This window comes from Cygnus atratus, chromosome 1 (assembly GCF_013377495.2).
Source record: "Cygnus atratus isolate AKBS03 ecotype Queensland, Australia chromosome 1, CAtr_DNAZoo_HiC_assembly, whole genome shotgun sequence".
NCBI lineage: Eukaryota > Metazoa > Chordata > Aves > Anseriformes > Anatidae > Cygnus > Cygnus atratus.
The window spans coordinates 86,852,631-88,006,063 of record NC_066362.1 but is presented as its reverse complement, the minus strand read 5'-3'; the positions used below and the strand labels follow the sequence as shown (position 1 = coordinate 88,006,063).

At 37.6% G+C, this 1,153,433-nt stretch overlaps 3 protein-coding genes across 4 annotated transcripts; all 3 read left to right on the top strand.

The window, feature by feature from the left end:
- The first annotated feature begins 405,870 nt into the window (after window positions 1-405,870).
- LOC118245043 (deubiquitinase OTUD6B-like) lies at window positions 405,871-407,022 on the top strand. Its single transcript, XM_035540593.2, is given in 2 exon segments — window positions 405,871-406,268; window positions 406,270-407,022. Coding segments are annotated over 2 exon segments (1,101 nt in total). The 5' UTR covers window positions 405,871-405,920.
- Window positions 407,023-588,766: 181,744 nt separating this feature from the next.
- On the top strand, window positions 588,767-1,118,736 carry EPHA6 (EPH receptor A6). Of its 2 annotated transcripts, XM_035540604.2 has the most exons (19): window positions 588,767-589,001; window positions 623,620-623,684; window positions 720,404-721,067; window positions 858,644-858,799; window positions 866,717-867,052; window positions 955,217-955,341; window positions 978,707-978,754; window positions 979,183-979,345; window positions 990,190-990,298; window positions 993,739-993,809; window positions 997,211-997,336; window positions 1,006,132-1,006,317; window positions 1,035,782-1,035,904; window positions 1,048,380-1,048,441; window positions 1,063,952-1,064,161; window positions 1,101,982-1,102,131; window positions 1,111,444-1,111,637; window positions 1,113,962-1,114,111; window positions 1,116,713-1,118,736. In XM_035540604.2, the coding sequence occupies exons 1-19, from the start codon at window positions 588,899-588,901 to the stop codon at window positions 1,116,825-1,116,827; spliced, it is 3,156 nt and encodes a 1,051-aa protein (XP_035396497.1). In that variant the 5' UTR covers window positions 588,767-588,898; the 3' UTR covers window positions 1,116,828-1,118,736. The 2 variants fall into 2 exon arrangements, with proteins under 2 accessions (XP_035396497.1, XP_035396498.1); XM_035540605.2 differs by lacking the exon at window positions 978,707-978,754 and having other exon boundaries at window positions 1,116,713-1,116,854.
- An 11,016-nt stretch (window positions 1,118,737-1,129,752) lies between these two features.
- ARL6 (ADP ribosylation factor like GTPase 6) lies at window positions 1,129,753-1,149,696 on the top strand. Its single transcript, XM_035540682.2, is given in 10 exon segments — window positions 1,129,753-1,129,837; window positions 1,132,193-1,132,343; window positions 1,134,504-1,134,565; window positions 1,136,277-1,136,329; window positions 1,136,332-1,136,344; window positions 1,139,285-1,139,298; window positions 1,139,301-1,139,378; window positions 1,143,059-1,143,188; window positions 1,144,610-1,144,665; window positions 1,147,832-1,149,696. Coding segments are annotated over 9 exon segments (555 nt in total). The 5' UTR covers window positions 1,129,753-1,129,837; window positions 1,132,193-1,132,220; the 3' UTR covers window positions 1,147,858-1,149,696.
- The last annotated feature ends 3,737 nt before the right edge of the window (window positions 1,149,697-1,153,433 follow it).

Genomic DNA, 1,153,433 nt, shown 5'->3' with positions numbered 1-1,153,433 from the left:
CTGCTTCTTAGGAGGTCATGGGTAGAACATAAGACAAAAAACCTCCTGAGTGAAAATAAGGGCAGACAGATTTTTTACTAATTACTGTGGGCAAAACATACTTGACATGGGGAAGATGAATTTAATTTCTTGCAATTTCATTACGGAATAGAATAGTGAGAAAAAGAACAAAACTAAAACCATCTTCCCTTCACCGTTTTTCTTACAGTGGAGAAAAATGAAACAATCTTGTGTATTGCAAAAGCAAACAAAAAAGTAAATAGAATGAAGCAGGATGAATCAAAAAAATATATATTAATTTTTTTCTTAGTAATCCCTGCTCAACTACTTGCTTTGCTCATGAGATCTGTACCCACATCATGCCTGGGAGCTGCCTGAGCACCAGGCTGCTGAGCAGGGCAGCCTGTGATGGCACCTCCTGCATCTCTTCTGTCAGGACTTGTCCACTCTGCACAGAATACTTACTTATGCACTGGAGCAGAGGCCAAAGCTCATGTGTTTCATTACTAAGAGAAGTGTCCTAAGTGCTAGGTTACAAAACCATTCTCACTTTCAATCTGTGTTGTTTAACAGTACTCTAAAACATTGTGCTCATAATGGAAAAAATGTCAGCTGGAGGAACTCCACGAGATAGGGTGTTTTCCCCAGCAAATGGCAGTCCTAAAATAGTTTAGAAGCTGTGCAGGAAACCAAGTTTGGTTTTCCGTAATCTTACATGAGTACATTTGCCAAAGCTACTGAGTGAGGTAAAAATAGCAGCAGGGTTTTAGAGGTCTAGTCCAATCTCATTTTTTTTTTCTGACCACAATAATTTGGTAGGTTTTTGGCCAATCAGAAAAAAAGCACTGTGCATTTTAGTAAACAATGTATTACACTATTATTTTTACATCATCAGTTTTTGTTCTGGGGCAATATTATAGTACCTTTGTGTAACTAACATGGTGTAAATATTAACCAACTGTTTTTACCACTAATAATATGTTTTTCTAAAAAAATCTGGTAACGATACTTGATCTTGTAAACAATTTTATTCTTATTCTAGGGAAACAATAAAGAAATACTCCTTATCCTGAAGTCTAAATGATACTGCCTTCACAAAGTGGTGTTTGGAAGATGGTGAATTTTTTTTTGCACTGGATCAAACTTTCTCAAAGATATGACCACTTCTGCCATATAATTATATCTGAATTTTAGCCTCAGGATGTAAGAGACAAGACTAAGAACTTAAACCTCAAGATCTTAAAAGATAAGTAAAAAGCCACTCAAAATTATTATTTTTATCTTTTCCCATGTGTCTGACTCATGTTTGCAGATTGGTACTACTGAGAAAACTTGAAGGACAAACGAAGCAAAGATAATGCCTAGTCTAGTTTGTGCAACCAAAAAACTGTACAATTTCACTTAGTAACTCCTGCATTTAATTCCCATTCCAAAAGCCTGAAATTCCTGCCTTCTACATAAAATGAAAAATCCTGCATTTGTTTAGGCGTTTACAAGAAAAAGCAAGCAAAACCCACCCCTCCATGGCAATACAGGAGGGGTGAGGGTAACACAAACTCATCTGCAATAACTGCAACTTGAAATGTAAGTGAATGCAATTAGAAAATGTGTTTTCTCTTTGCACAGTTTTGGACTACTGCGTTCAAATTACAAGTCTGTGATCTTGTTTTGGAATCTTTAATCTGACAGCACAGAGGAAGCTGAATGAGAGGAGCATATTGAAGAGAAGGCTGTTCTGTTAAAGAGAGCTGAATTACACACACCTTCTATGAAACTTATCTGCATGAGTAGGAGGCAGATTTGATTGAGCATAACTGGAAAAAAACAAAAGACCTAAGCTGAACATCAGCATACATGCTAGTGTGGGCTAGCTACAGACAGATATGCATGAAGAGTTCAAATGGGCCTGAAAAAGTACTCATTAGAAACCTTATATGAGAAAAGTCTTATTAAAGATTTTTTGGTTACAGCTCATTGACCCTGAAGTAATTAGCATTAAATATCACTTAGGGAAATTGCTAATCTATGGTATCTGACATGGTAAAAGAATAAAAGAGGAACTCACTCTGACTCACATGGCTTTGAACTTTCCTTTCTAAATACCATTCAGCTTTTCAATCTGACACTAAGTAACCCATGAGGTGAACTCTAGCCTAAGGGATAATAGAGTGAGGGACAGGGCTCCTGCCTTCTTAGCAAACAAGACTACAAAAAAAAAAAAAAAAAAAGTCACTGTGTAATTATTTCTTTCATTCTGGTCTGGTTGAATGGCACTGCTCTCCTACTTGGCTGTACCAGTTTTGGTTGGGCTAGATGTAATTTTCTTTATAGTAGCCTGTATGGTGCTATGTTTTGGATTTCTGACAAAAACAGCATTGATAAACATGCTGATATTATACCTGTTGCTGAACAGTGCTTGCACAGCATCAAGGCTTTCACCATTTCTCACTCTGTCCCTACCACAGTCCAGCAAGTAGCTTGGGGGTGGACAAGGCATTGCAACTAGGACAGCAGACTCATCGTGAGGACTACCTCATAATATCCTTATCAACTTAAGTCATTCCTTCTGACAACTCAAAAGGCCAAGACCTGTGATATACACTAGCAAGTAGAGTAACATAAGAAGCTGAGGAAGCAACCAGAAGAGGCCGACATTGATAAGCATGTGCTATCTCTGTCACTGCATGTATTAAGGGGTTCATACTTCTCACACTAAGTGATTTGTGATTCATTATGTAAGACAGCACAGACCTCTGCATTTCACCTATGAAAGTCCAGTTCTTGGATACGATAAATGGATGTCAAAGAGAATGTTTGCAACTTTGTAACAGCTATATAGCAAAGATATGTATTTTGGTTGTAGAGGAAGAAGGCTGACTTTAAACTAGCTATCAACTGTTCATAGACCGCAGAGTTTAGTACCTGAGCAATTTTTGCCCCATGGGTTTGTTTTGCTTCTTCATAGTATATAAACAAACAAAACAAAACAACCAAAAACCAGCATAGCTCTTCTACTATACCATGTTCATGGATGGCAATTTCCCGGAGATCTAAGCTGCAGTGTATGTTTCTAAGATACTAAAAACTCACTGTTGCTGCTATTTAGGCATGGACATACTTCTGGCTGGTGACACTTTTGTCAATATTGCATAACCTGGGAAATACCATTTTATTCTAGAATCACGGAAGTTAAAAACTACTGGAGTGTCTTTCTTACTTATTATCACAAACAAGCTTCAACAGACTCCTTTAAAGCATGTCTTAGCTTCAACAGGAAACAAAACCAGCTTACTCTGCTTTGGGCCAGAGGGCTTGACAAAAGAAATGCATCTGGTCTACGAAACAGACAGTAACAGGAAAATAGGCAGTTCTTTAGAACACAGAAAAATTGTTTTCTACCAGAAAAGGCTCATGTGATCTACAACTGGCTTGTATGGCTTTATATTCAGAGTACTTTTGGCAGATTTCTTTATTTTTTTATTTTTTTTAGCTTTCTCTTCAACACAATGCTGCATTCCCAGAGTCTTTACAGAGTGGCTCCTACCTAGCTCCTTTAGCTATCCCTGCCAAGTAAAGAAATCTGTATCTATATCTATATCTGTATCTATATCTGTATCTATACAGCCCTACCTCTCCCCATTGTAATCCCCACTTAATGGGAGAAATTTTCCCTGCTTCCTAGCTGGAATCTGTTCCTCAGTCAACGGCATATTTTTTTGAGCTCTATATTCAGATTTTTCTTGTTTAAAAAGTCCAGGAAGAAGAGATTTCTAGTACGCTATGCTCTCTTTTTACAAGGGTTTGTGACTAGGCTTCTAAAAAATATCTATGAACACAACATAGACTTCTTGAAGTCATGAGCTCTTTTTTAACCTTAGCTGTGGTACTTTTTTTTTTTTTTTTTTTCCAAGTTGCTTACCTCATTTCAGTGGTTTCAGTGTAATCCAAGTTAACTCTTCAGAAGTCAAGGGAATCATCAAGCATAAAACCACATACATGAGTGGAATAAACCCCTCTGATTCACTGGTATAATTCTTTAGCTGTTTGACTATACTTCCTTCAACTAACAACAGAGTAATAAAATTGTTCTTTGCTGTGAGATTCAATCTGTTAGAGCTTTTCTTTCTCAAATCCCATATAACATGAATAGATAGCTTTTTACTTCTCTGTGGTGCATTTCATCTCTTGCTCAGTGTGGATTTTTAGATGTTAGATCTTTGCATAGTCTGATGACAGTTTAGACATCGGACAAGTCAAAGCTTTCTGTCCTTTCAGTACAATAGATCTCTGTTGCTGTCATGCTGGGTAGACATTTTCCTGAGATGGCTTTTTGTATGTGATATGCTGATGTGTGTGTCTCTATTTATATGCTACTATTTGTAAGCTGTTCACCTCTCATGTTGACACTAAACAATTTGTCATTATTATCACTTTCTTTTCACACATTGGTTATTTTTTAGAAAATATTTTTTAGACACCTTTCTGTTTTAGGCTACATTCTGCTAAAATGCATCAAAATTGACTGGTAAATATAGTTAGGCCTGACACACTCATGCAATATTTTTCATGGAAGATTGTGGGAAGGAGGTAGGCTGATGGAATTCCTTTTTTGCACCAATGGAAGTCATATTGCTTGCCTACTGTGGTATGTACCACATTGCAAGCTATTTCCCACAGCTATGCTTTCTCTTTTATATCATTTATGCTTGGTTGATATGAATGTATAACATAGAAATGTCATCTTTGCACATTATAGTGATACTGAATCTATAGATGCTTATCCTTAAATGAGGGTTTCTACAGATATTTTGAAGGGGGAAGTCTACTTGGCCCAACTTGGCTCTTTCAAACAAAAGTCAGCTTTTTGAAATACTTCATTGTGGCTTGACAAAGATCTGAAGATTACTCATTCCAGAGAAGAAAAATACACTTTCTAACCAGTTCATTTCTGTTCTGTTCAGTTCAGTTCAGTAAGGTATTCATTTCTCCTTATAATACTTTCTTGCCTTTAAAGCTTTATATGCATTTGTTTCATTTTTTTGTGGCGTTTCCTGTACTGATGAGCTCAGTGTTTTGGGAAGAAGAATTCTGTCTCTCTACCCACACTGTCTATTTGTGACTTAATAAGTTACTGAGTTAAAAAAAAAAAAGGAAAAAAAAAGGAAGTCAAAGTGAACAACTCATTTGGTTAAGACAAACTAGAGATGGACTGCTTTATAAATTCTATAAATACTTCTGTATATAAGAATATTGCAGCTGGGAATATATAAATATATATGTATATAGATATATAGACTCTCTGTGTGGAAAGCATAAATACCTTCGGGTCAAACTGTTATAAGCATCCTTTCCACTTAACTGTGAAATGCAGAGCTATGTCACAGGAGTTGTAATGACTTTCACTACACATAAAATTCTTTATGAACATAAACGTCAGGCCTGATTCTTGGGCTAAAACTGTGTTCTTCTCCTGATATGACTTAAGGGGGATTTATTGATGGAGTTTACAGCAGAATAATGCCTTAAACTTCATTCTCGAGGGAAAAAAAACATGTGACAGGGCCCTCCCCTGCCTTTCTCTTCCCCTGCCTGTCCACATCAGGCTCTGTACCCTGATTACCACAAGAAGCTCTAAAACTTCTTGGTTTGAATCCTGGTTTACCTTTAGACTTGCTCCTCTGGCAGGGTCTAACTCATGTCTTTTTTTTTTTCTACAAGATACCACATTCTCATTACTTAGCCAGGGTGTAGCTTTGCTTTTCAGAAATATATGGCTGAAAATGCACCTGCTAAAGCAATTGATGTAACATCAGACATGGAAGAAGAGTCTCAGTTCCTCTAACAGAGCTGATGCAGATTTGCGGAATAAGGTAAAAACAAACAAACAAACACATAAAAGCACTGTGGCTTTCCAGTGAATCCTTAGCTAAAATTAGTTTCAAATGGCAAGAAAAATAAAAAGAGGCTGCAGCTTCTTGACATTTTATGCCTTTAAAGGTAATGTTTTGATTAACAGCACAGTACAGGAAATCTGATTCATGCATTCAAAAAGATAACCCCAGATGGAAACACATGCTGTACACAAAACAAGAAGATGCATTGGCTCTGGATCTTTTTTTTGCAAGTTACAGTATTACCTCTTCTTATCTGAAACCTCACTGCCTTCAATGCAGATTCACTTCTCACTGATTTGCAAGAACTCACTGTTAACCAACAAACTCTTAAGAAAGTTCCTCCCCATTACAAACTTCTGAAAGACTTAAGGATTTGAATAGCAATTATACTTAAACATGCTATATGAAAAATACTCCTATATTTGAATATACTATATTTGAAACATTTTGTGAACAATCTAAAATACTGAAAGTTCAAATTATGGTTTGGAAAGAGAAATGTTTGGATTTTTTGTAGGTGTTGTATGAATCTCTTTGCAATACAGGTTATACTTTGGTTTTCTCAAGAAAAAAAAAAGGCAAAATTTGCTTCTAGTCTCATTATGAAAGTCAACTGATTTTCTTGTTAGGAATGGCTATAGCCATCACTGTGTAATTTTGTCTTGGTTGGGGAAAACCGAGATCAATCTGATGGGTTTTGCTATTATTTTATTTTATTTTTCTAATGAGACAAATGAAGTAGTGTAGATCTCCTCTGTTCTTGTGAAACTGTAGAAGCTATACTGCACATTTCAAAAAGACTTTCCAGCACTACATTTTTCTGCTCTGAAATTACCTAGTGTTACATTTCTTGCCATTGTCAGGAGAAAAATGTGACCTTTCCATTCCCATTTTTATGCTTATCTTGAGGCTACACAATACTTACTCTTTTTTGGCCAGACATAAAATTTACAGACGGCCTTAATGAGATCTGTTTATATTTAAGAGAATTTGACTTGTTTCAACCATACATCTTAGAGTTCTGCAATTTGTTGACATGTAATTTGTCGTGAGCTTGGGTGATGTCCTGGGAGAAATATGAGGATTGAAATGTATAGGCTGTATCAGAATTTTGCCTCATGCTCTCTTTCCGTGAAAGTGCATTTCAGATGCACAGCACACTTGCTGTTGGCCATACATCCACCCACACACATGCACGAATGGGGGGGAGATGTTCCCTGCCATATCTTTGTGCCACCACAATGATGTGATGGGGAGCTTTTTGCTAATTCTGCACTGCTTGCCATTTAAATTATTGGGGCCCATCCGGTGCTACACAAACATGGGGGTCCTATCATCTAAAGAGATATATCTAATCATTTAATCACTATCACTAAACATTTAATCACTATCCATTATTCTCTTTTATTATCTATTATTGAAACAGCTACTTCATTCTGACAATTGTTGTTGGGCCTTTCTTACTGAAATCTAGAAAGAAACCTGTACCATTCCTCCCTCTCTCTCTCTTTCTCACACCACACCCCTCAGTGCATGACAGAAGCCGAATTCAAGGTGAAGTTTTTGGGAAAATAGCTGGCTTTTTTTTTCTCCCTTCCGCACCCCTCATCAGAGTGAGAAATCTACAGATAGTATTCAAAGTTGCCTGAAGTTAATTTGCCCTGAAAATATTGTTATGCTGAAAGGCTTTATCCTGGACATAGCTGTTCAAAACACTTGCTGATATGCACATGGACAATTATTCTCAATTCCTTCTGTCTTAATCCACTATTTCGAAATTTTCTGTTTTTCACTTCAGCAGTTTCTGTGCAATGTTTTAAAGCTGATTATTTACCAGCTAATCTTCTCTGTTCTGAATAAGAAAGCTTGGATTTTTTGTTGCAAAGAGTTTCATACATAACATAGTATTATGCTAATTAAGTTTTACAGCCTGGCCATCTAATAAACTTGAATTCCATGACACAGTTGTCACCTAAGTGCTTCATTAAAGTCCTCAAAAGGCTTTACAAAAGTTAGGTGAGTGTTAAATGATCTGCTTTCAAAATATTTTTCCAAGTAATTTAGAAACTGATTTACATCACAACTATAGTACTGCATCTGAAGGAATCAACAATTTTGTGACGCCCAAATGATATGATATTCAGGAAGATTTATGACAATGGCATCATTCCAATATGTCTCAATTAGGCAGCTAAAAAACATTGGTCACTTGGAACATTTAAATTTAAGTGATTTCATTAAACCTAGCATAAAAAGAGCTTGCCAAATTAATCTCTTTTTTGATGCCAAAATTGAATGTTTTAGGAATAATATTTTTAAATATAGATGATTATGCTTAAAATCATTAATCTCATGGTTCACTCATTTTAAAGACCATTAAATCATTCCAGTCTTGAATCTAATTTCAAACCTGCAATTATTATTAAATGGACTTGAAGTGTATAATCCAATACATATGGGATGGTAATGTCGCTAACCTCCCCAGGGCTAAACTGAAAACAAATGGGTTTTCGCATTTGCTGCCAGTGAGAACAGTACTTCCTCCTAATAACTAAAAAGCAGAGCAGTTTCAGAAGGCTGTTATAAAAAGCAGAGCAGTTTCAGAAGGCTGTTACTACTTTTGTTAAAGTATTTCTGAAATTCACGATGAGTTTCTACAACAAATCTCTGTTACTCTACTACCATATTTCCCTATCAGTGTTAATTTAAAAAACACCTACTTTCACCCAATGATCTTAAGAACTTTAAAGGAAATGGCATAAGCTATACAACAGGGCACAAACAAACCAGCCTTCAAGAGATTATCTGTGCACATCCATGTTCACAAATCCACCCTATTATTTTTTATTCAGTTTCATCAAAAACTATCTTGCAGCTATATTATCAATCACACATTTTCAGATGAATCACTGTGGTTTATTTTCACTTGTTAAGTGGTCTTTAATTTCTGTAAATGTAAGGGATGAGCATTTGACAACAAGAAGCTCTTCAGCCCTAAAACATTGCTAAGTTTAAGACTGAAGACCACCTCTGCTAAGTTTCCACTCATGTTTCTGTGTTGAGCTTTCTTGTTCAGTGATCATAATGTATGCATTTCACATATGTATGTGTTTCCACCTTCCTGTCACCACTTCAAAGTATCTGTGATCACAGCTGTACGTTAAATAAAAAATAACTATCTTGTACCTACTGGTCTATTGATCAATACTTATAGCTATTTGGCATTATTGATCATCACTGAGGTAGGATCTCCTAGCAGAGATAAGCAAGCTTTTGTCGCGCTGCCACAGGCGCCATCCTTGAATGCCTGCTACAGCCCACACCATGCAATATGCAGGAAGATGCACAGCTGAAGTAGCCCCTGGGGTTGCCCTTTCTTTCATCCTATGCAATAAATTCCTTGAGTATATATTTACTCTTGCCACTGTTATAGATCAGGGCTGCTTGCCAAATTATTCCTTCCTGCAAGCAAGAAAGCAAGGAAAAGAGGCAGGAAAGAGGTTGAACTAAGCAAGAAGAGAACTTAAACTTTTCCTGTTCTCAGTTACAGTAGCCAACCAGGCATATAAACAGGGATGAGGAGAGATAACAGACTGCCTATTTCAAGCACTTTCATTTATCTTCATCCTTCTTTCCAAGAGACCATAGACTGGTGAAGGGAATGGTTCTATGTCAAATTTCAGCTTCTAATCTGCTCTTGCAACTACCTTCATTATTGTAAAGACAGATGATACGTAAACAATGTACCCATATACAATTTCCGTAAGGCAAGAGGTCCCCAGTTCTTCCCATCTTCAAAAGTTCTTTCTGAAAAAGCTCTTAGTTTGTCCCTGCGTTTGAGTGCCACGCCATCCACCAGCTGTGCATCAAAAATGGGTCACTTTGTGCAACCTTCAGATTTCTATCCAGAAAAATTATAAGAAATGCAAAGAACTGAGTTATCAAAAGAGCTTCAGACAAACCTTTTGATCGTATTAGATTCCTCTCTTAATATTTCTCATATGCTTCTGCATAAAATGTTCAGGTTTAATTTTACATTTGAAATAGTGCTGTTTGCTATAATCAAAGTAACAAAATGTGATTTGTTTTTTCCTCCCATCCCCAAATCATTATAACATGCCTGGGATCTGAACATTTTCCTGTAATTACAAAGATCACAGACTACACACCATTGTAAGATAAATTGCTTCTGATCCTGACCTAATATGTAACTTAGACCTGTCTACATTTTTGACATGTTTCACATGGGTGTGAATTACCTCTCACTATATCAGTTACAGCCTTGAATTTAATATAACACTAACACCCAGGAACAATCCCCAGTATTTCGCTTACTGCTGATTGTAGATAATATACTATTTTATTAGAAGGTATGTGTTGTGGTTTAGCCCGGCTGGCAGCCAAACACCACACAGCCGTTCACTCACCCTCACCCTCCCTCTCCGGGATGGGAGAGAGAAACGGGAAAGTGAAGTCTGTGAGTTGAGATAAAGACAGTTTATTAAGACAGGGAAAAGAATAATAATAATAATAATAATAATAGTATTAATAGTAATAATGTGTACGAAATAAGTGATGCACAATGCAATTGCTCACCACCCGTTGACCGATGCCCAGCCTATCCCCGAGCAGCCGGCCCCCCCCTCCACCCCAGCTAGCCACCCCTATATATTGTTCAGCATGACGTCAGATGGTATGGAATACCCCTTTGGCCAGTTTGGGTCAGCTGTCCTGGGTCTGTCCCCTCCCAGCTCCTGCTGCATCCCTAGCCTGCTCGCTAGCAGGACAGAGCGAGAAGCTGAAAAGTCCTTGGCTTGGTGTAAGCACTGCTCTACAACAATTAAAACACCAGCATGTTATCAGTGCTCTTCTCATTCTAATCCAAAACATAGCACCCTGCCAGCTACTAGGAGGAAAATTAACTCTGTCCTACCTGAAACCAGGACAGTATGGTATTTAAATTTTTCCAAAAACCAATTTATTGTTGTCAGAATTTAGATGAAAATAATTTCCTAATCTATTTTGTCTCCAGAAGCATAGCAGAGTTGGCTGATATTTAAAATTTAACTCTTTTTTTTTTTTTCTTTTCTATTTTTACAGCTTTCAAGTGGGATTTGAGCAATGCCAAAGCATCATAAAACTTCTCTAGGAAAGTTATGACTGAAAGAAAGCATTTTGAAACAAACCTAATGGAGTGTGGTTTGCTGTTTAGTTTTGTACTTACTAATGAGAAAAAGAACTCATTTTCTGCTGTAAGCGGATAAGAGACAGCCTCTGCTGCCTCATCGCTTTCAGACAACAAACAGAACCCAGGGGATGCAGAGCTTAAGTAGGAGTCATATTGTAACCGTTCTAAGTGCTTGTGAAACCATTAGTATCAGTGCTTTAGCTGTACTGATTTTTTTGCTTTCACAGTTAAGAAGCCTGTGATGGGTAGAGTTTGAAACTTGCATAGGCTAAGTAGTTTAGTTGGCTATTTTCTGTTTTCCAGCTAAAGTAAACTTGCATCTTTGTTAGCAAACAGAAATGGGCTACTACATGGCTACTATTACAAAATAAATTACCAAAAACATAAGCACTGTTAACTCTATAATTCAGATTTACTTATCACAACTACTGTCCTAACCTAGGAAAACCTGCTCTATCATACTGGGTTCTCTGTTGTTTTCATAATGGTTCTTTGTATGCTCATTCAGAAACACCTGTTCATGACATTATCCAATGAGGCTAGACCATCTTTTTGGTCTGAGCATTTCCAGTTTTCCAAAACTTTTGTTCATTTTACTTTATACATTATAAACTTATTTAATCAGTCTTTCCCTGCTCCATATAATTATACCAGAGCATTCATCTACTTACACATTTCACAAGGTTGCCTTGAAAATATTAACTTCAAGTTTACTTTTAGTGTATAACTATTCCATCTGTTTCTTTTTTCTACAATATATCGTCTATTACTAGAAAGCTGTTACTTACTAATGTGAACTAAAGTTTAACTTTTTACTATTCAGTACTTTAAAACTGTTACATCTTTGTGATAGACTTAGAACAACCAAATTACTCATTCAATTGGTCCAAGTCTTCCAAGACAAGTCATTACTATCAGAAATATACTACAGGTGGATTTCTAACTCGTTATGATAAAGTTATGTCAAAACATTTAATCAAGCTTTGTCTCACAGCATTATAGCTCTCTATTGATGCAGATTTGTTATCTTTGTTAATTCTGTGAATCTGTTGCAATAAACACGTCCTTCTTTGCCTTTTGCACATCTTCAACTCTGCAGAGAAGGAACGTGTCAATAATCAATTTAAAACAGTTCATGGAACGAGAAGTTTTTCCCTACAGAAATGAAGAATTTGTCATTTGGAAAGCTGTATGCTCTTAAGAAAATCCACTCTTGATGAACACTGGTGGAAAAATGGCTTTCTGTAAGTTTGTTGTGATTGAATCACAGCCTCTATAAAGCACACTGGATATGAATTATTAATGCAATAAGCCAGAAGGCTTAAGAATAAAAGCTCACTGCTCCCCCTCTTGAAGAGAAAAGGTAGCGTGGGAAGGCTTCATTTACATACATTATTATTCAGTCCCAAGTGCATTTTTTTCACTCAGCATTTTGTTGTATTAAGAGTCTGTGTTCTGAGACTAGTAATACCATGTGATTCCTATGAACTTGCAGACAGGGGGAAAGGATTGGGGAAGGCATAGCCTAGGGAAAGCACTTGCCCTGAGCAAACTCCTAGGTAGGGAAATCAAAACCAATAAGCAGATCATCCGATGTGCTGTTTGCAGGGGTCCTATTTTGCTCACAGATGCCAAATGTTCCACAAAGAAGGCCTTGCAGGACAAGATTAGTGGTGTCAGCTTTGAGTCTGAACCTGAGCAGGGAGAAAGAGCAAACCCTGTCCTGAGAGGATCTGACATTGACTGTGAATTTGAGAAAGGGGATTTAAGAAGGTGATGGTGAGAATCTCATGAATGAGATGCTATATTTTGGAAAGCCAATCAATTAGTAGTTGGAGCAATACAGTATCAGCCACAACTCTGTCAAATTCTTTGAATTATATATTAATTCAAATGGAAATAAGATGCCCTTCCCCCCTTAACATAGAATTAGTTGCTGCTACCCACTCCCAAGAATTATTGAGAGACTGAAAATGGTGAGGGAGAGGCTTATAAGCACAAGCAAAAGATTCAAAACTTGAATTTCTAAACTCTCAAAATTCAAAATGGAGCTGGAGTTAGATCTTTATCTTATACTATGTCTTTCTAGCTCTGTTTTTCTGTTTTTCAATGTAATCCTGCATACTGCCCTTAGCATCTAGAAAAGGTGCATGTTAACCTGCATTTATTCATGTTTTTATAGACATGCTACAGTTAGAAGACTTTACTATAGCTCATTTTTCCAGTTGTCAGCCAAATATTGGTAGACCTTAATTCGTCTTACTTCTTGCCTACAACATAACTCACAGCTAGCAAATGAGTTCTAGCTTTCAAATAGCAGCCGTGGCTTGTAAAATACTCTAGGCATGAGATAATCTGGACTCTAGTGTTTTCCTTATGGAAAGGAATACAGATTCTGTTTCTTTTCAAGAAGGGCAATTACAGGATGTCACTTGGTGCTGAACATTCACCCTTCCTGACTAGACGCTGCAGCAGCCCTGCTCCCTTTTGCAGCAAATCCTACTGCTATGACTGGCCAGTCAGTGAAGGCAGGTTTTATTTAGATCCCAATCCTGCAGCTACAGTGACTCGAAGTGAAGTTACGTATCCCAGTTTTCACTTATTTTCAGTGTACTAGTTATGGGCGACTTCCGGCTGTCAATTTTTCCTCTTTGCCAAGTCATTCCTGGGTGCTCCCAAAATTGTGCTTTGTTTTGATTGTATATTTTGTTGGACTCAGAAACGACAGACATTCATTCCACGTGTAAATCTCCATTCTTTCCTAATGTTCAAATTCAAGCATGACATTGTCAACTCTTTAACAAAGATTAGTCTACAGTGTTTTTTTCTTTTTAATGACTTTTTCTTTTCTTTTCTTCTTCTTCTTCCTTTTTTTTTTTTAAGCCGACTTTACTGTACATGAAATAGAACAGACGCATTTTAAAATTATCCAATTGTATCCAACAGTTGTTTCTGTTTCCAGTAAGTAAATCTGAGTATTTGCAGAATTCATTATACTTCCCTACAGGTTCTGCAAATGTTAAAGCAGCATTATTTAATTATGTAAAGCAGCAGGAAACCTTTTGTGTCTTGATATTCATAATAGCATAAGTCAATATTCATGCTAATACTAATTGAAAAATTAATACCATTTTATTATTGTTGTCACAAATAATAACTGTAAAACCCTGAGTAAGTGGATAGATACAACCCAGCTTCCCCACTTTGTAAGAATATTTTCAGTATTTTATACTGACACCAGTCATGGGTCAAAATCCACTATGCTAGGCAATCTGCATTTAAATATGAAAAAATGGGCTATAAGCTTACCTTTGGTCTACCATCTCAGGAAGAAAGTACAGTGGGCTCTTCTTCATATGCAGAACTCCACTTGTACTTTAACATACCTCTTCTTCTTTAGAGCTACCCATTTAGCTCTTAGGATACATATCCTAACTGGCATTAAAATCCATAGACTGTATCAAAGATATTTCCTAGAGGCTTAAGGTATTGTCCTTTCTGGTAATCAAGTTTCAAATGCAAACGCTTCTATCATTCAGACTCTTGCCCGATGTGGATTTAGTTAAAGTGAATATAAATACACACATAAATCTGAGAACACCAAAGGAACATTGTGGATAGAATTTAGGCTCTTGAAGTTTCAGTTAACTAAGCTCTAACTCATTAAAATTAGTTTTAGCTATGTAAGTTTAGAGAAGTAGTAAATAATTAATGGACATATCCACAGCCATCCCCATACTGATTTAAACACAAGTGTGTTCTGTTTAATCCTCAAATTATAAAATGTAAGCTAGGGATTGGTTACTCTTCACAAGGGAGCTGAGGGCTTGCCTTCCTATTACCCTGATAGAATTTGACTGACTGGTGTGATGTTCCTGATTTTCATTATTAAAGCAGACTCAAGGTCAACGAATGAGGTTAAAGTTATATCTTGGAAAAGGGTGTCAAATGGTGACATTTTGCTTTTTAATAAAGATTTTAATCTTTATCTTTCCATCTTTTTTTGTAATTCAGTATTACAAAAATTGAGTATTCATAAGGGCTATTAAAAAACATACATGAGAATAGAGCAGGTTTATTTCATATTCCTACAATCTTGTAGTTACAACAAAGGATTATTCAGAACGCAGTTTCTGCAAAAGAAAAATATATGAAACATATCATCATGCATACGCATGCACTTTTTATCTTTCCTTCCTTCAATTTCAGCTGCACATGTATAATGCTAAAATTGTTCAGTATCTCGGTGATTTTGAACTGCAGCATTAAAGATATGCCCTTAACACATGAGAACATAAGAACATATTAACTCTTCTAAGAGCAGCTATATGGCGGGTTATATTCTACGGAAAATGCATTCTGTGACCTGAGGAGGGACGGGGGGGAAATGATAGTATTTTAAAATTACGTGCTAAGCAAAAGAACATAGTAATTGGCCAAGTAACGCCTACTTATTATAGATAATACAGACTAAATTATATAAGGGATGAGTTATTCAGTGGGCATCATGAGATTTGGGACATCTTCCTTCTCTCAAGAGCCAATGGTGAAGATCTGTGTGCATTTGGACAGGTCTTTTCAATAGTAGTCTCTTTGTTTTGTTTCCCACTTCCTATTATCCTTTCTGTATAAAACATATTATCCTGTTGGAATACCCCTTTGCATGTGGTAGAGCACTTAGTCCTAAGGTACTAAGTCTAAGTCTAAGAACTAGAAAGTATCGTTTTGGTAGTATGGTTTTGGGTTGGTCATGTTTTTTCTTCACAGTTATTGCACTGAAAATGAAAAACAAATAAAAAGAAAAATCCTCCAGAACATTAGAAATTAGTGTGGATGATTGCTAGGTGATATCCCTTCCCCATTAAAGGTCACCCATGGTATAAGCAGGATGTTATAGGAAACAGCACAGTTAAGGAAGATGTCTTTCAGAAAAGACTGAAATCCAATGTTCCTAAAGGCATTAAATTTACAGTTACGGTTGGACAAAAGAGGACCAAGCAGAGCCTAAAACTGAGTAATTCCTTCTGTCTGAATCCCTCTGTCTTTGTCATCTGGACAAGCAGGTAACGGTTTCTGCAGTAAATGTGTTACATGGTGTCTTGAGTCATTAATCAGTTTGTGGCTACAGTGGAGCTACCTTTCAGAATTATGTCCTATTTCTAAACTAGGTTTGCAATAACAGTATGCAGGAACAATGCTAAGGAACAAAACTGCAGCACATCCGTTTTGAACCCCAGGCAGACCCCACTGTACACCCAGGCTGGTGTCCAGGCAGCCTATATTTCAGAGCATATCACATGGCTAATGCTTCCAGCAGACACTTCGTGCCCTCCACAGAAGCAGTGCAATTCAGCAGCTGGCAGGCATTCTGCAGAAGTCCTAGGGCCTGGTGGCTTCAAATGCAACCCAGCTAACTTTCTTCCCTTCTGCCTACATAACCTGCCCCTTGCAGGTGTCTGTAAGGAGGACCCTGCCAGAAGAAATCCATGGAATCTCCTGTCTTTTACATAGGACAAAACCACTGAGGAGATGCTTGTCCAAAATTTGCAAGTTTGCAGAGGTCTCTAATAATGGACTTCTATATTACTATGGAGTTCTATGCTAAATAAACTTCACATTATTAAGAACTCAACTTTGGATACACTTGGCTAATTCCAGCTAAGTCCTAACAAATAAAAATTACTTATGTTCTATTAACTGAGATGGAAAACTTACAATACATTTTAGTCCAAGGCAGCCAAGATTTAAATACTTAACTACTGAGGTTGCATGAGCTCCAGGAAGCTGTTATTCATTAGGGTTATAAGGAAACTCACCCTCTGTAATTAACATACTTCAGCGAAGACTGTATTCTTCATCACCATGAATTGTGAGAGAACGTTGCATAAAAGCAAATGTCAGCCTTTTGTGACTCAGGACACATTAATATTTCCCCAGCCTTTTATATATCACCAATTTAAAACAGGAATTTTATCTTTCTTGATGTTACCTTAGATGGAAAATAAACTAAATGAGAAATCTACTTGGCTTTATTTATTGGTCTGTGAAAGTGTTAAATTTTCTTTCACTATATCCTTAGAAGACACAAAATGGCAAGACCTAAATTGGTTTATAATAATTAGAGATTTCACTTTTTATTCACTTCTGTCAATGAAATTAAGAAAAAAAATGTATAATGGAGATTTTCTTAATCTCATTGTATATATTTATTCTTTATGATGACTGAATTGCAATTCTGACACAAATTTCTCCTATAATGTGATTAATCCAACCCAAAATAATATTAATGATTAGAAACTGCATTTGGATCAGACACATGAACTGGACAGGTTCAGTTCAGCCAACTCTTGAGTTTTAATAAAGCTCAGCTCAGCTTCCCTGTGCATCTGCACTACCAAAATCTTAGCTCCTTGGTTCACTGCTGCGCCCTGTCTCCTTGACCTTCCATGATGTATATAGGTTTACTCCTAGCTTCTCTTTTGGTGCTGAGCAAACAGTTCCTTCTAAAATGAAATTTAGATTATTACTTTTTTTTCTGGGAATAGTTAAGAAGCTGTATGAGCAGTGTGGTTTTTAGTGGGAAAGCAAAAGCAAAAAAAAAAAAAAAAAACTAGGCAGAGTTCTAATGCCAGAAACAACCCCACACATGGTCCTATGCCACATCGCTAGGCATGCAATGCCTTTCCCAAACAGGCTATTAAGAAAAAGAATTGCTGTGTAAGACTGTGATACAGCCTTAACATTATTTCAGTCATTTTACATTGAAAAATGACAAAACTAAGTATTTTAGGATGCCAGGGTATTGCAGAGGTCCCAGAAAGTCTTGGTCTGGGCACCCTGCAGGAGGAATGCAGCTGACGTATCGGAAGGGACTAGCTGTGAGCAATGTGAATACAAGCCACTCTGTACTAACTGGCCTGGAGATGGGAGAAGAATGGGTAGGCATCAGGTATAAATGCAGCAACTTACCCATTTGCTCCACTGAGCAACCTTTTGATTGACCACTGAGAAAATTTTGATTGGTAGCTGTTTTTCACATTTCCCAGAATAACAGGATGTTGCTCTGTATTATTCACTTTTAAATCAGGGACAACTTCTCTAAAGTAAGACAATGCACTAAAAGGATCAAAAAAACTAAATAAAGGAAAGTTCCAAAGGGAAGACTAATGCCTCACACACTTTTTTCTTCAAGGGTACAATTAATATATAGTTGAAGCTTACAGGAGAGTTTAATGGACTGTATTTTCCAGAAGGTGTTAATAGAGTGCTACAGAAGCATATTCTGGTATCAAAAAGAGACCTTAACTTCATATGAAAAACAAGGTTGTATGCATTTCAAAAAAGTTTTGAGCTTGTTTGAAAGAAGGCCCACACTGAACTAGGTTTCTGAGCTTCCAGAAGCAGTCAGAAAAAGAAATCAGGTCAAAGGACAGTAAAAGGTGAAAGAACATACCTGTGGTGAGGATTGAGCAGTGAATATAGATAAGCAAGAAATTCGTTCAGGGACCAAAGATGAGGTAACATAAAATATGCTCTTTAAACTGAATTAGAGACCAAAATAGTCTCCCTCTAGACTTTATCGAGAGTCAATCACTTACTACTATGTGAGCCAAACTCCTACCTATCAGCTGTAAATTTGATTAAGTGAGAGTAAGCCTTCTTAACTTTTATGCCAAGGGAATTAAGAAGATCGGAGTAAAGCTAAAGAAGCTCTTGTCAAAGTCTATTACAATATATAAATTAAATAGGTCAAGCCCCACTCTGACCTTTCTTCATTTCTGGCACATCTCGTCCACTAAGTTAATATTTCTTTGCATTAATTTTCTACATAGTATTTGAACATGCCAACCAATGGAACCAGAGAAAATTTGAGAGAGCTTGAGCCTGTGTACATCACATCGCTTCTCACACTGGTCTCCATTTCATAGAGCCTGCAAGGTCACTGCTGAAGCAGATAGGTTGTCTCAGCTGTTGGCAAATTTCGGTTTTAGGGATTCTCCTTGACTCTTGCTTTTTCAACAAGTTAACATGAGATCTAGGAGGAACCTCAGTTAGAAGGGGTTAACTGCAAGAGTAGAAGGAACAAGCAGAGGAAAAAAGAGTTTGAGTTGAACAGGACTGAGGAGAATCAAGACACTTGTGAAAACTGAAGCCTCAGGTAACATAGTGATGGATGCATGATGGGAAAGTTTGGATATTTTTACAGGAGGCAACTACTGGATTAAGGAAAAAGCTGAGCATAGATGTATGATAACTACTACTAGATTCAAAGGAATGAGAAGGATATAGCAATAGTTTATTCATAGGTTTGTTTCCAAGAGTCAGATAGAACCAAACTACACTCATAAGGAAAACAGTATGAGCTACCTGACAGTATGTTATCAGAAACTTTGATAAAATTACCATTTTTTCTATTGTTATCTAATACCAGACCTCCATACCAAGTAGGAACTGACACAGTACAGCCCAGAAGATTAGTGAGACAATGCACAGAAGTGAGGCATAGGGATAATGGTTTTAGATAGCAGAAGTTTAGCTTCAGTTCTCCTCTCTACTGTGCTAGTGCTGTTTCACCTATGTGAAATCCAGCAAGCCTTTCTTCCAGGTTTTGTAAAATAGCATTTCCCAGCTTCTGTGATCCTTTCTGCTGTCAGCTTAAAACATTCAGTACAGTCAAACAGATGATCTGTTGGCTAAACTATCACCATCTTGTTCTGAGAGAATTCAGAATAGGTTTTCCAGCAGCAAATGTAGCTTAAAAACATCATCTGTGTGTGTAACTCAACCTGGAAGCTCAGGCTGCTGGTACTGCTGAGAGAAGGAAGATGTGGAGACTGTTACTGTGAATGGGGATGGATGAGCCTTTTACAGAAAGAACTCCTGCCTTCAACTCCATAGACTAACAAAAAGCAGATTTCAGGTGTTACCACCCTTTCCCAGGTCAATTCCAAGCCCCAGCACAACCTGCTCCTCCTGTTTAGCATACCAGTAGATATACACTAATTTTTGCAGAGAAGGAGTCCTGTCGCCATAGATGGGATATTTGTGTAGGCAGGGATGTCTGCTTTTAGAGTGAACAAGAAGTAAGATCAGCTTATGGGAAGGTTACAGAATCCAGATCCAGGCACCACAGCTAACAAATGGGGACTGTTCTATCAGATGAAACTGGTTTCACCCATTTTCAAGAGGCTTCCAGCCAGTCTAGTTTCTCTGGGTGGCATGGATGAATTGTGAATTATCACCTCATCTTCTGTAATTAACCATAGCAAACTTCTGCACTTTTCAACATTCATCCATTATTGCTTTCACTATGACACCTTGTAATGGACATACTAAATGGCAGGAAGCTGCTTCAGATTTCCCACTTCCACAAAGAGACAAGAAAATTAACAATCGGAAATAAAACGACTTATAATATGTATTTCTCATGAATCACTGACAAAATATCTTATGACCTCCTGTGAGATAAAAGGCAAGACAAAGGGGAAATTAGTAGATTTGTTAAAAAGGAGGACAGTTTTGGCAGAGTATCATTCTTTTCTGTTTCAGAAGTACTTACAGAGAAAAAAAGTTTCCCTAGAAAAGAGATGGTGCAATTCACCGTAGCCTTTTATCCAGTGTAAAATGATTACCATGTTCATTTAAGGGCTCTGAGTACAAATATGGTCTTCAGAATGGTACTTCAGTATCAGATCTGAGAATTCTGTTGCACTAAGATAGATGCTAATTCTGATTTTCTCAAAATTATTTCCTTTTGCTTTTCCTTTGTATTTAGCTTTCCAGAGTAGCATCGTTTCTTTATAGTAACAGCAATGGAATAGAAAACCTAAAGAAGACTGTTGCTGTGTTGGAAACAGAATTTACCAAAGATTGGTCAGGGGATGGGGTGGGATGACCATTAAGTCACAACAGAAGGTATTTTTGTATTTCTTTTGTTAGAAATGAATTCAGCAAAAGCAGGATCTGTTTAGGAATGCCATTGATTATTCTATTATTACAGAATACTGCAACTGAAGACTTTTGTCTCATTTTGATTTCTGAAAATGCAAAGGTTATTAAACAGTAGAATATCTTATTATTCCCTCTGATATATTTTCTTTCTTACCTTTCTTCAGGTAAAGAAGTTCTGCAACTTCAGGTAAGAAAAAGAAACTGTGTGAAATGACATTGACTGTAGACTGATATGGAGAGACAAAGATACTGACTTGAATATGACTGGCTTTTTTTACACGGAAGTGGTGGTGATGATGATGGTGATGATGATGGTATGAAGAAGATTAAAAAATATGAATTTTTAAAACACATTAAAATTCTGGGGAAAAAAAATAAGATGCCCTTTTCAAAAACTGCATTATGAGTAAAAAAACAAACAAAAAACAAACAAACAAACAAAAACAGCTTAAAATCCCTCTTTAATCAATCAACTTCAAATTTAAAAGATGAAAATATTTTTGTTGGCTGCCTTATGTCACTTATACTGAAAAAAGCTGGTTGGAGGTTTCTATTCAGTTGGCTCAAGATTTCTTTCTGCAATGAATCTGTAATGAATTGTTAAAAGCCTTAGGCTTCAGGAAATGAATCCATTTTCGAGGTAGCCAGAAAATACCAATGTGACACCTGCTCTATAACTATACCTTGGACTGACGTATGCAAGTCAAAAGAACCACCAAAGCCAGCCAGTGAACTGACGCAGTATGATAAATACTATTTTATCAATCTGCAAATGGGTAACACAAACACAGGAATGACATTTTGAGAAGCATAAATGATTATTTTGGCAGTAGATAATATGATTTTTTTTCTAATGTTAATTTTTGGTCAGTGTCTATTTAGGAAAGAGTTTTCACTGGAATTAGGAAACACATTACTTCTTTTTTGATCACCTGTTTTTCTCAGCATTGGTAGTGAATGTTTGTGAGTCAATATATGGCCCAGCTCTAAGCAGTCATTTCCACATAAATAGGAATTTGAGTAGGCAAGTTATCTGACAAAGATAAGTAATTTCTTCAACATGTCTGGGCACAAGCAGGTGGTTACCTTCAACTCATACGTACATCAAAGAAAATTATCCCTTAGCATCATGAGAAAACTATTTGAAAAGTGACTGTTTAAGATTAGTGTTTAAAAGCCAGCTAACTTAGGGTTTTTAAAGATAGAGGGTCCTAATATGTGAATGGGCAACAGGCACTTAAGTCTCACAAAACTGAATTTGAATTGAGGATGTGAATGGCAGCAGAACTGAGAACAAAACTAATGTGCATTGTTCACATCAGGAATTTAGCAAAGTTTATTGTGTTATTAGCTTTGAACTGAAGACAGGTAATGGTAAATATGACCGATAAATCATAACACGTTAAAATAACAATTAAAAAACTATCTGCCCAGAAGGGAACTTGTCTAGTCCTTTCTTTACTGCTACTAACAAGGACTGCCATTGTTGCTATTCCACTCTCCAGCTTTTATGGGCAATTAGCTTAGTACAGACTACATCCATGTGGCTAACTTCACTTCTTCCCCAGATGACAGCACTACCTACTGGGAAAATCTTTGTATTAACCTTAGACCTTGTTCTGGGGTTTGTCTTCAGAAATCACAAAATTATGCCAACTAAGGGTCAATAATTAAGCAAAAATGGGCAACCACCATGATATGTCTCTCTTTATTTACTAGTACTGATGTAGTTAACATGCCCAAAGCTGCATCAGGTGTAAGCTCCCAAAATCTTCAAGAACAGGTCCCACATGAAATCCTACAGGTCTTGTAATAATAAGCAAGGTACTATTTGCCTAATATTTGCCTTATCCCCATCTCCCGGAAAAATCTAGCTTCATTAATTTCCAAGTTGTGTTCTGTGTTAACCACGACAATCTTCTGCAAACACAACAGATTCACGTTAATAGCAGAATGTAAGACATGGTATAGTTTGTTCATCTCTTCCTGCATCTTTCTGCTAGTAAATGATCAGCTCTGGTCACATCTGAATGGTCAATAACATCTCTCTGGCTGATGAATAACTTTTCTAAAACAACACCTGTCTTGTGGTAGTTTGATAGAAGAGGTAGATAACAGCCTTTGAAAAGGCAGGAAAGGAGGACTGAAAGAAGGGATGCTTCCTGTGGGGGAAGACTAGAGATAACCAGTTCTCTGAGATGAGAGCATGGTTGGTGGAGGGCTAGGAGAAGCTCCAAGAAGATAACTTGTCATCATCTGTAACAAAATATACAAAATATATTCTGTAATCTGCAAAAATCCACTGAGTTTAATCTTTCACATAGGGAAAGTCTGATGCAGACCTCATAGGTCTCTTCCATACCTTGTTTTCCCACTTCGCTCTTGCACCTGCTATGACATTATCAGAACAGATTTTCATCTATTCTGGTTAGCAACCTTTGCTCAATCCTGTCTTGAGTTGCTCTGTGACAACTCCCTTAAGTAACAGTCACAACACTTAGAGAAACCCAACAGAAACCTTACAGAAAAAAAAGTACTGACACCTGACATGCCACCAATGCCTTTCTAATGCAGCGACATGGCTTCTGCCAGAAGGAATGCCATCTGTGACTCACCCCATCTGCCAGGTTGCAAGTTTCATGGATAGCATTAGCTGTATTCAAGCTAGGGGAATGATAGTGCTTTCCTCATACAGGTTTGGCTCTAGCTGCTTCCTGGCTCCATTCTGGACCATGAATGATGATGCCTCAGGAAGGAAACCCGGGCATGTGGTGCCATGAAAGACGTGGTGATGTGATGCAGTTGGGTTCCTGGTGAGCATCTCAAGGACTGCCATAGTGTTCTCCTGACACTCAGTCAACCAGCTGCTGCAACAAACACACAAATTCAGAGGTGGAATACTAGACCAGCTTGTGAAAACAAACCTCTGCCTGGTTTCTACCTGGCTGTTTCACTGAGGAACTTTTAATGAGGCTGTACACAATCCTAATAATGCATGTTTGTCTCATCTGTACTGAGCTGCACTCTATTGCTAATTAGCTGCTGAGGTGGCCTCTGCCCAAATACTGTTAGAAATGGAGAGTCCCATGATTATCTGTGACTTCATAACTACTAGGGAAGAGAGAGACAAAACAATTGCGCTGCCATTTTTATTGTAGAGAAGGCAGCCTAATGAGACAGAGATGGGCACAAAGAAGTAGGCAAAGAGCTCTGAGTGCTGGTGCATGACTTTCCCTGTCCACCACGACTGAAGAGGATGACCTCAAATGGCTCTCTCTGATGGCAAGAGATCTCTCTCACTTCCACCCCTGATGGCTCCACAGTTGCAAGCAGATCATAAAATCACCTGGAAAGTTGCAGTGATAGCAGTTTCACTCAATTTTGTTATTTTGTTTCCACAATGATGATTATGGTGAGTGCAAAAGGTAATATGGCTCCACAGCTCTTTGACAACAAAACAAGGGAAGAACAAAAACAGAGCAAAACCTGAAAGTCCAGGGATGCAGCAGAAAAAGAGTAATTAGAATATGATTATGCTTTCAAGTGTGATTTTAAGGGTGACACACACTAAGAAACAGCCAACTATGGAAGGCATATAATGAACTCAGACTTGTTTGACTTACCATCCAGGAACAGCAAACTTCCTTTATGCTAGTTTTAAGACTCTTTTCAACCATGTACTTTGTTCCTTCTGTTAAAGAGTACAAAACTTTGGTTTAAGGAGAGGGGCTGCATGTTTGTAATTACAGTGTAATCAGTACCTGAGCTGTCTGTAAGGCTAGCTCAGTTAAATCTGTATAGGCTATATTCAAAGGACAGAACAGACATCCTCCAGGACAAGCGAATCCTTTAAGTGACACCTAAATGAAGTCTGAGATGGAGTAAAGAAAAAGTAAATCATCGCCCATGTAGAGATACTGAGAAAAAAGCAAAAGGTGTAGTCAGCCCTGCAGTTGTGTCAGACACTTTCTGGCAGATGTATACATGAGTAAGACTGTTTACTGAGTGAGTTCTCAGCCTTGCATATATAAATACTGTGGACAAGAGAGTATGAATCTTTTTTCTTTGATATCAGATGAAAGCATTTTCACAGACACATTGGTTTGTCATATTGATATGATGGGACAGCTAGCTTGTGCATGAAGTTTTGTGCATAATGTGACTTAATAAGCTTAAAGAGCTACCCCTGCATTTCACTATTTGACCATATCTGCTGATTTCATTTTCCTGATGGCAGAACGCTATGCATGTTAGAAAGGCAGGAGGCTGGACTATTCCAGCGCTCTGATCTTTTCATCACATCATTACAACAGAATTGTGTGAAACATGGCTCACAGGGGAAAAGTATTGATAAAAAATTCACTCTGTCTGATTTCTTTCTTGCTATATTATTGAGTCATCATCCTTTAAGCTGCTCACTATTTATGATGTGCACAAAATACATAATTAATTGTCCAATTCAACACTACTAGCACTGTGGCCTCTGACAGACTTTCATTTATCTAAATGTGTTTTTCTTTCTTTGGATTTATGATCTTGCTTATGAAAATTAATTTGGCCAAATTCCCCCAGAGGTTCAAGGAGGCAAGCCACTCTTTCTTTTCCACTGAAACTATTGTTATTGGATTTAAAATTGTCTTTTTAACAAAGAATTAATTTACATACATTAGAAGCTAGCCAGTTCTAAAAATCAAGCGGCTGGAAAAATGCTCTGCTAAATGTTCCAATGTATTTGTATGTTTCTCTGCATTTCAAATGAGGTCCAGATACCCATTGCCTAAACTTTGATGTGATTACCCTCCCCTTTCCTGCAGAAGAGGTGTAGAAAAACATAATGATCCAGACAGGGTGGATGCTATTGCTTTACTGGAAGCGGCATCTGCCTGCACAATGGAATGCTGTCTTACACTTTGAAAGAATATTTTATTTTTACACAGAGCACAGCACACACTAGAAGAGGTTTCCCAGAGACAGAAAATATTATAAATGTGCAGAATGTACAGCTAATATATATATATGTTGAAAGTATATCATGTGTGACACTGAGGACATAAATGCTTCTATCAGTTAAGCAAATTGGCTTGAAATGATCTAAAAGACTTGCTATTTGGCTAAAAAAGCCTGCCAACAGAAAGCAGGTTCTCCTAGCTTTAGAGACGAAAATGCAATAACAGAAATTATTGTTTATATTTGCCCGTGGAAGGTGAGGAAAAGGCACATGCAGATGGAACTGTGACGTTGCAAATGGTAAGAAGGTACAGGTTCAGGACTACAACATACAAAAATATAATTTCAGTGCTTTTAGAGACAAGCCAGATACATTTTTGATTTCAGAGAGAACTTCAAAATAACAGCAGACACTGTGGAGAAGAGTATGACACTACAAGTAATAGTAAATGGATATAGACAGATATTAAACACAGCTGCATTAATATCTCAAGTCCTTCTGTGTATCCCCTTTAATTAAATAAATTAATCATTTCAGGTGTTTTCTGACACTTTTATTTACTTCCCTTGAATAATTCAGTGATATGGATGAATAAATGTCAAAATTTAATTTCACAATTTCATACTTCTATTGTTCTCACAAATCCTCTACTGTCTAAAGTATTCAAATGATCATCTGCAAATCCTAGGTACTTAAAAATGTGGAAAAAAATAGAATCCATTTGCTGCAATGACCAAAGAGAAGAGTAAAAGTATCATAACAATTTGTTCTTGATGATTTTCCTGACAAAGAATGAAATGCAGATAGTTCTTAACACATGAAAATCAACAAAAGAATCCAGGTGTGAAGGACCTTTCTCAGTGCAGGAACATAAAAAGTAAAAGAATGGGATGTGTGCATCTAGGTACAGTATTCTGATTAAATCTAGCTGGTGAAAACGGTAGAGAGGTCAAAATTAGTTGCTAGCTAATAAGGCTATTTGGGTGGCAGAGAGATTCTACATCTGTAAAGGATGTGTTTGCTTTTTTTACATCTCTTGTTCTGTACTTGGTTTTCAGAAACTGCATGACTAACTGCAGGTACAGCAGGGAGTGTTTAATAAAAGGCAAGGAACCAATAAAAGAAGAAGTGTGCAGATGATGGAGTATTATGTACTGATATACTCTGCTTGTAAGCTTGCAGCAGGATTACTGCTATCTGCTAAACCTTCATCCTAGTGAAATCCTACAGTCTTGACACAGCCACAGCAAACTGACAATAGTCAAAATTAACCTTACACTAAACAAAGTGAAGTCTTCTCTTGTTACATTTTGGAGCCTGCAGTTAAATAAATAAATAAATAAATAAATTATGCAAGTATCAAAAAGCATTAGTGAAAATAGAGTACTAACAGGTTATTTGAACTTTTACTGGAATAATGACAGACAGAACTGAATTCTGCTCTTGATGAAGTTAATAACAAAATCAAGTGGGGACATGGAATGGGGACATTGGAATGGTTTCCTTAGTTTTCTGAGAGCTACTTATACCATCTGCTTATTAATTCATACCCTCAGGACTTATTGTCAGACTACAGCTTGTGAGCAGCTTTAAAAGAGTGACATTTTACGGCAAAAAGTCAACCTAGTAGAGAATATGATTCTTGTTATTCCCTCCAAAATCTGAGCCCAAGATTCACTTGAACTCATCAGAACAGGTTATGGCCCTTTTCTTTTTAACAGAAAAATATAATACCCTATGTTATATATACCACTTCCCATGCTGTGTGTGATTCTAGCCTCATTCAACTTTGCTTGAAAAGTAGTTCAAGCCTATCTATAAAATGATAGTACCAGTGATGTGTAGTTATAGCAGAGTACCATTCAGATTCAATCGGTCTCATTTTGTATCACGAAAGGGTAGCAGTCAGAAAACAGGTTCCCAAGATGTTTTTCTCTTTGTTTCCAATACACTGGCACTGCCAGTCAAAACACAGTAAAAGGGCACCAACATAGAGGCACAATGTCCTTACAAGGCTTTATTTGCATTCTGACACTATAATAATAATGAATTTAAGGAGGCTACAATCCATTTGTAATAGCCACTGTCAGAGGACTGGAGAAATGAGGTAGGACTCAACCACCGTCCATATAAAACATTAGTCTGAAACATGGGGCACTTTGTTCCCATAATGACAGTGCTTGTCAGATAACGCTGATGAAGCTTTAACATTATTGTGCCCTGAATTACATTTCATCGTAGCTAGGGAGTTTATGATGAACAAAGGTCTCATCTTGTTTTTTAAAGAAACATTCAGAATTGCTTCAAACACCAAACTTTTAGCAAGTGATTACTATACCAAAATCAGACTATGGTGTCCAGTCAGACTAAGTCATTATGAACCTCCTAAAACAGCAGCTCCTGTGCTGGCTCAAGAATATGCTCTTCAGGTTTGGGTAGGTTCATTTGTACCCATTCCCTACCCTTTGCACCAACTGAATTCAGTGGTTAGAAAAAGTAACAGATAAAGCTGCAGATGAGAGCTTCTGTTTTATCTGTTTAGAGCAGAGCCAGTCACATCACTAATGAAACATCAAAACATGGTAAAACATGTGGAAGGAATGATTTAATTGTATACAGTCTCTCCAAGATTTCTGCTGGAGTAGGGTTGTTTCAAATTTTGGGCTTCTCAGCAGTACACTGCTTTAAACTGTTACAACAAATGCTACAACTTACTAGGAAAAATGAAGAGAAAAGTAAATAAATGAACCATTAAAAACTAAACATTTTTATCTTCTGTGTTCTGTAACACATAACATTTTGATGTCAAAGCAGTATATCTTGCCTTGTTTCACCACAACAGCACTGCAGACTATGTCATCAACTATTGAGCTGGACATCACAGACCATAGTTTATTTTTATTCCTGTTCAAGCTAACAGTAATTTGAAGACTGTTAAGTAGATACATAATAAGAAAGCAAGGTCTTGATTTTTGCACAGTGATAAGAATAAAGACCCAAGCAATGGCCACGCAGGTATCCAGAAGGTGTTCTTAAGGGCTACAAAGATGGTGAAGGGCCTAGAGGGGAAGATGTATGAGGAACGGCTGAGGTCACTTGGCCTGTTCAGCCTGGAAAAGAGGAGACTGAGGGGAGACCTCATCACGGTCTACAGCTTCCTCACGAGGGGGAGTGGAGGGGAAGGCGCCAATCTATTCTCCTTAGTCACCAGTGATAGGACCTGCGGGAATGGTGTCAAGCTGTGGCAGGGGAGGTTTAGGCTAGACATCAGGAAGAGGTTCTTCACTGAGAGGGTTGTTGCACACTGGAACAGGCTCCCCAGGGAAGTAGTCACTGCACCAAGCCTGTTGGAGTTTAAGAAGCGTTTGGACTGTGCACTTAGTCACATGGTCTGAATTTTTAGGTAGACCGGTGTGGTGCCAGGAGTTGGACTCGATGATCCTTATGGGTCCCTTCCAACTCGGGATATTCTATGATTCTATGGTTCTTGCAGTCACTAGTCAGAAAGAACTCATAGGAAGTACAGAAAAAGCTTGTCAGTACCAAGAATTTGTGCCATATACTTCAGGGAATTAAGGTGTTCTAACATCTCATAAAGGACCAAATACAAAGCTGATTGACATAAATGAAAAAAAAAAAAAATCCTCCAAAAGACTCAGTATGTTTTGGGTCAGACTCCAAGGAAGAAAAGCTTTCTCTTCTTAGAACTGAGACAGAACATGCCAAACCTGAACTCCTACCATGAGCTGGATCCTAAGGAAGTTTATTTTTTAATCACATCTTCAATACAGAAATAACTGCCTGAGAATAATTACCCATCTGCCTTGCTGGTACAAATGCAAATAATGAGGTCTGACTCTCATGTCCAACTACTATGGAAACTGTAAACTTTTCAGAGTTCTAAGTCTCATTTGCATTATTCAGAAGTTTCTCAATATATTCGTACATCCACATTTGAATGGGCCATAGCTATTTATCGAAATGATCAAATAAATATTTACTTTACAATTCAGTCTTGCACTTGATTTATTGTATTCATTAAATGCTGTCTGCTTTACAGGCACAGCAACAAAATCAACACACATCAGTTTTATTTTTCTTTGTGTGTGTGTGTTGACTCTGACCACTGCGAATTTATCTGAAGGTGAATAAGCTAATTCATACTGATATATGACCTTATTTATGTTTTTGATGTTGTCTACCTGCCTAGATAGAGGTAGATTTTATATTAATTCATTATATTCTGCCTAAAGTATGAAATAAAAGCTCACAAGGCTGCTAAAACAGCTTTACATTAAATAGAAGAGTAAAAATTACTTAGTCTGGCTTAACCTTGACTGAACTGTATCCTACTGACTATACATGCATACTCTAAAATGCACTAAGGCCTCTACCAGGTGTAATTGGTTCTTAAATTAAAAATAAAAATAAAAATAAATTAAAGAAACTTACTGACATATACAGCTTACCTTACCTTTCTACAGCAACTTATACTCACTATTCTCAACCAACGTGTCTGTAAATTATTTTATCTGAGTCTTATGGTTAAAGGAGCATTCATTATATCACAGTAGATTTTGATACTGACAAGAAATCAGAAACTTTCTGTCCTCAAAACAGAAGTTCGAAAATCAAATTTATGGTGAACATTGAGAAACGTGTCTTCATGAGTAACTGAATTCATGCTGGTCTTGCACTGTTTTAAATGAGTGACAGATGACTAATAAAATTAAAATCATAGTAATGAATTGTTTCCCTCATTGATTTCTACTTGCACATCTACACCTGGATATGCCTTTCATTTTCAGAAAACAAACATGCAGGCACAATTCAGGATTCCCTTAGTCTTAGAATATTTCCTTAGTCTAGAATTTTTCATCACTATTTTTAAATGCAAAACTAAACTGCAAAGAAAATACACACCTAGACTGGAATCCTTTTATTTCCCATATGAATGGTTGCTCACCAAAGCTAAGGTACAGACCTCTGCTTTTGGCAGATTTTAGTCCATTCGATGTTCACTAATTAATTCCAGTCTGTATTCCTATTCCTTCAGCTTGCATGACAAATTGACTTTCTTTTTTGCTGAAAGCACCTGTGTTTTACTGTTGATAACATACATGCTGCCTATGTTTTATATGGCTACATGTTCATTAAGACAAGAGGAATTCCAAGGAATGGCTATATTACTTTCTGTGGCAACTGTCCAAATTTCATAAGAAATGAACCTGGAGGAAGTCAGAGCCACAGAACTTAGGAGACCCAACAAGTTGGCTGCCCATATCAGAGTGCTAGGGGTTAGTGATAGCAAAAATGATGAGTAAAGAGCTTTGATACTGACAAGAGTAGGCTTAAAGCTTAGAAATGCTGCACCCAGTCAAGATACAATGCTAGCTAAACTGAATAACTAATGTGCAGAAAAGAAACCTAAATAGTAGGCTGTTATGGAAAAAAAAAAAAATTAAAAAAAATAAAAATGCTCTCAGATTTCTCTTGCACCCTTAAATCAATTCTTGTCTTTACAGGAAAGAAAAATCCTTTAAGTTTAAAATACAAATGCTCTGTGGAGGACTAAGTTTAAATAAGATGCTTAGTCTCTATGCTAATACTCCGCTATCTTTGGTGTTTATTGTATATAGCAGCTATGCTCCTCTGGTTCTAAAGAAATTCAGTTAAAGCTTATTGGCATCTTTAATCATATCAATGCTCATTTCTATCTATTTATATAGTAACTCTAAAAAAGTTTACAGAAAGAAAATGCTCTTTGATAGTGCAATAAAAAACAAATGAGGACACTGGAGATTTCCGAAGGATAAAAGCCTGTCACTAATTGATTGTAAACTGATGACAGAGTGCAAACTAGAAGATTCGTTTGAACCAGCTGTTTGTTGCTGTTCAACCATCAAAAATAAATAAATAAATAAATAAAGCCTCCTGAATATTTACCAAATTGGGATTGATGAAAGAATACTAAAGCTACATTAAATCTTTTACCTCGCTGCTAAATGGGAGTTCCAGAGCTTGCAAAGAGAGCTGCCATTGAACCCATTGAATCAAGATTTGACTGCAGGCATGGATGTACACATTAGGGAAGGGTAGATTATGATCTGCAAAAACCATGCTTGGAAGCTCTTGGGAATTCACAACCTCCATAGGGCAAAGGTTTAGAAAGCAACTAATTTGTAATTCAAATTTTGGAACAAAACCTGTGTATTGGAAACACAATCTAAAGTGATCTTCCAAGGCTCATATTCAGGGAAGCATCAAAATCCTCTGAAGTGTTACAAATGGTATGCTACTTTTAAGTCACTAAAAATGGCCGACAATTGCATAGGGAAAGACTGCATCTCAGTTTCATGCAAGCAAAGGTTTAGAGGGGTGAAATGGGACTGTTATCACTTTCAATTTACGTTTAATGCGGAGAGATTTGGGGAATGTGGAAGACAGTCTCTGAAATAGAAAACAAAAGCAAACTGGGACATCATTTTTAGGAAGTCCCCTGATAGTCTCAATTCAAAAGTCAATTGCAATTAACAGAACATACAGTGTCAAACCTAGAAACAGTCATATGAAACTGAGGTTATAAGTAAACACTGGTAACTAAAGTAAACAAAAAAAAAAAGAAGTCCAAAGTGTATAGTTTTGGAGCCTATACTTTCTTAACTCTCCCTTTTAATGCTGTTATGGGATGCTTTTATGCATAACGTTTCAGTAATAGATATACCAAGGGTAGAAAACTTTCATTTTTAAATCCTTGTTAACCTAATTTACCCTAAATTTATGCTATTGCTCAGAAAAGTAAGGACACATTTCCTTTTTTCTCAGGAAATCTCCCAACAGTAAATATATATATATATATATATAAGTATATATATATATATAATTATGATCCCAATAACTTGATGGGTTGAAATCCATTTGGCAAGACAAGGAGAACCCCATGTGTGCCCATGTGAAGAACTCAGAACCTTGTTCCCTTTCTGCTGTTCTTCTCCGCAGCTCATGTGCTTGCTCTTACACCTTAGTCTTTTCTGATTCATTAAAACCCCAAAAATTTTGAGACCAGATGTTATTCTATATAGGGCCACAAACAATTTCAATAAATGTTTCATGACAGATGCTGTGTCGTATTGGACAGTCTATTTATCTGCTATTTTAATTTTTAATAGCATAAGACAAATTGTCTCTAGGTCCAGTAATAGTTGGTGTTAAGCTTGAGAGAGAAACAAACATTTCTAAGGAGGCCAAAAATCTGAAAGTATTACTGTTTCCAATAAAAATCTGAAAAAAAGCTTCTCTGGTGAAATCTTTTCCTTAAGACTGGCCATGAATGAGTGACTTCTGCAGTTTCTAAACCAAAGCCTATTCCTCCAGCTTCTGGAAAGTCTATATGCCTACTTCCCAGCAATTAAGACCAGGGATGGCCATCAGAGTAACTGCAGTTTTGAGAGAACTGCTGAAGTGCTTTACCTGACATGGATGAAAGGCAGAATCCAGCCACTGCAGCAGACTACAGCCAAATTTCAGGGACGTTAGTCTACTAAGGGCACACAGATGTATGTTACAATTCAGAATTTAGTCAGTATAACCTACATGGATTTCACTTTGAATAGAAATGCATTTTCAAAGGTAATCTTAAAATGTTGTCTTGGGTATAGATTTGAATGTCAAACATAGCCTAAGCACATTATTCATTAGCAATCAGATATTCTATTGCTTCGCTATCTTTTCTTTGTATTTAATTCTTTACCTAGCATAATGCATTACAGCATAAACTTTGAGATTTAACTGTCAATGAGATTCTGCTGTCAGATTTCTATACAAGACTTATTACCAGTTACTATTTATTCACATAGTGGTGTTCAAGGTAATTATACAAAGAAACAACTGTAAGTATGTGACATGTTAGTAAATGCAAGATTATAGAACTGAGTGTTTTAAAGTCGATATATATATTAAGAACATTTGTGATGCCAGACAGTATTTGCATAGTTAGCATGACGAGCTTATTTGCCACAAGGAAGACACACAGGCAGGGTGACATGCCATGCTGCATAGGTCTAGAATTTTTCATTCATTTGTTCAGCAAAGGGCCGTATTCTGCAAGTCCTGCAGCTGCTGAGTGACACATTGTTCTGTACCACTTCCCAGTAAACGGGGCACAGAAGGCACCCCGAGTAGCAGCTGAGTTTCAATTTATAACTTCGAGAGTACTGTTCATGTAGAAATGCAGGGGCTGGCTTGTGAGCAAGAACGTAAAGCTCTCCACTGTTCAGTTCTTCCAGATTTTTATCCTTAGCATTTTTTAACCTACATTTCCATTTTTCCTTATGACAAAATATGTCAAGAGGACCTTTGCAAAGGTTCTCTTCAGGGTGAATAAACAACAGCTCTATAACTAGAAGGTGGTAACTGGCCACCTTGACTCAGTGTCTCACAACACCTGAAAATATAGCTTTCAAATTAACTTGGTTTGTTCTCTATCTGGGATGTGTCCAGCAATCAGCAGGTCACAAATATGTTCTAGATATGTCAATTGCTCAGTCAGGGTAGAGATGTGCTCACAATGACTTTCCATTCTGGGAAGGGAAAATTGCCAAACTTGATCAAAGCCCAAGTCATAGAAGAGCTGTAACTATTCTCTTAGGATGGTTGTAATAATTATGTTAGAACAGCTAGACCTGCAGAAAAGTAAGCGAGTCTTGCTTCGAGGACTCTGCACTGGAGGTAACATGGAAAGTACCTACTGCACATCTTTGGTCAGTGAAAAAAAGGAGACTTGGAGGAATTTAAATACTAGCATTAAGAGAGTAGATGAAACAAATCAGAAACATTAACAATGTCCTAAATGTCTTCTTGTATCATGCTTAAGTATATCCCATTTACATATTTTAATTGGCTGTGTAGTCTTTCTCTTTCTCTTTCTCTCTTTCTTTTTCTTCTTTCTCTTTTTCTCTCTTTTTTTTTTCCCATTAAACAGGATATTTCATTTTGATATTTATACATGGGAGCAGAAAGGATGTGACTAGTGAATCAAGAGAAGGGCAGAATCTTTTTTTGTTTGTTTTAGTGTGTTTTTTTTTTTTTTAATCTTAAATACCCCAAGTCTCATAGTTTACTTGCTGACTCTAAACTGATGTATAAAAAGCAGTATAATTGAAGTTAAGGGTTTGCATAATCCTTTTTCTAAAGATGTAAGATATGAACATGCTGCTTGCTTGTAATACCTGCTGTGATCTGCAGTCTAGCTGTAGCCTGGCCACAGGATGAACACAAGACAGAGTTGTGTATCTATTTGTGCATGACAGCTATGAAAAGAAGATTATGAACCTCTCCTTAGCCACCAGTTTTATGTAGTGGAAGCTTTAAATGATACAGAAAAGATAATACTAAAAAGAGATTTTTGTCACAAAGAAATAGTCCAACATCGTACCTTGTCTAATTTCTCATAAGTATGCATATTACCTTGAAACTTTTCAAAGACTTGACATTTTTATGGTTTCATGTTCATTGACCAGATTAAGCCTAATCTCATTCCACTACATATTTAAAGTGGGATTTGTGGCTTTGGCTGCATGACTCCCATTGAAGTTAATGGGAGTCAGTAAGCCAAATCCTCACATACTATTTTGATAGTTTTCTCCCTGTGTGTTTTAATCTTCTAAATAAATGAATCTCAGACTAATAAATAATAATAAACAAAATCCACTTTGCTATTCGACTAATAAATTATGCTTCCAGTGACACCTGATGAGATTTCTAAAACCTTTGAAACAAGATCAGTAAAAAATAAAAATGCTAATTTTAAGATTGCATTGGCTCTCAAAGATTAATAAAGCAATTGCCCTGACTTAAAAGTTCATTGCAGCTAATTTAAGTATGTGAATGGTAGTGCTGGTCAGGAATCTTTTGCTATTTTTTTTCTTTTTCTAAGAAACAGAAACTTTTTAAAAATTTGTATTTTTCTTTTCTAAGAACATTTTAATTTTGACCAAAAATATCATTAAATATTCAGTATGCGATTTCTAAAGGAATAGGATAAAATTTGGAAACATCTATGCTCTTCACAAAACACAACAGCAGATGGCTTGGTGATTAGGTGATGGACAAAATTTCTGATCTGCTATGTAAAAAATAAGTCGAGCATCCTAATTAAACTAAAATGTCAGGAAAAAAAGACATGGTGATAATGGTGGTCTTTCATAGTTGTTTTGGTTGAGAAACTTCGTAAAATTAAGAATAAACAGATTGTGAGAACAAACTATTGTCACCCCCTTATCCCACTGACAATATTCCAAAGCAAACTAAAGGGTTTAGCAAACACCTCTGAGAGCAACAAAATGCTTCTTATCTTGTGTGTCAACTTGACTTCATCCCTGGCCAAAATTCAGAAATTCTGTCCAGCCTTCTGGATATCATGCCACTGGAAGTTAAGTATTTCTCCTTCCTGACTTCACAAATAAACACTCAATGACTACAGGAGTATGCATCAAGGGGGGAAGGAAGGGAGAGAGGAAAGCACTATGTTATATATCCTAGAAAATCTTCTAATTGTCCAGCAACTCTGTTATCTCCCACTGTGACATGGCATGTAGTACCCTCAACAGAGTAAGGTCTGTGGAAGAAATAGTGAAGAAAAATATTTAGTATTAGAGCTTCTCAAAATCAGACCTTTCAGTGGCACACAACAAATCAAATAGTAGCATCCTTACAAAGGAATGGCAAAAGTCCACTAGGAAATGGGCCGAACGTTATTTGTGAGGTTTACAGTAAAACCTCACAACATCTTTCAAGAAGCCCTAAATGAGTTCACCATGGAAATCAGTACAGTTTAATGAAGATGGCTAAGGGTTGGATTTGCTTATTCTATCATGTCAGTCACTTTGATAACTAGGAACCAGCTGGCATATTCTCCAGATCTAGAGTTGTATATCATCAGAAGTATACACTGAGAGACAATGGTACATACAATGGGCTACCTAAGGCAAATTGCACATGACAACTCTCTAGTGTTCTGGCATTTATTTTGGCATGAGGAGTGAAGGAACAGCTCACTACAGTATGTAAAAATGGCTGTCTTGGTTAATATATTTGATTTTGTCTGCATTATGCTAGTTTATTATAATTTTATGTATGTTACACATTTTCCATTCTTCTCAATACAGTGCCTAGGCCATTATGAATGATTTGTGTTGATTTGGTATTAATGCGTACTGTATGTGATCATTGTGCTGCCTCTGGGATTAAAGGTGTAAAGTGCTGCTTAACATTTTTTCAAACCTTTATCATTGCTGCTTCAGTGTGCATAATCTTTACTGACCCCACACTAATTTCATTTTAGAATCTGCCTGAAGGGAATAGCTAGAGGTGTGAAATAGCTGGAGGAGGATAATACGACACATTATTATGAGGCAGCCATTTGAAACTTGTCAGTTTGGTCCTTGGTTTAAAAAATACAGCATCATGAGATAGCTGTATTTTGAACAGATGGACCTAGTTAGAGTATGAAACTGAGAGGCAACCCCAGACAGATATAATAAATATGACCCCTGTTCAGACCTATGCATATTATTATTGTTTTCATTGCCATTTGTATTATATTACTGTGGTAGATAGCAGTCCCAGACATAAACTAGATCTTCATCACAAGAACAAATCCCAAAGAATTCACAATCTATGAATGAAATGAAAAAAAAAAAATCACACCAGAAGGCTATAGACAGAAGAGTAAAGAGAAGCACGAATACAGTATTGATCACCCTGACCAAACAGTTGGTGGTTGATGTACCCACAGCCTGAGTGTGTACTCAATTCCTTCTGGACAACTAATACACTGATGTTAATCAATTGCTGCACAAAACCACATTAAAGGGCAAATCTCTTTAGTGGCCAAATATTTCTGAATGAATATGTTCAATTTCCACTGTCAATACTTGGAGATCTACAGACCATCTAAATAAAAGAAGTTTGCCATGAACGCTTTGCATAGCCATTTGTCTTTGCCGTGTGAAGAAGATGAATCCCACAAGATGCAGCTGAAATAAAGATCTGCAAAATCCTGTTCAAGACCAGTGACTGTCAGCTCATGTCAGCACCTTGACTGAAAATCACAGTTCCATCTCCTTCCTTCTGTTCTTCCCTCCCTCTCTTCCAAGTTCTTTTCTTCCTTCACTCCCCTCCCTTCCCCTCATTCCCTCTTACATTATTAAAGATTTATCATTTTTATAATTCTTAATAGTAACCCCAAGAAACTACATGAAGGGCAAGACTGGATTAGCAGTAGTCTTGGCCATGAACAGTTATGTCATCACAATTTTTCTATGATGCTTTGTTAACCTGGTAGCCAGAGAGAGGTTTATGGTGTGAGATGGCAATTTATTGGACGATGACAAGCAGCACAAATGGCAGATATTTTGTCTCTTTAGCATTGAAACATTTTTATGCCATTTTCCCACAGTGCACAGAGTCTACAGGGCATATGATCCACTTGAGGATAAAACATAAAAAGTGACTCTTCACCCGGAATGGAACAGTTTACCAGCCTCCAGATTCTCCAATCTTAACACCTAACACTGTTTGAAAGAATTGTAGCACAGTAGCTCAGAAACTTTATTTCTGCCTATTTTACATTAATTTCAACAGTTAAAACAGCAGCAATGAGATGTGCTTTTGGGATGCATCTCTTATGCCCCACTCAAAGCATCATTGTGAGCTATTCTTAACATTGGCTTTGAAAAGTTAAAAGAGAATTGTAACCCTTGTCCTCCAAAGGTGAACCCAACCATCACCCTTTACCCCACTTTTTGGAGCAGGGATGCAATTTGCCAATTACTGTATTCATCACTGTTGCATCCTGGTACAGAAGAGCAATTTGTATTTCTTTTTTCACAGAAATAACATTTGACAAAACCTGAAAGTTAAGGAATAAAATCCTTAACTAGAAAAGATCCCTGAGGTCTTGTAGGAGGAAATAGAAAAACACATAACACAAGCACAAATATGGAACAGTAAAAAGGCAATCCAGAGAGGGACTGGTTTATTTGATTAAGACCTCATGAAAACCAACACAGACAGTGAGCTGAATAATAAAGTATTCAGAAGGAAAGCACTTAAGCAAATTATTTCTATTAATGGCAACAGGGATGTGTTATGAGATACAAAGTCAAGAAAATCCTGGCATAGATAGGATGAAACAATTAGATGGCAAGAGATTTATTCTTGCCATTTAAAACACAATGGATAAGTTACTTCTAAACCCAAGTTATCTGTGCAGCCTCCATTCTTTTCTGAATGATAGATTATATATAAATCATGTTTTACCGTACCCATCACTGCAGCATGTGACTTAAATTGGAAGAAGGATCCCTTAACACTGAGGAAGAAAAAGTAAAGAATCACTGAAAATTAACAAGGCTTCTACAGCTTGGTTGTGCAGCTGGTATAAAATGGATGCCTATTGACTTCACTAGAACTACACCAGGAGATGTGACCCCTTCCTGTCCAGAGCTTCAGAATAAGTTGCTTACAAAGAAATTGCCATTTTGCATGACCTAAGCTTGAGCTAAGCTTCTAAGCTAATTCCCCAAAGGCCTGAACAGTAGAAAAGCATATAGTGTTCCTTCATCTGCCACAGTTTGCACCAACTCTCTTCAGGCATCTCATCAATGCTCTCTGGAAAAACAAACAAACAAAAAAACACAACCAACCAAACCAAACTAAAACAAACAAAAAACAAACAAACAAAAACCTTGCCTATTACCTGAACTATAAAGTATTTCTTTCAAACACTGGGACAAAAGGAATACTTGAAACCAATGATGCACACACTCAACCTGATGAGTGGAAAAGGCCTTTCATACTGAATGTAAAAGACATTTACAGAACTCCAATTGAGCAGAAATGTTATTTTTTCATAAATCGCACTTCTGTTTCATAATTAAATACCCCTTTGTTTGTGTGCAGGAAGTCACCATTCAGATGCGCCAGCCACAGATTCATACAAGTAATTAACCATGATAATAAGGTAATACTGAAGTAGCCACACACTTCTGTTACCTGAAAACCTATGAATGGGAGACTGTCCAGAATTTCACATATTGGATCAACAAAACTAAAACGTGCAAGCAACACTGGTAGTTTCTGATGGCTTGTAACAGTTCCAGTATAAACCTGGCTCATGCTTGCCATCACTCGATATGGAAGGGAAAAAAAATGTCAAACAGATCTTTCCAGAACAAAATCCTACAGCTCTTATAGGGGCACAGGCATGATTTATGCTTGTTACGTGGACTGGAGAGTATGCAGATGCTGCCCAAGAGCCATGTATCTACTACTCCACACTCCTGCATGTCACAGAGGCAAGTCTGAAGAGTCATACTTTCTGACTTCAGCAATAGGACAGCCTCACAAATAAGTTAAAAACTAGTGTTCGGTTCTGTATCTCGCATGAACTTGTGTCAGCATAAGAAAGGGCCTTCTCATTTCCCAGTTTTTGCCTGAGCTGTATGGCACGTAAGCTGCCCCAAACCTTCACCCTCTGCTATGGCTGATGGCTTGACCTCAGACTTGCCTCAGCTGTCACAGGGCATCTCCTGTCAGCAGACCTACTCTGATCTTCTTCTTTACGTCCCATGTAGCCACTGGCATGGTCTGTCTTGTACCCTTGGCTCCTCTTCCTTTGGCTCCTGCCCTTGCTGCTCTGTCATAGCCAGCTCAGTCAAGGACCCTACCCCAGACAGAGACTCTAGGCCCACGGGTGGAAGGTGTGTGTGTGAGGCTGGTCAAGGCAGCCAGTGCTTGTAGGTAGGTGCACTCCGTCCTGATGGTTTTTAACAATGACATTCTATCTGCTCTCTCTCCTGGTTTCTTCCTGTTACTATGCTTCTGCTGTTTTAGTTCCAGAGTAGGGAACACATGTCACTTATTAAGATCTCTAATGAAATCCTATGTGCAAACCATTCTAATAATTTAGTACATCCATCATCTGGCTACTTTTCAGCTCTTTCTTAACTTTACCTTGCAAACCCAAATAAATGCAGTATTCAGAAAGGCGGAGACAAGACTGGAGTTCATGCAAAACAACCTTCTGTGCTGCTTCACATACTGCGAATTCAAAATGTCCTCAACAAGTGAACTCTCCAGAAATATTATTAGTTGAAAATCAAGATTTTTGTTGTTGTTGTTGTTTAAAGCTACATCCCTGTAATTTCTTTTGGTTTGTTTACTTTCAGCCATGCTGGAGAGGAAAGGAGTTTCATCCAGCTGGAGGTCTACGTAAAATACTAAACTACGTACAATAGTAGAGATGTTCTTTTCAAAGCTGATGACTTGACATTAGAAAAATAACTGGTATCAGAGAAAGAATCAAAGTGAACATGATCACAGAAAATCATCATTTATATGTTGCACTATTAGGGAGTTGATTTTTTTTTTTTTAATTTAGCATGGAATGAGGTTCTGCTTAAATTTTGGACTGAAATCACAACCCAAACTTATAACAAACTGATTTTCCTAAATGGGCAAGCACCCTGGAGCAAGACTTTGTTTTTCTGTACTTTCTTCTCATATCCCATCTGAATTTACTTGTGACTGGTTCATACGTACTCCTTCTGACAACATTTTTCTTTCAAATTAAACTGTTATTCTTCCTTCTATTTACTTTACTTGGTGCATCTATAGAGGGAAAGCTTTCCTCCCTTTATTAGGTTATGCTAAACAAGACATTCAGGTATTCTTCTAATGCAGAATTTCCCTTTCCTCAAACCTTGTCTTCCTTCTCTTCACCAGTAACACCTTCTTATATAGTTTGCTGCAATTTATGCAGAGCTGTAGCAAATTCATTAATGCAATTAATAAGCATTAATAAAATTAATTCTGATTTCAGTTTGTCCCCCACCTTATTTCTATTAGTTTCAGTGAACCTTCAGTTAGGCAGAAATCTTCTATGACTTTTTTTTTTTTTTTTAACTGATACTAGTCATCATTTCTTTCCAAAACATTCAAAAATTATTCTGGCACTAACAGAATTTCTTTACTGGGAATACGGAATACTTATGTGACTTGAACTTGGTTATTGTTATATTTTGATAGCTGAAGACAAACAGGGTCTAGCATCTCCAGCTAGGATAGGAAAATGTTGTAGTACCATATATGCTCTTCCAAGACAGCAAATTTAGGGCTACCAATAAATACGTCGTTAATACTTAAGAATGAGGAGGGAAAATTCTTCTCAGTTACAGACACAGATCCTCAGGAATAAACATTCAGATCACAGATTACCACAGAACTCCTATATGTTTCTAAGCACATTGTTCAAATATATATATATATTGTCCTGGTTTCAGTTAGGACAGAGTTAATTTTCCTCCTAGTAGCTGGTAGGGTGCTATGTTTTGGATTAGAATGAGAAGAGTGCTGATAACATGCTGATGTTTTAATTGTTGTAGAGCAGTGCTTACACCAAGCCAAGGACTTTTCAGCTTCTCGCTCTGTCCTGCTAGCAAGCAGGCTAGGGATGCAGCAGGAGCTTGGAGGGGACAGACCCAGGACAGCTGACCCAAACTGGCCAAAGGGGTATTCTGTACCATCTGACATCATGCTAAACAATATATAGGGGTGGCTAGCTGGGGTGGGGGTGCCAGCTGCTCGGGGATAGGCTGGGCATCGGTCAGCGGATGGTGAGCAACTGCGTTGTGCATCATTTTTTTCGTACACATTATTATTAGTATTATTATTAGTATTATTATTGTTATTATTATTTTCCTGTCTTAATACACTGTCTTTATCTCAACTCACAGGCTTCACTTTCCCATTTCTCTTCCCCATCCCAGAGAGGGAGGGGGGGAGTGTGAGCGAACGGCTGTGTGGTGTTTAGCTGCCGGCCGGGTTAAACCACAACATATATTTCACCCCAAATAAAGCTGCTTTTCTGACATCTTGTGCCTTTTTTTTTAATTACAAGTTAAGCCTTTAGAGATACTGATCTTCTTTCAGTAGGTATTATTGTAATAAGTATTAAGGAGCACATAAAAGGACAATAATGCCAAAAGGTCCAGTTGGGCATTTAATTTTGTCAGCAGGGAAAGATTTTGCTAGTTATCATAGCAGCAGACTACAGGTACAAACCCTCTGTGACAATTCTTTTAGTTCTTTTTTATTATTATTATTATTTTAAAGAAAAAATAAACAGATTTATGGTTTTAAAAACTTTAAAAAATGTTTTTACTGATGTAATTGTACTGGTCCAAGATCATACAAAGAGTTATGTAAAGAAAAATGTCCATTGTAGACCGGCTTTTGCAAATTTGAAATCCAGTCATGCAGATGTAGCAGAAAGATGGAAGTAAGGCATTGAAATAATGTCTCTTTCTTTATGCTGTCCCTTTGTAACAGTTATCCTCTTTACTTATTACCTAGATATTTCTAAATCCTGACATTCCACATGCATAGACATTGATTTGCTCTCATGAATCATGAGACAGGTTGCCTTCAAGCAGTTATGTTTCTTCTTTCTCAGACTAGTAATAGAATAGACACTTTTTCAGTTACTGCTACCTTTACCAGCAATCTTGCTAATGATATCCCGAGCATGAAAAATCAATAACATTAAATTATTAGAACTGACACTGTAGTTAAGAATAACAAGGTAGAAAACATCTAACCAGGAAGACTTATCATGAAGGTGATGTGATACTTAGCATAGCCAAGGAAAGAAATATACTTAAAGTCGCGGTGAATTAGAAAGAGAAATATGCCGTGTTGCTTCTATGTATCAAGGTGCAATGTCTTATGATGTACATGCTGCAAATACTTACATCTTCATCTATACATACGAGTGGCTTATTTTGTTGTTGTTGTTTTGTTTTTGTTTTTCCTCAAAGCTTTTAGATTTTTTTACTTCATGTTAAAGAAAAATAAAAGAATGAAGAACGTGATCAAACCTAAGCTTACTGTTTATATTATTTACTCATCAAATTTCATTTTCAGGCATCTTAGGGGCAGGAAAGTTCACTTATCATCCAATTTGATCTTCTGTTTACAAGGAGCATGTGATTAAAGAATAACGTGTGTCTGACAAATGCATTTGCAGGAAAGGCACCCACCCCTGAAGAATCGATTTTCAGTACAAATACATTTACTCCACCCAGAAGACATTTTTACAACTTCTTCCAGTACCATCTTCAACTGACCAACAATCTTTGAAAAATATGTAGAAATTTGATTTGTGCTTCCAAACAGCATTTTGCCATTACTTGGCCTAGGGTTTTGCATGTTGTTACTGGATCCATGTGTCTTTGCAACTGGCCATGGTAAAAGTATTGGACATTTCATACGACTAGAACCATCTTACTGATAAATACAGCTCTGTAAGACTCTGGCCTCATCACTACTAACACTTCATAAATCTCTGCAATGCACAAACTTGATTGATAGGGTTTTTGTATTTACTTTTAGATTGATGTTAGGGTTTAGTAAGTGGTAGGCCAAGTATTTTCTCAAGTAGCATTAGATTTTCCTCTCATTTCAATAAAGCTTCTTCATTGTCAACTACTTTAGGACCAGCCAATTAGCCAGTTCTTTAGTACAAAATTTCATTCCTTATGTCAGATCTAAGTATAGTAACTGTAGGAAGTTATTTTTCTCAGCCAGTTTAATAATCAAATCAACAAATAAAATCCTATTTATTTATCTCTCAAGAATTATTTTCATACCGCCATCCTTATGTCAAAATATGCTAGCAGGGAATATCATCATACACTGGCAATCAAAGGGAGGCTGCAGGTAGAGAAGCACTACAATCTGATCACCCTTACTTTACTGAGCTAATGACAAATTAATGCATGTATCTGGAGGACAGCTAGCCATATAGCAAGAATATTTGCCAACCTATGAGCATGACTGCACAGTTTTAAAGTAAGCTACAGGCCTGGTGTTTTAGAGAAATATGTTGGGAAACCAGGGGAAAGAACTTTGTCAACACATTCAGTAGTGACTATCTATATAAACAAATACACTTTAAAGCAGATCAATGAAAAGGTGACTGCTACTGCATGTAGTATTCAAATCTCAAGTCAGAACATTAATAAACTAAAACTTGAGAGTTAAAAGGGCATAATGGTTGGGCTTAATTAAACAATTAAACTCAGGACTCAACATGCATCTCATGATGTATTAGAAGCTTTGCTGCAGATATTTAAAGACTAGTAATTTGTGTGAGGATTCTCATGGGGATTTTACAGAACAGGTTTTATAGGGTCTTTGACACAATGGTATGGTGAAGTAGACCACACAGTGAATTAGTGAACAAAATCACATTCATTTGAACTAAACCACATCTTCAGTGTAGAGCTGTATATTTCCGTTATTTTTGACAAAGAAGCATATCTATCTGACTATTTCATGATATTAATGATAGCTTTTAAAACAATTTCAAAGAAGATAGACGAGTACTCTGAAAACATATCAATTAAAGATTCTGAAAAAATTAAAACCAAGGACAACTTATTCTCCTCTGAGTCACTGAACTATGCCATTTTCTTCAGCAGAGTTAGACATGAATAAAATCAATGCACTGTAGAGGAAAGTCTGGTGGTGCCTATGTAGTTTGGTGGTGTAAAGCATCACAAACTTTCATGTGTAATCTATAAATTCAACCTGTTAAACTACCACCTGCCACAGCCAATCATAATTTGGTTCTACATTCACATGTTTTCTAGGGTAAATCTTTAAATTTAAACTCCTGTGGATGACCTCACGACTGCTTGAATATTAAATGCAACAAAAATAGACAGGGACAGCAGAGAATAGCAAATCAGTTTTGTTAAGAATCGCATGTATTTAAAATTTAATATCGCTTAGAAAAAGAGTAAACTATGTAAAGTAAACTATGCAAGTTTTGAAAAAAAAAATCTGTCTCTCTCTCCAACCTTTATGGAATATCTTAGAAGGGATGTAGAGGAAGGAGCTGGAAGACACTGGGAAGTTAGAAAGGTAAGAAAGAACAAGCCTGGAAATCTGCACTTCTAAGCAACTCACCAGACACTTCCAAGAAGCCAGGTACGTAAGGTGATTAGAAATCTCAGAAGGCAAAGTCCTCAGCTCCATTTGGACAACATGGTGATTCTCATCAGATTTTACATCATCATATGTAATGTTTGGATTTTAATAGACTGGTAAATTTTAAGCCCCCCCCCCCTTTTTTTTCCTTACATTTATTTATTATTTGGTGGTATCTCTATAAACTGTAACTTAGATGTACTTTTTCAGTGTACTTTTTAAACAACTGGACATCACACTAATCTAAAAGCAAATAAGGTGGTTATGGTTTTGCACGGAGTTTAAGGCATAAAGATCACATAATCAAAAAAATCACAGATCAGCCTTTCAAAGTTAAAATACTGTCTTTTACCATTAACTCCCTTATTAGACATTAAATAAGCAAAGTAAAAAATATGTTTAAAAACTTTTCCTTTTGAAAGATCCATTTGTAATTCGTCTATATTGTAGAATAATTGTTTAAACAACTCTGAAAGCTACTAATGGTTCTCACATCTAGAGGATGACTGTCGCGTTTATTAATACTCTGTCAACTGCTTTTGGCAGTTTGTTATAGCAGTGTTGACTCAGAGAACGTTCTTTAATCACATCATGGACATTGTATTTTTGAGCAACTTTATTTGTTGGTTTCCACTGGATCTTAAATAAAGAACTACCTATATTATACATATATGTAATGAGATAAAAAATGCAGACTGCAGTCATTTGTTGTTAGCATGAATCCAGTTTAAATTCAGTGGCTACACTAACAGTGTTATAATGAAATTGTTCAGAATGGAATTATATCCTAGTGTATTGAAAAAGTGTTTGTCTCTCCCCGTTTCCTTGTGGCTCAAATTCCTGTATCTAAATATTTAATGGGAAAATTTATAGAGGTGGTCTGTAAAATCTAACAACCTTTTAAATCTTTTCAGCACATACAAAGAAAGTTTTGATGCAGATAGAAAATAGCATTCCTTATTAGATGACACTAGTATGGGGTTTAATTTTTGTATTACACAAATATGCATATACAAGGATGTAAAGTTTTAGTACTGATATAGGGTTAATTACAGTGTGGTGTGGGCCCAGCCCAACTCTGTTGAAATGAAGTACAACACTGATTTTTATGATTCTTCTCAGACTAATATAAACAAAGCATGAACTGAGAAAGGACCAGAGAGTGGATTGAGGGAAGGAAGAAAACAGTTTAGCAGATTTTCAGTGTCAGCAACATCTATTCACCTCTAGTTCACCTCTACTTTGCCATGACATATATGTTTTTAACTTTTCTGACATAAAATAATTAATACTACTCATATGGGTATAATATTGCATTAGTCTACTCATATTAGTATTGAATTAACTTTATGAGGCATTACATATCAGATAGAGAGTCTGAATTAAAATTCAGATTCTCCTGCAATAGCAGAAAACAGACTCCTCTAAAAATGGGCAACAATCTGGCTGTCAGTGGAATGCATGTGATAGACTCTCTTACACATGCACACATGTGTGAGGACACTTTTCCACCTATTACCAACAAAGGGAATTTGCACTGCATTGCAAGGACTATTTGATTTTACTTCCATTTGGAATAAATGATGTGGCAACTACAGAAGAATATACTTCTTTTACATGATTATGAGTTATCTATTTCTACAGTATTAAATATATATATATATATGGTGCTACCAATTATACTTAAATTGGAAGAGGAAAGCATGAAGAAACAGGGTGGAAGAAAAATCTCAAGTTGTGAAGGTAGTGGGGTAGAAAGAAAAATGTCTGTGATGTAAAGCAGATATAAACACTACTGCTCCAGGTCAGCATTAGAAATAATCAGAGCATTTTACTACCCTTGTGTCTAAAACAAAGTAAAGGAGAAAGGAGAAAAAAAAGACCATATGTTCATAGATGACGAGAAATGTATAACAACATGTTTTACTTTATGCTTACTGATTGAGGATAAGTTTGAAATTAAAGGACATCAAAACATGAAAACAGACTATACTTACACTGACTGTGAGTAGAAGACCTAATAATTATTGTTCAGTTACTATAAGGAGAAAGTAAGTCATAGGCTTATTATGCCAGAGGGCCAAAAAGCTTCCTGTCTGTCTTAGTGTTCATAGGAAACAATCGGTCTGTTAGCTGCTGTGAAAGGGCAGCAGGAAATAATTACAAGGCTAGGGTTGGATTATAGGGTAGGGTTGCTGCCACCAAAAGAGGGCATCCCCCTCTTCCAGTCCCCTTGCAACCTTCTTCCCTCTACTGCTCCCAGACATGAAGTTCTGCAGCCACTCTCTCCCACTCCCTCCTGGGACACTATCTTCAGGAACATTTGTCTGGGCACAAAGAGACTCTGGAAGCAGGATGTACACAACTTGAAAGCATAAAGCAATGATTTATTTGTAAACCCACAAAAGATAGCTAAGATAATAAACAAACAAAACAAAACAAAAAAACATTAATTATCCTCTCCCCTCGATAAAACAATGGAATGGTGTTTTGTGAGGCAGACATCATTCAAGAGGGGAAAAATGGATGTGTAATGCTCACTGGGAAAAATCTGTAATATTGCTAATTGCTATCTCCCATCATATCCACACTGCCAGCAACACACACTTTTTTTGTTTGTTTGTTTTGTTTTTATTTCCAGTAGGATTTTACACCTCTCTACATTGCTGTTTTTTCTTCCTGAATACCTGAGTTGTTCAACAATCATAACTTTTACAGTTGAAGCCTCAGGGTAGTGAGGAAAGATTACAGAGAAAGTTACAGACTGTAGTCTCTGGTATTTGTTGGACATCTTAGAGGTTTGATTTACCTCACTGATAAGCTAAAAGAGATGCAGGGCTCCTTTCCTTTCCTTTCCTTTCCTTTCCTTTCCTTTCCTTTCCTTTCCTTTCCTTTCCTTTCCTTTCCTTTCCTTTCCTTTCCTTTCCTTTCCTTTCCTTTCCTTTCCTTTCCTTTCCTTTCCTTTCCTTTCCTTTCCTTTCCTTTCCTTTCCTTTCCTTTCCTTTCCTTTCCTTTCCTTTCCTTTCCTTTCCTTTCCTTTCCTTTCCTTTCCTTTCCTTTCCTTTCCTTTCCTTTCCTTTCCTTTTCCTTTCCTTTCCTTTCCTTTCCTTTCCTTTCCTTTCCTTTCCTTTCCTTTCCTTTCCTTTCCTTTCCTTTCCTTTCCTTTCCTTTCCTTTCCTTTCCTTTCCTTTCCTTTCCTTTCCTTTCCTTTCCTTTCCTTTCCTTTCCTTTCCTTTCCTTTCCTTTCCTTTCCTTTCCTTTCCTTTCCTTTCCTTTCCTTTCCTTTCCTTTCCTTTCCTTTCCTTTCCCTTCCCTTCCTTTCCCTTCCCTTCCTTTCCCTTCCCTTCCTTTCCCTTCCCTTCCTTTCCCTTCCCTTCCTTTCCCTTCCCTTCCTTTCCCTTCCCTTTTTTTTTTTTTCCCCTGGATTCGTTTTCTTGTAATATAATGGGTTAAGACAGTTTACAAGATGTCTCAGAAGTGCTGTCAGAAGTGTTTTCCTCGTGCAAGGTTATTGGGGAGAAAGGGGAATAGGCAGTGGGAACTCCTTGTTGTGGTAGCAGTACACCATAAAGTCAGCTCACATGTCACAAAGCCAGATTTGCAATAAAGAATGTTCAAACTGATGGAGTCCTAACTCCCTTTATGCTTAGGGAACTGTGTGAAGGAAATTCAAAGACATTCAATTATCATGATAATCTGTGGGAGATTAGTAAAATTCCCGAAGACCAAAAAAGGCAAAAATACTACCTACTTCTAGGAAAGGGAATAAGGATAAATGGGAATTACAGACCAGTCTGTTTAACTTTAGTTCCTGCAAAAATACTGGGATATATCAGCCAAGTGAATCATAAGAACCTTGAAGAAAACAAGGCTAATAACAGCTAACATGCATTTGTCAAGAATAAACAGTATTAAAACAATTTATTTTCTTTCTTTGAAAGAGTTCATAGAGAACTATTAGGACTTTCATGTATCTTCTGATTAGTAAGGTTTTCCTCACTCAACATTCATACAATCTAAATACAATCCAGACAAAATCTACTGCAAGAGTGAAAACATGATTAGAAATGGCCCTTCAGTGTCCAAATTAAAGAACATTTTATGCAGTTATCTTCGCCCAGTGTTAGTCAGTATTTTTATTAATGGCCCTACTGAGAGTATGTTTATTAAAGGCCTGCATAAACCAGCCAGTAAAAACCACAAATGTGTTAAATTCAGTAAATGAGGGAATGATTTTTAAAAACTGGAAAAATATCCTGCAAAACATTGAAATAAATAAGCATTAGGTTCTACACTTTAGCAGAGAAAATAAGCTGTACAAATTCAAAATGACTAATAACTGGTTAGGTAGCAGTTTTCCAAGAGAGATCTAGAGGTTTTAAAGGATCATAAACTGAACATGTGTCAAGAGTGTTAGCCATTATGAGAAAGTATACCAGGAAGTATAAACACAACCTTCAAAATATGCAGCACAATCCTTTCCTCTCAACCTTGGTAAGACCGCACTGTGTGAAAGATGTGGGCCAACTGGACACCAGAGGAGAGCAATGGAAAGGAGAAAATGTGATTTGGCAGAGATGTTTTGTCTAGTAAAGCGATGACAGTGCTGATACTGAACAGCTTTCAAGTAGTAAAAAGCTGCTGCAAAATTCTCCATGTCCATGGCAATAGGACAAATAGTAATGAGCTTAAGCTGCATTAAAAAAGATTCTGGTGAGACATGATGATAAATTGTCTATCATTGGGACAATGAAGACCACTAGAATAAAATGCCTAGGGAGTCAGTGCAATCTCTAGCATTAGCAATTTTTTAAGAACACATTTAAATAGATAATTATCAGGAATTACACATGTTGGGCAAGGAAAGGCATTAGATGTCCCACCGATGCCCTTTCATCCCTGTCATTTGTGATTCTACTATCAAATTTCAAAGGACCATATTCCAAAGTATGGTTGTAAACATAATATTAGAGTACTGGTTGGTCTTAACTGTTCACTCTAAGACTGTAATGAACTTTGATTTCTGATTAAGTAACCTTGACATTTCTGGGATCTAGTAGGTTGAAGTGGGGATTAACATCTGTGTGTAGTATACTTCATCTGTCAGTCAGTAAAAGGTACCATCAATTACTTCATCATAATGCAAACGAGAATGAAAGCACTGAGATTTTTCTTTAACTAAAAGCTGTTTGTTCAAGACATATCACTGCACCATGAAGACTGTGCCATGTGTTTATTCGGTGGAATGAATGTTCAGAAAAGTGTCAGGAGTAAAGAAAAAGAGAACAACTAGATAATTCATTAAAAGCTCTTTTGCTAAAAGAAATCATTAATGAGATCTGTTAAGTGTTTCATGATTTCAGCCACAAAAGTTACTATTGAAAAAAAAGTATTTCACACTGAGAAATATCCATGTGTCATTGATCAAGAGGTTGATAACTGCAACAAAAGCAGATGTTTCAATTTTTTATTTATTTATTTTTTATTTTTTGCTTTGGGTAGAAGAATTCCTTGAGGCTGAATCTGATGCTGTAAACTGTTATTTGTTAAATTTGGACTAAAGTAGTCATATCAGCTTTACAGTGCATTAAGTCCCTACCTTTCCAGCATAAAAGGGCCACAGCATCTAGGCAGGGTGGCCATTTGCCACCTCCAATGGAAGGAAGAAGTTGGATGGATAGTGAAGTCTGTGAAAAGGCACAGAGTCATAATGAACAGTCAGGCTGTAAATGTTGATGAGGATACATTTAAGACACTGTAAGAGTTTTGTTATGAACTAGCTTTGTGTCCTGGTTTCAGGTAGGACAGAGTTAATTTTCCTCCTAGTAGCTGGCAGGGTGCTATGTTTTGGATTAGAATGAGAAGAGCGCTGATAACATGCTGATGTTTTAATTGTTGTAGAGCAATGCTTACACCAAGCCAAGGACTTTTCAGCTTCTCGCTCTGTCCTGCTAGCAAGCAGGCTAGGGATGCAGCAGGAGCTGGGAGGGGACAGACCCAGGACAGCTGACCCAAACTGGCCAAAGGGGTATTCCATACCATCTGACGTCATGCTGAACAATATATAGGGGTGGCTAGCTGGGGTGGAGGGGGGGGCCGGCTGCTCGGGGATAGGCTGGGCATCGGTCAGCGGGTGGTGAGCAATTGCATTGTGCATCACTTATTTCGTACACATTATTACTATTAATACTATTATTATTATTATTATTATTATTATTGTTATTCTTTTCCCTGTCTTAATAAACTGTCTTTATCTCAACTCACAGACTTCACTTTCCCGTTTCTCTCTCCCATCCCGGAGAGGGAGGGGGGAGGGTGAGCGAACGGCTGTGTGGTGTTTGGCTGCCAGCCGGGCTAAACCACAACACTTTGGTACACTGGGAAAAATATGTATTTATTCACAAATGCTAGGTATATAATATAATCATTTTCCTACTGGGCAACTGGGTATCCAGTTCTCTGAACTTAGCTATACAAATTACAGATTACTTATTATATCCTTTTAAAGCAGCAGACTGGGGGCCAGGCTTCTTGCTTCATTAAGTTTATATTTGGCAAATGAGAAAGGGAGAGGCAGTCAGAGAAAACTGTGAGAGTTTCCTGATCCACTGTCCAAGCCTTTAAACTGGCCCAGGACAAAGAAGGTGCCCTTCAGGTAACCACCCCGCAGCTCAGCACTGCTGGCAGAGTGCCTGCTGCCTGCAGCCTCTCTCGTTGATCCCTTCCATTCTCACAACAGGAGCTCAGGAAAATGGTGTATGATCTAATTGTGCTAGCTAGATCAATGTGGTAGTTAGATCTCCACCTTCTGGGAACTGGTCTATGTCTTCTTCCGACTTGCTATTGTCAGAGAAGAAGAAATTCAGTCTTGAAAACAGATTTCACCAATTGGGTGAAAATGCTAGGAAGAAATCTGATGAAGAATCAAACAAGTGCAGTACCCTGGACAGATCCTGCTTTTCAGACTTTTTTGTCTGAAAGACTCTGGGAGATTCCCACAGTTTTGCAGTGCAAAACGGAACTTATCTTTGTTATTTAAACTCAACAGAGTCTCGTTAACTATATTCTACTTCTACAAATTAATGGTGTTAAAACTGCCTATATACAAAGAAATACATGAGAATACTGCAAGTAGGCACACAAAGAAAATGACTAATTGGCAAAAAAGAAAATGTCACGATTTTTGACACACACTTCCAATTGATATTACCTAAAATGTCCTAAACTCTTATTTTTCTTTCTCTAATTAATCAAAAATTATCTCATTGTCAATAGATATTTCAGATATTAGAACACAGTATTTTAGTGTTTCACCAGTAATCACTGCAGTTTAATTTACCATTTAGCATCATTAGAGAAGGCACAATATCTCCTTGCAAACAAGTGTGCTTCTAAATTTAACCTTTAACTATGCTTTGTGAGATGTTTCACTTTGTGATTGTCTGCAAACTATTTACTGAAGCTGAAAATTTGAAGTTTCATGTTTGACCTATTTGATAAGTCACCTAATCTTTGTTTCTTTTGTGAGTTTCTGTTCTGAAAAGCTTAAATTTTTAGACAGAGGAAGATGAGGGAAAATCACAATGCCTTTGATTTTTCATTAAGAATGTGGTTCAGGGAAGAATTGTTTTGGATGCAGCAGACCTAGGTTTCTTTGTGATATCAGAAACGTCTTCCTGGATTTGGGTACGCATATTGTTCCAAGATATAAAATATTTTGGCTAACAACTGCAAGTATCAGACTGACAATGTGTCACTCTACTATTTTCCTAAAGTACCAAAGCTGCAGTGGAACCTTGAAGTTCAATACAAAATGAGAAAGTGAGATCTTTTCTCCTCTACCTTGCTCAACTACTTGAATTCTAAGGCTTGGGAAATTGCTTCAAAAACATGAGTAAAATAAGCTGTCTTGCATAAAGACACAATGGTTTTGTGCAATCAATTCCTGACTTCTATTCTGGGAGATACCAGTGCATATCCCCTCACCCATAAATACATATAAATGAAGGAGAAGATGATGAAGAAGATGACAATGAAGAAGTAAAAGAAAACAAAGAAGATGATGAAGAAGAAGAAGTAGACAACGAAGAAGATGATGAAGATGAGAAAAAAATAAATGAGAAAAAAAAAAAGAAAGAAAAAAAAAAAAAAAGAACACCAAAGGATTTTTCTGAAATGTCAATGCAGTGTGTAAATAGAGCAGGAGAAATAATACCCATTATTGTTATCATTTGAAATGATAAGGCACTGCAGGTCACGAAGTGCTGAGCAAATAGAGAATACTTTGAAATTGTATGATTAGATCAACATGGCTTTCTACCTTTTAGCCCATTAGATTATCTTTGGAATGAAACTTGCAAAATAAACATTGAACATTCATATTAGAAATAAACACAGACTAGTTTTTACATTCAATTATTCCCTAACATGAGTTCTTCCAATTGACATTTTATGAAGGACAAAATGTGGATTTACATTCTTTCTGCACCAGGGTTTCCAGGGAGAGGCAAAACACTCAGGCTAAAATTATTCAGAAATGATATAGTTGCAGAAAAAGGAAGAATCGGTGATGATTATTACCTTATATTTGCCTTGGTTGTGGAGGTTAACCATGGCCCTCAGAGATTTAAAAAAAATATGTCAATCAAAAAACTTATAGGATAAATTCAGCCTGCAAATGAGGATACATTTTCTGACAGCAACAACAAAGAGTTTCTTGAATAGGGTGTTCAGTTTGAGATTACATGAGAACATAAGAAATATTTTATAGTTCTCTGATGCAATGAAAGAGAAGCTAGATTAACCAAAACTAAAGATCCTTATTACCTCAGTCATACAGTATACGATTGACCTGAATTTATGCTGATCTTGGATATTGTGTTGTGCATACATGTATCTTCCTCGTTCACCACAAAAATAGAAATCCCAGATACTTAGCTTTTGCTCCTAATTGTTTATTGTCTTGTAACAAACACATGCCTCACTGCACTACACACTGTTGAGCAAATGCAAAAGAAAACTCTCTTCAACACAAACAGAAGAAAAATTAATAAGGTTCATAACACTGTAATAAACAGTGAGTTTTGTTGGCATTAAAACGTATCAAATATGATGTCTTTCTGAGAGAGATTCACGATAAAAGATCAAAGACAGGAAGAAGAAATACATATGAAACATAAGAAAATTAAAAGAGTACCACTGATAAAGGAAAAGATAAATTGCTAACATACACAAATACTAAGAAAAAAAAAAGTAAAATATAAGCTATAAACTATTACACTGTTATATATATATTTTTTTTTTTTAGAAAAGAGACCAGAACCGTAGAAATTATATGTGTAAATACATATAGGGACAACGGAGCAACAGAACCCAGCCGACACATCTGTTTCCAAGAAGACGGCCTGCTGGGGGTTTGAGACTTCTTGGCTTATGGCATTGGTCATATGCTTATGGCATAATGCGTATGGCATTGAAACAGAACAGACTGCAGCTCACCCAATGTGTGAGACAATATTAAATGGGATGAATCAATGCTAAATGAGATTTAAAAGCCAAAAGAGACCTGTTGGTAACTGTCAGAAAGAAATGTTTTAAGTACTGTAGGCTTCCAGTCTTTTAATTCCTGTGCTGAAACGTGATGTCTTTGGAACACCCAACTTGTACTACCTAGCATCTGATGCAACCCGAAGATGTACTTCTCTTTCCACCTCTCAAATTTGTTCTTTAATATTTGCTATACTTAGCTGACATGCTAATGACTCAAGTGGCCAAACTGACTTCTCATTAATCATCACATAGTAATATCAGAAGGTGAAACTTTGTTCAGTATAAACACTGCTATTATTGCTAAAGTACAGACAGATTTCAACATAACATAAAAGCATACAACTGTGAAAAGTATTCGGATTGTCTCACTTTAATGCTTCTGTAAACAAGTTATACTGATTCTTAATATGGGGGAAATGCATTGATTTGTGTAATTATGCTAGCATTAGATTAACCGAAAATAGTACCATCAAAAATGAAAAAGCATAGTTATATAACTTTTCCCCTTTCTTTCTTTAGAATAATATACAAATTTCTAGATAAATGTTTTTGAGAAGTAATATTGTCAACTCTAATTTAACCTAAATTTGAAATAATACTTTAAAGCCTACTACAGTAAAGGAATGTCATTAATAAGTAATACCCTTGATGTCAGTTCTTAAAGAAAAAGCTAATGATAAAAATTTGCTCCAGTAAAAACTAGGTTAGAGTTAAGGATCAACCTTCCCTCTCACCAGGAATAAACTGCTCTTGTGACTTAAGGCTCTTAAATTAGAGGATGTAGGAGAGCTGTCATTACTCATAGTTTCTATATTCTGCATGAGGTTTTGCAAATTTAAATTTTTGTCTCAATTTTCTCACTGTTCTATTTTTCCTTTGCATTATGTCATTGTAAAACTATTCCCCTATAACAGTACTTCTACTTGTGTAGCAGGATCTTCCTGCTTTTCTTCTCCTGCAGGCAGATATGCAAAATGCCTAGATGAAATGGACCAAAACTTGCTTAAAGCTAGGAGAGGCTATATATTGTAACAGAAAATTCACCCCTGTATTAGGGAAAAAAAAAAAAAAAAGTTTTATTTGTTAGTTGTTGTTTTGTTTGTTTGTTTTGTAGGCCTGAGAAATTTGAAAATTTGTTTGTTTGCTTGCTTGGGGGGAATACAAAGGTTCCTTCAATTTTTTTCACTGCAAGATAATGGACTCCAAAACAATTTATGAATTCTTTAAACTTGAAGCCATCTCCTGCTGAATTTCAAATCCAGCAAATATGCTTTAATGGGCCAATGAATTCAGTATTCATAAACTAGGAAAACAAACAAACAAACAAAAAATAAAAACAACACCAAAAACAAATCAAGCTAAACCAAACCAAAACCATAATGCCCTGCATATTTTAATACAGTGTAAAAATGCACATCAGAACAACTAACCAAACCTAGTTACACAGTACATTTTCTGTTACCTAGTCTCTACATCAAGATCAGTGTCATTTAAAAACATGAATATGTAGATTTAAATTCAAGCTGTGGTCTTGCAGCACAAATTAATTGAATCAGGTACTTAGTGTAGCTAATGCAGGAAGTCAGACTTAATAATCAGCATGCTCCCGCCTGCCCTTAAAATCTATGAAATGACAAATAAATACTTTAACAAGAGATCTACTACACATGATGTTCCCAGGAGAAAAATCTGGCCTTTGAATTTATGTATCTATCAATACCTTAAAGAGATAAATCTTTAATATATGGTTGTGGTCAAACTAAAGCAAATCTCAGGCGTATAGAATGCAAAGGTCAAATGACACAATAAAAATTCCAACACTGGAAAGTACAAAAATTAAGGTTGCTTTATAACTGGCTTTCTCCTGTCTGAAAGAACAGTTGGATTCTACACACTAAATCTGCGTATTAAATGGCTTTGCCTTAGGAGCTATGACAGACCACAAATTTTCCATTTCACTGGGCTGGACACCCCAGTAAAGTAAACTTGTATGTATGCAATGACAGTGAATTTTATTTCCAACATACTAACTCAACAAAGTTGGCCACAAAATTCAGGAATAAGTTTTTAAGGTCGAGATCAATTAAACATACTGTAGCATTGAATTTAGGAATATGGGATGGTCTTGTCATACCTCTTTAAAGCGTAAAGATACAGGAATAGCATTAACTGCAGATTCTTTGCCTCACAAATAGGTGACCTCCCAAACTAATTTCTCTTGTCAAGACAGCACTCTTTGAATTGTCTTTCTGATGTTAAACCACACAGGACTTCTACACCTTCTATCTCAAGGTAATAGCAGAGTACTGTTTTCATTTATATGTAGAAGGTGAAAATAACCAAGCAAATTTTTTTTTTCTAAGCGTATTTTTAGAAAGAAGGAAGGGAGGCAGTAAGAGGGGCCAAGATCCCAAACACTCACAAATCCATCCACACTTCATTCCTAGTATAAGCCTATTGGTTGAGGATTAATCTAAAGGAAAACTTCCACATCCTTTCATCCCTTCCCTCCACCTTGGGCAGGAAACTCAAAGAAAAAGGGCAAAATATTTTCACTTCCCTCATGGACCAAGCGGGAGACAGATGGAAAGGACTAAAAGACGAAAAGGGCTTAGAAGTTGTTTTTTTGTGCCAATGAGAGGCAAGGCTGTGAAAGTGGGGAGATAAACGCAAAATGAATGAAAGTATGTAGTTGAATTGGTGCACAAAGCCAAGTCAACTAACTATGCCTGAGAAGAGTGGACACTTGAAGCATAAACAGGCAAGATTTCACCATTATAAAGCAAAGGCTACGGCGTGTAGCAAGACATAAAGCTTTGCATGTGCATCTCATGTATGCCAGACAGAATAAGCTGCTTAAGAGTCTCATATCAGCTCATAGACTGTGTCCAGACCTCCATCATAGGCACTCTTCCAAGCGCTGAGATGATGCAGCTGTTGGCAAACCTGAAACCAGAATGGCTAAGGTATAAGGAGCAGCATGATGCAGGGCTAGTGAAAATGGCAAAATGGCAAGTATAGCAAAGGTTGAATAATGGAGAGGACGTCAAAGTTTTATTTTATTTTATTTTTTTTTGGTAGAAAAGTGACTAGTAGAGCAAGGAGACCTGCAAGGTGTGGCCAGAAGAAGTGGAAGCAGGTAATGGTAGCAGTTAGTGAAGAGAGGCTAACGGAAACAAGCCATAGTAACAGATCAGGTCAGTTTAAACTAGACCTTGGTACTCAGCAAGTCTTAAAAATCTCTGAACTGTAAATAAGTTATTGAAGCAATCTGACAAAAAATAGCTGGTCTCACCAAAGGAAAAGCTGTGAAATTGTTTTAATTAATCTTTAGAAATATTAATTGCTACTGCTTAGTTGCCTTGCATGATTTTCTTTCTTTCCTTAATAAAAATTTGGGTTTTAGTCATTTGACTCATGATCCCAAGTGGAGAAAATTAACTCAGTGATAGAAACGTTTAACATAATTTTCCCTGTGGTAATCGGTATTTTGGTTTAATCTTCTTAAACAAGCCCTGGTAGAAAGGTCAGAGCAGTAACAGGTATAAGAGGGAGAAAAGATGCCTGTATGTCATACTCCTTTCTGAATGCAGTAAACCTCTAATGACTAGGCAGGCAGTATGCAGAACCTGCTTACCTGCATACCAGCAATGGGAAAGAAAATGGAGCTTACAGAAATTGGTCACTTTCTTTTCAGTCAACTCATACAAGTTTCAAGACAATCAATATGCAGCATTACAGCATATGCCAAGTGAAGATGTTTATGGAAAAAACCAAACCAAGCTAAACCACAAAACCCACCATAACTCTTTTCCTTACTGAAGTTTGTTTTTTGAATAGCTGGAATAAAGGACCTCTTTTTCATCATGGTAATAGGACCATCTCTCTTTCAGGAAGGTTTCAGAAGAGGGCAATTCACAAACTGCCCATTATATGACAGATTAGAAATTAACTACCCTTCTCATGGCTTTAGCCAATAAAGGAGCAGAAGAAAGTATGTGATAGCTTTTCTGCACTGCCAGCTCATGACAACATGACAAACATGATAACTTCTTGAAAATGCCAGTCCCAGCTTTCTCTCTACCACTGATAACATTAAATGTTGGCTGATGTCACACTTAGTGGACAGCTGCCCGCTTGGAGAATAATAATACCATATAATCTGTGCTGATACACTGCACATACACACACACATCTTGTTAGAAATATAATCATATAGTGTATTTCATGTTTAAAATAGTGTAAAGTAAATGTGATTATTAGAGTATGATTGCAGGTGATAACATTTTCTAAATGTTTTGTTAGACTGTATAGATAGATACATTACTCAAATGTTTCTGGAAAACCTTAAAGAGGAAAAGAGAAGAAAAAAATCATTATTTGAGGACAAATTCAAAGAGGAAAAGAGTGGAGAGAGGAGCCAATTAGAGCTAATGTGGATTTAGAAAACTCATTTTGTGATTAGGAGAATGACCCGTAAGTTAAAAAAAAAAAAACAAACACCTGTAACCATGTGATCAGATGAAAGTTAATGTTTCTGAACTGAATTTTAACAGGAAATTGTATTTACTAAGTGCAAAGAAAAGTCCTTGTTTAAAAAAAATGAACATTTTACAGCTTTCCAGCCCTCTAATGTTGCCCTCATCTTTCCACATTCCCTCATCTTTACTGAAATACGTAAGGTGCCTGCATCTACAGGGTAACCATTAGGAACACACTGACTCTGTGCAGTTAAGACATCCTATTTTATTGTTTGAGTACTTCTAATAAGTTTAGAAAAAAAAAAAAAAAAGAGCTTAATAGATTGAATATACCAAGAGATATTTAATGACTATATAAGCAAAAGGACAGTCAAAACCAGTGACCCACACTTCCTATCATCACTCCTAAAATGGGCAGCAGTTCCTACAGTTTGTCATAATTTATGAAACAGAATGAAGCAGTTTGATTTCATATGTGACCTTAACCATGAAGTGCTGATTGTTGGAGAGGTGTTTTTGACATTAATTTGATATGGAATCAGGGCTGGCAAATAACCAATGAACAGAAAGATGTCATTTTTCAGCATGAGCTGACCAACGTTTTGCATGACTGATCTTCCTTTCATCATATCAAGACTGAATCATGTAAAATGTACCAGTCCCTTCAATGAAAGTAGTAGCATGTTCTCTACCTTAATCTAAGGAGTCTCAAAAAAGAAATGGATTTCATTGTGCTTAGTAGTGTCTTTCAAGCTGGACAAAGGCTAGCAGGCTTAGTTGTGTACATTGTACATATTACCATATGTGTACATATCATTACCAATAATATGCCTGTAGTTCCACAGACTACAGTATTAGGTGCTTGCTCATTATATTAAAAAATACTATAATAAACATAAGGGTATTATTCCCTTTAATTTATTAGAGGAAGGTTTCATTTATTATATAATAACACACTGGCAAGCTTTCATGTAACATTTAATGCCCTGCAAAATATATGTTAAGCTACATATATGAACTGAATAATACTATAACTGCATAACTTCAAATATATTTTATGCCTTGGAAAAGAAGTGGTAAAATATGCACGTTCTTTGATTATTTACAAAGATTGTTTCATGTGCTTTGTGATGGAGTAACAAAGATTTTTTACTCACTTTATATGGCCTTGGTAAACTTAAAAAGTGGTACTTTGAAGAAATGGGAAGAACTACATCTCAATGTCACTACACAGAGGGCTCATAAACAGTGTGGGTGTCACTATAACATCTATAGCTACACTTGCTGCCTGTTTGGTCTATTCAGCCCAGTTCCACACTACAGCTGAGGGATCCCTGAGGAGCATGGAAAGTGTGTTGGGAGATCCTTCTGTGATCTGCTATAGGCAACATATGGCTCTTGGATGCATGAAAAATACTATGTAGCTGGTAAGACCTGGAATATTTTCCTGCCTCACCTTATCAATTATTGGCATTTTAAAGCAAAGCTGCAGTGCTCCAACCTGAAAAGCAAGTATGCAATCAGAAGTAATTAAGACCTCAGGAGGTTGTCTCTTTCCCATAGGAACCCCACTAGCTCCCCCTGATAGGTAGCACGATTAATATAGGCTATACTTAACTGACACAATCAATGGTGAAATCCATTTTCTTCTGCCAGTGTGAAAATAACAAGTTCACAGGGATATACATCTTTCATTGCTTTTGGTGCATAATATGGGGTTAATCGTGGAATTGATTAACTGGGGATGAAATGACAAAAAAGGGTACCATTACAATTTCAAGGCAAGATGTGTATTCTTTCTGATTCTTCCTCAGCCTTCATTTATGAATGACAGTTTAATTCTCAGATTCCATTTAAACTCATTATTAGAATGCAGTTATTTGTACAATGCATGCCATTCAAACTCGGATATATTTTCCCACAAAATACTGCCTGACACAAGACTGACCTGAATCTAGAGATCAAAATAAAAAGGATCATTATTTTTTCTAACATTTTACTGATAAGAATATTCAACCTGATTAAAGAAGTCTTTGAGCAAGCTAGCTAAAATTTCTTCCTCAGATGTTTGAAAAAAATGCAATTTCCTTTTACAGTGGTAATCTATTTAGTCCTCGATTAAACCACCTTCACTGAGATTTTCATTATGGAAAAATCATCATTTCATATTTCTGAATCAGTATATAAAGTGACCGACTTTAGGCATGCAAGCAAGGAGAGCATGATTATTGAGAACTGCTGAGATCAGCAAATTCTGAAAGGGGGCCACCTACTCTCTGCAGCTCTATATGGCTGAATTTGTTTTTGTTAAGGAGCTTAAATATTGACTTAGTTATATAAGCGCCTAAATTGGAAATGGTTGGTATACATAAAAATAAAAAACTTTGAAGTGAAACACCAAGCAATGGCTTAAATGTAAGCGTGTGCATTTTGAGGACAATCTGTTAAGATCCTGAATAAAGAAGAAGAAAACCTTCTTTACATTCATATTTAACTGCTCTAGGAAGCAACTGTTTTTTTCACATCCGTTTTACATGTGTCGAATTCCATTTGCATAGGACGTTATTGTGGCAAAATCCAGAAATCTGGTTAAACTATATAGCCAGCAGTATTTCTAACACATTCATTCTGCAGAGTTCTTAAATATTGCTCACTTTGTAGAGCAGTATTTTACAGAATACATAAATAAATCAGCATACAACCATTTGTTTAATAACTGCTTTAGGATATTACTATAGAGTGCACAAACACTATGGAGCCTTACATTTTATTTCAGTAGTGGCCTAGATACTCGTGATGATAAATTTCTTACTTTTTGTGATGAAATATTCATGTTGCCATATAATTTATAGAAAAAACTTCCCATGGATTCTGTTGACAGCCTTGCAATCTGGCTACATCTGGCATTTCAGAACTGTACAAACACAAAGTCCCACTTCAGGAAGTTAGACAGTGAGAGTAATCAACATGTAAAGGACACACAGGTATATTTTCCTTCTTTCACTTCCAAATGGCTCATTTATGGTTGACATCTCTGGCACTAATCCACGAGTATGTGACCTGGCAGTTTAGGGTATTTAATTCACCCCTTTTCTGTTCTATGTTGATGGATACTGCATCCAGCAATCATCTTATTTAATGTTGGTTGGTATCCTGCTAACACACCAGAGGCTGTGATTTCCACTTTATATTTTGCTTTGCTCAGGTCAGGCAGTGGCTCTACATTTAAATGGAGTTTTTTGATAATCTGAGATACTAGATTTAAAGGGAAATGTGAAGTCTTCTGATGCTACAGGGATAATAGGTGTGATTCTTCATCACTACTGTTAATTATCATAGCCTCTGAAGCACCAGATTTCAAAATGTTTAGAGTGATATCCAGTTTCCCTACGGATTGTCACTGCACAGTGCAGAATTCCTGTGCTGTGCTTCATAACAAAGGACAGAGAGGGTGGCACATACTGTCAAAATACTTTGTAAGTGCTCTGGGCATATGTTATATTTAAAGATGAATATATATATATATTAAATGTCATTCCAAGAACAAAAATGGAGCAAGCGATATCTTATATCAGAACACGACTGCTTCAAGGGAATGACAGCCCGCTCTCTCCCCAACCCCCCCCCCCCCCCCCCCCCCCCCCCCCCCCAGTGTCACTGGGATCTTCTGGGATTTTGCTTGCTGGGATCTTGATCTGGGATCTCTTGATCTGGGATCAAGAGAGTATGTGTTGCCTTGGTTTATGTTGGATCATATTGAGGAAGATGTACAGGTCTTCTGATTTAGTATTATTTTCCCCCATTTTGAGATTCCCACGGGAGTCTACCCCTGCAGGGTGCTCAAGTAGCTCCTGGGCAGTAAATGCAACTGCTGGGACTTTATATGGGATCAACCTCTTGCTAATGGCTGAGCTGTGTGCCACTGAAAGAGAACCTGAATATCACTGGATGCTTCCTTTTGTGCCTACGTACGAGACACAAGAACAGACTGTGCAGTTTTTCTGTGCATTGCACATACAAAATGGTTCAATGACTGATACAATGATACAGTGCAATCCAAAGCATACTGATAATACAGTTGCATTTCCAACAGTTATCCACAGGCCTTGGAGCACCTCTTATAGTGACCTCTTTCAGAAGTCAAGCTCTACTTAATCTTGCATACAACGGTTTTTGTGAAACTAGGGTCTCTTTCTATAAGCTAGGAAAGGAGCAGGCTGGAGAGATCTGCAGACAATGAAAAAAAAGAATGTGGGGAGAAAGCAGTCTAAAGTTCCTTACCAGCTTAAACAGTGAGACTTACTTTGAAAGGCAATTTTCTTCATTGTCTATAGCTTCTGTTGCCCCTTTCCTTATCTGGCTACAGAAGCTGCTCAGGAATGAAGAAACAGAGAGTTGCACAGCAATCTTTCAAACAGTTCTCAAGCAAGACTACATGGAGTCCAGCTTCACAGAGGCATAAGTAGACACTTGGCTGGGGCAGCAGCATAATTCTACACAAACTGAGGGATACTGTAAGATACAGAGGATTCAGGGAGGAATAGAGGGGCAGACACAAGAGCTAGAGAAGTGACTGCATCACATATCTGGCATGAGGTCGGCCATGTCCATGCTAAATTAAAACAAATTAGGAAGCATACTGAAGTCATGCTGAACAATGATCAACAACTGAAAAATTCTTTATGTATAAGAGTGTCCCACTGTATACAACTGCATTCACTCTTGCCAGATATTTTAAAAAACAATTCCCATTGGAAGCGGATGGTAAGAGAAAGATAATTGCATATGGCCTTAATTACATAGCACACATTAAAGATAAATGGCACTCTCATTTTCCAAAGAAAATAATCATAATTACTATACAGATTCAGAATCTTTAATTGCCTTTGAGTAATTATCCATTTCTCTTTCCGCTATGTTCAATTTAGTTTGTACAATAATTAGTAGAAATAAAATGCAAAAGTAAAAATAGTCAGATTTTCTCTTTATTTAAAATTGGGAAGATAAATAATCCTAGATTTTAAAAGCTGTTTTCATCATCCTAGTTATTAATTTCCTGATCTTTATTAGTATTTACTGTCATCAATACAGAATCACCTTGCAAGTTCACATATTAACAAAGATAGCTATAACCATTTTAATGGCTTTATGAATTAGTAAGGTAATAAATATTAAATAAAGGTATTCTGCATCAGTGAGTTCCTCATTCATTTTTCTTCTGCTGACACAAGTTTAGTTTTTAATTATGATACTATGTTGTGACACACTGGTACCATCACTGGAAGAAATAATGAAGTTTTCATAACGGGAGACTTCGCTATGGTGCTGCACTATTGAACAGTCTCCAAGAAGCAAGAAAGAAACTGCCACTTGTGTCTGAGAGTGATGAAGCATATGGTTTAACAAAGTGTAGATTAGCTACAGTTTTGTGTGGATTTTATTTATTTATTTTTTTAATATGGAGCATATTTCACAAAATCAGTTTGAGCTTTGTGTGTCCTTTCCTTTCTCCATAGACTAAACCTATTTCCTTTTGTGGAAAGTAACTTTAATGAACATCGTTTTCTACTGTCTTAAAGAGGAAATTTTATTCAGCAGCAGGGACAGAGCCAATAAAAGTGTATTTTTCTCTATCCTTTTGAGAGCATATTACAAAGACTTTTATATAGAATCAATTTGTTGTTTTCTTTTTTAGTTCTGGGGGTTCAAACAAGATCGAAAATTCTTCTCAGTTACATCCCTTGTTCATTTTGCACATTTTCTCAAGTTATCATTGTCTGTTATCAATATACTTATTATATGCTTAGAGTCAATATGCCTCTATGTAGCAATAGATGCTTTAAAATCAGGCAGCTGCTGGATGTGGATCTGGTGACTCAGGCAACACAGGACTGAGACATTCTTGCTCATTACAGTAGAGCAGAAGGTAGGTGCAAGAGCAAGCTGCTCCCTATCTCCAGGCCCTTCACAGATATCTGTGAGGATAGAAGAGACACTTCTGTATATTTTGACCTTGTTAATGAAGTTTAAAAATTTCCAAAAAGTGAATGTAGTTTAGACACAGCTCTTCCTCAAAGATTAGTTAACCAGAGTTTGTTCAGTGTAGATTCTGTGTACGTGGAAACAGCAAGGATTTCTTTTGTAGGTCTGACATGTTAAGTGGGATGGCCAGCATCAACCTTGCAGTAAGTCTCCACATACCTATAAAGATACAAATATAATCTTTTCTCAAATTCACCTCTTCTAGTAGTTTTGTATATTTGCCGTATACATTTGATGATCCTTTAAGGAGGCAGAATGTTATGATTACCACAAAATTGCTACGCTGAATCTTAAGCTGTGTAAATGATTTGCATTCTGTCAGAATTTGGTGAAACTTTGTGTTAATAAAACCTTTATATAACTTTTCTTCTTACATAGGCTTTGCTTATTTGAACTAATCTGGATTAGGTTTACAATGGCTGAGCAAAACTGTTTATATTCTGAGTACAGATTAACAAGACATAACACAGGTCTACTCTGAAATAACCCAAAAAAACAAAAATGTTAAAAACAACAACAAAACAAAACAAAGAAAAACTAGTTATTTGATCTGAAACTGACAGCAGCCAGTTAGTTTCAGGGCCAAAGAAAGTATTTGCACGTTTTGCACACTTGCAAAACTGTTTGCAAAACAGGTCATGAATAAAACATAGAAATAAGTTATGGAACAATAGGAATGTATATAGTTAAACATAAATACAATACAATTGAGTATCATGCAGTCAGTTCCTCGTCTCAGGAGGCACATCCATACATATTAGCAAAAGCTCAGTTTCAAAGCTGTATATTTCAGAAGTGAAGGTAATTGAATAAAGTCCCTTTACCTCACTATAGAACTAATTTAAATGCCCTAAGTCCGTAATTTCGTTTTGTGAGAGAACTTTATTTATCCTCTAAGGCCTGTTAGTACTGACTTATCAAATTCTGTTGAACAGTCTAAGTATCTGGCAGGAAAATTCATCACAGTGTTTGTTTAGTTTTTTTCATGTTCTGCAAACGCATCCAGTGTTTATAAGATCTACTAGCATTGCTTAGAGTGGTAAATTGCAGAGATCATGAAATATGGAACCAAGACAGGCTTCTTACCCTACTTTTAAGACAGAGTATCTGAAAATATTTCTAGTGCAATTAAAGGGTTTGATTGTACCCCAAGGCACAGCCCCAAGCAAGAGCTAATGTTTAAACCATTCCACCTCTGTCCTTGAGATGTCTGTACACTGAAATTCCTGCCAGAAACCGTTTTTCCCCTCTTGCCACAGATTTGCAGCTGATAGTATATGAGATGGAAGTTAGGGTAAAGTCAGAGAGGAAGTGAAAGCCTGCAGATATTACTAATTACACAATCCTGTTGGACCTTTCTCCCAATTTTCTATGTTTTCCTGATTTTGGATAGATAGAACCATCCTATTATGAACTGAGATTAGCACTCACAGTTTTGTCCCTTGAAAGCCTTTAACATCTGTGCTAAATGTGCAAGATCTGTCATTTGAACTACAAAAAATGTTCATTATCTATTAAAAGGACATTGCCCTATCACACAGTAGAGGAGTTCTGATTTAATTAAACAACCATTTACATTTTACGTTATGTCGAGATAGCACTATGTACATACTAACTGCTAAACTACCACAATAAGGATGGTACAGATGTTTTCCACAAGGAAAGCAGAAATAAACAATTATGTTTGAAAGAAATTCTTCAGTAAACATAGCCAGTGATCAATCTTAAATGCAACCTTATGTAAACTTTGGAATAACAGCATTCAGTAATCTAAACTGCAATCACCTTCAGCAGAATCCCGCTCACGCTGCTGTATTTATCTGGATCTCCTTTAAAAATATTTTACTCAACTAATATTTCTTATAGATCAAAAGACTGAAATAAGAGTGAGCAAAAGAAGCGGTTGTGCTGACAAACCCAGTGTTCTTTGTCTGACTTTAATTCCAGCTAATTTACTGCTCAGATTTTGATTTTATCAAAATAATGTCATTTATCAAACATTTCTTCCTGCATTACACAAAAAGAGAAAGACAAAAAGGTGCCACAGCAGATGGTATTGTAATAGACCATTTACTTGTCTCTGCAAAAAGACAATGGCCACAGAACCAAGTCCTAAGAAGCCATCAAAGATGCTCTTTCCATGGAAGAAATAAATAACCTTTCCTCCCTTATGTGTGAAATTCCTCTTGATACATCACTCAATAAATTCATGAAACATTTCTACGTACTAATGACAACCCCGTGATATGCTAAACTTCTTAATTACTCCAAAGCAAGAGAAATTAAAGAAAGGCTAATGATCCATGTCGTTAAAATGATCTTCTAAGGGAGATCATGCATTGCACTTCTGTTACGTCTCAAAATAAGAAGGACCACTATTGTGACTACTGGAGGGAGAAGCGATGGCTGTTCTGCCCACGACTCCTGGCCAACAGCCTGACATGCTGTGCCATGGTGAGATCCCATCAGGCTTGCTCCTCAGAGAGGGGGAGTCTCTCAGGGAGAAAAGCAAGGCCTGAAAATACTCCATGCTAGACAAACTTCCCAGTAAAGCAGCACAGCTGCCTTGGGAGAAAAGTCATGGTTCAGGGAACCTGTGTTATCTATTACCAGTTCTTGATAAATTCCAGAAGTGTGAAGCCTGGAATTGGAGGAAGAATCTCATTTCCATACGCATGCATTCATTGCCTGCAACACAGTGCTCCAGTGTCTGCTTTCTTTTATGTATTTATGTAATAAAAATAGTATCTGCAAATGCCCATGAATATAGGCATGCTATTTTTTGATGCAAAGCGTTACTTTATCTTTTCAGATGAAAGTTAACAGATCTTAACCAAGTACAGCATATTTTCCTCTGATTTACAAAGTAAGGTAGAAAAATGATTTAGCCCCCCTTGTTTAGTAAAATCACACAGTATAGCTGTAGAATGAATATAGATAGCACAGAGATCAATGAGCAGAAATTGTCAGAGACCTTTTCAGAAAATGGCATGAATAAAAATGAAAGTCAAGGAACTAAATTCTGAATTTTTAGATATCTTATCAAGTAAGAAGTCACAGATGGCCTGTTGAAGAATCAGTTATGGATGTAAGGTCCGTAATCCAAAAGCTTTGTGCCAGTGAGATGAATCTTAAAGGTGTGATAAATGATGATAATATTAGGAAGGAGATATGTAGCCCAGGAGAAAAGATAAAGTGAAAATGGCCTGTAGGATGGAGCCTCACTCATTTGTCACAGCTGCTACAGAAGCCACAGAAATTGTCTGCTTATCCCCCTCCTCACTCTACCTACCTGCCCCAGCTGGATCCAGATACTTCTGTATTCTGGAGCTCTACCTCAAGGGGGTGTAACTTTAATATGTTGTTGGATAACAAACATCATCATTTTTAGTAGCCTGTATTTCACAGGGAAATTTAGTCATGCCCACATGGGGAAGTGAAGAAATGCACTCCAACATATGTGCTCAGTTTTCCTGCATTTTAATATAGCTGAAACTGGAAAAGCTTTATATTCCACATTATTGAACTTGCTTAAAATTCTCTTTTTGAAATGTGTTCTATTTGCCATCTGAGCTTCTGGTTGAGTCACAAAAGGAAAACAAAAGCTCACGCAGACTATATAGAGTATTGAGGGTGAAGATTACGACAGAGTCACCCCCTGCAAAACTCTATCTTCCCGTATTGATGGGACATGAATACATCTAATTTGCATTGTTGATGATAATAGAATAGCATCCATCCTACCAGTAATCTGAGTAACCAAGTGCATGCTGTTGGTACATCTGTGTCCTATCCCTGTCCTGATGATTTCTTTCTGTAAAATTGGTGGGTTCCTGTAACACAGACTATTTGTCAAGCGTTACCAGAGAATGACAGCAACTTAGAAAAGATGCAATTTTCTATTACTGGTAATATATGGAGGGAAACTGGAAGAAATCTGAAAGTGCTAACATTAGGAAAATATCTTTGGAAATAAGCAGAATTGACAGGGAGGAAACATATGAGTCACTTCTCCAAAATGGCAAAAAATTTCTTTTAAGAGGGCTATTCTATTCTTATTCATCCTGCTTCCTTTGTGCATTTGTAAACTTCTACATAAAGATAGGTAATTTAAAAAAAAAAATCAATTTCACCTCTGTTCCTATATAAATCATGTATTTCCATTGACTAAAACAGTTTCAGTTTTGCAAGTTGCACTTTACAAAAAGGTATAGTCCTCATTGCAAATCTTGATTGCAATTTTCTGCAGGTTTGCACTTTTTACTTTTAAATAGTATGACAGATAACAGAGGGTTGACATTTATAACTAGAACGTGGCCAAGAACAGTAACATTACCTTTGACATAAGGGAAAACGCTCGTTTTCTCCTGTTCGTTAACATCAGTTACACACTGACTATTCTTTTCAGTGAAATGTCTTGGGGTCTTCTGGTACAAAACAAAACAAGTAGTGTCAAGTAATCAGGACATATTCCAGAAATAGACAGAAGACTCATTCCAATTCCCCTTCACAAGGCTAGCATGGGGTTACACTGTCTCAGTAAGTACCTACATAGTCTATGCAGTAGGGAAAAGGATCCTTAGGTAAGAATGAGAACAACTCTTAACAGTCCAAATGTGAATGGAGGATAAAAAATGAGAGGCATGAGCAATCCTACACATAGTAGTTCTTGTTTCGTTGATTATAAATTTATATGAACACAAGGTAACATTTCATAAATGTTGGTAATGTACTTAATGAAAGCTTCCAGTTAATTTCAGCATTTGCCATGTTGCTAAAGCATTTTTTCCATTCCTAAAATGCTTCATTTATATTCTACCTGAAACTTGAAACTTCTCAGTAAATTTTGCCTGGACTCATTATCAATTCTGAAATAAGTTTTTCAAGAAATAATTTATTTGCCTGCACAGCACTAGGTATATAGCTTTACTGGTGGTGATAGTCAATGGGGAACGGGGTGGGAATGGACAGAACTGGAAGATAACAGAAAATAGAATATTTTTTTAGGAGACAAACTTCCTTATACAGTGAAACCTGAGTTGTATTTTTTTCTAACAGTATTGTCTAAGCACCGTAATGCTTGTTTTAATCTTCTCTGTCAAAGATAAACATGGTTGTTTACACCTTATGAATATCAACAGACCATCATAAAATATTTCAAAGTCTGTGCAACTAATTTCTTTTCAACTAGAAACCTGATGTACTGTAAAACCTCAACATCTGCTGCCATTCAACATGGGGGCAACTATACATTATTTCTGCTACTGCTCAGTAAGAAGAAAAATATATAATTTCTGCAGTCTTGCAACTGCTATTCCTTTCTGAGTCTTATTTCTTCTACCACAGAAATCCCACCTGTTCTGCAACTGGAAATTCTCAAGTATTAAGAACTGAGAATGTGTGACAGCATGGAAGAGAGACCTTCCGAAAATTACTTCTCTTTCATCTCTACAAGCCAGAAAAACTTTTAGTGAAAAGGTTTCTGAAGCCTCAAGTGAGTGCAACAGACAGTTAGCCCCTGGAGCTTGTAGGAGTCATGAAGGCTGATGGCTGCATTCAGCCACTGGCTCCACCTTCTCTTTTGTGCAAAGATTAACTGAATGACTCAGTTAGATTCAGTAGGAAGACTTACAATTCAGCAGATGCTGAGACAGTTAATAAAAATAGGAATAACAAATAATAGCAGATACGTGGGAAAGCACCGAGAGAGGTTTAGTCTGCCTGCACAACAAACAGCACCTATGTAGAGGGGGTGTAGAAGTCTGAAATCACAGGCTGCAAGGGAGCAGGCAACATATTTTCCATTTAAAATATCTTGTTAACTCACAGTTGCCTTTGAAGAACTGACTCAGAGGACAAAATAAGAACAATTCATTTCAAAATGTATTACAAGTAATATGGAGGTAGGAGTTCTAGGCAGGAGTTCAGGCATAACCTTAAGCACACGTTTTTTCCCCCACAGTTATATTATGAGACAAAATCTCAAAGTCACAGGGCTCTGCTAAGGTATGCATCCTGAATTCAATTTATAGGAACACAGTATGAGGCAAGCCCACAGAATGGACGATGTCAGATGTTAACCTGCTTGTAAATAAAATACAAAGCATCCAAACAGCTTCCCATGTAGGAGTTTAACAATGTGATATAAACAGCTTCACTCCATGAGGATGAATCTTAAAACAAAAATATTCAATTAATACTTCTGCAGGATCTGATAAATTGTAGATGGTGTCTTGCATTGAATAATGCCAGCTGTATTAGAAAAAAAAAATAAAGTTAAAAAACACCTTCAATGCATATTTTTGTTTTGATCTAATTTTAGTTTTGGAAGCTGATTTCATGTTATCTTGTGAAAAATGCTTTTAAAATTACATGTGAGCCAATCTGTTCTTTTAAATCATTTCATTATTGTGTGATTATTTTCAGCTCCCTTAGGGAATGTTTTATTATGAACTTGTGTAAAAGGGGTGTAGAGTTTACCATCTCTGTTCTTACTCTTCTTTACCCCTCCCTTCTGCTCTCACTGAACACTTTCTTGTTCTTCTCAACTTCTAGCACTCATTGTAAAAAAATATACTTTCATTCCTGGAAGTAAGCCCTCAACAGCCTAGAAATCCTCTTGGCTAGCATGGGGGAAAATAGTATTTAACGACTCGTATGCAGAAGGACAAACTACATTGCACAGATTGCAGCCATATGCCAATCGTGCAGCCACCATGATAGGAGATGTGAGAGCTCATCAAGCTCCATTTAGATCAGAGAACTTGTGCTCACACAGTGTAGCACTTCATCCAGGTGTCCTCTTGGCTCTCTATGGTGAACCCCTGTCTCTAGTAATTATGATTTCTTTTCTTGAATTCATAGTAATGTGAGGGCTGTGTTGCTGCTCACTGGAACAGCACTTTTCTTTTCCAACGTGACACCAAGGATATGTGTTACACACCATGAGGAACAAGCGTGGCACAGGAACTTTCTAGAAATAAACAGAACAGGTTTATCTGAGGGTACAAGGCCCCATGGGAGAGTGTTGGAGTGTTGTGCAGGCACAGGCTTCCACCCTGACATTGCCTTCCCACAGGGTCTGTCAGATGCTGTCCCTCATGCTAACCAGCTCCCAAAATTCAGTCTCAGAGGGACAAAAAGTATCAGTCCAAAAGAGATCTCTGAAAGAGAGATATACCTGAAGTATGGACAACCAAGGAACCTGGAGTAAAACAGGGAATTGTTATTTGATAGCATGGATGCATTCTAAACACTCTAAAATGTATTATCTTTTCAAATCTGAGTTATAAAGCATATAGATGTACTCTATAGCCTAGCTTGTTAAGAGAGCTGTGATATTTACTTCCCCCTTGCTGAACATGTTAGAATACTTTGCTTCCTTTCTTGTTCATTTCCAGAAAATCCTGTTAAACACCATTCATTGCTAAATAGTTTCTCTCAGCCCTGCCATTCTTCTCTGAGCTTCGTATGTGCATCTAACTGATGTCTTAGTCAGTGACACTGGCAGAGCTTCAGTATCTAAAAAATAACAGAGCTCAGCATTGGAACAACAGAGTCTCATGGAGCAGACCACTTAACTTCTGTGTACTATCTTGTCCCAGCTGGGGTTCACAAGAACAAAGAAGTGTGCAAAGAAGCTTTATTCACACACTGCCTGTGGCATGCTGTAAAGGTACCATCCTTGTCAGTGGCCACCAAAAAGCCCCAAGAAGCACACTGGCCAGGCTTGGATGACAGGGCCATGCAGCACTCCACATTAGGAGTAGGGCTATTGCCCTTAATGGATTTATGGAACAGGAGTGCAGCTGGGACTTTGTAAAATAGGTTATTGATTTAATTGTACAGTCAGCATTAGTTCCCTCCATATAGTAGAGACAACATATATTTTCTGAGTGGGAAGTTCAGCCTTATAAACTTGCTTGTTTCTTCTATTTTGTATCTGTCATTTGGTCCTTTACATGTAGTAATATTCTCTTTAGATTAATCTCACAGTGTTGTCACCCCTGCTGTGGCCTGATTTATCTTTCCTAGATACTCTAAACATATTACAGTCTTTAATATATAAGTGGAGCTGCATCAATGGCCATAAATCTTGATAAAGAAGGCTTGTTGTATATACTGGAAATTATCATGGTACAGAGCAAATAAGGGACTGGCTACAGGAATGGCTATATGAAATAACTTCATGAGTTATCAAGAAGCTAGGCTGTAATTTTACAGCATGTCAGCTACTCTGCTACAAGCAGTCTCAGTGTGTGTTCTTTCTCTGTTGTGTAGAAGGGCTTCCCTACCCTAATTTCACTGAACTACCTTGAATTTACCATGGGATAAGAGCACCCACAAAAAGTACTGTTGAGCATCTATGTGCTATAAGCTACAGATCAAAATAACTCACAATAATTTGTTCCAGCAGCAATACTCAAAATATTTTGTTTTGTTTCATCTGGGACAATGTGAAGACAATAAAATAAAGTAAAAAGACAATAAAATAAAAAGCTTCTGGAAAGTCAACAGTGCAATACTGCACTTATTTTTAATTTGGGGTCATTTAAAAAAGTTTCACAGGGTAATCCCCCAGTATTGGCAAGCAGTTCTACATTTTTTCCTTCCACACACAAAGAAGCTGTCATCGCTTCTGTTTTACTACTACGTGCAATAGAAAATTAACTTTTTATAGAATGGAAAGTCACAGTAAAATGAATGTTCAAACATTACTCCCCATAACATCAAATACCTCTTGAAGATGAAATCTAGTATATTGCTGCATAGGAACATTTATTTACTATCACCTATTTAAAAATATTAAGTGACAATGATCCTTTTCAATGAAAAAAACATTTCATTCAGTAGGGGAAGAATCTCAAAAGCAATGATGCTGAAGGAGACCGTAGGGCTAGGGAATAGCGTGCAAATAATGAGGCAGAAAACAACAGATGTACTGTTGTGCTGCTTAGATGTCAAGAAGAAAAAATACTCAATTTTCTGCAACTTTAGTATATTAAATATACCTAGTCATGTATACTTCTGGGAAAGAAAAAAGTGACTCCTCAGATACTTCTTGGGTATTTGCCAATTTCAATCAGGTTTTTACTAAGAACAACTTTTTCAGGTACAGATACTATGACTTATGACTTACTGAGTGGGGAAACTTCACAAGGAAAGCTTTCCTAGTGCTGTGTTCCATAATATAAAGAGTAGGCAGGACACTGACTTTGCTCGCTTCTGCAAAAATCTCAGAACAGAAAACTGGGGAGTGAGGTGGGGGGGTGGGGGATGGAGGGGAGGAAATGATCCCTGTCCTACCTGAACTCATGCTAGCATAAAGATATTAAATACCTACAGATTAATGTATAAGTAATTAGAGTATTGCCAAGTACTTGGTATGGTCTTTCAGACAAAACATCACTATAACAACAAAGCTGAGAAGCAGGCAGCTAAATCATGATTTACTTCAGATGGGAGAACACTTACACAGGTTAATTGTATTGGTGATCATGAACCATTTTCAGTAATATTAAACGCAAAGTCTCTCTTTCTTGATAAAACTACATTTTGAAGGACATCATGAATTCAAACATTTAATTAATATTCTTTTTCTTCAGTACTTTTACTGTGTTAGTAAACTTAAAATATTCTTCCATTACATAAGAGAGGTTAAGCCAACAAGCAGCTTCTCTGCCAAGAAACCAACTTTGTTAACTAACTTCTACAGCTTTTCAAAGAAAGTGTCCATGAAGAACACCTAGGGTTTCCATAAGGTACACGATTATTTCATGATTATTTCTACCAAACACCCTGATAAAAACAACTTGCAGCACAGAGTGCAGTATGGAGTGCAGTGCTGAGACCTGTAGTGACTGAAGACTTGCCTGGCAGTACCCAGCATTTGTGTTGATTTGAAGGTAGCACAGCCTGGGCTTGAACTAGGTATTTTAGAGCTAGCCTGTGCAGCTCACCTAGAGGACTGCTACATGATCTACCAGATGCTACAGGTACGACCTACGATTTCTTATGATGTTGGTGAGTGTAGTACACAATCAAAACAGAAATAATTGCCCATTAAGCTGCTTCCAGACAATTCATCAGTTTTAGAACACACTTGTATGGATGCATTTCAAGAGAGATCAGGCCAATGGATGCAACAGTACTGGCTGACTTTTTGTTCCTGAAAGAAAACTGAAGATAGAAATTTTTTCAAGTGCCATTTCAGAGTTGGGAATACAAACATTTTCTATTTTCTCACTGAACACTGCTGGCATAGTATCCTATTAAATATATGTATATTTTATAATAGCATCTGCAGGGTCAACTTTGAGTTACCATGCATCAGACATTACACAAAAGAATAGGCTGCTTGAATATTTTATAGACTACATGAGTAATACAGACAGGAGATGCAACTGTCACACAAAGGAATGGAGTGTCTGGACTATGGCAGGCCTTTAAATAGCAGGGCAGCGTGATCGTTATGTCGTACCCTGGGGGAAGCAGCATTGCCAGATATATTTCAATTAAGATTTAAAATTATTATTATTATTATTATTATTTTTTACACTGTAGAAATGAAGCTTCCAGAATTACCCAAGTGATTTCAGAATTCAGGTCCACTGAAAATCAGTGACATTTGTTTTCCCAAATCAATGAAGACAAGATTTTTAAAGTACGAGTACAATAAAACAAATTCTTCCTATGGAGTCCTAGCATTTTAGACATACCATTTGTCCCTGCTGCAGGACTAAATCCAGAAACCCAGCCAAATCCCCTTCACTAAAACATCATGTTACCATGCCTGCAGGAAACTGAAACAAACTGCATCTCAGCAACAAATACAGCCAGAAATATTCATAAATTGTTTTTAGGTCTCTGATTCCTCACATATCCCATATTGCAGATAACTATGAACAAATAGATTGAATGAAATCCTTTTACTCATTGACAAGTGTCAAGCAACAAGAAAGACTTAGAATGAATTAATAGAAAAAATAAATATTTAGCCATCATGTTGTACTTAGTAGTTATCAGAGCAGTATCACCATCATTAATTACCTAACCTCAACCCACCCTTTTTTCTTTTCTGATAAGAAAACTCAGAAACAGAGAGATTATATGATTTTAGCTAAGCCAGAAAATGATAAACAGTCTCAGGTGCATGGCCAGTACCTATCCACAAGGACAAGCCTCATTGTTCCTTTGTGAGAAGGCTTGAAATCCTGAAGAAAAAGTGTAGTACCTTGCATACCTTTTGTACTACAAACTGCAGAAGACACTGCATAGAAATTACTGTCTTTTCCCCCTTGTACCTAAGCTTTAAATATTATATTATTTATTAAAATGATTTATTAAAATTTACTAAAAACTTCAGAAGTATTTGTACATTCATCTTTTTTCCTAGGAAGATTTTTAACAAAAAATGTTGGCAAGATTGTAAGTACAGATAAAAGTGCATGAGTCATACTCCCATGACAGAAGAAATACTTTAAGTTACTTCTCTCATATCTCCTTCTGAGTTTGCAGCTGTCTCAGAGCAACGAACTAACTAACTTCTCACTAGCTATAGGAGAATCAGGAAACCATTCAAGTCTTCTGTGATGAGTAATGAAGGTTTAAAATAATAAATTAACATATAAAGTACTTAATTGTCTTTTACAAAACACAAAAGCCACAAACGTCCTTCCTTGGAGGAAACAGTAGTGTCCTCCTTCCTCATTAGCCATAGGGCCCAGGGAAAGTGCATAAGCACAAGAACAGAAGTCAGCAGTAGAAGGTCAATCTGAGACCTTCTAGAAAGTGGAGGAGGTTTGGTAAACAGAAAATATATTAAAAACCACACTGCAATCCCCAGCTTCAGTCTTCCCCGTGCTTGAGGCAGTAGGATAAGAACAGAGACTGCTTTAGCACATTCAAACAATGGATGAGTGGTTGAGAGACTACCCATCCCATGTGCAGCCTCTGAAACACCTTCCAAGGGGAAAAAAAAGGCTGTCAGCACAGAGAGAGAAGCCAGCAACTGCATAAGACTGTGAAGCGGGTGTAAAATCAGTGGTTGTATATAGCCACATTTCTGGAATTTGTATTAAATAATTTTATGGTCCAAACCTTGCTTTATTCAAACCTAAGTCAAACGTATTAATAAGGCTAGGATAATGTATATCTCAGGTCAGATTTGAAGTAAGACTTCTCAAAAAAACAATCTTGTGTTCTTTGGATTTTGTGCAGGATGTTAGAAGAAAGAAAATCCAAGACTTGACAAAGACCTTACAAGCATTATTTCACTTTCAGTCCTCATTCATCCACATCATCAGTAAAGGACATACTCACACTGATCTTTTATGTATTTTTAGTATGAAAGGTACACATAAGAGAGAAGCATGCAATTAGCTTCAGACAGCCAGGACCAAAGGCAGTTCCACTGGTTACTTGACTCATTTTGAAAGTGATGTCTGCAAGCAGCCTTTAACAGCTTGGCTTCTATTGCTTCTTCACTTGACTTATATTTCTTTCAGCAACTAAAGAAGATACTCTGGAAAGGGGAAAATTGATTCCACTGATCTGGCAATACAGGGAATCTGGCTTGTGTTTTTTAATTGTTCTGTCTGCTCTCTGACTGCATTTCTTGCTCTGTTTATGCACATTACAGTAGGCAAATGGCTTTATCAACCATTTTATACCACTTTATAGCAAACTTCAATATGGGAATAAAAATAAACAAAATAGTCCAGTCAATCTGGAGAAGCAAATTATGTTATTTAATCTATTTTCAAATGCCTATTTTGGGAACTTCTCTACATTTCTTCTATGTACAGGGAGGTAACAACCTTCCCTAATGTAATATATTTACAATTTTTGATGGAATTATTTGCATAAGATTTGAAAAATGCACAAATACTATTGTCTGCTTAAAGTGGAGAAATGACATTAATCTAAATTTACCAGTGGTGGCCTGAGGTTAAATAATATATTCCAAATCATACGGTAAATTGGTAAAATAGTCACTTTAGCAACAATGATTCACAACACTTTTTTTTTTTCCAATTTTATTTTAATGCAATTGAAAACTTGAAATCAAATGTTTGGTTCACAATGAAAACTTCTTCATGGGGCTTAGGAAGATTATTGGTTTTGAATTTGATAAAAATAATTGGGCAATAATAATTTTGGATTTCCTGTTATGTTATTTAAATTGTTTACATTTCCTATTGATCAAAAAAAGAGTTATTTGCACACTTCTTCTATAAGCCTCTGAACAATTCCAGTTCTGAGAGATAAACTTCTGCTATTCTGGTCTGTTTTGATGACTTTCTGTACTGCCAACCAAACTACCAGAAGGCTTCCGTTTCCACTAGCAGAAATACTGATCTCAAGATAGTTGTTTGAAATAACTTCATACCAAACTTCTCCAGAAGACCTTTTGATCTCTTTAAGATCTTACTTCTAGTTCCTTCACTATATTAAAGAGGGGAGCTGAAGGGTGTTACATATAGACAATATCTGTTGTGTGATTTCTCAGCACCTAGACGTGTCTCACTAGACAGCAGGGATTTGTACACATGTGCTTTCAAAATAACTGTATCAGTCTCAGCGGCACACTGTGTTAAGTTAGCAACTAACTTTTAAATGCAAATACTTTTAAAAGCAAAACTTACAGATTTTTTTAGAGCTTGAAGTAAAGACCCCTGAAGTATATGGAAGAGAGAATTTATTGCAATGAATTTGAAGGAAACTTACAATTCACTAGAATATTTTTCAGAGAATAATCTTTGTTAATTTCTGAATCCTTGTCCTGTCTAAAAATCTGCCTCAACTTAAAAATACCATTAATTTCCTTCCATGATATTAAGACTTCATTGGCAGTTGAACCATGATACTTTTGTATTAGTAAGATCATGTGGTACTCATGGCTGAACTGGGAGTTGAAATTCCTCCAGTCATTCTCTTGCTCAGCCTGTTTCTGAAGTTGCGAAAGTTGTGTACTTGTTTCCCCTCTCTTCTTTACCAGCTGGAAAGCAGCCAAACAATGAGCATTAACTTATTTCTGGCTTCTTAAGAGCAACTGTCCCAGGTACAGCACAAGTCCCAGGGCTGCCCAGGCAGACCTGACCAAGAGGGTAAATGCACCCTTACTGTAAGGCAATAATAGTACTAATAATAATAGAGTTAGGGTTACAGTAAGCCTAGAAATATTACCAGGTTTAATATCAATTTGTTTCAGTAAGCTTGTATATATTTTTCAGCATAGCTTTTTGTGTCACTATTTCCATTTCAAAGCCTACTGCAAGCCATTATTTTTCCCCATTTCAGTAGTCCTGTTTCTGTATTCTGTATACTAATTCAAAGCTTAATTCTTTCTTCTGCTGTTGAGGAAGGTTGTTCTGTGTTAGCCTGGTATTAACATAATAAATTTGAGGAGTCTGGTGTGGCTTTCTTTTCACACTAGCTATTCTACAAAGAAGAACAAGGGACATAAAATATACGTATCAATAATGGACAAGAAATTTAATTATACGTACAGTATCTTTGGAAATCCAAGTTGCTTTTAGGTATTGTTGCATTCCTTTTTTAAGTTATTCTGGAAAAACATCTAAAACAAGATGATGGCTATCTCACACTAGACTTGATCTCCTCTGCTTAAGGAGCTAGTAGTTAAGTTTTTCAGCAACTCTCATATCTGTATTAGGCATTTTGCTCTACCTAGGCTTGTGAATACTAAGACATATATATGTTATCCCTTTTCAAACATGCACAGAATTTACGGGGAAGAGAAGACACTAACAATTTTTAATGGCTGGATATTCTGGATTTCTTTACTAGCTCCTGTATCACTCCAGCATTATAAACAGCAAATTATATGCATTTTATATGTTATAAAAATATATATAAATTACATATTGCAATTTCTATACACTAGATGCATGGAATGAGAGAAAAAGAGTGAGGCTTAAACTTTCAGCTGCACTGATTTGCTTTGAGTTCTATCACTTTTTGTTGGAGTTTAGAGACACACAAAGCTGTTGAACCACTCGTAAGTCCTGTTAACCTGAATAATGGAGTGTTACGAATGCTTAATCCTCAGTAAAAGGAAGGCATTAGAACCTTAACTTTTAGAAGCAACCACTGATATTGAGGTATCTCAGTGCCTCAAAATTAGGCAAGTCTTCAGACTCTCAGTCTTAAGTTTCTTCCTTAATTCTGACCAAAAGCTAACGTAGCTTTGGTTGTCAACTTCTGACTGAAGTAAGCTTGCCTTTATGGTCTGTTCAATTACACACCTTACACCTTACTTATTATTGTGCAATGCTGGCAACAGATGTCCAAAGTGGACCCGCAAAATTTGAGGCACCCAGCATTTTTAGGAATGTGAGCAAAATGATTTCTACAAGGTCACCGGAACACAAACAAACAAAATAAAACAGATCTAAACTCACTATCTAGTTCTGAACAGCTGTGTGTCATACGTGCATTCCCTAGCCACTCCAGATGATGTCTTGGTAGCTCATTCCTAATTATAAGTACATTCCCCAAACTTCAGAGCTCTGAAAAGGGATAGCCTCTAAAAATTATGGAAGTTGAAAGAACAGTGCCTTTGTTTTAAAAATACAGAGCTTTCCTCACAGAGAAAACCATTAGGTTACCTCTCCTGAAGGGAGGTAAATGCCAAATCTATAATATCAGGCAAATCAAAGCAATTAATATTAATTTAAAGTTATTTAATAATGTATTGTTTGGGTCCTTCTCTGGGTTGTCTCTGTGCAATGCATGGGACTTCATGATGGCAGCTATTCAGCAGAGAGGCAGCACGGTTTCCCTGACAACAGAGCTCCAGCTTGATGCATGAGATGTAATTAAAAGGGCCAGAACATCTCCCTTGCAAGCCAGGTCTCTTCTCATTATAATGCTTCACATCATAGATCACATGGGTGACCAGGCACCTGTGCTCTGTTTACTTTTTGCTTTCCCTAGCCGTGCTGAAGAGCAGCAAGTAGAAATTGTGTTCCCCTAATTAGGGAGTTCGCTCACCTTTCAAATAGTAGCCAAGCTGCTGAGGCAGAATCTGTTGTTACAGAACTGCCTCTACACAGGGAAGGGGGAAAAAAACTAAAAGACAGAGAACAAGATGTCATCAGATATTTTCTTAACTGGCCTGGCTTTGTGGAAACGTGGTCTTTGAAATATTTTCCTTGATTTTGGAAGCTGAAAAAATACATGACTTTTTCCATCTGCCTCATCAGCTTCTCTTTGCATGAAAAAGGTTAGGTGGTGTAAGTTCTGCAGAGCTGCAGCTAGTGCAGCTTGATCAGTAACACATCCCTTTCAAAGTCATAGCTAAAGAATTTGTCTGGGTCCTGACACCAAAGTTACTATCCACACAACATCACACCACAAAGATGGCAGAATCCGAGACACTTTTTCTATGCTTCATGGAATATTATACTACTATTTCTTAATTGCATGGACTCTTGTATTCTCTTGCATTTGTTAAAATTACCAGAACATTATCTTGGTCTGTTACCAAAAATGACTTATTATTAAACATAAAGCTCTCACTTCAATTTAACTCTTTTTTTTTTTTTTCCCCCCAAGGGAATTTTCGGACAGAGTCAACTATAGACTATCCAGATGCAAACCCCAGTGTGGGGTGGAAGGTGAATGCTAATATTGCAACCACATGACAAAATCTCTGGGAAGCTTTACCACAAAAGCAACACACTGCAAGAATTAAGATGGGCTTCTCTGTGTACCTTGGGAAATACTGCAAACCATCCCTGCTCATGATATTTGAAGAAAGCAGTACTTAAAACATTATCCCTTTACACTTTATTGGTTGAAGATGCAGTTAAAAGTCTCACCTTGCACTAGAAGTTGAGATTTTTGTTTGGATATTTGATATTTGATATTTTGGCATTATTGGTCATCTGCCACTTTTCATTGCCTTATGCTGTTATTTCCTGTAAAAATTGCATAATTTGTATGCATAAAAATGATATTTGAGTATTTCATATCTGTAATTCACGTTCCAAAAATAGTGGGAAGTCAATTATGTGCATGCATATGAAAGAACATTAAAAGAACAAAAAAGTTCAAAAAATTTAAGGAATTATTTTTAAAATGTACTATTACAACATTTTATTGTATTCTGTGTGCTCTAAACATGCAGCTAAAGCCCTTGAAATCCAAGTCACTTATAAGTTTAAAAATAATGTGGGTATTTCTGACTAAGTTGATGTCCAGAAGAATTTTAAGGAAACTGGAAAGTATTTTTTTATCTCCTTTGTGGAAAAGGTATTTCCTCCTTTTTCCTCCAATTTCTCACAATCTATGAAGACCAACAATTTTCACTGACACTGGATTGCCTTTTGCTGAGTTGTATAATCAAATGAACTCTGAATTTTTCTGTCTGAGTGGCAGTAGTTGAAGTTTTTGAAGTTAGTCTTCCATTACCACTTATAAGTAAAGAAAAACACATCCAAAGTTCATAAAATTCACACAAATATGGTTAGTTTAGACTCCACTCTAAGATTTTTTATCTTTTTTCAAAACTGCAAGCTCTCGGAATCAAGGAACAATTTTGCTGGAATGGTCCCTGTCTTTCATTTACTGGAGTTGGCATTGTAACTCATTTAAACAAAAATAATCTCATGACAATTACTTCCTCAAGATCCTAACAAACTTAAATAATTTTTTAAAATTCCTATAAAAACATTTCATGATCAAATGCAAACATAATTTGGAAAAAGAATGAAAAAAGGGCTTCCATAATGCTAGTGACCCCTAGATTTTCAGAACTGGCCCCCTAGGTTCTAATTATAAATATTTTAAATCCCTGCACATGCTTGAATATTACACACAATTGTTACAATCACTGCTGTTTTTTTTTTTTTTTAATGGCTTTGTTGTGAAAATGCTTGAGGTCTTCTTGATATTGACATTTAACACAGTATTCTACTTTTTAAAATACACATAGGAAAATAAACAAGTTACAACACTGTATGTATACAGTAGCTATACCGTTGATGTGTATATTTGTTTGGGCAGAGTTGTGATCTTCAAATTAGGCTCTAGATTTGCCAAATGCCAGGTCAGTAATCAGTAGCATAACTCCATTAACAAGACGCTATACTGAAAGAAATTATTTTTGTTAAATTAAAAATTGAAAGATACTAGATCTACTAGTGCTACAGGTACTGGACTAATTACTGTGAATGGAAAGCAGGAGAGGGTGGGTGCTTTCTCTGCCTGCTGCCTTCTAACTCTAGCAGAAGCAACAGCCTCTCTGCTGCTTCCCTGAAGATAGGAGAAAACTTGATCTTTCAAAAGTGCCTCCCCAAACAGACTGGATGTCCTCTACCTAATAGCATAAGTATTTTGCAAACGCTGCATGGATTAATATTCTTCAAAGAAAAGGTCACATGAATCCTTTCTAATGGGAAAAGCATTAAGTAACTTAGCTGCCCCAGTTGATAAACACCAACTCCCATAATATTTGTCAGCAGCAGTTTCACCTTAGTTATTAACAGTACTAAAATATTCAGCGGTATTTATACTGTGCTTTGACCTAGTGCTAAGTAGGGATACTATGATTCCTTAACTGGAAGCTGCACACAGACTTTTACCCTTTTTAAGTCATCTTAGGCCTTAGAGGGTGAATGATGTGTACTGGATCCACAAACATCATTTAATATCATGTTTTCAGCTTAGTGGAAAGCTGTCACTTTCAGTTTTTAAATAAGGATTCCTGACGTTTCTACTTTAACACACTGTAGCTCCAAGTTACATTTGTCCTCGTTTCCTATTCATTACAAACTTTTTCCTTTATATTCACTTCCCAAAAATCAAAAGGACGTATTCTGTTCCCGATATATCTCTGTCACTGTTAACACGAAAGCATGTAAGTAACCAAGGACAAAATCTGAGTACGTATGTATGCAGCAAACCTCTTAAGTTACATCTTGGAAAAGCATCATCACAAAAAGTATCTATAGACCAGTCTGATCTATAAGTCTACAGACCGGTGTAAAAAGTCTATAGACTGGTCTCTTCAGTCCTTCTTTCAGTACAGATGATGGCAGAAACTAGAGTGAAGTCTCATTAGTAAGACTTCATTATCTTGACAATAGATTACCAACATTTATTAGTAGAATGAAACATTGTTATAGTTAAAATTATACCTTTCAGGATAAAGAAACACTGTGATGCAGTAACTTTAACTTTTCGTTATGCCTGCTCATTTATTTGCTAATTCACAAAATTCTGTAAACCTCTGTAATTCTCCAAGTGGGTTGTGAGAATTAGTGAGAGTCTAATGTATTGTAGTGATAGCATTGTTCGCTGTGTAATAAAGAATACAGTAATTAAGTAGTACTTAAAATATACGGTCAAGCCCACCTATCAGCTCTCTTAATGAAACAGTCCTTTTAAATGGATAGTGTTTGTTTTTTTTTTTCTATGCACCAAAACATCTTGCATTAGCTCAGTGTAAAAGTGCTCATTTAATATCACTTGTAATAATAGGGTTTCCATTTTTAATGTCAAGAGAAAATCACTAGTTTCTTGCTCCACAGAGAACTTTATGTCCATTATTGCACATGACACAAGCGGATTTGCAAATTTAAACAGACTTTTCAGCAATAGTTATTGACTTCAGTGTAGTTGGACAGTGTGGGTATGGTAAGAATTATTATATAGTTAGTTATATGCATAAAAGGATTTGAAAATCTTTAAGATACCAAAAGTCTTTAAGTTTTTAAGAGATTCTTTTTAGAATAACAGGGTCATACAAAAGTGAAAATTCCCTCTATGTACGGTACTTCAACTGCCATAAATAAGGTTTCTTGATGGTGACTCCTTACCCACAATAACATGTCTATTTCTTCCCTGAGACTACCAAAGAAGGGATAGAGCATCACAGGGTTGATGATAAAACCAGCACAGCCAAAAGCGACTTACATGGATCAAGGAAAAAAGGTTTCCAAGATTTATGATGTCTGTAGGTATACATGTCTCGAAAAACCTCAAGCAGGCAAAGCTATTATCATGCAAACTTAGAAAATGCTTAAAGAAAAGTATGAATAGTAAGTGCTACATCAAGAATGTATATAAGAACAGGCAAAAATACTGTTGACACATACTCTGCTCTTAATCTTATTAAAATACCAAAAAAAAAAAAAAAGTAAAAAAATGGGTTTGAGAACCGAGGAACAGCTGGTAGCCTTACCACAGTATCGCTTTGTACTCTTATTCTATGTAATTCTCAGTACTGGCTTCTCTGGACATTTGTGGTAACTTCTTACACTCAAACAACTTGGTACCCCCACTGTATAGCAGAAACCTGAGTTGCTGAATGTCTGGTAAAAAAACTTTAGGTAGAGCTAGAAGCAATGATGATAAAAAGCTTAGCATGTGAATAATGTCTCACAAAACAAACTGGGCTATTTTATCAGTCCAAGAGTCCACATGAAATTTGCTGGTACTAAATCTCTGATCCAACAGGTACTGTGTAGTACTCTCCAATTGTAGAATAATTTCTGCTTTCTGGTATGGGGGATTGTGTTGTATTCAAATCACTGGAGATGCAATCCATCTGGAGCTGCCCATACCCAAGCCAGCTACCCACGCTGCCTTCACACAGGGACAGAAACAGAAATTTCTGAGGCAGCATTCATCTCGCTCTAAAGCAGACATTGAAAACAGGGTGGATGACTCGCCCCACTGTTTCTTCTTTATGTGTCAGCACTATAAACAACTTAAGTGACCACATATACAAACATGTTACTTTCTCTTCTTGATCTTTCTGAGGGTTATCCTCTGAATGTGTAAAATGTTAATGGAACTACTGTCTCAACTACAGACAAACTTGCCTTCAAGGTTACCCTGAAATTATTTCTGCAGTCTAAAGCCCTCTGTATGCCAGCGACAATCATACCATTTGGGGCATTTTGCCACTTGCATTGTAGTCCATTGCTTTATTCCTTGTGCTCCTTATATTATATATATAGTTCATATAATATATATAGTTCATTATATATATAGTCCATATTATATCTATAGTTCTTTGATTAGTGATGGTCCTTGTGTTGTAACAGATGTAGACCACTGAACACCAAGTTATAGAGGTCAAATCAATGTTATGTAGCATGATGCCCTATTGTGACCATGTAAGGTTCAGCCCCTCACTTATACTTCCATGGTTGTTTATGTTTATGATGCAATCCTCAAATGAACAGGAAATCTATACCTCAAATAATATTACCTCTGGACAATCAAAAGAGAAAGCTACAAACAGATAGAAAGAGTTGCTGGCAATCATGTATGGAGAAACCATAATGGAGCCCTGTGGCTTCATCTCAGTTGGTCATGCTGCATTTCTTTCTGACAATCAAAAACTTTATATTCTCAACACATTGAGAACACCATCCCTACATTATGTTTTTTAGACTTAGAACCTCTTTGTACCATCTAACAAATGTTGGTTTACAGATCTGTTTTTATATAATCCGCCACTGCCAATTTAAGGTTGTGAGCAGTATTTTTCTGTACTCTTCTTGTGGAGTCTGAGTTCCCCAGAACTTTTTGTTTTGTTCTGATTTCTCATTTATTCCTGCACAATAATGGATTTAATTTAAATTTAACATTATTGGGTCAATATTACTTTCCCAGAGAGCTTTCCGCTTGATCTTTACAGCAGTCTTAGCAAAGCTGCATTTCTGCAAACTTCTGATGAAGTTTGGTGTTGTTTTTATAGTGCTATTATGTTCCCTATACATGAAATATTAAGCTTATGAGAGGTTGCCAGTCTGGAGGCAACATGGTTTAAATGCCTCAGGGGTGTCATGCCAATCAATTCCCTTGTCTCTTTTTACCAGCCATAGAAATATGTATCAATGAAGGGTCAATAATTAAAGAGAGAGGAAGAATTATAAGGGACAAGAAAACGTCACAAGAGTGGGAATTCAATAGAAAAGAGTTAAGAGAAATCCAGTCTGCATAATCTAGTTCTCCAAACCACAGTAATTGCAGTGTGCCATTTATAAATTGCCACACATTTTTTCCTCACTTGCCTCATTTTGGAACTTCAAAATATCTAGTTTGATCTGAAGATATCAAAAGCTGATGTGAAGGGCTGCAGAAATGAAAACTATCCCTCCATGCAAGTCCTGTAGTATTCAGGAATTATTTTGATTGCTGTTACTGAAATCACATCAGAGCAGCCCTCCTAGTTCCTTCAGAAACAGACAGGAAAGGAGTAAACGTTCTCCAGCTTCTTAGACTGAAGTTTCTAAAGAACACAAATTTCAGGTATGTCAGAGGAGAGTATCCTCCACCAGTTAAGTTGCTTTAAACATACAGAATTCCTCACATCTCTAAGGAACATTGGAGAGGAAGGAAAAGACAAAGAAATATTGTCAGGCAGTTTTTGCTTTCAGAGAAGACCAACTTCCACCTACTCAGCAGGGTCCCTCTCAACTTGTTTTTTATGTATTTTCAGAACCACGTGGATCTACCTAGAGCATGAACCTGGAAAGGACAATTATCATCTCTCTGACAGTTAGCATCCTCAATCAACCTCAGCTTTATTTGCTATTCCATTTATCTAACCACTTCTTTCATTTGATCTCCTTTCTGTCTTTCCCTTCTTATCCTCTGAATTGCACAGTGAAAGGCAAAACAAATTCTGTAATGAGTTCCCCATATTTATCGCCATGTTCAGGTCAGTATTTCTACCACACTCTCAGGTAATCAGGAAAGCATAACAACCACTTCTCAGAACAGGTACTGGATTTTCTTATCTCATTTTGAACATAGAAACATCTGTGGCAAAGTTCACAGAGGCTCAGCCAGAGCCATTGTAGTGGTCACTTTAACACTACCTTTAAGCACAGCTCTTTCCATACTCACGTATCCATATTCACATTCACATCTATATTCATATTCCAAATTAGATACTCACTTATATGTAGTTGCAAGGTAATGTTTTCTCCAAAAGTACAGCAAGTAAAGAATAAAGTCATGGACAACTCAAAATCATGACAAGGACAGATGACGATCAGATATTAAAAGCAGCTTAATAAGCAAAGTTGAAACAGCTTGCACTCTGAATAAATTCTACATAAGGTTTGTACACAGGTCCTATAGAGTTTTGTCCTAGCAATTGTCAAAAGTTAAGTAAATCCAGATTTGTGTGAAATACTGATTAAAATAATAAATTTGTGTATCCAGTTGACAGCCAGAATTCTTTTTTTTTTTTTTTTTTTTTTACTAGTATGAAAACAAAATCAGCTTGACATTATACATATACCTTAAGAAAAATTACATTTTTCATGTTTTTTTTGGTCACAAAGGTTTATGCTAAGGAGATATCTCCTAAGGTATTGCACTCTGGCACAATGCAAACATAACTTTACTTATTCTTAAAAACAATAACATTTATTTCCAAGCAGTTCCTTAATTTCTGGCCATTTTTATGTCACCTCACTTGCTAAAAGGCTAACAATGTTCTCAAATATTATTGCAAGAGCTCAGCTGCATACAGAAAACTTTAGCTATGTCCAGATGCTCATTTGTATGTCCAGTTTTAAACATCAGTTACTTGCAATAATTTCAGACAATAGATTATTTCATTCATGGCCAGGTAGAAGCCAGTAATCTTCTGTAATGGATATTATTTCACTATAGTCTATTTATAAGCATTTGTTTACAATTATGTAATAGTTAGCACTGAAGTTACAATAACTTCTACAGAATTGAATTTATCAATAACTGAAGTCTTGGAGCACTCAAAGGCAGTCATTTGTGGAGTACAGTGCCATTAAACAATCTCTCTTTTTTTTTGTTGAAATTCAGCTCATATAAAAAATTTAAATATCTAGAAATTAATATTTCAGCAATTTTACTTTGAACCTTAATATATGGAGTATTTTTTTGCTTCAATTTCATCTACATTTGCAGCAGAGGCTCAGTGGCAAGATTTGTTAGATTAGTTAGCCAAACTTTTCATTGCAATCCCAAAAGGATAAGCAGTAGCATTCAAAACCTTGCTTGCCAGCACTCTAACTGCTAGAGAGCAGTTTCCTGAAGATCTGGTAATTTATAAATTGCATTTATAAATTTATAAATTGCATTTAGGTCCCAGATACTTTGTACTCCAAATTAACATACACAAAATATGCTCAAATTCTAAGTTAAAAGAAAAAAAAAAAAAAGATTATGATAGCTACATGTAGATTGACCTCAGTTTGCCCAAAAAGTTTCCTTCCCTTCCTTATCTCTTTCTTGGATGGGTAGTATGTAAAGTATTCAGTGTCATCTGAAGGGGTATCAACAGGCTTTCTAAAAGTGTATCAAACACAGTGAGTATAAATTCATAATAGGTAATGGAGCATAAAGACTAAAATCCCATTACAAGCGCTGTCAGAGATTTTGTAAGCATTTAGAGATTAAACTCAAAATATTATAGACCAGCAGAATTACCATAACCATGGGACTGGACTGTAATCTGATGTAAAGGATCGTTATTTTTCACTTACCAAGCTTCAGAGTACTCTGGAGATATGTGGTCAGAAGTGCTGTCCTGAGCAAACAATGCTTCTGGCTGTATTATCTGAAGACTCTGAATCCTGGTCACCCACACATTCTGATCTTCTTTGGATTTCTGAATTTGAAAAAAACAAAACAAAACAAAACAAAACAAAAACACATTTGTTTATAATTACCTTCAGGTTATCTATTTACTTTTGCCTTCTGAATTTCCTCATATCCCACTGTTCACAAATACCTATATCTATATGGGTCTATCTTTTTAATCTCCCCAGATACAACTTAATACTAAACTGAGAGTTTAGTATTTCATTTTTGAATCGTTCTCTTCATTTTTTCCCCTTATAACTTAGAATATCTGTTAAACTTGTAATTAATTTTAATTAGCTACAAGCTATCAGTGCTAAAGATCTGTAATTTATACCTCTTCTTCATGCCTGTGGAAAAATAACTCTAAAATTGACCTATTTAAAAAAGGTTATAATCAAACTGCTTTGCTTAATAGTGAGCTTGTTCTGAAGGAATACTAAAGCTGAAGCAGAGGGTAAATGTATTTGGAAAGGGTAGTTTTATTCCCTCCACAGGAGAAAAAAAAAAAAAGGAGGACACTGATGTGTTATCAAAGATGATATTCTTACATACTGAAAAATGTCTGAGAGGATAACGGTGTTTAACTGGTTTATGATTTTACTATGGACTCTAAAATACAAAGGAAAAATATAAAACCCTTCCAGTGTAGCATAAAGTTAATCCCTATAAGAAGGTAATGAAGCTGCTAATGTTTGACTAAGTATCATCCTTAGCTAACACACTGCTATGCACACATAGAAGAGCAAATGACTTAGCTCAGTGTCTCACACAAGTGAACATTTATTACAGTAGGGCAGCAAAGGCCAGTAAGAATATCAGTCAGATTACTCTGATGAGGGTTGTCGTTACACAAGACGTAGCACAGCTGAAACCCCAAAAACTGCTTCTAATTATAAGCAGAGGAGACACCTACACTTACAACGAAATCTCTACAACAGGTTTTCTTCCTGCTTGACCTTAACTCCTCTTAGCCACTTAAAGTGATTTTCCTTATTCGCTTGATTATTCATCATCTTATGCCTAGACTTGGCAGTTGAATCAATGTTTCCAATAAGTTGTCATACAAAACAAAACAAAAAAAAAGAAAAACAAGACACAAAAATACATACAGTGATTCTCTTTTGATTGCTATTTACTGCTATTGCACATTTTATAGAGATTACCTTGCATACCTTGCAATATTACGAGACAGCAGGGGGCCACATAATGTAAGACATTGGGAAAATGTCTGAACTCAAAATGGATCATAAAAGGTAGTCAGAAGTACAGAAGACAGCAATAAAATTTTTGAAGGTAAAAATGTGAAAGAATGATAGTGGCAAGGAAGTTAAAATTTTAATATTTACAATAACATAATTTGAAGTGCCTAGAAAAGCAAATATTCTTCAAAACCTTTAAAGTCTGGTAATTCCATAAAATTAAATACTACAGCAAAAGAATCTTAGAAGACACTATTGTGGAATAGCGATTAGATTATTTGTTGCAAGTAAAAGTCTTTTAGACAACCTCCTGCAGTTGTTTATAAGGGAATCTCACCCAACTATTTTTTTGCAAGTTAGATATTTTTTTTTTCCCAAATAAATATTTGTTCATGTCACAAGTTGGTCCAAAATGACCACCACTAATAATGAAGTATCTCCTGAAATATATGAACTCTTAAGTTTGATAGACTGCAATCAATGAACACACTTCTGCAATCACTACCATGAAATCAGTAAATGTAGACACAATTACCATTGTTTTCAAGAGTTTACATGTTAGAACCCCTCACTGAGGAAACCCCACCCTGGAATAATAAAATCTCCTACAAAAAATATGCACCTCTCAAGAGTCATTTGTTAGTAAGTATGAGGACTCTAATGAAAAAATACATCTTCACTTGTTGAATCCTCCAACCTATCTCATAGAATCATAGAATTGTTTAGGTTGGAAAAGACCTATAAAATCATAGTCCATAATCCTAGTCCGATCGTTAAATTAACCTAGCACTGCTAAACCTACCACTAAACCATGTCCCTAAGCACCACATCCACACATCTTTTAAACACCTCTAGGGATGGTCACTCAACTACTTCCGTGGGCAGCCTGTTACACAGCCTCTCAACCCTTTCAGTGAAGACTTTTTTTTTTCTGAATATCCAACCTAAACCTCCCCCGGTGCAACCTGAGGCCATTTCATCTTGTTCTACAGCTTGTTGCTTAGGAGAAGAGACCAACCATCACCTCTCTACAACCTCTTTAACAACAGTTTTTACAAAAATTTCAAGAACTGAACAGAATTAGCATACATTTCTCCATCATACTCAAATCTTACACGAGGTGATGTAAGCTCTACTTGATATTTGCTGTGGGACTGGTAACAGTACAAAGGATTTATCTGCTTTTCAGAATGTGGCTCCAATACAGTGATTTTCTTAGATGAAGTCAACCAAATATACACGTAATATTGGAAATACATTATCTTTTTACTTATTTTAGGGGGAAAAAAAAAAAAAAGTAAGGATATGTTAAAAATTGATGCAACTTAAACACTGGCTACAAATAGAAAAAATCAAACCAAACCACAAAAACTCTATGTCCTTTCTTGGAATCTTGAGAAAATGCTGAATATACCCCCAAAAAATAATAAAAAAATAAAAAAAATCTGAGCTATTACTGTACACTATGGTGGATAAGCCTCATGATAAATTGTCCAGAGTCATGGGGAAAAAATAATTGCTGTATGTTGGAACAACTTAAAAAACATATCATCTAAGAGATATGAGATATTGCAAGTAGTAATGAATAACTTAATGCATTTGAGAAGTGTGATGTATACAGAGATATAAAGGTTATAAAATTTATTGGGTAACAGGTTTCTAAACAAAGAACTGAATAAGTTTTTGAAAAATCAGATATCAAAAGACTTGGAGTCATACAGAATACTACTGTTGGTGTTTTGATATAATCTTCATAAAAATGAAAGTGATTTAATGCTCTACTTGATAAACTTATACTCAAAAAAATAAGATAACAGTGCTAAGTTATTACAAAAGTGAACAGCAATTATTTTCTTTGTTTAGTAACCTGACAGTACATGTGCTATTTCTGCCTGTAACATCTGTAACTGGTGAGCATCTGTATAGTTTATTCTGGAAAGCTGAAGAAAATATGAATCTGGCTATCTACTCCATTCTACTGCAGCTGCAAAATCAACACTTTAGACAATAAAAGAGAAGGTGTTTGATTTAAAAATTTTCTGGATTCCAAATATTTACTTTCTTCATAAGTATCTTAAAAAAAAAAAAAAAGAAAAAGGTGGTCATTTTATTTATTTTCCTCCAGTTGCAAATGTTGGTTACAGGTAACTATGTGCATTTTATAATAATAATTTTATAATAAAATTTAATAATATTTACCTCAAACGTTTTTAAAATATATCTATATGATATATTGACTGTATTTTCACTGGATAAGTATTAAATATACAATATGTTTTCACATGAATATTCAAAATACATGAATTTTAGCAATCAGTTTTCATTACAAATGCTAAATTCTAACACCTCTATCTTTGCTGCTAGAGTTCTAAGTTATTGTTGCTCCTCTCAGAATATACCAGGATAATACTGTTTAATAATAATCCTATATATAGATGGGGGACATCAAAATGGAAACACAAAGAGACGTAAAATGCTCAGCAAGTCAAATTTGCAAATATAAACCAGATCTGAACCCGAGTACCTTCCAAATTTTGAACTTAGACTAGCACTCTAATGAACAAACGATGGAAAATATTTTAAGAGAAAGTTGATCTTATACTTCCATTTGTGGCTGAAAATCAATTCTGTGGTTATACAAAATCAAAAAGCACATGCAAGTTGTTTGATACATAATGTTTTCAACTTCTCAGTTTCAATAAAAAAATGTAACTGAGCTTCAAAATAAAAAAAAAAATAAAGTCTTCATACACTTCAGTAAGAAATACAATGACAGAGTAAGGTGAAACATTTAACACAGAGATGGGAAAATACAGCATTCATAGTAGCAAATAGGGACAGCAGAATATCTTTCCTAGAGATTAACATAACCTTCAGGAGTTAGAAAGCCAAAATATTGTGGAGGAAATGTGGTAGGTTAGTCAAATGTAAAAGAAAAACTAAAAAATCCCTTATAAAATAAAACGAAAGTGTAAAACCACTTTTATTTTAAAAGGACACCTGGCAATCTTTTGATCACTGAAGAGGAACAAATACTATTTTCAATTTCCATTATACTGTATGTTTTCTATATATTTAATCTGGTGAATGAAAGAAAACAGGTGTCAGAGGAATCTGATATGATGGCTTTGCATCTGAGTCTGTAATTACAGATTCATGTCTAATGACTTTCCCTGTTCTCTGATATGGAAGAAAAAAAAAAAAGACTGTTTATTATCATTCCTTGTACGAATCAGTATGACTCGACAATCTCTTGAACTTCTACATACTAGGGAAAGCAAATTCCAAGTGTAAATATTTCACAAATGATCTATTTTTATTGTATGTATCGAGCATTGTGTATACCCCATCAACATTCAAAAAGACTTGATAGCTGTGATTATATTTTCACAGTTGAGAGCACAGTGTTTCAATACCAACAATTCACATCAACACAGAGTGAGTACTCATATTTCCTAACATAGTCAAAGGTCACGTAGTAATTGTGCAAGAGAAAAAGACATAGAACTAGATAGATGGACAAATAAAATTCTCATGCTGCCACAACTACAAAATCAATCAAAACAGGTCAGTTTGAATGATTCAGTGAGGCAGTTGATAAAAGTATTGAGAATTTTTACTCCTTATTAGGTATAAGAAGAATAAAATTAATAAAATAACAAAAAACATGTAAATATTACCTGTGGATAAGAAAATTCCTTGCCAAAAGCCTTCCTTTCAAAAATTTATATAAGAATGATTCAATGTACTGCAATTAGATGAGAAGCACCAGCTAGTCTATATTTTGACACATGAAGTGAAGGCACCTACTGGCTTGTAGAATATTAGAAAGTTCAGCTATTTATCTGTCAAAAGTAGCAATGAGGTCACAGTAGTGTTTTTCTCCCTACTCCCATCTTTGACTTTGAAGTCACTATCACAGTAAAAAATAATGTAGACATCACATTTAACTACCATTTTTTTTCCTTTCCCAAGAAACAGGATAATTTTGTTCGAAATAAACAGACAGGGATTCATTTGACATTCACATTGCAGGACAATGGGCCACACATAGAAGCTCCAACACAGGAAAGTACTATAAGTTATTAGGGAAATAAATCACTGTGAGGGTATTCAAACACTGAAACAGATTGCCCAAAGATGTTATCAAATCTTTATGCATTGTAATATTCAAAACTTGATTAATCAAACAATCTGATTCATCCTCGAGTCTCTGACCCCAGATGACCTTCAGAGGTTTCTTCTAATCTATAGGAAAGAAATGGGCATTGATGGGTTAGGGAAACAATGAAAAAGGTGACAGTGATTCTGTTCCTCTCTTGGAAGAAACTTCCAATTTCCAGGAACAGGTGGCTCAGAAATCTCTACTTCTCTATTAGTTTTCCTCAAGAAGTGGACAACGCCAAGGAACCAAGAGGAGGGGAAGAGACATATTCACACAAAAACAAGTTTTCATATTCTCTTGTATTGTAAACTTTATATGCAAAGCCTGCTTTAGATTAAATGTTACGTGGGGAGCTAGTGAACAGAACAGGGCAGCACCAGGGGCACTACTGTTTTCTTGTCAACTGTGTTTTTAGCATTCATTGTCCAGTAGATGAATTCTCTGAGGAAATGTCCCTTGAGGCAGAAGAGCAAAAAGTCATCACCAGTCTCAAACAGACTAACCAAAGTTATTTAATTTATTGAGTGTACTGGTCCTTCTGTGTCTCCAAGCAGAAAAGTCATGTGCCAGGAGTAAATATTAAAAATCAGAGCCAGATTCCAACACTGTCTTTTCAGTGTCTGAAAACAAAACTTCTTTCTTTAAAAGAACAGGCTCCTAGCACCTTACTAAATACACTTACTTTATCAAGAAACAAAATAGTATCAAGATTGAGTGTATGTAGAGAAATTAAGGAAATGTACAGATTATGGCCACAAATAAGATTATCTCTGAGAAGATACTTATGTATTTAAATAATATTCTGAAACTAGAATTGATTTTAAACCTAAGTATAGCAGGACAAGTCATTTTGTCATGGCCCTTCAGGCTCATATATCTGCATTGTTTCCAAAATTTAGTATTTACCTTGAAGTTCAATGAATACTATCAAAAATTACCTGCCAACATGCTCATAATGAAAAATGACTGACACTGGTGGTTATGATTCTAACTTTTATAACAAATATTTGAAAGTGTGTGCACTCCTGCTAGTATTCACACAACACTTAAAATTCAGTCACCTCTTTGGAAGTTGGCATAAGATACACCCTTTTTAATTACTGAAATTGTTTAAGGCATCTATTCAGGCATCAGAAGCGTCAACATACATATTAGATCTATAAACATACAAGCTGCATCAACAAAGTACATGTAAACTTCTGTCCTGATTTGATTGTCTAAATAATTTTAATCTAAATTATGATATTACATATAGAGTGCAATCTAAGGAAATCACAGAAGTATCTAGGAAGCATTTCTTATTCAAAGGACAGGCTAAATTTACAAGGCTGTTATTTTTTATAAATAGTTCTGCCTTAGTAATTATCTTCATTTGAAGTAATATTTAAGAAAGTGAGATTACTGCTTAGCTAGTTTTAGTCCAGAATCTGAAAATCTGACTTGCTTGTTTGAGAGATAAAACTTTCTGAAATTTTAAAATCTGAAAAACTTCCAGAATTGACAAAGAAAAGAAATCAAGGAGTCTGAGGATAATTGGCAGTTCCTTTCATCTCGTCTCCACTGAGCAAAATCATTTAGGGGCCCTGATGGGAAGCACAGGGTGTTGACTGCCTTTGAAAATCTATGTTTCAGGGCCCCCCCCCCCCCTTATGTAACAACAGTTCTAGTTCAAGATCCTAATCTTCAGGTGTAAAGCATGGTTGACTGACTGACCAGAATGGGGAATATCTATAGAGGCAGCAGGGACAGAGGTGAAAACCAGAGCTTGGAGAGCCTTGTAAGCTCCTGTTTCATTCCCGGAAGGAAGTGACCATAGAATTCTCCTCAATACTGAAGAAGTTACCCAGAATCCTTCCCTTGTTCTCTCAGGCCACAAGTAAACAGGCCACTTCAGACCTTCACCTTAGGCATAATTCAATGGTAAATGCTATTTTCCATCTTATTGCCACTTCTGAAATATGTGTGCAATAGGAATGCTATGACAACACTGACAATTTATTTCAATGTAATGGATGTATGATGTCATTGGTACTTCCTTCTTAATTCCAATTATTGACACTAACACAAGTTTCCACTCCTGTTATGCCACTTTGATAATTATTCTGTCTCGGCATGGCTTATACTCTGCTCATTGCTACAACCTGGCTGCACTGCATTACCTGGCAGGCCATGGCCTTGCCCTCCAAGTTTGGAACAAAGACTGATGTGTTCCAAGGGTCAAGATTTTATTCATTTGTTTTGTGTCTCTAAGGAAATGGATTTATCCACTGAAATGTTGTTTTTGAGTATCAACCTGGGATTGTAGAACCCATCCTTACAGCTGCTTTCCGTTGCAAAATCTGCTTCTTCAATCTTTCATTGGCTAATAAAATTCTAAGGTACAGCAAATAAAAACAAAACAAGTCTGTCAACATGACACTGCATCACATTGTGATTCACATACAATTGCTCTGTCATGAGTTCAAAGGATTTGTTATATCATCTTGTTATCATATCATGTCTTGAGTCTAACTCTCAATAACAGAGTGTGTTTCAGTGCTGTTTCTTTTATATCACAGTGTTATTTAAGGTAAAATAAAGCCTTTATTCTTCCTGGTTCATCTGTTTGTTTTCCTGAATTAGCAATAAAACTACCATGAGTGGTAAATAACTTAGAATGAAATTTAAGGCACATTAATTTTTAATGATTTTCCCACACTTCATTTTACTTTGGCTATATGCATTGTTTGCCTTTTTAATTTTTCTGTTTAGTGAATTTATTCCCATATAAATCTATCATGCTTCTTTTATAGGAAAAAGATACTGAGCAAGTCCTTTCTTGCATAGAAATCATTGATCACTTATTTACAAGTTAAGTAGTAGATAGTGGAAGAAGATTAACACAGAATGCACCCTGTTACATGTAAATACGTGATTATTTTTGTCTTCTACAACCTCTCTTCTTGTTGAAGGTAATTACTTTTGGGTCTACTATATTAACCATAATTATCAACTAATGTGGAGGAACATGCATTTAATTTGTAATTAAGTGGTATTTACTAAGTCAAACCTATCAGTAGCTAGCATTTAAAGGAAAAGGTCTTCTACTAAATCTGTGATTATAAATTTTCAGTTTCATCTAGTATTTCTGGTACAACATTGCACCGGTTTTCCAAACCTTTTCTCATAATAGATTCATGCCAGAGTAAGCAAGTTTACAGTGGCAGAGTGAAAAGTTTTGAGGGAAAAAAAAAAAAGCAAAGCAATAAAGATGAAAATTTCTTAAATGTCCTTTTTCCTGTCTAGTGTAAGATAAAAAAAAATAAAAAATAAAAAAAATCAAGACATCAACAGCGTTTATCTTGTCTATAACTTAAAAGAAAACTTCATTTCAGCCTATTCTTACAAAATTGCACCTGGCCCTCAGCTACAAGAACTCCTATTTTGACATATTGAAAGTATATTGGTAATGTTGGATCAGCTACACACTGAATGATACCTGACCAGTTCCTTTAGAGTTTTTGTTTGTTTGTTTGTTTGTTTTTGGCCAACGTTATTTTTCTTAAGACATAAAAGTTTCATCCCCCAAAACAAAGCCCAGATCATTTATTCTGTTACCTTTTCTGTTCTTCTTCATAAATTATGAAGTGTAACAGACAATGAAAACAGAAATTGTTCAAAATGACAGTTTGAGCTTGTAGCTGATATTTGTCAAGCACTTTGAGGCTCATGTAAGTCTGATTTCCCCTCTCTTATTCACGAGTTTCAGTGAAATAATTTTTTGAAGTGTGGTCTTGACAAAATGTAGTACAAGCTTCCTCTTTTACTTTTCATTATTCGTGCTTTCATAATTTCTTCCTTAGTCTACATACATGACGCATTTCTTAAGACAAATCTTTCTGCACTTTCTGCACTGACAGTACACTACCAGGCAACTTGTCATCTGTTACCTCTGCTTGGAATCAAGTTCCAGGCTTTAAGATTCTTCTTCAAAGATCCTTGTGCTCCTAGTTCAAGTGATTTGAAAAGCTACTTAAAGGTCAAGATTTGATTCAAATTGTCATGCTGGTCTCTGGTGCAAGGGAACTCCTTCAGGATGGCTAAACTCATCTGTGTGATAGTTTAGCTTTTTTTGGACTGGAAGGACAAGCTTCCTTATTTTCTACTTACAACTCAGGATTCTTTTGAATAACCCTGCTTTCTATATCAAATACTTTGAAATAAATTTTAAAAACCAGAGCTATTCCTAAAAGATCAAAAATCTCTTCCTCTGTTGTAGATCTTATAGGACAGGAAAAGAACATAAATCCATCACAGATGTTAAACATGGTCTCCAGAACAATAACTCAAAGCAATATTGAACAGTGATTACTGTGTATGACCTTGTACCAAAGAGAAAATTAAGTATGCTTGATAGGCCACATACCTAGGTAGGTATCCTGTTTTCTGTTGCTGATATTTAACCAAACTTGGATGTTTCCAATGTAATATAACTGGAAAATTACAAAGGTATGTGGGAAATGTAAAAAAGAAAGTCTGCACAATAGAGAACAGTAAAGAGGAGACACTTTTGAGAACTAAGAATAAAACAATTATGTTTCTATTAGGAAAATGCTCAGCTAATTCTAAAATGTTTGTATTTTACTACATATTAACTTGAACTTCACAATAAGATTCTGAACAGATATTTTATTTCTAAGTCTGCTAGAGTGAGAAAATTGCAGTTTCTATACTTTTTGATATTTTTTCCTAAAGGCAGAACATTTGTTAAAGCTGACCTTTTCTTGAGAAAGGTGTTGATTTTGATGAACTAGCTTTTTTTCAAAAGAAAAGTATCTCATCAAAAACAAACAAACAAACAAACAAACAACCTTAACCTGCCCAAAAATATAAGCTATCAAAGCCAGTATCTCTCCTGTATGAATACAGCACAGTTCTGTAACCAGGCAGAGAATGGTAGAACATATTCCTCGCCAGCACTCCTATGTGGAAGTTCAGCACCACTGAACACTTTGGGATTATTTCTAACCTGCAGATTGATTTGTCATGTTCTGCAGCAGCACCTTTGAGCTCAGAAGACTGAAAGGAAGGATAAAACATAATATTCACATAAATCGTGAAGGTTACTACCTTAAAAATTTTCCACTGTGTACTCAAAATTCTCTGAATGAAAACACTGAAGAACATGGCACTGAACTTTAGTGATCCAATCTGCTCTGCATGGATAGTCACACAACATTCATTAAAACAAATTCTTTAAAGTATTCTTCAAGCATGCAATTCCCAGCTTGGTTGTACACCAAAGAATTCAGCTAAGCTTAACTTTGTGATGTTTACCAAACTCAGACTTTAAAACCTTTAAGGACTTTTTATAAACAACTTTAAACCCTAAAAAAACATCCAGCCTAAGTTATTTCCAAAACCAGCTTTACTGTACAGTTTAGCAGAGCCTAAACTTGCCATTCACTTAGTGTCAGTACCACTTATTTCACTATGTCCATTAACAATATTTTTAATCTGTGTTTTAAGCCAACATAAATTAATTGATTTCATGACCACCAAATGACATACAAAAGGTAAGGCCTGACCAAAGTCCTATGCCCCATCTAGAAAAAGAAAGTGATACATGACTGAACCTCTTTAAAAGTCATACTAACCACTGTATGCTTTAGAATTAAGAATAGCTATGTTAGTTAAAATGTAGAGTAGTTTCAGAAAGATCAGAAATCACTGATGCATTTTTGAGTGTCTCTGCACACAAATTGGTATCTTTCACCCACAGCTGCATATGTGTATGCATGTGTGTATAGATGTAATATATATGCATATACACACATGTATCAATGTGTGTGGCACTGTCCTGCAGGATCTAATCAACTTCCCATTACTTCTGTTTTCATCTCCTTGTCCTCCAAGCAACATCACACTACTGTTATTACCACATCACACTGCCTAGTGATTTTATGACTCCCTTAGAGTCCTGAAATTTTCCTAGACAGCATATTTCTATTGCGTTTGTCTCCTCGAAAATGGCATAAGCTACATGATGTAAATAGAGAGCAAAGGTAAAATGCATTACTTCCAGAGCTATCATACTCACAGCAGAAAGCACTCTTGGTATAGAGTGAATGGTTTGGTTATTAATGTCTAAAAATTAGGCTGGGTTATAAAAATATTTTTCATAACACATTTAAAAACCAAATCCGTATTGAATCATATACTGATTGACATAACAATTTATAAATGGCTGCAAAGTAGCTATTATAAAACATTCCATCATTGAGTCACTTATTAATCTCTAAATAGTACAGCACAAAATGTGTTAATGATCTATTAAAGAAAAGTTCGCAACGTAGTTCTACCAACAAACTCATGGAGTATTTAAACAGTTTCATAAGGTAATGGTGTAGGATGACAGCATGTTTAAGTTACTGATGTGTATCAGGAAGGAGCAGAATTATGAGCCCCAGTATGATCTGATGTACTTTAGGAGATTTCAATTATGGATTCAGTCCTGCAGACACTTACAGCTTTGCTTACTGGTGTCTATACTGCTGCTGAAATCAAGAGATCCGAACAAGAGGTAGGCATCTACAGGATCACCATTTGAACCTCAAGCTTTCCAGGACAGGCTAGTATGTAAGTTGTAATTAAGCAGACTCATGAATTTTTCTCCAGCTTGGATGCTTAAATTTGGTTCCTACATCTATACAAATGACCTAATTTTTAACTATGCTGACTGCCTGCAATTCCCAAAAATTTATGCAATCAATCATCATTAAATTGCATGAAAATACTGATGAAACCAAAGCTGCATGCAGGCCTGTATTTCTGCCCATTGTTATTACTAAAGCAATACCATTTACTCTCAGAAATACTCCTGAAAAACTAAGAAACAAAATAGATTTTTAAAATGTTCAAAAGTTGAATACCAATGTTAACTTTGTTTTGGGTGGGAGACAATCCTTATGCTACTTGATTGCAGCGCATCACTGAATAATGAAATTAATCCTATTTTCCAAATTAAAAATGGTGAAAATATACAGGGGCTTTGGAGGATTCTTGAAACAAGGTATTTTTGGTTTGCCCTGCTTGGACTGAGAGAGACATATGTGGAACAACAGGACAGACAGCAGCTCAGGTCTCTTAAAACCTACGATCACCTTCTCTCCCTGGCATCTTAAGAACACTAGATTTCCCTTCTTCAGTCAGCAACAGCAACTAGATAGTAGAAATGTGATCATGGAAATATCCAGGTAGTCAGTTTATGGACTGTTAAGCTTTGATTACAATAGAGGCATACTCTGAAACTTGAAACATTCAAATGAGGTTCTGGCCAGTAAAAACATCCTCTAAAGGGTAAGGAATACAGGTACCTATAAAATAATTTCTATATTAAAGCAAACAGTGTTATTTCTTCATTTTCTATTTCTTCTCTATATATATTTGAAGAAATAGAAAATTAAAAGTGGACTTTTTCAGGTCCCTGGGAGAGCCGTTCTTCAGAACATGGCACGAATACATGCAGTGCACGCAGTTTTTGTGGTAAGACAACATGCATACTCATACTGTACAGGCCCGTTAAGAACCTGTTTCCTTGATAATGTGGGAGGTTGCCGTCACTGAGGTGGCCAGAGCAGTCAAGTGAACTAGGAGGGTTAATCAGTGGTTTGAATGCTCTCTTTTCAGGTGTCTGAATACCAGCACATCTTGGTCCTTGTGGATATATTCTGAATGTAAAAACAAAGTTAATGACATTTATTTACACCTATGCTGACATTTTTCTGTATGCAGAGGAAAATCATCAACATATTTTCTTAAAGGTCAAAAGCCTTTGCATAATATATTTCACTGCATGGAATGGATACCCTCTGATGTAATTCAATTGCTGTGTTTACCACGTCTTACCCCTAAAAAAACAAGTCTTTAACCTTTTTAGTATACTGAAATATTGTTTTCTTTTTTATTTTCCATTTTTTATAGCCAATAGAGGAATCATATTCTTTATTATCTCCACCATGTAGCGTATGTTTACTGCTCAGTTTGAGTGGACTAATTTTAATTTTCATTCCCCTACCCACTTTCTCCATCATAATTCATTCTACTGTGATGAATATTGGAAGTAATGTATATTTGTTTCTCACATGTTTTCAAACACATAAGTATTCTAGATTCTACCTGCAAATTTCCTTATACTTTCATATCCTTAGAAGTTAAAGCCAACACCATTTTTTCCATTCATATGGATGTAGGTAGCATTAAGGATTTTTGTAGTTCAAACAGTGTTTTCTTCAGGGACCTCACTTGTGTGCTTTTGTTTCTGAAAAAGCAGACTGCAGTGAAATATTTGGTAGTAAGAACATTGGGGAAAAGACTTGACTGGGTATGAGTACCAGGCTGGCATTAGATATTTTTATTTTAATCAGTTATACAGTGCAGGATGATATTTCCAAACCTGCTGTGATATCTGTTGTTCAATCAGAAAGTCTATCTTAATCATCTCTTGCATACAAAACAACAAGGACAAGCTTATTCTGGATATCTCAGAAACAGAATTTAACTGAGATCAGAATTCAATGGAGGGAAAAGGAAAAATGTAGTAGAAATTACACCGCGTAAAAAAACAAACAAACAAAAAAAAAAACAACCTGTCACCCTCACCAATTTTACCTTAAATACAAAGGATCAGTGTAACTTTAAACTCCGCATTTACTCTTTTGCATTAGCCTTCATCTTTAACTAGCTTCTTTTTTTAGTTCACTTTTTTTTTATTTTACATTTTTTTTAAAGTGTTTTATAAGATACAGAGATAGAGTATTATTTGATAAGCAGTATATATTAAATCAAGCCCTTCAAAGCCCTTCATCTGAAGTGCACTGAAAAGCTTGTGACATAGACAGCCCTCCTTTCTTAAACATAAGTCTAATCAAGCTACATTTTTGCATTTTTGTGAAAGCAAAACAATGGTTAATTTATTCTGCCAATGACATAATTCTGGAGAGACCATACTCTAATGGAAACAGTAAGCACATCAACTCAGTTGTGACTGAAGGCTTTATTTAGGCCAAAAATGATGTAGAGCTTTCTCAAAACGTATGAGCTAACACCATCCACTTCTTCTATCACCCACTATCTTTTGCTGCAAAGATAATTTCTGTGATTATTTTCAGTGACAAAGTTAAAGGCTTTTGAGGTTAAATAAAGCTTGTTCTTTTCACTAATCCATACTTCTCCTTGCACGTGTGGCAGTTACTGCAGTAATTATTTTGGTATTAAGTAACAGTGACAGCACCTGCATTAAACACGATACTGTTTGTAAGTAAGTGGCTAAGTTTCCTAGGTCCTGATGATGGTTAAGCAAGTGGTGACATTTAGACAACATTTATTGTCTTGAATGAATAAACTTATGCAGTATATTAAGTGACTTCTTGTCGGATTTCTCATCTAACACAGTGTTCCTTGCTAAGGAACCACCTATGACTCACTTCCTTTGCCAGAGGTGGGGAGAAAAAAAAAAAAAAAGATGTAAAGTCATAATAAGGCAGTTTTGCTCTGGGATTGAGTTTACAAACTTTGTATAAACACATACTAATTCCCTTCAAACCTGAATCAGCAGAGAAAGAGCTAAGGATTTGAATTCCTACATGTCAATACAGAATTAATTGTACAGACAGAGTAGCAGAGATAATTTCTTCAGAGAATATGCAACTTTCTCCTCATAGACACTAATTACATAGAGCATGCTTCTGGAACTGAGAGAATATTAAGTTAGGGTTACAGGGAAGCACATGAAAGCACTACTATGTAAGCACACCTTTCCAGGTAGAAATGAAAGGGAATCTTGGCCTGAGCCATTCTTCAGGCTTTTATTTTATTTCTCTCAACAGTGGTTTGGGCCAACTGAGACTTTTAAATATAAAGAAGGATCATAGAGAGGTGTTACAGCCAAAATCTAGCTATGGGCTAAAAGCACACCTTACATATAAAGTCAAGTATTTACCGTTTTTATGCCTGAAATGTTAATAGTTCAATCTGTTAGTATTAATTCACATCCAATTATTACAAAAACAGGGAAAAAAAGAATACTATTACAGAAAAAGTCTTAAGAATAGAGTTAAAATTGTTGTATGCACATGCCTAGTATCTATGACTATTTTCTTCAGACCTTCACTGCCTTCTCTGGATCCTAAAATCAACTGCTTTAACGTGTGGGGTGAGAGGTGTACCGTGACTCCTCAGCATCCTCAGTCCCACTCTCTGGGAGGACTATGATGTCCACAATTTCTTCTTCCTCCCCCCTCTAGAATCTGCTTGGGGCAATTTCTGATTATTTATTTACACATTTTTTTTCCTCCTTCTTCACAGGCCTGCAAGCAGAGATTGCATCCAAATGTTTGATAAGGCATGCTTTACATATGTAGGATGCTGCTCTTTTCTTTTCTGTACTTTCCTAAAACTGTCTGTACTCAGTTCCAGGTCTGTGTATCTTTAACTGACCATTAGTATCTTCAGTGCCAGCCTGTGCACCTTTTTCCTGCCATCTCATGTCTGTACTCCTCTACACTGTATTCTATATCCCCACATTTAAGGACTTGGCTAAATGACCAGGACTGTATTTCTCCACACTACATCATTATGATAAAACCACAAACATTTCAGTCTAGACAGAATAACTACTTCTTGCTACTGCCTGTGTTAAAATCAAGGTTATACCACAAAGCAAAAGAAAATGTGAAGTCCTGCACCTTCGGAAGAAAAACCTCAGGGACCAGTACACGTGGTGGGCTGACCAGCTAGAAAGCAGCTCTGCAGATGAGGACCTGGTGGTGCTGGTGGACACCAAGCTGACCACGAGCCAGCCATACATCCTCGCAGCAAAGGCAGCTGACAGCCTCCTGGGCTGCACCAGGAAGAGCACTGCCAGCACCGAAGGAGGAGGTCATTCCCCTCTGCTCAGCTCTGGTGAGATCGTATCTAGAGTGCTGTGCCAGGTCTAGCGCTCAGTGACCCAGTACAGGCGACACATGGACACACTGGAGTGAGACAAGGCTCATAAAGATGATAAGGAGACTGGAGCATCTGTCATATGAGGAGAAGCTGGGAGAGCTGTGACTGTCCAGCCTAGAGAAGAAAAGCTCAGGGAGAACCTTAACAATGACTATGAATTTCTACTAAGAGGAGTAAATAAGTCAGAGCCAAACTCTTCTCAGAGGTATCCAGTGAATGGACAAGAGAAAGTGGAAAGAAAAACAAAATATAGGAAATTCCATTTAAGCATACAACTTTTTGTTTGTTTGTTTGTTTTCCCCCCAACACTGCCACAGGCTTCCCAGACAGGTTGTGGAGTCTCCATCCTTGGAGATACCCAGAACTTGACTGGACATGATCCTGGCTAACCTACCCTAGCTGACCCTGTTTGAGCAGAGGGTTGGACCATATGATCTCCAGAGCTCCTTCCAACCTCTGTGAGTCTGTAATTCTGTGAAAAGCAAACTAGGCATAGCCAACTGATTTTTAGGAAAATTACTATTAACCTAAGCAAGCTATAACAAAGCTCCAAGGCAATAAAAGACGAATTCAGGCAAAATAAGGTTGACAAACTCCAGTTTGGAGGGCCTGCAAATTCACTACTAAATTCACTACTAAAGCCTAAAGTCCATTATTAGTAAAGGCAATTCTTATTTACTGGCCTACAGAAGTGTTCTTTTCCATTCATAAAAAAAAAAATTAAAAAAAAATGCAGGTGTAATAACTAATATACGAACCCCACCTCACAAATTTAATTTCCTGTATTTATCTTCACTGTACCCATAGGGATGCTATGGAGAATGACCTTTGCTTCTTTTTAATTAATTTTGTTTAGTGGCACATGTTTATGCTATAACTTATCCATTGATCAGGAATTATCTGTCTGCATTGAATAAACCATCCTTGGAACATCAAGAGGAATATAAAAGATTTGTACATTACCATATCGGTATTTCTGTGTTTATAGTTGCTATTTAGTATTCATGCACTCTTCTAGGGCTTTTTACCCCCTTACTCCAAATCAAAAACAAATCCCGTCTTTTAAGAACTGGTGGGCTGACGGTCCTTCTGTGCTCTAGGGCAGCATTTTTACACCTATTTTACAGAAGAAACCTAACACTGAGATATGTTAAAGGTAGAAGAAATACCTGTACTACAACAGAGTTGGAAGCAGAATTTGAACCAGCATTATCTCAGTAATACTGGTGCAAAAACACCCCATTTTTTCCTCTGTTAACTTCTGCATAACTTGTACACTACTACTACAAAGCAGAGAGGCCAATTTATTGAGACAGACATGTATGGAGCAGACACTTGCCTATGATCATAGTAATAATCTTCAGAATGACTTCTGGTCATTCTACATGGACTACATGGTCTACATGGACTACAGGGTTTGGCCAGCTGTAGGGGGCCTCCTTTGTCATTGTTTTTAAGCAAACCTCTTCTTTGCACTGCAGGAGGTCAGAGATCATTTACAGTAACTTAGCCAAAGCAAAGGTTACTAAAAGGCACATGTTAATGCAATCAAAGGAATCATCTGACCACACCATTAGGAAATTCTCCTGTATGGATATCATAATCCTCTGAGTATTACATTTTGATAAAGGTATGCCTGCTGTAAGATATTTTTTTTTTTATACACTGTTTTACAATCAAAATAATGAATTATCTTAAAATCATTTAAAATTAAAGAAAATATTGACCCCATAGCTCTGAGTTTCACAGTCCTCAAGAATTTGAATTTTACTGTGGTTTGCATTTCATTTAATTCTGGAAGGTTAGCATTTCTTCCAGTGAATTTAAGCTCTGTTTCACTAAACGTAAAAGTGTAATCCTACACTGTCTTTTAATGTCTACCATCTAAACTGGAAATGGTCTAATTAATTCTTCACTCCCAAGTACCCCTTAAATAGATTTTTAAAATCTTCATGTATCCCTAAGCAACTTTAAGTAAATAATCCTGAAGTGTGTGGAGCAAGTTAACTACAATTTCTGTCTGTGGTTAGAAGTAAAACAATGAAAAGATGTAATGATATTCACCAATTTGCTTTTTCTTCCCATCATATTGAGGTAACGTGATCTGAACTGGCAGATAATGAAAAGAACACTTGCAATTTATCATTGTTAATGGAACCAACATTCTAAACAGTTATTATTAAAATTTGTTGATCCTGCATCGACCTTAATTTCCCTTATTATTTTTTTCATTTTTCAGTTTAACCTACACATTTCCATTAGCTGTTGCACATACTACCCATCTAAAATTTTTTTCTTTTTTTTTTTTTTTACAGTACTTAGTTTACATATGTGATTTAAAAAAAAAAAAAAGAAGTCTATGAACATGCGCCTGCCAAATCTGTTTGGAAAAAAATGCTTGCAGCTCTCTTATGACAATGAAAAAAAAAATATATATATAGTTTTGGTTGAATACTGTACACATCTTCTAAGGAGTGTATCACAGAAGCTCATGCCTTTTACTAAAACAGTATGACACCATAAGCATAACAGACTTCACAAAGTCTATATTCTTGACTTAAGGGTAGGAGTTGCTGGAGGTCATTTAATATTTTTCTAATGCAAACTTGTATCTTCTACAAGAGAACGTGACATATCTAATATGTGCCCTATCTAAATATTCACAGTCACTTTCTAATTATTTTCAGGATCTTCTCTGGCATGACAGATCATGCTAACAGCTTCATTAACTCTGCTATGCAGTACCACTGTATAGATAATATTCATAGCCTAATATATTCAAGAAAAACTATACAACTTTCCAACTTCCCCAGAATAACTACTTTTCTCTTGCAGTACGTTACTGAGATTGGAAAACAGTTTCAAGCAAAGCTATCAGAACACTAGCATGAGCTGTACTGGTTCTCTGTAGTTTTATTTTTTTTTCTTTTAGAGGTTGTGTTTGTGTACAGTACTGCTGTTTAATTAAAGATGACAGGTAATTATATCCCTGATAGAGTTCCTTCCTTTATAGATTACACAATAATGGAGCTTGGTCTCTGCTGGTAGTCATAAAGACTTCATTCAATTCATTGTGGCTACAAAATATCTGATATTTGAAATAAAATTTTACCTAAATGTTCACTATAACATGTAATAGATGGCACAAAGATAGCATATTGTTTTCTTCCAGGAATTTCTTCAGGAATTTCAAGTAAGTTCATTCGTGTAGTGACAACTTTCTAAAGCTTCCATAGCTATGAACTTCCATAGCTATGGATTATCACACAGGTAACATAACTCAGAAGGAGGCACAGTTAATTCCCAAGTCTAAAAAAAGCCTTATCAAACACTTGTAGAAGGTAATGGAAAGACTCCCTGTGATGAAAAACACTGGGTCTTGGATAACAGCCAAACTGGATTTGGAAAACATGAAAAAGGCTTGCCAGCAGCAAAAGAAAACAGAAATCCTCAACTCCAAATACTTCTTGCACCTTAAAAGTCACAGGGGATTCTTAATTTCCTCCAGACTCTCAGAGAAATTTATACTGCAAATAAATTCTAAGTATCTTCACTGAAATCTTAAAACATGCATTTCCATTTTCACAGTATATATATAAAAATATATATCTAAATTATATCTGGCCTAGAAAAAAAAGGGAAAAAATAACTCAAATCCTGATCAAATTGTAGAGGTGAGCACAAGGGGTTCTCTTTTAAGGACACACAGGTGTCAATAATCACTTCAAATGAAGGTTTGGAACAACACACCTACTACAGCATAGGGTCAGTTCCTTCACTCAGTCTTCCTGAGTCATTAAACCTGCTAGCGATTTTATACTGGACTGAAGATAAATATGTGTTTCAGGACTACTTTCATTTTTATCCATCTTTGAGTATAGGGGAAAAAAACAATGATAATCATGGCACTCTACATCTCACAAAAACAGCTTTGCAAACAAACACTGTGCAAATAATTCAGTTAAAAAAATCATCAATTTATTGGAAAAATTATAAAAATTATAAAATTCTGTGATATTCTTTAATGCTAAACACATAAAATTTGCTTGTTATGTTTATAAACTCAATATTTATCACAGAATAGCATTCCTTACTGAACTACTAGTATATCTTCCTTCTCCCTATCCAGGTTAGATTTGGGAATAAGATTCCAAGTTTGAAGAGTTGTCTTTTTCCCTAATTTGAATGGAGATTGTTGTATCTACATTGGAGCTCCTTACCTGTTTATACAGATGTTCCCTTAGGGAATGGGGTGGGCAAGTTTAGTATATATATAATCTTCCCAGTAGTACTTCTATGTAGGGAGATGGAGGGAGAAAGAAGAGATCTGCATTCAGCGGGTGACAATAACTCCATAAAAGCTTCTTTAACCTTTAAGCTGAACTCAAGAATACACAGAGAGTTCTTCTAATAGAAGTTGTTAAGATTTTTTTCTTTACAGGAGGCCAAAATGAGCATCAGAAGCTTGTATTAATTTGTAACTCCTCAGCTATGATAAACTAAGCGTTGGACCTTCTTATGTATCAACACTGTCTAAGAGTCAATCCTGTGTGGGGTACTGCTGTTCCATGTGGAATGGCCAGAAGTCTAACCCATACTTCTGCTGTTTATAGCTGCAAAACACAGGACACGTAGGCAAGATAGTTGGTCAAAAATTGGAAACATCTTTTACAATAATAGGTTGATAAAACATCAACTTCTCTGAATACATCAGTGCCAGTCAACTTAGCTTGTACAGCAGACTGTCTGTCCTTCCCTCACCTCCACTTTTCCCTTATTACATGACCAAAATTAATTTGCCTGGAATTGTTTTGTTTGTAGAATGATAATAAATGGTGTCCTATTTAAGGGCGGCAATCTATGTTTTGTGTTTTAATATCAGCAGTAGGTGCCCATCAGTATTACAGTATTTTAGCCCAAATGATGAGTTGTTAAACATTCAATAAAGTTAGCAATTTAACAATATTAAAAAAAAAAAAAAAAGTAATGATAAAATACTTATTAATACTATGGAAAAAAGCAACACAAGACAAAGTCACCCTTTCCATGAAAAAACAGACATGACTGACCTAAACTATTTATTTCATTTATTCTGGTTATATACAGACACATTTTAAGAATCCAGTTGATATCTGAGCTGATCTTTGCTCTAAAGAAGATGTTTTTGCCAGCTGCTGGCAAAAAGCTGTGTCAGACTTGCTCATCTAGTAAAGTTTACAAGACCTTGGCTTGACTCAGTTCAATTTCTGTGCAATTTATGTATTCATGCATAGCATAATCAGACTGGCATTGTTGTGGCAACATCAAAGGGGAATCACCTTCTGGCCAAGCCTGTGAGATCTCTCTTCAGTTGTCTCCATCTGAAATCACTGAGCCAAAACCGGTTCTGGGAGAAACAGGCAAAGGTTCACTAAATCAATAAGATAATCAAAGCTTTATAATTAGATCAATGTAAAGAATAGCAGCAAACTCTGGCAAAAATCTGCAATGGACTTGAGCCCAGATATATCCAGAACTTAATTTGTCCTAGGAATTTTTCATACCTCTGAACAGCTGCACTGAACCAGCAATTCAAAGCTTCTATGGATCCTGGTGATCCTAGCCAAAGAGCATCATCAGAGGCTGGAATATATGTAAAGGAACATATTTCAGTGTTTCTTGATACTTCAGCATTCTGTGTCTAATTGGAAGAATCACAACAACCATGCAACCATGGTGGTTTCACTCTGATGGGCAGATAAACTCCACCACAACTTCTTTTTCACTCCCCCTCCTCAAAGGAAGAGGGGAAGAAAATATGATAAAAAGGGCTCAAGGGTTGAGATAAGGACAGGGAGATCACCCACCAATTATCATCACGGGCAAAACAGACTCAGTGTAGGGAGATTAAAATAATTTATTGCCTATCACTAGCAGACTAGAACAGTGAGAAACTGCAAGCAAGCTACAAACACCTCCCCCCCTAAGCATCCTCTTCTATGTTCTCCCCACGAGTAGCACAGGGGAATGGGGGCTGTGGACAGTCCCTGACACTTATCTCCGCTGCTCCTTCACGGTCACTCTCTGCCCCTGCTCCTCGTGGTGTCCCTCCCACAGGATGCCGTCCTTCCCGAACTGAGCCTGCGGGGGCTGCCCACAGGCAGCAGCTCTTCCAGAACTGCTCCAACATAGCTCCGTACCACCACGGGGTCCATCCCCCAGGAGCAAACTGCTCCAGCACGGGTCCCCCACGGGCGGCAGCTCTCCCCAGACCCCCTGCTCCTGTGTGGGCTCCTCTCCACGGGCTGCAGCTCCGGCCTGGGGCCTGCTCCTGCAGGGGCTCTCCATGGGCTGCAGCCTCCTCCAGGCCACATCCACCTGCTCCACCGGGGGCAAATTTTATTTGCAGAGAGGTAGTAATTACTCGAAATTCAGTCTATTGAGACATATACTTAAGACAGCGCCCAATATTTGCAGGTTGGAAAATACTGTATAGCTCAGCCACAGTTTCTGAATTTTAAGTTATTCTACAGAAATTCTGAAACCTTTTAAGAGGATTGTAAGTTGTTTAGATTTCTGTTTCTTTTGAAGACTGGGAAAGGAGAAGAATAGTGACAATATTAAGCATGTTGCTTTGGTTCCAATCTAATTCCACCAGGAAAAAGAGTCTGATTTCAGAGAAGCCTTCATCAGAAAAGGTGGGAAATTGTATACAGAGCTGTATATTCTGCTGTATATTCTGTATATACACTCCTGCTTTCCCTCACTTTCAGGAAAGACTCTTTGATTCTCAAAGGCATCTTCTTCAGAAGCAGAATCCCATCATGCCAGTATTTATGGAAATGTGTACTTTCATTGACAGACAGAAGTGCGTACAAGACAACAAACTTTCAGAATCATGAAACAATCCACTGTCCTGTGCAAAGATCCGTGGCTGTTCCACCTGCTATAACCAAATATAAATTTGATACTGCAAATCTCACCTGTGCCATGGCAGAGTAAGTACAGCCGGGCTAAACCACAACAGCATTGGGAGCCTTGAAGAAGGCATTGCTTTTGAGGAGTCATTGATCTTGAACTGGGCACACCTGCCATACCGTGCCTCTTACTTGGAGTTGAGAAACCAGTATGTTATTACTATAATCTGTAATTTATAATGTATTTGGGAACGGTGAACTCTATGTGTACCACAGAGCATTGATTCTAACTGGGAAAGCACTGCAAGTTAGGGTGTTTGTGCTCCACGATACATTTAATCTGAGTACATGCAGGCCTGTGCTGTACAAATCCCTCGGCAGCAGGATAACCTCAGCCAGCTCCTTGCAACTGAGGAGCCTGCAGGCAGCTCCTGACAAGGCCTTGCCTTTATCAAACAGTGCAGCAAGACGTTCTCATGTGAACATCCTTTAGCAACAGAGTTGGTTTCTTGTAAGAAAATTATTTAATAGCTTGAATGAGAATAAGGGAGGAGCTTCTCTCCATGGATGGGGTTTGCACAGCATGCCCCCTTGGGAGAGATCCAGCCAGGATTCATCCAATGTTGTGCAAATGCAGGGTTTCTGAAATCTGAAGGGAAGTAAGATTGACTCTCTTCTTATTCTGTCTTATTAAGACAGCTATTTTAAAACTATTTTTGTTGTTTTTTTCTTATTGAGATCCAGAAAGAATCCTGCACCATCTCTCTTCTCTTGCCTCCCTCTCAGATGCCCCCCAACACAGAACAGTAAGTTCTTCTCCAATGTATATATACTGCTTAGCTCTCGATATACATATGTATATATTTGAGTTCTAGATATGGCTACATAAAAATACGATATCAAGACAAGTACTTGATTATTTTTTCTAGAATTTGCTTGAAGTATTTAATGAATTATAATGCTCTCTGGCATCTGTATCGGTAGCAAAATGCTGAAAGGGAGACCTTTATCAGAAAACTTCTGCAGGCTCAAAACAACACCCGAATTGATATAATCCAAAATCTCATTGCAAGTAAAACATTTCACTGTATAATATTACTTAGGTTTTATTTCAGCTATCAAGAGAATACTTATTACTAAGGAAACAAACACCAGCAAGTATTATGTTGATCACCTTATCTGACAGTTGTTGTAAGCATGTTGATTATTCAGCTCAAATTTCCTCAAAATAAAGAGTGTTATGTGCTCACTGGATTTTATATGCCCAACCAGTGAAAAGTACTCTATTATTAGAATTAAAAGTACTAAGTCTATTGGGAGTCTTGTTGATAGGAGCTGGAATTCTCAAATCACGTTACATTTTAGTTATTCATACCACAATGTGCCATTGTATCTAAAAGCAAGAGAGAAAGCTGTTTTTCCTGCTTTTCAGGTGTGAAATACCAATGCTTCTAATGTACTTCTACTCTAGTATCAGGAAGAGACAAGACAGAAAATCAGTCACCTTGCGTGCAAACCAGAATAAGCCGAAGGTATATGATTTTGCTGTGGTACAGTAGAATTTGCTGCTTTCAAGGTTTGGCTTAAGAACTGTTGGTTGAAGGAAATTGAGACAAATGGGTTGCTCTGCCAATGCCATTAAGATAAAAGAAGGCTTGTATTAAACAGGAGTGTTCCACTTAAATCAGGCATCCAGCTAAAGTGGGTCATCTTAACCTACCCATCTCGCATAAAGGCCACCCTTATCCTTTCCTTGGAAGCCTGACTGATTTGAGCTGTAGCAATTTCTGTACTACAAATGCTCGGAGTTGATTTGGGCCAGCTGTAATCGAGGCCAAGAGGCATTAACTACTTCACTGCTGCTTCACTGATGTCTTACACTGTGCACAATTTGTCTCAAGTACGCCACCTCTTGTGACAAGATACAGTAGACCTGAAGTGCTACTTTTCCAGTGGAAATTGACATAATTTGCCATTATACAGAAACAACAGTAAAAGCCATCAAAAGTAAGGGCTAATAAGCAGAAGAAAAAAAGCAACTGCATATATTATTTTTCCCCGTTGAACAGAAAGTAGTGTTTGCAGCTGTTTTAAAGTGCTGTGTTACATACTGAGACATATCAAGATAAGCCTTTTAATTTAGGAAACGTAAGTGATACACAGGGTCACAGTGAGCAGCAGCAATTCAGTTCAGTGGGGTTTCTCACATGATTAGGAACTAATCAGCGGGCTCAGCTCTGATCCCTATTTCAAGTTTCAGCCAAAGGAATCAAGAGGTCAGGAGATCCCTTTGTCATGAGATACTTGCATAGCTAGACGCTGCTCAGCATGACAGGTCACCTGCTGCGAGGAATACACGTCCCCAGCGGAGCGGGCAATAGCAATGAGGCACAGAGAGAGAAAAGGAAAAAGCAAGAATGTTTCTTCAGCAAACCTATGAGGGGCAGGATGGGAAACAAGACTGCTCACTTAGCTTGATAATATGTTATTAAAATGACACACAGTTTAAGTTTTTATGAAGGTCTCTACGTGTCCAATCAAAATACATTTTCAATGTGCAGTGTTGGCTCATGCCTTCCCACACCCCAACAAGCCCTATTTCTGCTGCCAACCCTGTGTATAATAATATCCCCAAAACATATCTGGAACATGAAGAAAGAGCCTCACACGTATATGCATCAGAAAACAGAGCATTCAAATATTTTTGCCTTCTGAAAAAAAATCTGTTTTCTTCTAAATTTTATCAGTGGTAAAGGAAACAGGATGCATGAAGACTGCCTGAGGAATTTAAAACTTCTAAGAAAAAGCTGCAAAGATATCAGCCAATGCATTAATCTCACAGAATTTTGTTCTTGTCAGGTATGTGTGTGTTTGCAGTTAGGTATCACAGATTGCCTATTAATAGATGTACAGTAAAGCCAGAGAATACAGTAGAAGATTTTTCAAGATATATGGTTATCATTAACTACATGTCAGAGAGAAAAATCAATTCCCTTTTTGTATTAACCTTCCTTTCCTACATAGTTAAAAAAGACTGAAGGACTAACTGTTTATTTTAGTACCTTCAGTCGTTTTATAATACACATCCAGTTCTTGCTAATAATCCTGTGAAAAAATATCATGATGGACAGAAACAAAAAAATCCATGCTAAAGCATTGCAATTTTCTCTCTTGGAATTAAAACCCACAAGCACATGTGGTCAGTGGTCACTGCAGCTTGAGCAAGCCTGCAGAAATGCCTCTTGGCTGGTGTGAGAAACAAGGGAGGGACATGCAGTAAGTGCCGTATAAATGTGTATACCCACTGCCATTTCGGAGTTGGGATTGTTCTCTGGACTTCAGCTCCCTTTAACACGCTGCAGGTAGTTCTGAGAGCAGTTGTTGAATGCAAGTTTCTGTGCCCTAAACAGACCTTGTCAGACAAAGCAATGTCTGCTGTCTCCCATATACATTGATGTTTGTTACAGAGCATCCACTGAGGTCTTTCAGCAGCATAATTTAACATTTTCAGGTTACTGATAACCTTATTAAGTTTTGCTAGCCAGCAGATTCAAAGCTTAAGCCTTTTCCAACAACTGGCACAAGATATCGGCACATTTATTTAAAAACATATATTGCATGTATTAAAAAGAAAAGTAGAAAAGATAAAAATACTGTCCCTCCTCTAGAGCAGATTGGTTGCAACAAGAATTTAAAATCTTGTTAAGAGGAATTTATGCATGCACAAAATACTCCTGTTATGTGCAGTTTAATTAATCACCTACATAAAACTCAAGGCCATCCGTTCAATACACAGGGAACGAAACAGGATAAGATGAGATAGCAGAGGACTATTACTGCGATAGCACTTAAGCTTAATACTTACTGTGACTGGCCATTGCAACACAAAGACACTGTTCGTACTGCTTGGCAGAACACTGAGGAGAATATCCCCACACCTAACAGGAAGCCTCACAGAGAACATGCACATTTCTAGGGAAGCAAATTCCTAAAGCAATAGTAGGCTCTGATGCAACTATAACCAAACTATAGATCTATTTGACACACTGATAAAACTTTGAGTCCTAAATTTAGCTGTGATGGTGGTCAGCTAGCCACTGAACCCATGAGTGCGTTCTGAGACTGTGTAATGGGTGGGTTCTGCCAGCAACTCTCACTCTAAGCCTTTATTTTCTTCCAGTTTGACAAATTCCTTACAGGCAAGCACAAAAGTGCAAAAATCTGTCATGGTAAATACAAAGTACAAAATGATATGAGGTCATAGTCCTCACTCTCACCTGAAGTAGTAGATTACATGCATTTCATGGAGTGGTAATATTTGGATAATACAGCTGCAACCACTGCTGAATGTTAGTGGTCCCAGCAGCATGCACAGGTTTATTATCTTAGATTTGTTTTTTCTGTTGTTGTTTGGTTGGTTTTTGAGCAACAGAGCTATGCAAAACAGGAAGCAATTGAGAATCCAGGCTTATTTTACCTTCTTCCAAACTAGTTAATTCATACCCTGAATAAAGCTTATCATAATAAATTATTCATCCACCAAGAATACGTTTAGAGACTTCTTACCTAATACACAGTTGCTTAAAAACAGTATTCAACCAAACTGCTATTCTCATTACATAATTCGATATTTCAAAACACATATTATCCTTTTTTTTTTTTTTTTTAATCTTCCACAAAAAAGACTGCTCTAACTGCCTTTGCTGGCAAAATTGTTACTCAGTGTAAATATTAATGTAATTGACATGTTGAATTGATACTTGAAACAGCTCACAGCTGGTAGCTTGCCTAATGATTTTATTATTGTTATCATTTTGCATATCACAAAATGCCTTCTCAGAATTTTTTTCTTTGAATGTACACTTTTGTTGTCAAAAAACTAACTGGAAGGGTTTTTTGTTGTTGTTGTTTGTTTTTTTGTTTGTTTGTTTTTAATTTTTCCATAATAATTAAAAACATCGATTTACACGTCTACAGCAGGTTACACAGACACATGTCAGACTGTAATGCTGCTGAGCGCTTAAAAGCCAGGATTCCCCCATCATTAGTACTGGGTCTGCACACCACAGATACCAGCTGTAAAAAAATTTACCCATCTCAGTCATGGCAAGCAACATGATGGACTTTCTACCAAAATAACCTCTGCACATGATACGTAATCAGCCAACTTACTGCTGGTAGTGGGAAGTCAGATATCACCTGATGCATTTTTAGAAGAACACCAAACTGACAGGGTGCTCAGTGCAGATCAACACTTCTGTGCAGTGTGGGTGCAATATCTGTCACTTGGTATCAGGAGCTAGGCCTAATGCCAAATTCCCTATATCACTGAACCACAGCCTGGCTTCATTTTGACAAAGTGCTCCAACACCAAATATCTCACACCTACTTCAGTTTTGAGTTAATGCCACAACTGCATGGAGTTTACTTTTATTCCTTCCCGTTTTACTGTTTTGTTTGTGCTTGGTTGTTTTTTTTTGTTTGTTTGTTTTTCCAAGTCCTTCCTTATATCTGACCTTTGTTCCTTTCTCTTTTCTAAATAAATGGAACAAACGTGAGACTTACCAAACAAGCTTGCCAGTTTTCTTTTTCCTTATGACATTTCCATCTTGCAGCAAATTCATCCCAGTTTGCAGTAGTCCCAATTCTTTATTCATCTTTATTTTGTAAGATATTAATACCTTTTACCTGAAAACAAAATAGGATGAAAGTATGAAAATGGGGCAGTCATCTTCTATCTCATGTTTTAGAAACAGCAATCAGAACTTGTGGGATTTCTGTTATCCCTTCCCATTTCTTTTTTTTGCCTAAGCAACGGCTCAGGAAGAACAGAATATACTGGGTAAACTAGGTAAATGACCTCTGCAGTCTTACAGTTCTTCCATCAACCTACTTAGCCCAGATGCCTTCTAGGAACACATTTTATAATCTGTACCTTTAACGACATTTTAGATTATTGAAAGTGGGAAAAAAAATAAAAGTTCTAGTACACTTATTGTTCCTTTTCTTTTGGGCAAATAGAACCAAAACTAAGCTACTAATGTTCAATACCTTTCCTACTTTCAGGAAGAAAAGAAAAATATTTGGGTTTCCAATGCTACAGTGAAATTTTATTTTATTTTTTTAAGAAATATATTTTACAATTAAATTTGAAGGAAATCAAACATTCTAAATACTACATTTCAAGCAAGGATTTTTCCAGAAGATATTTGCCATTTCACAAATAAAACAACATCTCTAAAAGCATGCAAACTAAATCTGGTGGGTGAGTCACATAAAGCTTGTAAAAGTGTGTTTTTAGTGGCTTATATTTAGGACCAAATTAAACCTGACAGTTTCTTTTAAATCAAATTACTAAGTTAGAGGTCATAGTATAAGTTGTGCTTCATCAAAAAATAGCCTTCTTTTCCTCTAGAAGTGTTCAAAATTAGGGAAAAAAGATTTTACTCTGCAGCTGAATAAAATAAATCTATCAACATACTTCTTCTACCTCTATCACTCCAATGTCACATGGAGTAGAGCACTTGACTGAGTTTCTGTCTCCCATGCTCATGTCCAAATAACTCTAAATATGTAGTTATTTATTTTATTTTATTTATTTATTTATTTAACTAGAACAGGTAGGAAAGTCCAAGTTGATGCAATGTGAAAATACAGCTACACGTATATTTACGTGCTGCTTTCTAGGAAGTAAAAAGACTTTTCACATGGGGCCAGATACTATGCATTTGTGAGCAAAGCTGTGTTCTACACACTCAGGGCCAGATGAAGTGATCTGAGGGCACAAGGGCAGGTGGTCCAAAGGCAGCCAGATTATCTCTTACTCTGTGGTCAGACACCCCCATGGGATCACGAAAGCCAGCTGAAGCCTTGTTTCTGGTCTGCCAAAATGATTCCTTGGCACATGTTGGTGCTGCAATGAAAGAGCAGCCTTGGGACTGGGCAGGTCATGATCCACTGAACCACAGGGGCATTGCTTCACAGAGAGCCCTCCTGCCTGTTTGACTTTTCCTTGACTTTCCCTCATGCTACACATGCCAGTGCTAAAGCTCTTTCTCATGGTTGTGCTACGTGTCATAATTTATGGTTTTGTTGTTGTTGTGTTGCTTCTTTTTTGGGGGAGGGGGGGGAAGGAAAAAAGGAAGGAAGAAAGACAGGAAAAGGAAAGACAGGAAAGGAAAAAAAGAGGATCAAAAAGTCCTACTAGATCCATACTGCTCTAGAAAGAAGGACAAGAAGCAAGTTATTGACATCATAGCAGGAGGATTTCTCACAGTCTTTTCCTAAGTAAACACCTGCATAAACTCATTGCTTAAAGCAAAATCAATTGAGTTGTGCTTATCTCTCAACACAGTTATCAATTAATGAGTTCTCTGTATTTATAAGCTTCATTATTAGAGTGATATTCTTCATTGTATTAACTTCTTTCCTAATAATTAAATGTTTGCGTGTGTCCCCAAGGCTATTAAAAAGATATCCACAAAAGTAATTATGAGGATATTCACAGTCCTTTTTACCTCAGAAGAGATAAGAGATTTTCAAGGAAGTGTCTTTAAGTTCACAGTTTCATTGCTCATAGTCATTCAATTAAAAAAAAAATTAAAAAAATTACAGTTAAATGGGCATTCCAGTCCTGGAAGTTTCAAGATTTAAAAAAATAAAAAATAAATAAAATGGGAGAGAGCAAGGTTCCTAAAATGTCATGATTACAGAAATACTGAATAAGAGATTTTTTTATTTTTTATTTATTTTTTTAAACTAGGTGCCCTGATGACAGGAAGGCGAAACCAATGGTAAAACGTTGTAACGGGATGGAGAGAAGTTTTTGACCTCAGTGGTGGATCATGAACAAGAGCAGAGTAACTCTTATGGGGAGCTCCTTTAACCATGATCTGTATCAATACCTGATGCAGATGGATAATATTGATATTGTACTAGAAAGTCTGCCTATTAAAATGTCAAGAGGCCTAATTTCAGCTTTGTGATATAAAATGGGATTTGAATTTTTCTGACTTTGGCATAACATTATCCTGAACTTGTTTATTGTCAGTCTGTTAGCAGTCTGTTTCCAAGACATTGCTGGAAGCTGGGACGCAGTAGGGGAGACCACCAACCATCCAGGATTATTGTTATGGTTGGGCTGGGGATTTTGTCTTCCCTCTCTACATGTTTCATACATTACTGACTCCAATAGCTCCAGAAGATATATTAGTTGCCATCAGTCAATATTAGTGTTTCTGTTATAGGCCTGCCCATCAGATCTGCAGAGCCCTGGGGACAAGGTCTCCCCTCCCAGTGCTTGGTCTTACAGGAATCCTGGGGGAGGTCACTTCTCTCACTGACTAGACCTTCTGCTATTTAGTTTCAGTAAAAGCAGTGCAAGTATTTTGGCAGTCCAGTGACAATACAGTAGCTGACAGGCTGAAGATAGCTTTTGGGAATGGGATTTGGACTTGCTCCTCTGTAAGACTGATTAATATGGGAAGTGAAGGAGAAAATGAATCCATTTTCAACAACTTCCATAGTTCTAACTCACCTGTCTGAAACTGGAAACTGCAATGTGTATTTTTGGCACTGGAAATCTCCTTTTGTCATAAATTGAGGGGAAGGTGGACAGCTCTGGAAGTGTGATCAATGACTTAACTAATCTTTGCTGTCCTACAAATCCCAAGGGATGTGTGATATCGGAAACAGATTTTACTGGCTACCTCTAGGAGACAAATCCTATTTAGCTTAGAAAACACCCAGGCAGCACATCGGCCAGAGGAGGGTTCACAAGCTGTAGTGATGAGTGAGTGGTTCCATTCAGTTGTCTCATTACCCTTAACTGGTTCTGATGGTATCTGTGACTTTCCTGTTTCCTTTCCCTGTCATGTCAGTCATTTGGGGGCATATTATCTTCTCAGTCATTTTTAAGAAGCCATAGCTTACCTCCTTGAAATTAGCATTGAAGCCGACCCCCCAAAACGTGTACTGATTTTGAAAATACATCACTCTCAGTTTTGTCCCCCAAATTCTCTTAGCCAACATGTGTTTACACTATATATTCTTACATTCTAGAGTCTTTTCCATAACAACGTGAGTTATTTAGGACTCATAGTACAGTATATATAATGTGCTAAATCAAATATAATTTGAATCAAAATAGGGAAGTAGACACAAACCTTTTATTAACAGTCTAACCATCGGGATTATGATGTTCTCCCTCTCCACATCATCTATACCTGATGGTCAACCTTCCAGTATGGAATGACCTTGTGGGATCTTATTTCACCTTCTTACTTCTTCCTACCAAATATTCTTATCAAAACATTTATCTGATTATTTCTCCTTTCATCTACTTTAAGTATAAATAACACACAAAACTTTTTTTTCCCTCCAAAATTATGAAACAACAGAAGTATGTTATTCCAAAGCAAATATATTCCCTGATTAAAAGCAAAGCAACTCCATCTGCTCCATCTATGTGTAGTTACAGCATTCACACAGAATATATGTAAGAAACCTGTCAACACTCAGAAAGAGTGGGAGGCATATGGTTTTATCACACAATTTCACTAAATTTCAAAACTAACCATACACAACTGAGTCTAATGCTGATAGTAAAGACAACATTATACTTTTATTGGGTATTCTTTTTCAGTATAGAAGCACCCACAACAGGAAGCACAGCTGAACAACAGGAAATAAATTAGGATGAGTAGGCTATAAAGGTGCCATATCTCACTGAAATATCAGATGCCCCACAGGCCAGAATATCAGACCTGATTAAAGCTGTGCACACTTGTCATTAAGCTACTTCTGCAGTCATCACTTTTGAACTACGTAGACCAGAATCTACTCTTCTACTACATCAATTCTATCTTAAAGAATGTGTCCTTATAAACCCAGGAGGGGTCACACAGAACTCCTAAGGCCAACCAATCCAGGAGGACAACAAATACTAGCTGGACAAGGGCAGTGGAAGGTACATCAAGCTGCTAAACACTGGTGATTTGGTAATTAAACAAAAAGGTGAAATTAAGCAGCAGGAATTCCCACACTGAGCTACTCTCTTTCATTAGGACTTGAAATGCCTTTGAAATAAGATTATCAACAGATTACCACAGTCTTTAAATTTCCGTTTCTTCTGAAAGAAAGGCCAAATGAGAATCAAACAGTAGTCTACTTGGTAGCCCTTGAGCCAAGTATGTTTTTATATTTAATGCTGAAAAAAATATGTATTGTTCTATGTACAGTAACACTGTATATCTGTCTGAATGTGAGTGTGAATGAGACAGATGCTAAAACTCCACCTTTTGTCACATGAGAAAAACACAAACAACGAGACATTTGCCTTGCTGTTGTTTGTTTTACACTACACACACAAGATTTCTAATGAAAAAATGTGAGGGAACCAAAGGAGATGATGCAACAGTGACCAGTGCTTGGGTTATTACAGCAGAAATGAGTAATTCTTGAGTATGAAAATTTTCTCCTGTGTTTAGCTGCTGGTTGAATGGCTCCACGAACCCTGGTATTCTCTACATTTTTCTCGTGATTTTTTAGGATGGTGAATGTTTCAATTGATATAAACTTCTTGATCTCAAGTTATCCTTACAAAAATTAGGATTATAGCATCAGGTACTCTGATTTTCAGTAGTTCTCACTGCCTAAATTAGCCCTCTCTTCACTTATTTGTATAAATAGTTACAGATCATTACATTTTCACAGTATTTTCACAGTATAGTTTAATTATGGACATCCTTCATTCTGTAATTCTTGTGATTGGAGGTATCTTAAAATAGACTAACTGACACATTAAACTACACTAACTTCCTTCACAGCAAGAAACTATGTTGTACATCACCAGCCTTCAAGGACAAATCTTCAGGGCTTCTCTCTGTCCTGCTTTGAGCTCTCAACTTATCATTCATAATGAACCTTTTGCCATCAGGCACAACTGTCAACAGGTGACAAATCATTGTATCGAGTGGCAGTTTTTCACTTTTTGTTGCTCCAATTCCCTTTCTGACATCCTCTTATAGGTTATATATTTTCTATAGAAACAAACACATTATGCTTTACCAGCCTTTCATTTCCCAAACTCACTCTCTAAATCACAAAATAAGGAATAGCAAAAATCCAAAGTTTAACTACCTTTTAACCACAGATAAGTAGTGTCTTCCAGATCAGAGAAATATAGTGGGCATATATTGTGCAGGCAGAAAACTAGCTAATTCAAGAGCTCAAAAAAAAAAAAAAAAAAAAAAACACAAAACAGTGCACACATTTTGAAAGGCAAGGGGTTCTTTTCTTCAGGAGAAAGAAACTTCAAGAACTCTGTGAGTTAGGATAGGAGAAGGGGAAATATGGTATTCCTAACAGAAAGGTCACTGAGATTGTCTACCAGAATGATCACAGATGATATCCCAGGAAATAATGCATGCTATTTCCTTAAACTTGTGTTATTTCACTGTTTTTGAAACAATGCTATCAATCTTAGCATGGTTGTTGCATCCCTGGACGAATAAATTTTTTGGATTCTTTTGTAAGCCTTGGGCCTGCTGGTGCAGCTGCAGGAATGAAGTGCACAGGTTGCAGCTGTGAACCACTGATCCTGGGCCTGACTCCACAAAGCCCAAATGTTTTAAAAATGAAGGCTGAGCACAGTTGCTCAAGATCAGTATGTCAACCCCAAAGAATTCAAAAGGTAACTATGTCCAGGCCACATATCCAGCAAGTCCTTAGTACAAAACGACGAGGTGCACATGTGCTTGGCAGTGATACCAGTTGGTTCCTGATGCTTTTGTTGGCTTTATTAGACCATACAAATTATGCAATTGCTTACCTACAACTGGGTCTTCAAACATGGGTAACAAAAGTAGATAGGCTTCTTTTACTACAATTTTTATGCACGTTTCTTGCTTTCCCCCCAGTCCTCTCCTTTGATGCTTCCCAGGACCCCTCCAAGACAGTAGACACAGACACAGACACAGATTTCTAGGTTGGAAGAGACCTCAAGATCATCGAGTCCAACCTCCGACCTAACACTAAGTACTCCACTAAACCATATCACTAAGCTGTACATCTAAACGTCTTTTAAAGACCTCCAGGGATGGCGACTCCACCACCTCCCTGGGCAGCCCGTTCCAATGCTTAATAACCCTTTCGGTAAAGAAGTACTTCCTAACATCCAACCTAAAACTCCCCTGTCGCAACTTGAGCCCATTCCCCCTCGTCCTGTCACCAGGCACGTGGGAGAACAGACCAACCCCCACCTCACTACAGCTTCCTTTAAGGTAACTGTAGAGAGCGATAAGGTCGCCCCTGAGCCTCCTCTTTTCCAGGCTGAACAAGCCCAGCTCCCTCAGCCGCTCCTCCTAAGACTTGTTCTCCAGACCCCTCACCAGCTTGGTCGCCCTTCTCTGGACTCGCTCGAGCACGTCCATGTCCTTCCTGTAGCGAGGGGCCCAAAACTGAACACAGTACTCGAGGTGTGGCCTCACCAGAGCCGAGTACAGGGGGACAATCACCTCCCTAGACCTGCTGGCCACACTGCTTCTTATACAGGCCAGGATGCTGTTGGCCTTCTTGGCCACCTGAGCACACTGCTGGCTCATATTCAGCCGACTATCAACCAATACTCCCAGGTCCTTCTCGGCCAGGCAGCTTTCCAGCCACTCATCTCCCAGCCTGTAGCTCTGCTTGGGGTTGTTGCGCCCCAGGTGCAGGACCCGGCACTTGGCCTTGTTGAACTTCATACAGTTGACCTCAGCCCATCGCTCCAGCCTATCCAGATCCTCCTGCAGAGCCTTCCTGCCCTTGAGCAGATCGACACACGCACTTAGCTTGGTGTCATCTGCAAACTTACTGAGGGTGCACTGGACGCCCTCATCCAGATCATCGATAAAGATATTAAAGAGGACCGGCCCCAGTACCGAGCCCTGGGGGACACCACTTGTGACCAGCCTCCAACCAGATTTGACTCCATTCACCACAACTCTCTGGGCCCGGCTATCCAGCCAGTTTCTAACCCAGCGAAGCGTACGCCAGTCCAAGCCCCGAGCAGCCAGTTTCTTGAGGAGAATGTTGTGGGGAACGGTGTCAAAAGCCTTACTGAGGTCAAGGTAAACCACATCCACAGCCCTTCCCTCATCCACCAAGCGCGTCACTTTGTCATAGAAGGAGATCAGGTTCGTCAAGCAGGACCTGCCTTTCATAAACCCATGCTGACTGGGCCTGATCGCCTGCTCGCCCTGCAAGTGCCGCGTGATGACCCTCAAGATAATCTGCTCCATGAGCTTTCCTGGCACTGAGGTCAAACTGACAGGCCTATAGTTACCCGGGTCTGCCCTCCGGCCCTTCTTATAGATGGGCGTCACATTGGCTAGCCGCCAGTCAACTGGGACCTCCCCCGATAGCCAGGACTGCCGATAAATGATGGAAAGCGGCTCGGCCAGCTCCTCCGCCAGTTCTTTCAGTACCCTCGGGTGCATCCCATCCGGCCCCATCGACTTGCGCACATCCAAGCTCCTTAGCAGGTCGCCAACCATTTCCTCATGAATAGCAAAGGCCACATCCTGCTCCCCATCCCCTTCCGCCAGCTCAGGGCACTGGGTATCCAGAGAACAACCGGTATTGCCGCTAAAGACTGAGGCAAAGGCGGCATTAAGCACCTCAGCCTTTTCTTCATCCTTAGTAACTAGGTTTCCCCTCGCATCCAGTAAAGGATGGAGATTCTCCTTAGTCCTCCGTTTCGCATTGATATATTTGTAAAAGGATTTTTTGTTGTCTTTAACGGCAGTAGCCAGGTTGAGCTCCAGATGAGCTTTGGCCTTTCTAATTTTCTCCCTGCACAGCCTCGCTACATCCTTGTAGTCCTCCTCAGCGGCCCGCCCTTTTTTCCAAAGATTATAAACCCTCTTTTTTCTGCTAAGCACAAGCCGCAACTCTCTGTTGAGCCAGGCCGGTCTTCTTCCACGCCGGCTCGTCTTTGGGCACGTGGGGACAGACCGCTCCTGTGCCGTTAAGATTTCCTTCTTGAGGAGCGCCCAGCCTTCCTGGACTCCTCTGCCCTTCAGAACCGCCTCCCAAGGGACTCGGCCAACCAGCGTCCTGAGCAGCTCAAAGTCAGCCCTCCGGAAGTCCAATACAGCAGTTTTACTGGTCCCCTTCCTGGCCTCGCCAAGAATAGAGAACTTTACCATTTCATGGTCACTCTGTCCAAGACAGTTTCCGACCACCACATCTCCCACCAGTCCTTCTCTGTTTGTGAAGAGAAGGTCTAGCGGGGCACCACCCCTGGTGGGTTCACTGACCAGCTGCGTCAGGAAGCTATCTCCCACGCTCTCCAGAAACCTCCTAGACTGCTTTCTCCGTGCCGTGTTGTGTTTCCAGGATATATCCGGGAAGTTGAAGTCCCCCACGAGGACAAGCGCCGACGATTTTGCAACTTCTGTCAGTTGCCTATAAAACTCCTCATCCGTCTCCTCATCCTGGTTCGGCGGTCTATAACAGACCCCGACCAGGACGCTAGCCTTGCCGGCCTTCCCACGGATCCTAACCCACAGGGATTCAACCTTATCATTCCCAGCCTGGAGTTCCACAACATCAAAAGATTCTCTAATGTAGAGAGCCACGCCACCACCCCCTCTGTGCTGCCTGTCCCTCCTGAAGAGCCGATAGCCAGGCATTGCAGCACTCCAGTCATGGGAGCGGTCCCACCACGTCTCCGTGATGGCAACCAAGTCGTAGCCTTCCTGCTGCACGATGGCTTCCAGCTCCTCCTGTTTGTTACCCATGCTGCGTGCATTAGTGTAGATGCACTTCAGCTGGGCCATCGCCTTCTTCCCCAGCCTAGCCATTGTTTCCCCCGGCACGGCTCCAACAAGCCTTGTTTGAGCCCCGTCCCCCTTCTCGCCTAGTTTAAAGCTCTCTCTATGAGCCCCGCCAGCTCCTGGCCTAGGATCCGTTTTCCTCTTGGAGATAGGGACCCATCTGAGGCCATCAGGCCGGGTGCCGAGTAAAGCTCCCCATGGTGAAAAAACCCAAAATTTCTGTGCCGGCACCAGTCTCTGAGCCACCTATTAACCACGTGAGCTTTCCATGTCCTCTCCGTGCCTCTCCCTCCCCCCGTAGGGATAGACGAAAACACCACCTGCACTCCCGCTCCCTCCACCAATCGTCCCAGCCCCCTATAGTCCTGTTTGATAGCCTTCAGGCTTCTCTTTTCAAGATCATCACTGCCAGCCTGGACTATCAAAAGCGGGTAATAGTCAGAGGGGCGAACCAGGTTTGGAAGCTTCCTGGTAACGTCTCTGACCCTGGCCCCAGGGAGGCAGCAGACTTCCCTATGCGTGGGGTCAGGCCGACAAATAGGGCCCTCCGTTCCCCTGAGTAGGGAGTCGCCCACAACAATCACCCTTCTTTCTTTCTTGGTGGAGGCAGTCCTGAGGCATGGAGTCAACTTCCTCACCTCAGGCATCCTCCTGGGCAGGCTTCCTACCTCGTCCTCACCGGTACTCTCCAGTCACTTTGAATTCTTGTATCCTAGGACCTGATATACTCCCAGTCTTCCCCATATTATACTGGAGAAATTCCCCACAGCACTGAACTGTATTAATACCAACTGGCCTCCACCCAGCCACTAACTACTATGAAATGTCATACCTTCTAACCCTCTACTTTTGTGGAGATAGTAATCTGTCAACAGTTTTAGCCTGTGTTAGAAACATAGGAGTGGCAGACAGATGGACAAAGACAGCACATTCATATACCACTAATCTCCTTAGAAACCAAGCTAAAAATATTTATCTTAAATCTAGAATGAAATTCCTATTTAGGAGCAAATGGAAGTGCTGTAATAATTCTCAATCAATTCCTCCAATCACTTCATCCTACATGCTTTAATTTTCCTTAGTAATTTGTGTGGTTACCTAGTACATGCAGAAAGACTTTCAAATTCTCTTGGTTATTTTATTCTTAGACACCTACTTCACAAACCCGTACAAAAGTTTTTTCTGCTACAGTGACCTGCAGACTGACAACACTTAGAAGGATCATTTAAAGACTACATTTTACCTAACTCCTCCATGTGAATTAGAAAGTTTAGAGGGATAAGCATAACGCAATAGGATGCTCTCCCATTTACCGTGTCATTTCCAACCCTTTAGAAATACAAGGGTAGCTTCAAATGCCTTCCCAGAGAAGTAGAAACAGCATAGCAGTGCCACAAAACCTGAGAGGTGCATGTTTAGCAATTCTATTGACCATTCCTCTTCCCATATCTAGCTGAACTGTGGGAAAACAGGAAGCATATAGCTAAAATGTGCACTTTGTTCCCCAGAAAGGAACAAAGAAAAGCATACAAGGATTGGCTGAGTACATACCCTGTAATACCTTCCCTTTCCATTAAATCCTCATTATCAAAACACAGCAACCTACCTGATCCATCCACTTCCCTCACAATTTCTGCCACTTCCTCTGGTCATACTACCAACACAAGTTAAGGAAGGAAAACTAAAAGGTACCCAACATCATTGTGAGAGAAAGAGGACAAGAAATGCTGTTAGCCTGGCATGTGAATAAAGACCACATCTAGAACTACCTGTATCTACTGATGCAGAACAACCTGTCTGCATGGACAGTTGCAGTTGCACAGGTCTTAGACCACCATGAACAAATAAGTCCTGTGGTGCTACTTCCTTGTGCTTAGTTTTCAGGTACTGATACTTTAAGGAGGACTTTTTGTTGTTGTAAAGATTAATAAATCAATAAATATAGGTAAGCAATACTAAAACATCTTTCAACACGTTGGGCCCTTATGCTTCCTGAAAAGACTAAAAGGCCAAGAGTTTCAGTGGAACGAAATAATGACTTTTCCAAACTAAAAGATTTGCTGCTACTTTGCAATGGAGAGGAGCAAGAGAGGGATGGTGGAGTGAATCAGAAGATAATTCCACATATAATTTGCTAACATATTCACATTCAATTTGCAGCCATTAAGGCAATCCTTCCTCCCCAGGTACTCAAGAGATTACTCTAATGCTTCCACTGGGATTCTCAAGAATGAATCCCTGCAGTTTCACAGGACTGCTATGCTTCGACTGTTTTGTCTGCTCCCTCTTCTGTGCACAAATGTAACACTCATTACAGCTAAAGGGGTCGTGTGGAAGCTGCCCCAGGAGAGAAATATTGCAGAACACCAGTCACATAAAGTTAACTGTTTACTCTATGTTATGCAAAGTTTCATAATTTACAATTACTTTGTTGCTCAGAATTGTGAATTTCGGTAACACCTAAGAAATATCAACTGTGACCACATGAAGCTGATGTGCATATTTGTTACTGAAAAAGGTGAGAAAAATGCAACTGGTTAGCAGGCCCAGCCACTGCTCTTCCAGTGCCACCACTGACACAGGAGCGGAGTCCATGGACTTCCTCAAAGCCAGCTGCAGCCACGAGGGAGGTGGTGACAGAATTGTCACATGCTTTGCGTGACCTCAGTCATTCCTCCACACCCCCAACATCACATCAGCCTTCATCACTGAATGACATGGAACTACCATACAGTTGTTGAGGGAAACATCACAGTGTTTATAATGGTCTTGCTGTTATATTTCTGGATCCAGAGGTTCCTGACACAAAGTTTAATGTTAGGTGAACAGAGGAAATGGCACAATGACTGCCCTGCATAGAGGGGCTGCCTCACACTTTGGTTCTCCAGATTCTCACACACAGACATACCTTATAGTTCAAATAGATAACTACCTGATTATTACAAAAGCAGCGGAAACACTATTATTATTATTATTTTGAAAAAAACGTCCAGATTGATCAAATAAAATAGTAGAAGAAATATGCTTACTCACAAGTATGCTTTTCAAAGACAGGCTGAAGTACAAGCTGAGAGTTAGGGCACATATTCCTCTAGCCAGTGAAAAATGAAATTCGGGACAAATAAAAGAAAAGCAAATTACTCATTTCTCCCAACTCAAACTCAAAGCCTTTATTTTCCAGGAAAGACAAAGAGTGTACATGGTTCACAAATGAGTTAGTTGTATACACAGAAGTCCTTTTTCTTTTTTTGATGGAAAGCACATTATAAAAAAAAAAGATAAGAAAAAACTAGAAGTATAAAGCAGGACTTATTAGTGAGAGATCATCATTGGTCATTGTATGTTGTATTCATTTAGAAACTGCCTTGGGCTTGCTGAATTATATTATAAGGCTAACAAGGGGTGAAAAATGTGAAAAACACAGGTGATTTTTATCCTTAGAAGCTGAATTTATTTTTTTTTTTTCTCCACAGCCCAGAAAACCAAATGTGCCATTAATACGGACTAAGTAGTTACAATGGATGGTAGGCATTACCACCTATAAAAGAGCAGTGTGTACTTTACAAAAAAATGGGTGAATAACAGTTTTCCTCCTCCCTTGGCTTGACAGAATCAGAGCCAGACATCTTTTAGAGTATGTTGTAAAACATTATGAGTCCAGCTTTAGCCCTTTCTCTCTCTCATATACACACACGCACACAGAGGTCAAAAAGTTGAGGTGGCTTGAGTGGCAGTCAGTCAGGAGATATTACCTAGGGACATAACTATCAGTTATGGACACTAATCAAAAACAATTGACAGGCACATAGATTTAAAAAAAAAATGTTTAAAAGTCACAGAATACTCTTTGATAGATCAGTAATACTGATGTAAATAAATTAGAGTAATTACTAATGTAACACTGATGTAAATAATACTTGGGCAGGAATTTTATTTTCTGAGTTCCAGATTGACATTTAGATCATATGGAGAGGTTTTGTTTTTTTTTATTACTGTTCTTCATGTCCCAGGGGGTGATATGAGAAATGCATCTTAGAAGACATGAATTGAATACTTGTGCTTGTTTGGCAGGAGTAGCTGATTACCAGATATTGAGCCTTTCACTTTTTGGTCACTGGCAAAAATTAAGCTCAGTCAAAAGTGAAGCAAGTCCCTGCCACCCATCAGTTTTTCAGTGATCTTTGTGAAGCAAAGTAGTGCCTTCAATTCTGTTTATAATAACCAAACCTCCACGGTTCAAAGGAAAACAAAGAAAAACAAACAAAAAACCCAAAGACGTTATTATTGCCAGTTTTAAGAGAGAGTCTAGAGAAATTCCTGATCCTGCACATCAGAGTTGTGCCGCACTTCGAGAGCTGCCTTTCTATATACTTTCTCAGCTCTATGGATACAGAAACTACACGTGGCTACAGCTTAATCCACATGACAGCCTACAGTTTAAAAGAAAAGAAGAATGTTTCTAAGCTTAAGAGTAATGCACTTCAGTCATTTATCAGTAAAACCTAGCATTGTCAGAAAGTCATCATACCCAGGGAGAGGAGTTGCTGATATTCTGTGTAAAAAAAACGGAGGGGGGGGGGGGGCATGACTTTTAGAAATAAATGCCAAAATAGAATAGAAGTGACAGAACAGAAAGACTTCCCACCAGCAGCGTGCACAAAAAGGACTCCACTCCATCTCTTCAAAGCGTATAAACCCAGACATTGCAGGCGGAGAGTTACGGTGCCGTTGGTAGCACGAGCCCAGGCAGAAAGTGCTCAGCGTTGGCTGCCACAAGGACAGACACAACCCCTTTCCCTGGCGTCCAGCACGAGCAGTGCAACGCTGGGCACCTGGCTGGTTACAAACTGGTAGCACTTATGATCCCCAGCAAAATCAAAAGGAGCTGCTCGGATCAGCAGGAGCTTCTGTAATCAATCAATCAATCTTTTCTTAGTGAATTATGAATTTCACAGATATTGCAAAGCCACTCTGAGTTTGCGTAAGTAGCCCGAGAGTTTCTCCTTTTTTTTGTTTGTTATTGCACCTACTTTTTGAGAGAGTTTAAGTAGTTTATAAGCTCTCTTGAGAGCGACATTGAGAAATCTGCAATGCAATTAAACATTAAATCTCATCCACAACACAAAGCATATGGATTATGCTTTAATTTCAGCAATCTCTAAATAAGACTTTGCTTCTGTGCTCATTTAAACCAAAAAGCAGACCAAATGCACTTCCCCAGCAGCACCCTGCATTGAACAAGAAATCTGCACCATCCGGTTGCTTATGCTGGCACCTGCTACTTATTTAGCTGCCACTACTCAGAAACTCAAGCTCCTGGAAAGTTTGTGCACAAAATGCTTGGCATCGATCATTTTCTCCTCAATTTAGACTTCACCCTTATATCCTCAAGCTGCACCATATAGTGAAGCTCGTACTCCTCCACTTCTAAAATACCTTGACTTCAAATTTTCAACATGGAGGAATTCCCTAAAGGAATAATAAGGAACGATTTTGCAGAAATTCTTTCCCATTTGGGAAAAATGACATACACATTTCTCAAGACACAAAAAGTATTTTTTTACTGTGATCAAATGCATTTCAATTACATTAAAATGTTTTAGCATACTACACTGTTGTATATATATATTCCAAAGTAACTTTATAATATATTATTATGCAAGGAGATTAAATTATTCTGCTGGATGCCTGAAATGTTTTGGAGTAGAATAAATTCCATCACTGCCTCTGCTCACCTTTTTTTTTTTTTTTTCAGCACCTGTCAGACTGCAATTGTTTTGAAGCAGTTGTTTCGGAAAAGTATTTTCCAAAGGTTAGAAGAGATTCAGCTGTGATCCCATTTCATATTAACTGTGGCTGATGTAAGATATTTCTGAAGTTTCACAACATGTGAAGTGCCGCTGCATTTATTTGGGCATGCTAGTAGCAAAAAGTCTTGCACTGGGGAAACAAAATTTGAAGTGATCCTAAACAAATTATTAAACTTGTTCCTGCAGAATGAAAGATAATGTTTATAATTTTAAAAGCCAATCTACTCTACTTTTGAAAAAATACAAGCCTTCATCAATTAAGACAGTTGCACACAGACACATGGAACAAGGATGACAAAATGTTTGGTTAATCAACAATATTTTTAGATTCCGCTGCATTGCTCGCCAAGACCAGGGGAACTGATTATTGAACAAAAATGATTACACTGATACGGACACTTTCATTCCTGTTTTGTTAGTGGCAAACTATTATTATTATTTTATTTTTTTTTTAAATCAACATTTATGCCTTTTTATCAGCACATAGAGTCTAGCCTGGGCTAGTAGGTGCTTTACAGATTGATCTTTTGTACATGTGCAGGAATGCAATTTTGCAGAGGTAGTTTTATTAATTTCTAATATTAGTATTTTTCAGTTTCTGAAGACAGTGTGGAAGGAAAGCTGTAAAAGAGATAAGTTATTAGTGCTCCAGTAGTATAAACATCATTTTAGAGAAAAAATAATAATCAAAAACTCCAAACATTTTGTTGCTGATAGGGGACCAAATTATGTTTCTGGCTACACCACTGTAAACTTCAGAAGAAACTAGATTATATGTATTTTAGACATAGTTTAAGTAGGTGTCTGCCTCCATGAATAAGGCTAAGCATGGCAATACAGAGATTCAAGTAATATTCTTTTATTATTATTTTTCTGATCTTTCATACTGGAAAAATATACTCACAAGATGCAGATCGAAACATTATATATATAGCCACTACTGTGAAAAGTAGTTTTATTTTGATATTAAAAGTTACATTAACATTTTAATTTTCCAGTAAATTCTCTTTTGTGGATAGTAGTGCAATTATCCACGTTACAAAGATGACTTTTATAATTCTCTCTTATTTTTCTAAATGAAAATATGTAATAAATTTTGCATCGTGTGTAAAATAAAGAAATTTTGTCAAAGATTTTCAGCACAAGCAGGCAAATTTAACTTCAATACTAACTTCTGACTTTGGAAAAGGATTTCAACCTCAGCCTTAAGCATGGTTTAGCTTCATATAATATGCTACTTTCTGTTACATAAGATGTCTTTAAAAAGTGAGCCCTTAGTCCTGAACAAAGCATAGGAGTATTTTAAGGATCTGGAGAGCCACAGCTGATCTGTGGGCAAACTGTGAGCAAGAGCTGTGATTCAGCTAAGGATCACAGTTCCTATCTGAAGGACTTCCCGAGGCAGTCAGCCCTGAGGGGGTGAAAAACGGGAGTAAGCTCTTCTGGATGAAGATGCAGAGAAACTAACAGCTCAAGTATGGTCTCAACCTCAGCAAATATCTTTCCTGCCCCTATGGAAGAAAGGAAGAAACTCTCTTAAAGGCAAATGGAAGACAGGAAAAATAATAATAGTGTTCTCACTTCTCACCAGAAAATAAATTCACATTTTTGGTGACTTTTTGGTGATTTCAAGAGGTACTAGAGGGACCTAATTTTAATGGGCATTTCCTTGGTTCTTAAAGGCTCCCGAGGCAGCTTTTGAGAGATCATTTCTTCAATATGAGCAGTCGTGTTAGTCAGGGCAGCATATCCATTTGTCCAAACACATCACTTTAACCAGTCAAAAAAAAGACAGCCAATTAAGTAAGTAAAAGTCTGATCTATTCTGGAGATATTTAAATTTCATTTTACATTCAGAAAATTAACATTTCATCATTGCTCAACTAGAAACCAATCCTTCTCTTCTCTTAGCAAGAGACAGCTGGGACAGGAGGAAGACTGGAGGCCAGGATCCTCCCTCCCCTTTACCTGCCATCTGAGCTCCAGTGAGTCACTTCACACCTCCCAGCTTCACTTTCAAAGACAAAATATTCAACCCACCCAACTCTGACCCTCAGGGTCAAACAGATCAAGGATCTAGCTCACCACACATGGCTGTCCCATCAGGTCTACAGCAATGCTAAGTGAAGAGTAAGGGAAACGCTATCTCACCCACCACGGAAGGCGAAGGCAGTCTCACCACCACCAGGGGACAAGTCTCAAGGTATGTGTAATACAGCTTCTGTGGGCTTAGCTGTAGGGACCAGGACTTGAGGTTAAGCTTCTGGGGGACTCTGTGTACGGACCCCGAGCACATCACCCCCACTGGGGGTTTGGCTGTGGGGGCTGTGTTGGCCCTGTGGCTCCCTGACACGCTTATGTGCTTGCACAAAGTGCAGTTGCAAATGTGGCCAAAACCTGTCATCACTTTCATATTTAAATAACATTTCCACGGGACATTCACATTTGAGGTGACTACAGGGAACTCAGAAAATTCAAAGGATTTTAGGCTCTCTCAACCTAATCAGTGTTCAGCTATTGGTTCACAACATTTTTAAACCATTTATTGCCAGCAGACAATATTACAAAAGACAATGGAATTGATAACTTACTGATTGCATTACTTTACTTCATCTTCACTCACAAATTCCTGTTTATTTTCATCTCATTTTCTCTAAAGCGATCTAAATTCTTTCCTATTCTCTCTGAAAGTAATTTCAATAAAGCACTGGTTCTCCAGTCACTGCTTCTGCACCACCACTTCTCCTTTCTGTAGCTGAATGATCACTGACCTTTTGAATGCAGCCATCAGCTTGTCAACTGAAGCACAGAAACAACACATTTTTTTTCTACCAGAACATGAGTAGTGCATATCATGTAGCTGTGAAGTTTCTTTGTAAATGTCTTTGAGTCTGCTACACACATCTTGTACGCGAATGCCAAGTATCCACAACTGCAATGACATTTTGGATAGAAAACATCCATGTTAGCAGACTCAGCAGGGCTCTGATCTGGATCACTTGTACAGCGTCAACCTACTTGCAGCTATTTTGGCTATGGCCATCTGCTGTCCATAGCATGCAAACACGGGGAATTCTGCCCCTCTGAGGAAATATCTGTCCCAGAAATGAACAGCACACACTGAACCAGCTTGTGAAACTGAAGGAGAAGGCACAGCAGGCACCTGGTCTGCACAGAATACTGTCTCAGCTCTGAGTGCTGATATAAAGACAAGGGGTACAATCAATGCATTTCTTTATTTTTGGTTTTTAAGAATTAGTCCAACTTGCCAAATGCTACTTGGTTGCAAAAATTAGCACACAGTGTGCAGAAGGGTGTCATCAAGCAAATGGTAAGACTCTAAGAATGATTAAAACAAAAGATGTAGATATCTACCAGTTACACCTCATAACAAGAGCTATTTCATACCAATAATCCTCCCAGTTTAAAGATGAGGAAAAGGATGGTGAAAGAAGTTCATATCCAGAAAAATGCATTAATGTGAACACACACTAATAAACAAGCAGAAATAGTAGTGAATTTAAACTAATGAATAAAATTTGGTGGCCTCTAACGTCAAGGCTTACAGATTTGCCCAGGGCAAATCACAATAAGCTTTCACAGTATGACTTCAGAGTGTATCTTAAATTGAACAGTAAAAGAAGACCTTACTTCTTCTGGTAAGGATTCTGGTTGCTAGGATTATGTAGCACTTGTGTAGCCTCTTCCCAGTACTGTACAAAGGAACCAGCTTGGGAGCACAAGCAAGGGAACATATCGCCATTTACCTGTCCAGTATTAAACAACAGGATACTAGTCACAAGACCACATTTGATTTTACTGAGCTGCTCACAATTATAGCACCAAGAAATTTTAGGAATTGTTTAAATCGAGGACAATGAATTGGCTCAGAGAGCATCCATATGGAACTTCCCACCCAGAAGGGCCACACTGAAGAAAGCATGGCATTTATTCTAGTAGAAACCAAGATGAGCAGAATACTAAAGCATATATTCACTAAAGCATGCAGAAACAGGGCAGCAAGGAACCATTCTACTTAGCTGAGCATTACAGGGGAACAGTTTCTTGGAGAAAACAAAGTTGTAATGACAGCACAGTTTGTGCATAAGGAATTCTGTAATCTTTTCAGTGGATGAATAATAGTTGTTTCAACTTACTCAGAACCCAGGGACTGAAACGGACACCAGACTACTGACTGTATTAGATACTAGAAACTTCATTTCTTGCTCTGGATAGTTATTTAGCACTATGACAGAATAAGAAATAGGAAAGAAATGAGAGAGTTTCACTGAAATGGACCAAATTGGAGCACACATCACTAATCCCAAGTAATGAATGATATGGGCTCACTCTGCAAGGCTCCATTTGTTTAAAGAGATTCATCATAACCTGAGTGACTGACAAAGTTCCCTGCAAGCAGAAGAAGGGCATAAATATCTAAGCAGGTCTTAAAAATTCATAAATAAATTCAAGAAAATCAGTGACCTTTCTTCTTCCCACCAAAAACAAACAAAACAACAGTAACAAAAAGACATAAGAAGGAGGCACCAACAATAAGATAAAGGATTAGATAGTCAGAAAATCTTTCCACATTATTTCTGCTCCTTCCCCCACAAAACCTTGACACATCCATCTTTCCTCATCCCTCTCCTTTGGCATAAAAGTTGTGATTGTGATCATCTGCCCACATATTTGGCAGGAGGGTTTGGGGAAAAGAAAGTGAGAAAACCTGACTTTAGCATATGTACAATGCCATAGAGTTGTTTTTAGAAGTAAGGTTCTGCACGTGGAAGGAGGAAGCAGAAGCTTAGCTGAGACACCAAAAGAAACTAAACATTTTGTGGATTTGAATTCAAACCAAAGCAAAAAAAAAAAAAAGCCTCGGAAAGAAGAAAAACTTGCAATGGAATATCAGAGAATCAAAAAATAACGTAAGCACGTAAGCAGATTTAAAGAACATAGCAGCAGAAGACAAAAACAGGTCATCTTCAGAGCCATTTGAGGTCTTACCCAGCATCCTCTGTGCATGCTAGCCCATGGAAACCCACCAGCCTTCCAGATCCCTCAGAGGCAGAGTCTGTCCTTGGTGATCAATGGTAATATCCCCAAGCATCCCAGCCCTCCCCATACACGCACACAGTTGCAATGTAACACCAGCCTCATCTTGCGAAATATCTGTGCTGAAGATGGAAGAGTCTTTTTGCAGGGCAGAGTCATACAGCTGGACTCCAGGGAATGTTCTGAGGACGCTCCATTACATGTGCTGTAATGCTGTACCCATTACTCATTTTCTTCTTCTCATTCCTAAAGAAATAATTAGATGAACTATGAAGAATCACATCTCTGACTAAGTGCATCTAGTACCTCCTCCAGATAAGCTTAAAATAAAATCCAAAGCGCAGTTTGTATAGAGAGAATTCCAGTCCCTTCTGAGGAGGCACTACAGAGACTCAGTTCCCAGGGACTGAGAGGATAAGCCTAGGTCTGCTTATCCAGAAAACAGGCAGGGCTTCCCCTTTCTTAAGACTGCTACTTTCCCAAGCACATCCCTTAGGTGCCTACTCTGCTTTCATGACCACAAAGATCCTGTTTGTCTCAGCCCTGCAAGTAGCTTGGGCAACTCTGTGCTGACAACAGTTGGAGGATCAGTCCCAAAGAGACCTCTTCCTTTGCGCAGATTTCCAAGACTTTCCATACTTCAATGCAGAAACAGGAGCCAGGGAGAATCTTTTTCTCTTCCAATCCTTTGACCTGACACAAATCACCCCTCTAACCTTTGATAAACACGGCAGCAGCAACTTGACTGGCTCTTTTTCAGCCTAGCTGAGAGCTATTAAGGAATCAGCCACTTACTTTGCTTCCTCTGTTGAAGCTATCACATTTTTGCAAAAGAAGGCAAACGTTAACCAGCTTTCCAGTAGAGCAGGAGGTCAACTCTGCAGTTGGTGAATTAGTTTTTGTTTTGTTTTTCTCTCCAAAATGATCAAATAAATTAATGGGTAAGGGATAACTTGCTACTAACACTTATCTTGGAACTATCCCTACCTTAAAGCCAGGTTAAGGTAAAACATCAATGCAGCTATCAGCAACATCCAAAAGAGAGAACTCAAATTACAAGTGTTACGTTATTATTAAATCTGAGACACTCTCTCTCTCTGTATCTGGCTCATTTGCTGATATGAGATATTTTCCTGGCATACACTTCCAGAGGGATTCTGTCTTCCTCTACAGTCTGTGGCTCAGGTTGTATTCACCAGGAGCAGCCCATTGCTGGGAGACATGTTAGCTTTCATAACTAAACTCCTCCTGGGAGTCCTCCAGGTATTGTAGATAGAATTAATCTCCCCTTCCTGCTTTCCCTGCAAGAGTAACTTGCTTCTAATTTGTTAATGAGACATGCCTAGCACAACTCCAACTAAAGGACTGTAGAAATGAAAACATCACTTTGCCAGATAAGATACCATTTTCAATACATAATTTGCTAATTAACAAAGTAAAACTCCTTTGCCACCCATCTTAAGACTCCAGTGGATGAGTACGCAACATGCAGGACAATGAGTTGGAATAGCTAATCCCCATATACTTATTGTTGGTTGGTTGTTTTTCTCCTAGGGATACCATTAAAGCCAACAAAAACAACTTTGGAGCTATCTTGTCAAAAATAAAAGTAAAAAAGGCTCTTCAGAGCCATTCACAGCTGGACAGCTGCCTTAGGGAACATAGTACACAATCTCTGTCCAGCAAGGCATCTGTGATTTTCTTGATATCTAATTCCTTTAAAATAAGAACAGCCATGTAAAGCTTCCTTATAAAATTGGTTAAGCCGGACAGTTCCAAAGACTTTCTGCAAATCTATTTATTTAAGAAAGGGAAAAGGAAAAACCCTATATTAACTCTCCAAACCTACTAAGGAAACAAAGCTAACCTTCTTAAATATTCAATGGCAATGACACTGACTCTCAAAACATATTCAAAGTAGCAGCTTAATTTCCTGAATCTAGCTATTATCATACCACACAAATTTTACTCCAGTTTTAAGAAAATGCATTTTTTTTCCTCTCTTTATTAATATCATTATTATAAATTAAAAACGATGTTGTGGTCAGAGGTTAAAAATATTAGGTACTGATTTTGAAGCGGAAAGCAAGATTATTATTTTCAGCCAACTATAGGCTTTTTATGACTTAGCAAGTTAATTAAAAAGCAAACAATAAGAACCCTTCAGCTTTTTCTTTTCACCCTTTGGTTTATTAATACCTACTAAGCTTTTGAGGCCAGAAAACATATCTTATTAATTCTCCATGGAGAACTTGATATGACAGGCATTCCATCCACTGTGCTGTACACAATACCTCATACTGCTTCAGTAATGACAAATATGGTAGCAATAGGAAAAATAACCTAAAAAGCTGTATGCAGGACAGAACCAGGAAAATTCAGAAAAGTAAATAGGAGGATCATTTAAAAGTACGCCGTTAAGTACATTTATCATTGATACTTATGAAAGTTGCTAATTTTAAATAGAAAAATAAAGAAAATGCGATGATTGATCATTCAGCTACTGTTTGCACCAGATAGCTGCAAACAGCCCTTCTTTGTTAAAGGCATGGAAGAATATCAACCATATGGTTTTGACTTCAGATGCATCGTAGGCAAGGGAGTGGCAAGGGGGTTACAAGGGAGTCTGGTTGACACATCTAGCCAGGACAATTTAACATGCAGAAGCACTGTTCTTGGCTAGAACAAAGTACAGATGGGCCTGGGAGTGGGAGATGTTTACTTGGAAATAGTACGTAAAGGGTATGCAAAATGATGTGGTGTGTCTGTTAGAATAATGAACCGTGACTCTGAAAAGTGTAAGCAGTGCTGGAAGGCATCTACTTACAGATCAGAGCCTGGCACCATAAGACACTGTTTGGCTAAAGAAATAAACTTAATAAAATAAAAGAGCTACACAGAGGGGAAAAAAAAAAAAGTAAAAAAAAAAATGATTTCAGAAGCATAATATTTTCTTTCCTCCATTGTAGCTACATGTAAATGTATCTACAGCCCTCCCGTTTAGGTGGAAGTGTTCCCTTAGTAGTTTTGTCAGCATCAGACTTTTAAATTCTGTTTAAGAATTCCACACTGTTGGGAAGTTAAGCGACTATGAATTGAGAAGCAATGAAAGAACATCTCTCATGCCAAAGACACTAGGTAAATAATATAGATGATATGATCTACTCTATGAAACATTGTGGTAGGAGTGTAATCTTCACGCTCACATGGGATATGGATCAGAAACATAAACCTAAATATTTTCTCATCATGTGCTGTTCAGATCAGCTGCAATACAATTGCAAAGAAAAAATTGAAATGACTGTTGCAAACACTGCTGGAAAAAATTATTTGCAAAGAGGGAATCTCAACTTTAAACTATTCATTGACCATTCAACAGCTAGCATTTCCAAGAAAATCCTATGCACTTCCTAGTTATACCTTCACAGCTGTTGAGTTCAGGCCAAATTAATTTCTTCTGTCTTGTAGAGTCCTCTTTAAAAGAAAAAAAGATACGGTGACATTTTATTGCTAGACTATCTTGAACTTACTACTAATCAGCACTAACAGCTTCACAATAAAAGGAAAAAAACTATTTCCTAGAAGGCTTATAAAAATGCATACATTCACCAGCTGTGCAGTGCTGACATTGAATTACCATCTCTCCACCACTTGTTTTACAGTAAAACAATAGAAGACTCTTCTAAATGTACTTTATCAGATAGTTGAATAGCAAAATTTTGTCTTAAGACAGCAGACAAAGTCTGTATTAACTGGACATGATTGGCGCAGTTCAGATCATTAGAAATTAGATTCTTGGCAGTTTTTCCATCTGTCATGCAGAACACTGAAAAAAAGTAGTATAACCACAGAAGGAGTGGGATTTGGGCCATATAGATAGTTAAAAATAAATAAATAAATAAATAAAATTAAGAAAATAATCAGAAAATCAAAGTATTATTTCTAATAGTGTGCTCAATTTGTTACTCAGAACAGTGTACTCTTGACAAATTTTCATAAAGAAAAATCCTAACCTTCTCTGTAGCCTGCTTACATCCCTTCTTCTCCAGAACAGCGGGCACCACAGAAATGACTCCTGAAGAGGTGTAATTTAAAAAGGCCTGAGAGAAATCACAAAGGAGCCGACTGTTGCTTCTTTTCCACCTGCAGGCACAAGAGAAGCACTCCTGGAAGGGGGCTGAGAGCGTTTCTGTACATTATGGGCTTCTCCTGAGCATAGTTAGCAGTGGAAACTCTTCTCACAGGGTCATTATTCTTCCAGAATTGAAACAAAACATATCTGCTGTTCCCATTGCATCTGGGAGGCAACAACTCTACCTTGCTGTCACTTTCCATTCTTGCTGGGTCCTTCTGTTTAAAAATGGCTTCTCCTCACCCTCTTGACAGACCGGCATAGCTTTGACTCCAACAAATAGCAGAGGAAATTAAATGAGACACTTGTCTAACATGTGCAAGAATTCAGTCATCTTCAGAATGGTAAAAACAGGACAAAGTGGTTTCTCAAAAAAGTGTATTCACCAGAAATACAACAAGGGGTGGGGTAATACACGACCACCACGACAACAAAAAACATAGAAAACAAAACCTACAGGGAATAAATACCTGCCAGATAATTCTGCCTTTCCCAAGCAACCAAATTTCGGTGAGTCAGTATTTGCTTTGACTGTTCCCCCTTTCAGAATCATTATATATCACATTAAATCTACTTATAATTTTAGTCACAAATGTAATAAGGAAAAATAACCTTATCACCTTAATCAACGGCAGGTTATTTCCACAATCTAAAGCTAATCCAAAAGCAGACAGATGGCTCTAAGAAATGTTGCTTTTATCACACAACAGACAGATGTTTCTGAATTGTTTTTTGGTAATTGTCTGATAACCTTGCGTGTCTTGTACACCCGCATGTGAGCTCTCTCCTAGTTTCTAGCTTTAACCGTTGCCATTTAAGCCTTGAAAAAAAATGAAGCTGACAGTGTGAAGATGGCAATGCCTTCGCACCGTGGAAGTTTCACCACAGCAGTGGGAAGGAAAAGCAGCTTCCACAAAAGGACTGTGCAACTGCCTGAAGTCAAGAAGGCTGTGCTGGAGCTTCAGGTAATACAAAGATCAGACATCGTCACAGTTCCCAAGTCTGCAAACACTCACTGGAAATACATCCCTAAAAAAGCTCTGAGCCTTTATTTATTTATATTTTTATTACCGCTGTAGCACTAGTCCCAACTTGAGACTTTAAGTGCAAATAGAAGATTAAAATTACAAAGTTAAAAATGCAGCAGACCCTTAGGAAAACAGACAGACACATATGCGTCTCTTGCAGAAATGTGAAAACTGGTAGTAGAAATACATTCAGATGCTGCAAATCCAGAAGCATAGCAAAAAATTATCCAAGTAGGAAAAAGCATAGTGCTTCAAGGACTGAAATGTAACAATTTACTTCTAAAGATCATGCAGGCTTTGAAGATCATCCTGATGAGATAAATTGGAAAGAAAAAATGATATGACGACTTATTTATAAAAATGCTAGGAGATTCTGTGAACTACTAAATCACAGAAAAGAATACAGACTTCTTCTTTAGATGAAGACTTCATTTAACTCTACAGTTCACTTAACTCTAGTCACATATGAGTTTTGGAAACATTCAGTATGACTATACATTATTTATTATGCATCATAATGTGCTTTTAAGTATTTGCTTAGCACACCTCCCATCATAGTCTTTATTCTCTGTATATATTCAATGTAATATTGTAAAACTATTTAATCTGCTGTACATATATATTTAGCAGTCATTTCTCATAAAGCTGTGAACTTTGAAATTTTGAAATTACAGTTGCTGTTCAAAAGTCGTCGTTTAATAACTGAAGTCTCTCAGATACAAGAATTTTCCTGGTTATTTTACTGCACAGTGAAATCATACTGCCATTACAGTTGTTGGCAAATATTAATATAGATATCTTAGATTGTCCCAGCCAGATACCTTCATGATAAAACTCTGCCTTAAACTGAAATCAGTATATTCTTACAGAAGTATAAAATCAACACTACTTTTCCCGGGTGAGAAAACAGGCAATCTCATGTCTTTTTCAATATTTCAGCCAAGTCTCTGACAATGCAAACTGGCAGATATTCAACCTAGAGCCCTACTCTGAATTATGCCAACTGAGATTCTAGACTGCTGACAACTATCATAGACTTAATTTATAGTGATGCTTTAACTTCTTTTTTTTTTCCTCAAAACAGCTCCAAATTAAAGAGGACTTTCAATCACAATTGGAAAAGAACAGTGTAGCAATATGTTCCTTATTTAAACAGATGAAGTAATAGATGCTTAATGAAAACAGCAAATAGGTTTAAATTAAGATTTGCCTTATCTTGCTAAAGAAAAGTACACATACATATACACATTCATTCTCTCCTCCAAATACATCTTCTCATGATGTTGAATGCTCTAAATCCAACCCAATATAAAAATTATCTCTGAACTCCCAAGCTCTATTTACCTTTGCAATTGTAGCATGCAGTGCGATGAACAAAGACACAGTTTGAAACCCTGGTTTTCCTTTCATTTAGCATCCATTTTAAGCTTTAAATACAGTCAAATGAAAATGGCTGTATCTCTAAAGGATTTTGAGAGCATATATAAAAATTAGTTAGATTTATAATGAAAAGTACTCAACCACCACTGTAATGATTTTGCTCAGGCACACTAACAGCAGAACATGTGAGGGCCCCTGTCAGAGCAGCTGAGCTTTGCAACATCATGTACATGGGAGGATGTACAAAAAACTGTCACAGGGATCCTTCTGTGTCTATTGCTGTTCAATATTCTCAGCAGCAGCCCAGATAATGGAGTAGAAGCCAGGTTTATTAAACTTACAAATTACACCAAGTTGGGAAGGCCAGGATATAGCATTTGCAGGAAAAGACCAGAATTTAAGATGGTTTTGAAGAACTGGAGATTTGTTTGGGGGAGGGGAAGAAGGAACTTCAGCAGCTATGCTACATGCAAGTGGAAAAATACTGAAGTTGAGTAACTGGTCAGATGGCAGTTATATGTTAAAAAGAAAAAAAAGAGAAAACCAAGGAATTGGGGGCTGTAATGAACTGAATGCTTTAATACTACACTAGTTAAAATAAATATAAGTATAGCCTACAGGACACATGAAATAACTTTCTATTCATTATTTGTAAGGCCTCAGCCAAAATAGTCTTGTTCTGACAGCACATCAGGAAAGATATTGGGCAATGGTGAACAGCACAGACAGTGAAACACTCAAGCTGTAAGAGGGATTGATTTGGAGTTGTTTAACCTTAAGAAGAAAATACTGATGAGCAAGAGAATGCCTCTGACTGCACACCATCACCACCACCAAGAAGGAGCCAATTCCATGGTGGATAAGACAAGAATTTCTTGACATTTATTACAGCAATAAAGATTCAAGTTAGATATCAGAAATACTTCCTATGATAGCAAAGCACCAGACTATGTTGCCAGTGGAGAGTCTCAAGGTAAAGTCAGTAAGAAAACAAACTGGTCAAGAACAACATGGGCTTAGGTTATTCTGCCTTATGTCCAGGGAACAAATCAATGTTTCTTGAGATGCCTGTCAGCAATATAATGCCATGATGATGCCTGAGTGCTGGAATACTCCAGTTCAATAACTGCTATATGCTGCTGCTGAACCCACAGCTCCTCAAGAGCAATTGTTGCCGCATGCCATCTCCCAGCAATAAGGTAATAGTAATTTGGGGAGGGAAAAAACACAGCAATTATTTCCTATGAGGAGCAGTTAACTGAATACTGGGGGAGTGCAGTAATTGTAATGAAATCAGGCATTTGAAGATTATACCAAGTAGCAAGAAAAGTTCGTAAAACCCTTCTGTAGAGAGCCCTTTCTAGACCTGCCTACAATAACAAGTCCAAGAGCATTTGCTTTGCTCAGCTACTGTTTCAGGCAGTACATTTCTTTCCATTCTTAAAGAGTCAAAAGTCTCAATCTTCTTTAAGGTAAACAGTGGCAATTAAAATTCTCCATTAGCCATGGCAGCCTTACTCCACCTGCAAATAACCCACTGTTGAGCTGCAGAGCACACTCGGGACCACCAGAGTTCACCATCTTGAGCATGCTGCTCTTTTGCTCCCAGCTGAGGAAAGAGGGATGCTCACAGCAGTTCATAAGCCAGCAGCTACAGCTCTGCCGGGCCAAGCTGGCCCAGCCTACAGCCAGACCAAGCATTTTTGCCCACAAAACCAGGGACACCCCTCTGAGCCAGGCCTCAGCATCCCCAGAGACCTCACAGCCATAATGGCAAGGAGCTGTCACAGCATGGCATGGAAGCACATCCACTGCCAGGGAGCCTCATCTCCATAAATAACCTAATGGAAAGTGGACACCTGTGAAATATGTCCCTTCCATGGACTTATCTCCAAAATATTAATGCTCAATTCACAAGATTTACATGATTAGTACAATTAGGTATTTAATTTCTTTTGACAACCAATGAAAACCAATCCGTTAATTAACTGCTACACATTGGAAATTCCACCTCAGACAATCATATCCTTAGCTGTGCAAACATAAAAGTGTAATGTAGGATGAGGACCTACAATTTCTTGAACAAAATGGTTGTACACGCTACCTCTTTCCTTAATGCAGTCATGTACATTTAAGTTAATTATGTACATTTACGTTAAGACAGTGATACGACAGAATACAGAATAGCATTTTTAATAACTAGACCAGACAAAAGTTCTAAAATCAAGTTTTTTTTTTCTCATAAGAATATTTGTCCTTTATTTTTTCAAAATAATACCAGTCCCTGTATCATTGTCCTTCTTAATCAAATGTAGAAATTAAATCAAATGCACTGATGAGGAAAATATCATCAGAAATACACTTAATATTATTGCATAATACGTTCTGATTAGAGCCCCAGCAACACTTCATAAATTGAGAAACATGATTATATTTTCAATTTGGGATGACTGATTTTTTTTTTTTCATTTCAATAAATTAATTTCCTATCTAAAAATCAGAATGTAAATCAGAGCTGAACCACAGTCCTAGGACTGCAGTTTTATAGAAAGCTATATATGTACAGTGCTAAATCTTCACATTGGTGTGTTTCCTATTCAAAAAATAAGTTGTTTTTTTCTTGAAAAACCTGAGAAGAGTTTGACAATTCATGGATAGAGGAAAAAATGCAGATTATTAAAATAGTGGCAGACCGCTTTTAGGAATAAAGAACATCCTTGAAAATTACAGGATCTGCTGTTTTGCTCCACTCACTACAAAGAAAAATCTAATTTTTAAACACACAAAATAGTACAGTATAGTGCTTTACCTTATTTTGCATTTGATATCCTTCTATAGCTCTATTTGCACCTTATTTTCGAACATCCAAAGAGATTATCTATGAACATTAGAAAAAACAGCTCCTGTATTTGAAATATTTATTTTGACATTTTCCAGAATATGTCAATCATACAACAGTTTTCTTTATGTAAAAACTGTTCTACATTTACAAGGAAAAACAATGGAAATTAGAGATAGCTGTGTGCACTATGTATAGAAATAAATATACTTCCACTGTGAACTATGGCTTATAAATCCATACCATTATGACTTCCTTATTAATCAGTTATTCTAAACACATTCTCCTAAGTGCATCATCATATCATTGTGATGTGATATGGATACAGAAAAAAAATATTAATTTTAATATAAACTATAAAATAATTAACCAGCTCTTAATTTTTATTATGTTTTGCCACAAGATTGACTTCTAGCATTTCATATGTAAGATGTCTTAGAAGAACCTCTACTATACTGTCTTGATCATTTGTCTTACAGTGAAAATGTAAATACTTTAGCCATGATGTAAGTAAAACAACAGTTCTTGAATTGCAGAACACTTGTCTTTTAATGCTGCAGCTGAAAGGACAATACTCTAGGTGAAAATGCTAGACAGAGCAGATCCGCTGCAATGATGCAACCTACATTGATACGGGAAGAAAATATAGCCTGCTGCTTTTATGCTAGAAAAAGAAAACAATTCTAAAGACATTACACAAACTTGCAAAAACACCACCATAATGAATCTCCACTAAAAAGAAGATCATAGGATATACTTGGGGAATGGAAACCTTCACTCTCCTAAACTCCCTCTCAGCACTCAGAGCACTGCATGCCAAGAGCTGGCGCACTAAGCAGACCCTCGTGCCTCCCACGTGCATTGCACAAATTTATCCAGCTCAGCAGGCAGAGGATGCGGAGTTTTGGATTCCAAGTAACAGCCTCCAGGTAATAGCCATTTGTTTGTTATTGCACTTGTCCCTCACTTGTTCCTTTTCTGTTTTTTTTTAATTCCATGCCTTGCCTGGTGAAAACCTTTCTGGCCCTCTCTTCCTCCAAAAGGCTTAGCACCAGACACTGAGAGGGGACCAAGAGGGATGCATGCTGCCTTATGGTGGCCTCATGTTTGGTTCCAGGATGTGGCTCTCAGCTGAATGGCCACACATTAGGCAAACAGTGTGAAAGGAGTACACAAGTGGAAAGTTAAAATACTCTCTTTGCAGGAGGATTACCAGCTAACTCCAGCTACCATTCCAGCCATGTACCCACAGACTGATTTCAGCGCAACACGTTCTTCCCACAACTTTCACACTTCTCCACAACTCACATGCACAGTGCCTTAACTGGCACCTCGTTCTTTGCCCAAGATTTTTCTTTCAAAGCCAAATCAGTGGGTGCTCATGTACTTGACAGCTGGTCCACATGTCTGTTGTCACAGTAAGCCAAAACTGCCTTTTCAACAAATCTTTCCAAGTAAACAAATGACAGCAACAATAAATCCTCTGGCATTGATATCTGTTGGATCCAATTGAATTATGATGAGAAAGACATGTCATCTTTCCCAAACAGGACATTATATTTACCTGTGCATCTCTTACATTCACAGGGTGAAACGCCAAGCACAGTACCAGGATTCCTTTCTTTCTCCCAAGTGAGGATTTCTGTGTACAACACTAAGTATCAAACTTACATAAAACTCATGCTACATAATATATCCCAGCATGGCTGTTTCTCTAACTACTTCAGATACAGCTCCCCTAGACCAAATGATTTTAAATGGCTTCTGCATAAATTCCTAGGTACATCCTCATAAAGAGACAGTAATGGAACTGAAAGAAATTACCTGCAATCAGGCTGTGATGAAATCAGGCCTCAGCTATGACCCTGCAAAGAATGACTCGTGTGTCATTAAACATAATTCCATTCCAGGCTATGGCACCTTTCAAAGACTACAGCACCTTTGCAAGTCAAGGAATTAAAGTGTACAGATAAAAGCAAAAAGGACTTACTTGCTGCCACCTCAGTAACAGTTAAAAAAAAAAAAAGTCAGGTGAAAAATATTGTATGAGGAGGTGAAATTGTCCAATCCATTAAGTAAGAAATTGGGCTTGAAGTGTTTTGAATGGTGAATCACATACTACGTGCAGCTCTGATTGTTACATTCTTTTTCATCAAAGTGGCTGACCTCTGAAGGTAACCCTTAACATGACAAAGAAATCTATCGCTTCCACAGTGAAGGACTACACATGGAGTCAACTGAAGCTGCAAGGTGATCGCTACCCTTTGCAACTCAGCTGCTTAGATAAATGTCTACATGTGGAAACAGAAGCGAAAACCACTTTTTGCACCTACTTTGTAAAAAGAAGAAAAACAGCTTGGCTAGAAGATGAAGCTCCTAAGAAAAAATCTGCCATGAAATTCCCAGGTGTCAGATTTTAAGTGAGAAACGTGTGTCACATGTAGCAATTATGATGGACTGAAACTGTCTGGGGAAGATGGCAAGGAAAGGGAGAAGAACTCATGCACCCACTGCCATGTGTGCCATCAGAGCCACTATCTGACATGCTCTGGGGGTGGCAACACACACCTGGGGGGGGGGGGGGGGGAGGGGAATGTCCTCTCCCTTCTCCCAGTTCTTGCTCTGAAAAGCTGGGATGTGATCCAAGAGAAGGGACACCTTCGAGATACGAGCATAACTAACACTGCCACCTATGATGAACAATTCTATTTATTTTTTTAAATGATTTCTATGCCAGACCATTAAACTCCTCAAACGACATGGTAGAGGGAGTCAGAGCCTGGAGAACAGGAGCAGAACCGGAGCTAGGGGAACCAGAGCTGCACCTAAGCAGAAACAGGCTGCAGGATAAGAGGGGCTCCTGGAGAAGCCAGAAATGCAGCAGTAACTATGTGAACAATATTCTCTGGGCTATGTAAAGCAAGAGTCATGGGATGTTACTGAAATTATTCCTGCTTACCTCTTGGCCTGCAGAAAAGCTGGAAGGAGGTAAGACACGCTTTCAAGGGAGCACACACAGTGTGTGCTAAATGCTCTATCCAGCAGCATATACATGCAATGCTACACGTAGAAGTAGAGGGCACTGTACTCACATACGGCTGGCAGAAACATGTCTTTAGGCATACCTAATGGCAACAATTCCAACCGAGGAAATAACGCAGATAAGGTTCCACGTCTCATTTTCTTGCTGGCTTTTGCTTTTGTAAAATATACTCTTCCCTCTCATTATGCTAGAAATACTACTTTATTTGAGCCATATCGTATATTCTTATCAGCAGATTGCCATAGTTTAGAAGCCTAGCTTACCCCTCTAATACCGTTTGAGTCAGAAACTAAAGTTTTATGAGGCTGTGTCTAAAGAACAGCACTGTAATATTAGTCTGAATAATGAAAGAGTGGATTGCATTCTTTTTGTCCATTGAAGCTGTTATACGCAATACAGATACTGCCAATACAATGTCTAACTGCAATGACTGAAACAGCTAAGGATGTTTTCTGATGCTTGGATAGTATTTATTTTCTTCATAATGCTCCCTGAAAGAAACCTCATAAATGACAGACTCTTCTGATTCCATCAAAGGGGGAAAAATCCCTATATTAGCATAGGTATAATTTGGAAATCATTCTGTGTTTTCCCATGGTTCAGTGATAATACCATTTCATACATCCTGCATTTTAACTCCTTTCCAAATGTCATTACCTATTTACTGCCTAGGGCATCAGAATACATGGTTCAATGAAAACAAACAAAAAAAGGCCAGAGTAATAAGCTTCAAAAAGCAAGTATTTTTAACCTAGTATTACTAGAACAGGATCCAGATTTTCTGATAAAATAAGATATAAAGTTAAAAAAAAAATGAAAACAAACAACCAACCAAAAAAGAGCCTTAACACTTCATATACAAAATATCCCTTGAGTCATGGGAAGACAAGATTTGGATTGTATTTGATTTCATCTAAGTTCTGAAAAAGAAACAACTCACCCCAAAACATTTTTGGCTATAGAACTGATCGATAACATGAAGAGATTATAGGAATATCAGAGCCAAGTTTATGTCCATGCTTGAAAAATGCTGTAAAGAATAGTTTTATAGTAGGTTAGCCATCACTAAGTAGACCAAGATAAAGCTGTGATTCTGTTTTTGATGTTCTGCAATAAAAGATAACGCATAAAAGAAAATAAAGACTACTTTGTGGAGTGCAGCAGGAAGTAAGAGGCTGTAGGATGGCTAGAATATTCTGTCCTGGAGTGACTGAAATAAGAATAAAAGGAGTCCTACCTAATGAAAGAAAAAAAAAAGAAAAAATGGTTTTTCATACTAGAATAAACTGATGACATTAACTGATGCAACCGTGCAAAATCTCACAAAACAAAAGAGGCTTGGAAACAAAACTCAGAAAATCTTTGATTAGCTTCTCCATGTCCTTTCTAAACAGATCTTGAGTTACATCATGACCCATTTAGTCTAAGAAGTTCAATCCAGACCATACTACCATTTTCAATCTGCAATAAAATTTCAGTTTTACAAAAAGCTTTTTTTTTTATTTTTTTTTCCTTCTTTCTCTCTTCCTTGAAGGAGTTTTTTGGTTCCTTTAACCTGTTCAATTCTCATCAGTTTCATCTTCCTCATTTTTAGAATTCAAACAAAAGCAGGATTATCTATGCCTTTGTAAGGAGAAGGGGGAGGCTGACAAAGAGCAACTGCATGATGTAAAACCATGTAGATCTGCAGATTCTGCAAGAAAGAGAAGCGCAGTAAGAGAAGCCATCAGGACGGGGGTGGTCACAAAACCAGAAAAATATAGTATTTTTGGTTCTTTGTTGAAATGTTGATAGCCTTTATCCTAAAAGATCAGTTGAGACTTTTTTTTTTTAATTGAAAACTCCCTTTTCTTCAAAGAAAAAAATTAAGTAATGCGTCAACTACCAGCTAAAGTTAAGACCAACTCTGTGACCTACCCCATCAAATATGCCAGTGGCACACTGATGCTGGCATTTTTTAACTCGATTCTTGATTTAAATGCCCTTTTAACGTGCTCATTAGTGAAATTTTCTAATTGAAAAATGCAACAGCAAAAAAAAAGAAGCCCTCTCCCACACAAGTCACATAGAACCAACCCGAACACCTACACAGTTCATTAGCTGAATTAGCAATTCCAGATCCCAGAGCAGTTCTCTACCACTTCCACTAACTGAATAACTTGTTAACAGAAGTAGGTTACCTTTTTTTTTTTTTTATACAACTGTGACAAAAGGCAGAACATAATTTATTCTATGGAAATAAAGTTTTTGCTACGTAGAAAACCCCAGGAATCCAGCAGTCTAGAATAATTTGGTCATTTTTAAGAACTGTGGAGGAAAGTGTTGTAGCAAGATTACTTGTTTGCCTCTTCCAAACACTTTCTGCCACCTCCAACTTTCACCCTTTAACTTCATTCACTGCCTGCCATGGTCCTCTGGATAGTTAGCATATCACTTGGTTTCATATCCTCTTTTGTCTCACTTTTCTTTTGCCATGCTCTCACCTCTTTTAATTCACCCCTTTTCTTTTCCTTCCCTTTCTGATCAGCAACGTCAGGATCTTTCAGATACCACTCCCATTCCCACATGTAAGTTATTACATGTGATCTGCAAGACTGATCTACTTTTAATCACATCTCCACCACCACCTGATTCACACATTATTTCTACAATATGCCTGGTACTGCTGTGTAGTTTTCCTTTTTGTTGTTAAGTTCGTAGCAGTTTCTAAAGTACGTTCTCATCTTTTTTTTTTTTTTTTTTAAACAATCTAGTCCCCACATGACCTACAATACCTGTAGAACAAACTAGATACTGTTAACAGCGCCTTCTACAGTTCCTTTCCATACACTTCTGCATGTTAGCAGCTCCAGATTTCTTCCCCAGACTTCTTGCAGCTGTAGAGAGATGGGTATCTGATGAATGATCACACACATACCCTGTCATCTACTGCAAAGGTAACCTTAGGCTGCTGCCCATTTCACAAGACTGCCCCACACTGCGAGGCAACATCAAGTCATTCACTCTTTTGTGATAACAGTAATAAAAAAGTTGTAGCAAAGCACAGACAAAAAACACTAAACATTAAAAAAAAAAAAAAAAACATTTTGCATTCACCTCCTACTTGAGCTTGTGCCATGGCATTCGTTCAGCCCTTGTGGTCAGGCATCGACTTTTCCCTCTTAATAGCTTCAGGAAACTAAAGTATTTCTTGCATCTCTCAGTGCCCTCTTCAGGAACAGGTCACATCACATTTAGTGATTTCCTACCAACAGGCTCAGCAATACCTTTAAAGTTCAAGCCACAAATTGCTCTTCATTCAAATATTATAGTACAAAAACCTAAACTGTGAGGTAAGTAATTGTGCTAGGCATTATACATGGTTGCACCTGTGCTTCCTGCCTTGGGTGCTGTGAACATAAAAAGACAACCAAGAGTGCTTTATGAAGATTTTCAAAACAGCAACTACACATCATTTTTTAAAAGGACATCTATTAACTTATTCTAGCTGCTTTCAGTGAGAATTAAAATGTACCTAACTGTACCAGGCTCAGGGGCCCAGGCGGTGGCAGGGGCCTGCAGGGCCTCTATGTGAGGAGAGGCCAGGGCTGCGCCGTGCCAGACACAGCTGTCTCCAGACAGCTCCAGTGGCACCCCACAGGGCTTGGCCAGGCCCCACAGCCACCCTACGGGCAGCTCTGGCAAAGTGTGTTCGGTAAAGGAGACAAAACGTTGGAGCACCGACTGAGGAAAAAAACTGAGAGAAATGCCCCTGTGAACACCACAGTCAGAGAAGGAGGTGCTCTAGGTGCTGGAGCAGAGGTTCCCCTGAAGCCTGTGGAAGAGCCCTGCTGGAGGGACAGGGCTGTCCTGAACTGAGGACAGCAGCCCGTGATGGAGCAGGGCATGAAGGACTTCAGCCTGTGGAGAGGACTCATGCAGTGAGGACTGGAGCAGTGAGCATGAGAAGAAAGAACATCAAAGAAGAACTGCTGTGGACTGACCATAACCCACCCATTTCCCATTCCCCTGCATTGCTTGTGATTTAAAATCCCCCCTTGTGAGTTAAAATTTAAAACATTATCGAGGTATTTCTATTTTACAATAAAGTTTCTTAGCCACTGGAATTAGGAAAAAAACCTCCCCCTGTGCTACAATTGGGTGCTACTTCATCAGTCCCACTGTTTGATCAAGATCTCTTCCTGCAGGCACTGAAACCACATTTCAAAATCGATGTGGACTCCCTGTTCATACCAATATGCATTTGCTGTGTGGCCTAATGACAATATCAACATTTACCACTAATAACTATGGAAGAATCATCATCTTACTCAAGTTGTGTGAGGTACGTGAATGTCAGCTTTTTTTTTCCCTCTGCTAAAAATAAAGCACTTACCAAATGTATAAAAAGGTAAGCTCTCAGAAAGCACTTCAAATGCCTAAGTATCACATTATTTCTGTTCCCATACTTAATGGTGCAGATATAATTTGTCCCAATAAAAAAGTTCCAGCACGTACAAAGCTGGTGCCCTGACATCTAGATTTCAGGTACAGAGCAGCCTAAAGCTCATTAGCAGCAGATATTCTTTATGCAGGATATGAAGGGATTAAGCAATTCAAAAAAGCATCTCTCTCAGACACATAGACGACTATGCAGCTATGAAAAAACTTAGCAAGCACAGGGAAAGTCCTGAAATCCTGCCGCTCTCTACAGCCAAATGTAGAAACAGGGCTTCAGGAAAGAGAGAATTGCCCACTCAGTAGCCAGAGTCGAAATTATGGACGACTTTTTTTTTTTTTCTTTTCTGTAACCTGAAAAAAAGAAATTATTCACTATATAAATAATACCTACCAATAGAAGGCATTTGCCCAAGCACTAGAAGACTGAGACCTAACACCTTTCCCAGCCTTAAGGAGCCTAAGCCAACATTTCTAACTCTCCTGTAAGAACACTGATCATCAGGCAATGCACAAAGTTGAAAGAGCTTCCTACACTTCTCCCAGTGAAGCTATGACACATTGCTGAAAACTACTGAAGATCTGTGAAAAAGAGAAAATTGAGAATCTGGCCCTTGCTCCCAGGACTTTTTCTCTGCTTTGTATTTGAGAGTAAAACACAGCAAACCTCTCCTCTCCTTCTGCAGCTGCAGTTTCATACAAAACAATCACAACTGCACAGTAGTGTCTGTGCACATTCAACTCACTGTGAAGCTATCTTGCCCATTAGGACTTGTCAAGGACCCCTACAGAGGAGCACATAACTTCAGATTTCTGATTGGGCTTAAGTAGGATTTAGGTGCTGAGATGATCAGATGGAAGCAATTACAGCCATAAAAATGTGTAAGTGTAGCCATTTTGAAAACTCTCACATCAAACAGAGCTGCTAATGAACTGAGACTGATTCACAGTTCAGTGACAACTGATAGGAGGCTTTCAGGATGCAAAGATTCAATTAAGAGGTTTCTATTTTGTCAAATTGAACAACTAGATCTTAAGCTAAATCCATGAGTGTGACATGCAAAATCCTAGCTGCAGAGTCACATATTCCCTGATGGCCACATAACTCCTCCAAGTATTAAAAGTTATCAACAATGACAAGAACTTGACTGCCTATGTACACTCACAGCATTTCTACTACTGTTCCTTTTAGTGATTTACGATCAGAAACCTACTGCAGTAATTTCAGTACTCCTTCTGGTCTTTCTGGAGTGAAATATGTATCCTCTGTGACAATGACAGTGTATCCTGTTAGTTTGATGCATTCTGCGTGCTTTCTCCAGAGAATAAAATGACATATTCTAAGCCGGACAACACAACACGGCTTAGATTATAAAATCATAACTCTTCTTTGCATTATCATTAGGCTTAAAAGGTTTATTTCATATGCAATAGGATATTTTTGAAAGTCCATCGGAAAAGGATTTTCTAAGGATTCCAAGTATTTTGATCTTAGTTGCGTTTTGGTCCCATTCTTTTTCCACACTTCAGAAACAAGATGAGTGACCAACAAAATAGAAGGAAGCTAAAATCAGTCATATAGGACTCCCTATCGCTTTACCTCAAATCTATTGAAAATATGTACTTGCGTGCTCATGAGAAACATGACATTATTCTTCGACATGATCAAGATGAACAACTGTCCAACTGTAGAGCTGACTGAACTACCAGCAAGACAGAAAAATATTTTATTCCTATTACTTAACAAAAGTTTTTCTAAGACTAAAATATTATTAAGAAAAATATGTCTACTGTTCTGAAAATAGCCTAGAGGCTTCATAAATTAAGAGGACACTGAGTGTAAAAGTCAGTAAAGGGTTTAAAAACAACCATAGCTTTCACCACAGTCACCACTTAATTTGAACCACCTGGAAAAGAAACTTTGCTTTTAACACATCTTCCTACACTTTGTTCAGCTGTATTCTGAAAATAAATTCTACTCCCTGATGCAAATTTCCCTTGCCCATTCAGCATTTCAAATCTACATAACAATCTATACACTAATGGACTCCTAATTTTCTAGGGTAGTCAACCACACAAAACACTAACGCAGGTCATTAAAAGAAGTGGAAAATCTAAACAAAGACATAACAATTAATTCAATACAAGCAATAGTTTTACCACAAACCTTTGAAAAAATATTTATAGCGCTGTTTTTCCAAGCTGGGTCTAATTTAAATAGCTAATTCTTCCATCAGCTTATTTTATGACTGTCACATCGTTAATGTTTTAAAGAAACAGTATCTAAAAACTGTCTGTCCAGCTTCCAACATTTTTGTTTTCTTTCTCTTAGAATTTAGGCAGATTATTCAATCAGTTGTTTGGCTTTGCTTCATTCCTGGTTAGTGCTTCTGAAATCATTTCCCCATGGTGATTTATTTATCCTCTGAGATTGAATTCATTACAATATTCCACGCTGCTAAGGGGTTGGGATAAAGAGACTTCATCTAAGCACCGCACCAAACTTAACAGGAAAAATGAAACATTACATTATAGCATTTCAGTCCACTCTTTGTTCAAGTTTTTTATTAAATAGCAAATTTAGCAGTGACTTAGTGCTCTCTGTGCCTAGTTTTGCAGTGCAATTTATCTGCTCATCTATGGTATACATTAAAAGATATTTTTAGTGGCAATAGTTATTTGTGGAATCATGCATTCCACAAGTATTTTATTTCATGTTAGACTTTATATTTCAAACATCATAACTTATTCATTCCTGCAGAGAACTAGTTTCACAGTAAAAGGAAATTTATTTAATTATCACTTATTTACCTGCACAGCATCAGAAACTTAGAGGACAGTTGATTGGTTCCTCAACTGCTTATTTATTCAAATTCCATGGGGATACTTCTCTGGTAACCTGGGCACAGGGTGCTTATGTATGCTGATGGAGCAATCAGTGAAGAGACTAGGTGGGTCAAGTGATCTACTGCCATGATCTAAAACCCATTTGTCAAAGAGCTGTGAATGATCTAAGTACTATTTAATGTACTATGGATATTTTTCACCTAAACGATAATGAAAATGCTGCCATATGAGTGACGCTAAGGGAGGCTTCACTGGTGTACACGCTACCACTGTAGCTTGTTTCCTAGAACTACTGCCAGGGTCACATTTGCAACAAACGTGTCTTTAATCTGAGAATTGGCCTCTAAATTTTTTTCATGACTTCTGCAAACTGCTATTATTGGCTTCTATGTTAATTGAAGCTGCACTTTGTCTGGAGCCAATTAGTCCAGGGATAAATGTCTGTCTTTTCTTAGCCACACTAGCACAAAAAATATAGCATAAGAATAGGAGCCTTGTTTATGACATCACCTATATAACACAAAAGGCATCAGTAGGACTATTTCTTTTAACTTTTTATATTGGAGGGCATAAAGGAACACAGTTACAATATTATGTGAATCAGATTGCTGTCATATCTAAGGCTCAGTGGAAAAATCACGGCTTAAAGCTACTACTAAAACTAAGCTACTACTACTAGAGCAACGAATAATCCATAAGGGCAGCAATATGTATAAAATGTAACTTTACTCGGAACAGAAAAAGTGGTTTTGATTAATTTTAAAAATTTAGAATACGGAAAACAAAAGTCAAGAGACTTCCATTTACCAACTAAAATACTGAAAACCTAAAGCATTTCCACTTTTTTATTTTTATTTTTTTAATACAAATGTGTCGATTTATCAATCCTTACTGCTCTATAACATTCACATTGTCCAAAAAATAGCACAGTATCTAGTAATCAAGGTTCTTTGTCTTTGATAAGCAATTCTAGATAACTCATAAAATGGGATCTCTAGCAAAAGAATGAAATGTTTTATTTTTCATTGCATTGCTTTGAGGTGGTCATGGTCTAGAAAACACCATTAAGGCAGACATAAGACTTAGAGTCAAGGAATCTGAATTGCTTTGTTTTCATTCACACTAGCTCAACGTATGTCCTAGATATTTACAGAGCTAGAGATTATTTGTCACCAAACACATCATTGAGTTAATCAATGCAGGACTTCCAATACAAGCAGATTACTCCACTGAATTTTAAATTTATACGATAAGGTATGTTTCCTCAAAAAATTTTCCAGAGTATTTATTTTTTCCTGAGGACACACTTTATTTAATCAAAGCAATATATATATGTGGTACCTTCCAATTACTTTGTACAGCATTCTTATTTATTATGCATGTTTTAACTGATTTTTTTGTTACCGATATCATCAAAAAAATAACAAAAATGGGGACAAAACCCTAAATATAAATATTAGCTTTCTTTAAACAAGACATTTTTTTGGTACAAAATTAATTCTAGTGAAGTTATTGGGAATTAATACCCTTTTGTCCAGTTTGCCCAGATTGTCCAAGAATCTCTTAAAAATACAACAAGTTTCTCCTATGAATACACAGTATACTTTTAATTACTTTGCCTGCTGCAAGAACTAATATATTTGAAATGAATGAACTAGTGAAAATTGTTATTTATAGATGATCCATCTTAGAGAAAACTCTATACACAATAGACTGTAGAAGGGAAATAAGATGTTGATCTTGAAGATATTTGTCTACATGTTGAATTATAAATAATGCACATTTCCAATTATTTCAATATCCAAGGTGAGGAAAACTTACCTTGAATATAAACCATTTTCTGAATTATGCTCCGGATCTTTATACTGAAAAAATAAGTGTTTATATTTAATAACTGTTCTAAACTCACTGGTAAAGTAGTCAGCATACTTTGAAATTTGGCCAAGAAAACAAGAATTAAACTGTGAAAAGTGGTTTCGAGAAAATCATGTTCTGTAAATTTCTGGTAAGACTGTCTACCAATTGCCACTAATTGGCAGCTCTACAAACGGGCAAAAATTTGACTGTTCCCAAGAAATATCCATCTGAGCTTTGATTTAGGAAGCAAGTTTATACAGTTGGTATAACTGAGCTGGATCATGATTACAGAAAAACTGACATTAATGACCCACTGTTGAATCTGACATGGCTCAAACAAGGTTAAAAAAACATGTTCATATTTCCTTCCCTCTGGTTACAAGCCTCACCTGTACATCTTGAGGACAGATCTGAATTGCCTCATTCTTAATGGATACTTGGCTCTGTGTATATCTGTATAGAAAACAGCTTTCTCACCAAATGAAAATCTTTTGGATTTCAAAGGAAGTCAGGCTGACATGTCAAAATATGTCTAAGCCAACAAACCATTTAAAATTCACTGGAATATTTTTTCATTCTTAGCAGACGACATAAAATAAAACAAACAAAAAATTAGCCTATATCAGAGAAAATGAAACAAAGACAATCTAGAATCTTGAAAAAAATACTGTTTTTCATTTAGAAAATGTTGCCACAAAAAAAAAAAAAAATCTGTATGAAGCAATCTGCCAAAAGGCATTACCACAACAAACTTTCTTTTTGTCAGGAAGTGGACTTGCCAGTTTTGTCAATAGAATTCATTTCTATTTTGTATTGTGAGGTCTGTACCTTGGTCAACTAGAAACTGCAAGCAAAAGCTGTTTTTGTTTTGTTTTTTCTTTTTATACTGACTAGTCTGTGGCCCTCATGTGATGAATTTCTAGGTCTCAGCTGAGTTCCCAGTAGGGTGAGAATCAGAAATACCACCACCAGTCAGAATTAGCAGGCAGGCTGGTTGGCATGCTCTTGGGAGAAACACCTGAAAGTGAATGAGCCTTGTAACTAAGCAATGTTTTATTCAGGAAAGATTCTGTTGTTAAATGGGTGTAGTTTGGCAAAGTTACTTTAACAGTAAGGGTGACAGCACTGTTGATTGCCTTTAAATGTGTTTGTGTGATTCAGCAGATACCTCCTGGACTAAGTACAGACATACGTTGCAAAAAAAAAAAAAAAAAATTGAATTTTAAAAGTGTATAATTGAGTTATACAATTACACACTAACACCCAGGCTTTAAATCTATATTAAAAGTCTATTTAAATCAAAGACTTGGTCTTAACATATTATTGCAGGATTTCATCAAAAATATAGTCTCCTAACAGTACTAGGAAAAAGAATGGGCTGAAATGTAAAATACGTATCTCCTCTTCTCTTCAGAGTCCTTTCACTCATCTCCTTTGTTAAAGTTCTCTCAGTGCCTGTTAATTAATTGCTGTGATTGAGGTCAAGTTTGAAGATGTTATGAGGTTAATTTTAGACTCTCTCGAGTGCAGGCTAAGAAACTCATTACTGTTACTGACGCTCAAGTCTCGAGTTAGATAGGCCTATGGTATCTTAGCCTCTCAATGATATTGACCTTTCCATAAGGAAGTACTGCTGTGGCCTGTGTCATAAAGGTCTGTTCTTAGTACCTTTTTAATTTCTTTGGTTCTGCTGCCAGATTATAAATTACAAGTGGGAGCTCAGGGTTTCTAATTAGCCTGATGTTCTCCAAGGAGGGTAATGAATATAACGTAGTAACACATGTAACTTCAACCACCACTGAAAGTGTTTTTCACAGAAAAACAATTAAAAAGAAAATGAAGAAAGAAAAATTGCTCTGTGCTTACTCCTTGCTCACTTCCAACTGGCTCACTAGAAATCACATTACTAGTCTGACTGTTGGCCTTTAAGTATCTTACAGATTATAAGGTAAATTTATACTTGGTAAGTTTATTAAAAGATAAATTTATACTTAAACTCTAATCCATGTTTACATTACAAATATTTCATAACAAGTCTGAAATGATTACACATCTACTACATCTACTGGTTACAAAGTGACAAACAATAAGAACAAGCACTTCTGACTTTTTTTTTTTTTTCATCAGAGTTAGAAAGCAAAGGAAAAATATGCAGGATGGTGGTCAATGATTAAAGGTTTTGGTTCTTTTGGAAATCATAGCCCATTCCTAAGCTATGCTTATTAAAATAAATACTTACCTGTATTTCCTCTAGAAGAATGAGCTGAACTATAGGCATCTCCCACTAGACCAGGTTGCCCAGGGCCTCGTCCAAACTCGTCTTGAACACCTCTAGGGATGGAGCATCCACAGCTTCTCTGGGCAGCCTGTTGCAGTGCCTCACCACCCTCAGAGTAAAAAATTTCTTCCTTACATCTAATCTAAACCTGCCTTCTTTAGGGTTAAAGCCATTACTCCTTGTCCTATCGCTACACTCCCTGACAGTCCCTCTTCAGCTTTCCTGTAGGCCCCCCTTAGGCACAGGAAGGACACTATAAGGTCCAACTCTCTCAGCCTGCCTTCATAGGGGAGGTGCTCCAGCTCTAAAACACTACCAAAAAACAATTCTAAAAGAAAATAAAGTTGCAGCAATGCAAATGGCAGTTTATGCTCTGTTCATGATCGATATTTCCATATAGTGCATTTGTGGGTCAAGTCCTCTGTGGCTTGTATAAAGACAGTGTCTCTATCAATAGGTATTTTCAGTTAGCAATAACTAATGGTCCTTAAAAATGTACGTGACATTCCCTCTTTAACCTGGATTTTGTTTCCCTCTGAGTGTCGGAATTGAAGGTTATAGATGCAGGCCCTCTGTATTTTCCAGTGAAGTCATTTGAAATAGAAGTTTAATCCCATGAAATTCTTGTAGGCAGGCTCAGCAAAATAGCAAAGAGCACGTGCTCAACAAGGAACATACAGTTTTATTCTCACTGAAAAGACTTTGACACAAGCAGCATATCTGAAGATAAGAAAATCCTTGAATACTTTGTTAAATAGGAGTCCATTTTCCTCAATGAATGCAAGCTCCAGCCATAAACAGCACAAGAAAATAATTCAGATTTTCCATTCTGAGATAATGAGATTCTAAAACACAAGGTTATACACAGAGAATGATTTATGATCTGGTCAGAATATAAACATTCAAGAGAAAAACTAAGCCTGATTCCAGAAAGACTGAAGGGCGGATGTGAAATATAAAATATCCCAAGCTCTTCTAGATTTTCTTTGTTTGTTTCAAAATGAACTTAATTCACAAGCTCCTGGTTTCTATAATTTATCTTGAAGCTACTTCGAAAACTAAGTAAATTAATGGTTTTGGCAGTGCTTTTACATTCCCATTTCTTCTTTTCTCCCATATGGTAGTTTGGTCTGACAAGCTTGTCTTAAGGTTGTGAGTGTCAGGACCAGATCTGTCTTTGAGTTTGCTGGCTTTTAAAATTGCTACCTTTTCTGATATGCCAGAACGTTCAGTTAGAAGCCACCATAATGATCATTTTCTTGAGCATTAGTGGTTTGATATCACTAGATGATTAAAAAATAGTGGAATGGTATGAAAAGCTATTCACAGAAATTCTTCTGGAACACTTGACTGAAAGGTGTTTTAAGAAAATAAAAGCTTTCATGCATGTACTGTATACATACAACTACATAACATAACCAACAAAAGCACCAATGAATAAATAAGTTTAGCCCAAGTTTGAATACCTTGTCATTACTAAGCTTATGCTACAACTTCATAGATAGGTTTCTTTTAAATATTCATGTTGGCTACAAACAAGAAATTTAAATGTTTATAAAATATCAAAATAAAACTGAGTGATATTTAAGATCTCAATCACTGTTCACCTTCTTGGTGATCTTGGAGGTCCTTTTCAGGTCTTCACCTGATGATCTTAGAGGTCTTTTTCAACCTAAATGATTCTGTGATTCTATGATACTTAACTTTTGATTTAGAAATGCCACTATGTATTAGAGGATCTCTTAATTTTCCTTTTCAAATACGCACATTTGAAGAGAAAAAGTAAAGAGAAAACTTTTTTAAAAGAAGGAAAGAATGCAGGCCATCCTAAAATGGGACAACTTGCTCCAGCATCACTAAGGTTTTTATTTGCTCTATGAATAAATGGGAACCTGGATGCCGGTGATTGTTCCTGGAGAAAGATTTTTGAAACAGCCTTTCTGCTCCTTACTACTTAGGATTTGTTTCTAAAGGCATGAATTTGTTTGTTGTTGAGAATAAAAGATTTCTTTTTTTTTTAAACGAGGTTGCCTTAAACTGGCTTCAAACATATGTCTTTGTATTTAAATCAATATATTTTTCCTAATATTTATCTGCCTTAATGAGGACTCACATTAGAGGGGATCCAAACTGAACTACCTTAGTGAGAGGGAAATTGACTGGCTTAGCAACATCTACAATACATCAATAGAAAAAAAATTAAAAAAAAAAAAAATCTAATACTATTAATACTAGGGAAAGTGAAAAGAAATTAAACTTGATTCTTTCAAGTCTGCCTTGCATCAGCAAAGCATCCACAGGATAACAAGGCTTTTTTTAATAACTTGTTATTAAGTATTCAGACACAGAGAAATTATTTATAATTAATGTAGTATTGGTAGCCACCCTAATGGAGTTTAATGGAGTTCCATTATCTTCTCATTTGTTTCAGCTGTTGATATAGTAGGTACATATACTTCAGTGAAGACAGCAAGAGGTATTTACCACTAGAAAACCAAAACATGGAAAGATTCAGTATTTACAAACCAAAGTAATTTAAAGTCACTCTGCCCCCAACATAAACTACTTACCTCCCAGCAAGCAGATCTGGAGCAAGCTGTCAATCTGAGATGCAACAAAAGACAAAGATTTTCTCTAACTTGATCTCAGCTGAATTGACAGACGAACACCCACATCAGTGCTCCCTCAGTCCCCAACCTGTCCATTTATTAATGCCATATAGGGAATGGGGCTTTCACTATTGCAGTCAAAACAAGATGCTTAATAGTTTTATTTCTATTGTGTGGCAGGCAGACAATTTTTCTTTCAGAGTTAATCCACCAGGACATTGCTTCCCTACTCCCAGCACTGTTTTTCTTCTCTGCCCACGCAAGCCCTGCTCTGCTGGCTGTATTTACATTTGTAATGCAGTTTGGAGCAGCTGTGTGGTTTTGAAGTCAATTCCTTCATTGTCCTTGCTAACCACATGTTGCTTCAGTTTATCAGGTGGTTTTGGAGTGTAAACTCGTAAACACTGGGTGCACTCTGACTCCAGAGAAACAAACAAAACTTACTCTAATGTGAATTCCCTGAATTGCACGAGACTGAGCACAAACCACTCCAATCTGCTGACCTTCATCTACTGCATTTAATTAATTGTTAACATGGACACAGACGTTACAGCATTGAATTGCTATCAGAAGTCTTTCAAAGGAATCATAACAATTACTTTCTATGTATAATCTCAGCAGAGCTACAGAGATACATCTTATACTATACAGAAAAAGTAAAAGTACCATTTGGTTTTCCTGCCCTGAAACATTAAGGTATATGTGTAGACAAGGTTTTGTTAATGCATGTTCAGGGCCCCATTACAAAACCTTTATTCACAAAAGCAATCCTTATCCCTTCCCTATAAGCATCAGGGAGGTCACATGATTCTTTTTTAAGGAGGATTTCTTATATAAATTAAATGACTTGATCTTACTATAGCTAGCATTTATAAAGCTTACTTTTTTTTTTTTAACTACTTTTAAAAATGTTAATTAGCTTCACTATACGAAGTCACTAGAGAATGAAAAATTCTCATAGAAGCACTTCTACAGTAAGAACAACCAATTTGGATCCCACTGGCTACCATTTCAGAAGTGATTACTCTGCAGCTTTACTGCAAATGGATACTTTGCAACAACAAAGCTAACATTTGCACTTTTTTTTGAAGTGCAATTGTGAAAACAGAACTGAAGAGATATTTTGCATATCTTGCTCGGAGCCTTTTTTTGGTTAAATTTTATTTATTTTTGGTTTACCATTTTGAGAGGCAGGTGGAAGTAAAGGAGACAATGTAACACACTGAAGAATGGGAACGATGGAAGAGGAAGTTCAATTCTGCAGGCCAACATTTGTGAAAGCCCTGGGCTACATGCGTGTCCTTATGGCCGCTATACTGCCCCTGAAGGGTAATGCAGCAACAGCATTTATGCCACTGCCCTGCTGTCTGACTTCATGTCCAGCTAGCGCTGCATAAATAAGCAAATTTCTGTCATCTAGCAAACATACTCCAGCTATCTCAAGGAAGCCTTGGACTGTCTAAATTAACAAATGAGTACTTCTTAGGCTAGTGTTTTAAATGTGCCGTTGCAGGCACATATTGCAGGTACCTCTTAGCTCCAGCCATGCCTCCTGTGCAAACCGGAAAACACTTTACCGACTCTAATGGTGATGGCAACAGCCTCTTCCATATGAACCTGCTTCCCATCTCTAGTAACAAGGTAGAAGAAGGCAGTGTTCATTTATTCCTTATTCTCCTTTCCGACTCCTCCTCTTCCTAAGAAAGTTTTATAAAAAACTCTTCCTAAAAGCAAAATGTTGCCTTCAGCAGCATTTTTGTATGTTAAACACAAACAAAACTGCCTCTTTCAGGATTCACATCCAAAATCCTACCTGTATAAAACCATGGTTTTGCAGAATACAAAGCTAGATCCTACTACCTGAATGATTAACTATTAAGATGGTTTCTAAAAGAAATCATATGTATCCAGGCTGTAATTCTGCAGCTGAGTCACACTACTAGACAGCATCCCTCTGGCTAGAGCATCACCTGCCATCCTGGAAATATTCCCATGCAGAACAAGCAGTAAGATGACAATCCTAAGTATGGCTTTGACGTTTTCTTCATTTTTTACCCTGAATATCATGGTCTCCAATAGTAACACAGGCCACCTTGCTTATGTTTCAGTGGAAGAAGTCAGAAAGCCTACTGTATGATTAATTTTTCTTGTAACATGAGCAGATTCCCCGTCAATGTCTTTACCTGTGATCATTTCCCTCTTGCTGATAGTTGCCAAGATTTAACTGATGCTGCTACCAAAATGTGTCATCAAGCCTTCAACCTGCTCTCTACCATAAGGGTCAATGAAAAAGGTTGCAAACCAGAAAAACTGTCCTGCCATGTATCGCCTAGGATGGGTATCTCTGCTCGAGAGCAACTGCTACACTAAAGAAGTTTGAAAGGTGGAGTTGGAGGATCTGAATCTTACAAGGCTTGAGTAGAAAAGGCTCTTTCGTAATGGAGTTGGAGGATCTGAATCTTACAAGGCTTGAGTAGAAAAGGCTCTTTCGTAACACATTAAAATTACTTGATTAAATTACTTGATTTTTTTTGTGTGAACTATTTTACAAATTGCCTTAAATATGCTCATGATTGGCAATATATCTACGCAAGAATGAATCATTTATTTAGAGGAGACAACATTAAACCAAAAAATACTACAGCTATAAAAAGTCTATATCTCAACTCTGAAAGCCTAAAAATGTATTTTTAAAATATCCATAATTTGGTAGAAACTCCAAAGAATCACACTACATCATCATCAAGGTCTAAACGGGAATGTGAGTCACAGAGAATCGCAGCAAAACCAGCAGAGGTTTCAGAATAAGAATAGCAAGAATATACAGTGTCCCCAGTCCAATCATGCAGAAGCACAGTGTGAGGAGAACCCTGCCCTATGATACTTCCAACAGTCAGCGATCAGGGTCTAAGAAGAATAAACCTGCTTGGAACAGGTTGCCCAGAGGGGTTGTGGAATCTCTGTGCTTTGAGATGCTCAGAAGCCCTCTGGACATGGTCTTAGGAGACCTGCTGGAGTTGGACAAGATGACCTCCAGAGTTCCCTTCCAAACTCAACCATTCTGCGATTCTGTGGAACATGTAGGAGGTGGAGGCCTTAGTTTTAACATTTACACATATGCAGATTACATACTATTATGTTGTGTCAGATTATATCCATTGACTTTTCCAATCTGCTTGATAAACTTCATCTTGTTAGTTTGATGGATTTTTAGAGAAACCCAAGAAAGGAAGAAAAAAAAAAAAGAGATGAAAAATAATTAACCTCAACTATAGCAGAAAACATGGGTAATTCTGAGTGTTATTTTCTAGCACTACAGCAATCTTTCTGATTTCTAGATCCTGCAGTAGATCTAACTGTACCAGTTTCAGAGTGTTGCAGAATGGCTGCCATACTATGTTTTTATACTTAACTATTGATAAAGGTATCCAAAAGGAGAGGACTCAATCAAAACTGTGAGAAAAACGTTTTCCTAAAATTATGGTATTTGGGAAATGTAGAAAATGTGATCATTAATCAGCAAGATGTCTAATGAATGTGTATATTCTTTTGAAAGTTTTATTATAAATTAATTATCCAGAAATATCCTCTTTGAGGTTAGGGTAAATTGGAAGACAAAGATGTTTTTAATTATGCTGTATTAGATGTTATGTTGTACAATGCTTCCTTGGAATCATATTGTTAAGTTTTGGTCACCTTCTCTATTATATTTCTTCTAAGATGCAAAGGGTTCACTGATGGATGACAAAAACGATTAGAGGCATGAGAAAACTTCCCCCATACGAAATTAGCATGTTAAGATTGAGATGTTTATAGATGAGACAAATAAGAGAAGACACAATAGAACTTTACAGAGTAACAAATGTTATAAAAAAAGACAAATGGAGTGGAGATGCTCATATTTGTCACGTTTCATAATAGAGGAAGAATGGTGTTCAAAGGCACCAAATGCAACAAATTGAACAGATGAAGGGTAACTTTTCCCCCACCTTGTACAGCATAGCAGACTAAGGATTAAAAATAAATACAATTTCATTAAGGAGTTTTAAATATAAGATTTAAAGTTGAAGATGAAAAAGATGAACCTTCTGAAACAATAACCAAAAAAATTATTCTTCACATGATTTGAAAATTTGGCTTCCATTTTCATTTAGCAAAACGCAGATTAACTGAACTCATTTCTGAACAAAAAATTAAACATTTCACCTCGAAGGAATTTAAATTTTTCCATGAAAAAAAAAATGTTTGCTCAGATTTATCTCCTAGACAAAATTTAACTTAAAACTGTTACATCATAAAACATATGAAATCTGATGGAACTAAGTAATAGTTAAAAATAGTTCTGTCAACATTTTTTTTTCTAACAAGAAAAAAAAAAACTGTTTCCACTATGCATTACTGTGATCAAAATGAGAAACATAAATAAGAATTAGATATTTTTGTGGTTAGTTCTAAAAACAGTGGCTTTAGGTAACAAAACAACGAGCCTTCTTTAATCTTACTTAGCTTTGTCTAGTAATCAGATTAATTAGAATATGTAACTAATAGTGGTAGCTCTTATTTTAACTTATACACATCTGAATGTTGTGCTATTTTTATTTGTTTTCCAGAGAATTAGAATTTGTTTTGTAGTAAGAAAAAGAACACAGGACAGAGCACAGTGTATTAGCTAGTGAGAAGAAAGGTAAGATGATAAGGGTTGTTAAAATTCAACCTCAGTCACTAACTTGATTTAAGTATGTGAAAGTAGGTTAACTATAAAAATGAGAAAGTAACCTTCAAGAGAGAAAATGCAAAATGAGCTATAGCTTTTTTTTTTTTTAACTTCTTGAGAATCCTCTGTGAAGAATGCAGATTTACAAGAAAAAATCTTTCTTTTCATTAATAGAAAAACTAAACTTACTTAAAATTGACTAAGTGAAATGGCTCATTTTTTCAATATGAACAATTTACCAAGTTCATTAAAGATTATTTTGAAATGGTCAAAACCAACAGAATTGTTTTATTTAGCATAAAAGGGAAAACATTAACTTGGCTAATAAATAATTTTTACCAACTGTTCCAGCTGACAACCAAACACAGAAGCAAGCACTAAGCACCCAAGACTCCAATTTTCTTCCACTACAAATTTCTAATGCTCTCTAGCCCCTTTTTAATGTTGTCATTAACAGCATGTTATGCCTTTAACTGAGTGTGGTTCCACTTTGTTTTGACTATCCTGTCATTATTAATTCATTTGGAATCTGCTGGAGTAATACTGATCATAATGAATTCATTTTATATTAATGTGCATGCCATATTCATTATCATGGGGATTTCCACTATAATTTTGCCTGAATGAAAACAAAACTAATTGCAAAAACAATTTGTTTGGTGTGATAATATATTAGAAGGAAATAACCTGCTTTTTTTTTTTCTTCTTCCCAGCACAAAGTGACATTTAGGCACCATGCTCCTCTGCAGATTCCTTCAAAAACGTTTTTCTTAACCACGTTTGAGCAACCCTAGTACTCTACACGTTAAGGCTTGCTTCATCAGAGAGACCCAGTACAAACATCCAGTCCTTCATGTAGTCCTTTTGACTTCAGTGGGGCAACTCTCATACATAGAATTCCAGTGAAGTTTCTTTCCTTACCTAGTCAATATGGATTTTTTTCTACAGACTGAATAACAGACTTCTGACTATTGCTGGTACATAGACTGTGGTCTTGCCTACTTACCTGCTTTCCCTTGTGCTTCCTCACCTTGCACTAGTGACAAAGAAAGAAGCAAACATTGCTGAAATCATAGCATATATTACGGAGAAGTTAACCTCGCACCTTGCAAGCCCACTGCCACAAGTAAGCGTGGGACACACACTCACCTAATAACTAACATTACTTTCTCTGAATATTGTTCTTTGAACAAAGAACATTTCTTTGCTCCCTCTCCTTCACACAGAAATCCAGAGAACTTTTGGCTGGGTGGGATGCCTGAAGGTCTTTAGTCCAATAACCTGCTCAAAGCAGGGCTACCTTCAAAGACAGGTCACGTTGCTCAGCATCTTGCACTGTTACTTCTGAGTTTCTTCACGTAGGGAGAAATCCATATCCCTGGGCATCCGCTCCAGGGCTTAAACACTTGTGCTCCTCTAGGAAAGAAGCCCTGTTACAAACAGGACAGTCATTAGACTTTCAGCTGCTTTTATTCAATACTAAGGTTCAGCATGAAAATGCAGAAAGGCCCGTCTTGCTTTGTGCCCCAACTGTCCTTTTCAGGTTTTTTTTTTTGTTTGTTTTTTTTTTTTTTTTTTTTTTTTTTTTCCAGAAAGAAACTCAGCAGAAAGTTTCCCTACAGTTTAACCGTCAGGCCACTGCCTATCTCTGCTGGTGTGGAGTTCCACTTCTTCACTAAAAACTTCTTTTAACTAGTAATGAGCAAGCTTGATATTGTCTAGATTTTCCATTCAGATAAAAAGTACTTAAAAGTATGACCTTGTCTGATCTGTGTAGGCGAGCTCAAAAACTTGCAGGAACAGCATTTTGTACACAGCTTTTTGCACAGAGGAAGGATAGATCTCCCACCGATTCTATCTTACAAATATGAAATGGAGAAATGAGAGAAATAAGTGTTCCAAAAATAACATCTCCCTGCCACCCCCAACCCCCCAGTTTATTATGTTAATTTTAAAACTAGTTTGACTTACGGCAAAGCACAAGATGCTCATTGCTCAGCATTCCCCACTTACACTGGATCAAACACCACTACTACACAATTGAAATGCTATTAAATTAAAACTGGTGCAGCACTAGTGCTTACAGAAAACTCAAAAAAACAAAAACCAACCTAAAACTGAACCAAATACCATTTGCTGAACTACTATAAATGATTTATTTCTAAAAGCTAAAATGCATTTCTGCAACTGCTCAATATGTGGATCACAGCACATGGTATGTGCCCTTTTAAGACTGCAAAGATCTCTGCAATCTTCTCTTGTTAGACTTCATTATGCCATTGCTTTCCCACCAGCCCTTTACTTGGATTGACATGAACAGATCTGCTTATGCCTGCCTCTACCATCAATTTACACCTTGCACTGCAGGGCATGAGTGGTATGACACTTCCCCCGGGAAATTTTTGATTTTCATCTCCATCGTATGATTTTCTGTGCACATGACTTGCCTGGTTCCAACTGCTACAGTTTCAGCTGTCAGCATCATGGCCATCATGCGTAACAATCATGTTAAAAAGACTTTTCCCAAAAATGTGGGGTCCTTGAGGATGACAACTCCTTTAGCTACTTACTGTATAGGATTTTTCTGAACTAACCAACCATGTTATGAAAATGCTTAAGGTTCCCATACTTTAACATAATTTGCTTTTTAACTGAAGTAATCCCACTGAGGTCATGGGTGGCTTCACCGAGAAACTCTGCCTGAGTGGAGGCAGCATGAACTCTGCTTGCTAACACAAAGAATTAACATATTTTCCAATGAGAAGTTAACAACTTAAGTATTCAGGAAGACTTTGGATCTTAGGTTCATGAAAATAGGCAATTTTAAATGATGAGGATGAAGTGCTTACACTCGTTAAAAAAAGAGAGATGAAGTACATGTTCCATCTCCACTTGGTCTTTATTTAAAATGACTGGGTTTTAACAACAGCTGTCCTTCATAAATAATTTTAGTGCCAGCTATTTTTGCCATCATTTAAAAAAATGATGTGGATTGCTGCAGTTATTGATCCCCTACAGAGCTACGATTAGGATGTAGCCTCTTTTATATAAAGTTGTTGCAACACGTAAGCACTGGGAGGATGAATTTACAGATAAATAGATACCATTAACATTGAAAAACTTCCTTTGAGACAAAAAGGCTCAGAAGCGGCTATGCAAAATTTAACTATTAACCAGCAGAGAATTAAAGCACATTTCAGAATCAAATCCCTAGCAAAGCTGTAGAAGTTTCCCATCACAAGCAGAATGAAAATGACAGCAGTGGCTGGCTAATGCCTATGAAAAACTAGGTCTTGTTGCCCTGGTTATATATGTATATATAAAACTTTAATATATACTTTTAAATCAGGAGTTTTGAGTATCAGTCAATCTTGATTTACACCATAAACAGATCACTGGGAATTTTGAAGTGAACTTTAACAGAGACCAGACAGATGTATTTATAACAAAAATGTAAAATAAAATAAAATCAAGGGCTTTACAATACAAACCTTAAATCTGTCTTTGCTTTACAGTCTGCCCTTAGTTTAGGTACATTGCTACAAAGTAATTTCACCCAGAATGAAAAATCTCTGCCTCTTACCACAAGTGGATACTTCCATGTAAAGCTAATTCTAATCTAAACTTTGGCAAACAAGCCTATTTACTATTAATGAAACCCCCAAAAGTTAAATGAAGACAATTAAGGAGATGAACACATTGGTATCCACACCTAAAGCCATATCCAACGATGCATTTCACACAGCCTAACATGCCATTGACAAGCTCTCAGCCTCCTCCATTCTACAGCAAAGTCATTCTTAATCCCAACGTAAATCAGCCCATACTGCGTATAAGCAATTACTCAAATTCAAAGGCCCGACCTCTACTGTGTCAGATCATGCATCTTTGAATGCAATTATCTTAACTGGCTTAGAGAAACCTTAGTATTCAGAAAGCATGAACTAGGGTTGTCCGGAGATAGCAGTTTGTTGTTGTTTGATGAGGATAGGTTTAGATTAGATATTAGGAAGAAATTTTTTACTCTGATGGTGGTGAGGCACTGCAACAGGCTGCCCAGAGAAGCTGTGGATGCCCCATCCCTGGAGGTGTTCAAGGCCAAGTCGGATGGGGCTTTGGGCAACCTGGTCTAGTAGGAGGTGTCCCTGACCATGGCAGGAGACTGGAATTAGATGGCCTTCAAGGTCCCTTCCAACCCAAACCATTCTATGACTCTGTGATTTTAATTTAGGAAGTTGGGCCCAAGCTTCTCCCACCCAGCCTCCTTGTTCAGAGCAGGCAGCATTGAAATATACAGCTCAAGAAATGGCCAAAGGTTATAAATATCAAAAACTTCCATTCAGAAAATCCTAACTCTGCTAGAGTACATACTGCAAGAAATTGAAGCCACCCAATAAAGGATTTGGGCTGTTTCTTGATCCCTGGTGTTACTCAAAATCCTTCAGCTGAGACTATTTAAGTTGATCAATTTACCAGTAAAAACAAGCAAACAAAACAAAAAAAAAAAACAACATGAGTACCCCTACAGTGAGTTACAGCAACAAGTCCATTTCTTCAGTTCTCTCCTAAATTAATTTCTCCCTCCCAGCCTTCAGCTGTTGCATAGTTTGGAGATAGCCTATCCACCATCCACATCAGAAAGGGCAGCTCACTCCTGCTCATTGAGTTGGTGTCCTGCAGCCTTGGGCTGTTGGTAGGTTTCAGAAGCAGCCAAGAGTGTGGATAGCATGCAAAACTATAAGCCTAGGCTATGGGTCAGGCATTCCCTCAAATACTTCATATTTCAAGATATTAAGATATAATATTACAAATATTTACTATTCTCAAATAGTGTTTCATTCAATTTCAGAACAAGAATCTGAATACCACAGTAAAAAGATAGCTTTTCAGTTTCAGGTGGCCCACACAGCATGTTCTTCCACAGCTACAGATTCTGCAGTGCTGGGGTTGTTCATTGAGACATCTGCCTTGTATGGCTGAGGAGTTGCAAAGAGGACCAGAGGGACATCTGTCAAGTTTATGACAGGAGTTCATGCTCCTGGTGTGCTTCCTCCAGATCTATCTGTATGCTGGCCAGGTTGCGATAAACCAAAAGCTTTCTGAGAATGACATTCGGAGTATAAGCACATCCAGGTTAAACAACCATCTCTTCATGCTTTTCCTAACAAGTACTTAAGAGAGCACTTGTGCTTTAGATCCAGAAGAGAACTCATAAGGTAGGGCCCTAAAAATGCACAGCTGAAGGCACAATGCTTCATTCAAATCAGGCCTGATCCAAATTCCTAAATAGTAAGCATTGTCATCAGATGAGCTTATCAAAGGAAGTAGTACCTTAATTAGCACCTTACTACTTTTATGTTTTGATATTTTTTTTTCAAAACAATAAATGAATGCATTTTTAAAGGATAAACTGAAGTTTTACTACAGGTAGTTCAGTCCAGTAGAAAGGATGATTGCTCATTTCACGTGGTGAAGTTATATGACTTACATTATGCAGAAGGTCAGACCAAATCTTCAATGAGGTTTCTTTTTCTACAAAAATCAATAATTCTATTGGCCTCTGAGGCAAACAATAAAAGTGCATGGGAAAGGCAAACACCTCTTTAACTTTTGAATAATTTATTTAAAAATTATTCCATCTTCAGGTGAATGCTTTTGTGAAGCTTAAAATGTGCAATTTCTGTAGATGTGTGTTAGAAAGAGGGAGAGAACCAGAATGAATTTAGGGAAAACAGTAATTTTGAGATCTTTAACAAGAAAGTCCCTAAAAAAAAAGCTATGAAAGTGCTTGCATTTTTTTTCAATGAACCAAGAGACTCAGATATTCCCCAAAAAACTGTCAAATTTTTCAAAGACAATAAAAAATAAATGAAAAAAAATCAAAGAATGCTATAATACCAATGAAAAATTTTTTGTCACGTTAATACCTAAAAGCACAGGTCAAGAAAGATATGTTGGATTAATTATCCTAATCAACAGAACATTTCTATTGCACATTTAAAGTATTTTTGTTTACATAAGATACTCAATGCCTTCAATTTTTCTATCAAAGAATTACAGAATTTCCTTGAGTGCTATACAACTTGCAATTCAATTTAGATCTAGCTTGTAAAGAAATTCATAGAGGCATAATTACACTGTACTATTCGCTATTGCTTTGTGTTGTAATTGATGTTTCCTGGATAAATTCATGTCATACAACATGTAGAAAACCCAATTAACATTCAAAAGATATAAAAAGAATGTTTAGTCATCAAACGCATTGAGAAAATAATCCAGTGCACTAGCTGTGTATTTTAATGCTCAAATTCCTTTGTTGCCTTCTCGTGTTCTCCTCTCTTATCACTGCATTTACCAAGCCTATAAGGAAAATGTGGCATAGTCTGATAAATTCTAAAGTGTTAAATATAAAAAATTACTGTTGTCAGCTATGTTATATTTACTAAGTCTTACATGGCAAAGAATGAACACAGCCCCACAGGAATCCTTTCTGGTGACTAAGGCCGCAGAGATGAGCATACAGCATCACGCTTTGTACTCAACCCTTCTTTCAGCAGTTATAAGTGATAGAACTGTGATCTGTGTTTGTGATGTTTTGAAGACAAGGTCCTAAGAGATTTTCATGGATAGAGTTCATGAACTCCAGCTGATCTCAATCTGAATCCCAAGTTGATCTCAGTCTCATCTCACTCTGATATCAAGACCTTAGGGTTTCTCTCAATATACAGATTTCCTTGGAATTGATTTAAAACATTGGAATTTCATTTATTTGTTAATGAGTTCAAGACACATTAAGAATGCCAATTCCAGCTTAGTGAAAGTTCAGTTTTAATTTAGTCAGTAACTTTGTTTTTTGTAAAAACAAACACAAAACATGTTAAATTGAACATTAGTCCTGTCACAGACTTGCATTTTGACTTTTATTTTCAACAGATTCATTTTTCTGTCTGCACGCAGCCTTGCCTTAACACCATGTCTTCCATGGTGATTTATGATGCTTGCTAATGAGATCAAGAAAACAAATGCTGGGGAGCTGGAATCCAGATGGTATCTCAGTTCAACCTCATAATGCTCCGCTGCTGTATTTGGGATACTACTCCAGCATTCTTTAATTTTCGTTGTGACTGTGAGTTCTAATTCAGGCTCCCTGTACTCAGCTGTGCTTTTTCTTTCCTCATATTGACCAAAAAGTGGGGGGGGGGGGGGGGGAGGGGGGGGGGAGAAGCAGAGGGAAAAAACAAAAGAAGTGCTTGACCCCTCTACAAACTGCATTGGTGGACAACTCTGATGAATACATGCAATGTATTCTCCAACACTAGGTTTGTGCTTTTCTGCATTCATCTGTACAAAACTGCAGAAGGGGTTTGGCAGTAGGTGCTGATATCTTCAGGTATTATACACATCAGTTTGTAAAAGCAACTGGAAGCTGATTAATATTTGTGTTGTTGTGCGGCCATTAAAACAAATCTGACTCGCTTCCACAGTTCTGTGTTAGTTTGCTACAGTGACAGTAGTTGCAAGCCTTAGGAACATTACAGACCTAGTCATTACAGTCATAGTCATTACAGACATAGTCAGACATGAACATAGGAGCCACAGTTCTGCACAATTTGGTAACAAGGTATCATTTGTCCGTAATACTCCAATAGACAAGAGTTTCACTAGAAATTCTGTATGCATTTATCTAAAATTGGGAAAAAATAATTCAAAACATCAGTGGTCAGATTATTTGAACATTTAACTGGAATAAAACTTTTACAGATTTGGACCAAACTCAAGACCAATCAATATAATCATTAGCCAATTCATTCAAATGGGCATGCAGAGCCCAGTGTATATATTTCTGCAGATCAAGAATGGGCAAGAATAAAACTAGAAGTAAATATATAATTGGGATAAAAAACAGTTGAAGAGAAACAGAGAGGTGAAGGTAAATGGTGAAGAGTCATGAAGTGGAGATTGTCAAAACAGTCTTGTCTCTGAGGGGATAACTGAAATATTCGATGGTAGAAGTCCTTTTAGCTTGCACAATGAATACTTATGCTTGTCTAAAGGTCTCAGTGGTATGCAACCCACAGCGAACAAGATGGTGATAGTGGAGTCCTCCTTTTTTTGGAAATCAAACAATATGAAGAATTATTGGTCTCCCAGAGTCATATATATATACATATATATACACATACATACATATATATATATATATATATATTTAATCAACATATTGCCAGAGACTCCCTGATTTTGTCCATTTCACATTTTTAAAAGACAACACAAATATTATGCTAATATACATCATGGATATCCATGTAAAAGAAACAGATACTGGATAGCTCAGTTTATGGAGAAGTTGGATTGTACAGACATTCCTGTAAGAGCATTCTAAATCCAGGCTCAACCGTTTATTACATCATATGCATTTTCATGCTTTTTGCAAGGGTGTTGTCAAGATATAGTCATTAACAATTTAAGGTATCAAATGTTATGGTAAAGACAGCTTTAGGAAGCACTAAAAGCAGATGGGAACTTGGGACTTGAAGTCCAAAGATGCTGAGCATGTTCACATCTCTGAAAATAAACAGTGTTTGGAGTGTTCAAAAGCTGGCCAGCAGCTATCTTAAATTACTGATCCAAAAATTGAAATATGCAGAATAAATATGCATTTTAGAAGAAAAGTTCCTGGTCTAAAATGAGCTATGTGAAATCAATCACATTCATCTTTGATGATAACATCTTATGGTTCAAAATTTCAGCCTATGCTTTTAAATTAAAAAAGTTATTAGAGCTGTGGAAAAATTACAACCAAACCATGTGAAATTATATAAGCAACCACAACATGGGGCTGCAGTCAACCTCTGCAGCCAGTTTAAGAAAGCCAAATTAAACCTATTTTATTTCAAACCATTTCTTGTTTGTTGTATATCACAGGCTACACCAAAAGCACAGAACCCTGTCATTTTAACACAGTCTTCTTTTTAGTTAAAGAAACTTGCTCTCTATTTCCCCCCAAATTGCCTTGTGAGTGTGCTACACGGTGAACTACCCATTTCCCAGCATGCTCAAAGATGACAATGTGATGTGTCACTCCAAGTCAAGGGAAGATAATGAGCTTACTCATCCTCCCAAGAACGCAGTATGCCATTCTTGTCTGCTATTTGGGGAAGAACTACTGCTTTTCTACCTTCTGACTATAGTTACCCCTATAACATGATCTAGGTTGACAATATGTAATATCAGTGCGTTGAGGTTTGAATCACAGACAGTCTTGACCTCCCCCTCCAAGACCCAAGTTCGTTGCAGCAGTGAGGCCATGAGGCTTTTTTTTTTTTTGTGTCTTAGACAAATAGCACTAAGGTGAGTGATGTCAGATTGCAACTTCAGGTTTCATTTCTAATGAAGAAAATTGTGACTTTTATTTTCAAGTCTAGGGGAAAAAAAAAAACAACATTTTGATGCACTTGTATGTCTCAGGTCTATGGCCCTAAATGCATGTATACTGAGCCTCCATTTTAATTTAACCCTACGAGTTCATCTGAATCCAACTGCCTCAAAGCTAAGACTCAAGTACTGGGATGAGCTTGTATGGTAGTACAATAGATCTCTGAAAGCATTCAGTAAGTAGTTTCTCCTTTGTCCTGGTTTCAGTTAGGATAGAGTTAATTTTCCTCCTAGTCCTTTTAGGACTTGAAGTTCATAGAGTTTGTCTTCTGGGTGGAATTTGAGTGACAATTGTGTATTTTTCCGTTTCAACCTCTTATTTCCTGTAACAGAAGGTTTGTCCTAAAACTATTTTCCAGTGACTAAGGAACTGAAGTCACATACAAAGTGAAACCTTTTGTAATTTGTTCCCCTGACAAGTAATATATATATATATTTTCTTTTTACTACCTTCCATTTCAGTCCACAAACAAGTGGTTCATCCTTTTACTTTGTACTAGGGTCTGAATTTTGTGGCATAAGAACATACCTAGCAGGAAAGTAAATTGAAAAGGAACATCTTTTAGGCATTGCTGAGGTATTCTAATATGATAATATGATAACCTAATAACCTTCAACCTAATAATATTAGGTTGAAGTGACTGACTAGGTCAAACAGTACAGTTTATTTTCTATTTCTGCCGTAACGATGGAATGGGCTGAGCAAACCATAAAGGGGAAAAACTCACCATGTTAATCACCAAAGCCTTACAGTAATCCCTAGGGCTGATTAGCTTTCAGTCACTTTCCAAATCACTTGACAACCTCTAATAAGATTAAACCAGGCTTCTTTTCTTCTCATCATCATTCAAAAGGTCACATTGACTATTTACCTCTTTAACATTATAATTCACAGTGACTTTAAATGAGTTGTGGAACCAGCTTTAGATAAATCTCACCAACAACATCTGAGCCATGTGTAGTCAGTGAATTATCACAGACTACATGAGTGGTCATATTAGTGCCACTTATTAGGACCTGATTATAATCTCTTACCCACATGAAATCGCTGCTTATCCAGCTCACAGGACTGAACACTTATTACTAACGAGAACTGGGTCCCAAATATTATAAGTATGTGAATGCTAACTATTATTGTTTCTCTTATCAGCATCATAGTAAAAATAGCATTATTTATTTCCAGTATACTCAAATATAACACCTTACATGACAGTGACTAAAACTGAAATAGTTCGCCTTTCTGAAAATCGTACAAGTTCTTTGGATCCTGATCTTTATGACAAAAGAAATTCTGCTGTGCGTAACTTTTCACAACTCAGTGACTGACATTTCTGTAAATGTGCCTCTAACTATTGTCAAAAAAGTCACTTCATTTATTGATGTTCATGACCTTTTGGGTGCAGGACATACCTTTTTTCTTTGCTTAAAGCAGGTATGCATATCAGTGGAAAGCTACTTAAAACATTAAAAACTTTTTTTTTTTATATATATTTCTTAATAACAATAAATAGGCAGATATTACCTAATACTATTCAAGTATGGTCTTGAACAGCAATATATGACTTCCAGTACTAAAACAGTAACTCACTGAATAATGGTTTCCAAATCAGGGTGTATCACATACCAAAATCATTGTAGGATCAAGCCCAGCTCTTCTGTATGTTACCAAACAGGGCTCAAAAAAGCACTTGGAGAAATATTTGAAAGATATAAGAGAGCATCATAAACATCACATTTCAAACCTGTCCCAGCAGCAGTCACTTAAGCCAGAAGTACCCACAACTGCACAAATACTGTAGAGTTGGCCTTAACTAAAAAGCATGCACGACTATATCTAATCGTTATATTGTAATGACGATTGGCATCTTCCATGTTAATTTAAATGCATTTATTTAAATATATATATATATATATATATATATATATATATATATTTTAAATCACAATCAAAACCTTTATCCATCTGTTTGGCTAAAACACCTGATCAGCAAAGCAACATCCTCAGGAAAAAATGTCTCCACAGGGTATCAGACCCATTAATCCTTGAACATAAATAAAGCTTTCAGGGCAGATGATGAACAGTTGTATCAAACAAAGAGTTGGACCCCTGTATATCAGCTAAGAAGAATTTTGTGTCTTCTCTTAATCTTGCCAAGCTATTACTAGATAAGCACAGGGTGTTAGATTCACCTGTTACTATTTCTATAATTCATGATGTTATCAAAATTGTTTTTCTCCTAGGAAAGCACCTGGATGAGACAGCTTTATAACCCATTTCTGCAGGCTTTTTGTTGTTTTATTTGTTTTGTCCTGAACATCTGCTTAGGATATTCATTCACTCTCACAAAATAAGTAACTAACATTGTTTTGAGTTTGAACATCATTCTTAAGAACAGAAGAGGCAATTTATAGTCTCATTATATCTGATATTAATACTCTTACTAGGCATAAAAGAAAAGTGAGCACATTTAGTTTATCACAAATCCATCCTCGAGAAAATAGCTTTGACCTAATGGTGGCTGTTCCCATTTAGTAAACTGAAAAAGGAAAACACTGAATAGATATACATAGGCTTCATTTCTACCACTGTCTGACTGCTTTGTAGTGGTGGGCATCACCTACCACCTATTTTGATGACACCAATGACCAGAAAAAATGTTGTTACAATATGCTGCACACAACACAGAGAAGTTTCATTGTAACGGGATTTTAATGGGTCAGGATATATTAGTTTAATTCCAGGGTTTGTTAGCAGCTGCAGGTGTAACACATATGATGAAGATCAGATGACAGCTGTGCTTACTGCAGAAGTTGATTCATGGTTCATTTTCAGGTTTTTATAACTATCAGCTTTCCCCTGAAAGATACTCCTTGACTGTAAGGAAAGCAATTTTGTCCCATTCATTACAGGACTGTAAAGAAGAGATCAGCAGAGAACTATTAAAAGATTATTTTTGCCCTGGTTTATTACGAATGAAATCAGTGGAGTTAAGACACTGATGGCAATCAGGTCACTTGAGTTAAAACTTCAGTAATAATTTACATTTTTCTGAACTATTATAATAAATACAACTTAATTATAGTTTTCAGCTACGGTCTGTCAGAGAGCATCATTGTCCTGTTGGGTACCAGCACTGTTATTTTTAAAGCATATTAAACTTTTTAAAGGTTTAAATTTGATAGTTATTTTGGTTCCATATTAAGAAGTGTTGTAATTGATAAGCCATTAAAAGATTTAGGAACATTACCAAATGCAAAGCAGTCTCAGCCTACACTTGTTTCTCATTCTTACAACAGGTGATCTAGAGCTGTACACCGTGACTGACAGCACACCATCCACTTGGCAACTTCCTTCATCCCTCAGGCACAGTGCAGAGAACAAGTAGAAACCGCTCAACTTCTTACCCATTCAGGCTGCACGTTCACTCACTCCCAGCGTATGAGCAGCCATACCTGTGTAAGCGTTCAGCCCTGTGTATCCCCCACTGGCAGATCCGAGTAAGCTCGGCCGGCTGCACAGATTTAGGAGGAAATGACCCTACACAGCTGGAAGGACAAGCAGCTGCCAGCTGTGGTGACAACACACAACATGAGCAACTCCATGACACCTCTGTCTGCAAAGGATCATGCCAGTAGTGGACAGAGTAATGTTACACATAGCATGAAAGGGAGCAACTCCTGGGATTTTATTAGAAGAATTATAACAAAGCCGTGGAGACTCTAGCACCCACTGCAGGAAATATATACTTATATACATATAGATATATAAAATTACACCAGATCCCTATGATTATTCTTTGGATGAAAATCTAATCACGTGTTTTCTATTTTAAGCCAGCAGAAAATTTGCAGTCAGTCTGTAGCACCATTCTTTTGCTTCACTTTGCGAGACATAAAAATGGTCTTCCTAATTTCATATTCTAATACTGTTCTGCAGTAGTTGTACTCCCCAACCCAGCAGGTATGTATTCAACATTATACTGTGTACTTGAAAGTGCAAGCATTTGTATGCGTAAGAGTATCACTGCACTATTGCTTTACACAGACATGTAAAAATCTTGAGACTTTTGTTACTCAAAAGCATTTACATTATGCTACCTTTAGAAATATATGGACTAATTTTTCATTGTTCTTTCTTTTCCACTGTTTCTATGAGTGAAATTTCTAGAGTCCAGAAGCTTTATATCCAGTGTGGAAGCTATAGTGTGACAGAGAGCATGGCACACCATCAATTAGTTAAAAATAAGAGTACAAAATTGTATTTAGCAAAAGCACGGCACCCTCTTTCCTTACCAGTGTCCCCTCCTTTCTCTCCCCCCCCTCCTGAGCGGCAATTCAGCTGCTAACCGCTCCCTAATGACCGCAATGGGATGAAGCAAGGAAGAGATTTATGCAGAGCCTTGCAGAAAGATTATGACAGAAATGGTGATTACTCCTACTGATATCAGTGCTGCCCAAGGATCATTTAGCTCTGGGGTCACCACTCCTGATGTGGACACTGTGACTTCAGAGCCAGAAGCTATTGGTAGTTTGGAAAACATTAGTTATGGTGGGGGGACACACAAGGATGTAAATTAATGATTTAATGTTATTACCAGCTGGGGATTATACATAAGTAGAACTCAGCGACTGGAAATGCGGTGCAATTACTGCAGCATTAACTTTCATGGATACTGCACAATATTCTCTGTGCAGAACATAATATGCAACCACAATAAAATGCTACTGCAATGGTAGAGCTTTCCAAATAAGGTCAAACCTTCTACCTGACACATTCATTTTTAATTATTACTCCTTCTCCTGTGTTAAATATTTAAAAAAAAATACAGAGCCTGTGAAAATTATCTTACTGGTCTGTGGGTTTTGTTTGTTTGTTTTTATACCAGAAAGGTAGTACAGCTTTAAAGTAGCAATAAATGCTAACACGTGTAACTGCTTCTGGCAAAATATCATATTTTTGCCTTTGAGACAGTCAAAGGCATTAAGTTTACAAAAGTCTGCTTTTAGCTGCATTTTTTGCTGTTCCTTCTCATTCCAGCAACAGTTTCCCACCTTGAGCACTCAGCAGAGCATTTCCTTGCCCAGGGGAAGACTTGTCACGCAAGGACATAAAAAAGATATGTATTTCTCTTCAGACAACAATACCAAGTCCATTCAGTTGAATTAGGAATGCAAAATAAAGGTGTGATCAGTGCCCTGTCAAATAGCCAAGGATGCATAGAGCTTCATCTCAGGATGTTGTTAGATAAATGGTCATTACCCGTGTCTGATCGAACGCTTTGTGCACAGCACTTCTTCAACACTGGACTCTGCCAAAGGCTCACCACATCTAACTGCAGCTCTCTGGAAAGAAGCACATGCACAGCTCTCCCCTTGGGAACCAAGATGAAAACTAATGATAAAGATGAACTAAGATGAAACAACATATATCACTAGTCAGCTACATCATGAAGCTACATCTCTAGAAGTTTGCCCAATGCCACAAGCAGGGATGAATACAATGATCTCCACGGTATAATGTCCACAGGCCCACACAGCAACAAAGTGAGGAATTTAAAGCCAGAATAGCTTTGTATAATTTTGGGAGGATACCAACTAAAGTCTAACAGTTCAGGAACATAGCCTAAGATGAAAAACTTACCTTCCTCAGCAGGTGTCACACCTAAGGAGCACATTTTAGTACATCTGCATGTCCCAAGACATTGTGGGATCTTTCTATTTATAAAATAGAAATGTTAATAACAACCTACAGTGTTTTGAGTGGTGCAGAGTTAAAGACATTCAAAAAAAAATTTTTTTTCCTCTTTTCTAAGTCTCCTCTGCCTCCAATGTGGACAGAGTGCCTTTTTTCTGCAAGACTGAGAACTGTTCCCAAACAGTGGGAACAGCTGCGCCCTCCTCCCGATCAGTACACACCAAAAATGATGATCACAGCATTGCTCTAAGCATACGCTACATTACTATGGGAACATGAATACCTAAGCATAATTTTAACTTCCAAATGAGAGAATATAAAGTTCTGCAAAAATAATTGGTGACAATAGTGATCATGGAGAAGTCACTATGAAACTTAGTGTTAGACACAAAAACACAGATCTGAAGAATATCAAAGTGGAAACCAATACGATTGTTTTACTACCTTTAGTGGCATTTTATTATGGTAAAGAGAGATCCCAAAGCTGCAGACCTTCTCTATTAAAGGATTTTTAAAACAGTTTTTATCCGTTAAATACAGGAGATAAAACAAATGCCACAGTAAGAGGAAACAGAGAAACAAACATTTGGTTTTTAGCAAGACCCCATTCAAGACAGAACCTTTGTTATGTTAAAAAGCCTTGAGACATTAATTACATTCTGCCAACTTTGATGAAAATCTTGTTTAATCATTTACTTGGGAAAGGAACTGCAATCTTCCAGGCACCACTGTATTCCAGAGTGAAAGCTTGGTACTGTCAGGAAGAAAACAGTTGCTAAAAATCACAACTCCAGACAGAGTTATCACAAAGCTTAAATCTTGTCTGTGGCTAAAGAGACTCTCTAACTACTGTAAAGTAAACAAAGACAACTTTTAAGACATAAAAGTTAACATGGGTATAACAGTTAATATATTTACAAAGGGAGATGCACAGAGAGATATAAAGGAAAATCAAAAAAGTACCTAAAAAATTACACTTCAAATTTTATCCTGATTGCTATCAGTTACAATAAAACTGTTTATTTAAAAACCTAAATACAGCTGTCATTTCAAATTGCCCTGGCAAATTCAGATTACATTCAATAAATTTTTTTCAATGTCTGAATATTTCAGTTTAAGTATGCAGTGACAGTTACAATGGTAGAACAAGCTGCTCTTTGTCTATGCATGGTTTACCTCACTACAGATTTCTGCTATAATGCAGCGTAACACTTTCCCAAATACACTGGTAATACATATTCCAAAAAGGGATGGAATTAATACAGAAAATACTTGGTTTCAGATTGTTAGGAAAAAAAAAGAAAAAGTTGATTTGAAAAAGACATTTATCTAAGCCAGCATGAACAAAAGAATTCAACACAATAAGGCCATTAGAAATTAGAAGAATAAGGTAGAGGATCATTGACACATTTATTTGAAGAGTACCTTTGAAAGAATCCATGTCTGAAAAGCTGGCAAGATACTTTGGTTTAATTACCAGTTTTAATTTTAGATGAGCAGAAAACCATCAGAAACTATTCATTTTGAAAAGGATAAAACACAAGGCATCAATTTTCAAGGAGTTTTGAATTTCAGAACTTAGTTCTTCAGTTGACATGACAATTGGAAGAGAAAAGGATACAGTTTAAGATATGGAAAAATAGCATGAAAGGCAGAGTAGCATGATTTTTTTTTCAAATCATCCAATACCAGAATTATAGAAAAGAGAGCACTTAGGAGGTCTGTGTTTTTTTTTTTTTTTTCTCCTCCTGCTGCACAATTTATCGCTACATTAATGTTAGTTTAAACATAACAAGTAGACATTTCCCAGACAGTTTTTTTTTCTCTTATTTTCCAAGGTAGTTATTTGGTAGACATTTCTAGTACTGTTAAAAAACGCACCTGGAAGAAAGTTTCAGCTGCAGAAATTCCTTAGGCAGCACTGAAACACCAGAGTCTACCAACCATGAACCAGGAAACAGTATGATTTCCCTTACTCCAGTATCTGCAAAAGTAACTCATTTATTACTTCCAATCTTTATATATACATATAGATACTAATAATATTGCCAGCAAGAATTTTAAAAATATTAAATACTTGTCCTCTGAGATTGACATGTTCCTTTCTAAGCAACTGCTAGCCTGGAAGATGCTTATTAAAAATTATATACCATAAGATTCGTCAGATATTTCATCATAAAACAAGTGATTCAGGGTGTAGTTTTGATGGTTTTACTAAGAACAACAGATGAGTTCCAGATTTTTAATATTCTCTATAGAGAAGGCTGAGAAAGTTTTGTTGTTGTTGTTGTTAGTTTTCCTAACAAAGCCATAGAACAGAAACAGACCCAAACTCTGCATTTGTTCATATTAAGTGAGAGTTAAATCATGAGGGACAATAGCAGAAACACATTACTGTCTGTTACACATACTTCTTTCACTAGAGTAGTTGACTTTTCTGGTATTTTGATTAGAAATACAAAAAATTCTCTTAAATCTTCTACCTTCTAGCAAAGAAATTCACGCTATCCTATGAATGTTGGCAGTGACTAAAACCTCCTAGCAGTAAATTGCCTATATGACCTAAATAGCTTAGTTAGTCATTGCTCTAATAATTAAGATTCTAAATCTTCACTTTGCACAGCAATGTTTTACCCATTTTACTGAAGCCTCTGTTCCCAGAGGGCCAGATCCCATGCAGTAAAGGCACTAACTTTGGAGTATAGTCCAAAAGGTTAATTACTTGAGATCTAAAGTTCCTACAAGAATACAGGTGCTTACACCATACTATCTTAATTATTTTCAGATGAAGGACTATCTATGTCTGTCATAGCAAACACTGCGCCAACCTGGGCTGTTCTAGCTGCTCTGATTAAGTAAACTTCAGTGTATATTAATATACATATTTCCAAATTAGCTTCCTACTTACTTTATGGCTTCAGAATTAAAATCACATCCCAGCTGATTGTAAGTGACAGCATCTGCTTTTAACACTTCTTGCTAAATTAGGAGTTATGCAAGTTACTTACCATTCACAGTTCTAGTTGATTTTTTGATTTTAGTCTAGTCTTAACCACACTAATATCTCCTCCAGATTTTAATTGATGGTCCTATTTTCTAATTACCTTACTTTAATAGTGTCTGGTTGGAACCTGTAATATCACTTTAATATTTGCATTTAATTAGGACAATTATTGGCAATTGACCTCCACTTAAGAGCGTTTAGATTTAATATAGTTGTTTCGGTTGTCAGGATTATTAGGCAAGGAGGCAAGCCTCTCGCTGTTTCCCTCTACCCACGCACAGCATTTCCCTCTTCGAGGGGCATTTGATTAATTCTCCCCATGTGGCTGCCACAGTAAGCTCCCCAGGAAAGGACTTGAGCACTTGTTGAGCAGATCCCTTTTCCACCGGAACTATTCCTTGTGGCAAATCAATTTGTCAGAGTAGAGGCCTGTCTTTTGTGAGAGTCCCTCTGAACTGCAGCTAGCAGGGTTAGGCCAGGGGCAGCTGCCTTATAAATCAAAGGCGAAGACAAGTTAAAGCACCATAAAGGAGAAGGATTAGTGGAGACGGCATTATCTGCTGGTTGACATTGAACAAAAATGTGCTTGATACAATCTTCTTCCAGGTTTTTCCATTCATTCCCTCCTCCCCCCAACAGTTAGGTTAATTACAAAACTTAAAATTAAAAAAAAAAATAGAGGGAGAATAAATGGGTTTATAAACCATTTAACTAGAAGGATATAAGACTGACAAGTTAAATTGTGTTGGTCTTCAACAGGCAAAAGCTTAGGAAAGATTAAAAGCTATCAATCTCTGCTGTTAGATATCAATACTGATAGACCTAAAATTGTATTAAGGACAGAAAGACCTGAATTGTACTATTACATGGTTTGAATGCCTCATCTTCAATGAGCCAAATAACCCCCACACCGATGTAAAAGACACAATTTTGGGGATATTAAACTATTTGACAATTGTGAAGCCAAGTCTTACTGTGCTTAATCCCCTTACACTAGACACTTAAAATTTTGACCTTACCCTTATGAAAAACTTGAAAAGATTCAGTGTATTCTTCTATACTGCCAGCACTCTTCTAAGGCAGTTGATAATGTGAACTTATGAATTCAACAGATGTACAGGAAAAAAGCAACGCTTTATTGACTGGCTAGAAGCAAAGTACCACAAATGTAAATTAAGGCTTGACCTAATGCTTGCTCATATTGATAAAGTCATTCTTTTGAATGTGTTGGATTTTGATTACTCACATGAGAGAACAGAAGTCAGAACAGACTACTGTTTTTCTGTAGGTACTTGTCATTGTGCCCTGTTAATATACAGGAACTACACTGGCCCTTGAATTTCTCTCTGGGAGACAAGAAATTGCTCAGGTATTTTCCCCACAACTTCTTCCTTTATAGGAAGTTTTCTACAGCAACGTCAGTCCTGGAGATGTTTGTCCTACTGTATTACTAATATGTCATTCTCACAGCCCCATCACACATCTACGATGAACCTTCCGAGGAACATGCTTTGCCAACCTCAAATTGTACTCTATTACCTAACATAGAAAAAGCTGGCAAAAAATGCCAGCTCTTGTACATCAGAGGAAAGCAAACATCAGGTCAGGGAGAAGCAGCGGAGTCCAAAGAAGCCTCTGGCTGATCATCTCACATGATTTAAACCAGTTGTTCTCTGGATACCCAGTACCCTGAGCTGGTGCAAGGGGATGGGGAGCAGGATGTGGCCCTCACTATCCATGAGGAAATGGTTGGCGACCTGCTACAGCACTTGGATGTACGCAAGTCAGTGGGGCCGGATGGGATCCACCCGAGGATACTGAGAGACCTGGTGGAGGAGCTGGCCAAGCCGCTTTCCATCATTTATTGGCAGTCCTGGCTATCAGGGGAGGTCCCAGTTGACTGGCGGCTAGCAAACGTGTTGCCCGTCTACAAGAAGGGCCGGAGGGTAGACCCGGGGAACTATAGGCCTGTTAGTTTGACCTCAGTGCCGGGAAGCTCACGGAGCAGATTATCTTGAGTGTCATCACGCGGCACTTACAGGGCAACCAGGCAATCAGGCCCAGTCAGCATGGGTTTACGAAAGGCAGGTCCTGCTTGACGAACCTGATCTCCTTCTATGACAAAGTGACGCGCTTAGTAGATGATAGAAAGGCTGTGGATGTGGTCTACCTTGACTTCAGTAAGGCTTTTGACACCGTTTCCCACAACATTCTCCTCAAGAAACTGGCTGCTCATGGCTTGGACTGGCGTATGCTTCGTTGGGTTAAAAACTGGCTGGATAGCCGGGCCCAAAGAGTTGTGGTGAATGGAGTCAAATCCAGTTGGAGGCTGGTCACTAGTGGAGTCCCCCAGGGCTCAGTACTGGGGCCAGTCCTCTTTAATATCTTTATTGATGATCTGGATGAGGGGATCGAGTGCACCCTCAGTAAGTTTGCAGATGACACCAAGTTAGGTGCGTGTGTCAATCTGCTCAAGGGTAGGAAGGCTCTGCAGGAGGATCTGGATAGGCTGGACCGATGGGCTGAGGCCAACTGTATGAAGTTCAACAAGGCCAAGTGCCGGGTCCTGCACCTGGGGTGCAACAACCCCAAGCAGAGCTACAGGCTGGGAGATGAGTGGTTGGAAAGCTGCCTGGCAGAGAAGGACCTGGGAGTATTGGTTAATAGTTGGCTGAATATGAGCCAGCAGTGTGCTGAGGTGGCCAAGAAGGCCAACAGCATCCTGGCCTGTATAAGAAGCAGTGTGGCCAGCAGGTCTAGGGAGGTGATTGTCCCCCTGTACTCGGCTCTGGTGAGGCCGCACCTCGAGTACTGTGTTCAGTTTTGGGCCCCTCGCTAAAAGAAGGACATGGAGGTGCTCGAGAGAGTCCAGAGAAGGGCAACGAAGCTGGTGAGGGGTCTGGAGAACAAGTCTTAGGAGGAACGGCTGAGGGAGCTGGGATTGTTCAGCCTGGAGAAGAGGAGGCTCAGGGGAGACCTTATCGCTCTCTGTAAGTACCTTAAAGGAGGCTGTAGCGAGGTAGGGGTTGGTCTATTCTCCCACGTGCCTGGTGACAGGATGAGGGAGAATGGGCTAAAGTTACATCAGGGGAGGTTTAGGTTGGATATTAGGAAGAACTTCTTTACTGAAAGGGTTGTTAGGCATTGGAATGGGCTGCCCAGGGAAGTGGTTGAGTCACCATCCCTGGAGGTCTTTAAGAGACGTTTACATGTTGAGCTTAGTGATATGATTTAATGGAGGACTTGTTAGTGTTAGGTCAGAGGTTGGACTAGATGATCTTGGAGGTCTCTTCCAACCTAGATTCTGTGATTCGGGAAACCTAACCCAATGGCCTGGAATTAAAATCAGTTAAAAGCAGCACAAGAGGCTACATCTGTGTTGTGAAAAGCAACTTTTCACAATCCATTCAGTGACAGAAAGCAAAGGCAGAAGTAATCAAAGGACAGTGAGGAAAGGGACATCTAACTTCTCAGGCTGTAACATGTCAAATAGCTGAGGCCAAATTACTTTGCCTGTTTATAATGCAGGTATATCAATACACTTCAGGTTCCACTGTGATATAAACTGCAAAGATACAGAAGAAAACTCTCCACGCATATGGAGATTTAATAAAAGACAAAACACATTGGAAATATCCCAGACTGAAACTGCTACTCTATGTATACTATAAGTATACTATATGTACCAATGCACTCAAAAATAAATGCACGCATACTTTTAGCTAGCTACATAAAGTAGACATCCTAATAATTCTAATAGCAAGAAAGTACATATTTGATCAATCCTTATGCTGCTAAACATTTCTGCCCAAATATTACCACTAGTACAAAATATAACCAATGGGTGGCCACTTGTGAAGCTCATCTCCACCATAACATAAAAATGGCTACTTACTACAGGTTTTGTAATGGAAAACTGTTAATTGTAATAGCATGAGATACATGGCACGCAGCTGAGAACTGAAAACACCCACTTTTTGTTTCAATGATGGAAATGTTGGGTAGTAAAGCACACACATGCTTCAGAATGACCATCAGGATTGAGGAATACACCCCCATATATCTTTGTGAAATTAACCAAACACTTTCTGGCACAGCAAACTTGAATATGAAATCTTTCTTCAAGTTCTAAATTCTTGCCTAGCTGGCAACAGTGGGAGATACACAAGCTCGTAAGCCCAGCCAAAATACACAGATTTGTATTACTTCACAAAATAACTATTTTAGAATTACATGACTCCAAATATTTTCTATTTGTACCAGGTGAAACAAAGAAAAAGAAATGCAGAAACTCAGCGTCCCTAGACGCCAGAGCACAATGTACCAAATTTGTTCAAGATCTACTTAGGCTTTTCTAAAGAGGGGCTGGAGACTTTTATAAATTTGATATTCTGAGAATCACTGGTACGGTAACACATCACATACAACCACAACCCCACTTGAATCACTGAAAATTTCTGTGTAAACAGAAGTACCTGGAAGGCCATCACACTCAGTTTCTTAGTGATCAAAGTTAACATTTCAAATGCTGTGCATCCTTCTACAACATGCATTTACAAAGAGAGTTTGCAAGGAGAAAAGTGGTTAAATTCTGTGATTTCATTAGCTACTATCAATTGTACAAGCATTGCTTTGATTATTTAGTTTTTACTTGTGAAGGGCACAGGGGGAGGGAGGTCATCTGGCTCTCAAAATCTTGAGGTCTTTTTGGCCAAGTTTAAATGGCTAATAACTGAAGGGTATCTTTGTAGTTTTTAACCATACTAACATGAAAAGAGCTCATCCTTACTGCTCCTTCATGACTCACAATCAAAAAGATTTTACCAAATGTATCTGCTGAATATGTACTACAAGACATCAACACTATGCAAAAGCATGTAGGTAATGCAGATCATTTTATAGGCAAAATAATACCTTGCAACATATAGAAACATGTCACTTCAAAGAAAAACAAACAGTGAAAGAAACTGCTATTATCCAGAGCTGACTGAAAATGCATAACTAAGATATTTCATCAGTGAACATTTCTGTGTCTGGACATTCTATTTTCACAATGCTTTTTCCTCAAACATAAAAGGAAAAAAACACATATTTGCTCAAAAGCAAAAAGATTGGGGAAAAAATATTCAGAAATCTGAATATTTTCATGTGTGGTGGAGTGGTTGGATTATTTTTTTTTCCCAGTCACTTCTGTAAAGAAAGTTCTTGTTGGTTGTTTTACTTGCTTTATGTACTTAGAAAGGGGGTTCCCAGCCAGGTCCGATACTGACTTATTTCTATAGCATTCTAATTCATGAAGTAGAGGAAATATTGGCCAGTAACTATAAATGACATGGTTTGTTTAAACATAGTAGGACCCAAAGGAAGCAACTAACACACCAGACTACATTTAACAGCTGGTAAATATGAGCTATTACACAACAACATTCTCTTTGGCAAAGTACTAAAAATTCCTATTCAAACAGTATAGTTAATGCATGTACTTACAAGCAAGCATATGAGTAGCTTGTTTCTTTTCAACTAGAACAATTAACTGCTTAAAACCTAGTGCATACAAAATTGGGACACTTACAAGAAGAAAATGTATCCATGATACTTTATTACTTGAGCTGTTCATCTGTAAAACTAAGGGTTTTTACTACAACAGGATTTCTGACCTTACAAAATTGATAACAAGCCCAAACACCAAAGTAAATGTAAAGCACAAATAAAATTGATATCACACATGCATAGAACTAGAATGTCCTGCTGAGATACAGACTTGCCTGTTGTTATAAATGGGAAATGTAAGGAATCCATCTAAAAACATTTCTGGGGTTACACTACAACACATTAGTCAATTCTACAATACCACAACATGAAATCATAGTACTCTTATGACAAAATATATTTTATATGAAATATATTTCATTTTTGTAGCTTCTGGAGGAAAAACAGAGAAGTCCTCTTAAATAACCTCCTCCCTTTTTTTTCCCTGAAAACCAACCAACCAACCTCCCCAAAAACATCACTCATTACCAGGAAGCAAGTTCCTATCCAAATCTCTCTTTAAGAAGATTAAGAAATCTCTTTAAGAAACTTTTGTTCTGATATGTAGTAACCCTTTTACTGAAAAGGATGAGTAATAAAGACAGATTTCAATAATTGGTTACTGGTGGCTGCTCAGCAGATATGACCAATCCTCCCTCCCTTGCCCCAACACATACACTCAATATGACCTATGCAATAGAAGCCAGCATGGACAGTGCATTCACTTTCTTCGACAACATGCTTAGATATTGATGGTAGAGCATGAAACTGATACAAAAAGAAAATTGTTAAGTGTGAAAACCATCAATTCAAAACTTGATTCAAGAACTAACATAAGCACATGCTTAAGACCCGCCAACAAAGGGAATTTCAGAAAGTACTAGGGGCAAGACTGCAGAAGGATGGACCCGGGTTTGTCTCTAAAACACTTACCATTGCATTATGTTGCCCTAGACTATTTTTATTATAACATCTTCAACACTATATCTGTGTCCTTTTCCAGCATATATTAAACAATAATTAAATTTGGCACAAACAGTTTTTTCTCCTCATCTCTGCAATAGGTGGAATTCATCTTTTTAGAGGGATGAATTTAGATCAACCGCAATACAAGAAAAACAAATAATAACTGGGCTCATTCTGAGCATAGTCCTGCAAAATAACGCGAAAAAGTTGTTCAACAATTTAGTTCACTGGCTGTGAACAGGGGAAAAGGCACACAAATAAATGTCAAATTCCTGTTACTTTCAATGGGGGTTTAATGCAGACTTCTATACATGCCTTTGTAAAACTTTTCCTCTAGATAATTTACCAAATGATGCTAGATTAATTTGGAAATTGGAAATTAAATGCCATCCATGATTTCTTTAACATTTAATATATTTGATCAACAATAATACAGCCATCTCTACAGACATCATATAACAGAAGAAAATAGCTCACTCAGCATCATTATATTCAACATATTATAGTCCAACAATATTTGTATTCTTGTTTTTAAAAAGCTTGTTCCTTTCCAATGCACAGTTCAAACAAAATGCCAGGGAAAATTAAAGACCTCATAGAGCTCGTGAACATACGAACAGTTGCACTGCCAGGCATAATTGTTTTCTGGTGCATAGCTGGCTGGCATTTAGCACATGCCCTGGTGGAAAAGGTCACTTAAAAAAATTTCCTCATGTCTTCCATTAAAGCAAGCAGCTTGTATGCTAGTCATTATAACATATTAATATTCTACCATGTTGCTGTGCTATTTTCTGAAGCAAGTTGCCTTCAGTTTCATCACACACAGTTCTTAAAATTTGAAGATTTAATTTACCAGATCATATGTGAAAAGAAAAACAAATACCACAATGAATAGTTGTAAATTATTCCTGACCATTACTCAACCACCTCCTTTCTCTGTTCTACTACTAGCTCACCATGTAAAAACATCAATTTAAAAATCACCATCCCAACATCTAACTTTGTCTCATTTTAAAATACAGAATAGGGAAGAATTTGTTCTATTGGATAACCTTGAAAAGAGGTGATTTTAAACTGAAAGCGATTAAAAAATGCAAAACGTAACAAATTTTACACAAGTTTGGGAACAGTTATAGCTTAATAAAGGAAGAGAAAACAGGCACTCCAAGCCTGTTGTCACTGCAACCATCTTGTCCAAAACTCAGCAATAAGCTATGTACAACTAGTGCTCATATATTCTAGTGCTTGTATCACAAAGGCTTTTCATGTACAGACTGAAATAAAATGTAAGGTTCATAGAAAAAAAGAAATATTCACTGAGGGAAGAAAGGAGAGTTTTCACCTTGTTGAAGCAAAAAGTTATTTTACTAACCAGATAAGTGGAAGATATGACTTCTATTATAATAAATAAACAGTCACACAATCATAGAAGGGAAACAACCTGTACTCTAGGAAAGAGAAATTCACACCATCTTGTTTCTGTGAGGACAGAATTTGATGGACTCTGGGATGAAAAGTCAACCTGAAAAGTATCCAGGTCTGCCTATACTTTGTTTGTATACTATACTAAGTACTTTGTTTCATGTCAGTTGTTCTGGATACTGTTTATTTGAAAAACATGGGATGCTGGAGTTATCATTGGACAGGAGTGTGTATTGTGTCAAAGATGAATCCTTTGCTGTTGCAGTAAAGGACTGCTGGAGCCACATGCACATACCCCTGTCCCAAGACCACTTTCTGAACTTCATGTAGTACTCATGTTGGCACCAAGACTACAGTTTAACAAGATATCTAAACATAAATGCAGAGCTAATAAAATCTTATGTACGTAGAAGTAGGAGGGACAATTTATGACAAAAATTGAAAAAAGGACAACATGACAGGGACTGAAAAGTGATAGGAATTGGAAGAGGGAAACTAGAAGGGAGTGCTGTAGTTGGAAGAAGACAAATTATATGGGCAAAGTGACTTGCACTGAGAACTGACAGGGGAGGGGGAAGGCAGCAGGACGGGTGAAAAGTCACTGCAGGAAGACACCACTGAAACAGTCTTGCCAAAAAGCCTGGGTTAAGAAGCTCGTGTAAGCTGGGAAAGAAGAGTTGGGTATAAGAAGAAAGCATTAACAACTAGAGAAAAAAAAATGAGTATAAGACTTATGGAGAGCTAGGACATGAAGGTAACTAAGCAGACTAGGACTGGAAACTGAATTCTGGACTTTGAGAAGTCTAGTAACCTACTTTGCAATAGCATTTGCCTACCAGAGCATACTCTTCCCTACAACTCAGTTTAGCCCATACGACAGACTTATCACTCCTGTCAACAGATAGCTGATTAATTGACAATGTGTTTTTATGTCTAATATTTCTTAAATAATCCCAAATTCTAGTACAATCTCAAGGTCAAGGGCATATATTTGCTCTCCTGTTAAATACCATATGTAATAAACTTTTGAGACTATTCTAAAAATTCAACATAAGTAATCCACTTACAAAACCTTTCCCAAAAAAGCTTGGAGCTATTTCACTTCCTCTTTTGTTTTTATTCCCCTTCCCTTTATTTTCTGTGACCTTTTCTGAAGTCTTCCGAAATTCATTCTCAATCCACACTTCTGACACCATGTGATGTTCTTCAGTTTCTTTAATGACCAAACAGAGATGAGAAGAATAGCAATGTGCTTAATGTTCAGCAGGAATTTATAACTACACCATCAAGTCAGTCATGACCTTACAAATTTCCATCAGTAGCTCTCTGGGGCTAGTACCAAAGTATAACAGTAAAAGAATTCATATTCAAAGAAATTATCTGTAAAGCCCTCTCCTTCAAACATTATCGCTACACTTGCTATTATATAGGCTATTATAGTTTACTGTTATTTAAATAGTAAGTAAAAGACTATGAAGTTCAATGCTGACTCAAAAAGCAGAAGTTGAAGTAGTAAAATTGCCATAGCATGTGGATACTGTATAGTAATGCCAAAGCCTTCAAATACTACATCACTTTCATTTCAATATGGCATTTCTGTACAACAAACTCTCAATTACTTTATTCAGAGAATCATAGAATTACTTAGCTGAACAGAGGTGAAGAGGATGAACTTTTTTTTTTTACCCTCCTTTAAGTACCAGTAGAAGACCCTGGGATAAAGCAGAGCAGTCCTGGGTCCAGCAGAACCGGTAAACAACCAAAGGACAGCTCATTTCAGCCAGTCACAACACAGTGGTCCTCCTGATCCTTCTTGCCATATCACCCTGACAGATGCTCTAACTCAAGGACTCCAAAGGCAATTTCCAATTCTCTGAGAAAACAACATCAATGCATTCATGGATGCCATCTCCCTTCCCTTTACAAATCCCATGAATAGTCCACTTTAAACATCTGCCACTGTATGTATCATACCTGACAGTTTCATTAGATTTGTGAGTTAAATCCAGTTACAGAAAAGTTCTGATTTATGAATGGATAAATGTATTCTTAAGGGACTATTGCTGAATGAAAATTGAGCAAGTCATTCTGCTAAAACAAACAACAAAAAGGGGGAAGAAAAAAAAGGCAGGTACAGCTACACCAGCTCTCAGTTTAACCTCTTTCTCTCAAATCCCTAACTCACCTCACCTGGCCAAAAACGTAACAGACTCATTAGCAGTCCACCACTGTCACCCTGCCTAATTGGTTTGTTTCCAGCCTCACTCCTCCCAACGAAGATGCCAGCTTAGTTTAACCAGTTTAACTGTCATGCTGTGTGCTGAAGGGACTGAACCCTTTCAGTCCTTTGCCCTGGGTGACCCTGCACCTACAGCTCAGTCTGAAACATTCCTCCTTCTAAAGCTTTCAGGACATATTTCTTCATTCATTAAAACATGTTAGGCTCCAGTCTGCCAGGAGAACAACTGCCTTTCCTTTGCTTCCTCTAACTCACAGTCATCATTAAAAAAAACCTCTGCTTTCTCTGTCAGCAGCTGTGGATTCCTACTCTCTGTGAGAAGCCAGTCAGCTCCTCTCCCTTCCTATGTCGCAGACCAGTCCGGGGGGACACTGGTGCTGTGGAAAGCCACAAGGTGGCCGCCAAGGGACATCACCCAACATCCCAGTGCTATGGGGTGGCAGCATAGGTCTCTGGCATTTCTACCCCAAGCCTTTGTACTTGGATTTTCAAAGTGGTTTACGGTGTCTCTTCCTGAAGAAACCCTGCAGTGAGTGATCTGCAATTAGGCACGGGTAGTTAAACAAAGCTCATTTCATATCAGTGCAACTCCCCTGAGTCTACTCTGTCAGACCAGAGATTATGAAATTAAAGATGCACTCCAACAACTGTAGGCATATAGCCTCATTTAGGGGCCGCGCACGTTATGCGGTCACTGGGATGAAAACATGTCACCGGGGGAACTACAACACTCACTTCGGAAGTACCACTCACCTGCCAGAGGAGCTGTCTGCCTGCAGGTAGCCATGACAGTCTCTGCGGGCCTAGTGTGGCCTTCTCGTGAGAAGTATGTTATTAACAATTTCCCTTTGTCAAGAAGAACAGCATGTGGTTTTGCCAACTGCAACTGTTACAAAACAATAAAACATACTCCTAACACCATCTGGAATAACTCACCAACTAACCCCCTTCCTCTCTCACTGAGTAGGCAGGGCATATCAAATTTGTCTGTTCTCTGCTTTTATGCCACATTTCAGTAGGAAGTGGAGGAAGAAGACTGCTTCTTCCATGGAGGAAGGAGGCAGCAGAGGATACCTGGGGAAGCAAAGCCATCTGATGGCAGGATGTAGTGGGCTGAGGAAGAGAGAACTTACTGCAGTTCAGAAAGGAGCAAACTGTTTTTCACCAAACTGAAAATGAGGAGAGATGCAAGGGTACAGCTGCAAGGATGTTACATGTGGGGCAGGAGTTGTTCCCAGAAGTGTTCTGTTTGAGCTAAAAACTGTTTTCTCTTTCTCCAATAACCCCCACACCCAAAACAACAACAACAAAAAATCAATTATTTTAAATTTAGATTTTTGTATTTAAAAGCTTTCTGATCTTTTGGGGGAGCTCATTATCAAAAGTCTATGTCTTATCTTGAACATCTGTCCAGGTAGGAGTCCTGTTTCTCCTTAGTTTTTGAAGGGGAGAGAACAAGCGAGCTTCCCTTGCTACTATTATTCAAGTAGGTCTTAAAATTGAATTTGTGGTATTTTGCAATAACAATAGGTTCATACACTTCACAGACTCCAGATAGTTTCTATCAGTGTCCCTAAGAATACACATAGGAAAAAGTCAATTCTCTGTTAATAAGTGAAAGGACACCTTTCTCACCTTTCTCCCCCATCTTTGTGATCTTAGAAGTACATTGTCATGACAAGCAGCATATCTAGCCCCGAGTTTTCTTTTTCCCCTCCTGTTCCAAGTCATCCTGACACAATAATATGAAATTTACAAATACCTTCTATCATAATAATCCATGATTGCACATTCATTTTAGTAATATGATGGGAAAAAAACAACCCTTTTTCTTACCAATATGTTTATATTGCAGCATTTTAGACTCTACAAAGTGCAAATTTCAGGAAGAGCTCTCTTTGCTGAGTGGCATTACCCACATTTAGCATCAGGGAATCTGTTCGAGTCATCCCATCAACTTTCTGTCGCTATACCATCAGGCCACAATAACAGAGCACCTTAATTCATATACCTTGGCCTCATAAGAGAATACGCTATAATCTGCATAACGGCCATCTGGCACACACAAAAAAAAAGCATTAATACACATTCCTTACCAAAATAAGACTTTTCTGAACCCTGTCTATAAAAAGACAATTCTAACAAATGTTCTTTTTCATGACAGACATGATTTGGAATTGATATTTCATTGAAGGTCTTGGTCAAACTTAACCGTTGAAGTGTTTTGTTTTTTTTTTTTTTAAATGAAGTATCATTATATGAAAGCATATCGTCAAAGATATGCAGCTACTGAATGTCATCTTTTCCATGTTTTCATCTCGACAGAAAGGTACTTTGATTTTCACTTTTTTTTCCCCCCCCAGGGAAAATTCTTGTGCCCATAATGTCATTGTTGAAGAAAACAAGCAGAAGAACTAATTTCTATATTCCACAGAAAAATAGAGAAACTTTTGAGAGTTAACTTCCTGTTGCTGTTTTAGGTTATTCTCTTGCAGAAGTTGCATTTACCTCTGTGCCAATTTAATTACAGAGTTTGCCATGCACACTGACTGACATCCTTCCACTGAAGATTCACAAGAGAGAGAGGTGATAACAGAACAGGAGTCACACAGTGTCTGGGAGACAGGTAACGGTTTTCTGAACAACAAGGTCGTGCGTGGATGTTTTTCTATACTGTTACAGCTATCAATTTATAACGCAATGCTGAAAAAAAAAAAAGCGTTAATTCAAAAGTTTGCTAGCAATGGATGTGCAGTGCCATTCTGCAGTAGCAGCAGACCAGCATAAGCTGCGTGGTGGTTTACTGAGGTACATGGAGAAGGCTGGAAGGGAAAAGATACAAATGAGATTGACAGCAGGGATTTCCCCCTCTCTCCTTCCCCAAAGTCTTTGCTACTCCTATGGACTACAGCAGCCAACCCCAGTCTACCTAATCCCCAGATCCAGTGCAGCTCTCTATATCCTTCTCATCTTCCAAATTCCCCTTGCCTGGTTTTAGAAAAATATGATAATCCTGACAAAAATTATCATCCGATCAAGTTTCGATATTTTGAATAATTCTTTCTTAATGCTCATCAGAGATGTCCAACTAAATAATTTTAATCAAACATGTTGAGGGGAATACAGTTTCTAGACTTCAGCATCAAATAACTCAGAACAGAGTTTAGTATTTAGCCTAGATCCAAAAATTACAAAGAAGTGTTCGGAACCATAGCTTTAACTTTTTCCACAGTTTTCATTTAAAGTATCACATTTGGCTTATTATTGATATAAGCAACCAGATCTGTATTATGCCATTACTCTCTGCTGGCAGCGTACAAAAGGGGTAATCTCCGATTTCATTTCACCGCAACCAGTTTGCAGAGTCAGTCGTGAAAACATAATTGGAAGGTGGATTAGAAAATCCTACTGGATTTCAGGTCCTGCTGAAACATTGATGAACATTCACTGATTTAGGTTTAGAAAGGCATCTGTTTAAATCACTCAGGACTTCAAACTCTACTCTCCCACCTTATAAACCTAGATTTCTCAGCAGATGTTACTGTATTTTTCATAGTATTCGTGGTTTCCATCAATATCAGCTACCTCTCACAATTTAGTTTGAAGACACATTTAGGGGACTAAGTTTTATTACTTATTATTTATTAGAGCAGAAGAAAAAATTGAAACAAACAAGAAAAGCTGGATATTTCCTCTGCAGTAATTGATTCCTTGTGCTGGGCCAACGAGAATGGCACGTTGACTGTAAAGAGCACAGTTGTATTTGCTCTCTGCTGGCACTGCAGACTTGGCATCATTTTCAAAGAGCACAATACCCACGTTTCCACTCCTGTCATTCTTCTTAAAGTTTTTCTAACTTTTCTAAATCAGATGACAGGGTTGCCTTTAGGCACACAACTCCTTAATGGGAGGGGGGAGCAGAAAGTAGCATACTAATTTTTGCAGTTACTTTAAACAAATTTGAATTTAAGCATGCATGACTGAAGCAGCCATGCACATGTCACACTATCACCTAACTTCTTCCACAATGTCTGTTTTTCCTGTTATATTTCATACTACTGAGCTGCAGTTTTACAGTATACTTGACTTCATGGCATTGCAAACAAATTGAGTTTCAGCACCTTGAAAACGAAGTGGCGTTGATACAATGATGTATTACTCAAGACCTGTAGCCTGCTGAGGGAATCAACAGGGAACCTGTACTTTTTAAATTAGTTTTTTCAGCTTATATAGATTGACAGTAGCAAAGTTCATTGGCCTTATCACTGGTGGTGGGCTCAGTGTACTTTACTAACAAACAATGTTATTTCCAGAATCAGTGCTATGGTGACAGGCTAAGCCCGAGGTATCCAGTCACCTTCTCCTGTGTTCTACATTCATTCCCTCTTTTAATTAGCTACAGATATTTGGTAACACTATAGATTTATTGTTTCTTTTATGCACCTCCATCAATGATATGCATTAATAAAGGGACTCATTAGGAAGTAAACAAATTATAAGCATTACAATAGTCTGAACTCTGAAGCATCCAGACCATTCCACTGACAATAGAATGACAAATATTGAACCTCAAAAATTTTTATCTGTTAGGGTTCAAACACTCCAAACATTTGGATATTGTTTAATTCAAATAAACTGATAACTATTCAATATCAAATCTATGAGAAAGATTTGGAAGTCACTGACTGTGCTCAAGAAATGCACTCAACAAAAGAACGAGTATATGCCCCCAGTATTGGATTAATTTTATGAAATACACTTTAACTAAGATGCTGGAAGAAACACTTGAACTTGTATACAGTGATGGAGAGAAGGGTTGTCTGGGCAGCCACAGAAGTTCATTTTGGCTTTCAAAGCTTATCTATTCTCCCTTGTTCAGACCTATCCCTCTGAGACCACCAGAAGGTTAGGGTTATCTTAATACTCATAAGAAGGTAATTCCTACAGCTGTGTATTACAAGACTATCACTGAAAAAAATTCCTTAAGAGCAGATTCCAGTTACAAAGGTTGAGAATGTACCACAACACACAGAACAAATTCTATTGAATTTGGTTTTAATTCCTCCTCTACCATCTGTGGTAGACCATGGGCTAGAAAGGGTAAGGTGTTACATGAAAAAGTGTTTGGTTTTTTTTTTTGTTTTGTTTTTGACATAATCATTATCTTGCTCTTATTCTCAGGCCAAATGGGCAAACGGGTCATCTGAGACTTTCCAGACCGCAATGGGCATAGGAGGTTTTGTTGTTGTTAGTGTAATGCAAACTTCCTTAAATACCTCTCTTATTCCTTTCCCTGGATGTGATTCAGTTTTGTATAGGCCTCTATTTTAAGACATACCCTAAATGAATACAGTTTATCAGTCATCTGTTTAAAAAGATCAAGATGAATCTTAATTTGAATATAAGCAATAGAAGTACATGTATCACATGCACACCTACATAGTGCAAGAATTAAATCCTATTTGTAAAACCCAAATCCAGGTTGTCAGATAAAGACAGAGCAGCTCCCTCAACCACTCTGTCTCCTAGACAGAATCACGGGGCGACAGGAGGAAATGTTTCTCCCAGTGTGACTACAGAACTAATGAACTATGTTTCAAATCTTTAAGAAGAAAATAAAAAATATTATTTATATTCCGAACACTATAATTGTAAGGATGATTAGAGCACCATCTGCCTGGGCCACAAACAGGCATAAAGGAGACAACCTCCTAATTAAAACCTCGTTTCTTTTAAGCATAGAGTAGAAAACTGCTATTCTTTCTGGACATGCAGACCTCCAGACTCCTCATTAATCTACATCACTCATTAGATATAGATAGCCTGGCCAGAAGTGAAGTTATTTAAGTGCACCACTGAGATAAAATATAATACAGCAGAGCCACAAATGCTCAGTTCTGTATCCTCCACAAAACTGTAGTGGAAATAGAATCTAGTTGGGGCAGAGTGACAGCATTAATCATGAGCTCTGAAGTAAGTCTAATTTTTTACCTTTACAAGACTGTGAATAATACTTGAATTTAAGTTTGGATGCCTACATCTGAGCTAGTCACCACAGGTTCTTCTGTAGTTTGGCAGAGATCTCATCCAAAGAGAGTCAACAGTGTCTCAGGTGCAGTTGGTCAACATTAATGTCTAAAATAGATAAATGAATTGCAGCCTAAATAGGATTACTTTTTTCCAGAGAATACAAAGGCATTTAGATCACTCAGTCCAGAAATAAACATCACACTTTTGAGACCCAAGTTAGAAGCAATGAATTTTACAACCCCTGCTTAAAGTATGCTTTCAAAGGGCTAAGGTTACATGGAATCCATGATTTGTATTGAACTGTGTATATTGAGTAATAATGGATATTATTACTAAAGACCAGTGACTTCGTTTAAATTCAGTTTTCTGTCATAATTACTAACCACATGCCTTCACATTTACGTATTTACTACTCCTTAACTTCATTTTTTGCACTGATCAAATGTTTACAAGTATTTTTGTTTTCTCCTTCCCTTATGCATGCACTGTTTTCCTTTTTATGATGCTCGTGAACAATTACGTAATGAGTGTCATTTAATTCAGTTGGGCCAACTGCCATCATTTAGTCGGACAGTACAACTACTACCTAGTTCTTTTAATTTGCTTTCATAAATCAGTCCCTCCAGGTCTGCTTTCAAAATCCTTTCCAATCTGTCAGTATTCTTACCACCATAGTAGTGAGGAAATGCCTGCTGCATCCAAACTCATTTGCACCAGGTGGTCTTTATAACTCTCACAAGATATCATCTGCTATATACAACTTTTTTGCCTCTATGTGAAATGTGGCTGATGTGTGTAAAACTGATCTGACTATTTGCTGCTTTTGTAATAATGGAGTGTGCCATAGCAATTACAGCTACACTTATGTGCCATCTGGACAAGTGCTGTCAGTGAAAAATAAATTGGCCATTACTTTTAAAATAACTATTTTCAGTTCACATTAAGGGCAAGTGTCTTACTAAACTCCAAAAGCACTCTCAGTCCTGCAGTTTGTTAAATAAACTGATATTTAAGCAAAAAAATACCAGGACTTACATTTGCAGAGCATTATAAAAATTTGCTCATGGTAGAGACATGACTCCAGAATTTGCTCAACCTGGAACTCAGTTGTTTGTTTTCTTTTTTTCCCCTCTCCCTCCTATGTCTAAAAAAATCCTTGGTACGCCAGTATCAGAATATACATTGCAACAGACCCTAAATCACACATGCTCATTACCATCCTCACTTTTGCAGTGCAAACTAATGGCAATTTTGGTCAGTAATTCACACATGAAACACTGAGATTTTCTGTCCAGAAAAGAGATTAATCTGTCATTACCATATTCACGTATTAGTAAAAATGTAAAAAAAAAAACACTACATACATCCATGTAGTAAATGGAAATAGCCTTTAGAGAAAACATGGAACTAATATATTTTCTTATAGGATTCCAAAGCATTTGACAAACACTGATTAAATCCGAGTTCCCTTTGGGTAAGATTTATGTGCAGAATAATTTTCAGACTGATAATCTGAGGCATAAACTACGGCAAAAACAGCACCAAGTCACTCAGTGACAAATGCAGAGAACATAGGAATCCTGGTGCTGAGGCTTAGCTGCTACTGCAAGCCTCCTTCAGCTGTCCACAGGAGAAAGTCTGCTAATTGATAGACTTGTATAATTTAGGTTGGAAAGGACCTCTGCTCAAATCGGTAAACTTGGATCAGGCTGCTCACAGTTCCTTCCAGCAAGTTTTCAATATCATCAAGAACAAACACTCCACAACATCTCTGGTCAACCTGTTCCAGTTCCACATCTGGGTATTCACCTACAGCACAGATACTCTCCTACTCGTTTAAGGAAAGGTTGGACACGATACTTACGGACATGGTTTACTGAGTGGTACTGATGAAAGGGGGATAGTTGAACCAGATGATCTTGGAGGTCTTTTCCAACCTTAACGATTCTATGTACCCAAGACCTTCCCCCTCACTGAGACAGGCGAGAACAACCCCATTCCCTCCACCTTCACCCCAGAGCCCCGTACACACAGCCAATATTGTCAAGGTTTTCCAAGGTAGTATGGCTGTGCTCAGCAGCAAGAGGCAAGAATCTGAGAGCAAGACTATCATGACAGAGATATCCATTAATTGAATGCAATACTTGGCACAAGATCCTGTACTTTTTATGAAGTTCTGCCTCTGCGTACAAGTTTAATTTAAGATTCTGAGTTTTAGCTGTAAGTCTTTCAGCGTCAGAAATGTGTTGTCGATTTGCTGGAAACAACTTGGGCATTAGAATTAAGATGATACTTGGTTTGAGAAATAGCTACCAGAGGTTTCTCACTCTGTCCTGGTCAGGTTGGCTCAAGAATGGCATCAAAGGTTTTACTACTGACTGATGAAAGCACAGACTGCATTATCACTGTACCTTACCCTAGTTATTCTAAGCTATATCCAGTTCATCTTCTTTCTGTCACTGTCCATATCTCATTATTCACCCATACAACCTTTTTTTGACTAATTTACAGAGGATAGAAACATAATATGTCATTGAGTTGAAAACTGAGTATAAGCATTGCTAGATTCATCATTACAAGCACTTTAGACAGTAACATCCTACAGTAATTGCACAGTTGTCAAAAGAATTCAATGGATGTTACCAAATGTTCAGCTACGAGGGACACTTTTCCAAGAATCTATAGATTACTTTTATCTTGAGTTCAAGAGTTATGGAAAAGTTACAAATATTTCCTAAGTCCAAGTATACAGATTCAAATCCTCTGGTTCCTTCAGGGCATTACCAAGTTTCAGGCACCCAAAGTTTGAAGAAGATTCTATATCAAATGTACTAACAAATGTCCTGTGCCTCAATTTTATGAGTCACTGGGAATCAACCATTCCACAAACATCAGCGGAAAGGAGCTGTGAAAAGCATACTTTAAAGTTAAGCACAACTACCTGAGCTGATACAGACTAAAATGAGATGACTTAATTGGTATTAATGTTTTCACCACCTCTTATTCTTCCTACTAGATGTAGTAGCTACTTACTCTTTGCTAGTTTCATTCCAGTAGAGGTCTAGAGGTCCTTACCCATCAAGAGAAATTACATATACTTCTTCCTACAGTGAACCTTATTCTTCTATCAACAGAGGTTATTTTGCTACAATAGAACTGTCTGGCACTGTGCTTTCATTACACACTTTATTGCTGCACGCTCATTAAATACTCATTAAAAGAATTTAAACTATTAATATTTTCTAAGAAAAATACACAATTGACATAATTGCAAATGGTAACAGCTTTTAATGCTGGCACTCTAGGGAATATCTGAAACCATCAGGTTAAATTGCACAACAACATAACATTCATAAAACAGTATCATAAACATAAACACACACACCATGTATTAGGATATGCAGCTCTGGTTAACGTGCATACTGGCACTTAGAAAAAAACAAGGTAATACACAAAGAAGTGGAAACATGAATAGAAAACTAAAATGCCCAATTGGTGGGAAAAGAATGAAATTCTATACTTAAAAAAAAACTGAACACGGTAACTACTCTGATTAAAGAACCATTCTTTGAACTTACAGTAGGACAAAAAAATAAAATGGCTTGAAGTGATTTTTTTTCCCCCCCTCTCTCATGGAAATCAGTGTTTTAGCATTTCCAAAGCCGTAGAACAGAATTGCACACAGTATCACAATGGCTGCTTAGCACATTTTTAACTACTGAAAGAATTGCCCATAGAATTGTGCCTTATTTGAAATAATGATTTTTTTAAAAAAAGAAATCATGACTACAGCAACCAGAAGATTTAGTGCATTAAGTGTCTTCCTGGTAGGGCTTGCAGGGACATTTGGCAGAGATGTATGCTCTAACGTAGACAGAAATCTGTGCCATGATTCAGAATGTTTTATTTAATTGCTGACCTACTGTAAAACCTTAGACATGTCAACTAATACCCATGTCTGTTCTCTTTCCAGCCTCTGCTGGTCAGGACTGCAAAAGAAGAAGTGCTTCCTACAGAAGGACCTAAACCAAGGAGATAGACCTGCTACCTTAACTGAAACCAGTATTCTATTAAAACTAAACCCAGCAATGTACTTATTAATGTTGGATAGTTACTAGAGCTAAATTGGAAAAACTTTGATAGAACTAATCTAAAAGAAAAAAAGTCTATTTTCACCTCTTTGTTTCACAAAATAATTGGAAACTACTCAGTATCAGGCTCCCAAGCTTGACATTTCTGAACGAATACTTTAATTATGAATAATCTTTTTCTTAAAAAGAAAGGGAAATACTGAAAAAATATTCTAATTCATCCTAAAGAAAATGTTGTAGAGTTTTTTTCAGCTTGTAGTTTTCTATCTGAAAGAAGTCAAATTCTCCAAAGTTTCCACCCTCTGTGCATCTCTAGCTACACCACTGACCATTCAGTTCAACACTTTCCATCACAGACTACATCCCTGCATCTGAAAAGCAGTCATTTCTCATTCCACTTTTAAAAAACACTGCAGCATGTTGTAACACAGTAAGAGATCTCTTGGAGCTCAGCGTTGGTCAGATTATATAAACATTCAGTATTATACAGCAATGTTGTGGCAGAGAAAACTGCAGAACTTGCTTTTTTATTTCTATTTGTTTTCTGAGTTCTGTGTCTTGTTGAAGTCCCATCCCCACAGCCCTCAGTCAAAAGCATCTTAATTATATGAAAGCTCAATGGGGTCTCAGCAGCAAATTACAAGTAAAGAGGAGGGAAAAATCACAGAGATGGATGTTAAAGGGCACAGTCACTCAGGGGTCTCACCCTCACCAGAAGCTCAGATTCAAGACTATCAATCAAAGCCCCATTAGAAAACTTGTACATGGCTGACACTTTCCAGGGCTATTGCTACTGGGAGCTGCTGGGGAATCATCCAGACAAAATCCACCTCCCAGAGGCACTGTGCGAGAGCCCAGGCAAAGCAGCAATGCTGTCCATGTCATGGAGGCACAAAGGATTTTCCTTCCTTCTTGAGCATGCATGGCAAAACGTACGAGAAAGCAACTCCTGCAAATCAAGTAATGATAATTTAGGCATCACAGCAACACAGGCAATACAGGAGGGGACCACCTGTTTGGATGCATATATCTATTTATGTGTAGTTTTACACACACATTCTATGTAGGTATAGTCCCACTCTCAAGAAAGGAAGTCAAATATTTTAGCATGTCAATAAGCTACAGTGCAAACTCCATGCTTCAAATCACATTGAACGTATCACTAAGATGAAGAAAATTGACCCTTAACTGAAGTTAAGAATATTCCTATTATGCTTTCTAGATTTTTGGATTAGTCACAAAAAAATAAATAAATAAATAAAAATGTGATCCATAACATATGTTTCTTGTTCACGTAAGACTATTTGTGTTGCACTCTTTTCTCAAAGCTAGGGTATTTAAAATCTTTACTGCTCCTGTCTCTGAATTATCAGGATAATGTGTGCGGACTTTATTTTTAGAAAAGACAGCTTCTTCCAAATGTCACCAGTATATTTATGATTGTTGTATGTTTTATACCATAAAGAAAAAGAGTTTTCCTAAGAAGATCTAGAGGATCCAGGAAAAGGAAAAAAGCAGACAATTTAAATACAGAAAATTTAAATACACAAAACCAATAAACATAATCTGTGTAATTGTAATATAGCAAAGATCTTTTAAATAAAAAAATTACACATTCACTCAACGCTGCACTTACAATCTCTCGTAGAAATAGAAATAAAAATCAAGCTTCATAAATCCTTAACTATTGATTAAGTTGTAGAGTTATAGAATCATTAAGGTTGGAAAAGACATTCAAGATCATCTGGTCCAACCCTCACTCTACTACCAGTATCACCCACTAAACCATGTCCCTAAGCACCATATCCAACCTTTATAAGGCTAAACTCTCTTAAAAAAGGGAAGGGGGGACAACAGAAGAGAGAAAAGGAAAAAAGTTAACTTCTCTGTGACTTATGTGAAGACTTATGAGTACCTAATTTCAGGCTGTTTCTAATACAGTGAAAACATTCTTACTCAAATATCATTTTTTTACATTAATCTGGATGGACTTGGACTTACAATACTTAAACAAATGGAGTATTGTTTAAGTATTTGCTTACCTTTTCAAACCCATCACATTTTCTCACATAGCATAATCAAAGAGCCATATGAAAAAATATATTGCTTATTATTTTGTATTCTACTACATTTGGATTTCTTATTTGTACCATATGAGCTATTAAACCCCAAGTATTTGATATATTTCAATGATTTTGATATTGTTGTGAACATGTTAGCCCCCCATATGAACATGAAGCCCCCCATAGCTGGGGGCTTCAAAGATTAATAAACATCTCTACAGCAATTGGAATTGTTTTATGAAGTACTACTGAAGTCAAATAAAATATTGTCGTATTAACAAACTGTCTCAGTTGGAGATATATGCACCATCTTCTAAAAGAAAGAAAAACAGCAGTCACTATGTAATAATAATTGAGAAGTCAAACTCAAGAAGGTATTTGAAATTTAGACAGCACCAAGCAAATAAAAAAATTTGCTTATTGATGTTTCCATTCTCACTTCCACCTCAAATCTCCTCTCACATGAAAATGGTGCAATATAACATTTAAGATGCCGGTCAGTTTTTCCTCCATCATTCTTAGATTTTAGCAGACAATATTTATTTGCCACAGGAGTAGAGGACAAACCATTCCCCCACTACATCTTTCAAAAAGTAACACTGATTTGACCTACTAGGATGTTCCTCATATGCTAATATGAATTCAGTGCTTTGTGGAAAAGCACCTTTGATACATTTCAGGCAGGACCATCTTCCCATTTCATATACAGATTGCATAGCATCGTGTCATTGTCAGGTTTTTGTCATTGCCAGGTGATTGTCAATCATTGACATGATTGATTGGGTTTATTCTGTCATATGCTGTGAAGTCCCAAGTTTCAACACAGGCATTGCATGAGGTTGCTTCAACACTTTTGTTTTATAAATATCGTTTTCAAACAGAGCATAATGAGTACTGATGATAAAGTAGAAAAGCAGTATGCAAAAAACTTGGTGTGCCATGGTTAACTAAAAATTCTATCGCTCTTTATGAATATAAGCTAGTACTATGTGCAGTATACAGGTGATGTTTTAATTAGTTTACATACAAATCTGAAAACAAAATTTAGAAAACCTATATGCTTCAGGTACTCAAAAAAATAAAAACAAAACAAAACAAAGGGAGAAGGGAAAAATACAGAGCTGAAACAATCCCCCCCTCCCCAACCTGCCTCAAGAAAAGAAATTTGTTCTTCAACTGGTTTAATCAAAATGTCTTATCGTTTCCCTGAAGAGTTCTCTCTTGCTGCTTCAGCAGAATTTCCATTCTCCCTTTGCCCTTCAATATGATGCTGTCTCGCAAGAGACCGTGGCCACTTCTATACTTTATCACTATCAGAATCCTTGGACGGTTTGTTTCTGGGACATTTGAAGGTTTTCTTGTCTGCTAAATTAGAAAATGATTCAGCACTATAATTCTCAAATGTATCATAAACTCATTGAAGGCACAGACCCCACATGAGTATTTTCATTTCCAGAAAGGGTAGCCCTATTGAATTAAATAAAACTTACCAGGTAAGCAAGGATTTGCAAGATTGAGCCCTTAATCTCTTCAAAAAAAAAAATCTTGAATTTTAACATGTAAATAACTACTACACTTAACAAGCATTAAAAACAACGCACTCCATTAAAAAAAAAAAAAAATCCAGCGTAACCATCATGGAAATACTGTCTCAATGTAGAACGGCAGCAAATAGTTTCCAACTGAGTGGAACTACTATAGTAAGGGATAAAATAAAAGAAGTTTACATAAACGGTGAATGGGTGCTCTACAATTTTTATTCAACTTTAATATATATTGATATAATTGGTATTAATTATTGATATATTATATATTGATGAATGAATATCTAACACCAATTTCACAACTGATTTGCACTGTTACCCATGTGAAATCTAGTACAAACTTGCAACACAACCAACTTAACCAACTAAGCAACACCTAGGCAATCCAGATTTAATCTGCGTTTTACAGGGTACATTTTTAAGTTGAAAAAGGACAAAGTCATTTGATATATTATCTCCAAGGAAAAAAAGTTCTACTGGAAGACAGTTTTAAATGTTTGAGGTGCAAAGACGACTGTAGGGATAAGCAAGAGGTTAGCAGCTCTTCAGCTCAACTTGATTGTTAAAAACCCTACCGCAGACAGAAGCGACTGCCCCACCTGGCTGCTTGTCATCTCAGTGACATCTTAGTTATCACACTAAACAAGAAGCTACATGCGCAATTGCCTCTCTCCCCATTCCACTCCCCACCCGAATTAATGCACCTCAGAGGTGCATTAATGCACCTACAGAGCCAGAGTGAAAGGAAAAGACTTTGTCGAGCTCTTCCCAAGCTATTGCTCATGAAGTGCCCTGAGGTACTCCTGCCTGAAAGTAAGTGATCCAGGCAGGTTTCACAGGCCAGTTCAGAGAGTTCTGCTCTGTAAGTGAGCCCTTTCCTTTTTATTTTTCCTTTCCATTTCTCATCTAAGCAAGAACGCTACTAAATCATCATCACTTGTGCACGTCTGAGAACCACAGCATGGATCTGATTTTGATTTCCTTTAGTCAAAAAGTAGACAGTACTCACAGCTGTACTGGAGTTTGGGAAGGGTATTAGAAATGCATGCCAATGCCTGTTTTAATGACTTCCCTCCACAGATTAGTCTTTAATGAACAAAAGAGGCACCATTCACACAGCTTCTTAGACAAAAACACAAATACTTCCTTGGCAGCTTTCCCGTGCTGAAGTTCTGATGGCAGGTTAAAGGCTGACTTCCTTTTTTCATAACGTTCAACCATGCACCCATTTTGAATGCTTTGTATTCTTAGTTATGTCATTCCTGGAGACCATATTTCATGCAATTACCTTAGTTTTAAATTTACAAATCTATTGCAACTGCAGGCAGACTCTGAAAGCAGGAAGCATGAAAATTCAGAAACCCAGAAGGCAAACTAAAGATAACAGGACTTAAAACTAGTTTTCTGGGACTAGTCAGTTTTAGCTGTAGTAAAACGTTTTCAAGGGAATAAGTATCAAAATTTTACTTTGACCTTGCATGTCAACTGCCTACTTCAGAAAAGTATCTCAGCCTTTTCTCTAACTTTTTAAAAATATACGGATAGCTTCATAGCAAGGCCATGAAGTAGGTGAGGCATCACATCCTTCATACTAACTGGGAAGTCAGTTAGTGGTAATATGTGGTAGTCAAGGATGCACTTACAAAGAATACTGATGTCCTCAATGAATCTGTACTCCCAGTAGATTTTTCACAGGCATGAAAGTTTCCACAATCTGCCAGAATTCCAACAAAACTTTTCTGGATGAAAACAGGGTTTCAATTTAAAGAAAATAAAGACTTTTGAAATGATGACAAACTTGAATACATTTCATTGCAAAAATCTGAAGTATCTCAGGAGAAAAACATAGCAAGTTTCAACCGTTTTTTCTTTAATTAAAGACTCAAATCTCATTATCACTGTTGTGTCTGAACTTTTAATTCTTTGTGAACAGCAATAAAGAAAGGGGTTGCATCATTTATGGATCAAAGACTTTTTTTTTTTCCTTCCCACTTCCAAGGTAAAGAAGCACTGGAAAATGCCAAAGCTCATAAAATGAACCACAAGAGTTTACGAGAGAAGGAATGTCTTAAAATTCAGCTGGTTCCTGCAGAACAATATCAAAGACGAGAGCAAACAGAACCAGATTTCTTTAAAGACCAGCAGCCCCACTGGAAAAGTTCAACTTTTTCCCTTGTTCTAAATCTTTTAAATGGATTTTTCCCCACATAAGTCAAACATTTTCCCACTTCAACTCCTTTCATCAATGAATCAAAACCATTGGCTTTTTAAACAAGAAAAATACATGTTTTACAGTGATACAGTTATGGCAGGGAGGAACATTCCAGCAACTACATCTGTTTTATTAGCTACTGTGAGAATACATGCTTTTCATCTTGCTAATGTTCTAAAATACAGTGGGTACTTCAGGCTGCAGATGTTCCTGTCTAACATGCAAGAGGTTCATAAAATCTGTTTATAAATAATGACGGAGACACAGACCATTAAGGAGAACGCAGTAGGAATGCAGCGCTGTGCAGAGCCCCCACTACCCCCATTTTGTGCTGTTCTGAGGCAGCTCCTTCCTCCTCCTCTCATTCCCATTCCCCAGCACTGCCTGGCCCTGCTGCACCATGAGTTAATCTTTGTGCAAGATTACCCCATTCCAACTCATTTTGCCTGTATGAGTTCCTTCAAACAAGAAGTACACTGGCAAAATTTACTCAGCATAATATAGTTTCCTTACAGTATCTGACAAGTCTGCATTAAAATCTAAATGTTGCAATTTCTTTAAGTCTTTGCAGCTATCCAATAAAAAGTAATGGTAGGCATACCAATTGTGTCATTTTTATTGCAGTATTAATATTTACTGCCCTGACTCTAGGATCTTACATTATACTCTTGCATACTGTGCAAGAGTAAAAATAAAAAGAAGTTGTGGCAGGATATTAGACCTGGACATTTATTTATTTATTTTCCCATTTTTTTGTCTTTCGCATGCAGTCTATAAGCTCACTGGGACACTCTACTAGTAAAAGAATGCTTTTTTTTTTTTTTAATCTTCTTTTAAATAACAGATAAATTCAGCAGGATTAATGCTTAATTCGGTATGTACTGGGTATACCTCATTTTGGATTCTTCATAGGAATTATGGATTCAAATACATTACACTTGTTAGAATTTTTACTCCTTATTCTATTTGTTCCTTAGTTCAGGATATGACAACATGCAATAGAATTCTGAATAACAGCATTCTTATATGCCTTCTGTAGCTACCTCAAGATCTAGAAAAGAGAAAAGAAACACACGAGATGACAGTTTAACATAGTAATGTAGACTTTACCACTGAAGATTCCTACATTTTCCAGTGTCCAACTGGAAATTAAACATTCACAGGCCATCAAGTATTGTTAGAAGTTACACACCTGGACAATGTAATCACAAAAACAGAACGGTGGAAACACTCAAAACGCTTATAAATCTTACAAATGTTATATTGTTATATATAAAAAAAAGTTACCTATTATTTAGAAACATTATAAATATTACATATTCTTCAGTCAAAAGTTAAGACATACTGGGACCTGGAATTTGTTTGTACAAAACTACCACAATAAGTAAATGTTATCTACCTTTGTAAAACGAAGCACATTTCTGTTATTTGCAGTGATGCAGTTAAACATTCTCCTGCATATCAAGCTATTTTACTTTGCCTCTGACTACCCAACTTGCCGCAACCTTATCAATCCATATCACATCAAGCCATGTGAGTTCTGCTGCCCACAGAACTTATTTGAGAAACCAAAACTTGTTTTATGCTCACAAGATCAAGCACGCAGATGCTCTTCAGAGCACCAGAGGATGAAGAGACCCTCTCTGTGTTTGCCACAAGGTGAGGGTACCCAGTCTGGCCTCCTGCCCGCGTATGCAGCACCCTGCAGCTGGTTGTGGCACCTACCTGAGAGCTACTCTACCTGTGCAGCTAACCAGTCCTACATATTAGGGCTGGCTAACCCCCTACCAACCTGCTTGCAAATGCAGCTGAAATGCAAAGCTGTAAAGAAAAGTTTTTGGAGGATGTCTTGCCTGTGAAAAAAGACTGTCAACATTATGGTGGCTGCTATCATATCTCAATCCCAGCAGTCCATACATGCAGCAAAAGTAGAAGAAGCATAGTGAGAGAAAGACACGATAGACTACCACCTCTTCACCTTCTTTTTGAATACTTATATCAGAGAAATGGGGAAAAAAAATAATGTCACATACATTAGGATATCAAAAGAATAATTTACTGTACCCCTGAATTGTACACTTAAGATATTTCTACTACAGATAGGCATCATTTTTACTTGCTTCCAAAGTATTATTCTGTAAATGATTCTTTTAAACGTACAGTGCTCTTTCAAGTTGAATGCATTTATTTAAACTTTCTTCAGGTAAAGGAGAAACCTTGAGAACAACAACCTATATGTTTCTAAGGAAAAAACGTCAGAAGACAGCTGTTGATTGGAGGTAAAAAAGGAAATAAGAAATCACATTATATGTTCTAACATTTTGTCCTTTTTTTCCCCTCTTGACTACCATATTTAGTAGTACCTGGAGAAATTTTCATTGTTTAATCAGATAAGACTACTTTGCTAGGAGATGGGACAAGATACCAGAAAGTACAAAAGTACAACAGTTCTCCATTTTCTCTTGACTATCATTCATTTGTAACACAGGAAGCTGTAGGGATGACATTACTTACAAGGAGTACTGCTCCTCTTTCTAAAGAACCTATATTGTTTGCAGCTATAATTGCATTCATTTACTGCTAGTAATAACAATCTGACCACACTCACAAACCTAGTATGAAAATCACATTTATACTTGTAATTAATGGTAGACACCGCAAAGTAGATATAAAGATCTGCAGAAGAAAAGTCACATTCAAATAAGTGGGACCAATTATACATCATCTAAAAGCCATACCCAGGATAGTGCCAGCTTTCTTATTCACGTGGAACGAAGCAAGGACTACCTCTGTTATCCTATCTGCACTTTGATACTTCTCCACCTTAGCTACAATATGCAACTGTTTCTCCCTTCACTCTGCATCTCCAGATTTATTTTCACATGTCCAAAAATGAATTAATACTGCCTTATAAACTAGACTACTTTCTTTGCTGCCACTGCAGCAAATTGTTATTTTTTAGTTTATTTTTTAATATCATTTAGCTTGGTAACAGTTCTGCCACATTTCAGTCTTCCATCTTCTCTATCCTGCTCATCCAGTATTCTCCAAATGTCATGCATAGTTGCAACAGATCCCATCTAGCTTTAAATTAACCAGGTCTGGTAGCTGACCTTCAATATCCTTGATTTCTTCTTTGAAAAAGTAAAAACTCTTATACAGAACTTGCCCTCCTAATATAACTGTTCCACTTGGCTTTCACACCAGGACACTACACATTCAATTTCTCACTGGTCACACAGTATTATGTTTGGAAAGACCCATCTAAGCCAAGTAAAAATGTTATTTCCGGAAAGTTTTTTGTTTGTTTGTTTTTAAAATGTGAATAGGTAGTGAGGGAACTATGTTATTATTGCATTCATCCTTGCCAAAAAGTGAGTAAATGTCACCTAATGCAGATGAAAAGGCATTTGCTTCTGAACTGCTGGGTTACTGTTCACTTCTGGCAGAGTAATTATTGAGTAACCTCACTTCATTATCTACAGCATTAATGACAAAGACCTCACACACTCAACAAACCATGAGCCAATACAGAACTTATTTACCACTTGTTTTATCTTATTAAATATGTTTGTCTTATGTTTGATGTTCCTGGGCTTACTTAAAAACAAGCAAACAACACCACCACAAACAAACAAACAAAAAACCCCTTGTTTTTCAGCAAATGAGACTGTGTACATAAACATGTTTTGCAAGAACTACTAACTGTAATATTCTGTCGTTCCCCCCCCCCCCCCCCTTTTGTCTTATAAATAGCTACAAACAGAGGGAAATAAATTCTCTTTCTTTCTTCTAAGAGCTTTTTTTGCCTGGGTACAACAGATGTTGTTTCCACAAATTAGTTTATAATTTCTTTCATAACTCAGTCAGAACAACCCTTCAATTTATAGTCAGGGAAAAGATTTAGTGCTGCACATAATTCTTGTAATTATGTAACAAAACTGCACTTTGCTAGATGAAAGCCTTGGCTATCAATCACTCAGTTTAGTATATGAGCAACTTAATCTTCTGTTACACCAGCTGTGCACAGATCAGCCATATACACTGAGGATTTGTTAGATTTCCATAGTATGAAGTGTAAATGACTACTGTGATAGGTAACAGATAGGCAGGCAGCAAGCAGGCCAGCTAGAGAGTGTTAAACTGCAACAGCAAAATAATTAGGGATGCCACACACAGCAACTCCTGCCCCCACACCAATTGGCAAGATGACTGGAGAAAACATGTAGATACTGCTCGTCAAAATATTGTCAGCAGCAATAAAGCATATATAGTTCCTCTCCTTAAAATATCCAGAACTTTGCTAGTTTGAAAAACAGAAGATGAAATAATGAAACTGCTTGCACAGCTCAGGTCGGTGACTCGGAGACTGGTGGATCCTGAGCTTTGAAGTTCAGCACGAAAACTGCAAATGTCACACCATAAAATAAAAATTAACAGGTAGTAAGCAAGCAACATGGCTAGTAACGCTACTGAAAATATTGTTCATGTAGTTGTAGCAGCAGGATGTTTTTATTTATATAAGAATATGATTTAGGTAAGTGAAAAATCAATTTTCACTGTTACATAAAGGGGTTACACTGTCAACCACTAAAGCTGAAGTTGCTGACACATGAACAGGTACAGAATACAAAATACACTGAAGTTTCTCCATGAGGTCACTTACATGTGCCTGAAGACAAGTGAAACTCCAGGGGTTACCGCATGTTTTTAAGGAAACTGATTAGTGAGCCCCATAAAATAGGCTTACTGCATGCCTTCAATAATCCATCTGGAATCATTATGCAGTGTCTGGATACACTTAATGCATCTTTCATACTAAAATTCTGCAGGGATAAATGGATTAGAAATTCTGACAGACCAAGTATTTCAGAAGGAGTAGCACAATGAAGTCAGTCACAAGATGGGGAACTCCTTCCCCCACCTCCTTTTTAAAATGGATCTTAGATGGTATTGGGGCACTAAAGTTGTTTGTTCAAATTCTGAAACAGCTGGATTCGCACAAACTTCAGAAATGTTCTTCAGATTTGTAACTTCTCCAATGCTGGATGGCACAAACCCTTTCTACCTCACACAGCCTCTTTTTTTTTGTTGTTGTTGTTGAGGGAGACAGGCTGCCCTCAGAAGTGCCCAGTGAATGAACAGGTAAGAGGCAACAGGCACAAATTAAAAACAACAAATTAAAAAAAAAAAAAAAAAACAGGAAACTCCATCTGAACGAAAGAAATCACATTTTTACTATGAGGGTGGCCAAACACCGAAACAGGTTGTCCAGAGAGGTTGTTGAGTGTCTATACTTGGAGATGGAAAGCAGTCCTGAGCTACCTTCTTGGAGCAGAGGAGTTGGACTCAACTATTCTGTGATTCTCCTTTGACTTAGAAGCAAGAAACACGGGAAGATGGTTTTCCACTCACATGAGTTACAACCTAAATTGCTGACGAATAATTCGAGTCCTTTGGCTCATATCCACTCTCTGAAATAACAGAACTGACTATGTCTCTTCTCTTCAAATTCCCGTTTGATAGACCAGGAGATAAATTCAGGAAAAAGCTATGCAATTTTGATAGCATCAAGCCCCAAGACTAGCTGAATCCTAAACCGCATGTAGGCTATCTGGATAAAACTTCCTCAAAGTTGTGAACTGATGAGTGCTGAAAGTCCCCAGGAAGAATCAAAAGAATTAAATCCAGTTAATAGTTACTAGAGACAAAACCAAAAACCAACAAAAAACCTCACACAAACACGAGTTAAGCTCCATAATTTAAATGATAGAAATCCTAAATGCTGTTGGATATCCTCATATTTTCAGTTTTTCAAGAGACAATCACAGTTAGCCTAGACAGAGACTAAGCTGTAGAAGTAGGTTCTGATCCACATCCTTGACCCTCCTGAAGATAGAAAATTTAAATTTGAATATTGTCAACTCTTACTCAGCACAAAAGACCTTTAACTTTTCTTATATAACCTGTATATTAAAAGCCCATTATTCATTGCTTTCAGCTTTTTTAATATTAGTGAACTACCTTTTCATTTTACAACTCTGTTCATTACACATTAAAAAAAAAGAATCATAATTGCAAAATACATGAAACCTGCACTTCACGTTATTACCCTAAAGTCATAAAGGATGAACTGATAATGACTTTATTAAGACTGCTGTCAGTATCTTGCCTATCACCTGGAAATAATGATTCAATAAATATTATGTTAATATTAAGTTAGAAACACTCCATAAGATTAAAAGGAATAAAGCAACCCTGCGCACTCTCAAACTGCAGCTTTTCCACACATGCAGCAGGTATGAGTCAGTCTTTATATAACAATTTACCTCACTGCAACAAAATTGCTCTCTTTGGTGTGAGGGAAAGGGTACCTCAGTAAAAATTATTTATCACAAATAGAAGACAATTTTCCCCGGCCTTTCAAAAGACAGGAGGAGGAGGAGTATACTTCTAAGGCAGGGAAGCTCACTGAAGAATTCATGTGATGGGTGACTGCTGTACATGGGAAAGGAATAAGAAATACCAAGACATCCTGTGGTCACGACTAGATTCTCATGATGCTGACATGAAAAGTCAAGACTGTCACAAATATCAGGAAGATGGAAGTTGGAAGAAAACACACATCCGAACACACACACACACACACACACACTAAGATAAAGAAAAAAATAATCTCTAGGCTACGTAGAAAAAGTAGAAAGCCTGCTCCTGTGAACATAATTGAAAAAGATGCATAATTTGAATACAGTATGCAGCTTAGCAATACCAGATTCAAATAGCAATCTCAGAAGTAGCAATATAAGCTGTAATTTATCTTTATTCACAAGATAAAGAAGAATCATGGATAAATCAAAGGTGATCACCCATTCTTACAAAGTTTAGCACAGTTGGGAAGATATCAATACTTATAACATAAAAACCCACAAGATTTCAATTTTGGTAGAAAGTCCTACTTATATTTCACTTATAACATGAAAGGAAAACAAGAGCTCACCAGGGAAATTCCATGCTGCTTCTCATGCATTTCTGGAAAATTCACTTCTGAGTTTTTTGACTCCCAAATAGAGCAACGATTGCCCTCACTCTCCTCACGTACTACACTGCTTTTCATTACTCCCTTTATTTTTTAACAGAAGTCAATCACAAGGAGAAAGGTCAGGTATTAAGGAAAAAAGTTGCACATGCCAAAACATACTATGCTGATGCGTGCACTTTGATCATATAGGTTTGACTTGTGTGTACTGAAAGCTGAAGGAACAAGAGGATTTGAATTAAGTCCAGGAGCAAGAGAGGACTTTGCATAGCAAAATGCATTTCAGTCCATTCACTGAATGAGGTGCTAAATGGTAGCCTTTCATATCTTCTCAGTCCTGTGACCTCCATGAGTTACTACTTTGAAAACAAATCCCCTCTGAAAAGTGTTTTACTGAAATCAGCATGACTGTTACTGTGGTTCCATTCAAAATTAATTTTATTCTACTTCTTGCTTCTGCGCAAATGTTTTGTAAACAATTATTTCATAACAGACTATCTTTGGATTTCCAGATGTTTAATTACACACAATAGTTTACAAAAACAACGAAACAACCTTAAGACATAACCTGAAAAATAAATCTTTGTTTTCAAACTAGCTCTCACAGCACCCAAAACATTCAGTATTCAACAGCAGTTAATAAATTTATCTTCTGAATTATCATCGATGTACTAGTAAGCTTTCAAGAACAGGTTTCAAAAAGTAGTACTTCGAACTGATAATTTTATTAACCTTATTCTTAATCCATAACTTATCAAAAGTTAAAAATAAAAAAACATTGTAGGGAATAGCTACAGCTGGAGTGATTACAATCTTATCCAATTAAATTCAACAGAAGTATAAGAGTGGTTGCTATCATGAGCCACTGGGCTCACTGCCCTCAAAAGGTCAAACTCAGATAAAGGAAGAAAAAGTGTTCTATGTGGATTGAGAAATTCAGAACAAAGAGGAAACAATTTAATTAAGACAAAAGAGCATAAGTACTGGGTGGAAAGGGTGTCCCAAAACCACCACTGATAAAATACTGAGAGTATTTTGATATGCAAAGGTCTTATAAAGAAATACAGAAAAGGACTCTCCAAAGAAAAGCACGTCTTAAAGATTAAGAAATGCACAAATAGAGCAAGAAACACATGGAGACTGATTTAGACATTGCAATTAAAAAAGTAAAAAAAGTAAAAAAAATTACAAGATGATGAAATAGCATAAATTAAAGATAATATATCCAAGCTGCACAATAAAATACTCTGCAACATTCAGTACAGCACATCATGTTGAACAGAGGAAGAAATGGAAGGGATAGAGAAAGTATGAATAATTCCAAAACGCATGTGCAATCACAGCTTTAAACACTGTGCACAATACCACATAAAACTGTAGGCCAAACAGTAATTTACAATAAATTTAGTGAAACATGACATCACACTGAAAAAGCACCATTAATGCAGGAAAAGAAGGATGGAGCAGGAAAAGGAGAGATTCAGGCCAGTCTGCTTTCAGTAGCCCAGAATGCTTTAAAAATGAGTACTGAAGAAAAACACAGATTAAATTAAAAAGTGAGAAAGATGAAAGTAAGAATAGAATGATATCTAAACAGTTGGTCTTTTTTGAGAAAAAAAAGTCAGCAGTTCAGACTTTCTTAGAAAATGTTCTCTCAAAAAAAGTTATACTTCATTAATATTCTCTACTTAGAATTAAATGAAACATCACATCTCTAGTGCTATGCAGTAAATCATCAAAACGTAGAGGATAAATATTAGTACAAGCTTCTTAAAGTGAGTTAGTTAAAGGACGAAATTATGACATTCTCCTTTGAAGGTTCATAATGCTGGGAGAAACCACCTCATGAAGTTCCTGAAGTACTGGACGTTATTTAGTATATTCATGAATCAAGGCAAACGGGACAAGAGCTACAAAGAAATTTCTTGGAAAACAAAATTGTGAGGAACAGTTAAAGGACTGGAATTAAATGTGAAAGAGATTAAGATTGGAGTAATAAATTATTATATTTTCAAGTTGTAAATCTAACAGACTACTTGGAGACTAAAAACGTTCATCTCTATTATAAAATCAGAGCTGGAGAAAGGTCTGTGTTTTACTCAAAAGCAGGGTAACTGCATGTCATAAACACACCATGTCTGTGAAAAGGCCAATGGCATCATATGATGCACAATGTAAATAACTTTCAGAAAATAATAATAATACAGTAGGAATCAATTTCCTTATGTATTGATGTGAACAGTCTTCATACAAGCACTCAATTTCAGTCACCTATGCAGAAAGATGATGTATTCCAGTGGGAAGAGATAGATCTGCTAGAACTGCAAGACAACAAGCCTACTTTACAAGACAGCACAAGAATACAACTGGTTTTCAGATACAGGCTGAGATGTTGCATTTAAATATGAACGATAAGTTAATTAAAATGGATACCACAGAGTGGACAGCAAAAGGGATTTCTGGGTAGTGTTGACATGAAAGCAAATAAATATAATTTTACCACTGATGTTTAATCTGGAAATTAGATGACTGTTTCTAATCATTATCTGAATTTCTGAGCAACAAGAAGTGCAAAAAATTAATTTTAAGCTAGAATATGGTAATGATCCTATGATATAATGAAAAGTGTTATAAAACAAAACAGCATGTGAATTTTATGACTCAATAGGCACTTTCACTTCCATTCTTCTAAGCAATAACGGCTATTTCAGATCACTTCCTGAAGTACCTGTTCTGCTCACAGCTCAGTGTCAAACTACTACATTTGAAAAACACAGCAAAGAAAATAGCAGTTTCTAAAAGTCTATATGGGACACACACACACACGCACCACAAACCCAAAACTTTAAGAAAACCTGGCATAGAAAATGGTTTCTAAAAGTAGGGGGAAAAAAAACCAAACACACAGACCGTGACCCAAAACTCTAAGAAAACCTGGAAACAATATCACGGGAAGGGGTGGAAGCTACAAAAACTATGCAATCTGGCATTTAGAGGAAGCACATCCCTATTTCTTAACAGGTAAGTGCATGGGCATCTTGTTCAGAATGCTGTTTCTGGCCATGGTCAGAACCAGATGTGTCTGAAGCAACAAAAAGCATACACGGTCAAGGATAAAAATTTCCAGATGCTTGCCAGTTACACTGGCATGCTTCAAACTAAAAATGTAAGACTTTTTTAATGGAAAAAAGTTTCTTTCCCAATATAAATGTACGTGGTTTAATTACACATAAAAGAATTATCTTTGATTCACACAATGCTTTTAATTTTAGAAGTATTAAGCAACACTAAGCTGATGTGGACACTTGTCAGAATTGGCACTGAGCCGATCTGTATTTAAACAAAATAGTTTCACATTTTTTGTTTTATGAATTCTAGTATGGAATCCAATAAATGCAGCCTAAGCATATAACTTTTATGAAATACACTGAAGGATGTGATCCATTTCTCCCTCCCAGTTTTGTTTTCTCATTTTACACTGCATGTGTTCCAGCTTAACACACATCTCCAGTCTTTTGATTAAAAGTAATGATCCAGGCAATTGTCAAAGTATGTCTTGAACTCAGTGACCCCCAAATATCACAACAGATACAGTATAAAACTGTTCTGATGACGTTTCAGTTGCCTACCTCTGAAGTAAATTCTTTAGGGAAAATCTCTATAAAAACATTACTTCCATTTGTCTCATTAGAATGATTTTTCTGATGAATTTCAATCACGTCTCATCTGAGCCTTAATTTAGTTTTCATACCAGTGCTCTGGAGCAGTAGGATTTGATATCACAACTTCTCACTCAATACAGAAAGCTGATTGAAACTGATGAAAGGTAGTCCCAGCCTCACAGACAGTAGAAACAAAGTCTTTGCCTTTCAGCTTGGTAATCATACCATAGATAACACTAAATTACTGACAAACATACCTAGCTACTCTCTGGTTTTGTTTTTACATTGTATATGGGTCAGACATTAGATTTTAAAAGAGCACGCTAATAAAGAAGCGAGGCAGAGCCTAGTGTGGTGCCCCCACCAGGCACCACAGGATTGTTTTCAGCACTACCCAGTCTTCAGTCAAAGACGATTTGTCTTCTTCAGACTGATGGAAAGGCCCAAGTGCTTTGCGCCATGTGAGAACAGTCAGCTGGCTGAGCACGTGAGGTTGAGCACTCACAAGATCATAAGGTATTTGTGTGCATGAAGTGCAACCGATGAGTAAAAGTAAGCCATAGGACAATATGTAAAGTGCAAACTGCTGTTGTACATATCTGCAGCCAACGGGAGTCCTCAGCACGCTATTAGTCACTAGTACATCACACCAAACTGGGCACTTGACACACTGCATGAAAGTGGCATCTACAACAATATGGTGGGAAGTGCGCCAGTCAGACAGATGAATGGCTTGCTAGAAAAGCAGGTTCTGTGAAATTCCACACAAAAATTAGCCTACGTACAAACATTGCAGTGAAGCAGGGTCTTGTATCAGAAGACAAAGAAACTGGGCAGAGGACCTCATGTGTCCCTTTACTTTCATCCATAGCCACAAAAGCTATAAACAAATACTGCTGAAGTGGCAAAACTTCTTTCTGACAGAAGGGTTTCATGATACTGACACTTATCAGGACAGCTAAAATTATGTAAAACCGTCAACAAATTAAGACTAATAAAAGCAAGCCACATGGAATATTATTTCCTTTTAACAAATCATCTTCATCTCCGCACTAATGGCTCTCTGATACTATTCTGGGGACAGGGCCTCCAAAGCATAACAGATGGAAAGCATAACCATTTATATTAAGAGCAACTTACAAATTATATTCCACAGTTCTGCTGCATCTCCGCTTTGCCCTCTTTAAAATATTCCCCCCAAAATTTTCTTTCTTCCCCACTGGGAAAAAAAGAAAGAAATAGTTCAATTAAAAAAAAAACAACACATTTGATTCTTATTGTAGACCTCACTGAAAGTTTTGATTTTGATTCCTCCTATCAACATTTCCAACTCAACTTTCTTAGTTCATGGGCGAAAGCTATCCTGTTAGATTTGCAATCTGACCAGGTACACTGCTCACATACGTGGAAGGGTAGGGTGAGGGATAGCACAGACAGAGATCGAGTGCATGTACAAATCAGGATACATGCCCGAGGCAGTAGCTACAATTCTCATCGGGCATCAACCTTGTATTTGTGTCTAAATATTTCAATTTTGCAGAAAAAGTCAATTTTTTTTTGTTCCCATGGCAAAACAACAATGAAAAATGCCTTTGTAGGAGACTTTGAAAAACATATTTACAGCAGGGAAGTATTCATTCAGGTTTTATTTATTTATTTTCCACTATAAATGAGTTTCTTGAACAAACATTTTCACTGAAATGTCACCAGTGACACGCAGGTCATTTTCCTGTGTGGCTGAAATCAGCTGAGAACTAGAAACAAGCACAAATACTCATTGTAGTAGCCATTAGAATTGTATTTCAGTATTTTTCATATTCAATTACATTGCCGTTCCTAGAGCTTGTGCACATTTCTTTGTAATTCTAGTTTCTGTGTTCGAACCCCCTACCAAGAACACACCATCTTACTGTTCTTCCTTTTCTCCATGATAATCTTATAATGGAAACATAACATTTATATTTATTTATATACATATATATATACGCATGTATGTACATATATACATACACATGTATATACATATATATGCTGGAAGTTATCAAGAGGGTATCACAACTTTTCCTGCCTTCTGAAGTGTGGAAGTTTAAGGAGACAAGCTGTCTACTGTCTAGGCTAGATGAGCATCTCAGGTTTGACACTGTGAATATCACCTTAGAGATTTAGGTTTTTCAGCACCTGTAAGATCACGGACTCCATGTTCTACCAATAGCCCGGACAGAAAGTCCCGTTCTTCAGCCATTTACAGAAAAAAGTGTGAATTTGACAGCAAGTTTTACTTCATAGTTGACAATCTAGGAAATTATTTTAATTTAGAAAACAATTATGGCAACTTCTGAACTGCTACAAGAAATAGTAAAAACCCACCCCACCCTACAAATAATTTTATTTCAAGCTTTAGTCAACCTGCCACAAATATGAGGTATGTATTTAACTAAGCATTTCACCAAGTCAGACAAAAAGACTTGTCTGAAAAGAGTTAATTTTCCTAAGTAAAAAAAAAAAAAAAAAAAAATTAATAATAATAATAATAATAATTCAAGGTAGCTTTATGAAAATTACAGGAAATTTTACATCCAACCTATTTTTATTTAACACTTTAAAAAACATTAGAAGATTACCACAGAGACAAGGTCTCATCTGCCTGCTCAGATTACACTGTACTTACATTGAACCGTACAGCATACACGATTAGCCCTAAAAGGTCTCTTTGGTGATTTTCACTTTTAATGAACTGGCTCGAATTCATTATACAATAATTGTATGGAGGTTTCACAGATAAGCCTCTGTCTTTAGGGTGCACAGGACAGATAGACTTCAATTTTACTGTAAAGAAAAAAAAAAACACCACACACCATATTTGCTAAATGAACCATAGATATTAATCTGAAATCTTCCAGGAACAATGAAAGAAACAAACAACAGAAAAATTACAGGTCCAATTGGGTAATGGGCTTCATTCAGCTACCAGTTTACACCAGTTTATAGCACAGGTGAAATCACACTGATTTTCACCAAAGGTGGAGAAAAACCAAACAACCAAAAAAAGCAAAACAAAACAAAAAAAAAAACACAAGCCAAGCATTTACATGGTGGATAACAGCTAGTCAGGCTGTCCTACTGCCTGGATGGGTACAAGACTTGACAGTCAGTCAGGTTTGGGACTTTCAGCTTCAATGCAAAGAGTCAAGCTGTCACCAGAAAGAGCAATCGCTAGTTCTTGCCAATGTTGCCTAGTCATGCAGATGTTGTGAAGGCCTCTTAACTGGCTGGTTTGTTAGTAATCCTAGGACAACAGTGTGTCACTGAGTTACTTCATTATTTGGGAATTAAAATCAATATTCCATTTCCCATAGACAGATCTTCCTCTTATATTTTCCAGACTATATACAACTTGCCATTATTGGGGTGAAACCGAAACCCAGAAAAGTGCAACTACCACTATATTAGACCCGTACACAAGAATAAAAGAACAGTTGCACTGAGTCAGAACAAAAATAACCCACCATAATATCCTGTGTCTCCTGGTAGCCAACAGCAAATGTTTAAAATATGTATATATAGATAGTAATATCATTTTATATTTGTCCTGACTGAGTAATCCATACTTTAAGGACTTTGTCAATCAGATGTCATATCTGCACTTGTGTCAACTAACCCTATATGGATTCTTCATCCATGAGTTTGTCTTACCACCTCTCACATTCTACTATATTTAACACATTTAAATCTACCAGAAGAATTGAAACTGACCTATTGGTACGGAAACCTACCAGAGCACTTCTCTTAGAGAAGAGTCAGCTGAAAACCACCAGATAAAGACTCTGGGGCTTTTGCAGTTGCAGATCAGATGCCCTTAGACACTGCAGTTTGGAGAAATCGATCCCTCAAGCTGCCCACTGTTTATCTGGAAATGCTTAAAACCCATTTCTGCTGCAGGGTGGGCCCTCTGCACAAACCAAGTATCCTAGGGACTGCCTGCCTTTGTGTGCAAAGCCAAGCTGCTCCTTTCCAGTAAAAAGGACTACTTTTTGTTAAGAAACGTGAACAGACTGGAAAGGCAATCAAATACCAGGTACTGCAGGTGCTCTAGAACTTCTGATGGCAGCAAGGGAATTGAAGTTCATTATTTCCTTGTGACACCTTTGCTGAAGGATTCAGGATGTACAGGACTATGCTGTACTACATTGCTCCCTCATCATCATCATCACATCAGTAAAATGCTGCTAAATTTAGGAACAGCTAGGCTACCTCCAGGGAATATCACTTAAGGTGGACAACAAAGCACTTCTTGCTACTACTTGAAGGCCCTTCTTTTGTCTCACAGCTTGAGAGTTGGCATCACCTCTGCCCTGTCTCCTGTCACCCTCCACCCACTGGCCACAGGCAGCCTGGTAAGGAGCCAAATCACGGACCTTACAGACCCACAGACTTGGGCCAGACACCATGGACAGGAGCTGTACCTAGACCTCTGAAGTGCAACCATAAGTTGAACATGCAATGACCTGCTAAGAGACTGAGTTAAAAAAGCAAACAAGCAAACAACTACAGCTAAACCGTAGTAAACATACACCGCTCCATCAAGCGGGCACCCAGATTCAACCTTTGTGCCCATGTTTCCAGTCCTATTTCAGGGGCAGCTGCTTTCTCACAGGCAGAAAGCCTGGAGTATGGAAATATGCCAAAGGTGTGATGGAGCTCAACCTGCTCAAAAGAGAGTTTCAGGGCAAGAGCAAACAGCAGGCAAGGGGTTCAACATGGTGGGCCAAGAACTTAGTGAGCCAGGTTCTTACTCCCTTCAGCAGCAAGCCTGTTTCACCAGAGGCACAGCAGACTGTCCCACACTCAGAACCAGCCCTCCTGGTGGGCTGCATAGCAGAGGAAAGCCCACTGCCCCCAAGCTTCCTATCCCTGAACTGAATGCTGGTGGGGGACAGAGTAGCCAAGGACTCCTCTGGTGTGGCATCAGGCCTCCATCTGCTTCCCATTCCTACTTGCCTTTCCTTAGCAATAACAGCATTATGAATCTGGGGAAAACAGCTCCCGGGTACCACGTTACATGCACTCTACTCTGTCGGTTTCTGAGGTAAATACAATTAACAAACCACAAATATATATACACACACACATACCATAAATATACGGATATAAAAAAAGCATCTGGTAGCTTCTAGATGCTATTCATTTTTGCATAAATAAATTAATCTAGTCAAACTCTTCTGGGGAAAAGAAGAATTGATACACTTGATGTGAAAGATACAGCAACCCATTTGACAGATTTCACTCGCAAAATCAGTTTCATTTACTTTTTCCTCACCAACGGTGAAATTTCGCTTACTACTAAAAGTTCTGAAAGAAACCCTTGTAGCTGTTATACTAACTAACAAAAGAACATTTCATCAGATGACATCTGACTAAGGCTTTTTGTTTGTTTGTTGGGGAGGAAAACCCTTCATACTTCTACAGTATTTATCACTGTTCTTGCCTTATTCTTGAAGTAATGCCCATCTGTACTGCCTATTTCTATCCTCATTATTATGCACCTGTACTTTTTGAGCTTTTTATTTAATGTTTGAGTTCTATTGCTTTTATATGGTTTAACTGGTATTTTTCATGTCAAATATAGCATACCAGAAACACTGATTGCAATAACTTGTCCAAAAATAAGGGGGGGGGGGGGGGGGGGGGGGAGGGAAGGTGATGGTGGTGTGTGTGGGGGGGTCATGTTCTATTATTCATACAGAAACATGGAAGAAGAGAGAAGATAAAGGAAGATTTCAATCATCTGCACATAGGCAGGGCAAAAGGCACAATGAAGACTGAAGGAGATCAGGTTGAAACAACATAAACAATTGCTTTTAAAAGCAGTTTTTCAGAGAATTTAGAAGAAAAAAATAAAACGCAACTCTTGATTTAGCCCCAAGTATTGCACAGAAATTATCATAGCCCCTCTGTAAGACTGGCAAAAATAGTCACATTATCTCTGCAGTATGAAACAGGCAGAACAGTACTGCAAATCAGTAGAGTAATACTATATAAAGTTTAGTGTAAAATAAACTATACATATAATCTATATATAATTTGCATATAAAAGACATCGTAAAACTAAACAGATCACCTAAAAGAATAAAATGTAAAACGGACAATCTAAATATACTCTCTATACTCTCTTCAAGGTTTAGGATAAGTAGCACTCAAAAAACACCGAAGGAAAGAGATGGCATAATTAAGCAGCCACATAAAGGAGGCAGTTAATACTTAACACAGCAATCTTTCATGTGAAGAAAGGGGAAAAAAAAAAAAGCCTGGTTAAGTGATACTAAAGTAGATCAGAAAAGCTCTTGAGCTGCAACAATGGCAAGAAGCTATCAGACTCAATTGAGCAAACAGATCACCAAAAAGATGTTGAAATTGTTGCAGAAAGTCTAACAAAATTCTTTGTGTTTATATCTAATACGGAAGGTCCATACTCCAAGCCAAACTTCTGGGAGATAATTTTAAGAAATTTACTCAAAATGAAGTTCAAACAACTGAACTGCAACAGACTTCCTGAAGCAGATGATAATTCAATGAGAAATTAGAACTAAAACATCAAGGTGTTACATTAATAACAGTTGTCTCCTATCACTTGCATCAGGTTCTACAAAAAAAAAAAAAGGAACAACATACCTAATTCAATGCTAATTTTTATAAAGGTTGATACACAAAGTAATTCACAAAACTACACAGAAATCTAGTTTGTTCTGGGAAAACAGAGAACAATTATACTACAAGAATTACCAAATATATCGGGAAACAAACACATGACTTCTGTTTAAAGAAACTACTTCACAAGTCTACTTCAGTTCTTTAAAAAAGAACAGGAGTTTAGATGCACAATAGATCAAATAACAGTGGTTTACTTGCACTTTCAAAAATAAAGCCAAACAACAACAAGAAGCAGAAAAGTCTGTTAGTTGTTACCCAAGCCTGTGTAGGAAGCCTCTGTCCCCCTCTTAGGAGGGCACCAAGTAAGACAAAATGCTGTGCTAAGTCACTGTCAATCTAAAATGGTGTGTGGCTGTCAGTAGGATGCATCAGTATTCTAAAGAAATATCTGTGGCTGGAAAAGGAAGGGATGGTAAGGTATCAATTGCAATATTGTACCAAATACTTCGCAGTAGTCAAATCTACGGCTAACTACAAAGCACAGAAATATCTTAAGCTATGAGTGTCAAATAAAACTCAATAAATGAAAATGAGGAAATATGTACAATGAACAATTTGAAATTGGCTATTAGCATTCAGGAAAGATGTACAGGAGCTACCAAGGGAGAGGGGTTTTGTTAAGAGTGTTTTGTGGTTGTTTATTTTTGAAAACATCAACTTAAAGCCTAGCATGGCAAAGAAAAAGAAAGAAAAAAGCGCATACAGTGTTAGGAGCTACTAGATGCTTTACCTGAAAGCTCGGGTGTTTTTTCCCATTAAAAATGAATTTTCTTTTCCATAAAAATCTACACTTCTGACATCCTTAAACAGGAAAGCAGAAAACAAATAGCAATCCACAGAGCAACTGTATCTCTTACATTTTACTGTACCTTCCTCAAAGAGCAGAATTTCTGAAAAATAAAGAACAGGGTGATTAGAGGCACCTGTATGAGCTGAATTTCTACCTGTGCATTCTGGCAGGCACAAGCCAGGTTCACAACAGAGGACAAATAGATTGCTCTTGCTAGAATACCACACAACACAATCCTAGTGAAGAGAGAGCTTCAAAATTAAAGCTCATTAGCTTTAATTAGAAGTAAGGGCAGAGTAATTTCATCCCTGTTAAGACTTTATACTTCAAAACATGTCAGGATTAGAATTCTTTCATAGTAGATACAATCTAATGCCAGAAAAGCAGGTTAAAATTATTACTTTTACAACACCAGGCTGTATTCCAATTTTCTGTTATATCCCTAAAAAGCCTTCCATTTACTTATTATCCCAAATCTAACTGGATTCTTTCCTCAGAGCAATATGATTGGTTCCAGACTCTTCAGTAACAAATTACACTATTTGATGCAGTTGTGATAGAAAGAGCCATCCATGTATTTGCATGGTTTTGTTTGTTTTTTGTTTGTTTGCTTTTTCTTCCTACTTACTAAGGATATCAGTTGTTTGGTAGGGTTGACTTTGGGGTGGAGAAGGTGGCCTGGAGGTATGAGAAGACTTATTAGAATAGTCATCTATGGTACGGGCTGTGCTTTTCAGAGGACAGAGACTCACCATTAAGAATTTCCAGTTTTAAAATCCTTCCTGAGAATTTCTTTTACAGAACCACAGAAGTAAGCCCCTTTCACCTCTTTCATTACAGATCACAGTTCATTACCCAATTCTTCCCACTTCATCTTGTCCCTCCTTCAGCCTTAGGTTTTATTAAATCAGACTTCTTGGTCAAACGTTTGATATATTCAGGGCTTTTCCATCTGTTATTCCTGCACTTTCATGCTTTCTTTTTTATTGAACACTTGACAGAGATACAACCTATTGATTTTGTGATGTCTGATAAGTTTTTTAAAAAAATCAGTAACATCAAGTTTCCCCAGATTTACACTAAATTGCAAACAAGTCTTTCACTCCCCTTCTTCTTTCTCCCCTCTTCAATTTGATATTTTCTCTGCATGGAATTTTTGAAATTTGTTGCTAAGTCTTCCAAAGGGCTTAAGTTCCTCCTGAGTAAACCTTCCCTTATTGGCTCTGTCTAGTCTGCTTTCATATCTTGGATTTCTGGAGGTCCACAGCTTCAGTTGCATTACTGGAAAGCCAGAAACCATAAACAGCCACTATACTTATATTACCAAATATTCAAGCACCTTTTAGCTAAAGTGGCACAACTACTGCAGGGAGGAAAAGGACTACAGTATATTTCCCAACTTTCCTCATCTGCTTTGGATTTATTTCTTCTTTCTCCTCTAGACATTCATTGAATAGTCTCAAAGTGTTAATTTGGAAGGATATTTATATTTTTTATTTCTATTTTATTTTTTAAATCAAAATACTGCTTTAACTAACGTTTCCAAGAGTACATCAGATCAGAGGAGAATGTCAGCATTACATTTTAGAAACTGGGAAACATTTTGCTTTTTATTGTTTGTAAAACTCAAAATACATACTATTATAAAACTTTGTCCCTGTAACACTAATGTGTGGCTATTATACATGTAGATACAGATGCCAATATAGGTTAATGAAGTTTTTTTTGTTTGTTAGTTTTTTAAATCAGCACCTCAGATTTATTGACAGCTTGTAGCCAAGAATAGACTAAAATCCTTTTACAAATTATATGCATCTGTTCACATTAAACTGACCAAAAAAAAAAAAAGTTTCCAGAATGATCTAGTCTCAATCATTGTAAACTTCAAGTTAAATCTTTTTTATTCTCAAAATGAAATCATCATCTTCTAAGTAAAAGTGACTCTCAGATTTGTGAGTTTGGAGAGAGGTTTTCTTGGCCAGGAGGAAAATACACCAAATCATAAAACCACTGCTAACATGGGTGGTAGCATCAGCCCTGCTCCTGTGAATGCTAGTCTTGGTTCTTTCACTCCTCAAACAACATCACTTGCTAAAATATCCTTGGCATTTCTTCACTATTCCATAGAATAACCCAAAATTTAGATCCTTTGCATTTTAAGTTGCGATAAATTAATGCTACTGTTTTAGGACTGCTGTTTAATTAATCCATTAAGTAAATAAACCACCTCCAGTAGCCCAAATACTCCCCAGAAAAATAAAGCTAGACACAGTCAAACCAGAGAGAAGGACAGTGATAGGAGCTGTGATAAGACATGAACAGAAATTTTCACCACACCATACTTATTAAATATAAGAGATTCAAATATATCCACTCATTGATTCCACATTAGAAACTCTTATGAGGGACTCAACCCTGTTTGCAAGTAAGTTGTAAGTAGAAAAGTTTTCTAAATACTTTTAAGTACCTGAAGATTTGTTTTGTGGAAGTCGAAATCTACACACTATTCTCATAAGTGCAAGGGTAACTGGAGTTCAAGTTAATTTTTAGTCTGAAGATATAACATCTTCATTAAGAAGTTCTAGTAAAAAAAGGTTTATCTGTCTATTAAAAAGGGTCCTCAAAACCCCTGCAGATTCTCCACATGCTAGTAATGTGCAAAAATTTTCACTTGTCACACATCTTTAAAATTTTAATCAAAGCATGTCAATGCTCAGATAATGAGAGATTTTTTTCCCCTGTGGTGAAATTGTCATAATGAAAGTTGCAGGGTACTATATATATTTTCAGATGAACTGAAAACTGCCTCTCTTAGCTGTTGCATATCACAGTGTTTTTTTAACCCTTAAGCCCAGATATTTGACTAACTACTTTCTAAAACATGAATGTCAGTAGTTTTCATCCTCAGTCACTTCCACCGCAGCATACAGCATGTTTATCTATAACTATTATTCTCAATTTCCAATTTCTTTGATCCTAATTCCCATTTTCTTGCAACATGCCCAAGATTCTCTCAGCACCATGAATCTGAGGATTACCAAAAAGTAGCTAATTATGTTAAATATTTATAGAGGTGACATAACCACATGCTTTACCTTTCCAAGTAGTGACCTATTCTGGGAAGGGGAAAAAAAAAAAAACACTTTCCTCCTTACTTTTTGAATTATTCTTTAGAAGCATGACAGGCAATAGAGATTTGGAGAAGGTAACTAAGGCAGGAGAACATGAAAAAGGACAGTGTATTTATCATGAAATGTCTTGTATTGTAAATATCCAGATGGAAAGCAGCATTTACATGATGACCTCCAGATATCTTGGATTAGCCCTATTGACTGATAATCATATAAAGGAATAGTCCCAAAGGAAAAGAAGTCCATCCTTGCTTTGCATAATCATGCAAACTGCCCACTCATTTGAGTTGTACAGTAAAAAATTATGCAAGTACTCCACTGAATAAATCAAGTCAATTTCATCCATTTTGCATTCACTTTTCACTGGACTTTCACCTAAAAACTGCTGCTCAGTAAAAGACAACCTTACAGATGTCTCTTTTCAGTTTATATTCAGAAGTACTTTTAAGACATGCCACATTTATGACTAAAAATTACCCTCAAAGAGTGAGAAAAATCTGCAACTTTCAAACTGAATTTTTCAGAAGTCCCAAACAAATTGCTGAATAACATGGAAAGAAAGAAGACTTCAAACAGATACGTTAAATCAAAACTATCTTCTATTTTCAACTACCCCACTAACAGAAAGAGCAGTTAAACTGATAGCAAGGTATTTGTTTATACTGAAAATACCCTTTTCTGACCTAGCATTTATGTACATGAAAGAACATTTACTTTCTAATCATGAAACCACTATGACTTATATACCAGAACGTGCTACAGGAACAAGAAAGGAAATTACTCTGCAGAGGGAAGCAGAAAGACATGCACCTAACATGTACAACACCACAAGGAAAAAAAAAGTCATTCAAAAAGTTTCTGAGAGGACTAACAAAGGATCACTTACTGCACAATCAAATAACAGTATAATAATTGTGCACCTTGTTCTCCCCTACTAAATACAAAAGAATGTTTCTTTGGATATCTTAAATGAAAAACACAAATGCACTGAGGAGAAATGAAAGCACGGTTAAAAAATTAGCACGCTTCCTGCAGTTGTGACAAACCTATTTAGGAATACTACACCATGCCCTACTTTATCACACTGCTTTTAAGTAATCAGTAAGTTAAAAAAAAAAAAAACAAAAAAAAAACATTTCAGAAAGAAATTGTTTATAGATAAGTGCTTTAGTAAAGCCTTGTTTTATTCTTTGAATCCACTTGAAAGCCACTTAGATGAAATAAATCTGCGTAAAACAAAAGCAAATGACCAATAAAAAGCTTAATTATTCTGCTTTATGTCTGTAATGTGAAAAGGGTGTAGGATAAAAAAAAATCTTATTTCAATGCTTAACTTTATACTAATTGATGAGGGGAGGTTTGGGTTGGAGGACATGATAGCTGGGTCTAAATCCATTTTTTAAATGATATCTCAGGCTTTCTTTCCTTCTATACACTTCACTTTTTAAAAATCAACAAGACCATTGTTTTGAACCAAAATGTGTGTGTGTTTTCATAGATCACGAAACACCCTTGCTGTTGCATAGCTCTAAACTCATCTGTTTCTTTGCAAGGGTGATACTCTGGACCATACCTAAAAATAGTTCTGAATTCAGAACTTGAGAAACAGGCAGAGAAAAGCAGGAAAGTAAACCCAACCCCTACAAACCCACCACCTGCTTTCTGAAGCCTACAAGAAGCTCTCCAATGGCCCACAGGGTTAACATCCGAGAATCACTTCTCATGTCATTCTTGTATTAGGTGTGATAAGTTAGTATCAAAACTGAAAGAGAGGAGTCTGAATCAATCCAATACACACCACAGACCTGGAGACATTTTGTGCAGTTCCAGTAACCTGCCCCAGACTTTCCTGATCACTTCACTAACACACACACTCCCACTGCTTTTGGGTCACTTAATTTCACCCTGGAAGTATGATAAAGGTGTAGCATGAATTTACAGCTTGCCTCTATATTCATTACTCTTCACCTACTGTAAGTACTTTTGTATGAAGTAAGGACATATCTATTACCAAGTCAATTAATGTAATTGGAGAAAAAACATCAACAACAACAGCAAAAAAGTAGGATTCAGGAGCTTTCTAGTTGTGAAACAGAAGCAGTATATTCCAAATGAGAACAGCTGCTGTAAGTTTAATTTGATTAAATTAAACAGTCAAACCATCTGAGAGAAAAAGCAGCTGGTATCATAAAGAGCAGAGCAATACTGATAACAGGGGAAAGGAGATGTGCAGTTTTCTGCATTTTCATTCTAAGGGGAACTTCCTCACTCTAGGCCTAAAAGTTAGTTTTACAGTTTTTACAGTTAGTTTTTACTAAAACATCTGTTTTAGTGTTTGAATCTTCGGCATTGATAATTTTGAAGAATAGTCATGCATACGCAATATACAGTTCTAATACAAGCGTTGATTTTGCCTGTTAAATTATCCAACACTTCATGTTCTATCTGGTGTTGCCTGTATTTTGTGATAAGGCTGCTACAGATAAGGTTCCATCCAATATTTAACACATTTACAAATAAGATTAATAGATTAGCAACCAGACAGCTAAACAAGATTAGCACACATCCCCAAGGACAATAAGGATTTTAGGAGAAGTCTAAATGAATACCTTTGGTCCTGCCTGAATTCCAGGGAGGAGGACATGCTTATGCCATCATCCAAAAAATGATGGATCTAGGCAGTCCATGATACCTGCTGCCCAGGTCTCATGCATTTGTTCTTAAACAAGCCTCCAATTTCATAGACCAGCAGTAACCAAACTTGAACTCTTGAAGCTTAAAAGATTGTACATGCCCTATTAGCTTGGGGAACAATACCCTTGCTGTGCTCCAAAAATATACATATGGGATGAAGTCACGAGTACGCTATAAATTCACACTCCAGGTTTTATTTTACTTTATTTTTTAACTCTTCCATTACTTTGCAAGAATGTTTCTGTATTGATAAAGCTTGACTTCGCAGTAATGCCATTTGGTGTTCACAACACTTAAAAATTAAAATGAATCAACTGCAAAATATTATCAAGTGCTGTAGCTTAAGATATTAAAATAACTAAAGGAGTCTACCAAATAGCGACATTTATAGCCTCTTGCCATTCATGACAAGATTTATAGACAAAAACAAATAAGATACCTCACACCAAAAACAAACAAAACAAACAAAATACTCTACACACACACAAACAGATTTATACCATGGATGGTTCTGTGTTGTTTGTTCCCCCCACCTGTCCCCCAACAATCAAACTCTTTGAATGAGTTTTTCTTTTGACTGCAGTGTACCTGAATTAAATACTAGAAACATCTTATCCTTTTTATGTACCTTCCCATAAACAGAGCTTTGTTATAGCCACTATTAATTGTGTCTGACACATGCTATGCAATTTACTATGTGTATTTGTTACAACGAAACCTCATTATAACAAGCTGAAACTATAAAGTACATCCCCAGAAGTATCCCATACTGAATGCCGCGCAGACCTAGCTCATACCTGACTCTTACTTTTTACTCCCTTTCAGAATAAGCATGAACTATGTGTACAAAATTTCATATTCACAAATACAATTTATGAGAAATGTCATCTGTCAGTTTGCCTTCAGTAGCAACATCTCACATACTCTAAGTTAAATTATGTTCAGTCACGTTAGACAAGGGAACATATCTAACTCAAATACTTACACTTAACGGATAATTGAGAACTGATCCACTAAATGAGCACTTCTTATTACACAGTTGCTAGGTGGGGGAGGGAGTTTCTTATCTCCACATCTCTAATTTCCTGTATGCCACACATTGTCCTTCATGAATTGAACTGATGAATATACATAATTATAAAATTCTTCTTGCAAATTAATATAGTTAGGCCTGAAAATCCAGTAATCAGACCATAATAATATCTGGCAATCTGGCATTATAGGAGCATTTATAGCAGCTAAAAAGAAGTAAAAGATAATGATGCAAGTTTGCAACTGTGCTTTTTGTGGTTTTTTTTCTTTTTTTTTTTTTTTTAATATTTTTAAATGTAATCAGAACTATTCTCCTATTCCAAGGGGTGCAAAATGCCATCTAAAATTTACAAGCATTTGTAATAATAATTACTATTTTTATGTTCTGTTACCCTACTAGACCTGGGGAAAGAAAAAAAAAAAGGAAAAGAAAGAAAGAAAGAAAGAAAGGAAAGAATCAAAGTTAAGCCTTCCCAGATTGTATTTCAGACCAGAGCTGCAACATCCAGAGAGGAGAAGGAAGGTACGCTAGCTATTGCCACGACAGAGAAAAGACAGTACCTTCCAGTCAAGAGTAGCCCAGGCATATGTCTCCATGAAGGCCAACAACCAAGATGGCGGGCATGGCCACCAAGGAACAGCCTCGCTGACAGGGCCAGCCCTCGTGTCCCCAAGCAGGAGGAGGGAGCAGATTCAGCAGTGGCAGTCGGGTCTGGCCAGAAGCCCAGGCATCAACAGGGAGGCCCTTGGTGACAAGGTGGGCCTGAGGCACCCAGCCCTGCCAGCCGCTTGGCCCATGTTTTGGTGAAGCTGGTGAGGCCAGAGGAGGAGATTCCTCACAGAGCAGCGCAAAGGCTTCTCCTCACTTGCTCTCCCACACCTGGATCTGACCTGCAGACCCACACCTGTACTGCATCAGAGCTCTGATATAACCCTGTCTCCGGATATGTTTTAGTGCTAGCAGAAAGGGAATGAGTACAGCTTAGTTTGTTTCTCCATGAGAGCGTGCAAAACTATGAAATGTTAAAATTCAAACACTGAATGTGGCCCATGGAGGTTTTGGTAGAGTACTCCCTAGTTTATTTATACAAGAGAACAAGCAGACATAATGGGGTCTGCCACAGTTTTTACTATTTTTTTTTTCACAAATATATTTCCCCCACTTTTAAAAGACATTAAATTGAAATTGCCCCAAATTCTGCTCTTCACTGAAGAAGGCAAGTCACTGTATCCCCTTTTCTCTAGAGTTATCTGACTTGCAGAATTAATCCTCTTATTTGACCCGTGATCACATTTTGAATCTAAAAACACCTTATCTAGACCACCAAAATATATACATATTTTTTTTTGTATATATTTTTCAGGGGAAGCTGCTTTACTTCATTGAGGTAATGCATTACTGAATTATAAGCTCTATGCAGCTGTCACTCTTTGCCAAACATTCAGAAACACAAATGAACTCTGACAAGTCATTTATCTGGTAATTCAGTGTCAAAGTGTAATAATATCACTGGGCTTTGTGCATTATCAGTGTTAAAGCAGAACTGGAGTTAGAATGCAAATTGAAAGCAGCTTTTGTATATTGGAATAGAAATTCCTACAGTTGGCTCCTACCCTGTTAATCCTTTAGGTTCCCAATTAGGTAAGAATAAAACTGTGTGGATAAAACTGAATGTTACATTCATTAAAATTGGAATTAAATTCTTAGCAAATTCAGTGACACCTATGGTGACTTTACTGGCTTTAGCTCTCTAAAAAGCATTATCTGAAGTTTGACACACTGACTCAAATTCCCAGTAAGCACATATTCACATCAGAAGAGCAGACTGCAACAGAAGAAAGTACAGTATGCAGCAGAATAGAAATCCCAGGCACAATCGTTAAGTTTTCTAATTTTACTAAGTTAAGGCCACCCCATGAGAACTGTCACAATTCCTTCCTCAGTCAGTCCTTTCTCGGACACTTGTTCATGAGACACATTGTCAGTTGTGGGAAAATAATGGTTTCTCTTCTGAACGTTTATTCAAAGAGTTTGCTTTTTAATTTAGATCTTGCTGTTATAACTAAACCTTAGAAGGTGGATTTTTTACTTTTCTGGATTGAAAATGAATGGCAAGGATTTTTCCTTTCCTTCTCTCCCAAATGGGTTATTAATTTGAAGAACATAACCAACTCTTCCTTATTTTCCTCTCCTATCTTGTCTCTTGCTAATTGATCCAGGTCAATTTGATCCAAAAAGACCAAGCAGAAGCTTGCTTTGATCACTGTGGCATAGTTTAATACAATGGGGTAGTACCACTACAATAGGTCATTTAATAACAAATATTTGCAAACAAATGATAGCAAATATTACAAAATATTACTATTAGTCTCTCTCTTTAACAACTTGGCCTCCCAGTTTTACAATACAAGGTCAGGGTTTTCAAAACTGTTTGTTTCCTTATATGTTTAAGTCAGGACAGAGATAAGCATCAATGAAAAAGGCTGGCAATACACCAGAAAAGGGCCGGCACTAAATTTAACTGGGTATAAGCCAGACAGACTAAACCTTAAACAACAGGAAAAAAAAAAAAAAAAAAAAAGAACAGTGATATGATGCATTTTTTTTGCTTTTAGTTTTTCTGTAAGAACCAAGTTGAGTGAGAGGTCATGTAAGAGAGCAACAGTCTTACTCAGGGGAAGCATGAGCTAGAAAGAATTAGAAAAGGAACTATAAACTACCAGATTTATACACTATAGATAAGTCATCTAGTCTGCAGACAGAGTCTCTCCTTGACCTGTCCCAACTGCTGTTATGTATTAGACTTAGATATTAAAATAATCAAGATTTATACTTTTTTTTTTAAACAGAATCCAGCACAGATATTTTGATTTGTAATCATATAAAAAAATTCTGCATGTTAAATCTTGCAATTGCTACTAATGTCAACAGCTGATAGAGTATTATCTTGAGAAGGTAGAGAGAATCTCACAGAAAGAGGGCATGAAAACAAATTAGAATGGTTTATTTTAGAAGTAACCAAACAGGTATCTTATATGAAATGACATGTATAGAGGATGTAAACCAAAGGAGTTCTTTCTCTTATATCTTGACACCAGAAACATCTGCCTCTATCCTGATGACATCTCAAAATTGATACAGCAAGAAGCCCAAGTGAAAAATGAAAGGCAGTACTAAGGAGCAACAAGGACCAGCTGGTCCAGTGATGGTTAGTGGTGTCAGCCATGGCCCTGTGACATGGCAGGTCTGAAGTCCACTGGGGCCTCAGATGAGCAGGGCAGAGTGGAGACCAACGGGGTGCAAGGTCAAGCACAGGCATGGCTGCAAAACAGCTCTGGCAGACTCCAAAAATGAGAGCCCAACCTTGAAATCATCTCATCAGTAAGCTTCAATAGCAATCACTTAAAGCACTTTACCAGCCCCTAGTATTTAATCACATTCTTAAAGTGTCGATGGAAATATTCTTTTTTTTCCCCAACTTCCTAGCAGCTCCACTCTCCCTCCAGTTGAGTTCATCCTTAGATGTAGCCAGAACTGCATGAAGTAGCAAATGAGAATATCCAATGATGCTCATCAGCCTCGCCATGACACCTGCTGTCTTCCCTGCCCAAAAGAAACATGTTCAACACACCCTAGGATTATATCCAGCTTTATCATCACCACATCATATGTAGCAGTTAGACATCAACTAATATTCCCAAGCCTTTTTCTTCTGGTACTTCCAGCTGAGGAATTTCCAGATTATTAATTGCATGACCATTAACAATATACTGTTCAATTACATCTTTTTTTTTTTTTTTACTCTGATCTTACTATCAGTTTCATTCTGTACTTTATTTTGTTCCCTTTCCAGTTTCAAAATGCCTTCTAACTGTATGCCACAGTTTAGAAACTCCCCTGTACCCCGCAGTAAGTCTCATGTGAACCTTGTCATTCTCGAATCTTTAAGTTAGTCAGTTCCTATTGTAGCAAATTCTTTTAAATCACTGCACTAATTCACTAATACTTAAATGCTGATTAAGTGATGTTAAAAATCATACAATCTAATCTTGTTATTTACCATAAGAGTATATAATAAATCCCTAATTACTGTTACATTAAAGTTGTGTAAAATTGATTCCATTTCAGTCACCACACTCTTTTTTTTTTTTGTGTGTGTGTGTGTGCCAAAGTCTTAAATGCAAAAATTAAACAATTTTCATCCAATCCTACTTTTTCATTTTACATAGGGCAGTGATGACATTCCTTTAGCCAGTTCTTTACCATCTCCAATCAATATCAACCACCAATTTCTTCAGAGCTCAGCTAATGACCATCTATGCAGTACGTAGCTCCAGGCAGTCTCAGATCCCTCAGATTTCCCATTATCTCAGAAAGAGTGCTTATCAAAGACAGTTTTCAGGGTCATCTACGGAGATTTATGTTTAATAAACTCAAGCTGCTTTTTATATATTTTTTTCACTCTTTTTTTTTCAGGGGCAGTTCAGGCTGGATATCAGGAAAATTAGATGATTTTTCAAGGTCCCTTCCAATCCCTAATATTCTGTGATTCTGTGTGTGAAAAGTTTCTTTATGGAGAGGGTGGTCTGGCACTGCAACAGGTTCCCTAGGGCAGTGGTCATGGCACCAAGCCTGCTGGAGTTCAAGAAGTGTTTAGACAATGCTCTCAGACACATGATCTGATTTTTTATTTTATTATTTTTTTTTTTGGTCATTTTGTAACCAAGGAGTTGGACTCGATGATCCTTACAGGTCCCTTCCAACTCGGATATTTTATGATTCTATGATGTTATGATTTGCTACAGTTGACTAATGGCTATAACCATCCAAGGCAATTTCCCAGACACATTTAAAACAATAAATAAAAAATTAAATAATTAATTAAATAAATAAAGTTATAGCCTCTACATTTTCTGTTCTTCAGTTTAAAAAAATACTAAAAACAATCAAAAAAAAGTTTAAAATACAATAAATACCCACTTACTTATTTCATGACCCAGAAATGTCCACAACCTAAATAAGAAAACCTATCCTCACACAAGTTTTCTAATACATTTCACCACCGCACCTGCCTTACAGTAAGCTGAGCTTGAGAAGTTGGGTACGTAGGAGACATTAAGGGCTATGTTATATGAAGAGCAATAAGGCTGCTGTTATTGTTTAGCTTAGATCAGAAAGAGAAGTGAGTCATAAGTATGATGAAAGACAATGAAGCAACAACTGGTCCATGTAATCACTTGGAAAGCATCCTTTCCTTGCTGCTTTCTCTTGGTTGCTGCCATCACATCATGGCAAATAAAAATTTCAGCCTCAGAAAATATTAGCAAGAAGTGAAAATAAGCCTCGAATATGTTTTCAGCAAAGACACATACATAGGCTACTATACTGGTTTTGGCTGGGATAGAGCTAGATGTCTTCATAGTAGCCCTTATGATGCTATGTTCTGGATTTGTAACTACAACAGTGTTGATAACACACCGATGTTTCAGTTGTTGCTGAGCAGTGCTTGCACAGCATCAAGACTTTCTCTGTTTCTCACACTGCCCCACCAGCTGGGGATATACAGGAAGATGGGAGGGGCACAGCCAAGACAGCGGACCCCAACTGACCAAAGGGATATCCCATATCATATTTACATTACACTTAGCAATAAAATCTGGGGAAAGGAAGGAGGAGCAGGACATTTGGAGTTATGGCATTTGTCTTCCCAGGTAATTGTTTTAAGCATGATGAAGCCCTGCTTTCCTGAAAATGGCCAAACATATGCCTGCTGATGAAACTGAATGAATTACTTATTTTGCTTTGTTTGCACCTGCAGCTTTTGCCTTTAGCTTTACCTTTTGAACTGTCTTTATTTCAAACCACAACTTTTCTCTCTTTTGCATTTCTGACTGTCTCCCCCATCCCACTGCAGGGAAGTGAGCAAGAGGCTCTGTGGGGCTTGGCTGCCCACCATGGTTTACTCACAACAGCAACTTTTAAAGTAATCTGAAACGGTGAACGGCCATGTAAAATCAGTGTGTGGGGCAGGGGGGGACGACACAGGACTTTCACTCAAAGGCAGTTCCTTCTGGAAATCTTGATCTGGCCTTACTTTAGAGGCCTATTATCTGCCCTTTTAACCACCTGATTGGTATTAGATATTTAGCAAGTGTCTCTATCACAGAGACATTAAAATTATCCACCAGAAATGAAGGGTTGGAAGTAGACGAACCACATAGGGGAAGAAAAAAATAAAAAATAATAAAAACTAAGGAAGAAAAGCAAAGAAGAGATTTTGAGAACAAGAGACTCAGAGAAGCAATTCTGAGGGGAAAAAAGGTAATGTTAACAGGAACACAATCAGGTGCAGACACAGGCTCCAGAAAAGAAGACAGAATAAAAATGCATTTTTTATCTAGAAATCAGAAAGTGGTCTTCAATAATCATATTAGAAAAGATGTATCAGAATTATACACAGAACAAGAAATATGTGTTTCTCTTTCAGAAATTAAGGGATATTAATCATTAAACCACTAAAGAACTGAAGAACTAAAGAACACAATACAGAAGCAAGCTGCCAAGTGAGGTTGTCCATCAACAATAATTAAATTATTTCTGGAATACAGATGGCTAAAACAAGCGCACACACACACACACACACACACACAAAAAGACCACCCTTATATTCAAATAATTCTCTAGCTGTATAATTGAAACACAATACTGAATCACATAAGGAGATTCTGAGAACCTAATCACATGTACTGGTATTTAGGCACTTCTTTGAAGAATATATTAACAGAATCTGCATTTAACTGGTAGTAAAGTGGATATGAAATATACTAAGGAAAGCCAGAATGCCTAGCAGAAAAAATATTTTCTCTCTTTTTAACAACCTCATGTTCATTAGTACGTATTCCTCTTGGAAACATTATATTCTACTAAAACGTGCATATGAATTGACAGATCCAAATTCTTCCTTAAAATATTCATCTTTAATCTCTTTCTCCTCTTCTATTTTCCCCTCACGTCTAGTTGTCATTTTTGTTAGTTACAAATGGACCTTTTTTTACCCAACATAGCAAAGCAAAAATAAAAGTACATCCAAAATTTCTATACATTTATTATCATGAATGAATTCTGCAACACACACACACAAAAAAAAACCAACATCCAGTATGTTTTCTGCCGAAATCATATAAAAAGGTCATATTTCAGACCTTGGAGACATTTTCATTTATACTGATGATATTTTCTCTACTTTTAGATCTTAGTGGTGTGTTTTCAAAGCATAAATTTAGAATATCAATCCCATTCAGTGATTAATATACAGTGGAGGTAAAGATGCTACATAAAGTGCAAGGTGCTAAAGCCCAAAACAATGCACAGAACTACACAGCTGATGTGTAATTAACAGACATTTTTTTCAATAGAATATATATTAACAGTTTGCAGAAAAGAATTGGTAGTCATTAGTCTAAACAATCTAACATGGCGACTTCTTTTGACACAAAAAAGCAGAAAAAAATGCCATAAAATGGAAACATATATGCATTACTTGATGCCAAATAAAACTGTTATATCACTATGCCCCTTAAATGCAACCTTTCTTCAAAGCTTTGACCTCATACCTTTAACTACCTCAAAATGAAACTTCCCGATAACCCTACTGCTAGATTGACTGGGTTTGGGGTTAAAAATAAGAATGTATGTACCTAGAAACAGTTGTTCAGGTTGATACGACTTTTTCAAACACCACATAGAGTTCTTCAAGTGCTTTCTACAACCACACATTTATTCAATTCAGTTTTCCTTTCAAAATTTTTTAATTTTTCTGTATTCAGAGACCACTTTTTCTCCAGTTAAAGTGTTGAAAGATGAGTCAGACTCCTCATTGATAGTTGGAATGTTATGATAACTTCAAATTGTTTACCAACAGATCACCTATACAGGAACCACCTCTTTTCTTGCTGCTTCTTCATACCTGTCCAGTTTCTGTCACTAACCTCAAACCATTATATTCACACACACACACACACACCAAAAGAGAAAGAGAAAGAAAAAAAGAGAAAAAAGAAACAGAAGCAGAAAAAGATTAAAGAGAATTGGATTGCATTTGGAAACTGTTCAAACTAGTACTAATTCCACCACAGGAACTTTTTTTCCTTTATTTGGATTAGCCAGACACATTCCAATGTATCTTTATTGAAAAAATAAATAAACAAAAAAAATCCTTACATACCCAGAAAGCTATGGAACATTTACTACACTATCTTGTGGATGTATTATATGCAGGAAAAAAAAAAAAAGAAAAGACAGTAATGAAGGAACTCTAGTGAAGGGTTGAAGGGTTTGTTTCATGGTTTCATCTTTACAACCTCTGGCACAAGGACCTCACCTAGCAAATTTCACCGGAAGCCACACAGATTCCATTTTCCATTGAAATTTTCACCTGTGTAATGTGGAGCACCACTAGTGCACACAGCAATTCACTGCAACATTTTAATTTACTGTAATAAAATACATCTCTAGACTCACTTACTGTCCCTGTTCTTTCTGTTATTCGCGGGAATGATGTCTGGTTGTACTACCAAAGCTCAAGGGTCCATTATACTAGACATCATACAGATGATACATCATACAGTCTCTGCCCCAAAGAACACAAAAATTGCTCTACAGTTGAAAAGCAGAACCAGTGAGGTAACACCTCTATTAGTATTCATACTTCAGTGTTCAAATCAACATCAAGTCCTGCAATGAGTGTGCTGCACGTGCTGGGAACTGCTCCCAGGATGTATCATAAAATACATATTTGAGACTCTCAGCGCTGAGATTTGTTTATTTCCTGGGCAGCACAAGGCACCAAAAAAACAGCTGAAAAGACAGGTTTTAATTTTCAAACATACTGATTCCTTAAGCAATGAAAGCACAGAGTATGTTATTTAGAGAAAGCATACCTGAAGGGCACACCTTCTTGTTTATGCCATCATTCTACTACCAAGAAAAAGGACTGAAAACCACCCCAATTAAGAAGTTATTGCAGCTTTGTTTCCAGTGGATTAAATAGCACTATGTATTTTGTCCCACTCTAGCATTACCTTCACAGAAATCTTTAGAGTACAGCGTAAAACTGTCCCTTTGGGTTTAAATTAAAACTGATAGTGTAGAAGAAGAAGCTTCTATTGTTCACCTTTTCATAAAATATTTTATGGGGGGAAAGAGCCTGAAGTGTTTTTAATTCAGTGCCTAAATAAAAAATAAATAATAATAATAAAAATCATGCTAAATAAAGACCTAACTTCTCTGGAAACAGAAGGGTCAGTGACCTAGCAACAGGAAATAGCCTAAATTTACAACAGTTAGACTATAAACCTTGTGATCCATAGATTTCCCCAGGTACGGTATTGAATACTTTATTGAAATATTTACACATGAATACTGCTCTTAATAATGTCCCTCACTAACACTAAAAAGAAGCAAAAGTGGTTTTCATTATCTCTCTCTTACAAGGCAGAAAGTGTTAATATAATTCCATAAGCAAAGAACTGATTGAGGACTAGAAGCAATAACTTTGCATTTCCTAAAAATGTTAGTTTTCACTTATCTTTACATCAAAAACAGACATAACATCTCTTACAATGACAGATATTCCTCTTCAGCAACACCACCACAATCCACCAAGCCAAGCGGAAAGAACACAATGGCCATTCCTCCTAGCAGCACCTCACCTGTATAAGAGGTGGGTGGACTATATGTAACTGGTGAGGAAGACTGCAGGGCTCTCCGAAATGGGACATCAAGAGGAAGGTCAGATAATGGATGGATTCCTATGGCACAGCAATGTCTCCTGTGTCTTGGAGTGAGGCTGATGAACAAACCAATGGGCCACGTTAGCTCTGCTTAGTATACAGATGGTTTTAGGCTTAAAGTTGTACCTATATTCTCCCCAAATTCAGGTAATTCAGATATTAACAGAAATGCAAGATGATGTCAAGTCTCCATCTCTTTACCTTTCTGAATCTTCATTGAGTTTTCAGCTTTCTCTCAGAATAAATTGAAATGAATGGAACAGCTTCTCTGATTAAAATTATCCGTTTCTGTCAAAAAAATGGAACCAAAAAATGGTTCCCAAATCAGACAAAATTTCATACACTACACAGACTTTTTTTTTTTTAAGTATGTATTTCATCCCAAGAGGACAGAGATGTGTGGTGTGCTTTTACTAACAGCAACAATATTGTAATATTTCAGGACACACGGCAAAAAGTGTTGATGATCTTTCCACAATAGACAAAAAGCATGGATAAGCTGTGGAAAGTTTCCTGGACACATCAATAGTACAGCTCTGTGTGGCTGGTTGTTTATAACACAGGAGACAAAAAGGAACTTTAAATTATTTCCTCATGGAATTTTGCCTCTAGCTCTAGCCTGTGTGTTTTAAAGGCCCATGCTGACTTCCCGAGATCCTTTTCTCCAGCTCATGTATTCCACAGTAGTATCCTCAAACTGATGATAAATTTGCTCTTGAAATAAATGATTTCAAGTTTCCTGTTAGGGATACTGGCTTTTTTTATTATTTATTACCATCTCAAGAAATTTTATTCCTTCCTCCCAAAAGACAGCATTTTTCTGAACTTTCCTGAAAGGTATTTTCCTCATAGTTTGAAGATACTGCACCCTGGAGGAATAAAAATTATCCTCCAAGCAGTATTTTTTTGTACAGTTTTTCTAAACTTGCCTTTCTGAAGCTCTACACACATCCATCCAGCACTTGAAGCATACACTGGGAGTTCTCAGTCCAAGATGCTAGCTGATACAGGTGACATGCCTGACTGTTGCTTCAGAAACAGAGAGAGTGAAAAATTACAAGCCATATTTATTTTTAACATGATATTTTATAAGAGTTAATACTGCTGAAAAACAATTTTGAATTCTATGCTCATAATCACTCTGGAGACACAATGGAAGATAAAAGGTAGGTAGAGATAAATCTCTATAAATTATCCCAGAAAGTTTTAATTCAATCAGTTTATATAATTAATGCAATTTTAAAATTAGAGAGAGAAGATAACATTCTGACATTCAGATGTGAAGACATGAACTATCTTCAAGTAAATCTCTCTGTTATTCTAAAGGTATGCTTAAATGTTCAATAGATAAACTGGAAAACACTTTAGCCAGCTAACAAGTGTATCCGCAGCCACATAGAAGGCCAAAGAATGAACCTCAGTATGGTCCACAAAGCCCTGATTAAACTATCTGACATAAGCTCCGTGCTGTTTAAGATCCAGTACTGATCTCTGAGGTAGACCGTTCAAAGGAAATATCAAGAAAGCTCATTCTCAACTTATGACTTCAGGTTTGGTTCACAATGAAAACACCTTTCAAAGCTTTAGTTGAAATCCCACAAATTAATTTTGCCATTTTTATTTTATTTCTGATTAAAAGTACACTGCTACAATTAATTGCTGTTTTTAAAACAGCCACTTTTCAAAAGCTGTCAGAAAAGTATGGTGAAAAAGGATTAAGTATCAAGTTTTAATCAAAAAAGCATTTACTGATTTCATTTCTTCAGGGGGTCTAGTATATATACAAATCTTCCCCCTGAATCACACTGGAAGAAGAATTCTTCACTCAGAGGGAGGTGAGGCCCTGGCACAGGCTGCCCAAAGAAGCTGTGGATGCCCCATCCCTGGAGGTGTTCAAGGCCAGGCTGGACAGGGCTTTGGGCGGCCTGGTCTGGTTGGAGGTGTCCCTGCCCATGGCAGGGGGGTCATAGAATGAGGTGGTCTTTAAGGTCCTTTCTAACCTAAACCATTCTGTGATTCTACAATTCTATGATCTGCATCAGCAGATTTATATTTGAATAGATACAGTGAAATACCAAGTTTCCTGATCATGTAAGTGCAATAACCTGCAGTAGAATTTTGTAGGACAGCACAATAAAGGTTCAAATGACTGTATTTTGGAAATGTATTCACACATTTCAGAACAACAACAGCAAAGATTTTTGCTTTAGATATTAACTGTCACTGCAGGGTAATGTATTACCATAATGCAAAACACAGTATTGTAATTAACACGTCTAGACAAATGATTGCAAGAAATGTGGAACAAACTGTAGCTCAAATGAGACGAACCAAATTGAATTTGGATGAAAGATTAGCCTTAAGTTGTGCAGGTAATATTTAGTGACCTAAAAATCTAGCACACTTTGTCTTAAAAAATAAAATAAAAATGCTAATGATTAGCATACTGAAGCGATGCAGGATGTTATGGCTGTGAGAGTGTACTTCCCCCCGTTCAGGTAGACTACACTGGAATTTACATTCTCTATTTCACTTCTGACAACTGTAAAAAAGCCATTAACCTTCTGTTTGAGACCCATCTCCTGAAAGATCAAGCACCCCACCCCCTGCCCTCAGCCCTGACACAAACGACAGGTCCAAACAGAAAGTACAAGCAGAGCACAGCTGGCAAGGAGCTTCACTCAATACGATCTAGTGGAACTGCCTATGTATCTGCATCAAAGGGAGGAAAAGAGATTAAAGGCAAAATACAAGGAGGCAGCCAGAGCAAGCACTGAGAAAAGTCTTTCTACCTTTCTCCCTCCTCCCACGGCTTCCCTGAGGGAGCACTTTGAACAAAAATACTGACAAGAAAAGAGTTTGGAGCTCCTGTTTGATGGTGGTTATGCTCAGGGATACCACATGAATTCTCTGCACATCCACCACTGGTAAGGCTCTGCGCTTCCAAAGGCTTTGAACTTTGTACATTCATTACAGAAAATGCCATGACTGCAACATTAATTTTCTCCCCCAGCTGAAACAGCCTAGTAAACAATTATTTCTGGCTAATACTTCAATCAAAATGCATGCATGTATAATGCTGCAAAAGTTCTTCACCATCGGTCAAAATAGAAAAACCACTTCCATAAAGCAAGGCTTTTAAAAGCTGTGGTCTCCAAAATGGCACGCCAGAGAATATTTTCTTCTTTCAACATATTTAACTCCTATTAATAGTAATAGGAGCTTGAAATGCATCAAAGGATAATATGCCTTCCAGATTTAATATATATTTGCCATTATGGTTAAAGATACCCGTAAGTATTATATGAAATAACTGTCAGTTCCTAGATTTGTTGCAGAGGATAAATCTTTTCTATTAGTATGTATAAGGCATAGCTTAATGTGACTGCTTAAATGGAAAAGAATATGCCTAATCAGAGAAACTATGATGGTTTCTCATAAAATGCAGGGGACATCTTTAGTTTGGATTTTGCTTTCTATCTCAGATTCATGATTTTTCTACAACAGAGAAGATATAGCTTTGTTGTGGAGATCACATGTAATTATTATCTTGGTTTCTTTTCATTGAATTAAATTTAAGTAAAATGCTTTAAAAAAAATCTTCATAGTACTTCTAAAAATAATAAGAGAAGCATACTATTTTATCTCCTAAATATTTTTTGTTAAAGAAATAAGAGTACGAGGGTAGCCTCTTATGCATGAAAAAGGGTTAGGGAATATGAATATATTTACAAAAATATTTTTAAAACATCACAGGAATTCTGAAACCTGTGGAAACTCAACTGTAATATAATTCCCATTATTCTTTCCTTTGGAGAATGATGTCTAGGTATTAGAAAATGAAATGAGGGCAGAGTTTTGCCCCAACAGGTCACAAACAGGTTGCTGTGCCCTCACTATTCCTGTGTTCATCTCTGGGGTCGAATACATCATATGGCTTTTATTGGCTGAGATGCTTTGGGATTTTTTCTCAGTAATTTATGTTACTTGAGAGAAAACATGCCTTTCAAGAGAATTTACAGCATCCCAATCATTTGCAAACCAGGCTGAGGACACAGTGGAGGCAGGAGCTGTCTACCTGACAGTATAGAGAGCTCAGCTTCATCTAACTTTGTCTTAGTTTCACCTTTCAATATGGGCCATTCTATGATAGCCAGGAGAAGGAAAGTTAAGTCTTAGATCTGGGTTACCTCTGCATTAAGTGTAGGCTATGTGGATGTCAGATTCTTCTTTGTGTTTTTCTCAGGATGAAAAGTCACAGATTTTCCTCACAGGGAACCTGTTCTTTACCTCTGATCAGCCTGTTACTTTGTCCACACTCTTTCTAGTTATGCTGTGCTATTTCTGACATGAATTTGTATCTTCATTCCCTAAAAATATTTGTTTCTAATTTTCTTTGGTTTCTGTAACTTCTTCCTCCATCTTATTTATGGCTCTGTGATCCTTCCAGATGTGCTTAGGACACACATCTTTCACTTAATCCCCAGTGCTGAAATCTAAATTTCACATCATTTCTTTTAAAGCAACTTATTGTTTCTTTGCGTATAGTCTCCTCAGTAGAAACTGACTGCTAGATGTAGTTATTTTAATCATCTAAAGACTTGGGTCTCAGTGTTCTTATATTGCACCATGTGAACTGAGGAGATGGGCTTGAAATCTCTGTAATCCATCAACTGGACTTTATTTTGAAGAACATATTCATATCTGGGGAAGGCTTTTGAAAATATCTAAATGTATTATAATGGAGGTATAGAGACTGCAAACAGGGAACCAGTGTATATCATTTTTTCCCAATACAACAGTTAGGAAGCAGAATATGAATATCAAGAAGTTAAAACGGAATTTCACTTCCTCCTTCACTCCAACCTAATGTAAGCAGACAAACCCAACAGCCATTTGATAGTTACATTATAGTTAGCCTATTAGATTACAATTAATCAATTAAAAACTTCCAGTAAAACAGATGCAAAAAAAAAAGACAAATGTTCTTTAAAAAATATATTTAAAAAAAGTTACAAACTTGAGCATATTGACCAAAAATTGTAGCAGCAACAACAACAACAAAAACTTTCAGGAAGTGAAAGTTTAAGTCATTAACACGAGGGCTTTTTACTCAAGTCATGTTATCTCAAGGACTATGTTGGCACTATACTTCAGGCCAACACGACCTGAAACGGCTGTGAAAAATAATTAGACAGTATAATGAAAATGACAATTAATCTTGCTTTTGAACAACTTGGGAATTACATTTTGACAAAGAGTCACATAGTAGATCTTTATCTCTTTTTTACATCAAGGAGACCATGCAATGACTCTTGAAATTTTTGATAACCTGGTCCTGGCTGTTTAGAAGTATCTGTCTACTGCTAAAATCCTACAACTTCAACATGAGAATAAAAGACTAGATCTGGGCACTGAACTCAGCAGATATATCTATATAGCAGGTATTAAATGTTTTAAAGCAGATCAAATATGAAAAAAAATCCAAGCCACACAGATCCATGCTATTTTTGCTAATCTCAGTGATTCACAGAAACCTAAACAAGCACCACCTGTGAAAATTTTCAGCAGACAATGAAAAACACCACACACAGGGTCTGCACTATTATTATTATTGTTATTATTTTGTAGCTCATGGTTAAAGAGTCATTCTGTGAGAGTAGAGCTGTGCCTTAGCATTTAACTGAATGTTCAGAAGAACTCAACCACATTCTGCAAATGGAAGAAAAACACTAATGTGGTGGTTATTTGCAAATTAGTCCATGGATCTTCATACTGAATAAAACAAACAAACAAACAAAAAAAAAACACGAGAATGAAAGAGAGATCAGGTCTTAAAACATTCTCCAAACAAATTAGGTGACAAGAACACAATGACTTTACCAGGTTGGAAGAAACTTTTGACTCTTTTCTATATGGTGAAACTTTACAAACTGGAAATGTTACACAATACAACTATTGTATAACAAATGTTATACAATACAACTTTATAATTAAGTTTTGATTTCATTTCAAACAGAAAAAAATATCTAACATGCATGGCAAGTACCCATTTGGGGGGACAGGACTTACCTGTTAATAATGAGGACAACTAAGCTATGTGAAAGCTGGTATGCCTTATTGTGAAAGCTCTTCCTATTTCAACTACGTTATGAAATTGCCTTATTTTGCTATGCCATGTAACGATGGTAGTAAGAGACAACAAAAATGCACCCAGATCAGAACTGGTTATCGGTACAGAGGCTCAAGCAATGGAAAAGCCAGTGGATGAGGAATATTAGTTATAATTTGAACTTTTGGTCGTAATCTCTGAATCTGTTTACAGAGAGGGACCCATAATGGAGCTTTTATACGTGATGGGAAAGACTGGTGAGACAGCAAGCTGATGACAGGTACCCAAACTACTTTTGGAAGTTTTACATCAACTTTTTATTTCACTGGCATAATACACTGTAGAGAACTTTAAAAGACAGAAACAAGGAGTCTTTTCACTCTCCTGTCCCTCCTCCATCTCACACTATCCACGAAAGAAGTTTGTCTTCCACTTGATCCAAAAAGATCTTGGCCACCTTAAAACATGTACTAACAGTAAACTTCAGAAGAGCCTCCAGTCACTTGCAGGCCAAAAGTTTCCTCTGCAAAACATCAGATTTACCTGGAACACTGTAGCAGAGTTCAATGATCTGAGACTTACAAGGTGCATAGTGTGCCAGCAACCACTGTCAAGAGCTGATGCAGGAGAAAGCTTGTTCCAGAGAACTCCTAAGAGTCTGAAAAGTCAAAGTGCAGCCTAAGGTTATCACAGAGGAACAGTGTGTTGCACAGAGCAGCAGCTATAAATAACACACAAAGAAAACAGTTTTGCATTTGTTTGTGTCTGAGCACATATACCAGAGATGGATTAAAGCTTTTTTTTTTTTTTTTTTTTTTTGGAGCAACACATCAGATTAATTCAGCAACCTCTCCACCACAGAATGCTCTCATGGGACAGCATGTTCCTCTTCTTCCAGGAATCCAATTTTCCTTATTCAAAATAAGACTACCTAACAAATGTCCAACTTCTGAGATCATGGCCTTTTCTTTTGAAAGGACTCTAGCTGCTCCCTCCTGCACTGTTCAGTCTTAAAACCAAGCCAATCCTCTCTTTACTCCCTCTTCCTCCCTATCATGTAGGACTTCACAAACCACCATCTCTGGTGCCCAGCACACGTTCTACTCCTGTCACCCAAAAGCCTTCTCAGTCTCAGCAGCTCACTCCCCGGTGCTGTCCTCCATGAAGACCAGGTAATCCTAATCCACCACTTGAGTTTTAGCTTCACAGCAACCGTCATGAGACACTGAGCATAACAGTCTCTAGAGCAGAAAAAACACAACTCCCACTGCAAAGAGAGCCATTTAAAAGCAGCCCATTGAAAATGCAGCCTTGGCTGGCTGGCAAATAAATGGGGACCAAACCAATACCATTTTTCAGAAGGAAGTGGAAGCAGAAGCCTGCCTACTGACTGTGTTGAACCTGCACCCAGCTACCACTTCTGCTCCTCGCCAGAAACCCATGATGTAGAAGTCCTGTGGATTAATCTCAAGAAAACTCCATCATTACACAAATCACTATGCACTGGTGTCTACTAAAACACTGTCTGAAGTTAGTAATATGAAAATGACGTTCCTAGTCCTTTCACAGCATTAGGAGTTTAACAGTTTAATAGTCTCTGGCCTTTAAAATGAGAAGTTAATTGTATTTCACCGCTTCCTTGGTAAACCAGTACCAAGTTTAAGGTAATGTACCATTGTCAGTACATATCTGGGCTGGTAATAAGAGCAAATCCATAATAAAGCTTCACAGAGCAAAGAAATATGTAAAAGTAAAACCTAATGGTAGGGATGGAGAAGCCTGGCAGCAGAAAGCATGTGTCAGCAATTTCACAAGAAATGGCAACAGCTTTCCATTTTACTTTTCTATCTGATATCTAGGAATCTGAATGATAGAACTGAAGAAAATAGGTTCCCTCCTCACCCCACCCTTTTTTCAAATAATCCAGTATTCATTACCATGAGGCTTTAAACTGGCAGATTGTCTTTGAACCTGAAAGAATTTTTTATCTAAATTACAGATCATTTCCCAGCAACTGTTATTACAATTATTCATTGTATTTTGAAATATCATCAGTGAAATACAATGAATAGGAAAAAATAATGAATTCATGAAGTGCTCTAATCTTGCTTGTCCCACCTGTTCTGAAAGTGAGCCATTTACTCTCTTCAAAGTTATTCAGATGGCATGAAAAGATACAAACCTGGATCTTTAAACTGCTGGGGTAGGATAGACTTTATTATTATCTAAGAATTTAATGACAAAGCTGAATGATAAGATTTTCGTCTTTAAAGAATGTGAAGTCTTCATCCACATGCTATAAGAAACCTCAAGAATTAGAAACATTTTATAAAAGTGGTATTTATCAAAAAACATATCTTTACTGTAACGGAGCAGTAGTGACAAAAGTATTTTACCTACACAGCTGCCAAAAATAATTAAAAAAAACACACACAGAAAAGTTTACTCAAGCGTAACTAAGATGTTTTCCACAGTGCAGCAAATGACAAGTATAATTACTAGGCTATGAAGAAAATTATCACCATGGAATCATCACAAAATTGGATTAAAATTTGGATTACATAAGAATATATACTCTGTAGACTGCTGGACTCAGTAGCCCTATTCAAAATTGCTGTACAAGGCAAATTTTTAGGGCTGTTAGAAAGGCCAAGTTCAAAGCCTTTGTAAAAATACCTAAACTTTGTTCATGCTTTCAGATAGCAGTTATTATATTAGTAAATATTAAACTATAATATGTTCCATCTCACAGACAGCCATATGAGTGTGTCTTTTCATAGAGAGAAAAAAAAAAAAAAAGACATTTCCATACGTATATTTGTTATCTGGACACTAACTTCTTGTTATCCCAGCTGTCGATATAAGGAGTGGGAATCCTGACCAACTCATAACTGGCACGTGTGAATTTTATGCACTTCTGATCAGAAATCTGCTGAGGTGCCAGTGTTCTCAATAGCCAGGGGGCCTGCATGACCTGACCATATGCTCTCTCTTAACACAACAGATTCGTGTCAAAGCAAAGCAGTTCAAATGTTTTCAGTGCTCATTCATCATGGCCTGCAATCTGTAAACAATTTGAAATCACTTTACCTAGCCATACACTAGAAGCACTGATTTCAGCTTGAAACATAACCTTCCCATTTGGACATGGGCTTGAAGTGCCTGTGCAGACCTGACCATCTTCCATGCTTTGAGGAAATGTGGATTGGAATCCAGGTTTCAACTTGTCAGGATTAAGGACATAAACTACCAGTAACATGACTACTTAACAAGAAAACAACTGACAATTAGTTTTTATTGAGGGAAGATACTCAATAAATATTATGCCTAGAATCATGGCAAGAAAGGATTGAACAGATACTGTTCTGAAGACCAAAAAAAAGATACTGGAAACTGGATTTCTTGAAAGCCCAGTATGGCTAGTCCTGACTTCTTGAAAATCCAGCAGTTACTGTAAAGGCCATAATCAAATTCCAGGCACTCTTCAAAATCAAACCCCATTTATGGGTACAAAACACTGCAGTAGAAATGTACACAGGACCCAACTGCAATAAAATAAAAAATCAGTAGTTGCAGAAGGAGATCTCAACAAGAAATACTTCAAACTTAATAACCTGACCCAGCACCTTACTTTTCTTTGTCAGAAAACTACTAAAAGGTTTCTCAGGCAACGGAAGACTTCCTTAACTTAAGCTGTGGTTTCCTTGTAGTTCAGAGGGCTTTATCACAGGTGTCAATACAGGAAACATCTCAGTCTGTGCTTTTCCTTGAACAGACTTCATTTCAAACTTACTAATATTTGCAAAACTAGGATCTTCTAGGAACTAGAAACTCATTCTAAACAGTAGACAGGTAAGTGAAGTCAGTCAGACTGCTTGAAAAATTGGAAAATCCATTTGCCAATAATCACTTCTTTTTTCTTTTTGTCCCTGTGCATAATCTTAGCAAAGAATTACAGAAATGAAAACCTGAAAGAAGATTAGTTTATTGGAGCAATACAAATTTATGAGGACCTTATAAATAGACGAAATCTCCCCAATAAAAAAAACACTGCTTGCAGAAATGAGTGGTGACAAAAATAAAACAGACAACCTAATTAATGTTAGTTATAATGTCTTTAAATGCCCTTACATCCTTATTATTTTGGCCATATTTTGCTCAGCATGGAAACAACCACTGATTTTAATCTCCTTTTACCACGGCTCATCTGGGTTCATGCATATATGAACAGGCACTGTTACAGTTCTACTCCCACCATGAAGCTCAGAAATCCTACTAGGAATAGAAATCCCTCTTGCAGGTAGCTTGGCATTGCTCCCAACTACCAGAAGTATGCTGGCGTGAGACTCAAACATACAGTCTGAACTGAAGAGATATTCAGAAAGGAGATGGTCTTACTCTTCCTTTACCTGCATACAACAATGTATTTCTTTGCTGGAGAAATAATGAAGTGCCTGGAGGAAGACCTCTACAGCAAAAACCATAGCCTCATTAGCAGGAGTTTCTTCGTTTCTTCCCAAGCACTCTAATTATGCCTTGGTCAGTTCTTACTCTGAACAACAAACACAACTCAAAGCACACCACACTTAACAGCTTTCTTTGGGATTTAAAAAAAAAAAAAAAAGGTGTTTCCAACTTGCATTTGAGCTTTTTTCTGCAGTAACATTTTGCTGTAGCTATACTTTGACAATGTCATGTTATGCAATAAAGTTATTTTTCTGCTTAAAATGAAAAAGTCATTATTGATCATTTGGCAAATATTCAGAATTCCTTAGTGCTGTACTATGCCACTTAGTGGCCCACAGCAGATGGCTTCTTCCTTTTAGAAGGCATTTTCTTTTATTGAGGTCAAAGCTAGAAAAATTCTACAGGAGGCAAGAATGTTCTACCCATATCAGAGTGGCCATTTCTATGAACAACACTTACTGAAAGATTCTCTAGAATCTGACTGAGAGAAAGCCAAGATGAAAATTATTTACATTTTAATAGGTTATGGCACAAACAAAATTACTGAAAATTAACAAAGGGTAATAGTTTTATTTGTCTTGCAAAAGCAGTATAGTGTTCTACATTGCAGCACATTTTTCCACAGGTATTCTGGCAACAACACTCAAACTGCAAAAGTGAATGTAACTGATTGCAGAGAGACATGTATGTTGACTTTTACAGGAATTTTCCATACAAATCCTTCTGAAAACTTTTTGCTCCTGGAGAGTTCACATCGTAATTAAGAATCAGCAATTAAATCCAAAACAATATAAAGAATAATAGCAGTAATTAATGTCATTGCTTTCAAGCTGAAAAAAAAAGTAACTTGTTAATGAAAATCACTACTGGATAACTGTAGCTGTTAACAGAAAGAATTGTTATAATAAATCACACTTCATAAATGAATATTTATAGGAGAAGCCCTCCTAATCCACACGTGTCACATTTTATCAGCAAAATGAACACAGTAGTGTAACCAAGATGTCCAATAGTCCAGTCTCTACTATCCACACACAAACAAACCTTTATGTGACATAATCACAAATAATCACAACATACCTGGGAAACATGTGGGTTGGAAATGTTCTGGGACAAAATCCTCTCTGGGAGAGGCCTGCAGTTGCTCTAGGGTTCCCAGCAGTCTGCTGCTGAGAGGAGAGGGCTGGGCACGCTGTCAGGTCTCAGGACAGCTTGGGATCCATTTGTCTTGCAACTGCACATTAGATTATACAGCGTTATCACAGCACCAGGGTAACTGGCATAACAGTCCCATAGAGCAGTTCACGCCTAGCTTCCCAAGAACGGTGCACGGCTCAGACACCACCAACTGCGCAATCCCAAACCAAATCAGTGGCTTAGTCTCTCACACGGAGAGTACTCTTCAGATGTACCCCTTGCCTACTGCTGCACAGCCCAGGCACAAAACTGTGACAGTTGTCATTAAAACTCCGCAGGAGCTGGCACACCGCAGACCTCTGAGAGCAGAAGGAAGGAGCGGTGTGGCTGCTAGAGACACTACAGGCTCCCCTATTTCATGTTGTGGCCCAGGTCCTGAATTCAAAACTTGTACAAAGAAGGTGGGGGGGCTGAAGAAGGGGTAAGATTGACCTTGTGCAGTACAGTTCAGCTGCAAAAGGAACCACAGCAAGAAACTGAAAAAACTACAGAAATGCCTTGTTTGTGGAAACCCAGACCACTCTTGCAAGTGTGCATTGTGGGAAGGTTATTGGCCTGCTAGATTACTGACCTAGCTAATCAAAAGACTATCCTACTGAATGCATCTGGAAAAGCTTTCTTACAAAAGATATTTACCAGCAAGTTACATGAAAAAAGGGGGAGCTCCAGTGCTAACAAATCCTGGGCAGTACTTGCCAAAATTGAAAATACCACCTGAGGGGGAAAAAAAAAAAAAAAAAAAAAAAAGCTGGCAAGAAGAATAAAAAAGTTAAACCACTGCCTTAGTCATTTCAAAGCTGATTGGTAATGTGATAGACAAACTAATACCTTGTTTTCATTGTATACTTTGATTTATATGCTAATTGTATCATTAGTCATGGTGTTTGTGAAGCTTTCCATGGCACCATATTTTATACAACTCCATTCAGAAGCATTTTGAGGTTTCCCCAATGACTCTAGTACAGACCCACAGTACAACCCCATTAGACTAGGAAAAATAGAAAAGGGCAGACAGAAATGACAGACACAACCAATGATACAGGCATGACAAATAATACTGAGTAACATACCAAAACAGAGGTAAAAGATTTTTCAAAAGTATATTCCTTCCTTAGCTCCAAAAAAGTAAGAACCGTTGTTATTTAGATATTAATGGCTAACAATGTAGTCCTTGGCATGGCAAAAAACAATCTACCAAATTTCATGCATTAAGTCTGTGACACACACAAACAAACAAAAAAACAGTCTATTCCTCAGCAACATTGTACAAAGCAGGCAACAGTAACAGGATATAGGGATTTCAAAATCAAAAAAAAGTCAGACTAGTCACTGAATGCGTCAGCATGTAATACATAGTGACTTGTATCGTCTGGACATTAGCTAAGGGTGACATGTTAACTGTCTAATATCCCATACAGCACAAGACATTAACATACAAACAAACAATAAAAGTACAACATATAATGAGGTGCAAGAAAATAAATGCTTCAACTGTATAATTGCATTTAGTGGGCATCTATCTAGCTACATATTGCAAAACCTTCATGAAAAGAAAAGCAATCACAAAGGTGACAAAACCAAAAATCTACCAAACAAACAAACAAACAAAAAAAACATACCTCATTCAGCAGGATAAGATATATCCTTTTTGTAACTAAAAGCCACCTCAAAATCCTTAGGTGCAGCTTCATTTTCTGCTCCGTAGAGGTCTTTTCTTTTCTGCTCTTGGTTTTGGCATGTGTTGAGGTAATGCATGTTCTGTGGAGAGCAAGAGATTTGCAACATACATTGAAGCACAAAATACAGTTTAAAACATGTTCACTTACACAATAAAAATGCACAGATATTCAGACTGTTTCAGCTGCAGAACATTTCTGTAGTTCAGTCTTGATCTTGACCTTTAGATCTTGACCTCAGATCTTGACCACTGCTTTGATTACTTGCATTCACCAATTGTGTATTTATTTTAATTTTAGCACTACCTTTTGTCTTCAATTTGAAAAGCAAAAATACAAGTTTCTAGAGATCTAACTCTTGTTCAGCCAGGTGCTCTTCTGCATACTTACCTTCATGCACTATTATTACATTCAGAGTTTCAGAAGAGGACTGTTCTTCTAGCCCTGTGAGGCTTTACCCAACTACAAATTGAAAATTGCTATGGAGGACTGTCACTGTTTTCATCAGCTATGCATTTCATTCTATATTTTAAAATGAATTCAGTTGTCTTGAATGCTTATCAACTGTTATTCCCTCAAAAACACATGCAACAGATCTCAGAGACAAGATTCGTGATACTGATTAGAGCATATTGTTTACAGTCCATAAACACTTTTTTATGATGGTTTCATCATAAGGTAATTCCATTCTATGAGTGTAATTAACATATTTTCCAGGGCTCATTAATCTTTATTTATTCATTCAATGAACATGAACCGTATCTATTAAAAGAAAAATCAAGACATGAACTTTAATTTAAACCACTATTTTAGTAATTGTGTTTAACTTTAGGAAAACCTAATGCATAATCCTAAAATCAGTTTTCCCTTTCTTTATATTTAATTTACTAAAAAGCCTTTGAATAAAAACCATCCTCTATAAGCCGTAGTCTCCTCCCCTTACCTTGACTGCAGTCAGTACCAGTGAATTTTTCCAAGTCAAAGTAGGCTTTCTTTATGTCCAACAAGTTTGTTTTCTTATGAAACCACTACAGTGAATCAGCTAACAATGTGGTGGGTTTTATTGTTGTCATTTTTTGTTTCATTGTTGAAGCACCCATGACATAAACAGGGCTTCTTTGTATAAGTTTGTTGTACTATTATGGAAAATTTGTAAGATCTTCCAAAACACCAAAGAGATATCAGGCAGTTGCAGATTGATACAAAGAAGCTCCACAAAGTAACACATCGGTAGAGTTCACCAAGACAGCATGAAAATGTCATAACCACTGTCATGTTTTTCAGGCATCAAAAGGAAGGATTCTTAAGAGAAGAGGAAGAGCAAGCATGGGAATAGAGCAACTCGAGAGGTGACCTGAAGCACAGCACCTGAACAGCTCAACAGGCAGACACTGTCTTTGGTTTACAAAGTTGTACATTTTTCATTCTTATCTTTCCTTAAGGCACTAGGATAAATTCATAATAATTTTGAAGTCAGCTGTCCCCAAAACCTAACCAAATGTAATGTCCCCTCTAATTTAAGAGAAAACTTAAGAGTTCAATTGTACTGAATTGCCTGGGGCTCACATAACACCTTCCATGAGCTTTGTCCAACCTTCTGCTATCACAATTTCACTCTAAACTTCTTTTCATACTTGAAGTTGAAATCTTAGCAAGAAAGAATAAAGCAGCAAACAAGAAATACAAGTGGTATGGAACTTGAATGGAGTACTAAAAAAGAAATGGCAAGTATTCAGGGACAGACGTCCAAATGCTTCCAGTATTTCCCAAGGTAGATAAACCATTCCTGTTGAGATCTGCATGAGGAGCACACAGAAATATTGAGACTTCATTTCAGTTGTAAAGCTTTCCTTTCATCCATGGAAGTGGAAGAGATTCTTCAAGGTCTCCCTCAGTTATCCAAATGCCTTAGCAAATTTCTGTCAACCATCCCATTAGTTTCAAATAGCACCAACTTAAAGAACAGTGATGATATTTCAGGTGTCACAAAATGTGTACAAATGAAAGTGTATTAAATGTCTATTCTGAATAGCTGCCTATTTTGATAGTTCAGCAGCATCTCAAACACACCAGTGTTGCATGGGTATGTGAATCATTTATTTTTAAATCAAAAGGAATTATCAATAGCCAGAAATTTGGTATTACAGCTATCAGTTAAGAAGTTGTCTGTGTGAAGTATTTCAACAGCTGCTAATTACTACAAAAACAAAATCCAAACAACAGCAACAACAACAACAACAATGACAACAAAGAAAAGCCACAAACTGCTTGTGGACAGCAAAAAGGAAAGAATAAATTAATTAATTTTTCACACTGTTGTGGTTTAAACCAGCAGGCAGCTCAGCCCCACACAGCCGCTCACGCACTCTCCCCAGCTGGGAGTGGGAGAGAATCGGAGAGTTAAAAGTGCAAGAACTCATGGATTGAGATGAAGACAGTTTACTAGGTCAAGCAAAAGCCATGCACATGAGCAAAGCAAAACCTCACTGAGTACCGAAGTCAAAAAGGACATGGAATTTACAGCTGGGTTTACAGCTGGATGGGAAGGAGGATGAATTAAAAAGGCAGAGTGGTCTACTTCCTTATGCATTCATGTACTTCATTCAATCTTCTGTCTGTGTAAGAAATTAGTTGGAGGAATTCATTTGCTACTTCCCACTAGCAGGCAGGTGCTCAGCCACTCCCAGGACAGCAGGGCTCATCATGCAGAACAGTTTCTTGGGAAGACAAATGCCATCACTCTGCACATCCCCCACTTCCTCCTCCTTTCCCCCAACTTACATTGCTGAGCATAACTCCACATGACATGGGACATCCCTTTGGGCAGCCTGGGCCAGCTGTCCTGGCTGTGTCCCCTCTCAGCTCCTTATATGCCCCCAGCATCCTCGCCAGGACACAGAAGTCCTTGGTTCTGTGTAAGCACTGCCTTGCAACAACTACAGACATCGATGTGCTATCACCATTATTTTCATCAAAAATCCAAAATGCTGCATTGTTTCCTCTATGAAGAAAATTAACTCTGTCCAAGCCAAAATCATGACACACACACACATTTTCAGTGTTTAATCCTCTTGTGCAATTAAGAGGCCAGAACAACATGCAGAATGGGTGAATTCATTCATTCTCTTATAGCCATAGCAAAAAATAACTAGCAAATAATAATAAATCAAATGAGGTATAATAATGGCTTTTCTGCTGACCATTTAAGTGGCAGTATTGTTTTAAATGTTATTTTCACAGAATGTCAGGCTCTGAGATACAATATATCAAGTACAAAGTTAATTGCATGAGCATATAAATTAACAGGCATTTCTGAAAGACAAAAACTAAACACTGCCAAGACAGAAATTAATGAAATACTATCAATAAAATGTCAAAGTTTTTCTTTCACATAAGGGAAAAAAATGTCTTGCAACCACTGTTTTACAAGTTCAGCAGATATTTTATTTAGAGGTAGATCTCTTTCAGACAGTATTTGCAAGTAACAGCTTGCCTATCTATCTGTGGAAATTAAAGAACTAAAGGTGCTAGCTGCCCTCAACTAAAATACATTTCTCCACTCAGAGAAATGAGTTTAAAATGTAAAACTGAATATACTAGACGAGTAAGCCCAAATCTGAAATATGAATCATTCGACACTTCCACTGAAACAGTAATTGGTAATTTCTTTGGGGAAGAGATCATCTCTTTGTTCAATGTTTAAATAACTTTCAACACACTGAACTTTCGATCCCTGGCATTTTAATTTAAACAATAATAATCTGTTTAAAAATGGGGAAAATCTTGTGCTTGGCTCATTTATGATACCAAAAAGAAAAATAAAAATACAGAAAAATGTTCATTTGAAGTTACTCTAAAACACTATTTTGTGATCTTTGGGCTTGACACAAACTGTTCATTTCTGTTCTGTTTGGTTTCAACATCACAAGTCTCCTAAAATAAAAATAAATAAATAAATAAATAAAAGTAATCAAAACCAAAATTGTTTAAGAAATAAATTATATTTTTACAACACAGGTTTACTGAAATCAGACCAAAATTATAAAACACTTGCATTGCCTGCATTTTTGATTTAACAAAGATAATTTTGGCCAAAGATTTTTGCTCCACAAGACTATTGGTCCATTTTCTAGACATCCTGAAAACACTATCAACATGTAGGGGGGGGTTGTTTGTTTGTTTGCTTTCTCTTACATAGTTCTCAAGTTCAGTCAACTTTCATGTGAATAGTATTTTCAGAATAGGAGTTTCATCCTTCCTGCAACACAGGTATCCCCACGACAGATCAAGTACACAAACAGGAATGTATGGTCAGGAGATTATTAGAGCGGTTTTCAAAAATTTGAAATGAGACTCCAAATCAGCAGTTTTCCACACAGCTCCAAAACCAGGAGTTCTGGCTATGAAAGTGGTATGAATCCTTTCACTGCATTCAGCTCCTCATCTCTCCCCAAAGTCAGTGGATACAGGAAATTATTTGCTCTCAAAATAACAACTTGGATAGTGTTATTTTCTTCACTGACTTAACACAGGTGATCTTCCTCAGACAACACTTCTTGATTGTTCTTTTTTAGCACACATTTGTGTGTGACCTAAAGGGTCAAACAGACTTCATCAGGGGAATGAGGGGGATAAGTTGCCAGTTTCTTTCAGTGACAGAGCTTAAAGCCTAAAAAAATTAATGCAAATAGAGAGCACTCGGCACCTCACAGGAGTTATTCAGCAGTACTCTGAATCACACTGTATGAAGAAAAATGATTTTAGGTATCTCGGAAGAACGAAAACCAATCTTTGAAAACACTTCTTTAAAAATGTAAAATAGGTTATCCAGATAGGCAACAAAACAAAAAATATATACAACAAACCTATATATAACAATAAAATATATACAACAAACATATATATATATATAAAATATATACAATATATACAAAAGTGATCGGAATAGTATCTCTGTCCTGTAAACAGTGTACAGAAAGAGACAGAAAAGGGCAGTGCTCTGGTCTTAATGAGCAATGGCATAACAAGGATATAATATTTGAGCACGTTCTGCAACCTATTGCTTAAATTTGGAAAGTTACACATCAGAAGTTTATCTGTTCACAACAGCTGGCTTTTGGAAATATATTTAAGCTGTCAGAGCAGTCTCAGCTGTTACTACTTTACCTAGTGTCTCTTCAGTAACACAAACACACCAGTAAGTGTGAGGTGGAGCGGGAAGAACAAAACTGTGTGGATAATGTATTGGTTATTTACACGCAGTGTCCTTGGAGCATAAAAGCCCAAATTAATACTTAACGCCATGTATTATGAATGTTGCTGAAAAGCTATGCTATAGGAGAGACTGAGAAACAACAGTGTGCAGTGACAAAACCTTGAAGCACTCTTTTCTCTACATATTTATGTACTTCATTTGCTACTGTATTAATCATTATTGCAGCTATTTATTTTCAACTAAAGTCTTCCTTAAATAAGCTGAACCAGTAAGAAACCTTCTACACATCAGGAAGTGCACAAGCACATAAAAAAAAAAAAAAGCACATTTTAAAGAATCTCAGAAAAAAAAGGAAAAAAAAACAACTAAACAAAAAGAATAGTTTGGTATTCTCATGATTCATAGACAATAAGCAATACCATATTATTCCTTTACCAATTCAATTCTTTCCTTTTTTTATTATTATCATTTTTTATTAGTTTACTTTCAGTACTGGTTTTCATTTCTCACTTTTTTTTTTTTTTTGGTCAGTGTTCAGAGACCTACTTTGCGAGTCTTTCCTGTTAAAAAGAGCTAGACATTGATAACTTTACCAGATTTTGCAACAGGTTCTAGCCAAAATCAGCCTGCATTTATGGTGGATATGCTAAAGGTTGAGACTAGTGCTTCTCAAGTCTTTGGCTTCAAGGCAAATGCAGTTCTGACTAGAGCAAACCTTAAAGGGTAGAATGAATCTACCTGAAGGTCAGAAGCTTCTTTTTGTGGCCAGCACTACTGATGACTGTGCCTTCAAAACTTATCCTGTAGGCATATAAAACTGAAAAAGAAGCTAAGATGCATAAAAGAGAGTGGAAAAACTCTAGTGTTCTTTCTTTACTTTGTTTTGATGGTCAAGATGTCACTAGTCCTTGCAGTATAAAATGGTCTTGTTATTTCAAGTACATCTGTAAAACAACCCGTCCAATACACTAAGCAAAACTGTTACTATTTTGGCTATTATTCTTTTGAATTTTGACTTACTCCATTGATTTTTTGATGTTTAAGAAATGAGTTCTCTATCCAAGAAGATAAAAAAACCACCTCCGAAGTTAATTAATCACTAACAAGTTGGTTCAACTGGCCGTGTGTGTGGGAGAGGGTGACAGGGGAGAGAGAGATCAGTTGAAACTTCTGCCTGAAAATTCTGAATTGGAGAGAAAATAAAAGTAAATTAGAAAAAAAATGCACTGGCAAAATCAGAACAATGAAAGACACCATGAAAATAGATACAATTACTTACGAATAAACGAGGCTTACTGTTTCCGATCAAAACTCATCATTCTGAAATCATTTTGTTCCTATTCTGAAAGTACGCAAACAAAACTATTATGATTCCTTTTTACTGCAGGATAAAAAATACAATACCTCTATAATTGCAGCAATTTAATTTTTTTTGTTCTGTTTGAGATTGCATATTGTAAACTAACTTTCCAAGTTAGTGAGAGATTGATGCCACTTGTATTTGAAACTTATTAGGACGCCATTTTAAGAACCAGGAAACTGCAAAAGACTTCTAAAAAGCAGAACCCCTCGTCAGAGTCTCAAGAATCTACTTTGGACATTTTTCAAAAGAAAGCAAGTCCCATCTCAAAACATTTAGGTCAAAAATAACAATATAGAGTCATTGCTTTTATTTTCCTAACCTTCATGTTAGTTACTACTTTAGTGCTGAAAATGAACTGCACATATCTTTCACCACTTTTAAAATAATTTCCTTTGATGCACTTCTCCAACTGTCTTAAACAGTAAAATTCATAGTGTCTTCTCACCTTCCTTAACTTGAAAGTCTCAAACACGATGACACCTTGCAGAAATTACACAATGCAATTACTAACACCTATTTTCGTCTCCCTCCATTTTTAGCCAATTGGTCAAAAATTCATGAGACAAGACAACAGTAGTCCCAAAATGTTTTTTCCCTTATACATTTATTTGGATACACCATCACCCTCCATCCTGGTATGCAATTCCCTTTGCTGTCCACACAGCAATAATACCATTTTCCAAGTATTGTATGATGCATACATCAGCAACAAGAACAAGGCTATTTCACTGGTTCTCTCCTTTTGGAGTAAGATTTCCTGGACTAACTTATTCCTCATATTTGCAGTTTCCTTTTTGTCCATTTTCTCCAGCTTCCAAAAAAGCTCCCAAACTCCTGTTGTGAAAGTTGTGCAGGGCTTGTTCTTATCCTTCAGATGAACATATGCCCTAAACACATTCCTATCTGGGGGTGATCTTCAGGCCTGCTTTTTATGCCAGGCTGGTAGTTTATACCAAATACTCTAGAAATTAAAATAGGTACCATTATTACTTCTACTAAATATAACATGTATTGTGGCACTAAACTACACACATCCTACTGTGTGAACCACGAAAATTAAATATGCTTGCTCAAACATAATTTTCTGAATGACACAACATTAATGTTTCGTATGGACACGAGTACAGCATTTAAAAACAAATAATTCTGTACTAGTAACAAGTGTAGTGTTTAAACTAGGGTGAAAGGAGAAAGACATTGAAGACTTTGGTAAAGGTAACTCGTACTGATCAGGGATCTTGTAAAATTCACATCACTGGTATTTTGATAGACATTTCTGTAGAGCAATTTGACACATTTAAATTAATCCATTTTCAGGCAGAACATTTCATTACTTTCTCTCTGTATCCCATAAGTAGAGCTTTCAAATTTCATCTGCCTTTTCAGTTTATTGATCATACACCACCTCATCCTAATTTAGAAAAGCAAGTAAGTATGAACACAGCCAAAAGTGAGCCAAAAGTATGACATGCTGATGCTTTACTAGACCAAAGTAAACTTAAGTGTGCGTTAAAAGTAAATTTGTGAATCAGAACTCTAAGTGAAAAGCTTATGCAGCTCTTGGTTAATGCTGACATCAACCTGAACACAACCCTTGTGAATTTTAAGGAAATTCGGCAGCTGTCAGTAAAGATTTCCCCTGCTGACTCAGTGCTTTGGCCATTGTTAGACCTTCTTCAAGCGGACTACCTAAAACTAATCACATGCTGTTCAGTCATATACAGCGATCTCCGCTCCACCTCTTTTCTACATCCAGCAAGGTCCCCAGAGAGAAAAAGAGATGACAACAAGACCATACAATAGCTAAAAATCAGTCAAAGGTATTAAGTGGAGAATTTTCTCCAAGTTTATCAGCAAGATACCACACAGACAGACTGGAAAAAAACTGTAAAACAAAATAACGAATTCAAAGAGCACAGAAAGAAAGTCCTCAGAGAAGATGAGATGGCCTAGAGGGAAGTGCCAACCATCTAAAGGTCACTCAGATTCCCCGTGTAGAATAAGGTTGTGGGAAGAAATGTAATGAAAGGGAGGATTTGGGATATGGGATAGTAATGGAGTTGAATTTCTACCCCAAAATAAAAAACAAAAAAAGTCCAAGTTTTTCCATATGTTCGAAACTGTCATGAGAGTTCTGTGGGGCTCTGAACTCTCCCTGATGTCCTGCTGCAGACCAAGGGTCTCCTGGCAAACGGTGGCCACAGGAAGATTTTTCACGCACACTAGGCCTCAGCTACCACCTCCTGCAGTGTCTACACACACTTTTACTGCTCGGGTACCCTACTGCTAGTCACTGACCATGCATTAAATACCTGTCAAGAAGCCCCACACCCTGAAGAATAGAATGGCTCACTGTTTATCAGAACTGCCTTTATGGATAGACAAAACTTCTTAGCAGAAGTGTCCTGGTTTCAGGTAGGACAGAGTTAATTTTCCTCCTAGTAGCTGGCAGGGTGCTATGTTTTGGATTAGGATGAGAAGAGCGCTGATAACATGCTGATGTTTTAATTGTTGTAGAGCAATGCTTACACCAAGCCAAGGACTTTTCAGCTTCTCGCTCTGTCCTGCTAGCGAGCAGGCTGGGGGTGCAGCAGGAGCTGGGAGGGGACAGACCCAGGACAGCTGACCCAAACTGGCCAAAGGGGTATTCCATACCATCTGACGTCATGCTGAACAATATATAGGGGTGGCTAGCCGGGGTGGGGGGGCCGGCTGCTCGGGGATAGGCTGGGCATCGGTCAACGGGTGGTGAGCAATAGCATAGTGCATCACTTTGTACACATTATTACTATTATTATTATTATTATTATTATTATTATTATTATTGTTATTATTTTCCCTGTCTTAATAAACTGTCCTTATCTCAACTCACAGGCTTCACTTTCCCGTTTCTCTCCCCCATCCCGGAGAGGGAGGGGGGAGGGTGAGCGAACGGCTGTGTGGTGTTTGGCTGCCAGCCGGGCTAAACCACAACAGCCAATTTGGCGCCCAACGTGGGGCACGAAGGGTTGAGATATCGACAGATTTGACCCGAGTGTGTTAAACTAAAATTGGTATAAGTATTCGACCTGCTTAATAGTTGCTAGTCACAATGTTGATTGCTTTCATCTCAAGTCTGCTATACCTGTTTCCCAAATTGAGTTTTATAGCAAGTTACTTTCTGTATGTGCTCCCTGTCATGCTGTTTATCCTTTCCGGGCCCTGGTTCAAGATTGTTATGGTACTGTGTGGTGTAACGATGGCTTATGAAATGATGAAATATCTGGTCATGACTCTAACCTGGTATTTGTACTCAGCACTGTCGTCGACTCTATACTTCGGAAACCATATCTCAGAAACTATTAGCAATTACACCTATTGCCTTTTTTCATCAGGGAGTCAATCTCTGGAGGGGACAGGGGAAGATATTTTCTCCTACCTGTTCACTCTCCCTTCCTCCTTCACCACCCTCTTATCCCCCGAGCTAGTTACGGTAGCTCTCCAAGATGTTGAATATCCTTGGGATACTCAGACCAGCATGTTCTTGTTGTTATGTCTCCTGAATGCGCTTCAGGTTTCGTTTAAGGTTAAACATACTACAATTCAACTCATGGGCTATTCTCACCCAGTATTAGGTCCCCTTGAGGTACACACCGAACCTCCCCATTCTTTTGCATTACCCACCAAGTGCATCCAGGTCCCTGGGCAAAAGCAATCCCACGAATGGGCTTGCCTTTTCCTGAGGCAGGAGTAGCCCAGACTGTCTTACCCAGCATGTTTCTTACGTGCACTGCAGGAACTTTATCCCCTTCTACAGTGCGTAACAGGTTTGATTGGGCAGGTCCAGCTCGGTTGGCAGATCCTCTAGTATTGACTAACCAGGTGGCCTTTGCCAAATGTGTTCCCCACAGCGAACGGCTGTGTGGTGTTTGGCTGCCAGCCGGGCTAAACCACAACAAGAAGAATGAGTTTAACCTATGTTTTTAAGCAACAACGGAAGGAAATGATCAAGTGGTTAAAACAGCAAGATGATTTAATAACTTATTTAACCATGAGAATCTATCTTTTTTAAACTATCAACTAAAAATCCTAAATACTTATACTTTTCACATAAATGAAAACTACAGGCCCGGATCATCTGATTTCCTCACACACACACACCTTTACGACTTTTTCAGAGATCTAGTCCTACATCAACCATTAAAATTTCTTTCATCAGAATTCTGACTGCATAGACAAGCATGAGAAGAGAGAATTGATAGAAAACCGTTCTAACGTTTGCATAGGATAAGCTATGATACAAACTTAGGCTATCAAAATTTACCTTAATCCTCACTTCCATTTGTGTACCTGAAAGTTTGTGCACGTACTATTGGTGTGCAAAAGCAAAGCATCCTTCTACAAAAGATCATAAAAATGCTAAAGAAATCACATGCACGCTTATATCATGCATCTGAAATTGCTTGTACACCCAGTGAAATATCTTGCGGATGTGAAGCACAATAACAGGCACTGGTGAAACCCAAAGTGGGGAAAGAGATGGAAGGAGAGAAACTGCAGGAGAGAAACTGCAGCACTGCACAGTACCATGAAGAACAAACGATCCTGTGCATGGGTTGGTGCTGAAGACCTCTTATTTCCCCACATAACACTCAAAGCACAGATTTGTATACAACAGACATTTTTAAATATAAGATGAGCAAACAACTGTTATGACTGACAATCATTTTTCTCTATACAGTTACTTTAGTGGAGCCCATGCCAAACAGAGAAGAATGCAGGAAGGAAAGATGCAAAATAGTCACACCTACTCCTGGAAGTGTCTTTCCATAGCAATTTCTGCAAGAGCAGGAAAGGCTATTTTTATATTTAAGTCATATTTCAATCTCTTGTTTTCTGTTTGCAGTATGATTCCTTGATGTGCTTCCATTTATCATTTAATTTGGCAGGTACTAGCAACAAATGAATTTTCCTACTAATTTGAATAATATTTAGTATATTACTACAGTAGGTAATAGTTTCTCTTGTAATCTGATTTAATTCTTTCCAATTTGCAAATTTAAAAAGAAAAGCAGACAGGGTAGATCATAGTTGGCATGTCACTTCCCAAATATAATTTACATTTTTCTCTTTACATACATCTTTAATAGTCAATTTCCTTTTTCCTATACATATTTTAGTGTGAAAATGTTTGCCATCAATATTAAAGCATGAATTATCTGCATAGTCATGTACACAGCTTACAGAATTACCTCAAATCCCATCCATTACACTCAAATTTAATAACCAATATCCATTTTGCTTCCATATTTTAATATTAAGTTGCTTGCTTAGCTGTGCACAGAAGGAGATCCTTTTCAGTACCTTTTTGTATGTATCCCCCAAAACAGAACTGAAAAAAAAAGTTTTAAATTTTGAGATGTTTAAGTATTTATAAAAACAAATCTTGAAAGCACTATCTACAACACTACAACACAAATGTAATATGTTTTAAATGACTTGTTTTCCAAAGTTAAATATCTTGTAAGATATTTTAGAAATACCCCTTAGCTCTGAATTGTAGTGATCCACACTTTTAGGTGGCACCCAAATACTTTAAACTCACCATATATATATCTGCAACTTCTCATCCTGCGACTGTACCAGAAAATACACAGAAAAGTAGATGTGCTGATCAGAATTGCAGTTATTTATTGTGATTCTATATTCTCATGACTGAAAGTGTGGCCATATATAATGAAGACAGGAGAAAATTCCAAATTTGTACTGTTTGTACAGAGTTTTTCATGGAACATCAGAATCATTACTAAAATTATAATAATGATAATAGTGTGTGATAAAAAAATCAGGTGTCACATCATTTATAGGCTTTTTTTTAGTCTGTATTTGGCAGCTATGCCAATTTAATTGAGTGGTAGGACATGACCTCTCTAATCCTTCTTATAACAAAAAGAGGTCACGTAATCATGGCCTATGTTGTTGTGATAAGCTTAACACAGTAGGCAACACCTTCTACTTCTGTGTTAAATATTGTAGTCCTCAGTAACTGTGTTTTACATCTGTATAGTGCCACAGAGCAGCTGAAGTGAAAAGATAAAAATACAAATCTGTATTTTGTGACTCAAGCTAAGTCACCGGTAAGGAAAAGTCACCAGTGAGGAAACTAAAATCATACTTTTAATAAGGAAGCAAAGAGAGAACAGTCTCTGAGAGTGCAGGATATTATAATGAATGAACCAGCAAGCTAGAAATAGTTTTCAATTTGTTAAAAAAAAAAACCAACATATATATATATATAGAAGTTGATAAAATAATTTTGCCCTCAACAGAGGGTTAAAACTTTTTTAAAGGTCTTACTGCTGCTGGAACAATGGAGTCATATGACTCTACTGCTTGCTATCAATTCACAACAGGAAAACATCATGAAAGTAGCAGTCCTGGTGAAGTTCTGCAATCAGAAAAGTGAAGGCACCAGATGGCAACTTTCTGAAAGCCGTTCCCTTCAGCCTCCCCTGAGCCTCCCACGGGTCCCTGGCTTGTGGCGACCAGCCAAGAGCCAGCAGTAACACAGCAGCATATACCGGTCATGCCGGCCTGCTACGAGCTGGTCCTCCTGAAGCAGCTGTTATGTCAGAACCTCCTCTGAAAGAAAGGGGATGCAACTTCAGGCCACCTCCTTTCACAGACGACAGACTGACCCTGGCCCTTTATCATAGGTAAAACCTCTACCACCTATCCACTGTGTCCACACCAAACCAAGGCAGCTCTTCCCAGTGCTCACGGAGATGTCTTCTCTCTTAACATACGAATAAACAATATACATTCTCCCTTATTATTCTATGACTCTATAGTGTTCTGGTCCTGTAAGTTTGCCTTAAAGTGAAATTATACTGCATTTCACGTGCTACTGACTAATGATACTTCATCTGGGCCTTCTCACATGTGCGGCCCAAGATGAGACATCATCCATGTCCAGGCACATTTCCCTATTTTCCAGACATGCACTAATCCCAACAATGTAGCTGTTCAGGCAGAAACCCAGACCTCAAAAAGAAATACAAAAGAGAGAACACTGTTCTGATGTCTGACTTTTTAAGCAGAAAGCATGCTGTAGGGCCGTGCCTAATTCACAAGAAGAGCTGGACACCTGAAATGGGACTCAAAGGACACTACACTTGCAGACAGTTGCCTGAGCCAACTTGCAGAGAAATATAAAAAAAAAAAAAAAAAAGAAAAAAAAGAAAAAAAAAGGAAAAAAAGAAAAAAAAAGTATGTGTTCAAAATATTACACCTTAAATTACTGAACCTTAAAAAATTCCCTCTACTTGAGATGCACAGGCTGGAACTTGCCCTCAAGACTGATACCTCGTCCTTTCAAAAATAATTCAGTGAAATGATAATGGTGCTGGTTGCCTTTCTGAACACAGCAAGTGATAGTGAGGCTGCTTCTTCTATCCTTTTTTATTCAGCAGCTCAATGGCTAAAGTCAGGAAGTTTTATTCATTTCATAATCAGGTAATGCAAAATGGGGCCACTGATGCAACTACTGTTGCACCTAATCTCAGGTGAAGGTTTCTAAGCTTTCTTTGACCCAGGGTCATGCCCATTCCATCTTCCTGTAGGGCCTGGTGGATTTTGTTTTACATATAATGCCGTCTCCAAGAAGAGGAACAGCAAATACCTCAAAATACAATACAATTTAACTAGTTGTTCTTACAGCAGGTGAGAGATGGATTTGAATTTCTGGCCAGAGGAAGAACATCTGGGCCTTCCTTACCTAGGAAGGAATCCTAACCACCAGACTGCAGAATGAAAATAAACTACCAGTGCTGTTCCTTCGTTCATGCTTTCACAAGACTGAATGTAGTACTTTCACAAGAATGAATGTAGCATGTAGTACTCCAACTACTACACACAAAACCCCAAACATATTACACCCATTGCAGGGGAACAATTATATGTAAGACAGATGCAATGCTGGTCAGCCCTTGTCAATGCATATGTTCTCTGGGCTTACAAAATGCCCCCAATTTCTGTAGTCAAGGACCCTACACATCACCTACGCCTACATATAACTTTGATGCCAACAAGGTTACGAGTATGTTAGGGTTTCACATCACGGCATTCATAACATAATTTTGGGTGACAGATAAGTTCTTTTAATAAAACAGTTCACTCTATCTACTGCACCCGTTTAGTCAGCTGTACGAAAAAAAAAAAAAAAGAAAAAAAAAAAAAGAAAGGCCCAAAAGCAGACTGAAGGATAAGCTGGACACATTGGAAGCAAAGCAGAAGGAAAAGAAAATGGAATGCTCGGAAGAAAAAAAGATGGGATAAGCTTAACAGTGATTTTAGTCTATGTAGCCTTGAAAAATCTGTCCACATTTTCATCTGCTTTGGCATTATTAGAACATGGCAAGATAAGACAGGACAGAGCTGCTTAAGGCCATTGAGTCCAACTGCCACAATCCACAATTACCGGTAACAGATGCCAAGTCCAATAAACTCAGCAGGAATTACCACTGTCATCTGCAAGATGACACTTTTTTCTTATCTCCACAAGGTAAAACATTTTTCAGCCATTTTTTTCAAGAACCTTAACAATGAAAGAAGACCAAAATCCTTGAAAAGCCATGCATAGGAACAAAATATGCTGCTGGGAAAGAGCAGGGTGAAACAAAAATGACAGATTTATTGTGTTAAAGGTGACATAGCAGTGAACCATTTTTACACTACTAATTGATTTCTACTAGTTTTCTAGTTTTATACTTTTGACAAATTTTCACATTTGAATTTTAAGCTGTCTCCAGGTCAGGTGGTTGCTTTAGGCAATTGTAGTTCAACCTTTTACCCACTGCAAGAGACAACAGCCATCTGTTGATAAGCTGTTTTTATGGTTCATCCAATGCATGTTTAGCACATAGCACCATTTCCTCAAGGAAACTAAGGAGGCAGAATCAGGGGATTAGGGAACCAATGCTTATGAATTAAGATTTGAGTAGTTGTGTTATATACAAAAGCAACTGCTAAGCATCAGCCTTAATAAAAATTTTGAAGTGAAAATTCCAAGGCTCCAAAAAGAGCCAGAATCTTAAAAATAAGACTTACAATCCTAACTTTATTGGAATGCTTTTGAAAGGCCTAATCATCCATGAATTAATCTGAATACTGATATATGACTTAAAGACCCAAAATAAGACACTAAAGAAAACACATTAGGACATAAATTAGAAAGTGGCAAGAAGAGACAGAAGAGAAAACATACAAGACCTGCAGCAGAACTGGAGAGACATGGAAGTTAAAAAATAATAATAATAAGATCGGGGAAGATGTATATTCTTTATCCTTCATGCCTTTTCAGTGTTTGTATTTATGACTGGAAATGACTTACTAGGTTGGAAAAGTTCCAACATTGGTGGTGGCTCTCATAACACCACATGGTTTATGGCCCGCTGGGCAAAATGAGGGGCAATGGCCTCCTTGATTTCCCTGTATTCAGAGACTGCTTCCTGGTGATGTGCACGTTCAGTCTTCAAGCAGGAAGAATTCCACATGCTTCATAAATCTTGAATTAGCTGCTGTACTGGAGGGGCTTTTTTATTACTGTTAGAATGCTCTCAACAAAGCTGTCAACAATAGTGCAGGCCACCAAGATATTTCGTGTTATAAAACACGCAGGAGAGATCTAGAGGCACAGCTGTCCAGAAATAATTCTGAGCCTGTGACTGTAAATTGCTCATTTCATTACACAGAGTTGAGAATTGTACTGACTAGATGAGATCTCACAACTCTCCCGTAGAATTTAGAAAAATGGGCCATAGAAGTCTCACTAATAACTATCCAGTTACTTCAAATTGGGGTGCATTTGCATGTGTTTGTAAATGTAAATGTATGAAAACATGTATACGTGTGTATATGTTGTATAATCTTAGATTACTAGGCTTCCACAAGAATCATGTTAATGCACACCTTGCTCTGCTGACAGCATTCAGTTGTCAGACTCATGACTAACAACTTAGCACATATAAATTAATTCAACACAATTCATGCCCTGCCATGTCTTATTTATTATCACAGTACACTAAGTATGCTGAAATACGTGAGAATAGTAATTTACTCTAAGAAATATATGAATGCTCTTTTCATATTGAATTTGCTTGCAAGTATTTTCAACTAACTGTAAAGATATATACACTCATGCACACACAGACCATCTTAATAAACAACTGAGACAACTGACAAACTGAGGGCAAAAGGCTCTGCAGCATTAAACATAGGAAAGAAACCCAGAACCCAAGAAGCAACAGAAAACAAAACACTGAGTCCACAAAGACAGCGACAAAGAAGGAAAGCCAAAGATAATGCTGTGTTTATGCAGAAACAGAAAATCTGATTCAACTGGGAAAAAGTCCAAAACAGACAGCTGACCTTGTGTGATATATTCAAGCAAAACCGCAGAAAATCTGATTCCCTATTGTTTCTGAAAGATGATTTACCAGTAACAGCTTCAAAAGCTCAACACTGTGTTATTAAAGATAAAGGCTTTGTGTTTCATCTGCTTTGTGCAATGGTTCTGCTGTAAAATAGCCTGCTAACCAAAGGTAATGTCACAGGGTGCACAAACAGGAAAGTGAAAAAGAGGCAGTGCTGCATCACCTAGTCTAACTGGTTGTGAACAGGCACTGATGAAGCATGGGGAAACTCTAAGAATCATAACAATGCCAAATTCAGTGGCAAAACAGAGATCGGGATTCAGAGAGTACCTACAAAATTAAGAAACACTAACCCAAAGGAAATTGAACGCAAAAAGTTGCAATGACCAGCAGAAAGCAGGGAATTAACAAGAAATAGCCAGAGTACAGAATAAGGAGTGATGAGAGGTAAGAATACACTGTAAAACTTACAAAAAAAAAAAAAAAAAAAAAAAAAAAAAGAATGAACCTATTAGTTTTATCTGGGAGATACCTGCAATCCTAAAGCAGATATGAAAAGATAAAATGAGCAGACTGAGAAGCAGCTGTACAGCAGAGAAAAAAAAAAAAAAAAAGGAAAAGGAAGAGCAGCAGATTGTGATTTTGAACCTGCAACAAAATGCTGGAGGATGAGGGGCTGCAGAACACCGTATCTCTGTACATTTTTCAAACATTCATGACATGCAAATTTCCAGAAGTTTCCACATAAAACTTATCTTTATAAATCATTTAGAGTAATACATGGACCTAAATAATTTATAAATCTTCAGTCATAAAATGCTAAAAGTAGGCCAATGCAGAAACAAGTTTGCTCTGCTTTGGCAGTCTTTCCCTTGACTTTAATCTTTTTCCAGCAGCACAACTCCTTCACCCACATGAGGTGCAATACCGAGAACCTCCATCCCTCCACTTTCTGCTGAAATTTCCTTTTCCCACATTTTGACTACAGCAAACAGTTAAAACCTGGTAAAAACTAGTTCTTTACCAAAACCACTCTCCATTCTCCCATTTTCAAGAGGCTCTAAAAATGAAGGATTTGCATTCCTATAGCAGCCAGTCACATGGATCAGTGACTGACTCAACCGCACGGCCAGCTGAAGGAGTTCCTGGCCTAAAAGGCTTTCCATCTAGAAGAGCAAGGCAAACTGTGACTTCTGAAAAGGGAGATGTTTTTCGCTTCACAGGTGACTGGCTGAGAGTGAACTATAGCATTTCAGATGAAAAGGGACCACCAGCATTACATGATCCAGTCTGCCGAGTAAGGTGTCATGAAAATCCAGTAAGTTATTCACACACTGTTTTACAAACAACTGTAACTATCGTTAATTAAAAGTAATAAACCTATTGGATTTACTTGGGAGATATTTGCAAATATGGAAGTAGATCTAAGAAGATACACCACAATACATCTAAATGCAGATTGCTCTCAGTCACCTCAATCCTCTGCAACTTGTGTACAGCTAGTCATTAGTAGGAGAGCAGGGGAAGACTTAGATCTACCTGTCCTATACCCATAAAGTAAAATTAGGGTTAACTTGCCCCAAATCACAAAAAGTATCGTGTCCCCCCAGAAAAACTGAAACTCCTTATAGCACTGCAGTGTCTGTCTTTACACACAGGAATTAGGAATGCCGCCAAGATGTCCCCTTCATATGCTCCAAGGTTTCAGTATGGTATGCGGCAGCACAGAAGGCCCACCACGGGCCCTGGCAAGATGTTGAAGGGAGGTTTCCTCGCTAATCTCTAAAATTGGCCTTTCAACCACCGGAAAACAAAGGCTGCTGCAGAGTATCTGGAACTGAACATTATGCAACTTTGCCAAGGTTTTTAAAAAAGGTAGAGAGGTACATTTAACGGAATGATCTACTCATGTAAGAAATTTGGTGCAATACTCTAGTATAGTAGATTTTATACCACGGGCAATGATTTCATGATAACTCCATATATTAACATGGGTAATGCCTTCATGATAACTCCATATATTTGAAAACAGGTCTCAAGATGGCTAGAGTATACATGTTAAAAGAAAAGAATAAAAAAAAAAAAAGGAAAAAAAATAGCTCACATATCTTTATTGTGCTGTCAGAACACAGGTCCTTTAAATCAAGCTCAGCACTCAAATGAGAAACTCAGTATTCCACTATTGTCCACAGCAATGGAAAATAAACACTTGGGACTTACAACAGGCCAACCATCCTTGATCATGCACTGTTCACAGGTAAGCCTGTGCAACCGTCTGCATTCTGTTTCCTGAATTACAGCTAATTCCATGTTTTGTAGTAACATTTCTCATCATGCGAACACAGGCTCCTCATTAACATTTCTGGTGCTACTTATTTATTTATTTTTAATGCCTGGCTATCTTAAAACACCATATATACTTGCACAGTACTAAAGATTAGAATTAAGAAAAATTGTCATTGATTCAGTATGAAGATAGAAGAGGAACTGCAGAAGTGGAATGCTAACACTGGAACATCATGTGCTACCTGTATCATCTTAAATGAACAGTAAAGGCTTCACACAAAAATTTGTGATGCTTATTCCTGTGCTTAACCACAGATATAATTACTAAAGTAGCAAGGTTGTAAAGCTCTAAAGGGAGTCATTTAAGCCACTGTTCTCCAATGTGAGGCAAAGTGGAACCACAAACATGATGAAAAACATGCAAGCAATGTAATTTAATTTATACAGTATCTGGAGACCCAGAATTTTCTTAGAACAAAAAAGAAGGTGCATAGTTACATCATTTTACATGACAAACAATGCTTTTCTTTTTGGGCGGGGAATAACAACACATTTCTATTCTACATACAGCAATTTTGCCAGCCTGAGAAATCAGAAAGCAGGAATTGTTTTTTTATTCTCTCTGTTCCATTGTTCATAAAAAGAACTAAAATAAAAGACCCCTAACAAGTGGAAATTCCTTCCTGTGTAAATCACTACTCCAAACTGAATCATTAAAAAGACTTTAACAGGAACCATTATCAGCCTCACTCTGGCAGAAATGTGCTTACCATTGGTTTTAGTTACGCAGATAAATGAAGGGCGCTGGCTCTGGAATCGAAAAGCTAGTGACAAAATGGCCTTGCTTATAAGAATATAAAAGATGGTTAAGAAATGATTAGAATAACTATTGCTGGATCTAAATAATTTTGATGGATCACTGCATTCATGGTATGGAAAATACGCAAGAATTATATACTGCACAATACAACTAACACATCCTTGTGATCTTTAAGGCACCACAAAACATTTCTAACACATCTGTGACACAGAGGTTCTGTATATACACATTCCATTTTCAGGTACTACAATACTCATACCAAACTTCTTCATCAGACAATGCAGATTAATTCAAATGAAAAGAGTGCATATTTATTTCAGCAATAAATAAATAAATAAATAAATCCTAAATTATTTATATGCATTTACTCAACAAATTGCAACAGATACTGTGTTTAAAACCACTACCAGTAGCTCAAAGGTCAACAGTGTTCTTCTAGCAAAGAAGTGGCAGAAGCCATTTCCTTTAGAGCTATTTGCTCTAAATAAAGCTTGGTAAATGTCATCCCTACCTTATCTCAAGCAAAGAGCATATTCTTCCATTAACACTTGCTTTTCATGGAAAACTACTACTAACTGGTACATACAGAAGATCCTACTGCCTAGGCCTGATGCTTTTGACATCCTTAACTGGAAACACACCATTTCTGCTGCCAGGGAAGCCTCCTCATCTGCCAAGGAGGAATTTGCATAGGGAAATAAATGTTTTCTTTTTATTGAGCTCCTTGTTCTTAGACACATGTATTTAGATTAGGAACAAGTCTCTCCAATGCTAATAATGAGCTGACCCAAGATAAGAAAATACTACACTGAAAAAAAAATAATCTCTTCCTAGAATTTGAGGTTTAAAACTAATATCGCTATTCATCTGTGTGGCGGAGACAGCACCCATCACAGTTTAATCATTACCTCCCAGCCTCCTTATCTTCCATTACAATTACTTATTAACCTCATGTGAAAAGATGGTAGCATAGTTATATTTGAATAGCAGACTTACTAGAAATATTAAGAAATAATGTGTCCTTGCACAATTTTTGCCCATATTCGTTTTCTCATTGTGTCAGAAGTAGCACAGAGTGTTTTTACTTCTCTGTAGACCTCATGGAAAAGCTTGTTTCTGTCTCTGTGAAGACACACTGGCATTTCTTTTAATGTTTTGGTACTCCACTGTAAAATAACAGGGCAGATTTATTCCAGAACTAGTGAATATTTTAGAATTTCCTTTTCTGATCTGACATCAGCCTTCTTCTCCTTTTCCCTCTGTTGAAGAAAACGTGAATGAAAACATAAGACAATTCATCATCTCAATGTGTGCATGTACACACACAGTGTGAATAAAAAGACATCAAATTCCGTGCACATATGCACATTTGTGATCTGGTCTGCTGTTCTCCTGCCATCAAACGTAAGGTAAAAAGCCTTCATGACATCTTGCTGCTCAGATATTGATGATCTGGCAACACATCTATTCCCCCTCCTGGGGTCATAACCAAGCCATAGCCCATACCTCTGATTATACCCATCACCTTCTCCACACTTGACTCCCCCAAAAACAATTTGGAGAAAGGGATGACAGCAAGAAAATTCTGGCTTCAAAACTCAGAATATTTTGTTCTCCAAGAAATTACATATTTTCAATCTGAAAAATATAATAAAGGAAGCTGCAATATCAGTTTCAAAGATCTTTTTAAACGATCTCATAGCAATGTAGCTATTCAGAAAAAATAAAAATAAAAAAAATAGATCAAGCTGTTCTATGCTTAAATACAAATCAAAAGCAAAACCAGTCCATTAATATTTACAGAACATATGCAAAATATTTACCGTATCTCTGTGTTTATGTACAACGTTCCAATGGTTTTAAAAACAATGAAGGAAAAAAAAAAAAAGAGTAACAAAGTTTCCTTTCAAATACACGAACATGTTTGTTTCAGATCTCCTACTTTAAATGAAAATATTCCATCGAAAACTCATCAAAATGGCTTTCATTTTTGTTTGAGCTCCTTCATAGGAATGTCTGCAAGAGGTGCAGGAATATGAGGACTGTAACTAGCTCAGGTAGCCAGCTGCACTTCTCTGCAAGAGTCTATAGACAAAGGGACCACAGCAGAAGGCAAGCAGAGCCTGAGAGGGAGCTTGCACACCAAACCTATAGATGCCTTAGAGATACATGACAGATGTGCATTCCTGTGAAAGCACTGGAGCCTAGCCAGTGCACATGACAGAAATCTAAGCACAGTCTAATACGATCTCCTGCTACCTCTATACCTGTTTGTCCATTCTAAAACATAAACAAAACAAAGAAAAATTTCCCATAAAGCAAAAACAGTGACATACAGAAAAGATATAACTAACAGAAAGTAAGCAAAACTGTAAACGTCCCCCAGTCAAAGCCCTCTGACAAAGTTTCAAATGTAAGTCAAGAGTTTAGAAGTCAATTGCTTGAAAAACCTTAATTATGGTATTTATCACCTTTGAGTTGCAATGAATAAATTCTTCCAGATGATAAAATCAGATTGAGGCACTTCCCCAGTTCAAGATTTCTGCATCTGTAACATTGCATTCTGATTATATCAATGGAGAATCTCAACTGAGATACACAGTGTAGATAAATTTATTAACATACTATTGCCTTCTTACATAGAAAGACTATTGAGAACACAGGTACTTAAATTATTTTATTGTACTTCAAGAACATGAATGCATAAAAAAGTGATTTATTGGAAACTGAACTATGAACTTCATAAAGCAAAAGCAGGCTGTACCACAAGAACTTCATGCTGTTTTGTTCATATTGCACAAATATTTTCAGCAATTTTATATCAACTGTTTTCTATTCTAATGTACACAGAGCAGCACTCTTCTAAAAGTAATGTGCACGTTTTAAATTTAAAGCCACAAGCATTCTTCAAGCACTACAATTGAAATAACATGCCTAACACCTGGAAAGTAATGTTTGCAGAGTGCTAACTTTCACATAGCTGTGTTTAGGTACTAATGCCTCAGCGCTGAATATATTTATCCCTCCAAAGCAGAAATTTGCTTATAAAAATCTAAGGGATGGTCTTAAACTAAGCGGCACAAATGGTCCAACAGCAGTGGAAGAGTATCAGTGCATTCTAGATCTGGGGGGTCATAATATGGTTGTGAAGGGTTATCTTGAACTAGGAGCAGAAAAAGGATAGCTACAAATTCATTTTGCTTTGCAAACATACCAGTTGACTACAATGAGAGAATAGTAAAGCAAATGCTGAATACTTTCAGCAAAAGCCTATCCTTCATGTCCAGCAGATTCTGAAGTGACTATAAGCTGACTGATAAATATAAAACTATAAAAGGTGTAAGGAAATCAAAATTATTTTGAAGACATAAAAGACTTACAAAAAGAATTATTGAAATTAGAAAATAAGCACAACTGTGTAAACCATGTATATACCAGTGCATCTGTGACCAGCTAATAAAAAAGTTAAAGTATTTAATGTAAATTTTTTCCAGAAAATGCTCAAGGTATTAGGTATAGTTCATATATGAAAGGATCTCAGTTAAGACGGTCGCATGCGTAGGATGGGTAGGCCTACAAAGATTCAGAAAGGAAGAACAACTGAGGTATAGAATATGCACACATCAGAGAATCATTAAGGTTGGAAAAGACCTCCAAGATCATCTGGTCCAACCATCACCCTACTGCCAGTGTCACCCACTAAACCGTGTCCCTAAGGACAAGGTCCAAGCTCTCCTTAAACATCCCCAGGGATGGTGATGCCACCACTTCCCTGGGCAACCTGTTCCAATGCCTGACTACTCTTTCTGAGAAGAAATTTCTCCTAATTTCCAACCTAAACCTCCCCTGGTGCGACTTGAGGCCATTACCACTAGTCAGTCTCACCTCAGTGCCATGTAAAACTATGGAGAAAATTATTCTAGGAGTTACTGAAAAACACCTGAAGGACAATGCAGTCATCGGTCATAGACAACACAGGTTCATGAGGGGAAAGTCCTGCTTAACAAATTTCATTTCCTTTTACAACAAGGTTTCCAATCTAGTTAAACTAGGAAAGCCAGCTGATATAGTATTCTCATGTCATGTTCAAGCATGTTCAAGAGCTGCAAGGACTTTCACACAAGCTTAGAGATGCAAGGATGGGGACCTGACAGGGAGCTGTAGATACAAGGTGATACAGCCAGGGCTGGTACCGGGCACCGCTAATTGACTGCAATGTTCAACAGTTTCGACGCAGGAGTTGCAGTTGCCCAAGGACTGATTTCAAGCATGAACCAAGAAGAAATTAGACACCTGGGCTACATCAGAATGACGTGTTTTGTCAGTCCCTGGAATGCATGGTCACAGTTCCTAATTGCATATGGACAAGCTTTGGAAGGCCAAAGCTTGGTGCCTGCTGTCTCTGATACAGACACAAGGGTAGCTGTGGCTGGGTACCATCTGTGCCCAGAGAGAGTGACTGACCCTCACCAGTCCCATCTCACAGCAAGAGCAACAGCAGGTGGCTTCCCTGGCATATCAGCCTCTGGAGGTCACCTGGTGAACCTGCCCTTCGCAAGCAAGGCCACCTACAGCAGGCTGCCCAAGACCATGTCCGGATGGCTTTTGACTGTCTCCATTGTGTGACTCCACAACCTCTCTGAGCATCCTGTGCCAGTGTTTGGTCACCCTCACAGTAATACATGCACATCCTGATGTTGTGAAGACAGAACTGCCTGTGAGAAGAAATGAAAATGGAGATGTGTGTGTTTGGGGGCAGGGAGGGGGAGGAAGAACAAAGCAAACAGAGAAGAAAGAAAGGAAACGAGCAGGTGAGAGGAGAGAGGAGAGGCGAGGTGAGGGGGATTGCTGTGATGCGGCTGTGGTGGAGGGTACAACACAACTAGAGTGTCCAAAGGAGGCCAGCAAAGACTGTGAAGGGTCTAAAGGGGAAAACTTATGAGGAGTAGCAGAGGTAACTTGGGTTGTTCAGCTTAGAGAAGAGAAGGCTGCGGAGTGACCTAGTTGTCGTCTACAGCTGCCTCAAGATGGGAGCGGAAGGAGAGGTGCTGATTTCTTCTCTGGTGACCAGCAGTAGGACCCAAGGGAACAGGATGGAGCTGCGACAGGGGAGGTTCAGGCTGGGTCTTCTCATGTCCAAGAGCTGCAAGGACCTTCCCACAAACTTGCAGGGAGGTGAGGCGAGGGGGATTGCTGTGATGCGGCTGTGGTGCCTGTGACAGCACAAAGGACACGTCACAGCAGGGGAGCTGTCATCAGGGCCAGCAGCAGGCAGCGCCACCACACTGTGGCCTTGGCCGTCGGTGAGTGCGGTTCGCACCTCCTGCAAGCCATGGCTCGCCTGATCTTCCTCGCCCTGGCTGTGCTGGGCATTGCCCAGAAGCCATGGCTGGTGAACGATCATCTGGATGCAGATGGGCGCGAGACAGTGCAGCAGTATGCAGAGCAGCTGACTGAAGGCATGGCTCAGCTGGTGCAAGAGATGGAGGAGAGGAGCCAGGAGCAGAGCGGGGTGGCCCTGGGAGCTCTGCTCTTCACTGCATTGAAGCAGTGGCAGCTCTGGGCCTTGGTTGAGCTCCTTGTCCTGATCTTTGGGCTCTGCCGCTGGCTCAGGAAACGGAGCCGTGAGACAGGCAGCAGCAGCGAACACGGCAGTTCTGCAAGGAAGGAGGAGGACGACGATAACACAGACGAAGACAGTGACTCTGATGACAGCTGGGATCTGGGCAGAGTTTGGGCCGATAGCACCCAGTGGCCAGCGCCCTACATGGCTGACAAGTGCAAGGTGGTGGAGGAGCTGGTGGAGGAACTTCTTGGTGCCTGCCGAGGACTGTCCAGGAACTGTCTCTTCAACCCACGGCTGCAGCCGGCCATCGGCGTGGGCTGCCTCTACGAAGGCTGGAGCGCCCGGGAAGACAACGTCCTCTACCGCCTGCTCGTGCCCCTGAGGCCTCCGCCCGGGCACGCCTTCCACCCGGAGCTGGGCGCCGACGGGGAGACGCCAGCAAGGAAGCCCGGCCTGCGCGTGGAGCTGGAGTGCGCCTGCGCGAGGGAGAGGCTGGTGGGGGACATGCTGTGCTTCCTCCACCACCCCGAGGATGAGCTGCAGAGAAGACAGGAGCCCAGCCTGCTACACACCCTCTGCAGCGGCTCCTACCTGAATGTGGAGAAAACCACCCGCTGGTTCCAGGCCTTGGTGAAAGCAGCCTGGGAGCTTCTGCCGCAGTCGCGCCACTGCCACCTGACGGTGCTGCCCTCCCGCCGCTCCTGCAAGATCAAGCTGGCCAGCGCCTCCGAGAGCACCCTCTCCATCGAGTTCACGTTTGGGGTGCAGATAGATGACTCGGACTCCTTCCTGAGCCTGGAGTAGGCCGTGGAAGGCTTCACCAGCAGCACGGCGCCGCTGCACGACACCAGTTTCTCCGGCAGCGCAACAGAGACACATCTTAGCAGCGGGCAGTGACCACCCAGACCCTTGGAGAGACTCCATTCCATCCTGGAGCTTCAGCCGATGCAGAAGCCAATAAATTGGTCGTGTTAAGGTACACTCTGTCCGCATTTGTCTGTGCAGCACTTTGTGGGGGAATGTGGACATTCCCCCTGCTCAAGCAAGGCCACCTAGAGCAGGCTGCCCAAGACCGTGCTCAAGATGTGGTAATTACATCATAGAATATGCTCACATCCTAGAATCATTAAGGTTGGAAAAGACCTCCAAGATCATCTGGTCCAACCATCACGCTGCCACCAATATCACCCACTAAACCATGTCCCTAAGCACCACGCCCAACCTTTCCTTGAACATCCCCAGGGATGCTGACGCCACCACCTCCCTGGGCAACCTGTTCCAATGCCCAACCACTCTTTCCAAGAATAAATTTCTCCCAATTTTATAGTTTATACACCAGAAGTTTCATGGTGTGTACCACAATGGGGATTTTAAAAGCAACTTAAAAGCATAGAGTAGAAGACCTTTCCCCTACTTTATGGAAACTGAAACACACATCCAGCAACACATCAGAAGAATCTGAAGTCATGCTTGAGACATGGGAAGAACGGGTCATTCTATAAAGCCTGGATATTCTTACTTGTGACAATTTATAACAACCCCAGTTGAAGGTCCGATTTGTGTAACATGTTTAAACAAGTGCCTTTGTTTTTTCTTTTAAACCTGGTGTTTCCCTGAAAAAAGACTTTTCAGTGACTTTCTTAGACATATTAATTGCATACCTGCAACATTCATCATCATTTTAGGCATTTTGCTATATATTGTAAAGAAATGGTGTCATGTGCCCTTTACAGTCTATGTAATGTTAGCAACAGATGCTAAGTGGCACAAAACATGATAAAAAATAAATAAAACAAAACCAGAAAATAATTACAAACATAACCTAAGAAAGTTGGCTTTTTGCTTTTACTGTTTTCAGTGGGACAGTTCATATACCAAAGAGCTCTTTAAGTAGAAAAAATGTATCTTTTTACAGAGACAAATATTTATAAACAACTTGGGTGGGTTCCAGGAAGGAATATTCTATACTAGTCCAAAGAGGTCTCAGTTCTTCAAACTCTTAATCACTGCAGGGTCCCACCCAGCTCTAGCAGGATCTGGTTACCAGCTACTTACATAAGTTTTCATTTTCACAAGGTAATTTCCCTAAATAAACTCTGACTTATGGTTCATAGTGATCAGGCTCATGATGGTAAAGCTCGTTAAGCCTGGCTGCTTGAGGTCATAGCCATAACTCTATACCCAGGCATGAAACTCTGTAAATGTCTTATATATAAAAGCACTTTTTCCAGGTGGAGGAAGACAGTACTGTGCTAGGGCAGCAATATCCACGTAGGTATTCATCTCTTGACTTCTCTTGTGAGGTTTCATTCTACAGTTAAGTGACTGGCCCCTGTTGCCAATCTGTAATTTAACAGTTACAAACACAAGAATATAATTTTACTTTGGGGGAAAGAAACAAAAACAACATTAAAAAAACCAAAACCTGCTACTAGAAAATGGGCAACTGAAACAAGAAAGGTGGCTAAATATTTATGCAGAACAGACCAGAAGAGGTTTTGAGAGAGCAATATTTGTGATGAAATAATAGTAACAACATCAAAACTATTGTTCTGTATTGAATTAAAGGGAAATATGACCACGTAGCAGCCCCAGAAGTGATAATGGGCCACACAGCAAACCCAGGCAGTAAATTAGCTTTCTCAGATTTATGGGTTCCAAAAAGGATCTATTAGGACACATTGGAAGAGGGCAGAAAGTACTGCCTAGTGGTGGCTGGATAAAATTAGCAAGTGCAAATGTTCCTTACTAAGCATTAAATATAAATATATAGAGATTTACATATGCTCATGCAACTAAATGCTTAGATTATTTTAGTTTTAAGAAATATACAGGATTTTTTTTTTTTTTAAATGGAAGAATACAACACAAGGACAACTCTTCTTCATTTCTTGACAATTCTAACAGAAGGTTAGTAGTTACAATGTGTAATTTAGAAGGGAAGAATACAGCAGATTTATAAACCATTCAAGTCTAGTTGCCTGACTGTTCAGACAAACACTGAAGTAAAATTAGTATTTATTAAAACAAATGAACTATAAATTTATTAACAAATGCAAATTTATTAACAAAAAAAGGAGAAATATCTGCAATTAATGGGAAAGAACATAGGGTGTTTACTAATTTACAGCTGGCAAAGATATTTGATAACCATAACATATGGCTGCAATTTCATTAGAACATTTGAACAGCAGCTTTTCTTTGGGACAGAAAGACTCAAGCATTAACGTTTACTTTCTGCACCATTTAGGGGAGTCACCAACATATTTCCACAGCTGAAAAAATTTAGCATGATGAAAGAAATAGGCAGTTAACTCATAAATATTTTGTCAGCTCCATTTTGTCAAGGCAAACTATGGGCTGGAAAATTTTTGTGTGCAGAGGAGTCGCGTGTTTTAAAACAAAACAAAACAAAACAACCTGCTCTGCAAGTATCAAAATCATTAAAAAATGTGGTAATCCTTTAAGGCTGATTTTAATACAAGCTTTTCATTAGATTTTTTTGGCTTAGGTTTGTTTTTTAGAAAAAGAACACAATAGTTCATATAAATAAACCTTGGGGCTTCCTGTCTTTGTCATACATTTACTTACTAAAATTATAAAGTAATATGCCCCCCTTTTCTTAGAGGAAGGTCAGTAAATATCAGACGGATGGTCATTCAAGATGAGCTGGGACACTGCATGCAACCAATTGTCATCTTTCAATCTAGGATTGAATGGTGGAGTTTATCTCATGGTTAGAGGGGCCAGTTTTCCAGAAAGGCCTATCAGTCATGGATCTGCTGCTCTCTGCATCAATACTTTACAATCTCTATGCACTTACTGAAAGCGTTCCTGAAACTGCCAGGCTTACTTGGAAATGCAATTTCTCTATGATAAACAGAGTCACTAGAATCTGTATTTACTATGAGCAGATACATTATTCAGGAGCAAATGGGGAGGGGGAGAAATCTAGGATTTGGGAACTGATACTAATTGCTCACGTATTATTTTGTCTAAGTATTCTTGGTGATCTAACCTTGCTCAAGTGATGCTGCATGGAACAGCACCTTATAATCTAGACAAACTCAATAGGTTTTTTTTGTTGTTGTTTGTTTGTTTGTTTGTTTCTGGATAAGCTCACCAGTGCTGCAAAAGTAGAAATTATTGAAAGCAATCAGACTGATTCCTCTCACACACAAATGCTGCAGCAGCTGTCTTGTTCTTCCATACTCTTCCTCGGTTTGCTCTGAGTCATCGACCACTAGGAACATCAGCCTGCACAGTTTCTGATGAGACTGAAAAACAAGCATCAATGGGGTGGTGCTCCTGAAGCACAATTAGAAAATGACTAGTGTATCATCAGTGAATGCTTTTCATGGGGACAATTTCTTCTGACAATCAGTCCTATCATACCTCAATCATTTGCAGAGCTGTTTTGTCAGGAACAATGTGCAAGGCAGGAACTGTATCATCATGGGATCCAATTACAAAAACAATTCAACTTAACTGATGCAGAATTTAAAACTATGATGTTCTTCTGTTTCTGTAACTACATTGAGTTACTTGTGCATGCTTTTTTTTGCCACAGACAGTAAACATTCAGCTGTGTACAAGAATCCTCTACCCTCAGAGCTGTGCTTCTGAAGAAGCCTTCAGTCAGATCTCAGAATAGATGCAGTATGAATTCACACAAACCAATGTGATGGATTTTAATATACAACTGCAGAACAGACCTACAAATAAAAATTAAAAGGAACTTTGCACTGTGAAATAATGGAAGCTTTCCCACAGCTAATTCTCTAACCAAACTCCACTGCACAGTCTGTATTCATGGCACATAAAAGTGGTTTGTGAAACTTATTTTACATCATACTTAATCAAAATCAGTACATGTTAAGGAAAAAAAATAAAAAAAAGAAAATAAAAAGAAAGACAGACTATTTCCAAAATATCTCAAGGAGGAGGAGTTCCAAAATCCTTCATTTTCAAGTGATTCTAAAATTTCCCTAAGGAATGGTAGCTGACGTACATGTTTGCATGCCTATTTTCATTTTAAGAAAATGAGGCACAAGTAATGGAGCTATTTTCTCCAGGCTTTTAACCTGTTGGTTAAGCAAATCTCAAAGATATTGCAGTTCTACCAATTTAGTGCCAATTGGGTAGAAAAGAGTGAGCCCCAAGAAAGCACCTGTATTAAACACAGGTTAGGTGCCAACACACCAGCTCGTGCTCTGCCTGGCCTGGCAGCCAGCACACGTGCTCACTGGCCGATCTGCTCACCCATCACCTGCCACAGCCCATGGCTGTTGCAATGCACTGACCAACTCCTATCCGGCCAGCAGTTAGGGGATCTGAGAAAGAGGAGGGGAAATAGAAGAGGCAGTAAGAAATTCAGGAGAGCAAGGAATGAGTCAGAGTTACTGCAATGAGGACCAGACAGACCAATTTGTAGAAACTTGGCTTTTGGATTAGGTCAAGGTGCTTGCTGTAAGGGACCATAAAAAGGTTTTACTACTCTTATACAGTATATCCTGTTCCACAGGTGTATACAGTTGCTATACTTCGAAAAAGGGCAATTAAAAATAATAAACTATTTTCCTTCAGGAGCATCTGAAGGCACAAAAAGTATACATCTGGTAGAAAAGAAAAAGATGGCACTGAAATATTTGATAAATGTCTATGTTACAAGGACAGAGTTTTCTTGCTGATCAATTTATCAGTCTTATTTCTAAAGATGTGGCATGGAGGAAAAACTTCATGTAAACACATGACAACATGGTTACTGTGTAAGTAAACATGTAGCTTGTGATGCTCCAGTAATTTCAAAGAAAAACAATTATAAGAAGAAATCTGCACTATGGATTTGTACATTATTATGTTTTATCTATATAGAGCAATTTCAAGTTAGTGATACTCCAAATCCCTGTAACATAAAATGTTAAAACTGAGTTTATATGGATTTTAAATCTGCATCCTTCAAATTTGCTTTAGTATATAGTTTAGTGGCAAAGGCAATACAGAATACAGGTCTTTAAAATTGCATTCAACTTTTTAAAGCCAGAAATCATCTCATTTTCTATTTCAAATCTGCATTTTGACATACTATTCACTATTTGCAAAGTATGAGCAGCAACAGAAATGCTGTAAGCAGTTGCCTTTCTAACACAGAGCTCTGTTCCAGACAGAGAGAAAATTCAGTCTCATTCACAGAGATGAAACATTTTTGCCATGAGGAAATTACAAAATGTTCAACAGATTCCTTCTTGAATTCCTAACCTTACCTTCAAACCTGTAACATTAATAATTTTCCTTTTTATAATGTCCTCTAACATATGCAAAGATGCCTGCACGCAGAGCCACATTTACCCCACCTTCAGCCAATCTGTAGGTTTCAAATATTCAGCTCTGTTATTTCAGCTAATGAAGCAACTGTTATGACACAGCAGTTATTTTCCGGGTCAGTCACTAGGGGAACAATGTGAGCCTTGTCTGAATTATGAATAATGTGAAGGCTCAAGTTTAATTTTCTATTTCTTAGTTAAGTCACACTCTCTCCCATTGTCTTTAATCCACTTGGTCTTCAACCAGCACTTCATCCTCACATAGCTGAGACCTAGCAATTCAGATTGTTCAGACTTCTTATTTGGTCATCACAGCTTAACCTGGCTAAGAACATAGAGATCAACAGATCAACAGTTCAGTAGCACGCACTAGGGTAAAAACCTGTTTTCCATTTACTCCCATTACTCCACAAAGAATAGAACAGGAGGAAAAAATGTCTGATACTATAAGCAATTGAAGACAGAATTATTATAAATTTAAGTCTTAAAACAACCTTAAAGGTATGCATAATAACATGTTTTATTATTCATATACCATATATACCATATATCATACCATATATATCTGAACATACTTTGAAGGTTCAGACCTAAGAGCTCATACGTCCTATAAGGTCTATAAAGCCATCCGATTATTGACAGCAAGAAAGACAAAGTGATAAATTTATAAGTGTGTACTGTAACAAATATAAGGCTACACATGCAGTATTCATTTTATTCCTTCAAGCATGTGTCTTTAATTACATGATTATATACTTTATTCTTAGAGAATGCACTCAGTTTGCTACTCAAATGCTAGGTAGCAGAAAAAATACAGATGATTATCATTTTAAGCATCAGTCTGAGTTATTACATTTTACTTGCTGCAACTAATCCTACAAATCTCCTCCAGACTCCAGAATGAAATTCATTCACTATATGTACTTTGTATAAGAGTTCAAGTATTCTCTCAGTTCTATGGGCACTGTTTTGGACTAACTCCACATCTTTAACACCATGTCTTTTAGTTTTGGAGTAACTCCACATCTTTAACTAATTGGAACCAAAACTAAGGCACCTCCCTAAAAAAAACCTTCAGCTGACTTAATTCACATAACAAAAATACTGCTCTAAAGTCGTTGATGAGAGATCAACTTAGCGAATGGATACATTTGTATAAGAGAAAAGTGCCATCAGATAATGATGGTCTGAATTTTATCTGGGGTCCTGTACAGTGGTGGAAACTATTCACTTCTGGCAACACTTTTGCCCAAATCACAGAGTGGAGTGGAGAAATGACCACGAAGCAGAAGGGTACCAAAGGATGTTTTCTTCTGACCTAACTTTGATGTTCGGTCAATGGTTGCTCTATGTCTGTCTCCAGAGTAAGAAAAAGTAATCTGTAATAACTGCTGCTCCTGAGTTTGTATACCTATGGCATAGCTACCATTTTACTTTCCAGAAAACAATCATGAGTGTAGCCATCGAAACGAGATGAACAGCTTGTGCTCATCTTCTGCAACATACAGGGTTATCACATAGGTGATTAACACATAGATGACTTATTATGACAACAATAACTAATAAAATGTGTTCTGTCCAAACTAAAGTAAGTCAAATTAATACTTCAGTGATAATAATTCACATCAAATTATGATAGGGCAACAACTCTTTAAGTTCAAAACAGTTCATTATATTATTAACATGATAATTTCTTGTGTAGGGATGCAAAAATACATTAGTGTGTTCTGCTGGCCCCTAAACAGCATTTCACAATGAAATTAAGCTATATATTAGCATGGTTTGAAAGATTCATTACTTCCACTGACACCAGCCCTAGAATGCTGACAATCTAGCATATAAGAACACGTTCCACAGTCAGAAAATGTTAATTCATAAAACTTGATTAAACATGCTATGCAAAAAGCAATATTAAGAAAGGCACGTGTGGTTAGCACTTTTACCTCCATAAAATCATGAAAACCACTGGAAAAGTTTTCCTCACTCTAGGCAACAGACAACTCTTCTCTACTTTTCTTTGACCAGTTTATTTCTCAAGTACCAGCCAACTTCCATCTTTTCTCTTGAGACATGGTTCCACGGCACATCCCTGTGAGAGCAGATCCAGTTTTTATTTGCACAGGAGTAAAACCCCTCTGCCAGCTATAAACCAGTGATGAGTCACCCTGAGGGGGAAAGCTTCAAGGGGACAGATCTGACCCGTATCTTTGGGATTAGACTCATGCTAGCAGCACAGTTTGAGGACACTAGCAACAACACAAAGCATCACACTAATTATTGCTGTAATATACAGTGTTATCACAAGGAAGAATGTGCTTATCTTAGGACACCTCTCTTCTGTTCTTTACTAGCATTATAAGTATAATAAAGGGATGTTTATGTGATTACTACAAATTACAGAACCAAAATGAAAAATAAAACAAAACAAGAAAATAAAAAAAAAAACACAAATTCCATACTTCTGCTTTATATTTATTTTCCACAAATAAAGCAGAAACTGCGTACTAACTTTCCCTTTTTAATATACAAATTCCAAACATTCTTTTTTTTTTTAAAAAAAAGGCACAATGACTAAACACACCAAATAACTCAGTTTATGTATATATTGTGTGTACATATATATTTATATTCCAGTAAATGTTACAGAATCACCTTTAATCTTCCTAAACTCTTGGCCTTTGTGATAACTTATTACAATGAATTCCATGGGTTAATTATGTATTGCTTAAAGACATATTTCCAAGTGTCAGATTTACATGTTTTCCTTGAAATTCATGTTAAATTAACACCACAGGCACCTTTCCCTCTACAATTAATGGTAGCAACTTTTATCAGGTATCTGCTTTCTCTTTTGATTTGATTAAAACCTCTGTTTCTTGAGGATTTCTCTATTATTTTCATATTCAGATAGCTTAGGAGCTACCTGCAGAAAATAAATGAGAACTTTTAGGTGTGTTCACCAACTTCTTAATTCAAGAACTGCTTTATGGTTCTTTTAAAAATAAAAAATAAAACTCGATATAGGAAATTAAAAAATAAACATTAAATAGGGGGGAAAATCTGTTCTTTAAAGGAAATTAAACAAGCTGACATCTATAACTATCATCAAATAACGGGAGTAAGAGGATGGAAGTTTTGACTTGTGGCGTTCAAAAATTCTTAGGTACTCCCTGGTGACTGCTAAAAGTACTGAAGAGTCTCTTGAAGATGTATTTCAGAAAACTGCTCTAAATGTAACACTTTTAATTCAAAACACTTCACTGACCAGAAGTTAAAAAGCCTTTCATGTATTCCCATACATACTAAATTATTCTGTGACTGCAGAAGCAAAGCACCCTTCTCTACCAAAGATGGCTAAACAACCAATCTTTCCTCTTTGGACCTCAGCAGGCTGATCTTGCCACTGCTGTGCCACAGGGAGGTGCTGAGCTTGCCGCAGGACTTGGGGCAGGAGGTCAGGCACTCTCCCACTGCACGGCAACAACAGCCCATCTGCATATCAGCTGATATGGGCGGCTGTGTTCTAAAAAAATGAATTCAAATTCGAAGAGCAGCTATCTCTCAGCAGTCAGCCTGCATCCAGGCTGGAAAAGGGGAGCACAAAGGGATGTGGATTACCAGCTCCCAGCTCTCCTCCCACAGGCGATTCAACCATATCCTAACTACAAATACTTCAACACCAAAACACTCATTTGAGGTCAGGATCATTTTTCTTCTTCATGATTAATCCTCTAGAACGACATGATTCAGTGCAACTGTTAGCTGGCCCCACCATGGATGAAATAATTCAGTTGAAATTCTTTTTAAAAATATTGATGTAGTTCACAACAATTTTCAAAGAGCTCTAAAACTACCTAGTCTCTACTACATCCTCAAACTGAAATGGAAAATGATACTCAGTGATATTGTATATATTAATAGTGTTTAAAAGAGGTGTCTTCACTGGTGTATGCTATCGAAGTATCTGACAGAATAGTATATAATATTGATTAAATTCTGTCTTCAGCTATGAAGTGAAAATCAATTGGATATTTGCCTAAGTTAGCACTATTTCAGAATAACAAATAGTTGATGCTATCATTTTCCTGTTCTTCACAGTAACTGTGAAGAAGAAAACTGTGAAGAAAAAATCAGAATATCTCTTTCTTTCTCATGATGACAACTAACAAACCGTACCCTGAACCTTTTAAAAAGTTGGAATCAGAACTTGGTCTTTTACCCCAGGGTCACAGTGAAGCTCTACATACTAAAGAGAAAGCTATTTTGTGAAGACAGATTTTTTTTTTCTTACAGGATAAGCCTTTGACTGTGCAATGGAGCCCAATAAAGATCACTGAAAACATATTTGATAACTTGTTTTCCTTAGCATGACTCACCCCTATATTAGCTCTAAATAAGATACTCAAAGGAAAATCAAGGCACTAAAGAAATGTAGGTAAAATCATACCATCTTTTTTTTTTTTTTTTTTTTTTCCCTGTATGGGCAAAAGAGGGTGAGAGATCCCAAATTCAACCATAATGATTCAAGTCATATCACTCAGTGTATTCTATGAAGGTTATCTGCTACTGGACTACAGCCACATGCCTGACAGAACAACAGCAAGCACATTAGGAAAACATCCCTTCTAGGAGGAAGGTGCCAAAAACAGCTCATTCAACATCAATGGGCACAAGGGAAAGGGCTCACAAGATGCCATTTGACTTCTGAAAAAAAAAATCTCTACTTAGGACCTGTATCTGAGACCCATAAACTTCATTCTGCAGTCATTTAAATTCTAGGAGGTTTTTGCTACAGTTGAGGGGGGAGAAAATGGCAAAGTAAATGAGACTACCAAGTTAGTACATTCTCAAAGAAGAAAATATCAAATTATTTCATTTTGTTTCATACTTAATCTGGTTATTCCTTCACATTTTTTAATGAGGTTATCTGTGGTAACAACATATTTGATAACAGAGTTTGACAGCTACGGAGCACACATAAATACTGGATTTGCATCAAAACCAACTTTGGTCACTTCACCAAGATGAGACTCCAGTATTTGCATTGAAAAGTATTTGATGCTACTCTGGTCTAAGTCAATATCTAGACTGGTATATCCAACTATCTTCATTTTAATTGCTATCAGTCTTTTACTCTGATCACTTATCCCACGCTAATCCAAACCCAAGATTTTTAATTGCATTTTAAATTAAGAGATTCAAATTAATTATTTATTAATTGCAATAAAGTTAGATACACTTAGTCAGTTAAATACTAATTCAAGGCCTTACCTGAAAGCAAGTGTTGCTGATTTGTCTAATGAAAAAGAAAAAAAAAAAAAGTAAAATAGACCGTTTTTTAGTTTGTTTGTTTGTTGTTGTTTTGTTTTTGTTTTTTAACAGCTACTCTGTATATTGCAAGAAAGAGCATTATATATATATATTTTTTTTTTTTTTTTTCTGAGGGAAGATGCATACTCAAAAAGCATGAAGGTTTTAAAATAATGGGTATATTTTAAAATTACAAAGAATACCTTTTAGGTAAGTATCTGCCCTGAAGAACTTTATGGAAATTAAATAGTATATTAAACAGTATATATGCAAGAAGAAAAAAAAATGCAGTAAAGAGCTCCCAATAAACAACTAGATAATATGTAATTTTCTCAATGGAGCCTACATTCTTAATGTTTTAAAACTATTTTCTTAACTGAACAGATGTTCAATACAAGGACTGAGAATGAATCATTTCACTTACCTCTGTTTTCCATTTGTACAAACTTGCTTTCCACTACGGATTTATTCCCAAGATGTACTGGTGTATGAGAAAGTAAAATATGAGTCTGGAGTGTTTATTGATTTAAAAGTGTATCATTATGCCTTTCCTTGAAAATTTGCAATTATTTGTATGGCCATAGAACACCTCAAAATTGAGAGGCATAGATCTGACTTCTAACAGCTATTGCCTTCATTATCACATATTATAGTGTCCTCAGTTTTCTCAGTAGCACTGCAACTGAACAGCATCTTTAAAGTCACAGAAGGAGGAAAAGGGACATGATTGCCACTTAAAATGTCTATCCAAGTGTGCCTCTGACAGCATGTATTTTTTACACCAAACACAAAAAATACACACCAATAGTATATGTTATTCTCTTTGTCTTTATGTGTCAATTCAATAATAAGTCATAAGGAAATAAAAGAATCCTGTTCTTAATAGTACTTCTCTAGAATAGATACCAATACATTTTATGAAAAAGAAAAATAAAATTAAAAATATGGTAGCATCTTCAGAAATGCTAACAAGACAATGAGAAGTGAAACAACTTAAATGTTACTCAAAAGACAAAAGATATGTTCACACAGATCCAATGTATTCTGAGTTAGTCCATCCTATTATTCACTAATTTATTTAATCATATTTGAGTGAAAGGACTGGATTTATTCCCATAGAATCCAGCTCAGAATCCAGCAACATTTTTACACATATAACTTCTATTTCAACAAACTCTTGTTTAAGAGTATTTTTAAATTGATGTTTAAACTCACATTAATAGAATGTATGCCAGCAGAATCTCATCTGATTCAAAATAATAAAGTACACTGCACCTCTGCAGAGTTAATTGACTGTTACATCTGGTATTTCAGATCTAAAATAAAGACAAAAACAATCCCAAGACAAGTGTGCCTAATAACCAGTCTTCCCCTTTCAGCAATCTCTTTTAGTCAGCTTTGATTTCATGCACATTAGTAGAGCAAAGGTTTCCTCCAACAGAAGGCACCTATATTTGCTTTTCAGATTTGTTAAATGCGAAAGCTTTCTTTAAAACTTCTTTCTGACCTGACATAAATACATACACTTTCAACAAGAATAGGGTGCCTGTATACATAAAATGGAGTAAGAATCTGGAAACAAAGGCATCAGCTACTTGCCGGAGGCACCCAGCTACACACCTATTCACACCTGTAATGTGCAGTCATACCAGGTTTTCCAAAATCACGGTTTAATCATCAAATAGAAGTAGCCTATGCTATGCCTAGATCAAGGGCCCCTCAGATATTAAGGCAACACAGAATTTGCCCATGATGAAGAAGAGGACAATCAAGCTTAGTGAAGCAAACAGAGAGTGTTTTGTGAGCAACAGTGCTGGGATGAGTGCTGGGCAATGCTAAATACAAGCCTTGAAAAGAGTCAGAGAAAGCTCCAAGTGTGCTAGGCTATCCAGGAAGATCAAAAGTGCACACTAGTGTGGTAGAGAACTTCATAGGCTGTAGTTTTGTGTTTTGTTGTTGTTGTTGTTGTTTTTGTTTTTTGTTTTTTTATCAAAGATACCCCTACGCCCTTTCCCCAGATTTCTTCTATTACCAGACTAAAATGAAGTTTTAAAGCCTTATTGTATTTATTATTGTATTATGCTCGTAAAAGATGTAGGCAAACAATTTGCATCAAAATATATCATCCGTGTTCTATGGTAAAAATTTTCAAATAATAAAAAATTATTCTGACTTTAAGTAATTTTTTTTCCACATAATTCCAATATCAAATTACTAAAATTGCATAATTATCTAGCATTTCTCCAGCCATAGAATGTCAAAATGCATAACGAAGCAAACAAAATGCAAAATTCTTCACAGCACACTGCTTTCCAAGAAGCAATATTTAAATGTTCTTTTTTTTATATATATATATATATATAATAGTAATGAAAGTGCCTATCATCCTCTTCCCTCCCACAAAGAACTCTGGAAATAACACAAAATAAAGATGTGAAACTGAATACATCTAATTCAAGACAAAACAAAATACACAGTACAAACAAATATTAAAACACTCTTATTGTTATATTCTCAGAATTACAGTGGTTGGGTGTCACCTGGATACATCTCCTGTGCCATTTAAAAATGAGGGCACTTGTTCCAGATCACTACATCCCAGCACACACAAAAAGAGAAGCCCAAGCTGACTGAAAAGCTTCATCAGGAAATCCTGAGTTGAGTTTCTGGTTTTGGTCAGTCCTTGTTCAATCAAGGCTGCTATGGAAAAGTTTGCATCCTTAGGATCTGTTTGTGCTTGGTGGACCAAAAGGCACCTAACTCTACTGAACTCACCAGGACCAAAGGACAGAGGTCAGGAAGAAGAATGCAGCTTTTTTCCAATGTTGTCCCTGCAAGTGGGACTAGGACCTCTAAATGCTGTTAAAAGAAAGTACTTTACTTTCTTTAAATTTCATATTTGTCACCTGTTGAGGGCATTTAATCTCATCTTTAAGTTGCCCTTCCATTTTTTTAAAGGGAAACTGGAGAACAGCACTTGGTATGTTATGTCCAAATGCTTTGTCCTTTGTTCATCAAGCGTGTTTGAGAATTTATGCAAATGTTTGTTTTCAAAATGGCAGCAGGACCAGAACCACATTAGCAGTGTCTTATACACAGTTTAAAGCCATGCCAAGCACTGCCAGCAATGTACAAAAAATCATTAAAAAAAACTCAGTTAATTAAGCATTAGAATAATAAACCTTTTGTGTTCATGTAACTCAATAATATTTTCATTTAAAATATTTATTAAGCATCCTTTGTGTTCATTTGCATTCAGAGATTTCAAAGTAAATGACAATGGTGATGTTTTCTCTAAATTATTCTCTTCTATTATGACTTATTGTAGCCCCTCTTTTAAGCATATGCTTACAACGAGGCCAATTTCTGAGAAGGTAATAAAAGAAACGGTAAGGGACTTACTCTCCCTCTCTTGTGATATTTCTTCTTCCCAGACTATAAGACAAAGAATACAGAAAAATGCAACACACTGCTCATTTTTATGTGGTGACTACTATCACAGTCATTTTAATGCAATCACATTATTTACCATCTGTTCTTTGTTTAGCCAAAATAGATTTTCTACATAGTTCATTTGGACACTTGAGACAAATAAGCTATTTATTCCCGTCAGTTTAATGTTTCAGCTACTAGAATTTTAACAAGAAAATCTTTTCCACATGAAAATGTGCTCTCAGATATTCTCTAATGTAATATATTTCTGAATAATGGTACCTTGTTTTATTGCCACCTTTTAAAAAAGAAATTACTTATATTCTTTGCTCTTTTTCAACATCTTCGATCATAATGCCTTAAAGATGCTTAGTACCGCATTTCAAAATTAATTCTGACAAACAACTTCTCCAAATTGACAAGTATCTTGGATGTGTTTACTTCAGGAGAGCAAGCATCCTTACAGGTAGCTAAGTATCAATCACATTAAATGAAAATCAAGGCCCCAAAAACTCTAACCAAGAAGCCACAACAGAATGTTTTTATGAAACATATTTGAGATGTAGATGAAAAAATAGTAGCAGTATAAGTAAGGGGCATCTAATTTGACATTGGTTTACAAGATTTTTTTTATTATTATTATTTTTTTAAATCAATGATTATGGAATTGGGGCAGCAACGTGCTACACAGGAGCAAATGAAACAGAGGAACTTAGTCTTGACACTTGGTAGGAGTATGGCCAAAAGTGTGTGCAAACAGGACAGACAGCAGCTAGGTATGATTTCTCACCAAAAATTCAGGACAACTTAATTTTAAAGCTGCAGTTGGAAGGGGGACTATACTCTTTCATATAAAAATACAAATGAAAATAACAGAAATAGTAAGAACTGACCACTACTGAAAATAGTTTTGCAGTATTTATCTTAAAGTGTTTATAACTTGATAATTTCTAATGTATGCTAAAAAGGTAATGCTATTTTCCATCACCATTTCATTGTTTAACAAAACCAATACTTACTAAAATGTATGTCATAAAATACCATTTTGCAGCACACAAAGACGCTGATTAACACCATATATGGAATCCAAGTCTTAGACTGAGTGTACAATCATCTTAAAAAAGTATGTTTCTCTTTGCATATTTAAGTTTTATCACATCAAAATAGTTTTGCTACAATTTGAGTACTTTTGGAGCTCAGATTGCTGTGATTTCATCTCATAATATTCAATCACCTCACTCACCAAAATAAGCATACAAACCAATACATAGAGGAAGGTTCGACATCACTCATGTTTACTATTATGTATCAAAATAAGAATTAAAATGCAAGCTATCATCACTTTAAAATCTGCACAATCAAGAAATACTGAGATACAGTGACATTATAACAAGTTTGTTTAGGCAAAATTGAGAGGTGCATAAACAAGAGACCAACAAACAAATCTCTTACCCAGTTATCAGGTGTAGTATCACTCAAGTCTAGATATTCACTTTGCTTCAAAGCTGTTTAATTTTTATTGTTAGAACTACTAAGATGGATATTTAACAATGACAGTATGAAACTCGTTTATACAAGTATAGCTTCACTATAGCACCCAGATGGTGAACAGGAAGACTGAATTCCAGTTTTGAATATACTTTTCTTAGTTAGTTTATCAGGCAAATTCTGCTATATGTTATTTTTTTCTATATAGAGATCTTTCACCAAAATTTAAACTTATATAACTAAGCTGTGGTAAATTCAGGTGTTGAGCTACATGACTGATGTAAAAAGAAAATAATGGCTGTAAGTTTTCCTTAAATCTCTGTCTTCTACACTTGGCTACACATACAAAGTTTACTGTATATTTTGCTACTGAAAAATGTCAACATACCTAATCCCTAAACTAAAGACTTCAGACTTGTGACAACCTACTGAAGCACCCAGGTCTAGAATTCACCACCTGGCTCACTGAGGTCAGCTCCTTGGTATTAAGCACAAAAAAAACACCCAATCACATCTCATATGCACCATAACCCTTAAAATACCTCATAATATGCTTAAAAATTAAGCACAAAGCAAAAAATAAACAAGCAAACAAAAAATGTCACAAACAATTGTGGGAGAGATTAAGGCAAGGCACAGTATTCTTTCCCTTTTTCTACAGAGCAAAAACAGAAATTTCCACAGGAACTTCCCAATCTACATAAAGAAAAAAAAAGAGAAAAAAGAAAAAAGAGAAAAAAGAGAAAAAAGAGAAAAAAGAGAAAAAAGAGAAAAAAGAGAAAAAAGAGAAAAAAGAGAAAAAAGAGAAAAAAAGAGAAAAAAAGAGAAAAAAGAGAAAAAAAGAGAAAAAAAGAGAAAAAAAGAAGAAAAAAGAAAAAAAGAAAAAAGAAAAAAGAAAAAAGAAAAAAGAAAAAAGAAAAAAAAGAAAAAAAGAAAAAAAGAAAAAAGAAAAGGTAGAGTCACAGGCCAATGTGGCAACAGTGCAAAATGCAGCACAGCACTTGGTTTTGCTGGTCATCTAGAGATACAAACTCTCTTCAAAGTCACAAAAGAACTAAAGAAAACACCAAGAAATTAAAATGGTCTTCAAAGGCAAATCTTCTGGTCTTTTCAAGCTGCTAAGAGGAATCTGTAGTGCATGGTTATTCAGTACAGGTTATAATGAAACAAATAGATATAATGGAAAAAAAATGTAAGGAAAACTGAATTAAGATTTGACTTTATAACTGGCACATTCAATTTGCAGTGGCTAAACTGTTTCAAAGCCAAATGGTCTTGAAAGTCAGTTCGTTATGGCAAAAGGCACTGACTTATTACCAGCACTTTGAAGAACTACTTGAACAAAAATTTAAAACATCCATTTACCTTCAATTAAATCAGGTAAGGAGCATCAAGAATCAGTGTTTCTGCAAATCATTTTCCTTGAGCTACAGGTAGAACATTTTTCTTTCAAAGGAAATTTAAAAACTGAAGCTTGCACTAAATTAAACCAAGAACACATCAACATTTTTTATTAACTTGAAATTCAGCTAGCTCATCTCTCACACACACATCTAGACTGAGATCTGGAGTTGAAAGGAGCAAGGAAGACAGGAAGGAACAGGTGCTGTTGCTCTTTCCCCTCCAGTTTTGATGTAAGGAAAAAATCAGCAGGATTATGAGTAAGACCTGGTTTTTGTCAGGTTGCTCTTATTTCACTGCCCCTCATACAAATTGCTGAGCAAGTCCTTATGCTTTTAACCTGAACACAGCAAACAAGATGAGTTAACTAGTTCACACAACATTTTCAGAAGATTCTAACTTATATCCACACTACAAGGACCTGCATTCACTGACCTGTAAAACTTTTAGTATCAGTATGTCAGAAGTACAATTCACCATTCTCTCCATCTCCCTTTCAGAATTAGAAACAAAATTCAAATCAATTTCCCCACCTTTGTCTCCTGCTTAGAAGACAGTGAGAATAGCCAGCTGGTTCTCACAGAGGTCTATAACTTTCCTCTATTACTGTGTTTGTTTTTTTTTTGTTGTTGTTGTTGTTTTTTTTAATTTCACGTGATAAAAGAGAAAGATTCCTTAGATACAAATTTTGCAGTATCCTGCTTTTAATGACTACATTTAGGTTAATGGATTGACAGTAGAAAACCTTGGAACAAAAATATAACACCATGATATTTGAGATTTGAGAACTCCAGGCCTTGAAACACCACAGTCAGTATTATCCATATTACTGTAATTGGGTGCAGCTCCATTATAGCTTGCTGTAGTGACTAAAGGTATCTGACTTCACCAGTCATACAATTATTCTGCAGCACTTCTTTGTAGTGCAGTACACAAGAAGAACAGCAAATAAAACACAGGACTATGCAAACAATGTGTTTGTTTTTTTGTTTGTTTATGTTTTATTTATTTATTTATTTATTGGAACTAATGAACTAGTTCCAAGAACTGCTAAATCACCAGAGCTTATTTGCTAGCAAAATTCTGCTTCAGTATGTCTCCTCTTCCATGCATATACCAGCACAACTTTTCTTTGTCTCATCTTCTCTTCCATGCACGCAACAGCACAACTTTTCATGCCCTTTCTCTCAAAAACACAGCATTACCAAAAGAGAGAGCTGCACATGTAAGGAAAAAACAACAACAACAACAAAAAAACACCTTCTTCAGAAAAGACAAGACTTTAAATAGCTCATTGCTCCCCTAAAAGCACACTGCACTTACTCTAAAAGTAAGAAATGCACCATAGATAATATTTGTCATATGGAAAATATTTCCTGTTATATCACTAAAGTAAGCATCAGAAATTTAAGACTATAAAAATGTACATAGTTTGATTACAACTACAATATTTTTGTTATACATTAAGATTATACAGAGGTTCTATTTTAGACATCTAAGGTATCTGGAAACCCTTTCCTACTTGTCCTCCCATTACTGCACTTCCCAGCTCTTCTTTACCAGAGGCACCTACTTCTTTCTATTAACTACACAAGCAATGGCAGGTCTGACCTTTAGTCCTTTGAATCACAAGTAGTAACAGAAGCTTGAGCTGCTGATGTAGTAAAGGCAAAACATGTATCTCCCTGGCTGAGGAAAAGGGAAAATTATATGTCTAAAGGACTCAAAAGTGGGTAGTTTGAGTACCAGTGCAAGAATTTACATGTGTTTATGCTTATTGGTAACTCCCTACTACTAAAAAAAGTTTAAAATTCAAAGCGCTGATTCCATTTTCATTGTTTAATCATACTTAAAACATGAAAGCACTACACAGATTCAATTCAGGAATTAACACAGATTTGTTTACTTATTTAATTTCAGCTTTTAGACCCCTCCTTTTTTCAGTTCCCCTTTAGCAGTCTTTCCTTACCTCCACATCCTGACTTGTCTTCTTGAAATATAGGAGTTCAGCAATTCTGCTAATCTAAGAGATTGGATATATCCATTACCTATCTTCATATACAGTGCATGTAGACATCTGATTGTAGTTTAAGAAGTAGTTGCCTCAGAATCTGCTTTAAGAATTGCATTTCAAGTAATCAACACTTATAAGTCATGTACTGCAGGGAGAAGCTCTAAGTACTGAACATTAACATAAACTCTGGCCCACAGATAACAGGATGTTTCACTAACCCACTGCAGGACAAGATTAACATGATTCATTACATATCACATCTCTGTCATCTTGCTGCACAGCATCTATTATGTCACTTCATAATTGAATTTATTGAAGTCATAATGTTAATTCCATCATCTACAGACCTAAAAATCACTCTTATAACTATGGCCCTATCAACACATCTCATGTACGCAACTTATATTATAGCAATTGACACTAAGAAGCCTTAAACAGACAGCAGAGTTGGTTGCCTGAACAGAAACTTAATGAATATAAACTTAGGAGGCAATGAATTCATTTTTCTGACTACACTAACCATGAGAGTAGCAGATACTAAAGAAAAAAAAAAAAAGATACAATTTTTATAATCACACATTACAACCTTGAGATGGGGCAAAGTATCTGCTGTTTAAAATGATATAGACTTCTGGTTGGTGCAAAAGACAATAGTCTGAAATCTTTTAAATTAGCAGTAAACATTATATAAGCTATTGCTTGACACATTATTCATTTTTACCAGTTTAATGGGAAAAAATATGAATATGAAAGCTTGGGAAGAAGTGTGATCTGTTAGTACAAAATGTTGCATGTGGAATATCTAAACACACATTTTTGTTGGTATTAACAACAGAATCCCAATTCTGTTCATTCAAAGTTCATTCACTGCGTGCTCATGCAACTGCTCAGGTGTGAAAAAGGAAATGAATGTTTTGAAAAATTACACTGATGTGTAAGGATGTATCTGCATTACCATCCATTTGTGTTGGCATGGAAAATAGAAATAGCTCACTAATTAGTGTCATTAATTCAGTATTATCCCCTTTTCAGGACCAAAAGGTGTATCTATGTATGTATGAGAAAAGAAAAATAATAATAATAAATCAGCTCTCTATGTGGGAAATAGAGTATATTGTAAGATTAGAGATGAGAGAATGCTAAAGAATATGCACAAAGCATGAGATCCCCGATCTGAAAAACCACAGTACTGAATTCTGAAGGAGAAAGATAATACATAATACATTCATACTAAAGCTAGTGAATTGCAGAAGAATCAATCATTTCTCAACATATTTGAAGATTACTGTACTACAGATACTGCAGTTCAGCAATAATGCATACATGGGCAAATGCTACTTTTTGACATATGCATAACTTTTTGAGAAAAAAAAAAAAAAGTGAAAGCTGAGACTGAGTCCTATTTAGAACAGATAGTGAATGATAATTATATCTTCCCAAAGTGGAGTCAACAGCATGCACTGCTGTACAACAAAAATAAAGAAAGAGGCTGGAGGGAGGAAATCATCAAATGAAAGTAATACTCTGTTATTAAAATTGAATTGTAATTAGGTAAATTGCAAGCAGGTAAATATAACTCTTAGTGGTCATTTTTGTGCAAACAAGATATTTTACAATCATCCAAGAAATACCTGCATCTCTTCATGAACCTCTGAATATGTGGAGAAAGAATTGAAAATACTTTTAAGCTACTGACAATGTTAATGTGTAAGTGTGTCTTTTATCCCAATAACCATACCACAACAAAAGTACAAGCTCATTCTCATTCATATGATTTCAAATACTGGATTTAGATACTAGACTCATATGCCTGGAAACTCAAAACACCACCACCAGTGATGAAGCTGACCAAAGGGTGGATTAATAAAACACACTTCATGATAAAATCTTAAGGGGACAATATTAAGCCATTATATCCATTAATTATTTGGTGGCCGAGGAGATTTTAATTGGTCTTTGTTTAATCAACAAAATTATATCCTAAACTGTTGCTCATAAAAAACAGGAACTTTGGGGTAAAATAATAAAAGGGTTGCTGAGGTTCATTGTTTAGTAGCTTGGTAACTTCATGTGATTTAAATTTCCTGTACTTATCCAACACCACAGGTTCAGTAAGACACATATGGAAAAAGTGGCCATTTCAAGATTTAAAACAGGACAAACCTCAAAATGAGGCATCAACTTGGTCAATGATATTTTCTTCTTGTTTGAAAGCAAATCTACTACAGCTTACCTGACTGTTCTTACAAAAGAAATACATCAGTTACTACAAAAAGGAATTAGAATTCACTGGAAAAAAGCAACTTTGTGATAATGAAAAGAAGAAATACAGCATCTTTCAGAGTTCTGCTTGATGACCTTATGACTTCAGCAAACATCACACTCCTGTTCTGTCTGACAAGACTGGCTTAATATCTTACTAATATTTGCCTACAGAAATATTTTTTATAGGTAACATTTTCTCAAATACTGAAAACCTTGACACAGTATTTCAGTCATGATTGTAATAGGATGACAAAGCTGTTGTCCTTTACAGATATAAGTATACATTTACTGTTATTGTTATAATAAGATGAAAAAAGAACTCATAAGCATGCAGAAAGATTTATTTATTTTTTTAAATAAAAGTATTTCCTTTTCAGAGGAACTTTTGATTTCAACCATTTCTGCTTCAAACGTGCAACACAGAGTTAAGGCACAGTAAGAAAATTGCATCTAATCCTTGTACGGCCTACTCAGAAATGCAAATGGACTTAACAGAGGATTTTAGGAAAGCAAGAAGGAATGTGATTAAAATACATTTTCAGAACACGAACAGTTTACAAAACCACATTAAAACTCCAGGCCAAATTGTTTGGAAGTTGAAATGTTGCGCTTCCTTGAAAGTTTTCTTTCATAAGATTTTTTTGCAGTCCCAGTGGTTTATAGTGTGGTAAAATAAAACTAATATTCACATTTTAAAGAAAATGTACAGCATTGAAGAGGCTTTCAGGGTAGGGTGTAGCTGCATTACCTGAGCGTTCCCTAGGCTTCCAACCTTAGATGCTATCACACTGGGGGAACCTGGTGTGCTGGCTCTAAGGAACAGTACAGAGCGTAGAGTGGAGTGGAGACACCACAGCTAGGCTCTGTGACCAGGTGGGGACTCGATTGTTCTTGTGCACACTGAGACTGGTAAGCCACACTTTTTGCTACCCTGAGCCAACGACCTGTCATGTTTTGACACATGCTGTACTCTAGTGTACTTTTACTCATTATAATACCAAAACACACCTCCATCCCAAAAGCTACCTGCCTCCAAGGTGCGACCACCCCTCACTGAGCACGCGTTCTGAATTTCTTGGAGCCTATAACTGTAAACAGAGACGGGAAAAACTTTTCACCAATGATAACTAAGATATGCTTGACTAGAGTCAGTCAAGCTCCACCTAAAAGACAGAAAATAATATAAATTGGCCTAAGAGAGAAGGGATGTCAGGGAAGATACCACCATCAGGGGAGATACCATCCCGAGGGAATACACCATCCTGAGGACCTCCTGACTCCTGGGATCAGTCGACGGGCTCAGCCTCTCTTCCCCCCCACATTGGGACGCCTTTGGGTGAGATTTGAACACTTGGTTATACTGTGTGTCTCCGCAGAAACTTAGAAATCTCTATAGAGTCTTTGTGCCTTTTAACGCGTTAATTTCCAGGCTGCACACCTGTGTATTTCATGCATGCTAGCTTGCTTTTGCAGACAGTAAATTATCGCTGGCAATCCAAAGAACCTGTGTACCTGTTGCTGTAATAAATTGCACTTAACTGCATTGTTCCTAGCCGTGATAATTCTCACTGAACATGACTAGAGTAAGGACGGTTATGTTATTGGTGAATCCGTGACAGTGGTAGTTCAGTGCTCTGAATCTGACCAGACCCATATTGCTTAATGCGTTATTGGTGAATCTGTGATTGTGATAGTTCAGTACCCTGAATCTGACCGGACCCATAACAGTTAATCGGCTACACCCCTTAACGCGACATCTAGGCTGTTCTAAAACTGAAGGAGAACATAAAATATACCATACAGTTGTACCTATCCTACAAATTGTAGGTCATTTGTAGTGAGAAATGCTTCAGTGCTAGGCAATGTATATACACTTAGTACAAGACAGCTTTTATCCTATGGAGCTTACAAGTTTTACGCAAATAAAGAGAAAAGAGGTAAAGTATTTATCTATATATAAGGGCTGTGACATAAAGCTCAAGAGTCTTAGAAAAGGTACCAGAAGAAGTTTTTGTTATTCATCTTGGGAACATATGATTCCTTCCGAGGCCTAGTTTTCTTACTGACAAGGTTGGTTTTGGAATAATGAAAAGTTCTCATTCTTCTCCACCATCAACTTTATTTAACTTCTTGCTTAGATTTGAGGGAAGGCTTCTGTAGTCCTTCTGCTCAGCTACTGCAAAGCCAAATTTGAGCTGGACAGAAAACAAAAGAAAAATGAAAAAAAAATAATTAAAAAAATTAAAATTAAAATTAAATTAATTAAATAAATTAAATTAAAATTAAATTTAAATTAATTAAATAAATAAATAATTAAAATTAAAAATATAATTAAAATTAAAAAAATTAAATGAGCCAAAATTTAAATTAACTTGAGAGAGAATGCACTCTCACAGCAAAAAAGGCCAACAGCATCTGGGCCTCTGCTAGGAAGAGGTTGAGGAAAGTGATCCTTCCCTTCTGCTTTACACTTCTGAGGCCACATCTGGACTACTGAGCCCAAGAAAGGCACTGAATTACTAGAGCAACTCCAGTGCGGGGCCACAATGATGAAGGGTCTGAAGTACCTGTTATAGGAGGATGGAATGAGTTAGGATGGAGAAAAGAAGGGTCAGGGGATCTTATTCCTGAGTATGAACGAGGGGAGTGAATGAAGAGAGAGACAAGACTAGCACCCAGCTCCAGGTCAGGAGGCAACAAGCACACATTCAAATACATGAAATTTTATCTGAACACAAGAAAACACTTCCATTGCGAAGTTAGTTAAAAAATGGAACAGGTTGCCCAGGGAGGTTGTGGAGATATTATCCAGGAGATATTCAGAGTCCCGAGCAACCTGCTCCTGCTTATTCTGCTTTAGCAGGGAGGTTGGACTACATGATCACAAGAGGTCCCTTCCAACCTTAATGCTTCTGTGATACTAGTACATTGTGGTTATCAACTAACTCAGACTCCAGTCCATGTAATTAATTCTTCTCAGATCCATTTTGAATCACAGCAATTAAGTGTGGTTATGCTCATTTTTATACTCTGTTTAAATATTTCTTGCCATCCAAATTATTTTATAGGTAACTATAGTAAATGATCTTCCAAAATATACACTTTGGAATAAAAAACACAGAACAATTATCTTCCATTGATCCATGATACCACTTCTGCTTTCTCACACTTTCACACCTAGATCTCAGTTCCAGTAAACTCTTTCCAGATTTAGATTAACCCAAGACCTAGCAGAATTATTCACTGCTTTTTGTTGTTGTTGTTTTGTTTTGTTTTCTCAGTTTTCTCATACAGTTTGTCTTTGGTTTTTTCCCGCTCTTTCCCAGAAAAAACAAAACAACTAACTTAGTCTCAAGTCTGAGAAAGAGAGATTCTCCTCACAGAAGACATCACTCACAAAACTTTTTTTTTTTTTTTTGACATTTAAAACATACAGAGAGAAATTATGACTTCCCTTCTAAAATCAGCAGAAGGCCTGCTGTCCAGGCCAGAAAACTTAGGTCCTTCCCCTTTAAGTTTTAGGGACATCTCTTTATCTCCAGGAGAGAAGAGGAATGCATGTCTGTACACACAGTCCTCTATAGCCCTACCTCCAGTCACAGGAAGCTGCTCTCTCTTGTCCCTTAATATTTATGTTTTGTTTTATTTTTTTTCCCTTGATTTTCTTTTTCGTTAATCTGTTCAATCGTGTCAGAATTCCTACATGAATTCTCCCATTGCTTCAAAACAACTTCTCAACCCTCTCTTCCAATTTTCTGGAAGAATAAGGAGCTATGGTAGTGATAGGCAAGGATAACCACCTAGTTAGTCATAGATGGGTATATTAGCCACCCCCTTCTTAACTCTTCCTAGACACTTCAGTCATCTGAGACTTGAAGACCCCATATACAGACAGTAAATTCCAAATAAGAGACAGCAAGACTTTTGCCAGAATTGAGCTGAACACAATAATGACCATGTTAAACATCAAAGCGCTGTTTCTGAGCTTCAGAAACTGGCAAAAAAAAAAAAAAAAAGTCAAATGTCTATCTAATTTTTCTGGGGCAAGAAACATAATGGCAATATAAAGAGAACACCAATGCAGTTCAGAAGTAGAGAGCTAGCATTAAAAAGTGCTGTGTTAATGATAGTGTATAGAATAGTGCATAAGAGAAAGAACATGCCAATGTAGTAAAGCCAAACATTCAGCAGTTATGAAACATCAGCATTTACATTGTTTCTGTACGTCTAATTTTGTTCTATGATATACAGGTAACACACAAACATAGATATTATCACACAATATGACTGACTTTTTTTCCCTACAGGCCCTACACAGGATATTCACTGCATAGGATAGACCGTAACAGTGGGTCATCTGGTACCATGCAAATCATAGAGCAAGTTGCTAAATTATTGATCTGTTCCAGAAAATAAAAGATGTTTGTGAATTTGCTCCTGAGCATTTTGAATTTATTTCTACCATTACCATAAAATAATATTAATTAATAATAATAATAATAAAACATGGAATAATGCACTGCCTTCAGCACTTGATTACTCAACATACAGCACAGTCACTTAAACTTCTTGCCAATAAATATGAATTTCACACATGTTATTCAGGAAATGAAAAATGCAGAATGCTCAGGATTTGACTCTAAACCTGTGAATAGGTGGAAGTAAAGCAAAGGCTCTAGCACACACTAACGTGCATTTGATCCTTAGTCCCAGACACCTTCTATGTCAAAGAATATGCTTATCGAGTTGAATAAATCCATCTGTTCTTCCCCTCATTGTCACTGTCAAGAAATACACACATCATCTCTGTCACTGTCAGAAATGACATCTGACTCTGTAGCAACAGATTTAGGTCTCAGAGAATACAACTGAATTGAGATGAAATGCTTCAGCATTCACTGCTGAGAGTGCCTGCTCTTCTACGTGCGTGGTACTGAGACTGGCTTGTACACAAGGAGAAGCGTTATCTCCCCTGATTGTGTGTGCCAAACACATACTACAGTGATGGCTGATTAGGTATCTGACTGTAATTGCAACAAAGCTAGGCTAAAAGCTGTGGTTTTGACATTACAAAAGAGAAGGATGCTCCTTTGTGTTCAGAGTATCTTCTAGGCCTCTAAGATCACCTCAAAAATACACAATGATAACCTTCTAATAACTTACACATTACCATCATGCCTTAGCAAAGGTTAAAAAAATAATAAAATTAAAAAAAAAAAGTTCATCTTCAGATAGAAAGGATGACTGGCTAAATAGAAGGCTGGTAAAGCACAAGGGCAATTTCAAGTCCAAAGGATCTTAAAGAACCTTCATAACAGGTGTTTATATTTTCAACAAAATTTTTAAACGTGTTAAGTAACTCATTTGGAAATCATTTATACATATAGAAAAAGTGTTCTTTTTATACAACAATACAAGTGTATTTCAGTTTGATGCAGAAAACAGTTTATCTGATGACATTAGTACTAGAGGCGTCAGAAAAGAAGCATTAAAAGAACAAAATCTGAACCTAGAAAATCTAAAAATGAGTGGCTTATCACTCTTACCATTCAAAGTAATGTTGCTTATAGTAATTTGAAGAGGCAGGTATCACATACCTCTGGCTCTCTTGCACTAGAGAAGACACAAAATTTATATATATACAGCACTTAAAGTAGAAAGAATATCTTAAAACATAGCTACCAAACATAAATCTCAATTTTAAAAAACTCTCTTGTTCTATGCAATTCAGTATTTAGAATACAATTTTTTAGCAGTATTCAATGAATCTACCACATATTCAGAGCAGATATTACATTATATATACTTAGTGGCTTTTCACACCACACCTACAGTTTTTACATAGCTTTTGTCCCCTGTAAATTGTGGGGGGGCGGGGAATGAAAGGTTATATTTATCTTTTAAAATTAAAGCATACTGTCTCAAGGAACTTTCCCTTTTTTGTGTGCATCTGTTCCAATACAACACCTACATGCATTTATACTGCAACCTTACATACAATTGGTCAAATAGTTCTGGTTTTGGGCTGATCTCTCTTGTCTCTAACTGGTCAGAAGCCCAGAGTTGTCTTTCATTATACCAGATGAGGCAATTGTGCTTCTTTTTAGCTAGGAATTCCATAATAACGCAGTCACGACAACCCTCTTCCAAAGTCTGTTTTGCTTTCAAAACAGGAAGAAGGTGAGAGGAGAATACATACAAAATTAGCACATTCCCAGGGACTGGGAAGAAAAATCGAGGAGATGACAAGCACATCTGCTAAATTGTTCTAAAACTATGGTGGCACAACAGCAATGCTTTAGATAAATGTTTCTCAACCTTTTTACCCAATGCTTCATTTTTGTCACCTCTTCATAATAAGTGTCTGTTGGGGTTCAGACTAATCCTTCACACTTCATTTGCTGTTTACAGAGACTACCATGGTAGCTTTACATTACAGTGAGCTTGTATTTCCATTATATATATATATATATATATATTTTTTTTTTGGTTCATCTAATTGTACAGGGGGAAAATCATTCCAGGCTGAAATAAGAACCATATGCACCTAGTTATTCTTCCTAGTATTTGAAACATTTACAGATGATTAATTTATTTTAAGCAATACTGTTTTTCTGTCACAGACTGTTGTTTGACAACAAATTAAATCCAGTTTTGGAGCTCCAAGGACCGAAAGGCACAAACTATGCATCTGCTGTAAGCTCCGCTGTTCTTTCATACTTGTTCAAAACTATGAATTTGTTTCATACTCGCCAAAAACACCCATGATGTATGGAGGTACTAGCAGCCTTTTAGGCTATTGTCTGTTCTCCCATAGTCAGCCAAAATCTGGCAAAAAAAAAAAAAAAAAAAAAGTAAAACCCCCAAGGGAAGTTTCTATGTAATTTAACAGAAAGGTGATGATGCATGCATGTCTAGGAGGGGTCCAAGCTGTACCACCAGGTGGTAGGGTGATACACAGTGCTAAAGCAGTGATCATGGAACCACAGCCCAGGAGTCACTTTCTCCACGTAACTCATCTATTGTCCCTAAGGAAAATAAATATTTATTTTATTCTCTTATATTTATTCTCTTATATCCAGAATAGAAACTGGGAGAAAGCTAAACATAAAACAAGTAAAATATGACAGTATTGGCTGTAAAATGAAACTGTAGGTGTACAGTGCATTAGACCAAGAGGAACATACAAACAGTTCAGCTTATGTTCTTGGCATTGTTAAGTTTTCCATTCACTAAAGCAAAATGATAAAATAATTGGCATCTATATAATACACAGAAAATGTAAAAACCACTATCCTACAAATGTAGTTCCATGTTATCACAATACAGAAGTGTACCACCACATTTCATGAAATGCTTGAATCCTGGGTGTATTAAGTGGATACTGAGAAAGATATCCTATGTTTGTGCAGATCCAACAATTGTCCTTCACCTACTTCTTGTTTTCTCAGTTTCCTAGCTTTGGTATTTTAGAAATCTCAATATGATGACATTCTTCTGAATACTGAAATAATCATATTTAGATTTTTAAATTGTTCAGTTATTCAAAAGTCCACAGGTGGTCTTATGTTTACACCTGTATGCAATCCATTTTCACTTTATGGGAATACCCATGAGAGAAAAGGAATGTGCGGGAAAATGTATTTTAGCTATGGAATTAAAAGCACACAAGTAGTAAAAAAAACCACCACTGTAATTTTGGAGTTTCAATCTTAAAAATGTATATATGACATAGATCTTCAGATTTCAAACTCATCATATCTTTGGAGGGTCTTGGGATAACCACATTGATTTTTTCCACTAATTGTCTAATACAGCTCCTATTTTACTCTAATAAAAAACAATCAAAGCTATGTCCACACGTATATAAAGAGTAGTGAAAACATGCTTTCTGATCTCCATTTCTTCAAGTAGTTGTCTATAAGAAGAACCAGCCACTCCAACTATCAGCCATTACCTGTGCAAATGCGTAATAATACATAACTGACTCTCAGGAAGTCAAAAACTTCGGGTATCAGTGGGGGGGGGGAGGGGTAATATTTGCCATCTTCTTCAGACCTTAGGGATCACAAATGTAGGTGAACACCATGTGAACAACAGGAATGAGGTTAATCACTCTGAACATGGCAGATTGCAGAAACTGGTTTGAACATGCTGGTAGAGACTGACACCATGTGATGCTGACTTACTTAATGTTGTCTCTTGTTTTCTTTGTGAATATAAGTTTTTTGTCAATATTTTATTTAGTTTTATTGTTTGGTCAAAAAAGGGGACACCTGCTTTATCATGCTGCTTTTGTGACATCCTGTAAACACAAGCAACAGGATTTCCTGTATCTTCTGGAACACAAGCCAGGAAGTGTCTACATACTGAAGAATTTTTCACATAGTGGCAACTGCTCACAGCCACTATTCCAGGAAAAAATCTAATAGAAATATCAAGATTATAAAAAACTGAAAAGAGAGGTATCTTGATTGATTTGTTTTTAGTAAGAAACTCTTCTGAGTTCAGACCACAGAAATGAGAATAAGATATGGTGAAAACTGAAAATAAATTTGCTGTCAGACTGAAAAAGGAAGAGGACAGAGAAGCACAAGATCAAGACTTTGTCTTACTATATATCTGTCCTAGCCAATGCAGCTCAGGTAAAGGAGAAAAAAAAAACAAAAAAAAAAAACACAGGAAAGTACATACATGTAAAATAGTGTGTTAAAGATGCTTTTGTTCATTAAGAAGTGAAATCATACATTAAATATATCCTTTTCTTGTGTTGCTTGAGTCTGGTGATCATTCTATAGTTTGTAAGTAGTCATATATTTAGCCAACCTGAAATCAATATTAACAGATCTTCAAAAATAAGGAGGATCATTGTATTCATAGTAAGAATTACAAACAACAAGCACAAAACTAAAGTAATTGGCCTTTCCCAAAGACTGTCAGAAGTGTAAGAAAGGCATCCTGCAATCTCTGGTCACTAGTTACAGATGAGGTGACCATCTGACACCAGAGTCCCCACTAGTTCTTCAACAGAATCATAGAATTGTTTGGGTTGGAAGGGACTTTAAAGACCATCTAGTTCCAACCCCACTGCTGTGGGTAGGGATGGCACCCACTAGATCAGGTTGCACAGGGCCTCATCCAACTTGGTCTTAAACACCTCCAGGGATGGGGCATTCACAGCTTCTCTGGGCAATCTATTCCAGTGTCTCAATGCCCTCCAAGTAAAGAATTTCTACCTTATAGCTAACCTAAATCTAGTTTAACTATTTTTCTAGTTTAAAACCATTACCACTTGTTCTAGCACCACACACCTTGGTAAAGAGTCTCTTCCCATCTTTCCTGTAAACCCCCTTTATGTACTGGAAGGCTGCTATAAGGTCTCCCTGGAGCCTTCTCCTCTCCAGGCTGAACAACCTGAATGCGCTCAGCCTGTCTTCATAGGAGAGGTGCTCCAGCCCTCTGATCACCTCCATGGCCTTGCTCTGGACCCGCTCTAACAGGTCCACGTTCTTTTTGTGCTGGGGGTCCCAGAGCTGAATGCATCAGAGCAATCATTTGAGTTATTATGGTAATCCTTGTCCGGAACTCATATTTATGAGTTGAACGATGGTCTATAATCTGGCACCTCTTTAAGCTGAAATGATTGTATCAGGTATCAATAAGAGAAGAAAGATTTCATGCATCACCTTCTCAACTTTCTTGGGCACCATGAAACCCATCTACAGCATTTAAAATCATTCTACAGTGCAAAAGCAGTCCTGTGGCTTTGCTATGCTTGTTTCTGCAGTAAAGACCTGGCTCCTGTATGCCTAGGAATGTGTGAAGTCTCTTAAGCAGTTAAGCTGCATATTGAGGACAGATCAACCTGCATACCAGAATACAAGCACTGAATTCCCTAGTTTAGCAATGAAACATTTGCCAGCCATAAATATAAGTCATCTGCAAGAAAAATAATGGGGGCAAGAAAAGAAAAAATGATTAATGAACAGGTAGTGCTGTCAGGCAAAAATTGTGGCATTTGAACTATGAAACTGTGAGGAGGATGTAATTTTATTTAATCAGCAGAGCTCTTTGATGTGACACAGGATAGGGAGTACTTGTACATTGACAGTAATTGTTTTTCCTTCATTTAATGTGAGGGTGGAAAAATGAATTCATGGAGAATCCAGTAGTAGATCAGTTAATTTATAGACTTGATAAGGATATTGACAGCTTCAAGGTTGTTCATATTTGTTGTTGCTACACTTGTTTCTTGTTGCTACACTTGCGTTAACTGGATGTTAAAAAGCTCAATGTACAGAATACACAGTGAAATGCTATGAATATAAGACAAAAGAAGAATTTCTTAAATAATTACTTTATCAAGTGTACTAAAAATACTTCAGAGTTTAAACATTCAAAAAGATCAAAGTACTGGAACAATAGCAATTCAAGTCTGGTGACTTCACAAATAAATAAATAAATAAATAAAATAACCTTTCATTTTTTTTTAGAATCAAATTTAAGTCGAATTAACAGATTTTTAACCCCCTTTCAATCTAACATTCTCATAGCAATCAACCCTTGCATTACCCTGGTCCTGTCAAGTCTGGGACAGGTTCTGAACACTGTCAACTATTTGAAGCCTGGAGGAGTTGAAATTATCTCCGTCTTTGAATCAGGTCCTTATTTTTGTTACATGTGACTAAGCTCCCAAATGAAGGCAAACGTCAATCAGCTCTTCTCATCAAATTTGTCTAGTGATGTTCTGCAGAACAGCAAGTTGGTTTACTTATTGTGTAACTGTTAAAACATCTGTAAATAGGAACAGTAATTGAGGCATCAGTTTAAGTTAAAACACACAGTTGTGCACTCTGCAATGCAGCGTTCCACAGTAGCTTCCCTGCTCCCAGACCTACCTTAGAGAAAAGCAGAATTTATGATTCTTAAAGGTGTGAGGCCATTACACAGGCCGAACCATCCAAGTGGCTTCAGAGGAGCCAATACATCACTTCCCAAACAGAATTAGTTTCACTGCTGAAAAAGAAGCTTTGAAAGCTTTGGAGCTTGCTAACTAACCCACCAAAGAGCTCCTGTATTTGGTATAGATCTCCATCAAATAATGCCTTAAAACATACACTACTTGAAACCCCTCTTTTGTGTTTGTGTATCCTTTCTCCTCCTCCTCTCACACACAAAGGAATACGAGGTATGGGCAGCAGCAGCTCTTCCCCATTTACTCACTGAACTCTGAAAAATCACCTCCTCCTTTTGCAGTGTCTACAAGTATAATCAAGGGTTTCTTAGTGTAGTTCTGTGGAGAACTGTTACAATCTTTTCCTTTATGCCAAACAAAGTCACCCTGGCATAGCCCAGTAACAGTAGAAGATTCTTAAAAGTTTTATTTCCTCTTGTCAAGTAAAACAAAAGAATCACAAATATTACGTAAGCGGAAGGAAAAAAAAAAAAAGAAAAAAAAAGCTACCAACGTTTTAACCTGAAACACATAAAAAGAGAACAAAGCATGTGTGTGCATGTGTGTTAAAAAAAGGATAATGAACTTACACCAGAACCAAGAACCATTCCGTACAATGTACTACCGATATATTTTTAACCTTGACACTTTCATTAGACCGTGACATATATTAACTAACGATGAACAGCAGAACATGACATGATTAAATACTAGCAGTACAGGATTAAACTCATTAGGTTATACTACTGATACCACCCTCTGCAAGAACAAACTTGACTTGAATTTACATATTTTTACACACATCTGAATTTGTCTGAACTGCACCTTAACCCACATCTTTAATATCAAAGGAGAATATCACTTAACATTAGTTAAGTTTATCAATGTAAGGCAATGCATATCTGCATTCTAACATCAAAAAACTATATGGAAATGTTAATTTGAATTTTCTAGTACAACGATAAGACCTTCCTATACTGAAGACATAAGAGGAATACCAATTAATTAAGGAAGGACATGGCAGATGGGCATTACCACCAGGGAACACTACCACCACACACTATGTTCCTAACACATTTCCATACCATGATTCTTCCATTGCTTTCTGTTGCGCTAGGAGACACTAAATTCAGAAAGCCACAAGAAGGTGAAGCTTGACACTGCTATAGCATCAAATCACCTACAAAGCATCTCAGCCTCTCCTTCTCTTACACTGAGCTGAAAGAAAAAGGAGGTATATAGACCAGCAGTCCTTTCCCATTTACTTGTTCAACTCTGAAACAAGCCTTTTTCCTGTGTACACATTTACATGTGTAATCAACAATTTCTTAATTAATTTTATTTTGGAAAAGAATTCTATTGCCTTCTCTTATGTCAAACAATAGAGTAGCCTGGTATCATCTATAATCCAGAGGAGGCTAGAGTACTAAGGACTACAAAATATAATGACTTAAGGATTTAGAAACACCTAGTGTCTCTTTTTTAGTCAACCACTCTTCTACTTCATTTGACCTTTGTGTCTACTGTGGTTCTTCTGGCCCTCATGAAAATATCACCCATAAAATAGCTACTAAGCTACCAATAGCTAACAAGCTTGAAGTTCCAGATTTTCTTTACTTTGCTATTTCAAAAGCACCCCTCTGATGGAATTCTCCAGGGAGAACACACATCCCCTTTATTCTTTAAAATTCACAGCGTTCATGTCACACATTATATCTGCTAATTCATAGTGAAACTTGACATTTGAGATTAGCAAGTGTTACTAGGTGTCTTGGTAACAGTAATAAACAATAAAGTTTGGTTTCTTTTCTGAGGTAGGGTAGAAGGGAAGAAGAGGGAAGAAAGGTTTTGGAGGTTTTTTTGGAATATGTAAGTTTATTTTTTTTTTAATTTAAATTCTTTATATTGAACTATAGAAGACAACAGTTTTACAACAACTTAAATGCTTTTATTCTGACTTAATTATTTCTTCTTCCTGCACTAATGCCTTTCTAAAAGATGGGAGTAAGATTTCATTCATTCTTTACCATAATATGCTTGCTTTGTGTATGCCACCATCCTAATGAGCTGGCACATTAGTCAAATGCAATCAAGGTAATAACCTAATTCAGGTTTAAAATATTATCAAGATGTTTTACAAATTGGCTCAGTATTTAACAATTCAACATGCATTTGTAAAGTACCTTTCATGATGAGAATTGCAAGGCATTGTACAAAGAGAAAAAAATCCAGCAACAGAAGAGGCTTCACGGTTCAGTGAAGCTACCTGAAATGCTTGAGGTATCTGTTGTATACTCATCCAGTTTTTCAACACAGTCACAGAACTGCTGATCTAATACCAATGGGCAGAGAATTTCAAGCCCTAGAGAACAGATGATGAGGGCTCCGGCACCTGACATCTTCAATTTGCATTTGGAGATAATTAATAAATCACTATCTATTAAATACATGGCACAGGATGATGTGTGGAGGAAATGAAAGTTTAGCTTGGCAGGACTAAGGTCATGAGAGATCTTAAAGATTAGAAGCAAAATCTGAAGTGGAAACTCTAGCAGAAGGCAATGTATTTATGGAGTGACAGAAATAAACTCAATTGGGAATTAACTAGGAGCACTAGATGTTTTCAGTCCTTAAACTATTACAAAAGCCACTGACAGCTAAGAGAAATCATTTATCATTATGTATATACTTATTAAATCCCTTTAATCTAGGTAACAACAGTAACATAACTGTCTGTGAAATCAATTGTCATTCCCCATCAGACTCACAGGGGAAAGTGCACAAAGTGCAGAAAAGCTCTACTGCTATGATCATCAGCTGCCACTCTTACTGACTGAAAACGTATGAAGAGAAAGCTCTTCTTTCACCATCAGAGATGGCCCTTCACATTCAGTTTCAGGCACATTCAAAGAACATATTTCAAAATTCGGACTTGAGTCTAGAAAATAACATTTCCTTGAAAAGCCAGGTCATCTATTCAAATCCAGCCACTCTGATTCAACTGACTCTGACAACTCATTAAAAAAATTGCAGTAGGGAGTGAAGATGGAAGTCATATGTATGTGATACTGGATGATGTTGAAAAGCACTGAAGTTTTCACTGTGACATCAGGGATGAAAAAATACTGGTATTAACCTCTGCACCTTTTTCAATAGTATGTTCACTTTATGTCAGAAGTATAAAATTTCTCTTTACTTGTGCTGCAGGAGGTGAATGATACCAGATTGAAAATCTATTACAGTTCTATATTAAGTTACTTCTCATAAAGGGAATGGTGATATTTGGTCAGGATACTAATGGTGTCCTACTTCTTGCTTTAAGCATGGAGACCATAGACATCTAGTTTTGAAATTAGATATTTAAGATAAGCAATTTCAGAATTCCTGAAGATTGGCTTTTCTTCTTGTTAGCTTATTGATCAGACACCAAAATGTTTCAGTAAACCGAGACAAATAATGTACATATATATCCCATAGAGATAAAAGTGAATAATTATCCATTGCAATCATACAAACTCAAATCTCACAAATACATTTTTCCTAGTTTTTTTTTTTGTTTTTTTTTCTGTGAGATTTTTACAGTCTTTAATATAGCTACAGAAGATGGGTTTAACTCATGATACGAAAATACTACTTCTAAATACATTGATTTTCTGGACTTTTTTTTTTTTTTTACTATTTCTTGTTTATATATAAAATTATTTAATCCATTGACTGAATTTCATAAGTAAGATTAACATGCATGTTTTCAGTTTAACATTTCACTGCATACATTTGTAAAGGAGCTGCTGGTTTATGACAACCATATAAGTCATCCAGGGACTGGGTTAATATCCAATGAATGCAATAGAGAGCTGCTAATGATGCTGCCCAGCCTTGGGCCAGACTCTAGCACAGATTTTACAACTTTGAAAATTCCGGACTTCCTATGAATGCTGCTCACACAGTGAATTTAGTATTAACGTTGCCTCTGGGTAAACTGTTCTCTGCAATGCTTTCTGAACTCTGAAGCATTTTGAAGCTTCAATAAAAATTATGGTATTATAACAAAATAATTAGTCACTATAACATGCAGAGTACTGGAAAAACAGGAAGACTAAAGTAAAATTTTAAAGCCTTATCCATAGAACTAAAACCAAAACTGAGCTTAATACAATACCTGGGCAGAGAAAGTAGCTACAGTAGATTCTACAGGACTTCTCATAATAACGCTTTGACTTAATTCCTTTTTTCTTTGTTTTGCTATAATCAAATATTAGACATATGAATAGCCTGCAGCTGTAAGAAAACAACAGCTGAGCAGACATGAGGTGTTGTTCTTAAACCTAGGAACAGTATATTACCTTGTACTTTTCCAGAGACAATAATTAGGGTCATTCAGTCTAAAATTACACTTTAACTTTCTTCCTAAATTAAAAATATTCTTCCCTTTGCAGAAACAAGTGTCACCTGGTTTGAGACATTCCATGATAACTTAATTATACCATATGCAACTAGTATCTTTAGTGTTTTGACACATGCTCAGGTAGTCAAAATGCATAATACATCTGGTTCGTAAAATTAAACAGAATATTGACCTGTTTCATTTCATTTCAGTGCTAATAACATAGTGCTAAAAGGAAAAAGTTAAGCAAAAATAGGTTCCTACTGTTAGAGGACTACGAGTTCTGAAGAATTGTGCCCTTGTTAATTTTCAGGTGTCTGCTATTTGATCTGGTTGCCTTTCCCTGATTTGCTTATTTCATACACAGCTCTATTACAGAGGAAAATAAATCATGCCTGAGACTTGTTTTTTTTTTTTTTTAACATGTAATTAGATTTCACAGCCTATGACTCCTACAGCTGCCTAAATATTAGAAATGAACCTCAGAAACAATAATTTGGAGGAATCCATTCCTTAAAGAAAATCTTGCATTCTTTTAGTCCTCATTTTAATTACATGGTGCAGCTGAATACCATTTGAAGACATTTGCTGATTGTTGCTGAAACCCTCAAATAAAGTTTAAGTGGTGCATGGCCTCTGCACTGACCTTCTGCTTAGTATTTATTGTTATCTGTAACAGCCAGCTATCAGTTTAGGAATCTACTATGAACTACAATATTCCAGTTAAGCATGTGTGTAATTAAGAAAACATTTAATTTTATATCCATATCGATCAAACTGTTTATATAACTAAGAAAGCTCTATAAAAATAACCTGCTTTATATATTTACTTTCCAAGAATATGACCATCATATGACTCTTTAATTTGGATAAGAACTGTGTACCTTTATATGTCCCATAATCATATTGCTTAGCAAAGACATTATAAGTACCAAAGGATGTGATATTTGTTAGGTGTACTGTCAAAACCCTTATTTAGTACATAACAACACTGTGCATAGCAAATAACTATAAAACTAGTCTAAATTATCAGCTTGCAAGTTGCTGTTGTTCTGTTCGCAGTTAATCATATATGTTCTTTTTTCATACCTTGCTCTTGTATGATTAATGCATAACTCAAGCACATAAATTCATGTGGCTGCCTCTTTGTCATTCCAGTATCTGTTCATTTTTTCGAGCAGGTAACTAGCAACATGCAAATAGCAAGCAAGCACTTACATTGGAATTCATAGGGATTCATATTCAGGATGTAGTGCCATATTGTTTTCCATTCATTCTTACTTTTCACTGGCGTTTACCTAACCAATGAAATAATATTTAAGACAGAGCTGTAAAGCATTCTTATTTCCAAACTGTAAAAATACATTTCTACAAACCAAGCTTACTCAAACTGTTTTCCCCTGTATCTTCTGCAATATTTGCTAAAAATAAAAATCCTTTTTTTGTCAGATGACGTCTTCCCCTCCATTTACCTATGTGTCCAAACATAATTACTACTCCATTGACTCTGCCTGCATCAGTTTATTACAGAGCAAAAAACAGACTTTGTCTTATTTTCTAAATGCTAATCTATCTTGAGATCCATCACTAGCCACCCACTTACTCCCTCTCTTCTCAATAGTTATGCTCCCAAAAACTGTCATTGTGGCCAAAGGCTTGCATACAAGGGAGGAGAATTTTTTCTCCATCTTTCCCTTAGATAGAAGGTCCTCTGCTCTTGTGCCAAGAACCTGCATGGGCTCCCACACATGAATCTTTGCTCCCTTCTACTTTTTCAGGTTGTTTCATTTATTAAGTAGCTCATGTCATAACTCAAGCTGTGTAACACCTAAACAGGTTTTTGAGAATTAGCCATCCCTGGCATGGCTAGGCACAAAACTCTAGCTCCCAAGGAGCTGAGCTCTAAAATCCATCATTGTCTAAATGTTTCACTGATACTGCGGTTATGGTACACTATTTTCTGCACACCCAAATGCAGCAGGGCTGAGCCCAAGACAAATGTGTGTCCAACTTTAACTTGCTGACAGAGCAACTTGGGGAAATAGTGTTAGAAAGACTCTGAGATACATGAATTCTGTCAGCCATCACAACCTCAGCCCAGGCAGACATTTTACAAATTCCAGAATTCTTATTTTCATTTGTAAGAAAGTATCTCTTAACAGACCTCCTCCTTTTGCCATCAAATAAAACATCCTCAGCTGAAAGCAATATGGTCAATGCTATGCTATGTGCAGTACACATGCTGAACTTTCTTGGAGGGTGAGCAAGTGAAACCCAACACAGGAAATTTCTTTTAAACCCCCAACTTATTTCTTAAGGCAAACCAGATACTTATATATATATATACATATATATATATATATAATAATAAAATCTATTACTTCCGAGCTCTTTTTAAAAGAGAGAAAAAGAGAAAGAGAGGGAAAGGGGGAAAGAGGGAAAGACTGAGTTTATTTTAGTAAATATTTTCCTGCCTTAATGAATGCCAAAGTGGATTTTGCATGTTTGTGTTTAAATTGCAGTGTTTAAATTGCAGAATACCTTTCCCAAGGTTAATGAAAGTCTGTAAAAATTCAAGTATGTCTAAAATGCAATTTTCAAATAAGTAAAGACAGCACAGACGCTGAGTAAGTTGCATCTGCACATGCTTCCTTTTTACATTGCTGTTGGAAAGGGAGCTGCACAATTAAGTCTAAAGCAATATAAGAAAGACAATAAATTGGAGTGAGTTCAGTGCAGCAGTTGGAGCACTTGACCGAGGATCAGAAGTTAAGGGAACTGGACTTGTTCAGCCTGCAGAAGAGGCAGAAGAGATGCCTTAGGAGGGACCTGATAACAATCTTCCCATACCATGAAAATGGTAAAGCACGCAGAGCAGTTGTGTAGCCTCCATCCTTGGACAGTTTCAAGATGCAGCTGAACCAAGCTGTAAGTAACCTGGTCTGATCACACGGCTCACTCTGGTCTGAGCAGAAGGCTGGTCTAGAAACCTCACAAGGTAACTTACTTCTACCTGAATTATCCTGTGATCTTATGGTTCAAAACGTTCTAGGAAGCTGAAGGACACCTCAATTACTTCCTTATCTTCTCACTTGAGTTTTTTCACAGTTCCATTGTAAGGAATAAAACTTCAAAGCCATGGTTTCTCACAAAACTAAATGCTAAAACCAAAGCATCACACTTAAGAATCAAAAGGAATGAACTTCAATTTCCTTTTTTAGGTACATACTGTAAAGACTAACATCACTTTTAAAAGCTGAAATACATCTTCAAATCCAGCAATAACATGCAGATTCAGTTCCAAATTGCCACAACATCTGAACTCTGGTGAATTTTAAGAAATTTTGCAGTTTCATCATATTATAAGTTGTTCCCTGTGTGGGGAAAAATAAAATAAAACAAAACAAAACAAAACTGAAGGAGTACAAGACTGGGCTGCAATGACAGTTTTATAAACACTTGTCACGAGGCAGACGGCAGACTCGGAGTTAGAATTAATTGCTAAGGCCAAATTTGCTTGCTATAAAGTATTCTTATCTCTCCTTTCTCCTATAAAAATATGACACAGCACTGGCAGCAGGGTGTTGCAAGTAACATTATCTTAGAAAACATTTGTCAAGGGAAAAAAAAAAAAAATGCTGGTATAATACTAGAAAGGGAAGAATGACCGAAACAAACTTGTGGGTTTATAATGAAAGCCTTCATTGATTCCTTTTTGTAGTAGTATTAGTAGGTTAAAAATTCAGTATTATAAAGACTAAGCCACTGTCAGATCTTTTTTAGTTCAAAGGATTTTTTCATTTTAATTTTGTTTTGGCAAAATTCATCAAAAGGAGTTAGAAAACATGCAGCTATTTGATAATGCAAAGAAAATTCAAGAAAGGAGAAAAATATTCTAGGACTCTTGAATTTATTTTTATCTATACAGTACTTTTTGGTACTAAGTAGGAAATTATAATGCACATATGAAAACATATGTTTTTACCTTTCATCAGCAAGTCTTACCAGTTCTTACTCTGCCAAGCTACAGACTTATACTGGGGTAAAAGAGAATCCAAAGTAGACTTGAAGCATCCCCTGCCCTGCTCTCCAGTGCATATCTACAGCCAGCTGTGCTATCATCCAAGTCCCAAGGTACACAACACCAAAGGACACAGGGCATCATTTCTCTATCCCACAGGATTATTAAGAAATATATTTCTTCAAATACTTCAAAGTTTTTGATTTCATAGGTTTCCCCACCCCCAAAGTAAACAGAGTCCTGCTTCAGAAATCACTGTCTCCCTTTGATTCAGTTATTTAAAAATAAGCAAAGTACTCAAAAACCTCCTTTCCACTGAAGAATATTTTGTGTATGTTCACGTTCTGATCAGCCTATTACACACATTTAAAGTATTCTCCTTTTACATAATTCAGTTCCTCCAGAGTTCTCAACAAAACCTCAACTTCCCCAAATGCCATCCATGACCTCCCAGCACCATCACCAGAATCACCTCAACACAATTCTGTCTTTGATGAGCTGCAATAATACATTACAGAGCAACAGCACAGGAGATGAAATGCCATAACCAAAACTGGAGGAATAAAAACACAGTCCACTATCATGAGCTACCCTTTAGCTTGGTGTTTGATTCATATTCAACAAGATACCAAAAACAGTGGTTGTCATGACAACAATAACATATTGTTTAATAAACTTTCAGAATCTCCCCACACCACTCCCTGCCCTTGCTGAACCATAAGTGCATTATATTTACATAATTCTTCCACCTAAAATAATAAATTTCTCTTTTTCTTGAGTTTACTTGGATTCAAAATCCCTACTGATCAAATAGTAACAGAGTCACAAGGTAACCATCCACCCAAATCCACAATTAATGCTCTCTTTTTTAGTGTTTTCATTAGCATTTCATAGAAACTCTCTTTTATCTGCTGTTATATAGCAGCAGTTTGAATCAGCCTCACTTCTTTCTGTATAAAGAAGGAAAATAAGATAAAAGGCAAACAGCAATGCTAATAATCCATTATCTTGCATTTAGATATTAACATAAGAATCTTTGTCCATCAGACAGGTCACCCCACATAAGAGGCAATGCAGTGCCCATGTAATAAGTACTGGTGAGGGCTTAATAAGGTTGCAGTGAATATACAACGCAATCCTTTGCCCAGAAAGGACATTTCAGAATTTTTCTATCATGATGTTTCAAACATATTCACAAAGATGGGAAGAAAAAAAAAAAAAGGTAACATTCAGACTGTGCTATTCAGAGTAGAATGTGTCACTTACTTCTTCAAGTGGAGAAAATAAACAATACCACATGGTTTGTGCCTGCAGTAAGAACGTGTTTCAAATTAAAATACATGAATATTCACAGTTTACAAGACATAGAAACAGAGTTACTAGCCAAAAGTACTGCATTAACATTTTTGCATTTGGCTTGTTGCCAAGTCCAATAAAGATGAAAGAATATTTAGTATTAATTATATTTTGACAATCTCTGTCCATATAGTAGCTATTCTTTTAATCAGTAAATGCATTACTAATTTACATATAAACCATATTAGAAGGTCTCAAACACTATTTTCAACCAGTTAATTTTCTCAGTAATCAGAAACTATCACCTCTTCCTAAGCATTTACTGTTTTTGAGACGTTTATTCATTTTATTGACTTTTTTTATTTTTAAGCAAGAAAAGTCTGTTATTTGCCAGTTTACATTAACGTAACTACCATATTAATGGTGGTAATCCCATTTGCTTCAGGGAAATACGTACAAGCTGCTACGTGTTTGTCATGGAAATACGTAGAGTGCTTTGTTTCAAAATGAAATATCATGTAAATTTGCAAAGTAGAATATAAAACCTGCTGCAAATGGCTCTGATGCTAGTGTAAGAAAAAAATATGCAGTACGTAAATCAAATACTGAGAAAAATAATGTTTTCCTTTGTGTGACTATGGTCCAATCTTTACATCCTTAACAGCACTGTACAGAAATGAATCACAATGTCTTTCTTCCCTTTCCACAGAATTCATTTTGGCTTATAATCAAACCACAGAGAACTAAGAAACAAATTAACATTTGCCTGCCTGACCTTTAAAAGGAGTCTTTCACATGACCTGTAGTGTACAGGAACTCAGTCCAAGTCATTATTGACCAATAGTTGTTAAAATGTGCTAGAAGGTTGGTACCAAAGTAAACTAAATCAGTGGTCACATTTCCTATGTTTTGACGCATGCCACAAAAAAAAATTATCACAACTCTACTTTTGCCTGTAACTCCAATAAGTTTGGAGATAAGACAGCTTCTGCAACAGAGCAAATTCCTCACCCTGGAAGTAGTCAGCATGAATTGGATCACAGCATGCCGCAAAACAGTGCAGGAAAGATTGTAGTGCCCACATAATGTCTGTTCTCTTTCATGAATTGAGATCTAAGGCCGAACCAACTTTCATAAGCCCGAGTCTTAGTAGAAATGTTTAGCTTTGTAATGCAGAATCACTGAAAGCACTAGTGGAATTTGGGAATCCACCCATATGGTGAACTGATATTTTCCCTCAGCCTCCAATCTGCTTCAAAAGGTATGTATTTGATTACTAGCTGGAAGTCAAATGGTGAAGAAAACAATCATGTAGATGTAGATAAGCAAGTCTAGGTATCCTAAATAATGAAGAAAAAAAAAACAATAACAACAACAAAAACACTTGAAAACCCTGACTTTTCACCATTCTTTGTTAAAAAAATCCACTGAGCAATCATTTCCATTATGGTTTTATCATAGCATGAGTCAAGAGTATTATACTCTAAACAACTTCTCCATACTTCTTCTTCACTGCAGACTACAGGTAGGGAGTGACAATTCCACATGATCAATGGTCCTTCCCGAAACATCTGTCAGGAACTGCCTGGGACTTTTTTTTTTTTCAAATGCTAAACAATATCCTTTCCCACAAGCCTGCATTTCTTAGATTTTTGTATTGTCTTCTCTACCAAAAAAAAAATTAAAAAATCCTTCTATCCACATAGTCACACTGGGTAGCTCAATTTTGCTAAATTTAGAGTGATCTCAAAATTGCTTCTCCCACTTCAGACTTGAAAGCTTTCCATGACAATCTTATGCTTTGACTGTGTCATTTGGTCCAATAACATATCTGACTTCCCTAAACAAATCTTGCCTTGTTTTTTTTAAGGCCACCGCAGAAGTGGTTTTGGTTTTTGATTTAGGCCACCGCAGAAGTGCAAAAGTACAACTACCAGAAACAAAGTTTTCAATACAATGAAGTCATTCAAGTGCCACATGAAATCAGAAAACAGCATTTGCAAAAGCTATTACTATGAAGCAGACTAGAAATGTGCATCCTTTTTAGCAGAAAACGCAAACCAATTTGAAAACTGACAGACATTTTGACAGATGTTTAGCTAAACATTAACTTTCTTCTGGGACCCTGTGGAATCTCTTTTGACACATACCTTTCAGATTGCTCCCCATGATAATGGTTCTGCCAGCTAGTCTCAACAGGGCTCTCTTGCACTTCTTTCTTGTGAACTTTAGAAAGGTCTGACAATACCAACAAGACTGCCTCTCTTGCAAATGATGATTATTTGGAACTGGACAAATAGATACAAAAGGTATTCTGGTTGCCCATTTGGACATCTACACCATTCAAAAGTACAGAGGTGACCAATGGAGTGAAAACCAGACAAAACTTTTCCATGATGGTTCCTCCTTTAGCATGACTTCTGTGAATGGTTGATCTAAGTGCCATTTCTTTTTTATTAATTCCTACAACTGAAGGGATAGGACCTGACAGATTTCTTCAACAAAAGTGGCAGCTAGGGGATTGGGAAAGACATATTCACAGCAAAAGTGTAAATAGGTGATCTGAGTTGTCCTGTACAGGAAACTATTTCTGCTCCACTCACTTAAAGTCACCTACAGAGATCAGATTTCTAAACTGGGTGCCAGAAACTGGCTAGCACGACTAACCCCAGATAACCATATGAACAACTCTTTTTGTTCTCAGATATTTAAAGAAATAGTCCCTGCATGTTTGCTTATAGTGAGTGTGTATATATTGTCAAGCTAATCGATATTCAGACATTAATTTGACAAATCTTCAGTAATTTCTGCTTTATTCCAGAACCAAAGTGAAGTATTCTGTTTATACTCTACTCTCTATAAACAGCGGACTCAATATGAGTATATTAATTAAGGATTGTACCTCAACTTTGTTTATTATTTCACAGATGATCAAAGCATAGAGAAAGAGAAAAATAAAAAGAAAAAAAGAAAAAAGAAAGAAAACATTTTATAATTATGATATTTACAATTAATAGAGCACCATTTTGGTTTGGTATCTCCTTACAGAATGAAAGCAGTTTGTTTTTTTCTGAACTGCACTTACGTAAAAAAAAAAATTAATTAAATCAGAAAAAAATGGATTTTTATATCTACTTTCTGAAGTATTAATGTTGCTCAAATTCAAGCATACTTATTCAGTAACAATGCAATGAAACCAGACGATGCCCAAAGTAATTAGAATCATATTTTCAAAACAATTTGTAACAGTTTTTAACCTATTAGCTTGTTTTCTACAGAAACTATTATAACTGCTTGGGTTCTGATCCTTTGTTTCACATATGTGTCTCCCTTTTTTTCCTATAACCTTATCTACTCTCTAATCAAAGGCAGCTTTTTCTTCTCAAACTTGGGAAACTCAATTTAGTAACTTTTAAATAACATCATTCAGGTTCCTAAGGCTTCAGTCTACAACTTATAATTATCTTCCTATTCAGAAAACAGTAACTAACATCACATTCAAAGTCATATGCATCATACCTGATTGTAAATCTATCAGATTACTCCTTTGTATATATAAGCTTAATTTTTGTTGACAGGGCTAAACTGGGATTTAACTTCTAGCAGGAGTACATTTATATGTAAATTTACTTTTTCCAGCAACAGATTTTCAGAACTTAGCATGAGGAAGCTGAATTTAATCAAGGTATTTGTACACACAATTTCCTGTGCAAAACAATCATGCAAGTAATTTAGCAAGCAAGTTATTTCCATTTGGTTGCAAGTGTCTGTGTGCATACACTCTGGACTGGGTAAAGCTTTGTGCATGCACACAATCTGAATAGGCAACCTGTGCATTGAAAACTGACTGAAAGAATTGGTTTAAGGAGCTAACACTGTGTGAAAGGTTAGACTGCTGAAGTAAATAATACCTAAATATCAATGTGCCTCTTAATTACCTCAACACACATTTCTGTGAACTTCTGAATTAAAAGGCAACAGCAACTGAGCAAGGAGAAGTATAAAGAAAGATAACTAGGTTTTTGTTTCTCTTTGTTAAAGATATTGTTATAGTATCGTCAGTGTGGAAACTGATGCTTAAAAAAAAAAAAAAAGATAAGCAGAGAAAGCACAATTTAATCAATCAATCAATCAAGAAGTCTAAGGAGACATTCTCGTTCCACCTGTTCAGTGGGAAATGTCTCACTGATTAAAAGTTAGGAATTTAGGATGTTGGTAAAGATTTAAAAGAGTTCTAAGTTAAATAATTTCTTTGTAAAGTATTTTAGCCGATGATATAAAAAAACTATGAGAATACTTGCTATATGTGTGATATCTAAAATAAAAATAAATAAAAAAAAACCTAATTGCCATAAAAGTATTAATAATGTTTAAAATCAAAAACAATAATCTACCTGTTATTTTAAATTATGGCATCAACATTTTTGATTCCTCAACACAACATTTTTATTTTATTTATAACAAGGTTAGATTTAGTCCAGTGTTAACACTAGTACCAAGAAAATCTGGACAGTGAAACAAAGTGTTATAAATCTTCAGAAAGTGGAATTCAGTCAAACTTATTGGTAGAAGTTAAACAGGTGTATATTTTATTTATTTTTAGTACAAGAAGAAGTACTGTGTTGAAGCACTGTGTTTTTAGTATCCAGGTACTTTTTAATCTTTTATTATTTTGCGTGTGTGTGTATTACTGTCAAGTACTTTTTAATCTTTTATTATTTTGCACGTGTGTGTATTACTGTCAAGGATTCATAGCCTATTCTATAGCCAGGACCATGGCAAACGACATGTCACTTAAGAGCATCTTCCCAGAAACTGGCTCATAGGCCTGAAAAAAAGAAGATGAATGTTGCCAAAGAGCTGCAAAACTGTAATGGATATTCAGATATTTAGTCATCTCAGCTATTTCTCTTGTTATCTCATACGCAGGTGATTATCAACAATGTAATTTCTTTAACAAACCAAGCTCTAATTCAAGACTTACACATTGAAGTCAAAATGAATTGCAATCTAAATCTAGTTTGTTTACTCTCCGTAACAATCTCCTAGATTTAATACTCAAGAAAATGGTCTCTGTGGAACAACTCTGGATGCTGAGTTCTTTATGTCCTTTCTTTGCTTTCATGTCTATATGAAGCATATACAGGAAGACTCCACAGTAAATATTAATATGAGTTGGAAGCCTCAGTAAGACAGCTTTTAAATTAAAATGTGCTTTTAAGAGTGTATTATTTTTACAGTTTTCAAACGTAAAGTACCTGCCATGCACTGTTTCTTTCTTTTGCATCATATTTTAGATAGAAATTAAGATACTAACAGTTCAAATTTCTTCCGCTCAACAAGTCCCAACAACTGCACGTAGTGACCCTATACATTCTTCCTAGCCTTATTTTGTTCAGTAACTCCTTCTTTAATTATATTGTACTGTATCTTTTTACCTTCTCTGATTTGGGTGCTGAATTATGGAAAGCCAACAAGTAAGCATTGTTACTATTTTTTATTTCTTACAGTCATTCCTTAGCTACTTCCACTGAGAGCTTTTCAGTTTTAAAAAATTGTTCTGTCTTTTCCATTTTCTATAGAAAACAATGATGCAATCGATCTTTCTTAAAAAGTGGGCTAATAACATTAGAAACACTGCCAGTTAATTCTGAATTTTTCACGTTACTTTTCCAGCATACTAGGAGCTACTTGCAAAACAAGAAGTCTAGATGCTTCTAGTCTATTGTTTTCTTTCAGCACAGAAAATAACAATCCTTCCATTCATTTTAGCTTAAAAGCATACATGCCTAAAAACTTGAAAGATTTCTCCTATAATGTTTCTGTTACTAGAACTGAGTCACCTCTCTGTCTCAGCACTGCCTTTCCAGCACCCTCTCCACACCTCTGCTAATGCAAGAATGTTTAACCTAAACAGAATGAGTAAGAGTGCAAGAGAAGGAATTTTACGCATTATCTTCCAAAGCAAAGCACATGTAACAGGAATTGAAGACACCCTTTCTTACAAAGGCTATATGTAAAGGAAATTCTTTCCAGCCAGAAACAAGCAAAAGAAAGTTTTCATTACCTATCCAAATAGCCATAAAGTTTAATTTTGGTGGGATGAGTCAAAGCTAAAAAGGGAAACCAAGATAGAAGAGGTTCTTAAGATTCTAAATACTACTGGGAGGCCATTAATGAAAGCAAAGGTAGTGAAAAGCTGACTTAAGTCAATGTAATATACTCCTCTTTGCTGCAAAAAGCTTAAAGTGATTTGATTGCTTGCAAATAATTTTCATACATTTTTTCAAGCAGCATGGCTTAAGTCACAAGTCATTTGGTTCTGAGCATATAGTAGGAACAATAATAATAATAAAATCTTTCTAATTCACCTCCCTGTACAGTATAGTTTGTAATGCTGAGTATAAATACAAATACAAGCACTGAGTGACCGTTGTTTAGCATAAAATATATGTCACTGATGAATCTGGCAGTGCACTGCTTAGAAAGAGTGCCTGGTTCATTCAAATATCCAAAGCAGGACTAATAATGGCTAAGAGAATTCAACAACAATGAGCACATGATATTGAGTCATATGCAACCTTACCAACAGAGTGGCCTGATATGGAACTGGTAGCAAATCATTTTAGAAGGACGAAAGCTATAATAGTGAGTACATGTAGACAAGGAATGTAGATCCCTAATTAAATAACTCATGACAGTGTTTGCATAAACTGTGACAAAGCACATGTGATAACTGTACCTTATTGCACTTCAGTCTCTATTAAAAAGCACGTATGCTTTATTTGAAGCACACAGATGGGGACTGGAAATGACACCTTGGAGGAATATTGTATTTCTGAAAAAATAATATCTATTTAGACAACAGAACACTAAGAACTAAAAAGAAATAATATCCAATCACAGAGCAGGAAATTAATTAGATAGTGATCTCTACGAAGAGTCCCTGAAAACCTGAATGTACAGTAGGGCTCTTCTTTGTCAAACACTTTCCTTTAAAATAATAAAAAGTAATCTATTCATTCCAGGAGAAAGAGGAACAGAGTAAATTAAGCACCTTACAGAAATGCAATATAAAATTATATTTTAACAACAGTATTAGAAATTACACCTCCATGAGATATTACAATTGACTTTCAAATAATTTTCTTCTTTATATTTGCTTTTATTTGACTGCTCATTTCTCCTTAAAACCTTTCTTTCTTTTTTCTTTCTTTTTTTTTTTTTTTTTCAGCCCTTTTTCCATACAGGCTGCTATTATAATTGTCTACTTCAGCATTACATTTGATACATGTAAATGTTTCAAATCGTTATATCTTAGACACAGGCACCGGTTATTCTATTACTCTGAGAAATACCATCACAAATAGGCTGCTCTCTTTTCTAGGCCAGCATTAGCTAAGAGATGACACGCTCTCCACACCAGTGTTTACTTCACAGATCTCTGGTGACAATGCAGGCACAGCAAAACTCAGAAATGCTGGGGTCCAGGCCAAAGCCTAAGTGGAGTAGGAGGCAAATTAGTGGTGGTGCTCTATTAGGCCTATTCACCTCGAGAAAGGCCCTTTAAGTTTTCCCCATTTCCCTTCCCTTCCTTCCCCTTCCCATTAATTGCTCTAGCCTGGAACCAAGTTGCTAGTTTCTGACTCCTGTCCCTTTCCCCCTTTTAGCTTTCCCGATCCTCACTGCCAGGAACTGTTGTCCTCAGCTTTCAGCTTCGCTGGTGCTAGGGGTTATATGAGTAGGCTGTGCCCTTCTGCTTGCTGTCTTCCCACAATTTACATTAAATTTTCTTTCCACTGTCGAAGCCCAGGTTAGGAGAGTAGGCGCCTTCTTTGGGGGATCAGTAGCCCCCTTTACTGACTGCAACAAAGTAGAGATCTGAAAATCAGCAAACAATGAAATCTGCTTCAGCAGATTTCTGATGACAGTTTACCTTCTTAGCCCAAATGTACTGTGAACTTCTGCAACGATGCTCCATCTCTAATCCTTCTCTGATCTTACATTGGTTGTCAGCCCCTTTACATCTTGATCTTTTGGCATTTATCATGCTTTCAGATTAAAATATATTTTCCCTAATTGTATATATCTGAAAGTCTTGTGCAATATGTCCTCAAATGTGCTACGCATACCTTTACTTGATTTTTGTATCTCCTTATCACCTGTTTGTTCTTAAAAGATTTCTTGGTGATGGACAGGTACAAGACAGGTACAATAGTCTGTGCACGTATTTGCCCCAACTAACAGACCTTAAGTAGGACTTGAAAAGTTTTTTGGCTATTATAAGGAAAACAATGATCAATAACACTAATGCGTAACAGTCCCTAGACAATATAATAGCACAATTCTCATCATTATTTTAAAATGCTGCATCCCTTCAGACTAGAACCATTGTTTGGCTAATATATAGGCAACTTGTTAAAGCAGATTAGGTCTTACACAGAGGGCCTTCCAGTACAGCTCTGCTGGTTTATTCCTATTATATTCCTGGAGGAAAAAACAGAGGACGTTGAGAACAGAGATTGTCAGTCCTCATAGGTAATATGCCTTGATGATGAAAAAAAATCATTAAAGAACTTCATTACCAAGCTCTAAGAATAACTACTACTTATACAGCAGATTTGCCCGCTTAGAGCAGGTTTCCATTCAACAGGGAAAAAAATATATATATATTATATACACACACATCCACTCACACACACATGGATAAGGAGGTACATATTTCATTTAGCGCAGCATTCTCTTTCTAAATCCAACAAAGGCAGCAGAAGAGTTCATTGCATTTTTCCTCCCCGAAAGGGCTTTTTTCTTCCTAGCTTTTTTTTTTCCCCTCTCATAAAAACTACCTGAGACTTATTCCCAGCAGGCAAGATTGAAGTGCAAATGGCTAGAGCATGGCAAAAGTTCAAGCAACTGAAAGCAGACTTTTACCATGGTGGGTGCTGAATAGCTTTGGCTACAGTCAATGATAGTAATGCCACCTACAATAGTCATGAAGACATACTAAGTTTTTAGAAACAAATGGATAAATATTTAGGTACACTACTATAAAATAGTAGTGAAAATGATGAGGTATAAGAGCTCTGCTTAAGTAGCAGTAAGCACTTAAGTGACTGAATGGCAAAACATACTATTTGATATTATCACAATCTAAACTTAAAAGTAGATTTAAATAAAATTGTTTGTAATAAAGATCTACGTTATAGAATATTGATTTTATTGCAATGGTTTATTTTTAACATAGTTTAAGATTATGGAGTAAGATGTGTATGTATTAAAAAAGCCTTTTTTTCATCAAATTCTGTAAAAGTATTATTTAATTGCACATCTGGATAGCACAGTGTACTGGAAAAACACATCTTAACATGTTATATACACCAGTTTGTAGTAAACTGACTTGGTAATCAAATCTATATAAAAATAATCAGTTTATTACCAAAATAATAATAATTTAATTTTAAAATTATTTGTTTTATGGATTTTTTTTATTATATTTTTGCTTATCCTGACCAAATCATGGGAATATGTGAAAAACTAAGCTGTACTCTTCACTATACTTCACTTATGTGTAAGGCTTGGTATTATTACATAACCTGTTGTTATATACTTTATTATATATTATGTTATGCTATATTATTATTATATATCCTACACTATATTACTATGTAGTTTACCACTGCAACAAATCATCAATGAAAATTAAAAGGTCCTCTTGGTCTCTTAAGTACTGTGCTTTAACATTTTCAGTCCAGAGGTAATGAATAAGCACTTACTACACTGCTTCCTTTCCTACAGAGCCACGCTACTTCAATTACAATCAAGTTGGTTAAAGCCAATGTAACATCAGTTAGTCATTTCCTATGCCAACAACACTGCTCGGATAGCTTCATGGTTATACAATGGTCACCTATGAAAGACAGTCTAATGCAAAACAGAGAGAACATACCAAAACAGGGAGAACAAATTATGTGATTTATGTTCAAATCAGGAATTTTCAGTAGAGCACAATAAAATGTAATATGAATTATTAGCAGTAGAAGCTGTTTTTAATTCATTCGGTGATGTTCAAGACGTAAAGCTTGCAATCTGTCCAGCCACAGAGAACTGATAAAACATACAGGGCCTGCTTTCCTTCATCAATACATGCGTGTCAAGTAATGGCATTATTTTTCAGTCAATGAATTAGCAACCTGTGTGCAGAAACACTGAAATTCCCCTCACCCCCTTCCTTTTTTGCTGTTGTATTTGTTTGTACAATGCACTGCTAGATAGAGTCCCAAGCAAGCTCTTTCAAAAGTAGTTGCAGCACAGAAACCTCCACAGCTGCATGAGTAGATTCACCACACTAATTAGCCCTGCTGAGAGAGGTTAGCTCTGCCAGGCAAACATAAAATCTCACAACATACTCCGAAGTCTGCAGTTTAGTACTTTCTGGAGAGCAGATGAGTTCAGAGGAAATGCCTTTAATAAAGGAACCAACTGTGATCACTTTTGCTTATCTTAATTAGCATTTACATGCACAGTTCCCGTAAGACTACTTGTGCAGGCACATCCCGATGTTACTAAATGCAGTTTCCAAGGTGATCCTTTCTTAATGTTCTCCTCTTCAAAAAGAGCCTATTTGGTATCCTTAGCATTACAGACACTTTCTTCTATCAAGAAAAGCACCATTAGTCCATACAAAATGATGTATTTTCCTGGTAAGAAATCACAGTCATATCTTTTGATAAAACAATTCTGTGCTGAAGACTATAGCTGAAGAGTTTTGTGCCCCATGCAATAATGTAAAATCTCTAAGTGCTCTATGAAAATCAAGATTTGTTTATTACTGTACTAACCCTTTGTTGGTGTTCATTTTTTCCATCTGAGGCCCCTATACACAAATTGATTTTTTTGACCGTTATTAGATCTTAAAAGGGGCCCGCTTACCAGACAACAGAGGCATAGCTGTTTCTGAAAATAAAACCATTTCAAGACAGCTTATTCTGAGTATGTAGTGAGCCACAAAAAAAATCATCATCCTTTCAGATATATTAGGTGACTTCAAGACTGAATATTACCACAAATTTCTCCAGAGAGAGGCTGCAAATAAAAAAAAAAAAAAAAAAAAAAAAAAGGGGGAGTGGGGTGGGGGATGGGTGGGAACAGGAGGGTATTTTATAACTGAGATGACTGGACAAGTGGAGCAACCTTTTCCTTCAAGTAAAACTGCAGGTCTGTGATGAATTCTTATTTATCTTTCCTATCAAAGGAAAGGAAACTCTTTGTAGGGTAGCGTTTTGGAAACTGGACTTTTATTCCTTCAGGATCCACAGTCAGGTTACTGGCATACAAACCAAACGTACAAGAAACTTATGAGTTTATAAAGATAGCTGACTTTTTTCCTCCACATACAGATCAAATCAATTGTTCAAAAATGAAGGACTGCAGGAAAAAAAAACTCACTCTCTGGTCACTTCTATTCATAGTCCTTAATTAAATTCTTCTACCGGTATAAGAAAGATCAAATGTAGATGAGAAAAGCACTGTAGATGAAAGATGATGAACATACATAAACTCAAATAGTATATTCTGGATCCATTCTCCTTTTTCTCAAAAGTGACTAAACTTCTTGTTCTTTAACTTTTTGTTGTTTGTGTGGCTCTGGAGGATTTATAGAAAAATGATCTCTTAAGGAAATTCCTAAAAGTTTTTCATTATTTGTCTTTTTTTTAAGCTTATATAAATCTTAAACGTAAAATTAGCTAGCAGAAACAGTATAACACGACCAAGAAGACCAATCACACAGGTACAAAAACAGAAAATAGGCTGAAGACAACTATTTATGAAGACGTTTGTACCAAGTGTTTGTCATGCTATTTTGGATACTGAAAAAATACATAAAAAATTAAACTGTAAAAACAGACAATGTACAATCAGGGAGAGAATAAAACATGGTGAATAAATAGCTTACACAGACACGCAGAAACTAAAGGAAATAAAGAAGTCATTCACTCATACAGGGACAATTCAGATCCCAGAGGACAGTAATGATTTTCAAACACTCTCAACTGGAATGATTTGGGCCTTATATTTCAAAGTGAGGAAGCCCTCCACTCTCTTCTCACACAACCGTGATTCTCAAGGAGTATTTAGCTACTCACGAACAAGTAATCATAATCTGCTATAAGGAGACACAGGAAAGCAAAAAGCTGAAATAACTTTCAGTTTCATGATCATGAGAAAGAACAAGACTTGTGTTCAATTCAGGTAGCAGAAACAGCAGCTCTACATCTCTGATGTTCCTTTTCATCGCAGAAACCCCCTTATCCATGCAGCAGAACCTTAGGCGTACTACTGTTCTGCAGAGAGACTGCTTGTAATCATGAAAGATCAAGACATCATAAATATGCTCTGCCTTTCTACACACCTATAGCACCCCATTTATATACCATTCCTCAAGAAACAAGTTGTGGATGGGATGTGTAAGTCAAAGAATCAGGGTGACAGGAACAGAAAGGAAATAGCAATCAACAAAAGAGATCTGAAGTGGAATCTCTTGAAGCATAGGCATGTAAAGCATGAAGTGCTCACAGAACAGGGAAAGCACTCAAGCCTATACTGGGGATCCAGCATGCTTGGATGCCTCTCTGAAACATCTCTACATTAATGCACACAGCGTGGGGAACCAGCAGGAAGAGCTAGAAGTCTGTGTGCCATTACATGGCTATGACCTTGTTGGGATCACAGAGACAAGGGGGGTAGCTCACAGGACTGGACTGCAGAAATGGATAGGTACAGGTTTTCTAGGAATGAAAGGCTGGGAAGATGAGGAAGAGGAAATGTCCTTTAGGTGAGAAAGTAGCTGAAATACACTGAGCTCTGCCTTGGGAGTGGTGAGGTTCCAGTCAAAAGCTTATGGCTCAAGCAAGGCAAACACAGGTGCTAAAGTAAAGGGTATCCAATATAGACCTCCTGATAAGAAAGCAGCAGATGAGGTCTCTTCAAACAGCTGGAAGAAGCCTCACATTCACAGGCTATGGTCCTCATGGGGGACTTTAAGCTCCCTGATATCTGCTTGATGGACAACACAGCTGGGCTCAACCTAAGATACATCTAAAGTGCATTGACAACATCCTGGCACAGGTGACTAAAAAGCCAACATGAAAAAGGGCTCTGTTGGACCTGATACTTACAAACAAGAATGAACTGGTGAGGGACGTGAATATCAGGGGCAGCCTTCATTGCAGTGGCCATGAGATGGTGGAGTTCAGGATCCTAAGGTGACAGAGAAGTACAGAGTTGCTGTCCAATCTTGCAGATAGTTAGGAAAGCCAAGGACAGCCTGTAGTTGAATCTGGCAAGGGATATGTATAGCAACAAGAAAGGTTTCTACAAGTACATTAACAGCAAAAGAAAGACTATGGAAAATGTGGGCCCACTGCTTAATGGAGCAAGGAAAGTGTTGACAAATGACACAAAATAGTCTGAGGTACTCAATGCTTTCTTTGCCTTAATCTTTACCAGTAAAACTGTCCTTGATGAATTCCAGGCACTTTAGAACAGAGGGAAAGTATGGAGCAAGGATGCCTTACTCTTCATGGAAGAGGGAGCATTTACACATACTGGATGTACATAAGGCCATGGGGCCAGAATAGCTGTGAGTGCAGAGGAAGTTAACTGATGTCACTGATGACTCTCAATTATCTTTGAAATGTCATGGTGAATGGGAGATGTTCCTGAAGACTGGAAGAGAGCAAATATCACTTCAAGAAAGGCAAGAAAAAGTAAGATTACGGGAACTACAGACCTGACGACTTCAACTCTATTCCTGGGAAAGAGATGGACAAAATCCTCCCAAAAACCATTTCCAAACACATGTAGGAGAAGGTAGTGATTGAAAAAAGTGAGTGTGGATTTATGACAGGGAAACCATTTCAATAACCTGATAGCCTTCTACAATGACTAGCCTGATGGATGAGGGGAAAGCAGCTGATGCTGTTTACCTTGACTTTATTAAGGCTTTTGACACTGTCTCCCATGACAGTCTCACAGACAAGCTTGACAAAGTAGATGTTGAATATGTGGACAGCGAGGTGGATGGAAAACTGGCTGATGAGCCTGTTACAGAGAGTTGTGATAAGCGGTACAAAGTCCACTTGGAGTCAAGTCAGTAGTGCTGATCTCAACTAGGGGTCAACACCAGGGCCAATGCTGTTCGACATCTTCATTAACAACCTGGATGATGGGACAGAGTGTCCCTTCACTAAGTCTGCAGATGGTATAAAACCATCAAAACCTGGCAGACAAGTCAACTATGAGCCAACAATTTACCCTTGCAGAAAAAAAAAAAAAAGACTAAGAGCATCTGAGCCTCTGTTAGGAAGAGCATTACCAGTGGGTGGACGGAGTTCGTCCTTCCCCTCTCCTCAGCACACCTAGATTACTGAGTCCAGTGCTGAGCTCCCCAGAACAAGAAAGATATGGACTTACTAGAGCAAGCCCAGTGCAGGGCCACAAAGGTTATGGAGGTACTGAAGCATGGAGGAGGAGGGACTGAGAGCTGGAGCTGTTCAGGCTGGAGAGGAGAAGGCTCAGTGTGATCTCATATAAATACCTGTAGGGAGAGAATGAAAAACAGGGAGACAGACTTCTCAGTGGTGCCCAATGACAGGACGAGAAGAAACGGACACAAACTGAAGAAAATGAAATTTCATCTGAACTCAAAAATACACTATTTTTTTTTCTTGGTGAGGCTAACCAAACAATGGAACAGGCTTCCACAGAGGTAGTGGAGTCTCCATGCTTTGAGAGGGTCCTGTGCAGCCTGTTCCAGATGACCATGTCTAAGCGGGGGTGGGTGGACTAGATGATTTTAGGAGGTCCCTTCCAACATCAATGATTCTGTGATTCTATGATCTCTGGTATTCTTATTAATAGAATTATCATACAAAAGAACTGAATTGACTTATGAAATAATGAACTGTCCTCTAATTCTTAGCAGAAAGACAATTGCCCATTTCAAGGGAAAATAACAGGAAACTTTCATTGATATTTTGCAGTCCACACAACTGTAGTGTTAGCTTACAGCACAGGGAGAAAACACATCATGACTTCATTTCTGTTTAGCCTTAATATTTCCAGCATAACTGCAATATAAGTTTCAAACACACTAATTGCAACTGCATTCCAACATGGAAATCATCTATATACTTGTGCCACTCAACTGTTCTTCCTTTCCAGACATAGGCCTCGTTTAACCTGTCAGACACTGTGCCTCACTACTGCAACTAGTAATGCAATCTAGAGTTCCTCAGTCAGTCCATATGCTCTTTTCTGCTGCATCTGTCTCCATCTGAAGAGGGAAAGGGACTTCAAGCACAAAGGATTTAGTAAAACTCACAGGCATCTTAACAAAAAGGATGACACTGTTAGTTTCTTGCAAAAGAAAAGAATGTCTCGACCAAAGCAGAGAAATGAAGTGGTTTTCCATTTGAAATAGATTCTTTTATTACGGTTTTTAGATGCTTTTATTGACAGTGAAAGCACTCATAGCAATACCTCACAAAGAGCTCCACAAAGAATGTAATTTGTACATCGCATGCATGCATGATACCAGCATCTTCATACCAGCCTATCTTCATACCCCTCCACATATACCACATCTCTGGGAGCACATACACATTCTGCTCAACACACATTGGTCTAACTTGATAACATAAGCTAATGCATTCAGAGCTATGTATCATGAACTAGACAGCTTTTTTTGAGTAAAATACCACCTTGCAATATGCTCTTTTATCTTGATGGTGACTTTAATTCTTCATAAGAAATTACTAAGTATTCATCATGATCAAAAACTTACACAAACTAAGACACTACTCACTGGTAAGGATGGTAAGGTAAGGATGTTTAGAGAAATCCTTTTTCTCAGCTTTGTACTAGTCCTGATAAATCTTCAGCCTGATTAATCTATAGGGCAGTAACTCTTGCTTTTATGTAGTAGACTACTACAATCACAAGACATAAAGAAGCAGAAAGAAGCAAATGGATCCCATTGTGAACAGTATTTTATCACTGTTCTGTGTCTGAGATGTCTTATGTCAAAGGCTATGACTAATGACACGTCTCTGGGTTTGACAATATCCTTATAGAGGGAAAACCTAGCAAGTGGGAAATTCTGTGACAGCACTGTATTGCTCTTCATTGTTCCTAAGCAATCGACCTCAATAAAGAGGCACTGTGTATAATCTGCAACAGCAAAACCAAAACAGAAAAAGAAAAAAAAAAAGAATAAACCAGACAAAGCCTGCAAAGATAGATACCATACATTGTCATGGTCTAGACAGTTTTGATCAAGCCAGTGTTTCTGAGTGATAATCCCTGAGAGGCACTTGTTTAATATTCATGACAAATAAGCAGGGTGACTAGAGAAGAAAAAAATGCTTGAAAATTAGAAAGTCTCCTTGGGGACAACTGGCAGATTTCATACATCTCTGAAAGCTCTAAAAGGTAAAGAATGAAAGAAATATTCTCTAAACTTCTCAAATATAGAATGACACCTAAGTTTATATGTTTTTGTCTAATTAAAATATCAATTAGTCTTTGCAGTGTTATCAGCCTTCTGAAACACTTCAATCATAGAACACAGCCTGCTGAGATCCAAATTTTTGTGTTTTATAAGATACATATTCTGCTGTTTTTTTGCCTTTCCAGGACTTTTTTTATATCCTGGCATTAATTCTGCCACACATTAGTTCCCAGTGTACTCTATGCTGAGAAAGAAATGACCTTTGTGTATTGTCAGCAAACTTTCATTCAAAGCCAATCCGTTTGCTCTATCAGTCATGGGACTGTCATCTGGAAACGCAGTGTACTGAAGGTGGCATGGTCATGCCCTGGTCACTATGCTTGTTCGTCAAAGACAAAGACAACTTGATATGCCAGAGGACTGGAGATTGATACGAACAGAAATATCAGATAGTTGGCGATGAAACAAGAAGATAGTTGAGTTTGATATGAGTGGTAGTAAGTTATATTTCAAATTAAGAGGTAGAGCCAGCTATTCCAGGCAGGCTTGATATGCTTTTAATTTGCAATACATGCTTCAGAGAAAAAAAAAAAAAAAAAACAAAAAAAAAAAACTACATTTTCAAAAACCTTAGTAAAGGACTGAGTTAGTAGGAAACACACACTGCCTGTGAGGGAATTCTGATATTTCATCCCCATCTCTGAAAATAATATACACTATTCTATGAATTAATCTTCTATCCTTACTGGGTTTTCTTTGGCCTACTTGCTGTCAGAAAAGCTCTCTGGTAAGAGATACAATGCTAACAGAGTGCAAAGTGTCATGACTGATGAACCACTCACTACAAATATGGATGACCCAGGCTTCAAATATAACAACTTACAGAACACCTTCACAAAATTGTATTAATTGTATTAAAAGTATTCACTGAACAACCTTCCCCTCTCTCTTCTCTTCTCTCTATTGCAGCTAATTTTTTCAACAAGTGGAAATTTTGACCATTATCCAAATTTAATTTGAACATTCTTCAAAGCTCTGTGAAGCTAGTTTATTATGATAAAATATAACATAAACTATTCAAGAGAATATCTGATAAAAGAATGGGCCAAAAGAATACTGAAGATACAGCCCAAGTATCCCATTCTCTGAGAATTCTCAATAAAGAGCACTATTAAACAATGAAGCTGTTCTAGACAACACCTGTGAAAGTGTATTTAGTGGAATTACTCAATATGCTCTCAGGTGTGACAGAGTAGCATGACCACTTTTTTACTGTCCTGAGCCACAGGGAAATAGTAAATGAGTAAACTGAAGAACATGCACTTTTATTCCATCTTGCATATGGCAACACTAGACAGATGCAGTCTGAGGTGAATCTCATGCTCTTCTCATCTCTTTCTAATACTGGCCTTCTCTTCTTTTCTGGGTAGTGAAAGAGCTGGTCTACCATTCTCCCCTCTCGAGCTAAAAGGCCATCTTGGGGAAAGCGGAGTGAAAGGAAAGAAGAACTGTTTAATGCCTGATAAGGAAATTTCCGGAAAGAGAAAGAAAAGACAAATATTGAGGGTTCATGTGGACAAAAGGAAAACAAAATCTGAGAGTCAAAGCTTCTTTGCATCTCTCATCTGTAAATTAGATTTCAGTTCCACTGCTCTCCCTCTTCCCTAGAAAATGCCAGGAATTACTGTGCAGCAACTTACTCAAGCTCTTCTCTCACAGGTTTCCTTTCAGAGCTAGATGCATGACTTGGGGGGGAAAACAAAACAAAACAAAAACAACAAAACACACACACACACACAAAAAAAAAAAAAGAAAAGAAAGAAAAAAAAAAAGGAGCCAGACGGTGTAAAAAAAGGACCTCAGCCTTATTCTGTACACAAACTCATTCTGCTTTTCCTGGGACAGATGGGAAGAAAGAAGAGCAGGGATTTCAAAGAGCTAAAAAAGTCTAATCCCATACAACATTTCACATCTTTCTATTCACAAAACCAATTCAAACTATCAAAAGGGCGACAATAAAAATGGTGAGAAGTAGTTCAAAGACAGCATTTTTGCATGAGGAGAGTGAACACAAGGTACCATAAACGGTGATGTTCTCACTATTTCTTTGCCTGTATATAAGGAAGATTGCTTTGCAGGAAATCCAACCAACAGATTATGAGCCACTTAAAATCTGTGCCAAACAGAACGGGTGATAGAAGCAGGACATAAATCTTCAAGTTATATGCATGAATACACAAACGTTGTGTATATGATTAAATATATCCAGTGCTCAGCACAGCAGGTTAGCCTAGATGAACTCAGAATTAGTCTGGCTATACAGCCTCCTTTTCTACAAGCTAGGTCATTCAGAATTAATTCAGGCTAATTACATGCCTGTAAGATTTTATATTTGAACTCCAAGTTTCAACCCCAGTCTTTATCATAAAAGAATAGTAACCTATCATCCCAAACCCTACACAGCTTAACCGCCCAACTAGGGCTATACACCCAGCAGCAGAACTGTCCTCCCCACCCTTTTTCCCTCACAGATTTCCCTGAAATGAGCCCAGTATCAGAACTTGGGATCAGAAGGTGAAATGTTGAGAATTCCTCATTCTCCTCCTCCTCCTGCTGCTTCTCCTCCTCCCCAGCCTGACACCACAGGCAAGAAAGACAGAGGAGAGAACTCTTTCACCTTTTTTTTCTTCTCAATTTCAAGCACAGCAGAGCCTGGGGGTGGTATTTTGGTGAAGGAACAGAAGAAGATGACAACAGCAGAAGCTTTTAATTCCAATGTTACCACCAGTGAAAATACTTTTTTTTTTTTTTTTAACCACACACTTGAGAATCAGCTGACCTAGCTCAACCCCAGCTAAATACTGAAGATATATTAGGAATCAAATCCATCATTCAAATTGGATACATACACAATGTAAACAACCTCCTCTGTAGCACTGATTTTTACCTGAGAGGCAGAACTACATGAAATATGGGTTTGTACTTCACAAATACTGAAATATCTAAGTGACATTAAATTACTTAGACAGCTCTCACATGAAGCCTGAAATGCTGACTTCAAACAACAACCAGAGGGAGAATAATCCTATCAGAAAAATTGTATGCATGGAAATTTATATGTGATGTTATATCTTTATATTGAAATATATACATATCAGTGAAAACTCTCTATCAAGAGTCCCACTATATTTTCTTCAAATAACTGACAAGGTTTGCTAAATAATATTCCACAAGTTTTTACTACATACTGTGCTATATATTTTCTGCATATTATATGTTTATTCTACTATGACACTAATTGATGTTTTGATTTAAATAAATTCATGGACATCCATTAACACTACCAATTGTCTTATGTGCACAAGCCTCAATGTTTAATCCTACAGTTGAGAAAAAAAAAATCATGATCTTTATCATGAGCTTTAGAAAAAAATCATGAGCTTTAGAAAACAGTAAAAACAGTATGAGGCACTGAGATGAATAACTGACAACTACCAAAAGAAAAATGCTCCTGCTCTCACCCTCCTTTCTGTCATCTCTCTACCACCAACTGCTCTCCACACTTTTACTCCCCACCTTTCCCCCTCCCCCACCGCCCTTCAAAGCATGTGATTATTTCTTGTCCTCTTCTCCTTCTATTCTCCTCTTTAGGCCAGCTCTGGTACTTCTCTGCTTATAAGATAAAGTGATCAAACATGCTAGCTTGGTAGGATAATTTTCTCACAATTTTAGTGAGCTATATCAGCTTACTATGGCAATCAAAGTAGTGTTTGAGATGGCTCCAGTGAAACATAAAACTGTGGGGACCGTGGAAGAGAGTATTCATTTGGTTCAAGTAATCCTACAAAATCATATTTAAAGATTTTTAGCTAAGGTGCAGAAGAATGAGGATCTTGCTTTCTGATTCTTACTTTCCTGTTAAGAATGACCTTTTCCTCTTTATCATCATTTTTTCCCCTCACTGACTGTACCCTATAATATTTGACTCATTTTCAGGGTCATTAATTTATTATTATTATATATATATATATTAAGTGCTTGGAGAAAATGAAGAGGAAAATTCCAGTAGCTTGAGGCTGTTAATTCAAAAAAAAAAAAAAAAAAAAGTAGGAATACTGGTGTTCTGGTGTTCTGATCCATTTTATCAGCTGTTTAATTTTCCACCCTTCCAACACATCACTTTATAGACACTTCAAAGATTATTAACTATATACAGCATTTCACTGCACCTTTTCCCTTTAAAGTTCCTAAAGTCTAGAATGAAAGCCCAACGATTTCTCTTGGAAAAATTTTGAACATGTATGTTCTTACCATGTCAGGTTCCTCTTTCATTTGAGACTTGCGTTTGTTTTTCCTTGCACAGACACCTTAACTGGTACACAAGCTTTGTGCCTGGTCCATGGCATGAGTTCATCCATCTTAACTAAGCTTTTCTTTTCCACTCAAATAATCTTTCATGTGACTTGCATTTTTATTCTTGCAAAAGAAGCTCCTTTTTTTTTTTTTACTGAAAAAGATACAAGCACTGCAGGGACACCAAATAATATTGTGGGCCTTAGCAGTAGCCCAGAGCTTAAAAGATTCTCTCTGCCCCTCTCTGACCTACTTTTCACTCTGTGTCGTTTTCCAAATCAGGAATACTAAAAAGATTATTTGAGTGGAAAAGAAAAGCTTAGTTAAGATGGATGAACTCATGCCATGGACCAGGCACAAAGCTTGTGTACCAGTTAAGGTGTCTGTGCAAGGAAAAACAAACAAACAAACAAACAAAAACACCAATATAATTATTCTCAGAAATTATTATAAATGCTGTCTGTCATGGGCTTACATCTTAGGCTCCACCAACTAATTAATAATTCTGTCCCCAAGTCTTAATAGTTTTATTTATCAAAATTATCAATTATCAAAAATACTAACTTTTTATTTTCTTCATGGTGTTCCAATATGAAATAGTCACATGCAGCAGCAATACCAACTTCTAAAAAGAAATTGGGATAATTCAAACCTAGAAAGTGTGCTGAAATCAATGTGTCACACAGAAGCCTTATTTTTATTCCAGTGACAATAGCACTTTTTTTTAGAATAGGTTTGTAAATAGAAAATAGCTATACAGAAGGATTTTGCACATCAAGAAAGTCTAACTTGGAAAAAAAAAAAGTCATATAACATATGTAGAGTTTGCTTGGACTTTGAAAAAAAGTTATTATAGTGTGAAAAGATACCTTTACACATATGCCACACAAACAGCTGAATTCCCAGCAGCAGTAGGGTTAGAAAATCATTGCCAAAAAGTCTTCTGAGAATCCTTAAAGTTGCACATAACTTTTGATACAAAAATAATTGTAGTGTCATGTTGAATCATGGCTGTGAGTGTTAAGGGTATCTATGTTGTCACCTGAAAAGCTAGGGCGGCAGTAAAGATGCCATAACAATGTTATTAATAATTTTTAAATTTCCAATTGACACTTACAAAAGATACATTGACACTTCATTTAGAAACACTGAGTCTTCAGAGAACCCTTAGCAAGAGAAACACTGACTGACAATAAACAAGAGAAAAGTAGACCCATTAAAATGCTTGGGTTGGCAATGCCACAGAAAAACATGTAAACGATTTGTATGGAGTAAATCTTCAGTGAGCATGAAGTGCCTGATTTTTATTTTTTTGGGGGGGTGGGGGGTGGGGGTGGGGGAATGGCTTTGTTTCTTAGTCTCTTGGATAATGCTTAAAGACCTGCAAGTGCTTCACCTGGTTACTCGCAAACCTATGCAGGAAACTGGTCTAGTAGAGGGAATCACTATTTCTTCAAAACTGCATTCTTCAGGAAGATATACAAGAAAACAGTTCCTCAGAAGAAAAATCTGTATGTCCTAGGAAAAATTCGGTACAAGTTTCCTATTTTTCCCAGAAAATAGTTCTTGCTTTTTCTGCCAAGAAGCTCAAATTAAAGCTCAAACTTGAGTAGAGAGCAGATGATATGGGCTCTCGAATTTATAACCACAATCACAGAAGGAGCAAAGCTAAGGTGGTGCTATGGTGTGGATCATTCTGTGAATACTAAAAATAGCTAGATACCACAGAATTATATTCTGTTGTCACAGAAGCATGTCAGTTCTGACAGTTTTGTTTAATAGTGTTTGCCAACTTAGACTTTCTATTTGTCCAGTCTCAAATTGCATCCTTCAGTGTTAAAAAAAAAAAAAAAAAAAAAAAAAGGGCAAGCATACAGATCACATGATTTGAGCTCTAAGGATGGGAAGGTGCATTTTTACTGAAGAATTTAATAAGCTACATTAAAAGAAAATAGATGATGAGCAATCATATGTCCGCCCCTGCCCAGGGATATACAGAGAAGCAGAATAAAAAGAGGTTAAATGCTACTACAGGCACATAATTTTCTTTGTATGAAGCATAGGTCTAAGAATGTATAAAATAGCATGTTCTACACATCCACATCACCAGCTTCTGGATGCCTTTCCCTCATACAATAGCTCTGCCAACTTCCTGTACCTCCTGTGCTATTCCACTGGTATATATTGCTCAGTACTTAATGCATAACAACAGCTCTTGCAGAAAGAGCCACTTGTTTACTTTTCCGTTCTACACAGTCTGTAAAGCCCCAAGGCATTTTTTAGACACATGGTTGTAGACTCAGGCAGAACATTCAAGAGTAGCACAGATGCTAAATTAATCCCCACTAATGTTCTAATACGTGGTCTAAGCCCTTGTCTAAATACATACTTGTGTCCAAAAATTCAGGACGCTAGGTGAGTTTAGACACAAGTGATGGCTTAGGTCTGTCCTCAAACTACAACAGAAATACAGTGCAGGTATTTCTCTCAGTGCAACTTCCAGAGCATTAGTGCTCACAGAATGTTGAAGGAGAGACACGCAGATTGGAGTGTATCATGAAAGTGAATGCAACCAAAAAGTGGTACAGTAAATGACTACTTTTTACCACCAAATAAATATGGTGCTCCATTGCTCTTCTTAGGGCAACGTTGCACATTTTCCCTCTTCCTGTAAAAGGAAATTGCTGGGACCATAGCTTTGCAATATAGTCCTAGTTTAACTGAACACTTACTACTTTGAAAAAATGCATATTTTCACAATGAGCTAGCACATGAATAACTGAAGAAATTCCAAGGGATGGAAAACAAAACCAGAAAATGTGCACTGACTCAAAAATAGCATTACAATTTATAGGCAGACACAATAAAAACAATTAAAACAATAAATTAAAATTAAAATTAAAATTAAAATTAAATTAAAATTAATTTAATTTAATTAAAAAATAAAATTAAAATTTAATTAATAAAATTAAAAACAATTAAAAACAATACATAACTTCTTCTGATTAAGGAATAAGTTCTCCATGGAGTTGTAATGTATCAATAAAACCTTCTTGTATTCAAATTTATCTTTGCCACCCTCTTCATGTATCTGTTTTGACTAGACACATTCAATGATGAGCAAGACTGGCCATCTTGTTACATCTAATAGGTCTTAACATGACTACTGCTCACAATTTTCTTGCTTATGAAAAGGACTGCAAAGGATAGTTAAAAATCCAAGCCACACATGCAATTACTCAAAAAGAAAACTTAGACACTTGAAGTGAGGCTTGGGTAGCTAAATCCCCCTAAGGTCATAGCTCTGATCTATTCAGCTGTCACATAAACCTCTACGCACTGAAATTCCAACTATGTTCTCTTTCTTGTTTTTTCATGCCCGCTTTCTCAGACATTGGATTTGAACTTTCATTAAATGCTGTTCAGTGCAAATAACGAAAACCATTTTGGGGGCAAACACCTAAATTCAGGTCTGTTTTTTTGTAAATAAGTACAAATATATTCTCATTTTAAGAATCCAGAACAGAACTGTAATGCAGTACTTGTGTAATCAAGACAACATATACTGGACTTACAGAGAGCCATCTTCTATGTAAGGCTATTTCTATACTACAAAATAAAACAGGAAAGTTTCTAACATGCAGAATTGCTAAACTTTTTTTTCTTCTTCTTCTTCAACCCTAAAACCACAACAGCAATGTTCAAACTGTTTACAACAACGGTCCTTGGAATATGTAATCTTTGAAGTCATTCCTGGGGACTGTTTCAAAGAGTATTGGCCTAGGCTATAATGACGGCAAGGATCAAACCAATTAACCAATGTAGACAACTACTTATTTGGAGCCTGCAAGCTGTTTAGTTTCATCTTGAACACTTAGCAACGTTCTAGATTCTACCTAAAAAGATCAAGACACAAAAATTATTTTCAACCAATATATTTGACTTTATTTTTATAAAGAAAACAGAGGAATAATGTCATCTACACTAAAACATTCTTCTATATTTATGTCTATTAATTCAACTTTACTTTTTTATTGTTCCTCTGTATTGTTTCCAACTTTCCTTAATTAACATGTTTGTGGTACTTGCTTCAGAAAGTAGCAGTCACATAACAACTGAAGCACAATTCATGACACTCATTAGACTTGGCAGCCTTCATTATTTAATCGCAACATAGAATAGAATAAAAATGTCCATGTTAAAAAGAAGCATTTCAAAATAAGTAATATAAAATTTCCACCATAGGTAGTAAAAGTAGTAAGTTATTTGAATTGTGTTCTGGGTGCAGTCATTTTTTATGTAATTTAAAGGTATATTTTTCCTAACTTGTTGCATTCCACCGGATGAAAGAAAACTTCCTGTTCTGATTTAAAAAAATGCAATTCAAGTAGAAAGATTACACTAAGAGCAAGGCATCACCTAGGTTTTTATGTGAATTAGATGCTTGGACTCCAGGACTACTGACAAACTATGGCATGGGTGTATTTTTTTATTTAAGTAACTTAATTTCCATTTATTTAAATTCAACAGAACTTGAATCAGGAATTACTGCTCTGAAATTTATCCCTTAAATACTTAGATACAAATATTTTTAGGCTGGGTTTTACAGATAGATAACATAAAAAATGTATACATATATAGAGACATATAAAAAAATAGTTCATTAGATCTTTATTTATCTAATTTAAATAGCTTCCATTAAGCACAATGCACTTCAAAGCTATTTGCTAATCTTGATTGTCTTATTATGAAATAATATGATATGGTCTAGCTATTTGGCAATTAGTTCTCTTACTTTTTAATCACATACCCGAAGTAGACTAAATGAGAACAAGTATGTTCCTTTCTTGTTGTACACTTCAGTTTCCTCTTGTGCCGTAATTGCTACATCCATTTGTTTGTAGTAATAATTAAAAAAAGAAATGCAATTCCAAATACGGATGTATTTGTATATGTGTGTTATATATATATACAGTGTGTGTGTGTGTTTCTTATGAAAGAAAGAAGCACAATTAAGGACTGAACTACCATGTATACTCAGGAAAAACAGGTAGTGTAATTCTTGTACTAATTCTTTCTGTGCTTTGAAATGAAACTGTGGACAAAAATGGACATTGCAGATTTTACCTCCACTTTTACTAGTTGAGTGTTCATATTAATGCAACACATTTATTTCTGATTTTTGTACCTATTGGCCTGCTACACAGGAGCGGAAGACAAGAACCTATGCATCAACTCCTTTGATTGCATCTGTCCTCTTAGCAGTAAGATATCAAGTCAGAGTTCATTGACACATTATTTTCTGCGGACACTGTATTTCATCATGGTTAAGAATTGAATATAAAAGCATACGTGACTCTTCTGAGGATCTGTTTATTAACCAAGGCTTTGGATTTTATTCAGAAAGAAAATGAAATGTTGTTTTATACCTGAAAGTAGAATGAACTTCTGGATTGAAGATTTATCTGCCCCTGTACTGTGAAAGGAAAGGCATGGTAAGGAATGCATGGGTTTGGGCTAAGAAGGTATCAAGCAAAGCCATCAAGTCAAATATAATTGCCATACTGAGCTAGATCAAATGTCCATCTTGCTGAGTATCTACATCAGTGGCAGACCCCAGCGGAAGCAAAGTGATAACTTCTTGAACTGCCTCAGTAAGACTAATCAGCATGCATCACAGTCCATTCACAAACAGAATCACGGAAGGAAAAAAAGCTTTGAGCTCCACACTAGGAAGACACTTAAATATTTATGACCTTTACTAGGCCTGGTCACTTGCTTAACACAACTACATATGCTTTGCTGAAAAGGATGCTTTGCATCGTAATCCAAAGTCCCCTGAAGTTTATGCAAAACCTCACCCTTTAACAGGCTTCAGATCAGATCCTTAAAGCCAGATCCACCAAAGAGCTAACAATGGGAGCTGTAGTTATCAAACACTTTCCAAAATCTAAGATTCCTAGGTGTTTGCATGCATTGTTGTCACCCTGATACAATCAATCTATTGATTGCTCCCACTGGTGAAATTCTTCTAAAATCAGATGAGCTACATAAGCAAGAACCTGACAGATGGCTGGGTAAACGAGATCTTCAGAGCTAGTTCACAGGTCACACAAAATGCTACCAGAGCATTTAGGAAGCTTTTAATTTTGGGGGGTATTCTGAAGCTACATGCAAATCTTTGTCTTTGTCTTCAGAGAGTCTAATTACTCACAGAGAAAATCTCATAAACCTCGAACGAGAAAAAGATTTCCATAAAAAGTTATTCAAGCATTTAGGCATTCAGAAGCATATGTTTTTGTTTACAATTCTATAGGTGGGACTTAAAGTACTTTAAATGATTATCACTCACTACCAAGTTCTAAATGTAATTAAGGAACCTATAGAAGTTTTCTCTAAGTATTTTCATAGATGGTAGAACTACAGCAGTTGCATGATAGATTGGAAATTCTGAATGCATGAGGCACGATAGTGATTTCTTACAAATATAGATTTTTTTATTATTATTATAGCACTGTTTACTTTGTTGTCCTAGGCTCATCTAATTTACTCCTGTCTTTGCTAGTTATTCCATTTACATGGTTTCAACATCATGACAGTAGTTTAGGACTATTTGAATGCAGTAACTTTTCTTTTCTCTGAAAGACAAAAAGGTTAATATACATTTTTATCCCATCAATACCAAGTTGAAATTTACCAGTCCTGTGTTGGTTCAGTGAATTATACACAATTTATATGCTAAGGTCAAATTCAATACAATGACATAGGGGAGAATGGTGACATCTGAAAGTGCTTAGATGAAATTGACAGGTATGGGTAGAAGTGTATTAGAACTCAATTTTCCACAGTGGCTAAAGATCATAACTTACCCGATACAGAACAGGATTGGTTGCTTGCCCTCTAGACCCTCTCCCAGAATCAATATAGATTTTTTTGGGTTTTCACCCACACTAGTGTTCTGAACTGATCTCATGACTCCTTCCTCTGGTAGAACTGATCCCATTACAGATGTTATTAGGGAAAAAAAAATCTCTTAGGAATATTTCTTTAGCATTTGCTAGCTTGTGTCCCTGAGGTTGTATGGCACAACGTTCTCAACATCACATTTAAAATATGGGGTTTGGAGTTACTTTATCCTATGACTAAATTTCTACTATTCACCACATCTCAATTTATCTTTTTGTAACAAAGATCCAGATAATTTGTGTCACTCATTAGCCAGGGTATCCCAACATAACTCCTATTTTAGCAGTTGGTGTGAAGATGAGAACCGTCTTATTCAACTTCTTGCGTGTTTTGTAGTTCTAATGAAGTTATGAACTGTCTTTGGTATAAAATGTGCGGAAAGCATATTAAGAGATTTTGGCAAATGTATTTGCACCAGACAAAAAAAGTCCTGCTGAGTATTTCCCCTTGAACAAGCAAGCAAGCACTTGAATAACTAAGTATCAACAAACACTATAGCTGGCAGTGGGGGACAAAAGTATCTGGATACTCCTACAAATTAAATTGCTGCTGCTGCCAACACATTTTTCATTGTTTTACCTAGAAGAATTTTTTATTTTTTTTTAACGCTCAGACGTGCATGAGCTAGTGAGTACTGTCATACAGGGAGTATGAACTCACTGCTGAAAAATTAATGCAATGAACTGTTAGTTGAAGATTGATTAAAGCATTGCTTCAAGCAAATCATTTCATTTTCAGGAACCAGATTTTAATGACATTAAGGTGGGTGACCACGGGATCACTCTGCATTTTCCACACAATTATGCTACATCTCACAAGCTACATAGAAGTGACATCTTTGATACTCAGGAGAATAATTTTATTCTTTAAGATAGTAAGGTCTGCACTTATGAGAAGGTAAGTGACCCACCTGAGGAGAGGCACAGCTATTATGATAGCATGGCAGCTGCTGAAATATTAGAGCCATTTTCAGATTCAGGAACACTTGCAGTACCACTTCTTCCAGTTCTGCCCCTGAGTGCTACTTAATGGTACATTCACAGAATGATTGAAAGAAGACCATGCACAAAAAATAGAGATTTCACAGAAGCTAAAAATGCATTTTGTTTTCCTCACAGAGATATTTGCATTTACTCCTTTCACTGGAGAGTGTTTGCAATGGTTCATTACCAGGTACTTAATGATAAACTGTGCTGTCACAAACAAATTGCAAACAGTAAAAACATTAACGGCATACCCCATATGTTTTCAACAGCAGCAACACAATCCAGTAACATGCTGTCACTTGAAACATCAGTGGTTAAAGAAGAACCCAACTGAAAGATCTAGTGACATTATTAAAAACAGTCAGCTTTAACCAATTTTGATTTTAGATATTTGTCTAATTAGATATTTGTCTAATCTGGGGATCCAAGGACTCTTTTCCAAGAGTTCCTCCTTTCTGTTTTCAAAGTATCATATAAAAAGCCTATTACTATGCCTGTTAAAACAAAAACAACAACAAAAAAAAGAGCATATTATTTCACCTTGTATATATAACTAGCAAGAAATAATTACCAGTTACAGCATGTATCTGCAAAAGAACAACAAATATCAACTCAAATTTCATGTTCTAACAATTCACTATAAAAGTACAATAGCACAGGAATAATTAGTTTCGGAAACCTAAGTTGCTGTGCAGGTTTGCTAACCTGCAAGTCTATAAACCCTGTAGAGGTAATGCTCATCTCATTTTAACAGATAGTAAAAATTAAGAAAGGTAAGTATTACTGGTCTCTGGTCAAACACTTAATTCTGTAACAGTAATTACTCTCTGCAGTGTCATCTGTAGCCACAAGTTTCAAACCCTTTTGCAGGAGGAAACCTGATATCAGAGATCATGAGGTATACGCCATACTTACACCACGCTTCCAGTGGCTGAATTCTAACAAACTTCATTGACAATGAAAAGGAGCATGAAGGGAAAAATACGTAAGTCTCTATATCAAGGATGTTACAGAAATGTTACTATTTTAAAGGTTTTACCACACTGGTAATAGGGTAAAATAGCAGAGTGAGTTTGCTGGTTTAAAAAACTCTGCCACTATTTCTAATAGATGATAACAATAACAAAAAACAAATATACAAAAAACAGAAAATAGAGATTTATTTTTAACTAAGGAAATCATTAGAATAAAGTGTTAACAACCATATTCAATAACACTAAAATCTTTGTCATATTTAGTGTATGTGCTCTCATTTTTATCTTTTGATGGGCAAATGTACCAGCAATTCTAATTTCAACACTTCAGACTTAACAAAACTGTTGTTCAGCCTGACAAACTCAACCAGCTTAAACTACAAACCAGTTTAAACTCAAAAAAAAAAAAATCAAGATAAAAAGAAAAACTCAAAGACAAACTGAGAACATCAACTGATGAAACAACCAAATTTTACAAGCTGCAGTCAAAGCCCAAGATTTGATTCTTCAAAGAATAATTCATCAGCTAAGGACTTAAAGGAATAACTGAACACCTAGAGTACCCAATGACTTTCAAAGTGAAAACATGTTTATACATAATACAGGCTTCAGGCATTTGTTTTGAAAACTCCAGCCCCATCACTAATATTGGTTTTGTGGAACAACACATTCCAAGGGATCATCTGGGGAGGAATATGTCTACATTTGCATTCACGTATGCTCATAGCCCACAACCAAATACCAGCAAAAGCATCTGCTAATGGTGAAATAATTGAAATACTGTCCTTACTTACGGCCACTGATCTACACACCAAATATTTCCCAGCATATGAATACAGAAATATGAGACAATTATTAGATGTTTCCAAAACAGTTTCATATTTACACATTTAGGTCAAAAACTTATTTAGAACACTGTTCTCCTAGCCCTATCATTTTCTGTACTATTGCATAATGGTCATAGCTACTGTAAACAGGCAGGCATCATCAGGAAGGCTCTGAGAGTGATCAGTTTTAAAGAAGTTATAATTAGCTATGAACATAACATTCTAAGAGGAGAGAACTAAAAACTGACTACTAAGAAACAGCTGAGCTATCTGTCATATATGGTTCAGCAGTAACTTGGTTCTACAGCTTTCCCTACTTGAAGCAGAAAAGATTTGTCCGGAAGAGGCTATTTGTGCAAATAGTTATTGCTTATTAAAAAAAAAGAAAAAGAAAAAAAACTTTTTATGACACATATGCAATGTAATCCCTTACGGAGATGTGAAATATAGTAGAAATATAGAAATATAATAGAAATATTTCACATTCTTCATTTTAGGTTTCCCCAGGTAGCTATCTTGGGTTAACATCCTATGTCCTTGCTATGTCCTTGATACAGTCAGTAGAGAGCAAAACAGAGAGCAGGTAGCAGTTCACAGTATTCAAGCCAGATATCCCATATTCACAGGAGATTAATCAGAGTGACATTTGTGGTGGTCTACTCTTTCTGGAACTAGCAAGGCCATGAATACTGTATCCTGTTCTGAGCACCACACCTCAGGAAGCATGGCACAAGACAGACAGAACAATGGGAAATTTGGGGAACACGGTCAGTAAGAAACAGTAAAACAAACAAACAAACAAAAACAAATGGCCAATTTCTCTCTTTTTCTGCTGGCAGTGTGAAGGAAAAAAAAAAAAAAAGAAAAAAAACCACACACACACACACATACAACCTTGCCATATTCTGGCTCACCCCAGCACATATTTCATAAATGGGGGAAGGATCTCAGTGTACAGATACCTCACACATTGTCATTGGAGAGCTCTGGAGGATATGACATCTCCTTTGTGGGTTTCTGTGAATCCTGATGGATTCATGGCATGTTTACCTGTTATGGCTTAACTAAATTTAGGCTTGTCCCAGACTCAGGTGATAGATGCAATTCAACTAATTTAACTTGCGGTTCATGGCCACTTCAAAGAACGAAAAATACACAGAAAAACACCCATACCTGCCTAATGTCCCATTAGTGGTGCAGGAAAATATACCTTAGGAATGGGAAAGAGACTTCTAAGATGACAGCAGCTGAAATCCAGATCAGACCAGCTCCGAACTTCCTGTGATGCTACACTCATGTCCCACACAAGACTCAGCTGCAGAATATGGACTCTTCTTTAAATAATAAAAGTGAAAATAGCCAAATGACTGTAAGTTTTAGTGCATTAAGGGATTAGCGATTGCACTCAATTTCCAACCAATACTGCAAAGCTATTGTAAGAGCTATATATTACCTTTTATAGTTATAAAACAGATAGTTAACATCATAGCTTATTCTTTCTGGTTTCTTTTCTAGTATTTCTTTACTAATTACTTTCCATATTATGCTGTCTACTAGTTGAAATAAAAAATGTATACTACTATTTCTGCTAGTTGAAATAAAAATGTGTTTTGCAGAAGGATGAATACACAGAATGCAGAAAATCTTAAACGATTCAGGCAAAAGAAATAAATTTATTCTCTACTACCATATTAAGAGTATATGCAGCTCCAGGTCAGCAGGCTCTCAAGTTGCCAGAACATGACCTTATATAACTTTACACCTAATTTACGTAAAGTTCAAAGGTTCCTTTAACTTCTTTTATTATTTTATTTTCTATCTGCAAGTCCTGTTCAACTACAATCTTGACATCTAAGAGTACTACTATTACACAAAACCCTAAATCATACAAAACACATAACATGAAGTATTGTTAGAAAAGATATAGAAATAAATTAGTTTGAAACAAGAATAATAAAAAAAAGTAGCGTTATCAACTGCCATGATTTCCAACTGTTTGGTTATTTGAACCTAACTATATTGGCCAATATTAATTACCGAGCTGCTATGAAAATAAATTCTAAAAACAATAATCCGTGCTGGAAATGAAGCTATAATCATTCCTGTGTATTTGAAAGCACCTTACCCCTGACTTAAAAAAAACGTTCAATGTACATAAAATTCAGCAAGGGCCCAGAAAAAGGGTTTCCTGAATATGGACACTTTACTGATCATGGCTTTTATCTCAAAGACAGACAAATGAAATATAAACACTTCTTGTATTATTGAATGTTCATATAAAATACACACTCAAATATGATTTTTAACTCTACTTATCAGTATTATTACAGCAGTAAAAACTAAAAAAATAAACAATACACCAGGGAGAGATTCTCAGCTAAGATTAAAATAATGACACTACAAAATTTTAGATAAACTAATAATTTGCCATGCTAAATGTGCTTAGAGTTAAGTACTATGATAGATCAAATCAGGCAGTTCTGTTCTTTGTAAGAAATGACTCAATTTCCATTAAAGGAAGTGAATTTTATAGTACTCAGATAAAGAAAGTTTGGTAGGTATTCTTAATCCCTGAAGTGTTTATCTGATAAAGGTTATGCCCTACAAATTAGGAAAAATAGATTTTAAAGAAATTTTATAACATACAAATTTGCTTCAGTCTTGTCACTCCATATGAACTTGAGAGCAATGAGGTAAGGAAAAAAACATAAGTGACTGTTTTCAGGTTCACCGTAATTTCTCAGTTTCAAATCAAGACAAGACAGTACCTTTGTATACATTTACCAATCACTTTCAGAGATCTAACAAGTGTCTTTGAAAGTCTCAATTCCTTTTCTGAGATTGTGTCAGATAACTTACCTTAAATTTGATGCTATTACAGGAAAACTCATAGCCCCCAAGAGAACAAAGATTACAACATTTTTTTACAGGGAGATTATCTGGAGATGGTTCACATAAATTGATGGAAAAGCCATTTAGCCATTGGAGAGGCAGATGCCCTTTGATAGCTTTGACGAGCTGAACACATCATCTCAGAAATACTCTGTAGGCCTGAAAGATGAATCAGGTTTATAAACGCCTTGCTAGATGAAATCATCTTTGTTACCTGCTTGAAACAGACCATTACAGTCTGCAAGGCAATCTTCAGGAAAGAATAAAGTAAATGGTTCTGAGTAAGTTCCTCATACTTCTAAAAACTAAAGTACAGGAATTGGAGAAATGGACTAAAAAAATGTATTTTATGAAACTGAGATTGGTGATAGAACTCCTTGTGTCTCTGAATGGATTACTTTGTAGCCAAAAGTACGACAAAAGTATTAATTGTAACTTGCTGAAAGATGAATCCCAAGAAGTTCACTTAAGTTTTAGCTAGTCTATTTTATATTAAAGTCTTGATCTTTTGAAGAGGTTTTGAACACCACATGGTTACTACTGAAGCCCATTCATGGAACTGGGACTCTGTTTTTAGTTGGTTTTGGGGTTGGGGGTAGCTTTACCTTTTTTTTTTTTTTTTTTAAACACCGAATTCTTCATTTAACATACAAAAACTCTTGAAATCAGCACTCCTTTTAGTTATCGACGAAATGAACTTATAAACAAATTTTAAAATCTAAAGCAAGACCTTGTGGTACACTGGCTAATATGCTGTAACTCTGCACACAAGAATCTTTTTATGTAAGAAAAAATATATAATTCAAAGACATTTTACACAATCCTGGGTTAAACTAGACCTGTTCTTCACTGGTTCAGTTATTTGTACCTAAATTGTTTACAAACTCTCCAGTACTTCTAAGAACACACTGACAGCTTCAGGCCATTGAAGAGGGTGCTTCTGCAAAAGTTGGTGGCTTGTAAAATACAGTTCATTTTTAATACCTGAGGAAATTTTAATGGAAATAGTTCTGGTCTGGTTTGGAGCACTTTAGGCAAAACACGTACACAGGCGTTTCCATATTTCAAATTGCTTGTTTATATACTTGACTAGGTAATATTTTTTCTGGACAACCACATTTTAAACAGTTACCAATTTTACTAGATGCAGCACATTGCAAGAACTTCCATACTGCCAGAATCCCAGTTTGTCACACACTTGACTCAAAGTTAAACCCTGACTTTACATTTGTTCTGTTTAAGAACCCAGTTAATTGTGAAAATCAGATACAAAAATTGCAGTAAAACTTTAAGTCCAATTGCATCCATGCTTCTAACCCTTTGTGAAGAGTTAAAGGCTGAATAATAAGATAAGGGCTGAGTTTCTGTTGCTTGAAAATTAATGCAAAGTGAAGTTAGGGCAAACCCCTGAGATGTGTTTATACATGAAATGCACTATGACACTAAAATTACATGGAAATACCACCATCCACCCCAAGAAGAAGTAACATGTCTGTGAGACAAAGCAGACAACTCAAAGCAACCAAACAGTAAATACTTCAAGTAATGTTCACAGTGACCAATTCACCAACATGCAGTTAATCAAAATAGCTCCTACAGAACATCTGCTAAATGGCAGAAGTGGGTTTTTTTGGTTAGCTAACATATTATACATGCACAACATAAAGCAAAGGCTGTGGAGGAAATAGGACCCAGGATTCAACTAAAGCAACCGTCTCCAAAAGGGTTTATATTCTAAAGTCACAGGCAAGTAATGATCAGATACAGAAAACATGTGCTGTATTTCCTGTTTGTGAAGCTCCTACAAACACATGAAGTTTCAAATCTGTTGCTTTTCTGAACTGTAATGAACTAACACTTTTAGTTTGCAGATCATCTCAGAAAGAAATGGAGAGAGGAGATGACCAGGAAGATGAACAAAAAGGTTAATTTTAACAACAGTTGAAGAGTGCATCCTTACACGACACAGGTATAGGGGAATTAAGTCATGACAGTTTAAACAAATATTTTTTGTGTGTGTGTTGGGGGATGGGTGGGGGGTAAGAGAAAAGGGAACTGATCTAGAAACTCCTGCATATACAGAATTTCTAATGATACTATAATAACGGCCTGACAGTTTGAGTTCAGCCTGAGTAAAAAAGAGTTTACTCTAAAGCTACAAATTAGGTGGTAGAAGAAGAATGCACTGTCCACCATGATATGGAAGATGAGAAGAAAGAGAAAGAGAGCTGTATTTGGCTACACTGAGTCAGGGCCTACAATGTCTGAAAAACAGGGTAAAATATTAGATGCTGGAAAGCTACAAAGTACTGTATCTTCCACCAAGCAGATTACAGTATGAAGAATGACTGTTCCACCACATTGTTGACAACAGCAGTGGCAGGAGAGGTAAAGTCACAGAGTAAGTAAGGCATTCTAGGCAGTGCTAATGGGGAGTATAAAGCCCCATTAGCTTCCCTGGGGTAAATCCCTGCTGTAAATCAAATACATCGTGTGCAGCTATTTTACTGGCTCTAGCATCGAAACAGAAAAGTTCTGTTAACAAAGAAGTGCTTCCCAGGGGGCTTGTTCAAGCAGCAAGCCTTTTATAAAATTCTTCAATCACATTCAACATGTAATTATCGGAACTGGAACCTATGGGTTTGTAGCACTTTGGTCAGCTCTACCCGAGCACTGCCCTGCTCCCTCAACCACAAACAGGTCTACTGCTCAGCACAGGTACCAGTGAACTTCCTCAAAGGCTCTGAAATATCTGAAATGAAGGCAGGTGCTTCCTAATCCACTCAAAACAATATCTATGCAGAAAAGGATCTCTTCTGCTCCATGTCTGCTTTTAACTCTGCAAGTAGGGAAGGTCACAGCTTAGCCTGCTTATGGATAATTACCACCTCTGCTCAAAATGGTGAAACAAAAACAAACAAACAAACAAAAACTAAATTATTTTTCTCCACCATGGTAGTAGCTCATATTATTGTGAGATGCAATGCTAGGGGGAAAAAAAAAAAAAGTAATAAAAAAAAATCTGAAAAATGAAGAGTGGTATAAAACTTACATGAAATATTTTCTCAATTAAGACCTATAGGTCTGAATTGAAATGCTTCTCCCTAACTACTCTCTGATCCTCAATTATTTTTTATTTTTTCGGCCCATGTGTCTGAAATCAGTAGACCTACTCTTTGTATTTCGCTTTGATTTTCATAAAGACAACAAAATTCTGGTCATAATTTAGGTTTTGTTCAGAGCTGACAGCCACAACATAAACAGTATTGTGTAAGATCTTCCTTGCCTTTTTTTTTTTTTCCTGTAGAATATGGTGGTATCAATACCAAACTTTATTTATAACTCATGACCACCAAGGCAGCAAAAGAAAGTATACTATACCACTGCTCTTTCTAAAGAGAACCTATTTATTAAAGACTGGGGATATAGAGAAAATATATTTTTCAATTCTCTAGTGTTAAAATTCTAGTGTCAAAAGCCTTGCCATGAAAATACTTTCACATCTCACCTGAATCAGTTGTTTTCAGGTATTGTTCAGCAAATGGCAAAGATTATTTTTCTATGGGCCCTTGTAACAATTACTTTTTAAATAAAATTCAAAAGTGTTTCTGAAAAGTCATTTTGAATCAGCAAACCATTCTGTATCAAAGCTTTCAAATATTCCTTAGACTTCCTCGAGAAACTGTTTTGCAAAATGCACCTAATACTTGCATTGTTGAAATTTTTAAGAGGGAAATGCTTCAGTCAAAACTTGATTTAAGTTACAGCATCTGAATGTTAATACAAGTCAGGACTACACATTACACCCATGTAAACAGACACTTGGAAAACAAAGAAATCTTTTGGCTTTTATCTAAAACCAGTACCACAGTTCTTTGCATTTCAAGTATAGTTTTAAGGCCACAGAGACTTGAGATGATGATGTACTATCATCAGTAGACTCATCTACCACCATGGGGAAATGGAGAAATATCTTTGTGATAATCCTAAAGTGTAACACAGTGTCATCAAATGGCTGTTATTCTCTGTTTCGGGAGCCATTCTGCTCAAACTCTAATTTATGCATTTTTCCAGTTTTCTTCGGCTTGTATTACTTCACATTTCTATCAGTCAATAAAGGTCATCACACTTCTCCTAGCACTGAAATGTCCATTGATGGACATAGCAGACTCAGTTTGATTAGTAAACTAGATCTGTCAGCCTGAAAGTCTTTTTTGTTGTAAAGATTTTGCTAAGTACACCTCAGGGACATGAGTATCTGGCCAATGGACTGAACTCCCTCACATATCCATCAATGGAAATTCTTCTCCCAGCCTGTGCTCATGTCTGGGATTGTCCCAACCCAGGTGCAGCACCTTGCACTTAGACTTGAACCTCCTTATATTCACATGAGCCCACCTCTCAAGCTTGTCCAGGTCCCATTTAATGGCATCCCTTCCTTCTGTTGTACAGACTGCACCACTGAAACACAATCTGCGTCTCTGAAACAATCCTCCCAAAATTTCTTCTGTGGGCCATGCAACCCTAAACAACCTCTGGACAATGACAGTGACACTGCCCTTGGGCATGGCCACAGCACACTGGTTGCTGAGGGTCCAGATGCAGCTTTCCAGCACCAGTGGGAAGAATGTCATCAAGGTGGCACAACTGGCAATCACAGTGAAAATTAATAAAGAACCAGAAAAGAATTAAAAACAGTTTTCCAGAAGCTACTGGAGCTGAGCTATACAGGGTAAAGTTTATTCTGCTTTACAGTTTTGCCATTTCAAAACTTATTTTCATTCTCATTCAGAAGAAAGAAAAAAAAATCTGAGAAAAGCCTGAATCCCATCTTGTACATAATCTGCTTTAACCTTGAGATGTGAAGGATCTCAAAGGCTATAATATTATGGATCTAGGTAGACAAACCATCAGGAGTGCACACAAGGTTTAAAACCCCATCTGATTTCTGGAAGAACATTTCTATTTTGGCAGACTACAGATACCAGCAAATTTTTAAAATTTTTTTAACCTGATCATTTCACACCTTTTTTTTTTTTTATCCATCCACTCTGTACTGATATACAGAAAACATGCACAAACACTGGTACACCATCATGTGAGCCAGCTGTGTACACAACCCTTGGGGTCATGTGTCTGTTCTTGCAGTGAGCTGGACATTGCTCTGCAAGGGGTTCTGGTAGAACCAACATGGGTATTTATGCTGTAACATCAGTGTGCATAAAGCTGACGCTTGGAGATCTTCTGAAGAAGAAATCTTTTCTGAAGATGTTTCCCTCTCCTTTTCCATTTACTGAAAAACTAATAAATTTCTCTAGAACACAGGTGGGAAAAATCATAAGCCCTCTACTTATGTAAGAAAAGGAGTGCCAAATACACTCTTCAATTCTCAAACAAAACAGGAAAAAAAGTTATTTTGCTTGTTTCATGCCTGGCAGCTTCTGTTTATTATACAGACTGCTCTGAAGAAATGCTACCCAGTGGAAGCAACAATTTTCTTTAGAGGCAAAAGGTATTAAAATTTCTATCATTACAAATTTGTAACTAATTTTGGAATACTGCATAAAGATTCTAGTCACCGTTCTAGTTAAAATTTACTCATGTTTAGTAACATCCTAAAGCTCTAGACAACAATTTTATATGCCAACTCTATCATTTATTACTCTGTACAATTCATACTATATTTTTTCAGTTGAATGGCCTCTTTATTGTTTCCTTGGAAGACACAGTTTGCTGTCAACTGCATCTTTGTCACAATCATTATTTGGTCCAGTGTCTTCCTAGATGAAAATAGAAAAGATTTTTTCCTCCCTGAATAATTTCAGCAAAACAGTTCATTGTTCTTGGGAATGAAAATAAAAGAAGGAGATACTAAGTTTTAATACTAAAATGAACAGATGAATAAACTTTGGTAACTTTCTTTGTGATACTCTAAGAATCCTCATGTTCTGCAGCAAAAATCCATCACCAAAGAATTGCTCACTGTACCACATCTTTCCTTCTCTTGAAGGTCCTCTGACAATCTGCCCATTATCTGCAGAGTTATGAGCATCCCAAATAAATGTGGCTTGCATACGCAAGGTTCAGAAACTTCAGGTTATACTGGTCCTTCATGCACAAGAAAGTGTTCCCTGAAAGCATTAAACCTCATCCAAGACTGAATCCACCACCAAAGAGGAATAAAGGTAAAAAGCAATGCAGTGGGACAGGACTATTACAATGGAGAAAGTCATTAAATAACTTCCTAACAGGTAACAATGAAAAGTCAACAGTATATCAGTTGCCAAAAAAGGGTACATTGACTGCCACATAAGCCTTTTCTAATTATAAAGATACCACTTGAATTCATCAAAGCACATAAAGCATTCTCAATTCTCTCAAGGAAGAGTGTGACTTTTTTCTTACTGTTGGCATACTATCAATTAATACAAATTAAATGTTAAATATTTCACATTTATCAGCGACAGTAAATGGCACATCATGTTTCCATTCTTGTCAAAGCCTAGGGCTGGATCCACAAAGGAACAAATATCTATTCATTAAAGACCAGGTAGTACAATAAAAAGAATTCTTTTGACCTTTTCCTTTATTCAAGAAAAAATAATCCAATGCTGCAATGCTAATTCACTTAGCTGTATGTATCACAAATATTTCAAATATTGTGTTTGTATTTTATGCTAAGAACATAAGGGCAAAGCACTGGCACTGATCACTTGCTGTTCTCAAAACAGTTTTTGTTATATGCAAACAATAAGAATTTCTTGTCTTTTTGTTTGAAATTCTCCAGGTCTACAGAATTTAGCAAACATGCCTAGAGCTGTGAGAACTGTGACCCCTAAATATTATAATTCTTAATATTAATAAACCAAACTAAGTGGAAAAAGTTTAGATTGCTGATGTGTGAAGTAATAAGAAACACTTCTCATTCAAAGAGTCATTTACCTTTGTTAAATATCGTGGCAGTGTCTCAGACTCAAAACCTCAGTTCTATGTTTTGCTAAATCAAAGGCATGATGATTCTGTAAATGTTATTGGTTTTAGCAATAACGTTTTTAACAGCAGAATTAGCCTTTTTTTTCCCCCTTGCAGGCTTTCCTTTACTACAATATTTCCATACTGATTTAGCCCACCTCAAATCTACTTGTTTCATCCCTTCAGTACTCTTTCTGCCAACATAATGAATTGTTACAGCTTTTCATATCAAAAGAATGAGTGAAATGCAAAACAAAACTTGGGACGTTATAATTGTATTTGTGCTCGGCACTGTTTTACATCCTCAGAGCTGAGAGCGTAGAAACTGAAAGTGTTCTCCTTCTTTTTAACGTGAACCCAATGACCCCCAAATTACACAGATAAGAAATCAATCTAATCTCAGAAAAATAAATTATTTCTCTGATTGCAAGTTTCTAAAAAAATGCATAGCACTGTCCAAGGCAGTGCCTACCTAAAACTAAAATAATCTAAGTAATTTTATTCTCGTGTTTCAAACTTCTTTGCAGGGGGTATACTGGGATAGGGAAAAAACATTGGGAAATAGAGAATAAAGACAACCAAACCATTCTTGCTGTGGGATACATAGATTTATAAAATGATTTTCTTAAGCTTTCAGATGAAGTGATTCCCCACATCTGTGAAATAAAAGCAAGATTTTCACCCACGGGGTCATGGCACCATGAAAACAACCATTAAAATCAAGTGATTACTGACTGCAATAACCTTCACAATGTTAACTGCGATTACAAATCAGAATTCAAAAATTCAAAGCCAAAACTGAGTTTCAACTGAGTCAATTGTAGTACTTTTTTAAAAAAACTTCATCATAATCTGACACTAAGAAATACAAATACATACAAATATAAATGAGGACATTTTGTAATTTTGCATGGTACTTGTCAGAATGTAACTGAAATTAAAGGCAATGCTACATCACCATGTTCTGTAAGTTTCATAAAGTTAGTATACTACAAGAGTTGACAAAGACACTAAGGCAGAATGACTGAAAATGTGTTATAGACTTTGACTTCATTTTCCCCTTCTCTCCTTACTTCCATACACTACAATTCATTATTACAATAAAAGAGTGAGAAAAAGTCAATCATATTTTGATCAACTAACACCCATTTGGACATTAGTGTAGATAAGGTACAGGACAGGATTTTCAAATATCAAAAGTTGCTGGAGATGTAAATTTTTTTGTTTTGTTTTGTTTAAAATGAATGCCCTGGCAATAGCTGATGTACCTACTGGCAAATAGCTCTAATGGTCATTATTTCTGCCCTAAAGTTTTTCCAAAACTGAGCAAATTTTGAAAAGAAAGAAAATCACAGAAGGAAAAATGAAGGTAGAAAACAAGAGACTTGTGTGCCTATGTTGTTCAGTTGTCTGCCTTATTTAAACTAGAGAAATTCAAATAGAAAATAGGAAATAGGATAATAAGAATATTCAGTATTATTGCCACTGAGTTTTCAGCTTTAGGAGTGGGCTGGGAGGAAAAAAAAATATTTAATCTGACCACTTTCAATTCAAACAACCAGTAGCGCTATAGATATCTCTCAGAACAGGATTCTTCACATACATTAGAAAAAACCTTATCTAGTAAGAAACATGATCATTGTTCTCTTCTAAGCTTTCTCAAAACTTTGATTTCATTACAAATTCAAAAGCATCCATAGCATACACAGCTTTTCTGGAGTTTATCTTTCCCTTTAGCTCTAGTAAAAGACTCCCTAATTCGTGGAATTGGGGAGGGGTAGGGGGGAGGCGAGGGGGGGAACATGCAGGAGGAGCTCATTTGTTATAAATTTAACATAAAGCCAAATTACTTTCACTAAGGTTTTAATATTAGACTTAAAGGTTCACTTAGAGACAAAAATGAAAGATGAAGTATGTTTTAAAAAAGTCATATACCTTATGAAAGCTGATGAATTCCAGACAATCTGTCTACATCTGCCTTTGCTTCCAAGACCACACACAATCATCTGATTTAAAGTTTTTTGTTTCCTTTTTATCCGTTCACTCATGGTGTCATCTGTCATCCTGCTACCAGTCAACTCCAATTCCCTCACATGTTAATAGACTTATTAATAGATTTTTATTCACTTCTTACCACGTGCTAGCCTATGTTCAAGGACACTTCTGTACGATGACCTATATGGCACACTGAGGCAGGGGAAAAGGAGGAGGTAGAATCAATCTTTACTTCCTCTCTGAAGAAGCTTCTGGAGTACCCTGTGGTACCATCTTGTATCTAAAGCAGTCGACCTACCAAATTGACTAATTATCCAAGGCTGAAGTTGAACCGTCTCTTTGCCCTTGCCCACTTGCTTTTGTTTGATTGCTTTCTTGATAGATTGTTTTGGAGTAAATGTTGTAATATGAAGAATATTACACATTCCCATTCTTTCTCTCCATTACATTGTTATTTCCAATGTTACCTCTTTTTTCACTACCATTTTAAGAGCATTTCTGATTGTTGGGAGTACATTGTAACCAAAGGCGTTAACAATCTCAATACCGTCTTCACTCATCTGTTGATGTTTCATCAGCCACTACTTTGCAGTGCACAACTTGCTCGCTGTGATTCATTCCACAGTCAAACAGAATAAATTTTTCTGCCTCCTGTCTTGTCTTAGGGATATTCCAAAAAGAATGCATGCATCAGCGCCAAGTATTACAATAAAACTTATGAGTTCTCTATGTCAAATAGTTTCAAGCACTGTACATTCTACTTCTGCTTTTCATAATACCTCTTAGCCCAAGAAATAATTATATCATTATGTAAGATTATTACAGAGCTATTTAGTGTGTGTGCATGTATATTTGTTGTTACTGACCAGATAACATTGACCAAGAACTTTAGTGGCACAGGATCACAAATACATAAACTAGAGGTGTTAATAAGTTATCATCTATATGAAAATGTATTTCCCCTTAAATACATTTTATAAAAATAATGCAATTGCCACTAATCTTGATTTTGTATGTGTAAATAAATGGTAGAGAGCTTCATATGAATATGATTTTTGACAACTTTTTCACTACATTATATTGCTTTTACTACATTTCACTACATTACACCACAGTATGGATTTTCTTCTTCATTTTTAAGAGACATTTTGTGTTTATAAAGATTTCTTTAAGGGATTTATCTGTACTCTTAGGAAAGGACACAGACATCTTTGCAGGAGGCTGGAGGTTGAAGCTTCTCTACTCCATGCCAGCCATTCACCCAGCCCCCACTGCCTTCTTTCCTTAGTAACTCAACTGCCCTTTGAATCACAGTGTGTGAAAGGCAGAGCACTGAAAACAAAAAGGCAAGTGGGTAAGTGGCTGGGAAAACTGAAAAGGCCAAGCGCATTGAATAGAGCAGCCGACAACTGAACAGTTTCAGGAAATATTGTGTCAGAAGGGAGAAAGTCCAGTAACCTGTGGAAACAGATGAAAGTCTACACTAAAGCTGTGTGATCAAGTGGGAGACCTACTGAATACCATTTTACATGACGGATTTTGCTTGTTTTACTGATCTTAATTTAAAAACCATGGCTAAACATAGGAAGGCAGAACCAAGACCATTAAATGAGCAGAACATCAACTCCCACAAATTTTAAACTATACTGTGTGCTCTGTATATGCATAAGGAGATTCTTATAAAGCTCTGCAAATGATAAACCTGCTTTCTTCTAGACAATTAACATGGACAATGCAGCTGTATTTTAGACTTTAATGTTCAGGAGATTAATGAACTTAATGTTCAGAATTCTTGGAGGGCAAAAACAAACAAACCAAAACAAAACTAAGAGCAAACTAAACATTAAAACAAAGCAAAAACAACAACGACACCTGCAGAACAGAAACTATTTGAACAACAACAAAAAAAATGTCACTGAACGTTGTTCTGTCCTCAGCAGCTTCTTGCTCTGCTCTCTGACTTAGCTGATCACACTCAATGTTTTGGTTAAGTATGTTCAGCACAGACAGCACCATTCATACACAAACTGGGAGCAAGTCGCCTCTAAGTAAGTAGCTTTGGAGCTTCCATATGATCATTTTATTCTCAGATGTATGCTATGCTTTACTCTGCCTTGACAGGATGTAGAAGCATACTGATGCTTCTTGGTTATGCCAAACACACTTGTAGTTCTTACATGACCCCCAATAATTTTTCTGTTTTACTTACACTGGGGGTGGGAGCTTTCCAGTCAGTGTCAGTATCAATGCAGACAGAACATGAACTACAAATATAAGCAAAGTTGCTTGTGAAGAAGCTAATCTTTATGACTAGTCTTTTATTTTTCTTTCGATTCAACCAGAACTTCTTAACACTCTGATAAAAAGATAGTGAATCTTTTAAAATACATTCATTTCAGGAGACCTAATTATGCTGAGTAAATGACTAAAGTATCAAATCAATTACAGTATTGGATAAATGAATTATATTGAGTAAATAGCTTATAAAGAATAATTTTTAAGTGGATAAATGAATTACAACGAATAACTACAGGGATTGATTAAATTAATTGTTTCCATTTCTACCAGTATGAGTATTTTGCTTTCCATTATGTACTGAACTTGAGGCATGATTTTAAAAAATGATTTATTGTCTTTCACATTTAATTGACATTACCTATTCCATGAATGTAGGTATATGGTCACGTTCTTTCAATCAGTTCTGTCCATCCCCAAGGGAACAGAAAATGGGACTTGGAATAGACACCGGACTCAAAATATTGCAAGATAATATTTTGGAGTAGATCCTCAAATTAAAACACAAATCATTTTCTTAGTTCTATATCACTGTAACTCCAAAGTGCATTCTAAAATTTAACTATGCTTGGATATTTTGAGCTCTCAGATAATATTTTAGCATTTGCCACATTAGTCAGATGCCCCATAGCTAATCATTTAAATTAATTTGCAATATGAAATGTTTGAGTCTCAAATGTTCCCACTTCACCTATCAAATTGAACACTGAATAGCTAGAAAGTAAAATATACCATGACAGACAACCTAAATGCCATATCCATCTGTTTTGATAGCCTGTTATCAAAGATGTCTACAGAAAGCAACTGTCGTTGTGTTAAGCATTTCCAGCATACCATAGCTAATGAAAACATGCATGCATTAAAATTACTTAAGCAGTGTCTGGAAAGGAATTACTTTGCTTTTGCATTTCTGTGTCTTTGTTATAGCATAAGTTACATTTTGAAATGTCTACTAAACATGCATAGGGCAAATTCAAAACAGAGTTTGTAACTTCAAACAAATTCTGCATTAATATAGTTTAAAATATAAATCCCAATCCCACTGAAATACTGACCAGCTTTAACTCCCACTAGACATCATTTTAGTTAAGAAAATGAAATGAATGACTGCAAATCTAATGCTTGATAGGATATTAGCTACTGCAACTCTTAAATTATGGAGCCAAACTAAAAATACATGACAGGAAGAACAAACATGTAACTTACAGTTCCTTACAGACTGTACTTTGTTCCAGCTCCTGTGTTCTTCTAGTCTTTCTAACGAGGCATAAAACACACTGATTCAGATTTCATTTTGTCTGTGTATTATGCAAACTAAGAAATAACTAATACTGAACTCCAAAAGTTTATGAAAGTGAAGGATTGAACTACACAGACATAGGCAGTGGACAGACAAAAAGCACTGACATGACAAAGATTGCCACTTAAATTCAATAGCTATGATGAAAATGTAAGGTGGTAGACAGCATGTCTTCTTCCATATGAATGATGTTTCTAGATCATATTCAGTTTCCAGTTTGGATTAGTGTTATTTTTCAAAGTCATTCTGAAGAGTCTGGTCAAGAAGGTAGTCCATAGGAAAGACATTTTATTTTGGGTTCTACTTCTCTGCATGTCTCGTTTAGGCAGAGTACTTTATCAGACTGGAAAAAATAGTTATTAAAAATTAAATGTCTGTGAATTGTGGTATGAGAGGATACCAAGCTTGCAGGCCTCAAAAACACTTTAGCAAAAGGTGTTTCTAATTCACTAAACTTCTGAAGCTCAGTAATAATTTATCTTGATAAATAAGAATTAAAAACATACACATACTGAAAACTTATAGTGCAAATATGCCCGGTAACAAAGTAGCTAATTTTAAAGACTTTCAGCTACTGCTGCTGTTAGCATTATCTTTTTTTTTTTTTTCCTGGAACCGATAGAGACCTCACTTCAGGGCACTTAGAGGATCCTACCACTCCACCTACCATCCTTCAACTAGTGCTAGAACAACAGAGCTGCTGTATCTCCTCTTAAATAGATACAGTGGAAATAAGGGTGATTCAAAAACAGCCTACAAAAGAATGCTTTAAAGGAATAGCCCAACTTCCCTGTAACAGCAGATTAAAAAAATTAGCTTTATTTACTTTCAAGAAGAGACCCAATACACATCAGCTTAGAAAAAGTATACAAAATACCAAAGTAGCTAACAGAAAACAGGCAATTTACATTCACCCTTTCTTGTAATAAAAGGGCACGAAGATATTCTGTTAAACAAAAATCAAATTCTTAATCATGCGTGCCCATTACTGGCATTTGGATACTATCATATGTGTGTTCATAAATCTTGATCCCAAGGGTAACATACAACAGCCCTGCTAGATTTCAGTTCTTTGGGTTCAATAGTTTACCACTTTGTGCAGACTGGTTTTGATCCCCAGAGTAATTTCTCTCAAGAAGTGAATTAATTGTGTCTCTGTCAGTCTCTCTAAGGCGTGAGTAGTTTCTGGATGAACTTCATTGATCTTTCTAACATCTACACATTTTTACAACCTCCATCAGAAAAGCCCAAGAAGTTGAGGCATTGCACCCCAGTACAGACATAAGAACGTTTATTGTACTAATGAAATAAATCAGAGCAGAGACAGAGCTAGCTGATTACCTAGCACAAACTGACATAATTCTATCAAAACCATAGAACTACAGTACAGCAATTCACAAGGACAAGCATGCTATCTCTATCTGAAGACAGATTACAAAGGATGTACTATGTTCTTCATTCCTTTCTGAACAAATATACTATATATCCATACGTAGATAGTTATTTGAGTATGTACAAAGGTTTCTAGCTTCATGCTAGAAGTTAAGAGATTTTTGATGAATAAGACAGTATATTTAGCCTGAGGGAAATATAACGGAAAAGCAGTAAAAGTGCATAATTTTGTCACAAATTCCAAAGTTTCTGGAAGGAGAACTTGAACATATTTTCAATATTGTGTTTCCAAAAAGCAAAACTGTACAATTAAATGGCTTGAGTAAGGAAAATACCACAATCAATTCCATGCAAAAGAAGCCCTAAAAATCCAATTTCAGTGTAGGGAAAAGCAAAACCAATAACTTCATTGTTATTCTCATACCTGTACTATGTATACTTTCAACCTAAACGCGTGCCATTCAAACCTGAGGTGAAAATTTCCAATGTTACCTGGTACTATATGCATGCCTGAGTTGAGAACCTCACAACTGGAGGCTGATAGAAATGGAATCCTGAATTATCAAAAGTAGCCAGGATCTTCATTTTACATACCTTTCCTGGAGAGACTGTTGCATTAGCCTCACACAAAAGCACTGCCAGAGTAGCGGTCAGTCTGAAGGAAGCTGGGAAGTTTCCAGAGGAAGCTAAGTCTTTTCAAAGTCCCAACACCACTTTTTAGAGCAACCTTGATGTTGAGAATTCATCAAGGTATTATATAACAAGAATAATAGATGAATTACTGCGATGTCCCACTGACAGCAAGAGGGGATTCCCTAAGCAACACTGGCACCCTTACTTTATGAATGGAGTCAAATTCTCCATCTTTTGTGGAGATTAAGTCAGTGACTGCACTTTATGAACTTTCTTGTGCAGTTGAATAAAGTAAATTATCAAAGAAATATAGTTCCTTTCCAAAAAGAGACAACATGAAAGAATTTTCCTCCTCCCTCTTTATAACTATTTCCCCACAAACTTGTATCCCTTCAGGCACTACATACATTAAAACACTGTCTCACATTAAAATCTGTGATCTCCACTTGCAGTTGCTGACATCTACATGGATACTAACACTGAAAACAAAATATAAACTACTTTCCTTTTGGACAATGAGGAGGTATTCATCTACTGCATGCCAATCCTCATTTACAAAGCAGCTGGCAGCACAAAGAATGGCTAAAAGTGATTAATAGCTACCTGTCAGCAATTTGCTCTGCCTACACTGGCTGTAATTCTGAGTTCCTAAATATACCATACAAACCCACATTTGAACCACTTAGCTATTATGCTATCGCTGCATCAACCACACAGATGGCAAAAAAGATTTCTAAGTTGACTGCCAGCAGACTGCTGAAAGTGCACCAACAGTGGTGGAAAAATTCTAATAACTCTACATAGTCTGGCATGAGAAATGCACCAGACTGACAACTTCGCAGACTTAGTCCACAAAACAGCAAGGGCAACAGCTGTGCCATCTCCTCCATACTGTCCCATCACTGTATTTCACAGCTGACCTGGAGAGATCACGACTAGAAGCAAAGAAACATTTCAGTTATTTTGGCATCTCTGATGAGACTGCTAGCAAGGGTGCCAATTAGTGCCAGGTTTCATCATATTTGTAAAGTGGAAATGTGTTTACTCAGAACTGGGCTGAGACTACCAAATTAATTTTACATAGAGCGCTTAGCCACCGGGTGGTAACAACTTGCAGCTACTAATGATTTGGCTGGATTTGAATTCTAGAGGTAAAAAGTGAAAGGCTGTCTGTCCCACCACTGGTCCCTTGACACACTATGACCTCTACTAAAATTTTATAATGAGGAAGGAAAACTGTACAGATTTTAGCCACACCACGACATAAGGAAGATACCTGCTCTTACGTTACTTATCTTTTCAAAGCATCTTAGCACTGCATGCCACACCACATTTAAGAGGATTACTGTAAACATTTTTCCATTTAAGAGCTGAAATAAAATCACTGGTTTGTGTAGTCCACAAAGAGAGTTTTCTGCCAATCACTAACAGTTTTTAATACTGTAAGACACACCATACATAATGCACTTTGCACTGTTTCAGTGTTAGGAAAATCTGCTGCACTAATGTTTCCTACCCAAGGCCATAAGAGCTCCAGTAGGTTTTATTACACAATACAAATATTTCCAAATTTCTCATATCGCAAATGTGCAAATAGCACAGAGGCATATTTAAAAGAGTGTTTATTCATCTTACAGTTGAGAGACAGTCTGTGAAAGAAGGTTGAGTTCCACTTAAATTTTAAGGGGACAGCTACTACTACTACCATTCTTGCTTGTAGTACAGAGAACTATAAATAATTTGTGGATTAAAATCAAACCAAATTACTTGTTAACCACCGCTGTTAAAACAGACTCCTGTTTACTGCAAGAAAACAATCTCACTCCCTTTAAATAACTCCAGCAATGCTGTGTCTTAGAACCCTCTGAAATATCGAGCCACTAGAATATATATTTGGCAACACATAATTGCATGACACTGTATTTTACAGGGCATCCTTTCTGATAGGTTCTTCTTAATGCCATCCCTTTTGTGTGCTGTTGATGTTTTTGTTCTGACAAGGATATTCAAATTGTTTTTAATATGACTGGGAACCAAGGTAAAGTACTCAGGTAAAGTACTTCAGCTCACATTAGAAGGGGGATTAGTACAGCAATTTGTTCAGCCAAAGTGTAATGAACTGCATTTTGGCATCTGAAACTTGGAGACCTATTCTTTCTTAAAAAAAAAAAAAAAAAAAAAAAAAAAAAAGTAAAAACGTATTGTAAAGCTCCACAAGCAGATACCATTCTCCAATTTTCATGAGGTTAAAAAAATGTAATGGGTCAGTGCTTCTTTTCAGGTAACTACCCAAAAATGTTGCAAACATGCTTAAACCTTAGCTCAACCACTTGGGTTACAGCCAGGCCAGCTGAAGAAAGTAGTCCTGTATTTTTTCCTTTGTATAGTGTAGCAAAATACATAATACTTGAAGAATTAACAAAAAAAAAAAAAAAAAAAAGAAAAAAAAAGATATCCACTAAGTCCCAACCTTCTAATATTAACTATAGAATCAGTTTGAGTTTTCAAAAGAAATTCAAGGCTTCTAGTCTTTCTACTCATCCTTCTGTTTTCTGAACAGGTCCTACAGGAGAATTTTCTGCTATCTATTAATGTCCAGACACCAACTGAAACTCTTCTCTGCTGTGTAGTACATTCTTAACAGCTCTAACTTTATGCACATCCTCTGGTGTCACACAAGGCTCAGGCTCAATATGTAACTTTTCTATCAGCTGCCAGTGGTCCTCCATCTGGAGTTAGACGTGAGTCCAACTCTGAGACCTCTACTCCTCTACTGACCTTGGTTGAAGTTGTTTGCATTACCGGGCTGGTGAAGACAGGAGGGAAACAAACATACAGATAGGCGCAATTACCTCAACAACTACCTCAAGAATCAAAGCATTCCCAAAGTGGTTTCCTTTTCTTTTCTTCACTGACTGAACTGTGGTGCTTTTAGCGAAACACAAACCATATACTACACTGAAGGGGAGATGAGTTTATTTGGTCCATTGATGTTGGCTCATTTTGAGTCATTTAGTGCTGTTTTCTTCAGAGCACAAAAACGCTTGTTTTCTTTTTCAATTTCTTTCCTCACCTCCCATCACCCCAAAATGTTTACAGACTTACTTCTTTCAATCACAGAGGAAGCAAGGGAAGAAAAGCAGGACTGATGTGTACTTCTGTGTGCAGGAATGCCTCTCTTTCACTAATTTACTGCCCTCTTATTTCTTGCCACATCTAATAATAGCTTAGGCTAGGGAGAATTATGCCTACAGAGTTATGCTTAATTGTATTTGTTAAACAAGACAATTCACAACACTTATAGATCCTAAAGCTTCTTCTTCTTAAATTGTACAGAGGATAAAATTCTCTCTCCTACCATCATAACCTCTTTTCTTTAATACAGGATCAGGATGCTGACCTTCTCTGTACTGCTATAGCTGTAAGTGCTATAATCCTTTTTACCTTTTATTTTTTTGCAGCACTGTAACTGGATGTGAACATAGTCCTCCAAATGGGCAACGGCTGGCAGAGTGTAATCTCAGCATGACTCCCTTTGATTTGTACTCATCAGCTTCTGCTTGCATTTCACGTCTGGGCATTGTGCTTGCTTTCTATGTATTATATTTGTTTGCTTTGAAAACACTTTTGAAATGTTTGCAACAGTAACTCCACATTCATTTAAAACAAAACTGGAGAGCAGTATTGGAATTATGTTCCTTTACCTTCTTCATTATTAATTTTAAAAAGGAACTCGTTGTTAACTTCCTCACCTGGCTCCCTGGGAGCTGTTGGCAGGCTCTGCCTCATGCCAAAGCACTGTCACTCCCAAATTTCTTCCACAGACCAAAATGCCTAAATGATAACAGTGGTGAATCCAGTGAAGTCAGTAGCTGTTACATGGCCAATTTTCATTCTTCTACGTCTCTACAGAAGCAAAACAGGGTTTTCCAGAGGCAACAGATCTATCCCTAAATCTGCTTTTTTTCTACTTTGTCGGTACCCCCAAGTTTTTCTTTCTAGTTTATCACAGATGATTCTTTTATTCCTTCTGTTCTCAACACTTCTCAGCTCAAACAGTTTACTAAAAAGTAAACTTTTTTCTTACAAGAAAATACATCTTTGACTAATCATTCCTGCTAGAAAGGCCACGTGCCTTTCTTTCAGTTGTTCTGTATGCTCGTGGAAGTTACTGTGCACTGGTGCAAGACAAGAACAGCTCTGTGTATTATTTTTTCTGTTTGCTACTAATCATTCCCAAAACAAGCATTTACAATATGCATTAACATTAGAACACTTTCAGCACTGAATAACCACAGCAAAGTCATTCTCGCCTGTCAAGAAATTACAGACAGTATTACGCCAACAATCTGACTTCACCCCAGATTCCAGTTCTTCAACAGCTGGCATTTCCCCTAAAAAAAACTCATTATGGATACCAAAAAATATAAGACCTACTTCTTATTAAAAACTTATTAATTTATTAGCAAAACAAACTTTCTAACCATACGTCTTTATTACAGTTAAAAAAAAAAAAAAAAAACACATGCTTTTTACTCTTCTTTCAACTTTTTCATATGCTTTACGTTTTACCTACAACCAAGAGAGGAAGGGATTTTTTTCAGATGACAGTAATGACTCTTATACCCTTGAATACAGAAGCTGGAGCCTGATGAAAAACCATATGATGTGATTAAAGCACAAAAAAGCCACAGCACTGTTACTGCAACAATCTGAGCCTGAAAAGCCTGATTTATTCCTAAGAGAAGTCCTCCTCCTCCTATTACTGGAAGTCTGTAACAACAAAAGGCTCCTAAATCAAGCCTAACTAAAGGATCTAAAGATGCACTTAGGCTTCTTTGTTTTTGCCACAGACTGGAACTAATTCTCAGGTAAAATTGTTTGTCTTCCTTAACTCTGACTGACTTTATGTCATTAAAGCCAACACTGTATAGGTTTCATACCAGAACTAACGGGAAGCCAGCCGGAATAAACTTTTCATGCCCTTTTGTTGAGAAGTAGCCAAAGCGTATGGGTTGTGTACTAGGGGGCTGGTGTACTTAAAAGGCACTGGCTTCCTTTCAGATTAAATTTTTGTCTCTCATCTCAAGGCATGAGATAGGTCTACTTGGCCCAGCAAGCATAAAATTTATGTATGGCTTTTCATATTTTTACCTAGAGACAGGAAGTAATAGTCTTCAAACTTCCAGAGGTTTTGATATAAAATATCTAAAGCAATTTTCTCAGCCTCCCAGTGCTTTAGCAGTGTTTCCAACACCCTCTTGTGCCAATAGCCCTCTGTCACTGTCTTTTAAGTCCTTTAAGGCTATGCTGATGTCCAAATATTAACAAGTAAAACTAACATTTAGATCATGTAGACATCTCCTGAATTAGCAGCCTTATAATGAGTTTTGCTGAAGTCCAATGCATGAATGTCATGACCTTGCTGTTACCTTTGCAGCAGTATACCTGTGCAAAATACAGAATAACAGATGTGTTCTAAATAACATTATTTCATAACGACATAATTACCAAGGAATCCTTTCAGTTTTAAGACTAATCCACAATCTAAAGCTTTGCAGAAAGCATCAAGAGTGGTTCCTACAACAACATGGTCCTTCTTAATGCCTTCCAGACATTTAATGTAACTGGAGTTGCCTGATAAAATCTAATCACAGAAATCTAATCTAATCCTCTAAAACAGACTCTCATACATCTCATGGTATGTAGTACATACATCAGTATGCTACTACTTACAACTAACTTCAAGGTACACCATTATTCTAAAATTCTGATGTCTTAATTACTCACAGCCCTTTAAATAAAAGTTTCCATGGAACTCAACTGTTACAAAATAGTATATTTTATCTATTTCAAGAACCTCCTCAATGTTGGGGGTTTTCCTTTCTTTCTGCTTTTTTTTTTCCTTTTTTTTCTTGTTTTTTCTTTTTTTTTTTTTCTCCCAGAAGAATTCCTTCTCATATTTTGTTGGAAGGCATCTGTATTTATTGGATAGGAAATTCCAACCACTTCAATAGCATTTTTCTTTACAAACTGTTCCATTCTTTTCAGTGTCACTGTCAGAACTTACATAAAAAAAATAATAAAATAAAATAAAAAATTACATAATTTCAGCAAGATAGCAATTGTTTGGTGAATTGGACAGAATGTACATTTTTGTCCATCTTGAAAATCAGAAACTGCATCCATATCATTTTGAGCATATGTCACTACTTAAAATGAGTAATGGATTTTCCCTCTGAAGACAGAATAAAATACTGGGCAAGTGAACCAGAGAAGAATGATTTGATATGTGAGTAGTACTGGGGATTAATATATCTTTGGTGTTACAGGGGATGAAGCACACAAGTAACTGAGTACTCTGGGCTGACACTTTAACTCCTGCTTAATCATGAATCTACACCGTATTCTGAAAGAGAATATGCCCTGTGCCCCAGAGCTTCAAAACTTGTGCATACACCCTCCCAGCAGCTCCACAGCAGTAACTCCTACCTTCCTGGAAAAAGAAAGCTAGCTAATATCCACGGATCACCTCCTCCAAGCTCAAGAGCGATGTATCCTAACAAAGAAAAAGCAAAAATGCCACAAAGCCTGCATGGATGAACAAGCAGTTCCTGGACAAAGTCAAACACGGAGAGGAAGGGTCGCCTGGGAGAAATACAGAGAAATTGTCCAAGCAGCCAGGGATCAGGTTAGGAAAGCTAAAGCCATCACAGAATTAAAACTGTGCAGTAATCCCAAAGTCAACAAGAAAGGCTTCTGTAAGTATGTCAGTGATAAAAAGAACACTAGGGAAAAAGTGGGCCCTCTCGAGAAAGAAACGGAAGACCTGGTTTCCTAGGATATGTAGAAGGCTGAGGTACTCAATGGCTTTTTTGCCTCAGCCTTCACAAGTGCTCTAACCACACAGCCCAAGTTGCAGAAGGCAAGGCAGGGACTGGGAGAAAGAAGAACCACCCACTGTAGGAACAGAATAGGTTCGAGACCATCTAAGGAAACTGAAGTGCAGAAGTCTGTAGAACCTGAGACACATCTGAGGGTCCTGAGAACTGGCAGATGAAGTTGCTAAGACTTCTTAAGTAGCTAAGTTGCTATCCATTGTATCTGAGAAGTCACGTCAGTCTTGTGAAGTTCCCACTGACAGAAAAAAGAGGAAACGTAACCCCCATTTTTAAAGAGGAAAAAAGGGAAGACCTGGGGTGCTACAGGCCAGTCAGTCTCAATACTGTGCCCAGCAAGACCATGGAGCAGACCCTCCTGGAAACTATGCTAAGGCACATGGAATAAGGAGGTGATTAGCAACAACCAATATGGCTTCACTAAGGGCAAATTGTACCTGACAAATTTGGTGGCATTCTGCAATGGGGTTACAGTGTTGTAACTGTAGGGGGAAGAGCAACTGGCACCATCTATCCAGATTTGTGCAAAGCATTTGACACTGTCCCACATGACATCCTTGTCTCTAAATCAGAGAGATGTGGATTGAACAGATGAACCACTTGGTGGGTAAAGAAGTGGCTGGATAGTTGCACACAAAGAGTTGCAGTCAATGGCTCGATGTCCAGGTGGAGACCAGAGATAAATGTTATTCCCCAGTGGTCGATATTGCACTGTTTAACATCTTTGTCAGCGACGTGGGCAGCGAGACTGAATGTACCCTCAGCACGTTTGCTGATGACACCAAGCAGAGTGGTGTGGTCAGCATACTAGAGGGAAGGGATGGCATCCAGAGGTACCCGGATAAGCTTGAGAGCAAGTGCAAAGCCTGTGCAAACCTCATGAGGTTCAACAAGGCCAAGTGCAATGTCTTGCACCTTTTCAGGACAATCCCAAGCACACATACAGGCTGTGTAGATAATGGATTGAAAGCAGCCCCAGTACCTAAAGGAGGCCTACAAGAAAGCTGGAGAGGGACTCCTTACAAAGGCATGTTGTAATAGGACAAGGGGTAAAGGCTTTAAACTAAAAGAGGGTAGATTTAGATTAGGTATTAGGGAGAAATTCCTTATTCAGAGGATGGTGAGGCACCAGTAAAGGTTGCTCAGAGAAGCTTCTAAGAGTAAGAAGTAATGATCTTTTCTTGAGGGGAAAAAATGCAGATTATCACAGCATTTGTGAGCCAAACCACATAAAAGTTTTTTATAAAGTTACCTGTAATAACTGTCGTAAAGCAAAATATGTCCAAGCGTATTTCTTTAGAGATTGAAGACTAAGATCCCCAGCAGAATTTGATGAAAAATGAAAATGGAAATGCACCCTACTAAATTGAGTGAGACTCCATATCTCTGTATTTTGTCTTCTCTCCAATGGTTCACAGATATTTTTTTTAAATAAAGAATGAAAAAAAAAAATTTACATAGGATGACCTCTTCCTGAAGAATAATTTTGCCAGCTTCTAAGATTCTTTTTCTGTCTTTCCTGCACATTGACGATGTCTTAAATATGGCCATGGCACCAAGCAAATATTACCCATCATAATTGGAAGCAGCCTAAACACAGAGGTTCATATTTTATGTCCCCTATAATGGGACAGATCTAGAGCCCTTTGTGCATAGTCAAAATGCACATTATCTTCCTACTGCATTGCGTCAGGCCTCTCTATGTGTAAGAAATTTCATGGAAGGTCTTACCCCCACCAAAGCGTGTGTGTTGTTAATAATCATTAACAATTTTTAAGGATTAAGGTAAGTTTTAGAAATCAAAGACAGAAAGGTAGCATCAGATTCCACTCTAACCACCTGTTATCTATTCAGAATGCACTGATTCCAACGCATCTGGCTGATGAAGAACTCAAGTATAACTTATCTGAAGCACGTATTAGTGTTAGCTAAAAACTCTTGCCCAAGTAAAACGCTTTTGGTGTAGTTCTATATTGTTTCCTTCCTGTAGGAGAAATTGCAACAAAACAATAAAGTATGACCTTGGAGCAGGTCTCCACCTGAAATCCTGGACAACCACCACAGAAGCTGAATGCCCTCATTTCCTGTCAAAGATGATAACACAGCAATACTGAAATCATGTACTAGAAGAGAATAGGAAGAGGGGGAAGAAAAAAAAAAACACACACACACACACCCTCATCATTATTAACACTCTTTTATTAGCCATAAAGGCAAAAGAAACTATAACCATTCCAATCCTTGTGTCTATGGAACAGTAGCTTATATATTAATATAGCTATATTAATATAAGATATTAATAGTACTTTTATAGTCTAAATTCTCAGGCCTGTTTCTCTCTTCCATCACAATTTCAAGGTGTTTTCAATTCTTGCAGATTGCTTTTGTTCTGCAAATGGAAAATACTCAGATAACTTTGAAAAGTCAAACCGGAAAATATTTGCTTTTCCATAATTCAGCGTAATTTGGTAGAAATGTAGCATTAATGTGGCTGCTGCACCACATTTGGGGAGGGTAGAGAAAAGGAAAAAGCCTTCATGGCTCCTAACTTACCTATACACATTCAAATAAGGTAGATGACCTTTTGCTGTTTGTACTGCTTGCATTACCTGTCACTGTCTCCTCTTCATGTAGGAGGTTCAATTTGAGGATTAGATATCAATTGTTTATTTTGAAAATGCCTCCCTTCTACTCCACGTACACTGCACAATTTCGTTTGATTTTTATAGCTAAATCCAAAGGCTTTTATAAACATTTTCACCCAGATATATCCAGAGTTCGTAATTTCTTTGCCTTTTTAGTTGTTGCCCCTCTTAAAATGTTGGGGAGTTGCAGAAACAGCAGCTCAAATTCCAATGACTTGTTCAAGCAAGGCAGTGACAGCCTTTGCTAAAATAATTTTTTTTTTTAAAAGAAGAGACATCTCCAAATGCTGGACAAACTTTATACTACATCAATTATTTTTTTCTTTTCTTTTTTTTCAAGATTGTAAATTGCCCGTGGAATGTCAAGGGACGTTTCTCAAGTGCCTCCAATAAAACTGAAGTGATGAGCTAAATTATGAATAGGTTGGTTGCAAATACTTGAACCAAAGCCAAATTCTCTTCCCCAGCTTTTAAAGTCTGTTGAAAAAAAATTCTCATATATTTTGTATTCCCACTTGTTGCTAAGAGGAAGATTTAACTACCAGTAATTATTTAAATTAAATGCCAGACTCCCATTTTCATAGCCCAAAAACCCCAGCATGAAATAACCAACAATTTACATTAGTCATCATTACTACTGAATTAAATGAGAACTAATACTTTCTTCAAAAAAAACAAATTTAACTTATTTTTGTACAAAATAATACTGAAAGTTAAGCGACACCAGAGTCATAGATTCATGAATAATTAGAGGCAAGAGGAACAGCATACACTGTAAGTAAGCAGTAATACTGCACTGAGCACCACTAAGCTCAAGACCTACTTATTGTTTATGGAACAAACCTCCCAGCAGGATACCCCCATAGGCAGCTTAAGGTCAGGACAGAGCTACCCAAAATGTCAGCAGTTGAGGAAGGGTAGAATTAGACCCATTTATTTCTAGAAGATTCACCTGAGGCCCTTTAATGCCCTTCAGCAGACTGACAGATTAGTATCCTACCACAGCAATTCAGCAACAAGTTTCTGGGCCTTTGTGCAGCCACCTACCAAAAAAGCCCATAACGGCTTCAGCCTGTGATGGGAGGCAAGACTGAAGCCTAGGATTCCCCTCATACTTTGTTGTACCCGTAGGACATGCTCCAAAGCACAGACAGCACAACATTGATGCATTTAAAGGCCCAGGAAGAAGTCACCCAATATTTTTCTTTAACAGACAACTGACATACCAAGTAAAAAGGTTTTCTTAGGGGGAGGCAGCTAACAAGTTTTCTGATTGCCAGTTTTCTTCTGTGTGTATTAGGCTATGCTTCCTTTATTGTCACTAATGGTCAACTTCAATTTTTCTTGCTCTAGTTTATAGTTACATTTTACATTCTGTTTGATTGTTACAAAAATGCTTTGTCATACAATACAACTAAAATATCACAGTATAGAGGCAGGGCTTGAGAAAGTATTAATGCTCAACTTCATTCCCTGTTTTTCTAGTACTAAAGTAATACTTAAATGATGCATAAAAGGTGACTTTTTATATAGCTTATGAAAATGCAGTTAAATATTCTCTTTTGTTCATACTGACCAGGAAAGTTATCAGAGGAAGGACAAATGAAAATATGCAGGGAACACAATACTTGAATCCAGAATGTTTTTATCTGTTCTTAATATCACCATAGAGAATTCTTTTGTCTCTAGTGTCTATTTCAAAACATTTTATTGTCCGCTAGTATGGAAAATATCCTATAACAGAAACAACGTATTTAGTAAACTAAAAAAAAAACAACAAACAAAACGCACACACCAACAACCTGCTATCATAAACACGATGCAGTTACTTTTTCACTCTAAGTATGTATATGACTTGCACAGCCCAAATTATTACTGCTTTTCACACTCATTTAGTTTAGATGCAACCACCTGGTGCATTGAATCATCTATCAGCACTTCCAGTACACCAAGGCATCAGGCTGGCCCCTGATACGATTTCATCGTATCATTAATTACTTGTTTTCTAAGATCTAAAATGAAGACATGGCTCCAAGATACTTAATTTAGGAGGACTGGCATTCTGTTAATGAATGTAAAGAAAAGTACAGAGGATTCACTGGATTCAGTGAGGGTTTTATTTGCTTGTTTTTGGGGTTGTGTTTGTTTTGTTTTGCTTTTGTGGAGAGTGTTTTTTTTGTTGTTGTTGGTGGTGGTGGTTTTGTTTTTGTTTTTTTTTGGTAGGCAAACATTATAAAGGAGCTCTAGAGCCACAGAGAAAACTCTCTCCTGGCACAAGAGGCTATCTTTTGGGAGTCTAAGGTGAGATGTGTGAGTTGCTTTGACACATACATTCCCCCTGCCCTGAAATATCCCTAAAAACGTAAAGCAAATCACTTTTGACCAGCACAGGTCTGCATACAACAGGGTCCTAACACAAAGTTATCACATGCTCTGCAGAAAACTCTCGACCTGGTTTTATGCTGAACTGCTGGTGATTTTATTTGCAATGGTTATCTCCTATGAGGGAATTCATCATTTTGAACACAAAAGTAATGAAGCATTTCTGGCAGCATTGATGGGATGACATACTTAAAAAAGGAATAAAACATGCAGCTCTGTTCTCAGCCAGCCAGTTTAACCCCATTTGTCCATTTTGTCTACTTTCACGAGCAGTGGGAGGTAATATTTGCTTGTGAGGAGAGGCAGTAGGAGTGAAAATACTGACTGAAACACCCTTCAGTCTGCAGACACTGTAAGGAACTCAGGATCTGCGCACGTTTTTAGGCTGGTTCTACCCTTCACAGCCCTGATGATGAGGGAAAGGATTAAGAAGAGAGAAGCCACATCCCCTTATCAGAATAAGCTTACCTGAACTTACAAAAAATCTCTGACTTTCCAGTGCCTTCATGAAAAAGGCAACTAAGCTCTTTTTTCTAAGGTACACTAAAGAAACAAGTAGCTCTGAAAGTCAGAATATACATTTTATTAATTGCATTGATATAATGGATCTAGCTTAAATAGAATTAGTTTTTTTCATGGTAGCACGTGTTGTGCTGTGTTTTGCAATTGTGACTAAACTAGTATTAATACCACTCCAGTGTTTTGGCTACTGCTGAGCATTACCTGCACAGCAACAAGTTGTTTTTTTTTTTTTTTTTTCCCCCCACTTTGCACCCCAGAGCAAGTAGGTCAGGGGTGGGCAAGAAGCTGGGGGATGGGACACTACCAGCACAGCTGACCAAGCAGACCAAAGGGATATTCCATGCCACATAACAAAATGTTCAGCAATAAAACTGGAGGGGAAGGGTGTTTTGGGTGAGATAGCCATTTCTCAGAGACTAGCTGGGCATTACTCTAATCTCAGGAGGTGTTGAATGAGTGCCTTTGCATTACTTTGTTTGCTTGTTTTCTCCTCCTTTTTTGTTTGCTTTCTCCTCCTCTTTTGTTTGCTTTCTCCTCCTTTTTCCTTCACTTATTAAACTATATCTCAATGTGCGAGTTTTCTTGATTTTGCCCAGTTCGCTCCCCCATGCTGCTGGGGGGAGTGAGTGAGCGAGCAGGTAGGAGCTTAGCTGATGCCTGGGTCAACCCACCACAAGACTATCAGGGAAAGTACTCTGAAGCAGTACCCAAAGTACTACTCTAGCCGTTTTCTTCCAGTGATCAAGGGAAAGAGAGAAAGAAGAAGGCTAATGTGGTACTGATAGTTCTCAACTGAGTCTGCTTTTAATAAAATGCTTTATTCAAATTAAAGAGGATATCCATTTAAGACAGTCATGTTAATTCAAGAACAGAAATTTAATAGAAGGTGTTAACTGAGCTCTATTTTGAACTTGCGTGAAAAAGAGGAGACATACAAAAAAAGTCAATGGTAAAGTGAGAACAGCATTTTGTTGCAAAGAAATAAGCACTGACCTATTCTGTACAGCTGCAGTAAGAAACCAGAAGCTTTGCACATGCGTAGGCATCACTGAAAGAAATACATATATACATATCCACAACTGTAATGAAGAGGAACAGGCAAGAAAACAGCTTCCTACAAAAGGTCAAGGACCTAACAAGTTTCTGAAAGGGACTGGATGCTTACAGGGATAGCAAAAATAGCAATAGTTACTGTACTTAGTAAATATACATTTTGGGAAGTTACATCTAAAGGTTACAGTAGTTTTAATATGTCAGTGATAGTCATGTAACCACTGCTGTTGCTGAAAACAGTCTAGCAAGGTCAGAGCTAGGTAGGGAAAGTGATTCCTGCTGCACTGATGATACTACTGTTAAAGGCTGAGAGAATCCTCAAAGGATTGAGGCAAAGGCTGCTGGAGGTTTATCTTTTTAACTGTGCGATACATATACACTGCATCAATCTCTATTAGTCAGGTCTTGTATTTACTACCAAGCCTTCGGGTCCCATACGCTTCTAACAAAACCCTGGAAATGAAAGTGGTTACAATTGTCATTGTATTTCACCCAAATCAACAATATGAGGTCAAATGCTCTTAAAGCAAAAAAATCTGTAGCGACTGTCTTTAACTTGTGTGAAAACGAATGACTTCCTTCTCATCAGAAACATTTTCATTCAAATTATTAAGACTACTTTAATAATACGAAAATAAAGAATATAGTGGGGTGCTAGGACAGATTATCCTACAACTATTGATGAGTATAACATCTTCATTGCAAGAAAGTGCATGCACGTTGGACGGGATGGGCAAACAAGGAAATCCCATTGTTTCTTAACATTGATTTTGCTTCCTGTTGTACTCACACAATAAATTGTATATCACACCATTTAGAAAAAAAATCATAGCTGACACTGCAAGGGGAAAGGTCAACTCTTCTGTCTTCCCTCTTGCATCACTGATCCACTCAACAACCCAGCAGGTAGAGCAGTCTTTCTACCTTGCCACAATTTTTATGCAGAAAAGAAGAGATTCTGTTTTTACATCTTTCTTCATATATTTTTAAAGAAACAAAAAACAAACAAACAAAACCCGCACAGTCACTGTGGAGAGAAGCATTGCTTAAAACAGTAATGCAAAGCATGAGGATATGTGGGAAAGACAGCTACTGAATCTTACAAAGAGAAGAGGGTCCAAAAAGCTGATTGGAAAGCCTTCTGTTTCATAAAGAAATTGAGTTAAAAGTTACTGGGTGAAGGGAAAAAAAAAATCACTAGCTCACTGAATGCATTTGGTGGGAGGAATAGATGTCTTGTTAATGAGCAGAATTTCACACCATCTCAGTGAGTTAACATCAATGTAACCACTGAGAAAGCTGCAGACTGAAACATCTCAGGAGGTACACATACCAGCCAAACTTACCACAGAGGAGGAAAGACTACTAAACTCCTCCCATTCATTTCTTTCCTTGTGGTGTACAGAAAGCAGAGGAGAGCAGCACCTTTACAAAGTCTGTCACCAGCAAAATTTAAGCGTAGAATTACTTAGGCTCTTTCAATACTCAGTCATCTCCTATCCCTGTCATTACTCATGTGTAAATGAACAATAATGTGGCTTGAAAGGCACAGAAGAAAAAAGCTTCAATTTTAAGTCCCACATGTGATCTCAAATGCTAACATGTAATAGCAACTGCAAAATGTATACAACCTAAGGAAAGAAACTGAGAAACTCAGTTGTAGTATGGGAAATCACTCTTCCTTTTCCTTCCCTACCCTGTATTCTTCTTTCTGCCAACTGTATCTATTTTTTTAATCAATAACTTAATTAAAACTGCTATAATAATATTACCATATTTGTTGCTAATTGTGCAATGCCACAAGTATATTGAGGGCTGTGTATACAATTGTCATCTCCATTATTTGAGTTTATCCAGCCTATACTATTAATAATGCAGATAAACTTAACCAAGATCCATAATTCCTTCATCCACTGCAATAAAGCAAATGATGCATTTACAGTTTCTCTGTCTGGAGCATTAAGTAATATAGTAAAAACATCAGGAGCACAGTTTTCTTTCAATTAAACACACAGAAGAAAGCCTTCTATTTTTAATTACTCTTTTAAATCTCTGATTGAAAAACAGAGCTGAAAATCAGTTCTGGAAGCACTGTCAGCCTGATGAAAAAAAACACACTTAAACAGCCATTGTCTTCATTCAGTCTCATCATATCCAATTTCAGACTGGACTCTCCACCGTTTTTCACTTTTACTTTGAACAGCAAAATAGACCACTGATGAAAGAGGATTTATCCAATTATTATGAGCTAAGTAGCTTTAACTTCCTTTAGATATCCACTAACAAGATATAAAATGACACTTCCCGGACACATCACCAGCACAATAGGGCCTTTATTGATTTTCATATCATGTTCTTCAGTCTGAGATGACTCTCTTGAGGACTCTGCTTCCCAGCAGGAAAAAAATTGCCTTTTCTATGTTTGAATTCAGATCTATTAATGCATTCCTTGCTGGAGACAGTGTCATTTCAGTTCTTTCCCTCTTTAGTTGATGTGTCTACAGCTTGCTGGCTCAGTGTCCTAATGGATCCCAGGGTTAGAGGTCAAAGTACGAAAACAAAAAATGAAATTGCTCAACTTGGGAATCGACAAGAAAAAGACTTTTAACACTCTGTCTAAGGGTAAAATGTGCAACCAATGAGGTGTGATAACTGTGTTCAACCTCGTGCTAAAGTTATAAATAGAGTATCAAATCCAAAAGACATTACACTTCAAAAATAAAGACAAAAAATAGTTAATATTATCATTCAATTTGCATTACTGCCATCAGGAAATTCACAGCTGAAGGAACAGATATTACTCTTTCCTTTTGCCATTATGAAAGTTTCTGAGGTAAAACACCAACATCATTTCTTCACGATAAAATTTACAGGCTAAAAGATGATCTCAATAGTTAAATTACTGCTGAGAGGTAAGTTTCCCAGAACAGGATAAGTTACCTTTGGCTGTATGCCAGCATTTACTCATAATTACAAATTCAACCTGTGAAAAAAAATACAGTGACGTGGTATTGGCATGTAAGAAGCCAGGTGGAGCCTTACCTGAATTTGGAAAGTGTAGCAGATTAGTTAGGTGCGTGCACTCTTTGCCTTGCAAGAAAGTATAAATTTTAAGAAATATTTAATTTTTGTAATACTGAAAGAGCTATATAAAAATATAAAAAACAATGTATTGTCCAGTTTAGCTTTACTGGATACAAAACTTAATGGCCAAAATTTATGAAGCTTAGATCATTGGAAGATGGCAAATGGAAAGTTAAAAGGCCCCAAATGACTGTATGTCTCAACTTCTACAAGTCTATCTTTGTCACAAACTTCAAATATAATTCCATGACAGGTCTGACAGGAGCCAACTCCAGTTACAAAATGAGAAATTCACTTGACAGATAAAGAAATATATTTAAATAAAAGGCACTATATATACTGAAAACAAAGCTCTCAAAACTGATGCTCACTACATTCACATGTAAATTTGCTCCTCTGTACAAAGGTATGTGAAAGCATCGATAACTGGCTCAAAAGTTTACCTATCCTTAGTTCTCCACAAAGAACAGCTGTCGTGTTTTATAATCATGGTGTGCACAATCTACATTAGACAGTCTTGCTTGATCTCCTTCTTAGATTCTTCTGGCATGTTACACCACTAGGCCACATAAATGTTTCTTCCCCATCAACTGAGAGAAAAAAAAAAAAAAAAAAAAAGATGTGCCGCAGCTTCCATAATTATCTAATATGGCAGGGTATCAGATGCTTCACTTTGTGGGTTAAAAGGAAGATCACATACACACAAACACCCCATGACATTTTACATGCATTCACAGAAATGACTGACAGATCTTTTTCAGCTCTCTCAACGTTTAACATCAGCAAAATTCATGCAGCCAATAGGCAACAGGATGACCTGTTCTCTTCCGCAGTACATTTAAAACAGTATACAACTAAGATGGTGGCAAAAACATATCAGCTCTCAGCTCTCCTTGAGTTGCATCTCTGTCCTGTACTTTCAGGGAGAAGAAGAAGCTAGAAGGAGTCAACTATTCTTAGGATGCAATAAGGAATAGAGTGAGAAGGCTGGACTGGTAATTGGAAGCAACATGGGCATAATTCATCACAAAGCTATAAGAGGGTTTGGCACAGAACCCTGAAAGCCAGTGTGACAAGAACTAGTTAAACACAATCTTTGCATCTCCACTGCTCAGGCGTAATGCCCAAGGCCAAAGTGCTCCTCACCCCAACCTTGGGGTCTTGTCCTCTTGTTCTTGTTCTGTTGTGTTGTCCTCTGTGACCACGAGCAGACAACCTGGTAGACTGAACTACTCAGAACACAGGAATATTTTGCCTCCCTTGCAAGATTAACAAATGAAATAATATACAAACTGCCAGGGGGAAAAAAAAAAATCCTCCTCTCACCTGTCTCTTCTACCTGATATAATCCAGTCACTGAAATCATCATTGCACGGAACCGGCTTGGGGCTTTATCATGAAGACATCTAGTTTGTATCTTGTCTTACATGGACCTGTACATTATTTTCCCCTATATCTACTCAGAAAATAATAATAATAATTATAATTATTATTATTAATAATAATAATAATAAGTGTATCTGGTCATGATCAAGGGGATATATTTTAAACCAAGATAATGTGAAATTAACAGTGCTACTGTCTTTAAATAGATACAAATGTAATACCAGATACAAACATAAAGATAAAAATTTAAATGCCTATTTGCCTCACACAAATGCTATGCCGTACATCCAATCACACTGTAACCCAACACTGACAACCTAGAAGAGTCAATCAAAGTGTTAAAAAATCAAGGGATTTACCACCAAAATTAAGGGAGCTGTCTGTGCTTTCCTCCCATAGTGCTATGAGCTTGAGCATTTTTTTCTATTTATATGGTTAGCTATTCTGTTTCCTCTGAATGTTTCTGTGTGATTTGTTTTGTACTTCCTTGGTGGACCACAGACATCTTGCAGACTTCATTGTGAAACTCCCAGCTTCTTAGAAGATCCTCATCGCTAAACTGTGCTGCCTTCCTTAAAAACGTGGACGTAGGGCACTGGTCTCTACATATAATTCAGAGCCAGTGATTTGTATGAACTTTAGTCTCCTCAACCCTCCAGAAGTCATCAGTAATCCTTCATCACCTGTGTACATTTTCTTCTATAGCATAATAAGTTATGCCAGCAGGAGTTCTCACTCTGGGCCTGGTCTGATTCACCATAAGCCAGGATACACGGGCAATTGTTGTAGCGCAGGCTCTGAATTTAATTTCTAAGTGACTGAATTCCTTGGACCAAAAGAAAGTCTTTGTATGAATTTACATGTTCTCTACAGGGCACAGACATCATACAGACCCCTATCTATGGCCTCAATCAACATATACAGAAGCATACAATCAGCCTTATAAAACCACATTTTTAGTAACTCAGTTCAAGATCTATGCTGTTATCAGCACCAATTTATTAATTAACAGTATCCACACATTATATGTCATTGACATTTACTAGGACATCTACTAGCTTGCTTGGGGGGATATTTGCCATTCAGTTCTGCTGGTAAAATGCCTGCTGAGCAAAGACAATCCCAGTTTTGGCTGGGAGGGCTTCCAGAATGTGCACCCAGCAGGAACTCAGCAGCAATGACTCGGCCAATTGATTAAATCTGAGCACTGACCAGCAGGTGTCTTTTTAGTGTGCTCTGAATGGCTTTTCCATAAAATCCTCCACTTCAGAGTAGCTGGATGCACATCAGTTTGTTCATATGTCAGTATGTCAGGAATTTTTTCTGAAAGATGAAAGCATCACTCATCTGTAGATCTCACAGAAGGAATAGCTTCTCATGTCTCAAATTGCAGGTATTTCCTTGGGAGATCTTTCAAAAATTAACAAGTTATGAAATAGAAGACAACAGGAATTTGCTTGTTCGAGCCCATGTTGAGACATTTGAAACCCAGTTTGATTTGTTTTTTTCTTTCTCTTTTTCCTCCCTTTTCCTTCATGCTTCACAAGTAAAAGACCAAGAGTGCTGGCATATCAACTCTTTGTTGAAAACTGTCACTGGGCTACTGAAAACTGACCATATGTTCCTCTCTTGTACCAACAGTTTTCAGAAAACCAAAACTACTGATCTATACTTCGCTTATGTTTTTCTGACATAGTTTATTAAATTTGCTGAAAAGGTCAAGGCAAAACCTTACTGTGAAGAGGGCCCACCACATTTCAGCACATCCCTGAAGTTTACTGAAGTTTTTCTAGATCCCCATGATATTGAGGTCCTATTTAAGTCACTGAAAGACCTTTCAATGGTATATAATGCAAAAACTTAGAAAACTTAACTTTTCTTCAGTGAAAGTTCAGAAAATTCAACAATCTGGGCATTTGCATCTTTCTATGCAACATGATTTACAAAATATCAGCAATATACCAATATATCTCCCACACAAACTGCAGTTTGGAGTATCTGACTGAAATTACTACGGATAGAGAGGCATTATTTGGGATTGACGTAACAACAACAACAACAAAAAAAGTCCTACTGTAACCTCAGTAGTTTTATAATGACAACACTTCCAACAGAAAGAACCACCGTATTCTTGGTCTCATAGCAATACCAAAATCCCAGAAACTAGTTGAACTCCTAATCTAACTCCAGATTATTTTACTTCCACAATTGTCTATCCACACCTTACTCGGGCAAATGTGAAGAACATTAAAACAGCTGTTTTCTCCATACAAAAAAGAGTTGGCATGAGATATACTGACATTTTATAAATGATGAAAGGAAATGTGCTTTCTCTCAACATGTAGTTTGAACTCCATTACATGAAAACAACTTACCACTATTTAAAAGTGAACAATACACAAATGAAATAATTTTTCCGAGTTAGAGCTGATGCTAAACATACTTTGAGGATGGATCAGTAAAATCCTCCCATATCACATTACAAATCCATGCTTAATTATCAAAGATCTGCTCGAGACAAGACCACAAGGGTAGTTTTGTCTTACATCCTTGTGATATATATTTTTTTAATATTTCTTCATAACTGTAGTACTAGCCACTACCAAGGACAGATCACTGAACTTGCTTTAATTGTAGCCTTGTATGCTAATCATTATGATCTTAAGTTCCTTGCCACACTCAAAGTACTTGCAACATGCAAACCAGATCAGGAAGTAGCTCATATTAAAACTGAAAAAATTGTCCAAGTGATTGGCAGCTCAGTAGCACTGACCACCTTTGGTCAGGAATGTATTTTACCTTTTGATTAAGGCTCAAAATGCTAGAAAACTACCTTCATGAGGGGAACATGGCACTAGGGTAAAATTCAAAAGAAGGTAGCTGCAGTGAGGTTAAAAGTTTTGCTGATCAGATTAAGTTCTCTGAAGTGTTAGAATAAAAATATAATAAGACAAGTACATCAGTATGCTATGAGTAAGGTAGTTTGCACTACTGAAGTTGCAACACTAATAACACTACAGTTTCTCTACCTAAACACAGCTCTCACCTGTGCGTTAAATAAACAAGCCACTACTCTGGATCACCTCTAGGCTTTTCAATCCTGAGGAAACAATGGAGTCTTCCCTACGAGACCATTCTCATGCTTGACAGGAGTAAGATTCGATGTGGCAAGGGCAGCAGAAATGGAAGGAGTCAGAGGGGCTGGCAACATTCACTGACTACTAAGGAAATGAAAGTAGCTGGGGACAGGGTAGAAAAGGTATAGAAAATGAACAAAAAGTAAGGCAAAAGCTGCAAAATACAAGACTGCTGCTGAAGGTATGAAAAAACAAGTGGGAGTAGTGACTGCTGCTCCACACACACAGCTCCCCAGCAGCAGCAGAAGGATTGCAAGCATGACAGATTGGCACTCCGGGCTGCGATGCTGGTAAAGGCAACCTTGACAGGCCAGTACCAGAGGAAGCTACAAGATTTACAGGCAACTCTGACCCTTCTCTCACTCTCTGTCTTTCTAAAACAGTAATGGACAGAGTAGCCACTTCACTCCCCTCTCTTCTCAAAAGGTGGATTATACTCAAGACTGTTTGAGATCCAAATTTCATGCAGTTCTTCAATACTATTGCAGGGGAAAAAAAAAAAAAGTATCAAGCTAAAACCTTCACCTTGACAAGCACACCAAGGGCTTGTAATCTTCCAAGTAATCACTACTGTTTCTCTCTCAGACAGCATGCACAAGCAGCACTGATCCACAAAGTCTGAAATGAACAGGCCTAAGGAAGTCGACCACTTAGACCCACCATTTCCTCATGTAATTGTCAACTTTGTGCCTAGCTCTGTAACTTCAACTTCCAGTGCAGGATGTGGGCAGTCTTGCTGCTCATTCAGAACATGTCTCTGGCTTGACATGGCCTGTCCAAAAACACTGGAAAGTAATACCTGGAATATCATTACAATACAGCCAGTAGTATTTCCACCAATGCCAAAAGCTGAAAGGATCCTTGAGGTTACAGTTTCCGTAACCAACTGAATCACATCAGCAGTCTTATTTATAAGCTGAGAAAGGGTTTAGAAATGCTTGACCTTCAGGAGTCAATGAAAGATGCAATTGTCCTCGTTACCATCTGAAACTTCACTGCCACTTGCTGAGGCAGATTTAATGCATCCTTCCAGCTTATCAGCAGAAATGGTAAATAGTCCACATTAATCAGAACATACCCATCTCATCTCAGTCTTTTGGGGGATGAAGGTCCATTAGGGAATCAAAACCAGATAAAGCAGAACTTCAATTACTTGAAGCTTATTTCTGATTCTGCCTGAAGTATCCTTGTATTCTTCAAACAAAAAGGATGTAGGAAGTGATTTATTTTCTGAGATATATCCATTAGAAAACAAGAGCAGCATAATACATTCCCATTTCTTTATCCACTTTTTAAAGCATATAAGGGCTGGTAGTAGTCCAACTTTTCTCCATTTCTTTCTGAATGAATTTGACATGGATTGTAATTCCCAATTTTCAAAATTTGCTGAAGTTTGGTATGTAAAACAGCCTATATACAGCATGTACACAAGCTATTATCAAAGATACAGCAAGTTCCTAATGCAGCCACTAGTTTCAATCTCAGTGACCTTGCTCTAAAGATCAGGGCAAATGCTTATAATGCACATGCATTAAGGTTCTTTTTTCTGATTATAAGACTTCAGTCATGAGTAAGATTTCCACAGTGAACATTTCCCAAGACACTGTAATTACACTATTTCAGACAACTCAGTGCAGGTATGAAATACTGTTTTAGAAAGCCAGAAAATGGCTGGAAAAATGTGTACTTACATTCCTTGCATCTCATACATTTTCACTTGCAAGACTGCAGTGCAATAAGTACTACAGAACCCTCCTTTTTACATTTAAAAAAAAAAAAAACTTAATAAAAATAATTTAGCTTTTCTCTGTGCACCTGGTAGCATTTTGCAATTCTTACTCATATTCCTACTATCTTATTCATGCAAAAGTCCTGATGAGCTCAGCTGAAATCCTGCAGTCTAAGATACTTGTATAACCCATGATACAGCAGCAAAATCTGGAAGCAAGCACAAAGAAATGACAAGACTAGCTGTGTGTGGTACTGTCTGTAGAATCATACTTTTACTTGAACCACCACACTCTGCTTCCCAGGTAGTAAGCAAACGGCGAAGAGCCAAATTCTAAAGATAACCATACTAAGTGACTCCATTCTGCCACTCAACACTCAAGAGTAGTGACGCAATCATTCCTTAGATGTCATGAGATGCTGTGAATGCTTGCAATTACTATCAGGATTTGCTTTTATTAAATCCAAAATAGTAAAGTTAATTTCCACAGAGACTTGTTACAACTCATATCACAACTGTTGCAACATTTCTTGATGGGAACAAAACAAATATGTGTCACCCCACTACAGTCCAGAAACGAGGAACAACTCCTTAGAAAGATCATGAGGCAAAAACAAAATAATCCTCAAAAAGCCTAATAGCAACTCATATTGCTTACCCTGCAACAGTTCACATACTTTCTCAAAAGCATAACTTCTTCAAAAGGATGAAACTTGCAACTTTCAAAATGCTTTTCAGAAATATCATTCAAAAGAAAGCAAAGAGAACAGAGGCCCACCTCTGAATAAGAAAAAAAAAAAAAAGACAATCAGCAGTTCTTTCAGATTCAATCTAGTTTAAAGAGGCTGACATCATGTAAATCCATCCACAAGGAGACATAATAAAGCCACATCAAGTAACAGCATGATCTTGTGATGTTATACATGAGTATACATATTACAGCTTCAGAAAAAGTCTTTCTTTTCAAATACCATTTTGCTTACAGTACCAAACAATCATGCTTACATCTTCAAGTGTTCTGCTTACCACAGAAAGCATTTATGGAAAAGATAAATGCTCTTATTGCACTGTGAATTCTGCCATTCAAAAATCAGCTATTCCCAAAAAAATAAAAATTAAAAAATGCTATCAATCTCTGGCTTTTAATGTGCAATTTAGATTTCCAGAGCAAGGCTGTTTGTGAAATCTTAAACCTGAAGAAAGACCACACTTGATGAAGGACATGCACTATACCAACAGTTTCACTCTCCCACTGCGGATCCAGGCATTGACAGGAAGAACTCAAGACCATAAGCCTGGGGCACATAGCATTTATGCTGCTGCATGAAAAAGCAGTTTGCATGCTGAAGGACAGCAGTTGGGAGTATGAAAAATTTATCCATTTTCATCCAGAAAATAAATCTGTCATTCTTGGAAGAAAGCTAAGTTGTTTTCAGAGCTTGCTTTGTGTATTTGCAGGGATATTCTTCAGGTTTTGTTTGCTTATAGTTTGATGCTCTTTTTTAGGCTGTGGAAGTTTTACTTAAAAAGGGTTGATCATGTGTTGCCGGCCCACAACAAAACAATTATGGTCACTGTCGCTAGTTATAGATGTTTCTGTTTATCACTTATCTGACCAGGTTGTAATCCTCTGTACTTAACACAGCCACAGCCTCAACATCCAGAAGAGTCTCTGAATAGTGAACTGGACTGGGATGGAGCAATTATAGTTTTCCCTACTTTATTAGAGCAGGGCTGTGTGGCAGAATGTGCCCACAAGACGGAGCAGAAGTTGCACTGTGAGGAATTCTGCCCATCTATGGACACCCTTTGCTGAAAGCTTCCCTGCGTATGGTGCTTTTGTACTCCTTATGTGTCTTTGCTTTAGAGACATCACTGAGTCTCCTAGCGGAAGACTAGAGCCTGGAAAAATTATTTATTGAAAGCAATTTATCTGACAAATATTGACATTTGCTTCAAATTGCTTTCAACGGTTCATTATTTGGCAAACTCCACAGATTGCCCAAATTCAGCAAATAACTTTTTTAACACTCTGTTCACAACTCCTGAACTCCTGTTTAAGAATAATTTGTATTATTTGACAAGCAGGCCTGTCAGGTAAGCATTTTGTCCCCACCTTTGGTGTAGTAGGACAACAAAAGCAGTGCTGGGCTCTTTGGGTTTATGGGTACATCTGTGTTTTACAAGCACCTAGCACAGCAGAATCTCAACACTGATAATACTTTAGTGCAAAAACTACATTTTTTTACCCTCCACTTCACATGGAAAATGATTTTTTTTTTCCTGAAATAGAGGAAATTTCCTTACAGTCACATCAGCACAAGAAAGAAAATGCTGACAGTTGGAAACAACCCCAGCTAAGCACTTCGTTATGCTTTATTAAACAACTTGCTTTCAAAACCCAAATCAGTACCAACAATCCCTCACCACAGGCAGCAACCTAGGCTGCCATACTATGTACCAGACACAGACACAGACACAGATTTCTAGGTTGGAAGAGACCTCAAGATCATCGAGTCCAACCTCCGACCTAACACTAAGTACTCCACTAAACCATATCGCTAAGCTCTACATCTAAACGTCTTTTAAAGACTTCCAGGGATGGCGACTCCACCACCTCCCTGGGCAGCCCGTTCCAATGCTTAATAACCCTTTCGGTAAAGAAGTACTTCCTAACATCCAACCTAAAACTCCCCTGTCGCAACTTTCGCCCATTCCCCCTCGTCCTGTCACCAGGCACGTGGGAGAACAGACCAACCCCCACCTCACTACAGCTTCCTTTAAGGTAACTGTAGAGAGCGATAAGGTCGCCCCTGAGCCTCCTCTTCTCCAGGCTGAACAAGCCCAGCTCCCTCAGCCGCTCCTCGTAAGACTTGTTCTCCAGACCCCTCACCAGCTTGGTCGCCCTTCTCTGGACTCGCTCGAGCACGTCCATGTCCTTCCTGTAGCGAGGGGCCCAAAACTGAACACAGTACTCAAGGTGCGGCCTCACCAGAGCCGAGTACAGGGGGAAAGAGCCGAGTACAGGTTTCCCCTCAGCGCTGAGGCGCCGTGTGCGGGGGGCGGGAGGTGGCACCGGGCGCCCATGGAGGGCTGCGGGGCCGAGGAGGAGGAGGAGGACGGCGGGCCCTTGCAGCGGCTCGTCAAGCGGCAGCGCAAGGAGAAGCGGGAGCTCCAAGCAAAAATTCAAGGCATGAAAAATGCTGTTCCCAAGAATGATAAAAAGAGACGAAAACAGCTGGCTGATGAAGTTGCCAAACTAGAAGCAGAACTTGAACAGAAGCACAAGGAGGAGTTAAAGCAGCTGAAGGAAGCTACACCTGAGCAGAATAAGATAGATTCTGTAACTGATGGAGTTGCAAATGTAGAGCTTGAGCAACTGGAGCAACAGATTCAGCATCCTCGAATATCAAAAGCACAGAAGAGGAGGGAAAAAAAAAGCTGCCTTGGAGAAAGAAAGAGAAGAAAGGATAGCTGAAGCTGAGATCGAGAATTTAACAGGTGCTAGACATGTTGAAAGTCAGAAACTTGCCTCCCTGTTGGCAGCAAGACACTTGGAGATTAAGCAGATTCCTTCCGATGGCCACTGCATGTACAGAGCTATCGAAGATCAGCTCAAGGATCGCCAGAATTCCTGGACTGTTACAACTCTGAGAAACCAAACAGCAAAGTATATGCAAAGTCATTTTGATGACTTCCTGCCATTTCTTACAAACCCCACTACTGGAAACATGTATAGCAGAGAGGAATTTGAAAAATACTGTGATGATATAGCAAATACGGCTGCGTGGGGTGGTCAACTGGAACTAAGGGCTTTGTCGCACATTTTGCAAACACCTATTGAAGTAGTGCAAATGGATTCCCCGTCCATTGTTGTTGGTGAAGAATATTCAGGCAAACCAATAACACTTGTGTATATGAGACATGCCTATGGATTAGGAGAACATTATAATTCTGTAAACTTTTTTTTACCAGCTCCACTCTTGTTCAGGGACAAGCTCCCCGGGCTCCAGAAGGGTCAAGGCCCAGAATACAAGATCAAAGCAAAGTCCTCTGTGCAAAACAGAGCACTACAGAAGCTGGGAAGAGGACACATCACTGCAACTCTGCATGACATCTCCCTTAACTGTGTACTCAGGAAGGGCTATAAACCTTGTAAGGCTGTAAGTAAGCACCGGAAATGCTGATGTAGAAGTGCTCTAGTTAAAATGAAGACCACAGAACAAGCTTGATGTAGGATTCAGTTGCCAAAAACAATCTCTGTCATCACTCACACAGAACGTAAGGGAATACAGCCACTATGCTCCATTCAAAAATGATGGGTTTATGTTGCAAAGCCATGGCCTGCTTCCAGCCTGGAAGTGGACTCCATCCCGCATATCAACCCACAGCACTATTCAGGTTGTACATACCATGTCCTAGGACTTGAAAATAAGAGGAACTCAGTCCTTACCTCTACTGGGAAGCATCTAATGAATCTGATTCCAGAGTCTTACCTCTTGTGCCATCACTTACCATGGTACCAAGCATGAGCAACAGGCAAGTAACAAAATAGGACAACTTTTTATAACAGTGGTCATGTAAGATCAAGCAATCACAAAAGCAGCAGGTGAGGAGAGCATTTGGGGCAGGGAATTCTTCCTGATGCCACAGGCAGATACTATCAGGGTAAAAAAAGATGTAAGAACTCTTTTCATTACAGATATTCAAAGTTATCTTGTACACTTTAGGGAAAAAAAAATAAAAGGTTAAATATAGAAATGAAAAGCAAAGTTACTGTTCTGTATTGTTCTGCTCTTTTGCCACTCCACTGCTACAACTCTAATGCAAAGAATAACTGAAAAGGCAGAGACACATTTTTCTGGGTTGTTACTTCCCCCACCCCTCCGTGTAACAAGTCAGCAGAAACAGACTGGTGTACCAGCATATAAACTAAAGCACTCTTTCCTTGTTCTTTCAAGTTCAACCCTTTTTGCCTCAGGAATTCTCCTGGCTCACGGGTTTGATGTCAGCCCTTGATTGTGTTTTGATGTTTCTGCAGGTCTACAATTGAGTTCAATTCTCAGCAGCCAAAACAGACATTTGTCATCCTGTATGCATCAAATTTCCTGTGGCACACTGCCTACTTAATCATGCAGGCAAGGGGAGCTTTGACAAAGCGAGAGGCTGTCCGCAAGCCACTCTGACCTAGCATGTGTGGAGTCACATGTAATTACCATTACTTATAAGGATCACTCAAGGCTTCCTGGTGTTACTGCACACCAGTTCAACCACACCAGAGTGTCTGAGTAAATATTTGCACGCAACAAGAGCTGTTGAGAGGATTTTGTCTACAGCCACAGCACCCAGTACATGAAATATTCAGCACGTGAAATGTCTCCAGTGATGCAGAGTAGTGGGTTTTCGTTCTGATTTGATTAGCAGTGATGATTCTTTCATGAGGTGTGACTGTCCTTCTAGATTAGTGTCAGCCCAGATTCCATGCAGCAGTCGCGGAAAAGAGATGGCAGAAGAACAGTCTAACATGTTACAAGGGTTACTTTGCAGAATCCCTACCAATCCCAAGATTTCATCAAAAAAATAAAAAAAAATGAAAAAAAAAAAATCCAGAGCCTAAATCTTAATTTAAAAAATCACCCATATGTAAAACTGTAAATTTAAATGTAAATGCCGAACTCACATCTCAACACTAGTATGCCTTAACTAGCAAAAAACAGAGGTTTAACTCAGGGAAATTCTTTATGTGCCACAAAAGAGACATCAATTCTTTACATACACACACACACAAAAGCTAGAAATGTTACACTGGAAGATGTGCTAAAAGGTACTTCCATATTAAGCATACTAATCATCTCCTAATGTAGACCTTAAAACTCTGTATTTATACTGAATCGACAACGATTGTGTGAATTAGGTGTTGTCTTTTCAATACAAGCAATTTAGACTTTTCCACTCTGGTAACATTCCCATATTATTTCTGCACCATAGCAGTGAAGTTCTGAACATGAATATAATGGAAGAAATCAATTCTTTTAGGAAAAAGCAGTTAATTGGACCAAGTGATGTGACTGGAACAGACAAAAAAGGGCTGGTATCCTGAAAGCTATTGTTTTTTTCAATTGCCTACATTTTCCTTCCTCCCTTACAACTTCACACCCCAGCTTATCACCCAAGCAGTTTCTGTCCTTCCTCCTTTTGCCCTGTTTTCCTTTTCTCACACTCACCCTGCACTTTCAGGTCCTAGTGTAATCTCTGGCTGCCTCCCCCAGTCCCTTGCAGAAATAAATAAATAAATAAATAAATAAATAATCAGACACAATAAAGCATGCTAAGCATAATACGTCTCTTCGGAACTATGAGGAGCACAGGCATGTAACACAGAATGCAAGAACAGAGATCCAGAAGAACATAACCACCAAACGAAAATCAGTACAATGAAGTCCAGGCAATGATCCACTAATGTAATTCTCACCCTTTAATTACTTTTCCAGGGAAGATTTTTGTTTATGTTTGTTCAAAACTCTGCAGTTCTCTTAGAACACATGCATCAAAGTATCTTAATGAACATATTTTGGCTACTTTCTGAAAAATATAAAATATTTAAGTAATTCCTTATCAGTTCAAAGAAAAAAACACTCTCCTTTGCAATCAGTGTAAAATAAATCCTTGGTATGTATTGCCATCACTATCTGTAGTGGAGCCAAAGGTAAAATCTCTACACTACTTAACAAAAAGAGAAATTTTGAGGGCTACTGAATACTGAATTCCCCCAGTGGATTAAAAGCAGCTATTTAGCAGGAGAGGTTTCTGTAATCATCACAGAATGGGAAAATCTCAGTATTCAATATGTCTCTGTTCTGTGCTTCCTCTGTGTGGGCTTGTATTAAAAAAAAAAAAAACAAAAAAAAAACAGGAAAGAATATCAGTTTCTGAAGATCAACTGCCTTCCACTTGAAAGGTTTAGAAACTGGATGTGTCGGAATATACTCTAAACCACTAAAAAAAAAAGGGTTTAAAATAAATAAAAGGATGGGTTTGAATTCCACAGGCAAGTTCATCAACATGGTGCTACACAGGCAGCAACCAGGAGAGCAAGGGGTGAGGCAGAGAGTCCCCCTTCGTGCTGCTAAATGGACTTCAGGCTGCATGGCATGCCTTGGACACATTTCCAGTTTCAGCTGCAGCCCTCGTTTGAACCAAGGCAGTGGAGTGCTGGAGGATATGCCAGGGAGAGACACCACGCCTGCCTACTACTCCAGCTAGGAATCTCATTTTCCAAATCAGATCAGCAACAGAAACACAGAAAATGGACCACCACAGGGCTAAAACTGGGAGATCAGTGATGGCAGACATCAGGTGATACGTTTAAAACCAGGTTAAAACAAGATTATTATCACTAGTGCTTGCTGCTGCTTAGTAAACTTTAAGATAAATGTAGTATTTCTTGTACTTTCCTAACTTTCAGTATTACTTATCATACTATCTCATATATACAGTATAACTAAACTACAACATGGGTTTACATTTTATACATTATGAACAGGTTAAGCATTTGGATTACAGAAAGATGACATGCAACAAACCAACAAGTTAATTCTAGCATTTTTTCTCTTTAACATATGCATAGGTACACATGAACTTCAACAGCATTAAAGGCCACAACAGATAAAAAGAGTATTTTCTGGAAAGCAATAATCAGGTTCTAAAGTATAAAATAAAATAATAAAATAAAATAAAATATAAAAATGAAAATAAAACAAAATAAAATAAAACAAGGAAAAGCTGGGAAAGACAGAACGCTGTCCTGATTTTGAATGTTCCTGTAGTTTTCGTCAAATCAAAAATCCAAACCAAAGCATTTTGCCCATGCTTTTGTTTTTGTCAAATGAATAATTCAAGCCAAATCAAACAAATAGGCTTACAATCAAATTAACAGATACACTGAATACTTCCCTTGTCACTGAAATACAAGGCAATCATGACATAATATCCCAGACATAAAGTGCTCTTGAATTTAAAATACATATCACAAGGAAAAAGAAAAAAAAAAAAAAGGCGCAACCTAGATATAAACAACCTTAATGCTCTGATCATTTTGATCTAAGGTTTGAGGCTTGGTCCATTATAAATAGGAGTCACTCAGAAAATATAAATTGGAAAATTTGTTTTGAAGTGCAAAGAGAAGCACATTCATCTCTACTTTCAGCATCCCTGCAAAGTTTAAAAACTGGGTAACATCTTTGCCTCTTTTTTAAGATTTCTAATATAATTTTTAATATATTTTCATTTTTTATGTTGATACCTTGTTAAAAACAGGCTGTTGTCATAAAGAATAAATTTTATAACTTAGTTTTAAAATAATTTAAAATATTTTAAAGTGTCTTCTAAAATAATGTCATTAGATCTGTAATACAAACACATTAACAAGTGTTTCCATTGCCATATGATCAAAAATCTGAGAATGTGATTTTGCTTGTACTCCATTAAAAGTCTTTTTTTTTTCTGTAATGTTGTTGCAAATACTCTGTGTAGTCCCTCTAGTAACAAGCAATGTCATTTGCTCTCAGTCATGGGATTACTCTGCAGATGATGCACACAAAAATAACTTCTAGCATTAACTGTAGGTAGTGCAATAAAACAATTATTAAAAATAAGGAGAAAATACATTTACAGTGACCATATGAGCCTCTGAAAGCTTCCCAAGATTATTTCTGTGTATTGTCCAAGTTGTATCTTAACTTAGGCATGAATGTATAAATTCACTTTTTATCTAGCAAGGCAACTGTTGAGTCAGAAAAAGTGCATAGGCACTTTTGAAAAAGGACAAAGGGTGCACGAAACAACTGCATGTAACAGCATGCAGACTGTCAGTCACTTAATGTGGCCTGTCAGGCTTCAAGATTTAGCCTGATATCCTGAATTAATTTCTTAATGATGCAGATTTTTTGGCAGCGGAGGTGAACCACTTCCTTTTTTATGTTGAAACACCTCAGAAGTTCATCTTTCAAATTCATTCCATTTCAATTAAGATTAAAAAAAAAAAAAGTGAAAACTAAGAAGGTGAGTAGAAAAGCCTCCATGAGGGCTCGATGGCTTGAAAATTTAAAAAATGAAGACCAAAAAACATAGAGGAACAAAGCAATAACAACAACAACAACAACTGTACTATTACCATACAGCAGGAACTTCGCTGTTGGACCAGACTAACTTCTGGGGGCTTCTAATCCTTAACATTAATACATGCTTTATGAGAGCTGATATAATTTTGTTTTATTTTGTATTGAGTCTTCCCTGGGAAACTTTGAAAATGAAAAGCACCTGGATTTAAACAGTGTGCAAAATAAAGGTTGAAAATATAGGTAATTCTTGGAACCTTCTGAACACAGAAAGTTTGATGTTTGCAAGACCAGACACTGCAGGGCTAGCCTGTTTCTCTGGTAATTTACAGCAAGACTAACTTTATCAGCATTCAGGACCACTCTCGTATAGTGGAAAAAACCAGTGCAGTAGAAACATAAGAAGGGGAGATAAAAGGAGAGCAGTGAGGATTAAATGCATATTGTCTTAATTGAACTGAGCGCAAGATAGGGAATGATGATATTGCCTGCAGCTATAGGAAAACATTTCTGACGATCTAGCCTGCATGAGGAGTAAGGATGGAGACTCCTCAGTACATGTCACTTTTTAGAGAGTGACTGAAGAACTCGTGTAGCAGCATGCAAAATACAGCATCTGTTGCATGCTTGTTAAAGTTGAATGAATGATTTGCCATGAATAATATGTTTGACAAACTTAGCCTCTCTCTTTTCATCATTTTCCTAGAACACTCTGAATGGAATTGCATTATTTAAATGTATCCAAATCTCTTCTCAGCATTTTCCAACGTAGGACTCAGCAGCGACTATTCAGACTTCTGCTGAGCTTTGCTCAAAAAAAAAAAAGATGATGTGGTATTTTTCCATTTCCTGACTGGATGAACAAACATAACCTACTTCTGAGAATACACATGCACAGGTATTTAAAAATTGATTTCCACGAGTAACTGGCTTTGTGACATACAAATACATACTCAATGAGGGGAAAAAAAAAAGTATGTGAAAAACAGGGTTGCCTTGCACAGTGATAGTTTACCTGACAAAAATTTTACTACAGAAAATTAACTACACAGAAACCAACACACATTACCACATTCCAAAGGCGGAGCTTTCCAGTAAAATTCCCAATTATCTGATAGTTCATGAAAATCAAAAGTGAATAAAAGTTTAAGCAAGCAAATTTAAAGATCTGAGCAAGCAGTTAAGATTACCTACATTTTACCTGATTTTTTCTTTGTTTGTTTGATATTATTCCAGATCCCACTAGTATTCCTGGTATTAATGAAGTATTAAACTGTATTGTCTTTCTTGCTACAACACTTAGTCATTTATACCTACATACACGCGCGTGCACACACCAAAAAAAAAAAAAGAACATGCTTCCCTCTCACTGTCCCCAGGATCTGTTTCTTGTATAGTACAGGAATCACTGAGAGCATGCAATTATTGAAATGAAGATGTTGGCAGCTATCCAGATGTCAGTAAGCATACAACGGGTTTTACTCACAAGTTTCTAGCGTGCCGTTCTGGGCTGTAATCTGTGAGTTCTAAAAGCAGTGAGCTCCCAGCAGTGCTTGTTCCCTCCTTTTGATGTCAGATTCTTTTGTAAAACACTGTCATCTTAGATTAACAAGAACATTATTTATTTTCTAATTCCCTGGTTGGTATTTGTTTTTCCTAGTCTATAACACGTATCTCGGAGAGAGCTCTCCTACCACAAGAGCCTAGAGTACAGCATAAGCACAAATGACTAACTAGAATCCCTGCCACCCTGAATTTAGCTGAGTGGAAAAAAGGCCAAAAAGCTCATTCATTGGCATTTCTTGACTTGTCTATACCATGACAGCCTTTTAAAACCAAGTCTGAACAAATCCAGAATTTCAGAAAATATTCTTGGCATTAGCAATGTAGAAGTGATTATCTATCACTTCTAATGATAATTTGATTATAGACATCAGTTTCGCGCTTCCGAAGCCAAGAACAGTGAGGCAGAATACAGAGGGGTTTTTTTGAGAAACTGCCAGAGTCAACAGCCAAAGGTAAATCAGTCATAGAAATGAAAATCAAAAAAAGCATTCTGTTTTTATTTTTTATGTGTCTGCTTACAGAAAGGAAACTGAGTTCAGCTCCGGAACACTTGAAAAATACTAAGGCCATTCCTAGCAGAAGCAATTCTATTCCCTTGAAGACTCTCATATATGGACATTACAATTGGACATGCCTGATCACCTACACCCACTCAGACTCCCAAAGTCCATTTCTAAATTGAAGCTTCCAATACAGGAATGACAATAACTGGTCAATAGTGAGAAAATAAATAAATAAATAAATAAACTCATTCAATAAATGCTATGTATCTAAAGAATGTCTATATGAGTATGGGCCTTACTGCTACTACTCTTAGTCACGTGCATTTCTCTTTCCTCACCCTATGATGATAAGAATATGATAAAGTCACATAACCAAATGCAGAATTTATCCGTTTTAATGTGATCTCAGGAAAAGCTGTAATGGCAAATCTAGGCCATTTTTAAAGTCTTGAATGTTCTCTTTCCTAGGGCACTGAATCTGGCTACTATTTGAAATGGCAAATCTGGAAAAGGAGGGTCATATGAGGAACAGTTCTTTCTGCATGGACAGTTTTATCTGCTAGGACTCTCCAAGATCAGACTGGTTTATTAAATTATTGAGTCCACAAGGCTGGCAATACTACAGCTTTGGAGGCTGCAGGAACTCACCTCTCTACTTCAAGTAAAAATATTTTCCATTTATCTGTACAAGACAGACATATGTTCAGAAGCTGACTCTTAGAAAGCTGCATTTTACAATAATATGCTAGATATTTTAAATATCAAATGTTCTACCTTTCCCTTAAATATCTATCAAATACAGTAAGAAAATGATCAAACTGTTTATGTTTGGCAATGGTAAGGAGTGTTTACTGGAAGACAGAAATGTGACACTTGCTTCTGCCATCACATGGTTGAATACCTCAGCTTATAGGCCTTAGTTCAGATGGTCACTTAATAATGCTTGAGACGTGGGCAAAACCCAGCCTTCACCCCCTTGTGCCTTCATCTGGTGCAGGAAGCAATTTCAGTTGCTAACAACTTGTTACATAGCAAGGGTCACTCTGCTGTGACACCAGTGGCTGCTGCCATCTTTGCTTCCCACTTGAACTTATGTAGAATCAAGTCAGAGGCAGCAGATCTATATATATTACTCTTCAACTGTGCGGATGCATGAAATGGAACATGACCACTAAAATTCAGTTCTGAGTTCTGCAGCAGAAACACAGATCAATTCTTAACTTACCAGATGATACGGTGACTTTGAAGGCATCACACGCTGAAGGAAAATTGTTTTTATAATACAACATCTAAAAAACATTGCACTAGATAATACAATTCTTGCAATAGGTCATTTTTCATAAACTATCAGTCAAGCACCTTAAGTTATGGTGTCTCCCGTTCATCTGGTATTTTAAAATTCATTTAGTCTAGATGTTTGCACATTTTCACTAAATGTGTCAGAGATAAATAAAATACAAACAAGGTTTTGCTATGGCTACAAGAGCCTCGCGTTAAAGATGGCTCAATAAGAACTCCAAGAGGTTTGGCAGGATGTGCTCTGTAACTAATGTCACTTCATCTTCTTTAGACTAGAAAAGTATTTCCTCATCCTTCTTAGTTTTGTCAATTACACTTACCAAAGCTGTCCAACCGTTGTTCAGAAAAGGGGAAAAAAATCAGATCAAACACTTGGGCGATGTTTTAGATAACATCTGTTAGTGCCACTTCAGCCTTTCGATCCATGCAAGGGCCTAGCCCACCTCTGCGCTGTGCTCGCTTCTGAGTTAGAAATTAGATCACTGTCCATTAACTTCAACGTGTTAAGTGTAAGCTATCGTCCATTAAAGGAAAATAAATAAATAAATAAATAAATAAAACAGCAAGGTTACAGCTACGCATTGTAAAGCATTAAGGAGAGATCAGAAGATGAGCCCCCACCCTCAGCAGACATGGCCACCCTGGGCCAGGGCCTCACACCAGCCCCCTCCCCCTCCCCCTCCATCTTCCAGAAGCTTCTCTCACACCTGCCCAGCTCACCTCACCCTGCTACCAGCAGTCGGTGCAGCCTTTCCTCTCAGCGTGGAGGCTGCACAAAGGCAGTGGGTGAATAAAGTGGGCACAAAGGCAATGAGTGAATAAAACGGACACTGACTGCTGTAAAAAATTACCGAGCAGCACGTTGGTGGAGACTCAGCCTGCTAGCATGTGTCCCTCGGGGCCATGAGGAGGGACAGGCTGAATGGACCCTTTTCATCCTTATGTTTCTAATTAATCTATAGAAGGATACCAAATTTTACACTCAACTGCTGTAGTATGCAGATTTAAATAGATAAATAAATCTGTTACCATACCCAGAAATTTGGAAAGTCCTTGAGGACTTCAAATCTCTATATTTTCTGACATTTGTATTGTCTTTTAAAGAACATACTGACTCAGTAAACTAGGACTCTTCAAGTATCTAATGGTACCCAGCTCTACAATCTGTTGTCATTATTTTGAAATATGGCAAGAAAAAAGAATTGAATGAAGACTATATCACTTTAGACTGCAAGTTATGACAGCAAGTTCAAAACCCATCAAAAGCACCACCAAGCTTGCTCTTTTTTACCTTTGAATTTATAAAATAAATCAGAAGTAACCCATGGAATATGAACTGTTAAATTGTTTTTCATGTGACAAAATTTCAAGAAAACAAGGTGCTTTTCTACAGAGGAAACTGTAAACCATAGACTCTATTGCAAAATTCAGTGAGAAACCAAAAATGGCTGTGTTTTGATTTAGAAATGCAGCTGCAATGTTTACAGGGAGCAGGGCTTCAGATGACACCAATCCCCATACATGTGCCAGACACTTCCCCAGAGAAAGAAGTGACAGTGAATAGGAGGAAAAGAGCTCCTGGAAAGCTTAGGTTGGAGAAGAACAGAAGTGTCCAAATTACAGCTCTACAGCCTTCCTGAAATGAACATCTTGTGTTAACTTCTGGGTTTTCTGTTTTTCAGAGCAGAATAAGGAAATAAAAGTACTTTTTGTGAAAAATTAGTTTGTCAATAGAATAGAAAAGTTTTCAATCAAAGCAGTTTTGAGTGAAAGAAATTTGGTTAGTGGTACTTCAATATCCTTTTATCCACACATGCCTGAAGTTCTTATTTTCTTTTAGAAGAGAAGATCATAAAGATTTGTTAAACATCGAGTGGAAGATCTGGGCTAAGACTCTCACTATCAAAGATACAAAAGCAGAAGCTTTGACTCCTGAGATCCAAACAAAAACTAATAACTATTCACTGCAAAAAATACTCATTTGAGGTGCTGCATGCCTTGTCATCCCTCAGTCAAGATCAAATTATATTCCATTATCACATACACAATGAACTTGTTGCAGCTGTAAATTGGTGACTGATCACCGGTTGTAACCAAAACTGTCCTTTCTACATTGGAATCGTGAATGAAAACAAAATAACTGTTATCTTCAGCTAAATATCAAGACATTGTAATTGTATAATACACCCTAAATCTGAGAAGGAGGATGGCACTGTAGCAGATAGTTGGAGAACAGAAGCTTGTGCATGAAATTGGGGATAGTTACTACTCATTTATTAGGAGAACTACATCTAGAAGGGATGTGGCTGTTTGTGATCTGCCTTCAACATGCAAACGCCTTCAGCACATGGACTGATCTAGTCATGACCTTTTGGACAACAGTTTTGAATTTTTTATCTAGTAGTCATGGACCTCTGCTCCTCGGTCTTCATTATTCATGCAGATCAATTCCAAGATAACATATTTTTTAGCCCACGTCCCAGTGTTGATAAATGAAACTATTGTCCCCCTTCCTTTTTTTTTTTTCCCCCCTTGGCTTTATCTTATAAGACTTAGTCAATGTTCCTGGCGTTCCAGAGATGCATTTAAATTATGGAATTAAAGTAACATGTAACTAAAAGCCAGATTGTCTTCTAGATATTAGATTAACATGCAAAATAGATTTTGCAAGATGAAGACAGTTTGAAAGTGCATTTTTTCCTTATCAGTTCTATATGGGAAGACTGATCCATTTTTCTGGATTACTTGCTGAGATAGCTTCTTTTTTTTGACCTCAGTAGCCTCCCAAAAGACCAGAACAGAGAAAGACTTTGGCATTCCACAGGAATGTAGATTTAGATATAAGTTTTCTCAAATGGTCAGTTGTCTTTTTGAAGGAGGGAGTGGCAGTGTTACTAAAGATAAGATGTGAGGCAAATGATTAAATTTACAATTCGTTTAGAAGACAATCTTTGGAAGACCAGAAATCATGCTCTACTTGCAAAAAAAAAAAAAACAGTCCAAAGAGCATTTAGTGTAGTCCAGGGACAAATTCAGTATCTTAAACAGTAGCCATAATTTTCACAGGCATTTTTTAGTTTTCCCAGTTCATCCTGGAAGCCATCAATAGGTTTGGAGATCTCAATAGTGTAACACTTGACCAAACCGAAGTCATTTTCCAGGTGCAAAATTTTCAACTTACTTGTATATAGCTCATAAAACTTATGCACCCCTCTGCTACCACTCGATCATTACTTGCTTATTACGGTTTGCTGCCACTGCCAAGTAAAAATTGCTTTTTTTAAATTTTTATTTCACTCAATGGACACTTGAATAGGTTAGCCTCCAAACAGTTTTTGTGACCGTACCTTCTGGCTTAATTGGAAATGCTTCAGTATGAGCAGTATGAGAGATCAAATGCGTGTCTAAATTCAATATCTTGTTAAATCTAGATTAAGAAGGAAATCTAACAATAGAAGTTTGAAGAGTACTGAACAAATAATTTTTCATAAATATAGGGTATAAATTTACATGTATTATGTAACACATGGAATAATCAAAAAATGCATAAAATTATATAATTTTGCTCTTTACATAAAGCCATGAGAGGGAGAGATAATAAATCACTCAAATTTGTATTCTGACAAGATTAGTCTTTTCTGGGAAAACATCTAACTGACTTTGTGCATATGGTCAAAAAGAAGTGTGATAAATTATTAGAAGTTCTATAGGATATTCAGCTTCAGGATCTCCCAATGTTTTGGAAACTTTGATTAATTCTTGCATTACTTCTGCAAGATAGAAGATCAAATATGATCTCCAGATTACTTCCTCATCTGTAATTACAATATGTCCTCCAAGGCTGCATACCAAAACTGTTCCAGAATCAGGAGCTGAATCTGGACTTTCTAACTGAGAGTTCCTACTCTAACAGATGATTTCTCACACCAATAGCAAAATGAAGACAAAAGTTCTGCAGATGTCTAGTTGCACTTTACTGAAAAAGAGCACAGAGTCCACAAAAAGTGGGAGGACATGAATAAACTGCTGTCGACACTACTGGCTTCTGCATTTGTAAATTTTGCTCCAGATTCCCTTTATCTTACATTTTAAAGTGATATAAAACTCTGAACTTCAGTTTTGAATTCCTTTGCATAATACATAAACTTATCTGTTTTGTAAGATGGCGATAAAGAAGATTGCATTGTTTTCATTGTCAGCTACAAAGAACTTTCTTACCTGTGAGATTAGGCTATAAACTTGTAGTTGCTCTATTTTTAAAAAAATGCCATCAGAGCTCAAATAAACAAAACAGAGAGAGAGAGAGAGAGAGAGAGAACAAAACGCTATTAGCGTTACATTTATTGTTTCAGTTTCTTTCACCTATTACTCCCATTCTAATCATCACAGACTCAGGCTTGAGATAGAATTTTTTTTAGATTTATTTTGCTCATTATCATTTTGACATGATATTCATTATATTTGGACACTGAATTCTGACAGTAGGTGTACTTGCTAAAATTATGGGTTTTGTTCTAATGAAGAATTGACTCCAGCTGCAATGTATATGAAATACTCAATTCCTTACTCAGCTAATCATAAGATGCTTTGACAGAGCTGTGTTTCACAGGACTGAGATGTAGTCTTAGTACACCAGGACCTATAAATAAAAAAGAGTCTTGGGGGGGAACTATATTCCATCATACCTGAAGAGTTTTGTCAGTCTTGTGAAGTTCCAACGGACTAGAAAAGGGAAAACATAATCCCCATTTTTAAAGAGGAAAAAAAGGAAGAAGGGGCGAGCTATGGGCCAGTCTGTCTCGCCTCTGTGCCCAGAAAGACCATGGAGCAGATTCTCATGGAAACTATGCTAAGGCACATGCAAAGTAAGGCGGTGATTAGTGACAGCCAACATGACATCACTAAGAGCAAATCAAAGTGAAACTGGCAATTTGACATTTTTAGGAAGTTGTATGATTTCAGGACTTTTTTCTTGCCATTATTTCCCCTAGAGGTTTTGTAAAAAGATCTCATTTTAACCGCTTACTGACACAGTATTTATAACTGTTAAATTGTGCCATAAATACTTCTGAATTTGATCTAGATTTGAAGGCAATTTGCAAGCAGCTTTCTGGGTAAGAACTAACAAAATTTTCTCACGTAAATCCCAGTCAAATTCTGGCCTGTGGTATCACAGAAGTCTCCATCATTTCACATGATGTTTCTTCTTTAAATACGCATGTAGACTACAGATGGAAGACAAGCCTCAATCTGACTGCGTATTGGGCCATGATGAACTAATTTTCTCACCAGAAATTATGAGGTTTTCTTACTTTGTGAGATAGTCACCTCTCCTTCCTCTGCCTTTCAACTGAAGCCATTGTCAGGATCTTTTTCATGAGACAGTATTCTATTCATGTGAGTGCTGAGCAGCATTAAAAACATTTCAAAATGAATACACGAACCTGCTGTTTGCTGCTGTGTGTAGAAATCGTACACTTGTCTGAAACTAGCCCCTCTCCACTCCATTCACTGTAAGTTCATTTTCTAGAGCAACACCTACAAAATATAATCAATTAATAACTATTAAATTCAATTTATTTGGTTTTCACCTTACATAAGTGTAGATGACACCAGAATGAAGAGAAAATAGGCATGATTCTAGTAGAGCAGGAAAAGGCTAGATAGCCTTTCTCTGTAGATTTTGAATGTCTTCCTTATGAGTTAAAATATTTTGTATTGTCTGAAAGAGCATGAAAAAGTGTTTAATTTACTTTTCTATCATTCCCTGCTAGCATACCATAGAGAAGTTGCAGGCCCTTTCGCAGAACTCATAATCTTCATCAAGACTGTCACTCTGTAATTTGTTAAAATTCATACAGTCACTCCTCTATTACCTATTTAAAAGAAAACTCATTGTAAGAGGAGCCACTGCAGCCTACGTGCGAAAATAATAATAACAACAACAACAATAACAGCAGCAGCAACAATTATTATTATTATTTCTCTTTTCTATGCCAGGTAAGAGAACCTGGCAATTCTCCTTATTTCTTGCATATTCCATGTCTACTTTCTCTTCAGGGTGACACTGCTGGCAGAGGTTTGGGAAAGTATTCGGAACATTATTCCCATATTCCCAACTGATATAGATTGCTTATACAAAATACATTAACCAGGGATGTACATTTTTACATATGCTATATGATTGTTGCTTAAACCTCTACCTTAAACCATGAATTCATGCATGAAAGTTATAGTAATCTTCCTGATTCTACCAGATATTATGAAGTACCTGAGACATTGTCTCCCATCTGAGAAGGCAATTCCAACCTCACTATGTCAGTGCATAATTAATTTTTAAATATAATTTGCAGAAGGTTCCCTGCAGTGTCAGAGAGGTTTTCTCATCATAGTAGCATCTGTTGTCTCACATATTTCTACTTGTGTAATCTACGTTGTATTTTCACCCATTTCTTCCCACTAATGTGGTCTTCAGTTATGCTACTTTAGGCAGAACTCTTATAAATGTGGAAAATATGCCAGTGGGTTGGCAGAATCAGCTTTTTGCACAATGTTCTTTTTACATTAATCTGAAGTATGACAAATACTCTATTTATATTCAGTAGTGCCTTTGTGTAATAAAACGTGTCTGTACATATGTGCATATTTTTGGCTAAATGGAGTACAGAATAAAGGAATGATTTCTAAATGGTGCAGGATTTTTTTTTAATGTGATGTGCAACACTGTATAGCTGACAAATATAAACTGTTCCATTGTAATGCATTAACCACATCATAATCTAACAGGTGTGTGCATGTGTATTACATTATATATAAGACCCCTTATCTCTCCTATTTCAAGCTCAAAATAAAAATCAATCTCCAAATTGCTAACATGCAGGCACGCAGCAATTGCTGTACCAAGTCAGAGAGATCAAATGACTTATTCAGCGTAGTGAGTTCAGATGCTAGAGAGGTAGGTATTAAATTTTCATAAAGGACAAATAGTGCGGTAACGTAATGTTGAAGACTGGGGGAGAGCAGACTTTAATCAGTTTGTAGTCCAAAATATCTTTCCTGTAAACTAAATGGCCAAAGTCCTTCTATGCCTGAGATAAGTTTAATTGCTCATCCTTGGACCGATATCATCTTCTTTAAGAAATACAGACAGTTTATTTAAGAAGGAGAAATGAAATGAACTGAAAATTTGTGATGAGGTTACCATTAGCATGATACAACATTCCAGTAGTTTTATCATTACTGAATAATCTCTTTAGTGGTTAATAGGCAGATAAAAATGCCTTAGGATGTTGTTTTTCCAAATGGTTCCCTTGTAATGTGCTAAAAAAGTGTGCTGGGACCAATATTTAAGAACATAGTACCACAATAATTTTCTTCACAACCGGCTTGTAAAATTCCCCCTCTTTTCTTTACTTCTGTTCCCCTCTGCTGTTTTGTGTCATTGAACCTCTCTGTCAAGCTGGAACTATTCATGGGTCCACACTGCAGTCTGAGCCCCTATAAGAATCCAGGTGGTAATGTAAAAATTTTTAAATGCTGTTCAACTTCTTTTTGCTTATCTTTAATCATAATCATTTCTGCAGCCTAGCTCAGCTTGCAGTCCCACAGACTCTTGAATAGGAGAAGCAGGAATGACTGCCTGCAAGCTGTGGGAGAGGGAACAGTACATGGAAGGAATGCAAAGGGAAAATAATTCTTAAAGAAACCGTATATTGTGGCAGTATGCCCTAAAAATCCAGCAAACAAGCTTAATTTCTGATTAAAGTTTTCATAAAATTAAATTATTCATCTGCCTAATCAAGCTGCTCTGATGATGTCAGAACATTTCCTGATTTTTTAATTAACATGAGTTAGAGAAGGAGACACATGACTGAGGATGAGGTGAGGGAGAGAAAGGGAATATGTCTTGAAGGAGACAGGTGTGGCCTGCGTTTCTGCTCTCTGGAAATTCTCAGTTGCCTAAGACTCTTGAGGACAAAATGAGCATACTCAGGGAAATTATGCTTCCTAGTTAATTATCAATTATTTGGTGAATGCTAATAGCTTCTGCTTGTTATTCAAGGCAATATCAGCATAACGACAATAGTTTTTGGATGTTTTTTTCACCTTCATATTCATCTTGAGTAAGGCAATGCTCACCTCTCCATTACTTACTTACAAATTAATAAAAGGGATAAAATGCTTTAGTACACAGGTTTATGAATAATCAGCAAGTGGGAATAATGGCTTGGATTTCACTATCCATCCATACTTAGGCCTATAAAAAAATAAATTTAACTCTCATAAATTAACACATCTTATTGCTGGATATTTCTGGGTAATGAAAAGGGATGGTTTCAGTCTCAATTGATTCCTGCTTAAAAAGTGTGAAAAAATTAAGTGATGCTGACTGAAGCACCCAACAAGAAATCTGAGGAACTAACATACTACAGAGAGCTCAGTGAATGATACTCATCGGCACTGACTTTAAACATACAGAACTTTGCAGGACAAAGAAGAGGGAAAGCAGTGGACAAGGTGGGGGGGCAGGGGAGGGAAGTAAAATACTTATTTGGAAAATCTAGGTAGGCAGTGGGAACTAACTTTCCCTGGGTCAGTGTGAAATGGGTATAATATTAAGTCAGTCTTACCCCCTTTGGGAGTAGCTCAGGAGTTGGTTAGCTGCCACCTTCTTCCAGCAGTTGTCACCTGATTACAACGTGCAGTCCATGATCAGGAAACCCAGATTTTAAGCAGTCCAATTTATCATTTCCAAGGCATGTAGAGTTTATTATCCCTGCTGTACCTGGACCACAGTTCAAATGCCTCCTCAAGGCTCATGCGGTTGGTGTCCTCAGCCTGAAGAGCTTTACCCCAGTCATTTGTCAAATGTTGTTAGCAGTCCCACTTTTCATTGAACCTCCTCTTTCAACAGCTCAGTCAGTATTGTGTATCTGTGGGACAAAGTCAGTGCATTACAGATTTCCTTCACTGAGAACTTTACCCACAGAAGACAAGCTTTTTTCCTCCTCCCTTTTCTCACAAGGCTTATATCATCCATGCCCTCTCACTAGCTGTATTTCTGTGTGCACAATGAAAATAATTCTCTGGCCAATGAATTTTTAAATGTGGAAGCAAGTGTTAAAGGACACCTCAGCTTTAAAAATGTGCTTTTTGCAGTGACTTTTTTTTTGCCTTTTTTTCAACAAAATTCTATGTAATGTTATTGTATAACATACAGGCAATGGACTCTGGGCCTCTTTTGGCTCTTCATACAGGTAATTAGGAGAGGAAAAAAAAAAAGAAAAGATGAAGAGAGGTTTGCGTGAGCAATGAGAAGGAAGTATGTCAACTAAGGGGTTAGGGGTATGGCTGTAAGGTTGTAGCAAAGAGCCAGGTCATTGTCACAGGGGAGAGAAACCCAGTCTGAAAAAATCCGAAGTTCCTTTCTGTAAGAGGGGATACTCATTAATAATAACTGCTACTGTCCAATTTCAGTTCCCAGCTGATTTTTTTTCTTCTCTCTTTGGTAAATACATAAGGAAGTAGAACTTTGCTTACAGTATCCTGAACCAGTCTTGGCTCTGTACAGTCTGTACAGATCTGCCCCTGTTTCTAGTATTACTCTTGTACCTCATAAACTGGCAGTCATGCATCTGGTTCCTTCCAGTTCTGATCCAGAGACAGCAAACTCCTTAAATTAGACTTTCATTTATCTTAGTTATCTTGATTTATGCAGCATTCTCTGGATCATTCATCATACAGCTAATCTTGAATAACCTTCAGTAATATTTTAATCTTGCTGCCCCTAATTTTACCCTTTTTTTTCTCTGCCTTAGGCTTGAAGACTTCTCCTTCTGCCCTTGAAAAAAAAAAAAAAAAAAAAAACATGTAAAAGCTTAGGACACATCTCTTGCTTTCTTCAAAAATTTTTCTTCCAGATTCCTTCTCTTCAGCAGGTCTATTTCCCCAGCACATTTAAAACTGCTGGAAGGTTTGAGGTGTTTAAAGTGGCACCTTGCTGATGTGATATTGTCTGTCTAAAAAATCTTGGGTTAATTTCACAGTACAAAGTGATAAGGTATTGCACTTTGACAGTTATCAATATATGCTTTATTGAATTTGGAGTTACAGTTATTTTTATTGTGTGTTTTATTTTGCTTTTCTAGAAACTTCAAAATATTTAAAACTTTACTAAATTGACAAATACTTCAATACCTCCCAGCCATTCTACTTCAGATTCTTTTCTTCAGGGACTAGGTTATTTATTTAAACTGTTTAACACATTTTAAACCTTAGTCTTTTTCTCTGTTATCATTCGCCCACACTACCACGATCTGTGAGTTTCTGGAGGGCACATCTTCAGCCAGGCATCTTCCTAGCCAGATCCCCTCTAGGCTGCAGTTTTTATACTGTCCTTCCCTTCAGAGCCAAATGTGATAAACTTGGATTTATTCATACCCAGACCCTCTGGCTGTGGCTCTCCAATAATCCCTGGCAGCAAAACTACTAGCCATTTCTCATGATGATGATCTCAAAGTTCTTTTCTGGTCTGGGGCCACATTCGCCTGAAATCAAGCCTGCCTCCCTCAGAAATGGGACACTTTGCTCAATCTTACTGATTTACAGTGATTGACTAGAAGAGTACACTCACATCTACCAATAGTTTTGCACTTCTTCCCATATTTCCTTTCCTTTCACTGTACACGTCCATTTTTATATATAAAAACTGGAACAGTAAAAGGAATCACTCTGCATTTAGTTAGTAACTTTATACAAAATAAGGTTTGAAAAATTCAGTGGCCATACTAAAAATTTATTCTGTAGCTCAACATAACATGTGAGGATCCAAAAGTCTCCAAACAGCAAGTGGTTTCACATACTGTACTCTCTGCACATTGATGCAGAGCGGACAAGAGACCAAATTGCCGCCTAAACAATGAGCTTTGAGTCTTCTGTGTCTAGGTTAGTACTTTAATCTTAAAAATAACAACAGACAGCTAAATTTTGTTCTTACCATCTCGGTGAAGCTATCTGATGAAGATTAGAATAGGACACATTCCCTTCGCTTTCTCTCAAGCCCAAATCTTAGCACTTAATGAACCCAGCTCAAAGAATCCAACTCTAAAGGCGTTACTTTGTTGCCTCCATTTTCATGAGTTCCCTCTCTGGGTTCCTTCTGAAACAAAAGAAGTAGAAAATTTTTATTGCAAGGTTTTGCACAGGAATATTTTACATACGCTGGGATGTTTGCCAGCAGTACAATATACAAACAATACCACTCCTTGGCCTGAATGTATTTCTGATGACTAAATGTTTCTAACATGTAGTGTATGCTCAGGGCTGTATATGTAGCAAAAAGGATGCTTTTGTTCCAGTCATACCGGAATTATATATTTACTTCCCAAGACACCACAACAGCAGCTGGCACATTCCTGGGAAACTAAAGCAAAGAAGAAACATTGCAGTGGTGAACTCGCTAGCTAAGGCACATGTCTTCCTGATAATGAACTATGCTGGTTGAAGTGCACAGAGAAGATTGCCTGGGCAGCACTCTTTTCTGGACTACAATCTGCAGAGATGGAAAACTAATAAGCACTGAATTCACAAAAATGTCTATACAGTATTTCTGAACACTTCAGAAGGTTTCCTACTGAAGAGCAGGAAGCAAAGTTCCTGGAGGTATTCTGGTAACCATGAAAAACACCACTCCCCCAGGGTTTTCTTCTTCTAATGGTAAGTCACTGCACTCGCTTGCCTTCCAACTAACATCTTGGGAATGTAACTGTTCCTGGCTTCTAAATGCAATAGGTAAACTCAGATGCCCATTTTAACTGTAAAATGTAATCAAACTGGAAAAGTAGACTAAGAATTTCCAAGTGTTTGTGGGACAGGACAATACATTTTCAAAAGCTTTAAAAAATGTACTGCAGATCCTTTTCTGTTTGTTTCTTTGACTGTTTGTTCATTCATTTCCTATTAGGAAAGGAAATGAAGAACACACTTATGAAAGACAAAGAAAGAAAAGGTCCAACACAAACACTGCTTGGGTCTGTCCTGGGATAAAGCAAGTAAACAAAAACTGCTTGGACAAAATTTTAGTGTACTTTTATAGAATTTCTATTTGAGAAAGGTTATGTTGTGACAAACAGGAGTGGTTTGACCAACCAAAGCAAAAATGCTTTGACCAACCTTGTTGTGTCATCTTTTTGACAAAGTTCTTTCTTGTATGTTAGGTAGTTCAGAAAGAGTAATAAGCATTAAGAGAACTTAAATACCTGTTTAGCAAACACAAACTTGAGTAGAAAACGTTACCATTATAAATTGGATTAGCTTGAATATTAAACAGTAGATTTATATTCTTTGCAGAAGAGATGAAAGACATTTAAACTGCTGATCAATATTTAATGTAGTGCTGAATATGGCAGTACTTTCCCAACTCCCTGTATAGTAGATAATTGAATAAAGCCACCTTACTTTCCATTGTCCTTTCATCCAACAAGTGTTCTGCTCTTTGTATACAAAAATCAGCAGCCTGACCAGAAAACAAGACTATGCTACAGTCACACAGCTACAATGAATAATTTTATAACTTCTTTATCTCCTGAACGTGCCTTTGGGTTCTTGCTCTTTCCTACTGATTGGAATAGCAGCTAGAAATGAGTAGTACCATGTACATGTACAAATCATATAGGCTATCTAAAATAAAAATCTGCTATATAACTAAGCAAGAAAATTTTGCCACTTTCAGTGATATCTGAATTATTGCTGAGTTATTCAGCTCATTTCACAATGCAAATAGCATGGTGTATTGCTAAAAAGCTGTTGAACCCACATACATGTATATGGGTTCAACTGAGCCTAAGTGACTTTTCAATAAAAAGCGAAATCATACAAGTAAAAATATAAACGCACAATATGAAAAAGATGTAACTTCTATACTCTTATGGGAAATTTTTTATCGAGATACTGAGTGCACACACAGAGGGGTTTGGGGAAATTGAGATTCTCTCATAACAGTTTGCATCAGCTGTTGACAGTGTAATGAAAGGATGTGTTGTATAGGTGTCGTGTGGGAGACTGCAGAACTGAAAATGCTGCTAAGTCAACTCTATTGAGTTTAGCAGGAATCTTCCTGATGCAGAGCTTGATCCTGAAGGATGCTGAACCACTGTCTTATTAGTCCAGGGAACGGGGCCTCAAGAGCTTACCTGGAGACTTTCTTACTGATTTTAAGTCTGCTTGTGGTAACACCTATCACAGTAATATTGCGGGATAAAGCCAGAAGAGCAGCACTCTAGCAGATACGATGGCAATGTGTACATTTAGGGTTGGCCTCATTTGTGGTTGCAGCAGTTGCATGCAATCTGGTCTCCCAGGTTCACAGCCTGGCTGAACACAGGAACGGGGCCAGGGTGCATGTCTCTTCCAAAAGGTCCCCTTTGCTCAGGGACCAGAGAATGAGAGCGTCCAGGTGCACAGAACACACTGCCATGTGCCCGACACTCAATTCTCTATGCACCAGCCATACATAGTCTGGAAAATAATTGAGCATGAAGAGGAGTGAAGATTTCTAACTCCCTTTAAACAGACTATTGCTCTTCTGTGAAGAGACTGAATGAAAAAAGTCTGTATGACTCCAGCATGTTTCCATGAGAAGTAAAGTTTTGTATCTTTATATCATGTTTTATTTCTTTAAGGTAGAATTTTTTAAGGTAGCAAAACCAAAAATTAACCCTTGAACTAATTGCTAAAATTAAAATAACAACTAGGAACTGTTTATGGTTTGGAAAAAAAAACCACAAATAATACATAAAAATAAATGTCTTTATATTTTTATATACTTACACGTATCTATATACACCATGCCCATCTTGTTCATGCCATTTATTTAGCACATGCATGTGTATTTCTGTGTGTATAATCCTACCAGAACACAAGTATTTGCTAAATACAGTCTTACTCTGTTTATGAAGCCAACAGTTAGTTTCTCTCATTTTCGTTCTGTAATTATTAACTATCCCAAGATTTCATTTTGAAATATCAGATTTTTGCGTTCCTGAACACTACTGCAAGTTATCTGCCACACTTACAACGAATCCAATGGATCATATCTGTCTTTGTGGTCATGCATCAGTGCTACTGTAACTCTTTATATTAAAATTGCTTTAGATCTCCAGATGGTTTTTTAATGTTCCATTACTTTGGGACTCTAATGTAGTTTCCTGTAAGCATTCAAAAAAAAAAAAAAAAGAATAAAAGAAGCAGAAGCTAGTCGAAAAATTAATACTATTTCAGTCTCCTCTGTTACTTTAAAGCTTGAATGTGGTAAAAAATTTTGGAAAGTAACCCCACAAGATGGTGGTATTCTGGCATCACCCAGGGCAGAGAGAGATGTAGGATGAGGGAATACTGCATGGGCTGGTGCCCCAGTGTTTCAACACTGACTGACTGGGCAGTGCCGTGCTTACCTTCACCCTGTCAGAGCCCCACATCAGCCGCTCAGACTAAATGGAGAAACCAATCAATTTTTCTCATCTGCATCTGACACACCTGTAGACACAGCTGGGTTAACTGCTGTCAGGGGTGGGGTGGTGGTGGGGGAGGCATGAGATAGCCCCAGCACCATTCTGCAGCCCCTAGCTTTGAGGCTTGAAGTCCTCGTACAGCACAGGAGCTTTAGTCATAGATGACTTCCTCATCTTTCTTAACTGGCAGGTGGAAAGACACCTTACGTGTTCTTGGAGCCATCATCTGCAGAAGATACAGAAAAATAGGGAAAAATATACAAAGGCAAATAGGGAATAATCCCTGATAGTTTGTTGTTTTGGACTGTGGCAAAGTCCAGAGACCAGCTCTGCAAGGTACCTAAGCAGGTGCCTGATTCAAACACAGGTCTTTGCTTGGGGCCATGAATGGTGCTGCACATGCTCTTGGAGCAAAGTGCTTTAACAGAACTCATCAGGAAGAATTCAGTTCCTTGTCTTAATCAAATCCAACAAGTCCCAAACTGCTCATGCTAAAGTCACTTGGATCAGTTATTCCCATACTTCAAAAGAAATAAGAAAAGAAGACCTATTTCAGATGTTACCAAACAGTCAGCCAGTGTCAGATTTGCTATTTTCACATTGCAATTAAGCTTTCTGATGTTATGTATTTCATACATGGATTTTTTTATGTGAAGGTGTACACGTACATATATTTCTCCTTTTTATGCATTTACATAGAGATGTCTTTTTAGCAGCTGTTTCAAAGGAAAAAAAAAAGAAAGAAAGAAAGAAAGAAAGAAAGAAAGAAAGAAAGAAAGAAAGAAAGAAAGGAAAGAAAAAAAGAAGCCCCTGGAGCTGGCATGTTTGTGAAGAGCATTTGTAAAGTAAAGGTATTACTACACTAATGACCTGTGTCCTACAGAGAACACTTGCCTCTATTAGAGGAGTTCTGGATGGAAAGGTAGAAAAAATAAATTATCAAAAATATATATTTTTAAAAGATCTATTTTTTAAATGGATGAGCTGAGCCAAGTTGTTTAGAACAAAATAAAAGAAAGCTGAAAACCAGAGCTTTCAGTCTGAAACTCTTGATCTCTGGAGAAGACCAGTTTGGAATTTAGTCCCCAGATGAAAACTTGGATTTGCATGTTTTGCTTTCAGAGTGGTATTTTTAGCTCAGAGGCAGGCATAAAACAATGAAGTTACTGAAATTTCATAAAATCAATTTCTAAGCCTTCTTTAATCTCAAGTTTAAACAAATTCAATTTGTTAATTAAAATTAAAGCCACAAACCTACAATTTTTGAATTATTTTTGGTGAGGAGGCAGGGAACTGCTTTTATTTGATGAATGCTTTTAATCTATTTGCATTTTCTGATCATCTGGCATTTCTTTGGAACCCTTTCCCTCTCTTCTGGATTATTCAAAAGAAATACAGACTCTGGCCCCACTACTGATGTCCTAAACTGAGCTCATGCTCCTCCTTGCATACATTGACCTGAACTTTTGGGAAGAGGACAAAAAACATCTAATTCTTCATGGAAACATTTAACAGTCTTTAGCCTATCTGTGCTGAAAGCTTCCTTAGCCTCTTGTCTTTGAATTCATTAACCATATGATGACTTGGTAAAATTACACTGTTTCAAATGTTTATTTTTGAAAGGTTATGGCAACGAATCTTCTACAAAACAAGCTGATTTCTTTTGCTAGTAGTCTACTTTAAAAGGGGGAGTTGATACCTGTCTGAGATACTTCATGTAATGTGGCTCCAATCATATTAAAGAGAGACATTTCTATTGGTATCAGAAAATGTGAAATACAAGAAATACACTGATACAGCACCACAAGTGATTTTAACAGAGTTACCCTAGAGTTACTCTGGTTTAGCTTGCAGCTGAAATAAAAATAGAAGTTGACTTACAATTATTATCAAGGAAAATTCATGACAACGACTGAAATATGCAGAAAATCCCAACAAAAGTGTGATGAGACAAAAACCTGACAACTTGTGCTGCATCTAAAAGCATAAACATGTCATGGCAGAGAGACAAAACTACTTTGATTAGTACAGGTCACTGCCTGTTTCTTCCAAATCATTTCATTTTTCAGAACCCTGTTGTGTACATGCAACCCACTTTTGCTACTTCTGATGAAGTCTGGGGGAACACAGACAGATCCTACACCTCTGCAAGAAGTTACTTCTTTTTCAGAACTCCAGGTAAGGATTTGGGGATTTTCAAGTTTGTCAGCATGTTGTTCTGAAAAGGATAAATGACAAAGCAGGCTCTGACTGCCTCTCTGACTGACATGTTTTCAGATTTGATACATTCAGGGAATGAGGGAGTGACCAAATATACTGGAGTGCAGGGAAAAGAGAGGATGTGCTTGCTGAATTGAGGAAAACATTTAATTTTTCAGGCTGTTTTAAGATCTTTGTCATCATTTTGAAAGACCTATTATACACATCAGAGTGGATTTACTGCACAGGTGTGCCCTTCAGTACCTGATGCGCTGCTGGTCATCTGGCTATGTTGCTCTACACACCCCCAAAGTATTAGGCCTATAATGATTTCTGCACAAGTGCTTAGATGGCTTAGAATGCAGAAAATAGGATGTCAATAAGCACCACTGAATATAACTCATAATTTAACCAAAGATTTAAAAAAGGTGAGTGAGAGAGGGAGAAATATCATGGCTCTGGTGTTACAACCTATTTTCATTTTTGTCTGAGATATAGATGTATGCAACTAAACTCTCATTCATTTCTGTCACATATTACAAACGTTATTAGAGACAGCAATGTTCAAGTCCACAAGACATGAATATTTCATTAAGGACTGGTAAAAGCTGAGAAAGCTGTAATCATTGTCTTGAAGAAAAAAGAAAAGAAAAAAAAAAAAGACAGTGATAGAACCTTCTTTTGTCCCAGAAAGAGGTGATTCCAGTTCACTATTTTCTAAACGCTAAAATTCTACTAAAATGCAAACAACCTTCTCTCAAAGTTCACTGCATCCAGGGGAAAGAACCTCTGTTGATTTCAGCAGGCTGTAAGTCAGACACTTCTGTTCTCATATAGGAAGAGAGGTGACCAGGATGAAATCTATACCAAAGTTAGCTATTAAGGACTGAACCTTAGAACAACTTCCCTGAAAATGACAAGGAAGAATTTTCAAAAAATATATTTCTGACTTCACTGAAAATCATACAAATTACAAAAGCATGGAAATGAAATAACATTAGAAGTTGTAGATTACTTTTCCCAAAATTTAATTCATGATATCTTCCTTTTTATAATGAATTTCTTCATAAAAATAAGAGTTATACTTTTATTCCCTTGGGAGTTAAATTATTTTTAAAGGAAGGTTTCTTTCTGTTCCCTCACTGCTGCCAAATAATAAAAAACAAACTGCAACATTTGTAATGAATACTGCAGATTGAAAAAAAATACAATAATAATTAATAACATAATAATTATAATAGACTACGCTAGCTATTTCTGTGAAGTGACACACTATCCACATGGTACTTTATCTCCAGGAGCTGGCTAGCTCTTCTTATGGTTTTAGTCTGTAGGGTGACTTTACAGGTGGTCTTCCTGAACCCTAGGGTAGGCTGAAAGACAGCTCACAAATGCATATTTGTACCCAACTATGAATATGTTTGATATTTGCAATGGTCACTGGCTTCAAAGTAAAGTTTCTCTATTAACACATGAAATTTAAAATAAGCATCCCTTTTGAGCCACAGTAAAGGGCATATTATCATTCCTTTCAGAAATACATGCAGTGGCTGGTTGTACAGTCATTTTCATTAACATAAGACCTTTAATCAGCCTTTCAAAAACAAGGAAACATGCACAACACTTTTAAGGCTTTTCTCTGGGTGTCTAACTTAAACATTTTACCTCCTTTTGTCTCCTGTTTTTCCAGAGGTCTCGGTGGGATTGTGGGAAGAAAGGGCTATGTCTGCTTCAGAACAACATGAAATCTTGACTAGGAACAGCTGCTTTAAGGCAAAGCTCAGCATTGCTGTCTTCTCTCTGAAATGTGTGGCAATTTTAGTTAAAAACTGGGAGGAGATTTCTAACAGTACAGTAAGCAGTAATATTGCCTGGTCACTCGACCTGCACCATTGCACTGGCTTCTACATAAGGATAAGCCCTACCTTATAGGTAACAGAGACCATCACAATGCTAAATATGATTTGTGAATGTGTTTTTCCCTTTTCCTGCCACAGTCTTAGACAGCTTGTTCATGGTTACTAGTTATACAAAATGGTTCCTTTCTGTAAAACAAACTAAGAGAAGGATACCATGTCAATTTTCCTTCCATTTAAAGACAGTAATAAAAACGTTTACTCCAAAACAGTCAAACTCTTCATTTCACAAGCTCTTATGCAAATTAGCCCAGAAGTCTAGATAAACTAACAAACAGCAACCCTGTAATAAAAAGGGGTAACCCACATAACAAGGAGAAAGGGAACAAAAATCATCTGTTTAGTCTAGTTTTGCTCTTTGGAGAACCTGGGCAGAACCTTGTACCCCTCAGACATTTCTGGGCTAAGTTAGCAGAAATCTCATCTTTTAGATTTACCTAAAATCTACCAGCAGTTTCCTTTTTCACTTCAGGAGCAAAACTGCTACTCTCTTACTATTTTCTGGTCACAGATCCTATAACGTGGTGTAACACTGACTTCCGTTACAGCACGCACCGCCTTGAGATAAGGCAAAAACTAGTAAAAGGATGGGAAATACATGACAAAGTAATGTGAAAGTAGGTGAAAAGGAAAAGAGTTTAAGGTAGGCCTATTTCAAATGCAGGATAAATATGATTTACTACCAATAAACCTTAGCTTTAATGAAGATAGTTGTTCTCTGAATCCCAGTTTTTCCAATTCTCGAGGCTCCTAAGAGACACCAACAGCTTACAGAAGATGGAAAGCATAAGTATGTATTACATAAACGTTAATGAGGTCATAACCTCAGTTGGAGGTTACAAGCAACTCCTATGAGTAATATGAATAAATGCACTAGGCAAGTGCATTTTATTATAAGAATCATGATATAGTTGTGTTGTAGACCTCTGAATTAGTGAAACAGAAACAACTTTAAACATTTTCTCCAGAAAGAGATATCTTAACGATTTAAGATGTTCTTTTACTGTCACTAATCCCCAGGATGTTTCTAAAAATTAGAAAATCTACCTGCCTAAAATGCAGAAAATTATCAGTCAAATCCAAACTGAAGCTTGCTGTGTTGGGTAAAATAGAATTACTCACTGAACTAAAAATAATATTTTCCAAAGTTCAATGGTTTAGCAAGGCCAGTTTCTTGAAAATCTTAAAGAATAATGAAGAAACCTGAGAGACGGAAACAAGAAGAGCTATTTTAACAATACGCTATTAAATGCCAGACAGCGCAGCCAGGCAATTATGTGGAGAGTGTCTTCAGTCAGTAAATAAACACAAATATGAAATATGAAACTGCTTACCAACAAAAGAATAAAATTTTGTGCTAGAGTTCACAAACATTTAATGTTACCTTCCCTAACCTTCAATAATCTCCAAAATACATCATCACAGAGACTAACAATACAAACTTCTGTCTGTTATGCTGCATAGAAGTCCCCTGGGGACCAAAACAGTCTGCGGCTACACGTGCTCCCATGCAAAAAGGATCATGAATATTAATATGAGCCCCCTATCACCTTTATGAAACCCCGTGATCTTTCAGTGGATCACAACTCACATCCTGGATAAGTTCAGTCTTAAATACATGACAGAAATGTAACCCTCCCTCAGGTCTTGGCTGAGGATTTGTTCTATTGTGCTGGCCTTTGCCAGCTAATGTCTCATTGGCAGCTCTACCCAGCTTTTTCTCTGCTATTGCTCTGGTCCATTGGGTCATCCCTCCCAATAGTATCTTAGTGCATTAACTCAATTCTCAGGATTTATACAGAGCCAAGCAGGGATTAGTCACAGATGCTCAGTGTCAGGCCTACATAGCAAGTCTTCTCTTCTTTTTCATAATCTGCACTAATATTTCTTCACAGCCATGTTACGAGTTAAAGAATCACTAGCTCTTGACATCCAATGCACTAGATATAACTGAAACTAAACCATCCCTTTTGCAAATTTTAATGAAAATTAAAATAAAATTTAAAAAGCAGCCCATTCCTTCAAGTTTGGAGCATAGCTGTTTTTAACAGGTATTCCATAAGATGTGCCAAGTACACAGATAATTTAACAGATCCCAGCCTGCTCCATGGACTTCTCCATTCATCTCCTTACAAGATTTTAAAACATTCCTATCCATCTTTCTGGTGCTACACAGGGCCAAAGCCTCAGCCAAATAGCTTCCAGACCAAGAAGAAGAACAACAGTAATATTTGTGGCTTACTACTCATTACTAAAAGGAAGGGGAGAAGATGCTTTGGTGGGCTACCACAACTTAAATTCCCATTTGGATGAAAAGTAATCACAGCTAAAACAAGGTGGTTGCAAAACAGGAAACACACTGTGTTTTTAAGATGTCATTAAAGAACACGCAACCTAATTTGTCTACTGGGAAATGCTGAGGGCCTTGAATTGGTCATTCTTGGGTTTAATCATGTAGGCTCTGTTACTAAAGACTTCAGTAAACAGGGATGGATTTAGGCTGTGATTTTCAGTGTCTGTATTCCATGGGGGCTGGGTATTGCAGGTCTCAGAGCAAGTCTATTATCTCCTCAGCCCCAAGATAATTTCTTCATTAGTATTTTTATCAATTTATATCAAATATGTAGTGTGGAGGAAGCTCTATTAATACCCCTGACTCTCAGAAAGCAGGCTATATTGCAATTGAAAGAGAATACTCAGTTTACAGCCTTGTTAACAAGCTAACAATCAAGATTTTACATTCTACAAGCCCCTTATTAAAATGGTAAATTAATTAGCTTGCCCAGACAGTAAAGGTCTGAGACCATCATCTAATATGAACTTAATTCTGCTTGCATTTCAAACACAGCCAGGCACATTCCCATGACAAAGCTTTCAAGGTCAGGTTAACGGGTGCAAGGACTAGGTTTCTGGCTGGCCTATTTTCAGGAAAACAGAATTTGCCTTGCCTCCCTTTGTCTGTCTGCTCAAAAGGAAGAACATTTTCAGAGTTATTGATGAAATATTGGCTATTTCAGCAGTTAACTATTTATGTTACTATTGTTAATATATCATTAACAGTATTTATTCTTATTACATACCCTTTTTGTATGTTTTTTTCAGCCTATGTTTAATACTGTTATTGGCATTGCCAATTCCAGTTGTCATCTACAAACAACCATCACAGCCACAAACCCCAGTCTCCACAGGAATCATTCTTTGCTGCTGTAGAACTAGTTAAACAATAATTTTCTCCTGCAGGAGAGAAGGTTCCTCTAAGTATTTGGCTCTCAGAAGTCAGTGACTTTATTAATCTTTTATCTGTCTCCAGTATTTTTTATGCCATTAAAGGGCAAGTTTGCACACTTGTAATGAGTGAAATATGGGATTGATCCACATATCCTCTTCCTATCTGGAATTTCAAAAGTTTATCCTTACTTCTGTTTTGCCCTTATCTATTGCTACAATTTCTCCTGCTTCCTCTTATGTACAAGATTGTTTGCACCACTGTTCTGGCCTATACCCAACCCATTTCCTCATGAATTTTTATTTGTTTATCGCTGCATTTTTTTTTTCAAAACCTGCTGTTAATAACATAAAATTCAGAGCTCAGCTTTAACCTTGCAGTTGTAAAACAAGTCTGTTCATTAGCTTCATTTTTCATATAAGGGAGGGAAACCAAGCAGCCAAGCATCCCAACTTTGAAATGAGACATGGCTGGATTATTGGCAACTGTCACAGAAGTAAAGGATTAGAAAAATACAATCTATTCTGTGTGAAAGAGAGGCATGGAATATCATAATCTTTCAGCCTTAGCATCTGAAGCATCCATAAAGCTGGGAACCTATTTGAATCCTGTTCATTTAAAATTTAATGGTGTTTTCCTGTACTGAAGATACTGTATAATAAAGATTGGAGTTAAATACATAATGGAATTCTAAACTGTAGACATTAGTGGAAACAGAAACTAAAATCCAGAAGGGGGTATCATTTCCTAAATGAGGATAAGAGCTAATCAATCTGTGTCTTTCTAAAATCTAATTATGAAGTCTAAATGCTTTATGGATAAGAGATTCTGATAATGTCCAAGCTGTTTAACAATTGGAAACATACCTCAGGTGATAGCTTTGCTAATGGGTTTTCAGCTGCACACAGTCCAATTGTGGCTACAGAGTTCCAGAACAACTCAATGGTTGTTTATTCATGGGCAGGAATAATGGAGCAGGGGTTTTGTTGTTGCTGTTGTTTGTTTGTTTGTTTGTTTTCTAGATGTCTTAAGCCATTTGTGGTAACCCATGAGGATTTGTCCCTATGTCTTCAGACATGCAAATAAATTAGAAGACTTTCACACTAATCATATGTTGTTTACCAGTATACTGGAACAGGAAAACATCTACTTCGGGGAAAATCCAGTATTCTAATCAGCTAAATCAAGTTTGGCACAAAAAACTCGTTCAAGCCTTCTCTTACCAAGTCTTTAAAAATTCTGCTGAGCCAGCCCAGGAAATCACGCTCATATTTAAAAGGTGTGATCAAGGGCTTCAAGAGTACCAATGGACCTGCAGCCTCTTCCCTGATCACTGACCTGCAGCTGGTCCAAGTTACTGTCACTCAGCCTGCTCTGCCCTCCCAGTTTGGGTACTCTGGGCCATCATCATCAGCTCCCACTTACCTCTCCCTGGAGAGCAAGCCAGCACTCACTGCTGTCTGACAATGAGATTTGCAAACAATTTTCCTCTAGGGTTTCCTGCATGATAGATTTATGATATCAATGAATTCATAACTTCCCTAAACATTCCTTGAATGATTATTGTAGACAGTTCAGGATTTAGCATTACATATTTCTTCAAACATCTTTGAGTCTAAAGCCTGAAGAAGCTGGACAGCGCAAAACAAAGTAGATCTTTCAAGACTCTGATTCTCATGGGAAGCTACCATGATACCTCAGGAGGCCAGCCACTTCTCTTCAAACATCTGAATGTGGGAAATAATTCTTTTATGGCTGCAGCTTCACCCCAACAGTAAGATATAACGCACAGGTTTGGGGAAAAAAAAAAAAAAGAGAAAAAAATAAAAGAAAAAAAAAGTTGAAAAAATGGATTGCCTCAAACATCTTTGTCAAGATTGCTATTTACATCTTAACAAGTTTCTACCCAGAAGGATCTGAGCCAAGCAGTATCTCTTTCGGTGACATAGAATTGCCACAAATCTCCCACCTGTACCAAGCAGGACAAGAGTCACATAACAGAAACAAAAGTCACAAAAGGCTGAATTTTTAAACTGCTACTAACCTCTTGTTTTTAAATATTTTCCATAAGCTAATTAAATAACCTGAGAGGACATAAGAGTTATCATGAAAACCAACATACAATTAAATATTGATATAACTGCTAAGTTGCATCTCAGTTAGAAAGAGTTTGTGTTGGTTGTTCTGTTTGTCAGACAAGGATCAGAAATTGATTTTCACTGTATTAAAAGGAGAAAGTTGTAGACTGAGTGGGCAATAGGTAGAAGTGCTTGGAGGAGTTTGGCTTATGTAAGGAAATGAATACATTTGAACCTTGAGTAATGAGAGTTAAGGGGGCAAGAGCATGACTGAAACATAGTACTTATTTAACAAATATTATAGATATAGGTTACAAAAGGTTGGGAGCATAGTTGCAACTATAATATCAGAAGAAGATAGGCTTAGGTTTGTAATTATTTCTTCCTTTAATCAAGAGAATAAAAATCCTCCTTTTAAAGGAAGAATTAGTTATGAAACACTGTACAAGAAATGAGAAACAAAGCTTATGATAGATTATTACAAAAAGCACATATTAACAAATAAAGCCCATCTATCTTGCATGTTTTTCAAAACCATCCTTTCTTTCCTTAAACAGAAAATGAAATACTTGTAGTCAGAATTGCAAGAAATAAAACCCAGTTATGTGAACTGAATCTTTCAGCTTTGATGTATTGATCAGGTTCTTTGCTTTCAGTAGAAACTTCGGTTTCTTTATGATGTTTTGCACATATCTTGACACTACTTTGGCAATGTATCTTCTAACATGAAGAAGGCAGTTCCAATTCTGCGTACAGTGTATATTCAACCTGTGCTTTTCATCAGAGCTGGACCTCTATGTTTTATTATAATGAGCACCTGTCCAGCAGAAATTGGTATGGCCACTGGTCTGACATTGTAGGCCACTTAACAGGGAGTGTTCTGGGCAGAAAGGGGAAGAAAACAGTTGTTATCAGAGAAGAATTTATAAGTGATCTAATGTTATCTTTTCTCATTTCTTCTGAGATGCCTCTTTTTAGTACAGGCAGATACATGTGTGTTTGTTTTTTTCTTAAAAGTCTCTGGCTTGTTGAGAATCACAGGTACAATCTAAACTAGACTTTTTCTTTCAAATTTTTCCAGACTCGGGATGTTACAGTGAAAATCTATTGCTGTTGTCGGTGATGGAGCATCCACTTCCCTCAAAGAAGTTTTGGGCCCTGTATCAGCCCTCACCTAGACCACTATGGTACTCACAGAAGTCAGTGAGAACAGATGTCTGGGCAAAAGCTCAGACCTTGGCTCTGGCCTGGGGGAACACTTGCCAAATGTGAGTCATTCCAAATAATGTGTTTTGGCATTGATGAACTGATCATTTTCCATAGACAGATCGGCACTAGAATACTAAATGTGAATAGGGTACAGGTCCCCAAGGAACTGCAAGTACTCCAGAAGACAAGGCTGAGCTCTAAGCCCTGCGTCAATATTGGAAATACAGTCTGAAAAATCATGCCACACTATTCCAGAGGATTAATATATATTCAAGAAGAAATAATAACACAACTGACTAAGCAACATTTCTTTAGAAATGGGTCATGAGCTATACCATAGTAAATAATATGCTGTTGACAAAAGGAAAAAAAGAGCACATACTAGGAAGTATAACTGGGCTAGACAAGACATAGACCAGTCCTCTGTTCTGCTCCACCTTACTGAGACACTTCGGCTAGCATAATTCCTCTGTGTACTTTGGGATACTTCAGAGACATTGACCAATTCAAGTTCAAAGAACAACGAAAAGAATGATCCAAATTCTGGAAAATATTATCTGTGAGGCAAGATCTGTGAGGCAAAGCCGAGACAGACTGTGTTTGCTCAGCCAAAAGAAGGGACAGAAGTGGGCAGAAGCATCTCTTGAAGTGTATAAAAGGCTGCTGCACGGAGGTAGAAATAGTGTGCTTTTCATGAAGATGTATAGATGCATAGTTTCCATTTGAGTGAGACTTGAACTAAGCAGTGAGAAGAGTATGACAGTAACTGCACAGGCTGCAGGAGTTGTTATGGACTTTTCACTAGAGGAGCTATTGGGGAAAAAAAAAAAAGTTAAGCAAAAATCTGTTAACAATGTCGGTGGTAGTACTCTATGCTGAGAGTGATCTAGATGATTTCTGCCATCCTAGTCCCTCACCCCTCCCAACCATCTCTCTGTGTGTGTAAGACAAATTCATCCACGGCTTCTGCAAAAAAACATTCATCTGGCTCTTTCAGTTAAGGGAAAGACTATCAGAGCTGTGAAGACTAGCCAAGAAGAGGCAGACAAGCTCTGAGCAGCCTGGCTGGCTTGGTGACAGGGTGGCAGAGGGTGAGCACCTGATTAAGAGGAGTCTTACCAGTGCCTTCATTTTGTGAAAGAGCTGGGATAGAAGTGTTCTATGACTGCTTAATTTTCTGCTGGAGGAGAGCAAATACCTTGTACTTCAGATATGATGAGTAACTTTTAAATGTGTTATTTCCCTTCCTCTCTTCCCCCTTCCCTCTTTTGACAAGCACTCTAGATATTAGGCTGCTGTGTAGCACTAAGATTTAGATATTTCGGAAAAATATTTTTCCCTTTTATCAGCATCCAGTAAGGCAGGAAGATTTGATGTATTAAGAAAAAGTAATTTATGTTTTATCTAGGAATAATTAACTTTCTCTCATGTTGCTCCTTCCTACATAGAAGCTCAGTTGAAAAAGCTGTTTTACTTTTCAGTTGTGTTTGTTCTGGAAGACCTTTTGCTTGTTAAAGCTGGTGAAAGTATGGAACAGACTCTATGTAGTAGGTCTAATAAAAAAGTCTCTATTAATTATAATCAGAAATAGTGATCAGCTCCTCTACAGGTATAATCTCTTTCTCAAAATAAGGACAATAAAAGACAAGATCAATCATGTAATAAGCTAGTGATTGCAGTATTTTTCTTCCTAGGCACATTCTCTTAACTGGATGTGCTGACTATCACAGAAAAAAAAAATACTTATTTGAGAGGAAAAAATATCTACTTGATGACAATGACTAAAAAAAATAAATCAAAGTTTTGTTTTTCCTCCTTAACTTTTTATCATATTTTTTCCTTATGATAGAGAAGTTACAAGCCCCAAATCTGCTTACTTCCCAACTAAGACATGTTGGGATCTTTGAAAGGTATCCTTTCAAAAATATCAAGATTGTTCAATCTACAAATGTCATGAGGAACATAGATCAAAATCAGGATTTTCTGAAAGTCATCCATCCCTAAAACATAAAACCAAAATCCTGGATTTATACCCACCTGTGTGGGTGTAGCCACATACGTAAACCCGTGGCTAAAAAACAGTCACTTGGTAGAGTCCTCATTAAAAGTATATTTTAAAAGTTTAAATGTATGTTGAGATACTAATCTTACATCCATAATGGGCAATAGTCATACAAAGACACCTGAATTTCTGCCCGATTGGGTATGGAGTCCAGTTTTGTTACCCCCAAGTTCAAGAGAGACATCGGAAAAATTGGAAAGGGTCCAATGGAGGACCATCGAGGCGACCATTGGGTGGAGAAGGGACATATGAAGAGAAGCTGACGTAACTAGGTTTGTTTGTCCTGAATAAGAGAAGGTGTAAGAGATTTAATCACAGACTTCCACTGCCTAAAAGGTATATGTAGAGGATGAAGATGCTTTCTTCACAAGGATGCACAGCAACAGGACAACTGGCAATGGGGCATAAGTGGAAATTCTGCTGGAATATAAGAATTTATTTATTTATTACCATGAAAACAAAAATTAGAAAAAGCTCCCTAGAGAACTGGTAGAAATTCTATCACTGCAAATATCCAGGCATCAGTCTTAATACACTTAAATAACAAGTCACTTTGCACCAAACAGCAGCTTTCCATTTCCATATTTATTTGGAGACATATTGTCTGGTAGGAGTAGAGGAAGATTTAAGAAAGAGTAGTTATCAAATGGAAATAATTAAGCAAAATCAAGAGGGATGTCAAAAGCTACATTTTTCAACCACTCTGCAGAGGTCTCTAATAAGAACAAATTGCGCATCTACTGAAGAAGAGAAAAAAACAGACTCTGGATTGTCTTTCAGCTCTCTGACAATGAAGAAACAGCTATCATTCGTGTTGCCTGATCATGGGAAAATTGGTGTAGCATTATTGAAGGCTTTATTACCAATTTTGACATGAATGGAGCATTCAAAAAGAGAACAGATAATGCCAAATCTCTCTTTATCCTGGAATTCTTCTGGCTGCAGCTCCATTGAAATAAGCAGCATAGACTGGAACTAGCATTCAAATGTGCTATTGTGATTAGTTTGTTTCAAAGGCCCTGACATATCATCAGTATTAAAGCCATTTTTTTTGTTTTGTTTTTCTTTGGGGGGCATGGTAATTAATACTAAGACCTTGTAAAAAGACTGGACATACAGATAAAATACCTTACTGGTTGTATTAATTGCCTGAAAGCCTCAATTAAAATTTTAGAAGTTTGAAAGAATGGTCATGGCTCTAAACTGGAGGGAGAGAAATAAATGTTCTAAGCATTGGTTCACAGTGCTTCATACAGACATGTAGTTAGCTCTATACATGATTTAAACTTTACAATACATTATTTTACAACTAGCACATCATTATCTAAAATTAAGAATAAATACAGCTTTTGGGTTTCAGCACAAACATTTACCAAAAAAAAGAGCTAGCCAGTGACTGCAATTACTTTTGCCAAAATCTTTCTTTAGTTTTGAATTATGTGATTTTTTTTCTCCTCTGTGCAATTTAAGCAAGTTATCATGGAACAAAACAATTGGAACAAAGAACAATTACAAAACAGGTTCCTCATCAAATCTAACCTCACTGTAGAAGATATCTGACAGGATCTGTGAACATTAGAAAGCAAGTCAAGCAAAGGTAGACTTCCAAAAGACATCAGTCCAGCTCTTCTAGGGTTAGTGGCCAATATAGAATCCTCAAGTACTGACTTCACTAATGAAAGAGACAGATATGAAGGAAAAACGTCATTCTCTCAGGAACTGTGATTTTTACATACTACAACCAATAGCCAAAGATGTCAGGTGACATCTTTACACATGGAATTTCTTTCCTGAAGGCCCTACAAATCAAAGAGGCAAAATATATCCTTAACACTGGCTTACACCAAGGAACAAATGTGGAAATAAATTAAAGAATTTGACCAAGATCAATGCATAAGCCTGATTTGAATGTATGTCACAGTTTTCTCCTCTGATGCAACATCCCTCAGATCCAGAAACTCCATGAACTTGATGGCATCCCTGATTTAATACTTATGTACTTTTTAAACTGTCACTTTATCTGTTCATGCAAGCATATCCAACAAACCTGTTCTTACTCCTTACCTAACACTCCCATCCTCTTCTGATGGGGACACATACAGTTGAAATATAAGGGCTATAAAACAAACTCATTAAATTGCATAGAAGAAACAAAATTAGGGAGAAACTTAATATCCTCTTCCAGTGAAAAGCAGACTACCTTTTAGAGTACTTAATGTTGCACGTTAGAAACATAGCACCTCTGACTTCAAAATTCGAATTACCTGTTCATTAGTTACTAGGTGGAGTGAGGCTAAAGTATTCTCTATGAAATTAATAGTACTTATGGCATCACCCATTGTGTTTTGCGCAAAGCACAGCCTACAAATTCCTTAAACTGTAGCCCTATTCCACAATTCATCTTCTGAATGACAAATGCACAGATAACTTTGAGATGTTTCTTCCATTCTGACAGTTTTTGCTGGTGTTCCAGTGGTGCTTGTAAATGTAAGTATAAGGGATCTCTCCCAGATCAATAGAGCTTGTCAAAATAAGGGTAAAAAAAAAAAAATTAATTCACCCATTGTTGCGGATATATAGAAATAGTCCACAGAGCCAATAAGATCATCAGGTCATGAACCTTAAATTGAAACAGCAGAAAAAAAGTCTGTCAATCAAGAGCAAATACATAATACCTTCTTTTTCTCTTATCCCGTACTTAAACCATTCTTAGCTACATCCAGGTTGATTCTCAGTTTGTGAACTCTCACCTGCTGCAGTAAGGCAATAAGCGTATCTCTTCATGAACTGATCCACTAGAATTTACCTAACCTTAAAGATTTGTACTCAACAAAGAAACTAGAATATGTTGTGGTATATGTGTGTTTATAGTTATGCATATTGTATTTTCTAATTGTATTGTATTTAATGTAAATTAAAAATAAAGATGAATATTAGCACCCCAAAGACATTTTGTTTCATGCATAGGTGAATTCTTATAAAGTCTCATTACATCTTTATCCAGACAGAAGCATAATGAATCATTTTTTCATGCTGTTGGGCTTAGACTTCTTAGTCATCCTCTTCTTGCCCCCCAGCCTCCTCTCTCTGTGCTTGACACAGTCACAGACAAGTTTGCAAGGTCAGATACTACAGAAATGTGGTAAATATTAAATATATAACAACTATTAAATATTTATCCAACATCCACCCTCAATGCCAGAAGCAGGTTACTTGTCTGCACAGCCTGTATATGTATTATGCAGTTAAATTGCTCTAAGTTACTGAATATTTCCAAAGCTTTCCAAAATCTTACTCACCAATTATGCAAGCATCTTATCTGAAGGCAAAGGGAGATAGGGTTGTTTAAATATCTCATAGCTGTGTGTTCAAGTTCACCTGCATGGTCTTGCCTTAGGAGCTCTTCCAGTCTATTAACAAGTCTCAGCTGAGACACATGGGGATGAGATGGCAAGTATCCCACAACCCATACCAGGTTATTTACATGTTTATATCATGTCTTAGCAAACAGTTGATGAGGTCTAGAGTATATGTACAGGTTCAGCACGTGCTACCATGTTATCCAGGGACATACAGACTTCAAAGTTGGTTCCAACCCAAACCAATGATCACCCAGATCCTACCCCCTGCCATGGGCAGGGACACCTCCCAGTAGACCAGTTTGCCCAAAGCCCCATCCAGCCTGGCCTTGAACACTTCCACAGCTTCTTTCCACAGCTTCTCTGGGCAACCTGTTCCAGTGCCTCACCATACTCTGAGTAAAGAATTTCTTCATATCTAATCTAAATCTCTCCTCTCTTAGTTAAAACCATTACCTTTTGTCCTATCACTACATGCTCTTGTAAAAAGTCCCTCTATAGCTTTCTTGTAGGCCCCCTTTAGGTACTGAAAGGCCACTACAAGGTCTCCCTGGAGCCTTCTCTTCTCCAAACTGAAGAACCCCAACTCCCTCAGCCTGTTTTCACAGGAGAGGTCCTCGAGCCCTTATGCTGGGAGCCCCAAAGCCCACAGTACTTCACATGGGGTCTCAAGAAAGTGAAGTAGAGGGATAGAATCATCTCCCTCACCCTGCTGGCCACACTTCTTTTGATGCATCCCAGGATACAGCTGTCTTTCTGGGCTGCAAGCACACATTGCCAACTCAAATTGTGCTTTTCATCCGCCAGTACTCCCTCTTCCACCCAGCTTCTCCTTCTCTGTCCACTTATTGTCCAGCCTCTATTCATGTTTGAAATTGCCCCAAACCAGGTGCAGGACCTTGCACTTGGCCTTGTTGAACTGCATGTTGTTCATATGGACCCACCCCTTAAGCCTCTAAAGGTCCCTCTGAAACTCTGGAAGTTTCATAAAAACTCAGAGGAAATTTCAGTGTCTTTAGAAGTTACTGGAAACAGTATTGTTCATGAAGTCTACTTTCCCACTTCTAGATAATAAAAAGGTATTTCATTTGTGGGATAACTCCTCTCTTCAGGTAGTTCAAAGGAACTTTACACTTCACATTGATCCTGTACCTGGATTATCCTTAAGAACTATGAGTATTCTGATATTTAATTTTTCTCACTTCCATGAAACTAGAAGCTGCCTATTTTAGGCATGACCTCAGCCTGATTGCACACAAGCCCCTTGTGTCCAAAGAAAATGAAAAGGAGGGAACATGCCTTAGGAAATTATACTCAGCACAGATCTAGTAGCTCTGCAAAGTTTGAACGCTACTTGCCTCTTTTATTTGCCTTTATAAGTATCCTAATAATGGTCTGGAGGTCCCTACGGGGTTACTCCTAAAATTAAATGTATACCCATCAGGGTATCAGTGATGACTTCATAAATTAAATTAGAATAGTTCGGTTGGAAGGAACCTACAAAAATCCTCAAGTCCAACTGCCTGACCATGTCAGGGCTAACCAAAAGGTAAAGCATATTATTGAGGCTATTATCCAAATGCCTCTTGAACACTGACAGGCACAAGGCATCAACCACCTTTGTAGGAAGCTTGTTCCATTGTTTTCATGACTTTGTGATTTATTCAGAGGTAACTGCAGTAGCTGGACTAAAGGAAACCTAACAGCCCATACATTCAGGAAGTCAGTATTCAAACATAAAACTGTATTGAATATCCAGGCAAACAGGCTTCACGTGCATCATGGAAGGGAGTAGCAATGAAAACATCAGTAAATTGAGTGACAAGTGGATAAGTTAGTTTGTAATGGTTGGAGAGAGTCAGACATCAATATTTTTATATCTTAGTGGCAAATTACTGACTGTCAGCAATTTGTTTTATGATTGTGATATTTCCGTTGCTGTTGACAACTGCTTGTTACTCAAAATTGCATAGAAGTCTTTACATAAAATATGATATTGATTTTTTTCAAAGAATTCCTGCTTTCTCTAGTAATAAATTTATTCAAAGCTATAGAGATCTCTGTATTTTTGTGAACAATATAGGAAGTCCATTCTAGCACTGACCTGTCTTTTAGCTATGTTATTCTCATTTCAGAATAGTCTAAGATTAGTAGAATAATCCCAATACATAATATTAAACTATAAAATATTTCCCTTTTCCTTTCCATCTTTTTTTTCTTTTATATGGAAGCAATATCTTCTGAACAAACTGAATGAATAATTAGATGATAGTATAATGCAACATGGCAACACAATACTTGATCAGCAGGGTCTATTTTTAAATCTACTTTCATCTTTACTCATTTGTCCTATTAGCTGCACAGTGTGGGGTTTGGGGAATCTCCTCCTCTCCCGTTTGACCAGGAGGCAGCAGGTACAGAGCTCACATGCCCTGACAAACAAGAAAATTTGGCAGTAGGAATAACAAGCAGTACCTCAAAATCAAACAGTAGTTATCAAGAAAAACAGGTACTTTTTCCAACAAGTGCTCCACCAGTACTGCTCCTCCACCCTGCTCAAGTCCTGCATTCCCTGCAGTCACTGCAGGGGATCACACTGTGGACTAGCAAACAACGGAGATACTTTTATTATGTCTCAGTATCTATTTGAGATATCTGCTATCACCAGTAAGTTCAATTGCACAAAATTAAAATAAGAATTGAATGGGTTAACCCTCTTACTACATACTGTGGGAACTGGTGTAAATCTGATGTAACGTGTTCATGCCTGTCTCACTCCTAGGTAATTTATAATAGCCTCAAGTTCCAATATAAAAAGCACATAGCTGCAGGGAGACGTTAACTTCCCTTACACGGGTTGTCATTCCCTTGGAAACATAATAATTAAGATATCTGGTGTAACTGCTTCTGCCAAAAATATTTTTAGATTTCAGCCCATTTCAAGAAACTCAGAATTCAATGGGAAAATTATTAAATGCTGCATGACAAACTAAAGAAAGTATCTCTACTCTCAGGATAAGCATGTGAACAGACATTCACACACAGTTCTTCAACAAAAATGGGAAAACTATCTTGTCCAGAAAATAATAAAAAAGATAATAAAAATAATAATAGTAAAGCTCAGGATTAACTTCACAAGGAACAAAGGCAGCTGAAACTGAATTGAAATACTTCTTACCAATAGGAGAGATCCTCACCTACTTAGGTATTTTCACAGGTCTGGAGGTGCTGGCCTACTAGCTGCCTCTTCAACGACATATGTATTGTCAACAACCAAAGCACATTGGTTGCTGGAGCTGCTGAGAGGCACAGGAGCACATGCTCTCACAGAAGACAGAAGAGGAGTCAGAGGCTCTTACCTGTCTGAAAAGTGTCCACAAGACAAAAAACAAATGCAATGAGACAGTTGCACAGTTTTTAGTGTACGGATAGGTTGTGCAAATAGTTAATTTTCATTTAATCAGTGAAATAAGACTCAAATCAGTTGTAGCAAAGATAACAAGTGGCATCGATTTGCCAGTTCAGAATGGAATATTTTTCTGTCCAGTCACAAGCTCACAGCTTGGGTTTCTATCTGTGGAGCCATTCAAAGGGAGACAAGCCTGCTTGTTTTGGGTTCCTAGGCTTCTCTCTGTAAATGTCACCACTGAATGGTTCCTAAATTATAAAGGCATATATCCTAACATGTATTAAAAGCCAGAGAGGAAAGATGACAGCTCAGTATGGAGGAAAGACCCCTTAGGTGCAAGTGCACAAACATAGCCTGTTTATGAAGCTGACTGTGGTGGGAAAGGGAAAAGGACACAGATCCGATGAAGCGTTGAATAAGCACGATAGTGCAAGAATCACAAAATCTTTGAACCAATGAGACTGCATTTTATGAATTGATATAGGCTATTGCTCATGGGGTTTGATAGACAGATAGGCCAGGACCTGGAGTAGTCAAAGTAACAAGTGTGGACAGTATTAAGTTGCAGACTGAAAAAAAAAAAAAACAAAATATTTTAAAATATTTGAGAACAAAAGCTTATAAAAGAATAAAGTAACACTTTGGGTGCACTTTTCTGGAAAGCATTCATACTGAACTCTGAGGCTAAGTATTCAGTGCTAAGTGAAGCAAAAGAATTACTTTGTATGCCTTGTTTAACAGCCCTGTTTATGCACCTCATCACAATGTTTGCCTTTCTTGCAAGAACATGATATATTTAACTCATGTCCGCCTGATAATCATGCCTTTTCCTGCAAAACTAATAACCAATCATTCTCCAGCCTTTATTTTTGCAGGTTATTGTTGCAAAGTTTTCTACTTCACATTGTTTATATTGTACTGTGCACCACTTGATCCATTTCTCTACTTCAGCAAAATCACCCTGTATCTGAATAGTATTCTGCAGTGTTTGAAGGATCCCCAATTATATGCCATCTGCACACTTAGTGAGTACATTCCATATTCTGCTACACAAGTCAATAATAACAATTTTGAGGCACACTGAGATCTGTTTAAACTCACTCCAGGCATGCCTCCGTTTTGACTGCAAACCTCAAAGATTATCTCATTATAGAGTTCCAAATACTTTCACATAGTGCTTACAGTTTTTCCTCTTTGTCTCAGATGATACTTTTAAGGAAAGTAGGGAAATGTAAGTGATGTCAAATACCTTACCAGACTTCTGACATCTATTTCTTCTACCCTTTCCAATGGGTTATTATTCTTAGAAGGAAAAGAAAATAGGATGAAAACAGAATAGGATGCAAGTGATTTTTTTTTTTTTGACAAATTAATACAGGTACTTATCTCCTCCTTTACTTCTGGATGCTAACATATCTTGTGGAACCATGAATTTTCTGATTGACCAGAAGACAGGTTTAGCCTTTATGCCTTAATTCATTCTTTTTCTCACTTACTAAGAATAGCTTCCCCCCCCCCCCCCCCCCCCCCATCTTCCACTTTCCTTAATGGAAGGATTGCATATACAGTCTATTCCTAGGTTTCAAATTATTACATGTTTTAAGTGGTTAACTTAAAGGTTTCAGTACTTTACTTGCATTCTATAGTCATAAGGTTCTTCCTATGAGGAAATACTTATTTTAAATTGAACATTACAGTCATCAATGATGTAAAACTCTAAATTATTTTTCAAAGTCTAGTCTTAAGGGGACTGTTTTTATTTTTGCAAGCATGGTGCCACTGACTTTTAAAACAACATTTTTTTCTTAATAAGTGGTTTGCTGTTAAAAATTCCCCAGAGGTATAACAGGATACAAGTACCAGGTATGCAAATGCTTTATTTCCATTAAGTTTGGTGAAGTGAGCTCATGACCCAACCACAGTTCCTAACTTCAGTATGACCACATCATAACTTCAACAAAACAACTCATGCATGTTACTATTCTCAGAAAGGCCAAGAGATGAATAGACTTAAGATAGCAGTTGTTCACTGTCTAAGAAGATTCTGAGGAAGGCTGGAACAAAACAGGTGAGGATAGATGTTGATACTGTCCATGCCATGCTGCATGTATGAGTGCCTTTCTTGTAAACGTGACCTGTTGGTTTCACAAATACTGAAAATACAGTAAAGAAAAGATCCTGAGCATTGGCTACAGTAATGCTAAAATATAGGACTGTGAGAAGCTCTTAGGAGTTAGTTTTCACTAAAAATAAACAACTATGATGATACACTTAAAGTGATTAGCACCTGTTAGAGGCTAACACAAAGAAATACTCAAGAAAGACAATAAGTCTTGGTAAATTTGTTATTTTCCACTTTCCGCCTGAAAATATTCACCCTAGGACATTTAGAGAACTGACAGAAGCAATTTCAAAACTACTAACAGTAATCATAAATAGCTTCTGTAAAAGTCTTCTGTATCTCAAATATCTATGCCACAAGGATTATACATAGATAATGGAGAAAAGAGATTTTCTGTACAAAAGATTGAAGTATTTCATCCCACCATCAGAAGGAAACCTTGCAGAAGAAGGTACTTTGTATGTTCAGATTAATGAAAAAAAAAAAAGTACTAGGTTTTAAATGGTTGGTCTTGAGGTCTAGGTCAGTTCCCACAGGGTTGTAGAGCCCTACAGAATTACATGTGGACACAAAGACCCCCCCCACATTCTTATCATGAATAACTTGAAATGCTTCTCTTCATGATTAAGGATGACAGACCCTTAGATGAGATGATGATAAAAAACTTTCTCCTACTACCCAGGATTCAAAGACCTATCGGTCTTACAAGACAGAAGGAGAAAGAATTTCATTAAGGAGCCACTAAATCTTATTAGATTAATATAATGCTATATACCTTCTCCAATCATAGATATCCACATAATTAAAACATCCCCTTTGAACAGGCTGATACATTCCATTTATTTTTGCCTTCAATATTTCCATCCTCTGAATGTTTTTTGATTTAACCTTCTCTATTCCCATCTGCCTTTATATGATTATACCAACTGAAAAATTCAATTCTCTGAACTGTCCACAAATAAATATTTTGTTGGCTATCTTGTGCAGCTGCCACAAGCTACTGAGCAACAGAGACTAATCACGTAGCTTTAGTAATTCCATCTTAAACTATCCTGCAATTAATTTGTTCTGTTTTAACTACTGGAGGGAAATCCCCAAACTTTGCAATTTACAACTAGATATTGTCTAAATTATGTTGATCTAAAGTTATATTTTTACCATACATTCTGCCACATTGTTTTCTTACAGCTCTTTAGGGCCCTTATCGGTGATCTGACCTTGCCACTTCAAGTTCATGTCCAAAACTGTAATATTTCCACAGTATCCTCTTCCCCCCTATGAATTCTCCTAGCTACAGAGATTCCCAGTCCTGTGAATAATGAATGAATAATTTAAGATTCAATTTCTTAATCTGTTGCATTCATTCATTTTACAATGACTTTGATGAGAATTGAAGGCAGTAACCATTTTGCAGAAATGAACATCTCAGCTGTAATTTAAGACTGCTTCTCAGAAAAAAATAAATAAATAGAATTCAAAATAATAATTGAAAGTGAAAGCCATGGCATGAAGATATTAATTAAAACTCCTTTCTTCCTAACCCCAGCTGATTAGGCCTGTAATTACTGCTTAACAAAAAAACAAGTGAATTTCATATAGCGATAAACTTCATTTCCACCATCTCAGCAATAAAACAGAAAAGTATACAAGGAAAATTGTATACATGGCAGACATCGTTCCATAATTCCCAAACTTCAAGAAAATGAATATTCTATGAAATATGTTTTAAAAATTTCCTACATATAAATCTTATAATTCTCTAGCTTTATTAAAAAAAATCACCTATACAGTCTTTTCCAATACAGAGCCACTTCTTTGTTCTACTGATTTGATGATTAAGGGCATTTTTAAAGGAAAGTATAAGATTCTTAAATATATCTTTAACAAATGACATTAAAGGATAAATTTTCTCTCAAATTCTTGTTTTATTTCTATTCATTGGGGTTTCACAGAAAATCTAAGAGGCCAATATACAACAATTAACATACCTAAATGCCAAAGGTAAGACCCATTGAAGTCCAAAATTTTTGAGCTCTTGGATTAATACAGTGGATTTACATTAACAACAAATTTATTCTATTTTCTACTCTTGTCTATACAGACCTGGATCTAACCAAGAAAAGACAGAGGTCAGAAGAATTGTGATGAAAGAAAATTTATAAACAAAGTAAATTTGAAATATGAAGGGTTAGAAAGATTCAGTCCCATGGGACACAGAAACAGCAAATTCTTTATATAGGGTTCCTTACAGGCACTGTAAAAAAATTGGTACCTGTAAACTGAAGAAAGTTGAACACTGCTGCTCTAAGATGACCTTCTCCATCAAACAGCAGTTCTTGAAAGAAGAACCAGAGAAAAAGCTCTAAGTTGTTTTCCTGTCACAGTGATTTACCAGAGAGCAAACATTCATCATTGTGTAACCTTCATCTAATTAACATAACATACTTCATTTTCTAAACCAGTTTTCCATAAAATTAAAACCCTTCCAACTCCAGTCTTGGTATTTGCCTAAATAAGATCCGTCCCCCAATGACCTTTCCTTTAAACATAAAAATGGGATTCTTTGTACAACTCCATTGACTTGTTTCCTTTGTGCATGTAAAAAAAAATACTGCTCAGTTAGTATGTTTATCTGTACACCTGATAATCCAGAGTTCTGCATAACTGGTTTGAACACATTAATTTAGGGAAAAAATTATGTCATGAACATGCAATCCCTGTTTACTCATTGGAGGTAACTAGTACCTTTGTCACTACAGTAGTCACACTAATTTTGGATTGGCTATTGTTAAAAATGCCTCAAAATTTCATATAGCATAATTAATGTTTCTTGCTTAGGGAATCATTCACCAGTTTGAGCTCTGCAGCTAGTTTCCAGAACTTTGTGTGCCTTTTTCAGTTTATGTATTTAAAAAAAGTAATTTCTCATCAAGAGAAAAGTTACAATGAATACTCCTGAATTTTGCCCACTCAAAAAAAAAAAAAAAAAAAAAAACAGTAACTGTTCTTGACTGTAAAACTGGCAAACAAAAATATCCTCAACACCCACAATGAGCATGAGTAATAAAGGCTCTGCAAAATTGAAACGAACATGACTTAATTCTTGTCAGTATGTTAAGCATCAAAACCAGATTCAAGTCAGCATAGATGTTTCTTCCAGGTTCTTCATCATAATCTTGAAAACTCCCAGGTCTGTCTTTTCTGTCCTATTTCTACAACTAAAACCCCAAGGAAGATTCTTGACATTCTGACAAACGTAGCCTTTTCCTCTCTAGTATTGTTGCAAATCTGCATTCACACCACCCACCGCACAAAACAATTTTACCTTTAACATTGCCCATAGCCTGAAAAACATCATCTCTCTATCATGCTCTTTTGCCAAATTCTTCAACAAATCTTTCACTAGCTTGTAATATGACATCCTGAGAGAATCTATTTCTGTCTCTCTCTTTTTTAAATGGAGCTAATCTCTGTTATTTTTTTTTTTTTAAGTAGAAAATAACCAATTTTTTAAAAAAAAAGAGATACCTTTTTTTCTTTCCCTCAAAAGCTTAACCAAATTTTGAAATTGTTCAGGAACAAGTTTCTGAAGTATCGTTTATTTCCTTCATCTACTTTTTCCATGTTCTCACTATTAACTACTCTGGCAGTGAAATAAATTAGGCATTTCCAGAAACGGACATGCTGTTATACCCAACAACAGGGATGTGAAATCTGTACTTGTAGCTTATCCTAACATAGGTGGTCAACACATACAAGACTCCAAATTTTGCAGTGACAGCGATACTACTCTACTGATTTTATTGTCTGTTTCTCCTAAACAATTGATAGGTGGCATAGACTTCACACCAAAGAATTGCCTTATATTAATATAGCTTTCCAGAAAAAAAAAATAAAAAATCATGAGAATGTTGAACAGAGATCTTGTCTTGAATGTTTCTTCAAATAAATTTAAAATGATATGATGAAAAAGGAATTTATATAACACTCACAATTTTTATTGACTTCATTTCATATTTTTCAATTGCCAGCATGAAAAAAATAACTGCACTTTCAAAGTTTTAGCAGAAATACTTCACATATAATTGAATGTATTCTATTCATTCCTCCCCACATTCACAAGGATGCATTGTTACAGAAGGCCCACCAGTACTTTGAGTAAGCAAATTCATCCCTCTGAGCACAAGGACCTGTAATGTTAATGCTTGTTCAGTTTAAGATGTCTCAAGTGATAAGACTTTCCATGTTTATCCTTGAGTTTATTTTAACAAGTCTTGCTGTTATACCACCATGCTTTGCAATGAACCTTAACTCTAACTTTCTAAATTATGCAAATTTGTATTTGCTCTGCTAATGCATTGTTACAGAAAGTACCCATACTTATTTGAATTTTATAGCTAATAAAAAAGAAAATAATAATAATAATAATAACAACCATCAAGTTCTGATTTTAATTAATTTACCTTAACGGTAATCCCAAAGGAATTGAGGGGAAACCCTGTTTTGTCCATATTAGATAGATGGATGAATTTGTCACTCACAAGAGAAAATCAGAAGGCACCACTAGAGTGACTATACCATTAAAGACAATAGTACTAAAAGTGAAATAAACTACTGTGAGAAAAGCAGATGCATTATCAATATATCTTCAAAAGCCTTCTTAGAGTTTTTTCCATTGGTGTTTTACACTGTCCTACTTGGATCAATTTCTCACCCGCAGAACTCTCTGATGGATTTCATAACTTAAACTCAACAAAAGCACAACACTTTGTCTATTTTAAGTAGATGGATTTACCAGCAGGTATATTTTCATCGTTACTAAATAGGAACACTGGAAAGACAGGTGCTAGACATGTGTTGTTTTTATATAATGAATTCTTGCTTTATTTTTCTGAATATTTTGGGTAGTTTGGAAAATGAATATAATTATCTCAAGTCCAACAAAAGAGCTGAAATAAACCTACTAACTCAGAACTAATTGGTATTCAAGTTTATAATTACTGGCTTTGTCAAATAGATCTATTCTGATTATTTTACTTTATTAGTACTGTCACTCCTTTTAAATTTTAACACTGTGTTTAAATCAACCTGTCTTTAGTAATTTACATGAGCTACACAATTACACAGGTAGCAATTAAAGTAGCTTGGGCATCAAATGCAATTCTTGATAAAACTGTGGATCTGTACATTCAGTTCATTAGGTGATTATCATTGTTAAATGAATGACAAATGAATATATTTAAAGGTCTTTTTTATATAATATTTGCTACTTTAAGAAGCATATTAAATAAGATCTATGCCCAAATATCATCTTTAATAACAGAAAGACCTGTATAGAAAGAAAAGCTTCATTCAGTTAAGTCACTTTTAAGTCTGTCAAATTTTCTGATCCTCATATGAATTAGTTAAACTAGATATTCAGTTGTGTACATAGCACATATTTTCTTCCATTATATCATTATATGAGACTGTATTTTTCAATGTGAAATCTAGTTAGCCATCTAAAACTATGCACATAAGCAGGGATTTTCAAGTTATTTTCCATTAGTACTTCTGAAATCTCTTACGCAGCATACATTATCTTAGTGACATCAGATGTGTGACCAAGAAAACAAACATTCAGCTTGTTTCAAGGCAGTGGAAGCTGAGAGCTCTCAGCTCTGCCCTCTCCCTCCCACTGCCTCAGTTTCCCCTTAAGCCTGCCTATAACAGTGGACACAATGCCTACAGGTTACTGTTGTGCTTAAAACTTCATACATGGGGCCCACAGTCCATCCTGTCCAGTTGTCAACAAGCTGTGTATATGAGACGGGAACAGCATAACTATCAAAATAAGAAAAAGAAACATACTTAAAAAAAAAAAAAAAAAAGCTGTGAAAAGTTTCCCATATGCATCTGTAGGAGGATTTGTAAAAGCGAATAGGAGTTCACTTTACACAGCATTGCCACAGGTGCCTAAGGTATGGAGGTATGGGAGGTGGGAATGGTATAAACCTATCAGTCTTCACCCCAGAAAGCTTATCTTCCAGGGAGATTTAAGCATTTGCTGCTTTCCCTGGCCTATTTCCCGCTGTACTGTACTCACATATGCAAGGAAGAAGACACCTGCATATCACTGCTTTACTCTTCAGGCTCTCTATAAAGCTACTCTGAAGAAATAAACAAGTCCCTAAACCCTAACACTGTCTGCCTCATATTAAATGCCTTGTAGGAGAATTCATGCTCTTGACACACAGTATAAAATTAATCTCATCCAAGCTTATGTCTGAAAGGTGAATATATTCACGAGTTGGTTACTATAAATTTTATAATTAATATACAGTTTCCTCTAGAGTGACATGCATTCTGTTAGTCTAGATATCAAAGGTGTTTGCTATGTGTTTAAATGAGTCCCACAGGGAGCATTCACAGTAGAACGGGGGCCAATATGCAGGATTCCCAAGGCCAGACGGCTCTGCTTCCTTGGCACTCAACCAAAGATGAAGTACTAAAATGGAAGTGCTGTAAAAAGAAAGGTGCAGGCATCACTGCATTTTATACCCTTAAAGTAGATCAAGGACAAGAAGTGTCTCCCTGATACAGATGAGTAGGGTTTAGATATGAACTAGATGCCAAACTGCTCAGCCTTAAGATAGTTAAAGGGCTTTCATGTAGACCCATGAGATGAAGATCCTTATAGGATTAGACCAGTGACTTTCTCTTTCTGTATCCTGATTTTAGCCAAAATGCAAGCTACTGTAACAAGGGTACATTTTTCACTTAGCAAGTTAAATAAGCAATGGCAGAAGTGTGCTGCAGCAGCACAGATCATGCTAACAGTCAACAACTTGAAATATTTTTCTGTGGTCCATGGGGGGTTTCGCAGCCCCCAGTGAACTTAATTCTCATACCAACCTTGAGCCATCCCCCAGTTACAGTGAGAGCCTGTACAGGCTAGTTCTGACTAGCTTCACCTTTTGGATACAGCCTTCATTCCCTCACATAGGCACATAATCTGGCCCTGCAATTTAACACCTAATTTTACAAGTTATCTACTTGCAAATTACAGGGTGAAAAGAAATTCATATGTTACTGAGTATAGTTCATGCTCTTTCCTGAACCAAACATAAGCAGCCACATTCAGGTATTCTAATTTAAAAGACAGGAATATAAATTAAACCGCAGAATACATGAATACTTGCTTATTTGATTCTCAAGTACCTGTGAGGTTCCCTAGTTGTTTACTTAATTCACTGTATGCAAAGGATTTCTTCTGTTTTAAGCACTTAAAAAGAGCAGAGCTCAGCCTGCCTTGACTGAGGTTGCGATTTGCACTTGGCCAGGGCCCAGGAGAGAAAGAGAGCTGCAAGTTTGGAGTGGTTTTCCTTGTGACTCTGAGACAGAATACAGTTGAACAGCACTTCTTTCCCCTGGAACTGGTAATTCTTGTGAAACTATCTTTCTGAACTTTGAAACCCAAAGTTAAAGTAACACTCATTTGTGCACTTCCAACAAAATCACACATCATACACAAAACCTCACCTCCACCCACAAAAAAAGCCTCTAACCATATGTTTATCCAACCCACGGGCATGAGAAGCCTATCCACATCTTCACAATTTGCACATTTTATGTGGTGTTTTATAACGTTAGCTTGATTTAAAAAAAAAAAAAAAAAAAAGCCTACTCCTATATTAAAAGGTGGCTGGTATTATATAGAAAATCTATACATTTTTCATGTTATTAGACCAAAAATCACTGACTAGAAAGTGGTGTATAAAACACAAAATGATATGACAGATTCATTTGTAGACAAAGCATACTGTTTTGTATTAATAATAAACATTTTCACACTGAGGGTAGTCTTAATGAGAATCTTATTGATTTATTCAAACCTCGTTAGCTTTTACTGTAATCCATATTGAACTGGATTTAAAACTCACTTGCTTATTTATAAATATTTTGCAAAGGAAAAACTGTGTGTTCATCTGTAAAGTGTATGATTATCTGCATAAAATGTTGATTTTCATTCACTTGAGCATAGAATATATGGGTGCACACATCCTTTAAATTGGTATGTTTGAGTGAATGCTTAGTCTTGTAGTCGCTTAATTTTTTTAAGTGCTGTTTTTTTCACAGAGGGTACAGACTCCAAGCTGCCATCAATAATAATGAAACAAACAAACAAGAAAAATCCATCACAAGAAATAAAACCTTGTGTTAAACATCAAACAGAAGCGTGTCTTCAGCTCAGCAATAGGAAAGACTGGGACAGATTCATCACTAGTACCTACCCAGGGGAGCTAGAAAGTCCTGGGGAAACCAATAAAATTAAATAATGCACCATAATCTAACGGTAAGTTGAATAAGGGGGTATCCAGAACAAGTCAACAAAAGGTAAAGTTTTTTGGTTCTTTGTTATGTTTATTTAATTAAAAACATACATCCAGAACACTAGCTCGTGTACTGTGAATTTAATTCACAGGAGGTCATAAAAATCAACATCATGCTTTCTAACATCAAAATGCAACACTTCAAATTTACAAACATATGGAAGAATGTTCTCCTAAAAATGAAACAACTCATTTCACAGAGGAGCTGATGCCAGCATCCAACCCATAGGTTCCGCAGTATCAACCCAATCTGTTTTTCTGGCAGTGTGTAAAAACTGGGCATCAATATGCCTTGCACATGAATCAGTATGTTCCATAAATAGTTAGTAGTTTCAGTTTAAGATTTTCTTCTCCACATCCCCCTCGCCCTCCCAGCCATCATCAATAGAAAGTGCAGTACTATGGGCACAGAGCCACAAAAACATTTCAATTCCACAATTTCCTTGTACAAGTAGAGTACAAAGGTGCAACTGTTTTCATTGAGTCTGTGCTATGCAGTTGGCACTAAATCAGTTTTCAACTACATCCAGTCAAAGTATGCGTACTCATGCACAGGTAAAACTGAGTACTATTTATGATCTGCTCTTTCTGGGATATGTCATTTACTTGTTGTTTACTCGTAAGCACACTTTTTTTTTTTTTTTTTAGTGTTGTTCAGTTTCTAACCACATTCTCTTTTTTGCAGATCATCCCAAACAACATACAGTAAAACACATTGCTGGTGTTTTAAGCACACAAAAGTACTGAAAACAGTATGGATCAGACCTTCACTGCCCTTACCTACAGTCATAACCATAGGGGCCAAAAATTTGCACCAAGCATTGGTACTAATAGCTGCATCGCAACATTCAGGAGAAGCATTTCAAAAGAAATAAAGATAGAGAGTACACACTTCTCTGATTTTCAGACTCTTTAGTTATGTCTAAGTGCCTCCAATAGCAGGTAGTGCAGCACAACAGTAGCTGATCTGTAGAGCCAAGCACTCTGCTTTACAGCGGTGCTGAGGAACTTGCATCCATGCAATGAGCATTTTGAGATTGGGGGCATTACTTTGGACTGGTTGACATTCAGTCCGTGGGTTGCCCAGTAGAGGTAAGCATATGATGCCAAACAAAGTACGTTAGGTGAACTCCAGTTTGTTTTGGTCCAAATAAAACCCAGTTTGTGCACTACATGGTACAAAACAAAGCACAAAGACAACACCTGATCTGAATTAAAATGCTAAACTTTGTTCGTAAATACATACAGATATATCCGAGTAATACTTTAATGAACTAAAAATCTCAACCTGTTATTTTAACGTTTGAGTTCACAGCATCCACTCTATGATACTTCTTGGGACCCAAGCATCTTGAAATCTATTGAACTTTATGTTGGATCTATAAGTCAAAAAGCAGAATCCTCTATGACCTCTTTGGAGAGGAAAGCCAGATTTATTTTTTTTTTATTTTTAAATGAGCAGAAAAAGTCTATTTTTCCTGTTCTGAGACTCACCCAGCAGCTTAAATCCTACAGGGGTAGGATTTACTCTACAGCCAGAGCGCTCCGTACAAGCCAAACAGTTGCTAATGCGATTGGGTTGGCAGTAAGCATGTTGATTCTATACTTTTAGGAGACCAAAAAGATAATACAGAAGTACCTACCTGTATATTGATGTAAATTAGTTACTATCAAAATCCGTGTTCACATAATAAGTACCTGATCAAAATTTCTAGTCAAAAGGAGTCAGGAGAGTAAAGTAGCAAATTTCCTTAGCATCTGTTCTGATGGAGATAGAGCAATGGTTCACAGGCAAGAGCCAGAGTTCTCAATCAGCTTGGTGCAGTTATGGAAATAATCACTGCAGACATGAGTGTTTTAGGGAAAATAAAGTTCTGGACTAACAAATTGTCTGTGAATCATTAAGAGATAGGGCATGAAATGATATTAAGCCATGGCAACAAAGGGCTTCCAATTATTTATGAAAAAAGTCAACCGAGACAAACTGCTGTAGCATTCATTAAACTAATGAGAGGAAACACCTTGAATTGCAGTTTGAGGATAATACCTTGAGGTCAGAATGCAATTTGATACAGCTTTGGTTTGATCTCTCTGCTGAGAGCTATGACACTGCTTAAAAATTAAACTTTATGAAAATCAGAAGTCAAAGATATGACTGCCGTTTCTTCAGAGAACAAAATGAGAAAACACATATAAGAAGTGCCTTAGTTTTATTTAAATGTTACTCTGTGCCTGTAGGTGGTAAGAAAGTTCTAATCTCAAGGACCGCTTTTCTAAAAAGTATAAGCATCAAGTGAAAACATTTGAGTTTCATATTAATCAACATACTTCAGGAAGAGGAGGTAGAAAAAGGATGAAATATGTTAAAATAATAATAATAATAATAATAAAGAAAAGGGATGGTCCACAACCTCCCAGGCAGCAACTGCACAAAAGTATAACTGTCAGCAGCATATTTCTGGGCAGTGTGGTGACAGTCACTCCCAGCCAGAAGACAGAACTATTCAGCCATGTTTGTGTGACACTGGTGGAACTGACCTGGTTCTGCAGCTGTCCCACAGCACAAGCACAGCATCACTGCTGATGCCTTCAGCCTGAAAATAGGCTAGTGCTCTCAAGGACCAGCCTAAATTTCCTTGCCAGTTTGATGTTCCCACCACCTTTGAAGAGCTCAAGACCAGATGCCTTACGTGATCCTGTCTCACTTTAAATTGCAAGGAAAACACCTTCAAGATCTACCCAGAATATAGGTGATGTCCTTTTCAGTATGCAGTTGCTGCTGTATGTTCAGTGTGCTCTGAGACTGGGGATCTTACAGGTTCAGACTCCTGTTCCCAGCCCTTCTCCCTGCACCTGTTCATCACCAGCTGATCTCCATGACACTCCCTCCACCTTGCTTTCAGCTGATGGGGACCAAATTCAGCTTAAACAGATTTGGTGGTAGGGTCTTTGCTAGCCTGACATATTTTGACTGAAACTAATCAAGAACTAACTGGTTAATGGTGGTAGCAAACCCACAGAGGCAAGAACTTGCAGAAAGGGGGCAGAGATGAGCTGTGAGGCAGGCTACAGTTGTCAGTACTACAGAAGAGTTCATCTGCTTATACAACATGAAGCTTTATACAATATCCTGACTGAAATCCAGGCATGGGCAGAAGGGACTTCCTAAGCCGAAACTATAATCATATTCTTCACAAGTCTGTCTTATTGCACGGTTTAAAGAACAAATTATCAAGCCAGAACCATAAAATGTGTTGTGTTTGTATAAGGGAACAGACAAACTGTTACTGGGAATTTTGCACTTGGTTCTGGCATTGACTATTTCTCAGCTGGGGAGGAGGGTCTAAATACCATACACCCTGTATGAGCAATTACAAGCCTATAAGCCCTACCTCACGTGCTCGAATCTATCCAAGGGAATAGTAAGTAGGAAGCTTCCCCACAGCCTGAAACTGTTTACCCAGGAAGAAGTTTTCTAATACCAGAAGCGAGTCATGAGTGATACAACATGATTCAATAACCCGTCAGAGTTTGGTTAGACAAAAATCAGACCAAAAACAAACAAACAAACAAAAAATAAAACTATCAGCAGTTTTACTCACTGCTAAGGCTGTAAGCATTGGGGTGAAAATGCAGGATGGAAACAGGTTTAGAGAAGAGGTGACTTTCCTGTGAATTACTGCCTTCCTGAAAAACAGACAGAAACACACCTGAATAAGATACTCTCAAGTTTCAACCAAAATTATGCTCTTGTTATTGAAATCAGCAGTTTCTATTTTACAGCTAATGCCAAGGAGATAAACCAGACAACCCTAGTAGCCCATTTTGGATTTAAATATCTTTATACCTAAAGAAGAAAATTATCATAACACCTGGGCAACCCTAGAATGCTAGTTTGCTCAAACATCGTGCATGTCAGCTCTAAAATCAACAGGCCTGCTGTCCCACATCAGCTGTAATGCTGGAAGCCTAGAGACGAGGGATTTTCATTCAGACCCATGTCACAATCGCTTCTGATTTTCTAAAAGTAGCACTGTTGTTATTATTTCAGACACGAGAGAAGAGGTGAGATCGTTAATTTTTACAACTGATGCACAAGCAAAAACAAAGCAAAGCAACCCTCCTGGATTCAGCTGAGTGTCTAAAAAAAAAGTTCTTCTAACACCAGACCATTGCGTCTCTCAAAGAGTTGAGACATTTTAGCAGAAGTTTAAAATATATATATGTGCTTTATCTGTGTCCTGGTTTCAGGTAGGACAGAGTTAATTTTCCTCCTAGTAGCTGGCAGGGTGCTATGTTTTGGATTAGGATGAGAAGAGCGCTGATAACCTGCTGATGTTTTAATTGTTGTAGAGCAGTGCTTACACCAAGCCAAGGACTTTTCAGCTTCTCGCTCTGTCCTGCTAGCGAGCAGGCTAGGGATGCAGCAGGAGCTGGGAGGGGACAGACCCAGGACAGCTGACCCAAACTGGCCAAAGGGGTATTCCATACCATCTGACGTCATGCTGAACAATATATAGGGGTGGCTAGCTGGGGTGGAGGGGGGGGGCCGGCTGCTCGGGGATAGGCTGGGCATCGGTCAACGGGTGGTGAGCAATTGCATTGTGCATCACTTATTTCGTACACATTATTACTATTAATACTATTATTATTGTTGTTGTTGTTGTTGCTATTCTTTTCCCTGTCTTAATAAACTGTCTTTATCTCAACTCACAGACTTCACTTTCCCGTTTCTCTCCCCCATCCCGGAGAGGGAGGGGGGAGGGTGAGCGAACGGCTGCGTGGTGTTTGGCTGCCAGCCGGGCTAAACCACAACAGTCCATTTAGTATTAATAGTAATAATGTGTACGAAATAAGTGATGCACAATGCAATTGCTCACCACCCGTTGACCGATGCCCAGCCTATCCCCGAGCAGCCGGCCCCCCACCCCGGCTAGCCACCCCTATATATTGTTCAGCATGACGTCAGATGGTATGGAATACCCCTTTGGCCAGTTTGGGTCAGCTGTCCTGGGTCTGTCCCCTCCCAGCTCCTGCTGCATCCCCAGCCTGCTCGCTAGCAGGACAGAGCGAGAAGCTGAAAAGTCCTTGGCTTGGTGTAAGCACTGCTCTACAACAATTAAAACATCAGCATGTTATCAGCGCTCTTCTCATTCTAATCCAAAACATAGCACCCTGCCAGCTACTAGGAGGAAAATTAACTCTGTCCTACCTGAAACCAGGACAATCTGTTATGTATAACATGCATAATTGAAATGTTTGAAGTTTCTTGTTAAAAAAAAATACACCCACTGCAAATAATATTTATTACATACTCGAGCACTGCGTAAGGAATATTTGTGCAAAGAAAATATCATCACAAATAATTAAAGGCTTCCAAAGTTGTAGGCAACTGCAAATCTATAAATTTCTGGAAATAATAATAAAGCAAAAAGGGGGGAGGTCTCTCCCCCCATCCCCCTTGTTCCATGATGGGTCATACCACTATCAGTCAAGATTGGTGTCCTGTCTATCCTGCATCATATACCTTACAAGAATGAAACCCTTCACTACACCTGCTTTGCTGCAGATTTTTTTTCCCCTTTTTATCTTTGGAAAGGAACATTCCCCTCCAATGGTTAAAATAATAGGCCAACCTTGACAAATGAGATTTGATTACTTCTGCTTCAACCTGAATAACAATAAAACATTATCACAAGATTATCCGCACACACTGCCAATTCATGGATGATATTTGGACAAATTTCACTACTTATGTATGTTTATTATCTCCACATGTTGTGGTAGTATTAGATCAGCACTGAGTTTGTCCCTTAAACCTTTAATTTTCCCCTTCATGAGCTCACAGTAATAATCTGGCCATGCTCTAAATTATTCAGTCATAATCTGCAAATAAGTAGAGTTCTCTATCCACCCACTACTATCAGTGAAAGATTAAAATTAAGTGTACTGTGCTGCAGCTGAAATATGTTTCAGTGTGCTGAGACAGAGTTGCTTGAAAGAACACAAAAATAGTATTAAAAATGAATATAACTGCTAGCTATTGATTGGCAGGATCAGTATTGCAGAAAAAAACATACTAAATTGGATTGTGCTCTAAAAAGAAATGAAGGGAAGAAATCAACATTTTCCAAGCAAGAGGACAAGCCAAGAACAAAAGATGATATGTTCACATTTTCCAGAAAACATGATTTTTACACACACTGAAAAGTAAATCAAAACAAAACCCACAGCAGGCATTATTTGACTGTATCCCTTTAAGTGCTCAAGGTACCGCTACAACTTGGATTATGATCTCAAATATTCCTGCCGGAGCAGCTGTCCTTCACATTCTGTGTTCACAGTCCTCAATCACTTGTTGGAGGAGAGAGCTGCTACAAATGCAAGAGGAGGATTGAAAGTCTGGGAGTTGGGTACATTTTTTTATTTCTTTGCATTTTCAGTAGTCAAAAAAGAAAAACCCCTCATCCATCACTTTGATAGAAGTCCACAGGGCATCCATTTATTCTACTCAGAACAGGATCCGATGAGTTCAGATCCTTATTTATGTTCTTTCAGTGCTCAGACATTACATTTTCTTGGCTGTTATCTGGGCATTACTATTTATTATTAGTCCACAATGGAGATCCCATTGTAATGAACTGTGATACGCTGACATATTTCATGTTTGCTGGTCATATTAAATTTATTGCAATTACTCTTGAAAGGGATAGTGTAATTTACTGAAATCTCGTTGTGGGGAAGGGAACTCCTGCAGGAGGCTCTCACTGAATTTTCTATGAGCCTGTGCTAAGATTTTCTGTTTCAAGAGCTTGAATGATTGCCAGTCAGCCTAAGACTTATGCTTTATGTAATAGAAAATTTTAATTAAAAAAATGAGCAATAAGTTCATGATAGATTTGTTTCATATCAATAGAAAGTGGCGCAGTTCTATTTTATTTTTTGTTTTTTAAAGATAAGCCATGTGTTAAAATGAAATTCTAAGAAAGAAAATGAGGAACAGGCTTTAAAATAAACCCTTCTTATTAAATAAGACTGTCTACCGAGGTGCTTTGTTTCCAAAGAGATACTTTGCTTTGAGAAGTTCAACTAGTTATTGGATATCTCAGTGGGAACTTTTGATGAGCTGAGTTCCTGTTCTGGGTCTGCATCAAGTCTGCTGAGCACATACTAAATTAGTATATTAGGTCTGCTGAGGACAGCAGGGAACCTCTGCCTAAGATCCACTCTGAAAGCTTGAACAAAAGAAATGGAAGGAGTAACGCCAGGAGGTAGAAGAGTTCAATACTTATAGTCAGCTCAATAACTGTGGGTATGTCTGTCCCTGAAGAACTGGTGCGGGCTCGGGCACTGGCTGATGATCCTGTACCTTGTATATTTGTCAGCAAGCTTCCTGCATAGCCCTGGCCCATGCCAGGGACCCTTTCCTTTTCAAATAACTGTTGGAGGTTGCAGTCTGCAAGAGCTACTACAGCTCATGTCCTAGCTTACCTGTGTCTCCCAGTTACTCCAGCCTATCCCAAGGAACCACATGAAGCTCTCCTACCACCAGAGAAGCTCTCCTACCACCAGAGAAGCTCACAGATGGGAACTGCCCAAAGGAACACGACCACAGCTTGCTCTTCAGCCCTTAACAGCACACACCTTCAAAATGGGCTCTGACCATGTCTAGGCACCCAGGCAGCACCTTACTGAGGTCAGCAAGGGTTCCTGCTGATTCTCTACAGACTGTCCCTGTTCTCAGACAAAGCTTTTGGATAAACACTGAGCCTTGTGATGTCATTATAATATGGTGTTTTGTAAATTAAGAAATCCTTTAAGTCAAAGTGATCATACAGACATGTTGCAGTGATCTATGCAATCAGTTTTCCGCAGCAATATTCATCACTGCTATGTTATTGATTTTGGTGATGTTACACCTGTGATGAATTTGGCTGCTGCTTTCTAAAAATGCCATTTGAAGTCTTATTGATAGTAGTCAAGTGAGCATCTGATTATATTATCCCTAGTTTCTTAACAATAGGAGGGAATAACCACCAGGGAAGGTGGAAAAGGCTAATCCATAAATTTCTCATTAGCCGGAAGGGAGAGAAACATTCGCTTGAATAATTGAATATGTTTAGCATCACAGCCTGCAGTTAATCTTGTTTACTTAGCCTTACTTCTCCAGCATCCACAGAATGATACTGCATAGGTTTTAGCACAACATTAACAGTTATCAATGTGCAAACTGACTGTTCAGAAGCACATCTAAAGATGCACATTCTTAAAGCAATGGCAAAATATCTGTCCTAAAAATAAACACAATTAATTTTGCATATAGCACCATTATTCTAATTAATGATCAATAATAAGTAAAATTTTGAAATAAAGCTAAAGCGAATGATTCACAGCAAATAATTTACCCAATTAATTTGTTCTAATTTTCTGCTTGGAAGTTTGTGTTACTTTTTGAACATGCCCAATGGTTTGAAAATTTTTGTTTACACAAACTGTTAGATTTACCAAAATGCAAAAGCTGTCCTTCATTTCTAGCTGTTTTATAAACTATTCAGAATACAAAAGAAAGCCTTTGATGAGAGAGATTCAGCAAATCATTTGTTACATCAGAACAGCTTGAAAACAAATGAGCCAAAAGGTGATTATAGGATCATAAAAATATCAGAGAACTTTTCTTCATATCTCACCTTAATCTCCCTTGCTGCAATTATGAGCATCTGCTTGTTATTTTCACCATGCACAGGGCAAAAAGGTTTGCTCTCTTGTTCTCTATGGAAGAACTTATTTCAAGGCTGTGGTACTTTCTCTTTTCAGTCCTGAAGCTTACTCAAGATTTTCTCACAGCCATGTCTTTCTAGATTTTCTGATCTTCTAAACTTTGTCAGTGCTCTTCTCTTAACTAGCCTACATCTGTCTGTAAATGTATTTCCCAACACTATCAACCATGTTCTATGCTGGGAGGAGCATATATGTATTCACATCTTATTTCACATATCCCACCACAGCATTTGTTTTCCTTGCCACATTAACACAGCACTGATTTCCTTTTTCTTTCCTGATGTACTGTGAAGAATCAGTACAGTCTGTTTCTCAACCTGCACGTGTGTACTAGCATTATCTTGCATTTGTACTTATGAGAAAAAATATATTTTTTTTAATCCCCTATACTTTTTTTTAAATCACCTGAAATACTAATTCTATCTACAGACGTTTACTTTTATTTACTTGGTAGCATAAGCAAGTCTTAGTAACTAAACTTTCATCCAGAATTAACAGAAAATATTGAGTGCTCCTAGATACAGGAGAAAGATGCACCCCGCTGCATTCAGCATATTCTTCCATTTTCACATGTGCATGAATAAGAAGTTACTTGCACACACACACAGAGTGGACTGATATCCCATATAAAGTATCTTTTGCAAGAAAAAGAGCAATGTTAAAATGATGAAAAGGTTCTTGTGAAATTCAGTGATTTTTTTTGTGCTGTTTTCGGTAATTTCCCAGCAGAAAAATAAAAGTGAAATTCAAATTGCTAACATGCACAAATGTGACTTTTGAATATCTGAGTGGCAAATTTTCTTAAGCAGTTTCACTTGGAATCAGCCTTATCTTTCTTTCTAAATACTGTTTTCCATCAGACAAGAGAACCACTTTTCCAGGGTACAACTCACATTGCAAGTGAGATACTTGGGTAAAAATACCCTTATAAGAGGATGAGTGAACCTACTATATCGCAGTCAATGCCATTTAACCCTTGCACCAAAACACCTCACATACCAAGGTAATTCAATTTGTTTTACCCTTTCTTGCAAACACTGTGCACAACTTCACTCAAGTGCTGGTTTTTATCGCTTTAAAAATTCCAACTCCATGCCTAGCAGCAGGAGGACCATAAGTACTACAGATGTACGGATAATGACTATACTTATGCTCTATGCTGCAGACAGGTGTGAGCTTGCTTTGCACAATCTCTAAGCCAAAACACCAAGCACATGCTCCCAACAGCAAAGGATTAGGAGCAAAGCAGTCAGAATAGTGCTGGCAACATGATCCATGTTCCCAGAGTTTAAGCAAGCTAGCTGCCAGCCAAAACCAAGACACAGGATGAAAACACACCCAGCAAGGGTAAATACACCAAGCAGCATATGGTCCTCTGGATCTTTGAAAGGTTTCATGCTCCATCACTTTTATGTGCTAGAAAGGCTATTGCTTAATTCAAATGCAATAAATTGACAATGAGTTAATGGCCGGTGGCCCATATGATACATTAGGTAGTTGTGTTAATGCATTAAAAAGCATTAATAGGTTTGTATCAAAATAGTGGCATTATCATGATTTCAGTAGCTGCTGGTGTTGTATGAAACCTAATGTATTATTCTTTCACGGAAATGTAACACTACAGCATCACAGCTGTTTTGTAAAAATAAAACAAAAAAGCACAAGATATTCAGACTCTTTGCATATTGTGTGAGACATTTTGTGGATCCAGAGCATGGATATTTTCAGTTAGTTTAATGATTTTTTGATACATAACTGTTGAAAACAACATTCATGGCCATGCAGACAACAGTTCTTTCTACCTATGCGTTGAATTCTAATCAGAAATCCTCAGTACACCCATTCTGTGCATTGGAGCTGTGTTTTAGAAGAAAAAAAGATTCTACTGGTATAAGTTAAAACCAAACAAAACCAAGATTGAAGTAACCAGCAAATAATTGTAGTGTGGCCAAGGCTGAACGGAACCATATCGTCTTTAAGATGCTTTGTTTCTTTTTGAGTTTCACTCTAGTTTTTGCTCTGGAAGCAACAAGTATACACCAAATTTCCACTTCTGATACGTATTACTGAAATGGGCTTTTTGCAAGGTAAGCAAAGATACTAGATGCATTTCCTAAAATAAAATAAGTTTAAGGCCCTTTAATATTTTTTTCTTAGATTTAAGGTATTTGCTGAAACCAATCTGTTCACAAGAACAGAGACCTGGAATTTGCTTCTTGCATCAGTCTCCCTGCTCTGCTATTTTAGTGGTTTTACCCTTTATATATAATCCCACTTACCAAGCTATCAAACACTATCTTAAGAAGTGTCAGCTTTCCTACCTCCTCCAATGTCTCTGTATCCACCCAGTTCTATTGGAAAGTTGTAGCAAAGGTTAACCATTCATTCTTGTCAGGACTAAACAAATCAGGCTCTTTATATCTCTGGGCAAGGGAAGCTCACTGCTTCTCTGATCAGCCCACTGTCTCTTCCCTGCATTCAGACCAGTTTGAAAGCTGGTTTCAAAGCAGACCAGAGCAGGACACAACACTCTACAGGACATTTTACCAACATCTTGAAGAACAACAGCAATTCTTCTAGTTCTAACACATCTAACATACTTCATGATTACACTTGCTTCTGTCCTGACCTCCTTAGCTATTCTGAAGGAGAAAACGAAGACTTTTTTTTCCCAGACACTACTTCTACATAGTAAGATGGCCTAGAAAACACTGATATACCCCAAAACCTTGATTTATCCCACTGCATCAGAAAGAACACTATTTTAGCTGGTTACATATGCAGATGAAAACTTTCAGAACAGCTGGGAAATGCATGCACATATGCTGAACATTGGTCTATGCTTTTCCTGTGCAGTAAGTCAGCAGGCACTGTTCACTGGTAAGTGTCACAAATACATGAAGTATTTTTCTCAGGATGTATTTGTCCACCACGCAGAATTGGCTTCATTATAGCTATATTTTGGACTGTTTTTCAAAGCCTGTCTAGGAACACTGGAGACCTAAATAAGTTAGTGGTAGCACCAGTAGATCAACACTTACCTAGTATTACAGAATAATTGTTTTTAGGGCCATCAGTGTTGGGTATTCTACATTTCAGTGATTTTCTAGAATTTCATTGCTTTGAACACTAAAGTTGTTAAAGCTCCATATTCACATAAATACAGAAACAGGTTGTCCTAGAGACTGTAATTTTCTTACAGTCTGGCTTTCCACTGTAGTCTGAGCTACACTGCAATATTCCTGAAAAGAAAGCAAGTCTTTAGAGATCACAAACAACCAATTTCACAGTACAAGCAGTCATAAATAGAGCTAAATTCCCTTTAGTAATAAACTATTCATCTTTGTGTTTCATTGAGTTCAAAGAAAAGCATTTTTCAGAGTTTAAGCAATTAAGTTTACATTTCATTTTCTCCTCTAGAAAGGAACTTATCACAAAAGCATGGGATTAAGAAGCCACTGTGCTATTGGAGGTATTCTCTGCGTATAAAATTTCAATTTAGCAATGCATGTAAAACCCTAAAGGCAGTTAAGACCCAATATGCTAAAACCATTTTGTTTTCACAGTGTATTTATTTTGTATCATCACTGACCCAGTTGATTAGCTGCTGAATTAGAATGGCTGAGCATTAGATTCAGCTAGCAAAGTCTACCCAGCACCTCCTACCAAGCCAAACTGACAATTACCTACACAAATTTGTCGAAGTATTTTTCCAAACAATACATGTTTATAAGCAACATCCCAAAAGTCAGAGAGACCACACTGGCAGAAGCAGCTCGTGCTCCTCACTGCACCTTGCAGCCTTCCTGACCTGCAGACCAAGCTGCCTGTGAGGTCACCCTGATGCAATCCTAGCCAGCAGGCACCAGAGTACTTAAACAGCTCAGAAAGTCTGTTTTTGCTAAACAAGGCTCATATTGATCAAAATCAATTAAGGAGCATTCGCACCATCTGGTCTGAGAGAATTACAGCATCCCGCAGAGAACAAGTAAAGCGGCAGGTAACCCTTGTACAGGTACACCCCATTACTTGCTCAGTGCAGACACAACCCTGCCAGCAAGGCTGGAGCCTCAAGCTCTCCCCCTGCTTCCAGATGAGATCAAGCTATAGTGACATGAGTACAGCTTCACTGGAAAAAGTCTCTCTTTTTTTTTTTTTTTTTTTTTTGGCAGCACAGCTATGGGAGTCGAGATTCATGCTCTGCCTGCACAGTCAGTCTAATTTCTAGGCAGCACCACTACCACTCCCCCTGTGTTGTACGATGGGGACCTAAACACAGGAGACAGATAGGACCCCAGGCAGTGAACGTTCAATTTCTGTTGTTTCAGTGGGGATATAACCTCATCTTTCTGAAAGAGAGATGAACTGCAAACCTAAGATCCCAGGCACTTATGATTACTGCTAAAGATCCCATGGCTGTCTTTGTAAGTGCAAGATAGTTGATATTGGTGTCTTGGCCAGACTACCTCAGGTAACTATAGTTTGTCAGTCTGAACTTCCCATGCAGATCAGACTGGGTTGCTGTGCAGCTAAGCAGTGCCTTTGTTTCACAGCTTTTCAGTAGTGCATGAAATGATTCCTGCACGTGATTTGAATACCTTTAAAGGTTGCCTTCAGTATAAAAGGAACTAGATAGATGCAAAACCATCATTACTGCCATCAAATAGTTTCTTGCTAGCTTCAATAACTTTTCTTTTTCAGTTTCCAGAGTCTTGGAGTTGTACTGATAGTCCATGCCACAGAAGGAAAACATTGAATAACATTTTAAATTTTGCTACTGAACATCCCTTCAGAGATTTTGAATGGTTTAATCATATTTTGCTTCTTTACATTGTAATATAATCAACCTAGCTCAACTAGTTGCTTTGCTTAGACTTATTCACCTAATTTTTGCCCTTTTTTCAGAGATGTGAAACAGTTGTGACAATCATGGTTGTTTATTTGCACATTGCCCTACTAATAAATTGAACTTGTGGATTTGGGCAGATTTCCCTGTTGCAATTGGCTTTCACAACTCAAGCTGTATAGAAGTGTCATCACCTACCAAAACTGGATAAAACACAGCTTATAAGCAGGTGGAACAACTGGAGAAATTACTGGGAGGAGCAAGCAATCTCCTCAGGAAAATGTAAATGAAGACAACATACTGGTATTTTGATACAGATGTAGTCCACTTTAAAAAAATAATAAAAAAATCTTAATTTTAAACAAACCAGAAACAAACCAAAATTTCAGAAACACAGGAATGGAACCGGTAAAGCATCTAGCCTTGGACTTATAAAATCAGTCCAGGGAACCTAGCAGCAACTGAAAGCCAGGTTCTGTTAGTCAGGGAGAGACCTTTGGAGAAGCCAACCTCATAATGAACTTTCTCATGAGGAAGTATCTGAAAACTAAAAACTTTAATGATAGAATCCAGACAGAGAGAACATGTCAGCAGCTGGACTAGATCAAAAATAAAAACTTAAAATGATAGATGTCAGACTTCACGTGGTAAATGACCATGTCCTGGTTTCAGTTAGGACAGAGTTAATTTTCCTCCTAGTAGCTGGCAGGGTGCTATGTTTTGGATTAGGATGAGAAGAGCGCTGATAACATGCTGATGTTTTAATTGTTGTAGAGCAGTGCTTACACCAAGCCAAGGACTTTTCAGCTTCTCGCTCTGTCCTGCTAGCGAGCAGGCTAGGGATGCAGCAGGAGCTGGGAGGGGACAGACCCAGGACAGCTGACCCAAACTGGCCAAAGGGGTATTCCATACCATCTGACGTCATGCTGAACAATATATAGGGGTGGCTAGCCGGGGTGGGGGGCCGGCTGCTCAGGGATAGGCTGGGCATCAGTCAGCGGGTGGTGAGCAACTGCATTGTGCATCACTTGGTTCGTACACATTATCACTAGTAATACTATTATCATTATTATTATTACTGTTATTATTATTTTCCCGTCTTAATACACTGTCTTTATCTCAACTCGCAGGCTTCACTTTCCCGTTTCTCTCCCCCATCCCAGAGGGGGAGGGGGGAGGGTGAGCAAACGGCTGTGTGGTGTTCAGCTGCCGGCCGGGTTAAACCACAACAGATCACGAAGAATGCATTTTCTAAGTAACTTCTGACTCTTCCAAATATGCTATTTTAGGGCTACCTGCACAATTTTAGCTGAAATCACTAACTTGAAGATATTTTAAAATACATATAAATAAAATAGCGTAAATTCCTTTGGGGATATTGTTATAATTCAATACAAGCCTTAAATAAAATAAGCTAAATGTATTAGAAATTGGCTACACAACTAAGAGAGCAAGTTATGGCAGCGCATAGTGCTGCTATCCACATATCTGCGTCTTCACAAAGCAGAGAGGAGTAAGCCTCATCTACTTCACTGTTCACTCAACCAATGAAGTTTATGTAACTGCTGAAAGCTAATTAAAGGAGATCCTCAGTAATCCTTTGAAAATAAAAATTCCTTTGAAACAAAATTGCCCACTGTAGAGGGATATTTTAAAAAAAAAAAAACTAAATACCATGTTTAAGTAGTAAGAGGGAATGCAGTAACAGATCTTTGGTGGATGCTAACATTTGAAATTATCATAGCTTTTTCTGCCTTGTTACATATTAAACCAAATAAATCCGTTATAAGCTTGCATATCTTTTAATTTCATATTTAAATATAGTGCAGATTAAAAAAACACTGGTAAAAAATTGCACTGTTACACATCCTATATTAGATACATACATATCCTCAGATCTTCACAATTAAATCATTTGCTTTCTATTTTAACCAAATTAAAAAAAAAAAAAAAAAGAAACACCTTCAACAAGAAAGTAAGAATCAAGTTGAATCACAGGTTCATTTTACCACAGAACTTTTCAACATATGTATTTATGGATGCATTTAAAAATACACAAACTGTGGCCCATTTCTTGATACTCTGATCCTATATGGTGTTTTTGTAAATCCAAATCAACCCAGTCAATGGACTTGCCCACTGTTCCTTCAAATGACACTGGGGTATTCCGGCTTCTTGCTTTGGCTTGTCTAATAAAATATTAAGTAGTCTATCTCCAAATCAATGTTAGATTTAGTACAGTAGTACTGAAATTCTTGAAAACAGAAAAACAAGTTAGATCAGAAGTATTATCTTTTGATTAAAAATGCAACAAGTAGATACACTTCAGCCTTCTGCTCCACCTCCTCCTTTCTACAAACTATCCCCTTTTCGATTCTAAATACTGTCTGTCCTCAATGTGCAGAAGTCGTTCTATAGTTATGTAAACATTTCCAATACCAAATTACTCATGCAGACCTGTTTTTGCACATAAAGTTCATTCACACAATTTCTGGATTAAAAATAAAAAAAATAAAATAAAATAAAAACAGTGCAGGCAAACATTTGCTGAAAGGGGAACAAAAACTGCTACAAAGATGTCGTTGGCTTTCAATAAATATATGCTTTACTCAAGCCAAGTCAGTTACTCTAGTCTATAAAAGACTGAAGAAGATATACATTGTATATATTGATATACACAGTATTTTTGGAGTCAAAAGCATATAAAGTTTAACATATCAGAGATTTTATGCAAGTACAATATGTATCCTGTAGGATAAAAATACAGACACTACAGTTCAGATGATTTATTGCAGTTAAAGAATACCATATCAGCTGTGAATGTCATTCACAGTATTTCTTTACAATGTGCTGGTACTAAACTGCCCATCTTTTCAGCAATGCTTTACTAAGCAAATCTACGAAACCCACATTAACAAACTAGGAAAAGTCATTGTCCATTTATCCTGAAAGAAGAGGGAGAAATGAAAAAAAGTGAAGCACTACTCTTTTTTTTTTTTTCCATCCCTCACTCTTCAGCACTGCCTCCTACACAGGCGGGACTATGAAGAGGCAATGGCACCAAAACCGCAGCCTTCACAGCATAGTAGGGATCTTTGGTGTCACTAAATCCAAAAGACTCAGTTAAGCCACTGGCACCTATTGCCCTTTTTGTTCTTAGTACCTATGGGAAGAATTTCCCCTATTCCCACATGCAAGCTAGTCACTTTTTCCACAAAGTAGCAATTCCCTAGCACTACCCTAACACCAGTTTCTTGCAGAAAGGATCAGCCTGGTATGCCTTTGATCCACTAAACATTGGAGGCCATCCTGGACAAGCAGCACTCTGCTCTTCACCTGTAGCCAATAGTGAAGACAAAGTGGGCTATGCAGTTCTTTCAACACTGTATTTAGCATCTTCTTTAACTTGAAGCTTCTAATGCTAAAACCTTTTAAAGCAGATCATACATTAGACTACTCAAAAATCAAATCAGAACAGATAGTTGGAAGGAGGCATCGTTACAGAGGGTTAGCACTTATTTTAATATGTGCCGACGTGAGGTCTTACAGACTGTATACAGAAAGGCTGATGCACACATGCATCAAGACTGGTGCATAGACTGCATGAAGCTAATTCAACTCAAGGTCTTTTATCCACCTTAGTTTTTTGCCTTCCATCACATGTTGGTCAGTACTTTGATTTCTAGCATTCTATGCAATATAGATGTTTTAATCTGGTTTTGATTATTAAAAAAAAAAAAAAAAAACTTAAGCAACAATACCTCCTTCAATGCTTTACACAGAAATTATTTGCAAAATTATACCCATTTTAAGCCCAGAAGAAATAAAATTCAGTATTCTTGAGTTGAGTAACAGTATTTTTTCCTCCCCATAAAAGTGGCACAGTTAAGTCTGTTTCTCTTAGCCCAACAAAGCAAATAAACAGAATCCATAAACTACCTGAAGAGGGAAGATGACTGGCCTTCCTGGAAGGCATAATAAACATGTTTCTGCTCCTAGAAACAGCTGAGACACTGTACTTAACCTAAAGCAGTGTCTGATTTTACAAATTACTTCAAATACTTTTTATATGGTGGTCTTATGGCTCAGAAATAAGAATTATATTTAGTTTATTATGGTTCTTCCCATCCAAAGACTTTAAAACATTTTACTTAAACATCACCATTCCCCACACACACAGAGGAAAGTTACAATTGAGAATCAGAGTGGCTTGTCCAGAGACATAGAATAGGTCATCACTGTGACCCAAAGAGTCAGATTTAAGAAAATTGGAATTCACAAGTCTTAAGGGCAGAATGACATAAAAAACATTCTTAGGTGGCTCCAGACTAGAGTTCTTATAATCTTTATCAACATCTCTCCACGTACACTATGGTGTGGCAAGGCAGGAAGACTGAAAGTAGGATTTTTCTTTGTATTAATTAATTTAATTCATTAATTAGTACAATTATGTCAGACATGCCAGTAAAATTTTATACTGTCTTTAAGTCCCACATTATTTTACAGTTAAATTACAGGTCATTATATTGGTACGTGCACACACATGCACACTGAAATCTGAATGTTGCATTCACAAGCACTGAAATCTATGCATGTCCCTGACAGATACATGCTGACTATACCTGAATACATTCACCATATTGATACAGTCTCTTGTGTAGAGGTCAGTGTTTATACAGAGAGAGGTTATCCCTGGAGTGGATATCATTCCCCCACACCTTAGATCAGTATAGTTCTAAAGTAGTTATGCAGCAAGCTTTACTGGATTTTCACTAAGATGAGCCCAAAAGAGACCTGTGACATTGCTTTGTCTCAAAGGGCTGGCATGGGTAATCTTTGGGATCCTGGTCAAACTTAATACAGTTTGGAAGGCGGGGGGGGGGGGGGGAGGGGGGGGCTGGGGAATTGCCAGGGGAAGGGGCAATATGACAACATAAATTTGTAATTATTTCAGTAAGCCATTACCATGAAAATGTTATATTATATAGCATGGTAGACAGCAAAAAGCCTTAGGGCTTTCTGTAGGCTAGAATGACCAAAAGAGACTAGTCTACCAAACCAAACCAAAGTCGTCTTTTTTCCCCTCTCCTCCTGATGCCTAGATTTTGCCTTCAGATAAGCTTCTTCAAATCCTGTGGGGCTTACACATGCATATCTGAGTGTAGTCTTAGTGACAAATGCTTCCCTATTCCAACATATTGTGTTATCCATTATCTGTACCTTCATGTTTCTTTTTCTATCACACCTGAATCTTGGGGGAACACTAAAAAAGAAGCACAGCATGATCTATTTGTTGACAGTTTCATTTGTAAAAGAAGACACAATAATACTGTATCTGTGCTGGTCATCGGCAAGTGTAAATGGGGTCTTGCTGTCAGTTGTATACCACAGCCTTACATCTTTTCTCCTTTTATTTGCCTAAATATAGAAGTTGAAAATGCAGAAAGATAAAAATAAAAGATGGGGAACAGAGCTATCCCTACGAAGGTCATCAGAATAAAGTGAACTACAACTAGAATGCTAAATACAGAAAAGAAGTCCCCAAACTCAGATAATACTCAATAAGACTATCTCCTCTTACACATAGATACAATAAACCCCAGGGCCCAGCTCTCCTCCTCCCACTCCATCTTTCTCCCCTCAAGAGTAACAAAACAAAAACAAAAAAAAATTCCAATTAGTGAGCAGATTTCTCTCCCACCTAGGCACAGCCTAAAAGGCAAAGTATGCCTTAGAGCATTTCCAAGAAAAGAAAAAACTACTCAGGGAGAAACATTAGCAGGTAAATACTAACATAAATTCCCATAGACCATAAAGACATACTGAGATCAGGCAATGCAAATTTACAGCCAAACCTGAAGTTTGGTTGCCCTAAAGCCTATTCAGACAGGAGCTGATATTCTTAAGAAGCTCAAACCACCTAACCAAACACCACTGCATGAAAGAAAATCCCTGTTTAAAGTCAGTAGGAACAATAACAAACAAATAAGAACAGCAGCAGCAAAATGCCATTATTCCCCACAAAGGCACTCTACCTTTAATATTTGCTTCAGATTCAAAGATTTCAACTAATCTAAACTTTAGTCCTCAGTAACCCACTTGCCTACTGAAATCAGAGAACCTAGACATAACTACACTAACAAAGGAACCTGCTTCTGAGAGAGTATTTAACAGTTTCCTTTATCTGAATGCATACTTGTTTTGATGTTTCCCCCTGCTTTCCCACACACACACTTAAAAAAAAAAAAAAGGAAAACAATCCTTTCAGCAAGTTGTTTAACTACAGGAAAGTATCCATGACCTGATTGCAACCACCAACATGGTCTAAACTTTTAATTAAAACAGATTACCACAGGTTTTTTTTTTTTTCCTATATTCTTCTTTCTTGAATCACCTATAAAATCCTCCAAATCCAAGCTTTCTATTTTCAGACTGCTTAAAACCCTTTCAGCTTTGATTCACCATACTGTCATTAGTGGTCTAGCTGTCAATCATATATTGTTGTACTATTTTGTTTGAATGGCATAAGATTCCTAGTTAGCTTTCTGAAAGCGCAGCTTTGTTTGAAATAGATTTCCCCAGAAAATTTTGGTTGTAGTTGTAGTGTTAAAATAAATGGGGAAAAAAAAATGCTGGAAGTAAATTGCTGTAGAAATACTGCCAGCGAGCATGGGCCTTTGAAAAGAATACAAGGAGCCTGGATATAGTAGTTACTGTCAGCAGTATCTTACTATAGAGGAGGGCTTAAAAAGCAGATGCTTACACAGTTCCACCATTTAGTAGAAAAAACCTACTAGCCCATGAAATCGAGAGCTCTAACAAAGGAATGTTTTTTTTATTGTATCAAAAATAGCAGGGAATAGGACCTTGGCTCTTGTAGCTCCCAGAGAGCCTCAAAGCCTTGAAGCATTAAATCATAAATCTGGGAAATAAGCAGGTCTAATTTTACAGTAAGTACAAACAAGAACATAAAACCTCTGAATGCGTCTGTAGCAGTTTGACGATGCAAGATACTGAGAAACCTACACCTATGGTAGCTGCAATCCAGTGCTTTGCTCAGAACAGACCTATACGTGTCTCTATTTTCTTTCCTTGTACTTAGCAGGAAAACTTAAACAGGAAATAAAGGAGAGCCTCTGCAGGTGAGATACATAAAAAAATCCAGTAACAAGCAGCACAAGTTGACTGGACGTTTTCAACATCTACTCTCACTGTAAGAGAACAGAGAAATAAGAGAGAGCCCAGTTTCCTACAGCTTGGTTCTTTCTCCTCCCACCCAGTCCAAACAAAACAAAGACCTGCCACACTTATTTTTAATTATTATTTTAACCAAATGGATAACTGGCAAAACATTGTCAGATGTGAACTTTTGAGATTACAGTTTCAGGCAGAAATCCATAGATCCTGGAATACTCGTGGAAATAATGAGAATCTTCAACATTACACTCAATATACAAAAATTGCTACTACAGAAAAACCTTATGTATTCCTAGTCATTCAAAAGACATAAAAATCTCTACAATCCACAGACTGACTCTCCATAACTGGCCTGAGAGAGCCACACACACTGTTCAAGGTCCCATTACAGCAGCCTATTAAAGGAAAAAATAAACATGTCAGCAGTCCAATACAGGACTGTCCTTAAGGACAATTGTCACAGAGAAACCACTGGCTTGGAAGAAAAAGGCAAAAAGCTGCAATGAGGGGGCAGGTCAGGATGAGTCAAGGTGGAACTTTTCTCTCCTGGGTGTGACCAGTAGCTGCAGAGCACCCAACATGCTTTACTCTCCAGTTCTGGGGGCATGGTGAATCATGACATCTGGTTAAATGGAAACAGCTAGCGGAGATGAAGTATTCTGACTTCAGGAGGGCTTTGCAGGCAAGTGTTTATAAATCACTTCCACAAGTAAGCAGTGCCTTGCTTTAAGAGAGTCACAGGGTTTGGGGGTGGTGAAAGCACCTGAAGAACAGCAAGAGCAGCATGACTAAAGAGTGAGCTACAGAAAGACATGGTGAGAATTACCTTGTAATTAGTTAAGGATAAAGTAATGTTATTTCCTAAGATAGTTAACTGATGCATAGACTGAGGATTTCTCTGCTGTGTAGCATGAGGTAGGAAGCGTGCAGTCTGGATGACAGCTTCCAAAATGCTGCATGACTAAAAGCCTTGTGCTTTACAGGAGTTCAGTATTTAATTCCATGCATTTCAGTTCCTGAAGTGGGAAGAAACAGTTAAGATATTCTAAAGTACTGCCAGTATTTTTCCATAGGCTGTGAAATCACACAACTGCTTATATTTAGATATGGAACAGGAGCCCACCTCAGAACTATTTGCCCAGTTTAAAGGGAGGAAAAAACAGGAAATGTTTAGAAAGCACTGTTTTCAACTTGAACAGCACATGCATCTTGAGTCGCCCCCCCCACACCTCCCTGGAAAATGTATTTAAACTAGACCACTAAAAAAATATAAAGTCTATATTAGAAAGCAACTTCATTGTAGTCATTCTGTGATACAGAATCCAGAACTTGAGTACAAAGACTAATTGATTTTTATGGTATTGTAAGAAAGCCACCAGTCTTTGCAAGTTCTAAATAAAATATAAATTACCTTAAATAAAAAGCTACAGGAAATACTTGTTTCAAATAATCAAGTGACTTCAACAAGAGATTACTCTCTTTCTATTTAAGATCATTTCACCCAAAAAGTGTGAAAAATAGGCATGTCACAACATAGACATGTCATGCACTTGAGAGTTATCTAAGTTTTCATGCACCACATCATAAAGAAACACTTGATGTACCTCCTTCATACAAGTCACACACTGGCAGACATGCTTGCAGGTATTTTAAAGGCTGCTGTAGAAGTGTTAATTGTTCATATTTGTTTTCTGCTTTTATCACCAAATATTTTTAATACAGCATACTTGTCAATAGGTTTAAACAAAACAAAAAAAAAAAAACAAAAAAAAAAGACAGCTATTCTGGATATATTAATTTAGAATTAAAAGGAATACAAAATAAAAGATTTGTTAGCATTAAATACACACATTCTTTTTTAAGTAGTATTAAACATTAAAGGGTAACACAAGGCAGAACAAACATGGTCTATTTCACACCTCTTCTGGCTGTAAATAGCTAATACCTGAGAGGCACAGAATCATACTCTCCATCATGAAAAGCTCACTATTTTCCCAATGCTGCACTGGACTTGTTATGGAGTCCTGAGACCTACTGGAGAGCTATGTGAATAAATCTCAACTCACTTAAATATACTTGCAACTAAGGGAGGACACCCCTTTCTGAGGCTGAGAAAATGTATCAAGTTTTCACAACTGATTAAGACTCAGAAGATTTATTTGTGATGTTTCTGTGATTTTGAATGAGGCTTAGCACAATTTGCAGAAATGATAAATTGATGTATTAAAAGTTTTCTGTAAATCCAAGCTTTTATAAGTAATCATTAATTACACTAAAAACTGTTTTTACAGGTAGTATGATCAAATGCATGTCTACAGACAGAAAAACCTAAGGACCCACCCAGGAAGAATAACTATGAAGAATGTTTTGTAATGTAGATTAACATTGAAATATACATTCATTAACATTCATTGCACAAAGTGAATTATAAAATGTGAAAATGGGCAGAATATTTTATTTGTGCAATGTTATACAGAAATATGCATGGATGAAGTCTGAAACACTGGACATTGGACAGTCTGAAACATTGGACAAGTTCATCCACTTTTGTCCTTATTTCAAATAAAAAGCTATTACACACAGTGTATATTCAAGGTTTCTTGACATATGATGATTTAAAAACTTGTAATTTTTCTTAAGATACCATGTATTGCTTTCATACAAAAGAAGGTACTTATCCACTAGTGAAAAGACTAAACTGGATTGGACCCTTTGTGTTTTCTCTAACCTTCCAAAACTAAGTCTAAATTATTAGTTCTTCCAGCTATGAATTCAGTGAGATTGATAATGTCAACACATACATTTTGAAGAATCCATTTTAGAAAACTACCATCATCAACTTGCCAGGACAGTTTGTATTATCTTAAAACGAAAAGTTGTTAATCAAGGTGGTGTCTATAGCAACATTCAGGTTTCATTTATTTATTCTTTCTTGTGAAGGTCCCTCCTCCAGTCCCCCTGGAGCAACAGCTGTCTTTTAGGTTTGAAGATTTTGATTTACATACAGAAACAGATTTAAATCTGACATTTACACAAGTTACTAAGCACACGCTCCAGTGCATTGAACCCTCTCACCGCAGAGGCTGCCCCCAACAGCAGCTGCTGCTGCAGTAAAGTGAAGCCTCGCTCTTCTGGGTGGATCTCAGGAAAAGAAGAGGGAAAAGCAAAAAAAGAGAGGAATGATTTAACATGCTGCTAACATTTTTAAGTTGCAGATTCCTGCTTATCTGAAGGCAAAATACAAACAAAACCTTTTAAGACAAACTTGGTATTTTTCGGCATATGGCTTTAAGTGCAGAAAACCAAGCCTATTCTGCTGACACTAATGTAATTTAATGAGATGTTAGACGGTTTGTACAGATCTTAATATTCAGCCTAACAGGAAAATAAGTGACACTAAAGAATCAAAAACACTTTATTCCTTCTCAGTTTAACAGGACATTGGCATTTGGATCCCTCAGGCATCTTCAGAAGCCTCAGTCTTAATGTTCATGTCTAGCATGCTTCAGAAATGCATTTCAAACCCTTGAACTTGCTTCGGAATAGGGGTACAATACTAAGTAAGCACAATAATAAAAACCTATTAATGTATTTCTAGGCATCCTATGTAGAACTTATTGAGTCACAGACAGAACAAGAGTCTGAGGAAAACAGATTGGCACAATCTAACCTGAAAGGATTTTACAGCACAGCGGCAGACCAGGAGGATAAGGGGAGATGGTGTGGATATAATTCATCTGGATTTTAACAGGGTCTTTATCACAGTACCACACTGAAATCTAAGACAAACTGCAAAAGAAAAAGCATACTGCAAGAAGAAGGGATAAACGGTGATGGAAAGCAATACCACTTATTACTGAAGGTGTCACAAAGGAAGACAGAAAGACGCATGAAACTGCACGCTGCTTAGGCCAGCAGTGTTCAATATGCACATACAGGGCCTGTGGGAAATTATCATCTCAGTAGCACTTTCAAAGCAGCAGCAGAGATGACTATACTAAAAGTTGCACTTGAATTAATTTCCCAATATTATGTTTTCACTCAGAATTTTATGAAATTTTTGTCTATTCAAGATGGAAAAAAACCTGAAGTAGTGTGTCGGTTCAAAGCAGCGAGAAGCTCTTAAGGATTACAAGTGTACATTACTTTCCTTAACCATATGACAATTAGTAAAATTTCTATATTAAGAGAATACCATCTTTAACTGGCAGCATCTTGCAGTATTGGAGACAATTTTGTTAACTGTTTATGATAAGCAAATGAGATGAATACACAGGATGAATACTAGCCCAGTACAAATATTAGCACAAAAAGCAGCATATTAAATAAACCACCACAGAATAACAACTTCCTGCTGACATATATAGACCACTTCGATTTTGTAGTCATATTAGTTCTGCAGCTAACAGTCTCACCCCCCAAACTGCACTTCAGGAGAACTGTAGGGTGCAGACATGCATACACAGCTAAATTAACTGCATACTTAATATCATCATCCATTGAACTGAAGATAGAAGAAATTGAGGGGCTATATATTGCTAGTAAAACTAAAAAGCCATCTTTAATGTGCAACAAAAAGTAAACCTGTCAAAGCACATGCTACAGCAAAATGGTACATATCAGACAAAATCTGAGTACACATACAGATTCACCATAATAATGGCAATAATCTATGTCTAGTGTGGAAAAAGATACAAAAAAATATTCAGATACTAAATGCTGCCCCCAGAGCAGTAATAAAATTACATTTAGGGGGAAAAAAAAAAAAGAAAAAAAAGGTAATTACATTTACTGTGATCTTCAAACACCACAGGGGTAGAGGTAAGCCAGTAAATACAGTACCCAATAAGTGTCCAAACATAAGGTTGTTAAATGCATGGCTGTTTTAAAAGTACTTCATTTTAAAAACATTTTTCAGTTGAGGAATTGAGGAAAATAAGATTAATTTGGTTGAAGGTATTATGCGAGTTTAAATCGTAAGGAGCCACTCCTCATTAGTTTCCTGTATTCAGTTTTCCGTTCCCCAAAAAGTGTTCCTCATTGCAAATTAACTTCATCTATTTATATTAAGCATAAGTTCACACTACCACCAAAAACTAAATAAATATATAGGATCTTAAGGACAACTCTCTGATCATTTTCTTTGCATATTGTTGGCTCTACCAGTTATTCAAGGGTTTGTGTTTTTTGTTTTTTTCTTTTGGTCACTGTATAATACAGTATTTTAGTAGTACGTATGCATTCTTTCTTTGCTCAACGTGTCATAACAGTACTTCAATAAACATGATGTTAGGAAATGTTATCACCTTATACCTAAAGAAGCACTCTATGATGCCTGCCTACATCGAAGAAAGTTTCATTTTAATGTCTTACTAGTTTAACCTGCTCATAAGCAATAAAACAAAAGCAAAAGTGAGTTAAAGATGGCGACAAACTTATTAAGCTCTGAAAAAACAGTGGAAGAAAACTGGTAAAACTTCACAGCTATTAGGAACATTATTTTGCCAACAGGTTTACAAATTCACAATTCCTGCAAAGTTACAGTCTAGACTTCTCCTAAAGATGGAGACAAAAGAGAGACCAGCAGATAATGAGAAGCATATCAAGCAAATATACCCTTCAAGTAGAGCATTGTATTCATGAGGTCTTCTCTAAGCAGGGCATGAATAGGTTTAAAAATCGGCAAATATTTTCAGAAAGATGTTTAGGGTGGATTACTTCCTCCTTTCTATTTTTTTGTTTGTTTTTTAAATACTACATTGCATATAGCACATTTAAAATACTTGATACAGTTCAGTTGTAAATTTAAATCTCACATTTAGGGGAAGGTGGAGTCTGAACTTCAATTTACGACAGACTTATTGCACAAAAGTAAAGAGCTACTTTATCTTGAAATATAGGACTGATGTCAGCAAGCTGCCTGATATGGCACCAGCCACAAAGAATTTTTTTTTGTGTGTGAAATACCTTAAAGAAAAAAAGTGTTATTAAAAAAAGAAAAAAACAGTGAATCACAATGGACACAATGAAACACAACAAAAAAAGCATTAAAAAATATGAAACTTCAAATGTAAGTTTTTTGGTTGTTATTGTGTTTTGTTTTATTTTTTTTAAACAAAAAAAAAAGATGCCATCTAAATGTAACAAAAATAAATAAATAAATATACTGAATGTTCTGAAAGGGTTTTCTGGCCACAGAGATCCATCTCACAGGTCCACAATTTAACAGTCAAAGAAATGCTATGATCATTTAATCTCATGATCTGATTCCTCCCTGCCCACCCCCCCCCCTCGAATTTAAAACATAAATATTAGATTACATTTATGGATGATTTTTTTGTTGTTATTTTAAACATTCCAGTTGAGATCTTATTCTTATGGCTTTATATAAATGCTCTCAATGGTTAGTTAACCTCAGTTACAGGATATTTCATTTTAATTTCAAGGTTTAATAATGTTAAACTCAAACATTAGCCACTGAACTTTCTTTTAATTCTTTCTGAAATTCCCAGTATATTGACACTCTTTGAACTCTTTTCAGTGCAAGATGTTCTAATGTCAACTGAACAGAACAAGTTTCTAAAAACTCATAATGGAAAGCTCATATTCTAGCTCCTAAAATATTAGATCATTTTAGTGGCTTGCCTTTTTAGAATGTCCAATGTTCCCCTTCCTCCCACCTAAGAACTAGATAGTCTCAACCCAGATTTGTGTCAATAGTACCCATACATCCTCACTTCTTTTTTTTTGGAAGTTCATCAGTGATGACCATTAAATTTTCTCATTCAGCCATCCCGTCTATATAGACCACATTCTATGTCCTTAAATAAGCTTACAGAGGACTGTATTAAAACTAGCTGTGCTGAATTATGGCTGATTAACCTAAGAATTAGATTAGTCCATACTAGTAATTTGTTGAGAATAGCACCATTGACTCAAACTTTTCAGGAGGAGTCTCAAACCTCTGGCTGTTGATTGACACCACTTAATTCAAAGCCATTTTTGACATCTGTCACTGATTCAGCTTTGAAATTACCTTGTCTTCATTTTAAATATTCTACACAAGTCTTTTTAAAACAGAATGCGTTTATAGAAATCCAGTTTTGCTATATCAGCTCTATTATATCAATAGATAATCCTACTAACCACATCTCTCATTTTGGTCAAAACTAGGTGAACGACAGGTCTACATTTCCTGATACAGAACCACTTACTAGTTAACTCTAATTCATCAAACATCCTCCTATGTCACTGATAGGGAATGTTGAGTTCTTACCATCCAGAAGTCAATAAAGTAAATACACAGAAATCTCCCCAAGAGATAGGTCGGTCTGAATTCTCAGTGACAACACCAAGTTTCTCCAGTTCCACAACAACATATTTTCCCTCTCTGTATATTACCATCTCACTACCATTCCATCCTTCAGATTAACAGAGTTTTTTCAGGTTATTGCTTCTTTTAACCACATGCAAAAAGTGAATCATTTTTCGTCTTCACATCACAGAAAGGAAGGTAAAAGACTTAGCCATTCAAGAGTAAGCATAACAGCTTACCAATGTTCTGAACTCTAACTCATTTCTCAATGCATTAACTGTAAATTTTATTATTTACTTTTATTTTTTTTGAACCCCTTACTTCAGTGTAATCTCTGAGAAAAGATCGCTAGTAAGATTTATTTGTAAATACTGACTTGTCCACACTATGGTAGGGAAATATAAAGGCAGTATAAAAAATAATTTAAAAGCAAATAAAAATAAACAATCAATTTAAGGACATCTTTCCTGCCCACCCAGTTGACTTCTTATGGAAAACACATGATTATTTCAGAGAAGTTACACAAGAAATGAATTTCAACACGTCTTCATTCTGCTCTAGGCTAACCCTGTCAAAATTGTAAGCAATTATACAATATACTCAGAACTGAAAGTTCTGCTTTCGGTCTACAAATTAGGCATCTTTTCAGCCCACACAGCAGTTTTCTTTAAGAACCAGGAAGAGTCTTATAACTACTTTTGTGCTCTCCAGAATATGATTAAGGGAATAATGAAATGGGGACATTCAAAGAATATTGGTATATTTATATGAAGTCTTGTTGCTTTTCCCCAAAACGTCTCAGTACATAGCACAAAGAGAGAAGAAAGAAATACCCTTATTTTTTGCTGTAGCTTCAGAAGCTCCTTACCCTGCAGAAATACATTTTCAAAGCTTCAAAGGAAGTATGCACATCTCTCTCTCTCTTTTTAACATGTAATTCCTTGTGCAGTTTTCAAATTTGCCTCCTAATACTGAGGTCATTTGCTTCCTACTAACAGGAACACAGAAAAAGTGGATACGTTAATAGCATTTAGGAGAGACACTGTTGTTAGATTCAACTCCCATAATAAAAGCCTTAGAGAAACCCCAAGAAATAAATATTCAGCACAATTCATCTCCTATTCTGAATTTTTCTTTCTAGACTATCAACCTAAACTGAATAAGATCCAATTTCAGACCTGACTTTTAAAACACTTATGTGAATTTGGGTTTGTTTTTAAATGCATTTTCCTCAAATCCAAGGTATTACAGACAGAATATGTCTCTAACTCTGCATTGTTATTCAGGAAGGCAGACTGCAATTTTATCCAAAGTTAAAGGAATTCTGCAACAGCAAGGAAATATGTACCCAAGTAGTTATGTGGTGCAGGAGTACAACCCATCTGAAAGCTTCTATACATCAGTAAGCAGTAGACATGCATCTCAGTGAAGACACTCGTCTCTCACTAATGGTGACCAGATCACACGTGCCATAAAGAAATCACATAAGATCTTCATTCTACAGATGAGAATGTGGACACGTCAAATTATTTTCCTCTTGTCCAAAACTACCTAACAAATAAGTGACAAATACACAGTCCAGTGCTCCCGTCATCAAGAAATCCATCTTTCATACAGAACATGAGTTCAGTAAGGCTTCAGACCCTTTGTGCTTCTTAGTCCTAGCTACCAAGGTATACAAAGTCTGCAACACATGGCGTAGTAAACTATTTTCTAGACATCTCCTTAATTCTCCTTGGAGGCATTACCGGCAAGAGCCACAAGTCCTCCTGTGGCCCAACAGGGCTTCCCAGCACAAGGCAGTTTAGCAGTATGTATCTCCACAGTCACATCCCACCGCCTCTTCAGACACCACCAAACCACAGCATACAACAAATGTTAACTCTTCTCAGGTTCTTTTTCCTCTCCTCTCAAAACCTCCAGATTATGTGGGGAACTTTCAATGGCCCTGACTATCAAAGAGAGCTCAGGGGGTGAAGACCATTCCAGGAATCATTCTACTGGCATTTTCTTTCATTTTATCCTTACAAAATTTTGCCTTAAGTACCTTCAGTGACCACAATTCAGGCAGTACAGCAAAGTTAAGTTCACTGAGGAACAACTGGAATCAGTCTTTCCTTTGGAAGAAGAAATAAACAGAATGAAAAGCTTATAAAATACATCATACAAGCCAAACAGTTGTTAGATCCTGGACTCCAAGTATACACCGTACCACTTCTTCACTATGATGACTGCCACATCTTGCAACTTCACTGAACATTGTATGTTAACATTCACTATTAAAGCTTCTTCACTGGGAGCCAGGTAATAATAAAACAATACAGCGTCTTCCTTCATGTTTTTCTAGTTTTTTCTTAAAAAAAAAAAAAAAAAAAAAAAAAAAACTTATGGGCTCAAATAGTAAGACAATTACATACAAGAAAATCCATATACACAGTTGTAGGCACAAATTCTGGTTTTTTCAATCTCATGACATTTAAGTTCAGTGTCTAGGACTAGCAGTGCTGGAATAAATGCGAAATAAGTTTGAAATAGATGTGCAAAATGATTCACGCTTGCTTTGGATTGAAATGAAGGGAAGTTATATTCAAACTGAACTGGCAGAAACAGTGTTAAAGCTATGCTCCAAGCAGCCAGATGTTCCTGCAATTTACTAACAAGGATGGGTGGATTACCTGGTAATCCATGTAGCAATGTTAATGAGCTCATTGCTAGCAGATACATGAGTCTAGGGAGGTGCCAGGGACATAAAACTGCAGAGAAGGGAGTGAGCAGTGTACAGGGTCTGCGCGGAAGCAAAGCTGTTTGCATTCTAGAAGTTAGCAATATTTTGCCTGGTATTTAAATTGACTGAAACAAGTCATATTTTAATCGGTATTGATGTGTCTACAGCAAACCTCGCTTTATCTTGAATCGATCCCTGCTCACAGCAGCATTATCATTTACATCAAACTATACACAGATGAAGCCTGTTGATGGACTCAGTTCCACTCACAGGCAACAGAAGGTTTTTTGCACTGTTTCAGTAGTCCATAAAATTCTTATGATTCAAGCTTTGTCTTATATATGCACAGATTTTATTTGTAGATCAAGCCTTTATAAATCAAACGCAGTAAAGAAAGGATGAAATACCTTCAGAAAGTTATGTATACAAAATCTCACCAGCTATTTTCCATTCTTTATCCTTCATACACGCATACCAATGCAAATACATGTTTTCAAAAGAAAACCAAGTTCTTTTCCTCTATTTTCCTATAGAACAGGTAAAGAGTATACTACTACCACCACTTTGATAACATTTTTCATCCAAGCTTCTCAAAGGATTTTATAAAATAGCAGACTACTAGTGATCCTCACAAACTAAGAAATTTAGCTTTCATGGCAATCGGAATAAAGCAGGGAGTGAAAAATGACACCTCAGCCTCCTAAGCACCCTCTTGCTTGTCATAACTGGTCTCCCATTTAAAAAAAAAAATAAAATGTAGTGAAATGGAGAGGCAGCAAACCTTCAGCAAATCAGAATTCAAACTAATAATACGAATTGGAGGGATGGTCAAGGAGGACAGAAGTGCTGTTTACTTATTTGAACTACTAAAATTTGTTACAGATTATTTGGAAATCCTCTTCGAAACTTAACATAAGGTTTGTCATCTTCTGTTTCCTGCCAAACAGTGTTCTGTTAAGGCTTACTAAGCTCTTTGAGAACATTCAGTTTATTCACACTGTGATTTTCAAAAGGTTCAGAGAATAAAATTGACATCTGAGCAGTACCAATATTTGGTACCTGACTCCTATCATCCTTATTACAAGTCAGGCCCTTAAACCAATATTATGGCACTGTGAACAGACATGCAGGCAGAGGGGAAGAAAATGAAAGTCCCCAAAACCACAACATTAGACTGTAACAGCTAAGCCTGAGAAACCACATTGTGCAAACCTTTAGCACACAGTATTTGCTCAGGGTTCCCCTTTCCTCAGGGATTCACTCTGAAGTATTATAGAGGAAAATCCAACTTATACACTTTCACAAGAAACAGATATTAGTCAGATTAATCTCTTACCTGGCATTCATACCTAGATATAGCCAAAATACTTCGAAAGTCTAAATTAATGCCACATCACTACAGCTCTGTTCCAGCTTTACAATTAAGCCATAGGTTGACAGCCTGTTAGAACTTACACAAAGTGTTTGTGGAGAGAGATGCCTACAGCAGTGGCAGCCAAGTCAGAGCCAGTGATGAGCTTAGCCAGAATTTTGAGCATGCCTGTGATGAGTGCCACTGCTATGAAAATGGAACTGCACAGATTTCTCACCTGTTACAGAAAAATGGGATCAAGAGAGGGTGATGGAAGCATCAGCTGTTCAAAGCTGCTGCAGACCAATGAGCTGCTGGTATATCAGTAGTCAAACAGTTCTTTCTTATAAGAGGGAGAAATTTCCCTCCTACCAAGCATCAAGTGTACTTTCCCACTATAAACTGTTACTTGGTTCAGCACACCATACAACTCCTACAACATGAGCATTTTACTAAATTCTCAGAAAGAGCTAATGGAAATAAACTCATCTTTAACACAACTCTTCCAGTTTCAGCTAAATTTTGTAACCTACATGCCACTTCCAGTAAATAATTTCAAAAGAGAAATCTCAGATGGATTAGTGTAAGCTTATTGATTGCCAAGGTAATAATTCTGACACATGGAAACCTGAGACCTCTTGACCAGAATGGGAATAGAAAATACCTCTCACAGAAGCAGGCTTTTATGAGAAGATAATTTAGAGGCTTCAAGGCAATAAAGACAAGTTTGAGAGCAGTTACAATCCATTTTTAGGTTATATTACCTCTAAGTCCTTTTTTCCTTTTTACTGAAATAACCTGCTTCTCCATCTCCCTCTAGTGCAACTTCCCTTCTTCCCTTGTCTTTCTTCATAGAAAGAATAGAATGAGAATTATGAATTATTGATGTGAACAATTCTCACTAGTTGATTTTTTTTTCCCCAGCAAAAGCTCAGGAGAAAGGTTAGACAGGAGCAGAAAGCCTACTCAGCACAAGGAAGCATGTGCATAACCATCTGTAGCAGCTCTGTACTTCCCACTGCCTTTCAGAAATCACTGAGACAACGGCATGAGTAATCTGGAGTAGACAAATCCCACCAGAAACAAGATACTTATACTGACTATTCCTTGTAGGCATTTGGGTGATCTTATACTAACCTAAATCGTTTGGGACCCAGTTATTTTATGAATGAAATCACATATCAGTATGTGACTTGTAAGAGTAGTAAGAATATCTGTGACATTCTTTCTTCAGAGATCTACATTAGCAAAGGAACCTGCTCCTTGTACCCTTAGAAAGGGAAAGGCTTTTTATTCCATTCCCATGTGTCCTCTCTCTCCCCTCCTCCCTCACCTTCAGTGAACCAGCCTGAATCTAAAATCCAGGACTTAAATTCCTCCTCAAGGCACTGCCCATTTGTAAAAGAAATACAATGCTATCTATGAGTTGAGATCATATCTGCATCTAAGAGGACCTATAGGAGGCCAGGATACTCAGGGGCTTATGAGGGCCCACTGTAGATGAGGTGGAAACACATAGCAGATATGTGCCTGCCAAATAACCAGGTGCATTTAGAGATGATTGGTTAGTAATGCGTTAGTAATCTGCACCAGGAGACCCTAAATCCATATTTTTCCTACAAAACTTCTGAACAAGATTTTGTGAAGTCAAGGATGTAGAGATATGCTTACTATTACCTCTGTCCTAGAACTCTGGCACAAGAGGAGTGCAGAAAAGGATATACTTAATATTTGAAGGCATGGAATCAAACTTATTTTCTAAACACTTAGGAATGTATTTACTGTTTTGGATATACACCAGGAAGACTGTATTTCAGAGGTTCATCAGAAGTTCTTTGAACACAAGTGTATTCCTTCAGCTTCTCAGCTTTCTGTTCACTTCACTGAAGGATATCTTATTCTAAGTTAATATTGCCAAACTTTAGCTGTCAAAGCAGGCATCAAGAATCTGAATCTAGCTTCACGTCTGCCTTTAACAGGGAAGACAGAGATACCACTGACACTGAAAAAAGGCAAATGGTATCAAATATGCTGGCCAAATTCCACAGACTTAGTGCTGAAAGTGTTCAAGCTTTAGCTGTTATAATTTCATCGCAATTTATCTTTCCTTCTCTCTATTGCAAGCATGTCAGCCTGCACCCAATGTTTTGGCTTCCATTCTTGAAGATCAGTGAATATGAAGTCTCATTTATTATATTTTTCTCCCTTTCTCCCATATCTTGCATTGACATTTTTATGTCACATTTAGTCTCTTTATCTTCCTGTACAAGTGCTGTTTCATCTTAAAACTCTACTCACATAAATTATGGCTAGAAACCTATATCTGTAATCTGGATTATCTGATAATTATTTCATCTTCATATTCTGCTCTTCATGATTATTATTCCTTCTCCCTAAAAGTTCTCATCTCAAAAATCCTCATATTTCCCCTCCACCCCCTTTCTTTCTTCTTACTGCCTCTTTCTCTTTTGCTGTGTTATTTTCTGTTCTAATACTCTGCCTGTGTTTGGTACTTAAGTTTCAGAGCTGTTTCAGGATAAATCTTACTTTATATTTGTGAAGTGTCATGTAACTTTACAGCCATATCTGTTATTTTTAGTGCTAAAAACAATGATTAGGATGTTCCATTTTACAAGGCTATAAACTGGTTTCCACTTAAAATGGAAATGAGTAAAATTTTCAGCATATATCAATAGAACTTGTTTGTAAAGTTTCATGCTCTAGTAACTTTTGTCTTTATTAAGGCTGAAGAAGTCAGTCCCATGTGTCACATTTAGAGAAACATTGGCAGAAATGGCCCTGAAGACATAATAACCCACTAGCCCAGATAATTCACATTTAAAATGTAAATGCCTATCTTTCAAACTTCTGAAGCTTCATCTCCCAAAGCCACCTGAAGAGATTTATCATCTGTATTCAAACACAGAGATAAATACTGTCCATAACTCCTACTTAAAGTGAGAGGGAGAGAATTATGGGAGAGGAGGTATAGCAAACCTGACAAACTGATTAAACTTCTATGGATAATCTACTGGTAGACTAACTGAACAACTAAAGCAGTTGAATAACTGTTGGTAAGCTCTACAAAAAAGCACATGAAGAGACTGAAGACTGCTGCTTTAGTTTTACCTACATAGCAACTTCTACTAACAAGGTGAATTTCTTATTATAACAGGTCACTTCATACTTTGCAACAAAGTCGTAACAATTGAAGCTCAGGTGAAGATATTTTACTAGATTCTCCATATTCTGTACTTAAGAATATTCTAGTTTAGTGTGAAATTCTACATGTTAGAAATGCAAAATAGCACTGCACGAGCAATTTGAAGAGCCAACAAGAAGAGTAAAGAGATTATTGGGAGATGTATTTAAGCATATTCCAAAAATTGCCATGCTTTGACAAATGTCTTCCAAAAACAAAGTTTAAAGTGCTTTCATAGTTTGCAAACTATGAAAGAACAGTTTTAAATAAACAGATAGAGCTTACTACATAAAAATCAATTTTTTTCTTTGAAGTACAGTACAATGGGTGAAACAGACTGCATAGCTTACAAATGTGGTCTCAGTTAAAAAGTTGACCCCTCCCTCAAATCGAAAGTAGAATTGCATTGATATTTCAAGAAAAGCAAATCAAGAGAAGTGTTGATCTACCACATTTTCATTTCATATTGTCACAAGTGTGATTTAATCATAATTCTCATCAGCTGTTCTGTTAACATTGAAGAAGAAAGCAATTTATTTTTGGATCAAAATCTGCTTTTAAGTAACTGAAGATGTGAAATTGTAATATATTTTGCATAAAGACAAAAAAGTGACCTCACGTAGCTGAAAATCTGACAATTGCTATTGGGATACAAGAAGCAAAACATGTCCTCCTTATGGAAACTGGTTAAAAGTGTAGTCTCCTTCTGGATCAGATGAAGCCTAGAATTGCTTCTCAAACAATTATGTTACTATAGAACAATTTTAAGTCTCTTCAGGGAAGAATCATTTCACCTACATCTACAGTGCAAACATCCAAATTATCCTAGCCTTCATCATGAAGCTGGAATAGTTTGGACTGTTCGAAGACTTCAGTCTTTGAATGAAGGGCATCTAAATTATATTAATATCAAAGTCTACGGGCCTCTAATGGTAATGCAGAGAAACATCTCCCTGTGTAAGTACACCTGCTTCCAACATGAAAAACACAAGTCAAATACTGGGTAATTAAGTTATGAAAGACAGGAAGTCATTGCACTTTTGAATGTTCAAAATTTAGACTGTTTTGACTTTTTCGGTCTGCAATTGCATGAGTTATTTTCTGTGAGACTGCCTGAATTCACAAGCTCCTCCACACTCAGAAGCAGCACTAAGCTAAGTGAAAGCTGATGTCCTCTATCCCACACACTAGGGCCTGCATTCACATAAAAAACAGATCATCATCTAACTATTCTTACCCAGTGCATCTGTCTTCTCACCTGCGTCATCAGTTCACTGTCTTGTGTCCCCTTCATTCAGGGAAGCGGATCAAAATTTTGAAAAACAAATCACATTAGGAGAAGTTGAAAACATGGGCAGGTTGAAGAGCTTGCACAGCTCTGAATACTTTATTAAAAAAAAAAAAAAAAAAGAACAGCTCAAAGGATGGGCAAAAATATATTTTAATATATAAAGATTATATATATAGTTTTTAAATGAAAACTTACATTCTGAAGTTCTCTTACATACCTGTTATTAAGGTTAACAAAAAATTAATGCAACTTTCAATAAAAGATGAACTAGTACAAAGACATTAGGAGTTTGAATTAGAATGTGAAACTTCCTAGTCTCAGCTACACAATTTTCCTACTTAATTTACATAACAAATGAATTCCACTCAGATTAAAAGATTTCAGGCTCTCTGTTCTTACTGTATTTAATCATGAAGAATTACCTAGCATACTGACATTTTGCAGAAAATGAGATTTTGTACTTTTAGTGTGCTATTTCCTTTCATATTATTTAAGAAGAGACAAAAACCAAAGTAACTATATATGCTCGCAATGAATCATGGTATGGAAATCAGGGCCTAAGACACAGGAAAATAAAAAAGAAAGAAAACTAACTGTATACTTCTGTTAGCATGACATCTACAATTACATGTAGCCTAAAAAATATGAAGATTGATGCTATTACCAGAGTTAAAAATCTCAGTACACAAAGTGCACAAATATACCAATATACAAGTATCTCCACTGACGCCTAGAGTACCATCCATCTTTTCCAAATAACGCTCACGTATGGAAAGTAGTCAAATTCAAGGCACTACCCAAATGCAGCTTTAGACCACCCAGACTGCCTTCAGAGACGTTCATTCAGTGAAGCTATACTTGCAAGCAGAATATATCACAAATAAAGGAAACTGTCACCAAAATACCTGTGAGCAAGTTAGAGTAGGACAAAGGAGACAGTTATGCCTTTCTTGCTTGTTTGCAATATTGGGGAAAAGTTCTGTTATGTCTAGTCATTTCACACATTTCACAAAAAAAGCAAGTTTGAGGAAAAAATTATAAAATAGTCACCAAGTTGTCATGCATCTATAAAAATTGATTCATTAGACTCTTTGCCATGTTTTCCATCTTATCCCTTTAATGTGGTATTTAGATTACACAAAAATGGGGGGCGGAGAGGGGTGTTGAAACTCTCACACTAAATTAAAGAAGAAAAAGTGCTATCAAGTGCCAAGTTCTGCATTGCGTAACATAAATAGAAAGATTGTAAGACTAATATTAGCAAGGCAGAGGACAGGCAGCCCTCAGAGAAGAAAAAAGAAGTTGTCCCCAGAATTGCAAAGAAAAAAGGTAAAGATATTGAATCAAGCTACTTCCCCAAACTAAAAAACAGGCTGAAAAAGGTTCTATAAAAGACCAAGTCCTCTCATTCTCCCAGATGCAATTTGGCCAGTCATTTTGTCTTTGAGGATGTGGTTTTGTCCCCATATACAATGGGGATTTTTTTTTTATTTAAAAAAAAAAAAAAAAGTGCCAGAAGAGACCATTTATACCAGACAATCGAATGCAAAACAGTTGAAGCCACAGAGCAATTGAAAGAACAGGCTTCAAAAGGGAAAAAAATAACAAAGGAAACAATGTACCTCAGGCTATGGTGATTTTCTAGTATATAGTAGCAATATGTAAATGAAATAGTAGTTTTCTGAACTTAGAGCAGATATGACAGCAGTGTTTCTAAAGCAAGTAGAACTAATAACCATGGAGCTAGCCTTTGTGCTAAAACTGACAAGAATGTGCTGCTTCAAACACTAGCTTGCAAGACTGGTTTATTCCTATGCTCTACTACAGGTTTGGTCATTTTGCTTGCTTTAATTCTTCCATTGTATTTGCCTGGGATGGAGCTGTCTTGCAAAGATAAACACATAGGTGAATAAAGCAAGCATATTAGAAAACAGATGGAGCGGCATGGCATGGATCTGATAGGTGTTTATTCCATGTTCCAACCGAATAACTCCTTTCTCATAATCAATATTTGGTACCTTCCAGGTATGAACATAATTTCATTGAACAAGGACAGATTGAGAGGTTTTTCTTTTACATACACGCACACTTTAAAATCTCAACTCTTCTGAAGTCACAAAAATGCCACATGGCCTTTTTGGACAGAAAACTAGTTCTGTGGCTTGATTTTGAGCTGGCAACAGCTTTCACAAACACTTGGATTGAGTGAGACTTACCTTCCACCAGACTCAGAACTGCCTCAGGTGACAAACAGCAGGTAGCCACAGATAGGAAAACATGATGCATTAGTGAGAGAAGAACTATTATGTTTGAAAAACTTGAAGTAATACTCAAAGTCACCATAACGCTCTCTTCATATAGCCAGCAAATCCCAGACAATTGTTCAACTAAACCCAAATAAGTATCTGGGAGTAAAGTTCTCAGCAGAGTCTGAAGCCCAATCCCTGATCTAACTGGGTATACATAAGAGGTCATCTTTCTTGAAGGATCAGTCTCAGCAGAGTCCCAAACAAACTTGCAGGTCTCCTCTCTTGGGATTACTTCAAGTTACTCTACAGTTTTAAGAAGTTTAAAACAGAGCAGAGAGACCTGAAGGAGGAGTAGTGTATTTACTGTCAACCATAGCCTGATCATGAGCCTTGAAGAGGTTTCAGGAACCACCTTTAGTTCATCCCAAGTGTAGAGACTGCCTTCCTATCATTGCCTGAAAGTGACAGATGCATTATCCATTGTGCTTGCAGTTTCAACACGACAAAGCCACCATTTTCAGAAACATAATTTATTAAAACACTTCCCCACAGCAGGGAATCAAACAAAAGAAATAAAGAAAGCTCTTAATGAGTTATATTGGGACACACATTTCCATAGACAGAAAAAGAAATAACCTCTAAAGCCTTAAAAATTAAAAAGAATACTGCCAGCATAAAATTCCACAGCAGGAAGACAACAGAATACTTAGGCATAAAAGTAGGAAACTAGTCATTAACTGAAAAATAACTACTTAAAAAGCATTGCCATAAATACACAATAAGAAGTTTATAGCATTTGTTCACATCTCTTTTAAAGACCTTGCTATTACAATGGATACTCTGACTGAATGGGCAAATTTGCAGTGACATCTGTAAATACAGAAGGCTATAATGATAAGCTTATGCTAGCATTTGTAACCAAATGCTCTTCTGAGAAGCAGAACTGGTATTTACAATTCATAGATTTTCATTTGAAAAGGAAGTTCATTTGACATTGCCATACAAACATTGTGAGAAAACCATATGTACTCTCTGCTATATCAAGACCAGTTTTTATGGCCAAATGAAGGCCATAAAAGAGATGAGAAAACCAGGAAGGTGTCTAAGATGACCACCATGGTCTTTCCATTAGGAGGGTCCCATAGAGTCCATGCACTTTCACCTCGCACAGCGTGGCTGGACAACATGGTGTGGGCAGCCTCTCTCCCCTAATTCCCATCGGGCCTCCACCAGCTTCATAACATGAAGTCATGACACAGCAGTACCAAACCAGAGACATTGGCCTTTTGAAACATAGTATATGCTGCAGAGTTGATTAGACCTGAGTAAGGGACTACAAAGAAAATGCTTGTCCAAGATACCCCTCCACCTATCCCAATGAGTATCTGCTGGTCGCACTCTGGCAATACTGAGGGAAAGAGAAAGGACCTGAAGGACAGCCAGAAACCTGCTATTGAGACTATCTGCAAATGCAGACATTTCAATATCATGAAAGTTTATAAAAAAAAAACATTTCCAACTCTATATGCATTACCAGAACCAGATTGAACAGAGCAGCACAGGTCATTTGGACACCTTCAGCCAGTTTCTTTGTACATCATTGTAAGGAAGAAAAAAAGTCAACAGTTGCATTTGGGTGCAAGAAGTTCAGGTGAAGTGCAAATAAGGTTGTGAAGTAGAAAGGTTGCTCTAGGCCACAGTTATGTGATAGAAGACAGGATGTCTGCCGATATTGAGAAAGAGTAAAAGTAAGTTTAAAATTTTTAAAGTTATCCAGAAGCTCACTGCAATGCACAATCCAGGCTTGAGCCAATCTTGTTCTGTCAAAGCCAATTGCGGGAAACAGAAAACAAGAAACAGTTTAAGTAGCTAATCTTTTTCTTTCTCTTTAGATTAACTGTATTGCATTTCTCTGTAAAGATCCAGATTTCATGGTCTGATCCTTCATTTTGTAAGGCAACATCTGACAGTCCTACTGAGATCCCAGGGGCAGGCTGATAACAGAATTATGCACATTGCATTCCTGCTGCAAGGGAGTGGACATAGAGAGTGCTGGCATACATATTTATGGTATTAACAACTGAAAAAGGAGTACCTCAAGTTTAATGCTTTGCACTTCACATTCATGCATCTCCAGTGGAAGACGGTTTGCAAATGTCTACCCAACAGATTTGTTGCAACCCAAAAGTAGAAAAAAAAAAAGATAGAAAAGCCAAACAATAGTGAAATAACCACACACAAAGTGTTATGAAACACATAGAAGTTTATCAAGTCTGTCAGATATCAACCAAATCAGGTCTGCCTGTATCAAGGCTCTTTCTTTTCAATGAAATAATATCTATTATAATAAAGCATACACACTTTAACTAACCAGAACCTCAGAAAAATATAAGCACCCAGTTTCCACTAAATATAAGTAACATCTTAACAGGTTTAGCAAGCAAGTCAGTGCATGCTATTAGTGCACTCCTTTCTGAGACACTGCCTGAATAAAAATAATGTTAAGTTGAATAGCTCAAGCAATTCATAGCTTGTTTTTTTTTTTTTTTTTTTTTTTTTTTTGTCTTTTTTTAAATGTAACTGAACATTTGACAGGATCATATTGTTTCCATCCCTGAAAGGAATTTTTTTGTGCTTTCATTTTTTCAAAAATTAACATAGATTCAAGAATTTTGTTGCTATGCCTATAGAAATATTGCCTCTTTTTGCATTTTTCTTGAATATATTCATCCAATCAAACTTGTCACAAATATTTTCAACAACTTATATTGTTTTGATAAGAAGCCATTAAAAAAAAAAATTGATTTTTTTTTCCCCTCCCACACTCAGTTCAGGAAAACAGTCACCACAGAATCACACATGGTGGCATTCTAGAAGGCACATGCCGACTGATCATACATTTCCACAATTTTGAAGTTTTGTTGCACAGGAATTACATCTGAGAGAAGTGGGAATTATATCATGTAACTACTGAATTTATAATAATTTGTAGCATGAATATACTAGTAAGTGTCTTCCATCAAGTAATTAAGCTGCATTATCTGCTTATAAGTTCAGACTAATGACAGACTAAAATGATGGAAGCCTCTGAAGGCCAACCTGAAATTATCATTAGATTCAGTGCTTCTTCCCACAAGCCATCTCCTTCCATTCAGTGAAACTCTGCTAATTTTAGCTTTTTGCTACATTATTGTACAAGTCATAATGAAGCAGACAAGTGCTTAAGATCATTTTAAAGAAAAAAACTTTAAGCCATAGTCGAAACTTAAAAAAAAAAAAAAAACTTCATCTAACAGAATTCTATGATAAGACTGCTTAGTTTAAGAAGTTTCCACATGTGATTCTCCTAGTTAGTTTTAAGTCAAGAACATGACATTTAAAATAGGAGGTATACTGGTATTCTCTAATTTATGTCAAGTCTTTAATGCGTTTTGCATGAAAATGCTAGTACAAAATTACTTGGCTCAGTGCCCAAGGTAATTACACTCCTTGTACTGCTGTCTTGACTTGCTGCCAAAACTGGCAAAGTAGGCATTTGCCTCATACAACACTGTTAATGAAAACTGTCAAAGTCCTCTCAACACTCCTTATTTTGTTATACTTAAGTTGTCAAGTCATTTGGGTGACTTGCTAGGCTTTTGTTCTCAACAATGTATTTCTTGGCTATACATTCATGCCTTAACAATAAGGCACTGAATTGTGTCTGGTTCCTTGAAAACAGCGGTGTGAATAAAAGATCTCCTTTTGGTTCTGAGGAGAAATAAATAAATAAAACTACCACCAAGACAAATCATGGAAAACAATTCCCAGCGGAGCTTTAACTTCAGCCTTGGAAGCTGAAGATGGATGAACTATTGTGGCATGAACTTTGTTCAGTGGAGGACAGAAGACTCCAGCAAGAGAGTTTCAACAGTACTGCTCTCAGGGCCTGTCTCTAACATGGCATAGCCCATTTTCTGCTACTGGATCTTGTGCTCACTGCAGACTCAAACATCCCTTTTCAACTTCCTTATCAAAAATGGAGAGACACAAATGTCTAGAAAGTCAGCTAGAAAGGAAAAAAAAAAAAAGTAAAAAAGTCAAGCTCATGCCACACACTCACGTACTGCAAAGGTAACCGGCATGCAGGTGTGTATTCCTGTAGTATTGGTATAGAAAGGGAGCACAGTGATGAAGCACCACTCCTTTCTGTGGCCATACAGAATCTCACTGGCCTGAAGGTCTTTTGTTAATCCTGCTTGTCAAACATGGCAGAGAAAGCAGCTCTCCCTTTTCAGAGAACAATTATCAGCACATCCACATAGCCTTAAGAACCACCCCATTTTTTCTCACCAGTGTAAGCTGCAACATGAGGCCTAGCAAGGAATCCAAAGAAACAAGCATACAAGATGATGAGAGGGTCTGCCAAGACAAGGCATGATTCCTCACAAGATTTAAGAGTTTTGCTTGTTTGCCTGTAAATTCTTCAGTTCTGCCTTAAGAGCTTGAGCTCTTCCACTCCTCTGTCATGCTGCACAGCTGTGTGGCTGAAAACACTCCCTCTGGTGGGAGTGTTTCCTGGGAACTGCACCAAGTGAATGCTTTCATTGAATGAAAGCAGCTATCTACAGATTTCTCTATGGCAAGGAAGCATGTGGCCTTAGCCTGATTGGAAACACCTCTGAACTGGCTAAAAGAAATATCAGATAGGATTTGTAGCCTCTACATCCCTGGAGGAATGAGATATGGTACAATGCAGGTGCACTGTGAAGAAGTCATTGCTTCTCCTGACATCTGGATAAAAAGAAGACTGTTTACTAGAGCAACCAAGTACACCATTCACACAAAGAATGTTTGTCAGACTGTCTCAAGGTGAAAAAACTTCGCTGTGCTCATATTCAATCAAACTGGAGGCATGAAAGCCACAGGAGGATGGTGGCTAGGGGCTGAACATCTGTCTTGCACATAATCTCAGTGCCACGAGTACAGAAAAAAAAAGAAGAAAAGCTAAAAAAAAAAGAAAACAACCTACTGACTTGAAAACTATATCAGAAACACAGAGTACTACAATTATTTCCTCCCAATCCAACATGTCACTAGCACACATTATCATTCTCTTTTTCCATGTCTGCACAAAGAATCAAATACAGCGATGTCATACCACTCTGCAGTACCCAAGCTTTCCTACAAGCTCATATCTCCTAATGTACACTAACAAGAAAAGCAAGTAGGAATCTGGGAAATGATAACATACAGGCCTCCCTAGAGTTTGCCAATGTTACTTGTATATTATATGCCAGTCCTCTGGACAGGAGCTCTGCACAAAGTACCAGACATGACAATTATATTGACAAACAGTTGTGTTTTTCTTTGTTTTGTTTTTGTTTGGTTGGTTAGTTTGGTTGGTTGGTTTTTTGGGGGGTGGGGTGTAGGAAATCAAAATGTCAGAGCTACCTACTACACAAGAGAAGTTAGCAATGAGAGTTAAAAAATTGGGTTTTAGAAGAAATAATTTGAAAAGAACAGGAGAATTCCCATGCATCTTCAGATCATTATTTGACTATTGATTTACATTCCTGATTTACATTCCACATAAAACACTGTATGAGTTTATGCTTAGGTCTCTGACACATTAATATAAAAACCAAGCGCACTGATGAATAAACACTCCTTCCTGTGGCCACACAGAATGTCACTGGCATGTGAATAGAAGATAGTTTATGTATTTAACTATAGAAAGAGATAGAGTGAACTGGGATAAGTTAGGAAATGTGCAATTTTAAGGTTAGTATTTTTGTTATTCCACTGAAAAAAAAAGTCAATACAAGTCAGCAATACACAACATTAAAAAGTCTACAAAGCTCTGGAAAGATGCTGTACGCAGAACTAGATCTCATCAAGTTAATTGATACATATACTGTCAAGTGAAATGTAAATTTTCCTCCAGTCCTTGCAGAATTGGAAGGGCTGTGATTCCAGAAGAAAATTAATTCCTATCTCTTATCAAAACAAAATTAACGTTGGAAGATACCTCATTTCTTCACAAGTGCCAAGGAAGAAGGCAAGACCATGTAACCAAGGGAATCATTTGCATGTTACAGTGCTGCAGGTGGTATCACCACCTCAACCTACTCACCACATTTCATCGCCCCACCTCCAGATCCAGGATCTTGAAAGGCAAAAAGAAATAGCGTTCTTATTTCTGATTTTACACTGTGAACAGCTCTCAAAATACGGATCAAGTTCCCATTATCTTTTCTGGGGTGCCTATTTTCACTCAGTGTTCTTGCCTGTTTCTGCGTCAGTCTTCAGATGCACCCCAACAACAATGGGTGCAATTTGCCAGTCTAAAGATTCTATTTGTATAGCCTGATCCTCACAGAAGTCTTAGATCCCATGGACTGGAAAGAAAGTAGAAGCTATCTGTGGAAGTCTTCCCCAGAGCTAGAATAGAGAAAGCATTTCAAAATGAAATATTTACTGCTTCTGTAATCCTTCAAAAGCTGAAAAAAAGTAACAGAAACAGGAGCTGTAATGTCCTCTCTCTTCTTTTCATTCCCTCCTGTATTCATCACCTTCAATTTTAAGGAACATAAAGGTAGAACTGTAATCTAAATAACTAAGCAAACAGAAGCACTCGGATGGTATCTCTGCAAAAAGCATTCAAAGACAGACTTCAACAGATAAATATAATTTCCTCTCCTTCCTTTAAAAATTTTCTGTATGAAGAAAGATATTAGTTCATAAAAGTTAATCCTTGACTGGGTTGAAAAGGTTACTTAAACAACTTGATAGTTTACTGATAGCAACAGTTGCATACTGTTTGCTAGGAATAAGGTAGTGGTACACTGTAAAGATTTTTGAGAAACCTAACCTCAAACACTCAGCTTCAGATGTTTCTCCAAGCATATTAATTAACATGTTAAAAAAACAACAAAACAAAAAACCAAAATCCACACTCCACAATACAGAAACAACAAATATGTTTTGTTCATGTATCTAAGCCTCATAATCAAAGGCTAAAAAAAATAAAAAAATAAATAAAAAAAAAAACTTTCCTTCACCATGTTATACTGGCCATGAATCTGAAAATGAAAACTAAGAGTATACAGCTCTACTCTTGTAGCCAAGCCAGTTATCAGCATTCAGTCCTCACATAGCTGTTATCTTCTATCATCAAACTTATTTGTAGTACATTGCTGTGTACTCTAAGCTTTATCGTGAACTTCAAAAAGTAAGAGGTCATAAGTATCAAGACATCTCTTAGAATTTCTCTCCACCATTGCCACTATTAATCTCAAACACTGCAGTGAAATTTTATCTCCCTTTAGTACTTCTGCTCTAAAGTCCCTATAGAGAATGATACATTCACTCAATTTGCATTTTAAAAATACTAAATTTACAAACTAAACACTGAACTAACTTTTGAGAACACCATTAAAAACATCCCCATAGTTACTGAACACTCACTGAGCCACATAAAAATTGCTTTCAACTCTTCAGTTCTACTCTTGACTTCCTTTTCATGTATAGCTTCTAAAAATGCATCATTTTTAACACTCACACATAGATACCTTCAAAACAAACTTTAAACTTCTTTCTTCAGCTTGCTGGGAGTCAAGCTTTGTTTCATCCCAGAGATCAAGTCTACCTGAGGAGCCAAAAACTTGAGATAGCAGTCACCTGAGGTTGGTTGTTGGCAGCATGATTCAGTGTGTTACCAATCTCAGTTAATTATGTTGTTTGAGCAGTTAACCTTATTACCACATTTCTACTTAAAGCTGAAATAGCTCCAGGGAGAGAGGCTTTGGTTAGAAGTTTGGAGAAATTTCTTCTCAGAAAGAGTAGTCAGGTATTAGAAGGGGATGCCCAGGGAAGCAGTGGAGTCACTGTAGCTAAGTTTCTCTGTCAAGTTATTGCTTCTAATAAGTACTGTTTAGTTGTGTTCTTCTTCTGAAAGGTATTTGAGTACTCTTCTTGTCACATGGTTCATTATCATAATGTTGGGGGTAGGTATGTCATGTAATAAAACATGTGTCTTCTAGTTGAGACCTGTGTTAGTTAGTCCCTCTAGGTATCGTAAGTAAAGCTATATTTCCTAAGAAAATAAAGGTGAAAGCTCACTTCTATAGAATTAATTTATTTATCACTTGGCAAGAGATTATTAGTTGTGAAACTTAAAAGAAGAAAAAAACACTTTATCAGTCTGGGGCTTTATGCCTCAATTCAGTGAGCACCTCTGCGTTTGTTGAACATTATGGTTACTAGTTATTCTATCAATGTATTGGTGTACTTTTTCATAGCAAAGTATATGCAGGAGAAATTCTTGTTGGCTCAGCACTCTGTCATAAATATCAGCAGTTCCTATTTCTATTTTTCTTCAGCTATTAATTACTATTAACCTTTACATGAAATTTCTGGGTTTAAGTCATTTCAAGACTTTGTCATGTACCAAAAGCTCTTATCAAAAAAAGTTATGCAGTGCTATTCCACAGTACATGACTCTGTTAATTTTTCACTTTACATTTAACTAAAAAACTCTTGTCCCTAGCTTGAGATACTGTAAATAACATTTTTAATGGTGTGGAGACAAGTAGCTCTAGACCTATACTTGCCATTTCTCATGTGATGTAATTCTTTCTTCTGGACTGCAAGAACTTATTGCAGCTCTGCATTTAATTCATGAGGAAATCATACAAAATCACATACTTTTGCTTCTTGTATACCTCTCCATACTTTTTTTTTTTTTGAGAGTAGAGAAATAATCTTATAATCCATGCAGAACTTAGGTATTTCAAATAGATCATAGTTTACATGTAACTTTAAATTTAGTATTTAAAAACTGAGGACATGAGAAATTCAGCTTTCTAAGTAACACAGCTCAAAAAAAAAAGTTGTGATTTAGAGTGTTGAACTCATTTTGAAAAAATGAGTTCTGGTTAATGGGATGGGGAAAATCTGTTGTAACGCAATTCCTTAAAAAAATATTATTCTACTTGAATTGCATCCAGAACAGGCATGAGATTTTCTTCTTGTTCTACTTCAGTAGAAGTTAGTTATCAATAACTTAGGAATTTAAGATTGTTTATAAATTTAAGATTAATTGATACTTTTCTTTGGTGTGACATCTCCTTAAAACTTGCATTGTGCCTTGAATTATACAGGTGTTGATTTTTTTTTTTTTGGTCTGTTTTCAGAAAAGAATAGGAGGTATATCTAGTAACGTATAGCAGTTTGAAATGAAAGGAGTAACACTTCAGCTTTCATGTATGTCACTGAAAAAAACTGAAGATTGAACAGTGTATAAAAAGGGGCCACTTAATTACTTTGTATTAGTATCTAGTATCACTGCTGTCTCCTATTTCTTGGTTGTACTCAACATAACCTGTTCTTTATTATATCATAGTTGATGAATACAAGCTTCTTAAATAGTCCGTATTTTGTATTAAAATCTATATTCAAAACTGCTGAGTGTTTAATGAAAAGGAGAAAGGAAAGAGTTTTGGCCTCCACAACCCTTTCCCAACTTATGCTATATGCAAGTTAAATTGATTTCTTAAAGCATCATTAAGTTGGGCTATGGACTTTAGCTGTTTCACAGACGATTGCGTACTCACTCTGTAGTCCGAGCCAGCTGGAAGCTGTGTGGCTTCTGCTAGTTTTGACTGAGGCCAAGTTAATAAACCCTGATCAGCATAGCAGAATATATTAGATAGGTTATGGCACCACGGAAATGAGGCCATATGCTCCCAGGAAGCAAAGGGCAGGGGCAGAGGCAGGCAGTGTCAATTTAGACCATACGTAGCGCAGGCTCTAGTCTGCCCACTAAATATTGTGGTGACATGGAAGCTGAATGTGACCAGCAGAGTTTCTATGAAGCAGAGTGCAGCTCTATCTCTTTATGTCCAGTTGGTCTGGAGGAGGGAGGATGGCAGGAATTCAATCTCATGTCTTATCAGATCACAGTAAATGGTGCCAGACATTCTCTGCTGTGTATCCGTCAATTGGTTAGATCTTGTTTGCCTGATAGTAGTGAATTCATTCCTGCTTATGGAAGCAATTGGGATGGAGTTTTGGTAAAAGAGGTAAACTGGTCTGCATGCTGGAAGCCCAGAATGCTACCTCTATCCTTTCTTCAGCAGTGAAGGGGAACTTACTCTCCTGCACTAGAACGGAGCATCTTTTGTTCATACTCAGTTGTACTCCTGCTAACATGAAATATGCCTGTCATCTTGAATGGATTTATTTATTTTTCCCCACGCCATAACCGGAAGTTATGAGAGAGAGATCCTCAGAAGAGAGTATGTGCATGAGCTCATATGGCGCTGAGCTGCCTGCTGAGCTTAAACCACAACAACAACCAAGGCAAGTGCCTAAGCTATTGCTAGCACAAGTAGTGGAGAAAGGTAGGAGAATAGCCTTGTGTCTGTTAGACTTCTGGAAGTGGGGAAGTGACAGAAGTCTGAATTGGGCAGGCAGTCCAACTGACAAAGCAAAGTAGCTTCCCATCAGCACAGCTGTTCAATCTGGTGACTGTTTCCTAAATATCTCCACTTCAGCATGTCTGTGTCCTGGTGGCTTATAGAAACAAGCTGACAAAGGCTGGTGAGAGGGTGCTAAAGAGATGTGGGGGATTGTCCTGAGCATCAAAAAGTCGTCTTCTTATTTCTAAGGTAATTTAATTAGGCATACTGATACACTGCTCCACCAAAAACTTTTTTTTTGGAAAACACATAGTTGCTAGAACATGTGCATGTATTTCATAGATTTCAGGACAATGTGGAGCTGAATCATTTTGAAATACTAGCACAGCAGTAACTTGTTTTCCAAGCAGCTGAAATAAAATAAAAACAAAATTAAATTTCCCTTTAATTGCTGAAAAACACAAAAGATCAGCGAACTTCTAATGATCTTGTGGTTGGGGGAAAAAAAAAAAAAAAAAACATTCCCAAGGCTCTGTGATATAAGAAACGCATTCAGTTTGGTGTTTGCTGTCTTGGTTTGTTTTCTGTCTAATGTATTACAATGATAAAATAATAAAAAGGATAAAAAATAGGAACTAAGCTGTTTTTCTAAATGTAGGAATATTTAAATTCCAAAACATAGCAATGATTTCAGGATAAAATAAATACTCTATTGAATTCAACCACACCAAGAAAGTTATTTACATTTGAAGGATTTCTCAGTTTTGCATTCCATATAATATTATCCATCGACGTGACAAAGCTAGCTGGTTAAGTTTACCAGCTGCTTATCTTTCATGATCTGATTTCCTATTTCTTTTGTTCTCTAAACTTCTAGAGTTGTAGGGGTGTAAAGCCTGAAGGATTGGTTAGGATTGAGCCCTGAGCTCCATCCACCAAAACTCCTATATTTTTCAGGGATTTTGAGTAATATTGTTTTATATCTTCCTGTGTTATATAACTTGTTGGTTGGAAATAATGCCTCTGAGGAAGTGATGCATCCGTTCCTTAGTTTTTCTGTCCAAGTGGAAATTAGTTAGGGAAGCAGTAACTGTCTTGTATTATGTCTGCATAGTGTATTCTTGGCAGGCAAGAACTTAATCTGCCTCTGATCTATAAACCACAGGTTATATTAGTTCTGGATTGATCCTCTGGATTGGATTAGGTTCCATGAGCAAGGATGTCTATGAAGAAACAAACTTTGCTCCTAAGCAAGTTAAAGGAAAACTGCAGCTCTTATTCTAATGGTGATGGATCTAAACTAGGAAAGTTTAGAGATAGTAGGCACCAGAAGAAATCAGGAGTTAATTTAGGAATATAAAGTCAGATTGAACCTATTTTTGTGGCACAGTGAGTATTCAGTGTTTGGAAAAAAAAAAAAAAATATGTGCTTTTTTTTTTCTTGTTTGTTCTTTATAACACTCTTAAATGCAAATTTGGTGTTTAGCTTGCAGAATTAAAAATAATTGCCTTCTAAATGCAAACCAAGTGAACACAAGGTTCTCTACAGGGAGTTTAGAGCAGAAGAAGGAAAGGAAGATATGACTTGACCTCATTGTTCAAGCTTAACAGCAGCAGTGTCCTTGGCTATCATTGTATAGCAAAGGATACAAATCATACACCTAAATAGTTTCAGCTTGTAATGTTAACTTCACGTTGACTTTGGGAGCAGCTATTCATACTGACTTCGGGAGTAGCTCACTCATCTTATGTATTCTTTAGCATATATCTCTCTGCAAAATGAGTTATGGTATATTCTCCCAGGTAGTACCAATGTCCCATTCTTGCATAGTAAGTTATCAGTCAGCACATATGAATCTGTGTTTTGAGATTCATGTCTTTCAACAGCAGGCTGCAATCTGCATTATTAAGTAATCAAAGCAATAAATTAAAGCATCAAATTGCTGTAGTTCATCTCATTCAGAGGCAATGTATTAAAAGAATGAATCACCAACATTTTAGAATTCCTTTTTGTGATTTCTATTACACTTTTTTCTTAAGTAACTTGATTAAAAACTTATACAAAGTGCAAAGGCCACGAAACTCAACTCCTAGCATAATGTGACAGTTCATAAGGTTCACAGTAAAGGTCTTTCCTTTGCAAATGACATCTTTAGGTTCTAAAAACTCAGCCAAAGGGTACTTAAACACATGTATTTATTTAGGCCTTAGCTGGCTTTAACATATTATTTCTAACAGAAAATACATTGAAAGCATAGCAAAATTAGTAGCCAGGAAACATTCCAGTCTCTCTTGAAGACTAGCTAAATGAGTAATCTCTCCTACTTGATTTATTCACAAGCCCTGAAGTATGCAGAGGCCAAAAATATTAAACACAAACTCCTTCAGATAAAGGAAGTACCAAGAAGCATGTAATGAAAATGAGATAGTATGAGACCTTTCCATTTTCAAATAAGGAACTGTTAGTTTAGGAATGGCAACCAACTGAGTTAGGGGAGGAGTATTGTTGCTTCTGGGTAGACTTCTAAGCTAGAACAATCAAGACTAGAAACTTTATACAAACCATTTATTAGCTATATTCATGTCTCTTCACTATGAAGTTGAAATTGATTGATATATATACCCTAGACATGGAAAGCTCTTAGCCCATTAGAAGTCATCTTGATATTTTAAACTACTCAATGTTGTAGTCATTTAGAGTTCTGATGTGACTAAAAACCTTTAAAAATTGTTTTGGTTATTGAATACTGGAAGATCAGACCAGTGTCAGACTGCTTTCAAACACAAAGAGAAAAAGAAATCCTTGTTACTGCACTTTTTAGAAACCTATTTTTATCCATCTGTATCACTGTCCTTGAAATCAACACAAAAGGTCAACAATCAAATCAGCACATATAAGTTTTAAGGGTATGATATTATATTTGCATAACTAACTACAAGTTTAATTAAACAATAGTTTTGTTATATCCTTGTTTTGTCTATTCAATATATTTTCTTTTTTTAAACTTTTCATAGGAGATTACCTCTTCCTTGCTTTTCTACCAAACAGGTTGAACTGTTTATAAGGAAATACACGAAGTAGAAAAACATAGTATTGCATCTTCTGTAGGTTACAACAAAAGAAATATGATGGCCCACCCATCATATTTACTGTCTAAACTAAAATGCAATTACATAAGATGATACATAGAAGTCACAGCATCATGTCCAAGATTTTGTAGTCCTGACATACAACTTACCCAAAAGCAGAATAGATCCATATTGACTAGAGGAAAACAATACAGGCATGAGTTTTTACATAGCACGTAGAAATTAAATCTACAGAGGCTAAGATTCTGAAGGCTCAGAATTTGAAAGGGAAGTTTATTTGCAAAACAAAACCACTTTTCCTCCTCAACCCCACCACCACCCAAACATCCTAAAGAGTAAGCCCCTGAAACACTCAGACCCAAAATATTTATTCTTTATCAAATAAAGAGACATAAAAATCAAACTTAATTCTCTTCAGGAAAACCTACATACTTCATAAGTGATTTAGGACCTGTTTTCCAGTTAAATTTTCTCCATTATTTTCTGTCTGAATTTGTAGAGAAAATTAAGAAGATTGCAAGTGTTTTCAGTGAGAACAAAAGATGTTTCAGACACTGAGAGTCAACTCTCTGTAACATGTATTCATCTAGGTTTGTCCAAACTTATTTGCTGCAGAAGGCAGAAGCGAGGAATCTGTTTTGACTCGCAGCTACCTAACTGCAAATCTGACTCAAAGTGATGTCTTACATACTGATTTTAAAATGATTGAAAATGCAATTGCATGGCAATTGAAAATATGACAAGTGAAATGAGTCATAAGACACAAGATGACAGATTCTCCTTCCTTATTCACCAATTCACCCAATAATTTTAACAAGGTAAATTCAGACCTCAGCATCTAAAACTTGATCCCGAACAGAAAAAACACTACCAAATGATTAAAGGAAATACAAATAAAAATAATAATTTTAAAAGTCATTCCTTAGCTCTAACAGTATTTTAGTGTTCACGTACTAGATTTATAAGGTCTTTTAACTTGCTGAACTTCAATTTTTTGGAGGTCATATGAAGACTGTGTTTCAATTGCAGAAAGATTTAAGCTGCTCAAAACCAGAGTCAGTGTAATACTGTTTGTAGATTCTTCCTTTTGATTTTTTGTTTATTCCTGGAAGTATATTTTTGCAAAATTTCTCTGTTTTTTAATGAAAAAACTAAGGCTGTTTTTCCAAAATGCAGAAGGTTAGAACAGGATAAGTGTTCAGAAATCAGTAGCTACAGTTAGAGCAATCCTCCTAGGTGAAGGCTATCTGCTGGTGTCCCTTCAGTTGGAAGAATCAAGTGTAAGTGTGAACAAGTATTTCAGAACAGAATTTTATTTTACTTCTCAAATCATGCCTATATGAACTTGAATAAAATAAAATCCACAGCATGTTTAATCTACCACATAAAAGCTGGCAGAAGTTTTCTATAGTATGTTTCTGAGTATAATGATGCACATTAATGGTATGTCTTAGTGCCATGCTGCTCAGATAGAAGCAGCACATGAGATGAGCCTCTGATGCTTATATAATGTTCCATTTGAACTAGTACAGTAAGTGTTCATTCTCACTAGAAAACATTTTGTGCTTTGAGAACTCTGGGCTTGCTTTGGAAGAGTACAAGCCAGATATTCTTTCACATTTGTCTTTCAGGGTATCATCCAAAGAGAAAACTGCTGAATAGATCAAGTATTTGGTACATGATCATCATAAATGTGTGGAAGACAAAAGGAAACAAATCAGGGCTCTCAACCCTGTATCAAATGTTTCTTCAAACATCTTTCAGGACTCGCCAGGACTCTCCAGAATGCCATGAAAACAGAGCAGTGCCATTTGGTACTCCAGAGCACTCTCCTTCTATTTGCAAAGAAATATCACAGGAACAGTCTGTTCTCATAGTAGGATGGAAACTAAATCTCTCCATAACATTTTCAGTGCCAACCAGCCTGTCCCCCATCTGTCTGTCAGCAGGAGAGAGAGAAAACAAATGAAAAATGGAAAGGAGAAGCAACCAGAATTATTTGGGCATAGGAAAGAAACATCTGCTAAGCAGACAAAAAAAGAGGCAAAGAGACTTAGACAAAGACTCATAAAGCAGGTAACAGAACAAAACCATGGCGGAAAAGTTAAATATATATATATATATATAAATAAATGCAATTTCCAGGAAGAAAGGAAGGGGGAGGAAATTGTCTTTAAAATAGTCTTTAAAATAATCAGACATTAAAAATGTAAGGAACTTTTTTATTTTGAGAAAGCTACAATTTGAGCTTCTAAAACAAGGTTTTCACAAGCAGCTCAGTGTTGCAAGTTACAGAAACAAAAATGTGCTATGTTGTCCCTTGCTTAGAGATTCAGATGAAATATAGGGAATAGCTTTACCAGTCATTGCCCTCAACACTCGTGATATTCTCATCTGTCATCAGAAAGACATGGGAACTTTCGTGTATGCTAGGTGTCTGAATATGTAAACCATCACTTAACAGTGAGAAAAATTACCAAAACACATCAGGACACAATTCAAGTGCAAATTCATGTTTGAATTTACTTTCTTCAATGTCACTGACCTGTTTACTGTTCTTCCTCAGTGAAGGTGTATATGCAGTCAACCAACTATGCCATTAGGAAGCAAAGGTTTCTACCTTCAAGTCCTGACACCTTTGCTGGAAGTTAAAGCCTGTCTTTTTTGACTTTCCATCTTTGTTGTACTACAAACAAACAATGATAACATGATAATTCATGGTTACTTCATGTATGCTGTCATAATACTTTGATAGTGCATTGCGAAAGAGAAGCATCATTCAGCTGTTGGAAACTTTCTATTACTGCTGCGGATAAAGAGATGTAACAGGCAACAGTCATGAAATCAGATTACCATGAAGTATAATAATACTTCATATAAGTAATAACTTCATATAAACTTATAAACATATAACTTCATATGAAGTAAAAACTTCATATAAGTAATAATAAACTAATACTCTTTATTCTGGATAGCTAATTGGCTAATTCTGTAGCTCCCATTCCTTTGAAATGTATTTTTAGTTACTAGAGATTTTTTTTTTAATTTATTTATATTGTACCAGTATTCTGAATTCCTAATAACACCATCTAAGATGGAATGAAAATAAACCATTCCAACAGGCACTCTTGTCCTCAGGAATATACTACCTGTACAGATAGACTTTTTTTTTTTTTCCACATAAACACAAAGAAATGAAATAAGACCAAATGCCATATTGTATGGGTGGCAGAGGACTTCTGAATATACCCATGATAATGGCACTTAGAATTACTTTTAGTACTAGAAGTAGAACTTTGTGCCATACTAAAAAGGAATCAAAAATTCTTACATAATACACATCAGATATACATTATAAAACATAGCTTATGTATTTCAATAGCTGCATCACTAATAATCCATTGTTCAGCAGTTATAGTATGTTCTTTGAAGATTTACTGCTAGTTGTAAGCTACCTAAAAAGAAAGCAGTAAGTGCCAAACTAGTATGGCAGTGGAAGAATAATTATGTTAAAATGACTCACTATTCATGAACAAAACACCTTTGCCAATCATACTTCGGTGTAATTTTCCCCTGTCCTTTTTCCCGTTATCTCATATGTATTGTGTTTTCTCTGGCAACAGGGCAGACTAGGCAAACCACAGAGTCTATGAGAACAGTTTTCTAAAGATTTTGTTGCTTATTTCTTTATCTTGTATTCTTAATTCTAGTGGCTCATGCAATTAACAAAGTATTTTTTGCCCTGGTTTTACCAGGGCAGCTCCTAGGACTTCATCACAAGTTATCACAGCTACTCATTTTAATATTAAAACTGCTCCCAAATTGTGGTCGACTTCGTATAAACATAAAAAAGGGAGGGGAAAAATTAGGTACAGATTTCCTTCTGTACCTTGATCTTTTGGATTTCATTGCCTCATATAAATTATTACATCTCTCCTGGTGGTATACCAGAAGAAAGTTATGGAAGAAAATATGCTATCCTCAAAATATAGCAGGAGAAATTTTCAAAAGATTTCCATATATGTACAGCCTTTGATGTTTAATAGTCTTGACACATACTTAGAATTCACATCAAGGTATTGGAAAGCCCTCAAGACAAATACATAATTCATATTGTGTATGTATTATACTTATTCAGATTGTTATTGATTTCTATCCTAGAAACATTTACAAAAATCATAACATTCTCAAGATGATTATGTATGCCATTTTCAAATTCATTAATTTTTTTCAGAACTGACCTCTAAAACAGTCACATTATTGACAATATTTACTCTCCTAAACTTTATGCTGTACTGGTTATTTCACAGATTGGTAGATTATATAATGTTGTGTGACTTTTTGAAACACACATCTGAATGTTTTGTTCAACTTTTTTAAGTGATAGCTTTGTTAACTGACTTCAGGATTTACACAACTAGTAAAGAGAGTTTTCAAGAACAATATCTTAAATATTCATTTATTCCAAATATTGGTTTTGTTTTCCTTTGACACTAGTACACTGCACAGGTTCATGAAGAAAGAACACACCAACTTTTTTTAGCCATGTTTAATTGACTTGAATTTGAAACCAGATTTAATGTTTGCAGAATGCTTTTAGCATTGTTCATTTAGTTCTGCTGAAGTAGCTGTAAGGCTATTATGTACAAGAAAGCATAACAATATTTTAATATGCATTCAACTTCTCTATATATACTGATTTTTTTTTTTTTGAAACCTATCCCACAAACTGGTATAAATCAGACAGAACAGCAAAGAACTACCAATTACTGTTTTATCTTAAGAGTAGGAAACAGAATGAATGGTAAGTGTTCCTGTCCTTCATGCAAAACTTTAGGACATACATCCTGTCCATTGTTACCATTGTGGGAAACTAAATTAAAATTCTCCTTTTTATTGTTTATAATTAGTTTTCCAATTGGATTAGTTCCAACATTAACAATATTCAGTTGAATGCTGTTGGCTGTAGAAAAATGTAAGCATTCAGTATAGTATGAGTACTGTACATTCATGTAAAGCAAACTATGTTTGCGTATTATCATCTTGAAAATGGGTTAAAGCAACGCCTTTAATTCTGCTTTGTACTCCTGACAGAGCCTGCAGTGGTGATCTAACATTATTATGCAAGGGAAGTAATGTTTCTTCAGTTGTGAATCCAATTTATATCAATATCTTAGGGCGTTCCTAGAATCTAGGGTTACTCCAACCTGTCATAAATTCTGGGTCTTCCTATGGTATCACAATACAGATTGACTATTTTGGCAAAGGTTAGTGGGTTCTATAATTACTGTTTAAGATGCTTTTGACAACTAAGAATCCCTTTCATAGGAGAGATGTTCTCTTGTTTAAAGGGCAGAACAGCACCAGATATATATACTAGAGCACTGATTAAGGGAATTTTTATCTAAATCTGACTTTTTAAAAATATTTTTTACTGTGCAAGAGCATAATATATCATTACGGGATGCATATTTGCCATTCAATTCTGTTCTAAGGAAACTGTTTAATGTACAGCCATATGCCTTTAACGGCTTTACTGTATTTTGGTTCTCTTTCATTTACCGCCGTGCTTAATGACTGAAGTTTAGTGTTCTAGAACAACGTAATGAGCTGTTGCCTCTGACAACTGCTATGGAGTACTTATGCTTTGGCACCATGACCTATTAAGCTGCTGGGCATGACATTCAACTATGTATCATATCCATAGTCAGCTAAAGCATATGCAAATACCGAGCATTTTATCAGCTCATGCCTAACTTTACTTTAGGCATGGAAAATGTCAATGAGTTTAATACAGAACGAGAACAATTGGTAGTATGCTAAATAATAACCTAGATTTTCAGCCTCCTTCCCACCCCATACTTTCTCAGACTTTGTTATTCTCCTATTAAATTTTTACTTCTCTCACACATTTTTTACTGTTTGTTTCTAAGTTTTTGCTTTTCATATTTTCAGTATGGGAAGCTTTTGTTACTGCAGATTTGTCAGTGTGTATTGTTCACCTGTCTTCCCTATACAATGTGGCACTTTCCATTAAGATGTTTCTTCAGTTGATGGCAAAAGTGTTTAGCAATAAAGCACTGCCAGCGTGACTGATCAGAAATTCTGAGATCAGCTGTACCTCTAGTAGATTACACTGTAAAAAGACAATGTGATAGAAAAATCAAATTGCAGATGCCTTGAAAGAGAGTTAAAAAGTGGACTATACAGTGAAGTCAAATTTCAGACAATGTTTTGAAAGACCTCTTTGGCAAAACAAAACAAAACTAACTAACAAAGATAAATCTGGGAAGGAGACACAGCTTTCAGCTTTTACTTACAGGACACCAACAAAAGCTATTCTGTGATTCAGAGCCAGCATTACAAAGCCTAGATTAATTGTATAAGATTTACTGAGCTTTGGAGTATACACTACAATAATAAAAAAAAAAGAGTAATTATGGAGTAACCTTTAATTAATCAAAGGAATAAAGAAGTTAATACAAAGATACTGTTTTATGAAAGCTGAGGGAATTAGAACTGGGGTTTCAATCAAACATCTTCCCACTGGTTCATTAAAAATATCTGAGAATCAGTTTTCAGGCAAAATTTGGAACCTTCAATTCTGAAATATATTTATTATATATATACAGGATTGCTGTTTGCGCATCTCACAGCCTTTTTTTGGCATTTGCAATTTGGGCAGAGAAGGATTGGTCCAGAATTTGAACTAACTTTGCCCTTGATTTTTTGAGTATAATAATACTAAGAACTAGAGAAAATTCTGTATCAAAACTGTAGACTGATAAAATAAACTTTTCTTTGAAAAGGAGGAGTGAGAGAACAGTTATGGTGGAGTTCAGTTGCCCAGCAGGGTAAAACTGCCACAACTGCTGACCAGTTTCCTATTGTTTGTTTATAGACCACTAAACAAAGAAAACAAGCCCTAAAGCATAATTATTTCCAATCATAAAAAAAAAAAAAAAAATCAGTATTTTTTCACAGACATTTAGATAGAAATGGAGGAGGAGGGGGAAGGGAGATTATATATTTTTATACAAAAGGAAGATTATAGAATGTGTTTGTCTGTGGTATAACTACATAGACAGAAATATGTCTGTTGGAAACAGGATGTGAACTTAGTTCAATCCTAACTACAGAAGTTCTGAAGAACAAATCAGTAAGATCTCCATAAGATTTCAGCAATCCACATGAGAAAAAAAAAAAAATAATAATTTTTTTTTACTGTTAGTTCTCCAAAATGGTCACTGGAAGATTTCTGTAGACATTTGTGATTCAGTTGCAGTATGACAGAAAAGACAAAGATGTACGAATTCCACTGCGCAACTCTTCAGATCTTTCTGGTAGCTCTATGTCAGTCTCAGCATTTGCCACACATTAAAATAAAATTTAAGTACCTAAGGAAAGAAACCTCTTCTTGTATATTATTGTGTCCTTATAGTTTATCCTTAATGCCATCTTATTTTTTAAAGATCATCACTTTAGAGTAATTGCCAATTTTAGCATTTTGTGTTTAGAGACAGAAAGATGAGGAGAAAGGTGCATTGAAAAATGGTGTGCTGCATTTCAGTTTTCGCTTGCACACAAAAAGTCAAATGGGGATTTCCACAATTTCTTTTGCAAATACTTGCTCTCAGCAAAACAACTTAACTGGACATGTTTTTGTAACTGCTTTTGTCGAAATACAGATGATTGACCATAGTGATTGACAAAACTCACCTTGACTCAAAGAGTGCATCTCTGAGATCTAGTATGTCCAAAGAGAAGGTTTCAGGGGAATGTCCATGCTATGGTGAAGAGAAGTGTCAGTATAAATTTCATGAAGTTATCTCTATGTACAGTGTTTGTTGAAAGGCATTAGTGAGTTCTTTCTAAAATCATCCGTTGATGGTTTACTCATCTTCTGGGTTCAGTTACTAGCAGCTAGCCATTCTCATCAATTTCCATAACAGCATCTCCATTTTTAAAAAAGAATACTTTTAACAGATACGGCTAAAATGGTGGTATCTGTGTTGACAGACATTTACTCTAAAAAGAATGAAAATCATTTCAAATCTTAGCCAGTTTATTCATCACCCTCTAGCTGCCAAGAACTGCTGTGCAAAATCTGTCAGTTTTTAAATGCTAGCTACTGCATATTCAAAGCCTTTTTAAGGAAGATTTCCTTAGGTCCTATCACACACAACCACCCGCCCTTCCCCAAATCCAGCCTATGCATTCAAATAATTTGGGTAGCAGGGTGACAGAGCAACATTAACCTATCACATCTGAAGGGCTACTTATGTGTTTTGTGTTTTTTTGCTTGTTTGTTTTTGTTTTTCATTAAAAAAAAAAAAAAAAAGATAAAATGAGAATCCAAAGCTTGTCTTTTCCAACTTTGGGTTTCCAAACACCTATAGTCTTTCTCAGAGGTTATTTCCACTAATAAAGAGTCCTGTCTGGTAGGGACACTGTAAGTAATGATTCCTGCAGGAAGTATTGTTAATCACAAATTTCACTGAAATAACTTGAAAATCTCACCCACCAAAAGTCCACGTTGTGAACATTCATAAGACATAGTTTCAGCAAGGATCATATTCTGCCACTTCAAATCCACAGAGCAGTACTTGGCTCCAGAAGAGCATCTCTCTTCAATTAAAGATATGGGTGAGGGCACGGAAAGATTATTGACCGAATGAGAATAGCAGAATTCAGCCTGAGATGACAGAACAGTCTTTGCAATGTCAAGCTAACATTATTTTAAAACAGCTGGGAAATGCATATTTCCCGAAACAAAAAGGGATATAAAGAAGGAACAAATGCTGTCTTAATTTAAACAAGGATTCTGTTTTTAATTTATCTAACTGTGTTAAGCTGCTAATAGGCTAATCTGAAGAGCCCAGCACATTCAGGAGACTGATATTTAATTAACAAAATCATGCTTCATACAGTGCCAGACAAGGGGTCAATCCTTGAATGAGTCGCTCCCTAGAGGGGGAAAAGCATGATTAATGCCACAGAAATTTCTCATTCATTCTTCTGCTACTAAATATCATTGATTGGTCAGGATGCTATTGTTCCTTAGTAACTTCTTTTGGCACAGCTTTGCCTCTTTTCCCATGCCAGCTTTTCTGTTTATCTGATCCCTACATTTTCCATCACCTAGATTTTGCCCTGTATCTTGCTTTAGGCATTTGAAATTAGATTTATAAACTCAAATAGGGCTGGACTCTGACAGTGTTATTCATGTAGACTTCTGCCTTGGTGACAGTAGTTTCATTGATGTCAATTTGGCATGCCTGTGGAAGTTCCAACACTATGTCAGGAAAATGGCTGCATCTGGCTTTAAAGGATTTTACATACCACTAATAATGCTGGGCAGACATCAAAGGATTCATATAAGTGCTTGAGAGTTCAGTTACTATCCCAGTCAACCCAAATGTCTTAGCTTTAGGATAAAACCTTGTAAGAGTTGATTACCTCAGTTCAATCTTATTTCAAGGAACTGCACAGAATGAATAAAGGTAGCAGCATCCGGCCCCCACTTGGACAGCATGCACACACAAAGCTTAAGCGGGGAGAAGCTGTGGGGAATATTGATAAACAGCAAGACAAGATTGTTTGAACAAAAGGCATTTTAAAAAGCAAAGAGAGACTACTTGATGAACACATTCAAGAATCCTGGCAGGCATGATTTCATAGGTAGAATTCAGAATAATTTTCAGTCAGGCAAGTTTCTTCCTTGCTCCTTAAATCAGGGCAATTTTAAATACAAGTTTACTGCAGCAACATCCAAAAGAGTATCAATAAATAGCAGGGAGAATCTTTAAAGCCAGCTTTTGTCACTGGCGAGATGCTTTCTCTTCTTCCAACTATAAAAACTACTCCCGGACTGATATTAACCAGAATAGCCTTTAGTCAACAGCCAGACTTCTCAGTTAACATTAAGAGTTGCTTCTAGCTCAACAATTTCCATAGCTGTTACTGTAGTTGTTATCCTCAAGTGTTATAAGATGAATGACCTTCTCTTATTTATCATGTGACAGCTATTTGGTGATGGTAAAGGTCTCAAAGAGTGAGTTTGTTTAAATGTATGTGAATATATATGCATAAACTTTAGGATGAAAATTTGCATGCAGTGACTGCAGTCTTCTCTTTCTGGCAGATCTAGTTCTTACAGATTTCAGTCTATGGACAGTGTTCAAGAATTAAGTATAACAACTTTCTATTTTAGAGAAGATGGCACATTTCCACAAGATATGTGGGTGATTCATCCCTGTGACTCAGTCTGTAGACAATGCTTATTCAAAAGATTAGGCATGTCATTTTTTTATTTTTTTTCTTTGACAGAAAAAAAGAATTGCGAACCAATAATAAAATAGTGGGAGGGTAGTAGTGAATGCATGAGCCCAGTATTTCAGCCTTTGGGAATACTCTAAGAAAAAGGCAAACTGCACTTACATTTTATAAGCAAATTGGCTTACAAAAATATTTATTCTTTAGCCATGACCTAATTCCTTTCAAGGTTAAGTAGTATTTGGCAATAGGTTCTCCTCACTCACCAACCAAAGGATTGTTTTAGTTACTTCACAGATTTGAAAACAATTCCCTTGAAAAATGTCACTTTTTTCTTTTACCCAGTGCATTTGTATGATTCACCATGAGTGCTCAGAAATCTTAGGTATATTTAGAGCTTCATTTGGATCAATGCAATAACAGAATTACAGAATCACAGAATGGTTCAAGTTGGAAGGAACCTTAAACATCATTTAATTCCAAACCCCCTGCCATGGGCAGGGACACCACCTACTAGGAAAAATACATATAGATATGTAGGAAAAGTGGTTTGATGGTATATCCTTGGGGGTGAGGGGAGGTGTGGAAAAAAAATTAAATAACAGTAATATGAACACTCATTTGCCTTGGACACATCTATGATTTAACTGTAGGGACTATGAAAATTCTTCAGCACCATTTGTGAACCAGTAACTATGATAAAATTGATCAGTAGAATCCAGAAGAATTCAAATTCTTTGTTAGGAGAATAATTTCAAGTGGAAATTTCAGTAAATCCCTTCAGAACAATCACATGCTCTCAATATAAATTATTTATAATCCTACACATCTTTAATATATTTAAATAGAAAAAATATCTGAATCAAAGGATAAACTTTTTTCCTAGATGTGAGCAATACCTTAGTAACAAAGATTATTTTAATGGACATTTAATTTTAAAGTAAGCCTTCCACATCTGTTCCACCCTCTAATTGCAAATATAAAAAGAACATGATTCTGAATTACACCTTTAAAATTTAGATTAAGTGATTTAAATGCATGTGTATGAACCTTATTGAGAGCAGAACAGAATTGCAATTTTATTTATAGCTAAAACATAAATTAGGAAATACATTCAGGAAGAAATACAGGAAGAATGTATTTCTTCCTGGATCGTAAGACTCTCCTCCAATTGATAAATAAAAATTCAGCATAATCCAAAGCCTCCCTCTGATTCACTCACATCTACTATGGTAGCACAGCTTTATTACACTTCTCTCACCTGTCACATCACTGTCAGGTGGTATTTCAAACATCAGTCGAAGTAAGCCAACTTTTTACGAAATTAGACTGAAGTGTGCAAGTAGAAACATAATGTTGCAGTAAATTTAACTTACAATGCAGTGCTAGCCACAAGGTGGCTAAGTTCCTCACTGAAATTTTCAAAATGCTACTAAACACCATTAAAAGAAAAAATATTAGAAAAGCAATGGACAACGTTCTGCCTACTGTACAGATAGACAGTACTCAAGGAAGTCTCCATCCTTCTGTACAAAAAAGATTGAAAGGGATTACATAAATGAAGTATGTGTTTGATTGTATGTGTTGTATTATGCACTGGAGGAACACAGTGTTTCAAATCTGGGACTGAAGTTCAAGTTTACAAAATCCTGTTTAAGCTCTTGAATTTAAAGGCTACCATGATTTTTTTTTTTTCTGAGATATTAATCAGTGGGCTCCACATGCATGCCTCCTGTTTAAACTTGTATTAGAGACTTTCTATCATCTATCTTCAGGTAACCATATGCTAAACTACTTGATAGCATTTCCTGCTAGAGGTAGAAAATTGTAGGCACAGAGGTTTAGTTAGCATGTAGTATGAGTATGGGCCTGCAACTCCCAACATTTACGCAGGAGTTTATCAGTGCTCAGCTCCTTCAGAAGCCATAACTCCGTGTTCCTGCAAAAATGCTCTCTGAAGCTTTATAGCCCATAGGTTCCACATGGAAATCTCTTGAACTTTCAAGATCTTTCTTGTGACAATTCCTCTTATCTGTGTACCTCCACATGTGAGTACTTCCTAATAATCCTGAAGTCCTAAATCGGTTGGTGTTTTTCAATTTTTACAGCTAGCTGATAGTCTGTGTTAAAAAAATTCTTCTAAAAATGTCCTTAGAAATTGTGCTTGTGTAACAGCTTCAGGAGTAAGTGAAGCTCGAGATCTCAGAGGAATAGAAAAAAAAAAAAGTTATTTTTATTCATCAGATTTTAACATTTTCATTTAAGATAATACCAACTAAATAAAAAACACAAGTCCAGAACAATTGAAAACTAAGTAACCAAAGAATATGTTCAATATAAACTTCTATCTGCTTCACTTAGAAGCACTTCGGAAGACAGAATAGTTAGAAAAGAGAGAGCACAGGGGCAAACTGAGGATTAGTTATGTATTAGTTACATTAAAAGCCATACAAGATTACATTTCCATGCCTCATAAAACCATTCTGAAGTCAATGATCAGAATAACTACAGAAAACAACCTTTTCACACAGTGTTTCTGAACAAAGCAGAAACAATTTTTATTATTTTTTTTAATTTTGAATGTCTAGGAAATGGACCCTGGTCAAACACAGAGAAAGATTTGCTTATGCTTATCCCTATGAAGAAAAGTTTTTATATTGGGATTTGAGGACATGTTTGAATGGAGGTTAGAGGATTTCTCTCCACTCAGGGCATGTATCAGCCTTTGCTTTGACAATACACAACATACGAGAGCAAGGCTGTACAGCAGAACTCTGACTAGAAAGCTCAAAATAATAGCACTGTCCAAGGGGGATGGGCTGGTTTACATGTGTTAAAATATTTTGATTGGTTTACTTTGTATTGGTAGGCATTTTTAGCTTTTTATGGAATGGATTTATACTGGATTTCCTATAGCTAGCTTACCAGCTTTTTTTTGCAGATCTCCTCTTGGCTCCTTTCCCCTTTCAATGCCATTGTGTCGTCTTGAATGAACCCTCCAGGGCAATTTCTCTGTTTCCTTTTTGTACAGCCACAACCAGTAAGCTTTCCACAATCATCACACTTTATGTAGAGGCTGTACAGACTTGGGGCTGGATATCTTGACCAAAAAGATTCTGACCATTTAACACTTTGAACTTGTTTCAAATACTACAGTAATGAAAACAGAAAAAAGTTCTTATGATGGGACACTGAGTAATCCAGAGCTTTACGATGGATCTGCCTTGTATTTTTTCTAATACTTTGTATCTTGTAAATACTGACAAGCCTTGTAAACTCAAAAGCCAGGTTTTACTAGACTGTAAACTATAGTAGGTGGGTTTTGTTTGTTTGTTTTTAACTGAGAAAACTACAACTATGTCAGAGGGGAAAAATTGAGCTGAAGTTGATAGACAAAATTAAATTTAAGGGGACTAATATGTAGGATACAAAATAGAAACACACAAACTGGTGGATGCATAATGGACTTTTAGGATTACAGGCAGTGGCCTTATGTATTAAAATATTCTTCAGGATGAATTTGTAGTCCTGATGTGTGTGTATTGGCAGGGCACACTATGTATGAACCTATGGACAACAAATTCAGTCCCTTATTTGTAAGCAAGATTTGGCTTGCAGTATCTAGCCAAACCTGTGATACAGACTTCTCCATGAGCCAGTCATTTCAGTTTTATACACAGTGTTATCATTTTCAGAACCTCCAATCTTTTGCTTCTCTTGCTACTGGCACCAATTAAGAGGTCTGAGTTTCACTTAAGTCTCTTTATTAGCTTCCAGAAAAGTGCTTTTTACCTAACAAGCTACCTGATAATCACAGAATCACAGAATCACAGAATCATCTAGGTTGGAAGAGACCTCCAAGATCATCTAGTCCAACCTCTGTCCTAACACTAACAAGACCTCCACTAAACCATATCACTAAGGACTACATCTAACGTCTTTTAAAGACCTCCAGGGATGGTGACTCAACCACTTCCCTGGGCAGCCCATTCCAATGCCTAACAACCCTTTCGGTAAAGAAGTTCTTCCTAATATCCAACCTAAACCTCCCCTGGCGCAACTTTAGCCCATTCCCCCTCGTCCTGTCACCAGGCACATGGGAGAATAGACCAACCCCCACCTCTCTACAGCCTCCTTTAAGGTACCTATAGAGAGCAATGAGGTCTCCCCTGAGCCTCCTCTTCTCCAGGCTAAACAACCCCAGCTCCCTCAGCCGCTCCTCGTAAGACTTGTTCTCCAGACCCCTCACCAGCTTGGTCGCCCTTCTCTGGACTCTCTCGAGCTCCTCCATGTCCTTCTTGTAGCGAGGGGCCCAAAACTGAACACAGTACTCGAGGTGCGGCCTCACCAGAGCCAAGTACAGGGGGACAATCACTTCCCTAGACCTGCTGGCCACACTGCTTCTTATACCAGCCAGGATGCTGTTGGCCTTCTTGGCCACCTGAGCACACTGCTGGCTCATATTCAGCTGCCTATCAACCAGTATTCCCAGGTCCTTCTCTTCCAGGCAGCTTTCCAACCACTCATCTCCCAGCCTGTAGCGCTGCTTGGGGTTGTTGTGCCCCAGGTGCAGGACCCGGCACTCAGCCTTGTTGAACTTCATACAGTTGGCCTCAGCCCATTGGTCCAGCCATAATGAGACAGACAGAGAACTTCCGTCATCCAGGGTCACTGCAGGCAAACTGCATTTATTTTTTCAATTCAGAATCTTAGCTGAGAGGCACATCCTGAGCGTCTTAATGACAGTTTTCATAGTTTCTGCGCTGAAATTATAACACAGCAGCTTCCAATATTTAAAACCTAACAGGTAGCTTACAGAGACCTTACATACTATTTTTCCTTTAGGAAAAAAAAGAAGGACTATTTGGTAAGCACTAAGATTTTTTTTCCATGGCTAAGTCCTACATTATCTTGTGCAGCTATACTGAGAAGGAAAGAGGATGGAGAGAGCCATGGATTTTCTCACCACAAATGGAATAGAAGGTCTGTCTGTATACAGCCTTCAGAGACAACCATTGATGACATGAGGTAGTTTGGCTTGTTCAAAGTCTGCCACAGGCTACTGTGGTAAGTGACCTCAAGTGTATGATTGCTTTTTTACCAAGAACTAAACTGCACCTTCAGTACTTCCTCAGAGCTCCTTCTCATGGAATAATTATTATGAATGGTTGTCACTTTTCATTCAGCATTCCTGGGTTTATCCTTACAAAGTTATTTATAAATAGTGTAAAATAAAAAAGCATTTTTGATCTTACTGTTTTTTCAAAAGCTATTTGCATTATCTTTTCACTGTGAGATACCATTATACTCAGGTACACCCCTTAACACTAGGTGGTTTAGTTACAAAAGCCCAGTGCCAAAATGTTTTAGCCCCTATGCAAATTCTTTGAAAAGTGAATGTGAGTCAGCCACATTGTGGTGATGTGCTGCTAAACATGTTGCGCTGCAGGTACCAGAGCCTGCAGGGCATGGAGAAAAACCCAAGTAGTACAGACTGTAAAATTAACTAGTGACTGCAAATGGTCTTTCCATTAAATAAGCACATATACTTTATTTGTCTGCCAAAAAAATATGGCAGACAAAAAAAAATGTATCAAGTATGTGAAGTTTGATGTCTACATCTTTACAGGTGTGGAGACAAAATGCAAAAGTATTAACCAATACTGATACCAACATAAGATTTCCTGCTGGGGAAAGACTTCGTAGTGCAAAACAGTTTATAGTCTGAGTGATACAGATAAGATACTCATCACAGTCTCTCTCTGTTCCTACTAATAACACTGAGAAGTGTTAGCTTTGTCATCTCCAGGTGGTCAGTGAATAGGTGAGAGATTTGCTCTAAGCATCAAAACATTACAATATGTCTGGCCTCTAGAGAATAATCCAACTGCCTGTTCAAGTAGAAAAGAGATTCTTGCATCATGTTGCATAATAAATGTGTTTTCTTCTTGGGATCATGATCGTATGTGAAATTTATTTACACATTTTGCTGTTTCTTGACATTTTGTTGCAATTCTGTGCAACCCACTGTAAGACATGGCATTTGATGCTGCCTTCTTCAGCAACAGTAAAATGAAAAATAATTTTAAGCTCCTCAATACTTTTGTCACACACAAAAAAAAGTGAGAACAATCATCTTTTCTGTGCAACTTATCAATACAAAGCTGTCACACAGCAAGCAAAGAAGAGGGGAAAAAAAGTTTTGCTGCCACTGCATAAACTAAAAACATAAAAATAAAGGTACCAAAGAAACAACCTCTTAAAAGGTGGTATTTCTCTAGTAACCTACAGCTTTTAGTACATGGAAGATACATTATAAAACTGATAATGAAAACCAAGGAGTAATTAAGAGAACAATGGAGCAACAAGAAAAGATTCCATCACAAAAGGATACATTTAAAATATATATATATACATTTAATATATATATATTAACATTTAAAAAAATATATAATGCAGGTGTTCAATATAGAAGGACTGTACAAAGATTTATACTTCTGTAATTGAGAAAAGAGCCTTTTTTTTCCTTTTTTTTTCTTTTTTTTTTCTTTCCAGTTGCTAAAATGGTATGGGTAAAGAATCCGTCTGAATTGTTTGGCTGAGCACTACAGTCTAATTTTTTTCATTTATGTTACAACTTTTATGCCAAAATGTTGAGCAAGCAACAACCAACAGGAACAGAAAGACAGCTAAAGGCAAAGATAAGTGGTCCAAATACAATAATTAAATCCAGTAAATAAAGAGATGGGAGGGCAAAAACAGATTTAAAACATGATGGAAAGTGAATAATGGCAAAAGGAAGTGGGGAAACTATCTAGAGACCTACTGTTAATGAACAAAAACCTATTTCATGATAAAAGGGATAAGTGGGATATAATGGGTAGATAATGAGAAGTTTCTGCAATATGACTGCAAATGAAAGAAAACAATCCAAATGATGTCTCCTGGGGAAGCATACAACACAAAGCTTAACCCTAGGTTTTAAAAGACCATAGAAATGAGATACATTGCTCATACCAATAACCTGAAACACCTCTTCTTTGCTTCAGAATAATAATACCAATGCTCTCTCAGGATTTCTTACTGTTATTATGCCAGTATACAGGGAGTTTGGAATGGAATTATATTTTTAATCTTTTTACTGTCCTCTATCAAACTTCACAAGTTATGCCGTATTTAGTTCAATTTTAAGTACGTTTAATATCTTCTGTTTTCACTACTTCATGAAAAGCTACTATTAATATCTTTAATTCTTCAAAAACTAACATTTTTGTGTCATAAAAGTATTTTTCCCATAGATAGGAATAGTTAAAACTGATGAAAACACCAATCTCTAAATTCCTTTAACTCCATTTTTCACATACTCATAGAAGGTCTGGTATGCCACTGTTGTGAAGGCTATCAGAAAAGAGAAAAAAAAAAAGTACTGGATATATGTGTGTTTCATAAATCTGTCTTGTATGAAATTTGAGGTTGGAGTAATAAACTTAATTCACCCTGAAATGAATGCATACAGTATCCTTGTGCTACAGTATGTATTAACATCTGTCATCCCAAAGACATAGTTTATTCCAACTCAAATTCTGTGCAACCCACCAAAATTTAAGTTGGTTTCATGGTGCATACCACAGAACTGACTTTTAACACTCAAGTTTTGATATGATTCTTTTTTTTTTCATCTGCTTCACAAATCCAGGGGGACATTAAGGGCCACATTTTTGCTTTTAAATATACATATAATAGATTTCGTTTCCTAAATGTCCAGGTGTACAACATTAAAAACTGTTATTTTACATGGTACTTTAATTCTAATGGATTTCAATTTTTTCTTACCTAGGGTGTTAGAACACCCTACAAAAAAGGGAATAAAGACAAAAACGTATACAGAGAGAGATGTATATATGTGCAAACACACAAGTACACATTTTCATAGACTGTAATTTAACTTAAAAAATGTATTAAGTACTAAGAATTTTAACTGAATCTCAACAAAGAAGTAAACTTCAGATTATTGCAGAATATTAAAATAAAACTTCAGCATACTAAGGCTGTGAACTCTGGGGCTTTTCTTCGCTAATATAAACTCTTAGACATAAACTAAGTGGCCCATGGAAATTTATGCCAACAGACCCATACACTTGTCCATAGTTTCCTCACACTGCTTTCTCTTCCAGTTTCTATTTTTGCTGTCAACTTTTAAATATTCTTATTTACATCACAGCCTGTCAGCATTCTCTCAATATGTTGCATTACTTTCCTAAAGCTTAATAGCTTGACTGTCATTACAAACTCACAGAAAACAACCCAAAACCAAAACAACAAAGAAAAGCCTGGAAGACCCTGAAAGTCCCCTAAATATGATATATCAATCAAACAGAGCTTGTATATTAAAATAAAATCTGGATATTTAACTTATAAAGAACTAATTTCTGGCTTCTATGATATATATGCCACCATTTTGTCTATAAAGATCTTGGACATATTAAAGATTTTAGCTATTTCCTCACAAGGAATAATCTTGTATTATAAACATGCTCTTTATATAAACAGAGGAAAGACGTGTTTTTCTGCTTTGGCAAGGTTTTGGTTCAACAGTTACTTGGAGGTAAAGTAGTATAAAAGTGAAAGCTTGGTTTCTTAGAAAAATGTTTACTTACATGTCCAACTCCAAGCCCTGAACTGCATACTTCTATGATACTTCTATGCCCAAACATATGTGAGTTTTAAATACCATTTTTGATAAATACTTTGAGATTGGACCTGTCATATATGCAGGTTGCTCTAGTGCCTCATTAGAGAAAAAGATGGAATAAAACTACAACATCTATAAACAAGTAATCATGATTCAGTGAAAAAGATTGGATCTGGATGACAGGAGGAAACAAGTAACTAAGAAAGGCGTCAGGTGGGCATAGAAACTTTTATGTTTTGGTATTTATTACAACGAGTATCCATATGAAAATGATTGGAAAACTAATGACTGATGACTGATGAGAGAATATTTGCCTGGCTTCAACAAGCATGATTATTCAAACAAGTCTTTTTCTTTCCCTTCATTTCCTTTTCAAGGAAATCTACCAATGTTCTCATTAGGGCATATTGGACACAAACAATAACAAATTGCTAATTCTAATAAAGTTAGCATATCACACTTATTCACTTCAATGTCTATAGTTCCCCTAGCATTACTAGGAGCAAATCATAACATCTATCAACTTCCCTTTAACAAAGGCCTCAGAATTGATATCCATTACTAGACACTTTGGCTTTAGATATAACATCTTCCAACAGCATCCTTACTGGCACAGCTCAGGCTCGGAACTGCTTGCAGTGTCTTTAGTCTCATTGGTATGGTATTCGACTTTAATGCTACCTTCCATACTCTATTAGAATTATTTCAGATTTTCAATTGGCATCAGTACCAAAGAATTGAGTTTCTTTTAAAAAAGTATTTTAATGACAACATTCTAGAAGGAACAATTTTTTGTGCCCTCATCTGAAAGTAGCAGGCAATTAGTGAGCTCAACACATTAAACATGTTAGGGCCCAGGACCCTAAAGAAGCAGGCAAGAAAATATATCATCTGTCTTTAAAGAAATAAGCAAACATTTTTATGAGGAAAAAAAAAATGTTTCTCAACTTGATGGCCCTCACACTGTAGATGGATGAAGATAAAGTTTGAGAATAAATTTAACAGATGGTAAACTTGGCTGCCTCCTGTTTTGAGATCCAGTCAGCACCATCTCCCAGAACTTTACCTCTTCAAGACATTTGTGAAGAAAGGTTCCCATGACAGGGTGTTTACAGCTATTACAGAAAGGCTTCTGTTTATAGGGACACTCTTTCCTTAGGAGCTAATCCAAGGAATCGTAATTTAGGATATAGGGCTGTCCTGAGCAAAATTGAAGGTATTCCTTAGAAAATTAACTTTGGCAATGTCTAGAATGAGAAAGGGTCACGAAGAAAACCTATAGTTATGTACAAATCTACAGGCAGTGGTTTAATTTTTAAATCCTAACTCTCAAAAATAGTTCCATTTTCCTATTTTAATCCCATAACGATCGATACTTGGTTTAGGATATAGAGTGTTCTAGACAAGATAGACACAACAAGGGAATGGGAATGGAAGGAAGGGATCTCATTTGTAATATTGTGGCCTTTGGAACATATACTTTTCCCCCAAGAAACTGCAACTGTATCCCTCCCCACTCCACCTCCCTCCCCCTGCCGAAGCATTCATAAAAACTTGTTTCCTCTTCTAATCTTGAGTGTTTGGGGACTAGGTAAAGATATTATGCTAAGCAGGATGCAGACCCAGCCTTAAGTTTTATTTCTATATAGGCCACTCAGGACAGTAGTAGCTAAGTAGCTAAGGCTTTTTCCAATAAAAGGAATATGACATCATGTAATCAGGCATGACATTTTCATACAGCTAAAGCAAGAGAAACATAATGCATGGAGGTTGTTAAAAACCTCCATACACCTGTCTCACACTGAGGTCAAGAGGTGAAAGTAGCCTTCTCATATATACATTTTTTTTTCCTGAGAAACACTGAGAACGTGTGGATATGGTGACATGAAAATGTGTATGGGAGATTAATTTATTGCCTTTTCATCTCTTTATTCAAGAGAAAAGGAGATTGACAAAGCTGGCTACAGCCAAGAAGGTCTAGAAACTGGAACCATGTGTTAACAGAGCGCTGGAAAGGAAAGCATTGTGCTTTTTCTTCTCAAGAGCAATCAGCCGTGTGGGTACTCATTTGGGCAGTAGTACTCCAGAAAAAATGAAGTATCACACAGAGAAAATGAAGTGTCATAATGCACCATCTAGCCAGTATAGGTCACCATTTTTTTTTCTCCTTATGGAGAAATTTTTGATTTTGCTGTTTTCTCAAAAAAATATTATTATTATTATTATTATTATTATTATTATTATTGAAAGTTGTTATTCAAGCAACAGAGAGAGAAGTCATTGCTCTTAAATAGCCAACCACATGTCCCTGATTTTGGTCTGTATTTGTTAGAAATTACATCATATCATTTTTCTAGTTCTGGAGGTTATGAAAAGAGATTGGGATTAAGAATTCAGAGCTTTTGCAGATTTTCATGTGAAGTGATTTACTGGGCTGATCTTTTTTGGACACATTCATGAAAGAGAAATGAGACAAATGAATAAAGAAATGTACAAACAGGGGTTTCCACAAGGCTTATGCAATGCTGACATCCTTGAAATGGATCTAGTTACTGTTAACTACCATGCTTTCACTCTGCAAAAGGTGAATTTTACTAACAAAATCATATACAAGCCAAACAAGCAATATACAAAGAAAAACTTAGTAAATATACAAACAGATTTTGGTTTAAAGTTTTCTGTCTCTGATCTGGCCAGTGTTAGTGGGACAATGAACTAGAACTCCATTTTAACATGGAAAACAGCTTCAGCCCATGTTACAGAAATCAAAAACAGAACAACGAAAAAAAAAAAAGAGAGAGAGAGAGAGAAAGACTTTTTCCTCATGATCTGATTTACAAAGTAGGAGTAGCTTGCAAGTCCCACAGTAGGCAGTGGCACTGGGAAAAAGGCCAGCATTATTGCTAGCAGCAACAGCAGTTCTAAGGGGCATGCAGTTTTAGCACTCAGAAGATGACTATCTGTGATTGCTTCTGATCAGTCCTGGAAGACTCACAAGCACAGTGAAAACCTGTCCTTAAGCAATGCTTTACTGTTGTGTTATTTCCTGGGAAGCTCTCCAGAGAAACCCCAAACCACCTCTTCTCTCTCTATAGATTCCTTTCTTGGAATCTTCCCTTACTCAGGGTCTCAGGAAAAAAGATTCTTAATTCCTCCCCAAAGTTTTGTGATTTCTTCTCTTCCATATATTGGAGTGCTTTAGCCCTTCTGCAATTGTCTTTACCTATACTATCACACTTCAGAGATACCAAATATTTCCTCTATCATATCATATTACACTATCTATATATTACACTATCACACAGATATCACATAAAAAGTATACTACTACATCAATGCACACGGTGTACATTGCAGGACCAAAGCCAAAAAGCACAAGCAGCTGTTGTCAATAGAGAGGCATAAACATTTCTCTAAACAATAATTCTATCCTCAAGCCATGTCCCTTCTGTTTTAAAGTAACACATACAGGAGGAGCCAATATTGTACTAAAATCTTTGTGCTTGTTATTGCAGTGGGTTCTTGGAACTGTTATTTGAAAGTCAACTGCTGAAATCTGGTACTGAGAGCTGTCATCTGCTGCCTGCCTACAAGCTGCCAGTAGGTTTTTATTTCCATTGCTATGGAAACACAGGTTGGAGTAATTCAGAGGGAAAAAAAATTGTTTTAAACTGCCAGAGTTTTCAAACTTTGACCCAAGACAGAAGTTGCCTTTATTATCCATAAAGGTCACAATAATAGTGTCAGGCGGGAATTGTGTGTGGCATTCCCTCTTGTTCTGATCCCTCAGCTGTCAAAACCATGAGCATGACTAGATGATATCATGGAGTCTTTCTGACCAATGTACCTGCCTTCCCAAGGACCTCAGGTATGTGACAGATTAGGAACAACTGAGTCTTGCTGCACCTAGAAGCAGGACAGAGATGGACAATGTATCACACATGGGAATCTGGAAACGGATTGGTAATTTCCAGTTTAACTTGCCTAAAGATTCCCATATTGTATCCAGCAAATGTATTGAACTGTACAGGATGCATTTCTCATTTCAAGTACAAAAGTTTTCTAAATAATTGGAAAAAAAATCAACTCTGTCAAAGTCTGTTATACACCTTTGCATAACACTGCCATTACAGTATTTTAACAGAATATTGTAAGAATAAGAGTCAAAATTTACTCATCTTCAAAGCTGGAAAAAAAAAATTGTAGCAGGCTCCTACATCAGTCAGGTACAGCAACATTCACATAGGTGCTTTTATTACTGATATGTAATGCATTACTGACAGGTGCTTTACACTTTTGACAGTGATGGACTAGAAATATAGTTTTTATAAACTTTTGCTAGCTTTCTCCCATCCAGTTTTCCTCTCTGATGTTTTGAAAATTGATTCATCCATTTAACTTCACACATGGCAAGATGTCATTAATTTGTTAAGGTATCCCAACTTTTCTAGTTTTTTTTCCCAGGTAATGTTCATGGTTTTGAGCAATCATTTGGCTTTTAAAATCAGCAGAAGGAAAACTGCAGTTTAATTACTTATTTGAATCTTCTTCTGATGGCAGTGTAGTGAGCTCGTATGTTTTATGTACTCATTATTAATGGAATGTAATGGTGTCTCACTACTGATTACTTGGCCCTTTGCCTATTACAGCTCCATATACAGTTTTTCATAGGCTTAACTGATGCTGATTTCTTCCCTTCCTCCTCCCCCCCCCCCCCATTTCTTTGCCATATCTGAGTTTCTCTTTCCTCCCTGTTACTTGAAGTGTACTTAGAGAGATGTGGTGATGTTTCTCCCTGGTCAGCGAAATGTCCCCTAGCTTCCCTTCCTAGACACACTTTTGTCTGATTACTATTTTAAATGATTCAAGGACTAAAGTCAAAGGTGATATGATTTGACATGGTGTTTTCAGCCAAATACAGTTAGCAAAGCATTACCAAGGATGTATTTCACGTTTTTAATAGTAGCTTTTCATAAAAATAAAAGAGGACCTCTCTTGTCCCTACCATTTTTTATTCAAAACAAAACAAAAAAGAAACAAGTAAACAAAACAAAACAAACAAACAAAAAAAAGTAGTTTATTCTAACCCATGTCACAACTGGAAGAAAAGTCACGGTACTTAAAAAATAAGAGTTTGGTCTTTATTTGATTTATCGTATTAGAAACTTTAGGATTGTTTTTCCATTCTTCTAATCCTATATATGAAGGGTAGAAATGGGTTTCTTGAGCTGGATGACACCACAGGATTACCTAATCATGCCATCACTTGGATGCAGGAAATTAAAAGCAAAACAACAAATAGATGACTCATGGGAAGTGCAAAAGTGGCAGTGTCTCTGACAAAGAAATCCAGTGCCACAAGAAATCTGATGGCCTGCAGATATTTACCCCTTCTTTAGAGATCATTTCAAAGTAAGCCTGAGAAAGGTCCTTGGATGAAACAGCTTTATTTTGCCTTTGCAGTCCCCCTGAGTGCCTCCTATGACCAGGAGGATCTCAAGGAGGCTTCAAGCATTCTGAGAAGAGAAGAAAATGAAGTAAGGGCGGTCAGGAACAAAGAATGTGGAGAGAGCAAAGACAAGGACAGAAGCAACTTTTGGAGAATTTGAAGATGGAAGAAGGTGCTCAGGGTAACTGGAGATGTAGAAAGACGTGGTATTTTTTGTGCAGTGGAAGCAACTGGGTTTCAAAAGATGTCAAGGTGCGACTAAAAAGAGGGAACATGGACACAAAGAGGAATTTTAAAGAAGAGTGGATTCATCAAACTGCCACATAAACATCACTCATAAACTATAAGATGAAATTTAGGCTTTGATCAGCTACTACAGTCATTAAGATACATAACTGCTGGCAGTTGCATTTTTACTGAATTATTTCATTGCAATGTGTTGTCAGGACATCCCAAAACATGCCTGCTTTCCCAAATCTAGCAAGCCTATTAAGGGCTATATGTTTCAAACACTATAATCTCAGACTTCTCTGACATTACTACTGTCACTTAGCCACCTGCAGTTTTCAGTTTCTAAAATTGCTACTTTTTATAGATAAACCATTACAGCAACTCAGAAAGTTTAGGTCTTTTTATTAGACCAGAGAAGGATTTTCTTTCCTAATAATTATTTCATTTTATGGATAGGTCAAGTAGCAAGTCCAGTTTTTATATTTCTTAGCCATATGACAAAAAAAAAACCTTGCTTGTAGTGGAACAGGTTTTGAGGTGGACTGAACAGATCAGCAGAGACATTCCAGTCATCTTTGCCTTATAGACATCTCAAGTGACACCCTATCAGACAAGATGCAAGCAGAGCAGGCGTGGAGTGGAGCATAATTTGGTGTTCCTGATTGACTCAGCTCTCAAGACAAGGGGTTCCAAACTCAGAAACCTACTCAACAATATTATAGGGATATACTGAAGCCTCTACCACACCTACCTAAGAAAGGCAAAACGTCACAATTTTTCTGAGCATTTCTGAAGTTTTTCCTGAGGATCTGGATTCCAGTTCTGGGGAGTTCTGGCTGGACTCAAGAGTCTGTAGTTGAATCACTGTGAAAACAAAACAAAGTGGACCAGTGCAAAGAGAGGGGATTTTTTCTATGCCAGTCTCCAAATACGGTAACTGGTTCACTAAGTTTCTTGCTTTAGTTGTGGGTTTTTTTATTTATTTTATTTTTTCCAGTTGTTTCAAAACATGTCTATTATTTCACAGCTGCTGGGAAACTTTTGGCTTCTAGCTTCCTTTCCCTGAGTGAAGCACTCTAAAATAATGCTTCCTGAATTTTGTCAGTCTCTTTTCCACTAAGTTTCAAGGGCCTGTTATAAGAAGTGCCAATTAGAGACAGGAGCCTTTTTTTGGCAAGGGTTGCTAGAGTCACTTTGGCATGTCGCATACCAGTAGGGATATAGCTCCTGGAGTGGTCCTCCCAGAACTTGACAGCTGTTTATATTCTATGCTTCTGCACAAAACGTTTCTGATTTCATTATTACAGGCACTAGCTATCCCATAGAATTTTATTCCCCAGCAGAACCATATGAAGAAAACTTTGCCTAAAGAAAAATTTGCAAAAACGACTCTTTGGTGCAAATATGGTCATGCCATACTTTGTATTTAGAAGTTGCTGAAGTGTGAATGATTTTTGCTCCTTGGAGAATTCCACACATGGAGTTACCGCTTGACAAAGCCTGATGTAACAACGTCTGTTCTCTAGCGAGCATCTCTTAGAGATCCAATGACAGTTCTCTCATCAGTGATTTGTCTCAAAAGAAACAAGAAACTAAAATCATGACATCTTCTAAGATTTTATGCCAACGTGAAAAGTGGGATAGAATTCTCCATTTATAAGAATATGCATTTATTTGCTTGAGAGGAGTTATTTTGAAAGAGGCTATGTATTGCTATATTAAAAGGCACAAACGGAATGGACTGGAAGAGAGTAGTGACTGTGAAGTCTTAAGGAGCAACAAAGATCCTTCCCTGTTGATGAGGTTTGGAGTAGTGATAATAAAAGTGAAGGACATGTTCATCCAAAGCTTATCATAGAAAGGTGGTGTTGTGGCTTTCCTTTTGCATATTTATTTAGTTGTCATTGGTGATATGCAAAACCACATTAATTCTAGTCCTTCACTTTTTATAAGCCAGACTGCCAATCAAGTTAAAATGCATGGAAAGTTTGTGATGAAGAATTAATATTTTTTAAAGCATTATGTAATCATTTCTACGGAACCTTTATCAGCCAGAAGAGTATTTTATCTACCTGTTAAAGAGTATATAAATCAGTAGTTTCAATATACTGCAGAAATGTGGTAAGAGTATGTAAGATATTTCCATTCTCCAAAATAATCTATTGGCAACCAGGCAAATAAATGTTAGAAAGATAAGTGCTCAAGCACTTAAAGTGTCCAGAACAAGAGAAGGCAAAATCTACGATATTAGACAGAAAATATTATCTTGCCAATGCTTTTACATAGAATTTTAATTGGCTGCAGAGTGAGTGCAAATTACCATTTGTGATTTGTTGCCACTACTACAGTGTTTCATTACAGTAAAGTAGTTTTTGGAAAAATAGGTAACAGATCTGCTTCATTTTCTATATTCTAGTGCAGAAGCTCTCTGACAAATGGTAATTGCTGTATCAGAAAGGTCTAGCTAATTTTCGGTGTTCCACAATCATGCTGCTATGCCACAACAGAGAAATTGATAAGTCAATTGCTTTACAATATTGAACCAAAAATAAACAGACGAAGATATCATTCTGATCTTTCACTGACAGGGGAAGGAGAAGTGAGGTGGAAAGGCTGTTTTAATCTTTTAACACCGGTTGATGGTAGAAGAGACACTTCTCTCCTTTTCTTCTTTAATAATTGGCTTCAGGGGAAAATGTTAGGAAGAACCAGTCCAGAGAAACTGCTGTAAAAATAGATGAAGTATAGACCTCTGTATGTTGAGAGATTGTCTTGACTGTATTTTCCCAGCCTCATGCTGACTGCTCTTTCAATCCAGCCTCCTCCTTTCCTGTTTGTCATTCACAGTGTTTTCACTGTTCACTTGGACCTCCTCTTATCTTTTTCCTTAGTCATGTCACATTCTCCCTTTTCCTCTACAGTGTCTCACTCCACTTTTATAATATCCTCCCCTAACCAGAGCTGGCTGAGGAAAGCATATAAAATATGTTTACTTTGTCTCATGGACAACTGGAAACATCCTGTATTCCAAAACGTTTACCTCTCAAAACTTGCTTAAAACCCCAGGATCAGGATGCTAGGTTCTTCATAACTCTTTAGCAAGTTAACAGTCTGCTCAACACCCTAACTCACACTTTGTATCAGCAGTAGCAGCTTAGCAAGGGATTCAGAACACATCAGCTAGAGACTGCAGTATATAATACACAACTTGTAGCTTCAGACAATTACAAACTTTGCTGCAAAGGGAGCCTAGTATTTCTACACAGATTACATTACCACAAGACACAAACTTGCAACAAATATATCCCAAAATATTGGTTTGCAGGATAAGAGAAAGACTCTTACAGAATGTCTACGTATGTATCTCTACACATGCATGACATCAGTTGTTTTGATATGGTATACCATTGTACTTGTCTAACCTATAGAAAACAGCAATAATAATGTTATGACATTTAAATGTAGAATATTATTATCTCGTAGCATGATCAGATTCTAAATTGAATGGTATCAAAGAAAACAACCAATCCAAAAACAAAACCTCTCTTCTTCTAGCAGATGGGAAAAAAAAAAAAAAAAGTAAAAAAAAAAAAAAGTGCTTGTTTGCTCACTTTGCCAAAAGCATATTAAAACATCTCTATTCACCTCCTTTTTATAGACTTGTCCTGGTTTCAGGTAGGACAGAGTTAATTTTCCTCCTAGTAGCTGGCAGGGTGCTATGTTTTGGATTAGGATGAGAAGAGCGCTGATAACATGCCGATGTTTTAATTGTTGTAGAGCAATGCTTACACCAAGCCAAGGACTTTTCAGCTTCTCGCTCTGTCCTGCTAGCGAGCAGGCTGGGGGTGCAGCAGGAGCTGGGAGGGGACAGACCCAGGACAGCTGACCCAAACTGGCCAAAGGGGTATTCCATACCATCTGACGTCATGCTGGACAATATATAGGGGTGGCTAGCCGGGGTGGGGGGGCCGGCTGCTCGGGGATAGGCTGGGCATCGGTCAACGGGTGGTGAGCAATTGCATTGTGCATCACTTTGTACACATTATTACTATTATTATTATTATTATTATTATTATTATTGTTATTGTTATTATTTTCCCTGTCTTAATAAACTGTCCTTATCTCAACTCACAGGCTTCACTTTCCCGTTTCTCTCCCCCATCCCGGAGAGGGAGGGGGGAGGGTGAGCGAACGGCTGTGTGGTGTTTGGCTGCCAGCCGGGCTAAACCACAACAAGACTCCATTTTCCTGGACCTTGCTATCGCCTCATCTCCCTCTGTTCATCATCAGACATCATTAAGATCTCTTGAACTCTAAAGGTTAATTAGAACATAATTGTTCTTTACAGTGACTGATACAAACACTCTGGAGATTCAGAGGCTTTTTCCAGTAAATATGTATGCTTTTGCTTTTGAAGTTATGAAGTAAGGAACACATGAAATGAAATACACAATATCTTTTTATTCAGCTGGAGAATCAGGGAAGTAGTGGAACCAGCAAAACAAGCAAACAAACCAAAAACCTGATGCATATCATGACTTTAAAAGATTTGCTTACCATGAGGAAATAAAACTTCCCCACGCCACCCCAGACTCATCCATCTCCTTTTCTTCTTTCTCCCCAGTCAAGAAAACAAGAAAGATGTTCCAACATCTCCAAGATCAAAAGTTTTTCCCTTTTAAGTGATTAATAAATAAATAGAACACAACCATTACCATTTAGGATCTGTTCTGAAAGCACTGACTTGGATATTGATAAGCAGTTACTATGGCAGGATTAAATCAAATCTAAGCAGCAACCACATAAATAAAGCAGTGGGTGTCTTGAGAAATGGGTTTAAAAGAATTGATGTGACAGTGATAAAACAACTCTTCTGATTCATATTTTTAATATAATTTGCAAAATACATGCCGACTGTCAGACTACAGTCGGCAGCAGATGAGCAATTTATGAAATTTTTAACTAGGATTAGCTGTGGATTTCAACTTTGTTTCTCACACAGCTATATTCAGTTTTAGTCTTAAAGTGGATTTACCACTCTGCTTATCTGCATATCAGTCAGATACAGAAAAGTTCAGGTAAATCATACCAGAAACAGAAAAACATCCTGTTACACATATGTCCTCAGGATCCCAGACTTTCTGTTTTGTTCTCTGGCTTTAGGTTTACTTTCCTACCACAGCAGGTCATAGTGGATCACGGTAGATGAGCATTACAAATACTTACACAAAAAAAAAAAAAAAAAAAAAAAGATTGTGCTATTGTCAGCATGCATTTTGCACATTTGGAAAATCTGAATTAGCTTAGATTTATGTGTGCCAATTTTGCGGAGTGAGTTTTCCATTAGGGGTTCAAAATCTATGGAAATCTGATTTTAGATAAACAGTATTTCCAAATATTAATGTGCTGAACTACAGATGGTAACACGCATCCAGTTGGACATTAGCCCTAAATACTGTCAATTTAACCAAACATTTTGGAAAAGAACATCTCAAGCTCCAAAAGCCTGTACAATACAAGAGAAAAGATAATCCATAAAAAAATATCTTGAAAACTATTATCCCTGGTGGTCTTTTTCTTTCTAATTAAAAGAAAATTTTGGTTCCCCCAAGCCAGTTTTGTTTTTCTAAATTATTGAAGGGTGTTGCCTGTTTTTGTATTTCTTGAGCTCTATTAGGAGATAAAGTTCAAATAGTCAGGATATGCATACAAGCAGTGAACATTTAAATTCAAGTTTCTAGCAGAAACTAGGTCAATTCCGTGTGCCCACAGTGCTTTCTGAAAGGCGTTCAAATGTCTCACTAATGCAAAAAAAAAGAAAAAGATGTAGAAAAATGTAGATCAAAGCAATGTACTTGAAAGAAAAAAATCACTAAGATACAGGAAAGAAAAAGAAATCAGAAGATATTGTTCTCGTTCCCTTTTGAAGAGCCTTGATCAGTTGTACAATCGTTTTCTCATTCACTTCTCAAATAGGAACACCTTTTGAGCAGCTATTTCATGCCATATATTTAAAAATCTGATGAAAGTAATGTTGCATTTATTGAGAAAGCTTCTCCTAAACTCTAAAGCTGTTTTCAAAATAAGCATAAAGATTGCTTCCACAAAAGTTCGATGCAAGTGTTCCACGTTGCATTGCCAAATCTAGGATATTGTTTGATTAAATCAATAAACAAGTAATCTCGTTGGCATAACACTCTCAAGAATCTTGATAAACACTTCAGTTGGGTATATATTAAAACTTCTGACTGCTTACGATTATTTTCTATTATAGTAACGTGTCAAGCATCAAAAAAATTATTGCTTATTTGTTTCCCACGTCAGCCTGCCTAGACATGCAATTTTCATTTTCTGTTTTCTAATTTTAAACATGAAAAGATAAAGTAAGAGTGGTAGAGAAATTTAACACTAATTGCTAGTGAAAACAGCATCATCATTTAAAATCACACCATGCCATTAGACTTTGTTATGATAAACTACTGGGTTCATTTAGTTTGCATATCACTTAGACCTTTCACATTAGATGAAGAAATGACAAAGGTAGAGTTCATGCAATCAGCTAGTAATACATAGAAAATAACTAGTTACCAGCTACTCTACCATAATTAATAGAAAGGTGGAATACAGATTTCTTCTTGAGCAAAATGAGATTATACTCCTGGGGATATGTTTAATCTCACTAGGACAAGGTGGTGCAATTACAGCAATCAAGAGTAAAATTATTGGAAAACCCAAAAGGTACTTAGAGACAAGTATGGACATACACAATTTAAATAAGACTGAATCCCTTCTATCACCATTAGTATGTTTTATAAGCTATTCTTACATGAATTAAGAAATTCTCAGCTTTCTTATCAGAGCTGAACAGGGACTTCACAAAGAAAAGAAATGAAAGCTAAGTGTGAATCTCTGTTTAGATACTAGCTGTATTCAGACTCCCTTCAAGTCATCACACTTTACCTATAAGAAAGAGCACATGACTGAATTTCTGGAGGCCAGTGACATACTATGCAATAAGAGCTCAGAAAGCAATGAGTTTGGAAAGGTTGTTAAAAATAGGCTTATATAATCACCTGATAAAAGATAGTTATTCCAAATTTACAACTAAATAAAATAATAACTCCTATCAACATTTTGCTTTACCATTTAATTCTGATCAATTGAATAAGTGCAAAAAATATATTATTTGTTACAGTTTGCAATGTTTCATAAAGGTGTCTATGAAAATAATCAGATTTTTCAAAAATGTTAATAAGCATGTAGCTTTCTAATTACAAGAAACTGTTTGCAACATTTTCTTTACTATTACCCTTTCTTTCAAGGCCAGGCTGGATGGGGCTTTGAGCAACCTGGTCTAGTGGGCAGTGTCCCTGCCCGTGGCAGGGGGTTGGAACTGGGTGGTCTTTAAGGTCCCTTCCAACTCAAACTATTCTATGATTCTGTGACAGACAGATGTCCCAGTCACTGCAAGAGGGAATATACACTCTGTCAGTTAAGTCCACCCAAAAGGAAGCTAGCCTAAGAAGATCAGAAGAATAATATTAGCAGCCCACCTATAACTGATATAGAAGACCTCTGAAGGTCCTCTCTGAAGACCCATGGATCAAAATAGAAGGACATTCTGTAGGTGTCAACACAGTGACTTCAGTTAACTATTTTACTGCTTTTAGCATAAGCTTATACAAGTCTACTATAGGATCTCTGAATAGTAACTGCCTATAAAACCTTGATAAAATCCTCAACAGATGCTGAGAACTACTAACAATTTTATAAAAACAAGCTTCCAGTCTTGAAAAAAAAAAAAAAAAGAAAAAAAAAAGGTAGACCATAGAATTTCCATGTTCCAGTGAGAATTAACAACGAAGGTGAACTTCACATGACAATCTTTTGGGTGAAACCAGAGCTCTCTGCCACAAGGGTTGGGGCTTGAGGGCACCAGCTGGCCCTACTGGTACTGCTCAGGCTTCCTCACCAGGCCTGATCCTGACCCAGCCTGGTCTCAAGGGTACCCAATGCCCATGGCTGCCCCTGTCCTGCCCTGCACCCTGGCTACCCAGCCCTGCTCCGCCACCCCAACACTGGGAGGCCCCCACTGCCCCTAGAACCCCTCGCTACACCCCAATACACAGATAATATCAAGCCCTTTTTCTCCTGTCTTCCCCTCTTCTCTTACCCACACGTACAATGAGCATTTGAGATACAGTGCAAGCTTACCCTTGCTTGATTTCTTGTTGCTAAAAGGACGGCTCTTTCAGGTCCTTTAATCAGTATAATCAAGAGTATACTTATTACTTTCTAAGCACGTATTGCAGTTCCAATTGTTAGAATAACAAATGATAAAAGGGAACAGTAAACCCCTCTGCTAGTTGTTTCCAGTATTCATTCATTTCACTGCAGTATTTTTAGCTTGCTGCTTACTATTATTCACTTATTCCAGAGCCAAGACTTGTCAAAGCTTTCAAGAACTGTGGGTGAAAAATTACTTTCAAGACTTTCAGCTGGGAAAAATGACAAGTCTGGCTTTGCCTTTCTTTTGCAAAACACCTCCCAGGACAAGCACAATGCATTTGTAACAATTCAAGTAAAACTGTTCTGCACCATGCAGTAACTTGTTTTATTATTGTATGAAACATCATTGTCTGTAGCCTTCAGAAAGACCTCAAAATGCAGCTCGCTACAATAGTCTTACTCACAATGTATCCATTCTCTTTTTTCATTTACATTTGAAAGTGCAGCTCCTCGGCTTCACTACAGAACACTATTCGTAAGATTAAGTATTTCTGCCCATTGAAAGGATACCTTAGAAAAAGTGAAAACTTTGGTCCTAATTTAAGAGAACTTAATTTCTCCAACATACCCTGTTATCTACCTTTATAAACTCTGTTCCAACAGCACTGATTAGTTAACTTTTTAATCTAGATTTTCTTTACCAAGTTATTATAAAACAAGTCATTCAGTACTAGAGGATACATCACATTGGAAAAAAAAAACATTTAGGTTTTGGAATAAGTCTAGCTGTACAACAACTGGCAAGTTAAAAAGAATGACAAAGCCATTATGTTTAAAGACAAAAGAATGATGTATGGAAGTTGACTAAATCAATAACTAATTGTAAAGTATTCATCCAATCCTAGAGTTAATCCAATAACTGAAATTTGCTGCTGGTCACCTGAGTCCTATTTAGCAGAGTCAGCTCATAATTCAGGTGACTTTTGTACTTCTCTTTGATTCTGGTTAGCAGCAGATTGGGGGTTCAGATAAGATTGTTCATTTTTCAACAATGATTCAGACTCATTGAGCAATTACACTAGATGAAATACTTTTTTATTTAATGTTTAAAAACTTGTGGGAAAAAAAAAGTCTCTTTATAAAAAATCATCATATCCTAATATCAAGTCTCTGTGCAGATAAAAATTGCTAGTTTTATTTTCCTCTTCATGCTCACAAAATTCATTTTAACTGTATTACAGTAGCATCTGTTGATGCATTCCTATTAAAATATGTGCAACTATTTCCATAAAATCCCCATATTTTTCAGGGCATAGCATACTTTTCAGGCCCATGGAAAGCTGGAGAAGAAGGAGATGCAGATAAAAACAGAACAAATCTTTAGAAATTAGAGATGTTTCAGTTACAGAAGAAAAAAAAAATCTTTCTTCTTTCACCATGACAACAATACAATATTCCTGTAAACTAGAGCAGTAAGCTTCTAAGCTTTTCTACATCAGTTATGAATCTTCCAAAGAGACTCCAGTTATAATGATTAAGATGAATGCCAAAAAGCAGTAGGTGTAGTAGAAGTTCTTGATTCTTGATTTATATGACTAATAATATGACTAATATAAACATACTGTTTCAAAAACTCTGAAAGCAGCTCCACAAAACAGAATCATCTTTGTATGCCCATCTGCACCCTAACCTGTATCACCAAGTTTAAACCTATTTTCAGACCTATAGAAGCTTATGACATTGGTATAGTTTTTGCAGGTGAAGGGTAACTAAACAAATGATACAAAAGTTGAAAGGTTCTGATCTAGAAGTAAAAATAAGTCCTCTGTCACCCTGACCAGATGATTAGCAAATTCTGTTTAATCACTTAACTACTTAAATTTTCCCAGGAATTTGTAGCCAGCTTTAAGAGTAGGTAAACTGAGTTACCCATTAAAATAAATAAATAAATAAATAAATAAATCAGATTTTCCATGTATGTTAAAAATATATGAAGGTAAGATGATTGAATCTTGTTTTACAAAACCATTTTCACAAAGTTTTCTTTGAAAATTCAGCAATTATTTTTCAGTGATGTACGGTTGCTTAAATTAAAGTTTGCCAGTCCCAGTTGTCCCATGTAAGTAAAGAACACCTGCATTAAAGTTTTTGTCAATGTTCTTTCATTTCTGGGACAAGAAACAAGGGATGTAAAAGATTGCACATTTATCAGTTTCTCTGTATTATCTGGCAGTATGCTGTAAAATACAGACCATTTATTCACTATCTTCTCTCCCGCTCTCTTTATTTTTTCCTTTTGGCAAGTTTGCTGTCAGCCCTCTCCATCCAAAATATCTTGGACCCTCCTGCCATCTTCTTTTCTAATTCTAACACAGATGAGAGAGGATATTTTCCTTTTTTTTTTTTTAATGGTAGGAATTTATTTAATTTCTGCAGTTAATTGCTGCAGAGGCCTTCCTCTAAGTCCATTTTTTTACCCCAGCTGGCCCATTTTGTGAATGTTCCTGAAACAACAATATCATTTGATGCACTCCAATGATTAGAAATTAACTTACTTATTTGCCTAAGTGGGTCCTCACAGAGAACTCGTCGTAGAGAACTCCAAGAACTCTTGGAGCTCTGTGTTGTCTGAACTAACATCTCTAAAAACAAAGGGAAAATCTATTCCCACTCCTAAAGAAGAGCATCTTCCTACATTAACATAGAAAGCAGATTTTGAAACCTATTCCTATTTCATGACCAGAAGCTGCCGAATGGGGATGGGGAGTGGAGAAGTAGATATTTAATTCTCATGTGAGCAGAACATAAATAGCATTCCTACTTCTGGTGAATATCAGTAAGCAGTTCTAACACAATTTCTATTCACACTGGCTGGGAGGTGCCCTTTGACTCCTGCCTAACACAGAGTATAAGACTTCTACTGGCAAAATTGCACTCTGACAGGTAAATTGCAGAGAACAGTTTGGAATTATGTTGATATAAAAGGAGATACAAACAAAAGATCAGCAAGGCTTACCATATTGCAGGCTTGCTGCCAAACCTCTGAGCTCTGCAAATATGAGGGGTTTGAGGCATTAGTGTAGCAAGTACAAATGTTTCTCACCCTCCAAATAGTTTGCAGAAAGTGTTGCATCTATGAAATCAAAATTTATGTTTAAATATGCCATGTTCTACGAACACAAGATTTTTATTAAATTACATTGTGAGCAAAGGAAACTGAGTTATTACCCTAGAATTGCTTGCTTCAGGACCTTTAGGCCAAATTCTGTCATACTAATGATTGCTAATAGTAAGTGACATTATAGCTATGTCTGTATAAACAACTTTACTTACTCCAAACCCCCAAAAGATGCCTCATAATGGCTTGGGCCCATGACTGAATTCTCTCTCTTAAAACTTAATTCCAGTGCTTAGAAATTAACACCCTCTGGGCTATCCCAGCTTTGAAAATATCCAGGTCTCAAAACCTGAGTTAGGCCATGCTTTTTACATGAAAAATCAATCACATAAGTTATGCACTGACCTTCTGTTTCTTCAAAACAGCTATTTAAAATGCTTGCAGTCATCACCTTCATCAGTCTGTACTTGGGACAAAGTCATGGCACTTTCACAGAGTATCACTGCATCAAGTAAACAGCCGTTTTAAATAGTGCTTCAGAGCAACATTTTTTCCAAAGGAATGTTATTTTTGAGTAAGTTGTACATATGTGGTCTCTTCTACTTTCAAAAACTTTTGAAAAAAAACAGTAAAAGGCTTACAGCAATTTACTCCAGAGACAGAAGAAATATAGGAAGGTGATTTTTAATCTAGAAAATCCCCTGCCATCTGTGCTTGTTTGATGAAACAGAAGATGCAAGGCTTGGATGCAAATCTGTAGAACTCGATTTCATGCTAAGGCAAGTTCTCTAGCTCAGCTGCCTTAAGATTTTTCTGTGCAAGCAGAATGCCATATCTTTAAAATTAATAGGAAACTTTAGCATGAGACACTTTGTAGTTGAGCAAAGGCAGTATAATACAAACTTTTGTTTCAGTATCATGTATTTTAAGAAAACTCATGCAATTGTCCAATTTCTACATGAGCCAAGATTCATTTATTTACTGTCCACACTGACTGAGTAACATTACTAAACAAAACCCCTCCAGCTACATATACCATCTGCACACCTCACAAATATGGCCTAAACTTTATAATGACTTCCAAGATTAGACTTTGGATGCCATTTAATACCATGGTAATGCTTGCCATGTGTTAAAACACTGTACAGGATTTATATGTTTGTTTATTTCAAAGCCAACATTCTTAGTTTAAATATTTTTTAATGGTCAGACCTTCAAGCACAGCCTGCACTCCGATTGTAACTATCTAGGGATTCTTTAGCATGAAATTTTAACCTCGGTGAAATGCATGTGACCTTGTGTTTGAAAATATAGTATAGCAAACATGTATAGTATAGAAAAACAGCTTGCTACATCCATACCATACTCTTAATAGTCACGTATGGAAAACTTTTAAGATGTAGCTTATCTTTTTAAGACAAAAAGATCTTTTTAAGACCTAAAAACAGGCCATGGGAAGAAAAAAAAGAAAAGAGAGGGAGATGTATTTAACGACATATGTTTCCAACCATGAATCTTATATGATCCCTGTGACAAATGAGAAACACTATGCCATCTATATAATTCGTTTTAAAAATACAAGATGTTATTCACGTTATTTTTTGCCACTGTGATTCAGGTTCTTGGAAGTACTACACAGCATTTTGACACTTTTCATTGCAAATCTTTGTCAGAGTCCAATACTCACTGACCGGATTCTTTTAGATACTGGAGGGTGTAATGTTTAATATCAAATTTACTTATTGGAAGATATGTGATGTTGCACAGAATTCTGATTTAGATGAGTGATACAGCAATGTACTGAAATCACTATACAAACACAATATAGCAATTGCAAATACATTTGGATCACTGTACAATCTGCGTGTGCTCATTGTCATGACACTGTGCATCCACAGTCACTGGGGAGGAATACATGGGTTGACGACAGCTCAAGCCCACTGCTCTCTTCAAAATTATTTTGATATTTCTTTAGTTTTTATACTCTGTGTTGGGCTGAGCCATGTATTCCCTTCCCCCAGGGTTGGTCTGGCAAACTCAGGGAGACCTTCATACTCTTTTAATGAACCCAGGGGAAACATTTACACCACCAGCTGATCCACTCAACTGTTGATAGCTGTTTATCTAAAACAAAGCCCACCCACCATTCCCCTTTTTGTAGAGGTAAAGTAGCTTCATTCAGCAGCTATGGTCAGTCATACCCTGCATCGTTCTCTCATTGCCCTTGACCATCTTCACTGAACCTTCTTTCATTGTAGGGGTTTATTCAGTGAGTTATATTCTACCACCAGGCCTTTAGTAGATCACACTTCTAAAGATATTATATGGAAAAATCTCCTTTAATTAATGTTTTCAAGTAATATATCTGCATATAGAGAGTCTCCATTCTGATTTACCTGCAAGTTTGTGTCAGAGCACATAGAATATATCAAATCACAGCTACTGCATTAACTATTTTTTATAGCTCAAAGGAATTACTTTTAAAAATGTAACTTGCAGGCTGCATTCCACTTTCCTTACTATACGGTGTCCATCCAGGCCTTTCTCTTACCTTTCATTTCTAAAAGTAAAAACAAAATCTCAAAACAGAGAATTATATATAACACCCACAAATTTTGAGGAAATGTAGATGGTCAAATAAGGAAAAGTACTGCAATCACTAAGCCTGTGAATCACTGAATATCAAATGACACTAATTCAATGCTTGGACCCATTCTTTTACCAGCCTTTATATATTTTCTTTGCAGTTCTGTTTATGTTGCTAGTGGATTTGGCCAAATGTGTTATATTTCAAAACAAAATGTAAGCTAAACAGTATTGCAGATATAGGCAATTTTCACCACATCTTCTTCATTAGCACAGTGACAGTCTCAGAAATACAGCTTAATCTGAAAGCTCTTCTAAATTTCTTGTGACCTTTGAATCTTCTCCTGCTTTGCAGTCTATTAGCTCAGCATCAATATTGTTCCCATAATACAGATATACTGCTGCCATTGACTATTGAGAAACACTGTTGTTATTGCAGTGAGGAAAATAATAATCAAATATTAAAGGAAAAAAATATATATATATTTTACACAAAAATAAAAGCCATTTGATTCAGGTGCTAGATAGAAGAAAAGATAATGACGTGTTTACATACTGTTGTGTTAATATTCATAGTTAAATGAACATTTTACATACCTTGAGAATTGATGAAATTGAGATAGCATGTGACTAAACTGGGGTTAAATGCTTCATTTAACAGCTTTATTCAACTACTTTGAGACCCATCTAAGAATAAAACAAATTGTAAGCAGTTTATTACAATTAAGTCGGTAAAGGGTTAATACATAGTTCAACTAAAGTCTTTAGACTATTAAAACAGTGCAGCTATGAAGCCTAAAATCAAGATTATGTATAGTCAGATAATCTTGTAGTAGCAATATTCTGATTGGTGAAACAATAAGCAATTATTATAAATACAGCATAACACAGTGTTACTTTGATGGATACCTTATGGTTACAAGAAATAATCAGCTCATCTTTTGAAAAATCACAGTAGAATTTGAAGTAACAACCAGAAGTCATGCTGTCAAGCTAATAGGATGTGTTAGATGTAAATCTGTAACCCTTTTTTAAAGATGGAGCACAAGGCCAAAGATGGTGAAGCTTAGAGTTATTTTTGTACTTTGGCACCTGTGAAGTAGCAGTTTTGAAAAGAATTAAATACATCGTACATCACAGCAAAGTTGTTTCCTTGTTCTAAACAAAATAAATTCCTCTAATTATTTCTCTATGTCAGTGTGTTGTTCATATTGCTGATTCACAGCTTCTTTAATTTCAAATGTTTTCGGCATTTTGCCTTGGATTTGTTTTAGATCTGTATCATTTATCTTTGCAATGTGGTAATCCTTCCCTTGGCAAAAGATGTGACGCTTATTGTGAGATACTAAGTAGCCAAGCAGTTGTTTCCTTAATGACAGTGGGAAAATATGTTTTGAATAAAGAAGCTTTTAAAGAAAATAAAGTGTCAAGGTTTAAGATGTATATTCCAGTTCACAGAAGGGTATTATTGATATTGTACCATTTGCTTTCCAGGAACATGAAGTAGTCCAGAGAAGTTGTTTATTTTATCAGAGTGCAATAATGAATGCTTGTGGGGATTTAATCTAGTAGACAACAGCAAATCCAGTGGCTGACAAGGACACTAAACAAAAAGGATAGGGAGGGAAGAGTCTTGAAATAACATTAAACTTTTAAAATAAAGGTCAGTGGGACAGCTTAACTAGGACCGTCATAGATGATTATCTGTTACTGAGACTCTGAATTCAAGGCTGACTGCAATTTCTGAGAATATTCTGTCCTGAACAAGGATCTTGCTGCATGGAAAACCCATGGGTCTTGTTCCCCATGAACAACTGGGTGAAATTCTACAGCCCTTCAAACCAGGCTTTCATCAAAGAAAAACTGATTGGAATTAGCAACAATATTGCAAGGGAATTTTACGTAGGTGTCGTGAGTCTTTATAGTGATAAATTAACACATTTCTTTGCCCTGAAACACTAGAAATTTGAGGTTGTAATAACTGCAGAATTATTCCATATTTGCTTGGTGCACTTAAGAACTAATATGCTATTTTAAATCCCTCAAAATAACATTTTTGCCCTCATCTATCAGCATGCATTTAAAAAGCAAAGTATTCCATGAATTCTGTTTATGTTGCAGGCATGCATAAACAATGAAACCAACAAACAAAACAATGATTAGGATAGTATTATTAGGGTTAATAACTTCAAATGTAATGTCAGACATATCTCTGCTTGAACTGATTTTATTCTTAGTTAAACACATTTTTGATAGGGTTCTGGCCTAGATCTGTGCATAAGTCAGATGGCTGCTAGCAAATAAATCATAATTGTCAGCACAAGATAAGCGCACATAAGGCTACCACTCCCAGGAGCCACAGAGAAAGGAAGAATAGCAGAGAAATTCCTAGGAGGGGTGAAAGGGGGAAGATGATCTTGAAGTAACATTTTTTGTAGACTTTGTAGACTAAATTCAGCAATTTGCTTTATTATTGAATTTCCCAATGTATAGTGAGGCAGACATAGTCATTCAGAACCCCATTGGGGATAATTAACTTTCTATGGATCCTCTTAAATAAGCCCTTTTTGGGACACTGGTCACATAGATAAAAATTATATTCCTAATGCTTTGCATGAGAATGGGATTTGGAGACAGGAATAAGCATACCAACACAGAAATGTCAGGCTAAATATCAGACTTTGAAAGCTACCGAGCCTGTGTAACTCCAGATGTACCACTGCAAGTAAAAGAGCTGCTGATCAGTCAGTTTAAGAACCAAAGACTGTGTAATGTGTCGTGTGTAGTTAAATAAGGCAGCTGATTTTTAAGACCTACCAAAGGGAGGGTCCTCTGTAACACAGGGAGGAGGACACTTGCTGAAGGAAAGATCTTGAGCGTGTCTGCAGCCTTCGCCTAAGAGCAGTGAGAGAAATAAGGGCCTTCACAGCAATTATGTCTTGAGTATTCATCTATAATTTATAATTATGTGTAATAAAACCAACTGGGAATAGTTTAATGAATAATTTGTAAATTACTATACCATTATTAACAACAAATCACCATTACATAAGTAAATATATTTTTTACGCATCTTCCTCTTACTTGCTCCTTTCCTGTGGTATCCAGGGATACCGCAAGGACATGAACATTGAGGGGCAAGTGGGGTGGGCAGTGAGTGCCTAGGGACAGCCTCCCCCAGAGCTCCTCCTCATCCCATCACCCCAGGACACCATCTCAGCCCCTGAAGCTGTCAGCCCCTACCCAGCAAGGTCGCAGCAGGGATGGGCTCCAGCTCCCACAGCCCTGCCTGCTACAGCCCATATCTGAGATTCAGACTTGGGGCTGCCGCCCCACCCAGCCCTGCCTGGCCAACCCAGGGAGCCCCTGGCAGCTGCTGTCACCCTCATCTTGGCTTGCTAACCGTGCCCTGCCTTGCTGCTGGTGCTGGAGAGAAGACAGCCTCAGGCTGAGGGGACACCAAAGCAGGAGTCCCTCGTCTGTGGGAGTTGCTGCAAATGGTCGCCAGCTCCACAGCCTAGGTGAGCCTGAGACAGAGGCATACAGAGCAGGAGGAGGTCCAAGCTCACTCATGCCCAGATAGTGAAAAAGAGACCATTTAGTCTCTGGGTTTTATTCTAAAATAATTACGCTCCCTTCCCAGTGACTGAAATTTTGGTAAGAATTCAATATTCTGGCTTTACGCTTTGCAGACAAGCTGTGGTGCTGGTCTGCACCTCACACATCCACCTGTCAAGCATTCGAGACCCGAAAACCGGTTTTCTCCTTCCCTCAGAGCAAATGCTTGCCTAAATAGACATTGTGTGTTTATGATTTCAAAATAATTGGTGCATATATTCATTTTAATCACAAGGGGGGCGGTTTACTTCTAAATTAATTTTGTGAGTGGGGCGAGGCTGTGTCAGTGAAGGCCTGTGAGGCGCCTTGCCACTGCTTCTACCCTGGCTCTCACTGTGATGCCCGAGTACAGACACTGAAAGGGCCCCCACGAAACAGAGTGATCCAGCCTTGTATCTAGCTCCAAGATGAAGAAACAGAACTATGATTAGTTCCCAAATTAATTTGCAGTCATAGATTAAGTGTCAGGATTGAAAAATGGCACTTCAAATCACGTCACAGTCGTAGTTTCTTCAGCACTGTTTAGTCACTGTGAGTATATTCAAGCAATTGTGCTTCAGCACAGAGACTAAATGACTTTTTTTCTCATGGGAACCATAAAGCTATGGAACAACTATAAAATATGAGGTAAAGTTCTGAAACACCAGTTGTAGAAAGGTTTTTGACATTTAAGCACCTCCGTGGCTTCTAGATATAATGTTAAACAGAATACACTTTTTCTTGTGAAACAGGTCGGTAAGACAGAAGAATGTTGCACATTGCATAAACAAGGAGGATGAAGTTTTTCATGTTTTATTGTCTTATAATAGTTAAAAGAGGGGAAATGTGGCTGCCCTGTCTCTTGAGGCACAAGCTGGGAGAAGATAGCCAGGCACTTTACCTTTCTTCCATAACAAGTTCATGCCTATTAGTATATGACATCTAACAATTCCAATCTTTTAAAATCATAGAATATGCTCACAAATCCTTTGTTTAAATTAGTTACAGTGGTTATTTTTCTGCACAATCCCTGTTGATGGCATCTGGAACTATGGCAAAATTGGCACTACATAATATTTCCCAGTTTTTCCCTTTCATTTGGTACAGAAAACTCTGCGGTTAGTGAACACTTATAACACTGTCTGGTAAGAATTGCAAGAATTTTGGGGAGCTATATGCTTCCTGTCCAGCACTGTGCTGTTAAGGTATACACTTACTAGGGCATGCAAATTCCTGCTTTGTGTACTGGGAGACATTGCATCCTTTTTCCCTGTCACTAGGGCCTGATCACTGAAGTGAATAATGTTTCAAGGTAGTAAAAGAATACAGTACAACACAAACTTTTATTTTCCCTGTGCTCTTTCATGAGAACAAGTAGTCAATGTAAATAAATTCTCCTTATTGACTTCTCACAACAAGACTGCTCATTTCAATGCTTGGATTCTCCTTTAAAAAACCTCTCCTTTAAAAATTATAGAAAACAGATTCTCCACACAATAGTCCTGAAGAACATGGAAGCAAAGGATAATAGGATAATAAAGACCGTAATTGAGTTAGTAAGGGTAGTGTTACTAAAGAAAAGTACAGAACAAGTTTCACATGTTTCTGGGGCAGTCACACTATTGTTGGAGAGCTATACTAAGATGCCTGATGAAGTCTTTCAAACTTCAGATTAGTGGAAATCTCTACAAACATTTTTCAATGCTTCTTGCTTGTAATCTGGTCATTTAAAACTCATACCTTCATATCATTTAGTTGTAAGCATATACTGAAAACAAATGCATCAATGTCACAGGAAACAAGTTCAATGTATTCAATAGATGTACTTGTTGAGATTAACAGTGTTGAAAACAACATAAGAACTAACAGGAGTGAATAAATAAAGCTTTGTTGTAGTTATTTTCTAATTCTACTTAAACTTTCTCAGCTGTATTTGACAAGAGATATAGTATGTCTTCAGATATGGCAATATCTTAAGGATCAAGAATCTTCTATGGCTCTGTAATCAAGTTCAACATTTCTATTTCTATATTGTTGGCAAATAGTGCATTAAGTCACTGTAGGGTATCTAAAGAAGTTTCTGAAAATGTAAAAATGCTTTCAATAGAGCAACATATACAGGCTGAAAATGATTTAATGCTCAATATTCTGTTTCCAGCAACTTTGAGAAAAAACACATTAACACCTGGACAAATTACAGCCATTATATCTTCCTCTCAATGTTACAGCATCATCCCAATCATAAGATCTGGTTTTGGTTCAATAAAAGAGTAGTTGGAAATCATACTTTTTCTGTTCCCCTCAGAAAAGCATTCATTTCCATTTGTAAAGGAGTCAAAAAACCTATATACTTTAAAAAAAATAGTGCTGTCCTTAAAATGGTAAAAAGCAAACCTACAGTAAAGCTTGGCTGCAGTAAACATGTCAGTGAAGTGTAGGAATCTGGCTTTCTTTGATATTACTGTGATAGCTATAGACATAAAATACGACATATAGAATTAAAATATGACAGTCTGGATTAGCTGACATAAGCTTTACAGAACAAGTTCTCTTCCTGGTGCTTCTTGTACTCTAGATGTCCGTTATTGACATTATGTGCTCCTGTCAGTAGATTTTAAACACATTAAACACACCAGACCTTATCCCAGGCCCTCTGACTATTTCCCTGAAGACCTACAGAGTTTCCAGCCTCACCTCTGAAAATGAGTGCCTTTTTATTTCCTCCACACTCCTTAGTTCCTCAGGATGTGCTCTCCAGATGACTTCTCTTCTGCAGTCCTACTAGACCTTTAACCTTCTGTATCTCAGCAGGCTTAACTTGTTGCCAGTTTACCTCTTGCCTTGCTATAAGGAGCTTTAAATCTAGATATGGGATACTAACATTGTTTGAAAGGATAGACTGTAACTTGACAAATGTTGCCTATCAGTTCTGACAACAGTTAATTGGGGAAAACAAGCCCTTAGTATCAATCCTAATTGTGAATTATTTCAGCATTGCTACCAAAGAAGTTGAGGGGAATCAAAATGATGTGTGAGCTTAATACCTGCAGGCACATGTCAAGCCTTCTTTGGTTTCAGAGCTCTCTGATAGTGTCTCAGTTTGAGAACATTTTACATGACTTGGTGTAGGTAGGTGTTATCAGACATTGCCTTTTCCTTTTTCCTTTTTGCAGTTTCACCAGAATAGGCTATCTTGGCTGTCAAGACAATCTAGAATACTTTGCCTGGCAAAAAATAAACAGGCAGAACCCCATTGAAAAAAAAATAAAAAATGTCAGTTTGTGAAATTAACTAAACAGCAAAAGATTTATCTTCCAACTGCAACTCAATTTAAGCAAAATAATATTTATTTAAATGAAGTTATTGAAAAAGAGTACTGGCATAAACAAATGCTGAAATAAACCAGTTTTGTGACCTCAATAAAAGAAAAAGAAGAAAAAAGAAAAAACTCACACACATACACAAGCTCTCCCGGCTGAAACTCCAGTGAATTATTGGAGGTTAATACATATTCTTGTAAAAACATTAAAATTTATCTTATAGTCATTAACAGTTGATGCTCTAGAAATGATCTGATCTTACTACTGCTATTTTGTGCATAGAAACCTTGCAGAGAGCATCTGATGTTCTTGCAGATTGTCAGGGCTTTGGATTTACTGTTCAGGAAAGCATATGCTCCAAACCTTATGGTAGGCCTAAAAGCTTGGAGTCTTAGATCAGGGGTTAATCTGGAGCTGTTGTGGACTTTGTCAAACCTTCACTTTTTTTTTCTTTTTTTTTTTTTTTTCTTTAGCTTCACCTCTTGAGTCACTAATTTAGGAACATTTTACTGTTCTGTAGTGCAAGATGCAACCATGCTTAATGTTATACCAAAGGGTTTTGCCAAAGCATTTTCAAAAGCATATGTGGTGTCGGTGGTGATGCTCTTCACTCCATTTTGTCTGGGTCCAAATCTGCTCCTGGGGAGATTATGATGTTCTATTTCAGTCCTTCAGAGGCTTTCAGGGAGATCAGTTGTGAGTTTGCTGAGATGCTGACTCAGTTTCCAGTCTGTAGTGCCTGAAGTACTCAAAGCAACTCCAGCAAACAGCTTTCCCGACTTATAAATTTCCACACACTTGACTTCAATTAAACGCTTATGCTTTATGATGGGAAGAAAAGCAAACGTACCAAATCAACTTGAATTCGGCCACATTCAGCAAAATTTCTTTCTTAAAAAAAATAATAAAATAAAATTGGAAGATAGGCTGTGGAACAAAGACATATACATATTAGATGGTTTTTAAATAAAAATAAGTAAATGAAATAAATAAAAAAGGACTACGCAATATCAGTTAAAACTCTCAAATGACTATTTTATCTATTACTTAAATATCTGCTGGATTAAAAAAGAAGTGAGCATTGTTATTATGGTAACCAAAAAGCCCTTGCTCACAGAAGAAAAATGGAGAACAACTTTCATTATGCAATATGTTTTGCATGAAGACAGACCATTTTTAGGGATTTTTTTCTCTCTGCATGCTTTTTGCCAGTAATTGCCCTTCCTATATGGCACAGACGAAAAGTCATAGCTCTTTAGAAGGCATTTTGTGTAATAAATGTTACTTGTTTTGCTTTTCTTTATTCCATTTAATTAATGCTAATTCTGTTTTCCTTCTCTTTTCTGTTGGTCTAATGCCTCTCAATGCCTATCTAAAAATGTTATTTAAACATAAAAGTCAAAACATAAGTTAAGTTCCATGATGCTACATCTACATCTGTAGGAAGCAAACAGAAGGAAGCTCCTTCTTTAAAAGCATTTTGGCAGTGTAAGAGCTGAAACTTCCATCCAAATGAAATTGAGATTCTCTAAAGGTTTTGTGTTTTCAAATAGAATAAAATCTTATGGCTTTTCTAGTCGATCTTTTCAGAGGAATATATTATCCTTTGGAGTGGCATAGCTAGAGTTTTTGAAGAAAAGATAAAGAAGCTCAAATGGTGATAAATATTTTTTAAAGTTCTTCATAAATAAAATGCATTCCATCAATTTGTTGGTATACTTGCAGGCATGTATATATTGCTTCATCTACTCTGAATTAAAACAAAACAATTTTTTAGTCCATATTTCAAAGACTAGACACATTTGTCCTGAAACATTTGTGCAAATGTGTGTCCATCTCCGTCTTACTGAAGTTGAATATTAATTATTCAATGAGGTTCATTTATATTAGGTTTAAGTAAATGAACAAGTCATACATTTGGCTAAAAATAAAACATATTTATTGTAAAGTAAAACAGCTCTATTTCAGGACAAGTGTGTGGCTTGAGCTTGAACCTGTAACGAATTTTGTTGTACCACCCACTAAAATGGAGAGACTTTCTCATTCCTCGACACAGGGGCAGGCAGAGATGTGGTATATTTTGTTCAGGGCATGAGATTTTGTTAAGTCTCTTTTGTAGATATACTTGATTGATATTTATTTTAGAAAAAAAAAAAAAAAAACTTTCTCCTTTTCTTATGGCAGAGGTAGGAAGCACAAGGAACTTGTATTGCAGTACAGGTCTGACATAACCAAGCTACAAGCTCACCTTGAAAGACACACACTATAAAAATAAAACTAAGTGCTTTCTGGGAAATCTTTCCATTCTTTGTTACGGAATTAAAGGTACTGCAAAACTTCACACTCTGTTCTGGTTTTTATCCACTTCTTTGATTTGTTTCCTACATTTGGCTGAAATTTTCCTTGAATTCCAGAAGCTTTATTTCCTGTAACATTTTTGCACTCATTTCTGTCTTTGATTTTATTACCTGAAAGCCTAAAACCTCAATCAGACTGAAAGTGTCAGTGGCCTTGGAACACAGTGTGTATCTTTGTGACCAGGAACATTGTGTCAGTGTTGTAACACAGAAGAAGAAATGAGACACAGTTGGTCCTACAGGCTACAGAGACAGCGTGATTCTCTTACAGCGTCTCTGTAGGCAGGCACTGTGAAGAGGAGCTGATCAAGCAGCAAGTACTAAGCCACTGTCTCGGTGGAAAATTTGTTCACCTAAATTTCATATCCTCCTCTCCTACCCTGAAGGAAAACAGATTTATTAAAGTGAATTTACATGGTTCTGTAGAAACTGAGTATTCTTCTACATTTCAAAGGTCTGCGGATAGGACAGGTGATGTCATTTGTGGACAGCCTAAAGATAATATTAAAACAGAAGGCTGAGGAACTGGCATTAGTTCCTTAAAAACATTGAATATGCTCAGTTGCATAAAGAAACTCAGTAATCAATAACTTTCAGTGCACAATTTATGTCTAACATTAGTGGAGACTGGAGACTGTTGAAAATGTCACCAATTATCTATATAAAGGCTAAATCTTCCAGGGATGAAGTCAGACAACAAGTAAGTTTAGAACAGTGTACAGTGCTTACAAATTCTGGTCATATTTTCCTATAACATCAGTGATGCATGAGTGGATTTCAAAATTATGTAGTTCAAGGAATAAAAACAGAATATGGAAAAATAATTAAAATATATCTCTTCAGCTAAAGTTTATAAGATGGTTAATAGTAAATGTCCAGATAAACCATAAATGCTTATCATGTAACTCGCTAATGTTTTTATTATGTTTGTACTTTCAGTCTGATCTAAAGGATCACGGTATGGGATTGAAATTTTGTGTGTGCATGTGTCATATTCTCAATTTACAAATGAGTTACTCCCTGAACTGTTCTGTATCTCCTGAGTAAGAAATGGGGCAGATGTCAACCTTGAACAAAGCTTAAAATGTGCAGAGCTCATTGTAAAACAGGGTCTCAGTTCTCACAGTTCAAAGATATAAGGAATCGTAATCCATATTTTATACAGAGGGAAAAATATGCCATAGTTGAGAGAATTGTTGAAGGTCATATTAAAAAAATTATAGTGAAATGAGGTGCACAAGTCAAATCTGCTTCCAGCCCAGTTTTTTAGTCATTTACTCTTTCTTGGTTTTAATCTTAAGAACAGCTTGTCTAGCTAACAAGGCTGAAGAAATTGCTTTATACATTTTAATAACATCATTTAGAAAAACGTTGCTTTAATAAAATGCCTTTCTACTAGACCTGCTCTCTGACATGAGAGAAATGTGTAGATCAGGTAACATGAGAAATGTTTTCGACTGCAAGGGGTGGATTCAATGTGGTGTTGTATTTGATAGAATAGCAATCAAATCCAGAGCCTGAGATATTGCAAGAAGTGCATACCTCCTGGCATCTAACACTATACCCTAGACTTAGGCTTAGATGGCATGCTAAAAATAGTCAGTTCTTCCACACTTCAATCATTTTTCCAGAAGGCTTCTTGCTACAGCACGTAACAATTTTATTTATTACAATATGGTCTCGTGTTTGATATATTAAATTATCTGATTTTTTAAAGGCAAGAAAAAAATCAGAGAATCTCTTCCTTCTGGCTTGATATTCCAGTACTGAGATGAAAATTTTGTAAAGCAACCCCAGGGAATAAACAGCATCAGGGCCTGGCCAAAGTGTTTCTCTTTTGCAGTGCAGTTCTTTGTAGTGGGGCAGCAGCTGGTTGTAGGAAGGGGTGAAAACACGGAAGGAGAAATGTGTTGGACAGCACAGGTGCCATTAGCAGCATAAAGATCAAGAAAAACTTTCGACATAGGTGGTGGGAAAGGAGGTGAGAGACAGTATGGGAGAGAAAATAACCAGTACTTGTTTGATAAAGATTGGGAAGTTCAATGGGTCTTGCAATGTGATAGAAGGGACTGTAATTGAGAACCTCTTATCATGGAAAGAGTTCAGGGGACCTCTTTCTCCTGGGAAGTTAAGGTAATGCTACAAAATATATGTGGATATCTACCATAAGATATAGTGTCAACCAATGGTAAGCACATTTCTGTATCTATTTATCTGATACTTTTTTTTTAAGTGGTTTCACTGATACTACATATCTTTCCATAACGCCTTTGAAGACTCCAATGGAGACATTATAAACCCCCAAACTTAATGGGTACTAGGGTTTTGTGCACAACTGGTTGTCTGTTTCTCCAGATCTAAATTATAGCAGAACAAATGGCATATAAATAGCATTATAGGAAGTACTCCAATCTTCCCTGTTAGGTGAAAACTCTTCCCTTGGTGCGTCAGAAAGGGAGTTCTTTTGATTGAATGCTAAAATTAATTCTGGCCTTTTTCACTTAAATAAAAATGTGACACAGCATATACTGCCCATAGAGGAGTTAGCCAGGATAAGTGTATTTTTTACTTTCTTTATCTGGAGATGCTCCAGCCTCTGGAAAATACATCATAGTAGGATGACCCCACTTGCATGCAAATATCTTACTTGGGTAGCTGCGATGCCATTTGCTATGTGCTTTTGTTATTGTTCTCTTCAAGAGTTGATAAAACCTGCTATAGAAGATTGGGAAAGTGGTGTTTCTACAGATTAGTGGCACTTAAAATATTTTCAAAATTTGCTCGTTTCTAGCTCACCAAAATATTTCACTGGATGTCTGTTCATGACGGGGTTATGATCTTAAGCAGGCAAAGTCAAGGTACTGTGGTCTGCAGGAAAATGAATTTAGTGAATGCTAAAAGCTTGAAATTTTTATAGCAGCATGGTGAATGTCGATATGTTGTATGGCATACTGCTCATACAACAGGATGCATGCCTGTGGGTTGAAAAGCAGACCATATACAATTGGTCTCATCATTTTCATTTTCATGGTGTCATCATTTTCTTGTAGATTTTGTGGTTTTCACAAGATGTGCTGGGAGACACCTTATTCATTTCACATCTGTTTTTTTCCTTATTTTCATAGAATGTTTTTACAAAATGATCATTGGATGGATTGTGTTTAATTATGAATATAGTGTACTAAGAATATTTTAATTCCCACAAGGAAATCTTATCTTTCATTTTCTCTCTCTCTTTTTTTTTTTTTTTGTGAGATTAAAATGTTTTTATATATACATGATATAAATACATTCCATCTTTAAAATTTTGTTAAAGGGGAAAGGAAAATTGTCTACTGCAATTATTTTCTCACTGATGTTACAAATTATAATTAGATTTTCTTCCAGTTTTGCTGTGTAATTCAAATCCTGTTTTTGCACATTTTCACTTACATTAGTAGTAAATACAGTCCATCAATTGAAAGCACATATATATCTGGACTAGTGTACAGTGATCAAAAATTACAGAGGAAACTGTGGCACAGATTGTAACACAACTTCTGGAAAGACTGAAAGCTAGTTTTGGTTCTCATCTTTTCACTGGTGGTATTGAATACAGCCATGTACAATGTACAGAAGCCTCCAGAAAGACCTCTTGTGCATTCCTTCTACCTATCACCAAAACTCCCAGATTAAAAATCTATGGCTCATTAAACAGGAAGGGAGGAGTATATTGTCTTAAAAATATTACAGTCTGTCAGGATTGCCTTATCCCAGAGCGGAGACTTATCTGTAAAACCTGCACACAATTACTTTTTAATGATTTTATCCTGGCTCATTAGGAGAGCAGCTACCACTGAAACTTAAGAGTAATCATGTGGCTGTACTGGTGATTCAGCTACAGTGCATCTTGGAGAGGCAATATAGCATTTACTGAACTGGCTTTAAAACCTAAAAATTGTAAAGGAGGTAGAAAAGAGAAGAGATAATATGAAGTTTTCAAAGCATGTCCATGAGACTGTATGTTATAACAGCAACAAGGCTTTCCCTACTTGACTGTGGAATTTCATTGCAATTCTCTTTGTACACAAATTTATGGAATACATTTGTCGGACACTGTTTGGAACTATACGCTTTTTAGATTTTGGATTTGATGTGTATCATAAGCCTGTACTTGCTTTAAAAAGATTATAATGAGTTATACCTTTGCAGAATGTATCCAAGTTTTCTTCTTTTTTTATATTTTATGCCATTTGAAACATATATTTACTTATATTTACACAGTCATTCTTGGGAGTGTGGTTCTGCACAGTCAGCCAGACTAAAGAGCAGACTTGGAATTTCAGGCGAGATGCAGCAATTGCACATGCATGTAACTTTCTGCAGGTGATTTCAATTAATTCACTTTCTGGTGCATAAGGACAGGAAAAAGCGTTTCATTTAACTGCTCTCTAGCTGGCAGGTAGCTTAATCTTGCTTGATCCCTGCAGGGACTTGTAGCACCCCTAATCTTATTCACCATTTGAATAGCTGTTGCATGTTGAGGTACATTGTATCATCTCTAATTGCAATTAAAGAAATGACGTTTAATATTTGTTCTAAGAGAAAGTTAATTCATCCTGTGAACTGTGTTCAACTGTTCACATCAGTATATGCTTATGTACGTACAAGTGCAGAAACACACAAAAACACACATGCACTCACAAAAATCCCAATAGCAATTTCACAAACAGGAAGAAATAGAAAATCAAAGACCAAATCCTTGGAAAGAAATTAAAAGTTCCAGGTGTGGGCTTCTTCTCCATGTTGTTGCATTTTGAGCCTTTAGTTTTCAGATTTTATTTGGCACTGGGAGATGCATGAGCATCTTAAAAAACCTAATAAAGTCTTTTTAGAATAAAAAATAACAACATTAAGTTCTGATAAACACAAGATGAAAAAAGCAAGAATTAGAGTATAAAAATTAGTTTAAACAAGCTATCTTGTTACTTTCTTTTTATTTAAAAAGAGAACACTGTCATAATTTTGTTCTTAAGGGATTCAAACTGTAAATCAAAATGTTATGAGGAAGCCAATGCAATTATACTTGCAACTTTTACTAGACACACAATTAATCTGGTTGTTCATGTAGAATATATTAACTACATACTGAAGGGTGTTGAAGTTTGAGACTGTTTTATACACTAGAGAGTAAAATAATTGTAATGAATATTGTCCTTTACACATTAGTTAGTATACAAAATTATATGCATATTTTTTCCGAAGGTGCTGCAGATTTAGAAGGGCTGATAGCTAAAACATACATTTTTTATGAGCAAAAATGTTAACTGGTTTCTTGCTGTAATGAGATGACTAGACTAATGGATGGAAGAAAAAAAAGGTAGTCTTCCCCATAAACAGTTTGCTTCTTTTACTAATATGGGAAGGAATAGATCTAACGATGCCACGAAAGGAGTTGAGAATAGTAAATAGAATTTCTACTTTAAACAGTCAGAATAGGGCCGTGCAGCTTTTCCCTCCCCCTTTTTTGGCACTGCCTTCTAGCATATTCAGTGATGAATTTCTCATATTCATAGAAAGTTCACATGAAGCATTTAAGTTCTTACTTTCTAAGGATCTTGTATGTGTTTAGTAGTGACTAGGACTTGAGTAACTATAGTGAAAACTTCTCTCTGCATTCATTCATATTCAAATAATTCTACATCCTTTGATACTGTCATGATCATTCTTGAAATATAGGGTGAACTGTTGGTGCAAAGTCAGCAAAGAGCAGCAGCCAAGTGATACTGAATGCTCATCTCCCACTGAGATAATGCTTGTACATTTTTTTTTTAAGCAAAGTAAGTCAGAAGGAGGGTTTTCTGACACAGATAGCTCTCACAGTTCATACCTAGCACTAGTGACTGTTGTTCCTCATTCTGCTAGTTCAAGTCCTTGATTTATTCACTGAGATACATACAACTGTTAATAGCTGAATGGTAATGACTGCTCTGCTCATCAGCACACACAGGGCAGGTGCTGCCACTGTCCTGGGTTTAGCTGAACCCAGTCTCTTACTTGTACTGCAAGGGACCAGTGACTACAATTGCCACAGGGAGCAAGCCTCAGAATTAACATCCAGCACTTAATGTGGTTGTTCTCCATCAATCTCAATATGTAATGCAACACAAGTATTTTGTATGTGTATTAGAAGCATGATCCTTGCTGAAAATCATTTTACAGACAAAGGCAGTTTGTTTTTCCTCTGCAAGTAAAATTTATCAGTAGCAATCTCTTTTCTATGACTTGACAGCTGTGGCTAGCTGTGAGGAAACTTTAAGCTATTCTTAGATTCCCTAAATATGATTTATATTTGAGGAGGTAGCCAGTGGTGAGTAAATGTACGCACCTTTCTTGCTCATCTGTTCGATCAACTAACAAGTAATTTTTATGTTTGTTCAGAGGAATATCTTAAAGACCGTATTATACTATATTGTTTTATATTGGCTGTTACAGAATCCTTCCTCTTTAGGTAGGTATTAGTAATGCATTCAATGGAAATAGCTTACTAGTTCTCCCCCGAGTCTATACACAACTCATAATGTTAGAGTAGAATACAAATTAAGAGAACAACAGGCCTTTTCTGTATTTTTTCCCCACTGTTCCTACTTTTATATATAGCAGTAAGATTTACTCAGCAAGTGTTACATTGTATTTGAAAATCATAATTAAAAACATACTTATTTGAAAATCATGTGTAAAATTTCTCTTCAGTTGGAGAACAACACTTTTGACAGTATCGACTATTTGAAATAGTTGTAGGCAATATATTCTAAACTGATTGGTAGCTGTAAAAGTTATAACCATCTTTTCACTTGCAGTGGTTTTATCACTGGCACCGTACAACTCCAGCAACTTGGCAGGGCTGTGGAGTCAGTGTGTGAAATCAGTCAGAACGTCTGACTGCAGACACATTACTGCACTCATGGCTTGAACACCTCTCCAGGGTGGAGTTTCAGTTGAACAGAAGGGCTTCAGGTCATTCTACTGTATTATCCATTAAAGAAGATATGTCAGGGAAGATTGTATATTAAGATAACAAGATAGTATATGGCAGCTGTATCTGGCACAAGACATCCCGTGGCTTTTGTCTTCCAGTCCTTACCGACACAGCTTTTCCTACAGTGCAACCAATTCTGCTTCTGGACTCTTTCCTACTTAACTTCATGATGTGCTTTTTTTTCATGTATCTGTCTGAGGGATTTTCTTGAGGACCTTATCTAGAAATCCATGGCTTTGAGGAGCGGTGCAAATGAAAATATTTCCTTCAAATAATTCATCCATGCTGACCAGATCGAAGAGTAGGGACCAGATAAAAAGCAGCCCATTCACATCCCAGGATAGGGATTGAGCTGATGCAGTAATGCACAGGAAGGAGCCAGCAGAGCCATGGGACCAAAGTCTGTGAAAGAAATTTACTTGGTACCAGGACCTGTTCTTACAAATGGGTGCACAAACACAGCTTCCACAGGCAAACCATTCCAGAAGATAGCTTATCAACACATGGGTGTTACTAGAAAGAACACAAGTCATCTGTGTTTTGGGAGGGAGTTGAGATGGATGTCAGATGCAAAAGGAACTGATGTTATGAACAACTGCACGTTGGTATCAGAAAAATGTAATTCCTAAAGCTACAGGGATGTGCAGACAACATTCCAAGTCTTTCATACTGAACTGAACTGAATATTCTGTGTTACAAAACTTAGATTTATCCTTGTAAGTTTATCAGCCAAATGCTGTGATCCTTTATTCAGTGTGATTCATAACACAGCCATGAAGATGATTTTTATATGAGAAAATCTAGTGTGCAGACGAAAGAATCTTACTAAAAAACATGAATGCAGTATTTACTTCTCAAAAACACCACTAGAAAAAAAATCCACTAGCAGAAACAACATAGGAAGAGAACTGTATAATATGAAGGACTAAATAGTAAAAACTAACATAAAGAAATAACTGGAGACTCACAATATAGTCAAATAAGCTGGAGCAGCAGGTGATAAAAACTCAAGAGATTTACTCAGTCAACTATGCTTTCAAAGGTAAGCTTATGATAGCAATTGGACCTGATAAAAGATAAATGAGAAAAGAACAATGACAAAAATATGTTCAAAATATGCTATATAGAGAAGACTTCAGAATATGACTGATTACAAAATGTAGTCATTCAGAATTGGGCCTCGTAATATCCAGCCCATCCAGAAGTAACAAAAAGGAAGATTAATTAAAGTCACTGGAGGCTGTAAGTAGAGACAAAATTTTCACCAAAACAGCACAAAAAAAAAAAATAAATAGGATGCGTTAAAAAATAGTGTGGTGAGATTGCTGGTGTAAAAAGTGAGAGGTTATGTATCTGCAGAAGAAGGGGAAATGTGTGCTCCAAAGAAAAATAAAGAGTCAGAAGCAAAAATGGAAAAAAAAAAAAAAAAGACAAGATTAGGTTCTTCCCTTATTAAAAATGACAGCTGACCTTTTTTTGAATAAACATTGCCTTTCAAATTGTGATATGTGAGAGAAGTACTTGACATCTTTATTCCAATTTACTTCGGTGCATTTAACAGTTTTATAAGATAATGAACGTAAAGATGAAGCTTGCACACTTTAAGTAAGTGAGGAATTGAGTTAACATAGGTTGATGTCAAATGGGAGTTTATCTTCTCTCCTGTTTACCATGACCACTTAAGAAATCCTGGTAGCCACAAGAAAAAGTGCATCTTATGCTTTACTTATTCCTTGAATGTTTTTCAATAGTGGTGAAAGAATTCAAGGTTCAGATGTACCTGGTAGAATGGCATGTTCAAGCTCATATATGCTTTATAGGAAACACAAAGCATATGTGTTTGGAGTCAAATGCTTTCTTAAATGGAAAAAGGAACAGAAAAGCCTTGCCCTCTAGTGGCTGGAAAACTAGGAAGCAGGCATAAATCCTATTTTCACTACCCTGTATCCAGTGCAGATCTGCTTGTAGCTTGAATAGATTAGTTAGTTTGAATAACAGAAACTTTCCTTAGTTTCAGATCTGCAAGAAGAAAGACAACCACTAAGTCATTTAATATTTGAATTCATTTTTCATTGGAAGGAAAAAAGTGTTAATAAAGAACTTGAAAGTAAATGGAAATGAGCTTTTAGAACACGCTGAAGCTGGTTGCATTAACAGCCATTTGAATAATAGGAACAGCTATATCTGGATATCTTGAGGTAATGTGCAGCAGTTTTACATTTCAAATTTTTTTGTTCTGGAAAGGCAGAATGCAGACATAATTTCACGGACAGTATAATCCACTTTGCAATTAGTAAAGAAAATCTGACCCTGTCTGATATAAATCTATCATTCATTTAAAACTAAACTACTCGGTAAACAAAATAATACAGCATAAATGGAAAGCCATTTCAAGAATGCTTAGTCCTCCATTTATGGAAATAATTCATCTTCTTTGTATCCAATCTGTATATATCAGGGGAGTAACTGTGAACACTGATGCTTATTTCTGCTCATTACCCTACTGCAATCCATTGACTTTTGAGATGGTTACTCTGCATTGGTCCAGTTTAAAAGGAGAATTAGGGCATATCAAACATATCTCAAACAGAAGAATGAGGTATTGAAATAAACATAAGATTGTGAATAGCATAGCTAATTACATTCTAAAAAGCACAGAATGAATAATCTTGTCTGTAAATTGACTACTTATTCAGATGAATAGCCCATTACTAGACTGACTTCATAGTTGTTAAATTGTGTCTTAAAGTATTTATCTCTTGTCAGAACAACATATTCACTTTTTTCACTATGGAATGAGCTGTTGTGGCAGAGCATTATTATCCCAGACTGCTATTGAACAGTCCATATGGGTCAGCAGGAATCCAAGTTTGTTTTATTGTTTTAACCATTCTGTTGTGGCAGACAGTCTGTTAGTTTATTTTTCCCAAGGCCGTATAGTTGTTTCCTTGGCCAAATCTTATCTTCCTTTTTTTTTTTTTTTTTTGTTCCATTAATGTAATTGGAACTATACTTAACAAACTAATTTCCCTTGTTTAACTGGAAATCACCCTATCTTAATATTTGCCATGGCTTCACAAAGATTGCAAAAGAGAAGAAGGATTACAGTTTTTTTTTTCAACACATCTATGCTACACTTGAAAAAGAAGTCAAACAGTCTCATTTTCAAATATAATTTTTTATTAGCTCATGCAAATCATACACTAATTTTCATAAGAGACCTAACCACTACAGTTTCTCACTGCTTTGTAAATAAACCATTTGATTAAAAGACAATTGTTACAAAGTATAATCAAAATCTCTGACACATAATAGCAAATTAAATGACAAATATGCAAAGTTTCAAAGTCTTGGAATGCCAATGATTTCATTGTCTCAATAAAAAACTTAGGCCTGTTTACTTCCCAACTTTTTGCTTACTCTTTTATTTTCTTTTCTTACCCTAAAATAACTAAGTAAATAAGTTTATTTAGTGTAGTCTACCAGTCACTAGGGATGTTCATGTAACCAATAATATCAGCCCTCAATAAATTGGATTATTTTCACTAGATTGCATAAAATTTGACAGCAAATTGCAATTTACAATTTCATAGTAAATAAATTATTCAAGGCAGAATGTTCAACTCACTTAAATAATTTACAGTCTGAAAATGGTGTAATAGGAAAGCTCAAATGGAAAAAATAAAATATTGCAGTATATCTTGAATTCTTAATCGTGGTGTACTTAAGAAATCAAAGTTTGTTATTGAACTATGCTCATACATGTTTTCCTTTCAGCAACTGTTTTTTGTTTTTTAAAAGACAGTGAAGTCTAATAAATGAAATGACTGCTGTATAACTTGAGAGTACTGTTTTTTAGAAATTTAGGAAGTACATTACCTCTTACAGAATGAAACTGCAACTTTTTAGTTAATTCCTATTTAAGTCATAAAAAGTCTATGTGAGAAATCTAGCAATGATGACTGATATGACAATATTTTCATTACATTTGGGACTATCAGTAATTTCTGTGAAACTCTGAAGATACTATATGAAACAATATAACACTATATAAGATGATGTGTAGGCATAATTGTCCAACAGTAGAATATACACTGTCTACATTGAAAACAAATATGTATTGGAAATCTATTTTTTTTCTTGTATACATGGCAGATGATAGATATTACCAGCAAATGAATTGGATGAAATTTTAAGAAGGAAGAATTTTGCCCAATACCATATACAGCACATTTGTCTGTCGAAAACTACGTTGTATTCCACTGGAAGAAGACAAAATCAAAGTTGTATGTTCTTACTGTAGGATTTAAGCAACCTGTGAGTAAGAAAATGAAACTTACCATGGTCTGTTTTCAGCATACGAAAATGTGGATTTTTTCCCCTAAAGACTCTCTAAAGGCTACTCAGCTACAAGAGGGATTTTAAGGAGTTTCATGTTGCTAATTTTTTTGTAACCTTCAGTTATATATCCTTTTACTATTGCCTCACATGAGATACTGTGGCTTATATTTCCAAACATGAAATTTTAGAAAATGTCAGCATTTGACATAGTTCTTGCAGATGTCATCTGTAGCTGAAAAGTTGTTCTCTAATGTGCTGTGTATGAGCTTCAATAAACACTTATTTTCCTTCTAATTTTGTGTGCAACCTCCAGGACTTCTGGAAGTTTTAAAGGGATAGAACCTACTGTGGATAATGGAAACAGATAAAAGAGGTGGTGAAATATTCTCCCAAATTCCCCAACTCATCTTAGACCCCATCCTTAGGAATCAGTCTGCAACATAAATATCCAGGAACAGAAATTCCCTGATGCTAACATTTAGATCACCTACAGAGATAGCGATCTTCTGTTTACAAATAAATAAATAAATAAAAATTTGTACCTTACTAAAAGTGTGCTCATTACAAAATTAAGAAGCAATATGAATTATTCAAGGGACAAACAACCCTCATTATGGGTGTAGGCTGCAGTTCTCCTATCCGCAATGCAAAAAACAATATGCCCTCCATTCCACCCTGCCCCAAACTTTTGTGGCTTCAAAACTCTTAAACTGTGAGCTGACAAAAATGCATTTTAGAAGTCCAGAGTTTCTGATCATTTCCTATTACTAGTTCAGACATCCCTGCCTCCTGGTGTGTTACTTGCTGTGAATTCCATTCCAGACTCTCATTATTCCCATATGCATTGTGGAAAGCATATGTTTCTAAATCTAGACTAAGAGTAGTACAGGATGCAGTCCCTAAAAGTTTTATGCTGAAATGGCAAACTCACAACTCAGTGCTCAAGCTTCTACATGTATTCATGTTTTGTATTCAGAATAAAAGCTGAGCAGGGGACTTGGTGTTGACAAGAAGTCATCCCTCTGATCTCACAGAATGAAGCAAATGAGGATATGCACAAGAGACTCTCTGGAGGTCAAAGTTGAAACCCGGTTATGCCCAGGAGTTGTGAATTACTGTACGTTTCCTCAAAAAGCAACAGCTTAGCAGTCTGCTAGGCAAGTGGTCCCCTGTGGCTTGTAAAGCAGGGTTTTGTGCTGCTGTGTATCCCGTGGAGGATTAATGATTGTACTGTGTCTCTGTCAGTCTCTGACTTGATGGAGAATGTCTTGATAAGATTTGCTATAGATTCCTCAAGCCAGAGGGCATTGGTGAGTGTGGGCATTTCCAAAGAATAGTGTAAGGGAAGAAGTTTTCTGTCAAAAATTGTGGTACTGAATAATTAGGATACCTTGAGTGCTGTTTTCATTGCTAGGGACCCAAAAATTACATTTGTAAGTCTATGTCTACAAATTTCCCGTTGAATATTAGATTCATACTTGTGACTTGGATCAGAAGATTAGAAGAAACTGGAAAACACTGTACAACACAATACTTCAAAAAGTTCTGGACTCATCTGAAAGCCTTACAAGAAACTGAGGATCATTGCAAACACAATTCCATATAGTCTTCTGATGTTCCTCCTTTTGGTATGCACTCTTCTGGAGAGAGGGAAAGAGAGAGACAGAGAGAAGTCTTTTCAAACAAATATCTCTTTTAGATCTCTTTTAGATTTTGTGTGGGTTTTTTGTTTGTTTGCTTGTTTTTATAAGAAGGATGTATCTCCAAGAATGCTTACAAATATTCATTTTAATTGAAAAAATGATTACCCCCAAAAATTGATTGAATGCTTAATTCCTTTCATACAGTAACAAGACTTCCATGTTAACGAATGAGGGTTGATAAAATCTTCAAAAATCTCAAGCAAAACTAGAGTTAAACAAGAATATGTCAGGAAAGTGAAGAACATTTTTCATGTGAAATATAGGTGAAGTAAATAAAAAGTTTACTGATCATGGAATATCAATCACAAAACAGAATTTTGTTTCTTACATTACATTGTGTACCAGTCACCTTACATTATTAGATCAAGAAATTCTTAGATGTTCCCTACAGGAATCTTCTAACATCACTTTCAGAAGCCTGACCCATCTATACATTGCCTTTGGCAAGATCAGGGGTAAAATCTAAGATAAAATCTTTAGGGAAGCAGTAGTCATTCGCTGTCATTTTTCTCATTTCAGAAGTACCAATAGTAAGGTGCTGAATAACATGAAGAAGACAGTGCAAAACAAATTTATTTGCATAAGACCTGCTACCTTTATCAGAACGTGTGTTTTTGTTTTTGTTTTTGTTTTTGTTTTTCCTTTAAAAGACTGAATGTCTCCTGCTGGAGTACTCAGCTCTTTCTATCCATCCCTTTTGAGCAGAGACAGCTACTGGAATTCCAGTTCCAACAGATTTCTCCATGAAGGGAAAATGAGACAGGGAGAGGGACATGGAAAGAGACAATGTGAGGACATTTAAACTCTAAAGTGGAGGAAATGTCTTAACATGCTCTTTAATTTCCAATATAAAAGATTTTCTGATATTCTGATCTTTTTATAATATTAATGGTTGTAAATATAGTTACTGGTATTACTATATTAATTTCAATATCTAAAAGACATAAGCTAGGTTCAAAGACCAGCTTAGTCATCATTTCTCTTTTGTTTCTGTATGTTGTGATTTGTCTGAATTTGAACCCATAAGAGATTTTAAAAATAATGTGTGGGTGATAAGTTGAACTACTTCTCTCACATTTTCTTGCTTTTCCCACTTCACACTCCTTTAGTAACAATCACTTCTTAGCATCAGGTGATGTCAGAAAATAGCTACCTCATACATACCTTGTAAAAATGAAAATTATATTAATTATAGCTTTCCAACACATAATCTAATTATATACATTCTCTTTTCCCAATTTCAGATATTTATAAAAACATAATTAAGTTTGGATGAATATATATGAAGTAGAAGTTTCTGCAACTCTCTAAAAGCTAATGATGTCCACTACTATCTTTTCTTTTTCCTGGATAGGGTCCAAACTTATTTTGGATGCCCAAAGATCTTTGTCCTTGTTTAGTCCTTCCAGGGATTGTCATGACAACGCAGCTGTACAGAATGGCGGAAGAGTTCTTTATCTCCTTAACTGGTTTGAAAAAGAAGTAGCTGAGGACATCCTGTGTAGCCATATGCTTTTATAGGCTGAATTTTCCATCTATGTTGAATGTGAACAAGGAAAGAGGTGTACGTCATGACATACATTGCAGCAGTTGAGATAGGCTTGGAGAGACTATACAAGTGTTCTCATCAGCAAACAGAAATCTCTGTGCTGGTTGAATAGGCTTTTCCTGTAAGATGAGCATGACTTTTAAATGTATGCTTAAATTGTATGGTGTTACATACTTCTAATGTTTGTAGAACTTGGCAACAAGCTTTCTCAGTACGGATTTTGAATTTACAGTGCACAGGTGCAAATCATTAGGGCCACTCAGCACTATTACAAAATCTGAACAGCTTTTTTTCCCCACACACAGGCAGGACGTGCACAGTGACTTCTCCTATCTGGAGTGCTTAGCTCTGTGAAGAATAGTATTTCCCATATCACATTTCACAAATGTGTCCTTGATGACACAAAATAACCAGATAAACACTTTGGGTATTCTAGGGGATTTTTGGAAAAGATTTGTGCTATAACATAGTTAGGTGACCATTAGGAGGAAGGCATTAGGAACGAGTGTAAGTCGAAGCTTCAAAAGAGACTGCTGTAAGGGATCCAAGAGCATACCCCCGGCAGGGAGGAGGTGTGGGGGAATGCTGAGCTCAGAGCCAGTGCAGCTGGGGGTGCTTCTCACCCTGCTGCTGGCTGTGGGGAGAGGCTCCTCAACAGCACTGCACCGCAGGGAAGCCGCAGTCAGAGCCAACCCCTGCCTGTGGGAGCTGCTTTTGGCTGAGGGTCTCATGCTTGGTCCCTGCCTGAGTTACAGCCCTGTTGCATCGCAGCCCAGCCCTTATAATCTTGAAAAAATAGTCTGGATTTGTCAGTATGCAGACCTGTCACTTAATCCTCTTTTAGTAAATCCAGGTATTAGTTGTTAGAATAAGATAATGCACAGAAAAATACATAACCATAGCTATTACAGGCAGCAAAACTCAACTTATCTTTACAAGCTAAGAGGATGTTACATGCTCAGAAAGCATACGAGGTGTGAAGTAAAGGTGACTGATGACTTTTCAGGGACCAAAGGTTAGAAGAAATCACTTAAGTGCCCACTAGCCAATAAATATATATGCCATTTTATTCATATTAGGGTGCAATCCCATTACATTACATACATTAATACTTTTGTTGTTGCTGTTGTTGTCTTGTGTGCCATAACTGCATTCCTCTGTCCTTTAACCAGTCTTCAAGTAGAGATTCCCGTTTGCAGATACTCAAACAAAATGTTCCTATATTTTATTGGTAAGATAAATTAGACACAGCTCTTTCCCTAAAAGTAACTGCTCTGCTAGCAAAAGGGTAGTAATTTTTACTCCTAATTTTATGTGTCTGTCTCGTTTAAGGTTTGCTTTTATCATCTGTCTGTATTCACATAATCATCCATATACATTACATATCACCTAGTGCAGAGCTTGCGGGAAAACCTTATTTATCCTGATAATTTAATCAAAATGCTCAAGAGTGTTTGACTAGATCTTTGTTGTCAGTGTTTTTCTTTCCATGGAATATGGTAAAGTCTCTAATCTACTTATTCTGATGCTTTACTGTCAAATTTGCAAATTCTCCTTATTAAAATTAGCCAAGAACCACACACCCAAACAACAAATACTGCATCTGTTGTTAGGTACTTCATGAGTAAAAAATAATTTACATGAAACTGTTGTAAAAAGATGAAAGTGAGAGGATTACATAATACCAAACTTCTAATACAACTAGCTTTTTTTTTTTCTAATTTCTTTTGTCCCATTTTAAGAACCATGAGTTAAAGTTTTTTGCATTCTTCTTAAACTAATGTTTTGCAGACCAATTCTAATATTTTCTCTATTGTAATATTTTCCTTTCTCACTAATACCAAAAATTTCTCAAGATTCTACATTTGATTCAGTCTGAAAATAAGAACATGTTCCTTAAGGCATTAGCTAACATACATTTTTTGTGCAATATAACATTACTTTCAAATCTGAGCTGGAAAATTTTAAGATATTTCTTTTTCTGTCAGAAATATTTCCTAGATAGAATAAAAAGCTTGCATCAACTAGAAAGGTTATAGAAAAGATTCAAAACTTTCTGTTTTGAATTAGATGCAGCCATTTCAGTAGCATAAAATTCTCGTTGCCTTAAATACCTCAGCTTATTCTTGTCAAGAATTTTAGAACACTGATTATCAAGTTTTTAAAGTGCACTTTTCTAAGATCTAAAATTATAGTGGAACTTGGATTAGCTATATCCCTTCAATGGCCAAAATAAATGGTCATATGGAATATGTTTCTCATGCCTATAAGTAAATGTTACCCTCTTCATTTTCTATAAACTAATATAAATGTGGGATTTGTCTGGAATAAATATAAAGGCAACTATCAATGCATTTTAACCCCACTTTGAACTTTACAGTAGGCAATTCCACAGACATCTTTTTACGATAGTTTGGTTACTTATATTACTGTCAATTTATTTCTTACCTATAGCAAAACAGAATTTCTCTTCCTGGACTAATGTTGCATATTTTACTACCTGAACCAGATGTGTAGAAAAATTTGAAAGAACAGCAATATCTTTTCTGCTGCAGTTCAAGTGTTCATTTTGTAAACACAGGGCTGAAAATTCCTTATCCCATTTCAGCAGCTTACTTATGTGGCACAGCTAGATCACTTTAAAGACATCTTCTCAAAATTAATTTGAAAATTCTTCAATCCTTTCACCTCATGGAATATTCATCGTCTACATATAAGAGGTTTCTTCGTAAACTATGCATACTGTTTTACATTGCCTTACTTGCACAGAAACAAATGAACTGTTTGAGTTGCACAAATTGAATTTTAATCAAAGGAAATGAGAAAAACTTTAAAGGTACTTAATCCATATTCAGAAGTCAAACCAAAGTCTATTTTTAGCTATGTGATATATATAATATTAAAGGCATGCACTTGATGTTGTATTTTAATATGTCAATATTACAAAAAAAAATAGGATGCTGTCAAGAAAATACAGAGATGGAAAGGCAGAGATCTTTTTAGATGTGGTTTAAAAATATAGATATAAGTACTTCATATTCGTATTTCATTTTTTGTTAATAATTTATCCACAGTTCTTTCTGAAGCTCCTGTAAGTTACTCTTGGCTGTACAAGTCCCTCTAGTGGCATTTTATATGTAGCAGATAACCAAAAAAACTTTCTCATTCTTTTTCCATATACTGTGTAAAATCTGTCAGATGAACAAGTAGAAAAACATTCTGTTTTAAACTCCTTTGATAGTCCCTGTGATAGTTCATTTTGTGTTCATGTTATCTGTACTATGAGTCCTTAGAAAATTAATTTATTTTCCTAAAAAATTGGCATTGTTATAACTAGCCATTCAGACTTAGAAAGCAGTATTTGGAGGAAGCTGCGTTAGATTGATTTTTTGGTTCTGAAGGATTCAGAAGTTAAGGACTCCTTTTTCACTTTTTTCTGGCTTTTGACAGTAAAATAATCTGAGGTATTTTTGTATTCTGCATTTTGAAAGTGCTCTTCCTTTGGAAAGTAGTTAGAAGTGACATAATTTTAAAAGCAGTGACAGTGACACAAATTTACTTCATCTTTCTCATCTCTATGAGAGCATCATTTAGCTTCATACTTCTTAGAACAAAAAGTGTTAATTTCTGCCTACCATTTACTTTCAATACAACATCAAGTAAACATTTCAGAAGTATCAACAATCTACTTTGAAAAGATATTTTGGAGATACAGAATCAGATTAATGAAAGCATCTGTACCAAATATTTCAAATGCTTGCTCGAATAGTTGTGATGGACTATCACATGAACAAGTAGATTTGCTCTCTTCAAAAAACTCGTTTATTAGAAACAGCTCGTTGTATATTTATTTAATTGTCATTTATTGCATTTCCAGTCATTATAACTCTCTTTCAGATTCTCAGATTAAGTAAAGATCACAGATCAAAAAATAATATGATTCATACTGTATAATGCAAAGTAATACTGTAAGATTTAAGCTGCTAATTCAGTGTTGCTAGGTTCCCATACCACCTACCCTTTATTATTGTAGTTTTCCTCTATTACATCAGCAATTGACTTTAACCAATATATTAGTTATGTGTATTTACAGAAATATTTTATACTTTACAAAAATGATGGTGGTATCCAGGGTAACTGTTCTGAAGGTTTTGAGGGCATTATAATTTATGTTCTTTCTTATACTATGTAATAATCATTAATAAAGCTGATAAATATTTAAGCTGATCCAAGTGAATATATTTCAGGAATCAAAGTGGAATGTTTTCTGTTTTATCTGATGTAATTATTTTGTTTAACATAATCTTTTATAGATTAAATGCACAGCCTTACTGAAAAACTGACAGTTTCCACAGATTTCAGTGGTCAGGATGGTCCCAATATAAGTCTCATTATGTGTTGTCGATTGGAGATAATAAGTATAGAATAAAATGTTGACAATACTTGTTCCTCGAAGCCTTTAAAGAAAATTGTTTGTTTACCCTGAGTTCCTCTAAGCCTGCATGGGATCTTTTTACACAGTCAATGCACATAGGTGTTTTTTATATAACTCACAGTAACATAGTAAATTATACTGTGAATTAAACCCTGGTGAATAGAAGCAACCATGCATCTAGAAAGTAGGTGTTAAAATCCTGTTCCACATTATTAGGAAACACTGCATGGATTAAGGAGAGGCGGCCAGCTGAAGGTCTGGCAGCAAAGAATCTTTACTAGTAAAGTCAGCTAGGAGTTCTTAAGAAATAATGAATTGTAGCAAAGAGAAAGCAACATATCTGTGTAGAGACAATCACATCAGCACCAAAGTTTCAAAGTTCAAAATAACCCCTCCCAGGGGTTACTGGCACAAAGTTACTCATCACACACACTTTGAGTTTTCATTTTTTATCATTATTATTATTTGACTTTTTGCTAAAAGAAATTTAAACCCTTTCCCACAAAGATTTTGCAATATATGTATTTTCTTCATTAATTCCTTCTTAGACCTATGACTTTAAAAACAACAAAAAAACTTTAGTAATTTTTCCCCCTCTGTAGTGATATATCGTAGAATAAATCTCACTTCTCTTGTGCAGAAATTAACAGCAGTGTAATAGCTTCCTTTTGTTATTTCTGCTATAGTTTGTCCAAACCTGTCACACCTGCCTAAAGAGATCTAATCAAGAATATATTACAACGGAAGGTGATATCTCATTTTTAACCAAGGTTTAAGCAAACCTCCTGTTTACAAAGGCTCCGTTTTTGACCGTCTTTTTGATATGGTGGAAATTAAAACATGCAAAACTGCAATCTGACACACTATATTGTACCACAGACTAGTTGTTAAGTTTGCATCAAATCAGAAAATGTGCAGATTTTTTTTCTCATTTACCAAAGTTTTAGATAAAATCATAATAGTTTTGCAAAATTTCAGAAGATCTTTTCCTTCTAATTTACCATCAGTAACATTCTCCAGGTTTCCTTAAAATTGTGTATGATCAAGCAACAACGAAATATATTCAAAACCTTTATGCCCATAGGAGAAGAGTGGATTGTAATTAGAAGAGATATTTATAGGGAGACAGATAGGGAGACAGTCATTCGCAATCAGGACAAAGGGATGAGACTATTTTTAAAATTTGGTACCTATCATCACTACCACCTGTTATCTATAACTGAAAACTCCTACCTACACAATCAGTGCAACTACCTGTGATTAACATTGATTTCAGTGGTTTTGATGTCACAGAAAAAGGCTGTAGCAAAGGTCAGGATAGAACTGAGTCTGTCTTCCTGAAGGCTATGTTCTGACTCCTGCAACAAGTGATGTTGTAATACCTGGCTGTTTCACTCAGTTTTAGAGTCCTGAATGCTACTAATCCTGTGCATTGAAGGAAGAGTGATCAGGCATTAAGACATATTTTATACTAACAAAATAAAAAATCTGCAGTAATTTATTCATAAGAAAAAAGTAATGTATCAAAAAGACACCTCAGATCTCAATTTTTAACAATTGGGTCCATGTCTTTTCATTTTTTTTTTTTTAATAGAAATAAAATTTCCTGGGTTTTACAAATAAGGTTTGTTGGCACCTAACAGCTTTCTTTAACCAGTCTCTTAATTGTTTATCATAGCATTCGGATGCTTACCCTGCTACCCTAATTTCTTTACTTAAGAAGTTTAGGTCATTGTATTGTAAGGGAGAAAGACTAGCATAGAAGATAAATTTCATAGGTCTTATAGGGATTTTCAAGATATCATGGCTGTCCACTCAAAGCATTAAGCCTGAGAACTTGCCTTGAAGAGAACAGTCTAGCCCAGTCCCGCTTTCTGTGATTTGTTTCTAGACAGAGAACCTTCAGTCAGACTGAGTTTGAAGGGTAGATGGCTCTGGGAATATAGCTGTTTCTACAGGTGTTGAAAAATGTCTGCTGATCATAATGACACAACCCAGCACCTAATGGTGTAAGTACATAGTTTATAAAAATGATAAGAGTGTAAAAAGTTGGGAATATCAAATATGAAATTTATGAAGGTAGCTAGACTTAGATGATGGCTTCCTATATAATAGTTAATACAAGTCTGCAATTTGTTACCCCTTCTATCATGTCTTTAAAAGCTAAGCAATCATTGAATATTAATTTGCCAAATGTGTAGTTAGGATATATAGACTACCTGATTTCTTCACAAAACAGATAAATTTTTATGATAACTGAAATCAAGAGCAACCATTTGAACTTCAGTGTCTGGTCACATATTTGAAAAACTTAGCAGTTGTGCATACATATTTTTATATCCACACACAGGCATACACATGTATAAATATTTAATGCTAGGTCTGAAGGCATAATCCCATGTCTCATTAGAGTTACATGCAAAATTACCCTGGACATCTAAGTGCATTCTTCAAATATCAAATATATGAGTTGTCATTGCTGATGGCAAGGGACATGGTGTCCAAGCAAAATTGCACTTTTAGGGTTTCTGTCGCTAATAAATGCTAATTGTGTTTGAAGGTGTTAGATGTTTTGTGACTATTTTAAATAAATGAACTCTCTGACACATTGCTGTTTTGTGAAGTTCAATTAGTAGATTATGACTGCATTCCAAGATGTCTTTTTCATGTTTTAAGGTCAAAGTAAAGGTTGCCTGGGAGGTCTGAATTCTCTGAAGCGATTGTGAATGGCTACTTCCTGTATGCCAGTCTGAGTGTGTGCCAAGGACAGATATTTTTGGACTTGGAATAGTATACTTGAGGCTAACCCTTTTTCGAAACTAGTTAAAATATTTCACATGGAGTTTAAGTCTACGTGACAGCACCAGATTAGGTTTATGGTGGTATGAAGGACCATTGCACATAATTGAAACAATCTGACTCATCGTTTTCAGAAGTAGTTAAAGATTGTATCAGCTATGTTGACATAATTGCCACCCATGTCTCACATACAATAAAGTTACTACATCCTACTGCTAGTTTTCCATGGGAACGATTGCTTTCTCTTAGAGGAGATTGGCTCAACTTGGTGTGCAGAAAAGTGTCACATCACACCAGTTGCTGAGATAATGAAGGCATGAATAGGAGTTACTGCTCAAAAAAAACATTAATCTCTGGTAATGATAAACATGTCTGCTCCAGTGCCTGAAGCGATTTCTACATTAAGCTGTAGTTCAGTAAGGGCAAAAATATATGTCTTTATAATAAATCTGGTTGTTTACCTTTACTCTTACTTGTACTGAGCCAACCTCACTGTTTTCTCATTTTCATCTACAAGGCAACGGTACCAAAAAGAGAAAAACAATCAGGAAGTTTCAAATCTTTAAGTTGATACAGTATTAGATCAAGTAAAACAGCATATAGCCACAGGGCTTGATTTCAGAAGTAATATATATTAAAGCATGTGAAATTTTCCATTTTTCTAAGGTATTATAGAACTCAAGTAGAGTATTTAGACACAGGCAGCTCCAATTTGCCCATAGCTAAAAGCATTCAAAAGCAAAACTCTGGTATGACCTCACTTTTGGTTTCACCATTTTCATGACTGTGGCATGAAATTTAAGTTCTTTCTCCTCATAAATGTGGGGGATACAAATTAAAAATTTTCTCTTTCAGAGCCGTAAGTATGCGTTTAGATTTTAGTGGTAATGTTTCAACAACAATTTGAAATTTAGATTCTTAAAACTGGGCATATAATCTGGTACCTGTAACCCAGAATGTTTATAGTATTAACATCATACATTCAGTAACGGTTATATTTACTATTACTTCTAATTGCTAAATAAATATTTCACTACTATCATTAATTGGTTCTAAATATTCTTAGGAAAACAAACAAACAAACAAACAAAAACTAAGAGACTTTATGTGCTGTCAGAGTGCAATGTAAGTCTTCTAACTTCCAGGAGATAAACTGCTCAGACACAGTCTTGAAGTATGCCCTCACTTAATCACTCTTGGTTATGTCAAAGGGACTATTTGGGTAGTGTGAATAGAATCTGATTCACTGTTTAGTAACTACATTTTTTTTTTCCAAAGCATTTTGTTCATGAATAAAACTCTTTTATCATTTTGAGACCCAACTCAGCTTGCAATTAAATCAGCTGGAATTGTTTAATCGACGGAGATGGATAAAGCCCTTATACAAAAGCTTACCTTTCTTGCACTCCCAAGCCCGATTAGTATATAATTCTGCTCTCTCTTGCATTTTAATTTGGATGCTCTACTAAACCAGAGTCATACCTACATCTCTGACATGCCCTTGCCAATACTATGAGGAAAACTTTCGCTCCTCTGTTGTCAGTGAGGCCATGATAGTTACCTTTGTGGTCCAGACCATCAATTCTTCTGCTTAAGGTTCTTTAACTTAATTCGTTTTGCTGCCTTTATCTTGAATTCTGGAATCCCTTTGCCTTGCTGCAGCATGATTCCACTCACTAAATTCAAATATTGAAAATACTCACTGCCAAGCAATTTGTTATTCTTGAAAGAATTCCAGGGCAATTCTATTATTATTAGACTCCTACAAAATATAAACTCCTGAAATTGTATCCTTTGCTTTGCCTATTAATCCGAATACTTAGATTTACTTGTAAAAACTGCAAGTAAAAAAACATGTGAATGAATTGGCCTGGATCACCCCCTTTACAATTTTTATATTTTGTTTATTTTATGAATTAATGTGGAAATGGAAAAGGAAATTCTGGAAATTGAGAAAGACTTGTCCTATATACACAACTTCTGTAACTGTAAGGTATACATTTTGAAAAATATATAACATTTTATGATCTTGTACATCATATAATCCTATAATCCTAATTCAGTAGTTTTAGTGTAAAAATAATTTGAGGCAATTCAAAGCTTGTGCATGTAAAAAGATAGGGATGAAACTACTATACTACATGTTTTGTCAGTAATTTCCCTAAAACATTGTTCAGTATAATTGGTTCATTGTCACTTAATTAAATTGCACCTTCTTACACGGTGCAGAGCATTAGAATTAGTGTGCTCAGAAATAGGTCCATATTATATACAAGTCAACGGAAAAGAAAGAGGTAATGTAATAACGTAACTTACATAATTAACTGGAAAGACTTTGCAAATGACTTCTCTGGATCCTGTGTGTACAGGAAATGTTGCTTGTAACAAACATTCCACAACACAGTATGTTTATGACTAAAGTATTGATGTTACTTCTGTACTTCAAAGAGTATTTTTAATGCCAGAATTCGAATACCTATTTAGCCTAGTTTAGTACAGTTATCTTTCTAACAGATTTCTCTGAATATACAGTTTTCTTTTTTGTTACAATCCCTTTCTCTTTTATTATCTTTTTCTGTATCAGTCATAATGAAGGAAATAATCCTGAAACTTTATGAACCTTCATTTTTTTTCCCTTGGTGTTGGGGAGGGTCACTTTTTGAATATAGAAAAGTGTCATAATCTGCAAATATTTCATGTGAATTGCTGCACATTTGCACATAAGCATAGCTGGGGAATACAGTAGTCAGAAGGAAAAGTATCAGGGCTCTAGTGTCAACCTGTCATTAAACTTACTAGAAAATTAAACATAGTAGTTAACTAAAGGGCCTACTCATTCAAACGAAAATTTTATGGTTCTAATTCTATAGAAACATGAATACCATGTATAACAAAATGGAGTTCACATTCAATTTTATGGGAAGTGTAATTTAGAACCCTGAGTAGGAGTTATGCTACGAAAAGATTCATTTCTGGTTACGATTTTTATTCATTAAAAAAGCTGTTGGCTCAGACTTTAAGGGATCAATATCACATTATATTTTTTTGCAGTTTACATGTTATAGTTTAGGTTAGGAAGTGTGAGTGTTACTCTTCTAAAACATCCGAAGGCAGGTGTTTTGGTCCAGATATTAGGGTAATTTTAAAATCACAGAATCCCATTGACTGCTGCATGGCAAATGCATTTTAAGTTTATTGTAAATCTGTTCTTTGTCAGTGTCTTAATTAAAATGGTTACTTTGATCACACTAAATCACATGCAGTTGTGAATGATGGCTCAAAGGACTAACACACAACACAACGCTCTATATTATGGGGAATTTTAATGAAAAAAGAATAGCTTTGCTTTTTTTCCAGGAAGTCACAATTTGTTTTATTATAATTAACACAACTGTGGTACCTTAGACAAATTATGTATACTTAGCTGCACAAACAAGAAAGGACAGCCAATTACGTGTAATTCTATGTCTATGTTGCACCATTTTTTGTTTTGTTTTGTTTTGGTTTGGTTTGTTTACTTTCAACAGAAATATGATCTCTCTATTTAAGAAAATAGCATTGAAAATAGAATGGGTATTTTTTCCTGTTCCCAGGACATACAAAATTATCTTTTAAGAATGGGAACATATGGATTTTCTTGCTTATAGAAAAGTATACTCTCTAGAAATCTGAGCATGAAGATATTCAAACCGTGGTTCTTTTTCTTTGTTTCAGCTGGTACAGTTATGCACTAGCAATAAATTTATTGTTTTATGGTTTACAATACTAAGTGGCTCTAAATTTCAGGGGGGAAAAAAAAAAGTGTATACAAATAGGACTCTACTTTTTTATATATTTTTTGCTTTCCTCTGATACGTTTAGCATGTTTGCATGTCTGAAAGGTAAAAGCACAACGATTAAGATTTTAATTTGGATATCATGGTAATACGTAGTTATAAAAATTAATTTGTATATAAATGAATGAGAGGTGTTTTTTCAAAGTTGTTCCCCCAGAAATTCTGTAAGCAAGTAAATGTTGGTGAATGGACTCGTCAGAGAAAAAGCTCTCTTTTAGCTGTTTCCTAACTGCTTCCTAACTAGTTGTGAAGTTCAAGGTTATCAGGAGGCTAAACTATGCTTTGCATCTGAGGACACAGAAAGATTTGTCTTTGTCCCTATGACATCTTTGACCGCCTCCTTTCTGTATTCAGATATATTCTGAATTGGCACATAGAAGTGAAAGAAGTGGTAAACCAGACATTCTAAGCTGCTTTAAAAAATCTAATATAACTTCATTAATGGCAAGTAAGGATAGATAACGTATAGTGTGCCCCCATGATGTTTATGCAGATATATATGGTGATGCAGACATGTACTTATGGAGAGTGGAGAGCATATGGAGAGTTCATATACACATATAAACATATATACTTGTGCGTTACTACCATAAAAGAGAAAAAACTCCCATAAAAAGCCCCAACCTGTGTCATATGATAACAGATGTGAGGAAAGGAATTTCAGTTTACTTCTGCTGTGTGAAGTTCACTTTTGCCTTAACACATGACAAGTCTTTTTCAGAGACTGGGGAAAAGCAGTTGTATTGCTTATGCATGAGGACCAAATGACCCATCTTAATTTGGGAGACTTTATATGTGATGTCATGCACTAATTTCTTCTGTCAGTCTGGTTGGAAAGCATCTTACTACTGAACTGAGAATTGGAGCAGATAAAGAATCTAAATTCTCACCCATTACCCCAAAGTGCTAGCCCTGTAATGTCACTGTTACCTGCCTTTTGACCTTGTTATTTCTAAAGTAGAAGACTACTATGTGGACTGTAAAGTCTCATAATGAAATTCAGATGAAATGCTAAAAACTGAACTTTCTCCTTTTACCTCCACCATGAAACTAAGGCAAAATACTAATCACTATTTGGCTATATATAAATATTTCCTTAAGCTTTTCCTGTTAAACTTTCTTTTTGCATAAAATTTTCTTATAGGAGGTTGTTCAGCTAAATGTCAGAAAGACTGCAATATTGTAGGCCAACAGTAATCTGGAAAGATTCACCTCATAAAAATAAAATATATATTTCTGTGTTGGCTTTTTTTATTGAGCAACACCTTTGAAAATAATTGACATAAGAGCTGATGCTTTTTTTTTTTTTGAATAAATTCTTTATTCTTGCATTACAAAGTAATTGTTTCAATATATAGCTTCTCTGAAAGTCTCTTTAGGCACTTCAGCAGGACCTTTGATATCCTCTGGTGTAGTATATTGTAGCTGTGTTACCCGTTGATTTGAATGGGATTGATGGACACTCGTAAGCCTTGGGAATCAGACAGCTTTTGTTCTCCCACATTTGGATTTAGACACCTGATTTTAGGAAGTTGTTTTCAGAAACGTGGATGTGAGTATGGATCTTCTTGTTGCTTTTTTCTTTCTGTCTTTGTACAAATCCAGAAACCGAAATGCTGCATGGATTAAAGAAAACAACCAACCAAAAGAAAAGCAACTAGACCCCCAATGGCCCAGACCCTGGGGTGCGCTGTACGTGCAGCATGTAGAGAACCCATCCCAAGTGTCTGTTCCCTGCTGGGAGTCCTGCACACCGGGCAGCAGGTGAGTAGCAGCAGGCAGCTCTGCTCGGGGCAGATACTCTCACCTAAGCCACCTGGGCCTCCTGTCTGAGTCAGCGTCCCCAGCACTATTATCTGAGTTTGGGGGAAAGAAGAAGAGAGTTAATATTGGGGGTGCAGCTGGGGGTGCCACCACACGGATGTGTGCTCCCTTGGGGCTGCTCCGAGAGGCAGCCTCCAGCCAGCCCGCGGCCGGGGGGTCTCCACTGTCTCCTGGGACCCCTGCACTCTGCAGGCCCCACTCGCAGACCCCCTCGGTGCCGAGGCCGGGCTGGGTTTTGGGTGCTTTTTTTTTTTTTTTTCTTTTTTTTGCCTTGTCGACTAACCCCCTCTAGCGCCGAGCCGGCCGCATGCGACCCGTGGGCTGCCGGCAGCGGCGAGGCGAGGGGGCGCCTCCTCTCCTCTTCTCCCCTCACACACACACACACACGCACAGGGCTCCCGCTCCCCTCAGGAGGGCGGCTGAGGAGGGGCCGCCGCCGCTCCAACGGCTCCCCCCAGCGCCGTTTGGCTGCCGGGGGGCCGCGCTGGCCTCCCGGGGACCCGGCAGCCGCCGGGCCGGGCCGGGCCGGGCCGGGCTGCGCCAGGCTGGGCGCAGCGGGGCCGCCCCGCCATCGCTCGGCGGGTGGCGGGGGAGCAGTGGCGCCCCAAAAACCGCGGCGAAGCGCAGCGGGAGAGAGCGGCGGAGCCGCCCCGCTCTCTGATCGCCCCTCCGCCAACGCAGCCGGAGACGGGGGGAGAGAGGCGCAGAGGGAGCCGGGGCACGGCGGCGGAGCGGCCGGGGATGCCGCCGCGCAACTTGCGCTGATGCCCCGGGGAGCGTGAGGAGGCGGCCGGCCCCTCTGCTCTGCTCTCCTCTCCTCTCCTCTCCCCTCCCCGCCCCCGGCGGCGGGGCAGGACCCTCCGCCATGGCAAACTGAAGCCCCTCGGCGCTGCGTCCGGCCGGGGATGCGGGGCCCCGCGCGGCGGGGACGGCGGAGGGGGCAGCCGAGGACGGAGCCGCCGAGGACGGAGCCGCCGAAGGAGCCTCTGCGGGGCTGAGGGCGCCGGGAGAAGCGGTGCGCGACCCCCGCCGCCGCCGCCTCAAAGTTGCCGGGGCTCGCTCTCTCCCTGCCGCCGGGGCTCTCCCGGTTACCGGAGCTCTCCCGGCGCCGCCGCTCCCCTCGGCAGGGCGGCACGGGGGCTGCCGGCACCGCCGCCCGCCGCCGTGCCCCGGGACCTCGCCGGTGGATGCGCCGGAGCCAGGCGGGGCGGCGGGCGGTCGGCCCCCCCCCCTGGCGTCCCCCGCTGGCCTGAAGGAGGACGGGGAGGGAGCCTCGGCGGGCCGAGGACGAGGGGAGCCCGGCGGGGACCAGCCATGGGGTGTCCTGAGGCGAGGGGGCTGCTCTGGAGACTCGGCCTCTTCCTCCCCCTGCTGACTGCGCGCTCCGCCGACGGCGGCCACGGAGCTGCCAACCAAGGTGAGTGGCGCCGGGGGGCCCGCGGACAACTTCCCGACGGGGGCGGCGGGACGGAGGGGTCTTCCCGGAGGGAAGCGGGGGACTCTGCCACTCCGGGGGGCTCCGCCGGACCCGCGGGGGGCTCCGGCCGAGCGGCTCAGCTTGCCCCGGCCGCGAAGTTTCCTCCCGCTGACAGGGAGCGGTAGCGTTTGTAGACGTGAAATGGGGTTTTTTAGGGTCCGCGCGACTCCTGCCGGGAGCGAAGCGCCCTCCGAGCGGGTTTGGGGGAGCTTAACGCCCGTTAAAGGAGGTTGCGGCTCGTCCACTGCTCAGGGATGCGTGGCTGCCCTCAGCACCTCAGCTCTACGGGCTGCCGTCCGACGGCCCGAAAAAATCCCCTGTAAAGTCTTTGGCACAGGTGCATGCTCCTCAGGTACTCCCGAAGACGGTAGTTTAATTGCCCAGGTTGTCACGTTGCTTGTGTTGAAGGAAAACGCCCGTGGCTTAAAAAATGAATCACCCTACTTAGAGAAGTAAAAATAAGGCTGCATAGCACATTCAGACGGTATCAAATTTTGTTAGATAGAACCAGGAAAAAAAAAAGAACACACAATAACTGATCGTGAAACATCCTGTTATACGTTCTGAACATCTGGATAGAGAGAGCAGAGTGTTTCCTTAACTGCTTATTTAATGCACATCTCTGCTTAGTTGTGGAGAATGTAGGATGCATCTCTTCCTAAATTCAGTCTTTCCTTTTTCTTTTTTTTTTCTTTTTTTTTTTTGTACAGTTTAGCTTTCCTGATATAGGGTTTTAGTCTGATGTGAGTGAAAATACGGGAGCTGAAGGGCAGCTCTAAACGTTGCTTCTGGCAAAAATTATTGTACCTGTTACAGTTGAAAGGAGTGCTGAAAATGACTATTGTGGAAAGTAATGAGAAAACAAATTGGTTTTAGTTGTGAAGCACTACCAAATGTGTAGCTCGTATATTTTCACACTTCTGTTTTACGGTCCATTTTCAGTGTCCATTGTATGTACGTGGGTAACAGAAAAAAGAGAGAATAAAATATCAGGAAAGCAGGAAAATGTGATAGTTCGGCTACAAATACCTTGAATCAGAGTCAGACGTGGCAGGGACATTCCAAGTGATATTATTCCTTTGCCTCTTCTATACTGAATGTGATGTATAATTTCAGCTTGCAGTTGGATAACATATAGCCAGATCAGTGCTGTGTTACAGTTTGCCCTTACTCGTGTCTTAGAAGACATCAGATTTTCACAGCAGCACAACACAGTTTTCCTTTTATGTCCCTCTCATTAATGCGTGCTAATGCCTGCTACGTTACTGCAAGGCCTAACAAGACACATAAATGCTGTCCAAAAAAATCTATTCATGTGTGTTATAGAATAACCATGACACATTCTATGCATCAAAGGTAAAGAATTCGTATTAAGTAGCGCAGGTTAGATTAGGACATTTTAAAGTAAGTTTCTAAACTGGTATCTGATATTCCTGGGATTAAATTAGTGATAAATAATGTTTCAAAAACTAGTTAAAAATGGGGAAAAGTTACCAAAAGAGCTTAGCCCAAAGAAAAGGCTTTCAAGGATAAAGTGTGTTTTTTGTTTTTGTTTTTGATGTTGACATAACTTTTCTCAACATATTTGGGTAATGAGGTATTGGCTGCATATAGTGCTGATGAATTTCTTAACTTCTGAGTTAACTTCTCTTTCTGCACTTCGATACAAAACTCCTAATAAAAGGAGGAACTTCTAATATATTTGGTATTGCCAGTGTACCATGGAAATCAAATGATTAATCTAACTCGTCCAAACACATGTGAAATTAAAATTTACTGAATTAATACAGGTGATTCAGAACACCCACACCACCCGAATAATAAAATGCTAGCCAAAAAAGTCTACTTTTAATGATGATTTTCTCTAAAAACAGGAATTGAATAAAAGAAAATGAGTACAATTAAGCAGTTACATATTGTGTAAACACTTAAATGGATAGGTTTAAAGTACTAGTTACTTATGTTTGGAATCCCAGCTACGTTTTTTTTTTTTTAGATCTCGTGTAGTTAGCTGAAAAAAAAATCTCTTATTTTCGTAAGGTGATATTTCAGAGTATACATCTTGGAAGCATGGTTGCAATACTTGTTGTTTTTTCATTAATTATCATAATAATTATAACTTAGCTTTACTGTCTAAAATATTTGGTCTTCTATTTTGTATTTACAAGCATATCAGCATTAATGCAAACTTGCAAAAGAATGTTTTTATTGGGTTGTTTGATTGGGGAAAAATGTGGAAGGGGAATACGTTTATTAATCCAGCTTGGTCACCAGAGCGCCCTTCCTCATCATCCTTAATGGTGAATTTTCTGTTATTAAAGAGGGATTTTCAGAGAATTAATATACTCCAGTCTTATAAATTACTGTTATTATGTTGGGATTTATCTTTTTGTTTGCTTTCCTCAAGCAGAAGGATATTTTTATATAGTTCCAAGACTCTTAGGCTGTCTTTCTTCACACCGTAAATCAATGCATGGTGCCTTACAGTATCTGTAGCAAGGCAGACAGAAACAATACTATTGACAGAGAAGTGAACTTACTCTTTCAACCTAATGGAGTGGTAAGTTCAAAAACAAGTTATGACCGTGCCAAGATCTAGATTTTACAGCTAAGAAAAACCCTGTAGGTAGGCAAGGCCATGAAGCTGCGTAGGACATGTATCGCTGCGGTCTGAAATTGAATTGCTTGAAATATAAGCCTCAGTTAATAGTGTAGGTTGAGTGCTTGCACATTCATCTAAATTTTAGTTAGTTGACCATGACATCTAGTTACAAATAAGTTGCGTTATTGTACAAGATTTCACCCTGTGTTGTAGGTTTGTTTTCTGGTTGCCAAAACACATTGAATTGAGCAACTACTCTCAATCCTAAAGATACAGATAAGAGCATCTACACCGTGAACATTGTATAAAACATGAGTTTTTGAGATAGAGGTAGCATCAGTTAATGGTTTAACAGTATCCAGCACTAAGCATGCATGTATGTTTCCACGTACACATAAACCAGAAAGGATTTTTATACACTGGCTTCTTGCAAACTGTACCTGCTATTATCTGTCACCAGACCATCAATTTCTGAAGTAAACTGTAAGACTTGCAGAGTTCATCATATTTCATGCCTATCAGTGAACTGTAAAAGGAAGTTGTGTGCTTTCTCAGTTACCAGGTGTCACTATATCTTCCTAGGCTTATGTTAGTTTTTTGTTTGTTTGTTTTTATGCTTCCTTCTGAAAGGCATACATATTTATTTTCTTCATCCTACAAAAAAAAAAAAAAGCTATGAAATGATGTCAAGTGCCATTTTGAAAATTCATATAGCCTCTATTTTCACAATGATTATGCTTGATGTAAATTGGGTAGCTCAAAGTACGTAAATAAAACCTTTTGATTCTCATATTAAATCTGAGACAGATTACTAATGACCTTGAGTTCTTCATCAGTTCAAAGATGTTGTCTTGTATTTATTCAGATATTTATTTTTACATAAGAGCAATCTGTCACAGACCAGTGGTCTTTCTTAATACAGCATTCCGAATTTTCCTGTCATAATAAGGAGACCAGGACTGAGTGTAGAGGCTGAACTTCCCTCTAAAGACACGGAATCATAGAATAGAATCATAAAATGTTTTACTCCTAGAGGATCTCTCTTACATTGAGAAATGTAGGTACTAAGAAGAAGGCTGTGCTGACACTTGTATTGTACTCATCCTGTTGGATTCTGCTATTCAGTTGTCCAGCTGGTATTTGTGAACATTTATATCCTTAGATGAAAATGAGAAAATTAAATAAAACCATTGCAGTAAAAATGTTATTCTCTTTTACATCTGTAGAGAAAGTGATGAGCAGAATCATATTCTTGCCTCAAGCTGTTCAGAATTTTTTTTAAAAATATTTCTACCCATTTATCTTACAACCCTATAGACTTCATTGGTAAGGATGACTTTGGAACCTCTACAGATGTAGAGATGCATGAAACAACTTTTTATCCAAGAGCCTAGATTTGAGTGCCATAAATATCTGAGATGAACAGGTTGGATGTTGATGCTTCATGATATAGTCCTGGTTTTGTATTTGGCAATGCTGAGTGCTGTTTGGATATTTTGTTATTTTGTTTTGGACAAATGAGAGTGATTGGTATGGAAATGTTTAAAAAAAAAAAACACAACGTATAGCTTAACCACCTATAAGTTAAGACCTTATGTTCTTCTGTAGTTCTGTTCTTCTGTGGTTCTCATGCAATTTGGGGTGTGAAAACACCTCAGAGGAACTAAAGTATTTTTAGAAGTATAGAACTTGGCCCTGTTGAGAAAGAAGGCAAGTCAAAAATTAAGCTAAATGGTAGAGGAATTATGGAAGTATAAACTGAAGAGAACAGTTGACAACGAGCAGTGTTTTCTCCATCTCTCATGATTTATTCAGAGAGATCATGTTTTCAGTTTCACCTGGTGTCTTGCTTTTGTTGGGAAACAAGGCTGCACAGTTCCTAGACATCACCCAGACCCAAGCACAGGACTGGTGACTGTCCCGTGTGTCTCCTGTTCTGGGTTGCTTTTCAAAGGCTCTGCTGCTGGCTTTTCTCAAACTGGGCTTCAGAATTGGATTAGATATATCTGGGGTTTGATCCGGAACAACCACTCTTATCCTCCTATGAATTACAGTTAGTGTTTCAACATAAACCATTTTTTTTTTTGGCAAATCAAATAGTTAACAAATGAAAGAAGGAAGGAGTGTGCAAGAAATTCAGTCCTATGGAAACTATGGAAAGCTCCTCTGGGTTTCCAGATACATATTTTAGATCTAAATAATTAGATCTAACTCTGTCTGAGGGCCCATTTGGGTATCTGATGTTAGACTTTTCAACTGTGAATTTTAGAGAAGTCAGTTCAGCAGATGGGTTGTTAGTAAGATGTACAGTAAGTAAATATTCAATTTGTTAGCTAAACTTTGTAAAATTAAAAGCCTAACTTGATTAAAATCTTTAACTAATCAAATACGTTTAGAAACTAGTACACGTGCAATATGAGAAGCATTGTATTGTTCTTGTATGCCAATATGGCATTGCTTTGTTAGGATATTTTCTTATTGCAGCTGGATGTGTAAAATGGAACGTCTCCATTGGGATCACTGGGTTACTCTACCTTGACATTGACATAAAGAAGAGGCCAGTCTTTTGTTGGTCGTGCCCATTAACACACTGAACTTTGGGACACAGAGATAGAACGGTAAACAGTATGGGAGTAAAGGAGTAGGGAAGGAAATTGTTTATCCAAAATCTATCCTGACATCAGGAAACAATGTATCTCGCAGAAGTTGTCAAAGAAAGATATCAGTTGTGAACAATGCATCTTCCTTGAATTTTGAACTTGTAAATGATACACCAATCTTTATGGTCGGGTGTTAGAACTGAGAATTTCTACTGAAAAGAAGATTTCTCTTGCATGATAAAAGTATGAAATTGTTTGCAGGATTTCTTTCTCAGTAATGGTCTATAAAAATTCACTTTTTCATAAAGTTAAATAAGTTATTTCCAAGACTTTTCTTGTAGATTGCTTTTTAATTCTCGAATGCCACTTTCTTATAATTTTTGCTTTAGTGAACTTACATTGTGGCAACTTATGTAAAATTCTGGATTTTTCTAGTAATGTTTGTTTCTATTTTTGTAATAGATTTGTATAAGCTTTTAATAACCTAAAGACCTTTTTCTTTTTTTTTTTAACTTTATTTGTAAATACTTCTTTTCATTTCTATACTTATCCTTCAAAGTAATTGTCAGTCCATCTTCTGTTGTAATGGTTCCAGAATATTTCCAGACCATATAAAAGCCTGTAACCTTTAACGCTGAAATTATCCTTAGCTCATTCATTTCTCTTCAAACCCCTCTAGTTAAAGTCTACCACTTATTCTGCCAACCCTTACACTGGTTTGAAGGTTGCATCTTGTAACACCTTCTTTTTTGTGTGTGCATGCATGTATGTGTAGGTAAACTATTGTACTTTCACGTGTCTTAGAATAAGTCAGTTTAAAAAGTAGGCATTAAAGAAAAGTCTCTTCAATTAATCCAGCGTCCATTTTTAATGCAAGTACTAATTTTACTCTGTGTTAGAGAACACAGCTTGAAGGCCACACTTGGCTTTAAATCAAGTGTGTATTTTACATGGATATCGGATGCTTGCTCATCAGACGTTAAAAAAAAAATCCAAGTCAATATGAAAATTTTACTTAATTGTCTCACCCACAACATAACACGTCTGCATTTCCAGCACTTACTGTCTGAGATCTCTGCATTTGGACTAAATTCTATCCTTCTGTAAGAAAATGTAGAAATACTGAATACCTTGATAATGGCCATGATTTACTCATTAGAGATTTATTATTTTTAATCCATGCAGGTGTTTTTATGATGTTTTAGATACTTATATATATATTCAAAAAAAACCACCCAAGCAATGAATGGGTGTTTTTCCTCCCGGTGATACTGTACAAATAATTTCCTTCTCTTTAAACAATTGTTCTACAGTATTTCATAGTATGCCTCAATGTTTAAACTAGCGGATACCATAACTTTGTTTTATGTGTTTTTTAATCTTCTAAACATGTAAAGCCCTAATAATTGTTATGGCATTTAAAGGAATTATTTATTTATATATATATATTGTCTTTAAAATCAGGCTAATTAAAAAAAAAAAAAGCTATAATATCTTGATGTTTATTTTGGTAGTCTATTAGGGTCAGTTCTGTAAAATATAAAAACAGTTATTTTATGAGGAAATTTTATCTAGATTAAAAATATTTCCTTTCTATAGAATAGTCTTATTTTAAAAGTATTTTGTCTATAGATATTAAAAGGTGAAATTCATATTTAACAATTCTGAAGCCTTGATTCAAAATCATAGTAACATTCAATTTTTACAGAATGATAATGATATAACACAATGTAGAATACATTGAACATATACATTGTGCTTGAACATCAAGCACAGGCTTGAAACACGGTGAATCAAAGCAAAGATGCTTTAGATCTGAATGTTTTTCCTGTTCTGTTAAAATCTGTAAAGAATAGTATGCTACAAAATTTATTTTTAAATGATCCCGAAGTCACAAGTTGACTGTAGTGGGCTCACTAACTGCAGTAGTCAAACAACATGCATTAAGGTTTCTCACTAGAAATTTTATCTAATTTCTTCTGACTGTATTTACCAAATTCCTTAATTCCCTAATTCATTTGGTAATAGCTGAACGTTCAGTATCTGAACAAATTTCAATTCAGTTGGTTACTTTAATATCTCTGATTATAAGCAGACGCTTCGTGAACAACAGATATTTGGCCAAGTTCAATAATGGTTTTTTATTTGTACATTTGACAGTTAAGTATTAAAGTAATATCCGTCGGGTTTCCTTTTCTCATATTTCCCTGCTCCTTCCACTTCATGGATGTACTGAATTAAGAAAAGTAAGAAATGAATTAAGAAAGGAAAAAGATCATTAGTTTCTAGCAGATATTTCTGCTTTTCTTTCAGTCAGAAGACCGGGCTCTATGGTGGTCTGGGAAGGATTCTGCTTAAAGTCAGTAAAGAAACAAGAATTTAAACTTGTAATACTCTTTATTTGAATAACAATTCTTGGTCTGTGTTTAGGTAGATTTATTAGAGGCTGATAGAGTTGGTTTTTTCCCCTTCAGAGAAGTGGTTTTATTAATTCTGAGTTGACTGAATTCCAGACAGTCTTTGAAGGTGTCTACTGTTTGCTGACAGGTTCTCCAAGAAGAGTAATACCAGATTAATGAGGACTAGATACACAGCTGCTCCTCATAGGTCAGTGCAGCTCTCTATTGGATAGCGCAGGTAAAGGTTATGTTAAAAGCACTAACATAAGCAAAGCGATCCAGAGTGAACGTTTTAATATAGAGTTGCATTAACTGCATTTGTGATACAGCATTTCCTCATTCCAGCAGGTTTTTGCAATTGTAGAAGTTTTAGCCTAGCATAAAATCAGTGCTGTGTCACTTCTGTAAGAAAGATGGGCAGCAGGCACCATCTGTAACAAACTACTGTGAAGGTACATACAGAGAATGAGGACATAGTTAAAGGTGTATTTACTGGGAGTTCTACCGTCTCAATCCATTTAATGGCTTCTGCACCTAGGACAAAAGGGGAAAGGTCACATATAGCAAACAGTATCATTGATGCATGTAATGAGTGATTTGTCTTGGCTGGGGACCCTTGGTTAGAGTGCACTTGCTGCTGCGATTTGTATTCTCTGGCTGCTGGTTGCTTTTCAGTTTAAAATAAAGGAATAAAAGAGCAAATTAGAAAGCATTCTGTAAAATAATGCACGAGCATTTTAATCTTGGGGTAAGCGATTATCTTTAAAATTTCCCAGACCAGTTTTCCCAGTGCTGGTTTAAAATCAAATTTTGTAGAAAAGTTTCTGCTAAAATTTCAAATTTTATCATCCAAATTTATTTTAGATACATTAGAGAGAAAAAAAAAAAAGAAAAAAAAGAAAAAAAAAGAGACCTAGACATTCCTTAGTCATGCTTTTTAGGCATTCTTTGTGTAGTGTTTTCATTCTCTGTGGCTAGAAATTGATAGCATGGAAAACATTTGGATGAAGAATTCGTATTTCAGAACATAGTTTGAATTCAGCAGTATCTGCTAAACAAAGTGGGACCTTATAAAATTGTATAGTTCTGTCTGACTGCTGAAGATCCTTGAAGGGGAAAGTAAGGGAAATGTAAAACCTTTGTCTCTGTTAGATTGATTTTGTTTGCATTACTGAAATTGTTAAGTGCTTACATGCTAGAATGATACAGTAGGAACAACCACTCGGAGGATTATGTTAGATTTAATCATTGAGTTTAGTGGACCTTATTTCTTGGAAGAACATTTAATTAGGTAAACGTGAATACTGTTAATATTTTAAAATGAAGAAACATGATGCAAATGACACACATGAGCTTCTCTACCAAACTTGTACTCGGCCTGTTTTCAGATGTGATAGAAACCTAAACCCTGTTGCTGCTGAGACAACATTAAGAATGTTTCCTCTGATTTGGGCATATGAGAAAGGCATCATTAAATTAAATATTTCCAGACCAAGAATTTTAGAAAATAAGTAGCTTTATTCCTTAATTCAAGAAGTATACAGAAAAATCTCATGCTAAGTGTAAGGATTTTCCTTTATAAAATAGTATATATTGGAAGTAGTTATTTTCAAAGGAAGAAGGGTGATTGTATATACTGAACAAAGAAGAGAGAGGTATTGTATAAAGACTGCTTCTGAAGAAATCTAGGATTGCAAAATCAAGGAAGTGAGATGGTATTCCATGCCACGTTAATGGTTCCTCTTGCTGAAGCTGAGTGCAATGATGTTATCGTATACTTCATTTTTCTATAGACTATCTAAAGCTAAAGGGTATCTTGTTTTGTGTAGAAAAATGGCTGGAAGGAGTCAACATTTCTTGTTGCTGTTGTTTAATATGTGGCCCTGTGCAAACATTATGCTGCATGCAGAGCTCTTTTTCTAGTATCGAATCTCTTTAAAACTCATGTGTGTGTGCCCCATATTCCTTTCAGTCACTGAACTAAGGAGAAGAGTTAGAGGCTAAAGCTTTTATCTTAGGTGAGCAGTTTGTGACACCCACTTCACATTCCAAGGAATTAGTTTTATACATGCTCTGAAAAGAGCTACTGTTGACTACTCAGAGAGCTATGTGTTTCTGGAGCTCAGATATATCTTCTGTCAAATTGGGTAAAAGGAAGATGAGACACTTTCACTGATCAGCTCTACACCTTGTGTTCTGTGATATACCCACGATCGGACAGAAAAGTGGTGGCAGAGATAGATATAACACCTTGGTTTTCACTGTACTCTTCAGCTAAATTCATTGTATTTTTCCTTCCTGTACATAACTAAGTTCTTTGCTTGGAAAAATTTGTTCCTATTTTACAAATTTGTTTATCAAAACACAATTTGTCAAAATATTGAATGCAGATGAAGTAAATTTGTATTAGAAATTAAAGATCTGAAACTTTTCTTTCATTTTGTGTACCTGGTCTCTTAACAGCCTTCTTGAAGGTAAGGCCCCAGCCCCACAGCAGAGGCCTCATCCAGCTGGCCCGTTTGACTCCCACAGTCTTAGTAACCAGCTCTCTTTGATGTAGACTGTGAGTCATAGCGACTACTTCAGTTCTGGCTTTTCCTAACTTTAAAGTGTGGAACTTGCTAATCCCATCAGTGTAAAAATGTAGTTAATATGAAATTTCCTTTCTGATTGCAATTTTTACATTTTGAAAAGTTCTTTATTCTTTCGCTCTTCACAGATCATTCATGTAGAATGTTGGTTTATTTAGACTGACAGTGTAATCATCTACTAAATGATCTGAATTACTTAAGGGAAGAGAGATGCCATCTTCCATGGCATAGGCATTAGAGGGTAACGAAGACATGCACCTTGCCAGTAGATGGTGTTAAACAGCAAAGGGATTTTGAAGAAAAATAGGTTCGTTTACAGGTTACACAACAGAGTTGTCTTCATTAGTTTGCCTAAGAGCTCTAATGGTTATTACCTCCCATCCTGTAGCTGTTTGTATCTTCACTTGTTCTTCTCCTTCTCTTTTTACCTTTCTTAACCGTACTCTTCTTCTGGATGGCTTCTATTCATCAGTGCCTGCAGTTTCCTTTTATTTCATTCTTCCATTCCTCGTCTTGTTGCCTTTGACTTGGGATGTTTGTCTCCCATATTCCTCTACTCTCTCTGATGTCTGTCAGGATGAAAGTACAGCTGAAAGCTTTATGTACTTGTTGATGTGGCAACCAGGAGATAAAATGAGAGGACTGTCCTGCACACCCTCTGTATCTTAGGTTGGAATAAGTGTGAAGTAACTAGGTTGGAATAAGCTTCCTTCTTTGCTCTGTGGTTAACAGTATCAGCCCAGTCAAATTGGTATGTGGAGTCTGTTAAGGATGAAATGCACTAATGCGCTATAGGCTTTGGCAGAACCAAAATTTCGACTTACTGTAATGAATGAGTTCAGCTTGGGTAAATGTGAACTTACAGCAAAGGACATCAGTGAATTGCTATCAGGATGCTCCAAATGACAGATATGCTAGTGTTCATTAATTAAAGATTCAAAAAACATTTTCCCTTGTCTTTCTCCTGGAAATGTTTGAGCAGTTTTATTAGAAATGTTTTTGCAGAAGACCATTTCAGACATAGAATTCAACATAAAATATTTCAGAGTGAATATTTTAATTTTCAAAATGTTTAAAAGGAAAACTGTGCTGTAAGATGAGAGACTTAGGTAACCTGAACCGTAGCAATAGTTAGAATGGAGGTCACACTTGTAGCTAATTTCTCATTTTTTCCCCTTCTCGTGGCATACCTGTTTTTGCCACGGTACATCAAAAGTTACAATAATGTTTAGCCTATTCATTTCACTTACGATCATTTTCCTTACTAATTTAGTAACAAGTAGATTTCATTTTAAGTAATGTCCTGAAGCCCTAGCGTTAGCAGGTTTCCATCATATTAGAGAAAATCAGCAAATTATTTTTAATAGCTATAGTCTGATAGAGGTATCTTATACTTGAAAGATGTGCCTTAAGAAATAAAAGCTGATTGAAATGGTGCCACAGATGGATATTTTGAAAACAGAAAAGAAAATCAATAATAGATTAGGCTTGATTAGATGTTGACATTTAGAACTGCACATAGAGAATGTTAAAATTTACTGACAACAGACAGTCTTGTTCCTGATTTGCATTTCTACCTACATTCTTGTTTCAGATGTATCATGATATATACGTTGTAAAGGTTAATGAAGAGATGATGATAAAATTACCATATAGCTCATCTGATTGTTCAGGTTCTAGCCTGGAGGGCTGAATGTTTTCTAATCTAGTTTGTCTTGTGTGAAACCTAATTCTATTTATTTATTTATTGTTATATGAAATTCTGAATTGCTTGAATGTTTAGGTTAGTCTAAAATAATTTATGAAGTGATTTTCCTTTCTACCTTGCTCCATATGCTTGTTTGGAGGAACAAATTTCTTTTGTATCTCTACTTGAAGAGTATTTTGTTTTAAAACCCATTTTTACAGTTTGAGAAGATCACTTCTATGTCAGCAGAGTACGTCCTCAGAAAATCTGCAGATGATGCAAAACTGGGAGGAGAAGCTGTTAGGCCAGGGGGTCATGCTGCTATCCAGAGGGACCTTCACAGGCTGGAGAGATGGACTGCCAGGAACCTCATGAAGTTTAGCAGGGAGAAGTGCAAAGTCCTGCACCTGGGGAATACAGTCCCAGCCACCCAGCTGGAAAGCAGCTCTGCAGAAAAGGAGCTGGAAGTCCTGGTGTACATCACACTGAATACAAGCCAGCAATGTGCCTTTGCCAAAAGCAGCTGACGGTGTCCTGGGCTTCATTAGGCAAAGTACTGCCAGCAGGTGGCAGGAAGTGATGCTTCCCATCTCCTCAGCTCTGGTACGGCCACAACTGGAGCATTGAGTCCACTTTTGGGTCTACCAGAGTAAGGGAAACATGGAGCTACTGGAAGGAGCCCAGCAAAGGGCCACAAAGATGGTGAAGGGACTGGAGCACCTCTCCTATGAGGAGAGGCCAGGAGAGCTGGGACTGCTCAACCGGGAGAAGAGGAGGCTCAGTGGGGGTCTTGTCAATGTGCATAAAAACCTGAAGGGAGGGTGCAAAGAGGACAGAGCCTGGCTCTTTTCAGCGGCGCCCAGTGCATTGGTGAAAATAAAGCTGTGAATAATCAGTCTTCTCCCAGATATTTCTGGACTACAGTACATTTTGTAGGATCAGTTCAGGAGGAGTCAGTTTGGACCTAATTGTGCTAGGCACTATTAAAGCATATAGATTCAAAAGAAGCAAGCTTGTGTGTCAATGAAAGGCACTGTGTATTTCTTAAAGGGAGGTATAGGAAAGGACAGCTGGACCATTTGGGTATCAGAGCAGAAAACCAAGACCAAAACTAGGGAGATGATAATCACATAATGAATTTATGTTCTATATATTCATCTTGTTGCTGTAAGGCAATATCCCCAGAAAAAAAGAGCAAAAGCTTCTAGGTCAACTGTGACTGAAGAAGGTATCAGAAGGCACACAATAAGGAATAGTAATTTTATAATGTCCAGTGTACTGTAATGATTCCAGTTCAAAGTTGGTGACAAAAATTAAATACACGTACAAGTAGACTTTGATAAATTTTAACTTCCAAATATTGTGAGACAAAGGCAGAACTGTAGCCCAAAATAGATTTCTTTTTATATATTTTGTTTTGCAAAATGTGGTAATGTTTTCAGACTTTTCCGTCTAGCTATAGATAAAACAAAGAAACAAGCAAAACAGTTTTCTCAGGTAATAGCCCACTACAGATGCTGGGCTTTGACAAAATCAAAAAGTGTTGACATCCCATGGCTTGGGTTTTGATTGTAGTAATACAGATTCTGGTCCTTTTCTTCGGTTTCTGTCCTTAGCTGTTGGTATTATTTCTGTGTTATTTGGATAAAAGAGGAATGTGTTGTTCTATCTAATTATCTGTTTCATAAACCTTGGGGACTAATAAAAAGTTCTTTTGGGAACCTTGTTGAGATGTGGGGCCCAAACATCTTCTTTACTTTCATGTATAGCTTGGAACAGGAATTGTCAATGTATTGCATGGGCAAACAATTTACATTGATGCATCAGCTTCTGGTGAATTTAATAACCATGTACATCAGTGTTGGTAGGATCAGACTATTTCATTTATGTAAGGGACTCACCCTATGAAGCTCCCATTGGATAACCTGAAATTCCAGAAGTAGGAATGAAAGAAAAAATCCCCAAGAAGCAAAATATTTTGACAGCAGAAAAAAAAAAAAAAAAAAAAAAAAAGAAAAAGAAACAACAAAGCATACTCTGTCCGTTTGCAAATGAAAATGACTGAATGCAGTTCCAGATGACTCACTTCAACCAATGTAAGGGTACACGGTAGTTCAAAGGTGCAATGTTTGGTTTGTGTGAAAGGGGTAAAGGAAAATGGTGGAACTGGATTTGCTGCATCACATAGCTCAGATCTAAGTACCAGACATTTACCAGACAGTGCTGGTGTTATGGGAGGGAATGGTACCAATATCAAAGTGTATCAAAGCAATATCAAAGGCTAGAAATGGAAGAGAAAGATGGAGGAGCAGAATTGTCTGTACTGGGTTATTGCATTTAAGCGGGAGCATGTTAGTTTTTGTTTTTTTTTTTTTCTTCCCCTTTCCATTTTAGGAATTCCATTTTGCCTTTGAAATGTTAAAAATTGGTTGAAATTAATACTGAAGTTGGGTGAAGTGTTCTGATATGTTGTATAATGAAAAACCTCTTTGTGGGTGACAAGTTTGTGTGTCTTGCTCATCTTCTTAGAGTAAGACCAATTGCTACCACCTGAGCAGAAGAGAATTTCCTACCTTTCCAGGTCAGATGAGACTGCCAAAACAGTTTGTAGTCGGAGACTTTTTACTTCACTGTAGCATGTAATATACTTTAAAGGACTTAAAAAAAAAAAAAAAAAAGTCCAGCTATTGGCGGGCTCTTCATAATCACTGTTAGTTAAAGGTCTTTTTAGTTAAGGGATGTAAGATGTATTTTTTTTGATGTATTTCAAAAAGGAAAAAAGTTGGTCAGTTATTATTCAAGCTGTGCAAGGAGAGATTGAAGAACTATTCTTTTTTTTTTTTCTTTCGCTAATGTATTTTAACTTTTATTTGTGATCATGAATACTGGACTCTCTGACCTAAGAGATTACTTCTTTTCTGATATCCAGCGCTCTCATGTCCAAATGAGATGTGATTACACCAAATTCAGTGAATACATTGTCCAAATGACCTGATTCTTTGAGCTGCTAGGTACTAGCCCAGGTTGACCTCACGATTTGCTTTCAATGCTTGGGTTTCAGGGCCAATACCATATGGAACATGTTTAAAGGTTTCTGATCTGGTTAAAACTAAAGGAAAACTCTGGAAAAGGTTTAAGGTACGATCTTGATATGGAATGCTTTATGAATATAGTAAAACTTGTTGATGAGTGTCACGGAGGTAGTGTTCCCTGAGCAGAGGTAAACATATTTATGCAGCTGTAAGGAATATAGGGGTGATTTTCATTGCAGTAAAGTGATATAACATATTACTAAAGCTCCTAAAGTAACAGTGGGCTGTCCTTTTTCAACTAATGAGATGGAAGAGTGCATTTTTGATAAGAGAGAGGAAAAGAAAATAGGAAGGAGGAAGAGATTAAAAATCAATTTTTTCTGATTCTCTCTAACATGAATATTTCAACTTACAAAAATTTGCGTTTAGTTTGGAACAAAAAAAAATCATAACTTTAATAATATGTCATCTGCGGGTGTAAGTATACAGGTTTGTAGAATCAAGCAAGTTCAAGCTCTTTAAAAGTATGTTCTAAGGAGGAGGAAAAAAAAAAAAAAAAAAAGCTTTTATTCCAGTGTAGGGTGGGGAAGAAATGTCATGAACTTGAGTCCATTGATTCCATTTTTATTGCTCAAAACTGCTACAGTTCATAAAATTCAGTTTTACACGCTATTAGTCCATAATGTGGGTTATGTCCTTTGGAGACTTATGTTAAAGATAAATGCAGTAGTTCAGGAAGATCTATATTGTAGTTCTGTGAAGAGGGTTCAAGAATTATTTAAGTGCTTGTTACTGTGTTCCAAAAGGAAATGGGGCGAGAGGGGAGAGGTTGTCATCAGCCTTGAAAGTAGGAAAGGAAATCAGCAATGGAAGAGTCAGTTTATCATTCAGCAACTGGCTTCATTTCCTTGGAGGTGGGGGAAAAAAATTGCTGTAACGTTAGTGGCATTGAAAGTTTATTTTTTTTTAATTGTTCTTGACAGAGAAAATAGTATTTGCATTAGTGATATGTGCTAAGACTGCTTACACTCAGCATGGAGTGGCTCTGTTGACTGTAACTGGAACACAGGGTTGGAAAGGAGGTCTGTTACCACAATCAAATGCCTCATATCATTCTATAGAAAGAATTAATTAGTTTTCATCTTAAATCTAGTTTGTTGATCTTCCCTGATTGCCCCCATTGGAGTGTTGTTCAGTACTTCACTACGGTGATATTGGTGTGTATTTATAAGCCACATTTGCTAGTAGTCAGTGCTTACTCATTTATTCCTGTGCTAGCACTGTTAACAGTTACTGTTGCTTTTGCTTGTTCTTCTTCCTTTTTAAACTCATTCTTTCCTGAACAAAGGTGCCCAGAACTCTGTGTGGCTTTGTGGACATGATTTTACTAGTACTTTGTGCAATAGTAGTATTTCTATACCTGGCACTTTCTGTGATAGAATTTGTCTCCTTTTTTTCTGCATTATTTGATTGGGCCTTGCTTGTCTTGTTGCCAGCTAATATGTTTGCCACCAAGCTCCTGATTCATTAAAAAAAAATTGTAATATTTTTAGCTCACTTTGGATTGTCTTACTATTTGTGTTTAATGTCCTCCCTTTTTTATTATGTCAGATACAAGGAATAATTCCTTCTGTCCCCATAGGTCCCCACATAGTGTTCCAGCCTTCAGCTGCATTGACTCAACTCTCTCTCAACTTTCCCATGAAAAAGTTTCATTAGAACAAACCTACTTTGGCCAAGGACATTACTTAAATGTTAAATAAGATCGGTCTCATGACTAATCTTTGAGGAATTGCACAGTTAAATACTATCTGTCTCAGATCATGCCTTTTATGTACCTCCTCACCTCTTTTGCTCTCTGTTTAAAGCAGCTAAAAACGCTTTTACAGCTTGTTTCGGTTTCCTAACTCAGATTTATTTCTGACATTTATGCAACAAAATGTACATAATAAGCTAGAACATTCACTACTAAAATGGTATTGCCACACAAATAGTAATTTAATAATATCTTAGCTATAAAAACACAAATCATATTTCATAATTTTTGTAGTTTCAAAACACTTTTTGGTTTGCATAATTCTGAAAAAAGCCTGAAAAAATTACTGCATTCTCAAAGTCAAATTGAATGAAATTACACTCAAATTCAGCTGTAATTTTACCTTAATGCATTATAATTCAGATGTCAGCTTTTTCTTCCATAATTTGATTCCTCTTGGCTATTAGGATCGCTCAGTACTTACTCTGTTTTATTGCTCTTAGATGAAATAAATTAAGCTGTATAGCAATATAAAAGATAATATTCATTGTTATAAATTTGGCATTTACATGAACGAAACATCATAAACTCCCCCTTCATCTGTTTTAAATTAAGTATGAGATTTAAATCACTTATTCTGATTGAGAGCAGGCACAGGAAATGAAGGGACTGTAGACAATCAAAAAAGTAAACTGAGATTCTGATCAAGGCATTCATTATTGTTGGTGGGAAACAACGTTAAGCAATAATTGATTGCATTCATGTAGACAGTAGAGAAACCTGCCATGAGATAGTATTATATTTATAGTCTGAGACTGATTTTGAACATGTGGAAAACTGAGAGCAATGAGTACAGTGGTTTTTGAACTTCTCAGATAATGTGGTAGCTAGCTCTTGTAAGAAAAGACCTTAGGTAGGTATGTGTTTATGAAATATATGTAAATCTATATATAGATTTATATAATCTATAATATAAACTATATATAAATCTGCACTCAATTTCAGATATAATATCCCTTTATCTTTTTTTTTAACTTGTGTTCCAAGTATATACCTAATTTTCATCCTAATGTATTTCATTTGAACACTGATTCTCTCCATCTCATTCCTTATTTAATGCTGTTTATAATCTCACCCTTTTTTATAGGTAGAGAAAAAAATACATGTAGGTAAGTAACAAAATATTTTTGGCCTGAAACTGTTCTTAGATTCAACTGCCTTCAATTATCCTGTGTTAACTCTACTGATGATACTATGTTTATTCCAGAATTACTCTATCATTACTGAACGTGAAACCTTGTTTCTTGTAGACAGGCTTTTATCATGCAGTCTGAAATGAAAAGGGAAAGACAGCTTCAGTTGTCTTAGTTTTAATATGTCCTGTGAATTGCCATATTTTGAAAGACCGATTTAAATTTTAGACAAATCCGTTATGGATGATATATTTAGGATTTTAAATACAGTTCTGATGACAAGTTGCCTTAATGAAAGCAAATATGTGCAAAACCTGTTAGCTGCCTCCCCTTTCCAACTTTCACATCACTCCTGATGTGCAAAGAATAATAAATATGTTTCTTTTTAACAGAGCCAATGTTTATTATCTTCCTGCACAGCCCAGCTATCCATTAACACTTTTCAATGCATTGGAGACTGTGTAACACTCTCCAATCCACATTTTCCTACAACCCCAGTTCTGTTGTGTATTATTATTTTGCTATTCAACATAATTCATTTTCATTTTTCCTTCCCATCAAGCCTTCCTATAGAAATGTTTGTCTTTAGGCTAGCCATTTCTCCCTCAGATTCCTGTATATATCTTTGGGCACTCTTAAGTCCATTGTATGTCCTTTTAGCCCCATCAATTCACATTATGCTCCTGCAAAGTTCATTGTCTGACTGCTGTCGTCCACCCACTCAATCCAATCTCATTCTCTGTGGGTGTCATCAGTCTGTTGTTCCTTAACCACCTTCATCAAACTTCTGTTCCCCCAATATTCATCTTTCATGGGGACTTCTCTTAACTGTCAAATCCACTCACTGTGCCTTTGGGTAAAAATGTCTGTCCTTCACAAACTGACCTTCAGTTGTCAGGGTTTGTTGCTCTGGGCGGCCCTTGGCCTTTCCATTAACAACTGATTTTCTGTCTTTCCCTTGTACTTGTTCCTCCTTGCTAGTTTGGTGTTTGTGTCTTTTGCAGATAACACCATACTCCATTTCTCCAGCTTTACTTCCAAACCCATTGTAGTCACAATTAGACTCTGACAGACCGTGCAGGTAGAGATGCTACGCTTTAAAATCAGGGACCTTATGTTGGAAAAGCAGAGCCATTGAATCATCTGCTCTGTAAGACTTCCATGACACCTAAAAAGGTGTGGTAAATCCAGGGGTAGGTGGCAGGGTCACACTAGCTGATTCATTTCCCATCTCTCTCTTCTTTTTTCTTTTTTTTTTTTTTCTTTTTTTTTTTTTTTTGTGACTTTTAAGCAAGCATGTAGCCATGCTGTAGTGTGTTTCTTTTCTAGAAAACTAGAATAGTAATACATGCAGTTTTGGAAGGCTTCATTCATAGTACTTAACATGCTATGTTGATGATCTTCCTTGTAAGTCACTCTGCAGTACAGTTTTCTCCATGCTTTAATTATGTCTGGTAAAATCTTCAGTCAAAGACGAAAACAAAACATTTCTGTGGAACTGCATATGTTAGGACCTTAAACGAGGGGCCAGTGTAAGTTAAAGTGCATTCTTCATATGCCTTTCAAAGTATTTACATACAAAGAACTTTATTGGGAAAAAGTGCAGGGGCAGTAGTAGTTTTTCAGGCTTGGTCTTTGTTATGTTGGTAAAAAGTATATCATGCTAGTTCATAGATAAATATACTGGATTCATAGATATACTGGATGGCCCTCCAAGATAAGGTTGAGGTAATGTAGTCCTCAGTTAGGAGCAAAGAAGAATTTTGAAATTATTCCCTATTTTTCCATTAAGAGTAACACATCTCCACAGTCATGGTGCTGTTTATACCCTTCTCTCATTTTCTGGGCTCAAACATTTCAGACAGAATGGCAAAAGAGAAGAAAAAAAGTTTCCAAGAGAAATGACATAAAGCAGATTTTAATTCAAACATTAAGTTTGTGATAATCATTCAAATATAAGGGTTCCCATATTGTGAAGTTACGGTCTGGATGTAGTATTATGTAGTCTATATTTTGCATTGCCTTCAAAGTCCCTTGGCAGCACTCCAGCAATCTGCAATGACAAGCCTTGGAAGCAGTGCTTTGAACTAAGCCGGTTGAAGAGCACTACCGCATTTCCGGCAGCAGTGATGCAGCGCTGTACCTGCCAAATTGTTGTGCCCCAGATGTGTTCATTTCAGGTCAGTGGAAGTCTCACAAATTCCTTCCATGTTCATGTGTGTTACACATGGCTACCCCTTGGTACAAAACAGACTATTTTCAGTCGTAGCAGAAGTGACTGTTTTTACATTGCACTGTTTTAGCAGTCAGTTTGTTTGCTTTTATTATTTTTATAAAACTATTATACTGTTAGGTTACAACATTTTTTTTCTGATGCTTAATTTTAAAGAGCCACGGACTAGGAAAAGATGTATTGAAAGATGTTCCCTGCATCATATTCAAATCATCTCTTGCACTGTAGAAAATTCAAAGGAATTCCTGAAGTAAGATAGAAAAGCAGAGTCTTTTTACTTTCTATTCTTGATGTGATATCAGAAAAGAGTTTACTTTCTCCAATTTGGTTAACATGTAGTCACAAAAGGAAAAAAAAAAAAAAAAAGAAAAAAAAAGAAAAAGGATTGTAACTATATACTGATGAATATGAGACTACTTATTCAACAGGACAGGCATACCAGCTTACTACATGAACAATGGCATTCTCAGATCTATTTTATGCTCTTCAGTTATCTTTGGAATCTTAATCTGCATGTATGTGCTGTATATCACTCGAAGCTTGAAGTCTGTATGTAGTAGAGATGAGCACTTCCATGCCATCCAATCTTTTAAAGCAATTTGATTTTTGGTTAGATAGTCAAAATTTATTTACTGTCAAGTAAATGACAGGATGCTGTATATTTATTTGTTGATAATGTTGCAAGTATTGCAAACCTGATTATTTTGTAAAAACAATTGAGCCTTCATGCTGATGTTCCACCGTAAGTAAGAGACCAAGAATTTCAAAGCTACCAATTATTAGCATGTACTTTAGTTTGACAGCCTGACCTAGCACCTGGAAAATGTTCATGCTGTGAAAGCTTGGTGCTTGACACCATAAATTATAAATGAAGAGCTGGTAGAAAAAGTGACAGACTGACTCAGAGAAAGAGAGAATTACAAAGCTGAAAAACATTAAACTGACTGGCTGTGCAGATATTTAACCAAAGGAGATAGAAAGCATTTTATCATCATGAATATAAACCTGGGATATCTCTGGGAGTATTTGTCATGAGCGGAACAACTCTTCTTTCTAATAAGTTTTATTTACTTTGGTATATTTTGAAGGTCTGCATTAAAGTAATAATATTTAATAGTCAACTGTTAACCTCATGATTTCCAAGTTGCATTTGAGTTCCTTTCTAGAAATTTTTTTTTTTCACAGTTCTAGACTTCTAGACTCTTTTTCTGTATGTCGTGTACAACCCAGCCTTAAGGCCAACTATAGTAAACCTTTTACTTCCAAAGTGGGTAACTTACTAAGCAAATGAGATGCCACTTCAGAATTTAAAGGAGGCAAATTGATCATTTTACTTGAGAGCACTGACACCTTTGAAAGTCTTGACTGCTTCTGCTCTCATATATGCCCACAGCTTGTGGCTCTACTGATAACTTGCCTTAACCGCTGACAGCTAAAACCATTACTAAACACATCACCTTTAACAAGCTGAAAAAATACAAATGTGGGCTTGATAGCCCTCCCCAATCCTTTGTATTTCTCTCATTTTCTCAGGTCAGTAGGGAGGTCAGGGAGCATGTCCTTGTACTTGAGTATGAATACTAACTTCATCAGGCTTATAGCATTGCCATAGATCTGCAGTGGATTATGTTAACATCCTGTCACTTCTGGAGGCTCATTTATATGATTTGTGAATAAAATCTGGGTGGTAGTTCAAACTGTATCAATGCAACATATGGGGATTAAACTCCATATGGGTGGATATGCTTTTTCACCCTCTGTGCCACTTCATGGAGACATTGTTAGCTTTCAAGTGCAGGCCAGTCAAGTACTGAAACAAATGGCTGGAGACGGATCTGCCATTTACGAGCTGTATGAGCTCTTTGCTTTCTGTATCATAGCTTTTCTGTCTGCAAAATAGGCATGACTCCTATCTCATTCTGTGACATAAAAATACTGACTGAATGTAGGTAAACTCTCATTTAACAGCCTAGACTTAAGAAGTTAAGCTGAACTACAGAAGTAGTAGAAGACAGAGGGTGGTAAAGAGCCTTCAGCTTCAGGGGGCAGGTCTGTGCCACCACTCATCCTCCTGAGGCCAATTCTACATCTTGTGGCCACAGAAATGCCCGCCTGCTTGTCTCACGGCTCTTCTTCCCACATCTGATTTTCATGTAGGTCACAGCTTCAGACTCCTGGTTCCTGGTTTTAGCTGTGTCTGAAGCAGCATGCTCTGCAGCTGCGGCAATATGCACCCTCAAGCACCCTGCCAGAAAGCCTGGAGCGGGCCCTTATCTCAGTTCCTGCATTAGAGATGCTCCCAACAGTTCTTCATGGAGCTGTGCTGCGAGTCAAGCATGAGCTCTCTTGAGTTGCTTCAGCCTTTGTACCTCTCCTAACATCTTCCTGTTTTATTCCTCAGAGGGACCAAACAGCTTATTTTTTATCATGGTTATTAAGTAACTACTTGAGTAAGCAGTGGCCATCTATCTTCCCATTCCCCGTCTGTCACTATGAGCTGTTCTCTTCCAAACTTCTTCCTTTAAAAGGAAAAGGTCTGTACTGGTTTTGGTTCTCACTCCACTTGAAAAGAAACAGGTCAGCTGGTTGAAGGTATCTCTGTGTCAATCCCTCTGGTTTTGCGTGGGACAAAGGGAACAAACCCTTGCTATACAATTTTATGCTTTACTAATAGAGGGGCTAGGTCTTTGGATCAGTGCAGTGGGAGAAAGAACGGGTGAATAATATAATAACAATATCATAATAATTCTAATATTGTTTCTAATAAGGTGGGTTTGATTATCCCCATCAACTCCCATGGGAAGTTTCTGTACCACTTGAACAGAGGAAATCCCAAGAAATGTAGAGTATAAGAACAATAGCTACAGAAGCATTAACTTCATAACTAGTCTGACTGACAGTTCCGTATACATTTTGCTATATTTTTCTGAAACCTTTTGTGTATTCTTTTCACTTATGGATTGTTGTCATGTAGCCTTTTTGTTTGTTTTATCACCACTTGAAAAAAAGTTAGTATAGGAAAAGTCATAAAAGCAAATGCATGGGAGAATGCAGAACAAAAAAGGCTAACAGTAAAGTGGAGAATATTAAATTTAGCATCATGACTCCACAAACCAAGTCACAGTCTAGTAGGATTGGCTTCAACACGCAAGTCATTTGTACTTTACCAGTGCAACGAAAGAGAAATCCATTTGTCTGAATTTCACTTGTTTCTAATTTCCCTAATGAAGATACAGTCACGTTAATAAACATAGCTGACAAAACTGTCAGGTGTTCATGTTCATTTAGGAAAATCTGCCCAGTAATCTACTGTTGACATGAACATGATGGTGAATTGAATATCAATTAGCTTTTTCAAGTCAGAATGAAAATTATTATGTAGGGCAGCTAGGCTCTTATCATAATTTTGTGACTCCTGTTTTTATTAGGGTTAGCTCCTGACTTCTTTGTATCTCACACATGAAATGAAAAGCTTAGGAAAATAATACAGGTGTATGACATAACACCATGTCCGGTGTTATTTTCTGGACCTGTGACCCGCATTAATTTATCTCACATCATTTTGCCGTGAATCCCTCCTAAAAAGAAATGCCTTAGAAATGAAAGCTGAGTCAATGCTTAAGATCACGCTGTTTCCCTGGTATCTGAAAAGTCTTTCTTCCCATCTTACACCTTGTGCAGACTCCAGTAAAGTACAACAGTCTGCTTCTACCAGAAAAGACTTACTCTTCAATTCTGTGTTCGCTGCCTGTCCTGCGGGGCTGACAGTGCAGCACTCAGCCCCTACTGATGCGTTACAAATATAGGAATTAGTCCCTTCTGGCTGGTCTGTGGACTTGAGAACCTCCTCCTGTCTTATTCCCCTGTTCAGCAGTGCAGTGTTCAACTAAATCACTTTGAAATCACTTTGACGCTGTGCTCCTGGGAAAAATCTGTATTATAGGCTAGGAGGGAGAGGATATTACCTATTCTATCTCTATTTCACAGTTACCTGAGGAAAAGTTGGGGGTTCATCTGTTTCTGAAGTAAACTAATTTTTTTCTAAATGTGAATATGCTTTCTCTTTACCTCAGTAATTTTATTTTTTCTTGTGCTTGTGGATAGGACTCATGTCGGAGAAGCAAGAATGTATGTTAGACCTCAAAACAGATGCTTACAGTTGTCTTAGGGCAAAACAGCTTGTGAAGCAGTAAAATAGCGTAGTTAAGATTTAACTGTGTATAATATGGGTTTGTAACTATTATCCCCCAAAAAAATTCAGTGTAGAAATTGTCATGTGTTTGAGTACAATAGCTACATTTTCTATACGCTTTGGTGACACTGAATGTGTCAGGATGATGCCCATGGCTCCAAACTGTGTTCATGAAATGAAATGTGGCACCCATGTTACTGGGGAAGCCTGTATCTTCTACTGAATGATGTTATGTGCCCATGACTGATAAATTGTTTAATTGCTCCTATGTCTTTGATATGTTTGTCTGTATTGTTAACAGGGATTCAAGTTGTGTGATATTGAAAAAGGAAGTCAATGTAGAATATCCATTTAAACACTTCTGTCCCTCATAAGTTGCTTTAGAGGGACTTTCACCATAGGAGCAGTCCTATAAACACATGCAGAAAAACCACTGAAGCATGGACTGTTGCGGCAGTGTGGAGGTGACACAATCTCTAGTTAAGTTCCACAGCAAGGAGCTCCTGCTGTAGGCCATCACGCAGATGGGGCTCTTCTGAGTGCTGCTACAAAACAGGACTAAAGGTCATTTTTCTTGCCTTCATTCTCCTGATTATTCCTTTTTTTTTTTTTTTTTTTTTTTTTTTTAATGCCAGAGAAATAAATCTCACAAGATGCTTTGTATAGGAAACTGCTACAAAGCTTTCATACCTTTCTTTGCCTCAAATAATTTTAAAGGCTAATAGTTGGTCAAGTAGTCTCTATTTTAGCTGTACTGAGACTACTTCAGGTATGAACTCTGCCTGTTATATGATGTCTGAGCAGAAACAACCTTCATTTAAACAAAAATGGTTAGGCATAATTGACTAATATTTAGAATTAATCATTTGTTTCCATTTTTTTTATTATTTTTTTTAATTAAGCATTTGCGCACTATTCTACATGACTTTAATGTTATTAAAAACAGACTACAAAAGTGATGGAAATAAATAACGTAAAAGTTTACCATTATTTGGTTTGGGTGTAAGTATTTTCATATCTTTAAGATAAGCCCATCTATCTTTGTTCTTTATCTTACAATATCTTAAGCACCAACTTTATAAAACTTATTTAAATTTGTCCAGCATTTCGAATATTTACTGATCCCAAAATTTAAAAAAATGTAATTATCAATCATATCTTGTCATACCTCTACTTAAAATGATATAGGTATGTTCAATGGGCCACATACCGGTTATAAATTACAAATGATAATAATTGTTCATCAGAGCATTTTGATAAGCATTTGAAGTACATTGACGAATTGTTTGTTACAATGAAGTGGCATTAGGAAGGAAGTAAAATTCTATTGTTAAAATAAGAAATGTTTGTGTTTGGATATTTTAGACCCTAAATTTAGCTTAAAGTCTGGCATCCTGTAGCCACAGACTTGTTAGTTTTTAAAAATATACTGTCCTGCTTTTAGAAAGGCAGGTGTTAAAATACTAAAAATAAGCCACAGTAAATGTGGCCTATTTTTGTAGACAAATGTAGACAAAAAGCTGACTGTATGTTCTAATTTTTGTCTTTTTATTCAAATAACGTAAGGACTGCTGTCTATTGTTCCCCGAAGATGAAAGCCAAGGGCTTTCTCCAAACAGTAGACTTTTCTGAGTACCCATCAGAATTTACAGTGATAATTTCAACAGTCATTTCTAGATAAAGAAAATATAGATGTGAAGTGGACCTTTGCAGTCTTAGTAGACGCTGGTAAAAGATAAATATGTAAATTCCTTGGTGCTATATAAATAACAAATGAGTTAGGCCTACCTGTAGAATTCTGAGTGTCAAGTCTTGCTGGTTTTAGCTGAGATTTAACTTTACTTCTGAGGTGCTGAAACACATTTATTCAGAATCTGACTATTGTGTCATCCCATTATGGCTGCATACCTTGTTATTTGGAAATATTTGTAAAACTGCATTTTTCTTCATGAAAATATAAGTTGTATGCATGTTCATATAGCTCCCCTTTCCAAAGATATAGTCATATATTATGCTTATGATTTGTTCTTCTGAAGTAATGTCATGATGCAATCGAAGATCAATTACACAGCATGAATAACAAATAGAAAAATCCACATGTTTGTAAAGGAACTGGCTTATTTCTCTGAATGCTAAAAAACATATGGAGTTGAAAAAATAAGTATTTGGCAAATGAGTTGCAAACAGAAAGGAACACATAAGCTTGCAAAAATGATATGCAGTGAGTATAGTAATCAGCTTTGGTCTTAAATATGTTTCATCTACTTAATTGTTCAAATGAAATACTGTGTCATTCCAAGGTTAGTTGCTGCTTCCCTTTCCCTAGCTTCAGGGGGTTGACAGTATATGGAATGATGGTACTGAAGATACAGCGGGAATCAATTGCCTCTGCCTCCATCAGTTCTCTCAGTAGGTACAAGACACTCTCTCATTTTAAAAAATTACATAAATTACATCTCTCAGTGTGGTATCTTACGATTTTAGGTAGCAAGAATGAAGTAAAGATTTTGGTTTATTTATCTTTCTTATTTATATGGCACAGTCATATAAAAATCTGCAATCCATAATCCAAATTCAACACCATTTTCCACAAAAAAAAAAAAAAAAAAAAAAAAAAAAAAAACAGGAAGAGACTGAATACTAAATCAGAGCTTCATCTTGCTTTTTCTATTTAGTACTTAATCCAATGAAGTTATCCTGATGTAACTGAGTGGTCTGCAATGGTTGGCAATGCATACAACAATAATACAACAAATGAAAAAAGGAAGTCAGAATGAAAGAAAGGCAATGTGAGAAAGGATAAAGTAAAAATGAAGCTTTTGGCTTCAAAAAATGTTGGCTTACTTTCTGGTGAGAGGTGGAGCAGCCTTCTAGTCTCAGGAGTATGTGCATGTTTGCACATAAAGGCACGGAGAAGATAATTATTTTGGCTCTGGAGTAGCAGGAGCACTAAGAAAGTGTAGGAAAGCATAAAATGATATAGCAAAGAGAATAAATTTTAATTTCATTAAAAAAATGATCCTGCTGGAAAATAGGTAATAAGGTTCTCTAGGAAAGAAGGTTGAATGAAAAAGGTGGGTAGCAGCATTTTATGCTAAATAAATACTGTTTGTTTTAATCTTGTTAGCACATAGCTACAGGATTTGAAATTACACGTATCCAGGTAATAGTAGGGAACAGTGACATTGAAACAGATAACTGAATCAATTTAGAGAACAGGATAAGTTATTCCTTAAACATCTATATGGAATAAATGGAAAGAAAAACGGTGCTGTGGGGGAATTAGTTTTTGAAGACACTCACTGGAGACCTCATGTAACTAGGAGTAAAACGCCACCGAGTTAAAGAACAGTTGTCTACCCTAAAAAAAATATTGCACCCAGTCTAATAACTTACTAGGTTGGGAAGGTGAGTTTGCCATTAATGAGATGTTGGGTTTTGTTCATGAAAAATTATTCTGACTTGTTTTCATTCATTAGAGTAGAATTCTAATTGTGTATGTGCAAGTATGAAAAGGAAAAAGGTCAAAGTGTGGAAATTACTTTTTAAAATTCTTGACTGCAAAATCATTGATGCATTAAAAGGCCAGTTTTGGATAACAGCTCAGCCTACTTTAGAGGTAACATGAAAGCAGAAATTAGAAATAAAAACACATGTAGTAATTAATAGAAAAAGACTACACACATGGACGTTAATACCCATAGAAAGTATTAAGTGTAGAAAATTGAAAATTAAACTAAATGTGTTAGGTAAAAGCCCATGCCTCAGAATACTCAGGATAAGGGGAATTTCCTTACTGCGTTATGAATAAAGTTATTGTGTAAATAGTATTGAGCTATTTATAGAAAAAGGTGCAGAAAATAAGGTGCTCAGAATTGAGAAATTTGGAAATTATTAATTTATTCACATAACATGAAAAATATGGAGTACTCCCCAGCTGCCATAGAAAGTTCTCTTCCAAGAGTCCTGGAAGAATTGGCTGAGGAGCTCTCTGGGCTACTGTAACTTTAATGAGTTTGGGGACACAGGGAATTTAAGAGTACTGGAAGACCGTAGATGTTAGAGTACTAGTTTGAACAGAAAAGGGAAGCACCATTAACCAGGAAACTAGATTTTTATAAAAATCAGTGCTGGAGAGGATTTGAGAAGTCATTTAGCTCCCTCTGCCCCAAAGCAACGTGAGTTTATGTAGAAACCAGTGTTTAATGTGTGTTAAAAGCCTTCTGTTGTGGAGATTCCCCAACTTCCCAATTAGTCTCAACTATCCCTCTTCTCTACAACTGTAGGGGAAGTAAGGATTTTCCTGCAGTCTAACATAAAACTCTTTTCTTCTGTAATTTAAATCTCTTCTTCCTTATTAACCATTAATAAAGAGAACAGATCATTCTCTTTGGCTTTAAACTGCCTTCGATACACTTTAGGACTGTGACTGGATAGCCTCTCTAATTTAACCTCCAAGGTGCACGACTCCAGAGCAGTCAGGACTTTCCAGAGCACAGCCTTTCTAGAGATCTCGTCATTCATGTTGCTCTCTGGTGCTCTTTTGGCAAGTGATCCTTGTGTTTCTTGAAGGAAGGCACTGAAAACCAGACACAGAACTCCCTTACAAAAGGCTTACAAATGTTGAAGAGAGGGGAAGGATTGCTTTATGTTTTTCACTGGCTCTAATCCTGTTTATTTATCTCAGTCACACAACATTGCTGATACTTTGTTTGCTATGTGATTTGCTATGACTCCCTATACTTTTTCTGCAGAATTGCTATCTAGACGGGCTCCCAGTCCTTTATTACTGCAGCTCGTTAATCTTGCCTAAGCCAGATAGCTGTGGCATGCAAAATAATGGAAATGCTGGAAAAGGACTTAGTTGATATATATAGAATGATGTCAGTTCATTTGTTTTATAGAAAACAGGACTGGTCAAAAACCAAACAATTAAATCATTATTTTTTTCCCAGTTGATTACATGTTAATTTCCAAAGATAACTCGCATATTGCTTATCTCTTCTTTCCTTCTCCCTCAAGCAGACAAACCACAGAGGTAACATGTTTAGATTTTGTAAAGGATGACAAAATACCACAGAGTATTCTGACAGTAGAAAGCTTCTGAAAGTAGAAAGTGGAATTAATAAATGGGGGTCTAAGAAGCCGTGAAGTATTTTTCGATGACTGGTAAATCGCAGAACTGGAGATATTCTTTATGCAGCATTCAAAATTCTGACTGGTCAACATTGTTCATTAGTAACATGGGAATAAAGCCAGCAGCTGACAAAAGAGTAGCAGAGTGGTAAGTAAATAAAGAGGGTGTGCAGACAGAAACCAGACTGTATCACTTAGTAAAGGTCAGCCCTTAAAAGTAAAATGTGTTTTAATATAAAAAAATGGATCAATGTATATTCAAGAAGAAAAATGCAACCTGAATTGACAAATAATGGTGAAAAGGAGCAATTCAGCAAAGGACAGTGATCTTGATAGATTAGTAGCTGCCTATGAGTGCTGTGCTGCCGTAAAAAATGGGCTGATGTGACCTGGGATATATAAACAGGATATGAAAATTGGGAAGGTTCTTTATCTTAATGAGTATTGTTAGAAGGAATGACTTCAGAATACTTTAGGTGATCCTTGTTTCAAAAAAATGAAAGAAAAAAAAGGCCATCAAAATTGAAAAAGAGTGCAGTCACTTCAGAAGAGAGCTGTAACAACTGTCTTGGGGGCTGGAAGTGAGAGACTTGAGAAGCTCAGGGTGTTCATCTTCTAAATGTGAACTGATTACAGTTGATAAGTAAGTTCTCAGAGCAAAAAATATCGTGCCAGTTTTGCCTGTCTCAGGATATCATCAGTCATAACTGCCCTACTGGAAGATAGTGAAACTTTCCATCTGCTACTTGTGCATCTTTTACCCTGCAAAGCAGAGAGATCCTAAATCCATGAGCCTGACATTGGCTTGCTGGCCAACCCAGCCAGCAGACAGCTAGGGCAAGCATGCTGCCAGGCCAACCAGCTTGTTACAACGTGCCTAGACAAAATAATAAAAAAAAAAAGTATGCTATTGTGCCCAGTATAGAGGTAATGGTAAAATATATTAGTCTGCAATGAGTGGGAGGTCAATCTAGGTGATCTGATAGCTTACTCTGATGTCAGACTATGAATCCGTCAAGTAATTTGGCTGAAATCCTTAATGCTTTTAAAACTCTTAGGTCAGACTGTCTGCAGCTGTGTGAAGAAAGGAGAAAAGAAATGGGTGACACGAATGTTCGGTTTTTCCTTTGTTGTACAGACAAGATTGTGGAGTTCATCTCCAGAGCAGTATTTTGGAATCAGAATTAAAATTCCACGCTGCCAGTCCTCAGAGCTCTGATCATCATAATTTTAAATAAAGCAGTTCCCTCAGGACTGGGCAAAACTTCTAAAAAGATTAATTTCAATTGTAAAGTTTAATAATAGCAATGTAAGATATGTCAAAAAAAAAAAAAGAAAGGAAAATGGAGTTCATTACGGCATAATGAGTTATAATGGTGTAATATCTATTAAGGAATATACTGGAAAACAAAGCCGAACACTTTTAACTTCTATGTACAAACTATACAGTTAACTAAAACAATAGGTTTATAGCTGCATGTTTAAGTCAGTACATTATTGTTGCCCACGTGACAACTTTCTTGGCTTAGTTAGTTAAAGAAAGATATGCAAGTGCTAAATCTAAGTTCTTTTTATTGAAAGAGATTTTTTAAAGGTTCATTTTGAATTGGGACATGCATGACTGTAATGGTAGAACTACGTTCTTTCATTCTTGTTCACTCTGAAAGTTCTACAGTCTGCATCACCTCAAAGATCTGGCTCCTACAGATGGAGGTTAGTGTCAGAAGTGTCAATAACATTGCTTAGTTGCAACCAATTTATTTATAGGTTTTTTTTTTCATAAATATTAATTTCAGTAGTTCCAGGCATCCACTTTTCTTATGCTGGCAGCTAATGGCTTGTCCATAATGACCTCTTTGCATGAAGTCTCATTTAAGAGGAATGGGACATTTTAAGGCAGAGAAAGGAGCATAAGCAAGTAGGCATGGGGACAAGGGTGAGTAAATAAAGCCTCCTGGTTCCATTAACTTTTTGGAGAATGTTCTCATTTTAAACATCATGTATGTAGTGTCTACTGTCTCTTTTCAGTCGCTGTGCATGTGTATTTCCAGTTCCTTAGAAACTGCCACCATTCTACAGCCAGCAGAGAAGCGTTCACTCCTGTATGTAATTCACATGTATACATGTGAGCATTCCTCTTAGTGTGGATTTTTTTGGGCAGAGTGAATTTTCTGCCAAGGAGCTGTGAGTTGGAAGCTTCTTGGCAGTGCAAATTTGTCTGCCATCAGGTCTGTGCTGCTGGGGATAGACTGTTTCTTAATTACCTCATTTAAAGCTAGGTCGGGTATCGGTCCCACACTGAAGTCTATTGTGTAGATATTTCCAAATCACTGAAGTGTGTGAGGATTTTATTACTTTATCTGTGTCCTCATTTGTATAGCAGCTCCGTTGATTTCATTGCTTTACAGGGGTTTGTATTTCTTTGTCATAAATTTACTGTTTACTTGATCTGCCATCATTTGCATATTTTTGATTGGTAATTTTTTATGTCTTTTGATAGAAATCCTGTTGCAATGGCAGCCTTAATTTTAATGATCTTCATTTCTGACTTTGAAAGTGCTGCCGTTCTAGTTCTGGTTATTTGCTGTTTGGTTGTTTGAATTCTCCAGTTTGAGGTTCTAGCTGATTTGATGGCTATAGGTGAGCATATGTGACCCTAAAAGATGCTTAGTAGGTAAAACTATATCAAAAATTATATTTAGCAAACTCAGTTATTTGATGGGGATCATTTTGTGAATATATACACGAAATATTAGAACATGGTTCACATACATTTGAATTTAGCATACTTTCAGTGATGAATTCACACCGGTTTTTAAGTTTTTTAATATATAGCTTTGAGCTTTCAGGTAGTACTTGATTAATTCAGGCAAGGAATTAATTAATTCAACTTCCACTGAAGAAATGAATTAGTTTTCCTTCCTGTATTTTGGTTCTTGTTCCTTCGAAGTATTAGTTTTGAATACCTCAATATTTATTAAATCACTGCCCTGCTACCACAAAAATCATGAAAGCAAAACAACATATTATACCCTGACACTGCTTACAAGAGTCAATTTCTGCCTGCAGGTCCATAGGTTTTGCAGTAAGTTCCAGTGCTTTTTATTTATTTAATTATGTATGAAAGAATTAAAATCTCATCATAATATTACTTGATAAATAGCAAGACAGAATCTCAGTTGAGAAGCAAATATATTTATAAATTGCCCATGCTGTCTGGGTTTGATTGAGAGACAGGGAGGAAGACATGGAGAAAAGAAAACAAACTCCTAAGATGAACTGAAATATTCTCAGAAACCAGCTGAGTACTTGGTCTTGTCTATGAAAAGGAAATGTCAAAACCCACTGGCTTAAGTTTTTTGGAGGTGACAGATCCCCAGTACATTGTTGCTTGGAGGGTGATAGAGGAAGCTGATGCTTCACCAGCCAGATGTGAAGAGGCTCTGGAACAAGAGTTTGGTAGCCTGATGTAAACGGCAAATACTACAACAACTGTAAATCACAGCTTTGTAAGTAATCAGCAGGAGCAATGATCTCAGTAGGGACAGGGATTCCATTTTTTGGAAATAAAAGGGCATGTAATATAAAAGGTTGAATTTATCTTTGAGTTATTCACAAAGCTTCATAAGCTGGTGAAGCACTGAAAAAGCTGGAAGTAGAACCCTCCCCTTTGTGGAATATCCTTTTTAAAATGTCATTTATTTCTTCAGATAAATCATTAAAAATTTATTTGGTTAATGTTGAGCTTTTTACCTGACTGTAAATTTGCTGATAAGGCTACTTCAATATGAAGTTAAAAGTCAACATACAGCCAAATATAGAACTCTAACTGCTACTAATACGAGAGACAAAGGAAGGTGTCAGGCCAAGTTTCATCTAAGAAGCTGGCAAGTCCTAACGGTTTGCATGCTGATGTCTCTATTCCATAAGGAAAAAAAAAAAAAAAAAAAAAGCATGACCTGACATCTATTCATAATGATGTAAATGCTTTATAGAAACATTATAGATAGCTGTAGAGTTTATTGTCTAAATAATCAATGTGCAGATCAGAGGTGGAAGACAATGTGCAATGGAATAAAACCCCAAAATGTATGCAAAGTGGTATCATGTTCCAAACTAATAGCTTAATTTTTCTCCATCATTTAGCTATCAGAAGGAGAATGGGTATTTGTGGGCCATAAGGAGGAACTGAGCCTTCAAAACATAGTAACTTGACAATTAAAATCAACTGCACTATACCATACTTAATTTTATGTTAAATCGTAATTTACATTTTTAAAATTAGATTAGAGGGTCAGATTGAACAATTCCATTAGAGGGCAGTAGTACACGTAGGTATGATATCTCATGTACTACGTATTTAGTTTACAGCCAGCTTCTTTATTGCTATGAGCTGTGTTCTATATAATCTTTGCATTGTTGCTGACAGGAAGAGAAAAATGATGATAGTGTAATTTAACACATTAGAATAGTGCAGAAATATTTTGTAATATACAAAGATGCACATTCTGTCATATATTAAAAAAAAAACACAAATATGTCGGAAGATCTGCAAAATAATTGTAACAACTTTCAGCATTGTGATATTCCAGCTAAAATACCCACTCAAAAGTTGTTAGTCTTTCTGTTCTGAATTATAGTTTGTGTATTGTATAACTTGCATTTCCTTCTTGAAAGGTTTTTTTTTTTTTTAAATATCTTTCTTTTGAAGATGTTTTTCCTTATTTTCGTAGCTTTAGTGCTCAAGTCCATGTGCAGACTTCCTAGATTTCCAGGCAAAGGATTGCAAAATCATGCTTGCTTATTCAAGCACCATTTAATGATGAGGCATCAATTATGTGTTGTGATTTGGCAATGGTTTTGGCAAGAGATTTAGTTTTTGCACGAGTGATATTTTCTGAGATACATAATAATAAATGTAAACCTCAAAAGCTTAAATGTTTTTATTGTGTTGGAGTATTCATACTCCAATGTTTTCATTAAAGCTTTAATATTAAAGCTTTAATAGCTTTAAGCAGATGTACCTGGCTGATATGTCTAGTTCAGTTCATATTGGTTTATACTTTGCTGTACTTTATACTTGTATATGTCTAATCAAAAAACACCACAAACATATAATTTCTTTTTCCACTTTCAGTTGTGTTGCTTGATACTACAGCTGCCCTCGGAGAACTAGGATGGAAAACGTTTCCTTTAAATGGGGTAAGTCACTCACTGTTGTGGCTTTATTGTCTTGAATTTGGCATTCCAACAGTACTAAAGTGAATGACTATTATAACTGAGTCAATATTCCTGTAGTGTGGACTCACAGGAAAGATTTTAGTTGTTCTCAGGACCGGAGCAGCCTGTGTTGTAATAACAAGAAGAACAGATGCAAGAATGACATGAGTACACATTACTATGCCCTTCTCTGGCTTTTCTGCTCAGGAATCTATCCCATTTAAAAATCTAATTCTAACTGTTACATATCATAAAGTTACATATTAAAAATTCTTATTTTGGAGGATGCATTTATGAATACATTTTTGTGAATTAAAAGGAAAAACAAGTTTTGATTTTGTAACATGATTGAAGTGAGGATTAATATGGACTTTAGCATCTGGTCAAATGGTATCAGGTTTGCTAAATCAGGAAAACGTTACAAATATGTTAATGCCATTAAGCCAGTAGAAACATGTAGGGAAAATATTTAAATAGTATTTTCTTTTTTTCATCCACTTACCGTTCTAGGCAAAACATCTCTATTCCAGTTTAAGATTTTACACAGTTTCACTGTGCTGCTAGTACAGATTGTCAGGCACTTGACATTGTGTTCAGGGCCTCATAGAGTTGCAGGTACCTGGTATATTTGGAGGTGGTATGGCTAGATGAGGGTGGGGAAGAGGTGCATTTTTGCTTTTTGAAGTACAGCCATCAGTGCTTTGCCAGGGGCTACGCAGAGTCTGTGTCTTCCTTCCTCCCGGTTGGTGCACTTAACAGAACATCAGAGGCATTTGTAGTTTAACTTTTTAATTAAGATACAGTGCACTAAAGCATTTGACACCTGTTCCATCAGCTACTGATGTCACTGTATGTACAGCTCTTGATCGCATGTCATGTGTTTTTATATTAGCTAGCATTATCTCTTAATTCTTGTGTGACATAATTTCTTGATGCTCTGAAATGAGCTCTGAAAGTTCAGTTTTTCTGAGTGAGAAATCTTGTTTCATTTTTAATTATTTTATTTCTTGTGATCCATTCCAGAAGGAAGTAGAAATTGTCTATCCTCAGCACCTTAATAATCCATTTTTATAAAATGCCTTCTGTGTCTTTGCCTTCAGGGATTTCAAGCAATGTTACATTTCTTAATCTCAGCCTATTCTCAACTTTATGGTGTATTTTTTTTCAGGGTTTTTCAGTCCATTGTATTCCTAGACACATTTCTGTCTGTTATAGATACTTCTGTATTTTTCATTTTGTATGAAGTCTCATGCAGCGTACGTTATAATTCTGAAAGTTTTTTCCTTCAGAATTCCTAGACAAGGCAAATATTGTCATATATTAAATTCCTCATGGTATTTTTGCATTATTTGCTCTAGGAAAAAAATAATATTGTCATATAGTATGATGAGAAAATACAGCAAAGAATTTTTGCTCTCGTTTTGTGGTAAGTCCCGCTGGATTGGACAAGGAGGCTGGCATTTGGAAAGTAGACAGGATATAATTTCATTTTTTCTGTAAATTCCTAAAAGCTTCAGTTACTTCAGTGACAATAACCACAATATAGAAGCATAAAAAGGCAATAAAAGTTGATTTAAAACATAACTATTACAAAATATCTCTTTTGGTTGGTCATTCCTATCCTTAACTTTACTTTTGCACCACGTTGAGGTTTTCATGGAAATTGCCTTTGCTGCATGTTAAGAACAGGCAGAACATACTAGAATACAAAGAGCTTACCTTTGAGGCAGTAGTTGGGATTCAATTATTAGATAATTTCCCTATAAGTAAAATTCATTTAAAAAAAAAAAAAGAAAAAAGAAAAAAAAAAGTAGCTAAAGCAAATGTGTGGGAGAACAGCAGTCTGCAGAGTGAGGAAAACATGCAGAGTAAGGCTTACTGGGACATTTAATAGAAAAATCCAGTGAAAATTACCATTTTCAGGTAAGAACTGGATAAATGCAGTATGGAGAGGTAGTAACTGTGAACTTAGAAAAAAAATGTGTCTAAACTGTGCATTAATTAATATAAGCTGTAAATTGGATAAAGGTTCGTGAGCAATTCAGCAAAGAAGCTTTGCAACAGATTTTGGGGAGTTGTACAGATGAGAGGAATACGTTATTTGGGGAAGAAGCATGAGCACTTCAGGAAAGAGACTGTAAGCCATTGGTCACATACAGCAGCAGATGACTAGATATGCTGAAAAATGAGGTTCTCCATTTCTCACAGAGTCATGGAGGAAAATATCTTAGGTCAATGTACTGGTCCTGTAAAGTTTGTTGTGAGCACTTGGAGGTAGTGGCAATGCTGGACCTCTGCAGAAAGAAGGAACAAACAACAAAGCAAAATAGTGAAGACAAATGAATTCTATGAAATGAGACTTTTCTCACTGAGAGTTATGCAGAAGTGCTGATTAAAATCAATGTTTGCTGATTTTTCTGGGTTAGTCTCATTCTGACAAACTTCATTAAAATATAGCAAATGTACTTGTTGTTTTGGGTAGTTGATCATACTGAAGAATTGCATACAACTATTAAAATATGCATCATTGCTTATAAAATATTAAATATACTAAAATTAATTAAAAACTAAAGTGGAATATATTTCTAAACTATTTCTATTTAAATTATTCTGGGATCCTGTACCTTATGTGAAGGTGAGAAGATTATTGAGTTTACAAATGTTCAGGTAATTAACAGAATATGACATTTATATGCTTCTTCATGTCCATTTTTTATGTGGTCTATGAAATAAAAAGCCAATATTTGTGTTACTTGTTACCTGATTCTTTTCAAAACTTAGGGTAAAATTTAAGGTGACAAGGTCACCCAATTGGTGACCAATTGGTGATGAAGGGAAGGCAGTGGACGTAATCTTTCTGGATTTCAGTAAGGCCTTTGATACAGTCCCCCATGGTATCCTTCTGGATAAATTGTCCAGCTGTGAGATAAACAGGTTCACATGACACCAGATGATGACCTGGCAGCCAAGAGGGCAAACTGCATTTTAGGATGCATTGAATACAGCACAGCCAGCTGGTCAAAAAAGGTGATTCACTTGCTATATTTAGCCTTGGTGCAGCCTCACCTTGAACATTGCATGTGGCTCTGGGCCCCATGATATAAAAAGGATGTTGAAGATCCTTCAAGCATCGAGAGGAGCACAATAGAACTGGTAAAAGAACTGGAAGGCATGTCCCATGAGGAAAGGCTGAGGACATCTGGGTTGTCTAATGTGGATAAGAGAACACTCAGAGGCAGCGTCATTGCTCTCTACAACATCCTGAGAAGGAGAAGCATAGAGTGAGGTGCCAGTCTCTGCTCCCTGGTCACTGATAACAGGATGCAAGGGAGTGGCATAAAGCTGTACCAGGAGGGTTCAGAGTAGGCATAAGGAAAAAAAAATCTTTACTGTGAGAGTGGTCAAACACTTGAACAGGCTTCCTAGACAGGTGGTTGATGCCCCATGTCTGTCAGTGTTCAAGAGACATTTGGGTAATGCCCTTAACAATATGCTTTAAATTTGGTTATCCCTGAAGAGGTCAGACAGTTGGACTAGATGAACTTTGAAGGCCCCTTGCAACTGAACTACCCTACCCTACCCTACCCTACCCTACCCTACCCTATCCTGTTTTCCTGAAGAGTGACTGTTTTTCGTTTGCTTGTTCTTTTGATAGAGACTTTTGTTCTGATACTGTGTAAATTGTACATGCTACTTTAATCAACTGTTTTCTCAAAAAGTGAGAGTAAGTGCGGTGTTTATGTGTGCAACAAAAAAGTCCTTGACATGTAGTTACAAAGCTACTCTGACTTTAGAACATTTTCAGTGGTAGAAGAATGGGATGATGCTGTTCTTGAGACTGACATTAACAGAAGTCATTAATTTATGGGCAGACTCAGTCACAAAGAATGTTTCCATTAAATTAAATAGCAACTGAAATATTAATGTTTGGGATTTGTGTAATATTGAGTATGCCTCAGCGATTTTAAACTAACTGGCTAGGGTGAAGTGGAAGAAAAAATTAGAAGTAGGTATTCTTCTGAAATTTGCAGAACCTTCACGTTCACCTCCCAGTTTTTCTATTTATAGTATATTCATAATGCAAAAAAAAAGATTGTAAGCTTTCAGCAGTTTTGGTAACCTCCAGAGGCACCTACCCAAGCAAGCAAAGATACAACACTTTTTTAATGTGGCATTTGTATGCAGTGCCATCATTTAGCTGCAACAATGAGTCATGCTCAACAGTGTTATCCATTCTTTAGTAATACAATATGTGATTTTACTATTTCATTTTCTTCCCAGTTGTTTGTACAACCTTTCTCAAGTTCAAGAATACAGTACTTTCTCTTACAAATATATTTTCTTTGTTTGCTTGTCAGATTTTTTTCCTTGTATTTTGACTGGGTAATAAATTAAGTGCTTAGAGCTACAAAAATGCAGCGTAAAACATTAATATCCTTGAGGTTGATAGAATCAGCTTTTGTTGATTGAGTTCCAATTTAGCTTCTCAGTGATGGGCTGTATAAAAATTCTGCTTTAATAATGAACCATCTGATACTTACTCCGTTCATTGGTCTGTGCTTCAGAATGAAGACAGAACTTTACTCATCTGTTACTCCTTAACCTTGAAAATGCAGTTTTGCCTGGATTTGTACAAAAAATGGGAAGGAACCCCCTCATAGATTTAAAAAGAGGTTTTGAGTGTGAGCAAGTGGACAGGCCAGTTGAGTTCGTATGAACCATTATCCGTGGCTACAGCTAGAGTCAATTCACTGAACGGAATTATATTTGTTAGATTTTTTCACTACTGTCTGTGGTGCTATGATTCTTAGAAGGTCTTTTTTTTTTTTTTTCCCTCCCCCCCCACTTTTTTTTTCCTATGGGATTAAACACTTATTCAGCGATTAATACCATTTTGAAATTTAGGAAGGAAAGGAAAAAACTTGAAAGCCTAACTGAAATGCAGTGATCCTCAACCTTCAGTTATCCATTAGCAGTAATGCTAATAAGATAATGTGCCTTGGACAACCAGGTTTGGTCTGTTTGTTTGTTTTTTTCTTTCTGACTTAAATTTATTTATCTAATTTTAGTTTCCCACTGCATTAAGCAATGTAACAGAATTTTGTGAATAAAATCTGCTTGTGAGCTATGCATTGGAGAGCACTGCCATAAGGGCCTGTCTATTGCTGATAAACTTCTACCATAAATATTTCTACTTAAATCTAAGAACTCCTTATTTTGCATGAGTTAAATCTACTTTGCAAGTGGTAATTTGGAACAAAGTGTTCTTGTTGGAAGAAGAAAATTAATAATGAAGAATTTCTTTGCTTCTAACATCAATCTAACTTCACACTTCCATGTAGACACTTAATAAACTCCAAAAATATTTTAAATTTAGCACAAAAAAAGGGCAAGGTGACTCATAGCACAAGTCTATGAGAAATTATTTACGTGTGGAAGGGGCTTGCAGAAGCTACCTTGACTTATCATTGCAGGAAAAATATATAGCCTCAGCAGTAAAAAGCCTACTAGAAGTTTCCTACATTATTTGACAGCTGTGTAAGTGATGAAACTATTTTAATCCCAGTTCCTGTAGTTATCTGAACAACTTCCTTGTAATTTTTTAAAATTGATTTATCCACGGAAGTAAGTCTATTTTAAATATCTTCTTTCTTTGGGTGATCATTTAAGATTTTGCATAACTGTCACTAATATGCAGTTCTATGTTTTTTTCTGTTCAGAATCTGTTGAGATTGAGCTCATCAAAGTACTGGTGTTTTTTCCCCCCACCAGACTGATTATTTTACCCTCTGTTAAAATAATTGTTTTAATTTATATATATCTGTCTACAATTCACCTTTAGCTCCTTCTTAAGTAATTAGAAGACATTGCTAGGGTTTATGGTGACGTTCTTGAACAGCTTACTAGCATTTGTCATATCACTACTGATTTGCTAATCCTTTCTTTTTTTTTAATTTTGTTTGTAATCAGAGCTGATATAGAAGGTTTCCAGTGCTAACCTTCAAAATACTTCTTTCAGTGTACCTGCATCCACTCTTCTTTATTTTGTAACAGCTAGCTCTTATGGTGATTGGGCCAGTATGTCTACGGAGCATTCTTATGCTTACTCAGGATTTTTAACTATCAATTTTCTTAGGTGGACTAATTATTTTTAGGATATTCTGAATTTCCTTTGAAATCACATAAAAACACTTATAAAGAAAGAGAGAGAAGCTTAGGCTCTTTCCTTTATTAAAATAATAAACAAAGCAACTGGCAGAAAAAGTAACACTCTCCAGTAAGAAGTCTTTGCATGCATATAGAGTAGAAAACTGTGTAGGAAGTCAAGTTAACTTAAAGAAAAGCTAAAAGAAGAAGACTTAAAGAAAAGCTAAAAAAAGGAAAAGACTTTACTGTGGGAAGTGATAATACAAATAACAGGTTCAGCTTGAGGCTCAACAAAATATAGTATAAGGGGATATAACGTGTGAAAATACGAAATGTTGAAGTGCTAAGAAAGTATTAAAAAGTGAAACCCGAGCAAGTATCTGAAATATAAGACTAACCTGTTTATAATGAAATCCTTAACACAAACAGTAAGTGAGGTTAGTGCATTAAACATGCTCAGGCAGCAGTATGGCATCATAAGAAAAAGATAGGGAATGCATTGTAGATATGGTGATACTCACTGCCCATAATTTAGTTCTGCATTTCATGTTATCTTGTTGTCTACAAGCAGAAGAGAACTACATGGTACTACAGCATAACAACAAATAAATGGTACAGATTATAGCACGAAAGAAATGCAAAGTCTCCTAACTGTAGTTGGCGGCTGTTTGGATTTGTCTATGAAATAGAAACCAGATGAGTTATCTGTATTTGTAAACAGATATATTTACATATCCACATGGCCACATCAATATTGATTTTAAGGACAGCTTTGATTTGAAAATTTCATGTAGCAGTGTGAATTATAACATCACCAATACTTTCAGTCTTCACTTTCAATACTGTAACTATTAGAACACAATAGATATTTAAATTCTTTATGATCAGAAAGATCAATTTGTCAGTTCACCCTTATTTATCAGGGGCTGGAAGATTTCAAGCATTGTCATTATGTTAACCCTGTAACAAGAATTTCACAGAAGTAGATATATTTAAAAAAGACGTCAAGAAGCTTTCATTTATTCCATTAATTAATTAGATTTTTTTTTAAAGTTCCTACTGTTTAATTCTTCCTTCTTAGCCTAATATTGTATCTAAGTAGATTAAGTTCTTCATTGCTCCTCCTCCTGTACTCCAAAATTCAAATCGATATGTGACTCTTTTTTTTCAAAAGCACAGACACAAGTATGCAGTATTTTACAGTCAATTTCATTATTTTCTACAGTTACAAATTGTCATGCCACTTTTCTTTATTATTCTCCTGTTTAAACGTCAAAGAGTTCCCACTAGGATTTCTCTCTATAGTAATAATATTAGGAGGTCATGTTCAGTTGATTTTCACCGTGTCTCACAGTTGTCTTCCAGAACTGCTGTTATATAACACATCGTATTCTATTCATTAGGTATAAGTGGTATTCCCGCTCCTAGGTATGTAAATATACATCATCCCTGAATGAGTTTTCCTGACCAAAATATTTATATCAACCAGTATGATTTTGTGTTCTAAATATTTACCCAACAATGTTCCATTGAATAGTCTCATTAGAAAAAAACTGAATAATGTTTCATTATTGATAGCTCCCGTATTATATATACAATGCTAAGTAACTGTATGATATATAGTCATACTTCTTAGCCTTTGTAGTCTGTGCTTGAATAGTGTAAAATACTTTTAATAGTGTATTGTGTGATACTCAATTTAATGGCATTTTTAGGCTGATTTCTGTGGTGAATAAGATAGTCTAGGGCGTTTAGAAGTGTAATTAAGAAATTTGATTCTGTTTATCAGTTCCTAGTCTGACAACAGTGTGTGGCTGGAGACCTGTGACTTAGTGAAGAAGACATCATTGCTTCTTTAATGACATGCTGTGGTGGGTTGACCCCATGGCAGCTGAGTCCTGATGTAGTTACTAGCTCATTCCCAACCAAGGGCAAAAGTGAGAAAAAATCATGGGATGAGATAAAGACAATTAAAAAGTGGGGGGGGGGGGGAGGGGGGGGGGGGAGAGGAAGATGCAAAAGCAATGACTCACCACCTCCTACCAGCAGACTCTGAGACTGCTTTGAAGAAAACTCACCCCCAGCTTTATTGCTGAGCATGACGTTATATGGAATGGGATATCCCTTTGGTCAGCTGGGGACAGCTTCCAACCTCTTGCCCACCCCTAGTCTACTCCTTGAGGGTGCAGAGTAAGCAACAGAGAAGGCATTGATGCTGTGCAAGCACTGTTCAGCAATAATTTAAACACTAGTGTGTTATCAACACTGTTTTGGTCACCAGTCTAAAACACAGCACCATACAGGTGGCTATGAAGAAAATTAACTCCATCCCTGCCAGATCCAGTACACATACTTAATTCTAAAGTTCTGTGAAAGTCAATGGGAAAAAAATGCCAATACCAAGAAAGACTCACATTCTGAAGGTGTTTTATTCCAAGTAAATAGCTTTGAACAGTTCATGGAACAGAGAATTACATCCATGTAGATAGATGTTGCAGCAGTAGCAAGAAGCAGAGCTATAACCAGGAATTGAGGACATTTCTGAGAAGAAACAATGCGTCCAAAAGCGTAAATTTTTCCCTCTCTTAGAGCAGTCCAACTGTAACATGTAGTTATACCTATGAAAGCTCAGCAGCCAGATTTTGGAGGTGTCACCGAGATGGTGGTTTTAACAAGTTTGATAGAAGTTAGGGATTTAGCTGTTAGAACATTTAACAGAGATGAAGGAAAAGAAAGAAGCTATTCAGATTTTCACACAATATGGGGAATTTACAGAGATGACACTAAGAAAAATATTTTAAAGTGCTTAGTTGAGCTGTAATTTGGACATCATCAGACCCATGCTCTACCACACCTTATTTAGAATCCTTTTTGGTGCTTGAGGCATGCTCTATAAGGAAAGAGGTAAGACGAGGGTCATTTTTCTTGAGATTGATATCCATCTGCAGGGATTTAATGATTAGGCACATCCAAGATCTAGTTAACTGTCTAAGAAAGATTTTCTAGAGGACTTACTGTTTCTAATCTGAGGTGATTTGCCTTTGAGAGTCAACTTTCATGTTTCATTTAAGAACACCTCTTAGAACATAAAAGGTTTTCTTGAAGAGTGTATGTCCCTGTGACTACCAATGTCCAAGTAATTTGACGCATGCCTAAGTTTTTTTTTTACCTGTATTTCCTGTTAGAGTGTCAAAAATCTTAATTTGTGTGCATACGTAACCTGAAAACCCTAGCTGTAACTGCTGTGGATTTGAGTACCTATTGAATGGATCCACAGTTACCAGAGCATGTTGCGTCTATAATGGTTAAATTCACAAAATACGCCAGGCACTGTGAAGAAGAGATATTTATCACCCTGTTTTTTTCTTTCTTTTGTTCATGCACTTGGGCAGTATTTTGATTATTTTTCATCTGGTTTTGTGTGAAATATCTAATTACACATTCCACAGAGGATAGCTATTGGCAAAACATAGTCATATTCTTATTTGGATATTGCGAACACATTGGGACCCATTTGTGCTTGCCACTGTGCAGTCACAGATCTAAAGCATTCATAGCCTAAAAGATGCGATATAATTAGCTGTAAATTAAAAACAAAACAAAACAAAACAAAAACAAAAAAAATTGGAAGAAAGCATGTATAATGGAGTATTATAAACAAATTTGAATGGTTCAGTAGCGAACAGTTATATGCTTAAATAGTAATCTGTAAAAGTAAGGTGATAGAAGTAGTCTCTAAACTGCTCAATCAAAATTTATTTTTTTAAAATCTGCTCTATAGTAAGTCTGAACTTTATGATAGTAATTCAGCATATATTTTTTGAATTATTTTTTATTCTTGTTTAACTTAGATGGTATTGTGTACAAATATGTTCTTAGTAAAAGCAAAATTTCCTGTCCATAACTGGAATCGTTTCTATAGGATATCTGCTAAGCAGAAACATTTTTTTTTTTTTACTGGTTTTGTAGCAGGATAACTTCTCACTAGGATGTCAGGCTAGGAGTTTGTCATCTCCATTTCATCTTCTCTGACTATTCTAACATTTAACATAAAAACATACCAAAGGAGTAAAATCAGTGTTGAATCCACATAGCTGAAATTCAAGTCTATCACCTTAATAATGGAGCAGTCTGACATTTAATGAGGCTTTCTTTTCTTGCCCAAGATCAGACTTCCCCCACTGCCTTCATACACCACCTACTCTTCACTTTCTTACTTGTCTGTATGCTTTTATGACCATTAAAGACTTTGTGTTTTGTTAAAAGTCCTTTTTTAGTAGGGCCAGGAATATAATAAAGAAAATGGAAACAAAGCAGGCAGTCTTGTAATCTTTGATGCAGTGAAAGTGCTACTTATAATGCAAACCTTCTTTCCTTAAAAATGCTTGTTTGTACTCTGGTTAGAACTAGTTCATGCTCTCAGTGCCTGGAAACTGCCAAATAGCAAATGTAAAACTGTTCACTTCATTTTCTTAGGACACTGATTTGTAATGTATCTTGTCTAACACAGGTAACTTAATTATAATGTACACTGAAATTTGATTATTTTTCAGTGCATGTTTTATATTATATAGCAAAAGAAGGCACAGAGTGGCAGTAGCAGTATTTATACTTTCTGTTACATTTCCCATTGTAGATATGAGAAGCACTGTAAGTAGTCGAGCACATCTATCTCTTTCTGTTGTGCAACCCCACAAAATATATGCTAAATCTTATATTTTTTTCTCAAAAATACATTGGTTGGAAGTTAAAATTAATAGAAATAGCATACATGGGTTGCACATCTATGTACCCAATGCATGGAAAATAGCTTTTAATACACTGTAGATTTCACCTTCATATCTTGGTTTACCAAAAGGAGCAGTAAGAAATAAAAGAAAGTATAATTTAGCGAAAATTAACATATTCTTGCCTTTTCTATAGGGAAAAATATTTTGAAAAGAAAAACATACTCAACTGGAGAAGCAAGTATGATTGATTTAAAAATAGTATGGGATATATTTTCAGCAGTGTTGAATTACAGAATTTTTACTGTTTCTGCCAGCATCTAGATAGTTTGAAATTCAAAAAAATCACTTATAATTGAAGTGAAAAAATTCATTTAATTCCCAATCAAATATAATATTGTTCTGATATAATTCAGCATTCACTCTGCACAAGCATGTAGCTATAAAGAACATCAAACTGAAAGTTGCTTTTATTACAAAATCATGGAAAAGAAAGGACAAAAAGAAAGTAGAAGAAAAGCAATATTTATGGAAATATGAGGTACATACTGAACATCTCTTCAATAGAACCAGTGTATTTTTGGAGACTAAGAACAGCTATACTGAACTCACGGGAACTACCCCTTGGAATTCCTATGTGCATTGGAAATGCTCTCATAAATGCTTAAGTGGTTGATAAATACCTAGGTATTCTGAAAAGTATTCTCTGTGGATTGTTTAAAAGCCACAAAATTTATTTATTTATTTATTTTTTCCCAGAGAAAAATATAAAAGTGGAAGCACCAAAGATTCTTTACTATCTCAGTTGCTGCTTTTTGCTTGCATGCTGTGTTCAGTAATTGAGGGAAATTCTTGACAGACTGTTGCTGTCTTTTTATCCTTTCAGTGACAGGAATAATTATTTTCTAAAAGTGGATCTTCTATGTGTAATGAAAGTAAAATAATTTATATATTCTTAAGGGTTTTCAGTAGCCTGGCCTTGTATTGGAAGCCCTTACTTAGAATTAAAAGAAAAGGAATTGAAACTAAAAAAAAATGAACTGTGCTTTTGAACATTTTCCTGATATTTTGATGCAGTGACTTACTTCTTGAAGTTACAGAAAAGTGACCAATTTTTCAAGAAATCTGTAAGCTTGAGGCATTTTTCAAGCCTCTTTTAAACACTTAAGTGCACATATAATCCCCTTTGCAAATTGCACTAAATCATTTACATTCCAATATTGCTTTCAATTATAAGACCTTACACGGGTTTTCACAGTTGTAAGGATGGAAGGATTGTATACGAATAGTTTTTCTGCTCTGTAGGATTTCTTGCCAAATGGATCTTGCTAGAGCAATTAGGACCAGTTTGTTTGGGGCACACTTAAATACAGCTCTACTTCCCAGATTTTTTTTCCCTTCTGGTGCTGACACAGACTTTTCCATTTCTTTTTGAGTAAGTGTGGACAAAGAGGGACTCTATCACTACCATTTTGACGCTGTCTGGAAACTCGACGTTAGTTGCAGTTCTCAAGGGCTTAACACATTTGACTTTCTTCCTTGTAGTTAGACAGTTTTCTCCCTGCTTTGCTTTGCTCCATTTCTTTTCATTTGTCTGTATTTTATCTTCTGTCAAAAGGTCCCTGTTTTACCAGCTTCCTCCGTGATGTGCCCTTCCTTGTCCATGAGTTCATGCCAAAAACTCAAGTAAAAATAAAGGCTATGACTATATTGCTAGCTAAAGGAGAGTCAAGAAGCAATAGTATAGTAGTGTTGGATTGTGCACACTCCTTGCCTGTTGGCCTCCTTGCTGCTTTGCAATGATCCCACTTGCTGTTTCTAAGACAAATCTTCTAGACACTCAAGGCTGGGATGAGACCCTGGCCCTCCTATACTTCTCAGTATAAACACCAAAGTGGTAAACCCTAGTCTTAGACTACTGAAAAAATTATTCCGTCTGAACTGAATACCCGATGTTGTAGAAATTCTTCTCAGCTTTGCTCTCTCTGCCAGTAGATGTCTGTTTCTTAACCTCCAGTAGAATGCTTGAGCTTGAAATCTCTTCTCTGAGGAACAGTTAACATTTAAAATGGGCAGCAATTGCTAGTCCAAAATATAAAGAATTGAAAATTCAGATTTAAGAAGAGACACTTTACATAGTAATTTTCACATATGATTTAATGTGCATATCCTGCAACAGGATCCAAGCAAGTATAGAGGCCTTTATAGCAGAATTGGAAACTGTTCACATAATCCTAATAAGCTACTTCACAAAGTGGAAAATAGGCAGTTTTTAGATATGTCTATTGACTGCTAATAAGAAAACTGAATTCTTTTTAAGAATCACAATTCTATGGAGAGGAAAAAAAAAAAAAGAAACCCAGTAGAAAATCCAAGCATTTATGAATAAAAATTATAATTGTATTTCAGATTTAAAAGGATAGTCCTCCTCTATTGTATTTAATCAAAAGAATCCCTTCTGAAGAGTTTAAAACATAATACATGACTTGCAGAAATAAATTGAAAGATCACAAGTGCTGTTGAGATGCAGAACAGCATTTGAAGAATGCAGATATTCTAGCTGACTTTTTGCGTTAAGACAAGCATATAACCTTGAAGTGAACAGAAATAGATGGTCTCACTTGAAAAATGGTACATATTTAATTTTGTATTTCTGGAGGCTTGACTATCCCGTGTATTTTAGAAACAACAAAAATTTTTCCACTGTACACACAGACAAGATGAAGGGGTAGGTGATCTGCCTCTGGTATCATACTGTAGGGTATCGTGCTCTTATCAAACAATCTGCTTAAAAAAACAAATGAGAAAGAACTAAACAAAACTATCAGTAAATGGAACAAATATGCGTGACTTCAACTAGTAACAGTTATTTTAAGAGTTCTATTAATGTTTCTTGGGAATTTAATTAGTAGTATTAAAAAACTGGACACATTGCAGAGTAAGTAGAAAAAAATAAAGTGAATGTTAACAGACACAACAGCTAAATAACGTGATATATTTAATATCACCTTGTTCAAGCAATTCTCATCGTGTCTGTTAGTACTTTTTGTCAGCTTTTAATGTTGTGAAGAATACTCCTTATTTTTTAATTTTAATTAAAGAAGAGCTCACACATTTTCTTTTGCTTCTCAGCTAACTTATGTGTACACATTCTTGTAGTATGCTTACAACTAGTAAATGATAAAGCGGTGAGTATTAGATACATAACTTACACCACAAAATTTGACTATTAATGTCCCACTTACTGTACCAAGGATGTTACTGTGTATTCACATTGGGTCTTGGTATGTCAGAAACATGGTACTAATAATTTTGTATCAAAATAGTTTCAAAGGCTGATAGCGTTCATTTTTAACCCTAGCATAACTAAGGAGATTGCTTGCTTCTCTGTTTCTTGCAGAATTGCTAAGGGGATTGACTTCAGTTCCCTGATTCTTGCTGTGATGATTAAGGGAAATTGTTTAAACACCCCATTTCATGTGGTATAGCTACTATAAAAGGATTAGTTTTGGATTCCACTTTCACGTAGGAAAGCTAAGGGGATTAGCTTTAGCTTTTCATTCCATGACACAGTAACTAAGGGGCAAAAGCTTGCACTGCCCATGCCGTTGCATCAAGATTTTTCTTGCTTCTTTTGCTCTTGTTTCAGTTTCTTTTCCTCTGTTCTTACTCCTCAAAGTTATTTTACTTTGTTCATGCTTTCTGCCCAGCAATCAGAAAGCACATGGCCCATACTGAACCTTTTATCTGTAAAGTGAAGTTAATAAGAAGTAATAAAATGCCATGTATTTTTAATCTCTTCCTCATTAAAATTCAGCACTTACTGTTTCTACAGATAAAACCAAGTGTAGGAATTGCCATAACCGATCACACTGGTGGTCCATCTAATGTATTATCTGATTTCTAACAATGAATATGACCATGAGCTTTAGCAGTAGATGAAGGACTCAGAGGAGTATTAACCCTGCCTGTCAGAGCACAACTGCAGCAGAGATTCTGGAACAAGTCCAATGAAGGTATCACCTGAGCCACAAGCAGGATAGCCAAGCCAGTGTGGCACCAAATCCAAGCCAGCTGGCACTCTGGAAGGCTAGGGTTTGTTAGCTAGGGAGCAAAACTCTAGACTCAAGTGCTCTCGGAAACTCTTGTGTTTCTGCAAAGCATTGCTCTCTGAATATAGCAGCTCCAGTTGAACCAGCTCTGAGACCTTTGTAGCAAATTGCATTATGCAGCTAACACAAATTAGTATTTCCAAACTTAGATGCAAATGAGATGTCTGTGTGTAAATTCAAAATAGGTATTTCATGCACAGCTAAATAATTCATGTCTATGCTATTAAATAAACTAAGATCTCTGCCCTAGCCTTGAAGGCAGAGGTATGGCATGCCACCTGTCTCCATAAAGCCATTTAAAGTGATTGCTTTTACCTGAGTCTCTGTCAAGGGTATGAGCAGTTTTTAGACCATACATCCAGAAACTAATGAACTTCTCCCTTTGACAATGTATTTTATATCTTTTTATTGTTATTTATTTGTGTAGTGGAAGTGCTTCAGAGTTTCGGTTTTTGTTTACCAAATTGCTTTAACATGCCTATTTTTAATGGTATAGGTAGCTCTTTTGAAGTGATGTGCTGTGAAGAGCTGGTCTTATGTTAGAATTATTATGTAAGCCATCAGAAGAAATCAGATGGTGACTTTTAGTTTGATACCCTTTAGCTACAGTCCTCATCCATAGCACTCACTGGAAGCATTGTGTCCTGCCTGTTGTGTCCTATCCAGATCCATCTTGCCCAGGAAAAGTCTGGGGAAGTGCTAGTTGGCAAAGACCAAAGCAACACCAGAAACTCTCCTAACAAATAAACATTATCAATGATAGTGCATCTGCTGGTCCTACTAGTACAGACCTAGCTTTAGGGGCAATATTCTTAAGAGAATACTTGCAGAAGCATATGCCATTTATATAGCTAATTTTGGTCCTCCACAATGGGAAACAGCAGAACTATTTCAGCATCTACCTGCTGCAGTTAGCTGATTGATAGCTCAAAAGCTGATTATTTCTATTACATGTGCAGCCACTTCAGTTTTATGTATACCAATATGATTGTATATGAATGCAAGAGATTTGCAAATAAACATACACTCCTCTAGGATTGCGGTCCACTGAGTTAAACAGTTACTTTAAAAAAAAAAAAAAAAAAAAAGATAGGAGTTTTTCCAAAAACGCTAACCTGACAAATATTGTTCAGCTCCAGCCTTTTATGGAGCAGATAATAGTATATTCAGCCAAACATGCAGCAAACCATCTCAATAAAAAATGGAATTCTCTCTAATGCATTTGAGGCGGCACTGCTATGAAAATTTGGCTTTAACTTAAGCCCAGCTGGTTTACCCACAGCATAGGATCAGAGTCCAATGAAGGTGAAACCAACTTAGATTTTTTTCCCCTTTTTGGGTCAGAGTGGGAAAATTCCTGAAGGAAAATGTTTTGTTCTTCAAAATTATTTTGATTTATATGTTGGAGACTGTTTCTGAGGGTGACAGAACTCCTTCTTTGACTACTACATAATAAGAATAAAATTCAGAAAAATGCAGAATAAAAGAGTAAGAGTTACTGCAGTGGCTTTCATCTGAATATTCCTTCCTCTTGGGAATTATGATGCATCTACTTGCTGTTGCCTGAGCTAGAGATCAGTTATAATCTATGATTATTAAATTTTATATTTGTTGACTCCCTTGGAGTAATGTGATTTCCTTCACGTATTTCAATGTTATGAATATACAATAAAATATGGTATTCCTGATAGCAGATTATTCACAAACAATGGTATCATTTTGTGTAGGAGTAAAGCCTGAATCTATATGGAATCTACACAGAGACGAGTTTTTCAACACTGTCATACTTATGTCTTTTTGTGCAGTACTGTAGTATGTAGTAGAACTTTCGGAAATTTTCATCATGTATGATTTGTGTCCACAGAGGAAGGGTAATCAGAAAAAGGAACTTCAGATGAAAATAAATTTAGATGTAGGAACATTTACTAAGAGTAATGAATTGTATGGCTGTTTTTTGTTGTTTGTTTGTTTGTTTGAATGTCAAAAATAGGATAATAACTGTTACTATAACTCATGGTTGTAGTCAACAGCCCTACATTATATAGAGGAAAGAAGCCCAGATAGCTTTTTTGTCTTTCAGACCCAGAAAAATATTCTTTTAATCTGTTCCACTGAAGACAAGATTTTTCTTTTGATATCCCTCTTTTTTTTCCTCTTTATAAAGCAATCAATTAGATATTTGTGATATGTTGCCAGTATGCAAAAAAAAAAAAAAAAATGTTCCACATCAGAAATTTAAACTGAAATTCATTAGCTTGTGACAGCAGTACAAGATTGATTTAATATTTATAAGAACTGTAGTCCAAAGTTTCCTACCTTTTTAATGTTCTGTGAACAAAATCTTTTAATTGCGTGCAACTTTGACCAACATCCTTCTGATTTACATGTGTGGAGGTGCAAAATACTTAATTGTACACACAGCATAAACATTTTTTTTATTTTACTTCTTTGAGTACTATAAAGAAGGACATTATATAGATTTTTTTTACAAGGGTTGAAAGTCAAGTAGGGGACGCTTTTGGAAAGATTCTAAATTTTAGCTAAAAGAAGTGGCTGCACTTGAAATGACATTTCTAATTCTTTTTTTAGAGTTTTAATATTAAATACATCTATTGCAGGCACTGCCTTTCACCTTGGAAGCAGCAGCAGTTCTTAGGTGTTGTGCAGTTCATGAGGCAGAGGAAAGCCAGCCCTGTAAAGTTCATGGCCGTGTGTGATACAATATGTAATTACTTTCAGTAGCCTTGGGAATATGACATTAGAAGATAAATACTTCTATTCAAATTCTTAGTTTGTCTAAAATAATGCCACAGCTAATGCTGACTGACATGGTATTTGAGACGGCAACTTTCTTAATCCCAGGATTTTTAAAAAATCCCTTTAAATAGTAAAGTACATTTTGAGGCCTTGAATTAAAAGCTAGTGTAAAGTTCTTACCATTCATGGATTTCCTTGCTCTTTTTCACTTACTAAAGAAAACAAGGTACTAAATTCTACCATTTCTGGGTGAATGCAGAAGGAACAGGGGGCTGCCTTGGCCACTGTCAGAAAGGAGAGTAAATTCATGTCTAGACTCTGCCATAGATGAAGCTGGCATCCGGCATGCTTGATGGAACTCCTTGATCTTAAAATGTATGCAATGCAAGTTAATGGCTGTGTCTTCTGTACCTGAAGGAGGTACAGCCATGGATGATATGGAAAGTATAGGACCCCAAAATGTGTGAAACCCTACAGAAACTGCAATAACAATCTTAGAACCGTTCTCCTCCATCCTATAGGGATGAGTTCACTGGGCGTCCTTCTCAAGGTACTGGTAGCAGGGGGCCACAGGACCACTGAGTGAGGCAAGGCCAGTGCTGCCCCATGCCAGACACAGCTGGTTCCAGACAGCTCCAATGGCCCCATGCAGGGCATGGCCAGGCCCCACAGCCACCATGGGGACAGCTCTGGCAAAGCGTGTTCAGTAGAGACAAAATGTTACAGAGAGGAATGAGGGAAAAAAAAAAAAAAAGAGAGAAACGGCCCTGTGAACACCATGAGCATCAGGGGAGGAGGTGTTCCAGGTGCTGGAGCTGATGTCCCCTGCAGCCCATGGAGGACCATGCCTGAGCATGATAGATGTTCCTAGAGTAACTGCCACCCATGGAGAGCCCATTACAGAGCAGAGGAAAAGTATGAGGAGAAAGGAGCAGCAAAAAGAAACTGCTGTGTACTGACATTCACCACCACCACCCACAAACACTTGTTCCTCTCAGGGAGGTGGTAGAGGGCTTGGGAATGAAGGAGTGAAGTTAAGCCTGGGAAAGGGAGAAAGAAAGGTGTTGCTTGCGTAGCTCAGGCTACGACTTGGTTGCCATCACGGAGACGTGGTGGGACTGCTTCCACGAAATGGTAGAGTTCTCTATTCTTGGTGAGGCCAGGAAGGGGACCAGTAAAACCGCTGTATTGGACTTCCGGAGGGCTGACTTTGAGCTGCTCAGGACGCTGGTTGGCCGAGTCCCTTGGGAGGCGGTTCTGAAGGGCAGAGGAGTCCAGGAGGGCTGGGCGCTCCTCAAGAAGGAAATCTTAACGGCACAGGAGCGGTCCGTCCCCACATTCCCAAAGACGAGCCGGCGTGGAAGAAGACCGGCCTGGCTCAACAGAGAGTTGCGGCTTGTGCTTAGCAGAAAAAAGAGGGTTTATAATCTTTGGAAAAAAGGACAGGCCACTGAGGAGAACTACAAGGATGTAGCGAGGCTGTGCAGGGAGAAAATTAGAAAGGCCAAAGCTCATCTGGAGCTCAACCTGGCTACTGCCGTTAAAGACAACAAAAAATCCTTTTACAAATATATCAACGCGAAATGGAGGACTAAGGAGAATCTCCATCCTTTACTGGATGCGAGGGGAAACCTAGTTACTAAGGATGAGGAAAAGGCTGAGGTGCTTAATGCCGCCTTTGCCTCAGTCTTTAGCGGCAATACCGGTTGTTCTCTGGATACCCAGTGCCCTGAGCTGGTGGAAGGGGATGGGGAGCAGGATGTGTCCTTCGCTATTCATGAGGAAATGGTTGGCGACCTGCTACGGAGCTTGGATGTGTGCAAGTCGATGGGGCCGGATGGGATGCACCCGAGGGTACTGAAAGAACTGGCGGAGGAGCTGGCCGAGCCGCTTTCCATCATTTATCGGCAGTCCTGGCTATCGGGGGAGGTCCCAGTTGACTGGCGGCTAGCCAATGTGACGCCCATCTATAAGAAGGGCCGGAGGGCAGACCCGGGGAACTATAGGCCTGTCAGTTTGACCTCAGTGCCAGGAAAGCTCATGGAGCAGATTATCTTGAGGGTCATCATGCGGCACTTGCAGGGCAAGCAGGCGATCAGGCCCAGTCAGCATGGGTTTATGAAAGGCAGGTCCTGCTTGACGAACCTGATCTCCTTCTATGACCAAGTGACGCGCTTGGTGGATGAGGGGAAGGCTGTGGATGTGGTTTACCTTGACCTCAGTAAGGCTTTTGACACCGTTCCCCACAACATTCTCCTCAAGAAACTGGCTGCTCGGGGCTTGGACTGGCGTACGCTTCGCTGGCTTAGAAACTGGCTGGATAGCCGGGCCCAGAGAGTTGTGGTGAATGGAGTCAAATCTGGTTGGACGCTGGTCACTAGTGGTGTCCCCCAGGGCTCGGTACTGGGGCTGGTCCTCTTTAATATCTTTACTGATGATCTGGATGAGGGCGTCCAGTGCACCCTCAGTAAGTTTGCAGATGACACCAAGCTAAGTGCGTGTGTCGATCTGCTCGAGGGCAGGAAGGCTCTGCAGGAGGATCTGGATAGGCTGGACCGGTGGGCTGAGGTCAACTGTATGAAGTTCAACAAGGCCAAGTGCCGGGTCCTGCACCTGGGGCGCAACAACCCCAAGCAGCGCTACAGGCTGGGAGATGAGTGGCTGGAAAGCTGCCTGGCCGAGAAGGACCTGGGAGTATTGGTTGATAGTCGGCTGAATATGAGCCAGCAGTGTGCTCAGGTGGCCAAGAAGGCCAACAGCATCCTGGCCTGTATAAGAAGCAGTGTGGCCAGCAGGTCTAGGGAAGTGATTGTGCCCCTGTACTCGGCTCTGGTGAGGCCGCACCTTGAGTACTGTGTTCAGTTTTGGGCCCCTCGCTACAGGAAGGACATGGACGTGCTCGAGCGAGTCCAGAGAAGGGCGACCAAGCTGGTGAGGGGTCTGGAGAACAAGTCTTACGAGGAGCGGCTGAGGGAGCTGGGCTTGTTCAGCCTGGAGAAGAGGAGGCTCAGGGATGACCTTATCGCTCTCTATAGGTACCTTAAAGGAGGCTGTAGAGAGGTGGGGGTTGGTCTGTTCTCCCATGTGCCTGGTGACAGGACGAGGGGGAATGGGCGAAAGTTGCGACAGGGGAGTTTTAGGTTGGATGTTAGGAAGTACTTCTTTACCGAAAGGGTTATTAAGCATTGGAACGGGCTGCCCAGGGAGGTGGTGGAGTCACCATCCCTGGAGGTCTTTAAAAGACGTTTAGATGTAGAGCTTAGCGATATGGTTTAGTGGAGTACTTAGTGTTAGGTCGGAGGTTGGACTCGATGATCTTGAGGTCTCTTCCAACCTAGAAATCTGTGTCTGTGTCTGTGTCTTTAGCATTTTTTTTTCAGGTAGTTTTTCACTACCTGAATCTATTTTCACTAGTAGTAAATTAATTTTCCCCAAATTGAGTCTGTTTTGTCTGTGAGGGTAATTGGTAGGCAATCTTCCTATCTTTTAGCTTGAGCCAAAAACTGTCTGATTCCTATTCTTCCTAATCTCTTTCCCTTGTCCCACTGAGGGAGGGGAGGGGTGAGTGAGCATCTGGGTAGGAGTTTGGCTGTTGGCCACAGTGACTAACTGGAAAAAAATAAACTCATTCACAAAATATGTCTGGCAATATCTACAGGTAGCGCTGGAAAAGTATTTCTGAAAATGTGCAATTCCGTCATAGAATATATTTGACTTTTTTTTTTTTTTTTAAGACAGCTCAATTATAATTTCTAGATAGGTAAAAAAGATTTTCTAAATCATATCTAGATCTTTATTCCCTTTAAATTACATTGAGTTTGTAAAATACAAAGCATATATTTGAATTTCTCTTCAAAAATTTGACCGAGTGCTTTCCAGAAATACGAATAGTATAGTGAAGACTGCATTTGGTATATAGAAGTAGCATATATATATATGCTATATATATAGAAATGTCTTAGCAAAAATAAACTCATTTACTTAAAATGAGAATCAATGACTATAAGTAAAAACAAAGAAATATTACAGTTAACAGCCACTGCACAAATACTTGAGCCTGTGTTTATGGGCCAAACATATACTCACCTGGGCCACACTGGGCTTTTATTTTAATCTGTAGATTTGCACAACGGACTTACTGAGTTTTCTGTTGGAGATGGAAGCAGGCAAAAGAAGAGATTTTTTTTAGTTACATAAGTGTTACTCAAAGTGCAGTTGAGAGACAGGAATTTTAAGGAAAAAGGAATTGAGGAAAAAGTTGTAGCTGAAAATGGATTCCACTGTCCATTAAAAAATTAATTTAAGTACTAAGGATTTTTTTTTTTCTTCTCAAGTGAATTGATAGATTAACATATCTTCTAAAAAGAGTGCCCAATCTAATTTTAAAGACCCTGTAGACAATTGACATAATTAGACTTTCTTTTCTCAGGATCTGATTCTTAGTTGAGAATTCTGAAGGACATCTTCTTGTCCCCAGGAAAAATATTGTGCATTATTTTCTATCTCAAATGCAAGAGAAATATTTTCAAGCTATGTGACATTGTATTTTGTATACGTACTGTCTTACATTGTTAAAGAGTTGTAACATTTTGACTTCAGCTACTTAAGAGGAAAAAATAATACTACACAAAATTACTAAAGGAATTTTGCTGTATGAATCCTGGAATCAGTCAAGAATAAAGGAACAATCATCACATGCCACATTTTTCCTTTCATTTTCTATATACATAGATAATTAAATACCTTTTTCAGCAGAAAATTCACAATGTTAAGGTAATCCTGACTATTTTCAGTTTTGTAACTTTCAGTTTAAATTAATTAAAATACTGTATTAAGTACAGAGATCATCTAATTAATTAATTACTGACTTGTTAATAGCAGTATTAAGATATACATATCTCTAGATAGTTCCCTACAGTTGTGCATATCTTATGATGTGCTGCATTTTTTAAATTACTAGTATATCCCAATTGTTCTAAGTCTAGCTTTTTTGTACCCTGCTGTTTCACAAGTTTTCTGGCCGCATTAGTCAGTTCATTTGGCTTGCTACTTTCCAATCTGTCAGCAGGCTTGCAACATTTTCATTTCTGCTAGCTACGTCAGTTAGATTCCCCTCAGTGTTCAATCTGTTCTGCATTCTTTTTGCCGTGTTCTGTGCTGAATTTGTAATTGTGTCTAGAAATAGTAACTGACAGTTGGTCAGTTGGAAAATGGGACAACTAAGAAATTATGATGACAGTTTAATGTACTTAAAACAAAAATGACAGATCATATATAGGATAATTTAATAATAAAGTATTCATTTATGACAACAGTGTTATGATTGAATTCTCCAAGTCAAGAGAAATTTTGCCTTGTTAGAAAATATTAATACCTTGTAATTCAAATATGTAGTTTCCATCTTCAACCTATCACCACCACCTGAAAAATATCCCCAACTACATCTAGACTTTGAGATGTCAGGATCCCAGTCCTATATCAAAGCCTGATCCCAGTATCAAACACAGGATTTGCTCCAGTCTCCCATATTCACATCGTCTAAATTAGTTTAATAAGATTTTATTATTATTATTATTGCCCATGTATGTTTATACTGGTATATCAATTGATAATGGTTTGGAACCTGGATGTCAGCTGGGGGTATTCTGTCATCAGTATGTCATCTTAGTGCAGTATTACAGTATCATGCAACTCTGAACATTGGAGTTCTTTTTCTCAATTATATTCACAGTCATAGGCATAACCTCTAAATCTTGAACTTGTAAAATATATCAGTCCACATCTTCAAAGCATTGTACATAATTTAAAAAAGAGAGCAAAAAATAATTATGCTTTCAAAACAATACAAAACTGACCAAATACCTCGAAACACATCCCTTTGACCTTTGTATGTATAAGCACATATCAAAAACAAATACACTGTTTTTCACCTAGCAACCATTTGGAAATGGAGATACTTGTTTGTTTAACACAGTTATACTGTATGTTAGCATCTACTTTTGCATTCATACATGCATCCTTACTACAACTATGCATTTGTGTTAAAGTTATTAAAGCAAATGAATACTGAAATGCTCCCTAGGAAGTTTTTGATTAGAAGATGTGCTCAGATTGTCAGTTAGGAAGTCTTTTTGCATGAAAGCTGTGATGAAAATGTTCATTACACTAAACACTTCAAGAAACAGGAATTGGTAAGAGAGTGCATCCATTTTTAAAGCATGTTAACCAGGTAATAATGCATGTGTTGCATTCAGGAGTAACCCAAAATAACTGGGTTCGGACAGATATTTAAGGATCAATAATAAAGAAATAGAGATGTTGATAACTAGGCTAGCGCTACTCTAGTTTGAATGATGAAATCCACACTGAAAAGAAGAGCCAATATAGGGAGTTCGGAGATGCTACCATTAAAAAAAAAAAAAAAAAGATACCGTAAGTGATTTTTCCCAACAGATGATAACATGCTCATTTCTTAAAGTTTGTGAATGGTTGAGGTCATCTTATGTTGGTTCATATTACTATTACTTTTTGTGGTAAGTACAACTTCATCGCCAAATATAGACATGCAATAAAATTCTGTTTTTTATCTAGTCTAATTTGTAAAATCAGATAAAACACATCATGCCAAATGTTTACCAGATGCCTTAAGTGCTTTAGAACAACTGCATCTATAACATTACTAAATTGCCAGAAAAGCAAGTGAAGATAATCAGTGTAAGTAATCTGAAAGTGCAGGAAAGTGACATAGGACAATTGTTAAAATTGATGCAGTACAGATTAGACGTCAGTTTTATCAGCATTTCAAAATGTCATAGTATATTAGCTTGCAGTGGAGTACATTAGTCTGAAAAGTCTACCGTGATGTTTCAGTACAATATGATTTTCAGTAAAGTTTAGTAGTTCAATATCTTTTCAATATAAATTTGACAGGCCAGTTGCTATTTGGAAGACAATTTGCATCAAAAATTCAGTAAAGAGTGATAGTAAGGTTTAGTGTGGTGTAATTCAGCTAGAATAGGTAATATAATACAGAGTAGAAATACTTCAGATCAGTAAAATAATCATTTGACAGGTAACTCCAATTGATTTTGGCACAAGACATAAAAATTTGGAAGCTTGTTTCATTAATAAATTTAAGACAGTATGAAATTATTAGAGCAAATTTTAGAAATGTAAATTCAGATGTCTGTACTTTCTCCTACCAAGAAAAACTAGTATATATTCCCACGATGACAGATATGGTAAACAATGTCTATTAATTTTGCTAAAGTTAAGCTGGGCAGTGTTGTAATTATTTTGAAGAAATAGTCTTGTAAATTACCTGAGTAAAAAAAAAAAAAAAAAAAAAAGTCACGAATAAATTAGATAAAATGAAAAAATCTTATAAGGAAGTATAATATATATATATATATGTGTTCTTACATATATACATATATATATATGTGTTCTTTGCAATCTAAATTGAACTGTTTTGCCCCAAGAAAGACAACACTGTTCTACTGTTACTCATCTGTTCAGTGTACTGACCAAAGAATTTTCAGCCTATAATTCTATATTACCAACAGGTGATCCAGGAAGTAGGCCCTCCACAATGTTTCTAAAGTAGTAAGAAAACAGTGAACGCAAGTTTAGATTAAAAAGGAAAATACCTCTTGCATATTGGTACTTTCTCCACTACAGTGAGCTGATTAGTCACATCCATGAAGTTTTGAAATATGTTTTAAAATGCAGCTGGAGGCTTGTTTTGTTTACTAGAAGTCCTACAGGTAAATTCAAGTCTTCTTTCTTGACTGAGCTTGCTTTATACCTGTTAGAAGTCAAAGTCCCAGTACCCATACTGTACTTCGATATGATTTTGAAATCTTTTATCTAACTATATAATAGTTAGAAATCTTTCTTAGATTGTTTTTGATACTTGTAGACTGTTTCCCAGTGATCTTCTTGTTCATGTTGCTAATCAGGAAAGCAAAATACAAGGAAAATAAGAGGAAGAGGACTCAGGAACTAAACTCGTTACTTTTTCTTTTGACTAAGACAGGATCAGTGCACTCCAGTAGTTTGAAACTCTTGTACTATACAGTGAACAATGGATGCAGTTAGAGAAGGTTTTGCTTTTCCTCTCTGATGTAACAGTTACTATTCTTTTTATTTTAACTAAAGATTAAACTGAATTAACGCTGTTGCTTTCACCATACTTGTCTGTTAAGAAAAAATCAAATTTGGAATTGGACAAAGTTCAAAAGAAGAAACATTTCCATTTGCATATTCTTTCAAAAATCTATGGAGGCTATAATTTTTTATATAATTGAAGGGGAAAAAATGTATCCTGTAAATACTTCTTACAGTATTTATTTAATCTAAGTAAATGAACTTATTCTCGGCTGCCTTTTACTGTCACACAACATTTCTTTAGGCTCTCAAGACATAAAAAGTTGGAACAATGGATGGAATCAAGAATGACCAGGCTTTACATTTAATCTATTTATTAATAACACAAGAAGGAAGGGAAAGAGAATTATGGTGATTTTTGGAAACAATCTGCATCTGTTAGATAACTATCTTAATACATTTTTAAAATTTCCTGTTTATATGAAGATGTAGATTTATGGTCAAAAATTATGGGAAAAAATCATCTACCTTTATGCAGCAACTAGTATTGTTCAGGAGGATAGTTTATATACACCAAAACAAGTAGTCATTCTGGTGATATAAACCGTGCCTCACTGTTGGCTTTGACAGTGTAGTAGTACTAGGAGAGTCAAACCAATAAATATGATAGCTCTTCAAACTACAGATGTGAAACCTAACCTAGTAGTATGCAGTAAGTCTCCACTGTATATATATTCTCAAAATATAAATATTCTGTTACAGAATTTATATATGTTGCAGAGGGTTCTTTTTTAAGTTGCAATTTCTCTCTGTCCCACAGAAAATAAATTGTTTACATTCAGCCTGCAAATATTTCTGATGCTGTTATGAACAGTCACAAGACAGAAGAGAAATCATATACAATCATTATATGCGTACTCCACTTAATTTAAAAGCTGCTAGAAGTTCCCAGTGTTCACATTAGCTCTGCTTTCACCTTTGACAGAATTTACTCTTGTTGCCTCACCACTGCCTTGTACAATGCCTGCAACAGATGAAATACACCAGAGTTTTAATAAGGTTTTACTGTAAGTGGTTGATGGAGATCAGGAAAAGCTATCATATAATATGATGAGTGGTCACTTACCGTAAGCAAACAAAAACACTACAGTGGTTTTTGATACAACATATGATTATACCATCTCTTTGTTTTTTGTTACAGGAGAACAAGAAGTTTATCTCAGAAAAAGTGTGCCATAACTGATTTAATAAAAGTAAAAGAAAAGTACATTTATAAATAGCTCTTGTAATTAAAGGGAGCTCCAGTGGCCAAAACTAGAAATTTGACATTGGATATTGCCAGAAAGGTCACATTCATGCATGGTCTCTGCTTTTATGACCACAGATCTTTTGGGGAAAGGAAAACTTTGAAGCAGATATTAGTCTCTTAAGTCCCTTATAACTGTAAAAAGTTACAATGTAATGATGGTCGGTCTTTGCGGGAACACTAGAATTTGGTTCAGTTCAATTTTCCCACTTGGTATGAGGTACCTACCATCATAAAGGAAAATTAATTCACTATGCTGAAGAAATGTAAGTGAACAGGAAGCTAAGTTGCAACAAGGTTATATATGGTTTCACAAATGCCAGTTAACCCATTTTTTCCTGTTGTCTCTCTATTATTAGTCACCTTAACTCTTGTAAGCAGAATGGCAAAATTGTCATGAGAAATGGCTCAAAGGACAGAGAGCCTAATAATTTGTTTAGGCACACAACAGTAGACACACTAATAGAGAAGGAGGTGCAGAGTTATTACACGATCTAAAGCTGGAAATTAGATAGCCAGTAAAGGTGTTCAGAGAGGGCTGACATTGTCAGCAACACACAATTAAAAAATGCAATGGCAGTTATGTTTTACGTATACTGAAATGGAAGTAGATGTCAGTCTTCGGGCAACTTAGCTTTGTGACTGACTGTCTTCATTATGAGCATTTTTTGTCTTTATATCAGACCAGGGTTCTCATTACTGCAACATGGTACGGTTGCCTTCTGTGCTTTCACTGCTGACTTCTCTGTGACCAGATGTTAATTAACTGCTGACAGCATAGTAGATGCCTCCTTAGCCTTCTCTTCTCAGGCAGAATACAAGCTTCTCCATGTATCTTATACACTTCAGGCCCTTCACCATCTTATTGAACCTCCACTGGACTCACTGCAGAATGTCAATGTTGTTCTTGTACTGTGAAGTCACATTCAGTTTGTTGTCCACCAAGACTCCCAGTCCTTTTCTGCAAAGTTCTTTTATGGCCAATCTGTTCCCAGCCTGCACAACTACACGGGCTTATCCCATCTTCCATATGCAAGATTTTGCATTTGCCTTTGATGACCTTTTGGGATTTTTATTTGTCTGCTTCTCAAAATCCCTCTGAATGCCAGCCCTGGTCTCCATATCAACCTCTCCCTCTAGATGAGTGTCATCTACAAACTGGCTGTGGATGTATTCAGAGATACTATGGCAGACCATGTCAAAAGCCTTGATAAAGTCAAGGTAAATAGTCATCATAGTCATCACTGCTCTGCCCTTGGCCACACAGCCACTCACATCATCATGGAAATTGATTCAGGGCCTGCCTTAGCCTTTTCCATGTCATTTGTCCTCAAGACTTCTGCCTCACTGAGTAGTAAGCCAACATTTTCCCATGTCTTTCTTTTGTTGGTGTATGTATAGGATCTTCATACCCCACTTCATGTTCAGCTGGACTTTAGATTTCCTAATTCTATTCCTACATATCCAGGGTATGTATTCCTACATACGCCTTCTATATTCCTCTAAAGATGGTTTAACCTTGTTTTCGTTTTCCATACATTTCTTTTGTATGTGTGAGCTCAATCAGGAGCTCCCTAATTCCATGCTGACCTTCTGCCATGCCTGCTTGACTTCTTGTGCATTGTAACAGACCATTTCAGTGCTAGAAGATCAATCAACCAAGTGTTGGAGAGGGGTCTAGAATATCAGGGCAGATTTGAGTCATGTAAAGATTAATGAAAAATATTTTTGCCTAGAGGAGTAAGCTGAGAAAAGTGAAGCATTTTTCCTGTATCTTATCTGCAAACATTTAATGATTTGAACTTTTGTACACGTCAATGGATGGAAAAAAGTTGTAAAAAATTAATCTAACGTATACCAATAACCTGAAAAGACAAGTTTTCATGCTCACTAAATATGACATAGTAAAAGGTAACACAGTATAAAATTAATACATTTTAAATAGTTTTAATAGAATTGCAGCTTCACCAGAAAGGAACACAGAAGTAATTGTTATTAGTCTAATTTCTCACACAAATCACAGAAGTGATCACCGAAGGCAATGCAGTGCATTGTTTTGATGACACAAGAAGCAGATCCCACTTCTTTTCAGCTGTTGCTGAACTTCTGTTTCAGAGGTTGTGAGAGGGAAGTATTTTTAGCTGTTAGAATCTTCCTTATTGCTTGTTCTCAATGCTAAAAACTGAATATATTTTGAAAAAAAGTATTTTTTTTGATTTTAAAATTCTGCGACAGTAAGCACATGTACACATGCATAAATATGTGTAGATATGAAACTTTAAAAAGTCATTGTGATGGAATTATCTATATGAATTTTTATTGTAGGATTTGTAACAACCACTGGAAAATACGTTGAAGTATTCAGTGTTTGTAATTAGCCCTTTCTACTTTCTTTCCTGGGCATTTAAAATATCAAATGTTATCCCTTTGGTCTTTTTTTTTTTTTTTTTAATTTACACTTTAGACAAGTATGAATTCAGAGGGAAGAAGTTAGCAGTATATAAACTCCCTCCAAGTACTCCAATCTTAGAGATTGATGGAATCATGTATTAGAGATAGGACAGCTTGACAGGGAAATGTGACCTTCCTAATATAAACCATTCCTTTCTTTGCTTCAGAGAATTTAATTAGCTAGCTATTCTTTCTGTGATAATACATCAACAGATTTAATAAGGCAAAAACAAGGATCTGCAAGTGTGTTGCAGGTATATCAGGAATGTATGAGCTTCAAATAAGTACTGTTCTGTTTTGGATCGGTAGATACCAAGAGATCAATTTAATTTTATCCTTTTAGGTTTCATTCAATAATGTATATTTTGCTACTGAAAGTACCAAAGTAGAGAGTTTTTCCTTTTTAAAATATTAGCAAGGCAGGAAACAATTGTTTTGGGAGGAAAAGATTCTTAATGTTAGGAAAACTTTAGTTTAGAGCCCCTGCTAGAATGGTGAAACAACTGTTTTGTTTCTAGATCTACTGATGATTTAAATGGAGCTGTATTGCTGAAGTTGTTTATAACTACTGCTGTGCTAACAGGAATGGGTGAAACTGTAGGCACAGAAATTGAGAAACGAGAAAATGTGCCCCAAAATTTCACTCAAGTTAGTGAACAAATGATGCATTTCCTTCATTGTCAAAACCTGTCAAAACCATATTTCCAAATGCTAGCAGGTTTATGAGGTCTTTGAAACAGAGTTTGAACTTAATGTATTTAACAAGTGAAGAATATTGTCAGTGTTATTGTTGTTAGTAATTGTAATATTCAAGCCATTTGGAAATATATTATTTATGAAAAATATATAATATATGGTAATTACTGTAAATACAGATTTTTTTTCCAGAATGGAAGTAAATGTCATCATCGTTATAATAATCCCTAGTTATATATTTACAGTCCAATGCATTTGTAAATGAAAACTCTTTGGAGACATGGCATCTTGCCCTGGATATGACAAAATTTAATTAGATTTTTATATTGGCATTTCATTTTTTGATAGGTTTTATAAGTTTTGATCAGAGTTTTGATGTTTAGATTTTAGCTATGTTTAGTTTATTAATGTGAATTTAGGGCAAAATTATTGAATTTTTATAATTACTGCCAAGTACAAAAAAAGCATTTTACAGGTGTGTTTTTCTTTTTACTCATGATTATGTCACAAGCCAAAAGTTATTGTGACATGCCTTTCATTTCACACATTTCTGTTTCTTATATTTCATGAGAAGTTTACATGTTACCACCTGCACGTGTATTCTGAGATTAAAAGATCAGTACATTTGACATCAGTTAGTAACTGAACTAACTGAAGAAACCAAAGCAAAATTATTATTTTAACCTATAAGACTGTGTTGTGTACTACGACTCAAGTTTACTCATGTGATTTGCTCATAACTACTGCCATTCTCCTAAGACAGTCATTAGAAGTCCTGAAACTGAAATGATAGCAGCATTTATCAAACCAGTCACACTCCATTGGAAGCACCAGCGTGCTTGTAAGGAACATGAGGGTAAGGAAACCTCTTTGGTAATTATTCCATGAAGGACTACAAAAAAGGGAATCAACAAATAAAACAAATACCCCTGACCCCCTCTATAAAAAGGAAAATCATTACCATACACAGCAGAGATTAAGAAAGATGATAGCAAACATAGTAAGATATTCACAGGTCCACTAGAAACATATGGTCTTGAGGAAAAGCAAATTGTTCTTTTTGGATGAATGCTAATTAGCTGATTGATACTTTAGAAAAAGAGTATCTTTTGTTTCATGATTTTATCATCATCCGAAGTAACAATATTTTTATTGTCTTTTGAAAAGAAACGTGACTTCATCAAAGAAGTAACTGTCCATATTAAAAAATATGCTTTCTACCAGGAATCTAAATTTTTACCTCTCTGCTCTGTAACAAAACAAAACAAAAAAGATGACATTAACAATGGCTCATACAGGTAAATATGAACCATTTGAGATTTTATGGCCAAGAAATATAAATTATGTGACTACAGTGATTGTTCTTGAGACCTGGATAATGAAATTTAATTTTACCAAAGATACATGTAATACGTATGCATAGAAGCTCTCTGAGACGCCTGGAGATGCTGTTTTTCTCCAGGAATAACAGTTAGATGTGAAATACAACAAAGTAACATACAAATACAATCTGGGAACTAGAATGTTCATTTTCAGTCAATCGTAAGTTTTTAATGGGTGATGTCCGTAGGTGACAAGTTTCCTATTCTCTCTCCTTCTCTTGAGAATTTCAGTGTCTCCTGTCTAGTGAGACACCAATATATTATTGCTGGCATGTGGATTTCTGAAATAAATGAAAAGATTTAGTCTTTTTAGTTCAGCTAGTAACAGGTACTCTCTCACAGACATAAGCAATTTCACTGTTGAAGATTTAGTCAGATAGAAATAAAGACCTTTTAATTTATTACTGGAGGTATGATCTCAGGCTGTTGTAAAAAAAATGCAGAAGCTCTAGTTTATGTGAACCAAAACTAAAACATGGGTCTTTGTGGTCATTATTTCATTTCTCTTACCTTAAGTATTATTTGTGCTTACTTGGCTGACCAGTTCCCAAATAAAAGTTCATTGAATGATTATGTTAAGTGAAACTGTGTAAGCTTGATATAAAGCTTATGTCCATCATCTTTCTTAAGAAGGAATTTGAGAAATATATGAAGTTTAAGGATTAAGGACAAAAAAATAGCACAAGTTGTCACTAAAGGTTGTTCCTGCAGCTTGACAAAGCCACTGCACTACCTCTGAGAAGTAAAGCCTTAGTGTAAGTTACTATCTTGATCAAACTAAGATGCTTTTGCAATTTTGACTCTAGCAACACAGAAAGAAATTCCTGAGGAGAGCTTATTTTAGTGGCAGTACATTCCTCTCCGTGCCCGCTAACCCCACAAGACTTCTGTATCTTTTTCTTCAACATCATCTCAAGTTTGAGGGTGTGATATTATTTACTGATGTTCTAGTACTATCATTAACTTTGTTATTAACTTAATTAATAAGTTAATTATTAACGTAGAAAGTTTCTCACAGTCAGTGCCCTCCCAGCAGGAACAGGGGGATCCAGGCATACCTCAATCAGCAGGGCTCAGTGTCCCAGGAGTGTCCCAGGAGATGTGATCTCCTCCTGGGTGCTATGAGTTTCCATGCTGTCACTCCACAGGGTTCAGCATACCTAATATTTCTGTAAAGCAAACAGTTTTTAATCTTTTAGTCTCATCGATATAAAGAAAATGCTGATGAAATCAACAATCCCAAGCACAAATACAGGCTGGACTGAGAATGGATTGAGAGCAGCCCTGAGGAGAAGGACCTGGGGGTGTTTGTTAATGAGAAGCTCAACATGAGTTGGCAGTGTGTGCTTGCAGCCCAGAAAGCCAACTGTATCCTGGGCTGCATCAAAAGAAGTGTGGCCAGTAGGGCGAGGGAGGTGATTGTACCCTTCTGCTCTGCTCTTGTGAGACCCCACCTGAAGCCCTGCCTTCGGCTCTGGGGCTTCCAGCATAAATTGGAGCAGGTTCAGAGGAGGGCCACAAGGATGCTTAGAGGGCTGGAACACCTCTCCTGTGAAGACAGGCTGAGTGGGTTGGGGATGTTCAGCCTGGAGAAAAGGCTCTGGGGAGACTTTATAGTGGCATTCCCGTGCCTAAAGTGAGTCTACAAGAAAGCTGGAGAGGGACTTCATATAAAGGCATGTAGTAAATAGGACAAGGGGTAATGGTTTTAAACTAAAAAAGGGCAGATTTATATTAGGTATAAAGAAGAAATTCTTCACTCTGAGGGTGGTGAGGCCTTGGAACAGGCTGTCCAGAGAATCTGTGGATGCCCCATCCCTGGAAATGTTCAAGGCCAGGCTGGATGGGGCTTTGGGCAACCTCATCTGGTGGGAGGTGTTCCTGCCCATGGCAGGGGGTTGGAACTACATAATCTTTAAGGGACCCTTCCAACCCAAACCATTCTGTGATTCTGTGATTTTATGAAATAATGCCACATTATTCCCCTAAAAGGATCAACTCATAGGTAGGAAATGTAGTAAAGAAAGAAGTGCCTTATCCCACTCAAGCTACCTTGGGGTCCGCCAGTAATGGACCCACATTTGTAATTAAGATGCTCTTAAAACTTAAGAAAGCTTTTTTTTTTTTTCCTCTTCTATCCTCACAGCATTATACTCTATATAATGATGTGCCCCTCTATAGTAAATCATTTTTGCAGTTACTAGTAGCATACTCAGGTTTTTAATTTGACATTTTCAAAACAATATTTATTGTAGTGAGAATTTACATGGGGAGCTTCAAAGAACAGCACTAGGTAGTTTTAGGGGAAAACTGTTTTTACTGCAAGTGTTTAGAAAATTTAATCAAAGCACCTGATATATCACAATAGAGCCTTTCTGCAGTATAACAATCCTTTTGATCAATGGCATATGAATAGTTCTCTATTTCAAAGGGTCATAAATGTGATTTTTCCCCCTACTTCAATTGAAACACACTTTCAAGTACAAAGCTTGGCAGCTATCAGCAACTATTTTGTTTCATCGGAGGCTCAACGCTGCCAAGGGAAAGTGAATGAAGATCTGAAAATATGTGCCAAGAGTGACCACTAGCAATTCAGCAAAGGTTGCAAAGTGCACCTCAGTTGTAGCTCAGAACTACAGCATCTGAATGAAGACTTTTAGAAATGTGGTATCAGGATGTCCTGGTTTCAGGTAGGACAGAGTTAATTTTCCTCCTAGTAGCTGGCAGGGTGCTATGTTTTGGATTAGGATGAGAAGAGCGCTGATAACATGCTGATGTTTTAATTGTTGTAGAGCAATGCTTACACCAAGCCAAGGACTTTTCAGCTTCTCGCTCTGTCCTGCTAGCGAGCAGGCTGGGGGTGCAGCAGGAGCTGGGAGGGGACAGACCCAGGACAGCTGACCCAAACTGGCCAAAGGGGTATTCCATACCATCTGACGTCATGCTGAACAATATATAGGGGTGGCTAGCCGGGGTGGGGGGGCCGGCTGCTCGGGGATAGGCTGGGCATCGGTCAACGGGTGGTGAGCAATTGCATTGTGCATCACTTTGTACACATTATTACTATTATTATTATTATTATTATTATTATTGTTATTATTTTCCCTGTCTTAATAAACTGTCCTTATCTCAACTCACAGGCTTCACTTTCCCGTTTCTCTCCCCCATCCCGGAGAGGGAGGGGGGAGGGTGAGCGAACGGCTGTGTGGTGTTTGGCTGCCAGCCGGGCTAAACCACAACACAGGAACAAAAAGTGCATATCGTAAAAGCTTGAAATTACTACGGCTGCTTTCAGATTTTCTATAGCCAAAGTAAACTGCAGTTACATGTATACTGATGAAGAAACAGACATTACCAATGAGAGGGGCTGAATTAACTTGAATTCATGCTGGTAAAGATTGCCCCCTTCATCCAATTTGTGATGTACTTAGAAGTCCACATGTATTCGTGAGAGGAACAGGATCAAAATGCCATTGTTTTCCAGCGGGCCTTTTCAAAAGAAATGTTTCACATAAATATTTCTGCCAGTAAGGAAATGCGAAAGCAATTTGGGCCATATAGAGAATGTAGATTAAAAATTGCTTCCATGAATCCTAATAAAAATATTAAAATTTGTGAGATATGGAGATTCGGCATGGCTAGGTAACACATTTTTAAGTTGATTTATTGGTTTTGGGTGGAATAGATGGATTAGAAATATAATTTGTCTGGTAATATTTTAATCTTTTGGTTTTATTTCCTTTTTTAATTTTATTTTTTATTTCATTTTATTTTATTTCCAGATAGTACAAAAGAATAGGAAATGAGATATACACGTAAATGAAAAAAAAAGGCTTTACTTAATGTTTACTGTTCTACAAAGAGTAGACTGTTAAAACCTTTTTATTTTTATAGGTGTTGGGCCACATCTTCTCAAGTTAGGCTTTCTAGTGAGTTATAGGAAACAAAGGATGGTTAAAGACAAAGCTCTGTAAGAGGCTGACGATTACTAGAGACTATCACAACTTTGAGTGTATACCAGAGTTTCTGTGCAAGATTTGATCTTGCTATTTCATGTCCCATTGAAGTTAGGGATCCCACCGTATTTGTACACTTACAGAATGACTGTTTTCGATAATGAGAAAAACATCAACATTAACACGTAGTAAGAAAGAAGCATGTAAAAATCTGAAAGGCCTATATTCAACTGGACATAAAACAATGAACAATTTTTCATTGTAATTCAATGTATGGTGTTTTTTCTCTGACAGTGTAATTTATTTAGTTGAGCAGTGAAAAAATCTTAAAAATTTGACTCCCGGAGGTATAGTTTGCAGAAATGATAAGATAGTAAGTGAAGCATAAAAAACCACAACCTTCACTGGAAATACAGAGTTCTCCGGAAACGTACCAACTGTAACAGACCAGGCCACAGGACTTCATGTGGCTGTTTCTGCTTTCAGATGTCATCTCTAATTATGGAGTTTTGCTGTCCAATGTTGAGGCTGGGGTATAGAATGGCTATTGTGACAGTGATGTAGGTGAAGCACCTGGTAAGAGAGACCATTCTCTCTCCAAATAAAGTATTGGTAGTAATATTATTAAGGTGATGGTAATCTGTGGGCATAAATTAGAACCAGTTTGTAGCTGGAGGCAATTTCATTCACTAGACTATCTCAGCATGCAATCTTTCATGCACAAAAGCCTTTCTTCTGATCAGCTTTAGACAGAGTAGAAATTTTGACTGTTATTTCCATGGCATCAGTTAGTCTAGTAAGAGCTATAAACTTGAAACCTTTTTTTGTCCATGAAATAAAGATGTAAAGATTTCAACATGTAGAAGTGCAAGCAGTGAAACAATAACATAAGCTCTATGAAAATTTCAAAACTTTAAATTCTCAGAACACAATTGTTGTGAATCTTTAAATTACAAAAGCTACTAAAATATCACTTGTCTAGAGGAATAAGTTAAGCACATGAAAATTAAAAGTAAATTGGGGGTGTTTGTTCCAACAGATTTTTTGTTCAGCATTTAATGGAACTTTCAAATTTGCATACTTTGGTCAGACTAAATAAAAATGCAAATATCAACATGTGCAAATTGAAACAATTTGCATAAAATACACATTTATAATAGAAGTTCAGAACTCTATAGGCACAACTAGAGCTATATTGTGGATAATTAGATTTTCAGCCTACAGTCATTTAAATATATTCAAGATTTGTAACTACACTTAAGTGATTCATGTAAACAAATTTTAGTAAATGTGTAAGCATTTGCAGTATAAAGGCTTAAAAAAAATGTATCAGTTTGTAGAAAAACTGGGTTTGACACAGAAGCAGAGAGACAAACTCACAGGTTGTGGCTGGATGTATAGGCTGTGAGTAATCGCTCATTCATATTAAACAACTCAAGTTACTCCACAGATCTACACCCCTGTGAGACATAACTGGGCATCAGATGCCTGGATTTTGTATAACTTAGGGTGGTGTGAGATCAACAACTCCTTTACATTTCTATTTAGTGCCTTAAATTCATGATGGAATTTGGAGGAGGGTGAGCCTGCATTATGTCACCTTCTGCCCAGACTTTTCTCAGCTCCCAGGCTCAAGGATTGGATTGGCATTGGGAACTTCAACTTCAGCCAAGACCATTTGCTAATGCATGGGTCATCTTGCTAAAGGCCATAACTGTGGCTGTAATATCTGCTTATATATGCACAACCTGGCTGGTGGCAACAAACTGCAGAACTGAAGATGCTTGTTAGTTTTAAACTGACGAAATTAAGTCGTGAATTGGGCCTAGGAGTCCATGTTCTGCCTTTACATGTTTCTTTTGAAGGAAATAAAAGTCGGGCTCCCGAGCATAACGGGGAGTGGTTGTGTGAGTGTGTGTAGACCTCCTAAGTCTAGTTTAGAAATGTCTTTGCATTGACCTGATTAGGCATCACATCTGCTCATACACCCATTTAGGGGCTTAGCATTGAGGTGGACGTGATGGAAAGTACATTGGATGGAAAGCCAACAATCAAGCTCAGATTTTGGTTGCTGAGCATGGAGATATAGATAACAATGATACAGAGAATAGAATTATTGCTATTCAATACCTTATGTCTTGGATGTCAAAGACCGAATAAAAAGATGTGTCTATGTAACCGACTGGTAGAGAAGTTCCCTCTAAGAGCTCTGGTATGTGAGCAGGGTGGCCTACATGTTCACTGCCCCCTGGACACCGTTACAATTTTCTTGTAACTACAGAGCTTTAGTCTCCAAGTTTGCCAAAGCCATAACATCAATGAAAAGTGAAGCCATGAAACGTGCTTTTGTTCTCTGGATACCCAATGCCCTGAGCTGGTGGAAGGGGATGGGGAGCAGGATGTGTCCTTCGCTATTCATGAGGAAATGGTTGGCGACCTGCTACGGAGCTTGGATGTGTGCAAGTCGATGGGGCCGGATGGGATGCACCCGAGGGTACTGAAAGAACTGGCGGAGGAGCTGGCCGAGCCGCTTTCCATCATTTATCGGCAGTCCTGGCTATCGGGGGAGGTCCCAGTTGACTGGCAGCTAGCCAATGTGACGCCCATCTATAAGAAGGGCCGGAGGGCAGACCCGGGGAACTATAGGCCTGTCAGTTTGACCTCAGTGCCAGGAAAGCTCATGGAGCAGATTATCTTGAGGGTCATCATGCGGCACTTGCAGGGCAAGCAGGCGATCAGGCCCAGTCAGCATGGGTTTATGAAAGGCAGGTCCTGCTTGACGAACCTGATCTCCTTCTATGACCAAGTGACGCGCTTGGTGGATGAGGGGAAGGCTGTGGATGTGGTTTACCTTGACCTCAGTAAGGCTTTTGACACCGTTCCCCACAACATTCTCCTCAAGAAACTGGCTGCTCGGGGCTTGGACTGGCGTACGCTTCGCTGGCTTAGAAACTGGCTGGATAGCCGGGCCCAGAGAGTTGTGGTGAATGGAGTCAAATCTGGTTGGACGCTGGTCACTAGTGGTGTCCCCCAGGGCTCGGTACTGGGGCTGGTCCTCTTTAATATCTTTATTGATGATCTGGATGAGGGCATCCAGTGCACCCTCAGTAAGTTTGCAGATGACACCAAGCTAAGTGCGTGTGTCGATCTGCTCGAGGGCAGGAAGGCTCTGCAGGAGGATCTGGATAGGCTGGACCGGTGGGCTGAGGTCAACTGTATGAAGTTCAACAAGGCCAAGTGCCGGGTCCTGCACCTGGGGCGCAACAACCCCAAGCAGCGCTACAGGCTGGGAGATGAGTGGCTGGAAAGCTGCCTGGCCGAGAAGGACCTGGGAGTATTGGTTGATAGTCGGCTGAATATGAGCCAGCAGTGTGCTCAGGTGGCCAAGAAGGCCAACAGCATCCTGGCCTGTATAAGAAGCAGTGTGGCCAGCAGGTCTAGGGAAGTGATTGTGCCCCTGTACTCGGCTCTGGTGAGGCCGCACCTTGAGTACTGTGTTCAGTTTTGGGCCCCTCGCTACAGGAAGGACATGGACGTGCTCGAGCGAGTCCAGAGAAGGGCGACCAAGCTGGTGAGGGGTCTGGAGAACAAGTCTTACGAGGAGCGGCTGAGGGAGCTGGGCTTGTTCAGCCTGGAGAAGAGGAGGCTCAGGGGTGACCTTATCGCTCTCTATAGGTACCTTAAAGGAGGCTGTAGAGAGGTGGGGGTTGGTCTGTTCTCCCATGTGCCTGGTGACAGGACGAGGGGGAATGGGCGAAAGTTGCGACAGGGGAGTTTTAGGTTGGATGTTAGGAAGTACTTCTTTACCGAAAGGGTTATTAAGCATTGGAACGGGCTGCCCAGGGAGGTGGTGGAGTCACCATCCCTGGAGGTCTTTAAAAGACGTTTAGATGTAGAGCTTAGCGATATGGTTTAGTGGAGTACTTAGTGTTAGGTCAGAGGTTGGACTCGATGATCTTGAGGTCTCTTCCAACCTAGAAATCTGTGTCTGTGTCTGTGTCTGTGTCTGTGCTGGTTATAGGAAGACATGAGAACCACGTAAAAGATCAGTTTTGAACAACTATCCTCTTAATTCCCTGTGGTTTAGTGTACAAATGATAACAGTTCAAAAAAATTATTAAGACAGCTTGGAAGAAAATTAAATAACTGGTTGGACGTAATTTAACAGATATGTACATTGACCTGATGAAATTATGTTTGTAATCCCCAGAGGTACCCAGATTAAAATGAATTGAGGAAGGAGCTGGGCAGATTAAAACAGGCTATTTTTGAAAAATGCATGGAACTTTTAATAATGAGCAAAGTTTCATTCAAATTTATATACTTCTTACAGCAATATTTCTGTTATGTTTTAATAACACTGGCTCTATCTCACTACAGGAGATGGGCCTTAGACTTCTCAGTGCTCACAAAGGAATGTTATGTATTTCTGGCATGTAGGTTGAGAACAGTGTTTCAATCTATATAACAAAGTAAAACCACACTATCTTAAAATAATTCTGGAGATTTCTAATACAATAGTGTTATGAAAGTTCAGGAACCTTTGGTATCTCAGTATTACTGTTCCTTTTCTTCTATTTTCTAGATAGTAGTTTAGGATCTGATAACTTATAAATACAGAGTTCTGTAGCTCAGTTTTATAAATGTAAATGCCTCTACCAGTCCTAACAAAGACTGCAACAGTCCAACTATGATTTCTGATGACATTTAGTAGGAAAAGATTAAGAAGAAAATTGCTCTCACTTCCCCAAATTGGTGCTCACTGTGAGTGCTCTATAGAATAACCTCAGTACCCAATTTGGTAGTTATTGTGAAGAAAATCTATGTTCAGAATAGCAAACATGAAAAGATGCACATGCAAAGAATAGAATTAGTGTTTAGTATCTGCATTCCTAAAATTCATGACAATCTATGAAAAAAAAAAACAAAAACTCTGCTATAATATATAGTCAGCTTAGTGCAAAGTACACCTGCCCATCAGTTTGGAAAAATGTTAATCCATATACAGCCACAACATTTCTTCATCAGTTTCTCCCGAAAGGAAAAGTGTAATTCCTGACAGCGTCTTTCTATCTAATACCTAAACCTAGCTCAAGCAGCACACCAGATAAATGCTCTACAATGAAAGCCTGAAGCTGGATTTCAGTCTTCTTGCTGCCAGTACTTCATTTGTGTCTTGGCATATGCTAAATCAGGAGTACATGGCTTTTTAACAATAGTCTTCTCTTCCAAATAAAAAAAAACGTATCTTTCTTCTTTGTCCTTGGAATACTCCGTCACACAAATTACTTAATGTCATTCCAGTTTACTGATAAAATGAGCCTATGTAATCAACTATTTTACTTAGCTGTGATGAAGAATATCTTTTGCCACAAGAGTGTATTGCTAATCTCTCAAATCAATGTTTCCTATGCAGTAAAGCTTTCATCAGATATCTAATCCTGCTCCTATTTAAGTCAGCAAGAAAAATAGAATAGGTCCGAGGCCAGTGTATGCAAAGAATGATGTAAGCTCTGTAAATAACCAGACATTCCACTTGTAGTCAATCACAGGGCAAAGAGCAGCCAATATGAGGAAAAGACAGACAGATAATTTGCCTCTGTTACTGTACATTAAGCCTCTGATTTTACTGACTTAGGACTTGTAGTGCATAATGGTAGATAACACTGAAGTAAATGTTGCAAGGACAAAAAAGTGATTTTCATATGTTGCAATATTGTGTGTCCCATACACCCTGAAGAGTAAAATGCTGTAGGAAAACCTCCTAGAGTTTGTATTTATTCCAAAACCCAGCCAGTAGCTACATAGGCTGTTTATTTCTTTGCATGATAACTTTGGAATATATATTCTATTTTGACTTCTAAAAGGGATTAAATATTTTGAAGATTTTTTTTTCTTGATCACTAGCATAGCAAAATAAATAAATAAAATAAATAAGCAAACAACAACAACAACAACTGAACATAATAGAGAATTCATACTGCTTTGGTTCAAATCCTGTTTTTTTGACTTTGTGATCTTGTCCCAGTAAGTAGAATACCAAGCCTGTTTTTCAAAATGTTAAGGCATTGACGATGGTTAAATAGGTTGATGGAGTATCAACCGATCTATGATTAATGGTATCTTTATTGACACATGTTAGTGTTGTGTGCTATGGAAACATGCCATTACGCATAGAAGATGGACACTTTGTCAGTACAGAGGTATCATGTTTCTAAGACAGGTGACTTGTAACTATTATTGGTATTGTATTTGTTCAGATTGAATAAATGTCACAAGAAATACAAAGCGGTGCTCTTCATCTTTGTCATAAATGGAAATGACAGATTGCGACTCAGAGGTACCACCATCTCCTCAGCTGTTCACAGGAACATAGGGGAGATCGTTGTTCACACAAGTTACTTAATTTTCCTGTTTCATTATTTTGACTATAGAAGGTGATCATTTCCCATCTCAAAAAGACATTGAAGATGAGTACATGGGTGATTGCAAAGCACAAGATGGTGGAAAAATACCTACACGGTATGATCCATCACAGCAGCTCAGTTCTACATACATACTGAGAACACGTTTATGGTGCTAAAACATTTGTAACTCACTTAGAAACTAAAGGCTGGAAAAGAAATGGCAGTTTGCAATGTTAGTAGCCAGTGCCTGTCTGGTACCAAATGGGAGGGTGTAGCTGGAAACATTTGAAACGAGGGTAGTGTTTACAGGTCTGGATACACAGGATATCTCAGATCTTAACTGGCAGAGGGAAGTGTTTCTTCAGAAGAGCTGATGAGTTAGAAACTGGAATGGGATTTTTCTTTTCAATTTTCTGACTTTCCCATCTTAAACATTTATATACATTTTTAATGTTAAATGTGAAAAATAAAGAATGAGGTTCTGTGTTGCTACCCAGGACCTTGACAGCAATCCGCAGTTTCATTATTAACAAGTAAAGCTGGTCCATTTATGAATCTTAAGAAAATTACCTAACAGAGATTATTATTACTTATTTATTTTTTACTGAACGAGATTTCAGAGAAATATTGAAGTATTGATGATGAATATTCATTTATTTCTTAAATGAAGAAAAATGTATTAATTTTGTATACAACAATAAGCTGTTTGACTTTTTTTTCTCTTCAATGCTAAGACTCTGGGTTAAAAGTTTTAGAGGAGCAGTCCTAAGCAAATGCTTGCCAGACTGCACGTACTTTCAAATACAGAAATGTGTAAAAGAGATATGTATATCATGTTTTCCAGCAGATACAAAAAGTGTGTATAGGAAGATACAACTAGCATTTAACAGAATGCTTTGGGTGCCTCTGGAAGTGTCTTCACCTTCTTGAGCTATGGGGTACATTAGTGGACACTTCAAACTTAGATTCTAATATAGGTGGCGTAGTAAATGCAGTCACTCACTCCTAATAGTCTTTTAATGAACCTGATCATCATGAAGGTCTTTTCCAGTCTATATGATTCTATGATTCTATGAAATATATACCAAAAGGAAGACACAAACACAATAATAGAAAAATGGAGGTATCTTCTTTAAATTAAGTTGTTCTATGAGACACATTAACAGCATACTCAGGTTGTCTGTAAATCTGTATCCTAAACCTCCATTTGATCCCACTGCCTATACTACCCCCACAGCAAAGGGAAGAAGCAAGACATGCTTCTGGTTCCTGGCATGCTCTCTGGCCAGCCAGCAGACACAGAAGAGACCAAGCAGAAGAGGCATGTTGTTGAGCTTTCCTCCATTTGGGTCACTATTTCTGTGATCTGATTTTCACAAAATGTTTGGAGTTTGTGTAGCATTGAGATTTTCTGCAAACTAAGCTAAGAGATTTAAAAGATATAAATGGAAGGCATTACGGACAGACAAACAGCAGTCACAGAGACCTCATTTCATTAGCAGCTATCTCCTTTTCTATGTTGGCTTGAAATCTTTTTTCTTCTTACTTTAAAATCTCCAATACTTTTCAGTAAAAGGTGGGTGAGAGATTGCAGTTAAAATACTACTCCACCAGCTGGATTAAAGTCATTTCAGTGCCTGTGAAATGCTAATGTGGGGTGGCAGGACTATCCATAAAGTCAGTAGCACACAGTATAATGGAGCATAGCTACTGAGTCCCACAGAAGTCCTTGGAGAGTAAGGAATAAAAAATGTATGGAAGCACTGGAAAAAAAGGTCCAAGTGACATTGTAACACAAGTGGGATTGGGGGTAGGGGTTGAGTCCTCCAGACATTTGCATGAAATCATGGAATTTATTTTCATACCTTTTCCATCCTTTGTAAAGAGACCGTGAAAGTTAATAAAGTAAAACAGTAAATGCATATTTCAACAATTTCATACATAGTGGGCCTGCATCTCTCTCTTCATAGCTAGATGTTTTGTTTTGTTTTGTTTTTCTCTGCAGTAAGCAATATCCAATCCAGAAAATCTACTGACCCCTCTCAGCAGAATAAGACAATTTAATCTATTGTTTGGTACACTTCTGTATTGATAAGCCTTTGTATCCCAGACAAATTATTTTAGACATTTTGAACATTTAGAACATTTTGAAACAGTTTATTCTGAAACTGTTGTATTTCTTCTGCCAGTACTTTTATAGAATGTAGCAGGTCAGAGAAGTGACTATTAGTTTCTTTTATTGTAGTATTGCCAATAGCTAGCATTTCCATTACCTTCAAAAGACTCCATCTGCTTTCGCATTTAAATAGATTTTTATATTGGCAATTTTTCTTCAAATATATACTTAAAAGAAGGTTAGACAAATGGTAATCGGTTTGCAAATGCTGTAATTAGAAATAGCAATCACAATATCTTTTTTAAACATCAGTTGCTTCAGTAGTTTGCCATATGTAAATTACTCAGAATTTCTTCTTCGATAATTTGGAAGTTCCTTTTTTCTGTAACTTTAACATCTGTGACAAGTCCAATGAAATTCAAAATATAGCTTGATTTAAGAGAATGTTTAAGAGAATGTCTTCACTCTTGCATCTTGCACTCACACAACTCTCTGTGATGCTTCATAGGTGCTTTCATGAGCTACTTGCTGATAAAGAAGTACTAGGAAAAATCAATTTGATCAATTAATTAAACCAAGGAAATGGGTTTGTTTAAAAGTTGTATTTGATGTGTATGAAGATATATTTTCTGTCAAATGAATCTTATGTGCAGTACATCTAGCTTAGCATTACAAAAAAGTTTTTTTTTTGATATTTTATCCTTAAAATAATAAAAAGAAAACCCTCCTACATGGTATTCAGTGTGAGCAGTACACTGTATGACATTCCAAATAAAGCACTGGACTTCCACTAAGCATTAAGACTGATGGTCTACACCAATAAGAATGTATTAAAAATCATTATATTGGAAGGTAATCCAATATATCCTACTGGAAAACTTGAGTGGTGAAGAATTTTTTCAGACATTTTCTCATCTCAGTAAATAAATACTGATATAACAGTGTGTGTGGTTGTAGAAAGTGACGTAGTACGTAATATTAAGTCATTGGTCATTGAGATGGAATTGTATGCATCATACTTCAATAATTACAAAATAGCAGGATTAGCTATTTTAAATTTACACAGTTATATATGCTGTTGTTTTATTTTTTTATTTTTATGGTACTGGCCACATACTATTACCTAACAGAAAGACAAGAGAATTAAACTAGTTGTAGTAAAGAAAATACATTTGGAACTGATGGATCATTTTGCAATAATTCAGTTGTTGCTGTCCAGGTGGGAGCACAGGGGATGCTAGTGCTCCTTCTTCTGCTTCAGCAGCCCCAAAGCAATTAGCAAATAACATCATTCTTCATAGCAAAGGATTGTGCTTTATTTGAATGCCAAGAAAACCTTGAAGACTGTTCCAAAGCTAAAGGTAACCCGATTTGAATTGACTTGCATAAAAAAAAAAAAAAAAAAAAAAAAAAAAGGTAGGGAGAAATGAAAATCTAGACTTTGAAGCAGAGCTTCAGTCTTAATCCCATAGTTTCATTTAGCAGCAAAAGATGTAGAATTTAATAAAACTTCCAAAATCATGTAGAAAGAACTATTTTACTTAATAAGTTGAATTTGACACCAGATATCCTGGTGGTAAATTTTATGTAAAGGTACGTACTTAAAAAACTCAAGATAGATACATGAAAACTGCAAAAGAAAAGTGCCATGCCACTGGTTTAAGTGAATGGTGCAAAGACAGAAACCTGCAGAAATAGAGAATATCTTAGAAACAAGCTTACAAAGAGGACATGAAGTTGAATAGTGTTTACTGGAAAATTGGAGATCAGTACTTAGCAGTTCCTAAGTCCCTTTAAGTTTTGTAAATTTTCCCTCCTTTTCCCTAATTATACAAACAAATACTTTCATAATCTAATATGAAAAGAGAAAACCCAACATTTTTCTAGTCTAAATGAGAGTTTGGGATAATTTTTTCCTAAGAAATTACCAAAAAGATGTACAACATAATAATCCTTGTTTTCTTAAAGCACCTGTGAAATATACCTACTTGGTTGTGGAAATGTTACTATGGGATTTTTTTTTTACATGTTGCAGTCAGAAAGCATGCTCCCAACAGTTTTCTAAACCCATCTAGTCTAGCGATATGAACTGTAGCATATTATCAGCAGTAACAATGAGAGCAGAACAAAACACTAATGCACTTGGTTAGATGTGTTCTTTGAGGGGACAGTGTCAGAAAGGCATTTTGGTTATGATCTGCTGATGCCTCATCATATTTTCTTCTTGTTCTCCCTTTTTTTGTACCAAATTCCTGGGAAGAAATACGTAAGTAGGATAAAAAATACAGAAGGGACTCTGATGTTAGAAAAAGCATTCAGGTACCTCAAATCACACACACAAAAGATTACTCATGCTTTTATGATATTTAACAGTGTAGATATGCCACTAAATTCAAAATTTAACAGGGGGGTACCTAGGATTTTTTTCCTGACGGTGTCTCAATAAAGTTCATACGATTCCAAATGACAGCCAGTTTTAAAACAGAGGAGTTTACAACCGACTCTGGATATACTGCTGTCTTGCAGGGCTGTCTTTGTTATCACAGAGGGGCAGCCCTCCTCCTCCTCACTGCTGCTATACCGGCTCTCAGGTCAACCCCAGGCATTTTCTAGCACCTTGCTGTGTGGATATCAGGTAAGGAATACCTTACTTTTAGACAGTTAGCCACTTACTCACCATTGATTCAAGCTCAGGTTTAGAGAAGATAGCTTGAGAAGTATTTATCTTAATATGTACAAAATATCCAAATGGACAGCACAGTTACAATCTTTATTTATATATGTATATGTATATAAAATGCTCATAAATGAAAAACTAGAAGAATACTTTCTGTATTTTTAAACACTTGCTATATTTACTCTGTATTAAGCCTGAGTAGTGTCTCAGATTAAACACCAAGCTAACTTGCTGTTGACGCTCTCCCAAAATACATCTTTATAGGGATTTTATCTTCCTGCATCAACTGTATTTCCCAAGAAGAGCTCTATTTTAGTGTAATATGCAAGACTTTATTTTCTTTCAGTGTCCTTTAAGAGATGTAATGGGAAGCAGTTCTTCCCCTTGAAATGTATTTAATTTGAATTTATTCAGGAGATAGCACTCACTCTCCAGTCTTAGCACTCCTCTACCTACGTTAAGCACAATTTCATTCTTTTGAAGCTGCAAATGTCTCCTTGTAAAAAATCGGTGGTGCTTGACAGTTTGTCTAGGAGCTCTTCACACAGCAATGGATGATCCTTTCCCTCTTCCTTCCCCACTGTACTCTTCTGTCCTTTATGATGAAGTGCCCTCATCAACTGAGCTTTCTCTTTCATATCAATCCATGTGATAAGAAACATACTTGATGAAGACATCCAACTAGGATAAGTATACGTCTTCTCACTGAGAACAGATATTGGGACAATCAGCCACTCATAGAAACAATGAAGCTGGAGTTACGAATCCCTGAAATTTGCAGAGTTACAATAAAGCAGTTTTTTAAGACTGCTCTTTCAGCTAATTTGTTGCTTTGGAGAAACTCTGTGTTTTGGGTGGCAGAGCTAAACCATTCTTATCCTTTTGTGGTGAATATGGGCAGAGTCCTGGTTACAGAAATTTCAGTGTTTCCTTAGTCAAACAGACACAGTGATAAAATATGTTTCCCACTCCCTAACCTCTGTTTTTATCCTACTGAAGGGATGCAAGACACGGACTCCTGATGGCTCTTGAACAGGAGACATTTATTGCCCTTTTTCACTACTATATATACTTTCACCATAGCCCCATGCACTGTCCACGCGCCCGAATATGTCATACAATTGGTTAGAGAACCTCAGACACGTGCCTTGAGCCAGCCAGCAATTGGCCACTGCCCAAAGCTCATCTTTAACACTGTAGCCAATTTACTTTATCTCGACCTTGCTCAAGTTTTTGGTTCTACCACTGTTTTCCTCATTATCTCTAACTCAGGGATGCGTGAAACAGCACAAAGCTCCCTGTGAATTCCTTTCCCACATCCTACCTACATTAACATGAGGTACCAAGAAAAATAACTGTATTAAAATGTATTACATTGTTGATTATAGTGGCTAGCATTTCTCTTTCTGTAAACCCATACTGTTGGACTAAGCAAAATGGTTTTAGGCTTTTTTTTTTCTTTCCCTAACAAATTCTGTATTCAACAGGGAAGTTACTGTATGCATTTTTAATTCATAAATTGTCTTTCTGAAGTCCTGCCTGTTTTTCTTTTTAATGTTTTTTTTTTTTATTATTTTTCTGATTTTTCTATTGTACAATTTAACATTTGAGTCAAATGGAAACAGTCTACGTAGTCGGTAGTTTCACATGCTTCCAGCCACTCCTTTGCAGCTGATTTTCCTGCTATCTTCATTCACCTCTACTCCCTTTTTCCTATTAGCTAATTCTATTTAAAATTTCTCTTCCAATTTAGTTGCCTGCTGCTTTTAGCCTAAGTAATGTCACACAGGGCATTTTTAAAAAAACTTTTCTACAAATACAATATAAACTGTATACATGGCTATACTTGCATAATAGCTGTATGCAGCCACTGCCTATTTTGATGGTGACCCCTTCAGCAGCAGAGAGTAAAAGTTTTGATCACTATATCTGTCTTCGTGATACAGACTTCAAACTGCGGCTGTCATAGTTTACATATTTTCCAGTTTTGCACACAGAAAATCTAGTTCCTGTTTTTCTTCATATCATCTGTACAAATCTTTCCTTTTGGTTTAGTAGCCAGGCTAAAATGTACAGCATGGCTTACATTTTTATGTTCATTAAATATCTAAAATGTAACTGCTTCAGATAAAAATCATTGTACAATCTTTCCACTTAGATCAGTAGCTTTGCTTCAGTAACCTTGAACTTAGCTTGAGTAGTTATCACTGCCAATGGGCAATGTTGTACTGCCATTAGTAAATGAAAAAGTCATTTATTTCATAGGAAATGGTTTGGCATTAAATACCCAATGGGTTGAGCTCTATAACTCTGCAGTTAAAAGCTATGTTATTGAAAATGTGACTGGCCTCTGAGCACCAAAGTTTTGGTCATCTCTTGCTGCTTCCTGTATTGAGGAATTTTGCCACTTGAGTTTGCTAAACGTTAATGGTAAATATAGATAAATGTACAACCCTGTTTTTTTTTTTGTTGTTGTTGTTGGGATTTTTTTTAGAGCATTCTATAAACAGAATATTTTAATTTTGCATTTCTTGTGCGTAAGATGCTACACTAATTTAATTCCCTGGAACCTTGAGCCACCACAGTTATTAACACCTCAGCTGATGTTTGATTTGGTTAGTGTAGAACTGTGAAATATAGCCTGAGATGCAAATTGTTACAGAGGAGTTAAGGTGGGAACAGTTTATTAAAGAGTCAGAGTAGATTTGCTTCCAGTAAGCATGCTGAACTCAGAAGTGGAAGTTCTCTAGAATCTGCTTTCTGGCATGATATACTACTGTTTTCTAGCAAAGTACAAGACAAATACAAAGCAGCTAACACACAAATCCAGGCCTACATTAACGTTAATGGAATAACAACCTTGTCAGTAGACCCAACTGCAGTAGACTGGCATGGCCAGTTTCATTCACGTTAAGGAGCTATTGGGAATGAGTATGTGGTCAACGAGGAGCTGGCCAGCGCAGAAGCTACCCCTTTGCTGTCTGCCTGGGGAAGTTCTCAGTATGAAAATCTGAGATGCAAATCCAGTTTAATGACTACCTTCATCCGTAATAAAAAATACTGTGTTTAAGTCTGAGTTACCCTGTGCACCTACTATGTGCCTTACCTTTCATGACATTTTCAACCTGGATGACTTAAAGAGTAAAGAATGAGTACAAGTATATGGGTTGCCTAAATTCAGATGTGAGAGCAGCTTGGGCATGTTCACCCAAAAGGAGCTTTTGTCCTGACTGAAGAAACCAGCACTGCCAAATTTGCCATCTGCTACTAATAATGTAGTGTAGGTACTTGGATGTGATAGCCAGAGTTAAACGCTATGCAGAATAAATAGTGTGGGTATGCATATATGTTTACGTGCGTATATACATATATGGATCAAAATTCTTTCTGCACCTCTGAAATTCCCACAGAAAATGGTGAAGCTCAGCGCTGTGGAAAGATATTGCAGTTCCTCCATGCTGCATTGCTCTGGCTCCTCCTTGGATGACCACCTCATGCAGCCACCCCCACACAGCCCTGTTTCCGGGCAGCAGCAGGTAGAAGCAGAGCTTAAGCAACATGCTTCCATTCCGACGGACTTGGAAAGGGACCCGTACAGAGCTGCAGGCAACGGTGTTAGTGTTTCCTACCAGATGCTATGGACTTCATAGAAATAGGAAGCAATTGGAATGGAATATGTGATAGGAGGAGGGGGAATGGGCTAAAGTTGCGCCAGGGGAGGTTTAGGTTGGATATTAGGAAAAACTTCTTTACCGAAAGGGTTGTTAGGCATTGGAATAGGCTGCGCAGGGAAGTGGTTGAATCACCATCCCTGGAGGTATTTAAAAACATTTAGGTGTAGAGCTTAGCGATATGGTTTAGTGGAGGACTTGTTAGTGTTAGGTCAGAGGTTGGACTAGGTGATCTTGGAGGTCTCTTCCAACCTAGATGATTCTGTGATTCTGTGATTGTGTGTGGTGGTTTTACCGTGCTAGGCAGCTGAACACCACAACCGCTCTCTCACTCCCCCTCCTTAGATGCTGAGGGGAAGAAGTAAAGGAAAGAACAACTCACGGATTGAGATAATGATAATTTAATTAAAGGGAAAAAATAATAATTATTAAGGAAATATTAATACTAATTAAACAATTTAACTAAAGGGAAAAAAAGGAAAGGGGAAAAGGGAGGGGGAAAACAAAACAAAACAAAACAAAACAAAACAAGTAAAGGCTGTGTGGAAGTGCAGAGCAAAGAAAATTACTTTCTACTTCCCACAAATGAGCGATGCTTGACCACGGCCTTGAAGCAGGGCCTCAACGCACGTAGCCGGTGTTCAGAAGGACAGATTTTTTCGCAACGAGAGCCCACCCCTCCCCTCTTCTTCCTTTTTCCACCTTTTATTGCTGAGTGTGACAGCATATGGTATGGAATATCCCTTTGGTTGGTTTAGGTCAGCTGCCCTGGTGATGTTCCTTTCGCACTTTTTTGCCCACCCCCTAGGAGGGTTAGAGAGAGTCCTGAAGCTGTGCCAGCACTGCTCAGCAGCAGACACAACACTGGTGTGATACCACTGCTGTTCTAGCTACAAGTGCAGAGCACAGTACTGTATGGGCTGCTGCAGGGAAAGTTAACATCCCAGCCAGACCCAGTACACTGTGATTCTGTAAAATGTGATGTTCCTGTGAAAAGACAGGCCAGAAAAAGACCCCCAAAAAATCAAACCCCCAAACCCATAGAAATGGCTAGATGGAAGGTCCAAGGAAAAACTGTTGCTCTACTAGAAAGATTTGATTTGCTGTCAAACAAACAAACGCAGTAAGTCTGCCTTTCACACTAAGGAGCTATAATTGCTTTTAAATATATTCTTCGTTAATGGTGACTTATTTGACTATGTTTCCCTTATGGAAAGCACATATATGACTAAGAAAAGAAGGAAGTTGATCAGCAAAAAAGCAAAAGTGAAGATAAAGTGGCATAACATAAGTGACAACAATAGTTGTAATCAAGAAAAGGGTACATAGTCTGGCTAGCACCTTTTCTCAAAGCAAACCAGATAATTATTTAAATCCAGCTAAGAACTGTCTAAGCGAACAAATGAGTGTATTAAATGAGTATTTAGGTAAAGATTAGTTCTCTTTTATTGTGCCATTCTAAGCAATCTGACAGCTTGCCCTCAATACCTTGTGTTGCAAATTTTTTCTTGGCTCCTTGGAGAAGAAAGCTCTATCAGTATGATGGATTTTTTAATGCTCTGTGAAGTAGTTTGTTCTTTTTTCTTTCTCTTTGGATTGCCCTTGAATTTAAAGTTGTTAAAATACGTGCCCTTATTTTGCCGAAAGTCTTTGGCTGAATTAGTGGTGAATGTTTTGTCCATCTCAATAAACAAATAACACAGTGGGTTTGTAAAGAACAGGCAAATTGCCAGTGTCTGGAAGTTACTGTTAGCTTGTACGTTTCCCCTCAATTGTCCCCTTTATTATGTTAGACAATTAGGCTCTGTGAAAATTTTCCATAGGTGAAATTACTTATTTGTGAAAATGATGTCAAATGGATTGTTTGGATAGATCCATTAGTGATCTAAAAACAAACTGTTGCCATCAGCATAATCAGTTTGGCATAGAAGGTGCGACAAAGATGTCTCTGGTTCCTCCTCCCGCATTTACCTTGTTTGACTTGCTAATTTAATCACTAGCACTGAAGCTGAGGCTCAAATTATCAGTGGAAGAGGTGAGCAACTCCCAGTGATGTTGGTAGTTGAAATTTCTGTCTGATTTAAATGTAAATTATGAAGAAAAAAGGGATAAAAAAGGTTGGGGACACTTGGTAAAGCCATTTTCCAGTGGGACAGGGAGGTTTCTACCAGGTGTATGAATTTAACAAAGATCTACTGCAGTAAGAACCCCTTAAGCAAAACTCTTTTATTTTCACTGACTGAAAGTTGGGCATTTTTTTTTCACTATTTTGTGCACAGTTTTGTAACATGCACAATTAGCTCTAGTTAAAAACACACATGACAGTTGTATTACTGTGGCATCCTTTGCACTCGGCTTATGGTTGACCATTTTTCATTTGGTTTACGATAAGATAGGTTATTCTTGTATTCCCTACATGTTTACTCTAGGAGAAAAAAACATTTTGAAGAGTGAAAACAAGTCTTTAGATGACTGTAGGCAACAGACACTGTTGAACAGCACTGCCTGAACAGAGCTATCCACATTAAATATTTTCTTATTGTTGCCAATGTGGAGATGAAAAACATATATCAGTTGGCTGAAGTTGTTTGGTAGTAAACATAATAAAGCTGTGAAGTAGTTCTGAATTCATAACATGGACCTGCTTTAATGTTGTTATTCATCAGCGTAGAAAGGAGGATTGAAATCACCAGCATTGCCTATAGATATAAACATGATTTTTGTTAGCAGGCAGAGGTACATGTGGGAAAGTGAATTACTCTCATGCAGAGAAATGATATTTTGCTTTAAAATAAGATAATTTATAATCCCAAATCCTCTTTTACTGTTCAGCAAAGTTTATCGCTGGTCACTAAATGATTATTATATGTTTATAACTTATTTGATTCCAGTATTTTCTCAGGACTCGGATATATCATATATTTAATTTACTGGTCAATATTTCTGATAAAGGTAGATATGCAAAGTATATTCAAGTTCATAAGGAGCTGGTATATAAGAAGCCTGTGAATTTTCAACATTGTTCATTCTGAGTCTTCTCAAAATACTCTTGAGAATCCTCCTGGATTTATTTATTTATTTATTTATTTTCAGAAATGAAATGTGAACATTTGAAAAGTTTGATAGCTCTGTCTAGAGCCTGCACTCTATGCAAGCTCGGTGAACCCCCATGTACTAGTTGAAAATGTAATTTCCTAGTTCTTTTTTTTTTTTTTTTTTTATGTGAGGATTAGTAGGTATGCAATTTAACTTACTAATGTATAATAATGGACCAGTTAGCACACTGTGTATATGAAATGATGAATGGACTTTTCTTATACTGCGAATAATATACCTTTCCCTGGTACTCATGCAGTCCCTCATTCCAAAATGTTAGGAAATGAATCTGGATTGTATGATAACTTCTAAGACAGAAATCACCTTACCAGTATCTTATATTTCGCGTCCCCTCATATCATCCCACTCTAAAAAATTAAAACATCAAGTAACGGCAAATTATATAAGACAATATGGTTTATATAAAAATTTATGTAGTGTTTATATACAACTTGCTAGTTCATTTCTCTGCTTATTTATTCCCTCTATTAAATCTTTTTAGTAAAAATGTAAATAATACATCTTGCTGATCAACTTAGCCGACATGCCTGGCTTTATTGTTTCATAATTGCTCCTACTTGTTTGTCTTTCAAATCATTATCTAAACTATACAACAAGGGTGAACCTTATCTTATGTTAGAAGCTAAATGGTATGATAAAAACATACCATTGATATGATAAAACTGTTAATCAAGCGTCTAATAACCTTAAGGATGCAAAATGTCATAGCTCCTGCAAGCTTTAAAGATAAAAACAGAACCAAATAATGTATGATTTCCAGAGGAAAGATCTCAAAACAGCCACAAAACAATAGGGTCTTCATTTCCCTGCAGCACACATTCACCAATTACATGGTACCATCCAGTCACACCTTAGCTGCCTTGCAAACTAGGTTATCTTTTGAGATTTCACCAGGTCAATATGGTTCAGTTTTCCACACAAATGTGTAACATGTGGCTGTCTGGCTGATTCGTTGTCTGGGTTAGCATGCAGCAATTGGCTTGGTAAAGAAAAGAGAGGAAAGAGCCCTGCACTGCAGATGCCTGGGGAGTGCACAGTCATTTTTGGGAGAGGGGGTCTAAGTGCTTTCATTTCAGACATGATGGCCTTATGGTTCATGGGTGGCCCTGCACACATCCATTCTGGGCATCGTTGCTTTAAAGGCAAATTGCCGCTACAAGCTCTACTAGCAATGCCTTGAGTTGTTAGGCATATTGAGGCCTCCACAATTGTACCTCCACAATTGCTCTTTGTTGCATCAAAAGTTTTGCCTTTCTTATGCCTTAACTAATAAAATGCATGTTTTTGTTCTACTGCTCTCTCCCCTCTCTGCCTGTGTTTATTCTTGCTGTCTTAGGGAGCAGGAGTTGCCTACCAACTTGAAGAACATCCTTCATATGAAGCTTTGTCATGATTGCTTTAAAATGTGCCACAAATTTGGACTGTCTTGCAAAACCTTTTGCATTCTAACCTGAAAATTTAACACAAAATTGGCCAAAGGGACACAAAAAAATAATATCCAAACAAATGAAATTCCATGTAACTGTGATTTATTTTTTTCAGTAACCCAGAATCAGTCTGATTTATTCGTATTATTCCATCCTGACACAGAAATACCATCCACTAAGGCTCCCAGGGCAGAGAAGGAGGAGCAGTCAATGTACACCAACAGTAGAATAAGCTGGTGTGGGATTTGTTTGCAAAACTTGATTTCTTGTTTTCGCATTTACTAGTTTTCTTCACTTTGATTTCGGAAACCTGCTTCATGCAGGAATTTACATTTGTCTCAGACTGGCCAAATATAATCCGGATACTACTGCCAGTGAGCCTTGAAAATTCCTAGTTTTCTTATACAGTGTTGCAGATAGGGTAGTTCTGATTAACTTAACTCTCTAAGCACCTAGACGAGCTTTGCTTTCTATCAAAAGTCAACTGTGCCTTTTTCCTCTCTGACCAACTTAGTCATCTTACACTTGCTCATGTATTTCCAAGCTTCCTTTCTCTCCTTGTTTTCTATGTCTTGTTGTGTGGAGAGCGGCTTGCTAGCACTAGACTTTATTTTGTATTTTCTGACTGCATTTGTTGTAGTGATTTTTAGATGTTGATCATACTTCAGGGGAAGTATTTGCCCACTCTATCTTCTGTAAATGAATTAAAATAACAGCCTATTACAGGTTTACAAAATTGTTCAGTAACGCTTTTATTCCATTCTTACATTGTATTAGCTGGCCAATTCTGCAGCTCATGAGAGACCTATTATGCAGCATGGTCTTGCTACAAATTAGTCTTTAAAGCTTGGTTGATGAAAAAATCGGACTGATTTTGTCAGGCTTTCAACAAACTCATATGTGTCATAATTTGTCATAAACATTGGTGACTGCCTAAGCAGATTCTTGTCATATTTCCCTAAAGGAAAACATTTTACTTATTCCTTTATTTTTGGAGAAAATTGGTGAGACAGATAACTTGAGGCTCTTTCAATGGGAACTTTGTCTTTGTCACCAATTCTGTTGGAAAATGAATCAGAAATGTCATTTATTCCCTCAAGCTGATGGAATTGCAAGAATGGTACTTTCCATTTTTGACTTTCAATATTCATTGCAGACAATATATTTCTAGAAGTACTTACTCATTTCTGCTTTTGCAGAGTGAATCAGATGGTAATGCAAATTATCTTTACTTTTTCTCACCCAAACATTTTAATCTTTTATATTTTCATAGACTGCTGCTTAATATTCTTGTAGTATTTGATGATTTGTTACTCCTGTGGTTGTCAGCACCCTGACCCCTCTTTTGTCTGAGTGCAGGCAGATTCATCTTTCAATGTCTTGGCACATAAAAAAGTGCAGAGCTAATTTTCCCTCTCAAGGAGATAAAAATCTTGAGGAACTGTAATTCCTATACGTCTCCTGAAAACTGAGAGTGGCAGAAGGGAGAGAAGTGCAAGCTATTGGCTACAGGGGTACAGCAGCAGTGCGTCTCGCCATTTAGTAGGGCTAAGTTGCTTACCCAGCTACAGCTGGGGGCTGCCTAAGCAGGAGTAGTGCTTTTAGCTGGCCATGCTGGAAGGACAGAAATCAATGTGAAAATGGGAGTGAACATATGTGGTGAGTTAGCAGAGGAATTTTTTTTGATGCAGTGAGAGAGGTGGATTTAGAGCATAATTTCATTTAAAAAAGTAGGCTGAACTTCTGTTCATGGTGAAGACTTTCTTTAGTCTGGGTAGGTTGAATATGTGTGGGGAAGAGAGAGTTGTCTGTAGTCTTTTCTCTCCCAGTTATGGCTCTGTTGTAGTTTTTTTAAGTAAGTAGTTTCCCCCCAGTTTTGCTTTTCAAGATGCTCGTATGAATTTTAATCTCAATTTAGCTACATAATCCACAATAAGTCACTTGCACGCTTTGTTGTAAAGTCTACCCGAAGGTCAACTTCCCTCAGAATTCATATGCCAACTGTTTTATGTCCTGTGAAGATATATTAGCACCTCTTATAAATCCTTCTTGTTCTGCTGTTGTTTTTATTGAGATTGTAGTGGTGCCAACAAACTGCAGTTCAGTAGGTAACAGAGCCTGGCCCCATTCCAAATGCACACTTAGTCGGGTTCAGTCCTTGCTTCAAAGAGTTCATAGTTGAGTTCTGGCGTAATGTTAGTGTCATGCCTTCACAAAGGAAAAACTTTCGCAAGCACTTAATAACTGCAAGCTAACCTTTTTTGATGTGGAAGGCTGAATTCCCAAAGCAATTGCTTTGGCTCACAGGCTGTGTGAAGTTCAGGTAGGAGCAGTTGATCTGCCTCACACGAGTGCGAGCAGATAACAGTTATGCTTGTGAAGTTCCTGAAATGATGTAAAATCCCTCTTTAATTGGTGTCCTCTGACAGTTTTGCCTGTGTAACTTGCTATTCCTAGCTAGGTACTTTGCCTTCACTATTGTCAAAAGGCTTTTAGCTAGAGTAAAAACTTTGGAAAAATCATTCTCACTCTTTTTGCACCACTTATATTGGCTCTGCTCTCTGTGACAGATACCAATACTTGATTCCTGCATTTGAGTCTACCCTTTTATTTTGTAACTCAAGCAAGCTTTGTTGTTGCTGCTTATGCCACATTGCACTGCTTAGTTCCTTCTGTGTTTTGAAGTATATGGCTGCGGGTTATCACCTCCTCATCTTTCTGCCCTGCAACAGTAGTAGTCTTTTATTTATATTTTATATATAAGTTCTGTGAAAATGCCTACGTACGCATCCCTCACCCCGCAAAAAAAAAAAAAAAAAAAAGTCCCTCCCTCCCTGACTGCCACTTCTGTGTTATGAATGCGTGCATTAAAACAGCTCACTATTGCAGTATCTGTTTTGAAGGGTTTGGTGAGGTAAGGTGTTTGGTTTGCCTCTTTGGAAGGAATGGCCATACTGAATTTGTGAGCCTGGCGACAGAGGCCTGCTGTCAGAGACCTTGCAGGTGCTGGATCCCCGTGAAGGCTCATGGGGAAGCAGGAGAGGCTTATAGTGTTGGGGTCCTTTCTTGAGAAGTTACGCTATGATGTGTAGACAAGAGAGCAACCACAGACTGGTATTTCTGTTAACATGCTGCAGTAACCTTACTGTGGGTTTTCATGGGTGTGTGACTGCATTTTGTTGACACAAAAACACAACAACCTGCAAGTGTTTATTTCTGTGAAGGCGCAGAGAAGATGGAGCCATGCCCTTTTCAGTGGTGCCCAGTGCTAGTACAAGAGACACTGGGTGCAAACTGGAACAGAGAAGGTACCATCTGAACAGCAGGAAGCACTTTACCATGTGGACGACTGAGCACTGGCACGGGTTGCCCAGACAGGCTGTGTCTCCTCCTTGGACACCTTCAAAACCCACCAGGACATAGGCCTGTGCAACATGCTCTGTGTGGCCATCCTTGAGCCAGGGGGTTGGACCAGAAGGCCTCCAGAAGTGCCTTCCAGCCTCAACCATTCTGTGATGCAGTTCCATAAATATATGCCATGGGAAGTGACATGGCCTGGTGCAGAAGGCCAAGCCTCTGCCTTCTCTATTCAAGGCAGTTACTCCAGGGGTCTCACTGTCTCTGTCCTCTCCTCTGGAGCTCGAGGTTGAGGTGCATAGTGATGATAGATGGTGTACTGCAGTCACATACCAGGAGCACTGCCAAGATGAATCTTTTGTATCCAAATGAAAAATAAAATTGCCTATTGTTAATTACTTATTTATGAAACAAAGCATTAATGAGATTGGAATTTTCTGAACTTTAGAATACTTGGACAATTTAGAGACACTAGAAGAGTAAATGTTTTCTAAAATCCCATACTGTTACTTTGAACAGCCTCTCTTCCCTCCGTCCTTAAGCCCACATCAGGAAAATTAGGGAAATCAAGTCCTGCTTTGTGAACGGTTCATTTCAACAAGCTGATTCTTTGTGGAAAAGTGCCAGAAAGTGCCAAACTACCAAAGCAATCCTAACTACTTAGTATCTTTCCATTCTCCAAAGACCTTTGAGATCTACTGATTAAAAGTTCTGACAAAGGTGATGATAAAGTTATTTGTCATGGTGGCAACTGAAAAATAACACATAGGAATTCATGTAGAAATTATTGATGTATTGTTATAACAGTGAGACAGCTCAAGTGAATAAGTAATGTGGGAATAATTGACAGAAAGTGATGCAAGTAATCTAAATCACATTCTAATTTTGAAGTCTGTCAGTAGAGATGTTTTAAGAAATAGAATTTATGGCCTGTGGGAAATCCAAATTGTTAAACTACAAAGCATATTAAAATCCTATGGAGAATAAAAAGGCAAAATGATGAATATTTTCACATAACGAAATGTTTCCAGAAATATGTACCTAAAAATAAAGAAACAAAAACTCTTTGCATGATAAATGTTTTAAATTTTTAAGTGATTCTGCATATTAATGTAATTTTCCACATTGTAAATAACAGCTCTGAATTAAGCAAGAAGTACATAAGAATACTCTTAATTTTCTTAATTTAAATCAATCAATTTAAATAAGTGGTTTCGAATTAAGTTACTTCCTGAAAGGATTATTTATTTTTTGGTTAAGACCTTGTTATTGTTCAGTTTTTATCCTTGTATGAACACATACAGTATCAGTAGTTCCTTCTGATAATTTCATGACCACCATGTGATATGCGTCTATGTAAAACTTGTGAAGGTATTTGTCAGCAAACCAAAACCTCTTCATACAAAACAGCAGAAAAGAAAGATGTCATCAGAGATGTCTTGATTTCCTTGAAGTTTTCTTTGTTACGTCTATGGATGGGTAAAAATATGTGTGTAGCTTATATTTATATATATATATATATATAAATACACACACACCACTATCTAAAATTATATGTGTGTGTGCGTATATAGGCATTGTGCTTTGTCTGTTGCTTGGAGTCTTTTATTCATTTGTTTAGCTCAGGCTTGATTTATGAATTGGTTAGGCTATATTAGGACTACTTCTGTAAGAGGGTGACCCCCCCAAAATGATCCATAGTACTTCTTGTGTCCATGTTCCTACAGTGCATGAAGATGCTAGTTATGGATCAAATCTCAATGTGTCTTGTGTGTTACAAAAACAAGCAAAAATATTAACGTTATCCTAGAGAGTTTACAAATCAAGGAGAAGTCAGAAGAGCACAGAAAATGCTCAAAATTAGAAGTAGATCATCATGATAAGAAGTATTTATAAACAGACAAGAAGTGATATGCATCTGGATGTGAGGATTTAGCAGTTATTGTTAAAACAATATCCAGATTCATATTCCTGAGTGATTTTTAAAGAAAAGAAAAGCTGATGAGGACTGTGAAGAACATCAGAGGTTTGGATTTACTTTAAAATTAGGAGGAGGAAATTTATAGAAGCTGGGAGAAGATACCTGAATCTCAATATGTTTATTCATATGGGTGCTCCTAAGTGATGAGGTTGCTTGTAAACCAGGAGGAAGAAAAGTCTCTCTTGAATGTAATTTTGATTAGTTATGTTCTTAATTTAATCATAAAATACAAATATTCCCACAGCTTTGAGCATTTCATTCATATTCAGAGAGCCTGAAGTGGAATAGAATAGCACTTTAGTTTTAACAATATTAAATTATATACCATGCTAGAAGTATCATATGCTAGTATTTATTTCTTGGTTCATTTTCATTAATCTCTTTTACATTTTCTAGGTCACCAGTTCTGATATTTTTAGATACGCAAGCTATATTTTGATAAAAGGGCCATTCTGCATCCAGTCATATTGAAATATGTTTCAGGTTGTCCATCTCTTATTTCTTTCATAAGAAAGAATGAGATTTAAAAAACAAAGAATACCAAGTTGGGAAATATATTTTTCACCTGAAATGTAATTTTCTACCTTTTGGATGTAGTGCAATATTTATCTCACAAGCTTTTTTTTGAGATCTGTTATATATTTAATTTAAAAACAACAACAAAGTTCTTCTACCATATGTTGGTGGCACTTAGAATTTCAATGAGTTAATACTAGTTAAGTATTGTTTTCAATATCAATATATTTTATTTGAAATATGAGTACACACACAGAACGAAATAGGACAAATGTTATTACGCAAAACAGAATTCAAAATAGTTCATTTTTGTTTGCTCCAACACAAACAGGGATATAGTTTTCTGGTTAAGATCAAATATGGCAAGTGGGATACAGTTTTAAACAGAAGATACCATGAATTGGAACAGTCTCTTTTAAATACAGAAAATGCATCCTAATGCTATAGGGCCTGTTTCTTGTTTAATGCTTTCACTAAACTTGGCCTTAAAGGGAATAACTGAAATTTCAAACTACCTAATTCCAATTCAGCAAGGCTAGTAGCCAGATAAAAGCATGGGATGAAGACTTCATTTTTTGGAAATACAGATAGGCTTTGCTTTGACACCTTCTAAACAGGACCTTTTTTTAAGAATACATAACTTAAAAGAGAACTAGGTTTCAAAAAGTAACAAGTAGTGTGGGCTGTTTTAATTCACCCTTCATTTCAGAGTTAATGGAATATTATTGCATCATCTGCCAAACATTTTTTTCTTGGTAGCTTGCCAGTGAAGAGAAATCTTGTTTTACTTCACATGAGGAAGAAAACTGGTCACTAGACAGAAGACTAACTACTTGGCTCTGGGCTGCATTGCCATAATAATCAGACAAGAGGTTAGTTGGAAAAATAGGCAATAGCTTACGTTCTTGCATAGGTAATTTGTTGAAAAATTCGTTAAATGCCTCCCAGGTTTGGGATTTAATATTCAGTCCACTTTAAGCATGCTTCTATGAACGCTTGAGTCCGATCTGAATAGTGCGCTTCCAGATATTTTCAAAGCTGTTGAAGTTATGAGAAACTTTGCATTTACTTCATTATGACTGGAATGTATTAATTTCATTAAAAATATTAGAGAAATCCTATGAAAACTTGCATTTCAAATAAATATCAACAGATGGATTTAATATCAGGTTAGTAACAAAATAAATCAATTCCTGGGTGCTTGACTGTGCAAATTGGCTCAGCATTCAGTTGGAAAGTGAGTCTTTCCAGTCAGTAGTCTAAATTTTCTTTAGATGACCTTGAGAAGAACATCCAAGTGATACCTTGCTTTTACTCTGGATGCTCATTTTTGCTGCTCCAGTGCAGACAGGTTGCCTGCAATTCAAAGAACCAGACTGTTTTCTTTTTCCAAAAAATGCTGTATAGGATACTTCATACAGTGTTTAGTACTATTTTACTGCAGATCCACACAGATGGTGTTTCCAAGGATTATAACATATTCCATGTTGGACCTACTGTTTGTTAGGCGCTCAGAATATGGAAACTAATTTTGAATTGGATCCCAAAAGGTAATTACTTTTATAATCGGCATGTTGCATTTCTGTGCTTGCATTTGAATGAATTGCAAGAGCTAAATCTCAGTCCAGGAGCTAAATAAAAATGGTGCTCATTTGTCAGCTGCACCAATTCAGTGTGGGATGTGAACATCCCTGAGGCACACTTCTGTAGTCTGTTACTGCTTATTATCTCCTGAATAGCTTCTGCGTTGTCTATATCTGCACTTATATCTGCAAATCCTTACAGGCTACAGTTACCCTGTCTAATTATAAGGATCTCATCCCCTTCATTAGTTAATGGTTGTGATGAGGATTTCTGCTGCAGCTGGTAGGTGCTGGGCACTAAACCTTGTTACATCTCAGTGGGGCTTGTGTGCTTTGGTTTTTGTGGCCTCCCTGGAAGTCCAGCCTCTGGTGCCTCAAATACCAGAGGAGGAGCTGCAGCCAGCACCAGCAGAAGCAGCGGTGGTGCCTGTTGTTCATCACCACTAACTGAGGGGATGGGTTTGGATGAAAGAAGGCATTGTTATTGCACATGCAACACTCTAAGCTGTTACTCAAGTTAGCCTGGTTTGTCAAGCACCAGTTGCATAAGCAGTAATTTTGGTGGTATGGGAGGGAGGGCGAAGGTTTGTACATTGGACTGTAACATCGCTTATTCAGTGCTCTGCTTAGGTCACTCTGTCTAAACAGTGTCCAGGTCTGTGTCCTCTGGCTCCATCTAATTGTCAAAGTAGTAATCTGTGACCAGTTGCATCCTCAATAAGAACTATTATATCCCCCATATTTATCCCATATCTTAGCAATTCTCATTCTGGGAGGACTTTGTTCTCTCTGGAGTTGGTAGCTTCATCCTTGGCTTTGAGAGCTCCCTGACAAAATACCCTTTCTGCCTGGTGGTGCCTGCACTCCCTGTGGCCCTGCCACCCTCTGGTGGGCTAGTAGCAGTGGTTTAAGCTTTAGCTTTGGTTACTACAGTACAGCGTGTTAGACCGTCAATTTTACTAAAGCTTTTTATTGTATTAAAAAATTTAAACATGGAGAACCCGAGCTGCCATTTATGGACGAGCCTTTTAGAGTTTATTGAATTTAAGTAATAAAGGAGTCATAGCTTAATAAATTTCCATTTGCCTTACACTTTATGATATGACATAAAGACAAGCTTGGAAGATGTACTGAACTCCTTTAATCAATGGGGATTAAATGTAACAGAGTGATTCATTGATTCTGAATGTCAGTTTCCTACCACCTGATAAACTTTAATTTGCTTTTCTGTTGTTTTGTGTGCAAATGATCGATATTTAGACCATCATTGTAACTGTGTTGTTTAAAGAATACATATCTTAGTAAGGGATTTAAACATTTTTGTGTAATTTTTGTCATGTTGGTCATAAATATTAATTATTTGATTTAGTGTATCTATTTGGTGGCTGAAGTAAGTGGCTTAACTATGCATAGTGATTTCTAAATGTACCGAAAGAACTGTCCCCTCTGGGACACTGCTGCAGAAAAGAAGAAATAAACAGGGAAGAGGGGCTCAAAAGATCAATACTTTGTTCCCAGCAAGCCAATATCAAAGCATCCTTCATGTTCTGGGGACTCGTAAAATATTGTGCTAGGGTTTGAGAGGCAGTCATAAAGTGTTTGTTTAGACTGACTCATTCTGGGCTTCCCATCCATTACAGTGGTCCTCCACAACTGAAAGCACAAATGTTGGCTTGGATGTCACAGCTGGTCGCTGTTTATTTTGGCAGTGTCTGTACCTTTGGTATACCGCAGAATAGCAACCTTGTACATATAAGGATGACACCAGAGTTTTATTTCAAAGGTTAGCTGCAGTGCTATTCATTGAGGAATCAATAGCTTCTTAAAAGCAAAATGTGAAAATAGAAATGGAGAATAGGTCTCTCTTGCGTTATGAAATGGTTCCTGGAGAGGAAACTGAAGCCAAACACGAGTGTTTGTTCTGTTACCACAAATAGCCATCTTTCTTGTACGAAGTATTTTTCAACTCATTTGTATTTCAATTAAAAGCGGCTGTCTATTTTGTCTGGTTGGATGATATGGCTGTCTACCAATTTCGGTTTTTAAAGACAACTGGAAAGCTGTCTTTCTGGCTTGTCAGGTTTTATCATTTTCATTTTTTTTCAAACAAGCTAGTACATACTTCCATATTTCGTTGCAATTTTTTTTTATTAAAGCAAGGTATTTTAGCAAATACTTAGCACATGTGACATTCTTCAGACACCTTCAGAAGAAGGCTTTTAAAACTGTTTAGTTGGAAAAATCTAGTGGATAGTATTACAAAAGGAGAATGTTAATATGAGAATGAGATTAAAAAGAAAGTTCTCTGAAGTTAAACAGAAATAGCCTTTCTTACATATCTTATTTTATTTAAATTTAATTTATTTAATAGCAATTACGTTTAAAATCAATTACAATGGAAATAGCCAAATAAGACAATGGCTACTGTTGTTTCTAGATGTTTTGATTCTAAATATGTGTCAATAGTAAAATAAAAAAGTATCCTATAGACAGAGTTAGAATTTATTATAAAGAAACAAAACTCTTCATGACCTTGCTGTTTCAGCACTCATTTGTACATTGTTGACACTAAAGCACTAATAGGTACTAGTTTACAGGTTTCAAGAAAATTAAAGTTTTTTTATCAAAAATTGTTAATTTGTTAAAAAGGTTAATATTTAAAGGATAATAACTGTAAAGGAATGAAAAAATCTCGTCTGAAATTTTCAGATTTTCTTCCTCTTAAGTTTGGGGACTGTAAGGAGAGCTCTTCAATTTTAGACACCTTAACATAAGCATTTTAACTGTAGTTGCCTGGGAAAATGATTTTACATATTTAGTGTGTGAAAAAGTAATAGTTCTAAACACACTCTCTATGTGAGTTTATTTTTCTCAAAGAACCTGAAAATTGCTTTATTGGTAATGGAAGTCATAGGTATGTATTAAGAGGCAGAAAAGTGTTATCTAAAAAAATCTCAGTTTTGCTTTTAACTGTACTTAGTTTGTTTCACAGAATTTGCATTTTTATGTTGGCCATGATGAAACTTTGAAATGAGAAGCAAACTTCTGCCATACAGCTTGGGAACAGGATATTTAAATAGTATCTTTAATTGCATTTTACTTGAATGTTTACTATCCAGGCTATACATTTACTGCAGCTCCTAGTATAGTCTTATTTCCCCTCTACAGTTTCCAAAACACTTGGAGAAAGGGAGAATGCAGTAAAAGATAGGACTTTGTTATTACTGTGTGATGTGCTGAGGATCAGCTGTTTCCTGCCTGCAGTGGAAGTACACTTCCCAGTGCAAGGGGAAGGATGGCACAGAGGGATTTGAGCATGATTCTCCACTCTAGTGTAATTTAACTGGAAGAAGATATGAGTTTATGTGATCGTTACACAGTTGATGAGGAAGTGTAGTCTTATTCTTGGTTATCACAAAACATCAGCTACAAGTGCATACTTTTTAATGTTATCCAAAGAAAGATAAGCATCGCCTTTGGTTAAGTCCTCATGATAAAATAATGGAAGCATAAGCGACATCCGTATCAGTAAATTAAACGTGCTTGGGGGGGGGTTATTGGAATAACTTGCAGCTATTTTGGAGTCTGTTAGCCTCCAGAAGGGGGTCACTGTGTGCAAAGTGCCTGTTAAAAATGGCCTGTGGAGGGGTATGCTTCTCAGCCTGGAAATTGTGCCTGGTGGTTCCCCGGGGGTTTGTGGATGTGCCAAAACATCTGAGGGACCGTTACAGCAGTTTCTTAGTACTGCTTGATGGCACAATTTAATACTGTGTAATAGAAACTATTAATAGAAAGTAATAGTTCAGTTGTGTGCCAGTACCTGGCTGTATTCCTGGACACCTTCATTTACCAGTTCAGTAGCTGTCCTGGCCATTGAAATGGTTTGCATTTTAAACTTTCCTAAAGCTGTGTGGGGTTTTGTTTAGTTTTCTTTTTTAGAGAGGTATTGACAAACTGGAAGAGTTCCAGCTGAAAGGCACCAAGGAAAGGGTCTGGAGTGTGTGACATACAAGGAGAAGGAGGTAATGGAGTTTGTTTAGCCTGGGAGAAGAAGGCTCGGGGGGACTCAACTTCAGCCTTCTCCTAGGCATGGGGAGGTTTTAGAGAAGGGAATTGGCAAAGGTCACAACCTGTAACAATGGAAATCCTAACTGGACAATAATTTTTCACTGTCAAACCCTACAACAGGTGCCCAGCAAGGTGGTTGTATCCCCACCTCCAGGGATGAGCTGGATGTGGCCCCAGGCACCCTCATCAGCATGTAGTGCTTCCTCTGCTGGCTGGAAGAGGTGGGACTCAATGACATCCAGGTGTCACTTCCAATTTATTTTTTTCAGTGGTTGTTCAGACCACCGCGGCACAACCTTTTGTGTCATGGTAAACTTTGTAACGACTGGAAACCATTACTTGGCATTGTACTGTTGAGTTGTAAAGAGGGGGATAACTGTTCATATTAAAAAGCATCACTTTGTGCGATACATAACCTGCCTGGAACTCACTGAACTCATGTTTAGTAAAGCCTCTTAAGTAAGCAATGTAGCCATGCAGTTTGAATAATCTGTAAAAGTAGGTAGTGTTATATATACTCTCCACGCTGGACTGAAGACCCATACGTGTGCGCAAAGCTGGATCATAGTCCTTTAAACTGAAATCTTAAGTAAGGAGCAAGCTTGTGCAAGCTTTTAGTTTTGGGTTACTAATTGTAGGTTTTGAGTAACATGATGGTACAACGAGAACCTTAGAATGAGGGAAAGATTGTTTCTATGGTTTGACTACAACGCTTTATCAGCTACTCTTTCTGTTTCTGGCTACTGTGCTTTTAGTGGAAATAAAACATTCATAAGGTAATAGTAATTGCTCCTTTTTTTTCTTCTTAATGAAATACACTTTATAAATTTATGGTACCTTGAATACCTTTTGTAATACTGAAAATTATTAAAGCAAAATTCAGATTTGTGTAAAATCCCATCATATGTAAAGCATACCATGTGTATTGCTTTAGCGGAGTATCTGTAGTCAAGTATTTGCTCATTCAGTTCTTCAGTGTCAAACAAGCACAAGGGGTTGCTTTTTAAAGTTGTTGTGAGCGGGTATGCTTTTAAACCCTGAACTTCAGTGTGTTCTGTTTTATCACAAATATTCTGGCTTTTAAGATTTTACTACCATAAATCATCATTTAGTTCTGAGCAGTAACAGTACTGCATACTGAGAGATGTGCAAGACTCCTTTCCAAAGAACATATGTTCCTAAAAAGCACAAATTTGTGTTGTCCAGATGCATACAGCAGGCATGTAACAGATGCTTTTAATCCAGATATCTTCCATCAGAAGTTCATTCCCATCCCAACTTACTTCCAATACTAAATCCTATTATGGTTTTCATAAAATGCTTTTAATACTAGCAGGATTTTTGCTTGATGTTAGTCTTTCTACATAGATAAATAACTATTGACTTTTCATTATAGTTAAAAGTCTTGAAGTAAGATGTAAATAACTAAGAGGAAATGACTCTAGATTCATTTCCTAAGGGTCCCCTTTGTACTGCGGATTTGCCTATACTGGGAAATAAGAAATGCAAATGATAGAATTCTCTTACCATTTTACAATTTGACTGTCATCACTAAAGACATATTTTGTTTTTCCCTACTCATACAATTTCCATAATCAGAGGAAGTTGTTCCAGAATCAGTAACTTTGTCAGCAGCAGCATCTGAAGATCATCGCTGGGAAGTACAGACATGTGAAATGGTGCAGTGAAATTTAAACAGCCATTAAGGAATCCCAGTTGGTGCTCATCTTGTCTTTTAGATTGTGTTTGGGAACATTTTTTAAATAAAGGAGTGGTACAGACATTTTGTCATTCTCCAGGGCTGTGGCTTATGCTTTGCATTGTAATATAAAACCTACGTTAAATGTACCTTGGAAGTGCTATTTGTGTTTTGCCAGTGGAAAGTTCCATTTGAACGAACTAGAAATAAATACGTAGTTGACATCTTACAGTATATTTCAGTTAAAAATGAACAACGTGTGCTCTGTACTGGAACAAATACACTTATACCTAATATCAGCGGCTATTTTACTTGCAGCAGTGTAATGGGAAGGAAGAGAGGCTCTAATCAACAAAATAAGTCAAAAGTTCATTTTTGAAAAAGCACAGTTTTGAAGTGCAAGGCATGTTTGTGACTTGTATCTTTAGGACATGTGAAAAGTAATATCCCCACCCCTGCCAAAAGAAAAACCCACTTTCTTAAAGGGTCATAACCTTCTTAACGACCATGTCTAAGTACCAAGTCTGGAGATTGGGCACCAGCTGACCACTTTTGTTGTTGTTGTTGTTAAGAGAAAAACAAAAGTAATAGAACAATTTTCTGAGGTTGATTAATTTTTATCTGCAGTCATGATACATGAGCTATGATTGAAGACAGTTGTGGGATGAGTGTCACTTGACAAACAAGAGATAACCCTCGGTCTTAGATAAGCAAAGGTGTTTTTTTGTTTTTGCTTTTCCTCCATTGTAGTGGTAGAAATAGGCCTAGAGATTTTTCTGTTTACTCAACGCATTATGCCATCTCAAAGCTACTTTGAGTAGAGGGTTCCTCTTGCTTTTGATCAAAACAAGACCTGCAGAATACTGAGAAGTAGATTTTTTGTCATGTTATCAAAAAAGTAAGGGTTTATTTTGCAGTGGAACTTGAAACCTCTTCATTTGAGCAAGTTCCTTACAAGTTTAGAGTTGAGCTTCGTGGCCTTTTTGAGAACTTCACTCAGACTTTTCCAGGCACTTTTCTATGACTATGACTATTACATACTACTAGTCTACTCTAATATAATTCACTGATGTTAATGTGCATAAAAAGATGTGCTAAAGCATAAAAATGTGTATTTTAGAAAAATGGTGTGTCTTTAAATCTCCACCTGTACATGGTGGTGCTAGCTGCTGTCACAGCTGTTCCATCGCTGTGCTCTGTCAAGTTTGTTCTCATTTTCCAACAAAATAGCCCCATTTTTTTGTAGGGGCCAGAAATTATTAAACTTCATCTGCATCTCTTGCCCAGTTTATTTAGGCTGTAGGTGTGTAGAATCTCATTATAAAACTGCATTGGACTAAGGACTAGAATATGAGACAAAACTTTGATAATATCAAATTTTAATAATAAAATTAAATTTACAGTATCTCAATATAAATATTTTATCTGTGTCGTTGACTGAAGGTAATTTTTAGTGTCAGGATATGAATACAGATGACATACCCAATTCTGTAAAAACTTTTATTAATCAGTAAGACACATTCCAAATTAATTGAATTGTTAGATCGTGGGATATTAGCCTGCTCTACAAAGCAGACTTATCCTTGCAGATGTGAGAAATGCAGAATATCCTTCACCAAGGATAATAAAATAGGATCAACAGTTTGAATCAGAAATAAGCTAACATAATCTGTTTATTGCTATCTGTAGGACTTCTATTAGTATAAAGCACTATTGAATCATTTCTCTCCTGTTTTTTTTTTAAAGTTGCAGGAATGAAAATTAAACTGAGATGGTGTTGGATTTGGGATTGTAGGGTCTTTGGTTTCCTTGGGGGGGTGCATGCATAGTATAACAGGAAATCTGGGTAGAGAAAAGGCTGAATATCTGTAGGTGTGGAAGCATGTGTATCTATAGTGATTCTCTGAAACGGTTGAAACGGTTGTTGTTTTTGTAATATTTATGTTAAAGAAAAAATTAAACTCTGTTAGATCACAGAATCATAGAATAGCTGGAGGTGGAAGGGACCTGCAAGGATCATCAAGTCTAACTCCTGGAGATATTCAGCAGTCTGTAATTCCTAGATCTTCTAAGATTCATTTGAAAAGCTGCTTAGACTTTTTTTTTTTCCTAGCTTTATTATTACTATTGTATTTGTCATTTTCTAAGTAGATTGCTGACTGGTGACCTGAAGCGTTATTCTGTTGTAAATGGAGAACTAGTGTACAAAGAGGTTAAGTATGTTGCCCTTATCTATGTTGTTCAGAGAAAACTGGCAGCACAAAGTGTTATCCATATACCTTAAATGGTAGTTGAGGCCTTCAATCCCAAATACCACTTCCAGCTTTCAACAGATCACCACATCACCTAAGTGGAGAACAAGGGGATCTAACACCAAATATGTCCTTTAATATGATATTGATGAATTTCTCTTACTTGAAACTCTCATCACTGGTGCTCTCCATCTTTCTCTCCCAGTTTTATGGAACTTGAGCAATTTTTTAAGTATTGAAAAGTTTATGCTATAAGAATGCCATAAGACCTAACATTTGTCTGCCTCTTAGATTTCAAACGCTTTTTGCAAATGCTTATTATGGTCTTTGTATTATATTATGGTGTTGTTAGACTAAGGTGTGAAAATCCAGGTACATTTTTTAGTGCTCAGTAGCCGGGGAAGCTTTCGGTTACATTCGGTTTTGAGTTATTGTCCTCCCTATATTAGGAGAAGCTGCAGGTATGCACTGACACATACATGTGCCTCTTCTCCCCACTCCCCCAAAGCAAATCCTTAACAAATAAAAGTGGAAAATCTCATATCTTAATAATGAGAATTTTCCTCCGTCAGGCTGTTTAACAAATTAGCAAACAACTTTCACAAAATGAAAATATTTTCAACTGAAAAGCATAACTTTTATTACAAAGTATTATTATCATTTTCCAAGTCTTTTCAGACTACTCATGTCTCCATTTACTTCCATTACTTAGAATATCAACTGCAGTTTTCTTACATTGTCAGAATTTAAATTGCCAGAGGCCTTAAAGAACAGTCCTGGCTGGTATGCTTTATTTAGATGGCCTGCTTTAAATTTATTTTTTTATAGGCATGCTTCCATTATAGAGCTGTTCAAGAATGTTGTTTAAATAACGTTAATGTCTAAGAAAAAAAAAGGTGTAATCTTGTAATGAAATCTGTGATTCAGCTTGTGGAGGTAAGGGTTGAATGATATGGAACCACAGGGTCTACAAAACAGTTGCAATCTTATCAGAGCTAACCTTCATCTTAACCTTCACAGATGGAGCTCAGTGAGTTAAAACAACAAAACTTTATTACCCGTGCCCAGTATGGTAAAGGTTGTTTTTCGTCCTCTGCAATACTAATGATTTTCAGCTGACTGCATTTTAATTAAAACCACCAGCTAGGCTCTTAGCTCACCACGCTGGGATACTGGTGTTTGACAGCTGTGGGTGCTGCTACCTGTGCATGCTCAGAGCCAGCAGGGGCAGAGAAGATCATGTCTTTGAGTAAGGAAGCCCTTCGTGCTGTCTGCTTTATTTTGTGTCTGTGCTAATATCGGTAACTTCAGGAAGGCTGTCAACGAGAAAGTACTGAGCTTTTTGGAAAAAGAGGTTAAAAAATGAGCCAGTGTTCTTTGTTTAAACAAGCACAGCGTTAAAATTTGCACAAGTTGAAAATTCTCATTTGAATGTTTATTCATATAAACTGCTTGGGTGCATGTTAATGGATGTTAATTATTTTCAATGTTGTCAGAAGCTGAATGCCACAGCAAAACAAAATACCATAGATCTTTCAGTGCAACTGTTCTCTTGATGTTGTGTGTACATAGAAGATGAAATTTAAAACAGTGCTGTTGACTGAAAACTTTTCTTGAAGAAAAGTTCTCTGCAATTATACAAAACCCTTTACAGAAAGGGAAGGCAAAAGCAACAGTGATACAGGTCTGAAAATATATTAGTTCTGCATCCTTATGCTTCTAAGCCACTTCTACAAAGAAACATTCTCATACATAATATGAATATACAGTATGCAAAAGAACATTGCTCAAAATAATATATATATGATGCAATAGCATTTATTTTGCTCAGAAGAGTAAAGACAGACTAGACCAGACTTTCTCTGTCTCCAGAGCATGCCTGAGAACTGTTTGAATCAGAACATCCATCTGTTTGCATTCACTATTTTATAAAGCTGCTTCAGCTAAAACTATAGCATGTGGATAAACTGTCTGCAATGTGAATTACGTGGAATTTATGGAAAAGAGGTAATTAGCACAGTCCTACAATACCATTATTTCTCTTTGCTTAGAGCAATCGATAAGGGCAAACTCTGAAAATGGTGAGATTCAAATTTGCATCTAACCATTTCTCCCATCCAGCCAAATCGAGGCTCTTGTGTCCTGTCAGCCCTCACTTTTGTTGCTGCTGTTTTAAAGTTTGGGTGGTAATTTTGGTCTGAAAGAGGGCTCTTGGAAACGCCAACTCTCAGTGAGGCTAGGCTGAGAGACGGCTAGTGGCCGGGAGACTGCTCTGGAGCAGGAGCACAGAGCAAACTTAGCAGGGCCCTGTTCCTAAATCTCTGTGCATCCTTTATTTCTTTATTTTATTTATTTTTATTTTATTTATTTTTATTTTATTTATTTTTATTATTCCTGTATTTTATCGCTAGGGGTAGGATGCTGCTGCAGCTAGCTGTTGTGCTCTGAATATAGCCATCCTTGCCTCTCTTTTCTCTCTTACAAGAACAGTTGTTTTACTGGCTTGTACTTAAGCTGCAGTGTTTAAAATTGTGCTGATCAACTTGCTCCCCATACAATACTACTAGCTATATTGGCTGGGAGTTCAGGGAGTGTTTTGAAGATATTTTTTTTCTCCCCCTTCCTTACAAAGCCTTTATAATAGAAATCTTAAGGGTACCAGGCATTTAAAAATAAATAATTAATAATGTTATTGAATACTGGAAACTTTTAGAGTAATTTATCATTTCTTCTCATTAAATTTCTCTGAAGTTGGTAAACAAAATAGTAAAGCACTGAGGGTGAATATTATTCAGAACTTAAATCTCTATCAAAGGCTTCATTTGTATGGGAGCAGAATTTTAACATGATCGTGATTTAAGTCATGTTGCTAAAACTGAGTAATACAGTAATATTTCTGAGACAGACTCAGTACTATGAATGTTACTCTGGCGTATATACAAGGAATGGTAGCGTATACACTTTGTTGCATAATGCAGTATTAAACTTAGTGTTGCTTACTGTATTATTTTTAGATAAATGGATATATAAAAACTAATATTTTCTTCAAAAATAATTTATTTGTGTGGTTTAGATTCTAATGTTGCCCATTATAGTAACAAAACTTAGCTGTAAAAAGTTACTTGATAGAAGTAAAGAAGCCCAAACCCTCAAGCAACCTATTTCAATCTGGTGTGGTGGCCTCAGCCAGCAGCTGAGCACTACCCAGCCACTTGCTCACTCTAACATCACAACAGGACAGGGGAGAGAATGGAAAAAGAAAAACTGAGAAAACTTATGTGCCAAGATAAAGAGTTCAATAAGGGAAGGAAGGAGAGAGGGAGAACACAAACCAAAGGGTGAAAAGGTACTCACCACCTCTCAAAAGTTGACTGATTCACAGCCAGTCACTGAGCAATGGTCTAAAAGCCCCCTCCTTTCAGTTTTTACTGCTGAGTGTGATGTTATGTAAGGAATATCCCTGTGGTCAACTCAGGTCAGCTTTTGCAGCAATGTCCCATCCCAGCTTCTTGCCCACCCTAGCCTAGTCACTTTTGGGGGCAGAGATGGACGCAGAGAAAGCCTCCCTGCTGTGCAAGCACTGCTCAGCAATAGCCAAAATACTTCTGCGTTATCAACACTGTCCTAATCACAAATCCAAAGTGCAGCACCGTATGGGTACTATGAAGAAAATGAACTCCATCCCAACAAAACCCAGTACATAATCCAAAATACAGATCTGCGTCTGTTCCTTCCCACTAAAGGTTCATTAGGAGCATTGGGACTTTTCTGAAGAGTTGTGGCCAGAAATGTTCTTATTTGTAAGCGGCGTTACAGTTTCTCATTGTTGTTTTTATGAGCTCCATCAGCTTCTGCAGTATGGTTGGATTATTCTGCATGTATTCAATTGAGACAGAATTGTACTTTATGCATCTGTTTTTTTTCCCTCTTCCAACGTTAGATCATTATCTTCATTATACATTTACTATTTTAATTTCCCATTACCTATTTTCCATAGATTTTTATGACCCGTATTGGCCTATTTGTGTGCTGTATACTTATGAATGGTGAAAAGGTAGATACAGGTTCAAATATTCTCCTCTTATAAGCCTCAATTTAATCAATGGAAATCCTCAGCAAGAAGACATCTTTGTGTACCATCAGACAACCTAGAGTAAAACTTTCTTTTATTTCTGGGAGTTCAGGTCCATTTTCTCAGAGAATATGGTGTAAGATGAGTCGTGGCTGGGATCGATAAGAAAGTCAGTCCTGTGTCTGTGAAATACTGAGCAACTCTTTTTACTTACCTTTCTCTTGTGCTACTTATCTGGCAGCTAGGAGTTATCATCTTCGTGTCTAAAGGTTTGCTGGGGAAAAAGTGATGTTGAAAATATCATGTACATGAAGTAGCCAACTTTGGCCAGGTTATCTGGAATATTAGGATTCAACAACATGAGTGGATTATGACTCTCATACTGTGTTTGGGAAAGAAACCTGAGACCAAGCAAACAGCCTGTTTCTTCTACCTGGACTTGTACCAAGACTGAATTTGAAGTAGTGTATTGTATCTGGGTGCATTGGTTTATTGAAATATAAAATTTTTGGATTTGTTTTTAAGTTAGTAAAGCAAGCTTGATGAATGAAAGAAATAGACTTATTCTGTCCATGAGAAGTAAGCTACAGGAGAAGAATAGTGGCATCCTAAACTGTAAATCTTATTTAAAAGAAAAAAAAAGCCTATGAAAATTCAAGAAAACGGTTCAAGAATATCTTAGTTTGTGTGGATTTTGATGTTTTTGGCACATGATTATATCCTTCACCACAGCTGTTCTGTGCTACTGAAGAAGTATCAATGAACTGGAAGGCCTGGCAATAAGTAAGCAACTATAATCTCTGTATTGACATTTCTATTAGAATCTACATACATGGCACAGGAACCTTTTATAAGGGTAACTCACCAGGTGATGTGCTTCCTGAAAGTGCCTTTGGAGATCCAGTATTAGAGGCAATGTGGTTGGCTCTCAGCTCTTCAAATGTTCAAGGGCATGTAGGTACAAATCAAGTAGCTCTGGAAAGTGCAGTAGTTACATCAGGACTATGACCAATGATAATATTCAAAACAAGTCCCGCCTAACTTAAAACAAACAAAAAAACAACAAAACATTCAAGACAGTCTGATTTGGTACTATGCAAACTGAAAAATAAATGATTGGAATATAAGTAGTTGCAAAGTATTTGTAAGTAGCTACTGCTGTACAGAAGTCATCTGGCACAATGTCAGTTTCTCTGTTTTCTTAAGAAATGAGTGACATTTTGGGGTGTGTACTTAGAAAATCAGCCCTGCAAATTTTTCAAGCTTTAAATTATATTCTAGCATGCATACAATATTTTGGTTCCTATGCTCACTCATTTTCTCCTTTAAAATGTTTTAATTAACACAGGATGCTTTAATACCTAGAGCAATGTTTCCCAAGCTATTTGTTTGCAATAATTTGTGTACGTGACAGAATTTGTTAAGCTTATGATCTTATCGGTCTATTAAAATACCTCAAACTGAGATTAAAATACAGCTGTATAATATTCTTTATATTTAAAGTAGGGGGAAGAGAAAAACAAACAAACAAACAAAAAAAAAACCACTAAATGCTATGAGCAGATTGATGAAAAGGTTAAAAATGGAGGGTCTGCCTAGAATTGATGTCTTATTCCTCCTGTGATTTCCCTAACAGACTTCGTTTGGGGTGGGGGAGCTAGTTTTTTCTATATTATCAAAGATTACTGGAGCTCTTTGTGTCTTTAAAGCATAATAGCCATTTCAACAATCTAATGTTGAAAGTAAGCAAAAAGTACCTTGAAAAAAATAGAAGAGCAAGCTCATGGGGCTTAGCATATATTAGATATTGCATGCAGTGCTATTGATTCGTGACATTTTATAGCATAATTGTTGGTATTTTTGTAGAGCATTTCGGCAGAACAGCAATTTTGCAGGCCAAATATTCTGTGGGAAAATATAAGTTAAGTTGCTGGGGAAAAAAAGCAAGAACCTGTATAATTTACTCACTGCTGTTTCCAGCAAAACTTTATTTGGCAGCAATATTAAAAACAGCGTAGCTCTAAGTAGCTGCTACATCGTTCAGCTTGAAGTACCTGCTCATTTCTACACAGCAAGGAAGGTCCTGCAAACAGTACAACCCCAAAGGAGAGTTTCTGCACCTAGAGGTTTTAAAATTACTTCTTATGTGGCTGCCAAAGAATAAAAGATATTTTGTGAACTCTGTAGGAGGAAAAAAAGCATGGACAAAATGCATCATTGAAGACAAAACTAAAAACTTAAGTTCTTGATTTCAAAGATGCCAAATGTGTCTTTCCAAAGTAAGCTTTTTTTTTTGCTAATTTTTCTAGCTCTGTATTTAAGCTTCCCAGTAGAGGCTCTGCAGTCAGCTCAGGTGATTAAGAACTGTTGTTTTGCATACAAGAGTTTGTTTTTATTTTACTGTTACGTTCACTACATTGATTCTGATCTTACCCATCATCCTGGCCTTCCCTCACCTGCCAAAATCCCACAAACAGGACAACTGTTTAATTATAAGTGTTCAGTACCAATGTGCAGAGGTAGTAGTGGTTGGAAGAACACCTTTGTGTTGTTCTAAACCTCCTGTTAAGATGGACTACAGGGGACACTAGGCTGGTGAGGGTCAGCATTGTCCCCTCAGATCCTCAAGATGGAGGCTGACCATGGGCAGGAAGCAACTGGGGAGGTGGGAGCTTGTGCCCTGAAGTGCTTGTTAAATTGGATTTCTTCTAGATCTGGACATTGTGCTCAAGGGTCTGCTTACAATGCTGGTGATATTTGCACCTACATGCAGAGGCAGCTTTCATGGAAGACTACCATGGCAGATTTCATGGGAGGCTTTGAGTTGTGCTCAGCAACCTCAACACCAGTGGATGGAGCAAGGGATTTGCTCACAGCAAATTTTGCATTGCCAGGCAAATCGCCTTGTTCCTGGTCCTGCTGTGAATGTTAATGCTATACCCTGTGAAGTTTTTGTGGAAAACTGGTAGGGAGGTAGAGCTGGATTTTCTGGAAGGGGCAGGGAGCTAGGACATTAGGCAGAAAAATTGTAGAGTCTGGCTGTGTGATTTATTAGAAAACTGTCTTTTTGGTTACCTGATCTGTCAATGTTCATAAGGTTGGGGTCTGTATATATAGTTTTACTGTATAATGCTGAAATCATGAAAAATTTGTGAAAAAGAAAGGGGATGGAGCTCTTAGTAGCTGACTGTATAACCTCTTGATACTTTGGCAGCAAAGATTACATGCCAAGAAGCTGCTGCTGCACCAGTACCACACCTTTCTCAGTTGTGCTGTTACAGTTTACTGTAAATCATTGCTGAGATAATTAAAAATAACTTTTTGCCACAGAAGTGCAATTAAAAAAGAGCAGCCGGTATTTCTGAAGTATTTTGGCTTGTGGAGCAGTCCCTGACACAGCCCTTTTTTCAGCCCCAAACAATTGAACTGCTGTGAACTGCAGAACAGTGGCAGGAACAAATGGTGTCACAAGTTAATGGTATGGTAGGGGTAGAAACAGAATTTGAAAGTCTTGGTCACAAGCAATATATCATTGAATAGCAGTCAGAAGATAGTTCCAAGGACGACCTTCAGAGCATAACTTAGAAGAAATGTAAGTAGCAGGAAGTGGAGTTGGTGGACACCCAGAATGAGAGAGAACACTTGGGGAGTATGGAGTAGCTCTGAGCCCTCAGACACTACCAAGTGTTGAAGGGTCAGCATTATTGACATACTATGTACTTACAAGCTCTTGAGTTGACACAAATCTTAACGCTTCCTAGTCCCACTGTGAACTTTCTGTAGAGTAGTGTGGTTTTCTTCTTGCTGGGACAACGTATGGGTAAAAATTAAATTTGGTCTTTATAGTAAATAGCTTATCCTATTGAACAGAAGCTGCTAAAGTGACTTTCACCTGAAATTTTTCGGTGTTTTTTTTTTCATTTCAAAATCCTAAGTCCAAATGCCTCTTTCGCATATACAAAGTTTATGTAAGAATACACATGCAGAGCAAAGAATTAAGAAATCTGCAAAGATATTGGGTACCTGTATCAGATTTTAAAGAAATGTGTTCTATATAAAGTCAGATATAGAAATCCCATTTCATTTTCTTTCTAGAAAGAGAACAAATTAAGCCCTAATCTTGCAGAGTGTAATAAATTTACATGTATTTTTACTAGCTTGAGGCTTTAGTATAGGTGCTTTTTTCTATTTACATACCATAAGTGTCAGGTTTGCATCTAACATTCCAGTTCATTGTCTGTCTTCTGTTCTGATTAATCTACTAGTTTTGTGGCTGCTATGCTAAGATCAAGTTTTCTACAAGTTCAAAACAATAACCTGTACAGCAGCTGAGTACAGAAATACTGACAACTGTGTTGCTCTTTCATCCTGCATCCAATTCACATTGTCCACAAAACTTCAACTGACTGTTCTTACCTGCAACAATTATAAAAGGTGAGCTTTAGAGTACTTAGCTTACCTGAATTGTCTGAATAACCAGATAATTAGTTTCTGAAAACTAGTTTATTTTCAGTAACCAGTATTTAATACTGGAACTGAAATGGAAGTGTAGATTATTGTTGTTATTTATTTTTGAATACATGTTTTGTTTTCCTGTTGTTGCTGGCAAAACTAATGAAACTTTATATAAAGTTGGATGGAAGTATATTAAACTACCCTAGCTTGCTATATATTATGAGCTGTTGCCAGAGCTCATTAGAAAACAGACACACAAATGTACCTAAGTACATTTATTTAACATACCTGCTTCAAAAGATGGCTGAGAAATTGTGAAGGACTTGCAGGTCAATAGTCTACAAAAATCAGCTTACACAGTTTTCCTTTTGACCATCCTCCATCTCAGGTTTGTGCAGAAGAGCAGTATACTGCATCTCATACATACCTACAGTATTAGGTACTACCACGTAGTTTCTAGCTGGGAACTGCCTGGCCAGCACTTCCAGGTTTATCTGAATGTAAACTGAGATAACATAACTTCCCAGTAAAAAGTTTACAAAGGCTAGGGAGAAGTTTTGCTGTGTTTTGGAAGAGGAGGGTGGGGGCGATGACTTGAACTTATAAGCACACCATGCTCTAGGCAAGTACTTACTTTCTCAGAAGGTACTGAGACTATGATTAGCGGATGATATAGTCCAGAATGTTTTGCATACAGAGTTTTGGAACTGCACTATATACACAAGTCTCTTGAATCTGACAAAAAAAAGAGCAGAAATCTTGAGACTGATTCTCATGAGAATGCGTAAGAGTTTTGTATTGAAGATGAGGTACAGAAGAAAAATGCAATTTGTGTGTGTATATATATATAAACCTATGCAGTAAAAATAACGTATCCATTTTTATACATATTTGACAGAAATGTCCTATTTCAATTAATCAGACCCAATTATTGTCTGTCTACTCCTGTCTACATGGTTGTGACTGACAAAGAGAGAAATGTGCTGAGGAATGACAGTGTGATTGCCAGTGTCTGGGTTATACGCTTCTTTTCTACCTCCTGTGGGTTGTCTGCATTCTCAAAGTCTCAGTCCCACGCGCCTTTACATGAGGAGACCTGGAGTTCCCTAGCTGCTTCACTTTTTAAAAGCTTCAATTTTTTCCTCCCCAAATAATCCGGGTTTGTGGGGAGAGGTTGTGTTCCCAGGTCTTGTCCCAAATGCAAAAAGGTCAAAGAGTTGAGGAAGTTTTGAAAGCTGTGAGGTCATACCTGTAAGAAGGGAGAATTGCTGCTTTTGATTTCTTTTTGCATTGTCACTAGTTGCAAATTCAGCCTTCCAGTGTGATCATATGCTAATAAGTCATTTTGTAAGGAAACTGGAAGCCTTATGTAGTCATTATTCTGCAATCATGAAAAGTAGGCAATAATGAATGAACATCAGAGAACTAATAAACAATTATCATAGTCATTTGATGTAATAGTTTATATACTCAACAGTATGATAGATTTTTTTTTTACAGAATGTTAGGGATTGGAAAGGGACCTTGAAAGATCATCTAGTCCATGTTTATTTTAAATATAAATTATGAGGCAGACTAGCATTCTAAAAGTCTCTATTTAGCTCTGCTACTAAGAGCCAGAGTTGTGGACACTTCCTGAAGACCACCTCTTAGACTAAATACTATGCTAGGAGACCAGCTGCATCATATAGCATAGTGGAGATAGTAATTGCTGTGGTCTGTAGGATACTTCTTGGAGTGAGAGTGAAATAGGAAGATACAAACTGAAGTTCTTGTCCTCTCTTTTCCTAGATTTTTGGTTCTTGTGGAACCTCTTAACTTCTACAGCATGGAATTTTTCTGCGGTTCATGACTCCCAGAACTGAGTTGAACTGCTTTCATCCCCTTGCCCCGATGAATGCTCTGACTTTCGTATTCTAGAGAACTGGAAGCTCTGATAAAAGCATAATTAAAGTAACAAAAATGACAATATCTTGTGTTTTTATAGCAAAAATTTAGCTTAGTATATAATATTCTATAAAATTATTTGCTTTTTTGGTTGCCATGTGTTCAATGACCAGATAAGATAGTCATGGAGCATCTTAAATGGTGTGAAGACCTCCACTGATGTAGAAGTTCTAAATAAAACTCTAATCTTCCTAGTGCCCTTCCTTCATAAAAACAAAAACCAACACAAACACATGAAGACCTATGCCAAAAATCTGTTCCTCCTTTTTGCTGCTCAGAAATTGCATGCCTAAATGAGTCTTATTTTTGCATTGAAAGGACATCATGCTGGCAGGCAATGTGTTAAGCAGGTACATTGGGCTAATATCTCAACAATTGTGTTCAACTATAATGTAGTAGAGTTCTCATGTGGGAGAGATGCTTGTGACAACTGAAAGGCAGTTGGGGGGGGGGGGGCATGCTAAGAAGTGTGATCTTTCTTTTGGTGAATGATAAATGAACCTGATATCTAACTTGACCTGCAGTTGATGGTCCCTGAATGCCCACAGCTGTCATGAATTGTCATTAGCTGGTGGATGCTCTGCATGGCTGTAAATCAGCTTATCTACAGTGGGGTCCAAATATGTCTCTAGGTTTCTGTCAGGTGAAATAAGACTTCTTGTACTTGAGGAAGTCAGTTGCTGCTATTGCAATTGCAAAATCTGGAAAATGCAATGATTATTATAGGTCATGACAGTAAGAAGAAATGACATTATGTTAAAAGTTATCAATATACTTTTAAAAATCTCCTGGGGTTAAAAGCAAATGAACATGTCGTGTTTAAATATCTTTGCCGTAAATAGTGTACTTTTAAGATGAAAACTATGTGGCTCAGGCTTGACATCCTTTGTAAAACGTGATGTTCTTGAGCACTCAAATTTTCACAGAACTAAGACTTGTTGTAGTTCATATGTTTCTTGATTATTTTTTCTTTTGAGGGGAAGGAAAGTTTGCATTGCTACATTGTTTTTTTTACTATCTTCTGTCTTTGTCTTGCAGTTTTCAGATTTATAAATTCCTTTGAATGTTGTACTGGATAGACAAGACCTGTGGTACACAGCCTGTGGTCATGAAGACGTCTGGGGAGGGATTGCAGTGTAGTCACATGTTGACTTTTATCAACACTAACTTGCATAGGACAGCGAGGAGGATTTTTTTTTTAATCAAGCCCTACTTTTAGTTTGGTGTGCAACATAACTGCAGAAAATACTTAGCAGTTGAAGATTGTGATAGTTAATGCTGCAGCTAGAAAGGAGGTATTTTTATAGGACTGTAAGTCTGAAGAAGCTTCAAAATCTTTGTCATAAGAGTGCAGTGAAGATGCTTTCATTAGGCATCACATTCAGTGGGAGTAAAGCATTTGATATGGTGGAATACTACTACATCTTATTTTTTACTTCTATGTTCAACCCATCCCTTCAAACAGATAAAAGACAAATGATGATGGAAGCATAAACAATCAGTGACAAATGGTTTCCTTGAAACTGCAGCCGACTTTCTCAGGACATGCTTCTAACACAGAATGCCCTGTGAGTGATGCCTCATCTTACAAACAAGGCCCTTTTGGACAACCAAAGTTTGTTAGTTGTATCTTAAGGTGAATTATTTGTTCTTCTAAGAAAACAGTGCTTACTGAACTAACAATAGAGCAATAGACGATAAATCTCTTCACCTCGCACTGTATATTTTTTTTCCCTTCAGAAGCTGGAACTACAGACTTCTGAGAAAATAATTACTGAACACCTCTGCATATCACAGGGAGTTATTCATTAAATCAGTACCTTCTAGCTGTTCCCTAAACTGGGTGAACCTAAAGAGATTGCAAACCTATGTAAGTCGATAGACTGACCTACTCCATCAAATATACAGATATGAACAAATCAGTACTCAGTACCTACCCATGTGATTCAAAGTTGTGCATACAACAAAGAATAGATGGGATCTATTTCACAGTTTATTCATAAATCTACATGAAATTTTATTCTAAATAAACCAAGATACAGTAAAATGTTTCTCTTTCACTCTTATTAAGTTTGCCACAAATCGATTTACAAAATATCTTTGGTTTTTATCTAATTAAAAACATGGGCAATGAAGATGGGGGAGGCTGAAAAAGCACATGAATTATTCATTATCATAGCTCATATCTCTTATTCAGCCATAGCAGGAGAATGGACCACTGTGTAGAGAAGAGGAAATGGATGAGCAGGTTGCTCTGACACTGGACTCGACTCCAGTGATTTTTTTTCCCTATACTGGTTCATATATACATCATGATAATAAGAGCTTGATGCTTCCTCCTTTTGTTAACTCAGACATGGGATGAGCACCAGGGAAGGGTAGCAGGTTGTTTTCCTACAGTAATTTTAAATGAGTACGGTTGAGCTTAGACTCACACAGGAGACAGTACTATACAAGCTCTCAGTAAATATGCAATTATTTGGGAAGCATGAACAAACTGATTTGCTGGAAGACACTGGTGATTGTTTTATTTTCCTTTCTTTTACCCTTTTGTTTTCTTCTGTTTCTGCTTTGGAATTCCAGACTATATGGATGAGACTGGTATGCTCATCTGAGAATCTGTTACTCATATTGCAGACTTCTGAATTTCATTTCACATATTTGTTTCTAAGCATATTCTGGAGACCAGGTTAAACACATTTCCAACCTCTAATGGAAGTTAGTCTGCAGAATTTCTATGCTCCAGACTGACTTGACTGGGAAAGTATCTGAAGCTGTAATGCATGTATCTAGAATGTGTGAATAAGCTTACGAACTGAAAGCAAATAGACTGTGCTGCTGCTTAGGTTATTCAGCTTACTACCCTTCCAGTAATTAGTTTTCCTGCTCACCTCTCAGATTTTACTTCCAGAACTTCTGGGTTCAGTTAAACAGTAGGATATGATGCCATTCCTTTTGGCATTCACTTGAGTGTATCAACAAGATCCATTGCAAGCCAAGTAATAGCAAGTTAACTATCCCTATAATAATTCCTACGTCTCTAACTGAGGTCATTCCCCTTTTGATACTGATTTTTGCAAATGGATAAGCAGCTTGGAAATAAAATGAAGTAATGAATTATGTTATTGGTACACAGTGGTAACACATTAGCGTGATGATGATCACACAAAGTGATCAATGAAAGATGAACATCTTCAGTTGTTCATCAGCAGTTTGGTAGCAGATGTTTCAGCCTGCCGCATGCCATGGGAGCAGGCTCGGTTTCACATAGCAGCACAATAGTCAGAGAGAAATGATGGGCAGTTCTGAAGGAGCCTGTCAGCAATGTGCTTGAAGGAATATTGTTGTGCCGCAGTGAAGTTTAAGTGCCACTGCTTCAGTTCATGCAGGTGAGCGTGGTGTCAGATAAAAGGCATCCACACCGATACAGCAAGCTCTTCATTACTATAACTTGCAGCGCATGCTGGTAAAAATCAGTGATCTGTCGCTTTACCTTCCTCTAATTATCTTTAGTTTTGCTTCTTTAGTTTTATGTCTTAGTTTGAATTAATGTGTTAGTGTTTGTAAGGTTTTTCATCTTTGGACTGCTTTATATAGCTGCTTTGTGTAATTATTATTCTTAATTGTTTCCGTTTGGTATAGTTTCAATTAAAACCACTAATTGACTAGTACTAATTCAATAAGAAGCAGAAATGGCAGGACTTCAAAATTTTTTTTTAAAGCTCTAGTGACTTCCCTGAAGAATCAGGGAAAGATGGGAAGAAGCAATGGTTAGATACTCTTATGGGTTTTTACTTCATCCGTATTTACCCCATTGATTGCTTGCTAATTGCAGTAACTTAAATGTGCCAGTGCCCATGTAACAATAGACTCTGAGATCCACCAGATTTCGATGGGAAAGCTTAAGTACTGGTGCAGTTTTTATTGTCATTGGAACTAAAATGCTTTCTCTGAGTTATTATTTAGGAAATAAAAATGGTAAACTCTGAGTTATGCTCTGGTTTGTGTGCACATAGCCAGGACCTTTTTGCTGTGATTCTATAGTATTTATTTAAAGCTCTGTTTCTCAAAGAGGTGAAGGCAAAAGAGGATCTTTCCAGTGCTGAAGGAGAATTTCAAATACTAAATTGAAGATTCAAAGCCTGAATAGTAAGTAAAAGGGAAGTAATATTTGAAACCCTGTGCATTTAACTCACCTTTATGATTTGATGAACTAAATTATTTTGTAAGGTGTTGACTGGTAAAAAGCAGTCAGTTATTTAAGTCATAGTACTGCATGCATTAAATCATGAGCAGGCAAGGTCAGCCTCAGACTGAGGACTTGATCTTTTGTACCAACTGTCTCTCCCTGCCCTGATAGTATTCTGGCTTTTCAGGTGGCCAAAACAATGTGAGGGGCTGAGGTCCATGGGAAGTAGGGATATGGCAGGAGAGGAGGCTGCAGACCAGCTCCAGTACAATGAGGCTTGTTGGGTCGAATTCAGTACAGTACAGACATGGCTGCACTGAGCTGGTCATAAATGATGAAGATTAACAGGTGGCTTCTGAATTTGTACAAGTCTCTGAACTAGAGACACTGTAAATGTAGAAATTATTCACGTTTTTTTTTGTAAAGGTCCCTTCCGCTCTGTTATTCTTTCTGTTCTTAGTTAATCCTGCAAGTCTCATTCAGACAAGTGAGGATTGCCAGCTTCTTGTTCTCATTAGCCTGCCAGCATCAGTATTGTTCATTTTGTTTCAGCACAGGACCTCTGTTTTTCCTGGCAGCATCCTTAATAATTGTCTTAAGATCAGTTGAATCTAGCTCTATTCTAGTAGCAGATACCTGTAAAATGTCATTATGTGTACATATTCTTAGCTTCCTGACCTCTGTTTTACAAAAGAAATGGCCCAGGACCCAAAGATGGCGCACAAGCAGATTTTGAAGGGCATGCTGCTGGGCCGAGAGCTAAGATGCACAGTATCTGGAAAAGGAGCTGACTTTCTACTCTCACTTTCCATTCAATTCTGAATACAGTGGGAGTGTTGCATTACATAGGGATTAAGATGCTTCTGGAAAGGTGATCAGCAGTGCTTTTACCGCAGTATTGTGGCATCTCTCACCTTCTGCTGAGGTTTTACTATCATCTTTCATTTAAAAAGAAAATTACACCCTGGCATGCTATCCTTGCAGGTCCTTGATGCAAGTCATTGAGTCTTTACAGTTCATAATGTGTTCAGGAAAACAAAGGTATTGTTCCAGAGTACTGAGGAGAATGGTGTTTTATAAGCTAGTGTTTGGCTTCAATTATGCATTGGTTTGCTATAAATAGTCTGTATGTGTATGTGTACGATTTTGTTTTTTTCATTTTCCTATATAGCCCTTTTCCAATACTGCTTTGCCTTCCTATGGTCTAAAATGGAAGGGAACGTGTATTATTACTTCAGACTTCTGTTTAACACTTTCTCTGTGGTATACAAACAGCAGAAACATCACTCCATGGCTATATTTTTCCTTGATGCATTATGACACTGCTTATATGCTGGTCACATGGATTTACTGCCTCAGTAGTTTGAGCGCCTATCAGATAAGGTACTTTCAAACATAATTATGTTTCTTGGAGTTTGATCTTTTCTAGTATATGTGTAATGGTTCATGTTCAGGATGTGTGACTCCCTTTCCCTTCTCAAAGGCCCACAATGTTTTCTACAAAGCTCAACCAGGGCTGCCCTGTTTTGTCATCTTGTCCCAATGTTCCTACACTGGCTAATCCACGAGTGGCAGGCTGTTGAAGTTTTACGGCTGAAGGTTGTCTCACTTGGATTCCAGGGCTCATCTCCAAAATCTCACCAGATTTCAGTCTCATTTGCCTGAAGAAAACATTTATATGCACTATAGTAACTTCCAGGGTGAAGGAAGGCTGAATCATTTGGAGATGCTCATACTTGCACTTGTTCTAGTACTCAGTGCTTCATGTAAATAACAGGGAGGTGACTTGCATTTGGGGTTTTAAATTAAGTGCATTAACAGCTTTCTGCATTATTCTGGCTACTTCAGCCATAGAACAATTGTTCTGCAGTCCAAGACCTATTAATGCTTATATTTTGAGAACCAAAACAGGCTAAATAATCGGCCACTTTCCATCCTATATTCTCTTGTTTAACTTTCCTAATTATTCTTTTTTTAAATTCAGGTTTTGCTCTTCCCTTCCAATTACATTTACTTCTACAGATTTTGAGAGGTTTGCCACTGACTGTCATAGGCTCCTATATGCTGCTGCCCACATAGAAAACTGTTGTCATCTTTACCCCTAAACCTGGGTCACAATTACAGTTATGGTTCTACAGAGCTAACCTAACGTGTCTGTGTGCATTCCTTAAGTGACTTTAAATTGGCACGGTTTAAATGTAAGACTTGGCTGAGGTGACCGACTTTGGAGGAACGAAGTCCGTGGCCTGCAGGAGTTCCCTACCCTGAGGCTGCCCCAGGGCATGGCCGCCATCACATTACAGTGGGCAGGGCCAGCAGGGGCAGCTGCCCCAGCCGCTGGAGTCACGGTGCGGCAGGTGGCACACAGGGAGGACTGCAGGGAGGTGGGGTTCTGCTGGCTCCACCAGGGAGTGGTGGTGTTGGCCTACCCAGAGGACGTGGCCTCTCCGAGCTCTGCACCCAGCACAACTGAGGCAGCTCCCCAGACAGAGCCCAGGTAGGAAAGTGCTGCTACCCAGGTGTCGGGCTGTGGGGTGTGCTCTACTTTTATGGTGGTACAGGAGCACCTGTGGGAGGTGTGCCTGTGTGGAGGAGCTCCTCCACCTACTGACAGAGCTCCTGTGCCAGGTGAGGGAGCTGGGGTTATTAGCCTAGAGAAAAGGAAGCTCAGGGGAGACCTTATCACCATCAACAACTACCTCAAAGGTAGCTGTGGGATGGGGGTTGGCCTCTCCTTCCAAGCAACAGGTGATGGAACAAGAGAAAATGTCCTCAAGTTGTGCCAGGGAATGTTCAGGTTGGACATTGGGAAAAGTTTCTTCACTGAAATGGTTGTGAAGCATTGGAACAGGCTGCCCAGAGAAGTGGTGGAGTCACCATCCCTGGAGGTATTCAAAAGACATGTAGATGTGGTGCTTAGGGATGTGGTTTAGTTATTGATAGACTTGGCAGTGCTAGGGTAACGGTTGGACTTGATGATCTTTGAGGTCTTTTCCAACCTAAATGATTAAGTAGTTTAATTGCTGTTCTGTTTTGCTAGCTATGCAAACTTGGTGGGAAACGTATGGATAACTGAGATTGTCTGCCTTTTTTTCTTTACAGTAATTTTGTTGGTTTCTGTAACATTCCTTAAACTCGCTGTTTTCATTGTAATGTTTTAGTTGTGAACTATGCTTTAAAATGTTTATTTTCTAAGAACATTAAGAGAATTTTTCTGCAATTCTGTTACCTAGTATAGCTGTTTCTGCTTGAATGTCACTACAGCAGCCAGAAGTTTAAATCTGCATTTGTAGATGGCAGTCAGCAACTTTGCATGCCAAGTGCAGGTCCTCTCTTTTGCTTTCCAACTTAGACCTCTCTGATCCCACTTCTGTGGAGATCATCTCAGTGGAGACAGTGTAAGGGAATTAAAAACAAAAAAAATCTTTTAAAACTCTTTATTTTTATGATTCAATTTGTTTCCATGGAAATAGGATCAACAAGATTGTCAGTAACTAACAGTTGAAAGTGAGAATTCACTTGTAAATTTTTGCAGACTCCCAGACTGCAAATACTGATACCGAAAACAAGTAATAAAATCTTCCATTAAATGACAATAATAGAAGAACCAATTAAAATTTTAGGGAAAAAAAATGCCATTTCCTTTTTCTTCTCCTCTTTGGATATAATTGCTTACTGAACTGTTTTGGGGTACAGAAGTTACCTGTACATGTAATTTTCTTCAGGCTGCTGCTATCCAAAGAAACAGCTTCATATAATGAACATAGTCCATACTTTTTATTATTAGGGATTTGACCTGTTTGAAATGGACATCTGTGATTGAGGGATACATGTCAGAAAACCCCATCACTTTTTTCAGGTTCCCTGAGTTTTCAAATGCCAGCCTCCGTTTTTGTGTAAGAAGTAACTGACAGTTACATTTCTGAATTACCTAGTTCTCTGATACCTTCAGGAGACCTCTTTAGCATGACCCTTATGTATTTTGTTCCTTGATTTAGAAAGGAAAGCTTTCTTCTGTTGCCAGATATGTAATACAATTTATGACCTTTGAGGACTTGCCTTTGTGTGTTTTCCTAGTCAATTACAGAGTGGCTGAAGTCAACAGGTTTTATTCCCTAATCTATTATTGCATGTTGTTTTCAGGGACTGCTTTTTCCTTCAGTTCTCCCCCGAATGCAAAACTAGGATTTATCCATACGTATTTTGCTCAACATCAAAGGATTTGTGTAAAATATTTTACCCAGGGGTCCTGTTGTGTACTTAGTATGTACATATATCTGAATATGCTGCACACCACCACCTTTCCTTGCTAGGGAATGAGCTAAGATACACTGGTTAGTCATTTGTAAGTGCAGAACCCTTGTTTTTTAAGGAATTGTCCTTAGAGTAAAAAGGTTAATGAGAAAGGTGAGGGAACTTTCTAGCCTGGGAAACAAAATGTGCGGAACTCATAAGGTCAGATGGTCTCTTCCATTCCTTACCTTACTGAGTAAGGGCTTGGGCCTGAGTAACTGGTGTCCATGCGTTTTTCTTTGAATTCAGTAAAATGTCAATAAAAAGAATCTTGAGCTGTGCAGGATACTGAAACTGCCATCCTAGATTACATAGGCACTGATCCCAGCAGTAGCTAAATAACTGTTATCTGAGATTAAGAACCCACTATTAATTCATCAGTCTGTGACAACTTGTGGGAGAAGTGTCTTCCAGTACATGTGAAGTTATCTAGATACCAGACCACGTAAAATAGACATCTTCAACTGCTTGATGCAACTATTCCTATTAATTGGAAAAGCTTTTTACTGTGGAGTTTGATATAAAAATAAAACATTGTAGTGTATCTTTCATGTACAAATAGGGCTTCTGCTGCTAAACTGTGAGAATCTGCTTGGCCTTGTTTCCAAATAAATTGCAGAGTGGAGATTGCAAACGTGGGAAGTAACAAGGCTCCAGTGACACAGTAGAGAAAAGCCTATAGTACAGGTCTCCACGTGAAAAAAAGATGCACTCTTATTGGTTCTGGTGCAGTGCCATGAGTTCTCTCTGCTTCCCACGTGCAGTACCTGGAACTGGAAGTCAAAGATGAGCTACAAATTGCTGTAGGAACACACAACCTTCCAGAGCCACCACAGGGTGCTGGGAGACAGCAACAGGGTGGACTAGAATCAGAGTATGTCCTGAATTGGAAGATACCCACGAGGATCATCAAGTTCACTAAGGGGGTGGTCAGGCACTGGAACAGGCACCCCAGGGAAGTGTTCAAGGCACCGAGCCTGCTGGTGTTCAAGAAGCATTTGGACAAACAACACTCTTCAATAACTATGGTTTAGTTTTTAGGTAGGCCTGTGTGGAGCTGGGAGTTGGACTCAGTGATCCTCGTGGGTCTCTTCCAACTTGGGATATTCTGTGATTCTCCTGATTACACATGGGTCCATCCAAAAATCAGACCATGTGCCTGAGAGCATTGTCCAAATGCTTCTTGAACTCTGGCAGGCTTGGTGCCATGACCACTGCCCTGGGGAGCCTGTCCCAGTGCCCGACCACCCGCTGGGTGCAGAACCTTTCCCTAACACCCAGCCTGACCCTCCCCTGTCCCAGCTCCATGCGGTTTCCTCGGGTCCTGTCGCTGTCCCCAGAGAGCAGAGCTCAGCGCCTGCCCCTCTGCTCCCCTCGTGAGGGAGCTGCAGGCCGCCATGAGGCCTCCCCTCAGCCTGCTCTGCTCTGGGCTGAACAAACCAAGGGGCCTCAGCTGCTCCTCAGACATCTTCCCCTATGGACCCTTCATCATCTTTGTTGCACTTCTTTGGATGCTCTCTAATAGTTTTACATCCTTAATGACTAATATCTTCTCAGTCTTTTTTTTTTTCCTGTGTTCCCCACATAAATCTACTTCTCAGTATGGCTAGTACTGGGCAAATCATGCCAGTGTTCAACTGAACATCTCTTAAATAGCACACTCTGACCATGATAATGCCTCACTTAAGAGGCCAGCTGTGGTTTAAAGATAATAGTCAAGATTCAGACGTTGTTGAAATAACCGTCACGTCTTCAGGGAAGTTATGACTACTTCCATCACACTGAAACTGGTCTGCTATGTTTACTTTTCTGTAGAATGCTATCATTAAAACATTTCCTTATGAAAACTAATGTTTAAAACTAACATTCAATATGTGAAACGCAGTCTTTTTTTTGGTAATGTTCATGGTTCATACAGCCTTTAGTATAACCTACTGACTTTTAATAAACACCTCTTGCTGATTTTTAAATCTAAGTATAGTATTTGATTTTTGCAAATCTGTAGTATTTAGCTTAAGAAAAATAACTAAAGGGGGAACACTTTGAAACCAAATGCCAGTATTATAGCTAGAACAAGAATGAAATCAGGTCATTTGCTTTTTATGGCGTTCTCTGTACAGCTGTTAAATATTAGCGATGTTCTGAAAGGAAACAGATTGTAAAGTAGTTTGTAGAGATATGAGAACAATTGAGATTTTCATCTAACTCAAGTCTTAGTGTGGTTTGTAGCCTTATCTCATACCTTGTACTTGAAAAAATGTAAGGATTATTTGTCATATTCTCTCCTGATCTTCAGATTCCATGTTCATCTGTTTCAGTGATATTTACTCCTGCTTTATGCCACAAGTAAAAGTGAAATAGAATCTCTTATCAGTTTCACTGCTGGTTACAATGTTAAAATAGAATTTTGAAATCTTTTTTTCCAAAATGTTTTTTTTCCACTCCTTTATTGCAAGTCCTGGAACTTCATCAGTACAAACTAACTTTATCCTGCTACTGTGTCCATCAGTATTATCAGGTTTGTGTGATTTGAAAGGTGAAAAATGTGCTGAAAAATTTCAGAAGTATGCAGTATGCTAGGATGCCGAGAGACTCAGTTTGAAGGTAGTCTCAGCTGTCATCTTGTCAAAATGCCACAGCTTCTGCCACCTCTCATGCATGTCAAGTTAAGTGTTCTGGGAGGAGCTACAACATTCTAGTGCTGACATTGCCAGTAAGATATTTCTATTTGCGTTTAAGGTCTAAGAGAAGAATAATTTTGCATAACTGAAGGCATAAAATGGTTTGGGTTGGAAGGGTCCCTTAAGGATCATCCAGTTGCAAATCCCCTGCCACAGGCAGGGACACCTCCCACTAGACCAGGTTGCTCCAAGCCCCATCCAACCTGGCCTTGAACACCTCCAGCGATGGGGCATCCACAGCTTCTCTGGGCAGCCTGTGTCTCACCACCCTCTGAGTGAATAATTTCTTCTTAATATGTAAATCTACTGTCTTTTAGTCCCCCGTGTCCAATCACTACACTCCCTGATAAAGTCTCTCCCCATCTTTCCTATAAGATAGCTATAACATGAAATACAAAAGAAAACGAGTGCATATTTAGTAAATTGTTCAGTTTCTTTGTTGCACTGAATTTAACTATTTTTTTAATATTTCTTGGCTGTCGTGGTGGGGGAGGAATGCTTTCTTAAAAATTAAAAGCAGATTGTATTTCACCAAGGAAGAATGTGTCCTTGTCAGAGATTATCATAGATTGAATTCTGTCCGACTTCTGATGTTGACATTTTGGGGTGGTAGAACTTGCCTCATTTGCACTTAATATCTAGGAATAGTAATTAAGATCGTGCACCAACAAGCTCACAGCTGTATTTGTAAGTGTAACGTATGCATTATGTCTCAGTACAGTGGTTAGGTAAAACGTTAGATGTTAAAATTTTTTGAAAATATTTTTTTTGTATGATTAGATTATTGCTCAGTATTTTTGCAAATGCTTCTTTTAAATATTTTTATTGCCTAATGCATCAATTTTCACAAATTGGAAATTGTCAGTAGCACAGCTCAGAGCACAGTGGAAAGGCACAGGCATGGAACATGTAAGATCTGCTTTGAATAAACTGAAGCACTGCCCATGTTTGATGAACCCCTCTTGTTTTAGTCTTTGAAACCTGTTATTGAAATGCTGAAACTTTGCTTTCTTACACAAGTAGTAGATTTATATTATTAACAATATGGCTAGCAGCAAACTTTGGGGCTTTAATTTTTAAGTTCAACTCAAGGTATTGATTCAAAGTGAATATATAAATATTTCTGAAGAGAATTTCATATTAGGGGAGAATATGTTGCGATTTTTTCTGTAATATTCTTAAGAGACAGTAGTATATTGAGGCTTTTTTTGCTTTAATCTAGTTTATTCCAGTTCTGAGGACTGTTCTCCATTTTAAAAACTATGTTGTCATCCTACCTATTATACTTTTATTCTGATTATTAATTTTTTGCTAGAAATCTTTCTGAAGCCTGTTACACATTCTCCTTTTAATGTGGTTTGATATACAAATTCAGAAAACTTCTTACACTTTTCAAAACATCTACATTGTGGTTATATTTGTATAATGCTTAAACTTATGGGATGTGTTTTATCTATGGAGAAAAAGTTGCTATGTCCTTATCTCATTTAACGGATATGGTAGGCATGATAGGGATTGACAAGTGAGAGATTCTTCTATTTCTCTTTTAAAGAACCTCTGCTGGCAAGATTTTAAGGCTTGGAGCTATCTATTTTAATTAAACACTTTTTTCTTTTCTAAATCCTCCATGGCTGTGGAATCTTGAGTTAATTCAAGCTGTGTGCATTCATGCTTGGCAAAAGGGAAGAGACCTGGCCCATCAGAGTGTGGAAGTCCCCTTTTCCTTTCTGAAAGCCAAGATCTACTTGGGATATTATGTACTGCTTGCTGCAGGGTATATTTTAATCATATTTCAAAATCCCAAATTGGGAGCAGTGGTACACACATGAGCACTGTGCTAACTAGTCCTCTGTGACACAACTTTGACCAAATCTAAATTTTTTCTGATGTTGCCATAAATGATGAAGTAGCAGCTTTGTCCTTCCTGAATGTGTGCCAAACTCGGAGGTCAAAAGCCTTTGGCAATGTAAAAATCCCATGAGGTAACAGAAGATTTGCCAACCATTGGTTATTGTCTGGTTATCATATAAAAGTATGTTTTTTTTTTTTTTAAAATAGCCTAGCCTGAAGGTCCTATTACTCTTGCTGCAATTGGGAGATGGAATTCCAAAAGTGTTCGCCAGTAAATACTTTGACTTACCCTATCCTGTCCACCCTACCAGGCTGGATATCACAAAAAGGTTTTTCACCAAGAGGGCGGTCAGGCACTGGGAGAGGCTCTCCAGGGCATTGGTCACAGCACCGAGCCTGCTGGAGTTCAAGCGTTTGAGCAATGCTTTCAGACGTGTTCTGATTTTTTTTATTTTTTTTGGGGGGGGGGGGGGGGGGGGGGGGAGTTTGGTCCTTTGGGAAGCCAGGAGTTGGACTCAATGATCCTTGTGGGTCCCTTCCAATTCAGATGTTCTATGATTCAATTTTTCTGGATAGTTCCTAGGTATGCACTCCAGTGACTAGGAGTCCCACTCCTCTGGTCACTGGCTCTGCCTGGAATTCCTTTTTCCACTTTGAATTTCAGGCTAATGGAGCTACGGGTTTGGGGATTTTTTTCTGCTACTTGCACCACGATGGATCAGTTCACTCTTACAGGAGGTGTACTTCCCTGCTACCCTTTTTTTTCTTTTTACAGAAAGATTGTGTGAAAGGTCTTGGAGATGGGAACAACCTCCCCCAATTCCATATAGAAACCTTATTTGTTTTTGAAACTTAGTTGGCCTCGCTTACTAGTTTTCTACATATTTATATGGGATTTTTCCTGTGTAAATGTTCATGTAGGCCTTGAATCATCTGATGATTGGGATTTTACTGAAAATGAACACTTGACTCTTAAGTAATATCTTCCTCTTTCACAGAAAAAGATGAACAAATAATCGTTCTTTTCACCGTGTTTCTAAATGGTACCCTTTTTTCCTTTACTTTTATTGTTATTTATTACTTTGCTCTAAAAAATATAAACTAAACTCATACTTCCTGTATTTTCTCAATCTAGTAGACCGAGGGCCAACCATTACCTTCTTTGTAATGTTGAACTAGGTAGACACAGAAAATTCTACTGCTTAAGTAGTCGAAATGCATCTTCAGAAATCTAGCTTTAAAGAATAAAATGTAATATGCACAGTATCAATATATATGAGAAGAATTTGTAGGGTGGATGTATTACTGGACTATAGTATTTGAATTCATGTTTGAATGATGATGTGTAAGGTCCTTATCTTGGTATTGTACTCACAATTGCATGTTACGGGTAATTTGAACATGTGCTTTGACATGTTTTGTATGTACACCTCTATATACTTAATATAAAATTTTAAAATGCCATACTGTGATTTAACCAAAGTAACTGCAAAGATGAGAAAGTTGGTCAGCTTTTCAACTCCTAACTGCTTTCTCAATTTTAAGCTCATGTTTCTTTTTAGTAGGCAAGTAATCTTAAATGTGTATTCATAACTGATGTGTTCCAAGTATGCTAAGCCATGAACAAGAATAGCATGTATTTTGATGTTTTATAATATTATCATAGTTTGGCATTTTAAGTGATATTTATCAATAAGCCAAAACCCCATTCATTACATTGGTTCACATCTAGAATGCCATAAGAGAACAGTATGTCCAAAAGGCCACACTAAAACTTCTTGTGGGACAATATTTCTGGACACAGAACTACAACTTTGCTGTCTCTTTATAAGAAGACACTCATGTTTAATGGTATATTGTTGTAGGTGGAAAGCTGACTCAATTTTGTTGAAGATATTTTGGGGTTGTTGGTAATCCTTTATGGTAGCATATTATGTATTGAATTAGGCATTCAGTAATTTTTAATGTGTAGCATGTGAATAGCTTTTCATAGATGTTTTTGATTTCTGAGCTCTTTAGCTACATTGATGAAACTCAAAAACAACAACAACAAAAAAACAAATAAATTCCTACTTTAGCTCCTAACTGTAAGAAAGAAAATTTGTAAGGGTAAAGAGATAACATGATGCCTGTGGCAGATTTATTTTTCTTATAAAAAGAAATGAGTGTAATACAGAGCCTATGGGCCAGAAATGTAACATCTGTGTGTACAATTTGCTGTGTCTACAGTGAGTGTAAGGCAGGACAGTCTGTACATGTACCTTAGACCCACCAAATTGGAGTGGCTGCATCCCAGCTGCTGACCGCTGCAGGCGCTTGGCCTGTGCAGTGCTGCTGAGCAGTGGGAATTGCTTGGAGGACTGCTGGAGAACCAGCCCACAAGCGTGCCAAATGGGACTGTTATAGGAAATTTTTCAGCCTAGGGGATTGAAACAGATGCCCAGGAATATTTTCAGGTGTATTGAATTTACCACTAGAACTGTAGATGGCATGTGTGTCTTATTGCAGAGCTTCTGAAAACTGTCGTACTCTTCCGTGGTTGCTATCAGCTTCTAACTACAGTTTTTCCTCTAATCTTTAAGTAAATAATTATTTTTAACTAAACCATAAATGCAAATACATGTGTGTGTCTAGATTGCCTCTGTATATGCATAATTTTTATCTTCCTTGATTTTTATCACAATCTGATTTATTTTCAGTGGGATGCCATAACTGAAATGGATGAACACAATCGTCCCATTCATACATACCAGGTATGTAATGTGATGGAACCGAACCAAAACAACTGGCTGCGAACAAACTGGATCTCCCGTGATGCTGCACAGAAAATTTATGTGGAAATGAAGTTTACCCTGAGGGACTGCAACAGTATTCCGTGGGTACTGGGAACCTGCAAAGAAACTTTTAATCTCTACTACATGGAATCAGATGAATCTCATGGATTAAAATTCAAGCCAAACCAGTACACTAAAATCGATACTATTGCAGCTGATGAGAGCTTTACCCAGATGGACTTGGGTGACCGCATTCTTAAACTCAACACAGAAGTTCGTGAGGTTGGGCCAATAAACAAGAAAGGATTTTATCTTGCTTTTCAAGACATTGGAGCATGCATTGCTTTGGTCTCAGTCCGTGTTTATTACAAAAAGTGCCCTTTCACGGTCCGTAACTTGGCTGTGTTCCCTGATACTATTCCAAGGGTTGATTCTTCCTCTTTGGTGGAAGTGCGGGGCTCCTGTGTGAAGAGCGCTGAGGAACGTGATACCCCAAAATTGTATTGTGGAGCAGACGGGGATTGGCTTGTGCCTCTTGGACGATGTATCTGCAGTGTAGGATATGAAGAACTCGATGCTTCCTGCCACGGTAAGAAAACAATGTTTGATTAAAAGTAGTCTTATGATATTATATGAACAGTAAATAGCCCATTGTGTCTGGGAAATGTTGCATCACATTCTCAAGGAATGCCTCTTATCCAGAAATAAGCAATATCACTTAAAATCACTATATTGTTGGTTTCAAAGAAAACAGTTACTAAAGATTATTTTAATTTTGTTGAAGATAGATTTTTGTTGAATTGTGTATATTCCTACAGTGTAGATGTTTATAGGCCAGTTGGTCACCGTGATTCCTTTTATAATTAGTGGAGATCAGTGTGTATGTTGGAGCAGATTCTTCTCATCTGTTTTAGATGTATACCTCAGGATGAGATAAGCAGTGATGGAAATGATCTTTTTCCCCCTTTGTTCTCAGAAAGGGAAATTTAGTCACCTAATTCAGACTTAGGTCTTTCCTGTAGGCGCATGAAGATGAAGTGTTCACCTGAAGAGGTGACACTGTCATCCGTGCTTTGGTGGGTTTTAATGCTTCCATGTGTAATGTGTTATAGAAAATCTGTAACTGAGTTCAATTGGAGAAGTTTGAGTCCCTATTCAGAATTAAAGCAAAAAGTTAACAATAGTCAAAATTGTCATTACCTTATGTCATACTACGTATCTAGTACTGGTGTTTCCCAAAGACTAAGGTAAGAATACAGTAAGCCAAACTGCTGATGAAGTGTCAGTACGTCGGAGTTAGTTGTTGAATGTTGTTTGCCACCTTCTTGTATCTTAAGAGCTCTGTCTTAGAAAAACTGTACTTGGTGATCTCCCTTTAAAACTTTCATGGAGACCTCTCTGTGTGCTGACATGTGTAGAACAACATAGCACTGCACCTTGCTGTATGACAGAGAGCTAAGGATATTTCAAATCAAGGCAGCAAATTGAAGATGACTACAAAGGGAAATGTATCTTTCCTTATCAGCCTCTCACATTCGTAGGTAGGACAGAGGACACATGCAGGAGGAAAAAGTATGTCTTCTGCAGAATCCAGGTGCTGTTATGCTTCGTTAACCCCCTTCTCTGCCACTCTTGAGAGACTGGTTGTGTTTGTCAAACTTTGATAATTGGGCTTCATGCGCAAATGGGAAAATTCACGTTATTTCTGTTCATAACATGAATTTCTAAAACTTTTGAGTCCAGTGCTGTGCTTGAATGTACCCCAATCCTGTGACCTTTTGTGGATTCAATTTGAGACTAACATCTATGGAGAATGTGTGTGTTGAGACTTATTTTTTCACCTGTCAGGCCTTCTGAATAGGTGATACTTACTGCTTGGGTAATACTTAATCATAAAAGGCATGCATTTTTTCATACAATGGAGTTTTGTGGTAGTTGGTTGTTTTGTCAGCTTCAGAAACAGTATACTAAAGAACATGTGTACTCTTCAGCATTTTTTCTACCTTTCATAAGTTTCACAGACTTTTTTTTTAAAAAAGATATTCTTACTCTTCACTGTTGTAATGGATTGTAGAGCGAGCCTTAATAGCCATTGAGATACTAATCTGCTTTGGTTTAATTTTGTGTTGTAGCAAAAAGGGAAAAAAAAAGGGGGGGGGGGTCCATGTCTATAAATTATGCAAGTGAGATTTCTGTTGCCTAAATACTGTGCTCAAGAGCTACCCAAGTTTAAGTAAGCTGTGCAGTGACCTTGAGAGAGATAAAATATTAAAAGCATGCTATACGTTGCAATCAGAGAATGAAATCTGCTTACTATTTGTTGTCTAATCCCGCTGCTGTTAATTATCAAAATATACTCATTGCAAAGTTTTGACAGTGCCATTATTGGAAAGAAATATAATTTTCTACAAAAGGTCAAAAGGCTTCTCTCTTAATGGGATAAGGATTTTCTTCAAGACATTAATACTCGATGAATTTCTGTCCATTATGCGAGTCATACTCTAGAACTATACAGGAGCAATAAAACCAGCAACCAAAGCCTACATAAAATGTCAGGAAACCATTCTGCTGTGCATTGACTCCACTCATTTATTCAGTTGACTGTACAATCTGCTACTGAACAGGTACCTATTAAATTTAATGGAATACTTAGATGAGTATTCACATCTTACCTTTTTGCCCCAAGAGCAACAGATAACTATTTTAGATTATCATAATCTAATAGAGCTTCTATATATGTTTTGAAATCATTTCCATAGGTGTCTAATATTTTCCTTTCAGTTATATTCAATGTATTTTAATATTAGTACTACTTTTCCTGACAGTTTCTCAACGTTTGTCTTATTTCTTGGTGAATTTAACTTCACTAATGCCCACTCTCTAGGATTTTGCTTAAGCAGTGACTTAGAGTTTCTGTCAAGATGGCTGTGTTTCCCTTTGTGCCAAAGCTTGTAGCAGAGATGTGTGCTTGGGTGGCTGCGGATGCATTTTTACCATGTGAATTTTTGAGTATCGTGAACTAAGATCACCAGCTAAGCTGACAGCAGGCTTCCAGACAGCCCTAGCATCCTATTTTGAGAGCCTTGCTTCTAGGCTGAGGCAAGGATCGGAAGTTTGGAGTTAAAGATTTGTCACCAATCAATAAATCCTGAACCAACTTGTTCTTACTCATTACATCTTAAAGTACTTGAATGATACTACCTTTCTGTGGAAAGATTGTGAAATTTACACTTGCCTTTTTTCATAGAAACATAAAGGTGAAAAAAAAAACCTCTGCATCTATTGCATCTATTTATTGATACAATATATTTTATACAATCATCATATATTCTTGGTTCCCTTTCTACCCTGCCCGCCCACCAAATCCAAACCTGAACCCTTTTATCCCTTCCATTCCACCATTACAAGTCTGAACATGGGAAGGGAAGTATTGGATGCTGTTCTCCAGGCTTTTCATAGGCATCTCAATACTGGATGTATTGGAGATAGAAGAGAAGGTTACAGATCAGAACTAATCTGAACTGATTGCCGTTATTTTTCTCCTGTATGACAGTAACTTTCAAGATAACAGTATACTATTTTTGGAATGTCTTATGGCAAGTAGTTGGGTGGTGGGCAGCATATAGGCTAACACCTGAATATTTTTCCTACCTCCAAATGGAGTCAAACTTTCAATTATACACTAGTGCATGGTTCAGTAAGGAACAGTAAGTTTTTGATGACGAGTATGGCCTATCTATCACAGATCTTAAAAAGTACATCTCTGTATTCAGGAATTACTAAGTTGCATTACTACTTCAGTTATATAAATGAGTTGGTTTTATATGCATCTCTCTGTCTGTGAAACTATCAGTATTCCTGATCCATTGTGTTTGCTTTGAAAGTGTAGTTTCAGAGTGACAGTGCCTAGAGAAGAACTGACAACTGGATTAAAATATCTGTATTTATTAAATGTCTACCTGAATGCATCTAGAACAGTTCAGAGAGATGTTGATAGAGGTTTTTTTTATTGATTTGGGTACTGTCTTGCTTTAGTGAGGTCAATGGAAAAAGTCTTAATGACTGCAAGATGCTCATGGTTATTCATGTATCATGTACATTTCTTAATAGCATAGCCTGGAGGGATAAAAAGCCATCTTCTCTGAACTGGTTCTTGGTTCATTAAGTGTTAATAAATGTGTAGGAACCAATAATTTGGCATTGCTAATCACAAACGGCTTGAATATGAAGCATTTGCTTTGCTAGATCATTGGTACCAGCCCCAGTAACAAGTAAGTTAGTCATAGCACAAAAGGAAGAGATGCTGCATAGGGTTCTGATAAACGTCAGTTAAAAGTAGCCAGTTCAATGCAGTATCTTCTATGAATTTCAGTTCAAGACAAATGTCATCCTGGACTTAAAAAAAAAAAAAAAAAAAAAAAAAAAGCATAATATATGCAGGCCATATGTTTATAAAAATCACAGAATGGCTTGGGTTGGAAAGGACCTTTAGAGATCATCTATTTTCAAACCCCTGCCATGGGCAGGGATGCCACCTGCTTCTTGCATTTAAAAAGAAAAACAATAAGGAACAAAGGGTTACTTTTAGTATTGTGAACTAAGGAAAAATAGTGTCTTTTGTTGATTGATAAAAGTAGTCAGAGTGGATTTGATGGGCATCTGCAAAGCAAAAAGGATAACTGGATGTTTTGGAAAGCAAGACGAACGTGTGGTTCTTACACTTAAAATAGTTTTAATGAAATATATTTTGTGACACTTCCCAAAATATAAATGAGTGTCTGCAAAGTTTGTTCTGTTATGCCTATTTGAGTTCTGGTTATATTAGTCATAAACTTGACAGTTCAGAGAACTGAACTGTTCTCTTAAGTATGATATATTAATAATTGGCCGATTGTTAACTGAAGTTGGTTTTTTAATTTTTTTAATGATTGACCAAAAAGTATCTGAATTAAGGTTAGCAATTAATTCAACTAGATACAGCAACAGCAAATACTAATTATTATAGCTGCCTTAACTTTTATTTTAGACTCTCAATCAACCAAATAAATGCAATACAGAAGTGTGTTTTAACTTTTTCAAGTAGGTTTTTCTTGAGGAGTATTCTCAGGAGCTGTTGTCCCTTAACTCCCCCCCTTCCCCCCAGTAATGTAGCATTGTTGAGGAAACTTTTAAAATGTATTTAACAGGCATTGACTGGCTTAGTTTACTTAAAACAAATATAATGAGAAATAGAAACGTGATTGAGTTATTTGAACTTTAGTTGCCTGAACAACACTTCCTAGGGATACTAACGCATGAAAATTTAGAGTTTGATTAAATGAACAAATACTTTTGTTATTCATTACTCAAAATTGTGGTAGTGTTTCTGTGTTAGGATTTGTCTTGGCAGCTTGTCTTCAGTTTTTTTGTCTGATTCAATCAAAAAGCACTTTCACTTTGCAAATATAAACTAACCCTTCTCATCATATGTGAGCTGATAGTGTGACTCCCTGGTTAGTACAATACTTGCCAGTAATAAAGATACTTCACAAACCCTAGTGAGCTATGGTATGGAAATGTGGCAACTGCTTTGTGACAGTTTATTAAAACCATGCAAGCTCGTGATATGGTCGTGCTTTAGTTAGCTCTCTGCTGGCATAAGTAAAGCAAAATGCACCTGCAGTGGAATGGCAAGCTTCCTGGTAGTCACAGAGATATAATACTGAATTGGGTTCTTTTGTTTGTTTGCTTTTTTACTCTGGAGTATTTATTTACTTTTGAGATCCATTTTTCTTTGCCAGCCCTTAGGCACTGAATAAAAGCGTGTAAAGGAAAACCACAGAAGATCTTGGACTAGAAAAAAGTCGCTAAATAAGATTAAATCTTAATTTTCTTTTTTAAGAGAAAACCCTTCCACAGTAGTAGTCAGTGTCCTTCCTGCAGCAGAAGTGGGACACTGTTCACTCCAGCACAATAGAATATTTTACAAGAAGGGGTCCAATTAGCTGCAGGCTGTTCAGGATAGCCAAAGGTGGGCATTTGTCTGTGGTGATCTACTGACTATTCTTTATTGTCATGCAATGGGCAGCTGCAGAAGGTCCTGGGACTTCTTGCAGCTAGGTGGCTGCATTAGCTGATATAGCATGTCTCCTAGACTGCCACAGGTGATTCTGTTGCAGATGTAACTTGCTTCAAGTCTTGAGTACCCTTTCCTTTTAAAATACAAGGTAAACAAATATGGATGTTGATAATGCAAGCTTATGAGTTCAACAAAAAAATACATTCTAATTGAAACCTCATTTCCTCCTGAAATTGAAGCCTTGCAAGTGAAATCTCAGAGTAAGCCCGCACCCAAGGTAAAAGATAACCGTCACTGCAGTCTGCAGGTACTGCAGCATGGTGCAGAAAGCCAGTGGCAATTTGTGAAGGAGCAAGAAGAGAGGTGAGTGGGGACGTATGGATGGAGGTTATGGCAGCGGTGATGTGAGAAAGTTCAGAATGAGTGATCAGGTATGGTGATGTGCCCAACAGCATTAACTCCACGGTTATTCATCAGTATCCCTTTGTTTCCGAAGCACAAAGACATGATGTGTTTTGTGTAGCAGATGTCCCCAGTGACATCCCAGAGAGTAGGGGGGATGAGGAGGTTGCCAAATTCGCCAAATTCACCAAATTCTCCCCCATTCTAGAGTGACTGAGAAGGGGGTTGCTTATCACAATCTTTTACATTAATCCTCCAGAAGATACCAATGCAGAACTGTTTTTGTTTTTTTAATAGTCTCTGTGATTTACTGTGCAATTCCAAAACCAAGTAGTTGCATTATTTTTTAAAGCAAACAGCCATATCATTTATTGGAATTTATTAGCAAATTCCTGAATATGCAAGTGCTCTGGAAGAGGTTCACACTTTTTTTCTACACTTAAAAACGATGGGTTACTATACATAATTCATGTGAGTCTGAAAAACTTTAGACTTCACTGTTTCCAATTTCACTGTTATCAATGAAAGTGCCTTTAGACCTTTGATTATTAGCGCAGGGGGGTGAGGAAGAGCATGCTCTCTTGCCCATGTTAGGCTACGCAGTATATGGGAACACTCACTACATATTTTATCCACATTTAAAATTCAAGTGTCATCGCCATTTGAAATTTCAAAATAGTTTTTAGGTTGAATTACTAAAAGTTTTTTTAGTATAATCCTATAGCGTGCCTGAAAAAAATAGGAATTGTGGATAATAGCAACTCTATAGATAAGAGTACAGAAAAGCAGTAATGACTTGTTCAAAGTTTCTGAATATGCTTAACCACAAATAACTGCTAACGTACTAACAAAGATCAGACCTGATTTGAACTCAAGAATTATATACATTAGGAAAATGGCGATATAAAGGTAGTTCAAGCATAAATGGTAGTTTAGTCAGGTGATTATTTGGGGGTGGAAGGGCAGAGTACTGGTAGCACTTCTATGTTCATTGCATAACACTCTTAATTCTTTTGTGTTTTAATTTTAATTTAATTTTGTTGTGTGCTAAGCTGTTTCATGCTGTATCTTTGTGCCCTGTGTAACAGGATAGTTCCTGCAAAGCATTTGAAGATATGCATGTTTATTTAAATTTATTTTAAATTTCTAGTGTTATATATTTTTCACTGTTTTAAAACTAAGGATATTTCTTAACTTTGTTACTAAAATGATTTGATTTTTTTTTATTTTTACCCCAGCAAAATTCTGGGAATTAAGTAAGTACCTAAGGGCAATTGTTTTCCATGACTCCGTGGGTTAGCAGCCAGAAAAATCTCAGTGACACACACGTTCACATTGTAGCTCAGACCCAACCCTTTTTACTTAATCTGTGGCTGTCTGTAGGTTTTTTTCAGTCAGACAAATTGTAATACAACAAATCTGATAAAAAACAATTGAAAAGGGGTGCTGCTTAAGAAGTAAGGATTTTAAAAAATATGTATATATATATATATATTTAATTTTATCAATGAAACTAAGCTGATGCAAATAACATGTTCATTTATTGTGTTCTTCTCTTATCATAGTGACTAACCTTGTGTTAATTCAAGCAAATAAGGAAACTTATAGTAGCCACCACAACCTTGTTTCTAGTATATTTCATTGTAAAAATACAAATGAAAGCCTGCATCTGACTAAAGTGTGCGTATATGATAAACTTATTTGCAAACTGAATTAATCTTAAGAAATTACTATTTTTCACTTTCATTCAGAAATGTGTGTTAAAATACTGTTACGTATGAAACGTGCTTTGATAATAGAAACATGAAGCCAACTTAGGTAAAATAACAAGTTTCAAACAGATGATGTCATTGATGTACATCTGTGCATATAGACTTGAAGTTTTAGGAGCAAAACCATGCTGATGACTCTGTCTTGCCTCTTATTTTTATTAGTATATGTTTTGCTGAGCATTGATCATACCAGCTATCCTCAAAATATACTAGGCAAAAATTCTGAGTAGTGCAGTGATTGATTTCGTTGTTGTTTATGGCTCAGTAATAGAGCTGCATGATTCAATGTTAGCAGCAACCCATAGTATATTGCAATTATTTGTTCTCGCTGTGCTGAAAGTAGTAGCATACAGTGATGGTTGCAAGCAAAACTTAATGCTACAGGAAACAATTTTTCCTTGAGTTTTGTAAAATATATATAAATACACACAAATGTTCATATATTTATTCAACTATGTATAGAACAAACACATTTAAAAGTTGTATGACTTGCTGTTTTTTAAACTTGCTGTGCAGATTTCTCAGCGCTTTGCAGTGTTTTTTCCCTGTTCCTTAGGCTCGCCTGGGGCAGGCCTCCTCACTGCAGTGTAGGAGTGTGGGGCTGTGTCCTGGGGTGGTGACACATGCAGTGATGCTGGTTTAGGTCTCCAGGCTCTCTCTCTGTAAGTGCAAATCAGCCCTCATGCTGGGCAGAGCAAGTGGTTGAAGTGTCAGGGCAGGAAACACGGGCAGGGGCTGTGGATCTACTTCATGAATCTTTTGTAAACCTGTGTGCAGATGGATTTCTCTATATATAGCGAGACTCAATCTTCCAATGGTTACAGTCCAGTCGTAACTGAGTTCTCAGTCAAGCCTTGTATTTGGCTTGCCTGTGCCAGAACAGCCATTTAGTGAAATCTTGTGTTGTTAAACTCCCAAAGGTTTATTTGTCAGAAAAATATGCAAGTTACTTGCATATTGGTAAAATGGGGATAACAGGAAGACAGGCTGGGTGCTGTGGTGTGGAGACAGGTGAAGAAGGCAGGCACTAACCCTAAATTCCTATCTGATTTTCCTCACTATGAAGGAATTTGCCCTTAAAATGTATGTCGTGTACTAAAAAGACCGAAAGAAGCAGTACCTGTCAGTCCTGGGGTAATACAGCTTTTTCTTGCTTGCCACATAAACTTTACTTCTTCTGGGAGTCACTAGCTAAAGCTTGAGCTCAAACATTTGAGATTAATTAGACTTGGAAATTGTCTATTGAACTTCACACATGATCAATCTCAACTGTTTCAACAGTCAGATATATTGCATGTGGGCAGGTTTTGCTTGAGAGAAAACCATGGCCTGCTGTATTTAATGGCTGTAGATGTTCACTGTTGGTTGCAGCTATCATGTCCGAGCTATAGGAAGCTTTCCTCCAGCTAGAGAAACATAATGGGGTTGTCTCATGACTGAGCACATTTTCCTCAACTCAAGGTTTCCTCAACTGCAGTGCTAAACCTTTTCAAGAAGGAAATCTTAATGGCTCAAGAAGGAAATCTAAATGGCTCAGGAGTGGTCTGTTCCCACGTGCCCAAAGACGAGCCGGCGTGGAAGAAGACTGGCCTGGCTGAACAGAGTTGTGGCTCGAGCTTAGGAGAAAAAAGAGGGTTTATAATCTTTGGAAAAGAGGGCGGGCCACTCAAGAGGACTATAAGGATGTTGCGAGGCTGTGCAGGGACAAAATTAGAAAGGCCAAAGCTCATCTGGATCTCAATCTGGCTACTGCCATTACAGATAACAAAAAAAGTTTTTACAAATACATCAACACAAAAAGGAGGACTAAGGAGAATCTCCATCCTTTACTGGATGCGGGGGGAAACTTAATTACAAAAGATGAGGAAAAGGCTGAGGTGCTTAATGCCTTCTTTGCCTCAGTCTTTAGTGGCAAAACCAGTTGTTCTCTGGATACCCAGTACCCTGAGCTGGTGGAAGGCGATGGGGAACAGGATGTGGCCCTCACTATCCACGAGGAAATGGTTGGCGACCTGCTACAGCACTTGGATGTATGCAAGTCGATGGGGCCGGATGGGATCCACCCGAGGGTACTGAGAGAACTGGCGGAGGAGCTGGCCAAGCCGCTTTCCATCATTTATTGGCAGTCCTGGCTATCAGGGGAAGTCCCAGTTGACTGGCGGCTAGCAGATGTGACGCCCATCTGCAAGAAGGGCTGGAGGGTTGACCCGGGGAACTATAGGCCTATTAGTTTGACCTCAGTGCCAGGAAAGCTCATGGAGCAGATTATCTTGAGGGTCATCATGCGGCATTTACAGGGCAACCAGGCGATCAGGCCCAGTCCGCATGGGTTTACGAAAGGCAGGTCCTGCTTGACGAACCTGATCTCCTTCTATGACAAAGTGACGCGCTTAGTAGATGATAGAAAGGCTGTGGATGTGGTCTACCTTGACTTCAGTAAGGCTTTTGACACCGTTTCCCACAACATTCTCCTCAAGAAACTGGCTGCTCATGGCTTGGACTGGCATATGCTTCATTGGGTTAAAAACTGGCTGGATGGCTGGGCCCAAAGAGTTGGGGTGAATGAGTCAAATCCAGTTGGAGGCTGGTCACTAGTGGAGTCCCCCAGGGCTCAGTACTGGGGCCGGTCCTCTTTAATATCTTTATTGATGATCTGGATGAGGGGATTAAGTGCACCCTCAGTAAGTTTGCAGATGACACCAAGTTAGGTGCGTGTGTCGATCTGCTCGAGGGTAGGATGATCTGGATAGGCTGGACCGATGGGCTGGGACCAACTGTATGAAGGTCAACAAGGCCAAGTGCCGGGTCCTGCACCTGGGGCACAACAACCCCAAGCAGAGCTACAGGCTGGGAGATGAGTGGTTAGAAAGCTGCCTGGCAGAGAAGGACCTGGGAGTACTGGTTGATAGTCGGCTGAATATGAGCCAGCAGTGTGCTCAGGTGGCCAAGAAGACCAACAGCATCCTGGCTTGCATAAGAAGCAGTGTGGCCAGCAGGTCTAGGGAAGTGATTGTCCCCCTGTACTCGGCTCTGGTGAGGCTGCACCTTGAGTACTGTGTTCAGTTTTGGGCCCCTCGCTAAAAGAAGGACATGGAGGAGCTCAAGAGAGTCCAGAGAAGGGCGACCAAGCTGGTGAGGGGTCTGGAGAGCAAGTCTTAGGAGGAGCGGCTGAGGGAGCTGGGCTTGTTCAGCCTGGAGAAGAGGAGGCTCAGGGGTGACCTTATCACTCTCTGTAGGTACCTTAAAGGAGGCTGTAGAGAGGTAGGGGTTGGTCTATTCTCCCACGTGCCTGGTGACAGGACGAGGGGGAATGGGCTAAAGTTGTGCGAGGGGAGGTTTAGGTTGGATCTTAGGAAGAACTTCTTTACTGAAAGGGTTGTTAGGCATTGGAATGGGCTGCCCAGGGAAGTGGTTGAGTCACCATCCCTGGAGGTCTTTAAGAGACGTTTAGATGTTGAGCTTAGTGATATGGTTTAGTGGAGGACCTGTTAGTGTTAGGTCAGAGGTTGGACTAGATGATCTTGGAGGTCTCTTCCAACCTAGATGATTCTGTGATTCTGTAAAAACATATCTGAAAAAGTTCTGAAGAGGTCTGCTGTGACAAGCGCACGGAAGAGAAAAAGATCATAATTACTCCCTTATAAACACACAGTAAAAAGTATTTAATACAGAACTGCTTACGTTGCCTTGTGTTAGGCATAGAATTTGGGCATCCACAATGAAAGCTGCAAAATAGAAATACTTCTCAAGGAAGATGTGATTTACAGCCTTGGCCACGAATGAGGCAAATGACCACTTTGTGTGCTGCATCATTGCATAAATAGTGTTCAGGACATACAAAGAAATATGTTGCAGTAAAATAACAGTTCAGACTCAGTAAGGGTTTGTTATATTTGTCTGGTACATTTGTCTTTGGATTATTTGGAAATACAGTTCCTAGAATGTTTATTCACTGTTGACTTGTGATGGAGCCCTCAGTAGGAAAAAATAATGATAAACTGAGGAAAATATTGGAAACTGAGTGCTCAGTGAAAAGTTCCAAGCTTTTACACTACAGTAGGCTATGGATTTTTTTACTAAATGATTAGAAATTTTACTTAAATCTTAAGTTTATGTAGGTTTCTATGTGCAGATGCAATTCTGCCTCAGATTCTCATATTCTGGAAATTAGTTTCTTTTTTTAAATAAGACACTTCTAATGTTGTCGCTGAACACAAGTACTTAAATTTATAGTTTGAGGAAAAAATTAAAACATTTCAGAATATGATTATGATGTAGGTGATGTTCCTGTGAGAAGTCATGGAATTGAGCTAGGAAATCTGAAGATAATCACCTGTACCTCCTCCTGGAGAAGGTAGTTAACGAGCAGCATATTTAGAAATAAACCAAAAAGCATGTTCTGTAATGGAACTGTTCCCTTAGAGATTACCCATCATTTTACTTATTCGATTATTAAAGCATTTATACTGAGAAATGTAATTTCAAAAGCAATCAATAAAGGCTTTCCTCATGTGTGATTTAGCCTGGGAATTGCAAGCAGGAGTAAAGTAACTAACTGCACAAAGAAATTTTTGATGGACAGTTTGTCTTGAATAATAATAAAAAAAAGTATGAATATAAAAACTTGAACTGTATTACTGTAGTTGCTTTTTGTATCTCAGAAAGACATTCAGGTAAGAAGAGATTTGCTTTAGCTGACTAATTTATCCTTTTCTTCCTAAAGCTTAATATTGAAAATAATATCAACAGTTGTTTCATAGAGCAAGGCTGAAGTAGAATGTGAAGTTATTCTATGTCATGGACTAATTTAGATTTCAAAGGTATTTAGTATTTAAAAGATAATTAGAAATCACTCCTCCCCAAAATCTGTCATGTTAGAGGCATCATTTGAGCCAAAGCAGTTAGGAAGCTACCCATGAGCTTAAGCTTTTGCCAAATGGATAATAGATATATTTTTTACTGCTTTATTCCTTTTTTATTTATGATCTACTTTGTAGAATATGCCACTTGTTAGGCATATCACATCTGATATCTGCATACCCTGAACAAGCATGGTCATGCTTCTAACAGTACTTGTGATGTGCTCCACTGCTCTTACTGCGGACCAGCGTGAATCTTGCTGGTATTTATCTAAATATATTTAGGCTTATGTATCTCTAAAATCCTCGTGTCTGTCGCAGCTGTCATCTCACATCATTTAGACATATTGACATATTCAAATCTCACTTATATAGTCAAAACACGCACAAAGCATTTTGTACAGTTCTGTATAATGTCACTTAAAAAAGATGAGGGCAGGGAAGGACTTAGACCTGAAGAGGGAAAAATCCTGTCGGCAGTTTTATTATGATACAGAAAAAGTGAATTATACATAAGCTGATGTGCTAGGAAATGTTTAGAAGGTCCTGGTTTGTTTGTATATTTTACACATCAGCATTTCGTTGTCCTTTTGGGCAAGTCACTGGCAGAAAGTTTTTAGATTTTCAGGAAGTTTTTTTTTGGAAGAAATGCTTCAGAAGATAAATGGAGCAAAATAAACAGTCTGTGTGTTGTCTAAGGTGCTTTCAGGCAAAAAGATTGCATCTGAGTGCATTTCTTCCTTTCCCCTTTTTATGTTTTCCTCTTTCTATGATTGTTACTTTTTCTCCTACTTGTGCCTTACTTTCTATTTGCTTTTATGCAACAATTTTAAATTGTTTTTTAATGTTTTACTCTATTAATAGTGTGCCAAGAACTTTAATTTGTGAATGGGAAATACTTCATTATCTGTTGCCTGAGGAGCATGTGTATTACTTTATCCTCTTAGATATTTTTCTGGAGACTAAAATGTTTTCTAAATTGCTTCACTTCTCACAATGAGAAGGCTGGTCTATGGCTAGGTTTTTTTTTAATATTTTATTATGGTGGATTAAACTATTAATCCACAAGTTCTCGTGTTTTGACATCCATATGGTATGCTCATTTGCTGAATGTTGAATTCCAATTGTGAAGGTAGGTCTGAGAAGTTGTAGGGGAGCTTAGGTGTGTGTTGTGCTTGAAGCAAGGTTTGAAAGAAAACATAGCCTGTAGAAACTAATGTTAATTCTTACTGGTTACCCATTGTTAGCTCTTCCCTACAGGTTTATGCATGTGGTGTCATATGGGTTGTAATCAGTGCTGTTACAGCTGGTGGCTCATGTCAGGTTCTTAACCACGACTCGAGTTAGCATTCCCCAACGCCATTTTGGCGGCAGTGACATGCGGCAGCCATCTTGTGCTCTGAGTGCCCCACAGAGCCAGTCCCGACCACCACAGCCCTTCTTGCTGCTGGTGGCCCCCAGGTCTCCCACCTCCCTGAGCTTCTTTCAGGCCCCAGCTGCTGATCACTGCTCCCTGGGCATCCTCTCCAGCAACTCTTGGAGAGTCAGCCCCAGATCTGGCCTCGTCTCTGGGTTATCAGTTGTCTGAACCTCACCCAACATGCATCTAGTGTGTGCACTTCTCATAATCTTAAGTGGCAATATGTAGGTTTTGGTGGTTGAAGGAGATCTAAAGGGTTAAATTAATAAAGGCCTACTGTCTCACACATCTCAAAACAATGAGCTCTCTAACACAGGCTGGTAGTGTTTTACTTCATGTGCTGGAAATCCTTTTCTTGAAGGTGTGCTTTTTCCTTAATTTTATTTTTGGCAGTCCCATCAAATCACAGGAGATTAAATCTTGCGTAGGCAAGAGGTGGCTGACCTGGTGATGGTGGTCTTTTAAACAGTAATGCCTATAAATAATCTCTGTAGCCCAATAAATAAATATCTCGGCAAAGGAAGGTGATCCTGGGGAGCCAACTCACTGCAGTAAGCTTATGCCCTTCTAGGGCTATGTCTGCTAAAGGTAGAATAAATTATGTAAAATAGGTCTCATACCTACCAGTGAAACATCTAACAGAGTCAAGGACTGCACTTGAAATCTCTCTTTAAAGAAGCGTTGCTTCAAAGGGATAATGATCAAAGCATGTCCCAAAGGACATGGAAACGTATGCATAGAGAGATTATACTCCAAATGCTAACAATGCACGTTTAGTTATTGGTATCTAGTTATTATATAATAATTTATGTATGTGAAATGTCTTAATTTTGCTGTGACAGCTTGACAGTATTCCCAGATGTTAAATATTTCAAAGCTTATCTTACATATATTCATAAACAAGATGAAAGTGTTAATTCTAATTAAAATGATGAACAGTTCAGCAGCAGCCCTAATAAAGTCCCTATGGAACAGTGTGTTTAATAGCAATATTTCTTCTATGCAGAGTCAAAATAGAGATTTGAAGTTCGTGTAAACTGATCGTCATGGAAAAACTGAGTGGTCAAGATTGGATATAATTTTTCACATTTTCCTAGAGTCCTTTGAATATGTAAAGTATTTTGAATACCAGTGTCTATATGTACTGGCAGTTCATGCAAGAAGCTGGAGAGAAAAAAAAAAATCCAAAACTTGATCAGTATTCCATCAGGCTGATGTATTTATTTCACTTGGTGACTATGATCACCATAATATATCATTGTCACACTTCGCAAGTATTTAACAGCAATATTTGAGAAACCACTTTTTAAAATGCAATTTTTCAGGGGCTGTCAGAATTTTAGTCTTGAGTCACTGGGATATCAGAGACTTGAATAATAGTTAAAGGTGTTAAAATATTTTTGTTTTTTTTTTTAACTTGGAAAAGATGTTCTACATGTATGCGGTGTAGAGCACATTCTTTACATCTGGTCCTGTTCGGACTGGCCCAAGGGCTACTGCATGAACTATTTCCTGCTTAATTTGTTCAAAGGCTTGTCGTTGCTCAGGGCCCCATTCAAAAACATTCTTCTTACGAGTTACTTGGTAGAGCGGGTTTACAATCAGACTGTAATTTGGAATATGCATTCTCCAAAACCCCACGACACCTAGGAAAGTTTGTGTTTCCTTTTTGCTAGTTGGTGGAGACATAGCTGTTATTTTGTTGATCACGTCCATTGGGATTTGATGACGTCCATCTTGCCATTTTATTCCTAAAAACTGGATCTCTCGTGCAGGTCCTTTAACTTTATTTTGTTTTATGGCAAAACCGGCCTTCAGAAGGATTTGGACTATTTTCTTCCCTTTCTCGAAAACTTCCTCTGCCGTGTCACCCCACACAATGATGTCATCGATGTACTGCAGGTGTTCAGGAGCCTCCCCCTGCTCCAGCGCAGACTGGATCAGTCCATGGCAAATGGTAGGGCTATGTTTCCACCCCTGGGGCAGCCGATTCCAAGTATATTGGACTCCCCTCCAGGTGAAAGCAAACTGTGGCCTGCACTCTGCTGCTAGAGGGATGGAGAAAAATGCATTAGCAATATCAATTGTGGCATACCACTTGGCTGCCTTTGATTCCAGTTCGTACTGGAGTTCTAGCATGTCCGGCACTGCAGCACTCAGTGGTGGCGTGACTTCGTTCAGGCCACGATAGTCCACTGTTAGTCTCCACTCACCATTAGACTTTCGCACTGGCCATATGGGGCTATTAAAAGGTGAATGGGTCTTGCTGATCACTCCTTGGCTCTCCAGTTGACGAATTAGCTTATGGATGGGAATCAGGGAGTCTCGGTTGGTGCGATATTGCCGCCGGTGCACAGTTGTGGTAGCGATTGGCACTTGCTGTTCTTCAACCCTCAGCAGCCCCACAACAGAAGGGTCCTCTGAGAGACCGGGCAAGGTAGACAACTGTTTAATGTCCTCTGTCTCTAAGGCAGCTATGCCAAAAGCCCAGCGGAACCCTTTTGGGTCCTTGAAATATCCTCTTCTAAGGTAGTCTATGCCAAGGATGCACGGAGCATCCGGGCCAGTCACAATACGGTGCTTTTGCCACTCATTTCCGGTTAGACTCACTTCAGCTTCCAATACAGTTAACTGCTGGGATCCCCCTGTCACGCCATAAATACAGATGGGCTCTGGCCCTTTACAGCTTGATGGCATTAGAGTACATTGTGCACCGGTGTCTACTAGAGCCTTATACTTCTGTGCGTCAGACGTGCCAGGCCATCGAATCCACACAGTCCAATAAACTCGATTGTCCCTTTCCTCCCCCTGGCTGGAGGCAGGGCCCCTCTAGTCCTGGTCAGAATCTTCGTTTCTGTGTTTAAAGGACTGCCTGCTGGAAGTTGGAGCAGCAAACTTTTCAGAGTACCCCTTTCTCCCGATTGTTTTCTTTTGCAACTCACGTACCCGTGCCTCTAGGGTCTCAGTAGATTTTCCATCCCATTTTCTCATGTCCTCTCCATGGTCACGTAGGTAAAACCACAGGGTGGCGCGGGGTGTGTACCCACCATATTGTCTCTGCACGGATGCGCGTTTACCCCTAATAGCCGAGACGCTGGTTTGTACAGGTGGGGAAGAAAATACACTCTCTTTAAGTTGGTGGACCTCTTCAAAAAGTTTCTCCAAAGTATTCTCTTTTAGTTGGTGGCCACTGGTTTGTTCAGGTGGGGGGGAAGATAAATTCTCTTTAAGTTGGTGGAACTCTTCAGAGAGTTTCTCCACAGCCGAGACGCAGGCCTGTAGGGAAGACGAGAGATTTCCTTCGTACTGCCGGAGTTGTTTAGCCATTTCACCCACTGTGGGGTCTTCACCACCTTTCCAGGTTATTATTGCCAATGAGCTGGCCCATGATGATGGTGCATTCTGTACAAACTTCCGCCACAGGGGTCGAGTACACTGGACTTCATCTGGATCTGTGGATATTTGTGCGTCGTCTAGGTCCTTATAAATTACTTCCCGTACGGCTAATTCCCTCAGGTACTGGATTCCCTTCTCTATGGTGGTCCACTTGACTGGTAGACATACAAGTTCTTCCTTGTAGGGATACCTTCCCTTCACAGCTAACAGGAGATGCCTCCAGAGGCTGTGAGATCGTGCTCCATCTCCAATTGCTTTGTCAATGCTTGCATCTCTAGCAAGGGATCCCAACCACTTGGCTTCCCTGCCCTCTAATTCCACACAATTGGCTCCAGTGTCCCAGCACTGGAGCAGCCAGGTGACAAGCTGCTCACCTATACAGCGACTAAAATCTTTTCGCACATCTCGTAGCTCACGCTGGTATAGGGTTCGGGTAGTTACTGTTGATTTTTCGACATCCTCATCCTCATCTTCATCCTCCTGCACACGTGATGGCCCAGCCTCGTCTTCTCCACGCCCAGACTTAGCAGAAGACTTTCTGCGTTCTAAACGACCTGAGTCTCTATACCATTTTTTCACCTTGTCTACAGGGGCAACTTGCACTGCTGGAGCTCGCCTCTCCGACCCAGCCACAGGGTCTGCCACAGGGGTTGGAATACCCTCTGCAGGGGCAACTTGCACTGCTACAGTTCGTTTCTCTGACCTAGCCACAGGGTCTGCCACAGGGGTTGGAGTACCCTCTGCAGGGGCAACTTTCACTGCTACAGTTTGTTTCTCTGACCCAGCCACAGGAGCGGGAATGGCTGCGGGAGCCGGGACGGCTGCGGGAGCTGGAGCTGGAACGGCTGCGGGAGCTGGAGCTGGAACGGCCGCAGGGTCTGTCACTAGGTTGATAGTAGCATCGATTGCAGCTCGATAGGCACAGGCCAGACCCCAGCACGCCACAGTGATTTGTGTCACTTTGGAACTGCCGGAGTCATGACACCTTTTTTTCAAGCATTCTACCAGTTTTTTAGGATTTTGCAGTTGTTCAGGGGTGAATGTCCAAAACACTGGAGGTGCCCACTGCCCTAGAAACCTGCCCATATCCTCCCACACTCCCTGCCACTTGCAACTATCCCGCCTCAAGACAGATCTCCGGATGAGATTCCTAAGTAGTTGTTTAACCTTAAACAAAACCTGAAGCGCATTCAGGAGACATAACAACAAGAACATGCTGGTCTGAGTATCCCAAGGGTATTCAACATCTTGGAGAGCTACCGTAACTAGCTTGGGGGATAAGAGGGTGGTGAAGGAGGAAGGGAGAGTGAACAGGTAGGAAAAAATATCTTCCCCTGTCCCCTCCACAGATTGACTCCCTGATGAAAAAAGGCAATAGGTGTAATTGCTAATAGTTTCTGAGATATGGTTTCCGAAGTATAGAGTCGACGACAGTGCTGAGTACAAATACCAGGTTAGAGTCATGACCAGATATCTCATCATTTCATAAGCCATCGTTACACCACACAGTACCATAACAATCTTAAACCAGGGCCCGGAGAGGATAAACAGCATGACAGGGAGCACATACAGAAAGTAACGTGCTATAAAACTCAATTTGGGAAACAGGTACAGCAGACTTGAGATTAAGGCAATCAACATTGTGACTAGCAACTATTAAGCAGGTCGAATACATATACCAATTTTAGTTTAACACACTCTGGTCAAATCTGTCGATATCTCAACCCTTCGAGCCCCACGTTGGGCGCCAAATGGACTGTTGTGGTTTAGCCCTGCTGGCAGCCAAACACCACACAGCCGTTCGCTCACCCTCCCCCCTCCCTCTCCGGGATGGGGGAGAGAAACGGGAAAGTGAAGCCTGTGAGTTGAGATAAAGACAGTTTATTAAGACAGGAAAAAATAATAACAATAATAATAATAATAATAATAATAATAGTAATAATGTGTACAAAATAAGTGATGCACAATGCAATTGCTCACCACCCGTTGACCGATGCCCAGCCTATCCCCGAGCAGCCGGCCCCCCCCTCCACCCCGGCTAGCCACCCCTATATATTGTTCAGCATGACGTCAGATGGTATGGAATACCCCTTTGGCCAGTTTGGGTCAGCTGTCCTGGGTCTGTCCCCTCCCAGCCCCTGCTGCATCCCTAGCCTGCTCGCTAGCAGGACAGAGCGAGAAGCTGAAAAGTCCTTGGCTTGGTGTAAGCACTGCTCTACAACAATTAAAACATCAGCATGTTATCAGCGCTCTTCTCATTCTAATCCAAAACATAGCACCCTGCCAGCTACTAGGAGGAAAATTAACTCTGTCCTACCTGAAACCAGGACATGATGTTACAGAAAGTGGTAAATAATGGTGGTACATGATGGAATGGGATGAGGTACAGTTCATGATTTGATCATGACTGAAGATGATCCAAGAAATACTTTGAAAGGTATTCTTGGACAATGAAAACCATTTTCTCTTACCTCCTCTGTATGCTGATGACTGGTAAACAATGAACCCTTAAAGGCTTCTACAGTACATTAATATAATGCAAAAATTGATTATTGATGTTTTAATGGCTCGGGAGCTTAGGTTTCAATCTGGTAGCAAGGGCAAACTGAGTATTTCTTTCAAGTAAGACTTGACCTAAGCTTGCAAATAGGTTGTTTCAACGTGCTTATTCTGATCTGTGAAGTTGCTGAAAAATTTCAACAGTAAACAAAAAGCAATGCCAATTCTATTTTCCAGAGTTTTTTCTGTAAGGATTCTTTGGACACGTTATTACGTAAGTACAGTTCAGCGTGTTCTAGCAGATGAAAGTAGCAAAATCCAACATGACTCCATAGCTGAAATTAATAGACACTAGACACTGTCATACTGTAGGATTAGTTTGCTGTGGCAGCAAGAACTTACTGATGTGTATGCTCAAGAAAAGCCAGGTACAGATGTGCATGCCATCTTTAATAAACCTCTGTTCTAGAGGTTTTTTTCTGTTTGCACAGAATGAGAGTTGTGTGGCTGCATTCTTCCTGCTGATCAGTCTAGCAGCCTTCATTTTGGCCTCTTCCATCATTGGATACGGTTTTCTAATACTGCAGTTGGGATGAACCTAAGGATAGGTCTACATCATTTAGCTGGGCTCTCTTTACTATTTTCACACAACTCAAATTTTAGTATCAGGCCATTTCATTGTTAGCAGATCTCAGTTAAGAACCAGGTAGTTGGTTTTTTTTAGTTATTTGGGTGGGGGGAGGGATGGTGTGATGATGCAACTTAAGTATTGTAATAATTTTTGTTTAGTTTCAAAAGGAAAATAGTGGATAATATTCATTAAGGCCATGTAATTCAGAATCAAGTCAGTCGTTAAGTAATTGTTAATACATGATTGTAAATACAATCAGAAAAAAATTCAGTCGTCAATTTTATTTCTCTTAAAATACTTGTGTAGGCTCAGATTAGAGGGGAGACAACACAGGGATCAGCAGGTACAACCACCTTCATAATTTGCCATTAGTGTGACTTAATACTTGTGCAGCAGTTCTTCATACAGTTAGTATGGTGAGTTTGCTGTTTTTTTAAATAAGCAATATAGGAAGGAAAATGGTAGGAAAAAATGTATTCTAACAGCTCAAGTTGCTTTATACAAGTGTTTTGACATTTACATGCAAATGTATTACCATGACATTTTAAAAATTAGTGATATGTTTAAATTCAAAAAAAAAAAATCATAACACAATGCTGCGATTGGAGGAACTTTGCATAAACTGAATTCTTCTGCGAAGGAAATAAGTGGCCTCGCTAAATGAGAATAAATTTTAAAACAGTCCACTCATGTTCCAGGTAGCTGAAGTAATAGTGAATAAGTAATCACAATATAAATCAAATCTGCAAATAATCGTAGGATTGCTCTCTATGGACATATTCTGTTTTTTTCCAAAATGTAGGTCACGTTAATCACTGTAGCCTGCAATAGCCTACAGAAAAATATTTTTTATCCAGTAAGTGTAAAACGATGCTTGCAAGTTGTCTCTTGATAAAATGGCATAGCCTTCATAAAATATATTACCTAGTCTAATGATCCAAAGCTATACACCTTTTAAAAGGTGACATGAAGATTGCTCTTCCCCCATAAATGTTGAATGAGAGTAAGTTTCTTTGTGACAATATGGCAAGGAGAAAAGATCTGAAGGGGCAGCGTTTTCAGACCCTACCACTCCTGTAGCAGTGCCTGGGTGGATGGCTCTAGTTCGGAACACGTCTCCTGGCCCTAAGTTTGGGAAGGCTGTACCCACCCGGCAGGAGTGGATGCTTCTCCCACACCTCTCTGTGGGACAGTGCCAGCAGAGGCTGGGGCTTGGGCTGACTGCTGGGAATGCTCCACAGTGCATGGTGTCTTGCTATGTTCTTGTCCAGGTGTCTGTGCTAGCAGCTTAACAAGGCACTAGCTGGGGTTTTGGGCTGGGATCGATGTATTTGGCTGAGTTATTCCCCCTGCTCCTCACCATACTGGTGACCATAAAGAGCTAGCTCCAAGGTCCTTGTTGCCCACTTTCCCGGTGAGCCTGGCTGCCATGGGTGCAGCCACCAATGCCAGGGGCACCCCAAGGAAAAGATCTGCAGATGAGAAGATTCTTCCTCTCAAGAAGAAAGGTAGACCTGGAGGGAACTAGCACATGGGATGGATGACCACAGGCCCAGAACAGAGATGGGGATCTAAGTTATTTCACAGCGTCCACACACCTTTTTTTTATTTACCGGTCATATTTCTATCACCTCTCCTTACCCATGCTGCAGTGTTCAAGCTTGTTGTGCAGTTTGGTGACCTGAACTCTCTGCTGGAGTATTCCTTCACAGACGTTACCAGTTAGCATTGCTGCTCCCCAGATCCTAGTAGGAGAATTGTTAATCACAGTACTAGTTCTTCTGCATGCAGTTATTTAGCGGTAGCTAGAAGCTGCTGCATTGTAAACATATCATAAAAACTGCAATCTCCTGATCAGAAAGAAGTATTTTATCTACGGTGTGGAAGCTGTAATTCAAAATATTTTAAAGTTGTTTTCATTTTTGTACATAAGTAATCCTCAACCTTGCAGAAATAAAAATATAATTTCTAAGGCATAGCAAACAATGATGGAATCTACTAGGTAGTAATATTTATAGTTAGGAAAAGAATTGTATATAATAACAAAAAGATTTTCTTTCAAGAGAAACCTGTGAGACTGTTATCTTTGTTGCTGATTTATGGACTTGCCTACTCTATAGCAATAAATTAGGTAACCTGAAAGAAATGAAGGTGCAGTAGCTATAAAACAACCTATTGATTTTTTTTTGATCACATCACTGTCTTCGGTAACTTTTACAGTTGCTTGCATGCAAGAAACCACAGTGTGCTTACAAGAGAAGCAATACAGGTAATGGGTATTTGATTGGCTCTTTACACCTGTACCTTACCATCTTTAGCTAAATGTTAATAGCATCAGCAAACCAATTTAACGTAAAAATCAGCTTGATCAAGGACAAGAGCACAATGAAACTTTTCTGATACTTCAGAAATTAGTAGTAGCAATATGAAAGATATTCTTACAGTGTTTACTCTTGGCTTCAAGAATGCTAGTTCTACTTTTCCATATATATTCTCCTAGGTCTTCCTGCAGTTACTGATTTCTGTTTCTGAAGAATGCTTTTTGGATTTTTGCCACTTGTGTTGTATCCTTTTAATTTAAGACGAATAGAGCAGGGATGTAAAAGACAGCCATTTGGAGGAACAAAGAAATGGTTACAATAGCTGTCATTACTCAGAACTCCATGATAAAACTATCAAAGTAATAATCATAAAATCATTAGGGTTGGAAAAGACCTTCAAGATCATCTGGTCCAAACGTTCCCTTACCACCACCATGACCTACTAAACCAAGTCCCTAAGCACCAGGTCCAACCTTTATTTGAACACCCCCAGGGATGATGACGCCACCACCTCCCTAGGCAACCCGTTCCAATGCTTGACTGCTCTTTCTGAGAAGAAATTTCTCCTCATTTCCAACCAAAACCTCCCCTGGTGCAACTTGAGACTATTTCCTCTAGTCAGTCTCACTTCGGTGCCAGGTAAAACTATAGTGTTTTTTTTATTTTCTTCTGGGAGTTACTGAAAAACTCCCAAAATTGAGTTTATTGAGGCCCACTGATGGGCCTCAGTGTGCCTGCCAAGGGCCAAGGTGGAGAATCTGCCTGTCCCAGACATCCCCTGGGTGCTGGTGCCTCAGGACTGAGCACATCGCACACACAGAAGACACTGCTCAACAGGCAGTGGGAATTGCTCTGGAACAGTTTCTCTGCAGCCAAACGGTATTTGGGGTCCCGGGCAGCTGAGGAAGATGTCGTGTGGAGGCTTGCAACACAAACAGCTGATAGCAGCAGGCAGTGACCACTCAACCTCTTGGAGAGAGTCCATTCCCTCCAAGAGCTTCTGCCTGTGCAGATGCCAATAAATTGCTTGTGTTAACAAACGCTCTGTCTGTGACGGCCTGTGCAGCACTTTGGGGGGGAACATGGACATAGGGTACTGAGTGCACCGCTGACACACAATTGGGAAGCATTTGCCAGAAAAAGAACCACAGACCAGCTCAAGTTGGAAGCGACCTCTGGAGGTCACCTGGTCCGTTTCCCCTGCTCAAGCAAGGCCACCTAGAGCAGGCTGCCCAAGACGTGGTAATTACAGGCCTGTCAGTGTCGCCTCAGTGCCAGGTAAAAGTATGGAGAAAATTATTCTAGGAGTTACTGAAAAACACTTGAAAGACAACGCGGTCATCGGTCATAGACAACACAGGTTGATGAGGGGAAAGTCCTGCTGAACGAACTTCGTTTCCTCTTACGACAACGTTTCCCATCTAGTTGACCTAGGGAAGCCAGCTGATGTCATCTTTCTGGATTTCAGCAGAGCTTTTGATACTGCTTCACACAGTATCCTTCTGGACAAAACGTCCAGCCTACAGCTAGATAAATGCATAGTATGGTGGGTGAACAGTTGGCTGAAGGCTCAGGCTCAAAGGGTTATGGGAAATGGGGTTTCATCAGGCTGCTGGCCAGCCCCTAGTGGCGTTGCCCAGGGCTCCATTTTTGGTCCGGTTCTCTTCAATGTCTTGATAAAAGACTCGGGCGTAGGACTTGAAGGTGTTTTGAGTAGGTGACACTAAACCGGTGACACTGAACTGGGAGGCGTTGTTGACTCCCTCAAGGGTAGAGAGGCCTTGCAGAGAGATCTTGACAGACTAGAGTGCCGGGCGGTCATCAACTGTATCCAGTTTAACAAGAGGGAGTGCTGGATTCTTCCCCTGGAAAGGGGCAATCCTGAACATACATGCAGACTGGGGGATGAGAGGCTGGAGAGCAGCCCCACAGAAAAGGAGCTGGGGGTTCTGGTCGATGGCAAGTTGGATAGGAGTCAGCAGTTCTGGGCACCGCAGTAGAAGGAGGGTACAAAACAACTTAAGAGTGTCCAAAGGAGGCCAACAAAGACGGTGAAGGGTCCAGAGGGGAAAACTTATGAGGAGCAGCAGAGGTAACTTGGGTTGTTCAGCTTAGAGAAGAGAAGGCTGAGGAGCGACCTCATCACCATCTACAGCTTCCTTTTCACCTTCCTTTTCACCAATATTCTTTTCACCTAGATAATTTACCACAAAGACATTCAAGAAATCGTATTTATATCAGAAGGAGTAAGAGCAAGTATGTTTTGCATCACATATTAAGAGAAGAAGAAATTTGTCACTGCTTTAGGTTCGTTCCGTGTGACATGATAAGTCTTCTCATGTCCAAGAGCTGCAAGGACCTTCCCACAAACTTGCAGGGAGGTGAGGCGAGGGGGATTGCTGTGATGCGGCTGTGGTGCCTGTGACAGCACAAAGGACACGTCACAGCAGGGGGGCTGTCATCAGGGCCAGCAGCAGGCAGCGCCACCACACTGTGGCCTTGGCCGTCGGTGAGTGCGGTTCGCACCTCCTGCAAGCCATGGCTCGCCTGATCTTCCTCGCCCTGGCTGTGCTGGGCATTGCCCAGAAGCCATGGCTGGTGAACGATCATCTGGATGCAGATGGGCGCGAGACAATGCAGCAGTATGCAGAGCAGCTGATTGAAGGCATGGCTCCGCTGGTGCAAGAGATGGAGGAGAGGAGCCAGGAGCAGAGCGGGGTGGCCCTGGGAGCTCTGCTCTTCACTGCATTGAAGCAGTGGCAGCTCTGGGCCTTGGTTGAGCTCCTTGTCCTGATCTTTGGGCTCTGCCGCTGGCTCAGGAAACGGAGCCGTGAGATGGGCAGCAGCGGTGAAGACGGCAGCTCTACAAGGAAGGAGGAGGACGATGATGACGCAGACGAAGACAGCGACGCTGATGACAGCTGGGATCTGGGCAGAGTTTGGGCCGATAGCACCCAGTGGCCGGCGCCCTACATGGCTGACAAGTGCAAGGTGGTGGAGGAGCTGGTGGAGGAGCTTCTTGGTGCCTGCCGAGGACTGTCCAGGAACTGCCTCTTCAACCCACGGCTGCAGCCGGCCATTGGTGTGGGCTGCCTCTACGAAGGCTGGAGTGCCCGGGAAGACAACATCCTGTACCGCCTGCTCGTGCCCCTGAGGCCTCCGCCTGGGCACGCCTTCCACCCGGAGCTGGGCGCCGACGGGGAGACGCCAGCAAGGAAGCCCGGCCTGCGCGTGGAGCTGGAGTGCGCCTGCGCGAGGGAGCGGCTGGTGGGGGACATGCTGTGCTTCCTCCACCACACTGAGGATGAGCTGAGCAGAAGACAGGAGCCCAGCCTGCTACGCACCCTCTGCAGCGGCTCCTACCTAAATGTGGAGAAAACCACCCGCTGGTTCCAGGCCTTGGTGAAAGCAGCCTGGGAGCTTCTGCCGCAGTCGCGCCACTGCCACCTGACGGTGCTGCCCTCCCGCCGCTCCTGCAAGATCAAGCTGGCCAGCACCTCTGAGAGCACCCTCTCCATCGAGTTAACGTTTGGGGTGCAGATAGATGACTCGGACTCCTTCCTGAGCCTGGAGTAGGCCGTGGAAGGCTTCACCAGCAGCACGGCGCCGCTGCACAACACCAGTTTCTCCAGCAGCACAACAGAGACACCTGTTAGCAGCGGGCAGTGACCACCCAGACCGTTGGAGAGACTCCGTTCCATCCAGAAGCTTCAGCCTATGCAGAGGCCAATAAATTGGTCGTGTTAACGTACACTCTGTCCATGACTGTCTGTGCAGACATTCCCCCTGCTCAAGCAAGGCCACCTAGAGCAGGCTGCCCAAGATGTGGTAATGACATCATAGAATATGCTCACATCCTAGAAACAGTAAGGTTGGAAAAGACCTCCAAGGTCATCTGGTCCTACCATCAACCTGCCACCAATGTCACCCACTGAACCATGTCCCTAAGCACCAGGTCCAACCTTTCCTTGAACGCCCCCAGGGATGGTGACGCCACCACCTCCCTGGGCAACCCGTTCCAATGCCTCCCTGCTCTTTCCGAGACGCTGTTACTCCTAATTTCCTAAACCTAATAGATGGTTTCCTTTCCCAAAATAGTTGTGACAGAAATCCATGACCACACTTCCACTGTGAACACTTAGATGTGGCATGTAGCCTTCATAAGGGATAATTTGGGAAAAATCTTTAATTACACCTCTGCTTTATACTGCATTACATTTCCATGCTCGTGATGGTTGTAGAACGTGATGAATCTCAAATTAGTAGTGCATTTCACTGGGTATGTTAAATTTAATGGTAGTTAGTGGTATTGATTTGGTCTTTTTCATTTTTTCAAGTTATCTTGTTTCATGCCCTATCAAAGTTCTCAAACAAAAAATAAAGTTGTTTAATTCTTGTTACATTTCTTTTTTAGTGTTTCTGAATTTTTAGAGTTTCTGAAATATTACATTACTGATGTGCTCCAAGCTTCATTGTTCATCCAAACGCTGTACTGTAGTAGTGTGGAAAGGAGAGGAAAAGCTGTTTTTACGTGGTGCAAGAGAGGTTAAATGCATTTCAAGACCATTCTTGCTTCCCTGTAGAGTTACAACAAGCTCTTTCATATTAGTGGGTATTTATGAGGCTTTATTGTTAGCTTTATTGTTTTTACGGTCACAAACTTTTAAAGCAGTTTGGATCAGGTTTTAAACTAATGTTAATGTTTATAGCTCCGTTGTCAGAAAAGCACGGTATTGCAGTGTGGGAGAGGCTAGTCTCTGCTGATTTGCTGGAAGGATAATGGAGACAGCATGGCTCCACCAGCCAGTTCAGAGCAGGAATCCAACATAATAGTCTGCTGTCTCCTGTGCATCAACTGATGTCCGTCCATTGACTAAAAAAAGGAGATCCTTGAGACAAACCTTACGAGACTGAACTTGGCTTTTGTCTGTGGTGTCTTGGGGGTTATGTAATGTAATTACCAGTGTGCTGAAATATATATATATATATATATATAAAGTGGAGTGAATGTTTTTTATTCATCAGCAATATCCCTTAGATATTTCACTCTTCTTTCACTCTTGGCATTTAAATATTGTCAAGATGTTACATTTGAAAACATAATACTTCCCTCAGGAAAGCGTTGTAGCAGAACTTGCCGTAGTCAGTATTCATAATGCATCTGCCAAGGAGTGTTTATCTCTCTTCTCTCTCAGGTTGCGATGCTTCTCTTCTGAGGGGATGTGTGCTGGTCAGTGTATTTCTCATTCTTTCAGAACAAGCATTTGCATATCAAAGGCCTGATATGAGTAAACATACTTTATACTTCCATCTGTCATTCTCTTCCCATTGAGACACGAAATAAGAACAGCATAGCAAGCAAGAGGTTTATTTTTTGTCCTTTAATTCTATACCATTTTGCTTTGAATTACGAAGGAAGTGTAGATACAGTTTTCTTTGGCTTTTTGTGTGTATTAAGGTCTTTTGATTGAACCTATCCTAAAAATAAAATCAGCACTGTTCAAAGAAGTGGTTCTTAGGAGAAAAAACAGAGCACCTTCCCTTCTCATTTCTCATCTCCATATTTTGTAATATTTAAAGGAACAAAGATCATTTCAGAATGTCCTCAGTCTTTCTTGATTAATAAAACTCAACTACTATATATCTTTACCTTCCTGCAAATTTAATATTCCTTAATACTTCTTTCAAAATAGACATTATTCCTTGGTATCCACTTAAATGAAAACAAGTTTTGTTTTCCTTTCTTTTTTCAGTAGTTCTCTGTACAATTTTTTCTTTGTAATTTCAAATAATGAATTGTTCTAGAACTGGTAGTAAGTATGTATTAGAGATTGCAAGCAGAAACTGAACTAGCGCTCATGTTTACTTTGAAGGCTAAACTCATTCATTTACAGAGCAGAAATGAGAACAGGCATCCGTCTCTCCTGTATGCCCACCACAAACAACTCTGGTCCCTTAACTGGACCTCCAGTAATGCAATGTCTGTGAGCAGTGTATAGAACGTCTGTTATTTACAGCACTGACTTTTGAATAGCTTTAAGCTGATCAAAAAGACCCTTGCTGCTTATTCATGAACAGAAAGAATCAAATAATGTTTTCCTTATGAATTATACCTACTCTTGCAGACTTATATTATTTGAAGCTAACGATCAAGTCACTGTTGGAAAACCATGAGAAAGATGAAGATTTCATATGAAGTTTTTAGGCTATTTCTTCCCAGGTAAGAGCAGGTAAAGGATCTGGGACTGCAAAGCACACCTCTTCAGTAGTCAGGAGAAAAAAAGTTATTCGCAACAACCCAAGCCTCTTTGCGTTTCTTCCTGTTACACAGTTTCAACAGGTGATGTTCTGGTGCTAGCAGGGTCTCACTGGGCTGAGCAGCAGCTACATGAGGATCCCAAGGGAACAACAGTTCCTCTAGTTATTTACAACTTCTGTGATGGTCTCTACAGGCTCAGCAGGGGAAAAAGTACTGGCTGTCTGCCTTCTTCTCTCCTATTTCAGCATGTGTTTCCATGGAAGCAACTTTTCTCCCCTTGATGATTTCCAGGATGAAAATCCACATCCAGTGCTGAGTTTCTACTTTCTTTTCCCTTTTCATTATTTCTGAGGCTTTGCTGTTTGTAAGTTGGCAGGAACTCATTGCGTTGAGACCAAACAGAAGACGAGCCAAAGGTTCTTTTTATTTTGGTTTGAAACCAAATCTAGATTTACTGCAAAAGAGTGGAATCATCTTTGATAGAGAGGATGAGCTCTCAAACTCCTTGGAGCAGAGCTGTCTTATTTTAATTTGTATTTGTACTATACTGAACCCAGTAGGGTGACAACCTCAGCTGGGGTCCCTGAGCAGTATTTTAAAGCAATAAACTTCTAAGATATCTGCTCAGCAGTTCAGAACACTGGATGCAGTCAAAGGCCTAACTCTTTGTTGTCCTTAGAAGTCATTCCTTTGACAAAAGGTTAGTGTGAAAGAAAAATAATCAACAAAATGTCATCAATCAACCTATGTCGTTTGCTGAAACAACAACAATAAACCCACCCACACCCATGAAATGAAAAAAAAATCTAAGATCTGAGAAGGATGCTGGAGTTCCCGTTTTCCCCTTAATCTAAAGTAAAGGTTTTGTAGATTAAATTAAGGCCATAAGAACTGCTGTGCAGCTGCATAGCCTCAGACATTGGACTGGTGTAACTGAACTAAATTCTCTAGTGCCATATGGGAAGGGATGCAATCCAGCAAGCTCTTGGGTTGTATCAGCTTTTTAGTTCTAGGACAAAAATGCCAAAAATAACTTGTCAATATGACAGAATGCACACAAGGAATGTTACGTATCTTAAGACATTTTGCCGCTTTCCTTCATGGTTTGACTTGATGCTTTCCATACCCTGTCAATGGCAAGAGTGAAATAGTGGAATGTGTGCAATTTCTGGGACTACTTTTCTCAATCAGGTTCTGGTTTGTACAGCTTTCTTCTGATGGGCCTGTGGAGTTCATGGTAAGAGTTTGAAACGAGGAAGCTTGTGAGGGGAAGGTGTGAAAGAGTAAATTCCTGTAGTTCCTGAGAGTGGAAACTTCTTCCATATCTGGACTTTTCAATACTGGATACCATAAAGTGCGCTTTGTCTGCTTCGTTTTAAAGGCACATGGGTGACCCAATATCAAGATTTTTTCATATAGATTGCTTTAATAAATTAGGACAGTATTATAAAGTGGCATCCAGTTCTTACTAGAACTTGATAGAGGATTTGAAGTATAGGGTGATGGTGTCAGCATGATCTCAAGCATGAAACGAAGGTAGGTAGATACACTCCCTCTATGAACCACAACTTGTACATTATAATATTATATTAATATTCAGATACTACGAATTCCAGTGACCTACACTGAAGGTGACTACACACTGGGTGATTTATGACCAACTTTTCATCTGGAAGGAAAGTTTCCTAAGAAGCAGGAGATAAAAGGAGGCCATTTGGGACACTGATACTCAGTGAATATTCACCTTGAGTAAAAAAATAAATACAAACAAGAATAAAAATCCAACAAGACCTTGTATTTTTATTGTGACAAATGGGTCTGGTAGCCTTTTGACAGAAGGTAGAGACAGAAAGTTTGGAGAGCTCTTCAGGGTAGTTGCCATTTTCAGTGATAACTTGCTTATGTATTGCTTTTGTTTTACTTGAGCTGGTTACTTTTTGCCTTGGAAGCCATAAACAATGGTCTTTGAGAAACAGGAAATATGTCAAATGATAGTTTCCAATTAATGCTGAGAAGAATGAGCAAATCCACCTTAATACTCAGCCATCTGCTTTTCTTTGTACTGTTAATTATTTTTGTTCCAATGGGACTTGTGATGTAAAAAATATAGTGTTATAAAGATTTTACCTGTGACTTCACCGTAAGATGTATATGTATCATCGGTATTACTGAAATGTTGCTAAAATATATATATTTGAAAAAGTAATTCAACTACATATTTATTTTGAAATCTAAACCATATATTATGATGTATATAATCAGTATAGGTAGTACCTATATTCAGTATAAGTAGTGAATATATAAGCTTATTCTACCTAGGTAGAATGGAAATTGATTTTGTTACCGCTAGGATTTAGAGATTTTAATTGGAAAATACTTTGAAAAATCTAAATAAAAATGTAGGCATACATGTGTCAGTTCCACACAATTCAAATAATTTGTTGATCTAGTGAAATAAAACATATATTTCAGACTTCTGATACATTTTTCACATAACATTTTAACATTTGGAAGAGTCCAGATTAGTTTAGAAAGCATCTTTTGCTATCAATTTCTGATAAATTTCAAAAACCCTTATAATAAGGTAATAGAGGGACCAGAAAGTAATAATGCTAAGTAGGACAGAAATATCTGAACTGGGCTTTTATCCTCTGTTCTGCTGCAGGTGGCAGCAAAGCCAAGAAACATTATGCAAACAGACACATTGTCTTGAGTATCGGTATTCTTCATTTATTCCTACTACTGATGAATAACTGGTCTTAAATGCTAGGTCACTAATACTTCATCCAGTCTCTGACAAAATTTCAGGACTGGGAAAAATCTAACAAGTTCAAATAAAATCTAACAGCATATAAATAGCATCCAATGTGATTGCCACTATATGAAAAAATAAATAAATGCTGAGTCAGAAGAATAGGTCAAATAGGTCTTCTTTTGTGTAGTTGTTAAATTGTAAGTGAATCTTCTCAAATGCCCTGTTGATCATGGAAAATTCAAAATGTTTTTTTTTTCAATTTCACATATTGTAGCAGTAAGTCCAAAGAATCTGTCTGAGTTGCTCAAACAATGAAACAGCTCAAACTGATCTTATCCATCATGGTTGAATTTATTTTAACATAAATTGTTAACCCAGAGGTTAATGCAGGAAGATCATACAACAGCTCCAGGAATCTAGGGCTTTACAAGGTCAACGGTGTTGTGGAACCAGGCTTGAGAAGAAGGAACCTAAGCTGCTTGAATTTGTTTGGCCAGTTGCAGTGTCAAAAGTGAGGTGGCTTTCTACTGAGAGTACATCTATTATGGTATTGATTTAGCCAGCAGCTGAAGGAAAAGAGGATTGAGTAATTTAACAGGAGGTTTGAGGAGAAAGACAAGTAATACAAACTGCTCACTATTTGAGAAATTTACTCCATCGTGCTACACAAGTGATGTCAGCCCAAAAGTTGAGAAGCTTGATTTAAAAAGTTGATTTATATTCTTGTGGGGAAAATAGTGATATTCAGTAGAGATGTATTAAAATCTAAGAAAATAGAACATCCCTTACCGTATGTTGTTATTATGTTATTTACATTAAACAAGTGCTCTAGTGATGGAACAGGGACCCTTTTTCTAGGTGCTGTGTAAAAGTTGCGTAAAAGTTAATAGGTAGACACAAGGTAATAGAGTAAAATAGAGTTAGTCTGCATAGAAGCACACGAGGAAATTCAAGGAACCAAGGAGACATTGTTGGGCAGTGCAGTGTCTACAGTCTTAGCTGAGAATTAGCTTTTTAAAAATAAAATAATAAATAGGCGTTTAGAAAATGGATGTGTCAGGGAGCTTCTCATTGGGAATAATGAAATAACTTTTCAGGTATTTGTTGGCACCTGAAGCCAACTGCACGTTGACTTGGTTGTAAGCTGTGGTTAGTAATGCTTGGGTGGGCCAGGCGCAGCTTTCATGAAGACAAGGTGTGTATATTTACTGCTACAGAGGGGGGAAGCATGGAGGGGGTAAGAAGAAGATAATAGGATGAAAAAACATGCAGAAGTGATCTTTGCAATAGTACTGTGAACAGGCATGAAAATGTTCTGAATGAAACAGAAGAAAATGTTCGGCAAGGCAAGAGAGAAAGAGTTACAGTAATTCAATCTTAATAAGTGAACTTGATTGTGCAGATACCTTGGAAGTAATAAGAAAACACAGCAAACATCCCTCTCAGAGGAGGAGAAAGCAGGAATTGGGTAATAGCTCAGTCATTTAATCTACTATAGAAGTGCATAGGAAGAATAATTAAGAATTTGTGCTTGATCTAAGTTGATCAGAGTTTGTTTAGAAAGAAATGTGTGTTTGTTTAGAAAGAAATGGCCTTAACAACTATTTATCAATAAATTCTTTCCCTAATAGTTCTAGAAATGGTGATTGTTTTACTACTGATTAATAAGGTCAAGTAGCAAACAGAAGACTTGAATATATTGGATATGAGCAGCAGTTGCCACGAAGAAGAGGGACATGCAGCCTTACAAACATGGTATATAATTAAATGAGTAAATTTAAATTTGAATGACTCCAAAGTAGGGTGAATTTTCATGCTGTTCTTTGCTGGCTTTATCTCATTGTTTATTTTGTTGCCTATCACTGTTTAATATTATCTCTTACTTAGAGGCATATTGAGGGGCATTTTGATGCTCAGAAAATATATTAAAAATATTCCCATACACAGGTAGAGATACGTGTATGCTGTCCCACATACTGAGCCTGTTCTTTTTTCCAAAATGACTTTTATGTGATGCAGCAATATTTCTCCACAGATGGACCATTCTTGTTCATCCAGTATTTGAGAATAATTATCATAGCAGTTAGATGAAGAGATTGTTCAGTTTCCCATGGGATACTATGCAATTTAGATGGATCAAGTAGGAACTGTCATGATTTGGAGTCTGAGGCATGGGGTTTGGGGTGTTTTTGTTTTCTTTATATAACTTTCAAAGATTTGTGAAACTTTTCCCAAAGCATTCTTACTGTTTAATGGTCTCAGGACATACGCTTGTGGTCCTTCATGCTTTCCAAACAACTCCAACATTGTTGTTTTATCTTAAGCCTGTTCATTTTGACAGATGTCTAGTAAATATTAGAGGTATTTTATTAAACTTCAACATTTTTGTAGTGCCAGTTATTTTCACTAATTTCAATTTAACTTGATGCTTTCTGTGTATATAAAACTTCCAGTTGCTTTCATACAGGTTTAAGTTAAGGCTGAAGGAGGAATCTTTTCAGTTACACTAATAGAAACTATTGTATTTTTAGAATATCTTCTTATTATCTGGATTAAAATTCTACATGTGTTTGCCTGGGAGGATTAATTTCCTTCCAAAAAAAATTTGTAAACTTTTCCAGGGGGCTAGGTAGAGCAGTTCTACACGAATTTCATTTGGAGTGGGAGCACAGTTCTCACAAATGTTATTTAAAAATAAGGACCTAACAGTGAGAAAATAACTGTTTCCCATTTCAACTTTACTCTGTTACACTTGACATTTTATGTGGGACAATACGTTCTTTCAGGAGTAAGTTGCACTTTTGGGGATCTGATTATGATTTGTAGTCTGCTTCTATCTGCATCTCCCAAGAACATTTTGTTATTGTTTTTATTGGCTGATTTTAAATCTCAGTATGAGAGTTTTTCCTGGAATGCTCTATTCTGTGGTGGTGTTCCCTTTTACGACCTCAGGCATTAATTTTTCATCTTGCAGTGATCTGTGCTGCAATGAAATTTATTCAATATATTCTTCGGCTGGATAAAACTGCTGCAGTGCTTCTTGGGTGCTCAGTCTGTGTCCCACTGAGATCAAATGAGGTCTTTGCTCTCACATCAGCAGTAGTGATACTGGGACCTAAAAGAGCACAAGTAGAGTCCTTTCTAACAGAATTTCTGTATGCTGTCCTTCATTTTTCTTGGGACAATCTGTAATGACAGAAACCTAATCCCTAAAGGGAAGACTGGTGAACCACATAAGAGAATTTGTACAGCATTGCATACCTTACAGTTAAAGTCTAGCTGCAAGTGATGCCACTGAATGTAGACTCTCCTAGTCAAGAGCATTTACTTCATAAAAAGATATTATAAATGTTTGCAAAAATGCAAAGGAAGCACGGTGGTTTTAAAAAGATAAGTGTGTGAAGACAATACCATACATAATTATAATCTACAAAGAGAAGAGCTATCTGTCTCAGCATTTTGTACCGTTAGCTATCATCCACTTTCTTGGCACCTTCCATTTTTAAATCATTACATAGAGATGCTCCTGATGATTTTCATGGGAATGGAATAAGCCTGCTTAATACTGAACGCTTAAATTTTGTATGTTGTATTCACTAACATTACTTAGTGCCAGGACAGGTGTGGAGAAAGCATATCACACAGCATCTTTCCTTGGTTTTATGACAATACTTGTTAATTTGCAACCTTTGGTCCTCCCAAGCGTGCCTAACTTAGTGCTATCAGTAGTACTACCCCAGAGGACCCGGAGCATGAACACTGGCACCGAGCTACTGGCACCAGCTCCTTTTTTTAACTGGCTATCAAAGCTAATCCAGAGTATGATCCAAGAGAATTATTTTTCAGTATCCCAAAGGAGGGCACAGCTGCTGCTCCACTTTGCATTTCTTCAGCACAGCCAGAAAAATGCTAACGTAGCCTGCCAGAATTCTCCTTGCGTTTGTGCAGCAGCAGCAAAGGCATCTTTGGTCACTTGCCCTCCTCTTGGGTCCATCTGTGTAGTCCATAATATGGCTATGATGTACAAGCTCTCGAGGCACTTTTGTTTTTCTCTTTCCTCTCTTTTTATTTTTCTCCCATGGCTCTGTTCCCGGTGGTTCATCTCTTCCATGCAGCCAGCTCGGGGCTGCCAAGCTAAGCAAGCCTTCTTCCCCATCGCTTCCTCGCTCCCCAGGGATGCTATGCTGGCTGTGGCTCAGCATCCTGACAGCATCTGGGCAAGCCCCACACGGGGCTGTCTCAGCTGGACACAGACACCAGCTCCACAACAGCACAGACAAAGGGGATGTTTCTGCTGGGGATTTGCAGAGCAGTTATTGAGCTTTTGATTTGCACACTGAATAATCACAAGCTAGTGGCAGCATCCAGGTCAGGTAGATAGTGAAGTAACTTGAACAGCTCTGTGCTCTCTAGTCAGATCATACTACCTGGCTTCTGTGCATATCAAACGAGCAGGATTCGTCTTGGATTTGTCATTGAACTACCTCAAATGGTTTGAGTGCAAGGCTTGACTAGCATGATGCTGCATGATACAGAAAGATGTTCAAAGTTCGTATAAGCCTCTAACTTGACTTGCCTTATTAGTCCTTTTTTCATATTGTCCCTGTGTAAGCAGGCACTTGAGATTTAAAAGAAAAAGCAAAAAGCTAAAATGGTGAAGTCACTAAGTTATCTCATGGCTAAATTATTTAAAGGACTCTGTGTCCCAGAAAAGCTGTACACTTAGATCGTGACTGAAGAGGCTCTCAAGATGCGGTATGTCATCAAGCACCTTTAGTGCTCACCAGCTTTAAATGACATGCTCTGGTGAACTCAGTCCCATGTACCTCGTCCTGTAACGCTGCAGAAATCAGATGAGCTTTACCAAACGTTATGTTTACGCATGTAGTGAGAAGTGAAGATGAGAAGACTTAGATGCTACATGTAGCCAACCCTAAGCACATTGGAGAGTTGCTCCTTTAAAGCATTTTATGAGAGATTACCTGAAACGGATTAGGGGACCACCAGGAACAGCGAAGAGAGAGGAGAGGAAGGGGACTCTGGGATGACATACTTCATCGCCAGAAGGGTGATGTGACTCATGTTCTCACAGGACTCTTGTGAGAGGAGAGTTCCCCGGATGATAATCTGACTCAGGACTGCCCCCAGCATGGAATAAGCTGGTAGTACCAATATTTCAAGATGAGTACAAAGTAACTTGAACCTTGAGTAACACTTTTGAAAAAATGCTCATCTACCTACGTATGCAATAAATGGGGCATCTAATGGAACATCCTGCCTAGTACATAATTTACCATGTATAAAACAATAGAGTGAAATAAGGAGTAAACAGATGAGACAGTTACTGGTTTGAATTTCTAGGATCAGTAGGGCTGGACAGAATATTCTTGGTGTTGGAACCTTGGGCATACTGCAAGTTTTTCCTTTGATAGTTTTGAAAATTATATTATCACTGATCAATTCTAATTGATTTTAACCTGGTTGCAGTGATCCGTCTACATGCAGTTTTCTCTGCTGAGCTGTCACTGGAGTGAGAAAATTTAATCCTAATTGTATTTGTTGGATCCAGCAGTGACAATATCATACTTCTTGACTTATTACTAGAAGAATGATGTAATTGTTTACCATGAAGAGCAAGAAAGTGTAATTGAATTAATTGCTGTTGAACATCTTGCAAATGTTTTGTTTCTCACTAGTGTTGCACTTTCCAGCATTGCTCTCTCTATTCTATTAGGCTAAATGAGAGATGATTAGGGTTAAAATAGAGGAAACAACAAATAAAACTTCTGCTAACCAGACAGATACTCTGAGGTTTAAAATGTGCCAGGTTCTTTTGATTCTGTTTTGCCTCTATTTTATACAGTTGAGAAGATGTGTTGAATATTGTTTTAAAGTGATGGCATCACCTCCATCTGCTTCCTAACTCTTAGCTGTCGAGGTATTCATGTATATTGTACCAAATTTTTAATTCATTAAATGGTTTCACTTATTAAAAATTTATCAGCTGCCGTGAGTTTGATTCCTAAACAGCCAGTGTAATATGAAGAAACACAAAATGCAAGATTTAGCTCTCTGTACTCTGCAGCTCTGACTGAGGTTGACATCCTTTGACTTTTTTTTTTAAATCATCAAAGGTGGAGGGGTATTGAGATTCAGGACTGAAGCTCAGTTGGCCTAGTTTCCACTCCTGCTCCAAAATAGCTGAATGATACAGACCAAATAGATTATTACAAATGATGTGCTGCATTTATCAATGTACTTAAGTTGCTTAGCTTCCTTTTAATGACAGAGCAGCCGTGAACTCAACTTTCTTAGTGTACTGTGGCTACTGTTTGTGGGTAGTGATGCGGGTAGTGATACTGTTTGTGAGTAGTGTTATTGCTATACAAATCAGCTTTTAGAAAGTAATTAGAAACCGTCCACTAAAAATTACATTACAATGAAAATTAGAAGTATAGACTAGTAATTCAACAGAAATGCAAAAATGCTATTATTAAAAAGGTAAAAATAGCTTAGAGAATATTTAGGCTTATGGAAGTACCTTAATGTAAAGGACATTAAAACAAATTCATATCTAGTGTATCTTGTATTGATCTCCAGGAGTGAGGAACTACCTCAATAACTCTAGAAAATTTTAATCTTGTATTTAGCATTTCCTCTTTCATATAAATCCTACAGAACAGAATCCATAAAAAATAGGGCACTGTTTTTAGGACTATAGAATCATAATGACTCACAAAACTGATCTAAGACAACAGCATGATTGCAATTGTGCTAAGAACATATGTGATGGAATATATAAGGATATGCTAAAGTTTTCAGTAGAGCTCATTTACTTATGATTTCATTTATCATTTTTAATACAAACATTCAAAATATAGATGAATATATCTTAAGAACATCAGTATGTATTTAAATTTGTCTATTTGTCTATATATATTTTTATGTATATGAACATGCACTTAAGTTTGTGAACTCACACGTGTTGCTCCCATCTTCTTGGGAAGGAATACTGAATTCAACCAGAGAGCAATTTAAAAGATTTGTATTTCATGTGATAGTCATTAGCTCTGTCCTAGGCTTGAGATACTTTTATTGTACCGAAACAAAAAATTTTTACATCAGTGGGGTTTTATTGGGTGTATTCCGGAGGAGTTATTCATCTCAAATTTTATGACACATGCGGTAATTTTTTTTATTATTTTTACTGATTTGCATTTCTTTTGACTGTTAACATTGCTGTTTTTAAAACAAGAGAAGCATACCCTTGATGATGTTGCTTACCGTTTACTTTATCTTTGAGACTTTTACCGTCTAAAAGACTTGATTTAATTGTAATACATAGTAGTCACAAGGTAAGTCCCATTACCTTTCTGTAGTATTAGGGGAATATTACTGTACTCCATAGGATAGAGGGCCATGGGTGTTCTGGGACTGTGATAAAATGTCAAAGCAAATGTTTTTCATTTTTCTTCACTTTTGTATATGTACTAGATACAGTAGTCCCTACTGCTTCATGTTTCAAATCTGTTTTGTTAAACAGTTGCAATTAACAAATATAAAAATATTACACAATTAAAATCCCGCTTTTGCTTGGTAAACAGTGAAAGCTTTCATATCTAAAATAAAGGATTTTTAATCTAAAAATGCAAAAAGAACACGAAAACTGATTTCATTTTGCTGTTTCACAGTGCTTCTTGCACAAACTGCAGGGAGCAGCTCATCTTTATATCATTTGATTTCCCACTGTAGAAACGAGCTGTATGACAGTGGTTTCATAGTTAAAGCTCAAAACTGTGAGAAAATGCCCACAGGAAATGCTTCATATTAATATTCCATGTACTTGGGTAATCCAAATGCCAGCACTTTTTCTTTCAGCACATCTTCCTCATCTTTCATCTCAGTGTGAGATCCATCCAACCATATATCCATCCATCCAGCTAAGAAATTTGGTCTGTGGGGTCAGACGAGGGATGCCTAGCAGTGTTTTCAGGAGCCTCTGACCCTTCTGCAGAGTCTGTTGGAGTACTTCTTGCTCACCTCCCCTGCAAATCCCACTTCAGAGGAGATGAAGCAATCAGGACATGCCCTTCAGCCCTCTTACCGGCTCTGTTGCCCTCCTCTGGATGCTTTCAAGGACCTTAACATCCCTTTTGTATTGTGGGGCCCAGAACTGCACGCAGTATTCAACGCGAGGCTGCGCCAGCGCTAAATGTAGCGGGAGCGTCATCTCTTACCAGCTGGCTACAGCTGTGTTTAATGCACCTCAGTCAGCTCGTTCCTTGACTTTCCACTGGACCTCAGCAAGCTCTCTCTGAAAACAAAACCTGAATTGAGCAACCAGCATTCAGCAGCATGATAAAGGCAGTAAAAGTCACTGGGCCTCAGGGATGGGTAGCAATCCTCTTATTTAGCAGTAGCCAAGATGGACAGAGAAGTAGGCTGATCTCAGTGTAGATGCTGTTTTTGAAGTGTCCAGTTCCACGTTTTATTCATTGCAGGAATGAAGCAAGGGGAATTCGGGAAGATAACACATCTCATGTAAAGCAGAAAACAGCCTACTCTGAGTGGATATATGGGAACAAAAACTACAGCATCTTCATTAAGAACACATTGACATCATTCTCAGAAAATACAGAAGAGAGGCCTGTAATTCTGTTAGCATGTCTTCCTAATGAAGAAACTAAGAAAAGACATCTGAAATAAAGCTGTTTCTATTATTTTTTTTTGTACTTTCCCAACTTCTGAATGCCTAGTTTGCAAGAAATAGCACAAAAAATATTTAAGAGCAAACAACTCCTCTGCCTCAAAATTAAGAGAGTCTTCCCTCTTAAAAATCTGTTTTTCTGAAGTCTTTTTGAAATTTCAATGCTCCGGAAGCTTTAATTAATTCTCAAGCATAGTCTATGAGATAGGGTACTAAAATGAGAGTATGTATTTTATCAAAATCTTGTTAGCAGGATGCTTCACTGAACATTTTAGTAGGAATCTGCTGCCTTAGATATTGAAAAATTACCATTAAGATTGCATTGCTTATTAACCACTTTAATTCAGTTCCAAAGTTCTATTTCTGAGAGACTGCAGCAGGAGAGAGCACAGCTTTTATTATCTCTTCTCTTTTGTTTAATTTTTATATTGCCTAAGATAAATGGCATTATAATCCTTCTGAAGAATGAGTTTTAAAATCTTATTACTTTACAACTTCAGGAAAAGTACATCAGTCTCCAGTGACATTGAGAGTTGTGTATGTCTTTTATCAGTTAGATGCTTATACCTAATTATTTAATAGGAGCTATTTTTGTTAAATTCCCTTTCTGCAGCTATATAATAAAAATTTGAAAAGTAAAATGCAAGTAATGCTTGCTGCTGGTTCCTGTTATAAAGATGTGCTTTCTTAGCTTGGCCAAACTTTAGTTTGTGTAAGGTGTGTCTGTACAAATTCAGTCCTGCTTCACATCAGGGAAGGACAGGAAGGCAGATGGAGGTTTTTTGCTGAATCTCCTTTCTATCACTTTTGCACCAAAGGAAAATATCTACTTTCTGACATTTCTCAATAAATTAAATTCAGCATTAATAGTTTCCTGGACTGGTGCCTAGTCACTGTTTTCTTTCTTTCATCCTTGCATATTTTAATTGTTATTCTGCTTTTCATTCTGGTCAACATCTTCATCTTGGACTTTTCTCATTCTTTGCACTTTTTCTCTCAGGCGTTTTGAATGGAGATCTCTGGGGCAGGTGTGCCTTTTTGTTCTCTTGGTGGCTGCTGCCTCATACAGCGTGTCCTGGCCCGTGACTGGGACACTTAGGCGTTGCTGCAGTATAGCTGGTAATAGCAATAACAGAAGCATTAATCTCCAGAAACACAGAGTACCTCAGCAAATTAAGCACCTGTAGGAGAAGAACTGAAAAAATATATATATTTTGAGTTGAAATCTGCTGCAAGGTCAATGTGTTTAGGGTCAGAGTAGTATTATAAGTCTGATTGGGTTTATGCTGTCTTATCTAAAAGTCAAAGATTGCTTTTTGTTTTGATTTCTTTATAATTACTAGTATTCTGTGAGCACTTTTAAAATTATAATGACCCAAATCAGTAAAGATTTATAGTTCACAAAAAGGCTGTTTAGTCTTTACAACTACTTAAAGAAACTATTGGAACTCACCCATAACCTGAAGCTGATTGAGACAGCAGCCTTGATTGTTTTCTTACATTCATCTAAAATTAGTATCAATGTAGATTAGTATCAATGTATTTTAGTAGTTTACTTCTGTGAAAGTCACAGAAGTAATGGTGAAAGAACAGATGCTATTACTTATACATAGGAACTTACTGATTTAATTTGAATACAAGCCTTTTTTTCTTCCTCTCTGGCTATCAAATAAAACAGATCAGCTTTTATAACTGTTTTGACAGAGCACTATTAGGCTGAGAAGCCTTTTCATTCAATTTTTTGCTAGAAATACCGTTACTGCTCATGTGGAAGACCTTGCAGTAGATACAGATATGATGCTTTTAGAAACAGCTAATGCATTTGAATTTGATAGTCTACACTAATTAATATCCACAAGCTCAAGTATCTTGTTTATAGAAAGACTTTTCAACTGGGTCATTAGGTTTTAGAAAGATTTGTAATCTTCCAGGAATTTGATTCCTCTGTTAAATCACTGGGGGACTGCTCATTTCTACTTGAATATACTTGAATATGATGGTGGGAAGTGAAGATAAGATGATTGTATTGTTGGCTCAAGTACCATATTGAGGCAGATATTGCCTTGGGGTTTATGCTCTCAACAGCTGAAACATCAGTACTGAAACAGTGGTGGCTACTGATTGTTATCTGCCCGTTTTCATGTGTTTATTCTCTTAGTTCTGTGTCAGAATCACAGATACTAACCAGCTCCCCAAGGTTTTCACAAGAAGTTAATGATTTTGAAGCTGCTTTCTCCTTTGGGAATGTGAAGGTAATCCTTTCACAGTCACATAAGTAACTCCCAGTTACTCTTCACTTAACCCTACGTTTGATGCTGTTAATCAAGGTAACAGTAGATAAAACTTTGTTCAAGTAAGAGCTTTCCTGATTTTTGAATACCCACAGCAGTAGAAAATTATTACAAATATTGTCATAATTTTATGAATGATAAACAATGTTTATAGGAATATGTAGAAAACGTGCTAAAATTAAACTGCGTAAAGAGAAAGGTTAGCAGTTTCTTCAATGAGCCTATGTCCTTTCTCTGAGCCAAGCTGTGTAAGCATGAGAAGGTACACCAAGATCGCTGGGTTCTTCTTCTGCAATAGAGTGCTTCCCCAAATAAAATAAGCCTTTGGAAGCTTTTTTTTTTTTTTTTTTTTTAAGAACATTCAACAATTCAACATTTTAGGCAACTCTATTAAAAGTTCAGAGAATAATATCCTTTGAATTCAATTAAATGAACTAACACTTATTTTCTTTTGCCTTCTGTGCTTTGAAGAATTAACTAATAATGTTCTATGGTGGTGATTTTCTCATTAAAGTAGTTTAGACATAAAATGTGATACCCATTTAATCTTCTGTAATTTGGACTGCTTTTTCTGGAATTGGCAATACAGGCATCCTGCTAGTGTGGAACCAATTTCGAAATGAAAATTTTAATATCAATTCAGCACTTTAAAGCAGTTTCTTTTTGGACTAAAATATTTGAATAATTAGGATTGCAAAGGAAAGAGATTTTATTTTGAAATTTCATAGTATTTTTTTCAGAACATTTGCTTATGAGAAAATATATTTAATATTTTAAAAGTACCTCCTTTGGGATTAACAGAAACAAAAAATTCTGATTCATGGGATCTGTGTCTTTTTAGATCTGAATAGTCTAGATTATAAGACTGTGGCGGGCTCCAGAACACTGCAAAAAGTAGCATGGGGCTGAGTCTTTCTAAAGCAGCCAAAGTGGACCCACGGATCCTAACCCATAGAGACTCAACCTTATCATTCCCAGCCTCAAGTTCCTCAACATCAAAACACTCTCTAATACAGAGAGCCACACCACCACCCCTTCTGTGCTGCCTGTCCCTTCTGAAGAGCCTATAGCCAGGCATTGCAGCACTCCAGTCATGAGAGTGGTCCCACCACATTTCCGTGATGGCAACCAAGTCATAGCCTGCCTGCTGCACGATGGCTTCCAGCTCCTCTTGTTTGTTACCCATGCTGCGTGCATTAGTGTAGATGTACTTCAATTGAGCCATTGCCTCCTTCCCCGGCTTGCCATTGTTCCCCCTGGTACAGCTCCAACAAGCCTAATTTCAGCCCCATCCCCCTTCTTTCCTAGTTTAAAGCCCCCTCAATGAGCCCTGCCAGTTCCTGGGCTAGGATCCGTTTTCCCCTTAGAGATAGGGACCCGTCTGCAGTCACCAGGCCGGGTGCCGAGTAAAGCGCCCCATGGTCAAAAAACCCAAAATTTGGAAAAGAGGGCGGGCTACTCAAGAGGACTATAAGGATGTTGCAAGGCTGTGCAGGGACAAAATTAGAAAGGCCAAAGCTCATCTGGAGCTCAATCTGGCTACTGCCGTTAAAGATAACAAAAAAAGTTTTTACAAATACATTAACACAAAAAGGAGGACTAAGGAGAATCTCCATACTTTACTGGATGCGGGGGGAAACTTAATTACAAAAGATGAGGAAAAGGCTGAGGTACTCAATGCCTTCTTTGCCTCAGTCTTTAGTGGCAAAACCAGTTGTTCTCTGGATACCCAGTACCCTGAGCTGGTGGAAGGCGATGGGGAACAGGATGTGGCCCTCACTATCCACGAGGAAATGGTTGGCGACCTGCTACAGCACTTGGATGTACGCAAGTCGATGGGGCCGGATGGGATCCACCCAAGGGTACTGAGAGAACTGGCGGAGGAGCTGGCCGAGCCGCTTTCCATCATTTATTGGCAGTCCTGGCTATCAGGAGAGGTCCCAGTCGACTGGCGGCTAGCAGATGTGACGCACATCTGCAAGAAGGGCTGGAGGGTAGACCCGGGGAACTATAGGCCTGTTAGTTTGACCTCAGTGCCAGGGAAGCTCATGGAGCAGATTATCTTGAATGTCGTCACGCGGCACTTGAAGGGCAACCAGGCGGTCAGGCCCAGTCAGCATGGGTTTATGAAAGGTAGGTCCTGCTTGACGAACCTGATCTCCTTCTATGACCAAGTGACGCGCTTGGTGGATGAGGGGAAGGCTGTGGACGTGATCTACCTTGACTTCAGTAAGGCTTTTGACACCGTTTCCCACAACATTCTCCTCAAGAAACTGGCTGCTCATGGCTTGGACTGGCGTATGCTTCATTGGGTTAAAAACTGGCTGGATGGCTGGGCCCAAAGAGTTGGGGTGAATGAGTCAAATCCAGTTGGAGGCTGGTCACTAGTGGAGTCCCCCAGGGCTCAGTACTGGGGCCGGTCCTCTTTAATATCTTTATTGATGATCTGGATGAGGGGATTAAGTGCACCCTCAGTAAGTTTGCAGATGACACCAAGTTAGGTGCGTGTGTCAATCTGCTCGAGGGTAGGAAGGCTCTGCAGGAGGATCTGGATAGGCTGGACCGATGGGCTGAGGTCAACTGTATGAAGTTCAACAAGGCCAAGTACCGGGTCCTGCACCTGGGGCGCAACAACCCCAAGCAGCGCTACAGGCTGGGAGATGAGTGGCTGGAAAGCTGCCTGGCCGAGAAGGACCTGGGAGTATTGGTTGATAGTCGGCTGAATATGAGCCAGCAGTGTGCTCAGGTGGCCAAGAAGGCCAACAGCATCCTGGCTGGTATAAGAAGCAGTGTGGCCAGCAGGTCTAGGGAAGTGATTGTCCCCCTGTGCTTGGCTCTGGTGAGGCCACACCTTGAGTACTGTGTTCAGTTTTGGGCCCCTCGCTAAAAGAAGGACATGGACGTGCTCAAGAGAGTCCAGAGAAGGGCAATGAAGCTGGTGAGGGGTCTGGAGAGCAAGTCTTAGGAGGAGCGGCTGAGGGAGCTGGGCTTGTTCAGCCTGGAGAAGAGGAGGCTCAGGGGTGACCTTATCGCTCTCTGTAGGTACCTTAAAGGAGGCTGTAGAGAGGTGGGGGTTGGTCTATTCTCCCACGTGCCTGGTGACAGGACGAGGGGGAATGGGCTAAAGTTGTGCGAGGGGAGGTTTAGGTTGGATATTAGGAAGAACTTCTTTACTGAAAGGGTTGTTAGGCATTGGAATGGGCTGTCCAGGGAAGTGGTTGAGTCGCCATCCCTGGAGGTCTTTAAAAGACATTTAGATGTTGAACTTAGTGATATGGTTTAGTGGAGGTCTTGTTAGTGTTAGGACAGAGGTTGGACTAGATGATCTTGGAGGTCTCTTCCAACCTAGACGATTCTGTGATTCTGTGATTTTCTGAAACTGGTATACCAAATATCTTCATTCTGCCTGCAGTACAGAGGATGACAAAATACAGGTATATTTTTTTAGGTAGGAGATGCATTTATTTTGTTGTAAATGGAATATGTTCTTTAATAGGGAGTTAATTCATTTTTTATAGTAATAGGGTGCACAGAAGAAGATCGAAAATACCTTTAAAAGTTTGATATTGATTACTTTTTTAGTTTGAATAGATTTATAAGTGTAGTTGGTTTTACTGCTTGTGTTTCTCTTATACTAGCACTGTGAATGACAAAAGTCCGTACAAGAAACATCTATTATGGTGCAGTAAATGTGTATAATATCTCGGGAATTGAACCTGTGACAGGAATTCATGCAGACAATTGTGAACAAACCTCCTGTTAAAAAAAAAATTATATATATATATATATCTGTATTTTAAATATAAAATTCTGCTGTTTAATCTAGCCTACAAGTTTTAGAGTCAATTCTGTATGTTTATTTTTTGACTAATAAAACACAAGCAAGGCTACCACCAGTTCTGTGCTCTGTTCAGTAAACATATTTCAGTAATTACAGAAGCTGTAATAATTACCATATAATTAAACCTAATCAAAATGCCTTCTTATTAAATAAATAATTGGAGGTCACTTGAAGTTGTCACTCAGGTGATGTTCAGCCCTACTCCAATACTGTGTCTCATCACAGCGGTACTTCAGGCGCAGACAAAGCTGAAAATACTGGTGTAACCTTGTGAATTTGGATGGTTTCTCTTGGAATAAAAACTTGATGGCTTCGTGGATACTTTTCATAGTGTTTAATTCTGAAGAAAAGTCTTCAGAAGCACAATCAGTGGAAAATTGCTACAAAGAGCAGCTAAGCAAAACGGAGCAGGAAGAGAATAGAAAAGAAAGTGTGAGTGCAAAAAAAAAAATAAGAATGTCATGAATTACTAGAAGTGAAAACAGGTAACATCCTGCTATTGGAAAGGACACGAGAAGGAAATGTACACAGGAGGAAGATGCAGTTCTGTATGTTCGTGCTGGGTTGCAAAACTGCTGCTGACTTTGCAGCAAGAACAGGGTCAGGTCCCAAAGGAATGGAGGCAACACTAGAGTGAAGGAGGTTTGAAATGATGGTGAAACGGGTGCAGAGCAATTTCCCATTGCTTGGGAGCACAGTGGTATGTAATGGCAATGTTCTCCAGCTATTGAGGTAGTAGAAAAGTTCAGGTAACAGATGTCTATAAATTATGTCTATGTAATAGAGAATAAGTGCTAATGAAGGAATTGAATGTTCAAGCAGCTGATCAGGGGTAGATTTCTTCCAGTATAGGAGTCAGATCCACATTCCAGGTTCATTATAAAGCCTGGGGCCTTAATCTGGACCTACAAGACAGTTTGCCTGTTTTTTTTTTGTAAAGTGGCTTCACTTTAAATGATCTTTAGCAATTCATCTCACCATTCCAAGTGAAGTGTTTCTGACTTACTGAAATGTTTTGTAGCTTTTTGTTTTTGTGGCACTGTATTTTAGTGCAATCAGAGAGAACAAAAGAAGTAAATGCTGACCTCACTTTGAGCCCAAAGTGAGGCCATAAATGAGCCTGAAATGAGACCAGCTTCAGATATACCTTACACATTTAAGGTATAGGGGTTTCATATAATTTGGAAAATTCCTTGTGCAGCCATCAAGGGAATAAACATAATGAGAAATGCTGAAAGTTTACAATTTTAAAGTGCTTTATCTACATTTATAATATTTACTTGTAAGGTTTCCACTTAGCTAAAAGCTAGAATGGAAAAATTGATTTGTAAAAATAAATTCCAGCTAGTGCTAGAATCTGTGAATTAATCTAATCAGAAATCTATTTCTGTTACTGTACAAGTACTCTTCACTAAACGTAAATTGTGCCCCAGTTTATTATCTTACCAAGTCAGTGCTTGGCAAATTAAGTAATGCAAGACTTTCCAAAAAGTTTAAACTGAAGCTCTCATAAGTTAAAGGAGACTGTACATGTCTCTGCTCAGCATATAACAATTTTCTTTTCATTAATTATAATGGACTTAACCTGAGTATGGTTGTGGCCTAATGATGTTGGATTAGATCTGGAGTACAGTGTGTAGATCTTTTAGGAGAGCAGTTATCTTAAAACACTTGTCAAATAAAAAGAATGATTTTAACTTTTTTTTGGTCATTCTGTTTGCCAGTAATTAAAAAAAAATGGAGCAATTTCAAAGAATTGCTATAAATAAATTTAATTAATGCTGGATATGTGAAAATGTATCATGAAAAGGTTCTATTTTGGGTTGTATCTGGGTATCTTTTATAGAGAAATTTGCCGACAGCTGCATACATTTTGTGGCTTCTCTGGCACTATTTTCGCACCCCTCTTTTATTTCTAAGTGCTAAAATGCATTTGGAGAGCTTAAAAACTACAAGTGTAGGAATATTCAATGTCAAGAAGATCAAACCATCACAAAGTCAGGACAATCCACTAGTACACTGCCAGAAACTGCATTTAGTAAATACCAACTTGTTCCTGAGTATTATTATGTGAAAAATGAAGATGCACACCCAAACTGCCTTAATCCCAGTCCCTGGAACTGATGGCTGAAGTTCTTTCACCAATTTACACACAGCTTCATTTTATAGAGGAGCAATCTGTTGAAGCAGATTGTCAGAGCTATGACTGAGCTACGAAATGATCAGGGGACTAGAAGAGTCATAAAGTTTAGCAGATGTTTAGAAGATGTTTTAGAAGATGTTAGCAGATGTTTAGCAGATTATTGCAGAATAGGCTGTTTGTAAGGAAATGGTAGCTAAATCTTGTTCAGGAGTTGCATCAGAAGCCTTAGGAGGCAATCGTATCAGCCAGAAAGGCAGTATTAATTTTATGTCAACAATTGTTATTTTTGTTTCTTCATTTTCAGAAGAGTTTTACTAAGCAGTTCTGTAAGGATATGAACTACTTTTTGCAGAGCCTTATCGTGATACTAGTAAAATCCTTAGTTGCCAATTTCAAACCTTTTTTAGTAGAAAAAGAAGTGGGTTTGGTTATATGTATATGCACTTGTTTTTCTCCAGGTGTTAATGGTCACACAGTGGTGGCTGTAGCTGGCATATGACAGCATCTGAGTGAATCATGCTGTGCCTGCATAACCCCTACCTCATCCATTCACCTGAAGTATAACGGGAAGGAAGTTGTAACTTTGACATTTCTGAAGAGTATAGCTACTAACTGAGCCTGCAGAAGAAATCTGAACTGGTATTTGATGAGCGTAGTCTTCCTCCTGAGTTCTGGACGGGTTTCTGAGGGAAAGTTTGGGTGCCTGGAGGAGCAGCATTGGTTTCCTCTCCCATTTCTCCATCCCTGCAGCATGTCGTGTCTCATTTCCCCCAGTTTCTGCTGCTATTTCCAGGGAAGTATTGATATCCTATGCCATTGAGTCACTAGTGTTTTAGAAGCCCTAAAGGTGTTCCTGGCTGTGTTGATGTTGCATCCTTTTCTTTCAGAGGCGTGGCATTGGAAATATTTACTAGGAGGCCTGAGCTATCCTGAGTGGGACATTTTGCCAGTGCTTTCTCTTCTTGGAGCAGATCAGTTCAACAACTGCTTCATGGTGCAGTTTTGTTTTCCTTTTTACAGAAGCTAAAATTCTATTTACCTCCTTGTAAGGTCCTTTCCATATCCTAGTCTGCATGGCAATGGCAAGCAAGACACGGTGGATTCTCACACACACATCAAGCTTACACATACCACTAGAACTTAACATTTTCCTTACTCTTTGCTTATTAGTGATTCCTCAAAGAGTAGTTGGAGCCAAGCACATTTCTGGCAGCTTCTCAAATGCTCAAATGATCCCATATTTTTATCACCAGTCCTTCTCTGAAGCCACTAAAGATGCACCGCATTTCACAGCAGTTCAGTTAAGCTGAGCAAAACTGACTTTTAAAAAAACAGCTTTCATCCTCAAGTGCTGTAGAGGTACTACATTGCTATAGTCTTACTTCACAGACTTGCAAGGTGTTAAATGTGTAATGCTTTGCAAACAGAAAACAGTTTCAGATATTGCAAGGTGGTCTATCACAACAACAACAAAAAAATAAAGCAAAAGATTAAGGTATACAAAGCTCTGCACTGTGATATGTCTACTTCTAATGATTTCTCATGCATCCTTCTGTTGTCCTTGATGGGAAGGATATAGGAAGGTGAGGAGTGATTACACAAACGGTGCGCTGTCCAGATTATGTTAGGCCTTCTGCATATAGCAGGCTGTATAGTTTCTGATTTCTAAAAAGAAGTCCCCAGAACCAGCTTTAGGATGTTTTGTCTTCCCCTGTACTGTTCCTCCATACTGTGGTCTTTGCATTCCCTAATACACCCTACCTGTTCCTTCATCATATTTATTCACCAATGGCGTGTTCCAAAAATCAAGGACATTGAAAGAGTAGCAAAGTTAGAGTACTGATCGTGTTATGCTGTGAAGTACCGTGCCAGCCTTTCAGAATGCTGAATGTACAAAACAGATCACTGGAAAAAATAGCTTGTATTACAAGTCCATAATGAACTGTGTGTCTTGTTAATCATTCATAATTGCGCTCAGAAAGGAAAAGGGCAGTGGTTATTACAGTTACTGCAAAAGACAGAATCCTGATTAAATATGAATATGCCCGGAAATGAATCTGATGAAAAGTATCAGGCAAAAGATATTTTGAGTCTGCTGCTGCTTTTCTTGCTCATGAAAGGACAGTATCTCAAAAAGGACAGGCATCTTTAAAAAAAGAGGGGAGAAGAGTGAACAGAGTGCATTAACAGAATTTTGCAAAATTGCTTATGTGCAATTAATTATATTTTCACAGGAAGGTTCAGATGAAACATGTTCATAATATGGAGAATAATATCTGTGTCACAAATCAACACAGTATAGCAAATGTGATTCTGTGATGCTTATGTTTCTCCAGTGAGAAATAGCTTGAACCACCTGAAATGTAGCCACTCAGTCAAGGGTGACGGAGTTGTTAAGGTTTTTCTTGTTTTAAAACAACTATATTTAAATACCTGTAGATTTGTGACTGTATCCCAAATTTCAATTGAACACAGTAATCAAATACTTTTTTTTTAAGATTACCACATCTCTAGCATTCATACATACAGCCCTCCTGTGCTGAGCCATATGTTTTTATATTGTTGCAAAGGTGTGTTTGTGTGTACATTCAAGTTTTCTTTCCAGTAGGTTACCTGTGTGAAACATCATAGGTCTCCTTTTTCTCAGTTGTGTTTGATTTGCTCTCAAAACAGGCTAGAATGTCTGATCACTTTCACAGAACCACTAAAACCTGCTTCACAGGACAAATCTCTTATTTTACGTAATTTATCGTTGCATCAGTACTGCATTTATAGCTTTTTACTTTACTTCTGTCTTCTCTAGCTGTTTTATTTAAACTCAGTTAGATTTCAGGACAAGTGGTCATGCATTCAGTATCTGTAAAGTGAAATCCTTCACCCTGAAACACTGTTTTTCGTCTCTGCTCTCTGATGTTTAGTACATCATCAGTACCATTTGAGATGTTTCATGCTGTGTCAAAAGCTCCACCACGTACTATTAATTTTATTTAGCATGTACTAGCGAGCTCTTCAGGGCAGCTGGTCATGCGGTCCTGAAAATATATCAAAAGTTCATCCAGAATGAAAGACGATGTGACTGCTCTGCGAGCGTACGCTAGAAGTGCTTCAAACCCTTCTTCATCTTACAAGTGTCTAGAGAGTTTCGCGCTGTAGCAGATTTGTACCAAAACGAGAAACTTTTTGTTTTTCTCTTCTGTTAGAAACTGATAGCTCCCTTCTCCACATGCTGGTGTTTTTGTCAGCGGGCGCAGGGCTGAGGCTAATGGAAATGTGGTTCCCCGAGTTGCGCCTAAATATCCTTTGCCTGTTGGTGAATGAATTAGGTGTGGTGAGGAATTAATGTCTAATGAAAAAGAGATCAAAACACAAGATGGAGCAAAATGCTTTCAGGATGGTCTGATGTTCTTTTTGATCAGTTGTTTGTTATAAGCCGTAGGATAAAGGTAATTTTTCTTTCCAATTCTGTATTGAATTCATCTTGGCATTTACCAGTTTTGGCAGTAGTACGCTGGGAATAGCTGCCTGAGTATGTAGGTATGTGTGTGTTTATTTTCTCCCTTCCTTTGGCAGAGGGAACTCGAAAAGCAGGGCTTCTGGCTGGGTCCCAGTGCAGCAGAAACGATTCGAGTTTCTCCGGCAGCTGCCTTGTGAAACGATGCGGCAGAAAGGACGTGCACTTGTCATTTAACATTATTTTAGGCTGTAGACACTATGATGCCCTGCTTTTCAAGTGTGGTTTAACCTTTGGAAGTGACTTGTAAAAGAAGGTCACCGAGCGCTCCAGCTCCTGTTTGCCTCAGCCAGCTGGGATGCCCCATCCTGTGGGGGCAAACCCCCCCAAAACCACAGCAAGGGCCCTTCGGTCTGCCTGTGCCACAGACTTTGCCGCCTTCTGTCAGAAGGCAGCTTGACTGATAGGGCTGAATATATTTGACAGAGTGCCTGAACGATATAACCTTCTGGGCCATAAAATTTACATCAGCCGCGGAGTAATGCTGCTATAAACACGGGGTGACACACAGCGCAGCTAGCGTGTTCGCGCGGGAAGGTTGTGGTTGTGTGATACAACGGCTGAGTATGACCTTGTTTTAGGCAAGCTGCTTTGTGAGCGAGCACTGAGAAATACTGCACGGATCTTGTGATGGATGGCCTGCATCAGGGGAAGATGATATTAGCCTGCCAGCAGCTTCACTTGTAAAAGTCCAGAGATGAGGGGGTCGCTTGGTGAGGTGACAAGTAGGAATAGAGGAAGTCATTTCAGTTGTTTCCAGAAAAAAATATTGATAGCAATATAATAATGATATTATAAATATGCTATATAAATATATAGCATAATGTATATATCGTTTATACACTATTTTATAATACAAATATGATACAATAACTTCAATAGTCATAATATAGTATTAACTCAACAGTGTGTGCTTTTGGTGTGTGTTATGCTTGTTTTGTCTTGTATGTCAAGACGTATACTTGATTTTATATTAGTTCCCAGATGTTTGTGCAAAACTTTAAAATGTGAACAGACCCACGAAGATCATTGGGTGTCTGCTGTATGGCCATGTGTACACATTATTTTATATGCACATTGGCTGTCTGCAGAAAGCTGGCAGTTGTGCTTCATCTCCTCGTCCACTCACAAAGGCGCGATTTCAGGAGAGCAAACTGATGCTTCTGTGCTTATGATATTAATTTCTTTTTACATAAAATAATGGGTGATACGCTTGTCTGCATTTTGGTTATCTTAAAGATTGTCTGCTAATCTATCGACATAAATAATTTATGTATTTAAAAGGAAACAAGCATGTGGATCCATTTATCAGACAAAATATAGATGAAACTTTAAAATTCAGGGCACTTCTGCTTGTCTTACAGTAGTCAGTAAGTGAGTGGAAATTTCACATGCCAAGAAGCTCCAGAATTTGTACTTTATAACACACAGTTACTTTTAATGACTCAGAGAACCATTGCCAAAATGTCTTGAAGTTTTGAAGTCACACTGTGGCCATATTTGAGAAAGAAAAACTATTTTCTTTTGGTGTTTTTCCTTTTTTTTTCTCAAATGAAGATTAACTGCTACCACATGGATTTCTTGCCTTGCTCCCTTAGTTTTATTTCTGATTTTGCTCCTTTATAATAAGCAAATTAACTCAATCCCATAATACAAATGTGGCATTAAGTAATAAGTAAATATGGCCAAAGTAATAGAGGTTAATATATCAGACAGTGATATATTGCCCTAGAATTGATAAATGGTCGTATATTTACCGCAATACAGTAGATTCTTAACCTTTTCACTAGAAAAAGGTTAAGAAATGCTAGTCTGAAATACTTCACAGCCTCCATTTTTCCTTGTTACACTTAATCAGATCCAGAATGTTTGGCTGTGTGTACAGACATCTGAATGTTATGACGTGAATTTGTGACTACAGTATCTGTGACAACAAAGAACATGTATACATAAACAACATAGGAAGTATGTGAAATGAACACCAAACATTTTGCATTATTTTTTTTTCAATTCAGTGCAATTACAAAATAATATTTACTATGAGAGAAAAGTAAAGCTTATGTCTTATTTTATTAAATCCATTCATTCCAGTTGAATCAATTCAGGCTTATAAGACAAGGTAAAATAATTTAGTGAATTTTACTTTCACTCAACAGCTTTTTCTTACTCCTTAATGTTTTTCTAGTCTACTGCTGTCCCAATAACTGACCTACATTTCCAGTGATGCAGCTTAAGCCTCCTTCTGCTTCTGCCCTAAAAAAGCTAATGCAAATAATTGACCTACTCCTCTCTACTGAATGCCTGTTAGGTATTCGCAGGTATTTAGCTTGTTGTGCTCCTTTTTTTTTCTTGGATGAGTATGTCTCATAACTTATTTTTTCTTCACTGTTGTTCCTGTAACTCAACTTCAAAGTTTCTTAGTTTAAAAGTAAACACAGTGATCTCTTTACTAGTTTATAATAAATAAATAAATCCACCCCATATAATAGATTCCAAAAATCTTTTTTTACAATTACGTCTGTTCAGTTTGTTTTATGTTAATAAGGTGTCTCATTTTCATGTAACCTTCATGACCACTTTTTCAGCAGAGACTTCTCAAGCTGTATGCTCTGAGCTATGCAAAGCTGCCTACCTTTGCTTCAGTAATATTTGTTTTGGTAATTTTAAGTAGGAAGTAGATCTCAGGATTATAGTGTAAAACATGAGTCTTAGCTTGCAGTTATATCTTTTGTAAAAACTATGTGGGAATAGTAAGAATGCATTTGAAATTTTTCAAATTCACTTTTTAAAAAACAAAACAAAACAAAAAAACACCCTAATGTATGTTTTTTTGTTTTCGCACAGCTCTATTGAGATGATTGCTCTGTGGGAGAGGCACAAGGTATTTAAAGAACAAAACTAGTTCTGTGTGCATGCCTCTTTGGTAACACAGATGTGTGTGCTAGGTAGTATGTAGAAGAAAATCACTGTGAATTTACAGAGCTGTAACGAAGTCATTTATACTGTGTCCCTGGCACGCCTAGTTTAATAATATCTGTAGCATGCCTAAAAGCAGTTTATATACATGATTCAGTGATGGATACAAAAAATAAGTACTCATGCTTCACTCTCCTAACGGTTAAATGCCCTTTCAACCTGAATTTCTTCCTTGCTCTATTCGCTATAGATATGAAGTATAGATCATCGCATGGTCCTTACGGTGGACTGTTGACATAGACAAAAACTGTTCTTATGACCTCAGTCTTCATTGCATGCAGTTAAACAAGTCCAGGATGTTTAAGTCTTATTTAAAATTGTATTTTCTAGATGCTGAGAAAAAATCATTGCTTTCTTCTTGATTTTCATGGTCTGGTTCATATCCTTCCTGAAACGTGGCACCTTAGAGAAGACCAAGTCAAGTGGACAAAATCTGATGCCCGTCCAAAGCTGAATGGAAGGGCAGCTTTTTATTTATTTATATATTTGATTATTTATTTCTCCTTTTACATCAGCATGTTTTCATGGTGGCCCACTAACAATTCCAGGTCACCTTATCGTTTTCCGAGGACTCCCTGCTTGTTTGCATCTGGTTCATCAATTCTATATTTAGCCAGTTACTGGTTCTAGATGAGTGTTGGGCTTTGTTCTTTCTCATACCAAACAGTGATTTTTAGTTGCATTTTTGAATTTTTCAAATCAAATCTGAAATTTAGTCTTGTCCTCACATGTTGATGAAGTCTCTCCCTTTTTGCTGTCATTTGGAAATTTAATGGTAGCTTATTCTCATCATGGATTTTTTTGCTTGAGATGGGTTTATAAACTGGCGTTAGCTGCTGACCTGCATTCTTGCAAATAGTTGCTATCAGAAAAACTTACAGGTTTTTCTCACAGATATGTAGTCACCTTAAATGAAATTTTGTATTTAAGTACTCTCATTTGCACATTCAGATTGCAAGAATGGCTATAATATGCAGTTCTTTAGCATGCAATAGCTATCTGAACAGTATCTTCTATTATCAAGACAACAGTTGGAAAGCAGCTGGAACATTCTTTCTAGTTTACTTCTTGGATTGTTAATAAATACAGTGTTAGAAAGACTTCCCATTATGCAGGTTTAAATAAAATGAGAAATGCAGAAGTGCTAGGCTGTGCAGCTTCTGTTTTTCTTTAATTTCGGTGTAAGTGGTATGATTTAATTTTTATTTTAGTGCATGTGTGAAAAGCTGAGTGAATAATGTCACGTCTACAGTAGGCTGTGAGGTTTGTAAGTGCATTACTTGCTTTTATTTATTCCGTACCTTTTTCTTAATATATTTCAGAAGCAAATAATTTTCTGTTCAGTTATATTCACCTGCATAAACACTCCAACTATATAAAATGAAGCTTCACATGCCTTCACTTCCCTTTGGGGAACTGTTTCTCAAAGCCTTTCTAGCCTCAGCTATTACCATAAGCTTTTCAATCTCCTTTATCTGCAGTAAACGAGCCTTTTGCATTGATTATTTTTTTTTCTGATTGAAAAATGGGCATTATAATCACTCCTTGTAACAAATGTACGACAGAACTATTGATTTCTGAACCAGCGGCTATTACTGGTTGTACATAAAGAGGGCTCGGTAAATATATGCAACTGTGTGTGAAAACCCTGTGCTCAGTCAGCAGCACAACCTGATGAATTCCCGACGGATCGTGTCTTGTGGCTGTCTCGGGCTGCAGGGCTCTGAATGAAACTAATTTGTATTTCCACACTTGTGAAGGACAGCCCCACAAAAGGTTGGTAAACGGCTCCATAAATACCGTGTGAGATAGCACCGCTGATCTCATACCATCAGCTAAGTTTGTGTTACTGTGATGCAAGTGCAGGTCACATAATGCTTCTGTGACTATTTCTTCTCAGCTTTGAACTCCCTTACAGGAGTATTATGGGTGTTGGCTGTGAATTAAGTCCAGGATTTACTTCTGTCATGCTTTTCAGGGACAGGTGTAACTGGAACATAAAGTGGGGTTAATAGTATATTGTAATGTGTTACCTGCAGAGATGATAGCACTCGGTGAAATTTGAGGCTGGAAGGGATCCTCGGAGACCATTTAATTCATAAATTGGCATTGATGCAGGCTATATTATACCTAGAACAAACCTGAAAGAGGTTTCTGCTTGGATGATTAAAACCTTTGGTGAAGGAGGCTACAAGCTCCATGTTGCCGCCTTTCATCATGGTTAACAGTGGAACAGCTTTCCCTGTTCATTGCCTTCATTCTCTCTGTTGAAGCTTAGACTTTTTTTTTGTACATCATCATCTGTTGGGTAGCATCCTCTTTATCGTGGCAGAGGAAGATGGTTGTTTTAAATGTCTTCTGTCCCTCTTTTTTATTTATTTTTTTGGATCAGGCAAAACCAGTTCCTTCAGTTCTCCTTCATAGTTTTGAATCTCTTCTCAATCTTCTTACCTCCTTGCACGTTTCGTGCAGACTTTCAGAAGTACAGTCTTGTATTTTGAATTCCTTGTAGTACAGTCACCTTTTGCTTTATTCTATTTCACAAGCAAATGAAGACATTACATTACAAATGTGGAATGAATGTTGCCAACAAGCATTACACAGCAATACATTCCAGAGAGATGTTACTTTTTCTTTTTTCTTTTTTTAAATGAACATGGATTTGAAAGATACCCATGTACATGAGATATTACACTTAGATTTATTAACGGTTTGATTAATTTTGGAGAGAGAGGTTAAAGAGTTTTAATGGCACAGCCTAGGAATATATGATTCATAAATATCTTTAGTTACAGACCATGTAAAAATATGACTTGGCAAGCTAGTGATACCTAATGATCATTATTCTTTATTTTAAGCATTTCTGTGTGGGCATCCTATATGTGTACGTGCATGTGTGTATAAAAATATTTAAGTTCCATCTGGCTATTGTAGTTTAGGATGAGATACGCATCCTTCTGAGATGATACTATACAGATTGACTTTAGTTAAGGAACTAAACTGGATTTGTTTTGTTAAAAAAAAAAAAAAAAAAAAGATTTTGGTCTTTTCTCCCAAAAGTGTAGTTCAGGGTGACTTTCAAGTTTCATGAACTTACATTTTGTTCATAATATTGTTCTAAGTGAAATAGAGGAAGGAAAAAAAGTCGACTCATTTCAAAACAGTACATCATTTGAAGGTCTGGTCTAATGAAAAAACTATAAACTGGATGTTCAAAAGTAATAGTAGTTTGACCTGAATTAAGCTTTTTGTCCTTATACCAAAAAACTAAAATCCACTGAAATCAGCTGAAAATCAAACAATTTGACTTGGCTGTGTAACCACAGCAGTATTCTGCCAGCGCATTTCAGATTATAAAATGCAAGGCTGCGTTTTGCAAACACGAGACAAATTCAAGTGGTACTCCCTCTCCCTTACTTTTCTCTCTCTTCCCACCCCATTATCCTCACAGAGTCCTGGCTCCCCCTAGGTTTTACTGTCTTGACCCATTATCTCTAGGGTTTTTCTGAGAGTGTTTTATCCCACAAGTGTGCCTTAGTTGTGCCAATTGTCCAGAACTCCCTTAGAGACCTGGAAAGACTGTGGCAGTAGAGGGCAGAAGTTAAATGTAATGCACAGAAGAAGCAACAGGTAAAAGCTTAATATTCCTTAAAACATGTTAAATGGCTGCAGCCCCTAAAAGCAGCTTTGTAAGGACTCCATTAGGAATGGAATACAGGCTGTAAATCAGCCTGAAACTGCCCTGTACTTCATGCTGCTGCGGTCCTTGAAGGAGATGTGGGGTGTGAGCACCAGTGGTTTGGCCTTAGGAGGTCCTCGTGAAGTGGAGAGAAATCAGAGTGCCAAGCCTGGGAAGAGTTATTTTTATGAGACAAGCTTATGAATAATGCAGATGTTTAGATAGTATTTAAATAATGGATTTTCTTACCACAGGTAAGCATTGGATTCTTAATCACCTCATTAGACAAATATTTTTTAATGAGTAATGAATACAGTATGACCCGTAGAATTCAAGTTACTGATGGTGTCTCATGGGCTGGTCAGAAATACCTTCCAGTAGTAGGCGTTAATTGTACTTAGAGTTGTGGCTTCTGTTGTTGGACCAAGAAGGGGGCAAGGTGGTAGTGGGTGCCGCAAAAATGCGTTTGAGTAAATATAGTTCGTGTCCTGCAGTGTTTGGGATCTAAGTGCAGTACTGGAAGGAAGGAGGACTGTGCTAAAACTGCCTTAGAAGGGTTATTTAGGCAGTGTTCTGACTTAAACTACCTCGATTAACAATTAATACCAGGCAGCTGTGTTCAGCACTGTTCATTCCTTGGTTTCTTTGGATATCATTTCAATAACGTTGTTTGTCCGTATTGGTTTACAGTGCCAGGCAAATTCTGCGATTTTATGCAGTCTGTTCTGTGTAAAACTTTTTTCCAGATCCTTTTTAATTTATTCTTTCCAATCCAGTTGTGACTATCCGAATCAGAAATGGTACATGACTGTATTCTTTTTCTTCTGTTATTTTTCCTCTATTCACCAAATCAAATCAGTCCCAAGTCACTCTGTGGGCCGAGCAGGATTGCTGTTATTTATCCTGACACCATTTCCAGAAGGGTTCATTTTGTATTTGAGTATATTATTAGTTGAGAGTCTCTTGTTAGTCCCGCTTCTGAGCACTTCAGGCAGTGCTCGTTTGCTCAAAAGGTTATCAGTTATGAAGACCACATGTGCTGTCTCAGTTGGCAGCCCAGTTTCCCAGATGTAGAAAGATAAGTGGTTTTGACTTGGGTTGTGTCACGGCTAGATTCGGTAAGTGCCAGAGTGTATTTTGCTGCTACATATGTGCAATCAGCCCCACTGAATTCCTGTAGGATACTGGCATGGTAAAGCATTTTTAAGTCTATAGTCAACCAGTAAAGTCTATCGGAAGTTTGTTTACTCAATTTTGTCCAATTATCTGTTTTAATTGTGTTTAAATATCTTTAATGAGGAGAGATCAGTTAAACCATAAAGTTAGGTGGCAGACATCTTTTGTTCACGCTCTCACAAGTACGCGTATTAAAATAAGTTACTCGGGTCTATTGGGAAAAAGTCCAAATCGTAATGTTTTGACAATTATGTCACCTCTGGTAGTACTTACTCTACTCAGATGACGATAGTACCCATTAAAATGAGAGCACAGCGCCCATGAAAAGAAAATATTCTCTACCATTTACTGTTTTGAATGAAGAACAGAGTAATAAAAATTATACTGAAATTTGGTCTCTTTTTAATTGCCGTGCAGTGCACAGCAATTGATAGCTAAAGTGCTAATTATTTTTAATGTAATTACATTTAATTATCATAATTGCAACTCTGTCTCCCTATCCTAATAGACAGGCATTAAGGGCCTTATTCGCAGAGCTGTTATGTTCCCATCACGTGGGGAAGAAATGAATAGGGAACGTACCACGGTTCCTGAAACAAACTGTTCCGGTGGCTGTGGCGTTGGGGGGCTGCAGTTTGCCATAGGTGTCCATCGCTGTGTGAACAGAGGTGGCTTTTCAAAAACTCTGCCCACGGCTTTTCAGCTTGGCTTGTGTAAATGGAAACCCAGAAACTGGGAGCAGGCGGCAGATCTTCCCCTTTCTAGTCCGAAATTTTATCCAGAAAAGTGTCTCTCCAACATTTCAAACAAGAATCGGCAATTACGCCTCTGATTGCAATTACAGCAGTGGTTATGCTCACTGCAAGCTGTGCTCATTGATTTGTAACATTAACAAAAATTTTTGTTAAATCAGTATCACGCAGCATGCAGTTTAAGAGACGCTGCTCAGTATTTCTGGTGTGAGCGCAGATATTTTGTGTTTTACCATAAGACCCATGTGCGATGTATATCAACGATACTCCTACCCCAGATTGCAAATACTTTATAAAGGCAAATAGATCTCCTTAACAGGCACTAGCAACTAAATATTCAAAAGCAATCACTGGAGTTTTGCTTGGCTTGCTTGAGACGTAACCAAATGTTTTCCTCTCGTACTGTTAAAGCTAATAGAAGGTCATGGTGCTTGATGCGCCTGAAATTTAGCCCTCGGTCATCATTTGCAGTCCTTGGGTTGGAACTGCTTTGATCTTCATGACAGCTAAATAATGGGTACAGTATTCTTTAGGGGGGATCAAGATCTATTATGGAAAGACTGAGAACTGTAAAATCAAGTGGATATAGGCATGGATAGCCTTGTTTGAGAGTACATCTTTAACACTTCAAAAAATTTAAAAATAAATCCAAAGGAAGAAAATGTGTATAGCTGGATGATAAAAGGCAATCTATTATGCTGTAGCAAGGCAGCATATATACACCTCTCTTTTTGGTCTGGCCAGAGCTGGTGCTTGTGCTTCACTGTGCTTCTGATGTAGCTGACACGCAGGGAAGTATCGCATGGCTGGTTGGTTTCTGACCAGACAGCAACACCAGGGTTGATAATGTCTACAAAATGATTTCTATGTATTTGATAGAATTTTAATATTTTAATTTATTGTGGGTTGCAGTGAGTACTGGAGCTTCTTAATTGCAGAAATGTCTCCCAGGCTGTTCCCTACATCTCTTTTAGATCTCCTTCCTCTACCCTTCAATAGCAGTACTGGGAATACCCAATTGGCAGGATTTGGATATTCCATGTAGAATACCAGAGGTATGGGTGAGAATCTGAAGCATTTTTTCTTCAACAACTGGTTCTAGAGCAGGAAAGATGGATTCATATATTTCTTTTTCCAATAGGTGAGGTGTGCAGACCTTTAGGAGAGACAGCAAGGCTGAAAGAGGCAGCAACCGGTTAATTGTGCCTGCCAGTGCATGCATTAGTCTGCATTTGTCAGATGCTTTCCTAAGTTACTTGATGTTATGAAACTCTTTCAAAATCCCTACATAGACAGTACTGGCAAAAAGCTGCTAATGTTTGCATTTCTGTTGATCTGTACTTATTGATTTTTCAGATATACAGTTGAGCTGTCCATTATATTAAAAGCTAAAAGTAAAACATTTATAAGCACAGCCATTCTAATTGCTTTCGCATCGGAGGAAAATCTGCTAGTTCTCCCCGCAGCCACAAAGCAGGCTGTGCTTGAAGCACCATCAGTGCGTGATGTTTTCATAGAGGTCTTTTGCTTGTCCCACTTCCCTGAGTCAACTCTTTCACCCCTTTGTCAGCATTTTCCCAAGAGTGACTGCTGCACTGAATTCTGATGGGAAGAAATATTCTGTAGTGAAGTTTCTTGCTTGTTGAGTAAAAGTCCTTGATTTCCTCTTTTTTTTTTTTTTTTGGTAATTGGCTTGGAAATGTTTTTGCTCCCTTGAAGAGGGACAAAGATGTTTCTGTGATGTTTGCAACATTGTCTTTGGTTCTGAACTTCAATTTAGTGGGAGAAATGACTGAAACAGCACAGCTGGGTCTAGAAAGAGGATCTTGGTTTATTATATAATCAATATGTGTATGTATTTTAAATAAATATTCATTAGAAATTAAGGTTTTAAATAAGGAACAAGGTTCTCCATTGAGCATCATAAAGCAAAAGAAAAAAAAAAACTTTTCTTGAGATATGCCTAGTTTTACAGAGGGTTCCTCAAAACCATTTCCAGAATCTCAGCATTTCCAGGTAGTTATTTCTAGGAATAGTGCTGTTGCGAGCGAGAAGAATTACAATTCAGTTTGGCTGAAAGTGACATGGTTTTTACCCATCAGCATCTGATTATTGTTTACAGTTCTAATGATATGTTTATAGATATTTCTAAAAAGGTTTACATTTTACTTGATCAACTTATATTTACAATAATTAATGTATCATCTTTTTTGTTGTTGTAATTTTCATGCATATATATTTGGTGAAGGAATTTCGACAACCATCAGCAAAACGTGAGGAAGATTTCTGACTCACCACTGCACTTCTCACTGTCCAATCTTTAATTCACAATATGAAATCCTGCTGTTATATTTGAAGTATTATAGTGTTTGCCCAACTTTCCTTGCTCGTGTCACTTTATCCATTTTTCCTTTACTCTTCGCTTGTATGTCAACCTTGTGCAGTACTAACCAATCATTAATTTTCTGTAGTTTTTTTACATCATATCACAATACCTTGTTTTTCTTCTGATATTCATTACTTCTTTCATAACACCTCTCTCAAAGCACTATTAGCCATACCAGTTGCACCATGAAAAGTATAATCCACTTCAGCATTTTCTTTCACAAAAGATTAATGATTACTTCCTCTTGGTCAAAAACTCAGCTTTAAACCAGAGTACCAAATACTATATAATGTGGGCATGGCCAGTTTGCAGTGCAGTAAGTGCCATTCTGTACTAGTTTGTGTGGAGGTGATATGCTTAGCAGAGTAGGGAGCGGGTATTGTTTCTGGGTTCATAATTGTGTTTACAGTATTTTCAGTGAACTTCAAAACTGTTCAAACTGAGTATGTTCAGTATCAAAATCTAATTTATGGTTTTATGCACAAATGGCATATAACACTCAATAATAATTTACGTTCTTCATTATAGGCACTGTGAGATTATGCATCTCCTTTGTAAAGGAATAATTGCTGTATATTGGATACCTGTAGCTATAATTGCTCTCCATTGCTTTGTATTTATCTGTCATTGTTATATAAATGTAATTCCCAAAGTCTCCAAACCAGGGTATTTTTAGGAACCTGATTTTATTTTACTAGGATGCATTTTTCATGATAAAATCTTTATAGGCTGACTATATTTCTTGTACAGTCTTGTGATTACTAAAGGGGAAAGAACTGAGTAAAATGTGAAAAAGAAACAGTGAAATCATAGGGAGTAAGAATGGGAACAGGATATCATGGAAAAATGGGTGTGAATAAAAGAAAAGGGAATGAGGTCATAGGAAATACTGCCTTTTTCAAGGAAATGAATTTGGAGATGCAAAACAACACCCCAAAAGTAGGACACTAGGTACAGATATGCTGATCAGGGTTTCAGTGTTTGTTCCTTTAGGTGTTGCACCAATGTTATAAATGTTGATACTTAATTTATTCTTAGTGTCCTCACAATTCAAAAATGTAAAATACACAAGCTCTCTGTTTCTGATTACAGCGTAACAGTGAATTCTCTCCTCAATGAGTTGTATGAACACAGATACCAAATTATATTTGTGCAAACATGGTGTAAATCTGCTCTCGCAAGCCTGGTATTATTTTACCTTTGTTTTCCAGTATGAAGCCTTTGGCCAAGCAAAGAAGCCATTCACTCTGGGATTTAGGTTTTCTGCCACCTAAACTCTTCGGAGTCACACTCCTGCTAGCTTCCATCTGGCTACAAGTGCATCCTCTGTAGTGTTAATAAGATTTTTGAAGTACCTTTCTTGTTCAACACTGTTTCTTCCAGTTCAAATTACTTGTAATTAAGATTTTTTTTCCTGATTTCACAAGAAACTTGGGATACTTTATTTCCTTTTGAAATAGCTATGGTTTTTGTGCTTTCTTCTGCCTATTTCTTGCCTATTTTCTAGCCTTTGAGGAAAAGCGCCTGCACTTTCATATACAAGCATCACCTGCACTAGCCTGTAGCTGCCCTCCTCACAGTGCATCGTCTTGCCTGGCTGATGCAGTGCCACTTCCATCCTGTCTCTGAGCTCTCAGGTACGGCCAAATCTGCACTGAGATCTAGGGGTTGCAGTCTCCACATGAAGGGCTGACAGAAGAACTGCTCCATCTGTCAGCAGTTACAGATGTTTCATCTCACAAAGGTAGGATATAGGACTCTTTAGAGGCAGTATCTCAGCTATGATGCTCCAAAGCTGGTTTTGCCTCGACCAAAGGAAAACCTGTAAAAGGAAAAAGAAGAAAAAGTCAGTACTGGGCAAGGCTGGTAACAAGTTTCTAAACACTATGGGGTTTATCTTCTGAGCATTCAGTTGTTATTGGAGGTGGATGTGAGTTTCTATTCAGGAGAGCTTAGCAGTCCTGAAGAGGTGATTCTGCACAGTTCTTGGGTTGAAATTGGAAAGATTTTTTATCTGAGTTAATCTCTGTGCATTTTTTTCCTGCACAAGTAGGATCATGAGTAAGAGAGCAGTAGATGAGCTGGGAGAGGGCAGTGTTTAGCTTTTTGGTTTAGGTCGATGCACACAAAGCAGCACAGATACCTGGCCAGCCTGCCATGGATGCTGCAGCCATGTTAGTGCAGGGTTTTGCCCTGAACATCTGCATCCTCTCACCCTGAGGGCTGCACTGCAAAATGTGGGTACCGGCAAAACACCCTGACAGAGGACAGAACACCTCTCCAGCATCTCACCATGTCTGGTCCCTGCTTTTTCAGCATGCTGTAATGTTTCAGGCAGCCCCCGTGGTGGCTCAGAAATGTCTGTGCAGCAGAGGAACAGCACGGTCCAGGCACCGTAGAGGAGGACAGTGAGATGCCAGTAACTAATTCACCTGTATGCAATACAAGGACAAACTCACAGGGTACTGATATGTTTGCAAACTCGGGAGACACATTAGTGTATCTGTACAATGAAATAGTGAAAACAGTCTTTCAGTTTTTGCCTCAAGCTTTACCATTACATAAAAAATGCCAATGCAAAATGTTATTACACCTGAAATAAGGCAACATGGGACGCATCTTTAGCATTCCTTGTTCAGCTTGTTGCACCATGCTGTTTATATTGCACTTTGTTTTAATTAAATTATCTTCTCATTGAAATGAGTTCTCCACATTCTAATGAGCGCTGCCCGATTCACATTTTTTTGAGTGCCAGATTTAACATTTGGTCAAAAAGAAACTAGTAGATAAAACGATAAAAGGCTAATGTTTTAATAGAAGATTAGGCCTCCCTAAGTCTCTGGGAATAATTAGAGAGCTAGTTGACCTATGAATATTTATAAATGTGTTAATTAAAGGATATGTGAGTGAATCCACCTTGCTGTGTCACATACCCATTAACCCTAGCAACTCCCAGATGTTCATCATATCTGTATTAAGGACAACCTGCAATTCAGCTGTATTTTACCAGTTTGAGGAGGTCTTCCCAAGGTGATGTTTAAATCAGTGTACTGCAGAAGTAAATAGCACAGACTGAAGAATGACTCTGTGCCAAAGAGATGGGTCTGTAGCTTCAGTGTTCCTACAGGTGTGATGCTATGATGCTGACCATTCCTTGAAGAGACAGAGGACTCTTCAGAATTTTATTTTTCAGTTACTTTATTCATTGGGTCTGATTCAGTAGCTTTGTGTCCTTTCTTAAAAAAATGTCTAACTAAGGATAAGTGGATATTAATATCGGGGAGGTTTATTGTGTGTTTTGTTATTATTAACAACAACAAAAATACCGCTGAGATGTTGTGCAGTATTTTTCTGAAATGTCCCTATTAATAACCATTTATGCATCTTAGTGAATTAATACACTCCTTAGCAATGTAGCTCTTAGTTTGGTAGGCTAAGGAACTGTCTTTAGATTTGCAGGAGAAGTGCCCTGCTAAAGATCTGTAAGCAGGAACCATTTCTGACTGTTCTGGCAGTGTTTGTAACCCCACTTTCAGCTGGTCTTGAGCTGTCAAAGCTTTTTGCCCAAACCAATTCTTTAAAGCCAGACCAGACCTCAATATTACCTAGTCGTATGTTTACAAAGGGTGATTTTAACCAATAATGATGAGTGATACCAATTCAAACATTGAAGTATAGTGTCTTATTCTGAATCAATTTTCAAAAGAGCTTGTTCCTTTCTGGAAGAAGATTATTAGCTGCTGCTGCTCCTCAAGAAAGTCTGAGCTACAGGTACCTTTTGTGAACATAGACCAGTTGCACTCTGCTGCTCTCCAGGGCATTATATGGCACAGAGTTACCCCTGTATAGAACCAAGTCGTGGATGTTTAATTATAGTAAAAGTTGTGTTGTGCTAGCACAGATCTCTTTGAATTGAATCCAGTGTGCACTTGAGGACTTTGAGGGCTAAGGAAACCTCTCTGGTTGATCTCTGCAGTGCATCCACTGTTGAAATGCACGGCCTTACACTGGTATGAATCTTTGCAGCTTCTCTTTCTGACTGTTGGAAGCCTTTTTTGGTCCTGCCCTTACTTTCTCCAATTCTTTGAAGAGCTCTTCAGTATCTGTTGTTTCTTCCCTTTGAAAGTCTCTCTTAAGTCTCCACTGAATGTCGTTTGTGGTAAATAAATAGATGGAGCTCATTAGGACTCTGACCATAAAACATTTTCTCTAGTCTTCAGATAGGTTTTGTGGCTTTTCTTCTGCCCTCTCCCTAGCTTTTCAGTCACCTTTTGAAATTCAGACCTCAGCGTACCTGAAGGCCTTGTCTGCCTGGCTCTCCAAGGGCTGCCTTAGACCTCCCTTGTGGCATCTTCGCAAGAGGAGCACCTGTTGGCTCTGACCCTTAGGCTTATTTTAGGGTCAGTGTTTTCCAGGGTGCAGTCTGCTCCTCTAGACACACGTCCCACGTTTCTGCCAAAGGGCACCCAGGTGAACAGTAGTTGAAGAAAAGGAGACTGGGGAAAGAAAGAGTTTTCAAAAGCTCTCGACAAAATTGCTTTTCTGTACCATGATGTAAAAGTGCTTATGGTATTTCGGGCATTGCTGCTAGCTTTAATCTGCTCCAGGAAGAGGCTGGTGATGTGTTCTCTGAATGGCGACAACTGTTCTGTATTACTGAGTGAAAGTAGAGTGTGGCACGTCCTTCCCTGTTGCACAAGTGATTCTGAATAAAAAAATAATACTAGACGCATTTCTTTCTATGTTTAAGGCCACATATACATCCATTTTAAGAAAAACTTAACCGTGAAAGTAGGCAGGACCTCTTAGGACAGTGGAAATCTAGCCTCGGGCTATATGGAAATAAAGGAAGGCAGAGACAAAAAAGCACTATTAATCACACCATCTTGCATATCGCCTGTGGAAACCCTTGTTGCTTTCTCTGTGCACAAAATCTGCGTGTTTCGGATTGTCTAAACAGCACACAGCTGACTTTGAGTTGGCGGCATTAAAAAATAACGCCAAGTGTTGCCTCTCAAGAAATGAGAATTTGGCTGCAATGCTCTCAGCGGGCACAGGGCAGGTCGAGGCAGCTGCCAGATGCTCGGCAGGGCCTAGAGGGCTGCCAGGGGCTTCTTCCAGAAACATCTGCCAGTACCGGTAGCCTTCACACACCAGCTGGGCAGGGCTGAAGAAGAAACTGCGTTTATTAAGCGACCTCCTTTCTGCTTTGCTAGCTTTGTGGGACACCTGCGTGGCTAACAAGCAACAGAGGGTGGTGGGAGTGGACCAAGGTGGAGACCCATGGAGGCTCTTTGGCCTAGGGGGCTCTTTGCTATCAGTTCGTAGTCATCACAGGTAAATTCTGTTTTCTTTCTGGGCTGTGGCATTTCCCAGCTTCTCTGACTTCCAGCCTGAAAGTAGGAGAGCTGGTAGCAGCGTGCTTTGTCCCACCACTGTTTCCTACGGCAGGAGGACACATCAGAAGCCCTCTGCATAAAGACAGGAGCCTGTTTGCACAGAAGGGAGTTGAAGCAAGCTGTCAGTCTTTAGTGTGTCTTCATGCAAAACAATAGGCAACATCACCCTTCCAATAGTATCATAAATAACATTCCTCTCCTCCCCCAATATTTTCCTTAAAAATATTTCTTAATTGTTGACATCTTAAACTTTATTCTTGGCATTCTGTAACTTATGCCAAAAAGAAAATAAAAATGATGCAATTCACACAAGTTAAACTGGGGGTACTTACTTAAATTAGTTTCTTTATTAAACTACCTTTCATTCATTGTTCAGTGAGGTTGTATTCCCTAACCAGACATTATTGCTTCAAGACTGTCTTTAACTAAATCTTATAAAGACTTGTTTCATCAAAGGAAAAAAAAACTACTAGTACTTAAATTTTATTAGGTTTTATTAAAATTAAGCATAGTTGGATCTCTTTTGGTGAACTATCTACATATTTGCAACCTAGGACTCTACATTTAGAGCTAGTCTGATGAAAAAAAATTGAAATTCATAATCAGATGTTTTGCTTAAAGGGCATAAACAATTTAAAAGGAAAGAAATGTTTAAATGTCAGAGTAATTATCCCAGTGTGGTCATGCTCACAAAGGAAAATGATCTTCTGCAATTCAAAAGACCAAGCTTTAATTTTCATACTAAGATTTCTTTCCATAAAACTTGTCCTGCAATGAGCAGTATTGCTAGCATTAACAGAAATTGTAATAGCAGTATTCGAAAAATAAGAGTTTTAAGCATGTCTGGTTGTATCCACTTTGCTATTTCCTTCTCTCAAGTTTATTTTAAGCTTTTGAATGTTTTAGAGTTTGGTCTTTTTAAACTTATACCTTTGTGGTAGGGTGGGTATGGTGTGAAAATTCATTTAAAAATAATTATCTTTTTTTAGGTTTTAAAAATTGCATTTTCACTATGTCTCCATATCTGTGGAAGTAAAAAGTATTATTAGTGTGCTGCTTGCAAAAAAAAAAAGACTTTGTCTTAAAAAAGAAAGGATAATAGAAACGTTCTTAACTGTTTATATATACATAGCATATGTAATAATGGTAGAGCACTGAGAACTGCTGCGATCAGAAAATGTATTTATTTTGTGGATCATAGTGTACACTCTGCTTTCTACACTTCAGAGTATAAATACTATGATGCTAAACTTACTTCCGATGCAAGCAATTGAAATTGGTTTCAGCAAAATCAAATAAGATACCTTTTTATCTTTTCTGTCATGATCTGGTAGAGAATAAACATCTCAAGCTGAGAGAAATTCACAAAAGGCAAATTAGCAGGTAATAATAACACTTAGTTCTGGCCATATACCTTCCTAGTATTTTAAATGTTTTTGTTTGTTATTGTTTTTGTTTTGTTCTGTCATTATCATTAGCACTAAATGCATTTTAACAAAATAGGCTTCTTGGGGGAAAAAAGTGTTTATATTTGTTTATTTTAAAGATATTTTTGGAAGAACAGAATTGCAAACCGAGCTGGGGTTTTTATATAGTAATAACATTAGAAAACTGAATAATAAGATCAAAATATAATGAGATGTGCTGCTTGTTAGGTGCAACACCTTTTTTAAAGTTGCTTCAGGAGGCCGGTTCTCAGAAGGATTCAACAGGCTGTGTTCTTGGTCCTATAGGAGCGTTGTGGTATCGGTCCTTAAAATAAGATTACAAAGGGTCTCTTCTGTCTATTCCTGAAACCCACTCAAGAAGGGTTCAGGGGTTCTGTCATGATTGTTTTTTTTAAATAAAAATCTAGAGGGAAATCATGAGTAAAATTTTATTTCATCACCCATATATCAGCACTCTAAGGCAAGTAGGTACTTTGTCGTTTGTACCCATTTTTAGATAGACAACTCCCACATTTGTCCAGGGGTTTTACAGGAACTGACAATACGCATATTGAAAAATGGACTTAGCTAAGCAACCTGTTTCCTACGGGAAATGAAAAATGATCAAATACTGATTTTTGCTTCTAGTAGCCTGGAATGAGGAGACCTGGTTGCTTGTCACTGAGTCGCTCCTTAGTGCCATGTCTTGAAACATCTTTATCCCTTCCAGATCTTTAAAAAAGTTAGTTTAAAGCAGAAGACTAGAACAAAAATAAAATAAAAGAATAAAAAATTGGAAGAAGTAAAGTAGATGAAATCTACAAAGCAAAATCATTTCCAAAACTGCAGCACTATGTCTCATCCCCTGCTTGTTCTGGCTCTGCTGATTGACTGCTGTTGCTTACCTGAGTTCATGGCAATGCCATTTTAAAGCCTCGTCTAAGCACATCTTTTTAGTTGTGCCATCCACACACTTAAAAATTTACATACAAAAAGTTTGGTTCCTCAGTTAATGGCATATCTAATATTTAAGAGCTTACAAAAATCAAGAATTTTGCACAAAGATCGTAAATGGTAGGAAGGGGGGAGGAACACTTCAGGAAGTAGTCAGTGACCTGAGACTTAGATTGGTGATTGCTGGCTTGTTGATGTGATAATGTGGAGTAATTATTCCAGTGAATTGAAGCTGAAAGTCAACATGTATATTCATTAATTCAGAATAAGCTTCCTCATTGTCTTCTATTTAGAGAAAGAAACCCTACAGCCTTCCCACATCACTTTGTCAAAATAACAGCAACACCATTTTTGAGAATATTTCTCAGAATTACCATTATTTTACTAAGATTAACTTTAGCACTCCCAGCAGAAGGGACTTCTCTAAAGTAATTTTTTCTACAGTTATTTGTGACAAGTTTTTGTTCAACTTCATAGTTAATGAGATGTCATTAAGGACTCCAAAATCAAGGTTGTGTCTTCAGCTCAGATGTTATTCAAATGTGCCTATGAGAAATTGGAAGAAATGTGTTTTCTCACTAGAATTAAGCTGTTTATGTTAAAGGTGTACAGACTGAATTGTCATTTACATTTACTGATGAAATAGAATACTTCCAGTGCATTTAATGTTACCAAGCAGTTTAGAAGCTGAAATATTAAATAGATCTCTAAAATTCGGTGTCTGTCTAAAAGGCTGTTCCAATTACCTTAAATTTTGCAAGAAAGATGGATGCTATTTCTCTAAATTAAACTGATGGCCAGGGCTTTTCTATAATTTTTTAAGACAAAATTTTTTTTATTTTTTATGGAAAAAAAATGTATCCACTGGACGGTGAATTTCTTCTACACTGTAAATTTGCTTTTCCTCTGTCTATCCCTGGTATTAGATTTTTTTATTAAATTTTGTTAATCTCCTGTCGGGATAAGTAGCGTCAGGTGGGTAGAATGAGGACAAACACCTGCTTTCAGCATTTCCCATCACCCTGATAATAACATGGATTTCTCCTCTGGCCTCAAGCTGAGCTGCACCTTGGTTTAATAAATGGGTAAATGAAATGGCTGCAATTGCAAACATGCACAGAGTCACTGTGGTGACTCAGAAGTAGTGCATTGCCAGCCTAATGAATCCAACAGTTAATTTTAGGCCTGTTTTAGTAGCACCTGCGTCCAGCCCTTCCCTCTCCTTCCCCTGCACAAGGTGGAAATGCCAAAGGAGTTGCTGCAGTGTGCTGGGCAGCGAGCAGTACGTTTGAGACAACAGCTCTGCATGTATTTGCACTTTCTTTTTACTGTTTTTGTTAGTTTGTTTTAAAAAGGGAAAAAAAAAGGTTAAAACTCTTTCCCAGTGAAGGCGTTTGAAATGTAGAGCAAAAGGTTGCATTGGGCTGCTGGTTTACAGCAGTGTTGGCTGCACATATCATGTCTCGTACTGGCACTAAGTGCTGATCCTGCAGCTGGAATTCATGAACTTGAAGCTCCTGCAGCCGTAAATCAAGTACCTGTAATATTTCTTGTCTTCTGTCAAAAGTAACGATGTAGCTTTAAAATTCTGTGGGCTTTTTTTTTTTTTTTTTTTCTTTTTTCTTGGTCCTGAACGTTGCTGCTTCTTTAGTGAGAAAGTAAGATTGTATTCTGTCTGGATAAGTAAATATCTTGATTACAAATACAAAATACAGATGGAACTTATATAGAAGAGTGGAAAAATGTTAGCTTGAGACTTTTCAACTACCTTTTGAAATGTTTTTGTAGCTCAACTTTTTTTTTTCTTTTTAATGGATAGAATTTCTTCATTCACCAAAAAAAAACGTTTTCAGGAAACATGCCTTTTTGTGTTAGTGGGATTTGCAAGAGTCATCTCAAAGTGTCAGCGACGTTAGACAAACATTTTATTGGGTATTTATTAGGTGAAACTCAGAATATTAAAACTTTCCCTGTGAGAATATCTGTTTCCAGTTCTAGCTATGTGGGTGAGAAAGTTGGTAGATTAGGAGTAATTAAAAATTTGTCAGCTTTGTTTTATTCACTTATGTAATCATTTTTACTTAAAACAAGTATTAAGAGTCTTGGGGCAGAAATCAGTAGCCGTCGCTTCCCCTGGAGATGAAAAATGTGTCTTTGCTGCTCTGAGACAGACAAATTTCCTCCAGCAATTTCTCAACCTATAGACCATTAGGCATTACTTGGTGGTCCACCAAGCTATCAGAAAGAAAGAAAAAAATAATAATGTGGTAATTAAAATTAAGATTGAACTATTGCTTTTTCCACGAGCAAAGAAATGATAACAGTGATGGAGAGTCAAAGTGACACTTAATATGTTTTACGTTTTTTGTGACAATTCTAGCGGTCTGTCATTTTTTTAGCTATTACTATTTTTAATGTTTATGTGACCTGCTGAGATGTGAATAGGTTGAGAAAGACTTTTCCGCCTCATGGTATCAACAGTTGCATTACAATACCAATCCTTACCATTCAGGTCCTACCTAGCTTGGCCACGTAGGCTACATGTCGTGTGGTTAGCGTGGCCTGTTTTATTCCTGGGAGCAAGGAACGTACTGGGTGAGGAGAGGTGGGGAACGTTTCTGCGTGCTGGGCTTTCTGGAGAAGAGGATTTCATCTGTTTTATGTCTCTGACAGTCTGCTGGGCTGAAAAGACAGATGGAGAGGAGCGTACCCTGCATGGTATTTGTGCATACAAATCAAAACACTCTTGTACCTTCTTCTTCTCTCTGCTGCCTTTCAAATGGAAACTAACAGTCTCAGTAAAAGACCTGTAAGGAAGGCAGAGATTAGAAAATCTGGAGGTTTCTTTATTTGGGGAGTTGCAGCTCCCTGAATCCTGGCTTCCTCCTTGACCCCCCTGCATTTGGGCTGGCTGCCACATGTTCGTGCAGGTGGGACACATCTGCAAGACTTTGTTAACCTGTGCTTACTGCAACAGTGGTATCACTACCATGTATTTCCAGATACCTCAGCTTTAGAAAGAGCTATATGGAGTATATATGATATGATTGAATGTCCCTGCAGATTCTCTCTTACATGGAATTTGTGTGATGTTCAATAGGAGGGTGTGTGTTGAGGTGGCAGTAACATTTTAACTTTTCTCATGCAGCTTCTATTCTATAAATGCTGAGGTGAGGGTTTGTTTGTCAGAAGAAAATAGGGAGCTGATTGCTGAGACAAGCTTAAATTTGAAATGTGGAAGGCAGGGAACAGATTGCATATCAAACAATATTTTCTCTGTCAGTGGAAAATAGTAACAGAAGGATTTTCAGTTGGAGAAAATCATATGAGTAATATAAGTAGGCTCTAAAATTGCCTGCTATTTAAAACAGAAAGAAAATTGCAAATGCAGTTGGCAGAGTCCTCAGTAGTGGCATTAGTTCACTAAAGAAGGACCAAACAGGCAGATGGATAATGTTATATATCAGCTACCAAACACACCACTTTTTTTGCTCTACGTCTCTACTTTAAATTTCAGAAAAAAACTTTATCTCTTAAAAACTAGTTTAATAAGATTCAGCAGATGTGTTGGCATCCTCCATCTAAATGGCGTGTGCATGAACAGAAGGTTTAGCTATGAAGTTCTAGAAATGGCAAATACTGACATAATATGGCTAATGATGTGACTCAACCTAACTATTTCTTTTTGAAGTCCAGCTTCACATTTTGGGATTGGCTGATCTAGAGACTATTTTGCATCTACCTCCACTGTTAAAAACAGTGGCAACTTCACTACGTGCGGTATGTTTAATTAGAAAATGTCTTGAGACGCTCTGATTCCACTGTGCTCAGGAACCTTTCCAATTCACAATCAGGGACTGAAAGGTCTGTTTTCCATGGCCACTCTTCTGAATTATGGCTGGAGATTTTTAAACACTAACATATAGTATGGACAAAGTGTTTTTACATGTTTATACAAGCAGAACAAGACAAGACTCACACTGGAATAAGAACACTTCTGTCCGCTCAAGAGCGGCCTGGGCAGTGCAACGTCGTTATGCCCTTAGGTGATGCCCTACTCCAGTTCATACCAGAAAAGGATTCATGCATGAACATAATGAGGGAGCATCAGGAGAGTGCTGTTGATTGAGGAACTGTAATGACCCTCATATTTTTTGGGTGCCCGTCTTGCAATGGACAGCAGCTTGGAAAATCAGTACTCAAATACTCTCAGTTCCCTTTGGCTAAGTATGACTGAGGTTTAATTGTTATAGGAATGCCGTCCCTCCAGTTTCTGAAGCTAAGAAGTCTTCAGCTTATACAAGGTACACGTGCTTATATGTACTACTGAATCATAAATCAAAAATCATAAGTATAGCTTTGAAAAACTAAGGGGGGGTTAATATGACTTAGATGAATTCAAAAAGTATTTGTGAAAACGGTGTATAGATCACATTACATGAACAACTTGTAAACTACTTCCATTTTAAATTGGTGCAAAATCCTATTTTAAAAAAATGCTTGCAGTATTGCTTTTATAATCCGCTAAACAGTTATTTTTATTATCTTAGTTTAAGATCCATACTCAGCTTTTAGCCTATTAAGCATTATGTGCTATCAAAGTATCAATTTTTATGCCAAGTAGATGGTGGCAGCAGGGAGGCAACACACCAGGCATGTTATCATCTACTACTAAACTGCGAGGCAGAAAGATGGAAAGGCAGCTTTTGGGCATCTGGGTCATGGCAATTTAAATTATCCATAGAAATGCTTTCACTAGAAAGAATTTTTTTTTTCCTTACATGACTTTAAATACAAAAGTTATTTCTGTATAATACTGTAACATTTGCATCAAAGGGCTTAATATTTAATAAATCATTTCATAGAGTGATGTTAGAGAAACATCATTGGCAGAGTATTGGTACACGTTTTAAAAAGAATTAAGTAAGGGAAACCTCTTACAAATCTGCAGAATCTTCTGCCCCAAAATGCCATACCTTAAAATAACTCCTGCTCATTTTGTTTAATTAACTTGGGAGATATTAAAAGAGAATTGTTTTCATGTAAGGACAGAAAGCCAGCTAATGTTTCCTTCCTCTTTCTGTTCTCCTGTACATTTTATTTGTTCATATTGTTTGTTATAAGAGAAATGGAAACTTACTATGGAAACCATCCAGTGCATCAGCTTATGTAGAGGAAGTAGAGGTAAATAGGACAAATTTAATTCTAATACGCGTAGATTTAGTGAAGTAAGGTAAAACTGTCCTGAAATTCCATTTTTAGCTGGCAACGGATATCGCTTTAAATTCCATCCTGTTTTTTTAAATATTACCAAAAGTGCCTGACAGTGTTACCTGTAATATTTTGAAAAGTTTATCGAAGAACCCGAGACACAGAGAGCTGTAAACCCAAACGCCTTCCAGAGCTGCAGTCTGAGCTGACGTCTCTCATGCATTTAGATCTTGTCTCAGATACCTCTGGTGACAATTGCAACCAGCTTTCCAGCTCACCACAAAAAGGTCTGTCATTTTACTGCCTTGCCAGCTGAGATGAATTCTGCTCTTTCAGTGACAGATGTCTTGTTCCACACGGCAGGTTCAGATCATCGAAAACCGCCTCCACTCAGGTGGTCTAGCTGGGCTCTGGCAGCAATTGCACATTTATTCTTAGTTAACCACGCAGGTGTAGGATGCTCTTCAGCTCGTTCTGGGCAGTGGGCATAGCATGCCATGCCTTCGGGCAGGATCACTTCTTCACCCTGCAGGAGAAGTTCAACCCATTAGAAATCAAACTTTGTCACCTGCAAGTGGGGCGCTCCAGGAAGCGTATGGCCTAAGAGCTCGCTGTCAGCTACGTTCTCTTGGCTCCTTTTCAGTGTGACCATGTGTGCGTATCTTTGGTCTTTGACTGTTTCTTCTCCAGATTCAATGTAGTATGCAGGGGTTCCCTCCCACCCAAGAAGAGCCTGGCTCTGCTGCTCCTTGCCTACCCAACAGAGCTGGCTTGAGAAATTGGTGGAGTGGGCAGATACCCACGAGAGCAGCTGGTGGGTACCTGCAGGTCTCTTGCTCTGCTTCTGACTGAGGAGGTGGTACTGGCCCTTCCCCACCCCAGTTTTCTTGCTCTCCGTAGAGGAATGTCCAGGTTACAGAGGAGGCAACCACTGGTCTTGATCGCAGTGCCTAAGTGCATCATTGTTCAAAGCTGAAAGCCCCTTTTGCAGGTGCTTCTCCACCTTGTCTTTCTGAACCAACACCCCTGTCCTTACCACCGGGGCCCGGCCCTCATCTATCACTCTTCATTTGGTGCTTCTCCATAGCCCCAGGAGGTTCAAGCTGGGGAGCAGGAGAGGACATGGGAAAGAGTCCTGAGAGGAGAACAGCAGGAAACCCTCGTCAGGTATATATACGAAGACAGAAAATGGTTATCCTCCACCCCCAGCTCCTAGAGCATTTCTATCCCCATGACACCCCATTTCTTGGCCAAGAGGGCAGAGTCATTTGCAAGTGGTATAGGTAAGGAAATGCGTGAGAAGTCACAGTGGTGTGGCTGGGTGGAAAATGGGAGAAAGGAGGAACTGAAGATAGGAATCATAACTGAACACTGATTTGGAAATAAATAACACTATGAGCTCATTGTCTGTAAAAGTGTGTCTTCTAAATATTATATCAGTGTTTTGTTTAAACATGTGTATGAAATTTTAAATACGCACTCATAGCCAAAAACCATAACCTTCAAAACAATAAAGGAAAAAAATAAATTACAGCTTTTTTCTCATATGCTGAATTTCAGCCCGGAGAGGATTTTACTATTGAAATTATAAATCATTGGTGCATTACTGTTATAAAATAAATGAGTCATAATTTGAAATGCAACTCCTGAAGGAATTGGATGATCTTGGATTATTAAAATATTTTTCCATTCACAAATAGAACAAGCAGAACAATCTGTCATGGTACTGGCCAACTAATCTTTCAGGACTTTGTTTTTCCTGTTTGTATTAGCAACAGATATGCGGACAATTTGTTTTCCATCTCATAAAGAGGATGCTGTTTGATGAGCGTGTGTTGCTCTCCAATGGGTTTTGAATACCTCAGTTTTTAGGAAGATTTTCAAACAAGTTGTTTTGGTGGCTATGGTATACCTTGACTGGAGGAACTGTCTTTGTGGGAGGTTTTTATTTAGATTGAGGGTTCCAGGCTTTCTTCCACATACAAGAAAATAATTCTGCCCCTTACTTTCAGTGACTAAGATGCAGTCAGTGAATTGAGTAAATAAATCCTTAAGTAAAAGTGTACGTAGGCAGAGCTTTGAGCAGGGCAGTGAGAGCATATTGTTGCCCTCGGTGCCCTAAAAACTTTCCAGCAGCAAGTGCATAGGGCTCTTAGCAGAGATTTAAGCCTATGGCCTTTTTTTCGCTTTACTTAGCTCCCAACAGTTGCCTTTGAAAAGCTGCAGGTTGTTGCACATCCTTGAAAGCCAGGCTCTCAATTTTAACAATCCTAGGAGCTAAATTCTGTTTGAAGGAGATACCCACAAGAGCAAAACGTGTTAGTGGTGTTGATAGATATAACTCCAAAAGAAGCGATCATCAAGCACTAAAAATGGCTAGCAGCCGGTTCTTCTGAGAACAGCAATGGAAAGCTTTGCAACCAAATAGAAAACTGAGAGGGACTTGACTGTGCCTCTCTTCAACTACCAACATGCCGTTTATCCAAGTGTTAGTCAGTGAGGTCTGCGTGCCCTAAACCTATTGCTTTTCGAATGGGAAGAAGTGATCAGCAATGCATATGCCACTTAACAGAATTAGCTGATGTACCACTCGGAGAAGGTACGCTTTCTTCATCATTCAAAAATGCAATAGTCTGACTGACAGCACAGATTCTCAGCTTAAGATATGTTGGTTGTCGCTATTACCCAGTGTCAGATCCTCTGCTCCTCAGTGGGATCATAAAGAAGCCGGCCAAAAGCCAACTAGTAAATCATCGAATTGAAGTTTTAAGTGTTAGCTGATACAGTATGGATTCAGGACGCAGCACCTCAACGTCTCTGGGCAGATTGTGAAATGCAAATGACAAATTAAGTCACATACAAATGACCATTAAGTTCTGTTGTTCCCCCTCACAGACAGCGAGCAATCCCTTCACTTCTCCCATGGAGGCAGTCTACAAAATCTTTTTTTCTGTAATGTTGAGGGCCGGTGTCCTCTCATCACTTTTACCTGAGGACTGTTGGATATTAAGCACTCTCGAAAATCAAACTATTAACGCAGAAACCTCACTTCAAAGAGCTGTTTCTCAAGGATGTGCCAAAATGAAAATCTGAATTTTCCATTTAACTTATGTAAACATTTATAAATATTTTATAAATATAAATGTATAAGTACATATATTATAGCAAATCTGAATTAATTTCTGTTATCCTTTGCACCCACCCACCTTAACTGAGTGTGGATTGTTAACTATTTATATATTATATACACATGCTTTTATACGGTATATGCACATCACATACTACCACTGTAACTCATTTTAAATTTAGAGATGGATTGCAGTTAACAAATTCTTACAGGGCTAAACATAAAGATGATATATAATTATAAAAATGTATTTCTAGGGGATGAGAAAATCCATGTCATATTAAAAATAGCTATTTTTTGCTATCCAAGGCAATTTCCATTTTCATGTAGGATACTACGTGCAACAGGAAAAGTCTAGGATATTCAGGTTCTTATCTTGTGTGGTGAGATAGCTTACTTTATGAAAAAAAATGTAATACATTGTGCCTTGATGTATGAACATATATTTAGTGTTATTCCGTAATACGCAATCATGTTTCAGGCATCAGGACAAATTCCTTTGAGCCTACAATATGATCGTGGGTGTATGCAGGCATTACAGAGTTGAAACAGGGATCTTTGGAAAGTAGGGCACCTCTCTTACCGATTCAGTCTGATTCAGTCAGGCCAGCAAGTATGATTATATAGGAAAGTTAGTGGGCTGTTTTGGTCTACGAGAGTACTTCTCTGAAGGGTAAAATCAAGCATAACATGTTAGCAATGTGTAGCATGTCACAAAAAAAGTCTCAGGCAGTAAGATATGAGAATAAATACATCTACATAGAAAACCAGAAAAACCTTTGGTCGATAACTGCTGTTCTTCTTCCTCCTCTTCTTCCTTTTCCCTCCTTCTTCAGACAGTTTCTTACACAAAGTAAATGCAACTAATGGGCACTAGAATTGCCCCTCAAGAATGGATCATACCAGACTATTACATCAAGTGCTGAAGGTGCTTACATACGATGTCTTACAATGCTAGCAATGCTTCCTAACTGAAGTGTGAACAGCGTCAGGTTGTTTTTCTTCCGTAGTTGCGAGAGGATTCAAAACAACAACATCTGATAAAAAAGGCAGATTTCTGTCATAGCAGCATCCTGTAATATTTGCAGTTTTCCCTTTGCTGTCTGATAAAGACAAGAGTATATCCTCTTTCCATACTCAACATTTAAAAGGTGAACAGTGAAAGATAGTGAAATAATTACCAAGAAAAGAATGCCAACCATTTCCAGTTAATATTTTTTTAATTAATTTGTTGCCACTTGTTACTGATTTTTTAAAAATAGTATTACACTTCTAGTAAGTTGTATAGCAGAAGTAGAAGAGTTGTTCCCAGTGTTAGGAATTAGCCAAGTATTTGCATCTACTGCACAGAAGACTGTCGGTATTCCTGCAGTTTGGGGCTGACTTCTGCAGTAGACCAGGAATTTGAATAACCCACTAAAGTACTTTGTTTATATCTAGAGAAGATATAGTGTATTTATTTACATAAAGAAATAATATATGAACTCGTGTGCAGGGGGATTATGAATGCACAACAGCAGTCTGTGTCATGCCATTATGGCTGCCTTTAGGATTTTTCCTTTTTCCAGATAGTTTTTTGTTTTTTTTTTTTTTTAATTCTGCCTTGCCCCCGAAATCCTTTCCAGGGTGATTATTTTATAAAAATTATAATTTTTAAAAACTCAATTTGAGAAGCTAGCAGAGGGGTGTTTCTCCCTGATCCAGCAGGGAACACCAGCTATGTTATGTGTTTGGCCAGCGGTCAGTACCGGTAGCCAGTAAGAGTGCATTGGGCTGCGAAAGACAAGGGTGTTAGGGCAGCTGCAGTTAGTAGGAAATGATCTGAGGGAAGAAAGAATATGGGAGTCCCTAACAGAAGTTTTGGGTTGGGAGTATGAAGCCTCTAAGAGACCAGGTCTGGAAGGAGAAGGCAGTTCTAGGATAAGGGAGGATGGAAACCCTTGGGGTGGAAGGGCTTTGGGAAATGAAGGCTTGAGGAGAGGGAAGAAATAACAGGGAAGTCAATGGCAGGAAATGTTGTAGGATTTCAGCTGTGAGGGAGTGCGTAATCAATGTGGACAGCCCCACCCTGGCATGCCTGACCTGGTTTTGAGGCAAGAACTCAGGCAGGAATGCCACCAATAGCTCACAGGAATACAGAGCAGTCGTAGCAGAAATGCAGCCTTAAGGTGATGTTCTTCTTATGTTGACTCCATAAAACAATACAAGGTCAGGATGTTTTTTCTGCTTTATTTACCATGCTGTTGGGGCATCTTCTGCTCGCATTGTGCAGAAGCAGGAAGGGTCCAAGCCCCACATGTGAAACAGTGAGGGCTGCAGTAATGTGGATCTGCTGGGAACACTGTGCTGCCTTTTGCCGGCTTGCAATGTGCTATTTTGCAATAGCACAGTGTGTAAGAACAGGTGGTGGTGCTACTGTCGGATGGGTATGACAACAAAGTAAAACTTCCTGGTAAATGGTTTCTCATCTTGCAAAGTTGTCTCTGTAGCAGAGTATGTGGAGGAGAGGTGGGCAGGTAATTTGGATTCCCTTGTTAATACTTGTCAAATTCTATCCACAAAATCATTTCTCGCTTCAATTCTGTTTCCTTTTGGGGGGCTCTTATTTAAATCTGTGGCCTGTTTAGTTCCTTTTATGCCATGCAATTCTGAATAAATCATTCCCACAAAGATAAAATTTTTCTTCCCTGCGCTTTGCTCCATTTCTCTCTTCCATAATCAGTTACTGACTTCACTAATTGAGGGGTTTCACCCACACAGTTGGCAAATTTGGCTACACAGGTCTTGCTGTTCAGTCTTCATCATGTTTACCTTTGGCATCTTTACTATGCTTTTCTTTGTAGCAGGTTAATCTCTTCCTTTCTATAGATAGGCATCTTTTATCTCTGCTTTTTAAGAAGCAGTTAGCTCTGCTGGTTTCAACAGCCATAGGCTTCATGATGTCTTTCAACTTGATTTGCAGTCTTATTTTGTTATAATTTTTTTTTCTGTCACTTTATATCACTGAACAATCTGTTTCCCCATGCTTCCACATTTCAAATTAAATTCCTTCTGTATCTACTAGTATTTTATTAGGTATTTCACAACAGCCATTATAAAATTAGTAAGCGACTAAATTTCTTGTTATAAAATGGTAAAACTCAAACTTTCTCCATTTAAATAATAATGGGATTTGTTTTTCATTATACTCTGCAATGTGCCAAAATATGAAAATATTTATTGGATGTAATTGGTTAGCACCTTTCTATTCCCTAAATAGAAACATTGAGGTTACTTAATATGATTTGTATTGGTCAGAAAGATTCAGCTCTGTAAGAAGTGGGTTTCTTTATCATTCCAAACCATTACAGTGTGGCTTTTTAAAGGAAAAATATCTGTAAATGAAACCTTAAATTAGAAACCTTAAATTAAAAACCTTAAATTAAGTTCCACAATTTTATATGAAATAAATATTCCTAGGATTCAGTGGTAGTTTTCATCCTTGCTTTATTGCATTGTCAAAATGGCAACATACTCTTTTTTTTTTTACAGCCCTCAAAGCAATACCTCACAGCTTCAAGAGGTTACTTCTCAAGATGCAGAAAATAACCCCCCAAATTGTCATTAACTAAATAACTTGCCTCACAATAGCAACAGCCCAGTTTCCACACTCCTATACAAGTGTAACTTGCTATTTGCTTTTATATATTTATAAACAGAGAGAAAAACTTAATTTAGGTATTTAGACAGAACTCTTAGCAGAGTGCTGGGGGGAAACTCAGTATATATTTCAGTGGTAAAGTAAACCACATTTCCAATGTTATCAGGTGCAATAAGAATACAAAAAGTCTGAAGCCAACTGTCAGCCATTTTAGGCTGCTAAACTACATAAACTGTATGGAATAAAATTCAAAACTAGAAGCTAAAATGAATTAATCTGAAATGTCTGTATTTGAATGTGCATCCTGAATGTCTCTGTTTATCATGATACAGAAATAAAATTAATTTGACCTGAAGAATGAAATAAATAGCCTTCGTAAGATCTATTTATACTTCTTAGATTACGTAAGACATGATAGCAACATTGCACTAACAGCTGAATTGCCTTTGTGAAGCTAGATTCATTGCAATAGCACAACCTTGACACTGCTTAGGGTACCTTATTTCCTTATTGCCTTTATTCAGTTTTGTTGCATTTTTTGCTATATTAATACTTAGCTGAAGAATCATGTTCATGGCCTCAGCCTGTCTTTCATAAAATGGTGCTGACGAGTAAGTGCCAACCGCAGATGTTTTAGTCTTGATTCTGAACGATGCCAGTTATTGGTGAATACTCATCGCCCTCTGCAGTATCAGTTCATCACTGATCTGTTCTTGCATTTAGTATTGATTATATTAAAAAGTAATTAAAAAAGAAACTGATTTGAGTTCTATGTATTAAAATACATTCCGACTTTCCCTTAAGTTCTCACATTAATCACTGAAGAGCCACTGTACTTCAGTTCTCTGTCTTTTTAACTTATTTTGATACAAATGCTATTCAGGTCTTTACATGAAGCATTACGCTAAATATGAATGGAAAGAGTCTTTTAAAGCTATGTGGTCTCTACAACATATGATAGATTTTCCTTCTGTATGACAAGTTGTGGTAAAGAAGACACATTTGAAATTAGATCATAAAGTTGATTCCAATAATCATTTAGATTCAGGTAGTCTGAATTTAGCAGAAATCAACCCCCCTGCTAGGTATACGAGACTGTTCCTGTTCTGTACTTTCACTTATTTGTACCTGATAATTTAAATTTGTTAGTACATAACAAATACGTACTTATTCCTTCTGGTAAGAAATATAAAATATATTGCAAGGCTACAACTGACAGTTTAGGAGGATAAAGTTTGAATGTTTCTTCCCAATAATTATACTGGGTTTTGAATCCAAAATTGAATTCATGAATAAAAATGTGTGAATAGGAAACCATCTGTGTCTGTTAGCTGCTGAACGCTTTGATTCACTTGAAGATTGATTGCTACCTCAGTGCAGTAGGCACATAGGTCTCTCTCAGAGTAGGATGTGACATGAGGCAAAGTTTAGCAAATGACTTTCTGTCTGCATATTCTTTTTTCCCCTTCTTTTCTTGCTGTTTTCAGCAAACAAAATCCACTATGGTAGATGTCTGCCACAAGAATGTGAGTGTTTCTTTCGTGGTGGTCCTCCCTCAGTTACTGTGGCCCAACAGGTGCAGTGGTGCCTGGCCAGCACACACTGCTTTGGGCTTCTCACCTGCACTTTCTGTCCCTTCTGTCTTTCTCTACCCAGGGTCCAAATCACTGAACTCAGTTGCACTTCACTGGGCATCCAGCTTTCAGTGCATTTGTACAACTAGTAAGATAGTTCAGTCAGCTAAGGGCTGGGGAAAATCGTGCCAAGTGTTATGAACACACAGCTGTTTCACCCTGCCTGACCACGTCTCTTGAAAACTTCTGGTTTATTTTTAAATCCTGCCACCTAGGAGACAAAGGCTTAAGTCACTCCAGATGATGAAATATGTCTTAGATTGGTGAAGCTTTGACAATGTCAATGAATTCATGCACTTGCTGTATAATTGCTTTTTTCTTTCTCACTTACTTGAAGGTTTGATGCACCTTCTATGAATTCCTCTCTATTTACCAGCTGCCCAGATCTTGCTGACTGAACAAAACCAAAGGTGTAATAACAGTTTTTATTATTTGGAATGATACTAGTCATCAAGGCAGCTTTATTTTGAATTAACGCCAGTTTATCTGAAGTAGTGAACGGTTCCTCAAAAACTTCACTGTACTGTGATAGAGAGGGAACTCTGAAGATCAGTGGAAATAAGAACAAGTAGATTGCTTTTGAAAGGGAAAACTGAGCTTCATCACTAATCATATCCTCCTCTGGTTACACAGCCCCCAGCCAAAATAAACTGAAAACAAACAAGAAAGGCCTCATCTACTTCTTGCACTCTTCTAAACAATGACTCTTTTCCAGCAAGTGGAAGAAACTCTAAGAATGTCACTATAATGAAAGGCAACAGGAAATAATGTGGGATACCTCCTGGACTATTACATCTGAATAATGAATAGATGCACCCCATTGAAAAAAATGTAGTAAATCTTCCATTACTTTTAGGCAACAGCTTTTAAAGTCTTACAGATGTATCTGTTACTCATGGAGACTGTGGAAGTTTTTTATGAAACAGAATATTCTCTTAATTATGAGATTAAGTGTGAAATTCATTATCCCAGATACTAACTGAGATATGCTATAATGCTACTGCAGAATGTAACATAAAATTTGAAAAACAGAAGCAGAAGCAAGTTCTAAACTCTACTTGACTGGGCAGGGAATTATAGTGTTTTTGTTTTTTTATGGGGATATAGCAAGCATTTTTTTTAACATGCTTGAAGGAGAAGACAGAAGTCCATTTGCTTGTTGCATAGAAAAACAATTTGTTGAGAGTATGTCTTGTCAGATTAGAAATAATTATTCTTAGTTGTTTCTAATCAGCTCCTATAGTTCTGATAAATTCACAGTTTTCATTGAAGTTTTTATATCATGAAATAATTTTATCTGGACTCCCTAAGGCTTTAACCGTTATTCTGGGATTGATATCCAGGGATGTGAATAGATTTGGGATTCAAAATTTCCTCCTTGAAGTAGTGCCTAAGTATATGGTGTAGGTAGATGCACACTTAAAATGCAGGCATGGAAGTGCACACATAATTTTGCACTGAATCTTCAAGGTTTTTTTCTTTGTAAATCTTGACTATAAATACTTGCACTGTATTATTATAGTTCCCTGAGATCTTACAAGTGCTGATGAATATTAAGCACACTTGTTAAAGCCATTAAAATGTGTTCATTAGGTAAGAGGAATTTACACCATGGAAGTTGCACGTTATATTTTGAGAATCATTTATTGAGAGCTTATCTTGTTTTATAATCACAACTTGATACATGCTTTAGTACAGAACAGCAGAAGCAATTTAAGCTTAAGTTTACCTTATTGTTGTTTCACTACATGACAATAAGAAGTAAGAGGCTGCTTCAGTAACAATCGGCAATAAATCTAAGTTTAAAAAAAAAAAGTGTTCTAAATGCAGGTTGGGATCTTGTTGCTACTTAGCACAAAATCAGACTCAAGCAAAGTTGAAATATCAAACATTTTGAATGATAAACAAGCATAGTAAAAGAAAAGAAGAATTACATTCTGTCTTTGCATAACACAGCGACACTGAAATGTAAGAAAGTGGCTGCGATGTTTCAGATCAGATTCAGTTGCTTAGACATAGTCCTGTAGTGCCATTTTATGTACACAGGACATCCTGTTTGACCTCTGGCTGTCACTATACGTGCTCACATCTGCTGTTGGTCCTTCGTCATATTTGCCAGCCCAATACACATTTCTTTGGAGCACTATATGTAGGCAAATGAACAGATAAATGATGTTTACATTCAAAGTTCAAAGAAGCATGGTTTCTGTAACAGACGTGATGAAAATACTGTAGTTGCTGAGGTTAGCTCTATGCCACGCTCACCTTTCTTTCTATTTGTTTTAACTTTTTTACGGGCATTGTCTACCTTTCTGTCCTTTCAGATGTAGGTGGAAACTGTGAGTCGGAGTCAAGGTCCTGAATGGAAGGTGCCACTCAGCTAGATGTACAAGCACAGTATCAAGCAGTCTCTTTTTAAGGAAATTTAATGCACAAACAAAACCAATAAAAATACAGTAAATGATATCTGAAATATTGCCACCTTTAGGAAAACAAACAAAAAAAAATTGCTGGCAATAAAACTACAAGTACTTCTTCCTATGTAATTTTTCAACATTTTGTTGTTTTACTGCTTATAATCAAGAAATTAAAATTTAGCTTGTAACTTCTGCATTGTTACAGTGTCAGAATAACCTTAACAATTCTATAATATTTTGCGTGCGTTCTTTTCCCCACTGATCTTCTTTTAGACTTATCAATTTGCATCAGCTTAAAATGTGCAGTGTCATTTGAATTTCTCCATATATTACAATAAAGAGTCTCTAGGTCAAAAATCAGTGAAAATACCAAACCTCATTTGTAACCTACAGCCTAAGAATGACTTTTTGATTAAAGGCAGACGATCTTGTAGTCAGACTGTAAAACGTTTTCCTGATTTTTGTAATTTATGTGACTGAAGTATTCCATATTAGTTGCAGCATATTTGTTTTGTGCTGGAGATTTCAGAGGGTTTTTTTTTTCAGTGCTCTGTTGCTGTCAGTGTTAAGCAGATTATATCCATGATATTCATCACCCCTTTTCTAGTTGCATGGCAAGGATTAAACTTCACTTTTTACATGCAGGTAATAAATTATCTGACTCCTGAGTGTTCTCAGTTCCTCCTTGCTCCTACTGAAGTAAATCTGTGATGCCTACTTCTGATTTGTTTTCGCTTCAGATGGGCTAGGAAACTATGCTTGAGAAGTCAGACACAATGCAATAAAAATGTCCATCCACGTTCTGAAGGACATTGCTAAGTGAAATTGCTGTTAACGGAAAATCAGGTGCAATATGATTCCCAGTATACTCTTTGGAGCTGTTTTCTATAGCATAAGGAATATAAAAAAAACAGTACTCCACCCTGAGGGCTGAAGGCAGGGGAGATCGTCCTGAGAGGCAGAGATTTATTTTGATTTATTGTCTTAATTTTGTTAAAGTGGACCTAACAGACTCCTCCTTCTGAGGTATGGAGGACTACTTACAGCTGATAATACATGCATGGTGGCTGCCTTTTTACACAGAGACTGGCACTCAGTCCATGGGCTGCTTTTAGCTCCCACCCATGGTCAGCCTGGCGGACGAGGCCCCTGGACTGGAATTTGAGTGACAGCCTGAGGGAAGCTTCCCACGTGCCTAAACCATCACAGTTTCTAAACGTACTCCTAACGTTCCCTTTTTAGTAGCTTTCTGAAAACCTGGAGAATGGCATGTCTGTTTGCAACAAGTTAAGTGTCTGCCTGTCAGGTAGGTAAAACAAGCTTTGGAGAAAGCTACCTAGCTGAAAAAATTGTCAGACTGTCCAAAGAATAACTCTAATTGTTGATGGCCTCGTGAAACTAAGTGCTGAAGCTGTGAAACGTGGGTAGTGCGTCAAGCTTTCAGCACCACCATCTCCTTCACAGACGTCAGTAAATTATCCTAATTCAGTCTCCACAAGCCCTGATGCCATGCGCCTTCACTGCTTGCTGCAGCTGATGACAGGACGCCAAAACCAAAATGCTGACAGCGCTGCAGCCTTTCTGCCCGAACTGTATATAACATCGTCTGGGTGTGCACAGGGGACACATTTACTCTTAGTAATCTGTTAGGGAACAACACATTTTCTGTAATTTTGGGTTGGAAGAGAGTAAATAAAATGGATCATTCAGACATGAAGGTATTTTTATATAAAGAAGAAAAAGTGTCAGAATAAAAATAAGTGAGAGGAGTAATTTTTCACCTCAAGCCATTCTGTGAGGAATGTGGATGAGGAAACTTTTTAAAGAAATCCTTACAAATAAAAACTATCTTGAGTCATTTGCATGGTGAAAATCAATACTGTGAAGCTTAAGGGGAAGGGGGGAAGAGTTATTTATAGGGGAAATGCCTCAATTAGAGTTTCTTCAGACTACAAGTGACTAATGTAAAGATGTCTTGAACTGGAAAATAATGAATACTTGGGGGGGTTTCTAGAGGAAAAAAACAATGAATGTGTTTGCAAGAGGAATCTTAGCCTTAAATTGCTTCAGTTTTTTTCCAGTGAATGGCTGTTTCAGCTATCACGCAAATGTACCCATGACATTTCATAGCATTTTATGTGAAAAACTAAAATACTTACTACACATTCATTGATTGTTAAAACACCTGTATACTTTAATGGAAAACGTTTGTTAGCTTTTTTTCTATAAAAAAAAAAGATTTTACTTACGTGATATTTATATTGGAGCGTCTTTTCTTAGCAGCTGGTTCATAAAATTCCATTAAATAGGAAAATAGAAGTTGCCATGCTGACTCATACACAACATCCAGCTACTCCAACTTCCTTTCTTTCATAAAAGCCAATATCAAACACTTCAGAGGGAAGTTTAAGATCTCCACAGATGTGGTATCATCTGCCACACATTAGCTCTTCTCCCGAAATCTAATAATTATATTGCTTTAAACTTTAAAAGCATGAAATTGTATATCCCAATGTTTTCATTCCCAATTATATTAAAAATTCTTGATATAAAAATACTTTTCTCTTTGAAATATGAATAAATACTTCATTTCAGATTGTTCTTACAGCAACAAGCATTATCTCAATTCTTCATGCTATTTGGAAACAATACATACCAGCTTTTATATTCACTTTGTTTCCAATACCCATTGACTGTGTTTAGGTTACAAAATAGGAAGAAATTAAATTTCCAGGGTCACTTACCCCTTTGTGTTCATTGTCACGTTCATTTTTATTATGTCTTTACTATGGTCTTGTGTATTTGATTTGACAATTAGCAACACTTCAATTAAGGAAGTAGCAAATTTAAAGTACGCCATGCTGTACATTAGATTAAAAAAAGTCTAACGTGAATTTCAAGAAATAGATGTATTTTGGGAATCAAAGTCTATCACAAATTTCTGTTGAGGCTTTGCAAAAGTCGAGTCCTGATAGGAAGAGAATGGTAAGTAGAGGAGTTTCCAAGCCACTCAGTGACTTGTCATAGCTGGTAAATGTTGGGCTGTAGAAAACAGGACATGCTTGAGTAATAGGCAAATAAAGGATCACGCGTCCACTGAAAAGGACTGTAGCATCTAAACAAATGGTTACCGGTTCTCTCAGGGAACAGAGGCTGCCTTCAATAAGCTTATACAGTGATATTAATGAGGAATTATTTTGATTCCAGTTTGAATCCAAATACAATATATAGTTTCACATATATTTCTCATTATCCAAAGGCATAAAGCATTTGATCATTTCAAATCTTGGCACACCTCACTGTATGTTTTGAGAAAAAAAAATAGAGGTAAATGCTATTGTTATATATATAAATGTCTTTCTTTTAGAGCATTATGGACATAAAAGCTTCTATGGCAATGGTTAACTGTGAAAGGTTGCATAAAGGTTAGTGGGTAGTTACATTCAAGATAGTCAGTTACATTGGATTAAAGATCCCTTAGCATTTGGAATTCAAATTGCCAAATTAAATTCATTTACGAACACATAATTGCTGTTTTTGCATCTGCCTAGTACATGCCATCATGAAAAGTTGCTGTGTATATATGCAGAAAGAAAAATAGCAAATCTGCATTAAATATGTAGTTGGCATAGGAAGCAGAAGATGGAGTTTCCACGGTGGATAAAGTTTGATCAGAGTAAAATTGTCAAAAGCACATCGATATAGTTTTTCCAAGTCAGTTTGATGTGTATATGTATCGTATCGAAAGCCTTCAAGAAGCAGTTATCTTTCATCCAGGGGTGCAGATGGATACGTAACACAGTTTTCAGAAGCACCAGAAGGAGTCCAACTTTGTCTGAAACCAGGAGGCTTCTATTTTCAATGCATGCTGCTGGTGTGTTTTCCGTGCTCAGAATTTTCAAGGCTAATTATTTCAGCAGCCTGTTTTTTTCTTCCCATCTGTGTGTTTACCTCAGAGCAGCTGAAAAGATCAGGACTATGCAGGCACACTCCTGGGTGGATTATTTACAAAAAAACATGTATCTGTTACAGCTAGCAAATCCCATTATTGAGATAATTACAAGATGTTTATGAAACACTTTGGAGATGTTGTAGTTGAGACTACAAGGTCGTTTGGCCCAAGCCACCTGCAGAAAGGAGACTTTGAAGCCAGTGGCCCCTGAGCTCAGAGGTGGACATAATGGCCAGAGCAGGTTTTCCAGTATTTTATAGCAAGAGGCATGTTACATGAACGTATTTTTCCTCATGACAGTCTTTAAGAATGCATACTTGCAAATTAAGATTTGACTGTTTAATAAATGAGTATGAATAAACATAGCATGAACCTGATCATTTTTAATCAAGAGTTGAATTCAGAGGAGATAATAAGAAGCATTCAGAAAATCTCTTCTTAACACATTTTAATATAACCAGCCTTCTCTGGATTTTTGTAAACCATGGATCGTGCTGGTGGAATTCCCAGCTGTAGAGAAGAATCAGCACAGAACCTCCATGAGCATGAACTGTAAAACAAGTCTCTTAGTTTTAGACCCTCTCAGCCTTGTGGATTTTGGAATAACTGTTTCTTAAAAAACAAACAAAAAAAGAGTTGTAATTATCTTTTCCTACTGCTTGGTTTTCTACAGCATTGACTCCTGCAAAATGTTAAAGAGGTACACTTAGTATAACTACAGCATCATCACAGATAAGTTTTTAAATGTGTAAAAGTCAGCATCTGATAACTGATTTATTTTTTTTAAATGAAGATCTCTGTCTTTCTGAATGCGTTAGTAGGAATCCTTGGGTGTACATTGATGAGTGAGTCTGGTTTTGCGCTTTGTGGTACATTGTAATTGCGCCTCTCACTTATGATTTCGTAGTGAATCTATCGGGTATGGCATATTGGCCCCCTTAGTACGTACAGTGGAGACTAATAAGCTTATTAGTGTGCTGTTAGGTTTGTGTAACTGGAAATATGTATACAACATGTTCTGGATACTTAGGTTTATTACTCTGGCAGTCACAGTTTGATGATGTTTCAGAGGGTGTGTAAAATAAATGAGAATTCTTCCATTTATGTCAGCTTTCTTATTGATGAGCATGACTTATTAAAAGAAATACTTAATTTTTCTGGCTGGCTGTGGTATTTGGTTGCATCTGAGAATTAGAGAAATCTTGGCTATATTTTACCCAATATATTTTTTTTGCTCACTGATTTCGTAATCTGGAATTACATGAATTTTTATTATAATGCAGGTTCCTACTAAAAGATAAGATGTTAAGCATATTTATTATTTAATTTAAATTTATATCAATATGTGAGGGAAAAAACTTTTATATTTAAAAATGGAGGTGTCTAGACAATTGAAGTTCATTTTGTATCAAATGAAAAATCACCGTGAAGCTCATTATCTACCCTTACACGTATATAGAAGGCACAATTAGAAATGAATTTCTAAGCAGTCTCTATCTGATTGTCTCACCATTAATAGTCAGGATTTTTTGTAATTTAATTAGGCATATAAACAAAAGAAACAATTTTCTTTCTTTTTTTCCTATTAATTCCCAGTGAGTTTCACCACATTGTAGTGCTGCTGCTATTTTAAGTATATTCCCTACTGATTTCCATGTACATTCTGGGTGAGGTTGATTCTAGGTGAGGGCAGGACTCAGGAGAGCACAATGACCATTTGGCCTTCCAAGTTGCTGGTGTCACTAAGAGCTGGTGATATTCCTCCCCACGAAGCTCTTCTCCATTCTCTCTCTCCCTCCTCTTTGCTTAAAGGAACACGGTATGCATGGCCCTTCTGTGGCTGATGTTCGCCTGCAGAAAATGAGCACCACAGTGATTTGCACAAGTTCACTGAAACTAAAGTAGGCGCAGGATTGGTAGGTCACATTGTAATGTTTTTGCAGTCACGTAGGTATATGTTCCTTATTCTCTCTCCTCTGCTGATGGTGACTTGATGTCTTCAGCATTCTCCAGTCTAGCACTGTCCTGCCCTTTTTCAGCTGAGACCATGTTTCAGTCCTCATCTCCTTTCGCTCCTAAACCCAGTCTGTTTCTCAGGTCCCAATGTCTGTCTCCCATCTCAGGTTGCATTGATCAAGTCCAGGTTGATCTTCCATACCATAGTGGCTCCCCTCTTCCACCCCATTCACAGGGGGGACCTTTCCTTACGCTCTTTGTGCTTTGTTTCTGTATCTGTTTCTCATTGGCTTCCAGTCATAGACTTCTTCCAAAAATTTGCGTTCTCACATTCACCTCCACTTCTGATTTTTTGTCTTTGCCCTTGAGTTGTAACTGTTCCCTCTGTACTCCAGCTGTTCATTGGATCTGAGTCCTCCCACCTTCACAGATAACCATGGTACAATTTCCCTTCTCCTTTCTCTTATTTCTAGTATTTGTCACAATGGCAGCTAGGTGCTGCCAGTACAAGGAGGGTCTACCTTCATCATTATACCCCTCACCTTAATCATGTTCGTATGTTCTCTGGGGATGATACCAGTGGTGACTCATGCACAGGAACTGAATAGGTCAAAAAAAAATGCAAGTTGCATTTCACGATGCCCTTATTCCAGTCCAGCTGTGTGTCTGTCGCAAGCCATGGCCTGTCTCCTCAGTCACATGCTCCTGTCCCAGCCTCCCAGTCATCCGTGCTAGTAATTTGGCAACCACACAGCGAGTGGGTTCAGCTCTGTCATTTGCTGACACAAAATGAACCCGTCAAAACAGCAGTTTTTTCTTAACTCATTAGGATGACCCAACTCACCACACAGATTTTAAGATCAATAAAATCCTGTGTAAGGGAGGGGTCTGATGAAAGAGACCAAATTTAAAGACAAAACAAAATAGGACTTCCAATTTCAGCACCAGCCTCCCTTGCAGGTCTGATCTACGCATGTTTGGAGTGAATGCACATGCTACCAGCCTTGCATATTATTGTGCTAGCTCCATGTGCAACATTTTTTTCATTCTAGAAAAGCCAGAATCTCCTAGGATTTGCCTTGTGCTGTTAGGATCACTCAGGAAATCAATAAAAACAAAAATAAATAATAATAAAAAGCAGCTTTCTTTCTCAAGCCAGTTTTTTTCCTTTTCTGTTTTCCCTTGTTTAAAAAAAAAAAAATTGTTTCCCCTTGGACTGAGCAACCCTTTCTCTCCCATACTTCTTCTCTAAGAGCTGAGGTACTTTGTTAAGACCTCTTACAACACGCACTTAACTATTTCTGTATCTTCTCCACTTCCCAATTTTTTAACTTTTTTTTGTTCTCATAGTTCTTGCATTTTTTCATTATATGAACTTTTGGCCTCATTTATTAGTTCAGTACATTAGATATGGAGATTGTACTCAAAAGAAAACAAATGATCTTTTCCATAATTGCTTTGCATGCGCACACACACAAAATGCCAAAGTATCTTAAGGGAAGGATTTTTATCTAGGTAATCATAACCTGAAATTGAAGCCATGACACAGAAAAGAGATAGATAAGTAGGAATGAAATTAATACTTATTCAGGATAGCTCATCCTTATCATCATTCTGCACACTTCATTATAAACTATAGATCTAAAAAACGCTTTTCAAACTACAGTTTCTAATGTTCTAAAATACACTTTATCATCATTTCCTCTTCTGACTTGCGTACACGGATAAATGAAGCAAGTAGTTCTGCCATCTTTTTTCCCATAGAAATGAGGAAAATTATAAACTTAGCAGTCTTATTAACAATCTTATTGCCAAATTTAGTAGAGCACTCACAGCTGTATGGTTTTCCAGCTATGCAATGGGTAGCACTGAGCATCACAGGACATGTAGTTACGTAAGTGGGTGTGCAAGGATGAGCAAAGAAACAAGTCTGGCTGCTGAAAGAATTTCTGCTAGTGTCTGTAATGCAGGAGTAGACAAAAGAGCAAGCAAGCACGGATTTTGGCAGCTGCAAAGTGTCTGAAACATTCAGAGGAGCGCTCAGGGCTCTCGGTCCTGCGGCACTGGCAGCAGCTGTACAGGTAGCTGTACATCACAGCCCAGAGCACAGGAAACAGAGGGCATCATGGTGCTCCACCTGTATTAAAACAGAATTAGAAAATACAATGCTACAACCAGGAGAATCATATGGTTTTTTTTCAGTGCAAGGATCCTGTGCTCATGCAGAGACACTGCAGAAAATTATTCTGTCCCTGAAAGCATAGATGTTAGCTTGTGGTAACTAATTATTTGGATCGTGTGTGCTATGTACCTGCAATTCTGTAATAGTCATTTGTCAGTGAGGTGAGTTGATTGATAGGTCAGTTTTTTATGATTTAACAGGGTGAGATTCGTCATATCCAGCTTTATATGTCTACATCTGAACTGACAGCTGAGGCTTTATTTCTAATAAGTGGGAAAAAAATAGGTGCCTTTGGAGCCAGATCAATACATTGTATTTTAGATATTTACTTTAAGATTAAAGAAAATTCATTAAGATAAGATGAATGACAGCCCAAAAGAGCTTTCCTCCCATACCTAGAAAAGGTCTCTAAAAGTGGGTAGTTCAAGTCAGATGCAAAAATATAAACATTTGCTTTCATTCACACAAATGCCACCTATAACATCCACAATTTTCTATAAAACTTCTGCTTTGTGGTTTGGTGGCAGTGGTAAGAAAAATGGCTGCATTGTGTGGGTGTTGTTTAATTCTCTACAGTAACTTTACTAAAAAACTTACCTCAATGTCTTGAAAAGCCAGCATTTCTTGTAGGAACGGGCTACCAGCTTTATATCAACAATAAAAATCGGGTTGAAGCATCTGCTGAACATCAGAAGCTCATAAAAGCAAGAAGCAAAAGATCAGCAGGGAACAAACAGATCGCTACCAAAGATAACACCCTCAGTGTGTGTTCTCCCAAGATAGTAACGTGAATATGGTGAAAGCTTTTATTGCTTGTGATGCACTTGCTGATACACAACCCTTTATGAGCAGAGATGATTGTAAGAGAAGGTACAGTTCTGTACAGGTCTCAGTAGGCAGGACAACATGCATCCATCCTGACTCCTTCACCTGGAGCTGGGCTGTGATGGTAACACTGAGGATAGCATGACAAAAATCTGCTTTTCCCTGTTCAGTGTTGCTGCCTTTGGCTTTTCCCTACAGGATTGCAATGCCTTTTCCTTGCGGTCTGCGTTTTGGCAGCGTTGGGGTGACACGACTGGAAAACACGCCTCACGTGCACCAGAGCAGGTCTGGGAGGCAGATGCTCTCAGACAGCTTGAAGCTCCCCAGCTGTTTTGTATAACGTGTCACTGATGTTCTTAAACTATGCAGACCACAAGTGAAGTAGTAAAGGCAGTCTTTTCCTGTGAGCTACAACTCAGTTTCGAGCTAAAATAGTCTTAGCAAGAGGAAGACAAGGAACCTCCTGGCTGTCCATACAGAAGTAATATTTTAAATGTTGAATCAGGTTTGCAAATACTTTTGTTTCAAATTTGAAATCCTTTCTAAGATTTAAGAATAAAAGTTGTGCTGTTTCTTGTATATCTGTAGCTGTGAAGGCTCTGAGAGAGGAGATCACCATCATAGTATCTGGTAAAGGATTTCATTATTCATCAGACTGCTAATCTCTGTTAAAAAAATAAAAGTAAAAATTATTGAGCTCTGGGCATCGATTATGTCCTGAGGCACACAAGTGTTGGATGCCACTGATTTTCAAAATCTCTCTTAGCTTTCCTGTTTTCTGTTGTTTCGTTAGCTTAACTTAGTTGTTATAGGGTTAGTTGTTATAGCTATCTTTGTGTTTCCAATTCTTTCTTAAGGTCTAAAGCCATTAGTGTTATTAGAAAACACAGAAAAAATTTCCAACATCAGAAAAACATGTATTTTGTAAGATTTGGAGGTAAATGTATTCCTTCACATAGGCATTTTCAATTTGAAGTAAGTCCTGTTGTGGGCTGAAATAGCTGCTTCAGACAGGCAGGTGGTGCTTCTCCATTCTTCTTCCCAAATAACACTTATCAAGGCTAAGTAAAGCTGCTTCTGCTATAAGACCCTAACAAAATAAAAAGTAGAAGGCGAGAAGAATGACAGCCTGTAATAAATATTTGTACTTTATCCACTTTAACGTATCGTGCTGGACATGAGTCAGTACTTTTTCTCACTGGGAGGAATTACTACCGTAAAGGAACATTTCTCTCAGCAAAAAACGTTCATAATTCCATTTAATACTGATAGGGAATTATGAGCATAACAGACTGGAAATATAAGGTATGTACAAGGAAAGAAGCTGCTACAACCCTAAACCATACTTAGGAGATGAAAAATCCTATCAACTGCATTGATCCTAAGGCAAAATTGCCACGGGTGCCTCTTATATCTGTAGTTTCAGGAGTGCTCGCTGAGCATCAGAAAGTGGTAGCAAAGATATTGAAAGTATTTCCTCTCACTGCATTTACTGGAGACAACAATTATTATCCTTTTTTGTTTGTGCACTGCCAGTCATGCTATATCTTTCATGGAGAAGAAATCCCTTCTAGCTGGATGCGATTCACTTTCTTATAATTCAGGATTTCAAGACTGATATTTGGCAAATATTTATATTTGTGAAATAGGGGAGATGGTTTTTGTTTGGTCAGGGATTAGGTCAGGAACATGCCTTTGTATATAATAATTTGTTAAATGTGAACTAGCAGAAAGAAAGAAATCTGAAAAACAGAAGTTGGACTCTTTCTTCAGAATAATACCAGATTTCTTCTGCACATTTGCTGTTTTTACCAACAGAAAAGAGCATAATACTTAATCATGCCTTCTTTGAAATTCATAATCATAAGCTCAGTACCACTTACGGAAAGGTGAATGACAACAGGAAGGAATGCTGCAGTGGTTAGGCGTGCCTGCAGACGAAGTGGTCATCAGGATGACCCAAGCCTATTTGCTGTCTCGGTATCTAGACTTAAATGTGCAGAGTTTAGTGGGCTACAAATGAGTTTTTATTCCTACTTTCCACTGAAATGTGAATACGGATTAATATTGCAGTCAACAGACTATAAGACCTATTTTCTGAGGACTTACCTAATGTGAAAATCCTGAAACATCAAGGCAAAAAAAAAAACACCTTGCTGTGGTAATAAAGCCATGCTGGAATAAAAACCCTCTTTTGGATTATCTGAAAAACCTATCTGATGCCTCTTTGGCAGCAATGAAGGCCTGATTTCTTGGACAAAATCTAGCCCTTATATTATCATGTTGCTACTTTAACGACCCCATGCAGTAATATACGCTGATAAGCCAGTGAGCAACCTTTAGGGGCATAAAAACTCAATCTCCCAAGATCAAAGATCCTCTTTTTTTCCCCTTGGGAGAGGAAAGCATAAGGCTGTTTCCTCCATTATTAACATTTTGCCTCGGGGCAAGTGGCAACATAATCCCTATCATTTTTACCTCCCGCTGCTCCACTGGGAAAACACAATCCAGCCGCGTGCGTTTGTGGCTCTTCCTTTCATTCGCTCTCCCTGCTGTGCCTGTGCTGTGACAGGGCAGCAGCAGGTAGCATAAACAAAGGAAAAAGCCGCCAGAAAACTATAGACAACTTCTGAGATTTTGGATTTGACAATGTTTTGGAGCCCCATCGTCTCTTGGAGAGAAAAATAGATTTTTTTTTTTTTTTTGTCTTTTGGTTTCAGTGCAGCAAGGATAACCTCCCCCCCTCTTTAGCAGAAAGCAAAAAACAAAAGCAACATTTTGACCACTCCTGATGTGCTGAGAAGCTATGAAAGACACTTCATTTCATGATTAGAAGTTAAATGATGTTTGGGGATGTGTTTTCCACTGTTGGGTTTGGAAGCTGGCTCAGAGTGAAATTGGAGTTCACTGTGAGTAAATGGACAGGGGTGGACTTCTCTGTTATCTCTGCATAGGAAATGCTGTTCTTATTGTTACCAGTGGAAAGGCTCCTGCAGACGAAAAGAATGATCTTAGCTTCCAGTCTGTTGGTAGTTGATTAAAATAGGTTCCCATTAAGGAACGTTTATCATTCTTCTCCAAGGTAGAGCACTCAGGCTGACTCTCTTACCCTCAAGGCACATAGTGATTTTGGAAATGCTTGGGAGCAGAAGGGCAGACTTTGCCTGGGTAGATGAGCATCCCTTTACTTGCGTTCCTGGTTCCCAATGTGAACTTTGTCTTATTAGCACACCAGAGAGTTGAGGATACCCCATGCCCAATGAAGGTGATTAAATGTAGAATTTCTGCTGCAAATAAGTTTGATATTGCCTTTTTTTTTTTTCTGAATCACAACAGAAGCAATTATTGCCCAGTTTATTGCTAATGTTTCTACAAAGCATTAATTTTATAGAATGATAAAAGTACATTTTTTAAATTTCTTTTTTGGGTACTTACATTGTGAAATGTCATGACAGGACACAAACAGAAGTGATCCCTTATTATTGTATGACTTGTCCCTTTATGAAATACTTTAAATATAATTAAATAAGTGTATTTTTCTTCAGCTTATTTCATACCTTTTTGCTCCTGAATGATTTCCTGAACCAAAAGATTTTCCCGTGTGTAGTAAAATGAGAATTTGAGTCTTTGATACTGTATTTAGAATGTCTTCTCACATATCATAACAGACTAAAAAACAAACAAAACCAGAATATCTCAATACATAGGTGAATGTTGTATTTTGAAACAAAATTTCATTTTAATGAAAAATGTGGGTAAAAATATTTTCCTTCAAGAAAATACATTTTCCTAGAGTTTTCATTGCGAGCAGTATTATTTTACATTTATTTTTGTAACAAATAAGAACAAAAGGTGTACTGATAAAAATCTACTTTAACTGTCTCTCTGATTTTGCATTGCAGTATCAGTAGGTGGGGTATCAGTGTTTAATCCGGACGTAATTTCCTGATGGATTACAGAACTGATATTCATTATAGCAAATTTGTCTTTGGGCGGCCATTAGTTAATTACCTGTGCTTTGTTAGTGCTAATAATTTGAATTGAAATTTGTAGGGGTAACTGCAAAATTTGCTAGAAAAGGTGGGACACGTGAAATTAAATCTCAGTATATAACTAAAAAGGAAAAGAAAAATTAATAATAATAAAAAATAAAAATAAACCTACCCAAATCTGAAGTGTATTGAGTGTTTCAGTTACTTCAGTCGGGTGGTAGCATATCCCTTACAGCAGTAGAATTGAAGTGGCAACTCAGGCTCTCACAAAACTCAGCCACAAATAATTAAAGGGAAGAATGAACCTCCTGCAGTCTCTTGGTATCAGCATGAAACTGCATGGGCATTAAGAAAATTGGGTAATAAAAAATTTTATGCTTTGCATCCTACAGAAGATTGCTCACGTTCAATGAACAGAGAAGTAGTCACTTAAATGTAGAGCATAAGTAGACTGAGGATCATGATTTTCAGTCTGATTAGAGAAACTCAAGCATAGAAAACCATACATTTCCTAACTGAAAATACAGAGGTGGAAAATTAACAGATTGAATAAGAGGATTTCTCTGGCCTCTCTTCTGCTTAGAGTGAAACAAATTATTAAGAAATCTGAATCTGAGATTCTTAAACTTGGCATGTGTGATATAGTTCTAAGTGTTTATGAAAGCCATGTATCAAGAATTTTTTTCCTGAGCACCCAAATAAATGAGGAAAGAGGCTGAGCTGCTTCTGTTGCCACTGCTGGTAGTAGGATGTGACTAAAACATTGTAGTGGGTTTACGTGGCAAGGTTTTGGTAGCAGGGGGCCATTGGGGTGGCTTCTGTGAGAAGGATCTAGAAGCTGCCCCATGTTTGGTAAGGGCCCCACTGCTGACCAGAGCTGAGGCAATAAGCGATGTTGTTTTGCGCCTCTGTGAGAGCATATTTAAGACAGGGAAAAAAAAAACGCTGCTCCAAACATCAGCTGGGAGAGTGAGGAGTGAGGAACAGCCTTGCAGGCGCCAAGGTCAGTGAAGAAGGAGGGGGAGAGGTGCTCCAGGCGCCAGAGCAGAAGTCCCCTGCGGCCTGCAGTGAGGACCATGGTGGAGCAGGCTGTCCCCCTGCAGCCCATGGAGTACCACAGTGGAGCAGTGTTCCACGCTGCAGGCCGTGGAGGAGACCACGGTGGAGCAGGTGGACCTGCACTGAGAAAGGCTGTGGTCTGTGGAAGACCCCTGCCGGAGCAGATTCCAGGCCGGACATGTAGCCCGTGGAGAGGAGACCACGCAGGAGCAGGTGACCTGGCAGGAGCTGCTGCCCGTGGGGGACCCAGGTTGGAGCAGTTTGCTCCTGAGGGATGGACCCTGTGGTACGGAGCCATATCTGGAGCAGTTCTTGAAGAGCTGCTGCCAGCGGGAAGCCCACATTGGATCAGTTCGGCAAGGACTGCATCCTGTGGGAGGGACCCCACAGCACAGGGGACGAGAGTGACCAAGAAGGAGCGGCGGCGAAGAGTCGCTATAGACTGACCATAACCCCCATTCCCCCGTTCCCCTGCGCCGCTCGGGGGGAGGAGGTGGAAGAGGGTGGATGGGGGGGAAGGTGTTTTGGTTTCTTTCCTTTGTTTCTCACTTCTCTAGCTTGTTAGTAATAGGTAATAAATCTTACTGTCTCCCTATGCTGAGTCTGTTTTGCCCGTCACAATAATTACTGCGTGATCGCCCTGTCCTTACCTCAACCCTTGAGCCCTTTGCATCATAATTTCTCCCTGTTCCTCTTTGAGGAGGGGGAGTGAAAGAGCGGTTGTGGTGGAGCTCAGCCGCCCACCCAAGTAAAACCACCACAAACATTTATAGTCAAAACTTTCAAGAAAAAACACAGGCTTTCAAGAAAAGCTGTTTCCTGATGTTATGCTGTGTTTTGCAGTGTGTGGTAATATTAGAAACTATGACTTTCTTCTCACTGTATGTTGTGGGCATGAACATTTTATTAGAAGACTTATTTGAACTTGTAAATAATTGTGTATGATAGAAAAGACTGTCCTACTTTCCCCATTCAGAGCTGAGTGAAAAACAGACAACAATGATCAGACATTTAAGCTAGCTGTGTAGTATTAGTCAGGGGCACCTTTGAAAGTCAGATGTGATAGGAAGTTAAAAATATCTTTGTTACATAAAGGAGAATGCCAGTTTTTTATTTTACTGTTCTTATCTGGCAAAATCTGCTCTTGAGCCTCTCGGGTCCCAGAGTATCAGTGGAAATGAAGCATCATCAATAATACTAGAAAACAGAGTGAGGGAGCGCATAAACCAACGGGACATAGACTGGCCCCCTTGGGACCGGAAGGGATGGTCATGAGGTTGCTGGGGGAGCTGGGTGATGCCCGTGCAAGGCTGTCTATCACCTTCGAAAGGTCATGGTGACCAACAGTGGTTCCTGATGACTGGAAGAAAGGACATGTTGCACTCATCTTCAAGATGGGCAAGAAAAAAAACAAAACTTGACAAGTCCCTGAGCAACTCATCTACCTGAGACTTGAAGCAAGTCAGGAGTGGGCCAGATAGCTCCATAGATTCTTTTCAACCCAAATTATTTTCTGATTCTATGAATTAAGAATATTTTCTGATGAGTTTTTTTCAATTATTGTCAGGTAATACTGACCTAAACCATCTCCCTCCAACAAAACAAAACAAGAACAAAAACAAAGCTTTATTATTCATTCTGAGCACACTTAAACTCTTCATGAAAATGCAAAAGGACAGAGAATAAGCGGGGCTCTTTTGGTCCCTTTGGTGAAATATCAAATGTTATTTCCGATAATGAGTTTCTGGAGAACATGGAACTAATGAAGTTTCACCCATATTCAACCCCAGGGTTGTCGAGTCTTAACTTAGGTTCTTCCCCTCCTCTGTCCATATAACTAATCAGCTCTGAGAGCTGGAGCATATATGCTCTTCTAAAAGAACAGCATAGCACCCACTCTTTCCTCTGGCCTTACGTTCATTCTTTTATTACAGTCAATGTTTATATTGGAAAACTATAACCTCCAGCAGGTGACTCTGAAAAACAAGGCAGGTATAATGAACAGCACTGCTTCCTGCTATTCAGAAACATAATTAGGAATGATCCCTGCTTTGGTTTCTGGCATGTAATAAGAAGTCATATTGACTTACTATTTGGATTTTTTTTATTCTCATTAGGAAGTTACAGTGCATGTGGAAAAAAAAAATAAAAAGACTACAAAGAGTCTTCATATCCGTTTCTCAATACGTAATGAAGATACTATATTTTATTATAGGAAACATATACATCGTCTCCAGACTTGTTATTAAGAATGACTATGATAGTCATATATGCAGAGCATTTAAAAACAGATTCAAACATGATTATGTTGATGTTCCTTCAAGGTCTAATTCTCTAACTGCATTTGATCCTGTCAGGTATTAACAGTGAGATTCAGCTGCCTAAATGTAGAGCCTAGTGCCATTTTAAACATGCTGAGGTGTTCTCTTTGGACTCCAGCTATTCTGTGAAAGGGCACAAGTCCTCTCTTCCATTTATTAGCCCTGTGCTCACCTTAGATAAGTAAGGCCTTCTCAAATGCCACCAGAAGCTTCTTTCTCAGCTCCACCCTAATTCCTCTGAAAGTTTTATTTAATACCTTAAGTTAGAAAAATGCTTAGCCCTTCCAGAAGCTGATGGGTTTGTATTTTGTAAATGTCCTACATAGTGCCAAAAACATATCCCAGCTTTTAAACAGAGATGAAAAGCAAATGTTTATACTACATCTGAATCTTGAGTTAACTTGCCTCGATTTAAACTGAATTCAGTTAGCATACTGTTTGTGCTGACTACTTAGGATGTAGTTTTGTGGTATTTTTTGTTTTTGTTTTTTGTTTAGTTTTGCACGATTTGAATATGAGAGGAAAACTGTGGAAGTTCTTGTTTTCCTTGTCTCATTTGAATATGTACATTTCAAAATGTGAACAGAAATTGAATCAAATAAAAGAATAAAATATGAAAATTATACTGATAAGCAGAAATTAAAAAAGTGTTTTATGATCTTCTGGTCATTTCAGTGCTTTTGTCAAGAGTAGGGTTCTCTAGCATCTGGCTTAACCTCTAGAAAAATCCATCTCTTTCTACAGTGTGTAGAAAGCCAACAGCATCTAACTTTGGTACCTAATATTAGATACTTGTTGAAGGGTTCGTAAATGAGGGCAGGAGAACCTTTACACTACTCTTTTGCCAAATTCAGCTTGTGTCTGTGCTGGGGTACAGCAGAAATCTGGGCTGTGGCCTGTTTAGTATCTTTATTGATGACATGGAGGTGGAGACAGAGAGCACTCTTGTCAAGTTTGCAGAAGACAGCTAACTAGGGAGAAATGCTGATAAGCTCAAGGGCAGGATCATAATCTGGAGGGACCTAGACAGGCTGGGGAAATAGTCTGATGGGAACCTAATGAAATTTGCAGTGCTGCACCTGGGAAGGAAGAACCTCTTCCAGTGGTACCCGTGGGGGACTGGTGGAGAAGCAGCTCTTTTGGAAAGGCCCAGGGGCCTTGGCAGACAAAGAGGTGACATGAGGCAGCACTACGCCCTGGCAGCAAAGAAGGCCATTGACATGCAGGGCTCTACTAGCTGGAGCACAGCTGGTGGGTTGAGGGAAGAGATTTACTTAGCCCCACATGTAGAATACTGCATCCGTTTTGGGGCACCCCAATACAAAAAAGGTATCAGTAAACCAGAGTGAGTGTAGCAGAAGACCACCAAGGTATTAGTAAGTAAACTGTCAAGCATCTCTGATAGTATCTCTCTCTGAAAAAGAAAATACTGAAATCCCTGGAGAGACATACATAGCAGACCTACATTAAGGAATACCTATCTTCTTTGAAATGGTTCCTCTCAAGCATGCAATTGAAGAAGTTGGGGTTTCTGTAGACAGAAAACATAAATTCTCATGATTTCTTATCTTTATAGAAATCTAGCATTGATTCTGGTTTATAGGTAAAAGCAAGTCAGAGACATCACATACCCAAATGGCAGGCAGGCAGTGTCTTTCAGATCTATAGAAATGTTTTCTGGGAATAAATTGCAGCCAGCGCAGTGGAGTGCAGCTCCTACTGTTCATCCCTGCAGTCACTGAATGCCAGGATTCCTCACACCACATTAGGGATATATAGAGGAAGTCACAAGGAGAACCAGTGTGTGTAGATCCAGAGGACATAGTCATGTGTCTCAAAAGTTACCTTTTTTTTTTCTTGTTTGCTAGTTGTCGTTGCTAAGGGTCCACAAGACCCTGATAATTCGTTTCTGAGTCCTAGTCATCCAACTGCTTGAAACCACCAAGAGGATTGCTTTGCTTTCATGTGCCACATAGAAAGTGGCACCTTTCTTACTGCCACCTTCCTTTGTGGCAGTCCATAGGAATGGCATCTCTTTTTCCTGTACACGATGATTTTATATATAAAAACATATATATATATATATGAATCTCATTCCTCAGATGCAGGGAAAATGCATGAGTACCATTTGAGTCAAGGCAAATAAAGATCTACCTGATTTGTTACACAGAAGTCTGGTATTTATATTTATGAGACTTGTGCATTAGCCTTTCCTTTGGGACTTTATATTTGCATATTATTACTTTCTTTTTTTTTTCCTGGTAGAAACCCATTTCTTATTTGATGTATAATATTACTGAATTTCTGTGTCCAATAAGAGATTTCTTCATGCCTTCTGTATCTCCTAATCACTCCTAATATTTTTTCCCTACTACTAGACACAAAAATGTTAGGAATTAAAACTGTCTGCCTTAGAACAGTCTCTGCTATCCATTTAAGAAATGTGTTAATGGTATGAAGACCTTCAAATGTTCCCTTATTTTTATTCTAAAACACTACTCGGCCATATGGGTTAACTATATCACCTTACATTACAAAGCATTCATAATTTCTATTATGCAGAAGGTTTTTGTATCCTCAGCATTGCTCAGCTCCTCTGAGAAGTGGCATTTGCACTCTACCAGCTGGGGCAGAGTTCCACAAATCAGCCATGGTTTCTGTAGTGAGTTGGGGAGCTATAAAAGGAGTTTTTGTGTATCACAGGGAGAGGAATTGTGCAAGGTAATTTGTTGCTTTGGTGTTGCTCCATTACATACCCCAGTGTAGAACAGATTGGGATTTTCCTAAGTTCTCCATGATGGAACTGATCATTCCTTACTGTCTGGGGAGAAAAACACATTATCCAGTCCATCATGCTTTACATTATTCCTTCCGTTCTTTTAGTCTTTCTTTCCATATCACCTTGAACTTCATGAACAACATTTCTTTGACAATAAAATATCTCTAAATGGAAAGCCTTAAAAAATACATTGGATCATTACGTGCTAGTCAATTTTTTGGCTAGAGAACAGACGACAATGTGTAAACTCCTTTAGGTATAAGTCTGTTTGCATATTTATATAGAGAGTTTGGACCTAGATCAGTAATTTTTACATTCTAGATCAGATTTGCTACTTGAGACAGCACTCAAGAGTGTGAAGTATCTGCATACTTTCTTTTAAAAATTTAGTCATGCTGAAGTGGATGGAAATCAATTTAGAAGTGTGGGTTGAAAATGAGGAATGTTCATCCAATATTTTCATAAGTAGGAAATAATTCAATTCAGCACAATCATACTTGAAATATAAACCCATTTAAAACCTATTATTTTAATTGCATCATCTAATACAACAGAACTAGCCAGACTGATTAAAAAAATATATATTGAAATTATGAATTTCTATTAGAAGGAATTTTGTTAGCCACTTCTACAGCAAACTGTGTATTAATTTTAAACGCCTAAAGTTTTAATTCTTCATTATGCTACAGGATTAGTCTGTAGACTTCTTCTTTCCTAATAATGAAGAATATAACAAATGCAGGCTTTATTCTGTCCCTGTCTAGCATGATACCAGGAGTCAGTTTTCATGTTGTAATGAAATCTTAAAAGGTAAGATGTTATTTGAGTCACCATTGGTTAGCAAGTAAAATAATGTTAAATCTCTTTCAAATACAAATGATAACAGAGTGATCTATAGATTTTTTTTCGAAAGAATGTAGAAAGTATTGGTATATTCTCAAGTCAATAACCTATCCTAAGTAAGTTTTAATGTTCAGAGTGGAACAGAAGTTTATATTAAGGATATATCATCTCCTATTTCATTCCACAGTCACTGTGCTTACTTGCTTGTTGAAGGCTCTGGGATGATCAAGTTTGAAGGCAACTAAATAAAACACAAATTCTGTCTCATATAATAATGTCAGTGGAATTCACTGGATGTTTCATGTTTGTTGTTTGAGGGCTGAGTTGCTGTGGCAGATGTGCAAAAGCCCCAGTCCTGCATCAAGTTTATGTCATTCAAAATCCCTTAAAAATACTGAGAAAGAGCAGCCTCTGCACTGCAAAGCCTCAAATGTAAATACTTATTAATGGAAATTTTTAGAATTTGGCATCACTATCCCTTTCAACCATATTCCTGTTAAGGTAGATTCCCTCTCAAGAGGACAATGTATCTTAAATTGAGTCGGGACTAGTCAGGGAAATTGACTTTAAGCCCAGCTGAAAGCTGATTTGATTATGTCACAGTTCCAACCTGTAGCTATTCCAATGCAAAAATAATGAATAAATGGAGATAGGAAAATAGCACTTAGCTTTTAAATATTTTTTAATTGTTTCAAAATCATTTCAGGTATTTTGTCAAACCTCTAATCACTGCTGATAAAGCTATTGACTTTTCAGTTTCATTCTCCTTATTTTACTTGATCCATACAGATATATTCATATGTGTATGTGGTATGTATACATATAGAGGAGATACCATAACAGCAGGAGCACTTTCTGTACTCCTGTTTATCAATATCTGAGCTGAGCTGGCTGTCTATGAAGGGTAGACTTATCACTCCCTCTTCCTTGCTGGGCTGCTGACCAGGTGCATAGTGCAACTGAACACATTTATAGTTTCACAGAATGAAGGATTATTTACATTTTTATTGCACAAGGTACATACGATTCATAGCTTTGAGCTTGGGTTACTACTGGTCAGACTGGAACTTCATAGCCAGTGAAAGTTGTCTGTGGATTTCCTCAAGACTTGCGTTAATACTTAGCTACATTTCCTGGGGTTTGTTGTTTCCTATTTTTTCACGTCAAGTACCTCTACAAACATAGTAAGTTTTCCCTGTATTTGACTTGTCTAGGGTGCTCCTTACCCATGTTCATGTTTTCAGTAATAGAGTAGGCCGATATGGTATGGAAAATGAGAGAAGTTCAAAGCCTGCACTTTCCTTCAGACTTACCCAGGTGTTTATCTCAATAGTGATGTATTAATTCTTTGTTCTTCTGTCTTTCCATTAAGTGCTGTTCTCAGCTGCTGGCATGACGTGCGAACATCTTATTTCAAACCATTCAGCTGGCTACCCGAGAGACTGCTCTTTGAATTCTGGCACTATCACCATGTCATAGAATAAGAAAATATTATTCTTTTATCTCTTATACATCAATAGTGTGTAGATATTATATATTTTATGGAGACAGTCCACACAGCATCTTCGCCTCTGAGCTGCTTAAACTTGTTATAAGTTACCTCTGTCCTCAGTCAGCCAGCTGGAGCTGAGGTTGCTCACAGCCTGGGAACCCCAGCAGCAATTCAGGACAGCTGGTAGGAAAACAGGCAGGTTGTTATAGATTTGTTACAACTTCTTTTTCTCCAAAACATCAATTTCCTGTAACTAGCATTTTCCAGGGAGAAACTATTTTGGTGGCAAATTGCTGATCTGCTTTAAACACCAGCAGCAGGAGAGGTCACTCTGTCAGTTTGGCAGTCTCATTACCCAGCTACAGCTCTGGCCCTCTGACTCACAAACATTCATTTATGTGAATTGAATTCATGAGAAAACGAGGACATCCTAATGGGTGTAATGCCTCAAGTAGGCAACAAGACAGCAGAACCCAAGCATCAGTGGTGCACAGATTGGATATCTCCTAAGAGCACGCTTGGACTGCGAAGTCTCAACCTGTTTTGAAATATACTCTTTTGATAAGGAAGAAAAGCAGGGAGGAGCACAGTGAGGACTGTTGTGGCATGGAGCTATCTCAGGTTAGTTAGAACACGTGCTAATTTTCTCTGCGATAAGAATAGAGTCTGTTATTTTCTCCTAAATGTGGCTCTTCAAAGCAAATAGAAGTATGAATTATGGCAAAATTGCTTTAATCGCTAATATTATTAGATAGAAGACAAAGGAGGCAGGTCTCTTGTTTCAAGATTATCCTTTCTAATCCTAAGAGGTTTTTTTTCTAACAGCTCACATTTCTATTTGGATTCATGCATTAAGCAACTTGCCATATTGAAAATCTTTAATATTTTAAATCATGTGCGATTTTCTCATTTGACAGCGTTACCAGCTTAGTGTGACAGCAGAACCTATCAAAATCCTGTCTCCTCAGCACTGTGAATTTGCTCACATTCTAAAACTTCATTTTTCATTAAATTAACAAATCAATAGCTAAAAGGATCAATGGATTTGGTAGCAGCTGGTTTAATCTCAGCAGAAATGGATTGCTGCAGAATTCTGTGTTGCTGTTGGAATTGATGCAGCTCGACATCTTTTGCTCAAAAAGTCAATTGTGGTGAAAGTAAAGCATTTTGTTTAAAAATAGTATATAAAATTGGTGGTCCTTTGTGCATGTGCTTGCACACACACACTGCAAACTTTTTTTAATAGACCCTAGGAAATAGAAAGTGCTTTACTCAAGACATCATCTGAGCACCTTCTTAAAGGTCTTTTTTTTTTTTTCCAAAGTTCATTCTTCTGGTTATAAAAATGAAAAGGGCTTTTTTTTTTTTTTCTTTTTTTTCTCTGTTTGTTTTTGGTTTTCTACTCTAAATCTCCAAGCATTTGATACTGCTTTCTATTTTCTCAGTTGTTCAGTGTGTACATATGATACAGATCATTTTCTTTTTTGTCACTGAATGCCAAATGAAAGATAACTAAGTACATAGCAGGCATTTTACAATCCTTATCACACACCATTAGACACTAATGTACTATAATAATGATCCTGATAATTGCTCTCTCACCTCACAGCACACCTGCGTCTCAGATAATACATTTTCAGATCTTCATCTTTTACATAAATTAAATCTCCTTATCAGTATGGCATAATGAAAATTCTTCTAATACTGCTGAATGGTGAGCATGTAAGGTGCCATATGTAAAATCGTGATTTAGGTGGGCATGAAACATTAGAAATTTCACTACTTGTCGAGGCCAGTGTTTGGAGAAATTGATAATATAAGTCTGTTCATTGAATTTTGGACATTTAAGATAGAGGAGTGGACTAGGTCATCTGGTCCAGAGCCAAAAGTTTCCTACATTATTTATTTTATGTTAGCAAGTTGTTTACAGTGGATTTTAAATGTTATAGAACTTCTATATCCTCTGGGAGAATATTTCATGGCTGAATAGATACTGCTGTCTACATTTTTTTTTTCTTATCAGCTGGACTATGCTTTTCCTTTGTTTTCCTTTTTCTTTTTTTTTAACTTTGCATGGTTACTCCACTAACCTGTCACCTACCTTGTCCTCAATGATTACCTACTTACTTTTTCAGTGTGTATATATACTCTACAGATTTTTACAATATTGTCCTGTTCTTCTGAGTTTGCTGTTTGGGCAAAGCTCCTCCTATTTAGCTATTTTAATCTTTGTTAATTTCTGTGTCATGATATATTCCCTTTATTGCATTTCTTTTAACCAACTGCTTAAACTCTTTCTGTGAAAGAGGTTCTCAGGAATGCAGATACTATTTCAGATAAAGTATCATCAGAACTAACCATCAAAGTTCCTTGCTCTATGATGCAGTTGTGCACTTACCTGCTGATCTTGTCAATGGGTTTTGTTGTTGTAAACTCAACCTTATTTTGCCGTGATTTCTCACACCCCGAATCAGTGTCACTTACAGCAATCATCTTTTATAGGATGTTTGTTTCCAAGTTGTTTTCTTAGATGCATTAAGTTGGATTGACCTATTTGTACTTGGAAATCATGAGATGCTCACCTGACTGCCTAATTTTTACTAAATGCTGGAGAGAAATGATTTGTAATATCATTCAGACAGGGAAATCTGTAAAAACATCAGTACCCCTAAGTGGAAGAAGAAATGCAGAGAATGCTTGAAAAGCTACAAGTTAGGTTTTATCATCTCTGTGCATTTTAAATGTAATGGGTTTATGAGTGGTCTATTTTGCACCTTTATTCTCAGATATAACAAAATTCTCTAGAGCCATTTTTTGTCCAGTTGAAAAGATGTCTGACATTAAACTCAAGTTCCACGATGGGTATGATCCTAGGATCACACGGATCACACTTAGGAACCCATTACATTTTTTTTTTCCTCCAGGTTATATGCAGTGTTTTGAATATTAAATAGTAATTTCAATGTCAAAAGCAACATGATATGGTAACAGATCAATCCAGGAGCTGATTAATAAATAAATACTATGGGAAGTGACTAGATAGACATGGGGAACATTCTTGATTAAAGAATACGGTGTCCCACAAAAGGCAGGTTTTAAAAATAGATTTAAAATAATAATAACTTTTCCCCTTAAGAGTAAAGAGACACAGAAGACATCTCAGACTATCTCTACTTTAAGATTTAGGAAGAATCCTTTTCTCTAGGACGTCTTCCCCAACAAAATCAAAATCAAATGGGTGGCCAGTTTCCATTCCAGCCTCTTCTCATTTATCCCCAAACCAAATTTGCTGAATCTCAAATGCTAAAGATGAGAGAAAAGCTCATAGTCACCTTGCTACCAGTGTATGACATCTGCAAAATCTGTGGCCTTGCAAGACTCAGAGTATTCCTGTTTGCTTACTGCTGAGCCTCCTTAGATTTGAGATTTGCTGTCAGGATTTTTACTTTCTCGTTCCTGGGTGCTTTCTAAAATCAACATTTCTTTTAATCTCTTGTCCCTACTTTCACTATTGGGACTCAGTCTATCTCTGAAATCATCCGAGGGAAAGTGTCACTGCCATCATATGACCCAGACATTTCTCTTTCAGAGACAGTGCTGTGATACATAGTTTAGGTCATCAAAACCCCCAGGATAGAGAATAAAGCCATTTTCCATCCATATGGCTGTTCCCCAGGTCTCATCCCTCATCTAGTCTCCTCTGATTCTTCTGCAAGTTTACTTTTTTTGCTCAAAAAACCTTCAACAAAGAAGATCACCAAAGATTAAGAAGGATGTAGTTATGTCAGTGCTGGCCACCTGCTCACTGCAAAAGGGAATTCAGAGAACGGTCCTTCTGTTATTTACCTTACCTCCAATACAGCTACAGGCATCTTTCTACAGTTATTGCTGGCCTCAGAGGGAAGAATTTTTTACCTCCATGCTTATATTGTTTTCCCCAAATATTTCCATTCATCTAGTAGCAGAGGAGGAGTTTTTTTTGGGTTCCTTTTCAGTTGCCGTTCTCCTTCTTGGCACCTTATCCGGTCTCTCCTTGTGCCTTCTCTCCATAGCCCAAATGATCCAGCCATCAATTTCTCCACTGTCCAAGTATTTTGAGCATTTTCTTAATTTAAAATTAAATATCAGAATCCCCTCAAAAAAGGCTTTTAAATCTTGGTGAGCATTATAAGGCAAACTGGTAGCTTGAACCAACTCAGACAACTGTAGAGAATAAAATATAATTGTTGGGCTAACCTTGGCAACAGCAGGCTCTTGCCTAGCTCAGTGCTAATTCCTGAAGGATTTCCCTAAGTCTGTTGGATTTCTCCCCGTCCAGGCCTGACTTTCTTTTATTCTTTTTCCCTATCTCTAATTTTGGCAGTAGCAACAGACCAAGTTAAATAAGCTTAAAGCTTGGACTGTGTCAGAGTCAGGCCCAGTGAGAAGCGAGTATAAGAAAATAAATCCTTTTTTTTTTTTTTTCCCACAGTTTTTTACCTGACAGACAGGTCTACCTTCTTAAACAATATCCTCTTTAAGAGTTAAGAGGCATAAAGAGGACATAATCTTAAGTTTGAGACTAACATTTTGAACCTCACTCAGACCACCTTTGCCTGAAGAGCATCTCTTAGGTCACGATGAGCAGTATGTGTGTGGAAAACCTGTTACGCTTAGGCACAAGCCAGCAGATGTAGAGACTAACTGTTAAGCAAGTCAGGTTGATGGAGTTCATGCACACTTTTAAAAGGCATGAAAGCATCCTAAGGCCTCTGGAAATCTAGCCTTCCCAGAGAAGCAGTGACTGCCTTTCTATAACAGTGGTTGTGGTAGATTCTAGAGGTCTCAGAAACATGACTAAGAGCCCCAGTGCTTTTAGGAATCTGGACCCACTTTCAGCCATCCTCCTTCGTGACAGTGTGCTGAAAAACAAAGATCATCTTCTCTTTTCCATTTCCCTCTACTCCTTCATTTTTTGGGGGACAGGTTGTCATGGTAACGTGCCACCTGAGGCCAGGCTGGATCCTGGCCACTGATACTGAAGAGAGTCACAATTCGATTTATATCTATGCTACCTACCTAACCCAGTCTTCCCATACCTTTTCAGCTACCACTTTCCTTTAGCAGAAAAGCTCTCCTTTTCTGGATTTAGATATCATCAAGAAGTTTCTTATTTTGTATCAGATGAAAGAGATCCTACCATGATTATTTCTTAATGCTATTGGGAATGTAGGATTGACACTCTTCTTCAGAAAGCTGGATGCCTACATTTGCAGATTCACAGTGATGACAGTAATTGCAACATCATCCTTGTAGAAGTGGCCTGGTTTGCACATCGTCACATTGTGATTGCAGGTTTTTCATACAAAGAGCTCCAATTTGTTTTAGTCTATTAACATTTCAAGAGCATATTCACACCCCTTAGTCTTTCACCAAGATTTTTGTAGGTGACATGGGCTAGATCTCTTCCCATGGTTTGACAAGTAACTGCTGGCTGGCTGGCAGCTCAGTGGAGTGCCTGTAGAGTTCCATTTAATCTGCTTTCTTGCCCTTGGAATACAAATCCTCAAACTCACCAGAAGCTGGGGTGAGGGATGCCCACAGTGTGAATGTGTTTGCGATCAACAACACGTCCCGAAGTGCCTCAAGTGACTAGTGGGATCGATTCCCTCCACAACAAGCTAACCATGGTCTGGGGAGAGGCAGAGCATGGCTTGTTTCCTTCAGCTCATTGTTCAAGTAGTCATTACTAGCACCTAGCAATTCTCTTCACTCACCCCAATCCATCACGATATTTCAGTGGGACGGAGAGTGGCAGGCAATAAAATGTCTCCTGGAATATAAATTGGCTCCTAATTTGTTTTTCTCTAAGCCATTATTTCTTGTGCGATGGTCCTCTCCCAGGTGTTTTGGGCCTGTCAATCAGTTGTTGCAGGCATTTGTTTTCCTTTCCCAGGTTGTGGTATCTCTGGACCTGACAGTAACAAAGTGAAAGACCTATCAGCTGTAATGCCATGTTAAAATCAAGCAAAATGCAAAGCTTGTCACAGACAAAATCTAAAACACAAACTACATTACCAGAAGGGCAAAGTGTGCTGCATCAGGATCTAGTTCAGTTTCTTGGATGTTTGTAAAAGCGTGCTCTGGGCTTCCTGATCACCAGTGGAAAATTACTTGCAGTGAGATACTGACTGATCAAATAGGGATGTTTGTGCCCTCCATGTCAACAGCAGAGTATTTTGGGGTAGTAGCAAGAGCATCTGTGCTCCAGTGCTCTCCATACCTGCATTACGGATATTTGCCTCAGATGTCCTTTCTGCGTTCTGCTGCCCAAGGCTGCTTTTGCTATTTGCACATGTCCTGGAGGCTGACAGAACAAACTCACTGGCTTATTGCTTTCTAGGTGATCAGCTCATCCAAGAGGGATTGGTTGGTTCTGCTTCATTTGTGAGTGTGTCCCATGAGAAGCTTTCCTTAAGCACATGGGCACTCAGCAAGCCATCAATGCTCAGGCACTGAATTGAGTCACGAGAGACTTTGTCAGTCATACCACTGACTATTTTAGTCTTTTTTAGCCAGTCATACCACTAACTATGTAATTATCAAATTGAGATGGACAGAACTGGATTGTAGTGCTCAAAAAAAAAAATAAATAAAAACACTAAAACACTGCATCTAGCATACAGTGGGAAAAAATAAAAAATGAGGCTAGTTGTTCATTTACCTTAGTAAATTTAGGTCGACTGTTTTCTTAGCAGAGCACAGTTAATATTCGGTGGTAGTGCTTGCATGAAGTGTCCAGATCTACACCTATACTGGTAACCCCAAATCATCTCTCTCTTTGCTGTTTCCACTAGAAGTCTCCACTGAATGTACCTTCCTCCCTGACCCTGAGTACCTTACCTACAGGATGCATCTTCTACAAATTTACAATATGTTATTAGATTAATGAAAACACTTTCTAGTCTATGTTAGTAGGTTTTAAAATGGTTGCAAAGCTAAGGTTGTCTCACAAACCATCAATATTTAATTAACATGTACTGCAGTACATCTGTAACTACATATTCTGCAAAGCTAATATAACTTAAAATACCATAAAATTGATATGGAATAGATTAGGAGTATTCTTCCATGAAACTGGATTGTACAAGGAGAAACATGCAAGTGTAAAGGTGCACAGGCACCACCGGAAACCTTTATTTCCTGTCCACAAGTGAAATTATTGCCACCTGAACAGGCGTCCTCTGCAATTTGGCAGCTGGGCATATTCATGTACACGTAAACATCACCAGAAATTGTCTCAAAGGACACAGTGGCAATTGCCGGGTGTTCGTCTCCAATTAAAAGTACTAACAGACTCTGTGCCTTTCTATTCTCTCCACTCTGTGCTGGGTAGAGTCGACAGGCAGTACAAGGCTGCATTTTTCCTGTAACACCTTCCTGCCTTTGATGCACAGGAGAAACTCAGTCATTTGTTTGGGTCAGTTTTATTTCTGTGTGCTTTGCATGAACTTAACGTGGCATAGAAAAAAATGTAATGGAGTGAGATGAGAAAAGGTAACACAGAAGCCACGAAATAATGTTCAATTTATTATAGTATTTTAAGTCCTGACTGGTGCACAACTAATATTGAACCTGATGGTGCACTTGCTAGACTTGCTCCATCATTAGGAGGATGCTATTATCTGCTAGCAATATCAGTTTCATTCCATGTTTCTGAATAGTGCGTAAAATGCCTGCACAGTGGAACAACAATTCCGTAGTTTATCTTAAATCACTCAAGTGCAACAGTGTGTTGCTTGGTATTATGTAATAAAGGATGGACTTAATAAAGTGTAATATTTAATTAAACAAAACCCAGCACTAACTGACCAAAAGTGAACTCCTTTGAAATTGGTCATCAGCTCTTCATTGTTGCTTTGAATGCCTGGCCACAGTATTTTTTATTTAAACAATGTGCCAACTGCAGAATGTCCTAAAATGCATAGCCATCAGTTGCAACAGCTTGTCTGGTTGACTGTGCATAAATTGCAGTCATTCCAGCTGCTTCCTCACTCCACTGTGTATCAAACACCTCACCTTTGCTTCTGTTTGTTTTATATGAAGTAGAAGAGACAGATGATACTGTTAGTGGTCATTGGAATATTTTCATAGGCAAACAGACAGCCCTGCCTTGGGGATTGTCAAAGTCACATTTCAGAGTCTTCTCTCATTTATGCAGATGTTAAAACACACAAAAAAAGTCTCTCTTCATCTTGGTGGTTTAGGGTTGTCTTCAGAAATCTGGGCAAACTTGCTTACATAGGCTCAAAGAACCATAAACAGTTTGTTGTTTATGGTTTGAAGAGAGTTCCTCCTCTTCAGGTGCTTTCAAAAAGCCAAATTATTTTTCAAATTCTTGTATTTGCTAATGCCTATAAGACTGGATAATCCAGGAATCTTGATGGTTCCTCATATTTGCCTCAGCAGTGGTGCAGAGCCTCCTCAGCCTCCCTACTCAAGCCCTGTTTGCATCTTTCAGTTCTCGCAAGCATATTAACCAGCTAAGTCACATTGTCTTGAACAGTGCCCTCATCTTCATGGCTACAGTCTTATACTGATGTCAAAGCAAGCCCTTAGAAATCCAGACAAGGTCTCCTCCTGTGTGCTGGAGGTAAGCTGTGATGGCTGCTCGCCAGGACTCAGGGACAATATGTCTGTTTTTCCCCAATGTCCCGAAGTGTTAATGCACCTGATGAGCATCAGCATTGTGGATAGCGAAGTAGTTGCATTATCAGCACAGGCTGAAACTCCACTTTTTTGCAACCACCACAGGAGTCCTTTCCTCTGCTTCTCTGGAGCAGTAGCAGCTGATAGGGGCTCTTTTCTGAGAGCTCTTGCAGAAATCTTTTCTTGCTGAATTGAGAATTGCATCTTAAAGTTCATCCTGGCTTTGACTTTGACCAGATGAGTCAGAAGTGGTCCTGACTTCTCAGTTCTCATGGGCTTCTCATGAGAACATGCAGTTTGAGTTTCCAACCAACCCACTGGGAAACCTTTCACAATACAGTTCCTGCTTTAGCTTGTCAGGGAGGGACCCTGAAAGCAGTGCCAACAACGTGGTGTCACATTAATGAGAGGGTAGAAGAGGGACCACAAATGTTGCTGACATGGCTTACCCACCATGCGTGACCAGTGTGCACTTTTGGTATTTACATTAATGTTTGTGATTAATTTTTTCCTAACCTCCTGCTCAGCCCTTCAGTGGAAAGGCTGACTTTGCGATCTGGAAGCTGATATTGCTGGGTTTGATTAGATTATATGGAAAGGAGATTTTTCATCTTCCCACACCTCTTGCCAATTAAGATTGAGAGTCTCATAGATGATTCAGATCTCATTATTCCACAAACATTGTTAAGATTGGGCGTATGTCAGTTTTGCATTAGAAAGGAGTCTATAAAGAAGCAACTGTAATACTAGGGATGAAATTTTAAAGACTTAATTGGGATCTTGAAGGAGATACCAGAGGTATTATGAAGCCTAACACACGTGCCACTGAACAGAGGCTGTTTCCAATTTTATATTTCATCAATATTACAAACTTAGAAACTCACAGACATCCCCTTTTTGCTGGCTCTTTTCTGTTCTTACACTTCTTTATTGCTATGTTAAATCCTTTTTCTCTCTGTATTCAAAGAGGGTCCGAGTTCATTGTTTTCCTCCAAATATTATTGAAAGTGAGTGGGAATCTAACTGGCATGCCTCTTTGTGTGGTATACGTATGCCTCGAAAGCTTAGCTGTGCTACATAAGAGAGACTGCTTAGGATCTGTTCTGAGCAGGCAGTATTTATGATATATGATGGAAGAAAGGGGAAGGAGGAACAAGAGTGCTCGTAATTAATTCCTATTGGTAATCCCCAAAATAGATTCATAGCACAAGCTGATATCAAGCGTAACATCAGAGAAGCTGTGTATGCTTTCCTAGACAAATGCATCCTGTAAATGAAATTACCTGTAATTCCAGGCTTGCGCCTTTCTTAAGCAGACTGCCAGTCAAGTTCCTCTCTGTCAGCTGTTGTAGATTTGAGCTGCATACATGCAAGTTTATAACTGAGATGAGACTGCTTATATTCATTTCCATTTTTGACCTAAGCTGCTGCTTTCTTTAAACCCTAAAACATTTTCTCATGCTAAGAAATACAAGTCTAATATGAAGAGGTGGATTGTTTTTTTCCTATTCTAAGGTAATATAAGAGAATTCTCTCATTTTAGTTAATGTTTACATTTAAAAAAAAAAAAGTTCTTGTATCACATAAATGGCATTATGCATCATGAAATAAAAGGATCTCCATTTTGTTTGTTTGTTTTCTGAGTTTTCAGATGAACTCTGTTTTAAAAAACTTCTACAAATTGTGCGGAGCAGAAGCAACCCCTATTTGTAGTCTGTATAGCACATTGAAGACTCCAGTCTCACACAAAGTTCCAGATACTATATGATGCAGAGTCATCCTGTGATGCAGTAGGATCCAAGTCTGGTCTATTTTATGCTTCCCAGGGAACAAAGCACTTGACCGCTTTTGACTTCCCTAGTGCCTGGCCAAGAAGCACACACGCTTTCACTGACTAATCCTATAATTGTTTTTTTTTGTTTTTTCTTTTTTTGCATAAAGGGTACAGAGAACAGCTGTTGTCTTATGGGACAAATAATTTTCAAACTGGGAGCTCAGAGTCTATTTATCCATGGTCCTAGCCTTAAACAGCACTGATAATAATTCACACTAACATAGAATAGAGCTAGATAAAATCGAAGAGGAAGGCAGAAAAAGGACAAGCAATATTTTAAAAGAAAGCAAATGGAAAACATTATTTTAAATTCCCAAACACAGTGAATGTATTTTTTTCTGTGCAATCATTATAGAATTTCAGTAGATAATTTACATGGGATATTATGCCCAGATACTAGTAACAGTGGAATGAGTAGAGGAAGAAAACAGATTCTGGAAAAATTGAAGAAGAAAAGGACAAGAAAAGCAGCTTGGAAGGGGAGAAACATCATCATGCTAGGCAAGAAAAAATGGAAATTCTTAGAATGAAACCACAAAGGAAGGAAATAAAACAAGTGATCCATGGTGTTGCTCTAAAATACATTGCATTTGAAATAGATCTAGAAATTGCTAAATTTCATCTGTTATGTAGGTATTATGTTTTGTATTCATCTGTGATCATCAGACTAGATGATCACACTGATAGTTACCAATGATCATATAGTGAAACTAAAATAACTAAGTTAGAAGTGAAATACCCTCTAAATGCTGTCAAGAGGGTGATGAATACTTGCATATTTTTTCTAAGACTTAACATTATATGACATACACCTATTTGTACTAATTGAAAAGGTAGATGACAACTGTAATATACAAGCGTAAGTAGTAGAGTTTGTTAACAGAGCCAACTGTTTGTTCCTCTCCAGTTTTCGATCAAAAAATGAATCTAACATACAAAAACATTTAAAATACCCAAGAAATATACCAAATTGCACCTTATCTGTTGTTACGCTTTTGAGAAATGCAGATAGCTGAGTTTTACAGTTCAAAACACTGAACAATGGTAGCAGTAGTACCACATTTATTGTGAGACTTGCACACGCTGACCTTTGTCTCCCCATCATTTTGTTCACAGCATGATAAAGGTGGATTTAAGTGAAATAAAAAGTGAGAACTGACTGTGTACAAGCATTCTGCCATGCCCAATGGTGAAATAAATGTACTGTTAACTGCTACAGGGCTAAGACAACCAGGGTCTACAGTTCCGTGGGTGCATGATAACCCTCTTGTTTCCTGTCATGTGTCTACACCCTAGTTTGAATTGCAGTATTTATGAACTCCAAACTTAGCTGTCCTGAAGGCTTTCTAAGTATTTAGAAGCTGAAACTGAGTTAAACTTCACTGGAATTAAATTCACAACTTGATGAGAAATGGGTATGCAACATCAGTAGTCATCAACGTTGTAGGCTAATCAATCCTAATTTTTCACTTGTTTTTGGTTTGGTTTAGGGATTTTTCTAGCTGCATTTGACCATCTGCTAAATATTTAAAAGTATGTATAGAAGTGATATATATATATATATATATATAAATTGTTGCCATTTTTTTTGAAATGTTTGATTGCTCTGTAGCATCACTAATAACACATATGCGTGTTATAAAATTTAAACATTTTGTTTTCAGAATTAAAACTGACTGTTATGTGAATGTATGTATTTAAAAATCAGGATTTGTAGTTTGGGCAGATACCATAGCCATGCAATCCTGCTTAGCTGCTGCCAGTAACTTAAAAAAGAACATTTAATCTAAACAATCTGTGATTAAATGGTCATTTTTATGCCAAATATCTGACAGCATGTTTGCACCTGTAGAGAAGTGTATAACTGAAAAAAATAAAAAAGTAAACTGGCTGTAGGTTGAACTGTTCGTGCTCCCTACCATTCTGTGGTGTTTGGCTCCTCATTTCCCTAGCCACAGCCCTATCTAGCCTATGAGTTGTGAGGCATTGTTCTGGTAGTCAGGATACTACCAGTAGCTGGGTTGACCTTGCCTCTGTTTCAGTGTTGTGAGAAGACCTTGTAAAAGCCTCCTAACTTCAGTTCCCTCCTTTTTCTTTCTTCTTTTTTTCTTTTTCCTTTTTTTCCCCCTTTTTTTTTTATTAATAATTTTTATTTCCTTTGGAAAGCACTTGGCATTGTAGAAGTGGATATTATAAAAGGGACAGGTAGTGAACATCCATCCATGACATCCAATATAGCTGAATGCTAGAAAAGAGCCATTCTGGTACTTCTTCAGAAAACTTGGGAAAGACATGGAGATTTTATGAATAATGAAAATGTTTTTATAGTAATACTTACCTTTGTTCTTAAACTTCATTACCCATACCAGAAGTCTTATTGAAAGGAGCATTTTTCACATGAATCTGGTTATTTGAGAATTCTTATTAAACCCATGGTTCATCTTTGTGAGATTCCTGTGAAATACCTTAGTATGCTCAGTAGAAATACCTAATGCTGATAGTTGTCATCAATCACGTGAAGTATTCTAGATGCAAGGACTGAAGAGGTATCCCACTTAACTACTTTGGTTGAACAAAAATTATAAACCCTCTTCTGCTAAAGGGCACCTTGGGGATTTCTGTTGTATTAAAGGGAGTTGGATTTGCATGACAAATTGATTTAGCTGTTGCCATCTACAAGGTCGCTAGAAGAATCCTTGATCTAGCATTCAGAGCTTTCCAGTGGGTTACCAAGACATTGGCTATATATTGAAATTCATATAAATTTAATGGTCATGGTTTTGCAGAAGTTGGCAATGTTTGGTTATAAAATAAAAAAAGACAGGAATGTTGATGTTAAAAGTACTGGGCATTTTTTCTGATGACATTTGTACATTTCACTTCATGTATCTGTTAAAAGGAATAACAGAACATAAATGCATGCACCCCTTGTACAGATCATTCAAGTATCTGACTGAACTGACAATGGCTTATTGAATTGAAGTTTGTGTTTTGTCATTTCTTCTGTTGTTACAGTTACTATTCATTTATCTATACTTTCTACAGTACTCTCTGCCATTGTATATAATACTAACAATAATTTCTAAGCTTTAGTCTGTGTTTTATACACACATAAAACTTTAAATTATGTATTTTTTAAATTGACTGCTTCTAAACACAGTCTATTTTTCTTACCTGTAATTCATCAGTAGGACAAGATGGCAGTTCTTACATACATCTGAGGCTTCACACGTCCCCATTCCTGGAAGTGTTCAAGGCCAGGTTGGATGTAGCCCTGGACAACCTAGTCTAGTGGGAGGTTCATGGCAGGGGCTTGGAACTGGGTGGTCTTTAGGGTCCCCTCCAACCCAAACCAGTCTATGGTTCTTTGATTCACTTTTAAACATAAACATCGCTTTTCATTATTCTATAGTCAATACTCCTGCAGTGGAGAAAGCAACATGAAATATATTCAGAATGAACAGTCAAAAGTGCATCTGTGCATGTGCAAATCCAATTCAGTAATTATTGTCATTTGGGGTTAAAAACTGCAAGTGGTTCTACATGAATGCTGGGATAAGGAAAGGAATGCCTGAATGGACCAAGTACAGATTTTTTTGTGTTGCTTCCATGGCAAAATTGTCTGGAACTAAGACACACAAAAACTGATTGTTTTTGAGGTGAGCAGTAGATCAATGTAGTGACTCTTACCCTGATCATTAGCTATAATTAAGGAAAAGTTTTCCGAAAGAATAACAGTAATATTCGACGACACAAAAATGAAGACCTCATTTCCTTTTGTGTTAAAATCAATGGTTGTATAGCCAGTGAACTTTCTGAGAGCAGAATCTATCTTTAAATGTTCTTGCATTTTACAGGAAGACACTACTCATGTGGTAATTAAAAAAAAAAAAAAACCTGTTTTACTTTAAAGTATCATCTGCTTGTACTAGATATGGACATAAACTGGAGATTTAAATGGATGGAGAGATTCTCAAGTATAATTTATAGATCGCAAGTTGGTGAGCTTCATTAAAATCATTTTATGCAAGGAAGTGTTGTCTGAAGGTGCGCCAGGGGAGGTTTAGATTGGATATTTGGAAGAAGTTCTTCATGGAGAGGCTGGTCAAGCATTGGAATGGGTTACCCAGGGAAAGGGCTGAATTCCCCATCCCTTGAGGTACTTAAGAGACTTGTGAACATGGCAGTAAAGGAAATGGTTTAGTGATGGAACTGAGCAGGTCACATTGATGGTTGAATTTGGTGATCCTGAGGGTCTTTTCCAACTTAGATGATTCTACGATTCTGATAAGAGTAAAGTAGAATAGAATAGAATTACATTGTATTTAGTACAGTAATTTAAGAGATACAAAGATGCGTTTGAAATATTTTTTAATAACCAAGAACATTATTGTATTGCAAGCTTGGAAGCATTCAGAGATAATACAAAAGAAAATAGTATCTGATTCATGCAGAAGCATGAAAGCTTTATTTTGAGTGTTTCTCAATACGGGACAGAGTTGAAATGGTTTGGGAGTCACTAACCATGTTTGGTGTCTTTGATAATCAAGCTTGTGATTTTTTTCTGCAAACACATCAAAAAGAATTATGTTTTAAAGACTAGAGACCTGATTTTATATGAACATTTCAGCATTTTTTGCATCAGAAATTGTACACATATTCAGTCACCTATGTGCTCCTGGGCATTTATATATTCCCCATGATTACAGTAATGTGGCCTGTGTGCACAAACTCCTGAACTGTATGTTCAAATAAAACACAGGTTTAAATAAATCACACATACAAATCAATACTTAATGCACAATCATGGTATCCATAATTAAAAATGTAAGCATATGAATAAAAATTTTAATCCTCTCCTTTTAAAAACTGGGTGATATAAAATATTTCTTGCAACGGGTTGGATTGTACTCATTGCTATGATTCCTTGTTAATTATAATAGTGTAAAAGAGATGGTTACACAGAGAAGGAAAAAAAGAATTGCGTAAGTTTAGCTGATCTACTAGAAAAGCGATTGATCTTGTAAAAGTTGTGAATCCAAAAAAAAAAAAAAGAGCATTGAGATCTTAAATTATTAAAAACTACAGTCTTATAATAAGAACATAACAAGAAATTGTATCCTTGTAAATAGTGACTGCACTATTCTTCAGGTTTTTATTGTTAATAACTGCCTGTAAGAATATTACATTCCTTCAAGGTATGCCTTCTCTAGAAAGCTGTTCTACAGTTTTGTAATAAAGTAATAAGTCATGTCAGGGAGAGCTTTAGTAGGCTTTCAGTGTACACCTTGAGTGTGTGCTGAGGCATGAAGCCAAGTGCCATTAATTATTTGAGAAGTGTGCTGGTACCTTACTGTTCTTACACAGAAAATCAGCTGGACAATAATGGGTTAAGCAGCCAAAAAAATGCTGTTGCTACAATTAATAGGCTGGAAGTTTTGGTACTTGTCATAAGTTGAAATCTTAAAGCTTCAGAAAAATCATGTCCAAAAAAAGCACCTGCAAAAACAGATGAAATAATTGATATCATAGGAATTAATTAACCCAGGCAAGCAGATTCACTTGTTATGAACAGACAAATGTGCACCTGCAAAGTTCTTGCACAAGGAATAGGCAAATATAGCATGTACTAACTAGCATATGTAGAGTTGAAAATAGAAATGAGGTTTCTCACTCTATAGGAGGAAGAGAGGAAAAATGGGGAGGATTAGAGAGAAACATCCTTTTCCAGTATCAGTAAAAGGGACAGAGAGAAAGAATGACATGTATGTTGTAGCATTTGATAAGGGACACAGTGAGATTGACAAACTGTTCTCTATATATCAACAATTTTGGTACATATATCGGAAAGAAAGCACCGACAGATACTTTGAATCTTTCTAATGGTAGCAGGTATTTTTCTAACATTGCTGTATCTCAGTTGAAGAGATAACAATTTTATAACTCCTATCACCACTCCGAAGGATTTTTTTTTAAACATTCCAATAAAGAAAAATCTTTTTGGAAACAACACCACATTGGCCACTACCTGAACATATTTATGATATTGGAGAAAACCTTATAGACACCATGACACCTACTTGAACTAGAAAACAAAGCTAGCAACACAATTCTGAGTTAGGAGAGCTGTCTTTTTACAACCATTGTAACAGTAAAAGGAAAAGTGTAGAAAAAGAGGAAGCCATAGCTTAAATGAGCTGGACCATTTTTTCAGCCCTTACACTAGCACCAGCCAGTATTCTAGGGCAATCGTTTCCTGAGGATTCACAGTCCTTGCGATCATGAAAGATACACAAATGAGCACCTCCTTGGAGGAATGCCATTCTAACATTTATGATACAGAGACGGACAACGCACAAAAGAAATAAGCTACAAAATGGATCTGATATCTGCAGACCACTTTTTCTCTGGCAGAATGAAATATTTGTTATGGTTTGCAGAGTCCTCTTATAAGGTTAGATTCCTCAGCTGTCCATAGAAATGTAAATAATTCTGTGAAAAGGTTAGGCTTCGTGGCCCATCAGCTTGGACACTAATTCCTGCTGAAATGATCAGGGGAAATCCAGCAAACACAGGTTCTTTCCTCAGTTATATTAAATAATATCTTACTGCTTTTTTTCAAACTTCTCTTTTATAATGTTCACTGCAGTATTGAGAAACTTATCATACTCCTACCTTCTCACTTCCCCCCAAAAGCCATTTCAGCAACAGCTATAGCCTAACCACTATTTCAACTTTCCTTTATGAAAAGCAATTTGATATGCTGAACAGCTTCCAGCAATGTTAAATAAACTACTCCCTGTGTGCGTTACTGCATGGTGCCCTCAGTCTAATGGATTTTCTTGATACTGCTTTAGTCTGAGGACTAGAGCAGCAACAGTTCCCTTCTGTTGTGTTTGTTTGTTTGTTTGTTTGGAAGTGCTAAAGAACTCTGCAGAAGAACCTCTCTTCTTGAAAAATTTGTGGACAGATGTGCCACTGCAACATCCATTCCACAGGAGATGATATGCCCACTTGCTTCAAAATGCACATGTTGTTCCATTTCACCTTGGCTTATGCGTTGACAAGGAGCTAGATGTGTTAAATAGAAGCTGTTAAAATTTACATGGAGATTAAAGCATTCTTTCCACTTTTCTGATGTGCCAGTGAGCTTTCCTGACTAGCATGCTCCTCCTTTTTGGTCTGTGTGTTACCACTTCCCAAATCTGCCAGAGCATCTGGGTGGAAGAACACGTCTGTCCTAAAGACACCCTGCAGGGAATATGCTGAGGTGACGACTATTACGGCTGATTATCTGGTATTTGAGTTTTAAGGACTTGCATAGGTGCAGAATGCTCCTTGGCGTTACTGTTTTCCCATGTCACTCAGAGGCCAGCTGTTTACTGGACTGACAGAATGAAGGATGCATTTTCTTTCCTTAGGAAAAAAAATGCTTTGCAATAATAATGATTAAAAAGCAATAAAATGCATTATTAAGTTTATACTTTAAAATGAAGAATTTCTACAGCTGCTGTGGATGGATTTGTGGACTCAGTATATAATTTCCACCATTTACTCCAGTGCTGCATCACCTCAAAGTGTTCTCAGGATTATGTTTCTCCCGCTTTTCTAGTTAAAGATGGAGATGCTGGAGAAGGCTGCCTGGAGATGCAGTAGTCTTTTCCTTCCATTCTTTTCTTGCAGGCTTTCCTGGTCCCAGGAGTAGGCACTGGTACATTGCTGGGAATTACTTACCTTCTTTTCCACTGCTCTCATGTTCCTTGATTACCATTTCTGTTGCATTCCTTAATTACTCTGATTTCTTTTCTTTACTATCTTACTAAAACACACTGATGTTCCTTTAAAATTAGGCACTGTAGAAAATACTATTTAAAGATTTATGAAGTCTGGTTAATTGTAGATTTTCTGTAGGATCAATCCATAAATAATCAGCGGAACAAAAGGCTAATTTGGGCACAGAGCAGTGCATTTGAGTATGCATATTTCCCACCTCAAAAAATTTACCTGATTTCAGGGATCCCCACAACAGCCAGCAGCACATGGCAGCCAAGAACAGTTGCTCACCTGCTCAGGGAGGTGCAGGCTGTTGTTTTGGTCTCATTTCTCCCATCACTCATACAGCTACCCCAGTCGCCTTCTTCTTCTGCTTTGCACGTTGCTGAGACAACTTCAAGACAGCCTGCCAGCTGAGAACATTCCAGCATCAGTGTCCCTCTCAGAAACTACTTACACAGATGGGCAACAGCCATGGAAACTAGGGACTAGATTCTGCCTTTACCAACGAGCAAGAGGTCTTTAGGGCCATGCAGAGTACACTTAAAGTACGTTTAGGCTCATAGGTTGTCATTGCCTTCACATGGAGGAATCAGAGATCATTTCCCCAAAAAGTACGGGACCAGCTTTGGTGCTCCTGCTTGGGAATCTTGAGCCAGTTTTCAAAGGTCGTGTTTTTATTAATGGGGATTCCCTGTGGTAATGCCAGTAACACAGTGCTGCAGTAACGTGGTAGTGCAGTCTCTATGTGGTTAAAGTCTGGAGTCTTCCAATTCTCATAGCTTCTTTTTTTTTGGTTGTTTGTTTCATTTTGTTTTGTTTTAACCTCGGCAGCCCTTTTATTGACTTGGATGCCCGAAACAAATGTTTCTCTCAAATCACTGACGCATCTTCACTGGGCAGGGGATAATTGCTGATTTCTTCCAGGCACATCTAAGTGGCATGAAAGCTGTTTTGTTTTGATTTTAGCCTGAGTTTGTTTTTCACCATTGGTGTTTATACAGGCATACATAAAAGGATCTAACACAAAATGAAACTGTACAGTCATCTGGGAGCCCCTTTAGGGAGGTGTAGCTGAGCTAAACATAACAAAAGTTGCAATATTATAACTTTGCCTAAAAAGTTAACTGTATTGATTCATCAATGCAGTCTATAAAATGCGTTCAAAGGCTAATTTTAAAAGGTTGCAGACACTATTTAAAGCAGTGTAGCCTGTATTATGAATAACATTTATTTTACAGATATGGTCTCAACTTGTGGTTTCAATCCTTGATATTTCCAATCAAATGAGCCTCTATTCAGCTGCTTATAATTTTGCCACTTTATTCATTCATGCTGAAACATTACTACCTGCCATCTACCTGTTGTAGAAAGTGAAAAAGAAAGTTCTATCAGTATTGAAATAATTTTCCATCTCTGTCTTTGATTAGTACCTGTGCTTCCAGAATCATGTTCATAAATTTGCATCTCTACAAATCTGTTTAGAATGCTCATTTTTATTTCTTTAAAAATACAAAAATGAATCCTTATTCAAGATTTTTTAAAGAAGATAACAATCTACAGTGCATTAAGGAACATAGCATTAGTACTTAAATAAAAGTGTCCCTCTAATTTATCCAAACAACTGAATAGTTTAATCCATTATTTAGCAAATGTATTACACATAATTTAGTTTTCTGTTTGTGTATGGGTTTTATTGATTCTTTGATGAATTACAAATTCTTGGACGCTAATCTTTCTCCTGCAGTGTTGTATTGTAAATATTCTTAAGGTTTTGTTAGTTTGTTTTTTAAATTCAGTAGGGCACTACTACAAAACAAAGACCAAATAGATATTTAGTAAGTAAGGATCTTAAAGTAAGTCATACGTGGTCATAATTACCTACATAGCTACCTGTCCTCTCTTTTCCACAGAGAACCATGTGACATTTAATAGTTACATTGGATTTTGAGAATTGTACCATGCTAGCCCAGTGATCTTCATGGATATGAACCTACAGAATAGTCTAAAAAGTAAGCATATCCACCAAATGTGGTATTACGTTATAAAATTAGCAAGATCTTAATTTCACTGTTTCATCTGTTGAATCTTGGGATCACCTCTATTTTTTCTCATTGTAGCCAATTGTTGCTATTATTCAGTTTAGATTTATTTCAGTCTTTTGAGGATGGAAAATAATGTAAAATTAGAAAACATTTCTATTAGACTTTGAAGAGCAATTTTACATATAAACTTCATTATAATTGATATGTTGCTTAGCATACCCCACACCTACTGATGTACAGTAGAAATGAATGTTTTACTTTGCCCATTAAAACTTTGATAAGTTGCATATGACGAAGTTTGCATGGATCTTAAACTGATCTCACAATGTCTGGTTTCCAAAAAGTAGACAAGATTTCCTGTGATTTAATGCAAGAAGTCTTATGGATTGTCTCATATCCCATCACCTCTTTGATTTTGTCTCCTCTAATATACTACATATACATATATATGTTTCTCTGTGTAAAGGCATGTGTATGTAGGTAATGTGTGTGTACATATACATAAACATTCAAAACAAACTATACACTTTTCTCAGAGAGGGAAAGAGAGGGAATGATGGTGGCAAACGTGGTAGATTAAGTGATTAAGTTATGCTGTGGTGGAAGGCTCTTAGACCTTACTTTAATACATATGCTACTCTCCTTTTTTTTTTTTTTTTGAGGTAGAAAAAAATAATAGCCTGACAGGTAGATGATTCATTAAATTAGATAAAACTGTGGTGTGAGTGTGTCCTATAACATACACACACAATGTGAATAAAGTTATGTACAAAAAAAGGGAAGAAATATTACTTAACAGTGTGTTACGAAGGCCTTTGAAGGCCATGTATGGAGATAAAACCAAAATTAATGCGCCTACATTACATACACCTACAGGAAAACACATAAATAAGGTAATAAATAGAATAGGTAGGCAGCCTGTGACATTATCATTCTGCATGTAGTTAACAAAGAAAAAAGCACCAGTCAGCTGTGTTTTTCCTACACTGTCACTTTTTCTGAACCACCGGCTCCCCCTTGACTGTAAGTTTAGGGCAAGCCAGAATGTTAACAGCCAGTCTTCCTCCCAGATCTTTGAAAATCCTTCCATTACAAGGCAGCGAAAAAGAACAGGTTTTGATAACCCTCCAGCAGCAACAGGAAAGCAGCTTATGTCACTGAGTAATTGTTACTCTGTATGTGAAAAGTTTAATAATATAGTTTGTTTTCACACTGCAAAAGCTATTTGAGTCACCTCAGTGGCAAACAAGGTGTTTATCTTTGTTGTTATCAGAAGCCTTTCGTTGCTAACTTAAAACTCTTTGAGAAGTAGCTGACAAAGGACCTTAAGAAGTGCAGAATAGTATTCACCTGTGCTGTGTAGTGCAGATCCCAGCTCTTTGATGAGCCATTGAATTGTATCTAGTATGACAGGCAGTGATAAAATTAATATCATTGACTGTTCTCCTTGCCTGCATGAGCTCATGGATAAAATTCAGATTCTTTAAAAACATGGTATGTGACCCAAATCACTGTTCCAGTTGTTGTATTGCAACTGATGTTTTATACAGAGAAAAACTGTATTGACATGAACTGAAAATAGTTTTATATATACCGATTATCTCTTTTGTCATTTCTTGGAATCATTTTAATAAACAGTCTCGGTAGAATATTGAAATACGAGAATGACAGAAAATAAGTCACTGAAAAAAAGATTTATCTCAAAGATTAACTAATTTAATTTACCTATCTATATATAGTTTAATTAGAGAAAGCAGCCTTGTACCTGACTCTTTCTTTCCTCTTCCTTTTTGCTTTCCAAAGTCAAAGATGTGAGTAATGCTGTCCTCTCTTCTCCACCCCAAAAAAATAGAAATATTAGACAGCCGAAGATATTGGCAAGAGAAGAGATCGATTTTAGTATACAAACACAGATGCATTTAATTGCGTAACCCAGCACACACAAATATAATCCCGTCAAATTTACCTCAAATAAAAAGGAAAATCATTCCATTCTCCTAAAATGGTTGGGTCATTTTGTCACTAAGTTGGGTATGGATCTCTCCTTACCATCTGTAGGAAGGGGGGAACCAAGCTAGATAATTGCTTTTTTGATATATGATGTCTTTTATTCTTGTAGCTTCGACTAACCAGCATGTTCTGTATTTTATAATCTATCATGGCTGGTCTCTCTCCAATGAGTCACCATGCCTCATGTTTCTAGCAACTCCTCCTGCATAGTCTCACTATCAGTTTGAACATGACCCAACACATCTCTCTTCTTTTTTCTCAGTCCATTTGTGACCTGAATAAAACGAGGATCTTGTGAAGAAAGAAAAGACATGCGATTACTAAATCAGATAGTACTCACATTCAAAGACTGTCATTATATCCTTATTTTGTAATATCCTTATCTTTGTGATCATATTCTGCCTTTTGTAGGTAAAATACATTGTGCATCTTTCATTATATTCTTTTTTCTTGTTCTTTTCTATACATTTCTTTGTTCTTTTCTACGTACTTTTACTAGAATATAAATTGGTTAAAATATTTTTTTAAAGAAATAATAAATAATTGCTTAAAATAAACTAGATCCTAGTTTCTGCACAATAGTAGAGTCAAACAGGCTTTCCTAGATTGCTCTTTCTATAAAGTGATCAGGTATCAGAAGGATAAAAGGACTTTAAAATCGTAATATTTATATATTGACAGAATATAACAAATATGGAAGATGTCAGTCTCATAGTACAATAATGGGTTTCAGCAAGCAATTTAAGAAAATGTATGAGGTGTGTAAAAGCATAGCAAGTTATGTGTTTCAGAAAGATTAAACCATCTCTTCCACAGCTCCTGATGGTTTCCATACATTGTAAATGACAGCAGAGCCTTCTCCATTTTAATTTGATTGATGGATTCTCAGCCAACTATAAAAATCCCATTTTCATGAGGAATGTTTTCCCACACACAGACCAACAAGTGTCAGATACACCTAAAAGTTGCTCTAAGTTTTCTTTGCACTCCCTTTACTTCAGCTTACTTGGTAGCAGTCAATTCAGACCTTGTAAAACTGGGAAATCAATGTATGTCCTCACTGTGACAAGCTTGCGCACAGCAGTGAAAATGCCCCTGTTTTTAAAGCAGCAAGGTTTGTGAGCACTATGGTGACTACACGTCTGCATTTGTTATCATGCAGAGTACCACCCAGGTAAGGGAAGTACTTAACAATCATGACTGTCTCGATCACTAAAGACTGGTAGTTGACCCATGACCTTATTTATTAGACAGGGCAATTCAAAAGTCTTAGAAATAATGTCTCAGCTAGCCAGAGGTGAAGCCCTCACTCCTCACTGCCTGAGCAATGCCACTAGAGCAAGGCCTGTCAGCCTACAGGCAGCCTTTAGCTGGCCTCCCCAGCTTTGGCGATTTACCTGATTTCCCAGAGGGACCTCGGTGTAGTATAGCTTTCTTTGCACTTTCTGTAAAATGCATCTAGGTTTAGGTCTTTGGGCTGTCATGGGGCCTGTAGCGGCCTGGGCTCCCTGGGCACAGCCAGGGCCCATCTCAGCAGGGTGCAGGGCAGGGTGGGGGCAGCCAGGGCAGCCCCAACATGAGGGCAGCCCGCAGCCAGGCTGAGATGTGGGCCTGCAGGTGCTCCTGGCTCGGCAGGGCCCCTGGCCAGGCAAGGCTGCTATGCAGCGGGGCTGTGGCTCACGTAGGGACCAAGTACGGGAGCCACAGCCGAAAGCAGCGCCCAGGGATAGGAGTCGGCCCTGTCTGTATCCTCAGGATTGAGCTGTGGGGAAACCTCTAATCATGGCTCCAGTGGGATGTGGCCACCCTCAGCTGCACTGGCTCTGAGCTGGCCCCAAGGCCCCGCAGCTGAAGTCTTGGTGGAGAGAGGCAGTGGGGGCTCCTTGATGTGGTAATGGCCACAAGCCATGCATCGCATGCACCCAAGTCCTTGTGGGAAACATACACAAACACTGTGCTGCTGCGAACGGTGGAGATTAGTATCTCATTTTAAACAGTAAGTATTAACTTTGGGCTCTGGTGCACAATGCACCTCAAAAGCTTTTACAGTCTCTTCCAGTACCTCTGCACATAGCATCAACAGTGCTAAAACTCTTCTGCAGCTACTTGGTAAATGCCTTCTCCCTACTCTCTGCCCAAGCTGGAAACTAGCAAGTCATGAATCAGTATCTTTAAGAGTTCACCAGAGCTTTGCAAAGTATTAAGATCTCTTTTCATATGCATCTGTGTGTAATACAAACAAACCTAAATGTCATATATTAAACATTAAATAAGGAAAATTATATTAATTAAAAAGTTTCTACAGTTTAAAAACACTGTAGTCAAATCATGATAAAGCTACAGTAAAGCACTTTTATAGACGTTATCATTTGTGAAGCCAATTAAATTATCAGTGCTTCTCTGCATGATCGCTGGTATTTCATTGGAGAAAACTTTACTGTCTTTGAATTGTTCATTCAGACACCCTGCTAATTACTTAGCCATTAAGGCAGTATTTTATTATCGTCCCCCAGGCTTTACAAAAGTCAAATCTTATACAGTTCATGTAATTAGTAGCTCACAAAGTCACTTCTGTTGGATAAAGTCAGGGAAAATAAGATGCCTCCCAGAGATTAAAAGGTTAGAAAAAAATGCTGTGTGGTAACAAACATAAATACAAACTTTTTTTTTTTTTTGAATAGTCATCCATGCACAACTAATTTGTGCAAATGATAGATACAATAACTGCTAGCAGAATGAAGGAAATGTTATAATGGGAAACACTTCGAAAGTACTAATTTATCAATCAATACAAAATGAAACTTTCTGCATACATAAGCATCTGGAACAAACTTTTAACTTACTTGTAATGTATTTTACATGTGATTTTGAGTGGGAAAGATGACCTTTTTCCTTCTCCAAATACAAAGCAACAACCTATTCATAATTAAGTGCCTGAGTTTCTGATTTGCCCATCAGGCAGTTTGTGCACTGAGTTCTGTGGAGCTGGAACTGCCACAGATCAGGAAGCAACAAAAATGATAGGAAGCTGGGCAAAAGCTAAGATCCTGCTTCATTAAGGAACTCGGTTAACATTAAGCATGCAGGTAATTCTGTTGATTATGCTCTTTACAGAGTCATATCCTATTTCTTATTTTAGCTCTCATGTGGTTTTGGGACTCTTTAAGTGGAATACATCTAGCAGTTGTGTATGGTTTGATACTACAAGCTGCAGTCGCAGTGACTTGCATGCAGTAACACAATCTGTGATCTCATAGTAGAACATTTACAAACCCCAGTTCTAAAAAACATTACACAAATTGGAAATTATGGTGGAGTGCATATACCATTGGCTCCTTTGTGCAATTTTCCTAAAAGTTTTGATTGGAATTGCTTTGAGCTACAGTTGGCAGTGGTCTTATACAGCCTGAAGCTCCACAGTGGAGGCCAAACCATCCTCAGTTCTGTTAGGATATGCCAAAGAAGTAATAAGGAGATTCTTCTTTTCTTCACAGCAAGCAGACATAGTTCTGTACAGACCATGAGCAGTGTAAAGCTGTACTCGGTTTGTGCTGGTTTGGTGGCACCTATCAGGGCATAAACAGGCATGATAGAACATACCCTGCCAAAGTCTAACTCGTAACAAGTTAGAAGAAATCATACCCCTTAAAACATGCTATTAGACATGTTTCATGTTCAGGAAGAATTCCTTAGAAATTGAGGTTGCAAATTAACAGCCTGTGTTGACCTTGCATGCTTATTACCTGATCAGATATTGTGGCAAATTTGCATGTTATTGGTTGTTTTTCTCTGAAATAAGCTTGTTCACAAATTATTCTGCCCTTGTTTTGGACTACCTTAAAGCAGCACCACTCCAGTCTCTAAAGATGCATACATGTCTCTGAAATTATAGCGGTTGGGACATTTGCTAAATTAGCTTTTAAAAACCTGGGTAGGAAATTTAGTGTTTCCTGGTTTTCAAAGGACAATGGTAAATTGCTTCTTGTTAAAGTTGAAATTCAGACAGTGAAGCATAATATTGGTTAGTAGAGTATAAGCTTTGATATGTATGGCAGCTGTAGTGCTGTATTTCAGTCCTGTGCTGCATATTCAGTGATCTTTACAGAGTAACAGTTTCACCTTGAATGTTGGCAGTCAGCACCAAGTTATCCCAGGAGCTGAGTTATCCAAAACTTGTGATCATTTGGGGGCTCTCAGCATGTGTTAGTATGTTTATGAAGGGCTGGATTTTATTTAAAAGTATCCAGTAATTGTAATTGTCTTACTCTACATTTGGATGGGGTAGGATTGTCAATAGTTTTGTAAACTTAAGCATACCAAAGCTGTCCTGGTATCTTTGGCTTTAGAATGTGTGGTGTGTATCTGACATAATGGTGCATGCATTTGTGTTGGCTTCAGAAAAAGTAGAATATCCACATTTTTACCCATTTTTCCCCAGCATTTTCATGAGTATATATATAAGACAAAAATAAATAAATACGAATGAAAAATCCAACCATAATGAAACCATAAATGCTTTAAATATACTCCAGAATACCATTTCAGAATAAAACATTTACTTTTTTTTTAATTGGAAATAAGTCATGTTCTCCTTGAGTTTTATTTTAGAATAATGAACAGCTTGAAGTTTAAACAAAATATTTTTCTTGAAAAGGACTGCTGTGTTTCTTTTAATCTAAACTGGTTTGTCATTTGGGGGACAGAAGGGAAGGAGTGATTTGAGAACTGACAGAAAAAAAATTGGAAGTAATAAGGATTTTAAAGAGCACTCATTTTGCTGTGAGTGAAAAGGTAGCCTGGAATTGCCACCTCTTTAATCACAAACTTCTTTGTTGTGGCACTGTATGTATGAAAGGTAGCTATTAAAAGCAAGAATTTAATATTCATCTTCAGCTAAGGCATGGCAGGATTTGGGCATGAGAAAAAAAGGAGCAGGCATATGTAACACCCTTCCAACATTTCACCTTACCTCCTCTCCTCCTTCCTCCCAGCAAAGCTGAGAGGAGTCAGCGTCTACCGCCTGTATCTACAATGCTGCTGTCTTCCTTGTACCAAACCCGCTGTCATTCCAATCAGTAGAAAATTGCCACTGACTGTAATCACGGTGGTATCAGACCAGTAGCCTTTTAAAGGGAAATCCCCTGCTGTTCCCACCTCTCTTATCTCTAGCACCAGAAATACTTACATTTTTTCTTCGGTGACAGCAGGGCAGGATTCCTTCCTAATACCTATTCAGCAAAGTCAGAAGAACACACTGGGAGAACTGCTGAAATTGTTGGGTCAAAATTAAGCTCTTAAAATTACATTTGAAAAAATGGCTCCTGGATTCTGATGGATAATCAACTGCTAGCTTTTTTAGTCCCACACACTCCCTTTTCCCTCAGACACTAACGAAACCGCTTTTGTATCAAGTGGGTGCTTTGGAATCGGAAGCAAAACTGATCTGTGTATATGTTATCTATAAGTTAATGCCTTTAATAACACACTTAATTTGAACCGACAGTGAATCCATAAAATTCATAAATCTTGGTACTTATGTATTGAACGCTATATTCTAATATTGTTATTTTGTCTTATTGCAAGGGAAGGAAATACTGCCTAGTTCCTGTAGCAATATAAAGAATATAGTTTTGAATATGTCAAAATGAGAAAAAGCCACATGGATCTTTGAAATATTTATAGCAATAGCTTCCATTGTACTGGTGAAGGAGTCAGAAAGAATATCTGCCTATGCACTCCACACATGTTCGAGTTGCTCTTTCATTTGTTTCAGTTCTGTTTGCTGATTGGGAATCCAGAAGACAGTAGCTGTAATACGTACTGGCATGTGTGAATGTGGTAGCTGGCAGGAGAAAGAAAGAAATCTCTGTCTAAACTTGTGTGGTGAAGGCTGAGGACAGTTTTAAAATAATATGTCAGAATGCAAACCAAGCATATTTACGATAACATTTATTTTAATTAATTGTTTCTGCTTTAAAGGCCAGCAGAAAGGCATTTAAGGTTCTGCTGTGATGAAGAACTGCTGAGATTCCTGCTCCAACTGGGTGGGCAGTGGGCTCTGACTGCTGCAGCATCTCCCGTCCCTACGGCAGCTGCTATCCGGGTTGTTTCTTGACACAATTAAGAGTAGCCTCAGGCTTTCTGTAGTTTGTGCTAGAGGATATTGGCACCTCTGTCCTACATCTCCAAAGGTTGTTAGAGCAGCGCCTCCCAGCCCTCCTTCCAGCACGGTGCAAAGGACCAAACTAATTGACCCTGCTGTCAGAGGCTTCTCAGGAGACTCTGGGCAGGTCAGGCCCATCTGCAAATACAGGGATGTCATTCCTGTCTCATCAAGGCATTGTGAGGAGAAGCACATTGAGCCTTGCAAGTCTCTACTACTTAAATAAGGAAGCTATATAAATAGCATTGGTAGATAAGAAGTTATCCCACTCTTTTGTCTTATTAATATATGGAACCTGCATAAAACATAGACAGTGAGCTTGTGTTTACTGATACTAGTGAAGTTTCCTAGATAACAGTTTCAAGCAGCAGTGAGGGCTGTCTATTAGGAAGCTGTCTCTTTTAATGTTTTCCCATCAGATATCAAGAACATATATATATTTTTTAAATCCATATACCAAAATAAAAACTGTGAAGCAATATGTGATCACAATAGCTTATATATATAGGTTGGAAAGAAAAGACAGTGCATTATAACTGCATGGAACAGATTTTACTTACGACCAAAATTTGCTGCTATTAATAAAATATTATTTTCTTGTTTTGCAGCTTGCAGGCCTGGATTCTATAAAGCATTTGCTGGAAATGTAAAGTGTTCCAAGTGCCCTCCACATAGTTTGACCTATGTTGAAGCAACTTCTGTCTGTCAGTGTGAGAAAGGTTACTTCAGAGCTGAGAAAGACCCACCAACTATGGCATGTACCCGTAAGTCAGATCAGTACCCGTGTCTGTAGTTCTGTACCTCATTTATTCTTTTTTTTTTTTTAATTTAAAAATGACATGAAATTATACATTTTCTGAATAATCCTGCTTAAAATTACCCAAAGAGATTTTTTTGATCAAATTTCAAACAGCAGATTTCTGTTTAGTTACATCCCTAAAAATACTGCCATGTTTCTTACATTAATGACTTATTAACTTGTAGTTCTGAGAGGTAATATAATGTTTGTAATCATTGTCATACAGATAGCAATGCTGATTTCTAACTATCAATATGTATTTTAAGGACATGAAAATATTCCTGTACAAAAACTTCCAAAAAAATGAGGCTGCATATGAAGAAAAAAACAGATACGACATACTCTCTTGTCTCCTCAGATAAAAATTAAAAACAAAGTACTATTGCAGTAGTTAGCAGCGCATAGTCAATTTTTGGTATGACTAATCATGTAAAAGTAACTGAGCTGACACCAGCAGAATTGAAGTACTTCTGTGCTCATGCTAGTCTCTCTACATGGCACTATACTGGGTAAATTGGGAATATACCAGGTAATTTGAGGCTGACTGACAAAGTTATAGGTATTCTGTAATCCTGAGGTCATTATGTAGACCAAGCCATTGCACATCCACTGAATGGGAGTGATCTTCACCAAAAGCGACATTGATCAGATCCAAGGCACTTATCAGAAAGTTGTCTAATCTAGCCATAGGGCATTCAGAGGTGAAGGGTACCTCCCAGCCTCCAGCTGCTTGAGGGACATGGGTTCAAGAAGCACCTCAAACCAACTAACACAATCTGCTGTCAGCTCGCTCTGGAGTGAGGCGTGTAGGTCTGTCATTTTTCACAGAATATGTGAGGGGAACAGAATGTTGTTCCAGACTTCCCAAAGGAAAATGTTGATTACAAACAATTCCACTCAAATGAGTGCCCTGAGCATAGGCTATGAAAACTTACCCACAGAGCTAACGCACATCACAGGCACTCTTGACAGTTTCATGCTTATTAAGATGGTTTCACTCATACATTATGCAGATGTGGTACCACATTACTTATGCCATTGATTTTTCATTTCCAAAAGACAGTTTTCTGAAAAATTACTCACACGTGGCATTATGTTTCCCTAGTTATCTTTCAGGGCACAATTTTAAGCCCAGCTACCCAGTAGTATTGATAAAGTAAGGAGGAGCATGAGAGCCTTGTGGCACCAGGGAGCAGGTACCTACAGCGCCCTGGTCCTTCTCCCTCTTCCCCAACAAAACTGGGATGCTGAAAGCTGCTTTTGCTGAAAGCTGTCAGGAGAGATTTGCTGCCAGGCCACTCTATTCCTGCTGAGGATATCAGCCAAAGCAACCAATTAAGTTGGGGCAGGGAAGAAGTCAACCACTACAGCAGTACCAGTGCCCCATCTCACCTCAGTTTTGGAGAAATAACAAATAAGGGAGACAGTGAACCACATTCTGGTTTCTGCTTTGTTCTTGGTTCAGTGCCACCACAGATTGCCTCTTATTCAACCTAGATCGCAAGGTATCAGTATTTCACTGACTGTAATAGCAGATGTATTCATCTTATACCTACAATGATGATTATTTTACTAATTGTCAGCTCTGGAAATGACACTAAGATTCTGACAGGCAGACTGTGTTCTTATCTTCTTGCACATCATCAGTAATGAAGAGTCTGCAGGCTAAATTATTCCCTAACTGATATCTTTAGCCCCTCTGCTTTCAAATTATGCTCTCGGTTATTAAAATTATGTTTCTGTCATAAATACAACTTCGCTGCCTTTGGTGGGTCTGTGCAGATGTGGCTAATTTAAATTTAATAAACAAAGATATTGGTAATGTATGAGACAGGGTAGAATTTAGCATGTTTCTTCCAAACTGTCATGCTTTACCGTAATATGAGGAGCTGAAAAGTTAGAAAAAAAAGTGAGCCAATCTGACTACATAAAGAGAAAAGGCTGCACAGTAAGAATATGCCTTTTCTACATAATCACTTTTGGGGCAGGTCTGTATTTTTGATGTCAATTTGCAAATTTTTGTCCTGACATATGAGACAAGATAAGAGATTAGAAATTTTTCTTGTAACTTTTCAAGGAAGAGTTGTTCTTGAATCAAACCCAATTTTACAACCCAATTTTTAAACTCTTTACAAACCTCTTCATATTCAAATATTTTAAACGAACTACATTCAAACCTATTTTATTTGCTTCCTCACGTCCTGAAAAGCAATATGCCTAAAATAGGTAGATATTTTATTCTCTCTCCCTTCATTCCTGTATAGGGTTAGACAGTATTTCTCACGCCAGAATTTTTCCTTGGTACTGGAAAACTTGCATGAACAGCAATATGGAGAATAAGGACCTTGATCCAAGAGACTATGAATTGAAGAGTTTAGCTTCAGGCATCCATTTTTTCAAGCTGAGCTTTGAATCTAATTTCATTAATTCTGTGAAAGTGCATACTGTATATTTTCCCAAGATTGTACAGTTCCCATTTTTACTTCATGAAACTGTATTCTATAAAAGGAGAGTATGCACTTCATAGTAAGCATAATAGAATTCTAATTTTAATGAGAGGAAAGAAAATTACATTAGGATATATTGTTAATTACTTTCTCATAGCCTTTTTCCATTTCATTGGCACTTATCAATCTCTTGCTGCTGCTCTTTCTCCTTATTGTATTTCTTTGCCATATGTGACTACTCTATCAGTGATCTCTCTGCACACACAGTGAGCAACAAATAACAGCATATCTTCTTCCCTGTCTGATTACTCTGTACATAAACTAACATTTCCCACTATAATGTAACTGAATAAATTGATCTATCTTTCAAGGTCAAAGGCAGGCAGGCTTTTGTTGAGTCTGAGTCTGAATGCATCTATTCTCACATTGTGCTTAAACAATTTTGAGCCAACGAACTTATGTTCTGTTCAGAAACCTTTGGCACAAACTGTATCCTCCATACTGAAACTTTTTAAGAGCCACCACTATGTTCCAGCAGCAAAATCATGCAACATGCTTGAAGCCTTTGACTGTACTGCTTCTTTTGCTATTTGTGTGTGTATATGTATATGTATATATATATATATATATTTGTTTGTAATTCATCATTATGCTCAGACTTGGAGTATTGGTTTGCAGTCACCAGTTCCTGTCATGAGGAAATTCTTCCTGCCTGCCTCATTGAGAAAAGAATAAATGATTCTGAAAAGGCAAAAATGTAATACAGCATTCCACACTAAGTGGCACTAATCTATGCTGCATGTATATGTATGTATATAAAAATGCAATTATGAACTCAAGGGACACAGGTAGATGGTGATTCTGAGTATTCTCATGAGATGATGATTAATTTCTGCCACTTCTGCTGTGAATTCAGTAGTCAAGTAATACACAATTATGAGAGTCCAGTAGCAGACAGTTCTCACTTAAAAAAAATGAAAAAGAAAAAAAGGATTTTCCAGACAGTCGTTGCCCTGTAGTGTAAAATACTGCATTGTCCTCAGCGGACTTCTGCAGCATTTGGATTGCTCCTCCTTCCTTCCACAAAGGGCAAAATACACTTCACCTTCGTAGAGGGAGAGCATACACAAAGCAGCTAGGTGAGGTGCGAAGCACAGCATGAGGCATAAACTCAGCTCTGATGCTCTTAGAGTGAGCTTGATTTTCCATAAGAGATCAGTGCCAGTCTACTCCACAGAGGGTGTAGAAATACTTGTTTCATTATAATTCATAAATGAAGCAAAAGGCATTGCTCACACTCAGGCTGGGTTTTATCTAAAAAGCAGAAGAGCTTCATTTTTTGTAATGCTCATCCATCTGAACTGTTTTACTCTTCTGCATAAAATCCAAAGTCATGAATTTTGCTGTAAGAAAAAGATCTATCATTTTCACCAATATACTTGGTTTCCTTAAAAACAATATGAGGAAATCCCTGAGAGCCTTGCACACAGATGTCTGCAGAAGGGTTATTGCTGCCAAGTTTTTTTGATGTGTCAAATAATCTTTGTGTAATTTATAAATGATAACAAAGCAATCAGGCCACATCCATAAAAGCCCAGTGACACATAATTTAGCTGAATCTGAGGATTAGAATTAATTGTCTCTCTTTGTTCCAAGTTCTAAGTCTTAGTAAATGATTCACTGCATGTCATTACAGCTTAATATTTGCATGAAATCACAGTTTAACTGGCATAATTTAACAGCAATTAAAAAGCTATTTAATCGTCATGCAAATTGGCATGAGGGGCCTTGAGTATGAAGGGTGTCTAAGGGTTTTTTCGGTACTTGCAGGCGGACAGTCATACACTTTCAGACACCCCTAACATAACTGATAATCTTTTCCTTATTCATTGAAATGTGAATGTACAGTAATTCATGTTTTCTCTTAGAAATGAGAATTAAAGCCCACATCATAAATATAAGAACCTTCACTTTACAGTATATGGATAAAAAAAGGTTATTTTATCTACCACATTAGTTCTTCCACTGATACCATCTACACAGAACAACAAACACATTAAAATAGACAAATCCAGGCAAAAGAAAAAGCTCTCATAGTGCCCGGATACACATTAATTCCTATGTTTCAGCATGCCAAACTTAGTGAAGTAACATGTAAAAACTAAGCTGTGATGACCCATTGTCATAATATCTGTAGTTTATGTAAGATTAGATTAGACCAGTTTTAAAACATTGGCTGCAGTCCTACCTATGAGTGATTACACACATGCTTAATTTTAAGTGCATGAATATTACCAATTATTTTAAGGGGATAACTGATCCACTTAAAGTTATGCACATATGTAAGTGTGATTTAGGATCATATTCCGTATTCCTAAAACTCCTTATTGGTTTTAACAGTGGGAATTTGTTAAGACCAGTCATTATTTAATTCTCACAGAATGTTTTTAGATGAAGCACAATTATTCCTCTCTTCTGCACATAAACACTAAGAACTGAAGCTGAAGTAATCTGTGCTGGTTTTAGCTTATTTCAATCGAAGAACTGTTTTCCAGAGTAGCTACAACCACCAGTGTCACAGTAATTTTATGGGAAGTTAAGAGATTTGTGAATCTGAGACACTAAGGTTATAGAGGCTTTTTTTTACCAACTCAGCATCTTCAAGGCTGTACCTTGTCTCTGCTTTCCACAGCATTGGAAAATAATGCATCAATATAAATAGCAGTTGTTAACAAGTTGCATTTGTAAATACTTGCATATTACAGCATGTCAAATGCTACAATATTAGACTTATCACAAAGTCACACTCAAAAGCCAGGAAGGATATACTCAAAATATTCTTTGGGACTATAAAAACTGCAAACTACGAAAATAATTTTCATCTGCCAGGTTCCAGAAATATTGATCTTTGTTCAGTACAAATGAGCCACATACCATTCAGCTAAATGACTCCTTGATACTCTGAGCAATAACTGCTCTTCACTGTCAGGAGCTTTTTGGCTGCTAACCATAAATTCTGTGCAAATAGATATAAAGATAAATATTCACACATTCAAAATGTTGTAATCCTTCTTGTCCACTGAAAAAAAACTGCAAATATAGTACTTCCAAGTATTTTAATTATCAAGTCCTTGAAATCTAGTAGCTAACTCATCATTTACCTTAGGGCAAAAGTCATTCTGATAAAACCATAGCCTCAGTTGTTCAATGTTACAAAAAATATCAGAAAGAAAAAAACAATTCAAGTGTTCAACTACAGTTCACAGAAAACCTTAATATTTATTGGTTCACATGATCCCACCTGTGCCATACAAACCTGTTTTTTTTCCTTTACAAGTATTCCAGCTTTTATAGATACATTTAATGCTATGTAAGTAAACAAATACCATCACTTAAAATTATAAACTTTGGTGAGCAGTGACTTTTCTTCTGCAACTATTATTGTGTCTTTCCTTCATAAAAGTTAGTATTAATTTTCGCTGTAGGTACAGTTGTATAGATCTTTAGAGTTTTATATCTTATAGATCTGTGTAGGTACAGTTGTATAGACCTTTAGAGTTTTTTAGTAAAACATAAGATGAAGTAATGTTTTCTGTTCAGGTATAGTCCATTTTAGTATTCTGGGTCATCTTCAAGAAATAAGAACTTGAATAAATAGATTTATTTCAGCAGGTGCATATTTCAGAGCTACTCAGGCTTTATTTTTAAATCACACGACATTTCTGCTCAGCCAAGTATATATAGCTTACTATATATAATACTATGTATAATACTATAAAAATATATAGCTTAAAGTTTGAAAATTCTATCAGTGCTGTAGTAATTGCAACTATTAAGGAAAAATAAAATAAAAATAAAATAAAATAAAAATAAAATAAAATAAATGAATTAAATGATTAGGAAAAAAACAGTAAAACTTTTTTTTTTTTTTGGCTAGGGTTTGAGATCCTGATTTATATATGAAATGTCAGGAGGAGCTTTGGTGATTTTTTTCCTTCATAATGTAAAGTTTAACCACTGTCTCAGTCAAAACTTCATAGCTAAGTTGTGACGTCAAGTTGTATAAATCATGATAAGCTATAAAGCAAGCTTAAAGTTTTCAAAGCTGTGCTAACCGTTGACTAAACCATCCTAGTGCATTGTGATTTTCCGATGAGAACTGGGAATATAATTTTCATTCAGCTCAACATGAAAACAGAGATCACCAGTTAAGTTTACCACAGTCATCTTAGCATAGATCAAAACCTGGAGTATAAGGCCTTGCATGTTGCCAGATCCGTGTTTCTTGCCTAATTTTTATGGGTGTTTTTTTGTTTTATATACAATTTGTTTTGAAAATTGTGTAAGTGTTTAGTTGACATATGCTAGCTTTAAAAAGAAGAATATGCTAAGTAGAGTTAAGATTATTTGGAGTTCCTCTAACAATTTCCACCTTCATCCCTTCACCAATTCCTGTCTGAATATATAAAGTCTCAGGTGATTTACATGTGATCATACACAGAAAGTCAGCGTAACAGCTTAAAACTTGCTGGATGTATCTTGGCTATTGTGGGATTCACTGGAAATGGATCAATTGTGGTTCCTCTAACTGTACAGAGAGCTTTACCACTTGTTTGCTAGCTAGGAGCTTTCTTATCTATATTCTGCTTACTGCTACTACCTTTGCATTCCTTCTCCCTGTGGTCTTCTATTTTTTCTCCTGCTTTGCGACCATCCCTTTAGATCTTTAGCTTGCAAGTATGATGTCCTCGCTGTTAAACTGATGCTGATTAGGTGCCGGGCAGGAATGAAAAACATGTAAACTGTCTCTTGTGCCTAATACTCTTAGCCTGTTGCTACCTAGCTCTGTTAATGAATAGCAGCAAAGAAATCCCCAAGGATAATAGCAGCAAAGGATAGAAAAAAATATCTGGTACTAAAGAATTAATAGAATCAACTTTACTTCCTGTAGTTATTCCAAAGCTGTCATTTATTTACTTATTTTCTCAATTTAACTCTTATAAGACGTCAAGGATCATAAGTATCAGAAAAACCTACCTTACTAGGCAAAAAATAAGGAAATAAATTTTGTGGTTAAAGCTCTACAGCTCTACCCCAGCACCCCACAAGTCAAAATATTTAGTGCAAATTTAGGTTATCAAGTCTAGCTTGGACCTTCCCAAGTAATTTATATGTTGTCTTAAATTATTTCTGAATTAATTCTAATTCATTTAGAGTTTTCAGCTTCCTATGATCTTACATGTTTATCCTTCCTGTTTAATTTTCAAGGATTTAAATTATTTAGATAATTTTAAATTTTCAATTGAATTCACTATTCAAACATAATCTTTTCAACGTCTTGCAAATAATTGCCTTAAGATTAATATTATATTTTTGTGTGGTTTTAACTCCAAAGCAGACAACAGACGCTTAACAGGCTTTCCCCTCCTTTGCAGGGCCACCTTCTGCTCCCAGGAACGTGATTTTTAACATTAACGAAACAGCTCTCATGTTGGAATGGAGCCCCCCAAGTGATACGGGAGGAAGAAAAGACCTCACTTACAGTGTCATCTGTAAGAAATGTGGGTCGGATGCCAGCCAGTGTGAGATATGTGGGGGAGGCATCCGCTTCATCCCCAGGCACACAGGTCTCATCAACTCCTCCGTGACGGTGCTGGACTTTGTGTCACATGTCAACTACACCTTTGAAATAGAGGCCACGAATGGCGTCTCGGAGCTGAGTTTCTCCCCCAAGCAGTTCACAGCTATCACAGTTACCACGGACCAAGATGGTAAGTCTCACCACCACGCATCTGTTACTGTGCCCTGTCATTCATGCACTTTTTATGGGTATCATTTTGCTTCTTGGAAGTCCGGGTCAGCGAGTTAGGATGCTTTGCAGATTGTTATGTATTTTTATGTGTGAGGACTTTCAGTTTCTGCTGATGAGGTCACTGAATGCTTTTGTCAGTTGGCCCTTGACCCGGTAACACAGGGTACAAAACCACATCTTTGCTTAACGTGTCTTCCTGTTTAAATGAAATGCGTGCTTTAACACAGCCTGAGCCTACCAGTGGTTTGTCACAACTCGAGTCTGTGTCAGATGTTCTTCCAAGTCTTCCCTTACAATTTCAGTTTTGAAAGACTAAAGCACCATGTTACCCACCAATTTCACAGTTTAAAGGTGAAATGAAAGTGAATTCATTTCCTTTAGTATTAATGTTTCATAGTACTAATACAGCATGATTTACTCTAAGATATTTCAGCATCTGTATGAGCCATTTCCTCAGGTGAGATATCGTAATGGATTTTTTGTTCCTTTAATTGTCCACTTCATGTTATCGTTTCTGAGATTCCCCCACACACACCATTTCAGTTGAGGGCTGTCCTTTATGAGAAACGTGGGTAACGAAAAGAGCTCTGTAGTTTATTTTGCACATTTTTCCTCTTCCATCTATAGAAATACTTACTATGACAGCAAAAAGCATCATAGGTTACCAACAAAGCAATCTATATAGCAGTGTTATCTTCTGGCTTGTGCTACTGTAGATCAGAAGGTTATTTCAAAATTATCCCTTGCTGACTTTTGTTCCAGAAATGTTTTTCACCTACTGTGCGGTGACATTGCAACTGTAGCCGAAGTGTTTAATGTAGGACACGAGCTGAACTGGCAAAACTAGGCCTTTGAGTACCAAACCTTTGGTCGTATAAAAGTATTTAGTAAAAGTGCTAATGTTCAGGAGGATCCTGTTATGTTCCCCTTGTAGGAAGGCCCTGGGTTTTTTCATTGATTAGCCTAGCAAAAATCTGCTTACCTGTGTATCTGGGACAAGTAGTTTTGTTGATGAGTAAGTAATGACTTATTCGCCTTTGGGCATGCCAAAATTAACAGCTTGCTGTGATGATGATGATAATGACAATGATGGTAATTCTAATAATATTCTTGAAAATGGTTTGGGAAAACCATGAAAACTGCCCACTTATCCTTAATGCAATGATAGTAACAGAACAGATGATTATATAAGATACTTAATGATATGTTCTTTGCAATGAGAATTGTCTTAAGCTCTCAGGCTATGCATCACATTGTGAACCTGTATCTCACTATTCCTTTCTCATCAGAGGAAAAACATGGTGCCAGAATTTACCCCTTTGTATACTTACTTTCAGATGTTTTGTTACATGGTACAAAATGCAAGTCAGTAAGCGTGCACAAGTGGAGGTCACCAGAGAGATGGTTTATTTTTGAACTGGCCAACAGCTGTCTGAACACACCTTGAGAATTGTATTTAAGTGGTGGGCTTTTAAAAAATAATACATCTTTTGCTGATGTCTGTTACTGGTTTAAGGATATAGATTTTCACCGCAGTTTACTCAAAACAGGGAAAAGACCAATGTTTTGATAATTTGTGACACACTGACAGTAAAGTCTAGAGTGTAGGCTGCTTGCACTATAATAATTCTTACATTGCTAAAAATTCTATTGGAAGGGCTTGAGAGAATTTAAGACCAGATTTCCAGAATATCAGTATGTTTATTTGGATATACAAAGACAGCTTTGCAGGGGGAAGCATTATAATAAATGAAATAGAGGCATCTATAAAATGTAGTTATAAAGATAAAATATTTTTTGTACGCTTAGAAACTGTGTCATTGCATAAAATCATAAAAATGGTAACTATATATTTAGAAGAAAAAGAGAGAAAGATAGTGTCATATGAAATTGTCTTTGGAAGAAAATTAATGGGGTTTTGGTTGATGGAAATTGAGAAGACAATAAACATTTTTTGTGATTTTCTTTTAGTCATGAATAAGAAGTGGTAGTATGGAGAAAGTTAGGGTATCTGACCTGAGAAAGCAAAGCTGTAGAACTAAAGCTTCAGACCATTGCAGAGATTTTATTAATGTTTATAAATCACACTGAAGTTCTCTGAGAAAAGTATTTATGACTTCTTTTTTTTTTTAATTTTATTGGCAGCCAGCAATTAGTAAACAACTTACAGTATTTTTCATGCCATATTTACCAAAAATACTAAATAATCGCCTTTATATTGCAAATATTTTTCAGCTGTACCACTAAAAAGCAAACTCATGGTTGCAATATTTCCTTCTAATCATAGTTATCCTGAAATGGACACTACTTATTGCCTGATTTTGCAATATCATACACATGTTCATATAAACCAAAGATCCAAGATGACAGGCATGAAGTGACAACAAATCAAAAATGTCTTACTGTGAGCAGGTATTACACTACCAAAAATCCACATTTAAAACAACATTTTCCTTTTGATGTGGCTAATTTGAAAAATCCAGATCTATAATAAATTATACCTAGACAATTTATTTATACTATGTTCATATTTTCTTTTTATTTGAATCTTTTCTTACATACTGTTTTAATATTTTTTGCTATACACATTACATGCTGATAGATCTCTATATAAATTCTTTTCTTCAATTACTCTACCTTTTTAAGAATATGGAACAATATCTTTAGCTGTTCTAAATCCAAACCATTCTTGTTAGGTACAATAATTTACAGTAGCTGAGGAGCTAGCATTTTATTTTCTTTGAGTATATTGGATTTACTTCCCTCTAGTGGCCCCTTCTTTTTGACAGTTTATGTGGAATTAACAGATAGATCTTTAAACATGTAAAATTGTTAGTTTGTTCTTCAGTGTTTTTTTTGTGTTTTTTTTTTTTTTCTCTCTCTCTCTTTCTGGAGAAGATACTACTGTTGGTATTTTGCTGACCGAATTAATGTAGTGAATAGTACCATGGGCATCCACAGAAACTGAGGATTTGTATTCTACACCAGTTAGTGAGCAGAGAGTCTTGAGAGCATCAGAAGGAGAATAGTTGCTTACAGGAGAAGTGAACTATTTCGAAAGTGATTAAGGCTCATCTCTATGAGTTATACTACAACTAATATTAAAATCTTAACTATCTCTACATGTGATCACCATCATCAGCAAGATTAAGTATAACACTGAGGTCTAACAATGGCAGGAAGCAAACTAAAGGAAAGTAACACTTATTTTGAAAAGGTTTTGCAAACCACTTTGCAATGTGATGACTAAAGCATTACTAGATCTGATCAAATACTGAAAAAAACTTACTGACATTAATGTAAGCTATATAAAATCAATTTGTTAGCATTCATGACTTGTTTAGTTATTAATTTTGTACAAATATTCATAAATTCAATAGCCTTTTTTTCTGGGTTTCATAAGGAAACAAAGTCTATTCAGTCACGTTGTCTGTCAGGCACCCTGAAGAGCTGTGAACCCAATTCCAGTTTGATAACAAAGGAAAAGATTTCCCAGATACTGCGTTCTCTCAACAGAAGCGTGAAAAATAGCCCTGAGGTCACTTATGCTCACCAAGCTGCCAGTTGGGTCTACAAGTTAAAAACCAAGGTTCAGCTGTGTTAGGCTTGTATACTGGACTTGAGAGGCCTGCTGACCGACCACTTAGCTTGTATATCAGCTAGTCAGTTAAGAAAGTACACGTATAGTTGCTGTATGACCACAGTATGTGCTGCCTTGTCCAGCAAGTGTGTCAAAGATGGGGTAGGGATTTGCTGGAAAACTTAGATGTTGTGATGGAGAGGTAAGGGAAGGTCAGGTATAAGCCACTCTTGTATTGTGTGGGTTTTTTGTTGTTGTTTTTTTCCCTAAATATTTTGAGATATCAAAATAATCCATACTTTAAATTCAGATAAATGGACAGATAAACAGAATGAGATTCTGCTCAGTAAAGCACTTAAGGAAAGTCCTTGTCCAAGGAAGAACATTAGCTCGAATTAAGTGCTTTCCCAAATCACTGCCAAAGTAATTTGTGAACTGAAGGGTAAAACATTTTCAAAAAACAGCCTCATCAGAAATGTTTAGTAATACTGTTGTTCTGCAAAGTGCTACGATGCCTTTTCTTTGTGGGGACGATAAAGTTTTATACTGCAGTGAGTATGCTGAGTATGAAGTAATTGTACTCAATCGACTTTAAATCATTGTGTAAAAAGGCAGCTGAATTGTAATTTATGTTTGCCTTATGACTAATGGGAGGAAGAGACACCTCACTACATAACTTTCTTGGAGTCTGCATTGCCTAAAGAAAACTCAGAAATACTTGAGGTTTTCATGCATAATTTATGTAGTAAATAATGAATAATTAAGCAAAGCAGAACTTAAAACAATAGTTTCTATTTCCAAATAATAACGAACATATACATGCACTCAGTGAACATTCATATGTCCTGTTACCTGAGTACAGAGGGCTTTTTTAACATTACATGGTGGTAGAGTGGAGTTGTGAGATATGCCCTGAGTGTGTGATTATGTATGTATAAACAGATTGTGGCCTGCTCCGCCCCAGTCCCCCATTTTCAACTGTGTGACCAAGGAGTCTCTGACTGAGAAGTTTCCTCCATGTCCGATCTGCATCTTCACCTCATCGTGTTTCTCCTGTGGGATTCTGCACCCGAAGTCCCCAGCTCACCTTTTTTTCTGTCAGCCCCACAGGCAGTGACCTCCCCTAAAACCACAGGCCAGCCGTGGGACGTTTCATGGGCATCATTCCTTTCATGGGTTTCTTCCGCCTTGGCAGAAAGTTAATGCTGTAGAGAAGAGCTCCTTCTGCCATCGCAACCCAGAAATCTCATTTTATCCCTCCTCAGTCCTGCAGTTCATGAGTGATTCTGGTCTCCCCAACATTGAAGACCTGCTACGGGTGGACAAACTGTCATGAGAGACTTCGCTCTGTCTGGGCACACACCCTATCACTGTGCTGAAGACCGGTCTTGTTTTGCAGTGTCTGTCTAGTGCTGACAGTCTGTGCCTAGCTGAGGTATTAGGGCAGACTGTGAAACTGCAAGTCTGGCAGGGTTCCTTTGTCTAGTACATTTTATCTTATATCCATTGGCAGATATATTGTAGGTGATAAGATGTTTCCTAACCTGGTGGTAAAATCTTGCTGGTTTCTGAAAAGGGATTGCTTTTCATCTAATTCATGCTTCCAGATAAGTTATGGCCAATTCATTGCTTGCGGTATAGGTAGTTCTTCAGATGCATTTGTACCCTGGTGCAGATGAGCTGTAGCAACAGCAGCCTCTTTTCACTCCCTTAGAGCTGTGGGAACTGAGGAGTGCATGGAAGGATTTCAGTGCCTCTTCCAGGAGTAAACATGCCCGCATCGTCACACATTAATACCATATATCATGATGTCAACAATGCAGACAGTGCAAGTTGGTAAGAGCCTCATCCAACTGTAAGCATAGCATCTCGGTAGCATTTATTCTACCAGGACAGTTTTCAGGATCAGTCCCTCTGGGTGATCACAGCATAGTTTCAGGACACTTGTTGGGGTGGGAGGGGAGGGCCTTGTTCACTAATTCTGAATTGCATGGTAGCATCTGACTTTCACCCTAATCAAAAATCAACCTCCCTTTTTTTCCCCTAAGCCTCAAACCTCTATAGATGCGATTGTCCTTTGTAACTTTAAAGTCAAGAACATTTATCTCTTATACTGGCATGACAAAACCCTTTAAAGCATCTTCCAAACTGTTTATGTTAATGGTTTCTAAATCTAAAGGAACAGCTATTTGTAATAACCGATTGTCAAAATGAAATAGCAGGTCACATAAAAGCCTGTTGTGAAACAGTCACAAAACAGCCTCCAGCAGACATTACCAGAGCTCAAGCCACATGATTTGATTAAATAAGAAATATCATGAAGTTTTCATAGATGACAATAAATGAGAAATTTTTGGCATTTGTGGACCTGATACCTACAGCTGTATCGATACTTTCACCAAACCATGTACTGTTATGAAAACAGTGCAGAACACTGCTGCCAGTGCTATTCATGTGAAAAATTTGAAGAAAAATATTAACACATTGGTTACTGGTTAAAGATAGTCTGTGAAGGCCCATACTGAGTAGAGCATGAAGACAGTAAGAGAGATTACTAATAAATAAAAAAAAAGTTTGAGATGTGCAGTCCCTATTTTAAGACACATCTGAATAATGCTCTTTTCCAATTACGTGTTTAATTTTAAAAAGATTTTCAGCATTAAGCAGTGAATATTCATGCTAGTCTGTGAAACTATATGTATATATATTCATATTTATCTCAGTGTGTGTATACGTTAAGCATTTAAAGTTGGAAAGAAAACCACAAGGAAAAAATGCTAAGTCTTCATTCTCAGACTTTTTCAACTCAGATGCTGTTGAACACTCTTCAGGTCAACCCAAAGATTCTGGAGCTCCCATTATAAGAAACACACAGACCTATTAGAACAAGTCCAGAGGAGGGCCACAAGGATGCTCAGAGGGTTGGAGCAGCTCTCCTATGGGGACAGGCTGAGAAAGATGGGGTTGTTCAGCCCGGAGAAGAGAAGGGTCCAGCAGTGGCCTTCCAGTACTACAAGAAAGCTGGAGAGGGACTCTTTGTCCAGGAGTATAGTGATAGGACAAGGGATGACAGTTTAAAAATAAAAGAGGGTAGATTTAGATTAGGCATTAGGAAGAAATTCTTCACTCAGAGTGTGGTGAGGCACTGGAACAGGCTGCCCAGAGAAGCTGGAGGTGTTCAAGGCCAAGCTGGATGGGGCTTTGGGCAGCCTGGTCTGGTGGGAGGTGTCCCTGCCCATGGCAGAGGGGGTGGAACTGGATAATATTTAAGGTCTTTTTCAACCCATACCATTCTTGATTCTGTGAATGAAATGCAAAGTTTTAAGGAAAGATCTTTGTGCAGCATGGTTGTTACCCACAGATTTTCATCTGCTGGCCTCTGTTAGATGACTTTTTGCTGATGATTCTTTGATTGCTGAAATATGTCTGATGCCTACACAATAATCACAGGTGAAAAATTACTTCTAAATAATCTTGATTTGTATCCTGAATATTTTTTAATTATTTATAAATTTTCTTTACCAAATGTGGCCTCTTTCTGCTAGCAGATATTGATGTTCAGCCATATCTTTAATGCAGCAAAAGTCAACCTGATTCCATTTACTTTCGTTTCTCATTCACCAGTATTATCCATTGAGCTAGTCAGACTTCACATAGCTTTACGATATTTTTTCTTTAAGTTATGCAGTATGAGGAGACAAAGTGAAAGTCTGGCTTGGAGGAGTAGGGGAAAGAGGTTAATCAATACCACGAAGTATTTTTCCCATAATCTACTTATCAGTGTGGTCTTTCGGCTTTTATAATAGTTTCTTTCATTGCATAGCACAGTATTATTTATAACCATTGGTAATTTGTCTATGACATGCATTTTTTCAGCAACTTTCTGTTTTCAGTTGCTGTCATTAAAATACCACATACAATTTCTGCAACGACTGTGTATTTAATACCAATATTTTCTCTCAATTTGTGAAAAGTACCTTTGTGGAGAATACTGTAAAATAATGGTTACACATAAATTGGTAGGCATGTAGCACTGGATGAGAAATATGCCTTTATTTTGTTTGGTCCTTTTATTGTCAGCAGCTGCTAAGGACACTCAGCACATTCCATGATCGAGGATGAGATGTTTATTCATCAACTTCGGAGATTTTAAACAGAATTTTCAACTAAGCTTATTGGTGCTATCTGCACTCCACTCAGTTAAGAGCCCTCTTAGGATAATCAAGCACATTTCAGTTAGCTGTAACCTCTTGCCATGAATGATAGAGTTAGAAGAATCATTATTGAGTATTATAGTCAGGGAAGAGTACAAGAGATTTCGGATATAAACTGGTGTCTTAAGTAATTAGAAACCTCTGCCACAGATGTTAATTGACCGACTTTAGAAATTCTTCAGAGTTATATTAGGAACCTTCTGTTTTCAAAGTTTACCTAAACATTTCTGAAAGCTATTTCATTAAAAAAACCTCTGATGTTCCCAGTATATGACAAGTGAAATGAAGACTTCTGTTGCTTTCTTGGCAAGAGAAGTGATTTTGGTCAAGGGTAGTAAAGGAAGACATTCATCATGGCTAGTCTGTCTGAAACAAATTGTGTTTGTAGATGTCATGACTTTGACACAAACCTTTAGGGAGCACGAAGGACATGGTAAATTACAAACCAATTCTGCTGATGTTTGCTATGGGGTCTTTAAAGCAATTATGTTGGTAGCAGGTTGCTCCAATTCATTTGCTTCTTAAAATGTAGTTTCTTCATTACACTCAACAACCCTTCTCCTTCCACTTTTGTGACTCTTCCATATGCATTTGCCTTAGGCTCACAGTTTGGAAATAGTTTTCCTTTATATACAATAATGGCATTAAATTGTGCACATTGGAATAAGGTTGAGGGCAGACTCAAAATTATGTAGTTTCTAAAGCTTCAGAAGTCTATTTATTTTACAGTTCTGTTAGCTTGCAGATAATGTCTCTAATAACATACTTTTACCTTTTCCTGCTCAAATCAATGAGAGACATCTGTTTGCTATCTTCATATTCAGATAAATATGTTACATACTTGAATGTTTTATCAGCGTTGTAAAATTTATAGTGGATTTCCACTGAAAAAATAACATAAGAGATAAAGTTTGCTTCTCTGAAAAGATTATAGTAGCCAGGATATACACATTTAATACTTAGTTTAGAAATTTATATTGCCTTTCACTATCCTGTCATAAGTCAGACTTCATGTTCCAGTCAGAATCCTAGTCTGAAAGAGATGAGGAGGGAGGGTGAAAACCAGTGTCAAGATTGGTCAGTGGATTAGTAGGCAGGAAACAAAAGAAGGGAAAAAAAGACACTCTTAATCTCTTAAATCTTATTTCCATCTAGCATGCGATCTCTGGTTCCAATTGAGAAGTGGGTTTTGCATATTAAATACACATATTTTTCTTTATCCTCTCTTTAAGACTTCCCCAAAAAAACTTCTTATAAGCAGAAATATTGCCAGATATTCAAGATGTGGCTACAGATTCTAGAGCGGATTTTTCCAATAATACAGTTTCACACTTCATTGGTCCTCTGGAGTGAGTGCAACTAATTCTGTGCTGGACTAGCTATTCAGAGTGTTTTGTCTCTGTTGTTTTCACTTACTAAAGTGACCTGGAAGTTAGCAAAAAGTGTATCAGATTAAAGTGCTTGAGCTTGTTGTCTGCATGTAAAGTCATTATGATAGCCAAAAGGAGAAGGAAGGTGATATGCGTGAGCATTCCCAAGGAATACATGAATAAAAGGAAGAAGCATGTGGATTAAATAATTTAGAATTTAATAAATTTATTAATTAATTAATTAAATTAAATATATTTAAGAAGGAATGTCTTCAGAGATCTAGACCAATTTGTTCATGCTTTCTTTCTTGAAATAACAATGTCATTTTGTACACTGAACTACTCAGTATTTGAAAATTCTAAACCAAATACAAGAAATTATGTAATTGCAAAATCAGTTCTAATGTCCCAAAGCTGTTTCACTAGAAGTCAGGTACAGATGTCCCATTGACTGAAATGGAAGGGACATCTGGCTCAGCTAATGTTTTCATGAAGGCTTGTTTTCTACTCTAGTCTTGCTTAATTCTTTTGCCTTCATCCACAGCACTCAGGTAACTAGGCACAACTTTTCTGCTGAAATAACAACATTTCCCTAAAAATTCCTCTGGTATTAATTAAATCCCATTCTCCGGTAAATTAAGGTATATTTGCAAGAATTATTTTTGTGCTCATTCTGTTTGAATATAAAGTAATATTTTTTAAGCCTGTCCATATCATTTTAAATAACACATGCAGTGGGTTTTAAATCATGTGCTTGATCCATATTCGTATTGAAGGGTTTAGAAATTAATGTGCATTATCTAAGTGATTCATAAATTTTAACTTGTTATGCATTGCAAACAGCTGATATATGATCTTGTAAGTTACTAACAAGTTGTTCAGCCAGTTTCCAACACTGTATTTTACAGTTTAAAAATAAATGATCATTTGATTGTATTCACTGAAGTCAGTCTGGAAAACAAATTGTACGATTCCAGCAACTGGTTCACACACACACACACACACACACATATAATATTAAACTATAGGCTTCATTTTTCAAAATTAGATTGTTCTCCTAAAATTATTTAGCACTTCCTTTTTTTCTATAATTGAGAATCAGCAAGGACTGAAAAAAAAATTTACAGGGTATGGTAATAGTGTAATGGGATTCAGGAAATTCTGTCTGTAGTTCACGGATGATGGGCTACGGTCTATCAACAATAGAAAAGATATGAGATTGCCACTTTCCTGTCAAACTAGAAATGTCATTTACTAATTAGACTTGAGGTGACTTGTTGATATGTCAATGCCAATTGTTCATAAATATGATTTATTCTCATAAAGGGAAAATATTTTAATTGATAGTTACCATCCCTCTTTGCTAATTTACAGAAAATATTGATTTCAGTTTATAAATAATGCAAGTTGACTAGAATCTTTGGAGAGAAGAAATAGAGAAAATCACATTTTTCTAATGTGAGAAATACTATTTGTCTTGAAAATGCTTGCTTGTATTTGGCAGTGAATTTTGCATGGTCAAGGAAGCAAGTTGACAGCATGGAAGATTAAAGTCTGTACCTTTTCAGAGAACATGTGTGACTGTGGAGCTGTATTAACTTAGTGCACTGGTATATTTTTTTTGATGCCAGCTGGTTAAAAGAGGAGCGTAGCTTTATCTACACGTCTCCCTGACCTGTTCCTGTATTAATCATGTTCAGTGGTGCCAGTTTCAGTGGGAACTTTTGGTATAAAAAACAGACTGTAATACTAAAAAACTGTAATCTCAGATGAACAAAGTTTTTGGGGGGAGATTTTTGAAGCTAAATTTCACTGTGAATAGTCTCTCATGTTACAGCCCAGAGGAGCTGCTGTAAAAGGAATTAAGTTGTGTCCTGAAACCTCCACCTCTTAGCAGATACAGCTCCTGTATCCCATTTAGCCACCTGCACCTACACTATTAAGATATTAACATGATATTTTAATGCCTTTACACCATATTCCAAAGTATGTATCAGTGCAATTCTGTGAAGGTTCAGGGACATACAGCAGGGCATCGTTATCTATTTTCCGAGTTATCTATCACATTTGCTTCATTATCTTCACCTCTAAAACTCTAGCTTTTCTCCTACGATCATTAATCTATGGCACAGCTGGTTCATAAAGATGGCCTGACATTTTTAGGTAAGCACCCACAGTGTTAGCTGCAATACTGGGTGGTGAACAATTCCATAAGCCAGATTTCTGCATGGAAAATAAATTCAGATCTTGTTTTTCCATGTTCATATATACAGTTGCATTCTGGATAAACTCTCCAGATAACCTTTACATTCTTATAAACATAATAAATCTAAGCTCTTTTAAACACCAGTGGGAATAAAATATTCTTCATTTTTCTATTTTCCATTTTAATGTGATGGTTATAATGTCAGACATTGAAAATACGGTTTTCTCGTGCAGTTTTAGGGAGAATAAGACTGTAACGTCTTAAAAAATAATTTGAGTGGGTGGAATGAGCAAATCAGTATTCTTCAGTCTCAGTTGATGGAGGATTAAAAATAATTAAAATCTCAATCTGGAATTTATTCTATAATTGAATATAACGTAAAGGGTAAAAATACATCATATTTGCTATGTATAGATTTATTTCTATATAAATATACATTATGCAAAACTGTCAGTATATGTATAAATAACGTGCAAATAATGATTCGCCACTGATTTATTAGTCTATCTAGTATAAAATACATGATGGTATGTTAAGATCTTTCTGTTTGATAAGAAAATTTTACTTTGTTGAAATATTTTAATATATTTTTTTAATATTTTCATCTTTACCAGATTGATACATGAGTTACATTTCCACATAGTACTAAAATTACATTTCCATTAAAACTGTCCAAAACTTCCAAAAACGTGTTTAGATGCAATACAATCTATTCCCTACTGTCTACATTATTCTGTATTTAAACTGTCTTCCCATATTTCTGCTTAAGTCTTTGCTTTGACAGGTAACATTTTAAGTACCTGAGGGGCGTATAATCTATTTTCTGAGTAGAGTATTATGAATTAAGTAGTGATATGACCAACACTGAAAAGCTGTTATGTCAGATTACAAAATAAAGTCCTTACCCACAAGAAGTGGGATTCCTGTTACACAGCTCCTGATACACACTGTGGGTATTCCACCAAGTGGGAAAGTACTCACAGAGTAAGGTGTGCATGTTTTCTGCAGGACTGACAGGTGAGTGGCTGCTTTTCGCAGGAGCTAAAGTCTCATCAAGCACCTCAGTGAAAGCAAAGCACTGAGAGATGCAGTTCACTGAGCACTTTTGAAAATGCTGCCCCATCACTGAGATGCTTAATGGAAACTGGCTTGTTTTATAAACCAAGCCATTAGTACCGTCTCAATCGATAGAATGCACTGCAAGTGTTACATTTATTTCAGAAGGATAGGGGTCACATAATATCTCCTACACCTACAGAAGTGTGGAGTAACTGTGAAAGCAAATGGTTTAAACACAGTGTGCCATTTAAGCACTTCTGATCTCTGATATAAGGTGGAACACCTGAAACTGCAAGCTTAGTACACTTAGCCTTCCTACTAGGTGGCCAGTGTTATGACCAACCAGCTTTTTCTGTTTCCTAAAGAATTAAAAAAAATCTGCTTATAGATTTTTTTTATTATTTTTTGTACTACTTCTGTTTTGCTCCTTTTTTTCTTTTTTTTTTCTTTGATATTTCTGCTTATCTATTGAGTTTGTTTAAATACCTTTGCAATAATCAAAGACATTGTAAGTGTATTGTCTGTACTCTTTGGACTTTAAAGCGTGAAGAGATCCCACTATTCTGAGTTAAAGCAATGTGAAATAGTCCTTGTAGCAACTGCAATATTTGCAACACAAAATAATAGTATCACAGATTTATTGGCAGTAATACAAATACTCCAGATTTTAATCAAGGAGATTGTATTACTTATGGTGACTTTCACAGCCATTTTTATGCAACATCATGTATTCATTTCTTTGAGAAATTATTTTTAAGTAGCTATAAAACATCAAATATTAAATATACATATCTAAGTTACTACTGATATCTTCGTTTTAAAAAATTAAGGTTCCAAAGTCACTGGAAAGTTTCTCAAGTAACTTTAATTAAGAATCATGTTTTATGTTTTACTGTGCTGTCTTTAATTATGTAAATCTCCTACACTTTCTTAGTCAGGCCTCTCTGATAACAGGTCAGTGTTATTCCACATTACCTTCATCTGTCCTTTGTCCCTTTTGTCCCGTGTTTACCACAATTTTCCAAATCTTAACCTCGATGTGCCTTTTTCTCTGTTGTAGGTTTTCTGCTGCATTCATAATCTCTAGTGTATGGTTGTTTTTATGTGCATTGCAAGCATTACACCAGTGATCCTTGAAGGCAAGTAGGTAGAATTTCTCACATTTTAGAAGGTAGGGCATAAGACTTGGCACATAAAACCATGTATGGTATAACCATCCGTGAGGCTAGTATGGCTCCACTGAGATGCAGATGTCCTGTTTTTCAGACTTAGGAGAACTTGGAACTTCCTGTAGCCTTCACTGGCAGTTGAACGTACTCAGCATTTGTACAAGCCAAGTATACAAAAATGACGGAAAAAAAAAATGCTTAGAGCTAGCCCAGTAATAGTGAATACTTAAACATTTCGTTGTTTTATTTTGAAAATTAATCATTTTTTATGAGGAAAGAACTTTATTTTATTTCAGTTTTGGTCACTCCTGTAATGAGTACTGCTTTACTTCCTTTTTTTGTTTTCTTGAAGTATATTTCCTGTATGGGAAATTTGGCTACAAAGCACAGCATGCTACTTTAATGAATGAAAATTTGGGAAGGTAAGCAACTCAAAGTAGCAGAGTAGGAGTTGATAATCCTGTAAATTCAAGGAACTATAGCAAGTCTGTTGAAAGAGAGAATTGTCCTCAAATCATCCTTGGCTTTTTCACAGCTAAGATGTGGAAAAAACTTCAGTGTTTAAATGACACTAATGATCTCAAAACAAAAATATATGGAAGTAACAAAAGATTGTTGAAGATTTTAAATCCTGTAAAAACTGTTAACAGTCCCTTTCCGGATGGAAAAATATGATTGAGGAAAGGCTGATTTGAATAAGTAAAACAAAACAAAAGAAATGAAAACATCCTCCTGAAATACCCAAGTGTGGTCTTGTTAAACATTCTTAAATGACTTCTTAGGTTCCACTGACCAAGATGGTTCCCTGAAAGGGTTTTTCTTACTCTGTCATACATAGTATGGAAAAATATATGGACTCCTGCTTCTCCTTCTCTATGTATTTTTCTTGCATGTGCATGCCAACATTATGCACAGACACATTGATATAGACTTTCTTTCATGAAATGAATGGGTTTATTTTATTAAACATATTAACAAATAATAGTAGTATAAAATATGTATCAATTTATCTTTTTCAAAGGGTATTACAGAACTCTAGGTTATCTGCTAATTGTGAGATATTGCACCAAATAATCCAGATTATTCACCCCCATAGAAGTCTAGAAACATAACTGACATTTATTTCAATGATAATAGGTTTAATGCTGTTCTTCAATTTACAGATTTCTCTTATGCTTCTGCTATTAACTTCTAATAAAGAAATAACACATAACATCACTAGTCTTAAAAGAGAAAGACATACAGTGGTAACATTCAAACAGTCCATGGACTGCCATTTGGGTATTAGTACATGCTTTTTTAGGTTGATGCATCCACCTTTACTTGCTTTGCTGTATTTTCTGTGAATATATCAGCAGTCCACTTCTGTCAAGCCAGTAGTGGCTTACTACTGCAATATAAAGGTATTCTGAGTATTTAAGTGGAAAAAGAACTGTTTGAAACATTAAATACTTTCTGTCAGGCAGCTGGGATTTAACTGGAGCATGCACAGTTATAAAACAGTTTTTCATTGATCTGAGTGGTTAAATTCTTAACTGTAGTTTATTTTCCCTTTGATTTTGAAATCCATAAGTGCCAGTCATAGCTTTAAGAACTAAAATCATTGGCATGGGAGTTTAAATTAAAAGTGATAAATTGAGATTGCTAGTGACCACTACCTCAGCCAAACACAAATGCCATGACTGTAGCTCTAAACATCACTGCATGCTTGATTTTAAATTAAGTGTGACAAATTAGTCAGGAAGTTAATTGCTAGCTTGGAATAAATACAGTGATGCTGATTGGAAAAGGCATCATAAAACAATTTTTTTACTTTGCAGCAATCCCATCTGACATATCAAAAGATAAAGAAACTAATAAAAATTAGTCCGATTGAAAAAGTGGGCATTTGCTGTGGGTGTGTGTATCTGTGGCAATGCCTACGAGTATCTGAAGGTGACTTTCCTTTGAGAACGTGTTTGCCCGCTTAAAAATGTAGGAGCAAATTGAAAGATGCAAGAGACGTTCTTGTACATAGCTTGTAGGTTGTTGGGAGTTAGGTACATATATCTCTATCACTACTGACTAGATATTAGAGTTGCTGTCAACTGTTTTAGTGGCAGCAAGTGCCAGGATGAACAATTATTCTCTTTAAGAGAGTGTGACCTTAAAGACCAAGCAGAGCTGTAAATCTTGTGTCTCTTTAAATAGACTCTCATTTATTTTACTCTATGTCCACTATACACAGATATAAAAGTGGACACAACAATATTCAGGAATTTACCGGACAACCATTTCCTTTTTCTGAAGTTTCAGATTTAATTTTAGTTTCAGTATCAGTGGGACTGTTTCTCAACCAATGGGTTATTTGTTCATTCTAGCAACACATTAGTTATTCAGTAGTAGCTTGAAAAGGCCTTGCAAAAAAATATATAAATTGGTGAAATATTTATCCATTTGCTTCAGGTGATAAAAGCATTTTAAAAGAAAATACAGAAGCTGAAGTCAATGCAAATGAGTCTTTACCTCCTAAACCAAAGAAGTTTGTTGAGCATTTAAGTTTCTCAAGCTTCTGTATTGCAGCCCAGCCAACACAACTTAATATGAATTACTATAGAGCTCTCATTGCAACAGTGAAAGTAGAAAGGACAGAGCACCGAACTGAGCTTTTTTTTGTTATTATCAAGCTTGATTTGTCAATCACCATCACGTTCATTACCTTCTTCTGCCTCTAATTTGCCTCGCACCACCCTACCACCCTTACCAGTAGCTGAGGCTGCACACGTTTCACTCACTGAAGTTTCCTTGCTCCAGTCTCCAATGTTGTGTTCAACAGCTCGGTTTTCTTCCCCAGTCGCTGCACTGCTTCTGTCTCCTAAAGCAATGATTCACTTCTTACCCCATCTTTTCTATCATCTTTCTTGGCTTTGTTCTTCAGTAGCTCTCTGCTGCCTCTTTTTACTGGTCCCCCATAAACCCTCAGCTGAATCATTTTTTTCATGGCACCAGCTCAGGACACTGCTTGTAATACTCAGTCTTCCAGATTTACTGCTTTTTGGATGAGTAGAAAATGTTGTACTGAACATTATGAAAGGTTCTGCAAGTTCACTTAGGTGATCCAGCCAAGTACATTGAGCCTTTCATTCCTTTGGCCATGTAGGATATTGGAGGCCCCTCGTCTAATCTGCAGAGGAGTTACTGATGTCCAGGAGTCTGGGAATGTAAAACCTCCTATCATGCGCTTATCTCATTTGGCAGTTAATTTATTTTAATCCTGGAAATGCTGAAGAATGTGAAAAGAACAGTTTGTAATCAGTATATCTTGCAGTTTAAAGGTAATTGTCATCTAAATGCATTAGCTTCAGGAGTTTGGTTACCACTGATACTGTTCCTCTTGATACGCCTGAGCAGCTCAATATAAACAACTTTCTGGAGGAAATATATTCTCCTTACATTCTCTGAAGCCATCATAGATTCTGCCGTGGCTTTTTCAGTGAAGGTCTGCCTGTTTTTATTTAAAGGTATGCTTTTTAGCAAGGAGGTTTAACTGAGGTGTAAGTTGTATGTTGTTTCTTTTTATGGCTTAACACTGATATCAGAATCACAATATTTTCTTCTGTTGCTGGTGACAGAACGCTCTTGTCAGCTATAAAAAACAAGATGCTGTTTAGTAAAATAACTCAATTTATCTCTGGAAACTTTAATTATCTTTGTACTGTCCCCTCAGAAGTATAGGCCTTTAGTTTGAACTTGGTTAATTTAACAAGTTCTAGTTTTCTTTTGTAAGAATTTTTGAGAATTACTTTTTCCCATATAAAAAAAAGTTTCTGATAAAGGAAAGCAGTAAATAAAGACCTTAAAGTTTTTAAGCAAAGTTAGACCTACCTAATTTCATCCTTTCACTTCTTAGTAGATGCTATCCCTAGTTCTCATAAAAATACCTTTAATTTTTTTATTCTTTAAGATCAAATGATTTGTAGTATGAGTAGTATAACTTCATTTCCTTTAAATTTGTGCTTGGGGCTGTTTCCAGTATTTCCTACCAATTTGATCGAACAAATGAAAAGAGTTGCTGCAACTAGTTCACAGTTACACCTTTATTGGTAGGTCAGGTTTTATGCATGTATTGATTCTCATGAAAGCTGTAGAAATTTGTCTTTTGGACATCTCTCGGTTTGTTTGAAATTAGCTGGTTATATCTGAAGTTGTAAAGAACTAGCAAAAAGGGGACAGATGATGAGCAGACTGTGTGCTCACGTAAAGTGCTTTTGTGGGGGTTGAGTTTTGTTTCATTTTAAAAGGTGGTATTTCATCTTACTTTGAGTTATGCCTTTACTTTGCTGAAGACACAAACAATGACAAAACCAGAATGAGTTCATTACGTTTTTCTCTTAGGTCAGGCCCATATTTTCTATGAATAAATACACACATGGGTATACATACATACACAAAATATATAGCACAGAGAGAGAGAAGAGTTAAAAATAAGTTTGACAAAGACATTTCAACTCACTCTGGCTGTGGTTACTGGCAGCACATGGCTAATACCTGCTTTTTTCTCCACACCATGATGAAATGCCATTCCACATCTCCTCTCGGCGCCTCGGCTATTTTAAGACCGGCTTATAAAATAGAGACATTTCTGCAATTTCCACAATGAGCTCTTTGCTCCCCACACTGCTCAGAACTGCCATCTCAGAGAATAAGCCGTAACACCTGCTCTCCCTAAGCCGTCCTGCAGAGCAAGAGTAAGAGATGGAGCCGGAGCCTACAAGGGGGCAGGCAAAGGGCTGAAGGAGACGAGCTCCAGCTCCCAGCCCAGCTGTCAGGGCTGGGGCACCCAGGCAGCTTGCCCAGGGGTGCAAGCCACCGGCAGCACCTTTTCTCTGCATCCTCTCAAGCAAGGCTGATGCCAGCTCTCACTTGCTTCCTAGGCCAGAACAGAGTTGGCATAGATTTTTGTCTCATGCTTGATGGGTATGGAGGAATGGTGAAAGCATTTACAAATCGAGTTTTGCTTTTCAATCACTGTTAAATCAGCATCTCAGGAAAGCCACCGGATGCCATGCCTCACAGCCATGTAGCTGACAGATCTGTCATGTCATGTCAGACCTCAGGGAGAATGGGAAGGGAGAGACCTTCCCTCGCACAGCCACTCTTCTGGAGAGGATTATGCATCGATCTGGAAGCCAAGATTTCTGCACACCCTCTGACTTTGGTCATACAGAGCCTCGTGCTCCTATGCTCTGGGCAGGAAGTATTATTTTACTCTGAAGGTTCCTGAAAAATTCGACAAGGTCATTTCCAAAAGATCTGGCATCTTCAGTGTAACCTTCGGTCGGCCAAAATTAAGATTTCATCCTATAATCGCCCATGACTTAATGTGCAAATGAACTTGGTTTGGACTAACTTAAGTTAATTAGGAATCAGTTAAAATTCAGTTGAGATAAGTCATTTGTAATCTGAAAAAAAGAGCTTCTGCATTACACTTGCTCTCCTTTCAGAAAGCCCTAAGTGATTTATGTTAAATTGGGGTACGTTTTTCTCTCAGTAAGGGTCTTAGTTTCTGCTCCCATACTCCAGTATGTTTTTATGCTGGTCACCAGTGACAAACAAGGTGAAATCCCACATCCAAATGGGTCCTGAAAACAAGAAGTTCCCAGGGCAGAGCTAATACTTGAGAACACACTTAGGCAAATAGGCGAATCTTATTTTTTTGCTATACTGCAGATAAACAGAGAGCTTCATGAAGCAGCACTGGTGAGACCGTTCCTTTCCCACCACAAAATCTGTGCCTTTGTTAAATTCTGAAGCTTTCTGCATATGCAAGTTATGTGTATATGTAAATTAGATTATTAGAGCCAAAAGCTGTGGGCTTGGAAATTATCTTGGCCCATTTTCTGTACTCTAGAGTTACAAAAGAGTCATTTGTTGGGCTTTTTTTTGGAGCTCTGTAAACAACACTGTGAGAACGGATGCAGCCAGGGAAAACAGTGAATGACATCTTCATATTTCTAAATGCAGAGCAGAAATAGAAATACTCCAAACAGGAAAGAGTTGAATACTTTTTTATTATTATTATTATTTTTGGTGTGTACTACAGAGTGGAGATTGTGACAGTTCTGATAATCTTGGCATTTTCATGTTGATTTCTAGACCTGTGGGGTTCGGATAATTTTGAGTAAGCTCTCTAATTGGTGGCTCAATAGCAGAACCCTCTGTAACCATAATGCAGTACATCAATCATTGGTGGTGGCTTTTAATTATTCTTCTTAATGCTATACTAGTGATACTGCTGCTGCTGCTACTGTTCCTTTCAGCATCACCATCCTTCCTGTGATCCTTAGGAACATCCAGGTGCTTGAGTTTCTAAAGGAAAATTCTTTGTTGGGGCATGTATTTTCCCACCAGGCTGCAAGGTGCCAACTTTATTATCGATGAAATTCTTCAGTTAAGTCCAGGAATCCAGTTTTCATTTCAAATCGGTGTTTTGAAAGAGCATTTTATTGTGATTACTAAATTCTAGTTTTGGAAAGTGTTATGCAGACATTTATGTAATGTTCTGGCTGACCTAATTACCTATATCAGCCCATAGTCTTTAAAAGGCTTATAGGAAGGATCACTTCAGAAAGAAAGACCTTTGCCTGCCTGCAAGACAGTTTTGGTTGCTAGAACAGGCTGTTACAGGTTTCCTTCTTCATATGTTCTGCATTAATGCTCATTAGTATTCATTTAATTTTTATTTAAGATTTTAATTGCCTCACCAACGAAAGGACAGAAGAGCAACTGGGGATAAGAAAAATAACCCTCTACAAACCACTACTTTTATAATTCCTCTGAAATACTTTGTTATGTTTTCACAACATGCCCAATATCTCCCAAATGCAAAAGATGTATTTTTTGCTGTAAGAATCTTATGATAAAACAGAATTTCCTATTGGTTTCACTGTCCCAGTTGCAGTATTTACTAGCTTTTCCAGTGCAAACCAAAAATGTATTGTTTTCTGAAAATCTGCTGTGTTTTTTACAAACCAATTTCCCTGGAGTAGTTCGCTTTTGAAGTCCTGGTTATTATTTTCATATACAATACTAACTTCATTCACTGGCAGTTATTTGCTGGGATGCAGTTCGTGTATACCTTGCAAGTACACCTTCAAAGCTCTGAGATGAAACAAGGTAGTGAAAGAGTGCTGTGATTCACCAGTGCTGCTGCCCACGTAACTCCCTACATGAAGGTTCAGTCTGCTCCTATTGCACCCCTAGTGAAGTCCTGCTCGGCAGGCACCCCCTCAACAGTGTCTCACTGCTTTTTGGTTTGCCAGGCTGGCGAGAAGGGCTTCCTTCTGGACATGTAGCTGCAGCTCTTCAGGTCTCCTGTAGACAGTGACCTTATACTTTTGCCAGTGCATTTGGAACTGGGGAAACCAAACTTTGGTTCGTGGGAGCAGGTTTATTTTTAATATCCTTTTTAAGCAAATACTTTCTAGACCGTTCAGTCTAGATGACAAGTGATAGGATGCAAGGAAACAGCCTCAAAGTTACACCAGAGGAGGTTTAGACTGGACATCGGGAAGAATTTCTTCACAGAGAGGGTGGTCTAGTGTGGAAACAGGCTGCCCAGGGAAGTGGTGGAGTCCCCATCCCTGGAGGCGTTCAGGAGTGGGAACATGGCGCTAAGGGATGTGGTTTAGTGATAGGACTTAGTAGGTCAGGTTGATGGTTGGACCTGATGATCATGAAGGTGTTTTTCAACCTAGATGATTCCATGATTCTATGAATGGTCACACTGTAATTTAGCCAGCTTAGTGAGACATGTCAAGGATGTACTTAGTTCAGAACTGAAATAATTCAAGAGATATTTGAAACAATAGAGAACAATTCTTGTCCTAAGAGATGGCTTTTGTGCTTTCAGTAAATTGTTGTATGGAGTTGTTGCCTGGAGTTCAATTATTTGATTTTCTGATGAGCTGTGTGTTTCTTGTAATTTGAGGACATATAAAATAATGTGAAGACAACATAGCTTTATTGTAAATGCAAAGTGGTCAGCCGTCTGGCTTGTAAAGCACTACACCTGTGTAGCGTTCATCACTTTCACTGGATTGTATTTAATTAAGGTATTGTGTGCCTAAAGGCAAAAGCATTCAAGTTTGAGGGATGGAATAGAGTGACTGGAGACTTGTACTTCTATTGGCATTTGCAACGTAACTAGTCAGAAATCCGCTCTGAAATATGATTGATTCAGACAAGTGTGCTGGTGAGGAAATTTTTGGTGCTTGTATTCTCACTCCTATGTACTAGTTCTGATTTTCCACAAGGAAATGAAGGGTACAATTGATTTTCTTTAAGCTTTGTATGCTTACATATTCTTTTCTAAAGTTTAAAAACAGAGCTATAACAAATCTACATGCCAAAATACCTACGGTGGAAGGTGCAGAGGATTGTAGTCCAAGAAAGGCAGCAAACTGATGAACGGTTGAAAATGCATACGATTTTAGAAGTGGGTAATTATACGAAATAGGAAACTATTGAAGCTTTAAGTACAAAGAAAATAATTTAATTTTGAGGGGGTACAAGTTCAGATTATATCTCACAGTCCAAGTAAACACAGAAAGCCTTCAGAGTTTCTACCTGAGTAAACTACAGCATTTTCGTGGTTTTTCATGGTTACCTGGGCTTCACCACTTGTCTGCTGAGCAAAGCTGTGTATCTAATTGATTTTTCATTCCACTGGCCAGAATAAATATTGAAAATATTATTTTAATTAAGTATTAAAAAAATATCTAAAAATACGTTTAACTTAAGCATGCAGGTAGGAATCAAAGCTTTCTTCTTTCTTCAAATACAACCAGTTTTTGAACTTCTGAAATTCTCCACCCTTCATCCTAATTGTTTATCTTTCTTGCCTGGCAAATCCACTTAGACAAGATAATTAGGTATTAGACGTGACGGAGGGCCTGCTTAATACTGCAGCTTTTGTTAATGACAGGTCTGAGAAGCTCTGTATACTATAGCTAGTGATTTCTGTCAAATGCCAATAATAAGGAGTCAGATTTCTGTCTGATAAATAAATTGCTAAACATATGTGCCATTAAAAAAATAATGTGACATTAGCCATAGCTATACCCTGTCACGGTTCTGTTCTTTGTTTACAGAGATTTTACATCATTCCCTAATAAAGGGTTCTCATTTTTAGCAATTATAAAACCTTTTAGTGTCAGTCATTAACCAAGCAGAAGATACAAGTTGATTGACTTATAGTAGCTTTTTTTTTCTTCTTTTTAAATACTATGAACTGATTGTCAAAGAGTAACTTTGAAAATGTTTTAGAAATGCAGGAAAACAGCATACAGTGAGACTGAAGGTTTCCAGTCATTGCTAAAGTCAAGGAGGTTTTTTCCTTTTGCTTCCCCTGAAGATGTGTCCCAGATTTTTTTTAGAACTTCCTGTAGCATAAGGTCCTGCCTACACTGAGAGATGAAGAAATGTATCTTGCCTTCTGGAAATTTCTCCCAATGAATGTGCTGTGTATGTATGATTACAGAAGTAGATTTGTTGTGACATCATATATGCTGCACAGGGATAATTTTATTTCTGAAGTAACCATTCCTCTTCTGAAAGTTCTGAATTTCATAATTTCAAGGACATTTTTGAGTGGCTCTGAGGATAATTTTATTAGTATATAATCTTTGTATTATTTTTTCCAATTTAAAATAGAAAATGTGGTATACAAGATTAAATCAATTATCTACTTAATCTCTTAATTTATTTTTGATCGTTACCAATGCCAGATGATTCAGAGGAAAAGTCGGGAACTTTTTGTCTTTTTACAAGATCATCATCTGAAGGGAAATGTCCTCTTCCATTTCACAGCATGTGTTAGATTATATTCCTTCTAGAATGTTTATTTGCTTTAGAACTTATTCTTGTTTATATATCAACATCCAGTCTGGTTTTGATGTATTTGGTAAGCATTTACCCTCATCTAGTGATAATTTATGACAGACTGAGTTGGGTTGCTGTTATTTCAAATGACCATGTGAAGTCTATAAATTTAAACACAAAAGAAGTCTGACTCATTTCTTTAACTTAATGATTGTATGAAGGATTTCCACTGTCACAGGGATTAAATTCTGTAACATGCTGTAGGAATAGGTAGGAAGAAAACATCAACCAGTTTCCAGGTGGTTTTTGACAGATTTATTCACAGGGCTGTGAGACGCTGCTGCCCACAGCAGGCTTCAATTCCTGTGTCTGTCTTTCTGCAGGGATTTCAGAAGGTGTTAGATCCCTTTGGAAGCTACTTGAGTTAATATGGACATGTAAGTATCATTAGGAGACACTGAAATCTTCGCTGCCACTGAAATAAAATTTTAGGCTTTCCTTCTGGAAAGACAAATACTCCTTTATTCAATAAAGGACTTCTCATCACCTTCGATTATTTGCAATAGACTTAAAAAAAAAGTCATACATACATTTATGATTCTTGGAGGCTTAGCCAGAAATCTGCTCACTGTCATGAAAATTCATAGTAAAGTTTGGGCCTTCAGAGACTGAAGGTGTGAATGACTTCCAGAGCTGGAAATGGTGCACTGAGAAGGTCTCGCTCACTGTCTTCAACAGCTCGGGCCCAGGGGATTGCAGGAGTGCCTGCGTATGCAGTCAAAACTACTGCAGGATGATACAGTAAAACACAAAATTGTGCATAAAGTTGCAGGACCATTCTGTCCAGCCTTTTGCCTAGGCTACAGGGCTTCACTTTCTAATTGGTTTCTTGTTTATTTAAACATTCTTTCATTTACTTTTCTAACTCCTTCACTACATCTTTACTTATACTATTCCTCTTCCTATTTTTTTTTTAATTTTGCTCTCTTTAATTATATGCAATTGGAGCATATCTGCATGGTCTGCTGAAAAAGTTGTCTTTTTTTTTTAATGGCTCTTCTCTTGTTTGATTGCTGATATTATAAAATAGAAGGAACACAGCTGCCTGAGGTGCCAATTCATCACAGTGGGGTAGAAATAGCCCATAGTGGTAGGGTACTTTGCTGTGACAAGAAAAATAGTGGAAAATCTCAAAATTGCTTCATTTCACAAGTGATTTATCAAGTTATGAGACAAGTAGTCCATCACTATTTGTTTTGTGTGTATGTGTGTGAATGGTTTTGAGAATAAGAAATTCTTCACTTGCATAAAAATAATGGAAGTATTTTTTACTTCTTCCTATTATTTTAACTATTCCTTAAATGTATTCTGTTCCATTTTCTGCATTTTCACCTGAACTGTTTGCAGTTAGAAATTTTCCGATGACACTATACTGAAAATGACTAAGATAATTTAAATGTCAACCTGATAAATGTAACAATCCTGCTATCTGATAGATTTACTGAGTGTTTTATACAACATTTGTGAATATCTATTCTTACTGTGTTAGCACCCAGTGACCCAGAATAAGAGTTCCTATACAGAAGGCACAGCATCAGCAAATGAAGAGAGTCCTTGATAGAGAGAGTTCATGAAACCACAATTTAGCACCTGAATAACAAAGAGCAAGTGGATAAGGAATTATAAGCAAGAAAAGGGAGAGGGAAAGAAGACAATTTTGATTGCATGAGCCCAAAAGAAGATTGTTACCCACCGACCAGTTGCTTTGGCTTCCGTTTTGGGGTTTTTGATTGTGTCAAGGTGGCAGTTAGGGCCTGTATTTCTTAGCTCAAATGGGCAAATGAGAACAGAAAGCAGAATAATCAGACTGGTAACGATTGACCTTCTGGCTATTTTAACTTTCTTTTGTCTCTTCTGAATGGAAGAAAAACAACAACAAATTAGAGGCATGTTTGTTGAGATAAAAAACTTTCAATTAGTTACACATTGGTCAATGAATCATAATGTTTGTAGATGACTACATCAAAATATTTGTTGGACACTATTTAGTATTATACTTTCCTGCCAAAAAAGACATGTCATAGGAGCTGTAAGCATGGATTGAGCTAGAAGTCAATAAACAAGATGCAGTTTCTAAGCTGAAATTAGAAAAACAAAATTTCAAAATAAATGACTTTATGAAATTTAAGATTTAGGATTAATCTCATCTGTGTAAAACAAAAAGTGCTCAGAAGTCAGGTAACACTATCAGGAATTCTGCAGATGGCTTAAGCAAAGCAAAAACTCCAAAAGCACTCCTAAACACCAGTGAAATTGACAGCATTAACATCTCTTTAGTAAGTTCGTTACTAATATCTGGCTTGATATTGCCACCCAGTAAACATGTGACAGGAAAGATGACAGAAAATGCACTGCACCTCAACTTAATGCGAAAATAAACTGTGGCTAGAATATAAAGGGATTCAAAGGAGTAATAACAGACATGAGGGAAGTCAGGAAAGTGGAAAAAGATTGGCTGAAATTTTCTCTAAAATATTTATAAAGGTTAAGATGGAGCCCTGTCTGTCTGTGCAAAATGCCTCTGTGTGATAGGGCCCTGATCCTGCTCAGGCAGCATCGTATGATAAATACCAATCTCAGAAAGGGTAAACTTGATGATATAAATTAAACAGAAAGTAAATCTGTTTTTCAGAGATGCATGACAGAAGAGTTATGGGCTACATAACATTTTTACAAGAATCAACATGTAAATATAAATCTCCTCATTAAATCTGGTCATCAAGGAAATGAAGAAAACTACCCTCATCCTGTTGCTGTTGCCTCAAAGAAAATGCTGTCCTCCACAGGAGGCTGCCAGAAAGAAGAGAGAGTTCTTTGGGAAGGGGTGGAGAAAAGTGATCGAGGGTTGCAGGGAGGTGTAAAAAAAGGACCAAATATAATTTCCCCCAGCCCTGAGGTAGACTCTGTGCTTGCAGGGAGGTGTACTGGTGTGAGGACCACAGTAGTACACCCTAAATGCAGTGTCTGTTGAGCAAGAATAGATTAGTTGCTGGGAGTTTTCTTGTTCTTATTTTAAATGCTCAGTCCTGTAGTGTATACTAAGAAGTTGTCACCACCTCTGCAAGCATGTTATTCCAGATGTGGACAGGAAAGGATATACTGGCACATGACACAAGTCTTTTGAATACTAATTAGAAAGTAAATGTTCCACTTCACATATTGCTTCTGTAACATGGAGGTAGCTGGCTTCCTGATGGCCATTGGAAGCTCAGGTATGCTGTACTGGTGTTTCCTTACAGGTTCCATATGTACAAAACTATTAGCTGAATTTTATTTTTTCTTTTTGTTTGAATTTCAAGACAGCTCATCTTGTTGGCCTTTATTTTTATTTTTAAAGCAAAAATCATAAAGAAGCATCATGATTATCCAATCTGCATGCATATTGAACAGAAGTATGAAAGCAATGACAGTAGGGAGCAGATAAAAGAACTCAAAACAGAAAGACTGATCTCTGGAAAATAATGTTTCCTGTTCCCATAGAACTCAAGGGCTCATGAAAGATAAAACATTTGTAAGAATCAATTGCCTAATGAAACAATAATCTAGGATTATTTGCTACAGCACTCTCTTTTTTTATCTAATGCCATTATACTGGCAAATTTCATTAATGACTTTGTATTATTATTTTTTAATTCTTTTTCCATTGTTATGTTTGCAGTGAACGTATTTCGTAGTGAAACTCCAAAATAAACATTTGACAGGTTTAGGTATACCTGTGATGTGGCCTTCAGTATTACACTTCAGTGAAAATTTCCCCGGGTGGTTTTCTTTGTGCATGTGACCAAAACGCTCTTCCAGCCATCGCCTCACCTCACTTCTTCAGTGAGCCTCCCAGGGGGCCGTGCAGAAAGAGGACAAATGATTACAGGCCAGTTTTTGTCATCCTCTCTGTTTCTATATGGTAAATACCAGAGCAAACTGAAAATATGGAAAACTTCCTTAGCTGCCAGCAGGCCAGAATAGGTGTTGGGAAGCAGCTGAACATTTCTGATGTTAATCTTTATGTTAGCATGTCTGGCATGTGGCTTATCTGATCAATGTCAGTATTAGCTCTTCTATGCCTGACAGCATGTGAGAGGAAAAGTTTCTGTTGAACATCGAAATGGCAAACCCTTTTGTATAGCAACTCTCAAACAGCTGTAACACAGCCTACAAAATACTCTCTCAAGTCTCTCACAGCCATGTCTGATGTTCACTTGCAGAATGCACAGAAAAAAAAAAACATATGAAGTACTTGATCTTATTTTTTTAATTTTATTTTCATATAATACTTCAAAGCTCATGAACAAGTGTTTAAATACCAAGGCTTATTGTTTTTATTTTCCTTGTATACTTCTCAATGATTACAAGGGAAAAAAAAATGAGACTATTACATTGTTTCTATAAACAACTTCCTTTTCTACAAATCACTAATTACTATGTTTCAAGTGCTAAGTTTGTGGTGAAAAATATAATAGTTCTTAAGTAATTTAGGGAATCAGAATTTAAAAATTCTATGCATAAAGGCAAATAGAAACTCATTAACTGGAGGTCATAGCGGAAGACGTTTTTTCCTAAAATCCATAATGAGATAATAGAATAGTATCTGTTCTCTGACAAATAACAAAAAGGTAAAGGATAAGTTATGTCATTCTGTGAAAATGTTTGGATTGTTTGTAGTATACTGGCCATCGGATTTATTGAGGCAGGATTATCAGGTAGAAATGATTATCAGAGGCAATAATCAGTTCAGAAGAATGTATTGATACGGCTATATTACAGGAAGTATCAGTCCCCTAGTGTCTTTTGACATTAAGTTAAGAATATTGAGATACATATGTCAGTCATAACATGTCAAAAAAAAAAACACATACCAACAATACAAAAGTACTATGATACATGCTCAGAATACGAACTTTTGATTCATTTTCTCTCCAGTCAAACTTAAATCACTTCTACTATCATTTTGAAGGTAAAACTCAATTTCCTGTTACTCATGAAAATATGTAGGTTTTCTGAGTGCCTGTTATACTAAGTCCTATATTGCTTTTAAATTTTATATATCAGTCTCAAGCTCTGTGGCTCGGGTCCATGTGCGTGATGCGGACATGCACAGCTAATGCGGCCTATTTCATGCCCGTCCTACCGTCCTGCAGGAATTTCTGCAGGAAAACATTGTGCACACTAATGCAGGAATTGGAGGGAGAGAGTTTGGCTGCCCTTCATGAATAAAAATCTCTTTTTCCAGAGTAACTCACCTAATAGTATTCAGCTTATCACTTCGTACACCCACAATGAAATAAGGAGGCAGCTAGTAAGGACCACATAGACTTGGCAGAGATGCCTTTGCCTTACTTGTTTAGGTATCTGAATCAATGGGTAACAAAAAGAGATGAGAGATGTGTAAGAAAGAGGCCATTGGGTACATGGTAAAAGGGGATTTAAAAGGTACTCAGTAATCTGTAAATGATTACATAGCAAAATGAAGATAATTTAGTAGTATTGAAAGCTCTGCTAGTGCAGAGCTTCATAATCTGCTTCAGACATAGTTGTTTTATTAAGTAATGTCAAAAAAGCACCAAAAGAGGTAACCATTAGCTTTTTACATTAATTTTTCATGTTTGGTTACAAAACCTTACATTCTCAACATATTTAATTTACTAGTTAACATACTACAGATTAAATGACAGAGTAAAGTATGGTTTGCTTGCCTTTTTTTTTAGTATTGTTCTATGTAAAGTAGGAAATATTTGCATTTTCTTTTCATTTATAAAGAAGTCTCTTGGTAACAAATGGAACCTTCAGTACAATAAAATTTACGTGAAAAAAGCTGTCGTTTGAGAGCTATGTGGTTGGAATGATGCCAGTCAATAATAGATTGCATACCTCTGGTTAATTTATTAGCCACCTGTTCCAGAATCCGTTACAAGAGCACATTAAGATGCTATCAGGTTGGGGTAGTATCTTGAGCTTCAGGCCTTGGAGGGTGTTTTTTGTGTAAAATGACGCTAATAGAAAACTGAAATGAAGAGTAGTACATACACCTCTCCACAGAGGAAAAGGGGGAATATTCCATAGATTACAAACTCTGCTTCCATCCTCTTTGAGAAACAGTATTTTGTTATGAAAACATTTTCTCACTTAATTAAAATGGAAGCTAATAAAGAAAACTTGATAATGCACACACAGAGATTGCAAATGTGACTGCAACTGATGGCCTCTATAGACGTGTGGGAATTGTTACAAAATTATGAGGTATTGTAGGCTAATTCATTTGTTTACTGCCTTTCATAAGAGAGGTGTCATTTTCTGTATGCATGTTTCTGCACTTCAAAGCTTAATTTTTCATAACCTAATTCCCCAGAGTGTATTAATGTCGCATAAAGAGTTACATAGTAGAATTACAAAATCAGAAGCTAAGATAGAAGTTAAATGGAGAAGTACTTGGGGCCACTTGAGGAAAAGAGATTTTAAGAATATGCATGGATAGATCAGGAGATGCATTCTCGGTGTGCATTCAGTCTGCACCGCTGTGGCCATAAGCAAATAAGACCACCAGAAAACACAGTTTTGCATTCAGTACCTAGAAGTAATGCTGTCATACTTACCATGGAGATCTCATGAAAACTATCACAAAAGAAAAAGTTAATGCAGCAGGGTACAGGAAAGAGCTACCATACCATTTTCTAGAAAACTAAAGAGAGAAGAAACAACAGAAATGGGAAGAGCACACATTCTTAATTTAAGCATATTTCCATAGCACTAATGGAAAATATTAACATGGACTGAGTGGCCCTCAGTGCTCAGAAGCTTGGATATATACCTCATTACTGATTAGTGAGTAGTACCTGCTACTGTCTAATTTGTTACACAGTTTGTTACAGAGGAATCTCATTCAGATTCTTACTGGCCTGATTTGACAAGATTATAGCCTGAGGGGTATTGCGGCAGGCATGAAGGTAAAGAGAGAAGAGTAAAAGCTGAAGGTGAGAATCCTAATTCAGCATCTCATCAATAAGATTGTCAGAAAAATAAAATGTCTGTGATTAATGCAGTATACCACAGTCACTGGAATTGATTGTTTAATCTTAGATGAGACAGCAAGGGTTCTCATGACATTTCAGCCCTCTAAGTTATAGATAGCATTAAGAAGTTTTTAACCACAGGTTACTTAAAGCTAAAGGAAGAATACATTTTTAAGACAGGAATGCGTATTCTCAAAACTGCTTTACCCTTACCACTTTTTTTCTGGGTCTAAGATGGAGTGATACTGCTAGAAGAGTCATTTTGAATATTTTAATCAATCTCTAATGTTACTACAGGATATTCTCAAGCGATAGAGAATGATTCAGGTTCTGTACTTATGGCTACTTTTGGTTTCAGCCAGAAGGAAAAGAAGCAATAAGTTGTATGCAGATTAGGGCCCAATCCTTTATTGCTTTTCATCTTGTGTAGACATGTATAGTTTTGCAGAGTGAAATGAAAATACTGTTATTCTGAGCTGGTGTCTTTTAGCTCTCATACTGCGTGAATGTAAGTACTTACAGAAGATACATTGCACTAATAAATAAGTCCCAACATTTCCGCTAGCTACAGCCTCACTAATATGCCATTCTTTTAAAAAAATGATACAGCTACCTGATACAGACTCTAACAAGTCTTGCACGTTTCTCTGAGCCATCTATGTATATGGCTTTCCTTCAAAGAAACTAATGCTGAGAAGTGCAAAGTAAATAGATTTAAGAGTAATTGTGTGGGGCAGGATTGATACCCTGTGGATCATACCGTTGTAGTTAAGAGCATTCTCTGCTTGTACACCAAAGCAGAAATTGTGTTAGTAACTCTTATTAGTGTCCTCTAAAGCAGTATCTCTGATGTTGTGAGGTTTAAATCTTAAATGACCAACACAAGTGGCATTTGCCTGTCAATGTAAGGGTAGTGGGGCTGATTTCTCTCATTCCTATTCTCCCTGCTGTTGCAATATAGTGTAGCAGAACAACTCCTGTGGGAAGCTCCTTTTCACTGAGGTGCTTCCTCTTAGAAGCTCTGTGACCACACTGTTCCCCAGCCAGCCAGAAGGACGGGGCAGACACAGGATGTTTAAGGCCATGCTGACACTGAACAGCCCTCGAGATTGCTGTTAGCTGCGCTGGGGCCAAACACATCCAGACCCCAACTGCCCCACTGACACGAAGCCAGCCTTTGTTTCCACTTGGCAGATCTTGAGATCTCAGTAATTACAGCACAGGTTCTCACTTGCTGTCTGTTGTTTGAGTAGGGGAGGAGGAGGAATTTGTTCAGACCAAACAATTTGAAAAGGTGCCAAAGAGTCAATACACATACTTTCATATTCCCTGCAATGTGGATGTTATTTTATTCTAAAATTTTAATCCATTATTAAAGTGGCACCTATCTTGCATATGATTATTCATTTTAACACAGTCATAAGTAGTGAAAGGAGAACAAAAGATTAAAAGATCACTTCTGAGTTATTTTTGTCAAAACATCTCATAATTCCTACTGGATTCAAAATTAAACTAAATTAATTCAAAACAGTGATGCTGTACTGTTTCCTCTGTTGAACTGTTACCAAGATCAGAGGTGGAAAGCCTAATTCTGAAAAAAATGTATTCCTGTCAGAAGAGAATCTTTGTGTTTCAGTTTCTGAAAAGAACTAAGTTTTATCTCACTGTTCATTATTAAATGGTACTCATTTATTAAACAATACATAGGCTATAAAAAGTCTGGATAAATTCAGGGCTTTTTGGAGAAATGATATCTGAGCCTTTACATCTGGGAACATTCATTGGAAGCTGAATGGTTTGATATCGGCTCCCAAGCAAGATGTATTTCAGGGCTTTAAAAATGCAGTTATAAGTAGAAGGCTTTCTAAGCAAGTCCTGCCCTCACCTATGGACAGTACCACTGGGACAAAGTTTCTACCATAGCTGTTAGCAAGAGTGACTTTCTCAATGTGAACTGAGTAAAATGTTGTATGTGTGTCTTTGCAACAAAGAGGTCTGCTACAAACTGTTCAGAACCTAGAGAGAAGCTAAAAAGAGGCTAAGAAAAATACAGTCACTGACAAACTGCCTTTCAGTAGTGAGAAACTAGGGGAAGTCTGGCATAGCAAAGGCATCTGGAAGAGACCTAAAAATGAAGAAAAGCATAAATGGCTGAGAAGCCCCTGAACTATTGCCAGGAAGCTATTTAGAGGGAGGGTGAAGAACCACATCAACAGGACGTTTTGCTGAAGGCTTCCTTTACGCTGGGCAAGTGAAGCTAGAATTCAATGAAGCCTGAATTCTAGAGAGATGATCTTGTTAAATATTTTTATAAATGTGACATAATTATTTTTTTTTGTATTATAGCTCTGAAAATATAGCAGTGGTATGTCATTAGCAAAGTATGGTCTAGGGGTTATTATATTACAATAGGCTCAGGTGATGGCCTGCTCTCTGGATTGGGGACATGTATGATGCTTCAGAGTATTAACCTCTGCCTCAGCAGCTGAAGGGCAATGGGAAATCTGTACCAGACTGAAATTTTGCTTTAGGACCAAATCGGAAAGACTGTCGTCTTAGAGTGCTTAGATAGATCTCATCTTGCTTCTCTTTCCCTCTCTCTCTAGTGGGTGATCATTGCATCCCTTCAAAAAGATAGCATGTATTTTAAAAGACTTTGAGTTGCACAAGAATATTAACAATCAGAACAGGAGAGAGCATCAGACCTACAAAGCCCTTGTCTTGCTGTTCAGTACATTACAGGACACACTCTGTTGCCGAGGGGAGTGTGTGAGCACACGGAGCACTGCTGTGCTTCCCAGAGGAAGCCCAGTCTGTATTGTAGGTAGATGATGTCCTTTTCAGAGCAATCCTTAACTAGTAGGCTTCTCTCTCTAACTCTTAAATGACTGTAATGTTATAGTTAGGCAGGAATGAATGCATGTATGGAGCAGGACAGATTGAGGGATATTGAGAAAAAAAAATGCAAATGATCTGAAGGGATTAAACGCTGCAGAACAGAGAGGAAGAAAAAGGGAGACAGTAAGGGACTTCATGTAGGATGAGAGTGATGAGAGAGAAGAGCAAGGCACTTTGTTGGTGAGAGGTTTCATGTGCACTTTGCGCTGGTCAGTAGGCTTAGCTGTCAGTGTAACCACTGCTGGGGAAAATTCTCAAGTTTTATGTTTTACGAGTTTTATCCTTTACAATAATGTTGTATCTGGATTTTGTAATTTTTTACAAAATTGCTGAGGAAAAGTGTATAAACTTATCCATATTTACACTTTGAATTTAGTTGCCTTTATATGAATGCATTTATACTCTAAGTTCATTCTAGAGTAATCTTTCCATTATATGAATTAAGGGGTTCACACAATGGGACGGTAATAGTACGATCTAATCACTAGTCCAGAACTCATAACTCTTTAGATATTAAAAACAATGAGTATTTCTCTTCAATTCCATGCACACACTCATTTAGACTTAGCTCAAGGAAGCCCATGGTTCAAAACCAACAGTTTTACTTGTCTGAATGCTTAGTGTAGCCCCATGTCTGCGTGTTACAAATTTCCATGGTTCACTTTACCAAGTAAGTGAAGAGGCTCTGCATGTGTAATAGAAAAATGACAGTAATAACCTGTACCTTTTTAAGTACTGAAAGCAGCATGTTCTCTCCTGCCATCTAAGCTCAAATTATCCTGCATTTCAGGTGTGAGTGCTTATAATCTTTTCAGAGGAGTTAAGGCTGGGAAAATCCACTTTTGTTTGCCAAGATCCCAGCTGGCATCCCTCCTATGCTGAAATCCTTTTGGTGTATCACCTGGCCAAGTAAATAATGAGTGCTGGACAACAACTCACTGTAGTTCTCAAACCTGGTGAAGTACCAGCATTAAGAGAATGCATGCTGTCTTCTGAGCAGGCAAGGCAATGAGTAGTCCAGAATATGTGAAAAAAATCTGTCAGTTAAAGTGCAGTTAGCAAGCTCTTTTCCGGTGAAGTACTTCCACAGGTAGTGATATACTTCAGAGAGCTGAGAGAGCTGGCACTACAGGAGACTCTTTGGGTTGATAGATCCTTCTCGGGTAAAGCAGCAAATGAGCAGTTCACAGGAAAGATGGTGACAGGACAAAAAGCAACTCCCTGCAAGGCTTACAGAGTGATTCCTCTCCTCTCTCTCAAGATGCAAATTACATAAATCATATATCTGATTTATTACGTAAATAGATATCTACATTTAAAAATAAGCATCTGCCTTGGAGGTTGGATCCAACCTTGGCTTTAAACTAAGAAAAAAAGCACAGAACTGGTAATAAATAAAAGGCCAACACAACACAGCTAGCACCTTTTCCTTAATACTGAGTAAACTTTTGTCTTCTCACAGTGTCCTTTTCCCCTAGCTTTGCTTTCGATCACCATGAAAGTAGCATTTTATAAAGCACCTGAAACCAAAAGAGGTCCAGGGAGATCTATGGAAACTTCTCCATCTCTTGTTGTCATGGTTCCCCAGTTAGGAGATTCTTCAGATTTCCTCTTGTGAGTGACTCAAGAAGGTCTGGGAGACAAGTGAGATGTGTCTCTGTCCCCCTGAAACGAAGAGTATATAATAGCTTGTCTGCATTTGGAAATTAACTGAATCACTGTTGCACAATAAATTATTCCATAGTAGCTATCTTTATATGCACACTATCGTGAAATATTTATTGTATTTTCTGACGTAATTATTCAAAGAAAAAATATTTTTTTTCTGAGATAGGATGTCCAAACAGGGAATTGAATAGCTAGTCCCTTAATAATCATTCTTGTGAGCTGATCTGTACAGACAGCTTTTCATCACTATTCCTAGTGAAGACAAATGTTTCACTTGCACCAGTTGTGCAAAGGACATACCAAGTTTTCCTCACCCAGTAAAGTGTAGTATCAATATGCATATTAATTTAGTGATCCAACATTGCTTGATATTTAAATTCCATAACAATTCAAGGAAATAAACATGTTTTGTGATCAGCGTTGCTGAGTAACTCAGAATAAAATATAAAAAAAAAAAACACTTGTGAAAGGTTTGCAGATGTTCAATAATTAGAACATAGGCATCTTCTTCTTTTATTCAATTAATTCTGTTTTTTCCCTTCTAGCAGAAGTAAATGGATGGGAGGAAAGTAAGTGGTATCTTGCTGCAAAAACACACACCTGTCAGTTTTGCTTTGTTATACACAGGTGATACTGATGGAGTTAATGGGGCTGCAATGTGTAATGGAGATAGAATGTTGCTTGCCCCATGTTTATTTTCCAGTTACTCTGTGCTTCTCATTTATTAGTAATTTAGTTCAAAATCCATGTCTCTGCTTCTTTTCTATTCATACTAATTATACCGATTTCTTGCAAGCAAAAATCTTTCAAGTTTAATAGTACTGTGTTTGGACTTATTTGTCTTACATGAGTTAAAATGTAAGGCCTTAAAAATGCACATTTGGGAAATGAATGGGGGCCAAATGAGTCATCAAAGCTCATTCTCACTCTCTTTTAGTAGTTTGTTCTCTTCAGGATACAGTATAATGATGCTTAAATTATTATCTATGTTTGCTAAGTTAAGATAGGCTGTTCTGTAGGAAGACAAATAAATTCAGATTTATAATACCTGAAGGGAGGGTGTAAAGATGATGGAGCCAGGCTCTATTCAGCGGTGCCCAGTGACAGGACAAGGGGCAATGGGCACAAATGCAACACAGGAGATTCAGTCTGAACATTTTCTTACTGGATGGAGGACTGAGGCACCGGACAGGAAACCTAGAGAGTTGTCGAGTCTCCCTCCTTGGAGATCTTCAGAAGCCACCTGGATATGGGCCTGGGCAGCCTGCTCTGGGTGGCCCTGCTTGAGCACGAGTTGGACCAGGTGGCCTCCAGAAGACTCTTCTGTCCTGTTTTTTCCAAATGTAATACTTTTCCCATTTTCACTGTTTCTCACCCTGTCATCTGTAACAAGTGAAGACAGGAGTGCTCTTCAAAAACCCTCTGTCTACAGTGCTTCAGAACTGGCCATAAGGGATGGTATGGGAAACATTTTGGCCCATTAGTTCTATAAATTGTCTGTGTCATTTCTGATAATTTGTGCTGTCTGTAGCTTGCATTGTTTTCTTGTGTGTGACAGATTTTTTCCACTGCATATGACATACGACTTTTTGGGGGGTAAGGAGGGTTGAAATAATCCTGAAACCTTCTCAAGAAAGCCCAACTTGTACCAGACTTTGCTACCTACTGAATTGAATGACAACATCTACCTTCTTCCCATATACCTTTCAGCTACTGAAACTTAATCTTTTAAGTAGCCCTACTGCTATTACTCTGTTTCACCTTGCCTCAGTAGATCTCCATAAAATGCAACAATGATTCTTGGCTTCCTCATGTGGATGCTCTCTACTAGTTTCGTGCAAAATAAATAAATACATAAATAAGTGTACAGGAGCTGAAAGTCCTGGAGTAGAGCTGTTCAATCCTCTTCTGTCCATCCACTCTGACCTGCTCAGAGATTTGAGCATCTCTTTTAGCTGTTCCTGGGCAGCCTCCTGCCATCTCATGCATCACAACCATGTTGCTGCACGAGTGAGAGGAGTTCTCTGGGATGGGAGAGTAGTTGTTTGTCCTGGAGAAGTGCACTCTCTCCTCAAGCAATGGGTAGGGAAAAGAGGAAGACTGAAATAAAAGAAAAGATTTGACCTTTGTATATTTGAGCAGAAGGCTTCAGAAACTCTGTGAAGGGAGTTTGTGTCTCAAAATTTACAGGAACACTTCTCATAATACAATGAAAAGACCAAGAAACAGCTGGAACACCTGGACTTTCCCCACACTATTGGGCTTCATAATCTGAAAGAGAAGATGACGTAGGCCTCTGTTTCATTTAGCAGATTGTAATGTCAGTGGAAAAATATCTAGAGTGTTGTAGGGAGGAGGGAAAAAGATCAAAAGGTTGGCATGCCCACATATCCTTGAAGCGTGCTCCGGAATGGTTTAGTGGTTGTTCCACACTTAAATTACTTACAAAAAGAGAAAGGGCTATTTGTTGTCCATCCACAAAGAAGAAATGTTTTATGATCTGATTTTTCAGTTTTGTTGGCAGATATAAATATGAGGAAATAAGCAGACATACCTAGCAAGCAGGATGGGCGGGTGTTGATCTTTTGAGCCAGAGGATATTCGCAGAGATGCAGGACTATGCTCACTTAGTACTCCTCTTTATGTCATATGGTTCAGAGATCCTAGATCGTATGGCAGGATCCTAGTAGCAGGGTGCCTTTGCAGTGTATTATTAGTACAGTTTGCAACATACTGCATATGTTACAGCATGCCTTTCACAATGTGGGGATACAGGCTGGCAGGCAAGTCATCTCAGGATGCAGAGGGAAAAGCAGCCAGTGGGAGAGGGTTTCTGTGGGCACCTATTTTCCACTCTGACAAAATGTGTAGCTTGCAGGAATAATTCCTAGTATCTGGCAGGTCTGAGGTTTATAAATTAGTTTTCATAAGACAGCAGATTGCTATATAGCCAGAATTTGTTTTTCTCACTATTGCTGGTTAATTTTCACCTTCCATAGCAGGAGCTGCTTTGCAGTTCCCCTTTGAGCACTGAGAGTCAGTCCTGTCACCAGACCCAGGCAAAGAAGTCAGGAGTGTGTTCAGCAGAGGCTCTTTCCCAGGAGCCAAGTGAAACAATATTAGGTCCACAGTTTCTAAGTGCTTGGAAGTTCATCAAGAATAAATTGTTTCATAAGTTCCGTTCTTTTAAACAGACAAAACTGTACCATATAAAAACAGAAGCATAGTTGCAAAAGTAAAATAATAACTTTTTTTTCCATTTTCCTCATTGCAATATGAGTTTATGATATCTGTCTGCTTCAAGGGTGTAGAAGAACATAAATTTTAATAGGATTTAGGCTTGTTTGAGATTCTACCTTTCTTACTTCATTATTTCTTCATATGTAACCAGGTTTGTTTCCTGTAATCCTTTACAAGGAAGTATGCAGGTTGAATTAAGATGAAATTCCAACTGAAAAAGCCTCGTTCTTTCACATTCAGACACAGTCACTTTGATGGAGAATCTTTTAGGCCTTGAAGCAATGATACATGTCTCATTTAAAAAAATAATAATAATAGATAAATTAGCTTTTCATGTTTCTTCAACATAGTAACTGAATAACTGCTGATATCTCTGTTCAGATTAAAACTGAGTTAGCTACTTATGTCAGCAAAAAAAGAAATAATTTGATTTACACTTGACTATTTGACCCAACTCAGTGTGAATATATCTGCCATAAAAGAAAGCTAGTGATCTTAAGAAATTAGGACACTTGCACAGTGCTTTACCACATAAACCAAGAAGTGTATCTGCTGTTAGCTTCAGTTGGACTACAACATGGCACAACAGGCAAAAGCCAGCCACAGTCCAGAAAAGAAGATTTGCATGTCTGCAATACCAGATCATGCCTGATACCATTTAAAGTTATTACTTCATGTGAAGTTGTTCATGCTATTTTTAAAAGTGCTGTGGGTTATGGATCAGTCTATGCAAAGACGGAAATTCTCTGCCTTGGGAAAGATGAAGACTACTGGGCTACAGCTTAAGTCTATCACAAGCAGCTGAGAGTAATTTTATGTTACTTGACCTTGAATATTTTTTTTTTTGAGAAAGAGAACTAGGGCTGCTGTAAGCTCCAGTTTTTGCAGACTACACGAAAATCTGCCCATATTTAACCTGCGTAAATATCCAGGTACCTGTGACTGCCCAGCACTGCCCATTTATTTAAAGGACAGCTTGAGCTCTTAAGAATTAAAAAAATAATAAAAATTAAATAAAAAGTCTCTGCACAAGCTTTAAAACATAGGCTTCAGTTATTTAGTTTAAAAACAGATAGGGACAAGTTCCAAATCTGGGGATCCAATTTATAAAAAAGGAGGATTTTATAGTCTTTTTTTTCTGCCCAGCCCCTGAGAGAATGTACATACAGCAAATGCTGCATGTGTGATATATATCCCCATGTTGTTCACTGATGAGTTTCCATTCAGTTCTGAATTTTTGTATTGGAAACTGCCCTTTTGTCAGTTTTACAGACAGATAGAAAAGCTAAGGCACAGAGGTATGAGGCAGGTAAGATTTCAGACTAACAGCAACACCACAAACCTCAGGGTGCCAGTTTAAAATCTGGCTGCATGATGCCCTCTTCCTCTCTCCAGTAACTAAGACTGTGCATTAGTGCTTGACTGAAGCCTGTTACAGTGAAGCAGTTAACATTTTAAAATTCCTATTGCTTTCTAAGAGTCTAAAAAATTAAATGTTAAGAATTATAGTGAAGCATTAACTGATGAGTCTGACCAGTTTGCATTATATAGATGCATTTTAAGACTTCAGTAATAAAAGGAACCGTACATTAACCTAGAAGCAGAGAACAGAAAATAGCTATACATATAATAGTGTATGCAACATAAACTGAACTGACTCTTCGGTATTGCCATAAAGAAATAAAAACTGATAAATAATACTGTGATAGCATCCATATTTCCTTTTACATCAATAATAAAATGGATGAAGACACCAGATTAACTGCAGGAAAGAATTTCATCCATCCCTCTTCTGATAAAGATGAGTCCAAATGCTAATGTGGGAGATCGTGGCCAAAACCCGCTATTCCTGCTCAGGGCTTTTATGTGTGTGGACTCCTCCACTCGAGGGGGAGTGGAGAGGCAGGTGACCTATTCTCCGTTATCACCAGTGACAGGACCCATGGGAACGGTGTGAAGCTGAGGCAGGGGAAGTTTAGGCTGGACATCAGGAAGAGGTTCTTCACCGAAAGGGTGGTTGCACCCTGGAACAGGCTCCCCAGTGAAGTAGTCACTGCACCAAGCCTGTCTGAATTTAAGAAGCATTTGGACTGTGCACTTAGTCACATGGTCTAAACTTTGGGCAGACCTGTGCGGTGCCAGGAGTTGGACTTGATGATCCTTATGGGTCCCTTCCAACTCGGGATATTCTATGATTCTGTGAAATTAAGTCATGACAAACTCCAATACTAATGTCAGTGGCAAGCGTGACAAAGCAACAGCATTGGTGAACTTTGAAACCCTCATGTGATAAAACATATTTCAATAATGTGGCTTCTTGGTTTTTTTTCCTATGTCAAGTACAATACAAATTGGGTAAATTGGTTGGATTTTGCTGACAATGAATGAGTGGTGTTTACACTTATAAACATCTCAGTGCTGGTTTGGTATTTAACTGGTAGCAGAAGCAATTTATTGTTTTATGTATTGTTTTGCTATTAATGCCATTTCAAGGACAATTTCTAGAGTAATTCTGATTAAGTAAAATTCAACATACTTATTGCTACCATGCCCATAGGATGATACTCAGTGAAGATGCAGTGCAAAAATAATGAGAAAATATGAGAAAATAATGAGAAATAAAGAGCTAAGTTGCCTAAAACAGAAGTCTAAAAAGATTTTTTTTAATTTTTTTTCGTATTATCCCTCAACCACTTAGATAGAATTTCTAATTTACATCTTAAAATGTTTCAGGGGATATATATATATATTTAAATGCAGAGTTGGTGTTTCAGGAAGATTGTCTTCAGCAACTCCAAGCATTACCTTAACTTTCAGATGTTTATTTTGATGTGCTGTTAGTCAATGCTGCAATCATGACATTTTATGTTGGAAGCTGGTATGTCAATAAGCCCCTTATTCTCTACAGGCAGTGCAGTGGCATTCAGTAACATTTTATTTAAGTTTTTCATTGAGCTGTTAGTGTGTGAATGTCACTAACTGAAGGAAATTTTCAAAGAAAAACAGAAAGGCAAATTTCATTTTTATGTCCGCATTGTATGACTTAGGATATCTCTGATTTCTGGAGACTATTTTCTTGAAGCAGTCTTCTCATTCGAAATGTGTTCTTAATTAAATACACACCAAATGCCATGCAAAGGTGAAACTCATGTAGAGCCATCTCCTCCTTGGCTTGCAAAGCATTTCCTTTTATCTTTGGGACCTGCACTAGCTGAGGAATACAGTTTGCTATCTTGACTTAAAGAGGCTTGATCTTTGTTTAATTCTTAGTCCATTTAAAACAAAAGAAAAGTTTAGGTGCTTTCTTAATCTAGGTCTCATTCTTACATGTCATGAAAATAGTGTTTTCTGTCATTTTCATCCTGTACTTTTCAACAGCTAAAAAACTGCTGTCTTCAGATGCCTTTGAGTCCTTTTCTTTCAAATCAGCCTACCACATATCTTCCCTCCCAGCTAGATCTACTCCTCTGTGTTGTTTCCGCTTTTTTTCTTCTGCTTATTTTCTCTTTGTCTGGAGTTTCCCTCTCTGCTCTTCCTCTTTCATCTTAGCATGTGGTGTGTCAGCATTTCCTGCTTTAGCCCAAAAGCTTCATCCTGTAACTCATAGTAGCTAAATCACTGAAGAATAGACATGTCCTTCTCTGGCCGCATTTCTGTTTGGGGTTCTCTTAGATCTGTGCTCCTGGATACTGCATGTGCTTCTGTCTTAACAAAGGAAGTGGGATATTAAGGCACACAGGCTAGCATGTTGAAAGCAGCATATTCTGCTGTAATACCCGGTATCAGATGTTCCTACATCATTCTACCAGTTTGGTTAAGTTATATCGGTCATGAATTAAGGCTCTGATGCTGAATGGCTATTTTCAGAACCTGTAAGAATGTAAGAAGTACACTACTGGTTAGCTACTTCTCAGTGTGCCATAAAACTCTGAATTTTGATTACTTTTTCTGGTATAATTTGTACTGAAAACTTACGGTATATCCTATTACAACGTAGATTCTGCTATGTCAAAGGCAGTATACACATATTTCAAGAAACATTGTTTTTAAATCCTTGCCTTCTTTTCTTTTTTCGTGAAACGTAGAAAGTAATAGCAAGTCACCTGACAGATAATTTTGGCACTGTATTTTGGTACTGCATTTACAAAATCCTTTTTGGAGACACAGCAAATATGATCTGGGACCGTGCTGGTTTAAGATGGGAAATATTGAATGACTTCCTGTTCAGTGAATGTGATTCATCCAATTCTGTAACTGAGGTGGTAGAATTCATGCAAGTTATTAAGAATTGTATCATGGTTTAAATGCATAGGGTTTAATTAGGTTGATGGCCAGCCATAATTCTGAACTCTTCTAATTTTTGAATGCTTCACTCTGCAGTCGCACCTTCTAAACAGAATTTAATATATGGATATCTGATAGCAAGATGGATACAACAATATGAGCTCTTTCAGTTTTATCATAATTCTTAAATTTATCGTATCACAGAATATAAATATATATATATATATACACACATAAATTTTCTGGTATCTCCCCCTGTCTCTGCTACGGGGTTCACCCTTCCAGAGTCCCTCTGGGTTGATGGCTGCAGTCCAAAGGCTCGTTTAGAGGAAGGCAGATTGGTAGCATTTTCCTGGGAAGAGTATGATATTGATATTAATTCTTCTTCCTCATTCTTGGGTCTGTCTGGGGCTATTTTCATGTGTTTACTCACATACTCTATAACTTGCTCATTCTTCATTGGTTCACAGTTCCGTGCTACATCAGAAGTTTCTGTATATGATGCATTTTAGATGTGTTAGATACTTTTTTTTTTTTTTCCCCTAAAGCCTCTAAAACTGTTTTTATCCAGCTCCAAAAGCAGCCTTTCTTTGAGGGTGATAACTGATGATTGCTGAGTTGCTTATAGCTCTGGGCCTTCTGGTATCATCCTGTGACTGCACTTTGAAGGTGTATGCTATCCTCCTGTGCCTGTATTCCTTTATGCTGCAGTTAATTCTGCAGTTCATAGTAGTTCATTCGTCATACAATAACTCCTTGTCATTACTGTCTGTTAGTAACATGATATATATATATATATGTGACATTATGCCACTTTAGAAAAGAAGCTAAAACAAATTAGAAGAGGAGCAGTCGCCTAGTCCTGAGGTAGCTGCTGTGATTATTTGCATAAGTTGCAGCTAGCCAGGCTGAATCAGAGCCTCAGGCAGGCCAGGAGAAGTCCAGAGGCCTGCGTTGTTAGCTTAACCCAAAGTCTGGCCAGTCGCAAACTATGGCAACATCATGCTTACTGAAGGCTACACACAGTAGTAGGCTTGCTAGACATGCTTGGACCTAGACTTGGACACTATATATTATATGTATATGTATTTATTTTCCCTCAAAATTATTCCCAATTAAGTGTTTTAGTCAGTAGAGGTTTTCAATCACACGCAGTTAATCAGCCAGATGAAATCTTTCTTCTGGCTGTTTCTCTGTGGTGAGGAGTACATTGTATGCATCATAGGGAAAATATTTTAGGCAACTCCATGACATCTAGGATGACACATAATCAGAAACTCAAGCTCTCCAGGCTGTGGCTACGTGTCTGGATTGCCTCAACTCTCAAATCGAAGAAGGGCAACGTTGTTGGCATAAGGAATACATGAGGCTAAAACAGCCAGCAGGTCTGGAGATGAAAGGCAGTGCAAATAAACTACCTTCATCAATGTCCACAGATCTAATCAAATCCTTGCACTGCCATCTAAAAGGTCCAGGTTTGCTTTTTATAAAGATGCATTATTCGATTCAAGTTGATTTGTGATTTGTTGGATAATAGGTTTAGCAATGCTTAATTCACTTATTCAGTTGGGCATTCAAGGTCTTAGCAAACTTTATGACTGAACTAGAAATTTTTGCATGGCCGATCTTAAGAGAAATGGACCTCGTGTATGTGTTAATTTTCTTACTGAGACTGAGATCTCTGATAATCCCAATTGTTTAAGTTTTTTTTTTTCCATTGAGAAATACAATAGAAGTCATAGGCAGAGAGCACAGCTCTGGGAGATCGTGTGGAAGAACCAAACGTCATTGTTTGAACTACTTAGTTATTTTGAAAGTTATTTTCCCTATATACAGTGATAGAAAACTTAGGTTCATTTCATGTGTTTTCCAGGTAAAATCTATATTTTAATTTAATTAACAATCAGTCAATTGTTTACCAATGCATTTATAAGTTTAACATAATTTAGCATTCCCAGTTAAACTGATGCTTTAGTGCTTAATGTATTATTACCATTGACTACAGCGTAGACTGAAAGTTTTTTAGAAAGCTTTGTCAGCCTTTCATGAAGTTTTGTTCTGCAGGCAGAACACACGGTTCTGCAAGCAATAAACCCACTGAAGCCTCATATGCTTTGGTTTCGAGTCTCAGGCACTCTCAAGTGGATAGTGTGGCATTTCATAAGGGTTGAGAGCAGTCTTTCATTCAGTGAAGGATGTTAATAAAAGCTTTCTACTCTGCTGAACCGCTTACTTAATACTTGTGGAAACTTGATACCTTGAAATCTTCTACCCCATCTTTGGAAATATTCAAAGCTTTACTGGATAAAGCCCTGAAACCCTTGACCTAACTCGGCCTTGTTTTGACCAAATGTTCAGACCATTGCTGGAAGTCCCTTCCAAAATGAATTATTCTCTGATTCCATGTCCAGCTTGACTGGGATTGACGAGCAACTCAAAAACCTTTGAGGAATTGCTGACGAGCGTGTATACAGCAGGATATGATGCTGTTTTTCTCTATAGTCCTAAACTAACAATAAATACTTTAAGGAGGGATATACTTATAAATAAATACTCTAAATTTAAGCAGATGTATCAAGACTGCAAGAGATATTTTTATATTAAAATTAAAAAAAATGAGTTTTATGAGCTTTTTGCTTGCATTTGAATTTTGGCTCATGTAATTAGCATTTGCAGTTTGATTTTACAGAATACTAATGAAATGCAAAAATATGCAATAAAATGTATTGGTTTAATTAGACTGATTAACAGGATTTTTTTCACAAACAGCTGGTACATACTCATACTGCAGGAATAGCAAGATCCCAAAAGATACTAATCTATAAGCAAAAAAGGAATGAATAGTCCTCTGCAACAGTAATTCTAAAATATTTTTGCTTTCAGATCTTTGTGTAAATGAGTTTAGATAGGGAAAGTTAAGATTTCTGTAGTTGAAATGTGAAATCTCACAAGTTAAAGTGAGCCGCATACCTGAAAAAATGCTCGATGAAGTAATTACAAGACCCTTATGTATTTGTCTTTTATGTAGAAAGGAAGAGATAATGTACAAGAGTAATTTATAGTTGAGGTTGTTAAAAACATCATTTCTCCAGGACTGCTTGCGAGTTCACCCATAGGACCATGCAGTTGTTTTGACATTTTGATTTTTCTCATCTCTCTCTTTCATGGTTTGTCCCCAGATATAATTCAGTAGCTCGTTCTTATTTGGTAAGAAAGTAAATAGTTACTACCTGAGGGAGGCTATCTATTATGATTTTTTTTTCTTTTTCTATAAACATCAGAAAACTTAATGTTGGTAGAAATTTATCAAAATGTTTTTTATATATTTCTGTTGTAGGAGTAATGCATTGGTTATTTTTTCAAAGAGGGTACTATGTTATATGGACCAGAAACGTTGTGGACAAAGCAGAGTGTCCTTTTCTTGATGTACTGTAACACTAGCTAGGAGAATGTAGGCTTTGTTTTCCATAGCGTTCCTGTAAGAACTGGATAGATGAAGAGGATTTTCTGTCTTGGAGCAAAGAAAAAAAAAATAAATCCTTACAAGCATAAAATGATTTTTAAGAGATTCCTCTGAGCTCTGAGAAAGCATCATTCTTCCTGTTCAGTCACTTTGTGATTTCTAATCATCAATGTTTGTGTAAGTGCAGGGGTAAATTCCAGGTTATCTTTTGCATTTCACTGTCGACATAATTTTCTATCATACAGATGTCCTACATCAGAGCCATATTCCTGAGTTTCAGCTTTTTTGAATAAAACAGTTCATATTTGCATCTTCATATATTAAGTAATGATGGAAAGAGAAGCTGGGAGGGGTTTCTTCCTCTTTTTCAAAGATATGTTTCTGAATGTATTGTCTTGGCAAATGCCAAGAGATTTTTAAAGAAGCTATTTAACCATCAGCTCATCAAAGACAATAAATTTTTCACATTTATTGCCCACATTCAGCTCAAAAAGATTCCTACCAGATTTGGGGAAACAACAATCCTTCAGTCATACTCCAGAATGCCCTTGTCTGCTCAGTAATTACAGAGAGAACTGACACAGTCCGGTGTGGTTCAACGCCACAATTATGTTAGCTCTACAGTGGGTGGTTGAGTGAAAAATCTCATTTCAAAAGCCGGCTGATTTTTTTTCTAGCTGTAAAAAAGTCTTAAAATGAAGACCGTTTTTGATATAATGCACTCATATCCTTCCAAGTGAGGTTTTTTCCCCCCACTTTCTCTTTAAACAGCAATAAAAGATATCGATAATAACTATTGTAGAAAAACGTAAAAGAAAAACTTCACATACAGCTTTATTTTACTAGTGCTAACTATATTTTATAAAATAGTTTAGTTTCCATTTTTGTCTCCATCTTAAAGTTGTAAAGGAGCTCATGCTATAAAAAATAACTTATGCAGAAGCACTGGAGAGGTTTAGGGATGGTATTGTGAATTAATGCCGTTTATCTTTGGAGTGAGAAGTTAGCTTTAGGAGGTTACATGTAGTTTACACCATTATGAGTCTAATCCCTGATACAATTTCAAACGTCATCTCTCATCTTAAATTTCTTTTTTTTTTTCTTTCTTTTGAAATAAACGTTCTGTCCCACTGATCAGATAGAAATGAAGAAAATTGTTCTCTCTGCTCAGTCCCCTCTTAAGGAATTATCCAGGAATTATCCAGTTCCATGGTACTTATGTTTGTCTCTCAGATGTAAACAGAGCTGTGTTACAAACACTTCTGCTAATATTCCACATCTAGGCTGTATGTTCACTGAGAAACCTCTTAAACCTAAATTAAAACAGGGATTATGGGTAACAGGAAAATCACTATGTTACACTGCTCTAGAAAAACGTGTGTTTTTCCTACTTGGTGATTATTCTTCAGTTCTTACGGGTACATTTCTGTATTCAGCAGCTCCTCTGGCTGGTCCAAAGACATTACCAGCTAGCTCAGCTTCTCATCCATCTTTCCCAGTGTATTAGCAATCGCGTCATCAATTTGGTTGCATTTAGGCCTATAAAACCCCACTACAATGGAGTGAAAGCTGCCTGTGGACATGCAGAGTAACTTGTCACCTCGCTGCAAATGTAGCTGAGACCCAGACTAGTCAAAAATAGTCGGTGTTCATCTTCAAAAATAAAAGTTGGAAAGACTGTAGCTTTTAGAACATGAACGAAAATGAAATGCGGCAGATCTCCTTCTTAATCACACACACTAAAATACAGTGGGGGGAACATTCGTATTGTCTGCATTTGGGCCCAAGACAACCAGCTTGGGTGTCCACCGTGTGCAGCCCTCCTGGCCTGGGAGTGGGAGGCACGTACTCCATCAGCACACGTGCCTGGGCAGTACGGCAGGAGAGCCCCTGGCACACTCTCCAGCATGCCTGTGCCTTTGGCTTTCACAGGAAAATCCTGGTTTTGTCACAAAAGAGTTAGCAGGCTCAGGGCACGTTTCAGAAGCAGTGTTGATTTCTAAGCCCTTCTTTTTCTTCTCTGAATAAAGCTTTCGGTTACCCAGCAGGAAAAGCATCCCAGACTCAAAGGGAAATGCTAATGTAACATGAAATACTGAGGATAATGTTGGTGAACTAATCCTAAGGATGCAGTAAAAACTTTTTTGGACATGTTTTATTATGTATCTACTCCAGTCTCTAAAAACAAAATGCTTAATAATTTTGTTGTTAAGAAGGTATTCAGTCTTGAAACGTGTTCTTTGGTGTCTTGCAGCTACTGTGCAAAAATGCTGCTATTAAAAAGACATGGGTGGCCTGGCACTGGCTGTATAGTACGATTGACCTCACATTGCTTCATCTGCACAGCTATTGATTTTTCTTTTTCTCTTCATTTTGACATTTCACATGATTTAATCCAAGATTCATCATTTTGGAAATGTCAAGTTTAAGGTATTTTTTTTTATTGTTTTGGAAGAGTTATCTTTGAAATGGTTTGCTACTTATCTTTTTTGAGACAGTCGGCTAAACACGTCAGCACTGAATCAACTCGGAATTGACTCGGTGAATTTTTATTTCTTTCATAGCGTATTCCAGTGTGCCTTTTACTGAGTGGCTAATTGTATCAAAGTCAAAGATAGCAGCAGTGTTTTGAATAGATTTCCAGCGTCTCAGCACTTTTCATGAAAAAAAGCTCTCTGGGGATAAAAGCCTTTATGCAACATCACACTATGTGATGGGAAAGCAAGCGTGGAACATACTAACGGGTGCAGTATAAATTACAGAAATAACAGCATTTCTTGAAATTTATACAGCACCTAATAATTAGAATTATAGTCAACAAATGCATGGGACACAACAGGAGCAGGAACCCATCTGAGCTCGACAGAAAAATGTAACCTGCACTGTGAACCTGATGATATGGAGTTGGTGCAACCTCCTTCGTTCCCATTTGCTCTCGGGATATGCTATCTAACCAAAAGCCAAAGAGTTTCTGAAACACAATGCAGCCTGGAGTGTCCTTCAGAGGTGCTCCAACACACGCTCGAAGTGCTGAATGGCCGCTGACAATAAAACTTAAGGTGCTTGTTTACTACATTGGTCTCCCAGCAAACCCTCAGAACCACACGCCAAATCGTATGACCTATCAAGAGGCCTAAGGTGTGCACCACAGCTCAGAGAGCAGAGGGGAGCTGGCCACCAGGAAATTAGAGGGGCTCTCTACAGCTTTAGGATTTTGTTTTTAGCACAGGACTGGGATAAGAGTCATCTGGGTTGCAGAACAACCAGACTGCCTGTTGCTGTCTAACTTTATCACATTCCTGTGGGTTCATATTAGCTAGTAGGGCTGGTAGCAGCCCTGCTGCACTGCTAGGCAGGAGATACAGGTGCCCACGAACCATGTGGGAGCTGCTCATATGGCTCCTCAAACAGCCTAAGAGCCCAGCCAGTCACTCCCATGGAAACCCACCTGTCTTGGTGCGGCTCTAGTCACGGCAGGCTGTGGTTGGTCTCTGGGCTATGGAAGTTTTCTCTATATATAGATCTGATCTGAAAAGAGCTTTTCATTTCCCCACCATACACCCACTTTCTTATCTCTTTTTACTGTTTATTTCCTGTATCTGACAGAATTCATTTGTTTAGTGTACTCAGTTTTTACATCGCTGTTCCCTATAATATAGCACCACATTGTTGTCCTACTCCACAACAGAGCATCTTACCCCAAGGTGTGCTTACGCTCAGCATCTGCTGAAGTGCTCTTGAAAAACGCAATGAAATGCTGAAATTCTCAGTGAATTCTCTGAAATGCTCGATGTCCCTCCCAGGGTGTTACTTCCTAATGGGCAACATTACCTGGAAACTCTCCCATCGGAGTTAGGGAGGGAGGAGAGATGCTTCTCACACAGAACAGCCCTGTGGTTTAAGTGTTTTGGTGGAAAGTATGCAGGTAAGATGATTAACAAGGTGTGGGACGTCTTTTGAAACAGTAAGGTGTGCATGGTTTACCTCTGCTATAGGGGGAGATGAAATTAAGGTGGTGATTTATGCGAGGAGAAGCTGTCAAAAGAACCACGCAAAAACACATTTCAAAGAAGGCATTACCTCAGTGGAATGAAGGTTGATTAATTAATTTTTGAAAGGCTGCTCTGTTCCTTGTCTGTTCTACATCTAGCATTATCTGGGCATGGCAGTAGCTGCATAAAAGCTTTGTCCAGTTCCTGTGTCCTCCTCATCATATTATTATTCCATACACTTGCTAGGATCCAATTTTCTTCAGTGTTGATGATTCAAAATTTCTTCTATTAACTCCTACTAACATTCTCGTGACATTAAAGGGATGCCCCTAAGCAAATAAAAATTTAATATTCTGTAAAAGAAGTTAATCTAAATTTGAAATACAAGATTTTATGAACTGCTGGCTCCAGTACACCTAACATTCAACCCTTTGATGAGATTATTCAGTTTCTTTCCTTGAGGTTTCATAGTTATAGTGTGATGTGTTTCTCTACTCTTTGTAAAAGTGCATTCGTTGTAGTCATAGTTGCATCAGGTTTTGTCAAGCTGTATAGACTTTCATTTAATGATTTTCTATATAGAAGTAGAGCTACCTCATTGTCTGTTGCACTGTTCCATTTTTATTAGCAGTATTCTCATTTCTCAGTACTTCGTGAGTTAATGTAGAAACAAAAGTTATAGCCTGCTGAATAACCTGCATACAATTTATAACCAAAAATATGTATTTTTAAGAATAATGTAATGGCAGTAAAACCGTTGCAGTAGTAAAGGTTTCTTTGTAAAAGCTTGGAAGAATGTTCCGCAGTTGTGTATACTTGATGAAAGGCTAGATAGTAAGTCCATTCAAAATGAGACTTTGAACATGATACATTTTTTCATAAACTATCAACCTCTTCATATGTTGAAATTGGCACAGCAAAGTGGAAATTCAAGAACAATGGGAGCTAATAAATGGCTAGTAGAAAGGAATATCTTATTTACTCGCTTGCTAGGAAAGTGTTCTCTATAAAAAATGTTTAAGTGACTGTAGTGCTTTTGTAGGCAGAATTTGAGGGTGAACTCAGATTAATCTGGAAAACAAGATCAGTGCAAGCAGCAGTACTTTGAGTTCCGACTGTGACTGTGATCGGTATAATTTGACTCCAATATAAATGGACCACTTCAGAAAGTTTGTCCTCGTCCATAACACTTAACGTCAGAACTGCTACTTTACTAGTAGAAACTAGTCAAGGTGTCTACCTATTTATCAGGAAATAAAATGACACCATCAACCTCTACCATATTATTTATTTTTGTCTCTGCAGTAATTCAATTAATTCCCTTCCATTAGAGAAAAGTTTATTTTTTTTAAGTGTACAAGGAGCATTCTCTGAAAACCAAACCGAAAAAAATTTCTTTGTGTCTTACTAAATTATTTTAAAGCTTGCTTTTGAAGGAACGCTGTCAATGCTCGTAGACTCAGAATGTTTCTCTTTCGCATAATGGTTTCTTCTTGCAGTATTTTAATACAGCCACTACTGTTTCTGGCCATTTCTTGATCAGAGTGCATCTTACAAACCACAAGACATGGCATTGCAGTGAGATACATTTGATTGGATGCCTTTTGAGTGGTATGTCAGTCAGATGTATGGGAAAAACAAAAAAAATTTGAATTACTTAGGTGCTCTAACATTTTGCAGAAAATCATATTACTATTAGGAACTGTATTTGTCCACTACAGAAACTAAGTATTGCAAAACAGAGATAAACAGTGACAAAGAATGAGGGAAGGAAAACAAAATAAGGCTGGATGTGTCCAGCACTGACTTGAGCTCTTATCAGTTGTGACAGCCATGCAGTCCATAGACTGACTAAGCATTGTGTGCCATTTTAAAGAACCATAAAGCCTCCAGAGAGTGTATCTGCTGACTGATTGATACTCTTGAAGACCTCATAGTACTTGAATATAGTAAAAATGGTTCAGCACAGTGATGTACACAGCACACGGATAAAAATAGCTTCTTGAATGAACGTGTTATCTCGGGCCTTTGGGTTGTAAGAAACAGTTCTTATCATGAGATTTATAGATGACCACTCATAAATAAATGTAGTTGATGCCAGATCTTGAAGAAATGGGATGACATGAAAATGAGAAAGAAAAATTTACTCCACTCTTCGTAATTACTGGGCGTTCTGCAACCATGCAGGATAAGTGTTATCAGTTACATTATGAAATGTACCCAGTAAATCATTTTCTTACAGTTTCTCTTTTGCATTTTGAAAACAAAAAAAAATATGTATTTTTTTCAGAGTTTTCAAGACAATTAGTTAGCATGTTTTGGAAGGTAATAGCCAATATTTCAAAGTACAGCTACTTGAGTCAGTTATCTTGAAAAAGGTTGACATTTTTCTGCAGAAAAAGTGTTTGCAAATAACACCATTCCTACTGATGTCCAGTTCTTTTTCATTCAGTGGCATTTGTTAGATCAGCACTTCTGAGAATGTAGATTGAAGGTGATATGAATAGGAGCCATCATTCTCCTATAAGTAAATATGGTATTTATTGTATTCCTTTGTCAGGATCTCTACACTAAATTCTAGCAAAAAATACAAGGTTAAGGATTACATAGCTTACATACTTTCTGAGATTTGTCTTGACCAATACAAGTAGTTAAATGTAAATCTTAAGTTATGTCCTAGGTTTTCACAGTTCTCTTTTGCTTTTAACATTTTCTGTCCAACTTGAAGTTCTTCAGAGAAAGGTCAAAGACTTTTTACATTCTTACTTGAAGGCACCTCTGCCATGTCTTCAAAAATAAACAGTAAAAAGTTTCTTGATGTCATGACATACACCATCACAGCATATATTTGTTAAACAAAAAGGCTTGCTGTGTAGAAGACAACGGTCTAAAAAGCCACCAGGGAAAGGAAACATAAAGGCTTTTCTTTAAAGGTCCTGCCGAGAAAGAAGACTGTGATTTGGAAAGGGGGTTGGAGGGGCCAGAAAAGCATCTGCTGAAGGGATGGACAGGACATGTGACCCATTGCTCCCTGTGAGAAGGCAGTGAGGCTGTGTGCCACAGGTCCAAAATAGCGCTGCGGAAGGCAAGAAAACAGCTGATGAGGTGGCGTCCATAGGTCCCACAGGCAAGCAGCCACATCCCCTGAAGGCAAAACTCCTTAGTCTGTGCATTGGCAGGGCAGAGCAACTGTGCTGTAAATACAGCAGCACTCATCTTTGCAAAAGTAGGTACAGCCACCTAAAATCATTTTTTTCTACTATACAATAATCATATGGGACTTCAAGGCATCTTTTTTATTTAACCTAGATACAGAAAGATTTAGTTGAAAACTAGGACTGCTTTCCTTAAGCATCTGTGAGAATCATCACTGTGAGACGGCCATGTTACCATAGGTCAGTAAATCCAGAAGATGTGTAGACCTTCACGAAGTACATCTGACAGTAATTTCCCACCACAAACATCAGGAACACTACTGAGGAAAACATAGTTCTTTTTTTCTCATATTAGAGAGAGAACTGATTAGTATAGATGGACAGAACTATGGGCTGAGCTAATTGCTGTCATTTTCTTCTGCTTCTGGCAGATACTCCTTTGACAGGAAGTCTGACTTTCTGCTAAATGAAATTGGAAGAAGTCTTGGAAAGAGCATTCTTTAAAGAATGCCTCATTGACTCCATCTCACCTAAATTTACGTCTCTCCTATATGGAGAGGGCAATGCTTCCCTTCTAGCTCACTGGGAAATCGCTTGAAAAGTATGAAGACTGTGATGGCTGCTCTTTGGGAAGCAGCAGTTTTTGAAGAAAAGGTCATGAATTATCTTGTGTAGTATACTGTTGATTCCCAGAAGAATTTAGGTGGTGTAGTTAATGGTGTCCAGGTAATGCCTGTCTTTGTTCATGAATGCCAAGTAAATAGAAGCAAAAATTCCAACACTGTCAAACCCTATAAGTTGTTTAGCAAGTTATGTTCTTTTCTGACAATTTTTGTCAGACTATAATTCAATGAGGAGTTATGAAAGAAAAAGATAAATGAAAATAGAATGCTAATGTGATTTAAAACTGAACAAGGCGTCTGTCTTTCATCATTGTCAAATGGGTCAGAAGCAGGTCTGTGAACATACGAACACACTGTATGCAACTTCTAGCAATCAGCTTTCTTAAAATGAATGGAAGCAGTAGTAGCATACTTCATATACGTGAATTATAATAGAAATGGCCATCGAGTCATTGCAATTTAAGGTAGCACATTCTAATTGGGAAATGTTATCTGTAAGACAACAAAGATGGCCTTTGGGATGGAACAGAAAGATGAGGTGTCAGAACGCAAGCCTCCATCCTGGCATATACTACAATTTCTCCTCAAGGGTGGTAATTTGAAGTAATGAGTAGTCCTTGTTGAATGACCTTGTACATCTGCTGCACTGCCTATTCAATCTGTAACTCACTTTCCATCAATTGCACTTTCAGTACAATTAAATGTGTCCTCATAAAGCACTAAAAATGAACAACACACTCTGCATATGTTTGTAGCTATTTAGCCTGGGACGGGGAGGGTGGCAGAAGTCCATCTTCAACCTTCTGTTCGTGCCAAAGTGCAATTTGTTGATTGAAAGATGCTAGCTGATAGAGCTGGAAGAGGATGGCAGGATTTGCTTAGCATGCCACAGAAGCACACACACAACAATTTGAGACTGGAGCGTGTGCTTGAGCCAACTTGCTGCTAAAGAGGCCACCTGGATGGTGGCATGAAGAACTGCCCACCCCCACCGCCCCTTCCTAGACAATTTAAAATCCTTTACAGCGTAGCATGAATAAAAATATGCTCTCATGTTGACAACCAAGAAATATACCTGTTTTGTCAGAATGATTATATCAAAGTAAGAACATTTTGGAATGATTTTTTTTTCAGGTGGGTACTGATGTAGTCAGCCTTTTGCTTATGCATGTTTATCATTTGACACATATTAAAAATAAGTTAAATCCCCTCTGCGAAAAAGTGGACCACACCATCCTGCAAGAGGATCTCTGAGGAATGGAGCCTCCTGCCACAGAAGTATGTGGAGGAACTTTGCTGGTGCTGCTGGGTGGAACTGCAGAAAAACACTTTACTGGTGTGGTGGTTTTACCGTGCTAGGCAGCTGAACGCCACAACCGCTCTCTCACTCCCCCTCCTTAGATGAGGAGGGGAAGAAGTAAAGGAAAGAACAACTCACAGGTTGAGATAAGGATGATTTAATTAAAGGAAAAAAAAGAAATAGTTATTAAGGAAAGATTATTATTAATTAAACAATTTAACTAAACAATTTAAATAAACAATTAACAATTTAACTAAAGGGGGAGGGAAGGAAAGGGGAGAAGGGAGGGGGAAAGGGAAAACTAAACAAAACAAGTAAAGACTATGTGGAAGTGCAAAGGAAAGAAATTACTCTCTGCTTCCCACAAATGAGTGATGCTTGACCACGTCCTTGAAGCAGGGCCTCAACGCATGTAGCCGGTGTTTGGGAGGAGGACAGGCGTTTTCACAACGAGAGCCCACCCCTCCCCTCTTCCTCCTTTTTCCACCTTTTATTGCTGAGTGTGACATCATATGGTATGGAATATCCCTTTGGTTGGTTTAGGTCAGCTGCCCTGGTGATGTTTCTTTTCTCAGATCTTTGCCCACCCCTAGGGGGGTTAGAGAGAGTCCTGAAGCTGTGCCAGCACTGCTCAGCAGCAGACACAACACTGGTGTGATACCATTGCTGTTTTGGCTACGAGTGCAGAGCACAGCACTGTATGGGCTGCTGCAGGGAAAGTTAACATCCCAGCTTGACCCAGTACAACTGTCTGAGGTGCTGTTCCTCCTGGAGACACTTCACAGTTTGCTGTCACCACATTGCCACCAGTGGTTTGCCCACAGTGGAGAGCAAGTACCCATGTCCTCCTGCTCCCCTTTCAAACTCCCCGTCCTTGCTACAGTCTTGCCTTGGAAACGGAAAAATTCACATACCTGGAGTCTTGCAAGATCCAGGCAAGAAGTTGTGATAGCAAAGTAGAATAAGTAATACATTTGAACAATGAATCAATGAACAGCATTTAGAAAGTTGTATTCCTACTCAAAAACAGAAACCAAATGAAAGGAGGAAAATAGATCATCATTGGTGCAGCAATTACTAAGAAATTTAGTTTTAAACCTTTAGCTGTAGGGGAGGAAAACTCCGATTTTGCACACAACCCTATGGTGTTTAGACAATAGACTGGTTTTTTTTGGAACTACCACTAAACAGATATAAAAGGCGTGGATGTTGGTGATTACCAAGTTATTCTTCATATTTTCTAAGTATTAAATTTAGGAATAGTTTCAGCATTTTGCAGAGACAAATAAAAGAGCAGTATGAATTTCCTCCACTGAATCCTGTATCAAAATTCCTCTATGTCCCTTCATTTTGGCTGCAGTTCATTGTTCAGAATGAGCAATGAATGTGTTTGCAAAAAGATTTAAATGTAAAGTAACAGATTTTGATTACATTGGAGTCAAATTCAAAGGACACAATGGAGTGCCTTTATTTTGTAATGTATTTTGGATCAGTGGGTAAAGAAATGTAACTAAGTAAAATATTTCTGCTAATTGCAATGTACAGTGAAGAAATGATTTTTTTTTAATTTCCTTTGAAATATCTGGCCTTTTTTCTACATTTTGATGTATTTTTATATATTTTAAATTGCTATTTTGCAGGAGTTTTTTGTTTTTGTTGTTGTTGTTTTTTCCCTACATTTATATTTGGTCAAAACATAAAACTAATTTCTAAGTACCTATATCATTTTCTTAATTATGGTAGGAAACCATGAAGATTTCAGGTGCTGAAGAAGGATATATTCAACATCATCTTTCAGAAGAATGGCTGTTAGGATTAAATTATCCACTTCAGTAACAGTAGTCTTAGAATCTCAGTATAACTTGGTGAGGTGCTCTGGAAAGATTAATTTAAAGATCATATATACTTATTTCTGTAGGTAGCTTTAATGAAAGCTTACCCTGGGTAGGCAGTTTAAACATGCAGAGTCTACTGTCATTGTTCCAAATTCTAATTAGTGCCCATGGCCTGCGCTGCAAAGGAGCTGGGCAGCTGTAACTCCGTCTGGATGCTGTGAGAGCTTAGTACACTTGGAAATCCAGGTTGCGAATACGTACATTTCAAAATTAGTATTAATTTACATTTAATCTTCAGTTGTAATAGATTATATCTTCAGTTATAAGGCTCTCCAGCTGCCATAAAAACTTCTGTGACTGTAATGAAGGGCTACTGGACCCAAACCAATGTACGTGCAAGGCAGCTTCAGTGTATTGTGCAGAGTCCAATATCCTGCTGATTCTGGTTAGAGTAATTTTTCTGACACTGAATTAGTCCAAAATAATCCCAACAGTAACGAGCACTGCTTATGCATTATTTAGGATACAAATAATTTTATGCAAAGTAATTTTAATAATGTCGTTACATATTCCAAATGTTGGGATTGCTTGCTAGAAGTGAGAGGAAAACACAATTTATGCCCTCTCTCAGGAAATCATCTATTCCTTTCTTTAATTCCTCATCTCTTGGATTCAAACCTTTGAGAAAGGGACTCTGTCCTCCTATCCACACGTCTCTTGCTAGATCATAAATAATGGATCATAATTGAGGACTTCAAAGTACTTCTGTCAGCTGCTAGTGTCATCTCCAGTATTTATCTTGTCTATACTTCACATCAGTGTTTCCAAATGCAATAAATCTGTGACTCAGGCCTGGTAACAGTCTAATCTTCATGGTCTCATTGATTAAGAATTCAGATATACAATACCAGTCTTTCTTTCTGTCACATCTTAAAAGCTTCCTTTTATCATGTCATAAATAGTGCGAGACTAGATTTGTACTGTCTCAGGAATAAGATTCTTAGTTTATGTCTGATTTTGAAAATTCCCCTCACTCTTCAAATGTCTCATTTGCAATGCTTGTGGTGAAGCCAACATGTGGAGTTCTGGGATTAATTTGAATATAGCAAGCTAGCTGTAATCAGCCATCCCTGATCATTGTGGTGTATAAGTTTTGTAGGATTTTTGTACATCATTTTGATCAGAGTTTTTTTTTTAATTCTTCAGAAACCGTACTCTGCCTGTGTCTCAAATATACATAAAAAAAAAAAAGTGCTCTCAGATAAACCTATGCGTTCACCAACATTGAAATCTTCTGTCATCTTGACATTTAAATATGTAAGTATATCATACAGGGACAAAGTGGAAGACATACAGATGTAAATATAGCTGAGATGGTTAAAGATTTTCCATTAAAATTGTAATTGCTGTTAATTTGTATCTATACAACACCTGTTTTTCTTGGAAAGCCTTTGCTTTCCATCTGAAAAACAAAAGTTTGAAAACTGAGGTTTGGCTATCAACAGAGTAGTAATTTTTCAGTCTCCATCAAACAGTATCTCACATCAATCACAATTGCCAGATGTCCCAAGGATTAGTTTCCTCCTCTAGTTTTAGAGGAGTAAAATCTGGTGAATGTGGAGACTAGGAAATCTAACATTTAGAGAAGAACAGAGTCATGAGCTTCATGAAAGACTATAGACATTCCCAAATAAAAATGATTAAGGTTATGGGTTAAGTTATATGACCATTTGTGATTTTTTGTTTGTTTCTTACCCGAAGATTTCAACAGGTAATTGCAATTAAAAGAAAAAACAAATCTAACTAAGTTTTTCTCTGGGTAGGAAAACACAATTTTTTGAGGGATGTTATAAGACAGAAAGTGCCTGAGATGAATTCTGGGTATGTACAGAGAGGAAACATAATGATTGAAGTATTTTATGTGCACTGTTAGTGGCCACTTTGACAACATGGCATACCCTTAGAAGGTTAAAAGTAATACAAATGGAAAGAAATAATCAGGGTTTTGTGGCTAAATCCATTACATTTCTTTTGGTTGCTCACCTGGTTGATACTGCCAGTATCATATGCTTGTTTGCAAGGTTAAGCCATGCAGTTTTGTACTTCAAGTGGATATAAATAAGCACTGATTCTTGCATGCACTTATTTTTAAATAAGCAGTATCTAATACAGCTGTAAGATAAGAGTGGTAGACTCTGATTTATATCCATTTATAATATTTTTTTCATTATTCATTCATTTCTGGTAGCCAAAAATGTTTCAAGGAATAACTGTTAATGAGTTTCCACAAGTGTTAAAGATAGATACATTTGTAATAAAAATCATCAAAATGAATGCAAAAGTTGCAAAAAAAGTACTAGGGGGTGGCAAGCAGAAGTGAAAATACATTCTTAAAATAAAGAACTATAAAAATGTTCTCTGTGAAAAGCTGTATATTTTAATATTTCTCATCAGAAGTCTGTTTTTCACTTTTTTTTTTTCCTTGTATCACTGTGGTTGCTTCTCACCTCTTAAATAATGTGTACAGACTTTCACAAGTACACACTGGACTTCGCATTCAGACCTTACGTGTTCTCTGCCTAACAGCTTTTCGATAAGTCAGTGGAACTTGACTCAGCCATCTTGTATATCTCTGTATTCATACTGTTATTTCTTAACTAACATTGGATAGGAGAACTCGATTTAAACTTAAAAATTAAAAAAGAAGAAGAAGAAGAAGAAGAAGAAGAAGAAGAAACAAAATATATTTTCCATTGCAGGATAGTAGTGTAATCATGAATTGCTGACATTTTAGTTTGTTTGTTACTTTACATGCTAAGAGCCATCTCTTATTTTAGAAACAGTTTGCAATAAATGTATGTGTAGACGTGAAGACACAAAATGTCATGCATTATAAAGCCACCCAGGAGCTGCCTATTCTTAGGCATTTCTAAGTTCACATGCCAGGCAGACTTAAAAACAGTCACTATAGAGCCTTGTTTTCTAGACAGTTGAGACAAAAAGTCAGTTCCTACATAGGTGATCCATTGGGCTGGTGTCGGTACAGCATATAAAGGGCTGTAGGCAGTGACACACCAGCCAGCGATGGGGCTGACAGCCTGAGGTGCCACCTTTGCTGTTCAGCCCACAGATGCTTTCCCACCTGCAGGGAAAGTGATTGTAGGTGGCTTTCAGTGCCGAGACGGGGCCGTTCTCAAGCTCATGTCTCTGATTCAGTTAGCAAGATGCCTCAGCCACTTTGCTGCCAGAACACAGATGGGGCAGCTCCAATCTCTACATATTTTTTGTTTGATCAGTAGCCAAAATGCAGTTATTATTTTTTGACCTGTGGAAGGGGACTAGATATTCCTTATTGTATGTGCTGCAGGATATAGATGGTGAACATCCAAAGCTTTATGATTCACATCCAGACTAAATGTGCTAAGCAAACTTTATTAAGTAATAAATCTTTTCACATCAGTTTTTCAACCCAGTCACATCTTTATTCAATGAAATGCTTGCTGTTTGATAGTGATGATACTTAAGATAGTGCTGAGTTCCTTAATCAAGTAAATCACGTTAACAAGTATAGCTCATACTTTAAGCAAACTAATGTCTCAGCTGCTATGAGACTTAAAAAGAAAGATAAGTCCAGTGGTGTATTAATTTCAGCACCTACTTCAGATTTGTGTGATTGTAAAAATCTATGGGTAATGCAGATCTCTCTTGGATGACCCCCTCAAACAGATGGGCTAATATTGCAGTTTACCCCTTTTTTGGTACGACTATCTCACTGCAAATATTCCATAAGTTTCATTGCAGTGCTTCATTTGTGGTTAGCACTTCAGCAGTTTATTGTAAACTGGCTCACTCCGTACAAAAAAAATGCAGAGTATGTGCGAGTAGACTCCATGCTGAATGAATCTAGTGCATCTGAGATATGCCGGTGATGCCACATATTGTGCAGATCCTCTACGATATGCAAGATGCAAGCAGTTTCTCCATGCACATGCAGTAGATTCAATGAGAAGAGACCAGACCTATCACCAACACAACACACACAGGATCACCCACACACAGTGGGAAAAAAAAAGAAAAAAAAGATAAATAAACTCTTCATCAAACTATTAGGTAGACAAACAAGCTAGGCAGCAACCCTACCCTCCTCATACATTCACTTTCCATTCCTGTTGATTATACAGAAAAGCAGCTGTCCTGCATCACACACTGTTGGTCCATCTGGCATCATATTCTCTCTCACAGTAGCTAAAACCTAAAGATAGAGATGAGTAAGAGAAAGACGAAGTTTACAGGATGCATTCCCTGCGTACTCACCTGATCTCTGACAAGTTGTACCTTGAGGACTTCCATGCCCAGTAGCAATTTAATAATTTTTTATACATGGAGTACATGGAATCTAAATAGGAATCTGTAACATCCATTGCCAAGAAATTCTGCAGCTTAATTTCACGTTTTACTGAGAATCACTTCCTTCAACTTCATGTGATGCTGTCTAGTTTCTGTGCTGGGAGCAGCAATGAATGATCACTCCTTACATTCTCCATGTCATTCATGATTTAACCTTCTGTTGTTTCCTCCTCTTCAGATTTGAAAGCCCTAATCTTTTCTGGAGTCACTTGTGTGTAATTCACTTCGCACCTCTGGTGTGCTAACTATTACAGCTCTTTTCTGAACCCCATCCTGTTCTGCTATATCATTTTTGAGATGAGGGGACCAAAATTGCACACAATATTCAAAATGCGTTTGAAATGCAGACCTGTGCTGTGGCACTATAAAGTTCAGTTTTGTTCTCTTTTCCTTTTCTTTGTAATCTCTAATATTTCACTTGATCTTCTTACACAGGTGAGCACAGAGCTGGCATTTTCATAGATCTGTTTAACACAACTCCAAAATCTTGTTCTTGGATGGGAATGGTTAGCTCAGAGCTTATTTTACTTATGAAATCAGGGTATTTTTTTTGTCATGTGCATTGCTGTTTCAAATTTCATCTGCCATTTTATCATCCAGTAATTCAATCTCATAAAGTCCTTCCATAATTCTTCACAGTTAGTCCTCCTTTCTTACTACTCTGATGAGTTTAGTAGACTTCTTCATCTCATCAGATCATTTATGAACAACTTGAATGGCACAGTGTAGGCAAAATGTATTGCAGGAGGCTCCTGGCAAACTTTTCCCACTGTAAACAAAAAGACCATTTATTCCTACCCATTGTTTTCTGTCTTCATTTATTTATCTATCCACGCAAAGACCTTTCTTCTTTTAGGAGACTCTGGTGAGGGACTTTGTCAAGGACCTTTAAGAAATCTATGTAGTCTGTATTAAATGCATCCCCTTTAACCACGTTTGTTGACACTTTCAAAGAACTCCAGCAGGTTATAAAGCATGCCTTCCCTTTATACAAACCCATATTTACTCATGCCTGGTAGATCCCAGGAATCTGGGAAGCCACAAACTCAAACACCACCAAGCAGCTCAATGCCAGCGCTCACACAGCTGCGGGGAGCGAGGATGAGAGCTGGGTCAGGACTGGAGCAAACAGGGAGATCCTCAGCCTTAGGCCACCCCCAGGGCTGGAAGATGATAACATCAGTGAGGGTTAACTGCAACTAAAGCCCCCCAGGCTGCCCATCAGCAAAGGCAGGAGCATGGGAGTCTGCAGGACTGGCACCTCTGAGGCCGCACCGCACTCTCCTGCAGGGCTGGAAGTCAGCTGGGGGATCAGGGAGCCAGCGGTAACCCTGCTGTGCTCAGCATGAGAGAACAAGTGTAGATAGCTTGCTAACAAGATACATATAAAAACTCTTTAAACTTGTGAATTGATTGTGTAGAATATGAATGCTTCAGACGCTGAGAATAGCGCATTTATGCCACTTGAACTGGAATTATGAGAACCGAATATTTCAATTATATATTTAGCATAACAGCAAATATATTTACAAGTGATTAGTTTGAATGCCACATACAAATCACTCTTAAAGATACAAAATTTTCATAATTATTTCATCAAGCAGTGTAAGCATCGAAATATATCAACTATTGTCCTCCTCGCCATAAGATTCTCTAGTTGTAATTACTTGAGGATGGCAATAAACACCTCCTATCAGCTGTTCTGTGGTAGTTTTGTATTCAGGACTGTGTGTTTACAAAAACGTGAGGTAATAGCGATTGTTATCTTGAAATCTCTAGTACCACGCTCATGTTTCTACCTGTTTTAAAATGAAGCAAGCAGCGTCTTTTAAATTGGTGTAGAGATGTTACAACAGGACTTATTTGAATGCCTGATTGGAGGTTCTGATGCAAAAGATTGCATTATGAAGTGGTAAAGCATCTTTTTTTAAAGATATTACATGGAGATGCCAAACAGACCACAGTAGGACTACTATGATTTTTAACTTAAAAACAAAAAAATAGTAAGGTAGTTTTGTGAACTTGTTTTAAAGGTGAGAAATTCCTGCTGGTTGAGGAAAGATAATTCAGTATTTTAGAAGTCTTGCCATATTTGCATACTTTTGTAAGCAAAGTTCATTATGTCAGTGCAGTTCTTTGTGTGTGGATTTGGTTTTATAGAAGACATAGCTTAAAGGTAAAATGCATGCATGAATGTAGAGATAGACAGTACATTTTAAATATATAATTGCACACATCATGGCTATATTCCTTCCACTGTTCTGTTGTGTGGCTTCACTGAGTACAGTGCTTGAGGGACAAATTAGGACCATACAGCACATGAGATGCTTCCAGCTGAAGAGGTGCATTAGCAGAGACGCAGAGTATGTTTGAGAAAGCACACAGCAATTAGGAGGTCCTGGGTGGGAGAAGAGTAGCATCGGTCTCACTCATTCTCATCTCTGCAGAAAGAACTAGGAGACACCTTGTGGCTCAGCTCTGTCTTCCCAGTCCAGATGCTGAGAAGAGATGCAGGGCATAGACCAGACAGCCTGAGATCATAACACTTTTAAGATGGGCCATTTTATAATCTTCAGATTATAAATAGAGAATGGGGTTTAGTTGTGTGTTCTAAGGTCTTGTTTAACTGTGTGAAGTTGGAGGAAGGGAAAATTGTCTGTCTGTGGACAAGCAGCACTAAGAGACGAACTCCCATTTAGCTCATGGAGGTATGTTTGTGAACCTCAGTTGCTTGGTGAGGCACCAAAGGCAGCATGGGGTGCTTATTTATTTCAGAAATCTAAGATCAGTGCTCTGCCTCTCCATCTGGAGGCACTATCTGCCTGCACTATTTGTACATGGTCTTGATGCTCCTAATTTTGGACGTCCCGTTTGAATTAGATTCCTAAAGTAACTGAATCCTCTGATGTAAATATAAAGGGAACTGATCAGAAAGTGAGGACTGATAATGAAACACCACCAAACTCAAAGCGGTTGCAGGAAGAGGAATGCATTCTTAGATCAACCAAATCCTCTCTTGTCAGCCAGAGCCAGTGAATTAATTATCCAACAGGCTTTCTTCCTCAAGTCTTTATGCATTCAGTCAAAGTGGAAATTTTTGGAAAGACATTTCAGGGGAAGATCAGCTTGCATTACATGAAAGTTATAAACCCAATCACAATCTATCTGACCACCCATGGTTAGAGTAGCTAAATCAACACCACTAATGGTTTGTGATCATGATCATTAGTGAAGCACAGAAAATTCTGATTTATGGCAAAGTTAGCATGATGGCTCAGCAAATTAATACCATTGATGTGGGTTCCTGAAAATGATAACAAGCACATCTGGGATGAAAAATTGCAATACATAAATAGCCCATTTGTTATCATTAATTCTTTTCCATAAGGTTATTGGCACAGAATTATTCTATGCAAGCACAATATTTTTAGAAAATTGTTAGGAAGGTACACTGCATTATTTATTTTGCTATTTTTAAACTTCATTTTTTATCACATTTTATGAACCATTATCTTCTGAACAATACACACAGAACTAGTAGATCTAGAGTGCACACATCTGGATTTGTCAGTACCCTTTCACGGCCATGGTAAGATAGGAACACCTCAAGATGGTGTACAAGGGATTGCTACATGTATAGAGATTTTTTTTCCCCTATATAAAAGCTTCCCTTATTAGTTGTTCTGTGTTTCAGTGGTTGTTTTGCACAGGTTTCACCATATGTTCGAGTACAGAGGGATTTGAAAATATTGCATGTTATTGAAAATTTAAGGTGGATGTGACAGAAGCAGAGATCATTGCCAACTACTGAGAAACGTAGATCAGAATTAGGGGATCTTACGGTTTGTTTTTTGTTTGTTTGTCAAAGAACATCAGATAACTTTTATGAATATAATAATTTCCTGAACTTTCCAATCAAACTCCAGACTCAAAATTGAATCACACACACACAAAAAAAGTGAGATATCTATAATTATTTAAAATACCTAAAGAGGTCATGAAATATGATGATATAATTAAGAGAAAGAGTAAAAGAGGCTGAATAATATTTTATTCATAAGAACAGTATTTTGTGAGTTACGCCAGTGATACAGTATTTTGCAATACCATCATCTAACAATGACAGTGCTTAACTCCCATATGTGACTAAATAAGTTGTCAAACTGAAAGTTTTCCAAATTCTCAAGTTCTGCTTTTGTGCATGCTCTGAATTGACTCCACACACGATGACCCGAAAATCAAACCATATATCTGAGACCAGGTATGGACTGAGTCAGCCTCTCCTGTCACTTTAGTCTTATCTGAAAACTTAATCAAAACACCTTCAAATCCAGCATCCAAGTCATTTATGAAAAAATTGAAGAGAACTGGACCGAAAAAGGAGACCTAGTTAACACCACTAGGGGCTGGCCAGCAACACGAAGAAAGCCCATTTGCCATAAACCTTTGAGCCTCAGCCTTCAGCCAATTGTTGGACCTGCTGCTTACGGACACTTCTCAGCCATGTAGGGTGCCGGCCACTGGGTGCTATCGGCCCAAACTCTGCCCAGATCCCAGCTGTCATCAGAGTCACTGTCTTCGTCTGTGTCATCGTCGTCCTCCTCCTTCCTTGTAGAACTGCCGTGTTCGCTGCTGCTGCCCGACTCACGGCTCCGTTTCCTGAGCCAGCGGCAGAGCCCAAAGATCAGGACAAGGAGCTCAACCAAGGCCCAGAGCTGCCACTGCTTCAATGCAGTGAAGAGCAGAGCTCCCAGGGCCACCCCGCTCTGCTCCTGGCTCCTCTCCTCCATCTCTTGCACCAGCGGAGCCATGCCTTCAATCAGCTGCTCTGCATACTGCTGCATTGTCTCGCGCCCATCTGCATCCAGATGATCGTTCACCAGCCATGGCTTCTGGGCAATGCCCAGCACAGCCAGGGCGAGGAAGATCAGGCGAGCCATGGCTTGCAGGAGGTGCGAACCGCACTCACCGACGGCCAAGGCCACAGTGTGGTGGCGCTGCCTGCTGCTGGCCCTGATGACAGCCCCCCTGCTGTGACGTGTCCTTTGTGCTGTCACAGGCACCACAGCCGCATCACAGCAATCACCCTCGCCTCACCTCCCTGCAAGTTTGTGGGAAGGTCCTTGCAGCTCTTGGACATGAGAAGACTTATCATGTCACACGGAACGTCCCTAAAGCAGTGACAAATTTCTTCTTCTCTTAATATGTGATGCAAAACATACTTGCTCTTACTCCTTCTGATATAAATACGATTTCTTGAATGTCTTTGTGGTAAATTATCTAGGTGAAAAGAATATTGGTGAAAAGGAAGGTGAAAAGGAAGCTGTAGATGGTGATGAGGTCGCTCCTCAGCCTTCTCTTCTCTAAGCTGAACAACCCAAGTTACCTCTGCTGCTCCTCATAAGTTTTCCCCTCTGGACCCTTCACCGTCTTTGTTGGCCTCCTTTGGACACTCTTAAGTTGTTTTGTACCCTCCTTCTACTGCGGTGCCCAGAACTGCTGACTCCTATCCAACTTGCCATCGACCAGAACCCCCAGCTCCTTTTCTGTGGGGCTGCTCTCCAGCCTCTCATCCCCCAGTCTGCATGTATGTTCAGGATTGCCCCTTTCCAGGGGAAGAATCCAGCACTCCCTCTTGTTAAACTGGATACAGTTGATGACCGCCCGGCACTCTAGTCTGTCAAGATCTCTCTGCAAGGCCTCTCTACCCTTGAGGGAGTCAACAACGCCTCCCAGTTCAGTGTCACCGGTTTAGTGTCACCTACTCAAAACACCTTCAAGTCCTACGCCCGAGTCTTTTATCAAGACATTGAAGAGAACCGGACCAAAAATGGAGCCCTGGGCAACGCCACTAGGGGCTGGCCAGCAGCCTGATGAAACCCCATTTCCCATAACCCTTTGAGCCTGAGCCTTCAGCCAACTGTTCACCCACCATACTATGCATTTATCTAGCTGTAGGCTGGACGTTTTGTCCAGAAGGATACTGTGTGAAGCAGTATCAAAAGCTCTGCTGAAATCCAGAAAGATGACATCAGCTGGCTTCCCTAGGTCAACTAGATGGGAAACGTTGTCGTAAGAGGAAACGAAGTTCGTTCAGCAGGACTTTCCCCTCATGAACCTGTGTTGTCTATGACCGATGACCGCGTTGTCTTTCAAGTGTTTTTCAGTAACTCCTAGAATAATTTTCTCCATACTTTTACCTGGCACTGAGGCGACACTGACAGGCCTGTAATTACCGCGTCTTGGGCACGGTCTTGGGCAGCCTGCTCTAGGTGGCCTTGCTTGAGCAGGGGAAACGGACCAGGTGACCTCCAGAGGTCGCTTCCAACTTGAGCTGGTCTGTGGTCCTTTGTTTGGAAAATGCTTCCCAATTGTGTGGTAGCGGTGCACTCAGTACCCTATGTCCACGTTCCCCCCCAAAGTGCTGCACAGACAAATGCGGACAGAGTGTACGTTAACACGACCAATTTATTGGCCTCTGCATAGGCTGAAGCTCCACGATGGAACGGAGTCTCTCCAAGGGTCTGGGTGGTCACTGCCCGCTGCTAACAGGTGTCTCTGTTGCGCTGCTGGAGAAACTGGTGTCGTGCAGCGGCGCCGTGCTGCTGGTGAAGCCTTCCACGGCCTACTCCAGGCTCAGGAAGGAGTCCGAGTCATCTATCTGCACCCCAAACATGAACTCGATGGAGAGGGTGCTCTCGGAGGCGCTGGCCAGCTTGATCTTGCAGGAGCGGCGGGAGGGCAGCACCGTCAGGTGGCAGTGGCGCGACTGCGGCAGAAGCTCCCAGGCTGCTTTCACCAAGGCCTGGAACCAGCGGGTGGTTTTCTCCACATTCAGGTAGGAGCCGCTGCAGAGGGTGTGTAGCAGGCTGGGCTCCTGTCTTCTCTGCAGCTCATCCTCGGGGTGGTGGAGGAAGCACAGCATGTCCCCCACCAGCCTCTCCCTTGCGCAGGCGCACTCCAGCTCCACGCGCAGGCCGGGCTTCCTTGCTGGCGTCTCCCCGTCGGCGCCCAGCTCCGGGTGGAAGGCGTGCCCGGGCGGAGGCCTCAGGGGCACGAGCAGGCGGTAGAGGACGTTGTCTTCCCGGGCGCTCCAGCCTTCGTAGAGGCAGCCCACGCCGATGGCCGGCTGCAGCCGTGGGTTGAAGAGACAGTTCCTGGACAGTCCTCGGCAGGCACCAAGAAGTTCCTCCACCAGCTCCTCCACCACCTTGCACTTGTCAGCCATGTAGGGCGCCGGCCACTGGGTGCTATCGGCCCAAACTCTGCCCAGATCCCAGCTGTCATCAGAGTCACTGTCTTCGTCTGTGTCATCGTCGTCCTCCTCCTTCCTTGTAGAACTGCCGTGTTCGCTGCTGCTGCCTGTCTCACGGCTCTGTTTCCTGAGCCAGCGGCAGAGCCCAAAGATCAGGACAAGGAGCTCAACCAAGGCCCAGAGCTGCCACTGCTTCAATGCAGTGAAGAGCAGAGCTCCCAGGGCCACCCCGCTCTGCTCCTGGCTCCTCTCCTCCATCTCTTGCACCAGCCGAGCCATGCCTTCAGTCAGCTGCTCTGCATACTGCTGCACTGTCTCGCGCCCATCTGCATCCAGGTGATCGTTCACCAGCCATGGCTTCTGGGCAATGCCCAGCACAGCCAGGGCGAGGAAGATCAGGCGAGCCATGGCTTGCAGGAGGTGCGAACCGCACTCACCGACGGCCAAGGCCACAGTGTGGTGGCGCTGCCTGCTGCTGGCCCTGATGACAGCCCCCCTGCTGTGACGTGTCCTTTGTGCTGTCACAGGCACCACAGCCGCATCACAGCAATCCCCCTCGCCTCACCTCCCTGCAAGTTTGTGGGAAGGTCCTTGCAGCTCTTGGACATGAGAAGACTTATCATGTCACACGGAACGTCCCTAAAGCAGTGACAAATTTCTTCTTCTCTTAATATGTGATGCAAAACATACTTGCTCTTACTCCTTCTGATATAAATACGATTTCTTGAATGTCTTTGTGGTAAATTATCTAGGTGAAAAGAATATTGGTGAAAAGGAAGGTGAAAAGGAAGCTGTAGATGGTGATGAGGTCGCTCCTCAGCCTTCTCTTCTCTAAGCTGAACAACCCAAGTTACCTCTGCTGCTCCTCATAAGTTTTCCCCTCTGGACCCTTCACCGTCTTTGTTGGCCTCCTTTGGACACTCTTAAGTTGTTTTGTACCCTCCTTCTACTGCGGTGCCCAGAACTGCTGACTCCTATCCAACTTGCCATCGACCAGAACCCCCAGCTCCTTTTCTGTGGGGCTGCTCTCCAGCCTCTCATCCCCCAGTCTGCATGTATGTTCAGGATTGCCCCTTTCCAGGGGAAGAATCCAGCACTCCCTCTTGTTAAACTGGATACAGTTGATGACCGCCCGGCACTCTAGTCTGTCAAGATCTCTCTGCAAGGCCTCTCTACCCTTGAGGGAGTCAACAACGCCTCCCAGTTCAGTGTCACCGGTTTAGTGTCACCTACTCAAAACACCTTCAAGTCCTACGCCCGAGTCTTTTATCAAGACATTGAAGAGAACCGGACCAAAAATGGAGCCCTGGGCAATGCCACTAGGGGCTGGCCAGCAGCCTGATGAAACCCCATTTCCCATAACCCTTTGAGCCTGAGCCTTCAGCCAACTGTTCACCCACCATACTATGCATTTATCTAGCTGTAGGCTGGACGTTTTGTCCAGAAGGATACTGTGTGAAGCAGTATCAAAAGCTCTGCTGAAATCCAGAAAGATGACATCAGCTGGCTTCCCTAGGTCAACTAGATGGGAAACGTTGTCGTAAGAGGAAACGAAGTTCGTTCAGCAGGACTTTCCCCTCATGAACCTGTGTTGTCTATGACCGATGACCGCGTTGTCTTTCAAGTGTTTTTCAGTAACTCCTAGAATAATTTTCTCCATACTTTTACCTGGCACTGAGGCGACACTGACAGGCCTGTAATTACCGCGTCTTGGGCACGGTCTTGGGCAGCCTGCTCTAGGTGGCCTTGCTTGAGCAGGGGAAACGGACCAGGTGACCTCCAGAGGTCGCTTCCAACTTGAGCTGGTCTGTGGTCCTTTGTTTGGAAAATGCTTCCCAATTGTGTGGCAGCGGTGCACTCAGTACCCTATGTCCACGTTCCCCCCCAAAGTGCTGCACAGACAAATGCGGACAGAGTGTACGTTAACACGACCAATTTATTGGCCTCTGCATAGGCTGAAGCTCCACGATGGAACGGAGTCTCTCCAAGGGTCTGGGTGGTCACTGCCCGCTGCTAACAGGTGTCTCTGTTGCGCTGCTGGAGAAACTGGTGTCGTGCAGCGGCGCCGTGCTGCTGGTGAAGCCTTCCACGGCCTACTCCAGGCTCAGGAAGGAGTCCGAGTCATCTATCTGCACCCCAAACGTGAACTCGATGGAGAGGGTGCTCTCGGAGGCGCTGGCCAGCTTGATCTTGCAGGAGCGGCGGGAGGGCAGCACCGTCAGGTGGCAGTGGCGCGACTGCGGCAGAAGCTCCCAGGCTGCTTTCACCAAGGCCTGGAACCAGCGGGTGGTTTTCTCCACATTCAGGTAGGAGCCGCTGCAGAGGGTGTGTAGCAGGCTGGGCTCCTGTCTTCTCTGCAGCTCATCCTCGGGGTGGTGGAGGAAGCACAGCATGTCCCCCACCAGCCTCTCCCTTGCGCAGGCGCACTCCAGCTCCACGCGCAGGCCGGGCTTCCTTGCTGGCGTCTCCCCGTCGGCGCCCAGCTCCGGGTGGAAGGCGTGCCCGGGCGGAGGCCTCAGGGGCACGAGCAGGCGGTAGAGGACGTTGTCTTCCCGGGCGCTCCAGCCTTCGTAGAGGCAGCCCACGCCGATGGCCGGCTGCAGCCGTGGGTTGAAGAGACAGTTCCTGGACAGTCCTCGGCAGGCACCAAGAAGTTCCTCCACCAGCTCCTCCACCACCTTGCACTTGTCAGCCATGTAGGGCGCCGGCCACTGGGTGCTATCGGCCCAAACTCTGCCCAGATCCCAGCTGTCATCAGAGTCACTGTCTTCGTCTGTGTCATCGTCGTCCTCCTCCTTCCTTGTAGAACTGCCGTGTTCGCTGCTGCTGCCTGTCTCACGGCTCTGTTTCCTGAGCCAGCGGCAGAGCCCAAAGATCAGGACAAGGAGCTCAACCAAGGCCCAGAGCTGCCACTGCTTCAATGCAGTGAAGAGCAGAGCTCCCAGGGCCACCCCGCTCTGCTCCTGGCTCCTCTCCTCCATCTCTTGCACCAGCCGAGCCATGCCTTCAGTCAGCTGCTCTGCATACTGCTGCACTGTCTCGCGCCCATCTGCATCCAGATGATCGTTCACCAGCCATGGCTTCTGGGCAATGCCCAGCACAGCCAGGGCGAGGAAGATCAGGCGAGCCATGGCTTGCAGGAGGTGCGAACCGCACTCACCGACGGCCAAGGCCACAGTGTGGTGGCGCTGCCTGCTGCTGGCCCTGATGACAGCTCCCCTGCTGTGACGTGTCCTTTGTGCTGTCACAGGCACCACAGCCGCATCACAGCAATCCCCCTCGCCTCACCTCCCTGCAAGTTTGTGGGAAGGTCCTTGCAGCTCTTGGACATGAGAAGACTTATCATGTCACACGGAACGTCCCTAAAGCAGTGACAAATTTCTTCTTCTCTTAATATGTGATGCAAAACATACTTGCTCTTACTCCTTCTGATATAAATACGATTTCTTGAATGTCTTTGTGGTAAATTATCTAGGTGAAAAGAATATTGGTGAAAAGGAAGGTGAAAAGGAAGCTGTAGATGGTGATGAGGTCGCTCCTCAGCCTTCTCTTCTCTAAGCTGAACAACCCAAGTTACCTCTGCTGCTCCTCATAAGTTTTCCCCTCTGGACCCTTCACCGTCTTTGTTGGCCTCCTTTGGACACTCTTAAGTTGTTTTGTACCCTCCTTCTACTGCGGTGCCCAGAACTGCTGACTCCTATCCAACTTGCCATCGACCAGAACCCCCAGCTCCTTTTCTGTGGGGCTGCTCTCCAGCCTCTCATCCCCCAGTCTGCATGTATGTTCAGGATTGCCCCTTTCCAGGGGAAGAATCCAGCACTCCCTCTTGTTAAACTGGATACAGTTGATGACCGCCCGGCACTCTAGTCTGTCAAGATCTCTCTGCAAGGCCTGTCTACCCTTGAGGGAGTCAACAACGCCTCCCAGTTCAGTGTCACCGGTTTAGTGTCACCTACTCAAAACACCTTCAAGTCCTACGCCCGAGTCTTTTATCAAGACATTGAAGAGAACCGGACCAAAAATGGAGCCCTGGGCAACGCCACTAGGGGCTGGCCAGCAGCCTGATGAAACCCCATTTCCCATAACCCTTTGAGCCTGAGCCTTCAGCCAACTGTTCACCCACCATACTATGCATGTATCTAGCTGTAGGCTGGACGTTTTGTCCAGAAGGATACTGTGTGAAGCAGTATCAAAAGCTCTGCTGAAATCCAGAAAGATGACATCAGCTGGCTTCCCTAGGTCAACTAGATGGGAAACGTTGTCGTAAGAGGAAACGAAGTTCGTTCAGCAGGACTTTCCCCTCATGAACCTGTGTTGTCTATGACCGATGACCGCGTTGTCTTTCAAGTGTTTTTCAGTAACTCCTAGAATAATTTTCTCCATACTTTTACCTGGCACTGAGGCGACACTGACAGGCCTGTAATTACCACGTCTTGGGCACGGTCTTGGGCAGCCTGCTCTAGGTGGCCTTGCTTGAGCAGGGGAAACGGACCAGGTGACCTCCAGAGGTCGCTTCCAACTTGAGCTGGTCTGTGGTCCTTTGTTTGGAAAATGCTTCCCAATTGTGTGGCAGCGGTGCACTCAGTACCCTATGTCCACGTTCCCCCCCAAAGTGCTGCACAGACAAATGCGGACAGAGTGTACGTTAACACGACCAATTTATTGGCCTCTGCATAGGCTGAAGCTCCACGATGGAACGGAGTCTCTCCAAGGGTCTGGGTGGTCACTGCCCGCTGCTAACAGGTGTCTCTGTTGCGCTGCCGGAGAAACTGGTGTCGTGCAGCGGCGCCGTGCTGCTGGTGAAGCCTTCCACGGCCTACTCCAGGCTCAGGAAGGAGTCCGAGTCATCTATCTGCACCCCAAACGTGAACTCGATGGAGAGGGTGCTCTCGGAGGCGCTGGCCAGCTTGATCTTGCAGGAGCGGCGGGAGGGCAGCACCGTCAGGTGGCAGTGGCGCGACTGCGGCAGAAGCTCCCAGGCTGCTTTCACCAAGGCCTGGAACCAGCGGGTGGTTTTCTCCACATTCAGGTAGGAGCCGCTGCAGAGGGTGTGTAGCAGGCTGGGCTCCTGTCTTCTCTGCAGCTCATCCTCGGGGTGGTGGAGGAAGCACAGCATGTCCCCCACCAGCCTCTCCCTCGCGCAGGCGCACTCCAGCTCCACGCGCAGGCCGGGCTTCCTTGCTGGCGTCTCCCCGTCGGCGCCCAGCTCCGGGTGGAAGGCGTGCCCGGGCGGAGGCCTCAGGGGCACGAGCAGGCGGTAGAGGACGTTGTCTTCCCGGGCGCTCCAGCCTTCGTAGAGGCAGCCCACGCCGATGGCCGGCTGCAGCCGTGGGTTGAAGAGACAGTTCCTGGACAGTCCTCGGCAGGCACCAAGAAGTTCCTCCACCAGCTCCTCCACCACCTTGCACTTGTCAGCCATGTAGGGCGCTGGCCACTGGGTGCTATCGGCCCAAACTCTGCCCAGATCCCAGCTGTCATCAGAGTCACTGTCTTCGTCTGTGTCATCGTCGTCCTCCTCCTTCCTTGTAGAACTGCCGTGTTCGCTGCTGCTGCCTGTCTCACGGCTCCGTTTCCTGAGCCAGCGGCAGAGCCCAAAGATCAGGACAAGGAGCTCAACCAAGGCCCAGAGCTGCCACTGCTTCAATGCAGTGAAGAGCAGAGCTCCCAGGGCCACCCCGCTCTGCTCCTGGCTCCTCTCCTCCATCTCTTGCACCAGCCGAGCCATGCCTTCAGTCAGCTGCTCTGCATACTGCTGCATTGTCTCGCGCCCATCTGCATCCAGGTGATCGTTCACCAGCCATGGCTTCTGGGCAATGCCCAGCACAGCCAGGGCGAGGAAGATCAGGTGAGCCATGGCTTGCAGGAGGTGCGAACCGCACTCACCGACGGCCAAGGCCACAGTGTGGTGGCGCTGCCTGCTGCTGGCCTAGATGACAGCTCCCCTGCTGTGACGTGTCCTTTGTGCTGTCACAGGCACCACAGCCGCATCACAGCAATCCCCCTCGCCTCACCTCCCTGCAAGTTTGTGGGAAGGTCCTTGCAGCTCTTGGACATGAGAAGACTTATCATGTCACACGGAACGTCCCTAAAGCAGTGACAAATTTCTTCTTCTCTTAATATGTGATGCAAAACATACTTGCTCTTACTCCTTCTGATATAAATACGATTTCTTGAATGTCTTTGTGGTAAATTATCTAGGTGGAAAGAAGATCTCCTGGTGAATGTTGCAGAACTAAGCAGAGAGAGTGAAAAGCCATCTGGATATAAAATCATAGACTATCCCGAGTTGGAAGGGACCCATAAGAATCATTGAGTGTAACTCCTAGGTCCACACAGGACCATCCAAATATCAAGCCAGACGTCTGAGAGTGTTGTCCAAATGCTTCTTGAATTCCAGCAGGCTTGGTTCCGTGACCGGTTCCCTGAGAAGCCTTTTCCAGTGCCCAACCACCCTCTCAGAGAAGTGTGTATGTTAACACAAGCGATATATTGGCATCTGCATAGGCGGAAGCTCTTGGAGGGAATGGACTCTCTCCAAGAGGTTGAGTGGTCACTGCCTGCTGCTATCAGCTGTTTGTGTTGCAAGCCTCCACGCAACATCTTCCTCAACTGCCCAGGACCCCAAATACCGTTTGGCTGCAGAGAAACTGTTCCAGAGCAATTCCCACTGCCTGTTGAGCAGTGTCTTCTGTGTGTCCGATGTGCTCAGTCCTGAGGCACCAGCACCCAGGGGATGTCTGGGACAGGCAGATTCTCCACCTTGGCCCTTGGCAGGCACACTGAGGCCCATCAGTGGGCCTCAATAAACTCAATTCTGTGAGTTTTTCAATAACTCCCAGAAGAAAAATAAAAATAAAAACATTAAAAAAAAAACACTCCATAGTTTTACCTGGCACCGAAGTGAGACTGACTAGAGGGAATAGCCTCAAGTTGCGCCAGGGAAGGCTTCGGTTGGAAATTAGGAGGCATTTCTTCTGAGAAAGAGTACTTAGGCATTGGAACGGGTGCTGTCACAGGCACTACAGCTGCATCACAGCAATTCCTCCTCGCCTGTCCTCGCCTGGCCTCACTTCTATCCTGTCCTCTCACCTGCTCATTTCCTTTTTTTCTTTCTGTTTGCTTTTGTTCTCCCTTTCCACCCGTCTCTCCAAACACACACTTCTCCTTTTTCATTTCTTCTCACAGGCAGTTCTGTCTGCACATCACAATGTGCGTGTGAAGGTGACCAAGCACTGGCAGAGGCTGCTCAGAGATGTTGTAGAGTTACACACTGGGGACAGTCAATAGCTGTCCGGCCATGGTCTTGGGCCGCCATGACATTGATTGACTGGCCTGTAATTACCAGGTAGATGAAGAGTACGCTTGGGAAGAAAACTTTAAGTTTATACAAATAGTTCAAACAGTTCAGCATGCAGAACTTGGAAGAACACCAAATCTGTTTAATACAGCGCAAAGAAAAATAATAGAAATACCAAAGGGACATAATGAAAGATCCCTGAGGATTCACAGGTTTTTTTAAGAGGGTAATCATCAGATAATTAATTTACTGAAAATAAAAGTCAGGTTCATTAAACTTAGTGATGCACTGATCTAGAATTGTGAATGCATAAGTTTTTGTTTGTTTGTTTGTTTTTCTCATTTGTATCTTTGCCAGCAGATTGTCTATCAGTGTATGGGCATGGATATGTGTAACAAGTATAAAACCACAAGCTCTAGGGCATAAGCTAAGTAGCAGTGAATAGGTGAAAAATCTTCCCTTTTGTAAGGTTATTCCATAATTGCCCAGGATTCTACAAATCTTCCTTAGAAATTCTTTTACGGCCTGTTTTCTGATCTAATTTCTAGGCTCTTCTGTTTTGTTGATCAGAAGGATGAAAGCTCTTAAGCTCCCAATGGTTCTTTAACTCTAGAGATTTTTGTCTCAATCTTCTTGAAACAGGAAAGCACATAAAAGACATTTGTTTTTTAAACTCGTTGAAGATTATTTCACAATATTTGAGTGCAGTAGTTCACAAACAGCCTTCGCCTTTTCTGAGCCTCAGAGCCTAGACATGCCTGAAATGAGAGGTAAGAAAGGCTATCCGTCCATTCCACCCAGCTGTTGTTCTGTTTCAGGGATTTGCCATGCTCCTTTTAAGTGTCATTGCTTCTGTATCCCACCTTGACAGCCTGTCCACAGAATCAGAGGTGTGCATACATCCTAGTGGTCTAACTAATAGAAGAAGTAAATGGTCCCTCACTACACTACAGCATGTGTTCCTTGTCTATGGTTTCTTGATAATTTGACCGTGCTACTTCTATTCATTAGTTCTCTCTGCCATTCGTAGACATCAGGAGAGAACTGGTATAATTTACCTTTATAGACTGCTATTATTTGCACATAATCAGTGTGCATCATCTTTCCTTAACCTCAGCTCATAAGTCAGCCTTCCATTAATTACTCTTTTTCCAATTCTTGATATCTTTCCATTATCTTTCCAGCATAGCTCATTACTGTGTTAGTGTCTTCTCAAAAGAATTAATCAGTCTGAGCTAATGCAGGTGTATTAGTTTCAGTACGCAAGCTAATTGGCTAACTCAGATATGTCTATGCAACACTATGTTGGGTCATACAAATACAACCAAATGAAAAAGCACTTTGTTTAGGATGTTAACATATCTAAAATTGCTCTTGCATTGCTCTAGAGGTCACCTATGAAGAAGATCCATGCCTGATTTTGTCCTAAGATTCTTTGCTATTAGTAGTGATGCATATAATGAACCCTGTGACTGAAATTGGGTGATACCTTTGATCTGCTGGCAGACATCTCAAGTCCAGCCTTCACACAGGCAGCTTCAGTGTGCAGTCTGTGCCACCTTCAGGAGGTGTCTCTGATAGGCGTGAGAAACTGCCCTCTGGAGTCTCCTGTCTCTCTCTGAGAGGATGGAGCCGGTCTCTTTTCAGTGGTGCCCAGTGACAGGACGAGAGGCAACAGGCACAAACTGAAGCACAGGAGGTTTGGGCTGAATATGAGGGGGCACTTCTTTACTGTGAGGGTGACAGAGCACTGGAATAGGCTGTCCAGAGAGGCTGTGGAGTCTCCTTCTCTGGAGATATTCAAAACCCTCCTGGATGCCATGCTGCACAGTGCGCCATAGGTGATCCTGCTTGACAGGGGGTTTGACTAGATGATCTTCAGAGGTCCCTGCCAACCCCAGACATTCTGTGAATCTGTGCATCTGTGATTCTGTGACAAGAAATTGAGCACCTAACATACATTTGACAGCAACAGTGCTTTTCAGTGGTTCATGTGCGTCAAGTACAAGCCAGTAACATACTAGTCTTCTGGAAGTGCTTCACATTGTCTGTCTTGTGAGTCTGTATGCCAAGGTTTGAAAGGGTGTGCTTTTCTGTGCATAGGTATGCATACTAAAGATTTAAAGGATGCATGACCATGCACATAAAACTGTTTGCAGAGGCATACTAAATGATAGCTGTTACCATTTCTAATTATTTTTTGTAGAGAGCAGATAACAACATACCTTTGGAGTGGTTTTAGCATTTATGTATGTAATATAACTTTGTTTGTAACGTCATTGGGAGAATCAATTTATGAGGGCATATTTATTCTGCATCACTGATAAATGAAATGCTCTGTAAGAACCAACATTTGTGGGAGAATTGTTGGAAGATGTACATTTTAAGTCAGTATCAGATGTATCTGCATGTACTTACATTAACTGAGAATATTAAAGTACAGTAGCTCTGACATTCTCTGCACATGCCAACAAACAGCTTTTACAGAAAGTTCAGAGGTGTTCAAATAAAGCATTCATGATTTCCTTGCTAAAATAAAAACCTCTTTCAGACCTGTAAAGTACTGTTTGACAGAAAATGACCTACAATCTGTGGTTTCATATTTTGATAAAAACAAGAGCAGGGAAGATTTCATCAAATGATTGTACATTTTAGGCTCGTTTGTTACATCCCAGGATGACTAGCAATTAATGGAGTTAAAAGATTGCAGATTTCCTAGTGCTTTTTAACCTGCTTATTTCATTTTCAAACTTCTGTGATCAATTTAGCAGCAGGAAGTTCTGCAGAGCAATTTGGTTCCACTTGACCCTGGAGGGGTTGTTGTTGAATGAGACTTACTTACAGCTCTGTTTCGATAATGACATCTCGCTGCAATAAATGACGCCTTCTTAACCTCAAGTTGTATTTCCAATAAATTTATACCAATTCCCAGGTTACATTAGGCGTCTGAAAACAAGGTTCTTCGGACAAATGTGTCACCACAGGTTGTCCCCGCATCATAGGGCGTCTAGCAGTGCTGGGACGATATTTATAACTCACATAACACATTGGCTGCAGCACATCTTTTTTCATGCTGATTAACAGCATTATAGTTGCAATCTGATTCTGCTGGTAAACCAATTTCTTCCACCTACTTCGCTTTTAACACAGATTTCCTAGAAAGGAAACTTTATAAGCGACCCTGACATCATTTTTAGGAGGAATCCTTCATGTCAGGAGTAGTTTCCCAGAAGCACGCACACTGGTTTGAAATGGTATACAGCAATGAGTGGCAACATCTGAGTCAGGAGGAACTGTGAGCAATACAACACATAACATTTGAGTTTGCAAAAGCAGAAAAATTTCTGCTTAAGAACGTGTATCCTGTTACTTTTGCTGCAGGGTTTACAGTCATCATAACAGGTGATGGGAAGGAAAGTGATTTGCTTGGGGCAGGGGGGTCTCTTATACATTTCCCAGTGCCATCAAGCAGCCCATCACCTGATCCAGAACAAAATGCCTGGGAGAAGGAGATGAAATGAAGGGTACCATGGGTACCCAATACCATGTTCTTGCTGTGTGATTCAGCCTGCTGTGATTCATGCTGCTACCTGACTTGAGCTCGCATGCTGGTGCCACACAACCCTAACGTTGTCTTCTGCCAAGCAAAGACAGAGAAACCTCTGATTTGGGGGGAGCTGGCCCCTCAGCAGGATTCCCAGTGACCTATTACATCTTTAAGCTGCATGTTGGCAGCTCCAGCAATAAAAGGCAATGGAAAGGAGCCAAGAATTTGATTATTCTGGTGCAAATCCCTTTGATTGTCAGAGAGCATTGATTTGACATTATTTCCATTTATATGGCAGGGGACTCTTTTCAGTTTTACAGGTTTTTTGGTTTGCATATGATTCCTGAAAGTTTACATTTCCACTGAGCTTTTTTGAACTGAAGTTATCCTGCTTGGTTCAGAAATACAGAGCATATAAAGTAACTCCTTAAAACATACATTTTTGGAAAAGATTTGTGTGATTATTTTAGCTAATGTAATTTAAAGAAATACATCATTAAATATTTTAAATTGTTCACTGTAATAGTAATTATGCAAAATATTTTAAAATAAAATATAAAATATTGAACTTTGAGGGTGTGTTTCACACATACACCTCATCAGAGAGAACAGAACATCCATACAGGTTGACAGGTGGTAAGACTTCATTTTAAAGAATTTCTTTTAAATATCTCCTGATATAATCCATTTTGAAGAAACAGGGACTGAGCAAGTCCTGTTAGTAGTAAAGATCTAGGAGTGCTTCTGTCTCAAGCTTGTAAAATAATGAATGGCAGCATGTTCTGCAAGTGAAAGAAAATCTGTAGTGTTGAAAAATTGTATGGGTGAATAATTACTGTCTTCATACGTAAGACCAACAATAGATTAGAGAGAAACTCAGCAGCAAGGAATAAAGAATTCTGTTATGGAATGTAGTAGAAAAAAATTATGTTAAATCTGCATTTAGCCTGGAAGAGGTTTGGGGGTTACATCTACCATGACCTTTAGCCCAGAACACTGTAGCAGAATCTGTTTTTTAATAATGGGATTAAGTTCACTTGGCTTCTTCCCACCATTTCTGAGCAAGCAAAGAAAATCTGCAAGGGGAAAGAATTTAAAATGGAGGGAAAGATTGTGATTATAGCTTGCTGGAGGCATATTTTTGAGTAAATGGAGTGCTTCAAAAGAAGTGTATTGGTATGCTGTCTTTCGAATGCAAACCTTTAGGGAACTAGTGTAAGAATATAAACTAAAAACATTATTTTACACAAGTTGTTAATTTGCTAATGCCTTGTCAGGAAAAGTCCATATTCAACTTTGAACTCCAAAGTTCGAGCCAGTAATAGGATACCCTCCAAGCATTATAACTGTAAATTACCACTGAAGTGATTAGGAAGATAAGAGACTCTATTATGTGAAGAATCAAGTATCTTATCTAGTACCTGTACTAATTGGAAGCAGCCTTGTATGATAAGAAAAGTAATTATTACTGAATTAAGGATAAACACAAAGATGTTTCAGCCATGTACACATCTTTAAAATGTAGTGATTCATTAGAGACTATATTTTTTATAAAAAAATAATTTATGTTCATATTTACTGGAGATTTTCTATGTGAACTTGTGCTTAATCTATAAATTTTTAGCCTTTATACAGCCCCCCATATAGACACTTATATGGAAGTGCTTTCATACTGGAAATAATGGAAGGTATTGACATTCCTGTTGTAGGTTAGGATAGCTCAGTCACAGATATTGAAGAAAATCTCTAGAGTGTGACCAGAAAAGATATAAACGTAGGTCTCCTGAATCCCTATCACATTCCCCACCCATAAAATAGTCTCTTCCCTTATCCTACAAAAATAAAAATATTAACAAACAAACACAAAAGAAAGAAAGAATGAAATGCACCTCTGCTGGAGGGCTAATAATCCCTAATAATAAGTAGGAACAAAGGCTGCTGGAGACGATAGGCAGTCCTGATCCTTGTCAGTTGACCAAGAATATGTATCACGGGTAGCATTAGTAATGAAGGCTGAAGGGTTTTGGCCTCAGCTTCCCTGGTAAATCCTTCCTTGGTAAATAGCGCAAATGCTAATAATACAGAAGACATTATCATTGATCAGGAAATGTTATTTCATTACTTCCAGTTCTGCTACTGGAGTAATATGTCTCCCCTAAGAAAAAATCTTTTTATTGTTTATTACCTCCCTTACAGACTTTCCAGAATCAGAAGTAAAATCAATATTTTTTTCCTACAGTGTCCTGAAATAACAGTTTTTCCAAGTGCGGGATCACGAATAAAAAGCCAGAGTTCATTTATTGCTATGTATAATATAAAATCATACTCAGCATCAAATAGTATAGAAATTCTAATATAGTTACAGAATCTAGGCTAGAGAAATAATGAGTATATATAATAGCATTTTCTGGTATAGAAAGAAGTGGAAAGGTTTTTACCACCCAGAATAATACTGGACCTTGGTACATCTCTATGATTAACAGTTATAAATGGTCCATACGTATGGTTTGAAAAAAAAAATAACACTTTTTATTTATAAATACAGTATGGCTGTATTTATAATGAGAAATACAAATCTAGACAACTTTTTGCCTTATAATCTAATATTATTGGTGCTTTACTAAATAACTTTCTAGCATCATAATTAAGCAATAGGACAAAACGTTAGAAAGTTAATGTACTTATACCATAATCTGTTTCATTAATTTCCTAAAATTTCTGTTGAATGGGTTTTGGAGAATTAGGTAACCATAGCTTTTGAAGTGTTATGCATAGTTTTGTGTGTAAATTAATTCATACCATTTACCTGTGATATAAGTTTGAAAAAGTCTTTTTCTTTAAAGAAGGGTAAACCCATCTTCTTTAGCTTTCTGACCAACACAGACATGAAACCAAAGTCAACTTAAATTAGTCCTCATAGCACTGATATTTCTTCCTGTTGATCTGCTAGAGGGTAGGGAGGCCCTGCAGAGGGACCTGGGCAGGATGGGTCGATGAGCAGAGGCCAATGGGATGAGGTTCAACATGGCTAAGTGCTGGGTCCTGCACTGTGGCTGCAACAACCCCATGCAGCACTACAGGCTTGGGGGAGAGTGGCTCAAAAGCTGTGCAGAGGAAAAGGATCTGGGGGTGCTGGTTGATGCTCTCCTGAACACAACCTGGTAGTGTGCCCAGGTGGTCAAGAAGGCCAACAGCATCCTGGCTTGTATCAGGAATAGTGTAGCCAGCAGGAGCAGGGAGGTGATCGTCCCCCTGTACTCAGCTCTGGTGAGGCCGCACCTTGAGCACTGTGTTCAGTTTTGGGCCCCACACTACAAGAAGGTTATCGAGGTGCTTGAGTGTGTCCAGAGAAGAGCTATGAAACTGGTGAAGGGCCTGGACCACAAGTCCTGTGAGGAGCGGCTGAGGGAACTGTGGGTGTTCAGTCTGGAGAAGAGGAGGCTCAGGGGAGACCTTATTGCTCTCTACAGCTACCTGAAAGGAAGTTGTGGGGAGCTGGGGGTCAGCCTCTTCTTGCAGGTAACTCGTGATAGGACTAGAGGGAATGGCCTCAAGTTGAGCCAGAGGAGGTTTAGGTTAGAAATTAGGAGACATTTCTTCTCAGAAAGAGTAGTCAAGCTTTGGAACGGGTTGCCCAGGGAGGTGGTGGAGTCACCATCCCTGGGGGTGTTCAAGGAAAGATTGGACGTGGTGCTTAGGGACATGGTTTATTGGGTGACATTGGTGGTAGGGTGATGGTTGGACCAGATGATCTTGGAGGTCTTTTCCAACCTTAATGATTCTATGATTCTTCCACCTGCAACAGTCTTTCCCTTAATGTAATAACAAGAGGAAAGCAAGCTCCTTGGAGGATGCTAAAGTATGTTTCTTCCTCTAACTGTGTCATAGGAAACTAGGAGGATTCAATTAATGAGTTTGCAAAAAGAAGACTGGTTGCTGAGTGGGCCTCAGTCAGTGTTTTTCCTCAACTTTATTGGGAAGTGGCCAAGGTAGGAGAGAAAGAACAGGTAGGGAGGAGGCTGGATTCCCTCCTTTGCTGGGAAAGCTTTATTCAGAAAATGTGATAAAGCCTTATATTTTGGTGAGTATGGTCTTTCCTGTGTCTTGAAGCAGGCAGGGGTCTCAAGGAAAGAACAGCCTGTATTTATTACAATTCAGATTATTATTGGTAATGGTGATGGTACAGAATCGCCTAAGTAAATTAAACCTCGTTATTCCCAATGGCAGTATTTTACACATGAAGATCATTAGCCTTTCCGTGAGGATGGTGTCTAAATGACAGGAGTTGCAGTCCTCACCACACCACATGTGCATTTCATATCCCCCTGCCACCCCAAATTTGTATGTACTGACACTTCATTGACCTTGGCAAAACAGATGCAGTGCAGGGAGGAAAGGAGGAAAGGGGAGAATGATGATGTAGCTTATCTTGTTTGTTTGATGGTAGTTTTTTAACACAAAAGTGTTTACATGTTCCTACTAGGGCCTGTTCTGACAGCCAATAAAATGTCAGTGCACTGACGTGGCTTCTCTTCACTAGAGAAATAAGGTTTGAAATGAGATACTAGAGGGGTATAGTCCAGATACGGACAGACATCAGGTCAGCTTTTGCCATCAGCAATTGCTGGGTCTAAGGCTTCTTCATAGTGAGTGGGTAATATATCAAATTTGTTTAGCCCCAGAAACCAGGTGAGAAATGTTGGAAATTCTGTGCCTACTTTTAAAAATATGAAACAAGAAATTTGAAAGTTAGAAAATGGACTCAAGGAAAAAAGCTTCTCCTACAGATCACTGTTTTGAAATCAGTTACAGATAATGGAAGTCAATCTAGGAAGAAGAGAAACTCTCTAGAGAAACGATACTGAATTCCAACCATCATTTGAAATACACATTTTCTGCCCTCTATGTAGAGTATGAGAAAAGGGATTCTGAAAAGGAGAGAAGCCAGAGGCATTTAAAATAAAAAAAGCTCGCTCTGAATTAAGGAATGAACTTTCAATTCAATTTTGAAAAGACAAAGGAACTTATCAGACTAAATTAAATGAGGAGCTGACAGAGCTGTAGATGACTCATTGCAATTCAAGAAATTTATAACAGTGTAGAGGAAAACGTAGACAGCAGATGGTGCAAAGAATCCTCAGTACAAAACAGAGATCAACACTGAGCTCAAGAGCCAGAAACCATCCTTCAGCTTAGTACCAATGGCAAGAAAATGCTGCCATTAAAGTGATTAAAAGCCATGCTGGGCTTCTAAGCATTTTTTTTTCCAAATGGTTTCATTGGGTAACCAAATTAGAGCTCTCCTGCAGCTTCTGGATTTGAAACAACTAATTAAAAGAACTTCCCATTGATTCATCATAGGAACATTAGAGAAGTCTTTATAAATGAGCAAATAGGATTTACCTATCTTACAATTTCACAGTTAGAGAGCTCAAACAATAAATGGGTAGGATCTTTAGGGTCTAAATAACTTCTGCTCTAGTGAGCAACTCATATAAGAAGCTGAAATTTCTCCATAGAAAGTATTGTTTTTAAAACCACTTCACAAGAACTAAAGAAATAGAAACTGAGCTAGCTGCAGCTTTTAATTACTTAGTCTTATTTGCCCATTTCTTCGTACAATAACTTTCTGACTGGAATCCTTTTCTTTTTCTAAGTAATTATTTCCTCTGAGATGTGAATAGATAATCTGTGTGTGACAAATAGTAGGATCATCCTTCTGAACATTTAAGAAATAGTTAATGATGAGTCTTCTGAGGCTTTTTTTTTTGAGAAAAAAAGAAAAAAGAAAAAGTCCTAATTTTTGCTCAGTACCCTAGTACAAACAAAATTATTCTTCTTGTATTCAGAGCCTTATGTACCTACCTTCACATTTTGATTGCACTGTGGTACAGGTGTGACATGAGCCTTGCTGCATGGGATTTTCGGTTTCAAGTGCAGGTCAAGCAGAGCTGGTTTACAAGAGGGCTGAAGTAATTTTCTTCCATTACTTTGCTACTGAGTTGTTTCCTGGGGAGAAGACATGGGCTGCTTCTGATACTGAGTGTTTGAGCTGATCTTCTGTTACACCAAGACTATGTTATGACATGCATTTGCTCAAATGGAAGAGTCACTGCAGTGAACTCAGGCTGAATACAAACTTAAATTGTCATACAAGTTTTTAAATCAGAACCCAAAGGAAAATGCACCACATGCAGTGTGTATGAAGAGCATACAAAGGTTAGATCATAATCTGAAGAAGTGTAATACCAGTGGTTTATATTTTGAAAAGCCTAGAAAGACCATGAGTATAATTATATTTGCATTTTAACCTGGTGCTTTCTCTAATCAAACTGGATGTTTTTGCAAGGATTTGGTTATTGGATTAATGAACCCACAACATAGTGTGATGAAGCCACGGTATGCTGAGGAAGGTGGCCCAGCTGAGGTCCCTCAGGCATGAGCAGGCACACAGGGTGTATCAGACAAATCTGCAAAGCTCCCTTATACTCCACCTCTAAATCACATCTTGATGCCAGTGAATAACTCAAAACAACAAACAATAAACAAATGTATATGAGGAATTGCCCTCATAGGTCCTTGATCAGTGTTTCACAAGTACAAAACCTTTTTTGCTACCTCGTGATTTCCTTTAAACAGACTGGTCTTTGTTCCCTGCTTGGAGTAGCTGATTTTACCCCAGAGTAATATTACTAGAGCTCAGCTTCACCCTCGATTTTCAAGAACAAAAATATTTTAACTGAGGGAGTATTTATACGTACCCAGGGATAACATTTTTGCCCAGAATTTATGAATGCTTTTTATTTATGTTTCTACTTCCATTATACTGTTTAAGGACTTCCTGATAGATACATTAATCCTTTATTTGGCAAGGCAGGAATTCTTTTTTTTCTTTTTTTTTTTCGCTCATTCCCTTGCATCAGACCTGTGGTTAAAATGGCATAAGTACAGGTGTGGGAAAGTTTCTTGTGTAAGCTATTTTATCCACTTAATATCATTGTTAGTAGTTTTTTTTTTTTTTTTCATTCAGTATCATGTGTTGGGCTGTTGGCTTTTTTTACATCTAAGTGGACTGGATTGTTACACCACACAATAGTTATCCACAGGGAGGGCTGAAAGTGGATAGAAGTTTATTTTCTCTCACTATCACAGAAAAGGAGATTGTTCTATGCATGTTTGTGTGTAGAGCTTCCCTTCTTTCAAAGGAAAACAATCAGTTTTGTTTTCTTTAGTGTTTGTTTGCTTTCTAGAGTTTATTGATTGTTTTCATCTCTTAAACTTCCTGAAATATTTACAGGAAAGAAAACAAAGGTGCAGAATTTTGTGACTAGATGCAGATTCTTATTTTATTTTCCTAGGGAGACTCCTTCATCCAAAAGATAAAACCTGAAGTCAAAAAAGCATGTTATTTTTAGGAGACAGTTCCTTAGGAGCTTACAAGAGGTTAAGTAAGATTCATAAAAGAGAGGAATGGGGGAGGGTGTGTAATAAAGTGGTATATGTTACTTGAATGACAAATAGGGAAAGCTGTGAACCACTGGAAGCACCTTTTTTGTGGGAGACAACCTCAGGAAGTTGGCAGAACTCGGATGTGCTGTTTGAGAGCTGGTTTGTTCAACTTTCTTGGTTGTCTTCAAGACAGTTGAACAATGTGATTGGTTTTGTTGTGACATTTGGGAAAGCTGCATGTCAATACAAGTATAACGGCTTTAGTGTCTGGAGAATACTAGGCTTTCTTTGCCATACTTGACCAGATTAATAAAATAAGCAAAGAGTTTTCCAGAATTGAATTTTTGCACCATTTGACATTATTACATAGAAGACACTAATCCTTCTTCTCCAAAAGGGCAGCAAATCCAATTCTTAAAATCACTTAGCCCCACAGTGAGATAGTTTGGCTCTTGGGTGCATCCACCCATGTTAGGCCCCTTCCATAAGCTGCTGGAAGCAGTTCCTGCTTGCTGCACTGCCGCAGACCTACACTGTCAATTGCTTCAGATAGGCTTGGGGCACTTTTGCTGCCATGGCTTGCCCATAACTGTGCCCCTGCCCCTGGCCTCCTCGAACAAGCTGCGTGTTACGTACACACAGCCACCTCCCTGATGGACTGAAACACTCTTGCTTCTGTCAGCCCAGCTAGCAGAAACAGAATACGTTGCATCTCTTTTAAGTTGTGTCACATTGTTTTACCCCAAGGGGTAAACCAAATGGACATTTTACATAGCTGAGCTATGACATTTAAAGGATAGTATCCTGTGTTTTGAATTTACTGTTTCTGAAACACGGCTCTGCTTTGGACATGTTGTCCTCAGAGCCAGCAGCGCATCCTGGTTGTGCACAGCCAGCGGTGGGGACTGGCACGGGCCCCTTTTTCTGGGAACGACAGAAAAGCCATTTCTGTATTTTTGTATATAGCCATTTCTCAGAAGCTGGTCTGCACTTTAACGAAGGAGTTACTGGTGTGTACTTGCAATGTTAATTCCAGGTTATATGGTTTCCCTGAGAATCGCCATCTGTCATGCTTTTCTGCCTGGAGGTCACTCAAAGTTACCACGGGTTGGTATCCTAAGACAGTGGGATGAAAGGATAAACCGTGTGCTTCGTCTTTAACCCTTAGTTATCCTTTTCCCTTTCAGCACCCTCCTTGATAGGTATGGTAAGGAAGGACTGGGCTTCCCAAAACAGCATTGCCCTCTCCTGGCAAGAGCCGGATTTTCCCCATGGAGCCATTCTGGACTACGAGATCAAGTACTATGAGAAAGTAGGTCACACTTACAGCATCACCCCAACTCAGTTCCTAAAGATCAATATGTTTTGTTATTTTTGTACTTAAAAAAAAATATTTTAAACTTTTCATTTGATCCCATATACAATGCTTTATAAGTAGACTTTTTTTGTTGGATTTTGTACAGATTTTTTGTTGTTGCACTTCTGACTTGTTAATGAATGTCTTGTTTCATGTCAGAACCAAATAGAGCAGCATGCAGGCAGTAGATATACCTGTCTCATAGTAGCAGCAATTATGAACATGGATAATTGATTGTATGATTGAGAATGTTTTGATGTATAAACTGTAAAAGCTTTACATTGGAGTGGCACCGAAACAATACATCTAAGGTAAACATCAATGTAATTTCATTTTGTGCTATTATTTAGCAATAATCTGTGCTTAAATGATAGAGTTCATTAGCCTAATTTAGAGGGTTACAAGAGATAGAGACTGCATGGCATTTATGTCACATTTCTGGCATCCTGTCAAAATTACGGTGTTTCACATAAAAGTGGGCAACAATGTGCATTACAGAAAAAGGTACAAGGTAACAGACAGCATGTCCTACGAAAGCATAATCTGAAGCCTGCTTTTCCCAAAGCACAGAACATTTCATCGTTTCCATCGTTAGCTACAGGGCCTAGCACTGGTGTAAAAATTTAGTGCAAATCAATGTCTTTATTCCTTGAAACACAGGAAGGAATTTCTTGATGTGCATATCTTACACAGTAATCTGCTAAATCAGTTCTTGCTGTTTCTTTGTCCCCATCTAAAAGTCAGAATGGAACTAATGGATAAGTGAGAAGACCACAAAGAACAGTAATATAAGCCAAGGCATGAAAGACAGATTTAGGGATGATAGGCTCTGTAAATATCAGAATTTCCTTCCTTGGCTGCCCTTCTCTATTGAGATTATGCAGCTTTAATAATGCAGAAAAAAAGGGTAAACTGGGGAAAATCCAAGTAATTTAAATAGTATAGCTAGAGGGAGAAAACAGTTTGTTTAGAATATTTGGCAGTCAAGCAAGGAAACTTTATTTTCCTACACTGATGGAACTCTTTCAAGTTTTGATCCATTACCATAGTAAACTACACTGTGACTAGCACTGCCCTTTTTTGTTTATTTCTATTAAAATAATAACCAAGTGAATTAAAATAGAGAAATAGCAAGTTTTTATTCAATTATATGGGAACAAATATCCAAAACCATTCATATGGATGTTAAATTATAAAGTTCACATTTATAAAAATTTTTTATCAATAGATCATCTGCCAATATCTGTCAATACTGAGTGACAAGGCAAATAGCTCTTCTTAGAGATCTACATATTGGTAAGTCCTGTCCATTATACAAGACTAGAGAAACAGGCTTCATGGCCCTGTGATATATATACTTTTAACTGCTCCTGTCCGTTTCTGAAAAAAAAAAAAAAAAAAAGAACCGTTTTCTATTTTCGCCTTTTATAATGCACAAGGAGTATCTTTTAACCATTAACTTCTCTTCCCTCTTAGGTGTGGGGAGATAAATGCACTGCTGGCATCTTCCAGTACTGTTGTACAGGGATTATTTTCTCCCTAAGTCACTAACTGGACTACATGCATAGCTCTCCAGTACACTTTTGTTGTTAACTTAGAACAGATATGCTTTCAGTCAGTGCTGCGTAATAGGTGGAATGAGAGGAAAAACACTCCAGCACCTAACAGTAACAAAGCCACTTATTTGAGCAGAAGAATAGCTATGTGACAGATTTGCAACAGCTCTCTTGAAGACCAGATTCTAGAGAGATAAATAATCTCGTACTGCAAAATACTCTGTTGATTTGCAGTATTAAATTACAAAATGTGATTTTATACCACTTTAATTATATTTAAATATTGCTGAAGAAGCATACATTACAACTATACTGCTGGGTAAGTATAGTGGCCAAATGCAAATGGGATTTGTACATTGGAAAAAAAGAGGGAGAGTGTCTACCTCAAAGTCAGAAAATATTAACATAAACTTTAACAAATTCCTTCTTCTTCACCTTGAAACTCCACATATTAAACAGCACAGTCTGTGTAATGTCAGGGGTAGATACAGCAAGTGTAATCTTTCAGGCTTCCTAATGACCCTAAAAGGGGAAAATATCACCGTTTGTATTATCAGAAGTGACAAAAATAGGGATGGTGTTGCAAAATTACAAGAAATGTGATAAAAGGAAAACAATTTAACTGAATTTAGTATGAATCTACCACAAAGACAATCCTCCTCTGGAGAATAAAAAGTTGAGACAAAGCTCAAAAATAAGTTAAATATTAAAAGCTCAGAAAATTTCTTAATGTCTTAAGGAAACAGTAAAAATGAACAAAGTAGTGTCCATTTGCATTAGGTACTGTTATACAAAAGAATTAGTAAAAAGAAACAGATTTTGCAGTCCTATCTCTATCCTTTTTTACCTGTCATTTCTGTTAGAAAAGAAAAGAGGTTTCGTTCTTACATACAATATAAGAAATTGAATGTTTCCATCAAATACAAACACTCAATATTCTGGTCTCAACAGGTTGTATCGGTTTCTTAACTTTGAGAAACTCTGAAGAACCCTTCAGGATTTAAAATTTTTATAACTATGAACATCTATTTCTTATAAGATTCCTTGGTGACATTTGCAAAATTATGAAGAAGACACTGGGGACCCTAGGGGAGCATGCTTTCTTTTAATTAGAACCAGTAGGAATTCTGCAGCTTGTAAATGGAAGTCATTTCTTGACATGTGCTTCCATGGTTTCATGAAAGATCTGTAAACTTACAGAAGTCCAGTGGCCATATAATAAAATACTGTAAGCACTCCACAAAATTGGACTGTTTCCAATGATTTTATAAGTAGGATAAATTAGTGGTGGTAAACTCAGAATACACAGAAGCATTCTTCCATGCATATCCAGAACAAGCAGAACAAGGGAATAAGGCTAGACTGTGCTTGATCTGTATGAAAGTTATATTTGCAGTCTTGTGTGATACAAGTTGCACACAAAGAACCATGGAAAGATCAAGCTTCTAATCTCTTTGTGAAAAATAGTTTCTCATCTTCTGAGAAAGGTGCTACCAAGTAATAGAGAAATAAAGTAGAGAAGTTACCAACAAGCTACAACTATGGAAGCCATACATTCATTTCAAAAATATAGTAAAGAGCTCAGTAATTTGACTGCTTTAAGGCACCCTCTTCCATATGAGCTTCATTTCTTCAGCGAATTGCTGCAAAATACTCATAACTTTAACAAAATATTGTTTGCCTTTGTCAGTCCCTAAAAATGAAAATCTTGAGAAAATAGCAAGACTTAGTTGTAAGCCAGTTCTATATGTATCCTACATATTTTTTGTTTCTTTTTTTAGGAATACACTCATACATGTTTGCTGGGTTGGCTGACAAGGGGTCACTCTGTTCTGCAGCTTTCCATCCAAAAATGTAGGGAACATAAGGTGACCTAGGACATAATTTGAGAGCTGACTTGGCCTGCGAAGTAAACAATAATTCTAAGAAATTTTGTCCAAGATGCTATGGGTTTCTGTCACAGTGAAGACCAGAAGTTTTCTGTTGCATAGTTACATGGTATACCTAGAGAGAGAGAGAATATGATCCTAAAGTAATAGTGCATGTTGAGGCTTTGTAGTTGAAATATCTTATTTCCAGTAGATTTGGAATCATTCTGAAAAAGTTACAGTTAGCAACATTTGTCACCTTAGACAATAAGTGAGTCTTTACTGCAGCACACAAAGAATCCAGTAAGCGTTTGACCTTAGAGATCTAAGATGTACTCTGAAAAGCATTTCTTCAAAGACCTTTGTAGTCTTCACAGATACTAAACATTTGCAAGTTATCTCTCTTGCTACAGGATGTCTACCCTGTTCTACAGTCTATTATTTATCCATTCTATTTTATCTTTAATATCTTCCACAAACAGGAAAGTACTTTTAGAAGAAAAAATTCTTTCATAGGCATTGTTGTCTTTCCTCTTCAAAAATCAAACTCCAGATATCAATATAATCTCTGTTTCCTTGCTAACAGAAATCAATTTTTTTCTTTGTACTTTAACACTATTACTCAGACACTGACTAAAACTTTTACCGTTTGAAAGATTCCAGGGCATCATAATCTAATCACCTCTACAAAGGTTGCATGCTCAAGTCAGATGAAGGCTGATATGACCTTGCCACAGGCTTGCAGTGAAGCTGAGTCCTTCTGTAGGAATTCTCTCATGGGAAAGGAAACGCAGTACACAGTGGATATAAACCATACCAACTGCACTTCAGGTGGTGCAGCTGAACTGGAAAATGCTTATTCCTCCCCTTTTCCACCCAAACCCTCAAAGTTAATCATCAAAAATTAATGTTCCCTGAGAGCTGTGTTAAGCATACCAAGCTGTACACATATCAGAAACTATATTAAGTTTTAAATTCTCCCATATGGCCCAAATACACCAGCTGGATTATATTTTCTGTTACGAGGTAATATATAATTAGCTGATAAAGTCGGTCTATAGGGAAGAGATTTTATAGGATTCATCCAAGCAATATCCAAGGCATTGCAATGACATCTCCAAATAGAACGCATCTTCTGGAGCAGGATGCAGGATGTAAAGACTGGCTGATGTTTCTTTGCGTTCTTGTCCATTGGTGAAATTTGCACTAAAGCCAAATCCCTTTGATAAGATGCTTCATTTTGTTGGCAGATTCGATTTGTAACTTACAGGCAGTTTTCACATAAAAATTTTAACCCACGTCTATATGACAGTGAGTAGACAAGATATGTAGGATGTCAGATATGACTTTTCCTCCGCTCCACTATTATTTAGCATTGAATTAATAAATAAAGGAGAGAAAATAACCAAGTAGTAGAGACAAGAGGGAAATTAGTTTCCCAATGAGATTTTAAAAAGAGATGAAGAGCTGATGAAGCAGGTAGATAAAGTACCAGATTTAAAGATGTGGAAAGGAATATGACCTTGTTAATTTTTCTATCAATCTGCAGCTGTATTTAATTAACTTCTATGATATTAAAGCAAACACTGCTATTTGTTTGAATATTTATTAGTATGAATTGAAATGAAGCATCCTGAATTTGAGTATGAAAATACATAAGAGAGTTTGAGGAAATTGACTTGATAGGAATAATGTGAAGATTTGAGCACATCAATGTGTAACAAATCTTAAAAGACAGAATTATTTTTACAAAAATTAATGTGGAAAATTTTAAACGAGGAAATAATTTACTCTTGCAGAATTGTATGCCTACAATAATATTCTGTAGTTTAAAGCAAATATATCTGTCCAGAAATACATGCACCATATTATTTCAAAGCCATAAAACATATGTACCATATATTACATACTATGTGTTCTGACAGCAAAAGATATGGCACTCGATGTACATAGAAAGGTATGAAATGATACCTTTGCCATTTTTTCTACATTTTTTTGAGGAACAGAGAATCTGGTGTTCTGCTCAGTGCCACTCTGATGACTGGAACAGCAGTAGCATGTTGCTGGGAGCCCTGGAGACGTGCCACGCTCGCTTTTGCCCACGTGCCCGAGTTGTTTCATTTCAGTTTTTTCTCCCATGTGAATTGCCAGTTTAGGGTGTGTGACTCATCACTGTTTAGGACAACAGATGTTGCTGTGTGGATTTAGCAAAGGAGACATTTTGTCATCCTTTTCTTTAGATGAATTCAGCTCTGCTCAGTCAATATGTACATGATGCTTCTTTTCTCTCCTTTTTTCCCCTCTGCCCCCAAACCTGGCCCTACTCAAGTATCAGCTGGAGTCCTAACCTCAAGGAGAAGGAGCCACATATTTTCATTAGTCAAGACAGACAGTTTTTATAAGAAGTACATCATGTAGTTAAGACAATTTCTGGGTGACATTTTGGGAAGGTGAAACAAAATTAGCGGACTGTGTCACATTGTTCAGGAGCTGGCATATCTCAGTTGGTGCTGTTGTGTCAGCATTGCTAGCATGTACTGTTTCTTTCTCTAGGCATATTCTTTTATTATTGCTAGGCATGCCATAGTGTGCTTGGTGCTGTTGCAAGCTTCCTGACTAAGTTTTGTAAATATCGGTGACAGGGTTAGGGAACAGGAAAAGGCTTATAACAACAGCGATGAGCATATGATCCCTTCAGGTGTCTGACCAGTCAATAAATTTTTTAAAATGTATACTCAGTATAAAATAGTGAATACTACAGTGTTAGTATTGAATGATCAACTGAGCAGTTCTTAACCTTATGCTAATTGTTCTTTTTTAAAATGAAAAATTTGCTCCTGTATTTTTTTTTAAATTATTGGAATTAGTTGAGGGATAAGTAGCAATCTGCTGCCTGTAAGTAAAATGTTCTAGAAATTAACAGAAGCAAGAAATGTAGGGGCCATGAAACACTGCATTTTCGTTATATCTTCAGCACGTTCTTGTAAAAACAAGAGCACTGAGTAATTTGGATATTAAGACTTTTGGATATTGAGGCTTTTGGACAGTAGTACTAAACAAACCCTACTGTTTGACCGAAGCAGCAGGAGCAGATCAGCATGTTGCTGTGAGCCCACAGAGCTCCATGGAGCACTTCTAGCATTCCTGGCTGTTCAGAGCTCCTGGGAAATGAACCATGTCTGGCAAATGTTTTTAAAAAATAATCACTACAAATGTGCTTTGGGAGATAATCATTAAAACGAAATCTCCTAGCTTATTTTAGCATAATAAGTGATGTTAAACAAGCTTCTCAGTTTTGCTATTCTGCTGTTATTAACCTAGTTTCCCAAGGGAAGAACTGTGAAAGGCTGAAGGATTCTAAAAAGAGAAAAAAATAGGTCTCCAAACTGTATAAAATGAGAGTGAATAATTAAGAGACTCTGCCCAGATATAATTTTTGCCTTTGGGAAGGAACCTAAGGACCTTGCAACAGCCATTATTAATGACACTGATATAATTACTATTAGGAGAAAAAGAAATCTTGCCTCTAAATATCGATTAGGTACCGCAAAGGGTTTACCAAAGAAGTGGTAAGCTAGGCCAGCTCCATTAGGTGCCTGGTTTGGCCAGTCTTCTAATAGTTTTCTTCAGTTACTTAGAGCTAGCTTCTCACCATTTATATTCAATAATAAAGTAGCCTACGGAGCTATTACTATTGTCATTCCTGCTGAAACAAAAAATCTTGACAAGAAATATGATGCTGTTTAAGCAACCCTAGTAGATTTGATTAAAAAAACATAGTTCAGTCGCTGCTGATCTTGTGTTTTTGTCTGTAGCCAATACCATCTTCCCCAAGGAAAATTGTGTGCACGATACATATTTCAGTAACTGCTGTAGAAGAGCTGCACAAATGTAGAAGTGCATTAATGGTTTTGAATTAATCATTTTCAAACTCTTTCAAAGATACAGGCATGAGAGGTATGCAAACTGTTGCATACAATCATTACAAACTATCAAGACAACAAACTTAATACCCCACTAGTTCCATACATCAGAGAAAGCTAAGGAAACTAAATCCACCAATAGTAGAGGTTGGTTCCTGAAGAAAAAAGGTATTATTAAATGTTTTTTTCTAGCTATTCAGCAGTTGAACTTAAAAAAAAAAAAGTTTTAAAATAATTTATAAAATTTAAATTAAATAATATACTATATATTTAATTTTTACATAATAATGTAAACCACAGCAATCAACAGTTAATTTTAAGCATGTGATTAGGTGAGCTCAAAAAATTAGAAGATCCTCATATTTTATAGTGCAGTAAAGTTCAGCTCACTCTGGAGATCAAACTTGAGATGATTTTGATGAATGTGTTGTAAAAAAGGAATGTTGTCTTTTCAGAGTCAACATATCAATTGCACAGAAGGAAATGGTAACACATATAACATGTTTAATCTGGAAGTAACAAATAAGAGACTGCACTAAAAATATTATTGTTGTTGTATTATTACCCGGTTTCAGTGTGTTCACCTTTGAGTGTAGTTCCAGTAAGTTTTTGTAATACCTGAAGTTAATGAGAGTTTTAACTTTTTCAGGTACCTTAGCACACATTCAAGTGTCAGACTTTGGGTTTGAAAGTTTGACCTATTTTTACAAAAAGAAAGATGATTTTCCTGAGCAGTGATCTAAGTATAACTAATGTGACTGCTAAATGACTATCTAGTCAATAATAATTTCCATATATATAAGTTAAATATAATGCCCAGATACCCATTGCTCTAAAATATGTCAGAAAGTTTCCTTTAGACTTTCTTAAAATAAGAACTACCTTAAAAGTTCCTGAAAGTCTCCTTCTGTGAACCTGAATTATTTCAAAAACTGAAGCTTGGTCAGTGTTTTAATAATACATAAAATATGTACTTTACAAAAATTGCTTGTTCCCAACCATAAACATGAATTCCCAGAATAAATCAAGAAGATATGTACTTTGAGACATGGCTAAGGTAATAACTTTGTCTAAATGAAGGAATGTTCCAGTACAAGGTATTATTTCACTTATGGTTTTTTCCTGCTCTCCTTGATGCATTTAGGAGATATTTGGGGAAATAGAGCTGAAAAGGCATGTATTCTTTTTTGGAGATAATAGAGGATGTGACTTTTTTCTTCCTTTTTTTCTTCTAAAGCTGCATAGCAACTGCGCCCTAACCATGCAGAAGGAAAGATTGTTATTAGTTTTCCACTTTTTTTTTTTCCACACCAAAGCCACAGACTACATAATGTAGGCAAACTTTTTTATTTAAAGTAACAATGTCCCTGAATTAGTCAGGCTGGGAGAAGAGAGGAAATTCCAAAGAGTAAAAGGAAACTCTTTTAAGGAGACCCATTCTATTTTGATGGAATAAATCATAGAATCATAGAATATCCCGAGTTGGAAGGGACCCATAAGGATCATCAAGTCCAACTCCTGGCACCACACAGGTCTGCCCAAAAGTTTAGACCATGTGACTAAGTGCACAGCCCAATCTCTTCTTAAATTCAGACAGGCTTGGTGCAGTGAATACTTCACTGGGGAGCCTGTTCCAGGGTGCAACCACCCTTTCGGTGAAGAACCTCTTCCTGATGTCTAGCCTAAACTTCCCCTGCCTCAGCTTCACACCGTTCCCACGGGTCCTGTCACTGGTGATAACAGAGAATAGGTCACCTGCCTCTCCACTCCCTCTCGCGAGGAAGTTGTAGACTGCGATGAGGTCCCCCCTCAGCCTCCTCTTCTCCAGGCTGAACAGGCCCAGTGACCTCAGCCGCTCCTCATACGTCTTCCCCTCTAGGCCCTTCACCATCTTCGTCGCCCTCCTCTGGACACTCTCCAGCAGTTTAATGTCATTTTTGTACTGTGGTGCCCAGAAATGCACACAGTACTCGAGGTGAGGCCGCACCAGCGCAGAGTAGAGATAATAATCATATTATTTTATATAATTATTAGTATATATTACATATATTATTAGTAGATAATAATCATATTGGTTTTTGTGTTTAATATTATTATAAGCCTTTTACAGTTGTACTAAATAAAAGTTGTGCTAAATTGTTTTTGTTGTGACTGAAAATGCACATAGGCAAGCCTTTCATTCAGAAGTGTGATTTCTTTAGCCAACTCCTATTCTTAGAAAAGGTATATCGTTTAGTAATTCACAGGTAGTTTTGTAAGTTTTGTACTTCAATAAAATCATGAATGTTTGTGTTTTTTGTGTTTGTTTTTTTTTGACTTAAAGAAATGTAATGCAAAAAAATCTTTTTATTTTTTATTTTTTAATGTACTAGTATTAATAGTTTCAAAGTGCCCTTTCTTGATGTTCTTGTCAGGGAAGCTGAGTTAACAACCTATTATTATGTACTCCTTACCAAGCTGTTAATAGCTTTAGAGTATTTTGCAGGAATTCACCTGCTGCTCATAAAAACATTTATGTTGCTGTAGAAACTTCACCAGGTTTGTTGCATCTTGTATTTGCAATGACCTTGCAAAAACTACCTGGTTTTCTTGTATATACTGCCAGAAGTACTAGTGTATTATGTTATCAGAATAGCAATTCTTTAGTCATTGAGACTGTTCTTCTTTAAAAAGGTATGGTCTGTCACCTGTCCTTACATTTTTTTCAGATTAAAAATTTGGGGTTTTACCAACTCAAAAAATACTGTTTTAGATGAAGTTAGTTAAATTGGAAATGGACACTTCTGTGATGCAAAAATAGAAACAAAATTTTCTTTGTTTTGAAAGTGCAAGATCAACATTTCAGTTTACCTGTTAGATTGTTTACTTCATCCTTCAAAATTTATGTTAAACTGATCGGAAAAAGACTTCAGTATTTGCCATATACTCCTCTATTAACTCACTGAGGTGTTTGAAGAAAACATTAATTTAAATAATTTGTATATTAATTAATTAAATTATCATGTATTTTAATATACGAATTATATTTATTAATATAATACATAAATTATATTAATTGGTTAAATTATTAATTAAATAATACTGTTGATGTAATGCCAGCATGAGCAATATAGTCATGATTCCAGAGATGAATTCAGCCCTTTTAAGTTAACATTACAAGACAGATGTTTGCTGTCTGCATGTGTACAGGTAAAAAAAATGCACATACTAATACACGAAGAACGTAATATTTCAATGAATTTCGATATCTATTGATAAATTCATATCTGAAGAGGTTTGCATAATGACACATGCTACACAATCTCAGGGTTGTACCAATATAGAGATCAGCAGGTTTCCTCTTGCCTCTCACTTATTACTTTTATTGGAATGATTAAATTCAAACTTTAGTTAGTGTCAGAGTTTGTATTTTGGAGTCAAAACTGATTTTGGTTGAGTGGTTTTGAAATATATACTACTGTTTTCAGCATTATTCTGAACTTGTAAGTCCTGATTTTCTCTGGAGAAGAAAACAGTTGTCCCAAAGAACTTCATACACACACGCGCGCGCAAAGTTATCACGTGAAATGTAACATTCATGTGGATTTAAATTAGTCCTATTGACTTCAGTCATTTACTCCATCTTCACAATAGCAATCTGAATCAATTCTATCTATAAAAGCAGGTAATTTGCTTACTTAAATAAAAGGGATAGTATTGTTAGTAACACTGAACCACAATTAATAGCTCTCTTTTGTGTGTCTATAAAGCAAATCAACAGCTATGGATAGTTTTGCTTTAAATATGGCTTTTTTCAAGCTGTTATGTATCACTAGGACTCTTTTCCGTAGCTGCCATTTTTTTCTTGTAGGTAGGAATATATACAGTAGCAAAGGGAAACAGAAAACTGTACATTAGTCTGCTGTTCTAGGAATAAAAGATGGTATTTATGTAGATGGTTCTACCTAGGCACAAACCAGTCTTAAAATCAGCCCTGTCACTGTACCTGTCCTCCCACTCCGAGATGCTGAAATACATTTAAAAAGGAGTTGGAAAGGCTTGTTGCGTCAAGAGGTTTTTAATACAGTATGCAGTCTTCACAAGGGCATTTGTAAAAATGTATACACTACACAAAGCAATTAAAATTTTCCTGTGAAGGAAAATTCTTACAAACCTGAAAAAAATATACACCACATAACAGCAGCCCTAATCCAAACCCTGTACCTAACTACCTGTGGGCATTGTAAGGGTTCTGAAATCAGCTAAATTAAACATTTTTTTGTCAACACCATTAAAGCTGGCTGAGTTTTGTGTAGCATGTTATACCATCAGTGTTATACTATATTTTTAGGCTTGCTAGATTGAATTGTATTTCACGGCTTTGAAAGTATGTTGGTCTTTTTTTTTTTTCTCGTAAAAATAGAGCACTGGCAACATCATATTTTAGGAAGTCACCATCATTGTCTGAAAAAAAATTGAATCATTGCCTTTGTATTGAACTTTCACTTCAGTTCTAAGAGAATTCTTTACTTCAAAAATGTCTTCATGCTTCAATATGAGATAGAGGAACCACTTGTTTGGGTACTGCCGTGGGGGAATGCTGCAGTTTTGCGTGTACAGCATTACTGTAATTACACCAATGCTGATAATGCTAGAAGAATATCCAACATACATCTCAGCAGCTTAGGGACCTGGAGGTGTCTGAACTGTTGCTTTTTTCATTTCAGTTTTGGGGTGGTCTTTTTTTTTGTATTACATAGGTTGTCCCTTTTTTTTTGTCTTTCCTGCAAGGTCTTGCATTTTCAATTTAAAAATTTCATCATATAGTCACCTACTTCCCATCTTTAACTAGAAGTACAATGCCTATGATTTACAGAAGTGTATTGGGTTTGACTGAACAAATCACTGATATTCATGATTATTCACTATTTCTCATAGATGAGGAACTATACTATATTCAACAAAATCACCAGGAAGCAGACAACAAAACGAAAGATAGTATTTTTTCTAAACAGTTCACAATTAAACTTGTTGCCTAAAGATGTTTTGGAAGCCTCTAGTAAAATTGGTTCAAAAACATAATTAAATTTGTGGAAGAAAAGTCTACCATGAGCTGTAAAATATAATGAAGCATATTTAGCTAATTAAGAAACACACTAATCTGCAAATTGCTGGACTCGGGGCTGTGGGGATGAGGTGGCAGTGTTGCAGGTAGGCATGGGGAGGGGGAACTTAGATTTCTTATATGTGTCTCAAATCTACAGTGGCATGTACCGGTCCTGATTCAGAAACTTGAACTACAAATCTTACACACCAAATGAATGACTTGACAGTTAGCCTACTGTCTGTATATAAGTGGTTCTGTGGGCTTGTTTCACAGCAGAGAAAGTCACAGAAGGCTTCCAGTCTTAAAATTTTGAAGGATTGCATCTGTTTCCTGTTGAGCATTATTTGTCAGCTAGTTTATTATCTGATTACAAAGCAAACCTAAGCATTAGGTATCTCAGAGGACACTACTTTACTATCCAAAGATGACAGCCGCTCTTTGAACACTAGTTGAGTTGATTTTCACCAATAATAAGGTAGTTCATGCTTGCTTTTTCCGAACTGGAAAAGATAGTGCAGAGAAAAAAATATAAAATAAATGAATGAATGAAAAAAAAATAAGAAAAAAACTCAGGAAGAACTTGAGAGGCTGAAATTTTTATATGCTTAAGTTAGGAAGGCTCCTGGAGACACTGTTGCAGAGGTTTTCACTGGTAAATATTTTTAATTAGGAAACACGTTATCAAAGTAGCTCATAACTGCTGGAAAGATGGAATTTAATGTTTGAGATTATCTGACAATTCAAGTCATGTTTCCCAGCTCCCTTTATTATATTCTTATTGCACCTTGTTCAACCACCAACTTAAGGCACAGACCTGTTTTTATTCCTCTCAATTTAATCCCCTTGTCAGTATGATCAGCTGTGTCCTTTTTGCTGCCTTCACACCTGCTTTTCCTGCTTGGCCCTCCATGTAAACCATATAGCATTGCTCTTCCTACCTCTCACCTCACTGTGCTTGTGGGAGTGTTAACTGTAGCAGAGTCACCGCATCCTCCCTTTTTCTCACTTAATTTCCGCCCCCCCCCCCCCCTTTTTTTTGTGGTTTACCTCACATTAACTCATTTCTGTCTTTCCAGGTATATAATCCAATTAAAATGAGGTTTGGCTGGGTTTTGACCTTTCAATATTTTCTTTATGATTGGTTATCTGCTCTTCCCCTTTCCTAGTTGACAGCTTCACATTATGTATGGAGAAAGTGACGAGCTGACTGACAGGCAATCAGAATATAAAATATTGAAAGGCCAAACAGATAAAGCAGACTTTAGTATTTCAGCTCCCCATACTGTTATGTCTCAGATTAATGACAAGGGAGGTTGAGAAGGGAAGGGAGAAGATTACAGCCTGAAGGGGCTGATGCTTTAAAATTCTGCAGGTTTCCTCTCTGAAGCAAATACTATAATCACCTGCAATTTTTTCTATGGCCCCACCTTTTCCTGTCAGAGTTTTCCTCTTAGGTCGGATTGGTTGTCACAGCCTTGTAATCACTTTTTTAAAATTTACCCGAAGTTTGTTAGACAGCTGGAACTGTAAGGTACAACATTTTTAGCAAGCATTTTTTTAAGAAGGTGAATGATATCTTTGACCATTATTGCTATTATTGTAATTTTTCTTATCTCTTTCTATATTCCAATGAGGCTTTAACTAATCCTGCTGATCATACTGTAATCAGATAGTAATTAATGTTCAGAAGCACCTGTTTGAACCTATGAATCTCTTCTCTAAAATCTTCCAGATATTGTTGTTGGCATTCATGTTAAGAGATACACTATAGGTCAAAATAGCCTAACAGAAAATCATGTACAAAATGTTATAAAGATAAGCTTTCAAAGATAGATTCTGAGTTTCCCATGTGTAGTTAATTTTCCTATTTTTAATGTGGTTACTCCTCTTTACAATGATATAAGTGAGATAAGAAGCAATATATGATTAGGGGCAATAAACGTTTCAAAATCATGTTATAGGAATAGTCACACTGCAAAGAAAGAACATATTTTGGAGGAATTATTGGAGACAAGTTTGTTGTGAGACAAATCACAGGCAATTTCCATAAATTACAACTATGGAGGTTATATTTGTCTTAGAAAACACAGACAGTAGTAACCAATTCCACAGTTTGCTATTATTTGACCACAACAGATTCTGTTTGAACTGATTAATCACATTTGACTATACCTACTAATCACCTACTGTTTTATTCTAATATGTATTGCAACATTAAAGTTCAGTTGAACTCAGAGGAAATTAAGTGCCATCATGGTTTTTCCAAGGGAAAACTATGGAAGGAGTAGGAGTTTTCCTTTCACGATGGCCCAGAGCTACAATTAATGAAAGTTCATGGCTTCCAGAATTGTGGCCATTCCTTTAAAATAATAATGCTTCCTCTGTAGGTTACATTGTATATATCCTTCAAACTGATGTATCTAGGAAAGTGGAAAAATGTGAACAAATGGTCTTATAAAAGATTCTTTTTTATTATTGGTGCTTTTATTTAAACATTCATAATGTCTGAATCACAGAATTCTGAATCTTCTTTACTTTAATGCAGTACTTATTCAGCTTTGATATTGTGCTTTAATGCACAGGAGAAAGACCTGGTCTCTGTGACATATAGATTGAATCTCTATTAGTATTTCCTCCTTTTAGATGATAGTGCTCCAAAAAGGCTAAGGAGGATTATGTGGCTTAAGTACAGAATTTTCTTGGTAGAAGACAGTGGATATAATCCAGAAAATCTATTTGCAAACAGCTGATACTAAATTCAGTTGTTGTTTCTGTGGATTCTTTCTGCACACATGCATTTGGAAGTTGTAGGTAGGCAACAAGTGTGTTTTCAGCTGGCAGAGGCCTATGAAAACCATTTCACCAGTGTCAATTTAAGAAGGGTTCTCAGTTACTCATGGGATTCAATGAACTGAATGCCTTGATTGTCATTCATAAAATTAGCTAGGCACAGAGTAAACTGCAAGAGAGTGGTAATTCCTGGAGCTCCCTTTATATATTTTATAAGATAGAAAATTATATTTGGTTATCTTTTTCAATTGCTAAATTAAGTACTGATATTATTTTGATTAGAGCCGTGTTTCTCTTTTCTACTCAAATACTAATAGTGACAAATGTTAGACTGAAAGGGCCTGACTTTTTATCAGCACTTTACTGGTAAAGTTAATCTTTTAAAGGCTACTTGAACACGAAAAGCAAAATTCTACATTTCAGCTTTTATTTTCATTAATTTTTCTTGGCAGTATATATTTTCAGTAATATTTTTTTCTCACCCATAAAATCGTATATAAATTCTTTGATAGCAGTAGGAGTCTAGACTGATAAAAGGTATTCACATTTTGTTCAGTCTTTATCAGTATTTTACTTCATGTATGTGCACAACGTCTTCATTTCTGTGCTATTGCCCTCTGAAATAAGGCAGGGGAAAAAGAAAGAACAGCATGTTCTGATAGGGGTGATATACGAAGGTTTATCTGTTTGTTTGCAGGTTTTAAATATCATCAGAATGATGATATTTTCTTTTGAGCTTATGAGAAAAATGCTAATATTATGATAGTAGTGCATCTGGGTATTGAGTGAATATAACATTCATAAATAAAGTAGCTTCTTTCAGTGAGGCATAATGAAGAACTATCTTTTAGTCTGATGATATTATACAATAGAATTATTTTGTTACAGCATATGTTGATGGAACAGATTCAGCTATTCTGATGTATTATGAAAGCAGAAAACTTCATTATTTTTTATACTCTGATACTGCTACTCCATGAAATCAGTTTCCCTAGTCTTCAGCCATTAGCACCACTGTAACTTCCAATCAGTCAGCCAGTGTATTTAGATCTGAAAAAATATTTTGTTTATAAAACCAAATACAAATTTAAGATAGATATGTGTTCAGATACTTGAGTAGTGTTCGCTACAGGAAAGAGTTTGATTCTGAAAAGTGCTTGTGTTCATGAACAGACCAAACTGTCATGGATTTGTGAACACTGTCTCTCAGAAGCACAACAGAATCCAGTGACAAGAAGGATCACACAAACAATAAGAAAAATGCAATTTCCGTAGAAATAGAAAAAAACATGTTCAAAGTTCATATTATAATTCTATGTTTAACTTGGATAGTCCTAGGCTCTGTATTACATTGTGTAATAACATTGATATCTCTTGTATGGATTATATTTATGTTTTATTAACAGATTTTCCCAAGACAGATTTGCAGTAGGTTATGGAAGAGGTCTTAAGAATTTCCTCATATCAGATTCTGACTAGTAGTTGTGAGAGTATATTTTGTTAGATAGACTAGTTTAGCTTATGCTTAAACCATCAGCCCCTGTGTTCTCAAAACTACTTCTTACAAGTCCTGTGCCATCTAAAGATCACAATGTTGGTTTGAAAATAATGTGAAGGATCAGAACATTTCTCATATTTCCCCTCTTATATGAAACCTGAGCCATATGTAAGGGCCAACAGTTTGCTTTCTACTTACATGCAATGGGAAATACAGCTATATGAGTGAAACTATTCTTTCATTTTGCAGATTATGTACAAATCCTCTGTAGTTATCAGTAAATACAGAACAGATGTAGTCCTTGGCATTTCCTGTGATCCCGATCCTGTCACTGTCTATCTATCACAGAGCGCACTGTAGCTTCTTCTAGCCCACAAAACCAAGCTTCCTTTCCATGGAAAATAAGGTACATGACAGTATGTATGGCTGATACATGTCTAAATTATGACACAACATAAAATCAGGTTCTGGTAAAAGCATGCCTAAACATCCAGGAAGTACATCCAAGTCTTGCAGTTTAAGATTCAGTTTATGAACCCCAAATCCATGCAAGAGCAAGTGCATATTATCTGTGGCAAGAATGAGACACAGCATGCCATACTTCTCCACACATTGGAATTGAGGTGTTTTATTCTGAGACTGTCTTTAGTCTCCCTGGTCATGGCAGAAGGTTGACCAACCTTGGGAGTCAAAGCTTCCTGTTTACTCCTAAACTTCTCTCTGTGGAAAGCTCTGGCTTCCAAGGTAGGTTACAAATCTTGTCATTGTCATGCGAAGAGAGTAGTGGCAAAGTCATTCTTGATCCTTGGTAACTTCTGTCTCCACAAGTGCAGCTGTACGTCTGTTACAAACTGCAGATAGGATTACCTAATACTGTATTAGGTAGTATTATTAGCAGAGATTGATGGAAGCTGAAATTTTCCAAAAGGACTGGAAAATACAGTCAATTATGCTCCATGATTTCAGTGGAACAAAAAGAAATAGAACAAAAAATGTCATGAATTCCCCGTCTGGACGCCTACCTGGGCAACCTGCTCTAGGGAACCTGCTTTGGCAGGGCAGTTGGACCTGATGATCTCTTGAGGTCCCTTCCAACCCCTACAATTCTGTGATTCTGTGATTCTGTGAATGCAAATTTTGCTGGACTACACCTTGTCTGCTTCCTATGTTTTCTTTAAGAAGCAAAACTCTTAAACTTGTATTTGTAGTGGTCATGTTATGTTGATGGAGCACTTCATCACCTTTTCAAGTAAGGAAAATATTCTTTAGTAAACTCAAACTTCCTACTGCTGGTCACTACATTGAAGGAAGGATGTGTGTGTGTGTATTCCTCCACAACAAAATGTGGTAGGTATTGCAGTTACTATCTCAGTTGTATTTTTACAGACATTGCAGAATATTTCTTTGTACTCCAGCAGTATGTGACTGATGCAGAATAATAATCTGTGTCTTGGTCAGAATATCTAGTAGTTAATAAATTCATCCACTTTTCTCCTCTACAGAAAATTGAATAATATCCAATATACTGTCAGCAGTGCCTTAAACTGTAAGGTCATTTGGCTAGTTCCAAATACACATGGGGTTATTATATCTGTCCTTCTGTAAATCTTATTTTGGAAGAAGGCCACAGCCTCCTTTCATTCAAAGACAGACAACTTTGTCATTGGCATAAATGACTACTGGTCAATTGAGTACCATGAACATACTTCTCTCAGTAGTGAATTCTGTTCTTAGTACTCCGTTTTCCACATCTCATTATGAAGCATGATTTAATACTTACAACATCTAAACTGTGTTCTTTTTCATGAACTAACAGCTTCATTGCTGTCAGTCTGTAAATCCTTTCGAATTTACAACCTAAGTTTAAATTGAGGCTTAACATCTAGCTTTTTTGCAGGGAAAATGTTCTTTCTGCTGTTGTAATTAAGAAGAGAAGAATACAATAAATTCACCAAATTAAAAAGAGAAAAAAAGGCAGAAAAAGAAAGAGAACTGGGATGTGGTGTATAGTATTTGATCACTTCCAAGTGTTGATTTCCTGAAGCACATACCAAAAATCTTTTCTCTCTGTGAATATTCTGGTAAAAACTATCCTGTTGGAGCTCTTGTCCAGTTTCAACCCTCAGTAATGGTTGCAGCTTTCTAAAAAGTTAGCCTGGTTTTTTTTAAGAAAATGGTTGAGAGAAATGAAGTTTCTTTGCCAAAATCACAATGTGAAGGTAATTGAAAGCTAATGCATGTTGCTGTGAAACCCTTCCCCATTTCTTCTATTTTGTCAGAGTGTGATTTTTATAAAAGTTGTTTATCTTGACAGAGAATTTATCATATTTTTTTCTTATGGCACAAAGCACTGAATGACAGAATATGATGAAATGTGAGCTACAAACATCACCATCTACAATACCATATTGTTGCTGCCTAAAAACATGTAATATCTTCTTGCCTCTTTATGAAAGAAATAGAAAGAGTGGTCAGTCATTAAAATGTCTTTCAACTGTCATCACCCTAAAAATTGCAACTGCATCAATGTAGACATAATGTTTACAAATTAGGTTCCAATAACTGAAAAAAATATTTGGATGATTTTAATCTGCAGGGTCTGAAGGTAAGTATCTGCTAGTGTTTCTTCACTGTTTGTGTATGCTAAGGGTAACAAAATGGCACATTTGCTGTAATTTGGAAGTTTCCTGATTTACAAGAAAAAGTGACTTTAAATCTTTTCTACACAATTTTCAGGATCCAATGGGTTTTTAATAATCTGGTTGTAATATTATATATATGCTGCAATAACCCAGAAGCTAATACACATTTTCTATTAATTAGCAGACAAACCAATGTCTTCCAATATCAAACATACATTGATATATTTCTATTTCAATTATCAGAAACATTTTTATTTTCATTTCCCCTGAGCCATCATTAGCAAGAGAGGAAAAAAAAATGTTCCTTAATTATCGGATATATTGTTGGCTATGCCTGAGACTTTGAAACACTATAAGTGTAAGTAAGTTTTGGAAAATAATAGCATTTACATTTCTGACACATGAAGTTATCAACATGAAGAATTAAAACAATACCATGAAACACTGTTTTTTTAAACTTCTGTGTGGTCTTGTTCTCTCTGTTTTCAGACCTCTTTGATACAAAGGAAGTTCTGCATTTTATTCTTTAAAACTGTTCTAGAATTATTCTTCTAGTCCACTCCATTTGCACCTCTTTGTCTGTCAGTCTTCTGTGAATCAGTGAGGAAACAGCGTAAACTTCGTGATAGTTATTGCTGTCTTTATTGACTGGAAATTCATCTTTCTGATCTTTCTAAAATGAAAAGAAAAAAAAAAACTTTTTTATGGATACAATTTACTGTTAATCAGCTGTCTTGATTAAATGTTGCCATCACGGGCCTTGTCACACTCATTGTCTTTGACCAACTAAAAATAAGAAATTATACTTGATAACTGTTCCACATCCTTGGCTAGGAAGCAGCTATATCCCAAGTGCTGTGTTCTACACATGCTGTGGCTAGCCTGTAATAACAGATATAACATAGCAGATATAGATCAGATTGTTTTCTTCAGAAGTTCATTGCTGACACTGACCTTCTGCAAGAGTAAATCTGAGCAGATCTTGGGGAGTCTCTACTATTTTTGACATTTCCATTTTCATCCCCCTCTGAAAGAACCTATTTCTTTTTCTAATTCTATCCAAATATTCTGAAACTTCATTTCTGAATTCCAGCAAGTCATAAAAAAGAGTAAAGTATTAAATGCTCTGTACTTGATTTCAAGCAGCAAGGTGGTCTGGGGAAAGGAAATGGCTTTCAACTACTAGGTTGTACAGTGAAATCCTTTAGTTGATAATTTCCTCCTTACCTCACAGGCTGTGGAGCCTAAATACAAATTTCCAGAGTGTCCCAGAGTATAAAGCCTCTGTCCAGCTATGTCTGGATGATGATGGATGGAGCACATAGTGCTTGCTAAATCTTTGAATGGAAGCATAATAATATCTGTACAGAACAAGCATGTGCTATTTACATAACCATTAATGAACATACCCAGAGTCTTTCCTGTTATGTCTTTTCCTGGACTGAAATGTAAAAATAGTCTCTTGGAATGATACTGTATTATTTAACCGGTAGGATCACAAACAAGGCTATACCTATGATTTCTTTTTCAGTCACACAATTTAGTGTGGCCTTAGGATAGTGCAAAATTGCTTGTGAGTTTTTTATTATTTTGTTTTGTTTTGTTCTGTTTTAGTTTGGTTTATTTTTCCCCCTAATTCTTGGATTGAAAGCTGTGCAGAGGAAAAGGATCTGGGGGTGCTGGTTGATGCTCACCTGAACATGAGCTGGTAGTGTGCCCAGGTGGTCAAGAAGGCCAACAGCATCCTGGCTTGTATCAGGAATAGTGTAGCCAGCAGGAGCAGGGAGGTGATCGTCCCCCTGTACTCAGCTCTGGTGAGGCCGCACCTTGAGCACTGTGTTCAGTTTTGGGCCCCACACTACAAGAAGGTTATCGAGGTGCTTGAGTGTGTCCAGAGAAGAGCTATGAAACTGGTGAAGGGCCTGGACCACAAGTCCTGTGAGGAGCGGCTGAGGGAACTGTGGGTGTTCAGTCTGGAGAAGAGGAGGCTCAGGGGAGACCTTATTGCTCTCTACAGCTACCTGAAAGGAAGTTGTGGGGAGCTGGGGGTCAGCCTCTTCTTGCAGGTAACTCGTGATAGGACTAGAGGGAATGGCCTCAAGTTGAGCCAGAGGAGGTTTAGGTTAGAAATTAGGAGACATTTCTTCTCAGAAAGAGTAGTCAAGCTTTGGAACGGGTTGCCCAGGGAGGTGGTGGAGTCACCATCCCTGGGGGTGTTCAAGGAAAGATTGGACGTGGTGCTTAGGGACATGGTTTATTGGGTGACATTGGTGGTAGGGTGATGGTTGGACCAGATGATCTTGGAGGTCTTTTCCAACCTTAATGATTATATGATTTTGTTAAAAGGCTTAGTCTCTTTGGGTAGAAATATACACACTTTACTTAGCAGCTTCATTACTAAGTGAATTCAAGTCTTGTGTTCAAGACTGCACAACCTGGCCAAGTTACTTGTTAAAGTATATTAGCCCTCTACACAATAAAGGTCCCTGGAAGTTGCACATATAACAAGGGTATAGAATAGAAATTAGCTCTTCATAATACACTGACTATTTGTGAAATTTCTATAAAGAAACATGGGAACTACTCTGTGTAAGCATTCTCTATTTCCTTGCAAATCTAAGTATTATCCTATTATACCTTTTTTTCTCACATACATTCTATTTTCAAATTGAAGCAAGCTTAATCTCAGTATGTATATATACATACAAATATTCCTCACCTTAATAGCTTGGTTTTCTGTCAGAAGAAAATTGATTTTTTTCTCAAATTTCTCAGAAAATGAAAGCTTAAAATCCACTAACCCTCTCAAAGTGAAGTTATAACATTTCAAGTAATAGCGGAATCTGATATTTAGAACAGTTTTAGATCATGTGTTAATTGTAGTCTCCATTCATAAGAATACATGGACAGTGTCCTACTATTTCAATTTAAATATGTATTTCTTGATTTTTCAAAATCTTTTCATAGACAGTGGAACAAATCAACGCTTCCTCTTACTCCAGTTTCTCAAATTATTTCCACTGTTTGAATTGAGCATTAAATGCTATTATTTTAGATATTGGTCATTATTGTGTACCTTTCTTTCCTTCGCTTAACAGAATGATTAAGTTGTTTTTATGTGTTTTTTTTTCTGATTTATTTTTCTTAACCATCTCTTTGTATGCCTACTGGGGGAATACTGATATACCTCCTGCCCTATGCTAATGTAACTTTTACACCTTGACTGAAGTTGACTCAATGTGTTTACTGTTTGTCTTATATAAAAAATATGTGTGTTGCTCAGAAGAGGTTAAGAGTTCAACAGAATTTAATTGAAACCTATTCTTCTGCTGGCTGTATCTCTTCTGTGAACTGGATTGCTTCCTTCTTAATAGGCTGGAAACATCCTTTGAATAACATATACAGTAGTATTACTGCATGATACAATAAATGTATATGGTGCCCAATGGGTACCACAGTCGGGTTATTAAGCTCATGTGTCAGTTTGGGGACAACTGCTGTAATACAGAAAAGTTAGCCTTAAGACACCATATAAAATATTACAGATTACTGATTTATTGAGTGATGTTAACTAATGACAGGAAATACACTCTCTCTTAAATTATTCCCTCACGTAAAAGTATAGTCAATGATGTGCCTAGCAAAGCTGCACTTTGTGCAGCAATCACTGTGGCTGATCTCCATACTACAGCAGCTTGTCTGCAGTAGTAATTCCCAGTGATCTCTGTAAGGGTCAGGAATTCTCAGCAGATCCCCAAGATCAACTCCTAGGAAATTAACAGGGGAATTTCACAGAAAGTGTCTCTTTTACAGAGTGTGAAAGGGAATTTCATGTATGGCTACATTACAGCTACCTGGAAAAAGAAAAAAAGTTCAACAGCAGTGAAGCAGTTGAACCATGCTAGAAGTTTACAGACTTTAAAGAAAAAGTTAATTTTTATTTTCTTTTACCCACAGGTCTACCCACGGATAGCGCCGGCATTTTGGCACTACCTGCGGGTAGAAGTGAGTAGCGGGTATTTGAATACTCCCACATCTTTACTTTACAGCTTACTAGTACTTACTGACCTCCTAGTTTGTCCATTGTGCAAAAACAGTTAGCTGCCATTTTAGCTGTCATTTTCTGTGAATGTAGTCTTGTACTAATTCCATATTGTTTTGACTACAGTGTAATTACTAACCTAAGTCACAAAGATGTGATATGTTTATATGCAAGACTAAGGACAAAAAAAAAAATGAAATCTAAGTCAAGGCCATATCATACATTGTGATTATAACACAAAATCAAAGTACTGAAATCCATATCTGCACCTCCTTTTATAAAAACATTTTACATTCATGAGAAGAATGTGGAGCTTCAGTTTTGCTATATAATTTTTGCAAAATTTGTACAACTCAACTTGATATCATTTCTCCCCTCTTCTGTCCCTCAGGAGCATGAGCAGCTCAGCTATTCCTCCACAAGGTCCAAGGCTCCAAGTGTTATCATCACAGGTCTCAAGCCAGCCACCAAGTATATATTTCATATCAGAGTCAGGACGGCAGCAGGATACAGCGGCTATAGCCAGAAGTTTGAATTTGAAACTGGAGATGAAAGTAAGTTTTACTGAAGGGAAAAAGAAATCAAATACAATAGAAGTAGCATTTAATTCTATAGCAGTCAGACATTGAAGTTTGAATGTCTGAATCCATACAATATGCTTATCACAGAGTGACCACTGCTGTATGATAAAAAAGTAAGCCTCAGCCTCACACTTCCGGATTCATTTATTTTTTTGAGCAGCACGTAGAAATTTGAGACCACTGTTCCAGCTGAAGGAGTGTTTCCTTCTGTAATATTTCCTGGTTTGTCCCATATCTTTTCACTTTTCACTTAAAGATGGCCTTCCTTTTAACATCTGGAATAATTCTGAGTAAGTCTTACATGTAATGTAAGTCCAGCAGCTTCATGCAAGCTCTTAAAACATAGAGGTGGAGTCTTTTCTCTACAGTTTTTAGTCCCAGAATCTATAGTTAAAAAATTAAAACTTTTATACGTATTTCAACAAGTAAGTCTACTAAATTTGCCAATGAGAAGAAAAAAACCCTACATATTCCTGAAGTACATGCAAAAAGACTTGACTCATGCTCTGAACAATTTTATATTGATCTTATATATTACTCTGCACTTTCAAAGAAACCATGAACGAGTTATTTACAAGCGTTTGAGATAAAATGAGTGTTGTAGATATAGCACTAAAACACTCATTAATGGAATTACTTTAATTTACCAATTATGTATACTATGTTTTTCATTAGTGTTTTAGAATTCAAGTTACTTAAGCTAAAGTACAGACTCAAAACTATACAAGTGTTTTCAAGAGCACCCATGGGTTTGTGTTCCATTTTCATTGCTTCTTAACTTCTATTTCAAAAATGTTTTAGGGACAGATTTCCAAATACTTAATATCTAATTGGACTTTTGAAATTTTCCTGGGTACTTAAGCCAATTGGTTTGAATAGACATTAAGCACTTGGGTGCTTTCCAGAATTCTAGTAGATCTTGTCTGTATCTACTGGTGCAATAAATACTAGCCTTTAGGCACAGTGGGTCATAAATGTTGTCAAAAGTAAATGGTATTTAAACCTCTATGAGCCTATGTCATATACGTAGAAATGTGACTTAGCCATCCAAATCAGGAAGGCTGTGGTTCCTGTGACATTTCTTGCATCAGCACTTCTGATAGAAATATCTCCTGGGAGTGAGAGTCTCTGCCTTTCAAATCCCACATCTTTTTCTCATTTGCACTAATGCAACTGCTTGGTTGGGTTGAATGGTGAGGTAGAGTACAGTGTTAATCCAGTTTAAAAATAACTTTTTATATGGATCGGAACAAGCAATTGAATCCATAATTGGCAATTAATTGAGCTCAGTATCAAAGACAAAAAAGTTTTAAGTTGACCACTACTACTATAAGCAATGCTGTGGAACCTTAGTTGGTTTTGAACATGCTTGTAATCCATTAGTAGTGTAGACTTGGATCCAGATGACTGACCCAGTGGTGTCATTGTAAATAACCCTTCCCTAAGATGTCATTCCAAGTATCTGAGGTCTGAAGCAGTTCAAATCTCTGTAGACTTCCATAATGCCATAGTGCCTGGGGACTGTGTATATTGAAGCTCCTCTAGCTCCAACACCATGAGACAAAGAACTAAGGGTGGTACTGTGAAAACCATAAACAGTAACTTAGAAGCCTGAGTTTTTCTCCAGACTCACTGGAGGCAGAGGATGACTAGTAGGGCTGCATGGTTCAGTCCTCCATTTTAAGATAGAAGAACAGGTCATAGGTTAAAGTGATGCTACTCTGAGTTTCTCTCAGAAATGGGTAAGTATAATTTTCTCTCACTGGAAATGAATTACCCCAGCAACAAAAATATGATCCATTAAATAATTCAGTGTAAAAAAAAATATATATATGGTTATTTGCTTCATGTGTAATTTATTTTTTTCAAATTTAGATTCCATTTTGGAGAAGCATTGGATTTTGCAATATGAAATGGTATCATAATTGATGCTTTGTTTGAAAGTTCACCGGCTTATAATAATTGATAGCATGTATATTTCTAAATGTCTGTCTTCTCACTGCATGGGAACACAAGTTTCCTTCAGAAACAGAGATATCTTGAAAAAAACAGATTTTAGGTTTCAACACTCAACATTTAATGCCTCAATTACTACAAAGCATTCTGTGTGAATCTTGATAGTAAAACATAAATACACATTATATATTTATTATTTACCAACATGTATTGGTTAGGCTTGTGCCTGCCTAAAGTATTTAATTTGTTGCAAAATGAGATAATTGTGTGATGGAGAGGAAATGTAGGCTTTGTTTAGGATCAGCTGAGATGAAGGTAGAGAGAAATTCTGCAGCTCAGTTTGAAATGGTACCTGGAGCTAGGTAAAGACTGCAGTTCAATTGAAACGGTAATTCAAAGGTCTGTTACAGCTGTGGTCTTACTTAAGTATTTCCACAGTACTGCTTTAGATTTCAAAGGAAAAAAGAAAACAAAGGGAGTGCCTGGTAGTAAATATTTCTTATTTCAAATGGAAGCAGTGCTCAGTGATCAGTCAAATGATAACCATTGCTCTCCAAATATTGTTCTACCTCAAAGCAGTATTTTGAAAGTAGTCCTATTTTAATCTTTAATGCAGCATCGGATTATTATGGTTATTCATTTGAACCCCTTTTATAACACCAACCAAACCTGTGTAACACAGTAGCTTTTTCAGACAGTTTATGACAATAGATTAAAATGTAACATCTCCAGCAATGGGAAGCTCACCATATTTATAGGTAGGTAGTTCCAGTGCTTAGCCCTTGTTATTAAAAGTTTGCACCTTGTTTATGGCCTGACTTTGTTTTTTTAGCTTGTATCTTTTGACCCTTTTCTGACAAATTAAAAAGGCAGATACTATCAGGAATGTCTTGCTCTTCTAAATATGTGTAGGCCATTTTTAAGAATACTCTCATCTTTCCCTTAAGTGAGAAAAATGCTCTCTCCCTCTAAAAGGCAGTTCATCCAACCATTGAATCAATTTTGTAGCTCTCCAGAATTTTAGCGTTCTTGTTGAAGTGTAACATCAGAGCTGAACCTGATACTGAATTGAACTGGAAAAGTAAACCTGTTTATGATGCTATAAACAGTCATAACACCACTTACCTCCTTATAGTTTAGTTTTCTTTTATTTATAGGTCCAAGTACTTGCTGTCTCAGCTAGAGCATTGCCTTACACAACTGAATAACTAGCATATTGCAACAATTTTTTGAGTACTGCTGTATTCCAAGATACTGGCCTGCATTTAGATGCAAGGATTGAGGAGAGTTTAGACTTGTATTGCATATTCATATAAGTGTATGTAAATGATATGTCACCCTTACTGGTGTGCACCTATCTTACCAAGCAGTCCAAGTTAAACTGTAGTAATCTGTTTTTGTCAATTACAGCTCTGGCAGTATTCATTTCAGCTGAAAAATTTCTAATTTTTTAATACATTTTCTTCTTAATTATTCTGAAAGATACCAAATAATAGACTGTTACAGCTTCCTCAATCTCTACCCATTAGAAAAAAGCTACTTGGTGAACATTCCACATTTGCAATTAATTTTTGTGATCTTTCAGTTAGCCAGTTTTTAATTAATTTGAGGTGAGCTATACTGATCTTACATAATGTTTTCATCAGAATGGTAGGAAAAATAGAGTGTTTAAAAAGTCTGTGTTATCCAAATAAACTTTATCCACCAACAGCCTCATAAAAATTACAGTAAATACTTCAAGTCATGTGTTTCTACATGTTATAATATTATCCTCTAGAGAAGAATTTTGGGACCAGTTGCAGGAGAACAACCAAAAGTATTCTATTTATCCTACTTGAATATTGACACAAGTTGCTAATAAATAGTGGTACAATGAGCAGTCCACAGGTTCTAAAGAAAGTAATGGAACAGATATTCACTCTTCAATTGTGACACGTCTATCAACATCCTAAAACGTATTGTCCTTGTCAGGACAGTGCTGTCATGCCTTTTCCAGTCTACTGGTTGAAACACTATCTGTGCTGCTTCTGTTATACAGTATAAAATAAGATATGTCATTACTAGGAACACCAAGAAATTTTGGTGTATTTATTAATGGTGGTGCATGAAGCAGAAGGAAGGTTAACTCTTTAGGAGTCATGAAAAAGCAGTTAATCATGCAATGCTGGTCTGGGATTTTTTTGTGCAGCACCCTGACTTCCTGACCAGCAGACTGAGGCAACCATTGCCTGGGGATTTTGCTGCTGGAGAGCTCTTCTCCCCACTGCAGAGTCAGCTAAAAGAATAAAATTTACACTTTATTCACAAAGGGAAATGTAATCTAGAAAAGTCAGAAAAATTCACTTCAAGGAAGCAGGGATGGATGAATGGATGTTGTTAGGGATGTCTTCCACTATTAAAGCTAAGAGAAGCTGGGAAATTTCTACATAATGCCTTTGAAAAGCATAGTAACTACTGCTTTTGACCCTCTTCCTTGTTGCCGTTTTATGCAGTCTCCCTATTTCAGCACTTCACAGGTAAAATATTTCTATTGATGTTGATGGGGTTTCATATGCTCCAGCACACACACATGTACCACTGCTGTGGCTATAAACTGAAGCATAACCTCACTCATAGTTCCTTCTTTTATGTATCAGGAGTGCCAGCTATTTAAGTCACCACAAAAAGACTCCAGTCCTTTCTAGGATAGAAAAAAAACCGTATTCCAACAATAAAAAATCATTTGTCCCAGCATAAACATCTTTTAATCCCTCACTGTTTTATCTCTCTCTCTCTTTTCTTTCTTGCTGGCTTTACAGAATATGTTGAGGTGGTTATTTTTTTGAAAATTTAATGATTCAAAGCATTCTTGTTTGTTTTTCTGGAGGAATGCTCTTTACTATATCACCCCAGTGGCTCTTGTGCCTACAGGAATTTGTAAAAAAGTTGAACGATTTACTGCTGTTAGGCAGTGCAGTGCTTTCATGCTGTGGCTCTCTTTTGCAGGGGTTGTTCTAAATCCAAGGGTGTTTTCCACGCCAGGCTTCCCATCATCAGGAAAGAAATTTTTATCTGAAAGGGAACTAAATGGCTTGTTCCAGAAGGAACCCAACAGGCAGACTAGTGTGTTTGCAGTGTGGGCTACTGCTTGAGCTGAACAGACAGTGACAAATATAAACATGATGAGTTTTAATCCAAAAGCAATGTAGATTTTCACGTGGTTCAAATAAATTATATTAACAGTAAAAAAAAAAAAAAAAAAAAAAAGAGAGAGAAATACTGACAGAATACCTAGTTATGTGTTTTATTAATTTGAGGACTGTGAAAAATTAATTAGTCTGGAACCCTGATCTTGATGAAATAATAACTTTAATTTCTTTATCATAGGCACAGATGGTGATTTTCTTGTATTGCCAGATCTGCTGAATGCTTGCATTCTTCCTCCCCTTCCCACATCCACAATATTTGTCTTTACCTTTTCAGCCTGAAATCATGATATTTTGGATTTGCAGCCATATGTGATCTGGACCCTGAGCTCCATTCTTTCTGGAACTCCAGAGGGCGGTCCTGAATCACTGGTTCTAAAAGAGCCCAATATTGTTTCAAGCACATTCATGCCATGGCAGAGAAGCTGTCCTTAGGATTTTTAGAAATATATCTAGTTGCCAGTGCAAAATGGAGATTTTTCTTGTTAGAATGTTTGATGTTTTGACAATAGTAAATTCAATTTCTGGATGAAACCACCAAGCAAATGAGACTGCACATATATCCTATTTAGTAACTGTCTTGCTGGATCTGTCCTCATATCTGCCTAGTCCTACTGTTCATTCAATAGTAGTCAGCACTGGATACCTCAGAGTGTCTCATTTTAATCTTGAAATATTTCCTTACTGTGTTTTGTATTTCCAGCCATTTGTTCTTCAGATATGACCTTGCCCTATCTGGTTTCCCTACTGTATGTGCCCAGAAGCCATAGAGATTTTACTTTTGTCTGCATTTCCTGAACAAGAGCAACATCCTTGCTCATACCTCAAGCTTCTTGCACAAGCTTTCCATTCATCCACTGGTCAGGAAGCTAATGTTAGTGACAACACTTGGAAAAAGGCTTTTCAGGCCAATACATAGAAAGAAGTATTACATTCTTATGCTAATAACAGTCCTTTTTAAGATTGCCTTTCCATTGCCTGCTCCTTTTCCCACATCCCCCCTTAGATTGGAGACCATCATCTCACTGGAGCACTTGAATTGCAGCACTTCTGGAAATGTAAAGATTACCCTAACTAGACTTCGTGTTTTTCTTTCCTATTGTTCTTAAGCACTGTTGTTTACAATGTGTTGTAAATCCATCTGACAGTCAGTTACTGTCTATTAGAGCTCCAGTTCTCACCATCCACACTTATCTATCTCACAGCTACTCACTATTATCTATCTAGCTGTCTTTCTGTCACTTTTTTATCGTTCACTCTGCTGGAAGGTCCGCTGCCTGATAGATGTCAAATTGAAATAACTAAAGCATGTAGCTAAGAGACAGAAGAGAGTTGTCATTAGGGCTTCCAGCCCTTTTAGACCAAATACACAACGTTTTAAAAGACTTTGAAGAAATTTGCTCAAAAAAGAGAGAACAGAGCTGGAGGGTACTCTCCGTCCTTTTATCCTCTTGCACTGTGAATAAATTTCTGCACCATTTCTCACAGTCCGCCCAGTAAGGAAGCGAAGAAGCCTCAGATATTTCCCTTCAGCCCAGAGAGAAGGTGAAACGCAGGTCCTCCTCCACACATTTGGGTGAAGAACCCAGAGGGGAGCTGCAACTTTGACAGGGCTTGAATGTAAAAAGTAGCTGATGGGAACTGACCTGATTCCAGGTTGGATGTGGAAGGGATTTCTGGATGTGGTGGTGGGCAAGGAAGCTGGCCTTGTTGTTGAGGAAGAAAGCTGGAATGATGCAATTAGAAACTCTTAAACATCATTTTAAGCACATAACCTGTGTCTGAGTTAAGCATGAAGAGTAATGTGAGTAAACAGTTTCTCTGGATAATACGCTTCTGGGTACATGAATGTGTGATGCATGTTGTAGCTGTAGAATCCATTCACCACTCTGACTAGTCATATCAGTGGTGGCTACACCATGCTGAAGAGCTCTAACACCCAAATATTGTAGTGTAGTATCTAATCATCTGCAAGGATAACCCATAAATCCTCCCTTATCTTTGCATTATGCCATTCATTTTTAAAAGTATGTTTTTGTCAAAATGTACTTATTGAGCAGATGGCCAGAAAGAATGAAACATACTACCAGACATAACAGTCACTCAGGTATGTAGGTACTAAGCTCCCTCATGAGATGACTCTGAAGCAGAAGCCTGGGTGACAAATCCACCTTTTGTGTTTTGGAGCACCAAGAAGGGAATCATAGCAAACCCTAGCCTCTTTCTCTCCACTGCACAAACCTGTGTGAACTGCTGTAGTTGGACAGAACTGACCTCCCCACTCACTCTGCCACAGGGAGTCTAGTGAGGAGAGAGAGCACTTCTTCTGCAGCATGCTTGTCCTCTCTGAAAGCGCAGGGAGAGATGTAATGTCAGAAACGGGAACAGGGACAAGAGAATATGGACAAGGGCAGTAAGTTGGCAATAGTTTTCCCATTGGATCTGCTAGTGGTTTACATATTCCTGTTCCACCAGCGCTTCCCCACCCCCTTGCCTATCAGCTATAACTGTCAAATGGAGTATGGCCTTATAAATCATAAACTCACATTCATCCCTATAATCACAGAACTACTAAGCATCCTTGTGCAGTCAGCAGGTGCTGACTGAGCTCATGCGCTGGGCAGTGTAAAGAAAACAAAACAGTGATTTTAGCTATACAATTACTGGCCCTGTTGTCTAGAATAAGGTTCTGGAAAAGTTGCTGTGTGATCCCATGGTGAAATCCAGCACTGTAATATGTACACACAAAAAGATAAAATAAGGTTGCAGAAACTTGCTTGGCTTTGCAGTCATAATATTTTTTTATTTTTCTATCTTGTGTAGTTAAGAACACTCTTGATGAGAAACACAGGGACATATACAAACATGCACAGCTGATGGGAAAAATGAAGGAAAAAAGCAGGAAATGACAAAAAAGAATCAAGGACATGCATAACAAAAGCAATCTCTTATTAAAGCACTTATTATTTACAACTTAAACATTACCTTAATTAAGAGAGAAATTGGGAAATAAGAAAAGAACAGAAAAGTCAAGGGACATGCTGAATTTAATTTGGAATGTCAAAATGCTGTAAAAATTGTAATTATCAAGTTTCCTTTATTACCACCTTCTCCCTGTCTGGACAGTGTTTTGTGGAGCCTGTGTGTTTATATATGTGTTGTTCACTTCACTGTGCCTTTATCGATTTCTAGAAGGATCACTTCAAGCAAAAATAAGTATTTCCATCATTTTGCCTTAACTGCCTCTCTGTCAGTTTTTAACAAATCCACATTTTCCAATTATACTTGTCTGTCATTTGACATTTTTATCTGACAAGTAAATTAAGGTCATCAGGAAGTTTCAGGCTTGAAAGGCCCTTTATAATGATTTGGCTACTTGAAAAAAATCCTAATATATTGGACTCCAGCATCTCTGCCAACAGAGTAAAATACAAATGCTAGAAACAGAATGATCACTATTTAAGAATGTACAGTCTCAGCTAAAAATTGTATTGGTTAGACATGGAAAGAACTAAGTCAGTGGGGAATTTCTCCCCCTTCAAGAACTTGACTGTGGTTCCTGGTAGAAAATATGTGCGTCATTAAACTGATGTATTGCAGTCTGCTTTAGCTAAAACTCCAAGAAACTCCGTTCAACATGAGTGATCCAGGACACTGACTTTTCATCTCAGTAGCTAGCAGAAGGCTTCTTTGGACTGTAGGATCAGTTCCTACATTTGCACTCAACTTGAATTCTCAAGCCCTGCGTGTTCTCCTTGATAATGAAAGCCTGTTGAACAAAATTCCAGCTAGTTTATCTGCCTCTGGTTCACATTTGCTTTACTGAACTAAATATTTTTTCACAACTCTTTTTTTTTTTTTTAATAGGAAAAAGGGCTGCATTTCATCCTCTCACTTCCATTGCACAGATGGACAAGATACACTCATTTAAAACTTCCCTTACCCTTTACACAATTTCAAACTGTCCCTGTCTGTCTTTGTAACATTTAGCACTACCCTTGCTAGTTTGAAATAGTATTCAGCATTTGAATTGAAGAGCTTGTTACTTTTCACATTGTTACTTATGTGGCACCATGTTTTATATTATATTTTTTCAACTAAACCTGACTCTGTGGAGCTCAAGATAATGCAGAGCTACAGTCCCTTCCTGTGGTATCACTAGGTACTGTTTTGGAGATTAGCTATTTAGTAAGTATTTGGTAAAGGGTTTTGATACATCATTTATTGGAAGATTCATGTATTTAACTTGTCTGAGGAGAGTTTATGATCACAGATACTGAATGCCTTGTAATTTACTGCCAGTGCATATCTCCATTAAATTATATGGACAGAAACCTAATGGCAGAAATTTAACAAGTTGTTTTTGCTGAAAATTGAGACATAAATTACTATTGCTTTTATTCGCTTTACTACTATTACAAAGCCAGTTTACACAGCTAATTTCTAAACCACTCACAAATATTATTTAGAAGCCAAATGTTTTTCTTGAAAACAATTTTTTATGATGCTTTGGGGAGTTGTGTGTGCATTGTATTGGGCTTCATCAACTGCAAAGTCAGAGAATATAGCCTGCTGAGCTTTCTCTTTCCAGCAGCCTAGGTGATTTCCCTAAACTTTAATCATCTGATGCACAAAGAAAGCTGAAGATTTTATTTACAAGATTACAAAGCCAAAGTTGCTTTCTTGATAAATTCTAAAACTTATTTTCTTTTCTGCATTTACTGCTGTTGTCCAAGGTAACTGAATAGAATTGTTTATTCTTCTTTCAGGACAATCTTATGTTTCTCATAGAATAAGAAAATCAGAATTAGGTAAATGTCATATGGTGAAAATGTTCAAGTGTAACTGAGTTTACTTTTAAGAAGTAAAACTTTGAAGTCACAAAACAGGAGATACAGTTCTTTTTCTATTCAGTAGTATTTGCACAATGAGGACCAGCCTAATTGTAATAGGTACTTTGTCAGTGTAAACATTTAATATTATAAAGAAAAAATAGTGAAAAGATCAAGCCTCTGGATACAAGATAGTTTCAGATGATCTTTTTTACCTGCTAAATGTTCTACAAAAAGCAGAGGAAAAACGTGAGGCATAAGAAAATCTTTTTGTTTTCAATACCTATGCCAATCACCAGAGCTTGTTATAGATAAAACTGTATTAATTTGTGATGATAAAACTAAATAACAGAAACACAGAAGAATGTGTGGCTACATGTTACGTGTGCTTTTTGTACTTCATGTTCTACTGAACCTAGTTTAGTATGTCTTACATGCATAGCACTGCTGCTGACTTCACTTGGGACAATTGGATAGAGAGAAGATTTGAATTAGATGCAAGGTTAAGCTAAAAAAAATAAATAAATTTGTTCTAGTTTTATGTCCAAAAGCCTATTGTAGTCAAACTTTGGTAAGTTGCAAGTTAGTTTCAATTGAAAAACTTATCTGATAATGCCAGCTCCTCGTTTTAAAAAATTATAAAAATCTCCTCCACCTCTTTATAGTTGGGACACAGGGCAAGGTTTTTCACTTCACAGGCATATTCACATCTGATGTCTGGTCTAAGCACCAAGAAAACTACTACAGAGTAATTGCAACATTTGATCAGTGAAATTTTGCCACCCATTGTGCATGAATCCGAGTGCTGGAGTTTTAACCTCATTTCTTTGTGCTTCTGTTTCAGCTTCTGATATGGCTGCGGAGCAGGGGCAGATTCTTGTGATTGCCACTGCTGCTGTTGGCGGATTCACTCTCCTGGTCATCCTCACTTTGTTCTTCCTGATCACTGGAAGGTAATTAATGCTACAGCGTTCTTATTTACTCAGGGTCTGTGTCATCCAATGCTAAGAATTTAAGAAGAATAGCTAAGTCATTAAACCACATCGTCAGTGCTGAAATATGGGTTAGATGTAGCTGAGTCTATGTCCTCTTTGTTCAGCACTGCTCACACTCACAGTTCTTAAAAGCCCGGCTTGGGCAGCTAAGTAATTATGTGAAATCATGAAATAATTTATCTGATTTTAAAATAAGTTTCTGGCCCTCTTGTCTGTAGAGCAAAAATTTTTAAATACAATACAACTGCACCCTCAAGGCTCTGACATTCGAAAACAAGAAAAGAAAGGAAAACAAGAAACAGTATTTATTGTAAAATCTCTTTTATACGAGTGTTTTCCGTGTGACTTTGGGACTTCATCTGCTTCCACCAGGAACCAAAGCAAAATTTAAAAGGATGAAGACATTATGTCCCATCTTCTCTGTGAGACATCAGTGGCACCGCAGTTCTGCCATGGTTCAAGAAAGCCTAAAAAAAGCCTGGTACTCTGTAGACGTATGAGTCCAAGCAGAGGTAGCTGGGCTCATCTCCTTCAGTAAGTTCTGTAGGAGGATCTGTGTGGGCTTTGGCCCATCTCTACCTTTTTTGCCTCTCCCTCCTGCAGATGCATAATACAAATGGTGGAAGAGCCTCCATGTGAGGATTGTTCTCCATGGAGTTTCCTTCTTACCCAGCTTTGGGACAAAAAAAATCTGGAGTTTGGATGGGTTTCTGCACCATTCCTGGTGTTGTTTAGAGTCTGTGCTTACATATAGAGGAAAGATGTTACAGTTACTTCTCTGAATGGGATAGTAATCATTACAGACTGGGCTGATATCACTTGACAGTGCTGCACTTTCAGATTTGTAATTAATTTGCTATTTTGTTGGTATAACATTAATTTTAATTTGAAAAGAAAGTCCTACCAATGCAGGCTGGATCATTTATTTGCAGTATCCCAGTAGCCAAATATGGCACTACAGTAGCTACCATTATGTGAATTAATGCTTTCTGCTAAATAATAAAACCGGTTAAGTCTAGCATTCAGTTGAAGCTAATGGAAGCAGTTCACATCGGAACATATTGTGATCTCAAGTAATCTTAGAAGCTTAATAAATATTTATACAATTACTACAAACACTACAAATGACAGACTCTTTTGGAGAAGAGTTATTCAGACAAAGACAAACTTTCAGAGAAAATGATTCTGCAGAATCCTTGAGTGTGACTCCTGAAACCTAACTAGAACTCTTTAACTCTTTCCTCAGAAAACATCCAGTAAACTCAGGAATGAAAAAAAAAATGGAAATGGAAATGGGTTTCTATCTGGGTTTATTTCTCCTGTTTGGTAATGTTAAGGACATTGGTGATTCTCGTAGCTTTCTAACATCTTACTCAATGGGACTGTTTCAATTATGTAAGATATGAATTCATTTTGAAGTGCTGCTTAAATGCAGTGATAAGAGTGTATTCCGTAAAAGATAGAGCAAGAAAATTTTGAATAAATACTCAATTGACTATAGGACTGGAGGTGAATTTCTGCATGAAAAATGGGATTGGTATCCTACAGATGTGCTCTGCTTCGATATTTAGAATTAGCAATTTGATGAGCTATCGAGTCACAGGCTGCTGATGAGTCTATTCATAGTGGAGAGGCTGGGTTAAATGAGCACCTGCCTCTGCACTCTGCTGAGTGATTATCCACCAAGAGCAAGCAGGAAGCATGGCTGTCAATTGCAGATAGAAAAATGAAAGCGATAGTGATTTCAAGGCACAGGGTAGGCAGTGAGACCGGGGTCTTGGCTAAATTCCAGGAAGTGCAGTATTAAAACTCAGTGTGATTTATCCTTATCATTAGAGAAATTATTCCTTTCCAATGGTTTTCTAGCTGACAGTGGCAGAAAATGGGGAGTTGGAACAGGAAGACACTATTGCTGGTTCTCACTGGCTTCTATAGTCTTAATTTTAGGGCTTTGGATACTTATAAGAATTGTGGGGGGTAAAGACTTGTTTCTTTGAATATTCCTCTGGGCAGACACTCCAAGTGTAGGAGCTTGGGTTCGGTGTTCCTCTTTGTGGTTGGAACCCTACAGACCAGTTGTCCAGGTCCTAAAAATGTCACTGGCATGCTTAGTGGTCCTAGAAACTGGTGTACAATCGGAAGATTTCCACGGAAGCGGAGAATCCCATGTTTCCCTCCATTAGGGTACGTAACTATGAAAACATCTTACTGCTAATTATGATAGCTTAAGAAGTTTCTGCCCTTCAGATGTTCATCATCACCTCTGTAGCAGTGAAAGCATTTGTGAGTGATCCTAATCTTTTTCAGTAGTTTAAATGAACCATTGAGAGGAGGTGGGTGTGTTCATGTATTTCCCATTTCTCCGTGGTTACTATTTTGCTGCATACACTATCTATAACTATAGTTCATTTTGTTAGGCTAATTATGAACACAAAAAAGCCAGTCATTTTGTTCAAGCTGGTTGTGGAACTGAGTTTCTGTACACCAAAGCATATGTCCACATGCACTGCTGTCAGTGCCCAAATAGCCCTTAGCCCTCAGCCTAGCCCTTAGCCCCAGAGGTTTCCCTTTAAGTCATCCTTCTTAGGCTGCTCAGTGAGTAAGAGCTTTAAGACCAAGAGCAAATCTTATGTTTCTTGACCTAAACAGTTACTCCCATCATTGCGCCCTCTAAATGGGCACTAACAGTTCCACAGATAGGCAGCATTCAAGTTAGGAGAGGTTTTGTTAGAGGGAACCTGAAATCTTGCCATGTGGCAGCATAACCTTGAATTGTCAGGTAATGTTGCTAACTATTAATGAATATCAATAGAGCTTAGTGTTGTTTGCCAAGGATTTGCAATCATCCAGGCCTATGCTAAATCACTGTGTTCACATAGCAGGCTACATACAGTTTATCCTATGAGATAGCAGCTATCTTATGAGAAATAACAAATCTGTGCCTAACAGACTGAACAGAGCTACTCAGAAGTAAAAAATAGTGGTGTTAATAGGAAAAAAATACTTTCCTTTTTCATGAAATATGTTGAAGTCAAAGAACTTATTATATTAGGAAGAAATTGTGAGCTTTTTTGACCCACTGGTTATAAAAGGTAATAGGATAAGGTTTAATTTGCCTAAGCTAATGTATGCAAAGTATTTAAAATTCTTTCAAACTTGGAAATAAAGTATTGCATCAAACTTCAGTAGTCATTTTCACTACTAATCTAACTGTGATTTTTTTTCATTGGTATCTAATTTGCTGTAGCTCTTTGTGTGCCTTTCTTCAGTTTCACAACTAAATCTCTAGATACAGAATGCAAACTTTTGGCTTTTATAAAACTGCAGATAAAACAATGTACATTTATTTTATAAATGACAACTATTTTAATTTAAACCTCACTTGCTTTTCTTAAAAGATGCCAGTGGTACATAAAGGCCAAAATGAAATCTGAAGAAAAAAGAAGGGCTCACTTGCAAAATGGACATTGTAAGTAGTTTAACACTGTGTTACATAAAATCTATATTAGGTTTTAAATGAAGAATGTTCATTGTTTTCTGTACATCCTTTGCCCTTCATGTTTTAATCTGGCCATTTGAATAGTTCCTTATTGTCTGCACCATCAAGACTGTGTTTATTTGTACGTCCTCTTGGACAATTTCACTGAATTCACTCCAGTGAGTAAGGGTTTTTATTTACTATTCTGTTAATCATATTTATCAGTTTTCCAGGTGTATCTCTGTGAATTCACAACTGGTCTGGACTGTATTGAATGTCTGCCTCAAAATTCCGCTCTTGGTGACTGTGTGCCATTTTTGTAGACAGTTCTCTTTGACTATTAGTGTCTTTTGGGATCTAGACTTCCGGCCACTCAAGAAGTAAAAAGTAGAATGGGTTGCATTCTTTCTCACTGATCAGTACTCTGAGAGAAAAGCTCTCATGAGCAGTATATTAGTTATTTAGCTCAGTTTAGCTACTTAATTTGTATTACTAGTCTCATTGTTTTATGTTAGAGTAGCTAAAAAAAAAGTTTTTATTTACTTTTGGCTTGTAGAAAGGGTATTATATTTTTATTATTTTTTATTCAGTTTTGAAAACATCCCTGGGAATATTATGATCAAGACAGAAGCTATGTCGTGAGAAATGAAATCATTTTTCAGGTGACAACACTATATCCAGCCAAGTAGCTCTTTCCATCTTGAAAAGGGGCACATTTCGACATAAAGAATACTTCTTAGATTTGTTTGTAATTTGTTTCCAAACATAGAAAGAACAGAAGACAAAAACCTTCCTGCTGGAGAGTTTGATATTTACCTCTGGAGGCCATGACTGAATATGGGAAAAGCCTCACTCAGTGTCTTTCACACCAGGGCAAACAATAACCCTATTTCATGCTGACACAAAGCTTCATCTAAGAGGCTTCTCATTCTTTGGGAGTTATCTCAGCATCAGACTCAAGAGGGTGTTTCCCTGATCATGCATGTCTTCCACAGAACCAAGGATCTAGAAGAATTACTGTGATTTACTCCAGTAGCCAGGACTGTATTGCCAACAATATTCCTTCCTTTACAACGGGAGCACTCATTGCCTTCACAAGTGCCTTTTTCATGCTAGTAGCAATCTTTGCCTGACTGTTGCGTACTTACAAATTTGGTATCCAGCATCTCAACCCGAAACAATATACGAGGCTGCGCAGTTTCTACGGGTATCAGTATAAGGGTCACTTTCCCTAAACAGGCTGAAGCTGTTTTAAAAAACAAACTCTGCTGCAAAACTTGCACTTGTTAGCATTTCCCGTTTCTTCTCCCAGCTTAGTCATGTCCATGCTCTATCTCCTATGCTTCTGCTGCATGTAGAGAAGAAACATCTCCTGTTTATCCTACCTCCATCCGTTGGGAACTCTGTATGACTCAGAGGAAGATTTCAGGGAATATACTCTTTGAAGAAATTTAGAAGGGGGTCCATGATCTTGATGGTAATGTGGAATCACATTATGTGCTTTCCATTTCTGAATGGTGTGTGTACTCCATCAGCATTGGTCCAAATGGGTGTTGCAGGTGACTTAATGAAGCCCAGACATTCGTAGGTCCTTAACTAGGTTTCACCTAATGTATTTAGACTCATCAGATAATGAAGTACTTTAAACTCATCTACTAAGTGATAAGAGGAAGAAGTCTGAGTGGTACTTAATTCTTTTAAAGAGGTTCTCTGGACCCAGCTGCAATACTCTCCTCTTATCATGCTAAGTTGATGCATTATCTACATCAACGTCTGTTAACGAATTGAAAGTTTTCCAGCACTTAATCACCACATGGCAGGAGCCTAAAAAATTTCCTATCCAGATAGTCCAGGAGAAACAACATAAGTTCTTGGACATTCTGCATTCAGGAACACAAGGGATATTAGCCATGCCAGAAAAATGATGCCTTGCTGGAACCTGCCAAAGCAATCTGGCACCAACCCACTGTTGCTGCAGCCATCTCCAAGGAAGCAGACAGAAATTATCAAAGCATTGTAAATGGATTTGGATATTTTTGTTCTCATCTTGCACCTGGCTCTTTGGTTGTGCAAGCTGATCAGAATAGAACAAAGCAGCACAGTCCTCCAGGACCCATTCTCAGAGAAGAGGATCTCAAAGATTGGACCTGTTTGGCAAAATGAATGTTCATCCATCCACCAGCAAAAGACGGAAGTAAATTAGCAAGCAGTGTTTTCAAAGTAAAGGACAGATTGTCTAAATTGTCCAAGGAGCAGCAAAGGGGAACACAACATCTTTGAAAATAATCACTGTCAGTCGTGGGGATCTGCTTTTCCCCATATCTTTGAGCCTTTACTTGGTGTCTCTGTAGACATCCTTTCAATTGAACAGCACAGAGCTCATATTTTCCCTTGTGACTTGCTGAATTTTCCAAGGTTATAGTTTCCAAATTTACCAGCTGTACTTGCAAAATTCCTTCAGGATGTGAACTAAGTGCAGAGGCACCAAGGAGCCTCTTCAGACCAAAATACTAAATATCAGTTGCAACAGAAATGCTTACAATAAAAAAAAAAAAAAGTACTTTGACTTACCTAAAATAGCATTTACCTCAAAACTTAGGAAGGGCTGTTATTTAACTTTTTCTCAGGAGATGCTTGGTTCAGCTGTGACCGAGGGAAAACTGCGTAAGAGTTTGACACTGTCTTATCAGTTGAAGTCCAAAGACCGAGTTTTCCAAAGGCCTTTGACTTTTTCTTCCTCTGGCACCTGTGTAGCCAGAAAACATGATAATAACTAGAGGTATACATAAAACTCAGATAACCTAATACCTATATTTTCTCTGGGGTTTACACTGACACTGGTTATCAGTTATCATTGCAAGCTGAAGGGAAGTCTGATGTATCAATGCATTGCAATGATCCTGAAGACATACCCATGCTTTCAGTCACCTGGAATACCTCAAGAGATTCGAGCTGGGTTTAGCAGGACCTTGCTTGCAGTTTCAAGCAGCAATTTTGAATGCTTCTGATTGTGTTGGATTGACAGAGGTTTATATTCTATCTATGGATATTAACCATAATGTCTCACAAGCCTTACCTAGGGAAAAAAGAAAAAAAAAAAGAAAAAAAAACACTTGAAGGGTGAAAGAAAATATTTAAGTCTGTGCTCAGTCAGCCTTTGAAGGCCTGGTGCTGCCACCAAATGGAGACAACTCTTGTGGATTCTACAGTTGGTTTCTGTGAGATGAGTAGCAGGTGTTAATAATTTGGGGTGCATCATTATCCTTTTTTAGGTTCTGACAATTTAAATGGGGAAGATTTAATATGTTTAAAAAAAAAAAGGAATACCTATATTGTTATAATGTGTGAGTATTGAAGAATGCTTGTTTCCTAGTATTCTCTCTTTTTTGCAGTACGTTTCCCAGGAATCAAAACATATATTGATCCAGACACATATGAAGACCCATCTCTTGCTGTCCATGAATTTGCAAAGGAGATAGATCCCTCAAGAATTCGCATTGAGAGAGTCATTGGGGCAGGTAAAAGCAAACACACTCAAAAACTGTCTATGAATGGAAAGACTGCTTTTCTGAAGTCGTCATGATAATGCAAGTGGTTAAGTCGTTAAAAATGGCATATTTCCCTGATAGCCCAGTTTATTCTCAAGTGTCTTTCATTTTCTGAAGATACAGCAGCAGCCTTCCTGTCCAGCTGCTACTGAGGATCTCTGTGTGCCTGTTCTCCCATAACAGCTCAGTTATTTCAATAAGCTTTGTAGAGGTTTGGTGCAGACAGGCCATCTAAATAAATTAGATACCCATGAGAAAAGATTAGCTTATGTATGGTTAGCATAAAGACTACTGTACTTATCTAACTCAGTCTTTGACTGAATAAAAAAGAAATGAAAAATAAACTAAGAAAGTGAACATACATAATCTAACCTTATCCATATATATGCTCCCAAAGTTTAGTAGTCAGTGGTTTTGGACTTCTTGAAAGTGCCTGATGGAACTATCCTCCAAGCATTGTTAACTCCTTCTTTTGAACCTGTCTGTTGATCTGGCCTCCACAGTGTTGCATGATCATGTGTTATATAAGGTAATTGTGCACTATGAAAATGTAGTAATTTTTATTTGATTTGGATTAGCTGTGTGGTAGGCCCACTTGATTCTCTCTTTTCCCTGAAGATACATTTGACAAAGATACTGGATTTCCTTACAGAGAAGAAATAACATGTAAAGATCAGTCCTCTAAAACCATTTATTTCAACTTGCGTTCGGACACTCTAGGACAGGTGGCATATTATTATTGTTTACTGAGGACCTACAGAGATGAGGCTCAAAATGTTCTTAAGAGGTAACCAAACTAGTGGGTCTCAGTGCATGCGCTGTGACCAGTGCATCACTCAGAAGGCCCACCACCATTTTTTGGTGTTAAAGCAAATCAAAAGAAGAAAGAGACTGTCAGGGAGAGTCTGGAGTTCACTGGCATGCATTACATCCTCAGCGATATTATGTGCACACTGTCATATTCCAATGCCCATCTTTGAGCAATCCATTCTCGACCTTCTTTAACAATACTTTTTTTTTGCTTGATAAATAAATGCCAGTATAAATCGCTAATTTTTTGAACTTTTTTACTTCTTCTAACTTTAATGACATCAAGAAAAAAAAATCATGATACGACAGAGAGCAAAATTCAGTTACACCTTGTGGAAGGGTGTCAGTGTTAAAAAAGTAAAGACTGTAATTCTGTAATTTGCTCATAGTGAGCCCACCACAGAATTCCTGCTGTTGTCGGGAAAATTGCCATCAGAATACGTAATGCATTATGAGCCTTCTTTTTTATCTTCGTTTCATACATCTTAGTCACTCAAGAAGCAAGAGGTATTTTTCAGCTGAGATCCCTCATTTAATGATACTTTACTATGCTGATAGCAATGGAAATGACTCCAGTGTTGCTAAAAGGTGTTTATACACTAGGAAATGTCATGCAAATAATATAATAGACATAAAACCTGGTCTGTTAGCAGAGAAAAGGATGTATTGACCTAAAAGTAAGAGAGAAAATTTAGTTTCACCCTGCAGTCAAAACTCTAAAGAGTACTTTAGGATTTACCTGATTGCTAAAGCTAGATAAGGTGTAGCTGGGACTGTGCGCCATTGGAATTAGCTTGAGAAAGCCCTTAGAGGGCTGACTTTTGCAGAGAATATTCTATTTGATTTGTTTTATTATTTATTTATTTGTTTTCCTTTTCTTCAGACATACTATAGATATTGATGTCTTAGATTACAAAGCATATTGAACTACCTTCAGTATTGGAATGACTGCTGATTTCAGAGGAGTTGAATATGACAGAGAAGGGCTGAGCTTATTGATTTTTGTTCAGGTGAAAATTGTGTCCTTATTCTCAACTTAATTCATTTATGAAAATTCATTACTCAGCTTTCCTCTCCCTTCTGTTGAGTCTTCAGGGGTGAATTTTTGCCTGCTTTGACATATTTTATTTTTATACTTTTTATCTTCTAAAATTACTTAAATAATCTGTCATCTTCAAAGATATTTGCCCAGTAGGACTTGCAAACTGTTTGCAATGAAATTTAAACCCATTTCCATGTAGGCGAGATACAGGTTAAATACTGTGCCTAAGGCAGGGAGAGTACAAATTCTCACAAAGTTCTTGGATAGCTGCTAGGAGACATGACGTATCATTATAATTCACAGCAGTCCTGAAGCTTCCTTTATGCTTTCTTTCTGATTCCGTACTAAACATTGCAACTAGATGTAAAATGGATTTATCACAGGAGAATTCCTTTTAAAAGATGTCTACAATTTTCACCTCAGTGAAATTAAAAATTAAAATATTTTACCAAATGAATCATTAAAACCTTTTTAAAAAGTGAATTAAGAATGGTATTTCTTAAAAAGGTGTTGTTAGAACATTTTATTTTGATCAATGATTTTCATTCTGAATTTTTGTAACTTTAATTTTTCAAAACAAATTATTTCCATTCAAGAACTAAAAACTTTTATTTTGAAAAATGTCAGAGTAGAACATTACAAATATTTGATTTTTTTTCTAGCATTTCTGGACAATAAATTTTTGAAGGTAATCTTCTCCTGAAGCAGTTTCAAATTTGCTTTTTCAATAGAACAAGTCATGTCCAAAAACCCTTCATAATTCACTAATTGCAGTGCATGTGGATTTGACACTCAAGTTCTTTTCCCAGCTTCTTTTTTCAGCTTACCAACCTCTGTACCCATGTTGTCTTTTAAAGTATTTGCTAATTATGACCTTGGGCGGTGTGCGTTGGAAATGTACATTATATTATTTGAATAATCTTTTGCAACTATCTGAGGGTAATACCATCAAGTCAGAAGTAATATTCTGAAGTAAAACTACTGGTTATCTCATTCCCGATTACAGCACTGTAAAAAGTTAAAATCTAACCTCTCCACCTACCCCAGATATACATACACTTTCAACTTGAAAAAAATGGGGCTTCCTCTTTTATTGTTTTTGTCGTATGTTTCCCTCTGCTGTACGGATACATTTGAATGCTTTACAAGACATTGGGATTTCTCTGAAATCCTTTATTAGCAATATTATACAATTGGGTCTGTTCCTTCATGCCAAGTGCTAGTAGAATAAGGGTAATACTAAGTTACATGAAAAAAAAGCAAGTGTCTAAAATCATTGGTTACACACACACTGTTCCACACTGTGATGTTTTTCTGTAAGCAATTAAAATCTGATTCAGAGAGGTGGCATCGAATGGTCAAATTGAAAAAGTATGAAGATCTTCAAGCAATGACAGCAGATTGGAAAATAGCCTTTCATAGTTATAAAGATCAAGATGACCCTTGGCCTGCAACTGTCAAAGACATCATAGCCAAAATAAAAAGAGAATGTCTAAACATTTAATTGTAGGAATAAGCATTCCTGTTGCAAATTCATATAATTAGGCAGATTATAATAATAAATGCAAAGCAGCAAGAAGTTAAGAAAGGTGCTGAGCTCATGAGACATCTTTACTTTGAGAAAAAAAAATGAATTTGTGCAATCTCTTGCTAAAATCCTTTTTCAAATCACTGTAGTGGACATTTACTGAGCTAATGTTTTTGAACGCAGCCACTATATTCCACAGAGCCAGTTAATTGAACCTTCGACCTCAACTCTCCCAGTCCTCCCCTCTGACCTACTTTTGGTGATCCAGTACATTTAGAAATTCTCCAAACTACTGTCCTTCCTTCTGGTACTTTGGTGCAAATAAAGCAAATAAAATACAGACTTTGCAAGGTCCTTTCTAAATTATTCATACTTTAGTCCTAGACTTACTCCATTCGTAACACAATGGTTTGCAGACCTGCATTAAAGTAACAAAATATGCACATAAATCCAGATTCAAAACTGTTGGTCAAATTTTTTATCATTAATTCTAAATATTCCATCAGATCTCCCATTGGTTCATCACAAAGTTTAACAGGTGCTTTTTTGCCGATTCCCACAATTTGCCTTTTCTTCACTGCTGTAGGTTTTCTTCATATTATCCCTTTCAGCCTCACTTTGTGTTGAACTCACTTGCACCTATTGACACACTTTGACATCCTTTGGTTTTGTCCTTTCTGTGACACTATTTTTGCCCCATCGGTTCTTGCACTTCAGTTTAAAGCTTCAGCCTTTCTTCTTGGAAGGAATTCCCAGACATATCTTTGTCAAGTCTCTCTTAAAAGTTATACTTATCTTTGTGTTTTCTTTATTAAAAGGTGGAAACATAAGGAAGAGGCCAACTCTTCAATTTTTCAGACAGTATTCTTTATTATTTTACATTCTAAATCTGTCAATTTTCCCACAGGTCTAATGACTAAATCTGGGCGAAATGAGCTGGTTTTGGTGCTGCAACCTTTCAGTTTCATAAACAGCAATTCGGTGTTGTAAGATACTCGTTTTGATCTCATGTATGTGGTGGTTTTACCCAGCTGGGCAGCTGAGCTCCACCACAACTGCTCTCTCACTCCCCTTCCTCAGAGGGAAAGGGGGAAAAACTATGATGGAAAGTGCTCAAGGGTTGAGATAAGGACAGGGAGATCACCAACCAATTACTACCATGGACAAAACAGACTCAGTGTAGAGAGATTAATGTAATTTATTGCCTATGACTAGCAGACTAGAACAGTGAGGAACTAAAAGCAAACCAAAAACACCTTCCTCTCCATCCACCCTCTTCCACCTCCTTCCCCCAAGTGGTGCAGGGGAACAGGCAATGGGGGCTGCGGTCAGTCCCTGACACTTCGTCTCCACCGCTCCTTCACAGTCACTCTCTGCCCCTGCTCCACGTGGGGGGCCCTCCCACGGGATGCCCTCCTTCCCCAAACTGAGCCTGCGGGGGCTGCCCACAGGCAGCAGCTCTTCAGGAACATGCCCAGATGGCTCCGTACCACTGGGTCCACCCGTCAGGAGCAAACTGCTCCAGCACAGGTCCCCCACGGGTGGCAGCTCCCCCCAGACCCCCTGCTCCTGCGTGGGCTCCTCTCCACGGGCTGCAGCTCCGGCCCGGGGCCTGCTCCTGCGGGGGCTCTCCATGGGCCGCAGCCCCCTCCAGGTCACATCCACCTGCTCCACCGGGGACTCCTCCACGGGCTGCAGCGTGGAGATCTGCTCCATGTGGGACCCATGGGCTGCAGGGGGACAGCCTGCTCCACCAGGGGCCTCTCCACAGGCCACAGGGGAACTGCTGCTCCCTGCCTGGAGCACCTCCTGCCCTCCTGCTGCACTGACCTTGGGGGCTGCAGGGCTGTTTCTCACTCCTCTCTCTCCCAGCTGCTGTTGCGCAGCAGGTATTTTTTTCCCCTTTCTTAAATCTGCTCTCAAAAAGGCGCAAACAACATCGCTTATTGACTTGTCTCAGGACAGCGGCAGGTCCTTTTGGAGCCGGCTGAAGCTGGCTTTTATCTAACATGGGGCAGTTTCTGGACTCTTCTCACAGAGGCCATCACTGCAGCCCCCAGCTACCAGAACCTTGCCATACAAACCCAATACAATGTAGCAATACAGGTCTGCATATTGGACTTTTAAGTGACTGACTATTCCTGTTTCGCTTTAAATAACACATATTTTATAACTGGATGAGAAAAGGGATGTGTGGCTTGCATGAGGCAAGTTTCAGGAGTGCTCAATTAGCTTATTTTTGCGTAACATACAATAAGACATGTCAGTTTTATATCATTAAAACATAGATTATTTACACATTATTAAAACTGAACAGACAATGAACTCTAGTTCACTCTAGTTATCACCAACTTTTTCCCTGGAGCAAGAAATGGTGTTGACTTCATTGACATCTGTCTCTTTGCTTCTACTTATTACCCATGCAGTCACGAACCTTTAGTGCTGCAGGGTCAGCATTTGTCTTATCTTCCATCTGAACAATCAGATTCTTAGGTTTAAAAAATTCCTTTTTGTTGAATACATTTCCCTTTCACTTAAAGTAATTTTAGATTCTTTCTTTATCTTCACAAAAGTCCAGAAAAAATATTCTGGAAGGGAATCTTGTCAGAATGTTTCTCAGCATAAATAGTTCAACACTTTAAATGATATTATTGATCCCCATCTAGTCTAAACCAGAACTAGAAATTATTACACATACCTTAGGTTTCGAAATATAATGACTGTCTGGTTGACATCACACCACAACAAAAAAATGCTGCTAGTCTTTATCAATTCATCAGTCCCAACATCCAAGGGGAGTATTCTGCCTGTACAAATTATTAATTCAGAAAAGGGAAAAGAGGCAGATCAGGGGAAGACATGGTGTTCCTTCTCCCACTTTGGATGTTATACAGATAATAAATCTTGGGTTTGTAAGTCCTTCAAGTGCCTCTTTCAGTTTAATTAATTTCAAAACACTTGCTGAACAACTCTGCAGTCCCTAAGGTATGAATGCTATTATTTCGGAAATTCTGAAGTTGCAGTACTGTCTTGTATTATATTTTAATAGCAAAAGAATTTATTCTATAACCAGTGCTTTCCAATTTTTTCTCAAAAATGAGATTTTGCAGTTCACAAATTTATTTTTCTTGAAATACCTTCAAAAACTGGATATGAAGGTTTTAATATTTTTTCCTTGACACTTTGTTTCAGCAAGAGAAAGAAATTATTTTTTTTTTCTAATTTTAAGGTGACTTAATTTTAATTATGTTTGAAAAACCAGTAAGATGCCATAAGGCCATGGCTTTAGAGAGGAATTCTAACACTGCTGGTTATATCACAGAATAAAAAAAAATGATATACCATATCTATGTGATGTGGTTTAGGCAGAACACATGTTCCATCTAAACATCAGGAAGCGCTGGCACAGATTGCCCAGGGAGGTTATGGAGTCTTCATCCTTGGAGATCTTCAAAAGCCACCTGGACATTGTTCTGGGCAACCTGCTCTAGGCGTCTCTGCTTGAGCAGGGGTATTGAACTGGGGATTAACCTTCATGGATTCCTTTCACCCTCAACCATTCTGTGATTCTGTGACTCTGTATCTTTCAAAACATTCAGGTTTCATCATTTTGTTTTATGGTAGGAATTTGAAACTCTAAATTAACTACTGCTTTTTCAGTGGCCCTAGTCAGGCAAACAGTTTTAAGCAGAGCCTTCTATGAGATAAAGGGAATAAATCATATAGGAAATTCTCTTGCCAACCTCCCATTTTGTCAAAAGATTCCCAGAGCATTAGTCTTGTGACATGTATTTTTACACACTTTACGTATCTTCAGGGAAGCTCACACTTGGATTTATTTTCAAAATAAGATAAAAATAAAAGAAATAGTGTTGTTTTGGTAGAAAGATGACCTGGGAAACTCGGCTTTCATTAGCTGTTTAAGAATAGGCTAATTTATTCAGAGGTTATGTTCCGCATCTGTTAATTGCACTCTTGCACTTGATGATGTCTCTGTTTAGAAGTGAAAGGCCAGCTATGAAATTGTTTTTTTTTTAATCCCTCCACTCTTCTTGTATCTTATTGACTAATAAGACATGCTTTTATATTATAGTGGAAGTGACATAGGCTAATAAAATATAGACTGTATGACAACAACTATTCTAATCCTATAATATCAGGAACTTACAATTTTCTGAAATGCAGCTTCAGTCTTTCAGTCTTGTCTCTTCTGTATTCAGTTTATATTTAGTCACACACTGTATTTTCTTTCATTCTATAGTCAAACTTTAAGGAAAACTAGTTCATACTGCACTCACTGGAGGGTATAAAAAATTATTTCCTCCAGATAAATATATATCTGTTTATGACCTTCTTTTTTTTGTTGTTTTTCAGTGTTTCTGATTCCAAAATGGCTAGGGTAGCAAATTTGATTTTGCTGTGGAAATACCTTGCACTGACAATTTACTGAATTACAACCCATTGAAAACTGACCTGCAGGCAGCCAAGTCATGTTTGGTATGGGCTTTAAATAACTTTTGAGTGGCTCCAAGATCAAATTAAAGTTGTGGTTTCAATACAAACTTAATTAGTAAATGTCCAAAGTGAATGTGAGGAGATGTGCATTCTTCAAAGACCTTTTCGTACATGGAACACCAGCTGAAGCAAGCTTTAAGATTCTTATTGTTACACAACTCAGTCCTGATTTGCTGAAAATGTTGGCCTTTGGCTGTTCAAACCATGGAATAGGTAGTTAGTTTCATGTAGGTACATAAGTCACTTAAATAAATCGTGCAAGTGCTTTTCCGATGCATAATAGCATTAAGTACATTTTTAAATGCCTTCTACAAGTGCAGGATAGTCATACATTCTGCTACTCTAATGGCATTACTATTCATATAGGTCTTTATGCGACATGCCTTATAAATAGTTATAGGTAGGTGTTTTGTCATTATTAGAAGTAAAATCTAAGCTTCTTTACATTACTTCCTCGTAGCATGCTCAGTTATACCACAAATGTATTGATATCAACATTCAATTTCAAAGTGTCAGTAAAACAAGGTAAACTACACCAAGGAGGGCAGATGGTTTGGCTGCTGCAGTCCCCATGATCTCAGGGTAATGGCACAAATGAAAGGTGTGGCTCAGGAATTTGAATATCCTATCTGTTACTTCTCACTGACAGGTATACTCTCTAGTTTTATGGGCTGTGTGAGTTTCTTGAATATTTTTGTGTTCTGGTTTCACTGACCACTACAAACAACACTGAGCTATTAAAAATGACAACTTTTAAGATAGGTGTTGAAGGTTATTTTGAAAAATAAGTTGTTTAGGTTCAGCAGTACAAACTATACTATAGTTCCTCAGCGATTGTGAATGCTCTTATAAATATTTTTTCTATTTAAGGTGAATTTGGAGAAGTATGCAGTGGACGTCTGAAGACACCAGGAAAAAGGGAGATACCTGTTGCAATTAAAACTCTGAAAGGTGGCTATATGGACAGGCAGAGAAGAGATTTCCTGAGAGAAGCTAGTATAATGGGGCAATTTGATCACCCAAATATAATTCGCCTTGAAGGAGTTGTTACAAAAAGTAAGTTACTATTATGAGTTTTTTCTTTGTTTTCCCATTCTATGTCTTTTAGTATCAATGTTAAGCATTGCTTCCACATTTGATATGGATTGCAGTCCTCAGAAATGATCCAAATCATAAAGTGATGGCAAATACTGCAGAGATTGAGATCACACTAGGAAATGTGTAGCCTATCTGTTTTCAATTAGAAATGTGTTGGCATTTTGTTTTGCTTTTTACTAAAAATCCTCCTCATTCATATAAAACCTTTACAGGTTCCTATGAAATAGCACTGCAGATTTTGCTTAGGGGCAAGTGGAATTCAACAGAGGAAACCATAAATGTAACTGAGTTGACAATAAGGTCAATTCACCTTGTAGAGTTTGTAGGGTAGCAGCTATATTCTTCTTTTTCCACAAGTACTCACTCTGCTCAGTTAATTTTGCTGATTTTGGTGCCAGAAGAGATCAAATTCCTATTTTAAAGAAATAAAAATATAAATTATTTTAAACTTATTATACAATTGCAAATGATTTTCTAAAATTCCAGAATAATCTATGATAATGTTTTACTCTTTATACCTATTTGCAGCTGCCAAGAGGCTAACAATCTTGTCTCTGAAGTCTAGCATTTTTATCTGGGCTTTGAATCTTTCTGAAATGCTAAAATATATATTTATCATTTAAGTATTATTTAGAAGTCTTATTATCAGGCATGTAATTGTTTAATGGCATCTTTTTGCTGCACTGAATTAGAAAGCTCACAAGACATACTCTTCTCATAATCGTTGCCTCAACCAAGCCATGTTGTTTGCTGATTTGCAATGCTTTCATATATTTCCCTTCTAAAGTGGTTATAGAACTTGTGACAAGATAAACTGTTGTGTGTATAAGTCAATGATGCCCTCTTACCTTCACAGTAGATACAATAAATATGAGTATTTCTTGTTTTCACCTTGTTACAATATCAAAAGCTTTGTTTGGAAAACACAGCGTACTAGAACAGAGAGAAAATAATATCTCCTGAACTCATGTCATTGGAATGGAATTTCAGTAGATTTACAGGATGACCTTGTGCAAATCTGTCTCTCTCTGGTTCTAAATTAAGATGAAGAGGATCAATTTGTTCTTCTTTACACATTGTTGCGAAAAATAAATTCATTACTATTTAGGAATGTTTGGTTACTAGACTAACAAAATCCATTATGTTGCAGACTTCTGGAAAGATATGGCTTAATCTCCATTGCTGTACTGTCAGTAGCTGCTCTGCCAACAACAAAAAAGAACACGAGTTAATGCTGGCTGAGCAGCACTGGATATCTTTGTAAAGATATGTAAATATGTAGGTACTTAACTGAGTTTAGCTCCTTGATTCATAATGAGCAGTAGAGCAGCAATTCGAATTTCACCAGTCTTCACCAGTTTCAGAATCCGCCTGGTGGATGTAGTATTGTATGTCTCATCTCTTAACAAGGCTAAGGGCCTTAATTTATGAACATTGTTTAAATCCAATTAGTTGGTGCACACAGACTACAGAATAATGTACTTGGCAATGGCATGATTGTTTAATCTTTGCCACACTTATAAATTTTGTTTCCGTAATGTCTCATCATCAGTCTAGAGAGAAATGAAAATTGCATTAAGGAAACAGAAACAAACAGATAAATCAGTGCTCTAACAGTGGAGTATTTGTTCCTGTTCTACAGGAAACGTGGTTATAGACAACCTTAAGTCAAGAAATAATCATTAGCAGTTGTGCTTTTCTCTCAGAGGCCAACACACTTCATTATTGGCTTTGGATTGCTTGCTTAGAGGGCAAGAATAGCAGATGTAACTGTTGTAGTCACACTGTCCTATAAAACTATGCATCCCTCTCAGATATAAAAGAAAAACTTTGAAAGCAAATATTTTTGAGGTCAGGCAGGTTTAAAATATGACAATTACACAACAATAATTATAGAGTGAAAAGAATACATGGATTATCAACAAATTTTACCCAAAGGCTTGGAAAGTGCAAGTTATATTAAATACTAAGTGTGAAGTTGTATAGTACTGCTCTGCTGCAGAGAAGAAACTAGGAGGCAAGCTGAGCAAGGGATAGATACATGCACTCTGCTATGCTCCTCTTTTGCCAGTTTGTCTTTAGGTTGTTACCTTTTATACTTCCCCATCTGTGGTTGTTAGAGAATAACATGACTTCAGCTAGGAGCAGAACAGTTGCCTTGTATTTCCCTAAATGCAGAATCTAAGATTGCACAAGGGAAAGAAATTTCCCATGACTAAAAGGTGTGCTATAAAAGTCAGACAGAACCTTGTCCTAGCCAAATTATTTATGTAATGATAGCATGATTAAAAGGTGTTCTGCATTAAAACTGAGATTAATAATAGCAGAAACTATTTATGTGATGTGCATTACAGTTCTACTAACCTATAAAGGCACATCGGATGCAGTAAGTTTAATTAATAGAAGTATAATGCTGTTTTTAGCACATGCTTTCCACTTTATAACCGTTAGTCATTAACTCCTAGCAGTTGCTAATATATATTGCATCAGTTTGTAAGCAGTACCTTCCATTACAATGTCATTGACTATTGAACAAAAAAGGAAAAGGATTTGATTGTAATAAACAGAAGTGCTCTACCAAATCGATAGCTATTGAGTGGGGCAATAACAAATTTGCCTGTTCATTACAAATGAGAGCTTTTATCCGGTGCTACCAGCTCAGCAGATGTTAACTTTTAAATTATACTGTTTCCAAAATTGCTATGGAATATGCACTGTAGAGAGTGAAAAATGCTAAACTAAGCCTGCTCAAAAGTCAGTCTTAAACAGAGTTTTAATCCTCTTTTCCAATTGCTTCATTTCTCATTTGTCCTAACTGCAGTCCCTAATCGCAGTTAACAGTAGGCAGAATTGTTGCTGTAGCAAAAACTCTCTGCTAATAGAGAGTTCATTTCAAGGGCAATTTGCCAGGCCAAGGCAAATACACTGTAGCACAGAATCTGGATCCAGTAGTTCACTCATTTTGCTAACCAGACATCACAAAGGAAACTTTATCCCTGTTTGTGTTGTTTTAGCAGCACCACTCCTTTCATGGTTTGTCGGAAAAGACTGCAGATTTGCCTAGCAAATTTATGAGAGTTGCTTAGCACGCTACAAAACCATACATGTTTCCCTTCCAACTCATATCAGCACAGTGATAATTTTGGGAGCTCTTCTTGGGTGTCTGAGGACATGCTCAACCAAGCTGCGTGTCATTGTCCAAACCACTACACTTTCATAAACAGATATAAGAAAAATAAAACTTTTTTCTTCAGTGCAAACATATGTAACCATTGCTGAGATCTGGGCTACACAGAAATAAAATGCATCTTCCATACCTACACCATGCTGAAGTCTGTGTTTTAGGCTTCCCATGTAACGTCTGTAAAGTAAATAAAAGCTGTGTTTACAGCAAACACCTGCCAACATGACTGTATCTACAAGACACGTGAAGAAAATGATCTCTGACTATTTTAACTGTGCTGGAAGAAATCATTGTTGTGGGTACAGTTACACCAACCAAACAGGAATCTGTAGTTAGTTTACCTTGATTGTATCTTACACAATAGTTTAAAGCATAGCCTTGTCAGTACGGTGTAGTACTGTGTCAGAACAAAGTATCAATGCACACAAGTGCTTTACTGTCATCATAATCTTAGTTTGTTCCCCTCCCCCTCAGACTTTATCCCAAATAACTCTCAATTGTTAAAATTAATTTCTAAGGAAGTACTTTGGTTTCCAAACTTTTCATACTGGAGGACTCACACGTGTCATCGTGACGAGTGGAATCTTTTTAAGACATTCATTTTCTTTAATAACACTATGTATATTATTATTCTTCAGAAAAGTTTTCAAAATTAGTCCTTCACAAAAGGAGGATGCCTGAAGACACCACCTAGATTCTTGGTTCTGTGTAAGCTCACATCCCCATAACATTGAGTCTGGCTTTGGAGTGGCACCTTCATCTCCTGACCTCCTGAAACCTTATTATCTCCTGACTGTTTTGCTTTGGCGATGTTCAAATAGATTGCTGTAGCAGCTCTGAAATCTTTAGTCAGTCACCTGGCAGATTAAATTCAAGCCTCAATCATAGAGCTTCTTTTTAAATTATTGTATATAACCTGTACAGTGAAAGAAGGGTCCTGAGGTCTATGTACATTGTCCTTGTCCATGAGAAAGGCAAAGCAGCAGCAAGATCCTGTTTCACTGCAATTTGCAATATGTAAATCTTCATATCCAACCCATTCTTCATTCATCAAAAAAGCAAGAGATTAGTCTTTTTTTTTTTTGGTCAAGACATTTTGTTTCACCCTTTTCATCCCTTAATGCAATGAATCTAATGTTCCTTCTTTCTTCAGCCTGTTAACAGGCTGAGACTCTTTAACAGAGTTCAGAAATCCTTTTGGAAGGTGATATATTTTACAGTGCATGTGTTCATTATACACAGCTTTGTATACTTCTCTGCTATGCAAAAAGATTGAGGAAATTTTATGGCAGTGTCTGTAACATTCTTATACATTGGTCATAAACGTGTATACCCAGGAAAAGTTATGGTATGAAGATAAAATGTTGGCAATTTAAGAGTTAAAATGTGACTATTTGAAGTTGGCTATACCACGATATCTTACAAAACGTGATTAGGATTATTCAACAAAAACATGACCTACATTGCAGTATTTATTGTTGACTTCTAAAAATTAAAACATTCAGGATCAACAGAAAACACACATTAATAAATTCCATGTTAGCATTATAGTACTGGTTATAAACTACAGTGTAACCCATTTCAAATGCTGACATTTACTTTTGTCAGTAATCTCAGTACATCACTGAGACATCAGTGGCATCTCCAGGCACAGACATATATATTGGAGGACAAAACAGCTTCAGATCCACCCCTTGAAACCACCTCTTGCACTGGCAGGCTCTTGCTCCTGCCTCCTGCAGCAGAAACGCTTAGCAGAGTGGCAAGGCATTATTCACCCCTGAATACCTTCAGCTTGGCATACAGGCAATACGCTATGACTCAGAGTGGTAGTGAGAGTGTATCTATGTAGTATTAGCCAGTGAGCTTTGCATAGCATTAGACTTAAAGCTGTATTTGACAAAGCATATAGTAGCCATACCCATAATGATACCCAAAGCAGCAGAATTTCCATTGTGTTATAAATTGTTCAGCAAGTGAAGCTGTAAATTTAAACTTGGCTAACTGCCAATCCTAGAATATGCTCACATCCCAGAAACAGTAAGGCTGGAAAAGACTCCAAGATCGTATGGTCCAACCATCACCTTGCCACCAATGTCACCCACTAAACCATGTCCCTAAGCACCAGGTCCAAGCTCTCCTTGAACAACCCCAGGGACAATGACGCCATAACTTATCTGGGCAACCCATTCCAATGTCTGAGTACTCTTTCTGAGAAGAAATTTCTCCTCATTTCCAACCTAAACCTCCCCTGGCGCAACTTGAGGACATTCCCTCTAGTCAGTCTCACTTCAGTGCCAGGTAAAACTATGGAGTCCTTTTTTATTCTAGGGGTTATTGAAAAACTCCCAGAATTTATTGAGGCCCACTGATGGGCCTCAGTGTGCCTGCCAAGGGCCAAGGTGGAGAATCTGCCTGTCCCAGACATCCCCTGGGTGCTGGTGCCTCAGGACTGAGCACATCGGACACACAGAAGACACTGCTCAACAGGCAGTGGGAATTGCTCTGGAACAGTTTCTCTGCAGCCAAACAGTATTTGGGGTCCTGGGCAGTTGAGGAAGATGTCGTGTGGAGGCTTGCAACACAAACAGCTGATAGCAGCAGGCAGTGACCACTCAACCTCTTGGAGAGAGTCCATTCCCTCCAAGAGCTTCCGCCTATGCAGATGCCAATATATCGCTTGTGTTAACATACACACTTCTCTGAGAGGGTGGTTGGGCACTGGAAAAGGCTTCCCAGGGAACCGGTCACGGCACCAAGCCTGCTGGAATTCAAGAAGCATTTGGACAACACTCTCAGACGTCTGGCTTGATATTTGGATGGTCCTGTGTGGACCTAGGAGTTACACTCAATGATCCTTATGGGTCCCTTCCAACTCGGGATAGTCTATGATTTTATATCCAGATGGCCTTTCACTCTCTCTGTTTAGTTCTGCAAAATTCACCAGGAGATGTTCTTTTCACCTAGATAATTTACCACAAAGACATTCAAGAAATCGTATTTATATCAGAAGGAGTAAGAGCAAGTATGTTTTGCATCACATATTAAGAGAAGAAGAAATTTGTCACTGCTTTAGGGACGTTCCGTGTGACATGATAAGTCTTCTCATGTCCAAGAGCTGCAAGGACCTTCCCACAAACTTGCAGGGAGGTGAGGCGAGGGGGATTGCTGTGATGCGGCTGTGGTGCCTGTGACAGCACAAAGGACACGTCACAGCAGGGGAGCTGTCATCAGGGCCAGCAGCAGGCAGCGCCACCACACTGTGGCCTTGGCCGTCGGTGAGTGCGGTTCGCACCTCCTGCAAGCCATGGCTCGCCTGATCTTCCTCGCCCTGGCTGTGCTGGGCATTGCCCAGAAGCCATGGCTGGTGAACGATCATCTGGATGCAGATGGGCGCGAGACAGTGCAGCAGTATGCAGAGCAGCTGACTGAAGGCATGGCTCAGCTGGTGCAAGAGATGGAGGAGAGGAGCCAGGAGCAGAGCGGGGTGGCCCTGGGAGCTCTGCTCTTCACTGCATTGAAGCAGTGGCAGCTCTGGGCCTTGGTTGAGCTCCTTGTCCTGATCTTTGGGCTCTGCCGCTGGCTCAGGAAACGGAGCCGTGAGACAGGCAGCAGCAGCGAACACGGCAGTTCTACAAGGAAGGAGGAGGACGACGATGACACAGACGAAGACAGTGACTCTGATGACAGCTGGGATCTGGGCAGAGTTTGGGCCGATAGCACCCAGTGGCCAGCGCCCTACATGGCTGACAAGTGCAAGGTGGTGGAGGAGCTGGTGGAGGAACTTCTTGGTGCCTGCCGAGGACTGTCCAGGAACTGTCTCTTCAACCCACGGCTGCAGCCGGCCATCGGCGTGGGCTGCCTCTACGAAGGCTGGAGCGCCCGGGAAGACAACGTCCTCTACCGCCTGCTCGTGCCCCTGAGGCCTCCGCCCGGGCACGCCTTCCACCCGGAGCTGGGCGCCAACGGGGAGACGCCAGCAAGGAAGCCCGGCCTGCGCGTGGAGCTGGAGTGCGCCTGCGCGAGGGAGAGGCTGGTGGGGGACATGCTGTGCTTCCTCCACCACCCCGAGGATGAGCTGCAGAGAAGACAGGAGCCCAGCCTGCTACACACCCTCTGCAGCGGCTCCTACCTGAATGTGGAGAAAACCACCCGCTGGTTCCAGGCCTTGGTGAAAGCAGCCTGGGAGCTTCTGCCGCAGTCGCGCCACTGCCACCTGACGGTGCTGCCCTCCCGCCGCTCCTGCAAGATCAAGCTGGCCAGCGCCTCCGAGAGCACCCTCTCCATCGAGTTCACGTTTGGGGTGCAGATAGATGACTCGGACTCCTTCCTGAGCCTGGAGTAGGCCGTGGAAGGCTTCACCAGCAGCACGGCGCCGCTGCACGACACCAGTTTCTCCGGCAGCGCAACAGAGACACCTGTTAGCAGCGGGCAGTGACCACCCAGACCCTTGGAGAGACTCCGTTCCATCGTGGAGCTTCAGCCTATGCAGAGGCCAATAAATTGGTCGTGTTAACGTACACTCTGTCCGCATTTGTCTGTGCAGCACTTTGGGGGGGAACGTGGACATAGGGTACTGAGTGCACCGCTGCCACACAATTGGGAAGCATTTTCCAAACAAAGGACCACAGACCAGCTCAAGTTGGAAGCGACCTCTGGAGGTCACCTGGTCCGTTTCCCCTGCTCAAGCAAGGCCACCTAGAGCAGGCTGCCCAAGACCGTGCCCAAGATGTGGTAATTACAGGCCTGTCAGTGTCGCCTCAGTGCCAGGTAAAAGTATGGAGAAAATTATTCTAGGAGTTACTGAAAAACACTTGAAAGACAACGCGGTCATCGGTCATAGACAACACAGGTTCATGAGGGGAAAGTCCTGCTGAACGAACTTCGTTTCCTCTTACGACAACGTTTCCCATCTAGTTGACCTAGGGAAGCCAGCTGATGTCATCTTTCTGGATTTCAGCAGAGCTTTTGATACTGCTTCACACAGTATCCTTCTGGACAAAACGTCCAGCCTACAGCTAGATAAATGCATAGTATGGTGGGTGAACAGTTGGCTGAAGGCTCAGGCTCAAAGGGTTATGGGAAATGGGGTTTCATCAGGCTGCTGGCCAGCCCCTAGTGGCGTTGCCCAGGGCTCCATTTTTGGTCCGGTTCTCTTCAATGTCTTGATAAAAGACTCGGGCGTAGGACTTGAAGGTGTTTTGAGTAGGTGACACTAAACCGGTGACACTGAACTGGGAGGCGTTGTTGACTCCCTCAAGGGTAGAGAGGCCTTGCAGAGAGATCTTGACAGACTAGAGTGCCGGGCGGTCATCAACTGTATCCAGTTTAACAAGAGGGAGTGCTGGATTCTTCCCCTGGAAAGGGGCAATCCTGAACATACATGCAGACTGGGGGATGAGAGGCTGGAGAGCAGCCCCACAGAAAAGGAGCTGGGGGTTCTGGTCGATGGCAAGTTGGATAGGAGTCAGCAGTTCTGGGCACCGCAGTAGAAGGAGGGTACAAAACAACTTAAGAGTGTCCAAAGGAGGCCAACAAAGACGGTGAAGGGTCCAGAGGGGAAAACTTATGAGGAGCAGCAGAGGTAACTTGGGTTGTTCAGCTTAGAGAAGAGAAGGCTGAGGAGCGACCTCATCACCATCTACAGCTTCCTTTTCACCTTCCTTTTCACCAATATTCTTTTCACCTAGATAATTTACCACAAAGACATTCAAGAAATCGTATTTATATCAGAAGGAGTAAGAGCAAGTATGTTTTGCATCACATATTAAGAGAAGAAGAAATTTGTCACTGCTTTAGGTTCGTTCCGTGTGACATGATAAGTCTTCTCATGTCCAAGAGCTGCAAGGACCTTCCCACAAACTTGCAGGGAGGTGAGGCGAGGGGGATTGCTGTGATGCGGCTGTGGTGCCTGTGACAGCACAAAGGACACGTCACAGCAGGGGAGCTGTCATCAGGGCCAGCAGCAGGCAGCGCCACCACACTGTGGCCTTGGCCGTCGGTGAGTGCGGTTCGCACCTCCTGCAAGCCATGGCTCGCCTGATCTTCCTTGCCCTGGCTGTGCTGGGCATTGCCCAGAAGCCATGGCTGGTGAACGATCATCTGGATGCAGATGGGCGCGAGACAGTGCAGCAGTATGCAGAGCAGCTGACTGAAGGCATGGCTCGGCTGGTGCAAGAGATGGAGGAGAGGAGCCAGGAGCAGAGCGGGGTGGCCCTGGGAGCTCTGCTCTTCACTGCATTGAAGCAGTGGCAGCTCTGGGCCTTGGTTGAGCTCCTTGTCCTGATCTTTGGGCTCTGCCGCTGGCTCAGGAAACGGAGCCGTGAGACAGGCAGCAGCAGCGAACACGGCAGTTCTACAAGGAAGGAGGAGGACGACGATGACACAGACGAAGACAGTGACTCTGATGACAGCTGGGATCTGGGCAGAGTTTGGGCCGATAGCACCCAGTGGCCAGCGCCCTACATGGCTGACAAGTGCAAGGTGGTGGAGGAGCTGGTGGAGGAACTTCTTGGTGCCTGCCGAGGACTGTCCAGGAACTGTCTCTTCAACCCACGGCTGCAGCCGGCCATCGGCGTGGGCTGCCTCTACGAAGGCTGGAGCGCCCGGGAAGACAACGTCCTCTACCGCCTGCTCGTGCCCCTGAGGCCTCCGCCCGGGCACGCCTTCCACCCGGAGCTGGGCGCCGACGGGGAGACGCCAGCAAGGAAGCCCGGCCTGCGCGTGGAGCTGGAGTGCGCCTGCGCGAGGGAGAGGCTGGTGGGGGACATGCTGTGCTTCCTCCACCACCCCGAGGATGAGCTGCAGAGAAGACAGGAGCCCAGCCTGCTACACACCCTCTGCAGCGGCTCCTACCTGAATGTGGAGAAAACCACCCGCTGGTTCCAGGCCTTGGTGAAAGCAGCCTGGGAGCTTCTGCCGCAGTCGCGCCACTGCCACCTGACGGTGCTGCCCTCCCGCCGCTCCTGCAAGATCAAGCTGGCCAGCGCCTCCGAGAGCACCCTCTCCATCGAGTTCACGTTTGGGGTGCAGATAGATGACTCGGACTCCTTCCTGAGCCTGGAGTAGGCCGTGGAAGGCTTCACCAGCAGCACGGCGCCGCTGCACGACACCAGTTTCTCCGGCAGCGCAACAGAGACACCTGTTAGCAGCGGGCAGTGAGCACCCAGACCCTTGGAGAGACTCCGTTCCATCGTGGAGCTTCAGCCTATGCAGAGGCCAATAAATTGGTCGTGTTAACGTACACTCTGTCCGCATTTGTCTGTGCAGCACTTTGGGGGGGAACGTGGACATAGGGTACTGAGTGCACCGCTGCCACACAATTGGGAAGCATTTTCCAAACAAAGGACCACAGACCAGCTCAAGTTGGAAGCGACCTCTGGAGGTCACCTGGTCCGTTTCCCCTGCTCAAGCAAGGCCACCTAGAGCAGGCTGCCCAAGACCGTGCCCAAGACGTGGTAATTACAGGCCTGTCAGTGTCGCCTCAGTGCCAGGTAAAAGTATGGAGAAAATTATTCTAGGAGTTACTGAAAAACACTTGAAAGACAACGCGGTCATCGGTCATAGACAACACAGGTTCATGAGGGGAAAGTCCTGCTGAACGAACTTCGTTTCCTCTTACGACAACGTTTCCCATCTAGTTGACCTAGGGAAGCCAGCTGATGTCATCTTTCTGGATTTCAGCAGAGTTTTTGATACTGCTTCACACAGTATCCTTCTGGACAAAACGTCCAGCCTACCAGCTAGATAAATGCATAGTATGGTGGGTGAACAGTTGGCTGAAGGCTCAGGCTCAAAGGGTTATGGGAAATGGGGTTTCATCAGGCTGCTGGCTTTAATTTCCTTTCCGTCCTTTTTCATAGATAAATAGCACAATACTTTACTGATTTCAGTGTTGGTGCCACCAGCATAGAAACTGAAAGCCACAACCACCTCCACCACTATGAACCAAATTTAGTAGATCAATTTATGAAAAGATAATCGAAAATAAAATGTTGAATGTTTTAGAGCTGTGTACATGACTGCTGTGACCCGGACAGAACTAAGTATCCATAGTCTTCTTTCAAAATAGGTTACCTTTCATGAATTGTATTGAAAGTACATAATTAACATTGATAGTACTAAGTTATTTTTATGCATGCACACATGCATGTGGGTATTTCAGATAGTGCATGCAAAGTACCATGTGTTTCATTTGTTGAAGGTTGCTGCCACGAATTAATACTGAATACTTGGTTCTCCTAAATGATACGTACTTAAAAGATATTATCCTTAAACCTCTGGAAAATTAATTTTTTCTTATACTAATTACAATCTGAAGATTGCTTTACAGAAATTAAAGGGTCATTATGGTTTCCTGCAGTTCAAATCAGTCACATTTCTGTGTTCTGCTTTTCTGTTTTGCAGCAAGCAAGCTATACATTATAACCGTCAACTCTGCCATAACATCTTTCACAGGCTGATAAGCAGTGAAGAAAAAGCATATTGTCAAATGGTCAAAGAGCTAACATCTTGTGAGCAGCAGCTTAATCTGGCCATGATATGTTATCTAACACAAGTAAACTTCTGTAATTCTGCTTTTATATTTTATGTCTGAGAAACAGGATTTCACTTTCTTCAGGATCCTTTGCTTTCAGATGTCTGCATTCAGTCATGTAGTACCTGTCTTTCAAAGATATTAGATGCTTTGATGTGAGATGTTGTTCTAGTAGAAAAAGAGGTGACAGAAGTCATTCCTGCCAACAGCCTTAAAAAGAAGAAATCTTGTAGATAAGAAATCACCAGTTTTTTGTTGGTTTATTTTGTTTGTTTGTTTGTTTTGTTTTTTTTAAGGAAAAATGTGATCATCAATTTGCATGATTAACATCACGATTAAATGCAAATGATTGCATTTCCATGTATCTTCTGGATAAAGTATTCAATGTCTTCCTCTACCATAAAACTAGAGAAGTGTGTGGTGCAGTAAGTTAAAAGGCAAGACAGATACAGTATGTAGGTGATATATATAGGGCTGGGGCTCTTTTTACAACTGTAACCACAAGATTTCATGAGTAACAGGGATACAAGATTGCACTGTGCTGACAGGTTTGCTGAAAAACATGGCTGATCCATTGCCAGTGTACCAAAACCATATGAGCAATGATGAGAAAAATTATAAAATGAGTATGTTTTCACAGTCAACAGATAAGGGAGTGAGATGTTTAAAGAGTGTATAAAAAGCAATCAATAATCCAGATTCACAAGTGGTGTTTAGTTGATTGATATCTGTGCTTTCGTTTCTTACTCTGTATAGAGGTATTAACACACTAGCAAGTACATGTGAGATTGAGTATTGGTCAAGTCCTGCTGCAATTTTGTTGTTACTAAATCTTTGCCAATGATGCATTAAGATCATTAAGATGATCTTAATGAACTTAATACAGGACATACTGAGTTTGAGAATAATTTATTTTGATAGCTAAAAGAGGGTCTGCTGTATTCTAGAGCCTAGCAAAGTCAGATGAAAGCAGAAGCATTATTTAGTAAACTTCGACCTAATTGTTAAGTATTACAGTACTCTCAGAACTTAGGCAGGGTTACTGTGACCTTATAAAATGCAAATTAAATTAATGCTTAATTTCTGCATTATTCTTCAATGTTAAATCATCCTCTTGTGATTCACAGAATATATAGGATAAGGCTGTGAAGGACACTGAGAGGTCATCTTCTCTGTCTTCCTGCCCAAAGGCAGAATCAATTATATTTAAACTAGTCTTGATAGATGGTTGCCTATTCTGTTCTCAGAAACCTCACCTGGTGAAGCATCCACAGCCTCCCTTGCCAATCTGTTGAGTGTTTAACTATCCTCATACTTAGCCTTCCCACTGCTAAATTGATTTTTTTTTTACTGCACCTTAAGGCCATTAACTCTTTTCCTACTTGTGGTAGAACAGTTTGAGCCTTTCCTCTTTACAGCAATATTTTCCATTTGTAGACTATTTTAATGTCTTTACTGTCTTCAGTAAATCAGCCAGGTTCTGTCAAATCTTTCTGCATGGTATATGTTTGCTAGACCTTTGGTCATTCTTAATTCTTTCTTCTGGACTCTTTCCAGTCAGTTCAAATCTTTTTTAAAGTATTGCTTTCAAAAGTGGGTACTGTGGATGCTGAGCCTTACTTTCCTCTAGCAGGAAGGAAAGAATTATTTTAAATGTAAACGGTGTTACTCATGTTTAAGTACATGTGGTTTTCAGTAGCAACCATTGTTGGGGTTTATTTTGATTTATTACTACCCGTAGATCTTCCTCTGTGAAGGAGCTGGCTGTCTAGCCTTTCCTTCAGGATGTATTTTTGTGGTTAATTACTGCTGTCTCTATTGAACTGCTTTGTCTTCACAGAGTTTTGTTTTCTCAGACCTTTTGCCTAGTATGCCAAGTTGTTTTACTTTATGAGCCAAATCTCCAAGAGCTTCTTCCATTTTGGTGTCTTTCTCAGGTTTAAAAACATGCTCTTTGTTCCATCACGATAGTTGTTCTGGCAAAAATAGAATAGTAACAAAAGCCCTGGACCATACTATTTGAATTTTTCCAGACTGACAGTGAGCCACTAAGGACAGTTTCCCAGCAGCTACTATCCCAGCTGTACAATAGTTTCATTAAAACTGGAAACTGTAATGCCCTGTCCCTACTGCGACCAGTCTGGGACATGCATACATGATATTACTGAAGCTCTTCTATCTTTGAGACCTATTTGTCACAGGCAGAAGTTAGGCTGCTGTATTCGTTGTTCTTAACAAATGCATGCAGGTTGTTAGTCACTACATCATCATCTCCTAAATATTTACAAATGTTTTCATTATTTTTTTCAAGTTCTTAGAAGTTAGTTTAAGTCTTCCATATCTTTTTAAAGCATTGCTTTGTGGTAAACTTCGTGAGGCATCACCTGATCAGGTAAAATTGCGACTGATACAAGTCTTGAAACTTGCAACTCTTGTAGCTGTCTTTTTCAACTCATAGCTGTCTTTTTCATACTACAAAAGCACATGCAGACTAACAGTAAAGAAATGAACTAGAAATCAAATTGTAATTAGCACATGCAAATGTTGATATGATTTGTTTCATCTTTTCAGTTCATTCCATCTACAGAATGTAGACATTGTCATATCCTTCAGGGATCATCATAAATTAGTTATACGCCTGTGGAGATTATTTAATTCAGCTGTTACCAAGTCTAGTTGATTAGGAAAACAGAAAAGCTAAAACGTTTAAAAAAAAAAAAAAAAGGATTAAAATTGACCCACAAAAACCTTTGTGTCTTATAACTTCAGTTTTGCAAATTCAGCCAAGACTTTGAACGCTGATATAAATTTCTCTCAAATACAGTTTCTGTGAAAGTGCCAGCCAAACATCGTTGGAAGTTACAGCTGCAAAATCATGAGCCCTGCTCAGTCATGAGCTCCTTAAAAGGGAGAGGAAAGCAGACAGCATTGTTGCTGCCCCATATCAGAGTCATGAGCCCTCTAACTATCTTATGCTCTGCAAAATCAGAACAGATACTGCTGAAATAACTGGAACTGCATTAGTTTTAAAACCAACGACAAAGGAAAAGCACACACTGAGTATTTTACCTACCTTAAAAGGTAGGTGTATTTTTTCTTCCTTCCTTTGTCTATCAGTCAGAAAAGAAAAAGGAGTCTCCATCTCACTACACATATATTAAGCGGAGATGTCATTGACATAATCTAGGACTCAATGCAGTTCAAAGAACTCTACCCCCAGAGACTAGGTACTCACTGTAGCAGCTTAAAAGATATTTTTTTTTACAATCTTCAAGAGAGACATGAAAAATCATGGGTTGTGTCTCATTTCTGAGCTGTTTATACTTATGTTTCTGTTTGTCGTTCACTGATACTTTTTTTGGTGTATATTCATTTACTTCAAATTCGGTCTTATACTGATTAACATAATAAAACCCATCAGCGTTAAGGTTATATAACAGGTCTGTGTTCCATAATGGAGCTGTTGAGTGTTAGGCTGCAAACCGTGTAAAATCAGGTACAATTTGTAAGAGTATCAGAAAATGTGGGGTAATGTGTTTGAATTGCCAGGAGAAGCTAAACAGACTAAGAGGAAGACTATAGAAAAAATTGACAAAATCAGAAAGTAACAAAACAATGAATCACTGTAGAGACGCAAAGAATTTATTAGTTGTTGATTAGAGGCATATTAACTACAAAGTATGGAAGATACGGCAATTGAATTAGTACCGACAGCAATAATCAAAAACAAATCAATATTAATAGAACTTCTGTGTTCTTCACTGCCAAGGAAAATTTATTTATTTATTTATTTCTGTCCTTGGCATGGAACTGTAGATGGGCGCTTTCCTACTTCAGAGCAGCATAAGAATTTAAACTCTAACCCCATTCTTGTGGAGGAATGTCTAGTATGTATAGTACATATCTGCCTAACTTTGAATAGTAAGAGTGATTAAATCATCTGAAAGTAGCAAATGAAAATCCTTACACACAACTATGATATTTAGTCCGGGGAAACTTGAGGAAAGTACCAAGGAAGAAGAAGTAAATTATAGAATACTACTTAGAATACAAGCTTGTGTGGATCATGATGTAATGTAGTCAGGACCAATGTCTCATTGTCTCAGAGTATATTTACTTACTATCTTCCTTTCTTTTGTGCTGACATTAGTCTCTTAGTTTCCAGCTGTGGTTCTTGAACTACCAGTCACTTAAAAAATAGAAGTGACAATAAAGCTATTGCAGGCCGCAGTGATGGAAGATAAAATCTTGTATCAGATAAACTGTCATATATATATCTATATTTTTATGGATTACAGTTGGTTCTTGAAAATAAGCTAAAAGATGTGTCTGGCTTAAGGTAGAAACCTTATCATACCAGGTTTTACTGTGGTGTTGTTCCATGATCTTTTGAGTTAAGATGTTACACTAAGACTACACTTCTATGTAAGAAATCTAGATTAGATATCGAACTAATAGAAATAATTTGATGTTTCTGTCCCATGGGGGTGCTGGATCTAGGGCCATGTCTAATACCTAGAAACACAGCTTCTCCTTAAGGTGACAAGATGAAAAATGAAAGACATAATCATGGTGATTGTCAAGTCCCCATTGTTACTTTTTTTTTTTTTAAAGAAACAGCTACCATTCTCACTGGCTTCACAAAATTCAAATTTACAGGAGTATATAAAACATAATATATCCCTGCTGTTTTCGATGTGATACAAAGTTATTCTCAATGTATTATCTTAATGCTGTCTAAAGTTTGCCTACTGCTGAAGAGTTCTTCACCATCATGGTTTTGCTTGCATTTCTCTGGTTCTTTTGGTGAGCATACTGCCTGACATGTATGGAGAGAATTTTGTGGGGATGTGCAAGTTTTTTTCTAAAGTCCTTGGAAATACAATACAGGATACAGAGGGCTATTAAAGTTATAATCATTACAACTAAATAATTTAATAATGTTCAAAACGTATTTCAGAAGAGCTGTCAAAGGTAGCGAATGTCATAAGGAATATTATTTTTTGTTTAGTCTGGTGGAATTTAGGTACCTAAGGATGGAGTTATATATCTTAGTACTTCTGCAAACCTTAGGAAATGTATAAGCCTCATTAAAGTAAACAGGTACATGGTAGCAACTAGATTTTTTTGGTAAGTTGAGTTGTTTAAATAACTTCTAAAAACTGATGTAAATGTTAGTGTCATGACTGAAAATAGACCATACTTATCTATGCATTCTAATGTGGGGTAGACTGACAGTTTTTATGGGCATGCTAGTATTGGTCTTAGTACTTTCAACCATGTTATGCTGCTGCATTTTATCACCAGCTGAGTTAAAGCCTTCACTGGAGAAACAAAAGGATACATTGTGTAAATATTCCCTAATTCACCTAACCTGCAAAGTTAAATAGGTTGGCATGTGTGCTTGAACTTGGGATGATTGAATGAATGTTTGTTTGAGCCATTAGAATTCTTCCAGAAAATCTGCACCCCTTCTCTGGTTCGCATATCTTTAATAGGTTAATACAGAAGGACAAGGTAAGGTCCTTAGATTTACCTGAACTAGAGTAAGAAAGAGGTTCATGATCAATATCCTGTTACCCCAAAATAGACTATCAGATCTATGGAACTGGTAGTTCGTCACATGGTTATTTATGGTAGTGGTTATCCTGATCTCACCCATGCTGTCATATAAACCTCTGCCTGAAGAGGTTGTATTGTGGACTTGACTACAGCTTAAAGGCTCATACCTACATTTCTAATGGAAGGCAACAAGCCTGAGATATCTTTAACAGGAGATTCATGTTGAAGAAGCAGAATTAAAATATGGACTGGTAATCTGTAAGCAATCTGATACTACATTTCATGGAAACATGAGGTTTGATGTGAGGAAAAGAAACCTTTGGTTATTTACAATATCAACATCTTTCTAATACAAGGATTACCATAAACAACTATAGCTGTAGTACTTTGGATGGTACAGAAAGAGATCAAAAGATAAGAGGAATTTCTTGAGAAAGAGGTAATACCAGTTTGTTGTAGCAAACCACAGGTCAATTTGTCCCTTTATCTCAAAGCAAACACATTCTCCTCACACCACAATCTAAGCACTTGTGTGGTGTATCGCCAGTTGGGACATACTTCCCAAGAAGAGATCACTTTTCCAGTATACAGAAGTGAATGCTGCTGAAAGTAACAATTGTCAGTGATCTTTGAGATTTGGAAGTGAAATAGGCATATTATGCAATGAAAATCTGTTCAGACCCGTTTGATTTATAGACTGCTGAAAAATGCCATGTGTTGTCTGTGTTCTGCTCTGGAGAGCAAGTGAGAACTTTAGTGACAGAGGTTTGCATTGAATACTCACCCCCATGTTTTGCTTACCCATGTCACTCAACATTGCAGCTCCAGCCAAGGCAGATAAATTATTTCTGCATCCACCATTCTTCTAGCATCATCATTATCATCCACGAAAAATAATACCATCATTTTAATAGTCTTCTTCTGTAAACTGCTTATTCAGAATCAATTCACTCAGCCCATCACTGTGTTCTTGTATATTCCTGACCCTCAAATTCCTTTCTTTGCTTTCTCTCTACTGTGAATCTTGGCTGTATCCATTTCACAGTCTGTGTTTATCTTTCTGATTCTTAATACGTACACAGTTCAGGTTCCAGATGAATAAATAATTTAGATGCAAAGTGCCTAGGATCCATTCCAGACTCTTGAAGTTAAGGTTGGAAATACAGTTCACAAGAAATACTGCTTCTTAAATCTTACTGTTCTTCACAGATAAACATAGCCTTGGCACTGTTTATAAATCAGCAATAGATGGTAAAACCGTTGAGGGGAACACAACTGAAAGAGAGAAGCATGTGGAAAAAATAATTATTTTTTAAACACCATAATTAGATGGTGTGAGTTTGCAGAGTACTCAGTTTGAGTATGTTCTCTTAGTATAAGCACAAAACGTTAATGGCAATCCTGTAAACACATTTTAAGAGGGAAATATATTCAGTCTGACATTCCTGGATAGATTCATGTCTACATCAATTGGTAAATATTGTCATTTTTCTACTAAACTTTAACAAGGTAATTTCTACTGAATGAAATTTGAAACTAAATAAGTTAAGCTGATAATGACTTCATTTCAATAATTCATCTAGAGGAGCATAGAACAGAGTCTTTATAACAGTTGAAATCTGAAACAAACTACTGCACTGTTACTTGAATTCACATAATTTATTTCCTTTTTTTCCTGAAACAGCAGAAAGTTATTATATGCCCTAAAATGATAGTAACTCACCCGCTTCAGAAATGAGTGTCCGCTTTTCCCTTTTTCTTGTTTTTCTCTCAGCTGTAGGTGAGTACATTCTTCATCATTCAGAAATTGTTTTGCTATTTTAGATAAGGCTTGCAATTTCCTTCCAAATTTCAGTGAATGTCTTTAGGCGCATGGAAAATTTGACTTTTTCGCCTGTTTAAATACTGACTGCCCAATATTCATCTTGCTACAATGAACTAAAATAAAGAAGATCAGATCAAAGAGGTTCTACCTCATGACATTTATCCTTAAGGATTGAGATTCAGCCTTGAGACTGGGAGAAAATCCCCTGAATACACTGATATTCACAAATAGATAATTAACCAGCAGAGACATTTGTCTTTGGTCAGTAGTACTGCCAATGCATATGGCAAAGTCCATCAGATAGACTACAGGAGAAGCCTGTGTTCTGGCTTCTAGCACAGTTTATCAAGTGTGTGCTGGGATAACTTCCTTAGGCTTGTCATTATTTCTCTTAGATTTATAAATCTAGCACACAGATATGTAAATGTTGAAAATTTATACACTTATATTACACTTCTAATCAAAGAGTTAACAATAAAGAGCATCTTGGCATCACTTATTTAAAGGAGTCAGTGTTTGTAATGGAAAAGAAAATCAAACCTTTGTACTTAATTTCACTGGTATTAGTGAAATGTGAATTGTTAATGGTATGAACATGAATAGTGAATGGAATTGTGAATTGACATGATCATCCTCAACGTCAATTTATAATCTATGTTTGTGTAACAAAAAAAAGAAAACCACTTTTTGTCAATTGACTCTCTGGAAATTCAGCCCCAATTGTTTTCCTGAAAGTGGTGCATCCTCAATTGCTGTCTACAAGCGGAGAGGGTTTATCTTGTGAACAAGGAAGTTTTAATCGTTGTTCACACTTACAGACTAGAAAGACAAAAAGAGTAGATAATCAGAGGTTTAATTGCAGATCTGCATATTATACAGCAAGGTTCATCGATACATCCATTCTCAGATATCAGCCATGAAAAGATACTTTACTCATTAAATTAAAACCCACTGCAATTTTTAAACATGAAGTTCAAAATTATAACCTTTATAATCTTTCTTTTTATGGAAATACCATAAAAAAAGAACACCTGGAAATTTAAAACTTCTTAACCATCCCACTTATAAGACCCCATCAATATATCACAAGAGATTCCTCTCTTGAAGGATGAAGAATTCCACAGTATAGGAACTCTCAGATTTTACTGAGGATCTTTCATTCCAAAATCACAGAAACGAAGACTGAAATGAAAATAATATTGCAAAACGATGCATACAAAATCCCAAAGGTTTTGGCTGAAATTGCAGACTATGTTTTTTTCCATCATGAAAAATACGATTATAAAGTATTTTGCTTCCAGCTAATTTGATAATACATGCATGGCCATGAAATCCAAATGCACAGCATACATTGCTTGGAACAGCATTCTGAGTCTGTACATATCCATAAATACGTAGAGATTTCAGAGTTCTTGTTTAGCTGTTTAGTGTTAAAGCTATTTTCAGTTTAAGCACTGTCTGAAAAATACTTCTTTAATAGACAATTTAAACACAGACAGATTGTTTTATCTGTAACAGAAGCACAGTATTTCCAATTACTATTCCATTAAGACTGCAAAGATGATTCAACACAACAGTTGTTATTGCTGTTAAAAGCCTTAATCATATTAATGTTGTCACACCAGTCTTCTCAGCAACCAGAAATTCAGTGTACATTGACATTTAACACATAACAAGATAAATGGCTATAAGTGTTTGTTGAACTCTTTTCGAGAAATTCCCTCATTTTTTTTACCCAAATTGCCTGTTTGTCTAGAAGTTAATATTCCACTCAGATATTCTGTAACTTCTATTTGTTCCTCCTTAAGAATTGTAAGCTTCTTCCAGCATTTGTTTTTTCTCCCAGAGAAATCCTAAGTAAAGTCAAACCTTGCTCTAACTGGGATTTTCTAATATCATCTCATTCTATGTAAATATTCCTAAATCTGGATTTATTTCCAGCTGCCAATCAAGAAATAAGAGAACTCCAATTCTATGGGTTCGTAGGAAACCATTGTCTTTCACAAGGATGTCAAGGTGAAACTCATCAGGGATGGAGAAATGAGCAGCAGCTTTTCCCTGCCAAGTGTTTGTCATCTTCATGTTTCCAGATAGACCCTATGAAATTAAGTCTGGAGTGGGCTTTTATATCGGTGGGCTTTAAAATAGAAAACAGCCTTTAAAAATATTTTCCAACAAGAATTAGGTTAGAGTAGTCTACTTTTCAGAAATGAGGCCAAAACATGTGGATGCTTTGTTATTCCCAAATTAACAAAGAGGGGTTAAAAAAATCTTACAGTAATCCTTCATAGTTTAGAAGAAAGTTGCTGCTGAATACTAAACATCTCAGGTCAAGGCTCTTCAAAATCATGACACAGTCCTAGAATAATCAAACACTATAAAAAATACTCTGTTTTCTTTTTTTTTTTCTGAATATCCTAAGTATGTTCATTTTGTATTTCTCTGCATTTTTTTTCTGAACTTACTAAAGTTCTTTTTTTAAGAAACAAGCATGTCACAAATCAGCCAGAACTGGCTGATACATATTTGTGCATACAGTTGTTTGTCACCGCTGGGCAGGTGTGATGCGTGGAAATCTTTTCCAGACCTCTGTGTTAAGATCTTTCATCAGTCCTTGTGTCTCATTTCCCTGCTTTTGCTTGCACTTTTATTTTTTACAAAGTGCACATATCTACATACCCATTTTTCCTTCATCCAGATATTTGTATTTCTAACATTCACTTTTCTACTCATTCTAATAAGTGTATCTGATCCAAAACTTTTAAAAATATGTTAAGGAATTTCTAGTAGTTTTGCCATTATTTGTTTGTTACTGAGAACTGATTTGTCAACAGAGGTGCAATCTTCTGTTTCCTGAGTTTTTTTCTGCTTTAAATGTGTTATTTCCTATTGCTCTTAGGGCACATCTGTACCCCAGCCATTTTGCTTATGGCATTTGTCACGAAGGGCTACTACACCCTATTGTTTCCAGTGACCTCACAGTTCTCTTTAAGAGCAATTTGTTAATGTAGGTTCATTTAAAACATTGGAAGATGGCTGTGCTTCTCAGTATAGTCACCTAACTGTAGGCAAGATACGATTTCAGTCCCATTGAGAATAATGGCAACTGACTTCTGAAAAAGGGCAGTCCTGCAGTGGTTGTTGTGCAGTAGGATGTTACTTTTCAGCCCTTTCTGAGAGAAAAGCTTTCTTATGCAGAATAACGGGGGTGAGGGGATGGGAGGACCTTTTGTTCTAAAATAAAATCTTCAAGTGCAAACAGTCTCTATAAGTTATACCAAAAGGTGAAATTTTAAGGATGCTATTCCATTTTTAAGACCATCTGGGAAAATTAAATTCTGTAGTTTGTTAAATTTCTTAGAGAGCTTTTCCTAAAGTATATTTTGATTTAAGCTAACTAACTTGCTCACCAATATTCAGAAAAATCATTTAGTGTTCATAAGTAATACTCATAAACTGGGATGGTCTGAATTCCTGTTTTAAATGCACAGCACAGATTATCCTTAGTTGAAATCACCAACAGTGGCTACATGTCAGCACAAAAAAAAAAAGTCACTGGTCACTCTTTGATATGTGGTGTTGCCACATAATCCTTCAAGACACTGTATTGACAGAAATAATGTTATAAATGGGCCATCTTTTGGACTGAGATACTGAAACCCAGTTAAGTGATCTAGTTACTCAGAGGCAAAAAAAAGGGAGCTCTAGATTGTTCCAGGTATGTGGTGGCTGCATCTCAGACTGAGAAAGTGACTGAAACTCATTGCAGCTCCCTTCTGAACAGGACATACAATTTTCCTTTCCATAGGCACATGTCAGGGAGATGGTATATACCCATGCAACATCCTGTGAGGAAGTGATGCCTCACTATAATTAATCATAAGAGTACTCAGGTTTTCTAATAGAGACCTTGTTTGGGTGAATATTCCCCGATAGACTCCTCTGAACGTCAGTGTTTATAGACACTGCTTTGTATTTGAAGTTGTGAAATTTCATTATGTGAAGAGGTTCTGTCAAATAATTCCCTATATTACCTAACTTCCAGACCTTCAGGGGGTCAGAACAGGTGCAAAGGTCTTTTGCTCTTTTAGATGTTCGCATGAGTTCCTTCAGAGGGAATTCTTGTTTCACTTGTTAAAAAATACCCCAATAAGCAGTCCTCAGCTGCATGCCTGCAACAGCAGTGTATATTTAGTCTTCCTGTTTCTTTTTCCCATATACCTTGGCATTCTGCTAAACCTGCTACCATAATGATTTCAATTGCAGTTTTTCCCTTGGAGATGAGTCAGGAAATGTATATTTCTAACTTAATTAGTCAAAGTCTGCCTGGTAAATGAATAGGATGTCCTAAGTAATACATTGGCTGTATATCTAAGATACTTAAGTGTTTCTAATAGAACTTTTTTACTTTGAATTAAGATTCCAAGTTTTATATGTTACTACAGTGAGATTAAAAGCTCAGGCTGCTTTAGAAGTTGCTTAGACAAATCATAGAATCATAGCCTGGGTTGGAAGGGACCTCAAAGATCACCCCTCTGCCATAGGCAGGGATGCCACCCACTAGATCAGGTTGCTCAGGGCCTCACCTAACCTGGTCTTGAACACCTCCAGAGATGGGGCATCCACAACCTCTCTGGGCAACCTGTTCCAGTGCCTCACCACCCTCTGAGTGAAGAATTTCCTCCTAACCTCTAATCTACATCTCCCCTCTTTTAGTTTAAAACCATTTCTCCTTGTCCTGTCATTATCCAATTGAGCAGAGTCGCTTCCCATCTTTTTTTCCCTTCTGAAGTCCCCTTCAAGTACCGAAAGGTTACAGTAAGGTCTCCCCAGAGTCTCCTCTTCTCCAGGCTGAACATTCCCAGCTCTTTCAGCCTTTCTACATAAGAGAGGTGCTTCAGCCCTTGATCATCTTTGTGGCCCTCCTCTGGACCCGCTCTAGCAGCCCCACATCCTTCTTGTACTGGGGGCCCCAGACCTGGGTGCAGGACTACAAGTGAGGCCTCATAAGGGCAGAGCAGAGGGGGACAATTGCCTCCCTTGACCTGCTGGCCACTCCTCTGTTGATGCAGCCCAGGACGCAGTTGGCCTTCTGGGCTGCAAGTGCACGCTGCTGGCTCATGTTAAGCTTTTCATCCACCAGAACCCCCAAGTCCTTCTCTGCATGGCTGCTCTCAGTGAGTTCTCCCAGTCTGTGCTCCTGTCTGGGATTGCCCTGGCCCAGGTGCAGCACCTTGCACTTGGCCTTGTTGAACCTCATGTGGTTCACATGGGCCCACTTCTCAAGCTTGTCCAGGTCCTTTTTGATGGCATCCCTTCCTTCTATAGTATCGACCATACCACTCAGCTTGGTGTCATCTGCGAATTTGCTGAGCCCTATTTTTGTTTGGATATATATTTGATAAATACCATAACAAGTAGGATCAAATAATTCAGAAATAGGGAGAAAAAAGACATATTGTTCTAATAAATACTTGATCTAGCTTGATTACTGCTTGAGGCTTCTATGTTGTTTCCTTTTCTTACATGGTACGTTACAGGATATATTTAATACATACATCCTGCATCTTCAGTAGGCTTTCTAATAACCTACTTCAGACACATAATTAGTCACAGTGCAGAGACTTTAGAAATGTTCTCCCTTTTAAAAGCAAGTTTCCACAAGCTGTACTAAGGTCATGCAAAAAAAACTGCTATAGTGAAATATTTTTTTTCTTTTATTTTTTTTAAGTGCTTAGTTTTCTTCCAGCAAACTCAGGGACTCTGATGAACAGAACAAGCTGATGGCCCTGCTTGTCTGTACCTGCACAACGGAGCAGCTTCAGGTCCCATCCCTGCAAGTCTGTGGGGTCCAGAGGCTGCCAGGACATCAGCTTAAGTGCTCCAGTACTGGGGCAAAGGAGCCGCAGCTGATGAGGGGGAAGGGGTGGGATGTAGGTCATAGAGGACTGCTGGCACTGTGCTGGTTCTGCAGTGTGTATGGGAGCAAAGCTGGTAGGAATGTTTGCACTCAGCAGGTGTGAGTAAGCATGTACTGTCATTAACAGAGTAGAACTGGGTTTGTATCTGTCCTGCCATTCAGGCAGAAATCACAGTCCATTTTATTCTACCAGTATAGCACTGGGCGTGTTTCGTGTCATTCTGTTCATCCATTCATTCATCTGTTCAGTACTTTCGTTGAGCCACAAGACAGAAGTTTCTTGCCTTTGTAGATCTAGCAATCTTCAGCAAAATTCCGCTGTTGCTAGCCCTAGGCTATGGGATGTGCCTTTGCCACGGGGAGAAGTGGCTGTTCCTTCTGGCTTGCCATGCTGTTGTGATGCAAGTGCTAATAAACGCGTGTGAATTAATGTATGCACTCTGGAGCTGAACAAAGCATATGTATTTCCTTTACCCAACTATCTACTCTTGCCCTTCTGTTATGTGTAGATAATACACTACTAAAACCGTGCCAGTGTAGGATGCTATACAAGTGATTTCCCTATCAAATTCTATCATTTCTGGGCTGATATTCCCCCTGGAACAACAGACAAAGGCAGAAGGCAGGCTAATTGATTCAGCACTCCCCCACTGCCTCTCAGCACAAGCACTTAGCTGCAATAATTGTGAAAGAGAAGAACTGATGCTGAGCTATAAACTGGTATCACAGAACTCATTAAATGATGTATACTCCACGAACTGTCAGCTGTTGAGAGTATTGTCATTTATTTTTACTCTTTCAATGCACTTTTCCTACTAATACCTATAACTAATGTATTTTCCAGTGTTAAGGTGGCATAATGGTCATCATGGGTAACTATGGACCAGGAGGGAGTTGTGGGATTTACTGTTGTTGTTTTGTTTGTTTGTTTTAATTATTAACATTTATTTATTTCCCATAATAAAATAATGCCTGCAAGCTGCTATATAACAACTGTATTTCAGTGCACTCAGGAATCATGGCTTAATATTCATGTCTCATTTTCTCTTTCTAGAACCAGTAAGATGTTATACAAAAAGCTTTTTCCATTAGCATAACTCCACCCACTGGAAAAAAAATAGTTTTCATACAAACAACAGAACATGTGTAAAACCCTAGTCTCAGCATGATGTATGCTGTCTGCTGTCGGAATTGCATTTCTCAGGAAGGTTGTTTAGCTAAAGAAATAATATCCAAGTGTCTTGAAAGTGTCCAGTGTGGTTATTTAAAAGAGATTGTTTAAACTAAACATTAAGATTTTTATTGTTAGAATACACCTCTAAAAAATGAATATTGCCTTTGCAATTTGTGTAAAGCAGCAGGATGCAGCACATTTTTCGTTAACTTTTTGTTCAGCTAAGCACAATTCCAATTTGGAAAAAGAGCAAAGACTACAGCCTCATTGTCCAATAAAAAATAACATATTCAGATAGAAGGAAATGCAGTTCTGTTTATTGATTTCCACACAGAAATTTAGGTATTTCTAAGAAGCTGGTGTTTAATATCACACTCCCACCTCCCTTCTTTCTCTGTTGGGTTGGCAGAGAGCTTTCTCCCTTTCTGTCTTGAACACAATTCTTTGTTGCAGTTTTTCTTTCAAAGATTTTGTGACTGCTTATGCAAACAAGTAAAAATTTGAGTAATGCTTTAAGCTATTGGAAATGCCCAAATCTCTTATCAGACCTCTGTCTTTCTGGTGGGGATTGATGGGAGCTATGAAAATTGATTTTCTTTCCCAGCTACCTGTAACAATAGTCAACTTCTATAGTCATGTAACAGTCCCAAACCCTATTCACATTGTGCAGGTGATATTACCAAAGTATTGACTCTTCTTACCAGCCACACACCATGTGTTCATTCTGGGGCATATGTTGTAATTTGGTCTAGGATCATGCCTGCTTTAATGTGAATGAATTTTCAATCTGTCTTTCACATCTGTATGTTGCTGGATACTGATCAGGGCTCTGAATGTTATCGGCCTGCTCCTTTTCAGAAGTTGTTTGTGGACTTCTGGAAGAGAGACTAAGCAAGGTCTTGTTCGTGTAACCATGTGTTCTGTTTAATTGGAGACATTTTTGAGGTGACAAGAAAGTATCTGTATGGGTTTCAGTTGCCTAAAATGGCACTGGATGCCTCCTCTTAGATACCCAGCTGCTGCTTTGCCTCTTGTTGCCCCTGCCAAAGAGCGCAAATCTCCTGCAGATCTTGTCATGTCTGCCAGTCAAATATGAATGTCTCAGACTTTCTGCAGCATCTCAAATGACATAAAGCATTTATGCTTGAGCAATTGAATTCTACCTTTTTAAAGTAAGTGAATGAGAAAAAAAAACATTATTTATATGTATTCCTTTAATTATGAGGCCGCTTGGAAGACCTCAGTAATTTTAGCCATTCAGCTCTTTTAGTATTCACAGATTGAGTTGCTCCAAAATGTGCCGCTCCTTGTTTTTGTTTCCAAATATGCACAATAAGTGGAGCAGGCTTGTATTTTTCTTTGTTACTTTCTATAATAATGTGATTTATTGTAACACTGCTAGGAAACTTGAGTTATTTGCCATTTAACTCCATTTAAATGTAGGAAACTATCCATCGTGAAGCTCAAGCTGTTTCACTTTTCTGAAGGTCTGTATACATGGCATGTGACTCACTGTGGGTGTACTTTATGGATGGTGTAGTTCATATTTTGAAACAAAGGAGCAAAGTTTTATTTGGGAAGTATTCATATGTTCATCATTTAGCCTTCATGTTTTAAGGTGCTGTTCAGTATACAACATCTTGGAGTTTATGGAACAATTTTCCGTTTTAAAATTGAATTTCTGTATATTGTATTCTGGACTCTATCCATGATCTCTTCTGCAAATATTTTAAAATGAAAGCCATGGAGTTTGGAAACACTTTGACAAGGCAGACAAAGTTAAACTTTAATAGCCAGAGGGAACACTTTTATTCCATATCTTTAGCTATCAGATATAAAAATTCTGCACCCAGAACACTAATTAAATTAATTCTTTTTTCACAGACTGTGGTAGTTTTAATAACAAATTTAAAGGGCAAGTGAGGAATATTTTGAGAAGAAACAAGAGGTCTCTTGCTTGAAAGTACAAGAGAAAAATTCAGAGCTGTTAGGCTACGTTAAGCTCAGCAAATGCCTATATGTATTTTGAGGCTAAACTATCCTCACTTGTATTTGTATGAGTTAAAAAAAAAAGGAAGAAAAAAAAACAATGTCGATTGAATTTCAAGATGCACATTTTTTTTCTCATTGTATATAGATATCAAGATTTTTTCTGTCTCCTACAGAAACAGTTGTGAAATACAGATGATGAAAACAAACTTACCATAGCCTAAATTATTGGACGTATGTTTGCTTGATATACTTGCAGAACTAAAAAAAAAAAAATCTAATTATCAGTTTCAATTTATTGCAAGGTTGGAGAGTCTTGACTGTATTTTTATGCAAGGTGTATAGAACTCTCATTTCAGATCCAGCTTTGATGCTGGTATTCGTTGAGCACTAACATGAGCTAGCTGTAATGGTGTCTCTAGGTCTCTGTATGTACACTGAAAGCTGAAACAGTGGATTGGATGATAGAGTCCTTATTTATCAACACTACCTTAGATATATCACAAGTATTTATTTTAAAACGGGTGGATGAGATAACCTCTGTTTGCAGCAATCAAACTGTACTATTAGGCAATGAGAAGAATGTAAGGTTCATTCAACTGAAAGTGTAAAACCTGTAAAGCTTCTGGTGATAGCAAAGCAGAAAGAAGCCACGTCTATACTTCTGGTTTTTGCCTGCATCAATTTATTGACAGGTGTTGGGAGATTTGACAGAATTTCTGGCTTAGCAGAGTTAGATGTCCTAACACTAATTCTAGTTCCCCTTCTCCCCTTGCCAGACACAATTTCTTTCAGGTGGTTTGTCATGTGTCTTTGAGATACCGACATAAAACTCAGCTCTGCTGCTATAGTTTCACCTCTACTAGTCTCTCTTTGATTTGTATACAAAACTGTAAAAATGCCTTTATCGTAGCCATTTCGAATGCATTGTGAATATCCAAGAGGTGTATTTTACCATTAAAATCTCAATTTTTTTACATTCCTCCTAGGAGTGCTGGAATTCTCCATTTGCGAAGTATGCAGAAAACAACTTCTCTCTGGTTAAAGCTGTGTATTGTATGGATTGGTTAAAAAGCAATCAAAAACTTTTAACTGCATTTTATAAGATCTGTTCCAGTGAAGCCATTGTTAGCTTTGCAGAGGTTTCGTTATTTTTTTCTTTAAACAGACAACTTCTTTAACAGCCAAAGAACAACTCATTTGATTAATGATCATTTTTATCTCTTTGAAAGGATCCTTTCCGACCATTGGGGTGAAGTCTCTTTCGAGATTCCTGAGGGCGGGATTTTTAAATAGCATCCTGACCTCACATCCAGTGTCAGGGGGTGGATCTTTACCCCCCAGCATTTCCTCTGGTAGGTATTCCAGCCTTTTCCCCCACATCAATTTTTCCCTTCACCCTTTGCCCCATCTCTTCACATCTTTTAGGGAAACAAAATATGGTACTGGTTAGACAGGGAGATCAGATGTCCCTTCCAATAAAAAGCCAAACTGGAAGGAAATGGGAAAGAGAAATTATTTTTCAGGAACCAGCTATTCTCCTGAATCACTGTGTAGGAGAAAGTGTGAGGGAAAGTGATCTGTAGTTAAGTGGTCAACCTAAACAGAAGCCTGATGTCCTCTAATCAAGTGCTTCATGAAGCATGGTCTTGTCCACTAGGGAAACAAAACTAAAAATGCCTCTGTAAAATCCCAGTTTTTATGTGACTCTGTGGCTCTTCTGTAAAAATTTGCATTTTCTCTCTAAACCATGTAAGCAAAACAAAAATTGAAAAGGCCAAATTTCATTGAGCAGTATTCCGTAGTTGCAACTTGTATCTCATGAAAAATGCCTTAACTTTTTAAAATAACTTTTATTACAATTCAAACTAATTTAATTTAATTTGAACTCCTTTACAATAAGTGAGAAAATCCCATGGCTTGTGTTGTCAGCACGATACTCTACACTGCCTCTTGCAAGGTCCCGAGCAGAAGTACAGCTGTATGGTGGCATGGAGGACTACAGAGGGTTGGCCTAGGATTGAATGTAGGCTGAGAATGAGAACATGGTGCCAGGTAAATAGGCTGCTGAAATAGGAAAGAAGGATAGTGTAGAGGCATTCTTTCCCAGAAGGGCTGTGTGTGTTCTTCATTCTTGTCTGGAGCCATTAAACACCATCTTTCACCAGAGCTAATAAATTAAGAGTAAATGCATGTATCTTAATTATAGTTAAAATTGAATCAAAGTTCAGTTCTGTTCCTTTCCAAACTACATATTCCTATGCAGAATTAATCTGTACATGGGCTAATGTCATACTTCTATCCTTTCAGGGCATCTTACCTGTAATGTTACTTACAGTTTTGGTTAAAGGGAAAAAAAATGTCCTATGGTAAAACTAGGGAGCAAACTGAAAAATGGCATACATGGTACTTATTTGCTATACAAAAGAAACTGTTCTACCTCTGTATGCCTCATTTTATCCATTATGATAATTATAGACCTCATTAATAGAAGAATATCTTTACTGTGTTTTTTTTGTTTGTTTGTTTGTTTGAAGTGTTACTTCTGAGCAACTTTGATGTCTCTTCCTATGACTCTTCGGGTGTCTTTTGTCAACACTCTGTAAAATGCTTTTCGTATTTTTTTTCTCCTTGGGGTATTTCAGAGTGCTTAACAGCCATTAGGCTATTTTGGCCGTCAGCCTCACAATGAGATTGGTATCTGTCACCAAACAGCTCTATGGAAGATGAAATACCCTAGGCCCACCAAAATTCTCTGTTTTGAATACTGTGTTTTGTGTGGCAGTCACTGATTCTATTAGATTAAAAATGGCTTCACTGTGCTCATGAATTGGCTTCTCACCTAGCTACCTACAAGTTTATCTTGTTCATTTATAAAGTCCTCAGGACTTACAACAATAAAACCTGTTCTTTTCTGAGTGTTTGTACAACATCTTATCATGTTTTAGACTTAAATCGTAACTCTTAAATGTTATTTGTTTAGTAAAAGTTGTTTATAATTAAATGTCTTTTTCTAAGAATACTAAATCAATCTGATGAAATATTCAGAACGGGAAAATGGAAATGCAGCTGCATGCTGTGCAACATATACCGTAGCAATGTAATTGAAATAAATGTTGCTTGGTCATGTCAACAGCAAAAAAGTGCTCAGAAACAATCCCACAGGAGCAGAGAGATTGTCCACCTTCCAGAAAATGCGGAATGTCAGGTGGCTGAAAGCTAGTGAGGAACTGTGATAAATCTAATGGATGATATGTGTTCTTCTGAGAAAGAGTGCATGGGGTGAGAGTGGGCAAGTGGCGTGAAGCTCCACTGTAAAAGTCAGCAATTGCTGTTAAAAAATGTACCCTAACAACCTTATCTGTAATGCTGCTGTTTAACTCTTCCTTTCTTACTCCCATGTATTTGGATTTACATTAAGCACAGTCTTAATTCTGAATTGCCTCTCTTTGTTACAGAGATGACCAGAGGATTCTATTTCCATTTCATGCTAACTTTCTAAATTGCTAAAATCAGCATTGCTATACGAGTGAGCCAAAAACCCAAATATTTACTGTATTTTTTGAAAAAGAAATCTCTTGTTGAAAGGAGTACTGATCTGGAACGTGAGAGACTCAGAACTGAATCTCTTGCTCTGTGTGATTCAGTGAAAAAAAGTTCATCCTTGAAACCGTAATCACTTGACTAGAGACAGAAGGGATGTACCCTTTGTGTAAAAAAAAAAAAAAAAACAACACTGCACTCAACACCTGACCTTTTTTCTGAATATTGCTTTACCAAGAAACAAAGACACCCAATACAATAGTACTCCCAGAAGGTTTTTAAGTGCTGATACCCATGTTATCATGGCAGTCTGTGGCTGTTAGAACAGCAATACGTGAGCAAAATCATGCCCATTGGAGTCTTGATGCTTCCCCATCCCCAGCCCTTACCTTCTCTCATTAAAAGTAAGAGAATCACTGTTGTTTTTTTATTTGTACTAGAGGGAAGCATGCTCGACTGCTACCTTTGATAGCACGGTGACCTCACCTCCATTATCTGAGACATTAGGCTCATATTGGCCAGTAGCTTTCATAAGCCTAACAGAAGTACTTAGCGTTTAATAACTTTGCTGAATTATAGCCTAATTACTTCACATATAGCTTATGTGTAAGAATTCAGTGAATTTAACTACATTGAAGGCTTAAAATGCTTGCTTTATTCTTCTGTTAGGGTCAGGGGGAAAAAAGATAATGAGATTTTTTTTTATTTACCAAAACCTTTAACTCAAGTTAAGTGGCAGATTTACTTCAAAATTGAAAAAAAATACTCCTTACCCAAGACAAAATGCCTTTACGTCTTTTATTTCTACAGAATTCCCCAGAGATGTTTTTAAAGTCAAATACAAAACTAAACTGGAAAGCCTCCTAAACAAGCACCTGGAAAATGGCTTGGCAGGGCAAAGTAGCTCTTGCTTTCCTTTTTCCCCTTCTACTTTAGGGGTGGACAAGCAGGTGGTATTCTTTTTGCCATCATATTGACAGCTGATGTCCAGTTTTGTGAAATTTGGTTTCTTATTTTACATTGTGGAGACATTCACTTTTGTAAAAGGTATTTTCATTGAGCCAACTTAAAGATTAATTTATGTTGCTGGCATGGGACATAACATTTTTCTGCTTAAATGGATTCCCTCAAATGTAGGTGTTTTTTTAAACCCAGACATAGCTATGATAATGCATGGTGTTTATATTTAAATAGATGCATCGAAAGTTTGTCAGTCCATACAGTGTTTCACTAGAAGCAGGACTTTCAGGAGGCCCCCAGAAGTGTATCCTACATTTCTGCAAAAATAACCCCCTTTAAAAACAATAGCTTCCTTTTAATTCAACTATCATTTTTTCACAATGTAGTCTCTAGTTATCCCACGTGTTAACAGTACAAATTCACATGACTTAGCTGATGCAGGTCTATAATGTAATGGTTCATGACCAATGGATCCACGAAAGCAAAAAATATTTTTTTTCAAGTGATATCCTTGCAAAAATGATATCGAATTCTTAAACCATATAGCAATTTCCACTCCTCGTCATACATACATTGATATGAGTGTGGAAGCTTACCCCTTTCTTCATATTTACACAGGCATACATAACACACATTTGTGTGCATGTTGGGAAAAAAAATTGCCAGCGCTGCCTCTATTTTTTCAAATTCGTTTCCCAAACTAGTAGTGTTTGCTCCATTTTGGGGAAACTCTTAGCTTCCTGCTCTTGACGTGTATTTGCAGCTCTCGATTTCAGTCATGTGTAAAGGGTTTGTTATGTGACTGTGAATGCATACCCGTATTACCTGGCAGAAGTTAGGGTCAGAAAATCTTATGGTATGCTGCTGTCTTCGAAGGGCATCAGAGAGATTTTTAAACCTGCTGTGTTGGAAAGGAAGGGAGGGAAATCAAATACCTTTACTGTTGTTTCTTTCAAGCTTAACTCCTTTCCTGATTTTTTTTTGTTGACAAGAACAACTAGAAATGAGTGTAAGGCCCTGTTAAGCAAACCTCCCCACCTCCCTCCACAATGTTCAGTATTGAAACTACAGTAACAAACTGTGTAGATGGTAATACTCACATTTATTATAGGGAGATTCTCAAAAAACTCAGACATAGCTATAGAATACTAAAGCAGGTGATTATCAGTTTTCTTTTCCTCAAAATTAATATTTTACTACAATTTCAAAGTGCACCTGAGTGAGCCCATTATTCTTGATATTGTATAAACTGACAATTGAAAGCAAATTGTATTGACAGACCCTTATTGAACAAAATTGCTCAACAAGAACCATCAAGGAGCAATTAATCATAGTGAAACTCAACTGTAATTTTATGGTACTCCAATAATGAGAAAAGTAACCATTATTTTTTTGACAGTTAATACATTTTTCCCTGTTCTGGATTGCAGTACCTCAACTGCTGTATTTTTTGTTAAATTAAAATTGCTAAACCTTTCTTGGTGACTAACAAATTGATCCTTTTATTGCATATGTATTTTCTGGGATATCTGAGCCAAATGACTCTTCCATTTTTTTCTTTCCAGCTTCAGTGCTATTTCACAGGCACGTCTAGCGTATAAACCCTACAACCAATACATAATGGCACGCATTTTCTGAGGACAGAAGTTCAAACTGGGAATGTATGTTGACTTTGCCATTAGGTAGGCAGGAAGTCATATTTTGACTTCATAGACAAAATACGGATGATTAGTGAGTAACGTGAACAGTGAGAAAAGCTTTTGGGTCTGATCCATTAAAGTTTATCTTGAACTATAAAACTGGGATTAAGCTCTGACTGTACATGATGAAAGGAGGTCTTCATTCTCCACCCTTGCTAAATAGCTCATTTCATGCCCAGACAGTCATTGTAAACGATTCCAAATATTTTAGCCTTTAGAAGAAGTTCAGAAAAAAACTCTTAAAACCTCTTTCAAGTCAGCATAAGGTGGTCCTCGTAAGGCCTGGAGATGTCAGAATGGTTCCAGAGTACATGAAGATTTTGATGCAAACATCAGCTGTTGTAATGATCTGTGGAAGTTGATAGGCAACTGCCATAATTCACATCAGTTTTTAAGTTGCATCAGTTTATGCTGAGAGCCCAGTGTGGGACACAGCCCTCTCAGGATCAGGGGATCATGAAGACAGCTCAAAGCCCTGTTTATGCACACTTCTTGCAGTTATGGTTGTTCCCACAGCTTTTTCTTGCAGGCAGAGGACTTAGTTTATGTGATTACCTTTGCCAAGTTACTTTACCTCATCTTCTCTTTTCCCCATACACAGCAAGAATTTATCTGTATATTTGTTACTATTTGAAAAATAATGTAAGATACTCAAATGAAATGCTTAAATGTACTTAGAATCGTTCATGTGGCAGCTTTCGTTGCTGTTCTTCAGATGCACTGGCTCTTGTTCACTTCCATGTGTGCCTCTGAATTCTAATAAGCCATCTTGCCCTAATGTTGAAGGTATCTCTTTTTTATTTTTGCTTTTAATATTCATGTAAACACAAGCAGCTAGAATAAAACAGAACTTTTTTTTTTTTCATCCATGTTGGACCTGTAAAACTAATAAATGCGTAGAAAGATAATAGAGATAACTAACCCAAAATAAGGAAACTGGAAGAAATGCTTTTTTTTTTTTTTTTTTTGTGTGTGTGTGTGTGTGAAGATGTACAGCTACAAAGTATAAATGCAGGAAAAAAAAATGGGCCAGTTATTGTATCTGTTTGGTATAATTTTAGACACTATTTCTCCCTCACATACCCACCTCCAGCTAGTAAAATACAGCTATTTGTTCTGCTTTTACCCTCTGCTGCATTCCCTTTGTTTCTCTCACAAAAAGACAAGAACAAGGAAACAAATCATGGAAACAATGCAAATGCTTTCTTTTTCCAGTTCCACTTTCTTTCCTCAAAACCTTCCAGAATTTCTTTTCTAGGCACACTAAGAGGAGTAATATGGATTAGGGGTTGCAGAAGCAGCAATGCTGGAGACTGCTAAAACTTCTGTTGTCTGCAGCACATTCTCCTGTTGTCATGTTGCTAAATAATAGTAACTTATGCTCATTCATGTATTTTATATTTCTGTCAATTTGTTTTGCGAAGATATCTTTCCTTCACTAACGAAAAGTGTTATGTAGGACACAGGATAATAGAAAGAGCACTAACGGCAAGATAAGTAGGCTTTATCTATGTGATTTCCTGTAACAGCAAGATGGATGGATGTGAATGCTATCCCTTTTGCAAACTCTGGCTTCTGAAGTTTCAAGAGAGGGGTTGGAACTGCAACTTCTATTTTTTGAGGCTACTTGGAACATAGGTCTCAGTCTGGGATGGCTTGCAGAAAAAACCCCATTGCCTTCAGGTGTATTGAACCTGGCAGAATTTTTTTTCCTTTGCCTTTTCCATAGTCATTGGTTTTCTTTCTTCTTTTTTTTTTTTCCTTCCACTGTTTTACTGCTATGAAAAGTCCTGTTTTCTATTCACTGAAATTAGTTCTTCTCCGACGTGATGCATACAACTGCATCATTGATATTAGCAGGAGTGAAGACGCCGCAGTGCCACAGCAAGTGGTTCTCCTTCTGGAAGCGGTGTGTAACAAACAGACCTTGTGTGACACCCAGGTATGCCTTCCAAGCCCTGTGCACCTGAGTGAGGGACACAGCCTTTTACCATGAGTGTTTTGCACCCCACTAGAGTGCTGAAAAGCCCAGTGCTAAAGGTGCTGGGTATTTTGCTTTCTTAGACTTCTCCCCTGCTTTAGAAGGATGGAATGGAAAGAAATCCTTCAGCAGATTGGGAGGAAAAAATGTCAGACAAACAGGTGACTTCTGAGAGGCTACCTGGACACATGAATTCAGACCTGCAGAAGTAGTGGAGCAATATTTTCTTACATGATCTAGAGAGAGAATTCAAAGCCTTTGTTCTTTAAGTGGAAGAATAACTAACCTGTGTTTATGTTAAAAGATCTATTCCCATAATGGGTATTAAAGATTTCATTATAAGTAAAGACTGTAGGAATGAGCATGTACTAACTACATCCTTTTTGGAGGATTAATCTTACATTAAAAAAAAAAAATCATTAAAGTGGGCTTTGCTGTATTATTTAAAATGACAACAGGAGACAACAAGCTGAATATCTTGTCATTGATATGACACTTCAAATTCTTTTCCTTATTCATCATTCTACCACTCAATTAGATTACATGCTATCAAAATCTTGTGGATAAAAATTATAGAGACAAAAAAAAATATATACAATGTGAGTTTTAAATGCAAGTGGTATTTTACAACATTCTGCAATGGTGGCTTTTTTCTTTTTTTTGCATTTCTGCTTATAAAAAAAAATGTGAAGCAGATTGATCAGTGGAAAATACAAAATTGTAACATGCATTCTGTGGAGGCATGACACCAATAGAGAATGTTTGTCATCTGTGCTGAATTTTGTTTCAATGGCATTACAGTACAGCCGTGAGGGAGAATTCTAATGAAAAACTTTCTCAGGGAAAAACAAACACATTGTCAAAACCAGTCAGCCACTTGTCACCAGGTAGTATTTGCATCAAAACCATGAATAACCCCCGCACTTCCTACAGATTCAACTAAGTTCTGAATAATGAAATCCATGTCCTTTTTCTGGATCATGCAAAGCACTGATACTGCTCTTGTGTGTTCAGTCTGACTTTCTGAGATGCAGGGAGTCTGACAGGGATCTGCCAGAGCTACTCCCTGTGCATTGTGCAAGGAGGGGAAGCTGCTTTAGCCTATACACCAGCCAGGTGTCTAGTAATGGGGACAAGTGGGCTGGAAATAGTTAACAGTTGCACAGAAACTATAAAAACAGTGAATGTGGGTATAGTATCAATCTGTCATGTATAAATAGGATTATAATTTCATATTGTTAAGTATTTCATATTGTTAAGTATGTAGGATTTATACTTTAAAAGTCTTTCGTGCGGTAATTCCCACTCCAGCACTGCTGGATATCTAAAACTGCTGCAAGAATGACTTGTTTTGCTGTCTTAATCCTTGAATTTGTCTTTGAAGCTTTTTATATTTTGTTCTTCTCCAGCTCAGCTATGAAGTTGTATGCTCTCTTCCAGCAGTCTGCAGCTTTTAGCTCCTAGATGATCATGAGCTCTGTCTTCTATTCTAAAAAAGTTGACACCATTTCCAGTGCCCTTATTCCTTGACTTCTCTTACATGGATCTTGACTGTAAAATTAACCTGGTTCATATTCAGACATTGTCCGGTGCCTGTGCTTGTGTCTGTGTGAAAACACTTACCTGAGTTGGTCAAGCCTTTAAACAACAGTTCAGGTGTCCAGTTATCTGTTGTAGACCACCTGTGCTTCAGGGGGGTCTCGTTATTGGTCCTACAGGAGGGCCTTTTGGCACATGCTGTCTTTCCCTTACTGAGTTCCCCGTGGCTATATGTGAGCTTTCACAGGGGGGCAGGGCAGGTTCCTGTTATGCTGGTAGAGCTGTGTCTGTGCTGCACTGCAGTCTGGGCTGTCCTTCTGAGCCCTGAGAGCTTCTCTGACACCCATGTGTATTACCTTCCACTTCTGTTTGTCCTTAAACCCATTCCTTCAAGTAAGGATGTCCATGTTTCATCTGTGTAAGTAATCATAAAGATAGGAAAATAAGGTCCTGAGCTATAGAATGAAGTACAACATTGTGTATTGGTACCCAAATGTGGTCTGGAGACTACTCTCTCTAGGTGGAGAGGGCCACTTGATTTTCCAAACCTGTTTTTCCACACCTTTGAAATCAAGTTTTGTCCTGCCTTACCTGATACTTGGTGTTCTTATATTTGTAAAATACTTAGAGATCATTGTATGAAATTTGCAAACCTGTAGAATTATTTTACAAAAATTGTTTGCTGGGCATAGAACCTATGTATTACCGTTTTGATGATAAATGTATCCACTAGAATCTGCTATGTAGCAGTTTTATATTACTATATCTTCAAGCAACCAAAACACTACCTGAGACATTTTTAATCTACATGTACTCCACAGACAAATATTACACTGGCTAGAAGTCCTATTGTATTGCCTGTCACAATCCAGCTATGAACAAATAAATATTTCAGTGATGTATTAAGCTTGCAGCCAAAATATGATGGCTTTTATCAAGTGCTGGTGTACTAAAAGAAGATTATTGGAGAAGTTAGTGTTAGGTTCCAGACTTAGGATTCTTGCTTAAGGCAACCAAGGGATATAGCTGGGTTCATTTTTTGGTGTCTTGAAGGTTTACACTAACTCACATCAAGTTCATTTGAAATTAAAGGTAGCATGGAAAGGGATACAGACTGAGCCTGTGGGAAGCTAATGTCAGCTTCTGTGATTAAATTTATTGTTCAACAAAATTCCTGAATACTTAATGCTGTGCAGATAGTCCAATATACAGCAACCTGTTTGAAGACAAAAAGAAATTTCCTTTGGTGTGTTTACCTGGTCATGCCATTTCTGTGATATAGAGATGATTTTATGTATGTATTCTTGAAATGTCTCATTGTATTATGCAGTATTTTCATCAGGGATGGCTCGATTTGTTAAGGCATGCCATTTCAAGTGATTAAAGGAAGACAGCAAGCATTTTAAAATCTCATAAACATTGTCTAGTGAAAAATACTGAAATCTCTTTTTAAATCCAGAGATGAATGCATATAGATACATTTCATTGTCGTTGCAGCCTGGAAGTTCATACTGTTGGTCTGAGCAAAATGAAGAATAGTTTGTTGGGTGTTTTGCTTTTTGTTTTTTTGTGTGTGTGATGTGGTGTTTTGTGTTTTTTTTGTTTTGTTTTTTTGGTTTTTTTTGGGGGGGGGACCTGTGTGTTTTGGGAGAGAACATAGAAGAATTAAAAATTGACTTTGCAAAGTAAGTATGAAAATAATTTGTGTTAGAGGATATACATCTAGGGAGCATAAAAGATGTGATGAGAGCCTATGAACCTCTAGAGAAAATTACAGAATAGTTTCTGAAGTGTAGGGTGCCAAAGAGTTATGAACAGGAAACTAGAGGCGTTGTTTTGAAGCTTAATAGCTCCATTTGTCATTCCCTTCAAATGTAAATTTTCCGTAAAGGTGTTTTATTTGTTGATTTACCCAAAAAGAGAAAATTCTGGGTAACTTGAGCCTGAACAAATATACCATCTGAAAGCTGGCTTTACATCCCTATTTACTGCAAGATGCTGCAGTCTGCAACACTTTAGAAACTACTGCTTGCTTTAGAAAGCTTGTCTGTAAAGACAGGTTCTGCATATAATAAGATCCTCTAGCATCAAGCTGCCATTTGTTTACTTCTCTAGATTATAGAATATTCCTTTCATATGGAGATTTCAGTCCCTTGACAATAAGCGAATAGTAGAAGTATGGCAATCTAGATACTCATGTGCTTGAAACGAAAGAGAGTAGGCTACAGAACTAGTCAGTGTAAGCAAGGGGAAGTAAAGAAAAGGTTATTTTTTTTAAATGCTCTGATCATTAATAGCTTAAAAATGATGTATTGTTTAAATGTATGGTGCAAAACCGGGGTATAACTAACAGATGCAGATGAATGTAAATAAACTGATTTGGCAGCAGATGTACACTTGTAGGTGAGACCAAACATTCAATTAAAAAAAAAAAAAAAAAAAAGCTGTTAATTCTTCACACTTAGGAAAGGCTATTCAAAAAGACAAAGAATGCAGCTGAAAATTTTCACGCACACAAAAAATTTACTACTGTGTAAGCATTATTAAGCACTGTTTTATTCATTGAGGACCTCAACATGAGGGTAAATACAGAAAAAAACACCAAATTTTATTAGAATAAATGAAGGAATGTTGTGAGGGACTCCAGAAAGACTAGAGTAAGGCACGTGAATGAGCATCACCAGCACACATGGAATACAATGTCAACATGTTGGGAAGGAACAGAGAAACCCCTTGTTTACTTTTTTAAATACAAGGTTAGCTGTAATAGCCTAGGAGAAATACCTGTCTGTGGTTGATTGTGTATTGTGGACAGTTTAATTAACACTTACACTATTAATCAAACTGAAGAGAATGATATAAAGGAAATTGTACTTGAATGGTCATAGTGCCACTCAGTGCTTTCTCACCTTGAATATTGTGTTCGTTTCTCATGACCTTGTCCAAATAAAACAGTGATAATTTGAGAAATGGGTCCTGAAAGGGGCCTGTTTTGGATTTTAAAAATACTGGAACAGCTAATATTTAAAGAAAGTTAAAAGGGAGGACTTGTGTTTTTACCACTTGATGCAGCACCGGTTTTGCACAAACCCCAAAAGAGACAGCCTTTCTCGGGAAAAGAGAAGTTTCACATTTTAAGACTTTCTACCTCCTTCTTTATCCTCCTGACATACATACATGTTACATTAGTTTTGCATACATCAGAATGGCTCCTTTGCAGTGTTAACAATTCTAAAAAACATCTTGCGGCACGGCCTGATTAACATGCTCTTTGTACCTCTTCTGTCAAGCAGTTCCAGAGTGGTGGCTTAGTCCTGAATATCAACAGGGAAATGGTATTTAGTAAAGTGCCCACTTTAAAAGTTTATCTTCATATTTGGATATTTTCATAAGAAATTAATATAACTTGTTATTGTATTCTAAAGAATGCTGAATTTGTGTGTGATGCCATCCTGAAACCAAACTGGAAGGCTGTGCTGGTTGAGCAAAGCTTTTATTCAGATAGCATTGTGTGGACCTTTAAGTGCAATCATGAATTCAGAGTTTTGCTGGATTAAGACAACATGCACTCATACACGCATATATACACACACACACAATCTGGGAGGGATTTTTGTGGTATCTCTTTCTGTCTTTATGTTTGCCACTAAATCATTGAGATATTTTTCTTTGAGAAGGAAAATCATGGCACTGAGTATGTTATTTCTTGGAGATGGCTTATGATTTTTTTCCTTGCCTTAGGTATATTCCAAATTGTTATTGCAAGACATATATATATTCAAAGTAGATTTAAGTCAGATGGAGCAGTTCCTGATGGGAGGTACAGCAGGTATTGTTATTTGGAAATAATGGGCTCTTATTTGGTCCTTTTTAAGGGGAGAATACACCACAGCAAATGATGTACATTCAGCTAATTCACTACCATTTAAAAAAAATAGAAAATAACTCTTAGAGAATAACACAAGGAGTTGTGTTTGTAATATAAATGAGGATTTTGAAAATGGGTAACATATTTAGGTAATGTCACTAATCTGTGCCTAGCAGTTGGAAATATGAAAACCCCATAATACGTCCGTAATCCTAATGTATTTCTTTGCTGTTTTGCAGGCAGACCAGTAATGATTGTAGTTGAATACATGGAGAATGGATCCCTTGACTCCTTTCTGCGGGTAAGGTGCCATTTTATGATGACATTTGAATAAGAAGCCTTTCTAGGTTAAGATTTTAAATCATTTATCATAAATTAATTTCTACATAATGTTATTCATGGAATTTTAGCGAAGAATAGAAGCATTTTCCCCAGGGTACATTTCTAAGGTACAGTGATACATTAGAGCATAGCTGGAAAAAAAGAAGATTTAAACTTAAGAATATAATTGATTTCTTCTACAAGAGTAGCTCCCATATTTAGCAAAATGTATTTTGATTAGTGTTATTGTGAAGGAAAAGATAAATTGAAGCATAAATACCTAGGTTTATGGAAACTGTTCATTTTGCACAGTCACCTTCAAAAATACTTCGTTATGATATTTTTGGCTGGTGAAGTGTAGAATAGACTCGGTAATTGATTTATAATTATTTATGGTTACTTGCATTTAATAAATTAGATTAGAAAACAGTTCATGGGTGAAGTGTCCCGGCACTAATTAACCCCCAAAGGTCACTCTGTAAACATTAAATAAGGGCTATAGAAAGTGTGAAAAATATGTTGGCACAATTGTATTTAGCTTTTCTTAGAAAAGGAGAAGGAAAGGGTGACCCCCGAAGCTAAACTTATCCGAAAACACCCTCTTTGTTGACACCATTGGAAGTGTCTGGAGGCCTAATGACATAAGAAACTGTGTGACTGTCAAGTATTTAAAATTTGCCTTAGAAAGTAAATGTCAGTCCTTACTAGCCTGCTGACTTGCCACTGCCGTCTTGCAGAATGGTAAAGCTGGGACTGTAGGAAAGGTCTGGGGAAGGATGAGGACTGTGGTTTTGTGGATGTGCTTGAAAAGGGTAGCCAAGGCACAAAGGAGAGGTGTTCCATAAGGAGCTGTGAAAATATTTGTAGGAAAATCTAGATCATGATGACGAAGGATGCTATGGTAGCAGGAAGAAGGAATTGCTTAGAGAAAATAGTGAATAACCAGGAGGGAAAGAATAGACAATGCTTTAGAAAGAAGACACGCAAATGAGTGAGAGGGAGAGAAAGTCATACAGACAGCACTTGTTTGACAGCAGATTCAGAAAAGAGGTAACCACGAGAAGAGCATCTGCAACAGAGGGTACTACCTTGAAAGCATGCCAAAGCCATTCTTTTAGATATTTCTACATATTTTTATCCCTTCCATTTGCTTTTGATTATTCTGTTGTAATTTTTTTTCTGTAGCATCTCTTGCTGTCCACTGACTGTCCAAAATACATATTTTTTTTTGCTTTCCTTGTCAAGATATATGACAAACATCTGTTCTGTTGTCAGAAACATACCAACACCGCAGTTTCTGGTGAGAATTTGATGGTTGATGAAAATCTAGTTATCTTCTGGAGAGAGTTTGATATCGTGAAGATCTAGAAACTGGTTGGGTTTAAAAGATCACCCCTCTTGCCTTTCTGGCTCATCTCTCTATCCATCTGCATGAGACAGACAGACTGCTGCTGATTTGAGGACCTGGGTTTTCCATGGTCTGTAATTTTACAGCAGTGACCCAGGAAGACTTTCCTGGGCCCAAAACTTTTTTCTTTGTGCATGCATGTGTATGTGCGTGTGTGCAAAATTTCACAGAAGAGAATTAAACCAAATACTGAAATAACTCATGACAGAGAATTACCTTTCTCTGAGATGCTCAAGTATGATATCTATATTCTAATTATTATTCACATGCTTTTATTTGTCAGAACAATTGCTACTTATTAGGATACTTCAATAGAAACTGACATCAGCAAAATTATGATGTTATTCTGAAGCAATACTTCTCACATTGCAAAAGATATTGCAGGCAAAACTGCTGGGGAAAAATGTGAGCTAATCATTTCTGCAGCTGGTTTCCATGTGTATTATTTTACAGTTTCAATTCACACTTCAGATGTGGTTTATTCTTCTCAAATGTTTTTTAAAAGGATTTTAGATAATATTCAGCATCCCAAAGCACAGTAGATATATCATCAGCATTTCTGTTAATAATTAGCAGAGCAAATGGCTGCAAACTAACCTATTTAAGAAGAAACCCAGCTGCTTCATTAATAATAGTTGTTTCCTGCAGATATAAGTCTACACTTTTAAAAGCTTTTGTGAAGATACAAAGAAGCAGAGAGGGTTTATCTTTAACAATCCTAATGAAAGGTATTTGGTGAATATAACAATTTTTATGTGCTGAGATTTGGAAGAGCTTATAATATAGTCTATCTTCCTTATTATTTAAAAGAATGACTTCTTGTAGAGCAAAATCTTTTTACAGAGAGCTAGTGAGGGAAAAAAAAATCAATTTCTTGCCATAAGAAAGGCTTTCCCCCATGGCGCAACCTGCAGGCATTAACCAGCACATCCCTCCAACCTGTCCTTCCTCAGAGGCCTGCAAAAATGGGTCAATTGTACAGTCTTAAAGAGAGACTCTGTGATGAGTTGTGTGAGGAGAGTCCAAAGAAAGACTCCTCAGGGAAGACATTTTGCAAACAAGTTGTGCCAGGAATCCTAAACTCCAAAGTAGAAGTCCCCTTGAACCCTAAACCTAAACTCTCAGTAGTCTCCAATTCCTTGATTTACAGATAGGGAAATAAAGCACTAAGATGTTAAGTGATCTTCGCAGTATTGTTTACAAAGTGCATGGCAGAGAGCAGAAATGAAAACAATTCTATTGAATCCTAGGCCAATGGCTTACACCCATCCTTCATCTTATTTAGTGCTGTATTTTGGTTTCAGTTACGTGGCCAAGTCCATACAAGAGTGCCTTACTTACCATTATTTGTATGAAATATTAAATGTATTAAATAGCAAACTCAGCCAAATTATGTTTTCCCCACCTGATAAAATATCCCATATACTGAACTGCGAACTTTGAGCTTTTGGGTAAAAAGTTGGCATGTATTTGCAGCATGAAGATTCTGCAGATATTTTCATAATGGAAGGGCATCAGCTAATTAGAACTGATTCTGTAAGATGATGGCAGTTAACTACAGCAGATGGCACACCATGAGACATCCTAAATTGCTGGAGACACATGACACCAAATTTCCCTCAAAAATCCGACATTTTTGCAGTCATATAAAACTCATTATCTAAGATGAAGCTCAGTGTCTTTTTTTCTCATACAAGATTGATGTATATAAGTTAATCACCCTACAAAAGTAAACCTGAAGTTTGCTGTCAAAGAAGTGGTCATTTGACCAGAAATACGATATATGTGAACTCACTTCAGGTGACACTTTGAGAGATTTCTCTGAAAAGGGATCCGAGCTTCCACTTCAGTATTTCCTTATGGGCTAGAAGCTCTTCTTTCAGTATTGTTCCCACAGCTGCCAGTTAAGAGTACGCTGTGTGGGGGAAGAAAGGAGCTGACACTTAAGCAATTTCCTGTCTTATTACCAACTTCACATGCAGAGTTTGGGTAGGACTCATTGTCATTCTGTTTCAGTCACCTGCCTGTGTAATGGAGATCTTAGCAATCACTTATCCTGCAAGCATATGAGTAAATTAATAAACATATGAAAAGTTGAAAGGACAGCTATCTGAACTGATAGAAGGATGTACTCAGTAATTAGATAGGATAGTTGCAGTCAGATATGTTTGCTTGTGCTTGTTGATACAGCATATAGAAGATATAACAAGAAAGACAACTGAGAGATGCATAATGAAATAAATAAATGCCTAAAAACTGCAAAACCTATTTAATAGGCTGTCTGCCACTTCAGTGGGTGCAAGGTGCCTGTTCTCTGAGCATGGCCATGACTGAGTATACCACATTGGTACGTGAATCACTGCTGAGTGATCTTGCAGCCTTCATTTGTGACATAAATGCAATCCCCATTTTGCTGGGGGAAAACAGAGATGAGTGCCATGTTGTACCCAAGCCCATGCAGGAGTTTGGAGGATGATACAGTAATATTAGCCAAGTCTGAATCCCAGTTTCACTCCTTAGCTATTGTGCTGTGACAGAGCAATATTTCACCCGTCAGATGATCACAATAATTCCTATAAAGGTACTCTGTCCTGAGATTGGTCTTTTCACACCGATACCTGCTTTTCACACACCCCTGCTTAGCCTACTCCCTAAATAGATGCCTCACAGACCTATGTAGCTGTTAAGAGTTAAATCTCATCTAATTTTTTCACTGCTCCATCTAACAGGTCTTTCTTGGCTAAAGCAATTGCATTTAGCAGCACATGAACAGGAACACAATCACAATGAGGCAAGGTGGCTTGGGTGCTTTGGGGAGTTACTGCTTCATAGGTTCAGTTCCCACGTGGAGAACATCTGCAGGCGTTGGTCTGTGCTCACTGTCATTGTGGTTTGTTGATTCTGGGGATTTAAACCACAGAAAGGGAACACAGCTGGAAGTTGGCTTTTAAAAAACTGTAAAATAACCAAAAAGCTGTCACCAGAGTACTATAACTTCTTTCAGTGTGCTACCTGTGAGTGTCGTCTGCAGCTGCAGACCACCAGGCTGCTGTCAATGTCTTACTGCCGCTCACTGTCCAAGGTGTGCTAACCAATAGCCAGGGCAATGAGGCAAGAAACAGCCCACAGCAAAGAAAAAAACTGTGTGCTCTCCAGGGATTCATGTGGGAAAGAGAATATGAGGATTAAGCAGCTCTTGAGTGTTGGCAGCATTTTGCCTTAACTGTTCCCCGAAGAGATGGATGTTTATGTTTCAAAGAAAGATGCTCCAGTCTTGTCCAGTTTTGTGAATCTCTGAGTTGTAGGAGGAAGGGATTAATTTACCCTGGATAATCACAGGGTCTTTCTGCCTTCTTCACTGTTAACATTTGAAATAGTAATGCTCTTCTTCCTACCTAAAAACTGATATTTTTCTTTTCACATGAGAAAACTAAAATACTCTTTAAAAAACTAGATTTATTTACAGGAGTGCATAGCATGTAAAAATCCTTAACGTATTTTCTTCCAAAGAAAATATTTTTCTAAAGATGCTATAAAATATGCTTAACTACCTTAAAACATTAACAGCAGCAGACTGTACAGCAAATGAAACCCAGGAATTCATCACCAAATTTTAATCCCTTGAGGCATGTCTAGCAGCAGCTAAGTGTAAAAATACGTGAAAAAATATGTTACTGGAAGGAGAAAATATTATGATATATTGCTCTTTGATGCAGTAATCGTTACGAAGTTATTCTCAGGGCAGCTTTGCTATCAGGCTCTCACTTTTTTCAGCTAGAGTTTAGATGCTGCAGCAGACACCTACATTTAGTGAGGCTGGGGAAAAGGGAGAAAGAAGAAAAATGAAGACCGGTAGAAAGTTCTATAAAATGATGCTGTAAAGTATATGTTGTAAATCCATCTAACATGGCCTCACTAGACAGAGTCAGCTTTGGGGAAAAGAGGCCAGATGGCCTTTCTGAAGTTTAATGGTTCCGCTTATTATTTATCTGCATCCAGAGAGGCAACAACATTAGAGCTCATAACTAACGCTCCTTCTTTTGCTTTCACACACAGCATTCATGTGCACTTTTATTTATTGGAGTCATGTTCCTTTCCTGGTAGAATAAAGGCAGCATTTTCATTTCTTTTGTTTTCAAAAATGACTCTGTACAGAAGAAAACTTGCATTGGAGACTACTGATACAGATACTTTTTTTCCAAACCAAAAAAAAAATAAAAAATGAGAAATTAGAAACTGAGTTTGAGTGAATGTGGTACCTTAACAGTGAAATGGGAAGCAACAAGTGTGTATGTGATCTAAGGTTAGCCTGAGATGCTAGTGTCTGTGATGCTACAGAGCCAACATTTCTTCTCAAGCAATGTTTCACCTTGCTAAAAGATGCAGAAAACAGGATTTCTGATACTACTGTGAGAAGTTCATTTGCAAATGCTGTGCTTTTTTAATCCCTGTAGATATTCGTCCTAGTGAGCAACAAGAAATTTATTACAAACAACTGTATTGTATTTGAAGCCAAAAAGAATTTGTGGCGTGTGGAAACTTTCAGTGTGCTCCATCTTTGAGAATTTGTGGAAAATACATGAGAAACTAGGAGATTATAACAGAGCCTGTGTCAGCCATGTATTAAAAAGAAGGGAAAAGAGAAGTAAAGAAATTACAGGCCAGTCAGCTTAATGTCAAACTGCTGTTACATTTTTGGAACAAATTATCAAAAAAGTATTTATAAGCACCGTAAAGATAACAGTGATAAGTATGAGCCAACGTGGATTTGTCAAGAACAAATTATGTCAAACAGTCTGGTTTCCTTTTGTAACAGGGTACAGGCTTTGTGGGTATGTGAGAAGCAGTTGATATCATAAATCTTGACTTTAGTAAGGCTTTAAAACTCTATCACATGAGATCCTTATGAGCAGCTAGAGAAATATGGTCTTGACAAAACTTCTGTACATGGACACAGTACTGGCTAGATACTGTATGGAGAGAATGGACTTTAGATGGGAAGTCATATGAAGAAGGGGTTTTTTTGCAGTCTGTTTCTCGGTATTTTTGTTAAGTTTCTGGATCCTAAGATGAAGACTAAACTTAAGAAGTTTTCAGATAATGCAAAGCTGAGTAGGAATACAGGCAGACAGGAAGAGAAAGCTGGAATTTAAAATCACCACAACACATTTAAGAAATAATTTAGGAACTAGTTGGTTTTAGAAACTAATTGGAAATAAGTAAGGACAAGGGCAAGATACTCTCCTGAGGCTGGAATAATAATATAACATAGAAAACAGAGAATAGCTACTCAGAAAGAAGTTCACCAGAAGAAATGAATCTAGATTTTGAAGTAGGTCAGGGATGTCATGTTGCTGTGAGAACAGCAAATGCCACAATGCGATCCAGAAACAGGAGTATCCCCTGCAAGTTATGTGAGGTCACCGTTCCTCATTTCTTGACACTGGTGAGGCCTTAGAGTACTACATCTTTGGACCATAACCCTTCAGGAACTATATGAATTCAGTGGGCAGAGTGCACAACAAAACTGAAAAGACATATTGAAGAAAAGAAAACATTGAGAAAAAGAGGTCTTTGGACTGAACTTAGTTTTGGCCCAAAGAAAAAGGCAGGAGAGATATCATGGGTGTCAAAAACAGTTACAAAAAGGAAATGAAATCTGTTCTCTGTGCCAGTAAAAGTGTCATACTCAAGGGAGGCATCTTATTTAAGATGGTCCTGGTATGAAGCGGATGGGATAAGAAATATCGTCTTACTGGTTTTAAGTGCAGGTTAAAAAAGCATGTCAGGCACGACAAAAGGCAAGGATGTCATCTGGATCCCCCTCAAAGTCTCTTCCAACTCTGTGACAGCTATATTCCAGTTCTCCCAGTGGGCAGGGACACCCAGTTATGCCAGGACAGCCTTTTCTTGTTGCTACAGCTGGGAGAGGAAAGCAGGGTCACAGGTTACAAGGCTACTGCCCCTGTTATGTCCAGATTTAAGTGTAGCTATTGTGCCCTAAAATAAGCTTCAGAACAGCTCCATCTTGCAACATTTTTAGTAATAAAAAGACTTCCTACGAGTGGGAGGAAGACACGCATCTATAGTCCCTTCTGATGGCAGTATAATAACACATTTTTAATGCTTGAAGAGGCAGTTAGATTCTTGTGGTGTAGGATCACTCAGTAGCATTTAAAATGAACTAAAGTAATTTCAGTTTTATATGTATTACATTTAATGAAATTACATGTTATTAATTGCATGAAATCCTGGTAGCCATTAATTAAAGAAAAAATTGACTGTTGATCTAATCTAGTACCAGTGGTAGAAACATGAGTGCAATCCACATGATAGTATAAAGCATGAATTACACTTCCAGGTAGTACCAGGTTTCAACTTGAACACTGGAAGATTTATCCTGATAATGATCTACCATTTACTTTGCATTGTCAAATGGTAGCAATAAATTCATGGTAAAAACTAGATCTTTCATACAGGGACCCATAGGAACTCTCAGTGGTAAAGATGATCCAAGTTAGACCTAGACACACCATTTTCAATGATATTCTCCTTCAAAAATAAGATCTAAGTCATCTGCAGAGGAATATTTACACCTGTAGCAAATCCTGTACACTCCTCAGAATATAAGGCCATAGAAGTTGTAAGATCTCACTCTCACCTACAGGGCAAATAAAGAAGTGAATTTGAGAGTAGATGTAAGTCCACAAACGATACAGGAAATTTGACTTGCCACTCTGCCAGAAAGTTCTTCAGTACTAAAATGGAAAAAAACCTTCTGAAAAAAAGAAAAATTCCATGGCCTTGTAGAAAAGCACTAAATTAGTGCAGGCTGGAGCTGGAAACCTAAAAATAAAAAACAGTGAGAGAAACTTAAGATCCCTTCCTTCCTCTCCTGAAATAACTGACCGTCTTAACTGCCTTATTATACATTAATATTATTAAAGAGTTCATAGCATGATGAGAATATTTCACAAATGTAAGGTTTTTGGAAGCAAACTGTAAATGAATGGAAAACAACTATTTTCAGGGCTTTCAAGGGCCTACATAAATTCAATGGCAACTACTCAGATAATGCATTTATATTCAGTTGATAAGCAAAGCTTATTTAGCAAAGCCATTAAAGACTGATTAAAATTTGATATGATGGTAGGATAAATGTCGTAAGCCTACTGGTGTCTGAATTGCTGCCAGTATTGATTAACACCTTTAACACCCCAGTGGGAATCCTATCAAAAGTATATTTCAAATATAAGTCATGGGAATCAAAATAAACCCCTACATAACAACTGCCATATCATTAAAATGAGTGTTTCATGTCCCTATAGGACAAGCAAATGAAACAAGATAATGGAAAGTTGCTAAAGGATTGGTTTGACTCACAGATGGATGTGGGGATTTACAGACACTGAAAATATGAGGCCAGATTCATACCTACTATAATTCCACCAACTGAGTTGAATTTTCCAAGGGTTAAATATGGCCCATAGTCCTTGTTCTGGTCAGCATAAATTAGACAAATATTTCTTTATATTGGAAGAAAACAGTTTATAGATGGTAAGGGAATACAGCTGGCATGGAAACCAATGCAGAATAAGTGATTACAGAGGGACTTGAGAAAGAGATGGTTTTGCTGACAGGAAAATGTAGTTGTTCCAGCCATGAGGGTGGTATTAAACAATATAAAACCAAGAACGAGAAGTAACAGAGGGGAACAGATGCGGAAGAGGATTCAGAGAAATATTCAGAGGAAGAAAGAGAACAGAATAAAATTGTAACTGGTATGTTAGCAAGTCTGTCATTTTTTTTAAAGGCAAAGATAAGCTTGAACTTTTTGTGTCAAGGCAGAAGCTCAAAGAAATTTGAAGGAGAGAGAATGGCAAAAGCATGTGATTGTTTTTAAGTCAGGCATTTCAGCTATATTGGTAAGGCAAATACTGAGATTTGGAAAGAGCAGAAAAAGGTTATATTTTTTATGAAAAATCAGTCAAGCATGGTCTAAATTTGAAAGAGAACAAATTAAAAAAGGAAGGGATGAATGCTTGTGATTTAAAGGGACAAAAGGTTAAGGGAGGTGTTGCAGATGACTGAGGTTTTGATCATTGAAATAATGGAACTGTGAACGATGATAAGGAAGAGGTAAAATCTAGAGGGTGAGGGTGGTGGTGGTTTTGTTGGTGCTTTGTTAGGAGGCTGGGGGGGGCTACTTGGTTGTTTTACAAAAGCAAGCTATGGGTGCTTTGTTTCAAATCCTAATTCTACAGTAAACTAAAAAAAAAAAAGTTATTAATCTAGGATAAGTGCAAAGAGAATTAACTGTTAGCGACCCAGATTAATAAAGTTTGCATGAGGAGTTTGTATTATTCAACAGAAAGCAAAAAAAAAAATCCACTGTGGCTTCAATAGATGAAATACTAGATAGGTCTCATGTCCTTATTTGTTAGTAGACACTTAGAGTAAGGCATTAAAAACATTCTCCTTTGTCTCTCCTTGCATTAAAAGGTAATGGGAAGTTCTTACTTAACGTATCTGTCACTGACAAGTTTTGGGTCTCTGAAAGGTTCCTTATTCTTCTGGTCCATAACAGGGAATTCCCTTTTGTAAAATACCTTGTCCGATGTGCTCAGCCCTGAGGCACCAGCACCCAGGGGATGTCTGGGAAAGGCAGATTCTCCACCTTGGCCCTTGGCAGGCAAACTTAGGCCCATCAGTGGGCCTCAATAAACTCAATTTTGGGAGTCTTTCAATAACTCCCAGAAGAAAAAAAAAATAAAAAAATAAAAAATAAAAAACCACCATAGTTTTACCTGGTACTGAAGTGACACTGACTAGAGGGAACAGCCTCACGTTGCGCCAGGGAAGGCTTCGGTTGGAAATTAGGAGGCATTTCTTCTGAGAAAGAGTACTCAGGCATTGGAACGGGTTGCCCAGGGAGGTGGTGGCGTCACCATCCCTGGGGGTGTTCAAGGAAAGGTTGGACCTGGTGCTTAGGGACATGGTTCAGTGGGTGACATTGGTGGCAGGTTGATGGTAGGACCAGATGACCTTGGAGGTCTTTTCCAACCTTACTGTTTCTAGGATGTGAGCATATTCTATGATGTAATTACCACATCTTGGGCACGGTCTTGGGCAGCCTGCTCTAGGTGGCCTTGCTTGAGCAGGGGGAATGTCCACATTCCCCCCCAAAGTACTGCACAGACAAATGCGGACAGAGTGTACGTTAACACGACCAATTTATTGGCCTCTGCATAGGCTGAAGCTCCAGGATGGAACGGAGTCTCTCCAAGGGTCTGGGTGGTCACTGCCCTCTGCTAACAGGTGTCTCTGTTGCGCTGCTGGAGAAACTGGTGTCGTGCAGCGGTGCCGTGCTGCTGGTGAAGCCTTCCACGGCCTAGTCCAGGCTCAGGAAGGAGTCCGAGTCATCTATCTGCACCCCAAACGTGAACTCGATGGAGAGGGTGCTCTCGGAGGCGCTGGCCAGCTTGATCTTGCAGGAGCGGCGGGAGGGCAGCACCGTCAGGCGGCAGTGGCGCGACTGCGGCAGAAGCTCCCAGGCTGCTTTCACCAAGGCCTGGAACCAGCGGGTGGTTTTCTCCACATTCAGGTAGGAGCCGCTGCAGAGGGTGTGTAGCAGGCTGGGCTCCTGTCTTCTCTGCAGCTCATCCTCGGGGTGGTGGAGGAAGCACAGCATGTCCCCCACCAGCCTCTCCCTCGCGCAGGCGCACTCCAGCTCCACACGCAGGCCGGGCTTCTTTGCTGGCGTCTCCCCGTCGGCGCCCAGCTCCGGGTGGAAGGCGTGCCCGGGCGGAGGCCTCAGGGGCACGAGCAGGCGGTAGAGGACGTTGTCTTCCCGGGCGCTCCAGCCTTCGTAGAGGCAGCCCACGCCGATGGCCGGCTGCAGCCGTGGGTTGAAGAGGCAGTTCCTGGACAGTCCTCGGCAGGCACCAAGAAGTTCCTCCACCAGCTCCTCCACCACCTTGCACTTGTCAGCCATGTAGGGCGCCGGCCACTGGGTGCTATCGGCCCAAACTCTGCCCAGATCCCAGCTGTCATCAGCGTCGCTGTCTTCGTCTGCGTCATCATTGTCCTCCTCCTTCCTTGTAGAACTGCCGTGTTCGCTGCTGCTGCCTGTCTCACGGCTCCGTTTCCTAAGCCAGCGGCAGAGCCCAAAGATCAAGACAAGGAGCTCAACCAAGGCCCAGAGCTGCCACTGCTTCAATGCAGTGAAGAGCAGAGCTCCCAGGGCCACCCCGCTCTGCTCCTGGCTCCTCTCCTCCATCTCTTGCACCAGCTGAGCCATGCCTTCAGTCAGCTGCTCTGCATACTGCTGCATTGTCTCGCGCCCATCTGCATCCAGATGATCGTTCACCAGCCATGGCTTCTGGGCAATGCCCAGCACAGCCAGGGCGAGGAAGATCAGGCGAGCCATGGCTTGCAGGAGGTGCGAACCGCACTCACCGACGGCCAAGGCCACAGTGTGGTGGCGCTGCCTGCTGCTGGCCCTGATGACAGCTCCCCCGCTGTGACGTGTCCTTTGTGCTGTCACAGGCACCACAGCCGCATCACAGCAATCACCCTCGCCTCACCTCCCTGCAAGTTTGTGGGAAGGTCCTTGCAGCTCTTGGACATGAGAAGACTTATCATGTCACACGGAACGAACCTAAAGCAGTGACAAATTTCTTCTTCTCTTAATATGTGATGCAAAACATACTTGCTCTTACTCCTTCTGATATAAATACGATTTCTTGAATGTCTTTGTGGTAAATTATCAAGGTGAAAAGAACATCTCCTGGTGAATGTTGCAGAACTGAACAGAGAGAGTGAAAAGCCATCTGGACATAAAATCATAGACTATCCCGAGTTGGAAGGGACCCATAAGGATCATTGAGTGCAACTCCTAGGTCCACACAGGACCATCCAAATATCAAGCCAGACGTCTGAGAGTGTTGTCCAAATGCTTCTTGAATTCCAGCAGGCTTGGTGCCGTGACCGGTTCCCTGGGAAGCCTTTTCCAGTGCCCAACCACCCTCTCAGAGAAGTGTGTATGTTAACACAAGCAATATATTGGCATCTGCATAGGCGGAAGCTCTTGGAGGGAATGGACTCTCTCCAAGAGGTTGAGTGGTCACTGCCTGCTGCTATCAGCTGTTTGTGTTGCAAGCCTCCACGCAACATCTTCCTCAGCTGCCCGGGACCCCAAATACCGTTTGGCTGCAGAGAAACTGTTCCAGAGCAATTCCCACTGCCTGTTGAGCAGTGTCTTCTGTGTGTGCGATGTGCTCAGTCCTGAGGCACCAGCACCCAGGGGATGTCTGGGAAAGGCAGATTCTCCACCTTGGCCCTTGGCAGGCAAACTTAGGCGCATCAGTGGGCCTCAATAAACTCAATTCTGGGAGTTTTTCAATAACTCCCAGAATAAAATAAATAAATGAAAAATAAAAAAATACCATAGTTTTACCTGGCACTGAAGTGACACTGACTAGAGGGAATAGCCTCAAGTTGTGCCAGGGGAGGTTTAGGTTGGAAAATTAGAAGACATTTCTTCTGAGAAAGAGTACTCAGGCATTGGAACGGGTTGCCCAGGGAGGTGGTGGCATCACCATCCCTGGGGGTGTTCAGGAAAAGGTTGGACCTGGTGCTTATTGACATGGTTTAGCATGTGACATTGGTGGCAGCGTGATGGTTGGATCAGATGGTCTTGCAGGTCTTTTCCAACCTTATTGTTTCTAGGATGCGAGCATATTCTAATTGTGTTTTGACCCTCAGCTGAGTGCTGTCTTCTGAACCAACTGATTACAGATGGCTTTGATGGAGATGATGAAGCAGGTTCGGGCTTACAGCTGTGATGCGATGGCTTACAGGGAATTGCCTTGGGGATATTCAGGGGGAAAAGTTCCTGTGAATTTGTCACATGTAGATGGTTTTGATAGTGTGTCAGTAAGCGTGATTAGTTTAGAGAAGGCTGTGATGTGATGATATTGTTCATCTAGGGGTTGATGTATGGCTGCCTAACTAACAAGCGTTCTGGGAAGCATGAGGCTGTATGGTGTTCTAGAAGGCTAGGTAAGTTGGTGTCCAATCCATAGCATTAAGATATGTTAGCTTAGAATAGAAGCTTTGGAGTCTAACTGTATGTGTCTTAAATTTTGTATGCTTTTTTTTTTCCTATTTCTGTTTTGTTTTATTATAACAACAATAATAATAATAGAAGTGCAATAGTATTGGTTGGTACCTTGTCTCTAAACCAGGATTTCATGTACTATTCCATTTGAGCTTTTTTTTTTTTTCCAGTCAATTTTATTAAAGGAATTAGAAGTGTTTTAAGATACTCTAGGAGTTCTACAAACTGCAAAATCCACATTATCTCTCCCGCTTCTTTTTGCAAAGTTTGTCTTTCCTCTTCTTTGTACCCAGTAGAGTTTAATCAAACAGTAATGATATTCAGAATTATTTCCTCAAACCTCTTTAGAGGTGAGCAACTCTCAATTTAGCAGTCTGTTATGCACAGGGGATATTTTATCTTTGTAATTTTTACCTTAAAAACACTTAAATACTTGATCTAAGTAGACATATGTTGCAGGCACATCTTGGTCTGGTACTGTTCTGTCCTGAGACAGATGGATTAGTAATATGAAGAGCAAGTAACACTAACCTCTGTACCCTGCACATGTTTTTATGTGTATTGTCTGTGTGTTGTGTTTTTGGTTTGGTTTGGTTTGTTTTTTTTGTTTGTTTGTTTGTTTTTGTTTGTTTTTGTTTTTGTTTGTTTGTTTGGTGTTTGTTGTTGTTTGTTTGTTTGTTTTTTACATTTTTCCACATGTTAGAGCACTAGTCCCTTGTTTCTTTTTATGCTTATATACCTGACTAGTTCGATGTAGGCCCCAAACTAATGAGTCCTGATTGATAGATATGCTAAAATGACTTGCTGTTCAGGGATAAGATTAAGCATATCTGTGCAGTTGAGTTCATTGCTTTAATTAATCTAATGAATTTAATGGACTTGACTGTGAAGTTTACCTAACTTAAACATATGAACTAAGCAATAGAAATGTCCTGAATGCTACTTGTATGTAGCCGAGTGCTGAAAGTGCCCAAAGAGAAAATGGGAAGTTAACTTGCTTGTAGGGAAGAGCTGTTTGTTTTTTGCTTAGCTGTTCTTGCTAATGTAAAAGCTTGGCTCACTGAATAGTCCATGAGAAGCTAAATGTCTGCTAGCTGAGGTCACAAAAATTCTGCTGTCAGCAGTCTGCCTTAAAGGGTAGATAGAGCAGTTGTAAATCAGGCAAGAGCTCATCATCAAACTTCCTTATAGGTATTTGTTTGGTCCCCACTACCAAGGAATTCAGCAGTCTTCTGACCCAGCTGGTATAGAAGCATTAATTTTCATTTTGCAGATGGGAAATGGAGGCCCACCAATACTAATTACATAGACGAGCGCAGTTAATGACAAAACTTCTGCTGAAATCTATTGGAGTTGAACATCTAAATAGAAGTTTAGTAGCCTAATGCTTTCATAGGTCTGGGCTTAACTTCAGTCACCTAGGAGGACTGGAGAAACCATGCATGATCCCCTGAATATCAGCCCAAATCTCTTTTTCAGTCTAACGTTCAGAGATTATATGGTGTTATATGCAGAACAGAGATGTGGTAAAGCTCCAAAGTTACTCTGGTTACCTGTTTTAGGCAACAGCAGTATCTCTTGCAGACCATCAAGGCTGGGTCAGTAAAAGTAGGACATTTTGGTTCTTAGGAGTATGGAGTAAGAGATGGAGAGAGGACTTCTATGCTGTCATTCTTGCATTTAAAAAAAAAATGGGTTTGGGGAAAATGTTCTTAATAACTAAGGATAAAAGATTAAGTGTGGTCACAGGAAAAATCAGAGAGAGCGTGGAAGTGTTGAAGAAAAGGGAGATGAACTGCATGCTGACAGATGGGGTAGCTTGTGCCGCTGAGCCAGTTAAATGAAAAATCGAGTTTTCAGTGGGCAGGTTGGCTGGCTGGCATTTTAAACAAAAGATGTAGCTAATGTTGCTAGTATGAAATTCATGAAAACTAACTATCTACTTTGATCTTTACTTGCAGAAGCATGATGGCCACTTCACAGTCATCCAGCTGGTTGGCATGCTGCGGGGAATTGCATCAGGCATGAAGTACCTCTCGGACATGGGCTATGTACACCGTGATCTGGCAGCCCGTAATATCTTGGTCAACAGTAACCTCATGTGTAAAGTCTCCGATTTTGGTCTTTCACGAGTGTTAGAGGATGATCCTGAAGCTGCTTATACAACAAGTGTAAGTTTGTTTTATCTAATTTGAACAGTTTATTGCCTTGTAGCTCTTCTATTCCAGTTTCAAATTTGTCTATACCATAGGAATAACAGTTTGAATTGTCTGGCTTTGTTCCATTATCAGTGCATGTGGTTTAATAGCTCTGCCAATTCATTGAAGGGAAGAAGGGAAGGTTTTTTTATTTTTTTTCCTCCCCCCCTATGTGAGGGGGCTTATAATCTTCAGCACTTTTTTTTTTTTTAAGCAATTGTGTGGATGTAACACAGAGACTTTTCTGTTCTTGCTTTTTTTTTTTTGTTTTAGTTTTCTACATCCTTTCCTCTTCCACTTCCCTAAGTTCACTTACAAAGATATGCTCTTAAAAAGGGGGTTTGGGGATGAGGACACCTCACGGATTCCACTGACGGAAGCATGGTATCAAGCTTTGCATTCATAAATTAAAACTTATTTTACTTAAGCTTACCTTCTGTAAGAATATTTGGGACCTTTCTCTCAGGGTTTAGTCTTATCTCATTAATACTTAAAAATTCATCATGCAATGCAATTAAATTTTTTTTATAGTGGAGAATGGGGTCTTCTATTTTATTTTCACTGAAGCGAAAATTGTTAAACCTGAGTAGCTTGTTCAAATTTAACTTAAAAGAAAAAGTTAACTGCATCTGCAGTATGGACCAAATAGAAAAAGGAGCATGTTGATGCCAATAGAACTCCAAGGTCAGATGCAGCATTTTTTTCATCATAGCAAAATATTCATTTACATTCCTGTTATGACTATTAACACAGCTTTAAGAATCATAGTGAAATACAAACAGTTTTCAAGTAGTGTTAGTCTTTCATTGAAACTGAAGTTGCTTCAGAGCCAGAGAGGTTTCTCATTCAAATTGTCCGAAATGCACAGAATGTATATTTTCCTGTGATAGGGCGCAGTGACAGAATGCCAACAGAGATAGTAAAATAGCATTAAGTAATTTCTCCAAAAGTACTTTCACTTTAAAAAGTGATTTATGGCTGAAAGGATGAACACATCTAATTTAAAAGTATTGTAGTAAGTGCTGTTTGATCTGTTGAATTCTATATAGCTATTGTAATGGGATTGCACACTCTTCATTTAAGGTGAAAATAAGTGTTCTGGTCAATTCACTGTAAACTTCGGCCACTTCTTAGAACAAGGTCTGTGCAGTACTGCAAGCTGATTAAAGCAAAACAAGTCACTTCACAAGGTTCTAGCTGTTAGTACTCAAACTTCAAGGAAGAAGGAAAAAGTTAGTTTCTTCCTTCATAGGGAAGGTTTTCCCTCATTTATTTCTTAAAGCTTCTTTTGTTTAACACTGCTTACTAGTGTCATGATTGGAGGAAAACTAAATGGAGGTATTTAAGAGAAGTGTGGATATGGTGCTTAGGGACATGTTTTAGTGTTGGAACTGGTAGTGTTAAGTTGATGATTGGACATGATGATTTTAAGTGTCTTTTCCAACCTAAATGATTTTAGTTACTGCAGCTTACTGAGTTGTTGCCTGTTGGCTGAGCCATGCTAATTGTCCACGTGAGCATGCCTGGAGGGCAGTTGATGGCCCCAGTGACAGGCAAATTCAGTTGCATCGCTCAGTGTTGACCACAGTGTGATGAGCTCAGCTGGTGAAAGGCACTGGGACTTGACAAGCAACTATTATCTGTAATTGTCCAATGGATGCCTATACCAAAGAGGAAGTTTTTCGGAGTAGTTAGTGCCTGCCTTTTTCATCACATCTAGAGCTACATTTAATCAGGAAATGCTATGTTTTTTTTTAAAAATAAATATATCTGCGTTGAAGGACTTTCTTGAAACACAGAACAGGCATTTCACCCTTAAGACAGCCTTTCATAGTAAATGAATAGAACCCCACAATGGACATCATGCTCTCTCATTGCTTTTGCTGACCACCTGTTACATCATACACCCTTCTCCTGATCACCATTTACACCCCCTACCCCTCGTGGTAAGTTAAAAGGTAAAAACAGTTCCCTTACAGAACATTACTGATCAGGAAAGAACTGATTTTTTTTATTTTTTTTTCTGATCTGCTTACATGGTGACTGGAAACCTTTGTCTCTGAAATACATAGAAATTTGTTGGGATGTGAAGCCTTGTAAAATTTCAAAATCCTCAACGTAGCTGCATGTTTTTTGAAAGAATCATGAGCCTGTTATTGTACTGAACAGAATTAATGAATATTCTGTGATGTGAGGCAGGAAACTATTCACCAGCACAACCTACTGCTACCTTAGGGTGGTGCGGTTTTTTACTTTTCCTCCATGGTATTCATAGGTAGTAATCCAAGATTTCTTCCTAGAGGAAAATGTAGTGTGCAGGGCAGCAGTTCTGGCTAGAACTTTGACATTGGACTATTCCAAGAATATCCATCAACTTTACTGAGCGAATTCATGAACATCTTTCCAACAGCAAGCCACATGTATTACTAGAGGTTTTTATATCATACATATAGTTTGGTTAGTTCCATACTGTGCTTTTGTCGTATGAAGGTTAAATCCTCAGTGCTCTTAATGGAGATTTTGTGCCGTTAGAATGCGTGTATCCTCTCCACAGAGATTTTTCTTGATAGCAGCCAAGTACCTGTAGTTACAAAAAATCCATAGAGTTGATCTGCATATTGAGTAGTAGTAATTTTAGGCTCACATCTCCCATTATACAACTGTCTGTCACTACTCAGAAGAGACTGGGTTTTTTTCTTCTCTTAGTCTGGTGCCAAAAATAGAACATAATGATTGGATATGTTCTTTGGAAATAAGATCTACAGCAGTACTCGTCAATCAGACATTTTTTTTTTTTTAAAATGTCATCCCATCTTTGATACAGTGGTCAAAAGTATGTGAGCCTATTCCTAGATGAAAACAAGGTAAACTGAAGTAAAAGACAAATCAAATTTTATAAGGGTGTCACACTCTGTGACTGAACAGCTTGCATTCTAACAAAAATAAGCTAAATGATCATCACGTTTTATGGATTTACCACACCTCAGCAGGCACAGCCTTGAGTTAAAGATTATCAACATATTTTGCTTTGTCTTCCCGTTGTCATCTGATGTAAGTTTTCTTCCTCTTTACTTGCTGGTTCAGAATAGATCTTACATTGTTTCTATTGGCACATCTTCCCACGTGCAGAGTAAAAATCACAAATCAGTCTAGAAAAAGCAATAACCCTGATAGGAAAAGGCTGGAAAGGAAACCACTTAGAAAATTGCAGCATTCTGTGCTCATGCTGAAACTCTAATTAGGAAACAATATTCAACTAAGAGTCATAGGAAAACCTGACAAATGCCCCAAAGTAACACAATTTAAGGACAGTATGTTTCCCAAGAATTTCAATCTGTGACACTACTAGAACAGCTGTTGAATGCTTTAATCAGTACATGAGAAGACTTCAGTTTCAGGAAACAGCTTTCCAACTTCTGCAAAGGCTTTCCTTTTTTCTTCTCCAAACTATTGAGACAAAGAATGTAAGTATCTTTTTTGATAAGAGGGTTTGGCAGGAAATAAGTAACAGGCCTCTGTTTCCTATCACAGATAGGAAAAAAAAAATTAAAGCAAGGTATTATTCTTGAATAGGAAGAGGGAACTAAGAGTTAGTAATACCCAACTGCCAGTCTTTGTTTCAGATTGATCAGAAAAAGATAAGGACGCTTCTGAGATAACTGAATAATATGGTGTGTTTTTTTCCCCATAGAGACAAAATTTTCATTTTTAGTATTGGTTTCCAAGGCAACAGTAGCTCATGAAAAGACATTTCTAGTATATAAACAAGCATTCCTGTCAATACAGAGGACATCCAGGCTCTTGCATCCCTGGTTTAGGTAGTCTATGTTATATGATGTGGATTCATTTACTTTTAAAATATATTCAGGGTTCACCTGTATTTAGAAAAGAGCCATGAGTCTCCAGGAAACCTTGCATACACCAAAATGTGTATGTATGTATGAACAGACCAAGATCAGTGTCACTAATGCAAAAAGGGCTAAACTGGTATCTGTGTTAATGGTGACACTTTGATATTCTTCATTACATCTGTGGGTTTTTTTTTAGTTAGATGAAAACCTGCTACAAACTGAATTGTGTGATACATAGAGAAATATATTCTGTTTTTTATCTGCAGTATTTATGAATTTAACCTTAATATGTAAAACATTATTTCCATAATACTCATTAGGGAATTAAATTATTGCATATATTTTAGTGAATCACTTTGTGAACTTCATGGATCTGATTCTCGCCCAGCAAGTTGAATAAAATATCCCATTCAGGAAGGTTTGGTGTTTATTAGATTCATTAGAGGAGCAAAGCGGATTGACAGGCAGTAATGTATACCAATCCTGGCAAGTAGTGAAACTTCTGGTGGCTCAGGATGTGGACTTTTTTTCTTTTTTCCTTTTACTATATAATTTCAACATGTTAATACACTTTCAATATTCTGTTACTGGTACACAAATTAGGGGTATGAGGTGAGAGACGGTTTAGATTCTTGAAAAGTAAAATGACACACAGTTTTCTAGTTAGTTTGGGATGTCAAGTGACTATTTCTGAACAGTCTCAGTGTTGTGAGTCAAGTCTATGACAAGCATGTTGTCTAGACATTTACTTTAAGAATTAATTTAATTGAAGACAATAGAGTAAATTGATTATTGGCAACAGTTCAGGAAAGAATAAGGAAAAGGGGCTGTGTACCAGAAAGGGCTGCATTAACCTCCTTTCTTAAACTAATTGGTGACATAAGGTTGAGCACAACTGTTGTCAGTTGGTTATTTCTGTGTGCAACGTGAAAACAGCGCACTTTGTCATCACCAAATGAGAGGAACATCCTGATCAGCAGGATGCATCATGACCACGTTTGGTTTTCAGTCCCTGAAACCAGGCACATGGCGTGGAGTCCCACTGAGCTCTTCCCTTATCTGGAGTTTTTCTGCTTTTAATCTTACTAAAGACTGGCTTAAAAGTGAGTAGGCTAAAGCCATTTATAACAGGGTAATGTCCTGTGAGAAGAAGAATATTTGTTCCCCCAAGCTTTGCAACTATCTTGCTGAGCTGGAGCCCTGTATGGGTACCTTACCTGAATATTCTGTTGCTGTCTAAGGTTAATGCCTAGCTGAAACAGCCTCACCTGGGTCTGTTTATGAAGCCTACATTTCTCCAGCTTTCCATATTTCCATAAGCTCTCTGCAGTAGCCTTGCCTTCTTCACCATATCTGTTCTCCATAGCATCTAAAAGAATGGCTTGTACTCTCACAAGTCTTCTGAGTCTTCCTACCATCTTGTAGGGCCATCCTACATCCTGACGCCTCCAAGCAGAAAATCAGTCTTCTCTAATTTTAGTAGGATGAGTAGGACAGGCCCTTCTTTTTGTGGTACCCACCTCAGGCACACCATCCTTTTCCATTCAGTCTGAAAATCCCTTTCATGCTTCTATCTTTTCTACCACATCAGTTCTGTAGCCAAGCATTAGATGCAGGGTACTTGCTGAGTACACACAATGTTTTGTAAGATGGCAAATTAGCTGGAAGTGAGAAGAAAGGAAAAGAAAAGTTGTTTTCATTACTCTGCGCTATCTGCATTTCAGTTAAGAGGTAAACACCTAGCTCTTGTGGCCATGGAGAAAAATGGCCTGACTTCTACTTTGTGGGACAAATTCTGAAGCTTGCAGAACCCTTTAAAGGTTGTACTCTTCCAGGGATGCTCTGTGAGATTATAATATTAGCCAAATTAGAGGTACAGAATTCAATGGGATCCTGAATGAGTTGTCTTTTTGATGAGGCAAGGGGATACATACTAACTGCCTTATCAGGATTATTGGTCTCCCATGCAGGAATCCATCTGCTGGCAGCTGCTGTGCATCTCCAGACACCATCCATCCTGGTTCATAGCTGGGTGCCACCCTGCTGAGTGCAGTGGGTTGCCTTTAACTTTTTTAAGCAGTAGGAAGGACTCTAGCTTGACTCTGGTGCTAACACATAAAGTAAACACACTCAGAGCATGAGTGACAGGTCAAGAAGCAAGTTAATAAGAGCTATGCTAATGTGCGAAGCCTACTCCAGGGAATGGGAGATGGGTAACTAGTTTTCAAGCGTGTGATGGGATTGGTGAGGTGGTGGTCAGATAAATCACCTTCCCATGAGTTGCCAGCCTAAGGTGGAGCCATTCCCCACTCAGAAGATAGGTGGGGATGGAAGCCTGCATGTGCGTACTTCAAGATGCCGTCATCTGTTCTGTTGGGCTGGATCAAAGATGGAACATGCTCAAGGACAAATAGACAAAGAGCAAAGGAGTAGCCTAAAGAATGAGAGTCCTGGAAAAAAAAAAAAAGACATTGTCCTTTGACCTGTCACAGTGTTAGATGTGAGTACTCTTGATGAGTAGTTCTGTGTTTCAAAGCTGCTAAGTCCCAGACTTTCCCTTTCAGTGCAGGTGGTAGTGCTTGTTGTTTTGTTGACTTCTGATTTACAGAAGCCCCTGAAGATGAGGTCATGAGTCTTTTTCAAAAGGTAAGTATTTTAATGCATCCACTCTGCTAGGTTCTCAATTCAGCTTTTTTTCCAGCTGTGATCCCAAGTTCATTTAAGAGGTTTTCTGGTTTATTTATCCATTCTGGAAGCCAACAGAATATAACACAGATCACAACAAAAGCAGACCCTTAGAAGGAAGGTCTAAGGACAAGAATGAAATAAATATAAAAATATGTTCTCTTTCCAAGGGTTTTGTCTAATTTTCTATTTCTGTGAGTATTCTCTTCTGCACTGTAACAGTTGTCACTTGAATCTCAAATGTTGGAGGGCAGGGAGGGACAAGCACAAAAAAAATTGTGTTTAGATGTGAGGAGAGTCAAAAGAAGCTTAATTCAGAGAGACTTCTAAATTTTGTGGTTAAATTTAACTGTAAAACTTTATATAACAGTTCCTGATATTGTATATGAAAGCATCCCTGCTCTTCTTCCTCCAACACCCCACCCTGATCTAGGAACTCCAGATATGCATTTAGCAGAGAAACACAGTTGGAAGCTTTGCATTTTATTTTTTTTTTTTTGTGCTTAAAATCCTTCTGTTCATGAACTCAACACAATGTCCTAACTCCTTGGTAGTAAAAAGGGGGTTATTTTGTGTTTCATTCTTAATGTGATTTTTTCCAGTAGCATCATCCCATCATTCGTAATAACATGATTTGACTTCCAATGAAAAAAAAAAAAAAGAAATTGCACTATAATCAATCTAGAAATATCTGCCTCTTAGAAACTTGCAAGCTCTGCCTATTAGCTTGGATTTAAATTTCTTATTTCTCTGACTCCTATGAATTTCATGTTAACGAATTGGAGTATTAATGCCTACATGTATGTGCCTTGCTGTTTCTCAGATTGGGTCATCTGTAAGTGTCCATTTAAAAAATGGAAGCATGAATTTACAAGTGGCTTGTGCAGTAGGATTGAAAATGAACTTCTGATAGACCTAAAGTGTCTGTGCCATTAGAGTCACATCTAGGAGAAAAATGATTGTTTGTATTTAATACTAATAGTGATTGCATTGATTATTTTTTGGAATAATATTCTTTGGTATCAGTAAAGCATATTCTGGTGCAGTGATTGTTAACCTTTCTCATGGCATGCATTCCTGAAATTTATCTAATGGAGATGCAGACTTGGCTAGAAATCTCCCACTTCCAAGTTTTTGTGTAACACACCAGTACCTTTCACAGATCTCTTAAAAGTATTCCATAGGCTCTCAGGGGTTGATATACCTGAAGTTGAAAACCCACTGCACTTGGAATATCTTCTGTTCGATAACTGAATGCTTTTTATTGAGCATATCGGAACTGCTATATCAAGGAAAGGCGTAGGGAATTAGGATTATGAGAGGTATCCCAACAGTCAGAAAAGCTCTGTTGGGTTCTGACTGTGAATCTTTGGTGGTTTCACGCTGATGGGCAGCTAAACTCTACCACAACACACTCTCACGTCCCCTCTTCCAAGGAAGAGGGAGAGAAAATTTGGAAGGGGAAAAAAAAAAAGGCTCCTGGGTGAAGGTAAGGGCATTTTAATTAAAGAAGACAAAAAAACAAGCAAAGGCTATGTGGAAGCAAAGAAAACCATATTACTTCCCATCAGTAAGTGATGTTTGGCCATGTCTTGAGAAGCAGAGCCCCAATATGTTTAGCACCTGTTCAGGAAGACAGATGCTTTCATAACGAGAGCGCCTTCTTCTCCTTTCACAGCTTTTCATACTGAGTGTGATGTCATATGGTTTGGAATATCCCTTTAACTATTCTTTCACAACCAGCATCGCTCATTGACTCAGCTTTGGCCAGCAATGGGATACTTTTGGAGCTGGCTGGAGCTCACTCTTATCTAATATGGGGCAAGTGCTGGGCTTTGCTCACAGAGGCCACCCCTGCAGGTCCCCCGCTACCAAAACCTTGCCATGTAAGCCCAATAAAGAATCCCACTGGAAACAGCCACCATTCCAGAGAATTAACAAGAAAATTTACTTGGCTACTGCAGTGTTATCAAGGGAATCCACATCAGTGAGCCATACATCTAGCCTAAAATTTTGGCTCGGATGATCACTGAAAAGATGCTATGTTGAATAGTGAATGGTATAGGTCAGAAATGTACACTCTTGCTTTTCAAAAAGTGCAAATACAGAGGTACAGTCAAGTTAAGTAAGTTAAATGATGGGAAATTCCAAAGGATTTTAAAGATGGGAAATTGTTTTATCACACGATGCATAGTTAAGCTATGGAGTTGATGGCCCAAATGGCTTTCTATGGCAAAGATTTCAACAAGATTAAAAAAAAAAAAAAAAAAAAAAAAAGATATCAATAGGGAAGAATAGCAGGTTACTGAGCTCTTTAACAATTTTAAAGGGATCTGAAACCTTGTATTTCAGCATAGTCCTCCTAGAGGACAGGAAGAAAACAAGTATGAAAGCACAAAGTAGCAGTGTGTGCATTATTTTCAAGCTTTCACTCCTTTCTCTGAAGCGTCTGATACTGGCCGCTGTCATAGGCTGGGGGATTAGAGCACCTTGTGTTTGACTCACTATGGCAGTTCTTGTTTCAAACAGTGAGAGTAACTCTAGTCAATAAAACAACCCATTCATGGAACTGGAGGGTATCTTGGAGACGTCCTTGAATCAGGACTGCATTTTTCTGAAAGATATGCCCTAACTTGTACAGGAGGGGCTGTGGAGGATTCACACAGTGAAATTCTGTGTCATGTGCTGCGTAAATGCAAAGCAAATCTTCTTGGCCTCAAGATTTTTTTTTTAGTAAATCACTGCTCTTAGGTAATTTAATTCTACCAAATATGTTCATTACTGAAAGTGGAAACCAAAATGTGGCTGCGGGAATCGCAGCCCAAAAAGAAGCAGTTATGTGGTTGAGTAACAATCTGACAAAGACTCTAGGAATAACTTTAAGAAATTATGTACAGCAGTAAAAACAGGCAATCCAGGACAAGCATATAAATTTGCAGAAACTACCAACAGCTTATCACAGAATCGTCTAGGTTGGAAGAGACCTCCAAGATCACCCAGTCCAACCTCTGACCTAACACTAACGAGTCCTCCACTAAACCATATCACTAAGCTCAACATCTAAACGTCTCTTAAAGACCTCCAGGGATGGTGACTCAACCACTTCCCTGGGCAGCCCATTATGTAGCTCTGCTGAGTCTTAGTACAGAATATTGAATACAACTAAAACCACTGTTACGGGGAAACATTGTAGAAATCAAAAAGGGTAAGAGAAGGTAAGCAGGCAGGGAGTATCACTTAATATTTTAGCAGTGCAAGTAATGACAGAAATTAGCCAAGGTAACTTTTATTGATAAAATGTTTAGTGCAAAAACTTCTGTTTAAAAAAAAAAAAAAAGAAGAAGAAGAAGAAAAGTACACTGGAGTGGATCTTAATGATTGGCTTAAATACCAGCTAATACAACAGAAGGTCATGGATTGGAGCTTATCAAAAAGTAGCCTATAGAAATGCATCTAAAACTTTCCTATGGTTTGGCTATAATCAAAAGCAAGCAATAGTAAAAGCAAGTGGCAAATATCAGGTTAAAAAAAATTCCAAGCTAATGTAGGTGAGATTAAATTAGGTTCTTCAGCTACATTTTGTGTTTTAGGATGCTGATTTGGAAATGGGTTTAATTGAATTACTTTAGGTTTTGTTACCTGACTTCGGAGTGCTTATTTGATCTTTTCAAATAAATTTTATCTCTAGTTTATCTTCAAAAGCAAGAAAGGCTTTTTTTTTTTTTAATTGTTACACTTTTCTGCAGTGTTAGGTTCCTGATTTTGCTTTGTAACTGTCACACACTGTTAGGGAAATGCTAGCTGGCTTTATTTTTTAATTCAGATAACATTAAAGCATTGAAAGAAACATGTATCATCAACGGTTAGGCCAGGTGGTGGTTTTTGTTTGTTTTGTGTATTTTTTTTTTTTTTGAGAACATAGCTTTTATTTCATTCTCTTATATTCAGTACAGAATTCTAGAGGACACTTGATATGACCTTCTGCGTGTCCTCTATATGTCTTTCAAAAAATAAATCTACTTCCTAGATTGTAGATTAACTGTATAATAGACAAATCATCTCTTCTTTGGAAAGTGCAGATTTCATTACCAGAAGATACTGACTTGCTTAATAGGTTTGGAGTGTACATGTTTCTCAGAGTATGTGACCAGCCAAAGCCATGAAGCAGTTCTACCGTATGCTACCTGTGCAAAAGGAAGAGACTCTTATAACAGATCCATTACACTGTAAATCTTCCTTCTGCATCGCTGCTCACAGCACAGCTCAGCCACTCCTGGTAGGGAATGCAAATGAAATGAGAATAGAAAAATATTCCTGTTTAGAAAGGAAATATGGATAAGCTGGGGAGCCTCTGGAGTTGCCATTCTTCCAAAGGTGGCAATTTGTGACTGTACAGTGATCTTCAATAGGCTGCATATTTTATCATATTTTCATTTTATTTTGCCTGTTTTATCTCTAAATACTTGTCATTAAACATCTGGAGAAAAGAAAAATGTTATTTTTCTCCAGACACCTTTTACTTTGAAATGTTTAAACATACCAAATATTCTTTTTTTTTTTAAATATAATTGTCATTGCCTCCAGTGAACCTAATGACCTGATTAGCACCTTGGGGAAGGCAGAGGCAGGGTCAATTTCCCTGAAGCACTTAAATAAGCCCTTCCATTGCTGAAAAAAAACATATATTTTACTTCTGCTCTACCCCAGAATGGAGGATTATTCATCAGCTGTGTTAAAGCACTGGCTGGTATAATTAGTATTATATAATTAAATAGTGGAATGTTTAGGAAGCTATTTTGGAAAAAAATAGCGTTTATGATGTGTGGTTATATAACTAGTCTAAAAAGATTCACTTTTTCCAGTGTTACCTCACAATCATAAATGTTAAGATTGTCTTCTGTATAAGGTGTAAGTCTTACTGGTGTTAAACCCATGCCAATAGGCAATGCTACATCTCCTAGCAAATCTTAAATATCTGTGCAAGGATGGAAGTTGGGAAGGAAAGCCCATGCATTTGAAAATAATACCTAAAGTAATAGTTAAATGAAGGCTATGAATCTCAAAAAGCTACAGGTAATCCTCTCCGAAAGAACAGACCAAGGCTCTTAAGCTATTGACCTCTCAGTTGGACCTGTGAACCATGGGAAGCTGTTCATTTGCACTACTGTCCTTGTTTCTAGCTGGTCTTTTGGCAAACAAGTTCCATAAAATAGTATAATAATATATAATATACTGGATGCGCTACCTACCTGTGCTATGAGCAGTCATAGTATTCTACTCTTCATTTCCTGTACTGCTGACAGATTTTTTTAATAAGTAGCAGTTATCAGACTAAAAATCTAACTTCAGACACGGCTGTTCTAGCATGCATATGAAGCTTGATTGCATGTTTTTATAATTGTTTAATTTTAATTAATCAGAATTGCCACTTTCAAACTGTAATTGGAGAAGCTATTGTAAGTATGTTCTGCAGGTTTATACATTTTCAGCAGTACCTTCATTTGCATAGAACTATATCATCAACACGATTAAAACCGTAGACATGCTGACATAAAACTGAAGTTCTTGCTTTGTTGCCAATTAGGTGAACGAATATAAACCTGAACACCAATATCTTAGGCTGTTGATACTAGTGAACCACTTTACGTAGTATTTGAATAATCAGAATGTTGACCAAAATGCAGTGTATCATAAAATACCTTTACTGTGGTAAATGTATTATATTGGAAAGTATCTGAAAGCAGCACGCACGGTTCCTGATATCCTGTTAAATGAGTTTAAATGCAGTTCTTTAAGGTCAGAGCTGTTGCTTTCACTAGGGTGTAAGCTGACTCTGATTACATTGAGGTAGTAGCATTCTGATACATGGAACAAGCAGGACAACCTCCCAAAAGCTTTGGAAAAGAATTTAACTTAGTCATATGGCTTTTTCTCATTCAAAATTATCGGTACCTTTTAAAGACGGGTTAAGAAGCTAAACTTGTTTACTGTGTGCTGTAGACATCAGAAAAGGTAAGCAATTTATGGAAAAAGAATATCATTCATCTCCAGTGAGCCAAACGGCTCAAATCCACCTCTGTTATTTAGCTGTTGTTAGATCGAAGGAAGCAAGATCTGGATTACTTTTGTTTTCGTTTGTTGCAACACTCCCCACGTGAATTTATGATCCACATTAAACACTGCTGTGATAAGTACTTTTTCTCCACAGAGCCATATAAAACTTTTGGGTTGGAAAATTTGAAATGGGTTGAAAATTTGATATTGTTGGCTTCACTGGATTTTTGTAAAACTTCATAATTAAATCTTGATATCTTCTGTACTAGGATATAATTCCTTTGCAGTACATACTTGACTATAATCAAATGAATAAATGAATTCCTTTCTCTAGTCCCATATAGCACTAACTGGGGCATGGGGGGGACCCTGCTACTCTTAGCTACTTAAAAGCAGTTTTTCAGGCACAGTTGCGTATTTCAGAGCTCACAGGGAATGAAGTTTGAGAGGAGTCTCACACTGACTTCAGATGCTATAAGAGATCTTTTATGTTTTTGTCTCAATCCCTTATTTTCATCTGCTTGTATCGTTTTGCACTGAGCATACTGTGTCAACTGGAGAGCAAATAATTACGACACTCTAAGAGACCAAAAATACTAGGTAGCACTGCTAGACTGTGATGCAGGCTTTTTCTTTTCTTAATTAGGAATTCCTGTGTGCTAAAGACCCAAAAGACGAATGCATCTGTCTTTCCTGTTTTTAAGTCTAGCTCGTGAGATGTTGTCCTGCACTGTATTTGTATGTGACTGGCTCTTCCTGAGTGTCCTAGTGACTTTTGATTATCAATTTCTAACAAGTTAAAAAGAGGCAATAAAATTTCAGAGATACTGATTATGTTCTTATTTTGTGAGTAATTAAATGGTAATGTAGAAAATAGAGAGGCTCTGAATTTTGCAAGGACTTAACCCTAATTGATTTTTAGCATGGAATTCTGACATCCAATCTTGAAGAAACAGATGTGGGGAAAAGAGAGTCCTTTTCTTCCTTTACTTACAAAAGATCTTTGGGTGGGGGAGAGGAAGCCACTTGACTTGTTTTGGTTTTTTATTGTTGTTGTTTTGTTTAGTGTTTTTGTTTGTGTTGGTTGGTTGGTTGTTTTTTTGGTTGGTTGTTTTAAATGAGAACTGATATTAGTAATGTCACCAAAGGGAGCCAGTCAAGAAATGAAGGAGGGGAGGATGCGATGGTCTTGCAGGAATACAAAGAAGGAAAGCAAGCCTGACATTTCTGAAAGCAAAGGAGAGTTAATATTATTTATGTTGTGATTTTCTTAAGCAAATATTAATTTATGATAGTCATCCACAAAGAGAGGAGGTAGCAAAGGCTTTTCTGGGAAATGTATCAGTGTCATGGTGATGCTGAAATCCAATCTATACGAGTGTATGAAACTGGATGAGGAGAATAGTTTCAGATGCAGAACAATCTGAGGAAAATCACGAGTGTAGTAGCTTTCTGAGATGTGGTCTGGAGTATGAGTTACCTTTTCCATGGCCATATTCACCAAAGAGGATCAATCAGATGCTCTTTTTACTATGACAACCTCATTTCTCATGTGAAAAATTAACAGATGTTTGCAAAAGGGAGCAAAATGTATAAATCTGTTGATGAAACATGGAGCTGGCTGAACTTGGACTGTGGGTTTAGCATTTACTTTGTAAAATTACAAGGTCTTATACTGACACTTGATAGGGGTTGTAGGCTTTTCACTTTCAAGGACCTGCCCTTTAAAAATCTTAAGTTTAATTTCCTAAAGATGGAATCAAGCTATTATCTGGCTGAATACTACAGCTGTTCGCTTCCCCGGGTAATATTGCACAGTTCAGAAGGTTTCAGATACATTAATGATGAAAGAGCTCTCAGACAAAAAGGAAATGTCTTTTCACATTGTTTAACTACTGCTCTTAAAATAAAATAATCTTGCAAGGCATAGATCCAGCTAAACATAGAACAGTGGAGTTTTATCTTGGTATGATTTTGATTTCTGTGTTGTGATATGCAGTACTTGTGTTCCGCCGTCTGCCCTTCTTCCTTCGAGTAAAATCTGCGATTCTACTGTCATTGGTGTTGGTATTATTTCTAATATTTTGTGCAGTCCTGTATAGTTTCCTGTAAATGATGTTGAACTTGATGTAAATGGGATTCTGCAATGACAGAAGGAAGTTTCTGAAGCAAGATATATGCGTATGTTAAACTTAATCTACTTTTTTTATTTCTGTAATAGAAATGTTAACTTAGGATCAAGGAAGACCTAGTTATTCAACTAAATTAATCCCCAGTGAAATCAAGTAGAAGAATTTCTGCTGACCGTGTAGAAATTGCAGTCTGCCCTAAATCAGAAGAATAAATAGAGAAAGAAATTACTCATTGTTGCCTATTTGCTTATGAATTGGTTTGCTTTCACATAGGAAAGCCAAATTATTTTCAGTTACACAAAAGCCCTTGGGAACTTTATTCTCTTTCCTGCGCTTCCAGAAATTTTAAATGGCAAACTTATTCTTTTAGTCTTGCCCTTTGGCAGGTTTTCAAGACATCAGCTCCTTGCCTACCTGTGAATTCTCCTCTTCATTAGATATGTGGGGGTTGTTTCATAGTTTATTGTTGCTGTGTTGTCCTTTGAGCAAGAATATTGCAGCACAGTAGTTGTCTGTTATTAAAAGAAAAAAGCATTAGACCTAGATTTGTATGACTGATAAATCTAGGTCAGATAGCGTAGTCTTTGCTCAGTACTTATTCAGGCAAAACTCCCATTGGCTTCAACGGGAGTTTTGCCTGACGAAGCACTGTGAGATTTTGCCTTTAGTATCTAAAATATTTGATCTGTTCATTGCACTTTGGAAGTGTTCTAGAAACACATCACATATGTTGTCCTTGACTGCCCCACTGTGGCTGTATCATCTTTGATTTAAAAGGTGGCAGAATTTTCTGACTCCTCACATTCAGCATATCTTCATTGTGGCAGTTTTGGGGGGGGGGGGGGGGGGGGACGACAGCGTTCTGAATATTTGTTATTTAAAGTAATTCCAAAATCTGTGTGCATTAATTCTGTATATTGCTGCATAAAAAGGATTTTTTTTAACGCTTTCGATTCCTTGCTCCCCTTCCTTCTACTCTAAAACTCTAGCTTTTTTTTCTTTTTTTTAACTTTTTTTCTCTTTGGGGGGGTAAGGGGATGGGGGGAAGAAGAACCTTTTCTCTTTAATCTTCTAGCTTTCTTTCTCCTACAGAATGTTTCATGGATTCATATTACTATTTCTTATGAGGCTTTTAGTCAAATACAGAAATGAATGATCTCTTATGAAGTAAGAGATGAGGTAAATTGTCTCTCTAATAAACTCAGAAATTTCACTTTGAGTTTCTTCACTTAGAATTTTCTAAGTTCATTTAAAATAACTTTTCCTTTGAAAGAAGTCTTTAGATGGTGAAGTCAAACATGTTCAAGAAAAGTGCAATATTTGGAAATAACTAAGGACATATGAAGACATGAAGCCACATGGAAGAATTGGTTTTCTTCTTAATAATATCAGGGTTGGACTATGTGATCTTCAATAGTCCCTTCCAACCCAAAGTTTTGTATGATTCTATGAATACGGCCACACTTACTGCCTTGATTTTGCATTATACTTCTAAATGAGCTGAGCTGAAGTGCACTTTGAGATCAGACTTGTAATTCGCTTCCATAACACCATGCAACTAACTGTGCTTATATTTTTACTGTAATTTCTAACTGCCTCTATCTTCACTCTCAATGCATTAACTATCATTTCTCCCTCTGTTTTCATTGTATCTTGTTTTATATCTGACCCTCTGACTGGAGCTATCGCCTTTTTCCATCAGGCACTCTGCTTTTCATTTAAATTCCCTCTTGAAGATCCACATTTAAGGCTTTAATGCAAACCCTTTTGAATAAAAATGCAGTCACTCTATTCCTTACTTTAAAAAAAAAAATCTCTAGGGAAAAATCTCAATAAACGTGTTGCTCATCTCTTTAAACCTTTCTTACCCAGGCTGAATAGCTCCCAAATCTTTAGTGCTTCTGCAGAAATAAATAGTTGCAGTCATGGATAAGCTGTTATTCAATGTGAGCAATTAGCTTGAGCATCTAGGCTGTTTCTCCCACTGTAGCGCTCACTGCCAATACAGAGGTATATTTGGTAAGCAGTCAGATGTAGCCTGAGGAAAAGATACTACATCCATTTCTCTGAAATGAGGAAGCTAGTAACAGTATTGTGACAATTAAGAAATATTTACCTCTCTCTTTGCTTTAAATTTATTTGCAATCACACATGCACTGAACAATGTTTTTTTAATGCCCAAATCCTGCAACTCAGCCACCACACCTAACTTCTTATTTCATCCTCTTTAGCAATGTCATGTTCTTGATGTTGTTTTTTTTTTGACACAAAGGCTTTTCATTGTGGATATACTCCCAAATTTACAGAAGCAGTGCTATCAATTAAAACCTTAGGCAGATGTTCTCCGTTCATGTTCATTTTTTTTTCCACAGAAGTGTGGCAGCCAGCAGCCTGGTCCTGGTTTAGTTGTGTATCAGTGAATAAACATTGCCCAATCATTGTTACTACATTTAAATAAGTGCATTAAGCATAAAATACAAGGCACATTTCTCTCATTTGATCATTTAATTTTTCAACAAATTTTAAAGATATCATTTTCATAAAACTTGAAGAGATTCCTTCAGCCTCTTCTCTAACAATGTGAAATAATTCATTTCAGCTGTTAAAGATATATTTGCATTTATTATTTAAGTAAATGTTCTTGGTATGAAGTTTAATTTGGTGTTTGTTCCCTTGGTCCTATTTTTGTATAACTTTCTCAACTTTCTCTGTGGCTATTTTTGTTTCTTATAAGTTTAGTAGTTCATTTCAGGAATTCAAATAATTCAAGTGTGTTTCAAGTAAATTCAAGTTACTTTTTAAGTAAACAGGTCTTGTGCTGGGGCTGAACTTCATATCTTGAGTAAAACTTACTTCAGTCTTATTCTAGTTAAATACATACGCTGGTCTACATTATACTAAGTTACTTAGGTTTTTATAAACATTTGCAGTTGTAAAATGCAAAGGAAGTCAACAGGCAATCCTTCAAAGCACCTAGGTTTGTCAAGGAAGCCTATTAGGCCATTTCTTATTAGCATCACGTAACTACCTATTTCATTCTTTTAATTTTTGAGTGCCTGAATGTGCAGCCTTAAGTTTTGTTTTACAGAATTTATCAGTGTGCTATGTAATGTAAAAATTAATGTTTCAGCAAACTTTTGGAGAAGAATGGAAGGAGAAATACTGCAGTTTCCCCTTGGGTTTAGGGTTAGGTGCTGAATTTTCTTGTTAAACTGGGACCTTATTCCATGCGATAATCTGAAAAGCTTTTGACCTTCACTAGTAGCGTGCCCTACGGCGTAAGCTGGCAGTGTTTCTGCTTGTGCTTCTGTAGTACTGTTCCACCAGTGAGGCATGCCACATAGATCATGCTTCTCAAGAGCTAGTCTCTACACCACATTACTTCGGATTGTAGACATGCTGGTGCTCAGCATTGCCAGCTGAAACAGGAAGGCACACTTATAACAAATAATCCATTTATGCTATATTCAGCATCAGGAAGATATACCATCTTCCCGATAAACCTAGTCCAGGAAATGAAAATCTTCCTGGGATCCCTTTAGTCTCTTGATCATACTGCCTTTGTTCATAGCACAGCAACCTTGTAATAAGGGGAGGTATGGGAGGAGAGAGAAAATAGACAGATACACCTAACAGCTGTGACTAATAAAAGGAATATATTTCATTGTATAGTATTGCTTCTGGAATTTGCTTAGTTCATAGAATAAAAGGGAAAAAAACTTACACTGCAATGCACTGTAAATTATTCAAAGAAAGTAATGCATGCTGTGTGCGCAGACTTTGAAAAGAAAGTCTTTTCTAAATGGGAGCTGCAAAGGTTCATGAAACTGTCATGCTCATAAATTATTTAGCAGGTCTGCTTCACTCTTCTTGAAAGAAAAAGACTGGGATCCACAGTTTTAGTGAGTTGCTGAGTTTTAAATGTTTGCTTCTTTCTAATCACGCACAGAACACTTAGCCTCCATCAGAAATAAAAACCATAAGTAACATCTGCTTCTCAATTAGGAAAGGATAATGGCTTTTGTATATATTCTTGGTATTACTGTCATCCACAGGATAGTAATACTGCACAGTTATGTGATAGAATAATCTACAGTTTAAATTCAGATGTAGATAATATTCTATTTCCATGGTTAAATATTTTAATGTCACTAGATTCTGTACTTGAAGTCATAAACTTCCCTCCCCTCAGGGCTCTGCCTTTAAGTCCTTATTGGTAACTGGGAAGAAAGCTTCTGATGATACCCTAACTTAGCCAGAGCTTTAGGCAAACATGTAGCCCTTGCTTGCAGGCTAGACTTTGTTACTCAGTTGCCCCAAGAATTTTACCTCTAGGAAGTTCTTCCTTCTATCTCTCAGCTTTGGCTACATGTTCCTCAGTACCTGTGTTTCCATCTCAGCATGAGCTTCAGGCTGCCTCTTGCCTGCTGTGCATTACCTTCTCCCAGCACATCTATCCCTGGGCAGAGTCAGTAGCACTACAAGCAAAACAGCCTTTATCAGAAGTAAACCTGTACATAACATAGCCACTCTCCCAGGGCTTTCACCCTGCTTTTCCACAAGAAACAATTGTAAACAAAAATAATTAAAAATTAAAGTCATATGGGTTTGCTGCCTTTATCCTCTATCATCTTCTAAAAAGATCTATAATTGCTGGTAGAACCACAGAATGGTTTGGGTTGGGAGGGACCTTAAAGCCCACCCAGCTCCAACCCCCTGCCGTGGGCAGGGACACCTCCCACCAGACCAGGTTGCCCAAAGCCCCATCCAGCCTGGCCTTGAATGCCTCCGGAGATGTGTTCTAGCATCCAGTACTCCTTCTCCAAGGGTTAAGAAAAATACTCAGAGCACAACAATGAAGCTCCATATCTTCGCTCTGCCATGCTTTTTCTCAGGTTATACCTGAAGGCAGAGCCAAGTCCTTATTAAATGGATATTACAAGTTCAGTTATAGGAATTTAGTTATAGGAACCTACACGTTTTAATGTACCCTTTATTACATTTACTTGAGACAGAAGAATTGCATAAGAAATTACTTGGTGACTTCCTTGAAAACATTTTTTCTTGTCTGTAGGAAGTTTCATCACAGTGGAAGTGTCAGAGAAGACAGAGCCTAGTGGACTTTTAGAGCCTGCTATTCTATCTGTCTGCCCTTACCTGGCCTATATTTTTTTTCTATGTCCTACATAGCCAGTCACATTAGAAATTGTGTTTTAGCGCTGCAGGTATTATGTTTTAGTGAAAGGTACTTTCATCCATAAATAAGACATACAAATCAGAATATTTGTCCCATAGACAGCTTCCTTCCAAGTGCATGCTGTGTCCCAAGGAGATACTTTGATTGCTGTCAGTTTCCCTTGTAAGACTGCAATGATTGTTGCTTGGGATAATTTTTGTCCGTTTGTATGTGATATTTCTCCCATTCCTCCAGGGCATTGGTAGCAAGCTCTACATGTGTTTTGACAGCACATTTAGACAAGGTTCCTTTCACTGGCTCCTCTGCAAGTCTCTTTTCCTTACAAAACATCTGGTCAAGTACTAGGACTCCTGTTTACAGCTTATTTTTTAAAGGTCTCTGTAACTGTCAGTGCAGCTTTGCCTTTTTTTCCAGGCATTGTGAAATCAAGCTGTTGCATGGTTTATTCCAGTGATCTCAGAGTTTCAGGCTGTATGTTTTCTGTGACGAGGTACCTGTTTCTAGTCCTGCATATACTACACTGAAGTTGAAATTGGGTATTATGAGATGTTCATTTAAAAGCCAAAAAAACATCTTGCTGATGCATTTTTTTCATGTTAACTTTTCACATGAATAATGTTGTAGTGCTCTGAAGTTTTAAACATAGAAATGTAAGGATTTGAAATTAAAGTTTGAAATTAGTTACGGGGGCAACAACAGCAGCCTCCCTAACACAAATGCAATATAATACAGGTGTTCTTCAATGTTACCTTGAATCTTTGCACCTAGGTTTCTGCCTGTGGTGCACTGCATTTTTTGCACAAACTTGTTTATAAGCAATAGTAAAAGGTACTTGTATTAGCTATCTATACATCAACTGATGATGCCCTTTGGTAATCTCTGTGGTAAAAAAAAAAATGTATAAAACAAACTCATAAGAAAAAACTGATGTGACGTAGTCTTCAGTAGGTCTGTAACTCAAGCTTTAAAAGTTCTGCTCAGAAGATCCATCATATTAAGATGAATAGCAACACTGCAGTCATCAGCTTGTGTGCATGAGCTTAATTATAGAAAATACACAGGCTGGATTACACAAACTGCTAGCCTCTTGCTTGTCAGCACTTCTGATTTTTACTCTGAATCACCTTGTTATCTTTGGGAAGAATCAGTTCTTGGAATATTCATAGGACTGAAATTCAGATGCATTTTTTCTAGTTCTTGTAGGAGTAAGAAAACTTATAAATAAATAAATAAATAACTTATCCCTTAAAAGAACCCCTCTAGAAAGTACTTTAAAAAAAAAAAAAAAGCAATATCTTGCAATTCGGGTCATGATTTTTTCATGTTCAGATTTAATATTAGTGCATTCTGAAGATCCAGGTTTCTCTAGGTCAGAGAGATGGAGAACAGGGCAAGGACAAGCATTTATGAGGAACCTACTAATCTCCAGCTGAGATCTTGTTCTGTTATTACAGAGACACGTATTTTGGTGGATTTGCTGCGGAAAAGGTTATTTTTTCCATAGTTAAGATACACATTACTCTTCCTGGTACCCATGCAACACCAGTCTTATAGTCCATGGGAACAGCAGCTCAAAGATGTTTTTCACTCCTGCATGTTTCATAGCCATTGAGCATTTTTATTTGCACTTTCTGTGTTGCTAATGTGTCCATGGAACTAGCTGTTTATTGTTCGGGAATATTTTTTTTCCTGTATGCACATATATTTGTTGTCAGTCTGCTTTAAAATAGCAAATCATGATTTTCTGTCCTGTTAAGTTTTTATAGGCCTATATCTTTCAGTAACATAACAGAAGTTGATATGAATTCATGATGATTCAGGGAGGGTTATTCACGCAAAAGACCATCGTGATCATCTCATGGGATTTTTTTCCCCTTTGCCTAATCTTGTTTTTTTCCACTTCTTTCTGCTTTGCATCATCTTACCGAAAACATAGAGCTATAGACAGAATAGGTGAGGTGTCTTAGCTGAACTTACTGATTACTTAGACAAGATCATGGCACTGTAGCTAAAGTAAACCATGATGTTTATACTAGAAATGGACCAAATGCTGTGTGTTCATTGGAACATCTGTGAATTTGGCTTGATGACAAGTCCCAGAGCAATACATGAAAGCCAACATTTTGTTCCTGCAGCCTAGTAGTGGTGAGGTGTGTTTGATCAAATTAATGATAAGAGGTACTAAATAAATAAAATAATAATCAAACGCACAGCAAAAAATATGAAACTGAATTTTCATTATGAAATTTAGCATGCAGATTGAATGACAAAAGAGAAGTTATTATTAGCTGTCAATCAGATCTTTTGAGCTGAACTGAAAAAAGGAAATTGAACAGAATGTTCTTGGAGGTTAAACATCTTTCTGCTCTTTTTCTAGTATTTACAAAGATCAGAGATAGGAGATCAACACCATTTTACTTTGGGAGGTGCACCACAATGTTGCACTGGGGAAAAGGTTTGATTTAATCTCATAGTGAATGTGATTCATTTTTTAAGTCTAGAGATTTATATATGTTACTGGCGCTTGATAACTTTAGCAACATTTCCTCAGTTGTAGGTAGAACATAATGATAGGACTGGTAAGTATTATAAAGATTGCTTCAAGGTGGAATTGTTAGACATAATACATCTCCTTACATCCCATATTTCATCATTTCCTGGTGAGGTGCGTACTGTGAGAATAATTTTCATTTTTTCTGTAACAAAACAGAACTGGCTCTTCTTTGCCTATAATTATTTCTTTCTTACAGATCTGTATGTTGATTTTTACTTAAGTGAACAGACTACAAAGGAGAAAGGTGTCTATATAAGCATTCATAGCGGTTGACTGTAAATTTGTTCTTCTATTTTTACAAGTGCAAAATCCTTTGTAAAGCTCTTTCCATTGTGAGATGAAGGCACAGCCCAGGAAACCGACAACCGCATAAGCTGGAACTTTGTCTCAGAGGTTTTTGCCAAAGAGTTGTCAATTTTAGACAAAGGAGAAAAATGTCATTTACAGCCTGTTTTCAGTAATAGTGAGCATCCAGAAATCCAGGTATTGCCAGTAAGAATTTCAGGTATTCAGCATATTCGACAGTTCTCAACCTCCATCTCTGTTTCTCCTGCTGTTAAATGGAGAGAGTAGCTTCTGCAAAGGGCTGCCATGAGAGTAATTAGTTATGAGCCGTAAAGCACTCTGAAGAGCAAAATGGTGAAGCAGTGTTATGGCACCATTTTAATGTTTAACAAATTTCATAAAAAAACGCCTCTTGTTTTGGGGAATACTTACGAAATACAAAGTGTGAAAAACAACTTCTCCTAATTTGGTTACAGTGCTTGGAAAAATCATTATTGGTCAGTGTACCTCAGACTTTATAGGCTTTTATATAAATGTGAAGACAATTGAGGGAACAGTACAAAAACAAGCTTGTTTTTCTGATTAAGGGTTTTGTATGGTACATTTGCTGTGATTACCCTAAATCTAAAGAAGGCAGTTTCAGCCCTGAGCTTTTTAACCCTCAAATGCCAGATAAACAAGGTAATTTAAATATCCTTGTGTTTATTTTTAGTAGACATTTTTTCTGCAGCAGCAATTTACCACAGCTCCCATATCCCATTGCCAAAAACCTTAAACAACTGATAGATTTTGAAGCACTTTAAAAAGACCAAATGTGCAATAAAATATCATGGCTTTTGTCCATTAACACAGTGTTTGTGTATATTGCAAAAAGCAGTACACATAAAAAACCTGATCAGTCCATTGTTTCCATTAATTCTATGTAGTTGTGAGAAACTGAAGACTCACTTTCCCCAAATTGTTGTTTTTTTGTTTGTTTGTTTGTTTATCCAAGTTCAATCCTGGGGATGAAATTGGAAGTGAGGGCTAGAAAGACCAAGAGCATGCCATCAACAGCTTTATTTAGACTAATGAGATCATGATCACTTCAGCATCCCAAAGGGAACCTGGGTTGGAAAACACAAGCTGCAGAAAAAGAGAGTTTGGAAAAGCACAGGACAACCTATTCACATGTGTGTGGCTAGAAAGCTAGCCCACAATTGCATCTCCAATGTAAACAGGTGCATAAGTGTTGAAAAGCTTGAAGCTTTTTTGCATTAACACCTGTTCACATGGTACATCAAACATGGTGGCAGCAATTGAATGCGATCTGTAAGCACAGTGAGGATGATAAATAGACAGATGTGCCATAAGTACCTTGGAAAGGAGATGGCATGCACAAGCATAACATGCTGGGGTGCTGGATTTCTGTAAGAAAGCAGAAACACTGGTATTGACAGCAAAATTTAAGGTTGTATAAACAACCAACTACAAATTTTAAAAATGCAGGTAAAGCTTTTCTACTATCTTGCCTGGCAAAGAGAGCAAGAAGTGAGTGAGATATTGCCACTAAGAATAATGCCCGAAACCATGAAACATGAGATAAAGATGTGGGATTGTATCCTATGACCCCAGACAGATTAAGACTGGAGACGTACTTTTTTCAGCCGAGATAAGTCAGCGGAAACGGTAGCAGATGCATTTAAAAGCCAAAGATCTCTAGCACCCACTTGTATTTCAGAAACAGCAAAAGTCAAAGATCATTTGTAGCACGTGATTGCAAATCAGAGGAATGGGTGCAAAAAGCATTTAAGCCAGGCACTGAAACATGAGGGCCCAGTGAACAGCTTAAGTAGACAGAGTAAACTTAAGAGATGAGCAAGAGAGTGGCCGCATTGCTGGGAGTGTATCTTGTGCACACCCTGTGGGATTCAAGGCAGAAAGAGCAATGAAGAGCTCCCTTTCTGAATGCTACATCTTATCTGGGAAAGAAAACTGGATCAAAGCCTGGTTTTTCTTTCAAGTTGATTTTTATGTTATAGGTGGCGGGGATGGGGGGTTGCATTGCTTTTTTTAATTTATTTTATGGGTGTTATGCCAAAACTGCAGCCTAATCTACCTTTCATTAGCCATAAGAATACATGCCATAGAGCTATTAATGCTCTGGCCCTGGAAAAAGTTTCACTGAGTGTGCCAGAAGGTGTGGAAATTTGTTAAAGAGGATAGATGGCTCGTCTAGAGCAATTTCCCAGAGCACGCTCTTGAAGTTGTAATTAGTGAGCTCTCTCATGCCTGGAATAAATCAAGTATCATTCTGGAAATTGCTGATAAGGGGCTTCTTTTCAGTGTTGTTTTTGGTGTTGTTGAATCACTGGACGCTGAATTTACCTGTAAAGTTTTTCATCAGTATTAGCTTGATACTGCTGTTTTTACCAGGTGTAACAATGATACCCATTCTTTGCAAGATTAAAGTGCTTTCTTCAGCTCTTCCACCAGAACTAAAGGGACCTTGTGGGTTGTTGGGAACAACTGATGGCAATCACGAGATCACTATAAAAATTTTCCAGTCTACCGAAACAAGCAGTGGAGAGCCACATATGCTGTAACATATTCCCCTCTTTCTTGTAAGTGTGAAAATAGGTGGTATTCTGATTAGTGTTGCAGCTCTTGGAAGTTGTATGAATTTCTGGGTTTGGAAGTAGACTTGCACTTCACACAGAAGATCTTGAAAATAAGAACTCAAAACCATGCATTAGTATTCCATAATTTCACCCTTCATTGATATCGAAACCGGTGTGCTTTAATTTCCTTAAGAGTACAAGGTCATAATCCAGAAATCAAGGGCAGCAAATCTGTAAACCAAAGAGCTGTCATTTTGAGACAAAGGAGGAAAATGTTTTTTTCTTAAAATGTCATCAAGTTCTGCTGTGTCTGTGATTTATGCTCTTCCCCAGTGCTATTACTGAAAGAGTTTACCTGCATGTACTTTAGATGCCACAGGCAGAGCTGTGCTGGTGGCTGCCTGTTGGAACATGCGTTGTTTTGCTGCTCTCCTGAAGAGCTTTGGTAATCCATTTCCTTTTTGTGTATATATTCATTTTTTTTAGTACATAAATGTAACTGAGATGATTGAAGAAAGGAAAAAATCAGAGCATATGCTTTTTTATAGCACAGGAAGGGGCTTGCTGAAGAAGCTGCACCTGTTTATTATGCGGGCTGGCTGTGTAAATGCATCACTGCCATGCATTTGTGCCTTAAGGCAGGAGTTAAGCCAACTTTGAAGTAACTTAGCCAGAGGCATACCCTTAATTTGCATAGTACCCAAACGCTAAAAATTATGTTAATGGTCATTTATCAGTAAACTTGTGGTTAAAAACATTTTGTCATTTGCTATTCTACCTCTGCTAGATGAACATTTCTAAATTGGGGGCAGGGACGACCTATCTCATTTTGCATTATTCTAAAGTAGGTAGAGTTTTCAGTGAAAAACACGTTTTTGTTTTGTTTTGATCAGTAGAGATACTCTTAAAGGTCAAAACAAGTTTCAGCTACTTCGGTGAAGCTTTTAGGTGAATTCATTAAAGTAAAGCAAAAATCACCATTGCTTGGAGGGTGTATAGCAAGTTATATAAATTACTATTCCAAGATAAACCACAGCTGGTTTAGCACCAGTGGCAACTCTGATGTCAGAGAATAATCACATCTCTCATTATGCCATGTATCTTCTTACCTTTGTATTCCAATAGTCTGTTAAACAAAGTACCCCTGAGGGCTGTTTATCCCTAGATAATAGTCTCTACTGTTAAGTACTACTTCATCAAAATGTTTCTTTCTGATGATGTCTTACTGTAATATATCATGGAAGTGACATCTAATATATTATATGATAAAGTAAAATATCCCCTGAGCAAGGTACAGGAATGATAAATTATGTTAATATGTTATTCCCATTATATTATCATCAGTCAGACGATGATTTAGTATGATGTATTATCAGAAAAAGATAATCTAATAGTGTATTACTCAAAACTTTATGCCATCTGGGGAACACGAGTAAATTCAACTGACAAAAGTTGAATATAGGACAAAAGGTATCCTAGTCCCACAACTCATGTACAGCCTAAATTAAAATGCATCAAGATATAGAAAAAGAAGTAAAAAACATAAGTCTAGGAAATGCAATACTAAGAAATATTGTTATTATAGAGGTCAGAAGTAAATTTTCAGTGCCTGTAAACCAACGTTACACTAGTATTAGCCATTGTATAATATATTAGCATCACCATTGGTATGACTGGAGCTTCCATGCAAGTGTCAGTCAATGCTTTGTCCTTGTAAGCTAGTGATGGTAGTGAAATAGAAACTAACTTGATGTTCAGTGCCCTTTACTCATTTGACAGAGATTTAGTTCAATGTGGGTATCTGCAGGAAGGCTCAACTGCATTTCTGTGCCAAACTATTCATCATCAAACAGATGGTTATCCTATTATTCAACAATTTGCATGCTGACATGCTGCAGTGATCTATGGATGATACCAGTATGTCACTAAACCAAATAGAAATATCAGAGAAACTTTGTTGTGAAGCAGCCCCTTAGACTGAAAACTACTCCCTCATGTTAATTTCTTTGTAATTTTTGGTGATATGTTTCATCTATATTTGTGTAGTTATAGTATGATAACACTGTGTTGTAACTTCTGCCATAACAGGATTCCTTGGTCAGAGGACAGAGAAAAATTATTTCATGAGCAGCAAATTAATGAAGCCCTACAGTTATCCTAGTTCTCAGGCTATGTTCTGCAACCTCAATAGTATAACTTCTCACCTCAAAGTCTTCAAATGGCACTTTCACAGTACCTTCAGTTTCTTGGTGTGCTCCAACAGTTTCACTTCCCTGATAAGACTTAGATCCCTCCGTTGTCCCTGTGGCCTCATACAACATCAAACTACTCATACTTCCTTTCTGTGTCCCTATACCATCTCCCCAGTAGTCCTAGCATTTGCCTGGTTTCTCTAGCTGGGAAAGAAGTAATGTGTTGTGCCCAGCAGACCAGCTAGTGTACAGCCTGACCTGCAACCTAGCTGCTGCCTTCTGCTCTGAGAAGAACAGCTGTGAACTGAGCTCTTCTGCCTTTCCTTCAGGAGAAATACTGTCAGTTCTCTCCTTTGTTCAAATATTGCTTTTCATTAAATAGGGGTGAAGACAGAAAGGAATCAGGTGCTTAAATGTAGAGGTTTATTGTCCTCTGAGACATCAAGGGGTACCTGAGATAGCTACAGAGGACTGCAGATGTGACACTGTGGGAGACCTGCATTTTCCTAAAATAGCAAGTGACAGTGCCAAAAGGGACACTTGACACCATGTTTAGGTGACTTAATCAAGCCTTTGATGTCTTTCCAATCTCTACCTTTCTCTCATACATGCCTCTTGAAATTGCTGGTGGTTCAAAGTGTGGGGGTTGATGGTCAGGCATGCGGCTGTAGCTCATGCACTTTGTTTCTTTGGAGAACCTGCAGGGTGGCATTGGGAGTGCTTTGGTGCAGCACAGGAGAAGTGGCTGTTATGGTCCTCTTGTCTGCTGAGCCTCACTGCACGCCCTGGCTTTGGCAAGCAGTTTCTCGTCTTTGTCAGAGCTCTGTGTCTCCAGGTGGGAAGATGGGAGATGGTGCCCAGTATTTGACCATTGCCTGGTCCCTGTCGTGTTTCCAAACCCATGGCTCTTTTCCTTCATAAGCATCTGTTCTCCCCTCTCCCCAGCAATATATAAACAATATTTTTACGTAGGATGTGGGTTCACTTAGAGACATGAAACTTGCAAGTTTCCCAACAGTCTGGGCATAATTTTATTCTCGTTTTTTTATTATTTTTTCCACCCTGAAGTGAATTTATTTATTGCTGAAGAAAGATATGAAGCTGTATGTCTTCATTTCTTTTTTTTTTTGTCCTCTTCAGTCTGTGTTGAGCATGGAGTTGATAACTCCATAGAACTGTTATAACCACAACATCTCAGTCTTGAACAGTGATAGGTTAGTAGAGTCCTGTTATTTTTTTTATGTAAAGTTAGGAGCATTTTGTTTTGTGTCTTTCACTTCATATCACTGAATATTGTGCCACTTTATAAGTTGGCAACTCAGTATCATAAGATTCTGGGCAAATCTGGGGGGTCTGTCACCATCCTTGCTACCATGAATACCTTTTAGTTATTAGCACAGTTTTACCTGTTCGCTGTCCAGTCTGTATTGTAGATTCCTTCTACATACACTGACAGCAGGACATTAGCATTGGTCCCTGGGGGTTGCCACTCTAAAAGCTGACCTTTTCCTTCCGACTGTTTGTTTCCTATCTTTAAAGCAGTTACTAATCCATGAACTGACTGAAACTTAAAGAACCATCAAACTCCTTCAGCATAAAATGAGAAGTGACCACACAAAAATGTGAGCGGAAGATTTAATTCATCTGTTACTGAGATATTAATTCTCCTCTGCACTTCCTGACCCAGCTGGGATGAAATGTAAAGCAATGATACTTGCAGAGTAGCTTAGTTTCATAATAATTCTGAAGATCGTCATCTGTGTATGACACTAACTCTCAAAAGAGAAGCCTATCTTTTGTGATGTTTCTGACACATTTCTAGAACAAAGTTTTTAAGAAGCCTTAGATAAATAAAATCTAGTGTGCCCCACAGCAAGCTGTATATGAATTCAGTATCTAGGTCCCTACATTCTCTCTAGTACAGCACCCCAAAAAATTCTTTGCAGACTCATTTTGAAGAAAACATGCAAGGCTTTTGTTAATGGAATATGAAAATGTATACTGGAGACAGTACTGCAGCCTATACACTGTTAATTTTGCATTTAAATCCATTTTCTTTAGTCCTCAATTTCCAAGCTTCTGTATGCTTCTGAGTTCTTATTGGCCTCTTCTAATTGCATGCTGTGGGAGGAATCGTGGCAGGGGTTCGGGGACAAGGCAGTCAAGTCTGAATGATCTGGGCATTATGGCAGCACAGAGAGAGGTCACTCGATCATTGAAACATGGGAACTGTTTGTTGTGCGTGTCAACTAGGTATTTGTGTTGAAATCACTAGCTGTGAAATCGTTAATGATAGTTAATGACATGAAGTGTTCAAGCAGCACATGGTAACAGTTTACTTTTGATCCAATAATAAACACTTCATGGAGCCCTGGTGAAGTCAGGGGCATCATTTCAGAGGCAAGTCTTGACTGATGCTTTCAAGAAAGCATAATGCCTGGGAAGTTGTTTTTTTTTTTCGATTCAAGTTGCTTGTTTTTGGAGAAATATTTTTATCCAGTAACTCAATTCTGCAGTAAGAGTGGATCTTACGGCAAATTTCTTTGTTACGGAATTGTGCAATGTAAGGTATCCTTCAAATAAGCATCTCAGAACAAATCCTCTTCACCTTTTCCATTGACTTCAGTAGGACTAGTCATGTAAGCAAAGTGAATAGGCTTTGGGTGTGCAGATTGAAGGACTCTGTAGGAGTAACTTTCAAGAAATTGGTTACGGCTGTAATGTGAGCTGTGCTGACACAGCTGGCAGATAGCTTGAAATTGATGCTCTCAGAAAGAGATAGATCTTTGCCAGAAATATTAGTTTGAAGAAAAATGACCTTTTTTCCTATCTTTACTGTCAAGTAGCGCTATAGTTTCTAAACTGGATTTGTAGAGATGCATGACTCTGATATTTAATTTCAGAAAAAGAAATAATTTCTTCGTTATTGATGGCCAAGCACCCAATATTGTAAAATTCACTGGTGCATTCTTAGTGCTAGGGAAATGCCAAGGTCTACCCTCTACAACATATGGAGGTTCCTTGGCCCCACCGGTCTTAGCATTACCTTTCAAAAAAACAGTCTCAAGGAGGTTTTGCAGAATACATGTGTTTATCTGTTTTCGTACAAGTGTCTGGTTCTTACCAGGGCTGTGAGGACACCACCAGGCCTCCTCGGGGGCCTCTCCCCACCTCTGCCCATGGGCTCAGGACCCCGCCCCATTAGCACTGCAGCTGGCAAGCCCAGTCCTGTTGGATTGGAGATGTTCAGATTTGTTGGATTGACCTTGGCTTGCTACCTTGCCTTTGCCTGATGCTCACAGGGCTGTTGACAGTGCCCGTTACCATCACCACATTGCTCTGCTCATGCTGCCAGGCACCTTGGGGTGAACCTGGTCCACGAGGGCATTCCCAGCCTCCACCACAGCTGCTCCCAGCTCTCCTTCCCTTAGGGAGCAGACCTGCTCTTGCATCTCTCTGACACCTCTAGCTGTCAACTTCTGAAAGTTAAATCTTTTTTCTGTTTCTCTGTCTTTTCCTTCTTCCTCTTCACTTTCTTCTCCCTTCTTCTGAAACAAAACAACCAAAAAAAAAAAAAACTCAATGAACTTTCAGCTTTGGAGGACTGGAACTGTTCCCAGTTTCAACCACAAGCTCCTTTTGCTTGATCACTGGAATGAACTTTATTCACTTGAAAATGAAAGAATATGCATTCTTAAAATAAATGGGTAAAAACCTTTGGTCTTTTAATGAGCACCTTGTAGATGAAGGCATCATGGCTAGCAAGGAAAGATATCTGTAGTATAGTTATTTACACAGACAAGATACAATGATGTCAACCACCTGCATTTGGTCACTTGCTGTATCTTTGTCATTGTATAAAGCTCTTTAAATTGCACTGTCAAGAAAACATGATCGCAGGACAGATGTAAGTGGTCAGAAATATTCAGTACCATTTCACTTATGTGGATTTTGAGGGTCAAAGCTATGCATTTTTATCAGATGACTTATTAACTTTCAACCCAAGTGAAGATCAGTGCCTCAGAACAGGCAAGGGATTGCATGTTGAAGTGTTTTGTCTCGAAGGAAATACTACCACAGCTACTGATGAGAATTCCTGTTGTTTTATATAATGTTCCTAATTTCAGAATTCTTCAATATTTAGAAGAGTACTATAATACTTTAATTCTGTAATGTTTGAACTTAGCAATAGTCTTTTATATAAAAGTCATTAGGGTAGGATCCTTCACTCAGAGGGTGGAGAGGCCCTGGCACAGGCTGCCCAGAGAAGCTGTGGATGCCCCATCCCTGGAGGTGTTCAAGGCCAGGTTAGATGGGGCCCTGAGCAAGCTGATCTAGTGCATAGCATCATTGCCTATGGCAGGGGGGTTGGAACTAGGTGATCTTTGAGGACCCTTCCAGCCTGAGCCATTCTATGATTCTATGAGATATCTGTTTTTCTGGAGTTTTTGTGTGTACGTGTACAACTAATGAATTCAGTCTTGCTGATGACCTTTAGGAAGATTAAATGACTGGTCGGGTGTAGTATTTTGGAGAAACATCCTGCTGTACCTCTAATCTTAATGCTAGTTAATGTGAAGTGTTTCTGATGATCTGTGGACAATTTTTTCATTTTGGCTGTTTTAGTTCTGGCAATATCTTAAGTGCTGATTTTTCCCATCCACCAACAGCTTTCCTCCATTTTGAAGACACAAATATACATGTGCTGTATGGGTTAATATTCACTAAAATGACATACTGTCAAAATCATAACTTATAAAAAATCGATAGTTAACTTCAGGGGCAATAAATCAAGTTCCACATATTTAACATTTTATTCAGGATTTATTTTTTTTTTTAACCCAGAGATTAAAAGGAAATCCTGTCTTTTTGAAATTTGGGGTGTTTTGTTTCAGTTCTGAGGGAAATGAAAGACTGGCAGAACTGGCTACAGTCAGCCAGAATGAAGGCAAATTCTGAAAAGCCTTTTCAGAACCTTTTCGCTAGCCTGACGTGAAGTTTCTCTGATATTCCAATAGTGTCTAGAGAATGTTGATAATACTGAATAATTCTAAATAATGATTTGAAAATGCTAAATTCTGAGTATTTGTAACTTTGTGCATGAAAAACTTGATTCATATGCTCAAATAAAAGCATTGCTCCAGTAAAGGGGGGTAAGGCTTTTGTACAGAATGATGAATTACGTCCAATATTTAAAACTAATCTCTCGTTACTTTTGTCTCTCTTCACTCTGAAGTTCTTTTTCCCATTTCTGTCACATGGGGTGGAGAAAAAGACAGATACTACACTTGTGTCATGGAAAATTGCCCATTTCAGTAACATCATACATAAGAGAATAGTAAGTGACAGATACGTAGGAACCTCTCTGACAGATCAGACTAATGGTGCATGTAGTTCACTGCCTCTTGTCCTAGAAAGAGACAGTTCTAGGTGTCTGTGGATCTGGAACTGATGGGTTTGTGCCTCAGAATTTCATAAAACCTCAGTCACTTCTGTGACAGTCCCTCTGCATGTTCTGTCACTCAAGGGAAACAAGGAACAGACTTTCCAACAGAAATAGGTACTGTTTCACATCACTGTTAGTTCTGAGGACATCATGGGGCCTGATGCACAGTGTTTGTTTCTGGCAGCTTACGTATATCACTGTCTTTGCACATCCATTAAGAGCTCGTAAATCTTACCTTCAATTTTATATCTGAGGTTTTCAGTGGAGTTGCTCCTTTCTTTAATTAGCTAGCAGGGTATGCCAAAAGTTCTGGGCATCTAACAGACTTCCTTCTTTGCTTCTTTGCCCTCTGTGTCGTTTTTCACATCAAGGATTTTGAGCTGATGTATCCCGACCTTCACCTTAGTGGAATAATGTGCTGTAGCTGCCAGTTACATTGTTCTGCTCCAGTGTTAAAACATGTTTAAATATTTAATTAAAGAAACTGTTCATGCCTCTTGTTTCTTTAAAAAGATGTCAACCATGTAAAAAAAAATCAAATTGGAGATGGCAAAAACGCAGAGTAAGGAATAAACTTTGCTGCCTGTTGGACAATACGTAATGTCAGTGTCAGTTGCTCACCAGTGTCTTTTCACATAGCAGATCATAAGCACTTTTTTGTTGTAAGCTCAAATAAGAGACAGCATTTTGGGAAGACTGTCTCTGATGCATTGCTTTAGGCAAAGAAAGGCTTTCTGTAACATATAAATCCAATTCTGTCATTAAACGTGTGGCAAACTGCTATTGCCAGCTCTACTAGGAAAGCCAGTGTCTGTGCAGGTGGGCAAGGGGGCAAATTTCATTTCAGGAGCTGATTTCTGAGCAGTTCTACACATGAAGCAATGTCAGCCTAATACTCTAATTCCAAGTGGATTCTTGACATTGCACAGTGAAATTACATATTAAATGACAATCAAGAAAAATATCAGGAGCTAGACAGTATTCAGCAGGAAGTGTATGCAAAAAATGATTATGCAAAAATTTTAATAATTTGAATTGCAGTGTTCGTGTTGTTTTACTATACGAAAAGAAAATTAGCTTGTCACTGGTATCATTATTAATGTATGAGGTGAGGCAGAAATACAGCATAGTTCCTAACACCACTTCTGTCCCTTCCCCTCTTCCCCACTCCCCAAACAACACCCACCACCCCCAAAAAAAAATAAAAATAAAAATAAAAAGCGTGCTCAAGGGCTTTCTGATACAGGGAGCTGTGACAGATTGCATTGCTGAAGTAGTAAAATTTAGATGGTTTATAAATTATCTTAACTTGAAGGTGGGGCATTGTATAAGCATAAGTATTTACTATTTTCCTAATTAGATCAAAATATTAAAGGAAATGTCAGATATCAGTAACAGTATTTATTACTCTAACCAGATACAGGAATTATATTTTTGGCTATTTTAAACCTTACGTGCCCTTCTGTTATGGATGAGCAGCTATTACTATTGTTCAGTTATATATGTGTCTTAAGGTAGTCATATTGCAATCTCCACCTTTTGAATTATTTTCAAATAAATAAATCAACTTTTTTTGCATAAAAAGATATTCTGCAAACATAATTAAGTGTTGAAATTTACATTTTTATGAATATTATGTCATGTTTGAGATGAATCCACTTAAAAATTTTAGAGGTTTTGCTTCACTTTGTCATTAGGGCTAGCACAAAAGATTTTCTTTTGCATTACAACACTGAGCACATCTTATGCCCTTGAACATGGGCTGCCTTGAATTTTGTTAAGATGCTGTTCTCCATTCTCATTTTCACACTCAATGAGCCACTACTGTTTCAGTCCAAAAAGGATCAGTCAGTAAAGCTGCGTGATGAAACTAGTTACAGAGTCTAGTCAGATTCTTTGAAACTCATTTATATTTAGCCAACAGTCCACAGGTTGAGCTGCAAAAGCTGCTCAAGATGACAACAGTGACTGCTTTTTTGAGTATAATTTGGGAATACATAATCAGATTGATGGGAAAAAAAATTAAAAATTATTATGCACATTGATATCCATATGATGTTAAATTGTTAATGTCAAATTTTGTAAATATCCAAATGCTTTTTATTTGCGTGTATAGATTTGTGCTTTCCTTAAAAGTAGATTAAATGTAGGCTTTTTATTAAAATTAAAATACCGATACATGATTAATAAAAGTATGCAAAGTGGAAATGTAGGCTCACTGTAAATGTGTAGACTCATCCGTTTGTCATGATAAACAGTGTGAAAGTCTGACAATAACACGATCGTTTAAACTGGTAGGTTTTTTTTTCACTATTATCTCTTGAGACTGTGATGAGGAAAGAAAATAAGGAATTTTTCTTTTTCATCCTCCCTCAAATGCTGTTGTAGCACTTCAGAAAGTATCCTGAATGGGCATAGAGCAAAAGGCAGCAAGGATTGTTTGCTGAGACTGGATTTAGAGGGTAAACTCTCATTGGTGTCCTACATCATTTGGCAGCCAAGATTAATATGCTATGATGAGGAAGAGCATTTAGGATTTTCAGGGTAGTGTCTCTTATTATATGGGTCAGCATGAATGTTGTGCACCTTATTAAAAACACACGTGTCCAGGTCCAAAATAAGGAGGTAAGTGCTTACCGCAACACTGTGACTTTGGCTGGGAAAATATTTATTGTCCCCACTGTAACCTGCAAAAGCCAGGGATCTGAGAATGGAATACATGGAATACATAAAATTGACAACAAAGTGTTTAAAAATAAAGGACTGAGCTTGATCCAGTAAAAAAATATAAGGTCCCGGACTGTGGTGCGAGGAGATATTTTTCCTCACTCCCCACTCGCTGTGATGAACCATTCTCCACAGTTCAAGTGATTCTGGGGAATAAATCCTTCTGGTCGGGCAGCCCCATGCGTTGTGTTCATCTGGGGCATGCAATATTTAAATATTTAAATCTTCCACTGCCTAAGGAGGCCTGGGCTTACACATCCCACCAAAATACCATTGCAGTGAGACTGTGAGTCATCAAACGCCAAATGTTCTCATCTAATTTATTTAGAAATCAGGCTTGTCTTTCTGTGGAGAATGTCCTATCATAAATCTCCTGTGGCATCCTGTTTTTTCCATTCTCGTACCCAAATGCGTTTGTAATTGCTTCCCAAGTGGAACAGCTGTACCAGGGAGGGATGTGGAGCATCATCACACCCTGCAGCCGTAACACGCGCTGGGTAGGGCCCGCTCAGGTATGGCAGGAGAGGTGGCATTAAGGTCTTTGAGTCTCATGCATCCCAGGTGAGTGAGCTGGTTATTGGATTAAAGAAAGTAAAATGGGGGCAGGTGGTATCTTGGGCAAAAATACAACACAGTGTTACCTTTATCTTACTGCTGTGAAAATCAGTAGGCAGTTTGCTACTGATGCCAACCAGACCTGTGTGAGGCCAAAACTGAGCAGGCAAAGGCTTTAAACAACCAGCTGCAAAAAATGTAAGCTCATGCAGAGGTCTCTCTTAATTATCATACAACTTAAATGCTAACCGTACATTTTTCATCAGAAGGTGGCGGTCAGTGATGAGAAGTTAGCTTTCTGGCACGTCACTGCAGACACCAAGCTTTGCTTTTGAACACTTTCTGGTAGAAGAAGCATACTCGGAGTCAATTTTGCATCAGGCCTCAACAGCTCGCAGACAAATATTTTTGTGTATATTCAAAGCAAATTAACAGAGATTTGCATACTTGTTTTTAACTGTGGCTTCTCTTCAACTGCCAAACCAATGTTCTAGTTCATTTCTTCTTTTGTTTCTGTCAGAAATAAAATCATAACACTGAGCAGAGTCTGTTACTGCTGGTTGAAAGCAACTCCTGCTAAGTTAGCTCAGCTCCACTGCCTGCCTCCTCCTACCATCTAGTGGCACCGTAAGCATACTGCTTGCTCACTCAAAACAACTTATTTGAAATTTTATGCAGAGAACGATAGTAAATACGTAGTTTTGAACTGAGAAATGGAGAAGAAACACTTTGTTGTGAAAAGGAAAAGTAGTTTTTTGTACATAAACTATTTATGGGAGTATAGAACAGATGCAGTGAAGTAAATTAGTAATGTCAGAGAAAAATTCTGCATACTGTGGTCTCCGAAAGAGTAACTCAGGTTTGTAGATTGAATTCTTACCCCCATTTTTTTGTGGTAGTACTTGAATTTTAAGTTGAAAGCTGCAGAACAAATGTATTCAATACCCTAAGAAAATGCCTACTAGAAACAAATTTGGTTTGCTATTTACTTGGATGTTTAAAGGGCACAAACAAAAAAATAAAATATATTATCAAGGGTAAAGAATAATAGAAAGGCTATAGTTTCCCTTTCTGCTTATATAATTTTATTAAGTGCTTTGGGTATTCCCTTTTGCAGTAAATGTTTCTGTTTCATTTGAGGAACGAGATTAAATGTCAATTTATTAGGAATCTCAAATTTTTTGGTTGTTTTTTTTTTCAATCAAAAGGCATGTGACTATTTATATTAAAGGTTCTGATTAATTATATGGCCTTGAATCAACACGAATCATTTAAAAAGTGTTTTGTTCTCTGAACTGAGATTTTTTTCAAGAAGCACTGTTTTTGGTGAATTAGACTACAGACGAAACCAAATTTCTATCAGATTCTGAAAAAGGGTTATTTCTTTCTTTCCGCTTGCAGCAAATTGACAGAAGGCAAAACTTGGCATCTAGGATACCTTTTTTTTTAATAAAAAAAAAAAAAGTGCTATTCTGAATTCCAGTCATATTGATACGTTGTCAACGTATTTTGCAGGGTGGAAAAATCCCCATACGGTGGACTGCTCCTGAAGCTATAGCTTACCGTAAGTTCTCTTCAGCAAGCGATGCATGGAGCTATGGGATTGTAATGTGGGAAGTGATGTCCTATGGTGAGAGGCCATACTGGGAGATGTCCAACCAGGATGTAAGTACTGCATAGGACTACTTTGCACGTTGTTGAAATGTTCCTTGAAAATGGTTGTCTTTCTCTTCCCTGCTTTGCTTTCTCATTCACTTTCTAGGCTGCAACCTCAACTTATCTAAATCAGCGTAACTCTTATCAACTTCAATGGAATAGCTAATTTATGCAACCTGGAGACTTGGCCCTCTATTGCCAATACCTTGACTAGCTTCGTCCAAGGATTAAAGATGTATTACAAAGTCATAGGCAGCTTGCCAGGTTTTGATGCTGGATATATGTGGCTTTCATCCAAATCCCTGGGAATCTGCATCAGATATGCAATTTGATGCAGTTCTCAGTTAAGCTATAAATCAAAACTGGAGGGAAGACTGGAACTATTCTGATGATAAATTTGGCCCATTATCTCCATTACAGTCTGACAGTATCCTTCAATGGGCATACACAGATAAATGCTAAAATAGTAAAGGTTAAGCTGCCATGAGGAATGTATTTGCAAATTCTCCTTTTTAAGAATTAAACACATTGTTTTCCTTAAAGACCAACTATAGGCTTAACCACGGTGCAGGATAATAGTCCTCCCTCTTAACAAAGTAATGCTGTTCTCTGACATATTTTTACAAAGCATGTGGCCAAATAAGCTTTCCCAATTAAAATACACATTTACATATAGTAACGTCGAAGGCTTGTCCTAGGAAATGTAGCATAGAAAGGGAGGAATGTCTTTTTTTCCACCACAGCTACATTTTCACTCTGTTATTTGATGCGCCCCCATCACAGCTCAAGCTGGCATAGTCAGTCTTCCCACCAGCCATCAACCTCTATGTGAAAATGAAGAATATCTGCCAACCCATCTTAATTTCTCTGTGTGTCTAGAATACCTCTGCACTGGTTCTGAAGAGCTGACAAGAATTTTCCCAAATGCCTGTTTTTATATTGTTGCTAAGTTATTCAGCTGTTCAAGTCTGGTTGCTTGTTAAGGCTGATCAGTCATTTGGGGATAAGGATCTGAAAAAGATTTTCATTAAAAAAACATCATTTCAGAGTGTTAAAAAAATTCAGAACTAAAGAACTAATACTAATAAAGCCTTATTTCCTTTGGATTTGTACTCGCTCATACATATCCTACTTTTCTCCAACATTTCTCTAGTGAGTTTACCCTTCGGAATAAGATCACCTCTCCTGTACATCATTCTCCCCTAACAATACCTACAGCCTCCACCCCCTTTCCACACATCTACCAGACAGCAGCCCAGCTCCCTACTCTGCTCCTCAGTTAACAGCAGGTATGGGACAGTACATGCTGTGCCTGGTTTTGAGCTACACACCAGTTGATAGACCGGGCAGTGGCAGCTGGTTGTCTGTCTGAAGACCACAATAAACCACTGAGCTGAGATGGACCTTCTTCTTCAGCGGAGACATTATTTTGGTACTGTTTGAACTCTAATCACATCAGATCTATTGTGAAATAAGCAGATACGCCCAGTAGGCTCAATTCTGTTTTCCATAGCTAGCAATCCATTAGCTTTTTAGATTGCCGAGGGTGACTAAGATCTTCACATGCATCTGATGCATCACGTGCAGGAGACCCAAGTCCTTGAGGAACAACAGCTGAAAACCAGGCAGGATACTTAAGGAAGTCTAAAATTAAACACCTATACTTAGATGACTGAATTAAGCCTACTTTTCCCTGGGGCACAGTGTGTGATTCTGTGTATACATTTCTCACATATTTAAGTCTGTTTTGCACAACCAAATATACCAACAGCAAACCTTTTATTCTTCCCAGCTGCTGATTTTAACACAACTTGTTTAGTTTGATTGAAGTGGGCTAGTAGGTTCAAAGTTAATAAAAGAGGATGAATGGGCCAATGCAGGCTAACAACCACCTGTTTCCTTGCCTGAACTGAGAACCACTTACCAGCTCCTGAACTGCCACAGCATACAAACACGAATTTATGGCAAACTGTCATTGTTCTCCTTAAAATGCCACATTGTAAGATGTGGTGTTTAGGAGCTCATTGCTAAAGAGTTAGGATGTCTCTTGCAGCCTTGAAATAGCAGAGGGTGCTATTTTTGAGCTATTCTTCCATTCAGAAACAAAGCTAAACACAGCCAAGGCAATATCAGCTTGTTCATCATTCATATGCTGTTGCAAAACCTGATTACTCTGCATTGCATGCAATCAGCTTGTATCCAAATGAATGTCTATCCTCACATTTTCTGCCTTCCCAAACTAACAGATGCAATAGTTGGTTTCACCATGAGCCTTCTGTTAAGGTGAGATGGAACAGAACATGAAACTGAGAAAAAGGCATTAGCGTACCATGAACAGCAAAGGCTGAGGGGACTTTCAAGACTGTCTTGTCCAACACCGCTTGCTCAAGCAGGGTCAGCTAAAGCAGTTTGCCATCTCCTTCCTGGAGCATCCCCAAAGAGGGAGACTCCACAACCTCTCAGGACAGCCTGTGCCAGTTCTCAGTCACCATCACAGCAGAAAAGGATTTTCTCATGTTTTGATGGAATTTCATGTTTTTCAGTTTGTGCCCCCTGCCTCTTGTCCACGCAGCAGTCTCTGAGCAGTAGGTAAAATGTCCACATGTGGCTTTACAAGTGAGGCTCGCTGGGCAGTTACTTTTTCTCTTCCAACCCAATTAACTCTGCCTGGTCAAGGGACTGTGCTAACCAAAAATGCAGCAGTAGCTCACAGGCCTTTCTGCTCTTGCCTCTGAACATATCATGGGCGGCAGTCTTTTGCCTAGATTTCCTCACCATGTAATTAGTATTTCACTTCTCACTTCCCTCTGCAGCACCCTGTTCATGTTTTTTTGGAGATTAATGAAGCCAGAAATACAAAGTCAGTCCTGCCGTGGTGCTTGGCTTCTGTGCAGTGCCTTGCAGCCAGTGCTTCCAGCTGCAGTGTCACCTCCCCATGTCTGTCTCCATCCCTCATCTTGCCACTCTGCTTATCTAGCTCTGGGTGATGGGTGGCTATGAGTGGCAGTAACTTGCAGAGGTGTGAGGAAGAGAATGCTTTTCTGCTGCATCCTTATGTCTCACTGTCATGCAATCTTGTGCTACCACATGGGGAATTTCAGTCTCTATTCCAGCTGTGAGTGATTTCATCTGGTCTTGAGTTAACTTTCTATGAGAAAGCCAGTTACCACTGTCTCTTTTACTTCTGTAATCACAATACTTCTCTTCACACTGGATCCATCACCAGCCCAGCCCTTGACTCTCACTGATGTTCCTGCCAACTGGGAATGGTGGGGGAGAGAGAAGGAGACTGTCAAGTCTGTCTGACCCCACTCTTCACCTCCTTGTGGAAGGGTTTGAATGACCCTTACGTAGAGTCCAAGTGGCCAGGCTAGAGTCATACACAACACAGAAATTTATTCTACCTGTCTCCCTTTCTTTGAAGCAGACTTCAAGCCTATCCTCTTTCTCTCTATCAGAATCTACGAAGTATTTATTCAAGACTATGCCAGCAGCAATAATTCATTAGTGACCCTCTCCATTTAGGGCATATTAAATATTCTGCTTCAGCAGGAGGATAACATTTAATCATTTGTATGTCCAAAATATAAGTATCTATTAGCACAGAATAATGATGTGGGCTGTATGGATGCTGCTTATGTTAATCATGCGGACTCCTGAGAGCTCTCCCTGCAGTTCACCAAAGCATAGCACAAAGGACTCTCTCTCCAGAGCCCTGCCCACAGGCTTTCACTGCTGAAATGTTAACAGCGAGTACCTGTGACCTTCTAAGTGTGTTTAGTGACTCTAAATGTCATTGTGAATTTTCAAGTTATTAGACATACTGTAAAGTTTACTTTGCTGGATTTTGGGACGTATGTTTTAGTACAGTAAGTTACCCTGAATTCACATGAGCTTGTTTTGCGGAAACAATAGGATTTTCCCAAAGGTCATTGATACTGTACACATGGCAGAGGAAGTAACAGAGAGAGGCATGCACTAACCAGGTTCATAAAAGACATATTATGCAAACAATTGTCCGTAAGGCCTATGTATAGTTACAGGTTCTGCAACAGCAAAATATTTGGCATCATTAACATTACAAGAAATTATTTTCTGGAAATCGTGTTTTGGTCTTAATAAAACTTGGCTCTAGTTAGTCATAAGATACTTACAGAATAGGGTGGGTTTTTGTAGAGCAACAGAAGTAGTTTTCCACATATAAACTCCACAGGTCTGGAGTATTTTTTCACATACCATCTTGTAAATTGCTTTTCTTATTACTTTGGGAAATTAGTTCACTTTTTGGACCACGCTAAGTTGTGATTTTAGTGGAAGCAGCTGTCAGTTAAACATTCACTTCTTACATGCATAACATGATAACAAACAATACACCGTTCCCCACCCAACAGGAGGAAATGGTAAGAGAAGACAGTTCAGCATTGTCTGGTGCCTCTTTGCCTCATGAACACACCTTCAGTCAGACGAGTAGTGGGGCTGAACTGCTTCTACCAAGGGTCTGCTTCTACCCTGTGTAACCCCTTGATCACAGTAATGAAAGAACCAGGAACATGCACAGGTAGCAAGTGTCCAAGCTCATGCAAAGAGAAGTGTAAAACTGATACCTGTCACCTAAATAAGCCCCATCCGATTTTCAGACTGCAGCTGTTCATACATATCCACCGGGGCAGTGCAAGCCAGAGAGACTCAACACCTTTGCAGATCAGGCATCCTCTGTTCATATTCTTATGCAGGGATTTGGAAGCTGAACTTTAGGCAACAGAGTTTGAAAATGTCTCTCATAAATTTTTTAATACTGTACACGGTATAATGTAGAGGCTTGAAATGTTATTAGCTTTGAGAAATGTTCTTGTTTAAGTAAATAACCATTTTATTATTGTGGTAAGTTACTTCAGACCTGTGTTGGTGCTGATTAATGCACTTCTTAGATGTGTGGCAGGCACCAGAGGTATCCATTAATTAGGGCTGCCGCACAGTCTGTCATGTCTTATTGCTTAATTAATAAACATTAGCTAAGATATTGAACTTTCCAAGGAAACTAGTGTGCTGATGAACAGATTGTGCTAAGAACCTGGCTTGCTAATGTTCGTGTGAGGAAAGGAAGATTTATTTTCCATGCATTTGGTTTGTAGAACAGCTGTGAGTGAAGTCTACCGGGACACCTGTTAGAGGCCATTGTATAAATTATTGCGTGTTGCAGAACTACAGTATTCCAAAAGAAAAAGAATATTTAATGGATTGTAATCAATAGGCAAGAAAACTACTGTAGCAAACAGAATAAAAGTCCTTACACTGATGGCAGTTTCCTGTACTAGTAATAATAACTTACCCTAAAACTTTTCTTTGAATCCCGAGATATCAAAACACTTGGCAGGCACCTGGGATTGGCTCTGTACCATGAGGTGTGAGCAGCTGCCTCTCTCTCCTGGTAGATTTTTCAGATGTCAGCAGGACACAGGGACATCATCCCTCTGGGCTTTGTTCTGCTTCTGTCTCATTAAAAAACCTGTCAGTTAGCTTTCAAAAGCAAAGTCTATATTACTGTTAATAATGAAACTATCAGAAAGATTATAGCTTTATTTTCAGAGACCGTTTGTTGCCAATTTGAAATTATTTTTAAACTAAAGAATATATAAATTTTATGTAGTAGTCCATAAACATTTTCAGATATTTTTGTATAATTAATATTTAATATTAACTTAGTCTTCAACCGTTACAGCTGCCTCTAACATCAAACAAAAATGACAAAATGTATTTAACAAACTCCAGTGATTAATATCATCTGCGTACAAAAATATGTAAAAAGAATGTTTCCCTTTATAAACATAAAAGCCTACGCATTTAAGAGCACTGAAATAATTAGTTAACTTTAAAAATACTCCCTTTCCCATATATTTTATATTCTCACTTGACAGAAAGATTTACTTGTAAAAACACCCTGCCCATTTTACTCACCGTAATGCTGACCCACAAGACCTACTAGTGAGTTTTAAACATCCTCATCACTGAAAAGAAACCTAAAGCTTTTTTTCTCAGTGTTTGATTGCAGTATGGAATATTTGAATGTTTTACTGCTTTTCATATCCATCAAGCATTCATCGCAAAACCAGAACAAGAGTGCAGTAATCAGCCTTTTTGTTAGCAGACTTAGGGCTTGGTGTGTACTGAAACTAAGCTTTATGTTCATATTCTTTCAGGCTGAACTTGATGGCACATAGATTTGCTAATGTGCAAAGACTTACACTGATTGCTAGAGCTTTTTCCATATCCTTCTTGTAGATACAGACACTTAGCCCCTTTCATGATTAATGTGGTGCTGCTTCAACCTTCAAGCTGTTGAGGAAAAATGCATTTAAAATATTTTAAAATATATAATCTTTGCATACTAAATAATTCGTATATTACCCAGAAAAATTTAATGCTTCTCCTCCTCGTAGTTGTTTGGATATCTAATTCCTCTGTTCAGAAATAGGTGATATGCAAGTAGCAAAGTGAGTAGAGAATACTGAATTTAAAAGCTCCAGTTCTTCCTTTGACACTCGACTCCCACTGCAGAATTCACCACCTCTCATCACATCTACTCTACTTCTTCAACTCTAAAAATAATGCCTGCCTCACAGTGATACTAATGAGCAATATTTGCAGTTTATTTTTAAAACATTCTTGTATCAATGAGAAATTATAATTATCCCAGTAACAGCTGGCATTTCCCTTTAAACAGAAATGTTCCTTTTGAACAAGAGAGGCAACAAAATGGGCTATAACTTCTTTTTCAAAGACATATGAAATAGAGTGTGTCAGAGAAAATATAATGTCTGCAAAATTGTGGCTGCATTTGCTTTTTTCCTGAATAATTTATTTCAGAAAAACCTCTTCAGCTCTCCATTGTTGTGTCAAGCAAATGCTATACGTCCAATAAAAGAAGAGAAGCTTTTCCTCTCCCTTAAAAACAGAAAACATTTCAGAAATTCATCATTTGCAGTGGGCAGAGTTAAATGTAAAGACTATGATATCTGCATTTCTGGGCTGCGGAAGATTGCAGCTTCAATGACAAGTAACACCTCAGCTATACCCCGTAGTATAATAAGCACCTAGGTTTTATGAAGCCACGTCTGACAGACTGCTCGAGATAATAGATTATTGGCAGTTTTGTGAATAACATTTCGTGCATGGTGGATTGAATTTCATCCACCCTGAGTCTGTAACGGGAGTGTCTGAGAGCATATTCCATGGTAAGGAGGCAAAGGCTTGGAGGAGATATTTCTCTGGCAGCCTGATGGTATTTTTTTCCGAGAGCAGCCGTTTTTGGCAGCCCAGATTTTGGAGAGTTGAGGTAAATCCCAGGAAGATAAGTAGCCAGGAAGGCAGGTAGAAGCGTTATCATATTGACCTATAATTTACCAGTAGATGTCACCGCCGTATGTGCGTGGCTAGCCCCATCTGTATGCGTGTGATCTGTCAGTACTCACAGGTGCATAAAATTCAGAGATCTCTGTGGCAAAGTATACTGCCTTTTGAGTGGCCTGTCCTCCTGAGGGCTGCCACTGTTGGCTTTGAAACTTACCCATAGAAATCCAATTCCCCGTAGTGTTGAAACACATTTTTCATGCGTATGTGTTTCTGTCAGGGTACAAGGGGGCTGTATACTGTAGGATCAAGTCACCTCATTTTAGAAAACTCAGGCACCCCGCTGTGTACAGTAACAAGATTCTTGTTCCATTCTCTGCCATGCCATAAAGGGGAGCTGAGGTCCTAATGTGGCTTCATTACTGTTATTTATTTGCATAATGCTTGCAGCATAAGCATTAGGCATTGCTAAACAGAGCCAACAACATTAATTCAGAATTCAAAAAAAAAAAAAAAAGGAGGATATATTCCAGGATAATGAGACTGAATATATTGAAGCTACAGCTAGTGCTATAAAACATTGATTTGCTGTAAATAGCTTAATGCACCCCCTTCCAGCTGCATTAATATGTCTGCAGCATGTACGTACATCTGCGTGAAAATGATAAATGTCTCCTTAAAGCAGAGTGGGTATAAATGCAGTAGGTATGTTTCTCATAAGTGTGCTGTATTATTATAAATATTGTGTACAATCATGTGTACTTCAAAGAACATTTAGCATTACTCGGATTTTTCTGTGGAAGGATTATATGCGTGTGGTAGGGTTGGTTTTTTCCTAGCTTTGTTTTTGATCAACTGTATATTATCTTTCCATTCTTTTACATACAAGAAAACACAATTCCGTCATTTCTGTCAACATCCCCACTGCTACCATCATTCATTGCAGAATCTAGTGAGCTTTCCTCTTGGTTTTTAAACTTACATAGAAAATCCTGCCAAGTTTTCATGGACCTTACCTGGTTTTGCTGCTTCCTATCATGCTGCTAATGTATTTCCAGACAATATTATTTATTATCAGTGTTACTAAAAATAAGCTTCCAATCAAAAGTAATTTTTCATGCATGTCCTTCATCTATAACATCAAATCAGTTTCTTTCTAAATCCAATGTTTTCCCACATCTACTGAATCTGAAAGTTTTACTCACTTTAGGGTACACAATATAAACCAGAATTTTATTTTATTTTATTTTGTTTTGTTTTATTTTGTTTTGTTTTATGTTGTTTTATTTTGTTTTGTTTTATGTTGTTTTGTTTTATTTTGTTTTGTTTTATTTTGTTTTATTTTATTTTATTTATCATGAACAGCTTGGATGTTCAGTTTTTTTGAGAAGGGCTGTGCAAAATAATGTTGCGCTTTGTTGTAATTCTGTGTGAGACGTTGAACTGAATTAGTTGTACTCTAAAGATCAGTAGAAGCATATGATCAGCAAGTGAATTTGTGGGATGCTCCAGTGTGCATTTGTAGTGCAACATGTTGTCAGGATGCAAATATTAGAGCATCCCAGTATGCAGAGGCCATTTGAGGTTAGTTTTGTGGCCCTATGACTCCATTCACTACAACATTGACCTGCAGGTGGAAGAAAAAGACAGTGATATTTACTTGCTCTTTCCCCCTCCTTTCTTGAATGATCAGAGTCTAAAAAAGAGTCCACTGTTTCATATCCCAAAAAAATATTTCGCACGCATCATGGAGCGTACTTTCATGATTGATGCTCTGCTTGAGCCCACCTACAGAGAGCAAGCATCAGTCACACTCCTGCTAGCCCTGATTTTCCGAGTGATGCTCCAGCAATGCAGAAAGTGAGGGTGGCTGTACCATTAAGTGTTATCACTGGTTTCTAATTTTCAGTTTTACACTGTCTTTTCAGCATTTAACTGTAATGCCCTGTAATCACATACATTTTATTTCTTCAGGTTATCCTGTCTATTGAAGAAGGCTACAGGCTTCCAGCTCCCATGGGCTGCCCAGCTTCTCTTCACCAACTAATGCTTCACTGCTGGCAAAAGGAGAGGAACCACCGTCCAAAATTTAGTGATATCGTCAGCTTCCTAGACAAACTGATCCGCAATCCAAGCACCCTTCATACCCTAGTGGAGGATGTACTTGTGTAAGAACATTTTCAGCACTTTCCCCTTGAATATGCCATGGTGGCCATCATTAGATGTTTTAGAGTATGAGGTAGGAGTGGGAGAGAGTGGCAAAGTTCTGAATTGACAGTGTTATGGGGGTTTCAAATAATTTTGAGCCCCTTTAGAGGTTTGTTTCATTCTTGACACGCTGTTGCAAAAGGACTTTTTTTCTCAAGCCACGAAAATTACATTGGGCAATTTTCTTTTTTTTTTTTTTTATGAGCTCTGTTCACTGTCTGTCGTTAATCTTTGGGAATCTTTGTTCACTTTTTTGGTGCTTTTCCTAAGTGTTTTTCTGTTTGTAGTTTTTTGTTTGTTTGTTTGTTTGTTTTTCCTTCTCCATTTATTACCTTCAGTCTCCATCTGACAGTGCTCTAGCAATTTCTGAAGTGCCTTGGAGTAACTTCCTGCAGAAAGTTATCTGCAGAAGAATGGCACTGGTGACCAAACAGAGATTACACTGTTACCACTGTACAGCAAATTTTTGATGGTGTTGTCCAAAGCTTTTTCTGGTAATCATATTACAGAAATGAATGCAGCCACAGGAGAGGAAAGGCCATAGTTGAACACTTTTCAACTTTTGCAAGCTTAGTAATCTAAGCTGTGCCTGGGTAGCAGCTGAAATGAGTGAAGTTACAGCCGGCCTCACTGACCTCATTATCTGAAATATACCTTGAGATAAATGTCTTTTCTCGGAGATCCCCTGGGCTTATAAGGGATTCTCAGTGCCCAGGTGAGTCTTGCTAAGAACCTCAGTGGGATAAAAGATGCGTGATAGTGTTTGGAGAAGGGATGAGAGAGAGGGAAAAGACTGAGGCTGGTATCTTGCTGTGAAGGGAGAGGTTTCTAGGAATACCTAGTAGGCTACAGCCATTCCACCTACCACAGACTAGAGTGGCTTGTGGGATTTAATGTCCATGCACAAGATTTAGTGGCCTCTTGCTTTACATATATGTGTGTGTGAATGTAAATATAAGCATATCACTTTTTACTTGTACATGGGTCACTTTATTTAGCATCAAAGTGATGCATTTTTTACTTATTTTTTTAAAACATTACTTAAGGGTCTAAGATTTTAAGACTCATGCAGCTGATCTTTTATTGTGCTCGCCTGTTTGGGAAAGTTTTTCCATTCATTCAGAAGTGCTTGATGCAGTTAATCTGAATACTACTGTGTTGCTATTAATTTAAAAGATCAGCAGTTATGCTATAGGAATTGTACTATCATAGAATAAATCTGATTGGAAGGGACCTCTATAGGTCTGTGATCTAGCCTTGTACCTGACAGGGTTCTCCAGACTTTATCTCTATATAATTCTGATGATATGAATGAAAATCCATGCGTTTAATGTATTCAGATATGTGGTTGAAACTCCACATGTAAAGATACTAGTGTGTGTTGCCTCCTACGTTATACGTAAGTTATATTCCATCATTTAATGTTAGCTGGATTTTGCTGGGAAAAAAAATTATATATATAGAATAAATTATATCTTCCTTCTAAAGGCTACTAATAAAGCTTTTATACATAGCTGTATGCTTTTTTGCATTCTGTTGCTACAGTTTCTACACAAAATGTACAAAGTCTGTGGAAGTTGTGAGCCCTCACCAGCATGGTGCACAGTGAAAGACTGGAAATGCATGTCCCCTGATTGCTTTTTTTCCATCTTTCCATTTCAGTTGCAACAACAGTAGGGAAAAGAAGTGAAACAGAAACTCAACTAAATTAGCTCCTTCATTTTTATTTGCTATGCTATATAATTCTGTGTAAAAGCAAAGATATAAAATGTTCTTGTTTTTTTAGGTTTAGTTTTGTGGCTGCTACAAACAGTGTTCACATTGCATAATGATATAGCAATAAGGAGCCATTAGTATTACTTTACAGAAAAATGTAAAAATCATCTTGCAGTATGTTAATATTATTAAATTGCATCTCACATTAAATTTTGTTTTCTCCCTACTTCAACTACTGTATTTACAAACAATTACCATCCTGAACATGTAAGAACTGCAAACAAACACTGTGGTAACAATAAGGACAGTGGCATAGGTGTGTTCCTTTTTGTTACTAAGTTGCAGTGCTTTTAAGAAAATGTATTGTTTAAGAAGTGAAACTTTGCACACTAACATGATTTGTAAGCTTTAGACAAGGGGTTAAAGAGAACCTCAGTTAAGAACTGACCTTTACATCTCAGGGTTCCCATTCATTCCTTCTGCCTTTTATTAAAAATAATGTCTACCTGAGTAAACCAAGCATCATATTTTATATTGCTTTGGTGACCTTTGCATTTTGTTTCTACAGAATGCCAGATTCACCTGGTGAAGTTCCAGAATATCCTTTGTTTGTTTCAGTTAGTGATTGGCTGGACTCCATAAAAATGGGTCAGTATAAAAATAACTTCATGGCAGCAGGTTTCACAACTTTGGATATGGTTTCAAGAATGAGCATTGAGTAAGTATGTAATCTACTGTTCCTGTAGTGACTAATCTGAATTTGTCTGGATGCTGCAGTGACATAATTATTCTGATGCGTGGAACACTGCTTTCATTTCCTTTCATACCTAAGCTAATAAAAGACAAATGCAGCTTTTACCAAAACAATGAAAGATAAAGTTGTGATTAGACATCAGGAGGTTCATTCTCTGACCATACCACACGCTAGCAAAGCTTAGGCAATAAACATCCTTAAATGTTTCCTGGGTAATCAGTTTTGATCTAGACCACTGAAATCAGTGGCAAAATGTTTTCTTTGCTGTGAACATCATCAAGCCCAAGTGATTCCTCACATGGAAGTTGTTCCGTACCTTTCTGCCTTTTTTCAGCCAACTTCAATTTCATTACATTTTTTAAATGAAAACACAGGTTTGGACAAACTATGGATTAATATGGTAGCATAATGATATTGCTATGAGAGCTATGTTGCTCGCCATTCCCTTTGCATTCATTCCTGATCTTTTATGTGATGCTGGGACTTACCTGTGTTAACAATGGTAATTGTCAGTTTAGATTCAGGAATTTTACACATGAAGTTAGAACTTGTTTTCTACCATGTGTATCACTTTATGTTCACCTACACAGAATTTCATCTACTGTTTTATGGCACAGTCAGTCTTAGATCTTTCTAGAACTCTTCACAGCTGGCCCTTTCCCTTGCTGCCCTGAATAATGCAGTCTCACCAACTGACTTTTTAACCTCTTTGCTCACCTGTTTTTCCAGACCATTTACTGATTTGTTGAACGGTAATGTTCATCATTATCCCAGCATAGGTCCCTGCAGATTTTCACTGATGACTCCATTGTAAAAACTGACAATTTGCTCTTAACCTCCTATCTTTTAACCAGTTATTTATTCATGGGAAGACTTTCTTATGACATAGCTCATTTTCTGTATAAACTTTCGATGAGGAACCTTCTCTAATGACTTTGGAAATCCAAGTAGAGTGTATCAAGTGGATCACCTTCATCCATATGCATGCTGACTCCTCCATAGGAAGCAATTAACTTCATAAAACAGGACTTTTCTTTGCAAAAGCCATAGCGACTCTTCAAGTAGATTATTTACCCAGGCATCTACTAATTTTATTCCTTATTGTGGTTTCTACTCTACCCTTTAATGATTACAGGTTCACAGGTCTGTAGTTCCTCAGACCTCCTCTGGAAGCTTTTTATTTTGTCTGTCACCACTCTCCATGCCTCAGGCATTAATAAATGTTTAAGCAAATGGAATGAGCTGATATCTCTCTCCCTCACATCCCTATCAGTATTTCCACTATTTTATCCTTGAGATCCTTTAAAACTCTTGACTAAGTACAGTCTTGTTCTGTAGATGCTGCTTGTTTTTTTCAGTTTGTCCCATAATGTTTCTGGCAGTCACTTCCACTTCTGACAGATCCTCTGACAAGTCCCCCATAACTGGCTCTGTGAGTCACTCTCTTCCACAGTGAATGTCAACACAAATAATTGTTTGTGGCCAGTCTTTCAGTGCTCTTTTATATCCCAATTAAAATTAGACTCTATGGGCATGCTGACTGGCTTCTTTTACCCCATGAGTTTACAGAAAGTTTTATTGCAAGCTTTATTTTTGAAGTGCCTTTGGCTGGTTGTTCCCCAAGCTCTGTTTTGTCTGCCTTGCAGTGTTTTTACTGATAATCTGCTTAAGGTTATCGTCCTTTCTACTCTCCTCTTTCAGATAACACCAGATTTACGAAAGATTCCTTCTTTCTTCAGATAACCTTTCTGACCCTTAGCCTGATACCTTCTTTCTGAGTTTTATTAAGCCTTTCTTGATAAGTGCTATGCATTGTTCCTGCATTTCTAACCACCACCCCACCTGCAAAGGTTTATTCTCCTTGCTGCTGCTTTTAGGCTTCTACGATGCTCAATATTTTTTGCATAGTCCCTGCTGATCTTAAGTGTTGTATATTATCCTCCATGTGGATGTTAAGCCTAAGTACATAACAGTTGCTGCTATCTAGTGGCTCTTCAATTGCAGGATAGAACCAGGTATCTTGAACTGAAAATTTGAAACTCATAAGGGTCGTGCCTCAACCCATGAGATGCTTTACTAGCTATAATTGTAAAACAATTTTTGAGGATATCTAAACATGCAATGTCAATGCCATGTCCCATTGTGGGGTTAGTACAATTGACAGGGGATAACTGAAGCTTCCTGCCCTCACCACCTCTGTAAACTTTCTCAGTGTACTGAAGATGGTGTTTAGATGACAGCCAAACTGGTGGCTTGTGCTGGATGCTAAAGGCTGTTGTCTTCATTTCTGACAGAGTCAGGCTCTGCAGGTGTGCCACCTGCTGTGGGATGGAGGGCTGGATGAGATGAAGGAAAACTGGAAGGGAAATTCTTAAATGGCACTTTTTTTTTCCTTTTAATTTGAAATTGACAAATACAGAAAACTTGAACATCTGCAGCATTCTTGTTTGTCCCACTCAGGAAAGTAAACTGTTCTTAAGCAGAGCAACTTGTCGTATGTTTATATTCTTTGGGGACAAGAGTCTTTATATACTTGCATCCAAGATGAATTTTTTTATCTTGCAGTGACATTAGAAGAATTGGAGTTGTACTCATTGGACACCAGAGACGAATAGTCAGCAGTTTACAGACTTTGCGGTTACACATGATGCACATACAGGAGAAAGGATTTCATGTATGAAAGTACTGGAATCAACTGTGTTTTGTGCCTCAGCATTTCTAAAATGGAAAATATTCTCATTCTTCCCTTCTGCTCTTCCCAACTTCAAGAACTGCAGTCTCCTGGTTAGACTCTAAAAGTTCTTCTATGTTAATGCTTCCAAACTGGAATTTTTAATCACACTGCATAGTTCCTCCGTCAGTTATCTGCCAATAAAATCCTGGCCTACTGCAAGACTCTTGCTACACATTGATGAGTAACTCAGCATGGATGTGTAACTTTGTATAACAGTATTTGGGAAACTTTCATGAACTCACTTGAAAGTAGTAATCTATTTGGCCTGGTGTGGCTTCTTTATCGATGTATTTAGAGTTTGCTGGTAGATCAAAAAGTATTTGACTTCTTTCATGTTCTGTGACCATGTAACTTCCAATACCAAATGTGCAATCAAGAAGTTTCACATAAATATTTATTTATCTCTTATTTTATCTCTTAATTAAATCCAAATGTATGGGTCTTATTGTTATATTACTTTATAATAGTTTAAATGCTGATAAGCCAATGCCTCAAAATGCTAGTATTGTTTGCAGAAATGACTGATGATTTTATATAGTGAGTTTTCATTATGTAGATAATTGGGAGAATAGTGAAAGAAATCTGCCTGAAATCTTCAGGTCCTTGATTCTGAATTACTTTAGCACTCGACACTTTTTATGCTTTAAATTTTAGATTAGGTTGGAAAATTTATTCATCTTTTGTATTCTTCACCACCCTAGACCTTTTTTAATACTCAGCATTTGCTTCTACTCTGTGACAAATTGTCACCAGAAAACTGATTGTAGTATTTCCATAACCACATGTAAAGCATGGTTTTCAGCAGTGTTATGGCCACATAGACTTCAGAAAGTTTTCTGTTCCAAAAATGCAGGCCTCCACAACTTGAACTCAACATGGCAGTAGACCTTAGAGGGTCAGCCATCAGTGGGGTGATATGCCTTATCCCACAGGAGCAGATCAGCTGTAGCATCATCCAGTAGAGGGCAGTGGTACAGCCACAGACTAATGCTGGAAGTTACACTCTGTGGTATTCGATTATATTGTACGTAGGCAGAAAAGGAGACATAGGACAGCAGTGTAATAATATGTTGCCTTGAGTCTACTTCTAATTGCTTTTAGAAGTGAAAAGCAGACTGCTGAAATGGAGTTCTGGTTACCACGGGCCAGATCTTCATTTAGTACAAATATCTAAATGACATCGAAGATAATTACCTTTAGAACTTTTCAATAGCCATATTTACATGCAAGAAAATGGCTGCAAAGGCCTAACATAATATTTGTACCTCTCTAAGACTTACAGATTTCATGTTTTAATCAGACAATTAACACACTCGTGCTGGGCTACATTTCCAAACTTTTGCATGGGATATGCGCTACTAAGAGCCTGGGACATGAGCACATGTCTGCAAGCTGGAGAAGTCACACACAGATCTACATGCATGTCACACGTAAATGGGGTACAGATGCTTTTGTTAATTTATACATGGTTTGGAGAACATTCTTAAGTTATGTGGCATTTCAATATACTTAAGTATTACAAATATTCAGTTAAATTGTGCATTTGAGTAATTAGTAATAATATATATGTACATCAAAATGAACTACCTTCTTTATGTAATCATAATAATATTTACTGCTTAATTTACAGATTGTAAATCAAATTGTATTTTCTGACCCTTGAAAAAGGCTGCTGATATATACCAGTGGCAAGAAGGAAGAGCAGAAAGCAACTCAGAAAAGATTGTGCTTCCAACTGGTTCACAGAGTAGGACATGCAAGGCCTGATTCACTGTTGTTACTTTGTTTTGGAATAACTTCCTTAATTTACATGGGATAACAATAGTGAACGGAATAAATTTTCCTTTCTTCCATTAAAAAATAAAAATAAAAAATAGATTTAACTGAGGAACAAGTTTTCTAAAGATAAGGATTCACCTTGGATTCTTCACCTAAGGATTCTACAATGCCAACTTGGTAAACATGTTTTAGAGAAGGGCGCTACCAGTCTTATACTGGCCACAGAGGTAATTTTATCAGCATGAGTAGTCCCACTGACCTCAGTAGGACTGTACTAGCATGTGTGTTTTGCAGGATCACAGGCCTTTAGTGGAGAAAAAAAAATCATTCTTGTCTGTGACTGTCACTTGAAAATTTCTGCCCCAATTCTACATTTGAATTTTCATGTTGTTGTTGTTAAGGGTTCCCTTACAGAAAGAAAATCATACTTACCTGAAACCTTTTAAAAAGCAGTAACATCACAGGGTAATCTAAAACTCGCTCTTCCTTTCTTATTGTTTTCCATTTTGCCTGTCATTGCTTTCATGGCCAACAACATAACATCTGTGGAAGAAGCCTCTCTCACATTTAAACATATTACTGAGGAGGTATGAATCTGTTATTTGTCAATGGGGTTTCAAAATTGCTCATAACTAATGCAGACCATATGCGTGCACTTTTAAATTCTCCTTTGCACATTATTCGTTCCTGGTAGTGTGTATGCAAAGCAGTATGTTACATGCACACAACCTGGATATATTTCATGGAAATTAATTTCCAAACTTATCACACTACTGAAAATATATTTTCAATAGAAAAAAATATAATAACAATATAAAAACATTTATTAATCAGATATATTTTTTATATAAACAAGAGTTTGGGTAACCAGAAAGGAAAGAAGAAGGGATTCTTTTGCTGAGGACATTTATTAAAAACATTGTACATCCAGGATTTTGTGGGTTCATATGGCTTTTGTTTCTGTTGTGGAGGTGCAATATGATACTCTTATAGTAGTTACTTTGATCAGATTTACATTTGTTCCATTTTGGAAACATTTTATTTGCTCTTGTTATGCTTCCAAGCCTACTCTTCCATGTTATTCAGCACAAAGAGATGTGCTACTACTATGTCTGTTTAAGTGTCTTTTTGTTCATTTAAAAACAAAGGCAAACAAAAAAGTATTCAAGAAAAAAAACAGGTGATGTTTCTCAAATGCGAGCCCAATTCTGTGCAAGCCACAACTGTATATGTGAAATTAAAGGTGGTTTTGTTGTTTGTTTTTTTAAGGGGATACTTTCTTCAGGTGAATATTACTCTAGTTATCCTGCATATTGCAGTGTGCAGTTACAGTTTAAACTTAACAAATTCAAGCTAATCTAGTACACTGGTTTTGAAAATCTGGCCAACATTGCACAGTGCTTCATGACTAAAAGTACTTGTTGAAATTTCACAAAATAAAATGTGCATGATATGCAAGAAAAAAAATTAAATGTGGACTTAAGGAAATAGTTCTAAGTTAGTTATTTATAATAATAAAATAATATCCATGTGTAGGTTTTTCTCACAGATCTGATATTTATCGAGAACAAACTCCATCTATTTGTACTGTTACCACTACCTGTGTACCACTTAAGCCTACAAAAGATAGCGTAAGTGAGGGCCTTGACTGCTGAACAGGAGAACGGGATTAGGGTCTCTTGGTCAACAAGGGCACTGCCCCAGCTGTCCATCACGTGCCAACCACAGTGCTTCCAAATTTGACTGACAAGAAACTTGGATGTTCACGCAGCCAAGACGGGCAGTCATCTAACATGGAAACCATGTCAGTCATCCTTACTCAAGCCATCTTCATGTGTCAGTCAGAGCCCTGGGACCTATTGAGGGGAATTCTCATCACCTAATTTTGGAGGTCTGCATGTGAGCTAGTCATCTGAGGCTCTGTTTTAATCAATGAAGAGGGCTGGGCCTTGCAGTATTCATATACTGACAAATGTCATCTGGCAAACGTAGTTATTTACTTTTGGGTGAGGTGAATTGTGCCAGAGAAGCACCCAAGACCAGAATGACTAGCTCATATACAGGCATCTGTGTTTAGTCAGATGAATCTCATGCATTGACTGTATTTAGTATTTATGCTGAACCTTTGAAAAAGAGAGGACCTCATCTGTAATGCTGGTGTTAAAATTAAACAACAGCAGATTTAGTAGACTTTGCCCATGAGCTGTTTGCATACTCTTTGGAATTACTGAGAAGCAGTGCAACTCCATGGAAGAGAATTGAGCTATGTAATTTAAATTTTTCTTAAACCTAAGTAACCTTTTTTGTTTCCCATGAATATAAATTCAGTACCTGTCTAATAAAAGCTTAGGTGCATGCTGTGGTTTAATACATCAGGATCAAGCAATCCTGTAACTGCAAACAGTACACTAAACAATGAATTCAAATAACTTAATTGCTCTTGACAAAGCGTTATGCGTCTGAAGTCGTATTAAGTATTAGCTAGTTTATTCTGATACGGGACTCATAGACGGTAGTACTTTGATTTTTTGTAATTTAAGACTGACTTTCCATTTTCCATTTTTATAGATATGATGAACCTAATCCTGGGCTCATTTTCAATGCAGATTCATTTTCAATGCAGATTCATGCATGGCCCAAATGTGTGCCATAAGTAACATACAGATGCCCTTTATTCAGATGTAGTAGATTTACTATGTGGAACACCTGGGACTGCGGAGGTGCCTAGTAAGAGTGTGGTTACCACAGCAATTTTGATGTTAGAACAACCCCATGGGACTATGTCAAACACCAAGGTAAAGCAGCATAGAACGTACTTTAACTTGTAGTGAAGGCCAGTTACTGAATTTCAGCTGGCCCCACTGCAAATTGAAGCCTGTATTTAGCTATTGTAACTCAGCTGATGGAGTGATTCTGCAGGGCACATCCAGGCAGACGAGAATTTCTCTTTATGAATGCAGGATACCTGTAACTACTCCTTCATGGGCTCAGTCTGTCTTGGCATATGTCCTGCATGGAGTGGGAAGGAGGGCTCACTTCTAATCCAGTCCAACACATCTCTTAGAGTAGCAAAGGCCAGAATAACCGTAAAAAGGCTTTAGTCTATTGCATCTTCTAGGAAAAGTATTAAAATAGCGATACTTCATTTATCGTAGCATTTGCACATGGTTGAAGAGCACTGTATTCTGTTAAACTGTTTTCTTCAGGAATACCCTTGCTCACCAACTGTAATTGATCTTTCCTGAATAAATGGCAAAGATAATCTATTTTTCTTCCTTTATTAACAGTACTATTGTAATATTTTGAGAGTAAGAGAAAGATCTGCTAGGCTGAGCTAAGACTGAGTGTGACAGGGGTCTTGAAATCGCCTGGAGAGATGAAAGAATCAGCACTGAAAAGGAAAAAAAAATCTATAAAGACTAGAACATAGTGAAAAAAGAACTGTCCATATTGTGCCAAGGAAGTCTAACAAAAACAAAACAAAACAAACAAAAAAACTTGCACAAGACAGTTCCATACATTTAGAGTTCACAAATATCTTCTGCCATCATATACCATATTTAGTAGCACACACTGCTCATCCATGAGTGCTATGGTTGTATATAGATTCTCAGGTTATGGACTAGGATATGTTGAGCACATAATGGATATAAAAAATGTGTGGACATGTACATAAATAATTGTAAATATGTGTATCATAATGTCTGAGATTTTTCAAGCATACAGAACTTAATTACATAGCTCCCAATAATGGTAATGGTGTTGACCTGCTCCATTGGCTTTTAAAATTTTAAGCAGCATGCACTCTATACGTGTAGTACCTCCCAAACTTCCTTGGCTTGTTTTCTGGACAGCCTCTCTTTTCCTCCATAAGAAGAAGAAGAAAAAAATTCAAACTAGTTTACAGAAAACTGTCTGGTAACCTGATGCTGACCTTTCTATCACCACCACACTGGATCTTTTTCTACTGATTCTTTTCCATGCAACTGATTACTGTAGAAATTATCCGTGATCATAAAGGGGAAAAGAGGTGTCCATCAGCTGGCATCTTTAGTAAGATGTTGTCCATGCTATAAAAAAGTTGAGTCCCTCTGCTGAAGTCACCAAAGAGTTTAAACAGTATATAAGTGATTTTCTTTTAAGTAGCCATTTTAAGACTCTTCTGAGGTTAAAATGAAGGAAATCTCAAAAAGGAATATGAGTAATAATATGCCAATATATACTATAAAAAGATGTGTTGAACTTTAGAAAGGAACAGAAAATTCTTAATGAAAGAACATGAGGCTAAAAGTAGATTAAAAAAATATTTCCGCCTTTTATATGTGAAATAACACCAGTTCACATTCACATAATGAAATCTATTTGTATGTTTCTTTGAATATTCTATATCAGTATCTCTTACCTTTCTTTGCTGCAGTGATTTCCCACGTACATCTCTCTTCCAGAAAGTTTTAGCATATTATCTGATTTTTCATATCTTTGCAATTAAACTGAAATAAAAAATGCAAATTCATGACATTGAAGATATGGAAAATATATTAATGAGTTCAGTCTCAAAATCATTTCAAAATCATTTCAGTTGTTCTGCTTTGTCCAGGTCTGAATTTTTTACCTATGTCTAAGCGTCTTAGTACTTGACTAGTTAGTAACTATATGTGTGTCCCAGAAATAATGTATGTACTGTGCCATGTTCAGAAACTCCTGAATCTGTAAACATTTCAGTGCTTGTGCAGCTTAATTCATATAGGAAGGCTGATTAGGAATTGGACTATTTACATGAAGAGTTAGGCACAAAGTGCTTGCAAATCCAAACCCCTATAAAATATTTGTAAGGCAGCATGAAGTAACGTTATTTTGTCCTTTAACTTCAGTAACACATATGGTTTCCTTGGGAGTCCAGCATATGCGTTGATATTATCAGAGGACCTACTGCTTCATACAGGTTTTGGGGAATATTCATCTCTAACATGCATATCAGCAAGTTGATTACAAATTTGTTAATAAAATATTTTATACTGATACTTCTCATTATTGACAATTCAGTGAAGAACTGCTAAGCAGCATATATATTGAGCAGTAGATAAGCCAAAACCCTGGGACTGATAACTCACAAATCACAAAGAAATCTAGCTGTCTGTATTACAAACTGTGTGATGCCTGGGGCCTCAGTTGTTTAGAAAGTAACCTCGAATCTAGGACCTGGATAATCGGATTTGGGGGAAATCTGCATTGGAATATTTACTTCTGGTTGTGAATTATGAAAAAGTGCCCATTGAATCTGTATAGGGAACACTTTCATAGTATCATCACAGCATAATGTTCTGAGGGTCCTCTACAGCAGTGATTGGAAAAAATCTGTTTGCTGGTTTTCCAGGGTCTAGCTTATGAAAAAAATAAATAAATAAGGTACAATTGTCATAATTTAAATTAGAACTTCCAGTAAACAACAATTTTCTTTTCTACACACATAACTGAAGAACTAATTTTTCTTCAGAGGACTGATACCTATTTAATAATGCCTTACACAAATTTTCAGTTTTCTCTTGTGCAGACTGAATTCTACTTGACAATGACTGAGAGGCAAAAAGGAAAAGCTAAACAAGTATTTTTAGCAAGCTGAATGCTTTGATTTGTATAACTTACCATTTCTTTATGTACAATAGGATGAGCTGAAAAAAGACAAAAAATACAGCCAATGTTTCAAATCTATAGATTATTTTAGTTACTAAATGCCAACTACACAATTACATTTTTGTCTTGGGAAGGTTCTATTCTAAAACACCAGGTGTTTCACATTCTGATGAAGGATTTTAATAAACTTCCTGATTGAGTAATTCCAGGGACAATGATGTAACTGTGTGAAGAGTTAAATGTTTCAGTGTCAATAGGCACTGTTTTGCTGTGACCAAAATTCATCAGTTTGTTACTGACTTCAGTGGCAGTAGGATGAAGCCCTATCTTATACATACAGTACATAGGATTCAGCTCTCCTAATATATACTCCGTTCCTGCATCCCACTACTGTCACAGTTGATTTGTTGTTAGAGAACCAACATTTATTAGGGCACGTGTTGTCTTGTCATTCAAATGTATTGCTAAAACCTTTTGCTAGTTTTAATTTCTTTGTTGAGAGTTTTGAGTTGAGATGTAGTTTGGCCATTCGGGGCATAATCCAAACTCAGTTAAATCCATATAAGAAGATATCAACAGACTGAAGTAGGTTTTACATCAAAGGTTTCTAAAGATTTGCATGGAATGGATGGCCTACTCTAACTGGGGGAAAGAGGGTGTACTGATCATAAAAGACAATGCTGCTGCCTCAGCGATGTGGTGAAATAGATGATGGTTACCTTCAAAGTGGCACATGCAAGGTACAAAAAGTGGTTGCTACACTGTTGTTTTATCTGGAATGGGTTACCACCACTGAGTTTGGAATAAGTATTTAAAACAAACTACACATCTAATAGAAATACTGCAGTACATAATATAAATGTTTTGTGTTTTGTTTTGTTTTGTTTTGTTTTTCTTTAGAAAATCTCCCCAAATCCTGGATTTAAATTCAGGATAAAGCTACCCTCCCTATCAAGCAGAACTTACAGAGAATACAACCTTTATTTTTAGGATTTGTCTCTCTTTTCTTCCTAAACACACAACATTATACAATATGACCTCCCCTTCATAATAGCAGTTCTAGCTGATTATTTTCCTCTTTGAATAAGCTCTGTTTCATACTCCTAGTGCATTGCAGTGTACGGTTTGAGATTTGCCAGTTAATGAAAGGCACAGTAGCAAATAAAATAAATAATGTCCTCCTAGTGGTTCTGTTTACTGGACTCTTTCGTTAATTCCATATTTCAAGAAAAACCTCCTACTCTAAAATTCCTAACACATGACATGGTTAAACATTTCAAAACTTTGGCCATGATTCTCTATTGGCCTCTCCCCAAGAAATGGTTAGGTTTGAATTGGCAGTATATGATTTTTAATACCATTTCTTCTACAGCAATTTCTTCCAACTTTTCTTCACAAGGTAGAGGGCTATTTCAGATAAGGGTGGGAAAAGTTGTTTCTTGGTTAACTCTGGTGAAGGAACTGGATTCAGTCAGAACTTCAGTATACGTTGCTCTTACCTAGAGCCTTGGGTTCAAGGTCAAAATTCCCTCATGGTATCAGTTTTGTCACACATGGTGCTGCCACGATTGAAAACCCAGAGGCTAACAAAGGGGGCTTGCTCTTGTTTGGTGTGGTACAGCTCCTGTTGACTTCAGTAATGACGGCAGATACTCTGCACTCCTTGGGATTACATCTGCAGTTTACCAAGGAAAAAAAGGCTTAAAAAGATCATTTGAAACCATGTTTACTGAAAGGCAGTGGTTTATTTTCTAGCAAAGCACCCTTCATTGATCAAGTTGGAATTGTTTTAATTTTCTCATCATTTAGAAAAAAAATCACTTGCAGAAAAAAAAAAAATACAAGAAAAATGTTTGATTACCTCTCAAATACTAGCTTATTTTTTTTTTCTTTTGGAATATAATGTGGACAGTATGTTTTCTCAGGATAGCCTCTATTTCTGTGTGTTGGTTTTAAACGTATATGAATTAAGGAGGTTTTAATCTCTGTCTCTTCTGTGAAATTAGACTGTACACAAATATGACTGCTCTTCATAGTCTGCTGTTCTAGCATAGCCATAAAATGTATCAATGTATGCGTATATATGAATAACTATTTGATGACAGACACTTTAGATTATATATTTAAACAGCCATGTCAAAACTTCAAAGGTAGATGGCTTCAAAAGTAACAGTATAATCGTGATACTTGCAAACTATTTTACAGACAAACCGTGGCCTCAGCCCAGATCTCATATCCTTATCAGTGCTCTGAAAATCACCTTTTCTTTGAAGACCCCAGATTGTTAACACTTGTTTTGCAGTTGCTTCTTTTCTTCTCACCAAGATATATTTGAATAATGACAACTACCTGTAACTAAATCTTCACCATTCGTCTCACAGAAAAGCAACCTTGGCACTGTTATTCTTCATTGGTCTGAACTTGTGTAGCACTGCACACAGCAAGCAAGATCTACTAATTCTGAGAGACTGAACATTTCATAGCTGGTATAGTTGTTTTCCCCCTGGGACTGCCTCACTGCTCAGAACGACTTTCTTCCTATAGTATAACTCCCAAATATGCTCCAAGTGCATTATTTTTCTTTCCATCTTTTAACCGGTTTAGAACAATATTGTAGGAATAGCCATGAAATAAAAAGCTTAATATACTGATCTGCAGTCCCAAGGGGAATTTCCATAAGAAGTGAAGTTGTTATTTATTTACTGAAAAGTGGTGTTATCATTTTTTAAAATTCTATTCCTATGATAATATGATGTTCCATGTAAATTTTCACGTGCTGGCATGCCTACAAGTTAATAGTGTAATAGAATGCTCAGCTCTCAACATTAGGGTGTTTTTAAGGTGAATTGCATTACATACGCCATCTCTTTGCAGAAAGAATATGGGGTTTGGCAAAGCTACCTGCTGAGCAACATAATAAGATTTTTGTACAAAGTACAAGTTACTGATTATTATTGTATTTTATTTTTCTATGATTTCCTAAGAGGCATTATCAGGTCTTACAGATGGGGTAAGCCTGTTTATTAAGATATTTATTAGCAAATAAAAGTTACAGTATTGGTGGTTATTTTTGAGTTAATGGTGTTTGTTTTGCCTTAGGTTACTAATATAATGATACACAGAGAAGCCTGTCATACATGATCATGCAAAAAAAGAAAAAGAAAAAAAAAGAGAGAAAAAAAATCAGCTGCTTAACACAGGGTGGTGTACTAATAAAGATGGACCGGCAATATGTTCTAACACTTGAGATGCTTCAGGGTGTTGTGTTTTTGGTGTTTTGTTTTGCTTTGTTTTGTTTTGTTTGAGCAAAAGAATGCTTAACCACAATGGCCTCTTCTGTGTTTACCACTGAGCATTTATGCTTTGATAAACACCTTTTCAAAGTGCACATACAGTTAATAACATTAGGAAAAAACTATACACATCAAAAGTTCCAAACAACAGCTCTCTCCCCTTTTAAGAAACACTATTTGAATTTTTATCAGATTTTAATTTGCTGTTAAGAGTCTACAGCGCTGTTCACTCTCCTTACAGTGGTTCACTCATCCATGCAACTCCTTCTCTAGTGTTTTTCAAAACTTGCTGACATATGTTGTTTTATAACTGACTGTATTATGTAAATAATGCCAGGGAATGAGACTGATTCTCAGAGAAGCAGAGTGCCATATAAAATAATCAGATCATACCTCAAAAAGTTTAAAATTACAATTAGCCTTTCCTTTCACAACATTGTATGTGTGCGATACAAGACCCAACAGAAATGTGTAGAATAATAGAAAATAAATGTCAGAAGTCATGGTAAAGAGTTTTCTCACTCAGGACCATCAAGTTTAACAGGAAGAATATAGTAAAGAATTAATATTTCATTTTAGATCTGGCTACAAAAATACCTTTGCCATTCTTACCTCTTGGTTGCCTTTAGAACTAATTCTTACATGTAGACTAATTTCGGTATAAAAAGTAGGAGATGAAACTTTCCTCTAACACAGACTTACCCCACAACCCAATTAACTATTAGAAAGTGCTTCAACTCAGGATTTCATTTCATTTTCAGGATTTCATTTTCAACCAGGACAGACACTTACACCTCTTGGTTTTCCTTTAATGGCTCACGATGTCATGAGGGAATCTCATCTTTCAGTCAGAACCTTTCTGGGTTTAGCAGAATCACGAAATCACGACTGCAATTACCTCAAAGCTTTAATAATAATGAAGGCAACAATGAGAACTAGAAAGCCAAATACTAGACAAAATGTTGGCAGTATTTTTAATCTTTGAAGTTTAATGTGAAGCGAATTATAACCATAAAGATTTTTAGCAGCAAGAACTGTCCACACTGCTATCAAAGAGCTATTTCTATCGCTGTCACTCCTCTTCCCAAGGCAGTAAAGACAGTAGGGTGAAAGCATCGGTGAAACTAGATTACGGTTTATTGCAATGAGGGATGGAGCTTTGTGAAGGAAAATTGCTTCTTCAGGCCAAGGAGCAGTACAGATGCTCTTTTGGGAAGAACCATGCTGTCCACCCCTCACTCATTGCTTACTTTCTGTTTAAAAGTGAAGCACAAATCCAAAGAAATATTTTAGATCTGGAATTATAGAAACACCAGGTTGTAGTGAGGGGAGAGACAGGGACTGAGTTGCTTTAGCTAGCTGGCCAATCTGTGATAAATAAGGATGTGGTAGCATGCCAAGTCTTCCCTGCATCAAGTTCTGCTTGACCACATAGGGTCTCATTCGGGTCTGTAGTGTAGGCTATCAATCTGAACGCGGGGAGTACAATATGACCCATCTTTTAAGTCCTACAAGTACCTCAACACAAGTGAGATAGTGAGGAAAACTCATGACAGTGGTCTAGTTAAAAACTTGATGAGGCTTTTTAATGGTAGCCTGAGGGATTTTGGTAACTGCAGCAGCACAAGAAATCATGATACTCATTTTCACAGAACAGAAAAATACGGCATGGAAGTATAGGTACGCGGCAGGGAAGACATTGTGTTTTACTTTAAACTTGCTGCTGTTTGGATTTAAATAGTTTTGAGTTTGTACAGCAGACATAGAACCAGACACTCTGACTGGATTAAGCTGCACTGCAAAAAAATGAAAATAAATGTATCTCTGTATGCTATGTCCAGCCTAAGCCAGCTGCTGCCTTCTCAAAGCCCAGTTGCTGTAACTACTTAAAACTACATATTGTAGTCTACCACCCACCCTCTGGAACACGCGTTCCTGTGAGCACCCGACCCCTCTACTTTTCGCCTCTTGTTCCTTAACACGCGTTTCTCTGAGCCTCAGCACTACACCGGGCACCCCAGAACGCAACCCCTAACACGACTCCCGCCCGCCGCCCCCTCAACGGCTGCCCGCGGCCGTTGGGCCAGCACGCGGGCGGGGCTCCGGCTGGCGGGGAGGTGCCGCCCACCAACCGCCGGAAGCGGCGCGGCTGCTGTGGAGGGGCGGGGCGGGGCGGGGCGGGGCGAAGCGGGGCGGAGGTTTCCACGGCAACAGCAGCGGCGGCTGGGCCCGGCCGACATTTTGTGGGCCGAGGTCTGTGCTGCGCCGGGGGGCGGGTTTGTGGGTGTTGGGGTGGGGGGTCCTGTGCATAAAAAATATAGGTTATCGTTAAGTTGTCGGTGATGCTGAGCTAAAAAGGGGCCTCTTCGGTGGCTGGGGCAGCCTTGGTATTGCAGCGTTTGAATTTGGGTAGTTCAGGTGAGTTGGATGGAGTGGTTTAACGCCGTTTAGTTTGGAAGGGGCCCGCGAATCTTCTGGTCTCGTCCCTGCCTCAAGAGCCCAAAAGCAGCGCCCACGTGTGCGGTGAGGGCTCTGGGTTGCTGCTTAAGCAGGGCGTGGGTGATCGCAGCAGCGGGTCGGGGGCATGTCTGGTGTGATGTGCTGTACAGCATTATAGGCTGTAAGCCCCTGGAGTGTTTTTTAAGTTCTTGCATTTTCTCCTTTTCTGTTGCATGAGTGCCTGTGAGGTTCTTACCTTCCCAATGCAATTGTCCCTTGTCTGCTCAGGCTTCAGGGTATGTACACAAGAGTTCAGGGATGCAGCTTGCTGCCTGCAAGGTTGCTTTGCAGCACTTTTCTTTGAGTTAGTTTGGCTCACTGTAGGAGATGGTGATATTTCAAGTAGACTGGAATATTTAGAAATGGAAAAATGTGAATTTATTTCTTGTTCTTACAGAAGCCTTGCTTCAACATCTTCCACAATATTCCGTGCTCACCAAGTTGTGGTTAGCAAGCTAGCACTTCAGTAGTGCTTCACCAGAACTTTGTATCTGAAAACTTTTCTAAAGCTTCAGTGCTTGAAGTTACGTGTTTTGAAGGGCCACTGCTGCAGTCAGCCAATTAACACTCAACTGATCTCCACGTTACAGACTGTTACAGATCAGCTCAAAAATGTGAAATAGTTGGAGGCTTCCTATTGAAAATTTCATAATGTTTATTTTATTTTGTGGACCTCATTCTCTAGAATATATACATATGTGAGTCTTGATTACACTAGGAAGTAATGTGTTTTGGAGCAGGGGATTGTCAGGTTAATTTGATAGTAAACACTAAGCCTTAATCTGCTTTTAGTGCTTGTTTGCATAATAAAGTAGTAGGGCATAAAATAAGGGAGTTAGAAGAAAATTCATGACTCTTATTTGAGGGAATAGGTATAACTGACGTTGGGCTTGTTTAATCTGGTGACAACAACATATAGCATACCTGGCTACTCTAAATTACTGCCAGGCTTGAACCAAAATGCATTAGAGTGATAAAGCTTTATATTATATCTGTATATTTAAAAAAAAATGTTGATGCTAAGCAAAGCTGATGGCTTAAATTACAAAGTTTGTTTTTAAGTGCTTAAACTATTTTCTATTAAAACTCAATTAATGATAATGTTGTAAACAGTGAAGAAGTGATATTTTTTTCCATCTTTCTCTTTCTAACTTTCTGGGGTAACAAAGCTCACGGTTTGAGCTCTCCAGTGTTTGTGTGTTTTCTTTATTAAGAGAAAAAACAACCCTGACCACTCCATGAAATTCCGCTGGCATTAATAAAATGCTTTATTATTGAAAGTGTCACAAATGTTTGCTTTTATCTGTTTGCTGAAATTTTCTTCGAGGACTTTATTCAGGCTAGACAAGGGTTATTCTCCTTGCAAAGCATGTTCAGCCAAGTGCCCCATGGGAAAGCACAATGAAAGCTCCTCCTAATATGTGACTGCCAGGTAACTTCAGTGTCTGAGCAGGAGTTCAGATTCCACGTGACTTGCAGGTGAATGTTAAGTTGTCTGCCTTCGTGTCTGTTGAACCCGTTATAGTCAGTTTCTATTTGTAGTGCATGAGCTCCCAATTTCCACGTGTTAATATCATCAAAGCCCGTTACAATTACAGTTTGAATTGAGTTGACAGAGGGTGCTTTATTTGCTTCAGGGTTCAGCAAATCACGTAGCAGGTGCTGAAGAAGGTAGATGTCATTTTGCTTTGTTGTCCAAATTACAGTGACTGACAGTACTATTGACAGCCTGAAGTAAAATCTACTTTACCTCCTTTCTGTCCGTTCAGCAGAAGGTAAGGAGGTGTTGCCCTTGTGCTTCTATCGGAGCGCTTGGGATGCCGACAGCGTGGCTGCCCAGTGAATCGAGGACGCCGTGTTACATCGGCAGGGCTATAAACAGCCAATCTCTTTTAGCATCAGGGCTTCTTCGCCATAATCAGCTTACACACCATTTGCTTATTGCACCGAGCAAACCTGCTGCAGTACTGTTTGCGCAGTGTCTTATTCATGCCGTCCTTTTAAAAGTTTAAGGACTTCTTATCCACATGCCCACCTACTGTGCTAGCGCTGCTGTATATGTAACCCTTTTCCAACGGCTCTTCCCATCTCTGATTTTCTGAACAACAGGTGATCGCTGTGCATTTGAGCCAGAATCATGGGACTGTTTGACAAGCTAGCAGGATGGCTTGGGCTGAAGAAAAAGGAAGTTCATGTTTTGTGCCTTGGTTTGGACAATAGTGGCAAAACAACGATCATAAATAAACTTAAACCTTCAAATGTAAGTAGCCTACTTAGTTTACTGTTGATGTTTTACTCCGGAGTTGATGTCTGTTTAAGCTGTTTCTGCATGCTGCTATACTGATTGTGATCGTGAAAAAGATGTGAAGAATTTTTTGATTTAGTACAGCGGTACAAATGTATCTTACAAATTTCAAACCAACTAAAACTAAATGTCAGCAACCATGTGCGTATTATGAAAACATTTACCAAAACCAGTGTTAACATGGCACATCTTCTAAGATCACTCAGTAAGGAAGGGTTTATGATGGCTGAGATGAGGCTTGTGCGTCTTGGTTATGTGCATTTGGAGTATAGTGGTTTTTTTGTTGCTTATTATCAGGACACAGATTTTGATTTTTAAATTCTGTTGATTTTTATTTTTTTGAAGAGTACTACTGCACATTGTTTAAAAATATAACTCAGTAAAAGAGCCTGGTACTTTTCTATTCCTTGGAATTAGTCTTCTAATGAGAATGAAATAAATTGATAAATGAAAATATAAAATTGCTTACTGTCTGTTGCCAATCATTTGGGGGAATTGCTGCAATTTGTAACAGGAAAATTATGTATATGTACGTAATATCTGTAACAATACATATATATGTGTGTATATAGATATCTATATACACGCACAATTTTTGAGACCTTCCTTGTAGCAGGGCTTTTATGTCAGGATCACCTTAGTAAAGGTGTCCTAACTAGAGCTGAATACTGATTTCAAGATTTAGCACAGGGGTAGATATAAGAGAAGGTCCTGAGGGAGTTACTTGATTAAATAGAATTTATTTCTCCGTTGCTTTACTGTAAGTCATATAATGAGAATTTACTGTTTTCTTTTAATGTGGTATTTTAGGAGGGTGGCTTTGCATTCAACTTGCATAAGTCCTATCCTAGCAAGACATGGCAAATTCTCTAATGTGCAACAAATGTCATTAGATCAGATTTCATGAAATTGGTTTTAGTAAGTTCAGTCAACAGATGATTTTCAGCTATGGATATTCTTAAGAACAGTGCAGTCTTCTCAAGAACAAGTGCTGCTTTGCTGTAGGAACAATATGTCATTTGTCTGGCAATTGGAAGTGTTTCTCTGCCTGTCTGCGGTTGTATCTGTTGGGCCTCATAAATACATTTGAACTAGAGGGGATGATATTATTTCTTTAATATTTATTTTGCACAGATTTTTCCCTGGTTGACAGGAGCTGCTGACTAAACTGTTTAGGATGGTGAAATACCGTTTTCGCAATAAAACTGTAGATGGATAAACTAAGCTTGTTTCAGTTGCATGGGAAGAGTAACTACTTTAATAGTGTTTTTAATAAGGGGATCTAGGAAGTTTGTGAAAGGATTGTGTATCACTTTCTCAGCTCTATAATCTGAGGATCTTTGTAATCTAAATGTAACCTTTCTCCCTGCTCAGTATTTCTGCTTTCTAAAAGAGCTATTATTCTGTTGTACTGATTTAGCTGAGAGGTTACTTCACTAGCTCAGCAGTAAATCTGGTTACCAGTCAGGTCTATTAGTAACGCTTTACATTTTGGCCATTCCTCCAGTGATCAGGTAGTTTGAGTAGAGCTGCGATTAGGCCATTGTGTAGTGTCTGCCAGTACACTTCCCAGCCTCAGACAGACTCTTCCAAGCTGGTAGTACAAGTTGAGTATGGCTCGTCTGATGTGTTGACAGAAATATACCCTCTTTCCTCAAAGAGGCTTTGGACATTGTGCAGGCTTGTTTGTGCTGACCTTGTGGTCCTAAGAGTGCACGAGTACTTTGAACTTTGACCTCAGTCATCGTCTTCAAGCTGTCATCTTCCACATTAACATATCTCATGTTTATTTCTTAGGTAACGTCCACATGTATGCACACAGTCTAATGTAATCTCACTTTTAAGGATGAAATGTCTTCAGTGCTCTTGTACAACTGTATCTACTGTTTTTCCTAGAAAATTAAAAACCTTGATTGTGAATTATTATGCTTTTCAGGGAACTTATTTAGTAACAGTATCTGGATTTATAAAAATCTCGTGTATTACATTGTGTATTTTGCAGATTGTATTTTGTATTGGGAAAAATAGATGTGTGATGTATTCATGTTACCAATATATTTCAATATTAACTGTTTCTAATTTTATTTAAAAATTTGTACTTTCTTTCTCTTATAGGCTCAAACTCAAGACATTGTTCCAACAATAGGATTCAGTATAGAGAAATTCAAGACATCCAGGTAGCAGTTTCTTTAATTTTCTCCCTTTTAACTGTAATAATCAATGTACATCAGTTGGACCTATATCACACTTTCAGTATAATGTAACTGAGCGTAATGGTGTGCTGGTGTATTGAAATGCCACGTAGCCTGCTGCAGTGTTGTAGTATCCAGGAGTCTTAGCTGCAATTCTGGACTGACAGTGTTAGAATATATTCCATGTTTTGCACTGCTATAAAACTATGTATGCAAAGTTATTTTTTATTTTATTTTTTAATAAAAGCTTTGCAGTGGTGTGTTATGAGCGTCTGATTTCTTTCTTAACAGTTTCAGACTGGGACGCTGTTACAGTCTTGAGGACAGGCAGTTACTTAGGTGGCAACCTGTATTCCGATAAGCACTCTCACTGGGGAGACTGAGGAGATTGCAGTCTAATCTCATGAAATGAAAAGTGGTGGTTACAGCCTTAACAATGGGAAGATGTCAGGGGCAAAGGTCAGGAAAGGAACAAATTATTGGCTGAGTGAAGGCCAAGCTATTAGGAAAGCTAGGATGTATGTAAGGGATGTGGGGAGGCACAAATGTTTCAAAGAGGTAACATTAGATATTAGTTTATTATTTTGTAACCTTCACTGTGTATTTTTAATGGGTGCAGTCAGTCTGCAAGACAATTGTTCCTCCTTGAGCTGACATGTGGGATTGATGGGTTTCCTGTTTCTACGGGAGGCTCACAGCTGTATTCTGTCTCAGTAAAGCATATAAGACAGGTTTGGGTGTGTGAGAATGTAAATCCATTTATATTACTTTCCTTTATTCTGGTCCTGTAACAGGAGAAGTGACCTGCGATTATACAATGTAGAATGTTTAACAAAAAAAAAAAAGTTCTGGTATTACAATCAAAACATTGTTTTGGAGTCGTTAAGAATATTTTATGTGGCAGGGCAGCTGGTCTAGAATCTGGTAATGTCCGGACGTAGACTGGAAAGAATTATTTTGAGACCTCCTCATTTTGATACTGCTCCCACTCTGAAAGCTGTGTGGGACTACCCAAAATAGGAAAACCTAGTATTGCTTTCAGTGTTGCCTCTGTAGACGTTTCAGAAGTGGATCGGAGTTTTCTTGTCATGTTCTGGAAGTTGACCTTGTGTTTAGCATTTGTGTGAAATCTCAAAGTTGCAGAGACTGTCCGTTGTAGCTTGGTCACCTGCAGAAACCTGTTATTGCCAGAATGTGATGCTTCTCTGAAGGGAGAGTGGTGTGTGGTTTTTTTGTTTGTTTGTTTTAGTTGTTGTTTTTTTAAAGCTATTTCTGCCTACAGAATCTTTTTGATGCTGTTGATGCCTGTCTAAGAACAGAATTTAAGACAGGGTGTGCATTTTAAGTCATGGCTCTTCCAAATTTTATATACTCAGCGTTGTAAACAACATTCAATGATAATGTGATCAAAAGAGAGGCTGAATGGGAGCTTATTTTATATTCAGTACAACTTTTTGTAATTGATATAGTTCTTTTTGCAGAGAACAAACATTTTTTTCTGTTGTGAAGTATTTCTATGATAAGACCACAAAGCTGGGTAGGATAGTTTGAAGGCAGATACAGCAGCCAAAGTTCCTTTTGGAATCTTTTACAGATAATTGGGATTCAAGTTGATCTGGCTCTTTCTGTCGGGGTAGCAAAGTAAATAGTTTGGTTTTGGTTTTGTTCTTTGTGTCTGATTTTCTTTTCTTTACAGTTTGTCTTTCACAGTGTTTGATATGTCAGGCCAAGGCAGATACAGAAATCTCTGGAACATTACTACAAGTAAGCCTATTATTTGTTTTAAAGCATTTGCTGTTCATATTAGCTGGCATGTACACTGTACAGATGGAAGTCTAATAATACCTAGCGCTTAGAAATGAGTTAAAGAATCGTGCCTGGTGTTCGACAGGAGTTTGGTCTGAATAAGTACAACTACTTTAAGAAGAATTGATATGCTGTTAATTATCATACTTTTTGGGGACATCTTATCTCAAAGATTGGGGGAGTGTGCTAGAGATGAGTTTTAAATTCTAAAAACAAAAACAAAAAAACAATCCTATAAGAAAGCACCAAGATAAATTAGGTCTCTTACTTTTCTGTTCCTCTGTGAGTAAGAGACTGTAAAAGCCAAAAGATATTGGCTGGTGGCTGAGGGTTTGCTTTTTTTTTTTTTTTAATATGTGAGGAGCCTCAGAGGATGAGGTGGCACATGTAAACTAAGAATTTGATCAAGTATTCTTAAATGTTACTTATGAAGTAGGATGTTTACTGTATTTTAAAATATTATGGTATTCATAGAATCACAGAATGGTTTGGATAGGAAGGCTCCTTAAAGATCCGCTCAGTTACAACCCTCCTGCCATGGGCAGGGACACCTCCCACCAGACCAGATTGCCCAAAGCCCCATCCAGCCTTGAACGCCTCCAGGGATGGGGCATCCACAGCTTCTGTGGGCAGCCTGTGCCAGGGCCTCACTCCTTCTCTGAGTGAAGAATTTCTTCCTTATAGCTAATCTAAATCTAGTTTAACTAGTATTCTAGTTTAAAGCAGTTACCCCTTGTCCTATCACTACACACCCTGGTATAAAGTATCTACTCACCTTGCCCGTAGACCCCCTTTAAATACTGGAAGGCTGCTCTAAGGTTTCCAAAAACCTTCTCTAGGCTAAACCCCAGCCTGTCTTCACAGAAAGAGGTGCTTTAGCCCTCCGAGCATTTTTGTGGACACCCCCTGGACCTGCTCTAGTAGGTCCACATCACTTGTACTAGGGGCCCCAGAGCTGGATGCACTGCTCCAAATATTGACTTACTGGTAATAGAAACTATTGTCTATTTTTCTAGCTTCTGATGAAACTTGAAGCTTTATTTCTGTTGTTTCACTGGCATTCTGTAATACCTGCTGCTGATCAACAGAAGGTGAACATTATTATATCACACAGAAACAGCTTGTGTTCCCCATTCTGGAGATTATAATAAATTTAAATATTTGATTAATATTAAATGTGATAGACTTGAAAGGATTCTTTAATTGAGGATTAACACTTCATCTTCTTTTCATGTCAAAATTGTGTTAACAATTTGAAGACTTGTGTGGGCATTACTTTCAAGAGTGTTAGATGTCTGTTTCCCAAAACTTTTGGATTTCAATGGCTGATGCCCCTAGGCTGCTCTCAAAATGCTAGCTGAGTGTTTCATAAGCAAATGATTTTTCTGACTGATGTATTTTAATGCAGTAAATTACTCCTTATGTGGCATAAACTGCTTTTGTTAGTGTTAACGGGAAGGGAGTTTCTTAGTTAATGCTGACAGTGAAATGTACACTTGTATCCACTTCTGTTCCTGATCCAGTGCAGTAGTCAAATACTGAAGATCAACTTCTGCTAAAAATAATAGAAAATAATTATGTACTGTTTAGTTTATAAAGTTAAGCTAGATTTAATTTTATAAGAACAGCAAAATGCCAGTCAATTCTGATCAAATGTCTGCGTTGAAGTAGTTGCCTCAAAGTGCTTAAAGATTGCTCTTTTATTTGCCTTGAACCTATCTTCTAGGTTGTCCTCAAAGGACCAAGTGTATTTATTATTTGTAAATTTATGTTGTGCTACCTGTTTGTGAAGTTATTTTGTGTTGGTAAATACACACTAGGACTCTGTTTCCCATAGATAAATGTTGTACACTCAAAGTTTTGAATATTAGCTGAAACAAAGTATTTTTTTATTTACTATTCAAGTTCTGCCGTATTCCTCAAAATAATGGACATTCTCCTGCAGTCTTAGACTGGTCAAGATATTTCTTTTTATCGGTAGGGACTGGTTTTTGTGTTTGTTTGTTTCGTTTTGTTGGTGTTTTTTTTGTCTGGGACAAAGATAGTACTGAGGGGTAGGGTTGGGGGGGTGAAGAAGTACCTCTAATTGTCTCTCAGAGAAATGTAAAACAAAGGACAAATAACTATTACATTAACAGGTAAATTAAGAATACTTTTTGTGGGTCTCCTATAGCTGTTCTTCTGAATCGATCGGACTTTATTTTGCTTTCAAATAACTTTCAATAAATGAAACATGAAATATAAATAATATGCTGAAATCAGGAGTTCATGGGCATATATATACATTTTGTCTGTGGTCATTTTGCCGGCAAAATGTCTTTTGATGATTTGAAATAGTAGAAAATTTTTACCTGTTGTTAAAAGAAAAACAAAACTATTTATGCAGACTTTTGTGAAAGTTAGTCTGCATGTGCCTGGTTGTTTCTACAGCTGTAGACACGCAGTTTTTCTTTAGAAATAAATCAAGTTCAGTTTAAAAAGAAAAATTCTAAATAAAATTGTTTTAGTGTAGGAAATAAAGGACTTTTACAGAAAGCTCTCTACAGGTTTACTTTGTGAGCACACTGTCAGCATAGCAGTCGGTTACGTTTTCAGAGTTCATTTTTCAGTCTCGGTGGTGAAATCAAGATTTCTGAAGAGTCTGTTGTATAGACTGAATCTTGTAAGAGTCATGCAGCTAACAATCTCACGTCTCAAAAAATGTATGCAGGTTGTCAAAAGGTTGAATTTCAGAAATAGGGCTGGATTCAAATCTTAATGGCAAATAGCAGAAATTAGAGGAAAACACAGGTTTGTTTGATTTTTTTTATTTTTTTTGGTGTTTCTTCTAAAGCCTTTTCTTAATCACAGTTTAAGAGAACCTATAATTTGCCTCTTTGCTCTTTTTATGTTATGCAGAGAAGGCCAAGCCATTATTTTGTCATTGATAGCAGTGACAAATTAAGAATGGTTGTGGCCAAAGAAGAACTTGACACCCTTCTGAATCATCCAGGTGAGGAGGCTTTTTTCCCCTTCTGTCTCCATATTTGTTATGTTGTTGTAAGAAAAAATCTTCTTACCTGACACATTCTGCATTCTGAGTATTTTATAAATATTTTAGACATTCATGAATACTAGAATAATAGCCCTGGATAAGGGTTTTTTATGTACCTGTTCTGACTTACGAACTGATCATTTGTCAGCTGGCTACATTGCGTTGGATTGCTTCTTCTTGGACTTCATTCTTAATCAACATAGAACAAAAGTTGTGCTAGTTTGAAGAATAGATCTTGACCTTTTGGAAGCTGGAGAGCCTGTATACAGTGACTAACATACACAAAATTCCCTTGTCTAAATTTTTCTGTGAAGACTAGTTCCTTTAATGTAAATTTTCATTTTTTTATCTTCATGGTCTTTTTTTTTATTATTATTATTGCAAGATAGCTAAAAATAAGGATACCAGGGTAGTTATACCAGTCAGTTTCAATTGCCTATAAAAGGATATGTGGGGCAGGACAGAATATAAGAAGATTCATGGTGAGGCATTTAGTTTTAGGGGCTCTTACTTATTTTTTTTCTATGGGGCTGTATTCTCTTGGATAAGTTTGAGATCAATCAACTCTTCCCTTCTTTGCCTTTCCATATGGCCAACACTATTGGAATCAAATTATGTATTTGTAAGCAATATGCAATTTTGATTGACTTTCAGCACTGTAGTATTGTTGTGAGTAGCCAGAGTGTAAAACTACATGCAGGAAATTTAAAGTGAAATCCTACTGCAATTTTGTATTTATTAAGCTGGTAGAGCTTTAACTTGTGGGGTTACAGTACTAGATGTGAGAAAAGAGAAATACTTCTGTATTTCTAACCAAGGATAGTATTGTGAGATAGGAGCCGATCATATTGCTGTGGTTTCCTTTTCCATGCAGGCTGCATGTAATACATGAGCTCATCAGCAAGGATGCTGTAGCTGAGCATATGTGAGCTGACTGGGTCCTCTTCATTTTATGTTCAGAGGAACGGGCCACTTCAAGTGCAGGACACTGAAAGGACAAGCTCGCAAAGTTCAAGGGGAGGGAGGAGGTGAACCAAGGGCTGCAGGTGGATTACATAAGGGTCAGGGAACTCTAACAAAGCAGGTATTAACCAAACTGGTAAAAAGGTGATTCTGTTGATAAAAGGGAAACCACATAAGACTAAGGATAGGAGGTAGACACAACTGTAGTATGTACTGCTTTATTATAACACAAAAGAGTAAAAAGTGTTAAGGCTGAGGATTTGCAACTTTGGGTATCGTATTTAAGTATTAACAGGTTACTAACACTGATCTAGTAGGTCAGCACTCTTCAGCTTTTGATACGCTTATGTTTTTTGATTCTCAAAGATCGTGGCTGTGTCCACCTGGTGTATTCCCTAGCACCAAGGAAGGGCACTACTGTATTTTTGCCTTGGGGCAGCTCAGGTAAAATGCAGCCATAGCGTTCCTATCCTTTGGGATTTTGATAGGTCTTAATCCAAGAGGACCAAAGAGAATAATGTTTGATAAAAGTAACTATTAATTGAATCAATCTATAGCTGTTTTACTACAGCAATATTTTTATTTGCATTACTGTTGTTCTACCCTTCTTTTACATGCCCTAGTTACTCCCCTTCTGTGCTTCTGCCTCTGTGAACCCCCTGTTGTGGTTTAAATGTACATGCTTACACTTTAAATGGACGCTGGGTAATAACCTTGAATAGATTCCTGTCCCTGAAAATCTTAGCAACCCTTCAGTAAAACAGGCTTTACCTGAAGTGGTCAGGTGAAAGGGAATGTGAAATGTGAAGCATTAATGGTGGTAGAAGTTGTGCTAGCTGGATTGTTTTGAAGATCAAAACTACTACTTGTGATAGTGGACTGTGCACTCTACAAATAACAGCTTGTTTAATGATCACTGTTATGTTATTACTTCAGCATTTTGCAAGATCACAGTCATTAGATTACCTAGTCAGACATTGACTCTTGGGTCACTTGACCTCCAGCACATGCTTCTAAAATAAAATGAAATTTCTGTACATTTGAAATGCTTTGTATAAAATTACACATCGCATGTCTCTAGTGTCTGTCTTTTTTTAATGTGTTAGGAAGAATAGGGTATAGCATGGTAGGAAATAATAAGGTAGGAAAAAATGTCTGTTTATCAGTTTATTTAGCAAACATCTTTAAGTGTGTATTTATGAGTATATGTGGGTAGGTTGTACCTGTTTTCAAGTGCTTAACAAACAAACAAAAAAAGAAACTACAGTGAGAATTCCTTGGTAAATTTGGCTATCTGCATATGTGATGTTAACAAACTTCTGTGGTTCTAATATATCTGTAAACTGCAACCTGTGGGTGCGAGAGTTCATTTAACTGTACTTTAGGTTAGTGTAAAAGTATCAGTTGGGAGACACAAGAGCTATTCAACTGTGGAATCAGAACAGAAATTTAATTATATTCTTTCTGTGCTTCTATTTTAAGGCCTTTTGATTCACATTAGAGGATGTCAGAGGAAAAAGTAGTTCCAGATAGGGTAAACAACTGTGAAAACATCAGCATTTTGTTGAGCACTCATGATCTCTGAGTATGGTTGTAGTAGTAGTATCTCCACTGGATTTGTGGGAGGGTTCAGTAAAAGGTTTGAAAAGAGCATAATGAAGAAGTTCAATTCATTTCAGCATTAGGAGAGTTGTTTTTTTAAGGGGGTTCTGCCACCCTTCCCAGCAGGGTCAGCTGGCTTATGTTTGGAGGTTCTAAATAAATCCTTAGCTTGTTTCCTATGGGAAACAACCTCTTCTCTTTACTATTCTAAGAAGTGCCTCTATGGAAATTTTCATCACAGTTTCTTTACAGATCTTTTCCTACGAAAAATTGATGGGTTGATTCAAATCCAAATTTTTCACAAATCCCAGAATTAATCTTTTTGAATAATGTGGAACAATTTCTGTAGTTGGCACTGATACTAGTAATTTTTCTTGCCAGCTTTATTCTCTTCAGCCTGGCAGATGTATGCTTTGTTTCCTTGCAATGACTCTTTAGCCTTTCATGGTAATCAGAGAGGCTGTTGCATGTGTAAATACACCAGAAACTAGCAGTGTATCAGGGTCCTTGGTTGGGACTGTGGTTCCCACTACTAACTGCGAAGAGCTTCTGGTAGAGAAGTCTTTGTTCAAGTGAAGGTCAGTTGAGGGATGTCCTGACATCTGCATCTTTTCTTATTTTATGATCTTTAAAGAAAGTCATGGATGTCCTCCAGGATGCTAAAGGATAGTGCAGACTACTCATATGCATCTACTTTTGGGAGGATATGAAGGAATGCAAATAATTTTTCTGTTCACTTTACACATCCAATCTTCACTAAACAGAGGTGCACATAGTATTTGTAGGAAATTGCTTGAGCTCCTGTTCCTCAGCTTCGCCAACAACTCCTACCTACAGCTTTAAATATATGTGTAAGGTAGGGTGAGATCCCAAAGCCTACCAGAAAGTTTGAGCTTTCTTGAAGCATGCATCAGAGGCCATGTGACCCAACAGTGTGCATCTTGGTAGGATACAACCTTCAAAGAATTGCAGTTACAGGTGAGCAGAATACCTTCTTGTATTGTTTGTAGTTTGTTGCTTGCAGAGATTGTGTTGCATATTGTCATGGTTCTTCTATTTCTGCCTGTGCCTAGATATTAAGCACCGTCGACTGCCTATTCTGTTCTTTGCTAACAAGATGGACCTCAGGGATGCGATATCATCTGTGAAAGTATCTCAATTATTGTCATTAGAAAACATCAAAGACAAACCCTGGCATATCTGGTAAACTTTCCTTTTATTTTTACTCTTTTATTGGTGACAATTTGTATTCATATTTTAGCTCTATCATACCACTCAGTATTATATAATTCAAACTAAATCTACCAGATAAAATGCTGTTCTGCCATATGTGGAATGAGTGGAAACATTACAATACTTGCTATGAAATACATTTTATAGGCACAATACAGTGCATTCATGTAGACTGTAAGTAGAAAACTTTCACGAGAGAACTGTTACCCGAATAATGAAATAGAGAACTTCAGTGAAATTGAAAAGCAGCGTTCTTATCAGAAGAGTAGCTGCGCCTATTTTTGCTGGGAAATTGTGTGGAATTGCCATCCGTGTTGCTGCTGGATTGTCTTGCAGGATAAATAATATCAACAGTGAAGCCTTTAGAGTTGTTTTCTTTCAGTCTCCAGGTGCTGCTGTTAAAAGATCCCTTAGTAAGCTGTTCCTGTGGGAATTCAGAGAGACAGTATTGCACCACATAATGTCTGAGGGTTTTTTTTAGTTTTAAGAACTATTGTACTTCCTTTCTGAAGGATGTAAAGCTTTCCTATAAATAAAAGGATTGTGTCTGTGTTGACAGGGGAAAAAACCCTTTGCGCTCAGAAGTACTTTACAGAAGTTATATTTTTAGCTTACAAAAGTTCATATATTGTAAACTAAAATTGATATCAGCAGCTAAGTGCTGCTGAAAACTAAAATTTTCATTGTAGGCCCTTTAATAATTAACTTGATTACCTGGGTGTTATTTTGGGATTGTTGCTTTGCACTGATGAATTCCCAAGCTCCTTGAGAAATAACTTTATAGATAACCACAAAGTAGTGCAGAATCACTGCTGTGTTAATTTTCATAAGCTGAAGAATGAGGGGCCTTAAACAGTTGTACCCCTGTGATTCAAAGGGTAAATTCACACTGTTCTCATTGTGGCCTAACATAGACAGCCCTAGGGTGGCTGTTACAAGAAGTGTGTATGCACAGTACTTGTTTCCTCCAGTACTCCAACACCTTTGCTTTGTATAGGAACTGTGTGGGAGGAAGGAAGGTGCTATTTCTTTGGTCTTGTTGTAGACAGTAAACACAGGTTTTACAGCATTTGCAGAGGGTGTTACTAAAGTGTATCTGCAGCAGAACAATACAGCTGCCTCATGTGGGAGGTCTTCAAGAGCCCCTCATGTTCTAGGAATGATTCCCCTGTCTCAGAACTGTAGTAGTTACTTAAAACTAAAAGCACATCTTGAAATGTTCTCATATTGGGAAGGTATTGTAGAATTAATCCTTTGAGAAGCAGTCTTCTTCAGGTGAAGAAAACTTAATTGTGCATGCTACTTTGCAGTTCTGTAAATTACAGGTATAGTGACGAGTCCATTGAAACTGTTATTATTACAATGTCTTCATAATTTGACTTTTCTTTCAGTGCCAGTGATGCTCTTAAAGGAGAAGGTTTACAGGATGGTGTGGATTGGCTCCAAGGTATGCAATGTGTAATTCTCTTGCTCTATTCTCATTCTGTTAAACTCTTTTCATTTTGTAAGGTTTTTTATTTCCTTTTTCTTTCTGTCCATTTCTGCTGTCAGATCAAATCACACAGTGAGTACTGATGCTCTGTCTCATGCTTACCTTTCATTTTTCTCCTTAATGTGCACACAAAGATCATGTTAGTTCTGTGTCAAAAGTGTGTACTATGAAATGTTAATGCATACTCTTGAAACAGTGCAAAACTTTCTTTTAAACAATAATAATACATGGTGCTCCTGAACTTTAATTTGTATAGTGGTAGCTCAGTTTGTTCTTTAATTTGTTCTTACTGGCCTGTCCCAGTTTTCCATATCTTGTTGTTAAGTATTTGGAAATGGTGAATAAGCAGGCTAGAAAGATAAACAAATATACCGATTTTGATTCTTTTGACGTAGAGCCAAAAAAAAACAGCTTACGTTGTAAGGATCCTAGCATATGCAGACACTTGTAACCCATAGAAAATAACACATCTGGCTTATAGGATGTATTGCATACGCATTCTTTAATTGCAAACTTTGTGTGGTTGCTGTGTTATTTCCTTATGTTGTGTATTGGTAAGGATTGGGTCTCTATGGTCCTCCCGTGTACTGCTAAATGTTTAGAATAGTGAAGTGTGGTATTGTTCTAATTTTAGCGCCCTCAATCTAATGTACATTGCTTACGTTCTGAGTGTATTAGTGGAGAATAATGTGAGTCTGAGAACAAAATGCTGTGCAAGATGACTTTAGATTGACGTGTTCTGTGCTGTGGTAGCCACTAGATGTCAGCAATGTCCCAGAGTTAGTGCCACCAAATTTCTTTCAAAGGTGTAGCTAAGTAGCATCAGACATTCTACCTGATTAACATTACCTCCTCATGTCCATGGGTACCAGACTGTCCTTTCTACTTAGAATCCTTTCTGTTAATTAGAAGGAGATGGTTGGTTTTTCTACATTGTTACAGAATACAAAAACATTTGGTCGTGTTTTCAGATGAAGGTATACTAACTAAAAATGGTCTTTACAAAGAGACTGTTTTACAGAGAAACTAATGCATCCTCCACCATGTAAAAGAGCTCTGTAGTGGAGAAGCAGCACCTTACTACTGAGCTTCCTTCACTGCTGTATTTCATTACAGAGAGTAGATTCCAAATATAATACTCTTTCCTAATTTTAGGCATATGTCCTGGTTTCAGGTAGGACAGAGTTAATTTTCCTCCTAGTAGCTGGCAGGGTGCTATGTTTTGGATTAGGATGAGAAGAGCGCTGATAACATGCCGATGTTTTAATTGTTGTAGAGCAATGCTTACACCAAGCCAAGGACTTTTCAGCTTCTCGCACTGTCCTGCTAGCGAGCAGGCTGGGGGTGCAGCAGGAGCTGGGAGGGGACAGACCCAGGACAGCTGACCCAAACTGGCCAAAGGGGTATTCCATACCATCTGACGTCATGCTGAACAATATATAGGGGTGGCTAGCCGGGGTGGGGGGGGCCGGCTGCTCGGGGATAGGCTGGGCATCGGTCAACGGGTGGTGAGCAATTGCATTGTGCATCACTTTGTACACATTATTACTATTATTATTATTATTATTATTATTGTTATTGTTATTATTTTCCCTGTCTTAATAAACTGTCCTTATCTCAACTCACAGGCTTCACTTTCCCGTTTCTCTCCCCCATCCCGGAGAGGGAGGGGGGAGGGTGAGCGAACGGCTGTGTGGTGTTTGGCTGCCAGCCGGGCTAAACCACAACAGCATAGTTCTGATTCTGTAATATCTTCCTGTGATTTCCAGGGTCTCCACTTAAAACTTCTAAATTTCAGTCCAAAGTTGGAGTTGATGATTTTGTACATAGCTTCAAGCTACTTAAAGAGGTTCTCAAATGCTAGTCTGAATATTTTCTGATGAAATATTTAAGTTGTATACATAGATTTTTAATCTCTGCAATTAAGTGCTTCTGCTGTCACTCGTATAGCTCTTTATAGCTATTTACTCTCATGGGTAGTTAAAATTCTTAATTTTCTGAGTTGAAATTCTTCACAGATGGGTTTTACCTAAAAGAATTCCTGTTAACTCCCATCTCAGCGCACCCTAAAAGCTTAAGTGGGGTTAGGTTTAAACTGGATTGTCACCTAAGCATGTGCGGTTTGGCAGTTACACTTTCAGTGGATGAAGATTTCATTTCATTTTCTGCTATGATTCTCCTGCCCATTGCTAGAGCACTGGAGGAGAAAAAATGGAAGAACTGTTATATTAGTCTCTAAATCACAAGTGTCATAAACTTAAGTGGAGGAACAGACACCTGGTTAATGAATATGTAGGTTTTTTTGTCAACACCCATACTTTTCATAGCTACTTTTTGCAGATCCATTGTAGGTCTTTTGCAGACTCATAGCTTCCCTGGTTTCAGGAGGGATCAGGTTTTGCCTTTTTTTCCTCAGCAAGCGCTGAGATTGCTTATTTCCACATTTTGTAACGTGGGTTTCTATTGCAACACCATATCATCAGTAGGGTAAAACTAACCTGTCTCATGTCGGGCTAAACACAGCTCTCATTCCTTACTACTGCTTTTAATTAAATTGTGCTGACTTCCCCATATTGTAATGGGGATGTAGTATATTTATGCTAACTAAGAAAAACTTTGAAGTGAATTTAGAAGTGGCAATCAGGCTCTCAGTATGGAGAAGTGTGGTTACTGAGAGCAAGGATGTTTCCATGTGAATTATGCAAAAACAAACTTTAAATCCTTTTGGTGTTCATTGCTTTTGGGGAGTTAATTCTAGTTTAGTTATGTGGAAGCCAAAATGCGCGCAAGGAATTGAAATGTGTGCTTCACAATTCTCAGACCTTGTTCTCATCCTTTACCTTAAGCTTGTAAAGGATAAAAATTATGTAGAAGGTTCTTCATGTTTAATTAGCTATATTTGAGGAAAACTACTTGGCTGTGAAGGAATTTCAGAAGTGGATGTGAGAACAAATTGAAAACAACTCAAAACTGGATTGTGCCCCACTATTTTAACTACACCAAAGTATCTATTGATGTAGTTCCATAACCTGGACATACTGGGCTATGTTTTCAAAAAGTGAAATAAGACAATAATTCATCTTACTTGTATTTAATACTAGCTGTCTCTTTTTATTAACAGATCAGATCCAAGCAATGAAGACATGAGAGATAAATAAAAGATGTATGGTGTTCTCACTTACAAGCTTTGTTAGTAGGTGTACGAGATCTTGGAAAGGAAGAAAGACTTGAAGAACACAGACAGTTCAGTTAAATATTCTGTGTTGATTTGTTTCCTTTTAGTATCACTTCCAGGAAAAATGCATTAGATTACATAGTACCTCAGGTATGCACATCCATAAATTAAATTGAATCTCGTGACTGAAGAGCATATTTAAAACCAAAAATGTGTAAATAATAAGCATCTGCATTCATTTTAGTTATAGGTGATAATTAGCCATCAGGAAGTGCCCCTATGTTTTTTGGGGGAAGACAACTTTTGAACAAGTGGTAAAATTTATATTCCCAAGGAAGAATAATCATCACTTATATAATAATCATCTGAAATAAAGCTGTATGAAATACTTAAAATTGGGCACCTGCAAACAGTAGGTATTTCTGGATTTTTTTACTGTAAATTGTAACATAGTTTTTTTTAATAACCATCTGCAATAGGCTACTAGAAGAATATTTTGATTGAAGTTACAAGGATTCAAATATTAAGTGCAGCTGTTACAAATGATTGCAGATGTTTTTAAGGAACTGTTCGTAATGAAATGTTACAAACTGTTTTTGTGATGTGCTATGGTTATATTTCCATTCCCATCAATAAAACTTTAAATGTACAGCATCTCACTTTTTTTAACATAAATATGTTCATTGATTGCCTTTACATTATAGGGGTTCTTGGTTTTCAGTTTCATTTGGAATTTTTGTCCATTTTGTGATGGGAATAGCATTCTATACTGTAATAAAATGGTTCTCTCGAGATTATTTTTTTTAATTGCATGTATTTGTTATACTTTCTGATAAGCTAGACTGCGGTTCCAGGTATTTGTAAAGCATACAATTGAAAATTATATTTTGGAAACATAGTTAAGGGGCAGTTCACTAGTTACTAGATCATTAATATGAAATATGTATTATACTTCTGTTGTGTGTAAAACGTTTTACTTTCAAGAAGGATTTTTAATAAACCTTCTAACTTCAAAGGTGCAGTCTAGGTAACAAATTAAACCAATGCTAAGCACTCTATTTTTGTCATGTCAACTCTTCCTCATTAATCCCTCTTCCTGTGTGTGATAAACAAGAAGACACTCACTGAGAGTGGTAAAGATGGTCCTCTACTGTATTTCCCTTCCACTTCCTGATTCCTGTGGGAGATGTAATATGTAGGTCTTAGAAAAGTTTTTTTTAATCTCCCATGTTAACGTATAAAATGCAAAAATATTCTGTAAGCATACCTCTTATGGCTAACTTAATAGAGGAATATTTGGAGCAAAGGGAACTGCCTGAAATAATAAAACAGTTTCATGTACTTTAACTCTTTAATAATAATTGAATTTTAACTCACCTGCTTTGCTCAAGGGAGCTCTTACTGTAAAAATCTATCTTACAGGATGTTATATTTCTGACAATTCCATTTGTCATGAAAATACTTATCCTTCATGTCTGTTTCTGTGACGCCTTTGGCCTTCTGTCAACTGCTAAAAATGTACACAATCAGGTACAAAGGAGGAAAAAATCACATAATTGAGAAGTTTTTCGAACTCTGAATTGTGTAGCAACTTTTTCGTTTACTTTGCATTGGATAATATGGTAACAAAAATAATACTTGTTGGAGACATCTTTTTCTGAGTACAAATACTTTGCAATTATTTGGTTCACTTAGATGGCATATTTAATTTTAAGTTGACATTAATTTTTCCTTACCAAAGCAAGGTTTAAGTTCTTACATAAAACCTAACTGCATTTCTGCCTTTCTTGAATAAAAATGTTTTTGAATATGGACCTTAATGGCTTGCTGACGACTTGTTTATATTGGACCACATAAAGTACTGTCTTTTTTCTTATGGTCATAGGAAGCTGTTTGAACCTACTGCTTTCTTCTTCCATCCACAAATCTGAAGGAAGTACCCTATTAACTTTGTGCTTTCCAATGAAGTTAGTAAATCCTTTGAAAAAAGCAGTTACTTATTTATGCTGATTACTGTCCCCCCTTTTTGGGGAATTTTAAAAATTATTTTTTCACCTCAGGAGATCTTTCTGTTCCTCTTCTACCAGGAGACTGTGTTGGATGGAGATCTCTTTGAATAAGTGAGAATGGGGACATTCCCTTCAGTGAAGTTTCGTTTTTCTGTTACTGCTTTAGTCATCACATGGCTACTACTTCTAGAGCATTTGTGATCATTCTGTGGAACACAACTGCAGAAGGAATGTCTGCATGTTCACCTCTTCTTGCACAGGGACAGCTCCATAACATGCACAGTTGCTACAGCCTTGAGCTGCTCTAATAGATTTAGTACATGGATCATAAATAACAAAAAAGCCTCATGCATCTGTACAAAAATGCTTCCTTGGAGTTTTTTTTTTTTTTTTTTTTTCTGAGGGCCCAGTAACTGTTGTTTTTAATGCTTTTATCCCATTTAATTTAGAATGCTAATATAATTAGATTGAGTTTTACCTGGATGCTCCAAGGCAATTTGTATGTATGAGTTTGAGCTTCAAAAAAAAAAAGTTCCTTTGGAGGTTTAAATGGTGCTTGTAGAATAGTCTGTTGGGTTTTTTTGTTTTACTGTGTTGCCATAGGTATATGTAGACTTCAACTTCATAAGTATGAAGCTGAAAGCCAATATAGTGACTGAAAGAGCCTATGAGACAGTTCTGCAATGTGGTATGCTATTGCTTCTCCTTCCATTAAGCACTTGACTCTGCTAAGCATTTATGGATTTCCTTAAAATATGCCTGATCATGCATAAGCCTGTGTATTTTCAGCTGAAACATGAGACGGTCACTTTTGCATACAAAGTACTGCTTTCTACATCTCTCCTTCACAAGTAGGAGGCTATCAGGTAAATGAGTGAATCCGAATTCTTTCTAGCCTTGCCTCTGCTACTTGGTGTGTTTAAACCTGTAGCTATTTGCAGGTGTGCTGAGATTTCTCATGGCCCAAAGACTCCTGGGCAATTTTGTGCTGAGCAAGGGCAGTTCTAAGGGTTAGGATGTAAATGTAATGGATCTTCCTTTAATATGGTTCTTGTTTTTTATTTATTAATGAGAAAGATAGTCTGCTATGAAAAACTAGAACATAGCAGATCAGTTGCATTGCTTAGTTGTCTGCAGGAAGGCATTCTGATGTGATAATACACAGCATAGTAATGTTGCATTTCAGTGCTTCCTTAAAACAGCTGTGCAGCGGACTTACTGTTTCTTTCAGAAAACAGGTCATCCCATAGAAGGTGTAACTGAAATAACATTTTGTTAATGTTGGTTCAAAATACTTGTCTTGAAAGCAAATGTTTGTCAAGAAGTACAGTTGGATCAAAAAAAAAAAGAAAAAAAAACTTTGTTTTGCTTTTCTGAAAATCACCATGTTCCTCATGATACTATTTCAGTAAATTTTTTTGGCCAGCCTTATTTCTGTTGCAAAGAAATCCTTACAAATCTAGTTCCTAAGCTTCTTACTCCTTTACTTTGGCTGAGTCAGGGAATCTATCTTTTTTTTTAACTAGTCAACTATGCTACTGAAAATTCGCAGCTCCCTTTCCTGTTTCTGTTGTGAAACAAAATAGATAATGAGAGAAGGTCACAGAAGACTGGAATGAGAAAGCAAGAGAGGGAACTACTGAGAAAAGACTTCCTTTCTCCCCTTTCAGAAAGGTCAGGAAAAGTTTGCTTTGAATGTTGACTTTTATATGCCCTCATCTTTTAATATCTTTATTGTACAGCCCTTACTTGATTGCATAAATTGTAAAGTGCACTGTTACTATGCCAAGGTAATGTTATGGGTACAATCTAATCAGAATTCAGGATTTATAGTGCTGTCTTAAAACAAGTGCAAGTGCCAAGTGTTTATAGTAATATTCAGTAACTGTACTTCAGTTCTGAGGCTCTTTATCTCTTGTCAAAGTAAGTTGCATCAGGAAACAACTGTGTTGGTGTGAACCAGCACTTTATAATTAGTTTATTAGTGTCCAGTCAATTGGATTGCTATTTAATTGACTGAATACTTTCAACCCTGTGAAGTTCTATTTGTTCTCAGGAGTACATCGATGGTATGGGATCAGACCGTTCTGTTCCAGAGGATATCAGGATCTCTCCGAGAGAATCAGCTGTGTTTACTTCTTCCACTTTTCTAATGATTGCATGAAACCTACTCCCACTACCCTTTTCCAAAGTAAATCTGTAACATGAAAGCTAGGTTGTTAATGTCTCTTTTCACCATTAAATGTTCTTCTGTTTTATAAAATATTTATCAGATGAACTTACTTGTATTGCAGTCTTATTATTCAGACATCAACTCACAAGAGAGCATAACTTCTTTGTGATTCAGTGGACACCTTTGAAGATCAGGTTAACTCATTTAGTAAAAGAAATGTAAATTGAGAAACTTTGTTAGGCAGTCTTTTTTACAACCTGTTTGTCTTCGGACATCAGCAAGTAGATTGTAGGCCTAGCAATTTAGTTTTTGGATGAAATGGAGCTTGAAGAAGGGTTACCTCACCACTTTCAGTAATGGTGAGAAGACAGCAAGGAGGGGAGAGAGAAAATTGGGATGTGTGGAAGGTGCTTGTTTGGGCTGAAGTCAAGTCATGCTAATGTTAAAGAATATTAATGAAACCCAAGCCTCTTGAGGCTGAGTGAAGTAGCCACGTTAAATGACTGAAATGGATGCTTGGCAATACAGGCTCCTTTGTAAGGAGCTCAGCCTTACTACAGAGCTGGTTTTGCAGAGCAAGATGGCTGGTACTGAGGACCTGGTGTCCACAGTCCATGTGTTACAGAGTCATCTTCAGCCTGGCTCTTTTCTGGCCCTCTAGGCTGTGTACCTCTTCGTTGTTGGAACATATTAGATGCACTGAGTTTTACAGGTTAGTTTAATCCAAAAATAATTCCGTTTGTGTACTCCAAACCTATTTTGTGTTGTAAACAAAAGCACTGTTAGTGGGGATGGTCTCCAAAGTACCTCTCCTGATCTGAACTAAAGCACTAGTGTGTGTTTGCCTATACAGACCTAAAAGATAAGACACGTTTTTAAAACTGTGTACAAAAACATGGTGTTTAAATCTTCTAAAAGAATAGAACTCACCAGGACAACATGGCCCCTGGAGATCTCTGGCTAATAATTCTAGTAGAATATCTAGTAATAATACAATAGTTTGTGACATGGTCCAGTCAGAACCGAGAAAGTTTGCTCCACTATTAAAGGATATAAGCATTGGTAAGTTAAGTGGTATGTAGCTCTTCCAATTCAGAGGAAATAGCATAACATGAGAAGTGAAAAAAATAGGCAGTCATGAGTAAAAGGAGCTATTATGAGCTGTCAGGTGTTGATAGTGCTCCTGAAATTGTCTGTATCTGTGATCACACAGGTTGCGTGGTGTTACTAGGGAAAAACTTTGCAATGCTTATTTTGTTTGGTTGGTTTTCTTTTCTTTGTTACTTAAAATCTCACTTCATAAGTAAGTCTCTGTTTTATTATTATCCGACAACATTTATTTGCATAAACCAAGGAAGAAAACGTT

What these genes read in the sequence shown, in the direction of transcription:
- EPHA6 (XM_035540604.2), top strand. Translation starts at nt 588,899, where the DNA reads ATGGGGTGTCCTGAGGCGAGGGGGCTGCTCTGGAGACTCGGCCTCTTC. An exon ending in CCACGGAGCTGCCAACCAAG is followed by an intron (nt 589,002 to 623,619) that starts GTGAGTGGCGCC and finishes TTCCACTTTCAG; the next exon opens with TTGTGTTGCTTGATACTACA. An exon ending in TCACTTGCAAAATGGACATT is followed by an intron (nt 993,810 to 997,210) that starts GTAAGTAGTTTA and finishes TCTTTTTTGCAG; the next exon opens with TACGTTTCCCAGGAATCAAA.